This window comes from Chrysemys picta, chromosome 7 (assembly GCF_011386835.1).
Source record: "Chrysemys picta bellii isolate R12L10 chromosome 7, ASM1138683v2, whole genome shotgun sequence".
Taxonomy (NCBI): Eukaryota; Metazoa; Chordata; order Testudines; family Emydidae; genus Chrysemys; species Chrysemys picta.
In genome coordinates, this window is record NC_088797.1 from 122146019 (window position 1) to 123165921 (window position 1019903).

General features: G+C 46.4%; 1 protein-coding gene across 3 annotated transcripts; it reads right to left on the bottom strand.

Moving 5' to 3' along the window:
- Positions 1 to 390177: 390177 nt before the first annotated feature.
- SORCS3 (sortilin related VPS10 domain containing receptor 3) lies at positions 390178 to 920550 on the bottom strand. Of its 3 annotated transcripts, none has more exons than XM_065552531.1 (27): positions 920261 to 920550; positions 705146 to 705213; positions 628437 to 628536; positions 582616 to 582774; positions 544100 to 544173; positions 525157 to 525221; positions 508240 to 508358; positions 486466 to 486555; positions 482642 to 482821; positions 478903 to 479049; positions 478042 to 478144; positions 472770 to 472846; positions 472567 to 472658; positions 466040 to 466147; positions 443212 to 443329; positions 440661 to 440794; positions 436288 to 436401; positions 434243 to 434414; positions 425314 to 425500; positions 419376 to 419509; positions 414175 to 414298; positions 410435 to 410547; positions 404963 to 405094; positions 403080 to 403179; positions 398079 to 398184; positions 391281 to 391441; positions 390178 to 390607 (listed from the first exon to the last, which is right to left on the bottom strand). In XM_065552531.1, the coding sequence occupies exons 4-27, from the start codon at positions 582769 to 582771 to the stop codon at positions 390543 to 390545; spliced, it is 2871 nt and encodes a 956-aa protein (XP_065408603.1). In that variant the 5' UTR covers positions 582772 to 582774; positions 628437 to 628536; positions 705146 to 705213; positions 920261 to 920550; the 3' UTR covers positions 390178 to 390542. The 3 variants fall into 3 exon arrangements, with proteins under 3 accessions (XP_065408603.1, XP_005303571.3, XP_065408602.1); XM_005303514.5 differs by lacking the exon at positions 920261 to 920550 and adding an exon at positions 854202 to 855223; XM_065552530.1 differs by lacking the exon at positions 920261 to 920550 and adding an exon at positions 831149 to 831283.
- Between the last annotated feature and the right edge of the window lie 99353 nt (positions 920551 to 1019903).

Consider the following 1019903-nt stretch of genomic DNA (forward strand, 5'->3'; position numbering starts at 1 on the left):
ATCAATAAGGGGACAAGATACTTTCAAATCTTGGGGGGGGGAAGGCTTTTTGTTTGTGTTCTTTGTTTTGGGACGGTGTTCGTTCTCCGGGAATGAGAGGGACCAGACATCAATCCAGGTTCTCCACATCTTTCTAAACAAGCCTCTCCTATTTCAAACTTGTAAGTAAATAGCCAGGCAAGGCGTGTTAGTTTTCCTTTGTTTTCTCAACTTGTAAATGTACCTTTTACTAGAGTGTTTATCTTTGTTTGCTGTACTTTGAACCTGAGACTAGAGGGGAGTCCTCTGAGCTCTTTAAGTTTGATTACCCTGTAAGGTTGATTTCCATACTGATTTTACAGAGATGATTTTTACCTTTTTCTTTAATTAAAAACCTTCTTTTTAAGAACCTGATTGATTTTTTCCTTGTTTTAGATCCAAAGGGGTTTTGGATCTTGATTCACCAGGAGTTGGTGGGAGGAAGGAGGGGAATGGTTAATTTCCCCTTGTTTTAAATCCAAGGGGTTGGATTTGTTTTCACCAGGGATTTGGTGAAGGTTTTTCAAGGTTTCCCAGGGAGGGAATCCATTGAAAATGGTGGCAGCCGAACCAGAGCTAAGTTGGTAATTAAGCTTAGAAGTTTTAATGCAGGCCCCTACATTTGTACCCTAAAGTTCAAAGTGGGGATCTCAGTCCTGACAGGATTAAAGAGCCTTTAAATTAAAAACAAACAGTTTGGTGGTGTGGACGGAATCTTTTTTTTTTTTTTCTGAATTAACTCGGCTAATTCCGAAATAACAGACTAGTGTAGACCAGGCCTATGAGTAAGTCAGAGCAACTATGGAAGAATAAGAAAATATACTATAAAAACCACAGGCATGATGCTGCACTGACCGAATTTACCAAATGGGCTCTAATGTTTTATCTTTCTTTATGTCCTGGGAATATAAACACAGTAAGGACTATTAATATTATAATAAGACATTTGTTTCCAATTATAGAATCATAGAATCATAGAATCATAGATTCTAGGACTGGAAGGGACCTCGAGAGGTCATCGAGTCCAGTCCCCTGCCCGCATGGCAGGACCAAATACTGTCTAGACCATCCCTGATAGACATTTATCTAACCTACTCTTAAATATCTCCAGAGACGGAGATTCCACAACCTCCCTAGGCAATTTGTTCCAGTGTTTAACCACCCTGACAGTTAGGAACTTTTTCCTGATGTCCAACCTAGACCTCCCTTGCTGCAGTTTAAACCCATTGTTTCTGGTTCTATCCTTAGAGGCTAAGGTGAACAAGTTCTCTCCCTCCTCCTTATGTGCTAATCATTTATGTTTATATAGCTGCAGAGCCTTTTCTCTGAAAGGCTCGCAACGTGCTTTACAAATTTGATAAACTGATGTACAGGGAGTGTTTCGTCCACCACTGATATGCAGCTATCGCTGGATGAGAGGTGGCAGCTGTTTAACAACTCAGTGTGACCTCACTAAATTTAAGCTGGATCCTCAGCTGGCATATATTGGTGTAGTGCTAGTAAAGTCACGAGAACTGCATTCATTTACAACAGCAGAGGATCTGGCCCAACGTAGGTCGGCAGGATGCGGAGGGTATCAAGCATCGGGGGGTAGCCGTGTTAGTCTGTATCTACAAAAACAACAAGGAGTCTGGTGGCACCTTAAAGACTAACAGATTTATTTGGGCATAAGCTTTCGTGGGTAAAAACCTCACTTCTTCGGATGCATAGGATGCGGAGGGGGAAGCCATGTGATCAACAGGACTTGTTTGGGAAGTGTGCACATGTGCATGGGGGAGACTAGGAGTCAGATTCCTGCATCCTTGCAGCCATGCTCACACATTGCCCCCTGAGTGGCTGGGACAACAATGCAGATACACTTCTTGGAATCTGGCCAGGAGCTCATGCATGATATCCCTTCTCTGCTGAAATATGCCTTATGATCTTGATTAGCCACACAGGGACAAGACGGCTTCTGCTTGATGCCTCATCCATACGACCGCACTCCAGCAGCCTGGTGCACCTCAGCCTCACATGACATTATTTGATTTAGTATCAAAAAAAGAGAAGAGTGACATCCCCAGAGCTACCACCACTATTTTCTAACGTGCCTTGATGTGCCTGGTAGAGCTTCCCTCTCAGCACTTGGCTGCCCCAACCCTATTGAGCTTATTTCACTATCAGAGGGGTACCTAGTGACAGTCAAATTAAGTTTGCAGGCTTGACAAGCTGATGGACACAACACCTTGGTGCAAGCACCCCAGCAAGGTAAACTGATCCAATACATCTGGCACATGCCGTCACGACTGAACCAGGAACCCCCCAAACGAAATGCATGAGCTGCTAACGCTCTATCACCGGACTCCTCCTCTGGGGAACCTCCTGATGTCCACTCTCCAGTGGGTGACATACTTCCTCTGCTCAAAGGAAGCTCATCTCTACCATCAGCGGCACACAGCAGTTTGAATTTCAACAGGGGATGGATCACTTGATGATTACCTGTTCTGTGGCAGCCATCTGATCATGGAGAAGCCTTAGGACCTTAATAATTTTGGAGGGCAGCCATATCTGGCCAGCACCTTTCACAGGGCTTCGCGATTGACAGAGTCAAAGGGCCTTTCATGAAATAGATGAAAGCCATGGTCAGGTCCTGATTTTGCTCCTGAGACTTTTCGTGGATTTGGCAGGCAACGAAGATCATGTTGGTTGTTCCGCGGGATGGTCTAAAACTGCACTGAGATTCCAGCACGGTTCTCTGTCATAGCCTTGAGACGGAACCTTTCATCATCAAAACTGGGGTTAAGCAAGGATGCATTATTGCCCCGACCCTGTTTTCCATCTACTTAGCAGTCATTTTGGTCCTTGTTAAAGATCACCTCCCTAACGGAGTTGACATTCAGTATAGAATGGACGTGCGGTTCTTTTATCTTTGACGTCTCGGCTCGAAGTCTAAAGTCTTCAGGGCGTCCATTACTGATCTTCAGTATGCTGACTATTGTGTCATCCTCGTGCACACTGAGAATGACCTACAGTCCATACTGGATTTTCTTGCACAACCTTACAGAAGCCTAGGACTCTCAATCAATATTAGAAGACTAAAGTGTTCAATCAACCTGCTTCAGACCTTGCACACAACCCACCACAAATCGCCATCGAGGGTCAGACTTTGGAGACAGTTGAGCGTTTTTGCTACCTCAGTAGCCAACTTTCTCAAAATGCAAAAATCAACAGAGTGATCCAGCACATGATCTTGTGTGCAAGTGCTTCCTTTGGGAAATTGCTCCGACACATTTTCATGGACCATGTCCTACAGCAGAACACCAAGATCCAGGTCTATAAGACAATTGTTGTTCCTACACTCCTCAATGGGTACAAAACCTGATTGCCCCATTGACAGCACCGCAAGAGTCTGGAGAGTGATCACCAATGATGCCTCCTGACGATCCTTCACATCAAGTGGCAAGATTGCCGCACTAAAGCCAGCATCCTCACTGAAGCCAATGTCCCCAGCACTGAAGCAATGAACCTCATGCACCAACTTTGCTGGGCTGGACATCGTGTGTGGATGCCAGACTCTCACCACCCTAAAACAAGTCCTCTGCTCTCAGCTCACCCATGGTCAGAGATCCCGTGGTGGTCAGAGGAAATGCTACAAAGACAAACTGAAAGCGTATCTTAAGACAACTGATGTGGACATCACAAGCTGGGAGGAGCAAGCCACTAACCGCCCCCAATGGCACCATATCCTCCATCAGGCTTCGAGGAGAAGCGCCTTGCCCTCAAAGCTGAAAAGAAAGAGAGAAGGGAAGAAAAAGAAATAATTTTCTCCCAGCAGGCAGCTGGCCTGCCACAAAATGTCTGTACTTACTGCGGGCAGATTTGCGGTTCCAGGGTCTGACTCTTTGAGTCCGCTCAGGACCCATATGTAAATCCGTGGTAGAGATCATCCTCAAATCGAGGGATCGCCAATCATCAATCACCTGTTCTGTTCATTCCCTCTGAAGCACCTGGCACCAGCCACTGTCGGAAGACAGGACACTGAGCTAGATGGACCTTTGGTCTGACCCAGCATGGGCGTTCTTATATTCCAGACGAGCTCCTGCTTTGATGAATGTCCTTTTAACTGCCACACCAGATATGGAACCAGAGAACTTAGCAGTTAAAAGGACAAGGTGCTGCAGCTTGAGCTAAAGAGACAAACCTTTATAGGCGAGGGCTGTAACAACTTGTATCCGCTGCGGATTAACACAGCAGGGACCATGTCACACGCGCCCAGTGGTAGTGTCCAACTCTCCAGGCCCCCTTCTGACTCTGTGGCACTGGCTTCCTTTAGAATGCCTCCCCATCAAACCACCTGGCATTCTCCAAGGTATGCCCTAACTTCTTATCATTCAGAAGGTGGATTTATCTCCTGTCTCTTGTTTTATTTAACCTCTTGAAATAAACGTAAATGAAAACAAAGATGTGCCAGGAAGAGGACGTTAGTAAGAGATACCGTAGGTAACTGACTCGACAGGCTCTTTCCAGCGCTTAGAAAAAAGGTTTGGGGCACCAAAAACCCTGCAGGGTAATTATCTCAAGATAATCCTTAGTGCTCAGATGGATTGTTACAATTGACAGGAGAGGTTAAAATAAATGGACTTCTGAAAGCTAAGTAGCCACTTTTCCCGTGTCACGCCTCACCCGTGAGGCTTGTGCAAGTCTCCTCACCTACACTGGTGATTCTGCTCTGATTTATACGGCTGTAAATCAGGAGTAACTCCGCTGAAAGGACTCCTGATTTCCAGGGGGTGGCTCCCCTGATTTCAATGGAGCTATATTGATTTGCCCCAGCGGATGATTAAATGCCTAGACAAATCCTGCACTCCTTTTCACAGTGGTAGCTCTTTAAATCAGCAGTGTCAGACCAGGTAAATCAGGAATGAGTTCAGTGGAATTAAAGCAGAATACAGCCCCTTTAGTCTGTTGTAAAAATAAGCAAAAGAGCCGTAGTCCCCAAGCTGCATAGCAAATCCCCTCCTTTCATTTTTAATCTCTTCTTTAAAAAAAAAAAAGAGCAGAAACATTAACAAGCAGTCAAATATTCAAACACTGCTAGGGGAGAAAGGATCCTTCAGTCATGGTGAGCTCACCCTGATAAACCCTTTTTAATTAGCCTGTATGTGAACATTGTATAAAGCCCTGAGGGATGCATGTCTCCACGCTGCACATGTGGGGAAGGAATGTAGGAAAGGCAACAGAAATCAGAACCCCAAATACAGTTTCTCTGTACGGCACAGGGCGGTATATGATTATGAATTGGCTACATCCACAATTAGTAAGAAGTAGGCTATGGTTTCCCCAGCACTTTATAACAAAGTCTAAGCGGTAATAAACCCACAGGGCAGGCATTTCCTGGCAGGCGATGACAGGGGCATTAGCAGTGATGGCTCTGCCATCAAAGCATTGCCTGACTCAGCAAAATGAGAAAATAAAATGAGCATATAACAAATGTACCACCTTCTTCTTCATTTGATGTGCCATTCACAGCTGTTAAGTTAACAGAACAGCTCTTCCATAGGAGGTGTTGATGCCGAGAAAGAAGTTCAGGGCCCCTAACTTGTGTTTTCTATTGAAGGGCTGCCTTAGTGTTCGAAGTACAGTGGCACTCACAGTTTGTGTGAAGTTCCCATACTAAGGGAAGGGGAGCCATAGATATAGCTGGATAGACAGAGAGCCAGCAACTCCTCATGTTTCATCCCAACATTGGGTCACTTCACTCATCTATATCTCAGTCTAGTTGCTTAATCTCTTTCTGATTCAGTTCCCCTATCTGCATAGAGAGTTTAATTATACTAGTATTACCACCCCAAAGTGTTCAAAGATCATGAATTATGTCCCCTCCCAAATCATAAGATTGGCTTAAAAACCATGTGATAGTAAAAAAAAAATGGCCTTGGGGTTTTCATTTGCCTTCTGATTTTTAACCTTTAAGGTTGGCATTTTCAAGCTTTCCTCCACAACCACAATGACTAGAAGAATATTTTTCAATGAAAACTGAGATTCTTAGAAAAATAACATGACTCCAGAAGCTGAAATTTCAAAAATACAACCAAATATCATGAGACTCTTGATAAAATTGTGAGAGGTGGCAACACTGCAAGACCTATTACACCTCTCAGGGGTGGTGTGGTGATAACTGGGCTGACAAATGTACCCTAATTGTCAGCTCAGAATCCATAAGATGTCACAAAAACCTATTACAACAAATGTTGATGGGAAAAGGTACATAAATAAAACAATCTGGATTAGCCTAAACAAAAAGGCCTACTGCTATACCTCCAGGATTGTGTTAATCTCATGCTTGGTAAATGAGAAAATGTGGATCCAGAAATCCAAAATTGGTGTGTTGGAAACTAGGTCTAACGGGTGGACAAAATAATGAGGGGATAGGCTATTCCACCCACCCTTCCATTTGTGGATCTTTAAAGAGACTTTCGGGGCAGGGGGGCGGGGGGGAAATGGAAGAACAGACAGAGACTACTGGAACAAGCTTCAGCATCATGGCCACCACCCTGATTGTCTCCTGGGACCCTGAACTAATCCTGAGAGATGCCCTGACCAGCTTGGGCTGGAGAGAGAGATCCAGATGACATTGCCCCCCTACTAGCTCTCGCTGAATCCCAAATACCAGCTGGGATGAAACGGGATTGGACTTTTTCAGTGGCAGCCGTTCCAACCCATCTCAGATAACTTCTCTTTCCCTCAAAAGGACACTTCCTGCCATCTTTGCTGCCATCTAAGACTGTCAAACAAGGGAGGATTTCCCTTCTAAAACTCTCTCCATCTAAAAAGAACAGCAGATGTTGTTAAAATGAACACCTTATTTAATCCTTTAACTGTTTTCCCTTCTTTTCGGTATCTTTAACAAAAGCTTTTAAAGAGTTTTTAATGGTGTGTTTGCCAGGGTACTAAGCAGATTGAGGTCTCTATATACCAAACCCTGAACCTTGCTTAACACCGTCTAGTTTTGGACATTGTCTGGGTCTGATAACACCTTTGGCCCTTATTTGCCATCTAAATTAATCCAAGAGTGGGCATATGAAGTAACAGGAGAAACAGCAGGATTCGTTGCTAGTGTAAATGTACACCGCTCCATTGACTTTACTGGAGCTAAGCTGATTAACGCAGCAGCTAAGGATGTGGCCATATTGTGTAATGGTCATAGGTATTGATGTCAGGGGATCATACTGTTTAGAAGGCTTTAGAGTTTTTTACCATTAAATCCGTTCTTCGGGGGTGAGGACATCAGTTGAATTGATCCAGTCTATTATCTGTCACTGAAGGTGTGAGTTAGCATCACATCTTTTGGTTACTAATTAATGGTCTTGGCAACTGTCTTTCATCTCCTAAAGAAACCAGTGTGTTTAAGTTCTTGTTATTATTTTATACACGGGTTGCGCCTTCCGTGGGAGAAGGGCAAAGCATTTCACAACATTTATTTTCTGAGCCTCACTCACAAGCCTGTGAGGATGTTACAGCACAGGTTATTAGAGCTGGAATGATACTTCCCAGGAAAGAATAATCTGAGCATTCACCCAGATTTTAAAATGGAGGTTCTTTCGGGTGGGCTTGTGACCCTTTCATATTTATTCTGTCACATGAGTGAGATTTGCTCAGGCATAGCCATTTTTCAGATGATGTACTTGAGTATTTGTTCCAGAAAGGGTCTATTTATAGTATTCAAACCAGAGGGGTGTTTTTTTTGGAATACTGCATCCAATTCTCATCACCCATGTTCCTGAGAGAGGAATTTAAATTGGGACAGATGCAAAGAAGTGCTGCTAGGGGGTCAGGGGAATAGAGAGTCTGTCTTCTATGAGGAGATAAAAGAACATGGGTTGTTTAGCCTAACAAAACAGAGACTGAGCGGTGATCTGATTGCTTTCTGTAAGGACACTGTGGGGTAAACTCCAGGGAGAAGAAAAAAGGACAATGTTGGAACAAGAACAAATGGGTGTCAACTGGCCAAGAATAAGCTTTGGCTGGCAATTAGAAGAAAGGGTTCTAACCATTAGCGGAGAGAGGTTCTTTAACAACCTCCCCGTCGGAGTAGTGCGGGCAAACAATCTAACAAGTTTCAACATGGAGCTTGGTAAATTTCTGAATGGGGTTGTCTGGGTTACCAGGAGACTGGATTTGATGACCTAGGAGTAGGGTGACCAGACAGCAAGTGTGAAAAATCGGGGCGGGGGTGTGGGGTAATAGGAGCCTATATAAGAAAAAGACCCAAAAATCTGGACTGTCCCTATAAAATCAGGACATCTGGTCACCCTACCTAGGAGGTCCCTTTGTGATGCCTACACTGTGTCCTATGCTTATGCCTCCCCATGTCCTACATTTTATATGGGATGGGAGACAAAGTTTGACACAGCCTAGAGATGGAATTCTCCAACCCCTTTCTAGAGCCCTGACCCACAGGCAGGTTAGTAAGCCAGACAAATATCTGATTGCATCCTTCACAGATGGGATCAGATGCTTTAACTTTGTGTCAATAACACCGGTGATTGCACCAGTAAATTAACTTGGCACATTTTATATGGGATGGGACACGGATGTTGCAGGAGCATGGGGTTCCCCAAACCTCTCACCAGAAGCCAGGAACAAAGACATTTACATGAGCAAGACAAGGATCAGCCTGCACCTTTCTCAGCTAGGACAAGAAGGGGGGAGGGATGGTTTGTGCATTGGTCTGTTAAACCCAGGGTTGTGAGTTCAATCCTTGATGGGGCCATTTAGGGATCTGGTGCAAAAATCTGTCTGGGGATTGATCCTGCTTTGGGCAGGGGGTTGGACTAGATGACCTCCTGAGTTCCCTTCTAACCCTGATATTCTATGACAAAGCACACACATGTGGTTGTTTTGTGCAGATATGTCAAGAGAAAAATTTAAACCCTGCACCCAGACAATAAATCCTACAGGAGTCTAAATGTCTTTTGCTAGAGCCTATATGGCCCATAAAAGGAAACGCTTTAAAACCTGCTAAAATTCCCTGATCCTTTTTATCCTTTACCTCCCACTGAATGCTCCCTCCTTCTGAGAGAGTCAAATCCGCAGTTGTTCATTCTTGCCTTCCTCCAGATTATAAGTATTAAGCCAACCCAGCTCAAATTGTGACTGTGGAGGATTTGGTGCTGTAAACTGTTCACAATGGATGCACATAGCAGAAAACCTGTAACGAAATTCAGTGAGTAAATTGTGATCTACACACCAAGGAGAGGCTAATTTTATTGGGCCAAATTATCTGCTGGTGCAAATGCATGCACTGGCACATTTACAGTAGGTGAAAATGTGGCCTGTTTAGTGAATTATTCACTCATCTTCAATTATTATAATATAGTTTGATGACCTGATAAACAGAGATGTTAAGGACCATAACTGGGAATAGAATCCAGGGGTCCCTGGCCTAATGTTCCAGCCACTGGACAACGCTTTTCTTCTCACACCTGCAACTGTTGTCTGTTACTTGGAAGAGCTGCTGCTTCTTAACAAAAATCCAAGTTGGTCCATATTTTGAAAATTCAAAAAGAATTACGGATCTGATTCTGAATTAAACTAAGGCCCCTTTACACTATGGCAGTGTAATGAAATGAATAAATGCAATTCGTGCCCATTACGTATGAGGGAGGAGTTGAAATAAGAACCAAGCCATGTATATCAGACTGCTGGAATCTATAATAGATCTACTGATGTCCCAGGTTCTGAAACTTGACAGTGCTTGAGAAGAAAGAGATGAAAGGAGATCATTTAATGCTTTTTTATACCGTCACAGCAACTAAGATGTCTTTTCTTCCCCCTTCTGGGTTATGTTCTATTATCTTCATGCAGTAACACTTTAAATTAATGACCTAGCTAATTAACATTGAATCCAAGCTGAAATTCTATAGAAGTACTTGTGACAACTACATGAATAACAGAGTGGTTCATCAGAATTAATGTTATGACAGTACATACCAAGAAAATGAACCATGATTAGGTCATTATTCTACATTGTCCTCCCTTCTGCATTCAGCTCTTCTAGACAGTAGTATTCCGTGAGGAATAGGTATGTCATCGCTTCATGACTTAAGATCACACTGCCTCAGATACTTTGAATCCCAAAAAACAATAAGGAAATGCTACAAGATAGGACTTAGTTTTCACACAGACATTTTATCACCACAGAATCAGATGCTTGAGGGTGGTAAAAGATGTCTAGTTACATATATCCCTCATTTCCTTGTCTAACATATTTGTGAAGAGAGCTGAGCAAACAACAGATTTTTCAGTCACCGGCAATTCAAAAAAAAAAAAAAAAAAAAAGAGTCAAACCAAAACTCAAATTTTTGAACATGGCAGTGACTTGAATAATCATTTTAATAATAATTTCAGGTTGAAAAAAAACATGGTTTGCCACAAAATTTTTTTTTTATTTTTTTTTTTAATAAAATGAAAGGAAATTCCCAAACACATGATTTCAAATAAAAAATATGAAATGTTTCATTTCCAAAATGTCAAAATGAAATATTTCGATTTTCTTCAGAGTGAAACAATATGGTGTAATCTACATGGCTTCACAAAATGATTCAGTGTTGTTGGATTTGCATTTTTCACCCCCAAAAAAGTTTTGATCCAAAAAATTTTTTATTAATTATTTCTACTATGACAGTGCCTATGGGCTCAAACACGGAGCGAGACCCAATGCCCTACACACTGTACAAACTTCTAGTAAGAGACAGTTTCTGCCTGGAATAGCTCACAGTCTAAATAGACAAAGGGTGGGAGGGAAAACAAAGGTACAAAGACATCAGGTGACTTGCCCACAATGACTCAACAGGTAGTTCTAGGAATCGAACTTACGTCATCTGCCTCCTGATCCAATATTTCATCCAGTGCAGTTTGCTGCCTACTTGTGAGTCCCAATTTTGCCTTGTAGGGACCACCTTGCAGAATGAAAGGAGGACTCCCTGGGTTCTCTGAGTCTGCTAGGAAAAGGAGGCACGTAAAGATGACAGTGTTTTGTGATGTGAACACTGGATACTAGATCAGGGACCCGCGCTTTCTTTGCCAGCATGGTGAAATTTTAACATTTTAGGTGTTTTTTTGAGGCAAGTAGGACCGATCCAAGCTTCAAAGTGCCCTAAAATGATCAGACTGTGGGATCTGACAGACTGAGTGAGATGCAGTTCAGCAGGTCCATAAAATATAAGGACATCCATTAAAATAACCCTTCCCACAACACACACCAGGACAACACCACCACCAAGATGTCTGGAGAGTCATCTAAGCACACTCATGAACTCGTAAATCCTTCTTTTGCCAGAACTTTCTACTCATACATAACCGAACACCCTTTCCCCGCCCCCTGCCCCGCCCCTCCTCCAAGGCCCTGCACCCCACTCACTCCACTCCCCCCCCCCCCGTTGCTTCCTCTCCCCACCCTCACTCATTCGCTCATTTTCACCGGGCTGACTCGGGGGGTTGAGGCGCAGGTGTGTGTGTGTGCGGGCTCTGGCTGGGGATGCAGGCTCTGGGGTAAGGCCAGGGAGGAGGGGTTTGGGGTACACAAGGGGGCTTCAGGCTTGGCGGGGGTTGTAGCTGAGGGGTTTGGAGTATGGGAAGGCAGCTCCAGGCTGAGGCAAGGAGTTAGGGTATAAGATGGGGTACAGGATCTGGGCTGGGGGTGCGGATTCTGGGATGGGGCCAAAAACGAGGGGTTCAGGGTGTGGGAGGGAGCTCTGGGCTTGGGAAGGGGGTTGGGATGCGGGGGGGGATGAGGGCTCTGGCTGGGGGTGCGGGCTCTGGTGTGGGGCTGGGGATGAGGGATTTGGGGTGCAGGAGGGTGCTCCAGGCTGGGATTGAGCAGTTCGGATGGCAGAAGAGGTATCAGGGTTGGGGCAGGGGGATGTTCTGTGGGAGGGGCTCGGGGGTGCAGGATCTGTGGGGCGCTTACCTCAACCAGTTCCCGGAAGCAGTGGCATGTCCCCCTCCGGCTCCTATATGGAGGCATGGCCAGGCAGCTCTGCGTACTGCCCCATTCGCAGGCACCGCCCCCGCAGCTCCCATTGGCTGTGGTTCCCGGCCAATGGGAGTTGCAGTGCCGGCACTTGGGGCAGGGGCAGCACGTGGAGCCCCCAGTCTGCCCCTACGTGTGGGAGCTGGAGAGGGGACATGCTGCTGCTTCCGGGAGCCTCACAGAGCCATGGCAGGCAGGGAACCTGCCTTCGCCCTGCTGCACCACCAACCGGACTTTTAACAGCTGCTGACCGAAACTGCCAGGATCCTTTTTTGACCAGGTGGTCCGGTCAAACACCAGACACCAGGCAAGCCTATCCCCAGAGCTGCTCACTTGCTGTTCCCCACTTCTCTAGCCTTTATTTAAAGTGTAAGGGCCAGATGGGGCAAGACTTCATATCACAGGGTATACTCACCACTGGGCACCTTCTTTTGGCTGCCTTTGAGGATTAGATCCGCTCAGGTCTGAGGATTAGATCCCCCCTTCCATTGGTTGCTCATATCACAACCGCTCCCCCCCCCCCGCCCCCCTCCAGAGCTCACCATGACCCAGCCTTCTGGTCAGCTCACTATGTAATTGTCCCCTTCTGGGGTATCAAATTCCCACTGGATTGATTTTCCTCCTGCTTTTCCAGTCCGAGGCCAGGTTCTGTGCCATTTTCCAGGCTGCTGGTAGGGGAATCTGGGCCCACCCACTATTCCAGGTTCCAGTCCAGGGACCCTATGTTCAGCAACTATGTTCTGCTTGCTCCCAGATCCTGTTGCTGTTTCCCTGGACTCCTTCTTACTTCCCTGCTTCATCCCCTATGCCCCCCACACCTTCTGGATTTTCCTGTCCAGACTCCCTCCTCCCAGGGAATAATTGCAGATCTCTTCTCCTGCAGCCCTCTTTTCTCTCTCTCTCTCTCTCTCTCCTTTATCTGGCAAAGCAGACTTGATAATAGTCCATTGGTGCCACCAGTTATAATTCCTCAATACTTAGTGGTTTATATCCTCACACCCTTCCCTGTGACTTTCAGGTAATGTAACAGCACCGTTTAAATAACACTCCATTTTCCTGATGTTTTTACTAAATAACAATGTAATTTTTTTTTACCTTAAGATGTTCAAATGCCTCAGAAAGCTTTTCTCTTTCTTTATCAAAGCCCGTACATACCCATAAAAGGTGATGAATTGTTTCTTCCACCTCACAGAGTGCACAACGTCCATCTTTGTGTCTATTTATTCAAAAAAGATTTTTAGTTAAGCCACAGTGACCAGTTAGGATGCCAAACAAAAGCACTTCCTTCATCCTATCCAGGCTTTGAAGTATGTCGTAATCCTCCACTCTAGGGCCCAATTAAAAAAAACTTCCTCTTTTTTCATTAATCTAAATTTGATGCCCTTCCTCTTTTAAATTCAACCTTTTTCTGTTCTCAGCTTGCTGGCTTTGTACAAGCTCAGCCTATCCCTGCCCAGCTGGGCTTCATCATCAGTTCAAGCCCTGGATCTCCCTAAGGTGCAGCCTGTTGGGTTAATTGACCAAATTACCCTGCAACCTATCACACTTCATCTTATGTAAATCATCGTAGCTCTGGTGGCTTCACTGGAGCTATGTAAATTTACCACCACTGAGAACCTGGTCCTTTCAGCACTATACACATAATACATATAATAACATAATTAATAGTTAGTGTGACATTCCCCTCTGATGTTATATGGACTGGTGATCTGCTAGATCACTCCAGTCCTTGACTCTTGGAACCAGCCTTACCCTGCTCTGCTGTGAGAACCCCCACTCCTGGGCTGTTCACGCACAGCCTCTGGCATGTAAACTGCTCCTTGGATTGTGCAACCGAATGACACTAGCCAATATCTCTGGTCGCAGAAACAACCCTAGGAACCTCTGTCTTGCAGTATCCAGTTATGCCCGCTGGATGCTGCAAGCTTATATGCGTTCATCAATTTAACAAAGACATTGATATGTACTAGGCTTGTTATCCCAAGGGGGGTCTCTAACATGCTTCTAACCAAACGCACTGCTTCAGGTAGAATAAACAAACAAATGTATTAACTACAAAAGATAGATTTTAAGTGATTATAAGTCAAAGCACAACAAGTTGGATTTGGTCAAATGAAACAAAAGCAAAACACATTCTAAGCTGATCTTAACACTTCCAGTGCCCTTACAAACTCAGATGCATCTCACCACAGGCTAGCTGGTTGCTCTTCAGCCAGGCTTTCCCCTTTGATCAGTGCTTCAGTCGCTTGGTGGTGGTGTCTGTAGATGGAGGTGGAAAAGAGAGGAAGAGCATGGAAAATGTCTCTCCCCTTTATCGTGTCCTTTCTTCCCTCTTGGTTTTGTCCCCCTCCCTCCCCTTCAGAGTCAGGTGAGCATTACCTCATTGAGTCCCAAACTGACCAAAGGAAGGGGGTGACTCACTCAAGAGTCCAACACATCCTTTGTTGTTGCCTAGGCCAGTGTCCTTTGTTCCTGTGAGGCTGGGCTGGGTTTGTCCCATACATGCCCTGATGAGGTGTGAACTGCCCCTCTGCTTCTGGAGAGTTTTTGCCTGGGCTTGCTTTAAGCCATGAGGACACATTTTCAGCCTCATAACTATATACTTGAAATTACAACCTATAACATCACTATAACAATTATTACTATAAAATTACCATAACAACTATGCTCAGTACATCATGAGACTTCCGAAGACACCCAACATGACAAACTTTGCATTGGATACCACACCATCATATTAGAAGGATGAACATGGGGGTATAGGGTGTTCCTCCGTTGTACAGAGTGTCACAGTTAGCACTTATAGGGTGCTTTAAATGTTCAATGTGCATACAAGTATTAATAATTAAAGTACTATGATACACTAAGGCAGAGGAAATTAACCAGCTAAATATTAGTCCTGAGTGTAATGACATTGCAAAAAGGCCAGTGTATTTCATCTGTATAATCTACAGACAAAAGGGCTCTGGTGATCAATACAGCATAGATTTAGCACCACTGGATAAACCAGATGTCAGGAATCAGGACCTGCAACAGAGCTAGTCTCTAGCCAGCCTCCCCTGTATAGCTAGCCTGCAGCAAACTGTCTGATTGGCCATGCCACTGGATTGACTGAAGGGGCGAGTCTGACATACCACGGTACAATCCAGTGAAGGGGCTGTGTCAGCCCTGCCCTGCCACCTTGGATGCTTAACCTTGCCTTTCTGGTAGTAGATCCCACCTGTGCCGCTCACAAACAGCCTTTCTGAATGCAACCCACACCCTGAGTGTCTGTGTGTAACTGCAATCTGCCAGCCACACTTGGGTTACACTCATTTTTTTACCAGCCTGGGTTACTGCTGCAGAGTGACCCCAGCACACTCCCAGTTCCATATTTCCACCCCAAACTGTATGTCTTGTACTGCCCAGCCCTCCCCAGGACGGTTCAAATGTATTAAGTCCATCATTTCTTTAAGGGAATAATATACACACTAGCTTGTTATCTCAAATAGTTACCCAGACACTTTAACTTAAACACTCTGGATTACATAAAACATTAAAACAAGTTTATTAACTACAAAGAGATAGATGTTAAGTGACTCAGAGCCGGGCACTAGGCATAAGCAGACTAAACAATTGCTTAGCACCAGGAGAAGCGCAAGGGGCGCCCCCTATTCACTTTTCTAGAATGTCTTGGGGGCATGGGGGCATCAAAAATATTCCTGCTTAGGACCCCCAATGGGTTAACCCCACCAATGAAGTGAGTACAAAGTAATGAGGCATTAAAGTCAGAAATGGTTAAAAGGAAAATAAAGATAAGACACTTACTAGTATCTGACAAATTATATTAAATTCAAGCAAAGTTTCTCACCACATGTTTCTAGCAGTATTACTGACCAAATTCTTCAGATCAGGACCCCTCCCCCAGACTCCAACAGCTGTTTCCTTTGTGTTATCTGGTGCAGAGAACAAGGTGGGCATGGAGAAAGAGAGAGGGGTCAATTGATCTGTTTGTCCCTCCTTTTTATAGTTTCAGTCCCCTTCTTGAGAAGCATTTCCAGCTGAGAACCAGCAAACAGACAATCTGCTGGAGGAAGGTTGTTCCTTGCTGCATTTTTTCACCTATGTGAACTTTCTTTGTTTTCTTCCTTCCCTCTTTCTGCTTTGTGACTTTGTTTACTGCTTAAATGCAAACTCAGACAATCATACACTCCATTGTTCCAGACAGGTCAGTTTGGTGCTACGTGAGTGAATCTGAACCTGTATTTTTAACATCATACAGGGGACATTTATAACTTTATGTGTTAAAGCTATTCCGCACGTTTTACCATGATATGATTGATCAGCAAGTGATGAGTTTTCAAAGGACACCTTGCAAGGCATACCTTGTGCAAAGATTATTACAAGAGTGTCTAGGGTGTGAACGTGGGTGTGTTCCGTCGCAACCGCAGGCTGGTTCTTAAGCTAGCAGCGGAAGTTCAGTGGCTGCTAAATACTCATGCCCACCTTTGTGACTGCTCCTATGTTACCTTGTTCCTGCTGCTCCTGACTTGCACCCAACCTTGCCATGGCCCTGCCCCTGCCTTGAACCCCTCCTTGCGCCAGGTCCTGACCTCTGGTATGTCCCTTGGCTCCAGCTACTGACTCTGGCCCTGACCCTAATCCCTGGTTCCAATGCCTGGTTCCCAATGCTTGCTGTGACCACTAGGGTAGACTGCTCTCATCCTGGTTGCCTGACACCAGGGACTTAATAATTCTTCGCTAAATAGCCCTGGATGGACTACGCTGAACATTGCACTCACTTCTGCAATACAAGGAAGAGCAACCAGAATGGAACAAAGGTTAGAGGAGAATACACATGAGAAGAGACTGAGGGAGCTAAAGCTGTATGGTGTGGAGGACTTGAGGGGGACATGATCACAGTCTATAAACAGCTTCATATCAACAACATCAATGAAGGAAATGAATTGTTCACAGTTTCAGAAGATGGTGGGAGAAAGACGCAATGGCCTGGAGCTAGTAACGAAAAGTTTAGGCTAGACAATAGGAGAAGTTCTTAGCACTCAGATAGGGGAGGAGAGCGATGAAGGCACCTTCATCGCAGAGAAATTAAGGAACAGGATATACACCATGTTCTCAACAGTAGTAGCTTCATGTCATTTCATTGACTTGAATGGAGCTATTCTGACTTACACCACTGGAGGATCTGACCTACAACCTCCAGTAAAGTCACTGGAGCTACACTGGTCTACATCAGCTGAGAATATGGGCCAGTAAGTAACTCAATGGAGCTTCCCTGATTCACACCAGCTGAGGATTCATCCCAGTAGCTATACTGAAGTCCATGGAACAACCCTGATTTACATCACCCGAGAATCTACCCCACCACTGGGATAAATCATTAACGTTCATAAAAAATACTGTAAAATCCTCAAAAAATAATACCGTCAATTGCAAAACACATTCCTGCGGGCGTCCAATGAATATGCCACAGTAAATGACTATGCTGTACATTCTTGGCATATTAGGTATGTAAAATGATGTGCAGAGACTAAATATTTTGTGAGGAATCTCTCTTTAGTAACGTCTATTAATTTTTTTAAAATGCTTCTGGGATGACATACAGAGGAAGCAGCCAATTTGCAGCTCTCCGTTCTAACAATATAATTTCTTTGTCTTTGTTTCTTGCTGGATTGCCAAAGACAATGGGAGCTCGTACTGTGATTTAACCTACAAAAATCCGACGCTCACCAGGATAGAGAATGGAAAAGTTGTGCCAAGAAATGCAAGATGTATATACACGCCTGTAGAAATACATGTCAAAATGCATCTTCAAATTGCCAGCAGGGCTACCAATATCAAAGTGACCTTTATATCTTAGTAATATGCTAAATGTGCTGCTTGCAACCTCATAAATCGTCTGGTTGCCTTAAGAAAGAAAAGAAAAAGGGGGAAAAAAGAACACGGGGGAGACTCCTTGTGCTGATTTAAATTTTTTTTTTCAAAAATGGTTAAGAGCCCTACGCTCAGCTGATGTAAATGGGCAGAGCTCCATTGCCTTCAAAGGGCATTGACTTCAACGGAGCTACCCTCATTTACATAGGATAAATGGTGCAGTGGACTTTGGCAACATGTCTCTATCTTTGCACCCGTGCTTTTGAGTCATTTCCAGTTTTATCCTGGGAGTAGGCACTGGGCACCCTCACCCCCGAGCTTAGCACCTTGCAGGCCTGAGCCCCTAAACGCTGAACTGAAATGACAATGTTAATTTAGGGGGCACACCCATATAAAAAGCACACTCAACATTTTCTGCCACTAGCCCTGGGTTCAGAATGTTCCTTTGGGGCACATGGAGTTTCCGTTGCCTTCTGCCTCTCTGCTACAGTGCATGGCAACCCGTGTTTGATGGAAGCCACATCCGTGAATGTAAACCAGGCCAAGATGCTAAGAGGAGATGAATCCATGTGCTGTGGACAACAGACACCATTACTTTGTACAACACCACCTGGGAGGTCACCCTTGTCCTTTAGCTTCAAATACTTGTCACGTGAATGAAAGAAGAATACTGCCAGTTAAAAGTAGCAACAGGTCTCTTGTCAACTTTGTTGTCCACCCATTGGGGTGTCAATGTCATACATATACATGCACATAGTACAGGGTGTGAGGATCAAAGTCTGCTCAGCAACTGACATTTAAAGTTTCATTAGTGATTGTGGACCTGAGTCAAGTGACTTCAACTTGACTTAACAAGACTCCCATTGCCTTCAGTGGGCTTTGGGTCGCACCCTAGAGAATTAAAGAAAACATTACTAAAATGGCTTCTATATTTCCAAAGCTTTATTTCACTCATTTTCAGGGTGAGAGAGGAAGGAACAGCTGTGTCAATTTGTAGGGCTTACAAATACACCTGTAGCCTGATATAACATGACCCGATATAACACGAATTCGGATATAACGCGTAAGCAGCGCTCCAGGGGGGCGGGGCTGCGCACTCTGGCGGATCAAAGCAAGTTCGATATAATGCCGTTTCACCTATAACGCGGTAAGATTTTTTGGCTCCCGAGGACAGCATTATATTGGGGTAGAGGTGTATGTGTGTTCAGGTATATGTAACCCACACACCTCCTGGGTGTGGTGTTCTGTTCCCCCTAGTGGCACTGAGACCACTTAGAGATTAATGAGTCTGCTACAGCCTTAGCTAAGAGCCATGTGGCTTTCAGCTCATGCAGTAGAGGCTCATGCATTTAGCTCCTCCCAGATTCAATCCCACCCGCCGATGCCTGGGGTCTGTCAGCGTTATATATAGAAGTGCACAACCTTTTTTAGTTCAGTGCAGTATCTCCAGCCATATCACAGTCAGCCTAACTCTGAAAGAAAGAATTCCAATAGCCCAGCCTGGTTGTGATAACCATGTGGCCCACCATAGCCAGGTCACTGTTAGAAGGGAATTGGGTGCACCACCGTTGACTCCTACTGGATGGAGTCAGAACTGTCATTGGCCTGTTTCTGCTCACAATGAGGGTGAATCTCCTGTAATTCAACTGATAGGAGGCCAGTGATTTTGGAGCAGACAGGTCTAAATTCTAACCCCGCGGCTGACACAAAGCTCCGAGTTGCCTTGCTGAGTAGTCCTATGTGGCTATGGATATGTTATACCTATTTTTTCTGTTCCCTAGTTTACCCATCTGTAATGTAGGGATGATAACGCTTTCCACATAGGGTGTTTGGAGACTTGGTGTTTGTAAAGTTCCACATGACCTTTGGTGGTATTTAGTTGTTGTTGTTTTAAAAAGTGCTGCTGCAAGTGTAAAAGGGCACTGTTATTCAGATCTCTTAAAATGGTGTTGTTTGGCTGTACCTGGCTCTCTGTGTATACCAGTATCACGCAACAACCTTCCCAGTGGGTATGCTCCCAGTGTTGTCAGGGTAAGGGTCACTTCAAGAGATCGTTGCTTGCTGCTTCTTTACTATGACTTCTCCGGCCTGTCTGAAAATATCTCCAAACTGTCGCTCTGAAATCTGGGTCTGGACAAAGATTTGCTTGTCTCAGCAACAGCCAATGTCATCGTGACTCGAACAGGCCCACTAAGACAATATTATACTGAAATGCCTTTTCCTGCCATGCGTATTGTGAATGAAGTATTTTACTTCTAGATCACTGAGGGGGTTTTAATCTTGCAAAGACAGGGAAGAAGCTCCTGCTGGCTTCAGGAGATGAAATCCTGGATCTGAAGTTATGCACAGCATGTTCTTTGGGTTCTTGTATTATTTCCCTTGGCTGTTTGGATTGTTAAACTCTGTAAGAGCCTGGATTAGTCTTCCTCGTCAGTTCAGGATCTGGATTGGTGGAAAAGCCAGGACAAGAAGGGGTTGTGTCCTTTGTGAACAAGAGATAAGAGAGATCTGTCATCATAGCAATAGCCAATGGCAGGACCTGCTGTCTCCTAGGGCTGGTGAATAAAGCTGTGTGGGAACTGAATTTTTGGTTTGGAGGGAATTTCTCAATTCTGATTTTTTTCCCCCCATTCTGGCATGGAACAAAAACAAAGTTGTGGCATTTCTTGCAAACCGAATTTCCAAAAAACGCCCAGCCACTTTGGGTTGATCCATATGTTTCATTCTAATTTTATTTTTAATTTTACATTTTATAATATAATAAAAAAATCAAATGAAATGTTGTGATGGGGTGCCTGCCCCACACTGGGCTCTAAGGGGTTAATAGAACCATAGGGAGGTGGCGTAGGAGGCAGCCAATCAGAGAAGGGCTGAGGGGAGCAGCCAATCAGGGCCCGGCAGTCCCCTATAAGAAGAGCTGCAGGGCAGAGCAGCTTCACTTCCTCAAGCTCGAGGAGGGAGGAGGACTGGCTGCCTTGCAGGCTGAAGGCAGCAAGCACCCTGGACAGAGCAGTGCTGCAGGCAGAGACCCAGGGAGCTAAAGGCAGCTCCTGGAGGACTGCAGGGATTGGCAGGCTGTGCTCCTGTGGCAAAGGCAACGAGGGTGCTTGGGCAATGGGGAAGTGGCCCAGGGAAATCTACTGAGGAGTCAGAGGGGGCACAGCAAGCAGTGGCCTTCTATAGGGTCCCTGGGGTGGGACCCAGAGTAGTGGGCAGGCCTGGAGTTCCATTCTCCCCCTCCCCCCCACTTGCCAATGGGGAAGTGGCTAGACAATAGACTGCAGTGGCCACTGAGAGAAGTGGCTGGAGAGGGATTGCCGAAGGGATATGTCACTGAAGAGGACACTGCAGTCCTTGGAGGAGCAGAAGAGGTGAAGGGCGGAGCACCACCAGAGCAGGGCGCACCGGCTGCCAGAGCTAATTCCTGTATCGACCACCAGGAGGCGCCAGAGTGGTGAGTGAACCCGTTTCCACCTTCCCGAAGCGCTTTCTTTCCATTTTCATTTCAAAACAAACTTTTTGACAAAGGGGACGCGTTTTCACAAAATGTTTCATTTTCATCAAATTGGCATTTTCCGGTGGAAAAATTCTGACCAGCTCTTCTGGGAATGAAGGATCAAATATGAAAATATGGACAGCAGTACTAATCCTGCATTGTTTGCGGCTCTTTAAGCTGGGGGCGGGAGGGGCGGGGCTGTGTGTGTGACAATGGAAAAGGCACTCCCTCCCATGTGTAATATGCAGTGTTCTAGTGGCCAGATCATCCAGTGGCAGCAATAGCAGGCAAGAGAAGTATGTCTGTAAATGCTATTGCAGATTGAATCAGAGATGGGAATGACCTATCTTGTCCTTCACCCCCACACACTAAAGGACTGTGCCATCCAATGCTTTTTCAGTGACTCGAATGATGGGGCTTCTACCACTTCCTTTGGGAAACTAATAGACCGCTCTGAGTCTGAGACTCTGAGTCTCCTGGATGGCAGGAGAGAGATCACTTGCTCATTACCTGTTAGGTTCACTCCCTCTGCGACACCTGGCATTGGTCACTGTTGGTAGACAGGATACTGGGTTGGATGGACCTTTGGTCTGATCCAGTATGGCCATTCTTACGTTCTTATGTTATGTTCTTATGAGTCATTTAATTGAATCATGGAAATTAGTTCATCTAGTCTGTTCCCCTCTCTGTCACAGCATTACCCGCTACCGCAGCTTTCTTAGTGCTTTGTCCCCTCTCGTTTTGTATGTCCCAACCAATGGTCAACCAACCTTTGGAGACTAGACCATAGGCTAAAAAGTTACAGCCAAATAGAAGCATGAAGTGGTCAGAATCTTGGCCAGACTAGGGACTGAACCAGGGACTTCTAAAGCTGAAATTATGAGCTGCTACAGCTTGAGTTTAAAGAGCCAGGCTTTGTGGTGTGGCTGCAACCACCTCACATCCTCTGTGAGCTGGGCGCAGTGTGGGGACACCTAATACACACAGGCCAGTGGATTGCAATTACCTTGAGGCATCACTCCAAGCTACAGTCTGGAATATTCGTGGGTTTGAATTATAGAGCTTTATTGACTCATAGACTCATAGACTTTAAGGTCAGAAGGGACCATTATGATCATCTGGTCTGACCCCCTGCATGCTGCAGGCCACAAAACCGTCCCCGCCCCTTCCCTGGACTCTGCTGCTGAAGTCCCCAATCCTGTTATTAGTGACTTCAATCGGCAGAGACCATCCTGCTAGAGATCCCTGCCCCATGCTGCGGAGGAAGGCGAAAAACCTCCAGAGGCTCAGCCAATCTGCCCTGGAGGAAAATTCCTTCCCGACCCCAAATATGGCGATCAGTAAGACCCCGAGCATATAGGCAAGAGTCTCCATCCTGACCCCTTTTAGCCATTATGCTATTTACCTGCCATTGCTTGGTTTTCCTTGACTACTATGTTTTACCATTAAACCATTCCCTCCATAAACTTATCTAACTTAATCTTAAAACCAGACAGGTCCGTCGCCCCCACCGTTTCCCTCGGAAGGCCGTTCCAATATTTCACCCCTCTGACGGTCAGAAACCTTCGTCTAATTTCAAGCCTGAACTTCCCCACGGCCAGTTTATATCCATTCGTTCTTGTATCTACGTTAGTACTAAGCTGGAATAATTCTTCTCCCTCCCTTGTATTAATCCCTCTAATATATTTAAAGATAGCAATCATTGCCGACCTAAAGCTTGCTTAGCCTCACGTTAACTCAATAAATGACCCATGTCACCACCCTGTCTTATTCATGAAGCAGCGTCAAGGCTGGTTCATCCCTTCTTTGAGCATAAGAAAAATGGGCGCCTATAACGATTAGATAGAAAACTCTGAGAATTCAACGGTGACGCTGGCAGACCAGGTGCCAGCTCATGCCACGGTCCCCATATCTCAACGGAACACTGACAAACACACGGCAGAAGGCAGTCTGGCTCACCTGCCTGTTAGTAGGTATTCGAATGAGTGTTTAGACTTTGTTGAATGTCTGTGAGTTGCTGCATGCACTGATCTCACTTACAGATCTGTAATCCACATTGTAAGGTCATATTTGAATGTTGGTTTGTAAGCCTCTGCAACTGTGTGTCACCAGAGAGGAGAGAGACGTGAACTAGTGTGACGTGCCAATCTCTAACTGAAGGAGTCATATCCTGCCCAACAGGGAAGGTCTATCGACATCAGATGGACTATTGTGGAACATTAAAGAGAACAAAAGGCTTTGTTGTTCTGCTCTTCCCCCTCATGAAGACAAGTCACGTGTAGCCCCCCTCCCCTGTTCACTGGCTCCAGTATGAGGCTGTTCGAGATAGGGGAAACCTGCCTTGAGACTTTTTACACAACTTTGGGAAACTGGGCCTGAAGCTCCTTTGTGTGCTCTGCGTTGTGTGTCAGTGTGTGTTCACCTCAGACCAGACCCACTCAGACAAACCACCAGAAACAAGGCTTTATTCTGTAAAGAACATAGAACAGGATTACAGTCCAGCAGCCTCCTCTCTGCTTGCCTGCTACAAAAGTATAGGATTGGCAACAAGCCAAATTGTCTTTGGTGTGAGATCTAAAGTGCAATTGACCTGGGGTAAGTAACTGGTTTGGGGGGATTGGGAGTAACCTGAATATTGCTGTGATTCTTGGTGTAAGAGACCATCTGTCACAAAAGTAGGCTCTCATCCAAGACAGATTGGAGTACCCAGGGGAACTGTCTGTGAGTCCATGTAAAGGCTGTTCTAGGGCCTCGGGAGTTTTAATTGGTTGGTGAAATCTAAGTATAGAACTCACAACCAATTTCGGGTTTGTGCTGTTTCCTAATAGCCCGCCCAGAGGCTAGTACTCACGCGCTTGAGTCGCTGCAGACAGCTTGACATCAACTTTGCACCGCCAGTCGTCAGCAGTGAATACTAGGCCTGTTTCTACAGGCCTGGAGACAAGAAACTGAGAAAGATACGTTACAAATGGTGTAGAAATATGCACCTTCTGGGATAGCTAGTTCAGTCTAAAAGGCACATCCAATGATGAATTGCAAATCTCACGCCTTTATGGTGAACTTTGCGTAGAATATGGGTGTTATGAACAGAAGAATCCGGCTGACAAAGGCGTTAGCTGAGCCATTATAACTGCTTGATTTCATTAGCCAACAGTACAAACAGCCAGCAATAACGTTTGTTTGAAATAAGACCAGGTCTTCAAGAAGTTCTGTTATCCTGAAGGCTGCTGCTTCGCTAATTAAGACCTTTTGGCTTCAGCCTGGATGCAAGATGTGTGAGTAACCGCTATAATTACACACACAAGTGCTTTGTTCTGGGCGATGTAACCTTGCCCGTTCTCCCCAGCTGGTCACACAATGTCTTATTATGTTTTAGCTAGGGGACATGAGTTTGGGGCCCAGTTTTTGGATCTGAAGAGCACAGTTGGTGCCGTCTACTCCTATAAGCTCTGCACTAAATGATACAGTGTCCCAGATGTGTGTGTTCTTGCAATTTAGTGACCCCAGTCTTTTAATTATGGCCTTGGAAATAGACGACTGGAGGGTAAATGCAGCTGAAATTGGTGTGGCCGTAGGGGTCAGTTCTCGGAATGTTTCTGTTTGTTCGTTCTGTGTTCTGGGAGCGGTTTTGCAATCAGAGAGCAATTTTCAGTACGGAACACGTCTCTCCTTTGTACATACAGGTCCCTGCTATGAGGAAGATGAAGTAGCCATCATGATCAGTGGCTTCGTTTTGAGAAGAATTTAAGGGAGAAAATAAACAAGCTTTACCCTCAACTCTCTCACGAGACTCTGGTGTCCTCAGGGCCAGATTTACACCTTACATGCCCCTAGGCACAGCACATTCAGCCTCCCAGGCCTACAGCTGACCTTCATGTTTTCTATAAAAAATTAAACGAGAAGAAACATAAACACAGCCTTCCCAGGAGGGCACGAGACCCTCCATCACTACAGCACTCCCAGCACGAGGCAGGACACAGCGTACCTGCTCCAGGCGAGGTGCAGGGGGGGGGGGGCGGTCCCCGGGTGTCTTCCATCCTTCCTGCTGCCCGGCACGACAGCCACCCTCTGGCTCTACCCATGCAAGTGAATGGGGTGTTGGCCACGTCCTGCCCACTCCCTCCCCAGCACGGGGGGAGGCAGCGGGGCGGCCAAGATTGGGAAGGGGCTGGGACGCTCCCAGCACCTTCAGCAACCAACACCCCCCCCCCCCCCGGACGTGGCTCAAAGTGCCCCCAGGTGGGCTGACTCAGACACTCACCCTGCTCCAGGCACACACGCTGGGCGGCCACCAACCCGCGCCAGGAGCCCGGCTGCCCACAGGGGAACTATATGTATTAGCTTTGTAACTTTTAACCCATCTTTAACTTTTAGGTGTCCCTAGAACGCCAGCACCCCTAAGCACGAGCCTACTTGCCTAATTAGAAAGCCAGCCCTGGCTGTCCTTAAAGGAGCATTGAGCAGTAGCGAGAGCAGAGCAGTGGGACAGGGTTGTGATCCTGATTGTGGTTCTGACACTGATTCATTGTGATAAAGCCTCAGCTAGTGTAAACTGCCATTGCTTCATTAGGGTCACCGGAGTGATGACACCAGCTGAGCAGACACCACCCTGTGTCAGCTGCTCCCTGCCCTCTATAAAACAAGTATAATGATACTTATCTGCCTCCTGGGGAGGAATTGTGAGGGTTTAATGAATGTTTGCAAAGCAAAGGTGTAGGTTGGTTTCACTCGTGTCTCGCAGAACGGTGCTACCTTGACAGCCCTAGAGAAGGTGGTAGAACCCAATGGGAGTTGGGTGCCCCCTTTAGCACCTGAGGAATTGCCCTTCATGTCCTTTGATAGTCACAGAACTAGTGCAGTGTAGGTAAAGGTTGGGTGAGCATACCCCACATTGTTCCACCCAACTGCCTCACTCCAGAAAGGCGTTGATGGCCCATATCCACGAATTACTGAGCACGGTCGAGTTAGCTCCCCTGCTGGCAAACTTTGGTGGGGGTGAATTCGCAACCTGGATAACTCACATCCACTAGGAACTTAGCTGAGTCCACAAATTTGTTTCATGAGTCCACGAAAGGACCATCGAAAAACAATGATTCTTTGCGACTCTTCCTCCTTCTCTTGCTATGTGAACTTGGTGGCTTAGACTTGGCCTTCTCCCTCCCCCAGATCCCAACTAGTCCATCCCCTGTAACTACGTTTCAGAAAATGATCTGGGCATATTTTATGAAAATCGTATCTAGCTACTGAACCCGCTGTCACATTCGGCATTGACGTGCTTCACTGCGTACTTACCTTGTACAGCACTGTAACTGGGTCGTCCTGTTACGTGTATTGTGGGATGGTTTCAGGTTCTCCTTGGGAAAAAGACTCACAATTTATAAGCTGTCAAGCTTAACTGGGACATCATGTACATGTATCATTAAGAAATAAACAAAGAACTCTTCCTCGTGACTTAAGTATCACTGTACCATGTTATGTGAAAGAGGAAGTACTCCAGTGAATTTAGGAGTTGGCTGTATTAGCCTGGCATTTGGAGTTCAAGGCCTGGCGCTCACTGTGGAAGTTTGAAGGACTATCCATTTCATTATCCCACATAAAACTTCTCTATACCAATGACCGCAGCAGAATACATCTGTATAGGGCCCTTCCCATGGGAATCACAGTAAAACAGAGTATTGATGCCTTGTATGTCAGAAGGGCTTACAAGCCCCCAGGAGCGGTGGAACCAGGTGGGGGTGGAGAAGGCCAACAGCACCCTGCCAATGGCAATATCAAGGGGGTGGAACGATGTTTCCAACCCCACAACATCTTGCAGAGGTGAGAGCGGGACCTGGAGAAGAAGTGGGAGCAGCTGTCATAGGAGGTAAAATGAGGTCAGCCACCGGGGAGAAGGTAGGATTCTCCGGCTTAGCCTGATCCCACCTTCCAGCCTCCGAGGGTTCCGGGAGAGACCCCTGGCTTGGGGGAGGGGCAGAAGCATGTGCACCAGCTGGCAGGGTGAGGTGGGGGGACAGAACAGGGCACCGCCATGTGAGCCTTCAGCACACAGGGAGCCAGCTGCCAAGGAATGGTGGAGAGGTTCACAGGTCACCAGTTGCCAAGGAATTGTCATAGGAATGACAGGAGGAACTACTAGGATTTCCCTCCCCAGGCAGGAACTGGTTCCCTCTCTGAGTCTCAATAGCTTCCCTCCCTGCCCCTCCTATCCCTCCACCCCATATTCCCAGGGACCTTCCGCCCCACTCTGCAAACACAAATGAGACTGGGGCCACGTTGTGCTTAGTGTTATACCAGGACATGGGAAAAGAACGTCCCTGCTCCAAAAAGCGTATAAACCTCACTAGGGGCAGGAAGGATGAGCCTGTGGATAAAGGAGCTGACCGAGGCTTCAGAAGATCTGGTTTCAATGCCCAGATTTCATCTCTCTGTGCCTTAGTGAGCCCTCTTTCAAATTCAAGGCATAGATGAAAGCCAGAAGGGACCATTCCATCACCAGGTCTGCTCTTCTGTATGCTACAGGCCATAGAATAACCCTCAGTTACCTAGGCACTGAGCCCAGTAATTTGTGTTTGTTTAACGATACATCTGCCTAGTGTCTATTTAGACTATAAGCTTTTGAGGGATCTGGTCTGTTGCTTGTTATGTGTTTGTACAGGGCCTAGCACAGTGGGGTCCTGATCTCTGTTGCGGCCTTTAGCAGCGAGTGTAGTAGTACCCAATAGCGACAGATTGTGAACCCCTCGCTCACACTGAGCACCAGTTACTCACACCCACATAGTCCCACTGTCTTCACTGATTTACACGCTGTCCCTCACTATTTTAAGAACAGTCAGAGCAGCAGCACACACGTATTTCTGCCTGCAGCTGTATTTCCTGGGGCTGTGATCTTCTCAGATTTCAGACACAGAGAAAGGTCAGGACTGGGAGAAGAGAACTCCAAGGAAACCCCAGGGTGCTGCAGGAATTGGTATGTACTATTCACTCTTGTGAGGCAGGCCTAACTGCTCATGGTCATTAAAAATCCCCGCAGCATTTTTTTGGCAAGAGGAGAAGTGTGTTAACTCTGGTGTCCTTGTCAAATTCCAGTTTGTGGTATTTCATTTTCCTGCCGGGCATGGTACTCTTCTTCACTTCTTCTCCTAACCCATTGTCCGGGTGTAACAATGCCCCTGCTTGGCTCATCTGCAAGAACTAAACCTAGGAGCGCTGGATCTAAAAGCGTGAGCCTCTACGGCTTGAGCGTAAACACCACACCTGAAATCCTCGCGCCTCCACTGATATCGATGAGAGTTTTGCGGTTGCCTTCAGCGGGGCCAGGATTTCACCCCATGTGTGTTAGCTCTCAGGCAGTAGCAGACTCGTATCATGGACTAGGCCCTTGAACAGGGCCGGCTCTAGGATTTTTGCCGCCCCAAGCAGAAACAATTTTGGCCGCCCCCTCCCCCCCCGTTTTTTTCTTACCCCACCTCCGGCCCCGCCTCAGTTCCGCCCCTTCCCCAAATCCCCAGCCCTGCCTCCTCCCCCCAGGCTCTCAAGCCTAGGAGGGAGGAGGAGAAGCAGTGTGTGCGCCGCGGTCACTCAGAGTCTCCCCCTCCCTCCCAGGCTCTCAATCCTGGTTTGAGAGCCTGGGAGGGAGGGTGAGCAGCGGCACGCGAATCAACTGTTTCGCGCGCCGCGGCCGCTCGGGATCTCCCCCTCCCTCCCAGGTTTGAGAGCCTGGGAGGGAGGGGGAGCAGCGGCGCGCGAATCAGCTGTTTCGCGCATCGTGGCGCGCGAGCGGTAGCAGTGGAGGTGAGCTAGGGCGGCCAGGGCACATTTTTAGGGGCGGCATTCTGGCGCCGGCCATGCCGCCCCTAAAAATGTGCCGCCCCAAGCACCCGCTTGTTTTGCTGGTGCCTAGAGCCGGCCCTGCCCTTGAAGGAAGACAAAAAGTGTTAGTGTTTCAGCGTGAGTTATGCGGGGTTTGCTGGCCAGTGTCCAACAGCTGCTACATTCCATCCCAGAAGCAGGTTCATTTCCCTGGGTGGATCAAGTGATCTCTACACAGAGCTCTATATAGAGCTAGTCTGTGACCCTTGATGCCCTCAGGGGTGCTGAATGTCAGCTTGGGGGCACCATATTGCAGACAGAGTCCCCAGGAGGAATTCTGCTCAGCCTTCTCCCGTAGGTAAGCCACCCCCCCACCCCATCCCTTTCAGGTATCTGCATTCATACAGGTGCTGTGAGGGGACAGGGAGTGAGTTCCCCTACCACACTGAGGATGTCTACACTGCATACTAAGCCCAGGTCTGTGGGACCTGGACTTGTGGGCTTGGTGTTCCCACGCCCGAGCTTGAGAGTAAATACAATTGCTGTACCTGGGTCTCACAGCCGTGCTAATGCATCCATACTGCACTGTGCTGACTTTCTGACTCAGGTCTGTGGCTTAACCTGCATCCACACTGCAAAATGGCAGGGCTTGGACCTAAGACTCAATGGGACATGGGCTTTGACCCACCCACCCTAGCAGGGTCCTGGGTCCTGAGTGCTTGCTGATCCAAGTCAGCCTGATTTGTGTGTGGATGGAAAACAGGGCGTGGGCTCAAACCAGAGTTAGAGCCTAGGCTTACGGTACAATGTAGACATACTCATTTTGGGGGCAGGGCTGGGGGCGGGGCCGGGGGCCGTGGAGTGTCCTCCATTTGGAGGCACAAAATATGGTAACCCTACAAAAAGTGTTAGTGTTTCAGCGTGAGTTATGCGGGGTTTGCTGGCCAGTGTCCTAGGCTTACGGTACAATGTAGACATACTCATTTTGGCTACCCGCTGCGCAAGGAGAGGGGTTGGAGGGGCCCTTCTTACCTCCCTCTCTTCCTCCCCTTTGTGCATCTGTCACTGTCAGGCACACAGAACATCCTCCGTGCGAAAGCTACTGCTTCAGCTCAGTCAGTCCCTTAGTTACAACCTCTTCAGTTTAGTTCTGAATGGCCAGTGAGGTTCCCTAACAGCGATGGGATGAGGATTCCAAATTCAATGGGCCAAGCAGCAGAAAACCCTGGCTGTCACTGTTGTAAAATGAGAACTTGGGCAAACCGAGTCACTAGTCAAACCCAGCCTTGGGAAACAGCTAGAGATACGAGGCAGAAGATGATGGGTTAAAGCAGAAAAGGGGCAGAGGTTAGCCAGATGATCATAACAGTCCCTCCTGGCCTTAAAATCTGCAAAGATATGAACTTGAGGAGTGGAGCGGGACATGCTGAGCCTCATTTTGAGCCCAAAGGTTTGAAAGTTGAACTCAAATGTTTCTGGGTTTGCAGCCTGTTCGGGGGTTAATGTCACGTGACCCGGGCATGGGCTGTCATGACTAGTGGTCAGAACCCGAGTCATGCCTAGTGGTTAGAGCAGGAAATGGTGCCTTGGGTCAGAGCCAGAGCCAAGGGTCAGAACAAGGTTACCTGCAGTGGGGCAGGACTGGGGCTAAGGCAGGCACAAGAGCTATTGCAGCATTGAGCAGCCACTGAACTCCTGCTACTGCTGGATTTAAGAACTGGCCTGCTGAGTCTTCCAACCAATCAGGTTGCCTACTGCTCATTAGGTGGCCCAGAGATTGGCTCTGTTGCAGGTTCTGATTCCTGACAGTTAGTGCATGATGGAAAGATACCCAGATAAAACAATGATGGGCATGTGCTAAGACCCAGAATAGAACAGAGGGAGGGTGTTCTTCGTACAGCGCCTAACACAATGGAGCCTGGCTCCATGACTACAGGTGCTACAGTCATGCGAATAATTAGTAATAATAGTAATTAATAATGTGATCTATCGTATTCCCCTGGTGCAGGTGAAAGGAGAATCAGGCCCAAGAATGCAAATTACAATTCATTTTTGAGCCTGGCTTAGGTGGATTTGCCAAAGCTCGCAGTCTTTGAGGTTCACTTTTCCTTTAAAAAGTCTTTCAGATCAATATGAAATTGAGCAGAGCTAGCACAGAAGTTTTAACGTGGGAATGATTCGCTGAGACAGCCGCAGCGCTGTGAGGATGGGAGTTGCTGCATTTCTAAATCTACGAAAACCCTCCATCAGTAACAGCGAAGGGCCTGAGTGAAATGTGCAAAGACCTAGGAAATTGAGAGCAAAACCAAAAGATCTCAATGTGCAGGGCTTACATTAACGTCAAGCGGTAGAAAATAAGGGGATTTTAATCAGCAAAATATTTCTGATGTTGCAAAAGAGCCACAAAACCATCCCGAGCCAGTAAACATAAGGCCTCTTCTATCTCAAGGGCTGGTCTCTGTCAAATAAACGGGTCTGGAAAATTGTCAGGCCTGAGCTTCCTCCTGGGGGATTTGCCATTGATTGCAACGGGAAAAGGCTCAAACCTTTTATTATTGCTCCTGTGAGTCTTTAATAATGCCGGCTTTGCGTCAGACCTCACTAAAAAGGTTAATAGTGACCAGATACAGAACACAATTAAGAACAAGGGCAGGGGTGTGCACGGTAATAAAAATGTGGCCGCTTTTGGAGGGGCAATTTGTGTGCCCCCTGTGGCTGGAGGAGTTGACTCTCCCCAGCACCGGAGGACCTGGTTCTCCCTGGTGTGGCCTCAGAGCAGTGGAGTTCACTCTCCCCCAGGCAGCCGGAGCATCTGGATCTCCCCCCTGCGGCCCCAGGGCTGGAGGAATTGTCTTCTCCTGCCCTGGCTCTCCTCCCCCCAACCCCACAGGAGTTCTGTGCCCCCACTGATGGGGTGGGTGCGGTGTGCCCCTGCTTTCTCCCCTTTGTGCATGTCCCTGAACAAGGGGAAAGAACCCACAAGCCAAAATAAGGAAGCAACAGGTTAATGTATGTTTAGATAATTTAGATGTAGTGAAGTCAGGAAGGCCTGATGAAATTTGTCCATGGGTACTTGAGGAACTAGTTGAAGCAATCTCGGCAATTATCTTTGAGAACTCATGGAAGATAGGTGAGGTCTCAGAGGCCTGGAGAAGGGTAAACATAGCACCTGTCTTTAAAAAGGGAAGCAAAGAGGACCCAGGCAACTATATACCAGTAAGCCTAACTTTGATACCTGGAAGTATCCTGGAACAAATTATTAAACAATGAATTTGTAAACACTTAGAGGATAATAGGATTATAAGGATTAGCCAGCATGGATTTGTCAAAAACAAATTATGCCAAACCTTACTTTCCTTCTTTGAGAGGCTTACTGGGCTAGTGGATAGAGGTGAAGCAGTAGATCTGATATATCTTGATTTTTATTAAGGCTTTTGACACCGTCCCACATGACAGTCTCATAAACAAACTAGGGAAATGTGGTCTAGATGAAATTACTATGCGGTGGGTGCACAACAGATTGAAAGACAGAACTCAAAGAGGAGCTATCAATGCTTCACTGTCAAACTGAGATGCTGTAGCTAGTGTGGTCCTGCAGGAGTCAGTTCTGGGTCTGGAACTATTCAGTGTTCTCATGAATGACTTGGATAATGGAGAGAAGAGTTTGCTTACAAAATTTGCAGATGACATCAAGCTGGGAGGGGTTGCAAGCACTTTGGAGCACAGGATCAGAATTCAAAATGACCTTGACAAATTGGAGAATTGGTATGAAATCAACAAGATGAAATTCAGTAAAGACAAATGCAGAGTGCTACACATAGGAAGGAAAAATCAAATGCACAACAACAAAATGGTGAATAACTGGCTAGGTGGTAGAACTGCTGAAAAGGATCTGGGAGTTATAGTGGATCACAAATTGAATACGAGTCAACAATGTGATGCAGTTGGGGAAAAGGCTGCTATTCTGGGGTTTATTAACAGGAGTGTCATATGTAAGACATGGGAGGTAATTGCTCTGATCATGGGAGCTCTGATCAGCTCCGACAAGGCCTCAGCTGGAGTACTGTGTCCAGTTCTGGGTGACACACTTTAAGAAAGATGTGGACACATTGGAGAGAGTTCAGAGGAGATCAACAAAAATGACAAAAGGATTAGAAAACCTGAGCTATGAGGATAAGTTAAAATAACGGGTCACGTTTAATCTTGAGAAATGAAGACTGAGGGGGGACCTGATAACATTTAAGGTCTGTTATAAAGATTAAGGTCTGTTATAAAGAGGACGGGGATCGATTGTTCTCCATGTCCACTGAAGGTAGGACAAGAAGCAGTGGTTAAACTCTGGAACAGGTTTCCAAGAAAGGTTATGGAATCCCCATCACAGGAGGTTTTTAAGAACAGTTAGACAAACTCCTGCCAGGGATGGTCTAGGCTTACTTGGTCCTTCCTCTGAGCAGGGCTGTGCACTTCATGACCTCTCAGGGTCCCTTCCAGCCCTACAGTTGTATGATTCTATAATGCTCTGTATTTATGTGAGGAAGACATTTCTGCTAAGGATCTCAGAGTGCTTTACCAATATGAATACAGCATCATAACTTCCCTGAGAGATAAGGAAAGCATTCAGAATCCTTAAAAAAATAGTCTACATATAGATGAATCTAGTCTAGAGAGAGGTGTAATGGACAGGAAAGGTGGTCAAGTGGATAGGCTAATAGTTGAAGATTTGGGAGTCTTGTGTTTAATTCTCTGTTCTGCCATATACATCATCTGGGACCTTAAGTAAATCATTTAATCCCTCCGTGCCCAGGCGAATGGAGCTAATACCACCCTACCTCACAGGGAGGTTCTGAGGATAAATACATTAAAGAGTGTGAGTTGCTCAGATACGACCGTCATACGGGCTGTAGAAATACCCAAGATAAGTAGACTTTCCTAAGTCATGTGACAAGGTCAAAGATAAGAACCCAGATTTGAATGACACTCGCCTGTTTAACCACAAACAACGTTACTGCGAGAGTTGTTTGGGAAATAATTTTTCTTTGAAATCTTTAAGATTTACTTTGGGGGAAAAGGATCCTTTCCCCTGTTAAACTATAATGAGTAATATTAAGATGATGGGGCTAGGTGGTGAACTGAATACATCGAAGAAGTAACATTTTACAGTTTGTCAAAGTAGAAGACATGCAGATGGGAATTTTTAAAAACACAGGAAGTGTGGTTCTGCTCTGGAAAATGCCTGTGGAAAAATGGCCCCTTCGAACGAGATGTGCTCTCTCTATCCAAAGCCAGATCTGTTCAATTTTGTACCAAAAGCCTCTTTTTAACTCCTGCTTAGCCCTGCAGAGCCAACACAATGAAGAGTGAGTGCGCTGGCTCCGGTTCCGGAATCAGTCAGTTCAAGCTTCTGGGCCATATTCTGCCCTCACCTACACCGTGGGTTGCACAGCCATTACCTAAGGCATAATTCAAAAACAACGGCATTGTACAGGTGTAACTCAGGGAAACATATGGCATTTACCATCTTTATTACTGGGGATGTTGAGCAAGGCAGGAAGAACCCACTTAATTTTAAGATCCCAGGTTGAGTTTCCAGGTCTAGTCGTTGGGGGAAAAAATAACACTGTATAATGAGCAAATTTGACCTGGAAGCTACTGAGAGACCATAAACATGGAACTTATCATAGCCTCATTTCAGTGTCATGTTTTTAAATATTGAAAAGGAGAGATATGCAGGACACGATTGGGCCAGATTCTCAACTGGCATCAATCAGGGTAGCTCTACTGAATTACACCGGCGGAGAACCCGGCTTCAGTTGTGCCTCATGCTTTCACCAGGCTGAATCGAGGTTTTGCCCTTACCCCTTTGCCCTCCCCCCAACCCTTTGTAGACGCAATGGATTTACCCATTTTATCATGCAGAATATAGCACGGTATTAAACCAAACACCCAGCACATCTGTGATTGGTTAAGTCACTCCTGCTTTCTCTACCTGTCCGATGTGACAGTTTCATACCGAGCCAATTCTAGGTTTTCATTTTCCATCTGAAAAAGCTCAATTCACTTAAAATTGAAATAAATAAAGCCTTACGTAGTGTAAATTGCATTCAGAGTTCCCAGTGCCTGGATGGTGGCCAATATTGAGAGATCATTTTATCAACCTTGAAAGGAATATTCATCACCATTTTGGCAGCTTTGTCACTCAAAGGGCAGAAGAATGCAGCTTGCCTTCAACAGGAAGCAATGAAGTGATATCAAATCCTCAGCATGGGGTGGGGGGGGAATGTACATGCGACACTTTTTCCCTCAACCTCTTAAATATAAACAATTGAACAGTTCTGACCTGAAAATGTCATGGCCAAGTTGTTGTTTTGTGCCCTATAAACATGTGGGTGGTGACTGCATTTTTCCCTCAGGCAGGAGAGGGAAAAATATCAGGTCAGAACGGTTAACAAAGTTGGCGACTAGCTGAGTTTCTTGCTTTAAACTCCCAAACTGCCAGCTCACATCTCGGAAGTTCTGCCCATGTCCCATTCCATTCTCCAGCATCAGCAACTTAGACTTTGGGTGTTAGGAGAATGAGGACTCTAAAGGCACATCTACCCTGCAATTAAAAATAAAACATGGCTCCAAGTCTCAGAGCCAGGTTCGGCTGACTCCGGCTTGCAGAGCCAGGTGGCAGGGCTAAAAACTGTAATTCGGGCAAGCTCTGCGACCCATCCCCATTGCAGGGGTTCAGAGCCCAGGCTCCCGCCCGAGCCTGTATGTTTACACTGCAATTATTAGCCGCGCAGCCTGAGGTCCCCGAGCCCAGTCAGCTGACCCGGGTCAACCACGACCATCATGCAAGTGTAGTGTAGACATATCCAAAGAGTGACAAGAGTTGAATCTGACAGAAAGGAGCATTGACTAAAGTGAGGGAGAATAAACAGTCTCTTCAAAGGCCTGGTTCCTGATGTTTTCATGATGCTCTATGTTCCTGCCTCCCATTAGAAGACCCATTAGAGGGCCATGTTTGCTGCCCAGGAAAGCTCTCTGCGTCGGAGTTAACAGCCTGAGCATTTTGTTCTGAGTCCCAAAACCCACTGCTGCCCTTTCAAATTCCTCCTGTGCTGCAGAGTCGCAGACACGGTGAATTTCACAGTGTTACAAGGTGTCTTGCCCCTGTAAGGGTTAGCGGCCTAGGACCAGCCAACCCTAGTTACTCAGGTGGCATACCTGAGCAGGGATCAGCTGACTCCCCTAGAAAGAGCAGCGGGAAGCTGCAGAAAGAGGATCTCCAGGGAGACCAGAATGGGGGATGGAGCAGGACAGAGAGAGTCTCCTGGGAGTTTGGAGGCTTCAGGAAAGGCCCAGGAGAAGCCTGATAAAAAGGTGACCAGATGGACTTGAGAACTCTAGTTTGAATCTTTAATTTGCTCACTCAGAGCCGGAGAGGGGCTGCGAATGGGCAAAAGGATCTGTGAGTTATAGAAGAAGCCCCTTGAAGGGGGAAACTGAGGCAGGAGCTTCTTGCAGGGCCACCTGGAGGCCACAAGGGCGTGTTCCAGAGGAGATCACACTATGACACACTCAAGAGTCTGGAGCTTCTATGTGGAAAAGAAAGATACCTGATGTACAGGAAGAATTTGAAAGGGCCTAGTCTGTATCTGTGCCTCAACATGACGCACTGGGTATCTACCCACATCAGATATGGAGGTGCACTCCATGACTGCTAGGAGAAGTTCATCCCCTGGCTCCAGAAATGTGGGTGGGGAAAGTTTGCAAGCATGAATTAGCAAGTGTTGGGGGATGACAGAGTTAACATGAACCGTACCAGCTTTCTGCCTGAGGAACTATGTAGTTCCCTGCCCATCTGAACTCAGAGCCTCTTACTTATCACAGAGGCTTGACGGATGAACATAACATCTCATGTTAAATCGTCACATCCGTGAATGTCATTACCAAAAGCAGCCACTCCATTTTGAACTACCCATGTGTTTGGGTGAGCGGAACCCACAAATCTATGAAAGGTCCGATCCCTCCGGTGTGGGAGAGGCCAAAGGGCCCAGAATTTAACACATTAGGGAGGACAAAAAATGAAAAATCAGGGAGTGGGGTGCAGGCCACTGGTGGATGGCTCTTAAGACTGAATTTCTCTACGCACAGAACAAACATGTTTCCTCAGTCCAAGAGGTACCTCCAACTGAGAATGCAAATTAGTGCTAGGGATGTGATAATAGCTCCGTCTCCCTTCCCCTTCTGGTCTTGGCATCTCTGCTAATTAGAGCTGAGTAACCAGACCACAGCAATTTCTCTGATGAATTTTGCCATTTTTCTGTGATTTCAAATTGCCCATGAAGAAATCCTGAAATTCTTACATTTGTTTTTCATTCAAAAATTATTTGTGACTGGTTTTCTGCCAATACCTGTACCTTGAGAGCTTGTAAACTGTGATGATTATAATCAAATCGGTAATCTGCACTATGCTGGTTAGTTACATAATCCACATGGTATTCTTTCTGTTCCCTGATTAGACAACGTATGCAGCTACCTAAGCAATACATAATGAACCCTGAACTAGATCTATTCAGCTGTCAAATTCACAATACCCATCGTTTTCACATCTGAAATTTACTAGAACTGATGAGAAATGTGACTTTTTGCTTGCAAAAAGTTCGTCAACATTTTTCCAACAGAATGTTGACAAAAATAGTTTTAAAAAATTAAAAAATGTTGACCAGCTCTAAAGTTCTCTCTCACACACACTCACTCTCACACACACACGTCATGTGCCCCAAGCCTTTTAAAATCACATGCCAGCCAGTGCAAACACACAGATATTACAGAAAAAAAGATGCCATCTTTTAGATTTATTAGTAAGGCCCTAGCTCCTCTCTATCGCTCTTCCATCTTTACTGGAAGAGATGCTTTCTGCATCTCTGATTGTTTTTCAGGACAACAGTCCGTCAAAGTGACAAAATTGTTCCTGAACTGACTCCCGTACATACACAATGATCTTTCCAGAGGATGACATTCAACAGCATAGATCACCTCAGCACAATGAAGAGATGTGGCCAGATTGTCAGCTGATGTAAAATAGCATAGTTCCACTGACGGCGATGGAGCGACACCAGTTTCAACCAGCCAAGAATCTGGCCTGTAGAAATTAGAGGTGGATGAGCATACCAACAATTTTCCACAATTATTTGCTTGGAATTAAAAATGAAATGTGCTTTGGGTTGTGCATGTGTGAGCCCCGCCATCTTGGTCATCACTGAGGATGGAACTGGGGACATCCTGACCTAAAAGAGCAAGACTTTACAGCGTGAGCAAAAAGAAAATCACCTGTAGCTGGGATGTGTAACAGTCTCCTACCCTTTGTTGGTGGGGCACAGAAGAGGATGCAGAACACACAGAGATCAGTGAGTTCCATACAAACCCCATTTGTGTATGCTTCCTGGAGTGACTGGGATCTTATTCACGTGCGTGCTTGGGCAAAGTGAATTGTATGTTTTCTTGCTCAAGTATTTGACTTGGGAAGGGTGGCAATGGTTTATTTTGTATGGGATAATACAGCAAAGGGACAAGATTTCTCTGGCCCAAAGGCATTAAAACATGACGGAGGAGGATCTGATTGCACCTGTAGTTGTTCACACACAAAGCTCCATTCTGTGTCAATAATGGTGATGACTGAAGACTACAGACTAATAGTTGCTGTGCGTTTGGAATATTTTATATTGAATGGAACTATGCTTGACCCAACCCGAGCTCCCAGCTCCCAAAGAACCATGCTTAGAACCATGGTACAGTGAGAATAAAGTGAGTCAGATAAGGAACCTTACCACTTCCCCTTGGCATGTGCCATATTGAAAGTTTTGCAATTAGTGAACCTTGGGCAAACATTCCATAGTACTGGCTTCACCAGAAAAGAGTTTGCTGCCTTCTGCCAGCTTTTCATTTTGTTCCCAAAGCCTGGGCCATCATTGCTGGTTGCAGATGAGCTCCAGAAGACAAGTAATATTCCAGATGTCCGTGTGCAAATGAGCAGAGAAAAGCTTGTAAAACAAAACAAAAAAGACTCTAAAATAAAGGATGAAAAGCAACTGCTATAAAATTTTAAGATAGGATCTAAGTCCAAGGCAGATGAGTGTTTAGACTGATCATAGAGGTCTGCCTGTGAACAGACAAGCTCACTGTGGGAATTTCTTTTAACCTGATATTGATATCATTATTGACAGTTTTTTTTTTAAAGGCATAGGCATGGAATGATTGAGAAACAGAGACACATCTCCCAGAGCTAGCAATTCAAAGCTACTTTCTTGTAAACTTTGCTGAGTGATCTTCAAGATCAGGAGCTGTTTTGCATTCTAGAAATTATTAGTTAGATTCAGAAGACCAAATCGTCTCTCTCAGCAAGCCATTGGTGATGCGGGACACTGGCTGGGTCAGAAGGTTGTTAGACAACATCATTAGGCTTAATCCATTTCAGTCAAATCACAAGGCCAATTTAGTCAGTTGGCAGTGCATCTGCAAAGTAATTCCAGCTGATTAGATCCAGCTATGAAATGCCTTGCAGCATTCTCTTGAACCTGCAGTCTCAGAGACATTGTGAGTAAACAGATGAAATAAGGCATCTTAACCGTGCTCACTAAAAGATGTCCCATGAAGTAAGGTAAATAATGTTACCGATGGTAAAAACTCCCAGCAGCCATATCAGATGCTTATCAAAGAGGAGAATGGAGGAGAAGAAATTGCAATATTAACTTGAGATATGTGGAGACAGAAGATGCATTTCACAAAGGATTTTGAGATTTCAAAACTTGGCTTCGTTCCAATTATAAAAAAGGAACATTGAAAATGTAGAAATTCTCTATGAAGGAAACTTTGGGGAAAAAATTGTCTTGGGTAATTTAAAACATTTTGCTTTGGCATAATCAAAATGTGGGCTCATGTTCCTAGGAGGGTTGCAGATTTGGATTCAACAGCTCTGAAATCTCAAGAGATTTTGAAGGAGGCTGATATCTACAGGCTAATAAATGGAAGCAAATCCACATAATCTTCAGGGTATGGAAACGACTTTCCAAAGTGGCTCTATTTGGACAGATGCTTTAACCTGCTCTGGCCCCTACTTGCTTCTCTGGGGCCTGTGATGCAGCTGACTGAGGGACAACTCCCCCCAGTGCAGGGCCGTCTTTCGTCACAAGCCCAGGGTAGGAAGTGACCCGGGACAGGCCGGTAGCACACAACACTATGGGAATTCTGGGCTGCACTGCAGCCCATAAGCAGGGTAGTGTGGGATGCTGTGAGTTCAAGCAGATGCTGCTCTCACTTAGACCAGAGGGCCATTTTGGTCCAAAGCTGTCCAAAACCCAGACGGTGTAAGGGTCATGTAAAGCTACCTTTGTCTCCCTTCTTCTGGGCTACCTCTCCTGAGGCACCACACAAATATGACCCTTTTTCTTTGCAATTGCTTTCTATTAAACCTCTTGGTATGCCATGATGTCCTTCTGTTTGTTGTTCTTCCCTTAAGTGAGTTCCTGACCCTTTGATCAGAGGGGCTCTCCCTGCACAGGGACAAGCAGCTGCCCTACTGGAGACAGTTCAATTTATTTCAGGTATTTATCTGACCTCCGTCACCATAGTATCTGAGCACTTTATGCTCTCTAATGCATCTATTTTCACACTACCCCTGTAAGGTAGGGCAGTGCTGTTATCTCGATTTTCCAAAGAGGAAGTTGAGGCACAGAGAAATGAAGTGTCTTGCCCAAGGTCACAGGAGTCGGTGTCAGGAGTAAGGCCCTCAGCTGCGCCTGCACAGTGCTTCTGACGCCCTAACAAGCCAGCTAGGCTGCCTGCTGGACCACTCTGCTTCATTGGCCGAGAAAGCCAGCAGGCCGGTTCTTAAACCGAGCAGCAGCAGTAGCGCGCTGGCTGCTCAATGCCCATGCCCACGCACTCTTTGCCTCCCTGTGCTCATCTCTCCAACCCTTGCTCCTGATTTGCTCCTCTACTGCTCCAGCTCAGATCCTGCCCTGCACCCAGCCTTGCTCCCACCCTCTTCCAGCCTTGCTCCTGCTTCAGAACCAACGTTTCTCCTGCCTTCCTGACTATCCAGTTCCAACCCTCAGTTCTGACTCTTGACTCCGACTTGTCCTCAACCCCTGGCTCCGGCATTCAGACGCCAACCAGTAGGTCTGACTCCCGCTCCAACCATTGGGCCTTACTGCCTACCACCCGGTCTGCTGGCAGTCTGTAGGAGAGCAGAGACCTGAACCCTAGATTCCAACTAAACCATCTTACCTCTCAAATAGGTGTAGGATAAAGGACCTTAGATGGTAAACTCTTTGAGGCCCAAACTCTTTGGTTCAAAAAGTCACATGCAGATCCATGGTGTGATATAAACAATCTCATACCATTTTCTCCTTTTCGGTTGGAAATTGCAAAAGAGATTCGAAGTTAGATTTTTGACTCATTTTAAACCTGAAATGCGGAACAGGTCTCCCAATCTGAACCACAGTGTGGTATTCGGATCAGAGGTGCTAAAACCCGCCACTCACAACTCCAAGGGTTTTAGACGTGAGGTTTCATTAAGCCCGTGTATTTTTGGTTTTCACCTTAATGTTTATCTGAATTTATGCCTATGACTTGTTAGTACTGGACAGCACCTGTGTTTAACACGTATTTGTTACATGCAACAAAAAGGAATACATCTATTTATATTACAGCTGCATCTGGTGCTATTAATGGCTAAATATAGTTTTCATCTCCTTTAAAAAGCAACATTCCCAACAGCTGTCAATACATATCGCAGCCACTGACTCCTGTGTGGCTAGCAGAGTTGGTCAGAGAAACTTTGACAGAACCAGATTCCATCAGAATACACAGTTCCATTGAAACTGAACCCTTTACAAAATTGGGTTGATTTCACTGGAATTTCATTTCAGAGAAAAAGTGGGGCGGGGGGAGGAGAGGGGGAAATCTGACAGTGTCAATGCATCCTGTTTTCAACATTTCCAGAACAAAACATTTCAAATGTTTCATTTAGAAATACATTTTTGGTTTGAATTTTTTTTTTTTGGTATTTTATATGATAAACCTAACCAGACTAAACCTAATCTGAATGCTCCATCTCTGGTTATCATTATATATTTTTCAGATTCATGGAGCAAAATTAAAGTCCTGTGTTACTTCAGCTGGTTAATGTAATGTGTTACAACCCTGGCTGAGATCCCCCAGATGGATGTTCACCCAGGTGCTGAAATAAACCCAAACCTTGGGTCCCATATGCTCATAGGCTAACTGGGTCAGGACAGAGTCCAGGCACTGTTTCTGGACCTCTAGACACAGTTGACTCATAGGGTGCAGATCCTCTAGCACACCTTTCTGAGAGATTGGACTTCACAATCCAACTCCCTACATCCTGAAACCAGTGCTGGCCCTCCCAAGTCTTCGGAGACTATGTGAGAGTTAAAGGGGAAGGCACATCCTAACTCTGTAAAGGAATTTCCAAAACAATCACATTTTACTCGTAAGCAAAGTACAAGAGATATACGGATCTATGGGAAATAATAAACACCTGCACACAAAATGGTCCCTCCTGTGTCCTCACCACTCTGTGAGCCCTTTGAGTGTTAGTCCTATCATGTTCACAGGACTCTTCTTCTTCTGCCCAGTCTTATATTCTTGTTTTTTTCTCATCTATATGGCCAATGAGAGCGTGTCCCTTATTTACATAAGAACATAAGAACAGCCATCCTGGGTCAGACCAATGGTCCATCTAGCCCAGTATCCTGTCTTCCAACTGTGTCCAATGCTAGATGCTTGAAAGGGAATGAACAGAATGGGGCAATTGTCAAATAATCCATCCCCTGTCATCCAGTCCCAGCGTCTGGCATTCAGAGGCTTAGAGACACCCGGAGCACGGGGTTCCGTCCCTGATCACCTTGGCTAATAGCCATTGATGGACCTGTCATCCAGGAACTTATGTAATTCTTTTTTGAATGCACTTATAGTTTTGCCCTTCACAACATCACCTGGCAACGAGTTCCACAGATTGACTGTACTTTTTAATGGTCTGAATGTTCTGTTTTCCCCTGTCAGGTGATGCCTCTCAGCAGCTTCAAGACCTTTGTCAGGTGATTCATTGCTTGGTTACAGCCCATCTGGGAAAACTGGTCCCCCTCCACCCCTCCACCCAGGTGCTGCAGCCAGCTCATTATTCTAGGATTTTTCCATGTCAATGGAAGATCATCCAGATTAATGACTCTTGATTACTCTCCATTGTTCTGCTAGGTCAGGGTTTTTCAATTGTTGACGGAACTTAACGACTGTTCCATTCACAGATAGATACCCAGGTCCCCCTGCTCTTCAGAGGACTCTGGGAAAACGCATCAAGCAAGGTATAAACATACAGAGAGTTCATAAAATCAAACTGGAAATCATAAATTCCCATAGACAGATCCCCAGACTGCCATATAATGCAGGGCTGACTCTATAACTGCAGTAGCATTGGGACTTAACACATTCCTGGTCTAATCTTGCTGTTCTTATATTTGAATCTTCTTTGTTTGCATTTCTCAATCCTTAGAGGTGAAATCTTTTTTTCTTCTTCTCCATCTCTGTGTGGGAGAGACAGATCAAATACAAACTCAGCTTTCAGTGGTACTTGCACTGTGACGTATTAATTAATTTTTTTATGCCTGACACTTATACTTTAAAAAATCCATTGAGATTCCAATGTCCCATCCATATTATAGGCATTTACGGGGTTTTGCTTCTGTTTTCTTTTGGCTAATTAAGGCTCACCAATTTATCTTGCCTGGGAATTCTGTACATATGCCTGTGTCAAGAGATAATGGAATAGATGGAAACTCCACCTTCCATCTAATTTCATTCCAGATTTCAAGTAGCTACAAACAATGGCTCCTACAAATGTGTAATGCTCCCATAAGACTTTGGGACTTGGGAAAATCTAGGTGCGCAGATATTGGCAATGCGTTTTTGTTAGACTTCTAAGACAATCATTCACCTTTATTTTTTCATTTTAACACTGATTTTCCCAGGTATTTGACTATTATGGTATTATTTTCCCAGCCATTGCTACAAGAATTATAATCCAAAGGAATCATTTGAATGGGAGGTTTAATTAGGGTTACTGTACGTCCAGGTTTTCCTAGACATCGTCTCTTTTTTGAGGTCTGTCCTCTGTCTGGGTGAATTTTTCAAATAACAGGAAATGTCCAGGATTTTTGCAGAGCCTACATTGCAGCTCAGAAAAAGCCCCGATTGGTCTGCTTCCCGATTGGTCCCTCCCTTGCATCCACAGCTGATTGGTCCACTCCCTTGCAAGCCTAAGATGCTGGATTCCTTTCACCCAGGCCCCTGCTCCAAACCCTGGGGGAAGGGGTCCCACAGGGAGGCACTGACTAGTCGCAGTTGCTGTATCGTGGGCTTCCGCCAATCACCCCGCCATCATGACAGGGAGTAACACTGCTCCCCACCTTCAGTGAGTACCCCCACTGCAGGTACTCCCTCCAGTACCTTCAACTGCACACACTCCCCTCCAGTTCCCCGCCCCCATCTGGCAGTGTCCTCTTTTTGGGAGCCTAAAATACAATAACCCTGGTGTAATTAACCTGTGGCAGTCACTACTGCAGAATATTATTAAGGCAACTGTGTTAGTAAGGCTAAAAAAAAAAAAAAGATGAGACATATATACAAACTAGACTAGCCTGAATAATTATGCTAGCCCAGGAGAGCAATGGACTAAGACGTATCAGAGAGGAAAGCTGGTCTAGTGGTTAGGGTACTGGCCAGAGCTGTGGGGAGAGCAGAGCGTGGTTTCAGGGGGGACTTCAATTCTGGACCAGAGGTGCATTTGCAGATGTAAGGGGCTCCGAGCTTGGAATAGTTGGGTGGAAGAGCATAAGCAGGGCTGCATAGAGAGCCAGGACTAGTAGAACACTGGGAGCTAAGGGTAGGAATGAGGCACATTAGCAGGGCTGCACAGGGGACCAGGTCTGGGATAGTAGTTAGTGTTGTAATTTGGGATTAAAGTCAGGGCTGTCTGAGGGGCCCAGGTCTAGGACCAGAATGGAAGATGCCAATCAGGACTGGGGTTCCAATTCACAGCTGCAGTGAGGACCAGAACAGGGGCAGTCGTAGCTGTTACAGGGCAGGAGTGAGCAGTTAGCCCCTCTCTTCCAGGAGAACTACCACTCACTCTCCAGGGCCTAGAGATGTGGAGAAAATCAGATTGTTTTTAGCCAGAGCAAGTGGTGTGATACTGGGTGGCAGAGCTCTCTGCTGGTTCTACTTTCAGGCAGGATTTTAGAAATGAGTGTTCCCAGGAGTGAATTGCTCAAAGCCCAAGAAGTATAATATTGATCTCTTCTCCTCATTTCTAGTTCCCAAGTTACTCTCGGGTCAAGCGAGCGACCAGGTTGGGTATTTTATAATGGTCAGAAATTAAACAGGTCTGACTCCCTTCCAGGTTTCCCTCCAGATCATTGACGTTAGGAGAAGTTGTCATTATCTGTGCTGTGCCTCCCAGCATTATCCTCTGCACTGAACTTCCGGAGGCTTTATCACCAAGGGACCGTGTGACACAATCTGAACACAACTCAGACACCCTGAGCAGCTCCACACACACACACACACACACGCAGCCTGCAGGAGAGCGACCCCAAAGGCAGCTGACAGGGCACGGCTGGCCGAGATTATGCAAGCTCTCCCCAGAGCCCAAGAGTAATAGGGCAAAACTGAAGGAAAGGCAGAGTGTCACTTCGTGGGCGGGCTTGATAACATCTTACGGATCAAAAAATTCAATCTGCATTAAACACCTGCAATCTACATCTGCTCCAGCCTTTTCCCCTCTCCTCTCCCCCAGCCCCGACAGCTCTGACTGAGTGAAAATCCCATTATTTTAAGGCGAGAAGGAAACCCAGTCAACATACTAATGACTTGCTTATTTCACTGTGCTTTTCTAAGCACTGCTTTAGCCATATGTTCAGGTTTCTCTGTTACAAAGGTAAAGGGGGATAAGCTTTTTCTGCTCTAGTCAGACTCTCAATTGCTGTGATGCCTGAGTCCCGTCCAGCCGTGACATTGGCCCATTGTCTCCCATAAGGACGTGTGGTGCATTATATCCATCTAAAATACTTACCACAGTACCTCACAATATTTCATGCCTTTATCCTCACAAGATCCCTGTGAGGTAGGGCAGTCTTATAGCCCCATTTTACAGATGGGGAACGGAGTGCCTACCTGATTTGCCATGGTCATCCAAGAACTCTGCAGCAGGGCAGCAACTTGAACACAGGTCTCCGGCTTGCACTCTAACCACTAGGCCATCCATCCTCTCTACTAGCATTACGCCTCTGCAAGAGGACTGCAGCCATGCAAAGCAAGGGCTAAGCCAGTGCTGTTCTCTTCACTGTGTTGCCGGATTAATTCACGCTGGTCTGAGCTTAGCTTCCTGCAGTGGAACGTATCTACCTTCTGGGTTGACACTAGGGTGACCAGATGTCCTGATTTTATAGGGACACTCCCAATTCTTGGGTCTTTTTCTTATATAGGCTCCTATTACTCCGCACCCCCTGTCCCAATTTTTCACACTTGCTGTCTGGTCACCCTAGTTGACACTGGAGTGGTAACTGCATCCGGGTGGTGACACTGGTGCAAATGTCCTTCCTGGAGGGCTGGCCTGAGTTTCGTGACCAGCATCTGTTGGTCTCTGTGGCCTAGATTCTGTTCTCAGTGACACTTGTGTACATCCATTATGATAAATGCTATTTATTTCTATTATGCTCACAGAGAGAGGTCCCACGCAAGGCCAGGCACTCGGGGCTGTACAGACACCTAGGGAGAGACAGTCCCTGCCAAGAAGTTCACAATCCAAGCAGGAACCAAAGCACACAGAGATGAAGTGATTTGCCCAGCCTCACACAGGGAGCCCATGACATACCCAGTAAATGAACCCAGCTCACCTGAGTCTTAGCCTAGTGACTTAGCTTCAAGTCTGTCCTTTCCAGAGATGAATACTATTCCAACCAAGTCAATGGAGTTACTCTCTGCATATATCGGTGCGTACACACTGGCTGGGACTGTGTTTAAACCTGATGTTGGTGGCAGTATCTGGGCTGTGGTGTAGCAGGGTAGGAAGGGCCAATTGTACTGCCTGTCTTTATAATGGCAAGAATGACTGTTTTGGGACTGGATCCAAAACCCACTGAAGACAATGGACATACTCACATGGACCTGAATGGACCTTGGATCAGGCTCTTAGCTGCTACAGAATAGGATATGCTTGCAGGAAATAAACACCCGTCTCATCCTATTACAATTCAGCAACCTTCTCTCTCCCCTCCCACAGTGACGAACACTTGATTGGCAGAGCCAAACCTGAATACTTTGTGTCTCACCCTCAAAAAAAAAAGGGAGATCGCAGCGGTCACACCAGGGCCGGCTCCAGGGTTTTGGCCGTCCCAAGCAGCCAAAACAAAAAACAAACAAACAAAAAAGCCGCAATCGCGATCTGCGGGGGCAATTCGGCGGGAGGTCCTTCACTCCCAGGCGGAGTGAGGGACCGTCCGCCGAATTGCCGCCGAATACCTGGACGTGCCGCCCCCCTCCGGAGCGGCCGCCCCAAGCACCTGCTTGAGAAGCTGGTGCCTGGAGCCGGCCCTGTGTCACACCCCTTGTTTTCATCTCTCAGTAATACCTCGGTAATTCCATTTGCTCTCCTCGCTAGCATTCATTTTGGGGGGAGATAGATATCTACATTTAAATGCCCAGAACCTTAGCGTGGGCACACACATCTCGTATCATAAATCTCACTCATGCTAAACAAAATCCTTCTGGGTTTTTCCTCGCCGCTACTTCTTAGAGGTTTGACAGTTTCTTGTGGAATTAGTCTTAATGCATTTCTGGAGAAGGGTTATAAATAATTAAATTTGACATTTGTTGGGGGAAGGCACAGAGCAGGGAGAGCTGAAGTCATTGAGTGCAGAGAATATTAGGTGGGTTGTCATTCCCCCCCCCCCCCAGCTCTAAGTGCAAACCAAGGTGGGATTTTCCCAACCCCCGCCCCCTCTCTGTTCCTTGTGTCCCATTTAGTGCTGCTGCTCATCATATGGTTATGCTCCATCTCATCTCAGCAGGTACATTTCACTTATTGAAACATTATTTGAGAACAACTTTATTAAAGATGCAAGAAGCCAATACAATCTGACGTGGCGTATAGAGGCTTGTACCCCGGACAGCTTTACAAAATTAAATAATACTAGACAGCAGCCAGGGGATGGTGTGAATTACAGAAAGGAGCAGTGTAAAAATCATTCCTTAGTGAATAAATTAAAGCATTCAGTCATATGGTTAGAAATGCCGGGAGACGGGAGCTGAAAGGCACAAGCAAAGCACGGAAGCTGTGTTGGAAAAGAAGTGCTGAGTGGATGGGGCAGAGAGATCCAGGAAAGTTACTTTCAGTAGGCAGGATTAGCAGAGAAGAAGGCTCTGATGCATGGAACATGTCACTATGTGTGGTCAAATAATTGGTCCCACTTGTGGAGGAGCAAAATGAGTGAAGGTGCCCCGGGGTTCGCTTGGGAAATGAAAAAGCCAAGATGTGGGGTGAAATCTGACAGCTGTTTTATTTTGCTGTTATAATTCTTGTAATGAATTATCATCCAGATTCTCAGCAGGTATAAATTAGTGGAGCTACCATTACACCAACTGAAGGTCTAGCCCTGACACACTTTTGAGACCTTAACCCAACCAAGCCCTCTAAGCAAGGATATCAGCTAGCCATTAATACATTTAGGCTGGCAATTAGGAGAAGGTTTCTAACCATCAGAGGAGAGACGTTCTGGATCAGCCTCCCAACAAGTGAAGTGGGGGCAAAATTTTACCTGGTTTTAAGATACAGCTTGATGTTGATGAATGGGATTATATGACAGGAGGACTGGATTTGATGACTTTCCAAGTCCTATTTCCCAAGCAGAATTTGTTGAATAATGAGAAAAATATCCACAAATAATGTAGTTGATGATTAGCAGGGGAAAAAATCCTGGATAATATATTTGGTGAAGAATGCCATTTGACTGTCTCCAGAGGTGACTGAATACCGGACAAAGGTGTATGCAAAGTTGAAGATTGTTTGAAGATTGTTGAGAATAAGTTTGTGCAAAGCACTAGTAATGGGAGCTGGTTGCAATTCTTTGTTCAAAATATTTTTTTGACAAAAAGTGGCTTTTTTTGTAAAATTTTAAAAATGGACCTTTCCCTGGGAAATGTCTATTTTCAAGTAATTTTTTCAAGGTTTTGTAAAAAAAAAAAAAAAACTGGAAAATTTTAGTCAGCAACCAAAAACGGAACAGTCCTGGCTTTTAGCCTTTTTATTTTTTCAATTAAAAAGTTGAAGTTTGGGGATTTCTTGGCTTGATTTTCAATGAGAACCAGAACACTCTGAAGAAAAATGTCAATGAAAACAAAATTTGAACAATTTTTTCATGGGAACAGAAATCATTTCCTAATCAGCTCTATGAAGCATGACTATTATTCTAACTAGGGCTGTCGATTAGTCGCAGTTAACTCACACGAATAACTCAAAAAATTAATCGCGATTAAAAAAATTAATTGCAATTAATCACACTGTTAAACAATGGAATACCAATTGAAATGCATTAAATATTTTGGATGTTTTTCTACATTTTCAAATATATTGATTTCTATTACAACACAATATAAAATGAGCACTGTACACTTTGTATTCTATTTTTCATTACAAATATTTGCACTGATAAACATTGATAATGATAAACAAAAGAAATCATATTTTTCAATTCACCTCATACAAGTATTGTAGTGCAATCTCTTTATTGTTAAAGTGTAACTTACAAATGTAGATTTTTGTTGTTGTTGCATAACTGCACTCAAAAACAAAACCATGTAAAACCTTAGTGCCTACAAGTCCACTCAGTCCTACTTCTTGTTCAACCAATCGCTTAAGACAAACAAGTTTGTTTACATTTACGGGAGATACTGCTGCCTGCTTCTTATTTACAATGTCACCTGAAAGTGAGAACAGGTGTTCACATGGCACTTTTGTAGCTGGCGTTGCAAGGTATTTACGTGCCAGATATGCTAAACATTCGTATGCCCCTTCATGCTTCGGTCACCATTCCAGAGAACATGCTTCCATGCTGATGATGCTCGTTAAAAAAATTGTGTGTTAATTATATTTGTGACTGAACTCCTTGGGGAGAATTGTATGTCTCCTGTTCTGTTTTACCCACATTCTGCCATATATTTCACATTATAGCAGTCTCGGATGATGACTCAGCACAAGTTCATTTTAAGAACACTTTCACAGCAGATTTGACAAAAGGCAAAGAAGGTACCAATGTGAGATTTCTAAAAATAGCTACAGCACTGGATCCAAGGTTTAAGAATCTGAAGTGCCTTCCAAAATCTGATCGGGACGGGGTGTGGAGCATGCTTTCAGAAGTCTTAAAAGAGCAACACTCTGATGCGGAAACTACAGAACCCGAACCACCAAAAAAAAGAAAATAAAATCAACCTTCTGCTGGTGGCATCTGACTCAGATGATGAAAATGAACATACATCAGTCCACTCTGCTTTGGATCATTATCGAGCAAAATCTGTCATCAGCATGGACACACGTCCCCTGGAATGGTGGTTGAAGCGTGAAGGGACATAAGAATCTTTAGCGCATCTGGCACATAAATATCTTGTGATGCCGGCTACAACAGTGCCATGCGAACTCCTGTTCTCACTTTCAGGTGACATTTTTTAAACAAGAAGCAAGCCAGCATTATTTCCTGTGAATTGTAACCAAACTTCTTTGTCTGAGCAATTGGCTGAACAAGAGGTAGGACTGAGTGGACTTGTAGGCTCTAAAGTTTTACATTGTTTTATTTTGAATGCAGGTTTTTTTGTACGTAATTCTACATTTGTAAGTTCAACTTTCATGATAAAGAGATTGCACTACAGTACTTGTATTAGATTAATTGAAAAATACTATTTATTTTGTTTTTTTACTATGAAAATATTTGTAATCAAAAATAAATATAAAGTAAGCACTGTACACTTTGTATTCTGTATTGTAATTGAAATCAATGTATTTGAAAATGTAAAAAATTTCCAAAATATTTAAATAAATGGTATTCTATTATTAAGAGCGCGATTAATCTTGATAATTTTTTTTAATCGCTTGACAGCCCTAATTCTAACAATCTCACTTCTAACTTTTCCATTTCCAGCTGTAGAGGATTTTTAACTGGTTCCTGATAGCATGTGGAGCCAGGGTGGGTGTCCAAAAATATATTGTGATCATCCTTCTCATATGCTTTGCCTCTATTTTGAATACTTTTAGGGTTACAGATGTAAGATTCCCACCCCATTCGATAGGTACGGGGCATGTGCATAACGCTGTATGTTCAAAATGCTCTACAGCTATTGATCAATCAATGCTATTTGTTAGTTAGTGCCCATCATGCCTCTGGTGTTTAGGTCAGCGACAAAACTCCTCCACTCCTTCTGTTTCTGGCAAGTCTTTCAATGGTTCCCCAGCTGTACCCCAGGTTTTTCAGCTCGGCTTCCACAGCTCTTCGCCATGTTGTTTTCAGGCGGCCTCGTTTTCGCTTCCCTTCAGGTGTCCATCTTATTGCTACTCTGGTGATGGAATCAGTTTCCATCCGAAGCACATGGCCAATCCATCTCCATCCGGTGATGATGGTGCTCATATCTTCTTGGCTGTACTGTGTGAATAGATCTTGGTTTGAGATTGTTCTGGGCCAAAAGATAGGAAGGATTTTTCTGAGGCAGGTTGTATGGAATGAAGAGAGTTTGGACATGTCATACTTTGTCACTTCCCAGCATTCTGCACTATAAAGTAGTGTTGAAAGTACGCAGCTCTGATAAATCTTGAGTTTGGTTTAATGGTGTTGCATTTTGATGATTTCCAGACTGTATTTAAGCTCCTGCAGATGTTCCTGGCTTTATTGATTCTGTTCCAGATGTCCTGGCTTGTTCCACCATCCTGGCTGATGCTATGAGATACCACAAATTACTCCTCCTTCCACCAGCGGGGCCTGCTGCATTTCTGCTGGGATTCACCCCAGAGGATGGTGGGTGATGTTTCTTCACCACTCCTCTGAGGAGGTGGGCTACGTCACAGAGAAGCAACTTTCAAATCAACCAGGGCCTGTGATAGTTTCCATTTGGTAAAGGCTGTTGAAGGTGACGTGCCCTCCCACCATACCCCTCCCAGACCAGCACCAGACATTTCTTGAACATGTGCTAACTAATTGCAGAGCCACTTCCTCGCTGGGGTATAAAGGTGCTTGTGGCCACGATCTGCTAATGCAACCTCCCCGCCCCCTAGTGGATTCATCCCACTGGGAATCTTCTGTGCAGGGCCTGAGTGAACATTGTCCAAGCTGCTAGGGGAAACTCTTCTAACCTAGGAGACCCCAGCACCCTTGCAGTTTGACTTTGATTTACGGCGTCATTGCCTTTGCCACCCAGGCTCCTTCTTATCGCTCTTGCTTTCGTTTCCCATCGGTGATGCCCTCGCTGTGCATCTGAATCAAAGAGGAGGGGTCAATGGTCTTTACTTGGGAAGAGATGGGGAAATAAAGCTTGGGCATTCTCACAGAAAAGTACAACTCTGCTTTAAAGTGACAGATCCCTGGTGGCACTTCTCTGTCACTCCAGTGTCTCCATCAATCAATTAGGCAATTGATGACTGGTTGGTTTTATTTGTTTCCTTTTCTGCTGTTTCTCCTAGAGAGTCACAACGTGTCCCATATTGAAACAAGAATGTTTAGTGAGGGTCTGGGGGACTTAGGGCATTGCCAAAAGGCAGAGGAACAAGGCAGAGTGGTCCAATGGATAAGGCATGGGGCAGGGACGCAGCAGACCTGGATTATAGTGTTGGTTGTGATCTTTGTCTTGCTCTTTTCCCTCTCTTTTTCTTCTCTTTGGGATAGGGACTGTCTTTCACAATGTGTTTGTACAGCACCTGGCACAATGGGGCCCCTTTGTAATTTGAGGCCTCTAGGTACTACTATAATACAAATAATAATAACGTTGCTGATTTGCATCCAGCTGAGGTCAGTACCATCTGAAGGCTGGTCGTTGGGGTCCAGCTTCTAGTGGGCAGATACTCCCATCACAGAACTGAACAGTGCCCAACCAGTGTGCTTCAAAAGTCACCTTCAAGTGGTGAGGTCTAAGCACAAAAGAGGAGGCCAGCCTCCGGGCCCATCCCTCCTTCACTCCTTTGCTGGGACTGCTGACCAAGATACCAGCTGTGGTGCATTTTGCAATGGGAATGCTCATCCGTGGAGGGGCAGGTTAACCCCCCCTCCCGCGCACCATCACTCACACACCAGTCTAGAAGGGATTAAAGGACTTCTGTGGTCACGATCAGCCCCAGCACAACGCACCTGTGGGTGGGGTGGGCCCATAAAAAGGAGGACCCCAGCCCAGTTGGGGTCCAGAGCTAGAGCCCCCAGGCTCAGTTTCTTCCTGGGGAATGGCTTCTGAGCGCTGCCTGCATGAGCTCTCTGAGAAGGAAGATACGCTGGTTTTCTTTTCTTTATTGAACCCCTGGGACTAAGCGCGCTGGAGTATCGGAGCCAAGACATCCTTTGGGGGTCTGAAAGCTTGCTTCCCCTTCCCCGTGTGAGGCTGTGGGGAACTTGGATTCCCAAGTTCTATTCTATCCTTTCTATTTGGATTGCTGTGTGCCCCTGGAAGGGGATGGTCTCTCTAGGAGGCAGAGCTGTACCTCATACCCCAGCATCGACCCACAGGACCACTGTCCCCCAGAGGATAAGGTATGAGGTGAGCAAGATGACCCTCTTCCTCCCAAGGGGGGCCGGGAGATATAACCTTTGTCCTCATCCTTAAGGAACTGAACCGAGAAAGCAAACTCATTTCACCTAGGCCGCTAACCAGTCAAATGGCAATAGCTTTTAGTCACTACTACCATGGAAGGGATTCAGGGCAGTGAGGAGGAGGAGAAAGACTCCCCACTTCATTGCCAAACCTCTCATTCACAGCAAGTCTTTGTGTGTGTGTGTGTGTGTGTGTGTGTGTGTGTGTGTGTGTGTGTGTGTGTGTGTTATATTGAGGACTGGAATTGCAAGCTATCACTTTAAAAGAGTGGGGAGGCGGGGAGGTCTGGGTCCCACGTACGGGCTAGGGCGCTCTGAAGGAAACCATATGGTCTGGGTTGTCTGAGTCAGTCAGCAGACGATCAGTCTGCAAAAAGCCAGGTTAAAGCAAGGTGGGGTGAGTTGTGCTGCTCTTTTTTTCACAGCAGCCTGATTTGTCTCACTCTGTTTTGGGGGATTCTTTGATGTTCTAGATTCTAAGAAATAAAGTAGTGTTACATCGCAACTTCCTGCAAGAGTATGCATGTTTTTATCTAATTCTGTGTGTATGCGGTGAAACATAACAGGGTGCAGCCCAAACCTCACCAACCACTCTGGAAGTACAAATGGCCTAACCTTAAATAAAGGGCATGGCAGAGAAGGTGTTTAAAAAACAAGAAAGATAAATTTCATTGTTCCATTTCTAAGGGAGTTACTCTTGGGATGGCTGATCGGGTTCGGATAAAATATGAACTGAAGCAAACTTTTAATCCACAGCATCCAAATTGAAGTAAACCATTTTGACGTTCCAAAAGGTGTACTAAACATGATGAACACACACACCATTTTCAGGCCTCGGCACTTCCGATTTGAGCTCAGGTCTAGAAGCAATAGTACCAAAACACTATGAAAGAAAGATTTTGCTTATGCAGCTTTTCCTGTTAAACTGGGACAAGAAAGCACCATAAATCTGTTTTCTGTCAAATCTGTGATTTCCACCCTGTTTTGGAGCTCAAAGGTATATTCCTTCAATACTGGGCAAGCTTCAAGGAAGTGTCTGAACTTTGGGGACCTTTGGAGAGTCACCAATCACTTACATTAAAAACAAGAGTCAATACAATCTTGCTTAGATACACACATGTATTTAGATGTACGCTTTTAGGGGCTTTGACCTTCCTTTATACATACACGGTGTTCTTGGGTGCATTAGATATGGGCACAAGCAAGAGATGACCTGGGCATAAGTCGAGGAGGTGGTCAGCTAGCTTTCTACATCTCAGGAGACACTATAATAGCTTTGGGGAGACGGAGGTCACTGATTGAAGAGTTTCTGCCCCTTGTTTGTCTTTTCACACTGCAAACAACTGAGCCAAAAAGGGACACCCTACTGGAGTGGGAAACAATGCAGATAAAGGACTGGGTGGAATGCTGAGCTGGGTAGAAGAGAGTGCTGTAGGTTCTATCTATTCTCCTAGAGCATAGTTCCTTGGGCCAGTCCTAGGTCAAAACAATGTCGAAGACAGACGACCCAATACTGTGTCTGCACCTGAACTGTAATTTATATTATGGGCTTTGTTGAAGCCCAGAGCTGAATAACCACAAATACTGGGGAAATTCAGCTCCAGGCCATGACCTTTGTGGTTTGGGTCCATCTCCACTTTAACAGCCCTTAGGAGATTCTTCTTTTGCCAGGGAGGTATGGATTGATTACACATCCCTCCTGTCATTATCTGGATTAGGCTACTTCAGCCTAGACTTGCAGTTCTGAAAGCTGTTCTTAGACAGGTTCTTGGCAAAGATCAGCCTATTAGTTATAATTCAGTATATTTAAAGGCCAGTTGAACAGGGTAACATCCCTGAGCTTCAACTGAGGATTCTGCATAGCACTGTTATGAACTAGAGGGAACGCTCCTTACATCCACAAGGTGGCGCTGTGCCTGCCATTGCTCTACCAAGAGCTCTGTTTGTGTTTTGTTTTCAGTCCTGTGCTGGAGAAAATTATTTCCTTAGTTACAATGGTTTTCATAGGCACATTCGTTTTGCATTTCACATAATCGACTCTGAGGGATTGCCCCCATCAGATGCAGAGAGCTGACAAAGCCCCTAGGAAAATCTTCTATCCGTAGGCTGAGTTATAGGATTTGGGCTTCTTCAAAAATTAAAAACAACTTACCCCTGCGTGAGCTGGTGCTATAACCCAAGCCGCATTTGAGAGTCTATCTGGGGAATATGGCATCTTAGAAGCTTTCCTAGATTTTATTATTAGATTGTCTTATTAAATAATAGCAAAACAGTGGGCCGGATTCTGATTTCAGTGACACCAGTTTGAATTGCAAGAGCTTTGCTGAAGCCAATGGAATTGCTCCAGATTTGCACCACTGTAGCTAAATTTGTTAGTATGATTGATTTGTACTGTGTAGTGTCTAGAGGCCCCAATCAGGGATCAAGTCCCCACTGTATACGCATACATCGAAGACTGTCCTGCCCCAAAGCGCTCACGATCTAATGGCCAGATCCTCGGCAGCTGTAAACAAAGTTCCACTGAAATCAGTGGAGCTATGCACTCCAGCTGAAGATGTGGCCTGAAGTATTTATGAGATTAGAGTAAGCAGGGCTGAGAGTCATGATCCCAGGTCCTTTGGCCCTGCCATTGGCTCACTTTGTGATCTTATGCAATTCACGAAATCCCAGCTTCCACCGTTGTGAAATATACGGTGACTTCTCAGTTACCTCCCCTCCTGGGCAAGACAAGACACTGCCCTCCCTGATCATTTGATTGGGAGCCTTCACAGCCCTGTTCTGCGCTGGGGTTTTGTTTCCATCTCTTTACAGTGGGAATGTGTGCAAGTGATGGATGTTCAATACTAAAAAAAGAAAAAGGTGCAAGTTTCGCACATGTGACTCATACAGCTGTTATTCGCTCCCGGGACCCGGAACACCTCCCCGACAGGGCCCCATCCACTTGCTGCAAGATGAACATTATAAATAAATGGAGATATCCCATCTTCTAGAACTGGATGGGACCTTGGAAGGTCATTGAGTCCAGCCCCCTGCCTTCACTAGCAGGACTATTGATTTTGCCCCAGATGCCTAAGTGGCCTGCTCAAGGATTGAGCTCACCACCCTGGGTTTAGCAGGCTGATGGTCAAACTACTGAGCTATCCCTCCCCGTTATTACTGTCCTACAGAAAGCAGATCTGGTTCACACAATGAGCTGCTGTTGCTGCATGAATTTAAAGTCTTTTTTCTGTTTACTATCTCACTACCAGCTCAGATCCAGAAGAAAGGGAGACTCCAGGTCCCCCTATCACTTCCTTTGGCCTTACAGACACTCTGTTCCCTACTCCAAACACACACACCTGTAGCTGCTCCATGCCACCAAAAAAAAAAAAAAAGAATAATTTATATTTTGACTTATAAGGAAAGAAATATATTTAGCTTGGCCACATGGAGGCTAACAGGGTGTATAAATGAGTACAAGTATTTGCAGGAGTTGTAGGCAATGTGATCTGGAGGAATGAGTCAGGATTCTGGGTTTTATTCCTGACTTTACTGACTCACTATGCTTTTGGGTGGCTCACTTCACTTCTGTCTTGGTTTTCCCATCTGTAAACTGAAGAGGCCCTTGTTTGTGTAGTTAGGATCGGTTAGTTAACGTCTGTATGGCACTTTGAACATACCAGGACATTTGGCTCGGCCAACATATCTTTCCTTTGTGTCCTCCATATTTTGCATGCCTCCTTATCTGCTATTACGTACTATGAGGTAATATCTTCTATTGAACCAACTTCTGTTGGTGAGGGAGACAAGCTTCTTCCCAGATCTGACAAAGAGCTCCATATAACTCGACAGCTTGACTCTCTCACTAACAGAAACTGGTCCAACAGAAGATATCACCTCAGCCGCCGTGTCTTTCTAATATCCTGGGACCAACACAGCTACAACACTGCACATCATCTACTATGTGTGTTTCAGAGTAGCAGCCGTGTTAGTCTGTATCCGCAAAAAGAACAGGAGGACTTGTGGCACCTTAGAGACTAACAAATTTATTAGAGCATAAGCTTTTGTGGACTACAGCCCACTTCTTCGGATGCATATAGAGTGGAATAAATATTGAGGAGATATATATACACACATACAGAGAGCATAAACAGGTGGGAGTTGTCTTTCCAACTCTGAGAGGCCAATTAAGTAAGAGGAAAAAAAATTTTTGAAGTGATAATCAAGATAGCCCAGTACAGACAAGATAAGAAGTATAAGTTGCACTATTGAATCAAGCATTGGATGGCTTTTCTTGACTCTTACATAAACTGATAGACCACGCTAGGGAAAGGGGTGCAGGATTGGTGTTTGTTTTTAGTGAATTAAGGTCAGCTATGTCTCCATTTGTGAGTGGAGTGCAGAGATTTATTGCTAGTCAGTTTTTCAACTGTTGTTTGTAGAACCAGGCACAGGAGAACCTCAGAGACTTTAGCTGGCACAAAGACCTGCTGCTTTTACTTATGAATCGCTAATGAGCGCTATTGCCTGCAGCTAGGCAAAGGATGCACATGCATTGCAGTACTAGAGCTGATCAAAAATGGTGAGACTTTTGTTTCTCTAGAAGTTGGTCAAAAAGCAGTAACAATTCTCCTGATCGATCGATCGATCTATCTATCTATCGGAGGAAAAAGTCTTCTTTGAAAATTCACAACAATGGTTATGAGTCACTATGAGGGAGAAGAGACCGCTGTCCGGCACAGCGGGGGTTAAAGAAAACCTTTGGGTTCAGCTAGTCCCCGCCCCCCACTATACCGGCAGCCAATACCAGGCCTGGAGGGGGAGAAAAGGCGGGAGCCAGGCTGAGTTAGGGGCTGACTGGCAGTGAGGTAGGAGCTCTCTGTCTGCAGGGATGGATCAGTGACCTGCCAGCCAGCGTAGCCACTTGAGGCAAGTAAGGGCTCCCCTGCCAAAGGGAGGCTGCAAATAAACCCCAGCATTCAGGGCAACTGGACTAGCAAGGCCATGCCCCAAACTGAAGAGACTTGTAGGAAGTAGCCTAGGGAAGTGGGTCTTGACTCCCTGCCGGGAGGGAGACCCCATCTTCTGTGTTTAGGGGTTGATCCACACAAGGCCCTGGGCTGGGACCTGGTAGAGAGGGAGGGTCTGGATCCCCCTACCATCCCCTCTGGCCTTACAAATTAAAAAACCCAGTGATCTAGCCACTAGACTGCTCACTAAAGACCCTGTCACCGTCAGCATGTGAGAAGCTCCCAGTAGCACTGGCTGACTGTGGAGTCCTTAGTGTGACTCGATATAATGCAAGGCACTTTGGAAACAGTTAAAATTCTCTTTTGATCACCTTGGAAATGCCTGTTTTCATAAGTTACTTTTGTTTATTATAGCTGGGATTTTCAAAGTAGCCTATGGAAATCAGGCAACCAAATCCCTTGAATTCCAGCGTAAATTGGGAACCTAACACCTTTAAGTTCCATTGAAAATCCAGCATTAAAATGACTGTGGAAGGGATAGTGTGATAGGTCTGACTAAGCGTGGCTATGAGATTGTCTACATGGGGAAATTAATTTGGATTAAGGTAAAGTGAGTATTTAAAGTGGAATAGTTACTCCTGAATAACTCCTTGTATGGATGCTTTTATTCCAGAATCAGAGTGTCCACTCATAACTCCCTATGTAGACAAGCCCTATGGGAGATCCTGCCTTCCTCTTTTCTTGTCCTCACAAGAAATTAAACTCATTAAAGAGAGATTGGTTTCTCACTGCAGTTCAGTTCCTTGGAAACTTCTGCCAAGAATTCCCTGGCTGCATGTCCCCTGTCTGCCCTCTGAAGGCTGAACATTGTGGAGTTTTGGAAAAAGCTGCCTTCATAAAGCCCTCAGGGATTTTTAGACCTTGTAGGTTAGGAACATCTAAAACATTAGGGTGGAAAAGACCCATGGATCCTTCTAGAATTGGATGCACGCAGAAGAAGGGGTATAACCTCGAAACCCTACTTCAGTGTGAAATAGTCTCTCTTCTTCCCCACACATTCAGTGAGGAACAGCTGTGGCACCTGGACGTATTGACAATACATGAGTGTGGGTGCCAACCCAGCCAACACCTGGGATGGCAGCAAACCTGCTGATCTCACTCTGTGCCAGCTACCTTCACTTTAACATATCCAGATGGCTTGGCACATCTCTGCATAATAGCGTAATTACAGAGGAATGGCCTGATTCAGTTGCTCGGGAAAGTGCCAGTGGGCTAATTCCACATAGCTAGGACCCCTCAGAGGGTACTCAACTGCCTAGATGCCATCATAAAGGAGCCTAAGTGTTGGTGTACAATAAAACACATTCATGATCCTTTTACCCTCTCCCTCTCTGCTCGCGCTATGTTTACTCGCTGGGCATTTCCTTTTCTTTACAGCCATTTCCAGACTCTCCTCCATTAATTATCCATTTCAGGCACACTAGCTTAATGAAGATAAACGATGCTGCAGCCCCCAGAATACAAAGCTGCCTGGCAGCCTGCAGGAAATGATTTGGTGGGTCTGCATCCGGTTCCAAGTGGACAGATGTTCACGTTGCAAGGGTTGCACCAGAAGTGTCACCCTTGTTAGCGGCCTCAGCAAACAGGCCAAGGACTGAGTGGGCCATGGAAGGTGAACTTACTCTTCGAGGTGGTCCTTCGAAGGGGATGCAGACATACACTGGCAGGGAGTAGGACGAGGGAGGCTTGCAGAACAGCTGCTTGTGTTGTTCAGTGGAGAAACAGAGGACCTTTCTTCGGCATTATCAATAGGACATTTCTCAGGAGCACCAGGTCTGCTGTGGAGGGTCCGTCACTCGCTGCTCTTTCAAGAGCACGCCGTTACTATTACCTGCATGGCTGAAAGGTGCCATGGGTAAAACTCTCCTCCTTTTCAGACTTGACTAGCCTGAGCTCCTGTGGCTTGTAGGGAAAATAGTCTCACAATTCTGGACCGACCATCGTGTGACCTCTCCCAGGTGATGGGGGCTGCAGTCTGAATTGTCCCAGTACAGAAAAGGTTGAAAGGAAAGGCACAGCTCAGAGGAAAGGTGACAAAGGTGTGGGATTACTGGGAGGGGACATTATACCTGTCTATGAATACATAGAAAATATTGTAAAGGTAAGGGAAGAATTATTTCAGGGGGATAAAAGTGAGCTAGGGAGCCATGGGTCATGTCTACAAAAGAGAAAATGTATGTTAACGACTGGGAACCATTTCATAGAATGAGGTCAATGGGCCAGTGGAGGAATTCACCGAGTCACCCTCTCCCATGGTGTTAAAACATGTGTTGGTTTAATCCATCCTGCACTACTGCAAAGTGATGGCCTTGTCGGAGATAACTCATCCTGTTCAGGTGTATTTTACTGGATTCAATGCAGGGATAAGTGAGTCTCTGGACTTATATTGGAGGAAGGAGTATCAAAAAAATAATTTAAATCCACGAATTCCCTCACCCCTCGCCTCCTTGTCTAATCTCTGTCTTCCCCAATGGCTCCCTGTCCCTCACTGCCATTTCCCCTGCACCAGCTCCCAGTCTCAGTTCTCCTGCCCAGCCAATCTCAATCTCCCCTCCCCTACAGCTCCCAGTCCCATTCTCCACCTCACAGGCTCCTTTGCCCAAACTATTCCCACTGCAGTCTGGTCCAGCTCTTGTACCATCTGCATTCATGTTGGGTCGCTTTTTCCCCCTTGCTGCCTGGGCACCAGTTCAGGGATGACTGACAGCAGAGAGAAGACAGTTTCCCTACTTTCAGTTCTAGTGCCCGGACCTGGACCCAGCACGGCTCATGGCAGCTGGGAGGAGCAATTGTCAGGAAAATATTGCTCGGCCCCTGTATCTCTGGGCTGGAGCATGCTCAGTGCAGATGAAATCTTTGGAGATTTTAGTTGCCATACTAACAAGTCTTTATTGAGCATTTGCAAACTGAGATTTTTCAAAAGTTTACCAGTGGGCCAAATTTGAGCATTGTCCCACAGGAACTTCAAAAGTACATTCCTGACATGACGGTGACCCTCCTTCCAAATTTCAGGCCCTTGCTTCAAACCATGAGAGTGCTAGAGCTTCTCAATTAAACAGTTGTCAGATTTTGTTAATGTGGCCCGAACAATGTTGTTTTCCCTAACCTTGTTGTCAGGAACAACTACACCATTTTTGCTGAAACTTTCCAAAAAGACACAGCATGAGGGAGACACACACAATGGAAAGTTTGAGCAAGAATGAGCAAAGTTGTAATCAACTGAAAGCAGTTATAAGGAGAAGTGTCAGGCAACCTTAGCTATACCCAGAGCTACCAGCTCACCTTATAATATATGCTATATTATTTTTTTCCTTTATAATTTTTCTCTCTCCCCTTCTCCACTTTTCCCCCCAATGATCTCTCTCTGTTGTTTTTCACTCCACCTGTTCCATTTTTGCCCTCTTTTTTTAATGGGATTTTTTTCTTTGTGTGTCCTTCTTTCTCCTTATCTTTCTCCTAAGTGGAAGGTGACAACCCCTCCCCCCCTTATTATTGAAGTACAAATCAAGTTTTCTACCCATGCAGATTGAGTGGATTCAAAAGATTAAAAAAAAATTGCCCATCATAGAATCATAGAATATCTGGGTTGGAAGGGACCTCAGGAGGTCATCTAGTCCAACCCCTTGCTCAAAGCAGGACCTAATCCCAACTAAATCATCCCAGCCAGGGCTTTGTCAAGCCTGACCTTAAAAACCTCTAAGGAAGGAGATTCCACCACCTCCCTAGGGAACCCATTCCAGTGCTTCACCACCCTCCTAGTGAAAAATCCTAGTGAAAAACTTTTTTCCTAATATCCAATCTAAACCTCCCCCACTGCAACTTGAGACCATTACTCCTTGTTCTGTCATCTGGTACCACTGAGAACAGTCTAGATCCATCCTCTTTGGAACCCCCTTTCAAGTAGTTGAAAGTAGCTATCAAATCCCCCCTCATTCTTCTCTTCTGCAGACTAAACAATCCCAGTTCCTTCAGCCTCTCCTCATAACTCATGTGCTCCAGACCCCTAATCATTTTTGTTGCCCTCCGCTGGACTCCTTCCAATTTTTCCACATCCTTCTTGTAGTGTGGGGCCCAAAACTGGACACAGTACTCCAGGTGAGGACTCACCAATGTCGAATAGAGGGGAACGATCACGTCCCTCGATCTGCTGGCAATGCCCCAACTTATACAGCCCAAAATGCTGTTAGCTTTCTTGGCAACAAGGGCACACTGTTGACTCAAATCCAGCTTCTCATCCACCGTAACCCCTAGGTCCTTTTCTGCAGAACTGCTGACTAGCCACTCGGTCCCTAGTCTGTAACAGTGAATGGGATTCTTCCGTCCTAAGTGCAGGACTCTGCACTTGTCCTTGTTGAACCTCATTTGGCCCAATCCTCCAATTTGTCTAGGTCCCTCTGTATCCTGTCCCTACCCTCCAGCGTATCTACCACTCCTCCCAGTTTAGTGTCATCCATCCTCATTCTATGGACCAGATACCAAAGGAGCTTGGGATCCTCATTGGGAATAACTGGTCTTTAGGGTCAAAGGCACAAATGAATGCAAGCCAGTATACTTCGAGGGGAATCTTGCTGTGTTATTCCCCACTTTTTACCACACACCTACCAGCTACTGAAACGAATGGGTCCAAAAGTGAAGGTTTGTTTAAGGTAAGTAGCTAGTGCAGGGAAGTCATCATAATTATCAATATGTATCCTGGAAAATAAAGGACTATTCCATACTGGCCCTAACTCTTTAGCTTATAAAGGTGGCAGTTACTATGGTATTGAGGAGAACTGCAATATGACAAGTGGTTTGTAATGATTTACAGGCTTTTCCTTAATTGAAAAATCAGTTGTGTGTTCCGGCTAATTGAGTTTCCTTCCAGTAATTATTCTTTGGAGTTTTTCATGCCACTGTGTTGCACACTTGACTCTTTTCACAGCTACACTGGCTCTATGACTTCCCAGAACCCTGCAGTCTTGAGCAGCTGAAATAGAATCACCTTCCAAATTGCCCTGGAAGATATGGTGGGTTTTTGCAGCCTGCATTCCACAATCGCCAGCTGTCAGGCCCCGGTGATGTCCTGGGAGTCATCACACTCCACTGCCTGTGAGCTGCCGGGACTGGGGTCCATGAAGCCCAACTGGGGCACAAAGATACGCTCTGATTCTGAGGGCTCCAAGGCACCTGATAGGGCCGCAGCCCCTATTTAAGCCAGAGGAGGAAACAGGAAGTTGTCTGAACAACTGCGCTTCACCCCACCATGGACTGCTTATCTGGTGTTTACCTGTTCCTGCCTTCTCATCCTGACTCTTGGTAACTGAGTCTTGAACCCTGCCCTCCAGTTTGCCTCTCAATTCTGGCCTTCCAGCCTAGTCTGATGCCTTGTAATTGGCTCCCAGCCCCATGGCCCATGCCTGACACTAACCACAAGACCGGGCTGCCCACGCCCCAGTCCTGACACCAACCTTGCAAAGTGCTGTGATTCCTTCTCTACCCAACACCCGTGTTGTGGGGGTACCTCGTGGTAGGAACCCATGCAGGTCTCCATGCTTTTCAGCAAAATCCATCAATGCCTCAGGTTCTTTCAAACCTTGCTGTCCTTTTGTTACCCAGGGCTACACAAAACAGCAGAGTGCAATTCTATTTTGCATAGCCTGACACCCTCCTCTCTTTGCAGTACCTTCAAAAGGCCCACTTCTGACATAATACCCACAAGAAATTGACCAATGCTTAATGGTGGGACCAAGGGGCAGTTGGGGAAAGTGAGTATGTATTTATTGCACATGTTTGATTGAAATGCACATATTAGATTGAAAAAGCTATGGAGCCATGATGACTAGGGTAGGAGATTGAGTATGAAAACAGATTCAATACCTGTTGCAACTATGTTCCGTGTACTTCCCCATTGCTTTTGACATTTTCAATAGGTTTCTCTGAACCTCTCCATTTTCATCTTGTTCACTGCATCTGCTGGAGTCAGCTGAGGATTAGCCCTTCTCCCTTGCCCCACCTCTGCAACCACCGTGGGTCCAGAGTATAATGGAGCCAATTACAAGGCTACAAGATCCTGGGATCTTCCCCAGGGGGCCTGTGAAGCCCAGCTTCTGAGGAACTCCCTGCGCATGGGGGGTTTCAGACTTGGACTGAGATGCTTCTGGCTCCTGATTGCACAGTCAGTCAAATAACCCCGTAGGGTGTACAGTAAGAGGTCCATACCAAAAAAACAGGTCCTGACTGTTGAGGACTTCTGAAAGCACAAGAGAAACCAACATAATGTAAGACAAGGCAGTATGGGTACAGAGCAGTGTGTAGCCGCTGGAGCATGGAAGCTTCGTTGTGCATAATTTCATGTTGAAAAGGAATATTAAATCTGAAAGGAGAGACATAAAAATTGACTCTGCACCAGGTTCCCTTCCAGTAAGTTTAATTCCTTAATTATATTTTGGGGTTATTCCTTGGCGCTGCCAAGCCGTGACTCATTTCCACTGAAAATCACAGAGCTGCCTAAGCAGACATCATCAATATCCTTCAGCCATCCATTCCTTCCAGCTGAAATCGCGTCCTCTGCAAAGAACTCCATTGCTGTCATAATGGTGACCAGCAAACTTCAAGTCATAGTCATTTGAGATCTCAGGGCAGTTTTTGTAATAGCAGGAGGTGTTGGCCCTGCTGTCCTGGCCAAATTCCATTCTCCAGTTTCAACTGGACACAGAATCCTCCACTTCTTAGCCTAACCTGTTGTAGTATCTGCTGCTAAACAGCTGTCATGTCCCACTCCCGGGGTGATTCCATTTCAGTGGTGGGTGAAATTATTCCTGTATAAACAGAGGGTTTTTAAAGTACTTTGGGCTAATTCAGGATAAAAAGGTGCTTTAGAAATGCAGGATGATTTATTATTAGTCTCTCCATATAGCTCGAGGAAGTACAGAGAGACTCTGAGCAATGGGTGATTCAAGAACACTCTCAAGAATTTTAGAGCAATTTGGCCCTGTTCATTAAAGCTATTACATTATAAATTACCACTGAGATACAGTATATAGAATTCTAATGACCTCTGGTAAGGGTGGCACATTTATTTTCAGAGACTGGTTAAGAACATTTGCTTAGTCCTTATTAGCAGCAGCAAGTAAGAATTAACTGTTATGAAAACCCAGTTTGCTCTGTGTGTTTGCTGGGGGGAGACAAATGTGGGGGGACTGTCCTTAAATGATGTATAAATATTAGCCAGTAAACCTTCTTGCTGCAACAGATTTCGCAAGAAATGCTTCCGTGAACCTGTGCCAGGTATGGACAAATAGTGTTGCGGAAGCCCTGGATTCTCAATTCTTACTGCTGCAGTGCTAAGGTCAAGTCCGCATATCGCATCCGAGCTGCAATAGCCACTAAATTGCTCTCACTCTCACAATTATCAAGGTGTCCTGGCCAAATCCCAGTGCCTTTGCTAAATTCTTACCACTGTTTCAAATGGGCGATGGTGTCTGCTTTATCGCCATCCAGTCCTCTTGAGCATTGCCGCGCACTGTTATATGGCAACCATCTTCCAACTCAGAAGTGGCTGCCACTCTTTGTACATGTGGAGTGTGATTGTTCAGGTATGTTAGTACAGGTATGTTGGGATCTGAGCTGCTTCAGATGAGCTCACAAGAACCAGACAGGTGAATGTAGGAATGATTTTATTAAATACATCAAGCTGTCCTGTGACTGTCTTCAACCGGGATGCCAATTTTTAAAAAGGGCTCCAGAGCTGATCCCGGCAATTATAGGCCTGTAAACCTGACTTCAGTATCGGGCAAACTAGTTGAAACTATAATAAAGAACAATATTGTCAGACATATAGATGAACATAATTTGTTGAGGATGAGTCAACATAGTTTTAGTAAAGGGAAATCATGCCTCACCAATCTACTAGAATTCTTTGAGGGGGTCAACAAGCGTGTGGACCAAGGGGATCCAGTGGATATAATGTACTTAGATTTTCAGAAATCTAGGTCCCTCACAAAGGCTCTTATGCAAAGTAAGCTGCCATGGGATAAGAGGGAAGGTGCTCTCATGGATTGGTAACTGGTTAAAAGATAGGAAACAAAGGGTAGGAATAAATGGTCAGTTTTCAGAATGGAGAGAAGAAATAGTGGTGTCCCCAGGGGTCTGTACTAGTCCCGGTCCTATTCAACATATTCATAAGTGATCTGAAAAAAGGGGTAAACAGTGAGGTAGCAAAATTTGGAGATGATACAAAATTACTAATGATAGTTAAGACCCAGGCAGGCTGCAAAGAGCTACAAAGGGATCTCTCAAAACTGGCTGACTGGGCAACAAAATGGCAGATGAAATTTAATGTTGATAAATGCAAAGTAATGCACATTGGAAAGCATAATCCCAACTATACATATAAAATGGTGGGGTCTAAATTAGCTGTTACCACTCAAGAAAGAGATCTTGGAGTCACTGTGGATAGTTCTCTGAAAACATCTACTGAATGTGCAGCGGGAGTCAAAAAAGCGAACAGAATGCTGGGAATAATTAAGAAAGGGATAGATAATAGGACAGAAAATATCATGTTGCCTCTATATAAATCCATGGTACGCCCACATCTTGAATATTGTGTGCAGATGTGGTCACCCCATCTCAAAAAAGATATATTGGAATTGGAAAAGGTTCAGAAAAGAGAACAAAATGATTAAGAGTATGGAACGGCTTCCGTATGAGGAGAGATTAATAAGACTGGGACTTTTCAGCTTGGAAAAGAGACAGCTAAGGGGAGATGCAATTTTGGTCTATAAAATCATGACTGGTGTAGAGAAAGTAGATAAGGAAGTGTTGTTTACTACTTCTCATAACACAAGAACTAGGGGTCACCAAATGAAATTAATAGGCAGCAGGTTTAAAACAAATAAAAGGAAGTATTTCTTCACACAACACACAATCAACCTGTGGAACTCCTTGCCAGAGGATGTTGTGAAGACTAAGACCATAATAGGGTTAAAAAAAGAGCTAGATATATTCATGGAGGATAGGTCCATTCATGGCTATTAGCCAAGATGGGCAGGAATGGTGTCCCTAGCCTCTGTTTGCCAGAAGCTAGGAATGAGTGACAGGGGATGGATCACTTGATGATTACCTATTCTATCCACTCCCTCTGGGGCACCTGGCACTGGCCACTGTCGGAAGACAGGATACTTGGCTAGATGGACCTTTGGTCTGACCCAGCAGGGCCATTCTTATGTTATGTTCTTATATGTGATATGCAGAACATGAATCCCTCTGTATCCATGGAGTGGTCCTTCTAGGTGGCTTCTTAAAGATATCCCACCCTCTGCTTTGGAGTGGGAGCCTCTTTAACCTGCATTGAAGTATATATTTGAAGGCTTAGAAAGTAACCTCTGTTCTGCACACTTGGAAACGGGGTGAGGAGTAGGGGCCTTCTTCAAAAACGTCAGACTGATCATCAGAAAAACGTTCCTATCTACTGGGCTGGGGAATACTCTCCCAAGGGATGCAGTGAAAAAGCTTCATTACATACCCCTTGAAGTAGGCTGGCCAGAAAAGGTTGTGTGATTAAAGCATTGGCTTAGGACTCAGGAAATCTGAGGTCAAGTCCCATCCTTGCTACCGATTTACTCTAGGCAAGGATTTGATTCTCTCCCTGTGGTGTGGGCTGGGGCAGGCCCAGGTGCCTGCATGTCCCACCAACCAATAAGGGAAAGGCTTGTTGCGAGCCAATCAGAGTCCAGGTTGGGGACGGCCAATCAGGGCCAAGCTCAGCCATATAAAAGACTGCTCGGGGCGAGAGCAGTCAGTTTGTCCCAGGCCTTCAGAGGGGAAGGTCTGTCTCCAGAGCTGGGAGGCCAGCACCACGGACAGCGCAGTGCAGACCAGACCAGCCTTAGAGAGTGGGAGAAGGTCCTCCTCTGTAGCCTGCCGGGCGGCAGGCCTGGAAGGAAAAGGCCTAGCGGGGAGAAGGGCCATTGGGGAAGCGGTCCAGAGGAGTAGTCAGAGGAGGAAGGAGAAGGAGGACAGCAAGGCTGTCGCTAGAGGGCCTCTGGACCGGGACTCAGAGTAGTGGGCGGGCCTGGGTCCCACCCTTTTCATTCCCTTCGGCCATACACTCAGCCATAGGCTGCAGGGAGCGGCCAGCCGGAACCACGCCAGATCCTGGATTGTAGGGCTCGGACTTAAAGGTGTGGGACTGTTGATCACACACCCCCTCCCGGAAGGGGGCACGAATGGACAGAAGGACACTGTTGGAGAGCAGTGTTCCAGAAAAAGGACCCTGCGTGACGGGAGCACAGCGGGTCCACACGCCAACCCCTGGCGGGACGACAGATGGGACACCACCAGAAGGAGGCGCTCTACTGGATCGAACCGATTCCCCGAGACGACCAGTAGGAGATGCTGTGGTGGTGAGTCCCAACGCTGTCACACTCCCCTATACCAGAGCAGTCTATAAGGGGGGAGTTGATAATATTTCTCTACCTCACAGGAGTGGTCTGAGGAAAAGTGGGCTCATGTCTGTGAGGTGCTCGGATGCGATTGTCATGGGGGTTAGGTAAGTAGATGATGTAAAGCAGAGAACAAAGAGCGGTTGGGGAATGTTCAAAATACCAATAGGGAAAAAACACAAACATCTTTAGGCAGGGAATGTGTCTGGACCATCTCCCAGAACAACCCATTTTATTTTGGTCACCTTTGTTTCTTATATGGGGAGGCAGGTTTCCATTCCACAGGGTGTGTCCGTACTTTTCCCATCAGCAGGGCCTGATCTGAATTGGAACATCCTGAGCCAGTAAAATCTGCCCCTGGAACTGTGCACTGGCCAGTGAGGAGGCATTAAATCCCCAATATCCGTTACCAGTTCTGCAAAAAGTTATTCTGTACTGCTTTTAAAGTGCTTGCTCGGTTGCCCCTTCCCCCACCGCCCATTTCTCTCAACGATCATTATAAGACTAATTTAGCTGCACTTGGATTTCATCAAGAAAAGTGCTTCCAAAAAAATTGCAACATAACTGCTAATTTAGGCTTCTTTCTATTACAGAAATAAGCGCTTTGCAGTCTCCGTAGCCTGTGCTTTACTGGATTCCCTCTGCTTTTTCGGCAGAGCAACAAAATTTCCTTGTGCTAACAAAAAGCAGCATAAAGCAGCGATGGAGTGGAGTGGAGTGGCATGGGACAGCATTAGCAGACCTGCCGTCCAGGTATTCTAACCCCGTATGAGTGAATACAGCAGCAAGAGCTGTTAATGAGACATTCCCTTCCCCCGGCAGCTGGCTTTCCCCTAGGGTTTATCCGCATCTGCTTTTAATCAGACCCTTGTTTATGGCTTTATACAGAGGCCTGATTGGTGATTACAGTGAACTGTGCTTCCCTGGGTTTCTCCTTTCAGTTGACCTTACCCACTTCCTTGCAGTTTGAACGTCTGTCTATTTCAGGGGTCGGCAACGTTTGGCACGCGGCTCTCCAGGGTAAGCACCCTAGCGGGCTGGGCCAGTTTATTTACCTGCTGACGCGGAAGGTTCAGCCGATTGCGGTCCCCACTGGCCTCGGTTCGTTGTCCCGGGCCAATGGGGGCGGCGGGAAGCGGCACGGGCCAGGGATGTGCTGGCCATGGCTTCCCACCGCCCCCATTGGCTCGGGACGGCAAACCGCGGCCAGTGGAGGCCGCGATCGGCCGAACCTGCCGTGTCAGCAGGTAAATAAACTGGCCCAGCCCGCTAGGGTGCTTACCCTGGAGAGCCGCATGCCAAACGTTGCCGACCCCTGGTCTATTTCAACATACCACAGGCTGGTCTTGAAAGGAGAATTAGAAATACAGAGTACTGGAGCTTTCTGGCTAGGTTAGAAATTTCTAACCTGGTGATCCCCAGAGATCAAGAGCTCAGGTCCTCAAAGATGTAAAATAGAAAAGTATAAGAAGGCAGGCCAAGAAAGAATTTGAGAAGTAATTGCTAATGATGCAAAATTTAACAGTATTTTTAAAAAGTTTTTCAGAAGCAGGAAGCCTGCCTAACAGATAGTGGGACCACTGGACAACAAAGGTATTAAAGGAGCACTCCAGGAAGGCAAGGCCATTGCAGAGATGCTAAATGAATTCTTTGCATTGGTCTTCGCTGCAGAGGATGTAGGGGCAATATCCACATCAGAGACAGTCTTTTGGGGGTGACAAGTCTGAAGTACTGTCCCAAACTGATGTGTCAATAGAGACAAGGTTTTAGAGTAAATCGAAACAGTAATAAATCACCAAGACCAGCTGGTGTTCACCCAAGAATTCGAAAGGAACTCAAATATGAATTTGCAGAACAACTAAACTCTGATATGTAACCTATCTCTGAAATCAGTCTCTGTACCAGAAGACTGGAAAGTAACTAATTATTTCAAAGGGTTCCAGAGGAGAACCTGGCAGTTACAGTCCGGTGAGACAAAGGGTCTTAAGCAAAGTAAGCAGTCCTGGGGTAAGAGGGAAGGTCTCTCATGGATCACTAACTGGTTGAAAGATAGGAAGCAAAGGGCAGGAATAAGTGGTCCATTTTCATAAAAGAGAGGTGAGCACTGGAATGCCACAAGGATCTGTAGTGGGACCTGTGCTGCTCAAGGTATTCATTAATAATCTGGAAAAGGGGGTGAACAGTGAAGTGGCAAAGTTTGCAAGAAATTAAAAAAAAATCAAGATAATTAACTCCAAAGTTGACTGTGAGGAGTTACAGCGGGATCTCACAAAACTGGGTGACTGGGTAACAAAATGGCAGATGAAATGCAACACAGATAAATTAAAAGCAATGAACATCAGAGAAAATAATCCCAATTTTACATATAAAATGATGGGTTCTAAATTAGCTGTTACCACCCAAGAAAGAGATTTGGAGTCACCATAGATAGTTCTCTGAAAACTTCAGTGGTCAAAAAGGCTAACCGTACGTTAGGGACTTTGAGGAAAGGGATAGAAAATAAAACAGAAAATATAATAATGCCACTATATAAATCCATGGTACACCCACACCTTAATATGGTGTTCAGTTATGGTTGCCCAATCTCAAAAATGATAACAGGAACTGGAAAAGGGTCAGAGAAGGGCAGCAAAGATGATCGAGGGTCTGGAACAGGTTCCATATGAGGAAAGACTAAAAAGATTAGGACTGTTCAACGTGGAAAAGAGACAGCTAAGGGCAATGTAGTAGAGGTCTATAAAACCGTGAATGGTGTGGAAAAAGTGACTAGAGAAGTGGTGTGAAAAGCTAAACAAAATACGACAACCAGGAGTCCCCCAATAACATTAATAGGCAGCCGGTTTAATACGAACAAGAGGAAGTACTATTTCACACAGTGGAACTCATTGCTGTGGGATGTTGTGATGGCCAATAGTACAAGTGGGTTCAAAAAAGAACTAGATAAGTTCATGGTCCATTAGTGGCTATTAGCTAAGATGGTCAAGGACACAACCCTATTCTCACAGTGACCCTAAACCTCTGACTGCCAGAAGTCAGGTAAGGAAGATGGGTAGGTCATTCCACAATTGCCCTGTTCAGTACATTCCCCGTAAAGCTCTGGTAGGGGTCACTGTCAGAGACAAGATACTTGTCTAAATGGATGATGGTCTCACCCAGTATGACACCTGTGATGTCCTTATGTTTAGGCACCTAACTAACTCCTACTGAAGTCAATGGAAGTTAGACCCCTGCCCTGTTGGCACAAAGAGACAGTTTGCACCTTTCTTGCCCACAATGTCAGCCGTGTCCCAAGCAGTCTTCACTCCCACAGAGGGAAAGTAGCTTTTCCCCCAGCTGGGGAAGGGAGGTTTCATTTCCACTGGCAGTGTCCCACAGCTGTCCCAATAGCAGAGGCTGGTCTGAATTGGAACACCTGGGCTTTGGCTGGTCTCCTGTAGATGCTCTTAGACTTTCCTCTGTGCTGGAGCTTTCTGCCCCGTTTTATGCTGAAAGAAACCAGGTGTGCAAATGTAGTGAAGAAATGTCTGAGCTGACATCTAGCTAATAGGGAAACTCTAGGGGAGGAGGGGCCTGATCCGCAGCCTAGCCATAATCCAGGAAAGAGGGGCCTGGGATGCATCCATAAGGACTAACACGCCCAGTGGGGGTGAAGGGAAGGGGCATAGCAGGGATACAGCTTCAGACAGAAGAAAAGAAAGAAAGAAAAAAAAACACTTTTGCCTGAAATGACTTCAGTTTGAGAAGGAAAAAACCCATCAAAGCCGCTCTCGAAAAAACAACTCATTCCTACCCATTCGGACTCTGCTGGCAGGTTGAAAAAATAGCTAGGAAAGTTGGCCGTCTCTCTAGCAAACCATTATCAGCCCGTGCAATAATGTACAAATCTTAACCGAGCAGTTGAGTGACTGCCAAAAAAACAGCTGCGGGGGGAGGTGGGGAGGAGTAAGATGCTCAGAACTCCTGAATCATTTCCATGGGCCTGGAGAATGCAGCTGCTTTGTCCTTGGCCTTTCCTGTTTGCCGGCTTCTCCTCTAGCACATGATCTCTTCTCTCCTTCCCCACGGGCCCCATATGTTCTTTCCTAGTAGCCTAGCCCTTAGTCCTGTCCCCTGCTCTTTACCAAGCTCCTTCTCTTCCCCCCCTTAGCCTTTCTTCTCTTCCTCACACTAATCTCCCTCACGACACCTCTAGTGAGGACTGATCAACAATTTTCTGTCACAGCTGTTTTTCTGTGGGGAATCGTTTTGTTTTGTTTTTAATCATGCTTTCAATGGGAAATTTAAATTTTTCATCAAAAAACCCAAACTCCTTTGGCTGAAAACTGAAACATTTAAATTCTGACAGGTTGTCACTCTGCCTCATGGAACTTGTAGTTGAGTTGTCATTTTGTCATGTCCCAGTTCTCCTCTGTGGGCTGGGCTTCCCGGCTAGATTTCATCTCCCATGAGGCACTGCCTAGTCTCACCAAGAGGGAGGACCGCAGTGCATCATGGAGGATGGAGTCCAACCAGGGAGCCCAGCCTATGCAGGAGAATGGAAGTACCCCGCCACTGAGTGCTGCTGGGTTTCATAGAATCATAGAAATGTCGGGGCTGGAAGGAACCTCGAGAAGTCATCAGGTCCAGCCCCCTCCGCCGAGGCAGGACCAAGTAAACCTAGACCATCCCTGACAGGTGTTTGTCCAACCTGCTCGTAAAAACCTCCAGTGATGGGGATTTCACAACCTCCCTTGACATCCTATTCCAGAGCTTAACTACCCTTAGAGTTAGTAAGTGTTTCCTAATATTGAACCTAAATCTCCTTTGCTGCAGATTAAGACAGTTACTACTTGTCCTGCCTTCATTGGACACGGAGAACAATTGATCCCCACTCTCTTTATAACAGCCCCTAACATATTTTAAAGACTATTTCACCTGGGCATGTGTAGGCAGTTTTGTGATGGGGGAGGCAGCTCTAAATTGCAGGTGGAGTCTCATAGAAACTGCTGCTCCAGCATGCCCAGGGGATACAATGGGTCACCACATCTCCTAGCAGGCCCTGGCAACCTCCTCTTTCCAGCCAGTGATGCCCCCTTTTAAGGGGGTTACTTACCGCCTATAGGCTCTGGATGGAGGGGAAGTTCTGGGTGCATTGTGACTGTGCCCTGGACAGAGAAGGAGTCCTGTGCACCTGGATTATACCAGCAGGAACCAGTGTAATATAGGGCTCAATCTAGCTCTAAACCTCTAATGCTTGTTAGGGATTATCCTGGCTTAGCTTGTGCGTGGGAGGGGGACAAGCATATGAACAAGCTGACCCAAGTGCATCTTTTCCATCTTTAATAGCTGTGATTAGAAGCCCGCGAGACATTACCGGCAGGCTAGAAATGCTATTAGATGTTGCCATCTGCCATACTAACTAGCACTGCCAGCAACAGTGCTCCCTCGGGGGATAAAAGAACATGGGCCATCAGGTCAGAATTATTCACCCGAGGGGCCAAAACGGTGGCTGTAAGTGGATCTGCAGCGCTAAGAAGATTCTCTTAGTGAGTCAGTGCTTAGGGAATTTAGAAAAATATCCTGGCTCAGTTATGCCGAAGGGACCAGTGGCTCCTGGGAGCCACACATAACTATGCTTCCCTTTGGGACCACAGAAGGAATTTGCCAGGTCCCTTAGCTACACTCAGCTCCCACGCAGAAGGACAGGAGGAGAAAGGTTTCATTGGCAGTGCTGTGTCTCTTAAGCTGTAGAGTCGTTTCATCTGTTAATCAATGTGGTGTGTGTTGCGGGAGAGACGGGGTATAATGCTACGCCAGGAAATGTTCTAATGTGAGTCATTGTATGAAACAGGGCAAAGGAATAGAGGGTTTACAAATGGGCTGACCCCCCCCCTCCATGGCAGCGGTGTCAATACGATATGAGGTGCGCAGCCTGCTGTCTGTGGAGCCTTGTAGTAGGAGAGCTTCCTTGTGAACGTCCTGGGCACCAGGACAGAACCCGAGTTGCCAGAGGTTGCAGTTTCAAAGGCACATGCCCACACTGCTGAGAATGTGGATCGCTAAGTATCACTTGAAGTGCCATCTAGTAACTATTTGGTCTGGCTGCTGCTGGAGACCGTGTGCTTTGAATTCTGGAGGTTGAAGCAACTAGCTAATTTACAAAAAAATATATGTGTACGAGGGGGACAAATGCACCCCCACTTTGTTGAAGTTCACTTTTTTTTAAACCGTGCTGCTATTCAAGGAAATGTGGCCTCTCATCTGATTGAAGTTAAGCGAATGCCTGCATGATCTCCTGAATCAAGGCCTTCCATTGAGCTCAATGGCAGCTAGGTGCTTATATAACCTTTGAGGATCTGGGCCTAAGTAACTTGCCCAAGGTCACCTGGGAGTCTGTAACAGAACGGGCATTTGAACCCAGAACTCCTGAGTCCTCATCCAGTGCCTTAACAACAAGACCATCTGTCACGCTGTTTGGAATGGCTCACGACCCTGAGTGCCTACCTCAAGGCAGACTGTCAGAAAGCAGGGAGCTACCCCAAACTTTGGTGGTGTGTACTATAATTAGATTTCACCAAGGCAATGACAAATGTGAACTCCTGGATTACTCTCCCAGTCTTACCAGGGAGTCCGAGACTGTCCCCTTAGATTCTCCAGTCTATCTTGCCACTCAGACAAACGAGTTTATGATAAAACGTCACTTAAACCAAAAATCACACCACATAAGGTTGCTCCCAGTCCCAAGAGACCAGTCACTTACCACAGATCTTGGTAACAGTTGTTACTTAGGATCTTACACCAGAGACAATGCTGGCTGACAATTCTATAGTAAACTAACTGAAGGTTTATTAGCTAAGAAAGGGAAGTGAGAGTTATTGAGAGGTTAAAGCAGGTAAAATATATGCACAGGTGAGTCAGTTTGTCATTCCAAATGGTGGTGGTGATGTAATAAACTGCCAGTTTCAGGGTACCCAGATTGTCCTTGGGGGATCTCCACTTTGCATCTGGTACACTTCCCTGTAAGAGTCCAAACAGTCCAGAGATGCAAGATCTTTCCTTGAATCCATACTTATAGCTTCTTCTCACAGAAAACAAGCTGAGAGTGTCACTACCCACGTGGGCTTTTCCTTGGATGACGGTGAATAAGGAATGCACTTTGAGTCTTTGACCTCTGGTCATCACACACAGTGACCATTCGCTTTGAAATTAGCCCTTGTCTATTAAAGTTCTCCCTTACAAGGCTCCTTTCTCATGTGATGGGTTATTTAGTTTCAGGGGTACACACAATGTAAATGTTTGCTACTACATTATAACAGGATACAGATAAATGAAAACAATGCAGGTAACATCCCACTAGTTTTCATGAAGTTTAAACACCAAATATACTCTTATACATTTAACAATCACTTTGATCTATGCTAATACACAACTGAAGTGGCCTGGGGCTCTGGCGTGAGCTGGCACCTGGTCTGCCAGCATAACACCATCTTCTTGAACTTCATCCTCTATTCTCTGTATTCCAGTTAACTGTAACAACTATCCACCTTTCTGTGGACTAGAATGACGCACCACACTTCACTTTAAAACCAACCCAATCCTGTTGATTGGCTGCTTTGATTACCGTAGCAGGACCTACTACATCCTCTTGGGCACGTCTCTGTGAACTGCTTTTACTTAGTAAGATGTTTGTGTCACTATTGCAACAAAACCCAGGACTTTCCTTTTGGAGACAGGTTTCAGAGTAGCAGCCGTGTTAGTCTGTATCCGCAGAAGTGGGCTGTAGTCCACGAAAGCTTATGCTCTAATAAATTTGTTAGTCTCTAAGGTGCCACAAGTACTCCTGTTCTTCTTTTGGAGACAGGTCATCTAGCAACCAGAGAGGGTGCCCGCTGCCGCTGCTGTGGTTGCTTGTGGTGCACAAAGGAACAGTCCTATCTCCACCATTATTATTGAAATAATAGCTTTCTATAGTCAAATAACAAGCCTACTGGAAGGTGTTCATTCTGATTACAGTGTGACATAGCTGATCTATTGTGACAGCATCTAAAACTAAATGACCAATTAACCTTGAGGCGCAGCAGGATGTCTGTGGCTCTGTATTTATTTTTGTAAGTCTCCTCTTTCCCATCCCTCCCACATCCTAATATGCAGCAATCTCTGAAACCTTGCAAATGCACCACATCACAATTTATGAAACATCCGATTCCAACCTCCGCTATTCCAGGGTAAATCCAGAGTAACCCTACTGAAGTCAGCAGAGTCATTTCAGGGTCAGAGTGATCGCGTATCCCTAAAACTGGAAATGTTTGTTTGATGGTGTCCAGATTGGTTTTTATCAAAACTCATGTTTTTATTTTGGTTTTGTGAATCCTGTAGACTCTAGGAGCCAGCAGAGCTGGTGAACCAGACAGCAGGTTTGACTGATCACCACCCATTCGGTTCTGATGCATTAACACTTTGCTTTCTGTCCAGACAAGTCCTCCAAGAACCCCTTCCTCTTGCATGAGTCCTGGAGCCAGCCCTCCACTTGAGTGTCAAATCAAATCCGTGTAGTGGGAGAGATCCACTCTGACACTAGGCAGTGGTGAACATCTAGCATCTCAGCTGCAACGCCACCATATATAGGTGGATATAGACCTGGGCTTCTACTGTAAGACACCCTTCCCTGCAGCCTCCACCTCCCAGCCTTTGTCTACTGAAACAACAGAACGCTAGTGGAACCTTGTCTGAGGTTCTAGGAAATTTGACGTTAGTGACAGGCCCATTTCAAACCCCTTCAAACACTGGGGGTTCCAAAATTAACTTGGAAGTGAGCATTACTGGGGAGCTAAAGAGGTGGAGAGTTAAAATACAGCAGAGGGAACTACTCCAGGGAAAGCAAGACCGAATGCCCCAGCTGCTAATAGCTGCCTGAGGATGTTAAACCACTGAGATCAGATGGGTAGGGGAAAAACACAAGATCTTGGAGAGCAAATCCCTCTTCTAGAGAAAAGAGACAGATATTCTAAATGGTCACATCACTGAGAGGGGGGAAAGGGGCCAGATCCCAGCCCTGGCTCAGTACATTTTGCAATATGAGGGGCAATCCTGAAGTCTCCATGTAATAGGCAAATTCTCTTTTAGCTTGGTAGAAGTCTTGCCTAGAGACCTGAGGGCAGATATTCCCCCTCCTACCCATGCTCAGTCATCTACCAGACTCTGAGTGAATGCTATTGGCATCAGTGGATGTACTTGTGCAATAAAAGTGGCCCATCCTGCCCCAAAGTGAGGGGTCTGCCATGGGTCTCCTTTGTTGACCAGACAGTTCACTTGCACGGTACAGCATGGTCTTTCCATTTCAAAGGAGGGCAACGGTTGAGAAGCTTTGGTATTTGAGTGACAGTTGGCATTCCCATGCTGTTTGAAAAGAAGCGGGCAAAGGTCTCTGGGAAGGGTCTCTGAATGCAGCCCAGTGTGGGGAGTGACTGCAGTCTCACTGCATTGTATAGTCCTAGATACCATTTGCAGTCATTGCTTCTGTAGCACATGGGTTCTATGTAGAACCTGCTTTGGTTTGCAGTGAGGTGAAGATAATGGGCATCTGTAGTGAATCTTCCCATTTCCAGTTAATCCCAAACAGCGAGTGCCATTGTGCAGATCTGGGAACCTTTCCTACTCTTTCTGATCTCAGTGAAGCATGGTCTATCAATTTCCAGGTAACTTATCAGGGGGTAGCCATGTTAGTCTGTATCCACAAAAATAACAAGGGGTCCAGTGGCACCTTAAAGACTAACAGATTTATTTGGGCATAAGCTTTCATGGGTATTTAGTCTTTAAGGTGACACCGGACTCCTTATTGTTCAGGTAAATTATCTCCACCTTGCAGTCTATTTTTATACACACACAAAAGGAAGATGCAAGGTGCAAAAAATCCAATCTAGATCCAAAATGTAGAGTTGTTCAAATCAAGGGGGAGTTTGTTTTAGCACCATCTGGAATAAAAATTGCTATGCCCTGCTGCAAGCCCCGCTATAGGGTTTGGATCAGGCCCCCTATTGCACAAGTGTGTACTTGCAGCTTCAGGTAATACTGTGAAGTCTGTTGCATACTGTGCAGAATCCAAGAAGGCATCAAAGTAAGAAGAGCTGAAATGGAGGATTGTCCTTCTTTATGAAGTCTGCATTCCAGCAAAACATTGAATAAGGAGCTTCTGCATTGGAAGTCAGTCAGGCTACATACTGAGCTGAAGTAGAATCTGTTTTTCCGTCACTATTAGTACTGCTAACATTCTCTTTCAATCACCCAGCTGCTACCCCATAATTGTTTATTGGCTCTCATTCTTTATTCATGCAGGGTGTACCTGCTCTGTCATTATCTGAGCTTGTTATATCTTTAGCTTGAGAATTGTGTAAACTGTTGCACAGGGAAGAAGTGGGAACGTTAAGGAGAGCTGCTGCGGAAAAGGAAGGCTTTGCTGAATATTGCTCTTCCTAACAAAGTAAGGTTCCATGTTCGGAGGTGATATGATGCATGGTAATTAAAGTGTATCTTTCCAATGCCAATCTGAGTTTTTTCTCCCCAAATCAGCCCATTATGATACTGGGCACTCACGGACTATTTCAGACCAGTAACATTTGTCTTGCTTGCAAACTCTTCACTTTGACTATTTATGGTGTGTGATTGGTCCCAGGGTACTGCGTCCACTCCCTGAAAAGAGGACGATGAACAGCAGTTAATGAACAGTTGGTGCAAGTGCATGAAACTTGGGATTCGGGAACATCAGAACATTTACCAGAGTGCCCAGTAGTTGGTCATTGGAATAGTGTCAGAGACACAGAATGATCCCATGAGTAGAAGTGAATTACAGTTCATCTGTTCATTCACAAATATATTATTGAGTCCATTTGTTTACTATTCAGACAGCTTTATTCGGTCTTGCCAGGACTAGGACTCTTTGGACTTGTATTTCCTAATGGCTGCAGCTCCCATAAAGGTTAATACCCAGCACTTTTATGTTCAAAGCACATCTGAACCCAGAGCAGACAGTGACTAACCCTCACAACCCCCCTGCAAAGTAGATCGATGAGTATTATCCTCATTTACAGATTGAGACAGAAAGACACAGGGACTCACCCAAGCCCATGCAGTGAGTTGCAGAGCTGGGAACAGAATTCCATGATACTGGCCAGGTATCAGGTTCAGAAGATAGGAATTGCCATATTGGGTCAGACCAATGTGCCTATAACTTTGGATCTCAATCCAGATTCTAGCTTGCATCTGAATGTAGTGGCTTGGCCCCAGCTCAATAAGGGTTGAACAGAAACATCCGTATTAAAAAAAAAAGTCACCTCTGGGCTCCAAAATTGTAACGTAACCCCACTGGTGAGTGGGTGTGTATGTGTTCTTCTGGGCCCAACCCTCAGAGAATATGGGTCTATTACAGTTCTGAGCCTGCTTCTTTAGGGAATCATGTCTAAGGGTGGTTGGTTCAATACTCAGTGTTGGCCGCCATAGCAGGGAAGAAAGTTATAAGCTAAAATAAGGGGTGTGAATGCAAGCTCATCTCAGTCTTACAATGGGTCTGCTACCCCTGTCACCCTATAGAATTAATCCAGATCTATAGTTCACATACACCGGCTGTGTCAATTATTGCAAGAAATCTATCAGATCTCTGGTAAAGGTCTGATTTATTTTCCCATGAGGCAGATATAACTCCCCACTCCCCCAGGGCAGAACCAACATTAATTTCCTCCAGCTCGTCAGCTGATGAATTCCGAGGCCGTGGGAGACCCCGCTGATGCTTTCAGTTCTGAGCCAGCTGCAAATGCACAAAAAAATAGTCTGGGCTTTAAACTTTGTTTTATTCCTTCCCAACCAGCGTCAGACTCTGATTTCTCCCCAGCCCTCTCCCAGCATCTTGTAAAATATGCAGTAGCTAAAATTGGGGGAGAGGCCGAGACACCTCTCGCAATGGTTAGTTGCAATGGTACTAATTAATACCAGATCCTTCACGTACATCAGAGCCGTGGCCTCTTTAAGACAAAACTGATGCCTGTAACTGGTCTTCAGCCCACCACTCTGTGTAAGGTTGCTTAGCAACCTCAAGACAGGGAAGAGGGGGAGGCTGCAAGAGGCAGATGCAGAAAGATGAGAGGAGTCATTAGTTCCAGAGACACTGAGCACAGAGGGTCTGATTCTGATCTCAACCCTGCTGGTACAAATCCAGAGCCACTCAGGGGACTTCACTGTGGATTTATCCAACCAGCACAAGATCCATGCCCCACTGGAGTCCCCCGTAAGCCCTGAAAACAGGGACAAAGTGATGCATAAGGGCCTGGTGTGTATATGGTGAATTTCACGCTAAATGAGAGCAGAATTTGACCCACTCCCTGGACCCTTTTCACCTTTTGATTTTGTTGATCTCTCTAAAAATATATATATTTGGGTCTCAAAGGCATTTTGCATCCCAGTTCACCTCTCGCTAAAGGTACATCTACACTGCAATAAAACATCCGCTGCTGGCCAGGGTTGGTGACTTGGGCACGCAGGGCTCGGGCTGAAGGGCTATACAATTGCGGTGTAGACATCCGGGCTTGGACTTAAGCCTGGGCTGTGCGAGTCTGCAAGAGGGGAGGGTCCCAGAGCCTGAGATCCAGCCCAAGCCCAAACATCTACACTGCAATTTGATCACCACATGAGCCCGAATCAACTGACCTGGGCCAGCCGCGGGAGTTTTACTGCAGTGTAGACACACCCATAGTGGGGCATTACTGTAAAACAGGGTAACCGCATTAAAGTCAGTGGAGCAACACACCAGTAACCATCCGGTGTGAGAGGAGAATCAGGTTGTGATGGCCTGGATCACAGAAACCCCCTTGGGGCTACCAACTAATGTGCCAAGACAACTTCTGCCCCTGCTTTCCCTGCCACCTTGGGACTCCAGAGCCCTGCCTGGTTGTACCAGACACGCTTGCCAGCTACAAACACAGACCAGGTCTGAACAACATCCCACAAGCTGCAGACTTACCTGAAAACAGCTTAAGAAGTGTTCCTGTCTCCAACACTCGGATGCATGCATACAACTAGGATGAATATATTCAGTAGATCATAACCTTTGCAGAGAAATGTTACATGGCATATGTAGCATAAAACATATTCCAGTTATGTCATATTTACATTCATAAGCATATTTCCATAAAGCATTATGGGGTGCAACATCACACAGGTCTCTTGCCTTCATGCCCCCCCAAAACCAGGATCCATCCATCAAGCTGATATTTTGTTTGGACTCCAGAATGTTCTTAGCAGAGAGCAGGTGAACCAATCTGAAACAAATAAGAATCCTGGCGATCTAGACCCAGAACTTAATCCAATCTGAGCCTTTTTAGATCTTAGAAAAAGTGTAGGTTTTTGGGAGGGGGGATGGACGTTGGAGGGGGTTCATTTTCCCCCCTTGAATATTTTTAATATCTGGTTTCTGGCAGTGTCAAAACACCCTGGTTCAGTTCCTCAGACAACGGGTCTATGCCAAATTACACCAGCTGAATATCTGACCTTTTAAAAGAAGCCACAAGCATTACTCAAATGCACCACTCAGAAGCAAGAAGTACCAGGAGTCTTATGAGATGGTTTATTCTTAGGAAATTCACAAGTCAATTAGGCAAAGCCAAGATATTAGGATAGGCCCGTTTAGAAGTGCATGGCTGAATTTAAGCATGTGACGTCATGTGCTTAAACTTAGCTATGTGCTTAAGTACCATGCTGAATCACCACACTGTAATGTGAATGCTATTCAGATAAATATCCAGGGCCTGCTTCAGTTGCCATTAAAGCTAATGTGAGTCTTTCCACTGTCTGCAGTTGGCTCTGGATCACAACCCCAACTGTTCATGTTCTTCTCCAGAACAAACCTGAACATCTAGGAGGAGTTCACCCACCACTAGCTCTGACTGTTGTCAACAGACCCTTTCTACCTCTGCATTATCGCCATGGCGATTGGAAGTGTGCTTCAGAAGCAAGGAGACCCGGTTTCTCCAGAAATCCTTGCTGATTTCATTTCCTGCCTCACTTCACTCTATTCCCATCAAAAGAGGAAAGGATAATTTCAAAAGGTAGGCCTTCATGAAACCACCAGTGACTTATTTCTTATTATTGGGCACCTCTCTTTCCATTTCTAGCGAGATGCACTGCCAGCAAATAGAAGATGGGCGTACTACCGCTGGGTGGGGATTGGCTGCTTCAGAATCCTTTCCTTCGGCATAGAAATGAGGAAGGAGTTGATGTCACTTCTTATTTACTGGGGTGAGACTAATCAGTCCAAAAGGAAATGAAATGTACATTTTCATTCCAACAGTTTCATTAGCTGATCTGATTGTATCCCAGATTTATCGCTTGCATCAATCAATCTATGACTGGATGTCTTTGTGATGAAGGCCTGGGACTAAGGAGATCTGGATTCAGTTCCTGGCTCTGCTGCAGGCTTCCTGGGTGACCCTGGCTAAGTCACTTCATATCTATCTGTGCCTCAGTTCCCCACCTGTAAAATGGGGATAATAATATTTCCTTTCTCCCATCTTGGCTTTGTCCTTTCTATTTACGCTGCAAGCTCTATAGCTGAAACTATCACCTACTACATGTTTGTATAGCTCCTAGCACAACGGGGCACCAACCTCAGCTGAGTCCTCTAGGCACAACTATAATATTCATAACAATAATCAAAATGGAAATATTGTGATAACCAAATTTGCCTACCTGGGGCTAGCACTGGAGGGAAATAAAGAATCCCAGAGGTGATTATCCATTATTGCACCAAGTTTACCACAAGACCCCGGTTTCTGTGTGTTTCCTCTAGCATATGATGCCTGTAGCATAGAAGAAGGAGCTCTAATAGTCCTTCAGGAGGCATTGGTGTCTGCACACTAGTGCCACGGTTCCATCCCTCATCTCTGTGCTTTTGCAGTGCAGAAGCAGAAGACCATTGTGTTCTCCCATATCACAAGTGCATGACATTCTAGCTGTCTTTCCTCAGGGTCAACCCTCTTAGCCTCCGGCAGAGGGGCCATAATTTCATCCTTTTATAGACACCTGGCTTCAGGCAGAGGAGAACATCATTGTATAGGATGGCAGTTGTACCTCTATCAAGCACTTTTTAAATATAACTCAACTCAGTGAATCTTTAATACCATTCCTTACCTAAAGGAGGCAAAGGAAACCCCATGAATGTCGGGCTCTTTGTCCCACGGTCTAGTAGCAAGACACAGACAGCTTCTGGAAAGCTCAACTGGTTACATTGTAGGAGCTGGCATGATGAGTGTTCTTCATGGAGACCAAGGCCAAGACTATAACAGGGGTAAAAAAAAATAACTAGATAAGTTCATGGAGGATAGGTCCATCAATGGCTATTAGCTAGGATGGGCAGGGATGGTGTCCCTAGCCTCTGTTTGCAGAAGCTGGAAATGAGCGACAGGGAATGGATCACTTGATGATTACCTGTTCTGTTCATTCCCTCGGGGGCACCTGGCACTGGCCACTGTCGGAAGACAGGATACTGGGCTAGATGGACCTTTGGTCTGACCCAGTAAGGCAGTTCTTATGTTCTTAGACGTAGATTGAAGAGTTCTTCTTGCACTTCAGTGAGCATAATGCAAGGTGACATCAGCCTTATACATGGACATTGTCCCCTATTGCCTTGTATCTTGAGGTCCCTACACAGGCAAACTCTCCACAATCAGCGAGCCATATCTGAAGAGGGCAAATCCCTTTTCCCCAAACAGGTAGCTGTCTGTGACAGTGACACAGAGGACTCTCTCTCTTACTGGGGCACAGGTATTCTCCCTGGTTTGCACTAGGCTAGATTCTGATCTTGCCTTCACTGGTGTAAATCCACACTAACTCCACAGGGCTTGAGATCAGAATCTGGCCTTCTGACCAGTGTTCCACCCTGGTGCTAAGACCCTGTCTTAACAGAAGTTCCATCTTACAGAGGGAACTGACAGCCTGGTCCTCTGTTGTCTTTAAAGACTGCATGGTACATTTGGAAGAGTGTGTCGCAGCGTGCGGACACCCTTCCAGTTTGGGTTATGTTTTACCTACTCCAGAAGGTCCCTTCCTGTGTCTGTTGGCTACAAGGCCTTTCTTCACTTATTGCTGCGCAGTCAAAGAGCTGGTGCCTTTCACCCCCAGAGGAAGCTGCACTTCCGCGGTGGTCAGAGCGATTATTATCAAGAGGGCCCTATTGCAGCTGGCCTCTGCGTGGGCACAAAAGGAGGGAAGAGGGCATATGCAGCTGCAAATGGAGCCACTGCATCACAGCCCCTGGGCTCTCCTGAGTTCCCTGCTAGCATCCTCTGCATCACAGGCCACTCAGGAAGAGAGAGAGAGGGGAGACTCAGGGACGTTCTCTGCACTAGCTTAAAGGGTAGCCTAGAGAGTGCACTCCACACGCATGCTACGGCGGAGCTCCAGCTAGTACCATGCCTGCCTGAGGCAGGGTGCTCCCCAGGGCTCTCCCTGGGGCAGTACAGCTCCCCACCACCCCCGAATCAGTCCTCTGCTTTAATGGTACAATCTGGCCCTTGTTAAAGCTTTCAGGGTGCTCTAGGGCCCTTCTGGATGGATGGTGCCAGTGCAGTATATAAATCTGCTATCATTGTCATTGCTGGGCCCTGGCATATTTTTCCCCCTCATAAAATCCGATGCTGTTTTGCAGGCTGGAGAACGCTGGCTTTCTCCAAATACTCACACCTCTGGCTGGGTGTAATCTATCTAAATGATTCTCAGGTAGTGCAAGGCATGAAGGATGAGCTCCGTCACAGTGGTGCTAACAGAACAATACATCACCTGTCCTAACTGATATCAACCAGATTAGAAAGGTAGATACCCCGCTCTTCAGCACATCTCTGTAGGGCTGCTGACAGCACTGTATTGTACGGGTGACATAACATCCCCCACAGCAACATGTTGATGCCCTTGACCCCTCTGAATCATCAATCAACCAGGCACCCTTTCTATACCAATGGGAGGGAGCTGGGGCTTCTGAGGTTTTCCTTTGAATGATTTTTGTGCAGCGGAGGGCAACGGAGTTGAAAGACAGCTGCTGCCAGCTCTGCGTCAGATATTAAAGAGCAAGTATTGCAAAAGCATCAATCATCCTTTACATACAGTAAATAGTGATTTTTTTTTAAAGGCAGCTACCATTCAGAGTGAACGGAAATAGCAAGAAAGAGGTTAATGGTAGACAGTGGAGTCAAAACAATAACAGATAAAAAATTAGAACACAAGGCTATAATCAACAGGCTGTGTGACTGCTGCCCTCTATGGGACTGAATCAGAACTGTGTGTCATAAGCCCCAACTGAGCTTGGGCATGTCACGTCCCTCCCCGTGCCTCAGTTTCTCCATCTGTAAAATGGGGATAATGATCCTGACCCCTTTTGTAAATTTTTTAGAGATTTCTGGATGAAAAGTGCTATAAAAGAGCTAGGTTGTATTAGGGATTATTCCACAATTCTCCTTTAGCATGACTAAGAGTTTGCACTTCAGGAACAGGTACATCTGGGTTCTAGTCTTCACTGTAGCTGTAGAAATTTTGATTTCCCCTGATATACAGCCCAGTCAATTTCCTAGAGGGCTGTTTGTTTGATATAATGATTCTTATGCTGTAGGAGGTCTTTCATGCAATGATCTCAAAGTGCTGTATCGTTAATTAATTAAGCCACACAATACCCTCGTGTGGTAGGTGTTATCCCCCTTTTACAGAAGGGAAAATCTGAGGCACAGAGAGATGATGTGACTTGCCTAAGATTGCCTGACCCAGCTGTCCCTTCTTCTCCTCTGCATCATGTCACCTACAATCTATGGAGAGAGGTTGAAAAGTGTCTGTGACTTTGGGTGTCCACTTTTTACTCCTCAAAGGAGCCTGATCTTCAGAAATTACTGAAAATCAGGCTTCTTTACTGGGTCTCAGGTTGGGACCCAAAAGCTGTGGTACCCTAAATCACTAGGCACTTTTGAAAATATTGGCCCTAGGTATTTGCTACTGCAGAGCTGAGGAATGTTTCATTCTCTCTAGTCCATCCTGTGCTTGACAGAGGCCCATTCTGGAGCCTTCAGCGCCATGGGCAATATTCCCCCCAATGAATTGTGCAGTGCCAGGCTTCAGGAGTGGGAAAATATCTCCTGACCCAATCTGGTGATCAAGTCAGGCCCTGATGCATGAGGATTGACACCTGTTGTCATCTGAATCCTCGTTAGTGTCGCTGAGGTCATTACTCTTGTCTTATTTTCAGTGCCCTCCTGAGTCTTTTCCTCCAACAATATCCTGCATCTGTCTAAAACCGAGCGTGAATCTCCCAAATGTCCCTATAGCCATTAGCCCAGTGCACTTGTTATCCCCAATCAACTGCTCCAACATGGTCTTTTGCAGTCCCCATCCGGTCTCCTGGTGTTTTACCTTTCAGCAGTTCCAGGCACACAGAACACCCTAGTGAACTAGCCATTAGATGCTACTTACCACAGCAAGTTGCTGAGCAGATTTTAAACCGTGATGGACAGATAACGGCTTTCAATATGGTCCCAGAAGACTCCAGAGTAAATGAAACAGGGATTGAAGACATTTCCCCCCATTCCCACTCGCTGCTTGCAGCCTGTCAACAGACTCCATCTAGTTATTCTTAAATATTAAAGCCGGGAGCGTGTCAGCTGGCCCTGGCAGCTTGCCAAGCTCAGTGTGACTTGGGGTATTTTAAATTAGGAAAGATCTGGGTGAGGTTAGTGCTGCTTTCCGTTGCCAGGCAGAAAACAATGACAGCCTCGCGTTTTAACCTGATGCAGATGTTGGTCTTTTGGCGTCAACATCATTTGGTGATATATACCCGGCTGGGGAGAATATTATTAGTCCACAGCTGGAATGGAAGCCCCTTCAAGATGTCTCAGTGGACATGCGAGCCCCAGCAGCGCCACTGTAAGCTGAAAGGTGTGTGAGCACTAAAATACCCGGAGCGGCACGCACTGCAAACAAATCTGCTGTTCCCAGGTAACCCGACCAGCAGCAAATTATATACAAGGCAGTCAAGTGCTCAATGCATAAATGTAATGCTCATTAAATCTTTCACTGGGAGGTATAGAGATTTGCATTTATTTCAGCAGCAGGTTTCGATAGAAAGAGAGAGATCTAGCAAGGCACGGAACTGATAGGACCCCCCCTTTTACAGTTGCATCTGAGCACTTCACAGTCTTTCATACATTTATTCTCACAACAAATCCTGCTGGGTAGGTCTATGCCAGAGGTGGGCAAACTACACCCGCAGGCCACATCTGGCCCACGGGACCATCCTGCCCAGCCCCATAGCTCCCATCCGGGGAGGCTAGGCCCCGGTCCCTCCCCCGCTGTCCCTTCCCCCCGCAGCAATGCCACCGCATGGGCAGCGGGGCTGCGAGCTTCTGCCGCTCTGAGTGGCATGGTAAGGGGGCGGAGGTTGCGGGGGGCAGTTAGGGGACAGGGAGTAGGGAGCGGTTGGATGGAGAAGAGGTTCTGGGGCGGGCGGCGGTCAGGGGATGGGGAACAGGGGGGGTTGGATAGGCGTGGGAGGCCTGGGAGGCCTGTCAGGGGGCGAGGTTGTGGATAGGAGTCAGGGCAGTCAGGGGACAGGAAGCAGAGGGAGTTGAATGGGGTGGGGTCCCGGGGGGGTGGTTGGGGAGAGAGTCCCGGGAGGAGGCGGTCAGGGGACAAGGAGCAGGAGGGGTTGGATGGGTTGGGGGTTGTTAGGGGGGCAGACAGGGGGCTGGAAGTGGGAGGGGGTGGATAAGGGGCGGGGGCCAGGCTGTTTGGGGTGGCACAGCCTTCCCTACCCAGCCCTCCATACAGTTTTGCAACCCTGATGTGGCGCTTGGACCAAAAAGTTTGCCCACCCCGGTCTATACTAATATCCCCATTTTACAGAGGGAGAACAAAGGCAAAGAGAGACGACACGACTAGCCTGTAAATAATGCTCACCCGCTAATCTGAACACTGTCATTAATTATTATGATCACGCAGTGTGGCTAGAATAAGCATTTCATCATTTACCCATATGCACTACCCCCTGCCTCCGTCGTCTTCTGTATTCAATAACTAACAGCAAATAACTACAAGTCGCCTTTCGGCTGTAAAAAAAAATAATACTAATAATCCTGCGATGGTATACAGAGAAAAAGAGAAATCTAAAGAGTCTGCAGATTCATTGTTAAATAGCAGATTCTCCAGGCGTAATCCTTGCATGGAGATGGGAGCATAGGTACTTAGGGCTATTTGCAGGGTGTTGTGTTTGTGGTTATTTGCATTTGAATTTGTTTATGCAGTTTGTGGGCTTTTTGCGTAATGCCTCCGGGAGTTGAAGTGACATATTGTATATTTAAAAGAAATGCAATCAAAACAATTTAACACCTTTCCCCTGCGTCTGCGGTTGTTATTTGGCGCTCGCAGGAGGCAGTAGACTGGAGAAAAAATATAGATTTCTTTTTTTTTTTTTTAAATGGCGAAGTTGGGACTTGCTGAGCTGGAGGCAAGAATGTCGTCCTTAACGGTGAGAACTGTTCTCTCTAAGACAGGATTCACTGAGTTTAGTATGGGTTGGGGATTGACTCCTGAAAGGTTAGACTCGAAGTGCGATGATAACCACCCCAAATGCTTTATCCCCTCGCAACATCCCCTCACATGCTGCTGCCCCATGAAAATGCCTTCTGCCATATATAGGGTTGCCAGGCGTCAGGTTTTTGACCGGAACGCCCGGTCGAAAAGGCATTGCTGACCGGGCCGTTAAAAATCTGGTCAGTGGCGCAGAGGGACTAAGGCAGGCTCCTTGCCTGCCCTGGCTCCACGCGGCTCCCAGAAGAGGCCGGCATGTCCCTGCAGCCCCTGGGTGCAGGGGCAATCAGGAAAGCTCTGCGTGCTGACCTCCGCCCCCAGCGCCAGCTCTGGCTCAGGAACCATGGCCAATGGGAGCTGCAGGGATGGCGCCTGTGGGCACGGGCAGCGCGCACCACATGGAGCCACCTGGCCGCACTTCCACCTAGAGGCCAGACATGTCGTCCGCTTCCGGGAGCAGCCCAGAGCCAGAGCAGGCAGGGAGCCTGCCTTAGCCCCGCTGTGCCGCCAACCGTGAGCCACCTGAGGTAAGCGCCGCCTGGCCGGAGCCCGCACCTTGAACCCTCTGCCCCAGGTTGGAACCCACTCCTGCACCCTAACTCCCTCCCAGAGCCCACAGCCCCAGTCGGACCTTGCACCCCCCCTCCTGCACTCCAACCTCCTGCCCCAGATCGGAGCCTCCTCCCACCCCTGAATTTCTCATTTCTGGCCCCACCCCAGACCCCGCACCCCCAGCTGGAGCCCTCACCCCAACCCCTCCCCCAACCCAGTGAAAGTGAGTGAGGACGGGGTAGAGCGAGTGACAGAGGGAGGGGGGCTGGAGTGAGTTGGGGGTGGGGCCTCAGAGAATGGGTTGGGCAGAGGCGGAGCCTTGGGGCAGGGGCAGGGCAGGAGGCGGGCAAGGGTGTTCAGTTTTGTGCAATTAGAAAGTTGGCAACCCTATCCGTATAGCACAAGAGATTTTCATGGGGTGCAATTGTTGCAGCCGCCATCTTGTCCAATACACCTGGCATTGAACTAGGGACCTCCAGAGATAAAAGGAGGCGCTGCTAAAGCACAGTAGATGGCGCTATAACAGATTCATATCCTCTGTGGCTTGGGCACTGTTGGGGACCCGTAACACACACTCACTAGTGGGTTACACGGTAACATGACACATCATGAAAATACCACAAGAAGTCCAGGTCCTGTATTATTTCTGTGATCCCAGCACAGGCAGTGAAAACTAATCACATGGTCTTCGGCTTTTGGCTAGGAGTTAGGGTGACCAGACAGCAAATGTGAAAAATCGGGATGGGGGTGGAGGTGGAGGTGGAGGTAATAGGAGCCTATATAACAAAATATAAGAAAAAGACTCAAAAAATGGGACTGTCCCTATAAAATTGGGACATCTGGGCACCCTACTAGGAGTTTAAATGGCACCATTTTTTAATGCTGGTTCCCCAATATAATAACTTGGGGCTTTATTCACCTTACTCTGGAACCTGAATGCACAACTCTGCATGCGCTACCTTCTTTCCGCTTGAAGTATTGCAGGGAATGGAGCTACAAACCAGCCGTCCATTCAGCCCAGCAGAGGGCAGTGTTGTGCAAACATGAACCAGCCTATCACACCACCGATTCCTCACGGGCCCTCTCAATGTACCCGTGCAAACACCCCCGAGTACTAGCAAGATATCATTATGGGCCTGGGAGACAGGAAGGATAGTGGAGCGGTCAGTGCAGGTATAGAAAGGAGGGGCAATCCCTGCAGCTTCTGAATGGGACATTGCTTTTGAATACCCTGGTATATTTTCTAGGATACTTACCAGCTTCCTTGAGGGCATTTCATTTCTGGAGAGCATCAATAGAAGCAGAATAGTCTATATGCATTTTCTTATAGCGCTCCTAAAATGGAAGAAAAAGAAAATGCAGAGTCTCCCTTTCAGCCTCATTTAGGGCCCCAATCTGATTGGCTAACCCAAGTAAAGTAACACAGTTGTGCAACATTATGCTTCTGACCAAAAGTCGACTACAATTAGACTTCACTTGCTAAGCTGGGATCATTGAAATAATAAAAGATCGAGCTTTCTTGTGGTAATTCCATCAGATAGCATGTTATTGCACCCTACGAAAAGAACAATTTCAGGTGCAATACAAATCATAGGAATAATCGCTCTACAGGGCAAAGGCGCTATAAACATTACATTCATGCGTACAGCGGTCTCCCTTGCCCTAAACCAGGGAGCATGAGCCACGTGCTGCTCTTTTAAAGTGCGGCTCTCAGAGCTCCCCAGACCACCCCCCATTCTCCACCTACCAGACTATCTGGGGGAACTTGTGGCTTCTGCCCTGAGGTGGGGTGGTGGGGCTAGGAGCTTCTGCCCAGGAGGCAGGGGTGCTGGAACAGTTTTTGTAGTGGGGGTGCTGAGAGCCATTGAACCAAATGGTAAACCCTGGATATGATGGAAACCACTTCAAGCCAGGGGATGTGGCAGCAACCCCAGCACCTCTAGTTCCACCCCCTATGCCAGCAGGGAAGGGGGTCTTGGGGCTTCAGCCTTGCAGGAGGTGCCTGCCAAGACTCAGGGCTTCAGCAGGAGTGGGGCTGAAGCCATGAGCCATGGCAGGTTCATCCTGTGGGGCTGAAGCCCTGAGACCCCCCGACCACACAGGTCAGAAGCCCCCACCCCGCCACAGGGCTGAAGCCCCAGCAGGTGCACCCCGGCTCTTGAACGTCTGAAGATTGTCGTATGAGGCTCGGAGGGGCAGTACGTTTGGCCACCCCTGCCCTAAGCCATTGATTTTTGCTGACCTCCCTAATCCCAGTCCTCATAACAGCCTCAGATCTGAGCAGCCTGCCTCATATTTCAGCTAGTGAGGGGGAGTCGTGAAATGTTGCCTCTCATAAACTAGCTTGAAGCTGACCAATGAGAAAGGAAATGAAAACTGTGGTTTAGCTGCATTTCAGTCTGTAACATTGACTGATCTAACTGTGCTCAGAATCTATCACTCAGATCAATCTGTTGCTGGGGTGACCCCTTTATCAGCATAGTTTTAAGCCTCTCTAGGTCTCAGATTTAATGCGATTCTTTTAGCTTATCTGAACTTCAGCTCACAGAAATGCTGCTGTTAGTCCACAAGACAAAAGGATTGTAGGTCTCTATAAGTGAATGAGCAGGAGGCTAAAGGCATGTAAATTTGCATAAAGGCATGTAAGAAACAATTTGCATAAAGGCATGTTACCCTCGGGTTCCACATTGGTAACAAGTGATGATCCTGCTGTGAGAGGGTTAAATGGGGTCTGCTAATTCATGGATGCAGGTGGTTTGTTACATTGCCTGACAATAAAGGAGGTGGGAGTGGTTATCTAGAGATGATCTAGACTGTGGTCTGACTATCCCTGAAGGAGGAACCCTAGGAATAGCCAAGCACAGTGAGAAGGCATGCACTGATTTGAATTAATTTCTTTGTTACTGAAGCCAGGTTCAGGAGGAAGATGAGTTATGGACTCTAGACTCTTATTTGCTGTAGAGGCAAGGGGGGAAAGGCACCCGCTGACATGGTTCACTAGATTACTCAGCTGCTTTGCCTGCAGTGGGTTGACAAATGTAAGTTTCTTTTGTGTTGGCAGCTGATGAAGTCCGTTTGGCACCAGGATGGCCCTGTTCCAGCATAGTTCAGAGGGGTCAGCCAAGTGATGTACAGTGAACGAATGTTACATTTTTATGACCAGGGAAAAAATGCACGAACGTTGGTAAAGTAATTAAACTAGAATCTTGCAACAATGAAAGAGAGAAGAAAGAAACCAGAGATCAAATATGAGATCCCAGGCCTGAGATGCCATTGTGTGTCCTTTTCTGAGTATATAAAAATCCTTCTCACCAGGCACAATAAGAAGACAATAATATATACAAGATAATAAGATAAAAATAAGAAGTGATTCAAAACTGGGATGTCAAATCTGAATTTTGTTCTCATTTAAGGAAGGCAGCATTGGATTTGAATCTCTGGACCTAACCCGACTGGGTCAGAACCTAAGCAGAGCCCCTCTGAGTCCTGTATAAGGACAGCGTCATCATTCAGCCTTTTATTGCCAATATAATTGAAGGTAAAAACCGGATTTGAAACAAAAATACAACTCGCACAAAAAGACACAGCAGACTACAGCAAAGACCGGCTCCAAAGTCCCCTGAAGACAATACAAAGTCTCCCATTGTCTTTGATGGGCTATGCATCGGGCTTCTGAACAGCCAGTCTTGTCACTCTCGTTTGAAGGTGTAACCCACGCTTGCGCAGCACGACACTATGGCCCCCTCTAGTGGCTGGGTCACACATTGATGTTCACGAGTCTGCTCCAGCCTTGCCACTAACAGATCTGGCTCTTCTACCCAATTCAGTAGAGGATCTGCTTTTAGATCCAGCAGTTCAGAATTCAGCCCCCACTGTCAACAACCCATCCAGAGGTGGTGTGTTATAAAAAGTTGTCCCTCCTTGGTTTGTTTAGCAGATGCAAACTGTCACCTCCCTGTGCCTAAGTGGGTTACAGAGATGTATACCAAATTCAGGATAGGCTGTATAAAACAGGGCAGACACATCCCAAACGGGTGGCTATTGTATCATTAGAGTTTACCAAGCCAGTGACAAAAATGAGCTTCTGTATCACCACACTGGTTAACAAGAAGCTAAAAACACCATCCTGTTAAGCATTCCAGCCCTTGGCTCGCCACCCAAACAACTGGACTTTATGATGAGAGGTTACTGGAAACCAGATCCATCAGTTAGAAGGTTCTTCCAATCCTAAGGGATCAGTCACCTAACCAGGTCAATATATACCCTAGATCATACTCAGAAAATCACGCTGGCAGACAATCTTTTAGTAACTAAAAACTAAAGGTTTATTAATATAAAAAAGAAAGAAAAGAGTCGTCAAGTGATTAAAGAATCATATACATTACAATTGATTTTCAGAGATTGCAGGTTAGGATCACAGCAGATGTAAATCTGCTAGCTTGTGAAAAGTCACTCTCTGGACTCCCAAACTGACGGGGGGTCATTCAGTCCCTTTGTTCAAAGCTTCCTTGTTAGAAATCCAGTCCAGAGAAATGAAGAGAAAGAAGTGATGTCACAGTCTCCCTTTTATACCTTCAGCCCAGGTGTATGGAAAGTTACTGGCAAAAGATGGAGTCTTAGGTCACGTGTCCTTACACACCATGATTAGTCTCTGGGCAGCCATTGCCTCAAGTTGTTTTCTGAAAGGTCTCCAGGAAAGGCTCATTGTGTGTGTTTAGTCTCTTCAGTGGCCCATTGTGAGAGCTGAGTGTCCTTAATGGGCCAGCCATACCTAGTTGGCTAGCCCTGATGTAAATCTGTCAGGGGAGTGTCACCCAGAAACACAATGCATGTTTGAGATACAAGTACGTAGCCAATATTCATAACTTCAGATACAAAGATGATACATGCATATAGACAGGATTATCATACTTAGTAAACCAGGGGTCGGCAACCTGCGCCATGCGTGCCAAAGGTGGCACGCAAGCTGATTTTTAGTGGCACTCTGCTGCCAGCCGGGGTCCCAGCCGCCGACCCCGCTCAGCCCGCTGCCTGCCTGGATGAATGGAACCGCAGGCCGGCAGCAGGCTGAGCGGGGCCGGCGGCCAGGACCCCAGTTGGCAGGAACCGATGGACGGAACCCCAGGCCGGCAGTGGGCTGGTGGCTCAGCCTGCTGCCGATCTGGGGTTCCATCCGCCAGCCCCTGTAAATGTAAAATGTATTACTGGCATGAGAAACCTTAAATTACAGTAAATAAATGACCACTTCTCAATGTTTGCCGACCCCTGTAGTAAACTATAATTTTTCTATTGCTATCTTCCATGGCATACTTTGTATCAGACTTAATGCAGTTGTGCAACAGTGGTAACACTAGTGATATAAATGGTCATTTTTCCTTTATACAACATCACACAAACCAAGGTTGTTTTCCTTCTGGCTACCAGTAAACCAGTCCCTGCTTTAGGCTGTTAGCTCCTGACAGCGTTGTTGGTCAGAAGTCCTACCTCATCATATCTATTCTTTCCTAGTCATTGGTCATGGGAAGCAGGGAAATGTGACACTGTATCAGCATATGCTAAAGCAGGGCCTTGGCCCTGTCACCCAATAGTAAAACTTGAATTCTTTGTAGAGTATGTTAATGCAATAAGATGCACTTTGACCTTTGGTATCATTACCTCATGCAGAATGAGAAGATGGAAGTGAGATCCATCCACAAATTAAAGTGGATAGAAGGGGAATGTAAATAGGTCAGTCAGTAGGGTGAAGAGGGGAGAGGGAACGGACCAGCTTCTGATGGAGTCTCCATAATATTTTGCTTAGACAGATGACTTATTCTCCAACTACCTACAAAAAGACCCAGGGGGTAGAGAATCAGGGATGGAATAGAGATGTAATTCTTCCATTAAGGCAGGTGAGGAGAGCTTTGTTTCTCGAGCCTTCTCACTCAGCTGTTACTTTGGATGTCTATAGCACCTTCCCTCCCAGGTGCTCTATTCACTTTGCAAACATTACCGAATTAGCCTGAGTATTATTGTAAAGACAAGGCGGGCGAGGTACTATCTCTCATGGGACCAACTTATATAGGAGTATTATTATAGACATTTTGCAGAGGGTAAGTTGAGGCACAGTGAAGTTTCTCCAAGCTATTTTTCATATTGCCTCTCTGCCTGGAATTCCCTATTCTGGTTCACAAATTCACTGCCCTCCCAAAAATTGACCTCGTCTGTGTCTCTCATCTAAAAAAAAATTGCTATACAGGGTTGGCATCTAGGTATGAACCTGCCACCTTTAAGTACTACAGTGCAGACTGCTACCACTTGAGCTAAAGGACTACCTTCATTCAAGTTACCGAGGACAGCCCAACAGTGGCTGTCTACCTGGAGTGACACTATGAGATGTAATTGCAAGATTGGATGGGATAGTGAAGTCATCTGTCGAGTCTCCACTGGTTATGATACATGTTGGAGTCAATGATATGGCATCACAGGAAACTACACAAGTTATTGGAGACTTCAGGAACCTTGGACGAGAGCTGAAGAAGATGAAAGTCCGGGTAATTTTCTTTGACATCCTTCCAGTTCAGTAGGAAGAGGGGGGGGTTGTAAAAATGGAACATCTCACAGGTTGGGGAGGGAGTAATTTTCTGGGTTGGAGACAACCCATCATCTCAAGAGGGAGGAGGGGATGAATACATCCCCTCTATACACAGTTCTGCATCATCTCAGGAGGTCGATGATGGATACCTGTAACATACTGCATTTGGGGAAATGGTCCACAACTGAAAGTATATAAGATGTAATATTGGGGGACTGTATTAAGGGTGGCGGTACATATTTGAGTGGGGGAATATCAGGAAGGATCTGAGGATTTTCAGTCCTTGGCCTCTTCATTAACTCATTTCCCTTCTTCTCGTATCTCTTTTTCTTTTGCCTTCTACTTTACTGGTTTGACAGGGAAGAAAGTGAGTTCAAGAACTCACAGGATTACACAAAACGGGCCTGCCACTTACAACCCAAGCCACCAGAGTCACCTCCCACCTTTCTCAGACCCTTCGCTGACTAAATTGCTGGCTGATGACAGAAGTCAACTGGACCAAAGGCCACATTAAAGAAGACCCCAGTTTGGGATCCATTCCACTGTGGTGCTTCCAAGCCTCTGGTTTAACCTTGAAATGCCGCATTCTACACTTCTGACACTGCCCCAGCCAAGCAGAACGGAAGCCCACTCCTTCCTTGTTGTACCTGAGATGATTTCCGTCCCCACACCCTACTTTGAAAAGGTTAGAGTGACTGCTGGGCCAGGTAGGACCCCTTCTCTTTCCCATGCTGTCTGCAAAGACATTCTATAGATCCTGCATCTGCCAACTTCTCCTTTTAGAAGATCCTCTTGCTCAGTTACTCACTATATACACCATACAGAGAAGGAAAAGCTGTTTAGATGATCTCTTCAACTGGCACAAGACCTGCGGACCTTGTCATAACACTTTGAATTTCTGTAGCACTTTTCAATCTAACATCATCATCACATTCCATGCAGTAGTCCAGCCCCTTGCCTTCACTAGCAGGACCAAGTACTGACTTTACCCCAGATCCCTAAGTGGCCCCTTCAAGAATTGAGCTCACAACCTGGGGTTTAGCAGGCCAATGCTTAAACCACTGAGCTACCCCCCATGCCAACTTGGATGAGAACGTAGGTATCCTGGCTCCCATTCATCCCCTCTAAGCACTAGAAAACACAATTTTGTGGCATCTTCCCACAGTGGTCACCTATATTTTTAATGAACATTCTTAAAATAAATCAAGTGGAAGACAGTCATGTTCATTTTTTTACCGAATTGATGAATGATACTCTAGCAGATAAACTGATAACACATCAAAAGTGTATTGAGTCCTACCCATGTTCCACACATAGATTCAAGCAATGAAATAAATGCTCACATGATCACCTTTTCTGTGCTTTTTATCAGGTTGCCCTGAATCTCAAGTTCTTACCACAAAATCCATAAAAGGGCAGAAAGTGCAAAGGGAATCTGCATGTGATGCGTGAATTATTAGCCACACAAGCCAATACCTGCAGACAGAGACAAATTACAAAACAGATACTTACTTCAGGAGATATATCCGAGGAAACGTGCTGTTCAACACAATATATTATACCATATAAGCAGTGACATAAATATCAAATAAACTACATGTTCAGTGGAAAGTAAGATGGCCAACCAGAGGCAGTCTGGCTTAGATCACTGGGCGTCAAGAGACCTAGTTTCTATCCCCAACTCTGCTACTGACTTTCTGCGTGACATTGGGCAAGTCACTTTATCTCCGTTTCCTTTCCCATCCGTTGTCTGCTTTTTCTATATAGATTATAAACTCTTCAGGGCAGTGTCTGTCTTTTACTATGTGTTTGTACAGCAGCTACCACAATGGGGCCCTGACCTCAGTTGGGACCTTCAGGCACTAATGTAATACAAAATAATAATAATGTCATTTACGTGATGAAACAATGTACAAAGAGAAATGTTTCTGCAAGAGAATTCCTTCTGAACAGGTACAAACACTATTGTTTAGGCAAAGTGACCACCATGAGTTTTGCCAGGGCAGTGAGAAAGGACTCTAGGATTTTGCCCAATGCTAATTATCATGTGATCTTCCACATACAACACGTCCATTCATGGAACAGCTGTTCAGCATGTGATGTCTTCTGTGTAACGCAGAGCCCTGTACATTTTCCATGATTCCCTAGAAGCCATTTCTGGTGAGCAAACCGCTATTTCAGGCTTTCAAAGCATCTCTTTTTAGTGCCTTCACAAAGAATTTATAGCCCGCTTTGATCATTCAGCCTGAAGTGCTTTATATTTTGGCAAAACTTCACATCCTGCTGTATATGTGCTGTGTAAATAAAAGCACTGATTATACAGTAGGATGATGTAATGAATGTTCTGATTATACAGCAGGACAATGGAGTGAATGTTTCTGATTCCCCGGTTATTATTTTACATAACCAATTAATTGTTTTTATTTTAGCACAATGGGCTTTGACATTTTCTTCCCGGAGTAAGTGTGCTCACAAATTTGGTACCTCTCCAATCTACCTACTGGATTTTTCAGTCTACTATTTTCATGCTGTGGCGCAATTAATTTTGTGAGTCTGTAATTAATGTTGTTGTTTTTTTCAGCTTCGTCTTTTGTGTTCCACTCATTCCATTTTTCAGCACAATGGAAACTGAAGCCCTGAGCACTCATTGCTTTTAGAGATCACAAGGCCATCTTTCTTCATGAAAGATAGCAACCAAACCTTCATCCTTCTTAAATCACACAGATAATGGTGATGGTATGGACGAAAATGTAAATAGAATGATACCACTGACTGTTTTTGTTCTCTTGAGATTGACTTTTTCATCTTTCTCTTCATTTGCTTCCTCTTTTGATTTTTGAAATATTCCTCCTCTGTTCCGTTATGGGAATCTGATTCAGCAGATCCGCACATCTTATCTTTCCCCCGTCTTTTCTCTAAATCCAACTCCCTGGCAGGGTGATATAAAAGATCAGTTTGCAGGAGTCTTAATAAAATGAGAGAAAGAACGCCCCGACGCAGTTTAATTGTGTTCTTATTTTCATGTTTGCACAAGATTACCAGATAGCAACTGTGAAAAACTGGGATGGGGTGGGGGTAATAGGAGCCTATATAAGAAAAAGTCCCCCAAAATGGAACTGTCTCTTTAAAAACGGGACATCTGATCAACCTATGTTTGCACAAAATGGAACAGAAATAAAACACTTTAGATTTGGCTCCTGCTTCGTCTTACTATAGCCAAAGGAATGGAGAACAAAAGTCTTCATTACTGTCTATCTTTCAGACAAATACAATAAACCTTGCTATATGCAGAGATTCCCACAGGTTGGGTTTCCCTTTCTGCTATTTCTCTGCCAGTCAATGGGCATTACAGGACATGAAGATACTGGAAGTTGTGGGAAGCAATTCATGAGTTTTCCCAACTAGAGTTGGGTGAAATTTTTGCAAACTAAACATTTTTAGGTCAACCAAAACGTTTTCCAAATTCATGTCAAATTCACCAAATAGTCTCAACTAAAAAAACAACAACAAAAAACAAAAAATATTCCCCCAAAGTCTAAATGTTTTTTTCAATTCAAATGACTTTTCGTTTTGAATTTTTCTTACATTTTTCGTTGTTGTTGTTTTTTTTAAATAAAAATCTCCCTAAAAAATGAAACGAAACATTTTGTTTCTGGTTGAGCTCAATATTTTGTTTGACGCCTAGAACACTCAGAGACGTAATAAGGTTCATTGCTCCTTTAAAGAGACAAGTTACATTACAGCTTATTATTGTATCTGGAGCTAACAATCACTTCAGTTCAACCACAGCACTGGGTTGGTTTCAATTAAAAGTAAGACAAGTGTATTGCATCAAAAGGAGAGAGATTTTAAGTGTGTTCTATTACAAAGTATAAAGACAAAAATGGTTACAAGAAAATAAAAGTAAAAATATGCTTTCTAATGGCTAAGACTGAATTTAACAAGATACCGTCTTTGTCCAAGGTAGGTTTCTTGCCAATCTTTCTTTTTTCCAGCCATGGCTGACTGTCTGTCAGTCAGGACCTTCCAGAGAAGTACACAGTGCTGGTTTCCTTGTCTTCCTCTGTGAAAGATGCCAATTGACTCTCCCCCCCTTATATTTCTGAGAGTTCATCCACCCAGTTTCAAGAGACAAGATGACCTCACACTGTTCCTCCCTTCCTGTGGACTTCCCATCTCCCTGTTGATTCATATATAAATGGGTGTGCCATTGTTTTGATTCCACGGTGCTACCTTCCTTCCTATCTGGGAGAAAACCTGTTTCTCCCTTTGTTTGGTTGGAAACTTTAAAGCATAATATCAATAAGTATCAATAATTCCTCATATAGCGTTAATACATACATTTCACAACTATATTAACCACCAGTGTGTCACAGGCCCCCTGTCTTTATAAACCAGTAAACCTTTGAAATGTATTCGTAGATAAAATTATTTTTCTCCTGCTGGGAAGAGACAGCATGTGGTCTGGTGAAATCTTCATGCTGGTTCCTCCTGCAGTAGTGATACTTGAGTTGAGTTGTTACCTCTTCCCCTTGTTAGCATGATGGCTTCGTTTACCTTTTATGTAAATGGACTTTCATCGTCTCTGCCTGAGAACCAGGCTGGTCAGACATGCAAATATACCTATTGCTTTGTCTAGGGCAGACTGCGCTTATGCATTGCTTCCCAAACACATTTTAAGAACATAATTTTAGCACATATCCATAACTTTTTGTACACACTCCATACATACATGCGAGAATATTAATGATCAGTGGGTTGTTAGTTTTTCAGTGACGGATTACATTCCGCCATTGGGTATCTATTATGACAACAGCATGTTGTATGTCAGGCCTGAGAATAGTTGCTGGCAGAGTGTAGAGAACCACAAATGAGCTTTTGTTTCACGGTCATCTAGTTCATTCAGCCAGTGCAGGATTATTCCCTACAGTATGTTTCCTAATGCTTTTTCCTGTCTAGTCTGAAATATCCTAAGTAATAGGGTCTCCACTAATTTAATTTAGGAGGCTAATTCCACAGTTTAACAACGCTTCCTGTCAGGACATCTTTCCTGCTCTTTCGCCTGGGTTTCCCTTTCTTAACTTCAGCCCATTACTCTCACACCTCCCTAAATAACTCTCCTCTTTTCTTGATGTTCACACCCTTCAAATACTTTATAAACTGCTATCATGTCCTGCCTATATTGGTCATTGAGCTAACCTTTATAAATCACTCCCTTAGCCACCCATGAGCTTTTTCCTCTTCTCTGATCTCTCTCCAAATTTGTCAATATCTTTCAGGTGCCCAGAGCTCTATGGAACATTCCTGCTCATCTCACAAAGGCCTTCTAGAAATGGGTGACTATTTCCCTTCTCTGCAATGTGATGCCTCTGAGTACGTGTAACGCTGACAGACCCCGGTCGTCCGTGAGTGGGATCAAACCTGGGACCTCTGGAGCTAAATGCATGTGCCTCTACTGCATAAGCTAAAAGCCACATGCCTGTTAGCTAAGGCTGTAGGGCAGACTCATTAATTTCTCTCTGTCTATGTGGTCTTGATGCCCCCAGATGGGACAGAACACCACACCCAGGAGGTTTGTGGGTTACATTTGCAACTCATAGACTCATAGACTTTAAGGTCAGAAGGGACCATTATGATCATCTGGTCTGACCCCCTGCATGCTGCAGGCCATAAAACCGTCCCTACCCCTTCCCTGGACTCTGCTGTTGAAGTCCCCAATCCTGTTTTTAGTGACTGCAATCGGCAGAGACCCTCCTGCTAGAGATCCCTGCCCCATGCTGCGGAGGAAGGCGAAAAACCTCCAGAGGCTCAGCCAATCTGCCCTGGAGGAAAATTCCTTCCCGACCCCAAATGTGGCGATCAGTAAGACCCCGAGCATATAGGCAAGAGTCTCCAGCCCGACCCCGTTAGCCATAATACTATTTACCCACCATTGCTTGGCTTTCCTTGACTACTATGTTTTACCATTAAACCATTCCCTCCATAAACTTATCTAACTTTATCTTAAAACCAGACAGGTCCGTCGCCCCCACCGTTTCCCTCGGTAGGCCGTTCCAATATTTCACCCCTCTGACGGTCAGAAACCTTCGTCTAATTTCAAGTCTGAACTTCCCCACGGCCAGTTTGTATCCATTCGTTCTGGTATCCACGTTAGTACTAAGCTGGAATAATTCTTCTCCCTCCCTTGTATTAATCCCTCTAATATATTTAAAGATAGCAATCATATCCCCTCTCAGCCTTCGCTTTGTCAGACTAAACAACCCAAGCTCCTCTAGTCTCCTTTCGTACGACAGCTTTTCCATTCCTCTGATCATCCTAGTGGCCCTTCTCTGCACCCGTTCCAGTTTGAGTTCATCTTTTTTAAACATGGGAGACCAGAACTGCACACAGTACTCCAAATGAGGTCTCAAGAATGCATTGTATTTTTTGGTTCCCAACAATAGGGAAGTGTGTATCTTTTTCTCCCTATGGTCATTGGGCCTCATAAGAGGTTTATGGATCTGCTGCTGCTTGCCACCGGTGGGCTTATTCCTTTAACTCCAGCTGGAGATCCTGGAGTCAAACCCAGATGTTGTTGCAAACGGGATTATATCCCTGTGCATACGTGTGTCTAACATGCTTCCCACTGTCAATCCGAAGCTTACTGCACTTTCAAGGTTTCTCCTTTACATTGGCTATGGGGGGAGGGATAACTCAGTGGCTTGAGCATTGGCCTGCTAAACCCAGGGTTATGAGTTCAATCCTTGAGGGGGCCACTTCGGGATCTGGGACAAAACCAGTAGTTGGTCCTGCTAATGAAGGCAGGGGGCTGGACTCAATGACCTTTCAGGGTCCCTTCCTGCTCTAGGAGATAGTATTTATTTATCTGTGTTTTGCAGAACAAACTGTGACCATTTTCCCCAAGATGAATTTTGGCCCACATTTTTAACCTATCTCCCTCCCTTTGCATTATTTCTCTGTCTTATTTTTCTTACACTCTGATATGGTACAGGCACATTGTGTTAGGACAAGATGAAATACATCTCATAATGGTGGAACACAAATATCTCTATGGGCTGCTGATCAGCTCCCTATTCTGGGACCCTGTCCCTGCCATGCAGAGGGTAGTGCTTGTTTGTGTTCTCTGATTAGAGCTCAAATGCAGATTTCCTTAGAACCTGCCGATGATGGGGTGTCAACCCCACACAAGGTCTGAGGAGGTAAAAAGTGCCAATTAACCTTACAGGCTACACCTGGAAGAGAGCCAGGGATGGATCAAACCTAGATGAAGATGAAGCCCAGCTGGGCAGGACAATCTGGGCTTGTATAAAGCCAAGAAGTTGAGAGCAAGAGGGGGCTGAGCTGAGGCCAGGCTGGGTGAGGAATTGGGTGGAGAGGGGCTTAGCTGCTGGGCTGAGGTTTGAGTTGGCTAAACATTGAAACTGGCAATGGAGGCAGGAGCAGGTGAAAAGAGAAAGTTGCCTTTAAACACATCAGAAGGTTTAGGTATGAAGTGCTTCTAGGATTATCTGAGGGTCATCTCAAAAAGAGGATAGGTTAACAAAAAATACTTTATCTTCAACAGCTACTTAATGAGAGAGGGAAAAATCCAACTATCTATAACACCTTAAAAGTGGGACACTCCAAATGGGGTATCAAGCTTTCAGGATTAAACCATGTATTCCCTCCCTGTGAGGTGCTGTAATTGTCAAAGGTTTGGACCTGCAGCAGCCATTTGTAAGGAAACCAAGAGGTGCAGTGAATGTGGAGGAAATCACTCAGATGAGAACTGTGTAGAAGGAACAGAACCTAAATGTACCAAGTGCCGCATATAATGGTTGTGCAGGAGCAGAACAAACTAGTGAAATACAAAAATTAAAATCATTCAAAAAGGATTGTATGCAGAGGCTACCAAAAAATAGAAAACAAACACTCCAGTCAGAGAAAAGATGTACATGGGTAGCAGAACACAACTGTGGTCATGGAGGAGACTGAGAGATGATGTATTGCTTGTAGGGTATGGAGAAGTTTATTGTGTTCATTATAGAAGTTAAATGTCACTTGCCCACAGGAGAAAAAAAATGAAAAGATTAAAACCACAGCAAAAGCAGCAGAAAAAGATCTAAAGATAAACTACCTCTTAGTAGACCAGAATCACAATTTTAAATGAAGGCAATAATATAGCTTAAATAACGTGGCCTTAACGATCCTTAGCTGGAATGCAGATCGCTTAATAATGGATAGACAGGAATTTAAGAGAGTCATCTTTGAAATGGGAAAAAAGTCTGATGTAATATGTTTGCAAGAAACATGGCTACTAAGTAAAACTTGTGTTCAATCTACCGGGCTATGATATACTCAAGAGGGACTGAATGGCTAGCAGAGAAGGGGGAATCTATCGTTATAAAAGAGGGACTTAGTTACATTGAAATGGATGGGCAGAAACTAAGTTTTGAATATAATGCTATTGAGATTCCCATGTAGAAAAAAACCACTTATATATGGATTTATGATGATTATAACCCATGTACAAATAGTTATTTTAGAATTAGAAAAACTAGTTCATAATGTCAAACCCATTCATAATTTATGAAGACTTTCATAATGAGCTATGAGGAAGTAAGAAAACAAACCCACACGATAAACGCTTAGAACAATTTAATGCTCTGCATAACCTGATAATATTGAATGCATGAGCACTTACTAGATTTAATTCAGTAGATGGATCCTTTTCTGGTTTGGATTTGGTAACTGCAACAAATAATATCGCTCGTAAATGCAGCTGGGAAAGTCATAAAGAAGACGGAATGGGAAGTGATCGCTTCCCTATGGTTATTGAGTATCAAGGCTGAGGAAACGTTAAAAAACACAAAGAGTTCCTAGCTGGAATTTTTGAAATGCTGACTGGGGCCTTTTCAAGACTAAATGCAATGAACATTGATGCAGTAACTGTACAAGTGACAACCAAGAAGAATTCTATACCAATGTAATAAAAGGAATTATAGGAATAGCTGATCTGGCCAGCTACAAAACATCAAATTGTTCCCAACCTAGAAATCTGGTTCCTGGGTGTAATGAGGATAGCACTCAAGGAAAGAAACAAAGCATACAAGTAAGCAAAAGCACACAATGACTAGTAAAGATTTAACGAATTATAAACGATGTAAGGGGGTATCACAAAGGATTATCAAAAGGACCAAGAAAGTTGGAGGAATTTCTGTGGGAAACTGAACAAAGCTTGAAAGCTTTCAGAAATCTATAAGCAGATTCAAAGAATGAATGGAATCTGTAGTAAAAGTAAATGTGAACTTGGTCTTATTGTAAACAATGACACTGAGAGCTCCAATTGAGGAAATGACAGACATTTTAGGAAAAGTGTTCCAATAGGTCAGCAGTCATAGGGATCAAAGCAACAAGTTTCATGGGGAAAAGGGAGTAATTGAGGAAAACTGTGAACTATTAAGTGGCTGGAGAGAAAATACTCATGATGTGTTAAAAAAATTTAGTAGGGAGGAGCTAATTGCAGCCATTAGAGAGAGTAAAAATACAGCTCCAGGGAGAGATGATATTAGTAATGAAATGCCACAACATTTGTCAGAAGGAAGTTTAAAGATTCTGTTTGAGTTATGTAATAATATATGGGGGGGGGGCAGGGGGAAGGCCTTCTGCAGTAGAATGGAAACAAGCATTGGTGATACCATTTAGGAAACCAGGCAAGGTACGTACAAGACCTGATACTGAGATAGGCCTATTGCCCTCATATCGTCTGTGGGGAAAATCACGAAAGAAATGATAAATGTCAGACTGGTAGACTACTTGGAGAAAAATGATATTCTAACTGAGGAACAAAGCGGTTTCAGAAAAGGAGGATGCACAGTTGACCATATAATGAGACTAGAAATGGGTACAGAAAAGCATAAAAGCTAAGAATGTCATAAGTCTTTCTGGACATGGAAAAAGTATATGGCGTGCTATAGAGGGAAGGCCTCCTATACGAATTAGCCAAAATTAGAATAAAAGGGAGAATGTTTTGATGGATAAGGGACTTTTAAGTAACAGAACTCTTCAAGTCAAAGTGGGAACAGCTTTATCAAAAACCCACAAGCTTACAAATGGAACTCCATGCAGAGTATTATCAGCACTAGTTTGTTTTCCATTATGAAAAATGACCTCCCAGAAAGTGAAAAGGTAGGTGAGGTGATATCTTTTATTGGACTAACTTCTGTTGGTGAGAGAGACACGCTTTCAAGCTTAGACAGAGCTCTTCTTCAGGTCTGGGAACTGTACTCAGAGTGTCACAGCTAAATACAAGGTGGAAGCGATTGTTTAGCATATTTCAAGGGACATGTGCAGACAGGAATATGTATTTATGGCCCTTTTTGCAAACGATTTTGCTATATGGACTAAGCATAAAAGACTTAAAGTAGCCATGGTAAAGACTAATGAGGCACTCGAGAGAATTTCCAAATGCGCAAATGATTGGCGGTTTAAATTCTGACTTGCAAAAACTAAGGGAATGCTTTTAACCAGAAAGAAAATTAGGGGATTTAGCTCTTTAGTGTGGAAAAATTCAGATAGTTCAAAAGTTTGTTCCTAGGAGTAGTGTTTGATAATAAATTAACTTGGAATGGTCCTATAGATAATACCATACAAAAATGTAAAAATAGGATGACTGTGACAGAGTAACTGGAAACAAAAGGGGTACAGATGAGACTGTATTGAAGATGGACAGAGCATTGATAAAACCAGTTTTAGACTATGGATGCCGAGCTTTTGGTTTAGCCTCAAAAACAACTCTTTGAAATTTGGAACTGCTCCAGGCCCAAGCTCTGCAATTGGAATGTAGCACCATGAAGGTTGGTCCATCAGTGGCTATTAGCCAGGATGGGCAGAAATGGTGTCCGAAGCCTCTGTTTGCCAGAAGCTGGGAATGGGCGATGGGATGGGTCACTTGATGATTACCTGTTCTGTTCATGCCCCCTGTAGCATCTGGCGTTAGCCACTGTTGGAAGACAGGATACTGGGCCAGATGGACCATTGGTCTGACCCAGTATGGCCGTTCTTATGTTCTTATGATAACAATAACAGTCTGTGTGCTACAAATAGCCCTGAAGAAGCACCTATACATCTAACGATGAAACTATTAGATCTAACATTTTGGGAAAAGGGAATTGTGAAAACAGACATACACAACAGATTTATGAGGTTTTCTGGAAACTTAGTGAACAAAAATATATGGGTTGCCACAGATCCTCATAATATTAGGGCCAAATATGGGTAGAGGAGATATGTAAAAAACAAAAATTGAGAGAACTCAACATTTTTAGTCACAGGAAATTATAGCTGAACAGCAATTCCTCCATTTGTGGATCTGGAATTGTATGAAAAAACCAAGGGAAGAAAAACTATACATTGTGACCAATTACATTTCTGAATGTATGTATGAACAATGAAGCCAGCTTTGTCAAGACTATACAGCTGGATCAAAAGACGACAGCCTGGGTAGAGTGGGAAAGTCTTCTGCATTCTAGTCTTGGGATCCAGAAATCTAACAAGCTGTCGAATTATTTGACCATTCTGACAGCTGAACTAATGGGGATAATGTTGGCACTGACTTGAGTAAGAGACATGCGACTGTCTACAGCTGTAATTTTATCTGATTTCTTGTCAGGCATTATGACAATCAGGACAGGGACTTTGGAAAGAGAAATGACATAATACGTGAAATAATGTTCCTCGCTAGAGAAATAATGCAACCATGTATCAGGGTAACAATAGCATGGATTCCTGTGCATACGAGAGTATCTGGAAATTAAATGGCTGACAAAGCAGCAAAACAAGCTCTTAAAAAAATGAGGTGGATATTAAGATACATTTATGTAGACAAGAATTTAAAAGTGTGGACACGAAGGAGCGTGCCAAAGAATAGCAAGAACTGTGGACTAAAGAAACAAAAGGACAAACGTTTTAGAGGTATGCTCAAAAATTGAAGATAATACCATATTCCACAGTTATGATAGACAAAGTGGACTAGTCATTTTTAGCATATTAGCAGGTCATTGTGCTTTAAATGACAAGCTAAACCTTTTAAAAAGACATAGAAATGGACTGTGTAATGTGTGCAAAACCAAAAAAAAAAAAACTGATCAAGTTTTATGGCATCGTCGTCAATAGTCTGTGGGGGGAAAAAAGTTTTTCTTTATGAAAAATCGAGTGAGCTTGGAATCAGTTTCTTTTCCTAACAGAACTAGTGAGAATGCCAGAAAATGGAATAATGCAAGAAAAGTCCTTAAGGATATTAAACTGAGTGAAAGGATATGCTAAAAATGAATGAAGAAACTGGCGGTCATAGTCTCATATGATTAGACTGCTGCACCAAAAAAACAGACAAGGAGGGTTGCAGGAAGGTAGTCCCTGCCTAGACAGAATGGGAGTTGGCTTGGGACAAGGAGCAGTTCTAGGGGCAGAGTAAACCCTGGGATCCTGCTCTGGACGACTGTCTGGCAAGCAGCCGAGTGGGAGGAGTTGCCACTGGGAGTGGAACAAGCTTGGGTTGGTAAACCCAGAGGTGGGCCAGGAGCTAGAGAAGTGAGGTAGGAAGGAGACCAGGGAAAACAGCAACAGGATCTGAGATGGAGTAGACCAGAGTTGCTGGGCATATGGTCCCTGGGTTGAAAATTAGAGTAGTGGGCAGGCCCAGGTTTCCCTACCACTCCAGCCACTCTGAAAGCACTAGACCTGTACTTGGACTGGAAGACTGCCTGACACGGCATGCAGGCAGCTTGTCCAGTGGGACTTTGACACTCCAGAATGGGAGGACAAAATAGTGACCTGGCCAGACAGCTGAGTCATGTAGAGAGAGCACCCGAAGTCCCAGAGAGAGGGAGAGGCCACAGCATGAACAACCGGTGGAAAGGGGCACCAGATCAGATGAGAGCTAATCCCCAGACTCAGCCAGAAAGAGGTCCCCCAGGGGTGAGTGTACCCCTTTATACACCTACCTCTATTAAAAGCAAGGGCAAAAAATATCCAATGTGAGGGTCTCAAGTAGTCATATCCACAAAGACCAGTAGTTCTCAATCCGTGGCCCATGGGCCGCTTGCAGCCCAATCAGCACACAGCTGCAGCTCATGTGACAACCTCAGGGCCATACAGGAGTATATATATTGTGTGGATACGGCCCACAAAACGCAGAGAGCTGCATATGCAGCCCACAATGGTAAATAGGTTGAGAACCACTGATGAGGACACTGCATCAGGATTGGTGGTCATTAGTCAGAGTTATCACCCAAGCACTGAGGGGCCAAAGTGTCAGTTCTGATTTTCCTAAAGAAACAAATATATTTTAAGAAGTTTGTTTTGTTTTTTAGAAATTTGTAAGCCGCAGAAACCAGAACTGTAAAGGGTACTGTTGTCCTGCCAAACTCCTGCAAGAAAAAGTGAGTTAGAGAAATGCTAAGCAGAGAAATCATTAACTAATTAGAGAGCAGTAAGCTGCTTAAATGACCACAGTGAAAACTTGTTTGCTATCTCCGCTAAGTAGCTGTTCTCTGATGGGAGGCAGGTGGATCTCTGCAGACATTCTAGGACCACTTACAGAGAAAGAACCCTGAAGTGGGAAAGGGGAATCTAGGCCATGGTTGGTGGAAGAGGCCCATACCACAGTCACTCCAACAGCAGAGCCACGTGTTTCTTCCCCATTGCTCATTTCCCTGCTGTATAGAGAACAAATAAAATTATTGGAGAGTAGGATGGGTTAAGAATCAATTTTCATAATTTCCCTCTGGGTGGCATGGAGTCTTAGTGGACCAAATTTGTGTAGGAAAAGTGTAAATTGTGTGTCCATAAGCGGGTCTTGAGTCTGCGGGAGTTGACATTCATGCAACAGATACTTTGGGGGGCACCGATAAAAGGCACAATGACAACTTGAACTCTCTCTAGAGTCAAGACTAACCTCTGAATTTGGCCCAGTCCCAAGCTTCCCTGCTGCATTTCTATAGACACCAAGTGCAACCGCTGTGTTGGGAGATAAAGAAATACACAGGCTGGTATCATGGTTCTGATCTTGTGTTCATTTAAGTCAATGGGAGTATCTCTGCTAACAGGAGTGGCGCCAGGGTTTTGGCGCCCTAGGCGGGGGTCCTTCCAAGCTCCCGGTTGTCGTCGGCAATTCTGTGGCAGGAGGGTCCTTCCGCGCTCCTGGTCTTCGGGGCACTTCGGCGGCGGGTTCCGGAGCGAGTGAAGGACCCGCCGCAGAATTGCCGCCGAAGACCCGGAGTGCGGAAGGACCCCCCACCGCCAAATTGCCACCAAGGGCGGCAAAATGCCGCGCCCCCCCCCCCCAAATCCTGGTGCCCTGTTTGCTAACCTCACTGGGCATTGGACCTGGACTCACCTGCATAGCAATGATAACCCAAAGCCATGTTTCTGCAAACTCCCTCATATCCCAGAAAATTCTATACACAATACTCCGTAGCTTCCCAAGAGAGGCCAGAGGGTGACATGTATGCCTACCCTGGTGGCTGGCATAGAGCGTGTGATTGAATTGTACTTGCCGTGTGCAGCTCTGTGGTGGGGCGAGTACCCCACACCTAGAGAGACTGGGCTGCGGCAGGCCTAGGCGCCTGCGTAGACGTGCAGCCAATCAGGAGAGGGCTTACTGGGAGCCAATAAGAAGGCAGATTGGAGCCAGCCAATCAGGGCCCGGCTTAGCCATATAAAAGGCTGCCCAGAGCAGGAGCAGTCAGTCTGTCCCAGACCTTCAGAGGGGAAGGTCTGTCTCCAGAGCTGGGAGGCCAGCACCATGGACAGCGCAGTGCAGGCCAGCCTGAGAGAGTGGGAGAAGGCCCTACTCCATAGCCTGCTAGGCGGCAGGCCTGGGAGGAGGAGGCCTAGCGTAGCGAAGGGCTGTTGGGGAAGCGGTCCAGAGGGATAGTCAGAGGAGGAAGGAGAAGGAAGACAGTGAGACTGTCACACGAGGGCCTCTGGACCGGGACTCAGAGTAGTGGGCGGGCCTGAGTCCCCCCCCCCCTTTTCCCCCTTTGTTTGCTGTGCTACCCCATGCACAGCCACGGGCCGCAGGGAGCGGCCGGTCAGAACCACACCAGATCCTAGACTGTGAGGATTGGACTTGAAGATGTGGGGCTGTTGTTTACCCCCCCCAGAAGAGGGTGTGATTGGACAAAGGGACACTGTCGGAGGGCAGTGCTCCGGAAGAGGACGCCGACGTCGGGAGCAACGCAAGTCCGTGCATACCACAGAGTCGAGACGACAGGCGGAACGCCACCCAAAGAGGGCGCTCTACTGGCGCAAAACTAATTCCCCGAAGCGGCCAGGAGGAGGCGCCACAGCGGTGAGCTACCGACCCTGTCACAAGCTCCAACAATAATATTAAATATGTGACATTGACTGTGTCGCACAGAAAATCACAGCTTTGTTTTACTGCTGTGTCTCAGTTTGTTTTCTTACCCACCCTCCCCCCCCATCCCCTACACATCAGAATTCTGGAGCAGCATTGTCCAAGAGTGATTCCTCGTCCTGTGCTTTCCTTAAGACTCTTGGATTTTATTCTCAGCTGTGCCACGGACTGACGGTTTGACACAGGGCAACTGCCCTCTTCTGTGCCTCTGTTTCTCCTCTTTTAAAGCTATTAGCTAACTATGGGTGTATCTCCAGGGTGGGGCAATATGCTCTACCAGGGTGTGATTTCTGATGTGCATTAATTCGTCCATACAGACTCTGCTGGTGCGCACTAAAGGTTCCCTATTGCACGTTAATGTAGTGCCGTTTCAGCCAGCACTTTGTTAAAGTGCACCAGCAGGGTCTACACCAGTGTTTCTCAAACTGGGATCGCCGCTTGTGTAGGGAAAGCCCCTGGCGGGCCGGGACGGTTTGTTTACCTGCGCTGTCCGCAGGTCCAGCCGATCGCTGCTCCCACTGACCGCGGTTCGCTGCTCCAGGCCAATGGGAGCTGCTGGGAGCGGCACGGGCCGAGGGACATGCGGGCCGCCGCTTCCAGCAGCTCCCATTGGCCTGCAGTGGTGAACCGCAGCCAGTGGGAGCCGTGATCAGCCAGACCTATGGACAGGGCAGGTAAACAAACCAGCCTGGCCCGCAAGGGGCTTTCCCTACACAAGCGGCGACCCCAGTTTGAGAAACACTGGTCTACACAGACCAATGAACGAGCAGCAGGTTAGAGACTTTAAAATCACACCCCTGTAGACTGCATTACTTCACCATGTAGACAAGACCTATGTCTTATAACTCAATCAGCTTGTTTGGAATGAAAAAAAAAAAAAAAGAAGCAATTGTGATGCTTAACTAGGAGCGGGGGGATTGGTTCCCACTCCTCTCCCATTCTGCCATCTGACTATAATATTTTGCACTTCCTTAGTACTTTCCATCCAAGGATCGCACAGTGCCCTACAGACAGTGATGAATGTAACACCACAACACCAGTGTAAGATAGGGAACTGTTACTGTTGCATTGCACAGATGGGAAAAGGGAGCGCTCAAGAGGTTTTGTGTCTTGTCCAACGTTCACCTAGCAAGTCTGCAGCTGAGCCAGGAACAGAGCCCAGGGTTCCCCGTCTTGTGCCGGCGCCATCAGACCATCCATCTGGGATGTCAAACACGTGTAAATAATTAACAGCTGTGAGTTGGGTGAAAGGCACATTTAGTACCGTGCCTATAAACGATCTAGCAGCAGTACAGGGCAGAGCTTTATAAGTTGTATGCACAACATTCAGCTTTCACATATAACATACTTTCTAATGATGTATGAACCAGTTAGTACAGTCACTTCTATTAATCTGATTCCCTCAGGATTTTTTTCCCCAATGGTTAAATATTTGTGCCTTATTTCTAAGGCCATTGGTTCTTGTACGCCCATCTCCACTACTCAGCCTTTTTCCCAGGAGCTGCCAGGTAGAGGTTCTTTTTCTTCCCTGTCTGGCCCACAAGTGAGCTGCTCTGTTCCCTTTTAACTCCTTCTCCAACCTGTGCATCTCTCGTAGGTGTGGCGTGGCGGGGCTGGCTTAGCTCGGATCAGATCCTTAACTCCTTGTTGCAAATTGTGGGGTTTGTATACCCCACCACAGGCTCATGTTCTCAAGTGAGCCAAATTTCTCTGTACAACTGACCTGTCCTCCTCATTACTTACCACTCTGCCAATCTGTGTCATCTGCACATTTTGTAAGTAGCTGATTTTCTATTTTCTTCCAGATCATTGATTAAAAATGCTCAATGTCTGGGATAGTACCAAGCTATGCAGAATTGATTAGAAACTAGAGCTGAGTGGGAAACCGTTTTCCATCCCATGAACATGTTCCAGGTATGAAAAGAAAAAAAAAAATCCCCTCCCAAACCAGGATAAAAAGTCAAAATCTCAAATTTTCAGCAACCAACTAGTCTGAAAGGATTTTTTGGATCAGGTCAATCAAAACATTTTGTTTTGATAATTTCTATATGCTTCATTTCAATTTTGACTTTTCACATTTTAAAAACTTTTTATAGTATAGATTAACTGAAATGTCAAAATGAAAAGTCATTTTGAACCAAAACATGAGACATTTTGTTTCAAAAATATTTAAATCCCATATCAGCTTTTTCATTGATTTTTCCAGATTTGGGGTCACACTTTCCAGCCTGTAATTATCTGGGTCTCCTGCTTGCCCTTTTTGAATAATGGTACAAAATTATCACTCTTCCAGGCTTCTAGAATTTCTCTGGTATTCCAAAATTTCTTAAAAATTAATGTCAGAAGGTCTGACATTGTCTCAGCCACTTCTCTTAGGATTTTCAGGTACAAATCATCCATGACTGCTGATTTAAAAAATATTTATCCTGCATAGATTCTGTTTAGTATATTCCTTAGGTACTCATGAACCGGAAAGTACCTCATCATTATCATGTGATACAGATACATCATCCTATATTTGCCAAATATAGAAAAGAAATATTTATTCAATACTTCTTTTTTCCATCATTAACAATTTTACCACATCCATCGAGAAATGGCCCTATAACATTTAGTATTATTTAGTTCCTAAGATATTTGGAAAAAACCTCCTTCTTATTGTCCTTAGCCCTGCCAGCCATAGATTGTTTCCTGATTTATTTATTTTTTGCTTCCTTTATCAATTTTCTACACTTCACAGCTTCTAATTTATATTCATTGCTACCATCTTCCCCTTATTATATCTATACCTATAGTTTAGGATTTTGTATTATTTTTAACTGCTTCTTTCATTTCCCCTGTTTAAACCAAAATGGGCTTTTACCCAAAGTTGTCTTCCTCCTTGATTGTAGAATTATGGCTTTTTGGCCATCTGATACCTAAGGAATCACTAACACTGTTTTCTGGAGCACACTGTGCTTTTTTCAGTTGTCCCGTACAAGCACTGACCAAGCCAACTCTGCTTAACTTGTGACAGTTGACAAAAACAGAGTGGGGGATGGGGTATAGAAGCACCAAACTGGCAGTGATAGGGCTAAGGGGAGCCAAGGAGCCCAATTATATCATTCTGTGGCATCTGTGGGGGAGACAAGTCATTAAGAATTAGACCAAACTGGGGAGAACCAGACTGGGTGGTTCCTATAATGGAAGTACTGCTGGGCCCATACAGGGGGACTGAGTGAGGAGAGCCGCAGTAGGGAGCTTATACCCGGGCACTGTCCCTGAAAGGAGAAGGTAAAGGGGTTCCAGGAAGCCACCAGGCTGGGGACTGCTAAGTTGGAAACCATACAAGGGAGAGACGGAGGCCTGGAGGATGTAGTCCTGGGGCAGCAGCCAAGGGAAACAGCAAGGGTGTGTAAGGAGCAGGGCTTGGATGCTTATACCCAGGGTCCCTGGGCTTGAACCCAAAGGAGACGGTGGACCTGGATTCCCTTGCCACCCTAGAAAGACTGATAGGAAAGCCTCTCTGAGGAAGATGGGGGCAAGGACTATATAATCAAGGCAGGGGGTGGTGACCTGATATAGAGTCCAAGAGTCCCAGAAGGGGTGAGACTATGAATGACTCAGTAGGAGGGCTGGTGTTGTGAAAAGAGGCCACTATCACAGGGCCAGGCAGCTGTCTGGGGCTGTAGGAAACGAAGACAGAGTCCCTGCGATGCCACGCCTGGTCAGTGAGTTCATTCCAGTACAGCTGGCTTATTGCATTCACCTTTGCACCATGCCAGGTTGATAAAAAGTCATCCATCTCATTTTTTTTTTTAATTCCCCCTTTAGTTCAACCAATTATAAATTTACAAGGGGAAATGCTAACACTTTAGCAGTGATGACTCTATGCCACTAATTGGATAGCTAACTTTCAGAACAGCAGCCCCGTTTCTAAATCAAACTGATAATTAAGGCTGCTAGCCACTCGTCTGTGTGATAGCTGGGAGAAGGAAGGGGCTTATGTGATTATGCAGCAGCATCTTGGCAAATCCGTCACAGAGACATCTTTCTCACGGACAGGTCAATAAAGCACATGTGTAACTAATCATGGGATCTTGATGAGCCTTCCACTCATTACTTCGCATAGACCGGACGTGCCGTATATCAGCCAGTCTTCCAGGAGTCTCTCTTACATCCAGAAAGAGGCTGCTGAGGTATCAGGAATGGATTCTCCTTCTCAGACTCCAGTAGCATTGACGCCAAAATCAAGGGGCCAAATTCAACCAGGTGGTAATTCTATTGACTTCAATGGAGTTACACACAGGCGCCGGCTTCCTCCATGCCCAGAGGGTGCTCAATCCCTCAATTCTCTCAAGATGAAGAGGAATTACGTAGCTAGCGTGGACTGGTCGTGAAGCGCCAAGCCCTGGGTCTCTAGGGCCAGGTCTACACTAACCCCCTAATTCGAACTAAGGTACGGAACTTCAGCTACGTGAATAACGGAAGGTACGGAACTTCAGCTACGTGAATAACGTAGCTGAAGTTTGAAGTACCTTAGTTCGAACTTACCTTGGTCCACACTCGGCCGGCAGGCTCCCCCGTCGACTCCGCAGTACTCCTCTCGCCGAGCTGGAGTACCGCAGTCGACGGCGAGCACTTCCGGGTTCGACTTATTGCGTCCAGACTAGACGCGATAAGTCGAACCCAGAAGTTCGATTGCCAGCCGCCGAACTAGCGGGTAAGTGTAGCCAAGGCCTAAGTTGCTTGTTTAAAACCAACCAGGATTAATGATGAAACAAAGTCTTTATCGTGAAATAAGTTTTGATAGTTTTCCTCCAAATTCGGTTCACCGTGTGCTGGTGTCCACTCCACAATCCGCATCCTTGGCAGCGGTCTCAGCGGCATTGCGTTAACGAGATGATGCCGAATACACCACATATTTGGTTAGTATCCCTTATGCAATTATTCATTGCAGGGAGGAATTTGCTCTCTGTTAGGATATCACTGTAGCGTAAGGTTTTCAATCGATTGCATTCCACACCAAACACTTAAATTCACTGCTAAGCAGAGAATGAATCAGAAGGTTACGGCTGAATTGTGAACATGAGCCAAAAATTGATGTCCCTATACTGAGACTGTCAGTTCTATTGATGCTTGTTAACGCCATATAAATCTTAGTTAATGGGTTTTCTAATTCTTATTTCTTCCCCTCATGCTCCACTGTAAACTCAACCCACCATTAGCACTTTCCTCCATCAAGAGTAAAAAAGCCAGTGGAGATCTGTGAAGGGAGTGGAGGGAAGCAAACTTGTAGTAGAAGCAGCCCTTTGATTCACACTATATAGCTTCGCCATTTGGGTCCATGATGGGTTTGGATTGATAGTTTTTCATTAAGAGTCAATAAACAGGTTCCCAAGTCAACACAAAGCACTGCTAGCAAAATTCCCACGTTCCCATTCATCATTGCTACAGCAGGACAAGAAACTCTATTTGTTTCCTCGGAGGCTGACAAATGTAATTTATGGGCTTTAAAGACCTAATCATTTTTTGGTCATACACAATTAAATAAAAGTATTTGTCTTGGGGGGCGTGGGAGGAATCATGAGGTTGTTTTTTTTTTTTGGTGCCGCCTACTTTGATGCAGTGTATGCTTGTGAAAGTGGCTTCCATTTATTTTGGAGATTCCACGTGGCCATGCAAGTGCACCAGTTCCCCAACACAGAAAACTCAGAGCCTTTGACTATTTCAATGTCTGATTTGAAACCTATTATTCTAAGGGTAGGGAGGGAGATAATCTGATTGGAAACTAACTCTCAATCTTTAAAGTTGCCTTCAATTGACCTTAACTGTGCCGTTTAAAATTAACCGAATCGATAATCCTAACCAGCCTGTTTTTTTCCATTCTGTAAATTCCTCATGTTATTTAATTGGGAAGCACTTTACCTTGATTTCTTTTTGATACCAGATCAGTTCTATTGAACAAAGCAGCAGTAACGAATGAGTGTGCTAATTTAAGGTGGCAGGACACTGGGGATTTCATTAGAGGCCAACAAATAGACTCAAGCAAAATCAAACACTCCCCTCCCCCACCTCATCTCCTTTCATTATCTGTAGAAAATGAAAGTTTGGTTAAATGCCTCTTTAGTTTTGTGAAATTTAAAAGCAGATGGCAATGGTACAACATGTCAGATGCAATAATAAAGAAGTGATATTCATTTATAGAAAATATAATATTAGAATAGGGCAAAGGAGCATTAGCAGGAAGGATCACTGAATGATTACATTATACTCAGCCAAAAACTACCCCAGAGGCCTCCAGGAAGGAATCTGAACTCTGAGTGTAAGAATATTTTTGCTCTTTTACAAATCTTCAGAAAGTTCTGGGAGGGTTTGGTTTAGGCCCATCCCTACCTAATTTTTCTTTTTAAGGGAAATTTTTGAGAGATCAGTCCCTATTGCTATGCAGGCTTTTCTGTTTTATTTAAATGTTAAAAAGAGAATTTTAAGCCAAGGCGAGCTATTAATTCTTCAAGTCCCTGGAAAATAAGATATTTATGTTACAAAAGGGCTGGCTAAAGGTCAGAGAAGGTTTGGAATTCAGAATTAAGGCTGAAATTGGGCTTTAAATGGATCCAGTTGCAATCACTCACGTGGCGTTCTTCAGAGTGGGTGATGTTAGAGCACAGAAGATGCCATCTAGGTCCAGTATGGTGAATGTGACAGAGAACAGTCACATGGTGGGAGGAAAAAAATCCAAGCTGCTGACTCTAATTAACCTATCCTCTCAGAGGCTGCTGGGTAGGAGAAGTGTGGGATATAAATACAAGCCACATCCCGCTAATTCCAGAGAGATGAGGAGAAGGAGTGGTAACACCCAAGAAGATTGGAAGACTGAAGGAATGCTGAGGGGGGAAACCCCAGAAAGGGGCATCAGATGAGGCAATTACCTTGTCAGGGATGGTGGGATGGGAAGATATGGAGTTTGGAGAAAGTTGGACCCCAACTGCGACTGCTTCCCTAGGAAAGTTGGGACTTGCCTGGGACGTAAGAAGACTTATGGGATAATGGGCCTAAAGAGTTTGGGTGCAGATGATGATAAACAGTATGGATACACCCCTTTTATAAGTATTCCTACATTCTCTCTGTGTTCTTTCTTCTCCCCTTTCTGCAGTGGTGGTCCACTGCGCAGTGGCTTGGTGACATTTGGGACTTACCCACAGGGCCAATTCACCTTTATGATCATATGCTGAAGTCCCTGCAGCTGGTCAGAATCCATCATTCACAGTGAATTAAGGAAAGTGCCTGCAGATAAACTGCTTCAGACAGTATCTTTAAAAGCTAAAGAGGGTCAAACTGGGTCGGTTCATGGAAAGGAAAACCCAGTTACTGCTGGGAGTAGTGTTGTTCTTACAATACGTAGCCCTTTCCCCTTTAGTTCAGTACTGAACCACTGCTGGAGGTTATCTTTCAGATGAGATGTAAAACGGAAGGCCAGAAAACTTTAAAGTCAACAGTGTTGCTTTAATGTAAGTCAGAAGAATATCAGGCCAATTTTTCTTTTCCAAGGGGATGTAGCAGACGTTGCCCCAGTGAGTGTAAACTTTGTTGTCTTCAACATACATTCATATTGCTTTGGAAGAATGATGTAACACTCATAGATAAAACTGGTTGAACATTTTCTATCACTATTTTTTTTTAATAGAAAATGGCTTTTTGTCTAAAGGGAAAGTTCTAAATCACTGAAAATCTAAAAACCAAACACTTTTTTCACTGTCAACAATTGAAAACTGAAAAAAAATTCTAGTTTGGGATGCCAACCAAATATTTATATTTAATTAAATGAAAAATTTCAATGACAAAATATTCCTTTTCATTTAATTTTCATGGGGGAAAAATCGCAACCAGCTCTCCTCACAGAATTTGCTTTGAACAGGTAGCTAATATGTTAGCCAGAATAGAAGGCTATTCAAGGATATCACTGTATACTGTGGAAGTTCTGTGACCACTGAAGATTACTTTTGTTGCTTATACAGTAAAACCTCAGAGTCCCGAACACCTCGGGACTGGAGGTTGTTCGTAACTCTGAACAAAACGCTATGGTTGTTCTTTCAAAAGTCTATAACTGAACATTGACTTAATACAGCTTTGAAACTTTACGATGCAGAAGAAAAATGCTTCTTTTAATCATCTTAATTTAAATGAAACAAGTGCAGAAAAAGTTTCCTTACTTTGTCAAATCTTTTTTTTTAAACTTTCCCTTTATTTTTCACTAGTCTATGTTTAACACAGTACTGTACGGTGCCCGGTTGCGTACTTCTGATTCCAAGGTGGGTTGTTGTGACCGGTCAGTTTGTAACTCTGGTGTTTGTAACACTGAGGTTCTACTGTGCTGTGATTTATTTGTTAGTCTTCCTTCTTTTTTACATCCATTCTAGTTAATGGGGACTATAGCAAGATTGATTGAAAATGTTAATGATTATCTTTACTTTTCCTTTATAAATACACCTCTACCCCGATATAACGCTGTCCTCGGGAGCCAAAAAATCTTACCGCGTTATAGGCGAAACCTCGTTATATCAAACTTGCTTTGATCCACCGGAGTGCACAGCCCCGCCCGCCCGAGCACTGCTTTACCGCGTTATATCCGAATTCGTGTTATATCGGGTCGCCTTATATCGGGGTAGAGGTGTATATCTTCTTCTCTCTACTAACTAAAATGTGTACAATTACCTCCTGAGCTGAGAGAAAAACCTCCCACAGACCAGCTCAGTACCATGGAAAATATCAGAAAATAGCCTACAATTACAGGCAAATCAAATACATAAGCGAGCACAAAGAATTAACCCCATTCCCACATCTGCCTCTGAACAGTCTTAATTGCTGACAGTGTAAGATCATAAAATGAAGCATACATAAAAGTCCTCTTCCAATAGAGCCTAACCCTAAGCACATGGTTAAGTCCCTTCATGGTTAAGTCCCTTCAGGGAAGAAACCAGGAGCCTCTTTTTCACCTCCAAAAAGTTACAAGAAATATGACCACTGTATCCATTCATATATAGTCCCTTAATTAATTCCTAGGATTGTTTTGAATACTGAATAGTATAATGTGGTTCCACAATGATTTCAGGTAAAAATATGTTCACTTTATTTAACCGATCTGCTTTCTGGTGTGTATTCAATGGAGCTGGTTGAATTCTTCATTGTGAGTAAGCCTTATTGTGATTTTAGCTCTTTTTTCTGCTTGTGAAGTGTGCAAAACCCAGTCCAGCTTTCTGAGAATATATTGATTATTCCCAATTACTTGCCAAAGAGTTTGGATGAACAGTTTTCAGCCTCTCGGTTCTGAACTGCACACTCCAGATATTTGATGTTCAATATTGATTGCCTGTGACGGGTCACCTGACTCTTAAGCGTTCCGTTCCAGGATTGGATAACTTTCAGAGTGAACAAACGCTTTCAGAAATGATTTGTGACTTGGATTAAATACTTTGATTGAAGACTTTGATTGTAAGTAGTTGCGTAACCCCAGTGAAACAAAAAGCCTTAACATTTTTATTTTTTGAAAATATTCATACATGAGGGTTTTGTTTGTTTAATATTCAGTGAGGTCTAGTATCCAGAGTCTCATTTGCCTATTTCAGTGGAAAAAAGCCATAAATATTACTTCTGATAGACCTGCTATGGGGAGTGAGTTGAATTCGATTTTGGCTCATACATTGTTGGATAAATTAACTAAGCACCCACTGCTGGATCTCACATGGCCCTCTCTTGAAGACGACAGTTCCACAAGTGGAATTGATAGCAAAATCCAAAGACTGAAGGTTACACAGCTGTAATTTAGTGGAATTCCCCCGGGCGATCTCTTTCTTCCCAATGGTGTGATGCATAAGAACCCAGTTCAGCTTTCCAATCCCTGGTGCAGTTTTCAGGGTTAGCAGTTTGGAAAAAACACCTTTGTTGTAAATGGAGCAAGTTTGATTCGGAAGCTATTGAGAGTCCATAAATATGGAATCCCATCATGGTGTTGTTCAGATTAGAACCACACTTAAATGAACGGAGTCCTAGGCAAACCAATCTACTGCTCATTAGAATTCTGTTGGATTTCCCTTCCAGAAAAGACAGAGCTGTTGGCCCCTCTAACTGAAAAATAGCTACAGCTTTCCTTAGGCCCATTCACAACCCCATTGCCCTGCCCGGGTTCCCTTAGCGTGATAATGCCCAACCATCTGTTTGCATGAAATGTAATGTCGGATGGCAAACTTTTATTTGTTTAATTCAGTTTCAAAAAGCTCCAAACTTTCCAAATCTGGCAGCAGATGCAGAATAGCAAGTTTGTGTCTATTTGGCCTGCTATTCCGCCGTGAGCGGCCTGTGAACACACTGGTTATACATATGCAACTCGTTAGGGCCGCTGTTAGGATAAGGTAATTGATTTCACCTCCAAACTTAGTTAAACGGCAGCCTCGGGAGTAGATCCAGTAGGAGGAATTTCCCCACGATTACACACATTGTTCCTGCCAGCCAACCTGCTGAGGCAGACTGAATATCTCGTCAGCAGTAGACTGTCTTCTAAAATGAAGGAAGCTGCATGGGGAAAAGAATAACACCCTTACTGACAGGAAAGGATGGTTGTTACTGAATGTAAAACCTACTTCGCTGCTTTGTTTGCTTTCCATGAAGTGCAGAAGGCCTCTGGCACTGTTTTAATGGTCCTTCTGCTGGAAGGAAAACAGCAAACTTTCTGCAGATTGTGTAAGTCAGCTCATAGTTTATCAAGCCTCCTGGTCTCTTTACTACCAACTATCCTTCCATTAGAGGTAATGATGGGTGAGGTCCTTGTATCAGGAGTCAACTATCGGAACCTCTTTCTAGCCCTATTGTAGCTGTCTTCTGTAAACTATGCGTGCATTTGTAAGGCAAGCAGCTTAGTAATTAAGGGATTAAATTATAAGAACGGCAATTGCAATCACACCAGCCAAGACAAAATGTCCAGACTTGTCAGGCCTCTGTAGTAGGCTGACCATCAGTCAGGGGTGAGAAGCCAAAAGGGACCACCAGATCATCTAGTTTGACCGCCTGTGTATCAGAGGCCACCAATACTCCCCCCCCCCCCCCCCCCAGCACCCACACACTAAACCCAACAACAGACATTAGACCAAACTATCACAGCCCACAGGAGACTAGAGTGTTACTTACCACAGGCAGAGACTAGGACAGCCCGACATGCACCAGTGATCAAGGCCCCGCAATGGCAGGGAAATGATTAAGTGAGATAGAGGCAGATAATTCTGGCAAATGACCATCACCCACACACTGCAGAGGAAGGTGGACACCCCTCAAGGTCACTGACCAGACTCCACCCCTAGCCTGTTGCATGGCCTTAAGTAAAGTTACTTCTTTGTTCTGGAATATGGCAATTAACTGTTCCATCTCACAGAGTGGTTCTGAGAATTAATTAACCGATGCTTGTAAAGTGCTTGGAGATCCTTGGGTGGAAGAAACTATAGAAATGCAAAGATTATAATATACATTTCTCTGTTTTAGGGGACTCCAACAATCCACTCGATATTGAGTCTCCACTAACCTGCCTCACTATTTTAGCCAATGGCTTCACATTGCTCAGCCTGGGGATAGTATGATGCTTGCTGACTCAGGTAGATGTCTCTAGTAGTCAAGGAATGAGACCCACAGTTCCTGCTGTGTATGACCCTTTGAATAATGACCAGTTTGGCATATTTGTCTCTTTCCGTTTCTATAGCAGCCGTCATAATTTGTGCTACAGTTGGGTGGTAAAGTGAGGCGAGCACTGGAACAAAGGTGCTTGACGGCACCACCTTTGTTTCTAACTATACTTTGCTACACTCTGATGTTGTGTGTTAAAATTAACCCACTTTGCCACTGCCTCTCCTCGGAAGCTTTCAGCCCCTGGCCCTCTTCGCTACTTTCCATTCCCTTTTGCCCTCCCTCTACAACAAAGCCTGACTGTTTTGGTTATAGCCTTTAAACATTTGCATTGCGAACGATCAATACAAACTCCTCCACAGGACTGTAAACCAAATGGGGAGATAAATCAAAGGCCAGCAAGGAATTCTCATGGAGCTCACAGCTGTGCGGAGACTGGAGAGCTGAGGTCAGAGTTCTGTTGCAGTTCTGTTGAAAGTTCTGTTGCAGCATCTTTACGTTAAGGGGGAGATTTTCTTTAACGCACTCTCTCCTGGGCTCATTAGTGAAGATGTATCTCCGGTGAACTGCATTTGCCCTTCTATTAATCTCTGATAATTAAACGATCCAAGCTGTTTTGTATGACACCGCATTCCCTCCTCTCCCCCTCCTCCCATGGTATGTAGTATCTGCAAACCTGAGCAGTTTATTGTCAATTAGGTGGAAATGCCTACTGTCTGGAGGGGATTGAAGCTGATGGGAAGGGATCAGTCTCTCCAGGGCACAGATTTCCTCATCTTCTGTGGTTGCAGGGAAGCCAGCCCAGTGGCTCCTGATCCCAACTGAGGCCTGTGGTTAGTGGTAGCTCATTGGGCTCATCATGTATTTAAAAGGATATTTTTTAATGACCGCCTGGGCTATTTTATGATCAATAGAGATTTCATTGCTTCATCACTGAGGTCCTGATCTTGGCGCCCGACTCAGGAAAACATGATAGGGAAGTTCTTAAGCATATGCTTACAGTATGCGCTGACATGCTTTGCGGAATAGGGCCCTCCACAGTGTATTTAAGCACCTGCCTAATTGTCAGCATGTGAGTGGCCCCGCAATGGGACAGTTTCATGTACTTCAGGTCAGGCTTGCGTTTAAGTACATTGCTGAAACAGGGCCCTTAGATGGAAACCTATTTTAAATAAAAAAAATCAAGTCCAGGCTAGTTGTTAGAATGGGGGCCAGAGAGCCAGGACTCCAGGTTTCAAGTTCCCAGCTCTGTTGCTAACTCACTTTGGAAAAAGAGCAGGAGTACTTGTGGCACCTTAGAGACTAACACATTTATTTGGACATAAGCTTTCGTGGGCTACAGCCCACTTCATCAGATGCATAGAATGGAACATATAGTAAGAGATTATATATATATATACACACATTCAGAACATGAAAAGGTGGAAGTAGCCATATCTAAGAGGCTAATTAATTAAGATGAGCAATGCTCATTAATGCTCATCTTTTCATCTTCTGTATGATGATGATGTTGTTACAAGGATAGGTTCCTGGGGCAGTGTTTTTGTTCAGTGATGTGTGGTTACTGGTGAGTATTTGCTTTAGGTTGGGGGGTTGTCTGTAAGCGAGGACAGGTCTGTCTCACAAGATCTGTGAGAGTAAAGGATCATCTTTCAGGATAGGTTGTAGATCTCTGATGATGCGCTGGAGAGGTTTTAGTTGGGGGCTGAAGGTGACAGCTAGTGGTGTTCTGTTATTTTCTTTGTTGGGCCTGTCTTGTAGGAGGTGACTTCTGGGTACTCGTCTGGCTCTGTCAATCTGTTTTTTCACTTCAGCAGGTGGGTATTGTAGTTTTAAGAATGCTTGATAGAGATCTTGTAGGTGCTTGTCTCTATCTGAGGGATTGGAGCAAATGCGGTTATATCTTAGAGCTTGGCTGTAGACAACGGATCGTGTGGTGGGTCCTGGATGGAAGCTGGAGGCATGTAGGTAAGTGTAGCGGTCAGTAGGTTTCCGGTATAGGGTGGTATTTATGTGACCATCGCTTATTAGCACAGTAGTGTCCAGGAAATGGACCGCTTGTGTGGATTGATCTAGGCTGAGGTTGATGGTGGGATGGAAATTATTGAAATCATGGTGGAATTCCTCAAGGGCTTCTTTTCCATGGGTCCAGATGATGAAGATGTCATGAGACTGCTGAGCTGGAATTGATATGCAAACTAGATACAATCAACTCAGGATTGAAAATGGCTGAGCCATTACAAACACTGAATCTATCTCCCCTTGTAAGTATTCTCACACTTCTTAGCCCAGTGCAGACAGTTTGATATCTTGATTATCATTTCAAAAGTTTTTTTCTCTTACTTAATTGGCCTCTCAGAGTTGGTAAGACAACTCCCACCTGTTCATGCTCTCTGTATGTGTGTATATATATCTCCTCAATATATGTTCCACTCTATATGCATCCGAAGAAGTGGGCTGTAGTCCACGTAAGCTTATGCTCTAATAAATGTGTTAGTCTCTAAGGTGCCACAAGTACTCCTGTTCTTTTTGCGGATACAGACTAACACGGCTGCTACTCTGAAACCTACCTACCTCAGTCACTTAAAACTGTTTTGCTGACTGGCTCTTTTTTTCTGCTGAGTCAGTCTACAGTTTTACGTCCCACCCAAAGTCTTTTCCTCAAGGGCTAATGTTGATAGCAATAGATAAATGTATGTAGTAGTGCATGAGAAGCAAAATCGGTGACAGTTTAAAGAAACAGGCACTTCACAATGCAAGTCATCAAATCACTACCAGTGGTGAAAAGCAAACACAGTTCCTAGCATTCTTTCAGGTTTTCACAGTCTAGGGCAGTGGTTCTCAAACTTTGTACTGGTGACCCCTTTCACACAGCAAGCCTCTGAGTGTGACCCCTCCTTATGAATTAAAAACACATATTGATATTTAACTCTGTTTTAAAGTGATATTTGCATGTTTCTTAATATCACTTATCACGGCAGACTTACCAGTGCAGACTTCACAGCAGACTTACTAGCTTGCTGGGAGGTGTGTACTTGCAACCCCCACGTAATAACCTTGCGACCCCCTGGGGGGTCATGACCCGCCCCAGTTTGAGACCCCTTGATCTAGGGCCCCAGTGCTGCAAGACACATGCATGTGAGAGCAGTCTCACTGAGCTCATAGATTTTTAAGACCAGAAGGGACCGCTATGGTCATCTGCTCTGAGCTCCTGTGCAACACAGGCCAAAGAATTTCAGCCAGTGACTTCAGCAGATTAATTACGCTGCTCATTGGCTCAGTCCTACAAAGGGCCATGGCAAAAGAGCACAAGCTTTACTTTAAGCATTAGCCAAGTTGACTCCTGCATAAAATCAAGCACGGGATTGTTGCATTGGCGCCTAAGGTGGCCTTAGTAACATAGGGCCCAATCCTGCATGATAGTAAGCAGCACGCCTGGCTGTAAACGTGCAGGATTGGGCGCATAGGCAAGGAATTTGAATACACAGACACATGCAGCCAAGGATCTACACATATTTATATACCTGGTCAGAACCTTTTTAACTCAATGCGTTTTGTGGGGAAATGGCATTGTGTCGAAACGGAGATGTTTCATGGAGACATATCAATGTCAATGACATTTCCAATGGAAAGGTTTCTGAAGATCTGGTCAGTTCCAAGGAGGAGCCGAATCCTGACCTCTTTGATCTGAAAACGGACGATTTGACACAATTCTATTTCGTGAAAACTTTTGAAAGGCGGAATTATCATTCCAACGCAGAACACAAGCAAACGTTGAAACATCAAAAGTCTTCGCAAAATGGAATTGTTGGTCTCCGAATCATTGTTCTGACTTTTCTGGTTTGTATCCTTTTTTAAATAGGTCACTGTTTTCACTTTGAATTCTCTGGTAGTGTATTCCATATAATGATTGTCATTTTCTTTGGAGCACATTTACAATAACAACAAAATAAGAAGTCAGAAAGGAAAAAAAGTTTGTTTTGCTTTAATCCCTGAGTCTAACAGACAATCAAAGTCTCCACTTGGAGGAGTGTCAAACTGTTCTCATCCCCAAAACTTACAGTTTAATTTGCAAATCTTTCATTTTTATTTAGGTGATTGTTTATTTTGGGTAGGTTAAAAATTATCTCAGTACCTATCATATTCCTCATGAAAACCCTTTGGAAGGGGAACTTTGAAGCACTTTTGTTGAATCACATTCTTAAACAGTTTTTCTGTGAGATAGAAAAATGATGAACAAAGCCCTCTGTCACTGCTCCATTAGATTTTGTTCATCTCTGGAATGTCTGTGTTGTTTCAAAGGAAGGGGAAGGAAAGCAGTGATTCAAACCGTCTACTGCTACCTTAGGCTCACCTCTGCACTCACATATATGCATTCAGCTCCCATTGGAATCATTGGAGATTGCAACCATCTGCCCTACACGTGAGCAGATTTATAATCTCTAGGAATTGTAGGTCTATTCTGAGCAAGGACATGAAACAATGGAAGAAGCATGAATTCACCGTAGCCTTGTGAATAAGTAGACGAGGTAGTTAAGAGCAAAGAGCTAGTAGGATAGTATGCAATGTGTGATAGCTTGCAGCTGGGGCCTGGCATGTAGTGCAGTACATGAATAGCTCACGATATAGATGGGGATTGACTACAAAAATTAGTGGCCCAATCATAAAGCATGTGATACAATGTATTAGCCAATAGTATTAAGTATAAATGTGTATATAAGTTGATCCATGATTATGGACATTGTATGAGTGGTTATACCCTGTTCCCACCTCCTACCCTGGAGCTTGATCAACTGAAGTGTACTTTGGTTGTAGGCCAATAAAGAAACCTCAGTGACAAGTTCTGAGTTGAGCTGAGTTCTTAGGAATCAAGTGGATAAGCTCTCAGAAGCCACCCCAACATACTCCTGAGTGGATAAGGTCTCAACGGCTACCCCAACAGGACGTTATTGTAGTGTCTACGGTCAGCCCCTGGTAGGCACTGCCAAGAGAACACATCAACCACGGCTACTCCTGCTCTGCTGCCAGATCTCAACACTGTCTTCCCTTTCAGCAGGCAATAATTTAGAATGACCAAGGAATAGCAGCAATCTTCCTGGTCCTTAACGGAATGTCTTGGCTGCTTTCGAAGAGACATAAGACCAGATCCTCAGCTGGTATATGTTGGTTGCAGCTGTCCGAAAAGTTTTCAGCAGAACAGTTTCCTATTGGAAAATTGCAGTTTTGTCAACATTGAAACATTTCGTGACAATATGTCGATTTAGTTTTAATTTTTGACGAGAAACAATTTGTTCAAATTGTTTTACTTTCTCAGTTTATTTCCATAATGCCAATATTCACTTTCCTAAAGTAATTTTTTGTATTGTTTCAATTCATGTTGATTTATGTTATGTTAAAATATTAATTCAAATGTAATATGTATAGATATATTTAATATTATACACACAGCAAATGTATTGTAAATTTTGTATTGATGTTATCAACACATTTTGATGGATCCAAATCAGAATTTTTGTTCCAAGGGAAATTTCAGCTATTCCTTTAGGGTTCTTGGTTTTTTTAATATCAGAATTTCTGCTGGACTGGAAGTTCTATTTTCTGACCAGCGTTATCGCTGGTCCTATTGTGTTGTTAGAGGAGCTATGGTTTTGTACAAACATATCTACTGAAGTAGCTCTCCACATATTAGTACCAGAGCACTTCCTACTCATCAATGCATTTAACCATGCAACACTCCTGTGAGAGAGGGAAGAATTATCCCCATTTTACAGATGGGGAACTGAGGAACAGGATAAATAAAAAGCACAGGAGTACTTGCGGCACCTTAGAGACTAACACATTTATTTGAGCATAAGCTTGCATGGGCTACAGCCCACTTCATCGGATGCATAGAATGGAACATATAGTAAGGATATAGATATATATATATATATATACACACACATACAGAGAACATGAAAAGGTGGGAGTTGTCCTACCAACTCTAAGAGGCTAATTAATTAAGAGAAAAAAGTTTTGTGGTGATAATCAAGATAGCCCAGTACAGACAGTTTGACAAGAGGTGTGAGAATACTTAACAGGGGACATAGATTCAATGTGTGTAATGGCTCAGCCATTCCCAGTCTCTATTCAAGCCTAAGTTGATGGTGTCTAATTTGCATATTAATTCAAGTTCAGCAGTTTCTCGTTGGAGTCTGTTTTTGTGCCCCAGATCATACAGGAAGTATGTGGAAGAGAGAGGCTTTGAACCTAAATTTCTGAAGTCCCAGTCTGATGAGGTAACTATGAGACCATCCTTGCATCACATCACACTGGGATCCATAAGAAGGGCCGGCTCCAGGCACCAGCAGAGCAAGTTGGTGCTTGGGGCGGCCAAGGGGAAGGGGTGGCACGTCCGGCTCTTTGGCGGCAATTTGATGGCGGGAAGGATGTGCCGGCGAAGAAGAAAGTGGTGCGGTGGAGCTGCCGCTGAAGTGCCGCCGATCCCGGCTTTTTTCCCCCCCTCCACCTCCTGCTGCATGGGGCGGCAAAAACTCTGGAGCCGGCCCTGTCCATAAGTGCTCAGTCCACAGGTTATTCCTCATAAGAGCTATTTTCTAATGGTTGCTTAATGGTATTTCCCACCAACTCTCTTCCCCCACCCACTCCCTGAGCTTTCCTTTGGCTACAGCTCCTTCTCCCATCACGTCTTCTAACACCATAGGCCTTTTTTAGTTCAGGAACTGAAATGAACTCAAGAGGCAAGGTCTCAGACATAAACCACTTTTCCAAGCATTTGCAGCCTCCTCTTGTAGATTTCAGTTGCTCCCCAGAGAGTGATTTTTCTGGCCAGGAGACTGTAGCTTCTTGATATCCTGCTTAACTTGGAAACCAAAAGACCCTTGTCGTTCCCCTGAGACTCCCAAATCATTCTTCTCCTCAACGGCTCATACTGCACTTCAGTAGCGTACGTGGCTCCATTCTCAAGCACTTCGACTGGAATAGGTAGTTCGCTTCTGTAACTGTGCAAGAAAAATAGACACTCAGGAGAAGAGAGAGGCAATTCTCACAAGACCTGGGAGCTAGCTCAACTCCCTGCGGCACAGGGAACCAGGAGGAGCTGTGTAGACGGGCACCAATCTGAGCCAGGAAGCCATGTTGGTGTCATGGGAAAGTGAAAGATGGATGGGGCCGCAGTGGTGCCGGCCTGGCCAAGCCAAGCCCCCTCTGCCAATGACACTTTCTAATGTGCATTTGACTGCATGAGCTGAGATCTAATGTGACCCGTACTATTGTTACCATGCTAGGGAAGGTGGGCATGTCATTTCACATCAATTGGAGACATGTTGATGTTCCCAGGAGATCAAGCTGGGACAAGGGACCTTGCCCCAGAAATTGGCACAATCCTCCAAAATTTGGGTTGGTTTGGAGCCCTGCTTCTATTCCCCCTGCCTCCCCTTTACACCCTGGCAGGGCTTCACACTGTTATATGGGACACCACAAATAAGCTCCTCAACATATACCATGTAGCCTGTGGGTCACAGACTGTTTGGGATGGAGTGTAAAAACACCTCACTGGGCCAGGCCGGGAAGGGGTTAATGGTTCCAGCCTGCAGTCAGCTCTGCCCCCAGAAACGCCATGTCTGGCGGAAGGGAAGATCAGCAGGGGAACGGGAGGAAGCAGATTGTAGAGGGGTAGTTAACTTGGTTGGGAGCAGGATTTCAGAGGTAGGAACGCTGCGGCCTGTCCAGACTAGGAATGGGGTTCTTTGGGGGAAGAGAAGCTTAGGGTGCAGACTCATCCTCCACTCATCTATGGGGGGGAATGACGCGCTCTCCCTTAGCTAAGGTGATCCAGGCTGTGTTAGAGTGTTTGGTTTTCAGGAGGAACACCTGACTCCCTGCCCTCCCACACAAAGCTAACTCCCCACCCGATACAGGCTCCCTTGAAACTCTGATCCCTGCCCAAGCATGCCAGGGCCCTTGGCACACACCAGGGGTCCCCTGCTGTGGTCCTGGCCCCAGCCCAGAGAGGCAGTTAGCGGGAGCTACCACCAGAAGACCAAGAAGGCTTCCGAAAATCCTGCTATGATGTCACTAATGTTCACAGATTTTCCTGAATTTACTTACCCACACTAGCGCTCTGTCTGCTGAGTTCAGGGGGACCTCCTGCCACCATTCCTCTTTGGGCTTCTCTCCTTTCCCAAGCAGTACTGGCCTTTCATTTCACAGGGAGTGGTATGGGGCCACTTTCTTCCCCCTCAGGAGCAGCAGCAGGGTATCCTATGGGAGCAGAACAGACAACCCAAAGGTACCCTCTTCACCGAAGAGGCAGGAGCAGCAGCAGGGATCTCTGCCAATCCTTTCCCCAAAAGTTGGGGTGTATGTGCTTGGATGGATGGATTGGCCCCAATACACTGTTCTCTTGCGACCCACAGAGTCCACTGCTGGACTGGGTTTGGCAGGACCTCCCAGGACAGGGGATCTTGGCGTCAACACCTCATTAAGATGGATAGGTGCATTCCTACTTTTAGAGCTATTGTCTCAGGCTCTCTGCAGACTCAAGCAGTTGGCACTGAATTAGTTATACTCGGGTCACATTTTCAAACTTTTTATCAGAGCCACAAAGGCTTTTTAAAATATCATCTAGCTCTTCTATAGCATCTTCCCTCAGTCGCTTTACACAGGAGGGCAGTATCATTAGACCCATTTTTCAGATGGAGAAACTGAGGCACAGAAGGGGGAAGTGACTTGCCCAAGGTCAGGAACGAAACACAGGTCTGCTGAGTCCTAGTCCAGTGCTCTGGTTCTCTGGGCTAAAGGCAAGATACTGATGTAACCCTATCACTCCAGGAGCTGGGTCTCTAGGCACAGGTGCCTATGCCTTAGTCTAACCCTGCTGACAAATCCCTCTTGCACCTCAACTCCACAGTGAGCTTCATTAAGGGTACGTCTACACAGCCCGTGGCAGCCAACTTCCGAGTCTGGGTTGGCAGACCCAGGCTTAAACTACAACACTAAAAACAACTGGGTAGACATTGCGGCTCAGGCTCTGAAGCCTGGGATGGGGCTGTGGTTAAAAGTTCCACCTACAAAGCTATTTTGGGCAGTACTGTGAGCCCCACAAGCCCCAATCTGTTGATCTGGGCTCGGAGGCTTGCTGCTGCAGGTTGCCACGGACTATGTAGATAATTCCCTCCATCCCACTGACTTCCGTGAGACTTCAGCAAGTACTTGGGTGGGTGTTTTTCTGCATTGGGGCCTGCAGCATTTAAAACACCCACAAAAACCACAAATACCGGGCCATGCCTCTCCTTGCAGTTATGCACAACAAACCCCACAGCATCAGCTGGTCCCTGGAGCCCTAGGAGAAGTAGCTTCACCTGTTCAGAGTGACCATACTGAACCAATCTACAGCTTGGCTTCCACCATGCCTGAGTGACTGAGCTTCAGCTGGTGACAATCACACGGATGCTGCATTCCCTGCCAGCACCTGGCAGAGATAATGCCTCCTGGGTTCAAGATGTTTCTCTTCCCACCCACTTGCTAGTGAATGGCATTAATTTTGGCTTTAAGGGAGCAGCTTTTGCATATTGTATCTCATAAGGTTTTGAATGAAGAATGAATTGCATACGTGCTCCAGAGTGAACATAGGCAGGCAAATAAGGCAGATCTTATGCATGAAGGGAAATCCCATACGGAACTGGGAATTTGCACTAATGCTGGTTAATCTCTGGGTTTATTTGCTGCAAAAGAACAGGAGAGAAAAAAAAAAAAAGCATTTGATCACCTGTCCCAACTGGTAGTATAAGCTTTGCTTTGTGTACATAGGCGCACATATGTACCCGCAGACCTGATTTTTCACAAACATTGAGCACCCATTCATCCCTCTGAAGTTAATGTGCCCTGCAGGTGCTGAAAATCTTTGACTGTGTTTTGTGTTTACTCTGAAACATTTTATTCTAATTGTGCATTCAGGTACAAAATGTTTGCCGGAAAGTATTTGTGCCCAACTAATTGTGGTGCGGAAACGGAGACCAGGTTGAGCTTCCTAAAAACTCAGGCCCACTGAATAGGTGTGTCTGTGTATTTACATATATATACACACGCCCGCACAGAGGGCTTTAAAAAGACACCCGCCTCTATCTGTGCGTTGAAAACACATAGGAAAAAGAACACAAAGAGCGATTGAAAATTGAGATTTTTTTTTTTACAGCCTCTTCATCATGTCTGTTCCAAATAGCTGTTGAACATTACCCTGTCAACTCTTCAAGTATTTAACTACAAAATACACTTTGTAAATAATGTAGGCAGATTAACTAAATGGTACATAATTAGTGAAAATTTAGAGTCCCATTGCAGAATATGTTTTATCCATGATTACAGTGCTTGCAGACTTTCCAAACACACTTGCGTATATTTGACAGTAAGCCATGGGAAAATTTCAGTAGCTGACAACTTCAATTCAGAATCTATAATAACCTAGATTAACATGTTATTAAAGATTTTGATTCAGGAAACACCTAATGGTTTCCCCCCCCTTTTCCTCCCATCCAAAGTTTGTTTTTTTTTTAAATTGCTTGAGCGTGCAAACTGATAGTTTTCAACGTTGATTGTAGGTTCACAGCTCTGTAACAAGGTACATCTATGCTGGCATAGACTCAAACAAGACAGTTAAGAGGAGCAATGAAGCAATGCAAGGGGTGAGGAGGGTGTTTTTCTTCTTTAATTGGTGCTAGGGAAAGGCAAAGGCCCCTCTATGCAGAAAAGAACGGAGCCTTCAGAGTAGTTGCCCGAATGTTTTTCTGAAAAGGCTTTGAAATATCAGTGAAGCAAAATCTTGATCTAGGTAAAGAAAGTGACGGAACGGCAGAGATGTGACTCCTCAGCAGAAGCCCATGAGGGATTTGCATTGATTTTAAACTGGTTATTAAAAGGGACTGAAATAAATGCCCAAAGCAGAGCTAAGCTAGGGGGTTGACACTGCTCCTAGTTAAGGCTATGGGAAAATCCCCTTTCACTTCAATGAGAGCAGGATCTAGCTCTCCTAGGTACTTACATGGCCCCCCCATTACTGTAGACTGTGAGTTGCTCAGACACCTTCATTTATTTCTCCTCCCAACACTGCTGCTAGACAGCCCTCTTTTGCAGGCAGAACTGAGATGCAGAGAGGCTAAGAGACTTGCCCAAGGTCACAGAAGAAGCCTTTTTCAGTGCAGGAAATTGAACCAGAATATCTAGAATCGCAGGTTCACGCCCTCATCTCTGGACCATCCTTTTTTCCTTCAACTTTGTTCCATTTGGCTTAAATCCTGTATTCCTTCCTCAGGCAACGCTCCCACTGGCTTGAAGGGGACTGAGGCCTAAAGAAGAGCTGAAGGCTAGATTCACACCACGACTTGGAAGTTGCAGTGCCTCACGTTAAGGTGCCCTGCGGCCTCGTGGAATTCTCAGCCTCAAGTCAGGCACCCGGGCTCCTGAGACAATGCAGAAGGAGAGTTAAAGGCTTAAGAATGGGATTTACAGAAGCCAGCAAGCTGAGTGAGGAACTGCCTAAACGAGCCAATAGGAAATGTGGAGGTTTAGGCCCCACCCCTATCAGGGAGTTAAGCACCTCCCTCCAGGCTGGGTTCACATAAATCCTCTCGTGGAGTTATGCACCTACGCCAGGTCAGCCCTTTCTGACAAGAAACCCATGGTCCAGCAACACCCCTGTATACCAGTGGTTAGCATGCTCACCTGGGCAATGAGCAAAACCCAGGTTTGAATCCCCACTCAACCTGATCTAGAACAGAGATTTGAATCTAAGTTTCCCCCTTTCTCCCAGATGAGTGCTACAGGGTATTCTGGGGTGAGTCTTTTTCAGTCACTCCTGCTGAAGCTGTTCCACTTTGTATAAATAATCATATTCAGTGGAGCAGGGACTGGAACTCAGAGCTCCCCAGGGACTGCACTAACCACTAGGCTATACTGTCACCAATGAATATTTAAGTATATTATACAAAATGGATTTGATCCAAATCCCATTGAAGCCAATGGGCTTTGAATGAGGCTCGCTGTGAGTAACTCTTCATCTTCTATTCACTGTTACGCTTCATATGCTTCTTACGGTAATAAAAAGCAAACAAACAAACCCTTGAACATGGCAGATGGACCTAAGCTAGACCATGTCTGTCACATAAATTAATCCAAGGCAAAGTGTCTATTAAAAGACATCAGGCCCTGAAAGATAAGTTGTTTGCATTGTGCTGAAAATGCTACCCATCCAGTTCCTGGGGCAGCCTCTCTGATGTACTGCAGGAGAGGATTTTTTCTGAGGCAAGTTGAGGGAAGATTTAGCCTGAAATTGGAATTTCACCCTCTGCTTGAGAGCAATCCAGATACAGCAGATAACAACATTCATTGTGCGCTTGCTAGAGGGTCTTGTGTCTCTAAGGGTATGGCTACATGTTGAACTGAAGGTGTATATCCCAGCTCAAGTAGACACGCTCACGCTGGCTCTGAGTCAGCTAGCATGCTAAAAATAGAGTAGATACAGCAACGGGAGCAGTGGAAGCCACCCCAAATATGTACCTAGGGGTTCTCAGGACAAATTTTCTGGTGGCCTCAGAGTGCGGCCACCAACTCTTGCTGGTGGCCGCTCTCAAACGTTTCCCTAAAATACTTAATTAGCTTTAGGAAAAACAAATAAATATGAACCTGGACACGTCCAAATCATTGTAATTTATTTATTGTTAGCGAGCAAGTCTGTTGTGAAAAGTGATATTAACTAACATGCAAGTATCACTTTTCACAGCAGACTTGCTCAGCCCTGCCAAGCCTGAGGACAAATTAAGCCCCTGGATGGGGGGTCGGGGGAAGCAGCGGGGGCCTGGGGCAATGGGGGTTGGTGGGGGAGGGGCTGGGGGAGGCAGCAGGGGGCTGGAGCCTGAAGCCAGGTGACCAGAGCCGGGGGCCTGCCACCGCACAGCCAGAGCCTGGAGCTGGAGCCTGAAGCCCCTCGGCCAGAACCAGCTGCTCCACCACCCCAGAGCTGAGGCTCAAAGCCTATTTTGCCCTCCACCCCATCACAGTCCAGGAGGCTGTGGCCACAAAAAAAGCCCCTGATGGCCGCATTTGAGAAACGCTGGCCTAGGGTCTAGGATGGGATTGTACTTGGGGCAGCTAACCCTTCCCTCTGCTGGCACTGCCGAGGCCACCCTGCTATTTTTAGTATGTCTGCTTGAGTTGGAAATGACGCCTTCCCGCTCCAGTCTAGACATATCCTATGCGTTTATACAGCGCCTAGCACAATGGATCTCAGATCTCAACTGGGGGGGGACGCTTTAGGTGCTACCATAAAACAAATAAGAATACCACCACAATGGGACCCCGTCCTGCTGCTGTCAAACTCTTTCATTGAATGCCAGCTTCGTTTCTCCTTGACAAATATCCAGAAACTGATCATAGCGCCTGGTAATAAAAGCAACAGTATCAAAGGCGATCACTCCCTTGATTTTAGCTGTGCCGTACATTTCACTTGCACCGGTAACTCTAAATAAGAAGTGAAAATCTGACACTGCATGTATTAAAATAGTTAGATCAGATCCACCCCTACACTGTGTTTAAGAAAACATCTGCATCTGAAAGTGATGTTTTTGCCCTTTGAGCACGGACCTATGATAATTTCATTTTTCCTTTTTGTTAGCGGTGAGTGGGTAGGGGAACTGCAGGGAAATAACTTTAAAGTGCACCAGACCTTTAAAGTCAAAACCTCGTTCTGCCATCAAAAGAGAGCAGGTTGGTTCTGCTTTGAGATAATCCCAAATTTCAAGCGTGAATAATGATCGGGGAATGCGGGGAGGGGGGCTGAAAATCGCAGTTCTATTCTGCTGCATTTTTCATTCCAATTTCTCCTCTATTGTAAATCAGAAAGTGCGTGCAATACATCCAGTCCACACACTGACCTGTGTCTGGGTTGAGTCTTAATAACTGTCCCAAAATAATAATGCATGAAGGTATTAATTTTCTGACAGTGACATACCTTGGGGCCTTCTCATCTGCTGCATTGTAATAATTTGCTCTTTCAGGTAGAAATTTTAGCTCATTTTATCCCACAGGATTTTAAAGAAGGAATGAATTAGATAAGTACTGTAAAGTAAGCCCAGGCATGCAGACCTTCTGCGTGTAGTGAAATCCCTCAGGAACTGCAAATTTTCCACTGATGCCCATTAATCACTCCAGTTATTAGCCAAAAAAGAATGGTGGGGGTGAGGCAGGAGAGAGAGCTAATCACCCATCCCAGTTTGGTCTTGGTTTTATAATCTTTGTTTTATGTTCCATAAAACCCCCAAAGCCTAGCCTGGGAAATGTCCCATCTCTTTTTTTTTACACTTCATCTAACACTCAGGTGAATTCCTACTGAACTCATTGGAGTTTGTTTCAATAGGAATATCAGGTTTCACCCCATTTGTTTCAGTGGTGCATACATGCCTTCATTAGGGTACATTTTCCTGGGCTATCTGAGACCTCCAATTCCTCCTTCTTGCCTTCAAATCCCTGCACACCTCTGCCTTGGGTTTATGTCATAGAAATCATAACAATGTAGGCTTGGAAGGAACCTCAAGGCGTCTAGTCCATCCCCCTTCACTGATGCAGGATTAAGTTTTCTTAGCCCATCCCTGACAGATGTTTGTCTAACCTACTCTTAAAAACTGACAGTAACCTACAATATCTATGATCTCATTCCCCATTGGGTCCCCTCATTTCCTCTTTGCTTCATCAGTGAGACCAGTCTTACAACACTGTTCATTTCCATCTCCTTCTCCGACGCCTACCTCCATGCTCTCTGTCATGCATCCAAACCCCACAACACCAAACCCCATTTCTACCACCCCTACCAAAGGCTCACTTCCTCCATGTGGTCTCGCAAACATTAACTCATGTCAGCCAAACAGCCCTTACACCCTAGAATGTTATTAGTGGAGTGTTGGAGAAGGCATCAAACTAACAAAAGTTTCTAAGGCCTTGGCTACACTTACCCGCTAGTTCGGCGGCTGGCAATCGAACTTCTGGGTTCGACTTATCGCGTCTAGTCTGGACGCGATAAGTCGAACCCGGAAGTGCTCGCTGTCGACTGTGGTACTCCAGCTCGGCGAGAGGAGTACCGCGGAGTCGACGGGGGAGCCTGCCTGCCGAGTGTGGACCAAGGTAAATTCGAACTAAGGTACTTCCAACTTCAGCTACGTTATTCACGTAGCTGAAGTTGCGTACCTTAGTTCGAATTAGGGGGGTAGTGTAGACCTGGCCTAAGTTAAAATCTTCCTCTTGTTCACCTTTTCCCATGGGCCAACCCCTCGACCTGCACCAACCTATTCCTGGGAGTATGCTAATAGAGAAACTCCAGTCTGAAAGACCTCTCTCCATTACTGATAAGAGGAGCAGCTGTTACAAATTAGAGCTATTTTGATGTTTATTACCACGCTGGTTAAACACTGGAATAAATTGCCTAGGGAGGTTGTGGAATCTACTCTTAAATATCTCCAGAGATGGAGGTCAGATAAATGTCTATCAGGGATGGTCTAGACAGTATTTGGTCCTGCCATGAGGGCAGGGACTGGACTCTATGATCTCTCGAGGTCCCTTCCAGTCCTAGAATCTATGAATCTATGCTATAAGATTTCTGTGTCGGTGTCAATAACAAAATTGTGGCTTAGAACAATATCAGATTAGTAACAAATGACTTTTCTATGACAGTGGTCTTCAGTTCCCACAATCCTCTTTTGCCAAAAATTTAAAGTTAAATGGAGTATCTTTCTTTTCTAAGATCAGTGTTGACCAGTTAATCATCTTTCATCAGCCATGGCAAAACCTACTTCTATTAAAGTCTATCTGTCTCTGCTACTCATGGAACTCCCATTACCGTAGCATCTAAGGGTACATCTACACTACAGGGGGGAGTCGATTTAAGATACGCAAATTCAGCTACGTGAATAGCGTACCTGAATTTGACGTATCGCAGCCGACTTACCCCGCTGTGAGGACGGCGGCAAAATCGACTTCTGCGGCTTTCTGTCGACGGCGCTTACTCCCACCTCCGCTGGTGGAGTAAGAGCGTCAATTCGGGGATCGATTGTCGCGTCCCGACGGGACGCGATAAATCGATCCCCGAGAGGTCGATTTCTACCCGCCGATTCAGGCGGGTAGTGTAGACCTAGCCTAAGAGTATCACAATCTTTTTTTTAGCAATACAAAATCCACCTGGAGTCCCATTTTACAGATAGGGGACAGAGGCACAGAGACTGTGATTTGCAAGCCTTCACACAGGAACAATGTAGTAGCTATGAACTTTAGTAACCCAGTGCTACACTGGTATTCTCTCTATTGGATTAGCCTTCCCACATTTTCACAGCTATCTACTGCACTAACTGGCTTGCTTGTCGGCAATCTCAGCAGAGGTTGCCAGGGATTGAAAAGGCATAGGGACTCCTATTGTAGACATGGTCCCTTTCTGTCTCTGTGGAGGCACTTGTGTTTGACTCTTGTGTTGCTGATGCACTCTGAAGACAATCATAGACATAAATATAAGAAGTCAATTGCTTGAACTGACCCCTCTGGCAAGGGGTGTGAAGGGTTCTTTACTTTTGTTTGTGTGACAGAAACAGACGTCCTAAAGAAAGGAGACTTCTTATATTTATGTCTATGATTGTCTTCAGAGTGCATCAGCAACACAAGAGTCAAACACAAGTGCCTCCACAGAGACAGAAAGGGACCATGTCTACAATAGGAGTTTAGTCCCTATGCCTTTTCAATCCCTGGCAACCTCTGCTGAGATTGCCGACAAGCAAACCAGTTAGGATAAACAGGACTATACATTCTGCAGCCCAAAAAGACCCCCTGACTGGTTAAATGTGACTGTATTTGTTACAGCTGGTCAAAGATTGGAATTTCTGTCTTGCAGGAAATTCTGGTATTTCAATATTTATTTGCATGCCAAATCAGGGTGAAAAGCCTAAGGACCACAATTTTCCCCAGAAATGGAAAGATCTGACATTTCCAAATCACATTTTTCAGAACACTTCAGCTTGGTGGGACACTGAACTGGGTCTGCCTGAATCCTGATGGTGTCTTATGGGAGTTGTAATTCAGATGCTTCATGCCTCCATTGTCTTCTATGGAGTGGGTGCCCAGACTGGACTACTTTGCCCATGAAGTACCATGGCGGTTCAACTATAGGATAGGCTGTGGTGCATCATGGAAGGTGTAATCCAGCTAAAGGGCCCATACCATAGAGGACAAGGTGGGCATGATGCATCTGAACTACAGTTCCCATGAGGCACCATAGCATCTCAGGCAAACACACATTAATGTCAAAGTGCTGTGATGTTTTATTTTGGTTCAACAAACCAAACTGTTTTGATCCTAATCCCAAATTAAAATATTTTTGTTCTGATTTTCCCAGGGAAAGTTTGACTTAATGAAAACAGCAGCTTCTGTAGAAAATCCCATGGAAGCAGAAAATTCCCACCCATTTCCAGTATTTATACTCGCACACACATAGCCATAGAGGTACCACTGCATTTCTTCATGAACTGCAGCCACTGAGAGATCAATTTTGCCTCACGGGCATAGCCCTGAGTTGGATTCACCAGAGTCACTCCTGATTTACACGGGTGAAGTGAGAATAGAATTTGGCCTTAGAATGAAAAGGTTCCATATAGACTCATCGCCTTTAAGGTCAGAAGGGACCATTATGATCATCTAGTGTGACCTCCTGCACAATGAAGGCCACAGAATCTCACCCACCCACTCATGTAACAAACCCCTAACCTATGTCCGAGTTATTGAAGTCCTCAAATCATGGTTTAAAGACCTCAAGTTGCAGAGAATCCTCCAGCAAGTGACCTGTGCCCCACGCTGCAGAGGAAGGCGAAAAACCTCCAGGGCCTCTGCCAATCTGCCCTGGAGGAAAATTCCTTCCCAACCCCAAATATGGTGATCAGCTAAACCCTGAGCATGTGGGCAAGACTCACCAGCCAGACACCCAGGAAAGAATTCTCTGTAGTAACTCAGATCCCACCCCGTCTAACATCCCATCACAGGCCATTGGGCATATTTACCGCTAATAATCAAAGATCAATTAATTGCCAAAATTAGTCTATCCAATCATACCATCCCCTCCATAAACTTATCAAGCTTAGTCTCGAAGCCAGATATGTCTTTTGACCTCACTACTCCACTTGGAAGGCTGTTTCAGAACTTCACTCCTCCAATGGTTAGAAACCTTCGTCTAATTTCAAGTCTAAACTTCATAATGTCCAGTTTATATCCATTTGTTCTTGTGTCAATATTGGTACTGAGCTTAAATAATTCTTCTCCCTCCCTGATATTTATCCCTTTGATATATTTATAAAGAGCAATCATATCTCCCCTCAACCTTCTTTTGGTTAGGCTAAAAAAGCCAAGTTCTTTGAGTCTCCTTTCATAAGACAGGTTTTCCATTCCTCGGATCATCCTTGTAGCCCTTCTCTGTACCTGTTCCAGTTTGAATTCATCCTTCTTAAACATGGGAGACCAGAACAGCACACAATATTCCAGATGAGGTCTCACCAGTGCCTTGTATAACGGTACTAACGCCTCCTTATCTCTACTGGAAATACCTCGCCTGATGCCTCCCAAGACCGCATTAGCTTTTTTAACGCCATATCACATTGGCGGCTCATAGTCATCCTGTGATCAACCAACACTCTGAGGTCCTTCTCCTCCTCTGTTACTTCCAACTGATGCGTCCCCAATTTATAACAAAAATTCTTGTTATTAATCCCTAAATGCATGACCTTGCACTTTTCACTATTACATTTCATCCTATTACTATTACTCCAGTTTACAAGGTCATCCAGATCTTCCTGTATGATATCCCAGTCCTTCTCTGTATTAGCAATACCTCCCAGATTTGTGTCATCCGCAAACTTTATTAGCACATTCCCACTTTTTGTGCCAAGGTCAGTAATAAAAAGATTAAATAAGATTGGTCCCAAAACCGATCCCTGAGGAACTCCACTAGTAATCACATTCCAGCCTGACAGTTCACCTTTCAGTATGACCCGTTGTAGTCTCCCCTTTAACCAGTTCCTTATCCACCTTTCAATTTTCATAGTGATACCCATCTTTTCCAATTTAGCTAATAATTCCCCATGTGGAACCATATCAAATACCTTACTGAAATCGAGGTAAATTAGATTCACTGAGTTTCCTTTGTCTAAAAAATCTGTTACGAAGGAGATCAGGTTAGTTTGGCACGATCTACCTTTTGTAAAACCATGTTGTATTTTGTCCCAATTACCATTGACCTCAATGTCCTTAACTACTTTCTCCTTCAACATTTTTTCCAAGACCTTGCATACTACAGATGTCAAACTAACATGCCTATAGTTACCCGGATCACATTTTTTCCCTTTCTTAAAAATAGGAACTATGTAAGCAATTCTCCAATCATACAGTACAACCCCTGAGATTACAGTTTCATTAAAAATTCTTGCTATTGGGCTTGCAATTTCGTGTGCCAGTTCCTTTAATAGTCTTGGATGAAGATTATCTGGGCCCTCCGATTTAGTCCCATTAAGTTGTTTGAGTTTGGCTTCTACCTCGGATGTGGTACTATCTACCTCCATAGCCTCATTCCCATTTGTCATCCTACAATTATCCCTAAGCTCCTCATTAGCCTCATTAAAGACTGAAGAACTATATCAGTCTATATCTGGGAAGTTAGTGTCCCATGATCACACAATTCCCATTAGTATTTACTTCATTAAAAACATGAAAGAGGTCTCTATCCATATCCAAATCAGATCCCAGTGGTCTGTAGCACACCCCAAGCACTAGCCCAGGGGAGGGTCTCGTAGCTTTCTTTCCCAATGTGATTTTTGCTCAGACAGACTCTGCCTTATCCATTCCATCCCTTCTTATTTCTTTACAGTCTACCTCATCATTGATATACAATGCTACTCCACCACCTTTGCCTTTATTTCTGTCTTTCCTAAACAGCACATTCCCGTCACAACCTGTACTCCAGTCATGACTATATTCCACCATGATTCTGTTATCCCTATAATATCTGGTTTCACTTCCTGCACCAGTAGCTCTATTTCCTCCATTTTGTTACCTAGGCTCCTCGCATTAGTGTACAAACATCTTAACTTTTGCCGTTTGGTTTCACTGACATTCTTTACCTGATTAGGCACAGACATTCTACCACCAGTATCACCTATTAGATTGGTATCTACACTACCCTTCCTCTTTATGTCCATTATCATACCCACAGCTGTATCCTTTCTTACTTCATTTTCTTCCCTCTCAATGTTAAATTCCAGTGTGGAGATTACCTGGACATCTCCCAACCATCTCCCCCAAATTCCTAGTTTAAAGCTCTCTTAATCAGTTGAGCCAGCCTCCATCCTAGAAGTCTATTTCCCTCCCGACTCAGGTGAAGTCCATCCCGAGAGAACAGTCCTCTGTCCATGAATGCCTCCCAGTGGCCATACATCCCAAAGCCCTCCTTATAGCACCCCTGCCTGAGCCATACCTATTACCATTCCACTCCTTTTCTAATGTAAAACTTGTCCCACTAACTTCCTTCAACTGTTGGCTTCAGATTTTCTGTGGTTCAAATGAAAAATTGTTAACCAGGGTAATTTATTGTAATGATTTAAAAATCATACTCTCGCCTGTCCATCTGTAGTTGACATGTTAGTTGTTCTTACACTGCTCAGCCCTTTAAAAGTTAGTTATATAAACCAATAAATAATAATATTGACAACAATGGGAACTGGGAGGGGTGTCTCTTTTTCTTTGAAAGCTTTGGGCACTGTGGGAAACAGAAGACAAGCAGACTGTGCAACAGCTCACTGGTCATTCATTCACTCATATACAGCACAAGAGCCATTGGCTCTTAATTATGAGTGTGATGCTGGCACACAAGGGAAATGGCTGCCTATGGGGAAAGCAAAAAGGAGAGCAAAAGCTCAGAGTGATTAAGTGCCGTGGCTATTAAGCTGCAATGAAAGAGGGCAAATGCGTCTTATTTTTTTTTCTCTTGTGCACTTTATTTCAAAGCACCAGGAAGCTTAATCTTTAGATGAATGTTCTCTTCAATAAAAACTAGGGTTTGTTTCGTATACGGTGCATTTCTGTTACTGCACAAGACTTTTGAAATTGCTTTACCAAAACTGTAGCTTAAAAAAAAAAAAAGCGCACATACAACAAAAGCCACCGAGTTACTCAGATGCAAGCCGTCTGCAGCCAGACACCCTGGGGCTGAGATCGCTTGGATCAAGCCAACAAGGGTGGCTTTAGCATGGATTTATGGGCTCAGTTTACTCAGAAATCATGAAACTAGAGAGTAAGCCCCGGTCCGTGCTTTAAGTGTTGTGATCCGGCACGCAGGGATTGTAGCACCACTCAGGTTTGGCCCTGTTGTCTTGGCCGCAGTGCCGGGCAGAGGCTGCTACTGTGGGTGTCTGGTGTCCCTCAGCAGGTTAATATAGTGCACCCGTTGAATCAATAGGTGACCTCTGCCTCTGTGAAGTGCACTTATCATTTTGGTTATGAAATATCTCTTGAGTCTTTTTGTCAGGGAAGATGTGCTGCCACAGGTGTCCCGGCCAAATTCTAACTTGTGTATTTCTATTGTGACAACCTGCAATTTCCCTCTCCAGTTTTTCTGGACTTTCCTGGGGAATCCTATGCTTTCCTATTCATCGTAGCTCCCAGCTTATGGACTCAGTTCTGCATGATGCTGAGTGTCACCCTGGGCGGGAGGGATAGCTCAGTGGTTTGAGCATTGGCCTGCTAAACCCAGGGTTGTGAGTTTAATCCTTGAGGGGGGCACCTAGGGATCTGGGGCAAAATCAGTACTTAGTCCTGCTAGTGAAGGCAGGGGGCTGGACTCAATGACCTTTTAAGGTCCCTTCCAGTTCTAGGAGATAGGATATCTCCATTAATTAACTATTAACTCCCCATAGACATCGCTGTGAACTGAAAATGTTCGTTGCATTGCCTTTACAGTGGTAAATTCATTCCCACAAGTAGGTCTGGGCTGTGATCCTGCTGGTGTCCTACCCCTTGAGTTGAAACTCTTGCTACCCTGGTAGGTCAGTTGGCTATAGACACTTGCGCTCTTGCAGTTTTGGCAGCAATCAGTAAAAAGATCCCATCTCCTTATAACCAGGTTCTGGAGGACCCTAGGAGCCTTCATATCCCCCAGACAATACCACAAGTAGGTGTGGAGGACAGACATGTCTCTTCCCAAAAGGAGTCGGCAAAGAGATGGTCTCTCGCTTCTAGCTCATTGCTGCCTCTGAACTGATATCCACATAAAGAGTATACTCACCTGAGGGAACAAAGGACAGAAAATAAGAGTACGTTGGCTAAAGCTAACAGCAGGAATGCCATAAATGATAAATGATGAAAGCTCAGCTCCTGTAACATGAGAATGGATTCCTCCCATTACCTGCCCTTCCATCCACCATAGAATCATAGAATCTCAGGGTTGGAAGAGATCTCAGGAGGTCATCTAGTCCAATCCCCTGCTCAAAGCAGGACCAACACCAACTAAATCATCCCAGGCAGGGCTTTGCCAAGCCGGGCCTTAAAACCCCTACTAAGGATGGAGACTCCACCACCTCCCTAGGTAGCCCATTCCAGTGCTTAGTGAATACTTAGTGAATCCAATACTAGTGACACAGTATTTCCTAATATCCGACCTAGACCTCCCCCACTGCAACTTGAGACCATTGCTTCTTGTTCTGTCATCTGCCACCACTGAGAACAGCCGAGCTCCATCCTCTTTGGAACCCCCCTTCAGGTAGTTGAAGGCTGCTATCACATCCCCGCCTCCCAATTCTCTTCTGCAGACTAAACAAGCCCAGTTCCCTCAGCCTCTCCTCGTAAGTCATGTGCTCCAGCCCCTTAATAATTTTTGTTGCCCTCCACTGGTCTCTCTCCAATTTGTCCACATCCCTTCTGTAGTGGGGGACCCAAAACTGGACGCAATACTCCAGGTGTGGCCTCACCAGTGCTAATAGAGAGGAATAATCACTTCCCTTGATCTACTGGCAATGCTCCTACTAATACAACCCAATATGCTATTGGCCTTCTTGGCAACAAGGGCACACTGCTGACTCATATCCAGCTTCTCATACACTGTAATCCCCAGGTCCTTCCCTGCAGAACTGCTGCTTAGCCAGTCGGTCCCCAGCCTGTAGCGGTGCATGGGATTCTTCCTTCCTAAGTGCAGGACTCTGCACTTGTCCTTGTTGAACCTCATCAGATTTCTTTTGGCCCAATCCTCCAATTTGTCTAGGTCACCCTATCCCTACCCTCCAGCCTATCTACCTCTCCCCCAGCTTAGTGTCATCTGCCAACTTGCTGAGGGTTCAATCTATCCCATCATCCAGATCATTAATAAAGATGTTGGACAAAACCAGCCCCAGGACTGACCCCTGGGGCACTCCACTTGATACCGGCTGCCAACTAGAGCTGGCTGTGAATTTTCTGGCAAAACATTTATTCATCTGAATAACCTGATTTCTCAAAACCAAAACTTTTGGCGGGAACATATCCGGGGTGGCAAGCAATCAAGGGTGAGTGCATACATTCCCTCTCAAATTAGCCAACCACCCAATAGTTAAGGTACTCCCTCAGGATTTGAGAAACCCAGGTTCAAGTCCCTCTTTTGGATCCTGAGGTAAGTTCATCTCCTGCCTCTCAACATTTTAAAAGATCTCAAGTTTATCCCAAAATGGAACAGGATTCTTTTTTTTTAATCTCAAATTGTCACGAGACCAGGAAAACAGTTTCCTATCCAGATCCACTACCAACTATCAGCCACCACCTCCTGGCTCCCTGAGGCCTCTACTTATCTCCCTCCAGGATCCCTTCCCCCTCAACACTCATGGTTGAGGGGGAAGGGATCGTGGAGGGAGGTAAGTAGTTTCTGGTTTTGCAAGACCTTGCAAAACCAGAAAAAAATCAGAAGCCTCTCCCAAGAATCAAATGTGGATACTGAAGCCCCCTCACTTTTTCCCTAAGAGTCTCTAGCACTTAATTTTACCAATGGATAATAATAAATTCCCACCTCCAGACCCTCCTCCTACAGTGGCCTCAAAGGCTGGTTCCTTGAAAGCTAATGGGCATTTTATTTATAGACATGCAATATTTCTGTACCAACCATTCAACTCCACAGCAAGGTCTGTTGACTGTGGTTCTCGTTATCAGCGAATGATATTCTGATGGCTGCAACCGTCTCCCCCGCTGAACTTACACTGCAGGTGTTTATGACTCCAGCTGATAGTTCTACTTCTTTTTTATTCAGGCAAATGAAAACTTCATCGTTTGTGACTCAGCGCCAACTTTTCCCAGGAGATAGTTTATTAAACTGTTCTCCACACCAAACACTTCTGGGCTTGAATCAGCGCTTGCGGGAAAAGAAAATGGATGGATGGGGTCTGATTGCTGGAAATGCTGAATGGCTCAGCGAGGTTGGCATAGGGGAATGGGGCCTTTCACGTTTAATTCACTGGTTTGACTCTGCCTCAGATCTGTAGTGACAAACAATGGATGAATCTTAAGAGGTTTGGGTCAGTTTAGACAAGCAATCAGGATGATTGCTTTGGGCTGCAAATCTCTTCAGGAAAAGGGCTTTTTCATGTGATTTCAGTGTTCCCAAGTTATGCCTGTCTATTGTATTTATATGTCCCATTGTCTTAGAATCTGAACACCTCACAGCTTTGATATGTTTAGCCTCACAACACTCCTGCAAGGAAGGGCAGTGTTATTAAACCCACAATGCTGATGGGGAACTGAGGTGCAGAGAGGCTAAGTGACTTGCAAGAGGTCACACAGGAAGTCTGGAGCAGAGCAGAAAATTGTATCTGTCTCTCCTGGGTCCCAGGTTGATGCCCATCCTGCTGCAGAAATCTCAGGGCAGCTTTTCCTTTTGCATTTCAGCCCTAGCGGTCTCATGGCTGGTTACCATCAGAAATGCATAAATGTTCAAAAAGTGAAACAACCATTCCTGACCTCGAAAAAGATTCACTTTGGCATCAGGAGAAGATTCAGGTTGTTTCTGATCATATCCTCAATTGGCCACCCATGCCTACCAATATCCATCCACCACTACTTTCCTCTCTCCTCTCCTCATATATGGAACCTCCCAAACATCACATATATTAGCCTCATGATAAATCTACAAACTGATCCGGGGATGAGTAACATTTTTTTAATGGATGGGCATTGTTCTTACTGGGCTTGGTAAAGGTTCAGGGTTTTTTGAAAAGAGTGAGAGAGAGAGAGTGTGTGGAGAGAGAGAGAGAGAGAGAGAGAGAGAGAGACTTGGATTTAAATATAAACCTGTGGTTGTTTTGCATTCAGAAAGGTATCCCACAAGCAGTATAATGATTTGAACAAGCCACATCTCACTGAAGATTCCCTCTATTCTTTGCCCATTCCAAGTGACAGAGTCCTCATGAAGAGGGATGTTCAAAGCCATCACATCTATAACCTTTGCCAGAGGCGCACACAGTCTTTTGAAAGAAGGTTTTTATTTTCCCTGTCACCTTTAATGTTGGACAAACCAGCTGAAAGCTGAATCCTGAGTATAAGGTCACTGCTTGGGAGCTTTCTAGCGACACAGCGCTTGAAAAGAAATTGTCCCTGAATTTCACTTTTAAGCTTTTGCTGACAATGTAGTGATATGTTATATTCACTAATTGCAGACCTCCTCTTATGCAGTAAGGGTCCTGGTCTCATTTGCACTGTTCCCCCAGTTTCATCTGTGCGTTCTCCACTGCAAATCTACAACGTTTAGTTTCTGGCATAATTAGCCCAACAGAGAGTCTCCTGGTTCACAATCTGGTAAAGCAGCATTTTGCCTGCTGAAAAATCTCTCTTGGTGCACTAGTAACTATGGACAGTCAATCAAAAGCGCATGAATCACCTATAGATAAGTGTCACTTACCTACCTAAGCCAGATATACTTATTATTTATTTGTACTGCAGTTAGCACCTGGGAGCTCCAGTCTTAGATCAGGGCCCCCTTGTTCCAGGAGCTGTACAAACACACATCGCACAGACTGTCCTTGTCCCAGAGAGTTTGCAAGCCAAGTGTAAGGGCTTTTCTACACCTAAACTGCTACAGCAGCACAACAATGACACTGTAGCGCTGCAGTGTAGATGCTACCTATGTCCGTGTCTACAGCAGAGACTTAGGTCGGCTTAACTACTCCACTCAGGGGGGTGGATTTTTTACACTCCTAAGTGACGTACTTACGCTGACCTAATTTTCTAGTGTAGACTAGGCCTAAATCAAGGCACAACAGAGGGATGCAAGACGCTGACAGTACAATGCAAAGCAATAATGAAACAATTATAGCACTTCACTGTGAATGTTCACCTAAATGTGTGTGCAAGTGCGGGGGTGGGGGGGAAAGGAATGTTGGCTGGCTTTGCAGATGAAATCCACCTTGAGTAATTAGATTCTACCTGCTTGAGGGCCAGATCTAAAGCTCCCTAGAGTTAACGGAAAGATTCCCATGGTCTCCAATGAGCTTTAGATCAGGCTCTAAATTTCCTCTGCCGTCACAAATGTAGGAAGCGTTTCTTCGCTTCCTGTCCAAAACTATTGTGTGTTGCATTTCTGGGGACTGGATAAATTCATGGAGGTTAAGTCCATTAATGGCTATTAGCCAGGATGGGTAAGGAATGGTGTCCCTAGCCAGGGCCGGCTCCAGGGTTTTGGCCGCCATAAGCAGCCAAAACAAACAAACAAAAAAGCCGCGATCGCGATCTGCGGCGGCAATTAGGCGGGAGGTCCTTCACTCCCAGGCGGAGTGAGGGACCGTCCGCCGAATACCTGGACGTGCTGCCCCTCTCCGGAGCGGCCGCCCCAAGCACCTGTTTAAGAAGCTGGTGCCTGGAGCCGGTCCTGTCCCTAGCCTCTGTTTGTGAGAGGGTGGAGATGGATGGCAGGAGAAAGATCACTTGATCATTACCTGTTAGGTTCACTCCCTCTCAGGCACCTGGCATTGGCCACTGTCAGCAGACAGGATACTGGGCTGGATGGACCTTTGGTCTGACCCAATATGGCCGTTCTTATGTTCTTATGTTGCACAACTTTTGCATTCTGCTTCAAAGGTTGCTGCATTTCAGTGGGGATTAAAGCGAATCTTGGTTACAATGTGGGATCCTCCTGGGTGACAAGGGTCATATCAATGTCAACTAATTGAATTTTTTTTTCTTTCATCCATTATTGCACCAAGCCGTGTCTTTGTGGTGAGATCCTCAGGTCCTGGAAAGAGTTGTGCAGCTCTATATCTTTGAGCAAATAATAATAATTACACATGTACCATTACACTGGTCGACAATTTTTGAGAAGTCGTCTGCTTCAGAGATAAAATGTGCTATTTATTATGTATTTTGATGTGCTGAATTCAAATATGACAATTAAAACAACTGATTGGCTACTGTTTAAGATATTTAAGTTTTTACATTTTATGTCTATGTATATTGTGTAGGTAGTAGAGTTTTAATCATAAATTGTAAACCTAGGTCTTTTCATGTGTTTATGGTTGCTTTACATGATAATATTTCACCTGTCCTGTTTATATAACACTTTAAAAATCAGCAAAAGGGTTATATAAATAAAATTTATTATGAAACAAAAGGCAAAAAACTATTATGTACATAGTTTAGTCCTATTCAGTGTCTACTTGGCGCTTCTTGGCTTGTCTCTTGTATTCATTAAATGGAGCATCTCTTGTCACTGTCCAGCAATAGTCTGCAAGCATTGATGGGCTCCATTTGCCCTGATAGCGTTTCTCCATTGTTGCAATGTCCTGGTGAAATCGCTCGCCGTGCTCGTTGCTCACTGCTCCGCAGTTCGGTGGAAAAAAATCAAGATGAGAGTGCAAAAAATGTATCTTTGGTGACATGTTGCAACCAAGGCTTTTGTATGCCTTGAGGAGGTTTTCCACCAACAACCTGTAGTTGTCTGCCTTGTTGTTTCCGAGAAAATTTATTGCCACTAACTGGAAGGCTTTCCATGCTGTCTTTTCCTTGCCATGCAGTGCATGGTCAAATGCATCATCTCGAAGAAGTTCACGAATCTGAGGACCAACAAAGACACCTTCCTTTATCTTAGCTTCACTTAACCTTGGAAATTTTCCACGGAGGTACTTGAAAGCTGCTTGTGTTTTGTCAATGGCCTTGACAAAGTTCTTCATCAGACCCAGCTTGATGTGTAAGGGTGGTAACAAAATCTTCCTTGATTCAACAAGTGGTGGATGCTGAACACTTTTCCTCCCAGGCTCCAATGACCGTCGGAGTGGCCAATCTTTCTTGATGTAGTGGGAATCTCTTGCACGACTATCCTATTTGCAGAGAAAACAGCAGTACTTTGTGTATCCAGTCTGCAGACCAAGCAAGAGAGCAACAACCTTCAAATAGCCACAAAGCTGCCACTGATGTTGGTCATAGTTTATGCACCTCAAAAGTTGTTTCATGTTGTCATAGGTTTCCTTCATATGGACTGCATGACCAACTGGAATTGATGGCAAAACATTGCCATTATGCAGTAAAACAGCTTTAAGACTCGTCTTCGATGAATCAAGGAACAGTCTCCACTCATCTGGATCATGAACGATGTTGAAGGCTGCCATCACACCATCGATGTTGTTGCAGGCTACAAGATCACCTTCCATGAAGAAGGATGGGACAAGATCCTTTTGACGGTCACGGAACATGGAAACCCTAACATCACCTGCCAGGAGATTCCACTGTAGTCTGGAGCCCAACAGCTCTGCCTTACTCTTGGGTAGTTCCAAATCCCTGACAAGGTCATTCAGTTCACCTTGTGTTATGAGGTGTGGTTCAGAGGAGGAGGATGGGAGAAAATGTGGGTCCTGTGTCATTGATGGTTCAGGACCAGACGTTTCATCCTCTTCCTCGTCTGACTCAAATGAGAATGATTCTGGTACATCAGGAACCGGCAGTCCTTCTCCATGGAGTACTAGGCGTATAGCTGATGGAATGTTTGGATAATGCACAGTCCACTTTTTCTTCTTTGACACACCTTTCCCAACTGGAGGCACCATGCAGAAGTAACAATTGCTGGTATGATCTGTTGGCGCTCTCCAAATCATTGGCACTGCAAAAGGCATAGATTTCCTTTTCCCTGTTCAACCACTGGCGAAGATTTGTTGCACAAGTGTTGCAGCATATGTGTGGGTCCCACCTCTTGTCCTGATCTCCAATTTTGCAGCCAAATTAAAGGTGATAGGCTTTCTTAACCATAGTGGTTATACTGCGCTTTTGTGATGCAAAAGTCACTTCACCACAAACATAGCAGAAGTTATCTGCACTGTTCACACAAGTATGAGGCATCTCTGCTCACTTTGGCTAAACAGAAATGTGCCCCTCTCTCCCCCAAATAAGAGAGCACAAGACTGTATGATTTCTAGAGCTGATCTAGGGCAATTTGTTCAGCAGAGTGATGTAAGCTTTGTTATGATTGCATCATTCATGACTTCTAGGAATAACATGATGCAATTCATATCATGTATGATGCAATACCAGCTTCAGATTGCATCATTCATTGTTTTGCCTAAAAAGCAAGTACTGTCCTAACCCAGTCATAGATTTATTCATAGATCCAGTCAAAGATGTATTTTAGTCATTTCTGGTTTAAATTGAGATCCCTTCCCTTTATAACTCACTTATCCTCCGCCATTCCCAAGTCAAGGGTCGTATATACTGACCCAATAGCATATCTTGAAAACTAGAGCCAATCAACAATTTTAAGCATCATTTTCATTCTCAGTGACCCAGAATTAGTAAAGTTTGACTACATTTATTTCAGAAGCATTTTGGCTGTAGAGCAGCGTTATTTTAAAATATGTTTGTGGAAAAAATAGAAGTGCCCCAGTTCATGACTCTTAGCATACAAGTCCAGATCCTCAGAAGTATTTAGGCACCTAACTCAGATAGATTTCATGCATAAAAGAAATGCCAACCAGTCATCCTACTGTTCCTTCCATCTCAGAATCAGAGACTCAAGGTACAACTTTCAAGAGTGGCTAAGTGGCTTAGGCTCCTAAGTCTTACTTTCAAAAGATAATTCATTTTTAATGATGGAACTTATTCTTCTAAAGTCACTGAGGCATACTGTCTAGGAAAAGGGGAAGCAGATTTTTCAAATTATTACCCGTTACGAAGGATAATTGTTTTAAGACTAAGTTGTACTTATGATGAAATTATTTATTGAATAATTCTTATAATGCAGTGCTGTCTCTTTAAAACTCCTCCTTGTCCTGAAGAAAATAAATATTTCTTTACAAATATTCAGTGTAAATCAGTACCGAATGGTAGACATTTTTAAAGGCCAGAAATGTATATGTTCCCACCAAAAGATTCTGAAATGGAAATTTGCCATTAAGATGGATCATGTTTATATATAAGCAATACTTGACTTGAGAATATGTACTATAATGTACAATGTAAATTCCATATTTCTGAGCCATATTGCATCTTATTATCAATATGAAACAGCTCTATTTTTAAATGAAATAATAATAATACGGGTATCTGTGGCAGAATTTAAAGTTTGGGCCATGAGATTTTTCCCGTCTGGTAGATATTGTTAAAATGCGACCTGCCCTTTAAAAAAAAAAAAGTGTTATCGATTAAGTGTGTGCTATTTGTCACTAAAAGAAAACAAACAAAAAAAATCACTCTAATAAGTGTGTTGAGGATGCTTAAGCACAACCCTACAACAACAAAACCCCGAAGGAAACTGCTGTCACTTGAGCACTTCCAAGACTCAGAGGGAGGAAAATAGCTTGGCACCCTGGTCACTGTTATGCCGGCACAGGGGGCCTGATTGAGGAGAGGAGTTCCTGCTTACCAGAGGAGATTGGGGCAGCTAATGAGCTAATTAGTCCATTAGAAGGAGACTGGGTAAAAAGGGACAGGAAGGACAGAAGCAGGAGAGAGAAAGGGCTAGCAGCGGGGAGACAAAAGGAGGTTCTCTGAGAGGAGACATCTCTCCCCCTCCATGGAGAGAGGCTAATAAAGCTTGATAATATTGTACATAATGTGACTGCACTAGTATGTAAAAGCTGATGGAGCAAAACACCGTCAGACTACAGACAGCTATCTACAAAAGGGAAGTGGTTATTTTAGAGGGGTCACAGTACTGCCACACTTACTTCTGCGCTGCCTTCAGAGCTGGGCAGCTGGAGAACAGTAGCTGTTGGCCAGGCGCCCAGCTCTGAAGGCAGCGCCGCAGCCAGCAGCAGAGCACAAGAAAGGGTAGCAGTACCACAACCTCCCCAACAATAACCTTGCAACCCTCCCACAACTCCTTTATGGGTCAGGACCTCTAAAATCACAACCCCATGAAATCTCAGATTTAAATAGCTGAAATAATGAAATTTACTATTTTTAAACTCTTCTGACTGTGAAATTGACCAAAATGGACCGTGAATTTGGTAGGGTCCTAATTATAAACGATGACTCTGCTATCCTTGCTTAGACCAGTCCCCTGCAAGGACTGCAGAATTTGGCTCATATGTAACAAGCAGTTGATTGTGAGCTATATCTCTGCAGGGCAGGATCCCAGAGACAGAAATGTGCTACCTACACCTCTCTTGGCTGCCACAACATCTTTATGCTATAGCACGATAAATGCATAATTCACATTGTCAAATGTATGCATGAAATGGTTATTAAAATATATCATCGCTCCAGTAGCTTTGTGTCTGTACTGCTGCTGACACCATGCAGAGCAGGTTTTTCATTTGTTTTCGCTGAAGAATGATTTGGGGTTTTATATGTGAGCGTTACAGGAAAGTACCGGGTAGCTATGAGGATAAAGCCCCAGTCCCATAGCAATGATGGATTATACTTTGTGTCTGGGGATCATTTTTACAGGCTTATGAGTGTATTTTGACATTCATTGATCAGGGAAAGCACAGGAGGGAAAGAGAGGCACTTAAAAAGGTAGTGAGGATAAGTGCTACATAAATGTGGATAGACAGAGATATACAGGTAGGAAGGCAAAGTTTTACCCCGGGTGCAATTTGCATTGACCAAAATCGCATCTGCATTTTTTGTGTGTGTGCCTACAGTTTACTGGCAGACACTGGTAGGATCATGTAGATTGCTCAGTATCTGCATGTGGACATGAATAAGGGCTTATCTTCACTACCCACCCGGATCGGCGGGTAGAAATCGATCTCTCGGGGATCGATTTATCACGTCTCGTTGGGACGCAATAATTGATCCCCGAATCGATGCGTGTACTCCACCAGCCCAGGTAGGAGTAAGCGCCGTCAACGGGGGAGCCGCGGCGGTCGAATTGCCGCCGTCCTCACAGCGGGGTAAGTCGGATCAATTACGTAGAATTCAACTACACTATTCCCGTAGCTGAATTTGTGTATCTGAAACCGTCCCCCCCCCCCCCCCGTAGTGTAGACGTAGCCTTAGGCACACAGCCATCAAAGTCAGGGGTTTTCAGTCAGGTTCAGGTGCTAGTGAGCATTCTGCCCTTCCCATATTGCCAAATGGAAGGAGAGGTCTAGTTAGGTCTGGACTAGATGAGAGAGGGTTCTGGTATGAAAGAAGTTGAGAAGCACTGATCTAAATGATTGGGTCTGAACCCACAAAATGGGAGGCTGCTCTCTAACAATCCAGCCCATTACTAGAAATTAGGGCATAACAAACCTGTGGGTTAGGTAAAGGTTGAAGTTGGCTCCTTTTCTGCAACAGCAACTAGCCATCAAGTTTATGCCCCTCTCTGTTACTTTTGCCAACTCTGCCTTCCTTCTTCACAGCACCAATAATGGCCACTGGAACCAAATCGCTTTCTGACTCATGAAGGTTGCACTGAATGACTGGTTTGGGGGAAACTTCTGTTTTTCCTAGATCATCTGTCATATGGATCATGCCCAATTGTGATGTTCTGAGTTTGAGCTTGTTTCTGGGCTTAGAACCTGGTCCTCTGGCATTCAAGGAGTTTTGCCATTGACTTCAGTGGAAGCAAGGTCCCCAGATTCCATTCTTGGGCCACCAAACTACTCTGATGTAAGGGAGGTCAGAACCTGGAACTATGTATCCATCTGAACTTTCCTGTCTGCCACAGCAAAGGGCTGAACTTATTCCCTGAATCCAGTGCATACAAGCCCAGATCCTGTGAAATGTAAGAGTTAAATATGAATACATCTTACTGTATCCTAGTGGGTATAAACATACACCATCATTACACTCTCCATAAGCACTATAGGACCTATTTTGTAAGAAACACTCAGACATAACAGCCTGCCATAAAAGCATATAATTGTGCTGTGCTTCTTAAGCAATGCAATCCTCTGAAATGATTAAGGGAGAACTTGTTTCATGTTATCTTTCTCCTTTTTGTGTGTTGGAGATTAGCAAACACCAATTCAAATGACGGTAGTATCTGAAATACAAATGACTGATAATTTCTTGATGAGGGTTTTTTCTGAAGCAAGTGCTAATGAAGCCAGCACTCAGTTTTTTATCACCGAGCTCCAGGTTGTATGTGCTTTTAATATGAGGAAAAATTAGAAGACCCAAATTCATAAATACATGCATCTTGGGGACAAGATTGCTTGCTTAATAGAATATCAAATTATCTCCAAGAAAGGTTAGTTGGAGAGCAAACGTTCTCAGTTGTACTATTTTTGGTCTTTTCCCTGAGTTGTAGAAGCGCTAATAGAAGTAGACTAGCCAGGCTGATCAGCAGATTTGGATGGAGCATGGTCTTTAGGAAAAAGCAAGTAGCTAGGACTCCTGGGTTCTAATTCTGGCTCTGCTATTAATTCAGGGTTTGTCTACCTTGCAACATTACAGCACTACAGCCGCAGTGCTGCCAAGAGGAGGGGTTCTCCCACTGGCCTCTCTCCAAGAGGCAGTAGCTAGGGTGATGGAAGAATTCTTCCATCGGCCTAGCACCGTCTACACCAGGGGTTACGTTGGCTTAACTTTGCCACGTGGGGGTGGATTTTTCAGACCCCTGCGCAATGTAGCTGAGTCGACCTAACTTTTTAGTCTGGACCAGGCCTCCCTCAGTGAGCCTGAGTAAGTCATGTAATATTCTCGGACCTCAGTGGCCACAGAAAGTGGCTACAATAATACCTATCTCAGAGGAATTCTGAGTCTGAATGTTTATGAACAACTCTGAGCTCCTTGGATAAAATATTTTTCTGCCCCTCCGTCGAGCAGTAGCAGACATTGAGGCCTTCTGAGTTGGCATGCTGTGGAAGAACTATTAGTGATGCAGAGGACAGGTATAGTCTCAGTGCACCTTGTTTGGTTGGGTTTTTTTACACTAAATACACCAGTCTTTGAACAGAGGTGATCCTAAATTCCCAGTTCCCAGGAAGCAACTCTGCCTCAGGAATCGACTCTCAATAGAGATTGAGGCAGATAGCAAACTCCCTAGCTACTTGCAACAGCTCCCCTACAAAGAAATCAGCCTTGCAAAAACTCCTACAACAATTTCTTCAAAGACTGACCAGTGTTGCACATTGAGAAAAGCAACTAGTAAGACTATGTGAAACAATGACACCTGGTGGCTCCTGTTAGAACAATATTCAGGGAGTCCAAGGTACCAGATTGTTAGTATTGGCCTCTGAACTTTGAAGCACCCAATCCTCTATGAATTAAATGCTCGTTTCTAAACTTACATGAATAGTTTGGTGGGGATTCACATCCTGGAAACAATGGCAACTTCAAGAAGGAATCAGGCATTGTCCCATTGGGCAAAAAAAGTGTGGAAAATGTACTGCCTTATTTTGTTTAGAAAGGAGATACATGCTCAGGCATTTGGGCATTAAACCAAGCTAACTGATGGGGAGCACTTCCCGTATAGCAGATTATTCCATAATTGTCCACTAAGAAAGCAGCTGGCACTGGCCATTATCGGAGGCAGGATACTGGACTACATGGACCATTGATCTGATTTGGTATCCTGTGCGCCTAAAGCCAAAGAACCTTTGTCTTCACAGTGGCCTACAAGGCAGAGCATGATTGGTGCCTTCTCAATTAATATTTCTTTGCATGTATATGTGCTTATACGGATATCTAGGTAGGTGTGTATGTATATAAGGGACAAATGGCCAAATAGCCTTCAGATATGCTTGGGCCCAGGTCTCCAAAGATACTTAGGTTCCTAATTCCCATTGATTTCAATGGGAGTGTAATAGTCTCTGCCGAGGTTCGGCCCTCAGCGGGGCTGTGGGGTATCCCACCGCCTCGCTCTGGTCCGCCGTCAGTCCTGGTCCAGCGGCAGTCTGGGACAGCAAACACACGGTTAAGGGCTCAGGCCCCTAAGCAGGGGCTGAGCCAATAGGTCAGAAAAAGCCCCGGGCCCTCAATCAGAGCGGGGCAGCAATCACTCAGTCTGGAGCTCAGGCCCTCAAGCAGGGGCTGAGTCAGTAGTTCGGGAACCCAGGCCCTTAAGCAGGGGCTGAGTCAAGGAGCAAGAGGTCCCAGCCTCTCTAGGCCAGGGGGAAGTGGGGAGTCTGCCACCCAAGGAGTGGGGGGCAGGGGGGACACAGGCCCTCCCACTCCACTGCGTCCCAGCCTGGGGCCCTAGCAGCAGCGGAAACTCGCTGCTGTCAGTGGGGATCCTGGCCAAAACACACTGACATAGGCTCTGGCAGTGCAGCAGCCAGACTGGGGTCAGCTGCCCCCAGGCTACTTCCACACTCCCTCTCGTAGGGTACCTGGGCCGGACTAGTGTCCTCGGGGCTCTCCACCAACATCGGTTCCTCCGGGTAGGTAGCGAAGGGTATGCTCGGCTCCTCCTCAGGGTAGCTGGAAAGGGGCAGGCTTGGTCAGTCCTCCTCAGGGTACCGGGCAAGGGGTAGGCTCGGCTGGCCTGGTGAGTCAGCAGGCCGGTCGCGGCCTGCTGCTGTCTCCCAAGCGGGAGCTCGGCCACAGACGTCTGCCCTCTCCGCTGGCTTGTTCTCCAGTGAGCTCTGCAGGCGGGCTTTTATACTTCCAGGTCGGCGCCGTGACGTCTGAGGGGCGGGCGCCGGACCCAGTGGCTCCGCCCACATTGGTGTTAGGGGAGGTTCGGCCCTCAGCGGGGCTGTGGGGTATTTCACCGCCTCGCTACAGGGAGTTAGGCACCTAAATAAGTCTGAGGGCCTGGGCCTTGATATATAGCAATTAGAAAAGCATTCAGATGCACTGGGAGAGAAAACAGACACCCAGCTAAAGATCAGAGCTAAGTTGCAACGTCTTTTAATAGCTGGGCTCTGATCAGGGGGTGGGGGAAGGCTTATTTCTGAAATGCTGCATTTCCTGTAAAGACCAGCAAAGACACTTCAAATGGTTCACCTGCTGAGTCTGTACAGATTGGGAGGAACCGCTGCTCTAGGCTTTGCAATTCTGCAGGGACCTGGAGTCTTTTAAGCATGCAAAAATTGCAACAGAGAGAATACCAAATGCCCACACGTACACGCTCATCATTACTATGGGCTATGAATTCCCTCTGCAAATATCTCTAGGGTGTACATATGACACAGAAAATGCTCAGCTTGTATAATTTGGTGCAGGACTCAATGTGGCCCTAAGGATCAAATATTGCACTAACTTAGAGATGCAGGGCAAGGCAAAAGAGCCCCCCTAGGGATGAATTTGGCCCATGATGGGTTCTTTCCTCTTCACCAATTGAAGAGGATCGAACATGTCATATATTTCCATTCCTAACAGTCACTGAGAAGAATGTAAGTACAACTGTACCCCCAGTTCTGTACAGCTCAAAGCAGATACAGGCAATTCATGTACGTTTATAGCCCTTTTTTGTATTTCTCAAACTTGAAGAAGCAGGAGGAGAAAAAAAAAGATAATTAAGGGAACATGTCTCTGTTTGTGTCTCTGAGTTTGACAAATAAAGATGATTTGTGTAAGTGATTTCAGCAACTAGAAACCTTTCTCGTGTCTGCTTTGCATGTTTACATGCCGGAGCGATGCAGGACTCCATGTAAAGCAATACCCTTGTTTTGTTCTTTAAGAGGCGATTCAGAGGTTGATCTTGCATAAGCATGGAAAAGCACCTACCACATTATGCATGTGTGATTTCAACACTCGAATATTATTAGTGTGCAGGATAAGAATTCTTCTAGGAATGCAGGCTATAACAAGCATCAGTCTGGTATCCTGCTGCCACCAGACCAGCGGAAGGTAACTCCCCACATCCACACCTTCACACAGCCCCCTGCTAAGTAATTGACCAATTGTCTTATATTGTACCTGAGGGACATCCATCCTTCCTGACCCCCTGCAGTTATTACCTCATGCCCTGAAGCATGAGGGTTAATGATCCAAATCTCTGAGTAGCAATGAAGACAGGGCCTACACTATGAAAGACCTTATGCAAAGTCAAACATCCAATTACCTCTCCCACCCCACAGCTTCTTCTCTGTGGAGAAGAGGTGTATGTTGGAGGACTGTTTAGAGCCTGCATACCTTTAAAAATCTAGGCATTAATGACTTGACCAAGGTCACACAGGAAATCAGGAGTAGATGTGGAGATGGAACCGAAGTCTCCTAATGCTTAAGCCAGCACCTTAGTCACAAGATCTTTCCTCCTTCCATCTATAATTACAGCAGTCCAGATTTTCAGCAACAGCCTTCATTGTGAAGGACACTGGTGGAGTGTAATAATCATACCCCACACAGGCAGTGAAAAGGGTTAACAGGAGCCAGAAAGCAACTAGAGCACCCAGTTACCCCTGGAGAGTGGGCCAGGCCCAGTTAAGAATGAGACCTTGCTGCAGGGGAAGGCATGGGGGCTGTCTAATAAAGGAAGGGCTTCAGGGCAGGAGGGGAAAGGAAACTTTGGGATCTTCTTCTGGGAAGGGTCAGAGAGACCCTGAAGAGCAACAGGGATGAAGCAAGTTCCTATGGTGAGTGCCTTCCAAATGTATAATTCTTCTGAGAATGAGTGATCCAGTTCAGGTACAATGAGAAAGATTCCAGACCTTTTTAAAGTTTAAGAGAACTGTCCAATGGGAGTAGTTTTAAGTAGAAAGGCTGCAGTTCTTGGAGATCTCTATAGCCAAAGTAGTTGTCTTGCTTCAGAACAACACTGTCAAAGTTCATCATCCATCCAGCAAAGGGGGTTATAAAGCCCTGGTACATCTGGCCCAAGAGATCCAGTGACTGATCGGTAATTATCTTTTAACTTCTATTCAATTATTTTAATGCTATAAAAGGTAAATTAACCAAGTTAATTAGAAACAATTTGGATAAACTTCATGTCTGGGGTCCTTGGGAGAGGGGGTGAAGTTACTGTAACTGGCTGTCTATCTCACCATACAGGCCTCAGCCAAGATTGGAGCCCCATTGTACACAACCAGAGAGTCCCTGACTTGAAGATTTTACACCTGAACAAAAAGTGACAATCAAATGGTGAGAGAAAGGAAGTGCTACTATGCCCATTTTACAGACAGGGAATTGAGGGTCAGAGAAGCTTGCTAAGGTCACAGAGACAGAGACAGCAATTTAACCCGCATCTCCTGAGTCTTGTGCTATTGCAAGCCCATTCTTCCTCTCCCCTCTAAGTTGTTCCCCAAGAAGGAAGAAAAATAGATTTCTTTAAAGGCCGGAATCTTTCCTAATGAACTCAATATCCTTCCTCCTAATCTTCTTTCCAGCTGAACTGTAAGAGCTGAGCTGCCGAGGCTTATCCAGCAGTACCACTTTGTAATCTGAACAATTGTTTTATTGTTCTACGGTGGGTCGGGTGGGATTGTGATACAAATGTATTGTTGTTTGTCAGTTGTCTGGCATCTGTTATCAACGTCTGCCAGCAGTGATGATAAAAGACGCACATGGTTGCCTGGAATGTGCCATGACTTCTTCATTTGCCTCCAAGAGTTGCCTTGCAATGACCAAGTCACTAATTGGACTGTTAAAGCTTGCAGAACATTTCTATCACCGCTTCATAGCAATCCCTTCTCCATTAGACAACTCCTGTGTGGCATGTCTCCATTCCTCCTAGATCAGGAGTTCGGGACCCCTCAGGGGGTCGCAAGGTTCTTACATGGGGGGGGGGGTCACGAGCTGTCAACCTCCATCACAAACCCCGCTTTGCCTCCAGCATTTATAATTGCGTTAAATATATTTAAAAGCATTTTTAATTGATTGGGGGGGTCGCACTCAGAGGTTTGCTATGTGAAAGGGGTCCCCAGTAAAAAAAAGTTTGAGAATCACTGTCCTATAAGCTCCTGGCCACAAACAGGGACACATTTCTATATAGATTGGCCGAGGGCTTCGTGCTATAGAAATGATCACAGACTGATGGACCTTGTTGTAACATCCTGCTGTGCTTCACAAAACTAAATGATCTTGCTGAAAATAATCATGTTCATTATATAGCTCATTGGTATGCCCCAGGCCCAGCCTGAGGTCATGCCAGCTTCCACCAGGACAAACCCAGACAAGGGATCCCTAAGGCATAGCCTCTGAGGAATGGCAGATTTGAGAAGCCAAATACAGCTGTCACTTCCCAAATGACAGGAAAGCCCTAGGGGATCATCTCAGCCACAGGGCCGCCCAGAGGATTCAGGGGGCCTGGGGCAAAGCAATTTCGGGGAAGTGGACATAAAAAAAAGGCACCACCCATTGTGGCGCTTGTACTCACCGGGCGGTGCTCCGAGTCTTCAGCGGCAGGTCCTTCACTCGCTTCAGGTCTTCGGCGGCACTGAAGGACCCGCCACCGAAGACCCGGATCACCACTGGGTGAGTAAAAATTAAAAAGGCGCCTCTAGCCAGGAAAGGGATTCTCGTCCAGGGCTCACGGGGCCTGGGGCAAATTGCCCCACTTACTCCCCTCCTCTGGGCAGCCCTGCTCAGCCAACAAAGTTGGTACTTACTAGCTGGGAAAGGGCATGGTCAGGAAAGCATTGAGACAGTGTATTCCTTCAGCAAAGGGCCTCCACCTACCATCCCTAAATGTAACTTATAGCCCAGCAATGATACCGCCAGGGGAACAAGAAGTGTCGCACTTCCTGCCCTGGGGTTCAGTGGCTTAGTGGAGACTTTTGAAGAAATAATGTGGCACAAGTCACCAGCTGCAGAAATGCTGAGATGAAAAAGTGGTGTGTGTATCTAAGTGCTTTGCTCTGGTTTACGTTTGGCTTAGGTGTAATGGCATGTATTATAAACGTCCTCCGGGGCTTTGGCAAGGAAAAGGTTAACCCTTTCTTCCAGATTGAAGGCCATCCCAGTGTGACCCAAATGTGGCAACGGTTAGGGCTTAGACAGTTTATGCATTTTCCTCAGCATGTTAGAAGACCAGTATTTGGGTTTTACAGTAACAGAGGGTCCCTCTGTTGCTTTTTACAGATTCAGACTAACATGGCTACACCTCTGATACTTGGGTTTTACAGTGGTGTTGTAGCCGTGTCGATCCATGGATATTAGAGAGACAAGCTGGCTGAGGTAATATCTTTGATTGGACCAATTTCTGTTGGTGAGAGAGAGAGAGAGAAGTTGGACAGAAGTTGGTCCAATATTACCTCAATCACCTTGTCTCGATTTGGGCTGACGGCCGGCATTACAAATTGAACTCTTGCGGGAGGGAGAAAGGGAGGCATTGATTTTGATTGACTCATACCTTGGTTGAGAGAAGCCATGTTTTTTAATCAAGTTCATTTAGGGGCAAATTTTCAGACGTGCTCAGCACTCAACAGCACTGAGAACCATGAGAGCATTTTTGAAAATCCAGTCCCAGGCTGGAGAAGGCTTCTTAAGCCCCAAAGGCTAAAGCTCTGGTTGATCTCACCAGCCTCCCAATGGGGGGCGAGGGGGAACCAAGAATCAGGATCATTGATTCCGTACATAAATGCAGCTCACCTAATCTGCCCCGCTTGGGTTTGAGACCACATTAAGGGTTAAAGTTGGGATTTGCTGCTGCTACCATCTCTCTAACTGGCCCCATGAAGAGAGAGAAAAACCTCTCAAAGTTTCTGGCATTTTGACTGGTGCAAATCTTGCATAATCGATCATGCTTGGGAGATTTCAGCGGTGTCGAAACCAGAAAATGAGACGCTTCCAATTCTGGAGCCCACCACAACTGCTGGAGAAAAGTTGGCTTCTAATCTGACCCCCAAACTTGAAAGAGTTTGGATCTGAAATGCTGGTGTTTGACCCATTACTAATGGAAAGCCTGAGAAACAAATACAATGGCTATAGGATAAATTGCTAAACAAAGGAGTCGTCAGCTCAAGACTGGATGCCTTTCTTGAAGATATGCTTTAGTCAAAACCAAGTTGCTGACCTCAGGCAGGGGTAGCTTGTTTATGGGTGAATGTTTATGGCCTCCGATATGCAGAAGGACAAACTAGAGGATCTAATGGACCCTTCTCACCTTAAGATCTATGATGACCAAAGGCTGCTAGTTCAAGAATAGTTCCACAGTAAATCATTAGTTCCAATGCATGTACTGTGGAGTGCAGGTAAAGCGGAGTCACCTCCTGTTTTCATTCCAAGTGTCAGTGCTTTGACTGGAGCTCGATTAGGAGAGCAGAAATAGGAAACTCAACTTTGCAGGAAGATTTGTTTCTAATCAGGCCTGAGGATTCTGTAAGTGGAGAGGAAGGGGGCTGCTTTATCAGCTCCGCGGGGGGACTCTGGAGGCCTATCAAAGACTTTAATTTATTTGTATTTATTTTATATTTGTGCTCAGTGGGTACAGTCTCTGGAGGGTAGCATCAAGTTTCCTACATGCTAAATCTCAGTCAAACGGATCCAGCCCACATTTGTCTCAGTTATAAAACTTCTATTTGTGCGCAATAAATGGGAAACTGCAAAAATGCATTAAATTAAAACATTATTAGTTAAAGCAGCTTTGTAGGGACTGCTTATAAATAATCATCAAGGCCCTATTCCAGGGAGGCCACCATGAATCTCTCAGGCAATTTGTTTCATGCAGCCCAGGGAACAGGCGAGCTTCATACACATACATTGTCTCATTTGTGGGTGTCTGTTCTAATAAGTGAAACTCCTGATTGTTTCACCATGCCAGAGCTGTCATTTGTTCCCTGTCTCGTAGATCTCTCATTTCCCTAAGTTTGGAGACATCTATGCAGATCTACTAGGTCGTCATCTCCTACACACCCATCCCTATCCCAGGCTTTGGGTAATTCAAGAAGCTATGCAAGTATGAGGCTTACTGCATAGGTTGGAGACTTAGGGCAGGTCTACACTATAGCCTGGATCGACACTCTGGGATTGATCCACCGGCAGTCGATTTAGCGGGTCTAGTGAAGACCGGGCAAATCGACAGCAGATCACTCTCCAGTCGATCCCTGTACTCTACCTCCGATGAGAAGAGTAAGGTACGTTGACGGGAGAGTTTCTCCCATCGACCCCCTGAGGTGAAAACCCTGTGGTAACTTGACCTAAGAGACGTCAATTCCTCACGTAGCTGGAGTTGCGTAGCATAAGTCGACTTACTGCGGTAGTGTGGTCATAGCCTTAGTCAGCTTCTTAGCTGAGCGCTTAGATCTTAAGTGAGATGCAGTGACTGAATTCCACCTTTATTAGCAATGCCACAGCAGCAGATTCCCACATGACTGTATCAAGCTGGCTCTTCTCCAGTGTAGCTATTTATGTAGCCTGTCCTACCTTGCAAGATGGCTGGGAATCCCAAATGTGCCTCTAGGATCTCACAATAAGGAGAGAGTGGGAAGAAATGTTCCTTGTTGGAAGTCTGTCCTCCACAGTATCTGCCTGTCTCACGCCCTCTAGCTGGAGAAAGTCCAGATCACAAGGGTGTGAGGAAGTCTCCTGTTCACTTATTCAAGGGCTAATCCAGAAAGGAAGGATGGTCCAATGATTAGGGTACTTGTGATCCTAGACATTCACACTGCTGCAGTGATATTTGTACTATGACTTGTGGGGTATCATATGAACACTAACACCACACTGGTTATTCATATCATTGCAGAATGCATGTGCTAATCTTATATGTGAAGTTCTGAAGTCCCTCTGCACGATGTTACTAGAATGTGTTTAAGACCAGACAGCCTCACCTACCTAAAAGGTGATAAATAGGTCTGTCCTAGACAGCAGAATGGGGGTTTACCTCAATTTACATATCAGCAATAAACAAAGCTGTTGAGCTAAACCAGTGGGGGTTATTCTGATCCTGAAGTCAAGTGACAGGAGAATTAACATGGTTCCTGCACCCCAGAGAGAATCAGGAGACTGTATCCCTAGGAGTCATAGAATCTCAGGGTTGGAAGGGACATCAGGAGGTCATCTAGTCCAACCCCCTGCTCAAAGCAGGACCAATCCCCAACTAAATCATCCCAGCCAGGGCTTTTTCAAGCCTGACCTTAAAAACCTCTAAGGAAGGAGATTCCACCTCTCTAGGTAACCCATTCCAGTGTTTCACCATCCTCCTAGTGCAAATGTTTTTCCTAATATCCAACCTAAACCTCCCTGTAGAAGTCCGGACTCACCCCTGCGGCGCCTCCTGCTGGTCGTCCAGGGAATTAGCTCACCAGCCTCTGGAGCGCCCTCTGCAGGGCGGTGATCCGACTTGTCCTCTTCCGGCGCCCGTGTCCCTCCCAGGACCCGGTGCCCCTATTACTGGGATGCTGCCCCCTGGCAGTACCCCACAGATCTGGGTCTCCCCTCCCTGGAGAACCCCCACACACTATCTCCACCTTGCCTCAGCACTAGGCCACTGCCAGTCACCAACTAGCCCCCACTCCCTGAGGCAGACTGCAGTATAGGCCACTCCTCACTGGCAAGGGGGGGTTGGACCCGCTGCCTTGGACCAGCCCCAGGCTGCCCTCTGCAACCCCCAGTACCCCTTGGCCTAATACTAGGCCGCAGCCTGGGACTTTCCAGGCTGGAGCTCCCCAGCCTTTCCCCAGCCCTGCTCCACTACAGGTACCCTGTGTCTAACCCCCTGTAGCCAGGCCCTTCTCTCCCTGAACACAGAGAGTGACTGTTGATCTCCTGGCTCCTAGCCTCTTATATAGGGCCAGCTGAGGCCTGACTGGGGCGTGGCCCCAGCTGCAGCCACTTCCCCCGATCAGCTCAGCCTTCACGCCGCCTGCTCCCTGGGCTATCTCAGGCCCTTCCAGGCAGGAGCAGGTGTCCACCCTGCTACACTCCCCCACTTTCCGATCCTCTGTCTGTTCACGTATCCGGGCAGAGTTCCTCTGGGCGGCATCCACTGGCTCCCTTGACACCTTTGAGGAGCAGTGGGTGCTGTCCGGGGTTCTCTGCTCAGTGTCCCCGTCAGGTTCCCTTCTTTTGGCCCTTTGACCGCACTCCTGTCCCTGTTTTTGCATTAGTTGTCCCCTGTAATTACTTGAGTTTCAGGCCCTGTGGATCCTCCCCTTAGACTGGTGGGGACCCTTTAGCAGCCCAATAGGTACACTCCCCCACTGCAACTTGAAACCATTATTCCTTGTTCTGTCATCTGGTACCACTGAGAACAGTGTAGATCCATCCTCTTTGGAATCCCCTTTCAGGTAGTTAAAAGCAGCTATCAAATCCCACTTCATTCTTCTCTTCTGCAGACTAAACAATCATAGTTCCCTCAGCCTCTCCTCATAAGTCAGAGTCCTTCCTAACTTATAAGGCAAAAACATCCCTTTGGAGATATAAGGAACAGAGAGAGAGACTCCATATTTATCCTCCGCTTAGGAGACAAAGGAACCAAGCGATCTGATCTCTGTGATGGGTCCCAGGCTAGTAAAGGCTGGAAAAGAGGCTGGAGTGGGGGAGAGAAACCATCTTGAACTAAGACTGTATCTTGCTAGATTAAGTTTTAGACTTTGAGATGTGTGTTTTCACTCTTGTTTGCTTGTAATCATCTCTGCCTTTATCCTTTATTTGGCATCCCTTAATCCGTGCGCTTGTGTTAATAAACTTGTTTTTACTTTTACTATAACCCAATTCAGGGCTGTGTTAGAAGGGAAGGGGGTATTTACCCTAATAAGATTAATAAGCCGTGATGTACTGACTCAAACACAGCAGAGATCTTTAGGGCTTTCGTGGCTGCAGTGACAGGGACTGTGCCTTGCAGAGAAACATCTCTGAGGAGCACAGGGGCTGGAATTCACTGATTGTTACCTGCTCGGCCAGGTGTTCTGGGACAGTCCTAAGGAGTTTGCCACTGAGGAAGACAGACTGGTGGGGCAGGGAGCTGACACATAGTCTAATCATCAGCAAAACTAACTCTTGCTGAGGCAGAGTGCTGACACAGAGTCTCACCGCTCTGGATATCCCTAGCTGCATGCTACAGCATCGGTCTGAGATTTGGAAACTGGAGTTCTGTTCCTCTTTATGCCACATACTTCCTGTGTGACCCTTAGTTAATCACCTAGTTTCACTAGTCTAGATGTGCAAAGGTATTTAGGTTCCTAACATCTACTGAAATTATGGATCTTTGCCTCAGACACCACTCTGTAAAATGGGGCCAGTTCCACTTTCCTCCTTAATAGGAGTGTTGTGAAGATAAATGTTAATGATTGTGCAACATTCAGATACAGTTGTGACAGGACCCACATAAGTACCATAGCTAGATTCCTCCTATCTATTTCACCTCCAGTGAGGATGGATATTGTCTGAACAGCAACAGAGCACACTGTGAAAAACCTGAAGAAGGATATTTATTACAAGAACATCCTTTCCTAACCTTCCAGTGTTTCGTTCCATAACCTGGCCCCAAGAAGATGGAAGTTGTGCATATGCCAGTGAAAGACGATAAGACTTAAATTATATATCTATGAAACTCAAGATACAACCTTAACTATGGTGCTTCTGGCATTTCCCCATATTGTTATTTACAGATATGTGTTAGTCCTGATCTTCTTTCACTTGAGATATTTCCTCTGATGCCAGCTACTATTATGAATAGAACCGGTTGGTACTTTTCATTAAAACTTTATTTTTTTGAATTAAAAATTTCACTGTTTTCTGAAATATTGTTTTTTCGACAAAATGACCAAAAAAAACAGTTTTTGGTTGTTCGGGGTATTGCTTTCCACTCTCATTTTCCTTTTTCCCTTCTTCTTTTTAACTGGCAGAATGGAGGAAACGGAGAAAAGGATGAAAACAGAGAAAGAAAGGGTGAAACGCTAAAAACCCGCACAACTGAAAAATGTTGCTTTTGAAAATTTGTGAAGCCCAAGATTCTTGATAAAATATTTTCATGAATATTTTCAAATAAGACAAATTATTCCTTTGGCTACCTGTGGACTAAAATTATTTTATTTTCAGAAAATAGTTCCCATTTTCCAACCAGCTGTGATATTAAAGTCCTTAGACTGTGAGTTTTCTAGAACACAGATTGTCAATGCCTCTAGATTTGCCCAGCACCTTCCACAATGGGACCCTAATATTAGTTAGGAGCCTCTGGGAGCTACTTCAATTTGAATATTAATAATAATCCCTATATCTTAGACAGTGCTTTTCATCAATAGATCTCAAAGCACTTTAAGTCAGTTTACTTAAACTGAGGAGTGACTGATGTGGATCAGATCAGTGGTCCATCTAGTGCCATGTCCTATATCCAACACTGGCCAGGACCAGCTGCTCCCAGTGATGATGTAAGAAACTCTAAGCAGTAGGTAGTTATGGAATAACCTGCCTAGAGGGAACATTCTTTCTTAACCCCTGGGATTAGTTATAGAGACCATAAAGAGCAAATAATGGAGAAGACCCAATGGCTCTAAGATTGTAACATAATAAAAGGTCTCATTTACTCAGCTCTGAGTGATCAATATTTGAGAGGAAGTGTTCAACAAGGACATGCGTAGAACTGACCCTAACACACTGTACGCTATCAGACAGCATTGTGCCTTCCCTTCCCATGAAGTCCTCACGAGTAACTCTGAACAGCTATGGTGTGTTGGCTACCGATATCCAAAGGGTTATATCTATTAGGTAAAATATGAGATCCCAAATATAACATTGAGCACTTAGGATTCTTTGATGTCTAGGATTAACGGGGTGACACTCAGCAAAGGGAATATTTTAGGCTATCATGAGAATTTGCCTAACAGTGAGATTCATTAGACTATGGAATAGTCTCGCAAAGACTTAGAAGCCCCATCAAATGCATCATTTAAAGGTAGGCTGGACAAATCATTGAACTGGGCAAATCTTCCATTGGTAAGAGAATAGACTACATGAGCTATAGGTCAGTACTATTATAGACATTTAGAAGAGAGATGAGATGATCCCGGAAGCTACATAGCAATCCTTGAGTGAGAGCTCTCTGGAGAAGGAACTGATTACCTCTTTCATTTGTACAATGCCCAGGAGGGTGATGCTTACCCTTGATTCGGATCTCTATGTGCTACGGCAATACGAATTACATATGATCATTACATATGGTCCCTACTCTCATTCCCCTGCTGGAATTGTTGGATTCCACTCTTTGCCATGTCATGCCATGCAGAAGCTGCTGGGTGTAATACATCTTTAACCTCAGCCAATGATTTCAAATATTTAAATGTGGAATTTCAGTGTTGTAACTGTAGGAGTCCTGACCCAAAAAGCGGTTGTGCGGGGGTCGCAAGGTTATTGTAGGGGGGTCGCAGTACTACCACCCTTATTTCTGTGCTTCTGCTGGGGGCGGTGCTGCCTTCAAAGCTGGGCGTCCATAGAGCGGTAGCTGCCGGCTGGGAGCCCAGCTCTGAAGGCAGCACCACCAGCAGCAGCGCAGAAGTAAGGATGGCCTGGTATTGCTACCCTTACCTCTGCACTGCTACCTTCAGAGCTGGGCGTCTGGCCAGCAGCCACCACTCTCCAGCCACCCAGCTTTGAAGGCAGCGCAGAAGTAAGGATGGCAATACCATGCCCCCTTTCCCCCTACAATAACCTTGCAACCCTCCCGCAACCCTCTTTTGGGTTGGGACCCCCAGTTTGAGAAATGGTCTGGACTCCCTACATGAAGTTTGTATAGTACAGGGTAAAAATATACAAAAGACCAGATTTCATGGAGGAGACCAGATTTCACGGTCCATGACTCCTTTTTCACGGCCGTGAATTTGGTAGGGCCCTAGTCTCGGCTTTTCACTGCTGACCCGTGAGCTTTATGAACACAGTCTCAGCTCATTCGTAGCAAGATGGACTCTAGTAAAAACAAATAAACATTACAAAGAGGCTGATGAAGGTCACTGGCTCACTCCCACTGGCCCACCTTTGATCCATCTCCCACTTTGTAGGTCAAATGTCTGAAGGTAGCCCGGACAGTAATGTTTGAAAGTTGTTGCCATTGGACTATTAAGTAACTTAATTTCACTCTGGTTTCCAGTGTCCAACTGAAGGGCCCAAGATCTTATAGGGAATCCCTCCAGATCAAGGCTCAGATAAATTAAGGTTCCGGTACAAAGCTTATTGAAGTCAATGGAAGGAATCCCACAAACTTCAAAAGGCTTTGGGTCAGGTCCCAAGGGAGCAGTATTGGAGACCCTGCCCTTTCCCTAGATGTGCCATGTCCATTCAGTGGTTCAGTAGATGGTTTTGTTCTTCGAGCCTGTGAACCTGGTACTTTTCACCAGCACTGAATTCATCTTCTGGGAAGAAATGCACTTTTGGAAATGGATCAGAATGTTGGAACGCTACAGAGTCCCCCTGTAATTACTTCTGAAAGGTCATCAAAGCCACAGAAGGGCAACATAACTCCAGAGTGACTCACCACTGGAGCAGAAAGGTGGAGGAAGATGGGAGTGTAACTCATTATTTTCAGTGAAAGAAGCATCAATTATAGTAAATAATTTAAAAAAAAAATCAGTATCCTATGTGCAATAAATGACCTGCTTCTTGTTCCTTTCAAGGTAGGTACTGGTTAGTTACCAAGGTGATAAATGCTTTAGAAATACCATAAATAGAGAGGGAATATCTAACCAGAGCATTAAGTGACCTTGACTGTATCTTCACATCTGGGTCTTCAATACCGTACTTCGTTCTTTCTTTTATAAACACCCACACCCACACCCACTCTCTCTCACACACACACACAGGATTTTGAGAAAGGAAAGTAAGGAATTCAGTACATAGCTTATCTGAAAACCAATCACATGTTTGTAATATCTGGGGATGCCAATCAGGGACTTATCTGTCCATCATAGCATTTAACTTATCTGTTCCGGCAGTTACACACTCCTCCTCCTCCCAGGAGGGATGTTGGGAATCTGTATCCTGCCAATTAGGTGCTGCAGGAAATGGGCTAAGTGGTGATGGCCATCAATGATGGTCAAAGTGGCCACTAAACAGGCCACCACTATGCAAGTGGTTATAAAACATTCCAATGATAAAGCAGTAACACAGCGTCACCCTTACACTATGTGGTACCTTGCTCTGCAACTAGTCTTATTGACATCCATGGGACTCCTTGTAGAGTGGAAGGATCTAGCCCTCAACAAGGACAATTTCCAGACATGTCATTAAGCCTCACAGTTCCCTAATTCGGCTGTAAAATGCAAACAGGACCCCTTTTACAGGTACAGGACCCCTTTTACAAGGGATGTGCTATTTCCATGAATGCTATTTTTTCTACAAGGTGGCCTAGTGCGATATTATTCAAAGGAAGTTTTTCAGCAGCGGAATAGAGCTATAAACATGTATGTGCGTTATATATCTAAAAAATTTCTGACGATGGCTTTGAAAGGAAAGAGTACGAACTTTGATTAGTTGCCAAACATGTCTGGCATATTATGGATACTGGAAGGTATTTCTTCATAGCAAATTGCATCATTTTATTGACTCTCAAGAAAGGAATTCAAATTTTAGGACCTCTCTTTTGCTTCTTTCTCTTCCTTTTCCGCCTCCTCTTTATCTGTGGCACTAAAATACATTCTCTTTCCAGAGCCATTATTCTGTTAATGCAGTCCTATTCTGGTGCTACAGTGCTTTCCCTGCTTCTGCCTCAATACCTCTCTTCAAGTCTCTTTCCCACCTTTTGAAATTACAATACAAAAATGAAATAGAACAGATCTTGTATTTTTTTTAAAAAATATATAAAGAGGTCAGACAAAAAGTGTATGCAGGTATTTCTGTTTGAAACAATTGATATTATTATACAAAAGGAAATGGAATGAGATGAGTTTTACCCAGTTCCTTAGGGAAATCATTCACTGTGCACTCTTATCAAAGTCTTATAATGGCCCGGCTGCTGCTTGTTTGCTTTGATGAAGCTGATAATAACAGAAATTTACATTTATTTGCATTTTTTCCTCCAGAATTCACCGAAGCGTCTCTGAATATTTAACGTATTAATTTAACACGTGTAGAGCTGTGAGTAGCACAAAATATTAAATAATGAGAGTTCAGGTAGAAACAAGCAAAACAGGGTTAGGTTTGGTATGATGCTTAACCTCGCCTGATTTTATTATTTATTTGCATCTAGAAGCCCCAGCCGAAATCATGGCCTCATTGTGCTAGGTGCTGTACAAATGCATAGTAAGAGACAGTCTCTGCTCCCAAAGGATTTACAGTCTAAATAGACATGACAGAGGGTGGGAAGAAGATGAATTGACACTCAAGTTTATAGAGCAGGTCATTGGCAGAGCCCATATCTCCGGAGTCCCAGGACGTTGCTCAATTCATTGGACCACAGCACCTCTCCTCACAAGGCATCTTCTGGAGACTTTGCCCTTGATGTGTCCATTACATCTCCTTCATATCACTGTCACTTCCCTTCTCTTGCAGCATTCTCCTACTGGCTGGGAAGCATAACTACTCTTCCGCTAAACTAGCTTTATTCCGTACGCTGCCCCACCAAAAACACTAGTAAGATGAAATGTGATCGCCTTCATTAGAGCCAGGCAGGGGAGCTCCAAATTGATCTTGAACTCTACCGAGCTGGGTTTCCAGTTACTCAAAGCCCACTTGTAAGTAGGGTTTGGCAAACAGGTTTGGATGATCTAGGGTTATGTATGAGTCAGGAAGTTCGGACCCACATCTAATTCCAAGCTTCCTAAAGTTATGTGGAGAGGGAACGCGGGTCTGGTTAATTTGGGAAGATGTTTCAGGCCCATGCCTGAACCACAGAGTTCAGATTTGCCATCTGACACTTCCTCGCAGCTCTGACATCAAACCTTGGAAGAGCTTAGATTCAGGTCCCAGTGCTGATCCAGGCCCATCTCTACTAACAACTGACCTGAACCTTTGCAAAATCCCTAAAACAACCCGAAGCAAATGTTTATCCTCTGATCTTTCCCTCCACTCTTCACATACCTCTGAATCTCCTTGTCTGGAAATGGAAGTGCCTAAATACTGCACTAAAACCTGATTTCATGCTATAACTGGCCTGACCCGAAAGATTAAATACCAGAAATCTCCTGAAAGATCATATTCTCACCAGATTTCTAAGAGGTTTGGATAGTTCCAATAGGATCTGGAAAAGCGTTCAAACTTCTTAGGGCTCACCCCTACTGAACCTTGGAGCCTGTACAAATATATGCATCACCAGTACTTTGGAGCCCACGGATACGTCACATCAATGCATTGCTCTTTCCAAAGGAACAAATATATTCTCTTTGCTCAGTTCCATGTACTGTGGTTGTTGAGTCTTTCTTCCATGTCTACTTTTCCTTTACTTACTAAAAACCTTCACGAACCTCTCAGCTACTGTTGCTACATGCAGCCAAAAGCTGCTAATGGCAACTCAACCTGTTTTCTCTCGCCAGCCCAAGGAGGGTCCCGTGTTGACTTAGATCTATCTCTCACAGGAGCAATAGACAACTTAATGACTTTCTGAAATTTCTCAATCAATACCTATTTTAAAGTCCCCAATGTGCCATAATCTGAATCAGCGCCTGTGAAGCAAAACTGAAAATGAGCTCCCCAGACTTTTGTTATGCTCTTATTATTTACTAACATATGCACCACAGTTTTAAAAGCTGAGCTTCTGAGTTTGAACCTGCGAATTGCAAGCTTGTATAGTGTGTCCACAATTCTTTGCGGGTACAACTAATGCCACTTTGTTAGCGAAGGCGTGGACTCTGTGGGTGCTCAAGGGCTCAAGCACCCAGGGAGAAAAAATAAGGGGTGCTCAGCACCCACAGGGTTGGCCGTGGCTGCTACTCTGGGGGCCCTGGGGCTAGCCGCCAACCAGCTGTTCGATGGCTGGCCCTAAACTCCCGGCAGCTCTTCAGTGGCTGTGCCACTGATCAGCTGTTGAGCAGGGCTGACCCACCAGTCACTCCTCTCTGCCCACTCCCCCACTCACTGCCCTGAAGGCAGGAGGGGGCAAAAAGGAGTGAAGGAGGGGGCGGGAGGTGCTCAGGGGAGGGGGTCTTGGGAGGCAGGTTGGGAAGAGGTGAAGTGGGGGTGGGGCCCCAGGGATGGAGCCTTGGGGGAGGGAGCGGAGCCGGTGTGGGGTACCCACCGGCAAAACGAGAAGTCAGCGCCTAGGCTGAACATGAGCATTCATCAAGGACTTAGGGGGTGCGCTAGAGAATGATGATTCTAAACATATGGAATGGCTTTAAATGGTATAATTTGTATGGCATAAATATAGTAGAGGGGAATAGCAGCTGGTAGGGCGAGCAAGCTTCCACAGACAGAGAGAAAGTTTGCGTGATTAGCTGCATGTGGCGTAAAAAACAATATATACAGTTTTATGGCCTTATCAAGGTGTTTTCCAATAACATTATACTAGTCACAGTTAATCCATCAGCCAGAGCTAATGAAATCAGTTAGAAGCCAGTGAGGACAAATACATCTTAAGCTCATAAACAAAGCAAAGCCATTGGGCCAGAATCTACTTTCCGTTACAGCAGTCTGGAGTAAATTCACGGCCATCCATGAAGTCACTCTATTAAACTGAATATGCAGTCAGACCACTCCAAGCGCTTTGCCCGAGATCGATCTGGGGAGCACTCAATTTGCACAGAGGCCACATCCCTTTGGGATTTGCCGTGATGGTGGTGATGATGACGAATGGAGTTACTCCCGATTTACACAGATGTAGCTGAGCCAACCGGGTGTGGACTGGGCTCACTCACACTCTGCATTATTATTTAGTAATATTACTCCTTTATTTATATGGGGCCCAATTTTGGCATTGCCAGCCTCAGGAACCATATCATGACCCAGACCATCGGTCTAGAGCCTGGTTTCATCTCTTTCTCCAGTGCCAGCGGAGGGGAAGTAATTGGCATTATCCCTATACTTGGTCCAGATTGATTCCCTCTCCCATGCTGACTCAGCTGTATTAGCCAGCACAGTGGAGATGCAGAGCACAAAGAGAAGGCTCTACCCACCTGTGTACAATGAAGATAAGCCACCATGTTCCACATGACAACATGGAGAAGTAAGGCCACATCAGGTGTCCCTTACTCCACTGCACTGGCTATCTGTATTGGGGGCATAAGTTACTAGCTCACCCTTATTTATTTAACTGCTGTTTGGTGACCCCTATGTGAAAATAGTCATAGGTCTCAATCCAGTGGCTGGTGGGCAAGTGTCCACACAAGCCACCATCATAGCTGGGAACTGACTAGAAACCTTAATAATCAATTGTCAGCAGAAAGGCCGACAACTGAAAGGACCACATTATTGTTAATTAATAATTGATAGTGAATAATTTTCCATGTATCAACAACCAATTAAATGATAATACTTGTTATATTTTAAAATTGAGACTATGTGTTTGGTGAGAGGGGTTTCCTGAGTCTAGATTAGTTTAATAACAACAACCTTGGATAAGTCAGCTTGATTGGATTTATTGATTAATAGTTAGTAAAGACAGCACATTGCACAGAGAGGCATATAACTGCACACAGTTACGCAAGACCTTTGCGTGTAGTTGTCTCTGTCAGCCTGCGTGTAATCTGCAGGTGGTCTTCTTCCCCTTCACAAATGCTTAAGGTGACCAGATGTACCGTTTTTTTGGGTCAGTCCCAATATTTGGGGCTTTATCTTATATCGGTGTCTATTACCCCCATGCCCTGTCCTGATTTTTAACACTTGCTGTTTAGTCATCCTACAAATGCTTAGACCCATTATATCTTTATTTCTCCCTTTTGTTATCATGGCAACCCGTATCTACTTCCTCCTTTTTGGCCCATACTTCTTCTTGTCGTAGGCTATGTTCTAACCCCTGTGTTCCCTTATAACTTTCCAACTGTCTCAACACCTCGTGGTTAGTGATTATTCCCTTACTTGGGAGCTTTTAGCCGTTCTACGCTTTGCTCCAATTTTGCAGCTAGTACAGAAATCAAAGGTTACAGCTTTCAGTAAAATTCCACTCTTTAAAGTTAGCTTAACTGCAAAGCATCATGGGACTCTTGCTCCCAGGCAAACCTTAGCCACTTTCTTCAACCTGTTAAAAGGCAAAAATATAGACCAAAACACCTTTTCACAGCCAGAGACTGTCCCTCCAATGTAGGGTTCACATTTCTGAGTGGATGGTAATATGTAAAGAGCCTTTCAGAGCCATTTCTGTACATCAGGCCAACACTTCAACAGCATTAAAGTTGTCATTAAAAAAACTGGAACGTTTTCTGGGCAAAGGAAGAACTTGTGGGTTTTTTTTTTAAGTGCGTTGTAGTCATAATAAATGGCAAATTCATTCAGTACAGCAAAGAAACATTTAGAATCAATAGGCCAAATTCATGTCTGATGTAACTCTTTGCAGTGAATGGACTTAAACCAAGATGAAGGAGGAGGATGCCTGTCTGTCTGTCTGTCTGTCCTGTCTCATAAAGGGTTTCAGTGGAAAAAAATCACAGTTACATTTTCTGTTTGGATTTTGTACTTCTCTATGCATCATGGAAAATCATTAGAGGCCTGAGATCTACTATAACAAAGGTAAGTGTGGAACAAACGTTATGGCTCAGGTATAAGTCTTAGTTGAAGGAACTTAGTGATAGAAACAAAGAACAGAGAGGGTGTTGTCAGCTCCAGACAGAGCCACTGATAAAATTTTCAGTGGTTGAAGTTATTCATATTTAAAGGGAAAAGATTTAACAGCAACCAGAAATAGCCACACAGAGAGCACATCTTTGACAACTCTAGGCAGCATGTTAATGAAAATGTACACTCACTGTAATTTTGCTGCAGAAGTACGACAGCGGGAGATTTAGTTGGGGATTGGTCCTGCTTTGAGAAGGGGGTTGGACTAGATGACCTCCTGAGGTCCCTTCCAACCCTGATATTCTATGATTCTATGATATGAGGGGTTATATGCGCGACCCACAACAGACATTTAGGGGAACTCAAAAGTACTGTCATCCCTACTTGTTGACACACATCGCATTCATTTTTTCCCTAGTCTAACATCTCCTTCATTTCCCATTCAGATCACTCTAGGAAATATTTATGGGAATATATAATCATTCTAGTTTTATTAAGGACATCATTATGAACCTAATGAAACATTGAACGAAGTCCTGCTTTACAATATTGTACCCACATGGGCTTACTAGGGAAAGTCTGCAAAAGGAATCTCTATTCCTGGACAGGAGTGCAACGTTTAGCCCGCAACTCTCCAGCAAATAAAATAAGACTGAGCTGGACGAGACCCAAACCCCCAACATCTGAACACCCCCATATTTCCCATTCTAATCTAGACTACATATCTCAGGCTCATCTTGAGAGTGGGCTGAACCAAAAACCCTGGTCCAAACACCCCAAAACTCTGTGGTGTGGCCCTCCCCTTATAAAAAGTTAGTTACTTAATTATTTTTTCTTTATTATCATGATGTATCATAGCAAGAAAGGCAGCTAATTGCTGACTGGGTCAAGGGCTTTGCCTCAGGTCCTCCAGCCAATCAGGAAATGGCAGGGAATATCCTTCATATTGTACTTCTTAAATGAGTTCCAAGAGGCCCAACATGAATACCCATTATCTTTACTGGAGTGAAAGGAGAGGGGGATCTTCACATGCATGGGCACAGTTTGCTTTGAAACTGCCTCCTTCTGAGGGAAGAATCTAATTTACCAAATTCTCAGTGTTCTAGACAACTCCAAAACACCATCCCCTCACTTAGCAGAAGCTTTCTATACCAAAAGGTCATCACTTAAGAACAGGAGCCCCATTCTCACTCCCTTTTTAGAAGAGAGAGGATAGTTCTGTCTTCACAACCTGTCAATAATATAGAGCCATTTGTGGATACCAATCCACCAAAAACTTCTCTGAAACCCTCAAACCGTGGGGAAGCTGTGGTGTTTGACAGAGCAGTGAAACCTAAGTTCTACTCCTGATCAGTTCTGGAACCTTGGGCAAATGACTTAATCTCTTAGGTTTTGCCATCTGTAAAATGGGGATAAGAATGGCTACTTAGCATTTGTAAAGCTCTCTGAGATCCATGGAGGGTGAGTACAAGGATAAACACCCTATGAATGCTGGGAATTTTCCCATTCTATCACAAATACTGAGACACTTGTGCTTAATATGGGTCACCGCCTGAACCCACTGCTCACATTGGTGAGTTGTTACACCAATGAGTAACCCCGTTAATTTCATTAGGACTCCTCATATTCCCATATACTCCTCAATAGCATTGGTTGGAAAATATTTTTGGAGGGGTTTTTTGTTTTGTTTTGTTTTCTCCCATGAAAAAAATTTGACTTTGGATCAAACAGCCAGAAAATGAAGAAGAAGAAGAAAAAAACAAAAAGTTTTTAGCCCATAACGTTCAGGTTTTGGGTTTTCAGTGAAGAAGCAAATATTTTGGTGGAAATGTTCCAAGCAATTTTTCATTTAGTCAATAAGTCCAATTTTCCTCTGAAAAGTTGAGATGAATAATTTGTGGCCTAACGTGAGTAAGAGGTTTGAAATCAGTCCCTAAAGTTGCACTCAGAGTTTCTCAAATTCTTACTTGTGATGGGCAGTCAAAAGATTGCAGTATCAAGGATTTAGGAACTCTGGTCATAGGATCATAAGGGGAATGTTAGACTTTGTGCTTTGTGGTTTTTTCCCTCCATTAGACCCAATATGCTCAATTTCCTTTAAAAAAAAATGCCTAAGTCTCTCTACCTATTGATCAACCTCCAATCAACACATCAATGAAAATGACCTTCAATGACCTCATAGACTTTAAGGTCAGAAGGGGCCATCCAGAGGTGAAAGGAAGCTGGCTGCATACCGGTCAGAAAGTGGTAGCTGATACACAGCCGACTGTACTGGCCGGGCCACTGATGGGGGGAGGGGGCAAAAGGGGCAGCTGCCCCGGGGCCCAGTGATTTAAAGGGCCCGGGGCTCCTGCCGCCCTGGCCACGACCGTGCCCCTTTAAATCGCCACTGGAGCAGCGCAGGCCGGGCAGCGCTGAAGGGCTGGCTGGGGGAGTCCGGCTCCAGCCCCGTCCCTTCTGCCCGAGGCCCCGCCCCTTCCGGGGGCCCAGGCTGCCCCCTCACCTTGCCCAGGACCCCGGCCGCCCTGCACACCAGTAAGTCCGTTAAGTTACTTTCACCTCTGGGGCCATCATGATAATCTAGTCTGACCTCCTACACATTGCAGGACACAGACCCTCACCCACCCACTCCTGTAATAGACCCCAACCTCTGGCTGAGTTACTGAAGTCCTCAACTCATGATTTAAAGATTTCAAGTTACAGAAAATCCTCCATTGACACTGGTTTAAACCAGCAAGTGACCCATGCCCCACCCTGCAGAGGAAGGCGAAAATCTGCCAATCTGACCCGGGGTGGGAATTCCTTCCCGATCCCAGATATGGCAATCAGTTAGACCCTGGGCATCTGGTAAAGACCCACCAGCCAGATGCCTGGGAAAGAATTCTCTGTAGTGACTCAGAGCCCTGTTTGGTAAAGGCTTAGAAATCTATTTAACCATTTTCAGGCGCTCTAGAGTTAAAAAGAGACATACTTCCAGTCATAAATAAGTCTTTGTCGTCAGCCCCCAAAGGAAGGCAGGTGATTACAGACAATGTGCTATCATACAGTACTGAAAAGCACATTGCAATTATTTTTTTATTTGTATTGATTTATCTCTTCTAAATCTGGCTTACATTGCATATGGGTTAGCATGTCTCAACAGCTTTTGTCTGGCTTGGATATAAAGGTCTGATTGCTGCTTCAGCATTCTTTGGGCCAGAGTTTCAGCTGGCATAAATTGGCATAGCTCCATTGACTGCAGTGAAGCTATGCTGATGTTCACAAGCTGAGGATCTAAGCTGCTAAGTTTTGGACTTGGACCCATTTTTAAAAAAAAAGAAAGAAAAGGAGCAGAAACTAAGACGGGGGAAAATCACCTTTCTGAAAACCTGTTTACAAGGACAAACAGAACAACAGTGATTGACTTATTCCCACAGAATCACTGGCTGGGGTAGATAAGATATATTGAATTTTTAATTATGTTCCATCATGAATACAGGTGTTTTGCATCAGCCACGATGTAACAGTCATTTAACAATTCTCTGCTGGTTTCCTGACAAGAGGAACCTCAAATTTAATTAGAATTGTGAGAGGCAGCCAAGAGCTTGATAACTAAGGGCCATTCTGATGGAACTAAAAACACCAAGAAGTTGGACAGCAAGAGATAAGATTTCTTTTAAAGAGACACAGTGAATGCATTTCAACCTTCAGGTCCCATAGAGGCAAAGGTAATAGAACCTTTACAGACAATTCCCAGGTTAGGTTGTACAGGGGCAATACATCTTCAGCTGTCTTATTGCCATTTTTCTTCACATGATTGACACATCAGAGAACTAAATACCAGCTCTATTTGGATAGGTGAGTAAAGTACCGGGGGCTGGATCTCACCAGGCACAGATACTCAGTGCTCTTAACACATTCAAAACCTTAAAAGCCTTAAATAAAACACAGATGCCCACCTAGTCGTTTTTATACCGACAGATCATGCTGCATAGATGTGGAGGATGGTGGAGGGGCGCGTGGAATGGGAAAGTGTCATGAAAAAGTTAGCAAAATAGTCAAAAGTGCGTAGCTCTCATGTGAGATACCAAACCACTTTGAACTAGTCACATTTCAAAAATTCAATTAATTTCTGGTAATAAATATTTTGTAACAACTGTGAATCAAAATAGCAAGAAAGTCTTAGTCAGAGGTTAGTTTGAGTGCACTGGGAAATATGTACGAATGAACATCTCTTTATGGGCGCTCACACATGGAGGCAATTAACATCACTAGTGCCTTTTGAAAATGTCGGTCAGAAGATGGGCAGTAGTGTAGAGGTGTTATCCTCACAGCTGAGTGATATTGCCGTCATAACTCAGTGGTGATGAAGAGAGAAGTGCCCCTGCATACGTACATGGGCTATAAATAAAGGCCAACTACTTTAGCGTAAGTTAACACCTCTGATTTCTTTGATCCCTTTGCCACTACAAAGCCCGCAGAGTGCGTATAAGGCTACCGTATGCTACGTTCCTGAAGGGACAGGGTCATTAATCTGAGCAGTATGCCCCTTTTTTTTCCTGATTATAACCCCAGGATCCTCAATGTATAACCGTAGGGTTTTAGAAACCTTTTCCCCTGGCTTTTAATTCCTATCTAGCACTCCCAACAAACATGCAGCTAACATTGCGAGCAGCTCTGTTAAAGTTTGGTTATGCAGCAATGCCTGCCAGGCATCTGTCCAATTGTCAGAGTTGACATGTCTTAATAGCTTTTTTGCCAGAAGCACTTCATATTGTAGGTGCTGCTTGAAGTCGTGGAATGCCTCCTGCCCGCCTAGATGAGAATGCGAACTCCCTATTGTTTTAGGTAATAATGTTAGATTGGCTTATTCCATAGCATCTGACAAATAAATAGGGGGTGCAGTTTGAGTGATGCAGCCTTTTGCTTTCTTACCTTCAGCAGATGCCTCAGGCCAAGCGGCCATTCATCTGTAGCTCTTTTCATTGCACTGTTATTCCTAATGAATTCTTTTCTACTGGATGTGGATATAAATAAATGACAGTCATGCAGACCTCTGCAGGTTTTTGCTAGGCACTGTAACTACTGAAGGTTGTCTCTTTCCCATTTCCAAAAATCACATAAAAAGCTACCCAGTCGGCTACCCCCCTCCCCACCCCCGAGTGAATAACGCTTGATTGACGGATAAAAATTCTTTATTCTAAATTTTAGTTGAATATACAAGAATGGCTGAAGTAGCCTGGAATTCATTTAAAGTCTTTAATGAAAATATATTTCTTTATGTCTGTAGGGAAGTGGGGTCCTGGCTACCACTTTTTATCATGGATTTGCATAAATGCAGTACCACTGAGGGCAGAAATGAGAGGGAGACTGAGAAGGTGGATGAAATAATATCATTTGGGAAGTTGCAATGAATATACTTAGCCCAAAGAAGTGGCTTTTTATGCTGATGGACAGCATGATAACTCGTGTGTGTGTCTGTGTGTGTCTGTGTCATTACTGGTAGTTAGGCTAAGGAAGGGGGACAAATAATTGCACTTCAATCCCCAGCTCCAAAACATCTGCTATGTTTTTTCCAAGTTGAATCCCAAACTGGAGAGGGACTGTTTTCTTGATCTGATTTGGCTAAAATTTATTTAAAAATGCCTATTGAGGCCAGTTTCTGACACAAACAGCTGGTGAAGTTGAATTCAGAAGTTGAGGTTGAATCTGAAAACTGAACCCCAGCCTTGATCTAATTTAGATCCAGAAAACTGCCTTTTCAATCTATCTTCATTACAAATATGTTGGGCCCAGGTCAGCCTTGGCTTAGAAACAACTGTGTCCCTGGACAGTTATAGAACATTGCATGGATGTCAGTGAGGTAAAGATACGGTGGCACGTTTGAAATTTACTTGGAGAATATGCGATCATCAACAAAACAACATTCACATTTCTCAATGAATTAGAAAACCAACCATTCAACGTGCTCAACTGATGACTCAACTCGCTGAGAATACTGAAGGGCAGAATTTGGAAGGATTTCTAGTTGGGCATTTTTTTACATCAAAAATATATTAGGAATAAGTTTTTATACTTGTATATTTAACCGATAACCTTTATTTGATCAAAAATATAACAGGAATAATTTTTTTATACTCGTATATTTAACCAATAACCTTTATTTAGATGACATTTAGAGTAAGAACATGGAAGCTGGATTTTGAGGAAATCTCAGCCATATTCCTGAAAAGAACCAATTCCAATCCAGAACATGGGGCTTTTCCCATCACAGCAGGAGGGCACCAATATCTTAAAGTTATCTGCTGACCTGGGCTTGCAATGATTTCGTTGGGAGAGATTCAAACACGATTGGGATGGGCAAGATCAGTGTTCTTTCCCAAATAATTCACCCGCACCTCATGCACCACATCGTTTACATCTATATTTGTTCTGCTGTGTCTCAGAAACAATGGAGAAAGTGGGGGACAAATTCAGCTATGGTATAAGGGATTCATATTACATGAGAACTGAATTTTACCCAGAGACTTTCACATCAAGGAAGTGGATCCAACTTTTTCTCCAGCTGTTATTGACCAAAAATTATTAAGCTCTCACTTCAATAAAGCACTTAATCATGTGTTTAAGTGCTTTGCTGAATCAGGACCTACGATCCAATGCCTTTTCAATAATCTGCTTTATTTCAAATGAGTTGCTGGTTCCTAGTGGGAAAATGTCTATCCCAAAACCACCATCTGGCTTACTGGCCTCTTGGCCACATTGCCTCCCTCTTAAGTATGGAAATTTATTCCACTGGGCTGTCCATCCAGCACCTTTCACCAGTGCTATATTACTTTGCTAAGAAATATCAGCTTGGATATGTAGGTATTTATCAGTGTGGGATACACTGCCATAAATGCCCATGCTTTCCCATATTGCTCTCTCTGACACAGTGGCGGATGGCATGCACACTGCAGAAGCAAATCATTCCCCCAAGGAGATATTCCTTGGTGACTTCCTGCACCCTATTAACTGTCCCCAGGACAGCGTTGCCCTCTTTTTTTTCCCCAGCATGCCTTTCTGAGGCTGAACCTTTAAATATGGCAGATCCGTGAAGCTATAGCCCCCAGAAAGACCATTTCGAAGCTGCATTTCCCTCTCTTCCAGCTAATATGTTTCTCTCATCCTGATGTATTGATTTGACCAGGCTCCTGCATGGTCTAGTCATATGGTTCCCCTTTCACCTCACCTACAATAACATAGTTCTACCACCTAATCAATATATAATCTTCTGTATCTTCCCAAGTTCATGTCACCTAACAAAGCCATTCTGTAACTCTGGGATGATGCAACTGAAACCCGCTTCTTTCCCAATGGATGGAGGATATTCCTTTATAAAGCAGCCCAGTGTTTTCCATTTGAAAGTTAGTTGAACATATCTGCCGAATAGACGTCAATTGCTACATCTTGACACAGAGATGTGTGACATGCATTGCTAATATGTGCTGCCTACTGCTGAAAGAATAAAACAGCCTAGGAACGAAGAGTATCTGAATAGGAGGGGTTAGTTTTTGCACATGCAAAGGTGTGCATTTCCATTAGTGCTGTTGCTGCGTGTATTATGGTAACACTACATTGCAAGAAGAAACCTGCGGCATCGAGTCTCACAGCCTGGATCAATTGATGCCTTCTCACAGGGCTTGGGCTGTGGCACTGAAAATCGGAGTGTAGACATTTGGGGTATGTCTACACTGTAATTAAAAATCCACTCAGGCTCATGGGGCTGGGGATCAGGGGCTGTTTAGTTGTGGTGTAGACATTTGGGCTTGGGCTGAAGCCCAGGGTCTAGGTCTCTGCAAGGGGGGAGGGTCCCAAAGCTCAGGTTTCAGCCCAAGCCCGAATGTCTACATGGCAATTAAACCGCCCCTTAGCTCAAGCCCAAGTCGGTTGGCATGGGCCAGCCGCAGGTATCTAATCACAGTGTAGACATACTCTGGGATTTGGACTGAAGCCAGAATGTCTACACTGCTACTTTTAGCCCGTAAGCCTGATACCCATGAGCCCAAATCACCTGACCCAGGCCAGCCATGGCTGTGCCATGGATCTTTTATTGCAGTAGAGATCTACCTTTAGAGACCCCAAGCAAGATCAGGGCTCCATTCTGCTAGGTACTGTACAAACACACTCTGCCCTAGAAAGCTCACAGTTGAAAAGAGACAATAAGTGGGAGGGGAAACAGAGGCAAAAACGAATGGACATGAGTTGCCTGAGGTCACGGAGCTGGTTTGTGGAAGAGACAGGAACAGAAAACAGTCTCCTGACTCTCAGTCCGGGGCCCTGTCCATTAGACTGCACTGCGGTAGAAAACAATTCCACCCACAAAACAAGCTCTTTTGCACATTCAGAAGACAGGTGGATGCACAGCTACTTGGGCCTTGTGTTCAAAGGACCATTTTCCTGGTGAGTGTTGTTGCAAATGCAACAGGCATCCATTCATTTCCCAACCTCTGCCCCCTTGAAAACCTGGCCCAGCATGTCAGCATTAAGTGTCTGCTTTCGAAGACTCAATTTCACCCTTCGCTGGCGTCAGTCTAAGGAGGGTTGAGTTGTGCTTTCAGAGAAGGATTCGATGGGAGCTCTTGGGTCAGGTCTGGTGCGTTTTGATATATTCCACCTAGTAAACAACTCTGTTATGAGAAGCACTGGGCAACGTCTGAGTTAGAGAAATAGAAGCATTTCTACTTAATTAGTCCTTTTAAAACCTTGCTGTTTGGTTGTCAAATATCTCTCAGTGCCAGGAGCTTTTAGATACAGCCTCATTGGTTTCAATTCTCCTTTGCCCCTTGGAAGAACTAATTTTAAGAGACTGTTCTCTCTCCTTTTCTGATCTTCACATTGTGACTTGCTTTTGAGGCTCTTTTTGTTCGTATTATTTGGCTGTTTGAAAAGTTGCTCTTTTGCTAAACTGAGATTGCATTCAAGCTCAACAGCTTTGAACTAAAATGAACCTTTCTGCTTTGATGTTGGGGCTAATAGGCTCTGGGTAGGATTTTGAAACCTTTCAGGATGGTTCACCGCAGCATTATAGTGACAGACCCTGTGACATAAGACCTCCTAATCCATCAGGAAGTATATTTCAGAGCCTTTGCATGCCTGGTTGGACAGCTGGTCGGTTTACAGCACTATATCTCTGCTGCAGTCTACTCTTCCTCCCCGTATTCCAACCCTGGTGCCCTCCCCTGAATCATATACAGGTCCCTAATCATCCATGCCAGGAGAGGCAGATACACGTTTTCCTAATGTTTATCCGGACGATCCTCTTCTGATGGATTGGGACATGGATAGTGTCTGCTAAGCACTCAGAAGTCAAGTGTTTAAGGAAAGGAGGCACAGTAATTTATTAATGGCACAGGTATTCAGCTCAGCGCTTCTGCAAACATTTCATTCACGCTGGGCACTTTCAGAGGCTTACCGGACATTACCCTTGCAATTCCCATTATGATGTTACATCCTGGCATTCCCATGTCACTCAGATACGTTTCCTTACAAGATGAGCTTGCCGCATGATATAAGGGTCGCTTCCTTAATCCTGAAAACAAGACAAAGCCAAGGAACTTTGGGCTTTAGTAGATGCTGTGCGTACATGTGGGCACCACAATTCGCTTGGCATCTTCCCGTTCTGTCTTTTAAGGAATATCGCTTCTTTGGGGCCTGATCTCCTGTGATTCTGAGCTACAAGGAGCCTGTAGGAAATACTTGATCCGATTAAAAGTAGTGTGCTTTCAAGCAGTAATCACACACAGGATCGTCTGTGTGATTTTGTACCTAGGTGGCTGCAGGGCCTTTAAAATTATGCTTTGTCCTGTATATTCCATCCAGTTGATCTTTATCTTTCATACAGTTTTCTTTTAGGACAGGGTGGCCAACCTGAGCCTGAGAAGGAGCCAGAATTTAACAATGTACATTGCCAAAGAGCCACAGTAATATGTCAGCAGCTCCCCATCAGCTCCCCCGCCCCAGTCCCAGCACCTCCCGCCCACCGGCAGCTCTGCCGATCAGCACCTCCCCATCCCTCTCTGAACTTCCCAATCAACTGTTTTGTGGCATGCAGGAGGCTCTGGGGGGAAGGGGGAGGAGCAAGGGCACGGCAGGCTCAGGGGAGGGGACGGGAAAGGGTGGAGTGGGGGCAGAGCCAGGGGTTGAGCAGTGAGCATCCCCCGACACATTGGAAAGTTGGCACCTGTAGCTCCAGCCCCAGAGTTGGTGCCTATACAAGGAGGGATAGCTCAGAGGTTTGAGCATTGGCCTGTTAAACCCAGGGTTGTGAGTTCAATCCTTGAGGGGGCCATTTATGGAACAGGGGTAAAAAACTGTCTGTGGGTTGGACTAGATGACCTCCTGAGGTCCCTTCCAACCCTGATATTCTATGATTCTGGCTGCATATTAACCTCTGAAGGGCTGCATGTGGCTCTGGAGCCACAGGTTGGCCACCCCTGTTTTAGGATATCTACATAGCACATGGGTCACTGTCATAATCACTGCCCTCTATTGGCAGGAATGTGTCAGTCACAGTCAAGCTGTTTGTAACTGGCTCATCAACTAGGGGGTAGAGGTCTGAAAATGGGACATAAAATCCTATTCTATCAAAGAGGGTCATTAAATTTGATACCCTTAAGTCACATTGAATAGCACCTCTCACCGCATAAATCCCCATTCATTTGTGGAGTAATGTGCTACTTGATGTGAATAAGGGGACCAGATCCCCGATCCTCTGTTACAGGATGCAGCCCCAGTCACAGCTCACCCTTAGGGAATAGGCAGCTGCTATTAGAAAATGCCATGTGGGGTGAACGGGAGAGAAAAGCCTGTCCTTTCCTCATGTTTTATCTGCTATCCAGTGGATTTGCTGTGAAGAAAGTAACCCTACCCTTGCAGAAACACAAGCCCACCTTGCATTCAGCCTGTGCCCATGTAGCACCAGAATAAGGAGCTCCCCCATTTGTATTCCAGTCAGGTTTAGAATGAGTAAAATGGACACCATGACCTCCATTCAGTTTCCAGCCATCTGGGAAGAAAATGTCAAAGTTGCTATGATATGTGTCTCCAATTCAAATACAGTAACCTACCTTTTTGTTCTGGGACCATTCATCGTCCACTCAGGCACTGTAGCTCCCATGACTCCAGCTGTTGCCACGTTCCCATTCTGAAGCAACCCAGCCAACAGGAGGCAAGACATTTGGGTGCAGGGGACTGTGAACACCTGTAGCTTTCAAATGGAGTTGTGTGGTGTTTAGCCCAGGGTATATCTCAGATTGGGCACCAAAAATTAGGGGACACTTTTGAAAAACCTTAGCATGACTTGTCCAAGATCACACGGCAAGTCCATAGCAGAGCTAGTACCAGAACCCAGCAGATTTGGTGCACCTCTTCTAACCACTACATAATCTCAATATGCTTTAGAGGCCCGTCCAACATGGTTTCTCCTGAGGCTCTCAAACCATACTGTATCCATGAGGGCTGACATTCTGTTTGTCATTAGACTCCTCTCCCCAGACAAGTTTCAGAGGGATAGCTGTGTTAATCTATTTCAGCAAAAACAACGAGGAGTCTTGTGGCACCTTAAAGACCAACAAATTTATTAGAGCATAAGCTTTCATGGGCTATGGCCCACTTCTTCAGATGTATGTACATCTCTGAGTTTCCAGGTTTCTTCCATTGGATTATCACAGGGAAAAGAGGGTGTGCTGCTCTTTGAGAGGAAAGATGGCACAGATAGAAACCGCCCCTCTCCCAGTCTCAGGTTATGTCTACACTTCAACTGGAGATGTGATTGCAGCACATGTAGACATACCTGAGCTAGCATAAATTTTTAACAATGAGAGTAAATAAGCACTGGAACAATTTACCAAGGGTCATGGTCAGGGGGTCTCAAAGTCCCGGCCCGCAGGCCATCTGTGGCCCAAGAACCTCCCCACTGCGGCCCATGGAGGAGACACGCATGCCAATATGCTGCCAGCAATGACTGCTGCAGGCACCACCCCCACGCAGCTCCCATTGGCTGGGGGAGAGGGACAGAGATACCATCACTAGTCGCCAGGCAGAGTCAGCCAAGGAGGCAGCATCCCTTTTTTCCACAATGAATATAAACAAGTCAAAATACTGAACACAACTATCTGATGCACACCTCGCTGCAATCCTGAAGGTTTCAACTGCTCAGCCACTGAGGCCAAACGTCAACAAACTGACAGAACAGGTGTCTGGCAAACCCTAAAAACTCTCTGGCAGGCGAAGTTGTATGACCAGTTTAATTATTTCTAAGAAATTCGAAATAAAAAAATACAATATACACATTTTCTTTTCTGAACACCATCTTCAGTGACATTATTGGCCCGCTGGGAGGATTTGAGGACTGGGCTGGCCCTAAGGTAAATTGACTTTGAGACCCCTGGTCTTGGTGGATTCTCCAACACGGACCATTTTAAAATGTTTTTCTAAAAGATATGCTCTTGGAATTATTTGGGGGCAATTCTATATCTATATACAAGTGGCCAGATGACCACAGTGGTCCCTTCTGGCCTTGTACTCTGTGACCACCACAGTGGTCCCTTCTGGCCTTGTACTCTGTGACCACCACAGTGGTCCCTTCTGGCTTTGGACTCTATGACTCAAGCTACAGGGTGCGAATAGTAGTGGAGCCTGTGCTGCTGGGATTTCAGTATGGGCCTCCTGGGTAGTTATCCAGCCTTCTGGGCAGGTTTGCACAGCCCACGCTTCTGTGGCTTCCCTGCTGGCTGTACTCATGCTAGTCAGATTAAAGCTAGCTCGCGTGCATGTACATATGCTGCAATCACACCTGGGATTGCTGTGTGGACATATCCAGCGTCTGAGCTCCTAAGTCACTGTGCTTCTGTCATCTTGCTCTGTTTTCTCCACATTATAGCAATAGTTTGCACTTTACACGTTGGTGTGACAGGTTGCTGAGAGCAGTGGTTGATAGGAGGAAAATATTCTGCAGGCAGGAGCGAAATTATAACACCTGTGCTATAGTTTATAAATAAAAAGTGTCCCAAGTATCCTGCCCCTTTAAGGCCCAAATGTAAATACAACAGAGCTTCCCTCTGCTAAGTAAAAAAGCTTTTACATATGACACCCAAAGCCAGCTTCCAGAGCAAAAGAGTCTTCTTTTTTGCACTGCCTTCCCTGTGAGTTGATATCTCGTCCCCAGAAGCAGATATGAGCTGCCAGTGTCTAATCAGCTCATCATGATATGTACTGTACATAAAAAGACATATTTGGGGAGCCGGTGCACATGGCAATTGAAGAACAATGGGGACTGGCTGCAGGTGCAGCTTTTGCCCTCTCTGAGTGCAACTGTGACTGACCCACTTGAGTCAGCAACAGCGTTTGAACTTGGAACCTTCAACGCTAAAAGCATGACATTCTGCTGGAGCCAAAGGACTGAAACCAACAACAGCCTTATAAACCTCTTATGTGGATCAACCACTAGAGGAGAAAAAGTCTTCCCTAACATGGGTCATACAAGGATTTTTTCCAGCTAGCAACACTGCATCCATCTATGCACACATCCCTACCTGCACTCCAGAAACATAGCCTCTGGGATCAGCTTTTAAACAGTCATAGAATCATAGAATATCAGGGTTGGAAGGGACCTCAGGAGGTCATCTAGTCCAACCCCCTGCTCAAAGCAGGACAAATTCCCAACTAAATCATCCCAGCCAGGGCTTTGTCAAGCCGGGCCTTAAAACCCCCTAAGGAAGGAGATTCCACCACCTCCCTAGGTGCACAGTTAAGAACATGAAACAGAAAGTCAAGATTCTTACCCAGCTAAAACTACAAGGGGACTTTACTGTTGATCAAACAAAATCCAGTTATCTGATTGGGATTTGGCCAGGACACCGCTAATTTCAAAAGCTGAGAAGTAGAGGGGCAAGAATATTTTGGGGGTTTCATGCTTTTCTGGCATCCCATTTACATAGGAGTTAGCCCTCCAGAAGCTCTGAGCCTCCTAGGACAAATGTTATTCAATTCTTTTAAGGGGTATGCATTTGGATTTCTACAACAGGTGTTCTCTCTGCTTCTGAAATAAGGATGCTGGAGCATTTCCTTTCTTAAGATGTCCCTCAGAATTACTGTCATGCCGTCAATCTGATATCAGAAATCTACTAATGCTGATGATCCGATGCTGGAGGAGTCTGACTAACACCATGAGCAGATAGATTGTTAGATCTAGAATGTGTTCTGGATTATGTGGATTGTTGGCATTGGTATGAGGGGTCCCATTGTCAGTAATTCTGATGTCCAGGGGAAACAGGAAGTCCATAAGATAGTATGGTGGCAAGGCAACATGGATGAGGGGCCAGTTATCGGCTTAGCTCTCACAAGACTTTGGTTCTGTTCCCAGATCATCTGCTGGGTGACCTGAGGTACTTCTGTTCTAGAATATAACTCTTACTATGTGCATAATACTTAACACAACTGGTCCATGATCTAGGGGCTATTCAGTGCTACTATGGTATAAATAAAAAAGTAGGCAGCTTTATTCAGTGATAGGTGAACCAGTAGGTATAGGGCAATTGAGAGCTCAGATGTCTTGAAAAGCTTTTCGAAACTGGAAATATCTTAGCTGTTGGCTTATTCCTGATGCTTCTAATTGGGGAGGAGCCAAATTGCAGAATTTTTTCTTCCATTTCTTCCCCCTAAAATGTTTCATAACATTTTCCACAATTTCATTCCACCTGTTTTGGCAGCCCTTGAAATTTGACAGAACAAAATAATTGGGCAGGGCATGGCAGAATGGTATGTTTGTTTGTTTGTTTGTTTGTTTGTTTGAGAAAACTGATGTTGCTGAGAAATAGGCCTTATTTGTTGAAAACGTTCCAATTTCAGGAAAAGTGGGTGACAGGTGGAGACGATTTCAAATTTGCAATGCAATGTGGAAATGATCAAATCTGGAGACTTTTCAGTTTCCTTGTGAATACTTTGCCCGTTGTTGTTACATGTCTAAAGGCCCAAACCAAAATCAGGCACGCATTGGGCCAGGCACTGTGTAGTCATAGAGTGAGAAACAATCCCTGCCCCCCAAAAGTTCACGGTCTATATAAACAAGACAGACAAATGATGGGAGAGGAAACAGAGGCATAGAAAGGTGAAGTGACTTCCCCAAAAACACCCAGCAGGTGAGTGAGAGAGCATGGATAGGAACCCAGGAGTCCTGAATAGAGCTGGGAGGGAAATGGATTTCCCATCTCACAAATATGTTTTCCCATACCGAATTGGGATGAAATGTCAAAATCTTGAAATATTTGAGGCCCAAAACCCCATGATTTTTTGTTTGTTTGTTTTGGGTTGATCAAAACATTTCTGTAACCCATGTGCCTAATACAGAGATCTCTCTTTAAGGGACCAATTGCGGGGAGGTAGGAGTGAGTTGTCTCTGGGACATTGTTGCTAGGCAGATTTAGCACTCCACATCCAGAAGCTTCTGGAATTGGGTGTGGTAGTGTTGGGTCTGCGCCAATAGGTTCCTTGTTGCTGGGGTCAGACTCCATGAGGGCTTGGGGGGCCATGTGCTCTGTGTGAGTTGGGAGAAGCTGAGCCCAGGAGCATTTTGCAGCAGGTTAGTGATATTGTTAACTCTCTACCAGGGAAGCCTGGGCAATGCTAATTATAGCCAGGGGGCACTGTGAGGGAAAAATAATCTCTATTTTAATTGTATGCTTTGAATGTGGTTTTGATTTTAGCCAAACTGTTCTAGTTACATTGTCTCAACTGGTGCAATTCACCAACTTTCCTTTAAATGCAGGAAAGGGGAAAGAATCATTTCTATTTTGCTATTCTCAGTTTTGTCTTTTCTTGTAACAGGGTTTTCTTTAAATCTATACACTTGTCAGGGCCGGCTCCAGGGTTTTGGCCGCCCCAAGCAGCCAAACAAAAACAAAACAAACACACACACACAAAAGCTGCGATCGCAATTGCGATCTGCGGCGGCAATTCGGCGGAAGGTCCTTCGCTCCCAGTGGGAGTGAGGGACCGTCCGCCGAATTGCCGCCGAACAGCTGGACGTGCCGCCCCTCTCCGGAGTGGCCGCCCCAAGCACTTGCTTGGTAAGCTGGTGCCTGGAGCCGGCCCTGACACTTGTGACTTAACTGAGTGGGTGGTTAATCAGTCAGCTGACTGGCTAGCAGTGATTTCAGCAGAGAGAGAGTCTGCGTGGATTGGGAACTCTCAGTTTCTTCTGACTGTATTTCTGTGGGGACTGAACTGTTCAGATTTTAATTTGTTTTCTTTATTTATGTTTATGTATAACTGTGAAGGTAATGTCTGTGGATTATAAAATAGCCATGTAATGCTGTCAAAATTAGATTGACCTGTTTCTTTATCATAAGATTTTATAAAGTTATTTAATTAAATTCATTTCTTTACTTCCTTTAGTGAGGTTGACCCTGTGCAACTCTTGCTGAAAATCCTTAGAGACTGAACTCTGGGTCTACAGCTACTTTTCTATGGGTGTGGGAGTATTTTTTAAAGCACTGGAGAAGGGTAATGAAGTAAACTCGAGCCCAGCCAAAGGTTACATTTCCTTTTGATAATGTTGGACATGTTTTGACCTTTTTTCTTTATTTAACCTTTTCTTTCATCTAATCACCTTATTTAAAAAAAACAAAAAAAATGTTTCAAACCAGAAATTTTTGTTTAGAACATATTGAAATGAAACATTTCCACATTTTTTTTTATCTCAATATTTTGTCAAGTCGGGAAGCTTGTCCAAACTGACCCTGTTTTGTAAAGTTTCAGTTTTGATGAATCAGCATTTTTTTAATGAAAAAATCCATTTGTTAAAAATTTCCAACCAGCTTGTCCTGACTCCTACTCCAGGGCCCCATGTACTAGACCATAACGTTTCCTGTTTCTGGCACCTCCTACTCCTCGTGGATGGGTAACATGGGATCTGTGAGAGTAACATTTCTTGCTATATTGTAAGGGTTCCTCTTCCAATTCCATCCAGAACCAGAAAATAAATAGGCATGTGTCGCAGGAAAGCAGAGAGTTAGGCCACATTTTCAACCTCTACGAAAGTTTTTGGTTGGAGATTTGGATGAAGGTTCAGGACAGTTCTTATTTTGTTAGAACCGGTTCACCCACCTCTTGTTTTATCCTCATGTTTGAACTGAGATGAGGGATTATCTAGCTACAATAGTTTTCCTTCTCACCCTTTTCTTATTCACTTTGGGTCAGTTAAATTGGCCCCAAACCAGAATTCCACTACGGTGAACATTCAGAAGACTTGGAATGCTCAGGCATTCAAGTACTTTGGCCGGGCTAAATTCTCCTCAGTTCTTCAGATGCTACGCTGACAATATTTGGCTGGCTGGCTTTTCCCTTTCTGTGTGAATTACTCCATTCACAGTAAGCTACTCCACTGCCCTAGAAAGGGTTGCTTTGGTGTCAGGTGGTCAATTTTGCAGTAATATCATAAACCAAATGTACTCCAAATTTTGCGTATTAACACTGTTCAGGCAACAATATATAACTTGGCAATGCTCCACAAAGCCACACTTCCCAACAACACTCTATACCAAAACCTGGAACAGCCACACATCCTTGTTTAACCAACTGTCTTCTCACCCTAGTGACTGGATTTTTACAGACATTATAACAGGTGCCCAATGTGAAGAATACCAGCATCCAGTTTGAGATTGGCTGTGTTGTGACAGCTCATTGCTGGCTGCCATTGTACATTCTGTGCAAAGGGACAAAGACGTTGGGACATTTTCCAGGAGCCTTTTTAGGAAAGAGTGTCACTAAATATTTCCAGTAATGACTATTGTTCCCCAGGCCAGGCCTGTAGCAGTAAATCCACGCACTCCTAGAGACTGCTAGTTATAGACAATAATCAGGTAGCAAGAGGATGGCGATTTCCCTTCTTATATTTTGGCGTGCCTGACTCTTCCCTCGTTCACCAGGGTCAACTGCATTCACTTCACTGGAGTTGCTCCTGATCTGTGCCGGTGCATGAGATCAGAACCAGGTGCTCTCTCTTAAATGCCTAGTTGAATGCTGCAACCTTGGAAATATGCTACTGGACACAGATCCGAGAGGCAAGGCAGACCAGGAATATTTCTGAGCATGAGGCAAATCCACAACCTTCCTAAACACATTACTTCCCATCATGCTGTGTTCCACATGAACGTTACAATTAATATTAAGAGAGTGTTAATTTCATAGACACACCTTTGCAGGATTACAAAAAAGCCAGGGCAAATGGAATTAGTTTACTTGTAGTCACGGAGGCCTAGGTCCTCCAAGGTATTTAGGCACCCAACTCCCACTGAAATCAATGTGAGTTAGGCATCTAGGTACCTTTGATTAACTGGGCTTGCGTATTAGCAGAATCATAGTTAACATACACACTTGCCATTAGAGCAGCGGCTTTTAGCGGCAGCTTCATCAGAACCTTCGGGAAATTTTCCGTTTATGTTAAGATTGCAAAAAGTCAAAGGGCATGACTGTCTAACTCTGTAGAGGAGTCAGGTCTTCAAAGGGTATATCTAAACTCAGGGGCGGCTCTATGTATTTTGCTGCCCCAAGCACGGCAGTCAGGCGGCTTTCGGCGGCGCGCCTGCGGGAGGTACCTGCTGCCAAATTGCCGCTGAAGCCGCGGGACCGGCGGACCTCCTGCAGGCATGCCGCCGAAGGCTCCCTGACTGCCGCCCCCACAGCGACCGGCAGGCCGCCCCCCGCGGCTTGCCGCCCTAGGCACGCGCTTGGTGCGCTAGTGCCTGGAGCGGCCCCTGTCTACACTGCAAAGAACCCTCCTCTCCCAGAGGCAGCGCATCTCAGAACATGGGTCAACTGACTCCGACACATGAGGCTCATGCTAAAAAGCAATGCAGACCTTCCCACGTGGACTGGAGCCCAGGTTCTGAGACCCAACCCTGTTGCCAGCCCAAGTGGAAACGTCTACACTGCTACTCTTGGCTGCATAGTGCAAGCTCCGCAACCCAAGTCAATCGACCCAGGCTCCGAGACTTGCTGTCCTGGTTGTTTTTTGGCAGTGTTGTGTAGATGTACCCACAGATCACAGGTTTCAAGGCCAGAAGGGACTACTGGCTCACCTAACCTGACTTCTTGTTAGCTAGTCTGACCTCCTCACTGGGTTCGTTCGTTGAAGGCTTGCCCAACCAGTCCTTTATCACTAGGAAATGGATGTGGACAGTGTATAGGAATAGGGTATTATACCTTTAGCGGCATGAACTGTGTTCTGTATTTCAGATGCAAGCCAGAGCAGCGGCATGTCTGTGTAATGAGGCTTTGCATGTCAAGAGTATTCACTAAACTTGGTTAGTTGGACCCCTCTGTGCCTATGTAGTCCCTTCATATTATGTTTGTTGTATAAGGGGATGGGGGGGGGGCGCACATAACAAGCACCCACTCATTTCATATAGAACATCTGTCAGAGAGTAGCTGGCTTTTTAAGAGGAGTTGGACCTAGCCCCATCTGTGACTTATCCGCTGCCTCCCCGCTGCTGTTGTGAAGCCAGGGATTATGTGCTAGGGGGGAGGGATAGCTCAGTGGTTTGAGCATTGGTCTGCTAAACCCAGGGTAATGAGTTCAATCCTTGAGGGGGCCACTTAGGGATCTGGGGCAAAATCAGTACTTGGTCCTGCTAGTGAAGGCGGGGGGCTGGACTCAATGACTTTTCAGGGTCCCTTCCAGCTCTATGAGATAGGTGATAGCTTGAAGATCACCTGGTCCTCATAAGAGCCGGCAAATAGTTCAGTTGCTTGGGAAACAGCAGGTGTATGACCCTGGGTCTGGGTAGAAAACCCAGTTTGTATATCATTCTCAGATGGATGGCCTGCAAGAGCAGGTTAGGAAAGAAAAGAGTGAAGGGAGTTGCTTTGACTCCCAGGCAGTTGGTGTGTGGAATGTAATCTTGTACAGAGTACATAGGCCCCTGTAGGAGGGCCAGGCAGAATGGACATGACTGATGTATTGAATGTGAGTTATTTGAAGAAATAAAGCTGATGCCCTAAAGGGAAAGGAACTGTAACCCTGTGTCTGGAGAATTCTTTGGTGCACGGGCCAGTGAGTTAGCCCACTTACTTACACCACTAAACAGCCATCAGATGGAGAAATTATTGACCTGAGCTGGAATTCAACCAGCAACCTACACCTCTGCTGCTTGGCGCTCAAATCGCCAGAGGAGAAAAATCTAGTGCATTAGCCCTACTGCGCTAGCAGGGCTCTTGTTCAAACGTTTTTGAATCTTTTATATCTTTAATATTAGGAAGAAAGGGAATTAAAAACAACACACTGCAGCTCTGTTGAACTGAAGGCTCTGTAGAAATCTCCTTTGATGCAGCACTTACTGCTTCTTGGCCAGAATCTTCCATGTGTAAAATGGATCACAAAATGCATTAGGAGATATTATGCCATACACTCCAATTAACATCAGTGCTATCCCGTTTTGGTAGCTGACTGTCCAAAAAATTAATTTTATTGCTTTCAAAACTTTGAACAAACTCAGATGATCTTTCAAGCAGATGTATGAGCCATTAAAAACCACAATTACATTACTTCAAAGCCATAATTAAAAAGTTTGGTACCAGTTCCAGTACTTAGCCATTGATTTCTAAGGGAAATACATTTTAGTCGTGATGTAAATCCCAATAAATCACTAGGCTATGAGGGAAAAAATAAGTTTAGCTTTCCCCATAAAAAAATATAATGCAGTTTTATTGTGAGGGGGGGGGGGGGAAAGAAGACTAAATCATTGTAAATTTGTATTGCTTTTTTATAACTGCTTGGATTTGAAGTCAAGTATAATTTGACATTTTATTGATATTTCCAGTATTTAAAGCTGACAAGCAGTACATTAAATTTTACCATGTAAATCTGATATGACAATAAAAAGCCTTTCGCACTCTGCATTGGAACTGTTGCAATAAAATAAAATAAGAAGTGCCATGCGGGAAATGATTTTTTCTTCTTCTGCCCAGTAATCCTTCTGAGCCCTGGATAGCATCTGCTCATACAGCATTCCTGGCCCCCTCTTCTTCATCGATCACTCCATTTATCTGCTATTATCAAAGGAGCATGCCAACGACACCTCCGATTCTTTTCTTCAATGCTGCTATGACAGGCTTCTACCCTGATCAATAAGGCACTTCAAGGCTCCTATCAGTCTAGAACCTAGACTGTGGCTGTCTGCTTCCGGCTGCCACCGAGCAGCAGCTGTAACCTCCTTTTGCGCCATTTCTCATGACCTCATGGACACAGACCATGGGATATTCCTCCTCAAAGGTTTGACAGAGAGCAGGCCCATGGCTCCTGACTGGCTCTCTGGGGTGGTCTGGGAAGTTTCTAGGCAATAGTATGGACGGTCTGTAGCTGCTATGACTGTTTCTTGCTCTTGAATCCTGGCTAGACCTTGGCTTGATTTGGACTTTGCCTCCTGACTTGGACTCTGACTCTTGCTGTCGACCCTGGCCTGGACCTGACTATGAAATCCTTGGCTACGCCGAGCCTCAGGTTTGCCCCTACTCTGACCCTTGGCCCTGACTGCCCTTATTTGGATCCTGGTGCCTACCTATCATCTCTGATATGCCACTGAGCCATTGCCCACCCGCCTCCATGCCTCCACTCCCCCAGCAATGTCAGCCCATAACAACCCATGATATTATCTCCTTTCATGTACTATAACAAACCCCTCCTGAAAATACACGTCTGCCTACACTATGCTGGACAATGGCTTGGCAGCAGTTAGACTCTGAGTGCTGCTTATGTAATATTTCACTATTCCCTTGTGCTATGCTGGTCCATTTGAGAATCCAGCTGTGTCAGCTTAGACTTATACTGTAACCTAGTTGGTTATGTATGTTTGTGCAGCGCCTGGCACAATTGGGCCCCGATTCCTGAGTGAGGCCTCTAGGGGAAACCACAGGACCCCCTTTAGCATCCCTGGACAAAGGTGGTGAGAAAACCAAGGTTTAAAAAGCTCCTAAGCAGCCAGAAATGTTGAGGAACAGTACAGCAAAGAGGGGATTTTTGCAAGTGAATGCAAGAGGCAGATACACCTAATCAACATACTCTAAATTTAGGCCAATAATCCCTTGCAACAAACAAACAAGAACCCTGCAAGGCTAAAAATAATGCAGGCAGAAGGTCAGCAGCAGAGTGGGGGCTATCCAGTTTATTGCACTGAATGCACCATGCCTTGCGGGCACGTGGCAAATGTGTGCATTCAGTGCAAGGCACTCATGGCCCTCAGAGACCCAAGTGCAGCCTCTTGATACCACAGCGGATGAACTGGAGGAACTAAGGAAGATAGATACATGGAGGAGACTTTTAGGGACACAATAGAGCAGTCCCACCCCTAGTATGACCGCCTTTGTTCTGCTGAGGAGGATGAAAGTCTCAGGGAAGGAGAACATCAAGCTGGAGAGGCGGGAAATTATCCCCTAGTTGGGACGTTCCTTCCTGATGATCTCATGAGGATACCCCTCCGGGAAAGGGGACCCCTGTTGTTAGGAAGAGACAGGAATAGTAATGAGGGTTTTGTTTCTTAGAAATATAGATAGTTTGGTTTGTGATGACTGGGAGAACCACATGGAGAATCCTCTTCTGCGTGAGACGTCTAAATAGTCTGACGTGCAGTGCTGGAGAGGTGCTGTGGTCATGGTGCATGTAGGTACCAGTGATACAGGGAAATGCAGGAGAGATGTCCTGGAGGCCAAATTTAGGCTGCTGGGTAAAAGATTAAAGTCCAGGAATTCCATGGGATAATTCTCTGAAAAGCTTCCAGTTCCATATGCCATGCCAGTTAGACAGGAAAAACTGAGTTTCAATGTGTGGATGAAATGATGGTGATGGGAGGAGGGATTTAGGTTTATTAGCAACTGGGCAACCTTTTGGAAAAAGTGAGGTGTTTTACCCACGAAAGCTCATGCCCAAATAAATCTGTTAGTCTTTAAGGTGCCACCGGACTCCTTATTGTTTTTGTGGATACAGACTAACAGGGCTACCCCCTGATACGTTTGGAAAAGGAGGAGCCTATACAAAGAAAGATGGTCTCTACCGAAACCAAAATGGAACCAGACTTCTGGCATGTAAAAATTAAAAGGTCGTTAAACTAAGGGCTGGTAGAAAGTCAACAGGTACAGAGGAGCACAAGGTTTGGACAGAGACATCCCTTACAGGAGAATTTATTAAGGTGGATACTCTATATTCTAGAGAAGAGGAGATGATAGAAGTTGATAAAGTGCAGGTAGGAACTGAACAGAAACAAGTCAAATGAAAAAGAGTCCCATTCAATTACATCACGTGAAGGCAGACACTAAATATTGCCTACAAGCATTTGTAAAATTTGTCAAATTCAATAAGTCTAATTACTAAAATGGGTGAACTAATGTGCCTGGTATTAAACGGGGATATTGATCTAACATACCTCACAGAAACTTGGTGCAACTATGATAATTAATGGTACATGGTAACACCAGGGTAAAAAATATATAGGAATGACAGAGTAGGTCACACTGGCGTGGGGACTTCAACTATCCCCTTATTGATTGGGTACATGTCAGAAGAGATGCAGAGATATTAATAAAAAGAAGAACAGGAGTACTTGTGGCACCTTAGAGACTAACAAATTTATTAGAGCATAAGCTTTCGTGGACTACAGCCCACTTCTTCGGATGCAGAAGTGGGCTGTAGTCCACGAAAGCTTATGCTCTAATAAATTTGTTAGTCTCTAAGGTGCCACAAGTACTCCTGTTCTTCTTTTTGCGGATACAGACTAACACGGCTGTTACTCTGAGAGATATTAATGGTGTCTAAAAATTTTGACTGCCCCTTGGAGCAGCTAGTCCTGAAACCCACGAGGCAAGAGGCAATTCTTGATTTTAGTCATAAGTGGAGCACAGGATCTGGTTCAAGAGGTGAATATAGCTGCACTGCTTGGTAATAGCGACCATAAATAATGTAATTAAACTTAACATCATTGGGGGTGGGGGATTCCAAAGAATCCCACCACAGTAGTGTTTAACTTCAAAAAGGGGAACTGGAAGGGGTCGGACTCACCCCTGCGGCGCCTCCTGCTGGTCGTCTGGGGAATCAGCTCAATCCAGCCTGCAGAGCGCCCTCTGCAGGCCAGTGATCCATCTTGTCCTCAGCTGGCTCCCTTGTCCCTCCCAGCACCCCGGTGCCCCTTTCTCTGAGTGCTGCCCCCTGGCAGTATCCACACACGCTGGGTCTCCCCTCCCAGGGGAACCCCCACCGACTAGCCCCACCTCACCTCAGGATAAGGCTACTGCCAGTCACCATATAGCCCCACTCCCTGGGGCAGACTGCAGTATCAGCCACTCATCACAGGCAAGGAGGGTTTGGACCTGCTGCCTTGACCTACACCTGGGTTGCCCTCTGCAACCCCCAGTACCCCTTGGCCTAATACTAGGCCACAGCCTGGGGCTTTCCAGGCTGGAGCTTCCCAGCTCTTCAGCCTTTCCCCAGCCCTGCTCCACTTAGGTACCCTGTCTCAGCTCCCTGCAGCCAGGCCCTTCTCTCTCTGAGTGCAGAGAGAGACTCCTGGCTCCCAGCCTCTTTATAGGACCAGCTGGGCTCTGATTGGGGCGTGCCCCAGCTGCAGCTACTTCCCCAATCAGCCCAGTAGCTGCTTCCCTGTCCCAGCCCTCTCCCAGGGCTGTTCCAAACCCCTCAGGGCAGGAGCGGGTGTCCACCCCACTACAGGAACTACAAATCATGAGGAAGCTCATTAAATAGAAATTAAAAGGAAAAGTCACAAGGAAAAGTCTGCAAGCTGCATGGAAACGATTAAAAAAACCACCTTAATAGAGGCTTAGACTTAATGTATATCTCAAATTATTAAAAAAAACAACAACAACAGTAAGAGGACCAAAAAATGCCATCATGGCTAAACATAGTCCAATGGAGGCCATTAGAGACAAAAAAGCATCCTTTAAAAATTGGAAGTCAAATCCTACTAAGGAAAATAGAAAGGAGCATAAACTCTGGCAAGCCAAGTGTAAAAGTATTTGAAGAACAACTAGAAAGACTCAAAAACTAACAGCAATTTTTAAAGTACATCAGAAGCAGGACGCCTGCCAACAATCAATAGAGCCACTGGACAAAGGAGTGCTCCAGGAAGGCAAGGCCATTATAGAGAAGCTAAATGAATTCTTTGCATGATCTTCACTGCAAAGGATGTGAGGGAGATTCCCACACCTGCGCCATTCTCTGTAGTTGACAAATCTGAAAAACTGTCCCAGATTGAGATGTCAGTAGGGGAAGTTTGGGAACAAATTGATAAATTAAACAGTAATAAGTCACCAGGACCAGATGGGATTCACCCAAGAGTTCTGAAGGAACTCAAATGTGAAATTGCAGAACTACTAACTGTGGTAAGTAACCTAGTGCTTATATCAGACTCTGTACTAAGTGGCTGGAGGTTAGCTAATATGACACCATTTTTTAAAAAGGCTCCAGAGGCAATCCCCACAGTTACAGGCCGGTAAGCATAACTTTTAGTACCAGATAAATTGGTTGAAACTATAGTAAAGAACAGAATTATCAGACACATAGGTAAACATATGTTGGGGAAGAGTCAACACAGCTTTTGTAAAGGAAATCATGCCTCATTAATCTATTAGAATTCTTTGAGGGGGGTCAACAAGCATGTGGATAAGGGTGATCCAGTACTAAGTGTACTTGGATTTTCAGACAGCTTTTGACACGGTCCTTCGCCAAAGGCTCTTAAGCAAAGTAAGCTGTCATGGGATAACAGGGAAGGTCCTCTCCTGGATCAGGAACTGGCTAAAAGAGCAAAGAGCAGGAATAAATGGCCAGTTTTCACAACTGAAAGTGATAAATAGTGGGGTCCCCCAAGGATCTGTATTGGGATGCGTACTGTTCAACATATTTGTAAATGATATGGAAAAGAGGATAAACAGTGAGGTGGCAAAGTTTGCAGATATACTGAATTACTCAAGATAGTTGAGTCCAAAGATGACTGCAAGGAGTCACTAAACTGCATGACTTGGCAACAAAATGGCAGATGAATTTCAATGTTGATAAATGCAAAGTAAATCACACAGGAAAACATAGGAGTATAGGATTAAAATTCAAACTGATCTGGACAAACTGGAGAAATGGTCTGAAGTAAATAGGATGAAATTCAGGACAAATGCAAAGTACTCCATTTAGGAAGAAACAATCATTTGCACACATACAAAATGTGAAATGACTGCCTAGGAAGGAGTACTGCAGAAAGGGATCTGGGGGTCATAGTGGACCACAAGCTAAATACAGGTCTGTCGCATCTTATGCACATTTAACATGTGCGATTTCAGCTTTACACGGTTGGCAAAAACAAAAAACAACAACAAAAGAGAAAAATAACAATTTTAATACTGTACTTGTAGTGCGGGCGATTCCACCCGCCATTCAACTCAATGTAATTTTGATTATATGCGGTTTTCGCTTTACACGCTAACCGTGGAACGGAACCCCCGCGTAAGATGAGACTTGCCTGTATGAGTCAACAGTGTAACGCTTTTGCAAAAAAAAGCAAACATCATTCTGGGATGTATTAGCAGGCAGACACTTAGGGACATTGCATTGACCTTTACGCAGATAGGGAAAGAGAGGGGTGTAGGACATGAGGGGTCTTCGTCTTTCCCTCAGTATGCAAAGCAATGCCAATCTCAGTCCCTGCCCCACAATTTGGCTCTTCCCGAATACAGAAACAGTGGCCATGAACTGGAGGTGAGAATTAGAAGTCACAAATCATGCATTGAGAGGAACTTCCTATTCCAGTCTTGGAAACAGAAGGGAGTGTCAAGAAAGAGATTTGCTCCAATCATTGGGAATTGTCAGAGGCACCTCATCAAAAAGCCATGAGGAAGAACTGCAACTGACCCTAGGGGAGGGCAAAGATGGCACTGCACTAGCTAACCACCTGCCAGCAGCTCAGGAATGGATACGGAATCACACCAAGTGTGTAGTTTTATCCTGGGTCCATCATGGACACCTGTCTCTTGTTTACACTTTGGCAGGGCTTGTGTAGCTTATCAAGCCAACAAAGTCTCATCGAATGGTACCGAATTGAATCCCAGTCTGAAGTAGTCTCTCCAGCGTGGTGGTGAAGCTGTGCTCCTGCCCCCTAAGTAGAGCTGTGTCCTAAGGGGCACAATCTAGCTCCATGAGTGGTCCCATTTCCTCCACCTATGCATGAATAAATACTGCCACTGAAATGAAGGGGAATCTAGCCCAGTGCCAAGGCTGAAGTGCGTAACACTTGGCCGTTGGTGCCTATGTTGTTTCAGCCAGTTTTCCAAGATGGTTTTTGCATGTTTTGACCTTAGTCACTGTCTTTGTAAGATGGTCACGATATGTGAGAGTTCTATCCAACGTGATGCCTAGATAGACAAGGTGTGAATCATGCTTTATTTGCTGACCATAGAGAACTATATTCAGCTTTCTGCCCACTTGTGCATGATGTAAGTGGAAGATATTTGACACACTCTTACTTCCGTTTGGTATCAGGCGGCACCAACAACAATAATCGGCCATAGCCTGCCATATCTGCATTCAAAACGCTCTCAAGTATGTCAAAGGAGTGTGACTGAGTGCCGAGGCATATGTCGTCCGAATAATCAAACTTGCAAGACCCGGTACATGGTAGGTCATTCAAATATAAGTTGAATAACATTGGAGATAATACTGATCCTTGAGGGAGGCCATACTTGTGCCTCCGAGCACTTGTTCTATCACCAATATGCACACAGAAATGATTTCTCAAAACCAGAGCCACCAAACAAACCAACTTGGCACAGTTCTAGACAATTTCACCAAAAGGCCCGTATGCCAGACTGTATCGTATGCCGTGGTCAGGTCAAGAAAATACTGAACCAGTCTTCAGCTTATGTTGGAATGCCTGAAAGCACCGCTGTTTCCTTTGCTAAATTCCAGGTATTCCCAGGCATGGATTTCTATTTCAGGAAGTTCAAGTGACTCTGATCCTGGGTGCAATGTCATTTTCGTCAGCAGATATGGGGTGGCTTTTTTTTTCTTCAGCGTGATGAATGGAACTGCAATGGGCCGATGGACAGAATACCGCACTGCAGGACGGCAAAGCACTCTTCCCAGCTCTGCCATTCTTTCCTTTGTGTGGCCTCAGGCACATCATTTAACCACTCAGTGCCGCCGTTTCCCCATCTGTAAAGTGAAGATAATGATACACATACCCTCTTTTTATAAAGCGCTTTGGGATCGTCCGTATAGTTCCTCCTATTTCACCTCTCCGTGTCTTTAAAAGAAGCTAGTTTCCTGGAGGTAACTACCTTATAAATAGCATGTTTCCTAAGGGTTAAAAGAATAGCTCTGTTGACAACATTTTCCCTGTACTAGGTTTCAAAAAATCATATCTATGGAAATTCAGACAAGTCCTTTAGAAATGAATATCTGATGAAGGAATAAACTTGAAAGGAATCTAAACACCCAGCGGACCAAAAGGTCATATGCAACAGAAAATTGAACTGCTTAAAAGACTAAATCTGTTTAAATGAAGACATTTTCTCTCTAGCGTCATATCAAAATACATTTCATAAAACAGCAGAGCCCTTTTAAATGAAGTCCTGTTAAAGGAAATTGAGAAATAAACCAGGAACAAGTAGTATTGGCATGTCCATGAGAGAGGAAAAATGCTTATCTTAACATCCAATGATCTATCTGGGATAAACCTCCTGAGAGCAGGGTTCACAAGCAGAGATCAGAAAAATGCCCAGGCTTCACCACAGATTGCCTCTGTTCTTAACCCTCAATTCATCTGTGTTATCAGGCTCTTACGGGAATTACACATTGCGGCAACAAGGTAATCTGTTCAGTAGGTTTCCACTGAGTTAGGAAATCTCTGCTCTTTATCAGTTGTGCTGGAAAGCTCCTCAATGGTTGACAAATGCATCACCTCCTCATCTGGCCCATGCTGGAAAGGGACTGTCTTACAAGATCATTTGAATACTTTCACTCTTGGTGTCGAGAGCCCAAGGGAAATGTCTGTCCAGAGGTTAGAGCACTAGCCTGGGACTCTGACGCCTCTGATTTTTAGTTCTCTGCTTCAACACAGAGTTCCTCCGTGAGTTTGGGCAAATCACGTAGGCCCAGCTCTTCAAAGGTATTTAGGGTTCTAACTTGCATTGAAATCAATGAACATAAGTAGCCTACATACCTCTGAGAACGTGGGCCCAAGTCTCAGCTCTCCATCTGTACAATAGGGCTAATTGTACTTCACTACCTCCCAGGTGTGTTATGAGGATAAATGCCTTAAGAGTGTGAGGAGCTCAGATGCTATGGTAATGGAGCTCATATAAGTGTCTAATCTTGATGGATAAACAGGATCTTTTCTGGTGCTCAGCAAAGTATGCTGGCAAATATAGGATGACAGCTAGGCAGTAGTAGTTGCAAATTTCAGCAGCCCATCTGAAGTAGGCTTGCAGTGCTACTTCCATGCAAACGAGAGCCTCACTGGGCTGGATCAGTACTTGTGCTAGGGTGCTGCAGGAGGCAGGGACAGTGCTGGGGGGAGCTTGCAGGGATGATAGCCCCCCCCAAAATGTACTTTAGCATCTCACTCTGCCCTGTAGCAGCCACCACTCTCCAGCCACCCAGCTCTGAAGGCAAACCACAGAGAGCAGCAGCTGCTGGCTGGCCAGGTGCCCAGATCTGAAGGCGTCAGCAGCAGCAACGCAGGAGTAAACCCGGGCGGGGACTGGGGAGCCCGAGAGCAGCCCCCAGCCCATGTCCCCGCCCACCAGAGCACGCCACCCAGGGCAAGTGGAGGGTCCAGGAGGCTCCCCACAGCTGTCTGGACTCACCCACTCCAGCCTGGGCTCCTGGGCCCCCCACCCACAGTTGCTGCTTCCCGAGGGCTCTGCCGGCCCCAGAGCTTGGGTCCCCCTGCCCTAGAGGCTGATACCAGCTGTGAGCAAAGGGCAGTGGGGAGCTGAGGAGCAGCAGCAACTCCGGCCAGGAGGTGGGGCCTCAGAGGAGGAGGCAGGGCTGGAACTTATCTGAGGTAGAGCAGGGGGCAGGGCCATGGAGAGGGGCGGGGTCTCGTGGTGAGAGGTGGAATAGCCCACCCAATTTTCTGTCTAGTTCACCTCAGCCCCCCACCGGGAAGAGGCTGGCGGCACCGCTGGCAGGAGGTGGGACTGGTGACGCAGCAAATAGCAATTTTCCGCTCTCAGCGGAACGTTCGGTAGGTGCTGCTGGGAGCTGCACCTTTCTCATGACCCACAAAACCAAAGTCCTGATTCTTAGCAGTAGTTTAAGATCCCATTGAACTGTCTTCGGGACAAGATGCAGTTAGTCCTGGAGTCCAGGCCAGATTCCATCCCATTTAGATTTCTAAATACACAGGTTATTTGCTCATTAGAAATTCATAGATAAATTCTCTCTGAAATCTCAACTGGAATACAGAATTCTTCACTTTCCGTCCTAAACAGTAGTATGTAAGTGTTGCAGTTCATTGTTAAAGAATTACCCCATTCCACCCCAGAGATGGTTGCATTTCACTGGTGGGTGAAGCATATTGCATATTTTTGTCTAAGGGTAAGATTTTCAACAGTGCCCGCAGGAGTTAAGTGCCAAAATCCCTTTGATTTTCAAGTCAGTCCCACCCTAAAGCATTTTAGGATCCTTGAGAATAAAAGGTGCTGCATATGTATATATGTAAGTAGCTCGTATTACCATGATTATTAAGCCCAAAACAATGATTGTATGAGGGAAAAAACAAGAACAGGCTTAGACTTGTGGCCATATTGAAGCTATGGAACTCCAAATATCATATCAGTCTTGCATGTAAAGTCAACAAAGCTAAAGCAAGCCTTGGAGAAATTTCAAGACCCAGCACCTTACAGTATTTGCCTTTAGCTCGATTCAATGGCAGCTACTGGAGGGCATCAATTAGTGGTGCCTAAATGGGTCTGATTTTCAGAGGTTCTGCTCAGCCTGTGTCTGACTTCATCTCAAGTTTGGGGTTCTCAGCACCTTTGTAAATCAAGCCATCTTGTCTCAAGCTGGGTTCCCAGGAAACTCAGTACTTAAGTACTATGGCATTCATTCATTGAAGGGCTGGTCAAAAAGTTTCAAATGAAACATTTTCCGGTTGGAACATGAGATTTTGTCAAAACTGAAATTTTCTGTGGGAAACGCTTGATTTCAGCCACATTTTTCATTAGAGGAATTGAAACAAATTGAGCTATTTCCACGTTGAAATTTTTCATTCTGTATGAAGTTCAGCTATTCCTGACGAAATGTCAAAATATCAGAATTCCCCTCGGGATGGAAATTCCATTTTGTGTTTGGGTCTAATGAACAGGTTAGCGAAAAGAGACCGTTTTATTTATTGATTGTAGTATAATGAAAAGTGTAAAGTGAATATAAATGAGTGTATAAATCTAGTAAACACCGTCTCAGTTGAGTGTCACTGTACTTACAGTACCAATAGAGTATGTGTTTGATTCACTTTTAATTTCCATAGAAGTCTTGTCCTCCAAAAGCCGCTATACATGGGAAAGTGCCTGGATGAAAACTAATTAAAATTTGGTGGTCTAATTAGTCATGCCATAGCCGAGGTTTATAGCCCTTGCTTGATCTCTGCCCTGCAGGGAATTATATAAACAGAGCTTTGTGCTTTTCCATGTATAGTTAGATTTATAAAGTAACATTCAAATCAGCTTTGCTAGGGGTGGCTTCTGTTTGATCATGGGCTACTACAACGCTCAGCAAACGGACTGCAAAATTTGGAATGTCCCTCTTTGCTGATAATGACGTTAGATGAAAAAGCCAGCTTCAGATGGGGTAGACAGCAAATCTCCCCCAGATATTAAACAGCCCAGACTCAGAAACTGCAGTACTTTTCATTACATGCCTGTTGTCTGTTTGGTTTATATTCAACAAATCAAGTCAAAATCCTACTGAGGCATACATAATGCTCTCGGTAACAGATGCAGACGAGTGCATTAATAAATCATGACCATCATTAGAATTCTTAAACCAATTTTCTGCAGTCAGGCATGCTATTTATTACCAGCCTTGTATTGTTGGGGAGGGGGGATTATTATTTAGTTAGTTATAAGATTTTTTTTTTCTTTTCATATTAAATTAATAAAATGGCAGGAGCAAATTCATTTACAAAGGTCACTAACAACACAATGAAGGTGTGGAGCAGACTTTCGACGCAGTGACATGCAAGATGAGTGTCAGGACCCTGGAGCTGATGGGTTACTGGTGAGATGCTGCCCATTGGCAGTTTAGTGTCAAGCGCAAACATAGACGGGGTCTAGGCTGAGATAGCCCTGGGAGGTCTGGCTGAAATGGGCAGGAAGAATGGAATTAGGAATTAACCCAGGAGAAATTGATGTGCCTCGAAAGGTAACTTGGCTTCAATGTTCTACATTGAGCAGCAGGGGCCAAAGATTTCTGTTCCTTTGCTGGTGTTTCTCCCATCCCTAAGTAGTCCCTCCCCGCTGACACAGGAGTCCTCCCTCCAGCCCAGCCTCCATCATGCAAACTGGCCTGAGGCCACCCTTTGCTGGATAAAATGATGGCAACAAAGGTACTTTGCATTGAGCGGTCACCACTGGCCAACACGTGATTGGGGTTAGGAGGTGTAAGTGGTGGGCTCCCGGGACTCAAGCCACGTGCGTTGTTGCCTGAGCAATTCTAGTATCTGTCATTGTCTCATCTCCTTGCAAGCCCCATTCAATGAGAGGAGGTTGGAAGTAGCCTTCACAGATAAATCACCACCAGCAGTGGTCTTGGAAAGGCTTCCATTTGCCTGATCCCCAGCGGCAGAAGAATGGACTTGAGGCATGGCCCTCATGGTCCAAGCCCATTCAAGTGGTAGAAAAAACAGGCCGTCACCTCTCGCAGCTGTAGTAGAAAGAGAACCTGAGACAAGAGACCTGGTATGAGGCTCTGATCTTGCCCGGTTCTGTGAGCCTGCAATGAGGCAGAGCCTGACATCTGCTCACAGCCTGACTTTTGCTAACGTTGCTTTATATCAGCAAAACTTGACCACTGCTTTAGCTCATGCCTCAAGCCTCATACCAGGCCTCTTCTCTCAGGCTCTCTTTCTACTACAACTGCCACCCCTATTAGTGATGAAGATGTGGAGGAGATAGCTGCCACCGACAGCACAGAGCATTCTGCCACAGCAAAGCTACAATCTACTATGTTTGAGGTCTATAAAAGTAGATAAGGAAGTGTTGTTTACTACTTCTCCTAACACAAGAACTAGGGGTCACCAAATGAAATGAATAGGCAGCAGGTTTAAAACAAATAAAAGGAAGTATTTCTTCACACAACATACAGTCAACCTGTGGAACTCCTTGCCAGAGGATGTTGTGAAGGCCAAGACCATAACAGGGTTCAAAAAATAACTAGATAAATTCATGGAGGATAGGTCCATCCATGATTATTAGCCAGGATGGGCAGGAATGGTGTCCCTAGCCTCTGTTTGCCAGAAGCTGGGAATGAGCAATGGGGGATGGATCACTTGATGATTACCTCTTCTGTACATTCCCTCTGGGGCACCTGGCACTGGCCACTGTCGGAAGACAGGATACTGGGCTAGATGTTCTCAGTGGTACCAGATGACAGAACAAGGAGTAATGGTCTCAAGTTGCGGTGGGGGAGGTTTAGGTTGGATATTAGGAAAAACTTTTTCACTAGGAGGGTGGTGAAGCACTGGAATGGGTTATCTAGGGAGGTGGTGGAATCTCCTTCCTTAGAGGTTTTTAAGGTCAGGCTTGACAAAGCCCTGGCTGGGATGATTTAGTTGGGAATTGGTCCTGCTTTGAGCAGGGGGTTGGACTAGATACCTCCTGAGGTCCCTTCCAACCCTGATATTCTATGATTCTATGGACCGTTGGTCTGACCCTGTAGGGCCATTCTTATGTTCTTATATATGTAAGAATCAGTCATAGGTCTGCTCATGAGAATGAGGCATACATTTTTAATGGTGAGGGTAATTAACCATCAGAACAATTTATCAAGGGTTGCGGTACACTCCACCTCACTGTCAATTTTTAAATAAGAATAGGTGTTTTTGTAAAAAAAAAAACCCTGCTCTTGTTCAAGCAGGAGTTAATTTGGGGAAGTCCTATGGCCTGTGTTATAGAGAAGGTGAGACTAGGTGATCACAATGGTTCCTTCCAGCCTTAAAATCTGTTGAAACTCCACCCAAAGCTCCGAGTGCCTTGCAAATACTGGAACTCAGTCGAAGTTGACCAGCGCAGCCACACTTCTTCTTCCCCCAACCCGGTAACAAGGCTTGCACCTCCTGGCAACTGTGAAAAGAGGATCGGTATTTCAAGTGCTGGTGTATTATCCCTAAAGAAGAAGGCATGCTATAAATGGGCAAAACTAAAACACTTCCCGGAGCTCTCCCTGTTGTGCCTAGACATTGCTGCTGATCTGATCTTTACGGTATGCTGCATGGTAAAGCAGCAGAAGGGAGGGGAAGATCCTTTCGCCCCCTGGATTAAGCATATATATGACATATTCCAGCAGTGCTTCCTCCTCAGAATGCACCTTTCTGAAATTACCTAAATACGCATATATCTGAGTAGGCTGGAAAGGCTCCATCTGGCTGGCGGAGACGCAGCTGAGGATTTCTTAGTAAATGTACATTTTTTTTTAACTGGTGGCCCTTATGCTCTGTCAAATAAATACATATTTTGACCAGCGTTGCAGCATGCATTATTTACTCCACTGACATTAACAGCTTTCTGGAGCTGCTCTGGGAGCTGCAACAAGGCACCAGCGTAATTCGGAGCAGTGGAAAAATTAGCAAATGGATCCTTGACGTAATACCTCATAACAGCTTCCTTGTGTCAACTCGTGGTATGGAGTCAGGAGTGCATGGATAATAAGCAGGATCTGATTTTCCAACGTTGGGATGCATGGAACACTTGCCCCACTGTTGACGATGATCAGAAGCTGCTGTTGTGTCGAGACTGACTAGCTAAATGGAGCATGTCCTAGACATAATTCCTTTTGAAAAGCAAGCCTTGTTTGCTGGATTTTGAAATACATAAGAGGCCAGATGTTCAAAAGGGCTCAGCACCAATCAGAACAAGGCAACACATAAGGAACTGAACGCTTCTAAAAGCCGGACCTTAAATGAACTTAATTACAAGGATGGCTTTCTGAAACCTAAGTCTGAGTCCATCAAGAGAGGCGTTTCTGGCTAGTCTTTCCTGGCCTTTTCCATAGAGTTCAGTTTCTACTTCCAAGCAGCCACCCACTAGACTCCACAACCCAATGTGAATGCTGAGAACTCTGGCCCAATGCTTTTATTGGACAACACGATACACTATGAACGTCTCTGCACGGTAAAATGGTCCCAGGCTCATCCACAAGGCCCTCTGCTGTGCTGCCTCTGGGGAATCTGTATGTAAAATCCGTTTTGTTGTTTCCCCGTCCTTGACCTCTCTCTGCCTGTCCATCCATTCAATATGAGCTGCTCCAGGCAAGGGCTTCTGGGGTGCCACTGCCAATAATAATAAATATAATAGATTACTGAGGTTGGTGCAGTGTACAAGGTACACACTACACAGCTAAAAGTCCGTGTGGTCTAGTGGATCGTCCCAGACCAGTGCTCTTATGGGAAGTGTGGTCTAGTCCCAATTTCTCCTAGTGGCCTGCTGGGGGACCTTGGACAAGTCACTTTAACCTCTCTGTGCTCAGTTTCCCCATCTGTAAAATAGGGAAATCTTTAGTAAAAGGCGAAAGATTTATACGATTTGAAGAGAAACCAGAGTATAATACTGCCCTCCTTTGTAGCGTGCTCTGCAATCTACTGATGACAAGTGCCGCGGAAGGGCTAGGGATTATTCTCAAGATGTGTGGCAGTGGTCGCTCAGCGTCAGACTGATCAGCTCCACTTGCAGAGCGATTCCATTGTAAAGGAGTCATCGCTCTGTTTTACTCTGCAAGCGACACCCGGGGCCTTTGCCTTTTCATGGCACGACCCACAGCCAGGATCATCTGCAGAGCCGGCCGGCGGCTCGTGCTAAGGGGTGTTTCCGCAACCTACAAAGCCACATTTACATTGTAAAAGCGGGAAAAAACTATGCTGATTTTGTGCAGCATCTATTATTTTTAGGGCTAGATTGGCTCTGGCCCTTCAAGGATGGCCAAGAAGGGAGCACAAAAGTGTCCTCCCTTGCCCTTCCAGCAGACACCACTGCACTTCCCAGAGTACAGACAGTGCTTTTTCCTAACCCCTGGGAAGCAGTAGCCACCTCAGTAGGGTTGAGGGGTAGTAATGAGGACTAGATACACGAGAGAGCACACCCTACTAATGGGTGATGTAGCATGTCAATTTCCAACTCCAAGCACTGAAAAATGGTGAGTTGAGCCCCCTACCCAAAAAATCATGAGATTTGGCTTAAAATCTCAAAGGCTTTACAAAAAATAAGATTTAGGGGGGTTGTGGTGTTTTTTGTTTTTGCTATCAGGTATTGTAGCTCCCGGGGGGGGAGGGGAGGGTGTCAGATTTTCAAGCTTTTCCCTGAAACCACAAGTGCTAGAAACTTACCTTTAAAACAAAAATGACAGCCGAGAGTCTCATAACATCACATGACTCCAGGAGTTGGGGCTTTAAGAAAAGTAGGCAATATCACAAGACTCCCCATAAACTCGTGAGAGTCGGCATCGCTGATGCTTCCCTGCCTTTGTAAAACTGGACTGGACTAGAAAATACACCGTTAGACAACCCAGTCCTGCTTTGACCCCTCACAGGATGGACAAACTGATTTAACAGCAAAGACCCATTTCTAATGTCTTTGACTTTGTAAAGGAATGATGGCCCAGTAGTCAGCAGCCCTAGTCTAGGACATGGGTCCCTGTGCTAGGATAGACTTCCTGTGATATCTTTAGTTTCTCTGTGCCTCATTTTCTCCATCTATAAAATGGGGATAATAGCACTTCCCTACCCCAGATAGGGGTGTTGTGAGGATAAATACATTAAAGATTGTGAGGTGCTTACATATTATGATGATGGAGGTCATACAGGGACCAAAGGTGCTGGACGGTTACATTCACTTAGAAATAAACTTGGCCTATCTACCCACAGGATAAGGAGTAAGAACCCTGCTTATATCCCCATGTGGGCTACCTAGACCTTGAATGCAGAACCATGCACCCGCTTGCTTCCTCAATGGAGAAGATGGGCAGCAATTGGGTGAGAGATAGTGGGGTATTGGCTCCACCCCCTCTCCTTGCTGGCTGGTCTGGGGGAAGTGGTAATTTCTGCTGATACAGGCCAGCAGTAAATTTCCACCCAATTGTGGCTGTGTGTCTGAGGTGGGGCTGCTTCCGGAGTGGTGGTGTTTACATATCATCCTTTGCTGAGGGCTGTGATTAACGTGACAATCAAGCCCTTACCCAGAAATCTGGAAAATACCAGCACACAAAGAGGGTTTGTTTCTTCTGCCGTAAATCAACACAATGTTTTCGTTTCATTTTATTTAAAAAAAAATTTTTAAATGCTAGGCAAATTTGAACAGAAATGATTTGACTCAGGCTGCTTTAGATCAACCTTCCGTGGGTTCGAGAGAGAATGAATAAACCTTTCGTGTATGGGTGCAGTTGTCTTGTTGAACTGTGAATAATTTCACACAATCCAGTTTTGTCAAGAGTGGGGAGGAAAAAAGGAAGACATTTATATTGGCACCATGACGCCACATTTGTGCATCTCTTTGTACATTACCATATTTATAGCTTTAAAAATACTTAGAAGGCTGGAATTGATACCGATTGCCTTACATTTCTACTTATTTTTGTGTCTTTATCCCAGCAAATCTCTCTCTCATTCCTTTTAAGATTGGATGATGGTCAAAATCAGTGAATGGGGTGAGTTTAAGCTTAGGCTGGTGTCACAGGCTGGCTCTTTACGGGGAGGTGGGTTCAGCCCCATGTCTGACATACTTTGCTCACCTGCCCAGGTGGAGAGAATGAGTAGTGTCATGGGACAGGTGGCTAAAATCAGGCCTCTGGAGTGTAGATAAGAGAGACCTCTGGAGAGTCAGGAGAGGTTCCAGGCTAGAAGTCCTGGGCACTGTTGTTTGCTAGGGAGTGAAAGGGTGGCGTGAACACTTCTATACAAAGAATCATCTTAGACACAAGCGACAGGGGGTGGGGAGTGCAGAGAGCCAACACCTGCTAGAAAGGCAAGAGCGTGGGGAGCTGGTAGGCTGAAGGAAAACCCTCAGCTGGAAGTTTTGTTTTTTTTTCCTTTTGAACTTTACGTTAATACACCAGACCCCAAGCATGGATGTTACTGGACATGGGAAAGTCTTTTGTGAGTTATTGAGGAGCCCAAGAGGTGAAACTGAGGCAGCAGTGAGCTTGGACTCAGACCAGATAAGGCAACATGGTGACAGTTGGTTTGGATCCAAGTCCCACTTTATCTGACCTCCAAATGTTGTTGTTGTTTTTTTTAATGTGAGTAGGTTATTATTAATTATCTGCATGCCAGTAGTGCCTCCAACAAAAATCAGGGCCACGTTGTGTTAGGTGCTGTACAAACACGTAATAAGGGATAGTCTCTGCTCTGACAAGTTTACAATCTAAATAGACAAGACAGAGTAAAAGGCAGTTTGATTGTCTCCACTTTATATATGGGAAATACAGAAACAGATAGGTTACATAAACTGCCCATGGTTATGCAGGAAATCAGTGGCAGACCTGGGAACCGAATGGCAGACACACATGTCCCACTTCAGTGCATTAACCACAATACCACCCTTTTTTGTTAAGAGGAAGGATGGTTCAGTGGTTAGGACACTAATGGAGCCTTGTAAAATGGGGGGGGGTGTCACTTCCTTTATCTGCCACAGACCTCCCGTGTGATCCTGGACAAGTCACTTAGGGCTTGTCTACATCGGGGCTGTGGGGGTGTTAAACCAGATTGATTCCATGTGCATTATTTAACTTTTGGTACATAACCCTCAGTAACAGCATGCACACTGGATGCTGTTTCTTCTTTCACTTCACCTCGTTGTGTACGCATGGCAGCAACTCACTGCATACGAAGAGTGGGGCATTCCTGGAGGGTATCAATCGTCCTTTGCTTCGCTGCTCAGCAGAGTGCATTCTGGGAAAAAAATCACTTTGCATTTTGGGATGCACAGCAGAAGCAAGGCAGGGTGATTTTTTTTTTAAATCCCATGGTTCCTTCCCAAACATGCTAGCACCAGAGTCAAATTGTATCAGCCAGTATGGACCCAAGATTGCTGTGAATACGTACGGGCAGCTTGGGCTGTATTTCAGCACTCAACATTGGAAGTATTCAGGGCGACAAAATATTCAGGATTTAGCTGGAGACAATAAAAGTGGCAATGTCATTTGGGTACTTCTTCCTGGTCCGGTCTGGTCAAGGCCACCGTAAAGGCACATTTGTCTCACTGGATTCTAGGGCGCCAGGGGATGGTGGGGGTGGCATCTGCCATGGTCACCCAGAACAGAAGCTAGCACAGCAGTAGAGCACAATAATAATAATTAGGGCTGTCAATTAATCGCAGTTAACTCGGGCAATTAACTCAAAAAAATTAATGGCGATTAGAAAAATTAATGGTAATTAATTGCACTGTTAAACAATAGAATACCAATTGAAATTTATTACATATTTTTGGATGTTTTTCTACATTTTCAAATATATCGATTTCAATGACAACACAGAATACAAAGTGTACAGTGCTCACTTTATATTATTTTTATTACAAACATTTGCACTGTAAAAATGATAAAAGAAGTAATATTTTTCAATTCACCTCATACAAGTACTGTAGTGCAATCTCATTATGATGAAATGCAACTTACAAATGCAGGTTTTTTTTGTTACATAACTGCACTCAAAAACAAAACAATGTAAAACTTTAGAGCCTACAAGTCCACTCAGTCCTACTTCTTTTTCAGCCAATTGCTAAGACAAACAAGTTTGTTTACATTTACGGGAGTTAATGCTGCCCACTTTTGAATTACAATGTCAGCTGAAAGTGAGAACAGGCGTTTGCATGGCACTTTTGTAGCTGGCATCGCAAGATATTTACGTGCCAGATGCGCTAAAGATTTGTATGCCTCTTCATGCTTCGCCCTTCATTCCAGAGGACATGCTTCCATGCTGATGATGCTCATTTAAAAAAAAAAAGTGTTAATTAAATTTGTGACTGAACTCCTTGGGGGAGAATTCTATGTCTCCTGCTCTGTTTTACCCGCATTCTGCCATATATTTCATGTTATAGCAGTCTCAGATGATTACTCAGCACATGTTTGTTTTAAGAACACTTTCACTGCAAATTTGACAAAATGCAAAGAAGATACCCATGTGAAATTTCTAAAGATAGTTACAGCACTCGACCCAAGGTTTAAGAATCTGAAGTGCCTTCCAAAATCTGAGAGGGATGAGGTGTGGAGCATGCTTCCAGAAGTCTTAAAAGAGCAACACTAAGATGAGGAAACTGCAGAACCCAAACCACCAAAAAAGAAAATCAACTTTCTGCTGATGGCATCTGACTCAGATGATGAAAATGAAATTGCATCGGTCCGCACTGCTTTGGATCATTATCAAGCAGACCCGTCATCAGCATGGACGCATGTCCTCTGGAATGGTGGTTGAAGCATCAAGGAACATATGAATCTTTAGTGTATCTGGCATGTAAATATCTTGTGATGTCGGCTACAACAATGCCATGCAAACGCCTGTTCTCACTTTCAGGTGACATTGTAAACAAGGAGCAGGCAGCATTATCTTCTGCAAATGTAAACAAACTTGTTTGTCTTAGCAATTGGCTAAACAAGAAATAGGACTGATTGGACCTGTAGGCTCTAAAGTTTGTTTTATTTTTGAATGCAGAGGTTTTTTTGTAGATAATTCTACATTTGTAAGTTCAACTTTCATGATAAAGAGATTGCACTACAGTACGTGTATTAGGTGAATTGAAAAATACTATTTCTTTTGTTTTTTACAGTGCAAATATTTGTAATAAAAATAAATATAAAGTGAGCACTGTACACTTTGTATTCTGTATTGTAACTGAAATTGATATATTTGAAAATGTGGAAAATATAAAAACCATATTTAAATAAATGATATTCTATTATTGTTCAACAGCGCAATTAATCGTGATAATAATAATACTCAATTGTAAAGATAGATCCTTACATGCCAAAATCCCCTCAAGAGAATCTTCTTCCTCAGACCCAGCCTGGGTTTCTGGCTGGGAATCAGGCTTGGCTGCTGCATAGTGGGAATTGGGCTCACCTCCTATCTGGCTTTCTGGGGCCAACTCTTCACTCCTCGCGCTCATCCTCTGATTCTTGCTGGATGTCCTCAGGATTCTGTGAAATTCTGGCCCCATGCCAGTTCTTAAATGGGATAGGAGACATCCGGGCAACTTGACACGAGAGAAGTGGAGGACTCGCAGATAAACAGATAAGTCAGTAATGGTCGTCCACAAAGTAATATGGAATAGTAGCTAGAGGACCGACAAAGTAGCATACAGCCACATTACGAGCACTCGAAAAACAATCGAACTAACTCAGCTTGCAGCAAACTTAGTTCACTCTGAAAGCAGACTCCAGAGTTCACGATTAAATATGGAGTTAGTGCATGACAACAAATTTTGTCATGTGTACATGAGTGTTTTCAAACCAGTTTCACTTCACTTAAGCCGGTGTAACCCTTCCCCTTCACTCCTGTGTAGACAAACCCTTAGTCTCTCTGTGCCTCAGTTTCCTGCCTGTAAAACGGAGCTAATAGCACTGCCCTACTTCACAGTGGTGTGAGGATGAATACATTAAAGGCTGCAAGGCACTCAGATACTATAGTAATGAGGGGCCAGATCAGTACTTTAGATAGATGGAAGGGGAGTAGTTGGATGAAATGGTCTCACTTTTGGTCAATTTCTAACCCAGCCCTGGAGATTGAAGAACAGTATCTGCAAAGTTCAGCTGCTGTGCAGGCTTCCCTCAAGTTGCTTCCACCTTGAGGGACATGACATTTGAGCCTCCGTCCCATTCGCTGCTTAGATTCTTTACTAAGAATGAGACCTCAATGCAGTGACAAATGATTAACTTTCACTGTATCTTCAGTATTCTGTCCACACATTACAATGTAAGGAAGCACTTCCAGTATCCACAGAAACCTGAAGTGTGGTTAGCAATGCTTTCTCTGTGATTATGAATTAGATTAGCTCCTGTGCCCTGCTGAGAAAGGGTATTAAGTTTAGCATATGGAGAAACCAAATAGGGGGGCAAGTGCTAGCCTGAGGGTTAGAAGAGCTCTTAATTCCTTCCATTTCTTCCATTCTTCTTTATACCCGAGTTGGTTAGGGTGCACATGGGAGAATTGGTATAGGATAAAGGGCGGCCAAAAGAACTGAACTTCTCAATTGCTGGATGGTGCAGTATTTCTATGTTTGTAGTATATTAAGAACAGCTATGCTGGGAGACACCAGTGGTCCTTCTAGCCTTGAATGGTCTATGCCCACTGGGAAGGGGTTGAAAATGTTCAGCCACAGCATGAGCAGTAGCATGAGTCCTCTCCACGCTGCCCCACCAGCCTTCCTCAGCCTTGATATGGAGGCACCATCTCTAGGAGTCAAAGGAAGTTCAATCCCAAAAGTCCATGTAGTCAACGTCCCTGCTACGCCTGCCATTAAGGGGTTGTGTTGCGTTTGGTGGTGCTGGTGACGTGGATGCTCGTACCTTAGCAAGCCCTATTATCTATTCTTCTGTTACACTGTAATATCTCTTTCTCTCCTGCCCGTGTCTTGTGGCTTTTCCCAGCCTTACAGATGTTCCACCTTGTGCTGTGATACTGCCAGACTGCAGGACTGGGCTGGGTTGAATAGCTGAATAGGAGACTATAGAAATGCAAAGTATCCTTAGTCCCTTGAATGCTACTTCCTGTTTTACTGAAGACCCTGGTTCAAGAGAGGCCTTGTGGTCCAGTGCACAGGGTACTGGACATGGTGACCAGGGTTCTACTCCTGATTCTGCCATTGACCTGCTGCGTGATGTTGGGTATATGACCTCCCCTCTTTGTGCCTCTGTTTCCTGTCCCACCCTTTGTCTGTCCTGTCCATTTAGACAGGACAGGAGCTTTCTCTCGCAAGACATGTATTAGAATGCCTAGCGTAATGGAGTCCTCTACCCCTCTGTATTTTGTGTTTTGCAGCCAGACTGGCTTCGCCCGCATTCTAGATTGAAGAAACATAAATGAGGGGGAGCCTCAGATGAATGAGGCAAGTTAGCTTGTTTGCCTGGTTACTTCAATGATGAAGGGTTGCAGACGGCTCACTACTGAGCCAGGTAATTATAATGCATAAAACAACCCAGCTATAACGCAGCCGGTGCCAAGAAGGAATCGACTCGCGGCTCCTGCGAGTATCTCCGCTGTGTTATTCCAGGCATTTGAGGAGGCGTCAGCTGTCGGGGAGTGTTTCTTAAAATGGTGATTGGAGGATCTTTCCTTTTGCAAATGGCCTCCAAATGCATCAGGACAGCTGCCTGGGATACACCTCATTTAGCTGCAATTGTCTCTGCTATGTTTATGACCCTCCCACTACCGTGCAAGCTACAGCCATCACTTATAGTCTCATTTGCCTAACACGGTGTTAAGATGCCCTTCCAATGCTTTGCTGTGTTTCCTTCCCCTTCCTCTTTGTTGTGGTTGTCATCATATCTGAGATGCTAAACCTATCTCTGAACAAGCTAAGCACCTGTGTCAAAGATTGCTTGCTGAAGGGTGCTCTGTCTGCTGTTTACCCAGCAGCTTCCCCATCCTATTTAATGACACTGTTGGGGATACAGGGTGTAGTCTATAATGCCTGATTCATTATATTTAATAGCTGCACATTTTGGACTCTGGAAAACTGGCCAGGCATATGGAGCACATTAATTTGCTAGTGAGATCTGCCCTTCTTAAACCATGAACACCACAGTCTGCTCAGATTAAACCAAGGATCTGCAACCTTTGGCACGCGGCCTGTCAGGGAAATCCAGTGTTGGGCCGGGTGCAGAGTCCACAGGTTTAGCCGATTGCAGCTCCCACTGGCCATGGTTCGCCGTTACAGGCCAATGGGGCCTGCAGAAAGCGACGTGGGCCAAGGGATGTGCTGGCCACCGCTTTCTGCCGCCCCCATTGGCCTGGAACGGCGAACCGCAGCGATCGGCCGAACCGGTGGATGCTGCAGGTAAACAAACCATCGCGGCCTGCCAGCGGCTTTCCCTGATGGGCTGCGTGCCAAAGGTTGCTGATCCCTGGATTAAATCATGGGAAGCCAGAGGTGTGTTCAAAACCCTAATCCGGAGCTTAGTTTAGCCGCTGGGACTATCTCTGTAATGCATGCCGGGAGTCCCATGCTTGTGGTGCATCATGGGAGATGTAGGCTAGCCAAGGAGTCCAGCCCCTAGGGGAGAATGGGAGCACCAGGTGCTTGAACTCCAACTCCCATGAGGCACTGCAGCAGCTCAGCTAGGCAGAGATGGATATTGAACAGATCTGAAATGAAATGCTTTGATTCAATTTTCCTGTTTGCTCTCTTCATCTCTAATGACATCCACATATGACCACCTTAATGGTTTCAAATGAATTTCTCCTTGAGCCGCTGTGTCTTTGGGGTTCAAATGAACTCACCCTGAAGGGTTAAAAACCGATGTGAAGCAAGGAGACAAATTTTCATTGAGCACTGCAAATGGAGGACTCTGGAATATATATAACTCTAGAAATGGGCTGATCATACATATTTCATGGTCTTAAAAGCTGTTTAAAGATTTTATTGTATTGCCATGGTTGGTGTTTTAATGAGTATGTTGATTATGTAGTTAGAGAAATCAGAGCTTTGAAAATAGGTTGGGGGTGCTTGGAGTGGGCCCATAAGCAGTTTTGGTTGCTTTGCTGAGATCTGCCTGTACATGAATCATAGAATCATAGAATATCAGGGATGGAATGGACCTCAGGAGGTCATCTAGTCCAACCCCTTGCTCAAAGCAGGACCAACCCCAATTAAATCATCCCAGCCAGGGCTTTGTCAAGCCTGACCTTAAAAACCTCTAAGGAAGGAGATTCCACCACCTCCCTAGGTAACCCATTCCAGTGCTTCACCACCCTCCTAGTGAAAAACTTTTTCCTAATATCCAATCTAAACCTCCCCCACTGCATCTTGAGACCATTGCTCCTTGTTCTGTCATCTGGTACCACTGAGAACAGTCTAGATACATCCTCTTTGGAACCCCCTTTCAAGTAGTTGAAAGCAGCTATCAAATCCCTCCTCATTCTTCTCTTCTGCAGACTAAACAATCCTAGTTCCCTCAGCCTCTCCTCATAACTCTCGTGCTCCAGCCCCCTAATCATTTTTGTTGCCCTCCACTGCACTCTTTCCAATTTTTCCACATCCTTCCTGTAGTGTGGGGCCCAAAACTGGACACAGTACTCCAGGTGAGGCCTCACCAAAGTCGAATAGAGGGGAACGATCACGTCCCTCGATCTGCTGGCAATGCCCCTACTTATACAGCCCAAAATGCCGTTAGCCTTCTTGGCAACAAGGGCACACTGTTGACTCATATCCAGCTTCTCGTCCACCGTAACCCCTAGGTCCTTTTCTGCAGAACTGCTGCCTAGCCACTCAGTCCCTAGTCTGTAGCAATGCATGGGATTCTTCCATCCTAAGTGCAGGACTCTGCACTTGTCCTTGTTGAACCTCATCAGGTTTCTTTTGGCCCAATCCTCTAATTTGTTGAAGTCCCTCTGTATCCTATCCCTACTCTCCAGCGTATCTACCACTCCTCCCAGTTTAGTGTCATCTGCAAACTTGCTGAGAGTGCAGTCCACGCCATCCTACAGATCATTAATGAAGATATTGAACAAAACCAGCCCCAGGACCGACCCTTGGGGCACTCCGCTTGAAACCGGCTGCCAACTAGACATGGAGCCCTTGATCACTACCCGTTGAGCCCGACGATCTAGCCAGATTTCTATCCACCTTATAGTCCATTCATCCAGCCCATACTTCCTTAACTAGCTGGCAAGAATACTGCGGAGACTGTATCAAAAGCTTTGCTAAAGTCAAGGAATAACACATCCACTGCTTTCCCCTCATCCACAGACCCAGTTATGTCCTCATTGAAGGCAATTAGGTTAGTCAGGCATGACTTGCCCTTGGTGAATCCATGCTGACTGTTCCTGATCACTTTCCTCTCCTCTAAGCGCTTCAGAATTGATTCCTTGAGGACCTGCTCCATGATTTTTCCAGGGACTGAGGTGAGGCTGACTGGCCTGTAGTTCCCCGGATTCTCCTTCTTCCCTTTTTTTAAAGATGGGCACTACATTAGCCTTTTTTCCAGTCATCCGGGACCTCCCCCGATCGCCATGAGTTTTCAAAGATAATGGCCAATGGCTCTGCAATCACATCCGCCAACTCCTTTAGCACCCTCGGATGCAGCGCATCTGGCCCCATGGATTTGTGCTTGTCCAGTTTTTCTAAATAGTCCCAAACCACTTCTTTCTCCACAGAGGGCTGGTCACCTTGTCCCCATACGGTGCTGCCCAGTGCAGCAGTCTGGGAACTGACCTTGTTTGTGAAGACTGAGGCAAAAAAATCATTGAGTACATTAGCTTTTTCCACATCCTCTGTTACTAGGTTGCCTCCCTCATTCAGTAAGGGGCCCAAACTTTCCTTGACTTTCTTCTTGTTGCTAACATACCTGAAGAAACCCTTCTTGTTACTCTTAACATCTCTTGCTAACTGCAACTCCAAGTGTGATTTGGCCTTCCTGATTTCACTCCTGCACGCCTGAGCAATATTTTTATACTCCTCCCTGGTCATTTGTCCAATCTTCCACTTCTTGTAAGCTTCTTTTTTGTGTTTAAGATCAGCAAGGATTTCACTATTTAGCCAAGCTGGTCGCCTGCCATATTTATTATTCTTTCTACATGGCATTGGGTTCCTGAAAGAAGGGTGCAAACTGAAATGATAGCCCAGTTATCATCCATGAAATGAAAGGCTGATTAGTGAAGCTGTAACACAGCCTGAGACAGCTAAGCACCCCCTACCTCCCCTGCCCTGATTTACAACCCCCTGAAAACAGACAATTCACGTGGAAAGTGATGACAAACCCGTAGATCTAGCTGGGAACCGTGCTGCTACTAAACACGAATCTCTTGTGGAAAGAAAAGCCTGCTTTGTTATCACAGAGCACAGCTGATCATTACTTTTATATCAATAGCTGGTGGACCTGCCCGTAACTTCCACCTAGGCGGACAGACGTCATTCAATCTAGATCCGTTATTGAGGGATTGATGGCAACTATGCAACTAACACTTTTGCTCCTCGCTTTCAGCTACTGGCCCCACGCTGTAGGTAACATTTTGTTCCTGGGGCAAATACACTTACAATAAATCACATTGTGGTATAGGAAAAGATACACTTGGAGGTTGTTACCTGCTATTTCTTTGGGTGTGAGAGAGAGTGTTTTGGGGTATTTTCATTACTTTGTGGTGCTGACAACAGACTTGAACCCACCCCTAAAGGACTTCAGTAGGATTTAGACACATACGCAGACTGGGCCACCAAGAGGTGCATACCATTCGATGCGTCTAAAGGGGAAGTTACGCTAGGCCAAGCGATACCCAAGAAGCAATCCATCCAGGGAAGGGGAGCCATTTCTACAGGCTACATTCAGCAGGATTTTCTCAAGAGAAGGCTGCTGATTGCCAAAAGTCAAACAGGCTCTTTCCAAAGAGGCCAAAGTAGAGCCATTATTTTTAAGTCTAGAGAAAAGGTATTAAAACGTAACAATGCTTTTTGGGAGAGTCAGAGTCCACTTAAAGTATTGCACTGGAGGAGGAGGGAGGAGGGAAAAGGAGGATATTAGCCCTTAACAGGATGAGAAGACTAAAGGGTAGATTTTCTCTGGTTAAGGAACAGAGAGGGGGCTGTTTAATCTCACAAAGAAGAAAAAGCTATAATCAGAGCCGGCGCCAGGCATAAGCAGACTAGGCAATTTCTTAGGGTCCCAAGCAGCCCCCTATTTGCTTTTTATTATGAGGACTTGCCTGTTTTCCTACTGGGGGAGCAAAAATATTCCTGCTTAGTGCCCCCAATGGGCTCGCACCGGCTCTGGATACTGAGAGAAAAGATGGACATTTTTAATATACACAAGTAACTAACGATGAAAGAGTGGGAAGGAAGCAGGGATAGGAATCATAAAATCTGGGGGTTTGGTGAGAATAGATTCCCAAAATTTAGGGGTAGATCCCCTGGGGTGATGCAGCGGCTCTATTCTGCCAGTGTAATCTGGCTACAAACCTGATTTACCTGAGACCTGGAGGATTGTCCCAGTGTAGGACTGATTTACCAGTGGTGCGGAACCGTGTAAGGGCTCTTGTACCACACACACTTCTTGCTGCTAGAGGAGCAGGGAAAAGGGGACATGTGTGGGTTTCCCCTGGTCCATGCTGAATATTGACCACAGTTTCAGACCCTTTGGGCTCTCCACAGCTGGTATCTATTAGAGCAGCACTCAGACTGCTCTCTCATGTTATAGGATGGGATGCGCCAATTTTACAAGCCTACAGTTTGGTGGGTTTGTCCACCGTAGTGGTGAGTCAGGGGTTGGCTGACTTCAGCTGTCACCCATTCTAAAGCACTAAGCGGTGAGAGCAGGGCTGTTTTTTTTTCTAGTTTTACACCCATCTGACCAACAGTCATATTTGCCCCAGTGCATCAGCTGAATTTAGGGTGACCAGATAGCAAAGGCAAAAAATCAGGACGGGGGTTATGGGTGCCTAAAAAAGACAAAGCCTTTTGGCACGGTCCTAACAATATCTAGATGTCTGATCACCCTAGCTGAATTATGTTTAACAAATTAATTTCAATTTTTGGATGTTTATCTATCCTGCTCCTGCAAAAACTTAGGAACGTTTTGCTCAATGAGGACCAGTCACATCCATGAAGTTACTCACATGAGTGTTTGCAGGCTCAGAGTCTGGGTTCTCCAAGCAGCACCCATCACCCTAGTATCTGAGCATCTCCTAAGAGTTATGACCATTAAAAGCCATTCAATAAATCACTGAATATAGAGATTGCTGTTAATGCCATTTTGCCAAATTCTTCTTAGTTTCCTAGGCTTGTATACCCTCGCAATCTCACTTAGCCTTGATTACGACTTGGTAACCTAAAAGTTAGGTGAATCCAGGATTACGAATCCTACACGGATTTTAAAGCAATTTTAAAGAAAAAATAACTTTTTTTAAAAATCTGGGTGTTGTGCTGTGTGGTAATCCCAAAGTGTCACGTGAAGACGGTATCTGAAAGGCTCCCCGAGGCTTGCAATTCAGAATTTCAATGAAGCGGTGCAGTCCACTTCATCTAATGGAAATCTTGTGCAAGCGAAAGTTCCCAGTTATCCTGCTTAAAAATGAATCCAATACTCTTAGGAAATTATCTTCCTAGGTAGTTATACATATGAGAGCACTGCTGAGCACAGCAGGGGCTGGTTTGATGGCTAGTACATTATACAGGAGAAAGAAGAGGAGAAGGAAAATAATGTATTTCGTCAATTGCCAGTTGCTGGGATTTCATACCCAGCAACTGAAGGATACTTCCCTGGTTTCCCTCATTTTTACCTTCAGAACGGGTTCACCGTGCCTTAACAAAAGCCTGGTCAGTATTCAGGAAGCTACAGATTTAAATACACATCTCTGTCTCCAGGACTGATCTGTGCCCTATGAACTTATCTGGTATGAATTATTTATCTTTCAGTTTCAATTTTTCAGCATGACTCAGTGTTGGTTGGCTGTTCTCTTGTTTATCGTTTTTCCAGTTGTCTTTGGCTTGTGGCTGGGATGGCCCAAGCAACTGCACCAGCCTTCATCTTGGTCATCGCCTGAGATTCAACCCAGGATCTCTAGTGATAGGCCAGGAGTGAAGGACTAGGAGCTGCAGCAGGCACTCGCATCTTCAGTGGGTCAGACATAGGAGGAGAGTGTGCAATACAACCTGAACAGAGGGTTACAAGAAGAGTCAGGTCTTCGTTTATTGAGATACAAATTGGGACCTGAATAGCTTTAAGATGAACTGCAGATTTTCCTGGACTCTCCTGTACAAGGTTTGTGCAGCAGTTAAGACCTCAAAATAGAAATGAAGTGGGGCTTAAGTGGCGGATAAGCCTTGTGCAGATTTTCTATACGTGGGTGAATTTCACCCTTGCCGAATATGGTTTGGGGAATTCCAAGAAATGGGGTGAAGAGAGTAAAATAATGTACCGCTTATCAAAGGTTTGCTGAAAGATGATACAGAGCCTTGATGCTGCAGTGACTTGAACTATATAGATACCTTGACCCTGCAGAGTCACACTTCTTGTAAAAGAAACTCTCTGTAATACAAACTCAACTCACAGTGAGTTCAGGACTTGATCTAAAGCTCATTGGAGTCAATGGGAATTTTTCAATGGGCTTTGGATCAAGGTCTTACTGAACTGCATGTTGTGGCAAAGACACAGTCTGAAACTTCTTGCTATATTACTAGGAGTTATAGTTGATATACCTGGAAAGAATCACTACATCTCGGCTTAGCCCAGTACCATGAGCAGGTGCTTATATGCCCCCAATTCAGCAAAGCACTTAAGCGCATACTTTAGCATTAAGCATGTAAGTAATCCTATCCCCATTCAGCAAAGCATGTAGCCAAGTCAATGGGACTTAAACACAAGCACTTTGGTGAAGCAGGACTTTTATGAAGAATTTAGGCAACCGACTTCACCTGGTCTCAACTGAGAGGTTGCTACCAGAACCAACTTACGCTGGGGTTCCCACTGCTCATCACACTGGTTCCATACTGCTGAGTACGTACTTTCTTCCTCCCTTGACTATCCCTTTTATTCTTTCCTTCCTTTTCCCTACTCGCTGACCTCACTTCCCAATCCCCATTATTCCACCTGTGTCCCATCACCATGCTTAAGAAAAAACCATCCGTGTCACTAAAAGCCACATGCCCTATCCACATGTCCCGATCACTGTGTTTGTATGTGCAGCCCGTTCCCCCCTCTTCGGCTGCTTCAGACCATAAACTCTTCCGGGCGGGGCCTGTGCTTTCCTCCATGCTTGGGAAGTGCACAAGGGGTGACATGATCACACCTGCTTGGGGAACAAATATTTGATAATGGGCACTGCAGTCTAGCAGACAAAGGTCTTAACAAGTTTCAGCAGCTGGAAGTTGAAACTAAATAAATTCAGAGTGGACATAAGGCACAAACTTTTAATAGTGAGGGTCATTAACCCTTGGAGCCATCTGCCAAGGATCATGGTGAATTTTTAAATCACAATTAGATTGAAAAAACGCTCTAGTTCAAACAGGATTTATCTGAGGGAGGTTCTGTGGCCTGAGTTAAACAGGAGCTCAGACTAGATGATCATAGAGGTCCCTTCTGGCCTTGGAATCTATTAGTCTATTTTGGGCTTTACTTCACTATAGAACAGGTGGGCAAACTTTTTGGCCCAAGGGCCACATCTGGGTGGGGAAATTGTATGCAGGGCCATGAATGTAGGGCTGGGGCGGGGGGTTGGGGTGTGGGAGGGAGTGCGGGGTGTGTGTGTAGGGGTGCTGTGTGCAGGAGGAGGCTCAGGGCAGAGTGCAGAAGGGGGTTGGGGTGCAGGAGGGTTGCAATGTGCAGGAAGGGGCTCAGGGCAGGGGGTTGAGGTGCAGAAGGGTGCAGAGTGTGGGAGTTGGCTCAGGGCAGGGGGTTGAGGTGCAGAAGGGGTGCAGAGTGTGGGAGTTGGCTCAGGGCAGGGGGTTGAGGTGCAGAAGGGGTGCAGAGTGTGGGAGTTGGCTCAGGGCAGGGGGTTGAGGTGCAGAAGGGGTGCAGAGTGTGGGAGTTGGCTCAGGGCAGGGGGTTGAGGTGCAGAAGGGGTGCAGAGTGTGGGAGGGGGCTCAGAGCAGGGGGTTGAGGTGCAGAAGGGGTGTGGGGTGCAGCAGGGGGCTCAGGGCAGGGGTTCAGCATGAGGGCTCCAACCCGGCGCCACTTACCTCGAGTGGCTGCAGGGTGGCAGCAGCGGGCAGGGTGGCTAAGGCAGGTTCCCTGCCTGCCCTGGCCCCAAGATGCTCCCGGAAGTGGCCAGCATGTCTGGCAGTGGCTCCTGGGGGTAGGGTGGGGCAGGCAGCTCCACCGCGTGCTGCCCTCGCCTGCGGGAACCACCCCCGAAGCTCCCATTGGCCGTGGTTCCCCGTTCCCGGGAACTTCCAGGAGCGGCACGGGGCAGGGCAGGCAGGGAGACTGCCTTAGCCCCACTTTGCCATGGGCCGTAGTTTGCCCTCCCCTGCTACAGAAAATAATAACTAATAATTATAGGTTCAGGGCTGGATACTTTTCAGCTTTGGCTAAAGATTCAAGCTGGTCCTTATTACACCCAAGCCAAGTCATCTGTCTCGCCTCAAAACCCATCACCTCACCGCCCCCTGTGATCACCAAACAGAGACAGAAGTCAAAGGGGGCCTCCTTGAGAATGAACACATGTATCTTTAAGAGCTTTTGCTAGGACAATGGCTCTTCCCCTTATTGGCAAACATCCCAGCCACCTTTTCACTTCTGCACAGACCCCAGGGCCTTTCCTGTCTATCTGCTGCGCCTAATGAGGTGCTTACCTGATGTCAATCATCATAACAGAGTCTTCTCTGTGACAGCTTGGGAGGCAGGCGGTACTGCAGCTACCTAGCAAGCAGCACTGCACACAAAAGCACTCTAAAATCAACGAACCAGGAGTAAAACACGAAACAACTTACATTCAGACCTGCATTACGTTCCTCAGCAAGGAACAATCATGCAGACATTAAACCAGAGGCCCACACGGTCATGGTTACTGTTTTACTTTAAATGAATTGTGGGGGCAAAGGAAAGCTTTAGAAATGTCTGCTGTTGTAATGGTGGGGACAGCAAGAAAGAAGGCTTATTTCGTGGAGGCGGTGAGAGTATTTAAAGAGACGCAGTTTGGTGATGTTAGAGAGCTAAAGGGACCACTGGTGCACGCCGTCAGCAATCAAGAGAAAAATGTTTTCATGGTCATTTTTGTGAGTCATTCATAAAATATTGACTCTAGAATGGGGAAAGTCTGTTTGAAATAAAATGCTTATGTCTGGCTGTCTGAGTATGTATGGGTTTTCTATAGTGTCCTTTACTAAGCACATCCCAAGTAGATTAACTATGCATAGGGGGGTCCCTAGTGTGACTTCCTGTAGCTTTTTCTTTTTTGTCTGCTACTGGTTAGAGGAAGCTGTGCTTTCGGGGGAGAATTATAGTCAGTCAGGAAATGATTTTTATTCCTGCAAAATGTTTTGTTTTCAGGTTATCCTTGAAAAACCCAAACCAAAAATTAATTTATTATTTTTTTGGCAACTGAAAACTGAAGTATCTTTGATTTTCAGGTGCGTGTTTGGACAAAAAAACATTCAGTAGTTCCTGCATCAAGCATAAACACTTTTGGTTGAACTAGAGCACATGTTTTAGAAAGATGTCTGGTCTTGCTTTAAGGACTCCAAGTGGTGCGAGTTTGCCACCTCCCATGGCAATTAGTTCCAATAGTTAATTATTCCCCTTGTTAAAAATTTGCATCTTATTTCCCATTGGAACTTTTTTATTTCAGGGTCTAGCCATTGGATCTTTAAATGATTGAATATTATGCACATTCACCTGGACAAGTTGCAGGTAAATTTGCCTAGATGTTAGGAAAGGCATGTTTCTGAACACCCATTCACAGTTATCATGGTTCCACAAGCACACTGACTGTAACTGCAGGCCTAAGCAGTCAAAAATCTACCCTGCGAGGTTCTGGCCTGTACCAAGAGGCTATTAAATTTTATTTGTAATACACTGACTTAGTGTGTGGGGTCATGTCTTCCTCTACTGACTGGCCCCAGTGACTTTACCAGTTTATTACTTATAGCTAATAAGCGGGGTGGGGGAGCGTTCAGATCAATCATTTGATAGGTGCTTTTGATGAAGGAAATCTTGGGTTTGAGGCCTGTCAGTGATGATAGCGTCTGTCTGTGTGAACCCATGGTTCATTACATAAAAAAAAAGGATCAGAAATTTGCGATTAATTGTTTCTCTGCTTATACTGAAAGAAAATTATTTTTTTACTAGATTTGTTTTCCCATCATATGCATCTGGGGGCGTATACGAATGTACTGTCTGCAAGGGATTGCCATAATTTCCACTGCACAGGAAGCAGCATTTCAGTTGCAATCTGCTAACTCTCAGCTAAGTATCATATTGTGCATAACAAATTCAACCAGGGCAGAAAAAGGGAAACAACACCATCAGAAATGCTCACCCCAATCTATTCTTCATGTTCAGTTCACTGTGGTACAGATAAATACAGGCTGAGGAGCGTGGCCTTTCCTAGTACATGGATTTGTACGGATAGGGTAGCTATGGACTCATTCCCAGAGTCCAGGATTTCCCCTGGGTTGTCCCTGCCCCCACCTGCATGCCCCTGTCCCCAACAGTGTGCCCTCACACACACAGGGCGTGCAAGATCATGGTGCACGAAAGGATACCATTTTGCAGAGTATGCCACCCTGTTCCCACTGGCATGACTTCACATGCTCCATGCGGGCAAAGTCTAACCGGCGGTGGGAGGGAGGGAGGGAGGAAGCAGCATGCTCTGCAAAATGGTGTCCTTGGTGCATCTGCAATACCAGATTAAACCATGTCCAGTTTTACATCAGTACCAGACAGGGACACACCTTACAAAACCAGGACTGCCCATCTTAAAACCAGACGAATGGCATGCCTAGGTATGGCAGAGCTTAATCTGGAAAAAACATAGACATTTCCTTTCTGGATCAGAACCCCATCTGGTCCAGTATCCTGTTTCTGACAATGGCCATTCCATGGAAAGTATAAACAACCCTACAACAGGCTCAGAGGGAGTTTCTGCCTAAATCCCATCTTAAACCCTGAATTGTGAAAGTTCATATCCCTTCCAAAACTCTTGGCCTAATTTAATACATACTATTGGAACTTTGCCTATTCTTTTTATCCATAGAAAGTTCCCGTCCGGTTTTGAATTCCGCCAAACTCTAAGAACAAAAACAAACATTTTGCTTTTCCCCTCAAACCATTAACAACATATTTTGTTTTTTGCCATTGAAGAAAGATTTTTTTTTCACATCACTTTACAAGTCATGCAAAATAGAATCCATCAAAGACCACCCACATTTGTACAAAGACTCTGCCATTGCAATGCGTGCGGATCAAGAGCAGACATTTCGTGCTGGAAAAAGTGCTTAACAAGTAAACATGAATAATTCATGAACTGAGGTTAACAACAACAATAAAACTAACAATGCGGGCGTCAAATAATGTCTGTTATTGTTCATTTTTAACCCCAGTTCAGTTTCTGGGTTTAGTGTCAGGGTGTCTAGTTGTGTTGGTGGCCTGTGATACACAGGTGAGACTAGATGATCAGGTCTTAAATTCCATGACTTTTCTATGACTCTGTTTGTGGACATACGTTTCTTCATGTCATATCACACGCTAAAGACTGTGTGTCACCATAGTAGCCTGCACCAGGGAGATATTAGCCTTTTGGGCCTGACCTATAGAATATGGTTAGGAATTTAGCTTTAAGCAGAGATGGATTAGATGTCAGATAATAATTAGCTCACCTGTCTTCCCAATGGCATCTCTGAAATACTTGCCTTTCTATAGTCACCATATATTGGGTATCTGAGGCTGTAATGTCACAGCTGGAAGTATCACCCTTAATAGTACTAGTTCCTGAGTGAGACGAGGTGGGTGAAGTAATTGAACCAACTTCTGTTGGTGAAAGAGGCAAGCACAGAGCTCTTCTTCCGGTCTGGAAAAGGTACTTGGAGTGTCAAAGCTAAATACAAGGTGGAACAGATTAAGTGTACGGTATTAACAGATGTTGCAAGATACCATTCAAAATGAAGTGGGCAATTAGCACCTATGCAGTCATTGGAAAAAGGAGGGTTAGTGGGTTGCAAGTTGTTATAACGAGACATCAAACCAGTGTCTTTATTGAGCCCATGGTTTTGGTATTAAGGCAAGAGTTATGAATTTAAGCTCCCAGGCTCATCTTTTGAAGGGGTTGTGTGCAGGTTTCCTTTGAGGATGAGGACTGAGAGGTCAGATATAGAGTGATACCTTTATGAAAAGTGGTCACCCACTGTTGATATGGTGGTTTTGTCTTTTATCATTTTTCTGTGTGAATTCATTTGAGGGCATAGTGATTGTCTGGTTTCATTCACATTATTGTTGGGACATTTGATGCACTAGATGAGGTACACCACATCTTATAATGATCACGTGTAGAACCGATGGCTCTTGAAAGGTGTGTGGTGGGGGTGGGGGTGGGGGTATTGACCAACGTAACAGTGGAGATACATCTGCAGGTTTTGCGTGTGTTGGGATGGCACGGTCTGTGCTGCTTTGAGTTGGTGTGTGATGAGTGACAGTTATGTGCCTACCAGCAAATATATGGGACTTGTGGCCCCATATTTACAGTTGGTTGAACTGTTTCAGTCTAGCTCTGCCATTAAATAGCTCCAGCCATGCCCCACTTCGCTGAAGGTCCAGGGAGTCATTCTTTAACCTTTAAGAGGGAAAGTTCCCACTGACTTCAATGGAAGTCGGGAGGGGGGTCTATGCTGTTTGCTTTAGAAAATCCCACTCTTAGCGACATCAGCAAGTAGGTAATATCATCATCGCAGACCCAGGGGATCTTCATTTGCCATTTCTCCTGGCTAACGATGTCCATCAACATATGTTCAGGTTTCAGATCTCTGCCCTGACAACCCCATCACCCTCCTTCATTAAAAAGAACTGGGGGCATCACCAACAGGGAACTGTTTTTTTTCCAGATTGCTTCCATCTTAGGTGTTTCATTGAAATGCTCACCTGCAGAAGTCAATATCAGGACCTGATGACAGTTTATCTTTTAACAATGCATCTGGTAATGCAATCCTAATAATCACAAACACACAAAGAGAGAGATCACTTGCACAACCCCTGAATGATACGGTCTGCAGCAGACTAAGATAAAAGGATTATGCAGAGGTGAACGGACAGCAATATGGTGCAATCAATCCCCTGTAATATGCTTCAGAGATCCTGATGTGTCAAAGCATACCCTGTGTGATTTGTTGTGGCTGGAGCTGCTTTGTCAGAAATCCAGTGCAGAAAAGCAGCAAAGAAACCAAACAAATTGGTACACTTCAGAGAACCATAGCTGGAAACTGGGTTATATCCAATAGATTTCCTACCATGTGCTTGGTGAGTTCCCATGGTATTAACATTGCCTTTTCACTTACTTGCTACCTTGTGATTTAACAACAAAAATACCCCTCCAAGCTATCCTTTTATCGCTCAAACACAATTAAGAGTGTCCTTATCTAGCTTGTAACACACCACAGTTTCCAGCTTTCTTTATACATCTAGGGCATAGTGAGCGTCCTGAATCAGCCATGCATGCTGTACTTTCCCAGTCACCTGTTCATAGTCCCAATTCTCTCCCCAAACCAATGCACAACATTGTCAAAAGCTGAACTCCCAGCCTAGTGCTCTCAGACACCGATTAATTTTAAAGGGATGCTAGCCAGAGTGATGGGTTCAAACATGCAATGCTGTCCATCACCAGATGCCCCGTTTCTTTTAATGCAAATGCACTTCTCATGGGAAAAGGAGACAATGGAGTATGAAGCTGTGGGTGCTTTAGCTGTGAGTTTCCATACTTGCAACTGTTTGGGTTTTTTTGTGGGTTTTTTTTCCAAGTTAGTCTTCACTCTCAGTTTCCTGGTTTCCTAATGCTGACCCTTATAGTTACAACATTCCTCCAAGGTTCCTTTTTTATGCTTCTGTTACTAAGATGTGTCCTCATCTTAACAAAGCTTTTTTTTTTTTTTTTTGGCAGGGGGATCTGGGAATTTCCTTTGTTTTTTTGTCTGTTTGTTTTTTAAATGTTGGAAATGTTTATGGTCCCAGGGCCCCAGGTGTGGAGCAGAGCAGGGTTTCTTCCCTGCCCTTCGACTCCTGCATGGGACCTGGGGAGCTACAGGATGTGTCAGGGAGAGTGGGGCAATGGGTTTGTAATTCCCAGGGAACCTATTCTCCTCCCACAATGTCAGCAAACCTTCTGGCTACTCAGCTACCCAATGAGCCTAACTAGGAACATCAGCTATTTATGCTCAACCAGCATCTGAGGAGCCCATGAAAACTTGTGTTGGAGGTGAGAGATAAGAAAGGCAGAGTCTCATGGGGATACGCAAGGGAAGTAGGGGAAGGAATCTTCTCTCCCCTGACATCCTCTATAGGGTCTTGAGGAGCAACTAGAAGAGGACAGGATGAGCAGAGAGAGTTTCTCTCACTATTCCCCATCTTCTCCTTCCCTTATGCCCCCCAACCCAGAGTTCCACTCTCCAGTCCCCTTTTCTTTTTCTGCCCCTGCCTCTCCGCAGATTCCCCTTTTGTTCCCCCTTGCTCAAACCTTCTGCTCTTCCACAATGCCCCATCTCCAGTACCACCACCTCCTCCTTCCACCTCAAGTCCTTTCCTTCAGTCTTCCCCTTCTCCCTATCACGTTCCCACACCCTACCTTCCCACCTCTCCCTCCTGGCGTCCCTTTCTCCAACACTCACTTTCCCCTCCCATCTCCAAGATCACCAAAACATATGCTAAATATCTGCCGGAGGTTTTCCAAATGGATCTGGCACGCATTAGGGCAGAAGTGAGGGAGGTGCTCAGAGGCCGTGGAGATGAGGGCCAGATAAGCACGGAGTTCATCGGATAGAAGTGAGAGATGGAGATACTTCTCCAACTATTGACAGAAAACCTGAAATAAGCAGGGATCCAACTGAGGTTGCTTTATTTGCTTTTTGTGACTGAAAAGGAGTCGTGATGAGATACAAAATATTGGCTGATTTAGAAGCAGTTGAAGCATGCGATAGTGTCTCTAATTCTGTGGTCACACAGACAGTGTCAGATAAGTTGAAAGAGTTGGGAAAATATTATTTATTTCTGTAAGGGCCTTGCGTCCTCTACAAAAAAAAACTATTTGCTAAGACTTTTGAATCAAGCTAAACCAGGGCTTAAGATACTGCAATTTCCAAATCTGTGGCATTTGCTAGAATTACACTTAATAGTGTCCGTAATGTTCAAACACATGGTTGATTTCAAACATGCACTCATGGGGCATTATTCAAATAAGCAAGCAAATTAAAGCACATGTGCTTTGCTGTTCGCTGGGATCTAAATCAAATTCCAAAAGTGACTCCTACAGTGACTCAAAGTTGGTGGTGCTCAATTATCGAAGCAAATGATGGGGTTTTTTGGCTGTTCAATGTCCCCTTCAATATGTTGTTGCTCCACAAGAAACCTACTGGGGCAAATGGTAATCAGAGCAGAGAAAAAAAATAACATGATTTATTCGTATTGCCAGCTGAAATTTATGGTGGATTTTTCTTTTTGGTCATGTTTTATACTAAGGTTCCATTTCTGAATAATCTATAAAGATTTAATAAATGATTAATGATTAATCAATTGTTATAGAGGCCAGTATGTCAATAGGTTGCTCATAACCATGGCCTATTGTCATCTATAGCACCTTCTACTGATGTGCTTATAACATAATGTGCAATATGCAAGCCTGTAACATATCTATAACTAGAGCTAGTTGGAGTTGTGATTTCAGCTGCCTCCTGCTACCATTCTTCTTTATAGGCCAGGTTTCCTGGTCAAACTACATCTCCCATGATGCACCATGATCTCCCATCTTGGAGAGGGGAGAGAATGTATAATGGGAATCCCTGGCCATGGTGCATCAGGGGAGTTGTTGTCAAGGAGAGGATCACAGACAATACAGGTGAGTGGAGATATGAGGCAAAGAAACTTCAACTCCCATAAAGCACTCTGGCAGCATATAAAAATCAAAATATTTTGCTTTTCTGGTGTTTGTCTTTTCAATGAAACATCTACATTTTTGTAGACATTTTTATGAAAAATGTTCGTTGATAACCTGTTTTCCATCATCAAACAGGTTGGATGGAAAATTTACAACCAGGCCTGCTTATAAAAACTATGAATAATCTTTATAAACTGGTTATAAATGGAGCCTTAATATAAAGAGTGACCAAAAATAATCTCAGAAATTGATTCAATTAAATAAAATAAAAGAGTAGGGACCTGAAAAAGATCTGTATCCACCAGCTGATTTTGCCAAATAAGGAATGGACTTGAGCATATGCTTAAATGCTTTGCTTAATCAGGGCCTAGAAGACAAGTAATAGCAGGGGGGTGAAGCAAACAAACAGATGGGTGATAACAGTAACAGGGGGAGGTTTTAGCATAGACTAGCTATGTGCACAATGTGCGCAAAAATCACATAACTATCCCTTCCAGATGACGAAGAAGCACTGGTTGGCTTCAAAGGGGTATGCCACACATATGCGTTTGATCTTCGCCCACCACCCCCTCTCTGCTCTAACTCCATATCCTCTCCTGGGGAGGAGGGTTCTTTTAACTGCTGCTGTTCAGTGTTTTAGGAAGGAAAAAGTTCAGTTTCTCAAATGGTTTCACTGTTATGAATTTTGTATAAGAGCTAAAAGGGGTGCATTTTCAATAGCGAAAACCCAGAAGGGAGAAGCGGAAGTTTGTATTATGTCTCTGAACTATTTCTTTCTGCTTGGCCAAGAAACAGGCTCAGTGGAGCATGCAGACTCTAAGTAGGATATTTCAATACTGGCCTCCCAAAGGACAGCTCTAAACTAAACTGTCTCTGGCCCGCACTGACAACAGGCTCTGGAGGGAGTGTTGAACGCTTCAGTCATCTCTGTGGATGGCGCCGGAGATTCTGAAGCCCGTGTTCTGTTGCCTTTCCCTTCAGAGCACTCATGACCTGTTCTTTTGCCGGGAGGACGCACATACAAGTGATTGGAAGGAGAGCATGTGCTACAACCGCCATCAGGCCTTCTGTACAACCAGCGGTCTGATCTCAAGAGTGCTCACCGTGTTTTGTTGTGCAAAGTGTTGACACATTGGACAAGTCCGAGAATTGGTTTGAGATAGTCAAGGAAATCGCTAAGCTACCCGCGTTGCGTTTTTTCTCATAAATGGTTAGATTCCTCTAGTGATGTTTCCAGGAATTTGCAGGATCTAGCCATTCTGTAAAACGCTCTTCACCCTCTGCTGAGCAGAGCTAAGTCCCAAATAAAAATAAATTAATTAAGCCAACCAAAACCACTGAGCGATTGGTTTGTATTTTTATTCCCATTTTACAGCTGGGGAATCTAGTCACATACAAGTTAAGTGATTTTATTTGTGGTCGCAAAATAGATCAATGGCAGAACTAGATATAGAACCCAAGAGTCCTGACTTCCTTTCATTATTCATGGTGTGTGATTGGTAGAATAATTAGTAGTTATGTTTTAAGTCTTGGATCTCAGCTCTGGTCCAATTGTTGGTTGATTTGTCCAGAGGCAGTTCCTTGACCACTGTGTCTGTGAGGCTTCCTCCCCCTTCTATAGGGCAAGGCTGTTCTTCCTGCTCCTCTTCCAGCAATCAAAATAGACAGGCCTCGCCACCCACACCAATTGTGGGTGCTAAGCACTTGAAAATCTGGCCCAAAATGCACTGCATTTTTTAAGATGGAAAAATAATTCTTGAAGAGAATCTTCAAGTTTCCTGGAGTACGATGTCTCTGCAGAACATGGTTAACTGGTTGCTATTTATTGAGTCCTCGGTGCCTGTTGTGCAGAATCTCCAAGAGTGGCAAAGTCACGTATTAAAAAAAAAAAAGAGAGAGACACACACAAATTATGGCTCTCGGCAGATCAAGCAGCCTGAAGAACAGCTTACAGGACGGCGACTGTCACTGAACGCCCAGCCGGTGTCGTATCAATATTTTCCTTCATGGAGACACTGGTGGGAGTGTTTAGGGGGGGGAAAGCAGTAAACAGGCTGTGCTAGTTTGTGTGGCTGCCCGTGAAGAGCTAAATTGCTCAGATACTGTGTTGCAGGGTCTCCTTCTTGACACGTGGCCTTTGGCAGCCCATTCAGCCTGTCTGTCTCCCTTCATCTGTCTGCCTGTCTCCCTCTCTGTATATGGATATCAGGGGTGGCTCTAGCTTTTTTGCCGCCCCAAGCATGGCAGGCAGGCTGCTTTCAGCGGCTTGCCTACAGGAGGTCCCCGGTCCCACAGATTCAGTGGCATGCCTGCGGGAGGTCCACCGATCCTGTGGCTTCGGCGTACCCGCCGCCGAATCTGCAGGACCGGCGGACCTCCCGCAGGCAAGCCGCCAAAGGCTGCCTGACTGCCGCCCTCAAAGGGACCGGCAAGGCGCCCCCCGCTGCTTGCCGCCCCAGGCACACACTTGGAGCGCCGGTGCCTGGAGCTGCCGCGGGGATATAAGTTTTCATAAATGCAGTATTGCCAAGCATAAGTGTACCAAAAATATGAGTCAGCCCCCACTTCCAAATCATGTGACTGGCTTAAAAATCATGCAATTTTTTTTTAATGATAACTTTTGAGTTCTTTTTGTCTTCTGTTTCATGACTCTTTAGGGTAGACTTGTTCTAACTTTTCTCCACCGCCATCAAGGGGGTAAAAACTTACTTTTTTTCCCCAATGAAAGCTGAGAGTCTCTCCAGGAACGTGAGACTCATGATACAACTGCAAAAGCTGGCAACACAGGATATGTATTTTATTGTTGAACATCAATAAACGACATCATTGATAGTTATTTGTAACAGTCTGCTTTGGAGTTTATTAGCAGTTGTAACAGACTCAGCATTTTATTCTGGAACAAAGACGTAAAGCAGATGTAAAGGCTGCAAAAAGGGATCAAGACCCGATTTATGGATTTTAAAACCAATAGGATGCGTTACGATTATCTAGTCTGACCCAATGTCTAACCCAGGCCATATAACTTCACCAGGGCCGGCTCTAACTTTTTTGCCGCCCCAAGCCAAAAAAAAAAAAAGCCCCGCCATAACAACCCCCCCCAATGCCACCCTGCCGAAACAAAAACAGCCCCTCCCAGCCCCGCCCTGCCGAAACGAAAACAATCCCCCCCAGCCAAACCAAAAACAAAAAAAAAACCCAGCCCCGCCCCGCCGAACCAAAAACAACCCCCCCCGAGCGCCGCCCTGCCGAACCAAAAACAAAACAAACAAAAAAACAGCGCTGCCCCACAGAACCAAAAACAACCCCCCCAGCACCGCCCTGCCCCGCCGAACCAAAAACAAACAAAAAAACCCCAGCGCTGCCCCGCCGAACCATAAACAACCCCCCCGAGCGCCGCCCCCATGAACCAAAAACAACCCCCCTCGAGCACTGCCCTGCCAAACCAAAAACAACCCCCCCTCCCCGAGTGCCACCCCACTGAACCAAAAACAACAACAACAACAACAAAACCCCGAGCACTGCCCCGCCGAACCAAAAAAAAAAAAATACCCCCAAGCGCCGCCCCGCCACCCCAAGATTGGCCGCCCCTTACAAGGTGCCGCCCCAAGCACATGCTTGGTCGGCTGGTGTCTGGAGCTGGCCCTGAACTTCACTCAGTGTTTCCTTCATCAAACCCAATGGCTCTTGGTTGAACTAGACCATTTATCTTTTGAGAAATATTTCTTGAGCTTTACTATTGTTAATAATTTGATGTATCAAACTTTTTTTTCCACTTTGCTATTTCTTGGTATTTGAGAAGAAAAACACCTAGTGCAATATGATGGTTAGCTGGGTGGATGGAAGGAAAGATATGTATGGTAACAGATAGAATTGCACTTTCATTCTTTAAGGAGGATAAGAAGATAAAATACCACCTAAGGAGAGAAACGCAATCAAACCGAGCATTTCTGTTAATATCAGATTGCACATACTGTGTATTTTATTCCTAAAATTGTACCTGTGAAAAATCTTTCAGCGCCTTCCTCCCAAGGAGATAACAGGATGTGTAAATGAAGGCAATATTTGCTTTCATTAGGGTTTATTTTACATTAGGCTTTGTTTCACATTATGCTTTTTTTGTCACACAACTTGTTAAAATGACATGGACAGTGTTGGTTTTTTTTTTCCCCATAGCAGAAAATATTTTTACTGCCTGTGTTTCATAAAACTTGGCAGGGAAATGCAAGGTGCTATTTCTGCACTAATCAGAGTGCAGCTGTGAAACTTAAAGTAAATTCCAGTAAGGATGTTTATTTTTCTTGATTTTAACCTATTAATCTAACAGGCATAAACAGGCCATACCAATCAAATCTAGCTCCTAAACTGAATTACTGTCTGTCATGTAGCTGTCTTCCAACACTGAACGGAGAACTTTATTATTCATTTCCCTAAAATAAGGAAACCCTGTTATCCCTAAAGTTACTCTGTCTCTCTGCTTTCACTGGCAGTGTCTGATCAGAACTTCCCAGCTCCCAAAATGTTCTCATTAAAAAAATTGTGTTTTTGCTTAATACCCAAAAACTAAGAGTCCTGTGCTAGACCAAGGTGAGATGCCATGTATTTAAAGGGATCATATTTTAAAATTAAAAATAGGGAAATATTTGGGACATTTTTAGGGTAGAAAAATACACGAAAGATAAAAGTACACTCTTAAACTTCATGGGTTGATGTTGCTACTGCCAGTTTTTGACTCGACATCAATACATAGATATTTTTCAGAGTGGAAGATTTTTTCCAGTAATTTAGTGTTCTGAATGAGTTTATCATGAAACACTGAACAAGTGCCCTTCATGTTCATTCTGAGCAAAAAGAACAGTTTTGTTAGCATCAGCTCGGATTCAAATTTTCACTCCAAATCTGGTTCATTTCACTGAACCCTCCTTCTGCTAGAGTTCTTGGTTGTCTTGTCTTTGGTTAGACTGCTCAGAGCAATGGTAATCCACGCAGGGTAGATTAGTCTAAACAGACTTTTTATGAACCAGACTTTTCCAGTACACACTCTGCTCTCAGCAGCACAACCCAGCACAGAGCCAGAGTGAGGGAGAGGGGGAGACAGAGAGAGTATATCAGAATCACTTCCTCTCTTAAAAGGGCAAGTGCTCCAGCTACATACATAACCCTTCAGGGGGAGGGATAGCTCAGTGGTTTGAGCAGTGGTCTCCTAAACCCAGTGTTGTGAGTTCAATCCTTGAGGGGGCCACTTAGGAAACTGGGGTAAAAATCTGTCTGGGGATTGGTCCTGCTTTAAGCAGGGGGTTGGACGAGATGACCTCCTGAGGTCCCTTCCAATCCTGATATTCTATGATTCTGCCAGGTGGAGCCAGCAGCAACAAGGGCCAGGTTCAGCATCTAGGGGTTCCTTTTCAACAATATGACACAAAACCAGCTTGAGCCCCAACCCATTGACCAGGGACAATTACACAACACCCCCTGGGTACCTCTAAGAGGCAATACTTCCCCTCTTGCAAGCACAGAGTCTGAGTGTAGCAAACGCTTTTAATAAAAGGAAGGAAGTAACTCAGCATTAATTTGGGAAAACACCACAAACAGGGTTCATAAACATAAACCATGAGCAAAGACCCACCCCCAAGTCAGCTGGGCAGTCTCTTTTCCCCCTCCGGTTCTTAAGTCCAGCAACCCAAAAGTCCCTTTAACGTGCCCGTGTCTTCTCTGCACCCCACTCACAGTTGCTCTCCTTGGCCAGTGCAGCCCCAGAGTTCAGAGTTCATCCGCGGGGTCCACCTCCCACCCTGTGTGGATGGGGGGTAACAAGGCACCTTACACGCTCCGCTGCTCAGGCACTCGCTTGTCGCCCCACCAGCCAATTGCAGCACCTCTCTGTGGGGCTCCTCTCTGGCCCTCTCCACCAACCTCCCTGCTGGCCACTCACTGCGCCTCTCCGCCAGCCGCCCTGCTGGCCACTCACCGCACCTCTCCACCAGCCTCCTTGCTGGCCACTCACCGCACCTCTCCTCCAGCTGTCCTGCTGGCCGCTGGCCTCGCCTCTCCACCAGCCGCCTGGCTGGCCATTCGCCAAGATGTCTTCAGGGCCCCCCACTTAACCCAGCTCTCAGTGATCTCAGCTCTCAGTGATTTCAGCTGTTCGTGAGGGAGCCTCACTGCTGGTGCACACTGGGCAGTCTCTTGCAATAGAGACGTTGTCCCAAAGTAGGTCTAATACTTAGACCTAGGTATCAGTGATTTCAGGTCTTCAGCATGTAACAAGACTTTCAATTGAGTCTAAATTAGCTCTTTTGTTATACCATGGAGAGAGGAAGGGTCAAATGGTGTTTAGGACCCTTAAACAGGGCCCACACCAGCAGGTGCAAGTACCTGTCCCCACCCTCTCTCAACTCATTGGGATTTGGAACTCATGCCTAGCGAGTGCCATTCAGTTGAAGGTGAGTCCCTCCATTGGGGTCTGCCAGGTGCAGTTCTGCTGCCCTCCGTTCACACAACAAGGATAACGACCCTTTATTACTCCTGCCCCAATAACAAGGAGAGTGGGGATCTAACACCAACCACAAGTGATCATTTGGGCAAGCAATTATCTTTGATTAGAACATACAGAGCTGCTCTACCCATATGCTGTGTTATGTTCCTCCATGCACAAAAAGCAACCCCGTTTTTTCCGTCTTCTGTTTTCAATTAAGGGAAACAATAAGTCAAGAAAGGACAAAAGTAAAGTCTCCATGAGACAGCACAGCGCGTACGTCTATTCTGTAACATGCTTTGCCTCACAAAATGGCAGCTGCCCCCATGGACAGAAAGACTCCTTAGAAATTTAAAGATGCATTGCAGAGAAAACAACACCGTAACAGTGACCTGGCTAAAGAAAAATGTCGCTGTGTAAAATATTGCACAAGTAGGTCAATTACGGGGAGTGCCTGGGGCTGGTTATGCCTTCCTTGGAAGCATCTTGCCTGAATCACTGCCAGAGAAAGGACTAAGTGGATCATTAGTGTAATCCTCTACAGAAATTCCTATGAGAACACAAAGTGAGCATGAGGCCCCGCTGTGAACCGAGCTCTCCTTACCATCCAGCAGTGAAAGAGGGAGAGGGGAGGAGAGAGCCCCTAAAAGCAGTGGGGAGATCCCTCTCCCCCTGGCTTGAGAAAGCAGTTGTACCTCACAGCCCCCCTCTTACTTGGTGAAGTCTGCCCCCTACTGTTTTAGGCTACTCTAAGCACCATTACCATATACATATGGGATTTGAGGCAAATTTTTTTCCAAAGCTGGCCTTCCTTTTATGGAGCATTTGGGTCCCTTGGAAAGAACCTGGGGCTGATTCACAGTTATTCTACGAGGGAATGGCCCCCTGAGAATATTCCCCCCACCCATGCAGGAAGCCTCCCTGTAGAATTGCTCTACATAGGCTCTCAGCCCCTCAGCACAGGGCACTGCAGAATAGCTATTCAATGGTTCCAGGGTCTCAGGCTGGAAACCATATGTTAGAGCAGCCCTTTGGGGTTGGGTGGCCCTCCTGCACAGCTGCCTATGCAGGAAACGGCATGCTGTCTTAAAGCAACTTTTTACCTTCACCCCCTCCATCCTTGCCCCAAGCACACAAACAGAATAATGGAAAATCTGGCCCTATGAGTCTAATCTTCTCCCTCCCCCCATCCTCTACTCTGAGTGACTGCTCCTGATTATCTGGCTGTGTTTATCTTGCTCATTCATTAACATGGTCTGGGTGTAACATTCATGTCTTACATTAGTTACTTTGCCTTCACTAGGGTCATGGCCAAAGCTTCCTCCATTTTCTAGAGAGAGATACCCCATCTCCTGCATCCCCTTCAAGCGGTACAAAACATGCCCTCCCAAAGGATGACAAAGATTTAGATTCTTCCTCCCCTAGACACATTATTTGCCTTAACGATTCCCCAGAGCAAGCAAACATTTATATATATTTGTTTGCTTAATTTCTAATAACCCTTTCCACTGTGACTTTATTTTGTTACTCTCTTTTTACATTTTATTTGGCTCTGGCCCAGTTGAAATGCTGCCCTGTTTATGCTTTTCAGCAAGTGGCTCTGGCTTTGAATGCTTAACATTTAATTCATGGTTATTTGTTCTTCCATTTAGTACACATCCAGCTTGTCTGCTGTGTAATTTCCTAATGAGAATATTAGAAATGCCGGGAGGCTCGTTAAATGTTGGGCTTTCCCCCCTCCCCCTTCTCTTTCTGGCATTTGAATTAAAAGATGCATTTTTAATATTTAATATTTCATCCATTTGAGTCAATGAGTTACCCACACACATTATGGCTAATGAACTGCGAATATCTCCTCTCCATTAGGATCTTGGTGCGGGGGCGGAGGGGAGAAGGTGCAGGCTCTCCAAGGTCTGTCATTTTAAACAGAGGACTGGTATCGCCACAGGCACCCCTGGGCCTTTGCCAAGCTCCTCTCCAAAGAAAGGGACTCTACCACTCCAGCTGAGAAGCTGCAGCTCTCCAAGGACAGGATGTGCTGAATTCATTCACAGTGGGCCACAATAAGCTATGGACTTGTTGCAAGAAATGGAGCGCAAGTCTATGGCCTATGTTATTCATTAGCTGAAACTAGATGGTCATGAAGGTCCCGTCTGTCCTCAGATTCCATTAATCTATGAAACCTGGCACCCTCACTAACATGGAGTTGTACATGTCTCCACCAGGAGCTCCATTCAGGGCCGGCTCCGGGCACCAGCATTCCAAGCAGGTGCTTGGGGCGGCAATCTGCAAGGGGCGGCAGTCCGTGTGTTTTTGCCGCCCCAAGCAGCGCGCCGAATTGCCGCGGCGGACGGAGGGGGCAGTCCGTGTGCTGTTAGGGCGGCACGCACATTTCTGCGGCGGCGGCAATTCGGCGGCAGTTTCTATGTTCAGCCGCCCGCAGCGGCAATTCGGCGGCTTCTGTCTTCCAGCTGAAGACAGAAGCTGCCGCCGAATTGCCACCGCCGCGGAAACGCACATGCTGCTCTAACGGCACACGGACTGCCCCCGCGCTGCTTGGGGCAGCAAAAACAGTAGAGCCGGCCCTGGCTCCATTAGCTTCATTAAGGTACTAACCAACATGAGCAGCAGTGGAAGAACCAAGCCCAAGGTGTTGAGGATTTGATTCTGCAACCCTTTTTCACCACGAGTCGGACTGTACTCTGAGAACATCCCCATTGTAATAGGAGAACTTGTAGAGTGGGGTTTTACTTGACGTAAGGGTGACAGATACCGGACATTACTTGGGTAATAAAGGAGTTGTTACTGGGATAATTCAGAGAATAAAAAATGCCTAACTGCTTTAGCTATCCAGCCCTTCCTTGGGTCAGTGAGGGGAAGATGTGGTAAAGAGCCACGTCTCCGCAGACAAATTGCCACCTAATGCTAAATCCTAGGAGTGCTGTTGAGGATGGTTGTGTATTTTTGTACCAGACATTCTCAGGGATTAGATATATTAAGATCATCTCTCCCTTTGTATACAGCACTGGTGAGACTAATGCTGAAATACTGTGTACAGTGCTGGGACCCGGATTTAAAAAGGATGTTAAAAAATTGGAGAGGCTGCCCACAAAAATGGACTGTAGACAATGCCCTACAGTGAGAGATTTAAGCAGCTCAATCAGGTTCGTTTATCAAAAAGTTCAATAGGCGACATGATCATTCTGTGTAAGTATGAGGAAAAAACACCTGATTGGAGGGAAAGGTTTCCTATGGAGCTTAGGAAAAAAACAACAACAGGAAAACGTCATAAACTTTCAAAATTGTTTCCATTTTCCAGGGTCCAAAATGGACCCATTTTAGGTGACGTTTCCCATAATATTTTTACCCAAATGCCTATCGAAACCATTGTCTAAATCATTATTGAAATGTTTGTTTTATTCAAAACTCAGTTTTTGGAAAGACAAAAATGGTGTCCGTGACATGAAAAATTACAAGAAAATTTCCAAAATGATTTCAATAAATTCCTGAGACAGCTTGGTAAGAAACATGGGGGGGAATTTTGCAAAACCAGGAAAATTTCAATAAAGTTGACAATTTGTCATGACCATTTTTGTTTTTCGAAAAAAGTCATTTTTCACTACCTTGCTATGCAAAAGTTCCAGCCACATCTAGTTTCATCCCCTTCTTAGCCACCACCTTCCATACTTCCTCTCCCTCCTTGCTACTTCAAATAGGTGTAGACAGTCACCATTTCCCCTTTCGCCGCCATGTAGCCAAGCCTCGGGAAACAAGGTCAGCCCTTTGAATCTTCCCTAAGGTCCATCATTCATGCCGCTTAATCATTTGTACTGTTCACTTTTGAAGTCCGATATATGGGTCTGATCCTGCAAAAGAAGCAGTGTGGCTGGACACTTATGTGGGAGGATACGGGGGGGACGTGTGGCAGGACTGGGGAGTACGGGAGCAATGCAGTCTAGGATTGAGATGCTCATTGCACAATACTCTAGGTGAATTCTCATCAGGTCCGTATAGGAAAAGAGGCACCAGCCTTCTGTTCTGTGACAGGATGTAGCTTAGCATGCAGGCCAATACTGCATTTGGCCACTGAGTTTTATCTGCGAGCGGTTGTCATGTCTTTGGAAGCTCTTTCACAGCTCCCTGAAAATCCACCTTGGAGGCACTGAGAAGTCTCCTGCAGTAGTTTTCGGCACTAATACACCGGAAGGGTGTCTCTATTTTGACAGGAGAATCCATGGTTTTGACTTACTTTGTTAATTGCAAATAAATCAATACAAATATTAATTTTCAACATGATGGACATAGTTCACTAACTGTATCCTGCTGTTAGATCTCATGGTGCCTTTCACAAGAGCTGGTATCTGAGGGTACGTCTACATTTGGGCTGGGAGGTACGATTCCCAGCTCACATAAATATACCCATGCTAGATCTAGAGTACTAAAAATAGTGTATCCAGGGTAGCATGGGCAAAGCTGCCTGAGTACCTACCCAGGGGGTCCAGGTGGACATGCTTTGGGCAGCTAGCCTGAGCTATTGCTTATGTTATCCTGGCTACACTGCTGTTTTTAGCACCTTAGTGCAGGTACCTCTATGCGACCTGGAAATCACACCTGCCAGCTCAAATGTAGGGGTACCCTTAGTCCTATTGCTCTGGGTCAATTTCACTTTGGGTAATTTATATTCTGCTTTCTTAAAATCCCTCTGCAATTAGAAATACCTCACTTTCCGTCCTAAACTGTCGTGTCCTGATATCAAAGTTTGCTGTTAACAGCTATCACTTTCCAACTTGTCCGCGGTTGCACTAGAAGTGGTCAGAAATTTTTGATGAAACATTTTATCATAGAAAAATATTGCTTTGTCAAAACCAAAACTGCTGACAAAACGGTTAGACAAATCTCCAAACTCCAAAAAATGTAAAAATGTAAAAAAAAAAAAACCCCAAGTTTTGAAATTGTAAGAATGTTGGTTTTTGACGTTTTCATAACAAAAAATTTTGGTTTTCTGATTTAAAATGACCTTTCATTTAGAAATGTAAGTTAATTAAACTAAAGAAAAGAATACAAGAAATAAATGAAACATTTTGATGGGCCTGACCCTGCCAGCAGGTAGGGGATCTTGGGGGACAACTACTGCACTGGTGGGGTGCAAAATACACTTTATTAAGAAAATGCAAAAACAGGGAAAATTCAATAGTGAGGGGCATGGGGTTGTTAAGGTAGACAATTGGGGAGGGGTTTCTTTTAGTAAATAGGATAGGGGGTTTCAATAGTAGGGTGCAATACAGTGGGGTACAATACAGTTGGTAACCAATTAACACTGAAGTATAAATGTAACAGGTAGCTAACAGTTTCTATGTAAAGGGTGTGTCACAGCAGCATATAACCAACTAACAGTTATGGGTAAAATGTGTTAAATAACCAACAACTCTAGGTAAAAATATGTCACAGTGGTGTAAATGTAAAATGTGAGGTGTGTTAGAGAGAAAAAGAGTAACTAATGGGGTTTTATGCTAGACTTCAGTAATACAATTGAGGTTTGGTAGCAGTAGGAGCGGGGTGAGCACGTGGGGGAAGGGATTAAAAGGGAGAGAGAGAGAGAGAGAGAGAGAGAGAAAGGCAGTGGTAGAGGAATGAGGTTGGGGGATGGGGGAAGAGGAGCACGTGGTGGAGCAGAGACCAAAGGCAGAGGCACTGCGGAAGGAGATTTAAACTCAGGGAGACACAGAGAGCAGACAGGCTGCAAGTTTAAACAGCAGAGAGACTGTAACGAGTGATTGGGGAGCTCAGGGGGAGACACAGGCAAGCTCGGGGGTCAGGGGGTTAGGGCAGCGGGAAGACAGACTTACCCACAATTATACAGAACACAGCAAAATCTTATCTATGATTTAACTTAACCAAGACTACACAAATTAGCAAGTAACAGAACACAATGCAACAATTTTTTAAACCTAATTTACAGAGCACAATACAAACAATTCTCTAAACCTAACTTAACCACAGCTATGCAAAATGAAATTACAACTTATCTGGACTAAGAACCTGATTCTAATAGGTGCACCTTACACTCCCTGCCACTTCTTTGATCAGGAGGGGGAGCAGTTTCAGAGGGCAAAGTGGTGTGTGCCCAGGGTACAACCCGGGGGGGGAGAGGGGTTAACTAGTGGTGGCCGCAGCAGTGGGGTGGCTGCAAGCCGGCAGCCCAGGATACAGTCCAGGAAGGCACAGCCTAGCAGCGGCACAGGCTTATTTCTAGCAGCAAAGGCGCTGCGGAGCAAGAAACAGATAACAGATACAGACCAAGGAGTTAGCTTGGGTCTGTCTGCTGGGGAAACAAGGCCAGCTGCTAGGACAGGGGAAGTGTGCAAGAGGGAGTTCTTACCAATCCCCAGGACAGCAGCAAGCACAGAGACAGGAACGGCAGTAGCATCGGAGGATGGAGAGAGGACTCGATTCGCTTACAATAATCAGGAGATCTCCAGGCACAAATTTGTTGTTCGTGGGAGGGGAGTTTAAAAACAGGGGTACGCTCAAAAACAAACGAGAGCGGGAAGAGGGACACCCCCCCCCCCAAGACCCCTAGCTGATCAGACCAGGTGGCAAAGCAAGGACCTTCTCCAAGGTCTGATCAGAAAATGTCCAGCTTTAAAGGCAAACTCAGGCAGTTTCCCACCAGTACTTTTGATTGGCTCCTCTTGATACAGGGGAGGAGAGAAGGCAGGGAAAGGCTGCAGGTAAGCATAGGCATGCCTGGGCATGTTCTGAGCCACAGGTATGACTCATATGCTTAGTTGGCCACTTCAGGTCTTGCATTTCTGGGCAGCGCCCCCCACACCAAGCCCGGGTCTGAACAAAGGAACCAAACAAAGAAGCAAGAAGCCCCCTCCCTAGGCAGAGCAATGGCTCCAGTTAGTCTGTACAAGCCATTCCTATGAATAGAGCTGTGACTTTAGTTAGCACAATGGCCGGGAGGGGTGGCCACACAGGACAAACAGAAAGGAGAATGGGGGAAAGGAATGGAGCAGGGGGTCAGCTGTAACAGACAGGGCCTATACTCATTTTTTTTTTTCAGTTCATGAATATTTTCAAGATTTTGACTTTTCCTCTCAATTTGAGTTGGGGGGAAATTTCAAACTCTTGAAAAGAAGTAAGATGGGAAAACCATTTCCTGCACAGCTGTAAGTTGCACATAAACAACATTTGAAATTCATTCTGAACCTACAGGCCACATGGAGATTTTGCATTTGTTGTTTCTGGTTTTTCATAGATTCACAGATTCTGGGGCTGGAAGGGACCTCGAGAGGTCATCGAGTCCAGTCCCCTGCCCGCATGGCAGGACCAACTACTGTCTAGACCATCCCTGATAGACATTTATCTAACCTACTCTTAAATATCTCCAGAGATGGAGATTCCACAACCTCCCTAGGCAATTTATTCCAGTGTTTAACCACCCTGACAGTTAGGAACTTTTTCCTAATGTCCAACCTAAACCTCCCTTGCTGCAGTTTAAGCCCATTGCTTCTTGTTCTATCTTTAGAGACTAAGGTTTTGTAGGTTTCTGCAACCTAAAGCTTTCATGATGTTGGGGCATATTGCCCTATTAGCTGAAGCAACATTATACAGGAAAGAATTGTTTGCAGTGGGCAAATATGAGGACTCCAGGATACATATTGTAACCTAAAAGTCTTTTCCCATCTCAAATGTCTTTGGTCATTTAGAAATGTTGCTGTGAAAAGCAGAAGCTTTGCTCTGGTGTGTGACTTTGAAAGCCTTTTAAAAATTCACTGGAGTTGATTCAGTAGAGATTCCAAACATACCAGGTAATTCCTTTCAGGTCCAGTGGTAGCCACTTCGGTGCACAATGTCTAAACTCATAAAACTCTGGTGCTCCCTGTTCTTCAAACACCCGGTATAGAAACCAAGAGAATGAGCTTTCCATCACTAAACAGAGCTTGTTCCCCAGTTGTGCATTGAACATGCATCTTTTTTGCCCTGGACCCATGACATAGAAACTAAGCAGCAAAGAGGAGGTTTTCTAAAGTGGTTGACAAATACATGGCACAATAAAGAGGCATTAAACAAAGATCTACAGGGTGGACATCTGTTTTGACTTGTCCGGCTGGGACCACTGCCCCAAAACAACCCTATATTCAATGCTTGGATGTGGTCTCTGGCCTGCTAATGCTCATGCCCATCTGCTTGGAGGGCAAGGTGCCCACTTGTAAGTTGCTCAGATGGTTGGCATTGCTCTTGGGCAGCTGAAGGTTTGTGAGGGCAGCCTACGCAGCCCAGTTAAATTGCATCTGTTCTGCCAGATGTCCCACCTCTGTTTCTATTGGCTATGCCAGCGTGGCTGCCGCATATCTCTTATTTACATCACATCTGCTGACACTAACCTGCCAAGTCAACCCAACAACACTTAGATAGGCTCGGTGCCAGGAGGGGCAAACTAAACGGCAGCGCTGTGGAAAACATCATGCTGAGTCCCCATGCACTGAGGCAGAGACAAAGACAAACTTGGTCTGCATATAGGGCAAAGGTAGCATGGAGTCTCTAGACCTGAGGAAACCCTCCCAACTTCCGCTCAAAGCAGACTCAACCAGCATTGACGCTCATGCGGATTTGTAGGCCCTGCTGTTCTGGAAGGCTTAGGATGTTGGCTTCCAGTTCAAAGTGCTGGCTTTCATCTACAAAGACCTAAATGGTTTAGGACTTGGTTAACTGAGGGATCCTCCCTCTCCATTATATATGATCGAGATTGCAGTAGCACTTACGGGCCTGAACCCTGGACTGGGACCCCATTGGGGTAGGTGCTGTACATGCACAGAAGAAAATGACTGTGTTTTGTAAAAGGCAGAGATGAGGACAAGGAACTTAAACTGGATGTGGATAAAGACAGAACACCACTGAATGCATTTGAAGAGGAGAGTAACGCGGTGTCAGAAGGGTGACAAAGGAAGATGACTTTGGTAACAGCATTTTGGATGGAGAGCAAGAGATAGAGGCCCAATAAGAAGACACAGCAATTCCCTCCTGACCTCTGCCAGTGATGTTCTTATGCCCTGAAGCATGAGGATTTGGTAACCCTTGGTGAAAACAGAGCCCGCTAATTAACTTAATCATCATGAATTATCCCAAAATAGAGAAACCAATGAAGAAACAGGGAGAGGAAGAAAAAGACTCCGAACATGGATGAGCGTTGCCATTTAGAGAGATCTGTGACCATTTGCACAGAGAAGAACTCTTTGGAGTGGTTGAGCACACTATGGGGTTCCTCCAGCAGATAAAACACACTCTCTGATCCCTGCACAGATGTCATGAGCCAATCCCCTGTGTTTCTCGCTAGCAGAGCCATAAACAGATGTCTGAACTACTAAACTAAAAGAGAAGGGGGGAGAATCACAGACTTACCTGCAAAGCAGTTTTCCCCCTCATGTTTTACACCCTGCTGTATTTTCACCTGTTATTCTGTCAGCCACTTTCCAATGTCCCTTTCCTGTCAACATGGCCAAGATATATTCAGCCTCCCAGCTTCTTATGACAAAACTCGTTTGGTAGCGAAGGAAAAAATAGCTCTTGTTTTTGTTTGTTTGTTTTGTTTATCCTCCCTCTGAACAATTTATCTTATGGATCTTACTCAAATTAGCCTCTAACTGCAATTTCATTTTCAGTGTTGACTTTGTTAGACAGGCCTTCGATTCCACCCACTGGACCAGGAAATGAAAGCCGGGACTCAGGACTGGAATTGGCAGGCAGAGTTTGGCACAGACCCATTGCTCCTGCCAAGTAGCAGCCATTTGCGAATGCTAAACTTTGCTTATGAGGAAAAGACTCACAACAGTCTAGCCTAAAGAAAATTACAATCAATGAAATAGACTGAAAAGTGTCTGGGGGGAGTTGGGCCTTACTTTGCCGAGGTTCTGTCCGACTGTGGAGGGACTGATCTCCCATCGTGTTATTGGGGGACACATTTCTTTTTCAGTCTCTTAGCAAGCTGTCTCTGTTGGTATTATCTGTGTTAAAGTAGCACATAGAGGCCCACCTGAAATCAGGACTAGGCACTTTACAAACACATAGTGAGAGACAGTCCCTGACTCGAAGAGCTTACAATCCAAACAGACAAGGCAGGCAAAGACTGGGAGGGAAAAACACAGCAGGAAGAGCTGAAGCAACTTGCCCAAGGCCACAGAGAAGGTCAGTGGCACAGTTAAGAGGGCTAGTTTGCTACTTTAAGCACCAAGAGGCCCCGGAGGCTGGCTCAGCCTGTTTAATTAGACCCATCTGCCACACCTGAGCTGGGTGTAGAGCTTAAAAAGAGTGGAAGCCCAGCAGTTAGGGGCTAGCTGTGGAGGAGAGCAGTGGAGCTAGGTTTTTGCTGGCGAGCCAAGCAGACTGCTGTGGTGGGCCTCAGGAACAACTGGCCATGCTGCAGGGAAGCAGTCTGGGGCTAGTGTTTCACAAGAGGGAGCTGAAGAGTTGAGCCCAAGAGAGGTGCAAGTGTAACCCACACACCTCCCGGGGCTGGTGCTTGGTCCCATCTAGTGGCACTGAGACTACTTAGAAAGATATTAATGAATCTGTTCTACAGCCTTAGCTAAGGGCCCTATGGCTTTTAGCTCATGCAGTAGAGGCTCATGCATTAAGCTCTAGAGGTCCCAGCTTCAATTCCACCCACTGATGACCAGGGTCTGTTGGTATTATACGGACCTTTTGTTTATGTTAACTTGAGACTTTTGTTGATTTGGGGACTTTGAATATCCCGGAAGGGGATTGAACTTTTAAGTGGCTGTACCTGGGTCACAGAAGACCCAGATGGAGATGACCAATAGGCAGAGGTGACCAAGGGGAAGACCCGGCAATCCTGCAACCAGCCGCAACAGGGTGGTAGCTGGTGAGTTGCTTCTATGCACATGGGGCTCACTCAAGGGCGAGACCCCCTAATTGAGAGCCAGGAACAGAACCCAGGTCTCTGGACAGCCAGTGCTTTGCCCCATCCAATAAGGTGGAATCTCCTTCCTTAGAGGTTTTTAAAGTCAGGCTTGACAAAGCCCTGGCTGGGATGATTTAGTTGGGAATTGGTCCTGCTTTGAGCAGGGGGTTGGACTAGATGACCTCCTGAGGTCCCTTCCAACCCTGAGATTCTATGAATCTATGATAGACACCATGAAATTCTGCAGAAGGGATGTTCTGAATCTGAAATAATGTCCTAGCCTCTGTATGTGGGCCAGAGATAGAGAAATAGCCCTAACAGATGGGAAGTGACCTGTAACTACCACTGCCATCTAGGTAGTCCTCTTTAAATGCGGTGCTAATGCATGTACTTTTGGAGTCAAAGACCCAGAGCTGTAGTCCCAGCTCCCAGGTGGTGTATGTACCTATGAATTCTCTAGTGACTGTGTGTCTCTTTGCCTGGAGCCCACTGATTCATTACAGTGATGGACTCTATATTAATAATTCTCCTGGACATTAAGACAATGGAGCAGCAGATGACTGGGAAGTTCTAGGCCCTTATTCCACCAGCTTTTACTATGAATGGTGACATGGAAAGAGCTGGAGAAGACCATCGTGGCATGTATCAGAGGGGTAGCCGTGTTGCATCTGAAGAAGTGAGGTTCTTACCCATGAAAGCTTATGCTCCCAATACTTCTGTTAGTCTTAAAGGTGCCACAGGACCCTCTGTTAATTGTGGCATATATTAGTGTATCATGTGTAGTGTAGAGCTGGTCAAATTTTTTTGCCACTAATCATTTTTTTTGTTGAAAAATGTCAATTCATCAGTGCCCAAACTGTTCATGAAACAGGATCAGGTTTGCTGAATAGTCTGACTGGAAAAAAATGTAAACGAAGAGAAAAAAAAAAAGATTCAGATTCTGGAAACATTTCACGGGGACCATTTCAAAATGAAAATGTTCCAATTTCCCTGTTCAAAATGACTTTGCGTTTTGAAATTTCAGCGAAAAAAATCGGTGAAAAAAAAATCTGTGGAAACAAAATGTTTCAACTGAGCTGACCCAAAAAAATGTTTTGGTTTTTCAGTTCACTCAGAGTTTTACTTTTTTGTCTTGATTCAAGACAGGGAAAGAATTCAAACTCTCAAACCTATTTCGAATTTCCTGCCCAGCTCTAGTACTGTGATGGTGAGGTCTCTGGCATAGTAGAGCAAAATCCACTTAGACCCTCACAGCTCTTAGTGATGAAACCCAATCTCCAGCACTGCTTTCTGGAGCTCTTACAGCCCACAGAAATGACACATTGAGCCAGAGAATCAGATCTGGGTTGCATGTAAGGCACTACAGAGTACTCTGAAGGCCTTACTACCCTCAAACCCTTGCTAAAGGAATCCCAACCAGGTCTAATACAGGGCAGTGGGGAGTACAACACAATTCCAATATAGCTCTTTGGCATTCTTCACAGCTGACCATTTTCTAAAAGTTTGCTTAAGATAGAAATTCTAGCTCTAGGAACAGCAGATAAAGAGACTGAGCCTACCAGGACGGTTAATAATTAGAGGACTGGAGTTTAAAAAAAAACAAAAAAGCAAGAACTGGATTTGAATGGGACGGTCTTGCTGGGACAGCTGCCCCATTCATAGAATATCAGGGTTGGAAGGGACCTCAGGAGGTATCTAGTCTAACCCCCTGCTCAAAGCAGGACCAATCCCCAACTAAATCCCCAAATGGTCCCCTCAAGGATTGAACTCACAACCTTGGGTTTAGTAGGCCAATACTCAAACCACTGGTTTCAAAGGCCACTGATGTCCGAATTGCACCAAGACCCTTTTTCTGCCAGGGAATGGGAATATTGCATTTTTCTGGCACATTTCCCCCGATGGTGAATATTCTGCACCAGAGGCTCCCCAGTCATTCAGATTACAGCACCATTGTTTATTTATTTATTTTGTGTTCCATTTCCCTCTTCTCTTCCCCACCCCTTCTTTGAATAATCTCAGAAAGTTTGCACAATGCTCTGGGGGGAGGAAAAAAAATACCCAGAAGCATGCAAACAACAAACACAGGCAGCACGAAAACAATCCAGACAAAGAGGACTTTTTTTTTTAATTGGGGGGGAGGAGGGAAATATATTGTATTAAGGTTTCCAGATAGGAATCCAAAAAACCAAGAAGAAATAATAATATTTTAAAAACGCAATTATGTTCTATTTTCCCAGGAACAGAGTAAGCAATTTCAGTCCTGCACAGATTAAATTGTCCCATGGGGTCCGTTAGAAATGTCAGAGATTTAACTAAGGACACTGCTGGAAAAGTCCATTATAACACAGTGGGTGGCAGAGACTGTCTTTTGCATTTTTGCCCAATTTTTCTAAGGTTATTGTTATTAGATGAAAGGGAGTGTGTGCATAGGTGAAGATCGGAGCTGAGCAAAGGTAATTTATCCAGTGAAAGTTGACTCTTTTACTCTTTGATAATTTTCCACAAAAAGATTGCAGTTTTATTGGATTTATCCATCATTCAAAATTATCTGCCAATTGGTTTCTGTGAATAATTCATGGTCTGTAGATTGATCCCAAGCAGTTCATTGATAATAAGAATATTCAAAACGTGAACTGATTTGATTGGACACGTGGGTCATGTGGTTTGTTTCTGCTCTCTGCCTGGAGAAACATCAGTTCTCTAGAGAAAATACTAATAATAATGAATAGGCGATTCTCTTTCTGGAAATATTCTGCAGTGTTTATTTAAAACTGGCTGGTTGGGTGCTCTTTTGAGATAGAAAAAACATTTGATGGAATATTAGCAGAAAGCTGGAGCCATCATAAGAAGGACAAAAGGTCTCACAATCAGACTTCTGGCTTGGTGTGCAGGAACTCTTGGTTTGATTCCCAGCTCTGTCACAAACCTCCTATGCCACTTAAGGTCAGATTTTTTAAAGGAATTTAGGCACGCAATTCCCATTGAAATCCATGGCAGTTAGGTACCTAAATACCTTTAAAAATCTGGTCCTTAACGTCTTTGGGCCTCAGTTTTCCCATCTGTGAAATGTGGGAAATAAGGTAATGAGTATGCTGTGATGACAACTTCATTATTGTGGGTGAGCTGCTTGTTTTGTCAGCAATAGGTGATTTTCTCATGGAAAATTAAAACATTGCCAAAAGTGACTTTTCCACTGGAAAATTATTCTGACATAAAATTCCCAACCAGCTCTAGTTATAAGACACGAGGCTGTATTAAACATCCCAAGAGGCCAGTGTTACATGCTGAGGCTTTGCTGTTTGGACATCAGCAGCCAGCTACTGGCTTGCATTCTCGACTGTCTAGTCCTTCACCAATCTGGATCTCTCCTGAAACCTGTTCGTCTTTCCATTCATCACACGAGTGATGCGGGGCCAATACAATAGGAGAGCAGACTCCAAGGGATACGAAATGGGAATGTGTGGATTTATTTTATCTGACTGCTATATTTACCCAGCTCTGGAGCAGATGAAGTCTCCAGCACTGTGCTTTTCATAATGGGCTTTGACTCTCAGATTTATGGGCTGTCAGGGTGGCAAAAAGCAAAATGCTTTGATCATCTGTTTGATAAAACTGAGCAGCTCTAAGTTAAAATCACAAAGAAAGCATTGTCTAAATCACTGACAGTAAACAGAGATAGGCTGAGGTTCTTGCTCTGGCCCATCCTCGCATCCTTTGTTTTAAATGAGCAAGCACAGGGCTTTTGCTGTACAGTTTCCACTCTGCTTGCGTTCCCAGCAGCTTGCATTAGGCATTAGTTGGAAAGCGAATGTGGTCTAATGGTTAGAGCGAGGCATAGGAGTCTGGATTTCTACAGCCTCTTCCCATTTCTGCTGCTCACTCACTCTCTGACGTTGGGCGCATTGCCTACCTTCGCTGTTCGTCAACATTCCCAAATAAAACCCGGCGTCTGACCCTCCCCCCCCCCCAGATTCTGAAGGAGGAGGTTTGACTCAGAGCTGAGTTTATTGCTTGAGCACACCTGTCATACTGTATTAACCCACGTGAGACACAAGGAAAGCACACGGGATGGGTTGGAGGCAGGAGTGCAAGGGAAAGGGTTTGGGGTGCATCAGACACAGGGATACATGGGACTGTGCATGGGGTGCATCATGGACAGGGGTGTCCAGGAAAGTGCCTAAGGTGCATCGGAAATGGGGGTATGTGTATTATATCAGGCATAGGAAAGATCATGAGACTTGGAGCCAGAAATCTCTGAGTTCCAAACCTGGCTCTCGTTCCCTCTGTGGCCTGCGGAAAGGCTGAGGGAACTGGGATTGTTTAGTCTGCAGAAGAGAAGAATGAGGGGGAATTTGATAGCTGCTTTCAACTACCTGAAAGGGGGTTCCAAAGAGGATGGATCTAGACTGTTCTCAGTGGTGGCAGATGACAGAACAAGGAGTAATGGTCTCAAGTTGCAGTGGGGGAGGTTTAGGTTGGATATTAGGAAAAACTTTTTCACTAGGAGGGTGATGAAGCACTGGAATGGGTTACCTAGGGAGGTGGTGGAATCTCCTTCCTTAGAGGTTTTTAAGGTCAGGCTTGACAAAGCCCTGGCTGGGATGATTTAGTTGAGGATTGGTCCTGCTTTGAGCAGGGGGTTGGACTAGATGACCTTCTGAGGTCCCTTCCAACCCTGAGATTCTATGAAAGCCAAATAACTAAAGATGGACCCGAGCTGTAAAACTTCCCCCAAATTTGTGTGCTGGGGGTTGGACCTAAAGTTTTGCTTTGGTTCCAGCTCTACACTTAATCTCCCAGGAGCTCAGTGTATGGGGCTAATAGTCTTTACCCACCTCACAGAGATGTTGAGAAGCTTAATGTGTGTAGTGTGCTTTAAAGGTAGAAGGTGCTACGAATTATTATCATTTGAGAGCATCAGGATTAGGATGTTATGGGAGTCTGGATACCATATTAGAAGGGTCATTGATCTTCTCTGACAGGACAGTTCCTCTGCTCCCAGGTACATGAAGATAAAAACCCCCACAAATGCATCCATGTTAGAGATATACCAGTTGACCCATATCTGTGTTGCTCTATAGCAAACTTAATAGCTTGTGAAAATGAGAAAGTGTCACCACCAAATGTTAAATGACGGTTGTTTAAGATATATATATAGGAACACAAAAACACTAATGATGTGTTGCAGGTCTCAAGCTGACTATCCAAATGCCAAGCACAGCTGAGTTAGTGCTGTACATGGAAACAAGACAAACATAACGCTGTATGGGGAGCAAAACAGGATAGCTGGGGGTGTTACTTCAGTGTCAGAGCTCACAATGTGAAATCTAAACCCCAAATGCCCTGTCTCATTATTATTTCCCAGGATGCACTAATGATGGAAGGGATTAGGAAAGCTGGGGGACCATTCAGATTAGAAGCATTGTCGAAATCAAACTCTGCTTGTTTAAAACAATGCATGACAACTGTGAGTGATTTTTTCCCCACTTACAGGCTGCATGGATTTATTGACTATTTTCCTTTTGAATGTCAAGGCTATATTCAATTTTGCCAACAACAATGTATTGTGATTGGATTGAATTGAATTTTCTTTTCCATTCAAAAATGATTAGATGTGTACTGTAGAGCTGAATAAATAAGCAACTGGCCATAAATGTTACGCTCATGGTTATATTGTATCCTATGCCTTCAAGGTTACTGTACATGGAAGATGACATATAAGAAATAAATTGTATTGACCCAAATGGTCATTTCTGATCAGTTGTATCAAATCCTACATCAATTCTGTGATCCTAGACTAAAATTCCTTTTCTGCTCCCTAATAAGAGTTTCTAAAGAGTAGAATACTACTACTAACATTTGCAAAATGGATTAAGATTACACTGGGATTGGTCCCTGTAGTGGGGTAGCTGCCCCACTCTGGCGTGAAAGGGGTTAAAGCAAGCCAGAGAGGCTGCACAGAGCCAATCAAGTGGAGGCTTGAAAGCAGCCAGTCAGGTCCAGGCTGGGCCCTATAAGAAGGCTTCAGGCAGAGAGGAGGGCAGTCTCTCCCTAGAGGGTGAAGAGGAAAAAAATTGGCTCTTAGAGAAGCACCCAAAACAGAGCAGTGCTGGGCAGGGTCAGCTAGGGTGACCAGATAGCAAGTGTGAAAAATTGGGACAGGGGGTGGGGGGTAATAGGAGCCCATATAAACAAAAGCCCCAAATATTGGGACTGTCCCTATAAAATCGGGACATCTGGTCACCCTAGGATCAGCAGAGGCTGGTAGAGCTCTAGGCTGACAACTGCCAGACTGGGGCCCTGACACAAAGAGGCAGAGAAGGTGCTGGGGCTATGGGGAAGTGGCTCAGGGAAGCAGGCAGTAGAGGAGAGTTGGATGGCGGGGCCCAGAGTAGTGGTGGGCCTGCGGTCCCCTTTCCCCCCCACTTGCCAATGATGAAAGTGGCGAAGCCAGACTGTTCTTGGAGGAAGGGGCTAGACTGAGGATTGCAGTGAGCCACTGAGGCGAGTGGTAGAATCAGAAGCTGCCGGTCCCCCCGAAGTGGGGGAGAGCCAGAAGAGTGGGTACAGCCGGAGGGCAGTGTCCAGAAGTGGACGCCGCGGTCTGGGAGTGACAGGGGTCCGACAGTGAGGACGGCGGAGACCGAGAAAGTAATGGAGAGCGAGACACCACTAGCGAAGGTGCGCTGCTGAAAGAGCTAATTCCCTAACCAACCAGCAGGAGGTGCCGCTGTGGTGAGTCCGGCACTGTTACAGTCCCATCCCAATGCTCTAGTTCCCCAGCCCTACAAAGACATCGGTGGACATGTTCAAATGCAGGAGACCAACATTAAGCTCCAAAATCTATAGTTAGGCATGAAGGAACTGATTGGAAACTCGCTGAAGTCAATGGAAGTCTATTTATTGACGTTAGTGGGCTTTAGATTCAGTCCCTAAATGAGTGTCCTGATTTTCAAAGGCAGCAAGCACTTCTCAGCATCAGACCAGTGATTTAGGTGCTGAACTATAGACATCCAAATATGAACATCTTTGCCATAGCTCCCACCCCAGGCAGCCATTAGGGTGTGCCCAAAAAAGCTAGCATAGTCTATTTCTACATTGCTCTAGGACCTTGCAACGTGGGAAGGTCCCTGGAAGTCTACATTAAAATTAAATATCCCCTTAGCCCAAGCCCTGTGACCCCAAGCCAGCTACTACAGGCCAGCCCTGGGTTCTAATTGCAGCGTAGACGTACCCTGAGTTAGAGCCACATGACTGCCAGATGCTGCTGGTCTTCTTCCATCTTGTTATGGTGACAACCTAGCAAGAAGTGAGTATTCAGTGGGTATCTCCTCCTTCGTCAGTTACTGCTCAAGGAGCCGGTGGCCTTCCAGTAGCCATCAGCTGACCCACCTGCCGCTCACTGATTCACTGCTGCATTGTGCACCTCCTCTCAGTGTGAGGTTCTGATCCCAAGGATGTTGGCTTAACCTGCCCTTCACACGTAGAATCTCTGTGACCTAGGCACACAGGTCTCTGACACTTCTATGAGATTGGACCCTTAGGTTTGGGTGATGGATGAAATCAGCTGATTTTCCCGTAGTGAACCTTAAATCAACCATAAATTTTGATGGAGGAAAGTGCAAAATGCTCTATTGATTCTCAGGGCTTCTGCACAGTTCTAAGGATTTTGGTACCATTCTCATTACAAACGTGATCAAAAGAACCTAATCACACTTAGCATGGCCAGAGCATGTTACCTTAGCTAGCTAGGAGAAGTCAGTGTTTGACACCAATGGACCAGCTCCAGTCATGCATCTGGAACACAGGGACCATCTGCTCAGATCCAGCTGCAGCGTTGGGGCCAAAGTGTGTCACCCATCTCTTAAAATCTTAGGATGCTCATCCTGCATCTGTGTGCAACGATGCACGTTCAAGAGCAGTGCAAAGATAATCCTATGGAGCAAACCTGGGTCTGTGGGAACCTTTATATGATCATCTCTGGATATTTTGGTGTGTTTGTGCCATTACAGTCTCCACCTTGAAGTTTCATTGATATGATGGGGGGATTAGGAGCTGCATTGACTGACATTTTACTTGGCTTTTAAAGTCGTAATATAACCCTGAGTCCAGTTAATTTTTTTTCCCCGGGTCAAAGTAGTGCAGAAGCTATGCATCCAAGTGGTCTGGATTGGGATTAGGATCCAGAACTCCGCAGTTCTGTTTGCAGCCGTGCCCCTGACTTGTTGCATAAGCTCAAGCAACTCACTTCATGTTTGTGCCTCAATTTCCCTGGCTGCAAAATGGGTATAGTAATATTTACTGATGTCACGGGGTGCTGTAAGGACTAATGCACTTAAACTTCTGTGCGCGCCTAAAGGGCTATATACATGCAAAATATTATAGTGCTCCCTAGATGGGAGAGGTTGAAATTCTCCCTAGAAGTGCAGTGAAACAATGTTATTCTTCATTTTGACTCTCCCTGCCGTCAAACTTCCTCTAAATCACCACGTAATCAACTGGGAGCAGAGAAATACAACGGCCGTAAATCCGAGATGTTTGAAGAGGAAATGAGGCTGTTCACTTTATTATTCTTGATTAACAGCAAATTATTCCCCTAACATTTACTGTTCTTTTCATTTATTTGAAAGTGATTAGACACAACGAGTGGTTAAAAACATTGAGTTTTTTTAATAATAGTTTTATTTGTGGTCGTAATTGCTTCTGTAGCTCCTCTGCAGTCAGACACACCTCCTCCTGACATGCACGCACTTAAACAGACAGCCCCAACCTCTGTCTCACGCACACACTCACACAATATGTCTACATGGAAGCTGGAAATGCAGACATACCTGCGGCGGCTAAAAATAGTGGTGTAGCTAGAGCAGCACAATCCTGTGCAAGACTCTAGGCCCATATTTGGGTGGCTAGCCTCTCCCACTGCTCAAGCACACTAGCTTGATCAGAATTAGCCAGGGGTATGCCTACATAAGCTGGGAATTACACCTCTGGCTCCCAGGATAGACATAGTCACAGTGTCACTAATATATGGAGATATAGAACTGGAAGGGACCCTGAAAGGTCAGTGAGTCCAGCCCCCTGCCTTCATTAGCAGGACCAAGTATTGATTTTGCTGTAGATCCTTAAGTGGCCCCCCCTCAAGGATTGAACTCACAACCCTGGAGTTAGCAGGCTAATGTTCAAACTACTGAGCTATCCCTCCCCTTCAAAAGACATGCTAAAGGGCAGCTCATGGACACACTGAAAGCAAGAGCAAACTACCCATTGACTTCCATAGGATCAGGATTGAACCCCTGACTCCAACTGGTGAGCAGTTACATAAGAATTAAAGTAAATGGGACGAGTCATGTGAGTAACTCAGTGTTCACCAATAGGAGTGTTATTTTTTACTCCGCTCAGAGGCCCATTATGCTAGGTGCTGTACAATCATATATCTCCTAAGATCTTAGGACCAGATTTGTAAAGGGATTTAGGTGTTGGGTGAGCAGATCAATGCCTAACCCCAAGGTGACCCACCACCTAGGGGGATTTTCAGCCCCGAGTTAGCCAGCTCCCTTCTGCGTAGGCTTCCTATAAAGTGCATAGGAATAGCTCAACCCCTAAGAAAGAGATTCTCATAAGCTTGCCAGTTGGGCAGGGAATCAGCTAAGCTAACCAGGAGGAAGGTGAGACCCACACACGGCAACCTGGAAGCAAAGATGACACAGGGCAGCTCCAAGCACAGTGGCTAGCTGATACAAGTGCCCCAGTCAAGCTCAGCTCTGAGAAGCTGCTATTGTTGCAAGTACAAGGACATATTGCCATCTAGGGAAATGCTAAGAGAAATGTGTGGGGCAAGGGGGGGGGCAGGAGAGGAGGGAGGCCTAGGTGCCTAAGTAGCTGACCTGGTGCAACCTGACTGATAAGCCAAAAATAAGCAGTTCCTCCTGCTACAAAGCTTCAGCCACAAACCCTCTCCTGGAGTTAGGCACTGAAGCCAGATCAGCCCATGACTTGTCTCTCTGCTGACTCCGCCAAACCATCTCTCTCTCTCCTGCTTACGCTCAGGTTTCAGAGTAGCAGCCGTGTTAGTCTGTATAACGCAAAAAGAACAGGAGGACTTGTGGCACCTTAGAGACTAACACATTTATTTGAGCATAAGCTTTCATGGGCTACAGCCCACTTCATCGGCTGCATAGAATGGAACATAAAGTAAGAAGATATATCTACATACAGAGAACGTGAAAAGGTGGAAGTTGCCATCCCAAATTGAATCTATTTCTCCATGTTAAGTATCCTCACACCTTGTCAACTGTCCGAAATGGGCCATCTTGATTATCACTACAAAAGCTTTTTTTCCTCCTGCTGATAATATCTCATGTTATTTAATTAGCCTCTTAGAGTTGGTATGGCAACTTCCACCTTTTCATGTTCTCTGTATGTATACATATATATATATATGCTGACTCCTCCAAACCATCACCAAGAAGAGAGATATATATATCTTCTTACTATATCTTCCATTGTATGCATCCGATGAAGTGGGTTTTAGCCCACGAAAGCTTATGCTCAAATAAATTTGTTAGTCTCTAAGGTACCACAAGTACTCCTGTTCTTTTTGCTTACACTCAGTCTCTCTCTGACTCATCCTGAATTTCCCTGTGCCCCTGACGGGTTTGCTGGGCGCGGGGCTGTGCTGTCCCTGCTCCTATCAGTGGCCTGCATCTGGCCCCATTGCTGCAGGGTCTGGCAGGTGTTCGACCTACAAAAAGAGGCTGGATAGTCGTCTGCCTTGGACAGTTTAGACACAACAAATCCTGCCTCTTGCCAGGGGGTTAGAATAGGTCCCCATGTTCCGTTTTAACCCTATAGTTCTAGGATTCTATACTCAGATGACTCCTGTGGGATTGGACACTGCCGGTGAGGTAGGGCTTCCCAGAGACCCCGAAGTGAAATTTGTGACTTAAGCTAGGGCTTAGAGCATCTCATTACTAGTGGGGTGGGTGCAGGACTTAGGCAGGTTGGAACATGCTCATTGGTGGAAACTTGAGCATTTGAGGACTCAAGCCTTTATGGGGTTAAGTGGCAGGCTTGGAAATGTCCATGGTGCCTGAGATTACATGAAGTGAAATAGATTCAGCAGGAGAGATTGAGCAAGCTGCTCTAGAACACCCGACGGCCCAGTGGTTTGAGGCCTCACCTGTGGGGGAGAAAACCTGGGTTTCAGTCTCTCCTCTGAGTTAGGCAGAGTGGGGGTTTGAACCTGAGGTGGCAAAGTTTGCAGACGATACTAAACTGCTCAAGATAGTTAAGACTAAAGCAGACTGTGAAGAACTTCAAAAAGATCTCACCAAACTAAGTGATTAGGCAACAAAATGGCAAATGAAATTTAATGTGGATAAATGTAAAGTAATGCACATTGAAAAAAATAACCCCAACTATACATACAATATGATGGAGGCTAATTTAGCTACAACTAATCAGGAAAGAGATCTTGGTGTGATCATGGATAGTTCTCTGAAGATGTCCACGCAGGGTGCAGCGGCAGTCAAAAAAGCAAACAAGATTTTAGGAATCATTCAAAAAGGGATAGAGAATAAGACAGAGAATATCTTATTGCCCTTATATAAATCCATAGTACGCCCACATCTTGAATACTGTGTACAGATGTGGTTTCCTCATCTCAAAAAAGATATACTGGCATTAGAAAAGGTTCAGAGAAGGGCAACTAAAATGATTAGGGGTTTGGAATGGGTCCCATATGAGGAGAGATTAAAGAGGCTAGGACTTTTCAGCTTGGAAAAGAGGAGACTAAAGGGGGATATGATAAAGGTATATAAAATCATGAGTGATGTGGAGAAAGTAAATAAGGAAAAGTTATTTACTTGTTCCCATAATATAAGAACTTGGGGCACCAAATGAAATTAATGGGCAGCAGGTTTAAAACAAATAAAAGGAAGTTCTTCTTCATACAGCGCGCAGTCAACATGTGGAACTCTTTGCCTGAGGAGGTTGTGAAGGCTAGGACTATAACAGGATTTAAAAGAGAACTGGATAAATTCATGGAAGTTAAGTCCATTAATAATTAATGGAGATATCCCATCTTCTAGAACTGGAAGGGACCTTAAAAAGTCATCAAGTCCAGCCCCCTGCCTTCACTAGCAGGACCAAGTACTGATTTTGCCCCAGATCCCCAAGTGGCCCCCTCAAGGATTGAGCTCACAACCCTGGGTTTAGGAGGCCAATGCTCAAACCACTGAGCTATCCCTCCCTGGCTATTAGCCAGGATGGGTAAGGAATGGTGACCCTAGCCTCTATTTGTCAGAGGGTGGAGATGGATGGCAGGAGAGAGATCACTTGATCATTACCTGTTAGGTTCACTCCCTCTGGGGCACCTGGGATTGGCCACTGTCAGTAGACAGGATACTGGGCTGTATGGACCTTTGATCTGACCCAGTATGGCCATTTTTATCGTCTTATGATGTCCCAAGCATGGGTGAGTGCTCTATCAATTGAGGTACTGGGTATAAGGAGGCTACTGCCACCACCCCCTATTTGTTGGCTGTGATTGGGGGGGTGGCAAGCAGGTCAATGTGGTCTTAGGTAGCCTCTGAGAACACCTACCAAATTGGGCCCCATAGGTAAAATAGGCCTAGTTTGAGAATCCTGCAAGGGCTTGGGCGTTGAGCGTATCAGCGATGTCAGGACATGGGCAGCTGTGCGCATGCCCACTAGCAGAAATGTAGATGCCCAGGGGACTTTACTGACAGAAACTTCTGCACCTAGGGACTTATAGGTTCAGATGGCAGCTGAGCAGGAGTTTTGAAGATCTAAATTTTGGTCTTAAACGCCTAAAGTTGCACGTACGCTTCTAAATCCCTTTGCGGATTTTGTCCGAAGTGTCTATGATCTCTCAGACCAAATTTTGTTCCATGTAGAGTTTATTTTCTTCGAACTGCCAGCTCTGCAGATCTCCCGGGATATCAGGGTCTGTTTAGACTAGATAGGCCTCCAACCGAACTTTCCTTTCCTTTGCACAAGCAATGTGCACCCACACACACACTTTCTCCTATTGATGCTTCTTTGGACATTGCTCAGTGCAAGTTCTCCCACTTCCTTTCTGATGTAAATCTACATCAGCGGGAGCTTCATCAGCATAGTGGCCAGGTGGACCCCACCCACTTCCAGGGTAACACAACTGATACAAATGGTCCTTTTATTCTGGGAGTCGAACTGAGGATTTTCTGGCTTGTGCATCATTCCCAGAAAGCTTTTTGCAGCTGAAATTCTGTTCTGTGGGCACATCTGTGCAACCTGAGGGTCTCCAAAGGTCTAAACTCATTTAACAGTCCTATTGATAAAAAGGATTGAACTTACTAAGAGCAGTAAAAAGCAGTGAAAACATCTTAAGCAAATGGTGGGCCTCTGAGGGTGCCCAGGGAGTAGATGTGTTCAAGAAGAAGGTGCTAATTTTACAGAGTCACTTTCTCATTTAGAGCCTTACTTTTAAACTAATTTAATTAAAATTCAGATCCAGTTATGGAGAGGTACAGTGCTCCCTTAACAAGCACAGCCTGGCTGGAGGCAGTGAATCTGTCTTTGTTGCTAATGATGTTTGGATTATTTTACTCTAACAGATTTAAGAGATTTTGCCATACAAAACCAGACTACACGTTTTTGAAACCACTTCTTGTGGTCAGTTCTCTGCCAGGAATTCCAGCTGGCACGGACATTTAGGCTGTGTGCATTAAGAGTGCTAAAAAACCCATAAAACTTTAGGACAATGAAATCCTCCAGGTAAGGAGTCTGGGGAGTGTAACAAACTAGTCAATTATTTTAATAGCTGGGAAACGCAGTGTTTTACACTTCAGCTGCCGTAACCCAGGTTATTGTAAAAATAATGGTCTCTGGCAACCAGATTGTTAAGTAACCTGCTTCTTTTCATTCTAATGAGTGACCTACAGAAGGGTTGCTTTACCACACCCTCACTCGAGATATATGACTGTGAATTGCAAAGGTGACTGCAATGCTTTTAAAAGGGAAGGATTCATAAGAAAGGTCGAGATCCAGGCAGAGAGAGAGCACAGGCATTGGGAAAACTTCCTCTATATGCAGCTCAAACAGTTCCTCTAAAGCCTTTCTTTTCTTTCAAGTGAATTAAGCCATGTCTAATATCCCAGATTAACAGCCCTTATCCACTGACCACTAAGGAGTAGAGACCATGTGAGCTTTTCCCCACAATGCTCTGCCAATAGGTCTCAACCCTGACCTGGGTGGACCATTTCCATAGGTGCCAACTTTCTCTGGCACCAGTGGGTGCCTGTGCCCCCCCCCCCCGCCCCTGACCCTGCCCCAACTCCACCCTTTCCCTGCCCCTGGCCCCGCCCCCATTCCAACCCCATTCCCCAAAGTCCCCGCCCTAACTCCGCCCCCTCCCTGCCCCTATTGGACCCCTTCCCCAAATCCCGGCCCTGGCCCTGCCTCTTTCCCCAGCGCGCCGCATTCCCCCTCTTCCCTCCCTGCCCAGTGAATCAGCTGTTTCGCGGCGCAAGCGCTGGGAGGGAGGGGGGAGAAGCAGGACGTGGTGGTGCGATCACAGAGGAGGCAAAGGTGGAGGTGATTTGGAGCAGGGGTGGGGCGGGGAGCTGCCAGTGCAGAGAACCAACAATTTTTTTCCATGGGTGCTCCAGCCCCGGAGCACGCACGGAGTTGGCACCTATGACCATTTCTAGGGATGAATGAACCTTTTTGCCACCTATGATGCACACCAGTGCTGCAGTGGGCCTTAAAAGGTGGGGCGGCTTCTTAGGAGACTATTGTACCTTGTCATTGTGACATAGTACAGGGATATTGCCTAATCAGCTATCCCCATCCTCTTGCCCTCATAATCAGGGGGATGGTTCTAAGAGTGTCTGCTTGGGAGACAGAGTAGGGAGAGGAGGAATCCTAGGACTGGTCTGAATCCTGTGATGAATGGAGGGCGTTCCACTTGCTTGCTGACTAAGCTTACTTGAGAGAAGGCCAGATTGTAAGCTCCTTACACCGGAGAGCAGCTACCCAAGTAGTCCCACAGGGCAGAACTGGGAATAGAACTCTGAACTCCCAACTGCCCATGGGAACTTCAGTGGGACGACTTTCATGAGTAAGTGCTCCCCGTCTGGCCCATAAACCCCAACCTTTAAGGAAAAGAGCTTGCTGACCGAACCTGTGGTGTATTCACTGCTGAATAACTTCATCGGCTTCCTCTAATAAACATCACCATTAGGAAAACCGGTCCAGATATCTAGCCTCAAACGTCAACAGCTAGTGTTCCCAAGGTATCCTTTAGTCCACACCAGTGCCAGGGCTTGCCAGGCATAGCTCTGGCACCTCTGGGCTTGCTCCATCTATTATGAGTGTAAAAAAATTTGCTTGCGCCCCAGCCCCTCTTTCATTACAAATTAAGCCGTGATCCACACGTGAATGGAGCCTTGCAGTATCAGTGCCTATGTTGGAAGAAACAATCTCATTTATCTTCAGAGAGGAAATTATTTCATCCTTTTAATCCCAAAGTCAAAATGTCACCATTATCACCTCTGAGACTAATCACTTCATGTGCTCATGTATTAAAGTTTTGGAGGAATTAGTTTTTTGAAAATAGTGGAGGGGGGGGGGAAATAATAGGTCATAATAGAAAAATGGAATTCTTGGCCTTTATACTTTCATTATCTGGCTCAGCCTTCTCAGCAGCTCAACTTCATAATATTTCATGTGTGCACATTTATGAGTTCCTACATAAACGGAGCGATTAATTAAGGTGATTATCTAAAACTTCCAGTACGGATGGGATTGAATGGGAAAGACGTGGAGGCGGGGGCACTAACTCTTTCACAAGTGACTACTGAATTTGGGTGTCCTCATGGAGTTTGATTGTCAGAAATTGCTGATCACCCGCCCTCTGGAAATCAAGCCCATTTAAGGTGACTCATATTGGCATCCAACATCAGAAATCACAGGTGAAAATTTAAGCCAGAATATCTGCTCCATTCGAAGGCTCTGAACCTGCAGCTGTGTGTGCACAACAGGCGATGACGAATCCACCACTTCCCTTGGTAGTTTGTTCCAGGGATAAATCACCCTCGCTGTTAAAAATTTGAGTCTAATTTCCAATTTGAATTTTTCTGGCTACAGCTTCCACCCATTGGTTCCTGGTCTGCCTTTCTCTGCTAGATTAAAGAGCGCTTTAGTACCGGGTATGTTCTCCCTGTGAAGGTACTTAGACACTGTAATCAAGTCACCTCTCAGTCTTGTTTTTGATAAACTAAAGAGATTGAGCTGTGTAGGCCTTTCACTGTGCCATTTTCTCCAGCTCTTGAATCGCTTTTGGAGCTCTTTCTGAGCTCTCTTCACTTTTTTAATGTCCTTTTTAAGAAGTGGACGCCAGAGCTGTACACAGCAATCGAGTAGCCATCCCACCAACACTGCATACAGAGCTTAGCTCGCCTCCAGACTTCACTGCTGCCGCTCACTGTGCTAGAGAATGAATCCACGGACCTATCCGTGTGTGCAAAGTGCTGCAACCCACCTGCAGAGTAACAGATTTATAAGAGCACCTCCCTTCAGCGCATGGATCACTGCACCCGTTAACTAGCCAACAAATACAGGAGCAGCTTACTGTAGTGGCTTCGCTCTTCAAAGCTTTCAATGGGATGGGCCCAGCCTCTTTCCAGGGCTACAACTCCCACCACAACCGGAAGCTACTATGGTAGCTGTGGTCCTCAGGAATGAGGGACTTTTCAGTGAAACTAGTAGGAGCTAGAGCTGGAATTCTTTTGGCAGCTGATCCATAGCTGTGGAACGTCCTTCAGTTAAGAATGGCCATAATTTGGCTGGCAACAGGACAAAATGCAAGACCCGTGCCTTTGCTACAGCTCCCCCAAACGACTTTCTCCTGCCCTTGGAAAGGAGGCAAGCAGAGAATACCTAAGTCCCTGTCTAACCCAGTGACTTGGGCCAATGTAAATTGGTAAGGGATTCATACACCGCAGCAGTGAGTGTGTTAGAAATGTCTGAGTCAATACAGAGACAGCCAGATGAATGCTACTAAAGGTCATGAAATTATTCAGTCCATGTCTTGCTGTCTTCTTTCACCAGTGAACTATAGAAGTTGATTCTCTATTGTGTAAAGAAATTTTTTTTGTATTGGTTGCCCTCTTTTAAAATGTAGCGGTGAGAGAGGAGGGAATTACTCACAATAAAAACCAGAGGCAATATAGATTTGATAGATGGTCTTCTCTTGTGCTTCATGAAACATTAACTGATGGCGCAGTTTGTAGTAGTATCCCAGATCCCAGTGAATTTGAATGGCACAAATGCAGCTTTAATAGACAAATCTGATTTATCTTGTGGGAACCATTAGAGGGGTTTTCTGATCTATGCTCTGATTTCCTTTCCCAGCCAAAGGATGGGCTTGCGGTCCGCATGACATGGCTATCTGGATCCCATTCCTGGCTCTGTGTGACTGGCCAGTGTTTCATTAGCAGTAAGTGATATGGCAGGCAGTTGTAAGAAAAAAGATCGTTGTGGAGCATGCTGAGGTGCCGGGGTTACGTGCTGAGTAGAGGGTGTGAGGTAGCAAGCAGGTCCCAGCTTAAATTCCTGAGCCCCGAGTGCCACATCTAAATGGGTCCCTGCTGAAACCTGACCCTCTTTCTCCAGTTCCACTCATCACATGACGGCCAAGTCATTTAATCTGTCAGTAACTCACTTTTCCGGCGGCACGACCAGTATAGTAAACTTTATCTACCTCTCAAGGATGGGAGGCTGAATTCATTATAACCCCCCTGTGTGGAAGGTACAATAGAGATGCACTGTATCGCTGGTGACAGACACATGCTGAGGTCTGGTCCCCGGGTTTCTGGTAATAGGTATGTATTAATTGGTTGGGAAGTCTTGCCTGCAGCTGGCCATTTCTCCATCTTTATGTAGCATTGCTTTTTCCTGCTCTCTTAGATACTCGTATGCCCCCCACTACCGTAACCTTTGAAATGCAAAAAAAACCCGACAAAACCCAGCGCACCCCCCGCCACACACACACCTACACTTAAGACAAACCTGCTGCAACCCCAACCACAAGGCAACTCCGCAACCCCCAACCCACCCCCGCCCCCGAACAGCCACTTACAGTACCTAGAGAGAGAACAGACATAGATAAGATTGATAACATCATCAAAACAAACGCCAGTTTATCATCAGCACATTTTGCCAGCCAGTCTTTGTAGTCTCTTTTGTTTAGCCATAGAATCATAGAATCATAGAATATCAGGGTTGGAAGGGATCTCAGGAGGTCATCTAGTCCAACCCCCTGCTCAAAGCAGGACCAATTCCCAACTAAATCATCCCAGCCAGGGCTTTGTCAAGCCTGACCTTAAAAACCTCCAAGGAAGGAGATTCCACCACCTCCCTAGGTAACACATTCCAGTGCTTCACCACCCTCCTAGTGAAATAGTGTTTCCTAATATCCAACCTAGACCTCCCCCACTGCAACTTGAGACGATTAGTCCTTGTTCTGTCATCTACCATCACTGAGAACAGCCAAGCTCCATCCTATTTGGAACCCCCCCTCAGGTAGTTGAAAGCAGCTATCAAATCCCACCTCATTCTTCTCTTCTGGAGACTAAACAATCCCAGTTCCCTCAGCCTCTCCTCATAAGTCATGTGCTCCAGACCCCTAATCATTTTTGTTGCCCTCCGCTGGACTCTTTCCCATTTTTCCACATCCTTCTTGTAGTGTGGGGCCCAAAACTGGACACAGTACTCCAGATGAGGCCTCACCAATTCACTTGTCATTGAATGTGCAGTTTCTGATGCAAGCTTTTTTTCCCCCAGCAGTGTAGTAGGATCACTCACACCATCGCCCTGATCTTCCATTATTTAATATGCCACGCACATCTCCTCGCTCTTGCGTGACTCAAACCTTCTCTCACACACGCGCGCGCGTGTGTTGGTGGGCAGACAGCTGCTGTATTTCCAACAGTTTTGATCTGTTATCACTTACACTGCAGAGGTGGGAACACTGCAGCATCTTCAGCTGGACAGAGAAACTTTTGACATTTGATATCCAAGTGTATTCATGCAAATCTTTAGACCCATGTGGAAAAAAATGGCAGCTTAAATTATTTTTCTGGCAACTGGAAAATCTATAAAAAAAATCTAGCCACACCGGTAAAATACCAGCCAGGTGGTAACTCTAGTCCTGTTGGAAGTGAAGTGTTCTTAGCCTCATTTAGCAGTTGGGGATTTGAGGCTAAGTGACTTGCCTTAGTTTGTGCAAGAAAATTGTGGCAGAGCAGGGAATCAAACCCAGGTCTTTACCCACTGGATCATGTGCGTTGCTAGATGGGGGGGGGGTCCATTCTCTGTCATGCCAGATCTGGCAGAGTAATTCACACTCCATTGTAATAGTTACTATATGTATCTTCCCCAAAGGTTTGAGTGCAGGTCACTGAGCAGTGTGTTAATGTAAATCAGCCATTAGACTTGTTCTGAGGCTGGGAGAGGCTCTATGAAGAAAGGGAGGGGTTAGATGGATAATTTTAGGCTCACTCAGAAAGGAACCACAGCACCTCAGATTGTGGGACTGACACATCTGTTAAACTGTTTTTCGTTTGGGGAGGACAGTCCCAAAAGAAAACCACAGGGAATGGCATGCGCTGTTAATTCAGTAAACAGCAGTGGTCCCTCTATGCTAGCGATGCAACGGTGCTGTATTTCACATAGGACGGAACCCTTCTGAACTCTTGTCCCTTTCGTGTTTCATCCCTAGTGTCAGAGCCAAATTCCTCCTCGAGTAGCTCATTCTACCTATCAAAAATTCCTCTCTCTCTTTCAGCTAAAGCAGGTATCTCTCTTCACTTCCTGTCCTAAACTCTTGAGTTGTTTCTGTACATTGCTCAACAGCTGCTATGTTCACTTCAGAGGCTGTTGCATGTTAGTGATGAGTTGGTGACACTTCTGACCTGAGACTGAGTATTGCCACATCAGGCTATGGAGCGATTGTCTCTCATGCTGTTGCTGATGCTAGCTCTGACCTGCTTTGGCAGTCTCTCCTGGGCTGCTGGAGGGACAGAGTAGGAGACCATGGTCATGATTATACCCTTTCAATACCCATTACCAAGTGATGTTGCTGGGGAATGGATTAAGAAAGTGGAGAAGAATTTAAAGCCTTTTTTGCCGTGGTCTGCCTGCTTTACCATTGACTTCAGTGGGGGACAAGATCAGGGCCTGCCGGTAGAAGTGATCCAGAAAGCTAGTCAGGGGGCCATCGCTCTTTGGAGGAGGTTTGCCACACTCCCAGCCCCCCACAGAGAGCCATGCCCTCTCATGAACTCCAGCAGCAAAGAGCTGAGAGCTGCCATCTGGTAGACCATAGCTTGTGGTCCCCTGATCCTCACTGAGAGGAGGGGTGTCTGGAGCAATTGGTTTTTATTTTGGTTATAAAACCGGTTTTGTTTCATGGCCAGATGACAAAAGACATTTAAAACCTGGGCTTTGTTGGGAAATGTTTCTCAGCAGACATGGATCTGCTAGGTTTAGACAATGGGCTGGCCGCCTGCTTGTACTTAACGTCCTATAGAAATTAAAGAGCCAGTTCCAACCATCATGACTATACTTTGGAACCTGAGACCTGTGACAAATGGCTAATACGAAAAATGACCGGTGTCTTGTTCCGTGAGCTATGCTGCAAGATGTGAGCAAGGAGAAAAGTGTAAAGCAACCCGGGATAAAGGAGCAAAGAAACTACCTGACTCATGAATTTTCCTAGCACTTATCGCACTTAAAACATTTTCCAATCCATAAAGTTAATAACAAATATATGACCCAGGAACAGCTTCAGCACTTGAGATAAAACTTCACAGCTTTGGAAAAGAAAAGAGGGAGGGGAAAAATTGGCTCTCAGCGACCATTCATGTGTTTTTTGTTGCAATTAAATAAATTGAACTTAACGAAATTTCTTCGTGTCAGAATCGCGAAGCCGTTTGCAGTTCTGCTGCCCTGGGTGTGGGAATAAGGGGTCCCTGGTGCATTCGCAACTATCCCAGACTCTCCTTCCAACCAGGAAGCGTCAAATTGTCCCCCTTTGCTAGTCCTCACTGCAACAGTTACCTGGAGTTACTCCACTCGAGCTCTGGGGAGAGGGGCCACGCTGCAAAACAACACTCCGCCTACGCAGAGTGATTGGATGAGCAGCCCATGACTTGTAACTTGAACTGCTGCGTCCCCTTGCATTACAAGATTGAGGGGATGTCTCACTGTAATGACAGGTGTGACTGCGGCTTGAGCTGATGTTCCAGAGCTAGCTTTAGTCTAGCTAGCTTGGGCCCCAGAACAGTGAAGCGGCAGCAGCCGGCACTTCTGCATAGGTTAGCGGCTAGTAATTACCCAGGGTTCTAGGCAGGTACGCTGCTGCAGCTTCTCTACTCCGGTACTCAGGGCAGCTGAGGTGTGTCTGCTCCAGCTGCAATCACACACAGTGACTGACGTCTAGACATACCCTAGATGTCAGTAGCACTTGAGCTTCAGTCCCCCACGCCCACCCAGTGGGCCAGCTAGCTCGAGTTTAAATCACCACTTCAAGCTAGAGACTTTTGTGTGCGGAGGTGGGGGGGGGGTCAGGTTCGGGGTAACACTCGAGGAGTCGTTTGAGCTCACACTGCAGTGAAGACAAGCCCTGGAGAGGTTTGCAGAGGGGTTTGAAATAACACCCCAAGCGGCTTTGGAGCCACACAGATGCATTCTTGATTTTTGCACAAGCCTGTTGTCTTCAGCGAGGTGTAGGTATGGGGGTCCTCCCACAATGCATTCCTGCTCAAGCTGATGGGACGCCGGGTGTGCTCCTTGAGAGCGGGTTGCAGGATTAGAGCCCAGGTCTGGCTGGCCAACTGAGCCGGGTGAATAACAAGAATGACTTTTTTGTGGCTAACTACAAACCAAATTTCCATCCAACTGTGGTCACACCCTTTCATGATCGTCTTGGGGTGAGGTTCCCGCCTTGCGCAGAGAGCCAGCCCAAGCCCCATGCATCACCTGAATGTGATAAAAGAAAAGTCCTTTTAACTCTGACCCCATCCTATGCTATTACAAGTATTCATTCTTGTAGCCAAGGCCTCAAGCAAAACCGGCCTCAAATAAAACAAGAAGGTTTAAGATCCAAATCCTCTCATTTTAGCTCCTTCTAAATCCACAAGCTGCCCCCAATTTCACCCCAAGAAAATCAAAGGACATAGGGTCTTGATGATGCTTTTTCTTGCAACTCCTCTGGAAGTAGATCCAATGCGGTGTGAGTAAGGTAACCAAGCACACCGCATAGTTAAAGCGGAGTGAATGCACATCACAAATCTCACTCTCGAACAACCAATGGACTGAAATTGAGTTGCGCTCAACATTCTTTGGATTAGGACTTGCAGATTGATAGCACCCACCAATACTGCTGAGCTGGGTGGTGCACAAACACATGGTCCCTGGTCCAAAGAGCTTAAGAAAAAATGCAGTAAGCTACCGTGACTCAAGAACAGGAAGAGATGATGTTAACAGTAATAAGATCACAGTTCCGTAGGATTGCAGTGATAAGAGTACACAGTTACATAGGATAGCAGGGCACATGATTGACATAGTCTGTTTGGACGTGGTCGGCTATGAAAACTGTTCTGTTCTTGTAGGTTCTTTATATGTGCTGTATACACTAGTTTGCAGCATTGCTAATGACATTTTTCCTCTTCGAAAAAACAAAAAGGGTGAAATCGTTTAAACGGACACAAATATTTATCTGGAGTTTGACAGCTAGAGGATTAAAAAATAGATTACATTTCCCAACCGACTGTCCCATTTTTTAATTGAATCCATATTGTATAGCTAGACTTTTTAATTACTTTCCCATTATTTAATGAGTGGCTGCAGTCCACAGCGAGCAGAGATTTCAGCTGAGATTGTTCCAGCTTCCCTACTGGTTATAGTAGAAAGGCTGGCTCTAGCGTCTAACTCAAAGGCTGAGCATCAAACAACATAAAAGCCTATTCCTGACAATGAAGCTTGCCTTGATGAAGGATATTCACTGCAGAAGCAAAGGGCTTGTATCATTACAGCTGGGGCTGGCCCAGCGTCACTTCCATAGGCTCAGCCCGCAGCCTGGTCAGAGGAAAACAAGGAGGTAGGGAAGGATTGATATCCATTTGATCTAGGGGGAACTGAGGCACAAGGAGATCCCTTGGGCACAAGGGAAGTCTATGGCAGAGCCAGGAGTAGAACCCCCATCTCGACTCCTGCTCCAGAGCCTTCGTGAGAATCCAATCCAGGCTTTGGCCGGTCTTTTCCTTTGGCTATACACACGCACACTAAACAATGTCTTTGATACTCGACGCTGAGCTTTTGTCTGGAAATCTGACACAGCGGGAGCCCAAGTTTACCACTTGCTTGGTTTCACTTGTCATTTGCAGATGCAGAATATGCTATAACAATTGGCAAACATTGAAATTTCAAGTTTACTCACAGGCTCCATTAAGCTCTTCTTGTCTGTTTCTAGAACGATAAGGTAAAAGCTATAAGACTTTTACATTTCTTTATTATGTCTTGATGCTTATTGCTACAGGACAGCCAACAAAATCCCACTTCTGAAATGCTTCTACTTCTGAAAAGCCCTCTGGCCTATTAGTTACATTACAATTAGCCAGGACATCTTAACTGTGAATCATTGCCAATTAATTCTTTTTAGCCCGTGTTTAGACAATGCACCAGCCTAGGGAAATTAAATCCACCAGTAAAATTAAAATCAAAGCTGAGGCATCTGTACTCAGAATGGAAGAACAGAGGAGAAGAGGGGGAAATGAAAGGGGAAGAAATGGGGAGAGAGAAGCAAACAGGTAGCAGCCCAGAAAATGAAAGAACTGTAGAAACCAGGACAAGAGCGAGAGTGCAAGACTAAAAGGCAGAAAGATAAATAAAACATGGAAGGATAAAAACAGAACGAGAGGTGCAGGTGGGAGAGACGGAGAGGAGCTCCAACGAAATATAGATGCAAGAAACAACCGGTGGAAATAAGGATGGTAACGGGATGAAGTGTAAATAATGGATTTCAAATTACCCACTGGGCAAAGCAAGATCCAGTGTATTATGTGCTCACTCCTGCCTTTCGTACTCAGTCCATTGACCTCAATAGGAGATTTGCTGAAGTGGAGATGAGGGCTCAGTGGTGGCCCTTCAGAGTTGCACCTTCCCAGCCGGAGATCTGAGAACCATTGTGGCTCAGGTAGCGCAATGTGGCTCTCGTACTATTCTCAAGGATGCCTCAGTCACACCCTTCTGCCCTGGCCTTCCCTGCCTCCAGTGGGCTGTGAAACACGAGGACTCTGTCCAGCCCATACGCAGGAGGACAATGGATTGGGCAGGTTCCTTGCGTCCTCTACCCCAGTAATAACCAAGCCCTGATCTAGGCTGCAGGGCCACAAATCACTGACCTTAAGCATGTCCTTCAGTTCCACTGAGGTCAATGGGACTTTAGCACTTCTTTAAAGTTAAGTGTGTGATTAAGTGCTTTCCTGAATCTGGGCCTAGGCGTTTTTATTTATGCCATACACTGGAAATGTTTGATGTCTCCAGAACTAATCAGGAGCCTAGACACAGGGAAAAGATCCAAACCGCTCTTAACCTGGCCACTGCTAAAATGTCAGCGGATATAATTCACGAGGTGGGAGAAATCACAAACTCCGTTGTCACTGGCTCAGGGGAACCTTTTATTAGTAATATTCTTATTTTATCGTTAAAGATGGAAATTTACCCACACAGCAGGAAATTCACTGCTCTAATACAGACACAGCCAGCATCTGAAAATAATCCTGTTCCATTAACAATCTCCGCTCCTGCTGCTATTGCTCATATCACTCCATTTAACAAGATTAACAAACTAACAGCCATTTACATTTACTTTCCCCTCTCTTTTTTAACATGTATGGAGGGGGCATTTCTCTTTCCTCTCTCTCTCTCCAAATTATGAAACGGGTTTATGATCCTTTGTGTTTCAGAACCTTCTCTTCCAAAACTGTCTCACCAGGGGCCGCCGTTCTGTGTTCGTGGCATCACCACGACTCTGAGTAATCCTTCTGGAGATATTAGCTCCGATCATGATGTTTAAATCTGGATCCAAACTCCCTCCAGCTTCAGGGGTGTGCAAAATCGGGGGGGGGGGGGGGGGGTCGTTCCCAAGCACTCGATCACGTCAGCAGCAGTTCTCAGCCCGACTGCATAAGCGGCAAAGTTGTGGGTTGGGAGAGCGCCTGCGGTGCCCACAAGAAATGAGCCGTCTCCTACTCCCCGCCCCAAGCCTTTCATTGCATGAAGGAAGGTTCATTGGTGCCTCGGCTTCTTGGGCACCATCTAGAGGTTGGGCTGATGTGAACAGAGAAAACTGGGGTTACATAAGTAATCACGGAATCTTCTTAATGCCACCTCATCCATCTCTACTGTTTGCTACCCCTGCTACTCCAAAGAGCTTGTAAGCTCTCCAGGGCAGTGACCCTATTTATGCTAATAAAGCATCCTGCACAATTTGAGGCTCTAATAATAATGTTCAGCTGTATGGTGCAACCCAAACCCCCCACACTCCTCTACCCACTCCTAACATGTCTCTCTGGCCCTAGAATCTGATCTCTGCATTCTTAAAGTGCCCATCCCTGCAATTCTCTAGGCTCCAGGGAGCCAGTTTGGAATTGCATTCAAGTGGCTGATTTGGGCATCAAAATCAGAGGTTCCAGTGAGCAGGGAGGAGAGTTTATATTTTCTGAGCCAATTCAGCTGCATCAACTTTCATGAGCACAATTTTCTCTTCTCGCTCAGTTGAAATTTGCCAGCAGAAATCCACAATTAAAAAAAAAATCCCTTTTGCGGCGCATCTCTTAGTGAGATTTCATTTACAGCTTTAATGGGCAAACTCTCCTTCCAGCCATTGCGCCATGCGATCTCCCAGAAACAAAAGCAAGCACCGAATGAAAAGGACAAGAGAATAAGCTTGAGGGTAGCTGGGCATGTCAGAGGCTGCTCGATTTCAGACAGCATACCCTGGTAAGCGCTTCATTAGCTCACCTGTTCTGTTACTCATCAGATCTCTACACTGTTTGGAGCAAAGAGCCAGCATTCCTGTCTCTTGGACACCAACATCAGCCTTGCAAATGCAATTAAACCGAGTTTTGACATGGTCTGTGCCATTACTACACTTTTCTGCAGCTGGAGCGTGAACTAAATCTACATCCCCTTGCAACAAGTCTGTTTTTGACAATAGAAATCAGATGTGGCCCATCAATAACAAACATTTACCATGGGTCTATTCACAAGAGAAAGATGGTCTTCAGGCCAAATCACAGCTCTGCAATTCAGGTACTGTGTGTTCAAACCCTGGCTTTGCCATGGGCACATTCTGTAAGCGGGGACATGTCACTTAATCTTCTTGCCTCTATTCCACCATCTGTAAAATGGCAACAACACTCTTTGCCTATTGTCCTTATGTGTTGTGAGGCCGCACTGGCGTTTGCAAAGTGCTTAGAGATCCTTGCATGAAAGTTGCTGAAGCTGTGCAAAATAGTGTTACCCTAACCAGAAAGATTTTCAATATTTTTTTTTATTTGTTTAAGGAATAAAGAAAAGTTTAAAACAGAAATTTGTTTCAAATAGAAAAATCAAAACATTTTGTTTAGAAAGTGACAATGTTTTGATTTTTGTTGTTGTTGCAAAATTGACCCCCCAATTCACAAAACGTTTTGTTTCCACCCAAATCTGCATTTTTAGCAAATCTGCTTAGCAGTCGAGATCTGATGTGTAGGGCGTGAGGAATATCGTCTTTCCAAGACCTCTCTTCTAAGAGGCTCTGCTGTGTTTGAATGGGATCCCTCGGACAGTCGGTTCTCTGAATACTTGACTACACCCACTCTCTCGCATGCAAACATTTCTATTTTATTTATTTTTTAGCAAAGGATCATTGTCTCATTAAGCAAACGGTAATTGCAATTATTCACCAAGTATTGTGAATGGCAAGTGAGGATTGCAAAGTCAATTGGGAAACAATTAGTCTATAAATACACGGATTAGAAAGCCTAATGAAATCCGCCTTGCTTTAGAAACTTCCACCCTTGTTTTCATCAACGGTTCTGTAGCAGTACAAATCTTGATAAATTATCCCTGTCTCTGCAACATGGAGACAAAAGGAGCGCTGTACCATACCTAACAATGTTCCAATATCTTGTTGCTGTGGTGGTGGTGGGGGGCGGGGCGGGGGGTATGTTTCCCTCAGTACACAAAACAGCTACCTCCTGCTTTTCTGGCACTTAATAATAAGATAATTTATGGAGATATCCTATCTCCTAGAAGTGGAAGGGACCCTCAAAAGGTCATAGAGTCCAGCCCCCTGCCTTCACTAACAGGACCAAGTACTGATTTTGCCCCAGGTCTCTACGTGGCCCCCTCAAGAATTGAACTCACAACCTTGTGTTGGGGGGGGGGGGCAATGCTCAAACCACTGAGCTATCCCTCCCCTCACTTCAGAGCCTCTCAACCTGCATGCTTGATGCTACCATTCAAGTTAGGCTCTGAATGATTAAGAATTGGAGAATGAGCAGAAGAGGAACTGCAGGGGGAAGCATCTGCTAGGAACAAGAGCTTCTCTTCCCTGGAAAAGCAAAGGAGTAAATCGTATTGATCCTGGTTTATCTTGCTCTGGTAGGTACGGTTTGGCATCATAGCATCGGATTCCCCTTTAACAGCCTCTTCTGCAGTTGTAACTCCACTGACTTGAACGAAACTGCTCCTGATTTGCATCCATGTGAGATCAGCATCAGGCGGCTGGGGCCTGAGTCTCCCCTGCTTTGCATTTCATGTAGTCTGGCCCACCGGCGGGAGGGGACGTGGAATTCTGCAGTGGTAACATTTCACACAGGTATATGTGAGGACACCCGGTGCAGGGCAGTGGAGCATCTCACTTAGGCCCACTCAGAAGATCCTGTGATTTTCATGGAGTCCTTGGTGGGGAATGAACCTTAGAGATTCCATTTGGCTTGTGGGAATCACCCTCGCTAGCAGTAACCCTCCCATCTGTGTAAGGCCAGACCTGGGTATGTGCTGGAGGGGTGACCCAAACCCCGTGCACATGCCCTGACAGCACACCCGACTCAACAACACCTGCATCCTCCCCCACCCTTTCTCTGCCCTGCTGGGTCCAACCCCCTGCCTCCCCCAGCCACAAGTACCTCAGTCTAGCCCCCTGTGGTGATGCTCTGTTATAACTTGTTAACACTGTAGTTTGGCCTCTCTCTGGCCTGGTGATTTCTGTATCAATATTTTGGTTTAAGTGTTTCTCAATAGAGGATTGTCTAAGATGGGACCTGTGGGAAAGAGGAGATGGCTGAAGATGATCACCCATCATAAAACCTAAATCAAGGCTGAAAAATTTGGGCTCTTTTTAATCAAACTTTGAAAACTTTCAAGGAAAGTAGATGCTCTCGGGGGAAAATCTTCATTTTCTCAACAGCCCAATTTTCCGTTTGGGGAAAAAGATGTTTTGATGGAAAATTTTCGACCAGCCCTAGGACTTATTGTAGGTAGGCTGGTAAATGGGATTAGTTGCTCGTGAGGGTTCTGTCAGGAGGAGAGGATCTATTCAGCCTACATATATTTGGTTTTTACAGTCAACATAAAGGATGTTTGCAAGCAGCAGCCATCACCACCTGGGCTGTCAACATTCATGTTCTTGATGCTACAGGAAACCTGTCTCAGCCTGAGGAGACGGTAGGAGGCAGAGCTTGGGGGGTATGGATCTATTCTGTAATGGCATCTAGCACCAGTACTAGCAGAGCCCATAGACATACAATAAGAACAGTTTTCAGAGGGAGGGGGGGAAGGAAGAGGAATGGAAGCCCTAGTGTATATCTGAAGTCCATGGATCTACACAATGTGTTTGTGAGAGATGAAGACAAACTGTGGTCTACAAATAAGAATGCTCTATCTAATGATTGGACGATTTAGTTGGGGATTGGTCCTGCTTTGAGCAGGGGGCTGGACTAGATGACCTCCTGAGGTCCCTTCCGACCCTGAGATTCTATGATTCTATGAACGAGGGATGCAGTACATCGGTCCATTTCCTCTTCAGAATCAAACAGATGCTTTAAACTTCATTCTGAGACAGTCACTTGTGAGGGAGGTTAGCTCAGGGCGCTGGTAGTCAGGACTTCTAGGTTGTCTTCTCAGCTCTTCTCCTGCGTTGCTCTGTGAACTTGGGAAAATTGCTCATCTTCCCTGCATAGCAGTTTCCTTCTTTGCTCAATGGATGGAATTATATGCATGTGCCTCAATGGGGTGTTGTGAGGGGAGGTTTGCAGAGTGCTTGGAGATCTGTGGGTGCAAGGTGGTATGAAGTGTAAAGTCTTAACAAAAAAGCAAGCTCGTTAAATGGATCTTCAAATGACATTTGGGGGGGGATAGCTCACCTCAACTTCATTTAAAGGGATTTTTATGATGCTGGATGTAGGGAGTCTTATTCTTTCAAATGTGTGTGCACTTCTAATGCATAGAAATGAAGTTAAATGTGGTGCACTTTGCAACTGACGAGAAAATATTAAACATAAACTAGTTGCCTTGCGTCGGGAAGGAAAGCAAATCAGTGCTGCTAACCGCAGGGTGGAACGGAAACGTGTGGCTCAAGATGCCGTTAATATGCTAGGAAGATGTAAAATATAGAGATGGGAATCAGTATGAGGTAAAAGATGCCATTAAACTATCAGAGAGAAAATGGGGATAGAGAAGCAGTGGAGGGGAAAACTACCTATGTCTCTTTGCTGGAAGTGTTAGATGCACAATATCACCATCGAGCTACATGAGAGGATGGTGTTGCAGTGGCTACGGCGCTGAACTAGGAAACAGGAGACTTGGGTTTTAGTCCCTGACCTGCTGTGTGGCCTTGGACATGTCACTCGTCTCTCTGACTCTGTTTGCCCTCACAGAATTTGTCTGTCTTCCCTAGTTATAAACTCCTTTGAGGCGGGGAATGTCTCTTGCCATGTGTCTATAAAGCACCTAGCACACCATGGCCCTAATCTCAGCTGGGACAGCTCTGTGCTACTGGAATCTAAATCATAATGACATACAAGAACACCAAAATTGCAATCGCAAGCCCTGAACAGGTAGGAAATGCCAGAAGTAAGGTTGCCCCTAGTGCAGGAGCATTATGGTTAGAGTGGGGTGAATAATTGATTTTTTGTTTGTTTGTTTGGCCAGCAAACCAATAAATCTGAAAAAAATATTTGGTTTGATTCTGAAAATGTTGAGAATTTGTCAGCCAATTAGAAAAGGCCAGATAAAACATTTCATTCTGGTCTGCTTAGGAAAGTGTCTGTCCCTTATAAGGTTGACCCCAGTGGTTAGGCCACTTGCCTGGGACATAGAAGACCAGGTTTGAATCTCCCCTCTGAAACAGGGCCGGAGCATGGATTTCAACTCAGATCCTTCCTAAGGGAGTGCTCTAATCCCCAGCCCATTCTAGGGTGGGTTACCCTCAATCTCTCCTGCTGAAGCCGTTCCACTTGGTATAAATATTCAGTAGGCCAAAGAGCATGAAAGCAACTTTATAGCATGGTGATCACCTGAGAGATAGGAGATGTGATTTCAAACTTTCCCTCTGCCTAGGGTTACCATCCGTCCGTATTTCCCCGGACATGTCCGGCTTTTGCGTCTCTAAATAGCCGTCCGGGAGGAATTGGTAACAAGGTTAAAATGTCCGGGTTTTTTTCTCCCTCGCCTCCCTCCCTCCCTTCCATGCAGAGTGTGGCTGCTGATTGGGCGGCTAGGCCGATTGACCCACTCCCATTGGCCTCCAGCAGCCAGAGCCCTCCCCTGCTCCCCCCTCCCTCTCTCTGTAGTCCTCTGTAACACACAAACAGACCCACGTGGAGCCAGAATGGTAAGGGGAGTGGGGGGGGGCAGTGAGGGAGTGGGGGAGTGTTGGATGGGTCCCCAGCCTCCACCTGCCACCCCCCCTCCGTGCATCCCCCCCTCGGTGGGTCCCCCATTCCTGTCTGCCTGCTGGCTCGGCAGTACATGCAGACAACTGCTGTCTGCTGCCCCTGGGTCCTAGTGCCCCCATCCACTAATGGGAAGACAGGCTGCCCTTACCCTGCCCTTCCACCCTAGCCCTGAGCCTCTCCAACACCCCAAACCCCCCAGCCTTCATCCCCACACACCCTAATCCTCTGCTCCATCCCTGAGCCCCCTCCTGCATCATGAACCCCTCATCCCCAGACCCACAGCCCTCACCCCTGCATCCCCTCCTATCCCCAAACTCCCTCCCAATCCCCCTCCCTCTTCCCACACACCCCCTCCTGCCCTCAAACTTCCTCCTAAAGCCTGCACCCCCTCCCTTTGCACCGCCTCTCACCCCCAAACTCCATCCCAGAGCCTGCACCCCTCACCCCCTCCTGCACACCCACCCCCTGCCCCAGCCCGGAGCCTGCACCCAGCACCCAAACTCTATCCCAGAACCTGCACCCCTCCTGCACCCTAATCCCCAGACCTCCTCCCCCCACCCAAACCCCCTCCCAGAGCCTTAGGCAGGTGGGGTGGGGGGTTCTGGGCACCACCAAAATTTCTACAACCCTGCCACCCATGCGAGTGGATAAGGGTCAGGGCAGTCAGGGAACAGGTAGGGTCCTGGGGGGGGGGCAGTTAGGGTAGGGGGTTCTCAGCAGGGGACAGTCAGGGGACAAGAAGCAGGGGGGGTTGGGGTTCTGAGGGGAGCAGTCAGGGGGTGGGAAGTGGGAGGGAGTGGATGGGGCGGGGCTAGGGCGGGGCTTCCCCCCCCCCAGTGTCCTCTTTTTTGTTTGTGGAAATATGGTAACCCTACCTCTGCCTGATTCAGAGGAGCCTTAAAATTTAATCTGTTCTCATCTAATTCAAACAAAGTAGTAACATGTCTGTGTGCACTCTGTATTGTGAAGGCTTCTGTCAAACTTTTGTCTGGCTCATTTCACGGCACTTTTGTCTGGCTGAAGGTTTAGGGAGACCCCTAATCCTTCTGTTTCAAGCAGTTGCCAGTCCACTGCCGTCCAGGTGCATTGAAGACATGTAACTGCAATATATCATTACTATACTCATGGATACAAAGTAACTGCATGTAAAGATGCAGTCCTAGCGGCCAAAGATGCAGTATTGTGTTTCGTTCCATGGTGCTAGGGTCTTGCAAAGGGACTTAAGAGACCCGTTCCCCTTCTTCGCGAGGCAATACCAACATCAGTGCAACTGTGTGTGTACAAGTCTCAACCTTGTCCTGGTAGGACCATCTTTAAGGGTATCCTGTCATTTTACTGTTCGTGGTCATCCAGTGCTTGGTCTTTCTGTTGAGTCTGTCAGCAAGCGAGGCAATTGTGAAGATTGGTTTTATGATGTGGATACATTCAGCTGTGGTGTAAGCACACATAACTTCATGGATTTGCCCCAGGGCTAGAGATGGGATCTGATGATCATTCAAGCCAATGGAGAAACTGCTGTCAACTTAAGTAGCCTTTGGATCAAGTCTTACGTTTGGTCTTGATGTCCACAAGGAACTGGAGCGAGACATCATCTTTCTCCCTAGGCAGTAGGCACCAGTCGTTATCGGAAGGTAATGGCTTTGGTCACTATGGGGTTCCTGACCCATTACCAATTGTGAGGCAAACCTGCAACCAGACCAAGGCTGTTCCCTCAGCCCCTAAGCCTCACCCCTCCAGCAGAGCCTGCAGTGACCCAGCCCTCAGGCCTGCTGCAGCAGCCTATCCCTGTGCAGGGCCTGGGGCAGATGAACCCCAGGCAAAGGTATTTCACTGACCCGGTCCGAGCTGCAGATTAGTCTGTGCAACAGCACTACGCAGCCAGGAACCCTCCTGCTGCCTAACAGTGTTACAAACTGCCTAGGCTCACGGCCTGCTCTTGATCCAGTTCCTGTTCTTGTCCCTCTTCAGTCTTCTCTGTGCCCTACCCTGACCCTGCTCCAGCTCTGCCACCTCCCTCCTGGGCCCCAGACCCTTGGGCGGACTCCAGCCCTGCTTCAGCCTGCTTCCTGACTCTGACTGCAGTCCTGATCTGGCTCGTCCATGGGCTCTGACCCAGGGCCTGGGTCCAGATCCCGGTTTCAGCGCTGCCCTCAGCCTGGGCCTGACCCTACCTCTGGTTTCAACCACCACTCCATCCATCAGGCTTGACCACCTACACTCCAGTGCCTGCCCCCAGTCCCCTTCCAATCTTCCAAGCACAGTGTCCTTTGGCAGGTGAATAGTGCCAGGAGTGGGCTATCAGTGGGGCATCCGGCAGCGCTTCTGGGTCAGCCAAGAAACCCTCTGTTCATCACATACCAATAGAATGTTAGAGAATTGCTGAGTTGGAAAATGTTAGCTTCATTTAGTGATTGTTTATAAACTCTCGCTGAGAGAGGAGACGGCTAGTTCACATTCCGGGCCTATTTTGGGAAACAATTAGCGATTAATTGGGCTGGTTTTGCTTTGAGCTCTCAGGGTTTCTCTCTTATGCCAACTGCCTTGGATCACCAAACAAGCAACTGAATCTCACATGGAATCGCTGAGCCTGGCCTAACAATCTAGTGGTTATATAATGAACGACTGTGCGGGGTTGGGGGAAGCTAGGTTCCGTTGTGAACATCCTGGCATGCTCAGCTCAGGCCTTAAGGCCAATTTTTCAAAAACGGCTACTGATTCTGTCTGCTGCTGTGTTTTGGCCTGGCCTGACGTGCTTTGGTCCTGACTTTTCAGAAGTGCTGACCACCCGCCATTCTCACGGAAGTCAGGGGGAGTGGTGGGTGCTCTGCACCTCTCAAAATCAGCCCCAAGATGGCTTAAGTTGGGGACCCCAAAAGCGCCCCTTCCCCAGGCTGACAGGTTGAGTGTCACTGATGGGAAGATGGCCCCAGATCTCCTTACCTGAAGGACGGGTTGCCTGAAAGGTGGTTTCCCTATAAATTCCCCAGGCAGCTTCAAGTGAAGAAGTTATTCCCCAGTCCCCGTCCTAAAAGTCCTGTCACATAACCCCAAGCAGGCCTGCAGATTATGATAATCTCTGTTAGGTGCTCAGCTATATTGAGGAGCATCGTATAAATGCTAGTTATCTATCAGTACAAAGACTCAAGAGAGGCAGTATTGCTGTTGCAGTCGTGGCTGCATTTTAGTATTGGGTACGTATTCTGATTCCCTGAAATGCTTTTGAATCCATCAGGGATTCAAACTATTAGCAACCAGGATGTCTCTCTCCATTCTGACTCAATACCTTCTCTAGCAGTAGTTCCCAAAGTGGGGTCCCTGGACCTCTGGGGTTTCGCTGTGGGTTATGTGGGGGTCTGTCCCTTGAGGAGTACTGCAGTGGGGCCGGAACGCGCCCAAACAACATTCAAGCACTTTTGTGGCATGGAGGATGGCATTTTGTTCTCAAAATGGCCTCTTGTGCAGTGTGCAGGAGAGGTCACGCTGGCGAGGGCATTCCTACGCTGGCAAGAGCATTCCAGTGATTTCCCATCCAGGACTACACCACAGTTGGAGTTAAAGTGAAAATAAGCGTGATGTGATCATTTGTAGTAATTGCAGACTGTTTACTCTGGTTTCTTGGTGAGTCTTCTTTTTTAATAATAAACTAACTTAACTAACAGAATAATAATAACATGAAACGTAATTATAAAAAAATAAAAGGGATCCAGGAAATTGAATGAAATGCCAATGGGGTCCTTGGTGGAATAAAGTTTGGGGACCAGGGTTCTATGGTATGGGACAGCCAACTATCGAAGGCATTTATATGGCCTCCATCACCATCGTAACCGCACACCTCCTTATCTTAATGTATTTATCCTCGCGGCACCGCCATGAAGGCTGGAAATGCCATTATCCCCATTGAACAGATGGGGGATGGAGAGGCTAAGGACTTACGTAAGGTGACATAAGAAGTCTGTGGAAGAACAGGGAATTGAATCCATGTCTCCCAAGAGCTAGGATAGCCCCTAACCACAGGAGTATTCTTTCTCTCAAACCATAGAAGAATCCAGCTCCATTCCATGACAAGAAGAACCGTTTCCAGGTTTGCTTAGCCACTCTCTGATGTGGATAACCTGGCAGCACCACCTGCACTGTGGCTGCAACGAATGTTAATTGATGCATGGTCTTCCCAAGTCAATTAAAAAGATAGGTCCTCTTTCCCCCCCCCCCAGGACTGTTTAAGTGTCCCAAGTCCTCCTGGAATCGAACTAGCCTCAAGGATACACTTCAACACGTGTGTTCATTTAGCAACCTCTTCTGAGAGAGATCACGTCCGCATTCCTAGCACCGGCTGTCGACTCCCTGATGCTGATTTGGCAGCATTTGGAAGTATCGCTATAAAGCGGGAGCCAAGGTCCACTCTACTGTTCAAGACCTATTCAAGGCTGTGGGAGGCGGAGGTGGCCAATCCTAGCTGGTATGGAATCTGCTTACTGTGACTCAAGATAAAAAATATCTTCTGGTTGCCAAAGGGCTTTCCAGAAATGTTTGGCTTCTGTTTTATGTAACTGCTATTGCCACTCACTTTAAGCTTTACCCAGTCTTGGGAACAGGGCTAATAGTGTATAAGGGGAGCAGAAAGCAGAACTCCTCCTCTGCTTTTGTCAAAGGAGTGCTTCCCTGACCTCTCTGGCTTGGATAAATGGCACTCCCCTGCACATCCCCCATCTCCTGGGCTGGTGAGACCTCACATTACTGTTTCAATCTCCTTAAACCACTGATGGAAAGACCTGTAGTTTGCCATGAATTGGAGACACAATTGAGAACACCTGCAGCTATTTTATAATGATGGAATGGCACATCCTATGCCCGGTGTCTTTAAAGGAACCCCAGATCCTCAGTATATTTCCCCCCACGATATCAGCATGTATACAACCACCAGAATTGCCAGGTGTGATCAGAGCATCTTGTCCAATATTCTGTCTATTGTAGTGGCCAGTGTTAGTGGATTCAAAGGAAGGTGTAAAGCCTTCATACTATACCTTATGTTGGGAACCTGGCAGATCTCAGAAGCTACATTCTATCTAAATCTGGATAGGGGAGTGTTGCAGGGTACGTACACCCCGTCCTGGGGCATCAGGTCACGTGTGTCAAAAGACAGGGCAGAGGCGGTACCGCAGCCGGTTATGTCCTATCCTGATGCCCCTTACTATAAAAGGTGCACCCCATCACACCAAGTCAGAACAGAATTAGAACATGTAGCAAATTATGAACAGAATCTAGAGCACTGGATGCTGCTCTGAGCACTAGACTACACTTCCTCTGAGTTTTCCTCCCCAGCAGAGATAGAGGAGCATTAATACAAGGACTACAACGAAATGGACCCGGGGGAGAGGGGGTTCATTTGCCATGTTTTCTGAAAGAAACCTCTTACTTTAATTTCCTCCTACAATCAAGATCTTGGTTCTCCCTTAAAGATGTTTAGAGAGAGCAATCCCTTCGATTTTCCAGGGAAAAAAGTGAACCTATTCAACAATGAAGTATGTAAATTGGCAAAGTAGAAGAGCCTATTTCATAGATTGCTATCTGAAAAGCATCTTCTTGGATAACAAGCTGAGATGTGTCTCTCTTCTCCCTCCGCCTGCCCCCTCTCCCCCGCTCTCACTACAATAGTGTGAAATATTGCCGTGTAGAAACTGAAAGCTCCCTGATGAGGACTGAAGAGATTTAAGAGCCATTAAATCATTATACTAATGGGTACTGCGACTGGGTCTAGGGAAACAAATATACGACAGAAGGCAGGAGAACAGGAAAGCCGGCTGAATGAAGTTAGGTTAAAGTAGGAAATGTACCTTGGCCCTGGCAGAAATATAAGGTACTGGAAATAACAGGCACTGAGGGATTGTATGGCTCCAGAGAATATGGAGCCTTTCACCTCTGGGGGCCTGAAGCTGATCTTACTTAATGGCGTAAAACGCAAATAACTGCACTGAGTTAAACAGATACACCAGCATTTGGGCAGAATAATTGTTCTCAGATTCAGATCCTCAGCCGGCGTAAATCAGTGTCGCTGCACTGAAATCAACAGGGTTACACAGATTTATACCAACCGAGGATCTGTCTCTGGATGTGTGTGTTATTTCCTAAAGGGCTTTACAACCTTATGTAGGTTTAGCATTTGTAGAGTGATTTGGTGGGATCAACGAGGTTCCTAGCAGAGAGGTGTCCTGGGGAGGGGGAGGGGGGATTTGTCTTCGGCAGCATGAGGCATGGGACTCTTGCAGGTTTAAACTAGTGTAAATGGTGGATTCTTTGTAACTTGGCGTTTTTAAACCGTGATTTGAGGACGTCAGTAACTCAGCCAGAGGTCAGGGGTCTATTACAGGAGCGGGTGGGTGAGGTTCTGTGGCCTGCAATGTGCAGGAGTTCAGACTGGATGATCATGATGGTCCCTTCTGGCCTTCAAGTCTGAGTCTGTAAGTCTATGAATCATCCCTATTGGTCCCCTTGTTCTCAGATTTATCGGAGATGTCGGTGAGCAGCTGGATTATGGAACTCAAACATCTTTCTCATTGCTAAAAGAATGAGGAGTACTTGTGGCACCTTAGAGAAGGTGCCACAAGTACTCCTTGTTCTTTTTGCTGACACAGCCTAACACGGCTACCACTCCGAAACCTTTCTCATTGCTAGGGAATGCTCTTGCATGTCAGAGATGATGTACAGCAGTGGGTTATAGATGGCTTGACCCCTCCCAGGGGGGGTCCACCAACTGGTAACTTTCAACAGGAGAACATTCCCTCCAGATCTTAATCCTCATTGTTCACTTAATCTTGCCCATTTTCCCTTCCGGTTTGATACTGCACTGCAGTCATGCTGCCAGTGTTGGGACCGTGTAACCCATGACACTAGAGACAAGGACAATGACTTCACTGCCTCCTCTGAAGCTCATACAGAAATTCCTTACTCTAGACAAGGGCGTAAAGAGTCTGATCATTTCCCACATTAACTGTGTACTTTGCCTACCCACTTCTGTTTTGTTCTCTCAGTCCATCCACACATTGGGTATTGGTGGTTTTTTACCATGTTTATCTGTGACCTGCCCTCAAGTGAAAGGGACCTGTTCCCGTGCTCATACACCATTCGGAATTTAGCGAAAACATGAAGTAACACAGGGGAAGCACAGTACAACTCACATAGTCTCAACACAAGTGGTCTTCATTTTTCTCTCCTGCTACATTTTATTTACATAAATTCTTTTTCCTTTTCCTCCCCCCAATACTTTTTCATCCTGAACCATTTAATGTTTGCCACTCACTTCAGTGGGAGCAGCTTGGGTTGGGATCTTTATTACTCCTAGTTGCTATTTCTCCAAGAAAGTGAAGAATGTTAAAAGTAATAAGATCAATCACACTTTCAGTGTTGCCAATTGTAATTTTATCAGGAGTGATATTTTTCTTGGGGTGTTTTTCCCTTAAAGCCCCAGCTCCTGGATTCATGTGATTATGAGAATCTATGCTTTGTAAATAACGTAAGTTTCTAGTCCTCATGGCTGCTTGAAAATGTGAACCCTAATGGCTCAAAGCCAAAGATATATAGTGATGGAGCAAGGCCAGATGGCTATAGTAAAGTAGTGAGAAACAGGTATGTTAGCCCCAGACTAAACAAATCCCTGGTACCATGGTAACCAAATGGCAGTTGCTCCAGGTTAATCAAGACACCTGGAGTCAATTAAGATCTTTCTAGAAAGCAGGGGGATAGCTAGGTTGATTGGTTTCAGAGTAGCAGCCGTGTTAGTCTGTATCTGCAAAAAGAACAAGAGTACTTGTGTGTATATATATCTCCTCAATATTTATTCCACTCTATATGCATCTGAAGAAGTGGGCTGTAGTCCACAAAAGCTTCTGCTCTAATAAATTTGTTAGTCTCTAAGGTGCCACAAGTACTCCTGTTCTTTTTAGGTTGATTGGGACACCTGAAGCCAATCAAGGGCTGGCTGGAGCTAGTTAAAAACCTCCCAGTTAGTCAGTGAGGTGTGGGTATCAGGAGTTGTAGGCGGAAGCTGTGCTGTTGGAGGAACTAAGCAGTACAAATCCATATCAGGCGCAAGGAAGGAGGTCCTGAGGTAACGGTGAAGGAGATATTGAGTGGGGGCTGCTGTGGGGAAGTGGCCCATGTCCTATCTCCAAAAGGTCATCTACCATAGCTGCTACTATTAAGGTCCCTGGGCTGGAGCCGGGAGTAGAGAGTGGGCCTGGGCTCCCCCCTCCCCTCCCTGATTAATCACTGAGACGGGAAGACAACAGAGACTGTGCGAGGGAGGGTTGCTTCTCCTCACCTCCCTTGCTGGCTTATGATGAAAATGGCTGAGTAAGCTGTGACCCTTGCCACTAGAGAGAGAAGGGCTACGTGGAGGGTCACAGTGAGCCTCTGAGGGTAGCGAAATCTGCCAGTAAACGCAGGACCCACGGAGACAAGGACAGAACTTTGTCACTATATATATATCTCTATATATAGATATAATGGCCAATCTCTTCATTTGGAGGGGTGGGGGTCCTGACTCATGGTTTTTGAGCATTTGGGATTAGCAACATCACTTTCATGTGCCACCAGCCCCCACTGGCAGAAAGCAGGTAGCTATACAATACCTCTTCTGCCTGGAACTGGTTGAAATGCTCCAGATCTCTGTAAAAGGAGCTGCACAGAGACACTCTAGCATGGTGATAATCCATTTAGCAGGGATTTTATGCAACTTTTAAATATTGATATGAGAAGCCTCCTTACCTCCTTGAGCTAGCTTATGTCAGCAGATACTGAACACCTTGTTAGACATGCGATTACCAATAAGTAATGTGTAATTCCACTGCTCTTGAAAACCCCACAAGGCATTTTACATGACAAAACGGGATTTGATTTAACCCCTTCTCCGCCTCCCGCCCCTCCAATATGTGTAGGCAAACTTGTTTCTTATGCAAATCCCCTTCCTTTTCCTTTGAACTAGTTTCCCAAACTCTAACACATTTTATGGTGTATCTCCAAAGGGAGAGAGGATGGCATCAGTGTCTAGGAGGAGGAAGGGGTAGTGGGGACAGCTGATTTATGTCATTAGAGAGATGCAAAGGATGTAGGTAGGATATCTCAGTGGTTTGAGCATTGGCCTGCTAAACCCAGGGTTGTGACTTCAATCCTTGAGGGGGCCATTTAGGGATCTGGGCAGTGCTTCTATATCATGATGCCAACTTTTCCCAACCTAGAGCTAAAAATTTCCCAAATCTGGTGAAAAATTCCCCGATAAAGTTTTTTACAGTGCGTCTATATCCTGGGAAATTTCCCCAAACCTGGGAATTTGCGAATAAAATGTTTCAACTTGGAAAACTGGGAATTTTCATTCAAACATTTTACTCAAAAATTCCCAGATTTAGGGAAATTTACCAGGATATAGAAGAACTGGATCTGGGGCAACAATCTGACTGGGGATTGGTCCTGCTTTGAGCAGGGGGTTGGACTAGATGACCTCCTGAGGTCCCCTCCAACCTTGATATTCTATGATTCTATGCTAAGGCCTCTTGGCCACATTCACAGTTCATGTCAATGAGCACAACCTCATCAGTTCCAGTGGATCTGCACCCAGCGACACCAGCTGAGGAACTTTTCTATTAAGTCAAATAGTCCATACCTCTACCGCAGAGTCAGTCTGTGACTCGCTGATGAATATGTTACAAGTCCCCCTCTGTGTCTGATTGGCAGAGAAGAGGAGTCTGCTACTGTTCTGCTAGGGGTCTTTCATTCAAGCTGGAGCAGCTCATGGTTTTATCGCTGGGGTTACCTGGTGTGTTGGCCAAGATGACCAGACCACCATAACGTCTGCACCCATCATAACTACAGATGATGGCTCATTGGGGTGGGAGAGCCCCTTGTTGAAAGACCTCGGATGATATCCCTCCTTCTGCTCCTGTTCCCTTCCTCTCTGGATGTTGCTAACTCACCCTTGCCAAAGGTGACTTATTAGAGGGCTCATAAAAATACCTCTAGAGAGCTTTTTTTTTTTTGGCCTTTGAAATGGACCGGAGTGCAAACTCCTCCCCTTTTTATATTCCTTTCAGTGTGTCAGCATCAACCTGATGCCGATTAGAGAGAGGTGCGTCATGTGACAATGCTATTGCAGAAAGAGCTGCTGTCTCCAACACTGACCCAGGAGCTTTATTAGAATGAAGGAGAACCGTATCATCCCTTGAGCGGCTCCATCTTTCTCTCTGCTCCAGTCTGCAATTTCCACGCAGCACCTTCCCCAGCCATCTTCCTGCCTGGCTTTCTCAGACTAACTTAAAGGAACAGCAAACTCCTCTTTAGAAGGTGACTCATTTTGCACAAAAGGGGACAATAGGAAACTCCTGCCACCCTTCAGTCTTTTCCAACATCTAACGCAGACCAACTAAAGTGTTTTGGCAGGTTCCGAAATGTTTTGCTTTACCTTTCTCCTGTAGGATTTTTGTCATTCTGCACTTCCAGGTTTGGGCTGGAAGCACAACTGGTGTAGTACCACAATGAAGGCTGTTCTCAGGAGATTGCAAGATCGTTTGTGGCAACCAAATACATCTGAGGAGGGACTTGAACCCACAATCTTCTGTACAAGGCGCAACCCACTGAGCGCAAACCTCATGGTCTGGAATTGGTGTCTGTGAAAGTAGGCACCGGTGATATATTATTGTTTTTATTAACTGTTCTCCAGAAGTGCCAAAGAGTCCCAGGTGCAGGTACAAACAAAACAAAAAGGCCCCTGCCCCAAAGGCCTTACAATCTAAGTATAAGACAGGAGGCAACTGATGGATACGGACAGAGGGAGCCCAGAGAAACAGGGAGACAGTTCAGATCAGCATGTTGGTTCTGGTCTCCACACACCAGCAGATTAACCACTGGATATGGGATTATATAAGCATCTGTGAATGAGGATTTCATCCACCTTCACCTTAGAGTAGGGCAACAAATAGTCTCTCGCCTGCTGGAACTGCAGGGTTAATGGGCGATGTCGCTGTGGGTCCTGTTTCTTGGATGTGACACGGAGAATGCAACATGTCTCGGCTCGTAACAGGAAAATTAAAATGCTCCGGCATTTTAATAAATACAGCGCACTCCGTGCTGTCAGTTCTCGGTGCAGCGACGAGAGATCTCTCTGGATGCCTTGATTAAAGATTGCATGGGCAGAAGCCCTTAATCAGACCCTGCTGCACACTGCACTTCATTAACCTGGGCTATGCAGCGCAGCTGTGAACAAGCAGCAACCAAACGAAAAGGGGAACAGTGTTCTGAATAATACGTTGCCCCACTTGTCCAGCCCTGCCACGTTCCAGGACGCTGTAGAGGCCGGTGGGAGAGACCGCAGTACAAAACCATGAGTATGGAAGTCCAGACTCCAGGCACGGAAAGTTGACAGGAATTAAAATTCTAATACAAACGTCTACTTTGGGACTGGAGGAGTGGGACGCGAGGGTAAGGGTTTGTTTTCATTAAGTGAATGCAGAGCCAAGCCTCCCAGATGAAAACAACTGTGAGCACAGGGAGGCATCCAGGTTTTTACTTATTTAAGCAATATTGTAATGCAGGCTCTGCGGAATATGCAAGGCTCTGCTCAGGCACACATCTGTGCCTGCTCCAGTCATATCGAATCCACATCACTGCCTGCTATTTCTAGCAAAGCTCCATCCTCTTCCTCTCTCCTCCGAGCAGATTCACAATGATTGTTGTAGGGATGATTTGGTCCTCACTTCAGCCGTGGTTGCTGGGGACACAATAAATTGCCACTTCCCATATTTCACTATTACCACAGCTCTGTCACCATTGCAGTGAGACCAAGGAGACCCAGCATGGAGATATTTTCCTGTGTCCGCAGCCATCGGAAAAGGCTTTTAATTTGCGATTGTGCTAGCCTGTATTGAGAGCTGTCAGTCTCCTAGGTAGCCCTGTCCTTGATAAACCAGGGGGACTTACCGTTGCTCAGGAACACTGGAGTATAGAGGAGGCCAAGTTTGTGATATGGCATGCTTTGGGTTGACTAACTGGTTCAGACATGGTTACCTAACTGCTCCCCAGACTTCATTCCTAAGGGGAAACTCAGTCCGTAAGATTAAACGAATCCTGGGCTTTGGAAAGGTCAAGCAGTTACACATGCAGCACGGGAGAGCCTTGTATCTAGTCTCTTTGAGTTGAAAACAAAATCTGAGTGAGAAATACATGCCTAACGATGGCTGGAGATTGAGCAAACAATGGAGTTAGAAGGCCTAAAACTTCCCTATGCGCTTAGGAATAGGGATGGTCTTCTCCAAGGAAGTGATTGCAGGAAAGAACACCCATTCTCCTAATCATCAGGTCTAATGCATCATGCTTATGTCCCATCTTTCATTTAGATGACCAATTTCCAAAGGCCTTTATACATTGCAGCTCAGATTTTCAAGAAGTTCTTTATTATTAAAAAGCAACAGAGGGTCCTGTGGCACCTTTGAGTCTAACAGAAGTATTGGGAACATAAGCTTTCGTGGGTAAGAACCTCACTTCTTCAGATGCAAGGTTATTAAAGTATATTTAATCCTGCTTCAGTACCGGGGGATGGACTAGAAAAACTCTTGAGGTTGCTTCCAGCCCTACATTTCTATGATTCCTTGAGTCCAGGATTAGAGCCCCATTGTGCAATGCTGTGACCAATGGGGCTAATGCAATCCTTGGATGCATAAACAGGGGAACCTCAAGTAGGAATAGAGAGGTTATTTTACTGCTATATTTGGCACTGGTGCGACCGCTGCTAGAATACTGCGTTCTGGTGTCCACAGTTCAAGAAGGATGTTGATAAATTGGAGAGGGTTCAGAGAAGAGCCCAATGATTCAAGGATTGGAAAACCTGCCTTATAGTGATAGACTCAAGGAGCTTACTCAGTTTAGCTTAACCAAGAGAAGGTTAAGCAGTGGCTATATTACAGTCTATAAGTACCTGCATGGGGAAGAAATATCTAATACTGGGCTCTTTGTTGTAGCAGCAAAAGACACAATCCAGTGGCTAGAAGTTGAAGCAAGACAATTCAGACTGGAAATAAAACATTTTTAACAGTAATGTTAAATTGAGAGTAATTAGCCATTGGAATAATTTACCCAGGATTGTGGTGGATTCTCCCTCCCTGACCATTTTAAAATCAAGTTGGGATGTTTTTTCTAAAATCTCTGCTCTAGGAATTATTCTGGGGAAGTTCCATGGCCTGGAGGTCCGACTATGATCACAATGGTCCTTTCTGGCCTTGGAATCTATGAATTGATATACTAGGTGCTGTCCAAACACATAGTAAGAGTCTCTGCCCCACGGAGCTTCCAGTGTAGATACACAAAGGGCGGAAGGGGGAACAAGTGAAATGACTTGCCAGAGGTCATGCAGAAGGCCAGTGGTAGATCCAGGAGTAGGGCTAGGGCTGCCCAGAAAACAAGAATTCCGTTTCATGAAAAAATGTCAAGGTTTGGACATGTGTTGCCATTCCAGTGTGGAACAGTACCAAGACCATTTGAAATTATTCACAAAAACAAAACAAACCATGAGAGAGAGAGCCCTGTTCACCCACGGTAGACAGGCCAACAGCTTAGTGGTTAGGGCACTGCTGTGGGAAATCCAGTTTCAGGTCCTTGCTCTGGCTAATTCAGAGTCACTCTGGCCCAATGAACTTTAAATTACTTACAGACAGTGGAACATCTCCAGAAGGAGAGATTGCATGATGGATACTGAGTCGATAGCAGGACCGTTAGGACTCTCGGTGTGCACTCAAGTAGTAAGGAGGATCGTGGTTCCACAATTCATCCAAAGCCATGGCAGAATCTTTCCTAATGCTGTGCTGGCACTAAGTCTCAGAGAAGAGCGGTATCACCTGATTCAACAAACCCATTCCTCCAGCTCTTGGGTCAGAGCCTCAGATGATGTGAACCAACATAGCTCCCCTGACACCAATGGAGCCATGCTGATTTACATCCGATGGGGAGCTGTCTCCTTGAGTTTTCCTTGGGGACTTCTCTCTGACCGGACCTGATTAATATAGGAAGCATGATACGTCCACAGTCCAAGGTGTCATGGCTACAAGTTCTCCAGTTTGCTAGCACTGTATTATCATTCCATGCATAAATATTTTACTGCTACCTATCAAATTATATGGGTATTTATAATATGCTTTGTAATAACTAAACTCATGCATGAAAGAGGCATTTAAATTGGTATAACAATATCTACCTCCTATAATCTACTTTATGGCGGCATGTTATGGCTTTATTTGCTAAGAATGTGTTAGCTTTTTTAACAGGAGGATTTACAGTATAACACTTTAGCAACAGAAGTCCCTTCCCATTCGGCTGGCAAACAGTTCTGTGGCAAGACAGTGACTGTAGGATATTCATCCCAAGGTCAATTCTTCCATCCAAGGGCAGCTATCAAAAGGAAGGGTGGTAGCCCCATTGGTCTGCAGGGGATTTTTAATGTTCTTTTAAGGGGAACAGCTTGGACCAAACAATAATAGACACTTTTGTGCTCTTTGGCCTAAACTGTGCTGTGAAGTGCCTCGGTGGACTGGATGGGAAAGAGGGTGTGGTGTGTTCCTGAGCAGAAACCAAAATCTCTTCTGGAGCTGGATACAAACATTGTCACCTGTGTGTGTGTGTGCATGTGCGTGTCTAATCAGGTCCATCTTTCTGTTCTGCATTTGTACAGCACCTAGCACAATGAAGTCCTAGTCTGGCTAGAGCACCTAGGCACTGCCACAATACAAACACGACATAAAATAATGAATAACATGTCGGTAATGGGTCATACGCTCAGACCCCTACATTGGCTGAAAGCTTGGAAAGCTAGAGTGAAGCAAAGAATTGACTGATTGCCCTTCTGGCTAGGGTTGCCAATTTTAGTTGGACGTATTCCTGGAGGTTTCATCAAAAGACATAATCTTTAATGGAATATCATTCTTTAATTCCTGAAGATTCCAGGACAGTCCTGGAGGGTTGGCGACCCTGCTTCTGGCTGGTCGCATTGTGTCTTTTCTAAGGCTTCTAACATGCTTAGACACTACAGACAGAGGATCTTCAGAAAGACAGACAGACTGCCTAGTGTACACTGTGCTGCATGCCACTGCTACTCAGAACTGCCTGGAGAAAGCAGGGACAGAGTATAGAGCCTTTTGCTTAAAAACAATAAGCTCCTACCTTTTGAATCTCTGTTAGCAGTACAGGGTCTGAGACCCATAGTTGAGCAGTTCTAAACCTATCCAGCAGTGGGCAGCAGCATATGTGGGTAGCTACATGTAGATATGGGATAACATTTTCAAACATACCTAAGTCACTAGGAACCTAAGTAGACTATGGGTATACCCATGCTTCAAGCTGGGGTGTCTTCCTGCTCGAGGAGCCATACCTGTGCTAGCTCTGATCAAGCTACCAAGCTAGAAATGGAGCTGCCATAGTGTGACCAGCGGAAGCAGCTAGCTGCCTGAGAACCTACCAAACATCTCAGCTGGGATGCCAGGGTGGCTAGGCCCTCCTGATGCTTGCACCACTGTGGCTACACTGCTCTTTTAAGCTAGTGTTGGTATGTCTCCTCGAGCTGGACTTTACACCAAGGCCTGGTCTGCACTGGGGGGGAATCGATCTAAGATACACAACATCAGCTACGAGAATAGCGTAGCTGAAGTCGACGTATCTTAGATCGACTTAGAATCACTTACTTTGCGTCCTCGCGGTGCGGGATCGACGGCCGCAGTTCCCCCATCGACTTTGCTTCCACCTCTTGCCGAGCTGGAGTTCAGCAGTTGACAGGAGAGCGGTCGGGGATCGATTTATTGTGTGTACACTACATGCGATAAATCGATCCCCGATAGATCGATCGCTACCCTCCGATCCAGTGGGTAGTGTAGACGTACCCCAAGTGTAAACATACTCTTAGGTTCCTGAGGGACTTAAGTGGTGTTGAAAACTTTATCCACACACTCTCCAGTTCATTAGAGCGTCTCTATTCATACGGATATTTGGTTTTTCTTTGAAACTTGCTAAATTAATTTTAACAGACAATGGAGCTGTGTACAATCAGTATTGAATACGAGTTAGTAAAACACATTTATAAACAGATTTTTAGCTATCAAGTAGCTTTCTCTAGCTTCCCAAGCACACACCCGCAGTCCCATTCAAACATCCTTCACTGTTGGCTTTTCAAAATACTTTTGATTGTATTTGTTTGAACAGGCCTTTTATTGAGATTAGAAATATTCCTCTGGGTTACTCCCGAAAGGCGGGCCCAGACACCTGAAAGAGTTTGTGTGAAGGCTTCAGTGATAGAAACCCTGACTCTTTTGTTACAGCATCTTTGATTGTACTCTGTGCCCAGTTTTCAGAAGCTTTCGGAGAAGGCGCCTACAGCAGATAAGAATGACAGAGGCACCAACAATTTCCACAGTTGCACATTGGGAGACGTGCCTTTTGGGTGATTTTTCCAGTGCATGTTTTTGTATGGAATGAAACAACAGTTAGGAAGGAGAGGGGGGAAATATACCAGGCATCATTCTTGCTTTATGAGACCGAAAGCTGGAGCAACACAAATTAATTAACAGTAACAACAACACACATCGGTGATATTCTGCCAACACAAAGGGTTTCCTCCAGGGCCGACGTGAGACGTGTGTTTGGGATGATAAAAACGAATGTAAGCAGGTTGGCGCAACGATTGCTCTGTTGGGTTTGTAATTGGAAGTGGCCTTTCCATTCGGGGGGAGGGGGTCACGTGCTAAATCGGAGCCAAACGAAAAGCATTTGATTTAGGTTCAGGAGGATGACTGTAGGTTAAATGGATGGAATTGGAAAGCAAACGTATTGAGGCAGAAAGGGAAAGTGGCCCTGATAGTATTCATGGGCCTGATCCTCAACTGGCGTCCATCAGTGTAATTCCATTAACGTCAAGGGAGCTACGCCAGTTTTCAGCAGCTGGGGATCTGTACTTATTTCCCCAGGTGTTTTATTAAACCTGTTGTCATGGTTCAGGACTAACTATACCTCTGTCCTGTCTTCTAGTCCTGCTGAGTGCTCTCCTCCCTCACCCCCCACTTCCAGGTGTTAGGCCTCCTGGCGTCATCAGTCCTGGGGAGGGATCCCGTGATTCTCCCACTCTCAGCATACCTTTACATGGGAATTAAGGTCTGAGAGTAGTGCGGTTAGACATACCTGCGCTAGCTTTAACTTAATATGTGCCGAGGGATCCCGGCACGCTTGTATAGGGGTAGCTAGCTCACGCTGAAGACCACTCAGCCATGTCTTCACTACTACTGTTGCCTGTACTCGCTAGATTAAAGATAGTGCAGGTATTCCTGCCTGTCCATGCCACCGTTATACCTTAATTTTTGGTGTAGATTGGATCACCAGGCTACAGCTCCCTGGGTACCAACCAGGATTGCTCAGCAGGTCTGCCTGCGATCCTTCCCTTCTCCAGCAGCGAGCACGGTGCCCCAAACCAGCCTTTCCCAAATGAAGCATTGTTTAATCTCAACCGTAGAAACTGTACATAACAAATGTATTTGCACACAAGGACTCCTCGTTGTTTTTGCTGATACAGACTAACACGGCTACCACTCTGAAACCTGTACATAACAAGTGAGACGGGATTTTAACACAGAAAAGCTCTACACACCTATTTGTCTTACCTATAGCTCATGTAGGCCTTGCTTTTCCTAGCTACCCCCGCCTCTGGGGGCTAGGGGCCAGTCTATTCCCCCACAGTCATCTCTGCCTCTCCCTCAGACTTCTCCCATTAGGGAGTGTGTCCATTTATAAAACCCACCAATTCCTTTGTCTTCTTCTCTGCCCCTGGAGTGTGTCCCCACAGGGTTGAGGATAGACTTCAAAGCAGCTGGTTTCCTGAATTGTCCCTTAAGTATTGATCTACAGTGTAGTCCAAAGCTGCTGTCTCTTCCTGTGAACCTGCAAATCATCCCCTACGGGAATGAGCCCTCACAGGTAATCATCTAGCAAATACCAACCATCAGGCAAACAGACACAACATGTAAACAGAAAATCTAACAGGCAGCTCCCACACCCTTCACATCCACGTTCATGTACTAAAACTGATTTCGCAGGCTTTTTGCATTTGCCTGTTGAAAATTAAACTAGATGGTGCAGATTGCTCGCTGTTTCTAGTCACTTTCACATCCTGTTCTCCTGCCCTTCAGGGCCTGATCAGTGGAAGGGGAAGCATCTTGTGTGCTTCCTTGACTCTTTGGCTCATGCCCCTTATGGTGGGAGACTCTTGTTTGCACTGACAACACAATCTACGCCTGCAGGGTCATAGATTAACAGCAGACTGATCCACAACAAAACATTTAGACATTTGCAAACAAACAAACAAAAATGTCAGAAAATCTGTTCTGTGAACAATTTGAATCTCTTCGTCCTGGGTTGGGATGAAAAATTTTGGAATGTAGGGATTTCCTGCAGGATGGAAACTCCGACTTCCAACCAGCTCTAGTTTCCATGGACATCTAAGGAAAAATGTTGGAAAATATTTCTGTTCTTCCAAGATAAGGCAGGCCCTGTTTCTCTTTTTATTTATGGAATCTGTATATATTTGATATCGGGGTTTTCCAAAACACTTAAGTCCCATTTTCAAAAGTCACTTAGGCGCCTAGGTCTCATTGATTTTCAATTGAACTTAAGCTCCCAAGTCACTTAGGTCCTGCTCATCAAAGGTATTTAGGCACCTGATTCCCATTGAAATCAATGGGTGTCAGGAACCTAAATATCTTTGAGGATCTGGGCTTTAGGTACTTTTGAAAGTGTTACCCCTAGACAGCTTGTCCCTTGTTATACACTAGCTAATTTGCATCTGAAGAATGCATCTTCAGACTTGCATCTGAAGAAGTGAGGTTCTTACCCACGAAAGCTTATGCTCCCAGTACTTCTGTTAGTCTCAAAGGTGCCACAGGACCCTCTGTTGCTTTTTACAGATTCAGACTAACACGGCTACCCCTCTGATAGCTAATTTGTAGATACCAAACCTCACTAAAGACATGTCTGGTAATTAGGTGCTATTTATTACCAGATGAAGGAGTCGGTCTCAAAAGGTGTTGAGCATTCTCTCTCCCTGATTCAGCAAAGCACTAGAAAATGTGCTTAACTTCAAGCACATCAACACTCCCAATGAAGACAACACTCATGTGTTAAAGTTAAGCATGTATGTCACTGCTGTCCTGCATCAGAGGCAGAGTACTTTGCAGGACCGAGCTCTAATTTGCTTATGAAATTTTACCCTCTAGATTTAATAGTCCAGTTATTGTAATGCACCAGAATAAATATCTGACAGCTGGTCTTTAATTAGATGGGGCCAGATCACTCCTTCTAGACCAGCATCTAGAGGGGAGAGACAGTGTTAGACTTAAGGGCAGGGTGATGAGCATCATGTCCAGGCCACAGGTGGTAAATCTGTTAAAGTTATTCAGTTTCAGGGGGCATTAATCTTGTCACACCTGCAGGCAGGTGCGAGCTCTTGCCCAAGCTGCAGACATTAGCTAAGAACTGACAAACTCACAGCTGGAGACCAGACAAGTTCACTTATGTGCTAGCGTTGCTCAAAATAGGTATTTGTCTTTGTCACCGTGGCTCAGTGGGTCACAGCGGAGAATGTCAGACTCAGGACAAACGGCTGAGAAATAGAGCAGACTCACCCCTCACTGGTGGTAATTCTGTCATTAGCGTTTACCACGCCAGTAACAAAAGTAAACTTCTGTCTCGCCACACTTGTTACCAAAATGCTGTCCCCTTAGGCATTCCAGCCCTTATCTCACTCCCAAATACTGGACTCTTGGATGAGTAGTTACTGAAATATAATATTTAGTCCTGCCATGAGTGCAGGGGACTGGACTAGATGACCTCTCGAGGTCCCTTCCAATCCTATGATTCTATGAAAACCAATTTAATCAAATATAGGGCCCTTTCAATCTCAAGAGATCAGACACTTAGCCAGAGCAAAATATAACTCAGATCTTACCCAATAATCAAGTTGTTGCCAATCCTTAGTAACTAAAATCTAAAGGTTTATTAATAAAAGAAAAGAAGAAGAGAGTTAAAATGGTTAATAGATCATATACATACAATCATTGCAATGTCCTTATACCAGGTTTGTAGCGGTAATGTTATAGATGGCTGGCTTGTGGAGTCTCTCTGGTAACTTCCAAAAGATTGGAAGTTCTTCGGTCCATAGCTCAATATGCTCCTTTTAGTTGTAAATCTACAGTCCAGAGAATCAGGACAGGAAAGAGGCAAAATGGAGTCATTCCAGCAGTCTTTTATACCCTTTGCCATGTGCCTGGAAATTTTCTGTTTCAAACAAAGCTCAGAGTCCAATTGGTGGAAAGTTACTGACCCAAGATGGAGTCCAGGGTCACATGAGCATATCACATGTCCTTACATGGTTTGATTACTCACAGGAGGTCGCCATTCGCCCCTTGGGCATCCGCCGGAAGACCTATCTGGGCAGAATGAGTTTCTTTCATGGCCCATTGTGACAGCTAACTGTCTTTGATAGAAGAAGAACAGGAGGACTTGTGGCACCTTAGAGACTAACAAATTTATTAGAGCATAAGCTTTCGTGGACTACAGCCCACTTCTTCGGATGCATATAGAATGGAACATATATTGAGGAGATATATATACACACACATACAGAGAGCATAAACAGGTGGGAGTTGTCTTACCACCTCTGAGAGGCCAATTAATTAAGAGAAAAAAAACTTTTGAAGTGATAATCAAGCTAGCTCAGTACAGACAGTTAGATAACAAGTGTGAGAATACTTACAAGGGGAGATAGATTCAATGTTTGTAATGGCTCAGCCATTCCCAGTCCTTATTCAAACCGGAGTTGATTGTGTCTAGTTTGCATATCAATTCTAGCTCAGCAGTTTCTCGTTGGAGTCTGTTTTTGAAGTTTTTCTGTTGTAATATAGCCACCCGCAGGTCTGTCACTGAATGACCAGACAGGTTAAAGTGTTCTCCCACTGGTTTTTGAGTATTTTGATTCCTGATGTCAGATTTGTGTCCATTAATTCTTTTGCGTAGAGACTGTCCGGTTTGGCCAATGTACATGGCAGAGGGGCATTGCTAGCACATGATGGCATATATCACATTGGTAGATGTGCAGGTGAACGAGCCCCTGATGGTATGGCTGATGTGATTAGGTCCTATGATGATGTCACTGGAATAGATATGTGGACAGAGTTGGCATCGGGGTTTGTTACAAGGATAGGTTCCTGGGTTAGTGGTTTTGTTCAGTGATGTGTGGTTGCTGGTGAGTATTTGCTTTAGGTTGGGGGGTTGTCTGTAAGCGAGGACAGGTCTGTCTCCCAAGATCTGTGAGAGTAAAGGATCATCTTTCAGGATAGGTTGTAGATCTCTGATGATGCGCTGGAGAGGTTTTAGTTGGGGGCTGAAGGTGACAGCTAGTGGTGTTCTGTTATTTTCTTTGTTGGGCCTGTCTTGTAGGAGGTGACTTCTGGGTACTCGTCTGGCTCTGTCAATCTGTTTTTTCACTTCAGCAGGTGGGTATTTTAGTTTTAAGAATGCTTGATAGAGATCTTGTAGGTGCTTGTCTCTATCCGAGGGATTGGAGCAAATGCGGTTATATCTTAGAGCTTGGCTGTAGACAATGGATCGTGTGGTGTGTCCTGGATGGAAGCTGGAGGCATGTAGGTAAGTGTAGCGGTCAGTAGGTTTCCGGTATAGGGTGGTATTTATGTGACCATCACTTATTAGCACAGTAGTGTCCAGGAAATGGACCGCTTGTGTGGATTGATCCAGGCTGAGTTTGATGGTGGGATGGAAGTTATTGAAATCATGGTGAAATTCCTCAAGGGCTTCTTTTCCATGGGTCCAGATGATGAAGATGTCATCAATGTAGCGCAAGTAGAGTAGGGGCGTTAGGGGACGAGAGCTAAGGAAACGTTGTTCTAAGTCAGCCATAAAAATGTTGGCATATTGTGGGGCCATGCGGGTACCCATAGCAGTGCCGCTGACTTGAAGGTATATATTGTCTTTGATAGGCCATCAAGCTTGAATAGTCCATACACAACGACTGGCTAGACTGGATATAAACTGCCTTGTGGGTGTTACCCCAGGAGCAAACACATCTGAGATACAGAAACATAGCCAGTATTCATATATTCACATACAGTGATGGTACATGTATTTAAACAGGATAATCTTATTTAGCAAATCATAACTTTTCCATTGACACCTTACATGACATACCTTGTGAAAGATTTGGTGCAATTGTCTAACAGTGGCAATATCAATGATATACATGGTCATATTTCAGTCATACAGCATCACAGTTTTATTAAAATGTATTTAGTGGTTAAACTATAGAAAGTTTGTAAGTTTCTGAATGCATTAGCCTTATTTGTAATGTCTGCATTCCATGCGATAAGGAAATATGTACATTTTGCTTTATAACTTTGAAAACGTTTGCTCTAAACTTGTGAACTCAGATGGTAAGAACATTTCCCCCTGCTCATCCAAGAAGACTGTCAAAAATTCAGTGGACCATTATAAGATAAAAGCTTTGTTAATTGCCCCATCCATCCATGGAGAAGTACAAGCAGAAGGCCTCTTCCCATCTGTTTGAATGCTGGAAAAGGGAAATAAAAATAGTGGACATGAAGAGTGGGATCACTGTACAACCACACTTTACCAACATGGAAAGTTCTGCTTTGGCTTAATTTCTTAGCTTCCTGGTCTATGGTGGAGGCCACAGAGTCACACATAGATGTGTTTGGGGGTGGCCTGTCAAGGTGAGGACCTCTCATACTTAGGCAGGAGGGGCATGGGTGATATGAGTACACGAAGGTGGGCAACTTGGTCATAGGTGGGGAGATAGGCTGAAGGGCCCCTGCACACAGTACCTTGCAGATCGTAGCATGCAAGCTTTAGTATCCATCCTGTTAGCACAGGTCTTCTGTGGAGGGAGGTGCAGACCTGTAATGGTTTAATTTGGATAAGCTCCTGTATGTTCAGCTGCGTAATGTATAGAGTGATAGGGCTGAATTCAGAGGTGTGGGGGAATTAGACTCTACGTTGGATCCTCAGCTGGTGTAAATTGGCCTGGGGCCATTGACGCCAAGTGGGGTGTCATTTTGGGTCAAGTCACCTGGGCCAAACTTTTCAAAAGTGGCCTCTGATAGTGAGGATCCCCGTTTCTGGGTGCCTAACTTGAGCCAGTCAAGACTCGATTTTCAGAGGTGCTGAGTACCCAGAGTTGCAACTGAAGTCAATGGGAGTTGCAGATGTTCGGCACCTCCAAAAACCCAGGCCCCAGGCATCCCATGTTCAGCACCCAAAACCAGAGGCCATTTTTTAAATGTTGGCTTTAACTTCTCGGAACCTAATTTTCCCATTTGCAAAATGAGGGTAATATTTAATTCAAAGTCTTTTACAAGGATTATTTCATGAATGTTTGCAAAGTGTTTTGAGATAGTAAGATGGAAGATGCTCCTGGGTGCATATTATTATTGTATCATAATCTTCTCTATGCTCTATGTGTCCACAACAGGCCTTTTTCCCTAAGATTTGTAGCCTTGTGTTTCTTTGGATTCTGCAAGCAAAAGCCTGCCTTGTGCTGCTGCATTTCAGCACCTGTGCTTTCACTTTAGCAAGGAACTGCAGTAACGGGTGAAATTTCACAATAACCACACTTCTTTGAGCCTCCATACAGAATGACAGCCAATTTCTCCGCTGAAGCCACAGAGATATTCACCAGTTTACATCAGCTGCAGATCTGACTCTGAGTTCAAAGAAAGGCAACAGTTTGTGCATGAAAAACAGGGATGAGGGTGGTTGGTGGTGAGAAGATGGGGGAATCTGATATCTTTTAAGCCACTGTGCCAGACTTTCAGCTGGTGGAAATCAGTGTCGTGTAAGGTTCACAAGGGTTCAGATTTTCAACCAACGGGGCATGCTCCATCTCTGCGTCTCAGTTATTTTATTTCTTTAAGCCAGCCCCATGTAGTCACACCAGTTCAAAGCTCAAAGCCTCAACGGGATCCATAGCTCTGAAGCCAAATTTTTGCTTTTAAAAATCCAGCCTTCTGTCTTCTTCCATTGTAGGTTTAAATCTAAGCCACAGGGCAAAGACACAGAGAAACCCATTAGTTTAAAAAATAATCTACTGGGAAGAAACCAGTCAGCCACCCTCACTTAACCTCCCTTGTTAGACTCCATTATCCTCCCATGCTTTTCTTGACTCCCCAGGCCCAAAAAGAGAAGGGGAGACAGCGGTGACCTTGCCATCTATTATAACCATCCGCTCTCGTGGTGGTTTTAATCATCAGCTGTTACTTGATGTCAAGATGAAAGAGATGTGACATGTGATTTGTTGGGGTTATGAAGAATCCCTGAACAAAGCATCACCAATTAAACTGCAAATCACAACCCCGGCATGAAGCGTGATGAACTTGTGTTGCTCTCTGTGATCGGATTCGTAGCCATCACAGCTCTTCGGAGTGACTTGATTTGACATCAATTAGTTGGTGTTCACAAGGGAAAGTCCCTTTTTACAGGTAGCCTACCCTCATCAATGGGATTTTCCTCCTGAAACACGACCAGGAGCACATAGCTTGCTGCCTGTGTTGAAACTCGTCGCTGTTGGCGTTTAGATTAGGGGGAGTGGTGGGGAGCAGAAAATCTTCACAGGAGAGGGTTGAAGGGCCAAAATTTGGCTTGCAAACCCCACCTCCCATTCTCCCATTTATCAAATTCCAATTGAAGTAATGAGAAATGTGTAAACTGATTTTACTTCCCAAAAATTAACACTAAAATGAAAAACCCAGTCCTGTCCTCCCAGGCTGTATTGTTTCTCAGTGGGCTTCCCTGCCTTATTGTCATGCTACATGGAGTCAGAGTTCACCTTAAACAGGAGTTGTTCATTGGAAAAAGCAACTATGGGTACAGGCACAAGAAGGGCAGCATCCACACAGCACAAGTCCCAGCTCTGTCTCCTTTGTTTACCATCCCCTGCCTTGAGTTCCGTGGAGCACACAGAACCACCTAGTGGCTGTATAATAAAGTGCAGGTAAACATATCACATTCAAAACATTCTAGCTCAGGACACCAGGGTGATGCACTCCCAAGAAAGCAGACATGTGGGAGCAGATTAAGTCGCGAGGATGCCACCAATTTTGTTGGCCACCATGACATTTCTTGATACCACACACATTGCATCATCTTGTGCTGATAGGATGCAGCAAGGGGAAGAGAAATGTAGCCGAATGGTGAGCCTTCACCATCCCAGGAGTGGAGGAGCAGTGCTCCTGAAGCCAGGGAGAGGAAGGGAAGCTCTCATCCTGTTTTAGTAGAGGAGAATGAGCTGCACTGTCCCTTATCTTTGTTAGCATTGCCAATGATAGAGGGTCGTAGTTACAACAGTGGTCCCTATTTCTTAGCTGCAGCCTTAATAATAACACTTTGCACTCCAGTGGCACTCCCCTCGAGGTGTGTTGATCCACAACCACCCTATGGCAGTATCATTATCCTCATCTTACGGATGGGTGAAGTGACCTGCCCAAGTCCACACAGCAATTCAGTGGCAGAGCAGGCGCTAAGACCCCCGTGGTGATGGGCGCAATCTAAATACCTGGAAAGACTGGAAGAGCTGGGATTAGAAATCACATCTCACATTCAAGCCATTTGGAAAGACACGGGTGTCTAATAAACAAACCCAGCGTTGTTTTGAGGCCTGCTGCTGATGTAGGAATTTTTTTACCTGCAGCCTTCTCTGCAGAACGCTGGGTGCTACTGTATTTTTGACACCTTTCCTAGATCCCACCCTCTGCAGCATTACCTCAGTGATGTTGGAATACCGGCAACCCTAATTAGCTCCTGCTTCTTAAAGGAAATACAGCTTGTAGGAGAAATGACGTGGTTAACTCTGCAAGCCAAAGATGTGTCCCTTTAGGTCTCTGTAACAGGCCATGTTTCAGAGTAGCAGCTGTGTTAGTCTGTATCCGCAAAAAGAACAGGAGTACTTGTGGCACCTTAGAGACTAACAAATTTATTAGAGCATAAGCTTTCGTGGACTACAGCCCACTTCTTCTGATGCATATAGAGTGGAATAAATATCACTTCAAAAGTTTTTTTTCCTCTTACTTAATTGGCCTCTCAGAGTTGGTAAGACAACTCCCACCTGTCTATGCTCTCTGTATGTGTGTATATATATCTCCTCAATATTTATTCCACTCTATATGCATCCGAAGAAGTGGGCTGTAGTCCACGAAAGCTTATGCTCTAATAAATTTGTTAGTCTCTAAGGTGCCACAAGTACTCCTGTTCTTTTTGTAACAGGCCATGTACACCCATGGTACTGCATCATGTACCAGCTCGGGCTGACTGAAGATTTTCCACCAAAGCTGTATTGTGATGGAATAACTAGTTTTCATGTGAAGTGTCTTCCTGTGGAAAATTATTATTTTTTCCATTGAAAAGTGAAATATTTCAATTCTGAAATGCTGTAATGGTACCTCATGGGAGTTGTAGTTCGGGTGCCTCTTGTCCAGGGGTTCTCAAACTGGGGCTCGTGACCCCTCAGGGGGTCGTGAGGTTATTATGCGGGGGGTCGCGAGCTGTCAGCCTCCACTCTCAACCCTGCTTCGCCTCCAGCATTTATAATAGTGTTAAATATTTTAAAATATGGTTTTCATTTATAAGCAGGGCCCGATTTACATCTTACATGCCTGTAGGCACAGTATCTTCAGCACCCTCCCTGCCTACAGCTGACCTTCGTGTTTTCCATAAAAACAAAACTTTTAACCCACTTTTAACTATTAGGTGCCCCTAGAATGCTGGTGCCCCATGGCACGTGCCTGCTTTGCCTAACTGGAAATCCAACCCTATTTATCAAGGGAGTTGCACTCAGAGATTTGCTGTGTGAAAGGGGTCATCAATACAAAAGTTTGAAAACTACTGCTCTTGCCTATGTGCCAGACTCCCCAGATGGACTGATCTCCTATAGAGCACTATGGTCATATGACTGCCAAGATGCCCCACCTCCCTTTTCTAAGAGGGGAGACCATGGTGCATCATGGGAGATGTAGTCGGACCAGGGAGCTCGGCCTATAGAGGAAAATGAGAACATGAGGCACTGGAACCGCAACTCCCATGAGGTACTGCTGTAACATTTCCAAATCATTTCCAAACATGTTTGTGCCGAAAACTCAACATTTTCCACAGGATCACCCCACCCTCCCCCCATTTCCCAACCAGCTATAGTAGCAAGCTATTATTTTAGCGTTTAGAGCAGAGGAGCGTAAGTACTGTGATGTGCAATTGATATCTATGATATTGGGATACAGAAGAAAAGGAACTAAAGGATAAGCAGGGGCAGTAAAGTAAATGAAATGGTTATGAATGCCATTTGTTTCCTGGGGATTTATTCTGGCATTCAAGCTGGATCTTTATATACCGAAAGGGAAGTATTGCAAAGTACCGCCTTCTGGCTATAACAGTGTGTCTCATCAGCACCCTCACCCATCGGGAGTGTCTGGGGAACATGCATGCAAGCCCCAGGAGGCAGAGAGTAATTTGGTTTTGAATCCCTGTCTAGGAACCTGAATGACCCAGCTAAAGACTGCTTTAGGACGCCCTCGTCTTTGGCAATAGCATTCATGTCCACAGCCAATACAGAACATTTTAAATAGAGCTGGCTGGGAATTGTTCTCTGAAATGTTTTATATTTTGGAAAATGCCGATTCATCCAAACCAAAACTATTCCTGGGAAAAGGTCAGTTTTGCCCATTTTTTTCAGTGTGAAAAACATTTTGAACAAAAATAATATTTAGCAATAGTGGGCCTATTAATGAGGGGGAGGGATAGCTGAGTGGTTTGAGCATTGGCCTGCTAAACCCAGGGTTGTGAGTTCAATTCTTGAGGGGGCCACTTGGGGATCTGGGGCAAAATCAGTACTTGGTCCTGCTAGTGAAGGCAGGGGGCTGGACTCAATGACCTTTCAAGGTCCCTTCCAGTTCTAGGAGATGGGATATTATTATTATTATTATACTGTTTCAACATGCCATGCTTGAAATGGAAAATTCTGTTTTTCTGGCTTGAACCAATGTTTTCTTTAGCAACATAAGCTAATTATAGTACAAAAAGGCCCCATTTAAAATCCAGAAGATCAGAATTGAAATGAAATATTTTGAAATTATCGAAATGAAAGATTTTGATGAAGCTGAACTGAATTTTTTTTTTTCAGATTTTTAGTTCACCAACATTTTCAAGAATTTAAATTTTCTTCCTGATTTAGGATGGGAAACATTTTCAGCAACTCAAAACTGGTCACAGGTCGGGAAAATCATTTCCTGCCCATGTCTAGTTCTAAAGGTGGGGAAGGAGAAGGTTACCATCTTGATGATGGACCATTTAATAGGCAAACCTATTGAAACAAACCAAACCCTATGAATAAAGGTGCAACCACCTATTGGCCTACCACTAATGGCCAATATGTTCTCAAAATGGTACCAAGGTATGCTCCACAAAGGTAAGAGGAAGCCATTGCTGCCCACGGGGGTAGACAATTAATTGATTCTAAGGTCAGAAGGGACCACTCTGAACATCTAGTCTGACAGGCTACATAACACGGGCCCATAGAACATTCCCGGAATAATTCCTGTTGAATTAGAACATATCTACAGTGAGGACAATAGTCATGGGAAGAGGAGTTTGCTGTAGTCCAAGCGACAACTATCCATCCAATAAGATGAGGGTTGGGGCAGCAGGGTGCATAACTCCACCAGTGGGAGGTGTTGTGGCTTCCTGAACACCCAGTTTATCTGGAGAATTGTCCCAGGCAGGAAGATGTTTAATAGTGGCATGTGCCAGATGAAGTTCAGATCTGGATCTAAAATTCACAGTGAGTCCCGGCAGCATTTCTATATTTTGGGCTGAGCTAAATTCTCATCCCTGAACAGCAGGAAAGTTTGGATGAGGATCCGGATCTGAGCTGTCAATCACAGACCTATTTTTCAGCACCACCTGGAAGCAGAAGAGTTTCATGTGGTTGCGGGATCTGTGGTGATGATTTCACGCGTCTCTGTCTAATAGGTCTTTTCCATCCCTAATGTCTGTGATTGGACTCTGCATATAAGTAATGTGCTAAGCATGTACTTGCAGTTAATAAAAATAGATCTATCGAAGCATTTTGCCTGGTGGTAAAGGTTTGACTGACTGGACAGGCCTGTACTGTGTGATCCCAACCTGGTATTTCTAAAGAGAAATAGCATCTCTTTGCTAATAATAAAGGAGCTGCAATATAAAGTAAATGATTGGAATGAGTTTCTTCTAATAACAGCGATTCAGTGAATGCACAAAAATATCCACTTTATTGTCTAGGCTGTACAGCCAACCCACGTCACACTGATAGGGACTATAGCAACAGAGTTTCTCTTGGTGCAGCGGCATATAGGTAGAATCTCTATATGAAAATCAGCCTGGATTGGATTCAGGTAATGACACACTCCACATACGGCACACTCCTAACCTCGATCAGTCAATTAACACACAGTGCATTGCATGTAAGGCAATTTGTCAGGAGGCCACTCCATGATCGATAGATAAGTAAAAGATGGTTAATGTAAATTGCATTTCCAAAATCCATTCCGCCAAACGACATGCAGCCGGGCCCTTGAGATTGCAATCTAAAGACAGCAATGAGAGCGGGGAAAGTTTGGGCCATTTTCCACTTTTCTTAACATTTTCTTCCTGGAAACACATTAAATGTGTCCTACTTACTCTTCTCGTTACCATTGCCAATGAAAAGCATTGTGGGAATTTGCCCACTGTATTCTGTGCCCACATTATTACTGGTAGATGATTCCCAATGAACCCCCGTAAGTGTCCAATTTTGAATGCTGCCGTTATAATGTTGCTGCCACCTGAGTTCTCAGCTTTTTCCGGTGATCCTTGGAGGAGTGGCATAGCACGGGACAGTTTTCTAGTTCTAGAACATAATTCCCAGCTATCCCAATATTAAGAATATTTCCTGGAATTGTCTATCCATCCACCTTTGGGTTTTATACTGGCACTCAGCACCACGGTGTCGAACTTTAGAAGAAGAGCATACAATCTACATTGACAAAATGATATGGTTATTTCCATTTTACAGATGGACAACCAACCGACAGAGAGATGAAGTGATTTGCAGGGTCACACATTAAACCTGTGGCATAGCCCAGAGTCTTAACCACAAAACCATCCCTTGTCAGGTGGATTTTTGATGGGATCCTAACCACGGAGCGGGGGAACAGCAACATCAGCATTAACAAAAAAGGAAATTCAGTAGCAAGTCGTAAACCCTGGTGGTGCACCAGCAATAACATTAGCACGATACAGCTTTACAAGGTAAAAATACTGTCCCATCAAGAGGATAAACGGCCGAGTCATAAGCTTCATCTTGCCCACTCAGGGACTGGATGAGTGCCTTGCCTTAAAACGAAGCCACACTCCCATCCCTTGGGTTTTTTTGCCTAATGTAGTCATTCCTCTTAATAAATTCTCGTTTATTGCATGTTATATCTGGAGTATTCCTGGCTGCTTGATACTGCTTGATTGCATGGTTTGTGGTGTACATCAAACAGGCAGAGGTGCTAAATAAACAAGTTCAGGACCGTCTTCTTCATTACCCCTGGAATTTTCACCGTCCTGACTTCGCTCTTTTTTTTATAGGGTGTTACCACCGGAGATTAATAATGGGCTTGGGACCTTTTACCACTGGCTCATCTGTTCATGTGCCGCTTGATTGTTTGTGACAAGGAGCTTTGCCATGTGATGACTCTTGGATGGCCTGTATATTCACAGCCTCCATCCAGTGTCTAGGACCTGATCACTGAAGTCAATGGGAGCTTTTCCTCTGTGGGGTCTAGAGGAGGAGCCCAGCAAACAGGTGTATCCATCAGTATTGACATTAACTGGCCCCCTGGTTGGCAGTTTGGGCTGCACAGCCATACACAGCTTGAGACCGAGGTCCCTCCAGGGCAGCGTTGCGATACGCTGCTGGGACAGTGTCAGGAAACGTTCACTGCCCGTGCTGTTCCTATTTTGGGGCTGTAGGGAGAAAGAGATGGAGCTCCCCCAATTTACACCCGCTGAGGATTTGCCTCATGGTCCCACTAGTCCTATAGCAGCTCTTAAGTAAAACATTCAAACAAGATAAAATCACTAGAAAACAAGGGGGCACTTTTCAAATCTCATTTGCACTGATGTAAATCCAGAGTCACTCCAGTGCAGGCAGGGGCTGTACTGTTAATGTAGGATCAGCTACAACCATCCCCGTTCCCTACACTGAAGAGCAGGAAGCCGGGGGCACATAGGAGCCACTACACATCCCTATAAACTTTGTGGATTTCCCTCCCCCACGAGTGATAAGCATGAGTGGCTCCTGGACATACAGCAAGCAGGGAATGAAAGCCATGGGTCCTTACTCACTCCACAGCTCTCACCATTGGGCCACGCTCCCTCCGATGAAGCAAGCCTACCCTCAGCCCGCATGCTGTCGTTGCCCTCGGAGCTCTGCCTGTGGGAGAATAAAAGAGCCATCACCTTGCGTGTCAATTAAGAAAAGCAAATGAGACGCGCGTGCACTGCATCTAGCTCGACTCTCGCTGAATGTACTTTGGCTCAGGGGAAGCAGTTCCCACTTCAGTCCTCCCCCCTCCTCCGCCTCTTCCCACCCATCCTATTTGAACAGCAGCAGCTGGCTAATAAGAAAAAAGGCTTATTAGACTTTGTTTCTCCCATGTAACCCGTGTCTTGGAAATAATATTGAAGATTACAAGATGCCAACATGCTCTACAAATATTTGCATTTTATAATTGTTTCTCCAAAGAGTGGAGCAGGCAGGACTACCCTGGAGGGACCGTGACTTCCCACCCACCAGCCTGGGAGAGGCGGTGGAATTTTAACAAACATCACTTCCACTCCCTCGGCAGCTAATTTAGTACCTTGCTGTCTTTCTGCGTCTCTCCCAGCACATTACCTGCTTACAAATAAGTGCTCAGAACACGCACCAGGAAATCACTGGAGGGAGGTGACTGCAAAGACGAGCAACGTAAATGGGAGGTGCACAGAAGGCAGGAGCTGAGAGGGCGAGTCTGCCCGGAGAAGGGGAAGGGTCTATGAATCTTCTCGCTGATGGGCCTGGACCAAAACAATGGATCTGCCCCCACACTTGGGGAAATTCACTTTCCAAGCTGAACTTTGGACCCCACTGAGCTGCGCTTGGGGTAGACGATGAGGGGATCCAATTCTGGAGCCAGCTGGGAACCACAATATAGAGCAACCTTGAGGCTGCTGTAAGCTGCAACAGTCCCCTAGAAATGTTATATCAGACGGGGAATACAGGATTGCAAGGCATTCTGGCCATGCCTGTGCAGTCCCCAGCCAACCACCAACATGCTGCCTATGCCAGGTAGGGGCCAGGAGTGGCTGGAGGAGAGGGAATCCCCAGGTGCCTCCTTAGAAGAACTTTATGGCTGCACTGTGCTGTCTGAGTGGTGCAAAGTAGCAGGAAGGAGGGATGGGGAGAAGAGGATCTGACCTGTCATGTCTCAGATAAACATCTGACCTGACCCACGACCTATAAAATACTATTGGAGGGCAAGTTTCGGGATCTCAGACTTTTCACTTCTCAGTGGCTCCCAGAGCAAAATGGCTCTGCTTTGCAAGCTAAAAGCAGATTGTGTTTCTAACTAACAGTAAACCTGAAAATCAAGCTTGTTGCTTGTTAGCCTAGCAGCTGATATGTGTGTTGAATTCTCTGCCCAAGTCCCTGTGAGACTTTGAGCAAGTCACTTTGCCGTCTTGTGCCTCAGTTTCCCCCAATGTACAATAGGAAATAGCACTGCCCTGATTGAATCCAGCTCTCTCCCTGAGCTGTGTTGGCTCTGCAGAGCCAGCAGGACCCGTAGCATGTTTTCACTCAGTACCATGAGCAGATTTGTCTCCAAGACACACAGGGAGCAGAGTCGTTACGTAATCATTTGCCATTTTCAGACAGGGAATGGGAAGAGTCACATGACTGGGGATCACATGATTCAGCCAGTGATCAAGAGGCAGCAGATCTTAGCCGGAGGGTCTGCTTGGCCGGTTCTTCCACTGAGCGGAGGCATCGGCTGGAGGAACTTGCCAGAGTCTTCTCCGTGGAGATGAGGCCTGAAAAGGGCCTGGCTAGAGAGGTCCAAGAGGAGACGGCCTGTGTAGGAAGTGGACCAGGGAAGAGTGAAGCAGGGTGGGGATTTTAGCGAAAGGGGAAGGTACCTCACAGCTTTAGGGTGTCTGAGGTAGAGCAAGGCTCCTTCTCGCCTCAGCTGCCCCTATTAGAGGAGGGTAAGCTGCCAATAGTAGCCAAAGGCTACTGAACTGCAGAGGACTGGGAAAGGAGGCGTGAGGCCAGAAAGGGAGCAGGAAGGCTGTTATTTAGTGGTCTGTTTGCCAAAGGGGAGGACTCTTACTGGTGTTTGGCCCAAGGGTTAACCCTCAAGTCACTGAATACCCATGGAACAGTGGGGAAACTGAGGCAGCGGATGACTTTCCATGATAGGGAGCGGTGAGCTGCTGTTTCAGGGTTTCTCAGCACGAATGCACTACAAGATTCCCTGATCTCCAGCCCTGGGCACAGTTCACAGCCACCCTCCATGAATGGGAGCTCAGAACTTTCATTTTAGACCTCCCTGGCTCAAGTCACCAAATTTGGGTCTGGATGCTGCTGATTGCATCCTACACCCTCTGCATTAATGATTACTCAAGGTGCCGGGCAGTGGAGAATCAAGCCATGAGACACAAAAGGTGAATACCCAACAATCCTCCAGCTTCTATTTGGATCCCTCATGCTGGCCTTCCAAGTTTTTTTTAAAGGGTATCTTGGTGTATTTCAGAATTCCCCCCTGTGCTGCAGAAACTACTTTCCATGGATGGTGGGATCTAGTACACTGAACACAGGCAAATATAGGCTAAACAATATGAGAAATGTCCTCAGAGGGAAGTCTGTTACTATGGTGACAGAAACAACCCGAGCTCCACCCAGTTCTTCCCCTGACTGCTGGAGCTATGGGAATGGGAGTAGCAGGGGTGAGGTGTCATGTCATCTCAGAGGGAGACAGGGGGTACGTCTATACTTACCTCTGGGTCCGGCGGTAAGCAATCGATCTTCTGGGATCGATTTATCGCGTCTTGTCTAGACGCGATAAATCTATCCTGGATCGATCCCGGAAGTGCTCGCCGTCGATGCCGGTACTCCTGCTCCACGAGAGGAGTACGCAGAGTTGATGGGGGAGCCTGCCTGCCGCATCTGGACCCGCGGTAAGTTCGAACTAAGATACTTCAACTTCAACTACGCTATTCACTTAGCTGAAGTTGTGTATCTTAGTTTGAAGTGGGGGGTTAGTGTGGACCAGCCCAGGGATGTAAATGGGCCAATGGAAGGACCTGCAGGGGGAGACCAAGACTCCCAGATCATATGTATGAAGGCTATTTACATAAGGAATTCTGGATTAACCAATCACATTGCTAGTAGGGAGAGCCAATCAGGATCCCTCTGAGGAGTATAAAAAGAGGCCACCACACAAAGATAAAGCATAGTAGCTGTGGAGGAGGGTAGTAATGGGGAATCTGTATTGGTTAGAAGAGAGCTGATGGGTGAGAAGAAACCAGAAGTGGCAAAGGTAGCCAGAGCTGAGCAGTCAGGTACAGCAGTTGCCATCTTGGACTGTTTGTGGGAAGAGTTACGGTAAATGGTAGAAACTCAGACTTATTGTAGAGCGTTGCTTGGCTCTGGATTGCAGCTTTAAGTAGGAAACTGGGCCAAAATAGAGTCTGGATCCCTAGGTGGGAGATTCTGAGTCAGGGATAGAAAAATTCCTGACTATACAACCTTGTGGCCCTGCAGACAGAGCATCTAAGAGAGCTAACCAACCAGCAGCCCTATGCTTAAAACCTAGATGCTCTCTAGGGAGTTTACAGTTCTCCATATATAGGGCGTTTCTGCACAGTGCTCATTCATTCTGGGCAACAGGTTGCAGCCTAAGGCTAATAAGGACATTGCTACCAACAGAGACGCTACACCCGCACGTGCTTTTCAGCCTGCAAAGGCAACAGTAGCAACAAGGCGTATCCAGCTAACTGGAAAGCTGCCTCGCCCAGGTGCAGAAGGGAAATTGATTGTTTGAGAGTAGAATTGTTTTGGTGGCGGGTTAGCTCTTTAAGCAGGCAAAAAGACGACAAACTTTGCTTGGAGGAGTATCCTCAAACCTTTGGCACAAATACCATGAGTCGAGGGATTATCTGCGACATCCCGTGGCTCTGACAGCAGAATTTGGCCATGTATGTTTTCATCTTTTCATCCCATAGCTTCCAAGTGCCCAGTTGTAAGTGCACGTTAAGGCCCCTGAAAAGCCTGACAGCGCCGAATGCAGAAGTCCTCTCTTTACCCACAGAAAAGGCGCAGCATGGGCAGTGATAGTGCAAGTTTTCTCCTTGCTGCAAAGTGCATCTGCCCTAACCCAGAGGTAACACAGGGAGTCTATTCTCTCTGTGGCCATCATGGGCTTGTCTGCACGGTGCATGCGTTTGTACTACAAGGGTGTGAATTCTAGTGTGTACTAGTGTGTTTTGCACTAACTGGCCCATATGGACCCTGCTGGCGTGCGCTAAAAGTTTCCTAGTGCTCGTTAATGAAGCCCCATTTCAAACAGTACGACTTGAATGCGTGCTAGGGAACTCTGAGGGTGCACCAGCAGGGTCCCCTGGAGCCAGTTAGTGCACAACACACTAGCGTGCATGAGGATTTACACCCCTCTAGTGCAGACCAACATGCTGCGTAGACAAGCCCTCGGTCTCTGTCTTGATGGCAATTGTAGGTCTTGAAGCTACTCTTAAACTCACACTCTGAAACTGACCAGTCTTCAGGTTCATGGTGTCCCTCTAAATTGCAGCATATTTGTTTTATATGGCACCACCAGTAGGCAGATTGTCTATATGGAATGCTCCATCTCCTTGTCTTCGGGTGCTGACAATATAAGGCCTTGATCCTGCTGTGATGCTGTGTAGCAGAAAGATGATCATTTGTGTCATTGTTGCTACCAGTGTTACACAGTTGCAGCAAATCTTGTACAAAGTATGTCATGTGAGGTGTCAGTAGAAAAGTTATGATTTGCTAACTAGGGTGATCATGTTTATGTGCATGCATCATCTTTCCTATCTCCTAGAACTGGAAGGGACCTTGAAAGGTCATCAAATCCAGCCCCCTACCTTCACTAGCAGGACCAAGTACTAATTTTGCCCCAGATCCCTAAGTGGCCCCCTCAAGGATTGAACTCACAACCCTGGGTTTAGCAGGCCAATGCTCAAACCACTGAGCTATCCCTCCCACTGAAATTATGAATATTGGTTATGTACTTGTACCATGAATGTGTGTTGTATTCCTGGGTGACACCCCTCAGATAGAATTAATGAGAGGGCTAAACAGCTATGTGTTGATCGCCTATCAAAGACACCCCACTCTCACAAGGGGTCCCTCTCTCTCTCTCTCACTCCATGTTGCCTCTTTCCTGCTCTAATTCTCTGGGCTGTAGGCTTACAACAAAAAGGAGTATCTTTGAACTATGGACCGAGGACCTTCCAATCTTTTGGAAGTTAGTAGAGAGACGTTACAAGCCAGCAGTCTGTAGCATCACTGCTGCAAACCTGAGATAAGGACTTTGCAATCATATGTATGTATATGAGCTATTAACCATTTATAACTCCCTTCTTGTCTTTTATTACTAAATCGTTAGTTGGTTTACTAAGGATTGCCTGACAGTGGGGTATTTGGGTAAGATCTGAGACTCATATCGAGCTGGGGATATGTGTCTGATCCTTTGGGATTAGAAAGAACCTCGCATATGGTGAAATAGGTTTTCAGTAACCTCTCACTATATTACCCTTGGTTGTCTGGGTGGGACTAAAGGGCTGGGATGCCTAAGAGGGACAGTGTTTGGTATCTGGTTAACCAGTGTGATACTGCAGAAGCTCTTTCGTTACTGCTTTGGTGGATTTAATTATAGAGTAAACCACCAGCTTTGGGGATTGTCTGCCCTATTTCTTGCAGCCTGCCCCAAGTGTGGCATTATCAGTGAGGTCTATCCCAGGCGCCTGGTCACACTGCTGATGTATCTACAAACCTACAAAGTCTCCCTGCCTCAAAGGGACCCAAAAGGTAAAGGATAGCAATAAGGAGGCTGGTTCTGGGTGGAGTGGGAGGATTTGATGTCACAACAGTGGAAGATCTCTAGATGGAAGATTGGGGTGCTCGTGGAAAGATCTTGCCTGTTTTACTCATGGGTAAAACTCACCCCTGTGGAGAAAGACAGCTTAAAATGTATGCAGCTCTTTAGTCCCTATTGGATTTGAGCTATGCACAAGCCTTAAACTGATCCTCTGAACAGAGGTGAATTTCACCCTATGAGAACTGAGCAAATAAGTTGATGAACTTAGTCCCTTTTTCTGTTTGTGGAGATTTCCTCCGACGTATGCGTCATTCCAAACTCAGATGCTTTGGGGAATCGTTTTATGGGTTGGATGGCAAAGAAATCTTGATGTTTTGAGATGAAGTCAGTAGTTGTGATTGGTCGGACAATGTAAGTCACATGGTATAGCATCTGCCCCCTGATTGGATGAATGTGCAAGTGGTTCTGGTGCAAATGTTTGGTTTGTTTGTGTGAAACTTTCCTGCGAGAGAAACTCCAATGTTCATGGCAATTGGCCGAAAGAGGGGCAGGATGTGAATTCATTTAACACTACAGGTAAAGGTTTGCTGAGTTTTTCTTACAGTATTCACCTCGCAGTGCTCATTAATCCAGTCTGTTTCCAACACACATTGTTTCCTCAGACAAGTTTTGTCTTTTTCGCTACAAAGTATCGTTTAATCTGTCAAAAATCCTCCTTTGTTACATAGCTCACACTATAAACTACAGTCTAGTCAGGCAGCTCTGATTGTCCAATATATCAAAGCAACAGGAAGATCCCACAAGGACTTGTTTAGAATGTTTGCAAAAGAGATTTATAATGGAGGGACGAGTGCAGAGGAGAGCTAGGATTCAGATTCTTCCTTGGGGAATGATGCCCGCAAATGAAATTGACCTTTGCGATGGCTTATTAATTGCTGAAGAGCGCATTCTTGAGCATGATGCAGGTTAAATACATCACCTGGATCCAGGCACAAATGGAAAGACGTTAGGGATTCGCTTGTAGATACAGTGTGTTACATACACTGCAAAAGGACCAGAAGTCATTCAGCAGCTTTTCGCATTGTTTGCCTTTGGGATGTGGATTTAAGCCCAGTACTCTGAGCCGCTCTTAAAGAGAAACAGCAGAACTAAAATTCATTTGCAAATTTAACACCATTAATCTGGGCTTGAATAGGGACTGGGAGTGGCTGGCTCATTACAGAAGCAGCTTTGCCTCTCCTGGAATTGACACCTTCTTGTCTATTATTGGGAGTGGACTACATCCAGCCTGATTGAATTGGCCCTGTCAACACTGGTTCTCCACTTGCGAAGTAACTCCCTGCTCTCCATGGGTCAGTATATTATGCCTGCATCTGTAACTTTCACTCTATGCATCTGAAGAAGTGAGGTTCTTACCCACGAAAGCTTCTGCCCAAATAAATCTGTTAGTCTTTAAGGTGCCACCAGACTCCTTGTTGTTTTTCTTAAAATCCAGGCATGCCTGGATGTCTCAAACATTTCAGCCAGCTTGCCTGGATTTTAATTCTGTTGCAGTGAGAGCTCTAACCATTAGTTGATGCTAGCCCGGCCATCTCCTGAAGCCACCCAGCAAAAGCAGTGCACCATCTGGGCCAGCTCCTTCATCAAAGTGGGTTAAAATGATTTAGCATCAAGATATCATCTTAGTGAAGCTTTGCTCTAAGATTCATTACACTGTGAACTGGTTGCTATAGCACTGCATTGAATGGCTGTTAAGAAGTAAAGACCCTCAGGTTTTCTACCGAACAATAAAACAACACCGGAAACTGCAAATGGAGCTCCTTTTGTCTTTCATTTGTGCGGGGCCATTCCTTCACTGCTGTGGTACATATTGCCAGTACATCATAGAACCACATCTTACATTTACAATAGAGCAGCTCCGGTCCCTAAGGTGTCTTTCCAAAGTACTTCACAAATTCTGAGCCAGATCAAATCACGCAATCACGGTGATCTTCACTGAAATTGTGAAAGGTATAAATAGAATATGGCACTTCCATGTTTATGGCTCTGTTATTTTCCGTACTATCACCACTGAAGTGCAGCCTAACTTGCGAGGAATGTTCACCCCTTTTTCCTGGCTCATATCAACACTAAGGAATAGTTTCAGATCAGAGCTGGCTTAAAAACTAGATTGCAATCTCTTTGAAGCAGGCACCGCTCTTTGTTCTGTGTTTGTACAGCAGTTACCCCCATGGCATTGTGGTCCCTCATTTGGGGCATCCGGGCTCTCCTGCACTGCAAAGAAAAGTAATAAAAAGAGAAAATGTAAAAACATGTTTCCGTTTCACCTGGTTTGAAGGAGAACCCCTTCAGTTTGGGGGTTTGAAAACTATTTTTGATAAACATTTGGTTGTTGAAAATAATAAATATTTATCAAAAGCTGAGATTTTGGAAAATGGGAAATTTCGCTTTTGATAAAAATGGTGCCAAAATCAAAATTTTGAAAAAGTAAACAGTTGGGGGAGGGGTTGTTCCACAAAGTGTCTTTTTAAAAGATGGCTTTTCAATAGAAACCACTTCATTTAAAGAACTCTGAGCGGCCCTATTTAAGATGGGAAGAATATCTCTTTCAACTGAAATGACAGGGAGCATTTCAACTCAACCCGGCCTCTGGCACGAGAAATTAAAAATACAGTTGGCCACCGCGAGAGGTGATTTTTTTGTGGGGGAGGGGAAGGGGGTTGCTTTTGTTTTAACACCATGGTGGGTCTGAGTGGTAACACAATTTAATGTCCCCCACGCTCCTGTGAACAGCATTATTTCCTGGTGTTCTGTTAATTGCACGGAAGGACAGTATTGGAGTTGTGGGAATGGATATTTGTGTCTGCTTTTGTCGGACACACTCAGCAGTACCTTGCTACATTGAAACCAGCAGGGCTATTGGCAGGACAGGGCACTGCCCGGTGTGAGGCTGGAAGAATCAAGTCCACAATGAGTGAAAACTCTGGAGAGGGTCCTCTCCCCCCAACCTGCACCGAGGATTTTTAAATCCACTCAAGTGCAATGTTGCTAATTTCCAGAGAAATTTTTGCCAGCCTCTCTTTTGGTGGGAGGGAGACAGGAATTCTAGGAAAGCTTAATCCAACTATTTCCTGGGCAACTGTATCAAGCGTCATCAAAAAGTGTATGAATTTGCAACAGGGAAAAACAGCATCTCTCCACGCTGAAAAAACTTGTGATGCTGTTCCACCCCACAGTCCCTGGACTCAGGACTCCTATCCCCTTCCTTCCAAAAAGTGGGGAAGAAAGGGGATGCTCCTAGCTGGGAGTCCTGGTGACATTGTGGGGTCCACCCAGACCGGTAACAGGTTCTGTCACCACTTGCCCTGTAAATTTGGGGGCCTTTGTTCTGTGCAGCTATGGTACATTTTCCTGACACCAGTAGCCTGTCCACAATAAGGTCTCCCTCTGGCTCTTACCAGCCTAGTTACACTTCACAGGATGATGCCAAAGGCCCTTTCATTCCCAGGTCTCCCCAAATACATCTTCCCCAATTTCTGAAATACCAGACACTTGGACTGTTCCTCTCTGGTTCGTCACCCGCAAAGGCACGAAACCAGCTCCTCCTCCCCGTTACCACCTTACGTCGGTATACGCACGTCACAGTTTGCCCACCAGAGACTTGCTTGGGATAATGTTTATGTAATAGGAAAGCCACAGTCAGGGGAAACAAACATGTGCAAGTTGCATAGAAAATAACCAAGACAATGCAACCTCCGGCTTTACACTTTCACATTAGCAAAAATCCCTTTTCTAAGAAGAGTTACCTATTGTCTTTTATGACACCTTCCCAACCGCCCCCCCACCCCGACTATGGGGGGATCCAGTGTTCCCAGACAGCCTCTTGTCTCTAGACTGTCTCCCAAGTTTTGAATGATCTTCAGTTCAAACCCCTTCCATTTTAAAAGGGTTTGCAGGATATATTCCCCCTTTCAGTCCCCGTAGATATTCCAAGTGAGGAAAACTCCCTTCTTTCTTAGTTTTAAAAGACGGGTTTTCTTGTCAGTTTCAAGCTGTTTCCATTTGCTTTGATTCGATTTCCTGGGCTGGACGAGGGCTATGTGCCTGAAATCCGGCTCCTCTGATTGGGCAGGTCGCCCCTCCCTGCCTGATTGCTTCACTGCTCTGTTATGAGATGAAGTCAAATCACAGTACAATTCAATTTTCTAAAGCTATACATGCATCCATTTAACCTGTATACATATCTCATAATAACTCCTGAGTTCAGTGTATTACAAGCTTTCCTAATGTGTTGCTGGAAATATTCTTATGGTAAAATAACATAGTATGTAATCTGCTGGTTTAGGGGTGTGTGTGTGTGTGTGTGTGTGTGTGTGTGTGTGTGTGTGTGTGTGTGTGTGTGTGTGTGTGTGTGTGTGTGTGTGTGAAACTTTCTGTTCTCCCCTTGAAGTGTCTGGACTCTTGTTGGCAAAGTCTTTATGGGAGATCTGCTTCCCTCTGGCCGGAGACTCTTCTCAAGGAGGTGAATTTACAGGCTCCCTTTCCAAAGAGTTGTTCCACTTGTATTTTGCCATGTCAGTTGGCATGATAGGCCCATGAAAGCTGAGAGCAATGGTCTTTCCTAACAGCTAGTCCTGTGCCCTGTTCTATCTCCCTGCCCTGCTTTGCAATGGTGGTGGTTCAGTTCCTTCTGAAAGTTAAGGTCTCAAGGGTACAAAGAAAAGGTTTTCCAGAGAAGGCCTTTGGAATCCAGGTCTAGTCACGACCTCCCTCTCTACAAATATTTGAAGAGGACACTCATCAAGAAGGGAGAGGGCTGAGGGTTTGAAATCACGGCTGCATGGATCTTGGGGCGTGCTGAGTGTGTTGAACCCTGAGGAAGTATGATCCTAAGGCCCTCCACGTACAGGGATCCACCCCAGGCAGCAGAGGACAGGCCCACACAGTGATGTAGCCGAGTAGCACAGGGCTTTTCAACAGTGCAGGGAGGGAGATTATTAGGGTTCACCTCTCACATTGGTTGAGGTGGGGCACCATGGGCTGGTGCCTTAACACGTGCCCCAGCTCCAGCAGGGCTACCAGTCTTTGGGATCCTGGTGCCGCTGCCAGGTCCCTGAAGTTCATGGTCTGATCCCTGTCTGCAGCTGCACATGCATCGATTGCATCTCCGCAGGGGGTGTAGTGCCATGCCCTCCCTCCACTCCTGGCCCTGGCCTTTCTGCCTTCTGCACACTCCTGCAGAACTGGGTGCACACAGACTTCCCGTGTTACGTGGCACCCATGTCATGTAATAAGGCCAGTCAACATTTTGTTGGCGTTGTTGTTGCAACTGTTTTTTTAATGGAAAACTTGGGTTTCCAACCAAACTTTTTTTTAAGTGTCTGTTCCCATGGAAACTGTTCCCTTAAATCTTGAAATTGTATTTGCGAGGGAAGCAACCCCACCACCATCACCACCACTTTCTGACCAGCCTTAATGCATCGCTCTGTGTGCCAGCTGCAACCAAAGATCCACACCAGGAGGTTGCCATGCTATGCACTGTGAATCCTGCCTGTGCAATAGCGCTAATCTTCATGCCTCTGGAAAGACACTGCGCTTATCTAAAATGGTGCAAGGAGGCTTAACTACAAGCAGAGCCGGCTCCAGGGTTTTGGCCGCCCCAAGCAGCCAAAAAAAAAAAAAAAAAGCCGCAATCGCGATCTGCGGCGGCAATTCGGCGGAAGGTCCTTCGCTCCGAGCGGGAGTGAGGGACCGTCCGCCGAATTGCCGCCGAATAGCTGGACCTGCCGCCCCTCTCCGGAGTGGCCGCCCCAAGCACCTGCTTGCCAGGCTGGTGCCCGGAGCCGGCCCTGACTACAAGAAGGACTTGGTGTCTTTAAATCACAAGGGAGTCCTTTTATGGAAGATATGCTGTAGTCAAACACAAGTTATGGACTTTAATACTGGAGTAACTAGATGAACCTTTACGGCCTGTGTTAGACAGGAGGTCAGATTAGAACATCTAATGTTTCCTTCAGGCCTTAAAACCTATGGATACAAGATCAGAAAATTAGGCTGAAATGAAGGGAAAATTTCATAGTATGGACAGTGTGACAGTAGGTCCCAACGGAACTAATGGAGGTTGCAATTCATTAATCATCTATAAGTGGGGAAGATATAGCAGTGGAGAATTTAAGGAGCAATCTTGCTGTGCTAGCGGGAAGGTCTAAAGTTGGGTTTGGGGGTGTTGTTTTTTCCCCCATCTTTGATTTCTAGAAGTCAGTCAATTCCCATCCACCACCTGTGGTAGGAAATGGACCTTTTTGACAGCTTTTGGTTGGAGAAAGCAACTGGGTACAGAGCTGGCCCGCCCTTTGACGAGTTAACATAACACATTTCATTAGAGTCCTCCACCTTTGCTAAAGCTGTGCTCTGCAAAATCAAAAATAAAAAAATCAGAAGCCTGCAATAGAGAGAGCTGGAAACCTGGGGTATTTAAGGAAGGAAGGTATTGCCTTTGACAAAGCTGATTTGTAATGTATTATCCTCTACAGAATACTATTGAATAAAAGCACTTTAATGGGAGGCCAGGACGACTGTGACCTTTTTTTAAGGCTATTTGCCAAGTCATCATTTGTTTAAAATCAAATGTTTCAATTATTTTGCAGAGAAGAAATAATGTACGTCCCAATGCTGATGAGCAACCCTACAATCAATAGGAAACAGCTGTAGAGGTTCTTTCACCTGGGAACCAATATCAGGAAGTTGCATGTCGTGCCACTCTTTCAAGTAGCTCTCTACAGCAGAGAACAATTCAATGCAAGCTGTTAATGACTTGCACTATAATTGCCATCACCTTTTAATTTAAAGAGCTGTTTTAGCCAGTTTCCGAGAAAGTGAGGGAAGGGAGGAGGTACACGTTTCATAGGGTCTTTCTTTCACTTTGGGAAATATGATGATGTTTTGCAAGAATCATTGATCGGTTTGACTTTCTGACACCGTTATCCAGCCGTTTGTCTCTGCTGGTGAGCTGCGCTCGCCATGCCAATGGTTGCAGCTGTCCGGGAAGTGACTGTCTGTTGCTATGCAAAGCAGACAAAGGACATAAGGGTATGTAGACATTTGCTTCCCTTACGTTCCACCAGTGCCTGGGCAAAGTGATACCAAATGGCCAGGTTCTGGTTTCATTTACACCACTGACTTGAGCTGAGTGACTCCAGATTTGTGTCACTTTGACTCTAAGCTCTTTGGAGCAGGGACAGTGCTTTCTTTGTATATATGGAAAGTACCGAGCATATTGTAGAGAATACCAGAAATGAATAATCACTGACCTGACTGGGACAAGAGCCTGGCAAGTGATGTGGTTTCCTCTGCCTACCCCATGAGAGTTAGACTTAACCATTATTTCACACAGAGGTAAAACACCTACTGCCCAGCCATGTCATCAATATCACATTTTGGTTCACACACAATGGCCCAGAGCTGGGGAGAGGTGAAAGGACTCGAAACTACCTTTAGTTTCCCACAGTCACTGGTTTTACCATGCCACATCGCAACTGACTCAGGGGCGTTACTCCTGATTCACATTGATGTAAGTGAGGGCAGAGGAGATAAAAGGGAACCTCTGAAAAGAAAAGCCAAGTTCTTGAACTGTGCTATGGATAGATCTGGCTGGAAAAAAAAAATCTCTGGGTAAATCTTTCACTGAAATTTTGATGGAGGGAGAAGGGGAGGAGGGATCCTTAAAAAAACAACTCCCCAATCAATGCTGCCTCCTCCCAACCCTCATGTTCTAGACTTGAGCACAGAATCAACAAAAACAGCATCTTACTGCATCCTTAGGGCATTGCTTCTGCAATGGACTGCCCTATGGTGCTTCTCTGCGGCGACCTACTCCTGTATGATGGCATTTGGCAGCCATCTGCGGAAAGACCTATCCCTTTTTCGTAACACTTAATGATAAAAACAGAGCGGGGGGATAACCTGGGGTTAAGAATCTGATCTGAGATTCAGGTTACGAGGGTTCAAATCCTGGCTCTGCACAAACTTCCTATGTGACTTTGGACAAATCACATAAACTGGGGCTCAGGGAAAATATTGATAAAATGGGGATGAGGCTTTCTTCCTGCCTTTGTCTATCTTGTCAGTTTAGACTGTAAGCTCTTTGAGGCAGGGACTTTCTCAGCAGGGCCGGCTCCAGGCACTAGACGAGAAAGCACGTGCCTGGGGCGGCACATTGTAAGGGGTGGCATTCCGGCCAATCTTCGGGCGGCACATTCCGGCTGCCCTGCCGTGATTCTTTTTTTTTTTTTTTTGGCTTAGGCAGCTTGATCCACAGCTCCGGAGCCCCGGCTGCCTCCCCGCGCTCTGCCAGTCCCAGCCCAGCCCTGCAGGGGCACGGACCCCGGCCCAAGGGGGCAGGAACTAGTGATCCCCGCCGCTCACTGCCGCCGGGCTCCCCGGGACGCGCCACTCCCCGCCGCCTGCACCGGCCTCCGCCTCCGGTGCAGCTCTGAGCCCGGCCCGGCCGAGCCGCCTTTAAAGGAGCGGCTGAGCCAGCACCTCCTGCAGCCCCCGGGGGCTCCGCTTGCCCGGCCAGGAGAGGCACCCCAAGGCCGGAGGGGGGAGCCCCTCTCACCCGGCTGCGAGCGGGCTGCAGCGCCTGACTGCCCACGGCTGAAGTAGGGTTACCATCCGTCCGTATTTCCCCGGACATGTCCGGCTTTTGCGTCTCTAAATAGCCGTCCGGGAGGAATTGGTAACAAGGTTAAAATGTCCGGGGTTTTTTTCTCCCTCGCCTCCCTCCCTCCCTTCCATGCAGAGTGTGGCTGCTGATTGGGCGGCTAGGCCGATTGACCCACTCCCATTGGCCTCCAGCAGCCAGAGCCCTCCCCTGCTCCCCCCTCCCTCTCTCTGTAGTCCTCTGTAACACACAAACCGACCCACGTGGAGCCAGAATGGTAAGAGGAGTGGGGGGGGGCAGTCAGGGAGTGGGGGAGTGTTGGATGGGTCCCCAGCCTCCACCTGCCACCCCCCCTCCGTGCATCCCCCCCTCGGTGGGTCCCCCATTCCTGTCTGCCTCTCCCTTGTCTGCGTGTGCTGGCTCTGGCAGTACACGCAGACAACTGCTGTCTGCTGCCCCCGGGTCCTAGTGCCCCCATCCACTAATGGGAAGACAGGCTGCCCTTACCCTGCCCTTCCACCCTAGCCCTGAGCCTCTCCAACACCCCAAACCCCCCAGCCTTCATCCCCACACACCCTAATCCTCTGCTCCATCCCTGAGCCCCCTCCTGCATCATGAACCCCTCATCCCCAGACCCACAGCCCTCACCCCTGCATCTCCTCCTATCCCCAAACTCCCTCCCAATCCCCCTCCCCCTTCCCACACCCCCCCTCCTGCCCTCAAACTTCCTCCCAAAGCCTGCACCCCCTCCCTTTGCACCGCCTCTCACCCCCAAACTCCATCCCAGAGCCTGCACCCCTCACCCCCTCCTGCACACCCACCCCCTGCCCCAGCCCGGAGCCTGCACCCAGCACCCAAACTCTATCCCAGAACCTGCACCCCTCCTGCACCCTAATCCCCAGCCCAGGACCTGCACCCCAGACCTCCTCCCCCCACCCAACCCCCCTCCCAGAGCCTTAGGCAGGTGGGGTGGGGGGTTCTGGGCACCACCAAAATTTCTACAACCCTGCCACCCATGCGAGTGGATAAGGGTCAGGGCAGTCAGGGGACAGGTAGGGTCCGGGGGGGGGGGGGGGGGGCAGTTAGGGTAGGGGGTTCTCAGCAGGGGACAGTCAGGGGACAAGAAGCAGGGGGGGTTGGGGTTCTGAGGGGAGCAGTCAGGGGGTGGGAAGTGGGAGGGAGTGGATGGGGCAGGGCTAGGGCGGGGCTTCCCCCCCCCCCCCAGTGTCCTCTTTTTTGTTTGTGGAAATATGGTAACCCTAGGCTGAAGGGAGCGGGCGGGCGCCGCCCTTAACCCCCCTGCGAGCCCCGCCTTGACTGCCCTCCACGCACTCCCTGCGGCTGCCGTTTTTTGTTGGTTTTTTTTGCTTGGGGTGGCAAAAAAGCTAGAGCCGGCCCTGTTTCTCACTATATGTATCTACAGTGCTTAGCCCAATGGGGCCTCAACCACAGATGCTACCAAAATATCAGTAATGGTATATGAAGCCATAAGATGGCGCTGTTACAAATAGACTCACAAATTAGTTTTCTAATCCAGGTGCAGTCCTTCAAGAAACACTGTCTTGTTTTGTGATGCACTTCCTTTTTCAGGGAGCTGGTGCAAACAGCAAGAATTGCTCCCTGCCTTAAATCTCTAATTAGAGAGTCAGTTCTCAGGGTAGAATTGCTCCCTGGGAACCAAGCATTGGTGTTTGGGTCGAGATTCCTGAAAGAGGAGATTGGCAAATAGGCCATTTGTCAATATCCCTGTTAAAGGATTAATGTAAATAAACAAGTTGCACTTCGAAAACACCCGAACTTCGTGCCATTGATTTTCTCTTTCAATTAGAAAATTACATGCCAGGCCCTGAAATCTGCCTCCATACAGCACTGGGGTGACACTAATTATAGAATGGGATAATGTGGTGGGTTTTTTGCTTTCTAATTGCCTTTTATTCTGCCTGTATCTTCAAGCTGAGGCAACTCAACCTGGTCAGCTTTTTGAGAGAAGAAATAGGAATTGTGCCCAGCCATGGCTTCCTTTTGCCATCCACAAGTTCTCTCTGCTCAGATCAATGAAACTCTTGCAACTGACAGTATCGCATTGTCCATCTTTTCTTGTTCCTTTCCACTTCATTGATTTCCATGGAAATTTCGTGATCCTCTTTTTATTTCTGCTGGGACTAATTCTACATACCAGTTCATTGCTATAATTATTGTAAATTACTACACTGGTTTATCTTTTTGATCCTTTAAATAAAGTACCATTTATTGCCATGGGATAAAACCATCATATCTGTATTTATGGCTGAAATTAATGAGTGTCTTTATTATAGACAGTGATAAAATGAAAGGTGAAAAGGCGGCATAATCCAGTTGGAAAGTGACAAAGACAAATAAATTGTGGACCATTTAGAAATGTTCAAAGAAGTGTCAGTGTTTTGGCTAAATGGATTGGGTGGCTCAAATTCCATGGGCTTTATATATAGGAAAATATTCCCCCCCCCCCCCCCAAAAAAAAAACCCCTCCTCACCCAAATTGCTTAGCACTCATGAAAATTCTAGCAGTCAGGCTTGATTCTTTCCTGTGCGTTAGGCCCTGAAACCAACACCTGGGGTTGAGGTGCGCTACAGGTGCTCAACATCCCTGGAAAATCAGGCTCACCAATAATCATGAATTCAGTGAGGGATCAAAAGAAAAGGACAGATTTCTCTGTCTAAACCGACCAGTTTGTTTAGCATTTATTGCATTCCTCATTAGTAAAGGTTCTTAGTTTAGGTATGTCTTTGGGGATTTGGCAAGGAAAGGGTGAATGGGGATCTTGTATGTTACTGGCTCACCCCCTGTGGAGTTGCATTTCCTCTCCAGGGTTAAGCCCATATGAAGAATCCGCCCCGGATTCCTTTGTGTTACTCAGCCCCATTGCTCAGGGCTGGTCTACACTGGGGGGGGGGGGATCGATCCAAGATATGCAACTTCAGCTACGCGAATAGCATAGCTAAAGTCAAAATACCTTGGATCGAATTACCTGGGGTCCAGATGGCGCAGGATCGATGTCCGAGGTTCCCCCATCGACTGCGCTACTGCCGCTCGTTCTGGTGGAGTTCCGGAGTCGACGGTGAGCGCGTTCGGGGATCGATATATCGCGTCTTAATGAGACACGATATATCGATCCCCGATAAATCGATTGCTACCCGCCGATACAGCGGGTAGTGAAGACGTACCCTCAGTGTTTAGCTGTTGAGAGGGGTTTACCTGCCCAGGAAATGGCTGTCTCCTCCCCTTCATCAGGTGGTTCATTAGCATTTTCACTGACACCAGCCTGCTTGGAAAACCCCCCCACCTTGCCTTAAAGAGACAGAGTTAGTTTTCACAAGTACAGCAGGAAAAACATTTTGCAAGTGGGACCGGGATCGGGTTACCCTCGGTCACCCCTCTCTCTGTTCCCAATAGGTCAGCAGTATGGCTGCTCCCCTCCGGGGGGTCAGTTACACAGTTCCCCCTTAAAACCTGAGCCACGGGGGAGGTGCCTGGGATTACAGATGCAGATCCAGCAAATTTCTCCTGGGCAATCCCCCGCCCCTGCCCCCCTGTAATCCGTGAGGAGACATTCCTGTACACCCCCACACACACATTTCTTCTTAACTTCCTTCTCTGGGCTGCCCTCTAGGGCACACATCCCTGTGCTCCCTAGAGTGGAATCTGTCCCCTGTTCAGCTGTGGGCTCACAACCAGCAGCCAGACCAGACCCCTCCCTGGTAAGCACTGCCCACTTCTCCATCTTTGAATTGGGTTTGCCTCCAGTTACACCATGGAATCCACACCCACCGCAGGGGTCTCTAGGACTCCATCACTTTTCTCTGGGCTTTCCTCTAGGACTCATTCTTCTATGCATTTTAGAGCGAGCTCTGTTCCTTGCTTAACTGCAACTTCCTGGCAGCCAGCACCCTGGACAGTCTTCCGACCCTCAGGCAAAACATTCCCCTTCCCCGAGGGAATATCCACCCTAAAGGAGCTGGTTTTACCCACCCCCGCCCCGGTAGCAAACTGCTTTGCAGGGCTGCAGAGGAATTAAAGAGACACTCTGCCATTTCCTGAGCAGTTTATGTACTTTGCTCTTTCCCACTGGGGCTTCAAAAGCAAGCAGAAAATAACAAGCCAGTAACCATTTTGTCTGTTCTCTAGCCAATACACTTAAAACTCACTTAAAATCACCACCAGTGTCTCAGAGCAATAAGCTTTGCACATTATCCTGCTCAACTATGCCACTGTGATGGGTTAGACTCCTCCTTCTGGGATGCCACCTCATGTACTGCGGTTTCACTGAGCTCCTCCTGCTCCACCAGCCTGGATTCCCGTTCCCTATTTTGCTGAATTAGGTTCTCCGACCTCTTGAAGCACACACACAGGTAGGGCCACACCTAGCTGCAGACACAGACTGAAGTCAGCTCTGTGTGAGAGGATTCACCCAGCACTCACGTTCACACACCCTTTGCAGAATAAACTCAAAATAATAATGTCTTGCACTGTATAGAAAGATCTGCACAGCACAAGCTCATAAAAATTCACCGTCTCTCTCAATGTGAAGAGAGATGCGCAACTTCTTACCCCCCACATTTAGAAATTGCACAAACTGGATTTAATAATAAACAAAACAAATTTATGAACTATAAAAGGCAGATTTTAAGTGATTATAAGGGATAATAGCAAACAGAACAAAGCATATTACCAGGCAAATAAAACAAAACACCCATACTAAGCTTAAGATCTTAAAGAGACTGGTTTCAAGAAATAATTTCTCACCCTAAAGGTTATTTTAGGCAAGTTGAGGAGTTTTTGTAGCTTAGAGTTCCAGTTATTTCTTCTTACAGACTGGACCCCTGTCTCAGTCTGGACTCACCCCTGCCTTTCCCCTCAGGTTAGTTCCTTTGTCCCTTCAGGTACTTTCAGCAGCCTTTCTTTTTGGGTAGGCAATGGAGGAGGGTCCAGATTAACCCCATCCGCAGCCTTAAAAAGGATTTACCTAAGGCAGGAAACCTTTGTTTGATCCCCATCCCCCTACAGAGGAAAAGTATCAGCAGTGTCCAAGGCTGCATTTTGTATCAGGTTATCTTATCACCTGACCTTGCAGTGTCAATGCAGCATCCTAGGAAACGCCTCAGGAAGGTGGAAGATTAGTATATTCAGAGTTCTATTGTCCTTCTCAAATAGCTCATTCAGGATGATTGCTTACTGTCTGGTGGGTGTTCCCCAAGTACACACACAGTTGTAATTCTTACATAGTCAATATACCTAACTTCAGACACCGAAATGATACATGCATACAAATTGAATAATCACATTCAGTAAATCATAACCTTTCCAATGATATCTTACATGAGCCATGTTGCATAAAGTTTATCTTTGTTATGCCATATTAATATCATAACCATATTTCCATGAAGAATATGGGGTGTAACATCACACCTGAGTCCTTAGTACTTTGACACATCTTTCCTCCCAAACTTCCACATTATTTACAAATGCATCTTTTCTAAACCCTGTCGCACCATTGCAATGGAAGTATTATAACCATGTACAGATTATTGAGACAGAGATGTTAAGTGACTTACCACAGTCACACAACCAGTTCATTTCATGGGTGAAAACAGAACCCAAGACTCTGCTGTCCAATTCCCTTGTTAAAATTCACCCACCCTGACCCAGTGAGTTGGTTTTAGAACATTTTCATAGCATTTAAGACCAGAAGCGCCCATCAGATCATCTAGTCTGACCGATATTTCACAGGTCACTAAATTTCACCCAGTTACCCCTGTATTGAGCTCAATAACTTGTGTTTGGCTAAAGCATCTCTTCCAGAAAGGCAGCCAGTCTTCATATGAGGACTTCAAGAGATGGAGAATCCACCACCTCCCTTGGTCCAATGCCTAGTCACCCTCATTGGTTCAAAACTTGCACCTTTATTTCCAACTTTGAATTTGTCTGGCTTCAACTTCCAATCACTGATTCTTATTCTGCCTTTCGCAGCTAGATTTAAAGAGACCCTTAATACCCGGCATTTTCTCTCCATGAAGGTACTAATGTACTTCGTCATATGATGCTAATGTCTTCAATGAATTCGGCGCCCTGGGCTGGGAGGTGGAGGTAGCTGATCATTAATGAAAACTTCTCTCCTGGAGCTCTGCTTTTGTACATCCAGCTCCTTCTCTAGTGTAGTTTGTTCATTATACTCACTTATCATCCTGAGAGTTTCCTTGCAAACACCCTCACCTGAAAATACTACTTCACTTAATTTAAACACTTTCCTTCTTAAATGCACCATCTTTTACACCCTTCAAGGAAGACTTAATTAATACTAACCTCTGGTCACTCCTAGCTAGAGGCTTTTTACTAAAGGTATGGATTTTCCTTCTTAATAGTCCAAACACAACCTCCTGCTTATTAATCTAGCCTATTCGCCTTGGGTGACATCTGCATCTTTATTGACATTGCAGCGGATGCAGTGGTGTAAACAGAAAACATTTAGCGCTGGGCAACACATTGATAATTGATCTGAGGAATTTACCCCTCTTTTCTATTTGCAACCAGAGTTAGTTTTCTGAAATTAGTTTTAATTGTTTGATCTACCAACTAGATGCTGTGGATTGAGAGAACATTCTTCCAAGACTCTAGACACCAGCAGTTCTTCAGAATTGTCAAGTACAACACTATGTTTTTTTAAATGAAGGGTCTTTTTGTTTTTGTTTTTTGTTTTTTTACTGCCTAGCTGCACAGGACTGGAACATTCACATACTATCTGCATACAAGTGATACATGTGATTTGCTGCTCATTTGTTTTTCTAGATTCATGGATTCCAAGGCCAAAAGGGACCATTATGATTATCTACTCTGACCTCCTGCATAACACAGAACTTCCCCAGAATAATTCCCAGAGCAGATCTTCTAGAAAAAACTCCCAATCTTGTTTTTTAAAATCATCAGAGATGGAGAATCCACCATAACCCTTGACAAATTTTTCCAATGGTTTATTACTCCCTGTTAAAAAATGATGCCTTATTTCTAGTCAGAATTTGTCTAGCTTCAACTTCCAGCCGTTGGATTGTGTTAGACCTTTCTCTGTCAGAGGATCCCATTATTAAATATTTGTTCCCCGTGTAGGTACTGAGATCAAATCACCCTGAACCTTCTCTTTGTTGAGATAAATAAATTGAGCTCCTTGTGTCTATCACTATAGGGCAAGTTGTTAATCCTTTAATTGTTCTCACAGCTCTTCTCTGAACACTCTCCAATTTTTCAACATCCTTCTTGATTTGTGGGCACCAGAACTGGACACAGGATTCCAGCAGTGGTCACACCAGTGCCAAATACAGAGATAAAATAACCTCTCTATTCCTGCTCGAAATTTCCCTGTTCATGCATCCCAGGATCACATTAGCTCTTTTGGCCACAGTGTCACACTGGGAACTCATGTTCAGTTGACTATTCATCACAAACCTCAAATCTTTTTTTGACAGTGATCTGGACCTGCTGATTTTCAAAATGTCTCACTTCAGTAGCTCCTGTTAGCATGCTCCAGGGATACCAATGGAATGAAAAGAGTGTTTATTGGAAGTCTTGTTTCCCCCTAGGAGATGACAAATAAGAATCAAGTCACTCATTTCCAAAGACTAGAATAGCAGTGGTGAGCACTCCTTTTCATGCAAGAATGCCTTTGTCCCTGTGTGAATACAGACAGAAGCAACGTTACTTATACAGGTATTTGTCATCTGCCCATTTATGGGAAAAAAGTGGTACCAGGGCAGCCAAATGGTCCCATAAGAGTAGACCCCAGCCAAGTAGGATAGCAGACATATCTCACTGCTGTTACCTGTGTCTTGGAACAGTAATGAATCTAATGTCATTATGAGACTGAACTGTCTTGGTGAAGGGAGGTAGGCTGCCCATGATGGAAGGTGAGGCTAGTGTTGGTTTGTCTGGGTTTGGCTTGGCTCATCTGCATGGCTATCTCTTCCAAGATCTGCATTGCATTGCATTGCATTAGTGAGAAGACCATATCAAGCTGGTGTCATCTCTGCAGTGGTGACAATTGAGCCATGGAGGTTTAGAGCCTCAATGTATCTGGAGGAGAAGTGTTGTGTACATATCCCTGAAGCCAGGAACTTTCACTTGTGATTCGATTCTGTTCTATACAGGGTCTGATACCAGCTTCACGCTGTAGTATCTGTGCACCTCCCAGTAGGGCATTAAACCACATGACCAACATTGGTTACATCTGGCTCTCTCTCATCTCTTCTCCAAGGGGAGAAATGTGTGTGTGTAGTGTAGTGTGATCTACAGCACCGAATGCAACATTTGCCTCCTCCAGGGTTCTCCTATTTCAAATATAGGCAGAAACTTCTCTTAATGCAAGAAAGAGAGATGGTGACCTTTGAAATTCTTACGATCCCCACTGCAGATACATTGCAAGTTTCAAACTGAAAGGCACCAACGCATGGTAGCACCTTCAATTGGAGCTCAGATATACATTTCTTCTATGGCAGTTAAGGTGTCCAGGCAGGTGTCTATGCAGCACCCAGCAAGTTGGGGCTCTGATGCTGACTGGGGCCTTTGAATTATTATGATGGTGTCCATTCATAGTTCCTCTCCTCACTATGGGAGAGGAGCTGGTTTTGAGAGGGAAAAACTTTAGGAGTAACCCATTCTGTCATGCTGGTCTCCAAAACGCCCCCTCCCCTCCCCAGCTGTGCTTTTCTCAAAGATCCAGGGTGTTGGCTTATTCCTAGTTTTCACCTGCCCATACAATGATGATGGTGTGGGATGCTAGTGATCTTGTTAGTGAAATGGCTTTGGGTTTGCAAGCAGAACTACAGTTTCTTAAACATGCACCTTCAACCACAATGCTGTCTCTTAACATTAATTATAAAGATCTATTATTTACAGAGCTTTGTGGGGGTCAAAGAGAGATTCCTTGTGCAGTTACATCTGATCTGAAAAGGTCACTGGGACTGTATGTTTAATGAGGTGGGACGGCTTTTTGTGCCAAAGGCAGCCTGCCTGCCATGCTTGGGGCGGCAAAAAAGCTAGAGCCACCCCTGCTCACCCACCCACTCCTGTAACAAACCCCTAACCTATGTCTCAGTTATTGAAGTCCTCAAATCATGGTTTAAAGACCTCAAGGTGCTGAGAATCCTCCAGCAAGTGACCCGTGCCCCTCGCTGCAGAGGAAGGTGAAAAACCTCCAGGGCCTCTGCCAATCTGCCCTGGAGGAAAATTCCTTCCCGACCCCAAATATGGAGATCAGCTAAACCCTGAGCATGTGGGCAAGACTCACCAGCCAGCACCCAGGAAAGAATTCTCTGTAGTAACTCAGATCCCACCCCATCTAACATCCCATCACAGGCCATTGGGCATATTTACCACTAATAATCTAAGATCAATTAATTGCCCAAATTAGGCTATCCCATCATACCATCCCCTCCATAAACTTATCAAGCTTAGTCTTGAAGCCAGATATGTCTTTTGCCCCCACTACTCCCCTTGGAAGGCTGTTCCAGAACTTCACTCCTCTGATGGTTAGAAACCTTCATCTCATTTCAAGTCTAATCTCATCGTGGCTCCATTATGGAGCCATTCTGATCTCTGCCAGCGGAAAATCTGGCCCACTGCCTCATTGTAAATTTGCTCAGGTGAGGAACACTAGGGAAGTCCGCTCTATGCTGAGTTTTTGAAAAAGCCTCAGTTCCTATTTAAAATCAAAAGGTTTAACAGGTTTAATTGAAGACAGAATTTGGCCACATAAATCTAATATCTCAGTTATAGATGGCTTCATACTACAAAGTATTTGGAGCTGAGTGTCTCAAAGGTTCAGCGATATCTGGAAGTCTTGGTTCAGGCCCATCTCTGCTGTTAGTTGAAGGGTAGTGGCGAGGTCCCTTGCACCTAATATTAAATAGTATTCACAGGCTTTGCACATCAGGGACACATGCAGAAACAGAGCAGGCACTTAGGATCTAGCCCTGTACAATCAATGTACAGTGTTAAATAGGCCTGGGCATGCTGGCTTGTGCACCAAGCACCTGGGGCTTCAATTGCAAATTTTGTTTCCTGTTTTGAATTTGTGTCTCCATCATCCCTGAGCTGTTTCATTGGTCGGGTTGCTCCTGTGTGCATAGCTTGAGTCGTGTGCCTGCAGAACTGCAAGCCTAGCTCTGTGTGTGTGAGAGAAATATCTGGCCCCCATTCTTCTTCTTCAAGCCAATTTCAGGGCTCTCGCTTCCCCGTGTGCATCACCACTTCTTCTAAGGCCGTTTATCACCTGCAATCACGCTATTAGGAAACATGACCACTGCTAGGCCTGTCATAGAATAGCAGGGTTGGAAGGGACCTCCCCAAGTCATCTAGTCCAACTAGGGTGACCAGATGTCCCAATTTATAGGGACAGTCCTGGTTTTGGGGTCTTTTTCTTATATAGGCTCCTATTACCCCCACCCTGATTTTTCACACTTGCTGTCTGGTCACCCTAAGTCCAACCCCCTACTCAAAGCAGGACCAATCCCCAGACAGATTTTTGCCCCAAATGGCCCCCTCAAGGATTGAACTCACAACCCTGGGTTTAGCAGGCCAATGCTAAACCACTGAGCTGTCCCTCCCCCTATCTGATGAAATACAGATGTTCTGTCAGCCAACTATCCCTATTGCAAGGGGAGGGAGAATACAATACATAAATACATAAGCTGGGGATTTGTGCAGGGCCTTGTCTGGTGCCATTGAGGTCAATGGGAAGTTTGCTGCTGCCTTTAATGGGAAAAAAATCTTGGTCCCATTGAAACTGAAAGGAGATTTGATAGTAATCTCAATGGGAGCAGGATTTGGCTCTGCGGTGAATCTCACCTAGCTTATGTAGCATTTAGAGATGCTTGAGCAAAAGATTTCTCTCACATGGCCCCCTCAGCATTCACATCCTAACTAATATACTCTCAGACACATTTGTACCTGGTCCAGTGGTTAAGCGGGTAGCTTTGAGCTCTGGTGACCCTGGTTCAATTCTCAGCTTCATTTGTCTTTGTATATAACCTTAGGTAAGTCACATGGCCTCTCTGTGCTTTGGTTCTTCATTTGTAGAATGGGGACTATAGCCCTGCCCCATCTCATGGGTGTGTTGTGAAGCTAAGTACATTGACAACTAAAGATTGTGCAGTGTTCAGACAAGGTAGGGGTGTTGTAAGTACCCGCAATAGATATTTGTATCTATGCCTTGCTCAGCTGACCGCTCCCAAAAACATTGTTACAGTGCATGCCTTGCCCTCCTGCCAGCTCCATTGGGAATCTGCTCGCTGAAGGAATGATCCCACAGGTCACTGCATCTTCATTTCTGAGGCGAAAAGCATGTCCTGATTTCAGCATCCTATGGCCAAAATATAAACATCAAAGGATATAGCTCAGAATTTTGCACTCTGGGCCCCATCTCTAATAGACTGATTTATTGTATTGGCCATTGCATCCAGTTCTCTTACACCGTTTAAAAAAAATATTGAAGTCAATTTCATCCAGGAAGTCTTACACTGACAGAACATTTAAAGTAAAGAATCCTATCGAAACCAAGCCAAGCTTCGAGAGCATCCTCTACCCGCCAGAGAGAGATGCAGGGAGGTCTGTCCATAGATCATCTACACTGTGGGGGCAGCCTGACATTTTGCCTTCGCGCTGGCTGCACGTATTCGGGAGTTGGTGATACTCGTGTCACTCTGATAAACAAGTGAGAGCACCGTCCCTCGAGCGGCAGGAATGCTAACCTTTCTGCGCTGTCAGCTTGTTGCTTCTAGAGAACCAGCCCCACCTCCTTCCTCATCCCTGACCTTTCCTCAGTGTCTCTCCATTTCTTGCCGCTGTCCTTTTTAAAAAGCTCCTTATTGATGTTTTAAAGTAATGGGGGAACATAAACAAGTAATAAAGAAAGGTTAACAATACCGAATCGATACTGCGGAGAGAGATGGCAGCGAGGGGAGTGGGGGATAAAGCAAAAGGCCAAATTGAATCACAGTTCTATTGGCAATCAGATTGCATTTAGACTTTTTTTTTTTCTTTTAAAGCAAGTACTAATAAAAGGCCCTGTCTGGCATTGGACTGTTTTCTTAAGATGAAGCCTAATACCTGAATGGAAACTCCAGCAAATGTGGTCTCATGTCTTTTTTTAGAAAGAGTGGAATTAGATAGTCCAGATTCCTTTCTCTGAGTGGGGAAGGGAGGAGGTTGATGTTAAAGCAGGGGGATTGGGAGATCTGTCCTTGGATAAATCTCCTTTGCACGGACTCACTGTGTCCTTGGGAAGGATGCTGCCTCAGTTTCCCAACCTGTAAAATGAGGATGGTATTTCCTTCCTTCATGGGGGTTTAGTATTTGGAGATCCCTGGCTGGCAGATGCTGGGGAAGGGCAAAGGGTATTATGAAAGGTTTTAATTCAAAATCTGAGGCCATGATTTTCAAAAGTGACTTTTAATAAGTGTCCCAACTTGAGTCATCTTTAAAGGGTCCTGATTTGTGTGTGTGCATATGTGAGTGCTAGAATGTGACCCCCCTGAAAATCAGATCATTTTAAGACCTCTCAAGTTGGGGACCGAAGAGCTGAGGCTCTTCTTGAAAATCTTAGCCAGAAAAATCTCTCAACGTGGAGTTGGGGTATCTCTGCACCTGAGATTAATGTGGTGTCTGAGGAATCCAGGCAGCTCCTTGACCTCAAATATGTATCTCTCAGGCTTTGTGTGCGGTCCCATAGCGTATTGTACCCCAGTGAAAGACATGGGTGCCTAAATGCATTCACATCTGCAGTAAGGTGTTCAAATTGACAGAGGGGTACATAAGAACATAAGAATGGCCATACTGGGTCAGACCAAAGGTCCATCTAGCCCAGTATCCTGTCTTCCGACAGCGGCCAATGCCAGGTGCCCCAGAGGGAATTAACAGGACAGGTAATCATCAAGTGATCCATCCCCTGTCAGCCATTCCCAGCTTCTGGCCAACATAGGCTAGGGACACCATCCCTGCCCAGCCTGGCTAATAACCATGGTGGACCTATCCTCCATGAATTTATCTAGTTCTTTTTTGAATCCTGTTATAGTCTTGGCCTTCACAACATCCTCTGGCAAGTTGTTCCACAGGTTGACTGTGCATTGTGTGAAGAAATACTTCCTTATGTTTGTTTTAAACCTGCTGCCTAATAATTTCATTGGGTGACCCCTAGTTCTTGTGTTATGAGAAGGAGCAAATAACACTTCCTTATCTACTTTCTCCACACCAGTCGTGATTTTATATACCTCTGTCATATTTCCCCTTAGTCGTCGTCTTATTTCCAAGCTGAAAAGTCCCAGTCTTGTTAATTTCTCCTCATATGGCAGCCATTCCATACCCCTAATCATTCTTGTTGCCCTTTTCTGAACTTTTTCCAATTCCAATATATCTTTTTTGAGATGGGGCGATCACATCTGCACACAGTATTCAAGATGTGGGCATACCATGGATTTATATAGAGGCATTATGATATTTTCTGTCTTATTATCTATTCCTTTCCCCAACATTCTGTTCGCTTTTTTGATTGCCACTGCACATTGAGTGGATGTTTTCAGAGCACTATTCACAATGACTCCAAGATCTTTCATGAGTGGTAACAGCTAATTTAGACCCCATCATTTTATAGGTATAGTTGGGATTATGTTTTCCAATGTGCTTTACTTTACATTTATCAACACTGAATTTCATCTGCCATTTTGTTGCCCAGTCACCCAGTTTTGTGAGATCCTCTTGTAACTCTTCACAGTCTGCTTGGGACTTAACTATCTTGGGTAGTTTTGTATCCTCTGCAAATTTTGCCACCTCACTGTTTACCCCTTTTTCCAGATCGTTTATGAATATGTTGAATAGGACTGGTCCCAGATCAGACCCCTTGGGGACACCACTATTTACCTCTCTCCATTCTGAAAACTGGCCATTTATTCCTACCTTTTGTTTGACGAAGGGCTGGTCTATGGGGTGCTTTAGACTGCACCAGGGAGGTGCAAATTCTAATGCACCTCAGTGTGTCCTGTGTGTGTGGAGTTTGCTGCTGTGCACTAAACATTCCCTAGTGCGCATTAACATAGTCCCTTACAACAGTACTGAGTTAAAGTGCACTAAGACCCTTTCAGCACATCAGCAGGATCCACACTGGCTAGTTAGGATGCCACACGCTAGTGTAGACTAAAACTTCCAGCTTTGTGGTGCGGACTAAAGCACCATGTAAACAAACCCTTAAGGTATGTCTACACAACCGGAAAAACCAGTGCTGCTGGCCTGTGCCAGCCAGATCAGGCTGCAGGGCTGTCCTATTGCTGTGTGACTTGGATGTGAAATTGTCTCTCAGGGCATATCTATACAACCAAAACCAGCCCCCTCGGCTGGCCCGCGCCAGCTGACTTGGGCTTGCAGGACCGTTTCATTGTCAGGTGGGAGGAGCCTGGAAGTCTACAAGGCAATGAAACAGCCCTGCGAGACCATGTCAGCTGACATGGGTCAGGCGCAGACTTTCCTTTGTTGTGAAGACAGACCTTGAGTGACCATTTCACATCCAAGTTGCTTAAGCACATGCCTAAGTCTGCTCGTGTTACCAACTCCAAGGCTTCCAAAATCATGCGTGAGGCCGCAAGAAATTACAGAATGGCTTAAAAATCATGAAACTTCAATTTGAGGGGTTCATGTTTTCAAGCTTTTCTCCGTCGTCATGAGAACTAGAGATTTTTAGCTAAGGAAAGCTGAGATTCTCATAAAGTAGGCTGACTGCAGCTGGTGGGATTTCATGGAAAAACCCACCATTATTCACAAGACGTGTAGTAAAATCACGAGAGTTGGCATACCTGTTGTGTTCAATGGGACTAACCATGTGCTTGAAGTTGGGCTGGTGTAGCAATATCTTAATTAATCAGGGCTTAATGGTGGAATTCAGATCTCCTCTGAAAACTGAATGGCTTGAAGAGAAATTAGGGATGAATTTCACGCACGGTGTAAAAACTCCACACGAAACATAGCACGTAACTGGCAATACTTGGGAAGGTTGGCTTGGTCTTTATTCTTTATTTTAAATGTTCTTTCAGTGTAAGACTTCCTGGGTGAAATTTGACTTCATTTGTTTTCTAACAGTGTAAGAGAACTGGGCCTAGAGAGGATACAATGGCCAATAAAATAAATCTATAAGAGATGGGGCCCACACTGCAGAATTTGGATCTATATCATATGGTGTTTTGGCCCCAGCATTTTAATTCAGGCCTTCCTCTGTGTCATATACCCATGCGCAAATGCAATAAGAATCTTGTGTATTAGGCTGTGTACTTAGACTGAAAGTGGGACCCTGGCCTCTTTTTTTCATGGAGTAACAATTTGACAGGCCTCTCTTCACAATGCCTGCTAGTTATATATGCACCATTCCTGTTTAAGGAAACACTGTTTCATCCGATGGTTAATGTGACAGAAAATAACCCAAGGGTCACTGATCTCGCTTTCGCTGGTACCTTTCATCCCAAAAGATTCTATTCTACACAGGGCCTTACGCTGTCCTCATCACCAAAGTAGCTGAGTCTTCTAGTTGTGTATTAATCAGCCGTGAAAAGCGATGAATTATTCTCTGACCACCAACAGCCAATGCTGGTCTTACGAAATGCAAAGGAGGCATAGAACCACTTTTGAACCTCACCCCTTTGAAATCAGTGGCGCGGTTTTTAATGTCTCAGCTAAAGTGCTCTCTCATAGAAAGATCTTCCTTGGTAATCCATCTTTCCCTTGTCTTAAGAATGAAGAGCTGGGCTGACTGAGATGGGATTTAATCCTGTGGTAGTTCAAACCTGTGGTTTAGGAAACAAAGTAATATGATGGTGTTTAAATTCATACCTGATATAGGGAATTTGGCTCTATCTGTACCAGCAGAGGGGATGGGTCTATCCATCTGGCCGCTGTCTCATGAAGTTTTGCCAATTTCCACCAGCATATAGATGATACTCAGCTGGTGTAAGTTGCCGTAACTTCATTCACCTCATTAGAGCTACGTTGCTTTACATCAGCTGAGAATCTTGTGTGTGTATCTGTAGAGTATTGTTATATTTGAGATTTTGCTTCTGTTTTCAGCCATGCACTTGATTCAGGTTTCCAGCCATCCAGTTTAGATTTTGTTATTGTTGAGGGGCAGGGGTTTCTCTTGTCTGATTTTTTTTTATACTTTTTCACTGTCTTTGAAACATTGAGCCTGTTTCTCCTCCGTCGTACATTTGTCTAGCTCCATTAAAGGCCATGGAGACACTTCTGATAACACTAATGTAAAGGGCACAATCCTCTACCGATTAAAGCCCAAAGGAGTGCTGGCATTGGCTTCAGTGTGTACAGGATTGGGCCTTCGGTGAAAGCAGAATCGGGCCCATATGTCCTGGACTAACAAGATAACTTAGGCCCAGGTAACCTATATACGGCAACAATCCACGGTCTTCATTTCTTTCGCTAATTTTCCTTTCTGAGCAGAACTGTTCCATTTTTATAATTAGATTTGCCCTCAGTTCAAATTTTCCCATGTTCTTTATTATTACCGGACTTAAATCCTTGCAGATACCAATCTCTGGTTCTAAAGGCAAGAGTGCACTGAATATCCTGTCTGTTCTTCTAATTCTTCCTCCTTAGCGTGAGTATCTGTAGGGCTATAAATTCTACCTCCTTCCTTTCTACAGGACCAGCATTTGTCCCTTGTGTTAATACCACATTTCAGTAGGTGGCTTGGAGTCCACAAAAGCTCTAATTAGAATCTTCTGCTAGTTCCACTTTGGTCTGAGATCAAGGGTAGCTCTTTTGTTACCTTTAGACTGTAGACAGTTGCCTTTTTGGGGGGGGGGGAGGGGGGAGCCAACTGCACACACAGGCCAACTTTCTGAATATTTTACCAATAGCTCGTTTAAAATCTTCTTGTTGTACTTACTTATTGTATTGCCACAATGCCTACGAGGCCTAGTCATGGACCTGGACCCCATGGTGCTAGGCGCTGTATGAAGTCAGACCAAAAAGACAGTCTCTGCCCCAAAGAGTATGCAATCTTCATATAAAAGGCCACACATGGATACAGACAGAGGAGTAAAAGGAAACAATGAGACCATATTGGTCAGCATGGCTGGCAGTGGGCTTGGTCCACCAGCAGTTCGGTCACTTCCTTGGCCTTTCATTAGTGATTCTAACATGGAATCTGTGTGCACGTGGGGGTGGGTTTGTTCTTGCTTTTTCCAACCTGCCTCCTTCACTAGTACAATTCAGCACCAGGAAACTAGCCATGATACAAACATTCCACCGTCCTGAGTTGTCATGTGGCCCTTCATTCTGAAGTCCTCGGGGGAGGTGCTTTTTATTATCTGTGGGAGGAGAATCATGCAGGTGTACTGGGTTCTATCTAAAACAGCATTGTTGCTGATCACAACCAATTCCACAGGGCTGAATCATGTTGTTAGTCTCACTAAGGTCATGGGAAGCCACGTGGAAAGCCACAAGAACTGGCGTATCCTCTATGTCAACAAGAATGAGTTGCTAGCAGCATGTTCCTTTCATGAGTACACAATACACTTATCCGTTTCTCCACCAGGATTCATTAACCTTTGCAGTATGCCTGGAAGACTCTCTCTCTTCTTCTCCAGCTTTTGAGGAGAGGGTCGAAGGGTTGCAGGGCTTGGTGGATATGTTATGCATGGGCTGTGCTTCATGTGCTATTGTGTTGACATTTTAACAAATAGGATTGATGCCCTAGACATAGGTTGGGTTCCCCCAGATATTTGTATGAACCTGAAGAAGAAAGGAAATAATAAAGGAGCCAGCTCAACAAATCAAAAAAGAGGCCAGTATCCACTAGTATTTGCGCAAAATTGTCCCAAAAAACCAAAGCTGTGCAAATCGGGGGGGTTTGCTGGCTGAACCAACAACAACAACAAAATATTAAAAGAATACCGCTTGACCCAAAATGGGAATTTTTTTCCAGTGTTTTTCATGGATCAAAAAATGGATAATGGAAGATTTTTATAAAAGGCAAAGGAAACTTGGAAATACCTTTTGCAAAACCACCGAAGAAGGACATGGTGCCCCAGCCCTGTTGTACCCTATAGCCCCATGATTATAGTACTCACTCAGGGGGGTGAAAAAACCCAGGTTCAACTCCCCACTCGTCTTAATTCAAACAGGGGTTTGAACTTGGGACTGCCATGTGACAGGGGAGTGCCCGAATCATTAGGCTATTCTGAGCTGTATAACCTCTCCTATCAAAGTTGTTCCATTGTGCATAATACTTAACCTTTCATTGGACCCCAGAGAATGACATGATAGCCTAGTGGTTAGGGGACTCACCTGGGCCATCCAGCTTCCCAATGAAAATGCAACTACAGAGTTGGACAACTTCAGCAGGAGACACTTCCACACTAGAATCTCCTATAGCCCACCCCAGGTCAAATCCCTTCTCAAGTCAGAGTGGGGACTTGACCCTGGTTCTCCCACATCCTGGGATAGTGCACTGAACTTTGGCCTATCATGTATGAGGAAGGAGGTATCACCATCCCCTCCCCTGGCTTTGTAAATGGCGCCTAGGTCCCCTGGGGAATCTAGCCCCCCAAAAAATACCTCATGGCCAAAACTAATCAGGGAATCAGTGTCCAATTCGCAAATAGTTTGGGGCAACCTGAAATCTTTATTTGTTGGAAAAGAAAAAAACAACACTATTTTGCTCAGCTCTCATCACAAACTCACAAGTGCGGTTATAAGGATAGTGTGTACGCTCCGTCGGGGTGTTCTTAGACATACAACAGATGCCGCGTGTTCCCCATCCCAACCCTGTTCACATTACATTTTTTTTCTTTTCCTCGTGCTTCTGTTTGCGTGTGGTTATAAAATAAACAGCCCAGCAACACTTCCCCCATTCAGGATCTTGTCTCTGCTTTAGCCTAAACAACTTCAGTGAAGACAAAGTTAAGCGCAAGAATCACCTGCTAATGAGCACGCCAGGCAATGGCGTTTGCAACCCTCAAGGTCCTGACCACTCTCAGGTCCAAGAGCTGCAGGAACTTGTAAGCTAAGGTTTCAAGAGACCTGTAATAATTTTGTGTCCGTCTATCTGGAAACCATTTGTGCTCCATATGGAGCCCTAGGCCTGAGTGTGCAATATCGGGCATACCAGTTTCAAGGTCAAGTAGCTTATGAGGTGCTGCGCACCCAGAGCGGCCCTGGTTTCAGCATCAGACGTTTAAATGTAAGTGCAAAAGCCAAATTGATAGGTGGCATTTAATTCAGTTGAAATCAATGGATTTACACCAAAGTTGAACTTGTCCCTCTGGCTTTGCCTGTGTTAGGGGGAACTATTTTTAGCACATGGGTGGCAGCGATGGGGGGAACCTTAATGTAGCCAAGACTCCTGCACTGGCTGGCATGAAATATCATTTCGCCGAAGCAGGTTTAAAGGTGGGGTGATTAAAAAGCACTGCCAAGCAGAGCTGCACTGATCGGTGGGACACGCTTGCCAAAGGATCCTAGTGCTGACAAGGCATACAGATCTGTCTGTGAGACCCCCCCTTCACAACTGCTTTTACAAAACACCAGTTTGAGTTCTGCAGTTTTTGGTTGGTGGTTTTTGTTTTGTGTTCCTGCCCCCCCCTGCCCTCCTCCCCAAGATCATCTGAAATGTAGCTATGATTGTCCCAGGATATGAGAGACACCGGGTGGGTGAGGTAATATCTGTTATTGGACCACTTTCTGTTGGTGGACATAGGGTGACCAGATGTCCCGATTTTATCAGGACTGTCCCGATATTTGCTTATTTGTCCCGCGTCTCAACCTACCTTCAGTCGGGACACGAATTGTCCTGATATTTTGCATCCGCTCACAGGTGGAGCGGATCCTGGAGGGGGCTCGTGCCCCCCCCCCGACTCTGTCCCCTCCTTCCCCCATTGGATTCCTCCCCAAATCCCCGCCCTGGCCCCACCTCCAGCCCCACCCCCTCACTGCCCCCATTGGATCCCTCCCCAAATCCCTGCCCTGGCCCCCCCTCTTCCCCAAGCACGCCGCATTCCTCCTCCTCCCCCCTCCCTCCCAGGCTTGCGCTGATCCGCTGTATGGCGGATCAGCGTGGTGCTCCGGCGGCCATTTTTTTCCTTTTTTTTTTTGCTCCGCCCACCCCCCCCCCCCCCCCCGCGTCCTGATATTTCACTTGTGTGATCTGGTCACCCTAGGTGGATGGGACAAGATTTCAAGCTTCGCTGAGCTGTTCCCTCAAGTCTAGAGGAGGTAACCAGAGCATCCAAGCTATATATAGGGGGAGGGGGCCAGATTGTTAAGCATAAAGGGTTAACAAGTTGAAGGTCACCATTGAAAATGAAGTGGGCAATTAACACCTCTGCAAGTTGTACCACAATGAAAGGTTAGTAAGCAGCAGGGTGTCTTAGAAATTGTTGTAAAGGGCCATAAAACCAGTGTCTCTGTTAAATCCATTGTTTTTAGTGTCCAGCAGAGTTCTGAATTTAAATTCCCAGATTTGTCTTCTGACCGTGTTGTGCAGGGTTCCTGAAATGTTCCTGGACTGACCCAGAAAGACATTTGGTTACTCAAACATTCATGAGTGATTCGCTCTCATTTATTGCAGGCAAAACTCTGTAAATGAGCAGGAATGGAAACTAGGGAGCTGGTTAGCATGAAGGAGAAGAGGCAAAAAACAGATTTCAAAGCCTGCCCCGTGATGATCCAGAAACAGCTTTGAATTGGAGGTTATCAAGTTTGTTTTGTGGTGCGGTGCATTTTCCGGAGTTCCGCGTGAAAGGCCCCGAATGTAAAAGGAACACTAAAGTCACAAAATATAAAACAAGTCAGATCTGACTTTTTAATAGCAAAACACTCTCTCATGTCTTCAGTCAACTGGGACTGTCTTTTTAGAAGAGGGGAGAAAATCGCATGAAAATTGATGAGACTCGTTCTCTGGTTGCTGGCAGGGCAAACCAGTGTACAAGATTGTGCGATGTAATTGGTCTTCCAGAGACGACCCTTGCCTGGAATGAGGGAGGAGGGGGGCAAAGTGAGGGCAGCTGACTTTCAGCAGTGTTACTGAGCATGCTCAGTATAAGCCAAGCAGCAAATCTGGGGGGGAGGGGGGGGCACAGACCCCGCATGCCCCCCATGCATTGCTTCTGCATCCTGGGTATGTCACAGTGCCACTGCAGAAAGGCTGTTTGCAGGTTCCTTTATAACAGAGGTCGGCAACCTTTCAGAAGTGGTGTGCCGAGTCTTCATTTATTCACTTTAATTTAAGGTTTCGCGTGCCAGTAATACATTTTAACGCTTTTGAGAAGGTCTCTCTCTATAAGTCTATATATTATATAACTAAACTATTGTTGTATGTAAAGTAAACAAGGTTTTCAAAATGTTTAAGAAGCTTCATTTAAAATTAAATTAAAATTCTGATCTTACGCCGCCGGCCTGGGGTTCCGTTCACCTAGGCTGGCAGTGGGCTGAGCGGGGCCGGCGGCTGGGACCCCGGTTGGCAAGGGGCCGGCAGCCAGAACCCCAGGCTGGCAGCGGGCTGAGCGGGGCCGGCAGCCGGGACCCCAGACCAGCAGCGGGCTGAGCGGGGCCAGCGGCGGCCGCAGCGTGCCATTAAAAATCAGCTCACATGCCGTCTTTGGCACGCGTGCCATAGGTTGCCGACCCCTGCTTTATAACCTGGCCATATAATTGGAAGGAGACCTCAGAGAACCCAGTACCGAAGTTATCACCTCTTTTAAATCCCTTTTTCTGCTGGTTGAAAATTTTTTAGGGAAACTGGTTTTGCTGGAAAATGTCACTTCCACATCGAAATTGATTTTGGCAAAAATGTTATCACTTTGACAGAATTGCCTTTAAAGAACATCCCATTTCGATAACTTCAGAATAAAAAAGAAAAATTCAAAAATTTTCCATTTTAAAAGTAGCTTTTCATCTTGAAATGGACTTCATTTTATAGAGAAGGGAGGCTGAAATTGAAACAAAGTATTTTATTGGCAGAATTTCAATTCACAAACATTTTCAGAATTTGGGCTTTGCCTCAAATTGCACTTTTTTTTTCTTTTTAGTCTAGAATTTTTTTCACGGGATGGGACAAATCACTCTCCAGCCAGCTCGGGCTCGTTCTGCTGCGGTCACTCAGTGCACTGACGTTACAGAGGAATGGATGGAAGGTCAGGATGTGCGTGAAACATTGCCCAAAGCTTCTGACAGCCCTACCTGCTAAATCAGGTAGTGTGCCAGGCTCGTATACGGAGAGCCCTGCAAATCTGCGGGTCTCCGCTTTATATCCGTGGACCATTTTTACAGAGAGTAGCTCAGATGCGGATTCAATTTTTGTATCTGGACAGGGCTCTGACCATAACAGACTCACCAGAACGGAGGGCTGCCCCCAGGCTCCTTCCACCTCAGCTCGCTGAATTGCACAGCAGTGGGGCTAGCCCGCTGGGCGTTCTGGGAGTTGTAGTCCCCAGCGTGCTTGGACAGAGCGCCATTTTAAAAGAGATGCGGTGGGTCATTTAAAATAGCAGGCAGCAAGGGCCTGCACTATGAGGGAGAGTAGTTATCACCGCTCTCTGCCTGGGCCGAGTCTCCATGCATTACTGCCCCCGCAGCTGCCTAGGGGTGTCCGAGCTCCTCCCCGCACCCCGGGAGGGTGGTGCGGCACTGCACACGTGGGCCCAGGAGTGTAGCCTTTCTACCAGGAGCGGGGAATGAGGTACGGCGGGGGCATAGCAGGCGGTGGGGCAGGAGCTCTCTGGGGAGAAGTGGGGGGCAGTTGGGGATCAGGGGCTTGGCACAGCCCTGCATCACTGCCAAGGGCGCCAGGCAATTTTTGCGGCTCGGATGTGGATAGAGCTGTTTGTATCCGCCCAGGGCTCTGTGTATATGGAGCTGTTTAATCCCTTCCCCCACTCTTCATGGCTTTCATTAGCAGCTGCAAAATCTAAGCTCTAATTTAAATAATAATAAAAAAAAATCAGGTGAAGACTTTCAAAACTGCCTATCCCGTGTGGATGCCTAACGCTCAATTATAATGGGAACTTCCTAGTCCTTCTGGTTGTATAGAGACTCTTGCAAAACTGAAACCAAGGTAGAAAGTATTCTAGAGCAGGGATTGTCTCTGTTCTCTGTCTGTATAGTACCTAGCAGCGTGGGACCTGCTCCAGGAATGGGGCCCGTAGGTGCTCTGGTAATACAAATAAATAACAACCCCATGCTTGGCCACAGTCTGGGAGCTGGGTGACTCACATCCTTAGGCCCTTTGTGGTCCCAGCCCCACTGCAACATCCTAAATCAGCTGTTGACAATCCAGCCTCTCCGACGGACTTCGCTTCCTTTTCCTCTTCGCTCTTGAAAACCTGAAGGTTCTTGTAGTTCCATCACTTAGGATAAAATGACAAAGGGCATTGATCCCCGTGCTTTAGAGCATAAGGTGATCGCCAGTTGGTTTAGGAAGACTTTTCCCACAGTGCCACCTGGGGGCTCCAGGGTGTATAATGAGCATCATGTATCGGTCACTATCTGAGAAAGGAGACCAGACCACTGGACCGGATGAATCACTGATTCAGAACCGATCACATCACCACTGAGCTTAAGCTAGAACTGAGAGCGGACATACGTTGCCGGTACTTTAGCAAAGCTTGGCTTTATAGGCACCACATTTGAGTCCTGGTGCATGCTACAACCGCTCTATTTCCTACCAGACTTGGGTAATCTACTAGGCACACATAGATCATAAACAAGATGCTACTGCTGTGTCTGATGCTGTTTCATGGCAAAGGAGGTGCTCACATACTCCACTGAGTACCTAGACAGTGGTAGGCAGGAGCGATGGTGGGGGAGGAGGCTCTTATGTTTGATCTGTTTCCAAAGGAAAATGTTCCATTCTCATGACAAGCATCAGCCTTCACCAACTCCTGCCTCTGTGACGGGGTAGCTATATGCAACTCCTTTAAATATTTAATCACCATAATCCATGCCATAATGACGCATTATTACTTTTTAACCACCATTAAAGTTTAAAAACGGAATAAAAGCTTTGCTTCGTGCCAGAAGCAATCGTCCTTCAGAGAGAGGAGGAAGAGAGAAACTGTGTATGACTTGTTTAAAAGAACCGTAAAAGAACTTGTTTAAAAGAACCTTAAAGGTTTGAAAGAACCTTTCACTTACCAAAAATAAGGCGAAGGCCCTCTTTGCAGGGTTCACTTTAATTTCAGATCAGGGCTTTTCTTTTAGCTTCGGAAATCTTTTCTCTCGTTTCTGCTGGTGGGTTTGGTTATTGATGGAGGACTTGGACCAGCTGTCTGTGCAAGGAAGCAAAACTCCGCCCTCCCCCCCCGACATACCTGTATGGGCTACTCCGACTCCTTGCCTGCTTGTTTGCTTCCCAGAGCAGGTGGCTGGAGCTCCATCTCCCGGCATGCTAGCCAATATAGCTGATCTGGTATGGTCAAGGGGTGGGGCAATCATTTCTCACTGGTATAGATCGCCAGCACTAAGGAAGAAGCAGGGTAGGTATTCTGAATGAGCAGAGTGTCTCTAAATCACAGTGTCTCCTGGGCCAGTGTTACTCAACTCCGTATGATCAGGGCTGGGCCTAATGTCAGAATCTAGCCCTTGGGCTGGGACAGAATGAAACTGTTTAGCCTGAAGTAGTGCGACTAATAATACAGTGTCTTTAGCTGGTCCTCTCAAGTGATCCCCAAATGCTTTATAAACTGAAAACAGACATGTCACCCATCACTGCACTGCAACCAGTTCTGGGGTGGATTAAGGCAGATGTTTGTCTTAGAACAGTAACATTGCAAAACAATTTAGGGTAACACGAAGATTAGCATCGCCAAGTGAAACCGCAGGGGAAATGTCTCCAGGCAGAATATTGTTATTGCAGCTTGTTGAAAAGCAAAATAATCCCAACGTGATGAAATTAGTTTAATAAATGACAGCACCAGGTTTGTTTTGCTTTGATCATGTTCACGAATATTCTGGGATTTGTAATCGGAGATTCACGAAAACATTTGCAAGTCACAAGATTCACCAACTGAAAGGCATGCTGTCTTGGTGGATAATTCATCTTGTAAATGTGCCATTTGCTCCTTCTGGTTCTCCTGTGTCACCCAACTAAGGAGCCCCAATAAAGTCATGTGACTGACCACACACCATGAATGGTAAATTGAGAATCGGAAACTGCAAAGCCAACAGTCCAGAGTGGTACATTACCCACCACAGGGGCTACTATGCCACAGCTCCTTTCTCTTCAATAGCGCTATGCCAGTTCACACCAGCTGAAGACCTTGCCCAAGATTTGCACTGGACAGTTCAAAGTCCTCTAATTACCTCTTGCTGGGCTTCTGGGAATAAATCCCTTGGTCGTTAATATTCACAGTCATTGGGTCAGAATCCGGGTTGTCTGGATGACAAAACCCGCAGCGAGCAGTATGTGAAACACACACCACCTCCTGCAGTGTGTGGGTTCTACCCACACAAGTATGTACTAAGCCCTACTCTAATTTAGCTCATGAAATGGGATGAGATAATGATTCAAGCTCAATAATAAGGTCTTTTCCCCTCCATGTGAAAATTTTAAATGGTTTGAACATTTTTTTCTGAAGTGAAAGATTGAAATCTTGATCAAACTTCACAAACTGAAGACTTTTCTCCTCACACCCCGGCCCCCCAATCCCAGTTCAGGTCAAATGAAACCTTCAAATGAAACGAGAAGCTGGATATGAGTCAACAGTGTGCCCCTGTTGCCAAGAAGGCTAACGGCATTTTGGGCTGTATAAGTAGGGGCATTGCCAGCAGATCAAGGGACGTGATCATTCCCATCTATTCGACATTGGTGAGGCCTCACCTGGAGTACTGTGTCCAGTTTTGGGCCCCACACTACAAGGATGTGGAAAAATTGGAAAGAGTCCAACGGAGGGCAACAAAAATGATTAGGGGGCTGGAGCACATGACTTATGATCAGGGCCGGCTCTGGCTTTTTGGCCACCCCAAGCACAAAAAAAAAAAAAAAAAACGGGGTGGCCAGAACGGCAAAGCAAAAAAAAAACAAAAAAACCCGTGGGTGCAGGGGAACCAGCTAGCGTGGGGGAGGGAGTGGGTGGGCTCCGCTGCCGGGAGGGCTCCGCTCCGGTCGGCGGGGAGGGAAGGACGAGGACTGCCCTGCCGGGCTTGCTGCAGGGCGCTCCCGTCCTCCGCGCCGCTGCCCCCTACAGGGCAGCCGGAGCAGAACAAACAAACAAAAAGTGGCCGTGTCGCCCTAGGATTGGATGCAATGCCGCCTCGTTCAATCTGCTGCCCCAAGCACCATCTTGCTCGGCTGGTGCCTGGAGCCGGCCCTGCTTATGAGGAGAGGCTGAGGGAACTGGGATTGTTTAGTCTGCAGAAGAGAAGAATGAGGGGGGATTTGATAGCTGCTTTCAACTACCTGAAAGGGGGTTCCAAAGAAGATGGATCTAGACTGTTCTCAGTGGTACCTGATGACAGAACAATGGTCTCAAGTTGCAGCGAGGGAGGTTTAGGTTGGATATTAGGAAAAACTTTTTCACTAGGAGGGTGGTGAAACACTGGAATGGGTTACCTAGGGAGATGGTGGAATCTCCTTCCTTAGAGGTTTTTAAGGTCAGGCTTGACAAAACCCTGGCTGGTATGATTTAGTTGGGGATTTGTCCTGCTTTGAGCAGTGGGTTGGACTAGATGACCTCCTGAGGTCCCTTCCAACCCTGATATTTATGATTTTATGATTCTGGTTTGATTTTTGACTCTTTTAACTTTTTTTTAGTCTAATGCGCTTAAATTTCTAAACCAAGTTGTTTCACGCAGTTTCAACTTTTTTTAAAATGTTTTTTCCAGTGTCAAAAACAAAACATCTTATAATTTTGAAACTTTTTTCAATACAGTTTTGAGGTGGGAGATTCAGCAAAGCACCCCTGTTTTGCAAATTGTTTTGGGTTTGACAAATATTTTTGTCAATGGAAAAAATATTTTATCGAAAAATTTCCAACCCGGTCTAAGCATGACCCATAGTAGATAAATGTTGTCTAATAGTTGTCACTGGAGTCGTACTGCCCCAGATGGAGAAGCTCCTGTGGAAGTAGCATCTCCAACTTCATATTCAAAATCATTTGGATTTTGCCTACGCTCAGAGTGGCATTCTGTCACTCCAGAGCTTTCTGCATTGCATGGTTGTCTCTCCACATCAGTACAAGGAGAGTGATTTCCAACGTGGATTCTGTTTATCTGATATCAACAGTGAAAGTAAGAATGGCTCATTTTAACTCAATTCTATGGAATAAGCTGACAGCGCTTGGTAATGTCACTGGCTAAAATAAACGGATCATTCAAATATGTTGTGGTCATTATCCAGATGTCATTGAGCTGGGCATGTCTAGGGTTGGGATTTTTGTTTTGCATCATTTAAAAAAGTGTTGGTTTTTTTATTGTAGCTGCCATTAAAATTTGAAACATTGTCCTAGTGTAAAAGAAAAGAAAGCAGCACCCACTAGTCCCAAGGCTCGGTGTAATTCAACATGAAGGACCGTTTTACTGATGGCTTTTCACACTTCTGGGCTCCATAAGGTCTTGTGGAGTATGGAATTTCCGTACATTGAAATTTTGGATTCTTCAAAAAAAAATCTCATCACAGGTTGGAGAAGAGTTGAGCAACCCAGGGAACATGGGAACTTTCATTTCCTGATGGCAAATCAAGATTGCCAACAAAATTGGAATTTTCCCACGGAAAATTTTAGTTTTGTGGAAACTTCACTTTTTGTTGTTTCTAATGGAAAACTCCTGATCAGCTCTTGTCTTGAGCAAATATCCAATCAGACACCAATCCAGGCATCATCCTTTGCTAAAGACCTTAGTGCTCCTCTTGCTTCCAGTTCTTGGGTTTGTAATTTAACTGCCACAAAATTGTATCCTTTCTGCCCAGAAAATGAATCCTGATCTAATATCTAGCAGTCACTAAAGTCAAACATCTCACCAGGACTGGACCCACCAGGACTGGAAATAGCTACTTTGCTAATTAAGGATTTGAACATCCCCCACACAAGAAAAGGCTGGTTTCAAATTTAAAAGCACATATTAGTGCATCTCTGGCTTGTGTCTGGATATGATCAAGGAGTCGACGGCCCACGTTCATAAAGGGAGATGGTGTGCTTTGATTGATACTCATTATACTACACTCAGGCATATCACCATTGCCTTGTCCTCTCCGGCTTGTTACTATCCTTCACCTCTTACCTCTTCGCATATGCTTAGGACCATCATTTCTTTATATGTGTGTATAACACCTACCACAACAGGGTCTTCATCCCTGAATGGGTCTTCTAGGCGCCGTTACAAAAGTAATAACTGGTATTTGTTTCTAGCTCTGGGGAGACGTGCGATATCAGGTTACCCTGATGTAAAGGAATAGCTTGTAGATATCTAGTTTAAGAGGATTTTTAAATTATTCCAATAGTTCTGTCCTTTGAGGCCTCTGTATATATAGGTTATAAAGGCAGGGCGAGACAGTCTATGAGAAATGGTCACAATAAAACGTTTCTGAAAAATGATCGGAAATAACATTGCTCTATAATGTGGCATCAGGAAAATACATGCTGCTGTGGCATAAAGAGTTTATTGGCAGGCGTTTGGGATGAGCCGCATAACTCACTCATTATGTCACTGCCCATGAGTTATGCAACCTTCGCGAACGCCGGCACAGCCCAGTGTCAGAAATCCAAACCTTTCTCCTTGCAAAGGGGAACAGTCTCCTCCATCTTAGGAAAACAAACATGGGCGTGTGGAAAAGGCACTGGGCGGGGACTCAGGAGACTGGGGTTTACTTCCCAGCTTGACTACAACCTTGCTATGTGAGTTCAGGCACATCACTTAATCTCTGTGCCTAGAGATTCTGCTAACTGTCTTGTCTATTTAGACTCTAAGCTCTTTGGCATAGGTCCTGTGTCTCACTGAGTGTATAATGTGCCGAGCACAATGGGACTCGACCTCAGCTGTGATACAAATAAACAATACCGGTGGTGCCCATCTGAACACTTCCCAGTGCCTATTCGGTAACCCTACACAGCTCCTCCTCATGCGAGGATTCTGATTATTCAGCACGGGTAAGGTGTATCGAATGTTGCAGGCTCATTTCAAATGTGAGTGATCACTTTTATTCTGCTGTAGCCAATGACAGCTTTTATCTTCCTCTACGGGTAATTAATCAGCAAGCAGATTTCCATGCGCTGTCCAACTCCAGTGGAGGATTTATGGTAGTGACGGAATAGATGTAACAAATACACACTTGCGGTTTCCTATATCTACTGTGTCGGTGTTAGCAGTATAATGGGAGAGTTGTAATTTCTGCAACAGAAGCTTGTTTTCTTCAAAAAACAAACAGCCCACTGTCGTGGAAAAAGTTACCCACGCATCATTTTGATCAGAGACTCAAGCCTGAGGCCCGTTTATTGCAATACATACCAACGCGTTGGGGGTAGCCGTTAGAAAACCACTCCCCTGAATTGAGCATACAGAGTTACTTTTATAGTCGAAAACCGCAAACATATTACACGTTACACGTCATTTATCAAAATAGGAGAGTTAGGGTCTTTCCGCCTTTCTCGGCAACCCTTGGGCAATTTTCTAGGAATGGGATGCTAATTGAGTAGAGGGGTTTCGGGTAGTTTCCGATACTGGCATTATCTTGCCTCATTTGGGGTGCCTATTGTGCAAATGTTCCCGTCAGGGTGCAGTTTACGGGAAGGGAGTTCATGCCCTTGGAGAAGAGGGGTTTAGGGCAGTCAAATGGAGAGATATGATTAGTTACAGTCTTGCTTATTGCCTCACACAAGCGGTTATTATATTTCGCCAGCCACACAAGCGGTTATTACATTTCACCAAGCGTAAATACACACGCTATTATTATTGCTGCTGGGGCTTTTCGCTCTGTTTCTCCTCGGCCTCCCTCTCCCTCCACTGGTCATAACCCTTGACCGATTCTGGCAGAAACCATGACATTTAGTCTGGTTCAGGCCTGCAGCCTGTAAGGCCCGTCTAGGCCGGAATCCTTCTCAGTGTCTGGTAGGCCCACCACACCTATCTTCCCACGCCACCAACACAGGCATTCAAGCTGCCATTCGGATTATACACCTGCCCTGATGCAATACGGATGCTATAATTGTCCTGCAGTACAATAAAAATATGTTTAGAGGAAACTGATTCGAATTGCCAGAGTAAATGTGGCTTTTAGAAAAATGGCTGGGACACCACCAGGCTTCAGATGAACAGCTGAGGTTTATTGCTTCTGGGGGCAAGGCAGGGGGGAAAATTGGAGATCACACAGCTTAGAGGAAGGATGTTGATATTTTCTCAGGAAACTAGAGCAGAGATATAGGCAAGAGAAGACCATTCAGGTTGAAGCCCGGGGCGGAGGGGTGTTCAGAACCCAAGTGACAAGGTCTGTGCTGCTGGTTTTGGTGCCGTAGCACAAGCGCTGCGAGCCCATGGCTGTAGAGCCGGGCTCACACTTGCTGCTGCGGGTTATGAAGTGCAGCGTAGCCATATCCTTCGTGCGTGGCCGTAGGGTCCGTACAACGACGTTATGTGCAGCAAGCGAATGCGCTGTCCGTTCACGGCCTGGCTTGCTGTGCACGAAGGCTCCATGTGGTCAAGCCCTCAGGCTGGCTTTTCAAAGGCTCCTGAGGGAGTTAGGCCTCGTGCTGTAAGTCTCTTCTAAAGTGTGTCGCCCAGAACTGCACACAGTACTGCAGCTGAGGCCTCATCAGTGCTGAGTAGAGCAGGACAATTACTGCCCCTGGCTTCAGTACAACACGTCTGTTAACCAGGGCCGGTGCTACCATTAAGGAAAACTAGGCGGTTGCCTAGGGCGCCAAGATTTGGGGGTGCCAAAAAGCGGTGCCCCCAACTTTTTTTTTACAGCGTTCCTACGCCCCCTCCCCGAACGCGCGGTCACCGCTCCACTTCTCCCGCCTCCCAGGCTTGCAGCGCCAATCAGCTGTTTGGCGCTGCAAGCCTGGGAGGGGAGGAGAATTAGAGCGGGGGTGGCGTGCTCGGGGAGGAGGCGGAGCAGAGGTGAGCTCGGGGGGGAGCTGCCGCATGGCTCCCCGGGGGGGGCGTCTCAGGACAGGGGGGGCGGAGTTGCTGCGGGGGGGGGGGGGACGACGCCTCAGGGCGGGGAGCTGCCACAGGGCTGGGGGGGGAGGGGCGCAAGGTAGAAGTTTCGCTTAGGGCGCGAAACTTCCTTGCACCGGCCCTGCCGTTAACGCACCCCAGAATGATATTAGCCTCCATAGCATCTGCATCATTGTTGACCCATATAAGCCATAGATCTTTTTCAGCAGTTTTCCCACCCAGCCAGTTTTCCCCATGGTATAGTTTGCACGTTTGATTTTTTTCCTTCCCAAACGAAGCACTTTGCACTTGAATTTCATCTTGTTGAATTCAGAGCAGTTCTCCAAAATTTGTCAAGGTCACTTTGACTGCTGATCCTGACCTCCAAAGCGCTTGCAATCCCTCCTGACTTGGTGTCATGTGGAAATGTTATACCCATACACTCCACGCCATTATCCAACTCGTTAATGAAAATATTGAATGGCATCGGACCCAGGACTGACCCCTGCAGGACCCCACAAGCTACACCCTGCCAGTTTGACAGCGAACCATTGCTAACTATGCTTTGAGTACGGTCTTTCAACCAGTTGTGCACCCGCCTTTTATAGTCATGTCATAGACCATAATTCCCTAGTTGGCTTATGAGAATGTCATGTGGGACTGTGTCACAAGCATGACTAAAATCAAGTTATATTCCATCTACAGTAAAAGTTGTTTTATCCGGCATGCTGCGGGAATGGGGGGTGCTGGTAGGTGAAAAATGCCAGTTAACTAAGAGGGAGGGGGTTGCGGGGCGAGGGTGCTGGGAGGGAGTTTGGGTGTGGCAGGGGCTCAGGGTGCGGGAGGAGGTGCGGGGTGCCGGATCTGGGGGCACTCACCTCAGGCTGCTCCCTGCAAGAGGAGGTGCGGCAGGTGGCTCTGCACATTGCTTCCACCTCCGCCTCCGCAGCTCCCATTGGCCTTGGTTCCCAGCCAATGGGAGCTGCATTGTTAATGCTCGGGGTGGGGGCGGAGGAAGCACGCAGAGCTGCCTGCCATGCCTCCGCCTAGGAGCAGCCGGGACAGGTTGCCACTTGCGGGGAGCCGCCCAAGATGAGTGGCGCCCGGATCCAGCACCCCAGACCCTCTCCCGCACCCCAAGTCCCCTCCTGCATCCAAACTCCCTCCTAGAGCCTGCGCTGCACATCTCCTCCTGTGCCCCACTCCTGCCAGCCCTACGCCAACCAGACTATAAACTGGCATTTCAATGAGGATCAGAAAGGCCAGTTTATCGAGCTTTCCAGTTGATGAAGTGCTGCATAAAACAGCTTTTACTACTCCTTTTCCCCATCCATTAGGCCAGTGACCCTGTCAAAGGAGGAAGTTAGGATGGTTTGGCTTGATTTGTTCTTGACAAAGCCATGGTGGCTATTCTTTATAACCCTATTGTCCTCCAAATGCGTACAAGTTCATTGTTTAGTAGTTTGTCCCAGTATCTTTCCTGGTACAAAAGTTAGGCTGACTGATCTCTAGTTTCTTGGGTCCTCGTTGCTCCCCTTTTTAAAGCTAGGTACTATGGCCGATTAAAATGAAAATCCAGAAGAAATTCATTTAGGGTTGACTTGATCCAATTTTTTTTTTTTTTCATTTTTGGTGGGGGTTGGTTCTGGAATATTTTTCTTTATTTTAACTGAAAAATCCATTATTCGCTCCGTCCTGGTGTGCACATGATGATATGAATGCCCTCTAAACATGGCACCTAGAGCGCGTCTGTTGGACTAAATTGCCCATAATCCTTAGCACACAACTGGGTGTGCCTCTATATGGAAGGTGCAAAATAAAGCATGGGTAGATTGTCATCATCAGCCTCCGCTTCTCCTTCCAAACCCCAGTAACAGGGCCATCCTTAGGGTTTATGGGGCCCTATGCAGTATTATTAATCTGGTGCCCCTATGCCCGATGGCTCACATGTGCATTTTAGGTAAGGGTGGTCTTTTGAAGGATTTATTTAAAAAACTATATGGCTGACGACCCAAGCATTTAAGGCTAAAGATGACTACTCAGAATGTGCATCTAAAAATCTATGCAAGGATTTTTTAGAGATGTGATTTTTATAATCTTCAGCAACACACTAATGAACTATTTTTAAAGCAAATTTTAAACTAAGGTCCTGTGGACTGACATGTTCTGAGTAAATATTACAGTCATGCACAACTGTTTGTGTCAGTAAGTTCAGAAACTGACAGTATATACCTGGGAGTTGGCAAATGCCTGTTAAATGGCTTCATTACCCCTTGAATGACTCTTTAACAGTTTCAGTTTTGTGCTAATAGGTCTGGCAGGCTGGAAGCTTTTTCATTTTTAAGTTACTAGATCACTCAGGAGCCAGCTGTGGTGGGAGCCTGCAGGAAGGGTCAGAACAGGGCTAGGAAGAGGCGGGAGCGTGGACACTCAGACCCAGGGGTGCCCCACATTTTCAGGTGCCCTATGCAGCCTTGTATGCCTAAGGACGGTGCTGCCCCCAGTAACATCTCTTGTTAAAAAGCCAGCTCCTCTGGTATTTCACTTCCAACTATCTCTGCTATTAACACTGAGTACTGTTAGGAGATGCTTAGCCGGGAAGCCATGTGCAACTTTACTGGACAGTGTAACCCTGTGGTCTTTCTATTATCCATCTCCCTGTACAGGCGTGGTTTTTCCCCCCATAGCATTCCCAGAATCTATAAGAACAGGTGAATAGATAAAACAAAACGGAGAGAGCGAAAGCACGCAAAGGAAAACAACAAAGCTTCACAGAACAAAAAACTACCAGGCTAATGGGATGAAAATGTAGTCAATAATACCTACCTCCATAGACTGTTTCGATCTATTCTTTAATTTTAACATGTGTTTAACACCCAGCTATTAGCTACAGTAGCAAGTGAAGTCAATATTTTTGTCCTTCTTAAAAGGAGCCACGTTGCTATTTAATTGCATGGGATGCTGTGTGCAAGTACCATCTAATTAACATTAGTTGAACAATGCTGCATTTTAAGTAGGTGAACCGGAGTCTAGACTCCCAGAACACTTTTCATCAGTAGATTTCAAAGCTCTTTACAAAGGAGATTAATATCATTATCCCCATTTTAAAGACAGGGAAACTGAGGTATAAAGAGGCAGTGACTTGGCCACATTCACCAGCAGGTCAGTGGTAGAGGTGGGAATAAATCCCAGGCCTCCTGAGCCACTGGCCAGGGCCTGTATCCACTAGGTGACATACACTTGTCATTACAGGAAAGGCTCTCATGCAATGGTTCGTAGGTTACATCCTCACTCACTCCAAAGAGTGCAGTTTGTAGTGATCCTCTTGGCAAGAAAAAGGCCAAGCTCTTCAAATGTGCAATGCAAATGCACCAGAGGGAAAAGGAGAACCAGGGGTTCCATTCCCGCTGTAGATATTCCCATTAAACAGCCATTTCCAAGAACACGTCGCTCATGTGGAACCAGAATCTCTGCATTCAGAGGGGAATGAGACCACGAGTCAACTTATAAAACAAGGGCAGCTGCTAAAGGACTTGTTCACTGTTGGCCTGGGATAAGTTGCTTTGAGACTCCAGGGGCCAGATTCACAGCTGGAGTAAATCTGTGCAGCTCCATTGAAGTCAAAAGAGCTCCTGACTTACACCCGCTGTCGATCTGGTCCCGCTGTTGTAACTCAACAGATGACTTTTGCCACCCTTGGTTGCTGCTAGTGACCTTCCAAAATACATGCCCCCCTGAGTCATCAGGAGGGAAAGACCTAGCCCCATGTGCTGGCTGTTAGCCCCTTATGGCCTTCCATATCTCCTATAAGTTAAATGGCTTACATTCTGAATTCTCCAGGCATTTACCATACCGTTCAAGGTCCCACTAACGCGCCTGGATTGTGCCTCGACCCCATTGTTGAGGACGGTGGTTCAGAAATTAGATGGACCTCAACCTTATTTACATTGGAGCCCAGGTCTGATAATCATAGAATAATAAAATTGGAAGGGCCCTCGAGAGGTCATCTAGTCCAGTCCGCTGCACTCATGGCAGGACTAAGTATTATCTAGACCAGTGGTCTCCAAACTTTTTTGATCACGCACCCCTATCAATAAAAAAATTTTGAGCATGCACCCCCAATATATGAGGGAGGGAGTTAGGGTGCGGGAGGGCACTCAGGGTGGGGTGCGGGGTCTGGGAGGGAGTTAGGGTGTGGGAGGGCGCTCAGGGTGGGGGTGCGGGGTCTGGGAGGGAGTTAGGGTGCGGGAGGGCGCTCAGGGTGGGGTGTGGGGTCTGGGAGGGAGTTAGGGTGTGGGAGGGCGCTCAGGGTGGGGTGCGAGGTCTGGGAGGGAGTTAGGGTGCGGGAGGGCGCTCAGGGTGGGGTGTGGGGTCTGGGAGGGAATTAGGGTGCGGGAGGGCGCTCAGGATGGGGGTGTGGGGTCTGGGAGGGAGTTAGGGTGTGGGAGGGCGCTCAGGGTGGGGTGTGGGGTCTGGGAGGGAGTTAGGGTGCGGGGGGCACTCAGGGTGTGGGTGCGGGGTCTGGGAGGGAGTTAGGGAGTGGGAGGGCGCTCAGGGTGGGGGTGCAGGGTCTGGGAGAGAGTTAGGGTGTGGGAGGAAGTTCAGGGTGGGGGTGTGGGGTCTGGGAGGGAGTTAGGGTGCAGGAGGGCACTCAGGGTGGGGTGCGGGGTCTGGGAGGGAGTTAGGGTGCAGGAGGGCGCTCAGGGTGGGGTGCGGGGTCTGGGAGGGAGTTAGGGTGCGGGGGGGCGCTCAGGGTGGGGTGCGGGGTCTGGGAGGGAGTTAGGGTGCAGGGGGGCGCTCAGGGTGGGGGTGCGGGAGGAGGCTCAGGGCTGGGGTAGACAGGAGGTGCAGAGCACTTACCTGGGGCAGCTCCTGTTTGGTGCAGGGGGTGTGCAGGTGGCTCTGCACAGCGCGGCACCGCCCCCATGGCTGCGATTCTGGGAGCTGTGATTCTGGGAGCTGCCCCCCCCTCCCCTGGGCAGGCAGGGCCACCCGGAACGCAGGGGCTTTAGGGGCTGCAGGGCCCTGAGCTAAGGGGGCCCCGAGGCCCTGGCCTGCAGCTCTAAAGCCCCTTTCGGAATGCGGCCCTGAGTCCTCCGGCCCGTGGAGGAGCAGGGGCAGCCGCGCAGCCAGCGGCCGGAGAGAAGCAGTGCTTTGAAGGGGAAAGCGCCTCTTCTCTCTGGCCGCTGGCTGCGCGGCTGCCTCTGCTCCTCCTGGGTCCTCCGACCCGTGCTCGCAGGGTCACATTCTGAAAGGGGCTTTAGAGCTGGACATTGGAACATTGGACCGACAAGCCTGGAAAAGACTGCTCCAGTGACCCAACTCCAGCTAGCTGGAGAAAAGGGGAAGGAGAATATTGCTACCCAAATGGGTCTGCACAGGACAACGAGCCATCAGGGTAAGATCATTGGTTCATTTGAACCAGTATAGCTCCATTGATTTCCCTCTTACTCGCTTTAGAGCTTTGAGGCCTGGATTTTAAAGCGCAGTTTCCCTTTTTGGACTTAAAAATAAACACAGGGGCAAATTTGCAGGCACGGTTGATTGTGGGCCTGGTCCTGTAGTTCGTCATTTGCATTTGCAAGCATATAACACGGGGTCGGCAACGTTTGGCATGCGGCTCGCCAGGGTAAGCACCCTGGCGGGCCGGGCCAGTTTATTTACTTGCTGACGCGGCAGGTTCGGCCGATCGCGGCCCCCACTGGCCGCGGTTTGCCGTTCCGGGCCAATGGGGGCAACGGGAAGCGGCGCGGGCAAGTGATGTGCTGGCCGCGGCTTCCTGCCGCCCCCATTGGCCCGGGACGGTGAACCACAGCCAGTGGGGGCTGCGATCGGCCGAACCTGCCGCGTCAGCAGGTAAATAAACTGACCCGGCCCGCCAGGGTGCTTACCCTGGCAAGCCGCGTGCCAAACGTTGCTGACCCCTAATGTAACAGATGGCTGGGTTAAGGCCCCTTTAAAAAAACCCTCCAAAATAGAGTCCAATTCAAACAAAAATAACTTTGTTGGTCAGCCGGTGCTAACAAATTTTGTTAGCCAGCATGAATGAGGCTAACCAAGTGGGGTTTTATTCTGAGCTCCTTGGGCTCGCCTCATTTCAGATTCATTCCACGTGGCCTTGGCAAGTCGTTGCTCAGCCCTGCTCAAAGGTTTACCTCTCTGTTTTCCTATCAAACCCATGTTGCCACAGAGTGATGGACGCTCAGTGCTGACCATCTAACATGTCCCCTGTCCTGGAGTGAAAACTGGGCTGATAGGTGCCCCAAATGCCTGCCGTAATGCTGCGGAGAGCAATGCGCTTGTGGAGGGTTATTAATGACGCTGCTGTGACAACTGGGCGCAATATACGAGGCAGTCCACTTGAAAAATGGGTACGTTATAGCGCTTGGTTTAAGTGATGTTGAACTAATCTCTATTAATCCCTTTGCACTCACAAAGCAGGCTAGATCCATGGAGCTGAATGTACTTTACAAATCTGGAGGAAACGTATCCCTCTTGTTTAGAAAAAACAAAACAAAAAAACCCCACAGACTCATGGGCTGAGATGCTCTGCTGGGCCTCTAGGAGGCACAGGACTTGAACTCAGCTCCTAGCAGCAAGGGCTAAGGTGGCTGCTCCAGATCCCACCGCATAATTTAGCCCTGAGGGCTTGTCTACATGCAGGCAGGCTCCCCAGAGCTGCCTTGTGACCCTCAGCATTTCCTGGAATCTCTGCAGTGCCACATGCTGCCATTCCCAGCATCCTGGTAGGACACGGCTGGCAAAAGTGTTGTTGGAAGGTAGCCTTAAAGCAGTCTCTGAACACGCCTGCACTGGAAAAATCCTCCCCTAGTCATTCTGGGGCTTTTAGGGCCTGTTTATACCAGTCTGGTCCTCTTATGCATCTTAAAGGGATTGAAGTGGGCATGAAGATCTCATCCATGGATTTTAAGGTCAGAAGGGACCATTATGGTCATCTTGTCTGGCCTCCTGCATATCTCAGGCTGGAGAATTCCACCTACTGATTTCTGCACCGAGTCTAGAAATGGGTGGCTGAACTAGAGAAAAACGTCCAGTTTGATTGAGTGCCTAATCCACATTCGCCCAGCATGCCAATGGAAGAGTCAGGAAGGCACCCCAGTTACAGCTCAGGGCTTCACGTGCTAGGTGCTGCACGGAGCGTTACCAGTGAATTTCTATTGTAGGTGTCAGACAGGAGTTGACGGGTGCAGGACACCGCTAAAGAGGGATTGGGAAGGGCTTGGGGCAGGGGTGGGCAAACCTTTTGGCCCGAGGGCCACATCGGGGTTCCAAGACTGTATGGAGGGCCGGGTAGGGAAGGCTGTGCCCCCCTAAACAGGCTGCCCCCGATGCGCCTCCTGAGTCCTCCGGCCGCATTCTCCACGCTCCTGCCACCCACACCGCCCCCCTGGTCCCCTACCCCCGCAGTGCAGCTCCCCCACACACACAGAGGGTGCGCCGGTGCTGAGCTGCCTGAGTGCCCGGCTCTGGGGCCCCCTCTTCTTGGGGGGGGGAGGGGGGCTGTGCCAGGGCACCCTGTGATCACCCCTGAGCCACACCGCCCGGCCGGAGCCAGCCGTGCTGCTGGCACAGCGAGCTGAGGCTGCGGGGATGGGGGACAGCAGGGGAGGGACCGGGGCCAGCCGGGAGCTCAGGGGCTGGGCAGGATGGCCCCGCGGGCTGGATGTGGCCCACGGGCCATAGTTTGCCCACCTCTGGCTTGGGGGAATGAGGTAACAATTAAACAGTTTGGAAAAGCGCAAAAGTCTCCATTCCCCACTTGCCTAACCAGTACCAAATGGGAGTGATGGGTATCTTTCCTTAGCTGGTAAGCTCTATGAGGCAGGGACCACCTTTTTATTTGTACAGCACCTAGCGCATGGGGCCCTGGGCCATGACTGAGGTCCCCCGGTGCTGTGGTGGTTACATGATCATTTGTGAGCATCCCAGCAGAGCCAGGTTTTACAGAGAGCTTTGAGAAAGGCCAAGGCTCTGGCTTTAGAGCTCTAGCAATAGAAGCCAATTGTCCTGACACCCAATGACTGACTCAGTCCAGACCCGGCCCTATGGCACTGAGGACACCTGGCTTCTGTTTTCTGGCAGCTTTATTCTTGGCATCAATGAAGTTTCTAGCCGTGGGTTGAATCATGGCCCCACTAGTGTGGCAGTGCAGGGCCCCAAGGCATCCCTTATGCCTGGCACCAGCTAAATGCACCAGCTGCAGCACCATTATATTACACGACTAATAGTGTAGTTCTGCCCAACATGCTCCATTGCACAGCAGCACCAGTGCATTGGGTAGTGTCCATTGCACCAGGAATAGCCAAGTCATAGTCTACTCCCTCTCTGGAGTAGCAGAGAGATGGAGCGGGAGAGTAGACCTACTTCCTGTCACAAACACCACCTCCCCTTGGCATTTACCAGCCCCTGGCATGCCAGGCTGAGCCTAGGGGGTCCTACACAAGAGACTACAACTGGAATGGCTGCCAAAGCCCCCTGCCACCAGCATGCCTGGAATTAGGCGAGAAGACAGACTGGACTAGAAATGCCTCCTGAGGCCAATATGGAGACTTCTGCGTGGGATGACCTGCTCAGCCCCACCATGGGAGAGCACAGTCAGTCAGAGACAAGAGTTTGTTTCAGCTTTGAGTTTGGGAGCTGAGAGAGAAGCAGAGCAGCTCAGGGTGTCTCTGATTAATGCTCCCTCCCTGCACTGGAGTCTTTGAACTGCTGTGGGAGGTCTAGTGCATGGGTCAGGCAGTTCCTACCCTTCAGAGAATGGCCTCCAGCGTTGCGGAGATGCCACCCAGTGCTGGCTACCAAGAGCCAGCCGAGACCGTGGCAGAACTCCAGACCAGGGAGCAGGCAAGGAGAGGACCCTGCCACACCCAGGGGCGAAAGCCCAGTAGGGTGGCCAACATTCGCAGTGGTGCAGGATGCCTCATCCCACCTGCCTGAGAAGGCGCTGGGGGTTGGGAAGAGTTGTGAGTGGAGAATTCGTTGATTTCTTCCTGTTTAGTCCTTATTAGTTAACTCTTTCCTTCCTCAGCTCCTCCCTCTACATCCCCATTTTATTATTGTTCTTGGGTGTCTCAGTCCATTGCTAGGATTTGTGCTGATTTGCTTTGTTTCTGGGGTACTAGGTTTTATACTCCTCGCCCGTAGTAGCGTTACACCCTTGCGGCTCCGGCACAGTGAGGAGTCACCTTGGGTGGAGGCACCAGCCATCAGAAAAATAACCCCGGGCCCAAGCCATGCCAGGAGAGGGGAGAAGCTGCTCCAAGTAGGAAGCACCAGGAAGGAGGCATATGCCACACCTTGCGGGAGGAGCTACATTCCCAACCTGCCCCTTACACCGTGCAGATGTTATGCCTCTAACCTTCAGTCTATGTCTATAATGTGCGATTCGCTTCTCCCATGCAAGGCAGTCAGTCACAGGCACTGGGGAAACGTTCTGGTTTTTTTTAGGGAGGAAAAAAGGGCTGCTGGAACTTTCACTCTCAAGTAGGTCTCTTAATCCCCATGGGTAATGTTCTCAAATGACAAAGCTGCTCTCTCTTTTTGGCAAAGGTCTTTTATCAAGTGATACAGCAGCACATTTTCAATCATCTCCATATCACAATGAAGAGACAAACCCTGTTAGGGTTGTTCTCCGAAAATCATAAAATGCACTGGTTCAGTACACCTAGGGACAAGACGGGGCTTTGAGCGGCCATGAATCTTAGCAGCAGCGGGAGAAGTGTAATTCAATCTTTTTAACTTGGTGATATATATTCATGTCAGTGGCTTTAAGATAAGGAAAAGACTTTAGCTGAAGAATGAAACTTTTGATGAATAACCCAGAGTCCGATGAATAATGTACAAATATTCCTTTCCTCTCAGTCAAAATGATTTCAGATCCTTTCTCATTCTAATCCCTGTCGTATTCTTCATTTTTTTTCCTTAAAGAAAGGAGGGGTAATATATATATATATTATATATATATTTTTTTTTGTGAAGGATGTTGCAGTCCAAATACAAGAAACCTATTTAAAAAAAAAAACTTCCCCCCCCAAACTCCTCAACACTCAAAGACTGGTCTGATAACAACACTGCTAATGAGAGGCTAGCTCACAAAACCCTCAGCCTGTCTGTGTGACTTGTTATAAAGAAAATGAGGGATTCATCCGAGAAGAATTGTTACATTTAGCTGCAAGGCATTCCTCACTAAACACAAAATGAATCTGTATGGGGAGCGTCTATCTCCATCGCAATTTCATTCCTAATTCTGTCCTTGTAAAAGTGATTGGTATGGGTGCTCGCTAAAGAGAGGCAACAAAAGAAACAGGTGTAAACATCAGGTTGTGTTTGTTTCCCGAGGGAGGGAGAGAGAGACGGAATTAAATGAGAGCCCCGAAATATTAAAATGCAAGGAGGGTGGGGAGAGGTGTTGCAGAAGCATAGGCAGGAGGCTGACATTGACATGCTTGATTAAATGATGTGGAGACATGTTTATCAGCCCACTTAGGATGGGGAGAGTCACCTTAAGAGGACAGTGATAGATACTGGTATCATGGATAATGTTAAAGCCAGACAAATTCAAATAAGAAATAAGACACACTGTTTTTTTTTTAACAGTGAGGGTGATTGGAACATGCTAAGACAGGAAGTGGTGGGTTCTCCATCTGGTGACGGCTTCAGCTCAAGGCTAGATGCCTTTCTAGATGAAATGCTTTAGCCAAAACACAAGTTGCAGGGTTCAATGCAGGGGCAACTACATGAAATTCTCTAATTGGAATTAATTTGCAAACTGGACACCAACTAACTCTTAGTGGTAAATATGCCCAATGGCCTGTGATGTGATGTTAGATGGGGTAGGATCTGAGTTACTACAGAGAATTCTTTCCTGGGTGTCTGGCTGGTGAGTCTTGCCCACGTGCTCAGGGTTTAGCTGATCGCCATATTTGAGGTCAGGAAGGAATTTTCCTCCAGGGCAGATTGGCAGAGGCCCTGGGGGTTTTTCGCCTTCCTCTGCAGCATGGGGCACAGATCATTTGCTGAAAGATTCTCTGCATCTTGAAGTCTTTAAACCATGATTTGAGGACTTCAATGTCTCAGACACATGTTTGATACAGGAGTGGATGGGTGAGATTCTGTGGCCTGCGTTGTGCAGGAGGTCAGACTAGATGATCATAATGGTCCCTTCTGACCTTAAAGTCTATGATTAAATTAGGTTTGAATAAAGACTGGGAATGGATGGGTCATAACACAAAGTAAAACCTATTTCCCCATGCTTGTTTTTCCCCCTACTGTTACTCACACCTTCTTGTCAACTGTTGGAAATGCATATGCATATGCATCCGAAGAAGTGGGCTGTAGTCCACGAAAGCTTATGCTCTAATAAATTTGTTAGTCTCTAAGGTGTCACAAGTCCTCCTGTTCTTCTTTTTGTTGGAAATGGGCCATCCTGATTAGCACTACAAAAGTTTTTTTTCTCCTGCTGATAACAGCCCACCGTAATTGATTACTCTCGTTACAGTTGGTATGGCAACACCCATTTTTTCATGTTCTCTGTGTATATATATTTTCCTTCTATATCTTCCACTGCATGCATCCGATGAAGTGGGCTGTAGTCCACGAAAGGTTATGCTCAAGTAAATGTGTTAGTCTCTAAGGTGCCACAAGTACCCCTGTTCTTTTTGCTGATACAGACGAACACGGCTACCCCTCTAGCCTATGTTACACAGGAGGTCAGACTGGGGATCTAATGGTCCCTTCTGGCCATAAAATCTCCGAATACTCCGATTCAGTGCTGCTGGGTTACAAAATATGACCCTTCTCTGTGTTCCAGTAACATGTAGTGTCTCCCCTCCCGTCCTGTCAAATCACCAAGGGTGGATTTTATCTCTAGGCTGCAGCCAAACGCAAACACATTCCAGAAATGGAATAGAAGAGGTGAATTTCAGCCTAAAAGTGCAACCAAGGGAAGTGGCTGCATTTTCAAGGTACATTGGAATAAAGAAACAGGTAGAAGGCAGAGCCATGGCTTAGGGTGGCGGAAGGAAGAAAAGGGTGAGGTGGAGAAAAGGGATTTTTTTTAGGCTGGAAATCAGGAAAAGCTGAGCTCTGTTACTATGGCAACGTGTTGCCAGGAATGTGGTGGAAGCTCAGTAGCATAAGCCATTTAAAAAAAAGAATGCTAAAATACTGGTCTAGAGAACTCCCCTGAGGAGCTGGGCTTAGGAAAGTGGTAGAAGGAAGTGCTGACGGAGATAATATATGTGCCTTTGGCTTGACTTCAACTCAGCCTTCTTCCCAGTGGAGACGCCGGGCAACAGCTCAGTGTTGAGCTCACCGCGTCTTAGGCACAAACCCACCATGGAATCATAGAAGATTAGGGTTGGAAGAGACCTCAGGAGATCATCTGGTCCAATCCCCTGCTCAAAGCAGGACCAACACCAACTAACTCACCCCAGCCATGAGGTGTCACGTGGCAGCTACACTAGAAAAAGGTTGAGTTTAGATCTGGCTTAACTAGCACGTTAGCTAGGTGCCGTCTAGATGCCAGCACTTTTCCTGGTCAAAACCAAGCCTGTAACATCCGAACCACATTGTTCAGGCTCTGCACTTTCCTAAACTCAGGCGCGTTGAATCAAATCCCTCTCTCGCCCTGATAAATCTCCTCTAACTTGGGTGGCTTGGGAGGGCAGCAGGATTATGGGAGCTGATAGATTAAGCAGAAAATGACCACCAGTAGAAGTGGTTACCATTCTGCTCTGGCATTAATGCTTCCACCCGGTGCAGGGCAATGGAGAAGCAGGGTCAGGGCCGGCTCTGGCTTTTTTGCCGCCCCAGGCAAAAAAGCCTCCCGCCGCCCGCCCCCCCGCCCCCCAGCGTGACAGGGGAGGGCACCGAGCCCGGCCGCAGGCCACTCTCCCTGACCGGCCAGAGTGCCGGGGGGAGGGCGGTGAGCCTGCCGCGGCTCCGCTGGCGGCCGGAGCCCCGGGAGGAGGGCGGAGAGCCCGGCCGGGGCTCCACTCTCCCTGGCAGCCAGCGCGCCGGGAAGAGGGCGGTGAGCCCACTGCGGCTCCACTCTCCCCAGTGGCCAGAGCGCCGGGGGGAGGGTGGAGTGGCGGCCAGAGCGCCGGGTGGAGGGCGGCGAGCCCGCCGCGGCTCCGCTCTCCCCCGTGGCCAGAGCGCCGGGAGGAGGGCGGAGAGCCCACCGCGGCTCCGCTCTCCCCGGTGGCCAGAGCACCGGAGGAGGGCGGAGAGCCCGCTGCGGCTCCGCTCTCCCCCGTGGCCAGAGCGCCGGGGGGAGGGCGGAGTGGTGGCCAGAGCGCCGGGGGGAGGGCGGAGAGCCCGCCGTGGCTCTGCTCTCCCCAGCGGCCGGAGCCGGAGCACCGCACCGCCCTGCTCCAGGTGCCGCCCCAAGCACAAGCTTTGTGGGCTGGTGCCTGGAGCCGGCCCTGAGCAGGGTGAAAGCGCATGTCCAAAATGAACTGGAGTGGGACAAGCAACATAGTTCACACAGACTCCGCAAAAGGTTTCAGAGAGTGAGGACGTTCAGTCTGAACTGATCTGGGATACATGCGCAGGTCTGGAGGTAAAAGGTGAATATCATAGAATCATAGGACTGGAAGGGACCTCGAGAGGTCATCTAGTCCAGTCCCCTGCACTCATGGCAGGACTAAGTATTATGCCTCATTGCCAATTGATTAAGCCATCCAATCTCCCTGTGAGGTTTCCAATTTAGCAGCACAAGCACAGCCGAGGGAGCTTATCTTGTGATGCACACACTGGCTGGTGTCTCTCTGTTGCTGTCACGGGAGGCCTGGTGAGCAGCGGCTGCGTTCTCCTAAAGCGTGAAGGAGCTGAGGTGGACTGTCAAAAATGAGCAACGTGTAAAACAGAACTATGCCCCTGACCGAGATCAATTGATTTCCCCATCCCGCCCGCCCTTCTAATGAACGGTTCAGGCACAGCAGGGGAGAACCCAACCCATCATAATAGAGCTGTGAGCGTTAGGAAGGGCACTGCGAGTAGTTAGTGCTTCAGTGAAAGGAGTGGGATGTGTTTGCTGAGGAATTCACTGGTTGTCCAATTGAGGCAGCTGCAAGACAGGATAATTAGGAAGGAAAACTGGCCCACCACTCAGTGAGCCTCTTATGATCGTGCTACATCCGCTCAACAGCGCTACCTGGCCCCAAACACCCCCCTGCCTACAACCCCACGCGTGTGTGAAGAGCACAGATTACTACTGTTACTGCATAAGGGCTGACAACAAGTTTGGGTATGAAACTAGCTCCTTCGAACTTGCGCACTAGCCGGCTGGGGTCAGGCTCCACAGGTCTCTGTCTGTGGTGCTATTCAGCGGGGTGGGATCACTCTGGAAACGGGATTGCATAACTAAAAGGAGGTCGCAGGCCCAGCACCAGAGAAGTACCACCAGAGCAACCATTGGTTGGGAGCGGGGACGCCAGAGATAACAACATTTCACTGGTGCCGGTGGGTGTAGCAATTGGCTCCTGGCTGGCGTTTGCCTTAGAGCCTTGCGGCGAGGGGAGGGGTGCTTTAGAAATACAGAGAGGGAGACAAGTCAGAATATTGGGGTTCTCGGTGGACCCCCAGCACCCCTGAAACTCAGGCCAAGGGTTGTCTCTCAAGTTGGGCACCAAATGCAATGGCCACGCTTGCAACTTTGTACCTTACGCTCTCTGGGCAAGGTTCTCCTCTCATTTGCACCAGAGGGAGGAAGAGCAGGGCACATACATCGAGGTCTTTTCTAGCTGCTCTACCCCATCAGCACACAGGCTGAAGCAAACTTCTGGTGGGACATGTCCCCAAGAAGATCAGCACTCGAGGATGACAGTGCAACTGACTGAGTCCTATCTCCATCCCGTTCAGGTCTAGGGTTGCCCATTTTGTATTCCTGGAGTTGTCATCCCATGACATCATCTTTCATTCCCAGAGACTCCAGGACAAACCCGGAGGGTTGGCAAGTCCTGTCCAGGTCATCAGGTGAGCAGTGACTGAACAAGCCGGCATCATTTAGGGAGCGGTGTGTGTCTGTTTAAAAGTGAGACAGAACAAGCCAGTCACAATTACATGGCCTTTCTCTCGAGCTCTATTTCATGCCACACACCAGATAAAAAAGCGCAAGATGAGAAGAGGGTGATTGAGGAGCCTTCTCGCTGCCTGAAAAAGCGAAGCAAAGAGACATGGGTTTTAATTGGCTAATTTACTAGGCCACAATGGTCATGTTCCCCTTAACCAAGACTGAAAGACGAAGTGAGGCGGTGGCACGGCAGCAGGAGGAGTAAACATAAACTAGCAATCCGGGCCCTGTCACGGCACAGACGGTGACTGAAACAAATGTTGAAATGCAGGAATTCTTTGGTTGCATCCCTAACAGTTCAGCAAAGCCGCATTGCAAGTTAAAGGTGAATGTGGGGGGGGGGGGGGAGCTTCTGAGCCAGCTGTGCTGAATACTTTAAAGCAGCATCAACTCCCACCTCTGTCTACACTGCTGAGCATCTTATATGTATAAGTCTATATGAGACCCTGCTATTGCCTCTCTCCCCAAGACTATGGGGCCCTGAAAGTAGATGAAGGGCTCATACAGCTGTGAATGGCTGTTCCAAGCATCTGACCGGGGCATGAGAACACTTGTGGAGTGACAGGCAGGCCACGACATTCACACCCCTGCCAAAAATACAGCTGTTTCCCCGGGCGGTGGAATTGGAGGCGGGGTCGAAATAAGGAGTTTCTGCGGCTAGAACGATGTTTTTCTCTTTGCCCCCAAAACAACAGCGCCATTGGGTTAGGGTCATTGTGAATGTGCACTGAGTAATGTTAGCGTAGTGCATGCAGGCTCAGAGCAAGGATGAGGGCCCTGGGGTGCTAGTGTAACACTGGCAGACCCCAGTCATTAGGAAGCAGGATCAAACCTGGGGCCTCTGGAGCGTAGTGCATGAGCCTCTATTGCATGAGCTAAATGCCAACTGGCTTTGAGTGAAGGCTGTAGAGCAGGGTGGGCAAACTTTTTGGGCCGAGGGCCACATCTGGGACTAGAACTTGTATGGCGGGCCATGAATACTCACGAAATTGGGGGTTGGGGTGTGGGAGGCAGTGAGGGCTCCGGCTATGGGTGCAGGCTCCAGGGCGGAGCCAGAAATGAGGAGTTCAGGGTACGGGAGGGGGGTATGGGCTGGGGCAGGGGGTTGGAGGGCAGGCTCTGGCTGGGGGTGCAGGCTGTGGGGCTGGGAATGAGAGGTTTGGGGTGTAGGAGGGTGCTCTGGGATGGGACTGAGGGGTTCAGAGGGCACGAGGGGGATCAGGGATGAGGTAGAGGTTTGGGTGCAGGCTCCGGGCAGCGCTTACCTCAAGCGGCTCCCAGAAGAAGTGGCATGTCCCTTCTCCAGCTCCTATGCAGCGGTGCAGCCAGGTGGCTCTGCACGCTGCCCCATCCGCAGGCACCGCCCCTGCAGCTCCCATTGGCTGCAGTTCCTGGCCAATGGGAGCTGCAAAGGTGGCGCTTGGGGTGGGGGCAGTGTGCAGAGCGGAGCCCCCTGGCTGCCCCTACGTGTAGGAGCTAGAGAGGAGTCATGCCGCTGCTTCCGGGAGTCACTTGTCCCTGCCCCCAAACAGCTGATGTGTTATATAAACAGGCTAGGAGGAGAAACCGAGGCACAGAGCGGTGACTTGCCCAAGTGGCAAAGTCGGGTTCCTGAGGACTCTGCAGTACTGGAAACCTTCCAAGACAACCTGCGTTCTGGTCCAGATGGAGCCGTTCAGATAACTACCCAAACTCCTTGCTGGTGGTTTGATCCAAACATCTTCACCTTTTGTGTTTCTTTGCAAGTCACGACTCTGCCCAGCTTTGGAAGGTGAGGGAGCAAGAAACCAATTAAGTGAGCTGACTGGCTGACCAGCTGTCAAGCCTTAAAAACCGTTATAGCTGCTGTTCCTGAGCAGTCATTAATTCTGCTTAAAAACGAGAGCCAGGATAATGTCAGAACGGCTAAGCCAAATCCGAGCCCGTTCGGCCTCAGTTCCAAACCCTGTCCTACCTGAAATCTGGATCCTGGCCCACACACCCTGGCCTCAGCCACCTCCATGCGGACGTGAGTGTTATCTTAGGTTCCAGCATGCTAGGATAGAAGTGAAAGGGCTGATGAGAGGTATGTAAGGGGGGGAGGTGGCACTCCAATGATGGGAGCCCACATGCCACTGACAAGTTGCTCAGGCCCCTACATTCTACATTCTAATGCTACATTCTAATGCTGGCACTTTGGGCAAATCACTTAGGACCCTAAATACCTCTGAGGCGCTGGGTTTAACAGTGATTTCAGTAGGAGTTTAGTCCCGATATACCCATGAGGACCTAGGCTTTCATGGCTGATTCTGACTGCAATTAAAAATCTGCACTGGAGGCGTTAAGCTGTTGCTATACAGAATGTAACACTGTGTGTCAGATGCCCTACCATTAAAACTGGGACTAATACAATTTAGGATTAGTTTTATTATTCCCCAGGGAGTTTACCTTGCCCCCTGTAGGGTGCACAAAGGGTTACTTTGTCGTGTGCAATGTGCACTGAAAAAGATGCGGGATAAAGAAGCCCTGAGGCCTGGCCCCTTAAAGGGCTTTTGGTGCCTGACTCCCACTGAAATCACCAGGACGTAGCTGGCTAAATACCTTTAAGGATTTGAGCCCAAGTTACAAAAGCAACCTCCATTGATCCTGGCTATGAGCATTTAACTAAACCTCGACCCCAACCCCGTGTCTCAGGAAGCTAATGGGTGAGTAGGGCCAGGGCTGGCTGTAATATGGTGCTAATGAGGCACCTGGCACTGACCCATTGGCTCCGTGTGCTGCGTTCACGCCCTCCGGCAGGGCAGCACGTTGCAGTCCCAAATGCAGTGTTTTGCTGCAAGATTTGTGTCACGCCAGCCAACAATGGGGCCCAGTTAGCCACATCCCCCGGCGCGCATGTAATTGTGTAAGTAGCTGGTAGTCATAGGCTATAAAAATGCAAGCGGCACGTTAATGACTCGAAAGGTGGAGGGGGAAGCGGCTCCCCCTCCCCAAGAAATAGAACTGCTACATTTTGATAACGGGAGCGTTTTCCACACATCCGCTTCTCAGCCAGTGTCAACAGGCATAGGGCCATCGCTGCCAAGGGAGCTGCCCTGATTTATACGAACCGCAGGGCTGGCCCTGTGGCATCTATGTCCTCGGGAGTCAGCCCAGTGACCCCAGTCTGCTGCCTGAGGGAGAAGCCCATCCCCTAGGTAAGAACCAGAAGAAAAGGGAAATCTGCCTCACGTGCCAAGGCTAGTATGTACCCACGCCATCATGGGCCTTTTAGTTCTGCCCCACAAGGCGTTCTTAGCCAAGCGATTTGCACCGTGCACACAGCCCTGCTCTATGCGTCAGTGTCTCGACTGGCTTAGTCCCACGCTCTTGCTCACGACTGGGATGTACTGTACGGCGACAGCCATTTGCAAGGCATGGCACCCACGGGCTATGTGCGCTGTGTATTCATGAGGGCCACCTGCTGGCTTTTTATCTTTTAACGCACAATTTGTATGTGTGCAGCCATCGAGCACGCTCCCAACGTCTGCTAGTCAGTGGCATTATAATACTAATGCGCTCGTTCGCTTTATCCAGCGTGTGTCATCTGTGGAGTGCCAAGCTGGTGAGTAACATTAGTCCCCATTTTACAGATGGGGACACTGAGGCTCAGGGTAGTTCAGTGACTCACCCAGCAGCATAGTAGCAGAGCTAGGAACAGGACCCCCCGGGTCCCAATCCAGTGCTATATCCACTAGGCCGTACTATGAACGAAAAAGGAGGATCTCACTAGTGAGACTACGTGGGTTATAATACTGTTGGCGCTTTACCAACTGATCAGGTAACGCCCCATACCACGGCTCTGCTCGCAAGTAATTAAACAAACCCTATGCTTAAAGACAAACGCAGCACCAGCCATGAGCGACCATCCCCAAATCTAGGGGTCAGCGGGAAAAAGTGCAGTTCCTATTTCTTCCAAACCAGTCCACTTGGCCCTAATTGGATTAGTCCCTGTGGTTATTTAACATGTTGCTCACTGAAAGAGCCGCTTGAGATACATTCTCAGCTCCATCCCCACATCTATGAACACTCAGAGACTGACATAAATGCCCAGAATGCCCATTGCCCCTGAACTCATCCCTATGTGCTGAAATACCTATGGATTTAACCCTGGCTAGCTTTGCGTTTGTGGATTCCAGCGAATATCTCGGGGCAGAGGGAGGTTGCATCCTTTTCATTATTTTTTTTAAATATCGGGACAAATCCTGCATTACACCCCCAAGTGGTGGGCGGGGAGAAGTGATGGTCAGAGCAGGAATTTGGCCCATAGTCAAGGAAGGGAAGCGAAGATGATGAAAGTCCCGCAACATCTTCGAATAGGGTTCAGAACTGTTGGAACCAGTAGACCGTCAGTTATAGAGATACTATCAAGGTAAAGAATCAGGTCGTTAAAAAGTGGCCTCACCTGTATTCCTAGCACTACCCAGGCTCATTGCAAGCGAAGGGAATAGTACCGAGACAGTGAGGCTGGGAAAGGCTCTCCATGCTGTGGGTGACGTAGCCAGTAAAATGGGGCCCTCAAGGTGAATAATTGCTAATGATAAAGTGCTCGTTTCCTTTTCACCGGGCGTGCTGGTGAGTCACAGCACGTTGTGCCTTTTGCGCCGCATGCACCTGGTCCGTGTCACGTTTTGGTTGCGAATCAATTTTGCTTTCTGGTTCCAGGGTTGCCTGAACAGGTTGCCGTTGTGGTTTTTGTGGCCAACACAGATTTATCATGACAGTTTGAAAAGGATGGGACGTGAAAATGTTTCTTGTCTTTTTCATAACCAGTCACCTCTGTCTTTCCCCCTCACCCTGGTTTTTTTTGGATTTAATTTGTTTGGTTACAAACTGCTCTAAATGTTGCCCCTCCAACGCCTTGCCATGCCCAGCTAGCACTAAAGGGGAGTGAGTCTTGCCTTGGAGTGGGAATGTAAACTACTCACAGAGGCGCTCATGCTGGTGTAAATCAGGGGTCACTTTCCCCGAAGTTGCACAAGTACAACTGGCATAAGCAAGCAGCGAATCAGATCCTTTTGTATTTACTAAGGGCAACCCCTCCCTCACCCCGCCAACACCCTGCCCCTTCCCCTCTCTGATAGGCTCCTACACACTTTCATTTTCAAAATGTAGCTGGCCCTACACGCCATGAAGCATCTGAAATGGGGCAGGATTGTAATGGACACTGGCAAATCTCAGAGGAGCACTTTCACTGCCTCTCGCACATAAACACTGCACCTATAGTTGTGTGCCAAATCACAGCTGAATACGCTTGAGTGAAGGGCTAACTCCCTTCCACCCCTACTCCCGGGTTTCTGATGGAAGCATCGGCAGCCCTGTTAATTATAACACCTCAGCCAACCTTGTACATAAGCTAGATTTAAAGGCTTTGAAAGCTCAATGGCAGCTCTCCAGCACTGGCTTCTTTGTGTTGCACCTGCCAAACCAACCTCTCTCCTTAAAGGCAAAGCAGCACCGGAAAACTTCACCGCTGCGATCCCTCACTAAAACTTGGGGGCTTGTCAGCTGCCAGTCTGCTGATGTAGTCCCATGATACATGACAGGAGAATAGCTCTCAGATGTTGTATTACACTAATATGTCAGCAGTGGAATGGGGCTTTGATAGTGCTTAATAACCAGAGTCCTTCTGGTTTGAAAGGCAGATGGTGAACTGGATGGCGGGTCTGGGGGTTCCGCCTTTTCCGAATCAATGAGGCGCCTGGCAGTGACCAACACACGGCATTTCTATTACACGGAAACTATTTGGATATTTGAGTTTTGTCCCAAATTGGGATGAAATTTGAAATATCAAAATTTTTCACAAAAATAAAAGTTCTCAACAATTTGAGTTTGGGACTTGCAAAAGTTTTACGGTCCATATCAATAGCTCTGTATGAGCAGCTGGGCTGCCTGATGAGAGTTGTATTTCTGGGTCTCCTCCCCCGCCTCCCCGCTATGGGCCCTGTTCTCTATCTCCCATGATGCACTGTGGTCTCAATTTGTGGCTGAACCACTGTACTGGCTCATGGGAGTGGAAACCACAACTCCCAGGAGGCATCCAGAAGGCAAAGATTAACATTAAGTTGATTTGGGTCATCCCCAAACAAAACATTTCACTTTGCTTTTTCCCCAATGGCCAAGTAGCTGAACCGTAGAAACGTAGAAATGTAGGCCTGTAAGGGACCACGATAGGTCATCTAGTCCAGCCCCCTGCACTGAGGCAGAACGCGGTATTAGAAATTAATCTTTCCTCATGGAAAAATGTGATGGTAACACAGCGCTATTTTCCAAAGGGCAAATGTGTCATTTCAGATTTTCCAAGCAGCTTTACCAACGGCACAGACAGGATACCACAAAGAGCCTTTGTCGGGGCAGTATGTTGCTTTACGGAGAGTTAGCTTAATAAAGCATTGCTAATGGTATAGCTCCAGCAAATACGGAAGGTAAGTAGCAACAGCCAAGATTCAGCCCCACTGGGGACGAAAGTTAGCCGCCTGGCCCCCAGCGTGGGCTATTAAGCAGATCAGTAATTGGCGAGGAGGGCTGGTTTTGGGGGGCGTTCTGATCTGGTTCCTTGCCCCACTGTGGGAAGGATACTTTTTTTTTTTAATTCATATTTTTCCACCCTAACTTAAAGGCCTCTTCTCCCAAGGGACACACACAGCACTGCTCCCATGTGGCGTTACATGCCACGCTAGTACCCTGCTGAGGTTACGGTTAACAAGTCAGATGCATATAAAGGGGCCTCATTCCAACATGGTGCCATTCAACCGAAAACTAAGACTTGCACCCAACTGGATAGGTGAGAGGGTGCAGCTAAGGGCTAGATTTTTTTCTTTGCTTTGGAGTGCAATGACATTTTCAATGCCTCGTAACTTGCCCCCTTGCAGGGGTGACGACCGACCCATTTAGAAACTCTGGTCTAGGGCAAGCAAACCCTCCGGAGGCTCTAGCAGCGGGATCAGAGCAGAAGCAGCCAGAGCTGCACTGGTGAATGACAAGGACGAGGACGGAAAGAGCAGCCGTGGGTAGCTCTGATGTACAAAAATACATTTATTTTCAACAATTTCAAAACCACTGCCTTTTTTACAGTAGAAATATTCAAATGGAACAAGAAAACCAAGAACAGTATTTATATATATGTATATATATATGACATGCATTTGTATTACCGTGTTTAATAGAAGTATTGCAATTGTCTGCCTCATTTAATCCTTACAACATAAAAGGAGGGATTTTTTTTAACTCTTCAAAAGAAACCGGAGGTTCTGACCTTGCTCCTCAAGGGTGATACAGGCAGGCGCCAAAGGGAAGCATGAGGATTTGTGCCACCTTTGCACTTCCCCAGTCCCCGGGACTAAGCAGTGGCTGGTTGGGCTCCTGGAGCAATTTAGAGCTACCTCAGGGCTGCTTAACTGATGGTGGGATTACCGGCATACAAGTGTGCTCTGGCCACGCCCCTTACCGCAGCCACACCCCCTTCCTTAGCAGCTGTGAGGGAGGGTGATATGGAACTGCTAGATTCAGCCAGCATTATGGCCCAGATGGGCCACAGGGCTTCAAATAGCTCAGTGCTCCTTGCCCATTGTTCTTTTATTTTAAAAAAAAGCACTTGGGACGGGCTGAACCGAGGGCCTAATCCTGCGAGGGGGCCAAGCCCCACTAAGGCTATAACTACACCACAGCGAGGAGGTGAATCCCCAGATGTGCTAGCTCTGCCATCTGGGTGGCCACCCTGAGCTGCCACGCCACCCTGCTGTGCCCACGCTGCTATATTTAGGAGCTAGCTTGAGCAGAGCTAGCATGTGCATGTCTCCCCAAGCGGAGAACTACACCTCCCAGCGACTGGGTGATGGACGCTAAGAGAGGGAGCGCGTGAGCATGCAGTCTCAGGGCTCATTGAAGTCCGTGGAAAAACTTCCGTTGGTTTCAGGAGGCTCTGGATCAACCCCCCTGGTTCCTACTAAGTCCCACGGAAGCTGAGGTTTGCTCAGGATTAGAGATGCTTGAAACCTTCCCTCAACACAAACACGGCTTTGTGACCGATACGGCGTTTTTGGTGCCAAATCTTTGTATCATTCAAAAATGGTCCTGTTTTCCAGCACTCCCCAATACCAAAACTACTAATTTTTGGTGTCAAGTATCAGAGGGGTAGCCGTGTTAGTCTGAATCTGTAAAAAGCAACAGAGGGTCCTGTGGCACCTTTGAGACTAACAGAAGTTTTGGGAGCATAATTTTTGGTGGGTTCCCCTCCCTTCTCATGATTCCCCACCACCCCAATGTGCAGGGGGAAAAAGGCAGAAAAGGGTGAAGTGGGGGGGGGGGAGGAACCCCACATGCAGTTTTTTTTGTACTGAATCAATTCCAAATGAAAAATTTCATTTCACTGGGGAAAAAAAATCTGTAAAATTCTCTGAAAATGTTCAAAGTGAAAATAATTTGGTACAATGGTTTGCCCATTGTTCTATTTCTCTGCTCAGCCGCTCACAAAAGCTCCGCCAAATGGTACACACACACACACACCCGTATTTGAAAATAATGGCCCTGCTGTGACAGTATTATCAGCAGATTGGCCCATTACTGTAAAACACTTTGGGGTTTCAGTCGCAAGGATACCGTCACAGAACCAGCGTAGGCACATGTGATGGATGGAAACACAAGGTCAGAGAGGAAAGCACAGCCATCAGTCTCCTGTTTGTATCAGGAACTAGAGCAGAAGTGACGGGGTGAGGGAAATTATTTTTAAACTGATGGAAAGGACCTCAAGCGTGTTAAGTGGCGGATTAGAATGGGAGCAGCGGTGGTTTGAGGTTGTTTTCCTTTAACGTTTCACACAATGCCATTTCCCTAAATTTGCCTGGTTTGATTGAATCTTGAAATAGCAGCTGCCTTTTTCGTTGCACGAGGCTCTTCCCAGCCTTTCTCCCCACAAAGATCTTTGAACCACCTTTCATCTGATGAACAGAACCCCAAACATGTGACGCTAGTAACACTTCCAGTGTGCTTTAAATCTTAGCCTTCTGCTCAGCTCTGCGGGTACGTTGGAGACGAACTGAAACGCTGTATCCAAACACTCCAACTTCAGGGAGGCTTAGAGCTGGAGTTGACTTAGAGCCCATTTCTGCTTTCTATAATCCTGCAAGAGGTTGAGCATCTCCTAAAACTGCCCCAGCCAGGCACTCTCCTCCGCTCCCTTTGGGCCCTGGCAGGACTGGGCCCATTTCCTCCTGCTCGGAACGCTCTCCCAGTTCGGAACCGGAACCGAAGAGCTCAGAAGGTTCTAAAACCTGCAGAGAACTTCCCATCCTTTGATCCCGTTTTCATGCCGCCTTTCCTCATGCCGTGTTTTGGCCAGGCAGCACCAACCATCAAAAGTTGTTCGTGCAGCATTTCCAGCCAGGCCTGCAAGCAGCTGCCCTGGAAGCCCGGTAAGGAAGCCTCTTTCTAGGAGAACCCCCAGCTCAGCTTTACCGTCTCAGGAGGTTTGGAGAAAATGTAGATTCAGCTTTGCACCAGGCTTGAGCCTGTAACCCTTATTCCCCCAAACGGTCCCTAATTCCACGCAGCATTGCGTCAGGCCACATTCTGATACCTTTACTCTCATGGAAGTGCTCTTTCCTCCGGAGCGTGACTTCAGAGAGACTACTCAAAGGTACTCCTCAGTGCGAATAAGGATATCAGAATCTGGCCCATTGCGAGCAGGGGTTGTAGGATCAGGCCCGGCTTTCGGAAGCCTGTTCAAACCTACTTTGAGGTTTGCCCATCATTGAGATCAAGATCCTTTCTCCTCACTTCCGTCATGTTCTCGACCCAGTGACACCAGATTCTGCACTGGAAGTCTACGGGCAGTGGCTTAGCTCTAGGACTGGGGTGAAAACCCAATGCACACTGTTAAGGGGTGTTATGAAATCCTCGTTCCCTCTTCTTAATCACACCTCCCCCCCTAAAAAAAATCCTTCCTGTTATGCAAAAAGAAACACCACCGTGTAACATAGAGAGGGCTGAAAGAGTTAAATACGACAGACAACTGGAATATATTCAGAACCCATGTGTCGCGCAAGAACTCACATGGGGTCCTTGGTGGGCTGGTTGGTGTGTTTGTGTGGGGGTGTGGGGGTTTTTTTGAAAACTTTTCTTTTACTAAACATTAAATTATTTCCCAAGAAATAAAAAGTTATTTACACTGGAATTATCTACAGTATGCCATCGGTATCCTCGCTAGTCACATGCACAGGTTGGAGCCTCATTCATAAAGTTGTGCATCCCGCTCGCCAGCTTCAGAGCCCAAAGGGTTAACATCACTCGGTTTGTTTCCCCATCAAAGGACAAGGAGAGTCAATTGAGTGGGCCCGATGCGGCTAAGACCTGCAAGTCACTGGGAGCTGAGGGCACTCCGCATGTTGCAGAGTCAACACCCGTGTCTTAGGCTGTTCATTTACTGTGGGGTGTGGAGGCGGGAAGTGGATCGTTTGCCTGTAACAGTTCAGCTGAGGTGTTCAGATCCACCTAGGAGATTTAAACACATGATTCCCAGTCATTTTAACTTAAACTGGGCACTCAAATCCCTTAGCCCTGTAGTCTCGGCCTACAATCGTCATGTTTAACCAATGGGAATTTTCCAAATGCTGAACATCTACCTGCTGTTTATGAATGTGGCCCTGGTAAACAAAACACCTCTCCCCAGCCCCGCCCCCAAATGATGATAATGATGCATCATTTTCTTTTTTTAATAATAATAATTATAACAATAATAATAATAATTACAAATAAAAAGCCAGAAATGCTGTAGACCAAGTGGATTCTCGCTATTAAACACTAGTGCAGTTGGGGATTTCCTTTGTGCTTTCGCTGTTAGCAATTGTCGAGATGCTTCCTGCGAAGACAAGAGGGAGAAAAGGGTCAGGGTAGCTCAGGAAACAGCCCAATCTGTCGCCTCTTGCCCATGGGCAATGGGTGCAGATGAGCCACAGTGCAGCAGGACACAGTCTGAGCCTAGGGAGAGAATTCGGTGGGCGGTGGGGGGACGTACCCCACACTTCTTGCAATAGTAGGAAACTGATCACATGGGATAAGCCCGCCTGAACCTAACTGGGCTTGCTCTAGGGTTCCCAGCCTTGGGCTAAATCCCCCACCCCAACATCATGGGAGTCAAGATCATACACATGTGGGAGGCTCACAACACCCCTCCCCAATAAGCCATCACCCATTGCTAAACGGCAGTGGGGTCCCGGCTAGCTGGGAAGGGGGAATCCCAGTATGGAAAAGGCCGAGAACAGAGGAAAGTGCAACATAACCCAGGCTCCCCGCTCTGGAGGGGAAATTCTTCCTGACCCAAGATGTGGCCATCAGTTCAACTCTGTGCATGTGAATACGGACGCCCCTGCAGCGAGGTGTCCCATCCCATTCACACCCTGAGGTGCCTTTGCTACCCAGGCCATTGTCCATTAGCTTTCCTGAACCCTGGTGACCTGGATTCTGCCAGTATCTCCAGGGCCAGCGTGCTCTCCAGGTTGATCACTGCTCGCCGAGAGGCAGTCGTGCCTTACCTATAACCCGTGTATCCAGTTCTTTCTCCATTAGCTCCTCAGGGTCAGTGAACTCGGTCAGTGCGATCTTGGGGGCACTTTCGCTTTGGCTGACGGAACCGATCATCTCCTGTTCCTTGTCGTGCTGGACTTGAGCGTAGATGTTAACCCACGGGATTTTCCTGGCCGGGAAAGCAAAGCAAGAGGCCTTTTTCAGGTGGTGACCTTTGGCATAGCAGAACTGAGCTCATTAGAGCAATTAAACCTTAAGAACATAAGAACGGCCATACTGGGTCAGTCCAATGGTCCATCTAGCCCGGTATCCTGTCTTCTGACAGTGGCCAGTGCCAGGTGCCTCAGAGAGAATGAACAGAACAGGGAATCATCAAGTGATCCATCCCCTGTCGCCCATTCCCAGCTTCTGGCAAACAGAGGCTAGGGACACCATCCCTGCCCAAACCAGGAATAGCCCCCACGGCATGGTAACCAAGACACTGTGGCTACGAACTATTCTATGCATAGGGAAAGTATGCTGGAGTCATGAAGCCTGATCCTTCAAGGTGCCAAGGAAATGTCCACTGATTCCCACAGGAGTTAAATGCACCCAGCACCTCTCAGGGGTGTTTAGCACCTGGCAGGATGTGACGTAGTATGGAGAGTATGTTGGCTCTTTAGTGATTGACCAATGAATTATCATCCTTTGGATTCTGGTAGCACTTGGAGGCTTCAACCAAGCTCCATTGCTAGGTGTTGCACATACGTATAGTAAGAAATGATCCTTGTCCCAAAGAGCTACTAATCAGAATGGATAAGACAGGGAAAAGGCAGAAGAACGGTTTTATTATCCTCCTTTTGCAGGTGAGGAATGGGGAAGCATGGAGAAATAAGTGACCTGCCTGAAGAGTGGAGGAGCCCTAGAAGCGCTGGCCATTTCAGAACCATAGGAACAGCGTTTGGATCCCAGAGCTTGTTAGTGGGGTTTGTGTGTAGTTCCCTCCCGGGGGCTGGCTTTTAGACAACCCACCCCTCTGAAAGGACCCCATTCGTGCCACTCCAGGGATAAGGCAGAGCAACAGCCGATGGCTTCAAAGGAGGCTCGGTCAAGGGCCACCTCTGGATGTTAACTTCTTTGCTGCCGAATGTGCCAAAACGAGTCAGATCCTCTCGGGTGTAAATTGGCTCGGCCCTATTGGCCTCACTAGATCTGTGCTGATTTACACCCGTGAAATTCTTTCTCCAAATCTCCGGTGCTGTCATGTTAACTTGACATTTCTTTGTTATCAGCAGACATCAGGATATATTTGTCATGTTCAGGAGAAGTGAAAAGTGTTCATGTTCTCCTCTTGAATTCCCACGCTCTCTCTCTCTCTCAGGGTGTGTCTTCACTATGGAGATTTGGCATAGCCCTGCAGAGAAGACACAGCTTACACCAACAGGAGGGTTTCCACTAGTGGTACTCTCCTGTTGATGTAGCTGCGTCTGCACTGGGGGTCATGGCAGCAGAGCTAGGGCGGTCAGGAGTGTGGCTTTCTCACATGCCTCTATCTTTCAAGTGTTGACCAAGCCCCTCACACACTCTCTTTCCCCATCTCTTTTGGGAGAAAAAGAGCAAACCTCTGCTAAGTGCAGCCACTCTGCTCAGCCTGGGTACGCACTGATAAGGAACAGGACTCACCGAACACCTGGCAGGGAAAGGTGAGCTTCGGCTCATGAGGCTATCACTTAAAAATATAAAACGCGTCTCTATTCTACAGCAAAGTCCACACATCGCAGTTCTGTGATTGTTCACTGCATGCCTTGAGCAGCAGCAGAAGAGTTAACGGTGCTTACAGGCCAATGCTCGTCATGAGGCTTTGGTGTCCACCCCTTGCGGAGATGATTGGGAGGCTCACACCTGTGAGCTATTATTTTAGGCTGTCTGCAGACTCAGGTAAACAGCCCTGCATGGCTTACATTCCCTTCGTATTCTGGAGGCTGCTTTCCCAACCAATACAGTCCAGAGATTCCCACCACCGCCACCAGTGACAGCTTCGGGTCTGGAGAATAAAACAACAGCCACCAACTATACCCAAGAATTTTTGCCAATAATAATGGACAAAGAATGTACCAAGCAGGGTAAATGGGCAGGGCAGGGGAAGAATAGAATAGACCCAACCAGGTGTAAGGGTGCAAACAAGTCCAGCAAGGGATGAAGGGGAAGAGCACACCAGGAAGACGGTGCAAAACTCTCCAGCAATGGATAAGGGGTAGGAGAAGGCTCTATCCATCGGGTGAAGGGAACCAGACCCTGAAAGGGGCCTGAACAGTCCAATCAAGGTTTGAGAGTGAACAGGAAAACTCCAGTTAGGATCAAAGGGCCCAGAACACTCCAGATGTAGCTCCAGGGAACCTCAGCTCTGTTTTCAAAGGAAGCAGCAGTAGGAAAGTTACTGTCTTAAATCGCGAGCTGTGTGTGTGTGTGTGTGTGTGTGTGTGTGTGTGTAAAAGAGTTCTCTGCTGCCGCGTGCAACAAAGCCTCCAGCTGCCTCTGGGAACCAGGGAGAAAACAAATCCACACACACAAACAACCCCTCTGCATTATCCCATCACACATCTGCCCTCAGAGTCCCCCAAGGTGCAAATATAGTGCCAATCTATAAGAAAAGGACAACCCAGGGAATCACAGACCAGTCAGCTTAACTTCAGTACCCAGAAAGATAATGGATCAAATAATGAAGCAATCGGTTTGCAAACACCTAGAAGATAATAAGGTGATAAGTAAGAGTCAGCATGGATTTGTCAAGAACAAATCATGTCAAACCAACCCGATAGCTTTCTTTGTCAGGGAAACAAGCCTTGTGGATGGGGGGAAAGCAGTAGACGTGGTATATCTTGACTTTAGTAAAACTTTTGATACTGTCTCACATGACCTTCTCATAAATAAACTAGGGAAATGTAACCTAGATGGAGCTCCTATAAGGTGGGTGCATAACTGGTTGGAAAACCCTTCCCAGAGAGTAGTTATCAGTGGTTCACAGTCATTCTGGAAGGGCATAACGAGTTGGGTCCCGCCGGGAGGGATCAGTTCTGGGTCTGTTCAATATCTTCATCAGTGATTTAGATAATGGCATAGAGAGTACCTTTATAACATTTGCCGACAATACCAAGCTGGGAGGGTTGCAAGTGCTTTGGAGGATAGATTATAATTCAAAATGATCTGGACAAACTGGAGAAATGGTCTGAAGTAAATAGGATGAAATTCAATAGGGACTAATGCAAAGTACTCCACTTAGGAAGGAACAATCAGTTGCACACATACAAAATGGGAAATGACTGCCTAGGAAGGAGTACCGCGGAAAGGGATCTGGGGCTCATAGTGGATCACAAGCTAAATATGAGTCAACAGTGTAATACTGTTGCAAAAAAAGCAAACATCCTTCTGGGATGTATTAGCAGGAGTGTTGTAAGCAAGACACGAGAAGTAATAATTATGCGCTGAAACAGCCTCAACTGGAGTATTGTGTCCAGTTCTGGGTGCCACATTTCAGGAAAGATGTGGACAAATTGGAGAAAGTCCAGAGAAGAGCAACAAAAATGATTAAAGGTCTAGAAAACCGGACCTATGAGGGAAGATTGAAAACATTGGGTTTGTTTAGTCTGGAGAAGAGAAGGCTGAGAGGGGCCATGAGAACAGTTTTCACCTACATACAAGATTGTTACAAGGAGGAGGGAGAAAAATGATTCCGCTTAACCTCTGAGGATAGGATAAGAAGCAATGGGCTTAAATTGCAGCAAGGGCGGTGTAGGTTGGACATTAGGAAAGACTTCCTAACTATCAGGGGGGTTAAGCACTGGAATAAATTGCCTAGGGAGGTTTGGAATCTCCATCATTGGAAATTTTAAGAGCAGGTTAGACAAACACCTGTCAGGGATGGTCTAGATAATAATCAGTCCTGCCATGAGTCCGGGGGTCTAGACTAGATGATCTCTCGAGGTCCCTTCCAGTCCTATGATTCTCTGATCCCTGTAATGGGTGAGCTCCACATACTCACACTCCTTTCACAGCCAGGGTTCCAAGCTGGGAGAACAGGTTGCAGCAGGGATCTCTAACGCGTCTGCTGAGTCTATGACTTACGGACCCATAATAAGGAGGCTGCGTGGAAGCCAGCGGCGTGCCAATTCTATACATTCGCAGAATTAAAAATTCATGCAGCCACATGCTCCCCCCTTCTCTAAACAGAAGCTCGGTATTCAGACAGTGATTCTAGCGAATCAGAAAAGTACACACTGCCGACGGACCGACAGCTCGGAGGAAGTGGGAGACGAGCATTTACCTTACGCCCATTTCTCCGTCGACAGCATGCTTTAATTTCTAAGCCAAAGAGGCAACGGGCTTGGGGTTTGAGCGTGTTTTCTGCTCCGTGACCCGGCACTCGGGGTTCCGGATTTCACCCCAACCTTTGTCATTTGCAGCGGTGTGTGTTGGTTTGGACGAAGCAGCTAATAACATAGTCCTAGAACCCGTTTAACAAGCTCTGATTTAACCACCCAGACACAACTCGATCAGAAAGCCTCATGTGGGGCCACAGGCCAGGGAGGAAAGATTTGGGATTTTGCATCACTCCGAGGGGAAGGTTCGATAGACGTCCAGCCTCTGGTGCCCACATTCTAGGACAGAGGTGTCATCTCACTGTGCCTCCTGTCCCTGGAATAGCATCCCATGCACAGGAGCAGGGCCAGCACTCCATTGGCAAGCTGCATTTCATCACAGCGCGGGAGCAGAGAGGAACAGCGAAGTGGCTTTGTGCTATCAACTTGACAAGCGTAGGAGGCTGAAACGCTGCATCTGAGCAGAGGAAAAACCTGGGCACAAAGGGCTTGATCCTACTCTCCTGAAATCAATGGAAGCTTTCCCACTCACTTCAAGGGACGTAGGATCAGAGCACTCGATTCCCATTGACTTCAGTGGGCTTTGGATCAAGCCCTTAGGCAATGGTACCAGCCAATTCCAATTTAAAAAGCTCAGAAACGAGCGGCTTTTCCTTTTTATAAGTACAACGATATTGATTTCAATTTGGAGCGTATAGTCCAGGCCCCTCTGAGTGACCGCTTTCCACTCTCGAGACCCCAGGCTGTCTACAACCCAGTAATGCCTTACATGGTGCTGAAGAACAGTCAGAGAGAAAGGCTCTGGTTTGGGAGTTAGAAGCTTAAAACGTGTTCATGCCTGGAATCAAAAAATCAGATCTAATCTGTAGTTCCAGTACAGTACAGACAGCGGCGGGGCTGGATCTGGGCATGCAGCACATTTAACACGGCAGGAACCTTACTGGGTGCAAAGATTACCCTAAGAAGCTCCATCTGCCTGAGACGCATCCCTATTAGGCAGCCATTCAGCAAACAAATCACACTTGTCCCATAGTTTTCTTTGATAACTTGAGACAGCAGAGTATAATGGACACAACGCATGTCCTGACTGCTGCTCGGGAACGGGGTGTTTATATTAAAGTCTGTTTCTGGCACCTTCGCACTTAACATGGAAGTATCTGTTCTCTGCGTGTCAGACACAGACAAGCTCCCTGTCGGGTCACAACAGCTGTGGGAGATGGTAGCAGGTTCTACGTTATGTACGGATACCGAATGATCCGCTGAATTTGGATTTTGAACAGCCCCGGGCCCTCTATACTGAGGGCTGTTCAAACTCGGGTCCTGGTTCAAGCCCATCTCTAGCGCTGATGCAAGACACAACTTGATTTTTCAGGTCCCAATGAGCATTCACAGTGAGTTACGTGGGGAAAAAAAATCATCTGTTGATTTGAGAGCAGGGCAGACGTGATGTGGAAGTAACAGAGGGTGATTAACACTGGCTCCCACAACATCATGTGTACACTGCTCAAGGGAGGGCTTCTGCATTCTAATGCTAGCACTCGGCAGGGGAGGGACTACATTGCATTCAGGCTGAATACAGGGATTAACTGTGGTGAGCAACATGTGGAGACAAAGCTCATCTCCTGGGACCAGGCAGCAACAGGAAACAAATATCAAGGGCTTGATTCTCCTGTGCCTCCACCTGTGCAAAGCGGCTGTAAAACGCTACCCCCTTGGGAGATGCTTGCTTGACCCTTGCTTTTTGTAAGTGTGAACGCCAATGCAAAGTGCAAAGCAGTGCACTGAGCTGGCAAAACCTCAGGTTATCCTTTGTCCTTCCACCCCCCTGGTATGTAAATCATTGTCCATCATCGCTAAGATAAGAAAACGCCACTAGGTCCCAGCTGTCCAATCACAGCAGAACACTGCAGGTCGGCAATCCTAATGGGCGGCCATATTTTGGATGTACTGTCTGTGCACCTCGTACCTGGGTAAGTCATTGTCCACTTGGCAGTAGCTTCGACTGCCTGGCCTACTGGAAATGTGGCAGCAAGTCCAGCGTCTGTCACAGCCCTTGCAGACAAGCACATTTCATCTTTTTGGTGAGGGGAGGGTAATTACATTACTGAGAATCCTAAATCAGTCTAAGCCAAGGGCTAGCTTCTCAGCTGGGGTAAACAGGTGGGGCACCACTGACTGCAGTGGATCACAGACTCTGCTGACGTAAATCAGGGTAGCTGCACTGAAGCTAAGAGGCTGGATTTCCAGCTGATGGAAACTGACACAGCTCCACGGAAGACAAGGGAACTATACAGGTCAAAGGAGGTTCTGGCCCCAAATCCCGTCTGTCATTCAATCCTAGACCCCCATACCAAGGAGCGCGGCTCTCCTGCTCTAAACTCCAGATTTTCAGCATCCCTTTGCCAGGCTTCCTTGGAAACAGCTGCCTCCCTGGATAGCGTCTCAACATACCTTTTAAATTTGTAGATTAAAAAAACAGCCAAGCCGACAAAGACCACAGACAACAACATCAGCATCGCTGAACTGCTGTGCCCGGTGCTGGAGTCCACGAGAGGCGCTGCAAAGAGAAAGGGCAGACAATTATATAGGGAAGTCATTAACCAGGGGGGTCTGGGCACCTTTGATAAATGAAGGGGGGGGGGGATAGCTCCCTTTTATGGACACTGAGCCAGCCAGTTAGCTATGTAATCCCTGTTAGTAGCTGTTCTCTACTTGCTTTACCTGTAAAGGGTTAAACAGTCCACAGGTAAAGGAAGGGAGTGGGCACCTGACCGAAAGAGCCAATGGGAAGGCTAGAACTTTTTAAAACTGGGAAAAAACTTTCCCTTTGTGTCTGTTGTTGTTCTCCAGGGAAGAGGGAACAGGGCATCAGTTATGCTGTGAGAAGCTGAAGGCCAGGTGTGAAAATCATCAGAATCATACCTAGAGATTGCTTATCTGGAGACCCAGATATGCAAGTAGATTAGAAAATGTGTAGGAAGACGCGATTAGGTTTATTTCTGTTTATTTCTTATGGCTCGTGGACTCCTCTGTGCTAACCCCAATGCTTTTGTTTTGCTTGTAACCTTTACGCTGGACCTCAAGAAGGTTATTCTCGATGTTTAATTTTTGTAAGTGGGATTTTTAAATCTAGTAAAAGCCTAGGAGCCAGATGTATTTTCTTTCTTTTTGTTTTTAATCAAATTTTTTAAGAACAGGATTGGATTTTTGGTGTCCTAAGAGGTTTGTGCACATGTTTTTTTAATTAGCTGGTGGCAATAGCTGATTTCTTTGTTTTCCTTTCTCAGCTTTTCCCTGGAGGAGCTGTGTGTGAAAGGGCTTGAGGGTACCCCATGTGTTCCAAGGGGTTTTGCATTTGGGTGGTGGCAGCATCTGCCTAGCCAAGATCAGAGAAAAGCTGTAACCGTGGGAGTTTAATACAAGCCTGGAGTGGCCAGTATTCATTTTAGTGTCCTTGCGGGTCCCCACTTTCCGCACTCGAAGTGCCAGAGTGGGGAATCAACCTTGACAGCACCAGGCAGCCGAACCTGGTTCTCTCTTTGCAGCACGTGCTTTCCTATCTCTGCTGCGTGGGACATGCTGTTTGAGCAAATCCAGCTGGTATGAGATAAATCAATTCCCCTGCCTTCGACAGAGAAGCTCCTATTTGAGCTGGCGCTGCCCTGTAACAGCTCCTGATAACAAGGCAGAAGCAGGCTGTGCTCAGACAAACTAACTGCTCCCATGTTAACTCTTCGGGCTGTCTCGTTTGAAGCTTTCACTGGGGCTGGAGCAGAGGCATAAAGGTTTTGAAGGGTGATTCTATAAAACTGGTGCTGAGATGTTATTATTGTGTTAGCTTATGCTGGAGATGAGCCCAGAGCAAAACCCCTCCAACCCAACAGCCCCCTGCTGCTTCCCAAATTCCACCGCAGTTTGCAGCGCTGGCCCACCTCTATTGATATGGTTTGGGCGGTTTATAATAGAGCAGTGCTTCTCAAAGCCGGTCCGCTGCTTGTGCAGGGAAAGCCCCTGGTGGTCCAGGCCGGTTCGTTTACCTGCAGCATCTGCAGGTTCGGCCGATCGTGGCTTCCACTGGCTGCGGTTTGCCGCTCCAGGCCAATGGGGGTTGCGGGAAGTGGCGCGGGCCGAGGGACGTGCTGGCCGCCCTTCCCGTAGCCCCCATTGGCGTGGAGCGGCGAACCATGGCCAGTGGAAGCCACGATCGGCCGAACCTGCGGACGTGGCAGGTAAACGAACCGGCCCAGACCACCAGGGGCTTTCCCTGAACAAGCGGCGGCCTGACTTTGAGAAGCACTGTAATAGAGTGTACGTAGTGCCTTGTGTGGGTAGCTGCTCCCACAGCTGGTCTGGGGCAGAATTCTCATGGCCTAGATGTCAGTGCGCAAGACTGGGACTGAGAACTCCTGAGTTTAATCCCAGCACTTAGCTTCTTGCAAATGATTTTAAGTAGCAGATGAACTTTCCTGGACCTGCAAAGAACATTTGATCCGGGTTCATTATTACAACTCTCCATTGCTTATATAGCACCGTAGACATGGAGGAGTCTACACCGACCAAGCCACTCATGGTCCCTGCCCTGATTCTGACAATCGAAGGGGCTGATACTGCCGGCATCCTGTTCTCAGAACTCCCACCGACTTTCACGGAAGCACCCAGCCTGCGGAAAGCTCGGCTCAGACTCTCATTCCTGGAAAAGGGCTGGAGCTCCTGAATCTAAACGCTGTAAAGGGAGGGATCTGGAGCAAAAGCTCGGACCCAAACAGCCCTAGATTGTGGGAGGCTGGAAGGCTGGCCGCAATCTTCACCTGGAGCTGAATTTTTCAGTTGCAGTATTTATAACAAATACTGAATCCTGAACTTGGGGATCTGGGTACAGATTTGACACTTTAATTCTAACTGGCTATCCATCCCTGACCACCAGGGTCTCCCCCAGAGGGAACAGTCTGAGAGGGGCTTTTTGTTGTTGTGGAGCCTTACGTTTATACCACGGAGAAGGAATTTGCTTCCTAATAAAAGCAATCTCAACGACTTAAATTAACCAGTGTCAGGCTGCCCACTGCCACCTATGGCCACCTAAGGCAATAGCTTGGAGAGAGGTCACAAGCCATGGTCTAAGCCAGTTCTTGGCTCTCTGAACATTTCATGAATGAGGAATGTGAATCCCGTTATTCTACGGGACAAACTCAACGGGAACCAGAAACCCCATTTCCTTTAATGGGATCACTGAGATATTGCACGTCAGACCTGGCCAAGTACTTGCAAGGGATGGTCAGCAAGAGCAAAAGCTAAAAGGTCTCCGGCCTTTCATCTCTGGCTAAGAGTGCCACGGCACAGTGGGCTGCAGGACTGCCAAGGATTGGAGGGGCGCACGATGACGTTGTGTGAAGATGGAGATGGATGGCCAGTGCTTAATCTTAATGAGGGCTAATTTGTAGAGATGGGTCACTCTCAGGGCACGTGTGCCTCCGCCAGATGCCGAGATTTCCCTCTCCTGAGTTCCATGCTCATTGAAAGAGCAGCAGCTTCCTGTGTAGGACTGTTATAGCGAGAATAGAACCGGCTGGGAATTTTGGGGGGCAATGTTTTCTGGTTGGAAAATGATGATTTATCGAAATCTAAACTTTTCACGTGACTGCATCAGCCTCGATGGAACTTCCATTGGGAAGGGGTCTCAGGTCCAGCATGGAATTTCTGGACAAAGCCAAAGAGAGAGACTCCAGCTGTTGGAGCACTCAGCTGGGGCATGGGAGTCCCAGGTTGATGTCCCTGGTCTGAATCAAGCAGAGCAGGGACTGGAACCTGAATCTCTCACACCCTACGCGAGTGCCCCTAACCACAGAGGCTATGGGCTATTCTTGAGTGGCTTGGTCTCTCTCCCCCTCCCCAGTGCCCCCACGTCTAATTAGGAATAAGCGTTTCATCCTCACCCAGCTCTAATTTGCAATAAGGGCTTGATCCAATGCCCATGGAAGTCAATGTAAATGCTCCCTCTGATTTCCCTGGGCTCGGGATCAGGGCCTTATAAAAGGTCTGAGTGTCTCAAAACACTTTACAGATATTAATCCATTAATTAACTAAGCCTCACAATGATGGTATTTTTATAAGTGGGTAAACTGAGGCACGGAGCAACTACCTCTCACATTTTAAAAAGCGGCAGCAGACTTTGCATGTCTCGGATTTTGGGCCCCCACCTGAAGATACCTTGGGGCTGATTTTCAGAAGCACAGAGCACCCCAACTCCCATTGGCTATGATTGAAGTTGTGGGTGTTGAGTGCTTCAGACCCGAAGGGTGTCCAGTTAGGGGTGCAAAAGTTTTGGCCAAGGTGACCTGCCCATGGTCATACGGAGAGTCTGTGACAGAGCTAAGATTACAGCCCAGGAGGACCCCAGGCCTCTGTTCTATCCACTGGACTACAGTGTTTCCCTGACAGAGGTAAATGGTTCAGATTGTCGGAGAAAAACACAGAACTGAGGGTAGGTAGATACTCTGTTGTCAGATTGGAAGGCAAGGGCCAGTGAACCACCTGCAGAAGGTTAAATTCAGGGTCTAACCACGAAGACCAGAGAACCATTCCTAGAGCCCCTGCAGCTTCTTATCACAGTGTGGGGTTTCTTCATGGAATGGAGCAAACGCCTAACCAAGCCATTTGCCTAACGTGAGGTTTAATCAGCTCTTTCTCTTCTTCAGCTGAGCTACCTAGAGTCACGGGAGAGGGTTGGGCTGGTGGAAGCAAGCTCTGAAGCTGATCAGGCACCTCTGAAGAACAGCCCCCTTCCAACGTTTTATGCCTCTTCTTTAAACCGTCTCCCCCCTCAAAGGTTATGCGAACGCACTTCCGGCCAAGGAGGGAGAGTTTCGCTGATCTAGCCCCGCCTTGGCTGGGAGGGTATCAGCTTATTGCGAGAAGCTTTGAGGAAGGAAACAAATTAAAGGAGGGGGGTTACATGTTACGAAGGGGAAGTTCTTTGGAGGTTCTGATTAGACGTGGGCCTGAACCCGTGATCCCACATCACAGCACCCCAAACTCTCTGACAATTCGAGTCCCAACCTGGAGCCAAACGATGTGGATCTGGCCCTTCTCCAGTGCTGACTGGCTAGTGGAGGGTCCCGTGCGGGGAGGGAGAAGGCCGGGTAATGGGGAGCATACCCTCGCATTAGGAAACAGAGAACCTGGCTCAGCCAATCCACGTATCAAACAGCAGTGCCAATGCCACCCAGTTTTGGTTGGATTCTTTTGCTCACAGAGGGGGCTCCTCCTTAAATTCTGGGATGGAGCTCGGATGCAATTGCCAGCCTCTGGTCTTCCTCTTCCAGAGCCTGAATGACTGAGAAACTCTCCTCTTTTCCCAATGTCCATCTATTAATATGCCAGTAGCGTGCTGGTCTGTGTCCCTGCTCCTGTGAGAAGTAATGGGGAAGCACAACTTACGTGGGACTCCACACTTACCTAACGTCAACTGAGTGACGTATGCGATGACTTCGACGCCAGGCTTCAGCTCAAACTGGACCAGGTTCTGGTTGAGAGCATTAAAGAGGAGTTCAACAACCTGGTGAACCAATCAGAGATATGTGGGGTCAAAATGGACAATAGTACCAGCACCACAGAACCTCTTGGGACGCATGCAGTCTCCGGAAGGCTAAAACCTAACCCGTCCCGCAGCAGGCGGGGGGCATTTGCAGGAACTCAGTATTGTTCCATGTGATTCTCCCAGCAGGAGAGGTGGAATTTTAAGGCCCCAGGAGTGTGCTATGATGTTTTTACTGGAAGGGAAATCAAGAATCATAGAGTCCCAGAGTTTAAGACCAGAAGGGAACTCCAGATCATCTAATCTGCCCTCCTATATATCACAAGAAAGCTAGACTTGGGTAGGAAGAAAATCCTTTGGGATCCCCCTCATTTTCTCCCAATCAACACTCTTGGGGCCTGATCCAGTGCCCAATGGAGTCACTGGAAACCTTTTAATTGAGCTCAATGGAGGTTGGATCAGACCATGGGTCACTAGACCAGTGGGCCAGCCTGGAGCCTCTCCTTTCCCCCCTGTTTCCAGGCCTGCAGCTCCTGTTAAAGTAGGGGTGGGATCTAGTTCTGAAGGCTGTTTAACTCCCAACCACTCCCTCTGCTCAAATGATGGGGGGCCGCAGAGTGCAGGCTCCTTGTGGGCAGGCAGTCCAGCATGTGGTGGTGTCACAGCGCACAGATCATTGTGTTGCAATGGAAGCAGAACTCACAGAAACCTGAGATCCCTGCGGCACTGCACGTGGCCCTACCCTCTAGGATAAAATTCAACTGAAGTCAGGAGGATCCCCACACACGGCTTTCCAAACACACCTTCCTGCATCCCTTAGGCTCACTGAGCTACACGCTTACGAGACCGACCTGGCTGGCTTTCAATCGGCTAGTGTCATCTCACAGGGATGACTTTGCTCAGCAGGTAACAAGAGCTTCTAAAGATTCTCTGTGGTCCTCCAAGTTTCTTAATGCCTAGTTGCAGCAGAGCGAGCGAGCTGTGGGATGCCTCCCACGAAGCTTGTGCTGTATATCCCGTACACCAGTGGTGCGCCGGAGAACACTTTCTGCTGCAGCATTTCACTCTGTGTGCTTTTGAAGAGCTGATTTGATCACTTAGTAATCCTGGCGTGAAAGCTTTCGCAGCCTGGCGCTGCTGTTTCTAACTCTCCTCTTGCCTGAACATCGCAGTCCCTATTCATCACCGTAATTACCTATTTATCTAAATGGATGGCTGCTGTAACTTCCAAATATAGTTGGCATGCGCTGATTGCTATTGCAGAATAAAGAGGTCTCGTACCAGTGATACGCAAGCGGAAGAGCCTGATTTATTTTTAGTGAGCCTCTCAGTATGTTATCTCATGGCTTTGCCCTCTCTCCTTCCATTACTGTCAGGTGGGTAGGGTATTGTCCTCAGGCCGCAATGGAGAGGGTAGGGCCCGGTGGGAGGCGCTACTGTAACAGGGTCTCGCCACTGGGGGCGCTATGGACCATGGCATGAAAAAGGTTACGCAGCTTAGCTTCCTCTGCATCTCTCAACAAGCCATTGGGAAAGCCTATTTTTTCTTTTTAAAATGGCCTTGCTTAATGAGACATGTAGGGGTCTCCGTGCCCAGTTCCCCAAGCTCGCTCGACGTGGTCTCCCATGCTGCATAGACTCCCCATCTGGGCGAGGGCCTATCTGAACGTGGGACAGGCCTCACGTCCAATAGCTGCAGCTGAACGGTAGCACTTCTTTTAGAGAAACGTAAAAGGAGCATTCTGCGTGTGGTGTGTGTCCATGCAAGGTGTTCTCTGAGCTTAGCTGCCTTCTGTGCTGCTACCTGCTCCAGATCGCCTTCATGGCCTTTCCTCCTCTCCGTTGTGTTTTTGTGGGGTAGTATGAAGAGCTCAGCGGAGGTGGGCAGGCCAGGAAATACCGCCACCAAAATCTGCTCATCGAGGATACCGGTCACCTAGGAAGGAGAGTGAGCAGTGGCATTAGAAGGTCACTCGGTGCCTTTTGGTCCTGCCCTCCGTTCTTTCATTCTGTTTCCTTCAGAAGAGCTAATTAAATGGGGAACAGCGAGCTCCTACCCATTGTCTGGGGGGCTCAGGTTCTCTTATAGGTGACGTAGCTCTAGTGAGCTGCTATGTCTACTCAGTAGGGCCTGTTACAGAAGCTCTTGTACAGAACCACTCCTCCTCTTTAACCTTTAGAGCTAAGGATGGGCCTGACCGTACCCAGGGATTCAAAGAACCCAACTTCTGCGAGGTTTAAATACAGACCAACAGTATATCCAGATTTTTGCACATCTCCTATCTTTATAAAAGGCTGACTCAAAAACCCAGATCCAAGCAGCCCTGTTTCACCACACCCACTGCTGCACACACAACTGATGGTACCTGAAAAGGAGGGTATGAACCCATTATGCACCTACAGATCAGGTTTCTGGTCACCCAGCTGCCTAATTTTCATGCACAGATGGCTGTCTAGTTGTGTCGGCTGGGTGCTCCCTCACGTTTGTAGTTGCATGAGCATAGCTCAGAGGTTGTAGCTGAATATTTGGTCCCAACAGGACACATGTAGGGATATTAAAGAAGGTACTAACAGTGATTCCCCCAAGTGACAGTGACCCCCCAATAATTTGTCCTCCACACTTTAAAATCCAACAGTTTCACCAAGTACAAAAATCTCTGGGGTCTTCTGTTAAAACTTGTAAGCTACTGTCTGTAGAAACCATTGATTGTATCTATCCTGTGAAAGATACTTTATTACTGTGTAAAACTTACAAACAAGTTAATTGACTTTGTTCTTGAAGTAATTGATACAATGTAAACAAACACTATAAGCCGTTAAGTGACTTTTACTTCATTGTAACAGCAATGGCTCCTAGACCCCCACCCTCTGTGATTAAAAGGCCGGGAGTCTCAAATGAATTAGCACACACCCTGAAAGTGGTGGAGACAGTAAATTAAAATATGGTTAAGTTATGGAATGTATGTTGATGAATGCTTGATGTACATGAATTGTTAGGGAGGTGGAGCCTAGAAAGGGAGTATCCATCGGCCGAAGAATGTGTAAAGTGGACCACCAGAACCCCCAGAGGGTAAACTGGGATTCACCCCATCACCTGGAAGGATGAGAAACACAAACTTTGGACAGTTTGGAGCCACCAGGAATGTGCCCAGGAATGTGCCATCTGCTGATTAAGTCAGCAACAGCAGGATGAAACAGCTCCCATAGACTAACATAGGAATTAATTCATATAAGAATTGACTCCCAAGATTGAGGATTTTGAGTCTCTGGTTCTGCTGACAGCCTCCAGGAGCATCAGGTGCCCCTGACACAGACTCGGCTCCATCCTCATGACCAAGATAGCTGGCCAGTAACTTGGCATGAGCAACTTCTAGGCTGGTAACTATAACACCTATACAGAACTTGAATGAATAACTGTGTGAATGAATCTATCTATCTATCTATATATATGTGTGTGTGTGTATAAGGAATAAGTAGTGATAGGAATAAGTAGTCAAACAAGGTTGTTTACTTTTATCTTTTGCTTTATCATTATATTTACAATAAATGTGGCATCTTTGCCTTATCCCTCTTAATAAGATCCTGCTGGTTTTTATTCTATTGGTATAACACACAGAGACAAGTATTCTTAGATTATGTCTATTTTGCTTTGTGCCTTCCGATGCTTGCAATACCAGAAAAAAAATCAGCCGGTCTTTTTTTGCAAAGTGACTCTGAATTTGGTAAAGGGGTAAAATGTTCCTGTTTCGTCAAATGAACCACGTTTTCTCACAGTGTGAAAATTAAATTGCTGAAATTCCATCAACTGCCAATTTTCCATATAGTTTTGCTGCCTGTGAGAAACGGCAAATAGGAATGTTAAAATGTAAAAAAAAAAATCACTTTCTGTTTCCAAGAACAGCAGAAAATAAATGTGAAGGAAAAGTACACGACGTTTCTCTTGCTTCGAGCCCATTACAATCAGGAATTTTTGCTTTGATCCATCACCTGATGAGACATAAAAACAGAGTCCCTGGCTGCCTGATAGCATTAATTATTCCATGCCACTTTTATTGTTTTTGCAAGAATTCATGAGTGTTCGCTCAGAATGTCCTGGTAAAATCCAAATGAGGGTTAGTTACACTCTGTCTCAATAAAGTCCCTCCCCATCCTGCTGTCTTAATAGGATGAGATATTCTTCACTTCCTGTCTCAAAGAGTTGTGTAGTGTTGATATGTGCTCCACTCCACAGGAGGCGAAATATCAGATGAAAAGACATCTCTCTCATTCCAATACAGATAGATAGATTAGATTAGATCTTCTGACCTAGCACTGATATGCAGCTTCCTATGGAGTGGAACACAACAGCACATAGCGACACTATACAACTGTGTGGGACTTGCTGGGATAGCCGGGCCTACCAATTAACCCTAATTACGAACTCAGCTGTAAAAGTGAGTGTAAGTTCATAAAGTGTCACAAGAACCTATAACAACAGATGTTATGGGGACCAGGTGCAAAGGCAACACAGACTGAGGCTGGGTCTACACTACCCGCCTGAATCGGTGGGTAGAAATCGACCTCCCGGGGATCGATTTATCGCGTCCCATCGGGACGCGACAATCGATCCCCGAATCAACACTCTTACTCCACCAGCGGAGGTGGGAGTAAGCGCCATCGACGGGAAGCCGCAGAGGTCGATTTTGCCACCATCCTCACAGCGGGGTAAGTCGGCTGCGATACGTCGAATTCAGCTACGCTATTCACGTAGCTGAATTTGCGTATCTTAAATCAACTCCCCCCTGTAGTGTAGATGTAGCCTGAATTAATCCGAACTAAAAGGCCTACTCATGTAACCCAAGGATTGTGCTAAGATCATGCTTGGTAAACACAAAAAGTGTTCAGCCAGGAATCAATGAACCAACATTGGTATGTCAGAAATTAGGTCTAATAAGTGGAAAAGATAATGAGGGGATACGACTATTCCACTCACCACTTCCCTTTGGTGTCCTCAAAAATTGGCTCCGGGAGCAAGCTTTGCAATCATGGCTGCCACCCCCACTGTCCCCTGGGACCGTGGGCCTTCATCATCCTGAGAGACGTCCTAACCAGACCAGGCCAGAGAGAGGGGCCCAGATGATCACCTCCACCCGCTCCAGCTAAATCCTAAACACCACCTAAAATGTGCCCCTACCTCCCCATGTGTCCTTTTCCTTGCCTACCTTATTTCTTCCCTTTCCTATCTCTCTCCTTCTTCCTTCTCGCTAATAAGAGTCCGGTTTAGCCCACCAAGAGTGCATATTTTGCAACACTGCTGTAAGCTTGTGACCAGAAAGAGGTGGCTAAAAGTCATGCCCTAAGCAGCCTGATGCTGGTACAAGTTTGCCAGGTCTCAGAATGGCTGACGAGACCATGCGCTGGGCTTGCGTTTTTCCAGCAGTGAGCTTGCAAGTAAGAATCAACACCAGAGACAGAAGCTGCATTTTCTCTCTTTGGTGTTCTTTGCTCTCCCACTTTTGTGCGTTTGTCTTGTTTTATCTTCTAGAAACGGGATCAGACATTAATAGGGTTACCATATTTTAATTTTAAAAAAGGAGGCCACTCCACGGGGCCCCGCCCCCGCCCCAACTCCGCCCCTTCCCCGCCCAACTCTGCCCCTTCCCCAAAGTCCCCGCCCCAACTCTGCCCCCTCCCCTGAACGCGCCGCCTCCTGCTCCTCCCCCTCCCTCTCCCCTACTTCCCGCGAATCAAATGTTCGCGGGAAGCCTGAAACAGGGAGGCAGCAGGTAAGCTGGGGCTGGGGCTGGGGTGGGGTGCCGAGCACCCTCGCCTGACCACCGCCGTCCCCATCCCTGGCCCCATCCGAGCACCGCCATACTGGGACGAGCACCGCTGGCCCTGGCCCCGGCCGAGCACCGCAGGCCCCGGCCCCAGCCCCTGGCCGAGCACCCTCGGCTGACCACCGCCGTCCCCGTCCCTGGCCCCATCCGAGCACCGCCATACCGGGACGAGCACCGCTGGCCCTGGCCCCGGCCGCGCACCGCCGTCCCCGTCCCCGTCCCCGGCCGAGCACCGCAGGCCCCGGCCCCAGCCCCCGGCCGAGCACCCTCGGCTGACCACCGCCGTCCCCGTCCCTGGCCCCATCCGAGCACCGCCATACCCGGACGAGCACCGCTGGCCCTGGCCCCAGCCGCGCACCGCCGGCCCCGGCCCCGGCCGAGCACCGCAGGCCCCGGCCCCAGCCCCGGGCCCGGCCCCAGCCTGGCCCAGCTCGGCCCCGGCCCCATCCGAGCACCGCCGTCCCCAGCCGAGCACTGCTGGCCCTGGCCCCGGCCGAGCACCACCGTCCCCGTCCCTGCCTCGGCCGAGCACTGCTGGCCCCGGCCTGACCCCGGCCCCCGGCCGAGCACCGCCGGCCCCGGCCCCCGGCCCCGCACCGCCAGGCCCTCCCTCCCTCCCTATTTTCCCGGACATTTCCGGCTTTTGGGGATTTCCTCCTGGACGGGGATTTGAGGCCCAAAAAGACAGACATGTCCGGGAAAATCCGGAGGTATGGTAACCCTAGACATTAACAATAGCTTCAACCCATCTCAACTATCTTCTTTATTCCTCCACAAGACAGCTACTACCTTCTTTAATACCATCTAAAAGACTGTCAGACATGGTTTTTTTTTCCCCTTCTAAAGACTCCCTCCAACTAAAGGGAAAGAGAGCCAGGGACATTGTTAAAATAACAGCCTTATTGAATACTTCACGTTTCAAATGCTTTTAACTGTTTTTCCTTCTTTTCTGTATCTTCAATAAAAGGTGAAAGGGCTTTTTAATGGTGTGTTTGCCAAGCAGCTTGAGGTCTCTGTATGAGAAGCCCCGAACCTCGTTTAAAACCGTTTCATGGTGGACAGCGTCTGGGTTATGATAACATCTTTGATTCTTTGGGCCCATATATCCCAACTAAATTAATACAATAGACAGGAAATAAGGAATATCTTATTCTATTAGCCACTTTACAAATATACTGGGTTTGTAAACTGCTTTGGGATACTTAAGGTTGAAAAATGCTATAGAAACGTTAATAGTAGTAATTATGTTGAGTACAAATCCCCTAATGTGTTTTGTTTTACAATGGCTCAGCGCATTACCAGGCTGCTGGTGACAACTCCAAAACGATGGCTTCATTATGGCTGTTTTCCCCATCCTTTTCTCTCTTTTTTTTTTTTTTGCTATTCCGCTATGAAACTCTCTGCATTTTAATTGCCTTTCCATTGTTGGGGAAGGAGAATGGGAACCAGGCACTCACCTGCACTAGAGCTCGCTTGATCACTTTGCTAATATCTTGTCTCCACTCGGGGATGTCAGGATTGTGGTAATCCAGATTAGGGGAAAACGACAAGAGCTGAGACTGGAAATACTCTGCGGATATAGAGAGAATAATAATAATACTTGGACGGTACATAGGGCCTGATGCTATGCCCATAGAAGTCAGTAAAAGACTCCCATTGTCATCCCTGGTTTTGGATTAGGACCACAGTTCCTTTTGTCAAAGGATCTTAAAGCCAAAGAGACAGACCCTCACACTGCAGGACAGAGATACACAGACAAAACAACACACTACACTTATAAAGGGCCTTTCATTCCAGTAGCATGCCATGGCACTTTACAGAGGAAAGGGAAAAGGAAAGAAAGGAGTAAAGAAAGCGATACGAGAGGGGAGTACATGCTCCCTTCATCGTGCTTTGGGTTTGCGGTTTGAACATCTAACCTTCTGGCCTGCCACTTGCAAAGCGCCCGCCTGGTAAGTAAAGCAGGGTCAGGATGAAATTTGGAGCCAGAGCCTCAAAATGGGTTTGTTCGCTTGCACTTTTCATTCACTGTGCTCCACAGAGCAAACGCTGACTGTCAGGAATGCTTTTTTCCAAAAGCAGCCATTATCTGTTTGTTCTCCTGGCACGTTGTCGGGAATGGTTAATACCCCAGTAAATCAGACACCAATAGTGCTAATGACACAAATCCAGGGAAGGCTATTCACAAGATGCTCCAAAATTACTTCCTAATTAATTGATAGCTAGGGTGGGGGTGTTCCAGGCTGGTTTCAGTGACAAATTTTTTTTAAAGTACCCAAGTCCAGACAGGTCCTCTAGCCTGCACTGTAACACCCCCTCCGCCCCCGTTGGCACAAGCACCTGCCTCTGGACCTGCCTCCCCGTATCTCTCTGACTCATCCTCTCTTTTCAAGTCTCATCTAATGTGTATTGCTCCTTCCGGCCCACGACCCCCTACTGTCTCCCTCACTCTGCTGTCATGTGGCTCTGTAATTCTAATGCAGCACCACAAAGTCTTATAAGATGCACTGGGATGTCTCAGCCTTTGAGGCCTTGAATTCGGCTTTCCACAGCCAACAGCAGAGCTCCCTCAGTTGCAGAATGTACTGATTCCTTGTATGTGTTTGGACTTGGGGCCTGCATCATCACAGCCTAGATGTCTACCACTTGAGCTAAAGGGATAACTCCATTAGGTGGTAGCAGCAGTAGGTTGTTATCCTCTAGAGGACCAGCCACTGCTGGAGGACACAACACAAGCTCTTCCAGTATGTTAGGGAATCAGATTTCCACCACACCTAGAGCTTGTGTCCCTGAGGGCCAGCGTTGGAGGATCCATTAGCCATGCTGCAAGGCATTCCTCAGTGTGAATTTTGAGTGGGCTATTTTGTTTTCTTTTGAGGTTTTGGTTTCCAGGTTGGCTTGTTGACTCTGGGCATTTCAGACCAGTGTTCTTATGGAGGGTGGGATGGATTTGAACCATTATGATGTCTGGAGGTTTCAATAATTAGTATACAGAACCCAGGTGAAGCGGACAACATTAAACATAAACTCTTTCTGGAGCAGGGACTTCTGGGGCATTTTGTGATTCATGTGTGTACTGTGAGAGCACCATGGAGCCCTGAGCTCTGGTCAGCAACTCTAGGAACTGCCACAATACAAATAAAAAATGTCAATAATAATTTCCCAGAGTGGTCTCGGGGCTGGGACTTGGAAGACCTGCATTGTATTCCTTGCTCTGCCACTGGACTGCTGGGTGACCTTGGGCAAGTCACATCCCTGTTCTTTGCCTCAGTTTCCCCATTGGTAAAATGGGGACAATTATATTGACCTTCTCTGTAAAATGCTTTGAGATGTACAGATGCAAAGCCTATAAAAGAGCTAAGTATTATAATATGCAGGTAAAATTAACTTGACAATAGCATCAATGAGGAATGCCACAGATGTTGCCATAAAAACCACAGGTCTTGTCATGTTTTTAATGGCAAGTGCTGTCCTTTCTTTTTAGGTGCCGCAGCATTATTAAATAAAACACACATGATAGAAAAACTAAAAGGCAAACAAAGGTCAGGCCTCCACTACAAACCTCGGTATGACTACGTTGCACATGGGCGTGAAAAATCCACACCCCCGAGAGATGCAGTTATACCGACCTAAGCCCTGGTGTAGACAGCGCTCTGCCGACGGGAGGGCATCTCCTACTGACATAACAGCATCTTCACTAAAGTGCTACAGCTGTGCCATTGCAGATTTTTAAGTGTAGACCTGCCCAAAGTGAAACCGACTTTTGTAAAGTGAACTCAACCCAGCCTCCAGTGCTTCACCCTTCACCAATGCAAATAGTGTAGCATTTCCAACTGTCCGTCCAAAACCAGACAGCAGGTGCATATATGACATCTTCCTCCTTGGCTCACATACCAGGGCTCAAACTGGAGATCTCCAGCACTAAAGGCATAAGCTAATACAGCTTGACTTTAAGAGCTCCACTTTGCTAGATACTGCTCTCAAAGACTAAGATCCTTTGTGTATTGGGCACAGAGGGGCACCTCTAACATATTCTCCCCAGTGGGTTGCAGATACTCAGCACATATTCAAGCTCTGTTGGATTCGTCTCCTGAAGAAACTTATTTCCCAGTTCCAAAGACAATGATTTCCCAGAAATTTACAGTGCCTCTGACCACACTTGAAACGAGGCTGATTAAATACAGATTTACTTACATAGGCTAATAGTAACTGTGTGCTATTAAATCATGTTAGCAGATTATTAAAATCCACTGCATTTCCACAGCTCCACAGTTGATAAATACATATTTATCTGGTTGTTAAATCTCAACAGCTAGCTTTCTAGTAGCCACATGAGCATTTATTTAACACGTAATCACTGGAACGAGACAAACATTCAATGCAACCTCCATCATCTGACGCGCACATATTTCAAAACCTTGCTATCCGAGCAGGGCCCTGTTCCTGAGGTTAGCTGGGGAGAACTGGATAATGAAAACAGAGGGTGGCACAGGGAGAGAAGGCTGTGATGTCCTGGGGGTAACCCCTCCATATTCCTGACCAGGACTCTGGAATGGCCCCGCTGTGAATCCAGTCCAGGATTTGTATTGTGCCCAGTGCAGGCAGGAACTGCAGAGGTTCATTAAGTGCTGTGTGGATTCCCATGCAGTGCAGACATGAGCTATAAAGCTCAGAGTTATGTATCTTACTGTGAAGTCCTAGGCCCAGATCCTCAACGGTATTAAGGTCCTAACTCCCATTGATGTCAAATACCCACTTGATTACAATGGGAGTTAGAGGATCTGGACCTCAGTGCCTTGATTTTTTGAAGTTCCCAGTAACCTGGGAAATAACAGAGTCCAGGGCGGAGTCCCAGACCCAGAGAAAGGGGTGCTGCAATTTAACTAAAGAGCTTTGCTAGATGGATTTTGTTAATGTGCTTTAGCCAAATCTCTCCCTCTTGGGATCCTCCCTCAATCAAACCTGCTCTCTGGTCTCCTCTGCAATTGGGGAGTTGGCCAACAGGCCCTGGAGTCAGAGGATCCTCCAAACACGTCAAGCCCTGCTAATCTGGGACCCTATCCCTGGGTAATCAGGCTTGTCCCGTACTGAGATTCAATAGGGAAGCCCCTGCCTGCGTTCTTCCGGTGGACTCTGAATGGCCCTTGGGTTCCGCTTGCCCCCTGCTTGGGCTTTGCTTGCAGTCGGTGGAGCATACCATGCACGGCGATGTCCTTCGTGTCCTGCAGGAGGGCACTCCCAGCAGAGACCTGCACCGTGATGGTGTTCGTCCCCTCGGTGGCGAAGGTGTAGGAGACGCTGCTTTCTAGGGTGATGAGGGGCTGCAAAAGGCAAACACAAGCAATGATGACAGAACCCCGTTCTAGGACTGGGGTTACAGTATCGTCTCGGACTCACAGAAATGACGATGGAACTGCCCTATGGGGCCATTTTATCCATCCCACCACCAGCTAATACAGCACTGCTCCTCAGGGCTTTCTGCGTTTATACAGGACTCAAGTCACGGCCCTTCCCAAACTTCCCTTATGGAGACTCTCCCGCGGCCAGGTACGTCTCTGACTATTGCAAATGCTTCCTGACATTCAGACTAAAAGGTTCCTTTTCCTGAACTGCATCCCCTTCCTCCTAGTTATACCCAAGTAGAGCACAATGAGCAACTCCACAGTTGGAGTGACAATAGTTGCAGAATGCAGTATTCCTCCCTCCCGCCCCACAGCTCTTGGTTAGCCAAGCTATATACAGAGATTGCCTTGAACGAGAGTTTGGAGCCAGGTTGGACCCCCCCCAACACGCCAATTTGGATGCCATACCTCCCCCAAAGTGTCCAGACCCAAGCTATGGCAATCATGCCTAACTCAAGCTAGATGTTTAACTCTGCCTATCTATCTCAGTAGCACTGTGGCCTTTGTCACTGTCGTCTCTGAGGACTTGACATTAACAGATGGATCATCACAGCATCCCTGCGAGCAGGGCCGGCTCCAGGGTTTTGGCCGCCCGAAGCAGCCAAAGAAAACAAACAAACAAAAAAAGCCGCGATCGCGATCTGCGGCTGCAATTCGGTGGAAGGTCCTTCGCTCCGAGCAGGAGTGAGGGACCGTCCGCCGAATTGCCGCCGAACAGCTGGACGTGCCGCCCCTCTCCAAAGTGGCCGCCCCAAGCATCTGCTTGGTAAGCCTGGAGCCGGCCCTGCCTGTGAGGGAACCAGGATGGTGCAGTGGATGGAGTGCGGTAGTGGGGCACAGGAGACCTGCATTCTACTCCCAGCTCTGCTAGTTGGTGACCTTGGGCAGGCTGCTTTGCCTCCGTGCCTCAGTTTCCCCAATCTGTAAAATGGGAATAATAACACTGACTCAGAGACCGAATGAGTGAACTTGTCTGGTCACACTAGCCCTATAGTGCTTATGCCTAGTGAGCTATACACTCACTACATAGACACAGAAGAACAGGGTGCTTCTAAACCACAGGGAACATTAGCAATTGTCCTACACGTTACCGGCCAGGATTCCATCCCAAAATAACAACAGCCAATGTTGTCTTCAAAACTGCCTTTTTCTTGTGTGTGCCTGTGCTGGATGTTGTATTATTAAGGCTGGTTTCACCTGCATCATGGAGTTTTAACATTCAGCCAATTCCTTCAATTTAATTCAAGCGTCAAGGCCTGGGAACTAACTCTAAATTAAATCAAGTCGTTTAAGGTTCATTTGCACAACCGTATCAGACAGCCGGACACATTTATGCAACCGAACCTGTGTTAATCCAAGCAAGCTGGCCTTTGGTCATAGTGCAAACGCAGCAGACCAGCAATTCACTACTCTGTGTGTGTGTGTGTGTGTCTGCGGAGGCAGAAAAGACTACATCTTCCCCTCTTCTCTGGTGGAAGGAGGCTCGGAATGGCAGGTGGCCGGAGCAGGGAAGGGATGTGCGAGTTCTCAGCTGCCTTTGTGAGCACAGGGGTGTCTCTGGACCTCTGGTGACGTCCCAACGGAAGCCCCGGGTAGCGCGGCCTGTCCTTCCTTGGCTTTCACCCCCAACCCCCACAGGGAGCAGCTGGTATAAGGAGGTATAAATTACCCCCCTCTCTAAGGCCTTGGCTACACTGGCAATTCACAGCGCTGCACTTGCTGCGCTCAGGGGTGTGAAAATACACCCCCCCCCCCGAGCGCAGCGAGTGCAGCGCTGTAAAGCGCCAGTGTAATCAGCGCCTGCAGCACTGCACGCTCGCTCGCAGCGCTGCAAGCTATTCCCCTCGGAGAGGTGGAGTACTTGCAGCGCTGCGAGAGAGCTCTCACAGTGCTGGCGGCGCGACTACACTCGCGCTTCACAGCGCGGCCGTGGCAGCGCTGTGAATCCACGAGTGTAGCCAAGGCCTTAGTGTAACCCACACACCTCCTGGGTGTGGTGTTCTGTCCCATCTAGTGGCACCAAGACCACTTACAGAGAGACATAAAATGAGTCTGCTTAACAGCCAGTTGGCTGTTAGCTCACACAGTAAAATAAAATGGAGCTATCCTATCTCCTAGAACTGGAAGGGACCTTGAAAGGTCATGGAGTCCAGCCCCCTGCCTTCACTAGCAGGACCAAGTACTGATTTTGCCCCAGATCCCTAAGTAGCCCCCTCAAGGATTGAGCTCACAACGTTGGCTTTAGCAGGCCAATGCTCAAACCACTGAGCTATCCTTCCCCCATAGAGGTTCATGCACTAAGTTCATGAGGTCCCAAGTTCGAGCCCACCTGCCGACGACCGGGGTCTGTCGGCGTTACATTAGCATACCCCTGCTGTCGCAAGCACTAATGAGACGGAGGCTGCAAAGCCTGCAGGCAGGAGGTGTTTTACCCAGAGAGGGCAGCAGGAGCTCGAAGCCAGCACGGCCGTGGTGCTGCAGCAGAGCCGAAGGCAGTTCTGGAGCACGTGGCGATTTCCATATCTGGGAGCCATATGGGCTCAGCAATGCAAAATGGCTTGTGCTGCCATTGGCTGCCTCCCTCTTGGTAGTATCCACGAGAGGATCCAGAGAATGGTGCCCAAGCTTGAATATCCCTGGAGCTAGAAGGGCTTGGTGCTGCAGAGAGGAGCTAAACTCCATGCTCCTCTCCCTCCTGCACCCCTCGCCTGAGAGCCCCTTCCCATGCAAAGATTGCTAAAGAGGTGGGGATACTGCTACAGAGGGGGCAGATTCCCCCTTCTGAAGAGAGGGGCCCCAAGCTCTGATCCCAGGAAGAAATGGATGGTAATAGGCTCAGCTGCCCCCCAGAACCTCCCGCCAGCAGTCTGTCCTTCTCCGTAGGCCTGGTGGCTTCCCCCCTGCTGACTCCGGCCCTGCAGGAGTCTTGCACGCCCCCTGCAGTCTCTCTACAATCTCCTGAGCTTCCCCTCTGCATCACATCCTCCTGGGGCTCTTTGTAGGGCCATCGCCCTGACCTCTGCTAGGTGTGCCTCATTCTGTCATCAGAATTGGCTAGCTCCAGCCCCTAATGGCCGAGCCACCCTGGTACAAGGACACAGAGAAAAAAAAAAGAGTCATCCTTGTAAAACATTCACCATTTCCATAGGAAGAGTCAGAAAATGCATGATCCCTGAACGTGAAAATCCACTGTGCAACCACGCTCAGTTGTTTGCATTCCCCCCAGTAACACCCTATTATTACCCCTGTAGCTGTCGTCGCGTGAGACTGAAACAAACACACAGGGGCCGTGCGAAGGCTGCAATTATCCGCGTCACCCCTCTGCATTCAGAGGGCCCAGCTAATTTACTATCCCATGCTAGAGTTTGGGAGAGAGAGAGGGTGCCCGTGCCACATCTCTGTATTCCCTATGCCATCCGTGCGCCGAGTGCTGCGAAGCCACAGGACACATCTCTGGGGCCTGGGTGTATTTGTAACATAACCTGCTTCCAGGGCGAGGACGTAGGCAACAACTGGTCCATGGCAATGGATTAAAGTCTACTGACAATTCTGGATCCCCGGGTTGACACAGGTGAAAGTGACACAAAACGACACCTTCTTCAGAAAGCCAACCCCAATGTCGTTAACAGAATCTGATGAGACCAGACAGATGACTAATCACCTTGCTGTATTACTAGCATTAACTATTTTTACTCCATGCATTTCTAACGCATCCCTCGCCATGGCAACTATATCGGCCTATACTGTCCATGGGTTCGAGGTTACACTGAACGGCCCAGGATTCCACTGGAAACCAGTCCCTTACAGATCTGAGACTCTGCAAACAAACTGCAGAACTGTTAGAGATGAGAAGAGATCTTCAGCCACTTAACTCCACTTTCCCATCCTTATCTTATTTTTAAAGGCTCAAATGTTCATACTCCATTCTTAACATGACCTCCAGTTTTGCGGGCACAAATGACCGCAGGCACAATTTTCCACCTGCAATTTATACTGCTTTGATGTCTAAGGCTATGTCTTCCCAGCAAAAATAGATGTATTTTTACATCAAGATAGCTAACTTGAGCACTTGCCTTGATGTAGTTAGTCAAGATCAATCCCAGTTGGGGAGGATAGCTATCTCAAAGTAAAAGCCACACCTTTTTTGCCATGAAAACATAGGCTTAGTTCCTGATTGCACATGTGAATCAGGGATGAAGACATTGATCAAAACCACCTTCACAAAATTGCAGCCACATTACTTCTCTTTGCAATTTACATCTGCATAAATGGAGGGCAGTGTCTGAAACTGTAGCCCACGGGTCTCTCGAACAATGGCACCTGCATTAAAGAGCATCTCCAGTAGGCAGTCTCCTCACTTATTCCTTTAGAAACATCTCCAAAATCTCCAGTAGAATTCATTTCAACTTTTCATAAAGAGATCCTTTGTAGTAGGCAACTGATTTTTGCCAATCCCTTTGCTTAAGAGAGGTTTCACTTTTATCTTTAATATGTGCTCATGGCCCTGAACAATAGGCATGGTCAGGCAGGAACAATTCACTGGGAGCCTTGCTTGAATTTCTAGACAGCGATAGTTATTTGAACACCAGCAGCTTTAAAGTACTGTGTTGGAATTGAGCATTATACACTGTATACTGGTATATAATGGAAACACCAATGGTTACTTGAACACCAGCAGCTGTTAAATGCTGTGTTGAAACCGAGCATTATCCAGTATATAGTGGTATATAATTTTGTTAAGTTGCAAGCAAACTCAGGTAATAACAATGGTCTGCCAAGCACAATAATAAGCAGCGGCAAAAATGTAATGACTCCTGCAACACCACCACAAGGGGGAAAATAAATCACAATGGGCAAAGTTCAGATAACGAACAAACCTTTTTAGATCCAGGGGAAAAAAACTCAGAAAGAGCAGCATGTTTTCATTGCTGCTCAAACAATATTCTGCCCTGCCAAGCCACTGAGGTAAGTACAATATGATCAAAAGGGACCGTACCTTGGTGCTGTTACCAAACCACCAGAAGTAGGTAAGGGTGCCCGATTGACTTGGCCATACCACCGCGGTAAGGTTGACTTCCTTATTCCTAATGGCAACGAAGGGTACGTTCAGATGGACATGCTCCACTGGACCTGCGGGAGGTGATCTCATCATTACAGGCGTCTCGGTAAGTCCTCCCTGCACAACGTTCTACAATGATGTAAAGCAAAATTCTCTCCTTTTTGAAGTCAATGGAGTTCCACCAGCATGAATTTGGTGCAATGGAGGAGAGAATCAAACCCTTAGAAGTTTACTTAATGATAGACGATGATACCAGATTAACAGCCCTGGAGACTCCAATCTTTGTTGAGCTTTTATAAGGTTGCATCATAGGAGGTAGGTGTGCAAGCCTCCCCCATGCAGCCCCATCACTGTATCTCAGACTTGGAGCTGGGATGCACAAGCTGTTAGGGTTTTACAGGGTGATTTAGAGTCTCTGCCCATTCAAACCTTGGCCTGTTGGAGCCAGCTGGAATGATGCTTTTTGTAACGTGGACATCTGTCTGCTAGGAACCAAACTGAAACCCACCAACTCCATGCACAGGTCACCAAACAGCTCTCAGATAGCTATGGATTTCAATCTCACCAGCTAAGCTGGGTCCTCTAGGTGAAAGGGCCCATAACCCATTACCAACCCTCCAAGCCATGTTGGATGGACAAATTTCCCCCCTTGATTAAACAAACCTACATAGCACGGTCCAGCTAGGGTTTTCTATGGTTGTTCATCATCATTGTATCTGAGCACTAAGACACATCAGAAAGGATCCTCCAGCCACTCTTTAAACTGAAAACAGTCCTCTGTCTTCGTGATTTGAACCCAAAGCCCCAATCGTTTTCAATATTATTAATAATAGTATTCCAGTAGTACCCAATAGCCACAGTTATGGTCCAACACCACATTGTGCTAGGCGCTGTACAAACAGAACAGAAAGATGGGCCCACCCCAAAGAGCTTACAATATAACACAAGACAAGAGGTAAAGGTGGCTACAGACATAGGAGGACAAGGAAACTATGATACAGTACTGGTCATCGTGATAGACAGTGGTCAGAATTTTTTGTGGGCATCACAGCAAAGGATGGTTTTAAGGAGGGATTTGAAGGAAGAGAATGAGGTAGCTTTGCAGAGATCTATGGGGAGCTTTTCCCAAGTGCAAAGGGGCAGAAAGCACAAAGATGCTAATTTGAAAATGTAACTAGGGAGTGATTATTATTCATAATATTTGACAAGCCTCCGAACTTGGTATTAACTGCATCACGAAGCAGAAATACCAAAACGCTCTAAGAACATTTATGTTTGAGGTCTTCATGACCTGATCAAAGCCAGGTACTAATAAGTCTTCTGAGAGCACTTGGTCTCATGAGATTTCCAGAGCAAAGAAGTTTGAATAAGTCTGGGCAAGCATCTAAACTTCTTGCTCCTTTTTGATCTAGAGCTATACCTGGGAACTTTTCGGGGTCAGGTGTCATTAGTAGTATTTTCTTCTCTACTTTTGGTAATCTTTCTACAGTAAGAGTTCTGAGAAGAAGAGCGAACCGAGAGGTTAAACGATAACCTCCCTTGCTTCTGGAATGGTCGAAAAGGTGACGATGTGGCAGGAAATCTTGTCGCAGCAGCAAATGACCAGAAATAACTCTAGTGCTCACTCCCAGTGCATGACAATTGAGAATTCAGTTCCTCGCCACAGAAATAAAAAGAACAAGAGAAAGAAAAAAACAGATGGAGAAAAAGCTAACATTTTCAGTTGGAACTTCAGCTTTTTCTCCATCTGTTTTTCCCCCTCCTCTTGCTTTATTTTTTTGTGGGGAACTGAATTTAAATTGGTCATTGAGATGCACTAGGCATGCTAGCGTGTTGCTGATTATGTCTTATCGGTGCTGTTCAGATCTGGTAGTCAGATGGACCACTACTGTTAGAGAGGAAAGGTGGGTTTGTGGATAACTCTTGGCCTGGGGATAAGTAGAGCCAGGTCTGATTCCCAGTTCTGCCACAGACTCCCCATGTGACCCTGGGAAAATCACTAAATCTCTCTGCCTCAGTTTCTCCTCTCTACAACGGGAAAGATAACCCTTCTTCTACTGGACTTGTAAACTCTTTGCAGGGCAGGGACTGACTCCTACTATGTGTATGTACAGCCCCTAACACAATGGGACCCCAGGCTTGGCTGAGGCCTTGGGTGCTGCAGTTATCTCCTTTTGACGGGGACAACAAGGCAGACAGACACCAGACACGTGCACTAGCTTTCTAGGAGTGAAGGAGTTGCCCCAGTCTCTCAGATGCTCTGAGAACACGGGTTCCAGGCCTCAGTATACCCTGAGTGGGGGTGGAGTGAGGAGGCAAGCGGTGAGGTGAGCAGCAGGTGGGGGGTGAGGAGGCAGGAGGCGAGTGGAAGGTGGAGGAGTGAGGAGGGACACAGGAGGCGGGCGGGGGGTGAGGAGGTGAGTGGCAGGCGCATGGGCAGCGGGTAGATCCCCCCTTTGGGGAGGCTAGCCCCCAACTCCACTCCTTCTGCCTGCGCTCCCCCACAGGCAGCTGGAGCCCCGAGACCCCCTGACGTATATGATAATAAGTTGAGATCATTAATATACTGACCTATAGAAGAAGGGCACCCGAACATTAGTAGGGTGAAGAAATACAAACAAGGAAGAGGGGAGAAATCGCTACTGAATATGCATTAGACATAGTGGCATCAGCGGAACAAGTTATAAAAAGTTCTATCCCAGCCTGCGGGCAGGAGGAGAGAGAGATGTAACCCTTGGGAGGTGCCAGAATGGTGCCCACTGGTGATGAGAAGGAAGGTGATGGTGATGGAGAAGATAATGGCTAACACTTCAGGTTGTTCTGCATGGGATAGCGTGAGTATATGGATGTTCAGATGTACATTCTGTATTGTCTCTACCTACCTTGCTGGGCAAGAGTGTTTGTGACTTTGCTAAAGGTATTAATAAACTATTGTAAGTACAGAAGGGTTCCTAAAGTGTGAGGGTTACAACTGTGCACATCAGGGTTCCCAATTGAACAGTAATTTTAATAAAACTGGGCCTGATCTTGAGACAAGCACGTGTCAAACCTCAAAGTGATAACTGGGAATTCTTAAGTAATCAATATAATTAATACATAATCTTTAGATCAAGCTACAGGTCTAAAGGGACAGTGATGGGGTCTCAGAGGACAAGGGAGAAGAAGACAAAGAGGCTCAACAGGGCCATGTGAGTCCCCGGCTCTAGGATCTCAGTAACGAACAGCAAATCCAACAATAAAATTAAATAACCCCTGAGCAATGGGTTGCTATTACTGGCTAACAACTGCTTTTGTTAGCTAATGGCCCAAGGTGAAGCCAAGAGCAGTTAATGCTCCAATAACTGGATGTTAAATGCAGTTGTGATTGATTTTGAGGAAAGTACAAGCATGATACAAGATTCCAGGGACATTTTTACTCTTTCACGCACCTAGCTTGGAGTTTAAAACTGATCCTCTCCACTGGGTCTTGTCATCTGGAAACTTTAGACAAGTGTACCCCTCGGGGAACGCAGCAAATGAAACGCAGGAGGGAGAGGTGGTGTATTTGCAGGCTGAGGGTGAAGATAGTTGAGCTTCATGAACTTCCGTCAGGAATGTGAATTAAAGGGTATAGCAGTGACTGCAACAGGATCTCTCAGACTGGGTGGTCTAATGGTCCAAGCACAGGAGAGAACGCTCCGATCTCCTGCATTCTTATCCTGGGTTCTACACTCATTCACTCTCTTCTGTGGCATTAAGAAAGTCACTTAACTACTCTGGATCTCAGCTTTCCAATGTATAAAATGGGGTTAACGATAGTTACCTCCTTCACTTGCATTTGTGAGGATAAAATAGCTAACGTTTGTCAAATACATTAAATATGAAAAGCACTATATAAGTACTCACGTATTATTAATGCCCCAGAAAATGTTCCAGGCCTAACGGCTTTGTGATATTTAATCAGCATTGCCCACCCCAAACATTCAAAAATTGTGAGTCACAGACCCCAAAATCAGGATCATAAAAAGGAATAATATATTTGGAGTTTGTTTTATTTTTCTTCTGATTTCTGAGCCTTTAGAATCTGCTTGGATCTCATTTTCAAGCTTTTCTTGAAGCCATGAGGCCTAGCAATTTACTTGGTTTCAAAATGAAAGCTGAGAGTTTAACATGGTCACATGACCTCAGGAACTGGGGCTTTCAGAAAAGAGGAAATATCAAGAGCAGAGATTCATCGAAATCAGCATTTCTGTCCCACTGAAAAGTCCAATATTTCTATATTCGTGTTTGTCCCATATTGAGACATACTAAAATAACAAAACTTTTTCTAACATGAAAAGTTCCAAACAATTTTGATTCAGAAATGTTGAAATGTTTTGTTTTGGGTCAGTTCAACTTTAAACTGTATCTGCCTCTGTATCTGTTAAATCAGTTTTTAAACCAGTTCAGTTAAACTGTTGTGAACCCCTGTTAGTTTGGTCTCAGAAGGTATATTTTCACTGAACGGCTAACCCCAGTGATCCGCACCTGGGTGTGAGCAGCCAGGATAGCGTAGCTCAGGTGTGAGCATGCCCACAAGAAAGCCCTACTTATGTTACTGCATCCTCACTGTTTCTACACACGCCCATGTGTGTCTGGGGGGGACATATCCCATGGTTCTTTGTGCTGAGAGGCTCTACGATTTCTTCTCAGTCAACAGTGTCAGTCATGGGAGAACGTGTGCGCCCTTTGGGAGGAATTGTGGGGAAGGGCATTGGAAGACTATCAGCATTCAATTGATTTTGCCTCATTCTTCCCTCAGTGCCAGGCACCCTGGGTGGACTACATAGCCCATGATGCACCACATGGCTCAATGAAGTGAGACTGAGGTGCATCATGGGAGATGCAGATCAGCCAAGGAGTCCACAGGAGAGAATGGAGGCACAAAGCACCCAAATTACAACTCCCAAAGGCACCACAACACCTTACGTTGATGCAGTTAAATGTTGAATTGACTTGAAACCAAATGTTTTGGTGCAGTTTAACAAACTGAAAGGTTTCAACTCATGTTGAAGGAACGCATAACAACGTATTTCATTTTGAGTTACCTGATGGAAAAATCGAAAAATGTTGTCCACGGAACATTCTGAGTTTGTGGAAACCACATTTTCTGTCGAAAAATCATTCTGATGGAAAATTTCCAACCAGCTCTAATCATGAGATTTGCAATAAAGTCATGAGAGGTGGTAACATTATTTCATTTTTTCTTGCAGTGTATTTTTATGGATCTGTTTCATAACAGCAATAAGCCAAGCCAAGGCAGTGTGTGTTTCTGGGCATTTATATTGCTCCTCCAGAAGCTTGTCCGCATCTCTTTGGTCTAGAAACTGATGGGAAGACTGGTGAGACCAGGTTCACTTGGGAGCTATGTAGCATTTTCTGCTACGTTGGAGGTACTGATGGAATAAACCAATCTTGTGGTGTTTTCTCTTTTTCAGAGCTATCCAGAACCACAAAGTGCGGCAGCACATGAGAGTGAAATATAATCACAAACAGTAGCTAAAACTACCTGAAGTTTTTCAAACCCTAAGGAAAGGTTTGAGTTGTGTTTTGAGGGATTGATTCATGCGGTCTGAAGTACGTTCATCTATCCCCTGCATACAGAGCTGGCCCTTTAAAATCCCTCATTGCATGTGCGAAAGGAACATCTTCTTTTACAAGAACGCAGTGAAATTCACCCTGCAGGTCAGGATGCTACTCAAAGGGCCGGGAGTGCATGAGCTCTGAGCCATGTATACAGGCCGGGATGAGACATTTCCTAGGGTGACTGGCCTCACTGAAGTAAATGGGAGTTTTTCAATTGGCCTCAATGAGGCCAGAATTTCAGAACTAGAGTTTAGCGCCGACATCTACTTACAGACCACGTGCAGGAAGAGGACAGCAGTGTCGGAGCCCAGGCTGTTTTCCGCGTAGGCCGTCACCTGAAAGATCCCAGCGCTCTTATAAACATGCCTGATGCCCTCCTCTATGGGGCTGAAATTAGCATAGGACATGGCAATACCGTCTCCGAAATCCAGCTGGATGTTTGTCCTCTGGAGATCGCCCTGCAACAGAGAGCACTGCGGTTAGGACGTCGGCTGAGAAGGGGGATTGATGTTACACTCCATCCCGCTGCTCAGCTTCACTTTGTTAGTGCGAAGACAACCCCGGCACGTGGCAAAACGATCTCTGCCAAATGATGCAATGCCCCCAGACACAGCCAGAGCCATCTCCGGATCTGTTACATATCAGCAATGCCCAGAACAACCTGGGCATTAAGAGGTGTGAGCAGATGTTATCCTCCCACTCCTGATCCAGTGGTTCAAGGGTGCAGAACGCCACTACAGTGCTGCTTACGGGGCACCCGATATGTGTCTATACTGGGGGCAGTTGAGGTGCGTAGATGGCAGGTTACGTCTCTGCTGAAGGATTAGCTAGGAGCGCCTTCCAGGTGCTGCTGGAGTGCACTGCATACAAGAAGAGGAGGGAGTACAAATGAGTGAACAGCAGACAAGAAATCCCAGAGTCTTAGGCCTTTTCTACTTGCAGCAGCTGCAATGGTTTCGTTTAAATCAGTTTTTAAACCAGTTCAGTTAAACTGTTAGTTTGGTCTCAGAGGGTACGTTGTCCCTGAACAGCTAACCCAGGTGATCAGCACCTGGCTCTGAGAAGCCAGGTTAGCTTAACCAGGCATGAGTGCGGTCACAGCAAAGCCCTTCCCATGTTACTGCATCCTCACTGTTTCTACACTCGCCCGGGTGGGTCTGGGGAGGCATATCCCATGGTTCTTTGTGCTGAGATACTCTAGGATTCTTTCCCAGTCAACTGTGTCAATTGTGGGAGAAGTTGTCTGCCCTTTGGGGGGAATTGTGGGGAGGGCATTGGAGGACTGTCAGCACTTGAGTGACACTAGCTGGCATCCTCGCTGCAAAGTGGACAGGTGCCAGCCTCAGTTAAACCAGGGCCCGAGATCTAACCTATGCCCTTAACTGCGTGAGCTAGCCTGAAATTGGAGCACCTACAAACCCAGGTCAAAGGTTTTGCTGTGTGGATGGTAGGGAGGTTTGGGCTAAAACACCAGGTAAGCGCCCGAGTTAACTGCAGTGAAGACAGACCCAAAGTGGTTTATTTTTAAATTTGTTTCCAATCGGTTAAATCAAAATAAGCCTGCTTTTAACCAAAATAAAAGCGTCCACATGGCGCTCTTCATCCATTTAACTAAGTCAGTTTAAAATCACCCCTTACATTAAATCTGTGTAGCTCTCTGTGCAGATAAGCACTCACGGCCCGAATCCTTTCTTTAAGGTGATAAGGATTCCAATCGCATCCAGTTTGGATTGGGAAAGTCGGTAAAAGAGAGAGAATGTTTGGGTACATCCTTGGGATGCGCCAGTCCAGAAATCAAACAGAGTCTATCTCTATAGCTATTCAGAGAGAGGAGAGAGATTCCAGCTCAAGACCAACCACTGCTCCTGAGTTTAACTTGCTTTCGTGAGCTGCTGTGAACAGCCTGCTCCCACGCAAGTCAACAGCAAAACTCCCACGTGCTATAACGTGCAGGGTCAGGATCAAGGCTAATGATGTAGATCCACTACATGCTGGTCTAATTAGTGGAGGGAAACTACCATGCAGTTCAGACCCAGTTAATGCTTCTCCAACCCGCCTCCCTCCCTCGGACTTCACTGGAATAAACTACCATACTCGCAGGGCTGCATTAAACCCCAAAGAGGCCAGGTGATTAAAAGCACCGTTTTGCATTTGCTGTGCAAAACAGGGATAGCTTCCCACAATAACAACCAGATTTAGGGGTAGATTCTCTGCTCTGGTCTGCTCTCTCTGTGCAGGTCACGTGGCACGAAGGGAACATAATTCCCTGCTTGGGATGCCCCCCCAGTGTGATAGCATCCCCAACAGGCTTAAAGCTGAGAGGGCTGGCTCCCTCCCTGCAGCCCTCAGGGTGCATTGGGGGCAGAGAGGAGCATTGGCTGGAGGTGGTAGTGGTCCTTTGGAGACCATAACTACCTGAAGCAAACTAGAGCAGCTGTCAGGATGCGCTAGCCTGCACTGAGTCTGGAGCAGAGAATCAGGGAGACAGCCAGTTCCCTACTCCTCATCCACCAAAAAAGGTTTGATCCCTAACACCCCCTCTCTCCCCCCGATCCACTGCAGAGCTCTGCAGAGGGAGCAGCCCGCCTGCCCTTCTGGCCAGATGAAAAGTCATCCCGAATTTACAAGCCACAGCCAATCAACTGGAAAGTGGCTTAGGAAACACCACAAAAGGTGGACAAAGCCAATGACACAGCCGCATGACCACTCAGGCTCCGGGACAAATCTTTCCCTACCGTTACAACGTCCTTCTATGGAGTGACGGTCAGAGCTGGACTGACAGCTGGGGAGTGGAATCTCCTCTTCCACAGCACAGAGAGTGACTGTGTTAGCGTCTTCCCTGCCAATGTAGCTCTGCCTTGAGCCATAGGGATTGTATTACTTAACCGCCAGGACCATTCCATCCATGGCCTCTCTGCTGGGACTAAGAGCAAGGGTGCTGTGCCTGCATGTAGCTTTTGCGAGGACAACACCTGAGTGAAATCCTGGCCCCATTGAAATCAAAGGGGAGTTTTATCGTTGACTTCAATGGGGCTCGCATTTCACCTTTGTTCTCTTGGAACATGGAAAAGTCCTATTGAATTTGACAGGGAGGAAGCCAACAGGCTTCTGTAGAAATGTAACTGAGTGCTATAAAACCCAGAGGAGTTAGTAGAGGGTGAATAAGACGCTTTTTAACCATCCTATAGAATTCTTTAGCAAGGGCAGAATGCTAGGGTGACCAGACAGCAAATGTGAAAAACCGGGATGGGGGTGGGGGGTAATAAGAGCCTATATAGGAAAAAGACCCAAAAATTGGGACTGTCCCTATAAAATTGGGACATCTGGTCACCCTACAGAATGCTCTGTTGTACTCTCCAGGACAGTTCAAAAATTGGATAGAAAGGTTACTAAAGGAAGGTTTTGAATCAGGGTTGGATTTTTTTCTAAACGATCAGCTCTAGGAATTATTCTGGGGAAGTTCTCTGGCCTGTACTATAAAGCGGGTCAGACTAGATCAGGGGTGGGCAAACTTTTTGGCCTGAGGGCCATATCGGGGTTCCAAAACTCTATGGAGAGCCGGGTAGCGAAGGCTGTGCCTCCCCAGACAGCCTGGCCCCCGCCCCCATCCGCCCCCTCCCACTTCCCGCCCCCTGACTGCCCCCCTCAGAACCCCCGACCCATCCAACCCCTCTGCTCCTTGTCCCCTGCCCATCCACTCCCGAGACCCCCTACCCCTAGCTGCCCCCCCAGAACCCGACCCCCTATCCAACCCCCCCGACTCCCTGTCCCCTGACAGCCTTGACCCCTATCCACACCCCTGCTCCCTGACAGGCCCCCCGGGACTCCCACGCCTATCCAATCCCCCCTGCACCCTGTCCCCTGACTGCCTCCCAGGATCCCCTGCCCCTTATCCAAACCTCCCGCTCCCTGCTCCCTTACCATGCCGCTCAAAGCACCAGGACTGGCAGCCACATCGCCCGGTGGAAGCCAGCCACGCCACCGCGCAGTCTAAAGCACTGGGACAGGCCGGCGGCTCTCGCTGCCGTGCTGCCCGGCAGGAGCTCGCAGCCCCGCCACCTAGAGCTCTGGCTGCACGGCGCGCTGAGGCTGCGGGGGAGGAGGGGAAAAGCAGGGGGTTGGCCTCCACGGGCGGGAGCTCAAGGGCCGGACAGGACGGTCTCACGGGTTGGATGTGACCCACAGGCCATAGTTTGCCCACCTCTGACCTAGATGATTGCAGTGTCCCCTTCTGACCTGGGAATCTATGAATTCACTACAGCCCCTTAAATGCTACAGGACATTTCTGTGAGGGCCTGCACGGAGCCCACAAACTCATTTAATAGGGAGGTCACTGAACATATGGTAAAAAACAGAGCTGGTCTGGATTCAGTCCTAGTGACCTCTGGGTGAAAACTCCATCACCCATCTCTAGAGTCCCATGCTCGTCCATGTCATTTTCTTTTTGTTTTCCTCATTGCTTGGTGGCCGGGTTTTTGGTTTGTTTGTTGGTTTTTTCCCCCCCCTCTCCTTCCTACAAAGAGAAGGTTTTGATATGGAGATTAGGGAACAGATTTCTAATAGCTAAACAGTAGCAGATGATCCTTCCACCCAATTACTGGCCTCGCTCTTTAATGCAGAGCCAGCGATAGCGCTAATCCGCCTTTCCCCATTTCCTTAGCTGCGGACTGGTATTTGAAATATCGAAAGGCCCCACGTACAATGGGTTTATGAATATAAATTAAAGCGGAAATGAAGTGGAGGCATTACAAATGAATAAAATCATTGCTCTCCAGATATATTCAAGAGGCACTTTCTATAGCTTTGGTCCTGTTCACAACTCAATGGGAATGTGGTAATGGCCCGCCGCAACGTGTGCAACTCGGTCAATGGAATGCAAGGGGCAGCTGACGGGCAGCGGGAACCGGTGGAGATGGGTGTTACCTATAAGATACCTTGGCAGCTCTTCCCCATTGGAGCTCAGCTGGGAAAGTTTTCCAAACCCACGGCTGCCCTGGCAATTTGTCAGAAGCCCACCAGGGTGCAGCGAATGGATGAAATCTTGGCCTCGCTGAAATCAATACCAAACTCCCACTGATTTCAACTGGGCCAGGATTTCCACCCATAACTTTTTAGATTGACATATTGTTACCATCTAGGAATAAATATGCAGCGTCCTGAGATTTGCTCAGGCTTGTTCTTGTCTTTTCAGTTCGCTAGCCATAAAAACCTGCAGTGGAGCGGCTTTGTCCTCACCTTGCAGTACCAGAGCGAAGGCTGCAATGTTAGGGAGTTGATTTCAGTGGCGGAGCTCCCCCCTGGCGCAGAGTGGCAGGGGGAACCAGGGGCTCACTTACTCCATTCCCACCTACTTCAGCAAAACAATAAAGAGACTCAGACCTACGCTTACTTGTGTGTGCCCGGACCCTAGGTCCAGGGAGCTCATGTGAGAGTGTATTCTTATTCCTTCTTACTCCACTGCTTAACTGCACAATCCAGAACTACATTAATTAAAACAGAACAAAGCTATATATACCTTCAATATATAAAACCCACCACCATGTGCGTATTGTAGGATACCAGCATGGAGATCTTTTAACACCCCGCTATGCATGTAGCAAATCCAAGATCCACCATAAATCTAGGGGAAATTATCTTTCAGAAGAACATGTGGCACAACCTTCAGCTCCTAATGGATGAGTTTAGGTCCAGCCATTCATACTAGCATGTTCAGGACACCCAGAAATAGACAAAATAAAAGTCACTGGTAACTGAGCACAGAGCCATTGGATCAGATCGTCGTCCTGTGTTGTCCACCAATTTGAACGGAGCTACACACTAATCCCATCTCAGGATCTGGCACACTGTTATAACACTATGAAGCCAAGCACATAACTAACACACGCACAACCACACACACACTCACTCACTCACACACACACACAGGTGCATTAGTATTTTTTAAAGCCCTGTCAAACGTACTTTTGGCACGAAAACTAGAGGGAAGCAGGGATTTTACTATATTTCCTCAAGTACTGTAATAATCAGAGCTGAGGAAAATTAAAATTTCTTTGACCCTACGGTTTTCAGGTTTGTGTCAAAAAAGCACGAAAACTGATTCTTTTTTGTTTAAAACTTTTTGATTTTACCTAAAAAAAACTCCCACGGAAAATTCTCCATAACAGAATTTTTGTCATGAAAATTTACATTTAATTGAAAATCCATTTTTTATTAATAAAATGTTTCAATGGACACATTTTGACAACCTCTAGTAACAATAGATAGCTCCAGTGCCCTGTGCCTAAAATGTTATCATCTGATCCCTTTTCAATATCTTAACCCAACCTATCTGTATATTCACCAGATCCTTCAATCCCTGAAACCTTGTGCCAACACAACTCTTCAACTACCTTGCCTGCAACCTTATTCCTGTCTGTTTATCATTCTTTGTCTGCAGCTGTTCCGCTCGAGTTCCCTAATAAATTACTACTAGAGTCCTAATTTTTAGATTGTCTGTTCTTTTCTGAACTCCCACTCAATAATGTCTCTACAAATCTTTATACCTTGTCAAATCTAAACAGACAAAAGAATCAGCCAGGTAGACAAGAAATTCCCATTGTGCAGAAGCAGGAGGAATATGAATCTATGCAAAGAGACCCTGTCGTCTCAGACTGGTTATAATGAACCATTTCATTGCATTATATCTTTTTTAATGAAAAATATGTGGATGCTTAAAAAAACTCATCAGGTTAGAAAAAAGTATTAGAAGACAGCATGATACCATAGCTAGGGCACTGAACTGGGAGACAGGGAAGATGGCTTCTGGTCCCAGATCTCATAGTGACACCATAGAATCATAGAATATCAGGGTTGGAAGGGACCTCAAGAGGTCATCTAGTCCAACCCCCTGCTCAAAGCAGGACCAACCCTCAACTAAATCAGGACCAATCCCCAACTAAACCAGTGACTTTGGGCAAATCATTTCACTTCCCTAACACTGTTTCCCTTCCTATCCCTCCTCTGCCTTTTCTGTGAAGACTGTGAACACTTTGGGGCTGGGGTGGTCTCTTTTTATGTGTTTGTCCAGCTCCTGGCTCAATGGGTCCTGATCTTGGTTGGGGCCTTTAGAAGATACTGTAGTGCACATAATTCATAATCATGGTATTTAGGTTAAAAGAAAATCAATGACAAAAGTTTTACTTTTAAAAATATTAAAGCATCCCTCTGTCCTTTGGAAACCTAAACACACCCCCACTGAAATAGACCAGAAACAGACAGTGAAGCTGACCAACTTGTTTTTTTTTTGTCTGAGCTGAGTGAACTGCACAAAGATAAACAAACAGAACACAGAACGCCAAGTAAACCTGATTTCTCAAATTCTCTCTTTCTTTTTACCGAGGATGATTAACACTTATATTCCGATCCCATCTACACAATCTGCCCTGTCATTGTGACACGGGGAAGGCATTTGATAATTGCCCATGTTTCTTTCTTGCGTGCACATTCAATGTCTGCCGGGAGATTTTTAACCAGGAAATTATGTTTTATTAAAGGTATCCACAAAATGGCAGTGTCCAAAATGGATACAAGCTGGAATTTTTAAAGAAGCCTGATGGATTTAGGCCCCTAAATACCATTTCCGTGGGATTTAGGTGCCTAATGTCCTTACACATGCCTTTAAAAATCGTCCTGCGAGCGTGCCATGAATCGGTGACCTGTCAAGGCTTTGTGTCAATCCACTGCCTGGTGGTGAAGTTTTCTGGACAAACGCACCCCAACGAAGGCCTCCTTGCTGAATACAGAGAGGTATTGGGGGCAAGCCACAGCAATCGATTATCCCTGGGAGGTTGGCAAAGGGGATCAGAGCCAAGGTCTGTGATTTCCAAGAGATACTGACAAATCATGTGCCAGCGGCTCATGGCAACATGGTGGTTCCAGATGCCACCCTGAGTGCCCTGGGGACTGGATCGCTCGAGCATAATCTTCAGCCACATCAAGCTCCCCCTGGGTGCATCTGAACGAGGGAGGTGAAAGTGGTGCTAAGTCGCACATCAAGCTCTCCTGATCCCAAAGGCCAGCCCCTTAGGGGCTGTTATACTGATGGGGACTGGCTACGGGGCAGTGATCTCTGGCCCTGCCCCCTCTTACTTAGCCACAGATCATGAGCAGTGGCAGTGAAACCCACCCAGACACAGATTTCTCCATTGCGTCCTCAACTCTGATCTCCAGGGAGCCCCTCTACGGGAGAGAGAATAGCTGAACCTCTTGTGCTCCATTCAGCCATTGCCCTCTAAGCTGAGACCATCAGATAGGGAACTAGGTAGTTAAAACCACAACGGGGATTTTTGCAACATGGTCAATTATATCTCTAGGATCCTCAATGGAGGCCATCAGGCAAAAGGTCCTTTTAATGCAACTGCTGTCAAGGCCCCAGGAAACGCCCTTATCCAGCGAATGTGGGGTTGGCCACAGAATCCACCACCCGCTGCAGAACTGTGTAGCGCGACTTAAGCTAGCATTGTCCATTGCACAGCACCTAGAACCATGGTCCACGACTAAGGCTCTTGGGCACTACCGCAATACAATACATGGCCATCATCACTCCCTATAGTATCAGGGGGGAACAGCTGCTAGCCAGAGGTATACTTCCTTATTCAGGGCTTGTCTCAATAGTGCAGGGGTCTAGGAGGGGAGTACCAGCATCACTCTGACCTGGGACTTCCTTATGACCGTGACAGACAGAAGTATTGTCTGGTGCCATCTGTACTAACCTCAAACTGGGCTAGTGTTTCAGAAGAAGGAAGAGAAGTGGAATGGTCTCAGCTGGATTTCTATGCCCATCTGAAACAGATGATGGCTGGATTTTCAAAGAGGCGTACAGAAGTAAGGAGCCCAATTCCCATTGAAAACCAATGAGATTCTGGCATCTCACTGCTCTTTGTGTCTCTGAAAATCTTCCCCTACGATTATGCCCTATCCTGGCATGTCTTTCTACAGGCTTGGGCTAGACAGCCCCGAGGCCTATCCAGCCAGCAGACACCTTTTCATGATAACTAGCAGAGTTTTGCAGCCCTCCCTTCATTGGGACGTTCGTCATTTCACCCACCTTCTGTGAAAGGCTTCAAGTTTGGCCACCTGAAAGCCATTCTCCTAATGAAGCCAGTAAATGAAAGGAAGGGGGCAGCCCGCACTTCAGTGGTCCAACAAGCCCAGAGACCTACCTCTTCCATAAGGATGATGAAGGTGGTGTTGTGCCCTTGCTGGGCAAGCAGCTTGCCGTCGGTGGTGAGGACGTGCAGCCCACGCGGGGCTTTGCCGGGGCACTGCTCCGCTTTGGCCACGTATTTTTCCCGCAGCCCATCCGTGCAATTGTTAGACACAATCCTCCGATACCTGGGAAACATGGACAGTTCAGGTGGGGCTCGGGAGAGTTGGTTTTATTTTTGTAACGTATGCATTTCAAAGAGCTGCCCCAGGCTGACAGCCCACATGCTCCCCTCAAATCAAAGAAACTCAAAGGCTTTATTAATCCGCAGAAGCCAATCAAATCACAATCCAGCCTTCTCCGGGGACCCTGGCTTCCCCGGTGAGAACAGTTTCATATTGTTGAGCCGATTCGCTACATACCACTCTGAAAGCTGGAGAAGGCCCATTCAGCTCCCTGTTCCGTCTCCCTGTCTCCTGCATTATGGCATTTCATTATGCTTTCGTTACACTGTGTCTGCTCCTATTCTGCTCCAAGGCACCCTGAATGATTTGGCAGGAGCTTTGTCCAGCTCAGTTTTAAATGATTCAAGGAGCAGGTTTCTCTTGGCTCCATTCAGAAGCAAAGCAAAGAGATTAGCTGCCTGTGAGGACACTTGGCAATTTGTTGCCTTGTTCGAGGAGATTAACCCTCCTAGTCATTGCCTCGCAGAACTGGGAAGGTGAACAGGATTTCAGCGGCTCTTCCCCACTCCAGTGCAGCCCTGCTGTCAGGGGCTCCCCCGGCTGCAGCCAGACCACTTTAATGACAATCTTTCACCGTGGAGTGGTTTCCTAAGGCCCGTGAACACGGCCTTACAGTAGCCCAACTTTCATTGGCAACCCTTCAGTAAACAGCCAGCATTTGTGAGCAAATTGGTGAGCAGGGCATGGCACTCATGAGCAACCCTACAGCAGACCTCCAAGTAGACATCTTCTGAGGCACACAAAGAATGTTAAAATGACAAACCAGTGTCTGCAGCCCACTATTCGGGAGTGACCCTACCAAAACAAACCAGCGTCTGCAGCCCAACGTTCCGGAACAACCCTACCAAAACAAACCAGCGTCTGCAGCCCACTATTCTGGAGTGACCCTACCAAAACAAACCAGTGTCTGCAGCCCACTATTCTGGAATGACCCTACCAAAACAAACCAGCATCTGCAGCCCAACATTCTGGAACAACCCTACCAAAACAAACCAGCGTCTGCAACCCAACGTTCTGGAACAACCCTACCAAAACAAACCAGCGTCTGCAGCCCAACATTCCGGAACAACCCTACCAAAACAAACCAGCGTTTGCAGCCCAACATTCCGGAACAACCCTACCAAAACAAACCAGCGTCTGCAGCCTAGTGTTCTGGAGCAACCCTACCAAAACAAACCAGTGTCTGCAGTACAGTGATCTGGAGTGAGCCTACCAAAACAAACCAGCCTCTGCAGACCAGTGTTCTGTAACAACCCTACCAAAACAAACCAGCGGCTGCAGCCCAACGTTCCGGAACAACCCTACCAAAACAAACCAGCGTCTGCAGCCCAACGTTCCGGAACAATAACAAACTACTAAATACACAGGGTGAAGGCGGGGAAAAACTGGGTAAGGACGCACAGCATAAATCCAAGCTTCCTAAAGAGTTGTTATAAATAAGAACAGTAAGAGAGAAACAAATTATATGAAAAATCACGGAAAATACCCTGAGCGTGTCCGTTTACATGTTCAGCAGCTGCTGAGATGGATATTTTGATTCGTACTTTAATTTTGCAGCAGTGGTGGCATGAAGTGTGGGCTCCCAGGATCATATATCACTTGAGAGCAATGCAATATCTACATGTCACTTACGTTAATGGACTTCTCTCAGTGTCTGAGGAATGAGGCACAATTCCATATAGACGAGGCTGCAAAAAAGCAACTCGCAAATAAGGCTGGAAACCCGCCAGGCAGAGTAGAGATAACGCTAATGGGGCCAGATTTACCGTAAATACCACAAGGTCACCAAAAGCGAGAGCCAGCTGGACTTACTTACCCGGTGCTGTTCAGGTAGCTCTGGCCGAGACTGCAGTCTTTTGGCAAGGAGGACGGGTTGAACCAGAAAGCTGGCATGCACTGGTTGTTACTGTGCCTTTCATAGCCATAGTCGCTATGGAAACAGAAAGGTAATGAGGAGCATCAGATCATAATAATTAAGCACTGGAACCGTTTATCTAAAGAGGCTGTGGAATCCCCAATATTGGTGGTTAAGAACAGGTCAGACAAGCACTTGTCCAGGATGGTCCAGGTCTACTTATTTGTGCCCTAGTGCATTGGGATGGACTAGATGACCTCTTGAGGTCCCTTCCAGTCCTACAAGTTCTAAGATTCTATGTGCCCTGCGTACCCACAATCTTCGGGAATCACCTATTTACTAGAGCTGGCTGGGAAATTTGAGCTAACTTCTTTTTCCTGAGAAATCAAGCTTTATTTTTAATGACGATAGTGGAAGAGAAAATGCAGGGGTTTTGACAAGTCATGGGGGAAACAGAAGGGCTGTTCTTTCTACTCATCCTGCCTTCTAGTCCATCAATAAATATCCAAACCTGGACTCTTTGCTCGGATTTCAGTGTGTCCATTCTTGATCAAAACTCCCAGGGTATCAGAAGGAGTCTTGACTCACGGCGAAGTAAAACCAGAGTAAATGATTCAGCAAAGCTCTTAAATAGATGCTTAACTTTAAATGCATGCTTAAGTCCATCCAAATTCAGCAACACACACGCTTAAGCCCCATTGACTTTGTTGGGCATTAAGAATATTGGAATGGATTTAAACACATGATTAAGTGCTTTGCTGAACGGGACCCCAGTGAGTGCCCAAATTAGGGAGACTAACACTAAGCTAAGCAGCACTGAACACTGAAACTGGAAGGATGGGAGACCCATTTGATGGGCTATGCTACAGAATGGGGAAGAATGCAACCCCAGAAAGTTTTGCCGACCAGCAAGCATTGCAGAACTTTGGAAGATTTTTTGTTCCATGTGGTGACAAGAGAGGAAGAAAATCTGATTCACTTCTAGCTTAACTAAACCTGTATCCACTTAATTTTTTGCATTTCCTTTGGTTCCATGAACCAAACCACGTTCCGGGATCTCGCCACATTCGTGACAGGGAAGCGTCGCACAAAACACAAAGTGCCAGGAGCCAATCTTGAATGATTAGCAGATGAACAGCATGCCTGAACAGTGACAGGGCTAACAAGCAAACAAGGACATGACTGATGCCTGTCCAAAAGAACACTTACAACAAACAGTGGAACTGCCCTAGTAGTCTAATGGTTACACAATAGAAGGCATGTCTTCCCTGCAGCTGGGAACGCTACCTTGAGCCCTGCTACAGTGAATCTGTCTACCTGGGCTGGGAGGCTCACTCCCAGCTGCAGTGCAGACATACCTTTACTGTCATTCAGGGGGAGAGGAATCCAGCTCACCGATCCTTCCCTGAACCTTTAGGGGATGGAAACACACCCAGCTCACACCCAGTTGTCCTCCCCGTGATGAAGTCACAAGGCTGATCAGAAGCACAAAGACGTCAACGGGAGTTTTTTCATTAGTTTTGGTGGGCTTTGGATCAAATCCTCTGACCCTCCCTCTTTGGCTAGCTGGAGCTAACGTGGGGATTTATAGATAAAGAGGAAGAATAAAAAAAACGACCACGAAGTTCATCTCACAACAAGCCAACAAACTCCAACGCTATGGGAACCACAGACGTTACGAAAGCTCCACGTGCCCTACGATGCTCTTGGTTTTATCCACGAGCATGCCGGAATCTGAACGGAAAGCTTCAGAGAAGGGTTTCAGCAAGATGAATTCACTGTGCAGCCTCACTGTTGCCAGTATTCTTTGGAGGACAGAGATTTCCGAGCTGCATAAAAAGGTTGAGAAATTCCCTAATGCTCTTTGTCGCAACGTTCCATTTAATCATTCTCAGAGGGTCAGCCTGGCACAGTAAAGAATGCCTGGCAGTGACTGCGTAATTAAAAATGTTCAGGAGGAGCCGTTCTTTGCCCAAAAGAAGAAAAGAGCTGCATAAATATTTAATAAAATTAAAGACAACATTGCTGTATGCCCCAAAGGCTGTGGGCTCGTTCATTAACTTCTGGTAATTGTATATTAAAATCTCACATGCTGCCCACCGTCCCTCTTGCAAGCCCCAGGGTTTCCATAAGTTAGGGAAATAATCAAGTCCAGCTGCTTCTCTGCCTTTCCTTTCTTGACAGAGTAAATAAAGTACCGGGGGGGAAAAAATACCAGCACGTATTTTAATAACACTTCTCAGTTCCATTGCTTCTACACAAGGCAAGAGTTTGATTTTTAAAATCATTATGTCCGAGTGTGTCTGCAAGTACGTCCTCATTGTATCTATCCACATGCTTCACACAGGGTTAGCGAACCCATGTGCTTTCATCTATAACTGTGGTCTTGCCATGAATAGTGACTAGGTCATAAGGACAAGGTGGAGTTCCATGCGTCTTGCCCCTCAATGACTCCCAAGCAGATCTCTTCAGCTTACATGTAAAATATGGATTGGCCAAGATTTCCAAAACGGACTGGTGACTTTGGGTGCCCAACTTGAGATGTCTGGAAGGGTCATGTTTTTCAGAAAGCGAAAACCATGAAAACCAGGCCCCTTTAAAATATCTCTGGTTGGGCATCCAAAATGGAGGTGCCCCAATCACTAGTCACTGTTGAAACTCTTTGCTTCGTTCCCCCCCCCCCCCCCCGTAACTGTCAGCCCTGCAAACTCAACCTAGGATTGGAATTTCAGCTGGTTCTTTCTGGCCCGTGCATCACTATTAATGAAGATTCAGCACTCAGAACCCAGTTAAGGATTCTGTTGAGGGTGAATCCAGCTGTCTCCGCTATAGATCTTATTTTAGTGTGTAAGGGTGTAAGGTAGGTGGAAATGATACTGGATAGATACAGGAAGCGGGTCTATTGAGTAAGAAGGTGCCATTTTTACAGTCACTCTCCAAGGTACAACTGCATTTTAAGGCCAATTAAACTAGAGTAGCTTTGCACTTCAGCCTTAAAAATACACCAGGCTGACCTCTGGAATGAGAAAGCAGGAACGCTTCAAAGCAGTAACCAACCAGACAAACACAAAAGCATCTGTGGAGATCAGTGATAGGCTGAGTACAGTGGCAGAAGCAAATGATGTGGTATGGGGTAATGGTGCAGGGAGGTTCGGTGCTTATTGTAAAATGTTAGCTTTTCTCGTTAAGGGTGAGACCAGCATCCAAATGTGCCACATCTCCTGGGATAATCCAGAAGGGTCTGAGATTTCATTGCTGCGTTAGGAATACATGAACAATGGGTTCAGCAAAAATGAAAAAAAATCTACCTGATGTCCCTGAACCTTTGCTCAGACCAACCACCACTGATATTCAGAAAAAAGCAGCTATCTTTCTTCACGTTTTTTCTCATTTTGGTTGCACCTGGTGCATGTCCAGGTCCCAGCCAAGGCTGTATCAGGAAGTCTTGAAAAAAACCTGTGGATCAGATCCTCAGCTAGTGTATATTGGCATAGCTCCACAGATGTCATGCAGGAGGCCTCAATGGAATCCAGCCTAAGAAGTCAACAGTGAATTGAGGTGGATTTTCACCAGCTAAGGATTTGGTCCTGCCTACTTAAATGGAAGCAGGAAATGTAAACATCTTCCCAAGACAACCTCTTCTTGTTGCATTCTCAGCCCAGTTTAGCTGTCCAAGAGGTGCAGGTAGTTCAGGTATTCATCTGAACTGCTGGGTGTCTGTGCATGCCCCCCCAAACCTTGTGTGTACCCCCACCCTTTTGAGAATCAGCTGTGGTTAGTCACCCCTTAGCATCCTCCTGCAGAAATCCCAGACACAGACACTTTCCCCAAATGTAAGAGCAACATCAGGGTTTTTTTAAAAACCTCAGAGCAGTTTGGAATTTACGATGCCATTACCTCAAAACATCAGTATTTATTCAAAGCAGCCTGTGACTTCTGATAGGCCTACACTGCATGGGGGTGGGGTGGGGGTGAAAGAAGCCGATTTGGCTTTTGCTGGTGACATTTCTTAATAAAGTCTTGCTGAAAAGCAATAACAGTTTCCCAGGCTAAAATGAAAATCATTGCCCTGTTTTGCACGATGCAGCCTCAAGAGGCTACAGAAGTCAAGTGAGGCTGAAATTCCTTCCCTATAGGGGCACCCTTTGGAGGGGAAGCTCTCCCTTCAAGGTACAACTCTTGCAGTCCTTTGTTAGAATTAGCTGCAAAAAAAATGTCCCTTAGCCCTGTACAGCCCACCCTTGGAATTCCATATACATCGAGCCAGCTGGTTCGGAACAGGCACAGAACCATCAGCAGCAGGAACACTCGTTCTAATGGGCCAGAATACTTACCACTCGAAGTCCCATTCGGCACAGACACAAGGTTCTGATACAACGCTTCTGGAGTAGTCTCGACCCAGGGCACACTGGGCTCCAGGCTTGCGTTTCTTATAGATCTTCCTCTCTCCCATGACGCAAGGCTCACCCTTCGGCAGCGGAACCATCGCGGATTAGAAAGAGGAGAAGAACATGGAGGATTTCTAGTCTTTGCCCAACCACTATTACTATACAGCAGGATATCAAAGCATCTTGGGGGATGATTTCCAAAGGCACAAAGGGCAGTTAAGCGCTCTACGAAAGTCAGGAGGGGCTAGTGCTTAATTCCCATTTACACCTTTAAAAACCTCCTCTGTACAAACTTCAAATCAAGTCTCCCAGGTTCCTAACTCCCATTTACAACTTCATAAACCTCCCCCTACACTAACTTCAACAAACTCTCCCACCGACCACCCCCTTGTGCCTTGCCCGTTATTGAAACAGAACGATTATTTCTGTTTTGCAGATGGCAAAAGTCATGCATCATTGAGTGCATCGTCTAAGGTCAAGCACAGAGTCAGCAACAAAGCTCAGAGTAGAACCCAGGAGTCCTGACTCCTCCTCTTCCCACTACCCCTTACTGCCTTGTAGCACTCGGTCATTTTCTTCAAGCGCTGTGTAGGGGATTAATACTTAGGTTTTCTAAAGCACTACGGGAGGAAGTTTGATGGGAAGTTCAACCAGATACAGATTGTTTAGGTGAATTACCATCAATCGTCTTTTCTCTTAGGTTGAAATAACTTGTCTGAGCCAAAAAAAACCAAATCCAAAACAAACCAACCGAAACCAAAATGCACAATTACATTCCTTATCTTTCTCATGATTACTGATTGCCAAGATGATCCCATGGTATGAAGAACAAGGGAGTTATATGCATTACTTTTTATACAGATCATGTTTTACCTGTTTGATATTATCCTGCCTGACTGCACAGAGTTAAATTAAAGGAAGCTATTCCTGGAGATGAGGCTCAGGCAGAAAGATACAGAAACTGCAGCAAGCCAGCCATCTCTCCCAAGTCATGGAACTTACAAGAATTTGCATGGGAAGACTGCAGCGTAGGTCAGACCCACGCACATAGCGCAAAGGGAGAAGCCAGAGAGAGTCTGCTTGCTGTGTTCCTTTGGGTGAATACATAATGCTTTGTTTGGAAGAAGCTGGGTTTGAGACACTTTGATCAGATGCTGTCACAGGAACCCAGAGGAAAAGGGCTTCCAGGTACCAAACACAGTTGGCCCTGTCATGTTAAGGCGGCTGGTAAGAAGGCAAGGGGATGGGGGGCAGCCCAGAGATGCAGTCTAAGAAAGGTAGGATGAAGAGAGTGAAACCTGAGGTGCACCTGAGAGGGACTAAAAGGGGTCCAAACAGTTTGCCCAGCTAGGTACTTTCCCCTTGCTTCATTTTACATTAGTTTTATTTGTTCGGTGTCATGGCTCTATCCACCTAATATATTCCAGGTTCCGTGACGCTCTTTTCTAATGCATCTTCTCTTGCTGATTGCATTCAGTGACGTCCCAGTTTCAATGTTTGTAATGTCACTTCATCACCATGGAAAGGACTGTGACATCCCAGTGTGGTTGTTTTGCCAAGGGCCCCAACCCTACAAACACCTCCCCGAAGGACAGGACTGCATTAACTCCCATTGGCTTCCCAAGGCCCCAAATGACCCTAATGTGATAATAAGCCAGGTGATTACAGAAGAGAAAGTTTATAGACATATAATAAAATAATAATTTGGTCTTCTCTGTCCTCTTCAAGCAAAGGGCTCCCGAGAGTTTTCCAAACTTCTGTGCGATAAGTATATACTTTTATATCCATTTTACAGATGGGGAAACGAAGGCACAGAGACGGGAAATGACTTGCCTGAGTGAGTGGTGGAGCCAGAAATAGACTCCAGAACTCTTATGATTTAACTCCAAGACCTTACTTTAAATCAGCAATGAGGAACAGCACATGCTAGTGGAATGCAACTTCTAAACACTGTTACACATTTAAAAGTACACTGGCATGGGGCTGGAGTCCTTTACCCTTTTTCCTGAGTTCACAACTATCAGCTGACAGAATTCCCCTGTTGGTATCTCCCTAGTGACTGATCCAATGATTTTAGGTTAGTTTATCTAACTGGGCCAGATTCCTGTTTATACTAAGGCCCCTTTATTCTTCTCTGGCAGTGTAAGGGGGCCTCTTAACATGGGAGTACATTACATTACAGGCCCCTATTATACTGCCAGAGTGGTGGAAAGGGACCTTAGTGCAAATAAGAACCCGGCTCAATGCGTTTCACTGTGCTCTCCATGCATTCCAAAGCACAAGTTGAGTCTAACCAAGATTTAATGCCATTCTGGAAAAGCAGCAGGAGGAACTATTTATAATATGTGATATCTATAGGTCAGAACCGCCTCACTGATGTGATGAATGCTAGATCCTTCCCTCTCTAAAGAACGTGATAGGCTCCTACCCACAAACACTCTGAGCTTGAAAGGCAGCGTTGTGTCCCATAAAAGACTGCGTAGGGAGTCAATAGTACCTGATTGTGCAGGTGCCAGGTCTGGTAGTCCTCTTTGTTGCACCTCCTGCTGAAGATGGATTTGTAGTCCACTTTGACCAGCTGCCATTCAGAGCGGAGACTGAAGTGGCCAAAAATTCTGAGCATTGGAAAAGAGAGAAAGGCATACACACAGTCAGCCATGGAAATACGGAGCCTCCATACAAAAGTGAACCAAGGGTGGAAACCAACACAGAATCCCAGAACGTATTACAAGAAAAGAACATAAGAATGGCCATACTGGGTCAGACCAAAGTTCCATCTAGCCCAGTATCCTGTCTTCCGACAGTGGCCAGTGCCAGGTGCCCCAGAGGGAATGAACAGAACAAGTAAATCATCAAGTGATCCATCCGCTGTCGCTCATTCATAGCTTCTGGCAAACAAAGGCTACGAACACCATCCCTGGTTAATAGCCATTGATGGATCCATCCTCCATGGATTTATGTAGTTCTTTTTTGAACCCTGAGCCTTTACCTTCCTTTGCCTCAGCTTCCAATCATCTGCTTGTACGTGGTATCCTGTTCTCTGTCCCTTTGTATATCCTGCCTTATTAGAGTGCAATGGATACACAATGGACATACTCCTGTATGTCTGCATAGCACCTGGCACAATGGGGTCCTGATGTTAGCTGTGGCTTTTAGACACTCCTGTCATACATATAATTATAGTAAGGAGTAGCCCCATTAAAGCCAGTGGAATTACTCAGGTGAATACAGTTATACATGTATTTATAGGATCGGGTCCTTTCTGAGACGACATGCTCTCACTGGTGTTAAAGATTCTGATTGTACAAAAAGGAGAGAGAACCCACATGTTAAAAAAACCACTATGCAGCAAAGAATGAAATGAAAATAGAGACCAACATGATGGAGGTGCTTAGAACATAGGAAGGGCCATACCGGATCAGACTAATGGTCCATCCAGCCCAGTATCCTGTCTTCTGACAGTGGCCAATGCCAGATGCTTCAAAGGGAATGAACAGAACAGGGAAAACATCAAGTGATCCGTCCCCTGTTGCTCAGTCCCGGCTTCTGGCAGTCGGGCTTGGTAAACATGATGCAAGATGAGGGCCTGCAAAGACTGCAAACTACCATCTCCTAATTAGTTCAACTTCTCTGGAGCAAGGTCATGTCATGTGATCATCGTTTTCCACCGCAGGGAAGGAACTTCCTTTTGTGGCAGTTCTTTGGAGCAGGCTGATCATTACCAATGATTCAGTGACCCACGTCTATGGCGGATCTGGCCAAGTAAGTACGGAGCTGTCTCGTTCATGATGCGCCCCCAAGCTAGTGGACGTGTTGCTTGAGGCCTCAACCAACACTGGGGCCCGTTTGTGCCAGATGCTATGCAGGCCCCGGCACACAGTAGGAGCAGGAGAGCATGCATTCTAGATAGACAGGACAGACAATGGGATACAGCACAGGATTGGGGACTGAGGCACAGAGACGTAAGAGCTGGGATTGTCAGGCAGGCCAATGAACCTTAAACCCCAGACTAAGCGTTTGCCCAAGGCAATACCAGACGTCTGTGGGCTGGCATGAATTCAAAGCAGCACCTTCCCCACAGGGCCATCCTTCCCGATACCCATAAAATCACGCACATGCCTAAGTGTTTCCAAGTTCAGGGCCAATGTGAGGCCAACCGTCTCGATGCTAAACATTCCGTGCTGCCCTCCTGTGTGATAAACACTAAGAGAGTTTACTTGGCAGAAGCTCAGGTCTTTTACAAAGAAACAACTCACAACAAAACCGCCTTTAATTAATAAATAACATCAGGTATCTACACAAAGGCTCCATTCATCTGGAATCATTCAGCTAGCTGCAGGGAACCTGCTTTTCAATCAAGCAACTACTTCTTATTCCTCACGCCAACGGTTCTTTTCTCCATAAGAAGCGGCTTTTCAACCGGCTGGAGCCATATTTCCAACGGGGTGCGTGGTGCAGGGAGACGGGGGCACAGACATCAGTTGACCACTTTAAAAGCCGTAAACAAAGCTACAGTCTCCCAGAGGGGCGGGAAAAGAAAATGAAATAAAGGCGATGGAACAAATCAACGCATCGTCAGAACAAGCCAATATGCGCAGCTTGTTCTCCTCAAAGCTGAGAGTCTCAGATGAAGAAGAAAATATCTTAGAACTCAACAAAATAATTCTTTAACTGAGGTTTTAAAATACATACAGATATGATTTGTTAAACCTACATCATTTCCAACATTCAACTAGAAGCAGGTGTCACTGTATTGCCTTAGCTAGAGGGTTGATAGGAAGGAGAGGGAAGTATTTTTCCAACACACCACACCCTTCACCAACCTAAAATTCAACCAGGCTATTCATGAGCTTAGGGGGGTTTAAAATTCTTTTATATACAACAAAGAGGGGGAATTGCAAGATGATTTGCAAGTCTCACAGTGAGAGGGGAAGAAAAACAAAGATCAAGAGAATGCAACCCTCAAGACACAAACATTCCTAACCTACATAGCACTGTAACCTTATGGCTGTAACCCTCATCCCAACCTCTCCAGTGTTTGCCACCATCCCTTGCTCTGCCTCCTCTTACCCTAGATTGTAAACTCCTAAAAGCTCATGGCTTTGCTTCTCCTCTGCCTGCAAGGTATTATGCAAGCTTACAGTGCTGTGGAAATGCAAATGTAGGGAGCGGTGGCACGGACGGTGAAGGGCCAGAGAGGGACGGAGACCCCAATTACAGGGAGTGAGGAGCTGTACTGCCCCGGGGGCAGCTTCGGAAGGGACTGCGCCATTGGAGTTATACAATCCCTCCCCCAGTACCTCGACACGCAGGGCAAGTGTGTGTGCTGTACCTGCCCTTTGGATGGTGCATTCCTACTCCCACCGGCTCGGTTCTGCAGACCGGTGTGGACTCTCGAGGAACGTGGGGCAATGATCTCCCCTCATTCACATCCGCTTTGGTGACGTGAGCCTGAGCCCGAGGCAGGTGGGGGAGCCCCTCGGCTCTGGGGAACTCAAACCTTTCTGAGCTGACTGCTTTTTGGCACCCAGCGGGTTAGTTTTATTTCCCCGACTGGCTGCTGTAAAACCAGCTTCACGCCCATGCATGGCAACATTGGCCGCACACTCGGCAGCTCCGGCAGCAGCAGCTTCATACCCACCGGCTCCGCATTCAGTAACCGCGTTCTGTGTATGGGCTTCGCTCGTGGCTAAGTTATTCTACTGAATCCCGGTGTCGCTTTTCCTCTAAACCTGGGTCCTGCCGGATTCGATACGGGTGATTTAAACGAGGGCGAAGGAGGGTTAGACGATGGAAATGTCACTCCGTTTAGTGAGCCAGCCTCTCAGGCGGTATAACGAGGCCTAGTCCCATTGACGCCCACAAAGCGATACTGATTTACACCAGCTGAGGGACTGGCCCGGGGTGTCTATTTCATTGAACTGTGCCCCCACCCCCCAAGGAGCTTACCTTGGATCCTGGGTCTCTGTGTGCTAGTAACTCAGGGAGCGGCACACTGCCCCCAAGAGGAAGGGGGACCAAGGGCAGGCTCAGAGGCAGGGTGACCAGATGTCCCGAGTTTATAGGGACAGTCCCGATATTTGGGGCTTTGTCTTATATAGATGCCAATTACCTCCCACCCCCTGTCCCGATTTTTCACCCTTGCTATCTGGTCACCCTACTCAGAGGCTGCTAGGCAACAAATGGGGGGAGAGAGAGGAGAGCCATTATTTCGAGTGCAAGGGCCCCCAGAGCTCAGGGGCGTGACAGGAAGATGCCTGCTCAGAGGAGGAGCAGTGTCGGAGAGAAAGGAGGTGGTTAGAGTCAAGTGATTGACAAGCAAAAGCCCGAGAGCACTGTGAGAGGGAAAAAGCCATTCTGAAAAAAACAGGGCTGGAGCACTCATAGAAAAGAATTACTGGGAACTGGACTCAAGGAGATCGGGAGTTAGGATTTTCAGGATAGTTAGTATATTCTGCACCTGATCCCTGCATCTTGTGAAGAGGCGGGGCAGGGATGGTGGAGGAAGGGGTGGAGTGGGCCGGGGATGGGGGTGGAGTGGGGGCGGGAAGAGGCAGGGTGGGCGCAGGGCCTGAGGCAGAGCGAGGTTGAGCACCCCCGGGGGAAAATTAGAAGTCAGCACCTATGAGGGCTTGCTGGGGGCAAGTCCCAGGCCTGCATGCAGGGTCTCCCTGACAACTGGCCCCTGGGAACGTGGTAGCAATATCCCTAAACTTCTTCCTTTCCCTCTTCCAGGTAACTCCCAGTTTATAGAGTTTTGTTGGGAAAACTCCGTGCCCAGCCTGGCTGAGTTAGTCTTTCAGCTCCCTTGATAAAATCAGTTGCCACGAGGCATGTACTGCTCGTGCTGCTAGTCCAGGCCTGCCCACCTGCTGCGATTGGATCTGAGCTCTAGGGTAGGAGATCAGGAGTTAGGATTTTTAGAATAGTTAGTATAATCTGCACCTGATCCCTGCATCTTGAGAGGGGAAATCTTGGGAACAGAAGCCGCCTGATTCCTGTGTGAAGAGAACACCTGCCAACTGCAACTGCCAGCCCCTGTGCAGTTGTGGAGGAGTCTGGATTCATCTCTGAACCTGTGGATCATTCGTGGAGCGGTGAGTGCACCATCTTTTAGTTAGACAGTCAGGGAAACTGACTATTCCCTGAACTGTGTCCTCAAGCCAGGGAATAAGGGTTTGTTGATTTTATTACCTACTGCCCAGTTAACCTGTAGAGGGACTTACCATCTTATCCAACATGCACGTCTTTTGGGCCGGATTGAACCCAGGCACCTGCTACAGGAGATACATTGTCATAGGTCATCCAGGGCCACTACGAACCAGCAGGACAGGACATTTGTCTCGTGATACATCAGGTCACGTGACTGGGGAATGTCATGGGTATTCTCAGCGTGGGCACTGGTGACCCTGAACATAGTGTTTTACCTTGTTCTGTTATATTGATTTCCCATTTACTACAATTACTCTCTTGACTATATTGTATGCTTGTGTTAGTTCTTGGGAGTCGCCAATCATCTGGCCCGTAAGTGGGAGTTGTCCTGTGCTTAGAATTTTCCTTCCAAGCTGCCCCGGTGACCCTGCCAGGAAGGAGCAAGGGAGGGGGAGCCACCACACAATAAATTCCTATGGGAAGAAAATAAGGACGTGACATGACACCCTAATGAGCAAGAGGCAGCTTCCAGATGAATCCAGGCCTGTCCCTCACAACCTGGAAGGAGATTGGCATGAAAGGAGGTAGCCGGGTGGATAGGATGCTACAACATCATCAACAGAGCAATAAACACTTGCTTGAACCCAACAGACAACACGGCTAGAGAAACCAAGAAATAGCGACCGGCCAGAACAGGGGCGTAAGAGCGGTCTCAAGATGAGCCACTGGGGTCTCCCTCTGCACTAACATTAGCGGACTACACAGCAGGGAAAGCAGAAGGCTGCTTTGACCTTTCATCAGCAACGAAACTCACCAGAGCCACTTGCTTTTTGAACAAAAAGAAAAACATTGAAATGCTTGCATGGTAATGACAATTAATGGAAAAAACAAGGTTTCCTAAGTGGAAGGGAATATATTAGCATTCCATAAGCACAAAGCGTTAGCTACTCTTTAATTAAATGATTTCAAAGAAGATCTCTGTATATAATTGTTATAATTTAGAAGGAAACAATACTACACTAAATGTAATTAGAGCAATATGAACGGTAAGGGATGTTTCCCTCTGTGCTGCTGACATGGTTCTGGGTCACCTGATTTTTATAAGACGTGTTTTGGTTTTTTTTAAGAAAAAGCTTCTTAATGCTGGTAAACTATCATGATCCAGCCTTCAATGTGAAGAGCTGCGAGTAGGCAAGAAAAGCTGTTGTATCTCCACTCTGGCAATACAGTCACCAATTATATGTCCCACCAAGATACTTATAGCCCTTTTCTGATGTACAAACCCATTAACATCATGAAGGCTGCATTTCTAGGTACAAGTGGTCCTGCCTCAGCATGGGGGGATGGACTAGTTGACCTCTCGAAGTCCAATCCAGCCCTACATTTCTGTGATTCATTTGAAGACAGAAGGTATGAACTACTTTTAGAGTAATTCAGGACAAGGAATTGTAGGAGACTATCAAAAGAATACATTCCCAAGGGAAATGGGGAAAGCCCCATCCAAGTGGGACGTGTGAAAGTAGGCTCAAGAGAACATTGTAGGGAACTGTCCCTGCCCTGGCAGGGGATGCAGGAGGTGACCACCCCTACTAGATACTCTAGAGCATGAGGTTCTGTAGTGGGTTCATAAAATAGCTCAATTTGGGATCAGAAAGGCTAAGCATTTATTTTAAAGTGTGGTTATGGCCAGGAAAGCAACCACGGCACTGGGACAAGGTTTAAAGGTGCTTTGGTATGTAATGGGTTACCAGGTACCTGTCTATCCTGTGGCTAATCTAAGTGGGGTTATGAAAGGAAGGTGGTCAGAGGTGAATGGGAGGTTATCATTAGGGAAGAGGCATGTCCTCTCCTCTCGCAGTTGTCTGACATTGGAAAGGCCCCAGTCATTGGAATTGATTTGTCATTGTTCTGAGTTTGTATTTTTGGAAATAAAGCAAGGCCTGAGGAAAGGATATGAAGAGACGTAGCTGGGGGGTTATTTTTCTGTCTCCGGCTTGGGAGTCTGTACACAGAGGACACGTCTACACTACAAACTTAAGTCAACCTATGTTAGGTCGAATTACAGCCACCGCAGTTACTACGATGGTTCATGTCCACACTACGCCTCCTTCTGTCGGTGGTGCACGTCCTCACCAAGAGCGTTTCTACCAACTCACGAGGAGCCGTGTGGGGGGCTGAAAGCCCGGGCTCTCAGCTCCATGCGCAGCTCCCTGCTGGGAGCCCGGCTGCCCCCCCAGCTCTCGGCTCCCCGCTGCCCCCTGGGTTCCTGGCGGGGAGTTTCACTGCTGGAGTCTGGGTGGCTGCCAGGTTCCCAGTGAGGAGGCTGGGCAGCAGCCCAGCTCTAGCTGAAGCCCCTACCCCGCTCCCGTCCCGGGATGACAGCCTTAGCTATGAGCCTGGCCTGGGGTTCACAGCAGGAAGCCTACCAGCCTTTCTTGTCAATTTCACGGCTCCAGCAGGGAGCCGTGAAATTGACAAGAATGACAACCAACAGCCAATGTAAGTAACACAGTGTCTACCTGGACATAAGCCATACACCTCTCGAGGGGGTGCAGTTATTATGTTGCTGTAGCAGGGCACTTACATTGGTGGGAGTAAGGCTGTGGTGTAGACACCGACATAATTAGGTTGACATAAGATGCCTTATGTCGACCTAGTAGACAAGGCCTGAGTTACCTGCCCCTTTCCATTCAACAGAGCAGCTCCATGAGTGTGTCTGTCTCGTAGCTGGTTACTTTACTCACTAAATTAGGGAATTTGTTTTTTGTTTGTTTTTTCCCCCTAAATATTGCTAACTCTCTAGAGGCAATACCGATAAAGCAGAACAAGGTGAACTCTTCATTCTGTCTCACCCATCCCCAATAACATTGTCAATCAGGATGTAACTGTAGCACCTTAATTGCTAGCTGGGTTGGAAGAAGATGAAAGATGAGCGCTTGGTTTTCAAGAGCCTACTTTGGAAAGTCAATATGAAAAGCCATCTTTAGATTTCCCATCTGAGCAGGTCTTATCTGGATGTCATTGAGAAGCAATAAATACGGGAGCCCAGATGGCATTCAGACAGAGGCACTTTTCAGACTAAGTACACTTTAACAAGTATTCTCCACTCTGGGCCATAAAACGATAATTTACTGTCCATAGACATGACAGATTTAGTTTTCCTTCCTCAAAGTAAACAGTTAAAATTCGTGTGGATTCCCAGCAAACACAAGAGGGTCGACTCAGCCACCATCATTCTCAGCTCTCAATTAAGCGATTGCTAAGGAACCACAAATCCCATCCCAATCCCTTCTGTTACAGAAATTAGGTTATGCTTTTATTGCGGGGCTGAATGTCATTAATTTGCGAGCAAATTATTAGAAACCTAGAAAACAGTTCTGAAACGCCTGCAGATTTACGATGAAGTCATTTCGGAAAAGGTCAGTGGCGACACTGCTATAATTAAATCTTTCATTAATTTTTTAAATACACAACAACTTACAAATGCAGTATAAATTGACCAGACGACCTTGCAGGAAATTATTACAGCGCTCTTTCATGTTGTACAATAATCTAGCAGTCCGGAGAATTGCATTTCCTCTCCCTCCTTGTTTTAATTGATGATGGAGTTTCATGTTTGTTGCGTGGCAATAATTAGTAGTGGTGGATCGGGCCAGGGATTCGGATGGCTTGGGGGTTATGGAACACCAAGGTTTTGCCCTCCATCGATTCAAAGCCCACCCCAGCTTGGTAAGTGAGAAAAAGTTCTAACAACGTCACAGCCAATGAGTTCCCTAGGCAAAAGGATTTAGTGGTAACAGTCTGGGTCCATTGCTGCTGGGGATGGGACTCTAGTGGGGGAGGGCTCTGAGTTACAAAAGAGAATTCTTTCCCAGGTGTCTGGCTGGTGGGTCTTGCTCACGTGCTCAGGGTCTAACTGACTGCCATATTTGGGGTCGGGAAGGAATTTTCCTCCAGGTTAGACTGGCAGAGACGCTGGGGGGCTTTCGCCTTTCTCTGCAGCACGGGGCATGGGTCACTTGCAGGTTTAAACTAGTGTAAATGGCGAATTCTCTGTAACTTGACGTCTTTAAACCATGGTTTGAGGACTTCAATAACTCAGCCAGAGGTTAGGGGTCTATTACAGGAGTGGGTGGGTGAGGACTTGTGGCCTGCAACGTGCAGGAGGTCAGATCATGATGGCTCCTTCTGATCTTAAAGTCTATGAGTTTAAGAAAAGCCAACGGCTACTGTAGCGGGGCGGTCACCCCGCTCCGGCCCGGAAGGGGTTAAAAGCAGCCCTGCAGAGGGCTGTGGCTAGAGTGATTGGGGGAAGAAGCAACAGCTGGGGCCACGCCCCAATCAGGCCCCAGCTAGCCCTATAAGAGGCTGAAGGACACACTCTCTCTAGCTCCCTAGAGAGAGAAGGACCTGGCTGCCTGGGAAGGGTATCTAGGGTGGAGCAGTGCTGGGGAAGGGCAGAGGGAGCTCCAGCCTAGCAAAGCCGCAGGCTGAGTTAAGGGCCCACAAGCGGGTACCAGGGTTGCAGAGGGGCAGCCCAGGAATAAGCAAAGGCAGCTGGACCAAACCCCCCTTGCTGATGATGAGTGGTTTATAGACTGCAGTCCACCCCAGTGAGCGGGGGCTGGATAGTGACAGGCAGTAGCCACTGAGGCAAGGGAGGGGAGACCCAGACTGAGGGGGTACTGTCAGGGGGCAAAACCCTAATCTAGAAGGGCACCAGGGTCCGGGAGGGACACGGGGGCCAGGGCAGGCGAGACACTGGCCTACAGAGGGCGCTCCGGAGGCTGGAGAGCTAATTCCCTGGACAGCCAGCAGGAGGCGCCGCAGCATTGAGTCGCCGCCTCGCCACAGCTACTCAGGCGTGGAAATGCAAGTGCTTCCTCAGTCCTACATCAAGCCTCCTTATATCATGTTTGAAGTAACCTGACCGTGCAATATACAGGGCAAACCTCTGTGGCTGCTGTCTGTATTTGGTTGGACCTGTTGTCTGGATATATAAAGGCCTTTGATCTCCAGAGTTGCCCATTTAACTCGTAATGGAAGCTGGAGCACTGGGGCATTTGCAATGCCTCATATTGTCGACTGAGTCTTACAGACCCCTCATTGATAATACAAGGTTTTACGGAGCATGAAGATGCCAAGTGGAAAGGGAGCGCTAAGAACATCGCGCAGAGGCACTGACCTCCCAGTGACAGCAAGCATCTTCATTCTTTCCACAGATATTAGTACTTTCCTGCCATTGCTAACATCAAGGTTGGTGAGATAACAATTTGGCTCACTTTGTTTCTTGTACAGGCCACAACACAATCCCCTTTGAAGTTAGATGTTGTCAGGATTCGGCCCAATACAATATATGGTTTATTTACAAAATACTTCAAAGTTTTTTTTTTTCCCCTTTTCTATAAATACGTTAACTAATTAATTAAAATCCTAGCAATCTAGCCCCTTTGTAATGTACCCTGTGGCGTGACACTCCATAGAAATATGGTTATGATATGAATATGGCCTAAGTAAGATATGTATTTATACAAGATGGGTCTTGTAAGGTAGCATTGGACAGGTTATACTTTACTAATGTATCATTTTTGTATCTAAAGTAAGGAATATTGACTATGTAACAATTACAACTGGGTGCGTATTTGGGAGACACCCACCAGACAACTGGCCATCACAGCCTTGATGGGCCATTAGGAAGAAACACTAAGACTTTAAAGATACTAATCTCGCTCCTTCCTGAGAGGCGTAACACTACCAGGTCAGGTGGTCCTGTCACCTGGTACTAAGCACCATCTTGGACTTCTAGTAATTTTCCATTAAAAGGTGGGGGAGGTCAAGACTGGGAAACAAAAGATTCCCGCCTTATGTAAATCTTATTTAAAGCTGGGGAGGAAGGCAAACCGGACTTTCCTTCATTGCCTACCCAATAAGAAAGGCTGCTGAAAGTACCTGAAGGGACAAAGGAACTAACCTGGGGAGAAAGGCAGGGGTGAGTCCAGACTGAGACAGGGTCCAGTCTGTAAAAAGAAATAACTAGAAATGTAACCTACAGAAATGCTGCAACTTGCCTAAAATAACATTTAGGGTGAGAAATTATTTCTTGAAACCAGTCTCTTTAAGATCTTAAACTTATTATGCGTGTTTTGTTTTATTTGCTCATAATCTGCTTTGTTCTGTTTGCTATCCCTTATAATCTGCCTTTTATAGTTAATAAAGTTGTTTTGTTTATTATTAAACCCAGTTTGTGCAATTTCTGCGTGGGGCGGGGGGGGAGGAGAGGGGAAGAAGTTGTGCATATCTCTTCACATTTAGGGAGAGGGCGAATTTTTATGAGCTTGCGCTGTGCAGATCTTTCTATACAGCGCAAGGCGTTATTATTTTGGGTTTATTCCGCAAAGGCAGTGTGCACGTGAGTGCTGGGTGAATCCTCTCACACCGAGCTGACTTCAGTCTGTGTCTGCAGCTGGGTGTGGCCTTACCTGTATGTGTGCTGCAAGAGGCCGGAGCGCCTAATTCAGCAAAACAGGGAACGGGAATCCAGGCTGGTGGAGCAGGCGGGCTCAGTGAAACCCCAGTACATCAGATGGCATCCCAGAAGGGGGGTCCAATCCATCACACACCCTACTCAAGCAATGTGAATGTGTCCACACAACACTGTGAGACATTTATCGATATGGTAACCTATTTTACTTTCAGGTTCCAAAGGTGGAAACACGATTATAAACAGCGAATATTAAATACATAAATAAATAAACAATGGATGAGTGACTCCATCTTAATTTGTAGAATGGCATTCACAAAGCCTTAGGCATGTCTCTGAAGCAATGCCACCTACAACTTGGGTGGCCCAGCAACTGGTATTTAATGGAAGGGTCAGAGAGTATTGGTTTTGCAGCTTGGAAGAAAAACCTAGTGGTATGTGGACACATTCTCCCCTATTAGCAAAGAGTAAGGAGTGGCCTATGTCCTGTCGATCAAAATTCACTGGATGTAAAATCCACTGTAATTGTGTGAACATCAACTCAAATTTGACATAAAATAATAACAACGTTCACTTCTGCAGCATCGATGTCAAAGTTCTTCCTGAGAGTTAATTAAGCACTGCAACATCCTTGTGAGTTACACAAGTATTATCGTTTCCATTTCCAAGATGGGTGAAATGGGGCAGAGAGGGGAAGAAGGTCAGTGCTACCCAAGGAGTCAGCAGCTTCACACGGGTTGGAACCAAGCAGTCGAAGTGTCTCCCAATCCGGTCTTCTAACCACTGCACTGCCGGTTCCAGCCCTTTCACTAAAGATGTCTCTGTAGCATAGTCTCAACAGAAATATATGTGGATCCCCACCACCTATGGAAGGAGGTAGGAGATCCTCTGTAATGCGCAGATAGACTTTTAATAGATTTTAAGGCCAGAAGAGACCATTAGGTCACCTAGTCTGACCTCCTGCATAGCACATGCCAGAGAATTTCCCCCAGTTACCCCTGAAACGAGCCCAATGACTTCTGAGCAAATAAATCAAAACACCAACAACCGCACCCAGAATGCAATGTGTGTTCCTGCTACAAAATCTTGACCCGGTGTGCCTAAAAAGGCTGCAGCAAAGGGGCACTGGCTCCCGAACGCAGGCTTAGCATTTAGGGCTCAACACATGCAAGCAACGGCGGAACAATTGCAAACTGAGCCAGTGGGGTTAGCGGCTATGAATGGAGAGTCAAAGCCGAGCTGTTCCCCATGAATTAAACATAAATTATGACTTTGAAGACAAGCAAATGGGCTGTGTAACCTTCTGATTGTTTTTTATTAGGGTTTAGATGGAATTGGGGTGAAAGGAGGTCACCGGTTACATATAAACTGGATAGAATGAGAGTGAGACAAAAGAACCAGAACCTAATTGAGAGAGACATAGACCAGCAATTAGGGAGAGTGGAAGAGGAGCCCGAGTGATATTATCTAATGATTGGCAAGATGATGCAGGCAGCGAGAGACTGGAAAGGAAATATAAAAGATGAAGGATGACAGTTTAAAGGAAGGCAATCGCTGATGAAAAACACTCTATAATTCTTCTCCAAACAATAAATAGGGTCTTTAAAAGCCACTTTGAAGCTTTTAATTCAGTTCATTTCACCTGACCGTTGGGTCAGAAACGGCTGCTTCGGGGCAACTGGATGACAAAAGTCAAGGCTGCCTGCGCTTCTCTCTGCGGGTGGGAAAGGATGAGAAGAAATGGCAATCATCTTTGGGAAGGGGGAGACAAGATCTGGAAGGGGTAAGAAGACAGAAACCATTTTTTACCCAATCAAATATATGGTCCATTCAGAAAGGAATGGGGCCAGATCCTCTGCTGGAGTAGATCAGCACAGCTCCACCAACTTCAATAAAACTATCCCGATTTACTCCCTCTGTGGATCTGGCCCATGGTGTCAAGAACAGTCTGACAACTTAAACCCCGTTTTCATGGATATAAAATAGGTTGGTCAGCTCCAGCTAATACTTTCTATTAGAGACGGCCCAGTGCCAACCAATCTGGATTTCAGAACTATACAGATCCAGGGTTTTGGTTTAGCCCATTACAAAGGGTTGGCTACAAAAATCGGGACCTGGGTGCAGCTTCCAAACCCCACAAAACCCAGGGAAGGTGTTTGGATCGCGTTTGAATTTGGGCCCATCACTATAGCCACATGTGCTCTCTCTTAAAATGAGTTATTCAGCAGTTTGTCTTCACCAAAATGCTGTCATAAGCACCAAGCCTGGAATAACAAAGGAGGGAGGCAGAACCGGAGAGAAACTGGTCTCAGCATTATTTTCCCCGCAGTTATTTACACCAGAAGGAAATGAAATTAAAAGAGCACAAACTACCTTGCGATGTCCTTTTGAGACAACACACCCACCCTCTGCTTAGACTGGGTAACTCTGCTGGACACAGGTAGTGGCGGCGTAAGTTCTGGAATGTCAGTCATTAAAAGCTGTTGGCAAAGACTGGGATTCACAGACTATATCACAAATAGAGCCTTATTACAACTTGGCTGGGCTTGCAAGTAAGCCACCAGCCTAGCCCTAGGGAGCTCAAAGTTCAAATCTCAGCTCCACCCCAAACTCCCTGTGTCAAGTATCAGAGGGGTAGCCGTGTTAGTCTGAATCTGTAAAAAGCAACAGAGGGTCCTGTGGCACCTTTGAGACTAACAGAAGTACTGGGAGCATAAGCTTTTGTGGGTAAGAACCTCACTTCTTCAGATGCAAGTAATGGAAATCTCCAGAGGCAGGTATATATCAGTGTGGAGATAACGAGGTTAGTTCAATCAGGGAGGGTGAGGTGCTCCTCATAAATTTCATTATTTCAGCTATTCAAATCTGAAATTTCACCATGTTGTAATCGTCGGGGTCCTGACCCAAAAAGGAGTTGTGGAGGCAGGGGGGTTGCAAGGGCATTGTAGTGGGGGCTGCGGTACTACTACACTTTGAGGGGAGGGATAGCTCAGTGGTTTGAGCATTGGCCTGCTAAAGCCAAGGTTGTGAGTTCAATCCTTGAGGGCGCCACTTAGGGATCTGGGGCAAAATTAGTACTTGGTCCTGTTAGTGAAGGCAGGGGGCTGGACTTGATGACCTTTTGGGGTCCCTTCCAGTTCTAGGAGATAGGTATATCTCCATATTTTATTTTATTTTTTTACTTCTGTGCTGCTGCTGGCAGCTACGCTGCCTTCAGAGCTGGGCAGCTTGTGAGTGGCAGCTTCTTTACTTCTGCGCTGTTGCTGACGAGAGGCTGCCTTCAGAACTGGGCACCTGGACAATAGCCGCTGCTCTCCGGCCGCCCAGCTCTGAAGGCAGCGCAGAAGTAAGGTTGGCAATACCATGATTCCCCTAAGATAACCTTATGACCCCCCTGCAACTCCCTTTTGGGTCCAGCCCCTCAATTTGAGAAACACTGATCTCCCCGGTGAAATCTGTACAGTCTAGGGTAAAAGCACACAACAGACCAGATTTCACAGTCCGTGAGGCGTTTTTCATGGCCGGGAATGTGGTAGGCCCCTGTGTATAGTAAAGTCAGGCACTGATATTGGCTGGGGCCTTTAGGATCTGCCATTCTACAAATAACAAGATGGCTTCCTTATTGGCAAGCGCCACATACAGCGCTTGACCAAATGTTCTTGGAGGGGGACGCCACTCCCCCTGTAGGTCAGAAGTGGGGTATGGTGGAGGTGATGGAGTGAGAGGGGAAGTCCCACCTTCCAATGCCATAGAGTTTCTGGGATGACAGAGAAGATCCATGCGCCCAGTGCTGTCAGTATCTCCCCTTTCACCCATGCTATGGTCTTTAAAAAATAGCCACATATTTACTCATCCAGTGAATGGGCCCGTTCTTTACAATGCTGGCATGAGAGCGGGAACCCTGCCAATTATACAGTGAGATGCGGTCCTCGAGTTAGCGAGCGACGCCAAGTGCAACGAGCAAGTAATCTGCAGAACACAATGATGAGGTGGCTCTTCGGCTCGAGCTGGATTTATGGATTAGTCGCACTGCTCCACATGCGAAAGGGGAGGGGGGGACAAAAAAAATTAAGCGGTATCAAAATACGAGTTTACTGAACAACAAAGCCAGGCTTTTGAAATCCAATTTTTAAAAAAAAATATTTCTGATGTTTCCAAACCGCTTTACATGACAATTGCTTCAAAAGAGATCCCAGACACATGAAAGGGAGCGCGAGAAACAGGGAGTGTGAATTTTTAATGCTGGTTTTCAGAAGTACTTTCTTTCTTTTTTCCTTTGTGGTGCTCGTGAAAGGCAGCTGGCCTGACAGCTTTGAAGACCCAAGTCCCCTTTCTTCCCCAGAACAGGTACTGCATATACAGCAGCAGCGGGAGTTTCCCCATGCCACACCACAACTGAGTCTGCAGGCACTGTCCACGGGGAAAGTAGTGCAACTCAATCTCTTTAGCCCACTCTTCCCTTATTGTCTCTTCAGTCACTCTCTGCCAGTGTCATAGAATATCAGGGTTGGAAGGGACCTCAGGAGATCATCTAGTCCAACCCCCTGCTCAAAGCAGGACCAATCCTCAACTAAATCCCCAAAACCCTAAGTGGCCCCCTCAAGGATTGAGCTCACAACCCTGGGTTTAGCAGGCCAAGGCTCAACCCACTGAGCTATCCCTCCCCACATCTCTTGCGGGGGACGGCACTGGTCTGAGACCCTTTCACTATGCATCTTACACAGGCCATCGAACAGGTATAAATCATTATTATTATTTGTGTTGCGGTAGTACCCAGGGGTTTCTAGTAGGGATTAGGCCCTCTTCATGCTACATCCTGTGCAACCTGCAAGGAAAAGATGGTGCCTGCCGCGGAGGGCTTGGGTACTGCCAGTGAGCGCTGCTGTGCAATGGACCGACTGCCAGCTGGCATGCACGGGGTGAACTTGTGCCCTGCAAAGCATTGCTGAGCACTCTCCTCAGAGGAGCTAACACCCCACAAACGCTCAGCTGAGAGTTCGGGGCATACCGCACCCAGCGCTGCACAGGGACAAGCCCTGCTGAAGCAGACAGTGGACGCTGGGTGGCCAGACCCACCAACTGGGGGGAAGTGAAATCATCCTCCTGACAACGTTCCAGTTCCTTTGCTTTTCTTTAGCCACTTGGAAACAATGATTGAGAACAACACAACTCAGAACTGTCTTTGCCGCCCCGGCAGGGCCTGGCCTAGCTCCTCTTCACGAGGACTTCACAGCCCTCCTCCACTCAGGCCCCTTCCCCTCAGGCCTTCTTGCTTGACAGGTGCAGTGAGCTCCCCTTCCCTAAACCTCCCCTCTTTAATTCTGTGCCTAACATGTCAGGAAGCCAAGTGTCTAAACACTAGATTGGTATTCAGGTAGACCTGCGTTCTATTCCCAGCTCCGCCAGGGGCTGACCTTGGGCAAATCATTTCACTGCTCTGTGCCTCAGTTTCCCCAACTGTAAAATGGGGCTCATGCACCTCACCTCCTTTGTGAAGTGTTTTGAGATCTACCGATGACAAATGCAGTAGAAGAGGTAGGGATAATTATATATGATTTTCCTGCAGGGCACATGACTAGGAACAAACACATGACCTGCAACTACAGCTCCCACCCTTAAAGGGCCAGAACAGGTGCACTGGGACATGCTGCAGGGCCCAGGGCCCTCTGCTGGGGGGTTGTCAAGTTCTCAAGGAACCCATGTAGAGTCACAGACACCCTCTTTTCTTCTCTCCTTTCCTGAGACACAATCAATAAATGCTTTATGGCTTGAGAATGGTCACTTCAGAAGCAGAGGTTGTGCTCACCTGATTAGCCTATTCAAACGATCTAGAAGGGCAGCATGCACCATTGGCATCATCATAAGAACATACATAAGAACGGCCGTACTGGTCAGACCAAAGGTCCATCCAGCCCAGTATCCTGTCTTCCGACAGTGGCCAATGCCAGGGGCCCCAGAGGGAGTGAACCTAACAGGTAATGATCAAGTGATCTCTCTCCTGCCATCCATCTCCATCCTCTGACAAACAGAGGCTAGGGACACCATTCCTTACCCATCCTGGCTAATAGCCATTAATGGACTTAACCTCCATGAATTTATCCAGTTCTCTTTTAAACCCTGTTATAGCCCTAGCCTTCACAACCTCCTCAGGCAAGGAGTTCCACAAGTTGACTGTGCGCTGTGTGAAGAAGAACTTCCTTTTATTTGTTTTAAACCTGCTGCCTATTAATTTCATTTGGTGACCCCTAGTTCTTGTATTATGGGAATAAGTAAATAACTTTTCCTTATCTACTTTCTCCACAGCACTCATAATTTTATATACCTCTATCATATCCCCCCTTAGTCTCCTCTTTTCCGAGCTGAAAAGTCCTAGCCTCTAATCTCTCCTCATATAGGACCCTCTCCAAACCCCTAATCATTTTAGTTGCCCTTCTCTGAACCTTTTCTAGTGCCAGTATATCTTTTTTGAGATGAGGAGACCACATCTGTATGCAGTATTCAAGATGTGGGCGTAGCATTGATTTATATAAGGGCAATAAGATATTCTCCGTCTTATTCTCTATCCCCTTTTTAATGATTCCTAAGAGTATCAATACAATGCTCTTTCAGTCTAACTAGCTGAATTCACGCAGCAAGCCACAGGCTTAACAATTATACAGCTGCTGGAGGAGAAAAAAGATGGGGGTAAGAAAAGATACCGGTTAAATTAATGACCATTAGTAACATTTGTGGTCATGAAAGCTAAAAAAAGGATACAGCCAATCAAATGTTATGGTTCCAGGTATAGGCTGACCAGGAACAGGGATAGAATAGCAATCCCCAGACACACACTCATTTTCTAGCATGGCATAAAATTGACAATCAGTATTAGTGGGATGCTCATTTTCCACTGAAGCCTCCAGTACAGAGGTGGTTTGAAACCAGATCAGATGAGCCGGTGGCTTGGCTCACTATGATAAAGGCTAATATCTCAAAAAAAATCTTTGCTTCCCTCACTCAATATTCTTATTTTCGGTCTTTGTTCTCCAGCCAAGTTATATAATCTCGATGCAGGATTTTTTGTTTGTTTCCCTTTCTTTCATTCCAAGATGACTTCTCTGTTTTCTCGTGGCTCATTTTGATTCCTCATCAGCTAGCTGAAGAGGAGTCCAGATATCGATACATTTTAAGTTAAAGACCTTTGCTTCTCTCCTCTTGAAGGCTTCAGCTGTATTTTCCATTATGCTCTCAAAGCAGTCCACAGTTGCCTGCTGCAGTTTTCATAGTTTCATAACCACAGGATTGTGCAGTGAATCGGAAGGACAGACGTCATAATATTGCCGGTAAAACCCACTTTAGAAACTAGTCCACCGCCCATAATAAAGCCAGTTGCATTTCAAACAGATAATGCAGTTATAAAGCAGACTCCAAATAAGATAGGAAGGAAAACTTCATGGCAGGATAAAACTAGTCTAAGGGGAAAAAAACCCAGAGCCGTTTTTGGATAACACCACCAGACAAGTTGGACAAATAGGATTTTGAGACAATCCACCAATCTATACAGTGTATTCTCCCCCCAGAATAATGGCATTTTTATGAGACTTGAGAGCTTATGGCAATCTGCCTGGTGGATCAGCTCTACACCCCCCCGGGTGTAATAGCGGAGTTCAGAGTTCCCTAAGCCCGCAAGGCCACACACACATTTCCCCTTCACTAAGTTGTATGCTGGAAGCTGCCAACCCCATTTTCCCTTCTACAGATCTAAAATAGACGTCTAGAACCAGCGCTCCTTTCCCCTGGATTCCCTCTCCCTTTTTAGTTCTCTCCTCGGCTTACTAGCAGCAATGGCTGAACATCTTCATAAGAGACAGACCAGGTGGGTGAGGAAATATCTTTTATTGGACCAAAGGCTGTTGGTGAGAATTGTCCAATCAAACATATTCCCTCACCCACCTGGTCTCTCTAACATCCTGGGACCAACATGGTTACAACACCACTGCCTACGTCTTCATAAAAGGCTTTTTCAGGACGTTTGGCTCAGATTCTCAACGGTCTGTAGGCTCCTAACCTCCACTGCAATCAGGGCTGGAGCTCAGGCTCTCAAGCCCACCTGACCTCCTAGGGCCTGAGATGTTCTGCTATTTTTAGCATACTAGCTTGAGTCCCACCAGGATGGGTCTGCCTACCCAGCCTGGGAGGCTGGCTCCCAGCTGCAATGTAGACAGACCCTCGGGGGTATTTCCATCTCCATCACCCACTGAGATCCCATTTCCCCTTCAGCAACAAGAGGGCCAATTAGTGTCAGCTGTGCTGGATTTGCGGCTGTGGGTTCTTGTCCACTAGGAAGCAACCAAGAGCAGCTACCCATTTCACATTGCCCACAGGGCAGGAACTATTCAGTATCACCTCCGAGCTTTCAGCCACCTGTGCTGGTTTCAGGTCTGGAAGTAGAGATGGCAGGCACCAATTGCCCCAAGCCATCCAGTACTCCGTGAATGGTCCCTTTATAGGCTTGATCTTCACCTGGGCCTCCATCACACCTTGCCACTGTTCTCTGCTATCTTCTCTCCCTCCATGACATCGTGGGATGTGCTGCTGAGATTTTACCTGGGGTTCCTGCATAATATGCCTGCGTCACCCCAGATTTTCCATGTGTGCTTGGAAAAAAAGATGATGGCATGGGATCTGTTCATTGGTTTTCCCAGGTAAACAGAACCATCTTCTCGTATCTGTAGCTAAGCAGGATGGGAGCAGCAGTGTACTTGCTGGAAATGTTGGTACTTAATGCTCCTACAAAGCATGCTGAAATCAGTGGAAGCGCTGAATGGCCACACAGGTCCCACCAGCCTGCAGCACGTTGCAGGATTGAGCCCTACGCTGGCTCAGATCACAGCCAACAGAGCTGCAGCCTCATGAAGGCATTTAGTTCTTCTGACTCGGAGCCCCCATGAGCCCAGAATGACCCGGCTCTGCCCTTACGGATCAGTTCTCTACCATTCATTTTCAGGGAAATACTTTGAAAAGCTGCATGAGAACCATTTTCTAGCTAGGTTATAAATGAGCTGTTTTACTATTCAGCACCTGGGAAAGTGTGGGTAGGAGTTTCTATGTACATTTCTGGCAAGCAAGGGGCAACATTTCTTTTACAGCTTTTATAAACTCCTATGAACATTATTATACTGGCCTCAATAATTAAAAAAAAAAAAAAAGCCTGTAAAGATTTCAAAAGGAAAACAAAGCAGTTCTCAGTAAAGTTGGCATCGAATGGCCAGCAGCACTGGCTTCCTACATTCTCCATGGAAATACTGGAAGGATAAATAATAATAATCTTAGGTTGGAAAAGCATGTTTCATCTCAAAGGAAACCGCACTGTACCCGGGCCGAATCCTTAGCTAGGGTAAACTGGGTTAGCTCCATTGACTGCAGTGGAGATACCGATGAACTGGTTTACGCAAGTGGAGGATCTGGCTGTCCGTATGGGTTTGAGTGAATGCAATCACATCACCCATTACTGTATTTGGGAAACAGCAGATGCATAACAACAGTGCACAATATAACAATGCAGAGAAACCACTGTATTGACCAGGACCCATTGAGAAAAATGTGGTAACCAGAATTGGTTACCCAGAGGGAACAGCTTAGGATCCAGCCCTTCATTCAGAGCTGCCTACATACTGCCGACCCCCAAAATGACATTTACCCCATCTTCATGAAATGTTAAGTATTTGCCCGCATTCCTTTTTATTGTGTTTTGCTCTTTTCAGGTAGTATTTGCACATGACAAACCAGCGCACATGCACACGCTCCACAAAAGCGGGTTTCCCTGCAAAGATGGCAAAATGTTCCATTGATCAAAATTTCAAATGCTCATGGAAACTCACAAAAATCCCAGTTATTCCTATGAAGCAAAAAGAGAGAGTTCTGTGAAGTTGCATCCATCACTATCCGATGGACAAACTATGAGACACCGTCACCAACAATGTAATTCAGAGATTGAGCGATTATAAAGCTAGACATGACCATTGTAATCAGCTAAACTGACCTCCTGGGTAACACAAGCCATAGGCCTTCCCTGCATTTATTCCTGTTTGCTGGGCCTGGTGCCCTTCCCGGCATAGGGGGCATGTGGGGAGGTCTGGCACACAGAGAATCAAGCCCCTTATTGAATACCCTGGGCTAGATCATCTCCTGCAATGAGTTCCCTTTGGCACAGGAGAATTGGAGGAAGGGCTGTCAGGGAGCCAGTGACACCTCCTCATTCTCAAGCTGCCAAGGCCCCAGCCCTGACACACCCCATATGCCAAGACAGGAGGTGTGGTTGGCATAGAAGCTGGCTCTACTGACTTTCTGCCAGCTGAGAGATTCAGTCCCCTCCCTGGGAATTCTAGCCTTGGCAGCTCCAGCTAGATTCCAGCCCCTTGTGTAAGAAATGGATAGGCTCTATGTACTAGAGAGATCTAATTCCTTGGGACCCGTTCGGCTACCACAACGCTGCATAGGCTCTCTATCCAACACTCTCCCTACAATACGGTTATTTCACTCTGCCGAAGATTGAGGTATCTGCATTATTTTTGGAAGAGGTATCACAGTGAATCACAAAATCCAATTCCAATGAAATCACATCCCAACTCCCAAAGCCCTTATCCAATTCCAAACTTCTCAAGAGATGGGTGGCGTTCCTGTCTAGTATTCCACTCCAGATTGACGATTAATAGTAATGCTACCTGTGAGCTACACCGCCACCCTTCCTGAAATACAAGCATACAGGAATGATGGAGACTAGAGCAAAAGATAGTGGGCCCGACCCGCCTCCCTCTTGGAACGGGTGTAAATCAGGATAACCCCACTGCTCAGGGTGCAGTCACACTGCTGTCAAAGGGGCCAGCGACAGCAGAATCAGATCCCTTAGAAAATGAAATTCGGAACAGCCAGGGCAACAGGAGGCCTCCGTGTTTGCAATGAACTGTTACTGCAGCATAATCTCCTTCCTGTTGTGATTAATGGAGGGCACTTACTCACATCACAGGAACACTCCTGAAGCAGCACTACACAGCTCCATCACAGTAAGTGTAGAGTGTTTGACTAGTACACTCTTAACTGTACTGCTCTCTGGGAACCTGATCCCTTCCTCAGAGCCGGACTTTCTTCTTGCGGCACCCAGCCCCCGGAGGAAGAGCAGATAATGAAACGGTCACTGGAAGCCACTACCTCTGTGTCTATGGGCAATTGTAACCCACTGGGGAGTGTGTTTCAAGTCACTCTCTGTGCCTGTCCAGAAGATGTAAGTGGTTACAGGCAGCAGCTATGAAGGATTGGCTCTTTAGCTCAAGCTGTAGCAATGCCTACATCTACTTCTGGGGGTCCCTGCTTCAATCCCCAGTGCGTCAGCTAAGAGGGTGCGTATTGCTTAGTTCTAAACACCAGTAGCTTATTGTAACATTCTACAGCCTGTTTATTCTCTAGCCGGTGTTACGCTGGAGGGCTAATAGTCCCTTCTGACCTTAAAATCTACAACTAATCCAAAAGCTCTGTAAATCCTAAAAGGTACCCGAGACCGGTCTGCTGTATTAAGAGCTTCTCGGCGGCTCTACGGAGTAACATGTTCACACACAGTGGAGCGGGTCTGATGTTGCCCCCGGCAGAGGGCTGAAGCGACTGACGTACACCCGCAGCGCCGTACGCTCGATCCCGACACAGCTCGTTTGGGACTTACGTCATTAGCTGCGTCTCTATGCCCGGCTCCACAAGGGACCCATCCACAAAAAGCGGCGTCGATGTGAAGGCATATTTACTCCAGGATCTTCCTTCATCGAAACTCACCCTGGAATTGAAACGGACAAAATAAATAAATGTCAACGCGTGGCTCCGTAACCATTACCCAGGCAATTAAACAACGTCGAAGGCTTGCGAGCCACAGCGGCTGGATTTATAAACAAGCGTCAATCTTTGCCATCTCCCCATGTTATTAATTAATGTTCTCAGAGTGCCCTCAGGAAGCAAAGCAGCAAGTATTATTATCAAAGTCATTAAGGGCCTGCGTTAGGGTTGTCAACCCTCCAGGACTGTCCTGGAGCCTCCAGGAATTAAATATTAATCTTTCATTAAAGATTGTGTCTTGTGAGGAAACATCCAGGAATACAGCCAACTAAAATTGGCAACCCAGGCCTGTGTTTGCTATGTCAATCGCCAGGTCAGACCCAAGACTGCAGGCGGTATTGATAACACCTAAGCCAGGACATGTAGTCCCTCGGTGCGTGTCTATGTTCACGACATTAATTTCAGCAGGGGAAAATACACAGCCTCAAATGTGGTGTAGCGTTTAATTGCCTTTGTGGGGTTTAATTCATTAATATTAGCCATGTGCTTTGAGATGGGCAGACGAAGCGGGCTAAATGCTGAACCAAATTCTCTGCTACATCCTCGCAACTCCACTCATGTCCATGGGGCTGCATGGGAGTACTTGAGAACAGAATCAGACCTTTATCCACTAGACAATAGAATGTGCCCAACTAATTTCAACCAACAGCCAACATGGACAGCAATCACATTGTCACTGCTGCCGTGGGACGCTGCAGGTCAGTGGCTCTGTAGCCTATACCAAACTGCCGGAGCCCCGGAGTGGCATGGGGTAGTGTGGTGATGTTCCGTTTACAAACGATTCAGGAAACGAGACAGTTTTCCTTTGCTCCTGGAGTCTTTACATAACGGTTCCAGGAGGATGTCTGCTTGGAGAGTTATCCCAGAATCCTGCCTGCAAAGAACAAACAGGGGAACACAAGGGCTTACTGGCCCCCTGAGTGATCAGGTCCCGTTCTAGCTGGGTCATTTACGAGCTCTCTCTCCGTAGTTGCGGCAGGTGCCTGAGCGGTGAAAGCTGACAGATAACCCCCCATGGGCACCGCCAAAGGGACAAATGAGGCACAATTTCTCCTCTGGTCAACAGGAAATGTTTCTCACTTCAAAAGAGAAGAGAAACGTATTCTCTGGTCAGTGGGGGCTTGGGGTGGGAAGAGATTGTTCTGCAGAACTCTGATTCCCACAGGGCTGAGACAGTAGCGTTTTAAGGGGTAAATTGATGTTTCTCAAGACAGGCAGATGTAACCAACTGGTCAGTGCATGAGATTTGTGTCCCTTGGTGCCCAATCCATAGAGGAGAAGGGTCTCATCTACAGAGCCCGGCTTTTTAGCTCCTGCTGTACAGACTGGAGCTCTTAGCAGAGGAGGTCACTGGTTTAAACCCCAGCGTCAGCAAAGAGGAGCACCCATCACATCACACCGATTATTTTGAAGGGGGATATAATATTTGAGATAGAGAGGGGATGAAATGCTCCGTTTAGGTTTTTCAGTCCAGAATGGACAGTGTCAAACCCTGTGTTGCCCTGTCAACATCCAGCCAAACTCCCGCTGGAACCAGCACAGGATCTCCAACAGGTGAGGAAGGAAGAGATGGAGAGCCCCCAGCTCCTGCTCTGCCTGAGTTGCGGGGTTTGGTGGAAGGGGTTTGGCAGGGGTTAGACTCCTCCCCACTGACGCCAGGGAGGAGCAGGACAGATGATTAACGATTTGTACTTCAGTCGCTCCTAGGAGCCCAGTCACAGGCCGGGATCCCATCATGGTAGGGGCGGTGAGGCTGCATTGACAGGCAGGGCGGCAGTGGACTCAGGCCCAGGGCTGCTGAATCCCACCACATCCCAAATCCCTACCCTGAAGATGGCCCATTGGGCCTGATCCAAAGGCAATGGGCCTTTCCATTGATTCCAAAAGGCTGGGGATGAGGCCTACAGGCAGCCCAGCCCCCCACCCCTGGGAACCATGCCTCACAGTATGCAGAGCTCCCCTCTTGAGCTCCTGCTCCCCATCGTGGAGCACACTGGTCCCAGTGAAACCAGGACCCTATGCAAACACAGAGGAATGGACTGGATTTACCCCCATGAGGCACATTACTGAGATCTTCCCCTTAGCGCGGTGGCCCCCAAACTGTGGGGCGCAGCCCCATAGGGGAATGCAGAGGAACGTTCGGGTGGGGGGGCATGGTGGACCCAGGACAACCTCCACAGGAGGCAGGGAGGGAGCACCACCCAGCTCTGCTCCGCTTCCCAGCTCTACTCTGGTCCCTCCCCCAGCCACAGCCCTGGCCCCAGCTGCGGCCCCAGCCTCAGACCCCTTGCCCCTGTCCAAGGGGCATCCGTGTGCCCACTCCCAGCCCTGGCTCCGGGGGGGAGGGGCAGAGGCACGGACAGGCGTAAGGGGGGGCATGACCCTGAAAAGTTTGGGGACCTCTGCCTTAGTGCTACAGATACACAAAACAGCATCTGGCACAGGAGAAAGCGTGCAGACCAAAGAGAAAATGCTGTGGGAGAATCGCATGCAAAGAGTTTATCCTTCAGAAATCTATTTATTTAAATGTATGTATCTCCCCATATCCCTAAGCATTTGTATGCTGTTCGGTCTGCATACTTATCTAACTAGCATTTCAATTTCAGGGGAACAGCAGGCTTCATTAAAGTTCTCTCAGCTTTTCAATTATCAAACCCTCTTTTCTCCGGGATGAAACTTATTGTACGCCGTCCCAGCTTGAGAACTAACAGATTTCCATGTATACTTTAATCAAGATGGCTCTTCTCTTGTAGCAGGTGCCTACTGAGTCAAGATGATGCAAGTTCAAAAGCCCTAAAGGTATAATTTGGAAGGACCTGTTAGAGTTTGTCAGCGACAACTCTAAATACCTAGGCAATAGAGTGGGCCAGACATTCACAGGCACTTGCACGAGCCAAACAGCGTGTGCGCCAAGCTCCCTTGATGAATCCGTGCACAAATCAAATATTTGCCCACACACATAGCCCTAGGAACGCAGGACTGGAAGGGACTTCCTGGGTCATCAGATCCTGTCCCCTGCTATGGCATATCATCCACGTCATGCAGGTATCACACTCCAGATTAAAATTAGTGAGGTTGTTTCCACCACTCTTCCTGGTGGGAGGCTGTTCCAGAACCTCACTCCTCCAATGGTTAGAAACTGTCTTCTAATTTCCAGATTAAATTTATTCATGGCCAGTTCATCCCCATTTGCTCAGCATTGTCCCTTAGCCTCCACAGCTCTTCTCCCAGGAACCTAGGGCCAGAATCTGATAGCGTCTCTCTCGCTGAGTAGCACCTCACTCAGCAAGTCACTAGGAGCGCTCGTGGAGTGAGACCCCTTTCAATTTGAGGGTTATGCTGTCTAGGAAGCGGTTAACGAATTTATAAGGGGTTAACAAATGATTGGCAGAAGCATAGGCTCGGGAACTTGGGCTGTGAGGCCAGGTTTTACATGAGACTCCGCTCCTGGCCCCCCACGCGGGATCCTGGCTGCTGGACCAGCTCCTGGAGTCCCGGCTGTTGACCCTCACACCCGGGGTGCCCACTACTGGGGTCCCTGCTCCAAACCCCGTGCCAGGGGGCCCGGCTGCCAGCCCAGCACCAGAGACTCTGCTCCTGGCCCTGCTCCCAGCCTCAGCCCCTGGCCACTGCTCTGTTCCCGGCCCCAGCCTCAGACCTGCCCCCAGCTTCAGCCCCCTTACCCCTGTCCGGCTCCCTTAGAACCATCTACTGGTGTCCTTAGAACCTTCTAGAACACAGGCTGCTCCTGCCACTGGCTTGTAACGGCAATTGCTCACTTAGGAATCCTTTATAAACCACCCGTTATGGAAAGCGTGGCCAGTGTGAGCAAACATGTCAGAATCTGGCCTCTAAGTGGCCATGAGCATATGCAAATGCTCCGGCCCCAATCCTGCAGTGAGCCCTGCGTCCACGTGGCACTCCACTGCCTTCACAGGGGTTTGGTTCAGGCCTTGCCTGCTGCAACCAGTTAGGTGCTGATGAGGTATTCCAGCCGCTTACAGCGCATTACAAAGCAGGGCGTTGTTCAGCGTGCCCATTTCACAAATGGGAAAACCAAGGCACAACCAGGTGAAATGACTCGCTCGTGGTCACACAGTGAATCGGCGGCAAAACCTGGATTAGGACCTGGTTGGGGGGGTTGATTTCGGCTTAACCCACTGGACCATCCTACTCCTTATGCTGACAAGATCTTAGAAAAATTCTAGCCCCTTCAGAATATTTGGCTTGTTACTAGCCAGAAAGAAGAGAGAAAAAACAGAATTGAATCTGAGCTCACTGCATATTGTTTTCTCTGTGTGACAGGAGTGTAACTTGCTTGTAAAGTGTGTGTTGCATCCATCTCTTGTGGCTACCCCACAGAGATAATAACAGTCTGCTACTGCTGCGAAGCTAATGAGTTACTCCTTTAGTTCAAGCGGTAGAACTGTGTGCTTTGATGGAGAAGGTTCAAACCCTACTGGAAACCTCTAGTGGAAGTTATTATAGCGCCATTTGCCTGGTTGTGGCAAGGAAGGATGTAAGGCTTTGAGGTGAAGAGGCAACCATCACTGATCTTGTAAGGTGCATCCCTGAAACATCATGGTGTGAAGGACAACGGCTTAGCTTGAGCCTGGAATCCCCTGGCTTCTGCCCGGATGTTACTTAACTGAAGGATTCTCTGTATTAATGAATCAAGTGGGAGAGGCCTTAGCATCTCATTATTGCGGCCAAACACCGTTACTTTCCTCTTTTATTTGACCGAAAGCTCTATTTCCTCTTCTGCTTGTGCTGCGTCTGGAGACGAGAGTGCTTGTCAGCGATCAGAAGAGAGGGGTCTCATTCACAGAAGAATAGGAACCTCAGTTTTGAAGATAATTTCTGTAACAACTTCAGAAGTTGGGCAGGTCAGTCCATTAGCCATGCTCCGACATCACCCAAGATACAGATAGAAGGTGATGCTAATTTAGAAAGCAGTCAGCAATTCCACTCGTCTACTGCAGGCACTGAGCCTGCTGCCCCCACACATCCTTAGAGCAAGTGCACTCTAATGTGTAATGCATATAATTATTGTATGCTTGTTCAATTAAAAGTTCAGGAGGGCTCCAGCTTCAAAAGGAGACATTCAGGCTCACGGCTTGAAAATACATCAACCCTGACATCTCTTTGTCATGCACATCGCTAGGTTAAAAAATAGGGCGGCTTTAAAGTTCTGAACCATATCCCGCTCACCCAAATTCTGGTGGAGGTTCTGCACTAGGAGTTTGGTTTGCCTCACGGTAGATTCCATGCACTGAGATGCTGAGCGCCTTGAACGCCTGTTAATCTCAGCGGGAGCGGAGGAAGTTCAGCCCGTTACAGCGTCAAGTCCTGTAGTCATGAGGCCAACTGTGAAGTTCAGACCTACATCCCAACTCCCCTGAAGTTCAGTGGGTGGAGGAGATGGTTTGGGTGGTGTCTCTAGTGCACAGGCTTCTCAAACTTCTTCTGAGGGAGAACTACATCTTGAACAAAGCAATCTTCTCAAAACCCACCCTGAGCTCCCGATCCCATTTGTGCTCACCAATCTCTCTCTCTGGCAACTGCAGCGGGATCTTTAATGGGGCTAGTAACATTAGCAAAGTATCTCTGTATTTCTGTCAGTTTTTCATGAGATGAATGTGTTGTCCTTTTTGCATCAAGTCAATCACACTGTCTCCTTCTGTTCTTCACTCCAACTCCTTGTCCCATCTGGTCCCTGCTCCCTTTGCTCCTCCACCATCTGGTAATCCTTCCTTCCCTCCCATACACATGTTATCCATCCTCTTGGCCTTCTTTATTATCACCCGCAAACCCCTCTTCCTCGCCCCAGTGCTGACACACACCCACACCAATAAAAAAGTATCCTTTTGAGTAATCCCCTGCAACTGCTGGCCAAATTATACATGGACATTGCAACCAACACCCATTGTAATCAACGAGGCTGCGCAGGATGTCACTCAGGGAAGAATGTTCATAAGAGCTCAGCTCCCAACATGATGTTTGTTTCTTTTTTTTTTACATCTGGTCACTTACTTTGCTACCTAATGGAGAGCCAAACTTGTCAGAAAATCTGACCCAAAGTGTGTAACTCAGGAGGCCTCAAACTTAAATGCCCGTTGAAAGCAGGTAGTGACAAAATGAAGGACCAGAATCATGTGATTTCCCCAGCCTTCTGTGGGCCACCACAAAGTGCTCTGAACAAGAGATTATTTGATCTGCTCCTTAGTGTTCTGGGTACCTATACTGCACAACCAGCAGGAGGGAGAAGGATCCACTCCAGAACTGAGATATCTTAATTATATTTTGGACAATTCCAGTTTAGCGCCCCCCCGAATATTCTCAAAGCTAGGGAAACAGCCTTACCACAAATGCCGGATAGGCATTGACGTGTGCTTCATGGCCACAAGTGCCCCACCCCAGTCGAGATACCACACATTGTATTCTTCCTCGAAGATCTGGAAACAAGTCAGGTATAGTGTGAGCTTTTCAAGCCATTTGAGGCCCAGAGAGCAGCTGGAAAGGTTTGCAAAAGGCACACAGCTCCCTTTCCCCACATATGACTGTACCTGTCTCCATGAGTTTCCGGCATCAGAAGATATGAACGTGCTGATATCGGTATATGAGAGTTCAGAGCCAACGTTGCCTGAAACACAAGTAGATTTCATAAGTTCTTGTGTGGCAGGAGCAGGGAAATCACATTTTTGCAGGAAATCAGGGGTAACTGGTTTAACCAAAGTTTTTTGTTGTCTTAATTCCAGGATTATATAACACCACCATGGAAGGGAGGTGGAAGGATTAAGATAGAAGAACATTGCAAACAGTAAAATAGTAAAATGTTTTAAAGTAAATAGCTGAGAAAGACTGCTTCACTGGTTTGCTTTTACTCCAAGTGACACACTGTGCATTTGCAACAACATGAGATACACATGTCTGGACTGCTCCATGTTGAGGCCAACATTTTAAGGAAAATACAAACACAACCGCATGTCTATTATGTTCCATGGTTGCAATCGTGACAACTGTGTATGCAAATCAGTCATTTTTCTGAAAATTTTGCACCAAAGCATGCCTCTGCATTCTCCTAGTGTTTGCAGTATTTTGACATGGAAACATTTAATTCTTCCTATCACCATTTCTCATGCAAATTCGAGCGAAAAGGCAAATGCACATGACCCAAATCCAATTATTCATACTGCCTTCACCTCATCAGAGCTGGAGTTCAAGGGTGAACTCCTGGTCCCATTGGAGTCAATGGTGAAACTCCCGTTGATTTCAGTGGGGTTCAGAGTGCACCACAGGATTCTTCCAAAAAACAAAGGGACCAACGTACTGATCTCAGAAGCAGGGCACCTAGCAAACAGCACCTCCTGCTGCGTTCACTAGTGGCTTGTGGTGAAGCCTAACAGATGAGGCTTATGGTGAAATTACCAATATCTCCCTGTCAAGGGTTGGCCTGTTTCTGATATGAACTACACCTTGGTGGAGCTAGGATGTAAAGTACGACCCAGGACCAAATGAGCTGGCAATAAAGGTAATAATGATCAGACCACAGCAATGTCTTAGACAACGGTGACTGTTCTTCTTGATCAGAAACTGGGCACATTTTAGTGTGAGCAGAAATGGACAGGTTTTGCCTGTGTGCATTTTTATTTTGTTAATTCAGTGCTGATGGAGATTACCACCCTGATAGCCCTGGAGACTGAAGTCTTCTTCTTGTCCAAAGTAGCAGTGTGTAAGTTACCCTATCTTCCCATTACCCTGGAGGAACCAGCTTCCAGAATAAACTTTCTGTTCAGACTCCACACAGTTATCTGGCTTTCCTGCCAAGAAGATTGCTAGTCTGTGCCCGTCGGGTTTCTGTAGCATGGGTGTCTGTACCCTACAAAGTAGACAGAGGGAACTAACTCAGTCACATATACCACTGAAAGGCCCTCAAATGGTAATGACTCACAGATAATATGAACACTGTTGGGGGTTGAACCAATGGATGAAAGACTCCACAGCATATTCCTTATCCACTGATCCATAAAATTCCCTCTTCCTACAGCTAAGATATTTTTAAACTAGGGCATAATTTTCCTGATTTTTTTTCTAAGGGAGCTAATATTTTTCCACTAAAAACAGTAAGAAGGGAAGATTCACTCCTACACATCTGTAGACTCAATAGGAGCACAATAAAAACAGACTAATGAAAATGTTAATTGCGCTCCTGACATTTAATGATAGAACATGAGGAATTAAAGCCCAGATGCATCTTGACAAGCTCCCATCAGCATCAGAGACTATATAACTCGCCAAGTTGTTGTGACACTCCTGTTTCCAAAAATAAAACCTGAGGAACAGGGTTGCGCCCGATACGAGGTGATTCAAGAAAGGTTTTGGTATCAGTATTAGGAACACAGGAATTACGACACTCCCTTAGTCCTTTGGTCCATCTGCTCCAGGCGTTCTCAGACTTCATTGCTCTGTGACCCCCTTCTGACAACAAAAATTACTACACGACCCCAGGAGCGGGGATGGAAGCCAGAGCCCACCCAAGCCTTGCCAAAGCCCAAGCCCCACCACCTCGGGTGAGGGGGCAAAGCCAACGCCCAAGAGCTTCGTCTCCAGGTGGAGGGGTCTGTATCCTGAGCCCCATCACCCAGGGTGGAAGCCATGGGGCTTCGGCTTCAGCCCTGGGCAATGGGGCTCAGGCTTCAGCTTCCGCCCCAGCAAGTCTAATGCCACCCCGGTGAGCCCATTAAAACGGTGTCACAACCCAGTTTGAGAACCACTCATCTCCTCCACTGTCCTGTGACCACCAAGAGTGGCCAGTGCTAGCTGCTTCAACTGAAAGTAGAAGAAACCCTGAAATAGGAAGTTTTGGGTTGACTTGCCCATAGGGAAAGTTTTCTCTTCACCCCCAAGAGTCAGAGGTTGGCTTATGCCCTGAAGCTTGACATTCAGACACCTTCTTTATAGGAACTGCCATAGTGAATCACGTTTTGCTATTGCCATTTTCATCTCTAAGCCTCGAGGTCTGGAAACCAACTGTCCAACTGGGGTTTATGGCTGGTAGCAAAGAGAAGTGAGTTCTTGCTTGCTGGAACTCCATCACTACCATTTCCAGATAGTTTTGTCTCTATAGCCCTGATACATGAATCCCTTCTTTCTCCCTTTTAGCCTCATTTGGACCACTGAAGTCAACTGAAAGACTTCCATTGATTTCAATACAATTTGGATCAGACCCTTGGTCCTGACAAGCGTGGAACGAGACGCTGATTCATAGATTCTAGGGCTGGAAGGGACCTCGAGAGGTCATCGAGTCCAGTCTCCTGCCCGCATGGCAGGACCAAATACCGTCTAGACCATCCCTGATAGACATTTATCTAACCTACTCTTAAATATCTCCAGAGATGGAGATTCCACAACCTCCCTAGGCAATTTATTCCAGTGTTTAACCACCCTGACAGTTAGGAACTTTTTCCTAATGTCCAACCTAGACCTCCCTTGCTGCAGTTTAAGATACGTGTCTCTTCTCTGTTAAAGAGTCAGACCAATGATCTTATATCCAGGCTAGCGCTCCCACCATTATTATTACTGGTGGAGCTGCCACAGTGGTAGTGAAAGAGTGGGAGCTTTCCCAGGGAAGCAGAGCAAAGACAAGACCTATGAGGCTAAGTTTGTGATGGGTAATCTGGATAGTCTGTGCTGATACAGTGCAGCTGTTGACCGTGCTTAACAGAAACAGATGTGCCAATTCCCACCAGGTTAAGCCTTTTATTGCACAAGGCAGCAACACAGAAATGATGGCTCTGCCTTTTAAAGGTTAAGTGTTATACAAGTGAAGCTTTCATCTCGTGCAGTGACAGCTTGAAAAGAAACTCCTTGTCTAGTAATCTAGACCATTGCCTACGACCTCATTCTCTTGCTGCCGCTGGCATCTTCTCTGCTTCCTAGAGAGTTCAGTAGTCAAGAATAAAGGCCACTTTAAGAACTGTATGAGCCATGACCGTTTATACACACTCGCTGTGAGCTGCCAGCACCTGACAGTTTAGTTTGGATAAACTTTGCAAAGTTGGGATGTTTAACCCAAATAACCTGAACCTCTTCAATCTGGAACACTGAGCTAGAAATCTTGAGGAGAGGATCTTTTGCAAAACACGCAGTACCTTCCTTGCTAAATGTCCATAAATATTGCAGGAGCATGCTCTCGCTCCGGATTTTGGTTCAATTTCCAGTGCCGGCTGGAATAGAGAAGCACAGAAGTGCACGAGAATGGAGACAAACAGAAGAAAGAGAAGAAATGGATCTGAACCAACTTCCTGCAACTGAACTTCCTGGAACTTCCTGGGGTGTTTAGATGAAATTCTGAATTTTATAGATTAGTTAGAGTGGGTCAAAGGTCTGTTTGAATTTGGACTAATGCTTGAGTACAATAGCACTCTGATTTTATCCAACAGCTGGTGTACACATCCCTCATCTGCCCCCAGCTCCCACCAACAGGGGGATGAAGGGGAAACACCGGGGATAAAACAAGAGCCCAGACACACTTCCTTGTATTACCATTAATAGGAAAAATAATGCCCTTGATAGAAAGAGGTGGGAGCAAATTGTGAAAGCAGCCACCGACCTCCGTGGTCTGTAGTGCCGGGGAGGGAGGGAGCAGGACACACTGCTTACCCCAGTGCAAATTCACACTGATGACGTGCTAAAATGAAACAACTGCAAGCTAAAGCTACAATTAACCCCATAAAACCTGCTCAGGGTGTAACAGCCAGAAACAACTAGGACTAAACTACATTATGGACAGATATTGCAATTCACTGTAGTATGACTGCTATGGGCCCTTACTCACTGAGTAATCCCATCACAGGCAACAGGACTACTCAAGTGAGTAAGGATTAGCCAGCATGAGGGAGGGTTCCGCTATGGGTCCCTAGGTAAAAAAAAGTACATTAAACTGCTAGCATGTGTGTGAAATTAAATAGCAGCTTTTTCTACTGCATTTGCAAGCCCTCCCCAGTGACAGTCATTCCGAAAGCGCTTTGTTACCCCCCCAAACAGTTCCCACAGAGCTAAGCATTGTGGGAGCTTCAAGTCTTACGTCCATCCTGATTAGGCCGCCTACTGTGAGCGGGCAAATGAAAACAAAACGGGGCTGCGATGGTTGTCAGATGAATTACAATGGGTCGGCCAGTCGGTGGCATTCAAGATTCCAACAGGCTGTCATGAAAGCCTTGCAATCTGCCAAAGCACCAGCGCAGAGCAACCACACAGAATGAACCACCCAGGGCCAAGGTGGTTCATTAAGTGTGCGGCACAGATAGAATGTCACTGCAAATCTCTAACTTCATAACAATAGCCTCTCAGTTACACTGGGCCAGATCCTCTGCTGGGGCCAATCATTTATGCCAGCCAAAAATCTGGCCCAGCGTGCGAGCCTGATTCTCCTCTCGCTCACTTGGGCGTAAATGAAGAATAACTCCTCTAAAGCCAATGGAGTGGCATCGGTGTAAATCTGGTGCAAATGAGAGAAGTCTGAGGCCCGGTGTCATATCTACACAATCACACGAGCACAGATACACACCACACATGGACAGGCATATGCATGTCACATACAGGACGCCCATACCCACCTGAAAAACTTCACAGCTATGTGACAAAATACATTCCTCATGGTTCCTTGTCAGCCTCACCTTCCCTCGGCTCACTAATCCATACCCCCCACCCAGCCAAGATAATCTTTGACATTGCAAGCCACTGAACAGCTAAAAGCAGCAATAGTTTAGTAGCTCTCCTGAAGGAGTCTAGGTAAGGTATGGCTGAACAGGGGGAAAGCACAGACAAAATTGATACCTGTAGCCACCACAAGCCCGGGAGCCGTCTCCTTGCTGGAGATACTTCCTGATGTGTATGGATTCTCTGAGATTTGCAAATGCAGGTGCAAGGAACAAAAAGGCTGCCGAGGGGAGGAAGTGGAGAGAATAATCTTTAATACACAAAAACCAAGATCAGAGAAAGAGTGAGCGATCAGCTTCTGAGTGCTGGCTAGTTATGCCAATATGCTTCTAAAAATGGCCCCCTTAGCCACGAGAGGTCTCAGTCACACAGAAAAGTGTGTATGTTGTGTTATATATTTCCTCCTCACTCCAAAAAAAGAAATGAATTGCATGCAAAAGAGGAACAGTTCTGCTGAATCACGGGAAGGGGAGTTCACGCTTGGGTTTTGTTGTTGTTTTTTAAAATCAATATGGTGGTCTCATGCAGCTCCCTGTCAGATCTTTTCAAATTTCAAATTCTCCAGCCTGTGTGATCCAGAAGGTCAGACAACAGGATAACCATGATCCTGTCTGGCTTTACAATCTATGTATTTATGAGAACAGAAACGGACTTAACTTCCTCAGTACCCAGTCGTGCAAAACCAGACAGGAAACAAACAGGGAAACATTGGGACCCGATTCCTTTGAAATACGTTGGGCCAGATCCTCAGCTTGTGCAAATCGATGTGGGTTCACTGACCGCAGTGGAGCGACGTCGGTTTACACCAGTTGAGGATCCAGCTGCTAAACGGGGTTCCATTTCGGAGCATTTGATCCTGCAGTCCTCATGCCGGCCAGAATGCCATTGGCTTCAGTAGGGGCTTTGCCTGCATGGGGGCTAAAGGACGAAGCCCGGAATGGTTTGTCAATTCCACATTGGAAAAGTTCGGCCACTGACCAGCTGGCAGTGTAGAGGACCCCCTCTCAGATCGGTGTCTGGAGCCTGCAGCAAGCGCCAGTCTCTGCCCTTGTTGTAGGTGATGAAAGTCTTTATCTGGTCCTCTATCTTCTTATTAGCCAGGAATATGCCTTTGATCCCTGCTACCTAGGAAAAATGGAGAGAGATGGAAAACCACATCGGGCGAACAGGCAAGAATAAGGCTCCATCCGGGACTCTCAGGAGGGCGAGCTCTCTGCAAAAAGGCCATGCTACCACTAGAAGAACAGGGGGAAAAAAAATCAATTGCATTATTTCTAATGAGGGCAAGTCTGGAAGGTGTCGACATGGCCGCTAAGGGACTGTTGCAATCTCAGTATGCAAGAGGAAGGCGGGGTGAGGGATGCTCAGGAGGTACACGCCCCTTTCAAGCTGCCCACCTCTGTTGGATCTCCCTGCATGGCAGCAGAGAGGGTGGCAGGATGGGCAGGCTACAGAGGAATATGAGCAGGCTTGGGGATCTGTGGGTATGTCTGCAGATGTACTGGTGCGAGGGGGAATACACTCCCAGACCACACTACTAATGGCTGGGGGAGCCTGCAGGGCCCCTTATACAGGATATGTCTACATGGCAAAAGCTGCACACCAACTAACGTAGCTGAGTCCAGCACATACCCAAGGGCCGTGCTGGGCTTACACTATCCACGCTGAAACCTGCTCTGTGTAGTCTTCACTGCTATTGTTACCAGGGCTAGCTGGAGTCAAGCCACCTTGTCTACGCTAGCCCATACAGAGCATTAGGTATGTAGATGTGCCCTGTGAAAGGAGACACAATGGCTATTCCAGCCGCTAGTTCTGAGTCCTGGGAGCGGGTTTCCATTACTTTGCTTGTAAGCCCCTTGGGGGTAGGGACTGTCTTTGTTCTGTGTTTGTACAGCACCTAGCACAACGGGCTCATGGTCCATTCCTGGGTCTCCTGGATGCTCTGGCAATACAAATAATACATAAAAACAGCAGCACTCCACCCCCCGCGCATCAGCACCTGGCCAGGCTTTGGAATTCCCCTCCAAGATAAAGGAAACAATTCTTTTGATAGACAGGCTTGGGAACGAATGTCCTCTCTGTATTCACAGGCCAGCTACGGCACAGCCAGCAGCGGTCAAGTTGCAGTGGGGGCACAGCCAGCCTGCACTCAAGTTGCAGTGGGGGAGGTCCAGGTTGGATATCAGGAAAAACTATTTCACTAGGAGGGTGGTGAAACACTGGAATGCGTTACCTAGGGAGGTGGTGGAGTCTCCTTCCTTGGAGGTTTTTAAGGCCCGGCTTGACAAAGCCCTGGCTGGGATGATTTAGCTGGGAATTGGTCCTGCTTTGAGCAGGGGGTTGGACTAGATGACCTCTTGAGGTCCCTTCCAACTCTGATATTCTATGATTCTATGATTCTATGGTGCACGATTCCCCGCACTGCGCTGCCAACGTGCCTCACAGTGATACTGACCATCTTGAGCAGGGAAAGGATCTTTGAGAGTGAGATTGGGACCATAGGCTCAGCCTTGCACAAGGTGCGGTGCGCAGGCTGCAAACAGGGCAAGGCTGTTTGGGGAGGACTTCTTAGAAAAACCTCTCTCCAGGAACTTTCCGCCAACAGGAATGCGAAGGTAGTCCAGCAATGTAATTTACACTGCAGTCAGATGACTGCATTCCTTATAAACAGCCTCTCTTCGGTGAATGAGGAGAAATCTCTCTCTCAAAAGGTAAAAGATCTCAATGAAACCTACAAGAGCGACTGCCTGGCAGAGCGGCTGACATCATCTGATGAAAGATAGAGACCTGTTTTGAAAATCCACAGGGGAATTCAATACTATCCTATCAAATCCTATGCAAAATTGCTGCTTGAAAGACTCCTCGCTGGATTTTTCTCTCATCTCCTGAGGAATTCTTCCTCAACAGATGAATGCAGGATCTGTTTTTTTAATGACAGTAATTTAAGAGCCTGAGATTTTGCCACTTTTGCTCATATGAGGTGGTCCCTTTCTCTAGCTCCAATTCAGGAAAGCATCCCTAGTCACAAGGGTGCTTAAGCACATCCTTAACTTTAAGGACATGCTTAAATCCCCTCAAAGTTGCAATGCTCAAATACGTGCTGAAGTGTTTTCCTGCACCCGGGCTTCTGTGAGCAGTCCACAGGGATTACTCAAGAGAGTAAAGTTAGGCACATGTGCAAGCGTCTGAAGGATCAAGCCCTTGTCTCGCAGAGTACCAAGGGGAATTATTCTGATTGGAGCCTCTGGGCACCGCTGCAATCCTTTGTCATGAGGCTTACCAACAACTTGTCAATGGCCAGGCAGCTGGTTCATTGAGACACTGCTTAGCGTACTGGCCAACACTGCTGCCTTATTCTCTCATAAAAGCATAAGAACGGCCATATTGGGTCAGACCAAAGGTCCATCCAGCCCAGTATCCCGTCTACTGACAGTAGCCAATGCCAGGTGCCCCAGAGGGAGTGAACCTAACAGGTAATGATCAAGTGATCTCTCTCCTGCCATCCATCTCCACCCTCTGACAGACAGAGGCTAGGGACACCATTCCTTACCCATCCTGGCTAATAGCCATTAATGGACTTAACCTCCGTGGCTTTATCCAGTTCTCTTTTAAACCCTGTTAAACCCTCTCTCCTCTGTCTCTCATCTTCGCAATGCTGCCTTATGCTCTCAGTATCCACCTGCCGTCTCTCATCTTAGACTGCCAGCTTTGGGGGGCAGAGATCACCTTTTTGTTGTGTGTTTATACCTAGCACTAGGAGCAGTGGAAGTGTCCTAAAAGTGTGTGTGTGGGGCACAGGGGCTCGGACTGTGGCCCTGTCCCCGTGCTGCACCACCCCCGAGGCTCCGCCCCACCCCGCCCCTTCTCCCTGAGCCCCCGCCCTCACGCCACCCACTCCTCCAGAGGCCCCACCCTCGCACTGCCCCTTCCCCCAAGACCCCACTGCCTCTTCCCTGGAGACTCCACTCCTGTGTTGCCTCTTCCCCCCAAGACCCTGCCTCCCACTCGCTCCTCTCCACCCCCTCTGCCAGTAAAAAGTGGGAGGGTCCCGGCCTCCTGGTTCCCGCTATTCCAGCGCCCCTGCCTAGCACAATGGGATCCTGGTCACAGACAATGCAGATAATAATAGAAATAACATCTACAAATAACAATGTGATTTGACAAGATTAAACGAAAAAGTGCCTCTTGCTGCCCAACCTGAGTTAAAGTCAGATTTCAGAACCTCTTGGGCAGGGTTTCCCAAAATGCTCAGTGTTGGCCTAACTCTGCTCCCACTGTAGTCAAAGGGAGCTCAAGTTAGGCCAGCGCTGAGCGCTTATGAAAATATAGCCTTTCATTTTTCATGATGAATCTGTGCTTGATGGGACAGAGAATCTGGGGGAAATATGAATCTTGTACTTCACATGAATAAACTGTTTTCTTCCTCATTTGCAACATAACATGATTGAGGAAGCAACAAACTCCCAAAATTCCCTGCCCACATCTATCCCAGCATGCATTTCATCTATCCCGGCATGCGCTGGTCCAGCATAAAACGTTGAGTTCTTCAGGGACCAGCTCCATTTTAGTGCACAGGGAGGGCAGAACATGTGTTCATTCTGGGGGATATTCCCCAAATTCCTGGAAGGATGCTAAGAGGTTTATACACACATCTGTACTGGCAGATGACTCCTGTCTTATGCAGGGGTGGTCCTACAAGGTGATCTTGACTACATACCTCATAAAGGTCAATGATGATGTTTCCCTCCAGTCCCCGGCTGCTCTTCACATTCTCCAAGGCCAGCGTGAAGTAGACCCCTCGGGTGTCAGATATATAAAGGTTGTACGTATCGTTCTGGTTCCACTCCTGCACGGCTGCAAACACCTGATTCTCATCCGTGCTAATAATATGCATGTCCTATTAGAGGAAGACAAAAGGTCTATTACCGTGAATCTCTATATTTCTTTGCCCTTTGGGACACATAGTAATTACTGTGACTTATGAAAGAGTTGAGAAGGAGCATGAGTTATAGAAGACGTTAAACAATTTTCCGTTAGACCAAGCCAATAAATTACCACCAACGTGACTTTGCTGGGGCTTTTTCAATGGCCACCGGGTGGGTGAAGGGTCTCTGCAGTCCTTGTTCTCAGTAGCTTCAAGGAGTTCCATCCAGCTTCATTTTTTATTTATGAATTTGAAAGTCAATTTTATCATGCCTGAAAGATTCATGAGCTGTAGCCTGAAATCCTATCTTTGTCCACCGAATAAGGTATACCAAGAGTAGCAGCAGTGCTAGCTTCCCCCACGCTACAAAAGCCAATAGGCCTGAGTCCTGAGCAGGAGGGGAACCACTTGTAGGAGGATGGAAAGAGATCAAATCTCCACCACATCTCTCCTGAGACTGCCAACCTAGGGATCCACTAGCTCACTTCATGTGGGCCACCAAACAGCCACCCGTCAACCTGAGCTGGATTCCAGCTGGTGGCCAAGACCTGAACGGCTTCATGGCCCAACACCAATCTCCCTCTTTTAGTTTAATACTAAGAATTTTTCCAAACATCACTGATGTTGCTTAATATTCTCTTGGAGAGGGCATGTTTCCACATTTCAGAGGGCAGATCAGGCTCTAGGCCCATTTAACCCTTGCCATCGCTGGTAACTCAGCCAAAGTTGGGGTCACTCAGGGCTCATCTAAACCAACAGTGTGGGGCAAATCTACAGTGCATTAGTGTGCCATGCACTGATTGTCCCTGTGGACTCAGGTATCATGCACTACATTTTCCTAGTGCACACTGATCTACTCCCATTTCAAAGCAGGCAAATTAAAGTAAACCAGGGAAATTCTAGTGCATGGCAGCTGGGTCCACAGGGACAGATAGGGCATGGCACACTAGTGCACTGTAGGTTTACACAGCAGCTTGCCACAAACTCAACTGGTGGTCTAGACAAACCCTTAGTAGTGACGGTGTTTTTCGTGTTGCCAATGGCATTTTGGCAAAGCGGGGGATCCTAATGTATCTATTTTAAATCTCTGGGAAGTGAATTCCCCAAGATCCCAAGGAACCTCAATTAATTCCCTTTTCTACTTCTGCGCCAGGGAACTTTTAATACCGGCTCATCCACGGATATTGTGGGACTTTATCTTTGTCCTCAAACACACTGTGTTTACCCAATGCCCAAAGAGGAGGGAGAGACTATGAGGTAATTTATCTGAGTGCATGTCTACACTGTAGTCAAATGTGTGAGTGCAATGCCAGTCAGCACACCTGTGCTAGCTTTAATCTAACTAGCACAGCGAAAAAGAGTAGGGAAGACGTAGCAGCATGGGTGTTAGTGAGGGGCTGGACAAATTCACCCGGAGCCCTGCCTATGGATTCACATTGATTTGCTCACACTGAGGACCGTGCTGCTGTATCTTCACTGCTAGCAGAGCTAGCTAGATTAAAACTAGCATGGATTTGCCTACCCACACTGCAATCACACCTGCAGCTGCAGTGTGGACACACCCTGAAAATGGGATGACTGGGCAACTGAATCTTCTGTGCTACCCTAAATGGATCGTTTAGGAAGATTAGATAGGGCTGTTACAGGGTAGCCCCAGACAGCCCCTCAAGGTGACATGAGGGGGGAAGTTTTCAGAGCCTCTGCCCCTAACAGGTCTGAGGTTGCTCCTGTGAAATTGATGGGAGCTTTGCCACTGACCTCAATGTGGGCAAGATTTGAATCAGGATGCCTGGTTCATATCAAACGTTTTAAAGTCCTTGAACCCTAAAAATGTATTCAATTCACTCCGGCAATGGACTGATGAAGCAATGTAAGAATAAAGCAAATCACCCCAGCAACTCCATCTATTTGACCAGTGGCAGTGAAGATGTTGCATTATCCATAACGGTAACCTAACAAATATCCATCTCTGGCAGGATTCATTAATCAACAGCTGACAGAAGAGTTATTATTGCAAGAGATGATTGTACTGGCGACTAAAGGCAGAGTAAACAAGGCTCCTTTATGCTTCTAAAAAGACTTCGCTTTGACAACTTGCTTAAAAGCAGTTTCCATTTTTAAAATGACAAAAAGCAGTCATGGTTCTATACAGCGTATCAGTTCAGAACTAGAGGGCTGCCCCACACCCCTTTCCACAGAGGCCAACGATCCATGATAACATCAGCCAATAAGGACATCGATAGTGATGCAGCTACTGTCTCACGCCTCCTGTCATATCAGCATGGGGCATCTTCTGACGGCAATCCATAAAGTGGCTGCGTAGACGCTGCTTCTCTAGGATATGTAGCTGGATGGTTCCCAGTTTTTAATGGGGCATCCCAGTGATGTGACCAGGGGTGGCTCCAGGCACCAGCACACCAAGCGTGTGCCTCAGGCGGCAAGCCGCGGGGTGGGGCCCTGTCGGTGGGCAGCAGTCAGGCTGCCTTCGGCGGCATGCCTGCGGGAGGTCCGCCAGTCCCGCGGTTTCGGCGGCAATTCGGCTGCGGGTACGCCGAAGGCGCGGGACTAGCAGACCTCCTGCAGGTATGCTGCCGAAGGCTGCCTCACTGCCGTGCTTGGGGTGGCAAAATACATAGAGCTGCCACTGGATGTGAAAGCTGTTTCCAAAAACCATGAGAAAATATTTTTGCATGGTGATGGTGGCCAAACACAGCGCCCCGTGGTTGGATCTAATTGGAGTCCAGTGTGGGTTTGTTCAGATTCAGTATGCGGAAGACAAGGAGCTAATCCTCTGCTGCTGCTGCTGAGATGAGGCACGTGCCCCTTCTGCCCCAGGACCAAGAGTGCATTTCCTAATCTGTTAGCCCGTCCCAGCAAATGGTGCACTGAAGAATCCTATTACACCCTGAGGAGGCTATTCTCCTCTTTGTTGCTTTAGGAAGTTTGTCCTAATATCTCACCTCAATCTCCCTTGCTGCAGATCAAGCTGATTACTTCTTGCCATACCTTCAGCGGACATGGAAAACAATTGATCACCATCCTCTTTATAACAACCTGTTACAAGTCTGAAACCTGTTATCCTGCTTCCCCTCAGACTTCTCTTTGCAAGACTAAATATACCCCATTCTCTCAACCTTTCCTCATGGGTCATGCTTTCTAAATGTCTTAGGTATGAAACACAGAACTTCATAAGGCACGTGCGAGAGGCAAAATCTCCACCTTAGGGAGAACACAGCAAGACCTGTGAGAGGTGTTAGGTGCAGGCAGATCAGGTTATAATTGGCTCTAACTTGCACTCACCACTAGGTGTAACATTCTCCGAGTGCAGATGGGTGAATTCTTCCCTGCCTTTGTAAGTGTCACCGAAAGGCAAAAAAATGTTCCCAACCTGTTTCTTTTTCCCCAAAGCCCCATCGATTAATGTAAGTGAGGGGCAAACACACCAGCGTGTACTTTTGGGTGGATCCTCAAAACCTGAGTGACCATGGCAAATGGCAATCAGCAGAAGTGGATTCCCTTGTAGCTCTGGTCCATGTCACAAACAAACCACAGCACCTCCGCTGTGCTTTTTAAGATGCTGCACATCTCAAGACTGTGTTGATAACAGGTTCATTTACCTTTGGTAGTGAGTATTTGGGCAATTTAATTTGAGCGAAGGGTTCCCTTTTGTACGACACATAGTAATTTGCTCTTCCACCAGCAGTCACCTGTATAAAGACAAAAGACAGACACCGAATACCCCTTTGAATACAAACCATGCTGATACTCCCCAGCAGGGCTCAGTCACTTGTCTTTCAGCTCAGAAATGCCTACTGGGGCTGCAAACATTGGTATAGCATTTCCAGACCCGGAAGGCCTGAGATCTGACTTATTAAAATCATGTTGTTCCAAATTTCATCTCGTTTCCCCACACTTCAGTTCTGACATGATTCTAACAACAGATATGCTGCCAGCCATGGACGAGGGGCAGGAGAGTTTGGTAGTGAAGGACTGGGCCCAAGGAGATAATCCAGGTTCTCTACCACGGACTCCCTGGGTGACCTTGGGCATATCATTTAATCTCTCTGTGCCTCAGTTCCCCTGGTAAAGTGGAGGTAATAATACCCCCTGCTCTTGCCTATTTGCACGGTAAGCTCTTTGAGACATGGACTCTCTTCTAAGGCTACATCTACGCTACAAGCACTACCATGGTCCAAGTGCATCGAGGCGGCTGCACCAGGGGCGCGCTTCTGGTGAAGACGGTCTAAGTCTCCAGGAGAGAGCTCTCCTCTAGAGTTAATGACTCCACCTCCCATGAGAGGCGGTAGCTATGTCTGCAGGAGAAGCTCTCCCACCGACATAGCGCTGTCTATCTGTGTTGATTATTCACCCCCCGAGTGACGAAAGTTATACCAAAGTAAGTTTTAGTGTAGACAAGGTCTTATTATAGGCATGCCTACACTGTAATCAGGAGGTGTGATGGCAGCACATGGAGACCTAACTGAGCAAGTATGTACCCAGCGTCCTGGACAGGCAGGGCCAGCCCATGCAGCCACCCTCCTGCCACAGCTTCACTGCTCTTGTTACACAAGCTAGCTCAGGTATGTCTACTTGTGCTGTAGTTGCACCTCCAGACAGCAGTGAAGCCATCCTGTGAGACTGTGCCATGCCTAGCCGAATAGCTCCATGATCTTGGAGTGATCTGCAGTGCAGCAGAGGGCACAACTATCATACAAATAATAAACAAGACACATCAATCCTTTTACCATCTGAAAATTGAGTTCAAAGCTCTCGGATGCTTTATATAATGTGACAAAGTTCCTCCTCTATCTTGGTGGGTCCTGCGCTTATTGGCGGATTTTCTTGCCTCAGGGATTCACCATGTGGGTTGGGGAACAGCCCAGAGACCTTCCCCTCTGGAAGAACCCACAGTCCAGGTCAATTGGGAGGTTTGGGGGGAACCCGGGCCCGCCCTCTACTCCGGGTTCCAGCCCAGGGCCCTGTGGACTGCAGCTGTCTATAGTGCCTCCTGTAACAGCTGCATGACAGCTACAACTCCCTGGGCAACTTCCCCATGGCCTCCTCCAAACACCTTCCTTATTCTCACCACAGGACCTTCCTCCTGGTGTCTGATAACGCTTGTGCTCCTCAGTCCTCCAGCAGCACACCCACACCCTCTCAGCTCCTTGTGCCTCTTGCTCCCAGCTCCTCACACTCGCACCACAAACTGAAGTGAGCTCCTTTTAAAACCCAGGTGCCCTGATTAGCCTGCCTTAATTGATTCTAGCAGCTTCCTCTTAATTGGCTCCAGGTGTCCTAATTAGCTTGCCTGCCTTAACTGGTTCTAGCAGGTTCCTGATTACTCTAGTGCTCTGGTCACTCAGGGAACAGAAAACTACTCATCCAGTGACCTGTATATTTGCCCTCAACCAGATTCCTGTACCCCACTGGTCTGGGTCTGTCACAATAGCTAAAATAGTGGTTTCTCGGAAATAACATTGCCTTTGAGATAAGGCGGTGGGGGGCGGGGGAGAGAGATGAAAGTAATCAGAATGATGTGATCTTATGGACTGAATGCTCACTACCTGTCAAGGCTAGGTATAAATGCCATACACTGATGAAGAAGCAAGATTCTCAGCTTTCCAATCGTATGTTACATTCGTTCCTAGCCCCTGATCATTTGTGAGAGATTGGATTTTATACTGTCATTAATCCCTCAGTCTTCCAGGGAAGGTTCTTTTTGGCATTGGTCCAGGGCTGACGATGCCACATCTCAGACCAGTGCAATTTCCATTTTCGGATGCTTTGGCAAGCGTACAGATTTTTAGATAGTACAATACACAACACTCCTTTTATTACACAAAACATGATTTACTGGCTTTTTAAGTTTCCAGTAAGCAAACAGAAAGGACATAGATTCTCCCACAAGTAATTTTTCTTCATATCTGGCAGTGATATTTCCGAATGGGCTTATATAGTATATTGCTATAGCATCAATTATAATCTCAGCAATGATATCATCTATAGACGGTGGCATTTTCCCCTAGAGGAGCTGCCACTCAAAGGTCCTGGTAATACTGGTTGCATGCATCATGAATTTGTTATCTGACGAGGACGAGGCTTTTCCATTGACAACTTAAGAGGAGAAAAGAAAAACCATTGGAAATACAGCAAAACACAGCCAAGTAGAATTCTCTCCTTTAAGTGTTTGTTGTTATTATTAATAATAGCCTCGTACCTAAAGGCCCCAACCAAGACAAAAGAATGATCACTGTGCAAACACATAATGAGAGACAAGACACAGACAAGATGGGAGGGTAAACACAGACACAGAGTGACATGGGCATGGGTGCACCTTGGTGGCACCTGTTGTCTGCCTGTAGCACTTAATCGTTTAATCTCCTGGGGATACGTTGGTCTAATTCTGGTTGTTGGGTTTGGTATGGGGGTGACTGGCTGGTGTTTAATGGCCTGGGAAATACAGAAGGCCAGACTAGACAGTCTTTGTCCCTTCTGGGTAAACTTTATGAATTCCCCAAGGTCACAAAATCATTGATAGATTCAGTAAGAGTCACTAGTCATTCAAGATAAACTCAAGAGTGGCCAAGTAACATCTCCAGGCCATAACCTCCTGATGTGATGATGGTGCAAGCGCCATGAGGGTTATTTCAGGAGGACAACCTTGCTGCCTGGCCGTCACCCCATCACAACAAGGGTTACCCTGGAGAAAGCAGGGTGGGTGGCCACTCAACTCTCAATTTGTATTTTAAAACCAAAATTAAGACCTATACTAACTATAAGCTCCTCTTGTATCAACTACATACAGCCAAGCTAATACAGTCATTCTCATTATTCCTCAGGCCACACTAGACTTTCTCCTCCTATCCTTTCTCCTGCTGTTGCCTTCTATTGCATGAGCCAGATCCCCAGCTGGTGTAAATCAGAAGAGTCCCATTGAAGTAAATCAAGTTACGCCAGCTGAGGGTCTGGCCCAGGATTACACCACCAGCTAGTTACCATGGCGCACAGAACAAAGGGAATGAATGCACTCCAAGACAAGGGGATCACTAGTCAGGATTCCTGAGTTCAATTCCCGGCTCTTCTGAATAACTGTAACACCATATAAACAAGTAACTAAGGTGTTTTGAAATGAGCATAACAATATGTATGTACCTCACAGGGAGGTTGTGAGACTCAATCAGTGCTTGTGAGCACTTTAAGGTCTTCAGATCAATGCTATGCAGGTGCAAAATATAAAAATAATTATTCTCTAGGGTATCTGCCACAGTAACTGATGAACAGATGCAAAACTGGGGCTTGAACAAACATTAGCTAGACTCCTTTTGAATTTTGTATCTGGTGCTTCACTTTGGCGAAAACTTGAACTAGGGCCTACTGTGGTCTGTAGGTAGCAGCCCTACAAAGCCAGCGAATGGGAAGTCTCCGCTATCTCCACCAGCAAGAGCTATATAAAGCTTCTCTCAGCTGGGACCTGATTTTTGCATGATTTATACCCATGCTAATAGAGTCCCCCAAAATTATCAGCATTCATGAAGTCTGGTAATCACTGTGGTAGGGAATGAATTTAGGGTGGCCCCTTTTCATAGAATCATAGAATTGGAAGGGACCTTGAGAGGTCGTCTAGTTCAGGCCCCTGCACTTGTGGCAGGACTAAGTATTACCTAGACCATCCCTGACAGGTGTTTGTCCAACCTGTTCTTAAAAATCTCCAATGATAGAGATTCCACAACCTCCCTAGGCAATTTATTCCAGTGCTTAACCACTCTGACAGGAATTTTTTCCTAATGTCCAACCTAAACCTCCCTTGCTTAAGCCCATTGCTTCTTGTCCTATCCTCAGAGGTTAAGAAAAACAAATTGTCTTCCTCCTCCTTGTAACAACCTTTTAAATACTTGAAAACTGTTATTATGTCCCCTCTCAGTCTTCTCTTCTCCAGACTAAACAAACCCAATTTTTTCAATCTTCCCTCATAGGTCATGTTTTCTAGACCTTTAATCATTTTTGTTGCTCTTCTCAGGACTCTCTCCAATTTGTCCACATCTTTCCTGAAATGTGGCGCCCAGAACTGGACCCATTACTCCAGTTGAGGCCTAATCAGCACAGAGTAGAGCGGAAGAATTACTTCTCGTGTCTTGCTTACAATACTCCTGCTAATACATCCCAGAATGATGTTCACTTTTTCTGCAACAGTGTTACACTGTGGACTCATATTAAGGTTGTGATCCACTAGGACTCCCAGATCCCTTTCCGCAGTTCTCCTTCCTAGACAGTCATTTCCCATTTTGTAGGTGTGCAACTGATTGTTCCTTCCTAAGTGGAGTACTTTGCATTTATCCTTATTGAATTTCATCCTATTTACTTCAGACCATTTCTCCAGTTTGTCCTGATCATTTTGAATTTTTAATCCTATCTTCCAAAGCACTTGCAACCCTCCCAGCTTGGTATCGTCTGCAAACTTTATAAGTGTACTCTCTGCCATGATCTAAATCATTGATGAAAATATTGAACAGAACCGGACCCAGAACTGATCCCTGCGGGACTCCACTCGTTATGCCCTTCCAGCATGGTTTATTTTAATTTATTTTGGTGAACTTTTCCTTTTCCTAGAAACAAACTTGCTGGCACTGTAAATCCAGGAGATTATTATAGCTGTTTCCGCCAACACTGCTTTTTATGATGAATGGCACCCAGTTATTTGCTCTATGCTCATCAGTCGTGCTCAGCACAGAATTAGCCAGGTTTGTCTTTTTCCTTCTCCTTTGCTAATGACTGACTCATTAATATAATTTTCTGGATTTCTATTTTACAGGTTTAATTGTGATGCTGGCCAGTGGAAAGGATTCCTTCGACAAAATGTGTTTGCTATTAAACACCTCAGTCTTTCCTGAGTTGTGTTCTCTCTTCCCCTTTCCAGGGCTGGCTCTACCTCCTCTTCAAATCTGTTCTCACTTGTGTTTCCAGAGAAGGGTTGGTTTGATCTTGGTTTTATTTATTTTGGTAGCCACATGAGAACATGGGAAACTTCCATAGAAAGAAGAAATTACATATGCTGGCCCATCACACATCATTACTCACTTGACAGTTCCATAGCCTCTATTTCAAGCAAGTAAACAGAATTATGCAAGAATTACTATGGAATCCAATCAGCTCTGAATTTTCTGTGGTGTGAAAAGAACAACGCTCGACTCCTGCACCCGAATGCTACATTGAAGGAAATGCCTTTTCATCTTTTTTTTTAAGCTACATTGAAGGAAATGCCTTTTCATCTTTTTTTTAAGCCTAAGGCAGAAGAAACTTTGCTTAACCAAAAATTACACAGGCCATTTGACAGGAGCAAAGGGACTGGGAAAAAAAATGCAGCTGCCTTTGGTTTTAATATAGAGGCCTGGTAGTCAGGTCCCAGTATCCAAAGTTTCACTATGATTCAAGTAGCCAGAAGTGGCCCTCAAAGACTACAGATCCCAGCATGCAGTGCTTTATTTTGTTCTCAACAGCCTTGTTACTGGGAACTGTAGTCTTTAGTAGCCACCCTTCTTTGTGGTCACAAGTGGTGTTTTACAACAACATGAGGTTCATAGCTCCAAGCTGGCTTGTAATCACTGTTCTAAAGGGGGTCTATCCTCTTCCCGATGCTCAGATAATTTGAAGAAATGCTGAAGGAACACACGTGCTAGTAGCCAAGCAGTGGTTGGAGCTGGGCATAGCACAGGCAAAGAAGCAGTCACACAGCTTTGCTAAGGCTGTTTCCTAAGCTTAGGGCACGTAAGAAGCTTGAGGATTAGATCCCAGGCCTGCAGGGCTCTAAATGACTGATGCTTCCACGCTGCCAACCCGCAGCCACCGCAGACCTGCGATCCATCCCCTATAAACCCTGTGGGGGGACGAAGCACCACAGGAAGTGCCAACCACAGAAGATCCGATTGACAGCACCCCCCAAAAACTGTGATTGGCCCCAGCACACTATTTAAGCATGGAGGGAATTCCAGGAAGCTATCTGGGCAACCTGGAAGTACTTGGCCTGTTACTGCAACAGACCCTGCACTCGTTCCCTGGCTCCGATTCCTGACTTGACTCCGCTTTCACCCGTGGCTTGATTCCTGATCCCTGACTCGACTCCTGACTCCTATTTTGACCACTAGGCCTGACTCCTGGTCTTATCTGCTAAGCCAGGCCTCCCCCATCCCAGTCATGACAGGGCAGCCCCACTACTCTACACTCTGGCCTCCCCTCTGCACAGATCATGGAGCTGAATGGTCCATGATAATGGGGAGGGGATGTGTCTAGCAGAAAAGCGGGACTGAAGTGACCAACAGATGGTGTGTTCGGAAGGACAGAGAACCTAGTACAAACACGGCATTGGCATTGGCCAGTGGGCTAAGCAGGAGATCCTCAAAGGTATTTAGGATTTCACTGGGAGTTAGGCAATGAAATAGCTTTGAGGATTTGTGTCTAAGGTACTATTCCTCTGACTAAACATAAAACAAAACTACTATTTTACCAGCCAAAATGGGGTAGTTTCCTATGCCCCAACTTTTTCCTCTTTCCTTTTTCTCCAGTGCAGTGAATGGGGACAACTACTATATTATAAAACTAAACTCCCAGCTCCCTTCTGTCAGTCATTCTTTGGATAGTAGTTCAGAATAAGGCACTAGACACCTGTTTACCAAGAATTATTGCCTTCAGCGGATCCCTTTGCTTTCTGATAACAGGGAGCCAGCTCTTCCCAGTAATGAAACTACACTATAATGAGAGGGCAGAAGCCCATAGCTCAGAAGCAGTGGGAAAATGCCACAGCATTCTCTGAATTATATTTGGGAATTTAGCATAGTAGGATCATGCCATATTAAGCCTACAGGCTGCTATGTTGACTGGTTTAGTATGGAATTGTGTTTTCATGGTATGTAGGCATCTATATGCGCTGTACGTTATCTATGTATCTATCTAGGATTTTAAGGCCCGGCTTGACAAAGCCCTGGCTGGGATGTGTTAGTTGGGGTTGGTCCTGCTTTGAGCAGGGGGTTGGACTAGATGACCTCCTGAGGTCTCTTCCAATCCTAATCTTCTATGATTTTATAGTGTAGACACATAAAGGCTTAATGCTGCTAGGTTCTGAGCACCCTCCTACTGAAGTCAGCAATCAATCAGGTAACTGAAATAGCGCACAGTCACATTACCCGAGATGCTGTCCTCTCTGCTTTGAATAAAATATACTGTGGAGCTCAGATACAGCTATGCAGTAGAGAGAGGTGAAATACTTGACTTTTTTAATGACAACTCGTGTAGTAAACGTGCACACAATTACACCTAAGACATCAAACTGACAGCACAGGCAGCGTTACGCCTGGAAACCGTGCAATTTCCCTGCACACAAACCGACTGGAAATGCACACGATTGTACACATTAAATCTCCTTTTGAAGGATTTTCAGAGGAAACATTTTTCAGTCTGCCAAGGACTTTACATCTCCTGCTGCAAATGCAGTTGAGATCTCAGACAACGTGTCGAGGGGAGAAAGAGAGAAATAAACTATGGAATAAAAAGCCCCCTAGATACAAAATAAAAGACCAAAAAAAAAAAAAAAAGAAAAAGTTAATCAATTTTTACCAACAGCTGTTGAGCTTTGAGTTCCAAATTCAATAATATTTGCCATGGTACAGATGAAACAGTGCCAGGAACGGGGGAAGTAGACGTGTCAGGAAATAGGAAAGCACCTAACTACTCATTGCTCCTATTCCTTTATGGCACTGCCTTACAAAGGGTTTTAACTAGCACTCTCTCTCATCTCTCGGGGTATGTCTACACTACCCGCCGGATCGGCGGGCAGCGATCGATCCAGCGGGGGTCGATTTATCGTGTCTAGTCTAGACGCGATAAATTGACCCCCGTGTGCTCTCCCGTCAACTCCTGTACTCCACTGCCGCGAGAGGCGCACGCAGAGTCGACGGGGGAGCAGCAGCAGTCGACTCACAGCAGTAAAGACACCGCGGTGAGTAGGTCTAAGTACATCATAGAGTCATAGCCTTTAAGGTCAGAAGGGACCATTATGATCATCTAGTCTGACCTCCTGCACAACGCAGGCCACAGAATCTCACCCTCCCACTTCTGTATCAAACCCCTAACCTATGTCTGGCGACTTCAGCTATGTTATTCACGTAGCTGAAGTTGCGTAACTTAGATCAACACCCCCCCGCCCCAGTGTAGACCAGGATTCTTGTCTCCCCCCATCAGAGCTTCGTTTTGTATTTTAAATGGGTGTAGCAGAAGATCAGCTCTGGCAGGCATTATTCACCAGTAAAACAGGTGTAATCATGTTCATCATTTAAAAGTCTTCATCCTATTAGTTTCACAATCAGTTTTTAATAATTTCTTCAATAGAAATCTCAAGGACCAGACCTGATAAGTCAAAAAGAACACCATTGTCCCACCAAGCCGCTCTCTCTGCCATTGATTGCGAAGATAAAAATCAATCCCAGCTAAGGAGGGAGAAGTTAAAAATAAATTGTGTGGATTGATTTCTGTTAAGACGTTTTGTCTCCTAGTTAAAAAAAATGGAGGAAAAAAGATATCTATTCGAACATGGTGTATTTAACTTCCATGAAAATAGAGAGAATGATCCAAGCTGGGGAAATCAAAAATTTAACTCCCCATCCCATCTAGTTTCATTGCTGTGAGATTTCATGGTAAAAAAAAATCCCTCTCTCCCCTAGGTGGAAGGCAAGTCCTGTTTGTCTCCAAGTGAATTTGTTGCTGGTTGAAGTTGTTACATTGACAATCCTAGGAGATGACATCAAGTAGCCACATAACAGGTGCAGCCTGTGCCAATTGTGGGACCAACATCTGCTCACCTGATACCACTGGCTTAGATTCAGAAAAGCATGCCTATTTAGGAGAGTATTAAGCACATGCTTAACTTGAAGCACACGCTTAAGTCCTGTTGAAGTCATGTGATGAAGTGCTTTCCTGAATTGAAGTCAGAGCCTGTAAGACACACCATGATATTAATAGGTCATTTTTATTAGTTATTTTTTGAGATGTTAAATTTATAGAGCTAGTTGGGAAATAATCATTTTCCCCTCATGAAAAAGTTTCAATGTGCATTCTTTTTGTTTTTGTTGGAAGAGCGTCCACATTTTTTAGGTTTTCATTGTACACCTGACGAACAAAAATGTTTTAGTTTTCAATAGAAACCCCCAAATTTTGGACAAACATTGGAATTTTTCACTAAAATTTCCATTTAGTCAAACAAGCCCTTTTCCAGTGAAAAAACATTTCAACTGAAAGTTTGTGACCAGCTCTATTAATTTGATTCCTATGCTGGTAGTCATTAAAAAGCCAATATTTATGCCAGAAGGAGCTATCAGAGGTCCCACAATGCATAAGCCACATTCATTTGGGGGCAGGAATAATTCCGTGGAATTTCGGCTGTGGAATTTCTAGGGCTAACTGCTCTCACTGATACCAATAGATGTAACTATTTGAAGTGAGTCAGGCCTTTTGCATGCAAAATGAGTTCAGGTCTTCCCAATCTTTTTTTATCGGATTTATGCTTATAGTGCCTCAGAGAGAGACTAAGTGACTTTCCCAAGGTCACACAGTAAGTATGGGCAGGGATGGTGTCACTAGCCTGTTTGCCATAAGATGGGAATGGACGACAGGGGATGGATCACTTGATGATTACCTGTTCTATTCATTCTCTCTGAAGCACCTGGCATTGACCACTCTCAGAAGACTTAGATACTGGGCTAGGTGGACCTTTGGTCTGACCCAGTGTGACGTTATTGACATAAACTGGGACCATATAGATCATTGTTGCAACCAAAGTCCTGTAGTGGCACCCAAATCTTGTATAAAGGGGGTCAAATGGGGTGTCTAGGACAAGGTTATGGTTTACTGGTTATGATTATGCTGTCTATATGTGTGTATCAGTTTTGTAGTCGAAGTTATGAATATTGGCTCTATTCTGTCTGTATGGCAAACTTATGCTATGCTTCTGGGTGACATCCCAGACAAGCTGAGATTAGCTCTGCCTAGCCTGCTTGATGGCCCATTAAGGACCATCAGCTATACAATGGACCCATTGAGAGAAGGCAGATACGCCTTGTACCTCAGCAAAGTATGCAGGGACTGGCCCATGTGACTCCAGACTCCATGTTGCTGTAATTTAAGAACAAAGAGGTGTTCTTACACCTGGAAAAGACTATATAAGGCTGATGCCTGATCTCCATCTTGTCTTCAATCCTGCTTCTTACCTCTGGAGGAACTTTGCTACAAGCTGAAGCTTTGAACAAAGGACTGAGGACCCATCCCAGCTGGGGATGTATTCCAGAGACTTGATTTGAACCTGCAGTTTATTCCATCGCTGCTGCAAGCCTGAACCAAGAACTTTGCCATTACTGTATGTAATTGATTCCATTTAACCAATTCTAACTCTCATCTCTATCTTTTTCCTTTTATGAATAAACCTTTAGATTTTAGATTCTAAAGGATTGGCAGTAGCGTGATTTGTGGGTAAGGTCTGACTTGTACATTGACCTGGGTCTGGGGCTTGGTCCTTTGGGATCAGGAGAACCTTTTTCTTTTACTGGGGTATTGGTTTTTATAACTATTTGTCCCCATAACGTGTGGCACTGGTGGTAATACTGGGAAACTGGAGTGTCTAAGGAGATTGCTTGTGAGACTTGCGGTTAGCCAGTGGGGGAGACCGAAGTCTTAGTCTGGCTGGTTTGGGTTGCCTTAGAGGTGGAAAAACCCCAGCCTTGGGTTGTAACTGCCCTATTTGAGCAATTTGTCCTGAGTTGGCACTCTCAGTTGGGTTCCGCCAGAACCGCATTGTCACAGTGGCGTAGTCGTGCTTGGATCCACAGAACCAGGTCAATTAAGCTTTGGGTCAGAACCCCACGCTATCCAAATTTGAATTTTGGGATTGAGAGTTTTGTTGGTTAAAGAGCTGCTGCAATGGCTGAGCAAAGAGCATATGAGGGACTTGGCAAAAAAGCCCTGGAAAATTTGTGTTCAGAAAAGAGGATAAGCTTTAGAAAGAAAGCTACAAAGGAAGAATTGAGAAATCTGCTAATAGCCAGTGATCAGGGGGCAAGAGCACAGCCCTTACCTGAGGCTGCAGAAGATGCAGAAAAAATTAGGATGCAAAGGGTGACAAGTCAACTGCAATTTGAGCATGAACAGAAGCTAGCAGATCTTCGATTGCTGGAGAAGCAAAAAATAGCAGAGTTAGAAAGAGAGAGAGAGAAAGAGGCTGCTGAGAGAGAGAAAGAGGCTGATCAAAGAAAGAAGGAGGCTGATCAGAGAGAAGAGAGAGCTCGTAAGGGACGTCTAGAGCTGCTCGTTGCTGAACAGGAGACGGCCAGACTTCAGCTCCAAGTAATGGAAGAGCGGAGAAAGTCATCCCCACCTGGTACTCCACTTCCCCCCCGCCATGAGAAAAACTGGGAAAGGATGTGTCCCATTTACAATGATACTGAGGATATAGAGGAGTTTTTGTCTACCTTTGAACGCCTCTGCAATCTGTACCAGATCCCTGAGGGTCAGCGAATGCCTGTCCTGCTAACCAGACTGACTGGAAAAGCCAGGGAGGTGTTTAATGACTTGGGGGAACAAGAAGCATTAAATTATGAGCGGTTTAAGGATTCTGTGTTAAGGCGATTCAAGGTTACTCCTGAATCTTACAGAGTTAAGTTTAGAGAGTTTAAAATGTCTAAGGAATGTACTTTTGTAGAATGTGCTCATAAGCTGATGGGTTTTGTTAAAAAGTGGGTTATGGGAGCCAAGGTTCATGGGAGTTTTGAAAAACTGCTGGATTTAATAACTTTGGAACAGTTCTTAGACATTGTGCCTGACAATGTGAGAGCAGCGGTGTGTGACAGGGACCCTGAGTCAGTCCTACGGGCAGCAGAGATTGCGGATGCCCATACCCAAAACAGGGCTCGAGAAGGGTGTAAAACCCCGGGGAAAACTGATCACCATTCTCCCCAGTTCAAGAGGAGGGAAGGATTTAAAAATAAACCTGACTCTTCTAAAGGAGTTCAAGGGGGCCCGGAGGGTAGGAACTCACATCCCCAGCAGGTTACATGCTATCGCTGTGGTATGCTGGGCCACATGAGACCAGACTGCCCGACACTGAAGGGCAGCCCAAAACCAGCAACCCCAAATGCCACGGCCAATGCCAACCCTGTTGTTGTAAACTCACAGGCAAGCCACACAGAGCCCAGCATTGGTGCCCTGTGTGCAAATGCTGTTTCTGTTGTCTCTGAAGGATTTGACCTTAAAACTCACATTAAAGCTAAATATGGGGGAAATAATGCAGAGTTTATTAGCAGTGCAGAAGTGAATGGAGTGAGGTGTATGGCATGGAGGGACACCGCAGCAGATATTACTCTGGTTAAAGCAAGTCTTGTCAGGAAGGAAGATTATTTGCCAGGTGAAGATGTAACTGTTGTAGCCTTATCTAAGTATTTTGTCAGGGTGCCTTTGGCTAAAATCCACCTGAAATGGAAGGGATTGGAGGGCACCATGGTTGTGGGAGTAAAAGACATAATCCCTAAGGATATTATGATTGGAAATGATATTAAAGCTATGGTCAGTCAAGTTAATACAAACCAGGCACAAGAGAGGATTGATCCTAAGGTTGTGCCTATGGAGGGTTTCTCCAAAAGTTTGTCTTTGGAAAGTAGCTGTTTGGCTGTGAATGAAGTTTCTGAATGTCTATCTAATGTCTCAGAAGTAAATCTGGAATTAGATCAAGCGAAGGGAGAGGAGAACAAGGAGATTTTGGATGAGCCTAGGCAGTCTTGTGAGCTGATGGCTTTAGCTAGTCAGCAGTTTGGGAAGGCAAGGAGAGTGGAAGATGAGTGTCCCTATACCTTATCTGTTTCCTGTGCGAAGAATAGTGACAGTGAAGGAAATGTGCCCGTGTCTGTCAGGGGTATTGACTTGCCTATGGAGGAAGCTACCCCAGTCTCCAAGCAGTTGTCTGTGAACAGCCCGGTGTGCTGGGACAAGGGAAATGAAATCCCAAACAGTATGTCTAGTAAAGGAAAATGCGTCTCCAACTCTTTTTTGTCTGTGGAGCAGACAGAAGGTGCCTTTCGGCCTGTAATGGTTGAGAGTAATTTAGTTGTCTCAGAGTTGGTTCTGGATTCAACTAAAGCCCAGGAAGGGAATGGTCCTAAGTTTGCATCTGCTGGGGAGAATGGCCCCGTAACTAGGTTGCATCCAGTTAGTGGCTTAGCAAAATCCCAGAGACCAAACAATTCTGGTGCTTGTATTTTGCCTGTTGCTCATGTGTGGTTGGAGAAGGGTGTAACAACTCTGTCTGATCAGGGTGATACCCTAGCCAGGGCACAAGGAGAGCAGAAAGGTAATTTGGTTGTGTTACCTACCGACAGTTTAACAACTTGTAGCAAAAAGGAAAAAATTCCTAAGCTTGTGTGTGGCAAAGAGAAGGGAAATATTTCTAACCTTTTATCTAGGAAGTCTATGGGTTCGCCTGAAAGGGGATTGTGTAGAGATCTGCCTGATGGGCCAAAGGTGATCCTGAATGTAAGTAAGACCCAGACAGAGTCTGTTGTTGCTCAGGAAAGTGTGCCTTTAGAGCAAGCCCTAGGTGAAGAGGGTAAGGGCAGAATTTCTGTGAGGGGTGAATTGCTGCTTAGAAAAGCTCCTGGAGAAAGGAATCCTCATGGTACTCGGTGCAAGCAGTTCTCTGCAATTGAAGGGTGTGAGAGTGATTTAATCAAGGAAGTTTCAGTTCCTAGCAGCCAAAAATTGTCTGTTGTGAAGGGATCCACTAACTTTCCTTGTAAAAGATCCAGTGTGGGTAGCTTTGAGAAGGTCTCAGAGGAAGTAAAAGTTGTTAAGGAATTGAGGCATCCCTATAACCAAGTGGCTGTGTGGGGCCAACTTGTTGGGGAGACAATGGTGTTGGAACAGGAATGTCTCCTTTCTGATTCTTTAAATGAGCAGTTTGTGCTTCAGGGTTTGAGGACAGATTTGGTTACTGATGTGTCAGAGCAGAGCAGTTTTATGGCTAAATGCTTGAGGATGCGGGGGAGAGGAAGCAAACTCTCACCCGCAGACTCTTTGGATTTGTGTGGTATCTCTTTAAGACAGAATCCAGCCTTGGAGATGATAGCAGTTACGAATATGAAAACTGGTGGACTGGCTCTGGTCTGGGGTAGTGCAAATTACTTGCCTGGCTGGGAAAGGAAGGACTTGCTAATAGCTGTTAGCAAAGAGGGCCCACCCCATCAGCCAGTGAATTCTGTTAAGCAAGAGAAATCAGGGTTTGATCCTGCAGGACAAGGAGGAAAGAGAAAACTGAATTTTGCAAAGGGAAGCCGCAGGTTAACCCTAAAATGCCCAAACTCCAATGGTATTGAGCCAAAGGGGTGGCATGACAAACATGACTGTAGATGGACACTTGCAATGAACTTGTTGTTATTGCTAGATTTTGTAATTAATGTGTTGCTATTGCCACAAACTGTAAAAATATACAATGTGCCTGATCTTTTGGAGAATTCCTTGAACATGTTAAAAGGAATACATGAAAACACACGTTATGTTAAAAGGCCTTGTTACACTGGGGTTTCACAGGCAATGCATATAAACAATATGGGAACTTTTCACAGGGGAAAGGACAGTCCAGACCTAATGTGCTGTATGAAAAGGAAGACTGAGGCACACTACCATATTGCTTTCATGGCTAAATGCCAAGAGTCCTGGACTATGAAGAACATTGATATCTGCATTTATTCGATGTTAATTGGGTTCCAAACATTGGCCCGAGCTTGTATGGATAAAGTAGCAGTTTTCTTTAGCTCTTGGCAAGATCACATGACACATACAGGAACCATGCTGCCAGAGCAGATCCAATCCACTATTGTTCTAACTAAGTGTTACCTTGAGTTTGTAAAGAGGTTCAATCATGTGGTTGAACATGATTTTGATAAACCATTTCTGTTATACACTGGTATGGCTTCTAACCCAATACTAGCTGTAGTGGGACAGAACCCAGGATGGGGAGCTCTTGGGATGCAGTCAGTGATGTTTGTGTCATCCCTTCCTGCATCAATTTTGCGTTGGGGGTGTGACGTTATTGACATAAACTGGGACCATATAGATCATTGTTGCAACCAAAGTCCTGTAGTGGCACCCAAATCTTGTATAAAGGGGGTCAAATGGGGTGTCTAGGACAAGGTTATGGTTTACTGGTTATGATTATGCTGTCTATATGTGTGTATCAGTTTTGTAGTCGAAGTTATGAATATTGGCTCTATTCTGTCTGTATGGCAAACTTATGCTATGCTTCTGGGTGACATCCCAGACAAGCTGAGATTAGCTCTGCCTAGCCTGCTTGATGGCCCATTAAGGACCATCAGCTATACAATGGACCCATTGAGAGAAGGCAGATACGCCTTGTACCTCAGCAAAGTATGCAGGGACTGGCCCATGTGACTCCAGACTCCATGTTGCTGTAATTTAAGAACAAAGAGGTGTTCTTACACCTGGAAAAGACTATATAAGGCTGATGCCTGATCTCCATCTTGTCTTCAATCCTGCTTCTTACCTCTGGAGGAACTTTGCTACAAGCTGAAGCTTTGAACAAAGGACTGAGGACCCATCCCAGCTGGGGATGTATTCCAGAGACTTGATTTGAACCTGCAGTTTATTCCATCGCTGCTGCAAGCCTGAACCAAGAACTTTGCCATTACTGTATGTAATTGATTCCATTTAACCAATTCTAACTCTCATCTCTATCTTTTTCCTTTTATGAATAAACCTTTAGATTTTAGATTCTAAAGGATTGGCAGTAGCGTGATTTGTGGGTAAGGTCTGACTTGTACATTGACCTGGGTCTGGGGCTTGGTCCTTTGGGATCAGGAGAACCTTTTTCTTTTACTGGGGTATTGGTTTTTATAACTATTTGTCCCCATAACGTGTGGCACTGGTGGTAATACTGGGAAACTGGAGTGTCTAAGGAGATTGCTTGTGAGACTTGCGGTTAGCCAGTGGGGGAGACCGAAGTCTTAGTCTGGCTGGTTTGGGTTGCCTTAGAGGTGGAAAAACCCCAGCCTTGGGTTGTAACTGCCCTATTTGAGCAATTTGTCCTGAGTTGGCACTCTCAGTTGGGTTCCGCCAGAACCGCATTGTCACACCCAGCATAGCTGATCTTATGCGGCAGCTCCAGGCACCAGCGCTCCAAGCACGTGCCTGGGGCGGCAAGCTGCGGGGGGCGGCCTGCGAGTCCCTGCGAGGGCGGCAGTCAGGCAGCTTTCGGCGGCTTGCCTGCGGAAGGTCCGCCAGTCCCGTGGATTCGGCGGCAATTCGGCGGCGGGTACGCCGAAGCTGTGGGACCGGTGGACCTCCTGCAGGCATGCCACCGAATCCACGGGACTGGGGACCTCCCGCAGGCGCGCTGCCAAAGGCAGCCTGCCTGCCGTGCTTGGGGCAGCAAAAAATCTAGAGCCGCCCCTGTATGGCAAAGTAGAGAAATGAACCCAGGTCTCTCAAATCCTAGGCTAGGACCCTAACCACCATCCTTCTAGACAAGTGACTGGTAGTGCAGACAGTGGAGGAGAATTTTGACCTAAATTTCCCACATTCCACCCAGAATCCAGTCCTCCAGAAGAAATCATTTGTCAGAGCAGTTTGCTCTCACAGCACCGAACCTCCAGGCTGCTAATGACAAAGCGACTGCTCCCTGCTCGCACATGATAATACCACAGACACCGTCTGAATCAGGAAGAATGCCAGCCATAGTCAAACTGCCCCCTGCCCTTAACATCTCTGTCTTAACTCCTTTATCATCATCATCTGCAACCAGAGCAGGCAATACAGCAGCGGTTCTCAAGTCGCGCTGCTGTCACAGCAACAGTGATTGATTGGAGGGAGTCGCTGAACACAGGTCAGGTGCTCAGAGCAGCCACCGATCAGAGAATCACTTGATTTGGGGGAAACCAGAGTCGAGAGAGAAAAGCCCAGTTTTAAAGGTGCCCAGGAAACTGAACAACAAATGGAATACAATAGAAGGTGGCCAGATATGAGGAGGAATGGCAAGAGAGACAGAGTGATAGATATTAACAACGGTTAACTAGCCAGTGTCTGTGCACTTCTGGGCTAGCCACACAGCTCTCATTAGAATCACATCCTACATGCTCCTAAGCAGCTGAATAAATATGCCACATGGGCTACAGGAGGAAAGGGAGTCTATGGTCCTGCTCTTTAAAAAGGCTGGGATAATGATTATTTATTACTCCCCATCATGTGTCCCTTTGGTTAATGGTGCAGGGAGCTTCCAATTTGAAGTGGAAATGAAGCAGATCCTGAGGCAAATAGCAATCCCTACTGATCGAAGATTGAGGCAGGAGGGTTGCTACCACATTCAGATCCAAGTTCTTCCCGCGGTGGAGGGTGTTCAGCTCCAAAGGGCTGGTTTGGTCCACTGGAGAGAACGGCCACCAGCCACAAAGTTCAAATAAGGAGCCAAGCTTCCCCAAGGTTCAGAGAGGGTTGGATCTGAAGATTTGGTATGGACTCATCTCTAGTTTCTAATCCAGAAGAACACCCACCAATTTCCTTACTCTGCTGCCCTGTAGAACCCTGTCTAAACCAGAGTTCAGACCATGTTAGCCTGCATTGTGTTTGGGGCTATCCAACCCACACCACGCCCTACCATCCTAAAACAACGCAATTAGCATGCAATTGCCTCGCCCCATCTCTGTCCTTCAGTGCTCATGGATTATAGTTGGTTCAAAGAGAATGGCCGAGTTCTGGTCCAAAGTTCTAAATAGCCCCACCCTCCCTCCGGACCCCTGCAGATATTGATAGACGTGGGAGCACAGGGGTATTAACTAGATGATGAGCTAAACTAGCAGAACATCTGATACGCTAGGAGAACATCATCAAGGAAAACTAGAATCTTCATGCTACACATCCCAGAGCACTTGATTATTATTGTTTTTATAGCTGGTAGGTAATTTTTCAATGAGGGTTTTTTGGGGGAGGGAGTAGAGGGGTCAAAAATGCCTCTTCAGCCAAGTGAAAATTATCATGAGAAAAATCTCCATTTTAAAGTCTTTTCGGGCTTTACTGAAAAAACAAATGTTTCAGTTTTTGAAAACTTTGGTTCCTGATCACCTGAAAAAGTCTCTGAAAAATTGAGGGGAAAATGAATAACTACCTTCAAAATGTTTCCCTGGAAAGAAAACACATTTCCAACCAGCTCTGTAATGCGGAAATCCCCAGAGATCTGAAACAGGGATCAGGGCCCCATTCTGCTAGGCACATGCACAGGTATAACAAAAAGACTGTCCCCACCCAAAGAGTTTACAATGTAAGCTTTATCCAGGAGACTAGAGCAACAACTCAAGTAATTAACAGCAATCCAAATCTGATAGACATCTGTGGATCATCTCCAAGGCTGGATTCAGAAAGTGAAACCATTTTGGTCACAAGTAGACACAGACAGGATGGGCCGTGCACTACAGCTACACAGAAAACTATAGGCATTCTCTACTTGATGAAAATGTAGTGGAAAAAAACGACACTGATTTTAATGGAGATATTGCAGCTGAATGACTCACAGACCCCCTTGAAAGTAGTTATTCGAAAGCATGTTAAAATAATATATTTTGGGGTTATTTTTGCAAATGGCTTTTTTTTTGTGCAAAGGGCAATTTTTAGATGATGTTGCAGCGATACAATACGAACCCAGTTCCGGCTTTGGCAACAGCACAGTAAACTCATTAATGTAAATGAAATTTGACAGGTGTAACTGAGGGAGGGATTTTGTCTTAAGTATATAACTTATGCATTATTGTCCAAGCTCAGATATGACTATGCTAGGCATCTTAGAAATAACAGCTCAATCTGATAGCTATTCAGTGTGTGATGAGTTTAATTCATAGAATCATAGGACTGGAAGGAACCTCGAGAGGTTATCTAGTCCAGTCCCCTGCACTCATGGTGGGTCTAAGTATTATCTAGTATTATCATTCATATGAATGACAACTGGAATGTGGCCACTCCTTCTTTAATGGAGTCCATCATAATATATGTTTACTGTGTCCTCTCTTATTCATCTTCTTGCCACACTAAACAATCCCCATCATTTCAATCTCTCTTCATATTAAAATTTTCCAAACCTCTAATCATTCTCATTCACCCTCCTCTGCACCTCTTCGAATTCTGCAATATCTTTTTAAGGTGGTCACTAACTGCTCGCAGCATTCCAGAGGAGGGCAAGCCACTCATCCTAACATTTTCCATATTATGCACCCTAACATCTTGTTAGCTTTGTTTGGAGGTAAACTGAGCCACACAGCTTTACTCCTGCTGAGGGTCTGATCTTGCTAGCCTAATGATGAACTCAGTTACACTGGATATACACTGGTGGATATCTAGATAGCTGTATACATCGGCGGACATCTATATCATCTCCTGATTCATTCTGGGCATAGAGTGAGATCAGAATCAAGGCCTGCGCACATATCTCTAATGCAGCTGTTAAAGCTCAACACGTTCTTAAATGGTAATTTGTAAGTTATTTAACGTTCAAAATAATATAAAAAAAAATCTGCCAATTAAGTCTAAATGAAATGCAGAGCGAAGTACATTTAAGACACCTCATTTAAAGTGTTGCCAAATATTTTTACTTGGAGTAATTAGTGACTATTAATTTGAGCCCCAAGCGCTCCATTTCCAGCGGTTGCCAATTTAAGGCAGACAAATGCTCACACCACGCAGGGTTCCCCATCACCCATACAAAGAGTTCAACATCCCAGGCCTTGTTCTAGTGCCATTGAGAGCTATGGAATGATAAACTCTTATCAGATGTGCTGTAAGCCAGAAAGGGACACAGGAGCCTGGGAACGCTCTAGACTGCCGATATAAAAAGCCAGTTTAATGCAGGCTCTCTCAGAGGTCTGGTGTACAGTAGATGTTTACCAAAAGATCTATGGGTGTCTCCAATTGCAGACACATAGGTTATTAAGATATTTTCTAGAGGCAGAAGTGCTAATTACATCAAAGGAGCTCTACCCTGCCCCCGGCACTGAGCTAGTGATCTCCCCAGTTAAACAATCACTTGGAAAAGCTCATTTTTTTTTCCCCAATAGAAGAAGCGATTTTGCATAATTTTAAAGAAAACAAAAGAACAAAAAGCCCACCCGCTCTGCAAAAAGAGAGAGCTCTTGAAGGGCCAAGTCTGTTTCTTTGTTATCCTACCCCCATCCTCCCACCCAAAACATCAGCTACATCTCTGTCAAAACTTGCTTGGATCATCTGGGCCCATCTCTCACCAAATCATTTCTCTGCCATTGCAGGGCTCTCGGGCGCTGGTGCACTTGGGTACCTCTTGTTCTCTGCTTGTGGCACACGATAATTTAGCCTCCCGAGGGCTGTAGTATTATGGTCTAATCCTGGTTGGTGGCATGGGTGTGGGAGTGGCTGCGTGGCGATGAAGGCCTGCGTTATACTGGAGATCAGCCAGATGATCTGCTCGTCCCTTTTGGCTTTGAACTCTGTGACTCTAAGATCACCACCATCCTCAAGGTCTTCATTGCTCAGTCCTCTCCCCTTCACAAAAACCTGGATCCTGGTCTCCACCTGGATGAAACTTCCTCTGCAGCTGCTGTCTCATAGGGTGGCCATTCTCTCACCCCCTCCCCCTTGGTTTGTCCCCATGGGACATGCTGGGGAGCGGTTGGGCTGTTCCATCCAGCCCCTCGCCTTCTTGGGCAGTCTCCTCCTTCGGGTTCTCCCCTCCCCATCCACAGGGTGGTCATCCACCCCCCCACCTCTCCCAACCTTCTTTCCCTTTGGTTCAGCCTTATATCTTCCTCTCTTCCCAAATCCCCCTGCCTTCCTCTCCAGTCACTTTGCCTTCCAAGCTGATCTCCTGTCTAACCCATTAGCTTTCTGCCTCCTTGTTTGACTGTCAAGCCTGGTCAACTCTTCTATTTGCCTCAATGGCTGCTCACTCAACATTGTCTTCACCGGACACTGCTTCTCTGCCCTCTCTATCAAGGCCACGGTTTGCTAACAGGTGCTCCGTGGCATTTTCCAGACAACCATAACAACAGTCTGCACCTTCCATTTGGGGAATTACAATCTGCCCTGTAAGGTGGGTAAGAATCATCATATCAGATAAGGAAGCTAAAGCACTGAGAGATCAGTCAACTTACCCAAGGCCATGCAGTAAATCTGTGGCAGTGAGGTATTGTTCCCAGGCCTTCTGACTTCCAGTCCCATGCCTTACCTCTAAACCATCCTTCCTCCCTCCAGGAAGAAGAAAACATGCTGTATAGTGCAGGATCTACCTAGCCCCAGCCTGCCACACCACGCACCCACTCCCCTCAGATATTGTGTCAATGTACCTGAATAAAGACATATTCATCCTGGACAACAAGTGAGTTGGTGTCGATGGAGCGCAAAAACGGTCCGCTTCTGGTAGTCTCCGAGCACTCCTGGATCCGACAGGTTATATAGTGGGCGTCTGTAATAGGAGCATAGGCACACATGAGAAATTCCTGCCCAGGAGCTCATGGTCCAAAAACGTAATAAGCAGCTCAAAAGAAGGGCACAGAATGGAAATGTCAGCCTGGGCTACAGTATCCTGGATGTTAAAGTTAAATGTGTTTGCCATCCTCATGCTTCAGGGCATCAGATGATCACCTGATTAGGTCAGGAAGAAATTCCAGCCCCCTATGTAAACCACTGCACCCACTTCTATCCAGGGTCTAAACTCTGTGTACTCCTTATAAACACATCAAAAATTCATTAGGCCCCCAAGGCATAGAAAAAGATTTCCCACCCACCCAGACTGCTCTCCTTCTATCCACTACATACGCCTATTCAAACTCACTCATAACCTCTCCTGAAATCATCCGAGCCCTGGGGAGATAGATGAGCCTTGCAGCGTACCCCGAATGTCAGCAGATCTGGCCTGTGATGGCCGAGGAAGGAAATCAGTTCCAGGGTCTAGCCTCTCATACGAAATGTGCTGCCACCTTCTGTTCAACCCAGGAAGTCATTAGCTCAAGCCTCTTGGCTGACCCCAGCTTTTGTGGTATCCCACAGAGAGAGAGAGAAAGCCAGCAGCCAATCCATATCGGGTTTGGTCATGACAAATCTTACAACTTCCTCCAGAAGTTAACCAACAGCTAGCGCAGATCACAGAGCTCATGCAAGACATGCTCTTGGCACGAAGCACCTTGGTATTCTACACCAGCTGGAGTGTCCAAGGAGTTTTAAGACACAGCCCCTTGTGCACTGATGGCAGGGTTCTAATGCCAAGAGGACAAAGACATGGGAAACAATAGGACAAAACAAAAGGCTGCAATACCTTTTTGGCAAGGACACCTGATACAAAGCGCTACCTGGACATCCGGGAGTGGCTGGGGGTCTAAGAAGACCCTCATGCTGCTGAATCCAAGGGTGACTGTGTCCAAAGAACAAATGTAATTATGATTTGGGAAGTGCTGATGATTCATTTAGTGCTGTATAGTACATGCATATAGAGACAGTCCTTCCCCAGAGAGCTTACAGTCGAGAACAGTGGTCTCCAAAGTGGGGTGCATGCACCGCAGGGAGTGCGCAACACGATCCATTGGGGGGCTTGGCAGGAGGAGCACCGCCGAGGGGAAAAAAACGGGGGCAGCCAGAGGAGGGAGGGAGTGAGCAAACAAGCGGGGAAGCTGCCCCCCACAGCAGGCAAGGCCACCCAGAACGCAGGGGCTTTAGTGTACGTGGAGATTTTGGCAAACCAGTAAAGTGCCTGAAAACCCTATGGCTTAGTGTTAAAGGCAGCCTAGTCAGCAAGCTGTAAATTGGCCATTCAGCAATCTCAGCTTGACCAAGGCAGGAGGGGAGGGGAGGGGGTTTTGGGTGCCACAGAAAGGGCAGCTTGACCCCGCATCCTTCCTGATAAGAATTGTGTTCAAGTTGCTGATCCATGCATTTTAAAAGAGTAGGATATGCCCCAGGAATGTCTACTGGGGCCTCAAGGCTGTAAGCTCTGGAAAAACCCATACCTGGTTAATCAATAATCAGAAGGAGTCTCTTGCTTGCCCATTGGAACTGCTTGCTTGACAAGTTTTCTTTAAGGGACATGTCATTCTATTACTAATGTATAAATAAGGGGGGAAAGCTTGAGATAGTGGGACTCCTCTGGGGGACGCTTTGGGACTGGTCTCTCCCTCTGGATGCATCTTGTGTTCCCCACTGGCAGACGGGTTGCTACTGTGCCACTCGAGAGCCACACTCAGTTTTGGTAATTATCAAGGGTTGGGGGTGTTTTACTAATCTTGTTGTGGACATGTGTAAGTGCTTGAGTCTAAGTAAAGTTTAGCTTTAAGTGAAAGCACTCTTGTGTTGTCCTGTTTGTGCCAGCCATCTATTGGTTGGACGGCCGTGTCTCCCCTGATTTATTTCTTGACACTTCCTCGCACAGAGTAAAAGTTACCAAGAGCTTTGGGTTGAAAGAACCCCGGGTAACATTAGGGGCTGCAGGGCCCTGGGCTAAGGGGGCCCTGGGGGCCTAGCCTGCAGCTCTAAAGCCCCTTTCGGAATGTGGCCCTGAGTCCTCCGGCCCATGGAGGAGCAGGGGCAGCCGTGCAGCCAGCGGCCAGAGAGAAGCGGCACTTTCCCCTTCAAAGCGCCGCTTCTTTCCAGCTGGCTTTGAAGGGGAAAGCACCGCTTCTCTCCGGCCGCTGGCTGTGCGGCTGCCTCTGCTCCTCCGGAGTCCTCCAATGCCTGGGGCCCCCTTAGCCCAGGGCCCTGCAGCCCCTAAAGCCCCTGCATTCTGGGTGTCCCTGCCTGCCCAGAATCGTGGCCATGGGGGCGGTGCTGCGCTGCGCAGAGCCACCTGCACACCCCCTGCACCAAACAGGAGCTGCCCCAGGTAAGTGCTCTGCACCTCCTGCCTGTCCCAGCCCTGAGCTCCTCCCGCACCCCCACCCTGAGTACCTCCCGCACCCTAACTCCCTCCCAGACCCCACACCCCCACCCTGAGTACCTCCTGCACCCTAACTCCCTCCCAGACCCCGCACCCCCACCCTGAGCGCCCTCCCGCACCCTAACTCCCTCCCAGACCCTGCACCCCCACCCTGAGCGCCCTCCCGCACCCTAACTCCCTCCCAGACCCCGCACCCCCACCCTGAGCACCCTCCCGCACCCTAACTCCCTCCCAGACCCCGCACCCCACCCTGAGCCCCCCCCACACCCTAACTCCCTCTCAGACCCCGCACTCCCACCCTGAGCGCCCCCCTGCACCCTAACTCCCTCCCAGACCCCGCACCCCCACCCCCACACTGAGCTCCCTCCCACACCCTAACCCTAATCCAGACCTTCGAATCGCTGTATCACAAAGTGTTAAACCAAGATTTTCAGAAATAATGAAGAATATTCAATCACATTGCGCACACTAAGCAAAAAGGTTTTTTGTACCATTAATAAATAAAATAAAATAAAAAAATATTTTAAAAATAGTGTTTATTTCATATTTATCTCATCCTTTTTTAATTTCTATTTTTTGTGTGTGTTTTATAATGTACATAATATATGAGTACAGTAGTACATGTATATAATTTATACATAAATAAATATACATATATTGGGGGTGCGTGCTCAAAAGATTTTTACTGATAGGGGTGCGCAATCAAAAAAGTTTGGAGACCACTGGTCTAGAAGACATAAGAATAGATGCAAAGAAAGGAGTTGTTTTAGATAAAGGCCCCAAATCTATATTCCTCCCCCACCCCTCAACACATACTTTCACTGTGTACCTCATTGAGTAATCAATTTAGCTCTATTGACTTCAATAGAACTATCCTGATTTAAACTAGCTCAGGATCTGTTCAGAGCCTTTAAGAGGCAGCTCTAGGAGAAGGTGGTGGGGCCATCACACCAGGACTGGAACATCATTCCATGACTTGGAGGCTGCTTCTGAGAAGGCCTGGGAGCAGGAGGAAGACATGAATAAGTAGTACAGGGAAGGACCCAGCTCAGTAGGTAGATTAATAAACAGGCATGCGGTGCAGGGAGAATCCAATAAGAGACTGACCCAAGATGTAGGCAAGTCAGTATGGAGCCATGCAGGGCATGGCAGTTATGGACAAGAGTCTTAAACTTGATGCAAGTGGAACTGGGTCAATCAATTAAGAGAAGGCAATGATGTGGTCTGGTCAGTGGTGCTCTGCCTACTTTCTATTACCTCAATACTTTTCATAGACATGAAGCCTCCCAACACCCTCATGACGTGGGTAAGTATATTACATCAGTGTGTCACATGGGGAAACTGAGGCCCGGACCAAGGTTGCACAGCAGGTCAAGCAGCAGCACTGGAAATATAGGGCAGGAGGCCACAGTCCCTTCCTTGACAGCAAGGTTTCAAAAGGAAAGCTCCTCATAAGCCACCTGTTTTTTCCTAGGGACGCTGTGGAGAACTAAGGTGATGGCCCCTAGCCATTAGTAGTCAGGCACAGGCCAGCCAGTGCAATGAAAAAGGAAAAAAGAAATTAGGTAATGATTAATGCTGTAGTAAGCCTTCCAGGCCACACAAGCCATTACTCTGATCCCTTGACAGCTCTGCTCTCGCCCCTGAAGATCACATTTACCAGCTAAGCTTGGGAAGGGGGGGGAAAAGAAAGGAATGTGAGGTCAGACAAGAAGGGTTTTCATCTTGGACGCAGGAACTGTATCCACATTCCAAGATCTAAATGCTTGCTCAAGTCAGCGGAAAATGCTGATGTGCAGAGATGCTCAAAAAAGCACCACAACTGTGTTGATTGAGGCGTTCAGCAATCCAGAGCCCATGAGGAAAAAACAAACTTGCTAACCTTTCACTGGAGCTGCTGCTGGGAATGGGCCTGCCCGTCAATAGGCTCAGACCAATGACTCCCTTGAGAGCTGGCTGCATTAATGCAGCACCATGGCTCTCTCACCGATGTGCCACCTGTAATACGGGACTGCCCTGCAAAGTGAGTTGGGCAAAGTCATCGCAATTTTGACCAAAGGAGAAATGGAACTCAACAGGTAATTGAAACAAAATGGCTGCATCAGGATACTAGCCAGATGGAGATTAACCTTCTCCAGGGTACTGCTATAGGTTGTTGTGCTTTTAGCTATTAGTTATGTGCTATTGTGTTATTATGTATAGTCTAAAAGAGAAATTGCGGCTGGGACAGAATGAGATTCTTCGTCTGCGGAAGCATGTGGTTGAGAGGAAGGATGGTCTCATGTTGAAGTCACTAGACTGGGAGATGGGGATTTTTCTTCAAGATTCTGACACAAGGGTACAGAGAAGGGCAACACGTGATTAGGGGTATGGAACAACTTCCATACGAGGAGAGATTAAAAAGACTGGGACTGTTAGAAGAGAGATAGTTAAGGGAGGTCTACAAAATCATGAACAGCGTGGAGAAAGTGAAAGTGAGATTAGGGAAAGTGATTAGGGAAGTGTTATTTACCCCTTCACATAACCACAAGAACGAGGGGTCACCCAATTAAATTAATAGGCAGCAGGTTTAAAACAAACATAAGGAAGTCCTTCTCCACACAACACACAGTCAACCTGTGGAAACTCTTGCAATGGGATACTGTGAAGGCCAAAAGTAACACTTCAAGAAAGAACTAGATAAGTTCATGGAGGATAGATCCATCAATGGCTATTAGCAAAGATGGTCATGGATGCAGCCCCGTGTCCCTAAACATCCACCTACCAGAAGCTGGGACTGGACTACAGGGGATGGAGCACTCAGAATTGCCCTGTTCTGTTCATTCCCTCTGAAACATCTGGCACTGGCCATTGTCAGAAGACAGGATACTGAGCTAGATGGACCATTCGTCCGACCCAATATGGCTGTTCTTATCTTTGTGTCACTTTTGGTAATTCACTTAACCTCTTTTTGCTTCTGTTTCTCAACATGTAAAAAAGTGACCAAGCAGGGAGAGAGATGAGGCTGAATTCTTTAGTATGCTTTGAGATCCTTGGCTAGAAAGTGTCCTAGAAAGGCACGGTGTTATTTAGGTCATGTGTGTCTAAATGGGCATGTATCGGATAGGACAGAATGTGATTATACACAGCATCCTTGTACTCGGAGCAGCACAGAGGGTTTTACAAAGCAAAAATTGCACCAGCCATGTAAGTAAACTTGACAGTCACGTAGCCAGCCAGGGGTGCTGGAACTAGGGGTGCTGCCACACCCCCTGGCTTGAAGTAGTAACAACAAACACCAAATACATGGTTTCCATCAGCAGCACCCCCACAATAAAAATTAAATTTCAGCACCCCTGCACCCCTGCCAGGGACCAAACCGGGAACGCTGGCCTTTACACTGCTTTACAAAAATCCCAGTTGAGGGACAAAATGAAAACAGCACTGGGAGGACACCTGCCATGATGGCACATTTCTTCTAGACAGAGGAAGTTTTCTGTGCCCTTGAGTGTCAAGTACTTGTAGACTTCTCTACAAAAAGCAAGGACACTTAAAATATGAGAAAATAGAGAGTTTCCAAGAAGTGAGGTGAACAAGATGCCATGGTTTTGGTTCACACCACGTGAAGCCACTTCACAGCCCTTGAGATTCATTTGGAAAGTCCAGCTGCCTAGAACCCAAAATGGCAAAAGGGAAGCTAATATAAAACCATCACATCGGTTTAAGCTCCAAGTATTGCACATAGATAGGATCTTTTGGCCCTGAAAGCCTGCTGCCAGCCTCGGAGTCTGGGCCTCTCCAGAGTCAGCCAAAGGTTTTGCTCTGTGTTTCGATGGAAGATTCTTGGGACTCCATTCATGTTTCTATTAAATGTAGCTAATTGTGTTTCCATACTCAAGCCCAAGACTGGCCAGGTTTTGCAAAGTTCCAGGTTCTCTAGCACAGCTCCACTAGGGTGACCAGACAGCAAGTGTGAAAAATCAGGACGGGGGTGAGGGGTAATAGGAGCCTATATAAGAAAAAGCCCCCCAAAATCGGGACATCTGGTCACCCTAGCTCTACTGAAAGCCTCTGGCAGGAAGGAAAGGAGTCCCTGGGAAATTAAAGGGAGAATATAATGAAGTGTTGCCTACAAAAGATGAGAAATGGGCCCTGAAGTTAGCAGAGACTCCTCTAGTAGAGGTTCGTTCTGGCAAACATCACTGGAGACTTCAGAGTAACAGGCTCTAGCATGGGTTTGGGGCAGAGGTACTAAGAATTTCAAGGTGGCCGAGACTATAATGCTGGTTCTGAGCAGTTGTATCGGGAACTTAAGTGCAATGGAAAACACACTGTTAGTTCTGGGCAGTGCCACTGATAAATAAAGGGTAATAGAAACTACCCCACTCACTCCAGTCCCAGTACTAAGAACTTTACAGTAATAAAGCATGCAGCGGTACATTTCCACTCCCAGCAATGTGTGCTTCCTCCTGTCTAGATCTGGAAAACTAGCTCTAGCAACATTACGAGCTCCATCTCTTGCTAGACCCCTTAAATCCAGGGCCGGATCTCAGGGCTTACTCTCCCGCTGGACTTCCTTCTTCTCCTTGATGACCTACGTTATCCCAGGGAGTGACTACAGCCCCCTTTCGGCTTTCCGTCTCCTGGCTTTATAGCCCTTCCCCAGCTGGGCTTCATTCTTAATGAACCCTGGCCCTCCCACTCACAGGTGATGCCTGGTAATCTAACTGGCCTCTCAGGCCCTCACGAACTCTAGCAGGACTGGAGTAGGGTGCACACCCCAGCACACACCCTCCAGCTCAAGATTGTCCCCCACGTGGGCACAGATGCCTTCCGCCCTGGAGTTGCTGGAGCTGGGCCTTCTCCAGGCTACCCAGCCTGCGTAACAGTCGGCCCTATTCTTCCGTACCGTCCCGGTTCTTCTCCCCCAGGAACTCTTGATCCTCTACAGCTGCTCACAAGCCCAGTTCTGCAGCTACTTAGCGTCTCCTGAATTCTTTTTGCTTGCTCCAGCACATCCCACAGCATCCTTTCCATCGGGGTCTGTGCTTGTCCCTGTTTCTGGCTGGTTCTTCTCCCTCCTAATCTTTTAACTCTGTGCAACCCCCTACCAAGTGCGTGGATTCAATGTCTGCAACGTCCACGGTCACCACCACCACTTCTACTTTGCCTGCCTCCTGCATACTCCAGATACAGGACACACACTCATTTTTTTCTACATCACTGGGGCCCTCGCCTTCCCCTTTGCTACCCTACAATTTCCTGAGAGGGTAGTGTCTTTTTGTATGGCCAGCTTCTCAACACCCAAAACAAACCCTCACCCTTGCCTTGTCAGTAGGCTATGCTTCTGCATCCTTCTGTCTAGCCCCACCTCTCCCGGGATAACCTTCTTCTCACAGTTCATACAAGGGTATGCTCTTCTTATGTGCCATTGTGGACCACAGGCAAAACATACCCTAGGTTGTGCCTCTGGTCTCCTGGTCCCTGTATACCTTTTCCTCCCCTTCTTCCTCTCACCCCTGGTGGTTTCCTTTCTCAGGATCTCTATGAGCTACCTCTGTTGCCTCACCAAGATCGCCAGCTACCTTCTCAGCTCAGCTTGCTCCTCCATCTGCCTTGGTTGGGTCTCCAAACGTTGCTGGAGGACTGCCTCCACAGCCCCTGGAGCTCCCCAGGGAGCTCAGGTAACCATGTCTGCCCCTCCACATGCCAGCTTGGGAGTATAGACCTGAAGGGTTCCACACACTGTGGTTCCATTTTCTTACCTGAACGACCCCATCTTCCCCTTGTGTCTGGGGGGGATAGTCTGCCCGCATTTCCCCACTAATTGTAACAAAGTCCCTGCTCTCTGCATGTGTCTCTTTTCTGGTAACATGCCTGTTTCTGGGTTTACCACAGAAGCCTATTCTACTCCCCATGGCTACTTCTCCCCGCCCTAGGCTCTTGCCAGACTCCTTACTCCAGAGCACAATCTCAGGGCTTACTCGCCCCCTGGACTTCCTCTTTGTCCCTGACAACCATCCTCACCCCAGGGAACGACTGTAGCCTCCCTCTCCTGAAGCCCCCTTCTTGCTTTCAGCCTCCTGGCTTTATAGTGTTGGCCCAGGCCTTCCCAGCTGGGCTTCACTCTTAATGAACCTGGCCCTCCCTCTTGTAGTTGATGCCAGGTAACCTAATTGGCCTCTCAGGCCCTCGTTAACCCTATCAGGGCTGGTGGGCAGTGCACACCCCAACATAGGTGGATAAAAACAACCTTCTAAGATACATATAGCGTTATGTCACCCACAGATGGCAACATCCCAGCATGCATGGCACGACTCTCTGCAGATCTTTTCTGCACCGAGCACGGGAAGAGCAATGGGAATGCGTCTAGGGTGGTATTTTTAGAAGCCCTTTGCCACAGTACATTCACCCACACAGTCGGTTGGATATTCTTATCCCCCCACACACTGGGTTATTTGCTGATGGTAAGTCACAAAACAGAAGGAAGAGAGGGGGGAAAGCTCAAGTGTTGACATGACAACCAGCTTTCTGCCTACTGGGAAATGTGTCATTTCGAGTGTGTTACACTAGTAATCAAATTTATACAAAGAAGGGCACCTGCTTAACATTTACAGAAAGGCAGGGGTTTTTTCCCCCCCTCTGCCTATGTTCTGTTTTGTTTCTTATTTAGTTTTATTTAACGCAATGAAGTAGATGAAATAAAACAAATCTTCAAACCTGACAGACTCTGGATACAATAATGAGCTTGTCTCCCTTCCTGGGGCAGACAGTCTATCCCATGGTCTGACAGGAAATGAAAAGATAATTTACTGAATATTGAGGATTAAACATGACTGGCTATACTAAGGAATAGCCCCATTCAAGCAGGAGGTTAAATGATGGAATCCACTGCAATAAGGGAGGAAACAGGTATTTCACAATGCAAAAGGATCAGATTAAAGACACACCTGAATTAAAAGCTCAGATCTGAACATGCGCAGACTTTGGGGAAGTCCAGAATCCAAGAACGCCAAGGCCAGAAGGGACCATTATAATGGTGTAGGCTAACCTCCTTCCTACCACAAGCCAAAGAGTCCGGGAGTAGGACTCCAACCCGGGTATCCCACCTAGCAGGGCAGAGCATGAACCACTAAGCTGTTGGGCAAAAGGAGGAGTCTGGAGCTATCTGAGGATGGTTTTGACCCTCTGATCTCTGGGTTTGGGGCCTGGGCACATGCCTGCTTCGCTCACCCCTCTATTTCTGGGGATATTTGCAGACTGGGCTCACCTCTGTATCAGAAAGCGCATGAAATGTAAATACAGTCGGACAGGGTTGGTGGAAGGTCAAACTGTAAACCTGGGGGTGAAAGGATTCAAAAGGTTTCCAGCAGCTTGGGGACTCGGCGAGTCCCATCTCTAGTCTGAAAGAATACCTCTCCAAACTGACTCCATGCTGCCAGAAGGCCTGTCCATGCATCTGGTTCTCAACCCTCCCTTCAAGGCAAGCTTGGGAGGCTTTCTGGGGGCAAGCAGGGAGGAAGGCAGCCTGGAGGGGGCCAGCCCTCCTGCCAGGGAGAAGGAAGGATTGGAAGTCAATGGAAGGTTGAATGGCTTGGGGAAGGTTTGCCACACTCTGGTCTGACACTGTGCTAAATCCTGCTGCCTGCTTCCAGCCGGTGCTTTCGTTGCAACCAGAGAGAGGAGGAGAACTGGCACAGATCACAGAGGTGGGTCCTGATCTGCAAAATCTGGCTCTGGACTTTGTCTAAGGGCATGTCAATACTGCCATCTCGGGGTATGACTGCAACTCGAGTAGATAGACCTGAGCTGGCTTGAATCCGGCTAGCTCAGGTTCCAGAGCAGTACAGCCATGGCAACCGGGACGGTACAAGCTCACCTGGAAGCTTGGGTAATCACTCGCGGCACTAGTTCACACTGAAACCCACGCTGCTGCAGCTTCAATGCTCCGGCACCCGAGCGAGCCCGAGCTGCAGTCAGACCCCACACCGGCAGTGCAGACATCCCCTTAGTCTCTGCCGCTGTGGTTTGGATCGAGGCTGATCTCTAGCCGTTCATTTTAAACGAGGTTAATAAACAGGCTTGTTCGAGGGCTGCGACAAGAACCAGAAAGGACAGTTGAGACACCGAACCTTTTCTTGTCCTGTGCGCTTGCAGCTCATGCAGAATTGGCCATACAGTCTGGCCAGATGGATGAACATCCACTCGGGTACCAACAGGGCAAGATGATCAGCTGGGGTAAATCTGCATGGTTCTCAATGGAGAAATGCTGATTTATACCCGCTGAGGATCTGGCCCACTGATTACACAGCTTGCAAATCCGATAGAAGGGCTGAGGCCCTGAGAAAGGCTGGAGGTAAGAAATACACAAATCTCAGGAGATGTCCAGTCCAGTTTTGCAAAGCCAAGAGGCTAGGAGATATTTGGACACACATACGGGTGCTTGTGCCCAAACTATATCACAGAACCTTTAAAGATTTGGCCATCATTAGTTGTGATGTGCTTGTGTTAACAGGAGGTTAGCCCCTGGGGTCTGGTTTGGTTACGTCGTTGCTCTAGGGGACACATCTCATTACAAATGGAACACAAGCACTACAGCTGCAAATAACGTTGCAAAAAAAATGTTTCACGCAGCCCCAACTGGAAGACTGAGCCAATCAAGGATTTGGGCTGTCTTAAAATGTATGTGGACTTTATAATGCACCACAGTGCTACTGTCTCAGCTCCTTTGTGTGTGAAGCAACGTGGACACCTAGTGGCTTGGAGGGATTGCAACAGCCTTGCATTTTCTATTTTCATGATCTTGTGAAAAAATTCTCCTACAAACTTTCCCTACTTAGGATTCCAGAGGACCCATCCACCTTATGGGTGCAGGATAGCAGGACTCCTTGTAAATGCCTGCTAATCATATGTAGCATCTTACAATGGAGGATCTCAAAGCACTTCACAGACATTAATTAACATGGCTTCAAAACACACTTGGGAAGTGGGTATGTTTTCACCCCATTTGACCTAGGGGTTACAGCGGACAAGAAGCTGGAAATGAGTCAACAGTGTGCCCTTGTTGCCAAGAAGGCAAACGGCATTTTGGGCCGTATAAGTAGGAGCATTGCCAGCACATCGAGGGATGTGATCATTCCCCTCTATTCAACATTGGTGAGGCCTCATCTGGAGTACTGTGTCCAGTTTTGGGCCCCACATTACAAGAAGGATGTGGAAAAATTGGAGACAGTCCACCAGAGGGCAACGAAGATGATTAGGGGGCTGGAGCACATGACTTATGTGGCTGAGGGAACTGGGATTGTTTAGTCTGCAGAAGAGAAGAATGAGGTGGGATTTGATAGCTGCGTTCAACTACCTGAAAGGGGGTTCCAAAGAGGATGGATCTAGACTGTTCTCAGTGGTGGAAGATGACAGAACAAGGAGTAATGGTCTTGCAGTGGGGGAGATTTAGGTTGGATATTAGGAAGAACTTTTTCACTAGGAGGGTGGTGAAGCACTGGAATGGATTACCTAGGGAGGTGGTGGAATTTCCTTCCTTAGAGGTTTTTAAGGTCAGGTTTGACAAAGCCCTGACTGGGATGATTTAGTGGGGTTGGTCCTGCTTTGAGCAGGGGGTTGGACTAGATGATCTCCTGAGGTCTCTTCCAACCCTGATATTCTATGATTCTATGACCCCCAGATCCTTTTCAGCAGCGCTGCCGCCCAGCCACTTATTCCCCATTTTGTAGCTGCGCATTTGATTCTTCCTTCCTGTGTGTAGCACTTTGCACGTGTCTTTATTGAATTCAATCTTGATGACCAATTCTCCAATTTGCCAAGGTCGCGCTGAATTCTAATCCTGTCTCCAAAGTGCTAACAAACCCCACCCAATTTAATGTAATTGGCAAATTTCATACACATACTCTCCACTCCATTAACCAAGTCATGAATGAAAATACCGAATAGCGCTAGACCAAGGACAGACCCCTGCAGGATCCCAGTAAATACACCTCTACCCCAATATAACGCTGCCTTTGGGAGCCAAAAAATCTTACCGCGTTATAGGTGAAACCGCGTTATATCGAACTTGCTTTGATCCGCCGGAGTGCACAGCCCCACCCCCTGGAGCACTGCTTTACCGCGTTATATCCGAATTCGTGTTATATCGGGTCGCGTTATATCGGGGTAGAGGTGTACATCCCCCCAGTTTAACAGCAAACCATTGACAACTACTCTCTGAGCAGGGTTTTTCAAACACATCTGCACCCACCTCACAGTAATTTCATCTAGACCACATTTTCCTAGTTTGCTTATAAGAACGTCATGTGGGACTATGTGAAAAGCCTGAGTGAAATCAAGATATATCAAGTTCACTTCTTCCCCCTACCCACTAGACCAGTAGCTCATGCCAAAGAAGAAAATTAGGATTCTTTGGCACGATTAGTTCTTGACAATTCCATGTTGGCTCTTATTTATAATCCTATTATCCTCGAGGTGCTTACAAATTGATTGTTTAATAATTTGTTCCAGTATCTTTCCTGGTACAAAGTTAGATGGGCTGGTCTATAATTCCCTGGGTCCTCTTTGTTCCCCCATTTTTAAGATAGGTACCATGTTTGCCCTTCCCCAGTTCTCTGCGACCTCACCCGTCCTCCATGCTAATTGCTAATGGTTCTGAGATTGTTTCAGCTTGTTCCACACCTACCCTAGCATGAATTTCATCAGGCCCTGATTTCATCAAGGAGTCTGTCTAGCAGAACTGGGGTGCTCTACACAGAAGTACAGCAAGGAGATCTCACCAAAACTCATCCCCTCACCCTGCTTAAGTTTCTTGGGGCAGGGACTGCCTTTTCAGTCTGTTTGTACAGCGCCTGGCACAAAGAGATCCCGATCCAGGACTTGGACGCCTGGGTACTATGGTAATACACATAACATCTCCTATGGGTTTGTCTCTCAGAAGAGGATCCCTGACCCACTCTGCATCTACAAGAAGCTATACAATGTCCTCCCCAGAGAAAGCGTTCTTGCACGGTGCTCTAGAGGTGGAAAGGCTTGGAGTCAACCAGGCCCATCATTCACAGAACCTCATCAACATTTACAGAGACTGGACAATTCCTGTCTCACAGGTCTGACGCTTTACATCAGAGGTGGGCAAACTACGGCCCACGGTCCACATCCAGCCCACGGGACTGTCCTGCCCGGCCCCCGAGCTCCTGGCCCGGGAGGCTAGCCCCCGGCCCCTCCCCGGCTTTCCGTTCCCCCCACCCCCGCAGCCTCAGCTCGCTCACTGTGCCGCTGGCGCAATGCTGTGGGTGATGGGGCTGTGAGCTCCTGGGGCAGCGCAGCTGCAGAGCCCGGCCTGACCCGGTGCTCTGTGCTGCGCGGCGGTGGCGTGGCCTGGCTCCAGCTAGGCAGCGTGGCTGTAGCGCTGCCAGCCACCGGTGCTCCAGGCAGCGCGGTAAGGGAGCAGGGAGGGTTGGATAGAGGGCAGGGGAATTCGAGGTGGTGGTCAGGGGGCGGGGGTGTGGATGGTGGTCAGGGGAGAAACAGGGGGTTGAATGGGGGCAGGGGTCCCAGGGGGCAGTCAGGAAGGAGGGGGGGTTGGATGGGGTGGCAGGGGTCTGGGGGCAGTCAGGGGACAGGGAGCGGGGGTGTGTGGATGGGGCAGGGGTCCCAGAGGGGCTGTCAGGAAACAGGGGGGCTTGGGTGAGGCAGGAGTCCTGGCGGGGGCAGATAGGAGGTGGGGACCGGGCCACAACCTCCTTCCCTAACTGGCCCTCCATACAATTTATGAAACCCGATGCGGCCCTCGGGCCAAAAAGTTTGCCTGCCCCTGCTTTATATAGACAAGAGAGACAAAAGGTGGGAGGGGAAAGAGCAAGAAGATGTCTTGACCCAGGTCACACAGCAGATCAGTGGCAGAAACACAGACAGACCCTATATCTCTCATCTCCATCATAACACTGTCCTCAGCAGACATCCCGTGTCTCATTTCCATGGGCAGAATGCAGGAGATCTTAGCCACGTTCCTCCAACCACTCCCGTCCACATTACACATTTAACCAGGCTGTAGCTGGGTCAGGACACAACTCTATTTTCACTCACTCGGTTGTAGCTCTAGCATCGGATCGGCACCTGGTGCAAATCAGTGTAGCTCCACTGTCTTCGCAGAAGGGAACACTGGGATCACCTAACCTGCCTTCTGCATCCGGCTGGATAGGGAATGTCCCCCAGAAATTCCAGGATAAGTGGAGCTAAGCCAGCTCACACCAGCAGGGGCTCTGCCAAGTACTCTAGATGGGAATTGTATTGTTTCCCTGGAGTGCCGTTACTGGGAAGTCAATGGCTATTAAACACATAAGCGAACGTTAAAAATCGCACTTATAACAACACATCCGCCTTTGTAGCGGGCTCTGCTGGGGGAGAACGCGGCTTTGGATAGCCTTACGCACCATCCCCCACTGGGACCCACGGGAAGAACTCCCCTCATAACCCATTATCTCCTGATAACGCCTGCAGTCCTTGGGGACTGCGGATTGCATTTTGCTGGCTCTGCTGTTCAAGCCTGTCTCGCTGGAGAGTATTCGGTACCATCGACGGCCAAGCTCAAAATGCTGAATTTCTACAGTACAAATAAAGCAAGCAAGACCTGGAGGAAGAGTTCAGTCTACAACACAACGCAACAGAGACACGAGGACACCTACTTCCCCAACACGCAGTGTCCACATAGCTGGGTGAGCAAGCTTAGAGTGAGTTTGAATCCAGGCTCCATCAGCAGTTTGAGCCCCACCCCAAACACACACTTCTATCTGTGTGTGCAATAGAAAATGCACAAAAGAGAACCTGGCTGCGTCACCAGCCTGCTGCCCCATTTTACTGTATTGTTGATGTGGAGCTTTTATTGCCTGGTGATTTATTCAGAAGGGGATGGTACCGATCTCCCTGCTGAAGGGCAGAGCGACGCCAGCGGAAGGTCTCAGAAGAAGTGGCGCTTAAAGGAAATCACACTGGATTTAAACAGCAGGAGGCCCGTAGTGCAGCACATTCAAACGTAACAGGGTCTGCATCCAACAAAATGTAACCCCCACTTCCCCCCCAAAAAACCTGCCCAAATCGACCACTTCCAGAGGAACCTTCCCTGAGTGAACCTCAGGGGCTGAATTCCGCATCCACCACCCCACGGTAATTGCTGTAAAAGGTGTGTGCTGTCCCCACGTGCCCCCTTGTGGCCTGGGGCACTGCTGGTCTGTCCATTGTCATTTCCCCAGTTGAGGTGTCAGTAAGTTGACTATAAAAGTATCTGGACCAGAGGAAGCCAAAACCAGCTAACAAAAAGTCTGTCCCCTTTAGCAAAGTGTCAGGAACGGAGCAACGTAACAAGAGTTCATGAAGCCCTCACTCAGGACTCTGATTCAGGGCTCCCAGACCTAAAGTCCGCAAACAAAGTCTCGAAGCGTGGTCTGGCTAGTCTCTGGAGCCTGGGATGGCCCGTTACAGCCTACACAGCGTCTAGTCCCCAGTCCAACTTCCTGCTCCAGTTTAAACACGCCAGTCCTAGGGCACCGCATGGAGCCTCTTTGATTACACCCAAGCTGTTTCGCTTGCGAGCTCCTGGCTGTCCCTAAAAGGGGTAGTACACTCCTTCCTATACAGTCTGCATTTCTAATACCCCCCACACACACCGCCAAAGGGACACAGCATTCTACTGTTGCATAGCATTGCACTGAGCTGTTAAGCAGCTGCCAGGCTCCACCCCAGAGGTGGTTGCATTGCAGCACTGTGATTCCGGTACATGTTTTGTAAACCATTTGGGAGATCCTTACGAAAGAAAAATGCTATGGAAATGGAACCTTACTTGTTTGCAAAACATCCTATCCACCTGGTTAGCAATTAATTCCTCGTGAATCCAGTCCACCGCAGAAGTAGCTGGCTGCATTTCAATGACAGGAGTAAGTGATTATTGTTTTCCTATTTAAGTAAGAGTGCCAGCAGTGCGGCTGCTGAGGCTGGGAAGGAAGTGCCCACCACCACCATGTACTGCATAAACAGGAAAGGTACACTGTGTGTGTGTGTGTGTGTGTGTGTGTGTGCGCGCGTGTGTGTGCGCGCGCGGGGGGGAGGGAGGGAGGGAGGGAGGAAGGTTCCTTTGTGAATTTATATGGGGATCCAGTTCTCAAAGACAAGTAGGATTATAAGCAATTTGTAACATGTTGTTATCCATTATGAGCCAGATTTACCGACACAGTCCAGCTGCTTTGTGGCACTCTGCAGACGCAAAGAAGCCATCCAGCATGATGCCGGTGAATTTTCCCCTATGTTATTCATATACCGTAATTGATAATGACACTTATTATCAGCAGCGGGCTCAAGCACTCACGTCCATCAGCTGTCCGGGCTTCCATGTGCACAAGGTCAGGCTCCTTATCCAAACCCGTTACGGACCTGGGGAAGAGAAGGAAAGAGAAGGCGACCGGTGAGATTAAAAGCTGTGGAGAGGGCGGGTAATGCCAAGGCAGCTGCCATCGCCCCATTATAACAGGCCACCTTGGAGCACAAGTAGATTGAACACATGAAGACTCTACATAAGCTGCAAGCGGCAGTGACCACGCTGGGTCTGTCTGCACAGGAGCTGGACGGCGTCGTTCCCAGCTTACGGAGACTCCCCCGCGCTAGCTCCGACTGAGCTACTCCGCTAAAAACAGAAGTGTAACAGCGATGGCACAAGGGTTGGGAGTCTAAGAAAAGGGTGGTCATCTCTCATCCTTTGGAGTGTGCGCTGATCACCACAGAGGTCAGAGAGGACCTTCCTCTGGCATGCAAAGCACTCACAATTGGTTCCGTGCCTTAGGGTTCCCTTGCCTTCCTCTGAGGCAGGAGGATGCTGGCTACCGCTGGAGGCCAGGGCACCCACCTGCATGGACCTTCATTCTGACCCATTATATCAAAGCCTATACTTCACACAGGGAAGGGCCCAAGATTCTAACGCCTCTAGACAACGAAGGGCCGGATCCACAACTGGTGTAAGACTTTCGCCTCTCCATTTACTTCAGCGGCGCTATGCTGAGTTACAGTAGCTGAGGATCTGGCCCCAAGAGCGGACGATTGTGCTGTATATCAGTCAAGCGGTAATTTCACATCGATTTGCAATAACCTCTCAAATGTTATCTGGGGCATGGAGGTCAAAAGCTCCTGTAGCAGGAGTCAGTGAATGCAGCCCCCCATCACATGGCAGAGGGTAGCAAGCTTCTGTAACCCTTCTCTATGGCATGTCACTATGGCCAGGAAATAGAGGTAATGCTCTTCCCAATATACCTGTGCATCACACCTTTACCCAAGGTGTTAGTGACTGTAGAAGCACTTACCTTATCTGGCATCAGACCCTGCCTCAGTTTCCCCTTAATAATAGATCTTCCTTCAGGCTAACAATCCTTTATCAGAGCTTCTGACCCAACAGCTTCCTGTGCCCTGCGGGTCACTCTCCCTGGCCATCTGCCTGGGAGGTCTGGAGAGCTGTCACCTTCCTGCTTCCCGGCTGGCCTCCTCTCTGAACTCCAGCCTTCTTACCTGGCTGCTGCATTCTCCAGGCCCTCTGCCTGGGAGCTAAGAACAGAGTCTCTGTTCACAGCGGCCTCCTACTCCTCTGAGACATTCCCTGAGTGAACTCAGGCTGCCCTCCCTTACTCCCAACAGGTTTGGTTCTGAGTCTCCAACTCCCACCGCATGACTCATTCCCTTCACCTGGGGAGGTGGGCTAAGCCTGACCCAGGTGCAGTGAGCCCCACCCCTTTAAAGGGCCGGCTAACCCAATGACTCTGATCTCTACACAGAAAACAGAGGACTGATTTCTGCAGGCTCGCTAGAATGTTATGTATTTTAAAAGGATAAAACCTGAATTAGTAGAATCTGATCATTCCTAAAACGTAACACTGATGATACCCACAACAGCCGGGGAGCGCCCTGAGCGGATTGATAATGCAAATTACACTTGTGCCGGAGAAGAACAAGTCTTCTGAAACATGCCAGTCTCCCCTGGATTTGCTATTGTATGGGATCTAGTTGTTTCCTTAATTAGCTTTGACATCTCTGATGGTTCTATTCAGAACAACAAAAAAGAGCAGTAGGTACCGCAGCTCCTAATTATGCATCCATTCCTTTAACGCCATGCTTCAAACTCAAACGCTCCCGAAACAACGTCAGGCAACCCAGAAATTGTGAGACCCCCTCCCCCTCAGTGTCTGCAAGAGGGTAACAAAAACTGAATAGGAAAGCCGCGCTCCCGTGGGAAATCCAGGCATACATCATCCTTATCCGCCCACCCCGAACCCAAGTCCTCCTCTTGCCTCAAAACCGCTGATGGCAGCAAAAGTTTAGCGTCAATACCATTTCGCTGTTTTCCCTGTGTATGTTCCCAATGGCAAGACAGCTGTTACAGCTCTGCAGTGCTGCCAGTTCACGAGTACTGGTATTTCCACAGAATGGACTCCACTCCGTTTTTGGAAAAGCTTTAAGCCAACAATGTAACAAATTTGTCACAAACCCATGGACTCTTGAGCTCGGCAGTTGCCACCCATGCTGTGTAGCTTGGACACTCAGAATTCCACGGACACAGCAGAGATAGAACCCACATCCTCCGGCTCCGAAAATACTAGCTCCTGGCAAGATGGGAATTGCCACGAGCGGAGAACAACGTAGTACCTATGACCCCCCACCAAGCAGTTCTAATTCCACTCAGTAGGGAGCAGTAGACTCTCTCTCATACACACACACCCCATACAACCCCCCACAAACACCCCTAGCCAGTTCATCACAACATTTTCCGTTGTTGGCATGTATAAAATGTCTCCCCCACTCCCTTCCCATGCCCTGGTCTGTCTGAGGGAGAGGATTTACTATCACGGGTCTGGCAATGAAAGAAGTGCCACATCACAAGCATCTGCAGGCAGCTGTTTGTTTCTCTTATCGTCCATTTCTTTTCTCTCTAACTGTCATATTTGGGCTGGTGAACTAGAGCCAAGACAGTCTTGGATATCCCCTGACCTACCTTCTACCCGTGTAGTTCCATGGAACCTGGCGTGACCCACAAGGCAGTGTTTCCAATGCTCGTGAGCCAATGGCCTTCTGCCTTTCAGATGTATACAGAGAGGAGGAGGAGGAGTTAATTAAACTCAAAAGCATGTGTCTGGCTTGGAAGAATTATAGTGCATCCCACCTTTGTATTCCTGGCAAGCGTTTCCACATCCTGCTCTAGGCACAGCTCCGGTCCATGCCTTGTGCACACAGAGAATTGGTGCCACAGGTGAAGAACCAGCAATGCCCGCACGCCCTATAACCCCAGAAGGGCACTTCCACCAGGGCCAGTCATCCTACACTGCTTTGCTCATGTATCGCAACCCATCTGAGAAAGAGCTGGGGAAAGAGGCGGCCGCCAGGAGTGATGGTAAAGGTCACATTCCTGACCGCTGCAGACACAGGCTTCAGAACTGGGAGCCCACAGCTAGTATTGCAGTTGGCGCAGGATTATTAGCCAATTAATAACTCAAACTGACTTAAAATCCCATTAGAAGGGACATGGCGGTTGCTTTTTTTTCTTTTCAGCCCTGACAGCTCTTGGCTCTCCAGCGTCTTCACTCGCCTGCAGTTTCCTTTGGGTAATGAATTAAGTGTTCTTGACGGCTGAAGGACTGATAGTACCCGAAGCCATCTCCCTAGCTGTATCTAGAGGGCAGAGCACTGTGCTTGGATGCACATTTACTAGGTTATTTGCTAACATTTCAACCCTGACCTGAAGGGACAGGGAGCGAGGGTGGGCCACGGCCATTAAACCTCTTCGTTTCACACTTTTCTCTAAACTTCTGCTTCCAAGAAGCTTCCAAATGAACCGTGCTCAGAGCACGTACAACATGGCTGAGACCAGAATGGGAAACGAGTCATAGAGATGACCCACGGAACAAAGAAACAGAGGACCAAATCCTCAAATGTGCCTGAGGAGAACTTGCCTTCTTGGCCTATATCTATTTAAAAGGCCACATGCCCGTCAAGCAAAATGCCATGAAAGTGATTAATGTGGAATGTATCGTTATACCCATTTTACAGACGTGAGGCACATGAGGGCTAAGGGACCTATCTAGAGTGATACAAGGAGTCAGAGTCAAGAACAGAACCCAAGACTCGTCAATTTCCAGTGCTACAGTGGAGCTACTATATCGCTGGCTATACTAATAAGATTTGGAGACATTTCGTTGAGCAACCATGCGCATAGCTAATACCTTCTGGACTCCAGAAAAGGACAGCATCTGCTAATAGTGGAGAATGAAGCAGGTGGGAAATCCAGTTCCTCATTGGTCTCCTACAGTTGCAGCACACAGAACACTGTTAGGTAGTCGGTGGGGTTGGGCTAGCCAGTCAGGTGAGCACACGGCCACATTCTGAACCCAAAACTTTTCAAAGTTATTATTCTGCAGATGTGTCATGTCACAAAATGCCATGAGAGGGCCTTGTACGCAGGTGATCCACAACACTCAGAGATGCTAAAGGATTTGTCACTGTCTGGCAAACTTTGGGTTTAGAAGCTCAACGTGAATTTCTTTAAGGTCAACCTCCCATCGTCTTTATTTTGCCTGCTAGCTAACTGAAAAGGGTCACAACAGAGAATGTTTTCTCAGGTAGGAAGCCACAGAGGCAGCTAAGAGGTAGGTCACATAGACAAATGGAAGGAGGAGGAAGAGAGATTGGAATGATGCCCTTTCCACTTTTGAATCCACCAGGAAAGATCTAACACAGAGCAGCACAAATTTCTCCACTTTCACTGGGCAGGGGTTTGCGTGAATATTTCCTCTGGCTGCAGTCTCTGGGAGTCCGCTCTGCCCTTAAGTTTCATTGGTATCTCAGGGTCAGCAGAAACTCATCAGGAGTCAAAAACAAACTTCACCTCGGTCTGCATCAGTTCCATAAATCAGGCCATGAGCGCTTGGAACTGGGGCCCTAGCCAGCAAACCTCAGTGACCCACCTGCTTAGGAATCAGGTGCCAGGTGAGTTTTGCCAGTTATCTACCTGGTATCCAAACCGTCAGGGTTCCTTGGCACAGCACTAGTCTAAAATGAAATAAATTGCGAAAATGGGAATGAGACTTCAACAAGAGGCAGCCTTAGAAACCCAGCCATTGTAGGCTGAGATGTCAGAGTGGAGGAACTAATCACTGATAATAGAAAGAGCCAGGAGGAATGGGCGTGGACTACTCAGAGGGATGTTTTGCAGTAGATTAGGACTAGAAAGAAAAAGCAGAACGCACATTTATAGTGCAATAATGTGCAGGGGGGAGGGGAGAAACACATCCCATTTTTTTAGTCAATCCCAATCAAATTAATGGATGTTGGCAATTCGTTTGCTGACATTTTAATAATAGCCTGCCCCAGAAGTGAGTAAACACTCAGGTCTTTACAGGTGGTACAAGGCAGACAGCGTGTGTGTCTAATCCGACCAAGATGCGGACCAGACACACGGACACAGTCAGACATGGGTGAAGCAGCCCAGCACGCTGCTATGTTAGACTATACGGATCTTACTGCTGGCCAGTTGGTGAACTATACATCCAACCCTAACGCAAACTGGGCCTCTTTCTCCACACCACCTTAGGTCACCATTTACACATCTGCACAGTGGATGTGCGGTGCCACCATTTTGATTTAGTAGCATGTTTTGCATAAGTGCAAATAATTTCGTACGTGGCAAGGCAACGGCAAATTGGACCCTCTGTATGTTTTACTAGTATTAACTTCAGTCAGATCCATAACAGGATCTAGGCTATAGAAAATAGGACATTGCCCTCTGGGGCTGAATAACAGAAGACATTCTCTTAACAATGTGAGACTGTGGTATGGTCTCCCAAAGGATATGGCAGAAGCCCCATTACTTGGCGCATTTCAAATCAAGCTTGAAAAAAAGCAAAGGGGAACATGCTGTAAGGAACTATCTTGCATTCGTCTCCAGGGAATGGATTTATAGTTTTCTTCAAGCTCTAATTTCTAAGACTCTACAATTCTGGACGTCTGCAGGAGTTATCACTAGGACGGTAAATCTGCAAGATAAGGCAGGAAGTTGTCAGGTGTCTACACTCAGCTCATTTTTTCACTTCTGAACAGAGCCAACACAAGCTCGCTTGTTTAAAGCTTCTAAGGAATCTGGGTTTTTCTCTCCCCATAGCATTAATGAAAAAGGCACTGTACTTCACAGGAACTAAACAGCAATTTAAAGGACTGGAGACGATTCGAAGAAATCTGTGAGAAGTGTTCTTACCAAACAAATCTGCTGATGTGTTTTTCCTCAGTTTCCTAATTCTTTATTATTAGGGGACTAAGAAACCGCATGAAAATATTCATAATGATTCATCTGCTCCTGCTGCTTATTTCCCAACTGCAGTCATTGGGATAGACGACAGTCTTCACCCTTTCAAATTCCTCCTGCCCTACATTGCATTTATATTTCTTAACCTGCTCGGTGAATTCTGATGGATATCACTGAGTTCTTGTAAAAAAGGAAGTGGAAAAATCCCTTCCTCCAACACAGGAAGTATTTTAAAGGACCAGGTTTGTAGATGTAGCCTCAGTTTCCCAGCTGTAGTGCTGACTGAGATGATTGCAGGTGAGGAGTAAGAACTGCAAACACATGAGCATTGTAAAACTATGATGAGAGCTAATAAAAAGTCCACTAGGGACTTCGCTATTGCACTTCAATTTTGCATGGAAACCGCTCAGTCCAGATCCTCGAAGGCACCCGACTCCAATTGCTTTCATGGGGAGTTAGAAGCTTAAATACGTTTGAGGGCCTGGGCCTCTGACATTACAGTGATGGATGACAGTCACAGATAGATAAAGATTTTTGTGAAAAAATTGTCACTTTTTCCTTGAAAAAATTCTAAAAATCAAAGTTTTCTGACCACCTCTATATTTGGCCAAAAAATGGGCAATTTTTAACAAAGCTTTTTGTGAAAAATGTGACCCTTTTTGTCAAAAATGTTCATTTTTCTATGAGCTCTAGTGCTAAGGGAACGTAGCAAACTCTTAATGGACAGATCTGCTTCCTGTGTGAATTCAGAATACTGCCACTTACTTTATGGACAAGCTAATCTGTTCTTTCACTCCCATTTGGTCTGCTGCTCCTAGCTGTTGAGGGAGTGGTTGGACGGGGGTCATTTAAAAGCCAACCCAGATGGATTCATCCACTAGAATAAGGAAGCCTTAGAAGGCTCAGGGGGAGAGATAGCTCAGTGGTTTGAGCATTGGCCTGCTAAACTCAGGGTTGTGAGTTCAATCCTTGAGCAGGCCACTTCAGGATCTGGGGCAAAATCAGTACTTGGTCCTGCTGGTGAAGGCAGGGAACTGGACTCAATGACCTTCAAGGTCCTTTCCAGTTCTAGGAGATCTCTATTAATTTAATTTAAGGTATATCTACACTGCAATTAAAAACCCCTGCCTGGCCCAGGCTACGGGGATGTTTACATGGGGTGGAGACATCCAGGCTCAGGCTGGAGGAAGAAAAGGAGAATTTTTCCAGGAAATTTTTGTTTCCTTCTAAATTTTCAAGACATAAAAATGTTGGTTTCAGTTCAAGTTTTGAACAATGAAAATGAATGCTTTTCATTCTTCATTTCTCCTCCAGCCCCTTTTCTCTCCCTTTGGGGGAAAAACCCCAAACAACATAAACTGAGGGGGGTTTTGGATTGCTGGAAACCAAAATGAAACAGACAAACAAACTAAACCATTTCAAAATTGAACAAAAATGTGTTTTATTTCATAGAAAAACTGGACATTTCCATGGAAAATTTCAAAGAAAACAGAAATATATATATATTTTTTTTGGAGAAAATACCATTTTTCAACCAACTTTACCTTGCAGTCAACAGCAGAACTCCAGCCCAGATTTTTTGGATCTATTACCAGCCACAGCATGGATTTATTGAGGGACTGTAGCTGTAGGCCACCTCTCTGTGGCTCAGCTGGTCCATCACTAAAACGAGGATAATGCTTAATGTACTGTTATGAGGCCCAGTTAGTTAATGACTGGAAAGCTCTTGGGAATCCTCATTTGAAAGGCCTTGTAGAAATGGAATTGCTGTAGCATTACTACCCTGGCTATTCGGGAACCATAAGCAGCCCTTGTTTCAGAACAGTTTAGAACAGTGCAGCAAATGTTGTGTGCTCTAAGTACATAACTATAATTCAATACGTCCTCACTCTACATTCAGGGATTCAACTCAGCCTCTAGTTTCTCTCCATGTAGGGTGACCAGACAGCAAGTGTGAAAAATCGGGGTGGGGGTGGGGGGTAATAGGAACCTATATAAGAAAAACACCCAAAAATCGGGACTGTCCCTATAAAATCGGGACATCTGGTCACCCTATCTCCATGCAAAGGAATATTTGGAAAGCTCATTGACTACAACAGGGTTTGTAGCTTGGCACGAAGCATTCCAAATTGGATCCATTGCACTTTAGACTACAGTCATCTAAAGATGCTCCCTTGCCTGTGTGTTTAATTCCCTTCATTTGTAGGAACATTTTCTGATTGCAAATAGGGCATGGCTGATATGCTAAGGCTCACTGATCCAGCTACTAACAGAGTCCAAGACAGAGCGGGGTGTCTCTGAAAAGCTTTAGAGTGGGAACATCATTTAATAAATTAGTGCCGTGGTATAGGAATAAAAATAAAGCTTCAATTGTCCAAAGAGGGGATGCCAGCATGCCACTTGGCACAGATGGAATGTATAGGATACGTTGCAAGATGAGCCAATAAAGCGTTGTATATTGTATTAATTAAGGAAGGATGGCTTGCCACATTCCCTGGTGCAGAATATCACAAAGAATCACCCTGGGACAATGTCTAACTAGCTGGAAATTAATTCGCACTTCAATTTATGCATTTCAGAGCGAGGCAATGTGAAGCCAGATTTGTGACTCATCTCTTCTGGTGGCTGTTTCTTTGAGCTTCAGCACTAACCTGAAGAGAACAATAGATTATTTCATTGTTTAGACCTTTAACCAGCAACCAAGCGAAAGAGAGAGAATAAACTACTCTGCTGCAAGATGGGCTAGAAAGTGTAAATGCATCAATGTGTCTCCTTGCCCCAAATCACGCTCAATTACCAGTTTATGCCAAGTTAAGAGTGAGACACTCATTTGTCCTGACAGCCTTAAGAGGAAAGGCAAAGGAGCAGTAAACAAACAAAAAGGATTCTGGCAGTGAAGAGGGAGCAGCACAGACAGCGTCTCTTCCGAAGAACAGCTAATCAGTGCATCACTGATGGGTAAAAGTAAATGTTACTAGAGGGAGTTGCAGAGCATCACACATCCTACAACAAGAAGGTTGATCAGTCAAGGCAGGAGATGAACCCCCAAATATCAGTGATGGACCTGGGATGGAAATATGCACAACCTCCCGTGAGCCATCTCTTCCTGAGATGGACAATGATGGGAGCAAGGAGCTTGCTGGAGGAGAGACGCAAGGCATAAATGCACCTGTGTACGTAGTTGCTGTGCAAGCGAGCGGTGGAAAAGATATTGATTTAGGCTGTGTGAGGGGCCAGCTGGGAAGTCCAGCAGTCGGCAACCCACCATGCCCGAGGATCTGAGATCAAAGACACACTCCCCAGTTCTTCATGGCTGGCAGAGGCCGGCATTCTTTGGAGGCCAGCAGCTGCTTGGACAGAGAGCTGAGGGAAATCACCTGTCAGCATTCAGTAGTAACCTCACCTGCAGACTAGTTCAGGAGAAGTGTTACTAAGCCTACAAGCAAGCTTCATCCAGTGCGCCTCAAGCCAAGACAGAGGACATCGCACTACAGCCTGGGTAGGTGCAAGGAGAGTAACAGATGACACACACTGGATTTGTGGGGCTGCAGAGCACCCTGGGCGGAGAGAGAAGCAGACTGGGGCTATGTCTACACTGCAATTAGACACCCACCACTTGCCCGTGCCAGCTGACTCAGGGTTGTTTAACTGTGGAGTAGATATTTGGGCTCGGGCTGCAGCCCGAGCTCTGGGACCCTCCCAAGGGACTAGAGTCCAGGCTCTAGCCTGAATATGAATGTCTATACTGCAGTTAAACAGCCCCTTGGCCCAAACCCAGCTGGCATGTCCAGATGTGGGTTTTTAATTACAGTGTAGTCTGTCCATTCTATCTAGGAGCTTACATGGCCCTTGTTAATGTAGGATCTCACAACCATTAACCGACTTTGTCAACACACCACCCATGTGAAGTATTATCCCAGTCACGTACAAATGGGGAACGGAAGCACAACATAGATGAAAGGTCCGCTAAAGTCTAGGGGAGTTTTACCTTGCCCAACGTCATACAAGGAGTCTACAGTTAAGCTAAGAGTTGAACCCAGGTCTGCTGGAGTCCTAGACTAATACCCTATCCACTAAGCCATCCTTCCCACCTCGGCAGGCCCCTGGCGTATGAGTTGGGGAGCTCAGTGCCATGATTACAGCTTATCCAAACTGCCTACAAGCCTAGGCCATGAACCTTGTCAGAAGCAGGTCTTTGGTTCCATGCTACAGATTCCCTTAAACGCAGTTACACGCATTCAGCTTCACCTCTGAACATAACCCAAGCCATCCAGGGCACATGTCTGCCTACTGCCTATAAACCCATGGCTCATTATCTCCTACCCATACTACAGCTTCTATGGTATAATTAAATAGCTCTGATGATCCACCATCTGCTAATCCAATTACTGCTGTACAATCATGCAGGCACAATAGCAAAAGCCACTGGCTTCCCCACCTTGTTCTAAATAACAACCTGCTAAGGGGAATAATTGAAGGAAACTCATCTAACCTACATTACTTAAAGGAACCTGCAGTGTAGCTAATAGGATACTCCTTCCTCATCTTAAGTTTTCATGTAGTTTCATGCAGGCTACACTTAACGATGGCAGGATTAAACTAAGCTCATTCTATAGAGGAGGCTCTGGGGAATACCAAGGGAACGAAAGGATGGGAGTTTCAATTTCTTCTCTTGCAGAGAATGAATTCTGCCACATATCGCTTCTGATGAATTGTCATTTTAGAGAGTTTGTTAATTTCCAACAGGCAGAATTCATAAAGAAGGATCTCCTTATCTTTCATGGCCGTTACTGAGTGACACAAATGGATCGCATCTAAATGAGTTTAGGAACATCTTGTCTGTTTGGCCCTGATAAGAGACTGCTTACTACACAGCATGGGTCCGATTCAGTCTGTTAAATAGAAGAACTGTTGTCTAACTTAGTGATGGGCAAACTTCCAAAGGCTTCAGTAAGTTCAGAAAAGCTAATCAAAATCTATCTGAACCTTCTTGGTCTAGAAATCTCACACGGGAAATGTCTCTTGTGATATTCTGGCTACTTCCTAGTTGTAGTCAAACTGGAAACACCGCAAGAAGAGCCATGGCTTGTGGTTATGACCGAGGCTCTGATTTCAACCTAAAATCACCTCTGGGAGTATTTACATATTCTGCTTATTAAGGGCCGATTCTCCATCGCCTTGCTTCTTGTGTAGTCATTTACCCCAATGCAAAATGAGTGTAACAAAGCTATCAGGTCAGAACTTCTGCAAGGAAAAGAATTGCCAGGAGCACACCGAGAAGGGAATTTGTTTACAAATCTAAGCACATGTTCTGGGATGGGGTTGGCGGCGGCAATGTTTGCCCAGTTCCAGTGAAAAGTAAGCCAAGATTTCCAAAAACAGGAGCCTACCGTTAGAACTCTAAATCCTTATTTTATGTTGGATGTTCAAAAGTTCTCGATAGCGGCCTAGATCTGCTCCCATTGAAATTGAGAGTTTTACCAATGGGGACAGTTGGAGCAACACTGCGCACTTATGAAAATTCTACCCCTAAAACAAATTAAAAGAGTTGAGAAGCCAGGAACTCCCCCAGAAGTCAACTGAAAGCTACAGGGTGTTCACCGCTCATGAAAATCGGCCCACTCAGGGCTTGTCTACACAGTGCGTTTGTCTGCACTAGAGAGGTTAAATTCTAGTGCTCGCCAGCACGTTGCACACTGACTCATGTGGACCTTGCTGGCTTGAATTAAAAATTCCCCAGTGCGTGCTAATGGAGAACTGTTTGAAATGGGACTACATTAATATGCACTAGAGAACTTTTAATGTGCATCAGCAAGATCTACATGCACCAACTAGTGCACAACACACCACTGTGCACTAAAATCTACTCCCTTCTAGTGCAAAGGCACCGTGTATACTAGCCCTTATTTAGGAGCTTAAAGGGGCATTTAGGAGACTCTCTTTAGACTCCATTTTTGAAAATCTTGGTCGTAAACCTACCACACAATGACACGTATGAGAAACACACCAAAGCCACCGCTTTGGGCCCGGTCTCCATGGGGCCAGCTGGCCTGTGTGTTTCTAGATTGCCTCATGTCTCCTGCTCAGAATCCATGCTCCCAGGTGGCAGCTGCTATGTGTCCCCCCTTTGCCTGTGCAGAGCCAAGCTCAATGAGGTCGTCCGTCAAACAAGAGTAGTGGGATACGCTTGGACCGCTTGGACTCAGAAACAGAGCAATTAACGGAGTGCGGTACAGAGTAAAGAAAAGCTAAATCAGACAAAACAAGGAATAAGCCGAGATCTTGCCACCCAATGGCAGGTGTGGACTGTGCTGCTGTAGACACTCCATCAGAAAGGCCTTTGGTTTGCTCTGTCAAGCTCTGATGATCCCCATCTGCCTGAGGCAGATGCATTAATCAATGTATTAACTAAAGAGGGTTGGCTCTTTATGCCGCCTACTACAAATATCACCAAAGATCACCCTGGGACCCTCCACAGCCAAATCACTGTCTCTCATGTACAAGCTGCCTCCATGCCAATATTTACCTCTGACCCCACACTCTGTGGTCTACAGAGCTACCTAGGGAAAAGGATTGGCAGGAGGAGGGGCATACATCAGCCTTCCACTGCTCCCGCATGGCTCCGGGCAGAAAGGCTCCCTCTAGGGCAGTGAGCTGCCTCTCCCCGTGCGGCAGCTGCCGACAGGAGAGTCTCTGGGGCTATTGGGCCTGCACTGCCCGATCTCTCCCAAGGAGAACCCCTTGGAGATTTCCTCCCCAGGGTCTTCCCACAGGGCAGGCTCATCAGGCCTTCTGTTTTCAGACACATGGGTGTCCACACAGAGAGGATCTTCTGTGGGTGAGCAGAGTTACTCTAGATTACCCCGGGGGTGAATCGGAGCAGAACCTGGCCCCAGGAGCATGAAGTCCCTTAACAGATATCAGAAGGTAGTGCATTTCTGGGACCGTAATTCTTAGCCAGGGTAGAACTTGGGTCATTCAACTGAAGGCAGCAAATTTAAAACCAATAAAAGGAAATATTTCCCATCCCCACCCACCACACTGCAGACTATCAGCCTGTGGAACTCAATGCCATGATATACCTCAATCAAGAGTTTAGCCAAATTATAAACCAAGGATTGGATATCTATATGGATGAGACCATCCAGAGTTATGTTAGTATTGATTTAATAGAAGGGATATAAACGCTCATGCTTCAAGACATAAGGGAGGATTTAGGAAGAAAATTTCCTTATAGGGAAGTTATTCCAAAATTGCCCACTTCGAGTTTTCTTGCATCTTCCTCTAAAGTAGCTGGCACTAGCCATTTTTGGAGACAGGATATTGGAAGAAATGGACCACAGGGCTGATACCATATTGTCATCCCGTGTTCCTTTTAGGAATTCCATATGATTTGTACCATGGAGACTTATTTAAATGTATTTCCCCTAGCAATCACACTTGTTTCTTGTGGCCATTCTGCTTTCTTTGATAAAACAGCTTTAAAACAAGAAACCTATAGTACTTCTGAAAACAGCGTGGAGTACATGAGACTTTGTGAAAAAAAGTTCTAAATGGGATTTAAAACACACAATATTTATCCCAGAGACCTGGCATAATGCATTTAAGAAGAAGATCATAAAACTACATATTCATGCAACAAAAACCTTTAAGTACTTTTTCAGTACTTGAGAGCTTGAACTGTTAGCGACTAACTCACATACCAAATTCCTTTTATTCTTAGGTTCTTATGTTACTTTTATAAATTGAAGCTGTTATTCATCTGAGAGGATAAAAATGCACCAGAAACCAGCAAACATCTTTGTTTTTGGCCCTTACATAAACTGCAAACAACTTTGGTGTATTATCCAACCAGTGTTGTTGAGTTGTTGTGGGTTGGTGGCTGGTTTTTGGTTTGTTTTGGGTGGAGGGAGGGAGAGAGGTTTTTTTGTTTTGTTTTGTTTTTTTGCAGGCTTCCCAGATGAAACTATTTCTGCCAAGATTCTGCCCTGGGCCAAATTGGTTATAAAACCCTGGATCACATTTGCAAAATGGGAAATGTAGCAAAGACATAATCTTAACTGAAACTGACAACTTGATGTTCATTTCCAAGCGGTCTCTCCATAGCAGCCCCTGGATGGTTTCTCAGACACAAAAAGTGAAGTTGTTTCCTTTTCAGAGAAGCTTCGAATTCTCCTGGATTCTTTCTCCCTCAAGTGCTGATTCATCATTACAGAAGTCACATGCCCCGTCAGTCTAGACCCTACGTAAACAGGGGGCAGCTCCTCAGCTGGTATAAACTGGCATAGCTGCATTGATGGAGCAATGCCAATTTACACCTTCTGGAGGATCTGCCCTACGGCTTCTACCCCATCCCAAGCTTTCCTAGAAAGAGTCTCTCTCTTCCTATGTTTGGCTATATGGCAGATGATTAATGCGGGCACGCCTCCCACCAATAAACGCAGATGTCCACCGATTCCCAGCCTGCTCACATCCGACTCAGTAATATCACTGTTTTAATCCTATCACACTTTACCACAAACAACCCTTACAAGTCGGGGGAGGGAGGGAGCAGGAGGAGGAAAATGTCAAGTCTGTGAAAAAATGCGTATGGCCAAAAGGAAAATAGAAAATAAATCTCCCTCCAAGATTACTCTAAATATGCCAGGCACCATCATAAACATCTGACCACAATAATGCAAGAGTATTGGCTATGCTGTCTATACTGTATATCATATAAACTAGAGACGGGGAGGCAAAGTTTGCTCTGTGATGACTACGGCAGAGCAAGAGAATTAACAGTGAGGATACATTGGTTTGATTCCTCGCCCCCATGAAGCAGGATTAAGTATACCTAGACCAGGAGTGGCCAACCTGTGGCTCCGGAGCCACGTGCGGCTCTTCAGAGGTTAATATGCAGCTCCTTGCACAGGCACTGACTCCGGGGCTGGAGCTGCAGACACCAACTTTCCAATGTGCTGGGGGTGCTCACTGCTCAACCCCCGGGTCTGCCCCAGGCCCTGCCCCCACTCCACCCCTTCCCCCAATGCCTCCGCCCCTTCCCCCGAATGTGCTGTGCCCTCCCCCCTACCCTCCCCAGAGCCTCCTGCACATGCAAAACAGCTGATCACAGGGGGGGGAAGGGGGAGGAGCTGGGGGCTGGACGGGGGGAGCTGACGTATTACGGTGGCTCTTCAGCAATGTACATTGGTAAATTCTGGCTCCTTCTCAGGCTGGCCACCCCTGACCTAGACCATCCCTCTCAGTGCATGCCAGGTGCTGTTAAGGAAACATCACAATAAATGCAGGTAGAGTTAAAAATATCTCCCCAAACCCAGAGCTACCTTTACAGAAACTAAGGACAACTCAGGCTAAACATTTCACATTAGGGTTCTGGTGGCTTGAACCCAGCACTTCAGATTTATGATAGCACCTGTCCTGTGATGGAAACACAGCCATACTATGCATAAATGCAGGGATGGAATTATTTCTTTTATCATGTAGCATGAGGACAAAGTTATTTTAACTCAGAAATTTCTAATGCAGGGTTATTTAATAGTCAATTGACATTTATAAAACTATGTTTTCTTAACGCTAGAATTGGCTGTAAAAACTCAAGTGATGTTTTCCCAGCACTATATAATGACACCATCTGGTAGTTAGCGATTAGTGGGTTTGCAAGAGACACACAATTTTTAAATGATCATTTTATTGCTGGCTAACGGATCAGGGATGCCAAGTAAAGCTCACCTTTGCTATGTCCAATAGGCCCTCATTGGACGATAAAACTGACACAGTCCAGGGCTGTCCTCATTGGAGCTGGGGCATTTCCACTCCCCATTGGCCACTACAGAGAGAACTGAGAAGTGATCCACAGACATTTGCTTATTTCTAGATCTGAACCCAGATCATAAATTTTAGAAGCATTCGCCCAGCTCAAGTTATCTTCCTTATTCATACAACTCAGTCAGCATCTTCCTGATGGACCCGGGTTAGAAGCTCAGAAATACAGCCAAAAGGGCCCTTGCCACTGTTTCTGCCTCACCACAAGCAAAACAAGGACTGAAAATCTCACAATAAAGCCAGTTCTCATGAGACCATCGGACAAGCATCCACACTCTTGGGCATTTGTCTCAAACAACCATGAACTCCCAATCTCGGGTACCTTAGCACAGCCGTTGGCCAACCACAATTCACCACTTCTCACCCCCAAAGGCCATGTTAACACCACAGTGAGCTGGCCTGTGTATTTGGGCACTGCTGCCCTCTGCTGGATGGGCTCAGAACTGCTCATCTGTGTGTCACAGACCCTACACTGCCCAGAGATTCTCCTTTAGCTCAAGTGGCAGGGGCCAGTTTCACCCCTGCTGTGGAGTTAAAAATGAGAGGGAGAATGAGCAAAACAGCTGGTGCCTTTAGCACCATTTGTTATAAATTCAATATCGTTTCCCCTACTGCTTGTTAAAAACAAAGCAAAATCTAAGATAAGCGAGATCTGAAACGTTGCTCTGCAAAGAGAGACGCGTGTCCTATTTTCCTCTTCGCCCTATCCCTCCCCCACTTCCCTGCTGGCGTTTTCCATTCAGCTCCTTTGTAATTAGCGTACACTTCAGTGTCCTTTACAGACTGGGCGCGTTCCAGGTATTGACCTTCTCAGTGCTTCAAATCTCCCTGTATCCATCGGAAACGCTGCGCATGCTAAATCCAATGCTAAATCCCCCCCTCTTCCGGCTGTTCCTGGTTCCAATTTGACAGTTTCGCCCAAATTATTTGATGGCATCTCTTAAGACCGCAGAACAGAGGGAGGGTGGCAAATGACTAAATATGACAGGTGAAAGGGGGGGGAGGGGATCCCCATCAACTGCCTCCTATTCCTTGCTGCTCCCCAAGGTGGAGAGTGGTAGAAACAAATGGGTCCACAGGGGAAGCGAATGCTGGGGCAGTGCCGAGAAAGTTTGCTACTTCTGACATAGACTGTGCCTTCCGCACAGAGCATTTATTGCTGTGTGTGTGCTCTGAAAATATAAACAGGCCCTCCAGAGACAGGTGGATGGGAAAACAATATGTAGCTGTTCAGCTGACCAGCCAGTAAATGCAGGATACCTTAAGGAATTCCCTCTTTTAGGGATTTACTTGCCAACAGGATGAAGGAATTTATAATCCACTGAAACTTCTCTTAACCCTTTACTGACTGGTTTGTTTTTAGTCTCTCTGATGTCCCAGTATGGCCCCATTATTGTAGTGTTTGAGCACCACACAGCCTCTAATGAATTTTTATCTCGCAAAACCCCTGTGAGTCAGGGCAGAGCTGTTGGCCCCATTGTGCAGATGGAAAACGGAGGCCCAGAGAGGCTAAGTGACTTGCCCGAGGTCACACGGGAAGGCTGTGGTCATGCACAGACTTGAAGCCAGGTCTCCCAAGTCCTAGGCTAGTGGACAACCATTGGACAATCTGCCCTCGCCCCCTTTTTGGTACTAAGGCCCCAATTCAACATAGCACTTAAGCAGGCACTTGCTTTTAAGCACAGGTTTAAGTCCCATTGACTTGAAGTGCTTAGCTGATTAGGGATGGGATTACTTAGGACTGTATAAATCACATGTTTTACTGAAGAAACTATTTCCCCGACATTTTACAGTGTACAAAACCTGATGTGGGAATGGTTTTTTTTGTATCCCTCCACCTGGAAAGGCAGGTGCCTTAGTTACCATGAATTCAACTGAACAAGGCTTAGAAGAAGCCATGACAACTTACAAAACTGAACTCAAATAGTCTCTCTTTACCTAAAAGTGCCACAGATTTAAAGGTGATTATCTCGGGCTGCTCCAGGGATACGGCCCCAATGGAATGTGGGGAACTCTGCTTCCCATTGCTACCAGCTTCCATTTTTAGCCCCATTGGGGTCCTGAGACATTAAAGACTTTAAAGCCATAAGGACATATGGAGGTCATATGTGGATACCTTTCCTCATGCTGAGGACCACCTTCCTTCCCGAGTTGTGCTAATCAATTCAATGAGACAACACGTATGATAAATTGCTATTACATAAGTAAGGGTATCAAAATCTAGTCCTTTATAACGCAATAGGCCAGACTCTCTGGATTAGGGTGATTCATTCTACAAAACGACAGGTTATAGTACTGCAAATGTGCGGTGGCTCTGGACAGTTGAAAATGCTGCTACAAGTCAAGTGGTATCTTGACAAAGCTGCTGAAGATTTCACCATTTGATGCAAGAGGCTTATCCGAACCGTTAATAAAAGATTCGGAGGAGCCCAAATTCGCAACTCCTTCTAAGGACTAACGTAGGCATCTCTTTGTTGCTGTTACTTCACGTCTCCTGGAAGCTTCAAGTAACACAATCTGATGACTTAGCTTTTTACGCCACGGTGGAACACAAAGAGCAGCAGCGTATGTTCCTCTGAAATTTACAAGATCCTATATATTCGTGTTCTACCCACTCCACGTAGTAATAAAAAAAACCCCGCAAGCTCCCCAAGTTTCAGTGTGTTCCTTTCATTTTTTTTCTTCCCCACACACAGCTTACAAGCTCAGAACAACAATCACAGCTTGCAGCATAATAAAAAAAGAACTCCAACAGCCAAGAGGAGTTATTATGTTGCAGGGTTTCAATATCCCTGACCCTGGCATTACAATAAGGTGGTTCAAATCTTGCCCACTGTGCGAACAACCTAATTTGTTCTCTTGGAAAGTTTAACATCACTGGGATACTGCTGCCTCTGAGTGGAAAAAAAGCTTTCTTGCCACTCTTTCCTTCCCCCATGCAAAGGCTATGAATTAAAAACTCCAAACTTTTTTTAAAGAAACTCCTAAATCAATCTCAGGATTTTGGCGACCAAACTCATGAATTTTGAGTATCTGGGTTTGGCAGAACAGCAATAATTCTAGATCCTGGGCCCCTCAGAGCCTTCTTCGGTGTGTGATGAACATAAACATGCTATATTGTCTGCACAACACAAGAGGAGCTTGATGGACCACTCACCAGTAAAACCTGTTTGGAGTGATCCGCTCATGCATTAGCTGCCAGCGTCTTCCAAAATCCATAGAACTATACATCTGAAAGACAAAAAGAAATGAACAAGAGTATAAATAGCAGGAAAAGGGGAGTGATTGTTGCCCTAACAGGGATTAAAATCATCTCCGAGCTCCCCGAGGTCACAGTATAGCTAGATGGATAATGCAGGGCTACGTCATTAACTAAGGAGTATTGCAGAAAAGGATCTGGGGTTTACAGTGGATCACAAACTAAATATGAGTCAACAATGTAATACAGTTGCAAACAAAAGAGAACATCATTCTGGGATGTATTAGCAGGAGCGTTGTTAGCAAGATACAAGATGTAATTCTTCCACTCTACGTAGCACTGATAAGGCCTCAACTGCAGTACTGTGTCCAGTTCTGGGCACCACACTTCAGGAAAGTGGACAAATTGGAGAGCAACAAAAATGATTGACGGTTTAGAAAACATGATCTACGAGGAAATATTGAAAAAAATGGTGTTTGTTTAGTCTGGAGAAGAGAAGACTGATGGGAGACATGATAACAGTCTTCAAGTGCACAAAAGATTGTTATAAAAAGGAGGGTGATAAATTGTTCTCCTTAACCGCTGAGGACAGGACAAGAAGTAATGGGCTTAAATTGCAGCAAAGGCGATTTAGGTTAAACATTAGGAAAAACATCCTGACTGTCAGGGTAGTTAAGCCCTGGAACAAATTACCTAGGGAGGTTGCAGTTGTTGAAGGTTTCTAAAAACAGGTTAGTCAGGGATGGTCTAACAAATACTTAGTCCTGCCTCAGTGCAGGGGGGACTAGATAGATGATCTATCAAGGTCCCTTCCAGTCCTATATTTCTATGATTCTATTAATCACACTGCCTGCGACAAGTTAAGACACTATGCCTGCCTCTCAAATTTTACCTTTGAGATTCAAAACCAGTGTTAACTTACTTCCCCCTTTAACCTCCCCAACACCCTCTTCACACATCTCTGTGCTTCCTGATTTCAGCTGTCAGCACACTCACTCATATTGCAATACCAAAAAGCAGGCGGTTCCCATGGGTTTTTCAGCCTACAGAAAGCATCTGAAATCTCACCCCAAAACGCCTATTCTTTAAAGATTTCTAGCTGGATTTTGCCTATTCCTCAGGGTCAGGTTAGGAGGGTGAAAAGCCCATTTATTTTTATATGGAGTATGTAGTGAGGAGGCGTGGCTTCCCGCCGCCCCAGAGGGGGAAGAGCCCATTTGGAGGCCGGAGTGGGCGGAGCTAGGGAGCGCTGAACCCGCCCCTCAGAAGGTCAGGTGGCGACCCGGAAGTATAAAAGCTCGCCCTCACAACTCAGTCAGGCCCCAGCCACCGGAGAGACCAGATGTCTCCAGCCTAGCTCGTGACTAGGAAGACCCTACGGCCCAAGGCAGCCACCAGGACTGGCCGGGCCTGCCCTGCGCCCGCTATCCGACCCCAGTCTGGCTGCAGCACTGCCAGAGCCCATGTCAGTGTGTTGCGGCCAGGATCCCCACTGACTATGCAGCGGGCCTTCTGTCGCTGCTAGGGCCCCGGGCTGGGACGCAGTGGAGTGGGAGGGCCTGCGTCCCCCCTGCCCCCCAACCCGTGGGTGGCAGTCCCCCCCTCTCCCAGGCCTTTTGAGGCTTGGGCCTACTATTGTTGCTCAGCCCTGACTGAGGGCCTGAGCTCCTGACACAGTCTCATTGCCCGCCCTGAGCAGGCATGTTCTTCTACCTACAGCAAGAGCTGCCGAGGGAGACCCACAGCCAGACAAGTTTCCCCAACTCGCCAGTGTGTAGTAAGCCGGTGTGGCGCCCCGCTGCCCCGGAGAGGGCCGAGCCCCGGCAAACTCTTGTACGGAGCAATATACTTTTTTTTATACAGTCTGAAATACTATGGTGACTGATTACATATACATTCCTAAAATTAAACTAGATTAAAAATAGATTAGATAGCTCAACTATGGAGGCATAGGTAGCAACTATTGCTGAAGTCACATTGTGAGCTGCATATAGGTAGGAATTAAATCCTTTCCTTATGTATGAAATGCAATGTGTAATAGCCCCATATTTACAACTCTTAGGGCAGGGCCTACATCTTCAGAAAAACTAGAAGTCAATCTATTCAGTAGTATAGGCAGCTAACAATGGCTCCTTTTTTAAATTTAAACTTGCAGTCTAATGTTTCAGAGAATATCAAGGTTGAAAGGGACCTCAGAAGGTCACCTAGTCCATAGTCCAACCCTGTGCTCAAAGCAGGACCAATCCCTGACAGATTTTTGCCCCAGATCCCTAAAAAGCCCCCTCAAGGATTGAACTCACAACCCTGGGTTTAGCAAGTCAATGCTCAATCAACTGAGCTATCCTTCCCTTGAGTTCCCCCTAGCTAATAAATGGCTGAGTTGTAGTCCAAAGGTTCCATCTAGCTCTAGACTAAATGCCAGATGTAGGCTAGTTTTATAAATATCCTACCCATCCTCACAATCTATTTCCTTTCTATACAAGTCTACAACCACCCACCATCCAATTACTTAAAACTTACAGAACACAGGCAAGCTTTACTCCAGCCTTAAATTACTCAGGTTTGTAGGAAATACATCTGATTTTAAGAATTATCTATTAGCTTTAGTGTAAAGTAGACACATAAGAAATAGCAGACTGTTTTGAACAGGGAGAAAATAATAAATTCTGTTTGACTAGAACACAATTAGTTGAACTTTGATTATAGAGAATGTGTGCATGGATAAGAAGTGTTAGGGAGCTGTTTGTATGACAGGCAGAAGAGGGAGATATTACAGAGATAGAGAGACTATATATTGGTAATTTGAAAATTGTAGATCCTCAATAGAAAAATTATATGGTTGGAGTTAAGGTTTTGTTTGAGCTCTGTTTTTGAGTAATTGGATTTGTGGACCGGAGGCAGGTCCAGCTTCATAGTGGAAGGAATTACATCCTGTGATGCGTAGGACAGAATTGTTGATAGTCATTGTTATGTATGACTGTGAAGATAAGTAATATGCAGGAGCGGCAGAAGGTCCCTAAAAGTGTGTGGGGGGAGGCATTGGGGTGGGAAGAGGCAGGGCGGAGCAAGGGGGGGTTGAGGGAAGGCGTCGAGTGGGGACAGAGCCTGGGGCGGAATGTGAGTCGAGCACCCCCCAGGAACTCAGGAAGTTGGCACCTCTGGAGATTTGGAAAACGCATTGATTTCCTTGGAGTCTCTCTTTTCCTTTTTGTCCACAAGCACTTCTTCTCTTTCACAGGTCCACAACAGCATGGCTATGGACAGCTCAGTGGCAAAAAGCACCTCTCATTTGAACTACTCATCTGCCCTACAGTGACTCATTCAAAGAGCTTCTGTCTGTCTATCAAGTCAAGAGCCACAGACCAGCTGCTGTGTACTTTTTTCTCTCCTTTGAATTAGATCTCAGACTGACTGATGGTAGAAGGATTAAATTGAATTTGTAGCCTTTAGGCAGCTTCAGATAAGAGATAAGAAGGATAGTATTCATTTGGGGCTCTTTGGTTTATTTATTTCTCTCTTTATGTTTAGGGTCCACTATGAATGTTAACCAAGAGTAAATCATTGAGACGAGGGACTGTCTAGTAGTGGAAGAGACACAGTAAGCCACTGAAAGGTCTCTTTGGCCCACTTCGCTTCCTCACAGCTTGTGTGCCATTATTTATTGACACAAATATAAAGGTTAATGTTGAATTACTGAATAAACCGCAATAAAATAAAGGTTTTTGCAAGCCTAAAAAAAAAATCACGCAGGCCTGTGTCTTCTATTCACCTTGTTTTGGGAGATCAGAGGTGCACTTTAGAAGCGATGACCAATTAAGTGGCGACTACAATAGAGAATAATTTGCCCTGAGGTTTTATACAGGGTAAAGAAAGAAAATCAGGTCTGTTTGGTGCAAACTTTTATAATTATATATATATATAAAAATTCTCCCACGTCCCTTTAATAACTAATAACAGTTGGCACTTACACCTCCCCTTTCATCCAAAGAGCTCGGGTCATTTTACAGACAATGATTAAACCTCAAAGCATCGTGGCCCAGATGCCCAACGATATTTAGGCACTTACCTGCCACTGAGCCCCCATCCATCCATCCAACCAACCCCGTTCAAGCCCATGCTGAACTTTAAGTACTTTGTTGAATAGGGATAGACTTGAGCATGTGTCTACCTGGTTCTCTGAACTGGACTTTTGTGAGGTAGGGCAGTGTCATTCTCCCAGTTTTACATACTGGTTTTGATCACCTGACACAGGGGTTCAGAGAGGTTAAATGACTTGACCAAGGTCCCACAGTGACTCAGGATGAGACCCTGAAACAGAAGGCAGGAGTCCTGACTCCCAGTCATGTGATCTAAGGCCCAGATTTTAAAAACAAACCAACTCAGCACCGAGCAGCCACCATTGGGGAACCTAAACGAAGTAGCCGCATTTTCAGAGCAACTCAGCAGATCCTATTGAGAACAACAGGGGCTGAAGGGAAAAATCTGACACATTGGAAAAATCTGACCATTTCCTTTAGGTGCCTAAAATGGGAGCTGAATGTTAAATAAATAAATAAATAAAAATTGTTCCTCAACTCACAGTGTAGTCACACCTAGCAGGACAACACTTCACACGCAGAAATCCCAATAGTGGACACGTCACACCTACCGACCCCGACTGTATGGTGCTGCATTTCATAAACAGCAGAGCAACCCAGCGTAGAATGCGACAAAGACTCCTGTGGCACCTTACAGACTAACATACATATTGGAGCATAAGCTTTCGTGGGTGAATACTCACTTCATCAGTGTAGAATAAATCATAGAATCATAGAATATCAGGGTTGGAAGGGATCTCAGGAGGTCATCTAGTCCAACCCCCTGCTCAAAGCAGGACCAATGCCCAACTAAATCATCCCAGCAATTCTGTGCTAAATGTTCTGTGTCAGACAATGTGTCCCCTCAGCGGGCCACCTCCTCAGCTGGTGTCAATTTACTCATCTGGTACCAGTTCTACTCAAGTAAGTATATTTGGTATACCAACAATTAGACAGGTATTCTGCTCCCTGGGAAGAGGGAGTTTTGGCTGGCATACCCAGAGAAGGGGGAGAGCCAAAAAGGTAGGAAAGACTCAGTAGAAAAGCAGCAAGGGATAAGACCTTGGCTGCTGTGTAGAGGGTCCCTGAGCTGGAACCCAAGTAGAAGGTGGGCCCTGGTTCCCCTACCAGACACTGGGGAAGTGGCACAGACCAGGCAGTGGAGAGCAGACTGCCTGGGACAGTTTGCCCTGAGAGACTATGATACCATGGAAGGGGAGGACCATAGTGGCCTGGTTGAAAGGCCAAGTCACAAAAAAGGAAGCTGAAACTCCTGGAGCAAGTGGGGCCACAGGGCGAGACAGGACAGGTGAAGAGGCCACAAGAGGAGGGTGCAGGGGATAATTCCCAGAGCAGCCAGGAGGTGGCTCCACCTGCGGTGAGTGAACCCCACGACAAGGGGGCTTTATCCTCTGTGTTTTGGAGCACACGGTGCACACTGGCAGTGCTCTGTAAATAACCATGTCAGCCGTTTCAAAGGAAGGAGGGATTGCTGTTTTCCTCCAGCCAAATTCCACGTGAAAAATGTCACCATCACAATTTAACGTTTCAGGGCCCAAGTCGTTTCCTTTTTGTTTTGTTCCCCCCCCCCCCATTAAATCACGCAAAATTACGAGAAGCTGATTTTGTTCATAATGTGCCCACCCGCATCAGAGCGGAAGTCGGATGCTCAGACACTTTTGAAATTCTTCTCCTGGAGAGAGAGTGGGAGAGTGAATGATGAGAAGAAAAAAAAACGTTTACCTGCATACGTGCCTCCTTCCCATATAGACACACATGTTCTTTGTGTGCCGGGAGGAGGAGCAGGGCAGAATAGCAAAATGGAGGCTGCAAATGTAACTGAAGATGGAGGAAAGAAAAGAAAAGCAGCCATGGCTTGGCTGCACTTTACCTTGTTCATCACAGTAAGAGGTGCATTGGAAATGCATGGATAGGAGTGGAGTTTTCAGCATCGTACTAAACACACAGGATGTGGGAAGAAAGATCGCTATGGTATATGTAGGCATTCTTGCCCAAACACAAGGGTAGAATCAGGGCCAGAAACCCCAAGCACGCAGGAAGAATACATTTCCAAATAAAATCAGATGTTCTTTCTTAGTAGGAAACCAGGTGATGAAGTGGCCAGCGCAAACATCTGGAGAGAATCCATTCAAAAGAGTTCTGAGCAGCTGCCAACCCTGGAGCACAATCAGATCTGGCAAAGCCTGATATCAGATAAAGCATGCAAGAACAGCAGGACTACGTGCACTTAAAGTAATAATTTATGTATTATACACATAATTAGGCTTCCCACTAGATGTAAATACAATCAGCTGATTGCAGAAAGCGGAGTTCATATCAGTCCAGTGGGCTCTTCTAGAAGGAGTCTGCTTTACAAATAACATCAGAGCAAGGGAGAGAGTAACGGAGGCTGGGGATAAAGATAGAAGAGGGACGACCTCTTTGCTGATAATGAAAAGACTGGAACAATTTTTTTTTGCTACTATTTTTGAACCTTATGCTGCTGTGGTGTTCCGACTGCAAGTGATGGTGCAGCGGGTCCCATTAAGATGCGGGTTTGAGATCTCTAGCTTTGCTCGTGAGAGCATTAGGGGCTGCCACTTTTCTGACTCTGTCCACCTTCGTCAAAGTAATTATGCCATAATGCGATGCCATTGGTATCATGATACTGAGACGGTGTAAAACAAATTTTGGACCATGTTTTAATAACTGAGGCCTAGAAGGCCTACTTTAATTGATAGCCTAACTGGTAACAAAATGGGTAAAGGTTCATGGATTGTCACAATGGTTTATTATATAAAACTGTTTAAGAGAGGATATGAGGCGAGACAGAAAGACTGAATTAATTTGAATAGAAAGGTCATGAGCAGTAAATAAGAGAAGTAAAGAATCAGAAACCAAGTGAACCGAAATTGGTATGTCAGAAATTAGGGCTAATTGGCAGACAAAATAACAGGAGGATGGATCCCATCACCTTTTTGGGCCCCTTAAAAAAGAGACTTTGAAAAGAAAAAAAAAAAAGTTTACCAGCACTGCGAGTGCAACAGAAGGATTGTTGCCGTGACACCAGAGTTTGATGCTCCAGTAGAGATGTAACCCACACACCGCCTGAGTGTGGTGTTCTGTCCCCTCAAGTGGCACCGAGACCACTGAGAGGGAGAGAGAGATATTAATGAGTTTGCTCTAACGCCTTAGCTAAGGGCCATATGGCTTTTAGCTCCTGCAGCAGAGGCTCATGCATTTAGCTCCAAAAGTCCCAGGTTTGATCCCGCTCACGGACCACCAGGGTCTGTCGCTGTTACAGAGACACTTGACCATCATCACTGCACCAGCAAGGACCCCAACATAACACCGGCTCAGTCTTCCCCTGCTATTCTCCTTCTCTCTCTCTCTCTCTCTCAGCTCTTCACCTAATCCTGAAATCAACTGTACTGCACATGGTGAGATGAGATGGCCCATCCAGCTCTGGCTAGCCTCAGAAGAATCAGTGAAGGAGAAGGAACCTGACCAGACCAACCAGATGTTGTCTCTGGACCAGCGAGGTGAGCCAGGGTCCAGAGCAGCACTTAGCGTAGCTGACTAGTCAGCACAAAGCATCCATCTGTGACTGACCAGTCACCCTGTGTCCGTGTCCTGAGAACATCAACAAAAGCCATATTTCCCCCATCTTTATTACCTCTCTTCTGTGCCTGTCTGTTTTGTCTAAAGCAGGAAAGTGACTATCATTCCCGATTCAGAATTGAACACCAGAACTAACCCTTTCTTCCCCACCGAGAAGGACTGTTTCATTGAATGTTAACCAATATTCACTGCATCCAAAAAGGGACTTTGATAACGCTTGTTTTGCGCAATCAATTTCAGTTTCAATGCTCTTTGCCTCATTTTGATTCTTTTCCTTTAATGTGTTTCAATCCATACATTTCTAACCTTTGGCATGAATTTTATAGTGTGTTTACCATGGTACTAAGCAGGCTGAGGACTCCGTATACCAGATCCCAGACCTTGTTTAACACTGTTTAATGCTGGACAGTGACTGGGTTATGTTAACACCTTTAGCACATATATTCCATCTAAATTAATACAACTATACTTAATTTTCCTACAAATTAGGAGGTGAGACAGAGCAATGGAAAACAAGAGCCATAAGTATGGAGTCATCTTAGATAGGGCGTACCAAGGGAGAATCTTTTGAGATTGATGCCTGGAGATGCACTTCTACAGTTCCCTTTCAACCAAATAGCATGAGATGAAGAGAGTGTCCCCAAGCAAAGGACAACAGAGGCCAAAGTTCAGCATTTAGCAGTACTTTGCACTTCTATTCCCTGTTCTATCCAAGAACTCTTAGTCCCCTACAAGGAACAGTACTACTATCCCCGTTTATAGATCATAATGATATGATTTCCCAAGTCTACATAATAATTCTGCGGATCTCACCAATGTAGCATTCCACCTCTTGATCGCCTAATGTCTCTTTTCAACAGACAAACACTGAAATTCAAGGAAATCTAGGCAAGTGAAAATACTTGTTTTCCACTGCGAAGCTCCCCCATAATATCTGCATCAACCCAGGGAGTGCTGTCTGGATATAGTGGAGAAAATCTCAGAATAACACAAAAACAAACTAACTCATTCGTATCCAGAACTGGTGGGGGGGGGTCAAAATGTAGGGGTTTGGTGTGATTTTTTTGTTTTGTTTTTTTAACCAAAGTTTCAATTTCTGATGAAGAAAAGAGGTCAACCTTTCCTTGGAGCTTTCCCTTGCCTTTCCTTGGAAACTTGCAAAAGTTTCACCTGTTTCTGTGTTAATAGCTAAAAGGATGAAGTTAGGAAAGGGGAGGGACTGAGGCTGTCTGCTAATGCACTGTAAAGTCCATCCCTGGAGAGCAGCTGAAAACCCAACTTTAATGAGAATCAAAAAATCACCAACACTTTTTAAGTGTGAGAACACAGAGTACAGACATCTGTGTAATGTAACTGCAGGAGGCAACATGGCGTCGGGGGAGGGAAAGGAGCATCGCCTGATAAATTCAAATCGCAATGAAAAGGGTTCAGGAGATGACAGAGAGGAGCTTCCGTGAAAGACAGATGTACCTGTTGGATACCACAAGAGAAGCATTTTGCAGTGTCTTAGAACTCTAGTCTAAATGGAAGTTCCCTGCTCTATCCACTGCAAGGGCAGAGTGATTTTTTTTCCTCATAAAAACTAGACATAGAAAAGCTCTATTAAAGTCTCCATTAGGCAAGAAATTTAGGACTGGGTAAAACATAGCAAAATATACTGCAGGAAATAACTGTGCTCTAGTAGGTGACTGGATGTAATGAACCAACTGGGTTTCTTTTTCCATCTTTGATTTCTACCATGTGGTTATAACATCATATCTATCTCATCCCCTGCCAATGCAGGATTGCTTCCTAGAGACTGGTTTTCCTGTTCCCTGCAATTCCCCAGCCACTGAATCCACTAGGGTGACCAGACAGCAAGTGTGAAAAATCGGGACAGGGGGTGGGCGGTAATAGGAGCCTATATAAGAAAAAGACCCAAAAATTGGGACTGTCCCTATAAAATCGGGACATCCGGTCACCCTAGAATCCACTGCTAGTTTACCATCCTTGTCAGCTTCCAAAGAAATCCTTTTCTCTCTTTCCTGCATTTCCGATACCAGCAGTGTTCCCCTCCCAGACGGAAGCTCCTGTGACCCAGGGACAGAAAGGACTAAGCAGAGAAGGGAAGAGGGAAGGAATTGAAACCTTGCTGGTTAGGGAGAGATCTGCTTGCACCTGAGAGGGCCAAGCGAGCTGTTTCTCGCTCACTGGGTCTTAATAAACTAGACCCTTAAGAGAGGGAATGTTACCCAAAGAACATGTATGTGAACATTCATTGGCGAGTCAGAAGGGACACTGAGGCCTGGATAGCATAGACCAACCTTCTTCCAAGCAGCAGCAGCTGATTATTGTCTCACAGACGAGCATATTGTCCAGGCATGTTCCTTCCAGTCCCACTCATGGAAATATTTGTTCACGCTACCCTGCCTTGTTGCTTCTAGATCTGAAATTTTAACATGCCTCCTGACCCAGGGAGGAGCAAGATGAAAGCTCCCAGCTTCACTAATATCTTCTCTAGTCTCGTTGGCACTGGAAATTACTGTTTAGATAGAGCTTCTTCAACTGGCTTCCCTGCTTTAACAATAAACAAAGCCCATCAATAATCCTCCTTCCAAAGAATCCAAGCCAAGGGATTCTTGTGACAGCAGCTGGCAGAGCTGAGAGTTGAGAATAAGCAAATCTACAGGTGTCCTACTTATGGTCTTTGTTTACAGGAATGATTAAAAAAAACTAGTAACTGTGATGAAAACAAGTGGACCAATTTCTCGCTCCACTTTGAATTGTTTTTCAGTTGATTAAGGACAATGTCAAGAGCCTTTGTTATAGCCAAAGTTGTCTCCCCTTATCACAGAGCAGCCAGCTTGCCTTAGGAAGGGACTTTCAAAGGAGAGAGAAGGTTTGTACAGACTAGATCATGTTGGATTGCCACCTACTTCCTGGGTTTGTTACATGCTTGAGAGTCAGAGTCTCTTTGCTGAAAAGGGCTTTACAAACTTTCTGAACAGAGATAGGCACAGATGGAACAAGTGGATGAAATTCTATGTCCTGCGTTATACAGGAGGTCAGGCTTGATGATCTAATGGTCTCTTCTGCCTTAAAAAGCAATGATTTGAATATCCCTAACTTGGGGGAGGACGTTTTGATCTAAATCCAGCTCTGAACTCAACAGCTCTGGCCCAATCTCTGTTAAAGCCTGAAGCCTTAGAACATCCCTGACACCCTGACCAGAACTTTAGGGGAGTTTGTTCCATATTTAAACTGCAGGGATCAAACCCAGGTCGACTTTACAGGGAAAAGGGATTGGTTTAAGGTTATGCATTGAAGTCAAGTTTCTCTTGGGAGTTTTGGTTTGAAACAGGGGTGTGTGTGTGTGTGTGTGTGTGTGTGTGCACGCTTTTTGGAGTTTGTTTGAACCTGAAAATTCAAAGCAACACCTGGTCAGGAGGCAGGGGCAGGAAGAATGGATGGTGAACCTCATGTGGATTCAGGAAATGTTCATACAAATGCTTGCACACTTCAATATCTCCTAACACTAACTGGGACTGAGTATTACACCCAGCCAGAAATCTGCTGTGTTTCTCCTGACTCGATTGTAATGTCTTTGTCTTTCTACAATGGATCCATTTTTGTTGGAAGAAGAGATCTAGACTCACCAAGTCCCTCGCTCTGTCTGAATCCTGCAGTGACATCAAAGTTACAATGCTACAGTGATGTGTGCTACAGAAAATCCTATGTGGAGATGGATGGATAAACAGAGCATTCCCCCAGGTGACCCTTTGCAGTCTTTCCTTACATCAGCAGTTTGGCCCAGGAACTTTCCACGTAGCTGCTGTGTTCCATGCAGCCTTTCCCTACACCATGAGCTCTCACTGGACCCCTCACTGCCGCCCCCGAGGCTGAGAGTGTCATGAACAGGCCCAAGAGGTTGCAGGTGCAACCATTCTCCCTTGCCTTATAGCCGGACAGGAGTGGGGGCCCTGAACCTTTTTTTCTGTTGTAACATGGGGTGGGTAAGAATATGGAAAAACTCAAGAACCACTGCAGCCCAGTTTAGCAGGGGTAGGTGTTTGCTCTGAAGCAATCACAAATTTAAGGGCGATACCGTTGTGTCCAGTCGCATGAAAACCCGTATTTAACATCTCACCATCCCAATGAAAGTCAGGCTTTTCTGATTCCACAAGTCTGATCAATGTAAGTGCATTTGAGAGGGTCCTTCAGCTTCAGCAGACACGTTGTTATCCCCCTGCGGTACAGCACCGAAGGTGTATTCTGCAAGAATCAGACGGCCGCGTAGCCTTCCACAACGATTGGGGCTGCTGCTCCCATTCCCAAAGCAAAAAAACCCAAAACTCTTTGTCGGATTCAGGACACGTCTACACTGCAATCAGAGGTGGGACTGCAGCACATGTCGCTAGAGCTAGCCACTCAAGTACATACCCAATGTCCCAGGAAGGCTTGTACCGTCTGTGCTGATGCGGTTTCACTGCTACTATTATAGATCAAAGCTAGTTCTTGTACATCTACAGGTGCTGTAGTCACACCTCTGATTGCAGTGTAGACATTCCACTGACTCCCATCCAGGGAGAATTCACCATTAGCACCATCGCTGTGTGACAGAAAAGGATGACGTGCATCACATACGTACCCACACATACACACACTCACATAGGGTCAATAAAACTAGTTAAGGGAGAACCTTAAATATTTCAGTCGTTCTGTTCAGATGACAACCCAAACATCTGGACACTTCTCCAAAGCTTATCTGAGCCTTTTGGCATTGAAATTTGGACTGGAAATCGCCCAGGGTTTCCGGTATTTCTTGGTCCTGATCAAGGGGGGTTTACTAAAGAAAGGCAGAATGGTTCAGTGGTTAGGGCACTAGTATGGTACTCAGGCGATCTGGGTTCAACTCTGTGATCTACTGCAAGTTTTCCATGTGATCTTGGGTAAGTCATTTAGCCTCTCTTGTTCCTCATCAATAAAGTGGATAATAGCAGTGCTCCACCTCACAGGGGTGTTGTGACAATAAATACCTTAACAATTGAGGCGCTGTGGTAAAAGGGGCCACATATATACCACTGAGAGAGACCACAAAACTAGCCTCTCTCAATGATATTCCGCTGCTTTTATTTCTGTTTGAAACCAGAGATTGCACAGAAACAAAACAACAACAACAAAGAACCCAGACCCATCAACAACCAAACGAATGTAGTTGAATTTTTAAGTTGTCATTATAAAAGCTTTGGGCCATTTTGAGTTGTGGGGAAAGCTTTAGATTAGACGGGGCCATTTTGAGTTGTGGGGAAAGCTTTAGATTAGACGCTGCTTCTACTTTGCCATAATTGATATGCCCATTCCTCACTGGCACTAACTGGTGCAAGACATTTCATACCACACACAAAACTTGTGCCTCTATATTTCTCCAGAATGACTCCCAGTCCATCTAGCAGATTGCAGCATGGGAGATGGGTATGTTCATCCCATCTCATTCTTCAGGTCTTCAGTGACAGAAAGTACCAAATCCTTTACCTCCTCCAGCATTTGGAGACAACTGGATGCTGGGTATTCATAGCAGGATCATTACTGCATGACAATGTCTATAGAGGAAAAAGTGAACACATTTCAACAGATGTTTATGGAGGCCCTGCCCCAGTTTCCAGGAGGGTTGTTTGAGAGAGAAAAGAACCTCACAAATTCCCTGATGACGGTGGCAAGACAAGGCCAACAAAGGACAAGAAAAGATAAAGCAAGGTGATTTCCATGGCTGACGTGAGCAAAGCCCAGCAACACGGAGTAATTCCAGCTGCAGGCAACACCACACAGAGCTTCGCACATCCAGAACAGGTGTCAAACCAGCAAAGAGCTTCTGAGATCCAGAATCTAGAACAGGAAATGAGTTGACAGCACACAGAATGTCAGGGGTTGAGAACAGTGAGTGAGGGGGCAGTGCACAGAACGTCAGGGATCCAGAATACAGAGAGAGATAGCAGGACGTGGAGTTTTCCAGATCAAGGATCCAGGAGAAAGGGAAGTAAAAACAATTGCTAGTAAAACTTCACCCTTTGACAGGCCAAAACTCCTGGAACAACACATCCAGTTACACCTAGCAAAGGGCTGTGTAATGCTGCTATCTCCCACAGCAACTGCTTCAGTTTCTCTTTCTCCATAATCAGCACGTCTTTGAAGGCTGCCAATTCTTCTCTCCCCAACCAGCTCTTCCCAGTATAAACGATCAGCAGGCAGAGTTTGGGACAAGGGCTATGATAATCAGTTCCAGTGACTCAGAGGGTGCATCTGAATGGGCCACGGTGTTCATCAGCCTGCCAAAAAAACGCAAGCTCTCCAAGCCAGGCAGAAGGGCCCTAATATTTCCCTTTGGGATCTGCCCCCTCGCCTCCCTCCATTGCCCTCTCCTGTTTAAACATCCAAAAGTTTAACAAAGACAGGAAAGAAATAGAAACTATATATCTCATGGGAAGATTTTTCCATTTAAATGTGCTTTATTGTATGATGTATTCCTTTAATTAAAGTGTGAGCATCTGGGTGCATTGGTTACCATTATAGAGCCATTCCTCATGTTTATTGAGAGTAGGTCTGGATGGAGCAGAGTAGGGTGAGCTCACGCATTAGCCGGAGTGGGATGTAAAGCTACAGCAGCGTTGCTTGGGAATACCACACCATTTTTCACTCCGCTGGTGGGATCATCAGCAGGGTAACCGCTGCTGGGCTGAGGTTCGCCTGGCCTGAACCAGCCCACGGGGACTGGAAAATGTAGTGGGGGGGAGGGGTGTTGTAGGGGCTCAAAGCCGTCAAAACCTCCCCTCTGCCAAGAAGCCTCCTTTGTGAGCAGCACAGCATGGAGACTGTGTATTGCTGGCCTGCAAGGGGTTGTGGCCAAGGCCACCAGAGATTGCACATGTCCACTCCACAACGTCCATGGTGGGGATGCTACGGAGGGGTGTTCGGGTTCTAAGATGGGTTATTTAGGGGATGAACTGATCCAACTTAGCATGTGTATTGCACACTGGCAGATGATGCAGCAGGGTCTGCCCTGCAGTTGGAGAAGCATCTTGCTTAAGAGGAGAATTTGGTTGGGATTGTATCAGACTTAGCTCTTGTCACCTCTTGAGGACGAGTGAGCAAGCAAAGGCATCCTCTTAGCAGGCTGTCTGAGAATGGGCTGCACCTTATACACAGGTGCACCGGTGAATTTGTACATTCCACGTACATTCCACGTACTTGCTGCTGTTTTGGGGAGCTTTGAGTACACGTTGCCTCCCCAACGTACCCTGCTCCATACCCCGCCCCTCCCTGCATACACACACACACGCCTTTCTTGGTAGAAGAGACCTTTTCCATCTCTCATCATATGCAGTACCAGAGAAAGCCATGAAAAACCTCCAGGACTTGGCTTTGCTCGGAGATGTTAGCAGGTCGTAGGCTGAGAGGTTTGAGAGCAAAAATGCATTCAGGAAAGGGTGACTGTAGCGATGCGGCAACTCACCGGCGCGGCGCCTCCTGCTGGACGTCCAGGGAATTAGCTCGTCAGCCTCCAGAGCGCCCTCTGTCTGCCGGTGTCTCGCCTGTCACTGGCCCCCGTGTCCCTCCTGGACCCCGGTGCCCCTTCCCCTTGGGAGCTGTCCCGTGGCAGTACCCCCCCAGTCTCTGGGTCTCCCTTCCCAGGGGAACCCCCAACCCCCTATCCCCACCTCGCCTCAGTATATGGCTACTGCCAGTCCCTGTCTAGCCCCCACTCACTGGGGCGGACTGCAGTGTACACGCCATTCATCACTGGCAAAGGGGGGTTTGCACCTGCTGCCTTTGCCTACCCCTGGCTACCCCTCTGTAGCCCCAGTACCTGTCCTGGCCTTTATCAAGGCCTGCAGCCTGGGGGTTCTCCAGGCTGGAGCTCCCCAGCTCCTCTAGCCTTTCCCCAGCCCTGCTCCACTCTAGGTATCGTTGTCAGCTCCCAGGCAGCCAGGCCCTTCTCCCTCAAGAGCTAGAGAGAGAGTCCTTCAGCTCCTGGCTTTTATAAGGCCAGCTACGGTCCGACTGGGGCGTGGCCGCAGCTGTGACTGTTTCCCAAATCAGCCAAGGCTTGCTGCTTTCCCCAGCAGCAGCCCTCTCGCAGCCTCAGCCCTCTCCCAGGGCTGATTTCAAGCCCTTCAGGGCAGGAGTGGGTGACCACCCCGCTACAGTGACATTCCTCTTTCATTTGCACGTTGACACTCAGTGGCAAGGGGAGGATGCGCACGTCTGTCAGGAATTCAGCTGCCTCCTGGCTCAGATGCCTTGCAAGCCAATGAGCTCAGCTGGGCCCAATACACCTGCACTATGTGACCGTGCTCCCTGGCTGGACAGACGGGCCAAGTGATCACCTTGTCAGCCCTGTAGCCACAGGGGCTGCTCAATGCATTCCATGCCTGCTGCTGGGCCAGACCTGCTTCCTGTCCATCGCTTGCTCCACCCTTTACCTGCTCCGCTCCAGCCCTAGTCCCTGCCTCTGAGCTCCTGAGTCCTAACTCCTGCCTGTAACCACTGGCTTGTCTCCTGACCCCGACTCCGGCTCTAGCTCTGGTCTTCCGTTCTCTTCAAGCTCCTGCCCCCGACTCCAGCACCACCCTGGGGTTCTGTTCTGGCTCCTGACTCCTGGCCCTAGCCCTTAGTTTGCCTCCTGACCAAGCCTCTAGTTCTTCCCTCTGATTCGACTCTAACCACTAGTGCAGACTCTTGCTCCCACCACCAGGTCACACTGCCTACCTTTGGGTGTCTGACAATGCCGAGATGCAGTGCTGAGTTCTGGGCATCTCGGTGCCAGAGAGATTATGCCAATTTGGAGGCAATTCATAGAGACAATAAAAATGACCCAGGAAGAGGGAGTCTAAGTGCTGAATGTCTAGAACTTGGCCCTGGAGAATTACAGGGAGCTACCCATGTCTCCAAGTATGTGACAGGTATAAACACCAAGGGAGGGGAAGAAGTGTTTAAGGTGCACAATTAGACGTAATGGGATACAATTAAGAGGAAGAAACTTTTTTGGCAAACACCAGGAAAATAATCCAAATGGTAAAATCTACTAGACTGCAGAGGCGTCTCCCCTGCCCCATTTTTGGAGCCGATTTAAACTGCCATTGACAATGCAGTGGAGACTGTGCCCCACAGAACAACGTTGCGCTGGTGAGGAAGTAGGCGCAAAGGACCTTTCCCATCTCTACTTTCAATGACTGTTCAAGACTATCCAGGATAGGTGCGATTTTCATACGCATTTTGCAATTTCTCCATGATGTGCTCCCTGGGGACAAAGAGACAAATTCTCAGCTGTGCCTTCTAAGAGGTGCAATACAAAAGGAGCAACCCAGAAGGAGGGAGGGCAATGGCAGCTCTTGGCCACATTTAAATCACTCTGAATCTGCCTGCTGGGTAGATACACTTACTTATGGCTGCAGCTGCTTACGAGCCGTAACACTTAGTACTATGGCCAAACCCCCTCATACGTCTAACATCCCTACACTGGGGGCTGATGGGGTGAGGGAGCAGCAGGGCCAGTGCTACCATTAAGGCAAACTAGGCAGTTGCCTAGGGTGCCAAGTTTTGGGGGCGCCAAAAAGCAGTGCCCCCAATTTTTTTTTTACAGCGTTCCTCCCCGAGCGCGCGGTCGCCGCTCCACTTCTCCCGCCTCCCAGGCTTGCAGCGCCAATCAGCTGTTTGGCGCCACAAGCCTGGGAGAAGAATTAGAGGGGGGTGGCGTGCTCGGGGAGGAGGCAGAGCAGAGGTGAGCTGGGGTGGGGAGGTGCCGCACGGCTCCCCGGGCCGGGGGGTGGGGAGCTGCCGTGGGGGTGCCTCAGGGCGGGGGGGGGGGGGAGCTGCCGCGGGGGTGGGGGCGCCTGAGGGTGGAGGGGGGGCGGGGAGCTGCCGCAGGGCTGGGGGGAGGCGCAAGGTGGAAGTTTCGCCTAGGGCACGAAACTTCCTTGCACCGGCCCTGGGGAGCAGTGTGGAGACATGTCCGCTGCACAGCTCTTGCATTGGAAGGAATTCTTCTTGGGCTATTGTGACCCCTTATGGTTCCTGTACGCAATCAGAATGGTGATTAGCATCTGAGGCAGAGGCCAGGAACTGAATCCGCAGTTTTAAGGACCAGATCCAAGGCCCCTTGACGTTAATGGGAGTCTTGTGCTAGCCAAGATAGACCAGGCGGATTTGCCAGGATGCAGTTTGTGCTAGTGAAATAACTTCGTTTGTACTTAGTGAAGATAGTAAAAAAAGGAATTAAGACCTTGGCTAATTAGTAAAAAAAGGAATTAAGGCCTTGGCTAATCAACCAACTATTTGGCTTCCCATGAAACTGATGAAAATGGGTCTTTATATCAGCTGCAGTGATTGTCTCTAAAAAATAGCGCTGGCACCATCTTCTAAAATGCATTCCTTTAGCCTTGTATCTTAACCTTGCTATAACATCAGAGAAGCTAAAGATTAGGGAGACCCCCTTTCCTCCCCAAAATCTGGATTCAATGGACTGGTCCACTCTCCAAAGCAAGCTGGCTTCTTCAGCTCAAATTCTCCCTTTGTCCCAGGATGAGTCCGATCTCCAGCAGGGACTATACAAACTGAAGGAGAGGTTCTCCAAAGCTCTCCTTATTACAGTCCTTATTTACCCTCCAAATGGGGCAATTCAATCAGTAAACTCAGCCAAATATCCCCTTCGCTAGATTCCTTGGCAATCCATGATGATAGATACCTATGGAAGGCAAACGTCTTGTCTATATATAGTCTCTCATGCGCACACACGTGCAAAGCCGGGCCAGAGCTCACATTTAGGATGGATATGCAGCTCTGGGAAAGCTAGTGAAGATGTCGTTTCCTAAGCCCTGCCCACTGCCTAGTATCCCGGAGAGCAAGACTTGGTGTTATCCTCATACGTGTGGCACATTTTTATAACGATTCCGACTACCAGATACCAACTATGCACCGGAGATTGACACCGCCACCCCACCCCTTGTAAGCGGTGTTTACACAAGGAACCCAAATGAGCAGTGGAAGGCTGCAAGGGCCAGACACGATCAGAAACAATTTAGGTTGACAGCTGGAGCTGGAACTGTCACTGAACGGCGGCATCATCGCCGGAAAAATCACCAGCTGAGAAACTAGCTTCTTTCCAGGATCCCCTTGGGCTACCTCTATACATCATTTACACTGTCATCTTGGATCCATCCATCAGCAGTTCCCTGCGACCAAACAATGGGATGTCACACCTTCAAAGTCAATCTCGAACATGCAGATCCTGCAAGAAAAATGAGGTTCCTATCTAAGCTCGCACTGCGTCCCTCCAGGCATTTATTCTGTGCGCGTGACTGGGGTGTCTAAATTTAAACTGGTCTGCTCCATCAAATCCAATTTCTAACCCCAAACCCTACACAACGTCTCTGGCAAGGACTATTATAGACTATGTCACCCAACCCAATATACTGTAACCCTCGCTGGCTGAAGTTAATCAGGGTCCATGTCGCTGCTATAGTATGTAGGTGTTAAAAGAGAAGGCAGCACAGAGAGAATAAGGAGGTCTGGTCATACTGCCAGGAGAGATCTTGTCTATTATGTTTCACAGGGAGTGCTGGGGCTAATTTGGGAGTGGTCAGTCTTTCAGGCTTGCCAAATTCTGCCTTTACATAGATATGTGCAACTCCCATGGACTTACGCATATATCTGAGCTATGGAGCTGGTCCCATGCCAATGCCCTATTATGCCAGTTCAGAGGGAATTGAGAGAAAGACAAAAATGACTGAAAAAGAAAGATTCTAAGAGTTGAATGTCTGTAGGACCAGAGTCCTGATCCTCTATGGAAACTTCTTGTGACACTGCTGTGATTCCACCAACTGGGAGAAGAGAGATATACTGGATGCAGTGGTACTAGAGGAGACCAGTGTTAGGATTCTTTACTGATGGTTGTCATCTACGCCTGTGCCCAGTACGTGTAAATACTACCAGATCAGGATAGGGCGACCACCCATCCCTAATTGGGCGGGATAGTCCTGAAATGTACATTTCAAGTTCCGGTCCCGGGGCTAATGACTCCAGGACAGCATTTGTCCCAGATTCCCTGCAGTACTGTTCTGCTCCTGCCTGAGGCTCAGGGTTGGTGCCAGCCTCCTCCCGGTGGGGGGCAGAAGTGGACCTTCCCCCCCACCACAATGAGGCCCTGCCGCCTGTTCCTCTTCATCCCCTCAAGGCCCCACCCCTGTCCAGGCCAGAAGCTGGGCAGTCGTAAGAGCCACCAGGGAGCCTGGGCCACTGTGGAGTGCCCGGGCTGCTGTGGGGAGCCCCCAAGTCCTGGACCCTCCACCTGCCCTGGGCGGTACACCCTGGGAAGCAAGGACAAGGGACAGGGTCTGCTCTTGGGCACCCCTGCTTCCCGCCCAGGGCAGGTGTGGGGGTCCAGGGCTTCCCACAACAGACCGAGTTCCCTGGGCAGTTCTTTCCACTGCCCAACTCTGGCTTCCAGCCTGGCCAGAGGGCAGGGCCTCAGGGAGAAGAGGAGGAGCAAGGGGCGGGGCCACAAAGGTGGGCGGGGCTCCTGCATATGTCCTGTTTTTGCATTTTGAAAAGGTGCTCACTCTAGATCAGGACAGTGACATAGTGTGCCCACCTTGCACAGTTGGAAATGACTGCACAAGGTACAGGACAGTGGAGAATCAGCTCCCCCAAAAGTCCCTCCCTTTGCTATAAAAAAAACATATGGATTTTACCGAGCACTCAAAGGAAGTTCTTAGCGATTTTTTAAAGTTGTCCCTGTTGTAAATAAGCTCTTCCCTCAGAATCACTGTGGCTTCTGCAGCTTCTCCTTTTCTGCATGCCCATGACAGTTCAGATGTGCTGAACGCTTACTGCGCCATGCCCTGACGTTCATCTTACAACTGTCCACAGTCCTATAAAAATCAGCTGAATGCAAACCCAGAGAATGTTATTGCACTGGAAGAACGTCTTTGAACTGCCACAAAAGTATTAACTGAGCTTTTACTCTGAACGACTGCATGGGAAATTTGGTGGCTTTAGGGCTGTAAACTCAGACGTCGTGTAACCCTGTGATTTACACACATCGTTCTTGGATGGGTAAATGTTTCTGTCACCCCAGCAGCAGGGTACCTGGTGTAGACAGTAGAGTGCTGCTTTATCAGGCCCTAATCCTACAAACAGGTGTATTAGCCCTGCCGAAGTAGAGCTAGTCAGGAATTATTCAACCAAACGTTTTCATTGGAAAATGCTGATACATGAAAATCCTTTGGAGAGGAGGGGGAAGGATTAGTTTGGCAAATTTTTCATTTGAATTTATTTTTTAAAAAAAGATTCAAAGTCGTTATGTGTTGACATTTTCAAAACAAAACATTGTGAAGTTCAGGTTTAAAATGACCTTGTATTTAGTATTTTAATTATACTATTAACAAAATGAAAAAGACAGGTGGTCAAAACTGGAACAAAACATGCTGAGATTATCAAAACATAATATTCTGATTATCCCAAACTGATTTTTTTTTTCAGATTTTTGGTTCAAAAAAATTGTCGAGATTTCACCTTTTCGTCCTGATTTTTAGGCAGGAAAAATTATTGATATCTCAAAAATGTTCACAGGAAGGGAAACCCATTTCCTGCTCTGCTCTAGCTCTATGTTCATTCCTATGGAAGAGAGGAATTGGAATTAAAGCAGGATGGAGATTAATTTACATACAGTCTCATATAAAGGGGCAGGGTTCCATACAGATGCTGATATTAACATTCGTTTTCTGCAAGATGAAGCTACACCAATTTATACCAGCTGGACATCTGGCACCATGTGTCTTTTGTATATTAGCTTGGGTGTGCTGTTAGATTAGAACAGGGTTTATTGGGCTGCCATAACTTCCTTCATGGGAGCAAGGACCATTGGACATAGGAATTACCTGAATAGAACCCAAAAGAGCAAAAATAGACCTATTTGCATGCAAAGGTGAATTTGCAACACAAACACGCCAAATACCGGTTTTCAATGAAAAAATTCCATTTCACAAAATAACAAGATCTTGCAGCCACCTGCAACAAAAGTCACAGGAGTTTCGCAGTGTTCCACATCCCTACAATATACACACATTGCAATTTTCTAACTGCAATATTCATCGATAGAACATATTCTGCATTAGAACCACAAGTGCAATTTCCATTGTCCCCGGTGGAAGTTCCTTAAGCTGAACATACGAGATTGACAGAGTAGATGGGAAAGAAGTTTACTTGTGGCTGAAGATCCTGCAATATGGTGTGCACAAGTGAACTTCTGGAAGGCAATATGGCCTAGTGGTTAGGAAACTATACTAGGAGTCTAGATATCTGAGTAAAATCCCAGGCTCTGCCAATAGCCTACTGTGTGACTTTGAGCAAATTACTTCTCCTTTCTGGGCCTCTATTCCTATCACACCCTTTGTTTGTCTTGTCTATTTAGACTGTAAGTTCTTTGGGGCATGGACTATGTATCATAGAAATAAAAAAAATGTAGGACTGGAAGGAACCTTCACAGGTCATCTAGTCCAGTCCTCTGCACTAAGGCAGGACTAAGTATTAGCTAGACCATTCCTGACAGGTGTTTGTCTAACCTGCTCTTAAAAACTTCCAATGACAGAGATTCCAAAACCTCCCTAGGCTATTTATTCCAATGCTTAACTACCCTGACAGGAAGTTTTTCCTAATGTCTAACCTAACTCTTCCTTGCTGAAATATAAGCCCATTATTTCTTGTCCTGTCTTCAATGGATAAGGAGAACAATTTATCACACTCCGCTTTATAACATCCTTTTGCGTACTTGTAGACTGTTATCATGTTCCTTCTCAGTCTTCTCTTCGCCAGATTAAACAAACCCAATTTTTTGGATCTTTCCTTGTAGGTCATGTTTTCTAGACCTTTCATCATTTTTGTTGCTCTCCTCTGGACTTTCTGCAATTTGTCCACATCTTTCCCAAAGTTTGGTGCCCAGAACTGGACACAGTACTCCAGTTGAGGCCTTATCAATGCTGAGTTGAGTGGAAGAATTGCTTCCCGTGTCTTGCTTACAACACTCCTGCTAACACATACCAGAATGATGTTCCCTTTTTTTGCAACAGTATTACACTGTTGACTCATCTTTAATTTGTGATCCATTATAATCCCCAGATTCTTTTCTGCAGTACTCCTTCCTAGGCACTCATTTCCCATGTGTGCAGTTGATTATTCATGCCTAAGTGTAGTACTTTGCACTTATACTGCTCCTACCACAACTGGGCCTCTAGATGCTACTCGAACGATAATGGAGCCTCGCTGAAATCCATTTGCCTCCACATGGGCACAGGAGGTGGCCCATATGGATCCGATTGCAGGATTGTGGCAAAAGCCTGTAAAGTGCTTTGGAAGTCTTTGGGGTGGAAGAGTTATAGAAATGGTTATATGGAAACTGCATATATTTAAAGATCTTTGCCATTTGTATTGCTGAATAGGCTTCATCTAACCCCTGGAAAATGCATTCTCTTAAGAAATATTTCTGCTTTATTGGATCTTGGGTGCTCAAGTGTGTTCCAGGTGTGCAAGTCATCCCTGCTAGCATTTTAATTGTTTGAAGGTGTTTGATTAATATAGCTAGGAAACTGCTTGGCTTCTTGTGGTTTAATGTGAGTGTGTGTGCGTGATATCTTTTCTCATTAATCTCTTTCAGGTGACGGTCTACCTTCCAGAAATGCCCACATCAAAGCCACCGGTCTTCTATTCAATCATCTTCGATGGGATTAAGGCATTGCTGTATAGAACGGGCCTGGTGCCATATGCAGAATAAACGTGCAGTGGTCCTATACAGTAGGGTTTTAGATTTACAAAGTGAGCTGCAAATGTTAATTAACACCAGCCATTATTATTCAAGAAAGGTTGTCCCCATGGGGCAGATCTTCACAAGAGCTCAGCCCCCATCTGAATGATGCTGGCGGCTAAGCCCTTTTGAAAATCTGGCCCTATGTTTTAGCAAAGCACAAGGCAATTTCTCAGCTGCATCCCCCCAAAAAGCTCTCTTGGACCAATTGAATTAAATGGGGCCTCCCTCTATTCCTGTATGTCCCTGGTTATAGCTTTCAGATGTCAGGGGGTACGTCTTCCCGCTGGCTGTGCCTAAAGCCTGACGCTTCAGAGAAAGAATCAAAAAAGCCTCCTATGAAGCTCTCTAAAGCCCCAATCCTGAAAACCGTTCTGCACATGCTTTTCTCCCATTACACATGTGAGTAACGTGTTTGCAAGAGCAGGGCCTGGCAGTGGAATACCGTGAGTGGAGAGAGGAGGAAGAGGATAGGAGGGGAGGTTCTTTTCTGTCGTTCTTGTCCGTATTGATCACTTTGCACCCTGAAGCACAGGACTGGATCCGTTTAATGCCCTGATTCAGCAGAGCACTTAAACTTGGGCTTAAAATTAAGCCTGTGCTTAACTGGTTAGCTGAATCAAGAGCAGGATTATCCCACCGATAGTGAATATTGTATTGTATAGGCAGGACAATTTGATGACAAGTTTCTATGACCATGAATATGATTTTTAGTTACACATTTACTGTAACACTCTCCCTTTCTCCTGCCCCGGCCCTGCAGTGGCTGGTAAATTTGCAGGATTAATCCTGTTCTTTGTTCCATTTGGGCCAGTGATGATTAATCAGCAGATTTCTAAACCCTAACACCGAGTCAAGTCCGTTGAATGCCAGCAGCAAGGGCAAAAGCCTCTGAAACGCCGAGCGGTCAGCATCGATGGGCACCACAGAGCGGAGTCAGCAGCTGAACTGTGCTCTTCCTCACTGCGGTGAAGGTGACCGTGTGTGTAACATTGCACGGCGGGTTTCAGAGGACACAGTCACTGGTGCCATCAGACCAAGCAAGACTTAGTACAGAGCTTGGAATCCAATGAGCCAGACAATGAAAAAGAAAATAAAACAAGAGGGGGCAGCAGACATTTGGGATTCATTTTGTAACCCGGAAGCAGCCTGGAAACTGACCCATCTGCTTAGGGGATGAATTGTGTTGGGAATTATAAACGTTCTTCTAACTCAGCAGAATATTGCTTACAAGAAAGCAAGGAACAAACAGACCATTACGGTTGCTGGAAAACACCACCGGGATGAGACGTTTAACCCCGGTGATATTTATTCACACACAGCGGTTGAGCTGTTCACTAGAGTCGGGGATGGCTATCCCTCCAGGGCACTCTGACAGCAACCTGGGGCCTTTTGCGCCGTCTGTGTTGCGCTGATCACATTAGGACCAGCGCCCAAATGATCTGTTTTCCACAGCTCCAGACATCTGGGAACCCTCCTGGAGCTCATCCCTTCCCTCCTTCTGTTGCTTTCTATCGTACTTGTAATATGCCCATCACCATCACATCTGGGCACCAAATAAACCAGCCACTGGGAATCATTTATTCCAGTCCATGAATAAACTGGTATCTCCACTCCAACCACTGGTGGAAAAGAACTTCATGGAACATGTTTAACTAACTAATTAACTGTTAGTTAGTGGCTGAGGGTGGTTAAGTCTTAAATGAGTTACATTGGATAAACCTCTACGTTGCCCTTTACAAAACAAAAACCTGCTGATCAAGGTGCTACATAATAAATAAATAAGCAGTGGGAAAGAAAGTATCTTCTATCTCATTCAAGTTTCACAGTCAGCTACTTCAGTTTTCAATCACGAACTATCACCCAGCCTGAACCTCGCTATTTGCCAGGGCAAAATGCATCAGGGCACTTCTACAGTTGAGTCAGTGTTGTGTAATTTAATTTCTCATCTCCTATTTGAACTGCCACCCTAACCGTAATCAGAAAGATAAATGCAGAGTCATCGTTCTTCGTCCCAACATTAATATCCATCAGTGCTTCAAATGCAAACAATTGTGACATTCGACTTGATAAAAATTACCAGTGCACCAACTCCGCTTAATTAAACTATTTAAAAGTTGCTTTTGTTACACATAATGAATGATATATTAAACTGCAATGAAACATGCGGCAAGACAAATACTCCACAGTGCTAACAATTAAGACTCACTTCACTTATGGCAATTGACAACACAAGTGCCTCACACTTCATTCAGATTGTGCATTCTAAATGAACTGGTTAGTGAGAAGGGTGCTTCTTTCCTAATGAGTTTTGTAATCAAGGCATCTATTTTAATTTCAAATTGGCTAGATTGGGGAAAATTGCTAGAGTAAATGACTGGTGCTAATTAGGATTATAAAAATATTCATCATGCCACAAAAGAAATGTAAGGTCTTGATTTCCCTATATTTGCATATGGCTTTAGTTTAAAGGGGGGGGGTCTCTTGATAAATTGTCTCCTTTTTAATGAATTGAACAAACACTATATATGTTTTACTCGTCCTTTCATTTAAAGGGCCTGATAGATATTCATGATTTGTAAATGAAGTTAGGGGATTTCAAATCCTCCCTTGATTACTGTATTGAAGAAGAGGCTTCGGTAAGTTGCCTTTAAATATTCTGGATCTCTGGGGTTTCTTCTTACACAGCTAACAGTTTGGTTTGTCTGTTTTATTAACTCCGTGGGCTAAGCCCCGGAAGAGCTGGTGGCAAGTAGCATGTGCAGCCAAGGACACACATTGTTGTCACAGAACACGATGTTCTCAGAAGAGTACAACGCATAGAGAGGAAGGATAGTCTTGCAGTTAAGGCAGAGGAATTCAACTCCTATCTGGGATCAATTCCTGGATTTAACACAGCTTTCCCCTGCAGCCTGGGGTAGATCACTTAATGTCTCTGTGCTTCCACACCTCATTTGTACTGCGGGGATGATACTACTTTTTGTCCGTTTTGACTGTAAGCTCTCTGGGGCCAGGGCTACTTCTTATTAGGTACAGCATCTAGAACAATGGGGCCCTGCTCCTGGCTGGGGTCTCGAGGTGTAGTCATTGAAACCTCGAGCAGTTCTTACTATTCCTCTTAGCAGTGAAATGTGCATATGTTATTTTACTCTAGACAGGATGGGGACTACAGGATTGATTAAGGAGGCTGAAAGTCAATACATCTCCTCCATTTTCCCCCTTGACAGCTAATATCTACTTTTTCCCCCTCATACATAAACGTAGAAACTCTAGCAGCGAGATGTGTTTTCTCCCCTTACCCGACACACTCTTCCATACCATTTTCTTCATCTGCCAGACTTCCCAGAGGCCTGCAGAACTTTACAAATGACATGATTCTAATGCACTTCCCTACCTATCCGGGTGTTCTCCAAACACAAGCATCTAGCTGTGATGATCCTGTTTAAATACAAACCATCTGTCGCTGCCCACATTTTGTGAAGACCCCCCTGGATAATCCGAGATAGGACTGCACTCTTAAATTTCTCGTAGACTCATTAACTTTCCCTTTTAAGATGCCTTTAACTTAACTATGCCTTCCTATTGACATCAATGGGAGTTGGACTGGGCCCTAAATTTAGACACCAGGTATACTGTGTAGCAACATAGGGGAAAGCCACAAAAACAGGCGCAGAGAGAGTGGAGGAGATTGTCAACTTCCAGGGAAGCAATGGGCAGGTAGCACCTTTAAAATTAGGCCATTTTTATAGGTTTGAAGTGCCTAATTCTAGGTACCCACTGTGATAACCCACATCTAAAAATATTGGCCTTCAAGTGTTTAAAATGAAAGTTCACAGACTGACACTGCAAAATATAATGGGGGCACCAGAGCAGGGCTGATAGGCCAGCCCAATGAGCATTGACTCAATCTGACCCCGCACGGCTCTTTGTCTGAATGAAAGTGGTCACCATCAAAAGAAGCGTGTGCTCCGTCCCTTCTGATGCCAGAGTTCTGGAGACAACTGATAGCCAAGGATTTAAAATAAAATTGAGGGGCCAGATCTTCAGCTGGAATAAACTGACTTAGCTCTGTGGAAGTAAGCGGAACTACACTGACTTGCACCAGTATTTCCTTCTCCGGAGGGAACAAAACACCAACCACTTCCATTGACCCAACTTCCAAGTGGCTCCAGCAATCGTTCACGAGGAAGGTACTACTGACAATGGATTCTACTGCCATCCTTGAGATTGGGAAGGGTGAGAAGAGTGCAGAGGATGTGGTTTATTTGTCTTCTCTGGATGCTGCTCAGATGCTATGGGTGATGGGCATAGTATAAACCTTGACCTAGGCAAGACTAGACTATTTATCTGTAAGGCCAGGAAGCAAGAGTACAATGGTCCTGTGGATGTCCACGAACTATGATTAAAACGAGCCCAGGTGCATACCATCTCTCCACACACTACTTCCCACGGGACTCCAACATTATCGAGATGAATGACAAAAGAATCAACACTTGTTTCCCCATGAGTTCGCTCACCCCACCATACAATCAAGGATTCCGCTGTTGGGATCCAGGCAGCGGCAGAGAAAGCTTCTTATCTTTCTCATTAACTAAACAACACGCACAACTAATTATCATGAAATGAGTTTGACTTCAACTGCTACTTTGCCCCACAGGGCAGCCTTCTGTCTGTCTCCTGAACACCCCCAGGGCTGCACTGCTGACGTAAGGGGCTGGGGGGGGGGTCTTGTTCACACTCAGGTGACTTTGTGGGTAGCTTATTAAAAGTATCGCACTGTACCGCTGTCCTTTTAAATGAATTCAGCCCGGTCAGGAGCCAAGATCCTGACATGCGCTGCATTAGACTTCTGGATCGTAGGTCCCTACTGCTCTGAGGTTACGGAGAACTCCTAACTGAGTTTGATATTGACTGCCAGGTGCATCTTGATGACACGGCAGTGTATTAGCGTGATCATCTAATTGAGCTGCTCGTACGTGAGGATATGAAGATACCCACTTTGTTGTTTTGCTCCATGATGAAGATTAAGGCCTGTGGAAGCAGCAGCCCTTGATTACAGAGCTCTTTATTTATAGAATTCTCTCACATTAATAATGTGGTAGCAGGTGAATTTGAGATGGGCTGTTATTGAACCATACTAACTATCTATTTATCATCTGCTTCTCCTTCCAGCTTTTCCTGTCAGGCTCATCACTGGGGTATGTGAGGACCTCCTATGTTTACAGTTTCTTTTTCTAACAATTATGATTTGAAATATTTTAAGTGTCTCTCCCTGCTTCCTTACAGGGCCACGGGGAGAGATTGGGGCTGCAAGCTCAGTGCTTCCCCCTCTCCACACAGGGGACATACATAGGGTCTGCCTACACTGGACCTGGAGGTGTATTTTCCAGCATGCGGAACTTTGATCCAGTTAGAAGCTAAAAACAGCAGTGTAGCCACAGCAGCCTAGGCTAAGCTAGTACTCAGTTGGCTAGCCCGTTCTGCCACAGCGACACTGCCATTTTCAGCGCTCTGCTCAATCCAAGCTAGCGCGTGTACGTCCCCCCACACTGGACGTTACCCCTCCAGCTGCAGTGTCTATGTACTCTTAGACTGTACGTTCTTTGGTGCCGGACTGTTTTTCTAGTCTGTGTTTGTACAGCGCCTTGTACCCTGGGGACCTCGGTGCTACAATAGAACACAGAGTTAATAAACACTAAATAGTAACGGTAGGTGCCTTGACTCAGCCCCACGTACTGCATTAGTCAGCACAGCAGAACCAGTGGCAGAGGGTAGCAATTGGCTATAAGGAGGGGCCAGTGGCAAACTGCAATGCCTTGGGAGCAAGCGGTGGGAGGAGGGTGGGCGGAAAGGAACCGTGCCTTCTTAAGGACACAGTTACTTCCCTGGGCTCCTTGTGGGTTGGAGCCTCTGTACACTGCCCCTTACTCTGGGATAGAAGGGATAATATAGCCCACAGACCGCTGGGGCCATTGGCCCAGTTCCTCAGATGTATTTAGATGTGGAGATATACCTATCTCATAGAACTGGAAGGAACCTTGAAAGGTCATCAAGTCCAGTCCCCTGCCTTCACAGCAGGACCAAGTACCATCCCTGACCGATTTTTGCCCCAGATCCCTAAATGGCCCCCTCAAGAATTCAACTCACAACCCTGGGTTTAGCAGGCCAATGCTCAAACCACTGAGCTATCCCTTCCCCCTGTGTGTGTGTTAGCCAATACATATATGCTAGCCACAGTATTAATGTAAGTATTGGGAAGTTATGTTAACTGAATATACTATACTCTCCCGACAATTGTGTCCACCCATGTCAAATAGCTGAAGTAAGCTTTGGCTTAAGTTGTTAGGAAATATGTCGAGATCAGGACATACGACTGCTTTACCATAGCAGCAGGTAGGGAGTTACTCTCACAGACTAATACTGGAATGTTCCAAAGGAAAAGGACAAGATATCTGAATGTTCTACCCTGGTACAAGCCTAGGCCCGACATGCCCCTTGGTACCTGGACTGCATGTGTTCAGACCAAAGATGAGAAGCACACCATGGTACCAGATAAGATAGAAAGCGGACTGGTTGAATCTAGTTTCAACTGGCATGCACAGTACCTGGTGAACAGATAGGATAAAAAAGATGGTTTTAGAGGTGTGACTTTGGGAACACACATTCTGCGTACGGTGAACGTAACAATGCTGCACAAGATGGCTTCCCGGAGACTGGTATCATAGAACTGGAAGGGTCCTTGAGAGGTCATCTAGTCCACTCCCCTGCACTCAAGGCAGGACTAAGTATTATCTAGACCATTCCTGACAGGTGTTTGTCCAACCTGCTCTTAAAAATCTCCAATGATGGAGATTCCACAACCTCCCTGGGCAATTTATTCCAGTGCTTACCCACCCTGACAGTTAGAACTTTTTCATAGTGTCCAACCTAAACCGCCCTTGCTGCAATTTAAGCCCATTGCTTCTTGTCCTATCCTCAGAGGATAAGAAGAACAATTTTTCTCCCTCCTCCTTGTAACAACCTTTTATGTACTTGAAAACTGTTATCATGTCCCCTCTCAGTCTTCTCTTCTCCAGACTAAACAAACCCAATTTTTTCCAATCTTCCCTCAGAGGTCAAGTTTTCTAGACCTTTAATCGATTTTGTTGCTCTTCTCTGGAGTTTCTCCAATTTGTCCACATCTTTCCTGAAATGGGGTGTGCAGAACTGGACACAATACTCCAGCTGAGGCCTAATCAGCACAGAGTAGAGCGGAAGAATTACTTCTCGTGTCTTGCTTACAACTCTCCTGCTAATACATCCCAGAATGATATTTGCTTTTTTTGCAACCATGTTACACTGTTGACTCATATTTAGCTTGTGATCCACTATGACCCCCAGATCCCTTTCCTCAGTACTCCTTCCTAGGCAGTCATTTCCCATTTTGTATGTATGTAGCTGATTGTTCCTTCTTAAGTGGAGTACTTTTTATTTGTCCTTATTGAATTTCATCCTATTTACTTCAGACCATTTCACCAGTTTGTCCAGATCATTTTGAATTTTAATCCTATCCTCCAAAGCACTGGCAACCCCTCCCAGCTTGGTATCGTCTGCAAACTTTATCGTATTGAACCTTTTTCCTGAACTATATTATTATTTTTTTGCCTTTTAGCAATAAACCTGACTGACACTGGTTATTAGGTTTCTTTCATAACAAACCAAAGAGTAGTCAGGCAACTGCATATACAATTTATCAACACATGCTTAACTCCTATTGAAATCAAATCCCTTTGAAGACCTGGGTCACGATGCCTGTTGTTTCATCTGGTCCTTGGAGGGGGACTGAGATACAGACTGTCCTAAGGGGGTGTTAATATTGGATTGAAACTTCTGCTTGGTAGAGGGCTTAGATGATTGTACTACATTTTTGGATTTGTCACTGACTCATTTTCAGGGTTATAGAATCATAGACTTTAAGGTCAGAAGGGACCATTATGATCGTCTAGTCCGACCTCCTGCACAACGGAGGCCAAAGAATCTCACCCACCCACTCCTGTAACAAACCCCTAACCTATGTCCGAGTTACTGAAGTCCTCAAATGATGATTTAAAGACTTCAAGGTGCAGAGAATCCTCCAGCAAGTGACCCATGCCCCACACTGCAGAGGAAAGCGAAAAACCCCCAGGGCCTCTGCCAATCTGCCCTGGGGGAAAATTCCTTCTGACCCCAAATATGGCCATCAGCTAAACCCTGAGCATGTGAGCAAGACTCACCAGCCAGCACCCAGGAAAGAATTCTCTGTAGTAATTCAGATCCCACCCCATCTAACATCCCATCACAGGCCATTGGGCATATTTACCGCTAATAGTCAAAGATTCTCAGAGCCAGTGTCCAGCAGCTTGTTCTTATGCTAAGCCGAAAGAAAATTAATAAAATAAAATATTAATCTGAATGGGGTTTAAAAAAATCACAGTTGAAATGGAATTTGCAGACTCATTTACATGTGCCCAGTTCTAAGCAGTTGGATTAAATCTCCCCTTTGCAGCTCCTGCTGCTGGGAGTCGGATTGCATGTATTGGGTTTGTTTTCCAATGACCATCTAATGCATCTTTAATCTGCCATTGATACGCAGTCATTGCAAATAAACCTGCAAAGGTCAAACACGCTTTGACAGCCTAGAGAGAGGGTTGAGGATTAAGGACTCAAACTGAGAGTGTAGGTTCCCCTGCCCCTCTGTATGTGCAACAAACCACCGACTTCTTATCCGTGGCTTCCTTGTTTTATTAGCTACAGATGAATATTCACAGCAGAGGATGCATGTTAACAACAAGCTCACCAGTCCACCAGCCCTCGTGCCTTTAAAGCAAAGGGTCCCTGGATAACTGTAAGAGATGAGCAACCAGCACAAAGACCAGATGTTCAATATAGACCAAGCTCACCCAGGATCAGGTTGCGTATTTGAACCTGATAAACTGGTTTGTGATCATAGAATCATACAATCATAGAACATTGGGGTTGGAAGAGACCTCAGGAGGTCATCTAGTCCAACCCCCTGCTCAAAGCAGGACTAACACCAAGTAAATCATCCCAGCCAGGGCTTTGTCAAGCCGGGCCTTAAAAACCTCCAAGGAAGGAGATTCCACCACCTCCCTAGGTAACCCATTCCAGTGCTTCACCATCCTCCTAGTGAAACAGTGTTTCCTAATATCCAACCTAGACCTGCAACTTGAGACCATTACTCCTTGTTCTGTCATCGGCCACCACTGAGAACAGCCAAGCTCCATCCTCTATGGAACCCCCTTTCAGGTAGTTGAAGGCTGCTATCAGACTGATCCTGCAGCACCCAGATGGAGGCCTTGGGGAAGGTACAAACCACCTCTCTTTCCTCGCACACCGGAGGTGTTTGCAACCTGCACCCTCATTTGGCTACTCCACAATGCATGCCTGGGCCACAAACCGGGCCAGTGCAGTGGGTCTGGTTAGCTATCGTCCCACCTTCTCCCTGGCTCTCTCGATGCAATTTACACCATGGGGGTGTAAGGAAGAGGCAGGGACTGAGTCCAGGCACTGTGATTGTTCCTGGTTATTGCATGGGATTTGCACTTAGAATCACAGAAACATAGGACTGGAAGGGATTTTGAGAGGTCATTTAGTCCAGTCACCTGCGCCGAGGTAGGACCCAGTAAATCTAGACTCTCTCTGGCTGGTGTTAGTCTAACCTGTTCTTAAAAATGGGGATTCCGCAGCTCCCTAAAGTAACCTGTTCCAGAGCGTCCCTATCCTGAACATTAGAAAGTTGTTCCTAATACCCAACCTAAATCTCCCTTGCTCCAAACTAAGCCAATTCCTTCTTCTCCTATCCTCAGTGGACAAAGAGAACAATTGATTACTATCCTCTTTATAACAACTTCGTACACATTTGAAAACTGTTAATATGTCCCTCCCCCAGCCTTCTCTTCTCTAGCCTAAAGGTGCCCTGTTCTTCCAACCTTTCCTCGTGGGCGGGAGGCTCCTTGCCCCCAGCACCTCCACACAAAGGTGTGGCAAAATTTGGCCCTAAAGAAGTCCAGATTCCTTGCCACCTGATTTGGGGCCCAGTCCTATTCCTGTTGCAGTCAACAGCTGAACACCAATTTCCTTTCATTCTTTGGAAGATTTAGTGGGAAGCTTTCCCAACTTTGTTGGAATGAGCCTCAGATTTTTGTTGTTGTTTTATTTGTTGGGACGAAGGAGGTTCCTTCCATCTTGGGGTTTTCCATAGCGTGCATCCCCATAGTATCCCGTCAGTGCCTGTCCACTTGTATCGTCAATTATATCAGCACTGGACACAGGTATCTACACTGCAGTTAGACACCCACAGCTGGCCCATGCCAGACGATTCAGTCTCAGACTAAGGGTATGTCTTCACTACCAGCCAGATCGATGGGCAGCGATCGATCCAGCGGGGATCGATTTATCGTGTCTAGTCTAGACACAATAAATCAATCCCCGAGCGCTCTCCCATCGACTCCTGTACTCCAGCTCGGTGAGAGGCGCAGGCAGAGTTAACGGGGGAGTGGCAGCAGTCGACTCACCCTAGTGAAGACACCACAGTGAGTAGGTCTAAGTACGTCAACTTCAGCTACGTTATTCACATAGCTGAAGCTGCGTAACTTAGATCAATCCTCCCCCCTAGTGTAGACCAGGGCTAAGAAGTTGTTTCATTGCAGTGTAGATATATGGGCAAGGGCTGGAGCCCGGGCTCTAGGACCCTGCAGGATGGGACGGTCCCAGAACTTGGGCTGCAGCTGAGTCTGAACATCTACACCACAGTTAAACAACCTCTTAGCCCAAGATCCTCGAGCCCAAGTCAGCTGGCATGGGCCAGCCACAGGCGTCTACTTGCAGTATAGACATACCCTCAGAGTACGATCTGACTGTTTGCTGCTGCTGCACTGATGCCAGGGAGAGCACTGGAGAACTTGATGTTATTTTTCCCTATCGCTACCCAATTTGGAGCTCTTTTTAAATGTTTTTAAAACCAAGATGTGGTAGATTTCATAGTTACTGGAATACACGCGTTAAGAAATAAAGACATCTTAACTATTTCTCTCAAATAATCGGGGAAAAATTTCCCCAGCGGATAGTAATATATGTTAGGATAATCAAATCTCTGATTTTTAGTAACTTGAGAAATTCCCTTTAAATATCATAACAATGGGACCATCTGCAAATGCCCTTTGTTTTTAAGATTGCCATACGTCTATTTCATATACAGTGTGTGCTGTACATTCCATGAAAAGTAATCTGTGTTTCTCCCTGGGTGGTTAACTCCTCTCTTGGATTATATAACTGTATTTTCACTAAAGATGGGCCTGGACCAAATTCATAGAACCAAAATCATTAGTCTCACCAAATGCATGATCCCATTCCCACAGCCCCCACTGCATGCAGAAATTAGAGGAAGTTCACATCCAAAGGATCGGATTCTGCCCCAAGTCTATGGCAGCTTCTGCCGTTTTAGGGCCAATGCATTCCATCAGGGTCTTTCCACGGACTGTAACCGGAGTTGGATCAGGCCCACAGAGATTCGCAGCAGAAAATCTGCTGCAGAGAGGTGGAGGCAGCAGACAGCAAGCGCAACCTCCCATCCACGGTGGAGCCCATAAGAGGCAACTCTGGCCAAAATTTCAGGCATTGCTGACCAGGAAGAAGGCAGGGCCAGGGCTGATGGGGAATGCACTGACTAGAATCTGCCAGCCAGGCTCCCTTGGTGTCCTGACGGCAATTTAAAGCTACCTTTCCCCAGAAGAAAATTCTTATGCAGCAATACCAACCTGAGTCAACCATGGCCTAGGATGCAGGGGACCAAACTGGCTCAAGGAGGAGTAATGCACATGTCCCTGTGCCAACTTGGGAGAATCTGGCTTATGAAGTTTGCCTAGTCTAATTGGATCCACTTTCATTTTTCCTTAAAGAAAGGTAGTGCATGTTTGCTGGATCAGCTCTTCAGCAGGTGTAAACTGGCATAGCTCCCCTGGTTTACCTGGCCCTCAATCTTTAATCTGATTCCAACTACACAACCATCAACTGCCCAGATGACTCTTGCATTTCAAACCTCCAACTGTATAGATATATTGTTCTGTGCAAGTCAATCTTTACATATAAAGAGGTGAAAATTGCGCACATGGTAGCTGAAAATTCAGTTCTGGCCATTAGCAGCCTCCTTGGCGAGATGCCCGTACAAGGTTTAGTAGATTTGACAACTCTCCATCACCAGGCTAGTTTATGCCAAGTTGTCAACAAGAAAGAGCACCGGGGAACAGTGCCTCCTCCGAAGATCTGCTTTCTGATTAAGAAAAGCCCTCGGTGCTCAGTGCTATAATTCCTAATGCGTTACACTAAGCAAAATGCCCCCACGTGGAGCAGTATGCGCCGTATATCTTGCATATACACAGAGCCTGATTCTCAGTTACGCCTCTCCTGAATTTGGGGCAAGCTGGGAGGTCGGGGATTGGGGGGGGGGGAGTGGCATTTAGGCAGCTTTACTCTACTTGTATTCTGGGGCTGTGCAGAGATCTGCTCAGCCCCTGGGGTAAATTAGAGCAACCTCAGGAATGCTCTAACCCACATTCAGCTTCCAGTGGCTCCCGGTGGGGCCGTGGGAAGCAGAGAAAACTGTGGAGCTGTACACTCTGACCACACCACTTAAGGGAGGCGGTGAGAGCCGAGATGCCCGTATGCCAGTTCTACATCAGCTGGAAAAGCCCCATGCACAGAGCATATTCTAGGGGGCCTTTTTCACCTACTTTGATCCCCTTTACCCTGGTAGTGCAGCACAAAGGGGCTCCCTGTGTGAACCAAGAAGCAAATGTTTCCCTGGTGTCATAGTTGAGCCTCCTTGAAGACACACGCCTGACACATTAAATTCAGTTTATCCCATCCCCCGTACCTCATCAGCTGTCTCTTTCTTAACGGGCTGTGTCTGTGTGAAAAAGAAGCGCCGTTTAAAAACCTTTACCTCCAGCTTAAAAGCGGCATCAAACCATTCAGCGACATCAAACGAGTCTATTGGTCTTTCAATCCAACTTCGACGTTTCTGGTTACGTTGAACATCTGAGCTCACGAGATATTTGACATTTGGCTAAGTCTCCCACACAATAACCCCCTGGTACGATGAAAGAAGTCTATTTACAATGGCTCTGAGCCTGTAAATGTCACTCAGGCCAGTCAGGGGAGTAACAACCTACACCTGGCAACTGCCATAGCATTCTGCTAACAGGGGGATATAAAGGTTATGTTCTAGTTACTGTTTGAAGGTGCTGCTGTGGTACGTATGTGACTTATTACCGGGTATACTAAATAGCTCCGAGGGCAAGCTGACGGGGAGGAAGAGACTAGAAAGAGCTGACGCACCAGTATTTGAAAAGAAGTGCTGCCGAATAGCTTGGGCCCAGTATCTAGGTAGTATTGCCCCATAACACAGGAACCCAGGAACTGAAACAAACCAGCATAGTGAACTGCACAGCAGATGAGCGAACGGTAAAAATTAAATGCCATAAGGAGGAGAAAATAAAGTGGATCTTTAAAGTTCTTTCCATTTCAACAATCTATCGTTAGACATTGACGGTAGCAAAGGTAAAGGTTTTGTTTTCATTGTAGTTCCACGCTGAACACTGACTGTAAGAACGGCATAATGGGGTTTCAAGTGTATTGCAGCTGAGTGATTGCCAGATCAAATGTGTGTGGTTTCCTAACAGAAAGAATCCCCCTCCCCCCAAAAAAACCAGCCCTTGCAAACGCAATTTGGGCTCCAAGTGCCAGATTTTCAGGAGAGCTCAGGAACTGTTTAGGCCCCTAAATAAGTGGCTAGATCTTTAGCCCATCATATCAAATCTGGCTCTAGGATTCCTTCCATCTCTCTTATCGGCACCATTCATAAAGCTTCCACATGCCAAATTATGTTCTCAATAAGAACAGAGCAACACTACTGCCTTTGCTGGGTTTGCATAGGAGTAACTGGCTGGAATTTAGCAAGCGATTCAGTTGAGGATGCCCGAGGAGGAACAGAATCCAACTTTGCTGCCTTTCTTTTGGCTCTGAAAGGCTAACGCAGCAAAAACTGAACAATGTCACCGAAGTCAGCAGATCTGTCTCCGAATCAACCCAGAAAGCAGGTCTGCTGAGTTTAATGGTGCCACATAGTCACTGTAGCATAGCGAAGACTCACCGGTGCGGCGCCTCCTGCTGGTTATCCGGGGAATTAGCTCTTGTCCAGCCCGGAGCACCCTTGGCAGTCCGGTGCCTCGCCTGCCTTAGGGCCCCCACGTCCCTCCCGGACCCTGGTGCCCCTTTTCCTCTGGGTTCTGCCCCCAGCAGTAACCCACAGTGTGGGTCTCCCCTCCCAGGGGAGCCCCCAACCCTCTCACCCACCTTGCCTCAGTGGCTACTGCCAGTCATCATCTAGCCCCCGCTCATTGGAGCAAACTGCAGTCCATAAAAGGCCACTCATCATTGGCAAGGGGGTCAAACCAGCTGCCTCTGCCTAACCCTGGGCTGCACCTCTGCAACCCCAGTACCTGTTTTGGCCATTAGCAAGGATGGCAGCCTGCGGATTTACCAGGCTGGAGCTCCCCAGCTCCTCTTGCCTTTCCCCACAACTGCTCCGTTCCCTGAGCTCCCAGGCAGCCAGGTCCTTCTCTCTCCAGAGCAAGAGAGAGACTTTTCCTTTGCCTAGCTCACAGCCCTTTTATAAGGCCAGCTGTGGCCTGATTGGGGCATGGCCTCAGCTGTGGCTGCTTCCCCAATCAGTCTAGCCTATTGGCTCCCCGGGGCAGCCCTTTCCCAGGGCTGTTTTAACCCCTTCAGGGCCAGAGCGGGGTGACTGCCCCGCTACAGTCACTTTCTAAATATGTGGTTGTTCTTCTTGACAATGTCTCTGTCACCGGACTCTGGGAAATAATCACTTGAATCTGAAATGAGTTGGTCACCTTTTGATCGAGACTGTATGCCAGAATCCAGTCCTCCTGCTTGGGGTGGAACAGCAGGCTCTGGATGTAAAAGTTCAGCCGGTACTTTTGATACGTGGCCCCTTCGTCAGCGCTAATCAATATGCTGCTCTCAATCTCCGGGTCGCCCAGGAGCATTATCTAAAAGGACAATTGAGAGAGAGGGAGAAGGAAACAGAACAGGGTTAATGGGAAAGTCAGAATCCATGTCACCTGAAACATATTTATATAAGAATGAACTGGCAGCACTGCCTTAAATAAGATGAAATCAGTAACTGCTCAGCATTTCAATATCAGCCTTAGCCTGCAAACAACTCATCAAGATCCCCTAGGGTTTTTGTTAAAAAAAAAAAATGGAAAATTTTGACCAAAATGAACATTTTTGTTTTGATCCAAAAGTCAATGTTGGTTGAATTTTTTTTCCCCAATGAAAATTTTTTGACCAGCTGTAGTTAATGTAACATATATGGCATATACAGAATATCTAACACTGAGATGGGCTATAAAAGATTCACTGGCACTCACTGGAGATGATCTGTATAGCTTACTTATAGCTTCATCACCTAGGACGACTCTGGTCATTTCAAACTCCAGCTGACAAGACCATTATACCACATCACACTATATTTCACACACACACACACACACACACAAGGTATATAGAGAAAATAGAATAAATCACAGAACCATGGGACATATATAGTCTATAACAGTTTTGAAGTTTATCGTGGACTACTGACTCCCTCACCTGCTCTTTGCCCACTAATCCATCTCTAGCAGGACTACTTCCAATATCCCAAACCTCTGAGTCGCTTCAAACAGCCACCAGGTTTATTTGTTTCCAACTTGCCAGAGAAGTGTCCCCCACTTTCTCCCCAAATGTCAAATTCTCTCTTCAAATGTACAGTCTCAAGATCCAAGATGGGCAGCATTTGGATTTAAGGTCCCATATCTTGCTACCTTGCTGAGCTAGAAGTGGAAGTTTTATGCCATTGGAAAGGGGAGATTTCCCAGCCTGGCTGTCCGTGTCAGCCGTGCGGTCGGAATTTAAGCACCAGTTTGTGCGTGCGTCATACTTACCATCCATACTACAGTGATTGGTTCCGTTAAATGTTATGTGACCATTTTTCCCCAGTGCAGGAAAATGAAATTGTTCAATTTTTGCAAGTAGGGAGATAATTCATGCCTCTGATTTTAATTAGAAAGTAAGACCAGTATCATAAAATGTCTTTCTTTTATATTATCTTTTACCATTCCCTATGTCAAAGTTACCAAGAAAACTCATTGGAAAACCTTAACTCAGCTTGCCATCTTATTAACATCTTGAGAAAAACAAATCACATTACAGCAAATGTCAATACAATGAAATAAAACAAACAGTGGGGACTTAAACTACAGATATGCTAAACACAGCAGGTTATTGATACAGTAGCTGATTCAAACGAACACTACTTGCTTTTCCATTGGAAATAAAATTTAGGATCCACCTCTTAGCTGCAGACCTGAGATTCAATACAACTTTGTTCTGTATAAAAACAACAAGGAGTCTGGTGGCACCTTAAAGACTAAGAGATTTATTTGGGCATAAGCTTTTGTGGGTAAAAACCCCACTTCTTCAGATGAATGGAGTGAAAATTATAGATGCAGGCATTATATAGTGGTCACTGTCACCGGTCACTATATAAGCGTCTGTAATTTTCACTCCATGCATCTGAAGAAGTGAGGTTTTTTTACCCACAAAAGCTTATGCCCAAATAAATCTGTTAGTCTTTAAAGTGCCACCGGACTCCTTGTTGTTTTTGTGGATACAGACTAACACGGCTACCTCCTGATACTTGTTCTGTATAGTGTCTCCATATAAACATTGCTCCAGAAAGCTTTCCCAAGTTAAACAATACAAGACTATTTAGGGGCACAGATGAACACCTAACCAGCTACCATTTAATCATACAAGTTCCATTAGAAAGAATGGCAAGAATCCGCATTAGGCCCCAATCAAGCATAGCACTTGAGCAGGCCTTTAATTTTAAACACGCAATAAATCCCACCTGAAACATGAAGTGAAACTGACTCGAACTCAGAAGTGTAATTGCATAGCCTGCCTTTCCCTGGCACAGAGCTCAGTGAGATGCAGAAAGGGGGCCATCGGGAAAAATGATTAGAATTAAACTATTTTTTTAAATTCATTCTGATTTAATTAACCAATTCTGATTAACAGAGGAAAGGACTTTTCTGTGGAAGGGTGATGGTTGTTTTTAAATAAGTATATGGTTTTTAATCTGAAAGTTTCCATTTTAAAGGCAATTTTTAAAACTACTATCCATCATCAACCAGCTTGAAGGGAAAACAAGTTCTCTGCAGAAAAGTCCCTTACCAAGCTCAGAAATCCACTATCCGGAGATGCTGTTGACCATTCATGGCACGTCTCTTTTGGTATCCACAGAAGAATATTCTACTTGCACAACATCATAAAGCAATCTTTACCTATTGGCACTTTGCTGGCAACAGAAGGGTACTTAGTACAGTAATCCTCTTGCCACCATGGGCAGCTGGCTAACAGAAGACATCAGTAAATTGGTAATGGAAGCTCAAGAACGTGAGGCCACCAACCAGGAAAAGGAACAGGTCAGACTCTTAATCTTGGATTTTCCCCCTTTCTAATCAAATTAAAACATAGGCCTCATTTCCTCTGGACAAGGAAGGCTTTGTGTTTATTTCCCATTTTAAAAAAAAGCTTTCGCTATTATGTATAGCTTCAGCTGGGAAGTTCTGTGCTCCCAGCAATACCTATTTGCATTCAAAGGGTATTGCATGTGTAAGAAAGACATTTGTAGTGTGCATTAGTAACATTTGCTTGCATCTGCAGAATGGTAAGAGAGCAAGATACTCCAGGTGGACCTTACCTTTAAAGGCAGGATACTTGGGGAATAAAGAGATTTTCCACAATGATGTCACTAAAGGTTACCAAGCTAACAAAGCCATATATTAAAAGTTTACTAGCAAAGTCTTGTCCTGAGCTCTCTAGATAGAAAGTTCAGGGCAGCTAGATATTGTCTGGACCAGATTTTTCAACATGGTAGACATGCAGCAGGATGCACAGGGGTCCTGATCCTGTTACTTATGTGTGCGGTCACAGTGATGTCAATGGGGCTATTCACAGGGGCCAGGGCTGCAGAACGGTATAATTTTGCATTCGATTTGCATGTGCCTTTGCCATGATTGCACATATAGCAGCATTGTCATAATGGCATAACCAGAATAGCCAAAGCCACAATGGAGATATTAAGACGGGCTTTGCCGTAGCATAAACCCCAAAGTTCTAGGGAGATCAGTGGGACTCTTTCTCCTGATATCAATGGACTTTGGATCAGGAAAACAGAATGTGGGAGGAACAAGGAAAATAATTCTGTGCATTCACCCTCGGCTCAAGTCCTAGTTCCACTCTTTCCGTTCCCGACAGTTCGTAGGTAGCACCTGAACGCTGGGAACATACTGAAGGATTATTTGTGGCCTGTGTATTCCTTGCACCCCCTTTTCCCTACCCCATTGTGGAGTGTCTCAGGAGTGGTAACTCTACCCCTGGCTCACTGTGCTGGCATGAGCAAGCTCCTTCATCTCCCTGCCACATCGAAGATGATAAAAATGAGACCATTGTCACTCATTGGCAGGTGACAAGATCGCATTCCTTCCTTCCTTCCTCACGAAAACACCAGTGTTTGAGATTTTGTCTGGAGACAAATCAAATGCTGTCTCAAAACATGCACAATCTCAAACGCTCCTGCGTTTTCAAGCAAACCACGTCATCTTAGAAAAAGGAAAATGTCTGGAGTGCAAAATGGCCCAGCACAAAATTACAAACCATGTCTCCCTAAGCACAGATGCTCTATAGTCATCAGGGGGGTTTAAACCTTGGACCTTCAATACAAAACACATAGCCTCCTACCACTTAAGCTGAAGGAGACATGTTCAGTATGGGTAAGTACGGTCACTGGGACAGGTACTAGAGGAGACAAGATCATATCCACTACCCCACTGGGTCACACACCAAAAGCCCTCCTTATCCAATGCTTCACCAATCCAATGCCCACTGATGTCAAAGACTCTTATCTTCAGTTTGTTTGGATGAGATCCCAAATCGCCACTGTCTCCACATTCACATCCCATCTGAAGTCTCACTTCCTCCCACGAGAAGTGAACTATACACGTAAACCATCCAAAGACTCTTCTCTTCTGGGCTTCCCAGTGCACCCTGCCTACCCAGAGCCTCCTCCACTCCAAGCTCTTTGGGTCAGAGACCATCTTCATTTGTACAGCCCCAAGCACATTGCCAGCACTTAATAGTCAGCAGCGGAGGAAAGACGGTCTGCTTACATTGAAGGAGGTACAAACCAATGCTCTGAGCACCCCGTGTCTTGCAACAGGGGCCGTTGTGTCAAATAACAAAGCCGCCCAAGTGTGGAAACTTAACCGGCAACCTTAGTGAAAAAGAGGAGGAAAATAAGAATTGCAAGAGAGACTGCTGACAGCTGGCCTTGCTAAGGGCCGTTTTCTTCCCTCCTTCACCCTCCTGCTCCTGCAAAAGACGAGATCATCTTTTCTATCAAAAAGGGGTGGGGATCGCACGGAAGTATCAATATTACTACCCAGGGTATCGTCATTATAATCCATCATTCCGCGCAACACTGGCCGCAAACAAAGCAGCTCGGAAGAAATAGGAAGTGTGAGAACGGTAGGAAATAAAAGGCTGTTCTGTGTTTTTGCAGCTGGGGCCAGTTCAGTTTGGTGGGGCTTTAACAGGGGACGGGGGGCTGATAAGGAGGAAACAGCCAGTGGGTGATTTGGGGGTTATTTTATTACTATTTTTCCACTGGAAAAAAAACCCCCACCAAATAAAAACACTTTTGTTAGCGGGAAATCGCAGCACATTTGTCAAAGGGCAAAACTGCCACTTCTCATTATGGGGCCCTGACAAAGGATCCGCCCCACTAGCGATTTAGATTAATCGCTTTTCATTAAGAGCCAATAAACAAACTCCAGCCAGAAACGCGCGCCTCTGCTAGTTCCTGGGGTGGCCATTTATAATTGCTAGAAGGAACCGCCGAGGAGCACCAGCGAGTTGTCAAATGTAATTTATAGGTTTTTAAGATCTAATCATTTTCTATAATACTAGATTAAATGGCAGCCTTTATTAAAGAGGAAATTACATTTCACCTTGCTGCATTCTGGAGTATATATTTGTGTGCCTTCTGTGGTTTGGAAATGGGACTGGACGGGGGGAGTTGATTACTGCGAAGGGGAAGTCCTTGAAAACGTACTTGAGCCCAGGACGGCGACGACACGGCATTCCTCCCGACGCTGCAGCTCCAACGCTCATCTACGCCTGAACGGCGAAGACCTGGTCTAAACAGAAACCTGAATGAAGCGTGGGGCTGCAGCAGGAAGGCAGGTACAATAAGCACAGAGCTTACCGGTATGGAGGGTGTCCTCTCTTGTGAACCCCCATCAGCTGCATAATCCTATCTGGGTGAAATTCAAGACCCCACAGCATGCGAGTCCCATTCAGGGGTTAAGCCAGGCTTCAGATACTGTACAAGGTCCTGTGCTGGCCCTGGGCCCAGTGTGAATTTCACCCACGTAACACTCCAACAGATCTGGAAGACAGTCAAGTCCTAACTGCCTGGTTCATTTTGGATGGCAGTGCTTGTTTACAAGCCTGGAGAGCTCGTGAATAAAGCCAGCCAAAGCTGGAGCTGTGGGTGGGTGTGATTATTCTGTTCAGAGCATCTCTGCATAAACACCGGATGAGAAAGGCTGGGGCTTTCAGAGCAGGAACCAGAGAATGGGGAGTCGCATCCGGGCCCACGGGATCCCTTCCAAGGGCAATGTTGGGCTCATGCCCCTGGGCTGAGATTTTCAGAGCCCATCAGGAGAGTTAGCCGCACAACTTCTACAGAAGTTAATGGGAGTCGTAGGGCTAAATCCTCAGGTCGGCAACAAAAACCTAACCCAGGGGCTATATTGTTGAAAGTAACCGCTGGCTTGGGTGGGAAGCAGGGAGGCACTCCACACCTGGCCTGGAGGATGGAGCAGGGCCAAATGCCTCCATGGGCAATGGGGGAAGCTACAGCTGCTTCACCTTTTAAAAGGGCGAGCCTGGGAATCTCCCTCCTGAGCCAGTGTGGGCTTGGAAGTGGGAAGCAGTTACATCATGTCACCAGGGCCACTGAAATATATTGAGTGCCACTGATGATGTTAATGTAACAATACCCCTAGGCGGGACTGGAACCTACAGAGCTGAGGGTCTGAAAGCACAAGCCCCTAACACTTGAGCTAAAAGCCTAGCTGCAGTGGGAGACTCAAACTTCTTTACAAGCGCTACCCACTAGAGGGGGACAAAGTGCCACCCGGCATTAGTGGGGCTTTCACTAATACTCCACTATGCCTAGCATTCGGAGTCCCCTTTGGCTGCCATCACCTTCCATGGTGCAGGATGGAACCCTCAGCGCATGGAAGTGCCAAACTGTGGCTCCCTTTCACCTGCCCTGCACATCAATCCAGCTCCGTATCTCTCTTAAACTGTATTATCTGTGTCACTAATTGCGCAGCAGAGCATTCGAACTGAAAGCTTTATCCTCCCTTCCTCACCTGGCTCTCCTTCCCCAACAGAAGGCAATGAGTCTGCTTTGCACCCAGTGGAATCTTTGATTAAAATGGCTTTTGTCTGAAATTGAAACAACCTGCCATAAAAGGCATTTTTATTAATATCAGGTTTCGTGAAGCCCTTTTATTTTATTTCCCATCCAAACATACATTTTGATTGTAAATTACCAGACCACGTCTCTTTAAATGGGCACCGAGAAGTTTTACAGGTGCAATATCTCCAGCAATAGCACCACATTAGCAGGAAGCATCCTAGTAAATGAATAAAGAAGCCACGCTCAAAATACATGCCTTTTGTTCCCAGAAATAAATACATGGTGCTAAACTCTTATTTACAGCCTTCTGATTTTCCTGATCATTTGTAATATGCTTTTCATGAACTGTGTCTATTTCAGAATCTCCAGCCTCACTTTTATTTCCCAACATAAAGAACATAAAGTGTTGTTGGAAAAAAAAAAAAAAAAACCCTCAACAACCCTTCCAAACCTGCTGAGCTAAAGAAGGGCTCTGTTCCTTGGCATAATGTCAGTAACGTCATCATTAGCAGTACATTGCACTGGTTTGAGATTAAAAACGAGGTTTGTCTTGAGAAATGACTGTAAAAATGGCACCCTGTTTATTGCCTCTGATATTTCCATATCAGATATGCTCATCTTACTAGTGAAAAGATGATTTTCTACCTGCTAGACCTTCAGGCTCAAAGTCAAGCCTGGCTCTTTCTGGAGTTGCTGGAATTTTTCATGCAGACAGTTTTCCTGCTGGGGGAAAAAAAAACGGTTTTATCTAAGGTGAAAATGGGGAAATGTCCATTCCAATTGAAAGTTTTGTTTAATTTTGGCTTAAAATACAGTTTTGTTTCAGCTTCTCAGTTTAAAAAAAAACAAGATCAAATGATGTTCGCGGGGCTTTTCCTGACTACCTGGACAGTGCATCTGAGGCCTTGGCTACACTGGCAATTCACAGCGCTGCACTTGCTGCGCTCAGGGGTGTGAAAAAACACCCCCCCGAGCGCAGCGAGTGTAGCGCTGTAAAGTGCCAGTGTAATCAGCGCCTGCAGCGCTGCACGCTCGCTCGCAGCGCTGCAAGCTATTCCCCTCAGAGAGGTGGAGTACTTGCAGCTAGTGTAGCCAAGGCCTGAGTTGAGAGTGCTGTCCAGAGTGGTCACAATGGAGTACTCTGGGATAGCTCCCAGAGGCCAGTACCGTCAAATTGCGTCCACACTACCCCAAATTTGACCCAGCAAGGTCGATTTCAGCGCTAATCCTCTCGTCAGGGAGGAGTACAGAAATCAATTTTAAGAGCCCTTTAAGTCGACAAAAATGGCTTCGTGTGGACGGGTGCAGGGTTAAATCGATCTAACGCTGCTAAATTCAACCTAAACTCGTAGTGTAGACCAGGGCTTAGTGTCAACATGTTAATTCAAACCAAAGATTAGTTTCATTGCAACATTAAAGATAATTTACGTTTATAGAAACCAAAACAAACCAGAATGAAACAACGTTTTAAGTCAAAGCAATACAAAAAATGTTGTTTTTCTTTCAAAATGTTGATTCAAACCAAAATTTTTAAGTTCTCATCACTTCAAAACCTCCGACAGGAAAATCAATATTTTTCAACCAAAACATTTCAAATGACGATTATTCTATTGAAAATGTGGGTTTTCCGACCAGTTCTTCCCTTCCTTTTCCTCCATCATCATCCATTCAGTTATACCGGAGCAACCTTACTGTCTTTGGATCATGTGATACCTCTGCAGCCCTACTGCCTTCAACAGGGTTTGCACAGATGTAACACATTGCAGCTAAGGTCGTATCTGTCCAAAATTTTTGAATCAGTTCTACTTAAAAACCAATTTGGTTAAAACATGTCTGTAAATTTACCAACACAAGCTACATCAATAGAAACCAGCTTTTTCAATTGAACGGAGAAAATCCACACAGGCTTTTTGCACCATTTAAAAGCACACCTTCACTCAAGCTGGTGCAACTTCCGTGTTGAGACCAGCCCTTAGTTAAAACATCTATTGAAGATATCCAAGAAATAGATTCCTGCAGGAGTAATGGGAGAATGAAGGAGCAAAAGCTCACTTTCATCCCTAATATCAGCAGATCTGATGCTGAATACACACAGTAAGAAAGCACCGTAGTGACACGATCACTTTCCAAAGAAGACCCGCATGGTGCTTGTGAAAAAGGCTGCATTGCACCAAAGTGCTGTTTATCCCAGGTCAGGTAAAGGGCCAGTAAACCTTCTCTTGTACCCCTGGCAGTGTATCCCAATCCGGACTAGGAAAGGGTGAGAAGGTATTTTGGAAAATTCTGTTTCTATGTCCATTCAGTCTTTGCCTCTTCCCTGAGGATAACAACCATAGCGATGTGTTCTGTGATGTGGACCCCTGTCTTCTGGGAAGTATACTGAGGCTCTCAAACCTATTTGACATAGGCCATCAAATAGGACAGCCTTCAGCTAGTAACAGCTACTAACCTGGGCTGGATTCCAAGCAGCAATCTAGAGGTAATAAGAGTGGGGATTTTGCAAGTCAGAAGGGTAAACACCAGGGAGGGAGAAGAGCTAAAGCTAAAGGACTATGTTGGCACCGGAACAAATGAATATAAATTGGTCGTGAATAAATTTAGGCTGGAAATTAGGAGGTTTCTAACCATCGGAGGAATGAGGTTCTGGAGCAGCCTCCCAGCAGGAATAGTGGAGGCAAACAACATAAATCGTTGGAAGATGGAGCCTGATACATTTATGGATGGGATTATATGATGAGGTGGCCTTCAATAGCTTGGCACTAAACTCAGCGATCCAGGAAGTCTTTTCCAGTCCTATGTTCCTAGATGAAGCATTATTGAAATTTGTGATGCTATTTTCTTTAGCATGAGACAGCCCCAGCCCAATTTCTCGGGCACAATATCCTCCTTAAAGTTGAGACAGGGATTTCCCCCAACAACTTGTGGACATCAATCTCCTGGTACAGATCTCCTGAGGTTTCCTGAGAGCTAATGATTCTGGACCTACGCTAGTCTAGCTTCTTGTAACTTCACTTCTTATGGCTTGAAAATTACCATTAATAACAGATTTAATTAATGAGAATAGCATCAGATCACTAGCTCTGAGAACTAGAACACTGTAACCTGAAAGGATGAAGTGCACTGCACTCACTTTATAAGGTTTTATGGAGCATGTGTTATAAAAGTACCTCAACCGTAAGGCTTTTATACCTTGGCACTCACTTCGATACAATCCCATAAAATCCAAGCAATCTTTAAGTGTTAAAGGTGACTTTCACCACTGTATTTATTACTGAATAATGAAAAATGGGACAGACACACGTACAAATTGAGCAATGAAACACAGTGTAACCAGTTTCCGATGCTTCAGCGAGGGGGCCACGCTATACGAACCATGAAGAAACAACCAAACAAGCCTCTCAAAACCCATTTGGGACTCCAGACGAACCTCTCACCAGAACCTCCTTTCCATGCAGACTTTTTGTTTTAATTACACACCAGCATATAAACCAGCAAAGTCTGCAGGATCACACAGCTCTGGGGCTCAGTGCCCTACCCGAAGTGTATCTGCCCCAATGGGTCTCACACCACAGCCTAAGCTTGAAGCCCTTCACAATCGGGGGCTTCAATAAGGGGCTTTGGGCAGAGCGCACGGCTCTCCTCCTATGCTAACGGCAAAAGGGAGCCGTACACACACCCACTCTCCTTTCCTTGGCTTGGGTAAGCAGTTCTATCCTGGGGGGAGTGGTGAGAGCAACCCCTGCTGTTCACACTCCTGGGGCAACTGCCTATTATCCGGTCTCCACATCTTCTCTGTGGCAATTAAGGTGCTTCAACATATGAGAGAGGGGAACACTGGCACAGTGCGATAGCCGTTGTGTGTCCGCCCCAGACCTCCCTGGTAAATGGGCCTGCCTACCCTATAGGCACACCCCTGGTGCCAACCATGGCTCTGCAGAGACCTATCTCAGTTTCCCCTTCTCTCCCGGCACCCACACAAGCTTTCTCCAGGTTAACGCCACTTCATGCCCAGGGCTGGCTGAATAACAAACAGTTCAAAACAATCCTCAAAAGTCCCAAAGTAAATTCTGTCACCGAGGCAGCCAAGTTCATACTCAGCTCTGGCACCCTCAGCAGGCCTGGAGCACTTCTGTCCAGTCCGCTCTTCGCTCAGCCTCCTTCAGCTCTCTTGCTCTCGCTCTTGATACGAACAAATCCCTTCTGCTGCTCTCCTGGCCCTGCCCTGGTTACTCAGGGACTCCTGCTCTCTGCAGCCTCTGCCACTGCTCCCACTACCAGCATCCTTACCTCCCTGAGTTGAGAGAGGTCAGTGGGTAGCCTTCCTTCCCCAGCGGCTGTCTCCCCCTTTATAAGGCCCAGGTGCCTTCCCTTAAGCCCAAGTGGGCACCAGGTAATCAATCACAAAAGCACCAGACTCCACTCCCTCTTAAAGGGGCCAGTCACCCTATGACACCCCCCTTTGTCCTATGACCATAAACCTCTTATAAGGCCCAACCACTGGATAGGGACAAAGACCCATGTTCTCCTAGCATGTGCTACCCAGAGTTGGGTCGCATCTGAGATCATGGCAGCTCACTTTTCATTTGTTTTGTGCAGATATTCAATAGGATGGAGGAGTGGGCAGAGCCTTTTGGGATTCCATGGGTGAAAGGTTTGCTGGCAAAAGAGCCATCGCCCATCACTCTTCTGTGGGAACGGTTTCAGGAGAAGGAGTGATACCATCTCAATGCTTTCCCCCCTAATCCTGTTACTTGTCTGAGGAGAACTCATTCAAGGCTAGTCAAACAAAGATGGCTGCCTTCCCGTTATCCATGGCTAGGAGTCCATCCAACAGCACAACCATTGTTCCCATTCACATGTTGAATTAAGCCTTGCAATACCCCTGTAAAGTAGGTCACCATGGTGATCTCCATTTTCTTTCTGGTTATTTGTTTAGATGTGTACAGAAGCAATAGGGCTTGTCTGAGGCGCCAGGCGCCGTACCATAAATTAAAAAAAGAATCAAAATTAAGCAGCCCACACAACACAAACCTCACACACCCAGCAGATCGAACGCCTGGCAAAACCCCATTAAACCCAACCCTCTGCAGCAGCGCAGGCACACAGATGCACCGTGTGGCATGCCCTGAAGATCAGCAAATCAAAGCTAGTTTGGACCAAGTGAGAAAGCTGGCCCCTCATGGAAGGCATGATACCTCCTTTATGCAGATGGGGAAACTGAGGCATTAGATTCAGTGGTTTATGTGAGATCAGAGGCAGAAATAGACCCAAGGGATTCCAGGTCCCTCTTCCAACCTTTCCATGAAGCCAAATTCCACACTAGATCTAAATTGTACAATATAAACAATTGGAGAAAGGAGTCAAACTAGACATGCTGCAAACCAGAAACCTTTGGTACTGTTTTATCGTTAAGCAGGTCAGAACGACATGTCTCCCTGCTTTATCTTGTCTTCTTGGTACTGGACACGTGTACTTTTCCTGTTTAATTACAAGGCACAGCAAGCATTTGCTTGTTAAATTTCAGGTGCCGGTGGGGATGGAAGTCATCCAAGAAGCATGTATCTGACCTGGCAAAGAGTGACTTATTGGCGCCGGGCACGTGATTGGTTGTAAAACCTTTTTACTGCTAGCCACATAACAGATCCTACCCAACATGAATTGTTCTCATTTGATATTAATTAAAATTCCTTTCTATGATGTTCTATGAACACATGGGGAAAATTCCTATTTGTCACTATTCATTTTCAGGTGGAGGGATGAAAATGAATAGTGACAAATAGGAATTTTCTCCATGTGTTCATAGAACATCATAGAAAGGAACTTTCATGCTACAACTTGATCTTTCTTCTCTTTTTTCCCGACCATTAGTGGTCATACTGTTCTGGGGTGCTTAGAAATGGGGATCCTTCTTCTCCACAGACAAAGTCCCTTTTCACAATCCAGAAAGGCTGTACATGGTGACTGGTTGTATTAGGCAGGTCCTCTCTAGAAACTGGTGCACTGGTTGCTGGGGATGACGGCCTGTTGCTTAATGCAGGGGTAGGCAACCTATGGCACTCGTGCCGAAGGTGGCATATGAGCTGATTTTCAGTGGCACTCACGCTGCCCGGGTCCTGGCCACCGGTCTGGGGGGCTCTGCATTTTAAATGAAGCTTCTTTAACATATTAAAAACCTTATTTACTTTATATACATAACAATAGTTTAGTTCTATATTATAGAGTTATAGAGAGAGACCTTCTAAAAAACATTAAAATGTATGACCGGCACGTGAAACCTTAAATTAGAGTGAATAAATGAAGACTCGGCACACCACTTCCGAAAGGTTGCCGACCCCTGCTGTAGTGTATCTCAGCAGCCCCTTCCATGACTGTGCTGAGGCCCGGTCAGGATATAGAGGGAGACCCTGTGGATGACATTATGCAGCACACGTTATGTTTGGATGTGGGAGCTAGAGAGCCAGAGAGAATCACAGGGTCTGTTTGTGTCCAACAGCCTCACTAAAGAATCCCTGAGTCCAGTTTCTTCTCCACTATAGCATGACCCAAAAGTTCAGAAATCCCTTCTGAGTGCAGAGTGAGAGACTGACTGGAAAGTGCAGATGTCAGAACTCAAAGATGTTCAGAGATTCCATTTAAATGAGCAACCTAACATCCCTAGCCCTCTACTGTGTATGAAACTGGGCTGGAATTTCATGACATTAGCATCAGCCTCCAAATACCACACATACAGTCTAGATTATGCTATTTCAGCACTTCTGGTCTTTGCTGAACTAGGAAGAGCAGAGAAAATGAAAATCAATTCATCCAAAAGAAAAGAAAGAAAAGATTTAGTTCAAGTTTTGGGCAGACTTTGATGCTTGTTGTCTCCAAGCCGGGCTAGCTCTTGCATACAAATTAGCATGTGCACACCCTCATTCCTGCTCAGAGACCCCTTCTAATCAATGGGAAGCAGCCGTTAAGACAGACGGGGAGAGCTGAAAAACTAGAAAGACCAATGCTAGACCGTTCTTTTTACTTTTCCGTTTAGCATCAAATCATTTAGCGCTGAACTAGTGATACAGTAAAACCACTGCAGGAAGCGCTGTATAAAGACATACATTTACATTTTCCAAAAGTGGTTTCCAGGTGACACGTCTCCCCTGGTCCCAGCTCAGAGGATGAGCTTTTTCAAAAGCACTGTCATCCAGCCTATTCTTTTAGTTGCGAGATGTTTTGTGTCATTGAATGTGTCTCCTCTGAAAGCCCTGTGGATGACAGGTTTCCCCTGATCTCGGCAGTGAGATGCCCAGGAATGGCTAACCTCACGGAATGGGCTTGCGCTTTAGCAAGTGAGTGATACTTAAACAACCACGTGTGATTACGTGTAACTGGGCACTAGCCAGAAGAAGAGGTTTGTAATGTTTCTCATCAACGTTTTGCCTTGATCTGTAGACTGGTGCTTTGCGCAAGCTAGATCAGCGGGGTTCTTTTGTCACTCTCTGTGCTTTTACGTGCAGAAGCCTTAATTGCTGTAAAATCCCAAATATGGTTTTGCATAATGCAGAATCACCAGCCTTCTATAACAGTAGCATTGTTTCCATGCTGTGGGTATAAGGGAATAGGTAGTATTTGTAGTTATAACATATATATTATTTGAATCAATGCACATTTGTGCTATTCTCCATAGAACACGAGAGCAATTATCATTGTTGCAGTAACTTACCAAGGTAAGCAGAGAAGATTGTAGAAAATAGTGCTACGGGGTAAGCAAAGCCTACGTGCACTAAAATTCATGGATGGGAAGGTACATTGAAAACACCATTTATATAACAAAACTTCTGTGGTTATAGATCTGGATCTTGCAAACACTTACGCATGTGAATAACTTTACTCATGCTAGTTGCTCCATTAAAGTCAAAGCTATTTGTGTGAATAAAACTACTCCTGGGTGTAAGTGTCTGTAAGATGGGGCTCATATACGGTAGAGTATTTCATTTGAGGATTGCATAATGTTTCACAACCATTACATGGATATATTTTAAGATAATAAAAATTGCATTACGGGTCATCCCAGAGACTATTAAACCTCAATAAATCTGTAAATACCTTCATGCTTTTCACTGTTTATTTCCTTTTTGCATTTTATTCCGTTTGGAGAGGGAACATAAACAGTCGTAAGAGACATCTATGGTCACCGATTATTAGAACCTATCTGTCTTCGGGCACGTCTCCCAATACGGGCAGAGACACACGCTCATTCTGCTCAGGCTAAGAGGCAATAGAGTGGACGCGGCAGGGCAAGCTAGCCTCCCAAGTGCAATCCCACCTGATCCTCTGGGTGCGAACTTGGGTGGATAGCCTGAGCCACACTGCTATAGAACACTGGCCTGAACAGAGCTAGAATGTGTCTGTCTACCCATGCTGGGAAACACCCTCCCAGCTGCTGCATAGACATAGCCCTGGACACTTATATGGCATCTATTATCTTAGTGCCTCCCAAGCTTGGATGTTTTTATGCTTGCGCCGCCACCACTGTGCAGTAGTAGGGAAGTGCTATTATCACCATATCACAGATAAGGAACTGAGGCACGGAGTGGCTAAGACTCACATTGTCAAAGGTATTTCGGCACCTAACTCCATCTGAAGTCAATGGTAGTTAAGCACCGAAGTACCTTTGCGGATCTGGGCCTACATGACGTGCCCAAGGTCACGCAGCAAGCCTGTGATGGAGCGGAGGGGCAAACACAGGTCTCCTGCATTCTAGGCTAGTGCCTTAGCCATCTTCCTCTTGAGAATTAACAGGATGCTGTTATGTTTTGGTTGGAAACATTTCTATTAAACTTGTAAAATCTTTTTAACCCAATCTTCGTTTTAAACCAATCTTGACCTGACATTGTCAAAGTCAGTTAGGCTACACAACATCCTAGTGAGGTAAATATGAAACCCAATTTTTGTACAGATAGGTAAATCGGAGAGACAGAAAGTAAGTTAAGTGACTTGACCAAGGTCACAAAAAGAGTCAATGACAGCATTGGGAATAGGACATAAGAGACCTAACTTTGAGTCCATTACTGTAATCCCACCACATCTCTACCATATTCCAGTGTACTAACAAATTATATATTGGCTAGAGTCCAAAATCTACTGATTTTGGATGTGAAATCTTGAAAGCCAACCAGATACAATTCTGCCTATATGAATACATCACATGTTTTCTGTTTCTCCAATTCTTGCATTGTTTAATTAATAAGGGACATGTGCACAGAAACAGAATTTTTGGATTTTGATAATGTTCTCTTTCCGCCATTAGTCACACCTTAGTCAACACTGAAGTAGGGGCTATGTTATAGAGCAACTTGGAAAATTATTTCATAAACATTTTCAAAACAGATTAGATTTCTCTAGACCCACATTCCATTTTTTGTCAAATTTGGGTGATAATTTGTAGTCAAATTTTAATGGACATTGTTTCCCAATTGATTTGTTTATTGAAAAGTAAGTTTTCTTGCTGAAACTGGATTTTTGGTAAAGGAAAAATTTAGAAAGTGATTTAGACAAATTTCATTTTAAAAAGCATGGGAGAAAATTTCACAAACAAAGGAAAACTTAAATAGTGTCCACAATTTTTCACAAGAAGTTTTATTTCTGGCAAAAATACCTTTTTTTAAACCAAAAAACACCTTTTTCATGTGAAAATATTGTCCAGTTCTGCCATTTTGTTATGACATAATCTTAGTGTTCCACATTTTCAGTTTTTACTGATTTTCACCAATAAATTACCAGGTTTTTTTTAAATTAAAGGAGTTCGATTTTTACTAATTTACACCCATTTACCAATCTACTCAATATTTTTTCAGGTACTTATTTTTGTTAAACTCAATACTTTACGCAATTGTTGTGTCCTGAAGCTCGGAGATTGAAGCAGTTGCATAGTGTAAAACACAGAACACAAACTCGGCGGAGGTCAGAAAATCAAACAACATTAATATCTCACTATGATTGGCTCACAATGAGACACTGGCCACCTATTTCTTTGCGTCTGTTTAGTGCGGTGCTGAAGTGAAACGATCAATCCTCCATAGATAAAGATAAGGCAAACATGGGGCAAAAACGCAAACCTATGCCTGAATACCAGCAAGAAAATCAGTGCTTAGAAAATCTGAAGTAAAGTAAAGATGGGAGTGAAGAGATGCATTGTGCTACAAGTACTGCAGCATTGAGATCAGCGCTCACACTGACAGAATAAAGGAGCAGGTCGAAAGCAAATGACACAAGGAGCTTAAAGAAGAAAGTGAGCTTCAGGATAAACAGTCAATATCGGGAGCTTTCACCAGGGCTTTAACCACAGAGATGACACAGTACAACCGTGTCAATGAATTTGTGTATGCTCTTTGTTTCGCCGGACAACCGCTGTTAATTGCAGAGGGGCCTACTTGTGACTTTGTGCGACAATCCTGTCCAGCAGCAAAACCCCTTCCTAATTCAGACAGCCTCACTCGTAAGTATCTGAAAGTAAATGACGATGCTTTAGTATCTAAACTGACGGAACGAATTGATGGAAATGTGTTGTCTAGTCTGATTTTTGACAAGTCTTCTACTGCTTTGGACTGTCTGCTTCTTTTTCGTTTTTCCATTTTTGATTTCAAAGCGAATAAACCCGCATTGTTTTGTGCTGATGTGACATTCATCCCCTCTGCTGACAGCCCTTTTGTCGACGCAGCAATAACCGACATGTTTGAGATGTACCAACTCGCTTGGGAAGATGTGGCCACAACTAACACAGATTCCGCTTCCTACTTGGCTAAGTTTGCACGGGAGATTAAACTCAATCAGAAACTGGAGCTGCTACGTATTGCCTGTCCTGCTCATCTGATTAACATTGCACTGTCAGCAGTGACTGCTACGGAAGAAATGAAAGACGTGAAATCTTGCATCGTTGGATTTGCGGCCGTTTTCAAGCCTGCGAACAAGTTGCAGGCTTTGTCTCACACTGTGCAAAACAAGTGCAGAGCCAACTGCGGATTACCTAGCCCTGTCGTGCCACGTCGGTGTACTCTGCTGCCAGTCATGTAAATCAGTAGTTCTCAACCAGGGATCCGCAGCCCCCTGGGGGTCTGCAAGCCCTTTCAGGGGGGCCATGGAGCCCTGCAGCTGAAACTCGGAGCCCCCAGCCTCCCCGCAGGGCTGAAGCTGGGAGTCCCAAGCCCTGGCGTCCCCCCACTCCCCGCTGAAGCCGGGAGCAGCGGTGCTGAAGCCCCGACACAGGCAGAAGCCCTGAGCTCATGAGCAGAGTTGAGGGGGAACAAGGGTGTTTCCCCCACAACTGCAGTGCCTTACCCAGAGTGGAGGCAGCTCCACCCCCACCTCCTCCTCTCCCCCAGCCTCCTCAGGCCCCACCCTTTGGCCAGGTCATAGACGAAGGGGAAGCCGGAGCCAGGCAGTGCGGGGCAGCTGCTCCTCTGGCTGGTAATGCCATGGAGTGGGCAGCCCTGGCATTCCCCGTCTGCTGCTGGTGCCCGGGGTTGCAGCTGCTCCTCAGCTCCCAGCCCGCTTTGACAGCTCATGTAGCTGGTCTGAGCTGCCCGGCCAGGGACCTGGCTTTGGGGCCGGCAGAGCCGTCGGGGAGCAGCCACCGGAGGGAGAGCAGCCACCGGAGGGAGAGCCCTCCCAGCACACTGCCGCTAGATACCCCTTTCCCTGCACCTTGAGCTCCCTCCTGCTCGGACACAGCCCCTAGCTACCCCCTCCCTGCACCCTGAGCGGTTTTCAGAATCCCCGCTTTCAGTTATATTTTCTGGTTGTCCCCCCCACACAACCCAGACAGGCTGGGTGGCCTGTTGAGGTCAGTTGGGGAGTGGAGGTGGTGCTTCCTCTCTGGACCCCGCCAGCCCTTGGCCCCCCAAAATAGAAGTCAAACTATGCCCAAGGGTCCCACCCCTGGCCCAGAGCCCCAAGTCCCCCCCTCCCTGCCAGGCCCCGGAGTTTTATAGACTGTGGAGAGGGGATCTCAGAAAGAAAAAGGTTGAGAACCCCCGATGTAAATAATGTGTGGACTGTGCTAATGCATCTCCGGGTTTGTTGGTTCTAAAGCAGAAACTCTGAAGAGACTGGCAAATAACCCAAATGACCGCCTGATTCTGCGCACCAAGGAAATGTCCCTGGTTGAAAACTTGGAGTCACTGTGTGACCCACAGAAAACACTGGAGTTTTCTCCAGCTGCTGCCAACACGTTTGCCTATAGAGATGTTTACTGGACCCTGACACCCAAAATCTCTGCTGAACAGAGCACAAAAGCTGCAGGAGAAACACGTGGTGAGAAAACCCAGCTGTTTCCAAAAATCCTTCCGACCCCGGAACACGAGAGAATCAAAAGAGCATTCAAAACTTTCATCACAATGCTCAGCGAGGAATAGGAGACTACTGTGGCTGTAATTGGAATCTCAAAATGTTTGGTGCCGAAGATTCTTTTTGGAATGTCATCCAGGTATGGCACCCTTCCTCAAGGTGATTTTTTCAGCAGACTACGACTGTTATGCCAGATTGTTTCAACCATTTGCCAGTAAAAATGAAATTTCAGATCCGAAAGGGGGATTTGCTATTTACATGAACACGCTTAATCCTGACACCTGGGGCCCTGCATGGATATAAATGTATATCCGCGGATGCGGATATCTATGGATAGAAATCTGTATCCATTGAACCACAGGGCTCTCCGGGGAACCACAGCAGCGAAAGGAGCAGAACGTGAGGCTGCCGCTCCAGGAGCCTGCGCCCCGTGCCGGCAGCTCCTCCCATGTGGCTGTACCACCCCCAGCCCTCAGGGCCGCCCGGGGGCGGGGGGACAGGTGGGGCAATCAGGGCCGGCTCCAGGCACCAGGCACCCAAGCACATGCTTGGGGCGGCGGGGGGAGCGCGGCGCGGCATTCCGCGGGGGGGGCGCTACGGCGGCGCAGCAGTAGGCGGGGGGCGGGCTCTGGCGGTGCGGGGGGGCGTTCCGGCGGCTCTCGGCGGGGGCGGGCTCCGGCGGCGCTGGGGGGCGTTCCAGTGGCTCTCGGCGGGGGGCGGGGGCGGGCTCCGGCGGCGCTGGGGGGGCGTTCCGGCGGCTCTCGGCGGGGGGCGGGCTCCGGCGGCGCTGCGCGGCGCTCAGCAGGGGGGGGCAGCGCGGGGCTCGGCGCTCGGGGTGGGGGGTCTGGCGGCGCTCGGCACGGGGGGCAGGCTCCGGCATGCGGCGCTCGTCGGGGGGGCGGCGCGGGCGCGGCGCTGGAGGTGGGTTCCAGCGGTGCTCGGCGCAAGGGGGGCGGCCTCCAGCGCTCGGCGGGGGGGCGGCGCTCTGGGGGGGGTTCTGGCGGCGCTCGGCTGGGGGGCTCGGGGGGGCGGCGCTTTTTTTTTGCTGCTCGGGGCAGCAAAAATGCTAGAGCCGGCCCTGGGGGCAATTTGCCCCAGGCCCCGGGCCCTGCAGCGGCCCCCATGAGAATATAGTATTCTATAGTATTGCAACTTTTTTTTTATGGAAGGGGCCCCCAAAATTGCTTTGCCCCAGGCCCCCTGAATCCTCTGGGCGGCCCTGCCAGCCCTGCCGCGGTTGCTCGTTATAGAAGAGATCAGTGTTGAAAATGAGGGGCGTGGCCTCCCATTCCATCTTATCCCTCACCAAGGTTGCAGCACAAAGTTTGTGGTACTGCGTATCTGCTCAGAAGCAGCAGGCTGTGAATCCATAAACACAGGCTCTTGACTTCACTGCAGGCCCTCAGGAACTGATGGGCCAGGAGAAGGCTAGCTTGCATCAATGCTCTCGGCTTCTGAATTGGCTACAACCTGGCCCAATTCACACACCACAACCCCAGGGAGGCAACCAGCACTGTTTTACTTGCTGACTCTTCATGTAGTCGTGCCACATGGAGTGGAAAAGAAATAGCTTTGCACTGACAAAAACCCAAGCCAACCATAAGATTGATGCCTTTCTTCATTTTATTTTTCTTTCACGGGGAAATGTGGCAGCCCCCAACTCCTGCTGTTTAACTGGAAATCCTGTTTATTAATTATTTACGTTACAGTAATGCCTAATATTCCCCAGTCAAGGATCAGGGCCCCGTTATGGTAGGCCCTGTACACACAAGTAACATGAACAGGAGTACTTGTGGCACCTTAGAGACTAACAAATTTATTTGAGCATAAGCTTTCGTGGGCTACAGCCCGCTTCATCGGATGCAACACGGAGGCTGTAGCCCACGAAAGCTTATGCTCAAATAAATTTGTTAGTCTCTAAGGTGCCACAAGTACTCCTGTGCTTTTTGCTGCTACTCGGAAACAAGTAACATGCCATCCCTAAGTCGGAGAGCTCACGGTCTAAGCAGATAGAATTGATCAATGGGGTAGGGATGGATTAGGAGGAGAAGGTAATGACAGCAATAAAACAAAGAGAGGTCAGCAGAAAAGCAGACGTCCTAGCTCACCACTTGCCTACCCGGAGCCGGAGGAGAGTGATCTGGAGGGATGACAGTAGAGAGAGGTCTGAAGGGAGGTGGCAGCTTTAAAAATGGTGAGGTGGTGTTTCCCCCTATGCAGAGGTGTAGCGGGGTGGTCATCCCGCTCCAGTCCAGAGGAGTTAAAAACAGCCCTGGAGGGAGTTGTGACTGGAGAAAGCAGTTTTTAGGCTGGGCTGATTGGGGGAAGTGGCTGCAGCTGGGGCCACGCCCCAAACAGACTCAGCTGGCCCGATAAAGGCAGAGAAGCCAGGGGCAGATAGAGAGTCTCCCTCTGCTTGTTGAGGGAGGAGGGCCTGGCTGCTTAGAAGCTAAGAAAGGTACCTAGAGTGGAGCAGGGCTGGGGAATAGCTAGAGGAGCTGGGGAGCTCCAGCCTGGAGAACCCCAGGCTGCAGGCCTTGATAAAGGCCAGAACAGGTACTGGGGCTACAGAGGGGTAGCCAGGGGTAGGCAAAGGCAGCAGGTCCAAACCCAACCTTGCCAGTGATGAGTAAGCTGCTACTGCAGTCTGCCCCAGGGCGTGGGGCTAGATGATGACTGGCAGTACTGAGGTGAGGTGGGGATAGTGGGTGGGGGTTCCCCGAGGAGGGGAGACCCTAAGTCTGAGGGGTTACAGCCAGGGGGCAGCACCCCAGATAACAGGGTGACGAGTCTGGGAGGGACACGGGGGGCCAAGTGGCAGACGAATCACCAGCCTGCAGAGGGTGCTCTGGGCTGGAAATCAAGCTAATTCCCTGAGAGACCAGCAGGAGGCGCCGCAGGGGTGAGTCTGACGCCCTACAAGAGGGGACGGCCTGGGGGAAAGTACCATGATGTTGGAAGGAGGAGAAGACAGGCACGCAAACGGGACTGGCACTAGAACGGGTCAGGAAATATTTTCCCTCCTGTGAAAAATGGTGACGAAAATGAAAATGTCTTTGTTTTCCTCCATGTGAAAATCTCCATTTCGATGGAAAGCATCTGACCAGTTTCGCTGGCCTCATTGGAAGAGTGAAGGTGAGGGGAGGTGAGTTAGATAGCTCGGTGGGTTAGCAGATCTGAGAGCCAGGTTAGGCAAAATGGTGAAGGCCTTCTAGGCAAAGACAAGAATGTGGTGGAGGAAGGGGAGCCTCTGGAGGCACATAAAGGGGCCAGGAGGGTCATGGGGTCAGAGTCCCTTAGCTCCCTCCATAAACACAACCCATTTCTGGAGATATTCCTCCGAGCTACTCCCAAGGGAACTGAGCCCACCTACCCTACCTGGTGTAGGGGCAGATAGGGGTAGTGGGTCGGAAGGAGGGGGTCACAGTGGATCCTGTAAAGCCTCAGTCCCAAGTGAATGGTTTTGCAGGAGCTCCCAGATGTGCATGAACCAAGCCCTGGTGTGACATTCCCCTCTGCTGTTATCTGGACCGGTGATCTGCTAGGTCACTCCAATCCTTGACCCTGGGAGCCAGCCTTACCCTGCTCTGCTGTGAGAACCCCCACTCCCGGGCTGTTCACGCACAGCCTCTGGCATATAAGCTGCTCCTTGGATTGTGCAACCGAATGACACTAGCCAATATCTCCGGTCCCAGACACAACCCCAGGAACCTCCATCTTGCAGTGTCCAGTTATGCCCGCTGAACACTGCGTCAATTTAACAAAGACATTGATATGTACCAGGCTTGTTCTCCCAAGGGGAATCTTTGACATGCTTCAAAACAAATGCACTGTTTCAGGTAGAACAAACAAACAGATTTATTAACTATAAAAATATATTTTAAGTGATTATAAGTCAAAGCATAAGCCAGATTTGATCAAATGAAATAAAAGCAAAACGCATTTTAAGCTGAACTTAACACTTTCAATGCCCTTATAAACGTAGATGCTTCTCACCACGGGCTGGCTGGTTGCTTTTCAGCCAGGCTCTCCCCTTTGATCAGCATTTCAATCACTTGGTATGGTGTCTGTAGATGTAGGTGGAAGAGAGAGAGAGAGAGAGCATGGCATATGTCTCTCCTTTTTATCATGTCCTTTCTTCCCTCTTGGCTTCATTCCCCCCCCCCCGCCACACACACACTTTCAGAGTCAGGTGAGCATTACCTCATCGCAGTCCCAAACTGACCAAGGGAAGGGGGGTGACTCCCTTGAGAATCCAACAGATTCTTTTGTTGCTGCCTAAGTCAGTGTCCTTTGTTCCTCTGAGGCTGGGCCAGGTTTGTCCCACACATGCCCTGATGAGGTGTGAACTGTCTCTCTGCTCTTGGAGAGTTTTTGCCTGGGCTTATTTTAAGCCAGGAGGATACATTTGCGGCCTCATAACGACATACATGAAATTATAACCTACAACATTACTATAACATCACTGTAACAACAATGCTCAAGGCATCATGAGCCTTCCAAAGACACCTGACATACAAACTTTGCATTGGATACCACACCATCATTTTACAAGGATGAACATGGGGGTGCTGGGTGTTCCCCCGAGATACAGAGCATCACTCCTAGTCACTGCACTCTCTTCCGCCACTAATGAAGAACCCCAGGCATATGTCTACGTTGCGGCATGGGCTGCAGCACAGGCTAGCCACCCACGTACAAGCCCACCCAAGGCACTGGTCCCCAAACTTTTCAGGGTCATGCCCACCCTTACCCCTGTCCACATACCCCTCCCGGGAGCCAGGGCTGGGAGTGGGGCCACTGATCCTAGGTGCGGGGGAGTGGGACATGGACAGAGGTAAAGAGACACAGCTGGGGGCGGATCTGGGGACAGGGACGGGAACAGAGCTGCGTCCAGGGGCAAAGGCTGGGGGTGGGCATGGGGCTGGGAGCCAGGACCGTGGCTGGGGCAGAGCAAGGCTGGGAGGCGCTCCCTCCCGGCCCCTCGTGGGGGCTGGCCTGGGCCCACCATACTCGCCCCCCCATACACAGAGGGGTGCTTGCCCCACTGCTTGGGGGCCACTGGCCCCACACTCTGTAGCATGTGCGTCTTTTTTGTTGTTTCCCCCAAACAAGGGCTCTTGCAAATGGAAGTGACGCTGCCTGTGCATCGTAAACACAAAGCTGGTGATCTACCTGCACCTTTCAACCCCCTCCCAAATCCCCAGCTCTTCACCTCTCCTCATCCCCTCATTGTTTCCATCCATCCTTCAACTCCCACCACGCCAGCTCTCCGCGCTCAACTGCGTTGTCAGGTTGGGTGCCCTGCTTCGGCTGTTTCTCGGGTTCCCATTGGATGATCGCGGCCAGTGTCAGTAGCAGGAGCCAAAAATGGTTAGATAATTTTTTTTTTGTCATAAAGGGGACAACTGAATCTGTGACGGTAACCATGACCGGGGTGTGAAACCCAGTGCACATGGCAGCACCAATCTCAGCTCCGCCAGGAAGGAGCATGAAAGCTGGCAATAATGCTAATGCTACGGTTCAATCAGAAAATCAGAGCCACGTTTCTCCTGGCTTTATCCACGCAGCGCTTGTAAACTAATCTTTATCCTCCTCTGGATGCAGTAATGTCTGTTTGTGTACAGAGGAGCGGGGCATTTCAAGATGGATGGTGCTCACGAAGCTCTGACGAGTGCACAAAGAAACCGTGCAGGTTTCTAAGTCCGGGAAAGGTTCTTTTCTGAGATTCAAACCAGCACTTTGGAACAAAATCAAATAGAGCCTGCCCCCAACACATCCATCTCAGGTTTTCCAGGAGACCCTGTGCATGCTGGGATAGAGCATTTTCTAACATTAAAGGGCTGATCATAGCCGTGCTGATGTAAAAGGACTGCAGCTGCATCTTAAAAAGGTGGCAGGCGCACAGGTGAGCTGGTAGGGGAATAGCTTGTCAAGTGTGCATAAATTGCTCAGTGACAGCTCTTTAAGACACACTGCCCCTTTAGTAATATTGCTGTAGCTATCAATTTAACTCTGAGAGGACCCTGCTGGGATCCAGGACCCACTGTGCTTGACTCGGTTTATACAAATGGTAAGAAACATTCCCTGCCCCGACATACAAAGCTCTGCCTGCATTTTAAAGAGGGGGAACCGAGGCACAGAGAATAAGCAAATTGCTCAAATTCACACAGGAAGCCTGTGTCAGAGATGGGGGACATAGTCCAGACCTCCTGAATCCCAGCTCAGTGCCTTATCCTCCCAGTGCCATTCTCCTCCCTTATGCTGCAGTCTTTGCTACACTAAGCACTTTTAGTTACTTCCACGAGGACATCTAGCAAGAGCGAATGTGTTTCATTAAAGATGAGAATGTTCCATATGAACAGTGCTGAGTTTCTTTGGTTTATTGCATTGTTTCGGAAAAAGAATTAAATGGAAAGATAGTTTGGGGTTGGGTTTTTTTTAAGAAACATAATTGTGCCCTAGTGTATTAATTTCAATCTCCAGAAATCTAGGGCACAACTGTGCTCCAATCCCCCAAGGACCGACATCCCTGTTCCTAGAGCCGCTCTCCACCCTGTCTATTATTTTTTTTCCTCCTTTTTAATAACAGAACATGCTGACTCGTTATTATTGATTGATTATTCTGCTGACTGCAAAGCACCGCTTCCCCTCCTGGTTAATTCAAAACTACCTCATTTTTCATACTTCATAAATTAATATAGTATTGGAGCTGAAGCAGTAAAGGAGAAAGCTGCATTTCAGGGGGAAACAGAAGGGCTGGGGGAAGGAAATCTTCTAAACCGGCCCTGCATTAAGAATTTGCCTCTGAGTTAGACCCCACTTGATGGGCTGGGTAATAAGGCACAGCCACACTGATATTTACTGGCATTTCAGCTTTGTTAATGTAACCATGATAACTCTTAAGCCACAATCAAGGCAGCGCTGGCCCACCCCAATCATCAAAGCAACGGCCAGACTAAGCATCAAGTTGCTGCGTTCCTGACTCATGCAATGAACGTGGGAAGTTTCTCCAAGAGTTTTATGAACAATATGCCTCTGCCCATCACACTTTGTATTGTGATGCACCAGAGGCAGAGGGATTAAAGTGTTTCTCCTGGAATAGAGCAGGCGTGTATGGGTCAGGTAGCCATCTGGGGTGTGTTAATGAGACATCAAAAGCTGGGCTGGAATCAACACATTTGAATGGAAAACCCTACAGAGACAACGGGAACCCCAAGGAACGAAGATTAACACCTAGGTGCAGATGGGAAAGAGAGCTCTGTGTGGCTCGAAAGCTTCTCTCTCTCCCTCACAGAAATGGTTCAATAAAAGATATCACCTCACCCGCCTTGTCTCTCTACCTAGCTGCAGAAGCAGCGGAATGGGTGGACGCAGCAGGGCTGCGCCTGGACAACAAGGATGGAAGATGTCGGGGGCTGCGTTAAGAACTGGACTCCCAGAGCGGTCACTTGGGGCTCAGAGGCAAAGGGACAGAGAAAGAGAGAGCCAAGGATGGATTCTAGAGCAGACCAGCTTGGAGGAGTTCTGGCTTCGGCCACAATGAATGGTCTTAACCTTTGCTTCGCAGCGCTACTCTAAGGGCTTTCCAGTTGGCTATGGGTTTTTGAAAAGGCTGCTTGGTATCACTGCAGATATTTACTGACGAGCTCTGCACCTTGAAGGAGGGAAAAGATCTCTTGAAGGAGTCTGGCTTGGCTGGACTAGCTGCAGGGAACTATGGACAGAGACAGGGCCTGCTGAAGCCCAAAGGCCCAGCTTTGGAGTGGTGGAGGCCAGGGGTCTACCTTGCAGAACAGTGGGAATCCTTGGGGTCTAGCACAATGGGGTACTCCCAGGAGACTGGTAAAAGGCCAGGGCATAAACCAGACCAAGTCAATTGACCTAGGCCCTGAGAATATGCCAGGAATATGCAGTGCAGTTGCCCCAGGCCCAATGGCTGCAACAGCTCCAAAATAAGAGAGAGAAACCCAGCCCAGCGCAGCTCCGACGGCCAGTCCTGCATGGCAGCATGAAGGTGGGGGTCCTGAGGCCAGAGTGCAAGCCTTGCAGCCATCTTGGTCTGACCTGTCCATGTGGCCCCTCTGGGGGCTGGCCACTCCCAAGACTCCACCTGCTGCGACTACCAGTGGCACGCTTGCCAGCGCAGGCTGCTTCCCAGCCCAGCTCTCGGCCTTTCAGTCCCAGCTGCCAAGCCTTTTCTCCACAGCCAGCTCTGAGCCAGGGGCCCTCTGATCTTTAGCAGTTCTTCTCTTGCCTGAGCTGGAGGAATTCTGGTGCCTCTGACTGGCTGGTAACACGTGCTCAGCAACGAGCCGACAATTTGCAAACAAATACCTACCTCACAGGCATGTTGAGAGGATGAAAATCCATGAATGACTATGAAGTGCTCCAATGCGACAGTCACAAATGCTGTATCATTGGCTATCTAGAACACAACAGCAAGAACCATCACACTCCTCTGCCTCTCCAACCCGGGGGTGACCCATTTGGGATTGGCTATCAAGAGTTGTCCCACTGACGTCAAGTTACTCAGGTGTGTAAGTGGTTGCAGGATTGGGCCCTAAACCAGGACCCTCTGCACTTGGGGTGCAATCCACCCCTGTGCACCACTCACACCCCCAAAATAGCTCATCAGGTATTTAATTTTTGCCACTAAACTGGTGATTCTTTTGCAGCAAGAGCTCCTGGTGCATTTCAGTGTCGCCTGCAACTTTGCCAATCTCTAGCACTTCCAAGATTTATTAAAAATGAATATCAGTAGGCCAGAAAAGTCCTCAGCCAGCTCTTTTAGGACCCTTGGTGCAAGTTATTTAGGCCTACTGATTTTAAAATGTTTATACATACCAGATTGTTTAACATCCTACATGGTTACTATTGGACTGGAAAGTACTTCAACATTCTCATGTAATACAACCACATTATCCTACTCTTTTCCAAATATAGAACAGAAATACTTACTGAACACTTCTGCCTTTTCTGCATCGTTATTAAAAATTTTTTACCATTTCCATCTAATAATGGGACTATATCTTTTCTAGAATTTCTTTTGCTTCTCATATACTTAAACTCCTCATTGTCCTTAGTCCTGCCAGCCATGGCGTTTTCCCTAATGTCTTTAGCTTCCCTTATCAATTTTGTACACATCAAAGTCAGGGCTGTCTAGTAAATGTGGCTGCCTGAAGGATCCCCTGCCTCACTTGTTGCAGAAGTTTGAAAGCACATAGTGACTAAGACCGAGGATGGCAGGAAGAGAAAGGATGGTCTCCTGGTTAATGTAGTTGAATGCTACCCTGTGAAACTGGATTCTACCCCACCTTTGCCACAGAGTTCCCATGTGATTCTGGGCAAGTCACTTATACCAGGCTTTTCAGAGGTGGTTATTAATTATGTGTTCCTCATTTTCTGGGTACCAAACTTGAGCCTGCAGGACTCAGCACTCACAGCTGCAACTAAAGTCTGTTGTTGTGCGGCTGTGCTTTGAACCCAAAGTGGCATAAAATGCTACGTACTCCAAAAATTTAAACCAGGTCCTAGACACCTCAACTTGGGCACCGAAGATTAGAGGACACTTTTGAACAGAATCTCTCTGGGCATTTGTTCCTCATCTGTATAATGTGGATCCTATCGTCTCATCTCAAAGGAGTGTTACACAAGTAACTTCATTAAGGTCAGTAAAGCATTTGGATGCAAAAATAATGAATTCCACAGAAGTGCCTATGAAGAAATTAATAATTCTGTCTTCACAGCAGGGTTTGGGCTAGTGGGGCCACTGGATGATCGAGGTGCTAAAGGAGCACTCAAGGAAGATAACGCCATTGCAGAGAAACTAAATGAATTCTTTGCTTCAGTCTTCACTGCAGAGGATGCGAGGGAGATTCCCACACCTGAGACATTCTTTTTAGGTGACAAATCTGATGAACTGTCCAAGACTGAGGGGTCATTATAGGAGGTTTTGGAACAAATTGATAAATTAAACACTAATAAATTACCAGGAGCAGATGGGATTCACCCAAGAGTATTGAAGGAACTCAAATGTGAAATTGCAGAATTACTAACTGTGGTATGTAACCTATCATTTAAATCAGCTTCTATAAGAGATGATGGGAGGATAGCTAATATGACACCAATTTTTTAAAAAGGCTTCAGAGGTTATCCTGAAAATTATGGGCCAGTAAGCATAACTTCAGTACCATGCAAATTGGTTGAAATTATAATAAAGAACAAAATTATCAGGCACATAGACAAACATGATTTGTTGAGGAAGAGTCAACATTTTTTTAAGGGGAAATCATGCCTCACCAATCTACTACAATTCTTTAAGGGGTCAACAAACATGTGGACAAGGGTGATCCAGTAGACATAATGTACTTGGACTTTCAGAAAGCCTTTGACAAGGTCCCTCATCAAAGTCTCTTGAGCAAAGTAAGCTATCATGGGATAAGAGGGAAGGTCCTCTCATGGGTCAGTAACTGGTTAAAAGACAAGAAACAAAGGGTAGGAATAAATGGTCAGTGTTTAGAATGGAGAGAGGTAAACAGTCCCCCAGTTATCTTTACTGGAACCAGAGTTGTTCAACATACCCTTTTTTCCAGATCATTTCTGGGTAAACAGTGAAGTGGCAGCATTTGCAGACAATACAAAATTACTCAAGGTAGTGAAATCCGAAGCAGACTGTGAAGAGTTACAAAGGGATCTCACAAAACTAAGTGACTGGGCAAAAAAATGTCAGATGAAATTCAATGTTGATAAATGCAAAGCAGTGCACATTGGAAAACATAATCCCAACTATACATTCAAAATTATGGAGTCTAAATTAGCTGTTACCATTCAAGAAAGAGATCTTGGAGTCATTGTGGAGAGTTCTCTGAAAACATCCACTCAATGTGCAGCAGCAGTCAAAAAAGCTAACAGTGTTAGGAACCATTAGGGAAGGGATAGATAACAAGGGAGAAAGTACCATAATGCCTCTATATAAATCCATAGTACGCCCACTTCTTGAATACTGTGTGCCGATCTGGTCGCCCCATCTCTCAAAAAAAAAAAAAGATATATTGGAATTGGAAAAGGTTCAGAAAAGGGAAACTAAAATGAGTAGGAGTATGGAACAGCTTCTATACGAGGAGAGATTAAAAAGACTGAGATTTTTCATCGTGGAAAAGAAAAAACTAAAAGGGGATGTGATAGAGGTCTATAAAATCATGACTGGTGTAGAGAAAGAGAATAAAGAAATATTTACTCCTTCACACAAGAACTAGGGGTCATCAAATGAAATTAATAGACAGCAGGTTTAAAACAAATAAAAGGAAATATTTCTTCACATGACGCTCAGTCAACCTGTGGAACTCTTTGCCAAGGGATGTTGTGAAGGCCAAAACTATAACAGGGTTCAAAAAAGAACTAGATAAGTTCATGGAGGATAGGACCATCAATGGCTATTAGCCAGGATGGGCAAGGGTGCAACACCATGTGGACACATGTATACTGAGGGCTTGTCTCCACTACCAGGGAGATCCAGCAGGGATCGATTTAGTGGGTCTAGTGAAGACCCACTAGATCGATGGCATAGCGCTCTCTGGTTGACCCCGGTACTCCAGCTCTCCAAGAAGAGTAAGGGAAGTCGACTGGAGAGTATCTCCCATTGACTCAGCATTGTGAAGACACCAGGATAAGTTGCCCATCCTAAGCTACATTGATTCCAGCTAAGTTATTCACATAGCTGGAGTAGAGTAACTTAGGTCAACTTACCGTGGTAATGAAAACAAGCCCTGAGTGTGCCTAGCATCTGTTTGCCAGAAGCTGGGAATGAGCGACAGGGGATGGATCACTTGATGATTGTCTGTTCTGTTCATTCCGTCTGGGGCACCTAGCATTGCCCACTGTCATCAGACAGGATACTGGGCTAAATGGACCATTGGTCTGACCCAGTATGGCCGTTATGTTCTTGAATAGTGTACAGTAAATAAGGTCTGGGGCTAGGGTGACCAGATGTCCCGATTTTATAGGGACAGTCCCGATTTTTGGGTCTTTTTCTTATATAGGCTCCTATTACACCCCACCCACTGTCCAGATTTTTCACACTTGCTGTCTGGTCATCCTATCTGGGGCACACATTGAACAAAGTGGATAAGAAAAAAATATTGAATAGCTGCTCATTCAGTGAGCACCCCCATCCTGTGCACTGAATGAGGCAGGGGTCCTGTGGAAAAATAGTATGTGATCATGTAATTAAAGATTATCATAATGCACAAGGAGGCTGAATTAAGGTTGTACCAAAAACCTTATTTCTGGCTTTTCCTAACTACTGAGGGCTTCACTTTGCAACCATAAAGTTCTTTTAATGTAATTCTGTGTATGTACCTGCAAACACACACTTCTTCTCTCTCTCTCTCTCTCTCTAGATACAAAATCTCTTGCTATATATATAGAGAGAGAGACAAAGTGTGTGTGTGTGTGTGTGTGTGTATATATATATATATACACACATATACACATATACACACATACACACATACACACACACACAGCACCATGTAAAAGAGGGAGCTGAAAAAGCATATATATATCTGCTTTTTCAACTCCCCCTTTTACAGGGTACCATATGTGAGAGTTTTGTTAATTATGTTTAAAAATAAATACAAAAGAGATAAGTGACTGACTTTTTAAATATTGTTTGTTCTTTCAAAGTAAGATGCTACAAGAATCTGTGTTTTTCCAGGTTTAACGTACTCCAAATAATACCTCACTCCAGCACCACTCACAGCTCTGGGGTTACAATGTGTCATTAGAAGAGGTTTTGGAACAAATTGATAAACTAAACAGTAATAAATCTCCAGGACCTGATGGTATTCACCCAAGAGTTCTGAAGGAACTGAAATGTGAAATTGCAGGACTACTAATTGCAGGTCATCTGTAACCTATGATTTAAATCAGCTTCTGTACCAAATGACTGGAGGATAGCTAATGTGACACCAATTTTTAAAAAGGCTTTAGAGGTGACCCTGGCAACTAAAGGACAGTAAGCCTCACTTCAGTACCGGGCAAACTGGTTGAAACTATCGTAAAGAACAAAATTGTCAGACACATAGATGAACATAATTTGTTGGGAAATAGTCAACATGGTTTTTGTAAAGGGAAATCATGCCTCACCAATCTACTAGAATTCTTTGAGGGGGTCAACAAGCTTGCGGACAAAGGAGATCCAGTGGATATACTGTATTTAGATTTTCAGAAAGTCTTTGACAAGGTCCCTCACCAAAGGCTCTTAAGCAAAGTAAGCAGTCATGGGATAAGAGGGAAGATCCCTCTCATGGACTGGTAACGGGCTAAAAGATAGGAAACAAAGGGTAGGAATAAGTGGTCAGTTTTCAGAATGGAGAGAGATAAATAGTGGTGTCCCCAACGGGTCTGTACTGGGACCAGTCCTATTTAACATATTCATGAACGATCTGGAAAAATGGGTAAACAGTGAGTTGGCAAAATTTGCAGAGGATATAAAACTACTCAAGATAGTTAAGTCCCAGGAAGACTGTGAAGAGCTACAAAAGGATCTCACAAAACTGGGAGACCTGGCAACAAAATGGCAGATGAAATTTAATGTTGATAAATGCAAAGTAATGCACACTGGAAAACATAATCCTAACTATACATATACAATGATGGGGTCTAAATTAGCTGTTACCACTCAAGAAAAAGATCTTGGAGTCATTGTGGAGAGTTCTCTGAAATCATCTACTCAATGTGCAGCGGCAGTCAAAAAAGCGAACAGAATGTTGGGAATAATCAAGAAAGGAATAGATAAGAAGACAGAAAATATCATATTGCCTCTATATAAATCCATGGTACGCCCACACCTTGAATACTGCGTGCAGATGTGGTCGCCCCATCTCAAAAAAGATATATTGGATTTGGAAAAGGTTCAGAAACAGTTCAAAAATTATTAGGGGGTATAGAACGGCTTCCGTATGAGGAGAGATTAACAAGACTGGGACTTTTCAGCTAGGAAAAGAGGCAACTAAGGGGGATAGGACAGAGGTCTATAAAATCATGAGTGGTATAGAGAAAGTAAATTAGGAAGTGTTATTTACTCCTACTCATAATACAAGAACAAGGGGCCACCAAATGAAATTAATAGGTAGCAGGTTTAAAACAAACACACGAAAATATTTTTTCACGCAACGCACTGTCAACCTCTGGAACTCCTTACCAGAGGGTGTTGTGAAGGCCAATACTAGAACGGGGTTCAAAAGGGAACTAGATAGATTCATGGAGGATAGGTCTGTCAATGGCTATTAGCCAGGATGGGCAGGGACGGTGTCCCTAGCCTCAGTGTGCCAGAAGCTGGGATTGGGTGACAGGGGATGGATCACTTGATGATTCCCTGTTCTATTCATTCCCTTTGGGATACCTGACATTGGCCACTGTCAGAGGACAGGATACTGGGCTTGATGGACCTTTGGTCCAACCCAATATGGCCGTTCTTATGTTCTTAATGACCAGTTTGGGGAGGATGGAAATTTGGGGTTAAGGTGTCACATTAACTTGGGTCCCAATCCTGCACTGAGAGCTGTGTGAATAGTGCCCAGGCGGGTGTATAGGATGATTGAAGCCAACGGGAGACCTCTCAGGGGCAGGGATCCACCTTCACAGCGCTCAGTGCAGGATAGGGAGTAAATGGCAACAAAATTAAAATCTGCCTTAGAGAGAGAAAGGATGCCAGAGACCACGAGTTAAGAAGGTGCCCAGAAACCACAGTGATGGAATAAAATAGAACAGATGAGACAACAGAAAAACAGATGTTCTTTCAATAATAATAAACAATGCTTAGTAATTCTAAAATATTATTAGTACTTTTTTATTGGATGTGTATGCCTTCCAGCCAAGGATCTCAAAAGAGCTTTACAACCATTAATGAATTTAATCTCCAAGGCTTAATTTACAAAAAATATGATATATATATATATATATATATATATATATATATGATGAAAGCATTCATTAATATAACATAATAACAAAAACAAAGCGAGTTAAGGCGTACTAAAATTATGTCCATATTTTAAGAGAGTTCTAATAACGACTGCTTTGTCTTTACACAGCAGCTTGCATATGAGGATCTCAATGCATTTTACAAAATCTGAAGAATTAAGGCTACCAACATCCCGGTCAGAAAGAGACGTTATATCTTCTGTTTCTAGAGGGTCAAACTGAGGCAGAGAGAGTGATGGCCCAGATCCAAAAGGGATTTAGGCACCTAACTTCCCTGTGAGGATCTGGGCTGAAAGTGACTTGCCCAAACTCACAAAGCAAGAGGCTGAGACGAGAACTCAGGAGTCCTGGATTCCTTCCAGTTCCTTGCTCCAGCTTCTACTTTACAATGACATTGCCAAAGAGCCTCAGGGCCTCGTTCCTCAAGCATATAAGACCAGGTTTACACTAAATCATTAGGTGAACTCAGCTACATCACTCAGTGGTATGAAAAATCCACACCCCTGAGCGACATAGTTAAGCCAACCTTACCCCAGTGGACACGGTGCTAGGTTGCTGGAAAAATTTTTCTATCGACCTACCTAACATCTCTCAGTTTAATGTAGCCATAGCCTATGTAACTCTTGTTAGGAGAGTAATTTCAAAGGGACCTACTCAGTAAAGCGAGTCGCATGCTTAAGTGTTTGCAGGGTTGGACCTTAAGAGACCAACACTTGAAGAAAGAAGGATGTTCTTGTGGTTAAGGCTCAACACACCTGAGTTTAATTCCCAGCTCTGCCACAGACTTCTTATGTGACCTGTGGCACGTCACTTCGTTTCTCTTTCCTCAGTTCCCCATCTATAAAGGGAGGATAACACCGCTTCCTTCCTTCCCAACCTGGGGGCTTGTCTTAACAAAGAATTAGTGCGAGGCAAGCTGGGGTGTAAAACTACCCTGCACCAGCCTGTCATGCACTACCCGGCCAGGTGGACCTTGCTGCCGCGTATCAAAGCTTCCATGGTGTACTTTGATCCAACCTGCGTTGAGACGGGAGCAGAGCAATACGTACTGAGGAACTTTTAGTGCACGGCAACAGGGTCCATTCAGGCAATGCACAAGGGGGCCCTGATCACAGTCAGGGCTTCGAGGAGCCAACATTATAACGATAAAGGAGGGTGTTTCACTCAGCTGACCGTATTAAAGCTACGATTTCAATCCTACAACAAAGGACAGACTCTCCCCATTGGAGGCTCTCACTGGATACGCACTTTTTTCAGAGCACTTCCTCACAAAGGAACGTTCCAAGGAGAGTAATGGGTGCAGCGAACGAGTGCACAGAGGGAGGACGACAACTCAATTTGGATCCCAGGTAATGTAACCTCCCTTCCGTGGTGGCTGCACCGCCACCGGCCATTCGGTAAATAGATTTCACTGGGCCAAAGGAAAAGATTAGAAATAAAAGACAGTGAAAGAAATGGTTCTATTATTCCTTCCCTGTGGCTCTAACTTACCCATTGCCTTGCTGTTATAAATACGTTCTCTTCAAGATCACAACAGCGCGTGTCAGTTCACGGCACACACAGGTTTATCACAGTGTCAATATAATAAGGAAAAAGGGTCCAAAGAAACCTTCCATCCGCCAAATGGCTTTAGGACTCTGCAGAGCTCAGCTCCCCACCAACTGCTCGGGAGGCAAATGTCAGAAAAACGAACATCATAAATGACTAACGGGCGCGCTGGCAATGGATGGCGGCAAACTGCAGGTTGGGTTAGCGAGCACAGAGCCCGCGTTTGGAACTGCAGCCTTGGCATCCTATCAACCAGCTACGACACTGGGGGCGGAGGGAGAGGAAATAAGGCAGCCCATGGAATTTGCATTGGGGACAGAGTGGGAGACCAAAGCCAAGATTCAGAAGCAAAAGTGTGATGTTATTGTTTATTATTTGTATGGCAGTCACACCTAGATGCTCCAGTCAGCGATCCGGAACCCCGCTGTGCTAGGGGCTGTACATGCACCAACAGAAAGACGGGGCCTGCTCCAAAGAGCTTATGATGTAAGAATGTAATGAGCAATAAAACTGAGGTCCAGCTCTCTGTCATTTAAGGTCTCCTGCCATTGCTGAAAGAGGAGAGTTGTTAGCCCTGGACAAATCCCAATTGGGTACCCATTTATTCCACCTCCTTAAATTTTTTTCTGAAGTTTTCATCACATACAGTAACAGTATTCTGCCTCACTGATTACCCTAAACTGCTGTATTCAATGTTGCTGTGTGCTAGCTATTAAAAAACATACCTTATTCCGCCCGAGAGGCTGCGTTTCAGAGATGGGTTAAAAAAAACAGCCTACGGGCTTTTAGCCAGTGATAACTTTCTGGACTTATGTCTTCCTAAATATAAATGAACATTTCGGGGTCTGATCGGATGCGGCTGTGGGACCCGACATTTACAGGGGCAGGAGAGAGGTTCTCTTTTTCTCTACTGCCCCAGTGCTGCGGGTTACTTTGCTAGAGGGGCTTAATATCACTCTCTCTCACACTGGAGTTCTGTTATAAGGATCACTTTGGGACAACCCCCATTTTGATCTTCGCAGCTGAATAATTTCTGCAGGTGAAATTTCCCAGGGTGCAGAGTGCTGTGCAAGGCCCATGTGCCACTTAAATCCTCAGGACAGAGCCAAGAGCAACACTATGCAACAACTTCAGACAAGAGCTGTGTCCAATTGAAACTGCAAGGAGGCAGTGGAATCCAGCCAGAACACTAGGATTATCACTCCCACTTTTAGTAGGGTGCAGTGGAATATTAAATGGCCCCGAGTAATCAGGACCTCAGGTTTATTCACTTTTTATCTGAACAATATCTATGGTTGGTTTGTTTTTTACTTTTTCATTTCTCCCTCTATCCAATCTCAGCTGAAGCCCAAGGGTCAGCGCTGGTGGAAAGTTTTCCACCTCAGCTTTTTCAGTGGAAAACTGGGTTTTCAACTAAGGGGAATCTCTCAGAACGGTCTGCTTTCCAGGGGAAATCGTATTTTGTTGAAAAAAGGAAAACTTGAAAACCCAAAGTATTTTGATTCAAAATGGCACCCGGGTGCCTTATGGGAGTTGTAGTTCAGGTACCCTAGGCTCCCACTCTCCCCTGTGTGCTGGGTTTTCTGGACAGACTATCTCCCATAATGCACCACAATGAGGAACTCCTCTGATGCCCCCAAGAGGGGCGAAAGCCAAGAGCTGAATGATAGCTTCAGTGCCAATCAGTAAGGATGCCTATTAGGAGTTAAATTTCCACACAGCCGGGGGGATTCCCTAGCTACAACCCAAGCAATTTGTTGAAATGTTCCTTGCCGTCCATCCCTCCTTTTATGCCCATCCACATAACAACGGAGTTTGAATCCTCCATTCCTTCCTTGTGCGTGTTCTCGCTTACACATAAATGCGTCTCAATACTCAGCCTTACGACAGTCTCTAACACTAGCTGTAGATCCGCACACAAGAAAATCCCGGCAAGCTGCCAAAAATGCCTGGTTTAAAATAAAAAAAAAAAGTCACATTTTTACTTGGAAACAGATCATTGAATTCTAAACTCCACAACAATTCTGCCCCAGCACAGACCAATTCATCTTGCTCCTCCCCATTCATTTCTACTTTCCAACAACAATTGCCCCAGCCACAAACCCCCTGCACCCCAGCCCTTGATTCTGCCACATGGACATAAAAGAGCAGCTGGCATAAAGTGATGGAACTCCACTGAAGTCATCAGAGCTATTCCAGTTTACTCCAGCTAAGGGTCTGGCCCTGTCTCTGGCTCAGATGCAACAGCTGTAACACAACTAGCAATGCACCGGGAAAAAATTGTATTCAAAAGAGCAAACAACTGCAACTCCTGTTCCCACACTGCAGTAAGTATCAGCCTATAATAATGTGTAACTACAGCCCAGAATGCATCGCACACAAAAAAGATCAACAGAAAACTGGCATTCCTGCTGCCCATCAGAGAATACCTGCAGAGCACCGAGCAACCTTTTGCCATATCCCTACGGATGGATCCATGGAACAGAAAATCCAAGGAAGGCAATGCCTATTTGGAGGAAAACCTTTGCTTTTTCACGGTGCTAGCCTGTTTTTCCTTTGAATCATATTCATCTGCAGCAAAGGCTTCTGTAAGATGATTCTCGAGTCTCTCGGAAAATTATCAGAGAGTCATAAGGCCCATTTCAACCTGTATGTAATTGATGCTGAGCCAGATGCCCCCTATTGTGGGCTCTCATGCAAATAACTGGGTGGGTGTATGTATTGGAGTGAAGGATGCATCCTAGAATACGCTCTGCTAATTACAACCTCTTAACGGGGGTGGAAATCTCACAGCAACAGGCACTTTGGCTTCCCATCATGATTGGAAATAATAATTATATAAGAAAAACATAGCTACTGAGGACTTCACAGCTGTCCATGGGCCGCGCATCACGACCACCTGGAAATTCCATGGGGACAAAAGGAACAGATCTCATTGCAAATGCACAGAACCCCACCACTTGAGCAAACGGAGAAATCGCCTGAGTTCCTACCAATGCAGGGACTATAATACAACAGTCAAGCCGTTCTGACTCCAGCCAGGAGAGGGCAGCGGTGCATGCAGACCAACCAATTGCTGATATCATTTCTCAGCTTCAAAGCACGATAAAAACATGTATCAATCCATCCCCACAACTCCTCTCCAAGCAGGATAAGTAGCAGTATTCCCACTTCATCGGTGAGGCAAAGAGAGCGTCATTGCTCAAGGTGGGATTAGGCTTCCAGGCCTGTGCTCAGACCACAACCTCTATGCTCTAGTTTTATTTAACACGTGCTGCCTGCCCGTCGGCGACACTACTAAGCAATCATAGGGTGTATTTTCCAAATACCCATTTCAGTTTCTAGAAAACGTCCCCCCAAAACACTGCTCCCACTCCTTTGAAGCACGAGACATAGCAGCAAGCAACACTGTGGTCTAGTAGACAGAGCAGGGAGCTCATGGATTCTAACCTGATTGCCAATGACTGAGTGTAGAGACTTGAGCAAGTCACTTAACCCCTCTGGTGCCTTCGATTACCGAGCTGTAAAACAAGACTGTCCTAAATTTACAGATTGGAAAACTGAGGCAATGTCTACTGTACACTTACCTGAGTGCGGCCAAGATCACACACTCAGGTGAGTATACAATAGACAATGCTGTAAGGTGGCAGTGGATCCAGGGCCTTGGGAACGTCATTTAACCTCTCTGTGCCTACGTTTAGGCATCTGTGAATACAATTTAGGTATACAATTGCGGAGGGCACCATTTAGAGATTAACAGCAACAGACAAATGAATATAGAGTATCTTCCTCTACTTAGAAACACCCCGATACAGCAATCACTGGAGAGCAGCAAATGTGGAGTGTTTAAACAGTTACGGACCATTGAGCAAACACCAGTAAGTTAATTCCTACACTCCTCCAGTCAATTAGGTACAGTAAGGATCACTATTCACCACTTTACCGATGAGGAAAACTGAGGAAGAGAAGCCAAGTCGCTAATTCACAGTGACACCAGGAATTATTTATCACATTCTGAGCCAAGGGCTACTAGCCATTTAGTTGCTACATTTTGAGTCAATGACAGAGCCAGGAATAGGACTCAAGTGTTCTAAGATACATAACTGCTTGATCATTCTTCCTTCCACACCAGCTCCTGCTGGCACCATCTGTTGTACATTTAGGTGTCTAAATACCTTTGAGGATCATAGCCTAACTCCCACTGAAATCAATGGGAGTCAGATGCCTTAATAGCTTTGAGGAATTGGGCCTTACCCACTTGTGACCTTGGGCAAGTCATTTCTCCTCTCTGTGCCTCAGTTTCCCTACCTGCAAAATGGAGATAATGATATTTACTTACGTTGGGCTTTACGGATGAAAAATGCTACATGGCTGCAAAGCAGAGTTGGCTGAAATTATCTGAGAATTTGAAATTTCTATACACTTTTTTTTTGTAGTGAAAAATATTCGCAATTGTTCAACCAGTTCTAGAAGAAAATGTTATTCTTGAACAATGCAGGTCGCAAAGCAGGTAAGAACTTGAGACAAAGCATTCTCAGTCAGGGATCTCCCTATGGTACGAACTTGCAAAGGACAAGAGGCGAATCCAGAGTCTGACTGTCTTTAGGAAATACTGCAAAACCTTCCTCTTCAGAAAGGTCTTTCCAGCACAAGAATGATGCTCGCAACTTTGGCACTCCCCTCCACCCCAAAAAACCCAGTCAACCGAAAGCCCCTGAAATGAATTAACCTAAACAAAAGGAAATTAATAAATATATAAATAATTAAAAATTAAAACCAAAAATTCCTACCCCAAGCAGATGTTTTAGAAAAGGTTCAGAGAAGGGCAACTAAAATGATTAGGGGTTTGGAACGGGTCCCATATGAGGAGAGATTAAAGAGGCTAGGACTTTTCAGCTTGGAAATGAGGAGACTAAGGGGGGATATGATAGAGGTATATAAAATCATGAGTGATGTGAAGAAAGTCAATAAGGAAAAGTTATTTACTTGGTCCCATAATATAAGAACTAGGGGCCACCAAATGAAATTAATGGGCAGCAGGTTTAAAACAAATAAAAGGAAGTTCTTCTTCACACAGCACACAGTCAACTTGTGGAACTCCTTGCCTGAGGAGGTTGTGAAGGCTAGGACTATAACAGGGTTTAAAAGAGAACTGGATAAAGTCATGGAGGTTAAGTCCATTAATGGCTATTAGCCAGGATGGCTAAGGAAAGGTGTCCCTAACCTCTGTTTGTCAGAGGGTGGAGATGGATGGCAGGAGAGAGATCACTTGATCGTTACCTGTTGGGTTCACTCCCTCTGGGGCACCTGGCATTGCCACTGTCGGAAGACAGGATACTGGGCTGGATGGACCTTTGGTCTGACCCAGTATGACCGTTCTTATGTTCTTTACCCTGAAAGGAGAGAAGTGCCAAGGACCCCATGAAGTTCATTAGGGACTTTGCAATTGGTTTTACGTGGAAGGCACTGAGATGTTATGGTGACGGGTGGCAGGATAAAATCCTAGGATAGATAGATAGATAGATTTTTAAGGGCAGGAAAGACCGTTGCACCATCTGGTCTGATCGCCTGGATAGCACAGGCCAGAGAGTTCCATCCAATTACTCCCGTACTGAGCCCCATAACTTGTGTTTGACTAACGAAATGTTTCCCCACTCCACCCCAAAAAGGCATCCAATCCTAATAGATGGATGGATAGATAGAAAGCATAATTCATTACTGCATGTAAAACTCTGGGAGGTTAAAAGGTGCCATGTAGTTGCAAAGTATTGATAATATTAATCATTATTATGGGAGATGGGGGCAGCCTGATATTAGGAGACCAGCACCTCCTAATGACCTGTCAACATAACAGCTCTAGACACTATGGAAGAATGCAACTGAATTCAATAACTTGCCATAATGCTCCCCAAAACTGGGGACAAGAGCTCTGCTTTAAAATAAAGGGGGGGGGTCAATCTTCTTGCCTTGTACTTTAATTAAGCCCAGGGATACGTTGCCGATTCAGGTAAATGATGTTTATACACCTGGCATTCAGCTGAGTGCATAATTCCTATTTAGCCATTGAACAGAAGTATTTTTAGGCTTCAAAGGAATCTGACAGGTAATTCCCACTCCAGTTCTACAGGGCAGCGGAGAAGTGATTATCCTTCTCCCTAGTAAATCAATTAGGAATGGATGGATGTAACAGGGTTCTCCTCCTCCAAGTAACTGTTAATCGTCTAAGCACTAATGAGCAGACAGCGTTAGCAGCAGTGTGCAAGCTAATCAATCGACAGAAAGTGTGAGCATCTCTGAGTCTGACCGACAACCTGGGAGGTTCAAACTCAGGGAGAAACTGATACACACTGTAAAAATGAATGGAGAGAGAGTTCATGTTGCCCTCTTGTGACAGGTAAACAAAGAGGTTGTAAGATTTAAATCCAATGCACATGGGAAGTCACTGCCTATAGCTCAAATGGTTAAGGTTGTGTTTTCATATTGCAGTAGTGCCTAGTGGCTCCAGTCAGAGACAAGTTCGCCATTGTGCTAGGTATCGTATGAACATTTAACAACAACAGAAATGCTCCCTGCCCAGAAAAGTTTACAGTCTAAGTACGTGGGACTGCTTCCTGTAACGTGCATCCATCTCTCTCTCATCCTTAGACAACGCAAAGGGGAGGGTGGCTCACGGTGACGTGATCCTGGGAAATGACAAATCCAAGACAATCTAATGCAGCAACGGAGATGCTCAAAGCACTTTACAAATTCTGCACATAGAAATCACTTTGTCTTCCACTGATGGGGAGCCAATTTGGGGTTGACACAACGCAGCGTTTAACCGTGTGCAGCAACAATGCGCGACCATTTAGGACCGGCTGCAGCTGAAACGGCAAGGAGTGAGTACACATATTGGACGGTGGGGTAGAACTACCAGGGGTGGCCAACCCGTGGCTCCGGAGCCGCATGCGGCTCTTCAGAGGTTAGTATGCAGCTCTTTGTATAGGTGCTGACTCCAAAGTGGAGCTACAGATGCCAACTTTCCAATGTGCTGTGGGGAGCTCACTGCTCAACCCCCTGCTCTGCCCCAGGTCCTGCCACCGCTCCATCCCTTCCCCCAAGGCCCCTGCTCCTTCCCTGAGCTTGCCATGCCCTTGCTCCTCCCCCTCCCCACCAGAGCGTCCTGCACACTGCAAAACAGCTGATTGTGGTGGACGGAGGCATGGGGAGGGAGGGAGGGGGAGGCGCCGATTGGTGGGGCTGCCGATGGGCGGGAGGCACTGGGGGCCGAAGGGGGGTAGCGGATGGGGGTTGCTGACATATTACTGTGGCTCTTTGGTAATGTTCATTGGTAAATTCTGACTCCTTCTCAGGCTGGCCACTCCTGGACTAAGCTGTAAATCCAGAAGGGTTTCCGAAGTTGTTAGGAAACGGTGTATCCCAAAGTTGTGATTAGCTAAGGAGATAACTCTGATGATGTAAGACAGTAGATACTGCTTAATAGCAACCCCAGTATTAACAACTTTTGCTTACTAGCAACATTTTGCCGGCAAATGATCCTGTCCCATGGACTTTGATATTAATGGGATATGGATATTGGCAACAGGCATGCCAGGCTGCCTGTTAACTTTATTAGAAGACAGGTCCTACCTGTAATCAATTTGCTGGCTCCGAACCTGTGCAGCCAAGTACTTCTGTTGCACATCATGGCTTCCAAAAACGTTGACCATCTCTCGCTGACAAAGTTAGGGCTCTGGAGGGCCAGGCGCTAAGCAAACGTAAGTAGCTGAGAAGTTGGGTGTCTCAAGATCCGTTGTTTGGTGCATTAAGAATAGCGTTACCACTTCACAGGATCACGCGATCAGCACAACCCGAGACGACAAGCAGCAATGTGATGGCCAGGATGGCTTTTTATATACAAACACTATCGTCAAATTGTACGCTGCTGCACTCCGTGTCCCACAGGCGGAGCGTCCACTCTAAGGACATACAGCACAGCAGGCTAAGATCTACATTTGCTCTACTCGTTACAGTGCAACAATTATGGCAGGTTTTGATCGTGCCTTTTTTTCCATTTTATTTTTCAACATTGTATCAAGCAGAAATGGAATAAACAGTACCTCAGCTTCTACAATTATCGTTGCTTTGCACGAGTACATGTATGCATGAACCTGAAAACAAAGCCATCCGCTTCCTGGAAACTGCCAGATAATGGCACCATTTTGCTGGGAAACAAGTGGTTGCTAATCAGCAAAGTGTACTGTATCTGCAACCTGATATCTTGCTTCAGATCTTAGGTGGGTGAAGTTGCTCTGGAAACAGAATGAACCGGAATCAGCTCTCCAGCTTGCTTCATACAGCCATAGCTTTTAAGGCCAGAAGAGATCATTTTGATCCTCTAGTCTGAGCTGCTGTATGGCACAAGCCAGAGAACTTCATCCAGCACTAACAGACTGTCTCCATATCAATCCTGTGCATTAGATCTCACCAACCAATTTTGAATCAACCCTATCTGATGCTTGTGTGCTTTCAATTACACTCAGTGGAATAAAGTCTCTTAATGAGGCCACAGAGGGTCCTGTGGCACCTTTAAGACTAACAGAAGTATTGGGAGCATAAGCTTTCGTGGGTAAGAACCTCACTTCTTGCATCTGAAGAAGTGAGGTTCTTACCCACGAAAGCTTATGTTCCCAATACTTCTGTTAGTCTTAAAGGTGCCACAGGACCCTCTGTTGCTTTTTACAGATTCAGACTAACATGGCTACCCCTCTGATACTTAATGAGGCCAGTTGTCATCTTTCTGACTTGCCTTTGGACTCTCAAAAAAACACTCCTCCGAGGACAACAGCTGGGACCTTGTGGGGGCAAGCAGTGACAAAATCTGTACAGCAAAATGCAAACAACTTTGTCCCATTTCACTCAGAACATTGACCAGGTGAAGACAATTGTCGCAAGAATTCAGCCTCTGCTTTGAAAAAAATAAAAAAGCTGCCCTCTACATATGGGTACGGGTAGTTCTGGCTGATTGCTATAGAAATGTGCCCGCCATAAAGATTGCAGACAGAGAAATAAACATCAGTCCTGAAACCTCTGTGGCCTGACCACTGATGGAAAAACAATAGTAAATAATAATAGCAGCAAAATACAACTCTGGAAAGCTATCTAGAGAGACATGAGATAGGCAGTTTGAAAATGATCAAATGTAATCGTCTCCGAGCCTGCCTAATGTGCAGTACTGATTCAAGCATTTAGCTACAGCAATCTTGGCCTGACTTCCAGGGGCAGCTGAAAGTGCCAGGGCTCTGCTAGGTCCTTGAACCACCACAATGAGGACTTCAAATCCAAAAGCACTCCGTTGTCACGCTCGGTCTGTGTTCTGTGAGTCAGCTACAGCTCTAATTGCCTCATGTGGGAAGCCTGGGCAGAAGGCTTGAAAGCTGTGACATCATGTTCTCTCCCACAAGTTCCACTCAAAGCTTGGGTCCCGGCCCACAGCTCCACACACACGCATATCAGCCCTCTGACGTGACGTCACCAGCCACAGGGGTCAGTTACAGCTTTTCCTCCAACTCTTTTGCTAAATTAAGGAAATCCAGGTTGGATATTAGGAAACACTATTTCACTAGGAGGGTGGTGAAGCACTGGAATGGGTTACCTAGGGAGGTGGTGGAGTCTCCTTCCTTGGAGGTTTTTAAGGCCTGGCTTGACAAAGCCCTGGCTGGGATGATTTAGTTGGGGATTGGTCCTGCTTTGAGCAGGGGGTTGGACTAGATGACCTCCTGAGGTCCCTTCCAACCCTGAGATTCTATGATTCTATGAAACATAAAAGGAAGCAGCATTGAATGCAAGGAAGGGATGTCTTTTACCTGGTGTTTCCAATACTAAGTGGCTGATAATAAGGCAAGGAAAGGTGGATTAGTTGAAATCAGCAGAGGCAAGCGTCTCAAACATTTGTGTGAATTCAGCTTATTTGGAGGTAGAACAGTCAGCAACAATTCAATTTACCTCCCTCATTTCTCTAACAACAAACTAGACACGTTCTGCGTGAGATTAAGGGCTTGATTCCGATCTGTATTACTGCTGTGTAAATCAAGAGTAATTCCACTGAACTTCACGGAGTTACACCAGTGTAAATTAGGCCAGATTCACGTCCTTGAGTGCCTCATGATTTACTGCTGGAGTTTGCTTCAGGATCAGAATTCTTTTTTAAAACGAAGCGAGCATGGTAATTTTGTTTCTATGGCTACCAGATCAATGGCTCTCCCTTACCTTCCTCTTGTTCGTAGGACTGACATAAAGGTAGCTCAGCACAGTCTTCAGGCCCACTTTGTCATTTAGCTTTTCATAGGTAGTGCCATAGTCCGTTGACCTGCAGGGAAGAAGAGACAAAAAGAAAATAGACGGTTATTCAAACGTTGGGGAGGAAAATTAGCATATGAACAGATGCCTGAGGCTGCACATTCTTGTTCCTAAACCTGAGGTTTCATTCCAGGGAGAGGATGGAAAGGGGAGGAGAAAGACCTTGAGCCCTTTGGGACAGAGACTGTGTCTACATCTTCTGTTCCCCATTCTGCACTGAGAATCACACGGGCAAACCCCTGTGCCCGGGCAGAGCCCCACTGATTCCAGGTGCACCCAGGTGGTTTTCAATGGAGGATCAGGGCTGTTTGTAGGTACCTAAGAATGACCCCTGATCCCATGCAGCACCCCAGGCACTCCTGTATGCCATGTATTTAAAACAAATAGAACAGATGAGTCCACAACAAAAACCTTGAACACATTCCCCCCACCCACCCACCCACCCACCCAAGAGATCGGGATCAAAGTCCATATCCACATCGTAGCAACTGAGTTCATGTCTAAATCAAATGTATCCATACTGCCATCTCTAAAACTCTGTCGCCCCCGTGCGGATCTGTGCCAGGGGGTTTATTTTTCTGCGTTAGGTAGAGAGATTCAGGCAGATCCCACAAGAGACAGCAGATGATCTGGGGGCGACGCTGCCCATTCGTGACTGGCAAAAAGCACTGCTTCCGTCACAAAGGGGTTTCTGCAGCTTTCTCCTCCTCCTCTCTGGGGGCATTTAGAATCCGTTCCCCTTGTTTGTTGCTTCTCTGTGTTTTCACCCCTCCCCCCACACACACACAAAAAACTAATGTCCATGTAATCTGCTATCCTATCTCCAACAGTGGCCAATGCCAGATGCTTCAGGGGAGGATGTAAAATCCTCACTATGCACCTAACTGTGCAAAATTAATGGCCTGGGAAGAAATTGCCTCCTGACCCTTTATGGTGATCACTGCTCAGTCTATGCCCTGAAGCATGAGGATTGGTGGCCTTGGGATGTTCTCCTGTCCCTTTCCTCCCCCCTTTTTCCCCTTCATCCTCCTCCTTATATATTTGAATAGAAAATATTTAGGAATGCAATGCACTTGCTAGATGTACGCTCCCTCTGATACCAGCTGTAGCACAGGTGTTCGTTATCATGATTTCAGTGTCACTGGTTCTGGTTTTGAAGTGTCAGGGGGTGCTGTGATCAGTACTCTGATCCCTACGCATCTGCTGCAGGAATGGGCCATGCACCTCTCCCAATGCCAAAGTGAATAGCATTGCTCCCCTAAAGAGTATAATAGAGCTGCTACAGACTCCCTGCCAATTGACTGTAGAGTCTGATTGATTCCACAGTCTGTCCTCAGCCTGCCTTTTTTACTGCGTCAGTGTGAATAATGCACCCCAGCATCACACTGAAAGAGTCCAACATTGGTGTTGTCCACTGCAAAGCAACAAAACAAGATGTCTGGGGCCAGGCTCCAGAGCAAATCAATGGTGGAATCCATAAGGTGGGAAGCCCAGTTATTGTTACCAATGGGGCTAGGACATCTCATCATGCCTTTGTTCCCAATTTTTGTAGTTGGTCCCATCTTAAAACGAGCAAAACCAACCCCCATAACTTGAACACCCACAGATCATGAGATGTTTGGAAGCTTAATCAGATTCCAGTTTGTATGGCTTGAGCTTATCTGTACTAAATCTATCTAGGTATCAATACCCAGATCATCACAGAAGTAGCTGGCTGACTTCTCGCTCTCAGAAAATGCTGAAACTAAAGTAGTCTGATGGATAAAACTGAATAATCCAAGAGAAATTAGCTCAGCTGTATGGGGCACCCAGTACATGCACATTCACTGGGGAAGAAATCTTCCACTGATGCTAAATGCTTTGTAATGGAAATAGGATGAACACTGATGTATCTCTTTGGTCTAGCCCCCACCAGCAGTGCTGAAGCTCTGAACAAGCCAGAGCCATGATTATACAAGGGAAAGATACAATATATCATGTCGTGAAAACCTGACAATGGAAGAAATCACTAATTTCAATCAGTGTTCAAATCAGTTTCAATCAGTGTTAAAATAGAATACAAATAGTAGTTTAATATTCCCACAGGGCCAGTTTGGTTTTGTTCCCATCATCACTTGCAGATCTCCCAAAACACTTTGCACTTGTAAAGATGTCCTAATGACCCTTTCTCATTAGCCCACTATCAGTCACTTGACTTGCCCTTTCAAAGAATAGGTAGAGAGGAAGTATGATCATTATTTCTTTAGCTTTCCTTGGGCTCTCTGTATTTCAGTGATGGCCAACAACGGCTTTGCAGAAAGTCTCAAAGGACATCACAGTAATACTCTGAACTTCCGTAACATCTTCTGTCATGAGATCCTGAAGCATTTGACCACAATTAATCCATTCAGACTCACAAAGTCCCAGTGGCTGCATCAGGAAACATTATCCCCATTTTACAGATGAAGAAACTGAGGCATTGGAGCAGTGAAGGCCAAATGTTTCAAACTAGGGTGTCTAAAGTTACACATCTAAATGCATATCTAGCCACCTGAATAGGAGGCCTATATTGAGAGGTGCTGAATCCCTATAGCTACAGCCTCTTTTCCTGAAAACCAACCCGCTTATTTAGGGGACTAGAAGGAGTAAGATGTCTAACGTTGGGCACCCAAGTCTAAATATTTTGGCCCAAGTAACTTGCCCAAGATCACACAGCAAATGGTGAAGCTGGGAACAAAAGGAGAGCGCTGACTCCACCTTTAACCACTAGGCTGTACTCTCACAGCTACTGGCTAGTCACCTGTGCAGCCCCAGACTCCATAAGCAATTTAATGGGATCGCATGTGCTTATGATCACTCAGGGTTAGCTTCACCAAGGAGGCCGATGAGCTACCCCCTCAGCATCGCAGTGAACGGATTTTATGAGCCCAGTGCCCTAGTAAAATTCACAGCCCTGAATTAGGCCCCCAGGCAACACATGGGAAAAGTTAGCAGCATGAAACAGCCTTAATAACCCTTAATCCAGCCAGGGCACCCCCCTGGCATGTGGGAGAACCAGGTTCAATTCCCCACCCCCGATGGGGAGAAAGGATTTGAACTTGTACCTCCCAAGAGACTGCCCTAACCACCGCATTGAGCTGAAGTTTATCCAGAGGGCCAGCTCTTCCTTTTCCGTGCAGCGTAGGTGTGCTCTGAGCAGGCCTACCAGATCAGGACCCAAAGACTACATAGGCACCTCCAGGGCTAAGCAGCAGCTGAGTGGCGGGAGGGAGGGCATTGTGAATGCTGGACTTAGCCGCCGCAGTCCCTTCAGGAATCTAGCTCTCAGTGGCTATACTCTGATACCTCCATTTCCAACCTCCACGGATCAAAGACCATCCAGTGCCCAGAGGTCCACATCCAGAGGTGCTTTTACTGTATACATGTCACAAGGGATAGCTGAGCTAATGACCAAAGACAGTCAAAATGGGATACATTCCACTGACTTCATTAATGCGTTGCCTTTAAAGGGCCACATGGCCACTGATTTTGTTTACTCCAACTGTAGAAACAGGAGGTGGAGGAGATGGTGAATCCAGCACAAGCGACTGAGAGTCAGGATTCGTGGGTTCTCAACTCCTGTGACTCAGTTTACTGATCTGCAAATTGACTATAGCCACAACTAATAGCAATAATACTTAAATATTAGCAATAGATACTTAAATATTATTGCATACGACAAAGAATTATATTCAGGATTAATTAGTTGATATGTGAAAATAACTGTACTGACATTGTGATAAAATAAATATGATGAATACCAATGATATGATTAGAAGTTGTGACGATGAGAGGAAAGACACAGGCTTTCAGTAAAAGGTCAAAAAGCTCATTCGCCTGTACATTCCCGCTCACTAATCTCACAATTAGAGCCGTGGGGAAAATTTCACACACTACTTTTTTTTTCCTGAGAAAAATTCTGATTCAGTGACATGGGAATGTTCAACAGATGTGTACATTTTGACACATTTTTCATTTTGAAAATAAAAAATGTCAAAAAAAAAATCAAAACAGCCAGTTTTAACATTTTCAAAAGAAAATATTTTGATCTTTTTTTTGTTTGAATTGACTTTTTTGGTTCAAAATTGCCTTTAATTTTATTTAAAAAAAAAGAAAAAAAAAGAGTAAAAAGCTCCAAATCTAAAAGAAACATTTTGATTTTGTCATAACAAAAAAATTGATTTGACCTGAAATGCAATTTTTTTCAAATTTTCAATGTGATTAATTAAAAAAAATCATTTTCATTTCAACCCAAAATGATTTTTGTTAGTAATTGTAAATTTGCCAAAGCCAGCTCTCCTCAGATCACAGTTTCCAACTTTCACGTGGTAAATAAGCACCCCGGCTTTCACAATAAGCCAAAAATCAAACGAATCCCATTTCAAAACAAGGCCAAAACAAGCCAATCCCTATGAACCCCAACACTCTATGTGTCCAGATCCCCCCTGCGAGCAGTCTGGGACTGTGGTGGGCCCACTGTGCACCCCGACTCTCTCCCCCCCCTTACCCTCTTGCCTGGAGCTGATAAAAAGAAGCAACAAGCTACAAGCCCAACAAGCTACAAACCAAAAACTAGCCAACGAACAACTCACAAGCTAATTAAGCCCAAAACAAATCCAATTTCTGCATTTTTTTCGCAGGTTTGGCATGTCTGCTCAGAACACCTCATCATCAGTTTGCACCACTGTGGCCAGTTTATCCTCTCTCAACACAAAGCTTTTGGGAGATCACCAGCGACAAAGCAAAACGGTGCACCAGGTAAGAGAGAAGAAAGATAAACAGGCCCTCGCACATCTGCATGCTACAGTTCTGGTTGGGATATGCTACCAAAGCAGAGCTTTATATAACCTCCAAAGAGGGAAAGGCCAGAGGGGTCTCGATGGAGTCCATTAGGCTCTGATTAACCTATTTTATATGGAAGACACTCAGATACTACGATGACGAGCAGCAATACAAAACCCTAAGACAGACAGACTATTCTGTGTGGAGTAGCTGTCATTGTCATATAAGGATGGGGAGAGGGGCCTGACGAGATCAAAGGTCAGCCTCCATTTTGCAAGATGGGGTCTGGCGTGCAGGGGGCAGCTCCAACAGACTCTCATTGCTGTATTATGGAAAGCCTATGTAACCCACACACCTTCTGGGTGTGGTGTTCTGTCCCATCTAGACCACTTAAAAGCGAGACAGATAGAATATGTCTGCTCTACAGCTTCACTAAAAGCTAGTTGCCTTTTAGCTCTGGCGGTAGAGGCTCATGCACTAAGCTCCAGAGGTCCCAAGTTCGATTCTGCCCGCCGACTAACGGGGTCTGTTGGCGTTACACCTACATAAAAATAATTGACTTGTTCAATACAAACCCTTGTGTTGCTTTAATGCAAAGTACAATGTGTCCATTCACTAAGGTCACCATATTTGAACACTGAAAAAAAGAGGACACGCCACAGGGGCCCCCAATTCTGCCCCCATGCCAACCCCTTCCCCACCCCAACTCCGCCCCTTCCCCCCCCACATTCCAACCCCTTCCCCAAATCCCCACCCCGGCCCCGCCTCCTCCCCTGAGTGTGCCACATTCCCCCTCCCTCCCAGCCACCCGAAGCAGCCGCCTCCTCCCTGGGCTCCAACTTTCCCGGCTCCCACCGCTCTCCAGCGCGTGCGCCCCTGGCCAGGCGCTTCCCCTGCACAGCCGGGGGAGGGGCACGGGAAGTTGCTTCGGGCTCCGGGCCTGCCCCTGAGCTGGGCATCCCAGCCCCAACGCGCTCCCACCTGCGAGGCTGCATCCCAGCCGCGGGCTCCCTCTCTGGCCGGGCTACAGCAGAGACGTGCTGCAGCAGCTCAGGCCGGGCGGCTGTGGGAGGCGCTGCCGCGCACCGAGAAACTTTCCCCTGCGCTGGGATCCCCCCGGGCAGCGGCTCAGCAGGGGAGGGGGAGGCAGGCCCAGCTGCACAGACCACTGGCGGGGGGGGCTCCTTGCACGGCCGGGGCGGAGTGGGGAGACTGAAGCTCTGCCAGGGCTTCGGGGGATGCTCGGAGGAGGGAGAAGTAGCTGCGGGTCCCCCCCCACCCGCAGCTGGCTGGAGCGAGGTCACCGCTCCTAGCCGTGGGGTTGCAGCAGCACTGTGGGAGGAGGGGGGGTTGCAATCCGCAGGCTGCAGGGAGCTGACACCCCAAGAGGAGAGAGAGGCAGTGGGTAGGGTTATCATACGTCTGTATTTTCCAGACATTTTTATATATTTAAAAAGTCCTCCCAGACGGCGATTAACTACTAAAATGCTAGACATGTCCGGGAAAATACGGACATTTGGTAACCCTACATTCACCCGTGTATACACCATGCCCTATGCCATCTGTATGGCCGAAACAAATTACATTGAAGGAAGAATATCGACTGGTTTCTAGGGACAACGATTGCATCGATCCAGTCCAAGGGAGACATATGAGCCCTCTATTCAAATCAATCAACTTTCCTTGAAGCTACAATGGCACTGAAACCTGTTTACTCCCCCTGGAAAAAGCAGATTTATAAGGTAAGTCACTTATTTGGAGCTTGTGGATTCTCCTGTAACCCATATGGTAGTCAAAATGCAGGAGAGAAAATTACCTGCTTGATTCAACTGCCCTGACAAGCTATTAAGCATTTAAACCCTGATGCACCTGCTCCCAAACTGTATTAGAGCAGGGATTGTGGACCGAATATGGAGTGAGAAAGTTCCCTCTGGCAAGCCCAGTCGTAACTCAATGTAACGAGCACCTAAGGAAATCAATCCAATTCCCACATTTATATGAGCGTGGGCTTCCTCACAAACCCTACAGACAAATGGGCCTGAGCCAGCACCTTCTAATATTGCAATAACAAGCACTCATCCTGGGGAAATGAAACTGAGGTGGCAAGAGAGAGCGGGAGAGCGAGGGAGAGAATATTGGAGCAGACAACGACCCACCTGGGACAACCAGGAAGGAGCCTATCTTCAGAAAGGACAAAGTTATGCCAGCTGACTCTTGTCAGCAGAGCTGTCCCATCAGCCCAGTCTGCCCCGCTGCCCCGCCCATGCTCTGGCAGGGAGAGAAAAGGAAAATGGAGGGGTTTTGTTTGTTTGCCTCTTGAACCATTCGGCTGAGGAAACAGGCAATAAAATATGGATCAGCCCCTTGGGGATGGAATTCCTGCAAACCCTGCGACTTGTTTAGCTGGGAGTGTGCGTGTGTCTGAGTCTCCCTGTAAACAGAGGTCTTCTCTCTCCCGCAGGGTGAGTCACAGTGCGCATGTGCATTTTCTGTCTCCCCTTCGCTTACTGTCCCCTCTGAATGTGCCTCTGTCTCTGTCGGAGATGAAAGAATGTCTGGGGACGTGGTGAAATGTGCGGCGATCCCTGCAGAACTGGACACCGACACTCAGGGATAGCCCCAGTTCACCCATCAGTGGCCCTGCAATCCCTGTAGCTACACCACCATGGCCCCCTAAGCACGGAGAGGAGCAGGAGCAATGCAAACCCTGCTGTCTCTTGTCTGTACGCAGGGATCAGCAATGGTTTGCACCCATTGCTGGTCTTCAGTGGCTGAATCGGGGTTATACCAGAGCGTAGGCCAGGCCTTAATTTCAGAGAGCATGAGGGATGGAAACGTTGCTCCAGACTTACAAGTCATAGAAACCCTCTGTGAGAGTCACCAGCTTCCCACCCAGCTGGGGAGGCTGAGACGCGGAGGGCTGCAGGTAACTGGCATGCATACCTGTGCATTTAAAATGAAGAGTAAACGCACAGAACCTGGCGCGTTAGACAGCTGACCGACTGCCCCATTTCACAATGCTGTTGTGTTCCCACCACCTCTTGTATGTCCCTCCTGCTCTCTCTCACAGCTTATTTCCACAGCGGCTGTGGGCTATTGGCACTCTCCTTGTCCTACCCTGGTGATATTACCCCCTGCGCTTGGGATCTGAGAGGTGCACATTCCTTATGCTGCTCCACTGCCCAGAGGTGAATTTCACCCTCCACAATTCGGATATTGCACAGTTACCAGTGCTCAAGCCCTCTGGGTCACTGTTACTGCAGGGGAGAGAATTTGTTCCAAGTCCCAATCAATGCTCTGTGACTTGGCAGTCAACAGGACCCCGGCCACTTTGGGTTGCCGAGTGCAATGGTTCACTCCGCTTTGTCCTTGATGCCCCTTGGTTTGTTCCTCTGATGTTCCAATGTGTCCAGTGATGTGCTACTGAGCCTCCCTGTGCAGGTGACACACAAATTGGGGGAGTGGTAAATAATCAAGAGAACATGTCACTGATTCAGGCCAGTCTGGACCATTAGGGAAACTGGGCACAAGCAAACCCTTTTAATACAGCTAATTGTAAACGTATATATCTAGGAACAAAGAATGCAGGCCATTCTTATGGGATGGAGGACTCTATTCTGGGAAGCAGTGATTTGGGGCTGTGGTGGATAATCAGCTGAACATGAGCTCCCAATGTGGCCAAAAGAGTTAATGCCATCCTAGGATGAACAAACAGGGGAATCTCAAGTACGAAAAGAGAGGTTATTTTACCTCTGTATTTGGCACTCGTCTGACCGCTGCTGGAATCCTGTGTCCAGTTCTGATGCCCACAATTCAAGAAGGATGTTGATAAATTGGAGAGGGGTCAGAGAAGAACCACAAGAATGATTAAAGCATTAGAAAACATGCCTTGCTGTCATAGATTCAAAGAGCTCAATCTAGTTACCTTAACAAAGAGAAGGCACAGTCTACCCGTATCTCCAAGGGGAACAAATATTTAATAACGGGCTCCTCAATCTAGTAGAAAAAGATAAAACACGACCCAATGGCTGGAAGTTGAAGCTAGACAATTTCAGACTGGAAATAAGGCATAAACTTTTAACAGCGAGAGTAATTAACTATTGGAACAGTTTACCTAGGGCTGTGGTGGATTCTCCATCACTGACCATTTTAAAATCAAGATTGGATGGTTTTCTAAAAGCTCTGCTCTAGGAATTATCTTAGGGAAGTTCTATGGCCTGTGGTATGCAGGAGGTCAGACTAGATGATCCCAATGGTCCCTTCTGGCCTTGGAACCTATGCATCCCCTGCACACACTGGGGCCTGGGAGTTCTTTTCCCCCACTTCAAAATATCAAGGATGCCACATGTTGCCTCTCCTCCTTCTGTTGGATGACTTCTTGGATGACCCAGTCATGTGTAATGGGAGCTTTTTCAGCTCTTAGCTGCAGCAGGTACATGGAGCCAACTCCCTAGCAGGGAGAGCTTTCCCCCAAAGCATTTTAGCTAAATAGGTGTTATCCGAAAAAAGTCAGCGAGTCTAACTGTCTGAATAAAACCAATTTCCCTCTCAATTCATCCGGTCTCACTTCCTTGGTATCTCGGATATCACAATTCTACCAGATCTCATAATACTTTCCAGGGTGGGCAAGACCTGAATTTCTAATGTCAAAAAACAAATAGGTCACCTTTAAGTCTTTTGGTGCGCTCTTATTTGTCCTCAATTCCATTGATTTAATTTTTTCCACTTTAATGTGCATGGTCTCCAAACAAAACCCTGCAAAAGTTCCTCCTAAGGAACCGGCTCAGGATACCAAAGCAATTTTTTCCCTTAACGACAGCTTCAATCACCAAAGGTTTGCAAGACTTAAAGATGACCTCTGCTGATAAGCTTCAATTTATACAGCGCAGCGGAGATGGGCAAGGCAAAACTGGCTGTCATTGTGTATTAGTCATTATGATTCATAGTTCAAACGGAAGAAGATATGAGCCATCTGGGAGCACTGAGTTTTTGTTTTGTTCTGGGGGTTTGGTTTTTTTCGACAGCAAAGGTATCCTCTGTGCTCCTTCAGTCTGAATCTTTGCAAGGAGACTAGATGGCTCATGGGATTGGCAATAGGATACAGAGCCTTCTACCACTAGGCTAATGATTAAAGCCCTACCACAAACTAGCAGTGACCAAAATTTGTTCTGTTTGATGGTTCTTCGGGGTCGGTTGTGACAACTGGGCCGACAAATGTACCCGAACTGCAAACTCAACTGTAAAAAGTATGTAAAAGTTCCAAAAAATGGCATAATAACCTATAACAACAAATGCTGAAGGGAAAAGGTACAAAAGGGAGGTGGAATAACTCTAAATTAGTCTAAACAAAAAGGCCAAATATATGATTCAAGGACTCTGTTGAAATTATACTTTGTTAAAAATCAGGATATGTGGAGCTGGAATGTAATGAGCCAAGATTGGTATGTCAGATATTAAGTCTAATTGATGGGCAATTATTCAGCCCATGTCTCCCTCTTTGGGTCCTGAAAGAATGAGATTTTGTGGGGAATGAAAGAACAAAGAAGAAGAACAGACAGAGGCTACTGGAGTGCGCTTCACCTGCCAGCCCCGCTCTTTGCTGGGACCCCGACCTGCATTATCCCGATGCTGAGAGGTGACCTGATCAGAATGGGGCAGAGAGAGAAACCCAGATAACCTCACCACCACCATCCCTCACCACCTCTACCGGCTCCAGCTGGGTCCCAAACTCCATCTGGAATGACAGTTATTACTGTCTTTGGTACCATGTAAGAGACTATCGAACAACTGGGCTTTTCCTAATAAGACTGGACTTTAAGACTGGACAATGTTCCCTCTCATTTTTTACATCCATGTGCGGAATGAATTCTGTTATGTGCACCAATATGGAGGAGCTGTGTGGTGGGGGTGGGGCCAAGGGATTCGGCGTGTGGGAGGGGGCTCAGGGTTGGGGCAGAGGGTTAGGGCGCGGGGGGGGGATGAGGGCTCTGGCGGGGGCGTGGGCTCCGGGGTGGGGCCGGGGATGAGTGTTTTGGGGTGTGGGGGGGGGGAGCTCAGGGTTGGGGAAGAGGGTTGGGGTGCGGGAGGGGGTGAGGGCTCTGGCTCGGGGTGCAGGCTCTGGGGTGGGGCTGGGGATGAGGAGTTTGGGGTGTGGAAGGGGGCTCAGGGCTAGTGCAGAGGGTTGGGATGTGGCCGGGGATGAGGGGTTTGGGGTGTGGGAGGGGGCTCAGGGCTGGGGAAGAGGGTTGGGGTGCAGAGAGGTGAGGACTCTGGCTGTGGCGTGGGGCTGGGGATGAGGGGCTTGGGGTGCAGGCTGCCCCGGGGTTGTGGCAGAGAGAGAGAGAGAGAGAGAGAAAACGGACTCCCTCCAGCCCTCTCTCGCCGCAGCAGCCCGGGGCTGGGGGAGAGGCGCTTCTCCCCGCCACAGCCCTGCATGCCCCCTACCTCTCCCCTCTCCAGTCCAGGCCCCTGCGGCTGCGTGCCTGCGCGGCCCTTGATAGCCTGCTGTGCGGCCATGCAGCTTAGAGGGAAATTAGGTCTTTAACAGCAGCAACGACATCTCCAGCCCATCATAACTAACTTATTCTCTTCTCCGAAAGGCCAGTTGTTATCATCTTTGATACCCTCTAAGAGACTGTCAAACAACGGGGGGCGGGGGTTCCTTCCCAAAACTCTCTCTAGCTAAAGGGAAAGGGGATGAAGGAGGTTGTTAAAATGGAAGCCTTACTTAATATTTTACATTTCAAATGCTTGAACTATTTTCCTTCTTTTCTGTATCTTTAATAGAAGGTTAAAAGGACTTTTAATGGTGAGTTTGCCCTGGTGCTAAGCAGTCTGACGTCTCTGCATACCAAGCCCCAAACCCTGTTAAACATTGGTTAATGCTGGACAGTGACAGTGGTATGTTAACACCTTTAGCCCATTTATTTCCCCTAAATTAATACAACAGGTCTCTGTGGTCACAATTCTGTTCCCTTTAGACAGCTGTCCACATCACAGCGGGCACTAATTGGCAACCTTCCTTTGATCAACTTGGCAAGGAGTCTGACCCTGAGAAGCGATCTCTGCAGGCCAGGGTTGAGCAGTGTCGCTTGTACCAGCCTGTCTCTACTTGCCCTCTGGGAAAATAGGGGACCCTCTGGATAAATCCAGTGATTTGATTATTCAGAAGGTCCCTCAGCAAGGGCAGCCTGAATGGCTTTGGACCCACGCTCTGTAAGTGGCTCAGAAGCTGCGCTCAGCTATGTCCCAGAAAAGGAACTGCCACATTTCCCTCGTCCCATCTGAAGCGGAGATGGGCATGAACTGAAACTCCAGCTCTAAACGCATCCGATCTTGAGGAAAGTTTGAATCCGGACCTGGGTCTGAGCTAGGAAGCTTCAGCCTGGCTCCATAGTAAGTGTGGTTTAACTTTTACAGAAGCTGTTGCTGATGCTTAAGAGCAAATCGTGACCACCTGGAGTCTGTGTAGATCCTGCCAGAAGAATATCTCCAGGCTTTCATTCATCTGCAGTAAGCCAACATCTGGAAAATGACCCAAGCCGGAGGCAGCGAAGAATACAGGTGACGCTCTAGCTCTTCCTAAGAGTGCGATGCTGTTCACTGGTTGTGACCAAAGCAGGAGCTAGTGGAGACGTTTCTCTCCATTACACTCAGGTTTATCTTTGTGCCACCTATGGGCTATAGAACAGAGATAAGGATGTCAGAGAGGTCCATAGGAACGGAGTGGTGCCAGCTTTCCAAGTGATCTTTTTGGTAGAATTTTGCATGAAGGTATTTTTCTGATGTCACGGTTTTGCTCTATGTGCTACTTTGAGAAAATAAAGTCATGACAGTAAATACATACCCTTCCCATCCAAGGTTATCAATCTACTCTACAAACATAAATTAATTAAGCCTCATACCACCCCTGAGAGGTAGGTGATGGTATACACCCATTTTACACATGGGGAAACTGAGGCACTGAAAGATTAAGGGCTGGATTTAAAAAGATATTTAGGAGCCTAAGGTGAAAGATGGGTGCCTTGTGAGGTTTTGAAAAATGCCTAGGTATGTAACTCCCATTGATCTCAATGCAGGTTAAGCATCTTTCTTCATCTTTAGGTGTGTAAATGCCTTTAAAAATCTGGCTCTAAGTGACTTACCCAAGGTTGCGCTGTGGTAAAGCGAGGCAGAGAAACTCAGGTCCCCTGACTCCCAGTGCTGAGTGTTAACACAAGATCGTCCTTCCTTGGAATTTACTGATGCTCTAACGTCGGTAAATATGTTACACTTAAAATTAGTCTCCATGCCAAGCAATGTGCTGGAAGTGTGCTTGAATTCAAGAGATAAAGATGATCCCAATGCATTATTGTAGCATCTAGAGGCCACAACTGAGATCAGGACTCCATTGTGCTAGGCGCTGTACGCACATATGGTAAGAGATGGTCCTTACTCCCAAAGAGTTTAGGTGTAATTAAAGGCAGACAGAAGCAAAGTGATTCTCCTAGTGTCACACAACCGGTTAGTGACAGAATTTGGATTAGAGCTAAGGTCTCCAGACTCTCAATCTATCGCCATATCCACTAGGCCACACTGCCTCTCAGTACAGCGTACACATGAGATAGCCTGGGTTCTAAGCTCCTTTGACCTTCCACCCCTACGAAAGACTTCACCAGGAGGCACATGAAGTAACCAGGGTCGGGGGATGGAGGGGGGGAAATCAGTATGTCCCAGGAAAAACACCTCCAGCCAAGATGGCTACTAAAGAGAGAGCAACTTATTTTCCCTGCATTGTTCAGTAAAGAGTGAGAGAACCCGCCAGGTTATAAAACTGAATTGATCTGACAATGCTGAGAGTGTAAAACAAACCGGAAGGAAAGCTGGAGGTGGGGGATGGAAGGTAGAGTGCACAGAGGTTCATGGCAAACACCATGGAAATGGCTCGGTGCGCAAGCAGCAGGAGTAATTAAAAGAAGGAGACAATGGGGCCTTGAAGAGACGGCAAAGGAAATTTATTACTGGGGAGGGAGGCACCACAAAGGGATGAAATAAATTTGTCACCTTGATATGTTCACAGAGAAGAGGATAGAGAGCAGATGCTGAGGAGAGAGAGAAATTTCCCCAAGAGTGAAGGGGGACAGAAGAGGAGGAAATATGGGAAGAAAATCTGAGGCTCACACTCCAACACGGGCGAGTAGAAACTAGGAAACTAGAGCATTAAGGACAGGGGCAGTGCTATCTTCCCTCACTCTTCTCCTCCCAGTGGACAACCAGAGCAGTACGAGCAACACGGTGCCCAATGTTAGGGCACAAGAGATTTGGCTTTGGCTTCTCTGCTGAGCCTGCCAGCGAGTGCTGGGTAGCACCATTTGGCCCCATTAGGCTGTTCGATTAGGAGTTGGACTGAGACCTTATCCTCACTGGGCATTTGCCCCACGACAGCCATTGGTGACCAGCTGCAAATCCCTAGTGTGGCCAAGCAAGGCTGCCCCATGCATCAGTGGAGCTTACACCCTGCCTGAATCCTCTGCATGCTGCAGCTGTGCTCTCTCACAGCAGTCTGCTCTGACTACACTAGGGCTTTGAGCCTGTGCAGCCCCATGGATAAGAACATAAGAACGGCCAGATTGGGTCAGACCAATGGTCCATCTAGCCCAGTATCCTGTCTACCGACAGTGGCCAATGCCAGGTGTTTCAGAGGGAATGAACAGAACAGGGAACCATGAAATGATCTATCCCTGGATGGCTGATATCCGCTCATTTCCCACTGGCCACAGAAACACTGCTAGATGGTAATGACTGTCATTCTCTTTAGACCAGTGGCATGGGGCATTTGAACCAAAAACCTAGAGCTAGGAAGTTCCAGATCCTATTGCTATTATGGTAGGATCCTCTCCTCCTTTTTTTTCTGGCCACTATTGTTATTACTTAGATATGAACTATGAACGACGACAGTTCGTCATTACTCACTCCCTGTCTATTTGGTTTTAAAGGGTTGATATGTTTATGCTCCTTGCAATTCAGATGTGTTTTAATTTTTGAGGGCATGTGTCTACACATCCTTGGCAGACAGCGTTAGTGACTTGATTCCAAACACACTATTGATTTCAGCACATAGGTGACCTGATGGCACACTCAGGATATTTGTTCTAGAGGATGCTTTATAATCGAATAACCCTGAAGGATAAAAGGAAATTTTCATGACAACCCTCTATTAATCAATCAGATATTAATTAGGTTATTAATTAGAAAGTGTCCCTCCAAGGGCTTTTTCCCCCTCTTTTTATTACTATTTTTGAAAATGCTGCCCTAACGATTCCCTTAGCCAATTTACCATTTACATCTGAAATATTTTGGTGTGAGAGAATTGCTTTAAATATGGTCATGGAAGGAGAATCTTTTGTAGCGCTAATGAAAGGCCCTCAGATAAACGGTATCTAAATCCAAACTCCCTTAAAATGGGGCTGAGAAAGGAGTGATGGGGCATAGCAGTAGGCACAACCTCGGGCATTCTGGAGGTTCAGAACTGAGAAATAGCCAGACAAGGAAGTTTAGTGCTGGTGAAACATGCTACAATCACCACCCTGGAAGGTAGAGACCTCCATTTATCCCCAGGATAGGTAGAACGCAAGCAACAGCAGTGCAAGGTGCCCTGGCAATGTGCTACGGACCTGAAGAGATCATCAGCTGGAGAAGATAGTTCATTCAAACCTTGGCTTCCCGGCTGAGGCTGCTAGTGGGTGTCAATTAGTGTCCATGGTGGAAGTAGCTTTGATGAGGAGGATGCTAGAGACTTGTACCATGTGACTGTGGCTCATTGGGCGTACAACTTGGACCTGAGTTTCTTCTAGATGCTGTTGAGCTGCCCCTGCTGATCTGAATAGCTTGGAGATAGGAACATTAGAAATGAGGTTAGGTATTAGGGCCAGGCCCCAGGATGAGGGAAGGATGAGGTATTCTGTCACCCAAGTTTTTGATGCTCATCAGGAGACTGACACGGACATACGTATCACAGACTTTGGGCGAGTCTTTTCATCTCTCTGTACCTCAGTTCCCCATCTATAAAATGGGGATCATAATCTATTTAGATTAGCAGCTTTCTGGGGCAGGAACCCTCTTTTACTCCATTTATGTACATCTCCTAGCACAACTAGGCCCTGATCCAGTTGAGGCCTCTATGATACAACTAACAATAAAGACCCAGCTCTCCAGTTGATTGAAGTCAGCGTAGCTCCACCGAATTCAAGGGACTGGCATCAGTGAAGCTATTGCAATTCACGCCAGCTGAGTTTCTGTCCCATTCCACCCTGGGGCAACACGAGTTTGCAGAGAGTCCTACATTCACAAGGGACAGTCAGGACTTTGTGAACGTTTTGAAAAACATATAAGACATTGCAGAAGTTTAAGCCGGCAAGTGAAGGGGGAGGTCCAACTTTTGAATCTGGAGCTGTGAACACCCATGGATACATCCCAGGCCAGGGGTAGTCCCGAGAAGGGTGCAATTCATCAATTTTTCACACAACGTTTTCCCAGTGAAACAGAGTATCTGGCAAAAGACCTGTCTTGGTATGAAAAAACATATGTATTAAATTGGGCCAACTCTGAATCCCTCAGAGTCACCAGTTGCAATTACTGCTGAACAGCATGTGTCCATCTATCCTGTCATGGAAGCTTGGGGCCCAGTGTGTCCATCTACCCCGCCATGGGAGCTTGAGGAAGAGCTATCTTAGACTGAATTTCCCTCTTGTAAAGCTTTCCCTGTCATCTTTCACACACAGCACTCGGAGAATCATCTAACACAAAATGCCTCAGCTGGGAGAATAAACCTGTTGGATTTTTTTCCCCCAGACAGAAGATCAATAAGCGGGAACAGTTTGAAAAGTCAGTCAGGCTTAGGAGGGTCCCCAAGGAGATAGCTGGAGACGTGTCATTGTAATGAAGGAATCACAAGAGGCACATAAGGATGTGTAGAGCCTATCCCTGCTCATTAGGGAGGGAAGACGAGGCTTAGGGTACGTCTAGACTTACCCGCTGGTTCGGCGGCCAGCAATCAATCTTCTGGGATCGATTTATCGCGTCTTGTCTAGACGCGATAAATCGATCCCGGAAGTGCTCGCCCTCGACGCCGGTACTCCTGCTCCGCGAGAGGAGTACGCGCAGTCGACAGGGGAGCCTGCCTGCCGCGTGTGGATCCGTGGGAAGTACCTTGTATTTCGAACTAAGATACTTCGACTTCAGCTATGTTATTCACGTAGCTGAAGTTGCGTATCTTAGTTCGAACTGAGGGGTTAGTGTGGACCAGCCCTTAGTAGCACCAGGACAGGAAATGCTAGACTGGAACAGCCTGATATCCTGTCTCCAGCAGTGGTCAATCCTGGGTACCGGAGGGGAGGGTTTAAAACTCCCAGAATTAACAACAATGATACACTATGGGGATAAATGACTCCCTGTCACTCCCTGAAGCACAAGGGCCGATAACCCGGGAATTTTTTAGGCTAGCTAGTGTAACTACAAACAATTCCTCTTCTTAGTCATGCCCCAGCTCAGCAGAAGCGGGATCAATCTTCTTGAGGACAGACTGGTTAGACTAGTCAGGAGGAGTTTAAACTAATAACACAAGGGGAGGAAGGAAAACATGAGCACTCGGCACAAAATTGAGATGCCAAGAACAAAATTAATCAAGGAACCAAAAGGACTTGAAAAGAAGAAATTCTTTAACTGCCTATACACAAAGCTAGGTGCGTGGGTAAGAAACAAGAGGGGTTGGAATTGCTCGTTATGAGTATAAATTTGATCAAGTTGGTATTACTGAAACCTGGGATGACATGACTCCCATGACTGGAATTTTAAAATCAATGGTGATAACCCATTTAAGAAGGCTCAAGTGGGTAAAAGAGGTGGCTCTCTGTGTCAAAAATGCTATTACCTTTTTCTGAGCCTCAGACAATGCAGAAGAAAGTGATCTGGAATGCTTGCAGATCAATGTCTTAACAGATAAAGCAAAAGGTGGGGTATGAGTTGGGATCTGCTATAGACCACCAACACCAGGGAAAAACCACAATCCCACAACCGAGAAAAAAGGCCATATTGGTTACAAAAAGCTTGACCTGGTTTAGAGGGGAAGTGAAGGCAGCTACAAAAAATAAATAAATGGAAGAAAAGGGAAGTTGATAGTAATGTCTATATATCAAAAGCTAGTGATTGAAGAAAATTGATAAGTGAAGCAAAGGGACACAAGGAAAAATCTATGGCCAGCAGAGGTAAGGAAAAGAAGAATTTTTTTAAAGTATATTAGGAACAAAAAGATTCCATTACTAGATGGAAACCATAGCATTATCAATAATAATGCAGAAAAGGTAGAAATGTTTAATAAATATTTCTGTTCTGTATTTGGGAAAAACAGATGATAACATTTTTTCCATTTTAGCTTAGGATGATTTTAAACAGAAGTCAAACTTTTTAAATGAGCAGGTCCAGATAACCTGCATCCCAAAATTTTAAAAATGTAGGCTGTAGAGCTCACTGTACTATTAATGGTGAGTTTCAATAAGTCTTGGAACACGGAAGTTCCAGAAGATTGGAAGAAAACGAATGTAGTGCCAATATTTAAAAAGATAAACGGGATGACATAGATCCCAGGCAAGATAATGGAGTAACTAATATAGGACTTGATTAATAAAGAATTAAAGGAGTGTAATATAATCAGTGCCAGTCAATATGGGTTTATGGAAAATAAATCCTAGCAAACTAACTTGATATCTTTTTTGATGATATGACAAGTTGGTTGATAAAGGTCATAGTGTTGATGTAATAGACTTCTGTAAGGCATTTGACTTGGTATTGCAAGACTATTGCAAGACATTTTGATTAAAAAACTAGAAACATAAAATTAACATGGCACACCTTAAATGGGTTAAAAGGTGGCTAACCGATAGGTCTCAGAATTTAACTGTCAATAGGGAACCATCATGACAGGTGGGTTTCTAGTGGGGTCCACCAGGATCGGTTCTTATCCCTACGCTATTGATCAATGACCTGGAAAAAACAAAGCCATCACTGATGAAATTGGCTGATGACACAAAAATTGGGGGAGGGGTAAATAATGAAGAGCACAGGTCACCGATTCATAGCTATCTGGATTGCTTGGTAAGCTGGTCTCAAGCAAACAATATGTGTGGTAATACGGCTAAATGTAAATCTCTTACACAATGGGGGATGCTATGATTCTGAAATAGATTTGGGGGGGGGGGGGATTAATGGATAATCAATCTGAACATGAGCTCCCAGTGTGGTGCTGTGGCTAAAAAGGCTAATGTGATCCTTTAATAATAGGGGAATCTCAAGTAGGAGTAGAGAGGTTATTTTATCTCTGTATTTGTCACTGGGGCGACCGTTGCTGGAATCCTGTATCCAGTTCTGGTGTCCACAATTCAAGAAGGATGTTGATAAATTGAAGAATAGACGAGTCAGAGAAGAGTCACAAGAATGATTAAAGGATTAGAAGACCTGATGTATAGTGATAAGCTAAATAGACTGAGCTCTTTGAGTCTAACAAAGAGAAGGTAGGTGGGTTACTTGAGTACAGTATATAAGTATCTACATGGGAAACAAATATTTAATAACTGGCTCTTCAATCTTGCCGACAAAGGTATAACACGACCCAATGACTGCAAGCTGAAGCTAGACAGATTTAGACTAGAAATAAGGTGTAATTTTTTTTAGAGTGAGTGTAATTAATCATTGGAACAACTTACCAGAGGTTATGGTGGATTCTCCATCACTGACAATTTAAAATCAAGATTGGATGTTTTTCGAAAAGATCTGCTGTAGGAATTATTTTGGAAATTCTATGGCCTCTGTCACAGAGGTCAGACTTAGATGACCACAATGGTCCCTTCTGGAAATAGTATGAATCTATGAATGTGTAATACTATATGGAGTTTCCAGAAATCAATACCTGTGAGAAGCATATAGTGTCCATATTTACCTCTTCTTTAGGGAAGGACAGTGTAGGGACAGTGGTTGGAACAGGTTGACTGTGATCCAAAATATCAGGGTATTCTTCCTAACTCTGCCACTGACTCCCTTTGTGATCTTGAACTAGTTATTACATGCCTCGATTTACCCACTTGTAAAATGTACCTTCCTCAACGTGGGGATGGGGAGGGTTACTGAGAAAAGAAATGGTCTTGTATTTAAAATACGGGACCCAGGGACCTGGATTAAATCCCTGGCTTTGCCACAGACTTCCTGTGTGTGACCTCTGGCAAATCCCTTAATCTACTTTTTGCCTCAATTCCCCACCTGTACAATGGATGTAATCATTCTCCACTGCTCCAACCCTTTAGCCCGAGTGCTGCAAAGATTTATGCATGTGCTTAATTTTCAGCATGTGAGTAGTACCATTCAGGCCAACAAGACTACTCAGGACTCTAGCGCAACCCTGAGGTATGGACAGGAATCCCTTGGGGAGATTCTCTGGCCACTTTTATGTTGGAGGTCAGACTACATGGTCGTAATAGTCTTTTGCAGTCTTAAAACCTGAGAATCTTTGCACAAGTCGAGCCTTTGTCTACGTGGTCTCTTTAGACTTTTGGTGGAGGGTCTCTCTTACTAGGAGTGTGTACCACACCTAACTTAATCTCGCTTGGGACATCTGGGGGCTATTGAAATAGAATAATTAATAGTATCATTTGGTTGTGGCAGCACCCTCACTGGATAGCAAGTTTAAAAATTAGTACCTTTCCTGAAATAGCTGTTTAATCTTATTTCAACCCAGCATGATTCGGTCACAGCCTCTTGACAGGTTTAACACAGAGACAAGTCAAGTTCCCCCACTGATTTTACTCTGCGTGAAAAAGAAGGAACATTTTAATTTACCCCATCCAGCCCAGTCCATCGTAAGCAATCAAGACAAGGAGACTGTATGAAGCGTCTTGCTAGGCTCCCGCAGGGCGCCATTAAGAACCATGGAGTAGTGCCTGCATCAGGAGGTCGACCGACCGGCCCTTTGCAAGCGGGATGCAAAGGCCTTTGATTCATTAGGAAAAAAGTGACAGCTCATCCATTTCCCTCTCCTCTTTACCTGCCTTACCAGAAGGCACGAGTCTCATTTTTTAAGTGAGCTTTCAAATGCAGGGAATGATTTTTCCTTCTTCTTCTTCAGGCTGGATTGCAGTGCAAGTAGATAAGCCTCGTGCCATTGCCTGGCGCCCTCTCTGTCACTCAATGCAAGGGGTGGTGCTGCAGGATGCCTTGCTTTTCATGTGTTCACCCCGTGGGCTGGGTTGAGGACCGAGGAGAAAATGAAGGGCAGACATGCCAGGAGAGGGAAGGAATTGCACACTGCAACGCCTTCTAAGGAACCTACCTAGAGATGGAGGTGTTACTGATCAGAGGTAAGAGGAAGAGCGCAAGATGGGGGAAACTTTCTCAGCCCAATCCCACATCCACTCAGTGGGTGTAGTAGGGACAAAAGATGCACAGAAAGGTCAACGCAATATAGACCACCTAGAGAGGGAGCATTGGGTTTCCATGGCTCAGCGCGGAGGGGGAGGGGAAAGCAGGGCTGCCCAATGGGTCCACGCACACAGCAGATGCACTGGGCCACAAATGGTGGGGGAGAGGATGCAACAGGCAATGCATGTTCCTCTTCCTGGGTGGCTGGAAGAGTGGCTGTAGGGCAGCTGCGTGGGCACCCAGAAGGTGAGGATCCCTGCATACTGGCCCTTTAAACCTGTGTTCTGTCCGTTATGCACTGCCCGTGGCTTGTTCACACACCGTACTCCAGCAAGCAGATTTCACCTCCCTGAACCAGTAGGGTAACTGCACCGGCAGGCGCGTTGACCCTAAATGAAGGGCAGGCATCTCTCCCCTCCCCCAGGGGTTCTGCCACAGGAAAGCAGTGAGCCTCCCCGCCCCCTGCTGGTGACGTGGTGACAGCTGTGTTTCTGTATAGCTTCACAGAGAGCCCACCAATGCCCTGGCCCTTTTCTGGCTCCCAAATGACACTGCAAACTCTGATCTAATTTGCTGCCTGCTACCACCCCTAGGTCCATTCTCAGAGCCGAAGTCTTGTCTTCAGAAACTGCGGTGTCCTTTTTGCACCCTGCACCCCAGTGAGGAACGATTTCAGTTGCTTCTTTGAGCAACATGTGGCATTTCTTCAGGTCGCTGGTCATCGAACGTTATTTCCGCCTGACAGCTGTCCAGTGGCTTTCACAAGACAAAGCATCCGTCTCAGTCCAGCGCCGTGTGGCCGTGTATCCACATCACAATAGCCAGCACAGCCCTGAGCCTTATTGTCAGCCTCTCCAGAGAAGCCCACGACTGAATGAGCCACGGAAAACACCATTCACCTCCTCAAGAACGCTGGCAGAGAGGTCTGGGTGGAGGAATCCTGATGCACTCCCCGGAGAAAGCTTACAGGGCTGCTGCTACCTTTGGGCCAGTTTGGTGGAATAACTGAGGCCTTCAAGGCTGCCAGTCGAGTACTAATGTCACTTTAGCTCCAGTTATTCAGGAACAGCAAACAAAGCACAAGCAGTTTTGGTCACTGGGCTAGATCTTCAGCTTGTGTAAATCGGTGACACAAAAGAGCTCCATTAACTTAAACCAGCTGAGGTACCAACCCATGAAAATTGTAGAGAGTCTGTTAACAGTATTGGCAGTGTGACCTCTCAGCTTTTATAAATTAATAAAGATATCCTATCTCCTAGAACTGGAAGGGACCTTGAAAGGTCATTGAGTCCAGCCCCCTGCCTTCACTAGTAGGACCAAGTACTGATTTTGCCCCAGATCCCCAACTGGCCCCCTCAAGGATTGAACTCACAACCCTGGGTTTAGCAGGCCAATGCTCAAACCACTGAGCTATCCCTCCCCCCAATGGTCCCACTTCACCCTCCACCTCCAGCCCCTCTGGATTTTGTCTCTGTGGCTGATTTTAATCACCAAGTTAAATTTTCCACCGGGTCAATCAAACATCAGCCTTCCTATCACAAACTAGAGCTCCGTGCAATCAAAAGCGTCTTTCCCAGGAATGCTTTAAAAAGGTCCCTCTCCTGGAGGTGCGAGATTCAGACATCAAGGGGCACTTGCATATTAATGCGCTACAATTATTGATCAATAAAATAGGTATTGCAATCGAACTGCTGGGTGTACAGACAAAGAGAAAGGAGAAGAGATATTACGAATGTTTACATGTCTATTACACAGCTGCTAAACTTCAAACAACGTGTTTGTACTAATCAGTGTGGTGAAATAACAGCTGTCTTCTTAAGCGGACACTAAATGCGTGCTAGAGTGTTATCTGAAAAAGTTATTTCTTCTCTTGGGCTTGACTGCATAACTGACGTTAAAGACGGAGCAAATAAATAATGATGGGTTTTCACTACAAGTCATTCTTTTGCAGCGATTACACATTAATAACTCGAGCACACGGTATTTTCAAGAATTTCACGTATTAATCTCCCTTCCCCTCTTCCCCCCTGCATGAGGGCAAACGATAAACATGTTGCTTTTGTAATCCCATTGTGTCACCACTTATCGGCATCCCTGCAGCCAAAAAAAAAAAATTTAAAAAATGGATTGCTGGAAATGGGATCTCAACCTTAATGACACCATCAATAATTGCTGTCACTGCCTAATATCCATGTTGCAACCTTACAGGGAAGATAAAGAGACAGAGTTCTCCATAATGTGGCTTCCAGACAGTTCCCCAAAGTGATTTCTTAACGTGCTCTTAAAGACTACCTGCATATCCCATTGGTGGGGAGTGACTAAAAGCCATCAGAGCAGACAAGGATCACCGGGCTGTGATTTCCCCCAGACCATCACAGGTAAACAGTGTCAGACGCAGACACCAGAATAGAAAGCTAGAAATAAGAGCGCTCCCTGCAGCAGCTTACTCTGTTGGAATATTTCATTGAGCTACTGGGTTAGCCCAGATTGCTGCAGCTTCATGCATCAAATGGATCGAGTTATTCCCCTGACTCATCGATGCAAAACGTCCTGTGTCCGCTTTGGCCTTTCCCACGCCGAGGGTGTATTCTAAAGCACCGCAGAATAGTTACCGTACAGCTGAGACGGTCTAAACATTGTTAGCAGAATTTTTACCTACAGCGTCTTCTAAAAAGAGTCCATGCTATACATCTCCTTGGTCCTGACCCAATTTGTACCTGTGCCTGGATAATAATTATTATAATTATTATAATTCAGGATTTATAGTCCCCGAAACATAGTTGCATATTGTCCGGCAGGCTGGATGTGGCCAGGATCCTGGAAGAACTTGCTCCCGTATTAATGAAGTGAAGTAACCTGTTGGACTCCAAGGTCCTGGGAACTTTTGACTGATCCCCTAAAAGCCAACTTAGCACCATCGGTATGTATTTGTACAAGACCAGTGGCGGGTTCAGAACTTATAGCCAAGGCCCCTGCCCGTAAGAACTTCCAACCCAGACGAGTTCTTCCCTCATCTGCGCAGTGGGAGCAATGCCAGTATTTTGCCCCTGATTCACAGTGGGTTCACTGAATGCATCCGCTCCTGGCATCTCATCACTAAAATGAACAAAAACTGCTCAAGTATTGTGTCCTACCATTTGTATTACAGCAAAGCCGACGGCTATGTCTCCACAGCCCAGAGCAACTAGCCTCCCAGCTCGGTCAACAGACTTGGGCTAGCACTGTAAAAATCACTGTGTAGCCAGGGGTCGGCAACCTTTCAGAAGTGGTGTGCCAAGTCTTCATTTATTCACTCTAATTTAAGGTTTCACATGCCAGTCATACATTTGAATGTTTTTAGAAGGTCTCTTTCTATAAGTCTATAATATAGAACTAAACTATTGTTGTATGTAAAGTAAATAAGGTTTTTAAAATATTTAAGAAGCTTCATTTAAAATTACATTAAAATGTAGAGCCCCCCGGACCGATGGCCAGGACCCAGGCAGCGTGAGTGCCACTGAAAATCAGCTCGTGTGCCGCCTTCAGTACGCGTGCCATAGGTTGCCTACCCCTGGTGTAGACAGTGCTTTAAAGTTATGGCTGGGACTCTGAAACCCATCCCCCGCCCTAGGCTTCAGAGTCTGAGCTCCAGCCCGAGGTGCAGTTCCTAAGTGCTGTCTACAGAGTTATTTTCTGAGATCTAGCGTCTGTCAACCTGGGCTGCAAGGCTCACTGCTGCAGGCTCTGTAGAATATACCTCCTCGGGCCTGGTCGAGATCGGAGCCCCGCTGCACTGGGTGCTGGACGAACACAGAATAAGAGACCATCTCTGCCTTGAGGAAGCGAGGCGAAGGTGGAGGAAAGGAAGTGTTATTAGCCCCATTTATTACAGGTAAGAAGTTGAGGCACAGAAAGGCTAAGGCCCAGATTTTGAAATGTATTTAGACATTGCTGTGTTCAGCGTCTCAAGGCCTATCTGATCTAGGAGCCTTAGTTTAATTTCCAAAAGGGATTAATCCTAAATCCCACTGACTGTCAATAGGAGATAGGCGCCTAAGTGCCTAAATCCCTTTGGAAAAGGAGACTTCGGCTCCTAAATCAGGTGTTGCTGCACTCAGCCTTGAAACAACACTTCTGAATCAGGCACTGCAACACTGAGCACAGCAACACCTTAAATACCTTTAACAACCTGGGCTTAGATGACTTGCCCCAGGTCACACAGGGAGCCTATGGCAGACCTGGAAAATGAGCCCAGACCTCCTGAGTGCCAGGCCAGTGCCTCACCCCTAAGACTATCCTCCTTCTCCAACCTGTAAGACAATGTTGAGGAGCAGTTGTATTGATTCCAAACTGCTGTCCCGTCTGTCTATGGACATAACCGCAAATGGGCTTTTGTTTGCACGGATGTTTAGAAAGCAGCTGCTCTTCCTACCACCCCCCGTATTCTCCGGAGAGCAAGCCGCTTTGCGCACCAACCACAGAACCCACCAGTCACTATCCTCCTATTTAATTAACATCGGCCCTGTCATCAGAGAGCAGAAACAATAGTGACTGCTAACATGTCTAGGGCTCTCGGGTGACAGCTCCATTGCTTTGAGTTGTATTGAAGGCAACCAAGCAGCCTAGGGTAACTGACCACCCAATACTTCACTCAGATAAAGTAAAGGGTGTAAACTGTTCTCCTTTAATTTCGCATGTTCATGTTTCCAGAAAATAAGTGTCTGAAAGGGAGGAAGTTCCCTGTTAAATTTCCTATACCAGCCTCTCACTTACCAAGCCCCTTTCCTGAAAGGAGCTGAAAGCACCTTACAGACATTAATTCACTAAGACTCCCAATCTGCCTGGAAGAGAGGCAAATATTATTACAGCTGGGAACAGAAGCCAGAAATCCTGACTCCCTGTGCCCTGCTCTAACCATTAGACCGCACCATCTCCTTCCACACACACTCTTGATTTTGCACCAGCACTGGATAAACTCTTGGGTGGGATATCATGGAATGAGAGACCCTTTCTCAGCGCTGCAGATTGAGGCCTGGTCTACCCTGAAAAATTAGATCGGCTTAGCTACATCGCTCAGGTCTGTAAAAAATTTGCACACTGAACACTGCGGTTAGGTAAACCCAACCCCCAGTGTAGGTATGGTTAGGTCAATGCAAGAATTCCTCCATTAACCTAGCTACCACCTCTCAGAGAGATGGCTTAACGACATCAACAGAAAACCCATTTCCGTCATTGTAGGAAGCATCTATATACTATGACGCTACAGCAGCTGTGCCACTGTGTCATCGGTAATGTAGACGTGCCCTCAAAAGTCACTCCCTTGGGGAATTGAGGTCTGAGGGTCCTGATGTGTCACCATGCACAGTTGTCACCGGTATCGCCCCATTCATCCAGATCACACTCAGACACATTGCACCCTCAATGCACTGTCCTCTCCTGAGTCGCATGAGCAAGACCCATCTTCCCACATACACAGGAAAAAGGGGAGGGAAAAAACGCAGTCCAGATAAGCATGGCACACTTTCAAGGATTCCTTTGCTCATGTATACACAAGGTAAAGCGTCCCACACAGTGTTAACCCCACCACGGCTGCGAATTTCTAATGCAAATCAGCCATCGAGCAATATTTGTATTACAATTACAACTTGGAAGAACTTGTTTCATATCAGAAGACTTAGTGAAGCAGATGAATAGCTTCAACATGATATCCATGGGATAGAAATTCAATTAAAAACTGCAAGTGGCACAGGAGTGGTAGTTATTGTTCAACAGATACCACGGGGCCTTTGCTGCAATACCGCCATTAGCGGCGCTGGTTGAAAAATTCTGTTTTCCTTTATGGCAATCTGTTAGCTTGTATAAAAGTTCAATTAATAAAAACACAGAGCTGTTCTCGCACTCAGGGAACATAATGAAGCCAAGGGCTAGTTGCATATTTTATAATTATGGATTGAGTGCGTGGTGCAGCGGAAATTAGAGAGATGCCACAATCATCATAAAAATGAAAGATCGCTCTCCGGTAAACGCTGAGGGCGCAACTACTGCATCCAAAACGCAGTGCCTGGACCACGCCTAGCCCTCATCACTGCTCAATGGGACGTTTAAAACTATTCCGAATGCCGTGAGCTAAATCCACCCTGGTGTAAGCCTTTGCTAGAGATGCACCGGCATGGAAGGAACACCAGGGGAAGAGGTTGCAGCAGCACGAAGCAGTCGTGACCTCTCTCTACGGCCATGGAGGTTGGTGCTGACCCAAAAGTGGGTAGTGCTGATGGGGGGGGAAGGGGCCTGTCAGGGAGTGTGGCTGGGAGTGGAATAGGTTGATTTCATCACACCCGCCCTCAGCAGCTTCTGGAACGTTCCCTGGTGGAATCTCCCCAGAAGAAGCCCCAAGGGAGCATAGGCTTTTTGCACTGCCTGAACGTCCACCACCACCTACAGCACACAGGGCCAGAACCAGTTCATCTGGCCCTGTGTTTAGGTCTAATGGTGCATCAGGGATGCAGCAAAGCAGGATGAAATTTGCATATAGCTTGGGCCTCCGCTCAATGCCCTCCACCTCCCCAAGCACACACCACAGTTGCTAACACCAGTGGGAGCCAGTCAATCAGAGAGGTCCAGCTGCATATGGACAAAAGGCTTGATGGAAAAGCAAAAATAAATAACCCTGCCAGCACATGGAGGCATATGCCAGCCTTCACCTCGGGCCTTCTCCCCATGGCACTGTTATTAAGTGCTCCCTGGCCTTAGGGGATATTTGCCAAATCGATCACCTGCAGGGGTCAAGAAGGCATTTGAATAAGTCACAGAAGCAAAAAGATGTCTGCCTTGGCAGAACCGGTGCTACCCAGCCCCACACGTAGCCCTGGGTTCCACAGTTCTTTTCGGGATTTCTGGAGATCCCCAGGGATTTGGGATTGCTCCTGGGACTCAATTCACTGCTAGTAAGAGGAAGTTGAAATGGGGGTCAGTAGTGGGACAGGGCTTATTTGACTGCTCCTGGAGGTTGACCGTTCACATCCAGTCCAGAATAGTAGTGAACCAAAGCTTGTTCCCAGCTAATGACTTTTGGTGGACAGTGGGAAACGAGCGGCTGGAACTTTGTCAAGTGGGACCTGGCTTCGACAGAGTAGTTGTAGCCGTGTTGGTCCCAGGATATTAGACCTGAAGAAGAGCTCTGTGTGGCTCAAAAGCTCAGCTCTCTCCCCAACAGAAGTTGGTCGAATAAAATAAAGATGAGCTTTTGAGCCAGACAGAGCTCTTCTTCAGGTCTAATATCCTGGGTCTGACACAACTACAACTACTCTGTCTGCTCGGACCTGAGTGTTCTCCCATTGCATAGGCAGCCATCACAACCACCGCAGCTCTGAGCCATGAGAAGCGTTGTCAATACTGTGGCACAAATGCCGAGAAAGCAGAACATCGTGATCCCCGCCGGCTACAGGAGAGAGTCTCTGGGATCTAGTTGCCTTTTTAATGTCTAGTGGGCAGCAGGGGAACAGAGGAAATGTCAGAGTCTCTGGAGTAAACTTCAAACCGCAGGAAGTTGCGACGTTTCCTCAGTCTTTATCAGCACCATTTCTGAAGTTTTTCAGAAGGACGATTTGGGTTTTTGTTTGTTTTACCTTAAGTTTAAATGAGTGAAATCACTCATTTGGCAGTCTTATCACCAGAATCCATCAGATCCTTCTGCTTCAAGGACTGTTTGCAATTCCACCCCAGACAGAACCACGGTCTAAAGCACAACATTAGCCCAGAGGGGTTTTGCTGTACCTGTGGTGGGGACCCTAGATAAGAGATATGGACCCACCAGGTTGCTTTTTATACTGAGGACCACAAGCAAGTCATGGACTCTTTAGGGCTGAGTTTTTCTGAAAGAGGATTGATTGTTTTCAAAATTTTCAGGAAAGTTTGGATACCAGTTTGAGGAACGCCTTAATGTACCCACATCTATATAAATTAGCCCCTGTTACCTGAGCACCTCACACTCCTTTAATGTGTTTAGTTGCACATTATGCTGTGAAACAAGGAAGAGCAGTTAGCCATGAAACTGAGGCACATAGATGCTAAGGATTTACCCAGAGAGTCTGAGCAAGGAATTGAACTAGGGTTTTCAATATGCCAGGCTCGTACCCTAACCACCAGACCAGCCATACCTTGCTTTTATAAAGCAGGGTGAACAAGCTGCCCAACCCACACCACAAGACCCCTCCTCAGTGGATGTCAGACCCATTCACTCCTCACCCTCCATGCCGAGACTACCAGCAGGGGAAAATTGGCATTTAGGGCCAATTGCACTAGAGGTTTTTTGGGACAGGGACATCTTGGGAGTGGCAACTTGACAGAGATCCACCAACCCATCTTGCATGTTGGGACAACACCTCGTCAAAGAGGCAAGGCTTGGCGCTTGGCTGGCTTCTCAGTGGGGCCCCATGTCAACTGTCACCATTTTGTAATGATCTGTATTTGTTCCTCTGTGTAGGGGTAGTGCAGACTGCAGGGAGTCCTGCACTGCTCAGTGCTGAGAATCTGTGCTCCATGAGGGACCCGTCTACCCCTTAATGGTCAATATCTGTGCAGGGACAGGGGTGCGGCTAATGCAGGAATTACTACAACTTTCCAAGGCTGGAGGGGAGGATTCCTCCACCACCATCACCCCAAGCTTCCCGTGCAGAGGCCGTTCACATTTACTCAGGCCACACACTTAACTCAACTGAGATTGAAGTGAACTGGTGACAGGTACCCAGCTCACTACTCTGGGCCCCTCACCCCACCCCACCCCCACCCCCCGACTCAATATAGCATAGGCAGCAGCAGTGGAAAAACTTTCCCGCCCCATCCCACCATCATGTCTTGGCCTTGTTCTGAATGGGGCCATTTCCATTTCAGTCTCCAGGAGCTGAGGGGAGGGATAGCTCAATGGTTTGAGCATTGGCCTCCTAAACCCAGGGCTGTGAATTCAATCCTTAAGGGGGCAATTTAGGGATTGGGGGGAGTGGGGACAGTACATGGTCCTGTTGTGAAGGCAGGGGACTGGACTCAATGACCTTTCAAGGTCCCTTCCAGCTCTATGAGATTGGTATATCTCAATATTATTAAGTTTGGCATCTCTGCAGAAGCTACTAGTACATAGAGGGTTTCATGAGATAGATCTCCCCAGGTCAAAGATAACATGACCTGCTTTTGAGCTCTGCGCTGCCAATGGCAGCAAAATCACGCATTTTTACTCAATCCTTCCAATGTTGCATTGTTCTATGGTTATCTAGTAAGCCAACAGTCTTTCCCCTATGTTCCTGGCTTCATGACCATCCTCTTCCATCATGTCCAGCAAAATTCAGGGGCAGATCTGCATCTTCGTTTCCTCTGCAGCTCAGAAAGCATTTATTGTTAACCTCCCTCTTTTCTTCACATAGTTGCTGGTGAGGGTGGGGCTGGGGGTGTGAGAGAGAGTTCAATTATGAAATTTCTGTCTGCAAATGGAATACAATCCCTGGCAGCCATAACTTTTCATAGAAACATAGAACTGGAAGGGACCTTGAGAGGTCATCTAGTCCAGTCCCCTGCACTCATGGCAGGACTAAGTATTATCTAGACCATTTCTGACAGGTGTTTGTCCAACCTGCTCTTAAAAATCTCCAATGATGGAGATTCCACAACCTCCCTAGGCAATTTATTCCAGTGCTTAACCATCCTGATAGTTAGGAAGTTTTTCCTAATATCCAACCTAAATCTCCCTTGCTACAATTTAAGCCCATTGCTTCTTGTCCAACCCTCAGAGAACAATTCTTTTCCCTCCTCTTGGTAACAACCTTTTACATACTTGAAAACTATTATGTCCCCTCTCAGTCTTCGCTTCTCCAGACTAAACAAACCCAATTTTTTCAATCTTCCCTCATAGGTCATGTTTTCTAGAGCTTTAATTATTTTTGTTGCTCTTCTCTTTTTTGAAATGTGACACCCAGAACTGGATGCAATACTCCAGTTGAGGCCTAATCAGCACGGAGTAGAGCGGAAGAATTACTTCTCGTGTCTTGCTGACAATACTCCGGCTAATACATCCCAGAACGATGTTTGCTTTTTTTGCAACAGTGCTACACTGTTGACGCATATTCAGCTTGTGGTCTACTATGATCCCCAGATCCCTTTCCACAGTATTCCTTCCTAGGCAGTCATTTCCCATTTTGTATGTGTCATGGATGGCAAAGAACCATCACAACACAATTTTCTCCCTGCCACATGTTGGGCATATTGTGCCTCAAGGAAAAAATAAAAAAATCTTTTCTGCCCACCTTTGCAATATCATGTGGCAAGAATGATTGCCACCATCCTGGCCGACAACAGAGACTGAACCTGGGACCTCCAGAGCGAAGCACGTGAGTCTTTACAATATGAGCTCACAGGCTGAGAGATAACACAGACTCTCACCTTCTGTGGATAAGTCTCCTCTTATTTTCTGAGAGGAGACAGTCTATGTCTACACTGCAGTCTAGGGTTGTGTATATGTTCTCACACTAGTTTTCATCAAGCTGGCGTGAGTATAAACAGCAATGAAGCCACAGTAGCACTGGCAGCAGCTGTGTAAACACCAGGGAGGAAGAAGAGCTGTTTAAGCCAAAGGACAATGTAGGTACTAGAACAAATGGGGATAAACTGGTCATGAGCAAGGAGGTCCCTTCCAGTCCTCTGCTTTTAACTATCACACACTGACCAGTGGGGCACCTGAATACAGGCAGCAGAAAATAATCAGAGCTGATGTGAGAGGAAGAGTTGCTGATCTCTAGGAGCCAGCTGCGCTGGCAGATTATAATTATTTTTTCTTCTTTGTTTTTTTTCCACATTCAGCCTAGAAACTTGTCCCGATTGTGCCCAGGGTCATGAAGTAGACAAGGAAGTGATAGGCCTTCTTCTCATAGGAGAGCTGGAAATGAGTTCCCCCAGCACCCGGATCGCTGGAGTCTAGTGCGGCTACTGCTGCTAGACTGCCCAGAGGGAGTAGAGAGGGGACACCCACTTGCCCTTCCAAGCAGACCTGCAGAGCTGACCCCACACCAAAGGGTGAGGGGGAAGTCTATTGTTACAGGAGTGCTCTACAAAACAGATGTCTGTATCTAGTTAGTTAATAAACAGCGGGCCAGAAAACGGTGCTCAAGAACATGTAGCACAGCGCATAGGCAATGGAGGACCTATAAAGGTCATGGTGGTTGTGCATGGCTCCGTTCATGCACACCGAGCCCAACCCCACAATGTTGTAGCAACTAAATGAACTCCCCTCCTCCTGCTTAGGTAGGTATTGTCCCTGGCTGGTGCTCTCGCCAGGGCCCAGCAGCAATTTCACCCTCAGCCTCTCCACTTCAGTCTCCCCATGTAACAAGAGGAGAGGACCTTCTAGTAATTAACCTTTGCAGAAATTGCTATACAGAATGATTCATATTTAATAAGATTCCCTTCTGGAGCAAAAGATAGGACAGAAAAGGGGGAGGGAAAAGCACAACTCAAGTGATTTCCCAAGACCGGGTCTCTACACGGAGCTTTGGTTGACATTCTCCCAGCTTCCAACGCTAGCAAGAGTCAGAGCGCAAGCCGAGATCAGCTGCCGACATTTTCACCCCCGGGTTGGCTAGACACACTCAAGAGCAATGTGAATAAAGAAGGATATCGTAACTTCTGTTGTCATCCTCCCCACTCACCAGCCATCCACACCCCTGAAGCCCTCCACGCAGGCTTGACAGCATTCTAACAGGGGGGAAAAAACAAAAAACCTTGAGCTCGGTTTCAATCGCCGGCCCATCTCTCCTTCAATCCCCAAACATTGATAGAAAGGATTAAAGAAAGGGTTGCTAAAATAAAATGAATCTAGGATTCAAAACCAATTACCAAAGCATAATCTTGCTCAGATGGGCATGCTAAGAATAATTACTATCCACGAGATGAATGCCTATTCTAGACACATTACAGAAGACTGCATAATTAAATATAGCAACTGATCCTCATTTATCTCCCAAGCAATTCACATTTAAAGGTTCACCTGCATGGGCTGGCAAGACAGCATTTGTGCAAAGGCAAATGGGAATTTGGAGGCAGTGCAAAGTTTGTGCAATAGCAAAAAAAAAAGGGGGGGGGGAACACTGTTTTGAGCATTGTGTGTCCTTTAAAATAGTAATGTTCTTGAGAGAGGCAGAACGTGGCTTCAATGACAGCTTACACTTTGTCCAAATAAGGATTATTTCAAGGAAGAAAAACTGATGCTGAAGCAAAAGGGGATGCATGCCAGATCTGTCCGTGGAAATCTGCCATCCGCAGCGTCCAAAGTCAGGATGAAAACAGCTGTTGGGGAAAAAATTGGACCGGCGATTGCCACACGTCAGCGCCCCTTATTCCCTCTTAACAGCGTCGCCATATGGGCTTGACTGATCGTTGGCTGATACAGCATAGATCTGAGGAGTGGTAGATACAGCAAGGACAATGAGACGCCTTTGTTTCTGTGCACCTCCCTGCTAAACTCCTAAGAGCACGGCCTGTTTGCAGATATGGCAGCTATTTTGTTGTCAGAGGCAGTGCACACTGCCCTTTCTCATGGAGGCATTACTTTTGTTCTTTCTTCTTGTACTCTTCCTTAATCTAAATGTCCCATTGAAAATATCCGGGTGGCTTTTGTGTCTGGAAAAGCATGACATGCAAACCCAGGCCCCACATACCTACAGACTAGAGAGGCCGCCTGGATTTCAAGAAAACAAAAGACTACTCTGGCTTCTACATGCTACTCTGACAACACAAAGCATCCACAGAGCCAATTTAACCAGATCCCTGGAGAATCCCCACATAGAAATCCCCTCTGTGGTAGCAGGTATGTAGCAGGTCCTATGTCTCCCCGTCCCCCTCTCCCCAGCTGGTAACGGAGGAGCTGGCATGTCCAGCTGTGTATTGGCTGCTGGCACGGTCCCATTGGTGCTATGGCAGCCAGCACATCATAGACCTCTAAGGGGCACCAGCCAGGCAGCCCCACGATGGAGGAAGAGTAAAGCCAATCTTTGTGCCTTCCACGCCTCGCAGAAGAGCTGGAGCTGAAGATTTGGACCATACATTTTATCTGAGCCAGTGCTACTCAGTAGCTCCATTTTGGGTGGGGCATTATACGCCAAATAAGGGACATCTCTTAAAATACAGGATAGGTGGTCACTCTGCCACAGGTCAAAGCATTTGCCACATGGCACGTCTATATGCCTAGCAAATACTGAGGGAGTTTTAGCAAGAGCAATTCTTGCCCTAATCCTTGAAGTCAATCAAGTTTTACAGAAGGGCGATCCCTCATCTGAGGTCTGGAGCCAAATGAATAGTGAAGGAAATGATTTGCGAACATGCTTGTGAAATTCCTTGTTTCTGTTTTCTCTGGTGAGGCCCGTTCTAGTTGCCTTTCCGCAGATATTTGTAAGACATTAGCGTGAACGTCTGCTTAGGAGCCTATATTCATGAGAACACAGATGTCTTGGTTTGCAAATGAGAATATTAGTGTGACAAGGACTCACCTGGAACTCCTGTTATGTACACACAACTACAGGTGTGAATATGACAAGGGGAAATTGACTGCAGAATCTGCTAGATAGCCAATAACCCTGGTTTATATCTGTCTGTCTCAGTCAAGAAGGAACCCAGTTATTGTTTAATTTGGAGTCTGTGTGTAGCTAAGTATAAAGCTCTTGCTTGTGCTAAAGAGGAAAGAAAAAGATTTAAAGGTTGAGATTTTCAAAGCCACCTAAGTAATTTGGATGCCCAATTAAATTTAATGGGAAGCAGGTCTCCAGCCTCCCTTCAGCTTTGAAAAAATGCAATCAAACTGTCCTCAGATTTCCTAGGCTTGTTTATCTCCTGAAATATCTCTCTTCTTAAAATGCACGTCCCCCACTCCAGGAGCGATTCAATGCCCCAACAGCACCTTTAAGCACGCCTCTTGAGCACGGAGGTTGTCCAAAAGCGCACCATGTGACTAAAGTGACCGATCGTGCAGCTTGAAGGCAAACCTCTGACTATCAATCACATTCAAAGGAGCACTCGCCATTGACAGTGCTGAAAAATCCCCAGGCTCTTTTGTGAAAACTCTTTGTTGTGCAATTGTATATTAAAAACAAAACAAGTAGAAATCATGATCGGTTTGCGGACAATTCACAAATAGAATGAAGGCCTAGCCCAATTAATGAATTATTTGCAACAAAGACTTTGACCAGCTCAATGTTTAAAGACTCTATCCAGAGAAAACACGAGCATGGAGAAGTCTTGCTAATAACAGAGCTTTGATGCTTGAAGTAATAATATAGTACTTTGGCACTTACAGAATACTTTGTGTACAATGATCAAACAGAGCTTTGCAAAGGCAAGTGAACATTATGATTGCTACGTTACCAGTGAGAAAACCAAAGTATAGAAATCCTGGCTTGTATTTCTGGCTGTGCCGGTGACCTGCAAAGGCAAACAGCATATTTCTACTATAATGTGTGGACATTTAGGCTCAAATTTTAAAATGTCTACTCATTTTAGGTGCTTCAGACTTGATTGTCCAACTTTATAGATAGATGGAGACACCAAAATTTAAGGCAACCCAGAATTAGTGGAAAATTTTCAGAATCTGGGTCTTAACTTCTTTGGGTCTCAGTTTCCCAACCATATATAGAATTGAGGAAGAAACATGTATCTACCTCATGGGGTTAATTCAAAAGTGTGCATACCGGGCATCTGAGATCCATGGATGAATTGCCCTACGGAGATGCAGACTATTTTCATGATGGGCTTGCTCTTACAATCAATGGCAGACTCCACGCCATTGGATCTTCAAACAGAAGCAGGATCTGGACTATTATAATATCACACAGAAATCAGTGACAGAGAAAAAGCACAGATCAGTGGGAACGTAGTCTACAGTTTCATAGATTTAAAAGGCCAGAAGGACCACTGTGATAATCTGATCTGACCCCCTGTATAGCACAGGCCAGAGAATGTCCCCAAAATAATTCCTAGAGCTGATCTTTTAGAAAAACATCCCATCTTGATTTAAAAATAGTCAGTGATGGAGAATCCACCATGACCCTTGGTAAGTTGTTCCAATGGTTACTTACTCTCATTGTAAAAATGTATGCCTTATTTCCAGTCTGAATTTGTCTAGCTTCATCTTCCAGCCAGTGGATTGTGTTATACCTTTCTCTGATAGATGGAAGAGCCCATTATTAAGTATTTGTTCCCCATGTAGGTACTGATAGACTAATCAAGTCACCCCTTAACCTTTTCTTTGTTAAGCTAAAATCGATTGAGTTCCTTGAATCTATCACCAATAGGCATGTTTTCTAATTAGTCATTCTCATGGCTCTTCTCTGAACCTTCTCCAATTTAGCAACTTCTTTCTTGAGTTGTAGGCATGAGAACTGGACACAGGATTCCAGCAGTGGTGACGCCAGTGCCAAATACAGAGGTAAAATAATCTCTCTACTCCTACTTGAAATTCCCCTGTTTATGCTTCCCAGGATTGCATTAGCTGGGAAGCTCATGTTCAGCTGATTACCCACCATGACCCCCAAATCTTATTCAGAGTCACTATTTCCCAATATAGAGTCCCCCTCCATCCTATAAGTATGGCCTACATTCATTGTTCCTGAATGTTTCAATAGACTGGTGGTAATATTTGACAGGACACCTGTATCCTAACCAAAAAAAAAATGAAATCAAAAGGGAGAAAAACATGCTGGCAACTCAAATCTCCATTTAACCTTCTTTAAATACATTGTCAGAAACAATACAAGAACTGCAAATAGAATTACTTCTTTTCATGATGGATACAACCTCTCTGTGATGTAAGGTAGCAGAGGTCACCTACTTCCACAAGAGGCCCCCTCAAGCTCTAGGTTATCAATTTTTTAGCACAAAGTAAATTGAAAACATTTAAGCCAGAATTTGTACCTTGGAAGTCTCTGCCACTCTACCCTTCGCTTAACAGGCAAGTTCTTAAGCAAGTAAATCTTAAAAGCAAATTGTATTTATATTTTATAGAGGGCCTCTTTAGTCGGCACTAGTGAAATCACATCTAGAAGACTGACTCTGATTCTGATCTTAGTTACATCAGGTTAGCAATCTGAAGTGACTTCAGTAGAGTTATTCCCAATTTACAGAGGGCCACCGTGTTTCGTTCTCGGTACCTCTGTACCAGGAAGGTGTCAACAAGTTAGAGGGAAATTAAAGAACAGCAACAAAAATGATTATGCATTGGGAAGGAATGAGGAATTTGTGTGGAAAAAGTAAAAGAACTGAGTGCATATTTGGCAAAAACAATGAGTAAAGAGATGGAATAATAGCCTACAGGTATATGAAAGGTCTAAGGGTGTGATTCACTCCTACTGAGATCGGAAAGGCTCCGATTGGCCTCCACAGGAGATAAATCCAGGTGCTGGAAAGTTTGATTGAACGTTGTGTTCACTTTAATACCTTGGAGGATTATTAGTAGAGCTGGTCAGAAAATGTCTGTCAAAATATTTTTTCCAATGGAAAATGTAGTTCCTACTAAATCAAATTTTCAACAAGAAAATTTAGATTTTAATGAATTATTATTTTTTTATTTTCCATTGGGAAAATATATAAGAACATAAGAATGGCCCTACTGGGTCAGACCAAGGGTCCATCTAGCCCAGTATCCTGTCTTCTGACAGTGGCCAATGCCAGGTGCCCCAGAGGGAATGAACAGAACAGGTAAACATCAAGTGAGCCATCCCCTCTCGCTCATTCCCAGCTTCTGGCAAACAGAGGCTAGGGTCACCACTCCTGCCCATCGTGGCTAATAGCCACTGATGGACCTATCCTCTATGAATTTATCTAGTTCTTTTTTGATCCCTGTTATTGTCTTGGCCTTCACAACATCCTCTGGCAAGGAGTTCCACAGGTTGACTGTGCATTGTGTGAAGAAATACTTCCTTTTGTTAGTTTTAAACCTGCTGCCTATTAATTTCATTTGGTGACCCCTAGTTCTTGTGTTATGAGAAGTAGTAAACACTTCCTTATCTACTTTCTCTACACCTGTCATGATTTTATAGACCTCAATCATATCTCCCCTTATTTCATTTCAGGTCAGTGTGTCCCAAAGAGAAGATATTTTGGTTTGTCAAACTAAAACTAAACATTTCAGTTTGGATCAGTCTGACATTAATCCACTTGAACTGCCACAATGCCTCATGGGAGATAAGTTACTGTGCCTCAGGCCCCCATCCTTCTCTACCGGATGGGCTCCCTGGCTGGACTACATCTCCCAGGATGCATAGTGGTCTCCCCTCTGGTTGAACTATCATAATGTAAAATTATTTGAGGGTGTCAACAAATGTGGCCAAGGGTGATCCAGTGAATATAGTGTATTTGAACTTTCCCTCATCAAAGGCTGTTAAGCAAAGTAAGCAGTCATGGGATAAGAGGGAAGGTCCTTTCATGGATCAGTAACTGATTAAAAGATAGGAAGCAAAGTGTAGCAGTAAATGGTCAGTTTTCAGAATGGAGAGAGGTAAATGGCTGGGTCCCCCACAGATCTGTACTGGGACCAAAGCTGTTCAACGTATTCCTCAATGATCTGGAAAAAGGGGTAAACAGTGAGACGGCAAAGTTTGTAGATGATTCAAAACTACTCAAAATAGTTAAGTCCAAAGCAGACTACAAGAAGTTACAAAAGGATCTTATAAAACTGGATGACTGGGCAAAAAAAAAAAAAAAAGGCACATGAAATTCAGTGCTGATAAATACAAAGTAATGCACATTGGAAAACAAACCCAACTATACATACAAAATGATGGGTTCTAAATTAGCTGTTACCACTCAAGAAAGATCTTGGAGTCATTGTGCACAGTTTTCTGAAAACGTCTGCTCAATGTGCAGCAGCAGTCAAAAAAAGCTATCAGAAAGTTAGGAATCATTAGGAAAGGGATAGATAAGAAGACAGAAAATATCATAATGCCACTATATAGATCCACGGTACACCCACGCCTGCCCTGTTCTGGTCACTCCCTCTGAAGCAGCTGGCACTGGTCACTGTCAGGATTCTGTGGTAGATGGACCACTGGTCTGACCCAGTATGGCTGTTCTTACGTTCTTATCATGTCAGTTGTAGTCCAGCCAGGAAGCCCAATGACAGAGGAGAATGGGAGCAGGAGGCACCAAACCACAGCTCCCATGAGGCACTGCAAGAGCTCAGGGGGACACACATTGATGTTGCATAGACCCAAAATGAAACTTTTAGATCCACCAATGTGAAAACAAAACATTCCAATTAAAAATATGGAACATTTCAACACTTCCAAAGCAAAACATTCTGAGAACGTTCCCTATTGTGAAAAAATTGTGGTATTTCAACTTTTTGTCATCATTCGGGATGAAAACGAGTTTTGAAATATCAGAATTTCCTGCAAGATGGAAATTCTGCTTGTCAACTCACTCTTATGATTAGACCATGGAATTCTCTCCCACGGGATGTGGTGGAAGCCCAATTACTTGAGTGAACCAGAACTGGACAAGACAAATTTGACTTTTTTCAGCACAAAGAGAGCAGGCATATGCAGGGAAAAGGCTATATTTATGTAGTAACTTGTCTAATTATAACCTTCTCTGGAACATCCCCCTGATGTGCAACCTAGAGATGCTAACCCACAACATCAAAGCTAGCTCATGTGACAGGAGCACTAACCTACACACATAATACCAAAATTTCACCATTATTTCAATGAACTAAATGGAAATCAGTGAGTCAACAGTGTGCCCTTGTTGCCAAGAAGGCTAACGGCATTTTGGGCTGTATAAGTAGGAGCATTGCCAGCAGATCGAGGGATGTGATCATTCCCCTCTATTCAGCATTGGTGAGGCCTCATCTACAGTACTGTGTCCAGTTTTGGGCTCCACACTACAAGAAGGATGTTGAAAAATTGGAAAGAGTCCAGAGGAGGGCAACAAAGATGATTAGGGGGCTGGAGCACATGACTTATGAGGAGAGGCTGAGGGAACTGGGCTTATTTAGTCTGCAGAAGAGAAGAATGAGGGGGGATTTGATAGCTGCTTTCAACTACCTGAAGGGGGGGGGTTCCAAAGAGGATGGATCTAGACTGTTCTCAGTGGTACCAGATGACAGAACAAGGAGTAATGGTCTCAAGTTGCAGTGGGAGAGGTTTAGGTTGGATATTAGGAAAAAACTTTTGCACTGGGAGGATGGTGAAGCACTGGAATGGGTTACCTAGGGAGGTGGTGGAATCTCTTTTCTTAGAGGTTTTTAAGGTCAGGCTTGACAAAGCCATAGCTGGGATGATTTAGTTGGAGATTGGTCCTGCTTTGAGCAGGGGGTTGGACTAGATGACCTCCTGAGGTCCCTTCCAACCCTGATATTCTACAACCTCTTACATTTACTTAATAAAAAAGGGTTCATGCAGAATAGAGATGTTTGCAGAATATAAACATATTTCATAGCACTAAGTCTTTATTTTTATTACGTTAGGTAGCTTTTCCGTTCTAAAGGGAACTCTGAGGAAGGATAACTAAAAGTTGCAAGAGTTACTACAGCTTTGGGTTTATGACAGCAGACCATTTTTTAAACTACTTGCAGCAAAATGTTGCTAGGCAGACAGAAGCCAATAAAAACACTTGTAAATGCTCTACTGAGAGACAGAGACAGAAGGAGAGAGAGAGTCTGGTACTGGAAGTAATATATGGGAGTTGGATTTTAAAACCCCAAAAATGACATAACCAGTTTTTAACAGCGGTGAATTAAAGGTGGTCTTTTCATCTTAATGCTTTGGGGCAGGGGGTTTACAATTCAGTACAAATACAATCCAAATACCTTATTATGTATCGTGGGCAGCATTTTAGGGTACCAGCTGTACCCTAAAATGCATTACAGAAGCAAAATAAAACAGTTACAAAACTAAAATAAAATATAATACCTGGGAAAAAGACATTAAGACCTACAGACAAAGGGAGAAGAGAGCAGTTTTCAGAACTAATCAATAAGATCAGGATACACATGCAGGTTGTTCCAGACAGGAGGAACAGCAAAGAAGGGTCTTGTGCCAAAAGCGGCAAGATTGGCCTTGAGCATGCATTTAAAATGTGGTATTTTGGTTCTTGGCTTATGCAGCTGCCTGGTCTCTGCACAACAACTGTCTCCCATGTAAATCTATTGCTCTCCGCAGTTTGCAGATTCCCCGTTCACCCAAGGATTGAGGGGCAAACACAAGAGGTTTGTGAATGTTGATCCTGCTCCCACTAAAGACAATGGGATTTTTTCCCATTAACATCACTGGGCCAGGATTAGGCAATGAAGGATGATTGGGGGCCATTCTGGTCACTGGATTTTAATGAACACTGCAGCGCCTCTAGGCCTGATCCTACCCCGTTGAAGTCAGTCGGAGATTTGTCATCCATTTCACCAGCAGCAAAAAAGCACCTTCTCATTGCTGCACTCATGCAACTCTCTGAGGATCTGGTTCTCGCGGTGATGAATTCCCTCAACTTCAGCTGACATCGACAGGAGCTGAGAGCACACAGCACAACTTCTGATTTCAGAATAGCGTGCTCTTTCCTTGTGCCTGCCATAGGAGTGCTGTATAGACATTAAGGAACCGTGTGTAGGGAAGCCACTGTGAAGTTGGTCAGTGTTGTTATCTATGATGTACAGATGGGGAAACAGATACAGAGCAGTTAAGTGTCTTCTATTGGTACTACTGAGGACCTCAGATCCTCTTAAATACATAGACATGCAGACTAATGTCAGCCAAGAAATTTGTGGCAGAGGGAAGAAGAGGGATGGGGCCTCCTGATTCTCAGTCCTGTTGGACAATTTTGTGGGATCCTTTAGAGAGGGAGAGAAGCCCAGAAAAAGAGACCCAGTCAAGATTTATTCCATCCTTCAACTCTGTGCTATCAACTCCTTCTTTGACATTCTTTATGCAAATGTTTTTAATGCCATTGAGGGGAAAGAGATAAAATGGAGAGAGAGAAGAGAGTCTAGGCTTCCTTTTACAATCAGCTGAATTGCAGCGGCAGTGAGAGACTTAGTGGGTGTTAGGGATGGTCTTGCAAATTATCATGCACAGCTAGCGAACAGGGGACCGCAAACCGTGGAGTTTGGGAGGGACCAATCAGCTTATCTTCTGTACCTGGAAAGATAATGGAGCAAATAATTAAGCAATCAATTTGCAAACATCTAGAAGATAATAGGGTGATAAGTAACAGTCAGCATGGATTTGTCAAAAAACAAATCGTGCCAAACCAACCTGATAGCTTTCTTTGACAGGGTAACCAGCCTTGTGGGTAGGGGGACAGGACGTGGTATATCTTGATTTCAGTAAAGCTTTTGATACGGTCTCATATGACCTTCTCATAAACAAACTAGGAAAATACAACCTAGATGAAGCTACTATAAGGTGGGTGCAAAACTGGTTGGAAAACCGTTCCCAGAGAGTAGTTATCAGTGGTTAACAATCATGTTGGAAGGACATAATGAGCGAGGTCCCGCCGGAATCAGTTCTGGGTCTGGTCCTGTTCAATATATTCATCAATGATTTCGATAATGGCATACAGAGTACACTTATAAAGTTTGCAGACGATACCAAGATGGGAGGGTTACAGGTGCTTTGGAGGATAGGATTAAAATTCAAAATCATCTGGACAAAGTGGAGAAATGGTCTGAAGTAAATAGGATGAAATTCAATAAAGACTAATGCAAAGTACTCCACTTCGGAAGAAACGATCAGTTGCACACATACAAAATGGGAAATGACTGTCTAGGAAGGAACAGTGTGGAAAGGGATCTGGGGCTCATAGTGGATCACAAGCTAAATATGTGTCAACAGTGTAACGCTGTTTCAAAAAAAGCAAACATCATTCTGGGATGTATTACCAGGAGAGTTGTAAGCAAGACATGAGAAGTAATTCTTCCGCTCTACTCTGTGCTGATTAGGCCCCAACTGAAGTACTGTGTCCAGTTCTGGGCACCACATTTCAGGAAAGATGTGGACAAATTGGAGAGAGTCCAGAGAAGAGCGACAAAAATGATTAAAGGTCTAGAAAACAGGACCTATGAGGGAAGATTGAAAAAAAATCGGTTTGTTTAGTCTGGAGAAGAGAAGACAGAAGGGACATGATAACAGTTTTCAAGTACATAAAAGGTTGTTACCAAGAGGAGGGAGAAAAATTGTTCTTCTTACCCTCTGAGGATAGGACAAGAAGCAATGGGCTTAAGTTGCAGAAAGGGAGGTTTAGATTGGACATTAGGAAAAACTTCCTAATTGTCAGAGTGGTTAAGTACTGGAATAAATTGCCCAGGGAGGTTGTAGAATCTCCATCATTGGAGATTTTTAAGAGCAAGTTAAACAAACACCTGTCAGGGATGGTCTGATAATACTTAGTCCTGTCTTGAGTGCAGGGGACTGGACTAGATGACCTTGTGAGGTCCCTTCCAGTCCTATGATTCTAGAGTACAAACCTGCTTGTACTCTAGCAATGTCGTATTCAGCTAATCCAGCCAAGAATTCCTCTGGTACATGGGTGATTTGAAAGATGAGTCAATTCTAGCAAAAATTGCTGACATTACCATCACTTGCACTCTTTAAGTCAGGATGGGATATCTTTATAAATGATATGCAGTAGTTCAAACAGATGTTCTGTGCTCGATGCAGAAATTACTGAGTGAGGCTCTCTGGTCTATGTTACATAGGAGGTCAGACTAGATGATCACAATGGTCCCTTCTGGCCTTTAAGCAGGATGTTTAGATGATTTAAACCTCTGTTCCTCTATTGCAAACAGGAACACAGGAATTGCCATTGTGGGATCAGTTCATTATTATTCAGTGGCTCATCTACAGTTGCTTCTTGAACCAAATCCCGTGTGTTAACTAGGATTAAACTGACAGTAGCCTCACTTCTTGGATTCTCTAAACCAGCAGTTCCAAAAAGCATTCCTGCAACAGGTGTCAAGAAACTGCTTCTCTAAACCTTGTCCCATTGTGGCATTTGCCTAGTTTACATGCAGGTACCTAAAGCCACACACTTTTACCATTTTATTAGACTTAGTCAACCAGGACACCCCAAGTTTTCCCATTGCAGCATAACCCCTCCACCTCTCAACAACGTGGGCTAATTAAAACCACATTCTGGCCCCACACCATCCCCTCCCTTTTTCCATTCTGTTTATGCTTCACTGTCAAATATTTCATGGTCTATTGTTTACATAAAACAACAGTTTTGGTTGGAGTTCTGGTCTTAGCAGAGCTTTTTGCGTCCCAAAGAAACTAAACCCCAGAACGCCGAACTGCTCTGGACTGGCTAAGTTTCATACTCACCCTTGTTATCCCCAAGAGTGGCTCAGTTAACATGATGCTGGCCTTAAATCAGCAGCTCTGACATCAGCATGTTTCTTGCACTGTTCTGACATCAGCGGGCTTACTTCTGCCCTATGCAGTATCATAGTTAGCCCGGAAATAGGTCAGAAATGTCAGATGACCATATTTCACACACTCAAGCCATTAGACTCATCCGTTCTAGCAAATGGAAAGCGCATTTCTGCAATACCAGATGTTTGCTGATGGGCTCTAAATGGAGCTAATACACTCCAGAGATTACATTAACCCAGTCTCAGGTTAACACTTGTTATGCTGCTGCACGTAGCACAATCAGTTACCAAGTTGGCTTCTACATCTCATTTGCATAATGTACTAACATGCATAAACCAAAAAGATGTAAAGACAGGGCCTCAACCAGCAAGGTAATGAGTATCCTCAATAGAGAGTATTCATTAACTCTCAGGAGGTGCTCAACTTCCACAGTCAGCTTCAAACATGGAGACAGCTGTGCTGTCCCATCTTCAGCATTCGGCTGGCCTGCTAGATGATAGGTAGGGCCCTTCATTTTCAGTTTTTATTTTATTTTATTTTTCTCGGGAATTTATCAGTATTTACTACTGCAACAACAAAAAGAGATTACAATCCGTGCAAAACACTATTCATTTTTCTGGGTAAATATCAGGGTTTATTTTGGTGGCCGGAAAGACGTGGAAAAAAGTATTCAGTAGATTAATGGAATTCAATGTGGTTTGCTGCAGAACTAAAACAGAACTCAAAACACAATGCCACCTGAGTTTAAAATTATAATTATATATATATATAAAATATAAAACTTTTCATTTGACTAAACAGTTTACTGTTGTAGATTCAGAACTATTAGCCTATAAATATTTACATTTAATAATAATTGCCAGCTATGGTCCATATGAGATGTCTCCAAGAAAATCACTCCCATCACCACATTTGACCAGACGAACTCAGACTTGTATACAACTCAATGGCATCCTCTCTCTCTTCTCCCTTCCAGGTTGCAATAATTTGCTGTGTGCGAGTCCTGCCAAGATCCTCTAAATAGCTTTGTTTGCCATTTCGAGCTCAGCTGTACCTTATCCAGCCTGCTCATTGGTGGGCATCAGATACTAGGGCATTAACCTTACAATACCAGCATTCTCTAGACTGTCACCCAAGGGCCTGATCCAAACCTCATGGAAGTCAATAAAAAGATTCTTTGGCTCAGCCCGCTGATGAACACATACGAAAACGTGCACAATATAGATCTGCAGTTCCAAAGGGATTAACATGAAAAATACATGCAGCCCTGTCTGCATTCCCACCATGCACCAGGAGGCTACATTGCTCAGAGTCGGGGTGTCCATTTACAGCGTCACAGGGCCAGGCTGCATGTGCTTTCACAGCTAAATTCCAGGGGAGCAGAAGAAAAAACTTCGGGCTTGTGCCTAAGCCTGGATCCCAGTGCATATAAGCTGCTCCTGTAGCCAGCTGCATTAGGGACAGGGAATGAAGGCAAGTACCTTTTTTTAATGGAAACAGATCTACTGGCCCAAAGTTTTGCAAGGAGTTGGGGCCAAATTTGACCTTATAACATTTCTTTTTCCTGGGATCCTCTCTGCTTGCAGATTCCAGCCAACAGCAGAGGTACAAACACGTGGACAGAAATACTATCAATGTATTTCTAGCTGCAGTCGGCAGAAAAAGTCTGCTCTCCATTGCACAGAGGCAAAGACGCATTTGGAAGCATCCAGGTTTTGGGATCCTTATCTGATCATTTTCAGCATAATACCCCCATCAGTAATTCGCTCCCAAAAATAAGCAGCAGGAAGGAAAGCGAGATTAAAAAAAGGAACAAAATAATCATGGTGCTTCATTCATCCTCACACTTGATGGCTGGAGAGAGCAGGCCAAATTCTATAGGGATCTAAGAGAGGGCAATTCACAGTCTTCGGGCCCCTCCAATGGGTATAAACACAGACTTCCTTAGATTTTCTCACAATCGTGTGGGCTGATGCTCACTTTTCAATGTGCAAGTGAAAACATTCCCATTCTCTCTCCGTCTCTCTCTCACACACACACACACACACACTCCTAACATATCATCTCTGAATTTGATTTTAAAGGAATTTATGGAGGCGTGAACCAGTCGTTAACAGGCTAGAGGAGAGGACTGCAACAGGAAAAGCAGCTACCAGGCACGTGCAAGGTGTAAGTTACAATAGCCCCCACGCTACACTAATTTATACCTTCTACCAGCTCCCAGATTCGTTAGCTATCCCAGCTCAGTCTCATTTCGAAAAGTAGGCATCAGTGGGTTTAACGGCGTTCACTTGAGCATAAGAGACTCTAATCCTGATTCTCTGTTGAATCATAGAACATTGGGGTTGGAAGAGACCTTGAGAGGTGATCTAGTCCAACCCCCTGCTCAAAGCAGGAACACCACTAACTAAGGGTACGTCTATACTTACCCGCTGGTTCGGCAGCCAGCAATCAATCTTCTGGGATCGATTTATCACGTCTTGTCTAGATGCGATAAATCGATCCCAGAAGTGCTCGCTGTCGACGCCGGTAATCCTGCTCTGCGAGAAGAGTAGGTGGAGTCGACGGGGGAGCCTGCCTACCGCATGTGGACCCGCGGTAAGTACCTTTAAGTTCGAACTAAGATACTTCGACTTCAGCTACGTTATTGACGTAGCTGAAGTTGCGTATCTTAGTTCGAACTGGGGGCTTAGTGTGGACCAGGCGTAAGTAACTTTGTGCCATCGTTTAAACAGCTGCAAAGGAAAGTGCAGAGCAAACCAAAAGTTCCCCATCAGGAATAACAGGGATTTACACCCACTTTGCACTGCTGGGAATGTCCAAGGTTCAAGGCAGTGGAGAGTGATTGTATGAGATTCTAAAGTTAGTGGAAGCTACTCATCACATTTACATCACCACCACCTCCAGCGGTAACCCTCCATTTCCATGACTTGCTTGTGGCTTGCTTACATTGTGAGTTGTTGATCTCTGATTCTATGCAAGGAATGAAAAATAAAATAACATAAATGCCTACCCCTGCAGCTGTCCATTGGGAAGTATCAAACTGCCATATTAACTGGGATTCAATGGGGCCATTAAGTTAACGTGCTTCCCAAAGCCAGTCTTTGCCTTAGACGTTTCCTCATGTTTCAGCGACTGAGTGTGTCAATAAAACACCACAGAAGCTCGTTGTCAGATGAATTACAGCTGTGCACCTGGGAGAAGCTATTCGTTTGGAAAAGGGGGACAGGGCTTTCAGTCCAGACCAATTTAAGTCACTGCTTCAACAGCAATTTTGTAGCATCACATGTAGCATCCCTCCATTGTGATCAAGAGCTGGACGCTGGCTCCTGGAAACAATGGCCACCATTGTCTTCTCAAGCCTACCCTTGCAAAGGCACCTTATGCTAAGTTTAGAGCAGCAATTTCTGAGCTCAGTGGTAATTGGCTGATTAAGTACGCCTAATGCTGCCAGAGTGTGAGCTGATTGCATAATGGGGCTAATTAGTAACTGCCAGAGCTCATTCCCGTTATCAGCCTTTATGAATGTCATTCATAAAGGTAAGAGGCCCCACCACTCCTTGCTGCAGTATTAGTAATGGCTTCACCGAGAGCAAGAAGCAACCAGCCTCGCACTAAGGCTGTGCAAAGAGTAGCACAAAGGAAGCCCAAGTGGCAGAGACTTTTTCATCTTTCACTCCCTGCATTGGTACAATGTCTCAGCTGGGGAGTGGTGTTGCTCACCGTGAGAACTGAGTTATGCAGTGAGATTGCACCTAGTAATTCTGGAAGAGAAAGGAGTTCCAATAGCCTTTTCCGCCAATGCCGAAATGAAAGTGAGTATGTACCTTCACAATATACCCCCCTCAGCCAGGCTCTGGAGCGGAACAGAGAAGAGGTCGACATATTCCAGACGGCTGAAGCATGGCATTGGGTAGCAGAGGGAGAGCGAAGTGCCCAACGTCCACTCTGACTCGGGCCTATTGTCACCTCAGTGACACGGTGCATTTTTCAGATGTATTCTCGCTCTTCTGAAGTTTACGATGGGGTGCACTGTTGCAGTACTTTGAGTCCAATCGGGCTATGTTTTCCATGCATGGCTCATTTGCACATAGCTGAGACTGTGCATGCGGTGTGCACGAATGTGTGCAAGGCTGGCTTTGCTGTGTTAACTTTAGTTTGTATTCCCCATAGGCATGACTTTTCATTTGCTGGCTATAGCCGATAGAACCAATAGTACAGGGGTGGCCAACCTGAGCCTGAGAAGGAGCCAGAATTGACCAATGTACATTGCCAAAGAGCCACAGGAATACGTCAGCAGCTCCCCCCTCCCCCATTAGCTTTCCCCCCCCCCACCCCAGCGCCTCCCGCCCACCGGCAGCCCCGCCGATCAGGGCCTCCCCCTCCCTCCCTACACCTCCCGATCAGCTGTTTCGTGGCATGCAGGAGGCTCTGGGGGGAGAGGGGAGCAAGGGCATGGCAGGCTCAGGGGAGGGGACGGGAAGGAGTGGAGTGGGGGCAGGGCCTGGGGCAGAGCAGGGGGTTGAGCAGTGAGCACCCTCTGGCACATTGGAAAGTTGGTGCCTGTAACTCCAGCCCCGGCGTCGGTGCCGGTACAAGGAGCCGCATATTAACTCCGGAGCCACAGGTAGAGATACCATATTTGAACATTCAAAAAAGAGGACACTCCACGGGGGTTGGGGGGGGGGAACCTTTGCTGTTGCAGCTGCCCTCCCGGACGTTTTTAGATATTTAAATAGGGTTACCATATGTCTGTATTTTCCCGGGAGGAATTTTTAAAATTGAAAAATTTAAAATTTAAAAAATTCCTCCCAGACGGCAATTTAAGAACCAAAAAGCCTGACATGTCCAAGAAAATACGGACGTATGTTAACCCTACCTAAAGTTCTTTTTTAAAAAAGATGGGCCTGAACTAGAAATGAGCTCCGTTTCACATGTGTGGGTCCCAGCTGCTCCCTGCCCCCGTCATTGAAGCAGGTGTGCAAGGTTACTGCCCTGGGAACTGCAGGGCACCAGTGTGGATGTGGGGCTGGCTGCAGACAGGGGCATGGGGCAGGGCTAGCTGGAGGCAGGGGACATGGCAGGGGCTGGATGAAGGCAGGGGCTGGCTGCAGGTAGGGGGTGTGGGACTGGCTGGAGGCAGGGCAGGGGGTGTGGGCATAGGCGCCGACTCCGTGGGTGCTCCAGAGCACCCACGGGGAAAAATTGGTGGGTAGAGAGCACCCACCAGCAGCTCCCTGCTGCATCCTCCCTCACCCCAGCTCACCTCCGCTCTGCCTCCGCCTCCACTGCTGAGCGCACTGCCACCACTTCGCTTCTCCCCCCTCCCTCCCAGGCTTGCCGCTGAAACAGCTGATTCGCGGCAAGCCTGGGAGGGAGGGGGATGGAGGGGAAATGCGGCATGCCCGGGGGAGGCAGTAGGGCCGGGGATTTGGGGAAGGGATTGGATTGGGGGCGGGGCCGGAGACCGGGGGCCTTGAGCACCCACCGGCTAGGCTTACCATGCCTCCCTATTTTCCCCGGACACGTTCGGCTTTTTGGAAATTCCTCCCGGTCGGGGATTTGAGAACCAAAAAACAGACATGTCTGGGAAAATACGGATGTATGGTAACCCTAGCCACAGGTTGGCCACCCCTACGATAGTACATTAATGTTTCCTGGGACATTTATTCTCTAGGCTCCTGGAGGCATGCTGAATGATGTAACCTGGTCCACTGTAGCTTACTGTGTAGCTTTAACTACTGTATGGCAATAAACCATTGTAGCTTAAACATTACATTTCACTGGTAGAGCCTGTCTCACCTTAGCTATCCTGCAGCTGGAAGTATATGGAGGGAAAGACAACAAGCACCAGTGCACGGTCTTCACAGTGTACTATACAAGGCATTCTGGAAGTGTAGTGCTTGTAGAAAGAGAGCAGACTAGCGCTGGCTAACTGCACCTTCCTGGTCCCAAACCATCACCTTTCTTGGGGTGGAATCATGTGATTCTCCCACTATCAGAGCAGGCCCTCTGCTGCAATCCCCTATATACCAAACTGTGATCATATCAGCAGACCTGCGTTAGGTTCAGTACCTTCTGGTCTCTTCCTTTTGGAAGCAAGGAGTCTCCAGAGACCAGATCATAGAATATCAGGGTAGGAAGGGACCTCAGGAGGTCATCTAGTCCAACCCCCTGCTCAAAGCAGGACCAATTCCCAGTCAGATTTTTGCCCGAGATCCCTAAGTGGCCCCCTCAAGGATTGAACTCACAACCCTAGGCTTAGCAGGCCAATGCTCAAACCACTGAGCTATCCCTCCCCCAGCTTCATAGCCTTCATCAAGTAAATTTGCTTATTTAGAACTAAGGCATTTCCGAGAAAATGATCTTCAAACAACAAAACAGTCCATACACATTCAAATCTTTCCCGAGAGCTGGGGAAGGCCCTAACTGTTTAGACCTTTTCACACGACCCATATCTGTGCCCCGTGTCAGTCTGGTCTTCCCCCAACAACCCCTGAGAGTTTTGGAACCATTCAGTGTCCCTTTGCTCTCCGGGTTCCTGGCCGTGGCTAAACAGCTGTCTGACTTCAGGCTGGAGCCTGGAAGTAGCATCCTCACCGGTAGCAGCTGGGCCACTATATTGTAATCGTCCCACATTTGGCGGGCTGTTTACCTAGAATCGTGTTGCCTTCCTCCTTGTTCTTCCAGCAGTCCCGTATCAAGCTAGATAGTCATACAGAAAGTCTAATAACCCAATACAGCTATATAGTGACTATCTCCCCAACGACAGAACATGCAGTATTCATACAATTATTCTAATTCCTTATTCTTACGTTATTACTTAGCAGCTTTACATCTATGACTGCCCAATCCTGTAGGGTACACAGCACTCTCAACTTCTGCTGGGATCACTCAGCAGCATTCAGGCCCGAGGGCTGCAAACATCAGGAATGTTTGGGTGATAATAACGGCTCACATATACAGACGCTGTTCTGCAAAGTAATTGGTCATCAAAGGCCCAGAAACAAGCTGTGATAGCCTGCCTATAAAAGAGCTGCACTAGTCTTTACAATCTTTATACACAAGCAGGCATCCTGAACGTAAAAATGTATTATCCTCCTATTATCTGGGCATTTTATGGGAGCTAGTTTGCTTCTTTTTTCCCCCCTCTTAGTTAGGAACACATTCAAAAAGGACAGCCCGCCGTATTTTGCAGAGGGGAATATCTGGCAGATAAATAAGTCAAGGGCTACCTTCAAAGCTGGGAGAATACAAGCTGTGTGTAAATATCATTTGGAGAAGTGACCATTTGAAGTTCTTCAGTTATTAACTTCATTAGGAGCGCTAAGGAACGTACTGCAGAGAAAAACGACAGAGAGACCAGGATGAGAGAAAGATGGAAGGATTTAAAAACATTTTCTCCATTCTCCATATTATTTATGGCCATTATAAAATGGCAGTGCACTTCAGGAAAAAAATAACCACAACGTAATAAAACACAAATGTAAGCAGACATAATCCATGTTAAAGCCGTAGATTCTACTGAACAAAGCAACAAAGTTTTACAATTTCAGGCCCAGCCTAATTGGGAGGGAGGAGAAAAAAAAAGGACTGTCTCTCTCTCAAAAAAAATAATCATATAGTCTATGAGCCATAGCCCTGGTCAGGGCCCCTGGTTATTCCATGGAATTTTCCATAGAATTTCCCTGTTGTCACAGAATTGTGCACCAGAATCTCTGCTTTGACTCATTTTTAAAAATACCTTTCTAAATCTTATGGCAGTGTAAACCAATAAAGGACTGAGTGCCTGAGTCTGCAGACAGCCCGAAATAATAGCACACCATTCATCTCAATTAGCCCCCTCCTTAGATGGCTGTAGAATAGGGCATTTTTCTGCAGCTCAGTGTGGAATTTTGTTTTCAGCATCCTACACTGTAAAGTCGATATCAAGAGACTGAAGGACCAGGGAGTGGAGCCAGCCCACCCAGACAGCAAAAAAAAAAAAAAAAAATCCTCAAAAATTAATGGATTTATAGATTATAGAGCCAGAAGGGACCATTCTGATCATCTAGTCTGACCCCCTGTACAACACAGGCCATAGGACTTCCCTGTATTAATTCCTGTTTGAACTAGAGAATATATTTCAAAAAAACATCTAATCTTGATTTTAAAGTGTCCAGTGATGTAGAAACTACCGCACTCCTTGTCAAATTGTTCCAGTGGTTAATTACACTGACATTTAAAAATTTGGACCTTATTTCCAGTCTGAATTTGTCTAGCTTCAACTTCTAGCCATTGGATCAGGTTACACCTTTGTCTGCTGGATTGAAGAGCCCTCTATTATCGAATTTCTGTTCCCCATGTAGGTACTTTTAGACTCTGACCAACTCCTTCCTTACCCTTCTCTTTGATAAGCTAAATAGATTGAGCTTCTTGCATCTATGCTCTGAGGCATTCCAATCCTTTAGTCATTCTCATGGCTCTTTTCGGTATCCCGCCCCAATTTATCTTTCTTGAATTGCAGATATCAGAACTGGACACAGTATTTCAGCAATGGTCACACCAGTGTCAAAAACAGAGGTAAAATAACCGATCTACTCCTACCTGAGATTCCCACATCGGAGAATCCTATTAGCCCTTTCGGCCACAGTGTAGCCTAAGGCCAAGAATCAATCCCTGAAGGACCTCACTAGAAACACTCACTCGATGGAGATTCCCCTTTTAACAATTACATTTTTAGACCTATCAGTTAGCCAGTTTTGAATCCATAAAAGCTGTCACATTGATTTTTATAATTCTAGCCTCTTAATCAAAATGTGGTGTGGTACAAAGTCAAATGCCTTACAAATCCCAATGTTCCTGTTTGTAATATGGGAACAGATATCTAAATATTTTCATAGGTGCACCTCACTGAAAGTTCATAGACTCATAGATCTGAAGAACAGAATAAACCACCATGGTCATAGAATTATAGGATCAGAAGGCACCGCAAGGGTCATCTGGTTCCACTCATTGCCAAGATGCAGGATTTGTTGTGTCTAAACCATCCAAGACAGATGGCTATCCAACCTCCTTTTGAAAACCTCCAGTGAAGAAGCTTTCACAACCTCCCTAGGCAGGGATGATCCCTTCCCGGGCGATTTCCTTCAACAGGGAGGATGGACGAGAACCCCACTGGCACCCCAAACTCTTTTATCCTTCTTCCCAGAGACACCGTCTGCAGTGATCTGCTCAAGTTCATTCTTGACAGTATCATTGGTGCCCATGTGGATAAGTAGGGAGGGGTAGTGGTCTGAGAGCTTGATGAGTCTTGACAGACTCTCAGTCATGTCTTGAATTCTAGCTCCAGGCAAGCACACTTCTTGGGATTTCCAGTCTGGATGGCAGATATATGACTCTGCCTCCTCAGAGCTAGTCCCCGACCACCACCACCCTTCTTCTCTTGGGACTGGTGGTCGGAGTACCCCCATCCCTAGGACAATGCATGCCATGCCTTCCGGTCAATGGGGTCTCCTTCTGATCCCTTCCCTCAGATGACCCTTCCAAGGTATTCTCAGCAGTAGTACTTGTGCAGAGAGCCTGAAAGTGGTTGCTTGCCTCCATCTGTGTTGGGGGTATATTGGTTCTCCTCCTCAAGGACACATGCTGCCAAATTTCTTCCGTGTTTTCAGTCCCCCCTGCACTTCCCTCTCCAATTCTTAGGCATGCTGTGCCCTCAGTACCAAATCCTGACTCCTATCCAGGAAGTCTTCATTTTCTCTGATGCAATGCAGGGTTGTTACTTGGGGCTCTAGTCCTTTAACCTTTTCTTCCAGTATGGAGACCCAGCTTGCACTTGGTACAGAAAAAGTTGCTTCTGTCCTCTGGGAGAAAGACAAACATGGCACATCCTATGTAGGTCACAACAGATGATCCTTCACTATCTATATGCAATATCCATATTATCCCTCACTATCATCTATCTGACCTCTTGCATAACATAGGCCAGAGAACCTCATTTAGTTTTTGCATCAAGCCCATAAAATCTGTGTGAGCTATTTCACAGCTTTTAGGAAGATATCCAGTCTTGACCACAAGTGATGGTCATGTCAGCACATGTGTGTCACCCCTAGAACCAGCTCACCTTTCCCCTTGCTCATGTAGCAAACAGAGGGATTCTTGGCTGGATTGCCCAAATACACATTGCTAGAGTACAGGCAGGTTTGCTGCCTGCATGATAACTTACAAGGCAATCCCCAACACCCATTAAGCCTCTAATTGTAGCTGCAATTCAGCTGATTACAAAAGGAAACAGAATCTCTTCTCTCTCTTTCCCCTCAATGGCATTAAAAGGATTTGCATAAAGACTGTCAAGGAAGGAGTTGATAGCACAGAGTTGAGCAATGGAATAAATCTTGACTAAATCACCAGTGTGTGTGTCTCTCTCTCTCTCTCTCTCTCAGGACTCTATAAGAGAGGGAGAACTGTCCAAAAGGACAGAGACTCAGGAGGCCTCGTCTCTCTTCTTAACTCTGCTGACTTTAATCTGCCTGCCATCCCAAGACCGCAGGATGACTATGAGTCGACAATGTGATGTGGCGGTGAAAAAAGCCAATGCGGTCTTGGGATGCATTAGGCGAGGTATATCTAGTAGGGATAAGGAGGTCCTGCTTCCGTTGTATAAGGCGCTGGTGAGACCTCATTTGGAATACTGTGTGCAGTTCTGGTCTCCCATGTTTAAAAAAGATGAACTTAAACTGGAACGAGTGCAGAGAAGGGCTACTAGGATGATCAGAGGAATGGAAAACCTGTCGTATGAAAGGAGACTAGAGGAGCTTGGGTTGTTTAGTCTGACAAAGCGAAGGCTGAGGGGGGATATGATTGCTATCTTTAAATATATCAGAGGGATAAATACAAGGGAGGGAGAGGAATTATTCCAGCTTAGTACTAATGTGGACACGAGAACGAATGGATATAAACTGGCCGTGAGGAAGTTCAGGCTTGAAATTAGACGAAGGTTTCTGACCGTCAGAGGGGTGAAATATTGGAATGGCCTTCCGAGGGAAACGGTGGGGGCGACAGATTTTTTCTGGTTTTAAGATTAAGTTAGATAAGTTTATGGAGGGAATGGTTTAATGGTAAAACATAGTAGCCAAGGAAAACCAAGCAATGGTACGTAAATAGTATAATGGCCAACAGGGGTCAGGCTAGAGACTCTTGCCTATATGCTCGGGGTCTTACTGATCGCCATATTTGGGGTCGGGAAGGAATTTTCCTCCAGGGCAGATTGGCTGAGCCTCTGGAGGTTTTTCGCCTTCCTCCGCAGCATGGGGCAGGGATCACTAGCAGGAGGGTCTCTGCCGATTGAAGTCACTGAAACACAGGATTGGGGACTTCAACAGCAGAGTCCAGGGAAGGGTTTTGTGGCCTGCAGCATGCAGGGGGTCAGACCAGATGATCATAATGGTCCCTTCTGACCTTAAAGTCTATGAGTCTATGAGCCTATGTACTTGGCTGACCTTAATCTGACTGCCTATGTACTTAAATTGGCCTCCATCATCACCATAGTATCCGAGAACCTCTGTAGCATCTTAAAGAAGATACTAAACCCCTCTGTATCTGTTTCCCCTTCTGTAAAATCAGAGATAACACTGACCAACTCCACAGTGGCTTCCCCACACACAGGTTCATTAATGGCTGTAAAGCACTCCAATGGAAAGCACTAGGGAAGAGCACGCTATGACACAGTCAGGAGCCGTGTTGAGTGCTCTCAGCTCCTCTCGATGCCAGCTGCAGTTGAGGGCCCTTAGCACCTTGAGGACCAGGTCCTCAGCAAATTGCACGAGCGCAGCAAAGACAATATCCAATCTTGCCGCTGATGAAATGGATGGCAAGTCTCCAGCTGACTTCACCAGGGCAAGATCAGATCCCTTATGCCAAAACAAGGAGCCACAGCGCTCATGAAAATCCAGTGACCAAAACATCCTGCCTCCCTCCTTCATTGCCTCATCCTGCCCCACTGAAGTTAATGGCAAAAATTCTATTGTCTTCAGTGGGAACAGGATCAAAAGTCGCAAACCTCATGTGTTTGCCCCTCAACATTTGCGTGAACTGGGAGTCTGAAAGCTGCTGAGAGTAATAGATTTATATAGGAGTTGGTTGTTTTTTCTGGGAGTGCAGGGACCTGGCAAGAGGAAAGTGAGCAGCTTTATAAGCCAAGAACCAAAATGCCGCATTTTAAATGCATGCTTAAGGCCAATTTTTGGCATAAGATCCTTCTTCTCTGCTCCCCCTATGGTCTGGAACATTGTGCTTGGATCTCCCCACCATACTGATTAGTTCTGAAAACAGCTCCCTTTTCCCTTTGCCTGTACGTCTTAATGTCTCTTCCACTGCTATTATATTTTATTTTAGCTTTGTAACTGTTTTATTTACTTTTGTAATACTTTTTAGGGTGCCCACTATACACAATAAGGCCTTGAATTGTATTTGTACTGGATTTCAGAGCCCCATGCATTAACATTAAAAGATCTTCTTAGATTCCCCGCTATTAAAATCTAGCTATGTCATTTCTAGGTGGTTAAAATCCTAACAGGCAGTTTTTAATTTATATAATATTTAATGTATTTAATATGTGGCATGTTGAATTTATATATGTCTAGTTCCTTAAGCAATATGTTGTGTGATACCAAGTCAAATGTGTTATAGAAGTTGAGGTATATCATACCGAGACCGGATTTTGGGTTAGGGAGGAATTTTCCCCAGATTAGCAGGACCCTCCTCCTTCCTCTGCAGCATGGGGTGTAGATGGCCTTCTGGGACCATCCAGACATATCTAATCAATTACCTACCATTGCAGGGGCTCCAGACTCTGATCATCTCAGTCTCTCCCATTATCTGCCTGTGGCACATAAAAGTTTAGACGCCTGAGGATTGAACTGCTTTAATTTATCTCAATACAGAGGTATCTGGGTGAAATTTAATGGCCTGTGTTATACTAGATGATCTAATGGTTCCTTCTCTCCCTAAACTCTATGAAACTATGAAGCAGTTTGTCAACCAGACTTGTAATCTCATTAAAAAAAATAGTTCTCAAGGAGGTTGACAAGATCCATTTTTCATAACCCCCTGTTGATTGACATTAATTTTATTACCCTAATCCTGGTTCATGAATTTTATGTCAATTCTCATTTCCAGCAACAAGCCATATAGGTATGTGTTTGTGAGGGGATAGAAGGATGAGAAAGAAGGCTATTTTATGATGAGTGAGTGAAGATAATTAACCACTGGAACAGATTACCATGGGACATAGGATATTCTCTAACATTCAGTCTTTAAATCACGACTGGACGTCTTCCTAACTGACCCCATAAGTTGAACAGTTTGATGCGGCTGGCAGTGGCTCTCAACCTTTCCAGACTACTGTCCCCCTTTCAGGAGTCTGATTTGTCTTGCGTATCCCCAACTTTCACCTCACTTAACTTATTGCTTACAAAATCAGACATAAAAAAATTAAGAAGTGTCACAGTGCACTATTACTGAAAAATTGCTGACTTTCTCACGGTTACCATAGAATTATAAAATAAATCAATTGGAATATAATATTGTACTTACGTTTCAGTGTATAGTATATAGAGCAGTATAAACAAGTCATTGTCTATATAAAATTGTAGCTTGCACTAGTGCTTTTTATGTAGCCTTTTGTAAAATTAGGCCAACATCTAGAGGAGTTGATGTACCTCCTGAAGACTTCTGTGTACAGTGACGCATTTGGTCCTTAAAATGGACACCGTAGAATTAAGTTTAACACTGCCATGGAATTTAGGGCTTGTTGCCATGGTATTTGATGCCCTAGGCAGTATATAGAGTCTTGGTCTATCTGCACATACAGTCTGGTGATGGGTGTCAGAAGAAAACCCTGCCCAGATAGAGTAACCAAACCAGACAAATAAGAAGCCACATGAGGAAATACAATAACATATTTTTAAAGAGCAGTGTTATTTACAAATCTGTCTCCCGTATACTGGCTTAGCGAGTGTGGTCTATTCTAGGCTATAGAACTTTGTGTACCACCCTCATTACCATAGCATCTGAGAGGCTCCCAGTTGTACACTGAGCAACGTGACTGATCTCGGTCAGGTGTGGCTAATTCTCTGCCTTTGAGCCTTTTCCCAGGGGAAGCAGTGTGTTCTCAGCAGCGTTTCGTTGTGGTAAGGGTTTGTTTATGTACACAGTGTATATCTATATTAGAGAAGGAAGAGTCAGGAAGTGCACTTTGAGCGGAAGGTACTGGGTTTTGGGATGACTCCTGAGTTCCTGGGGGAGTTTGTTCCACAGTCTCAGCCCAGCCCCAGAGAAAGCTCTGTCTCCTGCACAGACGAGCTTTAGCCTTCCAGTAAACAGCTCCATTATGCCTGAGGAGCAGAACTGCTGATCACAGTCCTCATACCAGTCCTTTAGACTCCTTTAAGATACCATCAGTGCAGACTATTAAGACCCTTGAAGATAAGGACAGAGGCCTTTTCCATGACTCAATATCCTATGGGAAGCCAGTGGTGGGAGTAGACAAGGTACGATGTGTTGCCAGTAGCCTGTGCTGCTGAGGAGAAATGCTAGTGTTGTGTACTAACTAGAGTTTCCCCAAGAGCTGATGGCTTCATGGCCATGGATGCTGCATTGTTATAAGCCAAATGGGAGGTTACCAAAATATGTATAACCAAGACCAGGTCATCATCCATGAGGATGGGATGGAGTCGCCTGTCTGACCAGAGATGGCAGAAAGTGTTATTTGCAGATGCTGCTATGTGAGAGCTTACAGCCAGTGAGAAATTCAGGAACACTCCTCAAGTACGGACTGACTTGACCAAGTGTGGGTGTGTACCTCAAACCGAAGGACAGGGCACCGTAGATGCAAACTCTTCAAAGTACTTTCCCCTGCCCATCAGCATAACCTATATCTTTCCAGTGACTGAGCCAAGTGAGGATAAGAACCTGCTACTGACACACACACCTAATGGAGTTACTGCCATAGCTCCATTACACGTGACACTCCTGTATTCAGACAACTGTGGTATCTATACATACGTAACCACAATTTGTGATGCATTTATACACAACAGTTCTACCAGTCCATGCATAAATGCTTTCTGAGAACATGTATTTATTCTGCCTCTCTAAATTCCTCTTGCTGTTTCAGTTGGATACAATATTTTTCCTCCAAGGAATTCTTCTTTACTCCCCATTCTAAGTTGCACAGCATTGCTGTGTGCTGTTACGAAGTCACTTTCCACCCCAGATGTGGCTCCAGTAACTAAAGATTCACTTGATCAAGCTGTCTTTAGTTGGGATTGTTCAGATAAGTCACATATTATTTACACTCTACAGGCACTCCCTTCCTGGACATTTGTGTATGTGAATTTAACATGGGATTTGCATAACTACTTGTACATAGCAACAGAGGGTCCTGTGGCACCTTTGAGACTAACTTCTTACCCACAAAAGCTTATGCTCCCAATACTTCTGTTAGTCTCAAAGGTGCCACAGGACCCTCTGTTGCTTTTTACAGATTCAGACTAACACGGCTACCCCTCTGATACTTGTCCATACACCTTTGCCATGCACTCTCTGCAAACACTAATGCTGGTGAAACTCCACTGCACACAAAGGACATCAGCATGGTCAAAACAAATTCATCTTAAAATGTGTCTATTTGCAGAAAGTTTTGCAGTCTCTATTCAGCTCTAATTATCGGGTAAGATGAGACAACTCGAAGCAGAGCGCTCTAAAGGCAGCAATGGAATTACCGTTCCAAAGGATTAAAAAAAAAAGAGATGGGCTAGCCAATTCCTGTGAACAGATGCAGCTCTGCTGAAACAGCAACAGTAGCAACACCCAAAGGATCTGCAACAGCAGGTTCTTGGCTGCAAATTCCCTTCTGAATGCCATCTTGCTGCTTCTTTTCAGAAACAAGCAGACAAAGCACTACAGACATGCTGTACCTGAGATATCTGGCAAGGGAAATTCAGAGGGGATGGGATGCCTCAAAATACACCATCTTTTGCCAAAATGTTGGGAAGTTCTGGGGACCAAGTCGAAATTTAGATATCCACCAGGGGCTCTCCGTGACCTCTTTGGGAGTTGTGAAGTTATAACCAAGAGCACCTATGCTAGAGTCGATTAACAAATACAGAACACGGCATTAAATATAGCACATTTCATAGCATGGTTTAAAAGCTCTGGCCTTCCGCTTTCCTAGCTGTAAAGCAGGGATAACAATGCCATTCTGGACCTTTAAAATATAGCTGAGTGAATAACTGATTTTCCAGTTCTGCCCCCAACTCACTACATCTGGGGGAGAAGGTGGGGGGGGGGGAGGAATTGATTAGTTTCAAACCAAACTGATTTTTTTTTCCAGTTTTTTTTCCACCAAATGAATAATCAAAAAACAAATTAATTTAGAATCCAAATAATCCCAAAATGAAAGGGAAAAAAATCAAAACAAAAATGAACTTTTTCAGGCTTTTGTTTCATTTCACTTTGGGGTGTATTTTGATGCAAAGTGAATTTTTTCCATTTTTTTGTTTCATTTGTGGGTGTTTTGAACCTTTTAAAATAAATATAGCTGAATTTCTAAATTGCTACATGCGTGTTACTGAAATATGTTGTGAAGTTGGAAACACCCACAACAAGCATTTCAGGTACAACAATGGAGAGGCCAGACAGCGTTGATGGCCCATTAAGGGGAATATACACACTCACAAGGATCACCCCAGGAACCATATACAATGGAAACGTCTCAGAGAGAGCACATACACAATGGAGACTGTTTGGCTCACATCACAGCAAAAGATCTTTCTATCAAGCTGAAAGACGCTATTAAAGAGGGAAGTGACATCATCATTTGGCCTCATTCCCTTCACAACTCAACACCTGGAAGTACGTCCAGAGGACAAAGACTGAACTGGGGAGGTGGTCCCAGGCGGAAGGGATTTCTAGCTTATATATGGAAGATCTGTGACCTGCCTGTATTGTCTAGCAGTGGGAGACGCCGCTTAATCCACATCCTGTCTAGTCTGTGGACCTCAGACTGCGATTTTACTTTTTATTTCTTAGGTAACCAACTTTGATCTGTACGCTTACTACTTATAATCACTTAAAATCTATCTTTCTGCAGTTAATAAATCTGTTATATAGTTTTTAATCTAAAACAATGTGTTGCTTGAAGTGCAAGGGATATCTGCTCAGGAACAAGGGGTGGTGCATGTGCTCTCCACATTGAGGGAGGGTTGGACTGGGTGATAAACTTACTCTGGTGAGGGTTCTGACCAGAGCAAGATGGAACAGCTCTGGCGTTCTAGGCTGGGGAAGTGGGGGGAATTGCTGCAGCCTCTCTATCGTTGGTTCATGCGTGGCTGGCGAAAGCATTCATGTAATCAGCTGAGTGTGTCCCTGCCTGTGGATGGCTGTGTGAACGCAGGACATGGAGGGGTTTGCAGCTTGTCACAGCATCACAGTGTGAGAGGGAGCCCAGGTTAATATGTCAGCGGTATCCCAGTTCCAGGTTGCACCCCGGGGAACCCACCACACATACCCTTACTATATTGAGAGTCTGATGCAGAACTTGCTTTCAGCCCAGACCCACCAGAGACTAACAGATATGAAAAAAAGCAGAGTGAATAGGAGCGGAAAGCTTTTAATTAACAGCCTAGCTAAAATGCCATTACAATACGCAGTTTTGTTTTTATTAATTTGCTTGGATTCAGCAGGAATTCCACCAAGGAATAGAGATGAGCAGATGCAAAGGGAAGCACATTAATAAATCATGAGTGTCATTAAAATTTGTAAACTAATATCTTCTGGGAAGTCTCGGCAATTAGTCTCGGGGCTTTCTTGGCAAACAAAATATTAATAAATCCAAAAGGTCCATGTTTTATAAAACCACCATCCCGTGGAAAGGTCATTGATAGAACAATTAGGTGACAAAACAAATGGACCAGACGGCAGCCTGACTTGCGGAAGACAAACAAGTTTCCTGGAACGGGACGGCTGAGGCAGCCTAACAGAGGAAGGAGGACAGTGCTGGAACGCAGGTCTGTGCGCCAGCATTTTACAACATGCAGCTGGGAATGATCTAATTAGCATGTCCACTGGGTCACCTTTTCTTGAGTGATAAAACAACTGCTGAGTTTGCACTGTGTCATTGTGCCCCTCCATCCAGCCGTGACACAACATTAGCCTTATTGCTTGCTGAAAGAAGGAAGCCCCAGAGAGGATCGGTATGAGAGTGCCTGTTCCCTTACAGAATGTCATAGGGCGGGAACCAATAGAATTCCATAGAAATCTTTCTTAATCTTAGAGAATACAACCAAAAATGCAATTTTTATTATTATTATTACTTGTATTTCAGTATTATCTAGAGCAGTGCTTCTCAAAGCCGGTTCGCCGCTTGTTCAGGGAAAGCCCCTGGCGGGCCGGGCCGGTTTGTTTACCTGCCGCGTCTGCAGGTTCGGCTGATCGCGGCTCCCATTGGTCGCGGTTCGCTGCTCCAGGCCAATGGGGGTTGCGGGAAGGGTGGCCAGCACATCCCTCGGCCCGCGCCGCTTCCCACAGCCCCCATTGGCCTGTAACAGTGAACCATGGCCAGTGGGAGCCGCGATTGGCCGAACCTGCGGACGCGTCAGGTAAACAAACCAGCCCGGCCCGCCAAGGGCTTTCCCTGCACAAACAGCAGACCGGCTTTGAGAAGCATTGCTCTAGAGGCCCCAACACAAAATTGGGCCCCCTTGTGCTAGATGCTGTACGCACAAATAGTCTGAGCTGGGCCCTGCCCCCAAAAGTATGCAGACTAAATAGGCAAGACAGACGAACGGTGGGAGGGAAACAGAGGCATGCAGGAAGAAACGGACTTTCCCAAGTGACAGCAGTGGCAGAGCTGGGAATAGAATCCAGGTTTCCTGGCTCCTAGCTGAATGAATGATCTGTCCACTAGCCCATGCTACTTTTCTATAGACATTTTTAACCATCCTTTAGAATTTTACAGTAGCAATAGAATTCCCTATTACATTCAATAGGATGGTTCCAAAAACCCATAGAAAGGTTTCCTATTAAATTTGGTCACACTTTATATTAAGGTTCCATTTATACACAGCATACAAAGGGTTAATAAATGATTCATAGCTTTAATAAGCATGTTATAGACAGGACTGGTATATGTTATGGATAGTTATAAGCAACTATTGACTTGTTGGACTCTATCATAATCGATTAATCATTTAGTAAAACATCTATTCATCACTTATTAACCCTTTATAAACAGAACCTCTGCTCTGGTTAGGCCTCAGCTGGAGTATTGTGTCCAGTTCTGGGCGCCGCATTTTAAAAAAGATGTGGAGAAATTGGAAAGGGTCCAAAGAAGAGCAACAAGAATGATTAAAGGTCTTGAGAACATGACCTATGAAGGAAGGCTGAAAGAACTGGGTTTGTTTAGTTTGGAAAAGAGAAGACTGAGAGGGGACATGATAGCAGTTTTCAGGTATCTAAAAGGGTGTCATAAGGAGGAGGGAGAGAACTTGTTCACCTTAGCCTCTAAGGATAGAACCAGAAACAATGGGTTTAAACTGCAGCAAGGGAGGTCTAGGTTGGACATTAGGAAAAGTTCCTAACTGTCAGGGTGGTTAAACACTGGAACAAATTGCCTAGGGAGGTTGTGGAATCTCCGTCTCTGGAGATATTTAAGAGTAGGTTAGATAAATGTCTATCAGGGATGGTCTAGACAGTATTTGGTCCTGCCATGCGGGCAGGGGACTGGACTCGATGACCTCTCGAGGTCCCTTCCAGTCCTATAATCTATGAATCTATGAATAAAGCATGACTTTACGTATGATAGGATTTTTCCATAGCATTGACTTACAAGGAAACCGCAAAAGAGCTAAATACTTGCATCATGGGTAGAAGATGGGGATACAAAGTGGGGTAGGAGTACATCCTTCAAAGCTTCCCAGATGTTAACACCAAGGAGATAGAGGAAATATTTGACATGGCACATAACAGGGGGTATGTTGTAAGTAGGAGTAATAGTACAAAATGGAGAAAAGAAATATTGAGGCTGAATGCCAGGAGAGTGGGATGTGCTATGTAGCCTGTGGCATAGTCTGCCTAGAAAAGTGGTAGAACTTCCATCTCTTGAGACTCAAACTAGACTGGCGAAAGCATGAGAAATTGTCTTGTATAGAACCATCCTGCCCTGACAAGGAGATGGATTGGGTGGTCTAATAGATCTTTGCTCTGGCATAAGCCTGTGGACTCATAAGATATAGCACTAGACTTCTTGAGTCAATAGGTCTCAGCCAAAGATAGCCAGTCGGATGAGGAAAGAGATCTCAGAAGAAGCTGAGAGTCAAATTACTTTACAAGTATGCAATCTTTATACAGATGTGAGAGGTTAGCACTACGGTGTAGAAAGGTGATGGGGGCTTTGAAGGGAGACAGCAGTGATCAAGTCCTCACAGTCCTCCAAATGCCCATCCTCTTGGTTACAGCTTTCACCCAGCTCGTCTGTTCCCTAGTGCGATACTCAGCACCCATCTCTCCAATCTTTGCTGGTGCAGCTGTCCCCTTCCGCTCCATCTTCTTGACGAGGAATCAAATTTCTGATGCATAGTGTAACAAATCCATGGCTGAATAAACACAGATGCTAACGGTCATCACCTAAAAACTGCCCACATGTAGCATGGGGAATAGAACTTGACGCTTTGTTCCAAAACCAGGTTTTGAACTACTAGAACTACAAGAGGACCCCAGTTGGCTAGTAGCAGTATTAGAACTCTTTGATGAACTGGCTGCCAGAAGGCAACTCATAGACTTTAAAACCAGAAGGGACTATCATGATCATCTAGTCTGACCTCCTGCACATTGCAGGCCATAGACCCTCACTCTTGTACTAGGCCCCTAACTTCTGGCTGACTTACTAAAGTCCTCAAATCTTGATTTAAAACTGCAAGTTACAGAGAATCCACCATTTACTCTAATTCAAACCAGCAAGTGACCCATGCCCCATGCTGCAGAGGAAGGCAAAAAAAATTCTAGGGTCCCTGCCAGTCTGACCTGGGGAAAATTCCTTCTGATCCCAAATATGGCGATAAGTTAGACCCTGAGCATGTGGATGAGACCCACCAGCAAGATGCCATGGAAAGAATTCTCTGAAGTCACTCAAAACCCTCTCCATCTAGTTTTCCATCTCCGGCTGTTGGAGATATTTGATAACAGAGTCACGGAGGGGCCATATGCCATTGTAGGAAATTTCATCATACCATCCCCCAAATAAACTAGTCAAGCTCAGTCTTAAAACAAGTTAGGTTTTTTGCCCCGACTACTCCCTTTGGAGCGCTGATCCACAACTTCGTTCCTCTGATTGTTAATTTAATTTCAAGCCTAGATGTATCGATGGCTAAATTATATCCATTTGCTCTGGTGCCAACGTTGACCCTTAACTTAAATATCTCTTCTCCCTCCCTGGTATTTATCCCACTGAAGTATTTATAGAGAGAAACCATATCTCCCCTCATCCATTGTTCTGTTAGGCTAAACAAGCCAAGCTCCTTAAGTCTCCTCTTGTGCGGTAGGCTCTCCAGTCCGCTGATCAACCTAGTGGCGCTTTTCTGCATCTGTTCCAGTCTGAGTTCATCGTTCTTAAACATGGATGAAGCCGCATTATTTGAGGCGTGAATATAATCCTCTGGAAAACAATGGGTGTTGGAAAGTGGCAACGTAATATATATTATGAGTTTGATAATAAAAAAGTATAACACATTACATCCCCTGGCGTTATTATAATCTTGCCATGACTGCAGTCCACAAGTTTCATTTCAATACAGCAAATTAAAGCAAAACTGAAATATTGTAGTCAGAAATATGTAAGCTTTATGTGCTATACTTCATAGTTCAAAAGAGGGAGAGAGATTAAGATCCATCTTTTTCCGCAGTTTATATTAAGGCCCAATTCTGCCATCGTTACACAAGCTACGTAGCACCTTACTGCCACAAGGACAGCTGGCCCTTTAAGGGAGCTGGGGGCTCAGCCTCACCTGGGTCAAGTTTAATCTACCTCCCAGATAATAGGGATGAAAATCCAGGGATTAGGTGGCAATCCCTGGACTCTTATTCCCAATGTGCCAGCTCGCTTTAGGACCCCTTGCAAGCAGTCCTACTGAAATCAAGCTGTGTGTTTAGTGTATTTATTAATGATCTGGAAAAGGGTGTGAGCAGTGAGATGGCAACATTTGCAGAAGAAACAAAATTACTCTTATTCTGAAAGGACCTAATGGCTGCCATTCACCGGGAGGCCCCTATGAGTCAAAGACAATCACAGATCTTGCTAAAAACCAATGAATGTGCCGTGCGCTCTCTTTTAGACTCAATGGAAGGAACAGTTAAGCCTACAGTGACCAGATGAGAGGAAGAAAATATCGGGACACATGGGGGGGGGTCCGCCGGCGGAGAAAAAACAACAATGGCGGAGCGAAATATCGGGACAAACACCTAAATATCGGGACAGTCCCGATTTTAACGGGATGTCTGGTCACCCTAGTTAAGCCCCTTGCTGTGGTAAAAAGAAATACAAACAATGGAAGAACTGCCCAAGAGGCTTGGCAGGTCAGAGCTAAGCCAGGAGGGCTGAATGTTTCCTGTTTATTGGTTTTATAGCCTGTAGGCTTCTCTAGACTATGGAGACTATACTAGTATAGTTACATTGCCATAGCTATGCTGGCATAACCTGGTAGTGTAGACACGGCCTACACCTACATTCTTCCATCAACACTGCAGCATCCACACAGGGGGATTAGGTCAGCATAGCTGTGTCAGACATGGATGTGGGTTTTTCACTCCTATGACCATGTAGCTATGACGACCCTACTTTTAAATTAGCCTTTGTGCATTAAGGGCCAGAAAGCCTGGAGAACCAGTTGTGAGCATGACCCTGAGAATAAGCAGACAGACAGGGCTTCTTGGGCACAAAGCTCACCAGAGTGGTAGACACTCTAAGTCCAAAGCAGACTGCAAAGAGTTACAAAGGGATCTCACAAAACTGGGTGACTGGGCAAAAAAAAAAAAAAATGGCAGATGAGATTCAATGTTGATAAGTGCAACTAATGCACCTTAGAAAACATAATCCCCACTACACATACAAAACGATGGGGTCTAAATTAGCGGATACCACTCAAGAAAGAGGTAGTAGATAGTTCTCTGAAAACACCCGCTCAATGTGCAGCAGAAGTCAAACATGCTAATCAGAATGTTAGGAACCATTAGGAAAGGGATAGATAATAAGCCAGAAAACATCATAATGCCACTCTATATATCCATGGTATGCCCACATCTTGAATATTGTGCACAGTTCTGGTCACCCCATATCAATAAAAGATACATTAGAATTGGAAAAAATACAGAGAAGGGCAACCAAAATTATTAGGGGGTATGGAATAGCTTCCATATGAAGAGGGATTAAAAAGACTAAGGCTAGGTCTACACTACCCGCCTGAATCGGCGGGTAGAAATCGATCTCTCAGGGATTGAGTTATTGCGTCTCGTTGGGATGCGACAATCGATCCCTGAATCGACGCTCTTACTCCACCAGCGGAGGTGGGAGTAAGCGCCGTCGACGGGGAGTCGCGGAGGTCGATTTTGCCGCCGTCCTCACAGCGGGGTAAGTCGGCTCCGATACGTCGAATTCAGCTACGCTATTCGCGTAGCTGAATTTGCGTATCTTAAATTGAACCCCCCCTGTAGTGAAGACCTGCCCTAAGTCTGTTCAGCTTGGAAAAGAGATGACTGAAGGGGGTATGATTGAGGTCAATAAAATCAAAAATGGTGTGGAGAAAGTGAATAAGGAAATGTTATTTACCCCTTCATGGAACACAAGAACCAGGGGTTACTCAATATAATTAATGGGTAGCAGGTTTAAAAACAAACAAAAGGAAGTACTTCACCCAATGTAGCCACCTGTAGATCTCCATGTAGTCACCTGCTAGGGGATGCTGCAAAGGCCAAAAGTATAACTGGGTTCAAAAAAGAATTAAATGAGTTCATGGAGGATAGGTCCATCAATAGCTATTAGCCAAGATGGTCAGGGATGCACCTCTATGCTCTGGGTGTTCCTAAACCTCTGACTGTGTGAAACTGGGACAGGATGACAGGGGATGGATTACTGGATTAATTGCCTTGTTCTGCTCGCTCCCCCTGAAGCATCTGGCACCAGCCACTGTCGGAAGATAGGATACTGAGCTAGATGGACCATTGGTCTGACCCAGTATGGCCATTCTTATGTAGACGTGAGGATTTCTGAGCAAGAAAGCTGCTGTTTGTTTCTAATGTGTTCATGGAAACAGCATTTTGTGGACTTTTTTGTAAACAAACAAGGTTATACCAAAGAATATACCCAACTTGTATCATCAATTTCTCCTCCTAATGGAAATAACTCTACAAAGCCCAAAATACAAGCTAACTACATGGGCCAAAGGGACAACATTATTTATATTAATCATGACCAATGAAGGATGTGAAGGTTTCAGAGTAGCAGCCGTGTTAGTCTGTATCCGCAAAAAGAACAGGAGTACTTGTGGCACCTTAGAGACTAACAAATTTATTAGAGCATCTAATAAATTTGTTAGTCTCTAAGGTGCCACAAGTACTCCTGTTCTTTTTGAAGGATGTGAAGAACTCCAGGAGGACCTAAACAAGCTAAGTAACAGGCAACACGATAGCAGATGAAATTCAGTTTTGACATATGCAAAGTCATGCACATTGGAAGGAATAATCTGAGCTACTCCCTCTTGCTTAATAAAGCCAGGGGGTTGTGGTCACTGCTTATCATGCCGATCATAAATATCTCAATGCTACCTTGTGATTCCCATGTCTGTTCTCTGTTCTTGTGTCACACTGATGTCTCTTGTCTTATATTTGGATTGTAAACTTTTTGTTTACCACAGTACAAATAACTCCTAGGTTCTACATTAAGTAACAATTCAGAAAAGAGACATGGCTGATATTATAGCAAGCTCAATAGAAATATCTGTTCAATCCATAGCGGTAGACAAAAAAAAAAGGGAGGCTGTATAAAGAACGGGATAGAAAATACTGAAAATATTATCATGGCCATGGTACACCCTCATCTGGAATGTTATGTTCACTTCTAGTCATCCTATCTCAAAAATAGTCTAGCAGAAACAGAAAAGGACCATAAATGAGCAATTAATGTGGCTAGAAGATTAGAAGCTCCTATATAAAGAAGAACGAGAAAGATTGGGAGTGTTTAGTTGAGAGAGGAGACAAATAATAAAAAAAAGGGTCATGATAGAGTTATACAATATAACTAATGGAATCAGGTGCGCCTGTTTACCCAATCTCTCAATACAAGAACAAGGGTATATGCTGTGAAACAAAGGCAACAGACTTTAAACTGATGAAAGGATTTCTTTTTTCCATAATACATAGTTAACCTGTGGATATATCTAAGGCCAAGATTAACAAAAAAAAGAGAGAGACATTCATGTAGATAATCTGAACTTCCCCTTTTGTACTAGATGGGGGGAAAAACTAGAAGTGAAGTGCTATGAACCACCAGGCTTAAAAATATAAATCAACCACTACAGGTCTGTCTCATCTTATGCTGGGGTTACATTCCGCAGTCAGCGTCTAAAGCGAAAATTGCATATAGTCAAAATTACATTGAGTGTAATGGCAGGCAGAATCACCCGCACTACAGAAACAGTATTTAAATTGTTATTTTTCTCTTTTTTTTTTTTTGCTGACCACGTAAAGCTCAAATCGCGCATGTTAAATGCGCCTAAGATGCGACAGACCTGTAGTCAGATTCTCCCTACCCTCAACAGAAAAGTCCAAATTTCGAAAGAGAAACAGAAAACCAAAATATTTTGATTATGAAAAGTAGCTGCAATGCTCCATGGGTGTTGTAGTTCAAGCACCTCATGCTTCCATACTCCTCTATGGGCCAGGCTCCCTGATTGGACTCCATCTCCCATCACCACTGTTTCCTCTTCTACCAAGGGGAGGTGGTGCATCCTGGCAGTGGCATGGCCACAGTGCATCATGGGAGCTGAAGTCTGACTAGCAGCCTGGCCCATAAAGGAGAATGGGAACATGAGGTTCTACAGCAGCATTTCAGAATAAATTTTTTGGATTACATTTTTTGAGTTTTTTTATGAAAAAAAACAATAAAAAAAAAAGTCAATGGAAAGCAAAACCTTTTTTTCCCCCACCAGAGAACATATGGTTAAAAAAAAAAAAGGAAAAAAAAAGATTTTTGGCAAAATACAATTTTCACAGAATTTTTTTTTAAACCACTCTGTTTATCTAGATAATAAGAACTTCCGCGTTAGCATCTATGGCTATGTCTGCATTATAAGGTAGGGTGTGATTCTCCAGCTCATGAACACTTACTCATGCTAACTTTCCTTGAGCTAGCGTGACTATACATAGCAGTGTAGCCACGGTAGCTGACACTACCATGGCTACACTAGTATTTATATTCATGCTAGCTCAAGGAGAGCTAGGGCGAGTATGTATACACAGGCAGGGGAATCACACCCCTAGCTCATGGCCTGTAAGTGATAGAAACCCCCAGGCTTCAGGACATCAGCCAACCACTAACTCAGTGGTTGGCCACACTTGAAATTATAGGCGTCAACTGCGTGGGTGCTCTGGGGCTGGAGCACCCCTGGGGAAAAAAAATGGTGGGTGCTGAGCACCCACCGGCAGCCACCCTATCAGCTCCCCCCCAACACCCCAGCGCCTCCCATCCACCGGTGGGCCCCACCAATCAACGCCTCCCTCTCCCTTCCCACGCCTCCCGCCCACCGCAATCAGCTGTTTCGCGGCATGCAGGAGGCTGGAAGGGAGGGGAGAGGAGCGAGGATGCGGCGTGCTCAGGGGAGGAGTGGGAAGAGGTGGGGCAGGGGTGGAGTCAGGGAAGGAAGAGGCAGGGGTGGGGCCTTGGAGGAAGGGGTGGAGTGGGGGCAGAGTTGGCAGTCAAGCACCCCCCAGCACTTTAGAAAGTCTGCGCCTGTGCTTGAAACGCTGCTGTCATGTTTCAGTGTGGACACTACCTATGCCAAGGGAGGGGTTCTCAACGTAAGTTATCCACCTCTCCAAGAGGCAGTGGCTATGTCAAAGGAAGAATTCTCCTATCGACGTAGCCTATCTACACGGGGACTTCGCTGGCTTAACGGTGTTGCTCGGGGGGTGGATTTTTCACACCCTTCAGCAACATTGCTGCGTCGATCTAATTTTCTAATGTAGACCAGTCCTGAAAGGGTTAGGGTTCATGGGGGTGTTTTCTTGTACCTTCCTCTGAAGTAACTGGTACTGGCCAGAGAACCAGATATCGGAGTAGGGGACCCCTAGACCAATCTGTTACAAGCAAGGCCAAGAGCCCTGTGTTTTTCACAAATACAATATAATACACCGTAAAACCAGAAATAACATCTAAAACAACATTTTAAAAAAAACCCTCACCCTGCAGCAGCAGCTCCGGTGGCTTCTGTCCCACGCGGCTAGGCCCGGCTCCTCACTCTGGGTGGTATAGCCTAGCACACAGGGGCACAGTGTTGCTCAGGTTTGGCCATCCCTCCGTCATGATGTGGGGAGGGGGTAGGAATGACCAGGCCAAATCTGAGTTAGTGGCATTGTAACCTGGCATACAGGGTCACAGTACCACTCACTCAAATTTGGCCTCGCGCCCGTATGTCATCATGACGGGGAAGCAGCCAGGCCAAAGCTCAGTGGTGTTGCAACCCCAGGTGCTAGATCACAACAACTAGAGCAGGGGCCTGGGCCCGGGCCTGGCCTCGTGGGACAGGATCAGCCATTGCAGGGTGAATGAGGAGCATCACACCACCCCCAGCACAGTCCTCCTAGGACCTGACCTGACCCGACCCCTTTCATCTCCCTTCTCCATTGCTAAAATGGATAAAACTTAACAAGAAAAAAAAAAGCCACACCACAATATTCCCAAAATAAAATGAAAAATTATATATAAAAATAAAAACATTTACAAGGCTTCAGCAATGCCTCCATTCCTTCATTTGAATGCTGAGTAGCATTTGCTCTGACTTAACTGACATCAGACAGTTAGCAGAGCAGCATCCAAACGGACTGTTAATGCTTTCTTCTTCTTTTTTTAATTACACTCAGGACATTTTCCTATTGATTTACTTGTCTTTGTATTTAGATTCAGGGTTTAGAATAGCTTTTCTATTGCAGTGCAGTTTTTCCATTAAAAGCAGCCTCTCATTTTAGACTCCCAAGGACCAAGAGAGAATTCAGTGGCAGTTTCTGATGCATGAAGAATGAAGGATGAAGCCCATATTGGGAGACAATATTGCATGGCTTCCTATTCTCACCTCCTCTGAAGCTTTAATACGTGGTTCACTGCTGTCTGCCATAACAGTGCTTCTGGAAACCGACCCACTATTCAGAGCCAGGATCAAGAAGTGCTATTGTTTAGGAGAGCAGAACTATTGTGTAGTTGCAAGAACATGCCTTAACCCCAGAAAACAGAAAAAAATCCAGGAGTCCCTGTACATTCTTGTGATGATTATTTTAAACTCGTAGGAGTTCAGAAGTCATGATGTATGTGAGTATTTCTCAGCTTATTCTTACTACTGAATATGCAATTATTAATAAAGATTATGCATTTCTGTAACACCTTCCATGAGAGGAACTCAAAACACTTTACAAGCCTTAATGAAACCTTTTTATTCTGCATTTTTCAGATGAGAAAACTGAGGCACAGGGGTTTACCCAAGATCATCAGGCAAATCAACTGGGATTAGAATCCAGGAGTCTTGACTCCGTCCCCTGCTCTAACCACTAGAGTTCACTCCTGACCAGAACTTGGAACAGAACCCAGGAGTCCTGACTCCTAATCCCTTGATCTAGCCCAGGGATGGGCAAACTACGGCCTGCAGGCCACATCCAGCCCGCCAGCCAATTTAATCTGCCCCTCGAGCTGAGTGGGGTCGGGGGCCTCACCCGCTCTGCGCGCGAGTGCCGCAGCTCCCGGAAGCAGCAGCATGTCCCCCCACCAACTCCAATGTTTAGGAACAACCAGGGGCTCAGCGCGCTGCCCCTGCCCCAAGTGCCTCCCCCACAGCTCCCATTGGCTGGGAACTGTGGCCAATGGGAGCTCCAGGGTGGTGCCTGCAGATGGGGCAGCGTGCAGAACCACCTGGCCGCGCCTCCGTGTAGGAGCCGGAGGGGGGGACATACCGCTGCTTCCGGGAGCTGCTTGAGGTAAGCGCCGCCTGGCACCTGCACTCCTGACCCCATCCTGTGCCCCAACCCCCTGCCCCATCCCTGATCCCCCTACTGCCCTCCGAACCCCTCATCCCAGACTTGAACATCCTCTTACAACCCAAATCCCTCATCACCAGCCCCACCCCAGAGCCCGCACCTCCAGCCGGAACCCTCACCCCCCTCCGCCCCCTGCACCCTAACCCCCAGACTGGAGCCCCCTCCCACACTCTGAACTCCTCATTTCTGGCCCCACCCTAGAGCCTGCACCCACAGACAGAGCCCTCACCCCCCTTCTTCACTCCAACCCCAATTTTGTGAGCATTCATGGCTCGTCATATAATTTCCATACCCAGATGTGGCCCTCGGGCCAAAAAGTTTGCCCAACCCTGATCTAGCCACAAGAACCCAGTCCATGTCATAATTTAACCCCTTTGTAATCTCTGCCGCAAACTAGACGGACTGTCCAGGACAATACTAAAATGGGTTTCACGAAGCAGTCTACGTTTTTAGCGTATCTTCTTTATGAGCTGTAAGACCTACTTGGCAACATTTAGTTTGAGCTGATGGCTAATCCCCACCTTCCTCTCTGGAAAAAAAAAAAAAAAAAAAACTCGCCAAGAGGAATGTCACTATCACCTTTTCACACAGCTCAAATGCGGCTGCAATTTCTTGGCATTAAGACAGGATTTGCTGGCTCGTTACATTATTTATGCAGAGCAGATTGCGTGGTAATTATGCTTAAAGTATAATTACTGTGTCATTTGTACTTGTTAGGTGCAAGGCAAAAGTTTTCAAGGCTTAAAGACCCTGAAAAGTACGAGGTAAGTGAAAACGGCTGTGTTCCCTCTTAGTTTCATGATTATTTATACATCTGCAGATTACCATGGTATAGTGCAATTAGGCTTTAGAGTGCCAGGCAAGTCAAGAAGTTTCAAGAGCTATTATGAACAATTAACTCCTAATGCATTAACTGACTCTGCCGCACGGTTAGCCCCCATCCGGTAATGCTCCTGAAACCATCTTGCAAAAGTGACTTTAAAGTTAATAGGAGAACAAAGACGTCAAAAAGGCTGGGTGGGAAGAAGGGCAACAGAGTCTGTGCAGAAGTGACACATCCAGTAACAGAGAGTTACCATGGACTGACTGGTAGCGTTACTAATAATTCTTGTTGCAAGTTAACAATAAACGCACTAAACTAGGTATAACAGTGAAGCATAGTCCCGGCCCTTGAAAATTTCTTTTGCCCTGTACGGTGTATACCATTGAAAAACGGCACACGTATTTATATGCTGTCTGTAAGCGTGTGTGTGTGTGTGTGTGTGTGTGTGTGTGTGTGTGTGTGTGTGTGTGTGTGTGTGTATATATATTAACACACACTTATAATTGTGTGTGACACATACACACCCACACCGATTTGTACATGGCATATATATAAAACATCCAAGTTGTAGTTCCATGAGCCGAAATTTATTGTGTGCCTATTTAAATCCCCCTGTAATTTCGTAGCAGGATTGTATCCCAGTCTCTGCAATTTGAATCTGTTGAGAAAAGAGAATTCAAATGCTTGCATAAAACACGGTCATTAAATGGCCATAGAAGAAACAAAGCACAACCAGAGGCAGTAAACTCACCGTATATTGGCTAATGTATCCAAGTCAGTAATGGAACAACACCTGGGAGGTGTGAGCTTGAGCCTGGAACTCCTGATTCTAATCCCGGCTCGGATACCGATTCCCGTGTGTGACTTCAGACACACCTCTGCTCACCTCCACCTATGTGCCGAATTGTGATACCACCTACCTGCCTGGCAGAGGATTGGTTGGGATGGTTAGTTAGCGGTTTGTATTGTAAACATGCTTTGCAAATAAAAGTTCTCCAGCTGTAACAAGTATTCCTGAGCCAAATCCTAGTCCTCATGGACTCAGTGGAAGTTTTGCTGTAAGTATCCGTGGGTCTAGGATTTGGGCCGCTATATGAGAAATACAGGATAGGATTGGATGCAAGGGGAAAGCTCGTTGGGTCAGGGACCACCTTTTCGTTTTGTGTCTGTACAGTCCCTAGCACAGTGCGACCCGGATCCATGTCTAGGGCTCCGATGGTAAGACAAATAATAATACAACAGCTATATGCAGGAGTTAAGTGGGCTCTCTCACTTAGCCAAGACAAAGTCTGCCTGCCATCAAAGTTTTACTAGTCTGAGTTGGGTTTTCTTTTTTTTTTTAAATGTCATTCCCCAATGTCCTCTCTCTAACAGACTTTTCTTCTGCGCATCTTTATTATTTGCATTACAGCAGTGCCTAGAGCTCCTAGCTCAGATCAGCCCCCATTGTGCTAGGCGCTGTACACATGCAGAGTAAGAGACAATCCCTGCCCTGAAGAGTTAGTGATCTAAATAAGATAACGCAGCCAAAAAAAAAAAGGGGGATTATTGTCCCCATTTAACAGATGGGTAACTGAGGTTCAGCCATGTGTGTGAAGGCCCCCGGCGAACATATGGCAGAGGTAGGACCCAGTCAGGTATCTTAACCAGAACACCACCTGTCCATCCACCTCTTACTGGCGTAGAATTAGTGAGCTCACAAACAAAGACTGTTTTACCACAGCAGCTCACAAGCTTATTCTGATTTCCCCCACCTTTCCCAGATCAACCAGTTCAGGTTCTCTGGGTCTCAGCAGCCCATATAACATGAGGCCTAGCAAACCGCTCCCTGCCATTCACTGTGATTTCTACAATCCACTTACCTCCACAGCGAGCTTTCAGTAACGCTCCCCAAGTTGAAGTCGTAGAGCTTTGTTAGAATGAGAATCACCTGCAGGGAAGAAAGAAAGAAAAGAATCTTCCTTTAAGATTTTGTAACTATGTATATAATGCATCTGAAATCACCCAAAGGAGAGCTTAGCATTTATCCATTAAAGTTGGGGTATTATAGGATCAGGTAAGTAAAAAGAAAATCATTAGCTCAATGCATCCATGTAACTAGTAACGTTTATTTTAATCCTTGGGATGTTTTGCATTTGAAATAAAACATGCCAACAGGAATTCCTTTAACATTGTTAGCTGGCTTCTCTACAGCTGTAGTTATTCAAGGTCAGGGATGGAACGAGATGGGCCTTGTTATCTAAGTAGCCCAACCAGAAACCACACTCAACGATTCCTCTCTTTATTCCCCAAAGTACTTGACAATGAAAGTCCTCAGACTCATTGAAGATAAATGGAGAGAGGATTCATGCCCAGGCCCTGAACCAGTCTGCGCACCCATGCTAAGCTCCATTATTTTTTATGAGACTTTCCCAAGGCGTAAGAGTTCACACTCCCAACTAGGATCAAACGGCTGGACTGGGGTCAAAATTTGCCTTGCTTGCATACAAAGGGCTTCACAATCAATGATGGGCAAAACTTCAGCATTTCAGGTAAAGAAACATTACCTGAACCATTCATAAAAGAAACATAGCCAAGGCTTTATTCCAACCATTGGGAAAATGGGACGGCCATAACCCCCAGCAATTTCCAGGACTATTTACCTTTAGCAGACATGTGTTCAAAGCACAAAATGCAGATTCAGATTTTGAACATGCCAAAATTCAAGCTAAGATTTTGTTTCACTCCCTTTTATAGTCAGTACGCAAGTCCCATAAAGTCAATGGGACTTGCATAGAATCATAGGACTGGAAGGGACCTTGAGAGGTCATCTAGTCCAGTCCCCTGCACTCATGGCAGGACTAAGTATTATCCAACCATCCCTGACAGGTGTTTGTCTAACCTGCTCTTAAAAATCTCCGGTGATGGAGATTCCACAACCTCCCTAGGCAATTTATTCCAGTGACAGATAGGAAGTTTTTCCTAATGTCCAACCTAAACCTCCCTTGCTGCAATTTAAGCCCATTGCTTCTTATCCTAGCCTCAGAGGTTAAGAACAACAATTTTTCTCCCCCCTCCTTGTAACAACCTTTTACGTACTTGAGAACTGTTATGTCCCCTCTCAATCTTCTCTTCTCCAGACTGAACAAACCCAATTTTTTCAATCTTCCCTCATAGGTCATGTTTTCTAGACCTTTAATCATTTTTGTTGCTCTTCTCTGGAAGAGAAGCATGCTTAAAGTTAAGCACATGCTTAAGTACCTGGCTGAATCAGGGCCTTGGTCAGCTGTGCTGGAAGTTAAAAGGTATAACAGGGGTTGCTGGTGAGCTCAAAACCCTTAGCACACCTAGAGATATTATGCCAGGTTTACCCGCCCCCTCCCATAAGACCTCCACATAACATTACTCACAGAGTGCCAATAACTACTCTTTCTCCCACTTCTTTCCCTGCACACGTAGCTCTAGAGATAGGACACTCCTGCCAACACCAGATTATGAAAGGTATCTAGGCATTGCTTAGATCACCATGGCAACACTTAACTAATTTAAAAGGCAATGCTGTATAGTCCAGGTAGAGATGGTAGCCATGTTGACAGAAGAATTTTTCCACCAACCAGAGGCTTCTACCCTGGGGTTTATGCTGGTTTAACTATGTCTCAGGAGTGTGGTATGTTCACAGACCTGGGTGGCATAGCTATGCCGTCCTAAGTTTTAAGTGTAGACCAAGTCTTAGGCTCCTAAGTCTTGTAGGTGTTGAAAAGCTGAGCAGAGCAATGCCTAAATACCTTTACAAATCTAGGCTTTGCGGCCTAACACAGTGGTTACCATGGGATTCATCCAACTGAAGTTAATGGGACCCCTCAGGGGCAAGTCTACAGTACAGAGCTACATCGGCGCAGCTGTCCCGCTGTAGCGCAGCTGGTAAAGACGCTCTGTGCGGACAGGAGAGCGTGCTCCCATCGGCATAATTACTCCACCTTAATGAGAGGTGGAAGCCATGTCAGCGGGAGAGCATCTCCCACCGATAAAGTGCCTGTGTGGATAGCGCAAAATGTCTGTCGCTTAGGGGAGGGGGCTTTTTCATTCCCCTGAGCGACATAAGTCAGATTGACTGAAGTGACAGTGTAGATCCCATGCCCTACTGATTTTTTTCCCCAATTTTGCAAAATTTTGAAATCTCACCCTTGTTTCCATATTTTCCAGGGCTCAAAACAGGCCCCTTTTTCAAATATTTTTGGCAATTTTTTAAAAAATGAAAATATTTAGGTTTCTGGCAAATGAAAAAAAATTTCTAGATAAAATGTCGAGCAAAATTCAGAGAAACGGTCAGCCTTTTGCATTTTCAAAAAGGAGACCATTTTTTCCCCTAATAAAAAGGCTTTTCATTGGAAAAATGTTGCCCAGCTCTGCTCACAGTAGCAAGCACTACACTCCATGGCATTTGCAGGGCCAGGCCCTTAATTTGGCCTGACCCTGCTTAACAGCCACCTGGGGCAAGGAGTTGAAGGCTGAAGGGAAAAGTGCAAATGTGTTAATCACTGTCACAAACCCCAGGTTGCAGTACCGTCTTATTGACAGCATATCACAGGGAAGAGATCTATGGGAACTATATGAGACCCTGGGGCACATGCTTCTGCCTAGGTTAATGGATGGGATGTCTGTTTCAAGCATTCATTCATCTTTATACCGTGGTTACTGTTCTCTCTCTTGCTCTTGTTTGGCTCCATTATTTCCTCCAGAGTAGAACTCAACGGGGGGAGTGGCGGGGAATGTGAAGGAGCAGTTGCCGGACAGATTTGAGTCAGGTTAGGTCACTCCATAAATCAATGTGACGCAGTAGGGAAATAAGAAAAATACCTTCAATGCTATAAATTAAAAGCTTCTACACAGCTTTCCGCACAAGGTGAGGAACTATCAGCAAGAAATGGCGACCCCGTCACCTGGCTGCTGCACAAGTTTGCCTTTCCTGATTAACATCCCACTATCCATCATTACATGCTGGGTGATAGATGCAACGGGGTTGGATTCCCACTTTCTCAAGGATACCCCGGTTTGAGTGGCTTATTTTTATAATGCTTCCCATTGCTCTGGGGCAATGCTTTTGTCAGATCTGAGAAGCAGCACCTTGGGTACTTAGATGAGAGCCCTTAAAGGGCAGTGCCATTAGTCACACAGGAGATGGCGCTCTTCCCTCTGACTCCTGAATCAATGCCCCACACAGCGCTAGGGGGCGCTGTGGTACTGGAAGGGCGATCTTTCTCCTGGGACGTAAAGCCACTCGAAGGTTTGATTTTTCTTATAGTGACATGGCACTTGTTTTCCAATTTAGGAACCCAATCCAGCTTCTACTGAAGACAATGGGAGCTGGATCAGATCTTAGATGTATGAGATATATTGAGCCCAAGCATTCTGGACAGATTCCAACAGGGTAATTACATTCTGCCCATTTAATTTCCCCTGTAATTTTAAATGGATGCTGTGTTCATACTCTCTCTGTAAGGACTCGGTTCCTTACCCAGCTCTTGCTGGGTTTTATGCTTATTGTAATTGTACCTTACAGTATGTAATTTATCATTAGCAAAACTTGCAAATACTAGGCCAATGCTGGCTATGCACTAATGGGCTAAATCCAGCTCTGCCATCCTGGTTTAAATCTGGAGTAAAGCTATCAACTTTGGTGGAGCTATTCTGGATTGACACCAGCGTAACAAAGCAGAATCCAGCCCTACTACTGCCTTTACGGTCTGGAAACCATGCAGAAAATGAGAGCAAAGCAGAAATGTAAGCATCCCCTAGCAGTTAAACCTCACATAGGGTCCTAGAAAATAACAGGAGTTGCTTGAGGCATTAATGATATACAACAGAGTCCCTATGACATATCACACATACAAATCACAAACGCGCGCGCACATACACACACACACAATGCTGGAGGCACGCTCGTATTACGACCGCAAACGGAGTGGCTCCTGCCAGCACAAAACGCAGCTCTCGCTTATGAAACAAGCCATTTCAGAGTCAGAGTCAATATGTGTAACACGTACAATAGGTTGGGGAGTTTAAAAACCAGGGAGGATCGCAGGGAGTCTTAACATACAAACCATTGTGAATAAAGCTGTGAAAGTCCCTTTCTTCATGACACTGCCTTGTGATACTAAGGGAGCAAATGTAACTACCAAAGCAATGTCATATATACAGCCAAGACATACATCACAGACTGAAAGAAACAGCCAAGGTTCAAGTTTGTTTTCAGACAGGCTTTTAAATGGCACGGTACTTAGCAGTTATCTACAAGAGACTTCGGGGCCTGTTTAAGACTTTGCAGAGCCACCACCCTCCTAGGCAAAGAGGGTTGGACAACACATTTCTGAAATTACTTGTCTGCCAGGAAAGTTACCATAAGAACAGCCATACCGGGTCAGACCAAAGGTCCAACTAGCCCAGTATCCTGTCTTCTGACAGTGGCCACTACCAGGTGCCCCAGAGGGAATTTACAGAACAGGTAATCACCAAGTGATCCAGCCCCTGTCGCCCATTCCCAGCTTCTGGCAAACAGAGGCTAGGGACACCATCGCTGCCCATCCTGGCTAATAGCCATTGATGGACCTATCCTCCATGAACTTACCTAGTGCTTTTTTTGAACCCTGTTATAGGCTTGGCCTTCACAACATCCTCTGGCAAGGAGTTCCACAGGTTGACTGTGCATTATGTGAAAAAATACTTCCTTTTGTTTGTTTTAAACCTGATGCCTGTTAATTTCATTTGGTGACCCCTAGTTCTTGTGTTAGGAGAAGGAGTATACTTCCTTATTTACTTTCTCGAAATCAAGCATGATTTTAGAGACCTCTATCACATCCCCCCTTAGTCATCGCTTTTCCAAGCTGAAAAGTTACCGTTTGGCAACAAGGCATTTCCAACCCTGCTTTGGGAGGGATTCCATGTACTACCCCAACACCAGGCTCAACAGTCCCCAACAACCTGAGAAGCAGAAGGCAACGGAGAGAATTTCCACCAGGGTCTCCAGCACGGTGGTGCAACCCACAGTTACCAGGCTGCCTCCATCCTTCCCCATCTGGAGAGCACCGTGACCAAAGGATGTTTGGTGCCCTATGCAAGATGGAGTTGGCACACTCAATCCATTCGCTAGCAGGTAAGTGTTGGAGCTGAGCGAAAATGGGAATTTCCATCCTGCGCAAAGTGTTGATATTGAAATTATTATTTTTTTGGATGAAAAGTTGAAATAGCAAAATGGTTCACCAAGCACAATTCTCCAAGTAATATTGGGTCGGAAATGGCGAAACGTTTCATTCTGGCATTTTCAATCAAAATGAAAAATTTGTATATGCCTGAATTGAAAGGTTTCATTTCTGTTTATTGAACTGGGTGTTGCGGATCATTTACTTGATGCCCCTATTCTCCCTTGGGGGATGAGCTCTGTGGCCAAAGTAATTTCCCATGATGCCCCCTAGTCATTAGGCACCATGCAGCTCATTCAGAGGGGAGATCACATTGCATCATAGGAGATTGTAGTCCAGCCAGGGAGCCCAGCCTATAGGACAGAACAGGGACACGAGACAGCCAAACTACAATTCCCATGAGGCAATGCAACCTCATGTGAAAATGCCATTTAACATCGAATTGACTCAAAATTAAATGATCTGAAGTGAAATAGTTCATGTTGGTGTTCCTAATGGAAAAATTGAAAAAAATCCAGCAAAATCAATTTTTCCCAGAACTGCATTATCTGTTGAAAAATCATTTTTGAAGAAAAAATTCCCAGCCTGCTCTAGCAACCACCCACATCACAAAAACCTCCTACCACTATTGTTAATGATCTGTAGTACAGTACCATCTAGTAGCCCCAGTCATGGACCAGGACCCCGTTGTGCAAACACAGAACAAAAGGACAGTTCCTGATCCAAAGAGTTTTTCCATCAATGCAGTTAATCTACCTCTCTGAGAGGTGATAGCTTGGTTGACGGAAGAATCCTTCCATCAACCTAGCTGCATCTCCAGTAGGGATTATGTCGACCTAACTACAGAGCTCAGGTCACAAAATTTTTCACAGTCCTGGGAGACATAGCTAGGTCAACCTAACTTTTAAGTGTAGGCCAGGCCTAAGAATCAGCCCCCTCTGTTGACAGTCCCAACAGACAAGCCAAGCAATGGGGACTGAAATCCTCTTTTGTTCACTAGAGGTGGCTCCTCTGGGTCAGGGTGAAAGCATGAGGACAGCAGGGACAGCATGAGGTAGCTTGCACTGCTGCATACTTGGCAAGCATAATGTACCTTCTCCTCAAGATAGAGGCTTGGAGGCTTTCAATCTCCAAGACTAGTCGATCTGGTAGCTTTTACTTTGACCAAAAAGGAAAAGAACCCACAGAGAAAGAACCTGGAAATGGACCTAGATCTGCCATAGCTGCCTCAGTTTTGGTCCATATGGAAAACACCAAGCACAGGGGAATTCCTATTGTATTTAAGAAATATTTAAGAAATATTAGGAATCCTTGAAAATATAAATCACGGAAGGGCTCACGAGCCCCTGAGCACCTTCAGGTGCGTAAGAACCTCTCCTGGCCATCAAATTTTACTATGAAGGAAAAATTACTTTAGTTCATTAAACCTTCCACCAGATCTTGCCACCTCTAAATTGGCAAAGTGCTTTGCATATACCCCCACATAGATGCTCCTTGGTTCCAACGAATTACAGTGTAAATGCATTTGATTCCTTCAGTAGCTTGATAAAGAACCTCAGAACAACTGAGAAGTGTCAAGTCAAAGGCAGTTACTCTCCTGTATCAAGGAGACATCCTCACTAGAGAGAGATGTGTGATCACTTTAGGTAGCGAAGCGGAGAAGCCAGCCTTGATCCGCAGCATGCAATTCATCCCTATCCTCAACAATCGGCTTTATCAGCAGAGAGATTAACATAGCTCATCAGTAGCCCTGTCCACATATTTGCAGAGTGTAATTAATAAGGAGCAAAGGAAGGCGTGTTGTGCAGGCAATGCCTTGTTCTAAAAAAAGAGAGAGAGAGAAGGGATAGCTTTAGCTATGAAAAATGAGAGCTCTCCCTCTCACACTCTTAAATGCTGGAGTACATTTTTTTTCCATTTCCAAGCTAAATACTCATTTTCCATAACATTTGTAACCTTTACCCTCAATGCTAGGCGAGGAAAGCTTGTCCACTATTGTCATTTGCATTTCCCGGACTCTGATGAAAGCGGCTGCACTGATGGGTAAGCACAAAGGGCTGATGAAAACATGGGCCAACAGGCAGTGCTCTCCATGGATTTTCTGCAATTGAGGGGAGACCAGTGCTGGTGTTTCTGAGAGCCAACGAAAATGGACCGATGCAGTCCCAGGCTGTTTGATTGCTTGCACTAAAGGCAAGAAATAGCCTTGTTTTACTGATGAGGAAAAATGAGGCGAAGAAAGATTGAGTCACAATTTGCTTAGAGTAACACAGCAAGTCTGGGCACAACTGGAAAGAGAAACTGAATCTCTCAAAACACCAGCCCGGTGCTCTCACCACAAACCAGTCCTTGCTCACTGGCTTTGGTGAGCCGACTCGAAGCAGCTGATATCTGAGAACTCTATTGGTTGAGGTGTTTCATTTCAGAAGAACGAAAGGAACTGATAACATCTGAGGGCCAGTTCCTTTCCTGGTGTCAATCACCGTGGCTCCAGTGGACCAAGCCAATCTACAGTCGCAGAGGATCTGGTCCTATAGACATGTTTTAAAAAAGTAAGAAAAAAAATCAGTGCATGGCTTCAGGCAGGGCTGGCAAAAGAAACCTCTGAAAATGAAAGAAACGAGTCTAGAGATCAGACCCAAAAGCTAAATATGCTCAAGAGACCCTGTGATCACCAAATTGCTGAAACTGTCAAATGTGTCATCAAAACAAAAACTAATAAAAGAACTGAAGAAAAAGGCCCTCTTTTAATCCTCTTTGGCCTGGGCTGCTTTTCATTTTCTGGTTGGAAAATAGCCATGTTATTTTGTTTTGTTTTATCCCTTTTAATGCCAAACAAGTAGTGGAATAAGTACTTGGAGCCGGATCCAAAGCCCACTGAAGCCAATGGGAGTCTTTTCACTAACAATGGAGACTTCTGAGTGAAAAATGTAGCTTGAAATTCCAGTTTCTGAAACGCAGAACAAACGAGCAAAATTTGCTGTTGTAAACACAGAGAGAGAGAGAGAGAGAGAGAGAGAGATTGATTTTTAAACTGCTCCTGAAAAGTGCCAACTCTGGGGAGTGCAGTCCCCATCTGCATCCACAGGACAGGTGCACAGCAAGGTTTTCACACATCTATTCCCACCTCTAGGGCACCAGAAGGCACCTGTCAGGCCTATCCATCCAGGCCCTGTATGCGGACAACACCGGTATTAGCTAGCGCAATTCTGATGTGGACCGTCTCAACTTCACTGACCTATTTGCTCTTGTCCTATAAGCTAAACACCCTAATAGTCATAACTGCAGTCACTTTTGACCAGGGCTGGTGACCCAGAGGTGAAATGCTCTGTCGCTTTTCATTCTGTATGCTCTTTGGGACTGTCATTTATTAGGTGTTTGTCCCATGCCTAGCACAAGCGGGCCATGACCTGGTTGTGGCCTTTAGGCTCTAATGCAATATAAATGTTAAATAATTATGAAACCATTACTTACGCCTTGGGGCCCTGACAGTGGTCCTGATGGCTGGATGTCATAGGCCCTTAGAAATTCACCACAGGATGGGCAGAGAACTCCGATTCTCCTGCTTCGGAAGCACAGGCCCCTTATGTTACTCTGTTAGCAGTACACAGAGTCATTCACACAGTGAAACCCACTGTGATTCTCCCTAGCCCAGACTAGAGGTGCACAGTATCTGGTTCATTACAGCAGAGTGTGATAGCTGGCTTTGTTGCCTCCTTAGCAAGAGGTCTCTGGCTTTCCTGTTTACTCTGGTTCCAATACCATGGCTAGGTTTGTGGAAGCTATGCAACCATTTGGGGGTCTTTTTCGGCTACTAATATCTTGATGCTAAAGAGCATAAACCCTTTCAATTTCTCCTAGACAGAAGGATACCGTGAGAATGCTCCTCCATATCACTCGGCCTGCGGATGCACCAACAGGGGTTTGTGATTACAAAGGTGAGGCAGGGCCAGGCCTGGTCAGTGAGGACTGGCCAATCAGCCAAGAGTCAGAGTCTGAGGTCTGAATAGTCAGACCCTGTAATGGCGTTCCCCGCTCACTGTTGGTGCCCCTCCTCATGCCTAGATCTGGGAAAGTAGCTCTTATGACACTGGGTGACCCTTCTGCTCTCTGCTTGCTCTGTGACAGTCTCTTCTGGCAACCTCCCGCCAGGTCCCCATTTAGTCCACCCCTGCCAGGGGTACAAAGTCCAACAGGACAATTGTCCAAATGCCTTCTCCTTACAATGTTCAGCCCCATCTCAGGGCGCTGTGCCCCTATACCCGTGGCTGACAGGCTACACCAGGTTCTGGCCCAGGGACCCTATAAGCAGCAGTTCAGGTCTGCTCAGTCCCCATCCCTGTTTGGCTGGGCTCCTTCCTACCAGCCTCTCTCTCTTCCCTTGCCTGTTTCTGGGTTTGCCACCGGAGCCTGGCCCTTCTGCTCACAGGTGGCACTGGGTAATCTAATTGGACTCTCGGGCCCTCATTCACCCCACCAGGGTGCACACCCCACCACAGACACCCCCCTCCCCCATCCAATTCTGAATATCACCCTCAGCTGCCCCTTCCTACTCTGGACTCCTCTTGCCCATCTGATCTGGAGCTCCACTTACCCAGAGCACCCCTCTCTGTACAGGAGTATCCTGTGGCCTTTTCCACCTCTCAGTGTTTTTGTGAATGGCCAGCGGCCCTCTTCACCTCGCAGTGGGCTTACCTGGCCCCCTCCTTCACCTTCAGCGAGCAGTTCACTGGCCCTATCTCCCTGTCATTATTCACTGGAGACTGGTGTCATCGGCCAGCGCTTCCCCAATGCACCACTAAGTGTCCGCAGAGAGCAAAACAGCCTGTCCTCCACCAATTCTGCAGCAGCAGGACTGGGAAACCCTCCTCCCACCAGCCCTTAATGCTGCAAGGCAGAAGCAACCCAGAAGACATTTGGCTATTGGAGTACGGCCCAAAAGCCAAAACATTAAAGGGTCAGTACAACAGAGCTGGTAGGAAGGTCACCCATGCCTGCTGCTGAGGTAGGATATTTGCTCCTGCATGATGTGAGGATGCACTATGCTATCTTTGGGGCTGGATATTGGGGGGGGGGGAAGGGGGAAGAGGCCCTGGTTCTTTCTAGTCCAGGGATCAGCAATCTTTCAGAAGTGGTGTGCCGAGTCTTCATTTATTCACTCTGATTTAAGGTTTCGGGTGCCAGTAATACATTTTAACGTTTTAAGAAGGTCTCTTTCTATAAGTCTATAATATAGAACTAAACTATTGTTGTATGTAAAGTAAATAAGGTTTTTAAAATGTTTAAGAAGCTTCATTTAAAATTAAATTAAAATGCAGAGCCCCCCTGGACCGGTGGCCAGGACCCGGGCAGTGCGAGTGCCACTGAAAATCAGCTCGCGTGCCATAGGTTGCCTACCCCTGTTCTAGTCATTAAAGGGTCCATAGCATTATTTGCGAGAAGAATGAATTAATTAATCCTGGTATCCTGATCAAATTTCAGAAGTAGATCCTGCCTACCGCCCTGTAGCTTCAAATCGCTGCTGTTGCCCACCATTAATGAGCTGCTGCGTTAATACCCCAGAGGCTGGGCTGGATCCCTGAGCATAGCTGGTAGGTTAGTTTGTAAAGCATTTTGGCGTCCCTCTAGCTGAAAAGCACTCCATAAAAGCTAAATATTATTCTAATTGTTGGGCATGAGTCAGGGTAAGCTCGTCTTTGGGGAAGACACGGTGTATTAATCAGTCTTTTAAAGCTAGCAGCAAAACATGGGGGACAGTTGAGAAGGATCCCAAGCCAATATAAACAAACACACTGGGGGGGAAGAAAACACAACAGCTCACAAGTAGCACAAATCACAGAAGTCAGCGATGGAAAAGACCTATTAGGTTATCTAAGCCATTCCTCTGACAAGGCATGATTTTTCCCCATAGTATCTTCGCTTCTAGATGGCCCTGCTGCGAGCAAACAAGCATTCCCACAAGAAAAGACATCCAGACGGCTTAAAATAACCAAAGCCCGCACTTTATCTTTGTGTAACTCAGTTAAACATAAATACAATCTCTACTGCCGGGTGGAGATATGATTTAAGGGTCCTCTGTCATGTATTATAGGAGGCGATGGCAAAGAACTCATAATTTATTTTTATTGATTCAACAACCCACACTGGATCATATCTCCCAATCCTTCTCCTCTGCTAAGATATCATGGCCAAAGTCTTGAGCAACTTAATTCTTTTTTTTTTTTTTTTTACTTTTTTCTTCTTCGTAAAGCTGTGATATGTATCTCACTCCCTAAGTTCAAGCAGGAAACCTGACAGGAAAAGAAAAAGGGCCCTCATTCCAATTATCTTTCAATACTCTCTGCGAGCAGGCAGAGCTTGTGCCGCAGTTTCACTCTGTGGAACCACATCCCAGCTCGAAGGGTAATTTAACAGTTCCCAGCGCTAGGACCTGAGCCAGGAGACGTGCTGAACTCAAAGTTTGGGGGCATAAGCTTCAGAGTAGAGCTCTCATTAAAAAGAAAAATGGTTGATACAAGGCAAGAGAGTGAGCGGCACTTGAGATGTACATGCATCCGACGAAAGCTTATGCTCCAATACATCTGTTAGTCTTAAAGGTGCCACAGGACTCTGTTGCTTTTTACAGATCCAGACTAACACAGCTACCCCTCTGATACTTGAGATGTGATGAACTGCCAGGGCAAGTAAGGGTCTGAAGACCAGCCTCATTTCAGAGCAGTAACTAAAGCTTGTTGGGAATTTTCCATCTAAGTGATTTTTCGATGAAAATATGTAGTTTCTGCTAAATTGATTTTTCAAAAAATTGCTTTCTGGCAGGAAAATCTAAGCAAAATATTTTATTCTGGATAGTTTAGAACTGAATTGAAATATTTCATTATGTTCAAGTAAACAAAGATTGTGTTTCAAATCAGTTCAACATTGAATAGTATTTGCCTATGGTGCCACAATGCTTCATGGAAATTGTAGTTTGAATGTTTCATACCCACATCCTCTCCATGGGCGGGGCTCCTTAATTGGACTACATCATCCATGATCCACTGTGGTCTCCCCTTTGACTGAGCCACATGGTGCATCATGGGAGATGTAGTCTGGTCAGGGAGCCTGTCCCATACAGAGGAATGAGGGCATGAGCAGCTGAACTAAAATTCCCAAGAGGTACTATGGCATCATAAATATATGCAGAGCAATGTGAAATTAATTCAAAGCAAAATGTTTCAATTCACTTCAGCGAATCAAAACAAAAAGTGTTTTGACATTGCTGAATAGAAATTTTTCTGAACTTTTCGTGATGCAAAAATGATTTGGCGTTTCAACTTTTCATCCCAAGTCGAGATGAAAACAAATGTCTAAATATCAGAACTTCCAATGAGATAGAAACACTGAGTTTGGCTCAGCTCTAGAAGTAAGTCCTAATTGTCCTGATCTGATTTAAGTCAGTTTAGGTCTTTTAAAAAAAGAAGAAAAAAAATCTACTTCACTAGAACCACCAAGGAAGCCAGTGCCCCCTTCCCAGCTGAGTTGTTGAGTTTATACTCCATCCTCTTCCTCTCCTGTGCCTTCCATCACCCACTAGTCATTCTCCCTTCTTCAACATCTTCTTCCTCCAATGATTTTCTTTCTGTCTTTGTGACTGCTCTTTCAGCATTTCCCTCAATAGTTCTTTCTGCGGCCTTTGCTATCTGCAGGAATCTCACAGAACTCAGTCCTTGGTCTCCTCTTCCATCTTTGCATTAGAGCTGGTCAGGCAATGCTTTTGGTTCCCATGAAAAATACATAGGAAAACAGAGAAGTTGGGTGTCATCGAAAAAGAAAACCCTTTTTCCCCTCTCTCTCTCTCTCTCATATTTTTGACAACTGAGAACCTAAACATTTCAGCCAAACACAGAACATGTTTTTCATTTGTTCAATGGATGAAAACCCAAATTTCTTTTTCTCAAAATTGGACATGGCCCATGGAAATCTCCATTTTGACGCAAAAGCCATTTTTGGTCAAAAAATGTTTTAAATGAAAAATTCACACTAGCTCTATACTTTTTCTTTGGTGGCCTCATGCATTTTTGCGGCTTCAGTTACCATCTCTGCACTGACTACTCAAAACTCACGTACTTCTCCACACCCGGCCTATTGTATTTCTGACAGCTCTTTTTGGGTGCCTCACAATCAACTCAAGCTCAACATGCTCAAAACTTTCAATTACCCCGTCCTTCACTGTCATCATATTCCCTGTCATCCATACTCTCAACCCAAGAGTCATCCTCATATTCCTCTCTCTCTCTGGGTTCTCACATCCAGAGACTTATCAGATTTTATGGTCCCCTCCTCCTCAACATCTCCAAAATGCGACCTTTCCTCAGAAAGAGGGAGTGAAAGAGAAAGGGGAAAGAATGGGACTCTCTGTTTTTCACAACAGCATCACTTCGAACCTGTTCTGTCCCCACACACTGAAGTATGGAACCAAATCCTGGCATCCTTACTCAGACAAAATTCTCGGCAATTTAAATGGGAATGTAACAGATTGTTAGGTGCTAGGCCCCTGCATAAAATTTACACATTCTTCACTTATTCATGCCAGCAGCCAGAACAGACATGCTCTGTTAACTCCAGTTCAGTACTTGAATGGGTTTGAGTGTTTCCATCTGGAGCAGAAGGAACTAGGGGCAGGATCAGAGGGTTCCTGCACACAGCAGCAACCTGAAAACAGGCAATCTCTGGCAACAAGTTGATGTCTGTTGTTGTTTAAGTTAACAATAAACGAAACCCCAGGAAGGGGACAGTTTGGATCCCTACTTTGGGTGGGTGGGTGGGTGGGTGGCAGGACTCTGTTAGGAGCAACATTGGATGCCACCTGCTCACGGGGAGGTTAGCCAGAGTAAGGACTACTTCAAGCTCCAGTTTTGAATAACGTGGCAGCTTTGTTCAAATGTCCCAGTGTTTATTCCCTGATCTGTCCCGAGCACCTTGGGGGAAAACAGGCCCCGTGTATTTCTAAGCAGCTCTTTACCTCAACAGCAAAACTCATCTGTGGAAAAGCTGGGATCAGCGCAGAAAACACATACTTCATGCAATTTGAGGGTGAAGTATCTGGATTAGGGGCCTATTTACAGCTCTCTGGAGGCTCAAATTAACGTCAGCCACAGTCTGCAGGCACCAGCTGTGCTGCACAATGCCATTCAGTTTTATTTTTTCATAACATCTATTATGAAGAAGTCTCCCCAAATGCTTTTACAATGTTACTATAAATAACACAATTACCGAGTTAAATAATGAACAGCCGCAGAGAGAGGTAGAGGCGGCAGAAAGAAAGGCCCGTTCTCAGACGAGATTGGACGTGAAATGGAGAGCTGATGAGGCAGAGACACACAAGAAGGCTCCTGAAGCCTCGGACTGCCAGGCGCTGGGACCAGACAACAGGAGATGGATCACTTGATAATTGCCCTGTTCTGTTCGTTCCCTTTGAAGCATCTGGCACCAGCCACTGATGGAAGACAGAATACGGAGCTAGATGGACCATTGGTCTGATCCAGTGTGACCCGTCTTATGTTCAGAGAATATTCTGCCACTTACAGTGACTGCACTGTGTGAAGCCACGGAGAAGAGACCAGTGCTAGGTAAGCAGAGGTAGTGGGAGCAGAAGGAAAGGTCAGATGTGTGATGTAGGCTGGAGCAAGTCCAGGGAGGGACTGAAAACCAAAGAGGGCAATTTGGAAACATATTCTGAGATATGGCTGATGAGATTGGGCAACTTACCCCCATATGGGTCATCAGCCTGGTGGGAAACCTGGGTCTTTAGCACTAAAGGGCCTGACTCCAAGTCCACTGAAGTCAATGCAAAGACTTCCATTGATTCGATTGGGCATTGGTTCAGACCCGACAAGCAGGGGCATTTACAGGTTGAACTAAAAAAAACAAAGTCTGCATTTTCAAAGGTATTTAGATGCCTAAAGATGCAGATAGACATCTAGTGGGGATTTATAAATGCATCTAAGCAGGCCAAGCATCTCTCTCCCACTGACTGACTGATTTTGTAAATTCCACTGAATGCCTGTCCACATCTCTAGGAGCCTAACAACCTTTAAAAATCTGCACCTAACACTATTAGCAACTAGCAGTAGTAGGTTGTTATCCTCTAATTGATCGGCCACTAGAGCAGGACAACACACAATTTTCCAGGATGTTATAAGGTGCTCATTCTGAGTGCCCGAGGTCTAATGTTATGTTGGGTGCCACTTTTACAATGACCTCCTGCAAGGGTTATCAGCAAGGTTTGAGCCCAGGACCTTCAGCTCTGAAAGCACTTGAGCTATAAGGAGCAACTCCATTAGCTGACAGCAAAAGTAGGCTATTACCTAATAGGCCAGCCACTAGAGGGGGACACTACACACACTTTGTCAGTTGCACTTCTCTATACATGAGAGAGAGGCAGAGAGTCTGATTGGGCACATTCTAGCACTTTGACAGCTGGGACTTGAAGCCACAAAGAAAGATGTTGCAATACTCAACTCACACATCTCTATCAAATTGGATGGAGATAGCCATTGGGCCATTGGTGTACAACTGACATCATAACTCAGATTTTAAAAGAAGGCCTCTGTATTACATAACAGAGAATGGCCATATTGGGTCAGACCAATGTGTGAATCCCAAGGGGGAGCTCGGATACACTCAGTGAAGCCACGCCAGGTGCATAAGTATTTATTGCCAAAGTATAAGCAGCCTCCAAGCCTTCATGCATTACTAAATACGTACTCTCCAGCAACCAACCAACCAGGCAAGCAAAAATCAATGTATGCCCCTTCTGCTATGGACAGTCCCGGACCCTCCTGCCTTGTCCATGAGGGCTCGTAGCAGGTGCTGTTCCAGCGTGGGGAATTCCTGGGCACCCACAAGGCCAGGGTCCGCAGGTGAGACTGTTCGTCTAAAGCAATTTTCATGGCGGCTTTTAATCATCACCTCCTTCGGGGGGGGGGGGGGGAGCATATTCATCCACAAGCAGGCTCTGGCAGGAAACATGGCTGTTTTCTAGCCCCACACTTCAGTCTCAGGCCTTCCTTATCTTAGCTAAAAGCCAGCTCGGCCGGTCAAAGCCAGTTCACTACTAGCTCCCTCAAAACCATTCAGTAACATCAGCCCAAGGTAACTTGCAGTCAGCCCCAACACAATGGTCCATCTAGTCCAGGATCCTATCTTCAGACAGTGGCCAGTGCCAGATGCTTCAGACGGAATGAACAGGGATCACATGAAAATTGATCAACCCCCCGTCATCCAGTCCCAGCAACTGGTAGTCAGAGTCTTAGGGACACCCAGAGCATGGGGTTGCATTTCTGACCATCTTGACTAAAAGCCATTGATGGACCTGTCATCCAGGAATTTATCTAATTTGGTTATATTTTTGTCCTTCACAACATCCCATGGCAACAAGTTCCACAGGTTGACAGTGTGTTGTGTGTAGAAGTACTTCCTTATGTTTGTATTAAACCCGCTGCATATTAATTTAATTGGGTGACCCTGGGTTCTTGTGTTGCATGAAGGGGTAAATAACACTTCCCTAGTCACTTTCTCCACACCAGTCATGATTTTATAGACCTCTATCATGACCCTTCCCCGCCTTAGTGGTCTCTCTTCTAAGTTGACCAGTCCCAATCATTTTAATCTCTCCTCATATGAAAGTTGTTCCATATCCTTAATAATGTTTGTTGTCCTTCTCAGTACTTTGTATGGTTGCTAGCATCTGAGCAGATCTCAGTTAGATATCACAACTGAGGAGAGCTATTTAATTTAAAAGAACTGTTCCTACTCACCACTGAATCATCTCCAGCAGTAGGACCAAATGAGAGGCGGGGATAGGACAGTAATAATTTTAGGCCTGATTCATTTAAGTAACTTCGATGACTCAGCTAACGCCAAAGTCTTTGGACCAAAAAAACATCCTGCTACAAAAAAATCAAGTACCACATACGATTTCAGCTGCTTTTTGCTTGGTTGCTTCTTGCCTCATGCAACAGAAAAGGTGCTTACACAATCGGGGGTTAAATTAAACAGCGAACGCCTCGGGTACTCCCACACCAACTCCAAGCGATGACGATCGTCACAGACGAAAATGTGAATGTAACCTGAAAGCCAGAGATTGAAATCCAGCTCTCAGGGGGGGGGTTGTTAATGCTCCAGTCACTGTCAAGCATGAAATGAGAAGCCTATTTATATTTTAAAAAGTCATTGTGCTTCTCCAGTCGCTCTCTGGTTAACTGCTCAAGCCAGTGGCAGTGAGTAGAGCATGTACAAATGGCATCCCCACATTGTCCGGGGCTTCGCTTTGTCCAGGTAGCACTATATCACTGCTACCCCAGTAGGACAGAACGGAATAACTGCATTGTAATTCATCATCCAAAAAGACGTGAAACTCATCTTTATTATCCTCCCCCGAAAGCAGAGTCCTGCATTTAATGGCAAGAAGTGCCAGGTGAGATATGGAGGAGTCACATTTTTCAGAAAAGCAATCTGGGTAAACGTCTGACAACTAGAGTAGAGGCGTGGGAATTGGGGCTCCTGGCTTCTATTACCTGCTGTGACACAGACTCACTGTGTGCCTCAGTTTACACACCCACAGGGATATTAATTCATGTTTGTGAAGACATATAAAAGCAAAATGTTATTCTAAGGAAGTATCATTATCCTTCCGCCAGAGCCAGTCAGAGTTGGGCATTCACAGAGGTTATGAAGAAAGAAGAGATGTACCTGTTGGAAATAAACACTTACAGTTGTTTTGACTGCCTGGTTAAACATATCTCAGTTTCCACTCTCAGTTGTATCTATACGGCCCCATTGCCATAGTATTGAGTGCCTTAGTCTTTAATGTATTTTTCCTCACAACACACCATTGTGAAGTAGGCATTATCTCCCTTTTACAGATGGGGATCTAAGGCACAGAAAGACTAAGGCCATGTCTACACTTGGAGCCGGGGGTGCAATTCTCAACTCGAGTGACATACTGGCACATTCAAGCAAATGTGCTAAAAAAAAAAGAGTAGAATCATAGCATATCATCAAGAGTCCAACCCCCTGCTCAAAGCAGGGCCAACACCAACTAAATCATCCCAGCCAGGGTTTTGTCAAGCTGGCCCTTAAAAACCTCTAAGGAAGGAGATTCCACCACCTCCCTAGGTAACCCATTCAGGTGCTTTACCACCCTCCTACTGAAAGTGTTTCCTAATATCCAACCTAAACCTTCCCCGCTGCAACTTGAGACCATTGCTTCTTGTTCCGTCATCTGCCACCACTGAGAACAGCCGAGCTCCATCCTCTTTGGAACCCCCTTCAAGTAGTTGAAGTTTGCTATCAAATCCCCCCTCCCGATTCTCTTCTGCAGACTAAATAACCCCAGTTCCCTCAGCCTCTCCTCGTAAGTCATGTGCTCCAGCCCCCTAATCATTTTTGTTGCCCTCCGCTGGACTCTCTCCAATTTGTTCACATCCCTTCTGTAGTCAGGGGACCAAAACTGGATGCAATACTCCAGGTGTGGCCTCACCTGTGCCAAATAGAGGGGAATAATCACTTCCCTTGATCTCCTGGGAATGCTCCTACTAATGCAGCCCAATATGCTGTTGGCCTTCTTGGCAACAAGGGCACACTGCTGACTCATATCCAGCTTCTTGTCCACTGTAATCCCCAGGTCCTTTTCTGCAGAACTGCTGCTTAGCCAGTTGGTCCCCAGCCTGTAGCAGTGCATGGGATTCTTCCTTCCTAAGTGCAGAACTCTGCACTTGTCCTGTTGAACCTCATCAGATTTCTTTTGGCCCAATCCTCCAATTTGTCTAGGTCACTCTGGACACTATCCCTACCCTCCATCATATCTACCTCTACCCCCAGCTTAGTGTCATCTGCAAACTTGTTGAGGGTGCAATCAATCCCATCATCCAGATCATTAATAAAGATGTTGAACAAAACCGGACCCAAGGCTGACCCCTGGGGCACTCCACTTGATACCGGCTGCCAACTAGACATTGATCACTACCCACTGAGCCTGACAATCTAGCCAGCTTTTTATCCACCTTATAGTCCATTCATCCAACCCATACTTTTTTAACTTGCTGGCAAGGATACTGTGAGAGACCATATCAAAAGCTTTGCTAAAGTCAAGATGGATTACATCCACCGCTTTCCCCATATCCAGAGCCAGTTATCTCATCATAGAAGGCAATCAGGTTGGTCAGGCATGACTTGCCCTTGGTGAATCCATGTTGACTGTTCCTGATCACTGTCCTCTCCTCCAAGTGCTTCAAAATGGATTCCTTGAGGACTTGCACCATGCTTTTGCCAGGGACTGAAGTGAGGCTGACCAGTCTGTAGTTCCCCAGGTTCTCTTTTATCCCTTTTTTAAGTATGGGTACTATATTTGCCTTTTTTTTTTTTTCCAATCGTCCAGGATCTCCCCCAATCCCCACAAATTTTCAAAGATGATGGCCAAAGGCTCTTCAATCACATCAGCCAACTCCCTCAGCACCCTCGGATGCATTAGATCTGGACCCATGGACTTGTGTATGTCCAGCTTTTCTAAATAGTCGTTAACCTTTTCCTTCACCACTGAGGGCTGCTCACCTACTCCCCATGCTGTGTTGCCCAGCTCAGCAGTCTGGGAGCTGCTCTTGTCTGTGAAGACCGAGGCAAAAAAAAGCATTGAGTACTTCTGCTTTTTCCACATCATCTGTCCCTATGTTGCATCCCCCATTCAGTAAGGGTCCCACACTTTCCCTGACCACCTTCTTGCTGCTAACACACCTGCAGAAACCCTTCTTGTTACCCTTCACATCTCTTGCTAGCTGCAATTCCAATTGTGCCTTGGCCTTCCTGATTACACCCCTGCATGTTCTAGCAATATTTTTATACTCCTCCCTAGTCATCTGTCCAAATTTCCACTTTTTGTAAGCTTCCTTTTTGAGTTTAAAGCTCAAAGATTTCACTGTTAAACCAAGCTGGTCGCCGGCCATATTTGCTATTCTTTCTGCACATCGGGATGGTTTGTTCCTGTGCCCTCAATAAGGCTTCTTTAAAATACAGCCAGCTCTCCTGGACTCCTTGCCCCCTCATAGTTTAGCTACGGTAGCACAGGCAGTGGTAGTTCAGGCTAGTTGCCCCGAGTATATTCCCACGGGATCCAGAGAATTGGTACTCACGGCAGCTAGCTCATGACGCTGATCTCCATTGCCCATGCCACCATGACTACACTACTCATTGAGCTAGTGTAAGCCACATACCTCCTAGGTGTGGTGCTCTGTCCCAGCTAGTGGCACTGAGATCACTTAAAGAGAGATGAAGGAGTCTGCGACAGCTTTAGCTAATGGCCATATGACTTTTAGCTCATGCAGTAGAGGCTCGTGCATTTAGCTCCAGGTTTGATCCCGCCCGCCGATGACCGGGGTCGGTTGGTGTTACACCAGCTCCAAGTGTCGACATAACCCAAGTGACTTGACCAGAGTCTCAGTGGTTGACCACAGAACTGAATGTGGGTCTCCTCAAGTGCCAGACTAGCATCCAAACCAGTACCCCATCTTTCCTCTCCTCTCTAAAGCATCCAATTACCAGTTCCTCAGGGGACAAGCAAGCGGTGCTTCTGGAAGAAGGACAGACACAGTACAGTTTACTGGCAGAGGTTCTGGCTGGATGTTGTCTGCCAGAAATTACTAGACACTGTACAGAACGACCAATTTTTTACTTGAGTACTTGCTAAAGGAAAGGGGGGGGGAAGATACTTGCATAACTACATGCAAATCTGACCTTGTGTGAAAGACATGCTTTCATAAATTTGTCCTCAGAAGGAAATACACCATTTTCTCAGGAAAAATGACATTTTTTGTGCAACAAAATGATAGATTTTGGTCTCAGCCCAAAGTTGCATTTTGGGTGGGGAGGGGGTAAATTTGAGCAAAATTCATTCATCAGTTTCTAAGCTCAGTAAGAAGAAACATACATTTTTCCCCACTTTGAAAATATCTTGTGTTAATGTCTATGCCGGGAGATGTGGAGTAGCACAGTTAAAGCTGTCAAGGGCAATTTTTCTTACCGACTTAAGTATGCTGTTACTTAAAAAAAAAAATGGTGAGAAAAACAGAGGCAGTTGGATTCCAATCTGCATTAATGCAACATTATGGCTGAGACTTTCAAAGTCGTAAAAGTCAGGAAATTCAGAAGTACAGGCTCCCACGCTGCGCACGCGGATTACAGAAAGGGACACTGGAGAAGCAACATCACTGGATAAAGTCAAATGACGGGGGGCCAGATTCACCGCTGTCCTACAGCCTTATGGTCCCAGCTAGGCTGGTTCAAAGGAGCAGTAGGGTCATAGGAACGTAGGAGTGGATGGAACCTCCTGAATCATTGAGACCAGTCCCTTGGTGCAACACGCAAACACATCGTATAATTCCATTCATAAACTTAACAAGCTCCATCTTCCAACTAGTTAGATTGTTTGCCCCCCATTATGCCTGTTGGGAGGCTGTGCCAGAACCTCACTCCTCTGATGGTTAGAAGCCTTCTTCTAGTTTCCAGCCTGATTTCATGCATCACCAGTTTATCCCTATTCGATCTTATGTCAACATTGTTCTTTAGCTTAAATAGCTCTTCTCCCTCCCTGGTGTTTACCTCCCCCTCCCAGGAGCAATCAGATCCCCTCTCAATGCTCATTTTACTAAGCTAACCAAGCCAAGCTCTTTTAGTCTCCTCTCTAGGGTAGGCTCTCTGTTTCCCTGATCGCCCCAGTAGCCCTTTTCAGCACCTGCTCCAGGTTGAATTAATTTTTATCCTTTCCCCGTTATAAACGAAGCCCTCGCCCCATTACTGCAGACCTGCTCAAGCCTGAAAGCACCGGAGACAGGGGTGAAAGTCAGACAGTACGTGCCAGTACGGCATACCGGTAAGACGCCAGTACCGGTCCATACGCAGCCAATGTTAAAGTACTGCCACAGCAGCGCTTTAACATCACTGCCTCTTTTGCACCACCCCCCATCGGCAGCCCTGCCGGTAGGGTCACCGACAGGGGAGGCAGTGGGGGGAAGAGGGCAGCTTCCACAGGGCCAGCGATTTAAAAGGACCCGGGGTTGCCGGCTGCCACCGTTGCGCCGCAGCAGTGGCCGGAGCCCCGGGCCCTTTTAAATTGCCACCAGAGCCCCAGGCAGCACGGGCCAGGCAGCCCAGATGGGCTGGCTGGGGGAGACCGACCGCCAGCCCCGCCCCTTCCGCCCAAGGCCCCTCCCCTTCTGGGGTCCCGGAGCCGGGCCCCCATACCGGTAAGTGTTTAATATTACTTTCGCCCAGACCTAATAGACCCTGATCTTGCAAAGCAATTCATTGGTTCAATTCAGCAAAGAGCATAAGCACAGGCTTAACTTTAAGCAAGTGCCTAAGTCCATCCTCATTCAGCAAAGCACTCAAGCATGTACTTAACTTTAAGAATGGGCCTAAGTCCCACTGGGACTCAAACACATGCTGAACCTAAAAGCAGGTGCTGAATAAAGATGGGCGTAGGCACCTGCCGAAGTGTTTTGCTGTGCCAGGACCTACGTGGGTGGCCTCTTTCATCCACTGGCATGGACAGGACTCCACACAGATGTAAGGATTTGGCCATACAGTTCACACTGCAAGAGAAAGTCGAATGGTCTGGATGAGCCAATTGGCATGGAGTGGTCTGGGGGAAGATGATGCCTGCTCTCTGGAGAAGGGCAGGTTTTCAGTCCCCAGGGATGGCAAGCTGGCTCCATTGACCAAACCCACTTAGAAAATAGGCTAGTACCTTTCACTATAGCCAAACTGCCTTTAAAAAAATAGAGTCATGGGTTTAAGGCCAGGAGGTACCGTTAGCTCATCTGTTCTGCCCACTTGTATAACACGGGCCATAGAATTTCACCCAATGACCCTTGTACTGAGCCTGGCAGCTTGTCCCGCACTGAAGCATATCTTCCAGGCAGGCATCCAGGCTGGATTTGAAGACTAAGCTCACAAAGTGAGGCACTGAGAAGAAGATCATGTGAACTCCTTGATCTCTGGTGCTGCAGGACCACTGCCCACGCCCCAGGTGATAGGATTTGCAGATTCTCAGGCCAGGGCCCGCTCCAGGGTTTTTGCCGCCCCAAGCAGCACAAAAAAAAAAAAAAAAAAAAAAAAAAAAGCCGCGATCGCGATCTGCAGCGGCAATTCGGCGGGAGGTCCTTCGCTCCGAGCGGGAGTGAGGGACCATCTGCCGAATTGCCGCCGAATAGCTGGACGTGCCGCCTCTCTCCGGAGTGGCCGCCCCAAGCACCTGCTTGGCAAGCTGCTTGGCAAGCCAGGCATGACCAGATTCCACGGGACATTTAAAAAACACGAATGTTTATATTTTAGAGACAAGAACCCATTATCTCCTAGAAGTACATGACGCTTGCGTAGGCTTCCATCCACACATTCTATAGAACTTTACGAAACGAGGGAACTGTCATCACTCCCAGTTTACAGAGTAGAAGATGAAGGAAGAGATCAAATCACCAGCAGGCAGGACTAGAACCCAGGTCTCCTCATTAGCAAGCCTCAGCTTAACCCACTAGAGCCCAGCTAGCCCTCCCTGAAAGCCAGCTGTTAGGATGCATCTGAAATTTGCTAGCAATTAGCAGCTCAGTTCTCCATGGTAAGCATACAGTAGTGAGGGCAGACACAGGGCACCGTCTTGTCTCATTATCTCTAATGGAAACCTGCACTGACAGCTAAATCAGCAAACTCCATGCATACCAACAACACTTTTTGCATCGAAAAGGGAGAGGATGGCCAGCTCAGAGCTGTCAGGGGTCCAGAATCAAAGCAGCTGCTCTCCAGGCAGACAGGTGGAAGCGGTCTAGAAAGTGAACAATCCATCTCCCCTTTAACCCCTTTACTGCCGGCCCTCCCTCACGTCTGCTCCAACGCCGTTGCCATCGCCTAGGCACAAGGTGGCGAAATGATGAATGGTTGTGGTGTGCGCGGGCCCGTCGGCAGCACAGAAGAAGCACATTTCCTGGACGTACCTGAAACACTCAGCAGCACCTAGTACATTCTCAGGACTGCAGGTACGTACCACACGGGCTGATCAAGAGCAGCAAAGACAGAAAGCCCAAAAGGCGGACACACCCACATCTGACGTACGTTGAGGAAATGGCCAGCAGTCTGCAGCCATGGGCGACATGACCTGGGCAGCGAAGAGGCACCTGCAGAATTGCTTTCCCACCCAGTGGATCTCGTCTTTGTCCTTCAAAAAGCAAAGAATCATGGTGCCACCTAGAAGCTCACCTGTCCATGTTCTGCTATGGAACAGCAATGTGTTGTTGACAAAGGAGGTAGTTAGGGGTTAAAGAGGGTGGTGGGGATTCAGGACTCCTGGGTTCCATTTCTGGCTCTACCAGTAAACCAGGTGCCTGACTTTCACCTCTCTGCTTCCCAATCTGTAACACTGGGATACCACCTACCTCTTGGATTCAATCAAGGCTTATAAAGTTCTTGAGGATGAAAGGCCCTTGTGATGTGCAAAACCCAGTCCAGTCCCTGCTTCAGCCTCACAGTGTCCCATCCTAGAGAAATAAACAAGCTAGCTCCCACCATTTAAACTTTTACCCCAAGTGTAGGGTGACCATACATCCCATTTTGGCCAGGACAGTCCCTTTTTTAAGCCCTGTCCTGGCCATGCCAACTTTTTTGGCAAAAGTGGGTATTTGTCCCATTTGGTCCTGCCAATTTGATTAGATGGCAAGAACAAAGGGGACAAATGCCCACTTTTGTCAAAAAAGTGGGGTGCGGTACAGAGGGGGCAAGCTGCAGTGCTAGCCTCTTGCAGAGAGGGAGGCAGGGCTCAGGCGGAGGGCAGGCAGGGATTCAGAGACCAGCGACTCCAGCCTCACAGCGGAGTGGGGACTCAGGCGAGTGGCCCTGTGCAGGGGTGCAGGAGGACTCAGGCAAGCCCCACATGGTGTCCCGTTTTCCCTTTGGGAAGTATGGTCACCCTACCCAAGAGCTGGATCACTCACCATGGGGCCTTTTCTCCTTCCCTCCCATGCCGACCCTCAGGTAACCCCACCATGGCCTTGGGCACACTAGCTTTCAAACATGAAGCACGGGTGGAGTCGGTTAAGTCCTGGCACCATATGGATTCCCCAGCTCCAGGAGCTTCTCCATCACAGCTGTGAGATACACACCAGTGCCATTAACAGGAAACCTGCCAAGAGGGTGCCAGATTTGAAGCAAGAAATCAGCCAGGGCACATCAGAGACCCTGGAGATGCACTAGGCAAACGATTCGCTATCAAAGGTGCGTAAACCCGGATGGGGCAGGGTTGTCGGTGAGGGGGTCTGGCTGGGAATAAGTCACATGGTTTTATTTAAGGGCCTAATTTTGGCAATTTGGATGCACAATCTGGCAATGTACCTCTGAGGCCAAGGTCTCAGCCAGACGCCAAACAAGCGTGCGCATTTAGATGAGCAATGAGACTATCCAGAGTTCTAATAGCAAACAAACAAACAAAAGCCTTTGGAAGCAATATAAACCCTCATGCCTCAGGGCTTAAACCAACCTCTAACTATTGGGAGACCCCCATAGACACGTGCCTGTGAACTGCAACTTATGCCCTACTGCATACTAATATGCCATAGAAGGGCATATTAGCCCACATCTGCCTGCAGTGTGGTTTCTTGCATCTTCCTCTAAAGCATTTGATGCTGTTTGCTGCTGGAGACGGGATACAGGAGGAGATTGACCACGTTGACCTGTCCCGGCAACTCTTATGTTCCAGACAGAATCCCCCAAACCATTAGCTTTCTCTAGATAGCACACAAGGGAATGGATGTGCAGCAAGACGAGTTGCGGGGAAGCATACTGGCTAAGCAGAGTCCTACCTGCTTCCTATTAAAACTGATAGAAGCCCTGATAGCTTCACCCGTCTCCTGCCCATTAGCAGCGTGGGTAATGAACAGCTGGGCACAAGAGATGCTGCTAATAGCCATAAGTTGCAGTTCACAGGCAGGTGTCTTGGAGACACCAACATAGAAAGGCAGCAACCTCTCTGACCAGGATAACAATGCTGATGAAAATAGCAGTGAGAGCGAGAGGCAGGAATCAAACTCAGAGGAGGCTACGGGCATTTGTTATCCACCGTTTCCAAGCCATGGATATATCCATATACCTTGCCCAGATCTGTGGAGAAAGTTGCTATCAAAAGACAACATCCCCTCACTATTGTAGCTCACCTAAACTGGCATTTCTAAGGCACCATACAGGCTCGCACGAAGGGTTACTGCAATTGCTGTTCTAGATTCCAGTGGAAATAGCGAGCAGCGGGAGAAGGGTCTAAGGGAAGGTGTGGCTGAGGCCTATAAAATCACAAATGGTGTGGAACAAAGTATTATTTACCCTTCCACACAATGCAAAAAACAGGGGTTACCCAGTGAAATGAATAGGCAGCAGGTTAATACAAACAAAAGGGAGTACTTGTTCATAGACACACAATTAGCTGTGGAACTCATTGCCCTGGGATGGTCAAAAGTATAACTGGGTTCAAACAAGAATTGGATAAGCTCATGGAAGATAGGTCCATCAATGGCTATTAGCCAAGAGGGTCAGGGATGCCAGCCTATGCTTGGGGCAACCCTACACCTCTGACTACCAGGAGTCAGGACTGGCGTAGCCAGGTTTTAAGAGCAGGGGGGAGCAAACATAAAAAAAAGCACCCCCCTTGGCTCCTCCTCTGGCCACGCCCCCTTGGCTCCTCCTCCGGCTGCTCCGCACCCACCCAGCTCCTCTCCCATGCCCCTCCCCCATCTCATCCCTCCTGCCATTGTCCCTGGCCAGCTCTTCCCCCGCCCCTCTGCTGCCGGTGCCCGGTGCCCGCCGGGCCGGGGCTCGCAGCTCGGCAGGCTGAGCAGCAAGTGGCCACCCGCCCGCCCGAGCCCAGCTGCGCTCCTCGCCCCAGCTCCAGCAGCCGGGCTGTTACCACACTGAGCCCATCCAAACAGAGCCTTCCCTCAAGCCTGCTGCCAAGGCACCCAGCCTCCTCCCCCCTCGCCGCTTCTCCTGCCAGCTCGGCCCCCCTATTGCCGGGCGGCACGCGCCCAGCCCAGCCCCGCTGCCGCACATACTCCCCCCGGTCCCCCGCCACCGCACATGCTCCCCCCGGCCTGCCCCGAGTGCTCCGGATCCGAACAGGCCCAGCAGCGCAGCGCGTCCCCGCTTCTCCCCCCGGCCGCCGGCCCCCCTATTGCCGAGCGGCACGTGCCCAGCCCAGCCCCGCCGCTGCACATGCTCCCCCGGGCCTGGCCCGAGCGCTCCGGATCCGAACAGGCCCAGCAGTGCAGCCCGTCCCCTGCTCTCTACCTGGTCGCCTGGCGTGCTCCTCCGGACGCGCCCGTCGCCCCCCCCACGCCCCTATGGCTCCTCCGGCCGTGCTGACCTTCAGAGAGGAGCAGACCCCACCTGCTGGTGCCATATAAGGTAACCCCTAAGGCGCCGCTTTTCAAAAATGTGCTGGGGGAAGCGGCTGCTTCCCCTGCACCCCACTAGCTACGCTACGGGTCAGGAGTGGATCACTCCATAATTGCCATTCTGTACATGCTCCCTAAAGCTCTGGTATACTGTCAAAGACAGGATAAACCACAATAAACCACTGTCTGATCCCTTATGGCAACTCTCACGTTCTTATTTCTAATACGGAGCATCTTGAAGCACAACCCTTTCCCCAGACCAAATGGATTCTTTCTTTGGCTGAATTTCACCCTCCAACCAACTTTTTGATAAAACAACCACAGGCTAGTCACTGCTCCAGGTTCTCTATAGGACCCAAACTAGTTATCACCCTACGCCTTACACTAAAGGGGGGAGTAGTCTACAAGGCTGAGTTTGCAAAGGGAACCCTGCGGTCTGTTTTCTGAAGGGCTTGTGATGGACACAAACTTCCAAGGATGAAATCTCCTTTCCCCAATCACCAGCCACCACAGCAGGGCTCTCCATCCACTTCAGCCACCACCACCAAATCTCTGGAGCAGGTATTTTATTGCCTAATATAATCCAGTGCAATACAGACTTCCTAGTTTCTGGGAGTCCTCCATCGAAGCTGCACAATGCCCGGTGAGGTGTCATGAGTGGGGAAGCATAAGGGTGGCACTGGATTTGAAATGAAAATCTAGTCTGTATCTGCTGGGTCTGCAATTCTTGTTCAAAGGAGCCTGGACTGGATAGAAAGAGTGGTTATCTCCAGGTCAGTCCAGATGGCTGTAGGAACAGACCTAGGTTACAAGACTTGTCTGGCGATGAGGGTTCAATACAACTTCTCACATCACGTCGTGTGAGCAGAAAAATTCCAGGTGCTTATGCAGAGAACTAGAAAACGGTCTCCTAGTGGGAAGTTCCTTGCTTTACTAAGGCCATGTCTACACACCCCTAAGCGACATAAATTTCCCCAGCATAAGTGCTAGCATGCCCAGCGCTATGTCGGTGTGAGAGCTACCACTGCTCCTTGAGTGCGGTTTAATTATGTCAATGGGAGCGCTCTCTCCCATTGGCATAGAGCGGCTACATGGCAGATCGTTCAGCGGCACAGCTACATCAGTACTGCTATGGTGCTGTGAGGTCTCTAGTGTAGACACAGCCTTAGTTCCTCCTACAGCATATCTCGGTGCCCTCTGGGAACTGAACGACCAAGAAGGCTGAGTTCCAACTCAACGCCACCGGGGGCCATTCAGAGTCTACAAGTTGGGGTGCTTTATTGAACCTCCAAAGCTTTTGATGTCCGGCTATCAGTAGGAATAACCCCGCCTCTCATGAAAGCTCTCAGGAGATCGGTCTCTAGCACAAGCCACCCCTAGAGTCATCCAATGCCTTACAATCTGCTTTAATGGTTGCACAGAGGTGACATAGCAACATGGGTGGCTTGGCCAAAATGAAATGGAGATCAATGGATAAAGGGAGCAAATAGCAGCTCCCTTTTTAAAGTCAGCTTGGCCCTGAGGAAGGAAAGGCAGCCCCATGCCTCATAGGCCAAAGCCTTGTCTTTAGCCACAGAACAGGTACAGGACAGGCAGTGGCAACCCAGACTCCGGCTCTCCCCCGAGCGTGCCCCAGGCCTAATCAGGCGGGATCCCTCTAAAGCAGAAGTTCTCAAACTATAAGGCGCGTCTCCCCAGGGAGGTGTGGGAATGTATCAAAGGAGGTACAAGTAGTGTGCTGCTTAAAAAAAAAAAAAAGAGAGCTCTGGCTGTCAGTCCCAGTCTGCTGCAGAGGGGCTGTGCAAACCCGGAAGGTGGGTTTAAAGGGACAGCTGGAGCCCCACCGCCCAGGCTTCAGGTCTCCTGTCCACACCCACCATTCCTTCACTGGGAGTCAGCCCAGGCTGTCCTTCCCTCACCTGGAGGTGGTGGGGCTCCGGCTGTCAGCCCCAGGGCAGCATCAGCTACTGCTCTCTGCTCTACCCTCAGAGCTGGGTGACAGTAGATGTACTGGGGGGGGCGGGAGACGTAAACGACTACAGACAAGTGAGGTTTTAACTCACGAAAGCTTATGCCCAAATAAATCTGTTAGTCTTTAAGGTGCCACCAGACTCCTTGTTGTTTTTACAGACACAAAGACGTTCCTACAGTCTTTCTGCAGCTGAAATGAGCTAAACCGTGCATTCAAATACCAGTGTTGCCATCGTGTCCTTTAGCTGTTTCATAAAACTCTCCTCTCCTGGGGTGTGAGGAATACCAAGCTGATTGGTTCTCGTTAGAGTGAAGCCAAAGGCGGAACCATTTATCTGAGCCCCTTTAAATCAGCAGGTTCTCACCGATGATTCCTGGGTCGGCCAAAGAACTGTTATTTATTGTTGTATGGGGATCTAGAGTAACTGCGTAAGAGAACCCCCAACGCCTCACAAACTCTTAAAAATAGAATCAACACAAGTCATCATAAACAGGCTCCAGCAAGCACCCGAACCGCAACATGAGTCTAACACAATAATTACAGATCCCCCGTTGCAATAATTGAAGCCTAGCACGCTACTTTAATCATGAGACTAACCCGTGGAAAGTGGGTCAAGCTTCATGAATTGTCACAATGGTTACATAAAATGGTTTAAGAAAAGATTTAAGAAGGAGACCAAAAGACTGAATTAATTTAAAACAGAGAGGGCCTACCAATGCTGCTCAAGGATTGTGTTAAGGTTATGATGGGTAAACAAGAGGAGTAGGGGATCAGAAATCAATGAACCAAAATTGGTGTGTTGGAAGTTAGGCTTAGCTGGTGGGCAAAAAAACAACAACAGGGGTGGGTCCCTTAAAAAGAGGCTTGGTGGAGAAAAAAGGAACTTGCACCACCATCACAGCTGCAGAAGAAGGAATTTTACTGTGATATCCAGTGGGGACGCTTGACCATCAGCACTGCACCAGCCTGATACTTGTCAGAGCCTGCTCTGTCTTCCCTTCCCTTATGTGTCTCTCTCCATCCCCTCACCCTCTATCCCCACCTGGGCTTTTTACCGGATCCTAAAAATCAACTATGCTGCACAGCACCCGCACAATGAGATGAGATGGCCCATCCAGTTGTGTTTGGTCTGAGAGGGACCAGTGAAGGAGAGGGGTCTGACCAGCCCAAATGATGTACCTGACCAGGAATCCAGAGAAACAGCTGCCAGACTAAAGCTTCTGTCCATGACAGACACGTAGGGTTGCCAACCCTCCCGCTTTCACCGGGAGTCTCCCGGAATTGCCTCCATCTCCCGGAGGCTACTGAAGCTTTGATTGAGCTAGGGTGCTACAAAACAGAATTGAAGCCGGAGCTGTGTTAGGGGCTAGCCGCCCTGCGTATGCGTCCAGGGTTTCAGATGGGATCATACTCCGGCTGGCTAGCCCCTCCTGCCACTCACACCACTGAGTCTACATTTCTATATTTAGTGTGCTAGCTAGTCAGAGCTAGCACAGGTATGTCTACATGAGCTGGAAATGACTCCTTCCAGCTCCAGCGCAGACAGACCCTTAACAGCTACACCAACTCTTGCAGGTGTCACGAGTGCTTCACATTCAAGAACACTGGATTTACATTATTAATGTAAAGAAAAAAAAACACAACAACTCAAACCAAGAGTGCTACAGCACCAGAAGGACGTGTGATATTTTTAGATCAAGCGCTTAGCATTCGCATTCAATACGCGAGGCGTATATGATTAAATGAGAAATCCCCATGAACATCATAAACCCGTAATGTTATTGGCTGAGCACTACGGAACAATTTAAAACACACGGACAGCAGTGCTAAGCAAACCACAGTCCATGCGCAACACTTGTGAATTACAGGGGCTTGGCAAAGAGCTGACCAGTTGCTTGCCACAGCTTTTTAATCATCATCATTATCTTCATCCTCGCAGCACAATAGATATTAGAGATGCAAAAGGCCTATTAGTTCACCCTGAAAATCATAGAATTGGAAGAGACCTCAGGAGGTCATCTTGTCCAACCCCCTTCTCAAAGCAAGACCACTCCCCAGACAGATTTTTACCCCAGTTCCCTAAATGGCTCCCTCAAGGATTGAACTCACAACCCTGGGTTTAGCAGGCCAACGCGCAAACCACTGAGCTATCCCTCCCCCCAAAATGCTGGATTGTTCCCTAGAGGACAGTTCCTAAACTAGCTTTCAAAGGCCTGGGTGATGTGGCTCCCACCAATTCCCTCAAGTCTACTCAGAGCCTAACACAGTCGTACTTGCCAGATGTTTCTCCGGCTGTTCAGTCTAAATGCCCCCTTTCTTAGTTTCATTCAAATGGGGCTCTAAATAGCAATACACCCAAGGATCACAACAGACCATCTCTTCCGTCAACGACATTTGCAGCCCTCAGATATTCTTAGAGGTCTGTCCCCACGTCCCCTTACAAGTACTTGGCCTGATATATATTTAGCTCTTCAACTATCTCCTCATTAAATCACACTCCCCCCCCCCCCCCGTGCATTTCTGCTGCTCGCCCCTGAACTCCCTACAGTTTGTATCTTCTCAGCGACGCAGTGGCCAGCATTTGACACAATATAGTAGGTGCACAATAATACCTGGCTTAAGTAAGCCTCACAAGATCGCTGGGTGAAGGAATTACTAGGGGGGACAGAATTCACAAATAGGGAAACTGAGGCACTGAGCACTTAAGCAACATACTCAAGGTCCCACAGGAAATCAATGGTGGAGCCAGGAATAGCAGACAGATTTCCTGGCTCCCAGGACTGTGCCTTAACCACAGGATCATCTTCTTCCCCTCTTTCTCAGAGTAGCTAGAGGAGCTGAAGTTGGTAATCACATTGCTGGCAAGGAGAAGCAGTGGGAGCGGAAGCGGTTCCTCTGCTCTTCTCCCATACTTGCTGGATGTAGCAGCTCAGCTGGAGCCATCCGTAGGATGAGGGGCAATGGGAAGATAGCTGTAGGCTGAAGACCGATGCTCGGATGGAATTTCTGCTAGCTCATGGATCTGGCCAGGCGGGGAATAAGCCTCTATCGTTATTTTAGTACTTCAGCTCCTGGTCAACCCAAGGGAGTAGAGAGCCAACAAAAAACGGAGAAAAGGACAAACCAAAAACAATTCACCAAACTTTGTAAAAACCTCAGAAAAGTTTTGGGTGGATTCTTTTTTTATCCAAACCAATTCTTCCAGCCAGATTCTTATTGCGTCGGAGGGATTTTTTAAGTGTAACGACAGCTTCCGCAAGAGCCACCTGTGACTAGAGAAAGCTTTTCCAAATGTCAGTGTCTCAGTTTCCAGTAGCGAAGGCCTCATCAAAAGAAGAACATCTCTCTGGCCTGTATTTGCACTGAAGCATCAGGATGTGGTTGATCAACTAAACTCCACCTAGATGCACATGTATTTGAGACTCCCTGTCTCCTAAATGTGGTACCGTGGTCAGTCTGGTCCACACTGAGCCGCTGGATATAAATGGAGAGATCCCTCTCAGCCAGATGGAAGTGGAGCCAAAAATTAAAAGTCAACTCTGGGTATAACATACTCCTGCTCTAAGAGGGAACCCGGCTTTCTTGGTACCTTTGTTTCCAGGGAGCAAATCAGGAAGAGCCAAACAGGTGAGTTTGGAGGTAGTTACTAGGCAGAGAAGACCACAGCTGGGCTAGGCTTTGAGTAAGCCTATAACTTCAGTGAGCCCCCAACAACTCCATGAGAGATAAGAGTCTCCCTTTGAATGCAGTGCTTACACAACACCTGAATCTTAGGAGAGTAAGGTGTCCAAGAAACCCAGTCAACACAATCTGCAAGTAGCCAATAGTTTGTCTCTCTCATCTGAGGTATCAGCTATTCATCACAGGCAGAATGGAAAGGTCAGCAAGGCGTAGAAGGGGAGTTGAGGCCCGTGGGAGTTTTGCCTGAGCTAGGAGTGGAGGATCTGTCCCATTAATTGGTGCCACAATGGGACCATTACATATTTTATATTGTTTTGTGCTTTAAAAATAAAACAGTAGGGTCCGTCTTTTAAATGCCATCATAGAGCTAAATGTACCCAAATGGCCCAAAAAGAACAGAACCGTCCCTAACGAAGCAGAGATGCCAGGGTGTGTCAGAGAAGCCAGCAATGAAAAACTGCTCCGTTCCCACGGACCCTTTGAAACTGAAGCATTAAGATGCAGCTCGTGGAAGCAGGCGGATTCCGCGTTGATTGACTTTCATTCGGCTCGAGACAGAGACAAACAGAACTAGAGGCAATGAGCAGTAATACATTTAGCCTTTGTTTCTATGGCATCCCGCAGTGACACCATCCCGAGCGTGCCCCCCAGGGACAATGTTTCCAAGCCCAGCCTATGTTGTTGAAGACCCTTGATACACAGCATGCCAGACACAGCTTTGGATGCCAAGCTATGTTTAGTTTGTTTATTAAAACTCCACTCGCTGCATTAGCCCCTTGGAGCTGCTGAAATCAGCGTGCGTGCAAGGAGAGCTCATATATGCGTGCAGAGGGAGGAAGGGGACTGGGAGATTTGCAGGCACGTGCCAGACCCATATAGAGGGAAACAATGCAACCCACAATAAGAGCAAAGATTCCAGGACAGGTGTATGTACAGCTCCTAGCACAATGGGGCCCAGTTCTCTAGGTGCTGTCCCTTGGTGCTACCGCTGTAAATAATAATCAGAACAATAGCTTCCTCTTGTGCCATGCTTTTCATCACTAGATCTCTAACTGCTTTACAAACAAGATCAGTATGATCGTCTTCATTTCACAGATGTGGAAACTGAGGCACAGAGAGGGGAAGTGACTTATCAGGCTAGTGAGAGAGCCAGGAATGGAACACATCTCTTGAGTCCCAGTGCAGTGCACTATCCAATAAGCCACACTGCCTCCCTCAGTAAGTAATTACGACTGTTTATAGCAGCTATATTGGCAACCTTTAGCACTGCCAACCCTCAGAAGAATGCCACAAATGTTAGCTAATACATCGGTAGCACATACGTATTGGGTCAGTAAATAGGGTTACCCACATTTTATAAGTGGGGAAACTGAGGCAGGGAGAGGTAAAGTGACTTCTTAAAACACCACACATCCAGTGAGTTAGACCTGGGATTAGAACTCAGGAAAACCTGGCTGCCAGACCTAACCACTAAACAACCCTCTTGCCAGTTGCGAACGGATCCTGATTTCTACTAATGTCTCCAACATGCGTAAGTATTTGCCAAATAGTTATGTGAACAGACTTTCAGACAATCATTTACTGACATACTGCTCACTTCAGCTATGCATTATTCAGAGTGTGTGAGAAAAATCATATGGTATTGTTTCTGTTCCGTGGCTAGACGGGATTTTTTTTTAAATAGGAGAAAGAATGCTAAACACATTTTCTAATATGAATTTTCATGCTATAGTCTGAAAATTTGGGATTTTGTGGACTTTTTCTTGTATAAGCTACAGGCATCCAAATACGCACAACAAATAAGGAGACCCCGTGAACAACAGCCAAACTAACTGTGCTCCACCCCAGAAGTGACTTCACTTCCAGGATGCTACTCGATCCAGTATGGGTCTATAAGATTCCCTTTGGAAGAAAAATTACTATATAGAAGTGAGAGATTATTTTGCTCCTAGAAAGACCATGAAGAAAGTTCTTTTCGACCTGACTCCTTTCCTTCTGGGAAAGACGAACCACCAATAACTACGGAGGAAATTCTTTGGGGGCAGTAGCAGGAAAAGACATTAGAGATGACAACTGCCATGTCAGGGGCACTACACTGCAGGGAAAAGGAAGAATGGGCAGCTAATGAAATTACAGAGCACTGAAAGTGTCAAAGAATGACAGCACACGGCCATCATTCACCGATTAGATGAGGCATTAACATGCTGATATCCCATTCCAATGACAAAGACGGCAACAAGAACAATAAATAGTCCAAAATGAATCTGTGCCTGAGACCAGGAGCTTAATGAAACTGGCAGAAAATTAACCCCCCTCACTGTGCAATCTTAAAACTGAAAACTGCTGGGCCCTTTGCAGGGATAGAAATTGCTTAGGGTCTTTATTTCACCTCCCTTTGCGGTGATATGCTACAGATATGCCCTGTAATGGCAAAAGGCCATTTTGAGCATAGCCATCATCATGTAATCTCATCACCACCACCAAGGAGCACATTTTTCATCCAGCAACAAAGGGGCAGGAATAATGACTAATGGCAAAGCCACCCAAGGGATAAAGCTGATTAGAACATGATCCACTTGACCTGTTTCTCCCTTGACAGGTGTTTGTCCAACCAGCCTATTCCCGATCTTAACCACCCTAAGAGAGAGAAAGTTTCTCCTAATACTTAATCTAAGTCTCCCTTGCTGAAGATTTAGCCCTCTTTTCTTGTTCTACCATCAGTGGACATGGAGAACAATTGATCACACAACTGGCCAACACTTTAAACTCCACCTGGAGACCAATGGGCAGGCAGTGCAGATCCTGCAGTTCCTCTTTGTTCCCAAAGCCCCACCACCTTGGTAGAATGAATCGATGATAGACGGCCGGTCTGACGCCGCAGCCCATGTTCCCAATTAAATCTGAGGGGCTTCCTTTGTCAGGATCAGAGAGAGGCCGAGATTGTGCTTCCCTACCAAAACACACACGTTAACTGGCACACAGGCTCGACACCTCAGTGCACTTACATGTTTAAAATATCTCCCCCCCCTCTACCACAGACCGGGGAACTGCCTCTGTCTCTAGAAACAGAACACACTGATTTGTGTGCGTGTTGTTTTTGCAGAGGACATGGACAGATTAACCTGACTGAATAATGCATGGGGAACAGGATCTTCATCAGGGTGGAATAAACTAAATTACTTAGCTTTCGAGAGTCAAATCAAGCCCATTCCAACAGTCTGTATGTAAATAATCAGAGCGGCACAGTGCTTCACTGCCCCTCTTGCTCTGGTGCGGTCTCTTTGGGAATGCAACATCTGGCACCGAAGAGCTTGCCGTTTTCAAATGTTTGCATAAAAAGAAGGGAATGGAATAGAGGGTGGCCATTCATGTAGCTCACACAGCTCCAACATTACAAGTGGGGGCACAAAGTCAGCTGTGCCACAAGACCCAACCCCAGCTCTCAATACGATGGGCATGCCATGCGGGATCGCCTTTGAAGTGGAAAGACGGGCTCTTCTGTTAACTCACGCGGTTAGTAGATGCAAGAATTCTAAACAAAGCTGCTGAATACATTTGGTTGACTTGTGTCAGGTGCGGCTTGTTAACACGGTTTCCATTCTATTCCTATTTCAGGAGGATGCTAAAAAGCAGCCACGAAAGGTAGGTATTGTTAAATCTGCAGGTCTGGATAACTTGTATCCAAGAGTTTTAAAAGAGCAGGCTGACCATTAATGTTGATTTTCAGGAAGTCTTGGAACGCTGGGGAAGTTCCAGAAGACTGGAAGAAAGCTAATATTGTGCCAATACTGTAAAAGGGCAAATGTAATGACCCAAGTAATTATAGGCCTGTCAGTCTAACATCAATCCCAGGCAAGATAATGGAGTGGCTGATATGGAACTTTATTAATAAAGGAGGGTACTATTATTAATGTCAATCAACATGGGTTTATGGAAAATGGATACCATCTCTAACTGTGCCTCCATGGGCCACTACTGAGAATGCCAAACTCAGGACAAACTGCTGAGAAACAGGGCAAACACAACCCAAAACTGGTGGTTATTCTTCCATAAGATATACTACACCAGCAACAAAAGTTATCTTCTGTTTCACCACACTGCCTAACAAAAAACGTCATAAAAACTGTTTCCTTGTGGGCATTACCCCAGGAGCAAACATTTGAAAGCCAGGTACAGAGCCATTATTCACAACTTCAAATACCAAATATGATAAATGCATACAGATAGCATAATCATAACCAATCATAACCTTTTCATAGACATCCTACATGCCACATTTTGTACAAGATTTGTTGCAAATATATAACAGTGGTTACAACAATGATCTATATGGTCATATTTTAATCAGATAACATCACACCATCATACTAACTTGACATCTTTTTTCATGAGATTACAGGTTTGGTTAGTAAAGGTTATAGGGTTGATGTAATATATGGAGATTTCTGTAAGGCACTGAATTGGTACCGCATGACATTTTGATTAGAAATTTACAACAGTACAAAATTAACATGGCCCACATAAAATGAATTAAAAGGCTGATAGGTCTCAATCTAATTGTAAATGGGGAATCATCAAACAGATGTTTCTAGTGGGTCCCACAGGGATTGATTCTACGCTATTTAACATTTTTCTCAATGACCTGGAAGAAAACATATAATTATCACTGATTGTTTTCATATTACACAAAAATTGGGGAAGTGGTAAATAATTAAGACAGGTCACTGATTCATAGCCATGTGGATTGCTTGGTAAACTGGGCATGAGCAAACAATGTGTGTTTTAATATAGCTAAAGGTAAACATATACATCTAGAAACAAAGAATGCAGGCCATACTTATAGGATGGGGGATCTACCCTGAGAAGCAGTGACTCTGAAAAAGATTTGGGGGTCATGGTGGATAATCAGCTGAACATGGCAATGCTGTGGCCAAAAGGGTGAATGCAATCCTTGTAGACATAAATAGGGGTATCTTGAGTAGGAGTAGTGAGGTCATTTTACTTCTGTATTTGGCATTGATGCAACTGATCCTGGAATACCGTGTCCAGTTCTGGTGTCTCCAATTCAAGAAAGATGCTGATATGTTGGAGAGGGTTCAGAGAAGAGCCAAGAGAATGATTAAAGGATTAGAAAATGTGTCTTATAGTGATAAGCTAAATAAATTGAGCTCCTTCAGTTTAACAAAGAAGGTAAAGGGGCGACTTGAGCACTGTCTACAAGTACCTACATGGGAAACAAATATTTGATAATAGAGAGCTCTTCAATCTAGCAAAGAAAGGTATAAATGGTTGGAAGTTGAAGCTAGACAAATTCAAACTGGAAATAAGGCGTACATTTTTCACAGTGAGAGTAATTAGCCATTGGAACAATTTACCAAGGGTCATGGTAGATTCTCCATCACGGATAATTTTTAAATCAAGATTGGATGTTTTTCTAAAAGTTATATTCTAGGAAAGTTTTCTGGCCTGCATTATACAGGAGGTCAGACCAGATGATCACAATGGCCCCTTCTGGCCTTGGAATCTATGAACCTCACCAGGATATAAGGGAGATGGGAGCTAGGGTCTAGAATAGAGAGGGCTTTTCAGGGAAACCTTGGGAACACCAGTCTCGGCAGAGAGTTGAGGCTATTAGATTGTGTTATTGTTATTTCAACTTCCACTAAAACTAAACCCCAGGAAAGAGCTACAGCCCAGATCCCGGACAGTATTAGGCACCTGACTCCCACTGATTTCAATAGATGGTGGGTGCCTAGATACCTTTGAGGATCTGGGCCTAAATTTGGACTGTACGCTGACGGAGCATATTGTGGCGAGAGCAGGGTGGGAACCCCAGCTGCTCATCTTTGGGGTTATAGGAATTATCCTGCTCCAAAAGGAACTAACCACCAGTACAGCGAGGTTGCTGTGTCAGATATCACAATCCCATCTGGTCTCATCCCTCAGATCTCTGCTCAGAGCGAGTGTTGGGGTCCGTTTATTGTCACTGAACAACCGGCTTCCCCTTGGGCTCTGCTCCACAGCTCAGCCCTGCCCATCAGAAATAAAGGGAGCTCTCCCATTTCTGCACGCTGGTGTAGCCTTACCCTGCAGCCTCACACAATAGTGATTCCTGGCTCCCCACGCCCTTGGGGAAGGGACCCTTGTTCCAATTTGCACTGCTGCTCTCCCTGCTCAGCCCACCTGAGCCTGTTTTCCTCCTCATTCTTCCCAGAGTTTGAAGTACAGATGTAATCACTGTCGTCTCAGTGTTACCCTCTAGAAATTAACTTTGTCATGGAAAGAAGTGTAAAAATACAATCATCAGCGTTAGCGACACTGATTTAGAGGTGCCCAGTTGTGAAAGAGATTTGTGTATTCCGGGGAAAGGCTGAGGACACACACCTATAAATACGTACGGCTCTGTGAAAGCGGCGGGGTTGTTACTTAAAGAAAAGCCGTGAAATGGAGACCAGCGCTTATCTGCCAGGACTATACGGCACGTCTGTCTCTAAAGCCGGCATGCCTGCGTGTCAGAAATAAGTCACAAATGACCACGCAGACTCTTGTTACTTGATCAAGCGTGAAGGGAAGGATTGAAGGAATCAAGAGCTGACACCCACATGCATAGTGCCGCAAATCGGGATGCCACTGGCATATTTGAGCAAATGCACCTGGCATTGGAAAAAAAAAAACCCATGATTAGTGCAACCAGCAATAGGTGAACATCAACAGGTTTGGAGGTTCATCTTGGTTTGGAATAGGCACCTGGGGATTTTCTTGTCTGAAGCCCTTTGCACCTACAAAACCCGTTGTCCCCAGTGCACAAGGGAGGTTATTAAGAAAGAGCAGGGACGTGCTGAAGGACAGCACAATGGGAGTGAAAGAGGAAAGGTTTGGAGCAGAGATTCATTAAGAGTTAGTGCACAGAGCTCTTCCTGGAGGTCTGCACAACACAACATAGGGGTTTTGGGGTGCTGGGAAACAAGGTGGTTCCCTGAAAGGATCTCTTACAATGTGGTTCCTAGAGTGAATGTGTGGGGAGGGGGTGCAGAGAACCTCTGAGTTAAGACAAAAGAATACACCACTGGAGTCAGGGGCAGAAAAAGAAAAATCCACCTCAAAAGGGAAGTGAGAGCCACGGTAGCTCACTGAACTGGGCCCGATTCTGCTGTAAGTTACACAGGTGTCAATCAGGAATAACTCCACCAGCTCCATCCCATATGAAGCTGCTATAAGGAAGGGGGAAATTAAGGCCACTGAGACTATAATGCAGAGGGGCCAAGCCATACGTAACAGTGAAGGTGCCAAACTTCCCTCGTGCTCAGGGCTATTAGGATCTGAGGTTCTGCTTCTGACCCATCCCTAATACAAAGAGGCTGGACTGATGCCGGCCCTGAGTTTAATCCAAAGAAATGAGCCAAAGTCTGTTCTCATTTTTTTAAATCCAGAGCAACACCACTCAATGTAGGGCTGTTACTACTGGGGTTGCATTGGGGTGGCTGAGAGCAGAGCTGAGCCCCACATTTCTCCCCTCGCCTCTGCCCGGGAGCATATTCTTGTCCTCAAGACAGTAATTAGCTAGATCTTAGTGAGCAATAAATAGGTTTGTGGGTGACCTGAACTGGGCATTCTGATAGTGTGGGGTGGAGGGCGGGAATCACAGCTACCAGTGTCGGATGCTCTTACAGAGCAGAAGAGAGGACAACACAAGGGGACCAGCAGCAGGAAACAAAAGGTTGAAAGTTGGCCAAAAACACCCCTGTAAGAACGGGGCTGGGGCCCATGAGAGGGTGAGCAAGGCAATGAGCAGAGAAAAAGGTGAAACTGTGGTCCAATGAGCCCTGTCCGCTTCACATCTAGGATTGGGTTGAGGCAATTCTGTCATTAGCAGAGAAGTCAGGGCTTTCTGATATACGGCACCTAACAAATTGGTGGGGAATAAATGTAATTGATGGGGATCATAATGTAGTCAATTTATCCCCATAAATGAAGGCGACACAGTAACTCACCAGACAGGTTCTGCTTCTTACTGTCATTTGCCACGATAAATTCCATGATATAGCACAAGTTCCTGTACATGACTTTTCATTTCTGGGTAGCTTAGGCTAGTCAGATGCAAACCACAATGCAAAAGTCTCCTTGGTGATCCAGAAATGACACATCTCCAACCACTTCTATTTTTATTGCTGCTATTCTTCATTTTTCTGTGTTTGTACGTGGAGCACATGAAAAGTAAACGGCTGACAACCATAGAGACTGAACTGTCTGGTTGCCATCAGAACACATGCACGCAATGCGTGGGCAACTTACCTCAACATCCAGCCCTGCCAATATGCATCATCCCAGCCTAGAGGGACCGATCACCAGGGGATAGAGCATAATTCACTCGTGCCAACTATGGGGATGTGTGCTGCCATATGTATACCTATCCTCCGGGAAATGATCTAAGACCATCCAACTCAGCTGCTCTAAGGTTGCCTCAAATTTGGTTTTCCACAAAAACTCTCCTGTATTTGCTGGCATTTGCTCCTCCTGCGTGGGGGCTCTCTGTCACACCTTAGGCCCAATGGTTGGGATAATCCAAGGCACACGAGGGAGGGAGGCACCCAACTCCTATTTTATTTCAATGACATTTGGACATCTAGCTCCCTTAGGCTCATTTGGAAAACCCAACCTACTTATCTTGGAATTCTGGATGCCTCTTTGGCATGATCCAGCTCCCGCGGAGGTTGGAAGAAATGCACGCAGTGACTTGAATGAAAACTTGATCCTTCCTGCCCTGTCCAGTTTCTATTGCTCCCCCTATGTCTGGGGCATCTCTTCTCAACTCCCACCTGCCAAACCTCCTCCCTCAAGTACCTTATTCATAATGAAGTTACTCGAGAAAATGCTTTGGCATTATCAAAACCCAGGTGGCTTAGCAAATAAATTCAAATAAAACGAACAAGAAAACCAGGTTTTGTTCCCGTGCAGACATATGGATTAGCCTCCCTTCAACTTTGCTTCCCTGTGTGCCATGTCCCCTTGTTGTCTCTGCAGTCCCTAAATAATCAAAACTCCCTCTGACTTCCAAAGGGCCTGATTCCATGCCCACCAAAGCCATAAGGTGACATCCTAACCCCACCGAAGCCAACGGGTGCCTTGTCATTGACGTCAATGGGGCCAGGATTTTATTCAATGGAGTGTCTTTCCCTGGACTCCAGTGGGCACGGAATCAGACCCTTGGATTCTAAGTATCTGCCTTTGGGGAAGAGAATCCAGTGTAATCAGGCACGTTAGGATTCATCTGTATGGAAGAAGCGGCACCACAACAGTTGCATTGTGTTGCATTTTCTGGACTAGCTATCCATTCGCACACGCCCCTGGGCTGGCAAGCCCTGGCCATGGAGAGGAAAGTTATGCTGATGGAATTACAGAATCTGGGAGAAGGGGGCAGGAAAAAAATTAAGATGTCAAAAGGAGTAGTTTGCAGTTATCTTTTTCCGGGATACGGGTGGCATTAAAGTCTTGACAAAAGGTACCTACTTTTCACGAAAAAGGTTATAATGAACCTAGGAAATGGCATCATATAAATCCATAATTGTGACAAGTCTGAAAAAAATGCAACCTGTTCTCATTACATATGCAAGAGTAATTCTGTGATTTCTCTCTCTTTCTTCCTTGTGTTGTATCTTCCCCAAAGGCAAAGGATGGAGGAAGAGATGGTCTAGCAACCACTTCTGCCTCTGATCAGCCAGCTTGCTTTTACCTTGTACAGAGTCCTTTTTAAAGTTAAAGACTGACCTTATCAGAGCTGAAAACACAGGCAAGGTCCTCAGCTGGCACAAATCAAACGCACTGTTATCTATCACTTGTATTACATCTAAAGGACCCAATTGAGATGGAGAGCCCATTGTGTTAGGGGCTGTATGCACAAGCAGTGAAAGACAGTCCGTGCCTCCCATCTAAATAGATAAGACTGATAAAAGCTGAGAAGATAAACAATTTGCCCAAGTTTATATTGGTGGTCAGAGCTCAGAAGAGAACCCACATCTCCTGATTCCCAGTCCAATGCCCATTTCATTAAAACCACACATTTTCCATTGGGCTCCGTGGACCACACGTATTTATACCAGCTGAAGATCTCATCCATGTTATATAAAGGTGAACGGGGACAGGAGATAAGGCAAGAAATAGAAGATGTGGATGGGTCAGTTAAGTGGGTCATTTAAGACGATAAGGTAAGCGAAGTAATATCTTTTATTACACCAACTTCTGTTGGTGGAAGGGACACCAAAAGAAGTTGGTCCAATAAAAGTTATTACCTTATCTAACCGGTCTCTCTCATATCCTGGGACAAAACACGTCTACACCACTACAAACATTTACGATAGACTCTTTACTTGTCGACTCTTCCTTTCCCTTCAGAGATAAAGGGCTACATTCTGCTCTCTGATACATCAGTGTAAATCTGAAGGAACTCCACTGCTTTCATTTAAGTCTTTCCAAGAATGGAGGCTTAAATCTTTACTCGCATTAGACCTTGCAGAGCCAAGATAGCCATAGAAAAGCAAACTGGATTATATTCTCCTTTGTGCATCATCAACAGAATTTGTTTCGTTGCAGAATCTTTATTCCTGGGGATGATGTAAAGTAATGAGCAGGAAGAACACAACTTTCTGATCAGATCAAAGATTGATTTTGTAGTCCTGACTACTAGGAAGAAAATGTTTGGTTTAGTGCCTCAGATTGGATGTGTCAAATTTAATGGATGTCACTAAGGTCACTGCTTGTTTAGCTTGTAGTTTGTGGTTGTGCTCCTTGTCTGTATGTGAAACACCCAGCACACAAGAAGGGACAACCCTTGTACTAGGGAGATTGCAATCTAAGGACGGGTGGAGGTTGGGAGAAATGTAGAACATACAAAGCAGTACTTGGCCATACATTGACCAGATAAGATCATCTACATTCACAAAGTCACCACAGCAAAAGAGGGTCTTGGGGAAAGGGTACAGGTTTTGTGGATGAGCTCAGGGAGGTCATAGCATGCTGCGGGGATAGCACAGAACCATGGAGACAATCATAGGAGAAGCTGACTACTGGATGGATGGGGCTGGTAGTATTAATGGAGTCAGTGAGGTGGCAGGCAAGACCAGGACAAGACAAGTATGGCGATGCAGAGCTATGTAGGGCATTGAAAGTAGTGAAATGCAGCATGAATGTGATGCCATAGGAGAGCCAGTGGATCATTTCAGAGCGATGGCGAGATGATTGGAGTGATAGGCAAGGAGAATAATGTTTGTACAGACTGGAGCAGGATGGAGGGAGATGATGTGAGGCCAGGAAGAGGAAGTTGCAGCAGCTGAGCCAGGCACCAATGAGGGATGGAAAGAAAACAGACAGCTCCTAGATGTTGTGCAGGAAGAAATGGCAAAACTTGGACATGGTTTGAGTGCGTGGGTCAAGGGCAAGGAAGGAGTCTAGGTTAACCCCAGATCACAGTCCAGAGTGAGGAAGGATGACAACATTGTCAGCTGCAATAGGGAAAAGGGGGAAGGCTGGGGAGGGAAAATAAGAAGTACACTAACTTAAGTTGATGGTGGGTCCAGAGAGATGGGTGTCTGGTAGAGAGATGACAAGCAGGATGGGATTTTTACAGTCACATTCGAGAATGCAGCCACTCTTTATAACAGACACACAGACTGAGTGAGAATAGGCGAGGCTGCCACATTTTCCTCCCTTGCTGGATAGTTTGACAGGAAAAGCACAGCTGAATCTTTCGCATGTAACAAAAGACCTGACATTCTCCAATTTCATTTACTGCAAGAGTCCATGGGGAAGTGTAGACTAGTGGATCGGCCAGTAGCCTGGGAGTCAGAGACCTGGGGTTATTTGCCCAGTTCTGCCACTGACCCACTACGTGGCCTTGGGCAAATCACTTTCTATGCCTCTGTAAAATTGAGATGATGATATATCGTCTGTCTTTTCTATTTAGACTGTAAGCTCTTCAAAGCAAGGACGGTCTCTCACTATGTCTGTGCAGCTCCTAGTACTGGGGCCCAGAGCAACAATAAAACACAAATAACTGTAACTAGTGCTGAACAAATAATGGATTTTTTCGCTTCGCTGCCAATTCTGGAAAAAACAATTAATAAAATTGTTTCAGGTGAAACCAAAACACATGTTTTGGCAAATCAAAAAGAAAAAAATAATTTGGGGTTGACCTAAACTTTTGTTTCGGGTTGAACACAAACATGCTGGTTTGATTTTGAGTGCTTTTAATCTTAAAAAAAATTGATGGACATTTCAAAAGGAAAAGTTGTTTCGAATTGGAAAAACAAAATGTTTCATTCTGAAAATGTTGAAATAAAAACCATTTCAATTTTTTCAGATTTTTTTTTCCTGCAAGCAAAACAAAATGGCAAAAATTGACAGGTAGCCATAAAATGCTTCTGTATGCAGAATCTGCATTTTTTGCCAGGAAAAGTTTCAGTCAAAAAATTTTGCCCAGTTTTAGTAACTACTACAAATCTAATATGTAATGCATGTTGTGTCGGTAGCCACTTGGATTTGTACTTAGTCTAAATGACAGTAATCAAGTCTCAGCCCAGGTGGGGGCTGAGGGTGCATTAGACTGTATTAGTAAATACAGGCCCCAAGACACCAATATTTTGGTATCACGTGAATGTGCTAAATTCAATGTGTGTGACACTGCTTTGCTGTCCTGGCTGACTGGAAAAAGCTTGTAACAGAAAAGGAGCTCCTCTGAATCTTTCCTGGTTTATAAACATCTTTGCTTAATAGACAGCAGGTTTAAAACAAACAAAAGGCAGTACTTCTTCACACAACGCACAGTCAACCCGTGGAACTCATCGCCACAGGATGTTGTGAAGGCCAAAAGAATAACTGGGTTCAAAAAAGAATTAGGTACGTTCATGGAGGATAGGTCCATCAATGGCTATAAGCAAAGATGGTCAGGGATGCAACCCCATGCTCTGGGTGACCCCACAGAGTATGTCTACACTGCAATTAAAAATCCACAGCTGGCCTGTGCCAGGTGACTTGGGCTCACAGGGCTCGGACTGCAGGGCTGTTTAGCTACAATGTTGGTGGCCGGGCTCAGGCCCAAGCCTGGGCTCTAGGCTGCAAAGTGGGAGGGTCTCAGAGGTTGGGCTAAAGCCTGAGCCAGAACATTTACACCAGCGATTCTCAACCTGTGGTCTGTAGACCTCTGGGGGCCTGCAGACTGTGTCTAAGGGGCCCGCGAAAGATTGTTGTTCCCATAGTAGAGTGGTTGGTGGACCCCTAGGGGAAGACTTCCAAAAGGGCCACACCTCCATTCAAAATTCTTTAAAAGGTCCATAAATGAAAAAAAGATTAAGGACCACTGATCTACACCACAATTAAACAGCCCCGCAGCTCAAGCAAACACAAGCCAACTACAGATGTCTAACTGCAGTGTAGACATACCCTAATCCTCTGACTGCCAGAAGCTAGGATTGGATGACAGGGGACGGATCACTTGATAATTGCTCTGTTCTGTTCATTCCCTCTGAAGTATCTGGCACTGGTCACTGTTGGAAGACCAATACTGGGCTAGACGGGCCATTGGTCTAACCCAGTATGGCCGTTTTTAAGTTCTTGCTTCACTTTATGGAAAGGGAGAAATCACAATGAGTTTAAGAACCAGAGTCCCTGGGAAAGCGCCTGGCTTTTGACAGCGAGAGCAGTTTTTGGAGCAGAGCCGTGGCTGGCAGAGTATACAACAATGCCTGTGCAGCAGGAATACCAGGCAGTAGGTTAAAGAAATAAATCAAGGTGGCTTCTCTGTATGCCGGTTGCCTCTGAGTGGCTTATATGCTGCACCTTCACTTAGAATCATAGAATATCACGATTGGAAGGAACCTCAGGAGGTCATCTAGTCCAACCCTCTGCTCAAAGCAGGACCAACCCCCAACTAAATCAGAAATTTAGGGAACTTTAGAACCATCGGCCCATGACAATCATACCACCTCTCACATAGCGCTTTCCGTCCATACATCAAAAAGTGCCTTGTAAAGGAACTCAGCGTCATCCCCATTTCCCAGGTGAGGAAATGGAGGCACAGGGAGGTGGAGTAACCTGCTGAAGCTCACAGAGTCCTCACCACCACTTTGAAGCTACTTTAGGCAGGTCTACCAGTGCGAAGCGACCATTAATCTAGCAATACAAGCAATGGCAGATTCCCCTTCTACAGGAAATGTTGGGGCCAACTTCTTCCCAGTCCCCAGCACAGGGATATGGCCAGGGTGCCATTGCATAGACAAAAGCAAGCCATCCCGACCTTTTCAACAACACTGTTTTAACTCTTGGTTCTGTTGGAGTCCATGACAAATCTCCCACGGACTTAAATGGGGCCAGGATTTCACCAGGAGTGTGTACAATTAGTACCCTGCGTGTGACACTCCTGAGCTGCCAGGACTGTGATGACAAAGGATCGTAACAGAAAATGAGCTCATCGGAAACCTTCCTGATTTATGAGCATCTGCGCATGCTTCACTTTATGGAGAGAGAGAGAAAGAATAATAACGTTTAAGAACCAGGTGGCCCAGGAAAGCTCCTGGCTTTTCACAGCAAGAGAGTTTGTGCAACTCCAGGGCTAGCAAGGTAACAAGCAGAACGGTGGCAATGCCTGCTCGTGAAGAATACCGTGCAGTAGATTAAGGAAACAAAAGGCAGATTCTCTGCCTATTATGGAATTTAACCAGCATTGGAATCTTCAGATCCAGATTATGAAATGGAGAAATGCCCATGATTCAAAGGGCAACTGTCCCCAGCTGTCCTACAGGCTCCTGACTGGAGCTGCACTGAGAGTGGAGGTGCAGGGACTGAATGCTGGGGACTCTGCCACGGTTTTCACAATTAGCTGGATTCTGAAGGCACTTCTGGGTTGGTTTGTTTTCCCCCCTAGATAAAGTGGGGGCTCCTGGTTAACAGGTGTGTCAGTCTTCATCTCACTGTCCTTCTTAAAGCAGAAAGGAAAAATAAAGCCCTTTTCTTCCAGATGCCTGCCTCTACTAGACTAACTCCCCTCCATTCCTCTGTAAAGGATAAATATATATTCCACCTTCATACGTTTCAGGGATTTGGAGAGCATTAGTTTCCTTGACTGAAATGTTCAGCCATACTCAAGACATCGGATTGTCTTGGGTCAGCAGTTTAAAATTTGCCCAGAATGAGGAAAGATTTTCTGGCGAGTCCTACTCAGACTCTAGGGCTCCCATTTGTTTCTAGCATTAGTGATCTGTATTAGAGTCCTTCCATTTGTTAAACGTCTCTCTTTCCCTTTCCGTATTCCTCACACACTCAGCATCCTGGCAACTCGACATTCCTTATAGCAGTTAAAATAATTCATCTTTGGAAAAGCTTTAGGCTTAACTGTCATTGGTACAGGAACATGGATTTACAGTGCTGCCAACTCTTGCAATTTTATCAGGGGTCTTGTAATATCTGGGGAGGGGGTAGCAAAGCCCCAGCTCCTGGACTCATGTGATTATGTAAGAATTGGAGGGGTGGGTTTGTTTTTTTGTTTTATTTTTTATTAAAAGGAGGTTTCCAGACTTCATGGCTGCAAAGAAGAACCCAGGAGGTTAAAAATCCAGCAAGTAAATAAAGAGAACCCCATATTTATAGGTATTTTTAAAATCTCATTACTTAAACCAATCTCATTATTTTTGAATGCTCCGGGTTGGCAATATTAGATCCAGGAGAGATCAGACATGCAGATTATTTAAAGCAACAGCACACTTTGCAAGCAAGAACCCCCATATATTCTGGAACAAGATAGACCAAATTCTATGGCGAGGCCCATGGATTCTGTGGCAGCTTCATTTACATAATTGAAATGAGTTGTGATTTAATTATATATGTAACTGAGCAATACAATCCATGCAGTAGAAGCCCATGTGATATTTATTTTGATTGCACGTTACATTTGTTTTACTCTTCAGCCACATGTTCTAGTTTCCATATCCTACAGATTTTTGTATTGAACATCCACGCTCACCCGCTCTACAGACAAGAGGAAGGATGGTCCAGTGAGTAAGGCAGTAGGGGTAGGTCAATACCCAGCTCCGCCACTTGTGACCTTGGGCAAGTCACTCGGGACCAGATGTTCACAAGGTATTCAGAAGCCTCAAGATGTCTAGTGGGATTTGGTTCAAAATCACCTAATACCCACTGATTTCAATTGGAGCTAGGTACCTAACCCACAGAGACTGGTTTCCAAACCCCCTAGGGCCCAGATCCCCAAAGGTATTTAGGCACCTAACTTTCTAAATACCTTTGAGGCTCTGGGCCTAGATGCCTGTAGGCACCTAAATACCTTTAAAAATCTGGGCTTTCGTCCTCTCTGTGCCTTAGTTCCCCATCTGTACAATGGGGATGATAGCACTGGCCTGCCTCACAGCGGTGCTGCAGATAAATCTATTAAGGACCGGGAGGTACCCAGACACTATGGTGATGGGGGCCATATAAAGAGATGTCTAGAAAAGAAAAGCATTTACGTGACACAGTGAGACCAGGGTAAACCCCAGTGCTGACCGTCCCCATTGGTGGCCTGCAGTGCTTATGAAAAGGCACCTTGTTCCAAAGCCTTTATCCTCATGGTGGGGATAGGGACGGTGGATTCATAGCACATCTTACGTCCATTCAGCAGGACTCCTCAACGACGTTGCATGCACGAAGTAATAAGAGCCTGGGTTGTTCAGCTATGCTGAGCCATGCAGCTCCTGTCCACTTCAAGCTCAGGTTGACGCCTGCTCAGCTCCTCTAGAAATCAGACCTTGGTATCTATCATAAGAACCACCCCACAGCCAAACTGCACATCGGAGGCAGATGTCTAATAATTAGACAGAGACCAAACACTCCATGGTTGGAGCTCTGCATTTACGACAGTCATAACCTGGTTTGTTTGGAGAAGAAAATGTAGTTCTAGTGAAGTAAAGGGCAGGGTGGGGAGAGAGGTATCTAGTTTATCATCCTCAGGGCCGGCTCTGGCTTTTTTGCCGCTCCAGGCAAAAAAGACTCCCGCCGCCCCCTGCCCCCCGGCGGGGAGTGCGGCAGGGGAGGGCGCCGAGCCCAGCTGCGGCTCCGCTCTCCCCGGCCGGCCGGAACGCCGGGAGGAGGGCGGCTCCGCTCTCCCCGGCCGGCCGGAGAGCCGGGAGGAGGGTGGAGAGCCCGGCCAGGGCCCCGCTTTCCCCGACTGGCTGGAGCACCGGGAGGAGGGCGGAGAGCCCGGGCGGGGCCCCACTCTCTCCGGCCGGCCGGAGCGCCAGGAGGAGGGCGGCGAGCCCGGCCGCGGCCTCGCTCTCCGCGGGTGAGCGCCGCCCCCCTCCAGGTTCCGCCCCAAGCACATGCTTGGTAGGCTGGTGCCTGGAGCCGGCCCTGATCATCATCCTACCTTGCATCTCCTTCCTTCCTCTTTCTGCTTCTGTAGATCTCAGGACACCCTCTGAAAACTGAGACTGTTTCAGTAACATATGTAACAATAAACAGGCTTGCTCACAAATTCTCCAGATGCCCTTCCTCTGCCTTCTTGGTTCAGCATGTGTGCCACTCATCCTACAATTACTCCAGTGCCAAGTTCTCCTGTGCTGCTCCTAGCTTTGTTCAGGTCCAAGCCTGTTTTCCCTAAGCGAAGCCCGCCAATTCCCCGATCACTTGCCTCTGTCCCCAAACCTTCCTCCACCCGGCAGCAAACAGCAGCACAACTGAGGTTAACACTCCCGTCAAACTCGACCGTGATGAATGACATGTTAATGATGTGCCTGTCTTTTTAAATCATTCATAATTCTAATAGTGATGTGCCTCAGCGCTTGCCCTAACTGCATTAGCCAGCACGGAGAGAACTCGGCATTCCTGGAGTCACTCTTGTATAGGTCACACTCGCTCTAATCAGATGCCAATAGAGAAGAAGAACTTAGACCCAGACAGTGCTAAGAAAGTAAAGATGGCTGAGCTCTGGCTCTTTCCACGCTTGGGCTGCGATCAGACGAGGTGTACTGAGGCTGTTGTTCCTCAAGAGAGATCAGTGAGTCACGTTACTGGGATCTCGCACACGTGTGAAAACGAGACCTCAGTCTGATAGGCAGCACATCAAATGTTGGGCCAGATCCTTAGCCGGCGTGAATCAGCGCAGCTCCTCCACTGACTCCAAAGGGGACACACTGAGTTACGCCCACTGTAGACCAGTTCCTACTACAGTTCCAAAGACATTTGGCACGAAGGAGCAAGCTAGCTTCCCACATCCCGGAAGGTCTAAATATTCTTCACTTCTGGGTGGGGACCCAACTAGCTGCTTCTCCCTCCGACCCATAGCGTGCTCAGCTCCGGGAGAAGCACCTCTGTGGAGATGGCTGCTTCCCCCACAGCTGTGGCAGTCATTGGAATTTATTTGATGGCTGTTTCGTGCCACCCAATTTCAGCCTCCGTGCTGCTCACGAACTGCTGGTTGTGAATATTCGAACAACATGCAGGGTCTCCTCAAGCCATATGGTGGTGTTTCTATTTCCTGACTGGATGACTGCGAATGTTATAAACCGGGTGATGGCCTAGACAAGTCACTGTGCTTAGATTTGCTCTAGGAGATCAGTATGTGCTGGGAATTTTATACCTTATCTTTCCACAAGGGCATTATATTCTGGCTCCATGCGTGGACTCCTACGGCCTCCTACCACAGTCACTTATATATTCTTCTCTCTCTCTAAGTTGTGTGTAACTTTAGCGCCCTCGTGGCAAAGATGGAGTCTGCTCTGCAAGCAGCTCTGGCCAAGAGAAGGCGCGCGCAGGAATGCAGCAGGAAAAATCCCTTCCACCCCAGGGGCATCTGTTCCAAACCCCCCAGAGTGAACACACACACTCACACAACAGAAAAGTACAATGGATATAAGAAAGGCAAATATTTATTTACAGAGGAATGAGAGGAGAAAAACAACAAGGGGAAATATAGGGGGAGCAGTAGAACAGGGTTACATCCAAACCGATGCTCCACGGGCCTGGTGGTAGCACAGTCTGGAAGGGCAGACACCGAGCAATGTGTCTGCACACAGAGTTCAGGAGTCCTGAGCAAAGTTCCAGTCCAGTGGCGAGTCTTGGGTGCTCCTGGTCATCTTTGGCACCAGTGAACTTTCCCCAACAAACCCCTCTGGGGCCCTCTTTTGCTGCTCTCTGCAAAGCCACACAGAGCAAGCACCTCCCCACTTAACTAGCTACAGCCTCCCTCCTTGTCCCCAGTGCAGAGTCCCAAGCCCCAGTACTCACAGCCCCATGCAGCTCTGCGCAGCCGTGATACTGGGTCCAGCTCCGGCCTGTCCTTCTGGGGCGATTCCTCCCTGGCATAGTGCTCCTCCTGGCTCCTGTGCTGGGGTGTCCCCAATCGGCCGCCCTGTCCTCCCCAGGCTTCAGGCAGGTTCTCCGCTGCTTCACTTTGCGAGGGCCTGCGGGCTGCAGCCCTTCTCCCTGGTTCTCCAGAGCCACACCCTTCTTTCTCACCGCTCCACCTCCCCGCTTAGGAAAGAGATTTAAAGGGGCCATGCTCTCTAAACCCCAAAGGGGTTACACGTGCATGGACCCCATTGCCATCATACCTGAGCACCTCACAATCTTTAGTGTATTCATCCTCACAACACCCCTGTGAGGCAGGGCAGTGCTGTTATCCCCATAGTAAAGATGGGGAACTATGGCACAGAAGGGCTATGTGACTTGCCCAGGGTTACATAGGAAGTCTGTGGCAGAACAGGGAATGGAACCCACATCTCCGAGGTCACAAGCTTTGTCCTAACCACTCAAGGAGAGGACTTGTCTAACATAACTGCAGAAGCACTTCTTTTAGCACTAAAACAGGTCTCAGTGTAAACAGGAGCTTCCCTCCACCCCGAACATCCATGTGAGCAAAACCTCAATGACATGAAAGGTCACTGACCGGAGTTTCACCCAGTTCAACCAGATCTGATACAGAATTCAATGCAATTCCCTCTGAACTCATTTTCCCACCACTCTTCACCCAACTCACCTCAGTCTCTAGCAACCACTACGTACTGCACAAGGCTGCTAAAAACCCTTCCCCTTGGGGCAGGAGTGAGGGAGGCATCTGCGGATGCCAACTAAAACTCAGGCAAGTCATGAAGCTGATCCATCCAGGTACTTCTAATGTAGCTTCACATTGGCGTCTGAGCACCTGTCCCCAGCCGGAGGATGTTTTTTGGAAGATCAGCATAGGTCCTTCTTGGGTGGAACATATTATGATGTAAGACCAAGGAACTATGAAGCACGTCTACCAAGGAATGCCACTGCAGTCAGTGTTCACATGGGCACCAAAAAACTTCAGTGGCACAATAAGACTGCCAGTGACGGACACAGGCTAAACATCCAGCCAGACCACCTTAAGGCCCCAGCTAGATATCAGTCACTCACTTAATCTGCAAGGAGACTACGTCCCTTAGGGATTCGCCTTGACAATGATAAAGATGATTGGCCTCACCTGACCAAAGGAAACTCATAAGTTCATCGGGGGCTTCCAAATGGAACCCGCTGGGGTAGTGTTGGCAGGATGGGAAAAAATATATATATTTTTTTTTTCAGGCTCTTCTAAACCATCGTTGGCTCCTTTCACATTGAGACGCAGATCAGGAATGCCCTCATTATCCATTGCTACTTAGGAAGAAGTCTGGGTTTACTCCTACTTGGACCCCATCATAATGACTAGCCTTCAGTTGTATCAGGACACGGATGAAAAGTTATCCTTCAGAATGGTCACGTTTCTCTGCTGCAATCAAAGAAAGCCTATCAGGCCAAAGGGCACAGAGCTTGTGAGCTCTGAAGTTGTTTGCTTCCATTGCAAGGGAGCTCTTGGGTCTTGATTTCGCGGTGTCGCAAAGGCCGTAAAACGGTTTTCACCATGGATTTGTGACATGAGTTATTATGGCGGCGGGTTTCAGAAGGTTTACATTGCTGCCTTACAGGGATTGCGGCAAATGGAACAACAGCAATGCATGTAAGTGCTCGGGGAATGGCATTATTGGTTCAGTGTGGCAACAGTCGATAGGCAGATCTGACAGACAGAAACAGGGGCCTTTCAAAGCTATTCAGTTATCATGGCCCTTCACAATCCTATTTTATACTGCCATATCCTGCAGTACGTTCTAGGATCTGCCTCATTCTGAAACAAATAAAGTTAGCTTTGTTCCATTCATTGGTGCAATGAATCCTCTCAGCAGAGAGTCAACAGTTTTTAGACATTAACCATTATTGACCACTTAGCCCATAGCTGCTAAATACACCATCCTGGTCCTCTAGCCAGAGAATATGCAGCATCAATGCAACCTGTCCTTCTGTCTCCATGTATCTCAACCCTGACCTGGAGGCAACATATCTAGACCTAGATCCCTTATCAGTTCATAGATGGTAGTTCAGTTTCCATAGTCCCTGCGTTCTGCTGAGAGTGGCATCAAGGGTGCCAATTGCATGACATGGTGCTGATGATTTGGGTGTTATGGATGCCTAGGAACATGAGAGGTTCAACCACCTGTTCTCTACATCCCGAGCATTCCACCCATAGACACATTTTGCCCTAGAGTTTGAAGCCTGCTGTTTAATGCTGCCACGTAACAGCTGCCACATTCCACCCTAGAGACCGCTGCATTTTAAAAAGTTTTGCTAATGTAGCAACCCCCGTCCCAAGGGACGAATCAAACTCAGACCCTAGCAGAGATGGTCTCCAAAGGTCAAAGTAAAGTAATAATAACTTCATTACTAATTCATAATGATAAGAGTTACATTGCAGTGGAAGTGAGAGGCATCCGTTCAGGGCCGGCTCTAGGGTTTTGGCAGCCTCAAGCAGCCAAAAAAAAAAAGCCACGATCGCGATGGCAATTCGGCAGAAGGTCCTTCACTCCGAGCGGGAGTGAGGGACCGTCCGCCGAATTGCCGCCAAATAGCTGGACGTGCTGCCCCTCTCCCGAGCAGCCGCCCCAAGCACCTGCTTGCCAAGCTGGTGCCTGGAGCCGGCCCTGCATCCGTTAAAGTCCTTGCTTTGCACTGGGGAGCTGGATCAGAACTGGTTGCTAGCACCGCCTTCTCTGCATGAAGTCGGTAAAGCATTCTTTCAGATCCAGCTGGAAGGATCATCCTCCCACCCTCACTCAGCCCTGTGCAGAGAGCCAGTACAAGGTCTCAGTCCCACTTAAGTCCTTAAGATAGGGCTTAAGCCGCGTGTCAGGCCTTGGGGCTAGCCATCTGCACTCGGAGGACTTTCACCCAGGAGTAGTTGAACTGATTTCAGTAGACCACCTTGCAGGAGTAATTGCAATGGCCACCATCTTAGCGGATGCCTCAGAGATTGAGCCAGGGACCTCCAGAGCCAATGGCATTAGCTGCTATAGCATGAGCTAAACTTCTAGGAGAACGCTGCAACAAGTCCTATCCCCTAGGAATCAAGCACACAGAGGAGTGCCACTAAGGGTATGTCTACACTACCCGCCGGATTGGCGGGCAACAATCGATCCAGCGGGGATCGATTTATGATGTCTAGTTTAGATGCGATAAGTCGACCCCCGAGCGCTCTCCCGTCGACTCCTGTACTCCAGCGCCACGAGAGGCGCAGGCAGAGTCGACGGGGGAGCGACAGCAGTCGACTCACCGTGGTGAAGAGACCACGGTAAGTCAATCTAAGTACGTCGACGTCAGCTACGTTATTCACATAGCTGAAGCTGCGTAACTTCTACTCTATGTAACCTGCTGAGCAGGGATGGCTCCAGCATTTTTTCCGCCCCAAGCGGCGGGAAAAAAAAAATTTTTTTTTTTAAAAGCCGCGATCGGAGGCACTTCGGCTCTACCGCCACCGCTTCATTCTTCGGCAGCAAGTCCTTCCCTCCGAGAGGGACTGAGGGACCTGCCGCCGAATTGCCGCCGAACAGCCAGACGTGCCGCCCCGTTCTGTGGCCGCTTGCTGGGCTGGTGCCTGGAGCTGGCCCTGCTGCTGAGCATGAGCAGGATTTAGTTCTAAATTTACTACTCCATTCGGAATACTAAATGATTTGGTTCAGAGTAAAAACAAAGATCTATTTATTTATTTTAAAGTGAGCATCTCCCCAAGCTCCCCTGGCAAACTCCACCCTCCCAAATCAGGGGCAGCAGCAGCCAAGCGACTGGCATGTTCGTGTGATACCCAGCCGGGCCCTCATGTGCAGTGAGCTCCGCAAGAGTTGCTTTTTCACGTAACCTTACAAGGAAGGAACAGGAGAAGGGCTGAGTGCTGAATAAAGAAGATAAAAAAAGAACCACTGCCTTCATTTCAAGGCTCATCCAGAAAGGTTTCTCTAGCCCTGAGTCATGATGATATTGAGATCACCTCCTACACTACAAGTTTTGAGAGATGACCTTGCAGGTGATTCAGCCCTCCCCCACTTTGCCAGCATAAGGACAGTGAGGGGGTCGTGTAGGCAAAAGTGCCTGTTCATGTGGGCTTTTAAAAGCAATTCTTAGTAACTTGGCAAGCAAGTAAACTGAGCTGACGACAAATGCAGGAAGCACCAAGCTCCAGTTTAATGTCACATGAAACTGACTATTGTGAATTATATGGCAAGAATGTCAAGCAAAACCCCGGGAGGGGGATATCACGTGATTTTCAGGCTTGTGATGCTGAAATCTATTGACACTATGGGCCATGATGTCAAAAATTGGCACCTACCCTGGCGTCCATACTACACATGGATGTGCAAAAAAGTAACTGGGCAAGCTCGTACTTTGTTCGCACGCATGCGTGCAATTCCGTTTGTGCATGAACATGCTTCACGGGTGACTGGTTACCACACACTAATGGCTGAGAAAGTGCAGCTATTTCCAAGTATAGGATGACGGTGTGATCTCTCAGATAGTATGTATCGAGGCACGTGTACCATCCCCATTCACCATCACCTCTGACCCCTGCCACGTTTGTATGCACTTATCCTCACAAGAGCCCTGGGAGGTATGAAAGTATTAGAGTCCCTGTTTTACAGATAGTCCTTCTGTGCTTCAGTTTCCCACCACTGGCATTATCAAAGGAGCCTATGGGGTTTAGGTGCCCAACTCCTTCTGAATGTTGATTGCATTTGAGTGCCTAGCTCCCTTAGGCCCCTTTGAACATCCTGGCCAAGTGAATTTTCCAAGGAGACCCAGGAAGTCAGCGGCAGAGCAGGGAGGCCTTTAAGCCCTGGTCCCACTGAGCGGTAACAGTTGATAAATGCTTTTTTAAACATGGCAGCCCTAACTCAGGTGCTCCTTTCTGGAATTAGTTAGACAGCCAGGTATGTCAGTCCATTTCCAGTCCGGACACTTCGCGGAACCATCACCTGACGGACCTCGCCTCATTATGCTGCACTGAACAACAGACATCACTGGGCCCGGCGCCCGTAGCAGTGCAGAACGTCAGGCCCTTGTGAGCAAGGCAAGAGAAACGTTTTAGGTCAGAGCTCGTTCAATCTCCCCCTCTGTGGAGGGTCCAAGCCTGCAAGATGCCCAGGCAGTAGATGGAAGTTGGGGAATACACAGCTGCAGGAAGGACTGAGCCCCGAACCGCCAACCGAATCCATGTTGCTTCATGTGCTGCATTCCCAGGAACCTTACTCCGTAAGAGTCGGCAGCTTGCAGGTCCTTGCACAGCATTGCAAATGCAGCTCTTGTTTCCTGCTAGCAAAGAAAGCCCCAGAGTTGAAGACTGTGAGCCTCAGTTGCTATTTGGTCTCCAGTGCTGGCTTTAATGGAGTCCGGTAAGCCATCCCCTCAGAGAGCACAATGCAAGGAAAAACACGTTGCCAGTACTGGCAGATCAATTGCACAATTTTTGCAGAGGAGCAATAGATAGGTAGCTGGGAGGGATTCTCAGAAACTTTAATTTTCTTCCTGCTCCCTTTTGGATATGAAGTTTAAAAGACGCTTGTGGTTTCTGGGTCTTTTTATTTGCTCAATTTTTTTTTGTAAACAAACACCGGCCTTAACTAGAGAAAGCCCGTGTACTGTCGCTCTGCTATACACTGGGAAGGACCGGAGCATGTTCTTGTTATTGCCCCTTCAGTGGCTCGGGCTGACTAGGGTTACCATTCGTCCGGATTTACCCGGACATGTCCTCCTTTTTGTGCTAAAAATAGCGTCCGGGGGGAATTTGTAAATCACTCAAAATGTCCGGGATTTCCCCCCCAGGCAGAGCAGAGCGAGCGGCTGGGAGGGCTGCAGAAAAGTCACAGGCTGGACTCCGGAGCAGCTGTAGAGCTCCTCCTCCCCCCCTCCCTCCCTCCCTGCATTCTGAGCCGGCAGCTCCTCCTCCCCTGCAGCCCAGCGCCCCGCTCCCGCAGCACTGTGCAGGGCCAGGGACCGGGTTTTGTGTTGTGCAGGGGAGCGCAGCCACATGTCCGGCTCCGCACAGAGCCCAACACCATGTTCTGAGCAGTAGGGTAAGGGGGCCAGGGGGCAGGAAGCTTCTGGAGGGGGCAGTCAAGAGACGGGGGGGGGTCGGGAGTTCAGGGGGGGCTTTTTGGGGGGAGTGGAGAAAGTTTTGGGCAGTCAGGGTACAGGTAGGGGTAGGGTCCTGGAGGGCAGTTGGGGGGGGGTCTTAGGAGGGGGCAGTTAGGGGACAAGGAACAGGGAGTCTTAGGTAGGGGGTGGGGTTCTGGAGAGCAGTTAGGAGCAGGGGTCCCAGGAGGGGGCAGTCAGGGGACAAGGAGCGGGGGGGTGGGGGGGTGGGAGTTCTGGGGGGGAGCTGTCAGGGGGCAGGAGTGGGGAGAGGGATCGGAGCAGTCAGCGGACAGGGAGCAGAGGGGTTTAGATGGGTTGGGAGTTCTGGGGGGGGCAGTCAGGGGGTGGGGAGTGGGAGTCCCAGGGGTCTGTCTGGGGGTGGGGGGGTGGATAAGGGTTGGGGCAGTCAGGGGACAAGAGGCAGGGAGGCTTAGATAGGGGGTGGAGTCCTGGGGGGCAGGGGTCCCAGGAGGGGGCAGTCAGGGGACAAGGAACGGGGGGAGGGTTGGGGGTTCTGGGGGGGCGGGAAGTGGGAGGGGCAGGGGCGGGGCTAGGGCAGGGCTCCTCCCGTCCTCTTTTTTGCTTGCTGAAATATGGTAACCCTAGGGCTGACCCCTATCGCTACAACCCAGCAGTGAGAGCAGGGATGCTGGAGCTTATTGTTATTATTTGCCTTGTTGCAATAGCAGCTCAAGGCCTCAACCAAGATCAAGACCTCCCTGGGCTAGGTCCTATAGACACACATAGCAAGACCCTGCCCTGAAGAGCTTACAATGTAAACAGAAAAGATAAGACAACGGGAGCTTCGTTATTCCCATTTGGGAGGTGGGATTTTAAGGCACAGAAAGAGACTGAGGAGAAATTGACCAGCATAGCTATTCTGGAATAACTCCCTATGTGGAAACTTGTATTCTGCGATAGCTCTAGCACTTTAAATCCACACCCTACCTTATTCCAGAGTAACTTCCCCATGTAGACATGCCCTAAGGGACTAGCCCACAGTTACACAGGAAGTCTGTAGCAGGGCCAGAAATTGAACTCAGATCTCTTATAACCCAGTCCAGTGCCTTAACCAAAAGACCCTTCTTCTCTGTGGCTTGCATTTGCATTTCCTAGCTAAATCTTTACACTGGTATCCAGGCCTGGACAGTTTGCATCCCCCATAGATGTGCAAAGCAACCCTTGACTGAAAAGAAAGTTAATTAACTTTTGGTAACAATGTGATATCGACATATCTTTCATCCTGAGCATTTTATAAACTCAAATTGATGTGCAAACAATACACGGGGGTTCAATTCATCCACCACTGAAACGCAGCCATCTCTAGGGTGACATGTGGCAGCTGTATAACAGAGCACAGCATTCCTACAAAACAGTGAGTGAAAAATACTACACCCAATTGAGACTGTAGAGGCAATTTAGACAGGCGCATGTTGGAATCTGGCCAGAACACCAGCGCTAAGAGCCCCACTAGTCAATGCCAGCATCTCTTTAATGATCGCCTGTCTAGCTAGGTTTTCATGCAGCACTCTTCACATTTGCACCTGGGTGCCCCCAAGGAACACACACAAAGATTTATTCAGCTTTCTCTTCCCTAGAGTCAGCAGGGTCTGGACCTTGTTTATTTCTTAGTTCCTTCAGTTTTTCTGTGATGGGAAGGCGTGACTGAAGAATGGATTTTACACAAGTGGTCGGGGCCTCAGTTTAAAGTCAAACCCAAAAGATGCAGGCCAGCAGCACCCTTCACTGCTGACTCAGAAAGGTATCTGTGTGACGGACCAACAACATCCTATACAGGGCTTTTGGGATTAAGATGAACATTGTGGCATTACCTTTCGTGTCTTTGGGGTCCATTGTATTAAAAATGCAACTGGATGGGTTTTGTGGAAGTGTTTGCATGTACCTTCTCTAGGAGACTGACTGACCTGCAATTTTGGGATGGTCAATTAACTTTTTGGAGCAATACCTGTGAAATGGATGACCTAGATAGTACCTGGGGAATGCAAATGACCCACTTGGAATCCACCCTTTCAAAGCTATGCTCTGGGGAGGAAAACCTATTGTCTACCAATTACTTGCTCCTGGAAACTCAAGATCAAAGACCCCTGAACTGTATAAAGGATGGATTAAAACATGGTGCTTGTTGTGAACTGAAGCTGTGATGAATGTGTGACCACAAGGAACTCCCACTTGGGTGAGGATTTGAAGGACTGCTCCTGCCAGCGCCCATGAGGGAGAGGGGTTAATTCTAGCAAGTTTCTTAGTGTGTGTGTAGGTTCTTTTATTGTTTTTAAGAATCTCTCTCTCTCTCTCTCTCTCTCATGCTTTTTACCTTAGGAACAAACTAAGCTTGCACAGGAAGTGCACCAGGGTACCTTATAACCATTGACAATCACTCTTATCAGTCTCTGAAGAGAAAACTAGCTGGAGTCTTTGGGCAACCCAGCTGGGCTGGGAAAGGCAGGGACCAGTGCAGCCTGGAAATAATCCACTCAGCACAAGTCTGAGGGGAATATGGATGCAGCTGCCCTGAACTATGACAGTCCCACCTACTAAAACACCAGCACCTCTTCCTCACACCCTGGGATTTCCTCAGTATCCTCCCATGCAAGAATTAGCCTGACCCTCCTTAATTGGTGGAATCCACTGGGAACTGATTTCCAGAAGGCTGTTGCTCCAACTGGTGAGAGATTTGAAGGGCCTGATTTTCAAAGCTGAGTGCACATGTGTGTGCTTAATTTGTGCATGCCACGACTATGGCTTCGTGCACAAGCAAGGCAACTGCATGTGCAAATGGCTAGGTAGGCATCTAACTGGTCCTTTGTGCATACAAGTGCTCACTTTTGCACACACAATCACAGCAACTGCTCATGCAGCTTAGGTGCTCAGTAGTGCAAAGTTTTGAAATTCAAACCCAGCTTGCTATCAGAAGCCTAGATTTGCTACTGAATATTCTAATGGCAATAGAACAGTCCCTCCTTTTGATGAGGTCATGGAACAAAATGACCCCCATGAAATTAATGGCTGGTAAATTTATAACAAGAGGAGGCTTTAAAAAGAGCTGGGTAATTTTATTGCCAATAAATATTTGCAGTTGCTAAGATAAGGGTAATCAAATCTCATGCTTCAGGGTGTGAGCTAATTTCCACAAGAGTCAGAAAAGTCTCTATCCCTTCCCACCATGAACAGCACTACACAACCAGTAAAGGGGATTACTGGGTTGAAGTTAACACCGTCTCTGTTGATCAGTGCCACAGGCAGGACACTGGATTTCAAGGACCAGTACAATGAACTAGTATAGCTAATGCTCTGTCCCTAGCCATTTTTTTTGCATGTATTTCCATTATTTCTTTCTCCCTCACTTCCTTATAGCCTGATTTTGCTCCTCAGAAGATCAAGTTTTGTTTTCTTAGCTGTAATCCAACAAAGTTGCACTGAATTACCTAAGGGCACTTCAAACACACTTTGATAATTTTGCTTTTAATTAGCCTGGCTATCTATTATCAATGCTAATACTGAGAGACTATTGAAAGCTACAGCTAAAAGGTTGATTTAGCCGCTATACAGGCCCTTAATTCCCTAGGAATAGCAAGGAAAGCAGAAATTTCCTTTAAACCCAACCTCCCTGCTGTGCCCTGAAGCAACAGTGGAGCCAGGCAAGGGGAAATTAAGCAATTAATTGGCTCTTTTTAAAAAATAAAATTGTGAGTAAATTATTTAATCCATGTGCAAATTAATCACCCCAACTAGAGACCAGCAGAGGGTACGTGGTGTCTGCTTCTTCATGCAGCTCTCTAGCGCTCCCTGCTGTTCCACTCCAGGGCTGCCCATACCACTTCAGATTTCTGTCCCCATCCTGTTTTAGTCCAGAGCCCCCCCCTCACACATTGCTCTTCCATAGTAGCGCAGTCCTGACTCTTGACATCAACTCCCCCATCGGGAGCACCGGATTACCAGTCTCGCTGAAACTGGCCAGTGTTTTTGTCAGGTTTGCATTATGTGTTCAAAACGAAAAAAGAACAAAACATCAAACTCTTGGACACGTGGGAACTTAGTCAGGTTTGAGCTCCTGACATAAGATGTTTCCTCTGAAATTAATGCCCAAAGGAGGAAGGATGGGCCACTGGTTAGGATGCTAGCTTAGGACTCAGGAGACCTGAGCGGAGAGCAAGTGACCAGTCTTAATGACCTAGGTGATCCCATCCCATTGTATGTTCTTATACCCTTAATTCCCTGCTCTGTCTCAGGCTCTCTGTGAATATGGACAAGTCATCCAGCCTCTCCAGGTACGTCTACGCTGCAAAATACCTCACGTCAGCGAGGCTCAGAGCCAGGTCTATAGACTCGAGCTTGCAGGGCTCATGCTATGGCACTGAAAATAGCTATGTAGAACTTCCCGTTCGGGCTGGAGCTGGGGCTTTGAAACCAATTCCCCTTCCCAGGCTTCAGTGCCCGAGCATCTACATAGCAATTTTTAGCTCCATAACGTGAGCCCAAGTCTGTAAACCCAGGCTCTGAGACTTGCTGCTGGGGGAGGGGGAGGTGTTTCGCCACGTAGACAATCTCTGTGCCTCAGTTCCCCCATCTGTACAATGGGGCTAAGAGCACTGCCCTGCCTCATAGGGGCGTTGTGGTGATAAATACATTAAAGATGACGTAGTGCTAGGATACAATGGGGTCTATATAAAGGACCTAAGAGATATAAACTCTGCCCCACTTCATATCCAGAAGTCAGGGATGTGATAATCCCACTCTGTATTGGGCAGATGCCAAATACTAACTACATTTTTCCTTTGGATACAGAGTCAGTGGAGTCCTGGTGTCAGGTTAGCCAGTAACGGCAGAGCATAAAGTCTCCTTCCAGCCACAGAGGTGTCAGAGTACAGGGGTCAACTCAACCAGCTGGATGGCCCCTAGCATCTCCAAGACTCTCCCAGGCCTTAGAACGGCAGAGGTAGAACGCTCCGCCCCATTTGAACACATTAAACCAATGCTGAACATTGCTACAATATCAGCTCCGCTCTACTATTGCGGGGCAGCTTGCTCTGCCCAGACCAATAGACCAGGCTGAGTGACCTGGGGTCTACTTCCATTCTGCCACTGACCCACTGGGCATCTGTTAACTGCTCTGCTCCCAGGGGCAGCTCCAGGTACCAGCGCAGCAAGCGTGTGCCTGGGGCGGCAAGCCCTGGGGGGGGCAGCCTGCTGGTCGCTGTGAGGGCGGCAGACAGGCAGCTTTCGGCGGCATGCCTGCAGGAGGTCCACCGGTCCCGCGGCTTCAGCGGCGGGGACGCCGATGGCGCGGTACTGGTGGACCTCCCACAGGCATGCCGCCAAATCCACGTGACCAGCAGGCCGCCCGCAGGCGCACTGCCAAAAGCCGCCTGCCTGCCGTGCTTGGGGCGGCAAAAAAAACATAGAGCCACCCCTGTCTGCTCCACAGCTTTCCCAGCTGTAATATGGGCAGAACGACATAGGCCAGCTCTTGTCAAGAGCTTTGAGATCTACGGATGGAAGGCACTAGATGAGAGACAATTGCTACTATGGGAATACTCTGAGCGGCTGCAGTTTTCCCTGGCCGGGCCAGAGGCAGGAGGAAGGTTGGTAGGGGATAGGACACTGGCCTTGTGAGTCCTGAGAGACCTGTGTTCAGTTGCAGCTCAGATTCCATGTGACCTGGAGCAAGTCGCTTACCTTACCCTGTCCCTAGGGCCCCCACCTATAAAATGGGGATAGTACATGCTGGCCTCAGAGGTGTTGTGAGGGTAAAACCCATTCATGATGGGCTGTGGTGATGTGGGCGCCATCTAGAGACAGAACAAGATGGAAATTCAAGTCCATAGAGACCTCATGAGGCTGCAGCCAAACATGCCAAGCTAAGAACCTGACCGTGGAGCATTCCCCAGCCCTATCTAAAGGAGGATCCAAGCCAGCAAGCTGCCTAACCTCTGGTTTCATACACCATTAACTCAGACTGAGCTCCAATTGCAACTACTACCCACCTCCACCAAGACAGCCAGGTCAGGATCTCTTGCTGAATGCCGGCTCTCACTCCCTGCTAAGGGTGTAGGCAGTGATAAAAAAAATGTTAGGGAGGGGAGGAGAATGAAGAACTCAAACTAGCTGTCATGATTTACCCTGAAAGATGGCACAGCAAGATTGCTCTCACCTTATTAAGTCACTCCGGATTCTGTGTGCACAGTCGCTAAAACCATCACCTACCCACATTACGTGGCATGACCTTCCCCGAGCAGCACGCACCCACCCTCCCACAAACTGTGTCCACCTTCCCAGGTTGGATCGGCTAGAGAGCCAATTATAACGCTGAGTGCTTCCAGTTAGACAACAGACCCCCTTTTACACTCCAATTCCTCTTGGAAGAGGCCGAGGCACATACTTGAATTACGGTCGACTCCAACATTTCTTATGAATGGCAAATTCCTTTCACCTCCTGGAATGTACTTGAATGGATAAGAAGGGGATGGAGAAACAACTAGCTTCTTACCCTCTCCATTAGAATTTAACTTGCCAGCCACAGGAAGAAGGTTCTTAGGGCTTTACAGAAGCTCTCCAATTCAGGCTGCCAGAACCTATGTGGATGGGCTGGAACCGGACTCCTAGTGAAGGGTACATGTGGGGAGGGGAGGTGTCACGAAATTGGGAGGCAGTTAAAGATTGCAACACTTTCTCAGATCTGTGCTGGGAAATCTAATTCTCCTCTAGAGAAGGAGACATGGTCAGCTAGAGCTCCCTAGCTTCTATTCCTGGCCACTGGCTTCCTATGGGACCTGGGCCAAAAAAATTTAAAAGTGAGAGCCTGATGCTAGGCTCTTGGACCCAGATTTATACGCCTTTGCCTGATTTTTCAGAAGTGCCGAGCACCCAGGAGATCCCACTGGAGCCAACGCTTGGAAGATAGGGGCTACAGAACAAGACTTTTGTTTTAAATCTGCACACGCGCCTTACAATGTACGTAAGTTTCCCCAACTCTCGGTTCTGCCAATGCCCATTAGTCTTGGCCTGCTGCAGCTCCTGCTGCACCAGTTGGCGATGTGCAATATAGGAAGATGGCCATCTGGAGGGATGAGATCATCAGATTCATTCACCCTCTTGGCCTCTCGTCAAGCTTGGCGCCAAGGCGGTGGGAGAGGACTGCTCTAATCCCATCACAGGTTTTCCCCTGGGCACTCACAATGGGACTGCGGGAACGCTACAAGCCACTTCTCCCACCACTGGAGTCGATGCTTTGTGGCGGAGATGACGCACGGCATGCCAGAGGCAAGCTCTGGTGGCAGAAGTGAATTCTTCCTCCAGTCACTGCTGCAGACGGCTCATCCACGTCACCCACCCACCCAGAGTAATGTTAATGTTCTGAACAACAGAAGTGCAACTTTGAATGTATCCTCTTGCAGCTTATGTCTTAAAACAGAACCAGATCCCTTCTAAAAAAATAAAGGGCACAGACTCCGCTCAGCGACTTCTGACATGATCTGCTCGGCATCTCTATCGCTGCTTTATTGTTGGACCTAGAGTTAGCCTGGTGTGATTTACTGCCCTGCTTTCCTTTGTACAATGTGCTTGTCTGCGCCCCATCACCCACCCCCACGATTGCCCACCAACAAGGAAAGTGATCACTGTAATTACACACACTTAACCAAACTTCAGACCTGTCAAGAACAACCCTAATGAACTGTGCTCATCACAAAGGAATACTATTTAAGCTAATGAATAGTGAGCTCCCTCCCCCGTGCCTCCTTCACACTACTATGAAAATCACTAACAGGCAATGGTTTACTTTGAAACATGAGTAACAGCACGCAGAGTGCAAAAACACATATTCCGAGGGATGGCAATCTTGTCAGAGGATTAATGACTCATGTCTGGATAATCAGATTCTGTAACAATAAAGCACCGGAGTCTTCAACACAAGCAAAATAGCCACTACTTCTGATTCACGCAGTCTATCGCTGCATTCAGTTACTTTGCTTTTTCCTGGAGCGGAACCATGCATGAAATTAAAGAAACCACCAGAAATTGAGAGAGAGAGAGAGAGAGAGAGAGAGAGAGAGAGTGTGTGTGAGGAATGCATTCCTTGAAAGTTACAATTCATCCCCCCACCCCGTCACTCTATAGTATGTCAAATTCTGCTGTTAGTAAATCCATTGCAAATCTTGAATAGTTCTATCAACTTCAGTCAAATTACTCTGGTTTAATACCAGTGGTCCTCACAGCAGAATTTGGTCAGGTGGGTTCAAACACAGAGAACTGTGTCTGTTGGGAGTTCAAGTCCTAGGGTGACCAGATGGCTTAGAAGATGAATTATGGAGTCATTGACTAGGTCACTAAACAAAAGACCTGGTTAAAAAAAAAAATCCAATGTTATTGCTGCAAAGAAATATTTGATTAAAAGAATTTCGTTTGAAATTTCACAGAAAAAATTATTAAAGTTTCTAAATAAAATTTGTTTTGCAGAGTTGTAGCCATGTTGGCCCCAGGCTCTGAGACACATAAGGTGGGTGAAGTAGTATCTTTTATTGGACCAACTTCACTTAGTGGAAGAGAAGTTATCTAGCTATACAGAGCACTTCTTCGGGTCTGGAGAAAAGCCTGAAAAAGAGCTGTGTAGCTCAAAAAACTTGTCTCTTCCACCAAACAGAAGTTGATTAAATAAGTTTTCATTTGAAAACCAAAACACAAAAAAAACCTCTCTTTACATTTCATTTCAAATGGAAATTTGTGTTTTGAAAATATTTTTCATTGGAAAAAAAAAAATCAAAGTCAAGCTGTCTTTGAGAAACATTTAATATTTGCTGAAACTGCATTTTTCTACTAAAAGAATTTCAGATGAACAATTTCAACCAGCTCACCTGGTAGAAGTCTGGGATGGAAGAGACCGAATACCGTAGATAGCGCCCTATATTCACGGTCCATTTTGGTCAATTTCACGGTCATAGGATTTTTTAAAAATTGTAAATGTCATGATTTCAGCTATTTAAATCTGAAATTTCACGGTCTTGGAATTGTAGGGGTCCTGAGTCATAAAGGAGTTGTGTCGTGGTTGTGAGGTTATTGTAACAGGTGTTGTGATACTGCTACTCTTACTTCTGCGCTACTGCTAGCGGCCGTGGTGCCTTCAGAGCTGGGCAGCTGGAGAGCGGTGGCTGCTGGCCAGGAACCCAGCTCTGAAAGCAGAGCTGGCAGCAGCAGCTCAGAAGTAAGGGTGGCATGGTATGGTATTGCCATCCTTACTTCTGTGCTGCTGCTGGCAGGGCGCTGCCTTCAGCCAGGCACCCAGCTCTAACAGATGCCGCTTTCCAGCTGCCCAGACCTGAAGGCAGCACAGAAGTAAGGGTGGCAATCCCACAACCCCCCTAAAATAACCTTGTAATCTCCCTCCCCCCACAACTCCCTGTGAAATCCGTATAGTATTAGTTCGTATAGTACAGGGTAAAAGCACACACAAGACCAAATTTCACAGGGGGAGACCAGATTTCACAGTCCTTGATGCATTTTTCATGGCCGTGAATTTGGTAGGGCCCTACTAATAGACGATATAGGAATCACACTGTATTGTCAAGTGCTTTTTCCTGTTCCATTTTAATGACTCCAGTGATGAGGCATCTATAGGCATTAATGCTCCAATCACCGTGGCATCTGAGCTCTGTATGGCTCCTTTCGGAAGCTATCGCACTGTCCAATAGGATTCTCACCATTCCCAATACTCAGCCTCAATATCCCTTTGTTTAAATCTCCACCCACTGCTCTGAGTTATGCGCCTCCTGGGGCACCCTAAACAGTTTCACCCCCTTATTAACGGCGCTTCTTCCAATGCGTGGAGAGACACAGACCAGCTGGAGACTGGGTTTCATATGCAGGACAGAGGGATATTGCTTCTGCACTGTGATCCTCTCTTGCCAGTACAGACCGGCTCCTTCCAAGCTGCTGTACTGCCAACACTCTGCAAATGCCAGAGGTGGGATGGTAGTAGAGAGTGGGCACACGCACCAAGATCAATCACAGTGACAGAGATTAATAAGAGATGTGGGACTATATAGCACCAGAACTGCTGAGAGTGTGAATCCTAAGGAGAATTTGCAAACCACTGCAAGTGAGATTTCCCCCCTAGAATATTCATAAGCAGCAGCGGCAACACTGAAACTCAGCAGCAGCCGCGCCTCTGTTCCCTCACCCACGAAAAATGTCAGCAATGAGAGCAAAGGTGTAACTCTCTATTAGATGCATTAAAATTAATTAGCTGCATTGGCCTTCCGCAGTGCCTCTCCACACTCAGGAACACGGCACTGGTTGGATTCCATCTGATGCTCATTCCCTTCCTCCCCCACACACTTTGCTCGATTCTTTGTTTCTCTTCAGGTAGTTCAGGTTTACTAGCCTTTACTTGACCCCGGATAGGGCAGGGTGGGAGACTGAGACGGCGCTTTTCTGAGAATGTTGCCATTGCAAGAAAGGCACTAAAAAAGGGATCCCTAGATTTTCCCCATTTCTTAAGGTTCTTATGATGAAATCTAGAGGCAAAAAAAAAAAAAGATGCAAGGAGAAAACAAGGGTGGAGGTGGAAGGACATGATGGAAAAAAATGAGATGTAGAAAAATCAAAGTTGGTAGAGCGATGGCTCAAAAGGACAGGTAAGGGAATATGGAGCTTTTCACCTCCTAGTTGGCAGTGACCAAAAGCGCTCACCCTCTGGAGGCCATTTGGTGGCCAGAGTGGAATGAAGCAGTGGGGATCAGTCTGTTTTTTACTGGACAGATGAACACATCACTGGGAGTCCACCAAAACTGGTCCCTGCCTTAGCAGGGTCAGCAGAAAAGCCAAGAAGTGAATAGGCCACGGGGGCTAAATTCCCATCTCACCCCATGCTGACCTGGAGCCATCACCTATTGGATTCACAATGGCCGCATTGCCAAGTGCTGCATCCACTCAATGGTCAGAGCAGGGACTTCAGCCTCCAGGGCTGTCAGGCTGGTAGGTTTCACCAGTTAGTGGCTTTGAACATGCAATAGCTGCTAATGCATCTTATTATCCTGCAGAAGATCCAGCATGATAAACCACCTTTGGCCTCTCACTCCCAGGTAGGGGACAATCAGTTATATCATGGAGGTGCCTTGCTTAACATCTAGGACATGTGGTGCCACCAACAATGCCACATCCCCTATTGACATATCTATGGAATGGCACATACTTGTACTTACATATCATACCACACAGCACAAAGCATCCCCATTTGAGGCTTGTAGTTTAGAGGAATTGTGTGGTATCCCTATGAACAGCTTGTGCGCCCTCTGGTGGACCTCATTATTCATACTATGTTTGTTGTGTAAAGAGCAAAACTCACAAGATGGCCTACAAACAAACAGAGACACAACCACCGGAGCTAGAGAGTAGCCCACAACATGCAGGACACAGAACACTCGGGCTCTCTGGTTCCAAAGACAAAAGGCTCAACTTAGTTCTAGTGAGCTAGTTAAACACAGCCAGTAGAGGGAAACTTGAACATCTGACATCCCATCCAGTAGAGAACAGTGGAGCAAATATTAGACATACAGTAACCAGCTCACATTGCAATACTAAGATGCTAATTTAGCATCCTGTGCAGTCTTCATTCCCCATTTAAATAAATAAATACATTAATGGAGATATCCCATCTCCTAGAACTGGAAGGGACCTTGAAAGGTCATCAAGTCCAGCCCCCTGCCTTCATTAGCAGGACCAAGTACTGATTTTGCCCCAGATCCCTAAGTGGCCCCCTCAAGGATTGAACTCACAACCCTGGGTTTAGCAGGCCAATGCTCAAACCACTGAGCTATCCCTCCATACTAATGCAAGCTAAACATGTCAGGCCAAATTCTGCTCTCAGTTACTCTTGGGCAACCGGAGTAAGCCCTACCCTGAAAAGTGACTGTTAAAACAGGATTTTAAGGTCCCATGTTTATTGACTCCCAGCAAGTCTCTGATCTGCTCAGTTCAGCTCACAAGTAAAAGGGTGGGAAGTCTTCCAGTTGCCAGGTCTGCAAATTGCACCTGGGATTGGAGAGTCAAACGGGTTTCTTTCCTTCTCACGTATCATCATTAATGAAGGGTATGAAGGCCAAATTCTGCCCTTGCTTGCACCTGTGTAACCCCATTGTCCACACCTACCCTCAGGGGAAACCATGCAGCCCTGGTGTGTTCAGGGGGCTTCCACAGGTGAAGCTGACTGGAATTTAATAAACTATTCTGATGATGATACATAGGAAGGTCCAGAATCCCAGTTCATTCCCTGAGCTGGGTCAACCCTGCAGGGCTAATAGGTGCATACTGAATAGTCACCTGTCATCGACTCAGAAGGAAGCATCGTGATCATCTAGTCTGACCCCCTGCACATCACAGGCCACAGAACCTCATCCATTCCTGTAATAGAGCCATAACGTATAGCTGAGTTACTGAAGTCCTCAAATCTTGAATTAAAGACTGCAAGTTACAGAGAATCCACCATTTATTCACGTTCAGCCTAGCATGTGACCTATACCCCAGGCTGCAGAGGAAGGCGAAACCCCTCCAGGGTCTCTGTCTATCTGACTAGCGGAAAATAACCTTCACGACTCCAAATACGGTGATCACTTAGACCCTGAGCGTGTGGGTGACACCCACCAGCCAGACACCGGAGAAAGAATTCTCTGTAGTAACTCAGAGCCCTCCCCCGCTTGTGTCCCACCACCAGCCGTTGGAGATATTTGCTAAGAGCGGTCACAGATGGGCCACATGCCATTATACGCAATCTCCTCATACCATCCCCTCCATAAATTTACAAGCTCAGTTTAAAACAAATTAGGCTTTTTGCCCCCACGGCTCCCCTTAGAAGGCAGTTCCAGAACGTCACTTCTCTAATGGTTAGGAATGTTTTTCTAATTTCAAGCCTAAACTTATTGATGGCCAGTTTATAGCCATTTGTCCTTGTGCGACTATTGGCTCTTAATTTAAATGGAGGAACTATTTATCCCTCTGATGTACTTAGAGAGAGCAATTGTCTCTCCCTTCAGCCTTCATTTGCTTAGGCTAAACAAGCCAAGCCCTTTGAGACTCCTCTCCTAAGGCCGGGTCTTCTTTCCTCTGATCATCCTATTAGCCCTTCTCTGCACCTGTTTCCATTTGAATTCATCCTTCTTAAATACGGGAGACCAGAGTTCCACACAGTATTCCAGCTGAGGTCCCACCAGTGCCTTGTATAATGGTAACAACACTTCCTTCTCTCTCTATTGGAAATAACCGGCCTGAGACATCCTAGGATTGCATTAGCCTTTTTCACAGCCCTATCACATTGGCAGCTCATAGTTGTCCTGTCATTGACCAGTACACCCAGACCTCTCATCTTCTGTTGCTTCCAACTGATGTCCCCATCTTACAGCAAAAACTGTTGTTGTTAGTCACTAAGCGTATGTCTTTGCACTATTAATTTTCATCCCATTTATATTAGTCCAGTATTCAAGGTCATCCAAATCATCTTATATGATATTTCAGTCCTCCTCCCTATTGGCAGTACCTCCCAATTGTGTGTCATCTGCAAATTTGATTAGCATACTCCCACTTTTTGTGCCAAGCTCATTAATGAAAGTGTTAAATAAGATTTGTCCCAAGACTCTGAGCCTTGAGGAACTCCAGTAGTAACTTCCCTCCAGCCTGACAGTTCAGCTTTCAGCATGACCCACTGTAGTCTCCCCTTTAACTAGTTTCTTATCCACTTTTCAATTCTCACAATAATCCCCATCGTCTCCAATTTAACTAATAATTTCCCATGTGGAATGGTATCAAATGTTTTACTGAAATCCAGGTAGATTAGATCTACTATATTTCCTTTGTCTAAAAAAAACCTGTTATTTTCCTCAAAGAACTAGATCAGGTTGGTCTGGCACGATCTCCCTTTTGTAAAACCATATTGTATTTTATCCCAATTACTGTCTAGCATTTTGTCTTTAATTACTCTCTTTCTAAATATGTTTTAGGACCTTGCATACAAATAAGGTCAAATTAACTGGCCTGTAGTTTCCTGGATCATTTCCCCCCTCCCCCCTTTCTTAAATAGAGGTACCATATTTTAAATCCTCCAGTCAGAATACCGCCTCCAAGTTTATGGATTCATAAAAAGTCCTTGCTGTTGTTCTTGCAATTTCCTTTAATATTCTTGGATGGAGATTACCTGGGCCCCCTGTTTTGGTTCCACTAAGCTGTTTGAGTTTGGCTTCAACCTCGGAAGTGGTAATTTCTACTTCCATATCCTTGTTCCCATTAGCCACCCCGACCCAAACTCCTTATTGCCCTTATTAATAACTGGGCAAAGTAATCCTTTAGGTGTTGGGCCAGATTTAGATTATGTTTAATCTCCACCCCATCATCAGTGTTTAATGGATCCACCTCTTCTTTCCTTGTTTTTCCCCCCTTTCTTATTTATATGGCTAAAGAACCTATTACTATTGGTTTTAATTCCCTGTGCAAGGCTTCCTCTGATGACAACATCCTGATCTGTTCGGATCTGTTTGAACTTAACATATGGATGGCCAAATACTGCTGGCTTGCAGCAGCAGGTGCATCTTGTTAATAAGAGCCAGGGGCTGGGACAGAGGAGGTCCTGCAGGAAAAACTGTGGGAAGAAAAGTTAGGGACACAAGGTGGTTGAGGTAATCTCTTTTAATGGACCAACTTCTATTGGCAAGAGAGACAAGCTTTCAAGCTTATACAGAGCTCTAGAAGATCAAACACCTGAGATCAGGATGACTTCTAGGGCTCTGTGTAAGCTCGAAAGCTTGTCTTGCGTGCCAACAGAAATGGGTGCATTAAAAAAAAAAAGATTACCTCACCCACCTTCTCTCTAATATCTTGGATTAGCATGGCTACAATACCACTGCATACAACAGGAAGAAAAATTAGGCAGAGATATATGGGCTTTGTGTTGTTTTGAGCAGAAGGGAGTAAGCGTGGGTTATGTACGAGTCTATATTGTTTTCCAAGAAGGATGGAAGCTCTTCCTGTTTAGAAGTCAATGGGGCTGCAAAGGAATTTAGAACCTGGTCTTTGATATATTCAGTTCCAAGGACTCCAGTGTTGCAATACTCATTTCTACCTATGGTCTCCTGGGCGCTTAGGGAGAAGCACAGCAAACCTCAGCCTTTCCTGCAACTTTGGGGGGGTGGAAGGAAGAGACTTTACATCAAAGACTCACTCTGCATTCAGATGAGGAGGATGCGCTGCGCACTGTTACTGTTTGAGACCTAGGCAACAGCCACTGCAGACACAGGATCGAACGCTGACCAGGAAAACAAGACTTAAAAAAAAAAAAAAAAAAAGTCAAAGTTAACCCCACCAGCAAAGCTGTAGGTGCCATATGCTTCATGTAGCCTGAGGACCAGCTACGGAAGCTTTCAACCATTTGTATGAGAGAGAGAGAGAGAGAGAGAGAGAGAATTCATGAATATTTCATGTGTTGCCTGAGCTTACTTGCAAGTTTCTTGGAGACTATTAAAGTGCAAGCATAATATTGTCATTGTTCACTTGTCATCTTCCACCTGGCTGGCTGGGAAGAGAAGGAAAAAGACTATCTAGGCTCCACTCCCACAGTTGGAAGAAACCCTCTGTCCATTGTTTTAAGAAAGAAATTGAGAGATGTTGCACCAGAGTTGGGCATTTATTTTATCAGTGTCCGGACAGACTTTCTCCTCTGATTTAATTCTTCGTTTCCAAGGAGTTTTTCTGCTCCTCACAGCCTACTGCAGAAGAGAGAGTTTTGTGCCACCAAAAAACATTTGCTTGGCATGGGTGGAAAGGCAGGGCCTCCTCAGCTCAGAGCTGCTCCTTCACCAGTGAGGGGGTCTATACACCACGTCCCACCTAGGACAGAATTTCTGATCTGGAGAGAGACTCCAGTGACTTCAATGGGGGGTTGCACTGGGCCCAGACTGAAGTCAATAGCCCAGCTCCCCTTGATTTCAACAGGATCATACTGGATGACTGCTACTTAAAGTGGCTCAACCACATTTACTCCCTGCATTACTTACAATTAAACCTCGGATGTTTTCAAGGGGCTGAGCACCTTTAACTCCATGGCAGCAAGAGGGTACAGCAACGCAGGAGGTGTTTTGCACTTTACAGGATCAATCCAGGTTAGCCTGCCCTCTAGTATGCCCCCAGAGCCAGTTTTCCCAAGAAGCAGTCACTGGTGATACAGAGAAACTGTTTCTCCAAACTATACCGTCATACAACAATTCAAACTTCAGATGCTCCAATTGCTGCAGGAATAAATGAGACAACCACAGCCAAGCAGCTGAAATAAAGAGCTAATATAACCTGTAAGTTCAATCCATCTCTATAGTGCGGACACCAACATCAATATTCAACAAGAAGAATTCAAGAGATGGAGGAATCAGACACACAACAGAGATTTGATTCAAGAGTCAGACTTCTCTCGCAGCAAATTATTACACTGACTTCACACCAACATAATTTAAGACTGAGAAACCTCCTTAGAAATCAGAGAGACTGAAAATAAAATACACTCCCAACCCTAGGTCCCCAAAACAGGAAGGAAAGAAAGAAAGAAAGAAAGAAAGAAAGAAAGAAAGAAAGAAAGAAAGAAAGAAAGAAAGAAAGAAAGAAAGAAAGAAAGAAAGAAAGAAAGAAAGAAAGAAAGAAAGAAAGAAAGAAAGAAAGAAAGAAAGAAAGAAAGAAAGAAAGAAAGAAAGAAAGAAAAGAGCCAACCGAGAATCAGGATTAAAAAGAAAAAAAAAATCGATTCCGCTGACGATAAAGCTTCAAGTCCACATCAGAGAAGTTCAGTATAAACAACAACAACAAAACCCAAACGATTTTATCTCAGACTCAAACTAGTATTTGTTTGACAAGGGCCATGAGGAGTCTTAAGAGACAGAATCAAACTGTGCTGGGCCCATGATCAAACCCTTTTCTTAGTCTCCGCCGATACTGCTGGCTACTTGCAAAGGAGGTGGCTATTGGCAGTGGTGCTGGAACACTTAATAGTGGGGGTGCTGAAAGCCACCCCCTTACCCCTGTCCGCAACTCACCCCCAGAGCTGAGGCCAGGAGCAGGGCCGTGTCTCCGGGAGAGGAGGACCGGACAAGAGAAAGAGGACCGAGGCTGGGGCCACAGCTGGGGGTGCGTGCGGGACAAGGAGCTGAGCCCCGGGGCCCAAATGCAGGGCCAAGACCAGAGCCCTGTGTAAAATCTGGGGGTGCTGCAGCACCCCCTGCACTCCTAGTTCCTGCAGCTATGGCTGTTGGAGTTACTTCACCCAGCTGATTGGGAAGAGGGAGAGTAGTTCTTATTAGAGAGGGGGAAAACGAACATTCTTGCAGCACGAGTGAATTCAACTCTTGCCAGGTGAGCGATGATCACAACCAGTCTGCAAACGCTAATTTAGTGGAGGGATTGTCGGCACAGAGACCTAGTGCGTGGCAAGCCACTGTGGGAACGTGCAGTTCACTAACTTGGTACGTAGACCCTGCGGCCATGTGATAAAAGTTGTGTTGTGCGCTTTAGCACAGGGCAACAGGCTACACACAGCAATTGTGGTAGGCTAGTGCGGTGAAGACTTCTACCCCAGCTTCCGTGCACTAAGTCGTCATATAGACGAGCCCTGAGTCACTGATATGGCCTCATTATGGAGGTGTCTGAGCATCTCAATACTACAGGGAGGTAGAGGAATGCTATTAGCCTCCTGTTTTACAGATGGGCAACAGAGAGCCAAAGGGCTAGATTTTTAAAGGGAGTTAGGCACCTAAATGACTTGCCCAAGGTCACGCAAACGGGGGAACGGAACCCTGGACCATCCTTTCTCTTAACAGGGAGGCGAGCCCTGCAGACGCTATTTCTCGCCCTCCTTGGTGTTTACGCACGTCAATAAGAAATTATTTAATACTTTGCACTTCTACACACCTTCACACAATCCCAAACATTAAGTCAGGCCCACATCAGCCCTGCCCAGTAGTTATGTGCTGTTATATCCATTGCACAAGCCGGTAAATAAAGGCCTGGAAAGGGTAAATAAGACATCCAAAAAGTTTCACATCAAGGCAGTAGCAACACCAGGAATCCTGTCTCCTGCTCTAACTATTACAGGGTTAGAAGCACCCTTCTGTTCCCAGTTGGGACCAAGGCCCCATTGGGCTAGGGAGTGGACATACACCACCTCTTCCATGAATTTACAATCTGATAAAACAGGAAAGGGAAACAATCTGCCTAAGGCCACTGAGAAGACCAGTAAGAGAGATGGAGCTAGAATCCACGTCTCCTGAGTCCCAGCTTAACAGCCCACACACCAGACCAAGCTGCCTCTGTAGGCAGCGTCCCTCATTTTACATAACTGGGGTATCTACATAACGATCTATGGCATTGCAGGTCTTACAAAGCCTCTATTTGTTTTCCAGCTGTTCTAGATGGATAGAGACACAGACACACATGTGTACCTTTATTCTCATCTCTCGTCCCTTTCCAGACGACAGCAGTAAATTAAACTGGGTGAGCATTAAGCACTGATCTCATCCACAAGACAGCTACAGCTTCCCAGCACACCTTCTGTAATTTAACAGTTGTTCTGCACTTCCCCACACTGCCCCCAACACACTGCTCCTGTTCTCCACCTGGATTATTTCAGCGTGTGGGAAAGATAAAAACATTAAGACCACAGTTGGCAAGGCTAGAGGGAAATGCCAGGTCTGAATTCACCTCATTTAAAAGGGAAGGAATAAATCTTCATTAATGTTAATAAACACAATGCTAACGCTTGCGGATCAAGTTACTTTGTGCTGCTGTGGCAGGGTGAGCAAAGGGAGAAGGATTTCTAGAATCAGGTCCACTGCCCAATGCAATTTCACAAGGAAATTTCCATCCACTGATACAGAAGGGGAGGAAGAGATGCCACAGCCCTGGACAAGGTTAGAGGGCTATCTCCAAAGGGGCGAGGCTATGCCCCAGTTATGGCTGCCCCCCGCATAGTGCACCAGAGAGTAGGTAGGGCATAACGAACAGACATGATTTGGCATCAAGGAATGGGTTCTGGCCAGCATTGCTTGACGGGTGGGCAAGACCACAGGGGCCACAGCTCCACCCACTCCTCCGCAGATCAAAAATGGAACCGATTAGCAATTACCCACAGAAACGTTTGCTTCAATGGAAAATGGCTTTTGGCCTAAAGGGAAATGTTTCTGAAAATCATCAATTTACATCAAAAGTGAGAAACAAAAACTGATTCATCAGACTTTGGCAAGTGACAGTCAAAGATATTTAGGGTTTGGGTTTTCAGCTTTTGAACTAAAAACTTGAAAAATGTCAACAAGATATTTTTCATAGGGGCAGGGAGGAAAAAAAATCCTGTTTTCTGACCAGGTCTAGCAGCTCAGACAGGGCTGGGCAAGGGCAGTTTCCCAGGGCCCTCCATGAATGGTCAGCAGAGGAGCCGTGCCTTCTAACCCTCAGGCAACACTGCTCATGGGGTTGTTACTGGGTCGTCGTAAGGTCCAGGAGCCTGGGCATGGAGCAGGACCCATGCTCAGGGCTGCCAGGGGATGGGGGGGCAAGTGAGGCAATTTGCCCCAGACCCCAGAGGGGCCCCCACGAGAGTTTTTCGGGGGCCCTGGAGCGGGGTCCTTCACTTGCTCCGGGGGCCCCGGAAAACTCTCGTGGGGCCTGGGCCCCCGAAGCTTCTTCCGCTCCAGTTCTTCGGCGGCAATTTGGCGGCGGGGGGTCCTTCCACCCTGGGACCCGCCGAAGCGCCGGGTCTTCGGCGGCAATTTGGCGACGGGGGCCCCCCCGCCGCCGAAGACCCCAGGCCCCCTGAATCCTCTGGGCGGCCCTGCCCATGCTACCAGGCTCTGTACAAAAAACAGAACAAACAGTACCTGCCCCCCCAAAGAGTTTACAATCCAAATCAAGACTGAACTGTTCCCATAGGGTAGCACTACACTGCACACTAAGCCCAGCTCCGACTCAGCTTTGAACCCACGCCCCACTTCTGTCCACGTACAAATCAGACAGACTTGGCTCAGCAAGCACTCAGGTCCTACAACCCAGCTGGGGTCGGGAGGTGGGGGTTAAAGCCTGACTCCCACTGTGATTCGGGTGCAAGCCCTGTCATCTTGCAGTATAAACGCAGCTCAAGCCAAGTCAGAAAGTCTGCATAGTGCAGTATGGACATGTTAGCATGGCTGTAAGACCAGGGTCCAGCAATTGTAAAACCCAGGTTTACATTACAATGCTCAAGCACCCCCTTGGAGTCCACAAGTCCAGGTCCCACCAATCTGGATTTACAGTGTAGTGTAGACATACCCTAAGAGGAATCATTTTGCCATTGGTTTTCTGGAGGTAGGCAAGAATAAGCCATTCTGAATTCTGAGGGGAGAAAAATTTCTCACGTATTAGCACTGCGCGGTTTAGAAGCCTAGAGGATTAGGGTTGGAAGAGACCACAGGAAGTCATCTAATCCATCCCCCTGCTCAAAGCAGGACCAACCCCAACTAAAATCATCCCAGCCAGGGCTTTCTTACAGGAGTGAAAACTGTATTTCCTCAGCAAAGGAAAAGGGCTAGAGGTCACATATGGGGAGCATCGGTGTTGAATAAGAAGGCGCAGTTTGCACAGTCAGTTAGCAGGCTAGAGCCAAACTAAACTATATGAGAAAGCTAGAATGCCCATGGAATGGGCATTGGGTATGGAATCAGGAGACTTGGGTTTAATTCCCAGCTCCGACACGGATGTGCTGTGTAAACTCAGACAAGTCACTTCACCTTTCTCTGCTGCTATTTCCTTTCCCACCCTTTGTCTCATCTGTCTAGATTGTAAACTCTCCAGGGCAGGGATGGTCTCTTACTATGCAGTAATACAGTGTAGCTAGAACAATGGGGCCCTAATCTGGTAATGCAAATACCACCATTGTACAAATAACTTGAAACAGGGTCCTCTGAATACTTTGCAATATAAGAAGAGGTCAGATGAACAGAGTCGACACGGATGCCCACAGCCAGCTCAATCATGCCTCTAAAAAGAAAGAGCCAGAAACAATCTCAAGAGGGAAAAAAAGCCAAACACATCTGGAGTGATTTCTCTGGAGTGACCTGAGCCCATGCCGGATTAGTAAACAAGATCTGTCCAGGTGCTGCACCTAATTAGAAACAGCCCAGTCGATGAAAGCAGCAGATACACTTTGGTACAATTGTCTAATTACTGCAGAGAGTTTAATGAAGTTTCAAAAGGCCTAACCCCTTGTTCCTATTAATTAGGAGACAGGTCTGTTACATGCTCATGTTATTCAATTAGGGGAAACTGCTGACACCGCTATTTTTGTGGCACCTTAATTCACTGAGGAACAACCCAGGCTATTTGCATCTTAGACATAAAATGACCTTCAGCTATTAATAAGAAAGTGTTGTATTAGTCCCAAATGCTGCCACAGCACTATTACTGCTGTATCATCTGGGCACAGATCTGTAGATTGCTGCGGTATGGTTTTAGACGGAAAAGCTCATCTTCTATGTTGTATTGCTTTCTTTCCTTTTAAAAAACAAGTTCAAATGAATTTAGGGCTGGTGGACGGAGACTGGTTTCTAGAGCGGTCAATCTCTGTCCTCAACCCGCTGACCAGTGAAACCAGGTCTCTCTCATGAAATCTGGTCTTTTGCGTATTTTTACCCCGAACTATCCAACTTTTACGGGGCAGAGCCAGCCCCTCTCAAACTGGGGGTCCTGACCCAAAGGGGGTCTCAGAGGGGTCACAAGGTTATTGTGGGGCGGGAGGGGGTGGTATTGCCACCCTTACTTCTGCGCTGCCTTCCGAGCTGGGTGCCCGAAGAGTGGTGGCTGCTGGCTGAGTGCCCAGCTCTGGAGGCAGCAGCGTAGAAGTAAGGGTGGCAATACCATGCCAGGCCATTCTTACTTTGTGCGGCTGCTGGCAACAGCTCCACCTTCGGAGCTGGGCTTCCGGCCAGCGGCCGCTGCTCTCCAGACCCATACAGTGACAAGCCTGTGAAATTTGGGATGTAAATCTCGGAAATCATGAAATTAACGGATTTTTAAAATCCTACAACCATGAAAGTGACCAAAATGGACCATGAATTTGGTAGGGCCCTAACTATAGCATTAGCAGCAGCATCGGACCCTGTCAACGTGACTCAAGCCAGACCTAGAGGGACGATCGTTAAGGGTAAGAGGGTTGCTCAATACGTTGAGCATCCTTCCACCCCCACCTCCAGGGAGGTTTGCGTTTGACTCAGACTCCTTTCCCGCCCACTTCCTTTTCCACGGAGATGAAATATTCAAATCAATGCATAATCTGTCTTTCACCCACACAAACGCACACCGGAAGCCACACTCATGTAATTATAGCAGCTCCCCTTAGCCTCCTCAGAGAGGAGAATCCAGTCATAGCGTTTCCATTGTAAGGCCCTATTCCTCCCCACCCCCAAGATTTTATACTGGAGTCAAATAATTTGCTTTGGCAGAAACTTGGTTTCACAAGCTTTCAGCCCAGCAATGAAAAAGGTGGTTTTTTTTTTAAAGTTGATTTAAATCAGTTCAGTCCCATCAGCTTAGGTTCTGATGCATTCATTTACATTTCTAGAACTCAGACTCAGTTCCCATTATAAAGAGAACTAGGCAGTTAGTTCACAATCCAGACTGATGCTTTTGGCAACTGACAAAAAAAAAAAAAGAAAAAATCAAAGTGAAGCCGAATAATTTTCTGCATTTTAAATCTCTCTTCAGCATGTAGAACTAGCATATGTAGATCGTATAGGGCACTGATCATTAAATACAAAGTTTCAGTTCACATTATACGCTGTTTTGATCCCACTTACAGCCCAACATATTAAAGTTCTAGGAGTACTGGATACATTAAAAGTTCTAGGATCCAGAAATGTCTGGCACATTTCCTTTGTGAACTGAAAAAAACAATATTCCATTTTTTTCCTTTGATCCTGAAGTTACCCACATTTTACTTGCTGTGCAGCTACTTCTGGGATAGAACAAGGAAGCTGTTTAACCACACACAGCAACAATACACAAACAATGGAAAAAGGTGAAGGAAAACAAAAAAAAATTTTCCATATAGAATACAGCAAAACTTAGTAGGGAAAGAAATGTTCTTCAAGCCCTCGCCAGCCTATTACAGAGAGCAAGAAAGAAATTAAAAGCAATAAATAAGTAGTTGACAATGTCCATTTAAACCTTAAAAAGCAGGTTTCATATATCCAACGTGAACATTAACTACGGCTGCATTATCTGGGCTGCTATAAAACAACTGGCCCCAGTGAGCCTGCCTAGCACGCTTTATTAGCCTTATGACAAAAAGCTGTTACAGAGCTGAGGTTACCCACCAGGGCATTAACAAAAGTCTGGCAGAAGCAGATCAGACACAATTTCAGGTTCCCGCCTGGAAAATTATGAATCATGCAAGATGCCATTATTATTTCCAAGATGGAAACTATAAGCCACAAAGCAGTTTTTGCTGGGAGCCCTTGTCACCCAGTGATTGGGCCCAGGACTGGGAGTTGGGAGAGACCGAGATCTTGCATTAAGCAGCTATGTTCTTTTTATTTAGATTTTACACAGCACAGCAATGGGAACCTGTTGCAAGCTGCAGCCAGCCCTGTGTGCTCCCCTCTCCAATGCAAGCCCCACCATCGAAAACAAAGGGTGAGCTTTGCCACATCCTCCCACCATGACGACATGGGTTCTGTTCCTGACTCAGCCGCTGACCAGTGGTGTGACATGCCTCAGTGTCCCTCTCTGAAAAATGGGGATCCCTTCCTTTGTAAGCACTTTGAGATCTATAGATGAAAGGGGCAACAGCAGCAGTATTGCTGGCCTCTTCTCATCTCTCAGCCGTAAGGGCTGAGGCCTGGGCTCCTCTGTTGCACCTCCATTTTTGCAATCACAATAGGAGTCACAAGTGCAATCCGGGTGTAGTTGCTGTGACAGTTCTCAGGGTACCCAGGACCGAGAGTCTCTGTGTTACACCCTTCCTCCAGCAAGAGAGAGTGTCTTGACCATAATAAGAATGGCCCTACTGAGTCAGACCAAAGGTCCATCTAGCCCAGTATCCTGTCTTCCAACAATGGACAGTACCACATACCCCAGAGGGAATGAACAGAACAGGTAATCATCAAGTGAGCCACCCCCTGTCGCTCATTCCCAGCTTCTGAGAAACAGAGGCTAGGGACACCAATCCTGTCCATCCTGGCTAATAGCCATTGATGGACCTATCCTCCATGAATTTATCTAGTTCTTTTTTGAACCTGTTATGGTCTTGGCCATCACAACATCCTCTGGCAAGGAGTTCCACAGGGTGACTGTGCATTGTGTGAAAAAATACTTTCTTTTATTTGTTTTAAACCTGCTGCCTATTAATTTCATTTGGTGATCCCTAGTTCTTGTGTTATGAGAAGTAGTAAACACTTCCGTATCTACTTTCTCTACACCAGACATGGTTTTATAGACCTCAATCATATCTCCCCTTAGCCATCTCTTTTCCAAGCTGAAAAGTTCCAGTTTTATTAATCTTTCCTCATACAGAAGCCTGTGGTAGCTGGCTGTTAGCACCTATCAGCCATTCAAGCACTCTCCTCTGGGCTAGAAATCACCCAGAGGCAGCATGCTCCAGCCACACACCCTGCTTTCCCAGCATTCCCTGGGAGGTGGTGGTAGAAAGACAGCTATGCCCACTAACTACCACTGCCTCCTAAAGCCAGGGAATCCCTAGTTTAGTTGGGGCAGCTTTAATGCTGTTTTGCACTGATGGATTAGGACTAAACAGTGGGACCCCTGGATGGTGGGTTGAGTGGGTCTCAGTTCCACCCAGAAAGCCAACAGTTAAAGGACACCATGCGTCTCAGTGCTGAGCTGGGAGAACAGCCCTTCACTGGGGAAGGAAAATGTCTTGATATGCAAGATATGAAAAATGGAGGAGGATTAATGTGAGAACGAGGATTTCGAATATTCACTGTTTTGCCACAGCAGAATATGGTCATTCACGCTTGGAGTCCCAGCACATTTAACAAGCTATTCGTAATCCAGCTCCCATTATGTGCAAGTACCTTCCATCATTAGAAAACCCACCCCGTTCAGCAAGTCCGTCGTGTTCACCACCGAGCCGGATGTGTACTTTGCTCTGTTCGCAGCGCATATTTGCAACACGCGAGCTCGCAGCAAGATCCAAGGTGTATCCCAGGGACAGAGACACACTACTGTGAGATCAGGAAAACACCAACCTCTCTTGAAGCCACTGCAAAATTATTGCGTTTTTAACTAAATAGCCCAACACTACTGAGTGGGATGCATGCAGGATTTGCTGGGTGAGATTCTATGGCTTGCGTGTGCAGGAGATCACAAGAGACAATCACCATGGTTTGAAATCAACCTACTGTAGATCCAGGGTATTTTTGTCCATTTCCCTCCCTCCCCCCACTGTTTTCAATGGACAGCAGAGAAAAGGAGAGCATGGCATAAGCACACCTAATATGAGCGCCGGCTGAAATGACAACTTCAGGGGGCTTTCCTTCTTACACGTGAACATCATCATCCTGGGCTAAATGAACTGCGGGCTTGGAAATCATCAGGAGCTGATTAGCCCAGGGTACAGTTATTAGTGATTTCACAAGGCTCACTCAAGTTATTCAATATTCTATTTTTTCATCCTGTCTGCTAAATAAAACCCTTCTCCTCCTCCTCCTCCTCACTACCCGCTAGGAAATCCATGAACAGGGGCACTTGGGGATGTATTGGCGACCAGTTTTGGAAATGCACCGGGAGAGGTCTTTGGAAGGACAGAGTGGAAAACGGACAGCTGCCTTGCTAAATAACAGGGACCAGCTGCTATCTGGAGAACTCTCCATGCACATGGTGAAACATGCACACGCGTGCACTCCAGTGCAAATCTTTCCTCTACAGCCTCACTGCTTCTCCTTGTCCCTTGAGCAAGGCTTGGTCTATGCACACAATTGTACCTAGCAGCTAGCACACTAGCCGGGGACTCCAGAGACCCGGGTTCTATTACTGGCTCAGCCACTGGCCTTCTGTGCAACTTTGGGCAAGTCACTTCACTATGCTGGGCCTCAGTTTCCCCCATCTGTAAAATAGGGATAATGGTACTAACCTCCTTTGTGTAGTGCTTTGAGACTTACTGATGAAAAGAGCTATGTGGTGTTGTAGCAGTGTTGGGCCCAGGATATTAGTGAGACAAGGTGAGTGAAGCAATCTTTTATTGCACCAACTTCTTTTGAGCTCTGTGCAAGCTCAAAAGCTGGTCTCTTCCATGGTCTGTCCAGTGTATTTGTAGCGGAGTCAGTCCCAGGATATTACCTCATCCATCTTGTCTCATGCCTGGCTATTACAATCCTGTTGGTCAAGGGCTGGGTTTTCCCCCCTGTGTAGTTACACACCTAGTGCAGAAGCAGTGACACCAGTATAAGTGCCTCGACCCTCGGAGGGTTCTATTAACTCTACTGGCCCAGTTAAAGCCGTACAGTTTGCTGGCAGAGGCAAGCCGAAGGCTCAGTTTCCTCTATCTACCCAATAGAGAGCAATGACTTTTTTTATTACATTACAGATTAGTCCCAGCAGAGAGGATGTGGCGGCAGAGCCGCTGAGGCAGCCGCATTGGTCTGTCTGGCCTATCAAGAGGCTGGGATCTCCTCTCACTATGTGTTCGTGCAGCATCTAGCTAGGGTTACCATATTTTGTGCCTCCAAATGGAGGACACTCCCCGGGGCCCCGGCCCCGCCCCCAGCCCCGCCCACGCCCCCCGCCCCAACTCCGCCCCCTCCCAAAGTCTCCGCCCCCTCCCCTGCTTCCCACGAACATTTAATTCGCGGGAAGCCTGAAGCAGGTAAGGGGGGCGGGGGGAGGAGGCGCGGCCCAGGCTGGTCCCCCCGCGGCTCCAGCCTGGGTCGGCTCGGGCCCTGGGGTGCCGGCCCCGACCGACCACCCCCCGGCTCCCAGCCCCGCGGGCCCAGCGCACCCCCCGGCTCCCGGCCCGGCGCACCCCCCGGCTCCCCGACCCCGGCTCCCGGCCCCGGCGCACTCCCCGGCTCCCGGCCCCGGCTCCCCGACCCCAGCCCCCTCCGCGGCCCCGGCGCACTCCCCGACCCGGGCTCCCGGCCCGGCGCACCCCCCGGCTCCCAGCCCCGCGGGCCCGGCGCACCCCCCGACCCCGGCCCGGCTCCGCGGGCCCGACCCGGCTCCCCGACCCGGCTCCGCGGGCCCGGACCGGCACCGCGCCCCCGGCTCCCGGCCCCGCGGGCCCGGCTCCTGGCCCGGACCCCGGCCCCACGCCCAGCCCGGCCCGGCACCATGCCCCCGGCTCCGGACAAAGAGGCCCCGGCCGAGCCTCCCGATTTTCCCGGACATGCCCGGCTTTTGGGGATTTCCCCCCGGACGGGGATTTGAGCCCCCAAAAGCCGGACATGTCCGGGAAAATCCGGACGTATGGTAACCCTAATCTAGCACACGGGAGGCCCTTAACCTACCTCAGGCCTGTAGGTGCTACTGCGATACAAATATCTGCTGTGGGGAAGCAAACCTCTGAATCAAAGCATGAGCCTCTACTGCCTGAGCTAAGACGAGCCTCCGCCACTAGCCATTGCTGCAGCAGGCTCATGTACCTCTACAGGTTGCCCAGCCACCATCAGAGGGGGACAGAGTGCTATATTGAGTGTCCGTAGGCTACATGGAGGGGAGGGATAGCTCAGTGGTTTGAGCATTGGCCTGCTAAACCCAGGATTGTGAGTTCAATCCTTGAGGGGGCCACTTGGGGATCTGGGGCAAAATCAGTACTTGGTCCTGCTAGTGAGGGCAGGGGCTGGACTCTATGACCTTCCAGTTCTAGGAGATAAATAAAGATATCCGATTTACATAAATAGCAAGCCCCTTATATATCAGCAATCACTGTGGTAGTGAGAGCGGTTATCTGACCCCCCCCCCCCCAATGGGAGACAATCTCGCTATTCAGCTGCGGTCCAAACTATGAAAAAGTTGAGGAACCCCTGCTCTGGAGGCAATATTCAGTGAGCTGCTAATGCCAAGCACCTCAAACCCCCATCCCCCCCTAACATTTTGATTTTTTAATTTTGAGCTGAACTTTTTAAACAAACTGTAACAGAGCCTAATTGAGGTTAATCATTTCCTGATTCCTTTGGCATTCATTGTAATAGCACTAATTACAATAAACACATTTGAAATTAATGTGCATGTCATATGCATATATCAATTCCATTCTAATTTACCACTGATTAATGTCCACAGACTGAACGTGTTTCCAATAATAAAATGCGCCTACATGGCTTACCCACCTTTGCGGGCAAGGCTGTTCCCCCTGAAGGGTGGAGAGATTAGCTATATGAAGACAGTTATGGAGGAAAAGCAAGCAAACAATCACCACCCAGGGTTGGAAGATGAAAGCACTATCAGAGACTGGAGCATGTTCTAGTGATGAAAGACAGGGCATCCCATCTATATTCCGGTTTCTATAGTATTCATCACAAGTGCTTAGCATAATAATACTGTGCAAACTGATTTGAGAGCCTCAAATGGAAAAATGCCGTAGAAGTGTAGACAGGAATGCGTTAAGCTTCACAATTAGATCTGAACAAATCTCAACTAATTTTGTGAAGGGCTGTTAAAAATAATCTGAAGACCAGGCTCCCTCTGCTAGTGTATATTTCACCAGCTGAAAATATGGCCCTGAATTTGCTCCATGTATTTGTTCACCTTTGAGTTCCCTTTCTGCAAATATTCCAGCAAACCAGTTTAGTGGAAGGAAGTTAACAAACAGCACATGTCAAGAGAGTATTAGAGAATATTCATGAAAAAAGGTCATTTGAATTTAATTTGAGGAGCTGGGTTCTAAAGAACTATAATCATCCAATCAGGGAACAAGGAACAAAAAGCCTTGTGATTTATGCATCCAATCAAAATTAATCAGCATGGCTCCAATATTGAATGGCTCAAAAATCATTTGCAGACCAAGAATTGTCCTTAGACATTATTCTGAGAATAATTTTAAAGAACGAGTGAACCTGAGAAAATCCCAAGCTGCTAATGAACAAGATGTGAGTTGAAAGGCAGGCTAAATTTGTGGAATAAAATTTATTGCTATGAACTAGTTGCTCAGCTCTATCCACAAACACCTTATGTGTGGTAGGTAGCGGTTAGGATACCCATTTTACAGATGGGCAAACTGAGTCAGAGAGCCTAAAGGTTCTTCTGACCTTAGTGATCTGTGCAGGCAATTTGTAGCAATAAAGCTGCTTACACACAGCAGAACCCCAGGAGATAGAGCCCGTAGCATCAAAGATGAAGCTACGCAGGTTATGCTACATCAGACTCTTCTGTACAAAAGATCATTTCATCCTGAGCAACTTGCCACAGCCAAACAAAATCAACAGCAGAGCCTAAAACAGGACCAATGAGCCCTGCTTCCCAGATCCTCCTCTCTAACCACCAACTCTTTGACCACAGGAAGAGACTAAGAGCAACAGGGCCACTACCGTGTAGGTAAGACAGTCTCAGTTCCTCCATCAGATGGGCTGAATTAGAAACCCTCAGATCCTAACATCTCTGGGAAATTCTGATCCAGATTCAAACTTTGCTGCTCCTTCCCATTTCTGCTTTCAACATGTGATGGGGTGGACTAGGCCCAGAGGCCCCCTGTTGGAGGCTTCAAGGTGCTGCTAGACCCCATTCCAGAAAGGAGCAGAAGAGAAGTCCTCCAAGCGACCTAGAGTGGCTTCAGGGAAAAACAGCCAATCAGAGGGCCATATAAAAAGGAGCCGCAGTGATAAAGTCAGTCAGTTGCTTTCTGAAGCTGGAAGAGAGAACTGTGTTCCTGGATGGCTGAAAGAGCAGCAGGACCACAGACAGCTGAATGTTGGCAGGGACTGGGGGAGCTAAGGAAGAGATCCTGGCTGGCTGCTGGGACTGAGTAAGGATTGAGCCCGGGGAGGGCTCCAGGAAGACTGTCTGTAGGGAGGAAGCCCTGGGGATATGGTCCCATACCAGGGACTGGGTGAAGGAAAGACTGTATACCCCCGGGAGGGGTTAGTTCTCTTCTACCTACAGACAGTGTCTGAGACTTGCCCAGAGGGCTGAGTCACTTAAGACCCGCTGAAGAAACCATCAGCTGGGGGGAGTGCTCATGAGAGGCAGGTGCCGACCCCGTTACACAAACACAAAAACCAGGTGAAACTGGGAATCAGATTCACCGAGGTTTGGGATATGTTCCTCTGAGAAAGGTGCACATCCAGTTGACTTGCAAACCTCAGGCGCTCATGAGAACCGATAGCCAGCAAGTTCCATACAAGTTCCAGCTTGAGATATGCCTCTTTGTTCCGTTCGCTTCCATCTAGCAGGACCACTCCTACATACTGGCCTGCATAATACTGGATGTCTTTTGAAATTTAATTGGGTGATGTGACTTATATACAAACCAGATAAAGATATTCTCTGTTTTTCCCAGCAGGGAACTCCTAGAGATTTGATTTTATATACCTATATGTTTTCATTCACACGCAGTGTATGTGTGAAAGAGAAAAAAAATTGATGGTAGAGTGGTGGCTGCGATAATGCAGCTGCTGCATTCAAGCCACCAGTATCCTCTGGGAGCATCGCTTTGTACTCATCAACACCCAGAAGATGCACAAGGCATTGTAATAATCCCACAAAGCGGGCATAACGTGCCATCAAACCCAGACTCCGTGTGTGGAGGAGAGAACTGAACTGTCACTGCTACCATCAGCCATGGCTGACCTGAGGTCATTAGTGCTAAGACTGGCTGCTCCCATTCAGTCATGGTGGGGGGGGGTCTATTATTAATGGTATTTTCCCCTTCATTAAGATTTCTACTTCAGCAAGAAGGGAAAGCCTTTTAGAAAGACCATAAATTACACTGTCCTCGAAGGCTCTACGCTAGCTCCAGTAAAGGAACAGAAGAGGTTTTCTGGGCAGATGACTATGAGAGCCTAGGAAGAACCAAGGAGGGTGTATATGAAAACTGATCTTTATCTTAAAAAAAGGTTAAATAGATAAAAGACCAGGGAAACTTGTACCTTAAAACCACAATGGAATCCAGGTTCCAGCCTATTTCTATCTTACCTTCAGCAGTGCCCGAGTGCTACTGAACTACCCTGGCTGTTCAGCGCCACCCTCTTTATACAAAGATTTCCCACAATTCCCCTCCACCTGCCAGAGCTAAAGTCTCCCTCTGCATTTTTAAGAAACCCCTAATTAACAGTCATGTGACTCAACCAGCCACCGCCATCTTGTAATGCAACAAATGATTCTTAAATCACATCACAAAGGAGCAAGTCTGCCACTTGAATCCTGAAGGAGATTTCCCAGAATGCCCCAAGACTAATGTCACAGCTCATCCCGCCTTAGGTAGCAAACACCCTGACATGCCTCGAACAGAAGTTTGTAAGTACATAGAGGGGAATCAACTAACAGCATCCCACTGGCATCCTGTTGTATAAGCACACACCCACACCAGTTCACAACAAAATAAGGTATATTTTAACAATCAGCACATATCTGTAAATTATCTCCTCCTGGGAAGATGCTAACAAGTCTGGGATACAGGTGGTTAGACTCAGGCCACAGACACTGATGCCCCAGGGTTCAACCATTCCTAACCTGGGGTTACAAATGAGCATAGATGCTCAATCCCTAGGTTAACAAACCCGGGGTATAACTCGAGTTCTACTAACCCTGCGCTTTCATTGCTGTGTAGATGCACACAGTCTTTAAACATCCCTGTTACTCCCCAATATAAATCCTGTCAGAGGAAAATGAATATTTCATGGATTACTGCAGATCTCAAAGCAAAAGCAAAGAAAAAAAAATCTCCTGTCCAGGAAATGAAAGAGAAATAAAACCACTCACGCTAACACCTTCACACACGGCAGCAGTGACCTACGTTTCCTGTATAATTCATCTACACCGCCCGTTATTGGGCACAATATTTATAGCAAGCTTTTAAATCCCAGGTGAATCCCCAGCCAAATAGCTAAAGGTTCCCATAATTCACAAGTACAAAATGTAGTCTGCAGCCAAATATACTACATCTACGAACAAGCATAATAATGGGTTATGCAAAATGGATCCAATTTCATGGGGCTATTTTAATGCAAGCATTTAACTACAGTCAGGCCTATGCTGCATACCCCAGCCCCAAGGAACTTCTTACGGCCAGCAGGAAAAGAACTGGATTGTCCCTGAGCCAGCTGCCCAGGTCCCCTACCATTTGAAGTAAAGCAGACTCTTTAGGCTGTTGGTTGCCATGTTGTTGTGGGTGTGTCAGTCCCAGCATGAGAGAGACAAGGTGGGTGAGGTAATTTCTTTCACTGGACCAACTTCTGTTGGTGAGAGGGACAAGCTTTCGAACTTCACAGAGCTCTTCCTCAAGTCTGGATAAGGTAACCAGAGAGTCTAGGTAGGTGTGCTATGTGGGACAAATTTTAAGCATAAGTTCTCATGTTGTAGGAGACCACTTAACAGAGTGGGCAATTTTAGCTGTTGGCAGTGCAAAGGCCCATGACACATCATTCTGAACCAGCCAGTACCGTGGTAGTCAGTCAGCTGGACAGCAGTCTGAAGTGGGTCATGAGGGGGCACGTGGTGCATTGCTGTGAAAACAAAATCCCTGGGTCACCAGGAACCAATGGGAGCTAAGGCAGGGGAAAAAGCCGCTCACTCCCCCTCCATCAAAGGAGACAAAAGAGCAGACTCAAACAAATTACCCTAGTGTAAATGCAAGCTAACTATTTGAGTCAAGGGAGCTACGCCACATTTGTAATGGACGTTGGAATCTGGCCCATAGACTGCAAGCTTAGAACAACTCCTACTGTAAGTAAACGTAGGCCCTAGGGAAAGCCAGTCCTACAATGGAACAGACGATTAGAATTCTGAGGCTCGTTTAACAGCCATTCACAAATGCCACCTACGGTGCCCTGAATCCCAAGGAATAACTTCTAGACTCTTTGTAAACCAATTTTCACCAGTGCCAAACACTTGGCGTAAATGCCTGTGACCATACAGCAGCATGGCTTCTGATGGAGAACCCAGCTCCTACCAGCCACTTCCAGAACTGCATGAGTTGAAAGCAGTGGGAAAACTCCCTTTTTGTTTAGTGCTTTAGATCCTAGCAGCTCTTGACCAGTTCTGAGTCAGCAACAGGCAAATTCAAACAAACAGTTAGACTTCAAAAGAAAAAAAAAAAAGTTTTCCTTCAATTGATGTTTTATAACAGGCAACTGTGGTGCCGAGAAGAAGTCGAATCTCGGCATATCCCCAGTTGCTGGGAATTACGGTAAAATTACAGAATGCACCAGCTAAGCAGTTTGATGGGATGATCCGTGTGAAAATAAACTTGACTTTCCTTTTTAAAAAATTCTTTCCCCTTATGGAATCTTGTATCACTGCATGGTTTGCCAAGAACATCGCAGAATGCATCACTAAGACTGCAGTATTATTAGCCACATGCAACCGAGTAGGAGTAGAGATGATCCCAGACTAAAACTCAGGATTCTCAATGTCCCCAAGTTTTGTTGAAAGCTCAGGATTGGGTAAGAACTTTGTGGCTTGAGTTCATCTCCAAATGCAATGGGGTGTGATGATGCAAAACAATTTATTCTGTTGTCATGTCCTTCACGCAGTGGATTTACATTGCAAGATACACAGAAGTGATCAACTTGGATAAAGCACAAGCAATCCACAACAGTGAAGAGTCATATAGCAGGAGGCACTTAGAACTACCAAGGTGCTTAAATATTAGAGCTCCTCAAAAGAATTTCATCCAGCCCTTTAAATTTCCTCCTGTTCTGCAGGATAAGCATTTTTTTCTCCCATACATTTTTAAGACCAGGAACTCAGTGGAATTCACCCAGCAAGGCAGAAAATCGGCTGCAGGACAGGACAAACAGTGACGAATCAGGGGCTATAGCATCACAAGTGTAACATGATACAATCAAAGTTTCCCCATCGAGGACTTTGTGCCTCTTGAAAGGATATGCCAGGATCACTCCTGGTTGATTGTACATGGATGCTGTTCAAACACCAGCTGGCTGACATGATCCTTTTTATTTCTTCCTTTGCAAAGGGGAAGCTGGGTGGAAGGAGAAGACCGGCTCTTTGTTGCCATGTGTGCACTGAAGACCAAGGTTTCCCGGCCGTGCAACGGTGATATGCAAAACAAATGAATCTTCCCAAGCATTAAAGAACTAGCTCAGGTCCCTAGCTGCTGCCATTCCAGGTCAGTGCATGTGTAGCTATGTAAACATCCGTTCCCCAGGAGCTTCGTACACAGCGTCCTCCTGCCATCAAGTAGAGTTCACATGATTGGCTCCTCAAATCAGTATCTGGGGCATGCTACACAGCCAGCTTCTCTGCTCCATACGGAATAGTACAAATTTGTACAACAGCCTTATCGCTCTGACTGCACATGGTTTGTTCAAAATGTGATATTTGAGCTGGGACCAAACCAATCTGCAGGTGATAATACCCATGGTTGAGAGCCCCTTTTCTAGCCTACTAGTTCCGGCAAGAGATCAGCATTCCCATCTCCACCCCCATCTCATAGATAATGGAGTCACTTCCCTTCAGGTTTTTCATTTTCCTCAAGACTCTCCCCTCCCCGCTATGCACTGAGAAGCTGGGATCGTCGTGTCCTCTAATAGACAACCATTAAGTCGTGGAGTGCAATCTCAGTGATCTCATTCTTCTGCCATCACTCCATGGGACAGGGATGATTTAGCCCCGCAGCCTTACCTCCCTGATAAAGGATATAACTCAGCTGTGTAAATGAAGAGCCAGGGTAATGAAGAGATCAATTCTAGTCCCGAACTGGCATGTGCCCAAGAATACACTGAGAAGGTCATTGGTATTCTCAACAACTATCTAGTATGGAGACCCAAAACAGAGACTCCAGCCTCTCTTTAAACCCATGCTTAGTATAGTGGGTGGGAAGCTGTAAATCATACGGTGCCATTAAGATGTGGGGGTTATTCATCCCATTAAGGAGTATGGACTATATTTGAAAGAGAGACGGTGGTATGACCCCAAAGTGGCATAAATAAATAAATGGAGATATCCCATCTCCTAGAACTGGAAGGGACCTTAAGGTCATCGAGTCCAGCCCCCTGCCTTCACTAGCAGGACCAAGTACTGATTTTTGCCCCAGATCCCTAAGTGGCCCCCTCAAGGATTGAACTCACAACCTTGGGTTTAGCAGGCCAATGCTCAAACCACTGAGCTATCCCTCCCCCCATCTTCTAGAGGAAAGCGGTGTGATTTGATACATGAAAGCTAGCATTTTCAAATGCAGACAACTAAAGTTAGACACCTAAGTCCCTATTTAACCACCTACCTAGCTGAAAGCGACGTCCGTCTCAAGAGATCTAGGTTCAAAGGCTGCTTAGAGCACAGGAGAAAAGAGCGTGGTGACCTCATTCTAGTCCCCGGTGTTCAGATCTGTCTGAATCAGAGTCCCCCAGCCGATCAGGCAGTCTCTGCTTATGGGAGAGCTAGCCCAGGAATGGCAAAAGGGGTCATTGCAGTATACCCAGCTCAAACTTGCGCTTTCAACCTCTCATTCTAAGGAACATCAAATTTGCCCTAGGGGTGGGGGGGGGGGGGAAGAGAGAGAGACCGACCTCCCAACACTGCATGGACCTGACTGTAAAGTGTGTATGTGGAGAATAAAGGGAGATCAAAAAATAAAAATCAGAGGAGAGGAGAAGAGAAGGGATCTGAGTAAAACATCATGTTCTTTTTCCCAGCGAAACCAAAATGAGAGAGAATCACAGAAGCCCAGAACATTCAGCTCCGAGAAGCTGAGGCGAAAGTCTTTTCACCACCATTGCAGTCACTTGGCAGAGACTGCAAGAGTTTGAAAACCCAAGCTGAGCTTGCACTGCCCCACGCGGTCTTCTCCTCCTGGTACAATGTTCGGAACCAGGAAGTCTATACTGCCTGAATTAGTACACTTGGTCTTCAGTCCTGGAATCATACAGGTCCAAAAGTCTGAAGCCTGGTTCTCAATTGCCCTGCAGCTTGTGCACCCAAGCAAAGCAAATGCAAAGGTTGGAGGAGAGGGGGGCTTTGGGTATGTGGAGCAGGAGTGAGGGTAGAATTTGCAAAATCCCAGGCAATCTACATGAGACACAAAGAATAAGCATCTCATTATGGTTTTAAGAAATCACTAATCCCATTGAAAGACACGGTTAGCAAAGCTCCTGTCAATACCAGTCGTTTGGCAAACAGGAACTCAACGGTCATAGCAAATTTACCAAGACCAGCAATCTCAAAACATGCTTGGGAAAACCTGTGCTCCTGTTGGAATGCCTGCCTGCTTTCCTGTCCCTTCCCCTGGGTAGCCCTAGCGCAGAAGGTATTACAATACATTTTAACTACATCACTTGGGGGGGGGGTGCTACAGTCCCAATCCACAGCCCATTGACACAAATGGAAAGATTTCCATTGACTTCAGGCAGCTTTGGATCAGACCCTGCACGAGAGACCATTTGTTGCAGATTCTTCCACCCATATTTTAAATTAAATGCTTCTCAGCAGCTCAGACAGAGTGACCGAATGAGCTGCTCCTGGGACGTGCAGCCAGAACTCACGCATTCTAATTCCAGCTCTGCCACTCACACGCTGGGCAAGTCCCATACTCCTTCCGTGACTCAGTTTCACCAGCTGCAAAGTGGGGATCTGATCTCCCAACCTCACCTGGATGTCTGAGGTAGGGTGACCAGATAGCAAGTGTGAAAAGTCAGGATGGGGGTGGGGGAGCAATAGGAGCCCATATAAAAAAAGCCCCAAATATCAGGACTGTCCCTATAAAATCGGGACATCTGGTCACCCTAGTCTGAGGAGCGTGGACCTGGCTGAAAGCCTGCTGAAGTTAATGGGCAGTCCTGAGTCTAACATTTCTATAACACTTTGAAGCTATCAAGAGCAGGTTGTCTCAACTCCCTGTCCCCTCCTGTCACCCCAGACTCCATGTGTGACCTGGACAAGTCACTTGCCTCTATGTGCTTCAGCTCCCCATCTGTAAAATGGGAACAATACACCAGTGCCCTTCTTCACAGATGAATACATTAAAGACCAAAGTGTTCAGATACTCTAGTGACGGAGGCCATATTACAAGTACCTCAGATAAACAGAAAGTTCTCAATAAGGACTAATTATTATTGTTACATTGATCTTCCAGCTTTTTGTGCAACTGGGATAAACAGCAACATCATAAGGGATTTCATAACACTTCCCAGGAAAAAAAAATCCCCCTCATTTTTGCCCTCCCAACCATTTTTTTTACTAAAGGAATGATCGTCATGCTTGTGAAATGTGTCACAACTGAGAGCCTTGGAGACTCCGCTGTCTTCAGCATGGTTACACCAGGGATGCTGTTGGTCCTCTGGGGAGTAAGGAAGAGCTGAATTTCCTAAGTAACAAGAGAGCCCATTCTCATTCACATGTCCTCAGTAACTAAAGTAAGAAGATATTAAAAGAAAGTGTCTTTCGCCAACAGAAATCGATCCAATAAAAGGTGCTCCCTCAGCCACCTTGTCTCTCTCCTTAAGAGAAACACAGAGCATTTCTGAGACAGCAGAAGCATTGTTCCTAAAATGAAGTTCTTCCAGCATTCTTCACCCCCTCCAGGCAGTTAGTTTAACAGTAAGACATGTAGATATATAATCCGGCTTTTGGAATTCCAGGCCAAAAGGCTCTCTGGGAGAGATTTTCTGTAGCTTTAATTGTGAACCTGTTTGGTTCCATAGCCTCTAGGAGAAGTTTCAGCAGACTGCAGGTCTATCACATCCCAAAGGCGAAGAGGAATCACAGTTTTGCTAAGGACAGCTTCTTCCCATGCCTACTCAGCCAGTTAATGTCTGATCTCAGCTAAAGCCTTCCCAGCTCTCCGCTTTATCTTCACTAGGATTTTACCCTGAGTTAGCTAACTCGAATTAGGAACACATCTCTTTTCGTAATGAAAATAAAGCCTCAATCTCCCTGATTTAGACAAATTCTTTGCCTATCTGGAACTAAGGCATGGTCTACACTGGGGGTGGGAAATCAATCTAAGATATGCAACTTCAGCTATGAGAATAGCGTAGCTGAAGTCGACGTATCTTAGATTGACTTACTTTGGGTCCTCGCGGAGTGGGATCGATGGCCGCCGCTCCCCCATCGACTCCGGAACTCCACCAGGGCGAGAGGCGGAAGCGGAGTCGACGGGAGCGCATTCGGGGATCGACGTATTGCATCTAGATGAGACGCGATACATCAATCCCCAATAGTTTGATCACTACCCACCGATCTGGCGGGTAGTGTAGACATACCCTAAGCAAATTATCTCATCCCTGGGAAACGATTCGAATAATCTGGCTAGGATGTATGTGTGTCACTGCCCTCCACTAGATGGAATCAGAACCACTCCGGTGGGGAGACAGGGTTGTTACTAGGGTTGCCAATTTTGATTGGATGTATTCCTGGAGGTTTCATCACATGACATAATCTTTAATTCCTGGAGACTCCAGGACCATCCTGGAGGGTTGGCAACCCTAGCTGTTACATGGACTCCGGCGATCTTTCATTAGTTCAAGCAGCAGACACCTCTCCTTTTTACAGCCATTTGATCCCTGTGGTTGCAATGGAGTCACAGCGGTGCATGATGTAATGACCATCATAGATGGCCACCGATTTGTTACAGCGTTAACAACATGTACGACTCGTTACCTGCAAGATGAAAAAAAAAAAAAAAAATAATACAGCCGCATTCTGCAAATTTTGCTATTTTTAATTGCAGCAGCAACAGGGTCACGTGGTCAGGCTGCCACTAGCCTTTAGGAGAGTGATAGAACCTGGCTTGACAGCAACGCCTTAAATAGAGCAATTAAGGAACATTTTGAAAAACCAGGAAAATAAGATTAGTGCCTCGGAGAATCAATCTTCAAACTGCAGCGAGACAGATGCATCAGAATAATGAACTGACATCACAGCCCTGTATATCAAAGGCATCCTGGCACAGGGACTAAATCGCACAGGCAGACAAGGGTTTAGATCATTCTCACACACACACAGGGCTGGGGGAGGGGAGGGGCCATCCCAGCAAGAGCCACGGAACGGGCTGGCGTAGGAGAAGAGGACCTACCAAACTTTCCCCCTGGAATGGACGTCTGAGCCCTGGGTGAGGCCCCTCAGCATTTAGCGCATTTTCTTTCATCTCAGAGAAGCAGGCCAATGCTACGGTGATGTGGGCTATACAAATATTTAGATGGGGGGGGGGTTGGATAGGAAGGATGGACGCTGGGCTCTGCTGAAACAACCCTTGCATGACCAGCTCTGCAGTCCAGCGCACAAAAACGGACCCTACCTACGACATTATAATGGTGCCCGTCCCCATAATATCTGACTTTTGGACGGCTGTCTCTTCCTTTCAGTGCCGACACAGGGCAGTGGGCCTTTATAACAAGAGACAGGGCACCTAGATATAAACTGGATCAGGCCAGAGCTACAGTAGTGTAGTTATTCTACAATGGGAGAGCATTTCTCCAAGGGCCGGGAGTGGGACTGAACAGCCTTATTCTGTTCCCACCTCTCAGTTTGTCACAGGGGCAATGGGGAGCCTTACGAGGAAAGGCAGGTAAAAATAATTCCTGTCCTAGCCACTGTGCATAAAAATAACCCCTGGGCACCAAATGCAGTGTGCACTACTGACAGCTTTCAGTGACCAGCACAAAACAGGCTGGGAATACAGCTATGGAGAGAATCACAAAACTCTTTCCTAGAAAGCCAGCGCACTAGCCTATAGCACCCAGAATCCACCTCCCCTATCCCGGAAGGACAAGTCCTAGGTTTGTCCCACTTTGCCATGCTAACCACATTATAGCCTATTCTTTTGCACACCTTCACTTTGTACACGGTTCATAACGTGGATGGGATGCTCAGATCCCAAGAAAGCCATTTCCTAGGCCACACCATTCACACAGTGCTTTAGCCTGGCAAGTTACCCAGGAGACAGAGCCATCCCAGACCCAGTTCTGTGCCACATTTATGGCTTGGACTTGATCCTGCCTGTCAAACAGGTTCAGCCACATTTCATCTCTCCATAAAAACACTAAAGAGTTGCAACAAAATTAATTTGTTCATCACAGGGGAAATTAAGATGCTTGTTGGACTACATTCTACCTGCAGCTCCGCTGGAGCTGGGAAACAAAGCAGATGCTGCCAGCAGGAGAACTCGGAGTGGGAAGAGGTGGGTCAATTTCACAAACAGCTTGGAGAAGGGGAAGGCATTGGGTTTTTTCCTTCAGGAAAAAAAGCATTTGATCAAACTAGCCATGCTGCTTTAATACTGGGATCTACAGCCCCGGAGAATGAAGGCCTCTATGCACAGAGCGGCAAGACAAGCTGCGTCTTCCTCCTCCCCCCCCCCCCCATCCTCCCTGCAGAGCGTCACCCCATGTGTCTCACTAGCGGTGGTTCTTCCAGAGCAGGTCTGATGGGGTAGGTAGTTCAGCCCCTCACAGTCCAGTCAGTCCTTCAATTCTCTGCCCACCATCGAGAGGTATGTTTTGGTGGTGCGCACTAGAAAGTGGAACGAGACCATTTGATATGGTAGAAGTCCACATTTTCAATTTTTATTTGTGTTTTTTTTTTAAAATCAGTGTTTATTTTCCACACATTAAAACCAGAATGAAAAAAAAAATCAGGTTAAAAAAATTGGGGAAAACTCAGTTTCATAATATACACATTGTATTACAGTATAATTATAACTTATGTACAAACGATATTTTTCGTCTCTCTCAGAGAGATTTTTCCCGAAATCCTGCTTTGCGGACACTCGCATAATTTTCTTCAAAGTATCCTCACTCAGATTGAGGCTCTTGCTATCTTGGAGCTAGTCCAACTTTGAAAATAAGCGTTCTGCATCAATAGATCCAGGGGATACACTCAAACGCTCACCGCGCCGCTGTGCTCAAGTTCGGAAGAGTGTCTTGAGGACTGTTCCAAAAAGACAGCACATTCAGTTTCACATTGTCAGGGTTAGGCGTGTTCATGTAAATAGTAAATTCCCCTTTCAGATTTGGAATTTCATTTTTAGTGGTAAATGGTTGAAACGCTCCAGCATAACGGTCGGAGTCTGCTGCAAAATTCACCTTGAGGAAAGGGGGCAACACCTGGATGAGATGCCAAAAAGAATCTTCGGCACCAAACACTTTGGGGTTCAGATTATGGGCCACAGTAGTCTCCTATTTCTCGCATGGTGTTAAGGATTTTGAATTGGGGGGGGGGGGGTTCTCTCGTGTTCTGGGGTCGGAAAGATTTCCGGAAACAGCTGGGTTTTCTTGCCGTATGTTTCTACTGCGGCTTGCGTGTTCAATTCAGCTGGGATTTTGGTTGTCAGGACCCAGTAAACATCTCTATTGACAAATGTGTTGGCAGCAGCTGGAGAAGACTCCAGTGTTTTGTGTGTCATACAGTGACTCCAAGTTTTCAACAATGAACATTACCATGGTGCGTAGAATCAGGCGGTCATTTGGGTTATTTGCCAGTCTCTTCAGACTTTCTGCTTTAGAACCAGTGAACTCAGGATGATCTAGGAGGCACATTAGCACACTCCACATGTTATTTACGTGACAGGAAGCGAAGTACAAGCTCATCCACCGATGTGGCACAACAGGGCTAGGTAATCAGCAGTCAGCTCCGCACTTGTCTGGCACTGTGCAAAACAAAGACTTCAACTTGTTTGCATGCTTGAAAACGGCTCTGAATCCAATGAAGCAAGATTTCACGTCTTTAAGATGAGCAGGACAGGCAATACGTAGCAGCTCCAGTTTCTGATTCTCATGTGCAAACTTAGCCACGTAGGAAGCAGAATCTGTGTTAGTTGTGGCCACATCTTTCCAAGCGAGTTCGTACATTTCAAACATGTCGGTTATTGCTGCGTCGACAAAAGGGCTGTCAGCAGAGGGGATGAATGTCACATCAGCACAAAACAAAGCGGGTTTATTAGCTTTGAAATCAAAAAATAAAAAGGCCAAGAATCAGATGGTCCAAAGCATCAGGAAACTCATCAAAAAACACTAGACACCACATTTCCATCAATTTGTTCCATCAGTATAGATACTAAAGCATTGTCATTTTCTTTCAGATACTTACGAGTGAGGCTGTCTGAATTAGGAAGGGGTTTTGCTGCTGGACGCGATTGTCGCACAAAGTCACGAGTAGGCCCCTCTGCAATTAACAGCAATTGTCCGGCGAAACAAAGAGCATGCACAAATTCATTGACACAATTGTGCTGTGTCATCTCTGTGGTTAAAGCCCTGGTGAAAGCTCCCGATATTGACTGTTTATCCTCACTTCCTTCTTTAAGCTCCTTGTGTCATTTGCTTTCGACCTGCTCCTTTATTCTGTCAGCGTGAGCGCTGACCTCAATGCTGCAGTACTTGCAGCACAATGCATCCTCTTCACTCCTGTCTTTACTTCAAAATTTCTAAGCACTGATTTTCTTGTTGGTATTCAGGCATAAATTTGTGTTTTCGCCCCATGTTTGCCTTGTCGACCTTCATCTGTCGAGGACGCATTGTTTCAATTCAGCACCACACTAGATAGACGCGAAATAGGTGGGCAGCATCTCCTTGTGAGCCAATCATAGGGCGATATTAATGTTGTTCGGTTTTCCGACCTCCACCGTATTTGTGAGTTCTGTGTTTTACACTATACAACTGCTTCAATCTCAGAGCTTCAGGACACAATCACGTACGCGTTAGTGTTGAACAAAAATAAGTACCCGAAAATATATTGAGTCAATTGATAAATGGGTGTAAATTAGTAAAAACCAAACCCCTTTGATTAAAAAAAAAAAAAAAACACCTGGTAGTTTATTGGTGAAATTGGTAAAAGCTGACAATGTGGAACACTAGATATGAGGCAGCCAATGGATCCCATGTTAGGGACTATTTTCAGTCACTAGAGATTTAGGCTAGATTTGAACTAGCGACTCCAAGATGAAAGACTTTGGTTCCCGTTTTCGATCCCTTAGGCCGGCCAGAGAAAGATGCTTCTCAAGTAATGAGGCACGTTGAGTGAGGTAATATCTTGTATTGAACCAACTTCTGCTGGTGAAAGAGAGAAGCTTTTGAGCGACACCGAGCTCTTCTTTGGGTCTCAAGTAAAGAAATTAAGATGAAGGGGGCCTAAACCCATCAATGTTTCAGGTGCGCTCTCCAATTCTAGCGTCTTCCTCACAGTCCAGCTCTCAGGCCCATTAGTTCCTGGCCTTCTGCTCCACCATCCTTCTCCCAATGGCAGCAGCCCCACCCACCCAGCAGGCAGCTATCCCACAGCAATCAGCACTTTGCTGCAGCGTGCCTTTGACTCACTACTCCAAACAGACCCATCTGCTGGCCAAGCCCAGAACCCAAGGATCCTGCACTCAGAGTAGGGCTGAGAGAAGCAATTCATATAACACTAGGAACTAATCATAACCAAAAGAGGTTTGGTTTTTTGAGAACGAGAACAAGTCAGTTACACTTTGCAAGTCTCTATTTGCAGCTGGGATCAGATATACCATGAGATTCTCCAACTCTGTGCACAGGCGCCAGTCCTCCGCTATAATAAATAATAATGTATGGAGATATACCTATCCTCATAGAACTGGAAGGGACCCTGAAATGTCACTGAGTTGAGTCCAGCCCCCTGCCTTCACTAGCAGGACCAAGTATGGTTTTTGCCCCAGATCCCTAAGCAGCCCTGTCAAGGATTGAACTCACAACCCTGGGTTTAGCAGGCCAATGCTCAAACCACTGAGCTATCCCTCCCCCCATTTTTTAAAGCTGATTTATGTTAGCCTATCTCCACCGACTTCAATGAAGCGATGCAGATTTACCCCAACTGAGAATCTGGCCTTATGTTTTCCCATCAGGGCAAGAGTTCTCCGAGCGTGTTAGGATGCCGTTTACCTTTTAACATCCAGCTGGATTTCTGGGACCACAACTGCTTAAAGCAGCATCCAAACTTTTGGATCTAGCTCTGCCAAATCCTACTGGATCCTGTGAATGTGCGGAGGTTCACCCATCACTGGTTCAGAGAACACCCAGCCTTCAGAAACAGAACCAACTTGATGCTCACTAGAAAGTGGAATTTTGCTATTTGCTTAAAGAAGACAGTTTTCCTTATCTGCTGCAGAAACAACAACAAAAAAGGGTACAGAGATACCTGTAATTATTCCTTCCCCTGGTGATCAAACCTGGAGAAAGCTTGAAAGTGCATTTTTCTCAGAGTAAATGTATGGCTCTTCCAAGCTTGATGTCAGATGAGACTTTCAGCCTACTGGTTCCAGCAAACTACCTCAAAAGGATTTCATAATGTGGGGGAAATGAACATAACAGCACAATGCATGGTTTCAAGACTTGAGTAACTAGAAGGGCGCATGCTGAAACCTAGCAGGAAATCATGGAATTTCAGCACACCTTGGACTGTTAATCCCAACGGGGGAAACGCATCAAGTGTGATATGGGATTCTATCACCAAGTAACCTTCATCCATTGACCTGTTCCAGTCCGGTTGTGATGCAGGCTGGAGAAGGAAGAGCAGAGAAGCACACGTGGTGGGAACACAGACTTAAATTCTTGAAGGTGATACAGTTAGTCTACACTACTGCTGGATACCGGGGGACCTAGAGGATAAACTCTTAAAGCGCCTTCCCCTGCACGCTTCCTGTTCCAGCTTCATGCATAGTCCAGGGTGTTAAAAGCTATTTAAACAAATAGAGCAGCAGCAGACAAGTGACATCAGTTAATGTCTTTGATCTCTGACCTATAAGGGTATGTCTACACTGGAGTAACAGACCCGGGGATGGCCCAGGTCAGCTGACTCAGGCTTTTGGGGCTAAAAATTGCTGTGTAGATGTTCAGGCTCGGGCTGGAGCCCCACCAACAATTTTACAGCCCTGCAGCCCAAACCGGAGTCAGCTGACCTGGGCCAGCCACAGGTGTTTAATTGCTATGGAGACATACCTTCCGGGGTGCTGCTTTAGAGAGCCAACTTCTGCCCTGACTTACGCCAATGCAACCCAACTGAAGTCAGCTCTGAACTTTTACTGCAGGACAACAGCTGAAGAGTTAAAGTCATGCCACAATATTATATATATATATATATATATATATTATATATACACACACACACACACACACACACACATATATATGCAAGTGCTGCTTCTGTGCAGTCTAGACCACAAGGTGACAGGCCATCAGATATGCTACAGACAGACATTTCCAGGATTTTGTTTAATGCTCAGTGGGCATTTCCCCAGGAAGTCACTGAATGTTTTCAGACCCGCGGTCTGTGCACTGCAGCTGTTCATCCTCTGCTCTAATAGTCAGATAATGGTGGGAGGGGGCACGTTATTTCAGTGCGAATAGCAGCAAGGGATTGATAAACTCTATTTGGACACAGGCTTATGCCCCGATCCTGAATGCTGCTCAACTGATTGACTTGCCAGGGGTTCAGCACCTTTCAGAATCAGGCCCCTGCTGCAGACAAGTCCTGAGTTAAGGTGCCTCTGTGGCCTCTCATCACTGCATTCTCTGAGCACTTCACCGTCTTTAAGGGATTTGTCCTCACAACAGCCCTGTGTGGCAGGGCAGAGCTATTAGCCCCATTGCACAGATGGGGAACTGAGGCACAGAGAGGCTATGTGACTTGCCCAAGCTCACAAAGGAAAGCAAGGACTTGGACCCAAGTCCTAGGCTAGTGCCCCAACCACCAAGACATCCTTCTTCCACTCACCGTCATGTTCTTCCAGGACATGTGGGACTCCCCCCACAAGGTACTGAACACTCCTCCAAAGCGCCGAGTGCCCTCAAAGCCCATTGCAGTCAGTGGGAATTGGAGGTGCTCAGCATCCACAAGACAGAGCTCTTAAACCTAACGTACACTATTCCCTGTCCATTTAAGGCAAACGGAGCCCCAGATCCACCAACATTCTGCCCTTCCAACCCCCAACAGACCCTTCCTCACAACCTGGCAGTCTCCTGTCCCAAACCAACACCCTTCACTCCGCCTGAACACTGTTCAGCGTGTGCTGCAGGTCCCCTCGCTAGTGGCAGGTCCACAGAAGATAACGGACTACTACTACTAGCAGCAAGATGAATTATCCCTTCAGCTCATGTGCCAGAGAGAATCACATTTTAGCACGGGAGGTCCCAGGCTCTATCCCCGGCAATGACCCATGAATACAGTCATGGCCACAACATGCTTCTCTTCATCCCCTGGTACTTTGGATTCGCCATTAAATTTGATTACTGGCCCTTGGTCTTCCTGACAAGGAAATCTCGATCAGATTGTTTAATGGCTTTGTCCCTCTGGACAAACTTCTCTCTATAACGGCAGTAGGATGAACCACCACCAAACTCAGTTTTACTTACAACCGTTGCACTGGAATTTCAGCTGAGTTAGTCTCCGCAGAGGTGGAGGCTAGAAAGCACTAACCCTGCTGAGCCACCAAATTGCCGAGAGGTAGTTAATTTCACCAACAAAAGGGAAGAAAGAAAAAATAAAATAAATAAAAGAGGGTGTTGAAATATACATGGACTGCATAACGTTGCTTTGATAAAATCCCACTTCTCTCTCCTGGTTCTGTACCCAAATGCCTTAGTTAGGCAAACACAGGGGCGAAGGCAGATCTGTCTTCATTTGTCATCTCCTCCCAAGATGTACAATGGAGAAGTCCGAATTCAGATGGAATTGGCAATCACTGACCCTGGACCACAGCTGACGGTCCTGCCTTTCTCTGAGCTGTACTATCAAATCACTCCCCTCCTGCCCCTGGTGAGTTTTGGGGGTGGGGAAAGAGGTTCCATGTTCCGTGGCCAGATTCTGAGCTGTGTGACATTGGAACCTCCAGTGGAGTGACTCTGGATTTACGCCGGTGTCACTGCCTTCAGAATCTGGCCCACAACACTTCCAAGCTCAGTTGATTTCTAGGGCAGAATCAATGCATTCCAGTAAAAGCAACTGGGGGTTCAGGCTCCTGGAAGCCTAGTGACTGACTGCACCATGACACGGATCAAAAGGCAAGAATGACCGTATCTGCTAAAGACAAGGTTTGGTGGTTTCCAAAGTGATGAGTAACAGGTATAAAAAATGAAATGAAGCTCCTGGGTATAAACAAGCAGTGGGGACTGGAGAAGACCGGAGCCAGGAGCTCTGGGAGCCTGGCCTCGGACAAGGGGTGAGGCTATGGCTTTGCAGCGTGCCAGGGGGCCAGTGTCCTGGTGCTAGAATGAACCGCTCTGCTGGAAGCGCAGAAATAAGAGCAATGCTGGAAGGGGTCATTTAGTGGTTTAGGCACCAGTTCATCCAGGTACTTAAGCACGTCAATAGCCCCAGGGAAGTCAATAGGATTTCTCCCATGCTTAACACCAGGCATGTACCTAAACACCTTTCTGAATGAGGGCTGTAAGCATTTGGTTAGAAACACCCAGGCTCTTTGGGCCCCCATTTTGCCACTCAGATCCCCATGGAGAAGGGAACCCTCTGCTCATGGCTCTGTCCTTCCCCCTTCAGAAAGGGATGGTTCATCTTTGCTGACTTATCCTGCAGGGCCAGGGATCCATATAAGGACAGAGTGGGGGCAGCAGGTAGCGCTGCGTGTGCTATACACAATCTGAACAAAGTGGGGAATCCACTAGAAAAAAAAAATAAATCAGTGCATCTCTGGGAGGTAGAAATCCCAGTTAGCAAGAATTCTAGGGCCAGCAGAAGGTAGGCGAGCTCCTGGCACCATGGTGAGACTAGAGGAGAGAACCATAGGGCGGTGCACCAGAGCCAGTGACTTAGCTCTGAAAATAGGTTTCATGGATTATCCCAAAGCCCCTTCCAAGAAATAAGCAAAAAACACCCCAGGCCTCCTGCTGAGCTCCCAAGTCCCCAAGGAGTTCCCCAGCATTGCCTGTGAGCATGTGGATAAATCAAAGTTCCTATTTTCTCTCTGCCTGCGTAAGACAGCATCTCAACTTCAACCTCCTACACAGCTATTTTTGCCTGCTACTAATCAACATGTTCTCCAACACCCAGAGGCTCAGAGACGAAGGGTTCAATTGCTTGTGAACATGGCCCACTACGGCAGGAATAAACTATGCTGTCTAACATCTTCACGGCAGCCCTCCCCATGCATCCACCTTGGCACACTGTGACCTCTGACTGCGGTGGGAATGGCTCCAGAGGGCTCTCTGCTCCAGGGGATATTTGCAGGGTGTCTTATTGCTCACGTGGTATAGAATTCAACTGTCAGCTCTTTGGGGCAAGGACCCATTTGTGTGTTTGTACAGAGCCTAGCGCAACAGAATCCTGGGTCCATGACTAGGGCTCCTATGTGCTACCACAAGATTATTAATAAAGAGTGCAGCAACCACTGGGGAACTGGCAGAGTTGGCCAATGTTTTTCCATTAAAAAAAAAATTGTTTTCCCTGATGAAAAGCGCCATTTTGTCAAAAACAAGTTTCCATGGGAAATGTCCAATTTCAATGTTTTGGGTTTATGTTAAAAGAAAAAAAGTTGCTGAAAACTGGCGGGGGGGGAGGGGGACAGTTTATTTGATAAAAACCTTTGGAAGAAAACGGTTGATGAGAACATAAGTGTAATTGCTTTCACTGAGCTTCTTCCCCCATGGGAATGAAAAACATGACCCCCCCCCTAAGTAATCTACAGCTTCCTTTGAATGCCCATCCAGTCACCAGTGCTCAAATGCCATTGCTCTTCTTGTTTACTCTCTCTGCATCTCAGGGCACAAAGCTGGTTCTGAACCAGGATCTTCATTTCCATCTACTTGTATTAAGGTCGCACTGCAATTGAGATCAGGGCCCCATGGTGCTAGGCATTGTACATACACATAGTAAGAGATGTTCCCTGTCCCGAAGAGTTTATGAGCCAATCAGACAAAACAGCCAAAGGGAGGAGACCAGCAGCATTATTAGTTCCATTTTACAAATGGAAAACATAATCTCTCTGCCTAAGTGACTTGCCCCAATTCATACATGCAGTTTGTGGCACCAATCCGACTACTTCAGTACAAAATCATCCTTCTCTTCCTCTAGCATCTTCCTCTCCCCGTTCCAGGATTGGAGTGTACAGAATCAGCATGTCCAATTCCAGCTCATCCCTACTGTAGAGCCAGAGAAAAGAGCCCTCAAGTATGGGCACAATCAGTGGTCAGGGTTCTGCAACCTGGGTTTGACATTAATAGATTCAAGGTTTTACTCTGAGTACATTTTTGTTGTATTTAAGAGGGTGAGTGAGGTCCAAACGACTGCCTGCCTGCTCTGTGCTGTTCTTCCCACAGACTGGATTCCCTGCAAAACAGGCCCTAGAGATTTCAACCATGCACGTGCGTAGGAGTCTGTTGGAAATTTGTGTTGACAAGAGCAGCAAAAAAGTCTGCTGGAAGTCTGTGTTGACAACACTCCCCTCTGCTCTCCTCCCCCCCCCCCCCGCGCAAAAAAAATATATTAAAAACCTCCAAATGGCTAAAGAGCTGGAATTTGCATTTACTTTCCATAACTTGCAAAGCCACAACGTTGCCCCTCACTATGAGCATATCCAGCACCTGTCCCAGTAGCACAGCAGTCTGGATTTGAATGTCAGGGTGCTCCATAATAGTCACACAATACTTAAAGTCACACCTGAATCTTTACAGGATAGTCATGCAATAAAGTCACTCAAGTGCCCCTACTGTCAAACACGGCTGATGTCAGGAGTATAAATCTGGCGAAAATGCCTCAGCATCCTGAACTTGAATTTAAAGAGTTATAGCAATAGAAGCAGAATATCGCTACCTCAAAAGAAAGCTTCCATGAGCTGGAAAACGCTCTAGCCCAGGGGTCTCAAACTCCTGGCCTGCGGGCCACCTGTGACTTGCGAACCTCCCCCAATGTGGCCCGTGGGGCTCCAGCAGTTTTGGGGCCGGGTCTCTCCCTTGGCCCCACCTGCTGCCCCTGGGCACGCCCCTCCCCGCCAGGTGATTTACAATGGCCCGGAGCCCTGGCAGCGCAGCGGAGCTGAGCGGCATCTGCCTGCTTGCTCCATGCATCGGCCGGCCCCTCCCTGTGGCTCTGGGGCGAGGCTGTGCCTCTGCACGCTGCTCCCGCCCCAAGTGCCCCTGCGGGCAATGGGAAGCTGCAGGGGCGGTGGTTGGGGGCAGCAGGGCGTGGAGGCCTGCCACGCCTTGGAGCCCCAGGTAAGCACCTCACCCCCCGATCCCCTCCCATAGCCTGCACCCCACCCCCTCCCCACACAGCCCCTCCTGCCCCCAAACTCCCTCCCAGAGCTTTAGGCAAGCAAGTGGGGGGGAGTTTTGGGGGGCATGAGTGACATTGGCCTGCTAGGAGGATTTGAGGACTGGCGCTGGCCCTAAGGTAAATTGAGTTTGAGACCCCTGCTCTAGATCTTGTGAAGGGATTAGATTTTACAGTGAGAGGATGTTAAATCCTGCTCCAAGTATAGTTAGTGGCCAAACTCTCATTGACTTCTATGGGATTCTTCTCACAGCCACAATCCTTTCAGTTCACCTGTGCACCCAAATCAACTGTCCAATCGTTATTTATACTGGTGCCACCATTTTGAAATGCCATAATCTGTTGGAACCAATGTCTGTGTGTCCTACGCCTTTGTATCCATTATGTCAGATTTTTAAAGCCAGAAGGGACCATTAGTCTGACCTTTTCTAGAACACATGCCATTAATTTCACCCCACCCCTACTTGGACCCAAATGACTTGAGTTGGACTGAAACTTTTCAGTCCTCAGGAAACTAAACAGTTGAATGCTTTGGGTAGAGACCAGTGGGAGATCAACATGCCACCAGTACCAAAGACCTCTGCAATTGCAAGGTATTAACTGGGGGATATATTCCAAATAAAGTTTTGCATCCTACAATAACACTTCCAAGATATGCCCTAGTTCAACCATGAGTTACCAAGACGGATAGTGTTCTCTTTTTCCACACAGAAGGTTAATTCCCGCCACTACAGAATCCACTGGAGGAGATTCTCTGGCCTGTGCTATGTAGGAGCGCAGATGAGAGGAGCACAATGGTCCCTTCAAAAAACAATGTAAGATGATAGAACCCAAGAAAAACACGGACACTGGGCCAAATTCATCAATGGGGTTCCACATGGTCCACAGGATGCAGAAGAACAGGACAGTCCTTTGGGGGAAAAACAGTAAGTTGGCCATTAATAAAGAATATCCTACACTAGTCTGAAAGTAGATGCAGAGCTATAATTAATAAATAAGGCTACGATTTTGGTAAAGAGGTCGGGGTAATTGTGAATTTGAATGATGTCCACAGACTCTGCGGGAGGGATAGCTCAGTGGTTTGAGCATTGGCCTGCTAAACCCAGGGTTGTGAGCTCAATCCTTGAAGGGGCCATTTAGGGATCTGGGGCAAAAATCTGTCTTGGGATTAGTCCTGCTTTGAGCAGGGGGTTGGACTAGATGACCTCCTGAGGTCCCTTCCAACCCTGACATTCTATGACTGCAGCAGCTCTTGCCCTGCAGGGCTGGGCCTGGCTTCTATTCCAGGCGTTGTGACCTGGCCCACGTGGTTGCAGTGCCACTCAGGTCTGGCACATCCACCCCACTGGAGATGGAGGGCCAACTCTCTATCTGTGGAGCGGTGGATGTGCCAAACCCGAGTGGCACTGCAACCACGTGGGCCAGGTCACAACGCCTGGAGTAGAAGCCAGGCCCAGCCCTGCAGAACAGCTGCTGTTACCGGGCAGGTGGGTTGCTCTCCAACCCATCCTCCTTTGAGCCCCCCCCTTCTCCCCTTTCAGTCACTTCTCCCCCCCCCCCCTCCCCCGCACCTCTGCCAGGAGCTTTTTTAATAAAAGTGTCTGACAAAATTGTAGTTCTGATGTGTGTTTTGCCAGGACTATTAAACCTCATGCTTCAGGTCTTAAGACAATCTCTATGAGAGATCAGGAGGAGACCTGATTGGGGGGTAGGGGGGCACATTATCCCATGGTGGGGTTGTTACTCCTTCCTCTGAAGACTCTGGTGCTGGCCATTCCTAGAGCCTAGACAAGATGGACATTAGCTCTGCTCCAGTCTGGCTGTGTCATCGGTATCAGCCGGATCAGTCTGAGCCCATATGCTTTGCCTTGGGAAAGTTTCTCATTGCAAGCCCAGCATGCTACGTTAGATTGAGCTGGTCACATGGAACCCCACATGGCCCTGAACAGTTTGCTTTTATCTTTCAGATTAGAGACTCTGAGATATGCACCACTGGGGTCGCCGTTCCCTGCATTTACCATTGTTTCCCCCCTGCCTTCAGTAATATTTTTATCATGCAGTTTTGGTTAAAGGTCAGATTTTCAGACACATTCTCTCAGGAAACTGATGATCAAAGGCATTTTAATGGCTCTCAAAAGGAAGTGCGCCAACAGAAGACTTGAAAGCTGTGCTAAGGACACAGCAGTTATCAAGCGGAGTCAGACTGCAGCTCTCTCTAGGCTGGTATGAATGCTTCTGGGAGTGCCGAGAGGCTCCATTGTCCTAGGCACTGGAGCCACACATAGCAAGAGATGGTTGCTGACCCAAAGAGCTCACAGTGTAAACAGACCAGACAAGGGCATGAGACTGTTCATAACCATCTCACTGTTCTCTTGTGCGCCATCTGTTTGGGGGCCCCGGACACAAATGTGGGGAGAAAAAAAAAGATTATTTCCACTTTACAGATGTGAAATTGAGGCACAGAAAGATCAAGTGACTTGCACAAGGCCACCACAGGGAGTCCATGGCAGAGCTGAGTATCAAACCCAAAAACACCCAGGTCCCAGTCTAGAGCCTTAACTGTAAAACCATTCACCTTCCTTTCCCTCCTACAGCAGTCACCGTATGTCTACACTGCATATTAAGCCTGGGCTCTGAGTCAGGTTTGAGCCCAACCACCCCTTCCATTCACACAGTCAGTCAGACTCAGGTCAGCAAGCACTAAGGGCATGGGTCCGAGGATCCCGATTTGGGGGTGGGTCAGAACCTGAATCCTGCTGCAACTCAGATCCTGAAATTAAAAACCCAGATTTACAATGCAGTGTGGACACTCAAGGATGTGTTGAGAAACACCAACTCCACAAACCAGGGCTTAGTGTGCAGTGTAGACATGCCCCATTGCCTAGGGCAAAATCCTTCCATGTTGTGTCTAGCCAATTCTGTAGTATTACACAGGCATCAGATGTTGGGGTGACTGAAAGTGTGAAAATTCTTTCCTGATCCTCAGAGGCGACCACCTCATACCTTGAAACAGGAGGTTTAGTTACACTTAAAACTACTTGCTTTGCTTAAAAAGCATTTTCCTCTCTCTCACTGGTATAAGTCAGGAGGGATTCCACTGAAGTCAAAAGACTTTAAACCACAGTTACTGGCCTAAAGCCCATGTGAGATGACAGGCCCAGCAACATTAATATTTTTAAAATATCTATTGAATGGCAATATCCACCACCAATGTAGGAGACGCTGCTAACTAGAACGGAGTAAATTTGCAACAAATAATGTATCGAATAAGTGTGGCCTCTGTCTGGGAAATGTTTCTGAGCAGGTCTCAGCTCCCTCTATAACATTTAGGATTTGAAAATGACAGTTTAAAAATTAACTGCATTGCAAATGATTCACGGCAAACATTCAACACCTGGTACTTGAAATTAAAATTCTTCCTTAGCTGTGAATGGCCGTATTTATTTACAAGTGGAGTTGGTTCGGAAATGATTATTTCCCCTCCATGAAAAATTTCCACTAATATTTCCTTTTTCCATTTGCATCAACATTTTTGGTTGAATTTTTTGGGGGAAGGTTCACTGAAATGACACACACAACATTTTCTTTGGTTTTCAGCAACCCGAAATCAAAGCAATTAGTTTTTGTTTTTCAAAAAAATTGGTTTGAAACTTAAGTCATTTGACAAAATCTGAATTTTTCCACCAGGGTTTCCATTTTGTTGAAAACGTGATTTTATACCAAAAAAGTTCGAAATTTTTTTCCCCCCCCAACCAGCTGTACATATAAGTCACATGACATTCTTTCTATTCCTTAACTGGAGAAGCATTACAGTTGGTCAAAATTTGACATAATTTTTTTGTCCAAAGATGCCCATTTTCCCACATCATTTCCCCCTCCCCCAAAGTTTCCATGACGTTTTTATCAAAATGTATAATTTCAACATATTTTGATTTGTATTAAAAACACCATGTAAATAAGTAGACCCAAAAATTCATTTTCAAGTGTCTATTTTGGAAAGGATTAAAAAGAAAATATTTCCATAAAAAAGGACTTATTTTTCTTCTTTCCCCACCAACTCTAATGAAGCAACCTGGGTGAAAATACTTGTGGGCATGGATTTAAAAATTGATTTCCCAAAGAAATATTTGCACTCCTGATTGAAATGTGTTCTCTATGAATGATTAAGCCAGTGACAATCTTAAAAATGGAACACAAAGGGGGCATAAGCACAGCCCAGGCAAACTCATTTCAGTAAATACTCATAGAAGTCATTTTGCAGGATTCGCCCAGCTCAGAGATTGAACGTTGGCTTTAGTCAAAGGAGCCCTGCCTTTATACAAGTGACTTTTCTGCATGAGCTCACGTTTTCCTGCACCGAAGTGCGCATGTATTTAGAGATCCCTTTGCAAGGCTATTAAATTACCTTCGACATAACTCATAGCAGGTTGACATCACTGAAACGGGATACTTCATTTCCCTAGCACATTAGATCAGATGCGGGGTGTCACTCCCTGATCCTTGGTCATATTTTCAGATTTACTGTTCACGTTGAACCCTTCTCCAACCTCTGTGTTTACACATTTGGAGCCTAGGTTCCTAAACACTGACTAATGAGTACCATTTGTTCATTAATCCATTCGTGCCCCATGTGTATTTTTAAATATATATATTAAATGTACACGCAAGCACACACAAATGAGCTGTTCTTTAGAAACTGCAAATGAACTCAGCGATGCCTCTATCAATCAGCTGGTAAATGCACAGCTCCTAAGTCTACTATGAGAATGCAGGCGGGGTGCGGGGGGAGAGAGAGACCGACCTGTCACCCTTATTTATATTTTTAATAAACAGGGATTTAGGACAAGCTTTCCGCTGGCTCCAGTTACATCTGAGCCTCTTGCACGGATAAGAACAATCCATTTCCCAGCAAATGGAAAAAGGGTGTCCGGATCTGACAGTGTAAAAAAAAAAAAAAAAAAACACCGAACAAGTACCAGATAAGCATCACAAAACCATCACCCAGCTTCAGAGGAGGGGCAATTAGAAGTGACCAGAGAAGATGGTCCAAACAGGAGCCTTTGATTTTAGTCCAGATTTGTTAATTGGATTTAAATTTAGATATTTTAAATAAGGCTATTTATTGCTGCCCATTCTCAGACACACATATACACACCCTCCCCATGGCAATACAGGTGCACTCCCACAGTTATTGTTATCACGTTAAAAACTATGTTGTGCTGCTTTGTATTAAAAGAGATTTTCTTCCTATGTATAGGAAGAAAAACTTCACAGTACAAAGCAGTACAAGTATGCTATATTGTGATAGTAAAAAGGGTGAAGTTGATCTAGATACAGTGCCCCTCTCTCAAAAAGTGTGCCCCAATCCATCTGCATGCATTCGCACAGTTTTGCATTAGTGTGTTGTTTCATTGTAATTGCATGTTTCCATTTGGTGATTAAAACGGTGGGGTCTCTTGGCAACAAGGATAAGATTAACCACCCAGATGAGTTTACAGATGAAGACTGCTGGATGGGATTCCCAGCCGGGGCATGTTTCGGAGATGGACAAAGACGCCATTCCCCAAGGCTTAATCAGCACTTCCGTACTGTTGGCTGGGTGGAAATTCTCGAACTCAGTGCCATGGTCACTGGTCTTCATGGCATAGAGCTGTCTTTCCAGGCAAGCTGCTATCTTGGACATGGAATTAGGACAAGGTAGGACACATCAAGTCCCAGTAGCAGGTGCACATTGGCGACAGTCAGGGCTACTGTTACTCCATCTCTTTCATCTGCTTTCAAGTTAGAAGAGGGCATCACTTTGCTAGTGGAATGAAACTGGCACAGAGGGCTGTTCACAGGTTTTCTGGCTTCTCCACTAAACGCAGTTTTTTTGTGATCAGTTGAAGTTTTATGCAGAGTGCAGACACTTCTCAATCAAAAATCTGAATATTTGAAACATTTCTGAGTTTTGGACAATACAAGTACCCTGTTCAGAAACGTCACTGCAGTGTCCCATGGGAGTTGTAGTTCAGCTGCCTCGTACTCCCACTCTCCTCTATGGGCCAGACTCATCAGCTGGACTTCTCCCAGGATGCACTACAGCCTGGGGACAGTCATGAGGCACCGCTTCCCGTAATGGAAAGGGGAGACTGTGGTGCATTGTGGGAGATGTAACCCGACTAGGAAGCCCGGGCTATAGAGAAGAATGGGAGCATAAGGTAACTAAACTACGATGCTCACAAGCCCCTGGGGCAGCATTTCAAAGTTAAAATATTCCAATATTTTGCTGAAAACTCAGTTGCGATTCTTTGCCATAGAACTGATGCCTCTGACAATTCCACCCTGCCCCTTGCCAACAACAGAGGTCCTGTAGGTCCAACTTCCAGGGAATTGAGAGCATGACCTACCCTGCCCATGAGCAGAACTGCAGAGGCGGGCCGACTAGTTAGAGAGGAAAACTTACAACCCAACTTCTCCATGTGCAGCAGAGAAGGCACCGGTTCAGCTTTGGGATGGATTTGCCGTGAAGACTTGGGCTGGGTTTGTTTCAGCCAAGAGAGGGCGCCGTTTGAATGCTACAGAAAGGCCTCATTGCCGAGCAGGAGCTGTACAGAGGACACGGGATCCAGCCAGTCCCTCAGCACCTGTCAGTGTACAGCCAGTAACTAAGCTTCTCAACCTTAATACACCACCTTCCCAAGAGTTCCCAGATAGGAAGCCAAGGATGCCTGTGCCTGAAGCCAGAGCGGGTGGGGGAGGGTAGCTTTCAGACCCTGAGCACTGCACGTACCCGAATAGCAAGGCCATCTTGCTTTTAAATAAATAGTTAATATGATGATCACTGTATTTATAAAGCCCTCCCCTCAGCCCCAGAATGGGACCTCTTACAACATAATCACACGTTAAAGCATAGGACTGGCAATCAGGAGAATTCCACCCCGCCACCGACTTGCTGTGTGACCTTGGGCAAATCATTTTCATCTCAGTGCCTCCACCCATGTAGAGTTAATGGGTCAAATTCAAGTGTCCTTTCTTAGGTGCTCCCTCTAGCCAACTCCAAGCTGACAGGGGTACCTTTGAGTAGGAACTAGAGTATGAATTGCAGGATTCGTTCGTTATTGATAGTCAAGCAAAGCAAGCTCCCAGGCTCTGTGGTAATGCTCGCTTAGAGATGTCTATTAGACAGGTCAGAGATAGATAAAAGCACCGTGAAAACACCAGCCCCTTCAGCAAATGAGTGGCTCCAACTCACAAAGGGGAGAGGGGAAAGAAATACTCTCATCATCATTGTTTATATTGTGGTAGTGCCTAGAGGCCCCAAAACCAAGGTTGTGTCCCTATTGTGTCAGGTGCTGTACAAACATACAGGGTCACAACCATTCAGCTGCTGCTGCATCATGTTCCTTGATGCATCTTTTCCAATCCTAGGAGCGCGGCATGCTGCCCATTCATCCTGATACTCTGTTGGCCAGAGACAGATAAAGTCCTCTATAAAAGGATTCAAACGGCCCATTCTGCAATGCTGCTCCTTGCACTTTGCTGGGAAACCCCTCCCCCCCCCCCCCCCACACACACTGCTGTATTCTCCAGTTGGCTATGAAAGCCATTTCTCCCAGCACAGAGAGTCTGGCATCCTCTCCATGACTTGAGTGCAGCTGGGTAGCCAATGAGCAAACGCCACCTACTCTTTCAATTTCAGTTTTTCAAAGCAACCCTGCAATTATCCCTCCAAACTGGGAGGGATTGCAACTGCTTTGGAGGACAGGGTCATAATTCAAAATGATCTGGACAAATTGGAGAAATGGTCTGAGTTAAACAGGATGAAGTTGAACAAAGACAAATGCAAAGTGCTCCACTTAGGAAGAAAAAAAATCAGTTTCACACATACAGAATGGGAAGAGACTGTCTAGGAAGGAGTACGGCAGAAAGGGATCTAGGGGTTATAGTGGACCACAAGCTAAATATGAGTCAGTGTGATGCTGTTGCGCAAAAAAAAAAAAAAAAAAAAAAAAAAAAACGCAAACATGATTCTGGGATGTATTAACAGGTGTGTTGTGAGCAAGACACGAGAAGTCATTCTTCCGCTCTGCTCTGGTTAGGCCTCAGCTGGAGTATTATGTCCAATTCTGGGCACCGCATTTCAAGAAAGATGTGGAGAAATTGGAAAGGGTCCAGAGAAGAGCAACAAGAATGATTAAAGGTCTTGAGAACATGACCTATGAAGGAAGGCTGAAGGAATTGGGTTTGTTTAGTCTGGAAAAGAGAAGACTGAGAAGGGACATGATAGCAGTTTTCAGGTATCTAAAAGGGTGTCATAATGAGGAGGGAGAAAACTTGTTCACCTTAGCCTCTAAGGATAGAACAAGAAGCAATGGGATTAAACTGCAGCAAGGGAGGTCTAGGCTGGACATTAGGAAAAAGTTCCTAAATGTCAGGGTGGTTAAACACTGGAATAAATTGCCTAGGGAGGTTGTGGAATCTCCATCTCTGGAGATATTTAAGAGTAAGTTAGATAAATGTCTATCAGGGATGGTCTAGACAGTATTTGGTCCTGTCATGCGGGCAGGGGACTGGACTCAATGACCTCTCAAGGTCCCTTCCAGTCCTAGAATCTATGAATCTATTGCTCCTTTGCAAATGGTCAAAAGCACAGGGGCTGTGCCAGAACTCCGGTATCATGCAACAGATAGCCCCCTTCTGAAAACCAGCCTCCAAAAAGGAGCCAGGCTCCACTTCCCATAAGCCCCTAGTAGCCATTGCTAAGGAGTAGGTAATGTCCTACAGCTGTGCCAATAATGGATATTTCAGTTCACCATCCGTTTCGGAAAAAAAATGGAAAAAAGGCATCTCAGATTGAACCAAAAATGAAACTTTTTAGCAAATCAAAAAGTTAAATAAAATCTTTTTGGGTCAAACAAAACGTTGTTTTGACAAAAATCAAAACTTCTCATTTCAGTTTTGACCACTTTTTTCTTCTTCTTTTAAATGAAGTTAGACATTTGGAAACAAAAAGCTGCCTTAACCCGAAAAAAAGAAATCAAAGCATTTCATTTTGAATGTGTCAGAATGTTTTTAAATTTTTTTTTCAGCCAAAACAATTTGGCAGAACAGATACGAATTCACAACATGCAAATCCACATTTTTCACTTTAAAAAGATCCAGGAGGGGAGTGGGGGGAACAAAACTTTGCCCAGGTCTAACATGGTCTTTCCAAGAGCTCTTACCTCTGCATCTAGGTTGGATGGCAAGTTGCACTTTTCCCCCTCCATCTTCCCATTTTCCTGTGTATTTCTCCATGCACCCCAGTTACTCTTATATGTGAATGCCTCAATATCTTTCATCAACCTGTGAGGCATGGAAGAATTATTCCCATGAGGAACTGAGGCACAGAGAAGCTAAGTGACTAGCCCAACTTCACAGAAGGTGTATGTGGCAGAGCCAGGAGTTAAACCCATTTCTCCTAACGTCCAAGCTAACTCCGTAATCACTATACCATCCTTCCAGTCTGGACACACTCTCCTGCCAAGCACTGGGGGCAGTGGATACTTGGTCATGGGGGTGAGAGGGCAGCAGATTAATTGTATAAAGGGCTTTAGAGACCCAGCTAGTGAGCCTCAGAACCTCTAAGAAGGAATAATAAACCTAAGGGAACCTAGAGGTTTTTAAGGCCTGGCTTGACAAAGCCCTGGCTGGGATGATTTAGTTGGGATTGGTCCTGCTTTGAGCAGGGGGTTGGACTAGATGACCTCCTGAGGTCCCTTCCAACCCTGATATTCTAGGATTCTAAATGACTAATCCCACCATCCCTCAGAAATCCTCCTTCCAAACAGACTGACACAAGCCACCGCATGAGTCCCCAGGTGGCAGCAGCTGCACCAGCCCAAGAAATGACCACCCAGTATCTAGCAGGCGGGATGGTAGCTGGGGTTTATTCCCATCAGCTCTTTAAGTAAACCTGAACCCTTGCAATCTTCTGCACTTGTATCCTTTGCCACCTACTCCCCTCACCTCCAGCTGCAGCTTCCAGACAGCCTCGTTCCCCTTGACTGGAACCCGGCAGGCAGAGGAAGAGAAGTGGACAGTGAGCTGACACAAACTGCATTTCCGAACAATTCCAGATTCCCCTCAGCGGCTCATCCAAGAGGAGATAAAGCTGTTTTCCCTTTGTGCTTTCACTACAAGAGCGGAGCTGTCTAAGCCAAGACCTAAAGGTTAAGTAAAAGATTCGATTTTCTTCAAGCGATTTTCTTCAATGGAACAGGTCTCATTCCCTACTGTTCTCCCCTCCCCCTTGCTCCATCTGGGAGTGGAGACAGGCACAGCTCAAAATGTAAAGCAAGAATTTCCAGCCAGTTCCCATTTCTTTGGCGAGGCCGCGCACCCTGCTGTCCCGCAGACCCACAGTTCTCAGGGACACCACGTAAATCAGGAGCAACACAGTTGATAACAGGGGGTTTACTCCAGATTTCCAGCAGCATAGCTAGCATTACACTTTTTCCCCGGAGGCAAATAAAACACAGGTGGGATTTTCATCACCGACAATAAAAAAAAGTTTATAGTTCCTGATTGTGCGGGGCCATTTGCACAGAAGCCGCTACAACCAGAAGCTGTGGACTCACTCACTTAGAAAAGAAATACCATGCTGTTTCATCATCCTTTACTTTCCAATAGCCAGAGAAAAGCATGACTCAGACTTGGGCAACGGCAGTGGTAGAGGGTCTAGGTTCTTATCCTGTGCCCATCACTGTGGTGTAGGAGCACAGCCAACAGGGCCGTGAAATATGTGTAATGAAATCCCAAAGCCTCAAAAAAAATGGAGATTTCTGCATTTCATTTTAATTTCCTCAGACTGGCGCAGGTTCACTCAAAACCACGACCCATTTGGGATTGAAAACACAGCCGTTCCATTCAAAGCTTGGCCTTGTCTCAGGGGACTCCCGGGCTTTATTGAAACTCGAAATTCTGCGGTGGCACAGATCACTTTGCACCATGAAATGGAACGTTCCAAACGGTCCCTCGCCTGTCTGTGAAAAGCACAATTCTGGAGAAACCAGAGAGCTCTGAAGGAATTAGTGATCGTTATCCTTTCCCAAGATTTATTCACACACTGCGAAGATCCGATTCTGTCCTCTCCTACCCTAGTGTCACCCCAGTGTAACTCCATTGCTTTCAACAGTTACTCCTGATTTACATCTAGAGTACAGGGGATCAGAATGAGACCCACTCACCCTGTTATCTAGATGGTTTTGTGATTGCATTTTAGGGACTTCACCCCCCGCCCACCCCAAAAGATCAATTGCATTCGCTCTCAGTTAAATCCTTCCCATTCTGAGATCCTCCACTAGAACCCTGTTTAGAGATTTTTAGCCCTTGTCCAAGACACTCTGATGATGCTTTTTCCTTCCTACTGAGTCATCCCTATAGGTATCTTAATTTATCAGGCAGTATGGGTGTGCATCCAAACGTTTCCTGCATCCTAGTGCCCATCTCAAACACCAGGGGGGAAAAAAAAAAATAAAAAAAAAAAAAATCAGAAGAGACTCTTTGGACTTTAGTTAATTTTAAAATTGAGACGATCAACCCAAAGTAGGAAAGGAGCAGGCAGAAGAAAACAAAACACACTGGTTGCTAATAACAAATATGCACACCTAGCAATCCTTTCCCAGTTGCCTGGCAACCCAGAGAAGGCCTACTAGAAAGCAAGAGGGTAATTGGACAAGTGAATTAATTGGGGGCTTCAGAGCAAGGTCATTAGATGACTAGGGTGACCAGATGTCCTGATTTTATAGGGACAGCCCCGATATTTGGGAATTTTTCTTATATAGGCTCCTATTGCCCCCCACCCCCGTCCGGATTTTTCACATTTTCTATCTGGTCACCCTATTAGATGACTGAGGGGAAAGTCAATAGTTCACCCACTGCCACCATCCTGTACTGAGACGACAAATCAAGAATAAGGGGGTTTCTCGTAAGCTTACTACTTCATTTGAAAGGGTTGGGGGGGAAGGAATCACTGGAATCAAAAGATACTTTTTCCCCTTAGTGTTGCTTTACCTCTGCATTAGCCATTCACATGGGTGGTCTTGTTGGGAGGGTGCAGACCTGGGCATCAGGAGAGCTGGTTCTCATGCGCCCTAGGGAACGCCTTAAATCAAGGCTCTGAGATGCCACAGCAAGAGAAGTAGCTGAGCTTTACTGACCTCACATATGCATTGCGTGAACATTTGCCTAGTCCCGCCTAAGCGCCTAAAGTCCCATCCCAGTATGCAGGGGGCTCCGTGTAAAATTGGAGATGGATTCTCTAGGGACAGGTCCTTTGGGCATTCCAAAACCCTGGTCTGGTGACCGAGATGATGTCCCCAGGAGATTGCAGGTTCTAGCTCCCACTCTGCCCCAAGCTTCCTGGACAAGCTACGTAGGCCAAAATTGGCCACTGATTTTGGGTGACTTTTTTTTATTATTAATTATTATTATTAAGGTGCCCAATTTGAGACACTTAGGGTCCCACAACTCCAGCTCAAGGCAATGAGAGTCACAGGGGCTCAGGAGAATCAGTTCAAGTTGAGCACCCAAAAGTTGTAGCTGCCCAAATCACTGGCGACTTTGGAAAACGTAGCTGCAGAGTCTCTCGTGCCTCAGTTTCCCTTTCGGTAAAATGGGAGGGAGACTAGCACCAGCCTAGCTCCGAGCAGTGTGGTGAGGCTCCATGGACAGCTCTATAGAATTATTTAGAATGAACAAAGATCACAGGGTCTTGACGGAGTCCATAAGAGACGGTAGCATGCAATTTTGGGGGTCATGTTTTAATTGTTTTTTAAATATTGTTATTTTCCTTACTCCTGCGTAGGGAAAGTGTCAGAGCCACCTCCTGATGGGCACACTCACCGGCTGCAAAAGTAGCATTTCTCTGTGCCGGCATCCACCCCCACAGACACACAGCCCCCAGCCAGAAGCAGAAAATCTGCATTGCGGGTCTGGCTCAGAGCTCGGACACAACCCCACCCTCATCTCTAGATTTCCCCCCGGCAGCACCTCTCTCACATAGGGCTTGTAGCCTGGGCTTCAAGGGGACGAGAACAGGATGCACCTGTCAGAATTTGGCTGACAATCTCTACCTGCTGCATTTATTATTTAGGTGGGTGGTGTTTCGGTACAATTATAGAGCGTATTCAGGTACAATGTAAGGGCACAATAATGAATGAATAGAAAGCAAAACCAGACATCACCACCCCCCAAAAGCCTAGCTGATCTCAGCCACCAGGATGGGACACAGGAGACTGGCAGCCTCTGAGGTTACCAGGAGCTAATGCCCCTCAAATCCAACCCCTGGGATTGAACCTGGGGACCAGCTGGAAGCTAGTGCAGGCTGCAAAGCACAGGTGCAACAGGCTCCAGGAGGGAACCACCACAGAGTAGGTGGGCGGCTCTGTTCTTCACTGAGCCCAGCCACACTAACTCAGCAAGGCTCTGGGGGGCAGAGCAAAAGCAAAGCGGTGAGTTGCCCTCCTTCCCGGTCCACAGAGCTGGAGTAAGCTTCTCTACAGCTGCTGCTCCAGCCTGTCTGGGTTTCCCCTGGCAACCTTCATCACGGCATCTAATCCTTAGGTCTGGAGTAAACCTTATGGCCCAAGTACCTGCACCCAGGTACGTGTAGTGGGGGAGGCTCCAGCCCCGCCCCCTGTCTGTACCACCTTCCATAGAGCCGCACCCCACTGCTCCACCAAGAGCAGAGTTTCACCAGGCACAAGGGATCTCTCCCCCCTCCCCCCCAGTATACAGCAGAACCCTGCTGGTTCCTGTGGGTTGGGACCAACCACAGTTGTGGAAGGCAGCAGGGGGAGGAGGCATAATTGGGAACTAAGGGTCTGATCCTGAGAGACGATGAGAAACTCACTACAACTCCCACTGCCTTTAGGGACAGACCAAAGGAGAAAATGCCACCCCATAGGACACGCTCTGCCCTAGCTCGTTGCTCATACTCCCTGCAAGGTCATCCACTCACTGATCTGCACACCACAGGGCAATTCATTGAGATGCCATCGTACCATGAGGCCTCGCCCCACCTTACGGTTTTGCTCTGGCACCAGTCTTGGTTATGTCTGAGCATCTTTCCCCACTCAGGCTGACAATGTTGGGCCCCTAGTGGATTCGGGTGACCTAGCACAGAACGAGCAGGTTAAATCCTAAGAAACAAATGATAGAATATAGGGAAGGGACCACAAGAAGTCATCTAGTCCTTTCCTCCTGTGCTGGGGGAGTCTGGACTAGGGAAAAACCTAGAAACAAGAGTTGCCACCAGCAAAGATGGGATGTAGGGCCAAAAATCTCCCAGCTGCCCCTCTGAAATCCTGCTAAGATCAATGGAGTCATTCCAAATTTTCACCAGTGCAAATCAGAGCAAGAGTTGGCCCATCTTGACCCCACTCCCCTCCCCAGTGCTTCACAGTGTTTTGAGGTCTCAACTGCCTTTTGAGGCCACTGCATCCCTCTTATTACTTCTTTCCTGCTAAAAGGGAGGCATGTCACCACACCTGCCTTTCCCCGAAACTTACACACCTGCGTCATACAGCCGTGAATGGGGGAGGAGGAGGCAGTGCTGTTGTAAGCCCCCTGGGGCAGGGACTTTTTGTTCTGTGTTTATACAGCACCGAGCACAATTGGGTCCTGGTCCACCACTGGGCCTGTAGGTGGCCAGGAATACAAAAATCAATCAATCAATAAATAATAATAATGTTCCTCCTGAGGATGTGACTGAGTTTTAATACTGGAATCACCGGGCCAGATTCGGATACCTTTTACTCATGGTGAATAGCACCTTACTCCACAAGTGGTCCCATCAAATTCAGTCAGACCTCTCAGAGTAAGGTACTTCCATGGTGAGTAATAGCATCAGAATCACAGATTCTGAGATTTCCAGGCCAGAAGGCACTGTTGTGATCATCTGGTCTGACCTCCTGTGTAACACAGGCCAAAGGACTTCCCCCAAATAATTCCTAGAGAAGATCTTGTAAACAACCAGTCTAGGTTTAGAAGTTGTCAGCGATGGACAATCCATCACAAACCTCGATAAATTGTTCCACTGGTTAATTACTTTCTCTGTTAAAAGCTCATGCATTATTTCCAGACTGAATTAGTCTAGCCATTGGCCAGTGTTATACCTATCTCTGCTAGATGGAAGATAAATATTTAATAATGCATTCCTCAATGTAGATATTAGTAGACTGTAACTAAGTCATCCCTTGACCTCTTTGTCAATAGATTGAGCTTCCCGAATCTATCACTCTAAGGCAGGTTGTCTAATCCTTTAATCATTCTTGCGGCTCTTCTCTGAGCCCACTCCAGTTTATTAACATCCAAGTTCCAGCTCATAGAATTAAGGCAACCTTGCCCTTTCCCACAAAGAGTTCAGAATTGTTCCTACAATATAGCTGGTGTCTATCTCTAAGTGACCCGAGTGATGGGACTTCTGGTCCCAGTAGCAACCAAGGGTTCCCAATGAGGGGTCTGGGTCCCATTAGGTTTCACACGGATCAAAAAAAATAGTAGTAAAAAGACAGTCCTTCTCCCAGGAAGCCCCAAATCTATTTTGATGACAGGAAGCCACAGGGGAGGTCAGCTGCAGGAGCACAAGGTAATAACAAAACAAGCATTGTTTTGTTTAATTAGCTGTAGTCTCTGCTCACCTAGACTGTACCATTATGCTACTACATCACAGAACTGAGTGCACACACAGCAGCACAGAAAATACACACAACCTCTTTGTAACATCATAGCAGCCTCACCACTGAACAAGGAAGATAGAGGATTGTGGGGGGGCGGGAGGAGGGTTGCCAATTTTGTCTGGATGTTGCATCATATGACACTCTTTCGACTCCAGGACAATCCAGGAGGGTTGGGGGGGGGGGGGGGACTGCTCCATCAGAGTATTAACTATTCTTGTTTTGCAATCAGATTTAGCTGCAGTAGAGGAAGAGGAATAGTATTGAGGCAAGCAGCCCCTTTTAATTGTTTTAGACATATTTTGGGGGGAGGGGGAGGGAGAGAAGGCAGATGGGAAAAAATGTCAGGTTGCCTGCACTTATTTTGTCCTTGCTTTAACTCCCCCCCCCAAAAAAAAAAAAAAAAACACACAAGAAACCCCAAATCCTGAAAGAACACCACGTTCCCCCCCCAAAACAAAAAGCAATTTTGAAATCTGTCACCTATGTACTCCTGCAGGCACAGCGCCTATTAATAATTCATCACAATATTACAATCATTACTATATTCTGCAATAGCACAACACAACACACTTCTGCAGAACTCCCTGCAAATCTCCTTGCAAAGCCATTAATAAATAAAATGCAATTCACCATATATTCAATTTGTTGTTTAAAAGCTAAATATTTCATCAGAACTAATTCATTTTAAATAACCAGAGAGGACCCCCCCCTCCAAAAAAAATCCCCAGTCCTGCACTTTGCCCATGTTTGAGATTAAATTACACTTTAAATATTGAATCAGAAATTGAGTTCTCACTGTAATGTTTATGTAGCAGCTATTGGACCACAAATCCCTGTGGACTGATTGAGTAGCCACCGGCTGGCTGGGGACATTCAGAATTTTGTTATGCTGCGTAGACAAGACCTGGGGAAAGATTAGGAATGTAGGATCAAAGAACAGATCACAGCATTGCCTGCCTCCAACAGGGGCCAACTCCTGATTCGCCACAGAAGGATGACAAAGAAAAAGCATCTTAGTACAACATGTAACATCAACACCTACTTCTTATAGAGTGTTTTCCCATCAGGAGGTAACCAGCATTATCCCCAGATAAAGGTGTGCATACTATCCCAGCAAGGTCCTTCATGGAAGTTCTCCTGCTGTGTTTCTCAGGGGCTCTTTCCCTGAGAAACCTCCTCTTTCTAGGAGCATTCTCCACTGAGCTCTGGGAACTTTTTATTGGACCCAGGTGCTCTTTAATTAGTTAACTGCCAAACAGCCACCTAGGCAGTTAATTACTTACAGGTGGGCCAAGATGGGTTCATTCTCCTTAAAGAAGCCCATCATGTGTAGATGGGGCCCTGACTCACCTTGCAGGTGGGCCTACTGCACCATGACACCCCATTTTACAGATAGGGAAACTGAGGCGTAAGGAGGTCAAGTGACTAGCCCTAGGTCACCCAGCAAGTCACTCACCAAGGCAGAAATAGAACCCAGATCTCCAGTAGCCCAGGCCAGTGTGCTATCCACTATGCCACACTGCCTCCTCTGTACATACCAGGCCAAGCACAGTGATCCAATGCCTGTTGAAGACAATGGTAGGACTCCCCCAGATTTCAAAGGACCGTCTAGCCCCATTTTAGCGAGGTTATTTAACACAACTGGTTGACAGTTTTTTAATGAAACTTTATTTTGGGGTGAAAATGGCTTTGAGCAAAATATAACAGAATTTGTTTTAATCAAAATTTTCCAAGTTCAAAGGGAAAAACTGAATTTTGCTCAAAAATAGTCTGTTTACATGTTTTAAAATTTCACTTTTCAAACCCTGAACATTTTTACAGAAAAAAAATGAAACTGAAAACCATTTTTGAAAACCCAAGTACTTTTCAATGGTTAGTTTTGGCTTTTCATAAAAACTGAAACATTTTCAACATTTCTTGCAAAAAAAAATAATTTGGCAATTTTTGCCCAGGTCTAGTACTTAAGTACATGCCTAATTTTAAGTGTATAAACAGATCCATTGATGTCAATGAGAACTCACGTGCTTAATGCTAAGCATGCACGATATTGCTAATTTGTGGCCTGCATCAGGCCCTATATATTGCTTTCTTCCCACAGATCTCAGTGCCCTGAAATAAGAGTATGTAAACATTTTCATCCCCATTATACAGACAAGGAAACTGAGGCACAGAGTGATGAATGGACTCATTCGCTGTCACACAGGGAAGTCTATGGTAGGGATAAGGAATAGATTCCCTGTCCATTCCCCCAGCTCTTGAGTACCTAGCCAAATATGCATTTCAAGTGCCCCACCACCACCATCAACAGTAGAAAAATTAGATTTCCTGACACCCCCACCACCACCCACTGATCAGCGTAGACTCTGAAGCACGAGACTTGATAACGGACTCCTCTGGGAGCAAGGCCATCATCATGTAGTGATGTACTCTATTGTGTGTTTTATTGTGCAGTCTGCATTTGCATGTGTACTTCCTATATTAAAATATATACCTGTAATAGAATAAATTATAATGAAACTATATGGGCCTGGATCCAAAACTCACTGAAGTCAATGTAAAGACTCCCATAGATTTAACTGGACTTTGGATCAGGCCCTCTATGACGAGCAGTAGCAAAAAGTAGGGCTACTTAAACAGGAAAGAGAAGAATTAAAAGGGATTCACAATAATACACCCACCTTAACAGCACCCTCTAGCCAGGGATCTCCGTGTACTGCACTCACCCCAACTCAGTCCTACTCAGTAGCCAAGGATCCTAAATCCAGTCAGGATCGAAGCCCATTGAACTCAATGGAGAAACTCCCATTGAATTCCATGGGCTTTGGTCAGCATTCAGAGGCGCAGCGGGAGCGGGATTTGCTGCTCAGGGAAGCAAGTAGATGGGTAGTTGGGCTGGGGTTGGGAAAGGAGTGTCCTACCAGCCGAGCTATGGCCAGAGCCAGACAGTGCTGCAGTCAAACCCCAGCAAACAAGATGTTGTTCAGAGCCAAGGAAGCCACTTGACAGCACCAGTCAGCATCATAGACTCAGACCATCAGAGAGATGCAGGGCTGCAAGGGACCTAAAGAGGTCATCTACTCCATCCCCCTGCGGTGAGGCAGGACCAAGTAAACCTAAACCATCCCTGACAGGCGTTTGTCTAACCTGTTCTTTAAAAACTTCAGTGACAGAGATTCCACCACCTCCCTAGGTAACCTGATCCCACCTTTAACTATCCTTATAGTTAGAAAGTTTTTTTCGTAATACCTAACCTAGCTCTCCCTTGCTGCAGATTAAGCCGATTACTTCTTGTCCTGCCTTCAGTGGACATGGCTCTTTATAACAGCCCTTAACATGTTTGAAGATTTGTTTCCCTCACCCCCACCCCACTCAGGTTTCTTTTCTCAAGACTAAACATGCCCAGTTTAAGCTTTCCTCATAGGTCAGGTTTTGATGACAGCATAAAGGGAGGCCCAAGAGCCATTTTTGCCTTCCACGCTGTCTGGACACTGCCCAGTTCTCAGAACTCTGAATGCTGTTTAAATAATTGCTGTCTCCTTGGGTTGCCAAGTCCCTTTCAGGAGACAGTTTGCTGATGTACCAGGCACCTCAGTAGTCTGTGATGTTTATTATGGTTAATTTAAAGTGACCAGATGTCCTGATATTAGTGACTTTGTCTTATATAGGCAACTATTACCCCCTGCCAGTCCCGATTGTTCACACTTGCTATCTGGTCACCCTAGGTTAATCACCAATGTCTTTTTTCTGACTCTTGCCAACTTTTAGAGCGGTTTGAAAAAAATCTGTCAAAACAGTTTCATATGAAAATGCCGTTCTGACAAAATGAAAAATTTTTTCCACAAAACCATATCAATTTTGACTACATTCTGTTTGAAAGACATCTGGAAAGAGGCTTTTGATTTTTCATTTCGAAACAACTTTTCATTTCAATTTTTTTATATACAAAGTTTAACAAAGAAAGGGTCAAAAAAATCAGAATGAAATGTTCTGAATTAGTTTTGTTTTGGAATTTCATCTCACAAAGGAAACCTTTCCAAATTTAGGTATTTTGGCTCAATTTTAGGTTGATTTTTTTTTTAAATCTCAATTTTTTGTGGGATGAAAAATGGTTTTCTAATCAGCTCTACCTACTATGAAACACAGATTCAACCAGCAACCTATCCCTAGGGAGCACTTCATTCATCCCCAACCTGCCTGAGCCATGTAGCATGCTTGAAAAAGACTCTAGGGTCTGAGTTTGATCTCACCAGCTTTTCATTGTCACTGACTGGAGGAATTATTCCGGGTTTACCCTGGAGTCAGCAAGATCACAACCAAGCTCCTGGATCTTGGCTTCATCAAATTATGGCTCTGTCTAGGCAAATTTTCTAGGACAACACTGAGGAGATAGCACAGGTGCTGCAGTTTCATAACGAAGAACGAACTCCAAATAATTTGCAAGGCAAGCCCTGGCCCATCAGCACCTTTAGTGCTTCAGAACAATTATCCCAATGTATAGAACAGTGAGGGTGCTAAACAGAAATCCTGAGACAGCGCTTTCCCCATCCTCTGCTCTAAGAAATCCACCATTAGCAATAGTGTATCTGTGTTAGTTAACAGCCTCAGCTCAAGGCCAGCATGTATGATTTGCTACAGTAAACTGCCTGCTTTTTTTAGAACCCCGGGAATAATACTCTGATTTCCTATTAGGCATCTGGTGAGCAAAGAAGGCATCCTCAAGAACACTGCCCTGTGAACCTAGGAGTGTCTGGAGCAGGGCCGGAGAAGGAAGCAGGTGCCTGGGGTGGCCAATAGAAAGGGGCGGCACTCCATCCGGTATTCATAGATTCTAGGACTGGAAGGGACCGCAAGAGGTCATCGAGTCCAGTCCTCTGCCTGCATGGCAGGACAAAATACTGTCTAGACCATCCCTGATAGACATTTATCTAACCTACTCTTAAATAGCTCCAGAGTTGGAGATTCCGCAACCTCCCTAGGCAGTTTATTCCAGTGTTTAACCACCCTGACAGTTAGGAACTTTTTCCTAATGTCCAACCTAGACCTCCCTTGCTGCAGTTTAAGCCCATTGCTTCTTGTTCTATCCTTAGAGGCGAAGGTGAACAAGTTTTCTCCCTCCTCCTTATGACACCCTTTTAGATACCTGAAAACTGCTATCATGTCCCCTCTCAGTCTTCTCTTTTCCAAACTAAACAAACCCAATTCTTTCAGCCTTCCTTCATAGGTCATGTTCTCAAGACCTTTAATCATTCTCGTTGCTCTTCTCTGGACCCTCTCCACTTTCGCCACATCTTTCTTGAAATGCGGTGCCCAGAACTGGACACAATACTCCAGCTGAGGCCTAACCAGAGCAGAGTAGAGCGGAAGAATGACTTCTCGTGTCTTGCTCACAACACACCTGTTAATACATCCCAGAATCACGTTTGCTTTTTTTTTTTTTTTGCAACAGCATCACACTGTTGACTCATATTTAGCTTGTGGTCCACTATAACCCCTAGATCCCTTTCTGCCGTACTCCTTCCTAGACAGTCTCTTCCCATTCTGTATGTGTGAAACTGATTTTTTCTTCCTAAGTGGAGCACTTTGCATTTGTCTTTGTTAAACTTCATCCTGTTTACCTCAGACCATTTCTCCAATTTGTCCAGATCATTTTGAATTATGACCCTGTCCTCCAAAGCAGTTGCAACCCCTCCCAGTTTGGTATCATCTGCAAACTTAATAAGCGTACTTTCTATGCCAATATCTAAGTCGTTAATGAAGATATTGAACAGAGCCGGTCCCAAAACAGACCCCTGCGGAACCCCACTCGTTATGCCTTTCCAGCAGGAATGGGAGCCATTAACAACAACTCTGAGTATGGTTATCCAGCCAGTTATGCACCCACCTTATAGTAGCCCCATCTAAATTGTATTTGCCTAGTTTATCGATAAGAATATCATGCGAGACCATATCAAATGGCTTACTAGAGTCTAGGTATAACACATTCATAGCTTCTCCCTTATCCACAAGACTCGGTATGCTATCAAAGAAAGCTATCAGCTTGGTTTGACATGATTTGTTCTTTACAAATCCATGCTGGCTATTCCCTATCACCTTACCACCTTCCAAGTGTTTGCAGATGATTTCCTTAATTACTTGCTCCATTATCTTCCCTGGCACAGAAGTTAAACTAACTGGTCTGTAATTTCTGTACTTTTTATAGATGGGCACTATATTTGCCCTTTTCCAGTCTTCTGGAATCTCTCCCGTCTCCCATGATTTTCCAGAGATAATAGCTAGAGGCTCAGATACCTCCTCTATTAGCTCCTTGAGTATTCTAGGATGCATTTTATCAGGTCCTAGTGACTTGCAGGCATCTAACTTTTCTAAGTAATTTTTAACTTGTTCTTTTTTTTATTTTATCTGCTAAACCTACCCCTTCCCATTAGCATTCACTATGTTAGGCATTCCTTCAGACTTCTCGGTGAAGACCGAAACAAATAAGTCATTAAGCATCTGTGCCATTTCCAAGTTTCCTGTTACTGTTTCTCCCTCTTTACTGAGCAGTGGGTCTACCCTGTCTTTGGTCTTCCTCTTGCTTCTAATGTATTGATAAAAAAAGTCTTATTGTTTCCCTTTATTCCTGTAGCTAGTTTGAGCTCATTTTGTGCCTTTGCCTTTCTAATCTTGCCCCTGCATTCCTCTGTTGTTTGCCTATATTCATCCTTTGTAATCTGTCCTAGTTTCCATTTTTTATATGACTCCTTTTTATTTTTTAGATCATGCAAGATCTCGTAGTTAAGCCAAGGCGGTCTTTTGCCACATTTTCTATCTTTCCTAACCAGCAGAATAGCTTGCTTTTGGGCCCTTAATAGTGTCCCTTTGAAAAACTGCCAACTCTCCTCAGTTGTTTTTCCTCTCAGTCTTGATTCCCATGGGATCTTACCTATCAGCTCTCTGAGCTTACCAAAATCCGCCTTCCTGAAATCCATTGTCTCTATTTTGCTGTTCACCCTTCTACCCTTCCTTAGAATTGCAAACTCTATGATTTCATGATCACTTTCACCCAAGCTGCCTTCTACTTTCAAATTCTCAACAAGTTCCTCCCTATTTGTTAATATCAAGTCTAGAACAGCTTCCCCCCTAGTAGCTTTTTCAACCTTCTGAAATAAAAAGGTTGTCTGCAATGCAGTCCAAGAACTTGTTGGATAGTCTGTGCCCCGCTGTGTTATTTTCCCAACATATATTTGGATAGTTGAAGTCCCCCATCACCACCAAATCTTGAGCTTTGGATGATTTTGTTAGTTGTTTAAAAAAAGCCTCATCCACCTCTTCCACCTGGTTAGGTGGCCTGTAGTAGACTCCTAGCATGACATCACCCTTGTTTTTTACCCCTTTTAGCCTAACCCAGAGACTCTCAACACTTCCGTTGCCTATGTCCATCTCCACCCCAGTCCAAGTGTGTACATTTTTAATATATAAGGCAACACCTCCTCCCTTTTCCCCTGTCTATCCTTCCTGAGCAAGCTGTACCCATCCACACCAACATTCCAATCATGTGTATTATCCCACCACCAAGTTTCAGTGATGCCATAATTGTATTTATTTATTAGCACTTCCAGTTCTTCCTGCTTATTACCCATACTTCTCGCATTTGTATATAGGCATCTAAGATACTGGTTTGATCTTGCCTCCCCGTTTTGTCCTGACCCTCCTTTCTCTCTGCCAATATACCCCACACTCCCTCTTGTTTCCGACCCATCTCCCAGGTCTCCATGTTCCCCACTTACCTGTGGGCTTTGCTTACCTGTCCCCGTCGAACCTAGTTTAAAGCCCTCCTCACTAGGTTAGCCAGTCTGTGTCCAAATAGGGCCTTTCCCCTATGGAATGCTTGTAGGAATGGCGCACACATGCTGCAGAGTGCCGGGGACTAGACTAGATGACCTCTCGAGGTCCCTTCCAGTCCTGAGATTCTATGTATTAATCCTACTTATACTATCTGTATCCCATGCTAGAAAGGCAATACATAAGAGTTTGCTCTGTAGCTGTAAAATGTTTGTTCTGAATCTATTTGACTCAAACAGGAGGAAAAAAACCCAAAACTTCAGCAAATGCAAGATGCTGGATGCTACAGAAGGTATTATCTCCTGCCCATCAGGAAGGGCTATTGAATTCAAATGTGGAACACAGACTTTGTCAGTTGCTCCCCACACCCACCCACAAAGAAGTTACATGCAGAAGGCTTGCCCCATCGGCTTGGACTCTAGGGAGGTGAGGATAAAAATCCCTGATGAGAAGGATTTGGGGTCTTTTTATGCTGTTTGGACTCTGAGGCAAACATTCCTAAACAGAAGCAGGAGAATAGAGCTGGTACATTTCAGAAGCTTTATCACCATCTGAAACGCAAGACTGCAACTCATTTGGGGGTGTATGTTTATCTGTTTTAACCTTGTAAATAACTCATCTTTTTCCTGGTTAATAAGCCTTTACTTAGTTTATTACAGCATTGACTTTATGCGTGGTCTTTGGTGAGAGCCCTAAGGTGCAAATTGACCTGTGACAACACTTTTAAAAAAAAATGTTTATTAGACATTTTTGAGGAATGGGGCTGAACGGAAGAGGAGAGCAGAATAGAAACCTTCCTTCTCTGGTTTTAAGTTGAACCCAACCACAGTAGCATTCTGCTAGTGGATGCAATGTGGCAGTGAAATGGACCGGTCTAGTTGCAGTGTCCAAGGCTCATTATTAGTGAAATGCAAAAAAAAAAAAAACCAACCCTAAATAGTATGAACAGTGCAAAGTAAAAAGGGCTTTTAAAATATGATCACTCTTGCAAACCTAATGTGCTATTAGTGGCAAGGAGGGGAAATTATTTTGATGACATATGGTGAGTCATTAGGATACCACTTACACCAGTGTGAATCAGGACCGAGTGGCGCAACACCAGGGCAAAATCATTACAAGTGACACTGGATTCTGGCCCGTGAGTCTCAGCCTGACAGAATCCCTTTAAAGGGAAATGCAGATGTGCTGGCATCCATTTCCCCTCTCTCTTCAGTTCATGGCAGGATCGATTACTTAACCAGCGGTCTAAAGCTTTAGTTAATCCGGCAGGAATTTATGCGGCCTGGCAGGTACAGGTGACCCATTCAACTCCATTGATCTAAATAAGTAGGATAGAATTCTCCGAACAATACCACCATGTGAGAGCTCTCCTGAACGGAGCATGCCCCAGACTCCAGCACTGCTCACCCCACAGTCACATCCCTCCCCCTCGGCTCCTGGCTGGGATTCGACTCCAGGTGCTCAAGCAACCAATGTGAAATGTTACCTAGGAACAAGGACATCGGATTTCCTGGTGGTTGTCGCCGCCTGGATTTGGGGTTGGGATTGGTTTGATTTCGAATTTCTCTGATTAGATACATTCATCATTTCCTACCTAGTCCCTTCCCCACCCCCGGCAGGAGCTGGCAAAGCCCAAGTGCTCAAGGAAAATGAACCAGCACAAGTCAAGCTCAAGCATCACCCCGGAGGGAGACTGTTTAAATAAATAATTAACCTGAAATCTCCATGGGCTTCCTCACAGCCACCACTGCCTGTCCGTGAGAATTCCCAATCCACCGAGAGCTTGCGGGAGGGAAACTGCCCCAGGTCCGGTGCCCACCAAGGAGAAAATGAGCAAACTTGACTGGCATCCTGCCCAGAGGAGACTCAGGCACACCCCGATATCAGAGAAACAGAAAATACCAGAGGGGAAGTGTGACGCTACACCCCATATTCTTCATACAAATATTGTTATAATAGGGGATTATAGCATGACTAGGATAGGTTTTGTGCAAGATGAGGCATGTGAGATATCCCTGGAAAAGTACTGATTTGCTGAATCTGATTATCCTATTTGTATGCATGTATCTTTTAGTATGTAAAGTTAGGAATATTGACTATACATCTGTATTACAAAAATGTGTTTGCACATGGGGAACACCCACCAGACAGAACGCAATCAGTCTGGCTGGCTAGCTGGGGACAAGTCAAGACCATCAGGGAGAACAATAGGTCTTTGAAGATGCTAATCTCCCACTTTCCTGGGATGCTACAAACGGCCTTTGACTCATGGCTGCTTTGAGACTGCAGGATCATGTGATAGAAAACCAGTATTTTTCCACTGGGGGGGAGGAACCACACTGGAAAACAAAGAATTCCCACCATATGTAAAACCTATTTAAGGCAGGGAAGTGGCATAATGAGCAGTCGTTCTTCACTGAATCCCCACCCAGGCTGACTGCTAGGAACACCTAGCAAACAAAGACAAAGTGGGGCGGACGGGGGGAGGACTGAACCCAGGCTGGGAAGGGGTCTGGCCTGTGAAAGAAATACCTGGAGTTTTCAGCTGCTAGCAAGAGCAGCTTGCCTTCAAGAACCTCTGCAATCTGCCTAAAACAACATTTAGAGTAAGAAATTACTAGTTATGATGACCACTTCTTTAGTATATTAAGCTTAGCTTACGAGTTTGTTTCATTTGCTAGGTAATCTGTTTGCTATCCCTTATATTCACTTAAAATCTGTCCCTTGTAGCTAATAAACTTGGTTTTCTCTAAAACCAGTTCCTTGAATTCATAACTGGGTGGCAAAAAGCTGTGCGTATCTTCCTCCACATTGAGGGAGGGAGCGAATTTCATGAGCTTACGCTGCACAGTTCTCTGTGCAGCACAAGACAAAACAATTTGGGGGTTGCACTTCGGGGGAGGGGGAGGGGAGGTGCACTCAAGTACTGGGTAGTTCCTTAGCTGAGTCTTCCCATGAAGAGCTGATTTCAATGTCTGTGTGTTTCTGCAGTTGGGTGTGTCCTTACCTGTGTGTGCTTGAGGAGATTTGAGGGCCTGGCTCAGCAGGACAGCACTGGGGAGTCCAGGCTCGTGGAACAGGCAGGCTCAGTGGTACCCCCTATATCAGGTGGCACCCCAGAGTGGGGGGTAACCCTTCACAGGAAGGATCCCAGCTATCTGATCCTAACAGATCTCTCTGATCTTTGGTCCGTGAGAGAGTGGTGGGGGGAACTGCACAGTGTCGCTGGTAATTTGCTGCTTCCATACTCAATGCATGTGAACAAGAATCTCCACAGTTACATGGGATTAATATTTGCAGAACCGGTGCTAGGTGTATGCACACTAAACCATTGCTTAGGGCTCCAAGCAGCTCAAGGGGGCCCCCTCTTCACTTTTTATTATGTGTGCGGGGAATATTCCTCTTGGGGCCCGCAATGGGCTAGCACTGCCCTGGATTATTTGTAATTCAGTAGCATTTAAGATTTCCCCATATAAAGAAAATGACAATCCCTGCCCCAAAGAGCTTACAGTTCTTTATTTCCTTCTACTTATAGCCCTAAATACCAATGCTGTCCAGAGACCTGATCCCACTGGCCATCCCCAGGCAATGCCTTTGGCTCACATGAGCAAGGGCTGTGGCATCAGACCCCAGCTAACCACCAATTATTTTGCACTTCTCTACCCTCTTTGCTCCCTCTCCTCCCCTCATTTCTGTCATCTTCCTTGGTTCACCTGCATATTGTATTCCCATTGGCTGAAAATTAAATGAGTTAGCCAAGGAGCTAGAAGCTAGAGGAACCAGAGAGACATAAGGACCAGATTCTTCTCAGCTGCATGGGTATAACTAGGGGTAAAATTTAGCCCACTAGCCATCGCTATTATATAGCCTAGATCCAGCCATATATTTTATAATGGATTTCTACACATTTTTAAAATACACACACACACACACACACACACACACACACACACACACACACACACACACAGAGTGACTTTATTGCTGATAAGCTGCTTAACTTCTAATGGCAACGTGTGCTACAGAAAAGCTTAAAACAGGTGGGAACATGCAGCCTTGGAGATGGCGGGTGTCAGTTAATCCATGGAGCAGGTACAGCAGAGGCAACAAGCCGTGTAAGCTTCACACACACACACTTCACCTCACCTCTACCTCCTCAGCCCTGCCACAGAGTAACTACCGCTGCCAATGGGAGCGTAGGTAAGTCTCCACAACTCACGCAGGCTCCCGCCTCTCTGCGGAGGCTGCCAACAACAACACCACTGCACATGGTGGCTACTTCCACATCAACCCTTATCACTGAGGAAAATAACTAAGATCTCCCAACTCATCTTACAAGAGGCCCAAATAGCCATCCATTGGCAAAAGATTTCAACCATGGTCTAGGATGTGAGGTAGCATTTCTTAAGGCTTTATTCATCCTCCCATCCCCCCCTTTCCTGTGAAGTTTAATTAACATGCTGTTCCTCACACCTGATTTTTGTATTTTTCCCTCTGGCCTTCAGGAAACATGAAGTTAAATCAAGTACAGAGGGAAGAGTCACCAAAACATCACCCTCCGCACCACCTGAAAAGGCAGGTTTCTCCACTTGTGTCAACACAAGAACGAACAACAAGGACAATCTTCAATTAATTAAGATGGACCAGAATAAATCTGGGGCCCGGAACAAAGAGATCCATGGTCCATGAAAATTGAAAGTGTGACATTGGCAGCTATAGTGACTTGATTAACGCAGCAGAGTTGCCAATGAAGGCTGATGAAAATACAGCATTGAAAACAATCAAGTCAACGGGGTCCTGCTCCATGCTGGGCTTTTAATTGTGTTTATTTATTTTAACCCTTCGGAGGCTGGGTGGACGTTATGGGGGGAGAGAGTTTCAGAACAGCTCAGCAGCTCCTACCGTGACACTTCTGGCCACACTTTTACCAGAGTTCAACACCCAGTGTCTGAGCTCTTCTGAAACTATGGACTTATCTACCCAGGAAAGTTTTCCCAGTTAGACTGGTATAATTAGACTGGTATCGTTAAGCTGTTCTAGTTATACTGGTATAACTTCATGTGTGAACACTCTTATTTCAGAACCAGAGTGGCTTCTTTGGGTTGGCTTAAATCCCTTCAGAAGTGACTTAAGTTAATCAGAATAAGAGTGTCACCGGCATGGGTGGTGAGTATAACAGGGCAGGGGAGGTTAAGCCTCCCCAAACCTGGACCGTGGCCCCATCCACACTCCACCCCCTTCTCCCCCGAAACCAGCAGAGGCTCAGCTTGGGCCGGTAGCCTGGAGCTCTTCCTGTGGTTGACCTCCATCACTCTCTCCGAACTCAACCGCTCCTGCTTCGTGCCTTGGCCCTCCAGTCAGGTCCTGTATTCCTCCTCTTCTGGGGTATCAAAGTTTTTCTTTACCAGTGGTCTCAGGCAGTCTTCTCATTCATTGCCACAATGGTGCAACTTCACCAGCAGCTGGTAGGGGAACCCAGGTGGGACCTCTACTCCAGGTTCCAGCTCGGGAACCCTCTAATCAGGAGCCAAGATCTAAACCATCCTAAACCTTATTGCTGTATCCCTGGGCTATTTTGTCTTCCCTCATCCTGATAATAACTGCAGCCTCATTCTCTGAAGCCCTTAGCTACTCTCAGCTACTGACCTTCATACAAACCTCTCCTGTTCCTGTCCAGCTAAACCTCATCTCTAATTAGTCCTTGCTCCCTGGCTCATCCTCCAGGTGCAGTCCAGGCAGCTAATTGGCCCACCTGGCCACCTTAACCCCTTCAGGCCTTGGGTGGGGTGCACAGTCCATCGCAGAAAATTGCACCCATTTAACAAACTTGATCTGAAAAGTGATTTAGTTGAAAGGATGCCAGCCTCTGTCGCGGATGCACTTAAATCAGTTTTAAGTCAGGGGTTTGCACCAATTTAAGTAGATCAATTTTAAAATTATTTTAGCTGAAGCAGTGCAACTTTCTAGTACAGTCTTATTCTGCCCACTCTTGGTTCCACTTTTCATCCTAGTTTTCTCCTCCTTCCTTCTCCCTTTTTCACGCAATCTCTTGTTAAGTGGAACACAAGCTTGAGTGAGTTTGAAACTGTATTAGAATAAACTATATATTTTTAGGAAGTAGTGAGGGCCAGTGGGTAAGGAACTGGTGTGGGAGACCTGGGTTCTGTTGCTGGCTCTGCCATTGGCCCGCTAGGTGAGGCTCGGGCAAGTCACTTTGCCACTGTGTGCCTCAGTTTCCCCATCTGTAAAATGGGGGAAATGCTACTGACTTTCGTTTGTAAAGAGTTTTGAGATCTGGGGATGAAAAGGGCCATACAAGAGCTAAATTTTATTACTACAGTATTTTCCATCACCTCTAAAGTGCTGGACTGGCAGCCAAGACCAGCCAGGCACTGGTTCAAAGGGACCTCACCCCTGCAATAGAGGCACCCTTTGTGAAGGGTGCCTTTAAGTGTTTATCTTTGCATTCAAGGAGCCCCACAAAAACCCCTTTGGTGTATGTGGCAAGGATGGGTGCAAATGACGACGGCTCCTCAGTGCTTTCGCTCTTGCTTAAAGCCCTGCTCTATCCTGCCTTCAGACACAGCTCATGTCAAGTGGTCAGTTCCACCCATCGCTTTCTTTTCCCTTAGGCCAAGAGATGTTCCAAGGGCTCCACCGTTTAGGAGCATTAGCGATCGTGCCGCACTGTTTCCAAGAGTAACACAAAAATGCTTTATATTCATACAGCCCCTTCCAGCTGACACGCTCACGTTGCTTTACAAACAATATGAAACGAATTCATTTCAGTCTGGTAACAGCCCAGTAAGGGAGGGAATTTTCATCCTTTTACAGAGGGGGAGCTGAACCACCAAGAGACTAGAACTGAAGCCAGATCTCCCAATGCCCCCACCCGTGTTTTAACCACAAGGCCAGCCTGAGTTAGTGGCATTATTCCCCTGGTTGAATTACAATGGGGTAATGAGCTTCTGCCTACCTGGATTCCCTCTGCAGTTTTAAGTGGATGTGATTAACTCCAGTCTTAGTCCTTGATCCCATCCCAACCCCCACCCTGGCCTGGTCTACACTGGCAATGGCATGTAGGGGATGTGTAGCTACATGCCACAGCGAAAGGCCGGCTGTGTCCACACTGCTGCGGGTAATTGCACGTGGCAGGGAAAGGCAGTAGGGAAAGGCTCCGACATCAGGGAAGCAGCGGGACACTACACCGCTAAAAATAGCGGTGTGGCTGGGAGATGCGCCGCTTGGGTGCGTAGAGAGCTGTGTAAGGTGCATATCCTATGGACCTACGCAGTGTCTCACCATCTACGCTGCTATTTATACCTGTGCTGGGGGGGCGGGCAGAATCCGTACTCAACATGCTGCTGCCAGCGTTGACCTGCCTCAGAGGGAAGGGGAGGAAAGAGGGAGCGGATGCTACAGACATGAGAGAGGCTTGTGTGACGACCCCATCTTGGCCAGCACACTGGGGATTGAACCAGAGTCCTCCAGAGCTAAACGCACGAGGAGCAACAGCGTGAGCTGAAGTCCCCTGACTCCTAGGCTGTGTGGACCAGGCCCAGAGGCAGACCTATAACACACACTCACCAGTGGGTCACACTTGCACAGAAGAGGGGCTAGACCAGGCGTGATGATGGGAAGTGAAGAGGAAGTGGCCAGCAGTGACACTCTGCAAAGAAGCGAGGGTGAAGGTTAAGAATCTTTCTGCCTGCGGGAAGAGACAAAGGAGTACATTTCAGGGAGCCAGGAGAGTATGTGGGTCAGAGGGTCCTCACTTGATTGATAGCAGGGGGAGGAGTGTTACAGGCTGGCATGAAAGGACTAAGGCGTGATGATCAGCTGACTTCACTGCCCCAGTCTAGGCCTGGGAGATTTGCCTCCAGTGCTCCAAGAGTTAACTGCATCCCTTTTCCAATCCAATCACAGGCAGCTGCTGTGGAGATGCTAAGGATTTTGCAGGCAGAGGGTTCAGGCTGGAGGTGAGGGTTGCGGTCAGCAGTAGCAGATGAGCCTCCCAAGCAACCAAGATCCTATCTTCAGGCACTGGCAGTAATTAAAGAGAAACCAAAGGGGAAAAGAGAGCAGACGCAACAGCAGAACGGGTCCGAGATGGGAGCACAAAGCATTCGATTATGGCGTGTGCTAAGACTATTCACCTCCCTGTGTAAAGGAAACCTCTTACAGCTGGAGTTGCACTGAGTCAACGATGCCAAGTGAATTTCCAGTATTAATATTTTAGCAACATCCATCTTCCATAATGTATTTTACAGCCCCCTACGTCCCCCTCCCCATTTGTGCAGCATTTCACTGTATTTTTTTAAACGTCCACACTCCCTCTAGTGTTAGACTCTGCACTGGATGTGTTTGCAATCTGCAGAACCCGAGAGCTCTCATTTCCAAAGCTTTTGCCCCGAGGTTATATGGGGTCATGTTAGAGTTAATTAAGAGCACTGCTATTTTGGGCAACGAAGTCCCGTGATGCTTTTCAGATCTGTCTGGCTGGTGTTTCTGTTTCATATCAAGGGATAAAGGAGAAAACACCCACAACAATCTTTAGATGTTACTGACCAGGATCTAGGGTGGCCAGACAGCAAGTGTGAAAAATCAGGACAGGGGGTGGGGGGTAATAGGAGCCTATATAAGAAAAAGACCCAAAAATCAGGACTGTCCCTATAAAATCAGGACGTCTGGTCACACTACCAGGATCATGCTCCAATTGATTTCAATGGGAGAAGTATCATGCCCTCAGCTGTTTTAGAATAAACAATTACAATGCTGCAATTATTTAACTTCCGCCTTTCTTGATTTCCTTTGTATTCTGGCAGTTTGTCGGCCTATTAAACTGGGAATTGCCCCTAACTGTAGTGTGAACTATTCATCATAATGATATTTAGCACCCACAGCGCCCTTTGGACCTGTGTTACAAACATTAGCCAATTAATTAATCCTCACATTATCCCTGAATGTAATATTAATATCCCCTTTTTCTAGATGGAGAAACTGAAGCAGAAAAAAAGGCTGGGATTTTCAAAAGAACCTAAGGGAGTTAGGATTTGGGTACTTATATCCCTGGAATAGTTTAGAAAATCCCAGATTCAAAGTCAGTGCCTGCATTGGATCCCAGTTAGACCTGGTTCCCAGCTCGCTGATCAAGCCACTATAATTTCATTATTCCCTAGTAGACTAGTGCGTTAAGGTAAAGTGTGGTTCAGTATTTTATTAAAGGGATGCTATCAAACCTTTAAACTCAAATGTTAAAACAGGGCCCTGACATGCTATGATCCCACACACGACCCCAATGTGACACTGCAGGAGAACCAGAAAGTGAAAGGGACTATAAACTAAAAGTGAGACTGACTAGTTTGGGCTAGTTTTAACATCCAAGCTGAAAAAGTAAACAATCAGATAAAATCATGACAAGTAAAATAGTATAGGGTACTGTTATAACATGGACAAGGATTATTTTAAAATCACATTTATATAATCATATCCTCTTTGTACAGGTTCTTTGTATGTGTTTTTCTTCTCAATTGCGCTGTTTGGTTTTAGAAGACTAAAGCCATAAAGCAAAACAAAATCAAACTACTGTGAGGGGATTTTCTTTTTATTAAAATCATCTCTCGGAGGCATCCGATTGTTATTTGGTTGATCTGTGTCAGCGACAGGGAAGCTATGGCAGATGATGCTAAACCAGCTGTCAGTTTTGGACCTCGAGTGGCGATTTGGACTTTGTGAAAGTCAGAGTCAGCTCTGGTGGGATGGGGGCATATTGGAAGAGAGATCCTGGGCAGGGAAGAGGAATTAAAACGGGAGAAGGCCATACACCCTCACGGTGCTGTAGGTCAGCTGGTTACCTGACATGGGAGTTGAGCACACTCAGCACTCGCAGGATCGGGGCTCTAAGGAATTAATAACGTAGGGCCAAATTCTCATCTCTTAAATAAAGCTAAAGTTAAAGGCACGTGCTGTGCTTGGAAGGGAATAGAATCGTTCCCTACCCCCAATATAGGGCACAGGACTCCGGTACAATTTGACTGCAGCTACTACTACTGATACATCCTCTTGCATTCAACCCATCTGCGGAGTTGCAATCCAGTAGATCTGGAAAGTTCACAAACCCACTGGCCATGTGTCCCCTTCCCCTGCCCACCCAGGAACCCCTGCGGAGAAAGCCGCCGCAGAACTCGGCTCCATAGCCTTCAATGATCCTCAGGTTCCCTCCCTCACCTTCAGCTCCACTGCTATGAAATATCCCAGGCCAGATCCTCAGCCGGTGTAAATTGACCTAGCTCCAACGACTTCAATGGAGCTGCATCTGCCACACTGTGGATCTTCTAGAGTCACGGGATTTGACCCATACTGCTTTCCAACTCACAAATCACTGCGAGTTAACTAATCCTGACAACTCAGGGCAGGCCTAACCTGCATCCTTAAACCCAAACCCGATTCATTTTAAACCTGACCAGAGCCCAACCTGCCCCTACAACTTGGGCTTAGATCTAAAACCAGAACTGGCCTGGTATCGGTTTAAGATCCTTACACACTTTCTTGTCATCTTACCATCCCCATACCAGAATCCAAACTCTAGCTTGGCCTCAAACCCAAACCTAATCCAGATCTACCTCCCTTTACAACAGACACTTCTATCCCCCATTTTACAGATGAGTCAACTGAGGCACAAAGAGCTTACATAGCCTGATCCTGCAAATCGCCCACTGACTGGCAGATTGGGTCCCATGTAATTTACTCAAAGTCCCACAATAAGTAACTGGGTAGAGTCAGGATTAGAACTCAGGATGCTTTGCTCCCAGTGCTGCATTCTAATCATTAGACTTCAACACTTCCCAGATGTTACTGCTGTATTATTACCCAAAATCTCTACCTTCTAATCCTGGTCACTTGATCTGGTTTATTTTCCTGTTGCCTAGAATACGGGACATACCTATCTCCACCTCACTGGCTGGAGAGAACTCCCCTGCCTACCATCCATTCTCTACCCAATTTAAACCAACTTTCACGGCATCTTTTCTTGCAAGTAGATGACTCTTCTCCTTAAACACACAGTTGGTTTGGTTTCCATTTAAATCACTGCAAAATCTTGGGTACAAATCATAGTCCCCATCCTACATTCCTTGGGCACCCAAAACTTTTGAGCTATACCCTGAAACTGACTGCAACCAGAAAACTGAAAATGACCGGTTCATTCTTCAATCACGGGCTGTGATAGCAGCTGTGGCCTGTGACTTTAAGCAGGGTTGTGGGGCAAGAGTATCTGCAGTCTTGAGCAGGTTTAGAGGCATCACATAAGGCATGCAGCAGCAAACCCCTTAAAGTTTCTTTCCATGAGATATCAATCCAATTTTTCAATGAAACCAGCCTGGAGATAAGTAATTGGAAGGAAGTATCCTCTGGATCTTTTCTCATGCCCTGGCAACACAACACAAACCTCAAAAACCTCCCTGTGTCAGCATTCCACTTTTATTTTTCCACCCCCTCCTCCTTGAAATATTAATTAAAAACTTATTTTTTTCTGGCAACGTCCCAGAGAATGATTTTAGTGCCAGACGTCATGATTAGGCATGGTAGAGAAGGGAAATGCATTAAGATATTGTGACACGGAAGCTGAATCCAGCGGTGATGAGACTACCATCTATAGCCAAAAACTATTTGGAAAACAAGTCCGGTTAGCACAGCCATTAAAATATCTCCCAAGTGCAATACAATTAATCTGGTCACTCCGTCACTCTCTTCAATGTTAGAAGTCAATATTTTAGAATGGAACACTCCAGCAGTCATGCATGCTTGCCAGCCAACGCCTGCGTTTCCTGACTAAAAATCCTTTCTCAACAGAGCTATCCATTTGGAATTATAAATAATTCCCTCTCATGTTCCCCCCACCGTATAATGCATTGTTAGGCACCTTAATTAAAAGCCACCTGGCACATATTACAGCTCCCCCGCTTGTAATTCACCATTGTGAAGGTGAGCAATATCTCGATGACAAACAATTTGTATGTTAGCAGCTCGGCGATCTCATCAGATTATTGCCAAAGGCATTTGTTCGAGTCACTCCCGACTACGAGCTGACAGCAGTGCAAGTTCTTATACCACTTTCCATTCGCTGGGGTCATTTGTCAGCCCACTGAGCAGGAGGCCTCATTTGCACAAGGAGAGGGAAAGAATTCTGGTGCTTCTGTGTATCCACATGATCCAAAGGGGTCTGTTCTCCCCCTGCCTCCAGATCTTTGTGTGGGACTTGCCTCTACATGAGCCAGCGAAAATAAAGAATTAAAAGGACTTCTGGACCATTTACTCCAATCCCTTGCAGTAGTTTCCGCTACACTAACCCCCAAAACAGGGCCTGCTACCAGTAAGCACAGCTATATTTTGTGCTATAGCATGAAGTCTGGGTCTCTCTATGGATAATTGCTATTTGTAATGTTTTCTGGAAAAAAAATACTTTAAAATATTAAGTTTCCAATTCTTCTGTTTGTGAAAAAACCCCTTCTGAACATGAACCACTGCAGTGCAGTCTTTGTCAGTCTGCAAACAGAATGAAAGAGTAACTCTAAAGGAGGTGTAAACTGCCACATTCATCTCAAAGTAGGTGTTAACTCTGAAACCTAGTGGGGGGAAAGTCCCAGCAACTATTTCAATTGTGATAATTTAAGGAGAGACATCCATTGAGGTTTATTTTATCCAGCATGGCTGGTTGGATTCATCTGAAAGGCTCTTCTATAGAACCAAGGTGGCAAGGTTTAAAGACTCAAATCATCAAACTTTCTATGGAATAGTTTAGCTCCCCAGGATAGAACTCTGGGTGGGGCAAGGAGAGTTAGAAAAATCCAGCAGATAAAGTGATTTCCACAGGTAGGAGGAAGTTTGTGGGCAGTGGAAACTGTCTGGAGCAATGAAAACTCTCAGGCAGATGGGGAATAGTTAAAAAAAAAAGAGAGAGAAAAGATTGGGTGACATAACAAGTTTAAAGGATACAAATACTCAACTAACAGCATATTTGTGTCCTGTGTGTGTTCCCAGCGGATTCGCTTTAAAATAAAAAGCCTGTGGATTTTCCAAAAATGATCCCAACAGATTTTAGCAAAATTTCTCCTGAGTTTCCAAAAGCCTTTCCAATGAGCCTTTTCTTCTGGTCTACAGCCGCATTATTCATCCCTACCGTGAGGCAGCCTCAGTAACCTCTCTCAATAAATTGTTCTCTAGGGTAACCCAATTTACCGATAGAAATGTCTGCCTTATGTCCAATGTAAAATCCTCTCTTTTTCAAGTTCAGTCGCTTATGTCACGCCAAGCCACTCTTAATGGATGTGCATAGAGAGTCTGCAACCGCCCCTTGCATCAATAATATTTTGCATTTCCACAGCAATTGCCATCCGAGGATCTCTGTGTTTTATAAACAGAAATGAATTCAGCTCCACAACACCCTTTTGCGGGGAGGTAAGCAGCGTGACCCGGGAAGATGAGTCAGAGAAAGGTTAATAATCCCGTCTAAGGTCACACGAGGCAGGGGCAAGAACAAAACCCAGCTCTCCTGACTCCCGGCCCTTTGCTTCTATCTCAAGGCCACCCTTCCTATGCAAAAACACAGACAGCAAAAGTTTGACTCTTGGGAGTTTGATTTTTTTCAGTGAAACTGAAATTCTCTCTCTCTTTTTTTTTTAATATGAAGTGGATTATCAAAATCCTGAGTAACACAATGCATTGAATGGGCAGGTCTCTCTTTTGAGAAGGGGATTGAGATTCATTTATATTCCCAACCAAGATCCTGATCTTTTTTATTACAGTCTTTTCTTTTTTTTTAAGAACCTCCCACCACAAGTGTTTGCTTGGAAATTTGCTGTTTCACTAAACAAATCTTTACTGATAGTTTAAAAAAAGCCCACTATCCTAGGCAAGAGAGAGCAGACTTTCAATCAATGCAAAGGAGAACAAGATGGGGAAAGTATATCCCACTTCCCTACTCATTGCTTTGGTAGACTGAGAATTGAATCATATACATATGCCCTCCTCACTGCCCCAAGACTTCCAGTATAATGCCGGGATATGAGTTAATATCCTCCATGTATTTCTAATTTCCTTTCCTACAGCTCTACTTCTACTGCCAGTTAAGAAAATACGTGATTCACGGTTTTAGGTTAGGCAGCATTGTAGTCTTGGCGGTCAGAGATATCATAACCCTTAGCCCTAATCTCAGCCAAACCACTGGTTCATTGTGTGACCGTGGGCAAATTGCTCGACCTCTTTGTACCAGATTCAACCCAACTGGAAAATTGGGTAAACGCAGGACTGCATCTGCCTCTCCCTGATAATACATGAAAGTACCTCCATACAACGTCAAGTTCAAGCATTTAACTTTCCCCGTAGACTCGCACAATACACTGCCTTAAAAAACAAATAATAATGAATGACAAACTACAGTGTGTATTCTCCAAAAGGGACAGTAAAGAAAACTGAATCTCTAAGTACCAAACCTCCCATTTGACAAACCATGGAGCGAGAACACTATTATTTATTAGCATGTTTGCTTGTCACTCCCACAAATACCACTCAGTTACTCCCTTCAGTAAATACAGCCACAAAAGTAGCCAAAAGGTTTCCATGTGCAGCGTCATGACAGAGGCAAAACCTTAGTGAAAAGCCCTGAACCATCTGACAGTCTTTAATTTATTAGCCTTGTCGGTGACCTGAAGTTAAAACATAAATAAAGCTGCTTATTTAAATGACACATCTCTACAAAAGAAAGATCTACGCAAAGGAGATTTTTAAAATCCCTGTCTGAAATCCACCTTGAAAAAACCTTTATTTCCACAGTGCCTGGAGATAGAGTCCCCTTTGCTAGTTTAATCCGAATTACAAATAACTATGAATCCATATGCTAGCTCCTTTTGCTGATCCTCCTTCAATTCAGCACTGAAATGAAATCGAGAAACGGGGCTTATAGGCTGATTTTTTTCACTACATTCCTCCATACATTTTTAAAGAAACCTACAGGCAACGTAATGCTAAAAGATACCATCTGCAGCTTTCAATGAACGTTCATTTTCATCTTAAGTGCTTGTGGCATTCATGTCTAGCAAACACAGCTACCTTTAAAAACTGAATAAATCTAGGTAACATCTAGATAGCTGTCAGCATGATTAGGTCAGTAAAAATAAATAACAACGAGATAAAACTTCCATTCAGAAAAGCATAGAGAGATGGCTGAATTCTACACTGCCTGGATAGGCAGGCCCCATATGATCATTCAACCCCAGGTGTAATATCATTTTCAGATCTGGACATTCCACTTTATACTTCTAATTGCCTTGTGCACATTTCCAATATAGGCAAAACAGTAAAAGAGGTATTTTCAAGGCAGTGACTAGCTGTAATAATCAGAATAATGGGCACATTGTCACCCTATATAAGGGTTTCTTGACCCCTTTAAATTATGCCTGCTTTCAGGCTTTATGGCGCAGTGGAAATAGTATGTCTTATATCAGGTTAAAATAAAATTGAAATTCCCTTATGGCTGTCCTGGGAGTATTATAAAGCATGGAGCTAGATAGGGTAGCAGTTGCTAACATAACAATGTTCCTTTCACCGCTCTCTCCAGCAGGCAGACGCTGGACACAAATGCTTTTCAAGAGCGCCCCCTTTTGACACAAACCGGGCCCAGCAAGTCTCCAGCACAAACTTTCCCTGGTGTGGTGGTGCCTCAACTAATTTTTAAATTGGTCATTTATTGACGTAGGGGGAAAGGCATTATATGCAATTGATTTTTGTTATTGTGCTTCACCTTCTTTGCCCCTCTTTCAAACCCATTAAGCAGCGTGGGTTTTTACTGCTGAATGAATGAATATGAGTGGCTTTGCCTTTCCCAGGCAGAGCACCCCTGCCCATCATTCGTTTTCCAGCCCAGACCCACTGAAGCATTCCCAGGTACATATTATATATATAAAGAGAAACAGCAGAAGCAGAATCAATGGGACAGATGCAGGGGAAGCCAAGCAAGGCGGCGTCTCTCTCTCCTCCCTATGGAGAGGGGAGGGAAATTGGGTTCAAACAAACCCTCCGGTGTAACTTCCCAGAGCTCAGATTCGGTGCTGTCTATACAGGACGAACACTGGGTTTCTCTCTTTTCTCCCCACCCCCTGGTACGAAAGAGGCAGCAGCCCCGGAACGCGCCCGAACCCCGGTAACCGGAGCAAAGCCGGATTATCCGAGCGCGGTCCCCGCCCCAGCACCGCATCGCTCCCGAGGCCACCAGTACTCACGCTGCTGTTGTGCCCCGACCAGTGCACCATGGCCTGGTTGTGGGCCGAGTCCCCGGTCAGGGCGAAAGTGGTGCTGGTCAGTTTCAGCTCCTCGCCGCCGCGCATCTTGGTCACTTTCCCTTCCTCTTTGGAGCCTTTGGCTTGAGTCCGGGTCACTTTCTGTCCGTCCGTCCAAGGGCTGCCCCCTCCTGCCTGGCCCTGGCCAGGGGCCCCGCTGCTCCTCCTCGCCCTGGGCAGCAGGGGGTGGGAGCTAGTCACTTTGCCCAGCGAGCCGCCTGCCTCCTGGGCATCTCCGGGCGGCAGCAGCATCTCCTCCAGGCCATGGGCGGCTGCTGCTCCGCTCCCCTTCGCCATCCCCAAGCGCTGTCTAGACGGAGACTTCCCGTGCGCCTCCCCAGCCCAGCCATCCCCCTTCGCCCCGCTCCTGCGAGCTTCCCCAGCGCCCCACGTCCCCTCCACCGCTCCCGCAGCCGGCTGGACCCTTCCCCAGCCCCGGTCCTCTTCCAGCACCACAACCAGCGCCTCCTCCTCTTCGTCCTCGTCCCCGACCCCCCATCCTCCGCCGGGCTGCTCCTCCTGGAGGGCTTCTTCCCTGGCGAACCCCACATCCCTGCTCCCCGGCCAGCGGAACGGTCCCCGAGGCGGCGGCGGCGGCTCCTGCTGCTGTTTGGCCCGCGAGGAGGGCGAAGAAGGCGCCGGCGAGGAAGATGAGCAGGGTCTGCAAGTTATTTCAGCGCCGGTGAAACACCAAGGGGAGAGCAAAAGCCATGTCCAGGCGAGCAGAGCGATGTAGCAGGCTGGGGACCAGCCAGTCCCCCTCTCCATGCCTGGCCGACGGAGTTGGGGAGTTTGGGGGGGTTTCTTAAGGGGAGGGGGGCCGGGTTAGCAGCAGTAGTATTTGTAAAGGCTCCTCTCTTTCCCCTTCTCAGCCTCGGAGACGGTGACCAGGAGGAAGAAGGGAAAAAAAAACCCAACTCTCTCCCCGGTAGTTGGATCTGTTCTTTACTGTTGGTGGGATTTTTTTTTTTTTTTTTTTTTTTTTTGAAAAGTGCTTTTCAGTGAAACTGTTCACGTTCAAGGATTTGATCAAGTGAGAGGGTTACACCACACGGGGGAGGAGCCGAAGCGACCTAGCCAAGTGCCGCGGCTGAAATATACTAGCAATTCACCAACCACGCCGCTGCGTTTCCACTGGAATGGGGGGGTGGCAGAATAGTGGTGGGACGCCTGGAATAAAATAGCTAGAGAAGGATCGCCTAGCCGTTCTCCTGACGTGTGTGTGTGTGTGTGTGTGTGTGTGTGTGTGTGTGTGTGTGTGTGTGTGTGTGTGTGTGTGTGTGTGACAGACACACATACACTCACAGGTCAGGAGAAATGCTGGGATTTCCTTCCTTGGCTATTTTGTATGTACACACACATATACACCCAACAATGTTATAGAAGGATCACCCAATACATCTCCGCAGACAGCCATAGGGACACAGGGACAGACAGAGAGCGAGCGGATCTATGTACCAGCACAACACGACATAGCTATAGAACGATCAATCCATATGGCTCCTGACGCATGTCAATCTCTATACCATCGAGACACACAAAATAGTTACAGAAAGATCACCCAGTATTTTTTCCATAGATAGACCGACAGACACACACACCCAGAGGGAAAGTCTGTCAGTCTATCTATGGAGAACTATACAACAGAATACCTTGGGGGCACAACGCAACACATCTGCCGGAGAATCACCCCAGTTTAGTATTTCTCCAAACCTCTGTGTGTGTGTAAGAAAAAAGCCACAGGAAGATCAACCCAAGTATTTCTCCTGCCGTACAATCGAGTGTGAAACAAAATATCTGTGTCTGCGTGTGCCCAGGTGTGCGTACCAAACCACCTCTGTGTGGACACGAAGATCAGCCTCCCAGTAGCTCTTCTGAGGTGTCAGTGGGGGAGCGAGCCGGTATTTTTTGAGAAACAAACGTACGGACGTGTCTGTGTAAATCAAAAAATAGCTTTGGGAAGATAGACCAGCGTTACTGCTGAAATACTGGGGCGGCAGGGAGCAGGGAAGGGAATTGTTTTGTTCAGAGAGAAAAAGACCCACAGAAAGCCCATAGTCGCATTTCCCTAGGCTCGTGTCGGAGGCGGGGGGTAGGGGGGACAAAATCTCCCCGTAGCCAGGACACCCCCACTTTCTGTGTCTCCCTCCTGAAATGCAAAGCGATCGTTTGCGGCAGCAACCTCGCAAACTGGGCAACGTGTGAGTCTTTGGGGTCTGTTGGAGGGGTTGGTTTTCGTTTCCCCCATCTCCAAGTTCGCTCAGGTTGCAGGGGTGGGTGGGACCGGCTGGTCTGCTGCGTGAGTGTGGTGGGAAGGGAAGCCGAGGGAGGGATTTCTCAGCTGGCCACACGCATTTGAGGGTCACTATTGTCACATTCACATGTCTCCAGGACGGAAGCCAGGTCCGCTTGGAGCAATTAAGAAAACGAAGGACTCCAAAGACAGGTGGACACTTTCCATCCGGATTTCTTCCCGGATTCCCCCCTTTTCTCTTTATTTACAAGGACGGTGTCAATCCGTTTTGTGGTAAGCAATCACTGCATCCCGCTGCAGCTCGGAGCCTTCATGTGGCCACCCCTCTTCTCTTTTCATCCTGGGCTAGATTATTCCTCATTCCGCCGCTCTCTGCCTACGTACACCGGGCAGGGGCGCGCCCGGCAGCCGCTGTCCCGCCGCATGGAGGAGAATTCAACAGTTTTCTTCTGATGATCTGACATCTGGGGTCAAACAGGAGCGTGGAAGGGGCTGAGAGGAAAGGAGGGGAATGGGGGGAGGGTGAATCTGGGGAGGAAGAAGGATCTGGGGAGGTGGATTTGGGGGTCCCCAGGAAAGGGACATGGATGGAAGCCAAGCAACTGGTCTGGACGCTGCGGTGCCCAGCCACCGGTGTCTAATTGCAGTGTAGACAAACCCTCAGGCTTTGAAGCTGTGGGTGGCGGGAGTCGCTTTCCCCCCTTGCTTTGCAATTTCCAGGAGAACTACTCCGGCCTGCGGGGGGATGGTGGAGGGAGAGAACCATCAACTTTTGCAATAGAAAAAGAGACACATTAAGGTCTGGCTCCTGCCCATGGGGCTGCAGGACTGTGCCATCCGCGGGCAAGGAAGGGGAAAGGGACGTGAGAGGGGTTTGCTGGACTGCAGTGCAAGTCATGTTAAAATATTATATATAATGGTATAGCCTCCCTGCCAAGGAAACCAAGCGTGGTGCATTAATAGAGAGCTCACCACAGAGAGAGACACACCCCGCCCCCAGACCTCCCCACACACCCACAGACCTACACACACACCATGAGAATCTGCCCAGTGCCTCTGTTGGTTACAATCACACGACACGATTCCCTAATTCTCCTAGCAGTTGTGTAACACAGCGACTCCTCTTGGACAGGGTAGCAAAATGCCTCTACTGGGAGCAAGGAAGGAAAGGCTCCGTGACTGAGGATTTCCCTGTTTGCAGTGTCGTTGGAGCCACCTCGTCTCTCTGAATACAATACTTCCTCTGCCGGAGCCGTGTAACTTGTGGACGAAGAGGAAACCTGGCAACTCTAATGAGATTATTTCACTGTTGCCACTGTCTAGCCTCTGGAACTGGCCACCGGGGTGAAGAGAGAAACTCAGGAGGGATGGGTGAAATTGACAGTTGTATCCATTGCCTATTAAGACTCCCTGCTGTCAGTCAGAGCACTTGGAAACAACAACTCTCCAAACATGTATATATTGAAGGACATAAATCCACACCGCGTAGAGGTCAAGCACAGGAGTTTATTACACACAGCGCTGGTGGAGTGACACCTTGCTTATTAGGCTCAGAAACACTGTCACTCAATTGATTACAATAGAATATATAGATTTTCCATGGGCGGGGGAAGGTGACGGGGTAGGCAGTTCCACACCCCGGGATAGGTTTTGCGGCAAGACAAGATAGCGCATTAGCCAATGGTTAAAAGGTTACATAATGTCTCCGCCCATGGTCTCAAGTTAGCAAGTTCACATTTAATTAATACTTTGATAAAATGTTATTAGCATAAAATATATATGTGTTGAATTCTGATTTGGGGTCCATAGGAATGGAGCAACTCCTTTGATTGTCCAACAGGTACATTCCTAGGGGTTAAAGCAAAGAAACAGTGAAGGGATATGATAATACAGATTGTCTTCTGTGTGTCTCAAGGCAGGGTATTGGTCCCTGGGAAGGGAGGTGGAAGGATGCCGTATCTTATACTGACATGTGCCAATTTTTCATAAACTCAAGGTTGGATATGTGGGAAGACTGTTTCCCTACAGGAGAAACACAATAGGAACAAGTATCACGGGGTAGCCATGTTAGTCTGTATCTACAAAAACAACAAGGAGTCTGGTGGCACCTTAAAGACTAACAGATTTATTTGGGCAGAAGCTTTCGTGGGTAAAAACCTCACTTCTTCAGATGCATAGAGTGCATAGGTGCCACCAGACTCCTTGTTGTTACAATAGGAACAGGGATTCTTTGTTCAATTTGAAACATTGGATGAAACATAATTATTCAGTTATTGCTTCAACATCTGGCATTTCTACTGACCAAGCATATCTTAGCAAAGGCGATGTTATCTTGTTTATTCTGCTTTTCTCTTAGCTAATCACTATCTGCTAGGCCTCTGGTCTCTTGACCAACTCTGGACTTTGGGTCTGGAAAAGAGCTGTCACAATCCATATACCAGGTTGTTATATATAATACACATGGATTTTAACCCTTCATATATATATATATATGATATATATATGATAATAGAACCCAAGCCAAAAATAACATACATATATATCAACCATGTTATTTTTGGTTTGGGTTCTATTAGGTTTGAAAGCTCAGTGCCAAAATGTTTAGGGGCTGACATTTTATGTGAGGGGGAGCAGAGAGATACCAAAGCGATAGGTGCCTTAGATGGAATTTATATATAAGCACACAGGACATTGTAATTGTGGGATCACATATCTATACACTCTCTACACAGAGAGAAATGTGATATCTCAAAAGATGCTACAGCAGGAGAAGGAGCTCTTAAAAAAAAAATCAATCGATCATTTCCAGATGCAGTGGGTGAGTAGTATATCAGCAGCCTATTCCTTGTGGTACACACAGTTGTGTGAATTTTCCTGTTCTCCACAGTACCATTCCTCCCGTTTCTGGTAGAAATTAACTGTGTCACTCATATTAGCTCTAAACAGAAAAGGAAGAATGCAGGGAACCATCACCACCGCAAAGGGAAATGGGGCTAACACCCTGAAATAGGGACACAGATCAGGCATTTTGCAAATTCCTTTGGGCCAATGGTTGCTTCTTCCTCTCTGCTTCCTAAGCATTCTGCACTAAATTAAGTACCTCTGTCCACATAAATATCTTCCTCCCAGAGACTATGAACAGAACATTCAGAAGCCACCATTAGAGCTTGGTTAGCTACTTACAGCACAGAGATCATCCCTTTTACCCCGTTCGAGAATTATCCAGGAACGGATTCTGATTTTATTTATTACACACTTGCTCATCATTTCAAATTGTTAAACAAAATAGTCATGAAATCTATTCCTTATTCATGTCGTGACTGGTCTGACATGGGCCCATGACTTAGTCACATAGGCCCAGATACTCAAAGGTATTTAGGCACCTAATTCCCATAGAAATGAATGGGCGTTGGGTGCCTAAATACCTTTGAAGATCTGGGCCCAGCTGCTTGATGACAAGCGTTCATAAACAGGAGGGAAAGGTGTTCAGAATCTGAGACAGGTAGATGATTCTGACACAAAACCTTGTGAAAAGGCATTTCCTCAAGGATCCAAGAGATCTTCACTGTCTAGGAGCATCCTTGCAGATTAAAATGTTCCTTGTACTAATGTTGTGAGACATGAATTAAATGGGATGTGAACACTGTCAAGGTGAATCTGTGGTTTTCATTCAAATAAATGCTCAAATCCTTTTTTTTTTTTTTTTGCATATTCTCCCAGCTCTGGTAACCATTCTCAGTTACCGCTCAAGCCCCAGTTAGGTTCATTAAATAGAAGCCACAGCTCACATAAGACTAGATTTTCAGAGCTCAGAGCCTGATTTTTCAAGTGGTCAACTCTCACCAGGGTAGAGTTTCAAGAGAGCTCAACTCCCATTTAGGCACCCAGATAAGACTTTCAAAAGAAAATCTGGTCTCTAGTGTCTCTTCTGCCATTGTTAAATCACACACATTGACACAGGGATGCTCTGTTGAGGACCCTGTGACTATACAGAACCTCTTTGTCAACTCCCTAATCCCCTAACTCTGAAGAAGAGCATAATAATAACAACTCCATCGTGAGAGTGAAAGAAAAAGTAGCACATGAACAAGGGGGGATTTGATAGCTGCTTTCAACTACCTGAAGGGGGGTTCCAAAGAGGATGGATCTAGACTGTTCTCAGTGGTACCTGATGACAGAACAAGGAGTAATGGTCTCAAGTTGCAGTTGGGGAGGTTTAGGTTGGATATTAGGAAAAACTTTTTCACTAGGAGGGTGGTGAAGCACTGGAATGGGTTACCTAGGGAGGTGGTAGAATCTCCTTCTTTAGAGGTTTTTAAGGTCAGGCTTGACAAAGCCCTGGCTGGGATGATTTAGTTGGGAATTGGTCCTGCTTTGAGCAGAGGGTTGGACTAGATACCTCCTGAGGTCCCTTCCAACCCTGATATTCTATGATTCTATGAGTGTATGTGTGTGACATTGCCCTCTACTGGATTGATTGAGAACTGCTTAATTTTGTACTTCCGTACTACTGAGTGCTATGAAAGAGTCTCTGTTAGCGCAAGTGGCAGACCTTTGCTTTAGAAGCAAGAGTATCTGGACTCTAACCCTGCTGCTGTTTGAAGTTCCGAGTGGCCATAGTGCATAGCGTTGAAACTATGAAGTGCTTAGACAGCCATAGATTTGTCCTAATATATTTCCAAGAATAGAAACTGAATAAACCTACCCAATATCCATTCCAATCTGATTTAATCTCTGGACTAATCCATTATAATATGGTTTAATCCCTAACCGGCTGCAAATATCCATTCAAAGAAGCAGGAGCTGGTGTTAAGATTCTGTTAGACCACGTTGATTTTTAATTGATCGCTTAGTGTTGTAAGGCTCCCAGATGCTGTGGCAACAGGCACCGACACAGATTTCTAAGTGTGTGTGTGTTCCGGAAGGCAATTCATGACAGTGGAACATGCCTATACACAAGTGGCATCTGAGTTCCATTAAGGAAATCCTGAAAAAAGTTGCAGGTTTTTGTTTTCTGGGGAGGGGAATTTCAGGAGAGGAAAGGAAGGTTCGAATGATGCCTCCCCGGTTTAAAGTAAGTAATAAATAAAGAGACACCTACGCTGCTTCATGACCTAGCCCTAATCAAGCATATTCCGTGACTGCCCTGTATTGCTTGTGTCTGAAGTAGGGTCAGATTCTACTCCAATAAGGCCATTACAAGTTTTGCCATTTCTTCAATAGAAGCAGCCGCATATATTTGGACTGTAAGATGTCTGGAGAAAGGATTATATCTGCCCCTCTGCTTCACAGAGCACAGCCCATGCTCAAAGGCCAGATATTTTCAAATATTCAGCCCCAACAATTGGGGCCAGATTATTTGTTTCTTTGTTTTTGTTTATTAGAAAGAAAACTCAGCTCCTAGTTAGGAACCCAAAGCAAGGGGTCAAATTTTCAAGCGCTCACCATGTTTTTGTAAACTTAGCCCTGAGGGTCACCAAGGGAGCTGCTGGGTTCTGAGTGTTCGAAGATCCAAGCTGTATTTAGGTTCCTAAACGGGAGCAGAGCTCCTTTGAAAAGTTGGCACCAACTGTACCAGGTATAATGGAGAGAGACGTAATCATGGCTTAAAATTTATAATATCCAGGAACATGACAAGTAATGAAATGCTCCCTCTGGAGAAAAATCAGATTGCATAAACAGGAAAGTCTGACTCATACGGGCAGGGTCATTCATTCAAAGTAGTAAATGACTCTAATTCCCCCAAGATGCTACTGCAGTCTTCAGGTTTGGACTGCCCTCTCCACAGAGCTGAAAGTGTGTAAAGCTTGTACTTTTGAACTGTGCATATCTAGTATGGATTTTCATTTAACGCTGGGAGTGAAGCACTTCTGTAGTATTTAGGTTGACTGTATCATTTTATGGATAATTTAACGTTAAAAGCGGGACATTCAAGGGATCCGCTCAGAGCTGACTGTGGGAATGAGACTGAGTGGTTTAGTAAATGCGTCATGTTCTATTAAATCACCTTCATGTTTCTGATCACTTAAAGCCAGATTCTGCTACTCTGACATAGGGCAGCAGTACCGTACTATGCAGAAAGTTCTAGTGAATCCGAGCTCGTGAAACCAGTGCTCCGCTCATTACACTGCTTCCCCATAGAACAGAGAGTCACATTCAAGGTTTCAGTCCTCACCTTCAAGGTGCTCAATGGTAGGAACCAAAGCGTACCTAAAAGATCACTCGACCCTCAGGAAAAGGATTGTGGCACAGCCCATCTCCAGGGTAAAATTCATCGGGGCAGGAGATAGAACTTTCTCGGGAGCCGGTCCCAGACTGTGGAACGAACTCCCCTAGGAGGTGAGGACCATCCAAAACCTCAGCACCTTCAATGCTAAGTGCACTTCTTCAACCTGCCTGTCATAAAAGAACACAGACAATCTTAAATATTTTTAAAAGGAACAAACCTCACGATTTATTCCTCTGGGGAGAAAGAGAGAACCACGTGTGACATATGCCAAGAATGTGCTCAGATGCAATGGTGATAGACCCACCCAATTAAAGAGTCTGAATAGAAGATTGCTTAGCACGGCAGAATCAGGTCTTAAGTACGTACCAGACCGTGGCAGTCACTAAACACATCAGTCTCTGAGGAACAGTTAGCATACGTGATTGGCACAAGGGCAATATTTTGTTATGCCCATCTAAGATAACTTTAACGGAGAATGGAAAACAAAAGGGAGATGGGAGAGATTTTCATTTGACATCTGAACGGCCAGGAAGCCCTGTACCTTCAGAGTGAAATGAAGAACCTGCCTCTCCAAACTCACCTTCTCTCAGCAGCTCTAGCAAACAATATCGATTCTCACCCATAGGCAGCGCCCTGTGTTCACGTCATTACTTGAAGTCCTTATATTAAGACTGGATGTCTCGGTCTAAAAAAGATACTCTAACTCAACCAGAAGTTATGGGCTTGATACCGAATTCACTAGGTGAGGTTTAATGGCCTGTGTTATGCAGAAGATCAGAGTAGATGATCATATTAGCCCCTTCTGGCTTGAAAAATCTATGTATCAGGCGTGGCCTTAAATGTTTTCATAATGTGGACCACATTTTCATGGATAGTCTCAGAGGTCCACCTCCCCTCCCATTCACCATCACACAACAGCACTGTGGCAAGCACAGTCAGTACTTATATGGCAAAGTCCTAGGAGGAAGGTAATGTCATTTTAGCTGTCTTTTAATGCAACTTCACAGCTACCGACAAGATATTATAACAATAACAGAAACACGGTGGAATAGTAGTCATGACTGCAGTACAGTATTGAAGGGTATGTACAGTTCAGGAAAGACAGAAATAAAGACAAAGGTGGTGGAGTAGCTCTGTATATCAATAATGAGGTAGACTGTAAAGAAATTAGAAGTGACGGAATGGATAAGACAGTCTTTTTGGGCCAAAATCACTTTGGGGAAGAAAGCTACTAGAGGTTCTTCCGGGATAGTGCATGGAGTGTGCTACAGACTACCAGGATCCAATTTGGATATGGATAGAGATCTCTTTCATGTTTTAAAAGAAATAAATACTACTGGGAATTGTGTAATTATGGGAGACTTTAACTTCCCAGAAATGGATTGGAGGACAAGTGCTACTAATAATAGTAGTGCCCAGATTTTCCTGGATGGGATAGTTGACAGATTTCTTCACCAAAATAGTTGCTGAAGCAACAAGAGGTGATGCCATTTTAGATTTGGTATCAATGAGTAGTGAGGACCTCATAAAAGAACTGGTTGTAGAGGACAACCTTGGTTCGAGTGATCATGAGCTATTTCAGTTTAAACTAAATGGAAGGATAAACAAAACTAGATCTGCAACCAGGATCCTTGATTTCAAAAGCGCGAACTTAATAAAATGAAGGGAATTAGTTAGGGACGTGGACTGGACTGAAGAACTTAAGGATCTGAATGTGGAGGAGGCTTGGAGTTACTTAAAGTTGAAGTTGCAATCCCAAGCAAGGGGGCAAAAATTCATAGGAAAGGGTTGCAGACCAAGCTTGATAAGCAACATCTCAAACAGGTGATTAATAGAAAGCAGAAAGCCTACAAGGGATAAAGTGAGAACTGCCAAAAGCCAAGCCAAGTTGGACCTTGCAAAGGGAATTACAACCAATAGTAAAAGGTTCTCTAGCCATATAAATATGGAGAAAACAAAGAAAGAAGAAGTGGAACTCCTAAACACTGAGGATGGGGTGGAGATTAAAGATTATCTAGGCATGGCCCAGTATCTAAACAAATACTTTGCCTCAGTTTTAAATGAGGCTAATGAAGAGCTTAGGGGTAGTGGCAGGGTGGCTAATGGAAACAAGGATATGGAGACAGAAATTACCACATCTGAGTTGGAAGTCGGATGTGGTACCACAATTGAGTTGGAAGTCAAACTCAAATATCTTAATATTTGAGATAATAGGACTAAATCGGGCGGCCCAGATAATCTCCATCCAAGAATATTAAAGGAAATAGCACATCCAAATAGCAAGGATTTTGAATGAAGCTGTAAACTCAGGGGTCGTACCCTATGATGGGAGAATTGCTAAAATAGTTCCTATTTTTAAAAAAAGAGAGAAAACATGATTTGGGAAACTACAGGCCTGTTAGTTTGACTTCAATTTTATGCAAGCTCTTGGAACAAATTTTGAAAGAGAAAGTAGTTAAGGACATAGAGGTGAATGGTAACTGGGATAAGATACAACATGGTTTTACAAAAGGTAGATCATGCCAGACCAATCTGATCTCCTTCTTTGAGAAGGTAACTGATTTTTTAGACAAAGGAAATGCAGTAGATCTAATCTACCTGAACTTCAGTAAGGTATTTTATACAGTTCCACATGGGAAAGTATTAGTTAAATTGGAGAAGGTGGGGATTGATAAGAGAATTGAAAGGTGGATAAGGAACTGGTTAACGGGGAGACTACAACAGGTCATACTGAGAGGTAAACTGTCAGGCTGTAGGGAGGCTACTAGTGGAGTTCCTCAGGGATCGGTCTTGGGGTCAATCTTATTTAACATTTTTATTACTGACCTTGGCACAAAAAGTAGGAGTGTGCTAATAAAATCTGTGGATGACACAAAGTTGGGAAGTATTGCCAATATGGAGGAAGACAGGAATATCATACAAGAAGATCTGGGTGACCTTGTAAACTGGAGTAATAGAAATTGGATGAAATTTAATAGTGCAAAGTACATGGTCATGCATTAAGGGACTAACAACAAGAATTTTTGCTATAAGCTGGGGATTTATCTGTTGGAGTGACAGAGGAGGAGAAAGCCCTCACTGTATTGGTTGATCACAGAATGATTATGAGCCATCAATGTGATGCAGCCGTGAAAAAAGGCTAATGCAATCCTAGGATGCATCAGACCAATTATTTCCAGTAGCGACAGGGAAGTGTTAGTACCATTATGCAGGGCACTGGTGAGATCTCATCTGGAATACTGTGTGCAGTTCTGCTCTCCCATGTTTAAGAAGGATGAATTCAAACTGGAACAGATGCAGAGAAGGGCTACTAGGATGATGTGAGGAATGGAAAACCTACCTTATGAGAGGAGAATCAAAGAGCTTGGCTTGTTTAGCCTAACCAAAAGAAGGCTGAGTGGAGATATGATTGCTCTCTATAAATATATCAGAGGGATAAATACCCGGGAGGGAGAGGAGTTATTTAAGTTAAGCGCCTATGTGGACACAAAAACAAATGCATATAAACTGGTCATCAACAAGTTTAGGCTTGAAATTAGGCAAAGGTTTCTAGCCATCCAAGGAGTGAAGCTCTGGAATAGCCTTCCAAGGGGATCAGTGGAGGCAAAAAACTTAACTGGCTTCAAGATGAGCTTAATACATTTATGGAGGGGATGATATGATGGGACTGCCTATGACGGTACGTGGCCCATCGGTGACTGCCAGTAGCAAAATTCCCCAATGGCCGGTGATGGGACACTAGATGGGATTGAGTTACTACAAAGAATTCTTTCCCAGGTATCTGCCTAGTGGATCTTGCCCACATGCTCAGGGTTTAATTCAGGACCAGCCTTAGGGGTAGGCCACCCGGGCGACCGCCTGGGGCACTATGGTCAAGGGGGGCGCTGTGCAGGAGCGCCGAGGGGCGCACTGCCGGTGTAGAGTGAGAAACTGCTCCCGACTGGCTGGAGAGCGCTGCACGGGGGAGCGCCCAGATTTCTCTGGGTGGAGGAAAATGGGGCGGGAGGACAAGTGGTGACTCACAGATACTGCTCACACACACCCCAACATTCCTCCGGGCCCCCTAGGGGGGAGCAAGGAGCAACACCAAGCGCTCCCTGCATCCAGGCCACTTTCCCCTGGGCTGGGCTGTGAGGCGAGCAGCAGGAGCTCTGCTCTGCTGCACTCCCCTTATGCAGCCCAGGTGGGGAAAGTGACCCAGATGCAGGGAGCCCGGATGTCGCTCCTCGCTTCTCCTCTCACGGCCCCCTGAGGGGGGAGGAGCAGCGTTCGAAGGGGGGAGCGAGCAGCATTGCCAGCTGCTCCATGCATCCAGGTCAGTTTCCCCATGTGGGCGCAGGAGGGAGGTGCAGGGGTTAGGGGTGCAGGGTTGGGGTGCAGGAGAGGGACCTGGGGATTAGAGGTGCAGGAGAGGGTGTGGGGTTGGGGTGCAGGGGTTAGAGGTGCAGGAGAGGGTGTGGGGTTGGGGTGCAGGGGTTAGAGGTGCAGGAGGGAGTGCAGGGGTTGGGTTTTAGGGATTAGAGGCACAAGGGGCACAGTGCAGAGGTTGGAGCAAAGTGGGGTGGGGAGCCCGGGGAGCCCGGGGAGCCCGGGGAGCCCGGGTCAATGGGGAGAGTGCCGTCCTCATGGGGGCCAGAGGCGCCAAAATACAAATTCACTCAGGGTTCCATTTTCCCTAGGGCCAGCCCTGGTCTAACTCATCGCCATGTTTGGGCTCAGGAAGGAATTTCCCCCCGGGTCAGATGGGCAGAGACCCTGGGGGAGTTTCACCTTCTCTGCAGCATGGGGCAGGGGTCACTTGCAGGTTTAAACTAGTATAAATGTGAATTCTCTGTAACTTGCAGTCTTTAAACCATGATTTGAGGACCTCAGTAAGTCAGCCAGAGGTGGGTGGGTGAGACTCTGTTGCCTGTGATGTGCAGGAGGTCAGACTAGATGATCATGATAGTCCCTTCTGACCTTAAAGTGGAACGCTGGTGACCCACAGATCACAGAGAACCTCTCCTCTGATCCACCTGCAAGGCAACAAGACACCACCGTAGACAGAGAGAAAAGGAGCCAAAGACAGGAAAGGAAGGAAAAAACCCCATGAGCTGCAGTTTTCCAGCCCACAGCCCCCGTGCACAACCAGAGAGGTGGTTTTGAGAGGATGGAGCTGCTGTGGCCAATGAAGCACCTCAATACAGGCGAGTAAAGGATTTACGCTGCTCCAAATCCTTATCCACTTTCCCCACCTCATTATCCCCACCGAAGAAAGTCTTTCCCTTGCCCCCACACAACCTAAGGTGGGCGTAAAAGGGAAACAGCAAGATGTTTTGTTTCCTAGTCTCCGGTGTAGCTAAACTCAAAGCAACGTTTCTCTGTGAAAGCAGAATTTCTTAGTAAATTAGAAAGAAACACATCCAGCTGGGACCCCTGCCTGTGATGGTGGAGTTTGCCAAGAGACCGCACTCAGCTTGCCTCTGCTCTGGGCTGTTTTGTCTCCTACAGTAAACACAGCCTTTTAAGACTTTCACCTCAAGTTATTTCTCTTCTGGATGTTAGGAATAGCCCCATAGAAAAGACACGTGGCACTCCAGCAGGTCAGGACTTTGTAGCTGTCAGTTAGAGCAGAGGGGAGCATGTTTACTGGGGAGAAAGAAAAGAAAAAGAATTAATTAAAAAAACCTAGCAACTGGCTGCTGACCGGAGGCAGGAGACACGTGCCCTGCCCAACCCTGATAATCCCCATCGCTCCTGGGGTCAGATTCGATGGCAACAAAACCAATAAAGTCTCAGACAGGCTCCTCACTGGGGTCTGGTTTAATTAAAGCCGAAACACAAATGGTTTTCAAACAATTCTAGAGGAAACTCTTCCCACCCCAACTAGCTAGTAGAGCGGGTCGGGAATTTTTTGACACAGCTTTTTGTGGCAACATGGACACCGGAGAGCGCTGCTACTAAGATGGATGCAGATTGCTTGAGCTCTGGAGAAGCCCATGGGGAAACCTCAAACATTGTCCCATAAACCCCACTATCCAACACCAAGAAATATTGCAGCTGATTACTGAACCCCCTCCGCCCCCCGTTGCCCTCTAGCTCACAACTTATTCTCCAAATCCAAAACCATCAATAAAACAGAGAAGATCTGCCTCCCCGACCTACAACAAAATGGTGCTTGAGCCTGATGGAACACAGCTGATGGCTGTACTACATCCGGTGGTCATAGATACTGTTGACATTAAATCTACAGTTCCCATCCTACAGACCACCATGATTGAGATTCAGAGCTCACTACAAGCTCTACCCTGATGGCCGGGTGAAGCAGAACACAGAATTTCTGAGTCGGAAGATGATTTCAAAGAAAACAAAGTACAGGTTATGAAAAACTGTAATGATATACATTAAATAATTGGAGATATCCTATCTCCTAGAACTGGAAGGGACCTTGAAAGGTCATCAAGTCCAGCCCCCTGCCTTTGCTAGCAGGACCAAGTACTGATTTTGCCTCAGATCCCTAAGTGGCCCCCTCAAGGATTGAACTCATAACCCTGGGTTTAGCAGGCCAATGCGCAAACCACTGAGCTATCCCTCCCCCCCTTAATATCAAGACTATTAAGACCAAGCTAATTGATCTAGAAAGCCACTCATGATGATAAGGACCCAGACAGTCCGTTTTTTTGGCTTCTGTGACTGGGTGCCATTTAGGCTTGCCAGGTGCCTAGTTTTTGACCGGAAAGTCTGGTTGAAAAGGGGACCTGGCAACCCTAAATGATACCCAAACCAAAAGTCCAGCTACCACTGGGTGAGACGAGGCATCAGGTCATTAACCTGTGCCAGCACCAATTCAGCCAGGGCCACCTCCTACCTGCAGGCAGGCTCCTTGAGACAATGCAGCAAGTGACAGAGGGAGAAGGGGAGAGGAGTGAGTGATGGGGCAGGGCCTTGGGGGAAAGATATGGAGAAGGGGCGGGGCCTCAAGGGAAGAGGTAGAGCAAGGGCAGGGCCTTGGGGGGGGGAAGAGGCAGGCCAGGAGGTGGGGCCTTGAGGGAAGAGGTGGGGCAGGGGTGTAGCTTTGGGGTCCAGTTACTAGCATTTAGAAAGGTGGCCACCTTGACAATGTAACATTGGGATTGTGGATATCCCTGAGGGAACAGAGAATGGGAAACCCTCTGAATTTGTCCCTAAACTGCTACATTGTTGGATCTGCCAGTAGATTTTTGTTTTGATATAGAACGGGCACCCCAGGCCCTTGCCCCCACACCCAGCTGCAGTTCAGCCTAGAGAGCTTTGATTGTGAAGTTTACCACCTAAGGACCTTATTCTGCAGAAGTCCAGAGAGAAAGAAGGAGCAGTTATGGGGAGACCCAGCTATTAAAATACTGCTTTTAAGATTATGCCTGTCATGTGGTTGCAATGAGGTTGCAACCAAGCAAAGCAATTGGCCAGGAAGATAGACTTGGAGTATTTTATTAAATACCCAGCAATGCTTCATATTAAGACTGGTCAGAAGATATTATCATTCAGTTCCCTGCCGGGGGCAGAAACATACCTCAAAAATCTGTAAACTCCTCCCTTGCAAGAGGACACACTTATGGAATGATCCAACCATATGGCTTTTATGTAATGCTCTCTAAGATCTGACATGGCTGCTCTAAACAAGTTGATGGGTGCTAGCTGATCAGGATATGTTAGTTCCTTTTGTTTTTGTTTGTTTCCCTCTCTCCCTCTCTCTCTCTCTCTCATTGGGATTGAAAGGTTAAAAGATTATCATCCATTTATTTCCGATTGAATTCATGGTAAAGGAGCATCAACGTAAACTCTTTCAAGTAGTAATATTTATCTCATTGCTTTATTCGATGATGCTTCCTTATGGACTCGGGTTGCCAATTGTCTAATCACACAAACTCAAACACTCTTGCCTCGCCCCTTTCACCGGGCTGGGGCAGGAGGTTGGGGTGCGGGAGGGGGTGTGGGCTCTGGGTTGGGGTCAAGTGTTTTAGGGTGTGGGAGGGGGCTCTGGGCTGAGCCTGGGGGTTGGAGTACAGGAGGGGGTGGGGGCTCTGAGCTGGGGTCGAAGGGTGTGGGAGGGGGCTCTGAGCTGAGCCTGGGGGTTGGAGTACAGGAGGGGGTGGGGGCTCTGAGCTGGGGTCGAGGGGTGTGGGAGGGGGCTCTGAGCTGAGCCTGAGGCAGGGGGTTGGGGTCCAGGAGGGGATGTGGGGTGAAAGCTCTGGGAGGAAGTTTGGGTGCAGGAGGGGGCTCCTGCCCCTGTTTTATCACTTATTTAATTCCTCTTTCTGCCCCTCTCCTCGTACCGTCCCGTGATGAGAATTTCCTTCTCACTCCTGTAGGATACACACTGGGAAGCAACACACTATCGCTGGCTTATACAGCTTTTGCTGCTTAGATATGCAAGAACTGTATGCTGCTCAGGAAAATTTGCTATTTCTCATTTATTCACAAAGCAACTTTATATTTTATCCGGTGTTGTTTAACAATGATGGCTCCGATAATTAAATGTGTCTCCTGGAATTGAAAGAGTCTTAATAACCCTATTAAAGAAAAAAATATATACTCAATGCTTAAAAGAAAGAACATTGACATTGCGATTTTCCAGGAAACACATCTGATAGACCTTGAAGCTTGTAAACTGAATAGAGATTGAGAAGGCTTTTCAATTTCTAGCAGCTTTAATTCTAAAGGGAGGGGCGGTACCATACTAATACATAAAAAGTTGAATGTGAATATTCTAAGCACAAGGTCTGACAGGGCAGATTTATTGTCTTCAAGGCTGAAACTGGCAATTCTATAATCATCTTTGCCAACCTCTACAGGCCAAATCAGAATGATCCCAAATTTGTAATGAGTGTAAATGACATGGGACACCACCCTAGTTTTGGAGACTTTAAGAAATCTCTAGACCCTGTCCTTGATAAAGCTTCTCCTCCATACACACACGGCTGATCTAGATTTACAAGATGCATGAAGACTGGGTAATCCTACGCCCAGAGACTATAGGGTTTTTTTCTGCAGCTCATTCAATATATTTAAGATTTGACCAGGGGTGCTGAAACAATTTGTAGAGCAGAGGTGCTGAGAGCTATTGTACCAAACTATAAACCCAGTATATAATGGAATCCACTTCAAGCCAGGGGGTGCAGAAGCACCTCCAGCACCCCTAGATCGGACTATTTCTTAGTGTCACAACACTTGATCAGTTCTGTCAGTGATTGTAATATTGATACTATTGTTATCTCTGACCATGCACCTATACATATATTTTTAGGCCCACAGGGTATGCACCCCCAACTAAAATGTGGAGATTAAATACTTCTCTGCTGTTTGGTACATCATTATTAACTCTATCCAGCAGGAGTTAGGATTTTGTTAAAGAACAAATGGCCCCCACCGCTTCATCAGCTGCCACACTTTGAGAATCCTTTAAAGCCTTCATCAGAGGCCGTATCATCTCTTATGCCAGCTTTACAAAGAAATAGAGAGAACCTAGAATTGATACTCTCGTGAAAGAATTTAAGACCTTGGAGGTAGACTATGCTTCTGTCCCCTCCCCAGAAGAACTCAGAACTCTCATCAATCTCAGATATGAAATCAACAAACTTCTGTCCCAAAAGGCTGAGTATGCTTCAAACAGAATAAAGTACAATGACTGGGAATCTGGCGAGAGAGTTGGCAAGCTATTGGCACAGAGACTTAAGCAAAAGGCTAACAGAAATAAGATTGCTGCTGTGTGTCATAGAAGCAATAAAGTATATACAACACAGTTGGATATTAATAAACAATTGCAACAGCTTTATTCAAAATCTATCTTTAGCTGAAGAAGGAATCAGTAAAGATGGCCTAGATAACTTTTTTCGCGGATTGTCTCTACCATAGATCTCTGACTCTCAGAAGGCACTTTTAGATGCCCCTTTAGAAATCGCAAAACTGACTCGGGCTATAAAAGATATGAAGGTTGGCAAGATGCCTGGCGCAGATGGATTCCCAACTGAATTTTAAAAATAGTTCTCTGAAACTTTAATACTAGATTACCGAATATGTTTAACGTGGCCAAGAATGAGCAAACTCCCACCTATTCTAAGAGAAGCTATCAGCGCCCCACACTAACAGTTCAATCGGTGCAAGGATCCGCACCACCAACACAAGCATAGCGTGGACACACAAAACCGATGTAATTACTGCAGTGGCTGTATGCTGATGTAACTTAAATCGACTTCATTTTGTAGTGTAGATTGGCCCTTAGTTGTATTTTGTTAAATTTTTGTGTTTCTAAATCTCTCTTCCTGCTTTATTCCAGCTACCTAGATTCCAGCTCAGTGCTGTGTATGTAGGAACATAATATTGTGTGTTTGAATTTAATAACTATTTGAGATTGTCAAATAGAATTATTGAATCAAAGATTATCGATCAGAGATTAGTACAGCACTACATGGAGTACAAAAAGAATAAATGCATTACCATCCTTGGTGTAAGATAAAGAGCTGGCCGCTGCCTCTCTTTTCTGTAGCTTGTGAGACGCCAGCAGTTTGCACTCCCGATCTAAGTCCCAAAACCTCTGTCTTTTTATGGGGTATGAGACCAAAAAAAACCCTTCTTGGAAGGAAAAATACTTCTGCACGATTAATTTCACTGTATAACCTGTTTTGATATTTTCCTTTTACCTCATTACTGATGGAATTTCTTTTATGGCATCTTTAGTTTACATGATCAATAAGCTAAAGGGAATTTTAATCCGGTCATTATTATTTGTTTCATTCCTTACAGAATCATCTGCACTAACAATTACCCCTTATTGACCACCCAGTCCATTACAGAAAACATCTGTCATAGCACATATTCCTTATCAATCACCCAGCTTTGTTTATACTTTTACTAGGTTGAAGGTTCTTTTCCCTGGACAGCAACACTCCCACAGACTTGAAGGCACCAGCCATAATGAAGTAAGTTCAATATTTGAATTACATAAAGTTTCTGAACACAGGTCACTCACAGGTTAAAACCCAACACGCTGGGCCTTAGAATTCAAACACACCCTTTGCTAATACCATGACGATTTGGGGAGAACAGTTCATATGTAAATAAGTTTAATATACAAGAAAATTGAAAGGGTTAATATTTCCTAACAGGTACTAGCAATAAGAACGGCCATATTGGCTCAGACCAAAATGGTCCATCTAACCCATTATCCTGTTTTCTGACAGCAGCCAGATGCTTCAGAAGGAATGAACAGAACAGGGCAATTTCAAGGGGTACATCCTCTGTCGTCCAGTCCCAGCTTCTAGCAATTGATGGTTTAGGGCCACATTGTGCATGGAGTTGTGTCCCTGACCATCTTGGGCTAACAGCCATTGCTATACCGATTCCCCATGAATTTAGCTAAATTTTTTTTGAACCCAGTTATACTTTCGGCCTTCACAACATCCTCTGGCAACGAGTTCCACAGTTTGACTGTGCGTTGTGTGAAGAAGTACTTCCTTACGTTTTTTTAAACCTGCTGCCTATTCATTTCATTGGGTAACCCCCCGTTCTTGTGTATTGTAAAGGGGCAAATAACATTTTCCTATTCGCTTTCTCCACGCCATTCATGATTTGTCATTTCTTTTCTAAGCTCTTTTCATTTTCTTTTATAGATCAATCAGGCTCATCGTCATTTTACTTCTACTAGGTGGCCTGATGACAGTCCCAAAGGGTTAAAATAAGGGAAAGTGAAATCTAAAACACATAATACGCCTGCTATGTAAAAATCCTTGAGCTTTTAAAGCATTCAGCAATGGCTGAACATTCTTCCTGTACTGTACTCGGTTACTGCAATAATGCATCGTAATACAGTTTGCATTGATTAACCACAAGGTACATGTACTACATCCGCAAGCTAAGAGGGAAAATGAAGGAGGATCTCTCTTTGAAAGGCCACAATTGCTTAATTGTCTAAGGAAACTGCCACACACGTTTACCAGTGTGTAGAGGGGACAGGGCTGACCCACCTATTTCCATAGTTCAAACAGACCATCATTCCTGGGCTACATTACATTAATGCAAAGCAGGTTCCCCCACTTGGTTGTTATTAATTACCCTGACTCCTTGCAGCAGGGCTTAGAGGCGCTGATGTTCTACGGCACCCGCAGCTACCCTCACCATTAATAAATTATTTGGCCGGGACATGCCTGCTGCAGGAGAAAACAAAGGGAAACCACTCAGCCTCTGTAAATAGACGGCAGCTCTTCAAAGGGGCTGCAGTTCCATGCGGAGTCAAACAGAACAAAACGTCGGCGTCACTGCAGAGTAAATGGAGATCTAGAACAGGGGTGGGCAAACTACGGTCCGCGGGGCCGTCCTGCCCGGCCCCATAGCTCCCGGCCGGCCCCGGCCCCTCCCCTGCTGTCCCACCTCCCCCACCGCCTCAGCTCGCACCTGTGGACTCAGGAGGAGCATCGGGCGGCCGCGCAGCCGGCCGGAGAGAAGCAGCGCTTTGAAGGGGAAACTGCCGCTTCTCTCTGGCTGCGCGGCTGCCCCTGCTCCTCCTGCGTCCTTCACCCATGTTCGCAGGGCCGCATTCCGAAAGGGGCCGGAGGGGGGAAATAGGGGGTGGGATCCCAGGGGGGCCATTAGGGGCAGGGGGTCCCGGGAGGGAGTGATCAGGGTACAGGGAGGGGGCTTGGATAGGGGATGGGATCCTGGGGGGCGGTTGGGTCCCGGGAGGAAGCGGTCAGGGGACAAGGAGCAGGGGGGGTTGGATGGATCAGGGGTTCTGAGGGGGGCACTCAGGAGGTGGGAAGTGGGAGGTGGTGGTGGGGGCAGTCTGTTTGGGGAGGCACAGCCTTCCCTGCCCGGCCCTCCATACAGTTTCGCAACCCTCGGGCCAAAAAGTTTGTCCACCCCGATCTAGAGCAATAAACTGATGGCTGCCAAAACACAGCATGTAGGAAAGGAAAAAAAGATAAAATCAGACAAACAAGGTAAAGGGGAGCATATGGCTCAGGGGATCAGTACTGGAAGACAGGGCCTTTCCCCCTCAGATCAGTGGGTCAAATCCAGATCAGGTTGATAATAGCCAAAGGAGGTTAGTATGACCAGGTGATGACTGGCTGTGATCTGAACGTAGCACTGGGATGCAACAACTCCACAGGTCTAATCCCAGCTCTGACAATTCCTGCTGTAACTTTGAGCAAACCACTTCACATCTTCCTCGGCGCTGCCACAGACTTCCCATGTGAAGTGGGGCAAGTCACTGAGCCACTCTACGACTCAGTTCCTCATCTGTAAAATGGGGACAATGCTACTTAACTACTTCACAGGTGTGTTGTGCAATGTTCGTAAAGAACGTTAGCTGTTCCCATTTTATAAGCCCCCTTTGTATGATCATGTACTTCACAGTAAAAGTCCAATCCACTACTCCTTACAGCAGTCATAGCACGACTACTACTATGAAATGCGCTCTCATTTTTCCTTTGTAGGGAAGTGCTAAGTGTTATTGTGCTTGATCCCAGCCCAGTTCATAGTGGTCAAGTGACCAGGCCCACAAACAAACAGCCCTAACTTGCACTGTGCATGGCACGCCCAGCAGAGGTGCCAAGCATGCAGGGGGGCGAGGAACACATAGGGGCCGATTCCTGGGATGCTCTGGGGCTGGAGCACCCACGGGGGGAAAATGGTGGGTGCTGAGCCCTCCGTCAGCCCTCCTATCAGCTCTCCCCCCGTCCCGCCAAGGCCTCCCACCCACCGGCGGGCCCTGCAGATCAGCGCCTCCCCCTCCCTCCCAGTGCCTCCTGCCTGCTGTGATCAGCTGTTTTGCAGCACGCAGGCAGGAGGTTCTGGGGGCAGGGGGGCAGAGCGAGGATGCAGCACGCTCAGGGGATGGGGCAGAACTGGGTGGGAAGAGGCGGGGAGGGGGTGGAGTGGGGGAGGAAGAGGCGGGACGGGGTGGGGCCTTGGGGGAAGGGGTGGAGTGGGGGCAGGGCCTGGGGCAGAGCTGGGAGTTGAGCACCCTCCGGCACTTTGGGAAATCGGTGCCCGTGGGGGAACAGTTTTGGGGGGGGGGGAAACCACGGAAGCCCTTTTTGCTCTGAAATGCAACCATTTTTGATTTTCTGAAATTTTTCAAAAAACTTTTCTTGAAAAATTCCAACTGAACAAAATTGAACTTTTTAATGTTGGAGGGGGAGGTATGTTTGTTGTTCCCCTTTTCCTTCCTCTTCTCTCTCACCCCCCTACCCCACCCCCTCACACATTTTCTATCATTTTTGCCATTCATCTGAATGCTGCCCAGGGTTTTGCTACACCAAGCCTATTTAAAACTTCCCCATCTTTTGCAATGGGAAGCCACAGCAAAAGTGACAATGAAAAAGGGCTGGAGGGAGGGCAGAAATGTGGCTCTCAGTCATTCTACTGTAGCAGCTGCAGAAAGATTAAAGAAAATAAACAGTGAGAAAGGGCTTAAAAACAGAAATTTGGTATTCTGAAAAGCTAAAATCTCTAGGTTGGGTGAAAAACTGGAAAATTGCAAAAAACGGGCGCTTTGTCACAACAATCTCTCCTTGCACAATTTTTTCTTAATTTTAAAAAATTTCATCAGAAAAAAATGTCAAGCTAAAAATGTTGACCAGCTCTAGCCTGAATGAGCCGTGGAGAACTAACTCCTTCTATTCGACAGATTCCAAGGCAGAAGAGACAATTGTGATCATCTTCCAACCTCCTGTGTAACGCAGACCATAGAACTACCCCAAAATAACTTCTAGAGCAGATCTTTTAGAAAAAATCCAATCTTGATTTAAAAATGGTCAATGATGGAGACTCCAAGTTGTTCCAGTCGTTAATTACTCTATTAAAAATTTACATTTTATTTCCAGTCTGAATTTGTCTAGCTTCAATTTCCAGCCATCGGAATATGTTGTATCTTTCTCTGCTAGATTGAAGAGACGATTATTGAATAGTTGTTCCCCATGTAGGTACTTACAGCCTGTGATCAAATCACCCTGTAACTGTCTCTTTGTTGAGCTAAATCGATTGAGCTCTTTGAGTATCACTAGGAGGCAGACTTTCTAATCCTGCAATCAGTCTCGTGGCTCTTCTCTGAACCCTCTGCATTTATCAACATCCTTCTTGAATCGGGGGCACCCGAACTAGATGAAAAGAACCGGCAGGGGATAGAGTCCTGCAGCTCCTGTGGGTCCCAAGCACCTGCTGCCATAATAGAAGAAGCGAAATAAATATTCTACAAACAATGTGGGAGCAGGTGAGAGTGGGTATTGCCGGGTGGGATAGGAATGGGATTAAACACATTTTAAAAGTAGTCCCACGCAGGGCTCTAGTAAAGGGCACAAATATACTTGCTTACCCCAAGGACTAAAATGCCTAGTTACGGCACTGGCATCTAGTAAAATGTTCTTAAACTAAACCCAATTATCATTCACATTTTTCTATTACATTTTCCCTCCCAGCTGATCTGGCTCATAATTGTTTTCAGCTTTGTGAAATTGACCCTTTTAAAACATCAACTATATGTAGTAGTGGTTTGGGCTTTGTTCTTTTGCACATTATAAATGTGATCACGTCATGATCACTTGTGCCTACGTTACCATTAATTTTTCGTTCTGTGATCAGTTTCTCTCTATCTGTCAAGGCAAGGTCTGATATAGAATTCCCCTGGTTGGTTGCTACACTTTTTGAGTTAGCAAACTGTCATCTATAATATTTAGAAATTCTAAGGATGTTTTATTATGAGATCACAGCATGAGACCACCAGCATAAGTCACTCTAACTGAAGTCCCACACGATCATGGCAGATTTTTTTCCTCGTTACATGTAGGTGTGCAAGGAGCCAGTCCTCCTTGTTAGGAGTATGTACTGTGCCTTTAAGAGCAGAGAACATATTAAAGAGAAGGGGATTGGTCTAGGAAGAGCCAGCTGGAAGCAGTCCAGAGTCAGCTTCGCCAGTTGCACTGCCAGGAGCACATAAGAACATAAGAACGGCCATAGTGGGTCAGACCAAAGGTCCATCTAGCCCGGTATCCTGTCTTCTGACAGTGACCAGTGCCAGGTGCCCCAGAGGGAATGAACAGAACAGGGAATCATTAAGTGAACCATCCCCTGTCACCCATTCCCAGCTTCTGGCCAACAGAGGCTAGGGACACCGTCCCTGCCCATCCTGGCTAACAGCCATTGATGGACCTATCTCCATGGCTCGCCTTTGTCTTATGTAACTCTCTTTTAGTTCTACTACAGCCTTACTGCTAAGAGCAAGTAGCTGAAGCTGGAGCCGGAGCGGCAGCTGGGGGCCTTGGTGAGGCCGGAGTGGAGATAGTCAAGATGGCCACCCACCAGTCCAGAAGGAGGAAGCTGGATGGATGGGCAGCGAGAAGGGATTCTCTGAAACTTTGTGACTTTTTTCTGTTCCTTTGTCCAGTCATGTATGTGGCACAGAGTCTCTCTAGGCGGCACCCACTGACTCCTGGGACTCCTACTCAAAGCAGTAGGAATTATCCCGGGTTCTCTAGTTTCCTATCCCTCTCTGATTCTCTCCATTTGACCCTATACTCAGGGGCGGCTCTATGTTTTTTGCCGCCCCAAGCACGGCAGGCAGGCGGCTTTCAGCGGCGTGCATGAGGGCGATCCGCTGGTCATGCGGATTCGGCGGCATGCCTGTGGGAGGTCCGCCGTGCCGCGCCATCGGCGTCCCCGCCGCCGAATTGCCGCCGAAGCCGCGGGACCGGCGGACCTCCCGCAGGCACGCCGCCGAAAGCCGCCTGCCTGCCGCCCTCACAGCGACCGGAGGCCGCCCCCCACAGCTTGCCGCCCCAGGCACACGCTTGCTGTGCTGGTGCCTGGAGCCGCCCCTGCCTATCTCTCCACACCAATCCCAATCCAATAGACTAGGACCTTTCGCAAGCAGTAACTTCTCCCGCCACTTTCACCCCTTAAAGATGGCTTTGAAACCTGCAAAATGACAAGGGCTGCATTTGTTGATCTGTTGGTTGCTTACACCGTGGTGAACCATAATGCACTTCTACTGAAATTGGCAAGAATTTTGAGAAATAGAAAGATGGTCCAGGTTATCTCCTCCCTGCTCGAGAATCAACATTTCTTTGTTGAGATGGATGGTCAGAAAAGGCACTGGCACATCCAACAGAATGGATTGCCCCAAGGGTCAGTGCTATCGCTCTTGCTGTTTAGTATCTGCATGAATGATCATCCAGGATTTCCTAATGTGCAGATTCATTTATGCAGATGATCTTTACATTGCCACTCAGTCAGAAAGATTTGAGGACACTGAGCGCGTTTTAACTGGCTCCCGCGTGTATTTGGAAAATACTATCACACATGGTTCCTGAATGCCAATTCTAGGAAGACACAAGTGTGCACCTTCCACCTCAAACACCATCAGGCCAAGCAAAAACTCCACGTATCGTGGGATGGCACACTCCTTGAGCACTCTAAACATCTGGTGCACCTTGGGTCACATTAGAACAAACGCTGACATTCAAAGAGCACATCAAGAAGCTGAAAAAGGAACGGAACTCCAGGAAATGTGTACTCCAGAAGTTGGTCTACACAAAATGGGGAGCTGCCCCCCAAAAAACAAGTCTCGCCCTGTGTTACTCAACTGCTGAGTACTGTGCCCCAGTATGGGCATGCTTAAACCAGGTACACAAAATTGATATTGAATTCAATCAGTCTTGTAGGATCATCACAGAGACTTTGAAACTGACTCCCCCGCTGTCACTGTAGTGTCTCAGGGGACTGCAGCACTATCTGTGAGGCTGGATGCCTTCCATAAAAAGGAGAGACAAAAACAGGTGCATGATCTAAGACATCCACTGCATAGACTCATTCCACCACCTAAGAGGCTGAAGTCCATAAAGAGTTTTGCCTCTGAAAATCCCTTACCTCACAATATCAATGCCAGGCTACAGAATAACAAAATGGTGGGAAATGCCGATGACCTTGGAGAACCTGGTTCCTTGAGAATAACTCCCTCCGGTCACTGACCTCAAATGAAAACACAGGGATATTCTAAGTCGAGTGAGAACAAGGGTAGCAAAGACTGGTGACAGTATGACCAAGTGGAAGTTGGAGATGTGGATGTGGAGAGTGTAGGCAAACACCTGAACATTGCCTCATGCAGAGCCCATGCCAACCTCCTGAACTCCCGAGGAACTATTTGAGACTCATAACACCAGGTCTTGGCTGCAGTTCTGGAGCGACATGCTTTGAGGACCTCTCAAAGGGGGTCACATCTGAACCCTATAAATTCATCCAAGTTTACTATGATTGTTAAGACTAATGCAGACCAATGCTCTATTCACAGACCATCAAGGTGCAGTAATGATTCTTAGGAACATGACGTGGAATGGGATACAGTTTAGAATTAAATTCTGATCATATGTTGGAAGAGGTTTCTCCTCAGTAATGCCTCAATATCCCATGGAAAATAGAGGCGCCAATTCTTAGAATCAACGTTATTCAGAACAGCGTTCAAGCAAGTGCTTAACTTTAAGTACTGAAACCAGTAAACCTTAAGCACACATGTAAGTTAAGCATTTTCATAAGTGCTTTGCTGAACTGGGGCCAGAGAGAGCAGCTCCCTGTACACATAAAGATACAGTAAGTAAAACTGAGGGAGGCTTGTAATCTGATCCACAAGGTCAGGGTTTTTTTTCCCAATGCTGTTCATTAAACTTGGATGGATGGATGAAACAAAAGGGATTTTACTGGAATGGTTGGCAAGAGCTCTTAGGGGCAGGGACAGTCATTTGTTATGTTTGTACAGCCCCTAGCACAACGGGGCCCAACCTGCTTGTGACCTTTCAGCACTATTCCAACTTAAATACTAAATAACAAGACAGCTCGGGGTGTGCTTTGAATTTTCAGCGGAAGCTTGTGTCCCGCAGGAAGACTTAATTAAACACAATGAAGATTTCAGTCTGTCAAGTCTCCTCTTTCCTGTTCTAATTTCCAGTGCACACGACTGGCATATGAATGCATTTATTAGTGGCCATCTTGCAGAGCAGCACCAAGATGCCTGGATGTCCTTTTTCCTATGAAGTCCATAGAGGAACCTCAGACTGGTGCAATATCTTGCAAACTGAATATCATTTGCATTGAGGCTCGTGAATGTAACCTTTACTTGAGAGTTTAAAATCTGGTTCTTTAATCAGTTTTGTATTTATTTATTGAGATCATTTCTACCAGTAGCCGTCACTCATCAAATTTAGTTGCCCGAGTTACAGCCTTGGAGACTGACTTTTTTTAAATAATTACCCACAAAACAGACAAAGCGTATGCCTCCGGAGTGCAGATTTCTCACACAGGAAGCCTACTACTTTACTTTATTCCTGATCCCCAACAGAGGGTAGGTCAGTCTCCATGATCATTCAGTCCCTGGTTTCTCAGCTGAAGCAGTCGACACGGGAGCTAGTTGCCCTCCATTGCACTTATCTCATGCCTTCCAGGGGATCTCAAAGTGCTTCACAAGCATGAATGAATGAAAACCCATCACTCCAAATGGTGATTTTGGAGAAGGGCAGTTAGTCAGTGGCAGAGCCAAGAATATAAACCAAGAGTCCTGACCCTCAAAGCTCCAGCTACTGAAGACAAGCCCATGCGTCTGTGTGATTATTTTTTGTGATGCTGACACCCATCCACCACACTAAGACCCACCAACTCCTTCCATTCATTACACCAAACAGCTATCAGATGTTCAGGACTTTTCATCCACCACCACCCAGGACTGCATTTGAACTAGGTATTCAAGGGTGAGTGGCTCCTTATCAACCTATTCTACTCCCCACTTCAGAAGAGGCAGCTGCAAGCTTCCAAAGGTGGGCAAAGGCCACTCGTTCATTCTTGGTCCTGCATCTTCATTCCTTTGAATTCACCCAGTGAAATTAATAGGCAGCAGGTTTAAAGCAAACACTAGAAAATACATCTTCACATAATGCACAGTCAACCCCTGGAACTCATTGCCAGGAGATGTGAAGGCCAAAAGTATAACTGGGTTAAAAAATAAATGAGGTAAGATCATGGAGGATAGGTCCATCAGTGGCTATTAGCCAAGATGGTCAGGGATGCAACCCTATTCTCTGGGTGTCCCTAAACCTCTGACTGCTGGAAGCTGGGTCTGGACGACAAAGTGGATCACTTGATAAAGTGCGCTGTTCTGTTCACTCCCTCGGAAGCATCTGGCACCAGCCACTGTCGGAAGACAGGAAACTGGGCTAGATGAACCATGGCTCTGACCTAGTATGGCCATTCTTATGTTCTTAGTCTTCCACAACCTGTCTCATCTTGCCTGGTGCATTGAGCTCTTTCTTGCCAGAACTTCAGGACACAAAGTTCTCCAGGACTAGCATTAATGTAGTTCTGAATATCAACCCATGACAGGGGCTGCTCAGGAGGATACATAATCAATAACCTCCTCATCAACACCTCCCTAAAGCAGCCGTGGAAACGGCTGCTGTTTTACTAGCGTGCTTGCTAATAAGAGGGCCTGACCCTGCAAGCTACTGGGGCCCGCCTTTAAAGGGCTTGGCACCATCAACTCCCATTGAAATCAACAAGAGTGACCACAGGGCCAGAGTTCCTGATTCCCCATTGAACCTGCTCATTGTCAATTTAGTTATGCCCCTGCAAAGTGGATACCAAATGCCACCATTCTGGCTGGGGAGCATTTCCCACTCACTGTGCTGTGGCATAAATGACTGCACAAGGAGCCGGGCAACAAAGAATCAGGCCTCCTACCTTCCTCGGGAGTGTGGAATTACAGACAGAAAGAGCGACCGGTGGGAGAATTGCCATAATAGGGCAGGCTCCCTCTAATCTAATGTCCTGACACCAGTAGCAGCCCATTCACGATGCTGCAGAGGAACCTCCATCAAGCAGTTATGCCCTGATCCGAGAGTACTTGCTCAGGCAAAACTGCCATTGGCTTCCTCCCGCGTCCACCTCCTAGGGGAGTGGATTTGATGCATGGACATCAATACACTCAGTCTCAGCGTGAGTACCAGGAGGAAAGATTATGTACTTCAGATTCAATTTCACACAAACTCCACCGCAACAGGCGCCCATTCACAGCTCCAGGTGCCCTGGACACACATTTAGAGACACAAGCACACAGGAGACACAGAGTAAAAATCGAGCAAAGCAGCAGCACCTCTTCCTGCCATCTTACCACCCCGCATTTATCACACGGACATTACACCAAACCAACCCCGCCCTCATCTGCCTCAGCCCTTTGCCAAGGCTCACTCCCAGACCAACTTTGCAGCATGCATAAAAGGGACAAGAAATTCAGGCCGTTTCAGACCTCGGGGATGTGGCGTTAGAGCTGTCCAGAGGAAAGGAGCCTTCCCACAGAACGCTTTGCCAAGAGTAGATTCAAATGCAAATTCAGCTAGAAAAGCTTTGCCCCAGACACCTTCACCCTGGGAAGAGAAAGGAAAATCAAACAGCTTCATCTCTAGGAAGCACCGAGCTCTCGGACAGGAAAGAAACCGTTATGGCCGACAGTAAGGAGGAATTCTGGCTGACCAGACCAGCTTTCTTGGGGACTTGTGCTGCTGCTGGCGCTAAACATGGGACAGCAGCTCTGATGCCCCAGGTTGTGACTGCCCCACAAGGAAGTGAATTGTCCTTGCATCCTCTTCCCCACCCATTATAACCCGAGCAGAGACAGACACAATTCATTTCCCCAGTGTAAGTTCAGTGAGGTCCCTGCATTTGCTTATACATTATTAGGTGTTTGCATATCACCTTCAAAGCTTAACCGGATCACAGTGGCTGTCATCTCATCTTTACAGCTAATCACAGCTTATCTCCTGCCCTGGGCTTGACTGGCTTCTGCTTGTGGGGTACGGGTGATGTGAAGGGGCTCCAGGGTTGTGGTGGGTAGAAAGAGAAGTTTTACAGCTTGCTTTGTCTTGTCATTTTGCATTTGGTTATGCAGGCCAGTTGCACCTTCATCACATTGGTAACTAGGCCTGGTCCAAAAGTGAGCCATCAAAACTTGTACCTCCTGTGACCAAATGCATCCCTGCATTCAGACCCTCCACACTAGGGTAATAAGGGGACGCCTCCCCAACAGAAAGTCAGGTTTTGGACCAAATAAAAATGTGCACAGAAGGTATCTGCTTTCCTCAATTTTCCCTTTTTTTTTGGTTGGAAAACTAAAACATCTTAAAACTGAAAAACGTAGTCAAAATAATGAGCATTTTTCAAGTTTTGGACAAAAAGAAAAAGTTTTCCACAAAAGTCGAGATTTTCCATTGGTGGAGGGAGGAGCGACGTTTTCTGACCAGCGGTTTGCGACACAGGTGAAAGGCCTTCATGGCAAGCCAGCACACTACGTTTGTAACTGCATCAGAGACTTAAAGGGGACAAATTTAAGAGCTAATCCTAAAGCCCTTAACATGAGCAGGCCAAATAATGGTCTCCATTAAAGGCCAAATAAATTTAAATCGTTCATAGGTTTGTACTAGTCATCAATGTAAGCAAATCAATCCAGAAGACATATTAAGCCAAGTTCCGCTCTCAGAGACAACAGGGTACAGTCAAAGTAATTCTCCAGGAGTCAAAGGAGCTGCATCTAAGTTACACCAGTCACTGAGAAAACAATCAGTAAGAAGGTGCCATTTTTACACACCAGTTTCTCTGACTGTAATATCATACACCTCTACCCCAATATAACGCGACCCGATAGAACACAAATTCGGATATAACACGGTAAAGCAGTGCTCCGGGGGGGCGGGGCTGCACACTCTGGTGGATCAAAGCAAGTTTGATATAACGCAGTTTCACCTATAACACAGTAAGATTTTTTGGCTTCCGAGGACAGCGTTATATCGAGGTAGAGGTATATTTTAAAGACAAAAGCAGGATAGCCCCTCCACCCCTTCACCCACCTTCTCATGAGGGCAATTGATATGGCTGAAATATCTCTTCATTAGCTGCTGGGGCTTAAACAGAATGCTTCTTGAACCAACTCCATCTGAATATTGCATTTTGTAATTCCTGCATCTCAGTGATGTGTCCATGCAAACACACCCCGGCAATGATTGATCGATTCTCAATATTCCATCACTTATGATATTTCCAAGGTAAACAACTTCCTTCTCCATTGGGAAATAATATCCACGCTAAATCAAATTGCAGGGTACTAAAGTCAGAACCAAGAAAGTTCACCTCCCCTGTATTAATCTTAAACTGTTTATGATAGATCGAGATATTGATTCTCTGAATCTAATGAGAATAGTGTGGTCTGAAATAACTTTAATTGATAAGGAAGGAGATAAAAGAACCAGCCCCTCGGAGAGTTGTATTTATAAAAGAACAAAATATGCAGCAGTAACACATTTCAAACCCATGCTGGGGTGGAGGAAATCTTGGCTTGTGCCCTCGATGTTAAGGAGCATACTGGGTCAGACCAAAGATCCATCTAGCCTAGTCTCCTGTCTACCGACAGTGGTCAATGCCAGGTGCCCAGAGGGAATGAACAGAACAATCACCAATGATCCATCCCCTGTCCCCCATTCCCAGCTTCTGGCAACCAGAGGCTAGGGACACCTGGCTAATAGCCATTGATGGACCTATCCTCCATGAATTTATCTTTTTTGAACCCTGTTATAGTCTTGGTACTCCAGGTATTCCAGAAGGGACCATCTCATCAAGAAATTGACAATGTTCCCGCACACTGGAAGAAAAAAAAACCTACCTGGAAATCATGCAAGAAACCCAAAACAACTGTCAAAGTAGAAGTTGGTCCAATAAAATATATTACGTCACCCACCTTGCCCACCCACACATAGACATCAGTCAGAGCTGAGTTACATTAAGACCAAAGGGCTTTAGAATATCCCAGCCTGAGTCTTTAATTGCATTATTTCACCCTGCATTGCTTTTCTCAATGCTATTGGCAGAAAAGATGCTACGCAGATTATTAGTCATAGCAAGGCATGAGTTCCAAAAACCCCTTTGAAAAAACCAAGACAGTTGAATTATATGGAAGACATTAATTCACCTAGAAAGAACAGTGATGCTTTTTTGACTAGCTATGGCTTGCTCATGAACTCTGATTAACTCCTGTCCTTTTAAGTCACATTCTTCTAAATCTGCCCCCTATTTCCTTCCTCCATCCCTCAACCACACACAAAATTGTTTCTCAAGGGGATTTGGATTTTTTTTTTTAAACAAGATCAGTGAGGAAAAACTGTTTCTCAGCGTTTGGGGAAAAGGCGCATGTTTCGTTGGAGACAGAGAGATGACAAGGTTCTCATAAAGTTTGCTGACCTGAAAAGAAAACACTGCATTTACAGTAGTGTGAAGGGAATCTGTTCAACTAATCCGTTTACATTTTATTCCCCTGTAATGTTAAGAATATACCCCTTTATGTCTCCCAGATCAGATGACATTCCACATCAGAGACATGCCGAGGCACAAAGGGCACTGTCACGCCCCATTAAGTATTAGTGGACTTTTCTCAACCAATTCAAGTATTTAAACACTCCCTAGAAAACACATTAATCAAACAGATCCTCAGTTGTGTAAAACGATGACATTTTTAAATGTACCATATTTAATATGAAATGGGCTGTCAAGCAGCCCGGACATACTAGATTGGCATAATCCATTGAACTTCTAGCCTTATGAATAATAGCTGGAAGCACTGACTTTTATGTGAGTGTGTATACACACACACACACACACACACACACACACACACGTTCCTGTTTCTATAAAAAAAATTAAAAGATAAGACTTAAATATAGCACCGATTGCTAAATACAGCATAGATTGTAATCCGTGCAGCCTCATAAAGCCTGTTTCAGAGCAGAATAAGACTGATTTGCCTATGTGAGAAAGCCAATATATATATTTACACGCTTCATAAAATTTATGGTGCATATTTTAAAATAGATGTGACAAAGGCATTTGCAATTTACAAAGGGGCCACTTTTCATGATCTTGCAAAGATATAAGCGGCAAGAGGTATTCCAATCATGAATTAAACAGCACAGATCCACTGGCGGATTCGCTTTGAACGTCGGGTCCACACGGGGATGGATAATGTCAAACCACACAGAGCCACAAAGCTCTTTCAAGTGTATATAAGTAATCAGGATTGAGGTGGAAGGCATTAGGTGCAAATTAATGACGAGCCTGAAACTTAACTGTCATTTTCTGTGTCGCGCTCCATCATCCTCTCCCTGCTGGTCATTTATCCCTACAGAAGCTCCCTTCTCTTCCTTGATTGCTATTGCTGGAATCTAATATGGAAATCAGCCATTTCTGGACTATCGTCAGTGTGTGTTAGATATATGCACACATCAGGCACCCGGAGAACCACCCCCTGTCTGATCTCCTCAGCGCTCAGATGGGAAACACAGATAGGAAACCAGTAAGGAAAATCCTGAAGCTGCACAAAGTGGTGCTGTTTTTTTCATAGGCGGTACTCTCCCTTCCAAGTTAGGACCTCAGCATGTGTCTGTAAGAGACATAGCACACAAGGTCAGATTCCGATCTCAGTTATACAGGTGTAAATCCAATGGAATTACTCCACATTTACACCCACGTAACAAAGGAGAATTTGGCCCTGCCTCTGCCCATGGAAGTTCTAAAGCTAATGATATTCCATTCCAGTTTATGACTCACCCACGCCAGTGTAACAGGTAACTCCCTGGGGGGCATCAGTGGAGTTACCCCTGCAAAAAGTCTCCCCACTAGCAATTATCCAAGATGTACACCAGCGTGAGTTCAGAATCTGGATCCAGCAAGACAAGACTAGCTTGTATGGTAGGCTAGGAAGGAGTGAGCTTAGCGGAGGGGAAGGTAAATAAGGAAAAGTCATCAACTGGAGGGTTCAAGATAAAGCTTATCTGACCCCTCCTGCCTCAGTGGTGGGCACATTACGCTCCTTTTGCACACCAGCTGAAAGTGACGCCACTTTCCATGTCCATCCACTGTTATACCAGCTTCCATCCAACAGCGATCTCGTGCGCCACCACTGCTGTGCAACGCATTTCACAAAACCAACATGTGAAACCAGCATTTCTTTTCATGGGGCTTGCAGGCCCTTCAGTGCTTCAAATTCCTCGGGGTGCTCTCCTTGTAAAGGTATAGAATAGACGCTGACTGCTAGGGAGCTTGTCTGGAGAGTCCAATTTGCTGCAAAGCTAAAATACGTGTAGGCTTTCAGGAAAGTAGTGCCACTTTAAGACAGCTCAGGGATGGAGGGAACATGATGGAATATCTACTCTTCTCTCCCTTCACTAGAGCTGAATACCGGAACAGCCTGAGGCCCAGCTACCAGCCTGGCCAGCACATCCCAGACGAAGAGATCTTGCAGAAGCAGGCAGCTATTACGAGCAGTAGATGAAACACATGGGTACTGTACCAGAGCAGTAGCTTAGTGAAGGCCCTTCGGGCGTGAGAGACATCGCTCGATGGATTGACGAGCTGGGCAGAGACAGAAAGAACGTTCGGATGCTACCAGGGTCTGGGTATCTCCTCATTGGCATCACAGGAGCATGGGATTTGCCATGTGCAATCAGACAGTTGGGCCATCAACGTCACTACCTTGCCCCTAGTAATGGCCAATGCCAGATGCGTTAGAAGATGATGAGCCCCCTCTCGTAATGCAGCAAATCAGTTGTGCAAGAAGAGAATATTTGTATATGGAAGAGAATGTTTCTTCATGTCTCCGTGACAATCAGCTAACACCAGATTCCCCCTGTGTTAGCCTGCCTGATTATAAATACCCTGGGTTGTAGAAGGGTGCAACCATTTGAAGTCCAGCCGCAGTGTTACCCCCACCCCCAATGTCCTGCCCCAGTGAATTCTGCAAGCTGAGAACACACCCTCTCGTCTCACAGGCGGTGGTGAAGATCAGGAGTGATGCCTGTGAAATCAAGGGAGCTACACTGGTGTAGAACTCAGGGACTGATTCTCTCTTGCTCTGCACCTTGTGTATTCATTGACCCCAGTGCAAAGTAAGTGTGACATGCCATTCTTCTGATCGAGTAGCGTTTTCCACTCAGTGGTATAAATGACTGCACGACCGGCGAACCATTCCCCACGTGGATAGAAGAGGAGAATTAGGCCATGGTCGGAAGGAGAAGCGATTTGCCTATAGTCTCACTGGATGATACTTATTCTATTCTGGGCCAAAGTCAGCAGGAGGAAAAACGAAGAGATCATCCTCTCTGAGCAGAACCACAGCCTCCCAAAAAGCCAACCCCCATGAAATCAAACCAGGCTCCAGCCGGATTTTTATTTCTGTTTAAAAAAAAAAAAAAAAAAGCCAAGTTGTGACCACATCCTGGTGCCTCTCCCTTCTACAAAAGACCTTCATTCACTGCTGTCCCTCTTTAGTGCTGGCTGAGCTCATCCGGCTGCTATCCTTCAGGCTAAATCATGGGACTCTGCTCTTTCAAGGGGGGGAGGAGAGGAGATTGTTTGATTTAGAAAATTGGGCCCCTTCCTCAAATTGCAGGGGCTACATGCTGGATTTTCTTATTGGCTGTGGGAAAGAAGAAGTCAAATTAAAAAGAGAGAGAGAGAGAGAGACTCCTTCCAGTACAGATATAGTCACCGGGCCATTAGGCAAATGGTTATTACTGTTAGTATTTCAGTAGCATCTGGAAATCACAACGGGGGCCCCATTGGGCCAGGTGCTGTGCAAACACATAGTGAGAGACAGTCCTGCCCCGAAAAGCTTACAAATGAAACAGAGACGACAAAGGGTAAGAGGCGAAACAAAGGTGGAATGACTTGCCCAAGGTTACACAGCAGGTCAGTGGTAAGCCAAGGAACAGAACCCAGGTGCTCTGTGTTAGTATATAGGTCTGTTTGTTAGCCCGGGATAGAATTTTGGGGTTGACTTTTTGATACTCTTATGTGTAAATGTGTAAACAAGGGACAAGGACACTGTGATGTTGCTACTGACTAGTCAGCTGGATTTCTTAGTACAATGGGAAAAGATAAGGGCAGATAAAGTGTTACTCGAGAGCACACACTAAGATTGCCTCAACCCCAAAGTCAAGCAACCAGTCGGGAGGGGCAAAGGGGTTTGGGGGTGGAGGTATAAAACACAAAGACCAAGGAAATGCCCATCCCTGACCGCAGCACAACCTCACTCCTTATGCCTCCCATGGAGTACAAAAGGGGTGGGATGAAGACCCCAGACCCAAAATGGAACATGACCCTAAGTTGTAAGGGCTGGTACTGTGAGTGGGCATTGCAGGTATATTTGGGCCTGCTAAGGAGGAGGAGGTGGGAATACAGAGAATGGGGAATAGGGAACAGGGAACAGAGACACAGGCCAGGCTCTGCGGCGTCAGAGCTGGGAAGGGGGATGTGGGGTAAAGGCTCTGCGGTGTCAGAGCCGGGAAGGGAACACTGGGAAACAGACTCTGCCGGCGTGTAGAGCTATGGATATACTTCTTTGGAACTAACCCCAATAAATAAAAATAAAAAACTCAGGTGAATGCCCTCACCACAGGGCAATAGAGTTAGTCCCACACTACCACCGACCCAATTAATAGTTCATTAAAGTGGAACGGCTTCAACAAGGGAGATCGAGAAAGCGACCTGTCAGAATACAGCACGGTCCGATGGTTAGGGCACATTCCCGAGAGATAGGAGACCCCCTGTTCAGATCCCTTCTCCTCAGCAGGCCCAATGGGAAATTGAACTAGGGTCTTCCCACCCCCAAATGAAAATCCTAATCACTGCACCAAAGAGTATAAGAGAGGCTGCCACTGCCCCCACCCCCAGCCATTTTGTATGGAGTTAGGCATGCTCAGACCACATCTACAGGATCAGGCCCCCCCATCTTCCCCCAGATTGAGGTTTCTGCTAGGGCTTAGGGAAGGGATTGGCACTGGGGTGCCTGCCTGGGGCAGCAGTGCACATTGTAGTAAGTGAAGGCAACATAGTAAAGGCCTAATGAAGGCCCAGTATGAGGCCTGAACCAAACTAAAGTAATGGTCAGGGCTTTGCTAGCGTAGAAAGCAAAGTTAAGCTGTGAGCAAAAGGCAGGCCCTGCTCACAGAAGTTGGCAAGGAAAGGGCTGATGTTGTAGAAATATATATTCATTTAGCATAGTTATAGTATAAACATGGTACCAAGACATACCATACCAGAACATTCCACAGATAACAGGGAACAGACCGACCCATCCCAATGACAGGGGCAAAAGGGTGAAATGATGGATAGAGTTGTTTTGATCGAACCAACAGGTACAAGGTGCGAGGCGGCACCTTACTGCATAGAGGGGTTGTACCTTGCTACGTAGAGGGGTTGCACCTCAATACGTCAGGAGTGATGTGTAACTTGTTTGTACCTGTGTATAAGAATGTGTCCCTGGGGTGGTGTCTTTGTCCGGCCACGGGGGCAGTGGAAAGTCCCGCCACTGAGCCGGGTCCTTGCCAAGAGGCATCTATTAGTAGTATGCCCGGTAGACTAAGTAATCTACGGGGAACTGCAATTGTGTCCGAGATCGCAATAAACCTGGACGAGGTGCCTTTGTACCTTACTAGACTCTGTGGTCATTGGGGGTTCTCGTCGGGTCTGCTGTGTCAGAGCTGGGGCAGCACACAGAGGGAACACACGCACGCAGCCGAGTGATATCAACAGGAGAAAGCAGAAGCACCACACCGGTAGCCTCTCACAACACACATGACCAGAGGCAGAAACTCAAACAGCTTGGGGACTTTTACAAGGAAAATGTAGGCCCCGAGTGAATTTAGGCACCTACAGGGTTAGACAGCAGCTGAGTGGTGCTTTGTGGATCACAGTAGTGCCTAAAATTGGGACTTAGATGCCAAATCCCTTCGTGGAGCAGGGCCCTAAGTCTCATTGAAAGTCAATGGAATTTCAGCTCCTTAGGCCTTGTCTGCACACAATTGCTCGGTTTTAATGATACTGGCATAGCGAAAGCAGTTTAACACCCCCTCCCCTCCATTTGTGGACATAAAGGAACTTACAGCAGTACAGCTTATTCCCAGAAAGCCTGGGGAATAAGATACACCAACATAAAGCACCTTTAATCCAACCTAACTACATCCATACTAGGGCCATGTCTACACTAGGGGCCAGTCTACACCAGAAAGGCTTTGAGGATACAGCTCTACTGGTAGAGGCCCCAGTGGAGATGCATCTTATACCAGCACGAGGAGACTTTTGTCAGTATAATTAAATCACCCCCCTGAACAACAAATTGCACCAGCAAGAGTTTTTATGCCTGTATAAACTGTCTCTCCACTTGAGGGCTCTGCTGGTATAAGTGCATCTACATGGCAGCGCAGGGCTTGCCGGCTTAGCTATGTCAGACAAGGGTGTGATATTTTTCATACCCCAACCAACACAGCTAGGCCGGCAAAACTTTGTATGCAGCCCTGTACGAGCACTTTGCTGGCATGGCTGTACCAATATACTGTATAGTTTGAGAAGCTGTGCCCTTTTTTCCCCACTTTTTATATTATTTTTAACAATAACTAGGGTTGGTTGAAAAACATAATTCCATTTTCAACAAAAAAAATTTCAAATGAAACATTTTTTATTTTTCTTCAAAATTTGTCATGGTTTTGTTTGTGTATTTCATAAAAACTCAAAATTAAACCCAAAATTTTGAAAATAAAATGTTTCAGATATTTTTGTTTGTTTGAGTATTTATCTATTTTTCAAATTTTGTGAAGATTGTTTCCCCCACACACACACACACTTTCTCTCGCTTATTTCCACTTATTCCAGTAGGAAAAATAATTGAAACTGGGAAAATGCAACTCCCCAAACCTTACAAGTAAAAACCAAAAGACCGAAACAAAGTTTTTCAAAATGAAACAAAAACTTGCCTCGAACTTTTGTTGAAAAGCTAAAAACTTTTGACCAACACAAAACTTCCACAACTTTTCGCATTTTAGTCAAAAAAGCTCTTTTATTTTGGTCAAAAACACTTTTCAACAAAACAATTTCAATCAGCGCTAGTACAACAGTCAAGATGCTTTTTGCATACGGGCGGCTTCTCATGTTTAAAAGTATGTGAACTCTTCACAAGACTAGTTATTGTCTTCGCGGCTGGGCTAGACTCAGATCACTGCACAGGAACGGAGAGCTGCATGTAAGGTAACTTGGCTATAAATATGACTTATTCTTAAAAGTTTTTATTGCACTTACAAGACACAATATGGGGAAAAATTACCCGGCAGTGTCAATTTTCTCCAGCAACTGCTGCAAGACATTTTTTTTTTTTTTTAATTTGCACTACAAGAAAAGCCCATTGACTGGCTATCCGTTTCCTTGTAATAAAGGCCTGTCTGCATCAACCAGTTCTTTGCAGTGTCACTATGGCATGAGCCAAGGGAAGAGGAAGGCTATATTTAAATTAACCCCTGAGTCCTGACAGATTTTTTAATTCAGTGGGGAGCAAGGTTTATAACTCTGTGGTACTCCTAGAAGGGGAAGTGAGAGATGACTTGCAAACGAAGGGCCAGATTTCCTGGGTGCTTTTCAACTATCAGACTGTGTATATTGTCTGGTTCTCTAAGGGCTTGTCTACACTACAGGTTATGTCAGTATAACTTACGTCACCCACGGGTGTGAACAAGCCACTCCCCCCGGGAGTGACATAAGTTACAGTGACGTAAGCACCAGGGTGGACAGCACTGCGTTGGTGGGAGAGTTTCTCCCGCCGACACAGCTATGGCCTCTCACAGATGTGGTGTTATTATGCCGACGGGACAGCACTCAACCAGAGCGTGTCTTCACCAGTTGTGCTACTGCAACAAAGCTGTGTCGGTGCAGAAGCGCTGCTGCAGTGCTTCTAGTGTAGACTAGCACAAAATCTTCCTCTGGTGCAGGTCAGACCCCACATCGCATCCCTCCCCAAATCCCTTTGGTAGTAGCTTGTCTCCTTCCACACCAAGTTCAAGCTCTCTGCCATTGCCTTCCAACAAACTCCACCGTTTCACTCCTGTCTACATCTCCCCGCAGCCATCCCTTCCTCTTTTTGCTTCATGCTGTCCTCTCTCCATAAACAGCCTCTCAAAGCGGATCCATCACACACGCTGCTCTGCCCTCCTCCTAAGAATCCACTCCTTTGATAAAGCCTAGCATTATTCAGCCACCAGCGTGTGTGCGTGACTTGTTTATCTGCATATTCCATTTGCCCACCCAGATAGACCATAAGCTCCTGCAACCAGAGACCCTGTGTGTGTGTTTGGAAAGCACTGTGTGCACTTACAGCATCCCACAGATAATGCAGGATTAGCCGAGGGCTTAAACACGTGGCAAGAGGTAATCAGTAAATCATGGGCCCAGTTGTGGTTATTCAGTATGTTAACTCATTCCTGTTCAGGACATTTCAAGAGTCCTGACCATTTGTGTGTGTTGGAGCCTTCCACCTGCATGGTGTGAATTTTATCATGAGCTCAGAACAACCATTCTTAAGAAAAAAAGGTCCATCTGTTTCTTCCAGCAGTAGGGACAGGCATGAAGGAAGAACAGATCTATGGCTTTGCTAAGGAAACTCTGGTAAGCTGTATCGAGTAAGTAAACAGCCACTCCAGTGAGCATCCATGTAGAATACCTAGCTCTTACATAGCATTTGTTATTGCTAGACCACAAAGCCCTTTACCAAGGACAGAAGTAATTTATCCCTGTTTTACACATGGGGAAACTGAGGCACAGAACAGTGACTTGCTCAAGCTCACCCAGCAACAGAGCCAAGAACTGAACCTAGGACTCCTGTGGCTAAGACCAGTGTGTTATCCACTAGGCCTAGCTGCCTCCCCAGCTGTAGGGTGGACCGTTTTACTTACATAGTGGATGAGAATAATTCCTTCCCCTAGTGAAAGTCTATTCAGGAGGTCTGAGTAGTTGATCATACCAATCCCTTCTGTTCTTAAAAAAACTATTTCCCCTTTGAGATTTGACTTCTGCATTTTGGGGTTCAGGCTAGACGAGCCAAACCACTGTAAGAAACATCAAGGGAAGAGGGGAAGGCAGTGGCCCGTGGCTTCAGAAGGCAAAGTGAGGAGTGATGGGATGCAAAAAGGAAATGCCTAACCTGGAGGTTTGCAAATCTAGAATAGCCTTCCAGATAAATCATCCAGGAGACGTGGCTCTGCCACTTCCAGAGTAGATGCCACAAAACATTTGGTCGATCATGCAGGGGACAATCCTGCAGTGGACAGAGGGAGGAACTCATAGCTCATTTATTGCTCCAGGTTCTACAATTGGCTAATGGTGCTGTTGGCCCTGCAGGCAGAGTTCTGCACTCATCTCCGAGCAGTGACGTGTGACCTCCTAGTATCATTCTCTGGCTTGAGGGGCCATCCTCATCCCTCGCCCCTGGGAAAAGGACTTGAATGGTGGTCGAGGGAATGTATCAAAACAACCCTGCAATTTCCCTTAAAGGAAGCCAATAGTTGAGCTAGCGGGTGCCCTATACATGGACTCCTCTGGGGCTCGCACCACTTCCTCCCATGGATGTTGCAAGAGCATCACAGCTTTCAGCTGCATGATTCACCAGTGAAGTGTGAACCTCCGGGCAGAATTTTCCATCTGGTTGGCATTTGTCAAGCTACTGTGTGGTGTGACAAATGGAGCCAGATGGGCAATCTTCCACAGGCAAGCCATTCCTAGTGGGTGACACACACACGGATAAATTAGGAGGATGAGCCGTCTGCAAATGTAAGGAGCCAAATTAGTGATGCTGGCAGCGTCTAACATTTTCTTCCAGGTGTCTGCGACTGATTCTGTGGAATTCAACTGCTGGGTACTTAGAACATTAGAGCTCCTTATTTTTTGAATCCACTGGCGGCCGGGGAATCAGAGGGGATACAGTCTGAGTCTCTCTTTCGCCAAGCCCCGCCATGCAGAAAACAAGCCAGAGTTGCAGCCTCAATCCATTCTCTTTTTAAAACAAAACCCACTACTACCATGGTTTAATACCATACGTAAATGTTAATGAGAATGAATTAAAAATAATCCAACCTGCTTTAGTGCAGGGGAGTCAGACAGAGAGAGGTAATCAACGGACGTGAGATTGACCAGTCGAGGCCCTGAATCTGCAAACACTCCCACAAGTGAGTAACTTTACCCATCCGTGTAGTCCTGTGGAACTCCTTGTGAGTAAGCGTTTGCTGAGTCACGGCCATCCTTTGAACAGCTAAGCCAGTGTTTTCCTAATGTTGAAAGTTGAGGGTCATCCCCTCCGCCCCCGCCTCCCCAACCTGGAAGAAGAAACCAACCCCATACTCCAGCAACATCCACCATGTGTTGTTAAAGGCCTACCCAGAATGATTAGTCACTCAGAATCCATTGTGCAGATTTTCATGATATGTCCTCTCCTTTGTTACATGCTTGGATGAGCAGTGCAAGAGTTAACCACGTTGCAATTTAAAGTATCACCATTGGTATTTTTATGGCATGCACTGAAAGGAATGAGTCAAGTCAGTTCACACCTCAGTGCTATTGTTTCAGGCTCTCTGCAAACTCAGACACACAACACTGCATCAGCGACACTTTAATCACATTTTTAAGTTTTTCTTTGCAACCACAATAACTAGAGACTCAGGTCTTGGCTACACTTGCAAGTTACAGCGCTGTAAAGCCTCCCCCAGCGCTGTAACTCACTCCCCGTCCACACTGGCAGGGCACTTGCAGCGCTGTATCTCCCTGGCTACACCGCTGCAGGTACTCCACATCTCCGAGAGGAATAACAGCTGCAGCGGAGTGGCTACGACTCACAGGTGTGAGTGTAAACGCTTGCAGTGCTGTACTAAGCACCTTGTCAAGTGGCCAATCCTCTCCATTGTTGTGACCGGCTGCAGGAATGCGGAAGTGCCGGTTTCAAAGCTCGTACCACAGAGAAAAGCAAACAGTTTGCAGCTTGCTTTGAGTGAGTAAATGAATGAGCAGGGGGCCGGGAGTTCAGAACTTGCAAAATAGAGAGCTGACATGCTCCAAAAAGCACTGTCTCTCCCCCAACACTCCCTGTCACAATCCACCCCACCGTTTTGAAAAGCACGTTGCAGCCACATGAATGCTGGGATAGCTGCCCATAATGCACCGCTCCCAACACAGTTGCAAATGTTACAAGTGTGGCCAGACCACTGCGCTGGCAGCTGTCAGTGTGGACAGACTGCAGCGCTTTTCCCTACTCAGCTGTATGAAGACAGGTTTACCTCACAGCGCTGTTCAGCTGCAAGTGTAGCCAAGGCCATAGATTATAAGGCCAGACGGGACCATTGTGATCACCCAGTCTGACCGCCTACTCTGACTTCTAGGAATTGTTTTGGAGAAGTTCTATGGCCTGTGTTATACAGGACGTCAGACTAGATGATCACAATGGTCCCTTCTGGCCTTGGAGTTTATGATGGGCTATAGGGCTTACTTGAATTAATTCCTGTTTGAACAAGAGTGTATCTTTTAGAAAAACATCCAATCTTCTTTAAAAATCCCAGGGATGAAGACGCCACCACAACTCCTGGTACAATTGTTCAATGGTTAATTACCCTTTCTGTTAAAAATGTGTGCCTTATTTCTAACCTGAATTTGTCCAGCTTCAATTTCCAGACATTGGATCTTTTTATACCTTTGTCTGCTAGATTGAAGAGCCCATTGTTAAATATTGGTTCCCCATTATTAACTGTGATCAAGTCACCCCTTAACTGGTCTTTGTTAAATTAGGTCGCATGAGCTCTTTTAGTCTTTCATTGTAATGCATGTTTTCCAATCCTTTAATCATTCTCCTGTCTTCTCTCCATGTTATCTCCATGTCTAGACAGTATTTGGTCCTGTCATGAGGTCAGGGGACTGGACTTGATGACCTCTCGAGGTCCCTTCCAATCCTAGAGTCTATGAATCTATGAACATCCTTCTTGAATTGTGGACACAAGACCAGGACACAGTATTCCAGCAGCAGTTGCACTAGTGCCAAATACAGAGGTAAAATAACCTACTTACTCAAGATTCTCCAAGGATCACATTAACCCTTTTGACCACAGCATTACACTGGAGGTCATGTTCAGCTGATTATCGAGCTCAACCCCCATGTCCCTTTCAGAGTCACTGCTTCCCAGGATAGAGTTCCCTGTCCTGTAAGTATGGCCTGCAGTCTTTGCTTCTAGATGTATGACTTTACATTTGGCCATTTAAAAACGCATGTTTGCTTGTGCACAACTTGCCAAGAGATCCAGATCCCTATCTATAAGTGACCTGTCCTCTTCATTATTTACCACTCCCCCAATCTTTGTATCATCTGCCAACTTCATAAGTAATAATTTTATGATGTCTTCCAGGTAATTGATACAAATGTTAAATCGTGTAGGGCCAAGAACTGGTCCCTGTGGGATCCCACTAGAAACACTCACGCAGTGATGATTCTCAGTTTACAATTACATTTTGAGACCTATCAGCCGTTTTTTAATCCATTTAATGGATGCCATGTTGATTTTGTATCATTCTAGTTTCTTAATCAAAACGGCATGCAGTCAGATGCCTTACCGAAGTGTATTACATCAATAACCTTTATCAACCAAACTTGTAATCTCGTCAAAAAAAGATATCAAGTTAGTTTGACAAGATCTATTTTCCATAAACCCACACTGATTGGCATTAATTATATTTCCCTCCTTTAATTCTTTATTAATCAAGTCCCATGTCAGCCATGCCACTGTGCCAAGGATTGATGTCAGGCTGACAGGCCTATAATTACCCAGGTCATCCTGTTTACCCTTTTAAAATGTTGACACAACATTAACTTTCTTCCAGTCCTCTGGAACTTCCCCAGTTTTCCCTGACTTCCTGGAAGTCAATACTAACAGTCCAGAGATGTCTTTAGCAAGCTCCTTCACAACACTTGGATGCAAGCTATCTAGACTGCCTTACACCAGTACAGTTTATTCGCCTTCCCTACGGGTATATAAACCACCTTTTTTTACCAGCCTAACTGCATCCACACTGCAGGGCTGTACCTCTTTAACTATACTGCTATTGTTAAAAGCAGTACAATTTTTGGGTGCAGACAAAGCCTTACCATTTTTATTTTTCAAAATGAAAGCTGAAACTCTGAAGAATGATTGGGAAGTCTGTCCAGGCATCCTCCCACTAAGGGGTCAGACCCCACACTTTAAGACAAGCTGATCTAAGCACAGTTGCCAACTTTCACGCGGTAAATGAGCACCCCGACTTTCACAATAAGCCAAAAAACAAGCGAATCCCATTTCAAAACAAGGCCATAACAATCCAATCCCTAAGAACCCCAACGCTCTATATGACTAGATCCCCCCAGCATGCAGTCTAGGACTGTGGTGCACCCCTGACTCTCCCCCTCCCGTGCCCCCCTTATCCCTGCTTGCTGGGAGCCGATGAAAAAAAAGAAGCAACGCTACAAGCCAAAAACTAGCCAACAAGCAACTCACAAGCCAATTAAGCAAAAAACAAGCCCAATCTCTGCATTTTTTTTCCCCACGGGTTTGACATGTCTGGATCTAAGCTGAGGAACCCAGAAGGGAACCAGCATCAGTGGCACAAAGGAAGGGGCTCTTTTAAGGTTCATTTTGAAATGAACTCAGGTGTTATTAGTAACACAGGTAAGGCCATTTTGAAGATCATTTTCCAAACAGTGGTTTTATTTATGAAGTAAATTCCGCCCCATCACCTGGGGACACAGGACAAGTTACAGATCCATTAAGGTAGCATCAAGACAGAATTCTGCTTTTATGTTCTATTCCTTTTCCCCTGGTTTGTCCTAGCTATTTAGATGGTAAGCTCTTCAAGGCAGGGCCTGTCTATTGGCCTTTCTGTACAGTGCCTTGCACACTGGGAGCTCAATCCCAACTGGTCTCTAGGCACTACTGTAATTATTTTGAAAGTTCCTATAAATAAAAAAAACTTTACACAGCCAACACTAAAGCTGGTTGAGTAGAACATCTTTCTTCCCCTCAGTCATGAGTGGACTGATATTTGCTAATGTCTTCACTATTTGTAGCTTTTCAAGGAGTTCATGCAGAGACAATTTCACCCTCTGGGTTGTTCATGAATTGTTTGCTTAGACTATTTGTGATCTATGGGGCATAACTGGTCATCTAAGTCACTTCCGGGTGGATGGATCTTCCTTTATGTCTACTTTGACCCAAAGAGACTGTTACAGCCCTTAGCTCCAGCACTTGCTCTTTAGCGCCAGCGCTAGCAACTCATGCTTTTTGCTCTGAAGGTTCCTGGTTCAATCCCTGGTGTGTTAACCAAGATGGTAGCCATCACACAAACATGATCAAACCAAATACCCATTGAGAATTCAAATGAGTTTGGACCCAGACTGTTAGACCAAATAGAGATGATTCTCAGTGGAGAATCAGGCCCTTAGTCTGCTGACTTCCAGGTTCGCCCTGGTCTAATGCTGAATTAACAGGGGATGGATAGCTCAGTGGTTTGAGCATTGGCCTGCTATACCCAGCGTTATGAGCTCAATCCTTGAGGGGGACATTTAGGGATCTGGGGCAAAATTGGTACTTGGTCCTGCTAGTGAAGGCAGGGGGCTGGACTCGATGACCTTTCAAGATCCCTTCCAGTTCTATGAAATAGATATATCTCCATATATTATTATTAACAGAGTATAACCCTTTAACACAGAAATTGGGAAGGACTGAGGTTCCCCATTTCCTGTCCCTGGCCTGCACCCACGGCAAACAGAGTGTGTTGGGGGGGGGGGAGCCCCACCCTTTCTTTCCTAGAGCAAAATGAACCAGAAAGAACTTCTCACAACAAGCGGGAAGTCAGGGGAAGTTTACGAGAAATCAAGACTCTACAGTGATCCTGGTACATTGCCGCAGGGAAACTCAATACATTTTTCCTTACGTTCATGAATTTAGACAGCTCATCTCTCTCCTCAAATATTTATCTCCACCTCGACCTTTCTTGGCCCATAAAGGCCCTCTCTGGCTGTAATGGAGTTGACATTCTTCTGAAAAATGTCTCCCGCCATTGTTATGCTGGAGCTGGCATTAGCGGGAGGCGGTAGGGGCTGCAAGGTTCTGCCCTTGAAGCATCACCGTCACAGAACAGACTGCTCTGTTCTGGTGCAGAATCTCCCAGCTTCCCGTTCATTTTGGCCTACTGATGTAGCTAGGTCTGTGCAAACTCCTCCTCAGACAAAGGGAAACTTTTTATGCCTCTGCAAAGTATCTTCAGCCGGGCTTTGCATTGGTGCACACCCAACGATATAGCTAAACCCATGGCTAAACCCCCAGTATCAATATGTGTCGAAGCTGTGCCCATTTCATGCAACTCCAGTCCAGGAAGTATCAAAAGGAGGTGCCTTTCCCCTAAGCGACTGCATAATTCAAACTCCTTTCCCGTGTCTCTGCACTAGTCTGACATGCATGTTCAGGAAATGTTCAGCATTGTTATCTATTCATTAAGCACCAAATATACGCTTAGTGTTGTACCAAAGGAAGACCATCCTTTGTTCTATCTAAACAGAAAGCCCTTTATTTTTTTATATAAGCCTCCTTCATCTAAAAGGAGCCCATCGAACTTAACCATACCAAAAAAGTTTATCAGTCAGACATGCAGCTGCCTCTGGGGTAGAATGCAACAGCTGTTTAGAACATACCCCCTACTGAAATTGTGGGGGGGAACTTTATGCTACTCCAGGGAGTGGAATTTGACCAGGCCAACAGTACTAACCCTCTTACTAATACCATCATGAGATTATGACTGCCCAGCCTCACATAGGGCATCTACAGCAAAGCAGACAATTGAACTTGGGTCTCTCAAGTCACAGACTAGCACCCTAACCACTGGACCATGCTTCCTTTTATGACAAAAAGATTGGTGCTGGAATACATTGCAATGTCTGGCCCAATATGGCATCACCACTGCGTTTCCCTAATTCATTTCTGTAACTTTAAGGAAGGATTCAGTGCTGGAAAATTCACTCCACCCCCTCCTTTTCTCTCTCTCTTTCTCTCCTTCCCCTATATCCTCCCCCTCTCCTCTCCTGCCCCCCATTCCCGTCTTGTCTTCAAAACCCCACGGCTTTGCACTCAAAAATATCATAATTCATGGGTGACACATCCCAGCCTGAGTTATGGCATCTGAGTCATCTCGCAGCTATGTGTGAGGTGCTATGGTGACAGGCACCTTAGAACTGCAAGCTCCTTTTTTTGGCCACAGCAGCATGTTATCTGTGTTCTATAGAAAGGCAGGGGTGGGAGGGAAGGGGCAGGGTGGAAGGAGGGTGGTGAACATTGAAGAGATTGACAGGGAACGCAGGTGGCCTCAGAGACTAAATTACATCTGAAAATGCTGTCAAGCACTCAAGGATACCTGGAGAGCCATAAATGCAGCTTGAGGGGGAGACAAGGGACATGATGAGCGAGATCCTCACTTGCTGTAAATCAGTTGAAGCCAGTGGAGCTCTGCTGAATTATTCCAGCTGAAGATCTGGCCCAGTAGTTCCCCACAGGCACCGACCCTCTTGCTTCTTGAGAAGAAGGTAAAATCAGGCACTACTGTTGAATCTACCCTGTGGCGCAATCACGCAGACAGAGACATAAGCACTGAATAGTTGTAGTAAATGTGGTAAGCAAGACACGAGAAGTCATTCTTCCTCTCTACTCCGCGCTGATTAAGCCTCAACTGGAGTATTGTGTCCTGTTCTGAGCGCCACATTTCAGGAAAGATCTGGACAAATTGGAGGAAGTCCAGAGAAGAGCAACAAAAATAATTAAAGGTCTGGAAGACATGACCTGTGAGGGAAGATTGAAAAATTTGGGTTTGTTTAATCTGGAGAAGAGAAGGCTGAGAGGGGACATGGTATCAGTTTTCAAGTACATAAATGGTTGTTACAAGGAGGAGGGAGAAAAATTGTTCTAGTTAACCTCTGAGGATAGGACAGGAAGCAATGGGCTTAAATTGCAGCAAGGGAGGTTTAGGTTGGACATTAGGAAAAACTTCCTGTCACTCGAATAAGTTGCCTAGGGAGGTTGTGGAATCTCCATCACCGGAGATTTTTAAGAGCAGGTTAGACAAACACCTGTCAGGAATGGTCTAGATAATACTTAGTCCTGCCATGAGTGCAGGGGACTGGACTAGATGACCTCTCGAGGTCCCTTCCAGTTCTATGATTCTACAATTCTAGTATCAGTGCAGTTGAGGCCATGTACCGTGGAAGGAGAGCTAAGATATGTGACTGCAGCACATGTACATATACCCATAGAGTCCAATGGAACCTGTGATATTGGGGACAGAGTACAATGGTATTTATGATCAAAGCTATTTCTCCCAGAGACCAGCTAGCGATGGGCGAAGTTCATGTGGTGAAGGTTCATTTGGGATAAGCACCCAAAATTCACAAGCTCTTGTGCCTGCAAAACAGGGAGGGAAATATCACAAGATAAGGCTGGCCCATCAGCTTCCTAGTATGTCCTACTTCTTTTCTAAGCACGACAGTGGCCTCTGATGGAATCGTCACCCTTCTTCTTCCAGCCCAAGCTGTGACCCAGAAGTTCAGAGGCTTTTCAAAGAAAGACAATGAAAAATGAAGCAGTTACCTGGAATTTTCTAACCCTCCCAAACAGTGTGGGCCTAACTGGAAAGGGTAATTCCTTACTACACAGATAGTCCCACTGCATCCAAGATTTCCACCCTCAGCTAAGGGATTACTGAGTATCAGGACCGTGGAATCAGGCTCTCTGTATTAAGCCAGACTCTGAGAGTGGGTGGAAGGTGGAGGAATGTTCATCTTACCCAAACTGGTTTGTTCATGCCTACTGTTTCCATACCCCCCCCCCCACCCACCCCTTCTGCTTTTTTGCAGACACAAGCACTTTTGAACTTTGGGCCAGAGACAGAGTCCCAATATCAAAGTCAGGGGTCAAAGCCGATGCCCAAGATGAAGCCGGGGGTTGGAACCGGGAGTCCAAGTTCAACGATGGAAAATGAGGGTCCAAGCCAGGGTCGGGAGTCCAAAAGCCAGCCAAGACACAGGTCTATCACTACAACTATCAGGGGAGGCCACCTCATTGGACAGACACTTCCTAGACCAGCTCCTGCGCTTCAGTAGGGTGCCTGGACCAATCAAGGGCAGTTGTCTGTCCAGCCTTCTGAGGTAATACTTCCTGGGATGTTTATCTCGGGGAGCAGCATGGAGGCGTCAGCCATCCCACAGATCGGCGTTCGAGTCTTGGCCCTGCAGAACCTCACACCTGTGCCCAGACACTCCATTTCCTGCCTCCTGTGGGAGGTTTCCACACACAGGGGAGACTTCCCTGTCCCCAGCCTCAGAATGAATACAGCTATCATTCAGTTCACAAACTGGAATGAGCGGGGGCGGAGGGCCAGTGGCTCAAGGCAATGGGCTGTAGCCTGTATTTTTGCTGGAAATGTTGCTGCCTAAGCACACAAACAAATAGCAAAGCGATGGAGGAAGCTACCAGAAGCAGCTTACACCAGAAGCTTGAGTATTCATCTGAAGGTCTCCCGGCCAAGAGCGGTCTCACATGAAACGGGTACGTCTACACTGCATTTGGGAGGCATCACTGCAGCATGGGGAGCCAATTACAAGCTGCCTTTGATCTAGGTAGTTACACAGGCTGGCCACTCACCTGCAATCACACATCCCGATTGCAGTGCTGACACTTCCGAGCCCTGTCTCTCCTCAAACCGCCTCAAGCAGCAAATGCCATCGGACCTGCTGGTGCGAGCTTTGCTGCTGAGTGTCTATTACCTGCGCTAATATCCTGCGCTGCTGCTCCTGCGTGACATTCCCGCAGGCCTGGAATAGGAAAGGCCCCGCCGCCTGGCTGTTTACTCATTAGCTCCTTCTTTTGCTTGAGAGGCTGCCAATTACCTCATTGATCAACTCTGATTGAGAAGCTCAGTGACAAGCCTCTCGTCGGAGCAGGTGAGGCGAGGATTAAATCTGCTACCCAGCCACTTCGCTGGTGCTTTCACATACCTGGGCCTGCGAGGACTGATGCAATTTCAAGGCATATGCAGCAAAGCATAGGATTGCTTTTATCCCCTCCATTGCAATAACCCCTGGGCTCGATTCGTCATTGCATTTGCACCCTGTGTAAAGGGGACAGAAAACAACCCTGTGCATGTAACTTGCAGGCCGCTCATTTAGTGAGGAGCCACTGGGCTAGTATAACCCCCACACTTACTCCACGCGGCACCTCTAGGGGTGGTTGGGTCACATATAGAGATTCTGCTCAGCCTTACGTAACAGACCTGGGCCTTCTGGCTCAGGCAATATCGGCTCGTGTTGAGGCCCGAAGTTTAATCCCTGCTGCTCTCAACCCATGCGATGGCCTTACACTGCAGGAAGCTTATTTAACAAAGAGCCGTTGTGTTTCTATGATGTTTGGATTCAGTGTACGCACCACATCATACCTGACTTTCAGATATCACAGCTATGGGCATGTTAGAAATACACCGATAGATTTGCCCCATTGTTCCCTTACATGTGAAACCTATTAACCTATTCTGTTAATAACCAAGGGAATTAGCATGTCCAACTTCTGTCCTAACACCATGAACAGAAACATTCAGCTAGATCATTTTCAAGAGTTGGCCTAAGCACAAAGTGCAACCAGTTATTACTCCCTCCTCCTTCTTAATTCCATAATTACCGTTTTGCAATATTTAGAATTCTAGCAGCTAGGCTTCCTGGTGATTTTAATGGTTTACATGGAGTATATTATTCAGCCACTAGATGGCTCTGTTTTCCAGACTGGTTAACAAAGAAGACACAGCTGGAACTCAAACTGTGTGGAAACCTGTTTGTGCATATAGTTGTAGCTTTTTTCCTTTAAATAAGGATGCACTTAGGGAGAACAATTACTCCTATATAGATAGTATCATGACCAGTCCCAAGATATCTGTGCTCTGAACACTGCTGGGTTTTCTTAGGGCAGGTGTACACTTAAAACCCTGCATCGGCACAGCTGCACCAGCGAGTGGTGCTGATGTAGGGCGTTAATAAAGATGCTCTATGCCAACGCACAAGAGTTCTCCCATCAGTGTAGTTAATCCATCTCTGCAAGAGGCAGTAGCTACATCAGTGGGAGAAGATCTCCTTCTGCCATAGCACTGTCTACACCTGCACAGAGATCAATATAACTATGTCACTCGGGGATGTGGATTATTCCCACCTCTGAGTGATGTAGTTCTACCACAGTAATTCTCTAGTGCAGACTAGGGCTTAGCCTGTGCATTGAAAGATATATTTCTCCTCCTACCCCCGACCCCAGTGCTGCACTCACCGAGTGACCTGCACGTTTTTGAATCTCATAGCAACAACTGCCTAATGGACAGAGGGACCACTAGCAAGTCTAGTGCTGCACAAAGAGACATGACACAAAAAACCTAGAAGTTCTTTAGCATTTACTATTTAATTACAAGTAATTTACCATGCCATGATGGTCAGAAAAATCACTCACCATGAGAAACTAAACGCATGATTATTTCAGTCTTCTTCACCATGGTGCCAGTTAGCTAGGAATCAATTCTGCACGCTTCAAGAGATAAATTCTCCATGTGGATCAAATTGTTGCTCTGGAGATTAGAGCAGTTGCTTAGCACTTCTGGTAGACAAATCTTACTCCACAGCCTATTCTAATGTATGCATGACCTACCTGGCCCATATGCACCCTCTCTCTTCTACCGCACGCATTAGGTGAAAAATGAACAGGCTAGAGAGTGTTTAGGCTTCAATGCCTCCATCTAGAAGTGCCGTGACTGCATACAAGGTAAGTCATCCTTGAAAGAGATCCCATTTCCAGGCCAGTCTACCTTCCAGTGGCATAAGAAGAACTGATGTATCATCATTCATACACCACATTGCCTTCCACACCTCTGGCTGATGGCATGAGGAAGTGCTCAGTGAGAAATATAAAGCCTGAAGCGCTAGACGAGTATTCCTACAAGGCTAAAAGTTACACTGTATTCATATTAAAATGTCTCCTAAGCCTCGATAAATTTTAAGAATGGGTCAATACAGATAGCGGCAGAGTGATAGCTGGAGGGCCCTTGAACAACAGAACCAGGAAGACGGATTGGCAGGACACTAAGTACAGTGATACAATGCCAGGTAAGTGAGAAAAAAAAATCTATGCCAAGGTAATTGCCTCTCTGAAGCTCACTGCCAGCCACACGGCTGCCTACTCTGCAGTTTGTACTGCTCTAAGCTGGCTTTAATAGGGGTCTGCCCCTTTAAGGGCCAGGGAGCCAGGCAGCAGCTAGCCCTGTTCTGGAGCAGAGCCCAGTGGCCGGTACTGGGAATCACAGCTGGATAGCACCTAGGACAGGGGTGGCCAATCTGAGCCTGAGAAGGAGGCAGAATTTACCAATGTATCACTTGCCCCCCTCCCCCAGCGCCTCCCACCCACCAGCAACCCCACCGATCAGCGTCTCCCCTTCCCTCCCCACACCTCCTGATAAGCTGTTTTGTGGTATGCAGGAGGCTCTGGGGTAGGGTTACCATATCTAGCAAATAAAAAAAGAGGACCCTCCACGGGCCCTGGCCCCGCCTATTTCCCCACCCCCAGCCCCGCCCCATCTCCGCCCCTTCCCCTCCCTAACTCCGCCCCCTCCTCCCTCCCACTCCCAGCCACGTGGAAAGGGCTGCCCAAGCGCTACCGGCTTCACGGTTTGCCGGGCAGCCCCCAGACCCTGCGCCCCCCCCCCCCCGGCCGGCGCTTCCCCAGCGTAGCTGGAGCCCGGGAGGGGAAGCGCCCAGCCGGGGGCGCAGGGTCTGGAGGCTGCCCGGCAAACCGTGAAGCCGGTAGCGCTCGGGCTTCGGGCAGCCCCCTTGCCTCCGGACCCTGTGCCCCCAGCCAGGCACTTCCCCTCCCGGGCTCCAGCAGTGCAGGATCCGGAGGCACGGGGCTGCCCGAAGCCGGTAGCGCTCGGGCAGCCCGGCTCTTAAACAGAGCCAAAGAGTCGGGAGGAGCAGAGCCTCCAGCCGCGACGGCTCTGCTCCTCCCCCATGCCTCCGGACCCTACCGGCTTCGGGCAGCCCCCATGCAGCCGCCGCGGCTGGAGGCTCTGCTCCTCCCCTGATTCTTCGGCTCTGTTTAAGAGCCGAGCTGCCCAGCGCTACCGGCTTCGGGCAGCCCCCATGCCTCCGGACCCTGCGCCGCCGGAGCCCGGGAGGGGAAGTGCCCGGCTGGCGGCTGGGGTCCGGAGGCAAGGGGGCTGCCCGAAGCCGGTAGTGTTCGGGCAGCTCGGCTCTTAAAGAGAGCCGAAGAGTCAGGGGAGGAGCAGAGCCGCCATTTTCCCGGACATGTTCGGCTTTTTGGCAATTCCCCCCGGACTGGGGTTTGAGTGCCGAAAAGCCGGACATGTCTGGGAAAAAGAGGACGTATGGTAACCCTACTCTGGGGGGAAGGAGTGAGGCACTGCAGGCTCAGGGGAGGGGGCGGGAAGAGGTGGAGTGGGGGGCAGGGCCTGTAGCAGAGCCAGGGGTTGAGCAGTGAGCACCCCCCGGCACATTGGAAAGTTGGTGCCTGTAGCTCCAGCCCGGAGTCGGTGCCTGTACAAGGAGCCTCATATTAACGTCGGAAGAGCCGCAGGTGGCTCCGGAGCCACAGGTTGGCCACCCCTGAACTAGTGACTGGGCCTGAAAACTCCCAGTTAGGGGGATATCAAGGAGGGCCTCAGCATGTGTGTAAGAATAAACAGAGCCCACTGAGGAAAAGGCTACAAACTGAACTGGGTGTGTCCATCTTTTTGTCCCAGCCTGGTTATCAGGTCCACCAGTCTGCACTGCCTAAAGCAGCCGCTTTATTTTGCATGGATCAGTGTATGTGGCCTCCCTCAGGACAGGATGGGCTGCGATGCTTTGGGGGAGCTGCAGTTCTAGCAGCCACGTTCCCATGAAGGCAGTTTCGCGGTACTGGAGTCTTACCCGGGTGTTGCTGCACCGTATGTGTTGCTTAGACAAATTAGTCCAGCGATGCATAACAAAATATGCAACAGCGTGCCCCAATGAATACTCATGAGTTACACGCTAACACCAACGAAGCCTCACCGTGACCGCTGCCATCACCAAATCACCATAATAAGATGTAGCAGCCACAGTGACGTCAACCTATGTGACACACCAATGTCACATGTACTGACTGTGGCAGGAGCTGAAGAGGTGGATTCATCTTAGTCCAGTGCAGGGGTCCAACTCAAACCCATAAGTGCCTACAGCATTGCCATGTGTGCTATAATGCCGTACTCACATGTCTCTGCAAATTAAGGGCTCTTGAAGCTCACACCTGCCTTGATGCTCCTCCAGAATGGGATCTGACCACGGGAATGTGGCCAGCCGCTGGGTGCTGCTACATGGAGCAGACATTTGAAGCCAGCCTTTAAATCCAGGTAAAGAATATCAAGCTAGCAGGTGCACTAGAGAATCGCACCGTTGCAGCACATCCACACGAGTTAGCCTTTTGGGGTACACCCAGTGCACTGCACAACCACGCAGCACCACCTGCAGGAACTGGATTGTTGCACTCCCCCCACAATGCAATGCAGTAGGTAGTGGAGTACAGTATACCATCCAGGCTTTAGCATCCGGACGTGTACTTTAAGAGGCAGAGGCTGAACCCTGCAAGGTCCTTGCACTGACGGATGTCATGGAAGAGAGCCACCAATCTCCACCACACCAGCTGCCAGACTGACTGTGGGCCTGGAGTCATTGCAATGTAGGTAGCCCTGCTCCCAGAGATAAAAGAGATGGAGTTCAGGATTTTCATTCATTTGTCTTTAAGGGTTTGGTTTTGGTAGGTTTCCCGATCTTCTTTTATAGCAGGACTCTGATTATTACAACCCTCTTGACTTTTTTGTGAGGCTTTTACGGCCCACACAGGGGTTTCCCTCCCCCCCCCCCCCCACCCCCATGCTGAATTTTTGAAAGACAAAGTTTTCCTCTCTATAGATCTGACCCTCTGCCATTGCACTCAATGGGATTTTTGCTACTGACACCACGGGAAACGGGATCAGGCCCCGAGAAAGTTCCCTGGCTAATCTCACAGAAAAGGTGAAACAGTCACAGTCCTAAGCAACTGATAAGTAGTTTTGGCACACGAGGGCTACACTTGGCTGTGTGACGAAGCACCAGAAATATGTAAATACTTGTGTTTTGGGGTGGCTTTCACTCTGCAGAGTTCCATAGCTGCCTAGACTGCCGTCTGTGCCATTGTGGAAACAGACCGTGCGGTTAGGGGAGGGATTAAAACATTACTCCTGTTTCCATTCTTTAATCCCTGTCCCTGCTTCTTGCACAGACATTACACGTGGAAATCTAGTATCGAGGCAGTATTAGCATTATACTCTTCATAGAGTCTGGACCAGATCCTCTATTGCTGTAAAGTTTCAGAGTAGCAGCCGTGTTAGTCTGTATCCTGTTCTTATTGCTGTAAAGCGATTAAATCAGTGGAACGATCCCCATTTACACCACCTAAGGACCCCGTGCGGTTTTCCAGGGCTTTGCCCCTTCTGTAGGCGGTTACCCCTGCGAAAAGGAGGTGTAGCGTGGCAGTGATTGACATGCCTTTTGCTGAGGGGTAAATGCCTACAGAAGGGGCAAAGCAGTAAAGAATTACATTTTGAAGGCCAGGTCCTCAGCTGTTACAAATCAGGCAGTGGAAAACGAAGTCCAGGGAGCCTATTCACTAACCTGAGTTTGAAACGTAAACCGTTCTAGCATACCCAAGCGTCCTGCTTTCATAAACTGGAATGTGTACGGACACAGCGATGTGTCGTGCTGAACATGTTATTAGTGTGTATGTGCACTACCGCCCTCTATTGGATGGAATGATCATGGCTCTAGGCTTTCTGCTAGTTCTCCTTGTGTTCAAGTGAGAGCAGGCTGGGGCCTTCGGAGCAGAGAGAACTGATTTCCTACTCTATTGTTGCTAGGATGTTTTAAGAGGCCTTGGTGTGCAGCGTGAATGACAAGCATGACATTTAACATGGCTACAGATTTGCTACTGACATTACATCAGCCTTGCAGGTGTAACCATCTGCAGCAAGGGCTTGGTCACAAAGGACTTGCTAGTTAAAAAAAAGCCATGTTGACATAAGGGGCAGTGTAGTAACAAAGAACAATATTAATATAGGTGCACCACTCCAAAGCCCTCAGATGTCTGTACGAAAACAACCAGATACCAAGGCTCCATTTACCAAACATGACACACAGAGTCTTAAAGCTGATCGGAAATGGGGAGCAGGGAGGAGGAAATGGTCTGGAGCCCTTTTCTTCTTATTTATGATGGATAAACAAAGCCTATGAACTGGCAGATACGAGTCATATCACTTAATGCTCTCCCGATACTATGCTGATGAGGACAGTATAACAACCTATGTAGAAAAAAGTAACATTTTCCCCTGCTTTAAAAAAAAAATACATTAGAAGTTAGGTCTTGTCTACCCTGGATGATTCTATGATCACTAAAGATCTAAGGAAATGACATCACAAGAGTGAAAGCTGAGCAACTGAGACGGGGCAGATTTGTTTTCAAGTCACAATTTTTAAAATGGGCTCCAGAGGTGACCCCGGCAATTACAGGCCGGTAAGCCTGACTTCAGTACCGGGGAAACTGGTTGAAACTATAGTAAAGAACAAAATTGTCAGACACATAGATGACTATAATTTGTTGGGGAATAGTCAGCATGGTTTATGTAAAGGGAAATCATGCCTCACCCAATCTACTAGAATTCTTTGAGGGGGTCAACAAGCATGTGAACAAGGGTGATCCAGTGGATATAGTGTATTTAGATTTTCAGAAAGCCTTTGACAAGGTCCCTCATCAAAGGCTCTTAAGCAAGGTAAGCAGTCATGGGATAAGAGGGAAGGTTCTCTCATGGATTGGTAACTGGTTAAAAGATAGGAAACAAAGGGTGGGAATAAATGGTCAGTTTTCAGAATGGAGAGAGGTAAATAGTGGTGTTCCCCAGGGGTCTGTACTGGGACCAGTACCATTCAACATATTCATAAATGATCTGGAAAAAGGGGTAAACAGTTAGGTGGCCGAACAGCCCCCGCCCCCCCGCCGCACTGCTGAACAGCCCCTGTTGCACTGCCGAACACCCCTCGCACCCCACCGAGCGCCGCGCCGCCGAACAGCCCCCGCCCCCGCGCCGCACTGCCGAACACCCCCTGCCCCCCGCAGAGCGCCGCGCCGCCGAAACCCCTGCCGAGCGCCATGGAACACCTCCGCCCCCCGCCGAGCGCTGCACTGCTGAAGCCCCGTGTGAGCACCGCCAAACACCCCCCGCTGAGCACCGCGCCACCGAACACCCCCCGCCGAGCGCCGCACCGCCGAACACCCTCCGCCGAGCACTGCGCCGCCGGAACTCCCCCGTGCCGCGCTGCCCCCCCGCCACCCCAAGATTGGCCGCAACCTTACCAGGTGCCGCCCCAAGCACGTGCTTGGTTGCCTGGTGCCTGGAGCCGGCCCTGGCTACAAGAGGATTTCTCAAAACTGGGTGACAGCAACAAAATGGCAGATGAAATTCAATGTTGATAAATGCAAAGTAATGCACATTGGAAAACATAATCCCAACTATACATATAAAATGATGGGATCTAAATTAGCTGTTACCACTCAAGAAAGACCTTGGAGTCATTGTGGATAGTTCTCTGAAATCATCCACTCAATGTGCAGCGGCAATCAAAAAAGCGAACAGAATGTTGGGAATCATTAAGAACGGGATAGATAATAAGACAGAAAATAATATATTGCCTCTATATAAATCCATGGTACGCCCACATCTTGAATACTGCATACAGATGTGGTCACCTCATCTCAAAAAAGATACATTAGAATTGGAAAAGTTTCAGAAAAGGGCAACAAAAATGATTGGGGTATGGAACGGCTGCAGAGAGATTAGATATGACTGGGACTTTTCAGCTAGGAAAAGAGACGACTAAGTGGGGATAAGATAGAGGTCTATAAAATCATGACTGGTGCGGAGAAAGTAAATAAGGAAGAGTTATTTACTCCTTCTCATAACACAAGAACTAGGGGCCACCAAATGAAATTAATAGGCAGCAGGTTTAAAACAAACAAAAGGAAGTATTTTTTCACACAACGCACAGTTAACCTGTGGAACTCCTTGCCAGAGGATGTTGTGAAGGCCAAGACTATAACAGGGTTCAAAAAAGAAGTAGATAAATTCATGGAGGATAGGTTCATCAATGGCTATTAGCCAGGATGGGCAAGGATGGTGTCCCTACCCTCTGTTTGCCAGAAGCTGGGAATGGGCGGCAGGGATGGATCACTTGATGATTCCCTGTTCTGTTCATTCCCTCTGGCACACCTGGCATTGGTCACTGTCAGAAGACAGGATACTGGGCTGGATGGACCTTTGGTCTGACCCAGTATGGCCGTTCTTATGTTCACATTGCATACAACTATTTGTTTTGGTCAGTGTTAGCTAGGTACTTATATGGCCCACTATCAGCTGAGCCCTTCATAACAATTAATGAACTTATACTCATTAATGAACTTATACTCTCCTATTTTGCTCCGATGACTAATTGACATTTTGGATAAATGAAGTCTTTGCTAAAAATTTTAACCCCTTCTCCCTTCAAGTAGTGGGTGAGCACTCCCAATGCACTTTCTCCAATACACCCAAATGGTCTCTTCAGCAAAACCGGGACATCCAGACTTGATATTCCTGATATTTCTAAGGTAAAAGTGAAGCAAAAAGAGCCAACCACCCGCTTTTACTAAAGAAAGAGAACCCTTCCCCTTCTGCTCCACCTGACATATTTCAGACCCTCTTTATCCAGCCTAAAGAAGGGTACATGCCCAGTTTTTATGTCACTTGTAAAGCACAAAGACTTGGAAACAAGCGAGGTGATTGCTTCATATGCCTGTCCTTAGATCAGTTCAGCTGGCTAGTGGCAGGAGAAGTTTTCACCGACACTTTTAAAGGTTTAGTTTCCATGGTGGAGTGTTACAAACTATCTGCAGGTCACATTTAAGAGCATGACGAACGCCACACAGCTTGCTCCCTCCAGTGTTCCAGTAGCACCGGACACCTTGCTCTCTCCTTTCCTCCCTGTCCATTTTAGAGGCCCAGTTCTCTCTCTCACACAAACAGAGTCACTCCTGACTTTGGGCCTGAACCAAAGCAGAGACTCCTATTGACAGCAATGGGCTTTGAATCAGGCTTTCACGGCAGGTGGGAGTGAGGTCAGAGTCAGGCCGGGGCTTCCAAGAGCAGGAGTTGTTTGGAAGTGAAACAATGGACTTTGATCATCTAACTCAGCACTTCTATTCTCCACTCAGACACAAGGGCTGCTTTTGGACTGGCGTTTGGTTTGCTCTTGTTGCTGCTTCAGGCTCACCAGTCACTGATCAACTTTACGTATTTTTTTTTCTCTTCAAAGTAATAGGAAACTCTTTGGTGCTCCCTTGTGTTCGTGTTTAGTTAGCACGCTGGGAAGGAGAGGAAAAGAAGTGAGAAAGAGCCAGTCACCTCATGAGAAGCTACTGCAAGTGGTTTTCAGGAGGGCGTCACATAAAGGCACACACATCACACTCCAAGGTAGCAGCAACAAGATCTGGGAAGGAGAAGAATGAACGGTGGAAAGAGGGAAGGGTGAGAAGAGGCTCCACCAGAAACAGAGCTAAGGTCCGCTGCTGGTGGGTACAGAAATCCACTCCAGGTTATTTTTCCTCATTCCATTTGATTTCCTGGGCCAAGGCAATCTTCGTTTTCCTCCAGCATACGGTTCTGTAAAGGGGGACAGTTGAAAGGATGATCATATCGTAAAAACATATTTTCTTTTCCGCCGTGGCTTATTTAAAACAAAAAATCGTGTTTGTAAAAATGGAATGGTCTTTGGCCCCCATTTGTGCTGGTCACTTTCCTGTTGCTCTTCACTCAGCTTGTGTAGCCCATGGATGAGCATGTGTTACAGGTTCCATTTCATGCCCGAGCCACAGAGAATATGAATGTGTCACCACAGCAGCTAAAGAATCTTGGCTCCAGTGGTGGCAGCTCATGAGTTAAGCTCTGCAAGTCCCCAGTTCAGTCTCTGGTGTGTCATTCAAAATGGCGGCTGTCACACTTGGAGAGTGGAACTGGATGGGTTTCCTGTCCACGATCAGAGGCGTTGCACTGGAGAGCGCTAGCTCTAGACATCATTAGGAGGGTGCAAGTTACACACAGAGTGGACGGCAGTAATAATAAAGCAAGACCACAAAACCCCTTCATCTTAAATCCTCATGTTGGCTGCATTTCCCATTACAACCCCTCCTTCCCAACCTGTTGGTGGGCGATTTACACCCACTTACCAGTGGGCAGGTTAATAAGTTGTAGCTAATCTAGATTTCGATTTCCAGTCTGTTTCGCTTTGGATTTGATGCACTAGCACAATGCTTCTTTGTAATTCCGGTACGGTAGGCAAATGTTTAAATATTTAAACAAAAGAAACCCTGTTGACAATGAATTTTTAACTCAAAATGAAACATTTCCATTTCTGTTTGTTTTGAAGAGTTTTATATATAAAAAAAATCCTAAATTTGGCTCTTTAATTCCACTAGACACAGGGGGATCCACAACTGGATACCTGTGGTCAAGAGATTCTGGCTACAGCAAAATCACTCGATTGAAAACAGTTGGCCATTACACTGACACTTTACTAGCTGGTTTCACAGACTTGTTTCTACCTCAGATCTGAACCACCTGAGAGGACCAGGCAATGTGTGTGTTAACAGGATGTCTTGCAAGGAAGCCATGTGTGGAAGGCTCTCTTCTCATTAGACCTCAGATCCCGGAGTATGAGATTTCCCAACATACAGCTATTGGAGTATTAGTTTTCCTAATATGCACGTACCAGTTAATGACAAATGAAACGCTAGATTGGGGATGAGGAATAAACTCTAGAAATTGGATGAAGCTGCAGGTTTCTCCTTCTGTATGAACCAGAATTGCTCCTAAAGCCCTTTGAAGTAAATGAACAGACTCCCACTAATGACAGGCCCCTAGGTCTTTCCTAGCTTCACTCTTAGCCTCTTCCCCTAACTCCTTACCAGAGAGGATCCGATGCGCGAGTCAGCATCAAGATCAGGGAGGCATTTTCTGTAGCCATTGTGCATCCATTTTCACAGACACACCAAGACATTAGCTTGCTGCAAAACTCGACCACTGCTGCCGAAATCACTGCTGCCTTAGAAAACCAAGTTTGCGCAGGGCAATTTCGATGATTTTTTGTTGGTGTTGTTTTGCGCATCCCTGCAAAAGCGGCAATCGATCACATCTAGAAACCATCACGTTGTAATGCGAAAGGATTATTGAACAGCACGTCATTAGTGGATCAATACTGGTTGATTGGGCCATGGGCGTGTCAATGTTGCATTGATTTCTTAAATGCTGTATTGGTGAAAGTGACCTGCTTAGCAGCCTTCTCGTCAGATCCATCTATGAAGGTTTCCAGTGACTTTCCCATTCTACTTTTGACAACAGCTTTATGTCCAAGTCTCATATGTGCGCCTCTCCCCCCTCCACACACACACTCTCCACATCTTGTTGATCTCCATCCACTGTAGAGGAAATAGGGCTGGTAAGAGGGTAGAGGAAGGCAGATGTGTGCTGATCTGGTTCAAGATTTCTCAGTACTTCCCCAAAGGCAAGCAAAAATGCTAGGATTTATTCTAATATTAAGTAGAGCCAAAAAGGTTCAAGTGAAGACAAGGGTGGGGAAAAGAGGGAAAGCAGTGATCAGACGTGAGCTCATTAGTAGCACTGAGTGAACCTCTGTAGCAAGAATCCCACGGCTTTCAACTGGAGCAAGATCAGAACTGCGGTTTGAAGGACTGGTTTGAGCAGGCAACAGAACATTTGAGTGTTTATTCAAACATCTTGTGTCTGCAAAACTGTGTTGGAAGAATCACAAGAAAATACTTTACTGAGAACAAGTGGAGAAATATCATCCTACAAGAGCCGCTTGTAGGTATTTAAGCACTTACAAATTCTGTTCTGAATAGGACCTAGAAGAAGAGAGGCATAGGGGACAGTGAATTACAGCAGAATAAAAGTTACTGAGCACTTGTCAGAAGTTTCATTTGAGCTAAGTTCCAGCTTGTTATTTTACCCCAAATGGTTTACCCATTCCTATGGGGTAGCCAGACATGGGACCATGATGACCCTAAGATAATTTGGGTATATTTAGCACATTTCATACTCAGCGTATCTTGTAGCGCAATGTATTAGATGCTTGCAGTGAGTATGTACAGCGGATTAATAACAGCCATGATACATCCAACACAAACACCAGAAACTAAGTCAGATGCTTATTTCCAGACATCCCTGGGAAGCTTCTGCTTCCACTGAGAAAGCTTATGGAGATGCACAAAAGGAGATCTTGCTTAACATCTCCGAAGGATGGCACCCTACCCAGTATACTGCAAGTCCCAGTATAGGAGTGAGACTATTACTATTAGGAGTAAGAAGGAGGGTCTAGTGGATCAGATACTGGTCTGGGACTCAGTTGAGTTGTTGGAATTTTTCACAATCAGCTCTATTGATGAAGGCCTTATAAGTGCCGAGCTCATTGGAAGTTTTCCAGAGCTATTGTTTTCAGCCTACAGTTCCCATCAATCCTGCTTGGAACTACAACCCCCAGAATGCAACAGTCTGGGCTTGAGCTGACTGCAGTAGCCTGCCTTAAAGGGCCAGCGTACCCAGATCTCAAAGTGTCGGGTTTTAGCTATGCAGCATCCAGAACTATCAATGGGACTCAATCTATCCGGCTCCAGTAAAGTCAGTCGAAAGACTCCCATTGACTTCACTGCATTGGATCAGCAACCATTGGGCTGAAGGGTACTTTGATGGAGGAGCTGTAGCAATTCTTGACGAAGAGCCTTGCCCGGGCTGCTGTCTGCTTGCGCTTCTGTCCCTGTCGGGAGCTGTTTGGGTCTGCCTGCATCCCCACCGATCTCTACTACAAACTGTGTCAGACTAGCTGCTTCATTAGCTGTAGGTTCCCTCTGTTGGCTGGACTAGCAAAGCTGCTGAGATACCTTTTAGGCCTTGTCTTCACTTGGGCCTGTGTGTAGGATACACGTAGCTACAGGCTGTGGTGAAGAGCGGGCTGCAGCCACACTGTGGTGTGTAGCTACACATGGCAGGGAAGAGCTCCAGCAGCAGGGAGGCAATGAGACGCTACCCTGCTAAAAACAGCAGTGTAGACACGGGAAGCACTGCTTGGGCGTGTAGAGAGCTGTGTCGCGTATATATCCTTGGGCTGTAGGCTTGTAAGGGTACTCTACTGTACTCTATCCACCTAAGCCGAGCCTCACCATGTACACTGGGCTAGCTAGGCGTGCAGTGTTTTTCCTCTACACGTCACCGTGAGTGTAGACATACCCTTAGAGGCCGGTATTTCTGAAAGAGCAAGAAGCTGGCTGGTGACCACCATGCCCACTCAGACATGGAGCCATTGAGTATTGCAGCCCCAGGACACAACCATAATGGTTTGCCACCGAGAGGGATTGTTAATTCCCTGTTGTGTCCGTGTTGGGCCACAATATAAAGGTCCAGGACGAATCAGATGTGGTTGGAGCTGCTCCTCACTGGGATTAAATCCATTTTATTTTCCACCAAGGCAAGATTAAAGGAGCTTGTCCACTGAACGCTTTGCAGTATGCGGCTCGTAAAATGAACCAAAGAAGGAAAAACAAAACAATAGCACAGCAGATATTTGTATGCAGAATAATAAGGAGGGAGTCTAGTATATAAACAGATCTGGCTGTTAAGATGCAGCAGGCAGATCGGGAGCATGGCAGCACAAAGCAGCCATGGCAAGGTCCAGAAATAAGGGCCATATCATGCAGAAAAGTTATGTCACCAGCTCAAGAGTGGCATCAGATATGCTAGTGTATCACTTCCAATTGGACCCCTGGGTCACATCAGAGTGCTTAGCAGGAGTGGTATTGTTTCTAGGCAGAGCACGGGCCTGTGGCAGGCAGGAGAACCATATGTGCCAGGAAAGCAAAACCAGCTTGCCAACTCTCTCTGCTCTACAAGGAGGATTGTGTTGCCATTCCGCTGCTTGGATTTCTTTCTTTTTTTTTTAAACACAAATACCATCCCTAATCCTCAGAGCAGCTAATAATAGAACCTAAAAGAAAAGAGCAATTGCACATGTAGGTAAAAAAAGCAACAGAAGTTGGATGAGTGGAAATCCTGCTGGCTGGGAGGAATCCCAGATAAATGAATTTTACCTCACCAAACTCATGATCCAGGATATCATAGGCAAACTGGTTCATTTCTCCCCGCTCCTCCAACTAAACCTTTCATTAAGCATTGTATCAGTACAAGGCTAGGCTGATGAGCTATCAGCCATAAGCACTACACAGAACAATGAAACCCCATGAGTGGATCTTGTCCAAGCACGGAGCCATCTTGGTGGTAGTGGTATGGTTGCATGTGGTGAAGGAGAAGGTTTTTACAATGCTGCCCATTACTATAACGTGAGCACCTCCCAGAGGTTCAAGCAAGAATACTTACCTGGACAAGTATCACCGCACTTAGAAAGCAATGCAGATATTCTTCAGATCTCACTTAAAGTCCCGTTCTTCTATACACACTTGAACTCAGTTGTATCAGCCCATTGGTCATGTTCTGTGCTGCCCAGATGTGAAACTTCATCCCACTGACATAGCCAGCAGAGCTGTTTAGCTCCTGAGTGAGGAATGGCAGTGTCCTATCTGACAGGTGAAGGAGCTGCATTGATACCCTCTGCAGACTCCCCCAGACCTTGGACAAGCGAATGGCATTTCCTACACAGAAGCTTTGCAGATGAAGGGAGTAGAGAATGCAAAAGCCCAGCCCGTATCTGTCCAGTTAATGAATGTTGGGAAAAGTGAAATGTCATCATAAGGGCAAAGAAAACAAGCTTTGCAACTAGTTGGGAAATCAACAAGGGATCAATATATTGCGTTTCACTAAGGAGAGATTTCTTAGTGCAATGGGACGGCAGGAGCATCGCAGCTGGTGGAACCAGCAACAAACCCAGGGTCCATGAGAACATTAAACTAAAAGCAAGAATGAGGTGGAGCATTGGCCTTCAGGAGAAAATACTGAGAAGGGTTCAGTGTCACAGCCCACACTGTTGGAGCGTTGCTTCCCCACTCGCAAATCATCAATAAACCTTCTCGCATCCAAAGGGAAGATTCTGAGACTAGCTCTCGGGCATATCAAACACATTGCCTCACGTTCCCCACCCTCCTTTACCTGCAACTTTGTTTTCAGAACAGAACCAGTTGCCGTCTGGTGCGATTGCTGCTGGGATAAAAAGGATCATCATGGTACAATAATGAGGAACCCGCGGGAGTCTGGTTGCTGGAGAACACAATGTAAAAAATGGTTCTGTCAAGGCTGGTGGGCCCTACCATTAACCTGCTTTGATAGCTGTCGCATTTTTTAGCTCTTACCTTAAAGCGCCACCACCATGAGTTTTGTTTGGCTAAACGGAGCTATTCTTCAGTGCTGAATTCAAAATCAACTCACCCCCCAGAGAAACCCACCTGCATACTCACCTACCTGTACCACAACCAGTGCTGACTTTCATGTCATCACATCATACGCGTGCGTATGGGGTTTCAGTTTAAAAAAATACTGTAACACATCTGTAGCATACACATTGCAGCCACTTATGCCTTCACAGTGACCACAGAGAGTAGACTCTGACAGCCTTGCTGTACAAGTGCAGGCCTCTACCACTCAAGCTAAAGGAGAATCTTTTCTTGTTTTTAGTAGTATAGGGTCTATGACACAGTTGAGCAGTTCTCATTCCATCCAGTAGAGGGCAGTGGTATCTGTACATACCCACTAGCTAGTTCATTTAAAAAATGCAAGGAATGTATTTTGTAAAGGTAAGAATGCCTGGGGCAGGGAAGTGTTCAAAAATGCATCAAGCTGGTCTCTGAGCTCCTGATCGGGACCTGGATTTCCAGCTCCAATTTGACATGCACCGTAATGTGCACAACTTGAATGTTAATGTCAAACTGCCTGATTAGTGAGTCGAAACAACAGACAGGCAGACATCACACTCTTATTGTTTCTGATAGTGTTTGCAGAATTGCAGGCATGAATTTACAGCCTGCTTTTCAAAATGTTGCCCTCAAAATAGGGCAGCTGTCAGGGTAGATCAGCCGAACAATTTGTAGTGTCTCTTGACAGTGGTTAAAGGAGAGGGCTGGGTGTAATGCAGACAGATAGGCAGACATGTAATATGCTCACAACAAGCAGCTGTTCATGCATCCTACTACATGCAACTAACCAGGAAAGGTAATACCTACGCTGAGAAGCTTCCACTGACTAGTCTCAGTGCTTGTAGGGTGTCATATCAGCTCTGCCACCAACTTTCTGTGTGATCTTGGGCAAATCACTTTGCCGCTGTGTGCTCAGTTTCTCCTAGCTGCAAAATGGGGATAAGAAGCCAATATTAATTGTTGGCACAAGTACCAAAGGGCATTAGAGAGGAGGGAAGATCCAGTGATTAGGGCACTACCATAGGACTTGGGAGATCTGGTCCCTGCTCTGTCACAGTGTTCCTAAGCATGTCACTTAGTTTCTGTGTGCCTCAGCTCCCCATCTGTGCAGTGGGGATAATACCCTGCCTCGCAGGGCTATTGTGAGCATAAATGTATTACTGCAGTAAGGGGGGGGGGGCACATATACATAAGTTAGGCCCATGAAATAAATATTGAAAAAGGAACATGTACATAAAGGCATAATGCTGTGGTCACTGAAATCGTTTCATGTATTGCTGCATGCACACCAAAAATTCTTCATTAGGAAAACCTCAGAATCTCTCCTTTGTGGCCAGCAATTTCACAACTGTTAGTTTCCCTTTGAACTAGGATTAAAGATAATAATGTTGTACAGAATTTACTCTAAAGAACCTCAAATGATCAAATATCAAGGCTCCATGTATAAGTAGTCTATAAAGGGTTAATAAATGATTAATGGATGTTATCAGCACATTACAGACATGTGTGGTAGGTGTTATAGATGGGTACCATATAAACACATTAGTAGAAGGTATGAAACATGGCTATAAACATGGTTATAGACTATTGATCTGACAGACGCTAACAATTTGATAACCATTTTACTAAAACATATATTATTTATAAACTGTTTATCAGTAGAATCTCAACATAAAGTGTGACTGAATATAACAGAGAATGAAATCCTCTCTCTCGAATTCTGGAGCAGAGATACAGTTTTACAGTAAATTCTACAGGATAGCAAAAAAGAATTAAAAATGCAATAGGGATAATTTCATTCTCTATTAAATCCCATGGGTATTTAGAATTGATTATTTCCATGGCACCCTATTGTTTTAATCCCTATTAGGATTTGTTCGAACTTTTCGATTAAGGAGTTGGACTAAAATTACAAAAAACTATTTCTGTAGTCTTCTGGGAGCATTCCTAGGATGCACTGGTTTGTAAAATGCCATTTCAATGGTTAATGTCATTTAATTGGTTCCTGGCCTCTGATGAGGTCAACGATCAAAACCAGATGACTATATAGGCATGATAGTTTTCAGACAATTCAGGATTTTTGTCCTGTACACGACAACATTTATGTACCTCACAGGGCTGGGAGAGGCAATTAATGGGTGTGAAGTACATTGAGATCCCTGGAAAGTTAAATCAACTAATCCAGTAAGTCATGAATGAAAACAGTTCCATCGCTTAGCTACTTAGCCACAAAGCAAGTGAGAAGCAGAAGCTACATAAGAATAGCGTCCAGGAGATGCTCTGTTCTAGACTCTATTCCTTCTACACTGAGCAGGATCCGCAACTAAAAGACCACACTCCCCCTTCTCTATAACAGAAAGTGAGCTATTAACTAGTGAGCACCTATCACTTCCCACTGAAGTCAATGGCAAGTGAAGGCGCTCATCTATAATGCAAGAGGTGTTTATTTTCTCCCAGGATTAGGCCCTACGCTGTTGGGGATGTGACAGATACCGACACCTGTCCAGTGTCCAATATCCTTTCATTAACCTCAGTCAGTATCACGGCTGATTTCAGTCACTTGAGACAGGTTGGCCTTTCTTTCTTAGCAATACCAGCTGAGTGGAAACAACAATGCCCTGGATTTCCCTGTGCCCTTGCCACTTACTTATTTATCACAGATCTTCTCAATTAGACCAAATATTTCATTGCTGACGCATAGAATATTCATCAAACTTCCATCTTCTCTTTGAAGCCTTTCTATCACTGCCATTAAAAAAAAAAATCCCCATGTGAAGAATGTCGTATTAGAGGGAAAAAGTCCACTTTAACTCCTAACAACAGCAAGCCTGTTAATAATTGAAGGATTTCCAATATGATACTCTCTCATTGCTCCAGAGCTACTTGATTTACTGTCTTCTGAAGGTGGCAGGGAATTTGCTGCACTAAGATCTCCTCCTTGTGGCCCAGAGGGTTGCTCTCGCACATGCTCAGATGAGAAAAGGTGAAAGCTTCCTCAAGGGAAGGTCATGCAAGCCTTGAAATAGGCCAATTATGCTGCAGAGAGTTGTCTCCTTTGGAGAGGGGCTGAATGGAACGTTCTGAGAGCAGAAGGGTGGTTCGTTATATTGGCGCCGTCATCATAAGACGTGCAGGGTTTCTTCTTAATTGCGTTATGTAACCTGGAGATCACTAGTAAAGCAGCTTGGGGGCTTTTGTGGGGAGTTCCCATGTTATAAATGCTTCCTGGGCACTACTGTCCCTGCAGACATATTTGGGCTAGATCCTCAGCTGGTGTAGATCACCATAGCTCCATTGACTTCCATGGAGCTACACCAGCTGAGGACACAGTTCAAAGACGTCTGTGAGCAGTTAAGGCCTCCATATTCTTCACCACGCTACAATGCTGCTATGAACTTCCCAACAGCAGTAAGGACAGAATTCAGATCCTCCCTTTCCAAAAGCACTAATCCCTAGCATTTGAGGTATGAGGGAATCTCCTTTATATGAGACACAGTCACGCAGTTCTAAAACTATCGAGTAGAGGGCAGTGGTAAACACACACTAGCCTGTTCCTTATGTTAAAACTGCAAGCCCCTTCCTTTTTAGAAGGCTGTCTTCCACCAGCTGTAGGAGGATTGTCCATTTAAAGAAGAGGGGAAGGGAGGTGAGAAGAGTTTTAATATGTCCAAAGTTTATTGCTTTCCTGAGCAAACTGCCAGAAATCAGCCAAACAGTTCCCTATGTCTCTGGCCCTCACTGTATAATTTACTCTCAGGAATCCTTGGCAGTTCGTATGACAACAAAGCTCTGCCTTTCTTGCATTCCGCTGGGGACCATGTATTATTCAGTGCATTTCTATAAGAGAGAGGAATACAGTGAAAATGGAAGAGACAAACTATATTCTTAGTTGGGGGTGGGGGAGAAGAAGTACTTTTGATTTAGTACCTAAATAAAACTTTCAGAAAAAGCTACACTTTCTAAATGCCAGGGCCCAAATATATATAATTACTCATTGGTTGGGTGGCCCAAGAAAGCTTGTCTGTGATCTGTGGGCAATCATACCACTTCATTGAAGCTGTTGGGTATGCTAGCCATCTTCCATTCAGGCTAAATGAGGGAACAATTAAGTGCCTGTCTTTAGTGATAGCTGAAACAATGGAAGCCACAGCCCAAAGACTATAGATTGGGCATTAATTTTTTATTTTAGTGTGTGAGAGAGAGACAATGCCTAAGCCAGCTAAAGAGCAGACAGTGAAAGAAGCAAAAAGCCAAGAAGACAGCAAGAGAAACACCGGTGACGTGGCTCTGATAGACAGCCGAGAGAGCACTTTTTGGGCAGAATGGTGGCTGGAAAGAGGCTTGGAATTGTGAGTAAAGAAACTGCCTCCTGTCTTTTGATTTCTATTGCATTCAGGGAAGCAGGACTTAGTGTGAATTCTTCGTACATAAACAGGATTGTATCAAAGAAACAACTGACTATCATCAATTTCTCCTAACAGAAACAATCCACAAGATTGCAAACATTCATTGACTGACTGCTAAGGTCAAGAAGAGGTAACACTATATTTAGGCCAATACAAAACATACAAACAACTAAAAAATAAGCATAAAATATCCCTTCTCACATACAAAATATTCTGTCTGGGTCTCCCTATATATCTGCATTTTCATGCCAAGAGTAATAAAAGAAACAAAGTAATTTTATAAATGAAGTTCTATCACTCAAGGAAGATATTTAATTAAGTCACTGGTGGTCAAGTCTCCTTTGTGTGCAAGTTACACACCCATTTCATTTCTATCTGATGGAGTCTGGTTTATTTAAAAGAATGGGGAACACATTAGAGAATGATAAAAATGGCCTATTAGGTCATGTAGGCTGGGATTTTCAAAGGAGCCTAAGGTATTTAGGTGTCTAAAATCATGGGAGTTAGGCAGTTTGGGACTATTTTGAAGATTGCAGCTAGAAACAACCTATTAGGTCATCTAGTCGTTACCTCTGATAATTCAGGACTGTTCTCTGTAGTATTGTAATGAACTGACTAGTTCATGAAGTGCCAGGCAATTCACAGGGACTATTCATGTGAGTAACTGCTCACCAATGGGAGTTAGGGGTTCATAATCTGGCTCTTTGGTTGGCAGGCATTAGCCCCATTTTACAGTTAAGTAAACTGAGGCACAATGTGGCTGGGCCAAGATCACCTGGCAAGACAGTGACACCTGGCAGCCTAGACTCTGAGTCCTGGGCTTTAACCAGGCTCTCTCTGTCAGCAGCAACACAAAGCACCAAACACTTGATTATTCCCTTTTAAATTTTTAGTTCAAACTCCAAACTCCAAACTCCTTAGATGCAGAGAAAATTCAGGGGCCCATCTTCCCCCCCAACAGCCTTCACCATAGCCACAGGGGAGGAACCACATCACTGAAGGTGACTGAGAATAAGTCACCTGTTGGCAAGAGGGACATCTGCAAAGTGTCAAAACCAAGCGATTTTTGTTTTGTTTTGCTTCATTTGAAGTCTGGGATTTGATGTCAGTGCTTTGAAAAATGTCTCTTCTCCCCCAGCAGCTAGTGCCAGTTTTGTATGGGTCTCATCAGCTAAGAAAGCCTAGACATAGTTCACTGGCTAAGATACTCTGAAAGAGGAGGGGAAGGAAAGGGAGTTTTAAAGGATGCTCGGTGGAAGCAGTAAGTAACTGGAAGAAAAACAAAAGTTCTGTGTATGAATAACTGACTTTAGACTGGTCTGGTCTGTGTTTTGTGAGCATCGTCCAGCCCTTTAAATGTCAAAATAAACAGGCTGCACTATTAAAATAGAAACATACCACATGGACCATTATTAATTGAGTGAATCAATACACAGAGCAGGCCATGGGGATATTAAATTTTCTTTTAAATGTAGAAACGGCTGGTTCCAAGTCACTAGAAAAAAACCTGCCTGTCTTTTATGCTTTAATTCAGACAACCCCAAAGACCCAGGGCAAAGACCTTTACCACCAATTTTCCACTCCCCCACTATTCTGCTCACTGGCTATTTCACAGGTCAAAGTCTCACCACCCACTGACAAGGGTCACAGCAAAGTTGCGTAATGAAGCTGCTTGAAGATTTTCAGTCAAAGCTTTTTGGATGGGGGGGGGGGGGGTAGCCCTTACCAGCTTGAGGCACCAGAGATGCAGCTCCCCCAGGAAACATCACTCAAGCAAAGATGGTAACTGCCCCCGAGACCGCCTTCCTGCCTGTTCTTGAGGGACATACCCAGGAACTTGACTGACATGCTGGGCTGGCTCCGGAGGGGCTCCATCAGTGGAACCACCGGGCCAGGGAGACAGCACCTGAGGGGAAGGAAGTTGAGGGGTTGCTCTCCTCAGCAGCAAAGGAGCCATCTTTGGCTCTCCAGACTATAGGGCCTGAGACTGACCTAGACCCCACTGGTTCTAAGGGAGGTTGAAGAACAGGGTTGCCAGGCGTCCGGTTTTCGACAGGAATGCCCAGTCGAAAAGGGACCCTGGTGCTGACCAGGCCGTTAAAAGTCAGGTTGGCGATGCAACGGGGCTAGGGCAGGCTCCCCGCCTGCCCTGGTTCCGCGTGGTTCCCGTAAGCGGCTGGCACCTCCCTGCGGCCCAGAGGCACAGGAGCAGCCAGGGATGTCCCATGCGTTGTCCCTGCCTCATGCGCTGGCTCTGCAGCTCCCATTGGCTGGGAATGGCAGCCAGTGGGAGCTGCAGGGACAGTGCCGGCAGGCACGGGCAGTGCGTGGAGCCTCCTTGGCTGCCCCTGTCCCGAGGGTTCACAGGGAGATGTCGCTGCTTCCGAGAGTCGCCTGAGGTAAGCACTGCCTAGAGCCCACACCCCCTCCTGCACCCCAACCCTCTACCCCAGCTCTCAGCTACCTCCTGCACCCAAACTCCCTCCCAGAGCCTGCACCCCCTCCTGCACTCCAAATCCCTCATCCCCAGCCCCACCCCAGAGCCCGCACCCCCAGCCAGAGCCCGCACCCCCTCCTGCACTCCAAATCCCTCATCCCCAGCCCCACCCCACAGCCTGCACCCCCAGCCAGAGCCCGCACCCCCTCCTGCACTCCAAATCCCTCATCCCCAGCCCCACCCCACAGCCTGCACCCCCAGCCAGAGCCCGTACCCCCTCCTGCACTCCAAATCCCTCATCCCCAGCCCCACCCCAGAGCCCGCACCCCCAGCCAGAGCCCGCACCCCCTCCTGCACTCCAAATCCCTCATCCCCAGCCCCACCCCACAGCCTGCACCCCCAGCCAGAGCCCGCACCCCCTCCTGCACTCCAAATCCCTCATCCCCAGCCCCACCCCACAGCCTGCACCCCCAGCCAGAGCCCGCACCCCCTCCTGCATTCCAAATCCCTCATCCCCAGCCCCACCCCACAGCCTGCACCCCCAGCCAGAGCCCGCACCCCCTCCTGCACTCCAAATCCCTCATCCCCAGCCCCACCCCAGAGCCCGCACCCCCAGCCAGAGCCCTCACCCCCTCCTGCACTCCAAATCCCTCATCCCCAGCCCCACCCCAGAGCCTGCACCCCCAGCCAGAGCCCGCACCCCCTCCTGCACTCCAAATCCCTCATCCCCAGCCCCACCCCACAGCCCGCACCCCCAGCCAGAGCCCGCACCCTCTCCTGCACTCCAAATCCCTCATCCCCAGCCCCACCCCAGAGCCCACACCCCCAGCCAGAGCCCGCACCCCCTCCTGCACTCCAAATCCCTCATCCCCAGCCCCACCCCACAGCCCGCACCCCCAGCCAGAGCCCGCACCCTCTCCTGCACTCCAAATCCCTCATCCCCAGCCCCACCCCAGAGCCCGCACCCCCAGCCAGAGCCCGCACCCCCTCCTGCACTCCAAATCCCTCATCCCCAGCCCCACCCCACAGCCTGCACCCCCAGCCAGAGCCCGCACCCCCTCCTGCACTCCAAATCCCAAATCCCCAGCCCCACCCCAGAGCCCGCACCCCCAGCCAGAGCCCACACCCCCTCCTGCACTCCAAATCCCTCATCCCCAGCCCCACCCCACAGCCTGCACCCCCAGCCAGAGCCCGCACCCCCTCCTGCACTCCAAATCCCTCATCCCCAGCCCCACCCCACAGCCTGCACCCCCAGCCAGAGCCCGCACCCCCTCCTGCACTCCAAATCCCTCATCCCCAGCCCCACCCCACAGCCTGCACCCCCAGCCAGAGCCCGCACCCCCTCCTGCACTCCAAATCCCTCATCCCCAGCCCCACCCCAGAGCCCACACCCCCAGCCGGAGCCCTCACCCCCTCCTGCACTCCAAATCCCTCATCCCCAGCCCCACCCCAGAGCCCGCACCCCCAGTCAGAGCCCGCACCCCCTCCCACACCCCAACCCTCTACCCCAGCACTCAGCTACCTCCTACACCCAAACTCCCTCCCAGAGCCTGCACCCCCTCCTGCACTCCAAATCCCTCATCCCCAGCCCCAACCCAGAGCCCACACCCCCAGCCAGAGCCCTCACCCCCTCCTGCACCCCAAATCCCTCATCCCCAGCCCCACCCCAGAGCCCGCACCCCCAGTCAGAGCCCGCACCCCCTCCCACACCCCAACCCTCTACCCCAGCACTCAGCTACCTCCTACACCCAAACTCCCTCCCAGAGCCTGCACCCCCTCCTGCACTCCAAATCCCTCATCCCCAGCCCCAACCCAGAGCCCACACCCCCAGCCAGAGCCCTCACCCCCTCCTGCACCCCAAATCCCTCATCCCCAGCCCCACCCCACAGCCTGCACCCCCAGCCAGAGCCCTCACCCCCTCCCACACCCCAACCCCCTGCCCCAGCCTGTTGAAAATGAGTGAGTGACGGAGGGAGGGAGGAGGGATGGAGTGAGCGAGGGGTGGGGCCTCAGGGTAGGGTGGGGTAGGGCCTCAGGGAAGGGATGGGGCAGGGCAAGGATGTTTGGTTTTCTGCAATCAGAAAGTTGGCAATCCTATTGGAGAGTCCCTCGGGGGGAAGAACAGGGGACTTTGATTTGATTTGATTTGATTTAGTTGGGGATTGGTCCTGCTTTGAGCAGGGGGTTGGACTAGATACCTCCTGAGGTCCCTTCCAACCCTGATATTCTATGATTCTATGACTTCATCCACTCTTGGGATTGGGGTGCCCCAGGAGGGGGCTACATAAAAAACTGGGTTTTTGACTAAATGAACAGTTTCACAGCAAACAAGTGATTTCCTCCACACAAAAAAAACATCGTTTTTTGTTACGGAAAAAAATGACTTTTTCAGATTTCCGCCAAATTTTTTTCCTTTTTCAAACATTTTTCATTGTCAACAAACACTGTTTTTTCAACCCATTTCTGACTAGCTCTGTTATGTAATTCTATGGCCTAATAATGTGTGCGTGCAACTACAACAAAAAATGTTCCCAGTCATTTTTAAAGCTGTCTCCGCCCCACAAAGGAAACATTTCCAAGATGGCCCCCGTCCCGCTTCTGCAGTCAAATGACTGGCAAGTGCAGGATTTCAGGCCGAACTGGCTCACAACAATCTTTCTCGGTGCCAATACATATGTAAGCGGGGGAATGGTCCCGCTATTGTGGGGAAATTTCCTGACTTCTGCACTACCCCGGTGAGGTGGGCAAGCGAAAGGATCTGAGTCCCCGCTCCCACTTCCTTTACCCAGAGGCCTCCCTGCCCTTGAGGGCTCCCCTTCCACTCTCCTGTCTGGCTGAGTCCTCGTAACCCCAACAAGGCTGGGCCCAGGATTCCTGGGGGGCTCGACCCCCAACCCTGCTGTGGTCACCTAGGACAGGGGCTAGGGTGTCCCCACTCCGGGGTACTCTCTTTACACTGGGCACCTCCCTGACCCACTGATTATTCCATACAATTTAAAGCAAATACAAGTTGTTTAATTAACAATTAATCTAAAGAAAAGAACAAGGAAAAATGGGAAAGGTTAAAGGAAAACACATCACCCTGCTCTGTGGCAGGGAACATCACAACCAGTGTCTCTGGAATGTCAGGGCAGGTCACAGTCTGCTTCTTGTAGGTCCCAGGCTCCTTCTCAGGCCCAGGCCGTGCTGCAGAGACGCTGCGGGTTGGACACTTGCAATGGTGGTGGCCACACACCTCCGGGCTTTGAGTGGTGGGACCCTTCTTCCCAGCGTCAGCCCCCCGTAGGGTTAAGGTCCCCCTCCCGGTCTGGCCTGCAAGGGCCCTTGTCTGGGGGTGTCTTTCTGTGCTGGGCCCTTTGCCCAGGTTCCCCCTTGGCTGGCCCCACTTGCTCACCACACCTGGCTCTGTGGCTGCAGCTCTGCTCCCAGCACAGGATCTGCTCTCCCCGGGCTGCGTCTCTGGCTCTGTGGCTGCAGCTCTGCTCCCAGCACAGGATCTGCTCTCCCTGGGCTGCGTCTCTGGCTCTGGATCTGGCACGGTTCTGCTCTCCAGCTTAGCTTGGGCCCCTGCTCTCTCCTTAGCTCGGCCCCACTCTGTCTGACTCAGGCCATTCCAGTTCACACGGAGGACGGGACCCCCTCTGGCCTCCTGACTCCCTGATTAGCTGCCCGCCCTGTCAATCAGGCTGATCTGGAGCATTGGCCTCTCCCCATGGTTCCTGGGGACTGTCAGTCTCAGGCTCCTGATTTGCCCTCGACCCTTCCCCTTTTAGTGCTGGGAGCTAGCAACCCAAACACCCCCACTGAATGTTAGTAAGGGGGCAACAGTCCCCTTACACATAGGTAGGAAATAACCTGGGAAGAAACTGCTAAAACCTTGCAGGAAAGTATATAAAAAAGTTTAAATTTAATTATTTTTGCAAGCTGCCAGTCTTGAGGCAACTTAGCTCAGCTCTTTCCCAGGGCTTTTCTTGTAGTGCAAATGCCGAAATGAGAAAGTTCCTACTTCAGCTTGCATCTTCTGTTGCGTAGCTCTTGATGCAGTGCATACATGCCCAGTTTGTGCCTCTCAGGAGGTCAGGCAGTGAAGACCCTTATCAGTAAAATGCTGGGTTAGCAAACAGCAGAGCCTACAGACATGATGCATTGCATGATCTGTTGCTAGTTCCTCCATAGGAACGTGTACAAAGATTCATATTCCGTGACCGAGGCATTGGATTAGATTAATCAAACACCTCAGAGCTCTCAGCTTGCTCTCCTCGGGGGGCCTCATTTTAAAAGACAGCCTAGTTTGGGCTGACAGGAAATCATTCTGGTTTTATGAGGACTTTAATCCTCACAGGTGATCTTTCACTTACTGCTGGCACCGAGATCCCAGAGCTGGGGAAGGAGTTATAAGGGGAATTAATTATGGCAACTGCAGACCAAGCTCAGATAAAGTTTCCCTGCATGACTATATCCAGAGAGAGAAGGGAGTGGGAAACAAAGAAGCGCAACTGGATTTTCTTCCAGTAAGAAAATGAGCTGCAGCGGCACAGAGCTTATGAAGTACACTCAAACACATGCTGTAGAAACCAGCTAAGCAGAGGCAAGAATGGGAAGAAATCCTCCCTCTCTCTCAGTCTGCACAGACAGCTGCAGCAGTCTGCAAAAGGCCAGGCCTTTGGGACCCAATTCTGATCTCATAAATAAGTAGTTACTCCACTCAAATCAATGGAGTTACACCAGCATAATAGAGACCGGAATCAGCACCTGATCAGAATACTCAGCCAGGCCTGTCCTAGCTACTTCAGACATGCTGCACTCTTCAGTGCCCTGACATTTCTCTCCAGGCAGTTTATATTTCCATCCAGATTCCTCCTACAGTGCCATCGGCTCCCACACGCTCCTGACCCTTTTCAGGACACACAGCCTCATCCTCTCCACGTACGCTGAGAAGCCACTTTTTTCCAATCAAACTCTTAAGGTTTTCTCTTAACAATAAAGAATGGAGTGAATCTAGTATTTGATCCAGGGAGATAAAATTGGAGGCTTCAGGAGAAGCGCCAGGGTTTTTGCCACCCTAGGTGGCAGCGCTCCTCCTCAGAGCATTCGGCGGCGGGGGTCCTTCCGCTCCGCGTCTTCGGAGCGCTTCGGTGGCGGGTCCCGGAGCGAGTGAAGGACCCGCCGCCGAAGCGCCCCGAAGACGCAGAGCGGAAGGACCCCCGCCGCCGAATTTCCACCGAGGACGGCAAAATGCTGCCCCCCAAATCCTGCCGCCCCAGGCGACCGCTTAGGGTCACCTAGTGGAAGCGCCGGCCCTGGGAGTCTTCCTCTTTCATCTCTCCTCCACCTCATTGCTCTGCCCATGCCTTCACAATCAGGACAAATTCAGACTGGAAATAAGGTGTAAATTTTTAATGGTGAGCCTAATTAACCATTAGAGTGACTTACCCAGGATTCTCCAGTACCAGCACTTTTAAATCAAGACTGGATGTTCTTCTAAAAGCTCTGCTCTAGGAATTATTCTGGGGAAGTTCTATGTCCTGTGTTATACAGGAGGTCAGACCATATGATCACAGCAGTCCCCTCTGGCCTTGAAATCTATGAATGACTTATAACAATACACTCATCTACTCCATCAAGGTTTGATCCTTCACGTTTGAAGACAAGTGGAGTTTTGTTACCGACTCAAATGCGATCAGTGTTCTTACAAGGCCTTTGTTGACCGAGATAAGTTACTCTGTGGTTTTGTGCTATTCACAAATAGAAAGTAGGGTAAGAAACTCTGTGGTCCTGATTCTCCTCTCACATCAGCCTAACTCTGACTGAAGGGGAATGACATGAGTGAATCAGGAGCACAATTAGCTGGATAGCACTTTCCACCTCAAGGATCAAAGCACTTTGCCAACATTAAGAACAGGAGTACTTGTGGCACTCCTGTTCTTTTTGCGGATACAATCTAACACGGCTGCTACTCTGAAATTTGCCAACATTGATGACCTCCATTTTCCAAATGGGGAAAAACAGACAGAGAGGTTAAGTGATGTGACAAACGTCACGTAGGGAAAGTCACTAGCAAAGTCACTTAAACTCATTTTCATCTACACGAGGGCTTGACCCACACTGACTCACTGAGATGCATAATATCCAGACTTTTGAGTGTCTTCTTAAGCAGCTTTTTACCAGTCTTCATTTCCTTCACTGTTACATTGCTTATGGTTTGACTTGACATCATAGTCCCAGAATGAAGTCCTTGAAGGTCCATAGTGTTATTTAACGCAAGTAAAAATAACATAAGAACGGCCATACTGGGTCAGACCAAAGGTCTATCCAGCCCAGTATCCTGTCTTTGTCAGTGGCCGATGCCAGGTGCCCCAGAGGAATGAACAGAACAGGTAATCATCAAGTGATCCATCCCCTGTCGCCCATTCCTAGCTTCTGGCAACCAGAGGCTAGGGACAGGGCCGCCCAGAGGATTCAGGGGGCCTGGGGCAAAGCAATTTCGGGGGCCCCTTCCATAAAAAAAGTTGCAATACTATAGAATACTATATTCTTGTGGGGGCCCCTGTGAGGCCTGGGGCAAATTGCCCCACTTGCCACCCCACCCCACCCCCTGGGCAGCCCTGGCTAAGGACACCATCCCTGCCCATCCTAGCTAATAGCCATTGATGGACCTATCCTCCATGAACTTATCTAGTTCTTTTTTGAACCTTGTTATAGTCTTGGCCTTCACAACATCCTCTGGCAAAGAGTTCCACAGATTGACTGTGTGTTGTGTAAAGAAATACTTCCTTTTGTTTGTTTAAACCTGCTGCCTATTAATTTCATTTGGTGACCCCCTAGTTCTTGTGTTATGAGGAGCAAATAACACTTCCTTATTTACTTTCTCCACACCAGTCATGATTTCATAGACATCTATCATATCCCCCCTTAGTCGTCTCTTTTCCAAGCTGAAAAGTCCCAATCTGATTAATCTCTCTTCATACGGAAGCCGTTCCATACCGCTAATCGTTTTTCTTGCCCTTTTCTGAACCTTTTCCAATTTTAATATATCTTTTTTGAGATGGGGCGACCACATCTGCACGAAGTATTCAAGATGTGGGCATACCATGGATTTATATAGGGGCAATATGATATTTTCTGTCTTATTATCTATTCCTTTCCTAATGATTCCCAACATTCTGTTCACTTTTTTGCCTGCTGCTGCACATTGACTGGATGCTTTCAGAAAACTATCCACAATGACTCCAAGATCTCTTTCTTGAATGCTAACAGCAAATTTAGACTCTATCATTTTATATGTATAGTTGGGATTATGTTTATCAATGTGCATTACTTTGCATTTATCAACATTGAATTTCATCTGCCATTTTGTTGCCCAGTCAGCCAGGTTTGTGAAATTCTTTTGTAACAATTTGCAGCCTGCTTTGGACTTAACTATGTTGAGTAGTTTTGTACCATCTGCAAATTTTGCCACCTGTTTACCCCTTTTTTCCAGATAATTTATGAATACGTTGAATAGGACTGGTCCCAGTACAGATCCCTGGGGGACACCACTATTTACCTCTCTCCATTCCGAAAACTGACCATTTATTCCTACCCTCTGTTTCCTATCTTTTAACCAGTTACCAATCCATGAGAGGACCTTCCTTCTTATCCCATGACAGAAATAGAAGTAATTGCTTGATTTTCTCCATATTAAAATAGTCCCATGTTAATGGGTCTTCTCCCCAGGAGTCAGAATTGGTTCCCTGGTGGTAGAAGACTCCATAAGTGAATCCAGAATAGACTGCTAGTGGGTTAGAGATGCTGTAATCAAAATGGTTGGAAGGAAAGAAACCTAGTTGCAAATGGGAGTTAGAAGCGGGTTAGAAGTGCATTGAGCTCTTAGCTATTCTTAAATGTGCTAACACATGCATACATTCTCAGCCATGATCAAGTAGCCTAGAGGTGCCATCCCGTGTCTCTTTAGATCACCATATATTTGAACATATTCTAAGTGGGTCAATTTAAAGCTTAGGATTCAACTCAACCAGTGTCATGCATGTTAGCACTTGGTCTGCACTAGACTTTTAGATCTAGTTAGGCAACATCTTCCAACAGCATACCTTTAAATACTAATCCAGACACCGCTTCTGTGACGAGCATCACTTTCGCAGGGTCCTATTTTAGCAGGGCTTCTCTATGAACAGTGTGGGGAGGGGGTCGCATAGGTGTTCTTTAGAGGGCTGCCAAATGTTGATGCAAACTCCAAGACATTGACAGTGCAATGGTGCGAGACCAAGCCCTGATTTCATTTCCTGTATCAGGGCTCAGCCTCCACTATGCCTGAATCTGGATGAGATTGGACTAAGGAGATGCCACTGACAGGGTTCACTTCTTTGTGCCATGATAGGACAGGAGCAGCAATGCAATAAGTACATAGCTACAACACTGGAAAAGTTCATTACTCTATAAACAATCCCACTAAAAATCAGTGAGACTACTGATGGAGCAAGTTACTACTCAATGTGAGTGGGACCCTGTATTCACATCCTACACACTATTGCAATAATATTTGTACAAAATATGCCTTGTGAGGTATCAGATGAAAGCTAATAACACACTGGTAATCAATATTATTGCAGAATGCCTGTTTTAACCTTATATGTGAAGTTATGAAGTCCCTCTGTAAGATGTTATTAGAACGTGTTTAAGACCAGACAGGCTAGCCTAGGTAAAGGTGACAAATAGGTCTGTCCTAGAGAAAGTAATATAGGTTTACTTCCATTTACATCTTATCAGTAAACAAACCTATTGCGTTAAGCCCGTGGGGGGTATCCTGATCTGAACTCAAGAGATGGAGAATTAGCATGGTTTCTGCACTCCAGAGAGAGACAGGGGACTGAATCCTTGTCAGACAAAGACATCCCTTTGGGGATATAAGGAATGGAGAGAGACTACATTCATCTTAGCAGACAAAGAAAACAAACGATCTGATCTCTGTGATGGGTCCTGGCCAGGCCAGCCAGTAAAGTCTGGAAAGGAGGCTGTGGGTGAGAGAAACCATCTTGAACAAAGACTGTATCTTGCTAGATTAAGTTTTAGACTCTCAGATACGTGTTTTCATTTTTCTTTACTTGTAAACATCTCTGCCTTTATCCTTTTACTTGGTATCACTTAATCCCTGCTCTTTTGTTAATAAACCTGTTTTACCTTCATTCGAGATCTCCAGTGCTGTGTAAGTTTAGTAAAAGTGTGCTTCAAGACAGATGACAGTGGAGTGTTTGACTGCCTCTGTAAAGTCAGCCAACCTAACACTTTCTCTGAGAGGATCCAGGGAGAGGGACTGGTTCCTGCAGCAGGACAATTTTGGGAAAAGTTAGGGTTGGAATAGTACCAAGGTTAGCCTACAAGGAGTAATCAAGATGAGGCTTGGGGATTGCTTCAGTCAGAACCCTGGAGCAAATCAGCATGGCCACAAGACACCCAGGATTACAAGGCAGACAGTGATCTAACCTCTTACTGGCCTGAGTGAACCCCAAAATGTCTCAGTGAGTAAGGGTGGTAGAATCAGGCCTTTCATGATCAGCAAACTTGGAATGGTTCAGTTCAGATGAACCCCAAAAGGTTAGGTCCTCCCCCACAGCTCTTGGAGCTGCCAAGCTGGAACCCCAGGAGTGCTGGCTGTCTGGGGAGAGTCCTAGCTCATCCCACTTCCAAAGGAGTCAAGCGTCTTGAACTAACAACCTCCATCGTAACCAGGAACCAGCGTTCCTGAGTTCTGTTCCCAGCTTGGCCACTTACTTGCTCTGTGACCTTGAGCAAGTAACCTTCCTGATGCTGCGTTTTCTTTTTTTTTCACCCAATCTGTAAAATAAGCCCTATAGCTCAGAGATTTTTGGGAGCGCTGATTGATGTTTGTCAAGCGCTTTGCAAACCTCATATGAAAGGATATAAGAGCAAATTAGTACTAACTCCATTATCCCAGTGCATTTCTCCTTGTTTCTTCAGTGAGGCCCATGCTGGTACCTTTTTTCTAAGCCATCTCTACTACCCCATGCTCTTCTTACCCAGATGAACAGAGCTCACCTGCCCTGCAGGGCTTTCCCAGAAGAGATAATACCCTCAAGAGCTCTGTTGCCTTTTCCACTCCCCCACCCTGAGGTCAGCTGTGGCAAGAGAAGTCCCTGGTAGCACGGCTCTATTGGAGCCATGATACCGTAGGGTGACCAGATAGCAAGTGTGAAAAATCGGGACATTTTTGCCTATATGAGACAAAGCCCCTAATATTGGGACGGTCCCAATAATATCAGGACATCAGGTCACCCTATGCTACTAGGACCAAGGTGCCAATTAGAGGCACAGAGCTTCCATATGGATTCTCCTGGCCTCTCACAGACCTCTGTGGATCTTCCAGCTTCAGAGATAACGTCCTCGCAGCTTGTTCCACCTGGTAGACATTCACCTCCCGAATCAACAAGGGGAGAGGTGCTCCAGGAGGGATTCTTTATGGAAACTAGTTGCTCCTCCCCTGCCCCACCCATGAGGTTCTTCCCTGGAAGGTGAGATCACTGCACACACAATGGTGCTTTTATAGCATACGGTCTACCATTTGCTGAGGCAGGGTTCTGATGAAAGAGGTGGCGTTGGGTTCTTACAACAGGACCCAGGAAGTGGGTAGAGCAGCGGGAAACGGTAGAAAACAACGTGAGCAACACTGCCAAGCCCGAGTAATTCATAGCCAGGGAAGGACTCTGTCGTTTCTTTACGGGATATCGAGAAGCTGAATTTGCAGGAGCAGCCGCTGTCAGAGGCCCCAAGTCTTTGAGATGCTCTGTGTCTTTGGGCTTCTACATATTGTTCCTGTCTTGTTTTTTCACTGGAACACCAGTAAACCCTGTCAAATATTTTTACACCAGCTGCTGAAGAATGATTCATCCAATCTGCGCATCCAACTTGCTGGGTGATGCACTGCACAGAGCCCTCTCATGCTCTCCTAATGGCAAAGCTTCCTCTCTCTGCTTTCGCTCAGCAAATGGCATCGTAGCTGCACTACGTGCTTAGCACTGTGGTTCACACTTCTTTCTATGGCATCCGTAGATGTCCGTGGAGCTGGGACACATGCCGTGGTGGTAACCGAGCTGTGCATTGGCAACGCAGAGACACATGGCGCTGTTGACCTACTCCCCGAGTTCGTAGCTCCGTATGACTGTGCTAGAGACCATTGCAGGGCTGATAGTTTTCAAGAAGCTGCCCAGTGCCTGACTCACAGCAGAAGTGTGGAGTCAGAACGGATCCAGGATTGTGCAGCTTTCCCAACCCTTTTCCTTTGCTCCTCTCCGCTGCCCTGGCCACAACTGCCCATCCTATGCAAGTCCAGGGAGGCATGATCTTCCCAAATGGAAAATATTGGGATTGTAGAAGCAATTTAAAACTAATCACTCAGTGCGTACTGCGGAGAAGCCAGGGTGCCTGCATCATCTCCAGAATTTGCCATCTCATTTTGATTCTCCTCCTTTCAGATGTTGAACAAACATCAGCCCTATCAGATCCTTGGTGCATCCATTGGTGGAAGAACCACTGGAGGAAGGATGGTACAGTGGTTCGGGCACTAGGTTAGGCTGCTGGATTCAAGAATCTGCTCCTCCGCAAATCAGTGGTCATCTACGAGGTGGAGATACAACTCAAAATGGGACCAGTGCTGCAAAATGCAGATACAGATCCAAAACATCCTTAAGGTTTGAGGCGTATTCAGATCCCGGAGTTTTCATTTGGCCTCACGACGAGTTATAGCAACCACAAAGTTTGGACCCAGATGTACATGCAACAACCTTTCCCAAAAGTCCAGGGATGGCTGGGTATGGGCGTAGGCTTCGGCCCCATAAATCTAGGTTCATCTGTACAAATATTTACTATTGAAGTCTGTTCTTGTTGATACAAGTTGTGCATTTATATCCTAGTCTGGGGACTTTCCGATTACCACCAAGTGGCCAATGCAGCATTGAGTATTTGGACTCCCCTGGTTGAGAGACACAAGGTAGCACAACATAAAGCTATTGACTAACATGCAAACTAGAGCTGGTTGAAAATTCCCAACAATTGTTTAAAGCTTTCCATGGAACAGGTCAATTTTGACAATTTCATTTCAGAAAAAAGTCAGAATTTTCCTTTTCAAATGTTAGCGGAATTGAACATTTCAATTTTCTGTTCTGAAACTCCTTGTCCTTTTGAATTGTTTTCTTTAAAGTCAAAATGGATAAACATTTTGATTTTAATCAAAACAGAACATTCTGATCATTCTGAAACTCCCCTCCCCCTCCCCCCACAAAAATCTATTTCACAGGGAAAAAAAACTTTTTGGTTCTGATTTGGAAAGAAAACAAATTTAGAAATCTCAAAGTTTTTCACTGAATGGAAATTCCAGTTCTTGCACAGCTCCAGTACAAGCCTTTACTGTAGTAACACTTCTATGGTGCTCTGTGCCACTCTGAATAATACACTCTTCAGAAGCCAGTTTCTCTGCCTGTGATGGCACCTTTATGCAGAAGGCTAAAGAAGTTACTGAACTACTTAGCATACGAGTGCTTTGCTAGATCAGAGTCTAAATAATTCCACCTTGCATGCCAATTCAACTGATCTGCATTGAATATGCAGGTAAGGGCCCTTGTTCTCCTCTCACACTTGAGACAACCAGGAGTAGCCCCAATAAACCAGTGCAGTCACACCAGCATAAATGAGAGGGGAACCAGGCCCATCAGATGTACAGCACAGACAACTTTTAATCACAAGTGTCACAATATTTCTTGTTTTTCTTACAGCCACAGTAGGAATCGTGTTATTACTTGAGAACATCAGCTTTCATTTCCAAACCCAAATCAGTTTCTAGCTCTCATGGTTGCAGAGAACATCTTGAAACAGATGTCAAAATAATCCCCTATTTTTTTTTTCAGTATCTTGTGATTTTTTTTTAAGCCAATCTCATGGACTTTTAAAATTCTTGGCGTCGGCGAGTCCAGATGTATGCAGCGCAGTGGCTTTAATTCCAGTAACCTTGACAATCCATGCATTACTGGGACCTTCTGCCCAGTGATCTCTTAACCCTGGTTGATGTGAATCCTCCAAGAGCGAGACATAGAGAGGAGGCGATGGGTGTGAGGAAATGCACTAAAATGGGCTTTGGAGAACTGGAACCGAACCTGGCGGTCATTGGTGTAGCTCCATTGAAGCAGAGGGAGTTCAGGCAACTTATACCATCTGTGGATCTGATCCCCAGATTGGCCATCTCTGCAATGGACTATAACCTTCTTTCCACATCCATAGCCGTAGGGAGCCCAACCGCTTCTTCTCCCACACTGAGTACTAGTGCTTTAGTTACATGTGAATAAAACAGAGCATTTTCTCTGTCTTAATTGGGCACACTCCAAAAATTGCAGATGGTTTTGCACTAGAGATTTCTGCTGTAACTCATCTCCCATAACAGTGAATTCAGATTTCCCCCCTTTTTTTCCCCTGCGGTAATGATACGTGAAGCAAGATAGAGTTTGGGGGCAGCGGGTTCTTTGTGCAAAGAATGTTGTGCCCAAGTACTGCAAGAGCCTCAAATGCCAGTCGAGAGATGGCACCCTGAGGACAAAGGCTAGTTATGAACCATGTGATGTTTTACATATGAAAATATTCCAGGCAGCACACAGAGAAGACATTGAATTTCATTTTACTGTATTTTATAGGCTTTAAAATGTGCCTGCCAGGGACCGTTTTATGTTCACAGCAATGTTGGCTTGCGCTGTGATCCGGTCACATCTTACAAGCAGGATCAGAACTATATCCAGTGGTGCCAGTGATTCAGGATGAGACCTTTGTCTCTGAACCAATACCCCAGCATTTTGGTAGGGAGCATTAATTCCACTGAAGGTTCTGTCCATCAAATAATATGTAAACCTAAAATCATGATCACTGACGGTCATCAAAGACCTCATAGTATTTTTTGCAAGAGTAGGAGTGTTTGATTGGAATTCGGCCAGAATATTGAGTCTAAGTAATTACAAACTTCCCCTGCAGTTTCAATTGTATATAGTATTCTTCATTTCCTGTCCTAACCCAATGTGTAACACTGCTGTACAAAAGGTGCCATCTTCCACACAACCGTGTTTGTATTAGAACTGGTTGAAATTTTCCCCCCAAAAGATATTTTGACAAAGAGTGGCTTTTCAATCCAAATCAAATTTTTCACAGAAAGTTTCTCATTTTGGTTGAAAGTTTGCTTTTTAGACAAATAAAACGAAACGGAAAAGTGCAAAATATTTCATTTTCTAAAACTGGTTTTAGTGAAGTTTCTCATGTTTTTGAAAACTGAAAATTTTTACTGAAAACTGTTTTAAAAAACGGACTATTTCTCAGTTCTTGCTGTGCTAATGTTTTTTTGTTTTTCAAAGTTCTGGATTTTTAAAAAAAAATTCTGGGGGAAATAATTGGCATTTTTAGACCAGCTCTAGTTTGTACATTTCAGTTTGTTCAATGCAGTGGGATTCTTTGAAATAAGAAGCACTGTGGATATGAAGTAAATAATTATGCACATATCTACTAGAGAGGCAAATTCTAAACTCACTGGCAGCAGATCTCAATGCTATCTCCTACAGATAAGTTATAAGTTAGCCTAATGGTATGAACGATCAGTGCTGTTCTGTGTTCATGAATCACAGAGTGTATATTCCAACTTTTACAACATACATTACTTAACTTGAGGTGTTATTTTTAGATTTTAATTATAAGTTTCAAAAATTAACCAGAGTCAGTGAGGAATGGGTGAACTGGTTTGGAAAATCTAAGCGTCTCCTCTTATTACCACCGCCTCCTCATTAACTGTCATGATATATGGAATCATAGAACTTCTTTAAAAAAATCATTTAAAACCACCAGCTACAGAGCATACCAAGAGGCTTCTGCAAAGCTTGAGTTCTAGCTTCCTTGTTTACCAGGCAGTGACTAAATAATATACCGCAAGCAAATAGATCATTACATTAACCACCTACCAAAAGAGGACCTCTAAACATTTGCAGCACCAAACTTACACCAAATAGTTTATTAAGGATCTGAAATATTCGGGTACATGAATACTTTTCTACTGTTGGTGCCTGACCTAAACACTCCTGAACTTCAGGGTTATTTGGAGCCAGATCTGAATCTGGAGGCTTGGGATCTTTTCTATTTTGTTTCATTCCTATATTTCAAGAACTGCTGAATTGCATCACTTCACTGAACTCAATAGAGCAGCATCAATTTACACCAGCTGAGGATCAACATCCAATCTTTAGGTCACCTAACTGAACTCTAATTTTGTGGATATTCACACGCCACTAGTGCCAGTTTCCCCTTTATCAAATCACGTGTGTGCCATGTCTCCAGAGTGGTGGAAAATGCCTGACTTTTCATTCATACGCCTCGGAACCCAAGTGTGGGAATATGACCCAGGCAATGCGAAATAACAAAAATTTACAACAGATGTCGATCTGCTCAGAGACACGAAGCTCGTCGGCTGGTATGTAAAGCAGGGAACCCCAAGGCCAGAGGTGAAACTCAGACACTCATCACAGCATCCAAAACAGAACAACCGGAATCTCAATCAGATGCACCATTTACACAATACTCTTCCCAAAGAGGAGAGGAAACACTGAGCAAAACTAACATCTCCCTTTCCACTGAGTCTTTCATGTGCTGGGTAATTATTCATTTTTAGTTTATCAGCTAATTATACATGTGACTTGGCATTTGAAGAAGTAGGATCACTTCTTTTTTTCCCCCATGACTAGTAATTATACTGGCCTCTTCTGATCCCTCTGCTTTAACATGAGGGCTCGTTGTTTAGGCCAGCATGCCATCATCTCTAGAGGTTAAATAGCATTGGATTATTGGTTGTTATCTTGTTTAACACAGAGGGCAGGCATCTGTAGCCATGACAATACAGGGCTTTCTAGTAACTAGAGCTGGCCAAATACTACAGACTATTTTTCTAAATGTTAAATATTTAAATCAATTTGCTTTGAGCGTGTGCACGGTTCTTGTGCATTGACTTCCTGGGTGAAATTCACCCCAGTGCATCAAGGACTATAAGAAGGCCGATGCACCACTTGCATCCCACTGGATGTCAAAGGGAAATAAATGGATGCATAATCCTTGCACTTAATTTCACCGTCTACTGGTGGAGTTTACTGGCAGGAACAAATATTGAGAAATTGCTTCTTGGTTCAGCTATTTACAACGGCTTTTAACACCAGGGTGCAAAACAGAGCTGTGTGAAGGACAGAAGTTCTGTTTCATTCCAAATCAGAATGAAAACGGAAAATTTTAAAATTCAACATTTGTTTCATATCAAAGGGTTTCATTTTGATTTTGACTTTATTTTCTATATTATATTACAACATTTTAAAAATTTCAAACTGAAAAGTTGTTCCAAAATGAAAAAATAAAATCTGCCCATTTTGTTCAAAAATGTCAAAATGGGATTCTGACCGTGTCAGAACATTTGGTTGTTTTTGGTTTTTCTTCAGAACAAAATTTTTGCAAATCAACCCCATTTTGAAAATCATTTCAATTTCAACAGAACCAGACTTGTCGGAATATGGTTCCATTAAGTTCTCTCTGATCAGCTGCAGTTCAAACCGTACTGAGGACCTGTAATGCGTGTTGTTATATAAATCATTTTTTCTCCCTTGGTCTCCTTCTTTCCACTTCCACACACATAGCAAACTTCTGCTCTTTAACCCCACTATGGCACCTGCCTTAACATGAGACCTGTCAAACATGCAAATATGGCCTCATTGGGAATGAGAGACTCACTAGCTCCGTTCTCATGGAAAGTCAAAAATAATGTCAGCAGCAGGAGCGGGGAGAGAGCAGACAAATGAGAATTGATGAAGTCTGGATTCCTGAAGTTATCAGACCAGGCCGCTGTGCTGTGGAGGTGCGAGTTTCCACAGAAGCCTCAAACTGCATATTAAATCTATCCCTTGGTGCTGTGTGTTAGGAAGGGGAGGGAGAAGAGAGTGTTTTAAAGTAAAGCTGTAATAGGTCTGCAATAAAAGTTTACCAGCTTTTATATCAGTTCCCAATAATGAGTAGAGATGTTTCAGTAGCTCAAAGCTCACCGTGATGGGAAAAGCAATTTCTGGGAATAGGTTATTAAGGGTCCTATTCTGCCTTCACTTACATGGATCGTAACTCTGAATCCTTTCTGTACTTAAAACGATGCTGTCAAGACGGAGCTCGTCTATTAAATATTAACACACACACAAAATGCCATGCATAGCAAATCCCTTCCATTATTAAAAATGAAAGAGCTTAAGGAAATCTGGTTTACTTTACACCATTTATGAGGCTTATCCAAGATGAGTGAAGTTCAGAGAGTAAATACTTAATCAAGACCGGTCAGTTTCATTTTCTTTTACCAGTCCATTTCATTTTCTGTTACTAGTACATTTCACTTGCTGGCTCTCACTCACTCACCTGAGGATATTGGTTCAACATTCCCACTGCTGCAGTATAATGTTGATCTCAACTAAAACTGTTTGCATTGATTTCTCTCTCTCTTTTTTTTTTTTTTAAAGCAAGAAAACATTTCTAGTCCGATTCGATTTTTTTATAACCATCCTCCTCCCCGCTCCTTCTTTTGGCTTGTTCTTAATAGCCAGCTGTGGCCTGACCTCAGGAGCGGCGTAGTCGTGCTAATGGCAGCTATGGAGGACGCTAGAGGGAAAAGGGTCCGTTTTTATCCTGTTGACTTTGACAGCACTGCTGAGAGCCGTTTTTCTAACTCAGGGCCAAACCTTGACGATTTTAATCAGGTGGAGCGAGAAATTCCGAAGCAAGGCCCACAGCAGGGACCCTGAATACCAGTGTTACAATTATGGCAGGTTTGACCCACCAAAGAAACAATCCAACGAGGTACCTATGATTGCTAAAGTATCTGAGCACCTCACAATCTTTAGCGCATTTATCCACACAACAGCCCTGGGAGGTAGGGCAGTGCTATTATCCCATTGCAGCTAGTAGCGTGCCGCCCAGTCCAGGTATGGAAACCCTAGAAACCCCGGTGTGTGGACGTTACAGCACAGACTAGCCACGTGAGTACGGACTCAGGGGGGCAGGCAGGCTTGTGCTTGGGCGGCTAGCCTGTACTGAAATAGCCACACTACTATTTTTAGCACGCTAGCTCAAACAGAGCTAGCACACGTCTGTCTCCTCTGGATGGGAGGCACGCTCCCAGTTGCAGTGTAGACATACCCTAAGGGACTGGCCCATGGATTGAACCCCCAAGTCCCAGGCTACCCAAGCAACTCTCTCTGTAAAACTTTCATTTCCCTTCCCCCTCCCCAAACACACACTTAAGGGGCTCCCCAGCATTCATGCAACTGTGTTACATTTTGTACACACTTCCGTGGGCTTTGCGGCTGGGGGAACAATTCATGTGCTACCCAATTGCTGGTGGAACTGGAAGAGCGGTCAAAATGGTGTCCATGGGGTCAATCACCTCTCGCCAGAAGGAAAGGGAGACAATTCTGTCACGGATCCACAAGATCTGTGCTGCGATCCCAGCTTTGGGCCAGTCTCAGCGAACCAGATTCCCAAGGGGTCTGTCTCTTCCTCCAGGGCAAGCCATGTGGCTTCTCCGGCTCCTTAAGCTGGACATCTGCTCCTTCAGCACCCCTGCTACACAGCGTGAGCTCCATTCAGCAAGTTCAGGTGAAGCAGGGCCCTGAGGGAGACATGTACAATCTTAGGGAGTGGTTAGGGTGACCAGATGTCCCGATTTTATAGGGACAGTCCCGATTTTTGGGTCTTTTTCTTATATAGGCTCCTATTACCCCCCACCCTTGTCCCGATTTTTCACATTTGCTGTCTGGTCACCCTAGGAGTGGTGCACCTCCTCTGTTAGCAACTGCAGGGACGCTCAGCCAGCGCTGTCAAACAGAAGAGTTTGTTAGTCGACTGGAACACAGCATAGGAAGTCCTTGGTTAGCCTACAGAAAGGAACGTTACAGTATTATCCATCCCGGTCAGCACAGAACCCAAAGCCCTGTCCCTCCCTCTCCGTCCCAGCTCAGGTGTGCCTCCATTGCTTCCAGCGGCCAGCTTTTAACTTCCACCTCAGACCCCACCACTTCTTTGTTCTCCATCTGGGGAGATGTGGCTCAGGGTTGCTAGGTAGCAATATCCCGGTGATTGGATTTGCCATTGTCTTTTCAGAGGCCGCAGCAATATGGGGACCAAGACCCACTTAGTCTGAGACATCCAGGAGCCATTCACACCTGCATCTCTGAGCCTCTGCAGACAGCAAAAAGACTCCCCCCCACACACACACTTTGTAACTATGCAGCATACAGGGGAAACTGAGGCACACACAAGCGTCACAAAAATATTACAGAAAATTCCCACTTTGTCACAAGTTCTACTTGGCAAGGGTTTCTGGATGCCAACAATGCTGCCACTACAAAGGGGTTCAGCACATGTAGCACACATCTTGGATTTGCATAGGCCACTGTATAACTAACCGCTTGGTTTGAATTGGACCAGAAGCTTTGGAGACATGAGAAGCCACCAGGGGGACTGGTGAGTGAATCCAAGATGGGGTACGGATTTGGCAGATGCTAAAGGACTCTGGAAAACGCATCTAAGTTTGTTCTAGCACTATCCCTGTACATTTTACACAGGCACCTTCTTCTTTCTGGATACCGGGCTGCCTTCCATCACCTCCACTTTGCCTTCCAGTTGCCATGCAGAGATCAGGGTAAGCATTTCGACACAGATGGGCAGTGCAGGTATTGCCTTAATATCTTCATGAACAATTGTCTCAGCACATGAGGCACATGTGAGCTCCCGTGACAGAACAGAACCTCAGCTCACGACGGGTCATTGGGACGAGGTGCATTACAGAGACAAAGCCCTCAATGGGGTGGGAGGTGGATGCACGCCAGCAGCCAGTTCATTCTTAGAACCTATTCCTCTCTCTACCCGCTTGTCTAGAATGTGACACTGAAAGCAGTCCCAGTGAGTCAGAAAACAGCTGGAGCTCACCAGTCCCGCTGGCCTCTAGGACTCCAAGTTTTATCTGTCTCCCATTAATGATACAGTTTCTTCTCTCCGCTACACAAAGTGACCCCACAGCATTTTCTGGTAAGGGAAATTATAGCTTGGCATCTGTTCTTTTCCCTGCCAGAATCAGATTGCTCATCTTGTTGTATCTTACAAAATTGCTCAAGACCAGCAAGGAGAAAATTGATTTTCAATATGGCCTTTTCTTTTTAATAGGCACTCTTACGTTCGTGAGAAGCTATAATTCCTGTTCCACGCACCCTAGCTATTGCAAGAATATTTGGAGTAAGGTTGGGATACCTCTAAGTACAGACCTATAGATGCTAACATTGGAGATCTGCTAGAATTTCTTCCCCATTATCCTTCCAGTTTTCTACACTATGTTGTCCAGTCTCAGTTCAACTGAGAACATTTCCACTACCTACTTGGAGAGGAGCATGGCTGATTAGGTCAACTTATCATGACCAGCCCAGTAAGTACCACCCCTCAAAGCCAGACGAGTTTCCAGCACAGTGAGGACACACATTCAGATCAGGAAGTATTTACAGGCAGATGTAGCCAATAGGTTTCTGATCCCATGCCCCTGAGATCTAGCCTGTGGGCCCACCCCGAAAAGCAATTCAGAAATCCAGGGGTGCCTGGGCTCAGAAGAAGATGCCTTCGCAGAACGGCATGGAAACTAGCTCCCCCGTCCCCATTTATTTTGTATCTATGGTGTTTAATTTGTTTTTAAGACAGACTCCAGTTGAAGGAGGGCAAAGACACACAATCTGGAACCAGACGGCAAATCTGAATTAGGACAAGTCATGCATATTTTATTTCCCTCCTTCAAATGCAAATGCATGTCTAATGTATTTAAAGTTTCATCTATTGCCGTGCTGTTTTGCCAGCAGAGGTACAAAGGGAAAGGGACAGCAGAAGGCTACGACGACACAGCCGCCCCAGCACGTGAGATCCTGGATAAAGCAGAATCATAACTGCATGTATGCTATTCATGGGGGAGGGATAGCTCAGTGGTTTGAGCATTGGCCTGCTAAACCCAGGGTTGTGAGTTCAATCCTTGAGGGGGCCACTTGGGGATCTGGGGCAAAATCAGTACTTGGTCCTGCTAGTGAAGGCAGGGGGCTGGACTCAATGACCTTTCAAGGTCCCTTCCAGTTCTAGGAGATGGGATATCTCCATTAATTTATTTATTTATTGGCATCCCAGATGGTATAGAAAGGGGGGCCAGAGAGGTGGGAGGGGAAACAAACACTGCTTCATCATCATTACTGGACAAAAATCAAAAAGTCAGAGGGCCAGATTCTCTGGTCCTGTCTGAAACCAAAACCAGATTTGGGGCAAAAATGGCTTTAAGCGGCCCCAATTCTGGGTCTGGTCTGGTGTCTCTGGTACGCTTTGAACAGCCGGAAGGCTCCTCTAACGAATGCCAGCTTCCCACAGTGACAAGGAGGCTTTTCCAACAGCTACGGATTGGCAGGGCATAGGGGCATCACCGCCTTGTCCCCTTCCCCACACCATGCTGCTTGAACCAGGTGGGTGCAGGAGGGGGTTGCTGGTAGAGCCATAGCAGAGGAGCCACTCGATGCTGCCTATGCAGGGAGAATCCCGACGGGGCCAGATTCACCAGTTTCATGGCCGCTTTGCAGCATCAGGGGGACATAAGCGGATAGAGCAGGGCCCAGGACCTGACATCAGAATGGTTGTTTTGTGCCTCCTGCCGTGCAAAGCATTGAGCGAGGGGACATGAGAGCTGCTGGAACCTGCCAATGTCTGCAACTAGTGGTGAAAGAATGGAACTGCAGCCAAGTAAAGCCCCACTGTGCTGTGTGGCTTGGAATCGTGGCTCCCAGATTTGCACGTCGTGACAGAACACTGGATGGAAAACAATCCTTTGCATGGAATCTTGTGGAAATTAGAACGGGACGAGACCTTGCCCATTGCAGGGCTCCAGACCAGGGCCACGCAAGCCCAGCTGTCATTCTGCACTGGTGCTTTCCCCTTCATTGGGGCTCACAAGAACTAGATGGCTAACTTGGGCAGATCAGTGCCATGCTAATGAGAGTTTCTACTATGGTTTTTCCTTCATTTTAGCTGCATCCCTGATGACAGAAAGCTGCCGCTGTCAGAACCATAGGCAGTCGCGAGCAACAGGACCTATTAGACCATTAATCCTTCGCTTGCCAGAAATACACTCTAAAAGTGTATTTTCTACTCGCTCGTCCAGTGTTCTTTTAAACAACTCAAGCAATGGAGTTTCTGCCACTTCCCTGGGGAGATTATTCCAATTTAGTAAAGATCACACTCCCAGGAAGAATTCAAGTCTCTTCCGCCTACGTTTTCCCCTCTTAATTTTATCCTTTCCTTCTTCATTATAACCCTACATTTGGCATGCTCTCTTGATGGTTACCGTGCTGCCCACTCTACACACACAATCCTCGTCTTCTCTGGGCCATAGTTAATTCTTTCATCCTTTATCTTTCTATCCCATCGGTTATTTTTGTAGCTGTTCTCTGAACTTCCCTCCAATTTGTCTACCCATTTTGCCGCTCTGCTTTACATGAAAGCAGCCTGCCGACTAGGGCACTGATCTACCGAAAGGAAAAGAATAAAGTGACACATCGGACTCTTGAATGATATAAATTGCTCCAAATTTCCCCTCTGGGATGAATTCAAGTTTGCCCTTCTTTGAACAAGTTTCACAAGATTTTCTCTCTCTCCTCTGCAATGGCTGCCCTCTGCGTGCACCTTCACAAGCTCACCAAGTGGTGAGGGGAGGAGGGTTGGAATAACCTCGGATAAAGAAAGAGAAGATGAATGTGCTGCTGATTGCTACTGCGTGTAGCAAAGAAAAGCGCTTCTAGACATTTCTCCAGGCGGGATATTCTGCTCCACCCCAAGAGTCAGGGTTTTTCTCGGAACATCCAAACACAATTCCAGGCAGCGGGCCAAATTCTGATCCATCACACCAGTATAAACCCAGAGTGACTGTATTGCTAATTTGTTCTGCAGTAGCCCCTGGGGGCAGCAGTCACGGATCAAGGCCTCCTGGTGCTAAACGTTGTACAAGCATAACAAAAAGACAATCCCAGCCCTCGAGAGTTTGCTGTCCAAGATGTCAACGGAATTACTCTGGAGTAACTGCTCACACTCCAATCCAGAGGGTGGGGCTAGGGGAGATTGGCAAGGTAACACATGATAATAATACTTAGCATTTACATAGTGCTTTTCATCGGATGATCTCAAAGGCCTTCACAATATTTAATGTATTTATCCTCACAAAATCTCTGTGAAGTGCTATGATTCCCATTGTACAGATGGGAAACTGAAGCCCAGAGAGGCTAAGTGACTTGCCCAAAGATACCCAGGAAGTCTGTGCCGGAGCAGGGAATCGAACCCAAGTGTACAAAGTTCTAGGATAGCACCCTACATGCTGCAGAGGAAGGTGAAAAAAACCCCTAAAATAGGGAGTTTTATTTCTCATTAATACATCTTTAAAATGGTCTCTTTATGGTCACTTTGACTGGCACACCCTTTTGATAACAGCCTGATCTTCACCTGCCCCTCTAATTAAAGGAGAAGGAATGTGGGTGACTAGACAGTAGTCATAGACGTTGACTCTGGAACTTCACAGAGAGTCAAATCCTGAAGTTCTTACCCAGGCAGATCCACCTCCCACTAACTTCAAAGGGAGTCATTTGCTTAAGGGCCAGATCCTCAGCTGGACTAAACGCAAATACAGCCTCATTGACGTCAGTGAAGCTACACTGACTTACACCAGCTGAGGGTCTGGCCCAAGGATTCCCAACTGTGCAGCCTTTCACTCACCTGGTCGAGCACGTACCGTTGCAGTTCCGTTGACTTCACTCAGTGCTCAGCCGGGTGAGCAAGGACTGCACAGCGAATGCACAAATGAAATTAAGTTCCCGTGTCTGTCCGCTGGAGGCAAGTTTGTTCAACTGAAAAAAAACCCCTCCAAGCAGCTGGAAGCACATTGATCGGGAGAGAGCTCCTGCGGCTTTCCAAAAGCAGGAGTCCAGATGTGGCCCCATCTCAGGTGCTGTGCACAGCTTGCGCTTTTTGCGGAGGGAATTGGAAGTAGAGTAACTGCTGCCTCATCTCTGCACTAGTTGGATGGAGTTTGTGACGATCGTGGGCAGGAAAACCCTTCCCCACACTACCCTCTGTCTCTGCGAGGGCTGGAAAAAATTTCATCATTAACGCATTATTTTCACACTGCACCATCTTAATCTCTCTTGACTTTCAACTGCTTTCAGCTACAGCCACACACCTTGAAGAGCCAAGCTTTTTGCATGCATGATAAACTCAACTTTAAACTGATTATTAAAATATACAAGCTGCTAATCTAATGACTGCCAGCTGAAGCCACATTCTCTCCACTGTTTAATCTTCACTTACAATGTCAGAATTCATTTGTTCTTTCCCACTGCACTCATTGCTCCCTATTGTGTGCTCCCTAGACCTCTCACACGCTACACATACACACACACTCCAATTCATACAGATCTGAAAACAGATCATTCTGGGAAGGGCTTCTTGAAGGTTTGTTTCAGACAATAAGCCACAGCAACCAAAAGGAACAGCTCAATCACTGTGAACTTAAGGACAAAAAGGCAACACATATTCACTCTATATGAAGTGCTTTCTGTGGATTGGAATAAGGATTTTCTAGTGAATGAAGAAGACGCTTGCATTTCCTGCTCTCAAATGTTGAGTAACATGGCTATTCGGTGTCAATCAGCTGCTGCGTTCCACCTCAGAGGTGGTTGCATTGTAATGGTGGGTTGTGACACAGGAGTCGATCTGGAGAGGGTAATTAGCACACAGCTAGAAGATACAAGGTATGTAGGCTAGCTAACAGAGTCCAATCCCCTCTACAGCCAAACAAACCAGCTTTCCCAGCTCACCACAGCCTGTAGTTCCAAGCAACAAGTGGCTTACCTCAACTGAGATCCCAGGGAGAGACCGAGTGCTTCTAAGATCTCAGTCATGTCAGGGGTGCAAAGAAATGTTCAGCTCCCTTCAGGCAAGCTCTTAAGGAAAGCAAATGAAGAACCGCTCCTACCAGACAGCCTCCTGGTTTCCATGCTCAGCCCACCTGAGAGCACTAGGACCTGTTCTAATTCAGATCCCCCAATCTAGGAGCGCCCCTCCCTCCCCACCCTCCCCCCGCAACTTCCTTCTAAAATGCAAAGAGAAGGGTCTTTCCCTCTCCATGGTTGTCTCTGCCCTCTCCAGGGTAGCCTTTCACTGCGGGCAGGTAGGAAAGAGAGGTAATTGCTGCCACTCAAGGAATGAGGTCCAGCTCCCTCTATCACACAAGCGAAGCTATTCTCCTGTGTGTGTGACATTTGCATCATGCTTTGGAAGTGACCAATGTAAATATGGGGCTAGAAATGGATTAGCTACATTAATGTCAATGGAGCTACATCACTTTCCACCAGCTGATGACCTAGCCTCATTTTATATGAGTAATTAATAATAATTAGAGTTGAGAGCCAGAGACATGAAGCAACTTGCCCAAGGTTACACAGGGCATCTGTGGCATTGAAGCCAGCTCTTCCAAGTGCATATCCAGTGTCTTAACCACAAGACCATCCTGCTGCTCACACACCAAAGAGCTCCCTTAAAAAAGCCATTTAAGGTATTTTCTGATATTATGCTGTCATTGCAATAGCTGGAAAATTGGCCAACCTGTTAGACCATGTGTGAGATCTTTGCAAATGGGTCAGATGTGACCTCAGGGCACAGAACAGGATGTTCAGCAAAGGCCAAATGCCACTTTCAGATAAGCATGTGGTGCAAGCATTGAGGCCAAACAGGAACTGTGAAGGCAGATGCCCCCCAAGGCAGAATTTGGCCAAAGTTGCCTCTTTCCTACTTTGCTTCCACTGCTCCAACGGAACAATTAACGATAGATTTCCAAGATCATACGCTTTTCCCATACAAAGTGCTGTGCCTGTCGTCCTACGTTATTTTCTGCAGCATTAAACATTTAGGTCCTGATCTGCAACCCTCACGTACGTGAGTAGCTTATTGAACAGAGTGGGACTACTCCCATGGGAGTTGTGGATTGGACCCTATATCTGTAGTGTGACACTACAGACCATAAAGGAGAATGAATGGGGAAAATGAACAGATTTTAAAACAAAAAGGGACCTGGATTATCCAGTCTGCCTTCTTGCATAACACAAACCAAAGAACTTCACCCAGTGATGCCTACAGTGAGCCCATCACCTTATGGCTGAATGACGACATATATTTTGGGATGAATTCCAGGCTTGATTTAAAGACCACAAGTAAACAAGAATTTGGCACGTCCCCAGGTAATTTGTTCCAATGGTTAAATTATCTTCACTGTTAAAAACTTCCAATTGGAATTGATGTAACTCCAATTTCTAGCCATTGTATCTTTTTATGTCTTTGTTTGCTAGATTAAAAAGCCCTCTAGTGTCTGATATTTCCTTTTATAGACTGCGATCAAGAAGCCTAAACAGTTTTCCCTTTATTAACAAATATCCCAGTAATCCCCCGATACCCTGCAGGATCACTAGTGCAAGCTGGAGCACGGTGGGGCAATGAATGTAGAACACACCAATCCTTTTCAGCTAAGAGTTTCCATGTGGGTTTCTGTTCAGTGACTCCATTGCCTGGTTTAACGGCCTGCCAGCACTTTTCAAAAGCTCTGCCCTCCTCATCAATGATTCACACAGACTCTTAGAACTGTGCAGAGATTAAAGAGGCCGCTGCGCCCCCATCTCGCTTCAAACCAAAGCGTTTTTAAATATTTCATCTCGCCGCAGAACTATTCTGCACACATCTTGAGGGCCGTCTTGCTGGGGCTGAGCGGACGTGGTGTTGCTACCACGGCAGCGGATGTTACAAGCCCAGCCTGGCTGTATTTACTTTATTTAATGAGTTCAGCACTAGCCACCTACGGTGAGGTCAAGAGTCGCTGGCGCCCCCTCTAACGAGAGAAGTCGTAACTGCACCGAGAGGATGAAGTTGAGAGTGTTCAAAAGGGGCAACCTAAAAGGAGTAACAACGTGATCCAAAACCCATTGAGGGTTTTGACTAGGGAGGCAGTGTTGTCTAGTAGGAAGTACACTAGGCTGGGACTCAGGAGAGCTGGATTCAAGTCCTACTCGGTGATGTTGGGCAAGTCACGTCCCTCCCTGTGCTTCAGTTTCCCAATCTGTCAAATGACCTCCTTTGGAAAACACTGAGATCTACTGATGAAGAGTGCCATACAAGTGCCAGGTATTATTCCCGATCCTTGTTCATGCCCTAAATGACAAACATTGCAGGGAAACAGAAAGAACGTTGAAATGCAGCTGTTGACTTCAATGGGATTTGTGGGTGCTCGGCACTCCTGAAAATTAGGCCAGGAATTCACACTTCCTAGGAAAGACCAGGAAAGACCAGGTGCCTTCAACTTTCCGGGGTGCCCATCTCCTCTGGGACACACAAAATAAAGTCTCTGTAAAGTTGAACTGATCGGTGACAGCACATGAAGGCTCTTGTAGGAACACATTTCTGGTCCCGTATGGAAAGATCTCAGAGTCACAGAAAATGGGGATGGAAGAACCAATCATGGAATCTATTATCCCCAGCGAAGGCAGGATTGTGACCCGTGGTGCAGTCTAGACTGTTTTGTACAGTTCCATTATAAATACTTGCAGAGGAGAGTGACCCAATGGACTGGGCCCCAGCCTGTAAGTCTAGAAACCTTGGTTCTGACCCCAACGTGGCCACTGCAGTAAATCACTTAACCTTGGTGTGCCTCAGTTTCTCCATCTGTGAAACAGGAATAATAATTCTTACCTGTCTGTGCAAAGCACTTTGAAATCTACAAGTCTATAAGGGCTGAGTACTATTATTAAAAAGCATATGACTATTTCGTCTACATCTCCACACGTGACTCTCATTCTCTGAAGAAGGACTAGCGTTAGAACTACCACTAGAGAGTGTGCAAAACACTATGGGACAAAACTTTTCACTCTGTTCTTGATGCAACTTCCACTGAAACTACCTGGGACATATTCCTGCATTTTTTTAAATTGAAATTACCCCTGCCATCCCCTCCCCCCATCAAATGTAAGGGGGGAAGGGGAGGAAAAAAACAGAAGAACAGAAAGATAAAGGAAAGGAAGATGAGGGAAAGGAAAGGAGAGTGAAATCTCAGTTTCCACCTGCTAGGAACGAATCAAAGTTTTCTAAAAAGTTATAGCCTGCATTCTAATCTAAGTTCTTCCTAATAGAGTCATTTTACATGTCTGGTAGCTTGGCTTTCTATTTTAAAGAAAACAAAATGTAATTGAAAAAACCCAACACAATATGTTGATCAGAGAAATTTAATACAGAGCCATTTTTCCCACAGCAGACTCCAAGGCGATACAGCTAGCTAAAAAAACTAAGGGCTAGACCTAGCTCCTTGTGTGGTACAGCTACAAAGTACAGGATCAGATTCCGAGTGTGTTATTGTCTCTTGCACTAGCCTTTCTGTTCACTATCCTCACTACTATAACTGGCCAGCTGATATTTACAAGTACTGTACTCAAACTCCCATCAACAGGTGACTAATTCACTGATTAATCTATTTTCCAGCGATTTGGCCAGTACTACAGGCAGTCGAACAACATTCTTCCGATAAACAATGATTTTTGTCCCCTCTGATCCACAATTTTTTTTTCAGCTGATTGACCTGCTCGGAACATAGAGATAAAGACACACGCAAAGAAACAGAGACACACTGAGAGTTTTCTTTGCAGCTGTTGGAGCTTTTAATCCCTTTGCAAAGATGGCTTTCACCCTCCTGGGTTTTGTTTTTTTTCCCTCTTACGTTTCTTTTGTCCTGTATTTGCAGAGTTACCCACCAGGCTGCCTTGGAACAGGTGGGGAACACAAGCAGGTTGCAGCCACTTGAACACGTGTGCCTTCGCTTCCCTTTAGCGAGGAGTCATTTGATTTTGCAGCCTGTAGGAAGTGGCAGACAGCCAACATTCCCCAGCCTTTTGCAAAGTGAATTTACTGCTGGCGAAAGGTGCCAAGAGAAACGCTAAGAATCGAAGCCCTCAAACACAGCCCAGGTACGGCCCAGGCAACAGCTCGGCAAGCTTAGCCCACGCTGCCCCACAACTCTGACTTGGCGGGACAAGCCTCAACCCCCATGGCCCCATCCTTCCCAGACCGCTCTGCCAAGAGCGCCAGCCAGGGAGCCCATTAGTGGGTTGTAGACACTCACCACAAGGATTTGCACTGAGGCCACACTGGCAGTACAACCCCCGTTGGACCATTCTGATTTTCGGTCCCTAACAACCCAGACTAGATATGAACCAGCGATCCGAGGGGTCTGTAGCTCATTGCTGACCTGCGGCATCCATTGCCCATCATGTCTCCACTACACAGCAGCTCCCAGTCTTCAGCTGGTGCGGCAGCATTTATCCCACTCGTGGTACTCAGACACGGTACGTGCACCAGGCTGAGTGTTGGCCTTTGGCTTCTGCTGCCCCTATAGTTACATAGGGCCCCGATCATTCAAAGAGTCTAGTGCAGACACACCTGGGCAGATTCTGTGCAGTGACAGGAACCCCCTTTTGTACCACTCTGATTCCGGGCTGCTGCAGGGGCTGCAACTGCCCCTGGTGTAACTTAGAGCAGCCCCTGGGCTGATCTACCATACAGGCCCTCCCCATGACTGCCCATTAACTATTGTCCGGCCCAGAATATCCATAGCACTGAGCACTAAGGTACGCACTCCTCCTGCCGCGATCCACTCTAAACCCCGCCTCCAGCATGCCCCTACACTGGGACTGATGTGGAGGTGCAGTATCAGGATGCTTACATCAACCCTACACTGCCCCCGAGCCAGGGGAATTCTCTGTCAGCCCTTGTGGCTAGTTACAGCTTCAGCTGTCTGGAAATTCTCCAGCTGAATAGTTTTCCAGTGAAGAATGCCTATTCTTTGAGAGCCAAATATTTCAGAGAGACAGGTCAGTTTTGACTACGTTGTCAAAACCTACCTGGTTTCCTGCTGGCTTACCTGCCTAGCTCCCCGGCAGTTCGCCAGGCAGACTGATGGGGAGCCAAGTACCTGGAAGCGCTGGGGACTCCAGCTCACATGCTCCTCAGCTCCCAGGCTCCTCGGTGGCTCACCTGGTGGGCTTCCCTGGAATGGAGCTCCCCGAGCTTCCAGGTCTTCATCAGCTCACCTGGCAGGGAGCTTGGAAGCCATGAATCCCCAATTGATGACGGCTCCTGAGCTGAGGACCCCAGGGCTTCCAGGCTGGACAGATCCAGGAATGCCCACCAGACAGCCTGCCTCAGTCAGAGACCACAGACCACCCTTTGCTCCAGGGTGGCCTGCCCCATGGACTGGCTGGGACCCCCTGGCTTCTGGGCTCCGCAGGTAGGGGGATGCCCATCAGGCAGACCGTCCTCGGGCTGGGGCTCAGTTCACCTTCCACGGAGAATTTTGAGATGTTTGAGTTTTGTTCCAAATTAGAATGAACCCAATTTTCAAAACAGCAAAGTCCTCCATGAAGCAACATTATCTTCCTCTGCTCAGCTCTGCTTACAGCCCTCGTACAGAGCCTTGTATCGGAGCCAGGCCAGGGACCAAAATCCTCTCTCTAACTCCCCAGTGACAATGAAACTACTAGCACATTGTCACCACTACCTGTTCTCGTCTCTTCCCCCCACGGCAGAGGTCAGAAGAGGCCATTAGCAGGGGAGGAGAGGGGAGGAGCTGCTACAGGCCAAGACAGATGTCCTCACATTTTATTTTTGTTTGTTTGTTTTAATAAATCCTGAGATTCTCCTTTGCATTTCAAGCTCTCCTAAATCTAGGGTTACCATATTTCAGCAAGAAAAAAAGAGGACGGGAGGAGCCCCGCCCTAGCCCCGCCCCTGCCCCTCCCACTTCCCGCCCCCCCAGAACTCCCAACCCTCCCCCCGTTCCTTGTCCCCTGACTGCCCCCTCCTGGGACCCCTGCCCCTAACTGCCCCCCAGGACTCCACTCCCTATCTAAGCCTCCTTGCCTCTTGTCCCCTGACTGCCCCAACCCTTATCCACACCCCCACCCCCAGACAGACCCCTGGGACTCCCACGCCCCATCCAACCACTCCCCACCCCCTGACAGCCCCCCCCAGAACTCCCAACCCATCTAAACCCCTCTGCTCCCTGTCCCCTGACTGCTCCGATCCCTCTCCGCACTCCTGCCCCCTGACAGCCCCCCCCAGAACTCCCAACCCATCTAAACCCCTCTGCTCCCTGTCCCCTGACTGCTCCGATCCCTCTCCACACTCCTGCCCCCGACAGCCCCCCCAGAACTCCCAACCCATCTAAACCCCTCTGCTCCCTGTCCCCTGACTGCTCCGATCCATCTCCCCACCCCTGCCACCTGACAGCCCCCCCCAGAACTCCCAAACACTCCCCCCCTGCTCCTTGTCCCCTGACTGCCCCCTCCTGGGACCCCTGCTCCTAACTGCCCTCCAGAACCCCACCCCCTACCTAAGACTCCCTGTTCCTTGTCCCCTAACTGCCCCCTCCTAAGACCCCCCCCAACTGCCCCCCAGGACCCTACCCCCTACCTGTACCCTGACTGCCCAAAACTTTCTCCACTCCCCCCAAAAAGCCCCCCCCCGTTTCTTGACTGCCACCTCCAGAACCTTCCTGCCCCCTGACCTCCTTACCCTGCTGCTCAGAACAGAGTGTTGGGCTCTGTGCAGCCGAGCCGGACACGTGGCTGAGCTCCCCAGCACAACAAAACCCGGTCCCTGGCCCTGCACAACAAAACCCGGTCTGGCCCTGCACAGTGCTGCCGGACTGGGCTGCAAGGGAGCTGCCGGCTCAGAATGCAGGGCGGATCTGGCTCCTCTACAGCTGCTCCTGAGTCCAGCCCGGGACTTCCCTGCAGCCCTCCCAGCCGCTCGCTCTGCCGGGGGAGGGGGAAATCCCGGACATTGTGAGTGCTTTACAAATTCCCCCCGGACGCTATTTTTAGCACAAAAAGGAGGACATGTCCGGGTAAATCCGGACGAATGGTAACCCTACTAAATCAGAAGGCGCAGGAGCTAGAGCGAAGAGCTCTGTGGGCCTGCAAAGGCTGGTTCTACCTGGGGGAGTCTTCAGAGATTGCTTTAGTTAGTGCAAAATCAAATAAAGAGCAAGCAATAAAGCAGTACAAAAAATGAGCAGGCAAGTACCTACATTTTATCCTCAGTCAATACCTTTTCAGCATGGCTGATAGCTGCAATCTGATTTCATGTTGTACTATACAACACCGAGGGGGAAATCCAGACACCTTGGAGTGGCTGCATGTCATGCACCGTATTCCTGAGCATAGACCTTCAGATCATCTGCCCAGGCAACCTGTAATGTGCCCATCATCATGGTAGCTGGGCAAGATTAAATAAAAGCGTAATTAGTCTTTAGAGGATAGCTAGGCTCCACCAACCTGTTTTACCTGCTATCGCCCCTGTTATTTCCCAGGATTTGCTTTGTTCCATGACATATGTCACCATTCTATTTCCATTCATCAATAAAAAGAGGCTGCACGTTAAAGTCTTGCACTGCACCCCACAGACTCATCCCGATGTGACTCATCGCCATCCCTCAGGCTTATCCTGCTCTCTTGCCAGAATGAGAAGGTCCATATTAGAGGCCCTTTGCCAAAGCCACCCCACCAGCCATAGAGAGTTTCCCCTGCAGGGCAAAGCTGTCGGAATGGGTTGGAGAAGGAGGGGTCACCTCTACCTTAAATGCTAAAAAATGTGAAGCAGGACCTCGAGGTGGATCCAGAAATCAAAATGGTGAGACAATGAAACATCCACAGCACTGAGGTAAGGTGCGCTCGCACGGCAGTCTTCCTGGCCCATGATGCCATGGTTCAAGGCATTCGAGAATAATCCAAACAGTTCAGTGCCGCTCAGCTTCCACAGATAACATTCTTGAGCTTCCCCCTTTCGCTTGTCCCGGAAGACACATGTGCCAAGAGGTAATAATGATAATAATAGAGTATACAGCGCCATTTATACAGCAGGTTCCAAAAGCACTTTAGAAGCAAGCGTGGGTACACACACAAGCAAATGTGTAGTTGCTCAGGGACATGATGGGACTGTGAATGGGATGGAAAGTGGGTCCATGAGAACCCTATGTTAAAATGGGATAAGCATCGTAAGAAAATTTGAGAACCCCATCTTTAAAGACACATGGTAAGTCAGCCTGGCCTTTGTACTTTGCAAGGGGGGAGTAACTACTCTGTTTTCTTATGGTACTTCACAATGCCATGGCAATGACCCCTTCAGGAATGCCATGCAGCCCACTCGGACCTAGTAAAACTCTCTGTGATGGAACAGAATGAAAACATGCAAATTTGCTTTACTGCCTCATAGTGCGCACCTTGCAGTTTGAAAATGAGTGAAACCCCTCTATTTCCTCTGTGGGCGGAGGGGGGGACATCTTCGCTGGAAGAGGTGGGGTCCCACTGCATGCCCAGGATTATGCAACAATGATTCTGGAGTGGACAGATGTGGGGAAATATCAATGTCTTCTCAAATGATTAACCAGAAGTCCTCACTCAAGAACTGCAGCGGCAGGTGTCCTTGTTAATGCCCGAGGAAATACACAGTTACTAAAATCTTAAACACACAGTGTATTTGATTCCTATGAGTTTATCTGTTGGCAAACATGGAGGAACAGACAAATCCCTGGTGTGACTGCATTGATTTCAGAGAAGTTACCCCAGGGAAGAATTTGGGTGGATGCGTTTAAAATCAATGTGAAAGCATCATCCATTAGATAGGATAGTGTCGTGCTACCTCTTAGTTAATTACATTTACAAATTAAAGCCAGTAGCACCGATTCTGGGTTGGTGTAAATCACTCTAGCCTCACCGGGGCCAGAACTAGCTACACTGGTTCACATCAATTGAGTCGCTGGCCCAGGAACTTAGGGGACAACTATAAAAAGAATCAAATTTATAAGCAGCAAAACCACAATTTCCCCTAGCCGAGGTAGATCTTCATTTACAAGTGTGGATTTCTCCACGGATTTTCATGCTTAGAGGTGCTGTACTGGCTGATAGAGTCATAAAGTTTAAGGCCAGAATGGACCACCCGATCATCTAGTGGGACCTCCTTTATATCCCAGGCCACCAACATCACCAGCACCCGCATGCTAAACCCAGCAACCAAAATTAGACCAAAGCATTACAGTCCACAGGAGACTGGACTGTTATGTGCCACAAGCAGAGAATAGGAGGGACCGAGGTGCACCAGTGCCCAAGGCCCCTGCAATAGCAGGGAACTGATTGAGATATACCAGATATTCCTGGTAAGTAATCCACACTCAGACTCTGCAGAGGAAGTTGAAAACCCCCCCGAAGTCTTTGCCAATCTGCCCTGGAGGAAAATTCCTTCCTGATATGGCAATTAGTTAGACCCTGAACATGTGAGCAAGAACCAGCCAGCCAAGCATCTCAGAGACAGAATGCTCGGTGCCACCTCAGATCCCTGGTCCTTGTCACCCAATGCCCCATCTCCAGCCATGGCCATCCCTGATGCTTCAGAGGAAGGAGACAAAAAACTGTTCAGAATACTTTGTGTGCGTGGGCAGGGAGCGTCCCTTCCTGACCCCTACAGGCGGTCGGCTGAAACCCTGAAGCATGAGCTTTAGAAAAATAAGATATAAACCAAGCGTGAGCCCCGGGGCTGCTGAGCCCTACCCCTTACCAACACAACCAACCCTGTCACACATACATACCCCATTGGATGAAAAGTATAGACCATCAAGAGACAGGGAAACAAGGGCGCTAGAAGATATATTCTAGTGGGCAGTTCCCCCACTCTAGCTGCCCCAGTAGGGTAGAGCAAACACAATCTAAATACAGATGAACCCAGAGCCCTTACCTCCATAGCCCTTTGTTTATGCCTTTTTTCTCATATGAATATGGTCTAGGGGCTACAGCACTGGATGGCTTGATCCTTGGGTTAATCACAGCCACTCTTGGGTAAGGCACTTAATCTCTGTGTGGCTTGGTTCCCTAGCTGTAAAATGGGGACAACAATCTTTATTCCCCCTCCCACCATCCTGTATCTGAATTAACTATTTAAATTGTCAGCTCTTTGGGCAGAGATGGATTCCTACTCTGTGTTTGTACAGTGCCTAGCACAGAGGTCCCCAAACTGTGGTGCATGGCCTCCTGGGAGGCATGGAGGAATGTCCAGGGGGGCATGGAGGGGCCCAAAGCAGCCCCCACAAGGGGGGAGGAAGCATCACCCAGCCCCTCCCTGCCCCCAGCTCTGCTTGGGTCCTACCCCCAGTCCTGTCCCCGGCTCCTGGCTCCACAGCTGTCCCAGTCCCCAGCCTCGGTGTGACTCCGCTCCTGGCCCTGTGCCAGCCCCAGCCCCCAGCCTCGGCTCCGCTCCCGGCCTGGGGACAAGGCCGGGAGCAGAGCCACACCTAGTGGTGGGGGCCCAGCTGACGGCCCCCACCACAGCCCAGCTGCAGCTCCACACCCACTCCCGCACCCAGCCTCGGCCCCTGGCTGCAGCCCCAGCTGCGGCCTCAGCCCCCGTACTCCTGCCTACATCCCACCCCCCGTGAGCCACGTCCCTGCTCCAGGCCCTGGCTCCGGGGTGCTGGGGGGCATGAACAGGGGTAAGGTGGGGTGACCCTCAAAAGTTTGGGGACCACTGGCCTAGCACAACGAGGCCCTGGTCTTTGTCAGCGCCACTAGATGCTACTGGAATGCGAATAACAGAGCGGCTTTTTCCAAAATGAATTTTCCTAAAGCCCCGGCGTACTAGCCATTAGCCCACAGCCCTAGCCAGGGATGGACTGTTCCCCATAGCACATTCCCTAGTGCATTCTCCAGCTCACTTTTAAACAATTCAAGCTATTGGGTCTTCCCCCACTTCCCTTGGGCTACTCTTGCACTTTGCAACAAAGCTCACCATTAGGGTTTCAATCTTGCACCAAGATGGGATACTTGGATGGACTCACCTCACATTGCTGGGCTCTTGCTTTCTGCTGCTGATCTGCATATTAATCCAATCACCCTTCACAATTAAATAAGATGGGGGGGGGAAGGAATAAGACAAAGCCCTCTGCAGATGTTGCCTTTTCCATATGGCCACCATATGGCCTTGTTTCACTGCTGCTCCGGTTTATAGGAGCTTTCTCTCCTCACATGGCAACTCCAGCCCCTTCTGTACCACAGCCAAGTGATTGATTAGGAAGCAGGTAATTTTGCAAGGTGCTCTGTCATTGCTGATAGAAATGCTGAGCCGCCATTGGTAAATTACAGCTATCAGTCTCCCAGGCGATAGACACAGTCATTATTTCTTTCCTTCTCCATACAGACAATACTTTCCGTTTTCTCCGCACACGCTGTGGGGATCGCTAAGCCAGCCTGGCATCTTTGCGACTGTTTTCATGTCTTTATTACTCGGCTGTCATCTTTCTATTTCTAATAACCTCTGCGGGGAGGCAATCCTGCTACTTAGCGCTTACAGTCTATTGGGCTTTTCATCCTCCCAAATTAGTTCATTTACCCTCAAATCTCCCTGTGAGGTTGGGATGTATTATCCCCATTTTCCTGGGATGGACCCGTGTCACTGAGGAGTGGCATGATTTGTGAATGAGAACGTAGATAGCCACTGGCAGGGGGAGGAGCATATGGATTCCATGGTGATGGGCGCCATAGAAACCCCTAAGGTAGATAGAACTCGGGCCTGCGTGCAGACACTGTGGGCCTGGTCCAAAGCCATTTAAGTCAACAAGAGTCGTGGGCTTTGGATCAGGCCCAGAAAGTGGTACCTGGGGTCGCTCTCCCCCCCCATGTGTTTGGAGTTTACTGGGGGAGGCTCCAGAGAGGGGGGGAATTGCACCTGGAGAGGATGAATCTGTTAATGCTGGACGGTGCCCTAAAGAAGTAATGTGGTGTGTGCTAATTATGAATATAATAAAGAAGAATAAGAACGAATAATAAACAATAAATGAGCCACCTGCCTCCAGAGGGGATCTGAATAGGTACAGAAAGTCCCTCCGTGGGGGTTCTGGCCACTCAAACACTCTCTAGGTCACCTGGGGCTCTGTGGCTACCAGTTAAATGAAAGAAGACTGGCCAGTTCAGGGGATTTCCCATAAAAACGCTTCCTGTATGGTCCAAGATCCTGGTGGAAAAGTACCTAGAGATGTGATCTTACACTGGCAAGACAGATGCTTTTTTCTATTTATCCACTTCTCCAGGCAGAGCGGAATGGGCAGTTTACAATAACATTTTCCTTTTATGTCCCAATTCCACTTCATTATACCAATAAGATCTTCTATCTCTAGGGTGTACTTCTCGGGTGATTAAAGACAAGAGCCTTGGCCCTTGTGCCTTATCAGCACTGCCCCAGACACACCATAACCACCCAGATACGCTCTGTCTGTCGTCTCTTATTACTTAAGAAACTTGCCAGAAGACTTACTGCAACAGAATTATGAAGCAAAATGATTGCATTCAGTTCAGTAAATCTCGGGGCAAAGTCTGTTAAAAAAAAATCTAATTGCAGAAACGCAGAGTGTTATGAAGAGACCCTGTCAGTTCAGCCAGAGTTTATAACCCGCGGGGGCTTGCCGGTTCCAACCTCAAGTGGAGTGAGCTAGGGTCAGAGCACTATGGGAAGGAATGTAAGGCTAGGGAGGAGGGGGCGAGAGGGGTTTTGGGGTTCATTCTGAACACATATACCGCCTCAGGAATTTGGCGGGGTCAGTCGAGGTGGGTGTGAACAGCACAGCAGCTGGCATTAGGTGTTCAGCGGGATGCTTTAGCTCAGGATTCAGGTGAACCGGCAAAGCAGTATGGATGAAGCTAGCCCAGCACTTGTCTATGTTATGCCTGGTTTTCCAGAGCTTTAGACTTGCTCAGAGAAAGAAAAGCCGTACCCAGCAGTCACTGAGGATGGATGATTATTTATTCGGCACTAGCGCCCATAATGGGCTAGGTGTTTCCCAGGCACGCAGGAGAACACAGTCCTTCCAGCCCAGGAGCTCACACAGACACAGCAGGCAAGAGCCACAAGTGACAGGTGGAGTCGGGCGGGGGTACGGTCTTCCAGTGCATCGCTGCTAGGGTCTTGTGAACACCCACGTCCCCCTTTCTTCCCCCCCCCCCCCCCCCGAGCTGTACAAAACTCCACCAGCACTATAAACCCCTTCTACGGCACAGCACTTCTTTACCTGACACCCCCCTTCCTCACTAGGCAACCTCCCCCAGATTTCCCAGCCTTCTCCCCGCCCCCCAGCCAATGCCCCGGCTCAACATTATCCAGTCTCTCCCTTCATCCTCCCTCCTCATGCAGCCACCCACCATCCTCATTCTGCACGGCAACCCCCGGCGACTCGTGCTGTGAACACTCCACCCTTCCTTCTGACAAGCAGCTTCCTCCAAATCACTCCAGCCCCGCCACCCACCCACCTGTGTCAAGCTGCCTTCCTGAACAGACCCCTGGCTAGGTGTCTCAGGCAGAGCCAGTCCACAGGGGATGCCAGTGGGCTGCCTCTGCTGCTTGACCCAGCCCCTGAGGAGGTCATGAAAGGCGGGCCAAGCATCAGGTGCCAGGAACATCACAGGGAACCAGATGTTCCAGCAGAGCCACTCTCCCCACTGCTGCAGGAGTCGTGGCCGCTGGTGGAACAGCATCTGGCTCCCCGGAGGCTGGCCCACCACTGAGAAGTTCTGGCTGCCTCAGCCCACGTGGCTGGAGGAAGACAGAGGCCCTTGTGCCCCGGGGGAAATCTTCTCCCAAATCCTCAGAGCATCCCCCAAACAGACATGGAACTAGGAGAAGAGGTTCTACCAGGGAGAGAGCAGCTGACCGTGTTTTCAGAGTCCCAAGACTGCTGTGATTTGCATCAGAGCTAGAGATTACAACAGGTGGCACCTTCGAAAAGAGGCTCTTCGTTTGGTTTGGAAATTCTCCCATTTACCATCTCCAAACTCCTCCTTTGCCCCAGCACTGGTGGTGTTGCTCTGATCCTGCTCTCAGGCCTTGCTGTAGTGGGAAGACACCCCAGTTCCAGACACTGGTGGCCCAACCACTGTGCAAACCCCCGTACCATAGACAGACTGAACCAGTATACCCAGTAATTTGTTCAATTCATTCAATTCACTCCGGTTTCCTGCAGAGGTTAGCGCCACTGGTACAAATTATCTCTACACTAGGGGTCTGCATTGGGGCACATACGCCAGTGGCTATAACTGGAGCAAACACCCAGTGGAGACAAGGACTCCATGACACTGGCCTGAATAAGGAATTACCTTAGTATGGTCAATGGAGTCACTCTGGATTTAGACTGTATAAAAGGGGGATCATAGTCTGGTCTTGGATCTCTGTAGAGAGCTTATTCCACTGCCTGTGTGTCTGTCAAAGCATCTGCAAACCAACTTCAACCAGTGTTTTATTCATCCTAAAGATTACATACGGTTAAAGCAAGCACTGGCACGCAACCAGCAATATCTGAATCATGGGGAAAGGTCTCTCTCTCTTTGTTTAATGCCTGTTCCCTCTCTCCTTTCCGCATTCAGATTGAGAACGGTTTGTTTCTCCTTTAAGAAAATAACTTCGGCTCCTCCACGTTTGTGGTTTACATGAGCAGGGAACAGAAGAGGATTGCCATGGTTACAGGCCTCATTCAAGGACTTGGGGGACATGGAGGCAAGCACAGAGCCAAAGCTCAAAAGCTCCTTGTATACATCAGGCAGCAGTAATCAGAAAAGTATTTACATCGGAAAGGAACAAATGCTTCTCCAACAGCAGGGGGAAAAAAATACAAGGTTTGGTCAGATAGAACCATAGATCTTGGGGATTCAAGGTTGCATTAAATCAGGATTTTGAGAAAACAGAACCAAAATTTCTCCTGGAAATGGTCCACAGTGGCCCTGAACTAGAGTGGACAAAAGGTTTCTATCTATAAAACTTTCTCCTTCGGGTCAAAGGGAGCTCATTCTTTTATAAGCGCAAGCTCCTTCAGGAAAATGACTTCCTCCTTTTTTTTGTACAGAACCAAGCACTGCGCTTCTGCCAGGCAGTCATGCAATAGTAAAACACAATGTAGAAACACTTCAGTCATGACATCTTGGCTCACTGAAATCCAAAGATAGCCACAAGCAGAATCCATGATACAACGAAGATAGGCCAGCCCCAGAAGCATTTCAGGCTATTTTCTTTCACTGTCCTATATCCTGCAAGCGTGGAAGAGCACCATCGCTATGGCAGGTTGGATACGTTCAGTGTCCTCATCATGGGTTTAGCAACAAGAGGCACCATGGTCCAATGTGCAGGGTATGGACCTAGGAGATAGGAAGTCAGGGTTCTGCTTTCAGCTGTGCCATTGGCTCCCCGTGTTACCTGTGGCAAGACAATTCCTTTCTTTGGGCACCATTCGTTATTGCCTTGTACCTTGCGTAGTCATTTACACCCGTGCAAGCTCACATGTGTCTGAGGGCCAAATTCAGCTTACAGTCCCATTTCCACTAGTGACTATACAAGGTGTGAAGGCAACAATAAATTAGGCCCTCTACGACTCAGCTACATTTGTAACCTACCCATAGTTTGAGAGCCACAGTGAAAAAGCACTAGGTAAGTGTAACACTGAGCCTCAGGCATGTCTATCGCAGTAGGGATTGAACCTGTAGCCTTTAAAGCATGAGGGCCTCTTACATGAGCAACAAGACCCAGCTCTGTTAACTAATGATATAGCAAGCGCCTCAGCCTCTATGTGGCCTACCACTCACCAGTAGCTAGGGAGAGAGCATCGTGCTGATCAGGTGTTGATTACATAAGCCCTTCTTTTTTAAAAGACTTATATGGATCAGTTTTTAATTTGTTAACAAAAAAATAGCTTCCTCCCAACTCTGACATGTCTGAGACTCTAAGTTAGAAATTGAGATGGGCAGGAAACAGTTTTCCCATCCTGGAAAAAATTTTGAGATTGAAAAATTTTCAAAAGTCAAAATCTCAAAATCTCAAAAAAACAAAAAAACAAAAAAAAACCCATGCACTGAAAAATTTGGAAAAAAAAATCAATCCAAGTCAATAGAAATGTTCAATTTCAATAATTTTGAAATGCTTTGCTTTGATTTCAACCATTATTTTTACAAAGTTTCGTTACTGTGATTAAATTTCAAAATGAAAAATCATTTTCAATTAAAGCAGCAGATTTTTTTTATTTTGAGATCAAAACACAACGTTACAGCCATTTAGAAACTTTTTCTTCTGCTTTTTTTAGTAAAAAAAATTGTCAAAACTCAGCCTTTCCTGCAAAAAGTTTCCATTTCAATGAATCAGTAATTTTTGACAAAAAAAAGTTTAATCAAAAAATTCCTAACCAGCTCTGGTTAGAAGCCTCTAGGTTCCCAATCATAATAAGATCACACAAGTTAAAAACAAGGGAATGATTTTATTGAATAACACTGTAACTTACAAAGTGTCTGGCCACTGGAGACCTGTACAATTACTAACTCTTCTAGAGGCTGCAACACGGGACCGTTTATCCCTCCTGCTTCCTAAAATACAGGATGGAAAGAAAAAAAAAAAGAAAGAAAAAGAGGGTCCCTTCCTCATGTCTCAATAGGAGACAAACAAGTCTAAATACATGTGACCCAAATCATAATACAGTGTAAATTGCCATAGTTCTGTCAAAGTCAGTGATTCAGCTCCCCCGCAGATGTAATTCAGTATATTTCCACTGAAGTCAACGGATCAGATCTTTAGCTGGTATAAGTCAGCATAGCTCCTTTGACTTTAATTCTTAGGATCTTGGCTGAACTGTGGATCTGGCCCAAGACACAAATGGTGCTAATGGTATAACAACCTAGATGCTCATCACCAGGTCTTCAGCTGGTGTCCATTGGTGTAGCTCCATTGAAGTCAATGGATTTACAGTGCTCAGCTATACCTGCTCAGGATCTGGCCCCAGGACCATACTGCTATAAGAATATTGGTGTTATCATAACACGGCACAGTTAGTGGGAAAACATTTTTATAGCAATTATCTGAATCCATTAAAAACCGCTTATGGCCTTGAGCAAACGAGCACAACATTGAATTGATGCTCCCTTGCTCAAGACAGGGAAATCACAAAATGGATTTACCCATTTTGCAATACATTTTATATATTTATATCCATTCTGTACAACCAGACATAACACTCCCAAGCTGGCCCCTTGCACGGAACTTACTGGGCACTTACATCTCCTGAGCAACTGGGGGCTATAACTTACACCAATGCAATGGCCAAACCCCATTGAAGTCAATGGGAGTGTCCCCATGGACTTCAGTGGATGCTGGATCAGGCCCTGAACGCTGAATAACTCCACTGAAGTCAATGGAGTTACTGCAGATTGACACTGGTGTTTCTGAGTGCAGAATCTGGCCATAGGGGTTTACGTAACCCGCACGCTTAAACGTTACATTTACACAAGCAGTGTCGACACGTAAGAGTGACAAATTGGCCTCTCTCACCAATGAGGTGCACTACTGGATTTTGAATGTCCCCGTGTCACGCTGAGAGCAAGCGTCATGGTGCAGAAGAGGTCACATAACCTGCTCCAGGGCTATACTTTGGTCTAGAGAATTCCAACCTCATTCCTCTCTCTCCCCCAAGCACTCCAAAGTCCACCTTGCATTTCCTTCCACACCCCCGCCCCTCTCCTTCTCTTCCTCTTAATTAGGCCATAGAGGCTTGTTTTCAAAACTGTCTGGATCCCAACAGAGGCTTTTAAGTCTCAGACATCAAATGGCAGGCATTTTACTATGGTTAATTATGGTAATTCTTGCTTAGTAGTATCCAGTCCCCAAAGAGTTGAAGCTATTTAGAAAAAGCCCCAGCCCTGGGCATGAATTTCTGAGAACGTAGTTCTTGTGATTTATTATTTCTCAGAGTTAAGTAGTAGAATAAAAATAAAACCCAGAAGAAAAAGCTGCCCGTGCTGTTCCGAGACGATGCGTCATCAGGCCTCGTCCTTGACTTACGCAAACTGCTGAGAAACAGCCGCTGCTCTGCTGAGAAACATTGCGAGAGGCGCCCAACCACTTTGGAGTGACAGAACTGTGGCTTACCCTGCCCCATGGCCCAGAACCACAGCCTGAAGATGCTTGAACTCACGCCAGGAGGCGAGCAAGCCTACCTTAAAGCCACCTTGCCCAAGCACAGCTTGGGACAAATGGAGAATCTAATGTAGAAGGTGTCTATTTATATACCTCTCCAGCCAGCACTAGTCTGGTGTTTAATCTTATTTTGGGGGTCTGGTTTCCTTTGGCTGAGAGACACTGTATAACGCAACGGGTTAACACCTTAGTCCCTAGATTCAGGCTTCAAGGGAGTGCAGCAGGTCAGGCTGAAAGCCAGCCGGCCTAGTGGCCAGGCAGTTCTCTTCAGCCTGCACATTCTGGAGAGGGCCCTGCCTTGTCATACTTGGTGGGCCTTAGTCCCTCGCCTGTATCCCTTCTACTCCCCTCAGGGCTCTGTCACAACAGAGGGACTTGGGAGCAGCCCTCCCAAACCAAAGGGTCCAGACCGAGGGCCCTACGCAAACCTTCCACCCAAGCTGCAGCCCTGCATGGGTCAACACGCTGGGCGAGTCACAACAGACCTCTCAGTTTGGGTACTTCCAAAAATGATTTTGCTTCTAAGGAAGGGAGGAATGCATGCGTGCGTGGGAACAAACATCTTGCACAGCAAAAAGAGAGCAGGTATGTACTTATGTCTTAATGAAATGACAATCTTAGTGAAGGTGGAGTTAAGTGAAGGAGCAAGAACTATTCCCCCTGATTCTGAGGGTTATGTTCTTAGCTCTGCCACCAAGTAACTTATTTAGACTTGGGCAAGACACTTAGCCTGCCTTTGCCTCTGTTACTTTGGCTATACAAACAGGGGTATTAATATTTACCTGCTTCACAGGCTTCCATTCCACTAAGTGCTGCCAATCTTGTAATGAGAAGCTGCCACAAAAATACTTCCCTTTAGCGTGAGATGAGCCCAGCATCCCAGAGGTGTGTGGGACACAGGGGGGAAATGAGTTTTGCCATTGGTTTCATTGGCTGCAGAATCAGCCCAGATGATCGCGGCTTTAATATACTCTCACAGGTAGAGTCTTAACTCTGAAGAGTCTGAGAATGTGGTGTTTTTTATGAATTATTGCAATATTTAATGTTCAGTCCGTCTTTGCTGCTGCAGAACTCATTTAATCTTCAGGGCTCCTCTTTTCTTAGGCAATTTAGTGATTCGCCTGGGAATCTATAAACCATTTGGAGCAGTTTGAATAAAACTTTAAAATATTTATTACAAGGTGGGTTCAGAGGTGAGCATGAGAATCTGAAAGGCAACTTCAAAGCCTCCCACATTCCACCATCTCGAAGCTGGAAGAAGAAGAAAAAAATTCCGTATTTCCAATTTAATCAAAGACAAGCATCTAAATCCTTTCCAGAAGCTCTCGTACTCGGGCTGATGTAGCTGTTTGGTTGCAGAGTAGTTTGAGCAACTTACAAGCATTGTTTTGTGTAAAAGAAAATAATTGATTTTTGAAAGTTGGCAAAAACCATCCAGGTGGGATATTTCAGTGTTGAGAAAGCCACCTGCATTTGTGAGAACGCCTACTTTAAATGCTGTTTACTTACCTCCGGCTAAATAGTTTTATGTCTTTGGACCCTTGCTTGGCTCTCAAGTGTTATATTTCCTCTACCCAACTTTTAGCAGGGTTGTCTACACACAAGAGTGTGTCGATACAAGTGCTGAGGGCAACTGTTAATACAAGGAAATGGGGGTTAGGGGGAAAAAAGAGTAGTATTTGGCTACTCCAAAGGAGTTTGAAGGCCAGCAAAAGAGTGAAAGGCACAAATTGGTGTTGAGGCACTGATCCAGCAATGCATTTAAGCACATGAGTAACTCGAAGTGCATGGGTAGTCGCAATGAATCACATGCATAACTTTGAGCAGTCACTGAAGTCGGTGGGATTGCTTATGTGCTAAACGTTACGCATCTGCCTAAATGCTTTGCTGAATCAGGGCCATAGAGCAGAGGCAAAAAAGGTTGCTGACAAGCTGAAACCAAATAATTATTCAATTACCCACAGGCGGTTTCATTGATTTTAAGGACACATGGGACCATTAGATCATCTAGTCTGACCTCCTGTATATCACAGGCCAGAGAATTTCACTCTGTTACTCCAGTATTGAGCCCAGTAAAGCATATGATTAAAGCATATCATATGGCTTTGGAGCAAAACACATTTCAGTATGTGTTTGAACAGTGCCTAGAACCACAGGGCCGGACTGTTGACTGGGGCCCCAAGGCACTTCCACAGTGTGGAGGAGGGTGGACCAGCAAGAGGGTATTTTGGCCACAATCATTCAAAGTAGGCGACGAGCCTGATTCCATGTCTATTGAAGTCAATGAAAGGACATCGTGGGCATCGATTCCGTCCCGATATCCACCAAGAACGGCATGCTCACTGTGACCTCGTCCTTTACTGAGTGAAAGACCACGCAGCATCAACGGAGGTTTGCACTGAGTTTCTAAAGGTACAAGGCTCGAGCTGTAACTGATCAGCAGAAGCAGGGCCATTCCATAGCCAGGGGATGTCCCTTGAAAGTCTCCTGCTTCTGGGGGTTGCACCTTGGATTCTCTCAGTCACAATGTACCGGTTGATCGTAGCATTTTTGGGGGAGTGCAGAGATGAAGGTGGGGGGAACCCCTGAGGCAGCTAAGCCCTAGTCTATTAGAGGCTTTGAAGAGGAGGATCAGAACTGGAGGGGCAGGGCGTGAGGCACACAGAACAAAGATGTAAGCTTTTGTTATGCCATGCCCCTGGGTGCAGAGATCGAGCTGGGATCTCTGGATCTAAATGCATGAGCCTCTACTCCTTGAGCTAAAATACCTAGCTCTGTTAGCTGTAGCAGGCTTCTCGGCCTATCTGTGGCCCAATCACCACTAAAGGGTGACAGAGCTCCTCACTGAGGGGCTGTAGGTTACACTTGCATCAACCTGTCCCCCTAAGAAGGCAAGATGTTGCCTCTTGGAACAATATTAATAGCAGTGATGTCAGTTTACCCAGAGCCATAATGACGGCTTCCCCCAACTGCAGTCCCACACAGAGCAATGCTCAAGCCTGTAATCAGTTTATGCCTGGATTGTATTGTCAATACAGAGTAAGCAGAGCCCCAAGAGGACGGCCATCTGAACTCCTTCGGCTGTCACACCGTTCCGCTGCAGCTTTTGCTGTTCTGACCACATTTTATTCAGGTTCACTGGGAAGCACATTGAGCAAAATTGCAAGTAAAAGAAAACCAGTTTATAGCAGAGAGGCCCAGAGTGAGAGAGAAAGAGAGCGTGTGTGTGCGTGCGTGTACACATACATACAAACACACACTTAGGGCAGTAATACATTTCAGAATGCCTGTGCCTATCTCTGCCTGCTGTTATCTTATGTGACCAAGCTCAGCTGTAACAGCTAAACAATCATATCTGCAGGTGCCAGGAGGCCATGATGCATCAGCTGGAGATATTCACTAAACACCATCTTCCCACTTTATTACTCACCTCGTAATTCTCTTCGAAATTCAGGCAACACTTACCTGATGAAATGATCCCCTGGAAATGTGATAAACTTGTATTGCATGAAGTAGATTCTTTTTGCGAAGAGACCAGAACAAAAGTCAGTCTGATTACACACCACCACCAATTCTAGGACTGCCCATGTCCCACCTGCACAAGTGGAATTGTTACAGCAACTATGTGTCCAAGACCCAGGGCAGCAATTCGAAATGTTGGAGCTAAATGCCACAACTCATGCCACTCCCTGCATCAGCAACCATTGTTCAAGGACATCATGGCCAGAAGCAGAGCTCTCAGCTACCCCATGGCAGATCATCTTGGATGTTACAGCATTCCTATGTCCCACAATGGAATCCAGTGGTTTTGCACAGATATCATCTTTGGAATGGAATAATTCACACCAGGTGTCCTCAGCAAGTTAATAAAGCCACATGGCGAACCTTGTGTGTATAAGTACAGCTGAGAGCATCAGTGAAAGATTAGATACTAACCACAGTCCTATGATAACCAGTGATGGGGGAACCTTGGAAGGCCTGTAAGTTCACTCCAGGATAAACATCTTCAAGTCCGTACATCTTCTGAACCTCCTGGGCTTGCAGAACAGGGCTCTAATTCCTGCAATACAGCCTCTCTCTTGGCTTTTCAAACCTTCCACTTCAGGGCTAGAATATCAAGGTGGGCAAAAATGACTTAAATGAGACAGCAACTCCACTTTGGATGGTCCTCATAGTCAGCAGACAAATCTCTGAGTACTACAGCCAGATTCTTACTCTATCGGGTGCAGCTCTCCCATGTTCAGTTCATGTTCCAATTTCCAGTTCCCAGGGGTTCAGCAGCCAATGTTTAAGAGTGGCTGGGTCAGGATCAGATGACGGACACTGCATGCAAAAGGCCTCCGTTTAACTTTCTGTAGAATCCACCCCAGAGCCCAAAAAGGCTTCATGACCAAAATACACAAAGAATGACGAGTTAGCCCACTTCTTCTGGGGTGGCACCAACAGCCTCTCTCTCTACCTGACCACAGTCAGGGCTTCCCTCTGTGTCACAGCCAAGCGGAGCAAACCACCAATATATTATGATGAAACAGAGAACATTCTTCACTCCCCACATATCAGCCTGATCTAAAGGGACACATCTCCACCCTGCAGCGGAGACAACACCCAGCCAAGAAAGGGAAAAGTTTCTCTTCCCATGAGTTCAACACAGGATATTTCCCTCCTTTTGGGCAAGCGCTGCCCCACATGCCGCTTGTGACAAAGTAGAAAGGACCTCAACAAGCCCTAGCATATGAGGATTAACCTGTCACATGGGTGATAGGGGATGGGGTTATAAAGGGATAACTAGGAGAAAGGATATCCCCCTTTCCCTTCCACCTGGCAAGGTCTCTGCCAATCGGAATTTACTCCTCTGAGGGGTCTGGAAACCTTGGTTCATAAATCAGGGACTAAAAGCCCTGCGGAAAGGGACTGAAGTTCTGCTGCTGGTGAGAATGTTATTCATCTTCTAGTCGTTCTGCAGCCGGCCTACCGCTGCTCGCAGTCCTGTGCAATATTCAGAGATCTGGTGGTAGTGCAGGATGACCATTAGTTAGGAACACATAACATCCATTTTCTCCTGCTCCTCCCCCGCACCAGCAGGTCCAGCAGCAGCTGAAAACTCTCCTTATATTGGGTCTTGGAATGATAAATGACAACCAGGCAATTGCTAAACGTATTCACACTTCCTAGTCTCGGGGGGGCGGGGGGGGAGGGGAAATCATAGTGTTACTATGGGAAATTCTATTAGCTTGCCAAACTCCAGTGAATTATAGCCATTGATTTCACCATCTATTTTAGTATTACTGCCTTTATATCAGTCTCCGTAACTATTTTCAGCATTGCATTCTTTATTTTTTCTTGCAGGCAGGCAGTAATAAGCTAGCTTTTATGCCCAGAGCTGAGTGACTGTAGTTCATGAGAAGTGTTTGTATACCAAACCGTAGGCCATTTGAGTCAATTGACAGCACTTATGCTAATTCATAGATTCTAGGACTGGAAGGGACCTCGAGAGGTCATCGAGTCCAGTCCCCTGCCCGCATGGCAGGACCAAATACTGTCTAGACCATCCCTGATAGACATTTATCTAACCTACTCTTAAATATCTCCAGAGATGGAGATTCCACAACCTCCCTAGGCAATTTATTCCAGTGTTTAACCACCCTGACAGTTAGGAACTTTTTCCTAATGTCCAACCTAGACCTCCCTTGCTGCAGTTTAAGCCCATTGCTTCTTGTTCTATCCTTAGAGGCTAAGGTGAACAAGTTTTCTCCCTCCTCCTTATGACACCCTTTTAGATATCTGAAAACTGCTATCATGTCCCTTCTCAGTCTTCTCTTTTCCAGACTAAACAAACCCAATTCTTTCAGCCTTCCTTCATAGGTTATGTTCTCAAGACCTTTAATCATTCTTGTTGCTCTTCTCTGGACCCTCTCCAATTTCTCCACATCTTTCTTGAAATGCGGTGCCCAGAACTGGACACAATACTCCAGCTGAGGCCTAACCAGAGCAGAGTAGAGCGGAAGAATGACTTCATGTCTTGCTCACAACACACCTGTTAATACATCCCAGAATCACATTTGCTTTTTTTTTGCAACCACATCACACTGTTGACTCATATTTAGCTTGTGGTCCACTATAACCCCTAGATCCCTTTCTGCCATACTCCTTCCTAGACAGCCTCTTCCCATTCTGTATGTGTGAAACTGATTTTTTCTTCCTAAGTGGAGCACTTTGCATTGGCTTTGTTAAACTTCATCCTGTTTAACTCGGACCATTTCTCCAATTTGTCCAGATCATTTTGAATTATGACCCTGTCCTCCAAAGCAGTTGCAATCCCTCCCAGTTTGGTATCATCCGCAAACTTAATAAGCGTACTTTCTATGCCAATATCTAAGTCGTTAATGAAGATATTGAACAGAGCCAGTCCCAAAACAGACCCCTGCAGAACCCCACTCGTTATGCCTTTCCAGCAGGATTGGGAACCATTAATAACAACTCTCTGAGTACGGTTATCCAGCCAGTTATGCACCCTGTGCATGCATAATGCTGTGCTCTCCTTCATCTTGTTAAGAACTTGAGTTAGGAAGAGCTCCCAACTGCCAAGAATTCAACTGGAGTAGGCAATGGATGTAGAAAACACCAAAGGGATAGACTTCTGATAGAACATTGTTAAGTCAGGGTAGGGGCCCTTGGAGATGCTGCCCCATTGTAACAGGGTAACTCAAAGCTGGTGGGAAAATGGAATTTCTGTTCTACGGGAAACTCCGATATTTCAAAATTTGTTTTTGTTCTGAACTGGAAATGAACCAGAGTTTAGTATATAAAATGTCCTAGGGTTTGGTATATGAACAACAATCACTCACCTATGGACAGAATATAATGGCAAAAATATTAGAATATAAAAGTTGAAGCAAAATAAAATGCAATGATAAAAAATATTTTGCCTTGACTTTATCTGACTGAAAGGTTTCAGCGTTATCAAAACAAAACAATGGTTTCCCGAAAGCCTGATCAGCAGGCAGGCTTCCCACCCCAGACATTTTCATAACATCTCATTCCTCAGAAAATTTCACATTTCCAACTTCTCAGTCCAATTCAGAACAGTGAAAAAACCCCTCAGAAATGCAAACATTTCCATGGGGTAGAAATTCCAGTTCCCTCACAGCTCTAGTTCTAACCCCAGTTCTGCCGCCAACTTGCTGTACAAGATCAGTTAAGTCACTTGACCTCTCTGTACCTCAATTAACAATCTGTCAGATGAGGATAATATCTTGCTGGGTTGCAGTGAGGCTTAATTAATTATTCCAAAGCACTTGAGGATTCTTGCAAGGAAAGGTGTTATATATGTGTGTGCGCAAAACATTAATATTTCAGTGGGTGTTAGGTTTGAGAATGAGCACGTGTAGGAGCCTTTGCAGTGGACAGGTGGTTAGCAAGTAGTAAAATACCAGAACTATTAGTGGACAGATGGCAAATCCCCATCTTCACGGGTACCCTCCCTCTATTTTGGAAGTAGTTTGCCCATCTTTAATCAGTAACCGTCTGGCCTACAAGTGAAAGCTTATTTTGTCAATGCCAAAAGATAGTTCTCCTGCACAATATAAATTAACCAATTACGCTGTTGCAACAACATATTCCCTTTTATGTGCATCTCCAAATGATTATTGCTGCTGTATGGAGAATGGGTTCTAGTTAAATGGGATTTCTATTTAGTGTGTGTTTGGTCGGAATGCTTGTCCATGAAGAAAATGCAGAAAGCTCTAGGTAGTTGTTATTGTCAAAAATACAGTTTGCAAGGAGAAAGGTATTTGCGGCTGGGGAAAGAAGGCTAATTTGAATAACAAAAAAGTGTTTTTTGTTATGAGCTATTTATTCATTCCCTAGGGGAAAGGGGGGAAAAAGAAGAATTTGTCAGTTAAACATATTTTAAACAGATGATAATATCGACGAGAAAAATTCCATTTTAGCAAGGTACAATGAGAAGCTCATCAGGCAATTTCTGGCTAGGAAATTATAAAAGACAATTTAATGAGGCATAAAAATATGGTGAAAAAATGGTTTGTAATTTTTTTTTTGTAAATAAAAGTTACATTTCAACCCACTTCCAACATTAACATAAAACCCTTTGACTTTATTCAGCCAAACACCGGTAGCTATTAGAAAGAAGAAAGATTTGGAAAATTAGATACTGTTTACCCACTTCTACGAGGCCTGGTCTACACTTAAAGCTCATACTGGCATAGCAAGGTTAGCTAGGGGGTGATTATTTTTTACCAACACAGCTATGTCGGTGGAAGCCCTAGCATAGGTGCGTTTATACTTGCATAACAGTCCTATTGTCAGTATAGCTTGTGTCTCAGGGAACTGGTGTAAGATATGCCGGCAGCAGCACGTTTATGTCGTGTCTCCACGTTTATGTTGTGTTTATATTTGTGTAGACAAAACTTAAGAATTGCGGGGAATTCAAGTCCTAATCTGGCAAACATGCTTCACTTTAAGTATGGGAGGAACTCCATTGAAATCAGTGGGTCTTATTCTTAGGCTTGGTCTACACTACCCCCCCTAATTCGAACTAAGGTACGCAACTTCAGCTACGTGAATAACGTAGCTGAAGTTCGAAGTACCTTATTTCGAATTAGTTCAAACTTACCTTGGTCCACACTCGGCAGGCAGGCTCCCCCGTCGACTCCGCGGTACTCCTCTCGGCGAGCTGGAGTACCGCAGTCGACGGCGAGCACTTCCGGGTTCGACTTATCGCGTCCAGACTAGACGCGATAAGTCGAACCCAGAAGTTCGATTTCCAGCCGTCGAACTTGCCGGTAAGTGTAGCCAAGGCCTTATTTACACTGATTATTGTTGAACTGGAGTAGAGCCTATGTGGCAGGGTCCCGTTGTGCAAGGTGCTGTATAAACCTATAACAAAGAGATGGTTCCTGCCCTAGAGAGTTTAAAGCACAAATATAAGGTAAGAGACAATGGGTTGGTACAACAAACAGAGGAGGGGAACACAAAGAAACAATTGGTCAGCAGGCTAAGCGGTGTCACAGCACACCAGCTGCCTTTACACTACACTGGCTGTGTAAAGGCACCTTAGAGCGGCTGTACCTGAAATGTATTTCCATTTTAAGGCCCCTTTACATTGCCAAAGCAGCGGAAAAAGATCAGGGTAAATGAGAATAAGGCTGATAGATCTCAGTGACAAGGAGACGGAGTTCTATCCCTAGCTCTCCCACAGACCCATGTGCCCTTATCACTAAATCGCTCTGTGCCTCAGTTTCCTATCTCTGGGGGTAATACTTCCCTACCTGACAGGGACACTGTGAGGATAAATTCAATCATGTTTATGAGGTGCTCAGATATTACATGATTGGGTTCCATGGAAAGAGATAGGCAGAGATCACTGAAAAGTATGAATCCTGTGAGCAGACATTACAGTCTTGCGCATTTCAGCCTGGGTTCCATCTTGTTGATCCAATTAAAGACAGCTCATATAAATTACAACAGCTGAACAGTCTTGACTGCCATCTACTATAAATTTTGAGTTAAAAATAAAAAGGCAACTTTTTTCATTAAAAAAAAAAACACACACACACACACACCAGAAGGTAATTTATTTGCAAATGACTGTATGTTATAAACAAATCAATGTTTTTTCCCCAAAGTTGAAATCATCTGTAATTATCAACATGCTAATCCCTTACAAAGACTGCTGCATTCAACAGCAAGATGTTAAGTCATCTACTTTTGCAATTTCTCTTAGCTGATAAAGACAGCGTCAGGACTGAGAAGCTGGGACGGAGAACAGCCTGCCCTGTCTTTATTGCAAACTATCAAATCTTTGCTGCAGTCATCTTCCCTGGCCATCTCTCTCACCAGATTACCTGTCTATTTGGATCACTCCACTGGCTTTCTCCACATCAGGCTTCATCTTATCTTCACTTTCAAGGCCCTTCCCAGCTCTGCACACCACACCACACCCCACCCACCACTTATTGCTTTTTACTCTGTTGCTTTTTACTCCTGGGGGAATTCTGTGCCACTGCACACACGCATAATGAGCCATGCATATTTGTAATTTTTTGTGCAGAAAAAAGCTTCAGCTGGAAAGTTGCTGAAGTTCTGCCTTTTGCCCATCAGAGGGTGCTGTGGCACTAGAACAGAGCACCAGCTCTGGGCCCACTAGGGAAGAGAAAGAGCCTGCCTTCTTCACAGTGCCTGCTGGGAAAGGTCAGGAGACAGGGGTTTGGGGAGACAGACAGCATGGGACTGCTGGGGGGTCAGACAGGGGCTCATAAGGGCTAGGGTGGGAGGATAGACTGGAGCAGGGTCTGAATGGGAGTGGAGGTGCAGGGTCATAGGGGGTATGGGGTGCAGGGCCACATAGGGACAAGGTGTGGCTGAGTGGGGTCACAGACACATGGGGATAAGGGGAGGCGGGTGCAGGGCCACATGGGGATGGGGGAGTGTCCCTCCACCTGCACATGTGGACAGGGCATGCAAGGACAGATGGGGATGCAGGGACACATGGGTACGGGGCAGATATGCTGACTAAATGGGAGAGGCTAGAGGTCATCCAGGATCTGCATGGGGGAAGCTCCCTAACAATCCCTCCCCACCCCCCAAAAAAATCCTGTTCCATACTTTTTCCACCCAGACCCAACAACCCTTCAAGTTCACACCCGGCTCCTTCCCAGCAATTACTTCCCTCTCCCTCAGCTCCTCCATTACCCCTGACTCCCCCAAGCTTTTGCACTGCTTCTGAGGGCGGCAAATATGGTTCTGTATTGTAGTTTAAATGAATTATTACTCAGATTTCTGTATTAATATGCCTAGTAAGGAATCTATTTGTCAAAAAAGATTTCCTGAATCTTTTTTGTTGTCTGTATTGTTACAGACGTACTTGCTGACAGTTATTTTGAAATAAATGGCCAAAAATAATTGAAACTCGTATGATTATATCGTGTTATTTTGACAAATAAAATATGCAGAATTTGAAAATATTGTGCGCAGAATTTTTAATTTTTTGTGGCAGAATTTTAATTTTTTTGGTGCAGAATTCCCTCAGGAGAAGCTCTTTTATCCAATGATGATAATCATTCAGTTGCACTCCAAGTAACCATGTTTACTAACTGTCCACAAACATGTCAGACCTTGCTATATACATCTAGCTGCTTTGGTTGGTTACTGGTGGCTTCTAAAACACAAGATAAAGTGAGCACCACTAGATGGCTCACAAACTAATTAAAGGGACCACTACACCACTCATCTCTTATGTTGTCCCACCTCCACTCCACCACCAGTAATTGCATCCTCAGCAGTTTGTTTGTCACAATTATCCTTGTGCTTTCTTCCATGCTGCCCATTGTGCATGGGATGACATCCTTGAATTGTTCTTCCCTCTCCTTCAAATCCCTCCTCAAGATCCACTTCTACCCTGATGCCTACCGGAAATTAGCCAATTAACAATTACTGGGTAGAGGGGCAGCTAGAAAGAGTGAATACTTATTTAATTGTTGTGCATGTATTAGAGCTGGTAGAAAAACTTAAGTATTTTACATGAAACATTTTTAAATTGATTTTATTAACTTATTTTAACGGAAGTTTCCAATGACCTGAAACTAAAAAATTCATTTTGTTTCAGTTTTCAAAAGCCAATACATTTTCCCTTTTCAATTATTGATTTTCTTCCCCCCCCCCCCCCCCCGCCATTTCTTTCCCTTTTTTCTTCTTCCCGTGGGAAAGGGGGAGATTAAAAAGAACCTGCAAAACTGAAAACCAAAAATATTTGGTTGGTTGGGGTTTTTTTTGTTTTGTTTTTGAAAACTGAAAGGAAACATGTTTCCTATTTGAAAATATTTTGAATCATTTTGGGGGTGGGGGTCAGAAAATTTCACTGGAAACAAAAGTATCTTGTGAACATTTTCATTCTCTTCTTAAAGACTTCATCAAAAATATTTTAAGAGAAAAAAGTTTTAACCACATCTAGTTTGTGTTCCCCCCCACTCCCCCACCCTTCATCTGTTGCTGGTCTTCTGATTTTTTTGAGCTCACTGGAACAGGAACTGCATCTTCCTTTCTGTGTGCAAAACACCAAGATCATTGCAGGCACTACTGTAACCTGTATAAACAACATAAAAGTAGGGTTCTTAAGAGATCCCCATAGTCCCGGACTGGCTACATCAATTTGTATGTGGAGCAGTTGCTGCTGTTATGTAATGATGTGGAGTGTGGCTACAAAACCATCCTCCATTATTATTTTTGTATAATTGTAGGGCCTAAAAATCCCAGTCATGGACCAGGACCCCCAATATGCTAGGTGCTGTACAAGCACAAAACAAAAAAGAACTCACAAGACTTCTTAGAAGGCAGGACTCTATCAATCTAGGTTATACAGCTAGCCCCCAGTACCAGATCACCTCACAATCTTTAACACCCCTATGAGGTAGGGATGCACTATTATCCCCATTTTTCAGATCAGGAAAAGAGGCTAAGTGACATGCCCAAGGTCACACAGGAAGTCCCTGGGATAGAGCAGGGATTTGAACCCATGTCTCCCAAATCATAGGCTATTGCCTTAATCCCCTCCTTCCTCTCCAGCGGCAGATCAAGGAGTGGCAAGCAACAGCTTACATCAGGCTCTCATGTGTTATGTAATGCTGGAATAAAAACAGTATCCATGTTAAATACAAGCTTTCATTGTTTTAGTGCTCCGAACAGCATGTCTCAATGCCCGAGGTCAAAGAAGACTGGGGAAGGAAGAGGTTTAAAGTGATAAGGCTGAACTCAAGGAACTGGCACAGAACGTGACAATCCAGCAATGCCGGGACTTTAAGAGATAAAGAATAAACTAGCGAGGTGTCAATCAGACTCTGTGCCCACTTAATCAAAAAGCAATATAAAGCCTTCGCTCATCCGTCTTGCTGTTTTATATAAAGACGCCAGAGTTATAATTAGAACACGGATGAAAAGTTAAGAAAAATTTCTAGACTCAAACTTCCACAGTGACCTCTCTCCCCTCCAGAACACGTTCCTTGCCACAAGGAAAGGCTATCTTGTGGTTAGTGCCCCAGACTGGGACTCAGGAGCAGGGCCGGTGCTACCCTTAAGGCAAATTAGGCAGTTGCTTAGGGTGCCAAGATTTGGGGGCACCAAAAAGTGGTGCCCCCAATTTTTTTTTTTTACAGCGTTCCTGGGCTGGGCTGCCGGCGGCTCACTGACACGTGCGGCTCAGACTCCCACTCCCAGTGCAGTGGCTGCTCCACTTCTCCCGCCTCCCAGGCTTGCGGCGCCAATCAGCTGTTTGGCACCGCAAGCCTGGGAGGGGAGGAGAATTAGAGGGGGGCGGCGTGCTCGGGGAGGAGGCGGAGCAGAGGTGAGCTGGGGTGGGGAGCTGCCGCATGGCTCCCCAGGCCGGGGGGGTGGAGAGCTGCCTTGGGGGGGGGTGCCTTAGGGAGGAGGGGGGGCGGGGAGCTGCCACAGGGCTGGGGGGGGGGCGCAAGGTGGAAGTTTCGCCTAGGGCGCGAATCTTCCTTGCACCGGCCCTGCTCAGGAGGACAGGGGGAGGAATAGCTCAGTGATTTGAGCATTGGCCTGCTAAACCCAGCGTTGTGAGCTCAATCCTTGAGGGGGGGCCACTTAGGGATCTGGGGCAAAAATCTGTCTGGGGATTGGTCCTGTTTTGAGCAGGGAGTTGGACTAAATGACCTCCTGAGGTCCCTTCCGATTCTGTGATTTTTTGACTGAAACCTTTTTGAGGTGAAAAATGCAGGTTCAGGTCAACCAAAAAATTTTGTAAGTTGGTGTTGATTTCAGCAAATTGTTTCAGTAAAACAAATAAACAAACAAAAACCAACAAAACTAATTTCCAAAAACGTCAATACATTTCATGACATTTTCTAAAGAAAAACTGTTTTTAGAAATTTCCTTGATTTTATTAAACAAAGAGGAAATCGTAACGAGAATGCTCAAAATATAAACAAAACATTTCTTTTGGGATCGCACAACATGTTTTGTTCAACCCAAAATGAATTCTTATTCAACTCTTCAATTCCCCAACGTTTTTTTAAATATTTATTTTTGGGTCAACCCGAGGTGATTTTTTTTTTGGGGGGGGGGGGAGGTGGGGAGGGGAGAATTGCCAGTAAACTAAACAACCCATTATTCACCAGCTGGGTTCAGGAAAGCTAGCTCCGTTTCCAGTTCTGACACAAGCCTACTATGTGATTTGGGGCCAATCAACTCATCATTCTAGCCCCAACTCAGCAAAACTTTAAGCACACACTTAAACCCATGCCTATTTAGCACAACCTTCAAGCGGGTGCTTAACTTTAGGTACACTGAAGAGAATGGGGCCTGAACATGGACTTAAGCACTTTGCTGAATACGGAGGAGTGCAGCATCGGGAAACGGAGGTACACAGCCTCTATCTGTACAATCAGGACAATACTACTTCCTGACAGGGATGTTGTGAGGATAAATGCATTAATGATTGTGAGCTGCTCAGATACTAGTATGACAGGAGCCATGTAAATACTAAGAGAAGTACCTAAGTCAGTAGTATCTTGTCTACACAGGACGTTAGTGCCTGGCAAGCCAAGGTGCGAATCTACAGCGCACTAGCTTCCCGCACACTAAACATCCCATGTGGACACTGCTAAGTGCACTACAGAACTTTTAGTGCACTGTAGGCAGTGTCCAAGTGGAACACCTCTGCCCGGCAAACTAGCATGCTGTGTGTAGATTCACACCCTGGCTTGCCGTGGACCAACGTCCTGTGTAAGGAAGCCCTAAAATACCTGGGGTGTAATCCTAGTGCGATTGAAGTCATTGGGAGTTTTGCCATTGACATAATTAGGGTCAGGATTTCACCCAAGGTATTGTTTGTTTATCAGCTAAAGAGACTTTAATATTTGATCTCTGGGGCAAAGACAATCTTGTTGTTACATGTTTATATAATGCACAGCACAATGGGACCCTGACCCATGGCTGGGGCTCCTAAGCCAGGTAATAAACAATCATTTCAGTAGCTGTTCTCTACCCTGGTGTGCTTGTTTTGTTCTCCCGCAATAACACACACTATTGCAATAGCAACAGCTGGTGTATGTCACCAAGAGGATTAGATAAACTTCATTTAGAAACTCCATGACATATTCCACCTCATTACCTGAAAGGGGCCTGTGCATCCAGGCCTCTGGTTTATACCAGCTCTGCTTTTGCATGTGATTGTAAATATGGAGCAATCTGGAAACAGATCAGTGCTCATCACAAAATGTTACAGCTCCTACATTATGAACATTAAAAATGAGGCGTCCTGATGCTGATCATTTCAGGAGGTGGGGGGGTAAGGATGGGGGTTAAGAAGAAAGCTGTATGCCATTATAGGTTATTTTTATCTGACATTTCCTTGCAGCTGTCATTAGTTAATTGATGACACAGCCTGTTAATATTATGTCTGTCTTCAATATTTATAGCTCGCCAATTACCGTGGTATCAAGGCGCAACTAACAAGTTACTATAGGATGAAGTTGGGCTCTGAGGGCGAGATCCTTAATGGGTGTGAATACATGTAAGGCCACTGAAGTTAACAGTTGCATCATTTTATGTCAGCCCAGGATCTGCACACAAGCTCGCAACTTTACCAGCGATGAAGCCTGATGCCCCAGTTCATCATACTCTGGATGCAACGAGAGGATGAAGAAAATAAAACAATCTGCAATGCAACTTCAGCTAGTTTTCTGTCTGAGATGTTTCTACTGTGTCCATCGCTATTATGATCCAAAGTCAAGATTACAATACCCTTAGTCATGTTGGATAGTACAAATACCCCCACTGAAGGCACTAGGGGAAATCCTGGCCCTGCTGAAATCAATACACGTTTTGCCATTTGGGGCCAGGATTTCACCCTATGAGACTCGGCATGCAGCACAGGTGAATCGAAGCAGAAGGGTCCTGGCCCTAATTACAGATTCCTTGTCTGAAACAGGAGAGGAATTTCCTTATCCTCCTGGCAATGCACAGAGGAAATGTTCGGGATCTATCTACAGCAGCCGCCGCCTTTCTCTAAAGTGGGGGGGATTCAAAAGCAGGTGGCCCCGACCCATCTATTTTTTTGCTAGATGTGCTCCCATAGATAGCGCTTCCCATCCCAGGGATGTTGAAATGCTTTGCAAACCGTAGAGATTGCTTTGAATTGCATTATTACCGTGTTTGTACCCTTCTGCCTACAAGGCCAGCTACCTCAGTACCACAAGTCCAACCCTCCTGGGCTCAGAGGTTGAGGAAGGAACATAGCGCAGGCATTTTTTCATAAACTTAAATGTGACCTGAGACGGCTTTAGTGTTGACAATCTCACTGCTTTGACGCAATGGAACTCCGCAACAAGGGTCAAGCTCGTCTGTCCAGGGGTACGTCTATACTTACCCACTGGTTCGGCGGCCAGCGATCGATCTTCTGGGATCGATTTATCGCGTCTTGTCTAGACGTGATAAATTGATCCCAGAAGTGCTCGCCGTCGACGCCGGTAATCCTGCTCTGCGAGAGGAGTAGGCGGAGTCGACGGGGGAGCCTGCCTGCCGCGTGTGGACCCGCGGTAAGTACCTTTAAGTTCGAACTAAGATACTTCAACTTCAGCTACGTTATTCACGTAGCTGAAGTTGCGTATCTTAGTTCGAACTGGGAGCTTAGTGTGGACCAGGCCCAGGAGACAACTTTTCAGGGGGCTGGTCCCAGACTGTGGAATGAACTCCACGAACTAAGGACCATCACAAACTCACCGTGTTCTGCTTCAAGTGCTGGGTGCATTTGCCTTCTCCAGCATAACTACATAGCAACAGGTACGTTTACAAAAGCCCAAACAAAAGAAGACTCCTGCACACACATCTCACCCTAGGGAGAAGATGAGAGAACAAATCACACATGGCAGATATGTAGTCGTGTTGCTTAACGCACTACTGGAAAGCGCTCAGATACCTTGGGGATGAGCATGGTATAAGAACCTGTATGGAACAGAAAAGAATAGCTTTAATATGCAACCCCCTCAGCATGCTCTGGTGCTCTGTGTCGCATTGGAAGCTGGGGATCTAGAAAGGATTAAAAAGTCTCTCTCACCCTTTGGCCTGAGAAGAGATTCTCAAAACCACAAACCAGTCACTAGGGTTGAAAGGAAAAAGCAGGAAAGCTTTATCTGCCTTATTTAAGAACTGATCCCTGTAAAGAAAAGCTTGTGGACAAAGATCTAGGGCCCATCTCCCCTCCTTTTTCTGATTTTCCTCCTCCTTAGAAGCATCACAACAAAGACATCTGGGAAAAGAATCTCTTGCCACAGAGTTGAAGCTAGCACATGAAGATAGGGATTAAATACAAAAGGTCCAACTTCATTTACACTCCCAGCAATGGCATTTCACTGCCTAGAAGGCATTATGTATTAAGGGGAAATATTTTCCCACCATTCTTAAAGCTGAATCCTAGACTGAGCCAGCGCCCTGGTGCACTGTATCAGCTCCCCTCTGCAGGCCGTGTGCATTCCTGCAGAGGCACCTGGGAGAGAAGGTCTCACAGTGACCGTGACCCGGTGTAGCACTGAGTTATTCTGCCTGGGTGCAAAGGGAAGACTCAAGAATTTCTGAAATGGGTGTCTAGAGTTAGGGGGCGGAGATACAGCTATCAGCCTATCCGGTCTCTGTCAGAACATCCCTACAGGCGTTTGGCCTCTTGCCCTGACCTGTCTCAGAGTCGAATCTCACCATTCTCCTACTCTTATGCCAGGGCCAGAGTACGCCATCCTGCGTATCAACTGCTTATCACCCAGGCACCTGGTCCGCAGCAGGTAGCCTGATAGGCCACATGGAAGTCCAAGATCCTTAGCAGCCCACCAGGCAGGGCCCCATGATCTGATCAAACCCAAACCATTTCCATGAAATGTTTCTGATTCTATGAACTGGCATTTTCATGGTGGGGGGGGGGGAATCTCCAACCAGCTCTGCCACAGACTTCCTCTGTGACCTTGGGCCAGTCCCTTAGGGCATGTCCCTCTCTGCAGAGTTGACTTAGGTGAGCAGCCACACTGCAAAGTCCTATCCAAACTACCGTGCCTCACTGGTGCCGCACTATCCTGTGTGTCTCGCTCGGATTGCTAGGGGCCTAGCCCAGGGTTTTTAGCTTTGCAGAAAACTGAGCCACTCTAAGATTCTTTCCCAGTGAATAGCGGGAGAATTTCGCTGTCCTTCTGGGCACGTGCGGGGGGATTATGGGAAGACACTGGTGGACGATCAGCACTCAGGTGGGTTAGGCTGCATTCTCACGGAAAAGTGGGCGGGTTACCAGCCTGAGTGAAAGCCTCGTTTGGGCTCTAAAACTCACCCCCCCAAACAGGCCACCTGGCCTGAGCTTAAACGCAGGAGAGAGGGTTTGTGTGCGGCTAGAAAGGACTTGGGGACAACACCTGAGTTAACGCTGCGGTAAAGACATAACCTTAGGAACCGAGTTTTCTGGAAATCTGTCCCCAACTGCGGGTGCTGAGCACTTTTGAAAATCTACCCATGTCTCTGCACTTTAGTCCTCTATCTGGGAAGCATAATAATCCCTGGACCCCACCCTTGTCTATCTAGATTATAAACTTTTTGGAGAGGGGACTATTTCTTAGTATGTGTCTGAAGAGCATCTCATTCAATGGGGCCCTGAGCTCATCAGAGGCACGTCCGTGCCACTGGAATACAAACAATAACGAATAGCCTACCACCCCTATTTCATGCAGCACCGGTTAGCGATAGAGGCTACAATACTGATGTGCCAGTAAACACCCAGGACAGCTGAATGTCAAGTGAACGGATGACGATGATGGATCTGTGCCACACAACTCAGGCTAGACTTAGGTTAGAGCCTATCACTCCTGCGCCAAGGTCCCAGCCAAAACCTACGCGTATCTGCATGCTAATTTCTCCCTCCCTCCCCTTTGCCACCAAGTCAGAATAGTGATTGCAAGTGCCCAACGTCAGCTCATCCCTAGGTTTCCTAATGACTCTGTGTTCCAAAAAGACAGACTTTTGTTATATGGATTCTGATCCTTTGGATCAACTTCAATTCCCATTGAGGAACCCACTGTCTATGGGAGTTGAGGGTGCTCATCGTCTGGGTCTCTCAGAACCTAGCAGGATCAGGCCTCTGGAGAAGCAGCATCTACTCCCACCTGATCTTGGTGCTGTTAAACAGGCTGGGTCATCTACAAATAAAAGGGCAATTTTCCACTAAACAGAGAAGATGGCCATGTATTTCATTCCTGCTTTTGCTGTGTAAACCTAAGAAAAAAGGGAATCACTGGAGAACACTTGAACTTTTGTGGTAGAGGTTAAATGCTCTATAATGTTAACAAATCAAAAAACATTACTTACCGGGCAGCAAATGCCAGGCCATTTACTTTAGCCATGCTTAGATTCCTGCTGTGATTAGTGTGTAATTGTCCACAAGCAAAGAACAATCTCTCAAAATTAGTGCGTGTCACAGAGCTCCAAACTGCCTAAAGTAGCACTTACCAGGGCTGAGAGTGGTGATGTATTGAAATCCACTACTGACCCAAATCAAAGGATGGCCTTTCTGGCTGGATGCTCTCCCTTGCTGTTCCCACACCCTTCTTCCACAAATGGACTCATTTTGGCCTTCAGTGTTATAGAAGCTGGAAAATTACACTGCCACTAGCAATGTATCTGCTGTGTGTCGTCCCCCCGCAAGCCCTAGGTTCCAGGGATTAATACCAGGATGATGTAATATTACCCTGGGACAGGAATAGTGTGGAATAAATAGAAAGCACCAGCCAGGATTGAAGATCAGTTCAGTTTTCTGTGGAAAATTTTTACATTTGTATAGTGTTTTAGTTAGTCAGAATGTGACCACTAAGAATTCGTTTGCATCCAGACGGCAATTCTCCATCAGCAGCTTCTAGGCCAGAAAAACAATAGCCTAGATTTTAAAAAGGTAGAGGAAGACGTTTGAAGTCACAACGTAGAAGCCTCTGGGGGTGGGGAGAAAGCCAGCACAGTGACTCTTACACAGACACAAGTGCAATTTGTTGGTTCTTCCAGACAATCTGTTTAAAGAAACACGATATACACACACACACCACAACTGGGCTACCCCCAAAAAAGAATATTTAACATTAGGGAAATGTTGGCCTTCTTTGGACCCTTCTTTGGTTGTGACCCTTTGGGGGGGGGGGGTCACAAGGTTATTACATGGAGGGTTGCGAGTTGTCAGCCTCCACCTCCAACCCCACTTCGCCTCCAGCATTTATAATACTGTTAAATATTTTTAAAGTGTTTTAAATCATTAGGGGTGTGGTGGAAATCACACTCAGAGGCTTGCTGTGTGAACGGGGTCACCAGTACAAAAGTTTGAGAACCACTGCTTTAGGCTGAGTAAGGCGCAGGCGTGATCAAAGGGGAGTTTGTAATGCTACGTCTCGGGAGAGCAAACTGGGAAATAACTCCAGAGGCAGACGGGTAGTGGGGACAACAGCTGTTGTATGGAGGAGAGAGACTACTTTGCGTCCTTACCCATGTGACTCACCTCAAAAATTACACAGCTGAAATGCGGATGTAGCCTTGACCCGCCCGCCATAATGAATTCTGTCACACATACACATTTAACATCAAAAGGACTACAGAGGACTTGGATCTCAAAGAGCAGGGAGATTGATACTGGTCTTGAGACTAGAGGCAGTTGGTTGCATTCTCCATGGCCTTGTTGTAGTTTTTTTTATACCATTCCAAGGTCAGTATGAACTGGAGTAAAATAGAGCAGCCTCAAGGATGCTCTAACTTGCATCTTGCTGCCTGTGGCCCTAAGGGGGTTGTTGCATTAAGTGTATGTCTACACTGCAGTTAAACACCCACAGCTGGCCAGCTTCATTTAACTCAGTCTCATGGGGCTCACGATACACGTCTATTTAATTGCTATGTAGATGTTTGGGATTGAGCTGGAGCCTGGACTCTGGTACCCTCCCCCGTCACGGGATCGCAGAGCCCAGCCTCCAACCCGAGCCCAAATGTCTACACCACAAAAAAAACAGCCCCCCAGAACCTGAGTCAGCTGACATCCACCCAGAACTGTGAGGCTGGGGAAGTGAGGAGGAGGAGCTAAGATGCAGAGGGAATTCCCCAAGGGCCAGATCTGTTGGGTTTATGGTCTCTTGGCAGTGGCAGGGATGGAACAAAGGCATTGCCTGTATTCAGGTGTAAATTATTCACAGATTTTTTTAAGGATCATCTGGTCTGACCTCCTCCATACCAAAGCCAAAGAACCTCGGCCAGTAGTTTCTGCATCAAGCCCACAACTTCTGTTGGAGTGATAGCATCTCTTTTACAAAGAGTCACTCAGCCTTGATTGAGAGATTAAATGTGATTTATTACCCAAGATGCCAGGCAATGGAGGATCAAGCCCTGTGGCTGACAGACTGCCCAAGGTCAGAAGAAAAGGGAGAGAGATAAGGGGAAGCCGGGGGGAGGGGGAATGGAGAAATGTAAAATAATTGTTTCCTTAGTGACAGGGATTGCACAGATCTGGATTGGCTTTCACAGTCTGTCAGACTAGATATGTACTGAGAAGCATCTCTTTTGTCAGATTTCACCTCCTCACAGTTCATTCCCTTTTCCAGATCATGAATAAGTATCTCAAATAAACCCAGTCCTAATATGGATCCTCAGAGCAGCCCACGATCAACTACATTCCATGTTGCAAGATGAGCATTTACCCCTGCTCTGTGTTTTCTCTCTCTGATCCATGACAGTTCTTTGGGGTTCCCCATGATTACTTGCATTGATTAAAACAGATCTTCCAGAAGGGCATCCAGTCTTGATGTCAAGACATTAGGAGATGAGGAATCCACCACGGGCCTTGGTAGTTTGTTCCGCTGGTTACGCAGCCTCACCGTTAAAATGTAGACTTTACTTCTAGCTTGAATTTGTCTGATTAACTGGCTCTTGTTACGCTTTTCTCCACTAAAAAGAACAGCCCTTTAGTACCCCGCATTTTCTTCCCGTGAAGATGCTTATACACCATAACCCTATTACTGCATGATCTTTTTGATAAGATAATCTAATTGAGCTCCTTACGTTTCTCACTGTAAGACACTTTCTCCAGCCTTTGAATCATTTTTGTGGCTCTTCTCGGCACCTTCTCCAATTTTTTGAACGTCCTTTTTAAAATGTGGACACCAGTACTGGACGTAGTATTCTAGTATCGTCTCACCAATGCCATAAACTCTTCCTCACTATCCCCTCTTTATACATCCAAGGGCTGTGCAGATCTCAATAGACCTTCAAAAGCCTTGAGCCTTTGCCTTACTTTTTTGACTTGACCTTGGTTTCCATGACACACATCTTTGGCCCATATCTGCGAGGCTACACTGGAATCAGCTAGGGCAGATCTGAGAGCGAGGGCTATTGTCCTTATGACTTTAACAGGGGGTCCTTTATCGGAGCAGACCTCAGCAATGTCATTCTGCAAAGTCTTCGGCCTAGTAGTAAAAAAAAAGGTGTGCACATATGTTACACCTCCTCCCTACACACACAACCTGTGTGGGTGAAATAATTACTTTCATCATTCGTGCCTTTTTTATCTCGGGGTAAAAAAAAATAGGTTGGAAGTTAACTGAGAAATACTAGAAGCTGGAACCTTGGTTGTGAACAGGATTCTTATCAATAGCATCACACTGGTTAGCAAATCTGCCACTGGAATCAGCGGAGAAATCATTAAGGGGGACAGTGAGAAAAAAGAAGGGAAGACTTCAAGGTGAAGCAGTTTAACCCAGCACAGAAGAAAGTTTCCTTTGGGGAAGCCTCGGATAAAAGTAAAAGGAGACAGGGCTTGTATCTCGAGGGGCTGAACATCTGCAGCAGGGGTTCACCTCAGTGGAATTGTGGGTGCTTCGCCCCCCTGGAAATCAAGCCTTCTGTGTTTAAAGTAAAAATCATGTGACTTCCAGTGTTGCTGAAAGATGCTGGTTGGAGTAATTTCCATTCACCTCCCACGGGTGGAACTCTCCTTGGGCCTGATCCAAAGCCCACCGAGGTTAACAGAAGTCCAGCGGGCGTTAGGGTTGATCTTTCTCAAGCCAGACACAACCTCTAGAGCTCAGAGCGGAGCCAGGCACACTCAGACCTTGGTCTCTCTCCTGAGACTGCGAACAAGGGAGGGGCGGGGGGTGTTAACGTCAATGGGGTGGTGAAGTGAACGCCTGTGTTATGGGGACTAGGCGAGGCCCTCGAAGCTCATCTCACACAGGCTAACAACGAATGCAGACAACTTTCGGTGAGAACCAAGCTGGGTTAGAGTCGCACTAGTGACCTAGAGGTATGCAGCACCATTACCAATTCCCTGAACTATCCAGGCCCCAAGAAGAGCGGTTTCCTTTTGATGTATAGTATTTTAATGTATAGCATTTTTCAAGAGTTGTGTAACTTAAAAGGAATGTGAACTAAAGGAAAAAGCGAGGAGAGGGTCAGTAGAGTGGTGAGGCTGTATCAGAGTTCATTAAACTAAGACATTGAATTAGCAGCCCAGGATGCTCTATGCATAGACCGTATAAATGCTACGTGCATGTGAACGGACAATCTAGAGTCCCATCTAAGTTGTCCATCTGATGGCACAAGCCCCTATCCTGCAATCAGATCTGTGCCCTGGGATGCACACACGCATGCGCCTGCCAGCACCCATTGCATTGCAGGACCGGGGCTACAATGTGTAGCAACAAGTGAGCTAGCTGTGTCTACAGAACCAAGCAGCAGGCTGAGAGCCAGGAGACTGTGGTCGTATCACCAGCTCTGCCACAGACTCCCTCTGCTACCTTGGGCAAGTCACCTCACCTTGCTCCATGCCTCAGTTTCCCCATCTATAAAAGTATGACACCAAGACCTGACTAATCCTCCTTATCTCCAGTTTGGATAGTGAGGGATAGAAAGCACTATAAAAGCAAAGTGTTACGGATTTCTTTCTGCTGTGAGCATGGAGTGGGAAGAAACAAGGCTACTTTCTAGCCCTGCTTAAATGATTTTGTCTCATCACTCCTTAAATCCTTCTCACCCACTTCCCCTTTCATCTTCATTCCCTCTCCTTCACCCCTGCTGCTTCCCCCCCTTCCCCATCTTACTCCCCACTCCTCTCTTGCCCTCTCTGTCCCATCCCCTGAATCTTTCCTCCCTGGCTGGTGCCTTTGCAGCAGCTAAGCATGCTTTATTGTACATTAAAAAATGCGGAGCAGTCCGAGTATGTGCTGAGCCCTGCTCCGAAATGAAGGAATAAAAGCAACCTCTCTCTAATAAAGGGAAAGCAGACCGTGCATAATGCTGACAGTGATGCTTTCCCTCCGAGTTACGCGGTGTAATATCGTGAACGCTGTATTATTGACTAAAAGCTGCTCGATGTTTACTATTGGAAGGAATGGTCACTACTGCAGGCGAAGTTTGGCTCATCACAAATCAGATGTTAATAACAGCACAGCGGCTATATGCATGGATCCATAGACACCCAGCATCTGTCAAGATAATGGCACTTGAGCACCGGCACGGAGATCCCGCTGTCTGACCTCTGGCTGCGGGGTCATAAACAGAGCTTTAGGCCTTTGCCCTAATAGAAATCTATTCTCAATGAGCAACAGCAAATGACCCAGGCAAGGCTAAAATGTCATTAGAAAACCAGACCTGAGTTGGCTGCTAAAGCTTTCTTTCACTCAAAATCAAGGGGCTGGTTTTCTGGGGAGGGAGAGGTGAAAATAGCAGGTCTGCAGTGACGCAAGCCAGCTGGCACAATTCAATTAAGTCTTCGCTGGGGATCAGAAAAATACAGGGAGGTTAAGCAACCACTTGCCGTGGGAATCCCAAACTTAGCTTTTTGCAGCTGAAGTGACTTGGTTCAGGACCAACACAGGTTTTTACATGGGAGGGACCAGGTATGAGAACATTCAACTCATCTCACACTATAGAATGTCAGGGACCTCAGGAGATCATCTAGTCCACCTCCCTGCTCAAAGCAGGACCTAATCCCCAGACCCCTAAATGACCCCCTCAAGGATTGAATTTACAACCGTGGGTTTAGCAGGCCAATGCTCAAACATCATCATCATCATCTGAGTACCTCCTCCAGGAGGCTGGATTGCCTCCTGATCACGTCTCCCCATAATCTTGAAGATCTCCATATTCTATACTGTCATGCTCAGGCTGCTTCTTTGTCCTATTGCATGAGGGGGTGGCTGTCCCGCCAGCGATGGCATGGGGAGGTAAAGGGGATTATAACACACTATCCTTGGCAGACAGATGCTGCCACTTTCAGCAAGTCACCGCCCCAGATACATGCAGTAGCCATGCGATCTTCCTACAGCATAGAATGAATGAGGGAGACGGATGAATGAGTGGATGGGGGAATACACAGGAGGAGGGAGATTAAAGAATAAAATGGAAGAGGTTTTGCTCATGTGTTTTAAATCTGAACTCTGGCATTTGTTCCACACATGGGCAGCGGGGGGGGAATGACAGGGGACCTTGGAACAAACCTGCACAATGAGGATCCTGGTTCTGTCCCTCTTTGTTGCCTAGTCCTAGCTCAGTGTTTCTGAAGGACCGGTCCATGGACCAGCGCCAGCCCCAGAGATCTCCCTGACACAGCAAGCTGGTCCCTGCGATCAAAAAAGTTGAGAAACACGGTGGCTGATTTACTAACTGTGCACAATGTATTGCAACAAACTGTCCCATGTTTAACCCTGTTCACAAACAGACTGTGAGCTTTATTATTTTGTTCATTATTCTTACTGGGTGTTTGTACAGCGCCTAGCACAACGGGGCCCTGACTGGGAGAGGGCCTCTCTGTGCTACTATGATAGAAATGTTTGTTGAAAAGTTGTGAATATTTTGATTATTTATGTAACATGTACTTCAGCTTGGGGGTTACTGGCCAGCTGTTCGTTCATGGATTCATTCAATAGCTTCTCTTCAATCTGTGTGATCCAAGACATGGGGTAGTTTTTCTGCTCACTGACTGGAACTCACAGTTGCAAATATGGGGCTTCTCATGAAGACTCTCATTTGTTTGCCAGCAAATAGGTCTGCCCGTAAGAGCTCTCCCTGACTTTGAATGAACAAAACCTGGCGTAGGCCAATGATCACAAACAGTGAACAAAATGGACTCACTAATTCACTGGTTTTTATATGCACAGATGTGCTTGGACAATTCTGCAGCATTTGCCTAGCTCTATGCCCGAGTTTTAGCACTTGGATTTAAGGAGCTTTCCGTTACCTGGGACAAAACCTGCACAAATGCACAGCTTCTGCTGAGTGGCACCTTACTCCATTGACTTCACTAGAAGTACTTGTGGAGTAAGGGACTATTCTGTGTGAAGCAAAATAATCAGAATCTGGCCCTTGGGCCCTGTTCCAAAGGCTATTAGCAACAACAAGCTTTGGATCAGGCCCCTATGGAGCTAAATATGGGCTCATAGAGGCCCCCGCTCTGCAGACATTTGAGCACATACCTCAGTCCACGCCTATTTAGAAAAGCACTTAAGCACATGTTTAAGTCCCCCTGAAAAGTAATTGACAAGAAGGAGGATGGTCCTGTGGTTAGGGCCCTCATCTAGAAGTTGAGAAAGCTAGACGTTCAAGACCTAGCTCCACCAAACTTTCCACGTGTCTGTGGGTAAATCCAAGTGTCTCTGTGCCTCAATTCCATCGCTGTCAAAATGAGAGAATAGCACAGCCCTGCTCTACAAGAGGCAGACAGATCCCAGGGTGATGGGAGACCCATAAGTACCTTTGTGATGTAAAACCCATTGATTTCAATGGGACTGACATACACACATTTTGCTGAATAGGGATGCATTACTGAACTGGGGCCAGAACATCACTATGCTCTACCCTTGACAGTAGGTCCTTATATACAGAAAATCTTGGCTGCAGTGTATGACTCCCCTTTCAATACTATAGGTGCCTCTTAAATATGTACCACACATACCCGTGCTGTACGTCCATCATAAATGGCATAAGTACTTAAAAGTTAATCACTTCTGCCATTTGCTGCAGTCCTCAAAAATAAATCAAACTGCAGTATCAGCATCAAATCATAAGGGAAGATAGTTTTATATGGTAAAGCAGCACTTGGAAATTGCTTATGCCGGCAGTATTAAAAAGAAAAAACCTACGCAGTATTTCAAAATAGTCATGTGTTTGCTTTTAAAAATGAATTGGATTATAAACAAAAAATATAGAGCCCCCGAGGGGATAATTGCAAAATGTAGCAAAATAAAAAAAATTTTTTTTTTAAAGTGTAACTCCAGCTTCATAATTCTGGGGGTATTTCCCATTCTGAACATGAAACAATGCTGACAAGCCATTTGCCTTGAACAGCTGTGCTATTTTTCTTAGCGTCTTAATACCACTTTTGGCTTAATGAAAGAGAATGACATCCGGAGTAAATGACATTCTTCACACCTGTGTGAGATCCCGGGATGGGGATCCCCTTAGTTGGTAAAGACGAGAAGTGATGTAATAATGAAACAAGTCTTCAGGTACCATGTAACCCCCACTGAGAACATATAAGGGGGGGGGGGGGGAGACTAGAACTTGTCACTTTCTGCTCCCAAGGTACAGGCCCCTGCCACCTGAACTAAGGTATGCTGCTATTCTTCCTTCCCCAAACAGTAGACAAGTAACTTTTATGTTCCCCTAACCTATCATCTGATTTATCCAGAGTCCTACTCCGGAGTGTCAGGCAACCTGTAGGGGGAAATCCTGGACTACCATGCAAACAAGGAGAATCCCCTCATGCTGCTAGCATTCTGGGGTATATGAAACACAGTGGAGCAGTTCTGATTCCATCCATTAGGGAGCAGTATTCATGTGCAAGTTTTTTTTTGCAATAAAGACAAATAAAAAGCTCCAAACTTACTACGGAAACCAGACCCAAGTTTTGAACTGACAGCTTCTACCTTAGGTACTTACACAGCTCCCACTACGGTAGTGTCTAAGCACCTCACAATCTTTAACGTATGCATCATTGCGATTATCCCCATTTTGCAGATGGGGAACGGACACACACAGTCTATGTAGCTTATCCAAGGTCACACAGCAGATCTGTAGCAGAGCAAAGAACTGAACCTGGCTTTCCCAAAGCTGACCCTTGCACCAAACCATCAGACTAGCCTTCCTCTCTGCTTTTGAAGAGCATTTTTTCCTATACAGGCAGGCATGACGATCTTATACCCAGAGCCGGCTCCAGGCACCAGCGCATGAAGCAGGTGCTTGGGTCGGCCAATGGAAAGGGGCAGCACGTCCGGGTCTTCGACGGCAAGTCCCTCGGTCCCTCTCGGAGGGAAGGACTGGCCACCAAATTGCCGCCGAAAAATAAAGCGGCGCGGCAGAGCTGCTGCTGAAGTGCCGCCGATCGCGGCTTTATCTTTTTTTTTTTTTCTTCGCTGCTTGGGGTGGCAAAAAAGCCGGAGCCGGCACTGCTTAGACCCCAGCCAGCCAAAGCAGAGCTAGATGGAGGAGGCCAATGCAGCAATGTGCTGGTGGGGAGGTTGGGACCCTCCCAAAGATCCCCTTGCTAAAACCGAAGGGAAGGTTGGGGGAATTTCACTGCCTCTGACTGCCTCACCCCATCTCTGGATAGGGATAACTCACCCCGGACAGAGGGGACAGATCCCTGGAGCTTGTATAAATAGTTCTTCAGAAGTCTACAAAACACTTGACAATCTTTAGACAGCGGGTGTGATGCGCCTGTATCACTGTTCCCTTGCTTCCGCAGCTGTTGGTCATATCCCCCTGATGTCTCTCCTCCTAAACATAGATTGTGTGCCCTTTAGTGCACGGACTCTCTCCTTCTCATGGGTTTGTGCTGCGCCCAGCTCAACGGGGCTGGGATCTCTAGGCACCACCATAATAGTGAGCATAAAAAAAGAACAACGATTCTGCCTTTGCAATGGTACAGAGCACCACACGTGGCAGGGACTGTCAACAAATCTCCCAGGGCAGGGCGGGATCTTCACCCCCTGCACACTCCACATGGTACACGAGACCCAGCGCTCTATTAGAAACACACTCAGCATATTCTTCAGCAATGAGCCCTTACCAAGCCAGCATCCAAGTGCCACCTCCATCCTTGGCTGTGCTTACAAAAAGCATTTTGGATGCCGTGGGGCGATGAATAGATTCCTCAGGCCCTCGGCCATCTCCTGCACAATGCCCACGCCCCGGGTACAGAGGGCTTATCACAGCTAAGTGTGTGGGGAGGGGGGAAAGGATGCTCTCGTGGCAGCCCATCACTGCGTGAGGGAGATCCACGTCTGTTTAATAGGCACCTATAGATCAGGCTTCACACACCAGGGGACCTTTCCTGGGGCAGGAGCGTTTCGTTTCTGGCTCTGGGGCCAGAGCCCTTTCACTCCAGGGGAGAAGTGCTCCTCTTTGGCCAGCTGTCCGGCAGCCAAGCCAGCCCCTTGGCACGGTGAGCCAAGGACACAGAAGAGAGGCTTGGAGGTGGCAGCCAGCGTCTCGGGAGACAGGCCCCTTTTGTTCTCACTCAGGAACACCAGTGCCCACGCGAATGAGACTGAGCTCCTGTTTGAAACGGCCCACTCCGCGCAGTTTTGGGAGGGCTGCACGGAGCCCATGCAGCAGCAGGCGAGGTGCAAACTGCTCCCTGGGTGCGACCCAGCGCTTCCCAGCAGCACCAGCTCCATCTGCCCTTGCTGGGCTCCCAGCAGCACATCCTTAGTATTTGTGCAAGCGCCTGGCTCACAGCTGCCCTTCCGTTCTTTGTCCTGCCCAGGAGAAACACGAGGCTGTTGAATCAACAGAGCGGGTGGGACGGGGGGGAACCCATCCTCATCACTGGGTACTAACAAGGAAGCTTTAAACGCACTGCTGGAAATCTGTCCTTCCCTTCGGCCTGTGGAGCTGGCTACCACGGGCGACCTGGATGGGAGATGCTCCAGGGCTAGGGATAGAGTTCACATCTGCTTTTACCCTTCACAGCTCCCCAGCCAGTGCCCCTGTAAAGTCCTTGGCATTTAGCCCAGTGGCACTTGTCAGCTTGTGCGGCTTCCCCCTGCTTCCATGCCCTGTGACTAGTATAGATGCCGCGTTCATGGGACGGGGGACTAGCAACTGAACTGCCCCTACAGGAATCTCCTCTCCATCCAGTTGGACCAGAGCCCTCACCATAGCATCTGAGAGTCATCCGTGTATTTTCTCCTCGCATAGGGTGACCAGATGTCCCGATTTTATAGGGACAGTCCCGATTTTTGGATCTTTTTTTTAATATAGACTCCTATCACCTCCCACCCCCCGTCCCGACTTTTCACACTTGCTATCTGGTCACCCTATCCTCGCATCGCCCTCAGGAGCTAGGCAGGTATTATTCCTATTCTACAGATGGGTACTGAGGGACATAGTAGATGAAGTGACGCACAGGGAATCCCAGTTGACAGCCCTATCCGCTAGGCAGGCATGCGTGCGTACACACACACGGGCACACAAATATCTAATGCCGTTTACAAGGTGTTGTTGAATCCTGATCTACCATTGGAGCCTCTGGTATAACAATTCCATCAGTTCTGCAGACCAGCCACTACAGGGGAAAGGTAACTCACACTGGGCAGTATGTTACACCCTTCCCCTACTTGGGGAAGCTCGTCCTGCGTTTCTGAGGCCCACACCAGCCCAAATCCGAGAGAAGTCCCTGCCTGTAACAAACTACATCATGGCTCGGCACTGGGCTGAAACTAGATTTAATTGATGCATAGGCTGCCCGCTGGCCTTCTGCACAGGGGTGAAAACGCCGCCTTCTGCAGACACAGGCAGACAGGAATAAATGGCGCAGTAACTGGCTGAAGTTGGAGGTTTGTTCTGAAGAAGAGCAGAAATAGATGCATTACGTTAACAAGCCTGCACCTGCAATTGACTCTAGCTTGTGTCCCAAGGTAAAGCCGTGTCAAGCTCAGCACTTCAGCCCACGGCACCAGCTTTCTCCGGCACTTCAACAGTCTGATTCCCCAAGAGCGCTGCGAACCAGAGCCGTAGCAATTAGCAGCAGCGAGTGACCCAGGCATGCCCCACTGGATCAATGGCTGTGCTGGCTGGATGACTACAATCATGCCATGATTGCACTAGACCTGGAAAGGCAGCAGAAAGCAGCCGATTCCCTTATATAAGCCCGGTGTTGGAAACTGCACACAGGGATGGGGGTGGGGGAAGTGTTGTGATTTATTTCAGTGTTTAAGAGGGAGACTATGGCGATTTAGGCAGAAGGAAGATGTTAAGATTATGCAAAATGCTGCAAGTGAGTCTCCCAAGAGCCCCTGATTTTGCATCCCAACTCTTCCTCTAACGAGGTCCTCCTCATTAGTATGGCTCTAGCCTCTCTCTCTCAACAAGCAAACCTAGATGTCATCTTCTGGTCTAAGGCTGAGCCACCCCACGGAGAAAAAAGCAGGTTCCTGTCTCTCAGCACAAGCAGCTCACTCTCTTTCCCTGCCAGTGAGACCGATTGCAGATTCGCCCTTCTCACTTCCTAGTTTAGTTTCCCTTCTTTGCACTGTTTGATGGGTTTTCTGATTCCATTGGTACTTCTCAAATGTGCACGAGCCGAGTCCTCACCACAAATCCTACTAGCCAGTACTCTGGGTTAGTACTCACCACACACCAACATAACGAGTACTCTGAATGAGTACTTGCACCAACGATATGCTGGACAGTACTCTGAAGAAATCCTCCTCACAAAAACCTGCTGGACAACTTCCCAGACAAGTACTCGCTAGAAAAAGCTTGCTGGACAGTACTCTGAGGGCCACATCCTGCTCCCAGAGATGCCAATGGCAAGATGCCCTGTCATGGCGATGCTCTACTCACCAACGGTCTGGTGCCTCCTGCTGGTCACCCCGGGGACTTAGCTCCTGAGTTGGACTCCCCCGTCCACTGTCTGCACACCGTCGCTCCGACTCTGGTCTGCGGCTCCTCTCGCTCCAGAACCTCCAGCATCTCCTTTGTGACTTAGTCCTCCAGTAAGGTCACTCAGCGTTCCCCGTTCCAGGGTACAGTCCCTCAGCAGGCCTGGGCAGTCTGCCCATTTGCTTAGTTCTACACCACGCCCTCAGTGGCTGGTAAGGGAACCCAGGTCGCCCTCTTCTCTGGGCTCCAGCCTGCAGACCCTCAGCTCAGAGCTTCCTCTCTCTGCCCTCACTGCTCCTTCCCTGGACTGCTTCCTGCTCTCTGGTTCCCCTTCTCTCTCTGGGTGTACCGGCTCCAAGAACCCTCTTCCCAGGGAGTGACTGCTGCCTGCCTTCCTGCAGCCTTTCCCAACAGCCCCCAAACACTCCTGCCTCTTTCCAAGGAGTGACTGTCCTTTCTCAGCAGCAGCCCAGGCCTGCTTCATAGGCCCTGCCTGTTTCTGCACAGCTGAACTTGTTCCTAATCAATCTCCTGCTCCCTGGCTCCTGCTCCAGGTGCAGCCTGTGGAGTTAATTGACCTACTCGGCCACCTTAACCCCTCATTCCTGTGTGGGGTGGACACCCCATCACACTCCTATTGACTTCAATGGACTAGGATTTGGCCCTGAATAAGTACTCATCACCACACAAACACATACTGGACAGTACTCCAGATTAGTACTCACCACACAAAAACATACTGGGCATTACCTCAGATTACTACACACCACACAAATACATACTGGACAGTACTCCAGATTAGATTAGTACTCACCACACAAAAACATACTGGACATTACCTCAGATTAGTACACACCACACAAATACATACTGGACGTTACTCCAGATTAGTACTCACCACACAAAAACATACCGGATGAATCTAAATCACAGAGACATGAGTATTTCTAAATATTCCACCTTCCCTCTCCCTTCCTTTGTTCCATACCAAACCCCCAGTCACTGAATCCCAAGTACTGGGACCAGGTCATGGCCCATAGCTGGACAGCAGATAAGAACACAAACAAACTGCCCCCTACCCTCCCCCAGGCCTGGGCCAGCCCATGGCAGGGCCTTTGTATGCCTTGGCAGAATTTTGCCCCTGGTCTTCCAATTTCTCATGGCGCCTTCATTCCCCCTTTTTCTCTCTAATCACTTTCCTTCTGCTAGCCTCCCTGTGGCTCTCTCCCCCCTCCAACTAACTTCCTGCCCCCTTTCTCTCCCTCCCTCCCACCAACCCACATGGCACGCTTGGCCCCCTCCCTCTCTTTCCCCCATTTGGCTCCCAATTCTCTTTTCCCCTTCTCCCTCCCAGCTCACTAAGCCCTCTTCTCCCTCTCTCCTCCCATCCCAAGAGCTCAGGGGAGGAGGGCGTAGGCAGGAGGGGAGCTGGGCAGGATGACCAGAACTGAGAACCAAGGAGGGGAAACTTCCCCCCGTCCACTATGAGTGAGCCAGGGGAAGGCCAGAGCTGTTCACAGTGGAGGTCTTGTGCCCCCTGTTCTCTATGTTCTGGCTCCAATGCACACACGCCCCTTGCCAGCCCTACAATCACATGGGGCTGCTCCCTGTGCTCTCTGCAGGGCTCCACATTGCACAGGGGGCGCGAGGGCCCCTAGCTCACAGCAAGCTGCACTAGTCCGTTGCAGGGCTGGTGGGTGTTGGCAACACACTGGATCCTGGCATGGCCATAGGTGGGACCCGAATTCCTCATGCAGGTTGGGAGAGGGGCACCAGAGCCTCCTGCTCTGCACTTAGCAACCTTCTTCCACCCTCTCCCTGTGAGAGGCAAGAGCTCCCACACCTGCCACTGACACGTGGGACCACAGGTGCCTTAATGTTCTCATTACACTGTATAAATCAAGCCTACAGTGCTCCCCCTGAGGCATTGCTCTTCTAAACAAAGATCATAGAGGGGAACAGCAGAGTAGCTGTGACATATGCCCAGTAAAGGAATACAATTTCAGAAAGGGCCCAGGACATGCCAATAACATCATTACTATCAAGGGAATACACAATATCCTATTAACAGGCAGGACACAAAAGCATTAGGCACTAAAGAGAGTGTCAGAAACACAGAGTTCACAAATGTAGGGTTTACCTGTATTGTAATCTGTATTAAGGTAGAACCTAGAGAGGCCCCAGACAGGATCAAGACCCCATTCTGCTAACCACCGTACAGACATGTAGTAAGAGACAGTCCTTACCTGAAAGAGCTCACAATCTAGACAGACAACACGGGGGAGAGGTGGGTGTAACCTACCAGCAGAGTTCCCAGGGATATGAGTGACACTTGCAAGCAGTTATTAACAAGACACAATCACAATGCGTTCTGCTTTGAGTAGGTACAAGAGCCCGTGTTCCATGAGTGGGCTACACTATCCCATTCCCTAGGAAGTAGCCTCTTTGGAGGTAAGGTTCTTTTCTTTTCTTTTCTTTTCTAAACTTGGAAATTTTATGAAGTTCCAATATTTGTTCAAGTTCCCAGTGTTACATTCCTTCCACGCTACTCTTGTCTGAGCTGGATTTCAGGCCTTGTCACTTTAAAGATGATTCAAGAGAAATTACAGGGGAATTACACTCTGGCTCTGGAAATGGTCTTTGTGCTCATATTATTAGCCCCCAACACTCCATCTCCACAATTACCATTGCTGTTTTAGCTCCGTCTGTCTGGAACACTGAAGGGGAAGCACCAGTCAGTACTTTTATTTACGTGATTTGTTCAACTTAAGCACATTTCCCTCTCTAGGGTACGTCTACACTGCCTGGGCCCACAGACTTCCATTAGCAGGGCTCATGCTAGCATGCTATAAAAAGCGGTGTAGATGTCCCAGCTCGGACTGGAGCGCAGGCTCCAAAGTCTGGGGGCAGGGCAGGAGAGCCCAAGCTCCAGCCCATCGCAATGTCAAAGCACTGTCTACGCCGGGGGTGGGCAAAATTTTTGGCCCGAGGGCGGGGGTGAGGGCTCTGGCTGGGGATGTGGACTCTGGGGTGGGGCTGGGGATGAAGAGTTTGGGGTGCAGGAGGATGCTCCGGGCTGGGATCGAGGGGTTTGGAGGGGGATCAGGGCTGGGGCAGGGGGTTGTGGCGCGGGGGGAGGCTCAGGGGTGCAGGCTCTGGGCGGCGCTTACCTCAAGCGGTTGCCGGAAGCAGTGGCATGTCCCTTCTCCAGCTCCTATGTGGAGGTGTGGCCTGGCAGCTCTGCATGCTGCCCCATTCGAAGGCACCACCCCTGCAGCTCCCATTGGCCGCAAAGCGGCTCCCAACACTGCTCCCAGCGGGAGCTCGAGGGCCGGATTAAAATGGCTGGTGGGCCGGATCCAGCCTGTGGGCCGTAATTTGCCCACTCCTGGTCTATGCAGATGCAGTGTAGACATACCCCTAGAGTCCAATAAACAGCGCAAAGCCACCAGCCCATCAATGCGTCTGCTTGATTCCAAACCCTACGGAGAGGTTCTATTGCAAGGAAGGACAACCTAGTAGCCTCATATCAGGGTGTTTGAAAAAAGGATACAACAAATGGATCAAATGTATATTACTCAAGCAGTGCTTTGCTGTGGTAACACCACAGAAAAATCAAGGATTTTAAAACCTTCTTGGTGCATTTGCAACAACTATTGTAACATTCTAATCCAGTTGGGGATCATCTGGTATTCCGAAAGAGGACCGTTTCATGTTTCCTTTTATGGGCAAATCTGGAATTGTCCCTAGGATGGGTTCTGTTCCTGAACCTGCCACAGCCTTTTTCCATGATCTAAGACAAAAAGAAATCACTTTGTGCCTCAGTTTCCCCCATCTGTAACATGGGGATAACGATCCTGACCTCCCTAGTAGGGCTGTTATGAAGCCTCATTCATTAACGTTTACAAAGCACTTTGGATGGAAGGCGCTGGAGAAAGTCAGAAATATCAACGTCATCATCATCATCTCCTTGGCAATGTGCAGGACACAGCTTGGAGCCATGTGGCTAGAGAAGGTTTATTAAAGGCACCGCTTGATGCAATCGGACTAAGTCTACTCACAGCACTGCAAGCTGGGAACTTGCTGCTTTATTCACCTGCAGCGCAAAGTGGGGACTCCCATTGACCCAACATGAAGTAAAGGAAGGGGAGCATGGAGCACAGTTCCATCCCATAATACACTGGGTAACCCAGTGAACCCAATCATGACCACGTGACTGCAGAAGGGCTTTGGGACCAGATTTTTAAAGATATTTAGTTGTGTCAAACTGCAGGTCGGCACCTAGTGGAAATTTGCCCATTGGGAGTTAGGCCCCGACGTGCTTTTGAAAAGCCTACTGCGTGCCTAGCTGCATCTTTAGGCAGATAAACACTTTCCCTTGGTGAGCACGGCCTGCACTATTTGTGGAAGGCATTTTTTTCACTTCCCCGCATCTGACAGAGTCATTCACCCCCCTGCCAAGTGAGTACTATAGGTTGTTGAATCAGAATCTCTTCTCACACTGGTGGTGGCGTCTGTGCCCACTTTGTACTAGGGTAAGTGCCAGGTGTGGGACGGGGAGTCCCAGCGTTCTATTCCTGGTGCTGCCGACTGCTGCAGACTGGCTGTGTGACCTTCCGCATGTGGCTTCCCCTCTCGGTGCTTCATTTTCCTCTTCTGTGAAATGGAGGAGAACAAGACTCGCCCAACTCACAGGCCTGGCACAAGTTTCAATTCACTAGTGTTTGTAAAGTGCTTTGAGGTTGTCCCAAGTGCAAAGTATTGTCATTCCATGGAGTGTCCACTTTGTTCACTGGCGAGCATTTCATTGGGTCGGGGCAGGTCAAAACAAGCCTCTTCCCAGCTTGCTGATGTCTCCCTCTTCAGATGCGGCTGCACCAAGAGCCTTTCCTGACACGAGAGAGCTGCAGGCTAGGTTTACAGAGGTTCCATCTACCTCCCAGAGCTATGGAAAAGCTCAGAGGGTTTAATACCTAGCTGTTACATAGCGCTATTCATCTTCGATCTCAAAGCACTTCACTGTCTTTAATGTATTTTAGCCCCTCAACACCCCTTTGAGGTAGGGCACTGCTATTATCCCCACTCTACAGATTGGAAACTGAGGCACAGAGAGGTGAACTGACTTGCCAAAGGCCATACAGGGAAGTCTCTGGTGGAGCAGGAAATTCAATAGAGGTCTCTCAAGTGAAGTAGCTGGAATTTCTCGGACAAATCTGGCTGTGTGGGATCCTAGGAAAAGCGCTGTCATTTCACACAGATGAAGTGTTTAATCAGACACGCAAATCCCCACATTCAGGGGATGTCAGCAGGGCCAGCTCTGGCTTTTTTGCCTCCCCAGGCAAAAAAGCCTCCCGCCGCCCCCGGCCGGGACCGCGGCAGGGGAGGGGCCCGAGCCCAACCACGGCCCCGCTGTCCCCGCCAACCAAAGTGCCACGGGGAGGGTGGCAAGCCCGGCCGCGGGCCCGTTCTCCCCGGCCGGCCAGAGCGCCGGGGGGAGGGCGGCCCCGCTCTCCCTGGCTGGCCGGAGTACCGGAGGGAGGGCGGGGAGCCCGGCCGCGGACCTGCTGTCCCCGACCGGCCGGAGCGCCGGTGAGGAGAGCAGCGAGCCCGGCCGCGGCCCTGCTCTCCCCGGCCGGCCGGAGCGCCGCCCCCCTCCAGGTGCCACCCCAAGCACATGCTTGGTAGGCTGGTGCCTGGAACCGGCCCTGGATGTCAGGGATGGTCAGATAATACTTAGTCCTGCCATGAGTGCAGGGGACTGGACTAGAGAACTTCTCGAAGTCCCTTCCAGTCCTATGATTCTATGATCCTTTCTCCTCTAACCCTTTGAAGACTCCAATGTAAAAGGAAAAACCATCCCCACTTTGATCTGCAGTCTGAATGCTCTGACACTATGTGGTAGTGCCCCTTGGCGTTTAGCTGACTTGGATACTGCAAGAGGAATGTATTGCAGACCCCATAAGCTAATAGCAACATTTTGCTCTTATATCTCACTGGTGGATCTAAAGCCCCAGCACTTGGTGGATCACTCTCAAGCAGTGTTTTGCACTCAATGCTATTGCCACGCAGACTGTGGTTTAAATGCCAACGTCTCCTAGTGGGATTATTGTTCAGTAATCCATCCCTGCTGTTATTCCAAAAATCACATAAACCCATGGAGTTTTTCTGGGATTTCAGACTCCCCTAAGGCTAATTTTGCTGAAAGCCACATTAAACTAATAGCCCCATGAAAGGCCCATTGTGAGATGTAATTGGATTGCAGGACTTCCCTCTACAAAATAATAAAAAGACTGCCAAAGGCAGTTTCCTAAGGTCAATTATCTTTGCGTTGCTGGAGCCTGCGTGGAAGCTGGCCCTGGCCTTCCATTTTACAGGCCAGTTAATCAAAACCCAGGGGCTTTCCTATGAATCTGACCTCCTCAGCAGTTAGAAGGGGGAGGCAGAGACCAGCTTTAATTCTCCAGGCAATGAGCAAAGGCTACCTCGCAGTCACCTCATGAGGGAACTGGTCGGTAAACAAAGCTGGTGGGGAAAAGAAAAAGCCGGGTTACAGCCTCCAAGGAGAACAGGGAGAAGGCGAATTCAACCGCTCGACTCTCTTTGCTCCTGAAGGAGGCGCTGTGATGTGCGGGCTTGGTGTGTATAGCACTGCCTCGGAGCAGCGCCCTCGCACCCCGGAGGGGAGAAGGGACTGTGCGAGCGTAGATCTACTTTAGCTCAAGTTACAGAAGTCATTTAGAAATGAAGCACTGGGGTCTAGCCCAAACTCCCCTTCTGCATGAGTGATCTGTGTAATAGCATCACCTGACTGGTGTGGTGTGTGGAGTTGTTACCTCACCAAAAGCAGCACTGAAAATCCCACCCCGCCCGGGCATTTGTTCCCCGACTCTTATTTTAACTCTCAGTAATGCCGGGGGGGGGGGGGGGGGGGGTGTCGGCCTGTCACATCGAGACAGCGCCATCTGCTTCGCTGGCTGGTCAAATGCTTCTGCTGAGAGTAGGGTTGCCAACCCACCAGGATTGCCCTGGAGTCTCCAAGAATGAAAGATTCATCTTTAATTAAAGAGTATGTCATGCGTTGAAACCTCAAGGAATATGTCCAACCAAAATTGGCAACCCTAGCTGAGACGGCCGCAGGCAGGGATAGCAAACCATGATTCTAGCAGCAGGTGCTGCTTTAGGGACTCCTGGTGGGAGCCTGGGAGCCGAAGAGGGTCAGGAAAATAAGGAAGAGGCTGCAGAACTCGGCGCAATGAAATCAAGAGGCCGCAGGAAGAGGGAGAGGCATGTAGCGTTCGGCACAGGGCTTGCTGCCAGCTGATGATAAAGGCTGACAGAAAACCAGTTATCCCTCAGCACTGAAGTAAATTACAAGACACATCCCCGGAGAGCGCAAGGTGAAGCCCTTGATCAGACAAGCGAAGCTGGAGCGTATTCCCCTTGATATTGCCTGATTTGAATGCGAGTGCTCGTGAAGGGTGCGGGATTGACAGCTCTGGAATCTGCAGAGAGCAAGCAGGCCCTGCCAGCGCCTGCTTCTCCCAACCTGGCCCCACCAATGCCACCTCTCAGCTGTCTCATGAAGGAGCTACGCTGGGGGAGAGGGTTGAACGGCACATCTGGCACTCGGGTTCTCTGCTGGCGTGGACAACACAGAGGTCAGTTGGTGCCAGCCGTACTGGTGGGTTTTGTGGGCATGGGCACCTGTCAGTTAAAGAGACAGAGAATGAGAGTGTCACATGGGCCACTGAATCTCTTGACGTTTACAGATCACATTAACCTGAAGCTCGTTTGACAGTGTAAAACAAACAAACAAAAAAAACCTACAACTGTCAAACATTTTCTTCACCTAAAAGTTCTGTCTTAAAGTCTCAGCCAGAGAGATACAAGGGAAGGGTAGGACCTAATGAATGGGGGTTCTGTGATCTGTGCCTTCTCTGCACAGCAACAGAAATTATTATCACCTGTTTATATTGTATGCCCTGTTGTTGTAGCCTTGTTAGTCCAAGGCTATCAGAGAAACAAGGTGGGGGAGGTAATATCTTCTATTGGACCAACTTCTGTTGGCAAGAAAGAGAAGCTTTTGAGCTTACGCAGAGCCCATCATCAGGTCTGGGAAAGGCACTCAGAGTGTCCCAGCTAAATACAAGGTGGAACAGAGTTAACATAAGGAGTTAACATATTTCAAGGGAAAGTTCAAGGTGAAGCGGCTGCAGCACCCAAAGGCTTTGACCACTGTCAGGGCCCCATTGTGCTACATACTGCACTAATCCCCAGGGAGACAAGGCCAAACCCTCAGCTGGAGTAAATGGATGGGGCTCCATTGATGTCAATGGAGGGTAACTGACACCAGCTGAGGGGCTGACCCCATCATTGCCCCTACCCCATACAATCACTTCCATCTGAGCAGCTTGAAATACTTTCCAAGCATTAACTCAACTGGCTGGGGCTGGGACGCGGATCTCCTAACTCCCACCACTCACCAAAGCCCTTTTTCTTTCCTAAGATCGGATGTTGCTATTTCATTTTTTTACCCTATTGACATGGCTCCCCCATCAGTGCTCACCATATTTGCACAGCCAAAGAAGGGGTAACATTTTCAAAAATGCCTGCGCGACTTAGGAACCTACCTCACATTTTCAAAAGTGACTTAGACGCCTATTAGCCTCAGTCCCATTGAGACATAAATTCCCGGGTCACTTTTGAAAATAAGACACAGGGTCAAAAAACTCTTGTGTGCATCTGAAAATGTTACCATGGTCCCCATCCCGAAGACAGTAACTAATATCTAGCTTGCATAATGAGACAATGGCTTGAAACGCCAAGGTGAGAGAAAGACAGATGAAGTTTATGTATCACAATGGTTTTTGATATTAACAATGAAGATGATCCACCGGAAATGGCAAATTTGAACTAACATCCAGGGTACAGACACCGTATTAGGAACAAATTTGGAACGCTATCTAATTAGATGCAACAGAGAGCCCTGTGGCACCTTTAAGACTAACAGATGTATTGGAGTATAAGCTTTCGTGGGTAAATACCCACTTCGTCAGAAAGCTTATGCTCCAATACCTCTGTTAGTCTTAAAGGTGCCACAGGACTCTCTGTTGCTTTTACAGATCCAGACTAACACGGCTACCCCTCTGATATCTAATTAGATGTAAACGCTATAGACCTGGTCCTCAGCTGATGTAAATTGGAACAGCTGTGTTGGACATAGATCGAGGGACATCACCAGAGCTGTGCGTGTGGAGACCAGCTGAGCATCTAGCCCCATACATACTATTCAGAATGTGCATGCTGCATTGCCTACAGATTGAAATACTCTACTGAAATACAACACAATCGGTAGACAGGTGGTTTTAAAGAATTTTGGAGGTCAGTTTTAGGCAGTGAAATATTATACTGTTGATACTGAGCCAGTTTCAGGCCTGGTACAAATGCGGATTTATCCAAGAGCTCTCAACTAAAGCAATAAAGGAACGCAGCCCCAGTCCAGAAGGGTGGAATTAAATGCATTTCAAGTTTCTCTCTCTTTCCTCCACTGCACTGGAAGCAGCAAGGGAGTTGGTCATTTCTGGAAGCCTCCTGCACTATCAGTTTAAATGAAAACTCCAACGATGAGATTTCCTAAGCTGTCAAGAGGGAATACGTCCCGTTACTAACTCTGAAATATCAGGGGATGGGGTAGGATGGAACAGACCAAATGGTGACAGGGAAACCATAACTGTTATTAATGCACTTTGCTGTGACATTCCAACAAGTCTCGCATCTAGGTGCACGTGTATTGGAAAGAGGCTGAGAAAAGATTCAGTGTAACTTTTAAAGAATGAACATGGGCAACGCAGCTAAATCCCTCTAGTGTACTGAGGCCTGATCACTGGAGCTGGTCCCAAAAAAAAAAAATCATCAAAACTTTATTTTGACAAAATGTTAATTTTTGCCAAAAAACAAAACATTTCAGGGTTTTTTAGTTTTGTTGGCAAACAGCCAATATTTTTCCTGGGGGAGGAGGGGGGTGAGAGACAATCTCCCAAGCAATGGAACTTGCTACTTTCTTTCTATTCTTTGTATTACCCTAGCAACTAGAGGCTGCAGCCAAGATCATGCCTTCATTGTGCTAGGCACTGTACAAACCTATAGGGTACGTCTACACTGCAATGGGTGGTGGTGCTCTGATCCAGCTAGAGCAGCTAAAGTAGCAGTGAAGAGATGGCAGCATGGACCCTGACATGGGCTAGCAGTGCTGGGACGTAACCAAGGGCCCAGATAGGCGGCTGCACCCTTCCTGCTATTTTTAGCTGCACTAGCTACGCTAAAGCTAAAGCTACGCATTAGCCGCGCATGCTGCAATCACACCTCTGACTGTAGCATAGACAGAAATAATCCTGGTCCTGAAGAGTGTGCACTCCAAATAGCCAAGACCAGCAAAGGAACTGTTCTTATGCCCATCTGACAGATAGCAAGATGAGGCACAGGGAGATTATACTGACCTGTCTGAGGTCACACGGAGTCTGTTGCAAGGGCAGGACTTGAACTCAGAGTGGCTGAGATGAGCCAGGACAGCATTTCCACACAAGACCAACCTGCCTCGCAAAACTGTTTCTTAGGTCAATGTAATACTGTACAATGTTCTTTTTTCCCCCCCAGGCATTAGCTAAACTGGCTTTATTTCACCCCTTGTCCAGGCTGCAAAAAATGAAAATTGCAGGTTTGTTTTTTTTAACAGAAACTAGATGGGATCACACACACGGTTTGGGGCACATGATCGGTTACTCAGGATTAAAAGGCAGGAGAGTCTAACTGACCAGCTCTGACCAGGTCAATCAGCCACTGTCACAGAAGACCCTATCCTGTGACTAGCTGGCACTGTTGACTTCACTGGGCGTTGAAGTCGCTCATTACCTTGCCGAAGACACTCAGCATATTGCAGGAGCGGGGCCCCAAATTGGGTGCATAGAAAACCTGCATATGTGCCCTGGTTTGGTGAAACCCTTAGGCACCTAAATACCTTTGAGGATCTGGGCTGTAAACACTTGAATTGTCAATGGGACTACTCATGTGCTTCAAGTTAAGCACTTAAGTGCTTTACAGGTCTGAGGCCTGGATGATGCTGCCGCCATGCAACGTGATCCATTAACTAGTCTGGGATCAGGAAAGTGGTTTGAGATTTTGCCTGGGCGCACGGTCTCTCATAAAAGAGATAGGTGAGACTCATGCTAGCTGATGGATGATCAGCTTCCACAGCTCCCAGCCTCAGTCTAGGAAGCTAGAGAGCCGCTGGGGTAAGCAATCAACCAAACAGAGAATAGGATAATGCAATGTTATCACTAGGGCGACATTTTGAAGCAAGAGAGCCTTTCGCAAAGGTACATGTGTGAGAGTATCCGATTTGTCGTTTACTCACCCGGATCAGGATTTTGCAGCATGCCCAGTTTTGGGCACAGGGCCAGAGGCTGTTTTGGAAAAGGTGAACCTAAAGGACCAACAACTTCAAAGCCACAACAACAAAGGCAAAGGCTGCACCTTGTCTTCACAGTGCAGCAACTAGATTTGGCAGCACAGAAGATAAGCTCTCCCTGCGCCAGAGTCTTTGCTGAAAAGAGTTCAGCTTCGTCTTTCTTTTTCAGATTGCAGAGCTCCACACTTGAACTGTTCCGTAAGTAACAGCCCTCTCCCCACCCGGAAAAAGCAACACCATCCCCACCCCCGGGAATCCTGTTTGGGGTCAATCACTACCCCATTAACTCCCAGTCAAGGAGCCCACCTGCCCCGGCAACATCCTTAGATCACTGGCAAATAGCTTTTAACCCCCCCTAGGGGTGCCCACGTTCTGACAAGCACTCGACATCTGGAGCCCGCTACTCGACCAAATCACGCCAGGGTGAGCTAAGGACAGGATTTCAGCTCCATCTCTAAATGAGTGTTTCTGTGGCTGTAAGGATGTGATCATGTGTGGTGCAGAGAGCCTCTTGTGATGTGACTCAGCACTAGGCTAACCAGATAGCAAGTGTCAAAAATTGGGACAGGAGGTGGGGAGTAATAGATGCCTATGTGAGAAAAAGACCCAAAAATCAGGACTGGCCCTATAAAATCAGGCCATCTGGTCACCCTACTCAGCACTTTGAACTCCACTGAAGTTACTGTTTGCCTAGGGATCATTGTTAGACACTCAGCACATTGCAAGTGGCTCAGTTTCACACACCTGGTCAGTCTCTGTGATGCCCTTGCTCATGCCGGATAGTACTTTACTGCATGAGTAGTCCTGCGAAGCCAATGGGACTGCCTGTGGAAGGAGATGCTACTGAGAGTGAGAAAAGGTATCAAAATCTGACCCAGAGAAAGTCCAATGCGCCACTTCAGATTTGAATAGGAGGGGGCACGTTTCCACAGGTGTCCAGGGGCCACTTAGGCCCCTGAAAGTTCTTGGATTTATGGAGGATAAAATGTAAAAATCAGTCTATTTCAGGAGCATGTGTTGTGATTATTTCCTTTACTTCTAATAACAATTCACATAGGTTTACTACAACAAAATTACCAACACCGTGCCCCCTCGGCTGGGTTGTCAGTAGGATTTGAAGCTGGGACCATCAGAGCTAAAACCACTCATGTTTTATGGCTTGAGCGAAAGGAGCAGCTCCTCTAACAAGTAGCTTTAGTAGGTTTTTATCCTCTCATGTGGAGCAGCTGCTAGAGGGGGGACAGAATCATACTGAGCTAGACAGGAACAAAGACACTGTGCTTAGTGGGTTAGTAGATTGAGAAGTGCCTCATTTTTTAGCAACAGCCATGAGCCTAGCAATGGGAGCCCAGGTATATCCCATGGTCCTACTGACACCCATTCACTGCCTCTCCTGAGAATGCTAAAAAGGGGAGGTGTAAACATAGCTTCTTCCCCCTCAAAGGTGCTGAGCCCTGATGACCCATCCTCTCCCCCTCTTCAGGCCAAAGTACAAGCTGCAGGCGCATGTATACGATTGCATCCAGCCAACCCTGCGGGGAAGAAGAGACTGGTTGCCGTGGAGATGCGCCATGAGCTCGCCTTCCCCAGCTGAAGCAAGAGTTGGGACAGATTTGTGCTTTATGGGCCAAGACAATGAACCAGGAACCCTTGTGGCTCCCAGCGGCCAAGCAGTGTGGGAGAGGCCTGCTTTCTCCAACCCCTGGACCTGCCACTCCAAGGATGTGGAAACAACTCCCACCCGCCCACCGCACCCTTCCTAAGCGTCTCCTCTGGCAGCAACATGCTCGGCCCCTCCTGAGGGGTTCTAAGCAATCACAATTCCCATTGACTTCAAAGGGAGTTGAGGGTCCTCAGCCCTTCAAACGATCTGGACTCTAAACTGCTCCTAAATTGCATCCACCAAATGCACTTGCACATGCCAACGGTCAGTTGCACCGGATTAAAATATGCAGCTGTCTGTGCATTTTTAACAGGCACAACTTAGGCACGGCTTTTTGAAGACAGGACCCTTAACCCCAGCTCCTGGGCCAAGCTTCTGTCACCCTTACACACCCCTTATTCCACAAAGAGCCCCGTTGACTTGAATGGGACCATTTGTAGAGGAAAGAGCTATTTGATGGGAAAAAAACTTCACAATCTCTCCCGATAGTTTTTGGAAACAAACTAAAACCATCCTCCCGTGGAATGGGTGACCCATCAGCGACGTCACCCACTGGGTAACTAGTACTCATTTATTAAAGTCCCTAAATACAAATTACCCTGATCTAGAGCCTCCGCTCCTAGAGAGTAAATGCTGATGGGCTTAGTGTGGGCCAGTGAATAGGGAACCAGGCTAGAAACCACAATTCCTGCCTCGTGTTCCAGACTGTCACTGACTCACCCTCCTGTAACTTAGGATTTAAAATAAAACATTCAAAGAGATCCTTTTCACCCTGCCGCCTCTCTCCAAATTTGCTTGTGGCGTAGTTAATTCAGCCCTGGCGTAACTCCACAGCCATCCATGGAATACTGCGCAGTTCGGCTCAGTGATCTGAGAACTGGCACACTGCACACCAGCCCAGAGGGAAATTTGTACAGCTAGATTATAAAGCTCTGATAATAGTGTTTACCGTGCAAATGTTGACAGACCTACCTGACAGCCCGTGTATCCAGAGGGAGGGTGTCTCTGTAGCGATGCTTTGTTGATAGCCCGCAGTGATGTCTCATTTCTTCTTCCCCAGGCTGCTAACACCTTGGTTAGCTTTCCTGTAAACTACCGCAGCCTCTTCCTTGATGGCCACACTGTGTCTCGCCTCTCACTCTTCTAGGCCATTTAGAACATATTGCTAAAACCATGTTCCTCTCCTGCTGCTCCCGCCACAGCTCCCTCCATGCACACATCACGCCTTCTTCAGTGACACTTGGAAAAGCACCTAGTCGTGAGCACCTCCATCCCCTCTTACGTGTTTGCAATACTGATCTCCCCACAGGTGGGTCCTGGTTGTGATCTGCCTTACACCAGTGAAACCCCGTGGACTTCCGGGGAGTTATTCCTGATTTACACTGGTAGGAGATAGCAGCACACACCATGTGCCTGATTGTATCGATTATTCACACTCCAGTAGTGTCTACAGGTCCCATTTATGGATCCGGGCCGCCTGGTGCTAGGGACTCTGTACACGGGTAGCAAACAGATAGTCCCTCCCCCTAGAGAGCTCACGCTTCTGTGGCTGAATTTGTTATATCATGTACGTTGTCTGAGTGAGGCCCGGCTCCTGCAATGTGATGCGGACAGACCCCTCTGCACCAATTGACCTCAGCTTAAAGGGTCAGGGCCTTAGATAGTAAGCTTCTTCAGGGAAGCTACCTTGTCTTTAAAGTAGCGTGTGTCCCTCTCCGGAGCTCTGAAATCAAACACTGATAAAGTATTACACCCCCCACAAGAGAAGTTCCTTAGAATCCATGATACACTCACCAGGCAGATGGCTATGGACCTAATCCAACACCTGCTGCAGTGAGTGGAAAGGTTCCCATTTACTTCAGGGGGCATGGATCAAGCCCTCCATCTTTCCACATGCGTTTATAGCAACCAAGAGGTGAAGTGTGCCTATACCTTCTGGTTTACATCTCGCCCAGTATTGGATTCAATTATCATTATTCAGCGACGGGACCTAAATGAGCACTTCAGAAATGCCGCCTACAACGCAGGGCTAAGTGAACAAATGATGCTACCATTAAAGTTCTGTCGTTTCCTGCTGTGTAAGTCAAATCTCCGAGCATTAAAAGCACCTCGGCACCATGCAGATTCACAGACAGTGACAATGATTTTCAAGTTCTTTGGCTTTTATAGTCTCGGGGGGTTTGTTCGGTTTCTGGTGTGCTTTAGTCAATTTTAATGCCTGAACCTACATAAGGTTTCAGGACTCTGAGGCTGTAAATTAGGCGGGCTGTAGTTGCTTCATTCCTGGCAATGATAAAAGTTATTAGCAACAATTCTTAATTTTTCAAATTCCCAAGCAAGTTTAGTTCTCCTAAAAGCGGTAAGTTAATGTAGGGTTACCATATTTAAAAAATAAAAAAAGAGGACACTCCACAGGCCCTAGCCCCACCCCTTTCCCACCCTGGACCTGCCCCAACTCTGCCCTTTGCCTGCCCCTCCCCAAAGTCCCCGCCCTAACTCCCCCTCCTCCCTCCCAGCCACGCGAAAAGGGCTGCCTGAGCGCTACCGGCTTTACGGTTTGCCGGGCAGCCTCCGGACCCTGCTCCCCCGGCCGACGCTTCCCCAGCACAGCTGGAGCCCGAGAGGGGAAGCGCCCAGCCGGGGGGCGCAGGGTCTGGAGGCTGCCTGGCAAACCATGAAGCCCGTAGCACTCGGGCTTCGGGCAGCCCCTATGCCTCCGGACCCTGCGCCCCCAGCCGGGCACTTCTCCTCCCCGGACTCAGACTTCAGCTCTGTTTAAGAGCCAAGCTGCCCGAGCCAGCGCTACCGGCTTCGGGCAGCCCCCCTTGCCTCCGGACCCCGAGCCGCCGGCTGGGCACTTCTCCTCCCCGGCTCCAGCTGCTCTGCTCCAGCGGCGCAGGGTCCGGAGGCACGGGGGCTGCCCGAAGCCGGTAGCGCTGGCTCGGGCAGCGTGGCTCTTAAACAGAGCTGAAGTCTGAGTCCGGGGAGGAGCAGAGCAGCCGCGGGAGGGGAAGTGCCCGGCCGGTATTTTTCCCGGAGATGTTCAGCTTTTTGGCAATTCCCCCCGGACGGGGGTTTGATTGCCGAAAAGCCGGACATGTCCGGGAAAAACCAGACGTATGGTAACTCTAGTTAATGCAATGAGCTGGGGCAGGGCTAGTGGCCAATGTATTCAAACTTCGGGTGCCTAACCTTAGTCTCCTAGAATTTTATTGCTATCTGCTGCACTTGGCAAGTGGGCTCAGACCTATTACTCATCCCTTCGGAGTAGAAAGCATACTTGCTGTCACAAATCATACATAGTACTTTGCATTCCTATAGTGCTCTTCATCTAAGTACCTTAAAGTGCGTTTCAAACATGAATGAATGAATCCTCCTAACTCTCCACTCAAGTATTATTATACCCATTTTACAGATAGGTAAACAGACAGTGAGATATTTAAGGTCAGATTCTGCCTTCCTTCCTCACTGAATAGTACCTTATTCCATTCGTAGTCCCCTTTATTTTGATACTAGATACTACACAGTGCAAGTAATGGTGGAAGAATCTGT

Excerpts from the sequence above, each read along its gene's own strand:
- SORCS3 (XM_005303514.5), bottom strand. The coding sequence starts at position 855,026 with ATGGAGAGGGGGACTGGCTGGTCCCCAGCCTGCTACATCGCTCTGCTC. Across the intron at positions 486,556-508,239 it reads ATGAATATGTCTTTATTCAG|GTGACTGCTGGTGGAAGAGC; the intron begins GTACATTGACAC and ends GTCTTTATACAG. Across the intron at positions 391,442-398,078 it reads TTAATCTACAAATTTAAAAG|GAAAATCCCGTGGGTTAACA; the intron begins GTATGTTGAGAC and ends TTTCCCGGCCAG.